The sequence below is a fragment of the Nomascus leucogenys genome, chromosome 8, assembly GCF_006542625.1.
Source record: "Nomascus leucogenys isolate Asia chromosome 8, Asia_NLE_v1, whole genome shotgun sequence".
In the NCBI taxonomy this organism is placed as follows: Eukaryota; Metazoa; Chordata; class Mammalia; order Primates; family Hylobatidae; genus Nomascus; species Nomascus leucogenys.
In genome coordinates, this window is record NC_044388.1 from 20,355,992 (window position 1) to 21,509,424 (window position 1,153,433).

At 41.5% G+C, this 1,153,433-nt stretch overlaps 9 protein-coding genes, 4 non-coding genes and 2 pseudogenes across 33 annotated transcripts; 7 read left to right on the top strand and 8 right to left on the bottom strand.

Moving 5' to 3' along the window:
• Positions 1–9,662: 9,662 nt before the first annotated feature.
• Positions 9,663–100,455, bottom strand: LOC100583380 (collagen alpha-4(VI) chain-like). Its single transcript, XM_030816508.1, has 36 exons — positions 100,376–100,455; positions 95,604–96,206; positions 92,789–93,376; positions 87,980–88,609; positions 83,047–83,592; positions 81,939–82,493; positions 77,524–77,858; positions 76,212–76,290; positions 74,093–74,238; positions 73,849–73,941; positions 72,194–72,247; positions 66,623–66,694; positions 64,393–64,419; positions 62,918–62,962; positions 60,619–60,672; positions 57,507–57,569; positions 57,087–57,152; positions 50,841–50,894; positions 50,688–50,723; positions 47,399–47,461; positions 45,398–45,460; positions 44,259–44,321; positions 43,686–43,748; positions 41,330–41,380; positions 37,002–37,037; positions 36,833–36,895; positions 35,491–35,553; positions 34,255–34,290; positions 32,868–32,904; positions 30,557–30,568; positions 29,974–30,467; positions 21,909–21,999; positions 18,446–19,129; positions 16,577–16,673; positions 15,700–15,929; positions 9,663–9,835 (listed from the first exon to the last, which is right to left on the bottom strand). Exons 1-36 carry the CDS (start codon positions 100,449–100,451, stop codon positions 9,663–9,665), a joined length of 6,441 nt encoding a protein of 2,146 aa, XP_030672368.1. The 5' UTR covers positions 100,452–100,455.
• Positions 100,456–167,197: 66,742 nt separating this feature from the next.
• CAPN7 (calpain 7) lies at positions 167,198–225,516 on the top strand. Of its 2 annotated transcripts, XM_030816842.1 has the most exons (24): positions 167,198–167,555; positions 173,051–173,159; positions 178,391–178,548; positions 179,438–179,505; positions 181,746–181,946; positions 184,371–184,457; positions 188,701–188,827; positions 189,831–189,916; positions 191,297–191,390; positions 193,373–193,519; positions 194,724–194,830; positions 195,850–195,970; positions 201,584–201,728; positions 201,868–201,967; positions 202,566–202,701; positions 203,282–203,357; positions 206,959–207,104; positions 208,191–208,253; positions 208,793–208,923; positions 212,032–212,124; positions 212,217–212,376; positions 212,787–218,684; positions 219,707–221,630; positions 225,316–225,516. In XM_030816842.1, exons 1-21 carry the CDS (start codon positions 167,454–167,456, stop codon positions 212,359–212,361), a joined length of 2,442 nt encoding a protein of 813 aa, XP_030672702.1. In that variant the 5' UTR covers positions 167,198–167,453; the 3' UTR covers positions 212,362–212,376; positions 212,787–218,684; positions 219,707–221,630; positions 225,316–225,516. The 2 variants fall into 2 exon arrangements, with proteins under 2 accessions (XP_030672702.1, XP_003265442.1); XM_003265394.4 differs by having other exon boundaries at positions 212,217–218,684; positions 225,316–225,503.
• On the bottom strand, positions 215,947–293,777 carry SH3BP5 (SH3 domain binding protein 5). Of its 4 annotated transcripts, XM_030816843.1 has the most exons (10): positions 293,425–293,777; positions 291,677–291,739; positions 264,913–265,041; positions 230,671–230,835; positions 225,923–225,982; positions 223,212–223,342; positions 220,812–220,854; positions 219,882–220,101; positions 217,932–218,192; positions 216,652–217,388 (listed from the first exon to the last, which is right to left on the bottom strand). In XM_030816843.1, exons 1-10 carry the CDS (start codon positions 293,560–293,562, stop codon positions 217,171–217,173), a joined length of 1,428 nt encoding a protein of 475 aa, XP_030672703.1. In that variant the 5' UTR covers positions 293,563–293,777; the 3' UTR covers positions 216,652–217,170. The 4 variants fall into 4 exon arrangements, with proteins under 4 accessions (XP_003265437.1, XP_030672704.1, XP_012363956.1 ...); XM_003265389.4 differs by lacking the exon at positions 225,923–225,982 and having other exon boundaries at positions 215,947–217,388; XM_030816844.1 differs by lacking the exon at positions 217,932–218,192 and having other exon boundaries at positions 215,947–217,388.
• LOC115836528 lies at positions 277,835–277,943 on the top strand. Its single transcript, XR_004031600.1, has one exon. It is a non-coding gene; the product is annotated as a small nucleolar RNA U13 (small nucleolar RNA).
• Positions 293,778–301,222: 7,445 nt separating the features above from the next.
• Positions 301,223–301,328, top strand: LOC115836451. The gene has a single exon (XR_004031534.1). It is a non-coding gene; the product is annotated as a U6 spliceosomal RNA (small nuclear RNA).
• Positions 301,329–337,254: 35,926 nt separating this feature from the next.
• Positions 337,255–338,757, bottom strand: LOC115836323 (annotated as a pseudogene). The gene has a single exon (XR_004031289.1). The product of XR_004031289.1 is annotated as a non-histone chromosomal protein HMG-17 pseudogene (transcript).
• A 4,370-nt stretch (positions 338,758–343,127) lies between these two features.
• On the bottom strand, positions 343,128–391,091 carry METTL6 (methyltransferase like 6). 6 transcript variants are annotated; one of them, XM_030816845.1, is made up of 7 exons: positions 390,943–391,070; positions 389,820–390,168; positions 388,486–388,620; positions 377,977–378,147; positions 376,224–376,365; positions 373,462–373,654; positions 343,128–346,030 (listed from the first exon to the last, which is right to left on the bottom strand). In XM_030816845.1, exons 2-6 carry the CDS (start codon positions 390,042–390,044, stop codon positions 373,473–373,475), a joined length of 855 nt encoding a protein of 284 aa, XP_030672705.1. In that variant the 5' UTR covers positions 390,045–390,168; positions 390,943–391,070; the 3' UTR covers positions 343,128–346,030; positions 373,462–373,472. The 6 variants fall into 6 exon arrangements, with proteins under 6 accessions (XP_030672705.1, XP_012364031.1, XP_030672708.1 ...); XM_030816847.1 differs by lacking the exons at positions 343,128–346,030; positions 373,462–373,654 and adding an exon at positions 377,703–377,788 and having other exon boundaries at positions 376,224–377,125; positions 390,943–391,091; XM_012508577.2 differs by lacking the exons at positions 343,128–346,030; positions 388,486–388,620 and having other exon boundaries at positions 370,922–373,654; positions 390,943–391,091.
• On the top strand, positions 390,896–406,073 carry EAF1 (ELL associated factor 1). Its single transcript, XM_003265385.4, has 6 exons — positions 390,896–391,426; positions 393,428–393,522; positions 395,608–395,744; positions 397,850–398,040; positions 399,823–400,056; positions 402,573–406,073. The coding sequence occupies exons 1-6, from the start codon at positions 391,057–391,059 to the stop codon at positions 402,617–402,619; spliced, it is 1,074 nt and encodes a 357-aa protein (XP_003265433.1). The 5' UTR covers positions 390,896–391,056; the 3' UTR covers positions 402,620–406,073.
• LOC115836567 lies at positions 396,615–396,721 on the bottom strand. Its single transcript, XR_004031616.1, has one exon. It is a non-coding gene; the product is annotated as a U6 spliceosomal RNA (small nuclear RNA).
• A 7,482-nt stretch (positions 406,074–413,555) lies between the features above and the next one.
• Positions 413,556–451,804, bottom strand: COLQ (collagen like tail subunit of asymmetric acetylcholinesterase). Its single transcript, XM_030816855.1, has 16 exons — positions 451,649–451,804; positions 450,609–450,710; positions 441,733–441,777; positions 441,370–441,396; positions 439,515–439,586; positions 437,809–437,871; positions 437,306–437,332; positions 436,611–436,655; positions 436,384–436,419; positions 432,915–432,995; positions 428,726–428,822; positions 420,792–420,931; positions 419,866–419,985; positions 419,305–419,425; positions 417,244–417,346; positions 413,556–415,135 (listed from the first exon to the last, which is right to left on the bottom strand). The coding sequence occupies exons 1-16, from the start codon at positions 451,715–451,717 to the stop codon at positions 415,066–415,068; spliced, it is 1,218 nt and encodes a 405-aa protein (XP_030672715.1). The 5' UTR covers positions 451,718–451,804; the 3' UTR covers positions 413,556–415,065.
• A 102-nt stretch (positions 451,805–451,906) lies between these two features.
• On the bottom strand, positions 451,907–564,066 carry HACL1 (2-hydroxyacyl-CoA lyase 1). Of its 2 annotated transcripts, none has more exons than XM_030816851.1 (17): positions 563,787–564,066; positions 563,494–563,598; positions 558,829–558,869; positions 555,405–555,485; positions 553,334–553,406; positions 550,540–550,617; positions 549,262–549,356; positions 546,876–546,988; positions 543,877–544,012; positions 538,337–538,442; positions 536,516–536,599; positions 535,127–535,228; positions 531,888–532,042; positions 531,300–531,458; positions 528,014–528,121; positions 526,814–527,000; positions 451,907–452,038 (listed from the first exon to the last, which is right to left on the bottom strand). In XM_030816851.1, the coding sequence occupies exons 1-17, from the start codon at positions 563,865–563,867 to the stop codon at positions 451,982–451,984; spliced, it is 1,761 nt and encodes a 586-aa protein (XP_030672711.1). In that variant the 5' UTR covers positions 563,868–564,066; the 3' UTR covers positions 451,907–451,981. The 2 variants fall into 2 exon arrangements, with proteins under 2 accessions (XP_030672711.1, XP_012363936.1); XM_012508482.2 differs by lacking the exon at positions 451,907–452,038 and adding an exon at positions 524,212–524,366.
• On the top strand, positions 564,037–613,348 carry BTD (biotinidase). Of its 2 annotated transcripts, none has more exons than XM_030816853.1 (4): positions 564,037–564,174; positions 601,159–601,423; positions 607,658–607,807; positions 610,065–613,348. In XM_030816853.1, exons 1-4 carry the CDS (start codon positions 564,164–564,166, stop codon positions 611,235–611,237), a joined length of 1,599 nt encoding a protein of 532 aa, XP_030672713.1. In that variant the 5' UTR covers positions 564,037–564,163; the 3' UTR covers positions 611,238–613,348. The 2 variants fall into 2 exon arrangements, with proteins under 2 accessions (XP_030672713.1, XP_030672714.1); XM_030816854.1 differs by having other exon boundaries at positions 564,149–564,298; positions 610,065–611,570.
• A 22,919-nt stretch (positions 613,349–636,267) lies between these two features.
• ANKRD28 (ankyrin repeat domain 28) lies at positions 636,268–830,586 on the bottom strand. Of its 9 annotated transcripts, none has more exons than XR_004031290.1 (29): positions 762,604–764,190; positions 761,428–761,511; positions 728,770–728,848; positions 715,634–715,704; positions 702,908–703,108; positions 701,292–701,379; positions 690,332–690,474; positions 686,872–687,084; positions 684,056–684,134; positions 683,012–683,126; positions 681,627–681,709; positions 680,701–680,764; positions 679,169–679,237; positions 677,423–677,563; positions 665,461–665,572; positions 664,507–664,533; positions 664,056–664,130; positions 659,317–659,518; positions 655,506–655,593; positions 655,286–655,403; positions 654,510–654,729; positions 648,492–648,579; positions 648,317–648,400; positions 647,218–647,363; positions 646,488–646,570; positions 645,979–646,061; positions 644,935–645,026; positions 639,156–639,602; positions 636,268–637,339 (listed from the first exon to the last, which is right to left on the bottom strand). XR_004031290.1 is itself a non-coding variant. In XM_030816858.1 (29 exons), exons 2-29 carry the CDS (start codon positions 780,692–780,694, stop codon positions 639,316–639,318), a joined length of 3,153 nt encoding a protein of 1,050 aa, XP_030672718.1. In that variant the 5' UTR covers positions 780,695–780,746; positions 830,153–830,580; the 3' UTR covers positions 637,574–639,315. The 9 variants fall into 9 exon arrangements, 8 of the variants coding, with proteins under 8 accessions (XP_012364002.1, XP_030672721.1, XP_030672720.1 ...); XM_030816858.1 differs by lacking the exons at positions 636,268–637,339; positions 762,604–764,190 and adding exons at positions 780,677–780,746; positions 830,153–830,580 and having other exon boundaries at positions 637,574–639,602; XM_012508548.2 differs by having other exon boundaries at positions 636,268–639,602; positions 762,595–764,190.
• Positions 830,587–848,687: 18,101 nt separating this feature from the next.
• On the top strand, positions 848,688–850,635 carry LOC100585501 (annotated as a pseudogene).
• Positions 850,636–1,127,542: 276,907 nt separating this feature from the next.
• On the top strand, positions 1,127,543–1,127,649 carry LOC115836565. Its single transcript, XR_004031614.1, has one exon. It is a non-coding gene; the product is annotated as a U6 spliceosomal RNA (small nuclear RNA).
• The last annotated feature ends 25,784 nt before the right edge of the window (positions 1,127,650–1,153,433 follow it).

Sequence of the window (1,153,433 nt, forward strand, 5' to 3'; positions counted from 1 at the left end):
AAGGTGAGAAATAACTAAAATCAGAGCAGAAATGAAGGAAACAGAGACACAAAAAAACTCTTCAAAAAATTAATGAAACCAGGAGCTGGTTTTTTGAAAAGATCAACAAAATTGATAGACCGCTAGCAAGACTAATAAAGAAGAAAAGAGAGAAGAATCAAATAGATGCAATAAAAAATGAAAAAGGCGTTATCACCACCGATCCCACAGAAATACAATCTACCATCAGAGAATACTACAAACACCTCTACGCAAATAAACTAGAAAATCTAGAAGAAATGGATAAATTCCTCGACAAATACACCCTCCCAAGACTAAACAGGAAGAAGTTGAATCTCTGAATAGACCAATAACAGGCTCTGAAATTGTGGCAATAATCAATAGCTTACTAACCAAAAAGAGTCCAGGACCTGATGGATTCACAGCCGAATTCTACCAGAGGTACAAGGAGGAACTGGTACCATTCCTTCTGAAACTATTCCAATCGATAGAAAAAGAGGGAATCCTCCCTAACACATTTTATGAGGCCAGCATCGTCCTGATACCAAAGCCTGGCAGAGACATAACCGAAAAAGAGAATTTCAGACCAATATCCTTGATGAACATTGATGCAAAAATCCTCAATAAAATACTGGCAAACCGAATCCAGCAGCACATCAAAAAGCTTATACATCATGATCAAGTGGGCTTCATCCCTGGGATGCAAGGCTGGTTCAACATACGCAAATCAATAAATGTAATCCAGCATATAAACAGAACCAAAGACAAAAACCACATGATTATCTCAAGAGATGCAGAAAAGTCCTTTGACAAAATTCAACAACCCTTCATGCTAAAAACTCTCAATAAATTAGGTATTGATGGGACGTATCTCTTAATAATAAGAGCTATCTATGACAAACCCACAGCCAATATCATACTGAATGGGCAAAAACTGGAAGCATTCCCTCTGAAAACTGGCACAAGACAGGGATGCCCTCTCTCACCACTCCTATTCAACATAGTGCTGGAAGTTCTGGCCAGGGCAATCAGGCAGGAGAAGGAAATAAAGGGTATTCAATTAGGAAAAGAGGAAGTCAAATTGTCCCTGTTTGCAGATGACATGATTGTATATCTAGAAAACCCCATTGTCTCAGCCCAAAGTCTCCTTAAGCTGATAAGCAACTTCAGCAAAGTCTCAGGATACAAAATCAATGTACAAAAATCACAAGCATTCTTATACACCAATAACACAAACAGAGAGCCAAATCATGAGTGAACTCCCATTCACAATTGCTTCAAAGAGAATAAAATACCTAGGAATCCAACTTACAAAGGATGTGAAGGACATCTTCAAGGAGAACTACAAACCATTGCTCAATGAAATAAAAGAGGATACAAACAAATGGAAGAACATTCCATGCTCATGGGTTGGAAGAATCAATATCATGAAAATGGCCATACTGCCCAAGGTAATTTATAGATTCAATGCCATCCCCACCAAGCTACCAATGACTTTCTTCACAGAATTGGAAATAACTACTTTAAAGTTCATATGGAACCAAAAAGAGCCCACATTGCCAAGACAATCCTAAGCCAAAAGAACAAAGCTGGAGGCATCACGCTACCTGACTTCAAACTATACTACAAGGCTACAGTAACCAAAACAGCATGGTACTGGTACCAAAACAGAGATATAGATCAATGGAACAGAACAGAGCCCTCAGAAATAATGCCCCATATCTACATCTATCTGATCTTTGACAAACCTGACAAAAACAAGCAATGGGGAAAGGATTCCCTATTTAATAAATGGTGCTGGGAAAACTGGCTAGCCATATGTAGAAAGCTGAAACTGGATCCCTTCCTTATACATTACACAAAAATTAATTCAAGATGGATTAAAGACTTACAGGTTAGACCTAAAACCATAAAAATCCTAGAAGAAAACCTAGGCAATACCATTCAGGACATAGGCATGGGCAAGGACTTCATGTCTAAAACACCAAAAGCAAAGGCAACAAAAGCCAAAATTGATTAATGGAATCTAATTAAACTAAACAGCTTCTGCACAGCAAAAGAAACTACCATCAGAGTGAACAGGCAATCTACAGAATGGGAGAAAATTTTTGCAACCTACTCATCTGACAAAGGGCTAATATCCAGAATCTACAATGAACTCAAACAAATTTACAAGAAAAAAACAAACAATCCCATCAAAAAGTGGGCAAAGGACATGAACAGACACTTCTCAAAAGAAGACATTTATGCAGCCAAAAAACACATGCAAAAATGCTCATCATCACTGGCCATCAGAGAAATGCAAATCAAAACCACAGTGAGATACCATCTCACACCAGTTAGAATGGCCATCATTAAAAAGTCAGGAAACAACAGGTGCTGGAGAGGATGTGGAGAAATAGGAACACTTTTACACTGTTGGTGGGACTGTAAACTAGTTCAACTATTGTGGAAGTCAGTGTGGCGATTCCTCAGGGATCTAGAGTTAGAAATACCATTTGACCCAGCCATCCTATTACTGGGTATATACCCAAAGGACTATAAATCATGCTGCTATAAAGACACATGCACACGTATGTTTATTGCGGCACTATTCACAATAGCAAAGACTTGGAACCAACCCAAATGTCCAACAACGATAGACTGGATTAAGAAAATGTGGCACATATACACCATGGAATACTATGCAGCCATAAAAAAGGATGAGTTCATGTCCTCTGTAGGGACATGGATGAAACTGGAAAACATCATTCTCAGTAAACTATCGCAAGGACAAAAAACCAAACACCGCATGTGCTCACTCATAGGTGGGAATTGAACAATGAGAACTCATGGACACAGGAATGGGAACATCACACTACAGGGACTGTTGTGGGCAGGGGAGAGGGGAGGGATAGCATTAGGAGATATACCTAATGCTAAATGACGAGTTAATGGGTGCAGCAAAACAACACGGCACATGGATACATATGTAACAAATCTGCACATTGTGCACATGTACCCTAAAACTAAAAGTATAATAATAATAAAATAAAATAATAAAAAAATAAAAAAAGATTTTGTCAATGTGGCTTAATCTTAATTCAATTTCATTCATTCATTTTCATTGTTGTACACCTTATTTTAATGTACTACAGCATACTCACACATTTCACTCTTTTTTTTTTTTTTTTCCATTTTTTGAGACAAGGTCTCACTGTGTCACACAGGCTGGAATGCAGTGCACAATCTCGGCTCACTGCAACCTCCACCTCCCAGGTTCAAGTGATTCTCCTGCCTCAGCCTCCCAAGTAGCAGGGATTACAGGCACCCGCCAACATGCCTGGCTAATTTTTGTATTTTCAGTAGAGATGGGGTTTCACCATATTGGCCAGGCTGGTCCAAACTCCTGACCAAAAGTGATCTGCCCACCTTGGCCTCCCAAAGTGCTGGGATTACAGACATGAGCCACCACGCCCAGCCTACCTATTTCACTCTTAATGAACATGTGGGCTGTTTACAACTTGGGTTTTTTAAAAAAAATGCTGCTGTGAAAATCATTCATGAATGTGGTTGTATCTGGGTCATCAAGCAAATGAGTTTTCAGGGAATATGCTTACAAGTAAAATTGCTGGTTCATCGTATCTAAATTTTTAATTTTACTAGAAAATGCCAAAACATTTTCTAATATTTGCTTCCAAAAGCCATGTTTGAGAGTTCCCATTTCTCTATATCTGTATCTCTGCAGACAGGCCTGGAAATGCTTTAGTAACAACCCCCTAGTTTTAGTGGATTACAAAAACAAAGGTTTCTTTCTCAATCATATTTTGTGTCCATCATGATCAGCTGTTGAATGATCACTGCAGGCTCCAGGCTGATGGAGAAGACTCTTCCTGTAACATTGCTGTTCTCTTAGAATGTTTTACTTTTCTAGATATATATTCATATTGTGTATGAATAGAAACTATATTACAACTTCCTTTCCAATTATTCTGCTTCTAAATGCTTTCTCTAATCTAATTGCATTGGTGTTTTAAGTATTTTGAGGCTATATTATTACACAAATACCAATATACAATTTTTTTTTTATCATTAGGAATTGACCCTAGGCTAGCCAGCTGACCAACAGACTGGTAGCTGACTAGACATATGAGCAAGCCCAGCCACAACTTTTTTCAATTAATAATTACAACAAAACTTAGTGTTTTAAAACAACAGCCATTTATTTAGCTCAGTATTCTGTGGGTCATAAATTTGGGTTGGGTTCAGCTGGGTGGCTCCCTTGTCCTTGGCTGGGCTTGCATCTTTTAGCTTCCTAAGAGATTAGCTAAAGAAGGAATGCTTTTGTTTGCAGAATTTAGAGAGACTATAAAGGGGCAGGTAATGTTTCTCTCCTCTCCAGTCTCCTCAGACAGAAAAGAACAAAGCCCAAAAAAATAGAGTATCTTCTATGAAGTCACCAGGAAAGCTGGGGAGGAAACCAGATGCTGAATTCACATGCCCCAGTCTTGGTATTTCCCATAACACCATAATCCCAACATGGACCCTCCAGCTGTATTAGAAATATACCTTGAGATTATTCAAAAGTTAAAGGAAGAATCCACCATGAGATCACAAGAGGTCAGAAATTAAAGGAAGAGCCATAAATAGTACACAGTCAGCATGATCTCCACTCAGGAGAGCTCAGGAAAAATCCCTGTATGCATTTACACATTTTGATACGTGGCTGGGAACCAAGTTCTGAGCCTAGCAATCGCAAACCCCCCACTTTTCTAGGATCAGCGAAATCTACTACATGTTTAAAAGTGCAAAGCAGTCAATTCACATAATGATTAAAACCCTTAAACTTTGCAGAGTGAACCAAGCAGATGCCAAATCAGTTCAAAACACATTTTAATTCTAATTTTAGGCTACCAATTGAATCATGGTGTAAGATTTGATGCCACTTGACCTTTCTGGGTCTCAATTCCTTCATCAGATAAATTAATATCCCCAAAGCAGTGCAAGGTTATAATTAATGAAATAACAGATCCAAGGAGGAATTTAAAAACACATGAACCTTTTTACAATTGACTGATGGAGGCAGATGCCCTGGTGTCTGAAACAAATGCAGAATAAAAATAAAAGCAGAATTACAAAGCAAAAAGTTGTTCTAGAGCAAGAGATATAGAAGGACACCAACTGTTGGGATGGCTATGGAGCATTTCTAACAGTCTGAAAACCGGCAGGGAGTTTAAATATCAGAACTAAAGGGAGATGTGTCAGGCCCTGTCCTGGGCAGGGGATTCCAAGACGAAGAGGCTCACGGCCTAATAAGGAGACTAATTGGCAAATGGTGTGAAATGGAGGCAAAAGGGCAAAAAGATAAGGGTATACAAGGCAGCCTATAGGAGCTACTAATTAATTCTTTCTTGAAAGGGAGCAATGGGAGATGTTTTCCTGAGAGGCAATGAGAGCTGAGCTGGGTTTTGACACAGGTAATGGATATGGTACATAATAGATGCCTATTAAATATTTGTAAATAAATTAAATAAAGGCATTTCCCACAACAGTATCACCAAGGGCAACAGCATAGGTGAATGGAATATGGCATTTCAAGGAAATGGTATTGCTCAAATGAAAAGTTAGATGGTCAGAACAACCGCCACCATAGGTGAGGCTAGAGATGAATGCAAACGCTAGATCTCTGAGAACTTGCACAGATGATTTTCACTGTGTCCTGTTGGATTTTGGAAGCTAGGGAAATTTGAAAACAATGCAAAAGGACATTCCAGGTAAAGGAACTATGATGAGTGTGGTTTGTGCTCTACAGTTCCTGCTTCATGGAAGAACTTGTTGCCCCACCTGCTAGGAGTGCTGTGAGCAGAAAGGCTTCAGCTGGTCCCCTTTAGAGCCTGCCACAGTTTCAGAGCTGCCTCGTACACAGGTATGCCATTCTGGGGGATGGAGGCAGGGGATACAGACCCAGCCAAGTCAGCCCACACTGGGGTAACTCACACAAGCCCACTTAGGTCCAGAGATCCCTGTGGGGTTGCCTGAGGCTGCCATCCCAACTGACCTGCACTGCAGTTCAACTTCTCTTTCAGTCCATTCCTACTTCCACCCAGGCCGGAACCAGAGGGGTGGGGTGGGGTGGGGTGGGGTGGGATGGGGTGGGGGCGGGGCCAGCAAACGGAAGAGCAGGGAATCTGAGGCAGCAATCAAGCCCATCCTCCCACCCCTGTCGCTCTGACTTTCAGAATTCTTTGGTGGCAGCTAATGGTTTGGAACAAATGCAGTATAGCTCAAGGAGCCCTAGTCTCAGGATAAAAAGGAGTTCAAGGCCAGTTTCTGTTAGGGGTCTGAGCCAAGCCACATCAATTCTGTAAGATAGTTTCTTTATCCCAAAATGGGAAGAACAATGCCAACATCCCAGATTTAGTGGTGGGGCTGGGCAAATACATGACATAACATGGGAAAGTGCTTTATAAACTGTGTATACAAGAGTGGGGATGAATATTGAAACAATAGACAATTGTTTCTGCCCTTGGCTATATTGTTGCTACCTCGGAATTTACGGAGTATAAGGTTTATGCTGAGAGTCAGAGGAGCTCCGTGAAAGGGTTATACCGCCACCTAGTAAACACAGGGAGAACTGCAGGTGGATCTCATGAATGTTCCAAGGATGTGTAAACTTTAAAATCCTAAGCCCCTATCGGCTGAATGGACTCTCTCTTGGCAAAGGGAACCCCAGAAATACCTTAAAACTGAATTCCCAGCCATGACGGGATGGAAAGTCAGACATGCCTGGTTATACCTCCTCCCTTTTAGAGTTTAGACGCAACTGACCAGCATTAATGTTAAAATAGGGATCATAAGAAAGACAGAGGAGACTTTTCATGGCAGTAAGATACCGAATTATAAACAGGACCTAAGACCATGCCAGGCAAGGGTTAAGTCACACACTCCTGCACTTAAAGAATCAACTATGTTCTAACTGCCACAAGGTTTCTCTTTTTCTCTAGCAGCTAAACAAGTACTGGCCTCCAGATAAACAGTATTAAAACAATTACAGCTCATCCAGCTCACAGATGCTGATTCACTGAACCCCTGCTCCACCAACAAGAAACAGCTTTGACTGGACAAGAAGCTGATTTCAGTAACTTTCTCCTAATGAGAAGACCACCAGCCATGGACTGGTTCTTGCTGGTTTACAGAGACTGCACGCCTGTGTGCCTTCATGTCCTGAAAAGATCTTTTGACATATAGGGGCTAGATATAATACATTTCAACTATTCATTTCAAAATGAACACCAGTCATAAGTTATATGTATGTTTATCTAATATGCCTGTGTCAGGACCACTTTCTTGAATACTCAGCTCCTCCTGTAACTTGTTGAACATGTATGTTTAGCCAACCTGTTCAGCATAAAACTCCTACCCCAACCCCTCCTCCTTCCAAACTCCTGTCTCTGGTCTTGGCTAGAGGCAGGATTCCCAGCCTGTGGGACAATCACCTTGCAGGCTGTAACCTTTTATAAGAATTAAAGCCTCTCTCTTCTAAATTTATAAATTATGTTTTTTCGTAAGTTAACAAATGGGGACAATCAAGACACTTGAATGTTTCTTCCCAATGATCTTATTATTGAAGCTTTGCCTTGGTGTTCCCAGCTCCTGGACATAGGAAGGGAAGAATGGGAATAAGAAATAGAAAATCAATCACCATTCAAATCAAATACCATCCTCAGGATAGATCACTTTGGCCATTTTATGCTCAGGCAGCTGAAGTTATGCCTAAAACAGAGAAATGCATATACCCATTCATATGATGAGCAGCTCTGTGGCAGGATGGAGCATCTGCCATTTAATTCCCATCAAAAATCAGTTGCCTGTATTGTGTTAAGGAAGAAAAAGAAGGTAGTATATTCATTCATTAGAAAAAGTCTGGATTATATCAGAACGGTTACCTTTGGGAGAAAAGATTATAGGTGATCTTTATTTTTTCCATGTGCTTTTCTGTGTCTTATAGATTTTCTACCATGAACACAGTCATCCTTTTGTGATCATATTAAAATGATTGTTATAAAAATAGAATTTAAAATGTGCTTCTTTGAACATTTTGTATAAAGCCGATTCCATTCCGCCTGCTATGTCGCCAGACTGTGTGGAGGAACACACAGATTATAGCAGTCACACTTCCAGAACCAGGGACTTACCAGAGAGCAACTCCATCCTGTGTCCCTGGGGGACAACCAGCTGCTTGTGATCAGCTACGGACTGAACGTTTGTGTTTCTCCAGAATTCATATTGTCCCCTAATGTGGCTATAGTTGTATTTAGGGCCTTAGGAGGTAATTAAAGTTAAATGAGGTCATAAGAATGGTCCCTAGTCCAATAAGAGTGGTGTGCTTATAAGAAGAGACACCAGAGCCAGGTGCAGTGGCTCATGCCTATAGTCCTAGCTACTCAGGAGACTGAGGCAGGAAGATCATTTAAGCCCAAGACATTGAGGCTAGCCAAGGCAATATTGGTATAGTGAGGCCCTGTCTCAAATGAAAAAAAAATAAAAAAAAAAAAGACACCAGAGAGCTTGGGTCTTTTCTTCCTTGCTGTCTTTATGAGCATGCACTGAGGAAAGGCCATGTGAGGACCCAACGGGAAGGTAGTCCTTTGCAAGCCAGGAAGAGCGCCCCCAGTGCTGTGATCTTGAACTTCTAGCCTCCAGAACTGTGAGAAATAAATTTCTGTGGTTTAAGCCCGTGGTATTTTGCTATGTCAGCCCCAGCTGACTAATGCATGATCTTACAGAGGCCCCAAGCCATGCATCCTCAATGGCCCACAGATCTCCTCCACACAGTTCCCAATTCTGTCTGGAAGCTGGGCCCATGGTTAGAGACCCAGAGAATCAAGCCATGAGGCAGAGGAAAATCTCACAAAAAACACAATTTTCCTTAATATCTTTGCTGCAAAATGTTTCATCCATGGTGAATGTAAACCTTTCATTTCACTTTTCATTAATAATGTCAGCCTTAATTGTTGAGTCACCATGTTTTGAAGGACAGAAATCACTATAATGGGTGCCAAAGGGTTGGTCTCATGGAAAAATCACTGCTGTCTCTTCATCAACCACAATGTCACAAAGTATAGCACAGATTGTAGTGAGCAAGAATCACACACAGTCTCATGCTGAATGATTTAATAAAGAATGCCTTTATTTATCTACATTAAGTAGTAAGGATGAAGGTCGTTCACATTAGATGTCCCTTTTTCCAGGCCCTCTATTTGACTAATATTTCCCTATTCTCTGGTGGTAAAAAAAAAAACAAACAAACCAAGTTTCGATTCATTTCTGAATTAGGCGTTTCTCACTGCTTACACTGATTTTTATTTTGCTACATAGCACCACCAAATTTTAAAATAATATTATAGGTCAAGTTCAAGTTTCTTTTTCATTCAGTCCTAATTCATTTAAATATCTTTCCGTTACTTTTTTAACTATTAGAATTCAGTCCTCAAGTCACAAATCATCTGGCCCAAGTCCTTGTTGGCGGGAAAACATTCAGGCGTTTAGGAATCTGATGTCCAAGGTGTTGGAATGGGCTATGTCACTTCTGAGCTGTGAGGTCCTGCCTCAGCCATGGTAATCCCCATTTCATCAGCATTAAAAGCTCTGCCTTTAACAGTAACAGGGCTCTGCCTGTACTGTTACTGTATTGGGACACATTGAGCCTCACATTCTTCCTTGGTTTCAAACCGGTTGGCATTGCCCCCACAGCTGCCATACCAGAACTGCTGGCAAACCCGTTCCTCCTTGTTGTAATACCACTTCAGGGTGTAATCCTGACACTCACCTTCCATCGGATCCATGGAACAAGGACCTGCAACAAAGTAAATACAGAGCTGAATTTCCTGCATGAGCATGACAGAAAAAGAGCAATGGTTTGGAGTCACAGACCTGGGAATGAATCTCAGCCTCACCACCAACTAGTTCTGTGACCTTAAGCAAGTAATTTAACCCCTCAGAGTCTCAATTTCCTCAGCTATAGAAGCAATATTTTAAAAAACTTCTATATCACAAGTATGTTATAAAGTGTCATATAACATATGTGAAAGGTGCAACATAGTTATAGCTATGACTTTGCACAGTACCTGGAAGACATGCCACAGATAATGTATAAATGAGTGAATAAATGAATGAATATTAATAAATCTTTCTGATACTGAGCACTCCTCCCTTGTGTATTATACTGCTTTCCCTCCTTTTGCAAACCATCCCAATCCCTTGTCTCCAGTCTTCTAATGACCTAAGCAAATCTAGCTTATTTATTATTTATAGTACCCTGACTCTTGCCTGAGAAATTAAGACATCTATTAAAGGAAAAACATGATGTTCCTGAACAATTAAAAACAGCATTGGAAATCAACACATTACAACAAAGCAAGATCTGAGACTCCCTGAATTTTACAAGAGGCAATGATTTTCCCAGGTATATAACCCTCCCCACCTCAACTTCTAGGGAGCACAGATTTCCTTGGGTATCCTTTGCATCACAGAAGTATTTCTGACCCAGGTTGGCCCTGAAGCACTGAATGCTGCCATCCTCCCCATAGTTCCTCCTAGGCCTTCCACGTACCCTTAAATAAAGAGGATAATATCTTCAAAAACACAAGCCTTAAAATTCATGCTTTGTTTCTGTGAAACTATCTGCTAACCTCCCAATAGTATAATCAACACAGACTAGTTTTCTAGGAGAGGTGACCAGATGTACTGTATCCACAGGGATGAGATACGCTCTTAGTTTGGTAAGAAATTGATCATGGAAATAGTCCTATGCTTTGAATAGTCATATTTGAATTTGCTCACTGCATGACCCCTACTCTGGAGGATATAAGATAACAAGCAGTACAGGTCCAGGAGAAGTAAGAGAAGTACTTATTCAAAAACCTGTTGTTGTCAGCAGAAAAACACTCCAATGGTGAGCTCTTTGCTATACTCTCTAGAGCCAACAAATAGACTCGGTTTAGTTATCAGCCGGCACCAACCGCTGCCATTACAACTGATTCTGAACTGACAAACCAAGAATTCATTCAAATATATCCATCACTTTTCCTAGGGACACTCTGTCATCTTTAGAAGCTCCACCCTTGCTTTGGGTCTGAGAGACAATCAAACAGGGACTGCTCTTCCTAAATTAGACTTCTAGAGTAGCACTTTCTATAACGATGAAATGTTTGAAATAATGGAAAATCTGTGCTGTCCAATACAGTAGCCACCACTCCCATGTGGCTGTTGAGCATTTGAAATGTGGCTAGTGCAATCAAGGAACTGAAATGTTAATATTATTTAATTTTGAAGTATTTACATTTAAATGTAAATAGCCAATATGGCTAGCAGTTATTATATTGGTCAGTACAGCTATTGGTGAAAGAGTCCTTCATGCTTCATGCTAATTATCTCTAAATTATCTTTGTAGCTTAACACTCAGAATACCACTAGTCTTAACTCTTCTTTTACCAGTATGTTAAGGCATTGAGGGCCAACAAATTTTTACCCAAGAAATTATTGCTAGCCCCCAGTCTTATATTTGGCTTTATTTTTTACCATGAATATTAACCTTTGCCTTCTTGGAAGAACTATGCGGTGGCAGTAGCAATTTTACTCACAGTAGTTCATGGAATCCAGGAGTAAAGAAAGGTAAAGGTGAAGATAAGAAAAGAGTTGGCAGGTATGAAGAGCAGCTACAATGAAATTATAATTTTGCTCCAGCTTATTCTATTCCCTGGCATATATGTCTTATAGCCCTACTTGGAGGGGAAAACCAAAACATTGGTCTGTGTGCTTTGGATATAACACTGAAATTGAAAATGTACCAAGATCAGCCTGGCACCTGTGAAGAGAGATAACTCATTTAATTCTTCACAGGTAGGTGCAATGAAAGGTAGCAGGCACTATGGCAGAATTTGTCTTAAGATTCAGGAGCACCAAGGGGGCTGTGAAAATTTAAAACTACCTGGGGACATAGAAAAAACTCTAAGGAAAGGTGAAACTTGAGCTGAGTAGTGAAAGATGAGTAGATATAGCCCACATGGACACTGTGGAGGAAATGTAGACACTCAGGTGAGGGTAAGCAATGGTACAGAGATCTGGAATAAATCGCAGGGCATAAAGGCCACGAAAGGCATATGCAGGGAAGTGGCAGCCAGTAAAGCCCCAGAGGACCAAAGCAGGGGTCTAATTGTAAAGGCCCGTGTGCCTTCCACAGGCACCTGAACGTTATCTTATAAACAATGAGGAACCATAAAAGAGGAGAAGGGACACAACCATATTTGTGTTTTAGAAATGTCAATCAGCTGTTTAGAATGGAATTGGAAGGAGGACAAATTGGAATCAAGGAGACCAGTTAGACAGCAGGAGGCAAGGGAGAAGAGGTCCACTAGAATAATATTGGGCAATCAGGCATTTTTTTGAAAGAAGACATCCAAGCAGCCAACAAATGTGAAAAAATACTCAACATCAATAATCATCAGAGAAATGCTAATTAAAACCACACGGAGATAGCATTTAGAGTAGTCAGAATGACTATTATTAAAAGGTCAGAAAATAACAGATGTTGGTGAGAACATGGAGAAAGGGAACGCTACTGGTGGGAATGTAAATTAGTACAATCGCTATGGAAAACAGTATGAAGAGTTCTCAGAGAACTAAAAACAGAACTACTCTTCAATCCAGCATCTCCACTTCTGAGTATCTGCCCAAAGGAGAAGAAATTATTATAGCAAAAAGACACCTACACCCATATGCTCATAGGAGCACTATTCACAATAGCAAAGTCATGGAATCAACCTAAATGTTTATCAATGAATTATTGGATTAAAAACGTGGTATATATACCATGGAATACTACTCATCCATAAAAAAGAATGAAATCACGTCTTTTGCAGCAACATGGATAGAACTGTGGGATATTATCCTAAGTGAAATGATACAGAAACAGAAAGTCAAAAACTGCATGTTCTCACATGTATGTAGGAGCTAAACATTTGGTATATGTGGGCATACAGAGTGGAATAAGACATTGGAGACTCCAAATGGTGGGAGGGCCAGGGCAGGGGCAGGGGCATATAGGATGAGATACTATCTTTTGGGTACAATGTACACTATTTGGGTAATGAGTACTCTAATAGGCCAGACTTCAACAATGTGCAATATATCCACATGTACTTGCACTCCTAAATCTAATTAATTAATTTTTAAAAAATAATACTGAGTTTTGGCTTTCCATTCCTGGCCAGTGGTGGTTCATACCAATAAAGATAGTTGGTAAAGGAAGAGAAGGAGATTTGAATGGGAAAGACAATGAGTTGGGTTTTTTGAACTAAGTTGGTTTGATGTGACTGCAGGCAAGTCCATTGGAACGATCTGGAGGGTAATTGAATACACTAGGCTATAGCATAGGAGAGAGTTATAGTGGAAGATATGGATTTGAGAGTCACCAGCACAGAGGGGATAGTTGATGTTGGGGGCGGGGGAAGCATACCTAAGTAGTGTGGTGTGTGCAGAGTGTTTGGAGGACTGAAGAAAGAATCGTGGGGAAGGGTGTAGCAGATTCATCATGACATTAATAAAGCCTAGGCTTCAGAGCAAATCATTTGCATAAGGCTCTTCTAAATGAATATTCACTTTTCACTTAATTTTAATAATTTTTTTAATCTTTTTCTTAAAGAGGGCCCCCAAATTGTATAAATTCCATAAAACCTGAATCCCCCTGTGAAGGTGGATCTGGGAAGAGGAGCCCACAAAGACAGGCTAGCCAGAATAGAAGAACAAGAGGAGAATATTTTCTCCAAAGCTGTGAGAGGAGAGGGTTTAAAGAGGAAGGTAGTGGCCAACAGTGGCCAGATCCCAAGAAGCACAAGTCAACAAGGTCTGGAAGAGCCCTTTGGTCTTTCTTGACAATTCAGAATAAGAGAAGGGCCATTTCTTTTCTCCAACTGGAGGGCAGGAAGAGAGGCTTGCAGAAATACAGAAAGTTACAGGAGGTTGCGCTCGGTCACCTTTATTTCTTTTGAAAAGAATAAAAAAAGAGGGAGGCATATCTGCTAGAGGAAGAGGCATGGAGGAAGGACCTTGAGGAGGTGGTGAGGGTTTTGAATGGCCTTGGAATGAAAACAGAAAGGAAAGTGGCCAGCCAGAGCCATGTAACAACAGAGCAGCTGAGAAGTATCGGGGACCTTCAAACTTGTTTTCGTCTGTGAATGGGATTGGATTAGTTGACTAGGAAACTCTCCCCCAACCTTTCCACCTTGATTTTATGAGAAAGAATGCCTTAAAGCAGTAGTTCTCACTCTTGATTGTTCAGTGGAATCACTGGGTAAGTCCCACACCCAGAGATTCTGACTGATTTGGGCTGAGGTCAATCATTAAAGATCCCCAGGTGACTCTTAATGTACAATCAAGACTGAAAATCACTACCTTAGTAAGATTACCTGAGGATATTCTATACTGAAAACATGAGAACCAACAAGGTAAGTTCTTCTATGTTTAATATTCTAGCCTAAGGAGGTGGTATTCCTATGTCTGTCTGATTCTGTTATTTATTTTGGACATGTGTTTGCTTTGAAATCTAAAAGGTATCACGTATCATCAGCATCTTAACAACTAACTTGTGTGGATGTATACTATGTGGCAAACACATGAATTATCAAGTTGTATTGTCAACCCTGTGAGGTAGGGACTCATATAATCCCCACTTTACAGAGCAGAAAACTGAGTCACCGAGAGAGTGAATAACTCCCATGGCCACCTAGCCAGTAGCCCCAGATGGAGAATCGTCTAGGCACATTCAAAACCTCAGATAAATGATCTCTCCTTTAATGTAACCAGGACTAACCACACCACTCACTAGAAATTCTTTCAGCTGTCTTGAATCACTTTCCAGAACTTCACAGAGAAGTTTTTCTGTATCTCTTTCTCATGTGTTTAGTGTTCTGCTTAATTTGTTGATCACATATAAAAAGTAACTTGGCGGCAAGTGCAGTGGCTCATGCCAGTAATCCCAGCACTTTGGGAGGCCGAGGCAGGAGAATCACCTGAGGTGAGGAGTTCGAGACCAGCCTGGCCAATATGGTGAAACCCTGTCTCTACTAAAAATATAAAACTTAGCCAGGCTTGGTGGCGGGCTCTTGTAATCCCAGCTACTCAGGAGGCTGAGGCAGGAGAATCACTTGAACCCAGGAGGCGGAGGTTGCAATGAGCCGAGATCATGCCACTGCACTCCGGCCTGGGTGACAGTGAGAATCTGTCTCAAAAAAAAAAAGAACTTGGCATTTGCATTACTGCGTGCTATAATCCAAAACTGATGCTACAGTTGTTTTAGATGAATCTGAAATGTAGAGCCTGTCTCCAAGTAGGTGCATTTCAAGGTCAGGAGTATCTTCACCACTTCTGCAATAACTCATTGCTTCTCTGCAAAGGTGGTGCAGACACTTCATAGAGTGTGCCTTCATAATATACCCTGAAATAACTTTCATCCAGCTCCAGTTTGACGGCCAGGTGAAAGTTAGCTTTTGTCTTTCTTTTTAAACTATTTTTTTAGCTGCATACATGAACCTGTGGATTTGTAAGCAAACTGAATTAAAAAAAATTGCATGCTAACACAGTGCACAGGATTTTTTTTAAGAAAAAGTTAAAAATGAAAAAAGTGAATCCAACTTAAGGACCAAGAAGTAGTTTGGTTTTTACCATAGGTAGTGTCTGCATTTATTTCTTTTCTAGTTTCTTTCTGTTTTGCTGGTATTTCTTGTTCATTTTCTTCAATGTCATGTTTGTTATTTTCATAATTTTTAAGTGCTTCTTGCTGAGTTATAGGTGTTGTGATGTCTTTTCTCTTCTCTTCTAGAAAAATGCCTGTTGCTTCAAATGCTTCCAAATCATCAGCCAAGCCAGACATACCAAACTGGTGCCTGGGCAACCTGTATAGAAACAATCCATGTCAAACTGCATGAAAAAAATCTCAAGAACTGAGAGGCTCAACTGTTGTTACTTTTATTGCTGTGATTTGTAAGCCTTATGTTTGGGCATTTCCTAATGACTGTGTTATTGCATTAACTATTTTCTTAGCTTTGCAGACATGTTTGAAAAATCAGAATGATATGTTTGGCATTATCAATTTTACCTCTGGGATATGGAATTCAAGCTTGGGGCGATATAGTAGGATGGAAATTGGTAGAAATTGGTAGAATGCCAAGACCAGCCTTGGCAACATGGCGAAACTATCCCTACAAAAAGTGCAAAACCAGCAGGGTGTGTTGGCATGGGCCTATAGTCCCAGCAACGTGAGAGGCTAAGGCAGGAGGATTGCTTGAGCCTGGGAAGTGAAGGCTGCAGTGATCCGAGGTTATGCCACTGCACTCCAGCCCAGGCAATAGAGCAAAACCCTGTCTGAAGAAAATAAAAGAAAGACAATCCATATCAGAACTGTCAAACCCAGGAGCATCCCAGGACCAGTGGTTTAGGTCAAGTTGAGGACTAGCATTGCATATGACCTTTCTTTAGGGAGAAAGTCTCTTCTGCCTTGGGGCAGAGGTATGGACCAATCTCAACCCTGTCCTCAACCCACCTGTTGACAGGCGTGACTAATTGCAGGATAGTGTCCCCACGGTGTAGGCCCCCACATTCTTCAGTGAGTTCTGGGGATGGGTACTGGTTTGTCCCACCTAAAAGTAAAATAAAAAATCAAGTCAAATATAAAATAATATAAAATTCTAAAATAAAATAAAACAAAATATTATTCACGAAGACATCAAATTCAAAACACAAAATCAAGTAAAACAAAGCCTAAAATATAAAATAAAACAAATGAAACAAAATGAAATAAAACATAACAATATAAAAACAAAAGCAAATAAAACATTAATGTTTTTAATCCTGGAAGACATAAAATCAAAAAGACATAAAATATATTCACATAAAGCAAAAATAAATATAATATAAAAGCAAATAAGCAAAATAAAAACATAACATGTATCCTATTATGTAAATAATGCAAAGTAAAATCCAACCCAAAAGAAAAACAAAATACAAAATACAATCTAACATAATACAATATAAAAAATAAAGTAAAATTAAATTAAAACAGATTAGAAAAGTGATTCCTTCAGGCTGCTTCTCCTTCAAAGAATCTCTAAGCCATCAGCCTTCTATTAACACTCCCTACATATATAAGAAATCTAAGGTTCAGAGACATTCATGAACTTTTCTAGGATCACATAGCTCACTAATGGCAGAGCTAGGACTAGAACCAATTCACTGATCTTTCTACCTCTCAAATTGGGGAGGTACAAATGCTGTGTTAGTACTTCTAAGATGTCCATCAAACTCCTTTTATTCTTATAGTGATGAAGGCACAGATGTCCCTCAAGGCTCCCAATGGGCTACCACAACCACCTATAAACTGAGAAACTAATGTCTCCAAGCAAGGAGGGCAAGGAGGCTTCACATGTTACAGCAAAGCACCCTGCACATAAGTTGAATTATGCACTGGAGGATGAAACCCAAGACAAACTGCTAACAATGTGACCAGGATAATACCCTCGTCATCCCAATTCTAAATCTCCATTATCATGCTAGGGATACAGATTTGGCTGCCCACGAATTTAATTCATCTAGTTATAAGAGAAAAAACAATAACAATTCCACTAGTTCTAACTGGAGTTAAGGATGCTCGAGCAGGGGGATGGGGAAGAATTCTGGCTAGGACCCACTGGCACAGCCCTTGCCCCTTAATCTTCACTGTTGGTTTCATCAATCCAACCTGAAATGGAAGACCCTAGACTTTTGTCCTGTCTCCCTTACTTCCTAGTGAGTCCCTGAAAACTCCTGACTCCGCACTGCCATGTCAACTTCTACTTTAAAATAAACATCAAATAAACTAGGATCATTGGTATCATTCTCAAGCTTGTAAGAAATGCAGACTCTTGTCTCCAATGCAGACCCACCGAATCACAATCTACATTTTAACAAGATCCCCAGGAGATTCACGTGCGTGTAAAAATTTGAGAAGCACTGTCAAATACTACTGGAAACTGTAGTACTAAATAGTAATAGCAGTAACTATGCCTTATATGTGTACAATATTGGTGCTTTCAAAGCCCCTCCCTGAACATATGGCTTCACAGTTAGAGAAAAGACTGCAATTCTCATTTTGACAAATGAGAAAATCGAAAAGTTACGTGGAAGTCTGAGGCTCCCAGCCACTAAATGAGAAGCTCAGGACAAAAACCATCGCTAGACTTGACACAATGTCAGGGCAGTAATAGTGCAGGGTTTTCAGGAAATGGGGTGCTCCCTGGCGTTTCCCAGGGATGCTGGGCTACAAACATTAGCCAATAGTGAATCTGTAACAGGCACCTGCATGCCCAAATGCCAGGCTTTGTAAATTCCTCTCCCCACTCCACCCAAGGTGCCCTAGTTCCCGGGGACTGCTTACTTTTTAGGAGGTTCAGGAAGGCCCGAGTGAATCCCCGAGCGTAGTTAACCTCTGGCTCCGAGACCCCTTGTAGGCGCAGTAGATGCTGCTCAGAGGGAGCACTGACCAGCTCGGCTAGCTCGGCTAGCTCACGCGTCCCCACACCCGGACCCAAGGCCAGCACAAAGAGGGTGATGCCCTTGCATTTGGCCTCCAGGGACACAGTCCATAGCTTCTCCCTGTCCCAGCTACTTGTCTCGCTGGCCACGATGGCGAAGAGGACTTGTGCCCTCCGCGGCCGAGGGGCTGCCAGGAGCACATTCTCCAGCGTCCACTCCAGGGCGTGGCCCAGGGCCGGGGTTCCCTGTAAGGGGCGGGCTGAAGCCTCGCGCACATGTCTCTGCATCTGCGTCCGGTTGCCATAGGTGGTCAAGTGGAAGCCCTCGAGCACAGGGAGGCGACCCACACCCGGCCAGAAGTTGGGTGTCGTGTGCGTCACCAGGGCCACACGTGCCCCACGGTGGGACGCGCCCGGCTGCTCAGCCACCTCCAGGTCTTCTAGCGCGGCGTCCACTAGACTCAAAGACCCGCGGTACACATCGGCATCCACTCCACAGGAGCTGTCCATCACAAACACCAAGTCCGCGTCCACCTCCTGGGGCGCCAGCGCGCCAGCCGGGCATTCTGGGTCTGGTCTGCATTTGTCTAGGAAAGAAGTGCAGGGAGAGGCCAGAGTTAAACCACGCATCCCCTTCTTTTCCATGCAAAACACAGTTCCAGACCCTCAATAAGGACAGCCGTCTCTGAGCACTATCTTCCAGGCATTGTGGGGAGGTGGCAAGTCAATGGGCACTGTAAATGAGCTCATTTCTCATAAGAAGAATTGAGATCGATTGCACACTTAATGTTTTCAACCGCTAGGCCATATGGCTTCCCAGTCTCTGTGTTCACAGACATCACCTCTATTTCCTCCTCCAAAAAATAATTATAATCTAATACTAGATTATAATCTAATACTAGATTATAATCTAACAATAGATAAATCAACACTAGTGGGAAACCACGTTAAAAAAACATTGATTGCTAGAGCTGGAAGTGACCTTAACGACCATATGAAAGTGCCTTTTTTTTTAAGGTTAAGAAAAAAAGATCAAATATTGCCAATTTTAAATGAAAAGCTAATAGTGTAGTCTTAGAGCTCTTAAGCTATTTCAGCATCAAAATGGCATGTAGAATTTTTTTTTTCTTTTTTTACTGTAGATTCCCAGGCTCTAGCCACGCCAAGATTCTGGTTTGGTAGTGTTGGGAGGGAGCTCAGAATCTATCATTGAAATGTACACAGGTATTCTGATGAACAACGGTGTTAGGGACCCACTGCTGGGGCAAAATCTTTCATTTAGAACTGGCGGGGGCAGGTGTTCTTAACCTGGGAACCACAGTCTCCCAAGGTGTCCGTGAATGAGGATGGGAAAAAATTACATCTTTATTTTCACTACCTCTATTGAAATAAAATTTAACATTTCTTTTCACTGTGCATAAAGACAACAAACAACTATAATACTAGTGATTCCAACACCAACAGAAATCACTGATTTCCTTATCAGTGGTTGCAAATGGCTCAATATTATTTACACTCACTAGTACTTTGAAATAATAGTTATTGAACCTGCTAGATCTTATCGTTTAAAATGCGAATAAAAAAGCACATGACAAATGAGTTAAGAATGTGGTATATATATACAACAGAATACTATTCAGCCTTTTTAAAAAAGCAGGAAATTCTGTCATTTGTGATGTGGATGAACCTAGAGGACATTATGCTAAGTGAAATAAGCTGGGTACAGAAAGACAAATATTGCATAATATGTGGAATAGAAAAAGTTCAAACTCATAGAAATAGACGGTAGGGAGGGTGGCAGGGAGGTGAATGGGGAAAGGAGGTACATTAGTCAAAGAGTACAAAGTTTAAGTTAGACAGAAGGATAGGTTCTGGTGGTCTGTTGCACAGCATGGTGTTATAGTCAGTAATAATGTACTGTATATTTCAAAATAGCTTTAAAAAGTGGATTTTAAACATATTCACCATACACAAGTGATAAGTAATTGAAGCAATTGTTATGTTAATTGGCCTGATTTCATCATTCAACAATGTATACATGCATTGAAACATCACTGTGCCCCATAAATTTATATAATTATTATTTGTCAATTAAAAATAAAACTTTTAAAAATATATATATTACTGTATGAAAATGTTTAAGTATTTTGATAATTTCAATGTAATCATTTTCCTTTGTAATCCTGTTTTTTTATTTTATGCACTGAAAAACATTATTCTAAGGAGAGCATAGGTTTAACCAGATGCAGAAGGGATCTATGATACCAAGAAAGGTTAAAAACTCCTAATTCAGTCATTAGCAAAGCACAGGGGTCAAGAGCTCAGCAACCCAGCTGCCTGGTTCAGTCCAGGGCTATTCCTTACTCAGCATGTGACCTTGGGAAAATTACTTAGTCTCCCCAGAACCTCAGTTTCCTCATTTGACACATGGAGGTAATGATTATGATAATAATAGCACTTCCTTTTGAGGTCATCTATGAAGTTTAAAAGAAAAACTGAGTTAATTTATATGTAAGTGTTCAAAACAATGCCTGACGCATAGTAAAACCTCGATGAACGCTAGCTAGGGTTAGGTTTCTAGAGGAGAGGGAACTGAGGCCCGAAAAAGCAATATGTCAGATTAGATGATGGATGTGAAAGCAGTTCATCACCTGTGACGTACTCACAAATGGCAGTTATTACCCTTGACTTGACCAAGTTGTCATAGCCGAGTATCTTGTGGTAGTACTAGGTTTAGTGTGGATCAAGCAGAGAAAACCATGACATCCCTTCAAGTTTACCCACTCTGGTGCTGGGTAAAATGGGTGTGGACAGGAGCTCTTCACATATAGGCATGCATGCGTTTCAGCAGAAACTTCTCTCCAGCACAGATTGGTGTGGGATACAGCAATGAGGGTTGGGCACCAAGACAAACTGGATGACTGGCCAGTATCCCACTGCTGGTCAATGGTGGTTCCAGGCCTAGAACCCGTCACCCTTAATTCTTAGTTCAGTGGCCTGCCCATCACACTAAGGTGCACTAAGGCAGGAACCACAAGCCCAGCCAACCCCAGCAGCCAGCAGGACAGATAAATGAGCAGAGCATGCCAGGGGTAAGATAGGGAGTGGTGAGGACTATGAGACTCCTCACCCCGTTAAGAGGGGTCAGGCCCAACTCAGCTGTGCTGACTATTTGTCATGGGAATGCAGTGTCTGTGACTCTCATGACAAGTCTGACTTCCTAAGAAAAACCAGAAATCCAGACTTCACAGGAAATTCTGTAGATTTTAAAACCCTGCACACGCCAAGTAAATACACATCTGCCAAGCAGAGCTAGCCTGTGGCCACCAGTGAATTCATCCTGTTCTAAAGGCTGTCCTGGCTTACCGTAGCAGAGAATGCAGCGGGCCACGTGGTCCACATCCTGCTGGCGCTCTGTCTCCCAGATGAACAAGTAAAATCTGTTGGTTCCATCCATCTAATCCAAACACACACACACACTCAAGTTTATGATTAGCTGGAGTAATTTCAGGCCATCTTTTTCATGTGTTTTCTCATTCAGATGAGAAAAACATGAATATGATTTTTAAAGGATATATAAGTATATAAATATGTGTACAAATAACTCAGCATTATACATTCCAGTTATTTATTGCTATTTAGTTCCCTAGTTCTAACCTGGAGGTTGGACTGTCATTGGTGTAGGTATGTGTATCGTGGGTCTTCAGACTCCCAATATGTGTAAAACTCAGCCAACATCGTGCATCGGAATGGGAGTAAGGAGACAACGTTAAATCATTTGTAAACTTCATAAATCTTTATTAATTGTTCACGGATGCAGTGTGGTGGGAGCTATTGATCTGAATGGCAGACTCTTCAAAAGGGCAGTCGTAAATGTCAAATACCATTAGAATGGAAACGGTAGACACCATGTGGGAATCCCCTCTAGAGTATTCCTGGTGGTCAGAGCTAGACATATCACAACCAGAATATAAGAGTGAAGAGGGATCAGGGAAGGCTTTATGGAGATATAAATTTATCTCCTTTATTTAGTTTATCTCCTTTACTTAGCCTTTTCAATTATGATTAATTTAACAACTAATAACAATGCTTAAAAGCAAAATATTAACAATAAATCCAACAAGGTCCATGGGTCAACTAGTTAGATGATCAGCAAACCCCTTCCTTCTTCTTCCTAGGGCACAGCTGGACTACATTTCCCAGCCCCTCTTGCAGTTAGGTGGTGCCTACTGACTGGGGTCTAGCCAATGGGATGCAGGTGGAAGTGATGTATGTAATTTCCAGTGCATGCACTGTACTCCATTACTCCCTCTCCCCTCATCTGCCAGTCAGGTGAGGAGGATCCAGAAAAAGGCTTTGAGGCCCTAGGGTATAATGGGGCCACTGACAGAAGCAGCCCACATCCTGAAACAGTGGCATGCAGCAAAACATGCCTTTTCCCACACAAACATAGGCAAGGGCCCATATCCACTTACAACAGGTGGCAGAAATAACCACTTATTATGTTTGTTAAGACACTGAGACTTGGAAAAGAACGGTGTCACAGTTAACCTGCCCTGACTTATACAGACAATTTGCAGAATGTCAAACTCATGATGAAACTAGAAATGCTTCTCTCAAGATTTGAGGTGTGGTTTACAAAGAGGTGGATGTCTAAGCTTAGTCATGTCCACCTTTGTATCTAGTCTCTGCCAAAGCCTGCAGAAAAGGGCCCCACTGAGAGTCAGCTTCTCCTCCTTCATCTGTGTGGGCAGGAACAAGCAGGCTCTGGACCCTCCTCCAGGTGGCAACATGCTGAGGATATGAAGATGTTAGATGCTGAGGATATGAAGATGTTAGATGCTGAGGATATGAAGATGTCAGGCTAGACCTCAGGAAGATAGTCAAGGGTTAATTTGCAAACAAATTTTCTTAACATTACAGAGCTCTTCACTCTTTCTGTTCGGGACTATAGTGTATCCCAAATATTGTCTTTCAGAGTCAGCTTACTTGAAAAAAAATCCTAGTGGGAAAAGAAACATGAAGAGTTCAATGTTTATGCTAACGTAACACAGAAAACCATGGGAACAGGCCTAAGTCTCCTAAGAATAAAAGCAAAAGCATCCTCTCTTGCTCCTCATATGGCAAAAGCAACCTTAAATTAGGCTTTTTCCTAACTTAGAAATCCAAATCAATCAAGACTGATTAAACAGATACTACACAAAAGCATTAGCAAGCCATTTGGAGATACAAAGATGACATGGCCACATCTTCAAAGAGATTAAAATCCAAGTAGAAAGATAGATAAATGATTTTCAAACAAGAAAGAGCTCCAATAATATATTTTAGGAGCACAGGAAGAGGAGATTTTCATTTCAAGGGAAAGGAACAGAGGGAACCTAATGAAAATTATGGCATCTGGCACTTTTGAGAGAATAAGTCAGATACTTAACCAGCAAAGAGGCAGGGAAATGCATTCTAGTGTGAAGGGACAGCACGTACAAAGGCCCAGAGGCGGACTGTGCTTATCTCTGGAATTCTGCTGTATGCTCTCGCTCCCACAGATTAGCGTACACCCACCTCCAACCTGCAGCTGCATGGCGCACATCTGTGGAACTCCTTGCCACGTGGAGAAAGCTGGCATGAAAAGTGAGTGCAGCACTGCCAGCATCCAACACTCAGATCTACTGCACGTGATCATCAGATCTGAGTACTGACCAAGCCAAATGGACCTAATTAATCACCAAGGATTGAGAAAACAGCGTAGGCAAGAATATGACACATAGCTAGCTGTACTGGAAATCACGCAAGGCAATCTGGAAGGCTTCTGAACCCAGAATTCATGGCAATGTGTCAGGAGATATGAAGAGGCTGCGATAACTTATGGGTGCATCAATTTTACTCCAACAGTTGTAGGGAAATGCTAAGTTAGTGTACATTATTTTTTAAGCACAGGAAACATGGGTGAAGTATATTACAAAATGCAAAATTTCAGTGACTTTTTAAAGTAGTATGAAAGACTTCAAACAAATTTAAACATTCCCCGAAGTCTGTATAAATTCATCCTCCTTTGTCTTGGAGATGGTTCATAGGGAAAGTTCTGTGCAGCACTAACAGATTAGAGGTCAGGAACCTGGGTCCTAGTCCTTCATCGGCCATAATTGGCTATGTGGCCTTGGATAAACCTCTGGCTTCAGTTTCCTCAGCGACAGAGTTTTAGGGAAAGAGTCAATGCCCCTGAGTTCTCTTCCTTTTCCAACACAGCCTGGTCCTAGGTAACTACCTTCTCTATTTGCTTCTTGACCAGGACAATGCACCAACTTTTCCACTTTGAGCAGCTCAGAGCACATAACTCTTCTATCTTTAATCTATTAATATTTGCTGGAAAACTATCAAATTCAACTGAATTTGAACACTTACCTTTTAAAAACTTTTCTAACAAACAATAATTTTATGATCATGTTTAAAATTTGTACTGTTCCTGCAAAAACAAAATTGTAGGAACAAAAACATGATAAAAGTCCACAGGGAAGCTATGATTCAGTATAGATTCATCTGTACCTAGTTGTTATTAATAAACATTTAATTACTTTGACTTTGGACTTGCCAGCATGGTCCTTGTCACTGATAAAATAGACAAGATACTTCCTGAGAAAGTTCAAGCAGAGAGATAGCATGGGAGGAGAGGAGAAAACTGTGTATGATTCCTACTGCAAAGTCCCATCAACACCAGAGAAGGAAATATCAGTAGAGTATCTTTAACATAAACCAAGAGGTCTGCTTGAGGTTTAAAATTTTACTATAGTTTGAATCAGCACCTTTAGCAATTCTCTCAACCAACTTCATCCCTAAATGTCCAGTTGTGGTTTGTTGGGACTAGTTGTGTGCTAAAGACAGGAGTATATTGAGGGGAAAGGATATGGCAAAGGGGTTAAATTAACATCCTTTTTTGTTTGATAGGCAGAAAGACATTCCTCAAGGAGTACAAGGACAACTCTCAAACTTCAACTCTCAACAATAAAAAAAAAACTCCCCATGATCCCTGACTCAAACTTAACCCTGTGGGTTAAAGTCAATGCATCAGCTGTCGTACTAAGCTGCCAGAAGCCATGGGATAATGTTCATCTCTGGGTCTGAGTTGGGGGAGTCTCTTGGCTTGGAAAGATGGGAATAGAGTGGAAAGAAGCAAGTGCTAGAAAGGAAGATTTGCCTTGGACAGAGGAAGAGCTAACTGGACCCTAAGGAGAGAGAATTAGAAACCATCTGTCATCAAGTTGAAGTAAGGGCTTGAGAAACAAGGACAGCAAACTGGAAAAAGTAGGGAGAAAGAGACAGAGGGAGAGAGTAGCTAGGTAACCCGTGACTGACCCCAGGAGCTTGAGTCCAGTTTCGGCTCCCTCCAGTTGGCATGGTCCCACCAAAGACTGCCGTGAAACAGCCAACTCTTCCTAGATTCCTTGGAAAACATTAGGTGTCAGCATTGGGTTAAGGGTTTAGGTTGTATAGTGAGACTTAGGAACCAGCCACATCTGAATGCAAATTTCAGGACTGTGCAGCTGAGAACAAGTAACTTCACCTCTGGCCTTCACATATCTGGGAAATGTACAATTATCATTATTAACTTGTAGCATAGCTATGAGGCTCAGACCAATACTCCTAAAACTAACATTTATGCAAACCATCTGGGGATCTTGTTATAAATACAGATCCTGATTGCTTACATCAGGGGAAAGGCATCACATGCCGGGTGATGCTGCTGCTGCTGGTGGTCCCTGAACCACATTTTGAATAGGGAGGGGTTGGGATGATAAGGCATGGAAAGCATGTGGCATGGTGGCTGGAACTCCATGGGCACTCACTATCAGATTTAATAAAGAGTGGGCAAAGGGCATTCTTATGGACCTCAAGAAGATGGTAATATAGTGACCCAATTGAGTAAACACATAGAAAGTGTCAGATATCCCTGAGGGTACCATCTCTTATAATTCTCACAACAATCCTGTGAGTTTATCCCCATTTTACAGAGCATAAATTAAGGGGGCCCCATTGCCAAATAACATGCCCAGATTACATAAGGGACAAAACCAGGGTTTGAAGCCTCATTGCCTAATTCTTCCTTTGGTGCTGGTCCTGGCCTTAGGACATTAACAGTCTGGCGGAGAACAGAGCAGCCATAGGCCTCCTCTGAAAGGGCCTGACTGCATAACCCAAAACCACCTTTCTTCAAAAGAAATGTTCCCAACTTTAGATATGTTGATTCCTCTGATTTGATTGTTACATGATGTATATATGTATCAAAACATCACTTTATACCCCATAAATATATGCAATTATTATTTGTCAATTAAAAATAAAATAAAAATAAATACATATATTTTATTGTCTCCCCAAAATAGAAAAGAATGTCCTACTGAAATTATCTGAATTTTGAAATTACACAAAAATATACCCCAAAAATTTATATAGCCTTTTTCTTAATGTTTTCAGCTTCTAAAGGTATTTTTTTTGTTTGCCTCCCATTATAGCTATCATTCCATTGCTTGGCCTTCTTTTTTAAGAGCAATACACAGAACTCAAAATAGGGCCAATTCATAGACCTATATCATTGTGTTATTGTAAAGATAAAATGCATAAATACAGGGAAAGAACTTAAATCTTCTAAAGTCTCTCTTCTTTTCCTGTTTTTGATTTTTGAATTTTGAAAATCCCATTGCTAATGAGAATTCCAGACCTTGAGCAAGTTATTTAACTTCTCTGTGTCTCAGTTTCATCATCTGAAAAATGGGCTCATAATAATACTTACCTCATTGGACTGTTGTGAGGATTAAATGAATCAATAAGATCTTAGAACAGTGCCTAGATCAATAAATGTGAGCTATTAGGCATTGTTTCACGGGAACATGGGCTAGACTTTTTATAAAGAAAAACAAAATTTGAAACCTGGCCCACAAATTGCATTTTCCTTGTAATCCTCTGGTTTTTAACTTAAAAAAAATGGGTCTAATGAAGTCTTCTTTTGAGACATAAGGCAATTAGACATTTCTTAACAAAGGGATTAGGCATAGAAAGTCCAAATGTTATAATGCAGTTTTATTTAGGTCTGAGACAACTCAATGGATGGCTTTATAAACCTTTTCAATATGCACCACAGCTTCTAAGCATAGTTAAATGGACTCGGAAGTTAGGACATCTGTTTACATAATTGCTTCAAATTGAACAACCATCATTTTTCCAGAAGCAGCATGTGGGTGTTGTTCTGAAAGTCAAAATAACATAGAGGTGAAAGACAAAGCCCCACACATAATCAAAGAAAGCCTTCAGGCAGATAATTCAGAAGAAAAATCACAAGATATTTCCACTCTTCTAACTGGATTCCCCTAAGGCTGAGGAACTGAGTAGGGGAGGTTAAGGGCTGAATTTTCTGGCCAGTTGTGAAGAAATGAGGATTTTCTGAAAGGTCCTGAGAATGCAGTTGTCATTTTTACAGTTTCTCTCCTTACCAATGTCACCAGAAATGAGGTTACTCATTATAGCTGAGCTGGCAAGTATCATTTAACATGCTTTGTAAACTGTTAAATTTAAAGAACGCGAAGTTGTCTCCCAGCATCCTGGGGTAAGAATATGTCCAATAAATGAAGAGGAGAGCAGATAGAAATGACAGAACCGAGGTTCAAGTACACAAGCTGGCATGTCCTTCTCACATACCGTTATATCCCTTTACTCAGAGCCTAAGGCAACTAAGAGGGCAAGAACATCACAACAAAGGATCATCTGTGTGCAAGATCCCAACACTGTCTGCCCAGGATTCCCTCTCAGAGAGCAGCACTGATGAGCATTGGAGGGATGTGATCACACCCAAGGAATCACTCTCCAAATGTTAAGGAAATCCCTTCCTGAGAAATAAACTCTTTGATAATTACACCTGGAAGGCAGCCTGGATAATATCTAGTTGCAACCCCTCTCCATTTTTGAGCTGAGTAAAATAAGACCAAGAAAGGTGAAGAGACTTGTCCAAAGGCACCTCACCTATTGATGAGAGAGCCAAAGACAAAAGCTGCATCTCTAATTTAAGTAGCTATTTGTTTATACCCTGCCTTTATAAACCCATTCTAGCAGTTGTTGAGGAAGTACCCTACCAACCCACCCTGTACAGACATCATACTAGGCAAGAGGGATGTAAGGATGGACAAGGAACTCATCCTTTGCATTTTAACTTTCTCAACTCAAGATATTTTGTCCATCCTTCCCCACAGTTTGCAAGCTGTCACAACTTTATTGATTCTTAGACGCATATTCAAAGCTGTGTCAACAAAATCTCTCACCTACCACTTCTACTGCACACTGAACCTTCAGAGAAAATTAAATGGGCTGAATTGATTAGCTATTACATTGAACCATATAACATTTCCATTTCTGCAGCTCAAAACTGGTGAAATATTGCCAATGTCCCATGATCCAAACTAACATTCATAAGCAACCTGGAATCTCTTAAGAAGAAAATCGCCCTTCGCTCTGATAAATCATCCCAGATATTCCATGAGAGTGTGTTGGATGGGTTTCAATTAGGAAAGTAAAGTCCGGAGAATAGATAAGTAAATAAATGGTTATGTATACATACAATGGAATACTGCACAGGAATAATAAAGAACAAACTACCCACACACACGACATGGAGGAACAAGAAGAGACGCCATGTTGGCTGGAAGAAGCCAGATATAAATGAGTACATGCTGTATGACCCAATATATATGATGGTCCGGAACAGGCAAAAAGTACTTGATAGTGATAGAACTCAGAGAAGCAATTACCATGGGGAGTAACTACTTTATGGTTGCATAAAGAACATGAAGAAAACTTACAGGGCACTGAATGTGTTCTATATCTTGAACCACATATCGGTCACAGGGATTTAAACATACATAAAAATTCATCCATCTGTACATTTAAAATCACTGCACTTTGTCCACTTTGTTACATGAGTACGTATGTTATATTCTGGTTTTTAAAAAGGAAGAAAATTATATTCTCTGACCTCCAATGATACAGTTTAGCATAGTGGTTAAGCACAGGCTCTGGAGGCAGACAATATCTGCCACTAACTAACTATTTGGCCTTTGATGATATATTTAACCTCCATAATCCTTGGTTTTCTTATCCCAGAAATGGAAATAAACAATAACACCTACATTACAGAGTTGTGGGACTCATTAAGTAAGATAATGTATATGGGGCACATAGCACAGAACAGGTTGCTCGAGATTAGCCAGTGGGTACTAGGAGTAGCACCAGTATGTGGGCCATACTGAGAGCCCTCACTCCTTGCATACACATCAATTCCAGGGAAATTCTTTTCCTAAACACCTCTCATTCCTCATGTGGTCCTTGATGGAGAGGTAGAAACCAGGTGTTAGCACCCCCGGCTCCCTGCCCACTTGTGGTTCCCCCTACATACCAGCAGGGTGTCCGGGAGGTTGTGCCCCTCTGTGAAGGTGATGACCACGGAGATGATGCCCACTGCAGCAAGCTCCAGTGTGGCTGTATTGATGGAAGCTGCATCATAGGCCCAGCCTGCCTGGAAGAACACAGCCACCTTCCTCATGAGAAGACCCGAGCGTACACGTTTGAACACATGTCTCGCCGTAAACCTCATGGTGGCCCCGAGTTTCCTGGGGCCAGATGACTGCTCCAGGGGGATGTTCCTGACAGCCTCCAGGAGTGCAACCTTCCCCTTGTAGTCTGAGAAACGAACCAAGTAATTGGTTTTGGCATTGTAGGAAACAATGGCCACACGGGCACCTGTTGGGCAGTTACTGTCACTTATTTCCATCTTCATCAACAGAGACAATAAAATGTCTCTCATCCTCTCAAAATCCAACGGGGAGACATCATTTGACATGTCCAAGGCAAAAGCCACTTCGGTTGGGAATGCTGGGCATTTGGAAATACCTTGAGACAACAGATACACAGATTTAAGATATTCTGTAATGCCTTGAAAGAGGTAAGGATTGAAGTGAGTAAGAAGGAATACTATTTACCTCTTGAACAAACTGGAAGGGAAATTATTTTGGAGAGAAAAGAAGACATTGTTAGCTTATGTAGGCAGTGACACCTTTCCCATGCGTGTGCTTCAATATGAAAAACCATCTTCTCTGGGAAATTCAAGCATGGCCTTCTCAGGCTCCTGCTGAGTGTGGCAGAGACCTCTACCTGTCCCCCAAAATCCATTCTCCCTTTTTTCTATAGTCATGGAACCCCCAATTTCGGATTGAGCATATGGATGCCTGGAACAAAGACAATATTTCCCAACTTAGCCATCTTACAAATTCTAGGTAATAGAATAGGAAAGATGATACGTAAAACTTTGAAAAAAATATTTTTCTCCTTTCCCTTCCTTTCTCTGGTGGCTGAAATATAGATGTGACGACTGAAGTCTGATGTATTTTCAGACCATGAAGCAATTTGGGGAATAGAACATCCCATATACACACAATGGCAAAGCAGGAAAATATAAAGAGACTAATCCCTGACCACCACAGGCTCCATATCAACCTCAACTGACTAGTTCCAGCCTATGGTTTCAGAAATAACATTTGTACCACTGTTACTGGGGATTTAGGTCACATTCAACTGAACTTAAACCTAATGAATACATTGAGCTATTCTGAAACTATATTATATACATGTATATAATATATACACATATAAAATTACATAGATACTAATTATAAACTACATGTATTATATATAAGTGTGTGTATACAAGTAATACATTTTCAAAAAAATACTAAAAAAACCCAAAAAATTAGAATTACCCTTAATTCATCATGTATATGTATTTATGTATATAAATAATAAATATATAATTATTTCATTTCATTTTATAAAACTTGGAGCTTAAGATATATTTATTCTGAATCTTTATTCACTTAGTATGTAATGATTTTTTCATCAATAAATTTAGTGCAATATCATCTATCCTACTATATAGATGATCCTTTATGAGGAGCATACTTGTACATGTGTCTGCGCACATTTGTCCAATCATAGCCCTATATAAATCTCTGTAAGTATTGATTTTATATGCATGGTCCAGCCAATTGCTCTTCAGAAAAGTTGTATCAATTTACACTCCCACCAGCAATATGTACTCTTACACATTTCCCAGTCTGAATAGGAATTCTTCAGGCGTTTTTAAAACACTTCCAATCTGAGAAACAAAATGGGTAACTCATTGTTTTAATTTATATTCTATGACTTCTGGTGAATTTGAACATTTTTACAGATTTATTGTACATTTCTATATTTTCTTTTCTGAATCTCCCATTCATGTCTTTTGCCCATTTTCTAAAAGTGGTGTTTGTTTTTTTGTTTTTACATTTAGGTTTAGCCATTATGCAATGTCTGTGTTTGTAGATAAAAATGATTGAGCAGTAGCAATTTTTTAGATTTCAACAGGATATAGTAAGGAAGTTAGTTCCTTTCCCTGTGTCCTTTGCTTATGTTGCAAACTATTTTTCCCCGCTTTTCTGTTTACTTTTGACTTCATGGCATCCCTCAATGTAAAAGGGTTTTAACTTTTTATATGGTCGACTCTGAGACTCTTTTAATTCATAATCACACTGATGGTATTATTCTTTAGGATTTCTAGGAAAAAGAAGCCCAGAATCTCTCTGAACAGCCACTGGATGGGAACAGAGAGAACATGGAAGGGTTATGGTAAGAAGGGCAGGATGATTGCAGAGAAAACCCAAACTTCCAAACTAAGCAATTTGCCAAATCAACATTCTCACCCCATGGCCGTTAAGTAGATAAATGTACATATCATAGGACACAAATATCCTGGAATGCATTGAACATAATAAATTCCAACTTGGGGATGTGACAAAACATTACTTAAGATTGGATTGTTCATAATTCCATTTTTAAAACACAACTGTAAATAAAATAGGACAGATTTCTTCTCAAAGGGTGACTATTGATCCCTCCCATTTAATAGGGTTACATAAAAAGAACAAAGCTCCTCTGTTTTGTGATAAGAAGCAGCAAGATATAGGCACACAGGTGTGCAGCTATGACACCTCCTGGGGCACAGTATTGCTCAGTGGAGCTTCTCTTCGTCATTGAGATGGCATGCTGTCAATCCACTTTATTTCTGAGACCACATTGGGAAAGATTACTTACCTAAAGGGCAACTGAGCCCAATGGATGAATTTATAAGAGCCTTTCACAATGAATATGGCACCTTCCAAACCTCAGCCAAAGCCTCAGGTGACTTATGCCCCTAATCTGTAATCCATCCCCAGCTCATACCACTGGCTCCTTTTGAGCCTTTCCGAAACAACTTACGGCAGTTTTCGCGTGTGAAATCAACAATTTTGCAAGGCTGATAAAAAGATGGGGGGAGAACAGGAAAAAGGAAAAAGTATTTAACTTGAAGCATATTTTTATTCACACTTGTCACCTTAGGAATGTCATATGGATGTTATCAGTGCCTATCTGAAGCTTTTTAATCTACAACAGAAAACCCAAAAATTGTCAGAGCATATGAGACTATTCTACAATTACATTTCCAAATCCTGTCGATATTTTAAAACATTTAAAAGATGTGTGTGCAATATAGTGCCCATATTTTTGGAGATAGGTAGATAAGGGGTACCCATTTTTTAAATCTGCCTTACAAAGTAATGGAGTCAAACCTGATTTTGAAGAAGTTGAAATCAAAGAATCTCAGCAGGGAATGCAAGGAAAGGCTTTCAATTCTTGGCACTCTATATTATAATAGCAATTCCTGTATTACTTCTTTAGAATGACTGCCAAGACAGGCACCCCAACACCTCACCTAGTCATTCTGCTTCTTTCCTTCTATCCCTTCCTCTCTGTTCTGTTCTTCTCTCCATCCCAGGCCTCTTCACTTCCTGCTCCTCAGTTGCCTCCACACTCCCCACCCCCTGCCTAATAATATTTTTGTACTTGGGAGATGAAACGCTATCATAACTTTTGAGATTGTTTTCAAGTGTTCCATGAAACACAGAAACCTGTGCTATTCAAAAGCCTGTGTGTGGGTTTATAAATACTTTATAAGCAGTTTTTGAGCTTTACAAAAAGTCACATTACAGAAAGGTAGTAGCCTCAAAGTCTTTTCTTTTTTTAATGTCAACTAGTGTTGCTCAAAAACACCCCAATTCCCTGCTAGATTTAAAATATCATTCTACTATTTTTATTTGACTTGGTGATAACATTTCAGAGTAAAGTCTATAAACTTAAAGTACTAGCAGAATTTGTAAGAGGAAAAAAACTAAAGAATCTTTAAGATTAACAGATTTCTATTTTGTGAAAGTGGAAAGTTTTGTGTTCTAAGAAGAATAAAGTTTTGGCTGGGTGCAGTGGCTCATGCCTGTAATCCCAGCATTTTGGGAGGCTGAGGTAAATGGATTACTACAGGTCAGGAGTTCAAGACCAGCCTGGCCAACATGGTGAAACCGTGTCTCTACTAAAAATACAAAAATTAGCCAGGCATGGTGGCACACGCCTGTAGTCCCAGCTATTTGGGAGGCTGAGGCAGGAGAATCTCTTGAACCCAGGAGGTAAAGGTTGCAGTAAGCCGAGATCACATCACTGCACTCCAACCTGGGCAACAGAGCGAGATTCCATGTCAAGAATAATAATAATAATAATAATAATAATAATAATAATAATAACAATAATAAAGTTTGGAATTAAAATCTTCACCTACCGTCATATCTACCAAACCTTTGGGGCCCTTGATACCCTGGAAAGAACAGAAACTGGAGTTTAAAATGCAAAATTTTGAGATCCAACACATTCTTCTACAGAGTTGGCCAAAGAGTCTTAAAAACTCTACCACACTACATAGACCATCTTCTGTCCTTCACTCCTAGCCCTAGAGTTCTGTCTGACTCCTTTAGGAAGAAAGCCACAGTTGCCTAAGAGGTGTATCCAAGACCTCTGAGTCCAGAAAGCCTAGACAGAAACACTCTTAGAGGACCAGGTCATTTTGAAACCATAGTTTAGGATCACATTCAGAAAAAGGGCTATCGAAGACCCCAGGACCATTCATCGATAGTTCTAAAGTAGACCCCAGTTCCTCCCTTATCCCTTCTCTTCAGGCCACCCAGCACCACCCTTTTTCTGCCCTAATACTGAACAAGAAGTCTTCTCTGGAAACCTTCAGATTAGAGCTTCATGGCTCCAACCTCTGGGAGTCCAGAGATCATTTTTCTTATTTAGAATCTACAAGGTGGTAACTTATGACCTCAGGCAGGTCACTATAATTATCTCAGCATCTCAGCCTTTGTTTCCTCTTCTGTAAAAATGCCATGAATGGTCCTTCTAGCATTAAAATTTTTTATTTTCTGACTTTGTTGCCCCTCTCCAGTAAACCCTAGACTGCAAGTGAGACCACCAGGTTTAATCCATGGCTGACCTACTGTGCCATCCCTCATGGATTGACAGTCTGGCCTCCTAGGACAAGGCACAGAGCAGAAGGATGGTAGCCTCAAAGTCTTTCCTTTCATATCAAATGATGTTCCGGGGAATTTTAAAAATATTCGTGGACTTGCAACATTGTTAGTTAAGATTATATAAATATTATATTTTGTTAGGCTTTCCCCCTAGTTTTGCATAAATATTGTTGCTCATCTTGTTTGCAATGATAAACAATGATAAACTCACTCTCTAGTGAGTTTTATGCATCAATTTATTTATTTAGGTTCATAAATCTCCAGCCACTCCAATATCTTCCCCATGTTCAAGTAAAAATATATATTGAATAAATGTACAGTATAAAGACTTGAAGCTAATGCTGTAGGACAAATTTGCCGCATTCTCTATGTCAATCCCGCTGTTTGTCCCAAATGTTCATTTCTTCTTTAGAGATGCTTCTTATCAAATCTTCATTTATTTTTATACAACAGTTGAAAACAAAAGAAAAAGGAAGGGTACATGTTACCATTTGTCCTGGTGGGCCTTGGTCACCCGAAGTTCCAACAAATCCAGGAAAGCCAGCATTACCCTAAAAAAAGACCAAGCCAGAAGAATAAGCTTCCTCCTTGATTACAACCATCAGTTCCACTTTGATATATTATTATTCCTAATGCCAATGAGTCTGCTATTGACCAGTTAGTTTATAAACTGTATATCTGTGGGATAAGACATGGAGAATAGAAAGAGAGGAAGGTCATTTTATGGGAACCATCTAAAATCCCCCCTATATACCCAACCTCAGTCATGCACATGTGTACATACACACACAAACACACACGTCTAGACAGATCCTTAAAATATGACTCAATACACTCTGCTGAGTCTTGAGGTTATATAATAAAAATAATGCAGGACGTCTGCATTAAGGGCCTGACATCAGGAAAAAGGAAAAATTTCCCTATCACCTTCTGGTTCTCAGTGTTTCAGAAAAGGCACATGGTGGCCATAGGTTCACTGCTCATCTTCCAAGTATTTGAAATTACACAGTGTTATCTAAATACAGTGAATCCTTTATCTTTTTTTATTTGAAACTAGAAATAAAAGTTAGTTGATCAGAGGAACCATAGCCAGCAGCAAGCCAAGTTAGGCACAGATCAAATATTTCTTTATGTCCTTGCCAATGTATGAAAATGCTAATTCTTGAGTACCTAGGAAACACACATTATCTTTCCTTTCCTCTTTTCTGCAGTAAACACTAGTCCATTTCCTAGAAGACCTTGGTCTCTAACGTTGGTCAGCTAAACATTACCAAGATGTTAGATATCTACAGGCTTACTCTTTTCAAAAAGAGCTGCCAGTGATTGTGGCTGTTCAAGCCTGACTGTTCAGAACATAAAGGAATTGATTTTTAATCGGAGACTGTATAAAGCACAGTGGACTCAAAGTCCACCAAGATGGCAACTACATTCTCAAGAATCTTTTCTAAAAATAGCAAGGGAAAGTTAAGGCTTGGAACAATCCTAAAGACACAGCAATGTTTGCTCAACAGCTAAAACAATATCCTTCCAAATGATGTCTAGACTTACCAAAGACAGAGGTGCTCCCAAATTTGGTTTTAAAAGGTTGGTATTGTAAAACCAAAACTCCCAACTTGGATTTTCTGTTGTTATGGCTTGGTAAACTGTATTTGTATTCAGGAGATAAATGAGAGTGGGATTAAGTGGGGAGTGGGATAGCCAAAGGAAGGTGTGGAATGACATTGACTGAGCAGGAATGGGCTTCCTGCTAAGAAGTCCTAACCCAGTGGAAATGTACTTCCGTAATGATGTGGGCTTCTATAGATCTCAGGAAGTTTCTTTGATTCTTACCCTCTTCCCTCTTATTCCCTTTGCCCCCTTTTCTCCTTGATGGCCTGGGTCACCATCTTCTCCCTTAATAGAATCAAAAGCAGAACTTTTTGAGTGTAAAGAAAAATAAGCACAAACAAATGACACATGCTGCCTACCAGTTGCCAGGCCCAGAAATATATCTTCTTACTTGTGCACCAGGATAGCCAGGGAATCCAAGTTCACCCTAATGCCAGAAATGAGATAAGGTCTTATTTAATGTCATGTGATTAAGAAATTTCCTTGATATGCCTTGGGGAAAAAGAAGACACTATAATCCAGGTTCACCTTAGTGTCAGAAATGAGATAAGGTCTTGTTTAATGTCATGTGATTAAGAAATTTCCTTGACATGCCTTGGGGAAAAAGAAGACACTATAATTTTGAGGAAATAGACTCAAAACAGGTGCCAGGAAAAACAACTATAGCAACTGTTGTTATCTTGAGCTGCTCTCAAGTGGCCGTATTTCATATCTCTAATTCAACATGAAACAACTTGTAAATAATTTTTACAAATTTCCCTCCTCCCTAGTATATTGTGTAATGAAACTTCTTCCGTAGGGCATTTTTATCTCTCAGTTTAAATAACCTGAGGTTTAATCCAACAGAAACCAAGGGAAAGGGCACCACATTGAGTGTTGGGAAGCAGGTGCTCATTGTCAGAACCAAAGGCATACTACAAAGCAATCATTCACTCAACAAATATCTATTTGCATCTCCTGTCTTCCAAGCACTTCTCTAGGCACAGGAAATTCAGCAGTGAACAGAATGAAGACCTTGCTCTCATGGAACTTACATGCTAGTGGGGAAGAAAATGAACAAAGAAATATATAATACGTGAGAAAGAGATCAATGTTATTCCAGAAAGGGTATGCAGGAATAAAGAACTGCGTGTATCAAAGGATGAGGAGACACTATTTTATATGAGGTAGTCAGGCAAAGCCTTTTTATAAAGGTGGCATTTGGGCAAAGACCAGCATGAATTGAGAAAACAAGCAGACTTCGGGGGGAAGAGCGTTCCAGGCAGAGAGAGGAGTATGTGGAAAAAAAAAAAACCCCTGAAATAAGAGGAAGAGTATGTGCTGACATGTTTGAGGAACACTGAAGCAGAGTGGAGCGAGGAGGGCAGGCAGGAGGAGATGAAGTCAAAGAGTTCACAGAGACCACACTGTGTAAATTCTTAGAGACCATGGGTTTTATTCTGAGCGATGTGGAGAATGACAGAAGGGCTTTGAATAAAGGAATGACTTGATCTGACTATGTTTTTAAAGATGTCTCCAGCTGATGCATGGAGAACTGACTATATGAGGCAAGGGTGGAAGCAGAGAGACCAGTTCAGTGGCTATTGCAGTAACACAGATGGAAAATTATGTTGGCTTGGTCCAGAGGGTGGCAGTGCAGTTGCGAGAAATGATAAAATGCTGGATGTACTTTGAAAATAGACTTACCACTATTTGTTGATGGATTAAATGTGGGAGTGAGAGAAAAAGATTTATCAATGACAGCTGCAAGTGTCTGTCTTGAGCAACTGGATGGATGAAGTTTCCAGTCCCTGAGATGGGAGAGGAGGGGCAGGTTGTTAAGGGAACCAGTTTTGGCTGACTGGATATTTGATAATATTAAAGGATTATTATTAATTCTTTGGTGTAAGAATGGTATTGCGGTTACATTTTTAAATAATCTTTTAAAGATGCAACCTGAAATGTCTATGCATGGAATAGATGATTATCTTGAAGTAAATCCCATATATCACATGACCTACAGTAGGTGAACCTAGGTAGAGGTTCTCTCCTCACTCCTATTTTCTTAATGAAATACGAAGCATGATCATCTGCTTTAAACATGGACGACAAAGCAGATCTTGGAGGTTTGAGGAGGAAGGAGGGGGTATGAAATCAGCATGGTGGGAGGATAAGTGAATGGGTGTATAAATAAAACAAAAGAAAACAAAATTGGCCAGGGGTTGTTCATTGTTTGGATTAGGTGATGGGAACGTGGGGTGAGGCAGGAGAGTGTCATTATACTAGTCTCCACTTTTATTTTTGAATTTTTCTGTAACAAAATGTTAACAAATAAAAAAACAAGAAGAAATTTGTTTGGGGACATGCCAATTTTAAGATGCCTGCTAAATGACCAAGTGGAAATAGTTTTAGAGTTTAGGATATTGGTCCAAGCTGGAGAGATAAAGTGGAGATAAGAGGATTGATCATTATTGATGCTATGGAACTGGATTTCCCCAAGAAATGTCACCTGAGAGATGAGTAAAGAGGGAGGAAGGTATGTGAATAGAGCTTTGAGTCTTCCGATGCTTAAAGGTCAAGAACATCCAGAAGATCTAGCGAAGCAGGATGAGAAAGGGAAGACAGCGAAAACCAGGAAAATAGAATGTATTGGAAGTTGAGTGAGGGAAAAAATCAATAATAAACCCATGATCAATCCGTCAAATGCTGCTGAGAGATGGAGCACAATGAGAGCAGAGAAGTGACCACTGAATTTAGCAATATGGGGTTTACCTCAACTAAAGCAGATGTACAGTTGAGTGGGGAAGGTTGAGGAGTGAAGGCTTGAGTGGCAGTTTTTCAACCTCAGCATCACTGATATTTTGGACCTGATGGTTCTTTGTTGGGAGGGGCTGTCCTGTGTATTGTAAGATGTTAAACAGCACCTCTACCCAGTAGATGCAGCACCCTCTCCTTGAGTTCTGACAACCAAAACATCTCCAGACATTGTCAAATGTCCCCTGGAGGGCAAAATCAATTCTGTTGAGAAGCACTGGTATCGACTACTCCTTCAGTGAGTTTTGCCCAGAGGAGAAAAATGGACCGAGAGCCTCAGAAAGCAAAAGGGAGTGGAATCCAGTCTAGGAGGCAAGGATTAGTCTTAGGTAAGACCATGGACTCTCGTCCATAGCAGTAGGAGAGAAGGCAGGGTATATGGGTACAGAGGCAAGTAGGTTGGCCTACTTGGTGGTGAACATTTATGGAGGTTCTTTTCTCACTGCTTCAATTTTATTCATGAAATAGGAAGCATGATCATCTGCTTTAAGTATGGAAGACAAAGCAGATCTTGGAAGTTTGAGGAGAGAGGAGAGGGTGTAAAATAGTCAACTCAGAGAGAAGGGGAGTGAACCGATTAAGAAAATGTAGTCAATTGGCCAATCAGCAATATGAGACATTTAAAGTGAGGCCATTACATCTTGCAAAGAAAAATTCATGCAAATATGGACTGAATCTGTGTTCCATAATGTTAGCTGTATCACAATAAACAAAGACTGCAGTTGTGCTTAGCTCCAAACTGACATGTAGCTCAAACCACACACATTTGAATTCTACCCAGAACTTCCCTGCTATGCAAACTTGTCCATAGCAAAGAAAAATTTAGTTTACCTGGATGGAATTTCAAGGGACTAGCTTCCACATTCAGCTCTGCCTCTAACTAGCTGTGTGACCACAGGCAAGTTACTTCACTTCTCTAAGCCTCAATTCTCTGAAATGTAAATTGACAAAGCTAAACTAGATGATCACTGAGGTTCCCCATAGCCCATCATTCCATAGGTATTTAGTGAGAACTTACTATGTTTGAGGCATTTTTCTGCTCAATAAAATGGCAGTGTGCCATCTTGCAGCCACAGGGAAACAAGAGAATTGCAGAGAAGCCAGCCCAGAGTCCTGACATCATTAAGAAACTAAGCATCACTAAACATCCCAGTAATTTCTTATTTTGTGAGGCAATACATGTAACTTGAAGACTGAAGCATCCAGAATAACAGTGGGTATTGAGATTTGATTTGCTCAACAAGTTCCATGTGACCTCCATGCTTTAAGACCTGTCAGTGACCAATTAACTACATATTAAAATACAAGCTTCTTCTGAGAGTGGCAGTCATTCATTCAAATACACTTACTGAGCACCTACTCTCTGCCAGGCTCAATTCCAGAAAAACAGAAGTGCAATGCTGCTGTCAGGTTTACAGCCTGCGGGATACAAGAATAAATTATAATACAACCTTGACAGAAAGGAACTACTGCAGAAATATGAATGTGCTTTAGGAACACAGAGTATAGGAGAGCAAATTCTGTCCGGGGAAGACCAAGGCTGCTTCCACAAGGAGAAGTTGGTACTTGACTGGGTCTTAGAAAATGAGTAAAAGTTGTCCAAGAGATGGAGATCAGGAAGCACATTCCAAATGGAAACACGAGCGTTTGCAAAGTCAAGGAAGTTGAGAAAGGGTCTGGCACTCCCAGAGCTGAGGTGGGAATATCTGACATATATGTGGAAGTTGAGGGAAGAAGTTTGACTTTTAAACAAGAGAGCGAGAAAATCAATTTTTACTTTTTAGGGAGGGAGTTCTGGTGCCCAAACCTTTTGTAAATATGTACAAACCATTCCTGGCATACAATTTGAAAAATAACACTTATTTTAATAAAATAAAATAAAAACTACAGTCCTTAGTTCAGAATACCCTGTAAGGTTACCCTCACCTTTGATCCTTTTCTTCCTGGATGTCCATATCCATCAGAACCAGGAAGACCCTAAGAAAATGACATATAAGATGAATTGTAGAGTCATGCAGACCAACACTTGGTTGATGATAATATCTGAACCCTCGGATAAATCAACAATGCAAGGAAGTAAGGATAACAATGGGGCTTGATGGAGATTGGGAGACAACCTTCATAGGACAAACACTCAGATTTGGAGAAGATAAGGGTTTAAAACTTTGAAAGACCACAATAGAAGGAAGTTTTTAGGTTTTTTTAAACCCCCATCTGTACATCAGCAAGATGGTATCTTGGCTGTAGGAAGCCATACACAACTGTACAAACTTTCCCTTGGGCTAAACTTGCTTTCCTTGTGAAATACAGTAAAAATAGAAGCTCTAGAATTGGTAAATCATCAGACAAAAGCACAGACTTTGGAGAAAAAGATTGGAATATGGGCAATATAGTTTAGTGATTAAATGTACAGACTATAAACCCAGACAGATCTGAATTTTTATTCCAGTTCCAACATTAGTTGTTTGAGTGACCCTAGGGAAGTTGCACAACCTCTATAAACTTCAGTTTTCTAATCTGTAAAATAGGGATAACAGTATCATCTACATTGTATACTTGTTGGGAAGATTCAGTGAGATTGTGTATGAAAAGTGCTTAGCACAACGTCAGGCACAGCGGCAGTACTTGATAAATGGTAATTAGTCTGCTGCTGGTGGTAGCAGTGGTAGTGACGGTGTCGGAGGAGGGCAGTAATGATAGTGGTGCTGATGGTGATAGTGAAGGTGGTGGTGATGATGATAGTGATAGTGGTAGCAATGGTGATTGATGATAGTGATGGTGATGGTAATGACGATGGTGGTGGCAATGGTGATGATGGTGTTGGTGGTAGTGGTGATGGTGATGGTGGTGGTAATAATGAAGATGATGGTGACAGTGATGGTGGTAGTGGTGGTGATGATGATAACTGTGATAGTGATAGTGGTAGTAATGATGGTGGTGGTGGTGGTGGTGATGGTGATAGTGATGATGGTAATGGTGGTATTGATGGTGATGGTGGTGATTGTGATGGTGGTGATGATGCTGGTAGTTGTGATGTTATTGCTGAAGACAATGATGGTGGAGGTTGCAGTGGTGGTGACGATAATAATCATGAAAATGATGATACTACCAAGGAGCTTAGCATCTGTATAGACAGACAATGAGCTTACTGTAATAAAGAGTAAATTCAAAACCCTATAGGTGTTTTTTCTTAATGGACAAAGAGTTCCCCTAAACCAGTTAGATCAGTTAAGAAGAAAAATTAAAAATCTGAAGACACAAAAAGATTTCTATGGTCTAAACAGGAAAGTCTGAAAGACTAGAAAAGAAAGAAAAATAAGACAGAAGATTGCCAAAAATGAGTTCTTGGTAGGGGCCAGGGGCGGTGATAATGAAGTTCATTTGCTGTTACTCCATTTTCTCCTTGCTGAAGGATGCGCAGAACCTCCAGCATCTGCAACCCCCGAGACCCAAATTCTGTATTTTTGCAGACGTCTTTTGAAAACAGTCATAAAATAGCTAACTTGCTCTCCTGTTCAGGGTGATAACTAAGGTAAAAATGCATAGCCCTGTGTTTGAAAGTGTTGTCTTGTAAAAGGAAATCTTTTATGATCTTTGGTCTCCAAAGATTATTTCTATGCTCTGGATAATCAAACCCATACTCTTAAAAGTTTGCTGATCTGGCTGTCTTATTTGTTGCCCTGGAAAAAAAATGTTTCACTGAACATCTCTGTATTCCTAAAAGACTCAAATGCTTATAAAATGTCATTGTCAAACAGATGAGAGACATTAGCACTTTGCTCTTCAATATGTGAGAAGGCAAAATAAATTCCAAGTCATCTTTGGATTCTTAATTTATACAAGAAGTCTCAGAAACTTTGACTATTTTGATTCTTAAGAGCTCTGGTGGTCATGTCATATTTGAAACCATGAGTTTAACTCATCGAGAATATTAAAATTTTGTTTCACAGCAATGATGTTAAAGCCATTTCAATTTATTACATCAAGTTGATGCCATTTTTGTTTATCAAACCTCTTTTTTCATAATTTCTTACCAGAATCTAAAATATGGATAAGACACTTTAATGCTGTGGTAGATGACTCCATCAAAACTCGGCTTGGTGCACAGTGAGATTTTTTAGACTGTATCTCCCTGATTTGCCTGATTTCTTGTCTCTGGTACCTATATTCTGAACTGAATAAAAGTGGTTTCATACATTTAAAACATTAGAATTTTATGTGAAACAAGAACAAATGGCAAACAAATTCAATCAAGAATCCAAAACAGAGAAACTGGACTTACAGGTTGCCCTCTTGGTCCTCGTCGACCGTGTGGGCCTCTTTCTCCTGCATCACCAATCTCTCCCTTTTATTATAAAGAGAAAATACCTAATTAATTTTCTTCTATGAGTTTATGCAATTTTGTGTCATTTTCCTTAGAGATTTTACAGTCACTGCTTTCAAGTTTTGGTAGCATGCCATGCAGCCTAAGGTAAATACTTTTCTCTAGGCTTTGTTAAATATGGATGACTAACAAACATTGTAACAATTTTGGTACCGAAAATTAGCAGCACCGGGTATGTAACATCAATTACAGAATTTTATATTACTATGCCTTTTTCTAAATTTGGATGTGCACATTTATATTTGTGGTGAATCCATATGTATATCTATCTGTTGATACATCTTTGTCTACTTGTACATGTGATTCATTTTCCTATATGTTCATCTATATGCCTTGCCTTCAGTCAACAGCATCACCAACCATATCAGAAATGTATGCTGGAAGTGATGATATAAGTAAAGATTTGTGTAAGAAAACCCAAGGGGTTCTCTCAAGCTACAACCAAGAAAGTGCGTGTTCTCTGACATTTACCTTCACTCCTCTTGGTCCAGCTTTTCCTTTTGAACCATTTGGCCCTGGAGGCCCAGGATTCCCCTGCAACAAGACCGTGGCCAAAATCACCACCAGGTCCACCAAGTTAACTATCTGTCTCTCTTGTTATTATTGAAATAGTCTGTAACTGGTAATATGCTCATGAATCACCTTAGAGATGGAGTTTAACCTTTAATATTTAATACAATTAATTAATTCTATCCTCCAACATACAAAATGCATAATATACACACACTATGGGCTGGGGGTTTAGGATAGGGGAGCGGGAGGCCACATCTACCACATACTGAGAATTGAAGGAATCATTTCTATGCTACAGGGGGAAACATTATTTGATTAAGAGATGAGGAAAACAAAAGCCTAGGCTTTCACCTGCTCCAAACTGAGGATATTTTCAACTGAGATTGACAATAATATAATCAGTTATAAGGCTAGATTTTTTTTCCTGATCAAGGCAGAAAAATAGCAGAACTATTGCTTTGGCCATCTTTGAGCTGCTATTTTCAGTTTCCTGATGGAGACTCATTCCTGACTCTAAGCATGCTGCTTATGTTTCTAAGCCATCTCAAATGCTCATTTCCTCAGGAAGCCACTCTAATCATCCGTCTCAATCTATCTGAGCATGCTATGAACCATCAAGATATTAGGTGGGGAGTAAAGCAGGCAGTAGAAAGAACCAAGTTGGAAGTCAGTTCAGACACTTACTATCTAGATGACAAGTCATTTAATTCCCCTTAGCCTCAGTTTCCTTATCTATAAAATTGGTATAGTAATGCTTCCTTACATATTTGTGAGGAGCAGATTAGTTATTTATAATTTTATATGGTACTATTATTTCATCTTTTACTATAGCTAAATATGAACTTGTATTACATACCCTCGAGGTTTAAACCCATATCTCATTGGTCACTATATTACCACAACTTACCTAGAGTAGAAGAAGATACATAGCAGATGATCAATATCTACTGCATCAAATTAGCTTTTCCAGAAATTTCTGATATCCCCATATCCCAGAACAAACAGTGTGGCTTTATGTTATTTATCCAGGAACACTCAGGGGTATGAACCAGCCAGTGTTAGTGAGTAGCTGCATTGTAGCTGTTTTACAAACCTACCTGAGCACCCACTAAGCCTTTTTGTCCAGAAGTTCCTGGTGGTCCTTGTCTTCCTCTTGGTCCCTGATCCAAGGATGAAATTAAAATGCAACCAATTTTTAAAGAGTCATTTATATTCCATGTAACCACAAAATCACCTTGGATGCCAATGGAAGCACAAATTAAGGTGCCCTGACCCATCACTCTCTCGTTTATCAAACTTTAATCAGGGAGCATCTGCACTCTGAAGTACCCTAGAACACTCACTTCAAACCGACGCCATCTGAAGCAGAGGGTGTGAGTCCTCAGCGTCTCTATTTTTAGCAATCTTTCTGGGTGAATCTGATGAGTACTAAAGTTTGAGAACATTGCTTTTATATTTGAATTCACTAAACTAATTTTAAATCCTAAAAGGGTGATGAGAGGGCAGCGAGGCTATTGATCTCCACTGAAGAATGAACCTTTTCCTTATACACACAAGGGTTAAGGACAAGGGATTGTGTTTTCGATTTGATCAAAAGCCAAGGGTGCATTTAAGTAGCTTAATCTCACTCACTACACTGCTGGGGATTTGCTCATTTTCTCTCCAATCTATTTGACTTTGCTGATTTTTGACACTTTAATATTTTTCCAGCTTTTCTGAGAAACACTTTCCTATCAGAAGTATTGATTGACCATGGCTTCTACTCTCCTAGGTGAGGTATTGACAATCATCTATTTAAATAGACCATCATGCTTGCATCCCAGCGGGAAGGTGAGAATTAAGGAGAGGTTTTATTGATTATCTTGCTCATGGTTCCCAGCATGACTTGCTTCACTTCCAGTCAGCTGTGCAATGAAGTGGGTATAGACAGGAAAGCAGGGACATAATAGTGGTGGAGGGTCCTGAGCCAGTCATCAAAAAGAAAAGGGGAAAATATACATCTTTTAGTTGCTTTCCTTTCAGTTCAGATACTATTTTCCATCATAAAATAAGTATAATCTCTAATTACACGTTGACTACCATTTTTTTTCCTTAGTTCCTTTAGCAAGTCTAAGAGCAGCAGATACCTTCTGAAATTATCATCTGACACTCATAGGATTTTTAATTATGGAGAATTATTTGATATATTAGTAAAATTTGTTGTTCTGAAGTTCTTCAATTTGAGTATACTTAAAAACAATTTGTTTTTTAAAATAAATACATACAATGTGCTCCAGAAGGGCTATAGAATGACAGATTTGGGTTATGCTTAGACGATGCCGAAAGAACAGGTTGAAAGTTTAAATTTCCAGTTATCATTTGATAACCTAACAAAACCCCACTGGATGAACTTCTTGAGGACAGGACCCTTGCCTTAATAGTATGAATGTCCCAGGTCTATTAGCAGTTCCCTGTGCATAATAGATACTCTGTAAACACTTTACTGATTTTTTCCTACCAAATTGAATGATGGGGTCTCACTCTGTTGCCTAGGCTGGAGTGACGTGGCACCATCATAGCTCACTGCATCCTTGAACTCCTGGGCTCAAAGTGACCCTTCTGCCTCAGCCTCCCAAGTAGCTGGGACGAAAGGTGCACACCACTATGCCAAGATATGAATTCAATTTTAGTAAATTAAATAATATTTGAATACACAGCTTCAGAGGCAGTAATCAAGAGCACTGATTTTGTAACTATACTGCCTGAGTTTGAATCCCAGCTTTATCACTCACTAGCTGCGTGACCTTTGCCAATTTACCTAACTTCTCCATTCTCTCTTTATTTTTCTCCTATAAAATGAGGATAATAACCTGCCTCCCACTGAAGAATTAAATTAGTTAATACAAGTGCTTTAGGCAGTGTCTAGAACATAGAGGTCAATAAATATTAGCTATTGTGGTTTAATCTTTTCAGAAAAGGGGTTATACAATTTTCTTTGGGAGGCCCTGGAAAGGAGGCATCCAAAGCCATTCTGATTTATGTTAAATTATTATCAAACAATGAAGTTAAAATTTCAAACAAACACCCTTCAGCACTAAAGCCAAGTTCCCAGATACAACCTGTGAGCCTGGATACCCAAGCTCTCCTTGGTAACCCTGTTCACCGGATTCTCCAGGCACACCCTGTCAAAATGAATAAAACTTATAGTGAGTTCACCAGCCATCTTTAGTGTTCTTATTGAAAGCAACTTTTCCTGCAATATATCACTTGAAACCACAAGAGAAAGACTCAAACAAGATTTGACTGGTTGTGATCAAGCCTCTTAGGAGATGAAGTTGAAGAGGAAACGTGGGTATTTACACTTATCTTGGGAAAAGGCAAGACCAGATTCTTAGGGCCTTTCCCAGTCTTTGCACATCTCCTTCCAATGTCTCAGCTAGTGATGGGAGCAAAAATACTTTGTTTAAATAACCCAAACTCTTATTTTGTGTAATAACTGGTTCCTAAACAGTCCTTCCTTTTAAGGCACACAGACTCAACGTTCAAGGGCATTAGGGTTTTTTATTTCATGCAAAGAAACTCAGAATGTTGATCACAGCAATAAACATGACACTCTGAGACAAAGGCACAAAAAGTGCTTGGGAAAATAACAGGAAAGTGGCTTTAAAACCCTACAGACCTTTATGGCAAGAAGCTAGCTCTCTAGGCGAAGGATGAGTTGTTAAAATGATTCATTCTATAACTGATTTAATTTATCCCACAAATTAATATTTTCATTTCGCAGAAAAGATATGTTTTCCAAGATTGAGGATAACATCCATTTTGTGAATTATTCTGCCTTCTTTTTCATGTTGCTCACATGTTGACTAGATTACTAATTATTCATAGATATGCAAAGAGCAAAAACTTCGAAGTCAGAATTTAATCAATATGTGGATCAATTACCTGTGCTTCATCAGTTTTTGAAACTATTCAGTAGTTCTATTAATCATTCCTGTTATGTTATTCTGCTGTTTAAGAGTTGATTTCTAGATTTATAAATATGAACCAAATTTTAAAAGGAATACAGCTAGAAATTTTGAACCAGGTTATGAAATGTGGTCTAATTTGCATATCACATTAGTGATATTCATAGTGCAACATTTATAAAAACAATGTGGCTATATATAGCAATGTTCAGACTCTATCATAACTCTATGCTTATACATTTATATTAAGAAAATAATATGAGTGGAGCAAAAGTGAAAAGAAAACAAAAAACCTATAATACACATCACTGACGTTCTTCACGTCAATTACCACGATACCCAACGAAACAGAAATTACCTAGATGCTCAACATAAGAAAGATTAGTAAATCATGGTACTTCAATAGAGTAAAATATAATGTTCTAAAATGATAATAGGGAGATTTGGAAACAGGAAAAAGCAGAATATAAAATGTTATGTACATTATAATAATCCTTTATTTTTTATACAAGAGAACAGAAAAACATGAAAATACTTGCAGAGGGGTGGTGGGTTTATGTACCTTTAAAAAATTTAATAATATTCTCAATTTTATCATAAACAGCAAATTTAAAATCTTGCCTTATTGCCAAAAAAGGTATGCATCAATTTGTTTGGCATAAATATAACCTTTTCCATAAACAAAATTACACTTAGAATTCCACTTTATTATACATCTTGCAAAGGCCAGAAGATCTAATTTTGTAGATAATACTGAGCCAGATTTTCCCAAAGTCCAAAGAATGCTGTAATTTGGAGTTATGGGCCTATATGACCAGTGCTCCAATGTTGAGTCAACTAGCAAACCACTGACATGGTGGATAAACCCAGTTCATCCTGAAGCCTGCAAATATTTGTAATTATATCTCTTATTTTAAAAATCAACTATACTATAAGGCCATAGTCAGCAAAACAGCATGGTACTGGTATAAAAATAGGAATATAGAGCAATGAAACAGAAATAAATGAAATAAATAATAGAAATGAAAGCCCTACTCTAAAATATCAGGATATTAGCTTCTTTTCAATCTAAATGAAACGTTATAGCAGGGTGGGGAGGAGGCATAGAACCACATAAACTTTCCCTTTTTCATGAAAAAAATTGCCATGGAAACTTTCAGTGAACCTCATGCAACCTCAGACAGCCCAGCCAGCACTCTCCTTGACCTCAGAGAGAACAATTTAAAGAAGCCATAAAAGATAGACAAATGGGACTATATTAAACAAAAAGCTTCTGAACTGAAAAAAAAAAAAAAAAACAATGAGCAGAGTGAAGAGACAACCTGTTGAATAGGAGGAAATACATGCAAACTATTCACCTGACAAAGGACTAATATCTAGCATATACAAGGAACAAACAACTCAATTGCAAAAAAAAAAAAGCAATCCCATTAAAAAATGGGCAAAATATCTGAACTGACATTTCTCAAAAGATATACAAATGGCCAATAGGTATATGAAAAAATGTTTAACATCACTGATGATGGAAACCACAATGAGATATTATCTTATCCCAATTAGAATAGTTTTTATCAAAAACGCAAAAAACAACAAATGCTAGCAAAGATGCAGAGAAAAGGAATACATATTTTTGGTAAGAATATAAGTTCGTACAGTCATTATGGAAAACAATACAGAGATTTCCCAAAAAGTTAAAAATAGAACTACCATATGATACACAAATCCCACTAATGGGCATTTACCCAAAGAAAAGAAAGTCAGTATATCAAAGGGTTACCTGCACCCCATGCTTATTGCAGCACTGTTCACAATAGCAAACATGTGGAATCAACCTAAGTTTCCACCAACAGATGAGCAGATAAAGAAAATGTGATACATATACACAGTGAAATAAAAGTCAGCCATAAAGGAGAATGAAATCCTGTTATTGGCAGCAACATGGATGGAACTAAAAGTCATTATGTTGAATGGAATAAGTGAGGCACAGAAAAACAAATATCACAAGTTCTGTCTCACACGTGGGAGCTAAAAAAGTTGATCTCATGAGGTAGAGAGTAGAATGATAGTTACCAGAGGCTGAGAAAGGGGGTTGAGGGTAGGGAGAATGAAAAGAGGTTGATTAATGCGTAAAACATACAGTCACATAGAAGGAATAAGTTCTAGTGTTTGATAGTACAGTAGGGTGACTATAGTTAATAACAATATATTGTACACTTCAAAATAGCTAGAATAGAATATTTGAAATGTTCCTAATATAAAGAAATAATAAATGTTTGAGGTGATAGATATCCTAAATACCCTGGTGTGATCATTATATGTTCTATGTATGTAGCAAAATATCACATGTACCCCATTAATATGTGCAGATATTATGTATCAATAATAAATACAGTAGTCATATGTGTGGAACAAAGAGCAACTCTTTCCATGAAGCGCTGACCTTTAATCCTGGCAGACCTCGCCTTCCTATTGTCCCCTAAGAAAAATGGAAAGCAGAGACCTTAGAGAAGGATATAAACCAATTTTCACCCCAGCCTACCATCCTCTTCCACAAACTCAAGGGAAATACATCCCTCCAGCTGTTAACACCTACCCAACGGCCGACATTTCCAGTTTCTCCCTGAGGTCCATCAAAATTAGAACTTCCCTGAAAAGTAAGAAATAAAGGGAAGATCAGAAACAAACAACAACAAATGCTAGCAAAACTTTTTGTCCAATACAGAAGCCACTAGGTAGATGTAGCACTTAAATTTGCACCAAATTAAATTAAAGATGTAGTTTCTTTGTTATGCTGACCACATTCCAAGTGTTCCATAATTCCATATGGCTAGTGGCTACCACATTGGACGGCACAGACACAAGATATTTCCATGATCTCAGAATGTTCTGTTGGTCAGTGCTCCTCAAGAAGCAAATGGCATTAAATGCTGATGATTCAAAATATCAGTGTTGTAGACATCTTTCCCCAGAGATTGTTCCTTTGATGATTCCTTACAGTTCACCATGCTGGGAACACAGTCACACATAGTCTCCAACAAGCCACGCTTAACATTTGAAAATATTGGCACTTCTCTTTCTTCCTGTATCATTTAGGGTCCTGAGTGGCAGATAGAAACAGAAGGTAGAAAAGTGTCTCTCTGAAGACATGGGTGATCAATATATACAGATGCTGACAGAGAGAGAAAGAGGTTATATAGTCACAGTGAGGAAAGATTCTAGTGTTCTCACTTCTTTGGGGTCAGAAGTGGAAAAATGTGTACTGTCCAGAGAAAAAAAAAGAGTTTATCTTTTGAGAAAAATGGAAACCATGTGGGATCCCAAGTAGGAGTACTTCAGATAATTATTTCATAAAGTTACATGCTAACTCAATAGGAATACATAAATAGGGAAAGAATGTGAAATAACAGAAACAAAAATGTTTTGTGCAAAGCTGTTCACCCAACTGTTATTCATAATAGACTAAATTCTGAAACAATTTAAACATCCCACAATACGAGGGAAGTGTTGATCAAATTATGGTAGAAACACTTATTGAAATGGAATGCAACAATTAAAAACTATGTTTTTCAAAAGTTTTTAAAGTACATAAAAGTTTGTGCTATCATACCAAAAGCATTTAGCCTGAATCTAGTTATGGGAAAACAATCATACAAATCCTAATTGAGGGGTGTTTAGCAAAATAACTGGTGTACAGTGTCAGTGTCATGTAAACAAATAACTCAGCAAATGTGATGAAAGGGCACTGATGACACAGGACAACTAAAGGCGCGCATAGTCCTCGGCTGGATCCTGAAACAACAGCAGCAGCCACAGAGGACATTATTGGGGTGTTACGGACTCAAGGTTTGTGTTCCCCCCAAAATTCATATTTTGAAATCCTAACCTCCAATGTGATGGTATGAGGAGGTGGGGCCTTTGGAAGGTTATTAGGCCATGAGGGGGGAACCCTCATGGTGGGATTAGTGCCATTATAAAAGAGGCTTGAAGGAACACTATAGCTCTCCTTCTGCCATGTGAGTTTGCAGCCAAGAAGATGGCTATGAACCAGGAAGCAGTCCCTCAGCAAACACTGAATCTTCCAGGACCTTGATTTCGGACTTCCCAGCTTCCAGGACTATGAGAAATAAATATTTGTTATTTAAGCCACCCACTCTATTAATTCTGTTACAGTAGCCCAAACTGCCTAAGACATGGGGCAAGTGGGAAAATTTGAATATGGACTGTGTATTAGAAAATAATATTGGCCGGGCATGGTGGCTCACGCCTGTAATCCCAGCACTTTGGGAGGCTGAGGTGGGTGGATCACTTGAGGTCAGGAGTTCGAGACCAGCCTGGCTAATATGGTGTACTAAAAATACAAAATCTGTACTAAAAATACAAAAATTAGCCAGTGTGGTGGCGGGTGCCTGTAATCCCAGCTGCTCTCAGCAGGAAAATCGTTGAACCCAGGAGGCGGAAGTTACAGTGAGCCATTGCACTCCAGCCTGGGCGTCACGGTGAGACTCCATCTCAAAAAAAAAAAAAAAAAGAAGAAAGAAAAGGATATTATATAAATATTGAATTTCATGAGGGTGATGATTATATTATGTTTATATAGAAGAATATCCTTTTTCTTAACATATACTTGTTGAATATTTAGAGGCAAAGTGTTATGAAGCCTTTAATTAATCCTCAATTAGCTCAGCTACACACACACAGACCCCTAAGTATTTGTATAAAGAGATATAAAGCAAATATAGCTAAAGGATAAAAATTGGTGTTTAGACTTAAAACTATATTTTTCTGTAGATTTGAAATTTTTCAGAATGAAGAGGATAAAAAGTAATAGGTTCATCATGGACTATTTCAACAATACAGAGAATAAAATTAAGGCAAAGAAACACTAGGGGCTGGCATTTTGCTGCTACAGACAAGTTGGTTTTTCTGTCTCCTTTCACTTCCTTTCTTTCTTCCCTCCCTCCCTCCTCGTCCTTCCTTTCTTCCTTTCTACATTCCTTCTTTCTTACTTCTATTCCTTCCTTCTTATCTCTCTTTCTTTATTCCATACAAGGGAATAGATACAGGCTGGCAACTCCACAGCCTCTACCGTAAGTGAGCTGAAGGCCAAACCCAGTTCTACTAAATACTGAAAAAAAATGTAACCCAATCCTTCTGAAGGAACTGAGGGTGCTGACAATGGACACTGTGTCCCATGTAAAGTGCACGCACTCTCAGCCATAAAAGAGAACTAAATTATGTCCTTTGCAGCAACATGGATGCAGCTGGAGGCCATTATCCTAAATGAACTAATGCAAAAATAGAAAACCAAATACCACATGTTCTCACTTATAAGTGGGAGTTAAATCTTGGGTTCACACAGACATGAAGTTGGGAACAACAGACACAGGGGACTCTGAAAGGGGAGGGAGGAATGGGCAAGGAGTGAAAAACTTCCTATTGGGTACTATGTTTACTACTTGGGTGACAGAAGCTGAAACCTCAGTACCATGCAATATACCCTTGTAACAAACCTGTACATTATCCCCTGAATCTAAAATAAAAATCGAAATTAATAAAAAAGAAATATATAATTTTGGCAATATAGAAATATCCTACAAATTTGGACTCACGTTAAATACAGGGTTGTAACCTGCTTTTTTCACTTGATATTACATCACGGATGTTTTCCATATGATGAAATCATCTTCTACATTATGTTTCATGGCCTAATACTATTCCACTGTGTGGAAGAGCATTGTTTACACGAACAATCCTTTATTATTAGATATTTAAATATTTTCAATGTTTTACTATCTTAAAAATCACTGCAATGACCATCTTTGGAGCTAAATCTTTGTGTTGCACCACGATTAGCTTCCAGATAAATTTCTAGGACTACAAAGTGTAGATCAAATGAAATACACATCCTTTTATTTATTTTTTTTTTAATTTTTTTTTTTTTTTTGAGACAGAGTCTTGCTCTGTCGCCCAGGCTGGAGTGCAGTGGCGTGATCTCTGCTCACTGCAAGCTCTGCCTCCCGGGTTCACGCCATTCTCCTGCCTCAGCCTCCCGAGTAGCTGGGACTATGGTTGCCCGCCACCACCCCCGGCTAATTTTTTTGTGTTTTTAGTAGAGATAGGGTTTCACCGTGTTAGCCAGGATGGTCTCAATCTCCTGACGTTGTGATCTGCCTGCCTCGGCCTCCCAAAGTGCTGGGATTACAGGTGTGAGCCACCACGCCCGGCCGACATACACATCTTAAAGCTGTGGCAGACTCAGTTGGTGGCCTATAAAACAGGTCCTCCCTTCCTCTGTGCTAAGAAAATGTGGTCTTTTTAGTTTTGTTTGGAGCAACGACATACCCGGCTCCAAGGGATGAATTACGACAGGCCTAAGCCAACTGTGATGATCCCATTTCCTTTTGTTAGAGACTTGCTTTCTCTGGATCTCTTGAAATGGGGCAAGGGCTGTTAGGGAGCACAGGGCCTATTTTAGCTAATGAGCTATAAAGAGAATATTGCTGGGAGTAATTTGATGAAAGGAAAGCCCCTTTTCTCCTGACATTTTATATAAAGGTGAAGACAAAAAAACACTTGGAGCTGCTAAACCTAGGGACCGAAAGCTGACACGTTGAGGACGGCAGTGTGGGAGGAAAGGCGCTGGGTCCCTGACGACATCACGGAGGCTCGATGGGACCATAAACTGATGTGCCAAAGTTGTCATCACCTATCCCTGGGTTATAAAACACATTTATTAGCTAAACACTGCTAGTCAGGCTTTCTGTCATTGGTATATTTAAAAACATTAAAAAAAAAAAAACAGTAATCCTAACCGATGACTGATGTGCATTGCCTATTGCCTCCCAAAAAGGTTGTATCGACTTTCATTCCCCCCAGAAGCGTTACTTTTTCACTTCTGACTGGTATGATTGGTTCTCCATGCTTTCCCCAATATTAGGTATTTAATAAAATTATTCTGCTTGGTCAGAAAGACTGCTTCATCAGGAAACCCTCTCCATCCAGATTGCAACATTTAATCCACTCTTTGGTTCATGTCAGAAAGGAGCCGTTGCCCCCCTAGAGAGCTGTCTCCCAACAGCACGTAACAGGCTAGAACAGGGGTGTCCAATCTTTTGGCTTCTCTGGGCCACATTGGAGGAAGAAGAATTGTCTTGGGCCACACATAAAATACACTAACACTAACAATAGCTGATGAGCTTTAAAAAAAAAAAAAGAAAGAAAGAAAGAAAAGAAAAAGAAGAGAAGAGAAAAAAATCTCATAATGTTTTAGGAAAGTTTATGAATTGTGTTGGGCTGCATTCAAAGCCATCCTGGGCCACATACTGCCCATGGGCAGTGAGTTGGACAAGCTCGGGCTAGAATGTCAGCATTTACCAGCTGCAGGCTAATATAGCTGGTGGGAGTGATTTCTGTTATGTAAGTCTATTCAAAGGATATTTAGTTACCACCGTTTTTTGGTCCAGCATGGGAGCAGAAACCATGGGGAACACAAATGGAATATGTCACGGCACCGCCCCAGAGGGTTACAATTTTTGTTTGCATGTACAAGTTAGGGATCTGGTGCTCAAGGTTAACCCTTGGCTAAACTCAGCGATGGAGACCTCAGAAAGCTGTGAACATGCGGCTCTTGCTGTGGCTGCGGTGCGGTGAAGCACACAGCGCTGGACAGTTTGTCTAGAGGCCTAGGTTCCTTCCCAGCAGTAAAACCTTGAGCAAATAAGAGAACCAGTCTGAATAGACAGATCATGATCTTTCTTCTCACAACAACCACAACTCATGGAAGCTTTGAAGTGGTTTCTCTATCTTCCTTCCCTCCTTCCAGATGAGGAAACTGGGACCCACATGAGTTAAGGGTTGCTGTCCTGCTGCTCCCTTAGCTCAATTCCATAGGCGACTGAGTGGCTATTCACAGGGCTCTCTGATGTCAACTCACCACAGGACACCCTCTCAATGGGGTTTGTCCAAAACAACCGCAATTAACACCAGGATGAGATTCTTGCAGCAAGTCATGCTGGTTTTCTCACACAGCAACATAGTAATTATCTTGTTACAAACTGTATTTAACTCAGGATCTAGACATATATAAAAGGAATGCAAACTAGCTAGAGAAGAGAGCCAATGTCCTATAGTTTTGTCAAAGGATGAAAAACTGGAGTTCAAAGTAATAGAGGTTCCTCTCCAGCTGCAAACATTTCTCTATGCAGACCTCATGCCTGGAAATTAGGAAAGATATGAGGACTGAAGCACTTGGGTTATTTTAGTCATTTTTCAGAATCATACATTTTAATGTCTGGGACATCAAAATCTAAAAATGGCTACCAAGAAGTTAACATCGATCAAAGTTAAATCTTTTTGCTTCTGTGATGCCTTCTATCACAATGCTTCTAGTTTTCAGAACTAGGCAAGGATTTCACCTTAAAAAATGGCTAATACCCAGTTCACATCGATCAGCACTGGCTGTGACAGAAAGCAAGCCAGCACTGTAATGACCCTGAGTACCTTTTAAATCAATACATCATTATAAAGATAGAGAATTTAGAAACTAGAAATATCTTAGGCATTATTGAGTCTGGTGCTTTCATTTTGGAGATGAGGAAACCAAGGACAGGTGTAATGTTGTAGGAGTTAGGATTCGTATAGAAAAATCAACCATGAATTAAGTATGCAAGGACAAGGATGTCAGTGGAGATTGGCATTCAGAGCTTCTATCTCCATAGACAGTGGATTCCCACAGGCTTGCTCTCTGGTTTTTTATGCTGATCTTACCAGAATGCCCAAGTCTTCTGCCCCAGCTAGCATCTGTTCCCATGTAGCCCCCCAAGGAAACAGAACATCTTACCTGACGCCCACGCCTTCCTTTTTCTCCCTTAGGGCCTTGGATATAGCTATTAGTTCCAGGATCCCCCTGAGAAAATAAAGGGTTCATTACCTCAAATGGACAGAAAGGAAAAGAAATTATAGGAAGAATTATTTAAAACAAAACAAAACAAAAAAATAAGGTAGAACTAAAGTGGACCCTTTTTATTGTCTGGGCCTGCTCAAAAATGTTAGACATTTAATCCAATTAAAATTCCAACATTTTTAAGAACTCAACTTTTCTATAAGTTTTCCCTCAAATCTCTTATTTGTTGCAATACTAAGATAGGGTGAGCAGATGCTTTATTAATGAATAATTAATTGCTCATTGCCTTTGTGTCATGAGCAAACAGTTCTCCAGTCCCTGGAATTAAAGCAGCAGAAATCCCCCAACATCACTCACAGGATCTCCCCTTAACCCAGGCTCTCCACGCTCTCCAGGTTGTCCTGGTGGTCCTGTCAAGCCCTTAAATCACAAAGAAAAAATGTGTCACTTTTAAAAATCACATATTGCCTAGAGAGAAGAGAACATTAAGAGGGAAAATAAGAATCAAATGAAAAGAGCAACTTAGTACGTGAATTTTAAAGCATTCACTGTCAAGGAGGTGAGATTGAAAGGTAAAGAAGGACATACTTTTATTGGTTATCTGCCATATGCTTGGACCTAGATGTGTGTTACCTCATTTAGCCCTCACAACTCAGGAATTCACCAATTTGCATTATGCAGGACCTGAGATTATAGGAAGTTGGGCCCAGGTCTCCCTACCATCAAATTCCTTGATCTTTCCACCCCTTGGTGGTGCTCCACACAGAAACACATGTTGTTGTTGTTGTTGCTTAAAACGGGGGTGGTGGTGAGGAGGGCTTTCTCCATCATGAACATGGGCAGCAGCAGTAGAGCAAGATCTCATTAAAAAGAGAAAGGAGAGAACAATGTTTCCAGAGCTCCTGACTACTGCAGATAGGAAACCAGAGAGGTGAAGAAACTTGCCATAGGACTATGACATGATAAGTAAATGATGCTTCTCTTAAACCCTGCCATGATCTGTGCCATTCCTGTGTAGTAGCGCCCACAGAGCCATGAACTGGGGAGAGGCTCCACCACAGGTGCCTTCCTCAGATGACATCACATGCCTGGAGCCGGAGGGTGTGCATGATTGACAGATGGGATCACTGTTCTAGCTTTCAGACACAAAGGAAATAAAATGTTCTCTAGACTCCAAAAGAAGCCACCTCATAATCTTACTTGATATGCCTCCTTATCTCTTTCCTGGCCTAATATAATGGTAAAAGGGAGCTAGATAACTCTAGGTTCCAATCCTGCTATTTAATTTCCTACATTGGTAAATTTCTTTGACTTTTCTAAGACTCCATTTTCTCGCTTGTGAAACAGATGTGCCTAACTTATGGAAACTGTGTAGGGATTAAATAGAAGAATAAATTCAAGTGTTTAGGCATATGGTTCCTATTATGATTCACCCTACTTGTAGACCCTCCTTTATCTGACCCAGTCACTGGACTTTCAGAGTAATCTTCCAAACCTACAGCTTCCAACATGTGTCTTCCTTGCCTATAAACCTTCAGTAGCCCTTGATTACTCAGTAGAAACAAAACTCCCAAACGTAGCATTAAATTGACTACAAATTGCCCTTTCAGGCTTTCTCCCCACTCTTTATACTTTTTATTTTATCCTCCACTCCTATGAAATTAGGATCCTTATTTTTCCAGACCTATCCTGATTTCTTCTAACTCTAACCCTTTCCTTGAGCCTTTTTCTTAAGCTAGAATACCCTGTGTCTCTCTCCCAGTCCCTCTCACAGAGGTCTGAGTGAAAAATGTCTTGATTTCCTGCATTTTCTGGAAAGCTGGAGTCCTCTCCACCCTTCGGCACCTGCTCATATAGAAGTTGTTCTCTTGCCCCCCTCTCTCTTCCTTAATTGTTACCTGTCTTTTAAATTTCATCCCATCTCCTCCTCAATGAAGCCTTTCTGACTACACAGGCTGGGTCAAATCCCCTGTCATATTCCTCTCCATACACTTATCTCTGCAGTAATATTATATCTATTTCCATGATTATTTCATTCATGTCTATATTTTCCCATAGAGACCAATCCTAAGGTATAGAGCCCATGTCTGTTTTGTTCCCCATTCTAGAATCATGCCTTGATTACAATAGATGCTCAACAAATTTTGGTGATTGATCAAATGAAGAAAAGGGAATGTATTTTCGTTTCCTCTCCAAGTCACTGTGCTCCCATTGATTCTTTATTTGCACCATTGTTACATCCTGTAGCTTATCCTATCTCATATTATAGCTTTTCCTGTACCAGTTGTATCTCCTGCACACTCAATAAGCTCTTTGTTGGTCAGAGCCATGGCTTACGTATCTTGGAACCCTTTTTTGTATCTAGCAAATGTCCCACATGTAGGGACAATAAACACTTGACAGGTGTTTATTGAATTTAACTAAATTTAGCTGAAACTGAAGGCTCTCCGGTGTTAAGAAAGTATGGTATCTCCCACCTTCTCCAAAGTCTGATCCATAAACTTCAAGTTAGAAATTAAACCTCAGTAAAGAGCCATGTCTTCTGACTCTCCCTGTTTCACCTATCAGGAATTCAATCTACATCACTAATTGTGCACCTTTGGAGTAAAAGCATTACTCTAATTTCATGAGAAGTATAAAGAAGCATAAGCAAATAAATTACACCCTTTATGTCTAATCCTATCAATCAATAGAAGCTGATTATAGTACTGTGTTAAGATTGATCCTTCAGCCATGTTGGATCCCATAAATGGTTAGTATGTCTGCCATGGGCATAGGAAGGGAGGGTTGTGGGACATATGCTAGGTATCTGCCATCCCTTAAATGGAAACAGAATTACCATCAGCAGGAAATGTGTAATCACTGTCAAACAGATAGTACAAATAATTGCAAGGATGTAGAGAAGGCAAAGATCACTACAAACTGACATGCCAAGGAAGCTGTTGTGAGGAAGAAAGAGAGGAACTGGGCATTGAGGAAAAGGTGATATTCAGATTAAGCACTGAATACAGAACCAAGAAAAAGGCATTCCAGGAGAGGCAGCTGGCATGAGGAAAGACACAGAGGTGGGCATGCATAAGCAACATTTCAGAGACAGTGAGCCTGGGAAGACATTTCTTGACAGAGATTTGTAAAGAATGTGGTTGAAAGGCCTTGGATGTAACACTAAATCATCAGCGGCAGGGAGCCATGAGAAGCTTGTGAGATGGGAAGTAACATGATCACTGTTCTCAAGCATAAACTGTTAAATCACAGGACTTACTTTACCCATTCTACCATCAGCAGAGTCAAACCTTAGGTGAAGCTTCCAAACAGCTATCTCATATTAATTGCCCTTTAACTCTCCATTTAACTCCATAGGGTTTAAGAAACTAGATGATTTTTTTCCCACAGTTTCCCACAGCTTAAAAATAAACTATCCATATCAGGTTACTCAATAGGAAAATGAAAGAATATCATCATACTTTACCTGATTTCCCCTATTTCCTTTTTCTCCAGATGACCCTGGGATTCCACGATTACCCTAAAAAAAGAAAAATGAACATACAGAGAACCTGCCTTTTATTAGTCCCACCAAAATTTTTCTTTATGTATTTTCACAATTCTAGCCAAGAGTAGAAAGTACCTTTACTACTCTGGTTCTGACAATGTGACAGGTTAGATGTTTGAATAACCCTCCCACTGAAAATTTAAAATTCCAGATAAATTAAAATATATTTTGTATACATTAAAAATCTAATTTAAGGCCGGGCGCGGTGGCTCATGCCTGTAATCCCAGCACTTTGGGAGGCCAAGGCAAGTGGATCACCTGAGGCTGGGAGTTCAAGACCAGCCTGGCCAACATGAAGAAACCCTGTCTCTATTAAAAATACAAAATTAGTCGGGCATGGTGGCACATGCCTGTAGTCCCAGCTACTCAAGAGGCTGAGGCAGGAGAATCACTTGAACCCGGAAGGTGGAGGTTGCAGTGAGCCAAGATCGTGCCATTGCACTCTAGCCTGAGCAACAAGAGCAAAACTCCATCTCAAAAAAAAAAAAAAAAAAATCTCATTTAAAAAATCCTTATGGTTCATAATAAAGAGAAAGCAAAAATGCAGACAAGTAATAGCTCATGGCTGTCCGGAGGGCTTCTTGTAATTGTGTGTGTGTGTGTGGTGTGTGCGTGAGTGTGTGTGTGTGGTGTGAAGGGCCTCAAACTGACAATTTATTTTAGGGTGGTCCCAGAACGTAGTGCCACTAGGAACACATGACAGAAGCAAACAACCTCAACTCAGGCCCTAATGATGTCTCACAGATAACGTTCCATCAAACAATGAGTTTAAATCAAAAGTCACAACACACGTGAGGGAGATGCCATGAAGGAGAAGGCAGCAGAAACAACATACAACAAAATCAGACTGCAATGACTGCAAATATTGGGATTATAATATACTGAATATAAAATGAGTATATTTAGTATGTTTAAATAATTAGAAGAGAATGAATAAAATAACCAACTATGAAAGGAGACCAAGTAGATTTCAGAAAGGATCAAATAGAACTACTTGAAGTGAAAAATATAATTAAAATTAAAAATTCAATTGACAAATTAAATATTATATTAAACGCGGGTGAGGTGAGAATTAGTGAACTAGAAACTGAAGAAATTATACAGAATGCAGCACAGAATGACAAAGAAATAGAAATATAAAAGAACAGTTAAGAGACATTGGGGGCAAAATGAGAAGTTTTCACAAATTTCTAATTAGATTTCTGCAAAGAAATAATACAGAAAATGGGAAAAATAAAATTTCAAAATGATAATTTCAAAATTAGGCACTGAAGATTTCCAAAATCTATAAGAAACATAAACACTCAGATTCAAAAGACTGACAAGTCCAAAGCAGAATACATAAAAAGTAATCCACACCTGGACCCATCATATGCAAACTGTCAAAAACTAAAATCAAAGAGAACATTTTAAAGCAGCCTTATACATTTTTAAAAGTTGCTTACAAAAGAACAATTATTTTGACATATAACTTCTTAATGGCAATAATGAAAGGTAGAAGAAAATAGAAGCCGAAAGACTATGAAATTACATTTTCCTTTTTTTTTTATACTCTGAGCAGCAGCACTTAGGTATTTTTTCCAAGTCTTTTCTTTTTTTCTTTTTTATTTTACTTTAAGTTCTGGGGCACATGTGCAGAACGTGCAGTTTTGTTAAATAGGTATACATGTGCCATGGTTGAAATTACATTTTCACAGTGCTGAGAGAAAGTAACTATCAACCAGAATTGCTTACCCAGTGAACTATCTTTCAAAGAGATTTTCAGGAAAACAAAAACAAGAAGAGTTTACAGTGAACTGACCTTCATTAAAGGAAATTCTAAAAGTTGTGCATTAAGCAAAAGAAACATGATTTTTTCATGTTCTTTTGAAGGTATCAATGACTACAAGGAAGGCATCAGTCAGATGAGTAAACATGAGGGTAAAGCTAGATAAGCATTGACTATATAAAACAACAATCAGAATGTGTAATTGGCAGAATTTAACAAAAACAAGATGGAAATAAAATACTAGACAATAATATGTAATATGGGAGGGAGTTGATTAAAGTTTCTAGAGTCCTTGTATTTTGAGGATGAGGAAAAATACATAGATTAACATTAAACATTGTTGAGTACGCATGTTAAAAATTCTAGCTATTCATGAAAAGCTGTACTCTCTACAAGAGTATAAATGCCAGGTTAATAGAGAGGAAGACATTAAATGAGAAACTTCTGCACCTGTTCTCCATCCAAGCCATCAACTCCTTCCTCACCAGGGTTGCCCTGTGAAGCAAAGGAAGATCAGAATCTTAGAGACAAGAGAAGCAGGTGTATGTGAATATTTCTTTGATGTTAATTTCCTTGCTAATATTTTTTCAATTGATACAGAGTCTAGACTCTGTAACACTTATATACTGCACCCAGTTACTAAAAAGTAATGATTATTTTCTTCCTGAAATAGTTATTAGGGTTATATACTGTTTTACCTCATAGCTTCAGGTGCTAAAAATGTATATGTATTTTTTTAACCTCAAAATTTGAGTGGATAAGAAAGACTCCCTTTAAACTTTTGCACTTGGAACAAGTAGCTTTTTCACAAGACCAAATGAAACACTGGTTGTCGAATGCTAAAAATGGTCTTTTTGTCATTGACCTTCTTTAAAAAATGGCAAATATGCCTGAATTAATTAATTTAATGGAAACCTGGTAGTTCACAGATTAATGAGGAACTAAATGAGTGTGTGTGCATGTGTGTGCATTTTGGGAGATAAAATTTTAAAAAAGAAAGGAAGTGAAAAAGCTGAGGCTAATTAGGAGATAAGAGTAAAACTGGGCAGTGGCATGGTGACACCTCATCAAATATTCCATCACTTTCAAATTATGGGCCCTTCATTTTGCAAACTAACCCAAAATGACCAATAATATTTCATTATAAAGAATCTTTTAAAGAAAAAGCCAGAGTTTCACAAGCAAAATAAAATGCATTTGCATGTGTGAAATAGTTGATTTATTCCTACTGTCTACAAAAGAAAATCAAGTTTCAGACATTTTTTTAACCAAAGCACAGCTGAGTTATACATAAAATAAGTATACCAAACTCTTGGACTAAAATTACACGACATATTTGCCACAGGCCACAGGAGGTTAATCGGTGGTACCAGAAAACATGAATAAGGAAGCTCCATGAGCCCTTGTCTGTCTTGTTCATCACTTTGTAACCACTCCCTAGGATAATGTGGGGAACAGAGTGGGTACCTAATAAATCCTTTTTGAGTGAGTGAATCAGCAAATGGATACTATGGTTTTGAATCTGAATGTAAATCATTCCCTTCTTGTGCCACCTCCTTTCCTAACAACCTCATCCCAGCACTCCTCTTCCATTTGACACCCACCTAGACCAGACCCAGCCCACCACACCCTGGATTCAGGACCAACACTTCTAGACCATCATGTGATGAATACGGTGGCCCAATTCTTATATAGAGTCAGCGAGGATTGCAAACAATATGTCACTGCCTTAAACCTGAAATACATGTCTTACAAATAGTCGCTCATTAGCATGGAAGTTTGGCTATTAATATCATCTGACAAAATCTCTTGTCTAAAAGTCTGAAGCCTCACCTCACTCAGGCAAAGAAATGCGATTGAAATAAGTATTGCATTTCCCAAAGAAACTGCTATCCAGTTTAAGAAGGATAAAGGAGATTACCTACCTTCTCTCCTGAAAATCCTCTTGCTCCCTAAAGTTAGAAAGAGATCAAAAGAATTGAGCTTGAATGAGATTTTTAAGCCCTTGTTTCATTTAGGAAACCATATGTTCTCTGGTTTGAAGAAAATACAATTACAATATTACATCAAAATGAAGATGCCTTGTCTGGCAAATGTGGTGGGCATTACAGCACCCTGGTTACTACTACCCTCCTTTGCATGGAACCTGGAGAAAATTGCACTTTGCAATTTCTCACATAGTAGGAATGAAAGGGAACAACAGTGGCCTGCCTCTCATTAAAATGATGATATTTTTCAAACAAAAGTGAGAATACATTGGCTAGCAAGCATGAGAGGGCTTCAAGGAACAACAGGAAAAATTAATTGAAAGAGTAATTTGATAGGTATATAGAACATGGCCATTGTGGTTAGGAAAACTCTCTTTAGGATTCTTAGATTGTAGAATTTTTTTCTTTTAGTTTATTAAGGAAGATTCTCCAATCCTGGACAGTTGAGGGACATTTAATGCAACCAGCCGAAAATGTACCTGTATCTCTTTAGCCTTTAAAACTTTAGTGTTCTCACATGGACACAGGGAGGAGAACAACACACAGTGGGGCCTCTGTCAGGGGATGGGGTTAGGGGAAGGAGAGCATCAGGAAAAACAGCTAATGCATGATGGGCTTAATATCTAGGTGATGGGTTGATAGGTGCAGCAAATCACCATGGAACACATTTACCTATGTAACAAGCCTGCACATCCTGCACATGTACCCCAGAACTTAAAATAAAAAAAAAGAAAACTTTAGTGTTCTCAATCCTACTTCCAACCACCAGCACCTGTCACTCTTTTCTGAGGGTTTTTTCAGGGACCAGGGCCTGCTCTACCCACAAGCAAGACAGACCAAAAGTGCTAGGAACTAATACCTCCTGGAAGCCGCTGTTAACTAATCCTTGATGGGATTTGGTGTATAAATACCCCAGCTCCCTCACCCCTTAACTGGGGTACGTTGAGATGCATGTTCAACTCTGGGTGCCAGAGTTCTTCAGTAGGATTAAGCTCCATCTACCTACAGTGGTGATCTGATTGATAATGAACCCTTTTCAAGCCTCCTTTCCTCCTTATCTCACTTCCTTACTTCCCTAATGCTTACTAGAATTATCTCCCAGTAAAATCCAGAATCTACAATGAACTCAAACAAATTTACAAGAAAAAAACAAACAACCCCATCAAAAAGTGGGCAAAGGATATGAACAGACCCTTCTCAAAAGAAGACATTTATGCAGCCAAAAAACACATGACAAAATGCTCATCATCACTGGCCATCAGAGAAATGCAAATCAAAACCACAATAAGATAGCATCTCACACCAGTTAGAATGGCCATCATTAAAAAGTCAGGAAACAACAGGTGCTGGAGAGGATGTGGAGAAATAGGAACACTTTTACACTGTTGGTGGGACTGTAAACTAGTTCAACCATTGTGGAAGTCGGTGTGGCAATTCCTCAGGGATCTAGAACTAGAAATACCATTTGACCCAGCCATCCATTACTGGGTATATACCCAAAGGATTGTAAATCATGCTGCTATAAAGACACATGTACATGTATGTTTATTGTGGCACTATTCACAATAGCAAAGACTTGGAACCAACCCAAAGGTCCAACAATCATAGACAGGATTAAGAAAATGTGGCACATATACACCATGGAATACTATGCAGCCATAAAAAAGGATGAGTTCATGTCCTTTGTAGGGACATGGATGAAGCTGGAAACCATCATTCTCAGCAAACTATTGCAAGGACAAAAAACCAAACACCGCATGTTCTCACTCATAGGTGGGAATTGAATAATGAGAACACATGGACACAGGAAGGGGAACATCACACACCAAGGCCTGTTGTGTGGTGGGGGGAGGGGGAAGGGATAGCATTAGGAGATATACCCAATGCTAAATGACGAGTTAATGGGTGCAGCACACCAACATGGCACATGTATACATATGTAACAAATCTGCACGTTGTGCACATGTACCCTAAAACTTAAAGTAAATAATAATAATAATAATAAATACTTGCAATTGACTCTTTTTCTCAGGCTTTACTTCTGGAAAACCTTTAATCTGAGGAGGAGCTAAGACTCCATAGCTATGTTGAAGAGTTATGATTTTCCTCAAATTCAAGAGATGAAGCCAAAAAGAGAAAGAATCCCACAGTTCAAGGTCACACTCACCTTAGGTCCCCTCATACCAGGGCATCCTTCCTCACCTCGGAGTCCGGGAAGACCCCGGGGGCCTCGTTCTCCCTATGGAAGAAGACAACATGAATGCACCCAAGCAACCGTCTCTGTCACCACCAGCCAATTCAAGCTAGCAATAAGGACCTTCAAAATGACCAAAATATGACTTGGTCCTTACAGTTGCTTTTACAACCTCAAAGACCTGCTCAGGTCACCTGCAAGGCACTCAGATTGTTAATCCATCAACTGCTGATAGAGATGACTCCAAATCACACAAACCCAAACTATCTGCATTTTTTAATCAATTCAGTTAAGCTGTATGGGCAAAACTTCAGAATTCAAATAAAACAGAAGGTCTGTCTGAACATTTTCTTCAGTCAGCTGAAATTGGATGGAGGTTTCGTTGTGGTCCCTCAAGGAATAAACCATCATTTGACCCTTTCTCTTCCAGGTGAATTCTTACCCGTTCCTAAGGTATAAGTCCTGTGTCACCTCCTCTCCTGAGAAGCTTTTTCTGTTGACCCCACCCAACTGTCCCTTCAGTTTCCTTGAAGTATTTGGAGGATACAAATCAGTATATATCATAGTGAAATGTGGTTTTACACATCAGAATCTCCTGCTATATTGTGAGGTTCATGGAGACAAAGACAATGTCTCATTTCTTTATCGCTGCATTTCTAGCCCCAAACACAGCATCTGATATCATACAATAGACATCCAACCAGGATTTGAAGAATGACTTACTGAATTATATTAATAAATATAATCTTTTCATCTAGGCATTAGATTAGGAAGGGAATGGTAGATATCATGCCTTTTGCCAAGTTGATTAAATATTAATTGGAAAGCACTGCACATCACATGAGCTTTAATCAAAAGACAATCTACATTTGTAATATCTAACTTTGACTTAATTAGGTTGATAACTACATATGCTATTCAGGACAGTAAAAAGACACGAGAAAATGAGAAAAACTATGAATCTAGAATGAAAGGGCGTGTATCTGAGTCCTAGTTCTGCTTCCAGCCTGTTGTGTGAGCTTAGACAAAAGCACAAGATCACAGGATGCCATGAATCACAATTTTCACCACTTATAAATGTGAATCTAGATAATACTGACTCTAGTCATCTCATAGGATTGTTATATTGAATGTATGAGATGTTGTATTGGAAATACTTCACAAAGTATATGGATTGAACAAATGAGGTGTTTTATACTTAGATAGCAATAGATAACAAGAAAAGCACAGGTTCTGGCATCAGACAGACAGTTTTGGACACATCTCCAACCCTCTCCAACCTTAACAAGTCACTTACTCTCTCTGAGTTTCTACTTTCACATCTGTAGAACAAAAGTATTAACACGTACTAGCAGTGTTGTGATGACGATTAAGTGTGATAATACATACAAAATGCCTAATGCAGAGCTTCACACACAGTAGATGCTAAATAAATGTCTGTTTTCCTCCATTCTTCCTAGTCTATTTGTATTTTTAGCTTCAATGTGTGGTATTTTAGCTTCACCTGGAAAATGCAATCCTAAAATATCTACTGTACTATATTGCAATGTATTGTGCTATCAGTTGTGAATAATTGGTTGTTGTGTTTATTAGAAAATAGTTGATATATACAAAACAAATGTTCTTGATAGAAGCAGAGACATCAAGGAAAAATTTATTTTTTAACAAAACTAAAAATAAACCCACTCAGCATGACTACTATTTAAAAAAAAAAAAGGAAAATAACAAGTGATAACAAGTGTTGGTGGCAAGGATGTGGAGAAATTGGAATCTTTGTCCACTGTTGGTGGGAATGTAAAACGGTGTAGCTCCTGTGGAAAACAGTATCTCTAATTCAAATATTAAGCTCTATAATGTTTAAAAATTGGTCTCTCATCTACTCACAGTATTTGCTTAAAGCTATAAATAATAGCTATGATTTAATGGAAAGACTAACACCACTAAAAGGTTTTCAAATGCTTGGCTATTTTATGCAAATGGGAATAATAATAATAACATATATACATATATACATATACATAATAATATACATAATAATAATATGTATATATGTTATTATTATATTTATATGTTATTACATATATATATATATAGAGAGAGAGAGAGAGAGAGAGAGGAAACTAAGAATGTTTAGCCCTGTGTCTGGCATATATCCAACTGTCAAAGAATGTTAGATGTTTTTGTTACTACAGAGTTACATAAATATTTTTTGTGGCCTTAGAAAATCTGACTTTGTTCTATAAGTAAGGTTTTGCTGTGTAACCAATGCATAAGTTATTATTTAACCACCCATTCATAACATATATTTTTTTAAAATACATAGAATTTGGGAGTCTGACAGATTGCATTTTCCAAAGCCAGACAACAATATCTCCCATTCCACATGCTCTGTGACCATGCCCCTCCTCCATGCTGGGGAGGAGTCTAAGTCTCCTCCTCTTGAATCTGGTATGGACTTAGTGACTGGCTTGCAACCAACAGCAAGAGAAAGCCATGTTACGGCCTTGACTTCTGAGGCTGGGTCATAGGCCTTGCAGCTTCAGCCTTGGTCTCTCAGAGCACTCACTCTCAGGACGGACCCTCCCTGCTGGAGTGCTTCCTGTCAGTTCCAGCTCCGCCTGTCCTTGTGCGGTTCCAGCTAAGACGCCAGAGCAGCAGACATGTGGAAAGGGGCAGTGGGTCCTCCAACTCCTGCTTCTAGAGCCCAGACGGTCTAGTCTGAGACTAGTCAACCCAGCTGAGAGCCCAGGCATGGAAGAAAGAGGCCCCTCTTTTGCTTCTTTTTCAGTGTCCCCACCCACAGAGTCTGTGAACATAATAAAATGATTATTTTACACAATTAAGTTGTGAGGGTTGTGGGGGGCAGTGGGACTGTAAGTTATGGGTAACTGGAACAATGATTTAGTTATTTGTCCTTGTACACTTTCAAGTTGAACCTACAAATTTATGGGCCCCATTCTGAAACTGGTCTACATCTGCACAGAAATGTCTCTGCTGTTGAGTAGACCAATCTGACCAGCTTTTCAAGCCAACAACATTCAAAGCCATTCAGAGGACAACACATTGTGGAAGTCGCCTTCTCTTGTGAGAAATGCATTAAAAAGAAACTAAGACCTACTAGAGTTGTTTTGTCAAATACAGGGGCTATTGAGCACTTGAAATGTGTCTGGTCCAAACTGAGATGTGCCTTCAGTGTAAAGTAACATTTAGAAGATAGTGTATAGAAAAAGTAAGATGTCTCATTAATTTTCATGTTAATTACTAATGAAATGATACTATTTTAGATATACTGAGATAAATAAAATATATTATTAAAATTAACTTCACCTGTTTCTTTTTACTTTCTTTAAAATAGCTGCTATAAAATTTAAAATTATAAATGTCACTTGCATTATATTTCTAGCCTTGTACTAAAGGGTCTTTACAAAATATCTTGGTTTTATAATGTTGGCACAGTAAAGAAGGGGGACAAAACCATCTTTCACTCTAGACAGAAAAGAATTTGGCTTATCCTGTTTGTCTGAAATCGGAGTCAATGGTCCTAATGCGTGGGATGGACCTTACGTCATTCTCCTAACATTGACTGGGCTCATTGAACCACAGACCAGGCAGAAAAAAAAAATAATACTTAAAGGACATTTTAAAACATAATAAAAATGGGAAGGAATATTTTCATTATTTCTAAATAAAATAGCAAAAATCCATCAATCACGTTCCTGAATGTATTTCTAACACCTAAGACTGTGCTTACTGAGGAAAAATAAATAGAAAAGTTGGGCAATTATCTTGTAAACATAAAGAAATGCGACTCTGTCTCAAAACAAAAAACAAAAAACAAAAACAAGAAATCGATGAGCTTACATGGGTCTCAGCAGCTACATTTTCCTCTGATTTCTGCTTATTTTCCAACACCTTAAATGTTCAGAATAATAAAACAATGTGCCACTCTAAGTGGAGCAATGACAACATAGGTACCAGTGGTTCAGAAAGCATGGTCAAAGGGCCCCTTGTGTTTCCGAGATCCTTTTGGGAGGGTCACAAAGTTGAAGTTATTTTTCCAATTACACCAAAATGTCTTTTTTTTTTTCATTCTTATTTTCTCCCAAGTTGTGGTGAAGTTATCAAGAAGCCACATGGCGAGTGACATCACCACAGACTGAATACAGAGACAGATTGGAAATCCAGCTGCCTTCTAGTAAGCTAAATATGCTAAACAATGCCACTTTCTCACTAATATTTTTTGTTTGGGAAAATACAGTTATTTTTCATAAAGAAATATGTCATGAATGTTAACTTTAGTGAGTTTATTGTTGTTATTTTGAAATAAGATAAACAATTTTTAATATTCTTAGTTCTAATTTCTAATATGGTAAATAATAATACATGGAAACCACATAAACAAAAGCCCTTCAAGGTTCCCAATAATCTTTAAGAGTGTGAAGGTTGAGGGGTGTAGGAAATTGAGAGATTTTGGTTAAAAGGTACAATCTTTCAGTTATAAGTGAGTAAGTTCGGGGGTTCTAATGTACAAGATGGTAATTATAGTTAATAACACTATATAATATACTAGAAATTTGCTAAAAGAGTAGATGCTAAATGTTCTTGCCACACACAAAAAAAATGGTAACTATATGAGATGATGGACATGTTAGCTGACTTGATTCTAGTATCATTTCACAATGTATACATATATATCAACTCATTATACTGTACATCTCAAATTATACAATTCTATTTGTCAATTATACCCCAATACAGTTGGGGTGGGGGGAAGAATATAATGCTATCCTTAGGCCAAAATATTTGAGAACCAGTGGTATATACATGAATCAACCTTAAAATAGGCACCAGTGGCAAAGTGGTTTTCCATAATTCAAAATTAGCCAAAAACCATGGGACTTAAAAATCCTTCTGGCATTTATATTATGTAATAAAAATGGTCCCTATCACATCCCAGTCCCCCAGCTCACAATTCTCTCTATAATATACATTTCCTCCACAGACAATCACATGACTAATAGATAACTTCTGTTTGCCCAGCATATCCCCAGGGGTGTGTCCAGAGTTACATGCAAGCCATCGGTGGCTAACTATAACTCCACCACCTTCTCAGCCACATAGGGAAGCATCTGAATGACCTGTAGTAAGAATGGTCTTAGATTCTCTGCAATTATTTTGTTAGCCATTTACAAATATAGATAGCTTAGTAATAGTAACAAATTATCTGCAATTTAGCTTATGATTAACAACTACTTTGACATCCATGCACACTAGACACAGACCACATTTTCAGTTAGTTCAAATTCACTGACTAAAAAATAAAACAGCCATACTGAATCATTAATGCATTCCAGAAACTATATCTTTAAAAAGCAGATCTGCCTGGCATTTATTATAACAAATGTCTAATATATATATATTAGACCCACTTTAAATGGCATAGATGAGAAAAACTTTCATGACTTAGGTGTAATTAAATATTGCTAATATTTGATCCATTTTGCCATGTTCTTTCAAAGTAAAGAAATAACATTCAGTACTTACATATCTGCCTTCCTCACCAGGATGACCGGGTAACCCATCAAAACCCTTCTCTCCCTGAGAAGACAAGAAGTCAAAATAAATAACTTTGCCTCAAAATAAATAACTTTGCCTCTAAATTATTTATTTCTCAAATCTATGTGAAATAAGAATTGTTACTAATAGATACCCTTGTCTCACAGAGTTGTCATTTTATGGAGAATCTACTAAATATCAGGCACAACGTACAGAGATATACAGAAACAAATACTCATGTCCAGTGTTACAGTGAAAACATGCATACCTGTTTATCTTAATAATCAGTATATCAAACTATTCTTATTTTCCAAAATACCTTCTTAAGTCATTCTATTGTAAAAATCCAAATCAAGACTAGTTTCTAGTTAAAAGCGTAAGGAAAACTGTTACTCTTAAAGAAGGTTTTGACCTTGTTTTACAAAACATCAGTAAGCAAAGGTCTTCCTGCCTATCTTATTCATGAGAAATGGTTGTTTATTTCTGTATGACTCAACTGTCCAGTTCTGTTTTGTTTTTTACTTCTTCTTACACACCGAAACACACAAACCATTTCCTCTCAAGGAAGTTTGGCTTGCCATATTATAGTCAGATGTGTTTATTTAGTCTAAAAGCTGGTCAATAAGACCTGGAAGGCATATTTTATTTGTGATCAACAAAGATATAAAAGTTATTATGACCATCTACTGAATTCTTGCAAACAGAAACAGCAGAGAAGTCAAAAATTTAAAATACTCCCATCTTTGGCCTTAGAGGCACAGGCACAAGCTGCAAAGAAACATATCAAGAAGCTCCCTAAACCTGATTTTCTGATTCTCCAATCTGTTAATGAGTAACAACATGACAGGGAAAAATATAATGCTAAGGCATGATTACAATTCATTTTTCAAAGAGTTAGTTATAAACTTTATACTATTCTAAATTTAGAAGATTGATCTGCAAAGCCCTGAAGAGCTCATTCCAACAACCTCATGGAAAATCTTCCAAAGAGAACATGTAAAAAGATGACACGAAGCCAGCGGGTGTAACTTAACCTTACCTGTGTGTTTGTGATTATACCCTCATTATAAAGCTTCAATCCCTGTGATAATGGAACCTTGCCAGCCCTGAATATCTGAGGATCATTTCTAATGAGATACTCTCCCTTAGAAGTGTTAAGTAGTAATTTTCCTATTGGTTAACCTAGAATTAACAGAGATGCAACTCTTTTCTCAGAGTTTGATGCTGTAGAAAAGAATGTTAGATGGAAAGAGGCATTTACTACTATAAAGAATGCAGATGTTGGACAAGTGAAAATATGGTAGATAAGTGAAAACTTCTGTGCAGTGGCAGAATTTGTGACATTATTTGTCAAATGAGCACAAGAAGGTAGCATAATATGGTGGAAATCATGTGGGACTTAGAGTCAGGGAGACATAGGGGCTTAACTCCCAAATGCATTTTCATAATGATGCAATTTTGGGAAAGTGATGTCACCTCTCTGAGCCTCAATTTCACACATGTAAAATAACATCTACCTGAAAGTGTTTGTTCGGGGGGTAAAATTTGAAAATGCTTTTAAATACATAACACAGTCTGGTATGTAGCGGGTACTGAAATATCGTCTCTCTCCTTCCCCCTATTCATATCTGACAAATTCTTACCTTCCTCCCAGAACTCCCATAATCACCTCTGTACCCATCTTCTCCAAAACACTTTGCATATATATTGCAGCATGTTCTTTCCACAATTGTATCCTGAAAAACAGATCCATATCACATATGATATTCTCATCTGTGTTAGCATATATCACATTACACACTAAGATGACAAAATTCTCTCAATGTTTTTAAAATTATTATAATTAATAGCACTCAGCAAAGGATGGCATTTTTAAAGAGTACTTACAAGTTGCTTCAGTAAGACGCTTGGGAGGGATCGCAGTGTGATGCTCAGAGGTTGCTTATACGCAAACCCTCTGCCAAATTCCAGCTCCTGGAGCTCTTCTAATTTATGGACACCTTCCAGGCCAATGATTAGGAGTCCAGAGAATCCTTCACAATTTCAACAGGTGGGAGATTACTTTCATGTCTTTTGAATGGTCTATCTTTGTCTCAGCCCCACATACTCATCCATCATTCCACCATTCCCATAGCCTTCACTTGTCTTGTCTCAAACTGCATTTTGTTACAATTAAAACTAGTTTGTGGCATGCCTTCTTGAAGAACTGGTCTGATACCTTTCAGTCCCACCAGCTGAAAGTTAAGCAGAACCACAAAGGACTCTCATAGCTCTCTTATAGCCCGCATTTTGTCATTTCACAGACGGTTTTCAGCCCTCGCTGTATTAAATCAGATCCTTCTAAGCCTATCCCTGAAGTTGACTTTTGGTTTACACTTAGGAATTGTGGCAGTCACTGTGGCCGTTCACAAATGTTCTGGCTCCCCTTCTTAAGGCACATGATAGGATTGCACGTCTCCAGTCAGGTTATAAACACTCATTGAGCCTCAATTCCTTACCTGTAAAATATTATCTATCTCTTGAAAGTTAGAAGTGACTATATGGCTCGCTCTAGCTAATTAAATGTGAGCAGAAGTGATATGTGTTAATCCCCAGGAGAAATTTTAAGAGTAGTACACAATTTGCCCCATTTCCTTTCCCTTGCCACAGCAATTACAAAAACAGCTGTTGGGATAGACCCTCCTTTAGCCTGGGTTCTTGAATGGTGAGCGGGAGGCAAAGATGAATCACTTCTTGCTACTTTAAGTCACTGAGGTTTGGAGGTTGTTATTGCTGCATAATCTAGCCTATCCTACCAATGCAGGCATTAAGAGGTCATCTGGATTTGTCCACAGAACAAAAATACAAATGAAGTAGGGTATTTTGGTAATTCAACTAGAAATCACCTTGTTTGTCGAATTTCAAAACAAATATTACTGTTAATAGTTTGAACAGTAAATTCTTGGCACGTACATACAAATCAGCTTTTTGCTATGGTAAACAAGCTGCTTGACAATTGTGTGGTTAAAAGTTGTGTGCATATTCTCAATTATTCCTTAAAACTAAATTCTTTGAAACGGAATTTCTGATCTAGCACAGCGCGTAAGCAAAGTTTAGTCTCTTGTTACATACTCCCAAATCCCCTCCAGAAAACACGCAACAATTTAAACTTCTAGCGGCAACCTATGTAGCGAATTAAGATGGGAGTAAGGTGTCATAAAAAAAAATTCTAACACATGATTAACCAATGGAAAACATCATCCCCAGCAAAATATGTTGAATATACTCGACTGAAGAGGAAAAGAGGTGAAAGGAATTTGAGCAAGCCAAGTTGCTGGTTGTCCATCCTCAGGTTGCTTTCGAGCCTTTACATGGCACAAAGTGGGAATGGTGAGAGTCATAGTGTACAGTTGAACAAGTTGTGCTGCACAAGAACACCCATCTGAGAGAGCTAATGCATGGCCAAATCCAGCCAGCATACCCCTCACCACCCAGGAGCCCAATACACTTGCATCCATGCAGTGTATTGGATGTCTTTCTCTAATTGCACAAAGATGCCATATAGACTAGCAGCAGGAGCTCTTGAAGATGGAGAAGGAGGAAGAATTAAGAGCAAAGAGGGGAGAATTACAATGCAAAGAGCAGGGCTCAGCTTCAGACTGACTCCAGAGTTTGGGAGAAAATGACATATGGACCCCAGATTGGCCTAAAAGAACGAACAGCCCCTCTCACCATTTAAGTAGGAGTTGTACCTCCAACCTCCCACCCTCAAAAGCTAGTCCTGTCTGAGTCAGAAGATGCCGCTCAGTGTCAGGGACATTGTTGAAGAAGGCAGGGAGTTTCAGCCCCAAAACATCCTCTGGCTCATACAAAGAATGAGACTGGGCATCAGCCTCATGAGCACTGAGCCCCACACACTGGGTGAACACTCAGAAAGCTTCATAGAGTCCAGTGCCATCTGGAGAGCTGAGTGCCTCAGTTCCAGTGGGAGGAGGGAGGCCCACACTGGGCAACCCTATGCACTAACCTCTGCTGTGGAGAAACTCCGATGTTTTTTTCAGTCTATTTAAATCATCATCCAGTCCATCTGTAAACACTAAAAGGACCTGTTGTTTATGAGAAAGGGGGTTGACAGAGCCAGACAGGGAGGGAGGGAGAAAAGAGAAGTAGGAAGGAGGGAGGGTGGGGAAGGAAGAGAAAAGAAGGTAATAAGACAGTGAGAGCGGGGAGGAAAAGGGAAAGGAGGGAAGAGGAGAGAAGGGAAGGAAGAAAGGGAAGGAGGGAGGAAGAAGGGAGGGAACAGAGGGGAAGGGGAGAAGGAATGCATAAAATTGATATTATAAATTGTACATTTCTTTAAAATGCAAGAGTGAGTTTTTCTGATTATGCCTAGCCTTTCACCCTGTTCCTTCTTACTTATTCTTTTATTACACATTCATCTTTATTTCAACTTCAAAAAAAAGAGGATTTGAATCAGCTGAACTTATTTAAAAATACCTTCCAAAAATGCTTACAATATTTATCCTTATCAACACAAAACACCTAAATATTAACAGAGAGGTGTGTGTGCATGTGTGGTGTATGCAGTGTGGGCGGGGATGGAGGGGAGGAGATGTGGGGGGTGGTTATTGCTATTTTCTGTTATACTTTGTAATGTATTTTCTACAATTGAAATGTGTTTATTTGCTTATAAGAAATTTTTAATTTAAAACAGGAATAAAAAATAAAACATGGATGATACTAGTCAGAAAATACACCCACTGGATGCATAACAATACAAATGTAAGTTATGAAGTTTGGGGATGTCATTTCCTATTATGTGATGTGATAAACATCACATAAAAGCTTTCCATCTCTGTGGGCTTTTGTGAGTATATAGTTCAGAGACAGCAGAAGGGAGGGAGAGGCTTGAGGGGTGAGCTGTACTAAATAGCTCTCACTAAAGACAGTTCAAGATGCTGACAGGAAAAATAGCAAGCCTACTCTAAATGGGAATGAGTGACCATAAAAAGCTAAGGAGTCTTAATACACCTTCCAAGTTGTCTTGGAAATGAATTTATGTTATGGAAGAATATGAATCACTAAACTGTGGGCAGTTTGAGAGCAGGGACTTTATTCTTATATTCCTACTAGCATTATTGAGCATAGAACATCTAGGGCTTAAAAAATATTTGTTGTTGAACGAAAACGCATCTCTTGTTGGCTTTACTGGGTAACAATATGGTTTTCCTCTGTGTAAGATCACCAGTTAAGAACAATTTAGTTGGCCTCAGTCACAAAGCCTTATCCATTCTACCCTACCTGATGGCTCCATAGCAAGGGTTCTCAGCATTTATTACCTTTACTTTAGCAGAAGAGAGATGAATAGCATTATCTCCCAAGGACTGCAAAAAGTTCACATCCATATTGTTATTCCTGGCAGCCTGATGAACCAAGAACTTCTGGATGATCTCATAACTGTATTTTTCAAAGCCTGAGTCAAAGATAAGCTGGCCATTTGAGCCAGGAACCAAGTAGCGGAATCTTGGGTTGATCTGATCAGAAATGCCACAGCTGATGTTAGAAAGTAAAGCCAACTGTTGCATTAGCTCTGGCAGTAACCCTTGAAGCTCCTGCTGAACTTTCTTTGAACGAGTTGAGATATCAATTCCTACAGACAAATCCAGGTTGCATCCTTTGAAGGTGAAGAAAATAAAATTAGTCATCTGCAGCTGCATAACTGAGCCCAGAAGATATCAGCCAATCCAGCCCTAAAAGACAAACCCCCAGCCAACCCACAGAAGTATAAGCTAAATAGTGGTGGTTTAGGTTTTGGGATTGTTTGTTACACAGCAAAAGCTAATTGATACAATACATACTGTTTCATAGCTTTATGCCTCTGCAGATCCTACTCCCTTTGCCTAAAGTGTCTTTTCCCATCTTCCCACCCCAGTCTGGTCCTAGAAGTAGTAGTTCAAGTGCCTGCCCCACCCCGCCCCACTCCCCAAGCACTCTCTGGTTCTTGTCCTCACCTCCTCATGTTGAGTTATTAAATGCCCGTGCATGCTCATTGTTACTTTATTTGTCCTTCTTCCCTACTAAACAAGGATTCCTTGACGGTAATGACTATGCCATCTAATTTTCCAATTGCCTAATACAGATGTTCATTAAATGTTTGACAAATCAATGAAGAAAAGGATATAAATGAGCCTTGAGTCTCTTTCAACAATAACTGGAATTATTTCCTTCTTCCCTGAAAGTGTTTTTCCTCATTCACCACCCATACCTATACCTTGTTTCAGCAGCATGGGAGCATATTAGAAAATGTCAGGAAAAAAATCACTCCCAATTTTATGTCTAAAAATATTTAAGCCCTCTTGGGAAAGTTTTCTCTGGAATTTGAAGGCCAATTAATATTTCAGGCTATACCTATACACTTACCAGTGTACAATAAAATTTTGCACAAAATTCCACTAAGGATCAAAAGTTGATGGTCAGAGACACATCTGAGTTAGAATCTGGTTGGATGAATTAAAATGTAACAACCTTAAAAGGGCACCTATTAATTACTTCTGCACAACAAGCATAACTTAGGACTGTCCAAGGCAATCCAGGACATGCAAACATTTTCTTCTTAGATCATCACACACTAGAGTATATGATGATGTAAGGATCTGTGTCTATAACAGAATCTATATACCTGTATCGGAATCTGCAAGAACAGAACTGCAGATGGGGAGGAACAATTTGAGGGAAAATAAATATGTAGTAGACCATTCACCATGGACAGTAGCTTAAAGTTTCCCAAAAACCTGAGATCAGAGCTGAGCCATGAGCATTCAGTCCCCTAAATATCATACTCCATGCTAGCTGGTAAGATATATTTCTGGAATTGCCAAGACAGAAAATGTCTTCCTCTCCTCCTTTCACATAAAATATCTTGGTTTGGTTTGGTTTTTTAAATATATAATTCAAATTTATAAAAATGAGCTTTCACAGATGTGAATCCCACTTCTATATTGGACCTAATTTCAGAAAAAAAGGAATTTCCTTTTTGTAGTATGGCATATTATTCCAACACTTCTAATTCACATTCTCACCAGGAACATTTCCAGCTGGCTCTGTTTTATAATTGACAAATGCAAGAAGCAATTTCTTTCCCTTTTAATGGAGAGGATTAAATCTTGCCAGGTAATCTCTAAAGTCTTTTTCAGGTTTATGATTCTAGAATTCTATAATTAATTAGAGTCTAGCCCTTATTAAAGTGTCTAGCTAAGTTCATCAAAAAATTTAAAGACAAAGTTGAAGATAAACATAAATCCTAACTTACTATAAGGGGCAAAATAAACTGAAAAAAGAAGCTGAATCCTGTATCTCCTCTTCTCCCCAGTGTAATACCTACCTGCATATAAACAAAAAATAGGACTTTGGTGACTAAAAATCTCTGAAATACTTAATGTAGGACATACCATAATTCATGCTTTTTTTAAAAATAATTGTACATGTGCATTCTTTTCAGATGATTTTCAAACTTGGCTAGACTACTGCAAAGTAGTTATATTTCTTTGTCAATATAAGCAAAGATATTAATTTAATGTCCTAGAAAATTGGACTTCAAAGTTTTGGTGGAATGCAGGGTTCTCATCCTAGTCCTCCAAAATTAAGTCTCTGTTTCCAAAATAAGACCTGGCCCAGGCCAGTCACAGTGGCTCAAACCTGTTATCCCAACACTTTGGGAGGACAAAGAGGAAGGATTGTTTGAGTCTAGGAGTTCAAGACCAGCCTGGATAACACTGGGCGACTCTGTGTCTACATAAAATTAATAAAAAAAAAAAACGAGCCGATGTCCACTCGCCTGTGGTCCCAGCTAGAGGTGAAAGGATCGCTTGAGCCTGGGAGGTTGAGGCTGCAGTGAGCTGTGATCATACCACTGCACTCCAGCCTGGGTGACAGAGTGAAATCCTGTCTAAAAATTTAAAAACAAAACAAAACAAACAAACAAAAATCTTGGCCCAAGTAGGCCCTAGTTTCTCATAGAGAGGCTTCATAGGCATACATACTGCTTAGTGGTTGGACTTTTGACACCAAACTGCTGGGGAATTCAAACCCAGCCTCTATTACTTCCTGTCTATGTTTCTTAACCTCTCCCTTCTTGTTTTTTTTTTTAATCCGGAAATTGAGTATCATAATGATAGCACCTGCTTCACATGGGTTTGATGTGAATGTTAGATGAATGTATACCATCTAACACATTAGAAATAGTGCTTTGCATTCAACCTTGAGTTTAAAAAAAAGGAAAAAAATAGTGCTACATACATAATGGAAAAAGACAAGTAAGAATCTTGATTGTGCCCCACTTGGAGCCTGCCCTGCCTTTAGAATGCCAGTTAGATGGAATAAAATGTGTCCTTCTTACTTGAGTTTTCTATTACTTGTAGGCAAAAACATCCTACCTGATAAGAGGATTTTTCTTAAAATCCTGCTTGTTATCTCAGACTTGTTGTGAGAAATCAAGTAAAATAAAGGATGAGAAAGTGCTCTATAAATGTCAAGAGCCCATATTCTGCCTCCCAGCAGAAGGCTGAAGGTGGCAGGACCTCATCAAGAGGTACACAGTTAAGTAAGAACATAGAGGTGAGTAGTCTCTTCTTTTCAGCCTAAAATTACAAAAAAAAAAAAAACCTTCTAGATCCAATTAAATGCACATCTATATAGGGACATAATAACAAAATACATATGATCACTTGAAGGAACTTCGAGTTTTATGGGTTCCATTATATATCCTTTGACATAATTCCATAGTATGCTATGTTATACAAAGTTATACCATTCTATCACATTCTGTGCTATCCTGTACTATACCATACCATACATATTGTATTTCACTCTACTATGCTTTATTGTGCTTCATTGTACTGTACTATACTACACTACACTACGCTACACTACACTACACTACACTACACTACACACTATCTTATCCCATCCTATCCTATCCTATCCTAGCCTAGCCTAGCCTAGCCTACTACTCAATGTATGATGAGGACCCGCAAAATCTGCATCACCTGGGAGCTTGTTAGAAATGCAGAATGCTGATCTGCTGAATTCAGAATCTGCATTTTAACAAGATCCCTAGATGATTCAAATGTATGCTTAAGTTTGGGAGCCCTTCAATCACCCACTGAAAGGCAAGTCTTGGGGAAGAAAAGCAGACCCCGACTGTCAAAAGGAAAAACCCCTGTCTTTGCGCCTTGCAGCTTTGGATAAAAACTTGAGGAGACGGAATGGGATCAAGGATGACCTTGGCCATATGGAAGAAGATTGGCAACCAAGTAGGCAGACCTCCGTACAGAGCCTCATAGAGAAGACACTGTATTCTATTTCATAAGAGAGACTGTCTAACTGACATTATTCTCTGCTTCTGTTTCCCCCTTGACATGGCCAAACCTTCAGCACGTAGGGTTTACACATTCCAATCTGGTTTTGCCTATGCTGTAAGGAATTAAAGGAGGAGTTGTGAGGACTTCCTAGAGACAGAGTTCTAAGAAGCTTCAGGCCTTCAGAAGCTAAAGTGATGACAACCATGGGAATGATTAAAAGAATCCCCAGGGGAGGGTGAACAACAGCTTCAGGAGTTCAGGCCCTACAGGGTGATCTCCTGCTCCCCTCCTTGCCTAGTTAGAAGGATCAGAGTTTTACTTTATTAAAAGAACCAGTAGGATCTCTAACACCTACGATGAGCTTGTGGGTCAAATAACAATTCTCTGTCACTCACCTTGTGGATCACAGACCTTAGAAAGAATTTCCTTCTCCAGGTTCTGCAGGGCCTCAAAATTTACATCATGGTACACTTTGTCCTCATCGTTAGTGATCTCCAAAAGCTGCGATTTTTTGGCTTCTCCCACCCCAATGGCAAAAATAATTATGTTTTTGTCCCTGAGGGCTTTGGCTGGTATGATTACATTATCTTGGGCGACCCCATCGGTGATCACAATCAAATATTGTTGAACACTGGGTCTCCCTCCTTTTGAACTGTCAAAAAAAGGCAGAGTGAAATTCAGAGCTTTCCCAGTGCGGGTGCCATCCCTCATCTGCTGAACATCAAAGATGGCACTGTAAATGTCCACCTTTGAGGAGTATTGGTTGAGCCTGAATTCTTCCTGGGGGGTTGAGCTGAACTGCAAAAGGCCAATTTGAATTCCATCAGTACCAATATTAGATTGGTTCACCATGCTCTCCACAAATCTTTTCATCTTTTCGAAGTCTTTTGGGGAGATAGATTCTGAACCATCTATCAGGAAGATAATGTCAGCTTTACTATTCTTACAGGCTGGGGAAAAAGGAAACAGAACAGAACATTCATTAGGAATCTGAAACAAACAAAAAAAAAGAATCCGAAGCCAATTAATTACAAGTCCCCAGGGACAGTCTGGAATGGCATATATACAACATGAAAATATTTTAGAAGGGAGTGGAAGAGGAATTCAATGAAACAAATATTCTGCAACCCAGCAGAGTTGCTCTGCAATTCAGAGTAGTCTCAAAATAAGATACAGCTGTATGATAAATATGTAAAACTTGACCATCTTGCTTCGTTCTAGGTTGTGGTCACTTTGAGTGTCCAATACTAAGCTGCCAACCAGTGAATCCATGATTAAAGAATGAAGTTGGCTAGGTGTGGTGGCTCACACCTGTAATCCTAGCACTTTGGGAGGCCAAGGCAGGAGAACTGCTTGAGCCCAGGAGTTCAAGACCAGCCTGGACAACACAGCAAGATCCAGTCTTGGGAAAAAAAATGCATAAAAGAATGAAGCTTACTTAAATAAATCAGGTACATATTCTTGGAGAGGTGGGAAAGGAGATTGAAGAAGAAAAAGTCTTACCCTCTGAGGAGCAGATGTCCTGTACCACTTCTTTTTGGATGTCCTTCAGTAAATCAAACTCATACACAAAAAATATCTTGTCTTTAGCTATTTCCTTAAGCTCATCAATGTTAGCTTCTCTTATTCCAATGGCATAAATGTTAACTCCATTTGCCCTCAATCCCTCTGCAGCCTCAGCCACCGGGTCTGAAGATTTACCATCAGTGATGACTATAAGATATCGAGCAACATTGATTCGGCCGGTGTCTGCAAAAACCTGAGTCATGTTGTTCAAGGCCTCACCGGTTGTGGTGCCACCTCCCCCTTGCTGGATGTTATCAATGGCTACCTTGAGCTCTGCCACACTGGGATACTGGCTGAGGATAAATTTACTTTTAATTTTGTCTGAGTACTGAATGACTCCAAACTGTACTCTGTTGGGCCCGATCTGGAACATCTTTATCACTTCATTCATGAACACCTTCATCTCAAGAAAATCTTCTGGATAGATGCTGCCAGACCCAGCAATAAGGAAGTAAATATCTGCCTTCTCGATGTGCACACAACCTAGGCAATAAAAAGAAGCAAGAACCCATTATAACAGAGTCTGAGATGGTGAAGAACCAGAGCGATTGATCCCAATCTCCATCCATATTCCCTCAGCACTCTTTGTTCCCTTGACAGCACCTGTGACTCTGCCTACAGGTACTCTTTGGCCAAGAGCATGATCAGCTGGCACACTAGGAAGACCAGAATGCCTGGGAGTGAGTCTAGAAGCAGCCACCACCAAATAACTGGCAGAGGTTGGTAGATAAAGACCCCAGCTCCCTTGTTCATTGCACAGAACCACTCTAAGGTAAGTCCTGCAGGGTTTCCCTGAGTCCCCAGTTGCCTGTAGCAATAACCTGTAGGTCACTCCTCATCCTGATTTGGTTCTTAAATCTCCACTCTCCTATCAGCGTCCCCTGGGATCACCACCCAGATAAATAATTTGCATCCAAATCGTTGTCTCAGAGTCTGTTTCTGATCAACCCCACTTAAGACAGGAAGGAAATATAACTTGACATTTCTCAAATGGGGAAGCCAAGGAAATGAAAGTAAAATCAGAGCACACTTGAAGCTATGAATTGTTTCAGATTCCATTATCCCTGCCTCCCATCCAAGTTGTGCTTTTTAAGTACATAGGCAAAAGTGTGTACATCCTAAAATTTAATTTAATTTAATAATTTGACAAGTTAATTTAAAACGTTCTCTATTAAATGAGTCTGATGAGGCTGTGGAGAAATAGGAACGCTTTTATACTGTTGGTGGGAATGTAAATAAGTTCAGTAATTGTGGAAGACAGCATGGCGATTCCTCAAGTATCTAGAACCAGAAATACTATTTGACCCAGCAATCCCATTACTGAGTATATACCCAAAGGAACATAAATTATTCTACTACAAAGACACATGCACATATCTGTTCATTGCAGTATTATTTACAAGAACCATGACATGGAACCAACCCAAATGCCCATCAATGATAGACTGGATAAAGAAAATGTGGTACATATATACCATGGAATACTATGTAGCCATAAAAAGGAATGAGATAATGTCCTTTGCAGGGACATAGATGAAGCTAGAAGCCATCATTCTCAGCAAACTAACACAGTAGCAGAAAACCAAACACCGCATGTTCTCATTCATAAGTGGGAGTTGAACATTGAGAATAGATGGACACTGAGAGGGAAATAGCACACACCAGGGCCTGTTGGGGGGTGGGGGGTTGAGGGGAGGGAACTTAGAGGATAGGTCAATAGGTGAAGCAAATCACCACGGCACACGTATACCTATGTAGCAAACCTGCACATTCTGCACATGTATCCCTTTTTTTTTTTTTTAGAAGAAATTGTTTTAAAAAAGAGTCTGAATTAAATCAGTCACCTTGCGTTAAAACCCAGCCTCCAGGGCAAGTGGCTCTAAATTTAATCCTGTCTCCTTGGTTACTAGCAAGCTTGGCCCCCTTGCATCTCAGTTTCCTGATCTATCAAATGAGGATGTTGACACCTACTCAATAAGCTTATTGTGAGAAGACAGTAATATCATGTAAACAGAGCAGAGTTCAGCATTAAAGATGTAGAGTTAGGAGTAGCTGATGTTTTATTATTTTTGTCATCTAGCAGATTCCTCTAAAAAAAAAAAATTTCTCCACTCCCTCTCAATAAGGGCAGCCCAGCCTTGAGTTGTTAATCTCTGGATTCCCTTGGCCCCAGAAAGAGCCTTTTCATTTCTTGGCTGAAAGGGAAGTGGTCTAAGGTGGGAATTGGGCTCCCTGCTCAGGTCTTCATGTGGGAGGACCTAGGTCCATGCAATATGTGCGGCATACTTAAAAAACCCTTGTTGTTTATATGAATGAAATTCAAATGTAATTGGGTGTCCTATATTTCATCTGGCAATGCTATCCTAAATGGGCATGCATTGGAAAGGAATGTAGCTTAAAGCGGGTATAGAAAGGAGTCATTTACCCCATGGTAAGTGTTTGCTGAATTCTGGAGAGTAGGGGGAAATTATGGAAACATAAGGCAAAAATCCAAATTTTGCTGGAGTCCAGCATTCACTGGTGACACATAGATGGCTGCCCAGCGTCAGAGAAAAGGACCACTGAGCAGGAAAGGGCATCTCTGCAGCTAGCCCCTATAGGAGCAGCTCAAGGAGGCTTCACTATAGTCCAGGGCCCTTGGGTTGTCAAGAGGAGCCGAGGACCCTAAATATTGCCTGCACTGTACATTCTCGTCAGTCTTAGCAGATTGGGGGAAAAGAGAAAGAGAATATTTCTTACAGTCTGGAGGTTGCTGAGCATTCACATCAATCATACATATAAAGTGCTTAGCAGAGTATCTGACACATGGCAAATGGCCAGTAAATGGTAGATATTATGATCATTGTGATCATCCAAGACAAAATTCTGGTAAAATCATCGTAACTTCTATTTACCTCTAGGCTACCCCCTTCCCCAACCCATCTAGACTTTGGGCTACTTTTTCTGATTGCAAGTTTCTTTTTAGCTTCTCTGCAGTATCAAACAACAACAACAACAACAACAACTCTCAGCTCTTCATACTGTGAACTAGTAGTGCTCGTCTTCTGTCCTTCTCATCTACAGAATATAGGCAGATAGGTACACGGAAATGAAATTCACATCATAACAATTTTGTTTCTCATTCCTAGAACAGAGAAAGGAACTAAAAATATAGGTCAAAGAGAAAGATTGAAATTTATTTAGATATTTCAGATTTCTAGACCTCAGCACAAGTAATCAAGAAATTACCAGATCACTCAGTGTTTAACAAGAAAAAAAGCTCAGTGATTTTCCCTTGAAAACATAATTATAGCCTTGAATTTTTGCCTCAATTATGTACATTTCAATGATTCTAATTTAAATCTATGATTCTAATTTGAATCTAAGAAATACTAGCGTGGGTAGACAAAAATAGATAAGAAGACAGACAGACACAAAGATTTTCATAACAGCCAGTAAGTGCCAGATCTAGGATTTAAAATTTGGGCATTCGTATGCCAAAGTGCATACGCTTAACCACTATGTTTTTTCTGGCGTGTGTGTGTTTTTGTTTAACTGCGTATGTAGTAGGAACTCTCCTGACCAACCTCCACTTTAGTGACTAACCTGATAAATCAATGTTCTCCCTTTCCTCTGTAAAGCATGAGTGGTGATCCGATAAAACACGGAGTGCCTGAAGTTCCGCTTCACCCAGTGAAAGAACAAGCTTACCAAGATGAAGGCGGGTTTGTCCCCAGCCTGTTTATGGCAGTTTTGTTGTTATAATTACATAATTAATCAAATATTGTGCAAATCAGCAGGATTTGAGTGTGAGTAAAAGAGGTTTGTCGCATCTATGAAAACCAGCTTAACTGCTTTAAAAAGACTCAATAAAAGAAAGTTATTTTTTAAAAAATTGCCAGTGTACTAGATAACATTACAAAAGATTGCATTTTTAAGATTATAAAAATCAATAGCTATTTCTGTTTCTGTTTTGAATTGTTTCAAAAGACTTTCTCCTTTAAAGAAACTGAAACTGGAAATTATTGATAACATAATATTGGATGGTTTATAAAGAAAATACATGAAATCCAATCAGCAGGGCTCATACTCAAAGAAGCCTTGGCCCTATACCAAAAGATTGGCAAATTAACATTCATTTATATGTATTAATTTTTTAAATTTCAAGTATGTGAGAAACAATAGTTTCTGAGAAGAAAATAAATAAAAAAGAAAATAACATTTTAAAAATTCAAGTGTGTTTGTAACCTTTTAAAGTAGTTGCCTGCTTCGGTGACTTAAGATTTGATCAGTCCACACTCGGTTCCTTAGGGCTTCTACTGTAAATATACACAACTCTTCAACAAACTGTTAAAACAGAAGGGGGCCAGGCATGGTGGCTCACACCTGTAATCCCAGAGCTTTGGGAGGCCAAGACGAAGTCACTTGAGGCCAGAAATTCGAGACCTGCCTGGGCAACATAATGAGACCCTGTCTCTGCAAAAAACAATTATAAAATTAGCTGGGCGTGGGAGCGCATGCCTGTAGTCTCAGCTACTTAGGAGGGTGAGGCTGGAGGATCACTTAGCCCCAGGAGTTCAAGGTTACAGTGAGCTATGATTGTGCCACTGCACTCCAGTCTGAGTGATAGTGTGAGATCAAAATTTACATAATTTTTAAAAGGGATGAAGGATAAGATAGGAGGCGCTACAAATGTTGCCTTTTTACTTCATATTCTCCTGCATTGTTCGGCATCAAGATAAACAAAGTTTCAGTTTCTGGTTTTTTAATGAATGGACTTCAAAATCTTTTCTTTGTTGGAGGATAGAGGAGATGGGTACATGGAGCAACTAAAAAAAACTTAAGAAAAGTTTTTTGTTTAAAAACTTCAAAGTTGGAAAATCCCTCCTACCTTCTTGTAGGGGATAGCTCGTTCCACTAATGGAAACTTTACTGTCCACCATCTCAGAGCAGAGCTGGTTTGTAAGCTTGCTTCCTAATATGGAGAGCTGCAAAAAGGATTCCAGGGGGACTGAATACTTCCAAGGAGGATATGATGCTATCTTCTCCAGGTCCTTACTCTCTGAGGTATTGTGGGTGCCCACTGCATAGATGGTGACGCCTGCCCTTCGGAGGCGAGAAGCGGGTCTAGATACACTGTCTTGGGAGAAGCCTTCCGTGATGACTACAGCTATCTGCTGCACGCCGTGGTTGGACCGGCTACCCTTCTCCTGAATGAAAACCTCGTTCCTCAGGAAATCTAACGCAGCACCAGTCTTCGTCCTTCCTTTTCTTTCCCGGTAGGTTAATTTGTCCAAATGCTCCAAGATTTTGGCTAGGTTCTGAAATGCATCCAGTGAAAATTCAAGTCGTGGTTCCTCACTGTAGAAGACCAAGCCAAATCTCACAGTATCAGGATGAATGCTTAGAGAACTGACAATGGTCTTTAGGAAATTGACAACTTGTTGGAAATTGGGTTGCCTAACCCTGCTAAATTCCTCAATGAGGAATACTAAGTCAGCCGGGATAGCAGTTGCGCATGCTGCAAACAGACAAAACCAGAAAGAAAGGCTTTAGCATAACAGCATTAATATAACATAAAGACAACATTAATATATAAAAGCTGCATTATGATGTACTTTATATGTTACATAATATATTTATTATTACAATTATAATAATCTGTATCATATGAACTTATATTTCTATATCTTGTAATTTAAAAGAAGCCTTTATTTGGCATGATGGCCAAAGAACATCACAGGGTTCATACCTATTTCAGAAATTCTCTTGTGGAAGAGTATTCACATCACTTGCAATATATTTAAATATATGAATATCGACAATAAAGTGCTTTAAGATTGCTTTTCAATTTATCTAAGTCCATCAGAAGAATCTGAGTCCTGACTAATTTTTCTTCATTTTTCTAGTTTCAAGAGACCCTAGGTCAAATTCTCATTTATAGGCCTGAAACCTCCAAAAGATGAAAATTAACTGTGGCTGTTAATTTCTAAACCTTTCTTTGATCAATGTCATGTCATTTTAACAGAGGCAGCCTGAAATGTTGCAAGTTTCTATGAAAAATCTTTATCCAAATATGAGGCTAGCTGGCTGTTTTATTTTGCTACGGAAGAACTTTCCCTTCCACTTACCTCAGATGAAGGAATAAAACATAAACTCGTTGCCAAGAAGAATGCAAACACCACTCTCTCTATTTGAGACAGTGCCTATTGCAGAGAAACCCACTGTGTCCACATAGTGTCAAGGTCCATATCTGCTTTGATCTGTGAAATAGGAAATCTCCCTAGCAGAGAACCAAAACCATACATGCGGAAGCTTGAAACCACTGTGTAAACAACTGAATATTGTGAAACAAGGTTTAGGGGCAATAGAATAACCTTTTAACTTTCTCTTTTGTCTCTTGGTGTCCTGAAATTTCCCCTGTGGTCCTTTTTCATAAAGAATCAAAATTCAATCCTAGATTTTAAAAGAGGGTGTTGTCCACAATTTTAGCAAGTCTAAAACACTGACGTTAGAAACTCCAGACATCTTTGACATCTCCCTTCCTTCACCTTTTTGTACCAAGTGCAGTTATCCTCCTTTCAAATTGTCTTCAGGATTCCTTCTGTTTCCTCATTATCAGAGCCACCCTTGGGCTGGGCCCAGACATCCTCTCCATGTGGCCAGATGACAGCTCAGCCTTAAAGTCTTTCTGAGTCTGAGGTGCCATTTGGAACCCAACCTGCCTGCTGAAGGTTTCCTGGAAGACTGCTTTGGTCATGTCATACTTCTTGCTTAAAAGTTGCCCACCAATTACTTCTAGTGTCTTTGGGATCCTGTAGTCAGGGTCTATCATACCTAATCCAATCTCATCTCTCACTACTTCTGTACTCTTCCACTGATCCAAATTGGCTCCATTTTTAAACTTTCTTCCACATTCATCCAGACCATTCCCATTTCCACACCCTTACCAGGAGCGTAGACCCCTTACATGCTTCTTCCCCTTCCCCAGGGTACCCTCCTCCCTTCTCCTATATATTAAAATAATACCTGTTATAGAGGGACCAGCACAATTCCTTCCAGCCCACATCCTCTAGTATGCCCTCCTTTTGTACTATCTATCTCTGCTTAATATAGTATCTCCATAAGGTGCTTCTTAGTTCCTTATTACCTTTGTTTGGATTTTCCTCTTCTTGTCACATATGTGTTTGTTTTTTTCTGCCCATAAATTTCCAAGGACCCCAAGCTCTAATTGTTGATAGGTCTGGGCAGAGGTGTGACAATTCCAAGAAAGGAAAAATTGGCCACTTCTAGCTGTGGGGCTCAAAGGATGCTTCATCAAGAGGGTAACTTAACAACTGAAGGGTAAATTTTGACTGTGGGCATCACAAGCTGATATTATAGTGTATTCACGAGCAGAGACAGAGGTTGGAATGCATGATATACATACAGCTAATTATGAGTAGTTCAGCTTGGTCAGTGAATAGAATGTGTACAAAGACTTATCAGGAGATAAGGCTCAGTGGTTCTCAGCCAAGAATGGTACATATCTACAAGGGACATTTTGGAAATGTATGGGGATGTTTTGGATTACCATAATGATTCAGGGATGATACTGGCAGAAACTAGGGATATTAAACCTCTGACAATGCACAGGACAATTCTACACTATGAATTGTCCTAACCAAAATGCCACTAGTATCTCCCTTGAGTGTCTTGGATACCAACATAAGGAAGTACTTTATCTAATCTATGGGGAGAAGCCTGAGTGCTCCTTCTCCTGGAAAAGGTATATGGTAATTTAGATTCTTACTCAGAAATATTATCTCCTTACTCCTTATTTCCATGGTAAGATATACTTTTCTACTCTACTGATCTCAACATAGCCATATGACTTGCTCGAGCCAATGAAATGTTAGCAGATGATGCAGCAGAGGTTTGAGAAAGGCTTATGCAATTGGTTTTCTCCCTGGTACCTCTGCAATTACCAGGAGAAGAATATGCCCAGACTAGCCTGATGATCCCAGGAATAAGATGAGAGATATGTGGAGCAGAGCCAAACCTAGATCAACCAACACCCAGACAAATCCCAAATCTGTGAAGAGGCCCAGACAATATCATCAAAGCCGTTTGTTTGGGCCCAGCCAAGATCAGCTGTTCCTCAACCGATCTGTGAGAATAAGTGATTCTTTTCAGCCACTGACTTTTCACCCAGTTTGTTATGCAGCATCATTGTGACCATAGTTAACTAAAACAAGGTTGTGCCTGAGGCATCCCATGCTTCCTACTCTTTCCTGTCTGCTAGTGCTAGTGCCCCAGTACTGAGGAATCCAGAATACCCACCTTCTCTGCTCTTTCCCCAGACTTTCCTCTTACACTGAGATCTCCCAGTGGCTCATATATCCTAGGACCAAACTTTACCTCCTACAGCCTCCTTGTTGGCTGTAATCCTGTGTTCCTGCTGTCCAGTCCCTCGGATCACCACATTCATATCTTCTACTATGTGTCTGACTTCATCTTCTCTCTGCATATCATAGACAAGGTCTGGGGATCCCATCCCTTCCAGTTCTTTCCTGTCAAAGTCCTGCACACCCACAGACATAACTTTCACACCTTTCTCTCTTAGTCTCTGTGCAGCATCCTGGACTTCATCCTCTGATTTGCCTGAATTAATGACCACTGCATACTGGGGAATGCCCTGGAGAAATCGGCTTCCTGCTTCCTCCTGGAAGAATGTCTGAAGAAGGTATCGCAGTGCCTTGCCTGTCCTCCTGGAGCGACCCAGGGGCACAAAACGCTCATGAATGTGAGCTATCATCTCATTCTGGGTCTTGTAGGTATTGAGCAAAAACTCAGTGTGACCTTCATCACCATACTGAGCCAGCCCAATTTGGTACTTGTCCCTGCCAACCTCCAGCATGCCAACCACTCTGGAGAGGAAATTCTGCATCCTCTGGAAACTGGCTCGTGATGTGTCCTGTGATGTGTCAGCAAGAAAGACCACGTCTGCATAGGCTTTGATGAATTCTGGAAGTAAAGGGAAAGGGAGACCAGGGGGCCAGAAAAAGACAAAAGGAGAAAGTAAATCAAATCAAACTCTCATGAAAATTGAATATAAGGATGGTTTTGTGTGCCCAATGTGAGAAGTACTATCTTTATACAACTCTCTGTATATTGTACTTCCCTTCCTGTATGTGGGACTCTATCACAAGGCTTTTCCTCTCTTATAGCCTGCTGCCTTGTTGTCTGTTTTATTATACTAACCTACCTTTCAATTACTCTTGTTCAAACAATAGTGGAGGCAAGGGAAGTTAAATGAGGACACACTTTATGCTAGAGCTTTTTATACACTTTATCTGATTTAATCCTCATAAACCTTTCTTCTAGACAAGTATTATTTTCTTTGTGCAGATGAGAAAATTGAAGTGAAAAAGTGAAGCCACTTGTCCTTGCTCACATAACTAGAAAGTGGCAAAGATAGGATTAAAAAACAGGTCTTCTGGCTTTCAAAACCCATGCTATTTCCCTTGAACAACATGGCAAGATGTTCCTTTCTACCCACAAGAACTCCATCCAGCCTTCAATCCCTTCCCCTAGGAAGTCTCCCCAGGTTCTCCAGTGATGCCAGTACTCCTTGCCCTCCCATACACCCAGCGTATTCTGGGTTATATTGTAGTGGGCTGGCATGGTTGGAATCTTGGGTTCTAACACAGCTTCTTACCTTTTATCTTACCCTCCACTGCTGAGCACAGAGTCTGAAGAATACTTCCTGAAAAATCCTGCAGGATATTGAAGTTTTCGGTGTTGAAGAGAAACTTCTCAAATGGCTCACTGGCTATTTTTTGCAACTCTTGGACATCCTGGACATTGACCCCTACCACATACACAACAACTCCATCTTCTTTCAACCGGTCAGCCACCTCCTGGACCTCATCATTTGACTCCCCGTCAGTCACCAGGATAACTATCTGAGGAACTCTGTCCTTGGCCCGACTGCCAGACTCCTCAGTCAAATAGTTGGTCCTAATAAACTCCAGGGCGCTCCCTGTGTTTGTGCCTCCTGGGCGGTATGGCAGATTCTGGATCTGCTCCAAGACCATGCTCTTCAGAGGGTGCTGGTTCAGCTGGAAGGCTGGGTAGATGTTGTCATTATACTGGGCAAGTCCCACTCGGACACGGTCACTGCTGATGTCAAGCCCCAAGACGACGGAGTAAAGGAAGTTCTTGACTTTCAGGAAGTTTTGGGGTCCGATGCTAGTTGAACTGTCTACTAGAAACACAATGTCTGCCAGGGCTGCTTCTCTGCAAGCTATAAGAGAGACGGCAAAAGGGATTGGATTACTGGATCTTCACTAAAAATGCTTTGAACCTTTGAACCAATGGTTCAAGCTGCTTGGAACCAATGCAGAAAAGAAGAATAATGGCAGGCAGCCTATACTTAGTGGTCCTCAGACACTACCCTCACCCCAAATGACAGTGTGCTCAGAGCAATAACATTAACATCCCCCCATACCTTTCCTTCGCTCTGCTCCATCACCTTCTGAGATTTCAGACCTGCTCTACTGACACTTCCAACCTTGAAATCCACTTAGATAATCCCTTAAATTTTATTAAGAAGAAAAGCACTCTGTAAATTAAGCAACATGCTAAGAGAGGGAATGTATTCTTTCCAGTCAGAAAAAGCCATCAGCCTCCTATCTTTTGACAAAGAAACTTCACATCTAGGAGTGTGCTGGCACCAGCTGGTCAGAAAGCTGGAATATATCCCATGTTCCTTGACACATCTTATTGCAGCGCTATCATTTAATAGCTCTGTGACCTATTTATCACTCATCTCTTTGAGACTTAATTTTCCTCTCTGCAGCACTGAAATCTTTACACCAACCCTCATACTCTTGCAAGGTTGTTTTGAGGATAAAATAAGATAATCTGCTGTAGCAGACAATGCCATGCTCTGCTCAGTCCTTTTGGATTTCTTTTTTACCATTCTATGCACTGCTCTTTGGAAAACTACCCTCCAGCTAGTGAAGCTACTTTTCTCACAATATTTAAAATCCCAGATCCTTGCTTGACCCAGATTCAGGGTCAAGACAACTTTGAGGCATAATGTACACCAAGTTCCCCTGCAGGATCAGGCTAAAACCCTTCACAGAATTTTTACCTGAAATCACACCCTTCCTTACTTTTCTCTACTTCTCTGTCCTGAATACCCCACATCCTTACTGACCATTGCCCCGGGAGCTCTTCCTTAGCAAATCATGTGTATCCAAATTCTTGTTTCAGGCTCTGCTCCCCAGGAATACAACCTAACAGCCCTGCTCTAGTGGAATGGGTCTGCTCTAAAAGATCTGGGATCAAGTCCCTAGTTCTGCAATCCACTTGTGGTAACTTTGGCTTCAGTTTTCTTATCTGAAAAATGCAAACAATAATACTAATTACCCTATGTATCTAACAAAGTTGAGGTGATCAGTCAGATGAGCAATGTAAATAAGCTTTCAAAACTATACAACGCCAGGCAAATAGTAGCTATTATTACTACGCATATAAAACCTCTTGGTAAGCCTTGAAGTACTGTACAAAAGGAAGATACATAATATTTATTTGCCCATACAAATGCAATACTACCACCACACACCTGCTGCATCAATGGGTCAAAAGTTTTAGCAGTTCTTCCAATTAACATACCCTATACAGAAATACCATAATAATGAATAAATCAGGAAGAGTCTGTCCTCTTGTGGGTTTTGATGGAGCCCACAAGCATTCTTCTCCTTCTCTTCTCAAAGTTGTGTGCTTTATTATGGAGTTTAGTAATTAATTTATAAAGAATTTCCACCATTTTATGCCCTATCACCAATAGAAGCACAAAGTTGATGACAGGCATATCATCATCACAGGTTATGACAAGTAATAACAGGTAATGCTTGTGAGTACCTCTGGTTGGCCAGGTATAGTGCCAAGCACTTTACTTGCACAATTTTGTTTAATGTTTTTAACAACTCTCTGAGGCAGGTACTATCATCCTAGGAAGAAAATTTAGATTCAGAGAGGTAAAGTGACTTGTCTAAGATTACCCTTTCTCTACTTTGTAAGATTTGAACACAGATCTTTATTTTCCCTAAATTAACAATCTTAACCAGTATATTAAACCAACAGGCTTGCAGTTAAATTAGCAAACATCCTAGGGGAACTACTGCCCCTCTCCCTTCCTGTCCTTCCTCCAGGCAACATGGGTAAGTTAACCTAGGAATAATAATGTCATTCTAGAAACAAATAAATCTTCATTCAAAAATGGACTTATACTACATCAGTATATAGAACCAGCATAAGGCCCACAGGATTTATAAAAAGAGCTGATGAGGCTTTGGTCAGTGATTGAAGAGGAGCATAGGGTTGGCTTCATGAAATTTTAATTTTAAAATTAAAACATGCACACATATGAAAAATAAGAAGGATGGGCAGAGGGATGAATAAGAGATCAAGCTTTGAGTTTCATGACTTCCAGATCAGAAATTAAAAAGAAAAAGCCTTTTTACCTGGAGAGACGTGGTCAACACGTGGAGCTGCCTTTGCCAACTTATCACAGAGCTCCTGCCGCAGCTTCTGGGCGAGATTGCTCAGACCAGAGAAGTTAGGAAGAAAGGAGGTAAAATTCTCCTGCGGACTACTGGCAATTTCCATGAGCTCTGCCCAAACTGCATCTCTGACGCCAACAACATAAAGCAGGATGCCTGCCCGCCTCAATGCCTCCGCAGGTCCATGGACATGGTCCTCAGCTGGCCCACTGCTAATCACCACGGCGATCTGAGGTACCCCTTGGCTTGCCCGGCTCCCTGATGCTTCCTGGAAGTGGTGGTCTAGAATGAACTTCAGGGCCAGGCCCATGTTCTTGCCCCCAGGCTTAAATTGAAACTGCCGAATGTGTCTCAACACATCACCTTTGCGGTGGTAGGTGGAAAGCAAGAACTCTGAATGGGGCACATCGCTATACTGGGCCAGACCCACATGGATGGTCTCACTGCTGACATTGAAGCTGTTTACCAGAATGTGCAAGAAGTTCCGCACACTGCGTGCATGTTGGGGGTTGATGTTTGTGTCCACCAGAAACACAACATCTCCCAGAGAGGCCTCCCTGCAGACTGGGAAAGAGAGTCACTTTCAGATAAAACATAACAAATGACAGCTACTGGCTGGAATCCCATCTCTCCAGACTCAGTGCCTTTACTCCTCACAGATCTGCCTGCACAGCATGCAGCCTAGACACACCATCATCTTCCCTTGTCTTCCCATGGCTACCATCTTCCCCTGCTCACCTGCCACTCTCTGTTCCATTCTAATAGACATTTGGCCCTTCAGTTAGATCACCCACCCAGCTTTCCATTCATCCCTTGACCTAAATAAAAGAACCCAGTTTTCTACCAGTAGTGGATGCTGTTGGCACCCACCTAGATTGCCTTCACTGGTTGGCACACCTAGCCTCCAGCTGCTTCAAGTGCTACCTGTCACTTTCTCCAGAGTCCTAACCTTGGCTGAAGGGAGTGGCATCAATTGGAGACACCTGGGAAGTTACACCACTACCACCACCCTGGGTGGCCAATGTCTAATTGACATGGAGATACCAATGCCTGGCCCACTTGCCTTCAGTGAAACAACCCTGCAGTGTTATTTAGACTCCATCACCACCTCTCATGACTCAGGCCAAGGCTTGACTTTACCTATAGTCTTCATCCCCTACTCTAACCCACTTCTCTTACTTCCTTACAGATTTTTTTCCTAAAGAGTACTTTCTCAAAATAATGTGCTCAAATCCCTGTCCCAAACTCTGCTTCCAAGGAACCCGACCTAAGACATCAGCTTTCCAGCTTTGACTTCTGTACTCCCTGGCCACTACCAGCCCCTTTTAGTTTGATCATTGGCATTCCTATATGTGTGGTTCACATGTGTCTTTTGGCTCCCTGAACTCAAGCTGCACTATGCAGCTACTTCTCCCCAACCCCAGCTACAAGCCTGGAAACCACCATCTCAACAGTGGCCAGGCCCATTTCTACCCCACCTTGGCCCATCCTGGCCTCCAGCATGGGAGAGATCAGACACCAAGTGGCTGCAGGACTGGAGCAAATTTTGGTAAATTCTCATAGGATCATGTTCTTTTATCTTTGTAATGTAACATTCATGATTGTGCTTATTTAATTAATGGCAATTTCCCCAACTAGACTGTGAGCTCCATGAGAACAAATAACCGTGTATTTTGTTTGTTTGTTCACCACATGAGCATCTAGCATAAAGCAGATACCCAAAACTATTGAAGAAGGAAAGAATAGAGGAAAAGAGAGAAAGGAAAGAGACAGCACTTATAAGGATGGAAATCTTGAACATTAATGAAAACAAATAATGGAATTAAAATTTTAGTGCTAGAAATAATTATATGAGACTGTAGCTGCTAGACATGTGGCAACTGAGCATGTGAAATGTAGCTAGTATAACAGAAACTGAACTTCATATTTTACTGAATTTTGATTTATTTTAATTCAGAGAGTCACATGCAGCTAGTGGCCACTGTATTGGACAGCACAAGTATAAAATAAGGAGTCCAATTCAGCTATCTCAAAGAGAATGAAAATAAGACCTGGAAAGGCAAAGTAACTCATGTAAATCCATTCAAAGAGCCAGAATTAGGACCCAGGTCTCCTGATATCTAGTCCATACCCTGAACTGCCATGAAGATTAAATTAGAAATCCATATTACAGAAAGGCAAAGGCCAAGTGAGAGTCTAGACAGAGAGGGCTTGGGGAGGTTGGTATAATCCAGGGACACTTAATCCACTTGTCACTTCTGAAGTCCTGGGTCCAACCTCTCAGAAGTTTGCATAACATTGGTTATAAAGCCAAGTGGAATCTGATCACGGAAAAGGCAGACGATAAATGAACTTCAGGTCCTTTAAGCTTTATTTCCCTTCAACCCTCCAAAGTGCAGTCTTACTGGGAGGAGAGAATTCAATGACTGTTCCAGGGATGGCTGACTGGCTTGTCCCCTTAACATCTCTTTCAGGGGTGATCAAATGCAAACCACGACGTGTTCCCCTGATCTTTCAAATCAGAGGAAACCACACAGCTGTAGAATATTTTCGAGGCAAGTAAGTTTCAGTTCTATCATAAACAACTTGAGAGATGTATTACATTTTCATAGACTGTCACTTTCTTAACCCCTCCACTAGTTCTTTGAATGTTTTAGAAGGTGTTTGAAACATGAAAAGACTGTCACAGCTTCTGTTCACAAGTGAAGGGAGCCAGAGCCAAAAGGAAAACTGAGAGAGCTTCATGGTTTTTTTCCCCCAACAAATAACAGCCTGTGTAATTATATTTGAATATTTAAACCTCAATATTGTCTCACTGGCACTTCAGGCTACTCAAATAATCTTCTTCTGATGAGACTTTCATCTTGGAAAGTCCCAACAATCTATTAAAATAACTGCAAAAAATTGCAGATGTGTCACTAGCACTCAGTGAAGCTATCCATCTTGGGATGATAATTACTCCTCGGAACAGCTCTGCCAAAGAGAAAAGGCAGAATGCAGAACAGACTCCTGTTTACAAAAGCATTTGAGAACCTGGTAATACATTTCAGAGTATGGAACTTTTTAATATCTATTTTTTTTTCTGTCTGACTTTTTGCTTTTTTTTTTTTTCCTTAGTATTTATTGATCATTCTTGGGTGTTTCTCGGAGAGGGGTATGTGGCAGGGTCATAGGATAATAGTGGAGAGAAGGTCAGCAGATAAACACATGAACAGAGGTCTCTGGCTTTCCTAGGCTGAGGTCCCTGCGCCTTCCGCAGTGTTTGTGTCCCTGGGTACTTGAGATTAGGGAGTGGTGATGACTCTTAACGAGCATGCTGCCTTCAAGCATCTGTTTAACAAAGCACATCTTGCACAGCCCTTAATCCATTTAACCCTGAGTTGACACAGCACATGTTTCAGAGAGCACGGGGTTGGGGGTAAGGTTATAGATTAACAGCATCCCAAGGCAGAAGAATTTTTCTTAGTACAGAACAAAATGGAGTCTCCTATGTCTACTTCTTTCTACACAGACACAGTAACAATGTGATCTCTCTTTCTTTTCCCCACATCTCCCCCTTTTCTTTTTGACAAAACCGCCATCGTCATCATGGCCGGTTCTCGATGGTGGCTGTCTCTTCGGAGCTGTTGGGTACACCTGCAGAAAGGCTGTCACTTCACACTTGGAAGGTTGCACAGCGGCCAGGCAGAGGCGCTCCTCACTTCCAAGATGGGGCGGCCGGGCAGAGGCGCTCCTCACATCCCAGACGGGGCGGCCGGGCAGAGGCGCTCCTCACTTCCCAGCGGGGCGGCCGGGCAGAGGCGCTCCTCACTTCCTAGGCGGGGTGGCGGCCGGGCAGAGGCGCTCCTCCCTTCCTAGATGGGGTGGCGGCCGGGCAGAGGCGCTCCTCACTTCCTAGACGGGGTGGCGGCCCGGCAGAGGCGCTCCTCACTTCCCAGACAGGGCGGCCGGGCAGAGACGCTCCCCACTTTCCAGAAGGGGCGGCCGGGCAGAGGCGCTCCTCACATCCCAGACGATGAGCGGCCAGGCAGAGACGCTCCTCACTTCCTAGACTGGGTGGCGGCAGGGCAGAGGCTGTAATCTTAGCACTTTGGGAGGCCAAGGCAGGCGCTTGGGAGGTGGAGGTTGTAGCGAGCCGAGATCACGCCACTGCATTCCAGCCTGGGCAACATTAAGCATTGAGTGAGCGAGACTCCGTCTGTAAACCCAGCACTTCGGGAGGCAGAGGCGGGCAGATCACTCGAGGTCAGGAGTTAGAGACCAGCCTGGCCAACACGGCGAAACCCCGTCTCCACCAAAAATACAAAAACCAGCCAGGCGTGGCGGCGTGCCTGCAATCCCAGGCACTCGGCAGGCTGAGGCAGGAGAATCACGGGAGCCCGAGGCAGGGAGGTTGCAGTGAGCCGAGATGACGCCACTACACTCCAGCCTGGGCAACAGAGGGAGACCGTCTCAAAAAAGAAAGAAGGAAGGAAGGAAGGAAGGAAGGAAGGAAGGAAGGAAGGAAGGAAGGAAGGAAGGAAGGAAGGAAGGTTGGTTATATCTATTTTTTTGTCATTTGGGGTTAAGTACTGAAAAAACAAGTGCCCACCATTCACTATAAGCTTCCAGATTCTGACTAAACTCTCCTTCAATGAATCGATTCCCTCTTATTATGAAGCTTCTGTAATATTTCCTTTTAAGATGGTCACTACCACTAGATGGTTTTCAGCTTAAAGAAACCCAGGTATTACCAATCCTCTGTGACTTGATGAATCCAAAACCAGCTTCAAGGAGGATGATCCCCCAAAATATCTTCCAAGTCTCCATTCTAGATGTGGACCTAGAGAAAAGAAGAAACCTTGTAATTAAAAAATGTGCCTTCATGCACTTAAAATGTGTCCAACACATTGACTATAAATTATACCTCATGAAGTTGATTTTTTTTTTAAAGCATAAGGATGTCTTTCCCCACATCAACATAGGCTTTATCAAAATAAAGAGGGAAATGTTCCCACATTGTTTCAATTATGCAAGGAAAATGGTCTTGCTGACCCAACTCGGGAAGAATTTTGTAAACACTCAGAGTGTACACCTCGGACTTCACTATTTAAAGTTGTCCAGATGTGGCTATAAAAGGAGAAAGCATACAGGACATGGCATAGAACTTCCATTTCACACACTGCATTCATTTGGTGGGTCATAAACATTTCTGAATGATTTTGTTTGTATATTTATGCAAGAGTGGAATGACCTGATGAACAGCTGTGGTATGCTAAAATATTCAAGTATCTCAGGAGCACATCTGCCTAGTCAAATAAGTCTAGTCTGAAAATACCTCATACATTCTCAAAAAAAAAAAAAAAAAAAGCAGAACATCAGACCTCCCTCCCCAAAGCTTAGATCCATTTCCAAAGGGGTCCATGGAAATTGTCTACTCTCAATTCCATTTCTGTTTTTTTTACTCTAAGAAAGTCCATTTGTTTAAAAATAAGAACACAATAATCCCATTGAATGAGAGGTTCCAAGTGGAACAGGGAATACCTCATCTTTATATTCTTGGCTAGCCAATCTCACAGCTGCCTTCAGCAGAATGTATGTGGCTAAAAAGCAAGGACTCTTGGAGATAGACTGCCTGGTCTTGAGTCTTCGATCCACTATTTAATAGTGGATCTTAGGCAAATTGCTTCACTTTTCTCTGCCTCGGTTTCCCCATTTGTAAAATAGGGGCAATAATAGCACCTACCTTATAGTGTTATCAGGATTGAGTTCATTATTGTAAAACACTTTACCCCTTCCTGGCACACAGAAAGCACTCTTTAGATGTTTGTTAAACAAAATAAACCTTCTTGGAGCCCCAATATGTAAAAGTTCAAAAGAATTCTTCCACGTCTTTACCATTGTGAATAGTTAAAGCACATTCTTAAACAAACCAAAGAGTTTAAGCAAGAATCTCTAGCATGTCTAAATCACTTCCTAGTCTTGGGTTCTTTAAATAGAATATTGTGTGGAAGTGATCATCACAACACCCAGGAATAGCAGACATCCAACAGCTGCGTTTCTCTTTCCAGAAAGTGTTAAGTGCAACCACCCCAACTCCCTAAAAACACGTCTCAACTGTTCATGCTCAACTTACTCCTTAAGAGGGATTCAAAAATTTGAGATAACCATATTTATTTTATTTACTTTATTATTTACACCAACAGAAAATACTGGGAGAAGTCTTGACTTTAAAGCAAGCCCATAGGCCTTGATTCTGGTTTGAGCTTGGCTATCTGCTCTGCAGACTTGAGCAAGCTGTTTCACCTTTCAGGTTTTATGTGATGAGTCTAGAGGGCTTAGCACTGATTTGAGCCAACTACTATATTGACCACTATATTACAAACATGCCCCAGGGAATTGGTCCAGTGTTTTTCCAGGAAATAGATGTGCTATAATTAGATTTCTCTGTTCCTCAGTTTCTACATAACTTCCCACTAGTGCCTCCTCCCGGAGGTGTATAAGTAACTAAAGGAAAGATACTTTAAGACTGTAGATATCCTATCCTTCAATAAACTTTTACCCAAGGGTAAAAAAAAAATGCCTGAATCTTAAAGAATAGATTGCCCTAGTGAATTCACAACTGTATGAGGGTAAAGAGCTTGAGAGTCTGAAGGTGTGAAAAACGATCCAAAATAAATTAATGGATCATCAACACGATCATCACCATCATCACTGCAATAAAATATTAGACGTCCAATTTTGAAACACTTGGGTTAATAAAGTTATTGGAAAAACAAAATCTTTAAGTAAAGGTTTTATTGTATAAAACCTAAATATAGATATTATGTCTACATTTTCATTTTCCATTATGTCCCAATTATTATTATTCATGCAATTAGTCATAAAAAATTAGTATTTTTAGCTAATTGTAAATAAAGCACTAGAGCTGTTTATGAATCTCTAGTGGGAAAGTCAAAATGATAAACATTTATAAACGGTTGTAAACATTTTACAGCTGTGCATGTCTGTGTTATATCAATGAAGAGTTAAGTGTCTATGTATTAGAGTTTTAATATCTACATGATATGTGCTATTTCATTAAGATGTTTATATCTTAAGCTGCTGAAGAGATTTTGCATTTGAACACATGGGGCTCCTCATGGAGGCAAGAAATAAAGCCATTAAATGAAATGGAATTAGATAGGGATAGCATAGAATACTGATTGTTTCTGGGAATAACTTTAATAGTTTTGCAATAGAAAAGATTTCTCTCAAAAATATGTTGCTCAAATAGTTAACCAACTAAAACAGTCTATTTTTTAAGATTCATTTATTCAGTTTAAAAGTTACTTTGCAACTACCATAGTAACAATTGACTCAGGAAGAATCATCAGAGATTGCTAAAACCATTGGGTAAAAGTTTGTTACACAACAGAATATGAATATATTTTCAAAGTATCTTCTGAAAAATTACTTAGAAATTACAAAGGGCAAAAAAGTACCATTACAATGGAGAAGCCTGATGGACATGACTTAACCAAGTGATCAATTACATCAATAATAACAGGATAAACCAACATCATCACCTCCTGATATTATGCATGAGAAAACTTAACATCACTTATATAGTATTTCTCCTTAAAATCCATGACCTAAATCTGATAACAAAGAAACAATCACATAAACCAAAACTTGAGGACAGTCTAAAAAATAACTGGCCTGTGGGTCTCCAAAATATTAATGTCATGAAAGACAAAGCAAAGGAATTGATTCAGATTACAGGAGTCCAAAGAGACATGACATATAAAGGCAATTCATGATCCTGGTTTGGGGGGAAAAATGCTATAAAAGCCATTGAATGAGACAGTAGATAAAATGTTAATATGGGCAGAATAGTATATAATAATACTGTATCAAGGTCATGGTGAAACCTGGTTTCTACAAAAAATACAAAAAATATTAGCTGGGCATGATGGTGCATGCCTCTAGTCCCAGCTACTTGGGAGGCTGAGGTGAGAGAATTGCTTGAGCTCAGGAGGTTGAGGCTGCAGTAATCGTGCCACTGCACTCCAGCCTGAGCAACAGAGTAAGACCCTGTCTCAAAAAAAAAAAAAAATACTGTATCAATGTTAAATTTAATAACTTTGATTATTGTATTATAGTCATGTAAGAGAATGGCCTTCTTATTTAAAAATACACACTGATGCATTGTGGAGCAAAGGGCCTTACTATCAGCAACTTACTCTCAAATGCTCAGCAAAACTATAATGATTCATAGAGACAGGAATAAAGCATTGCAATACATTTACAACTTTTTACTGAGTGTTTTTTGTTTGCCAGACAAAACTTCAGGCCCTAGAAATAACAGACTAAAAGAAACCATTCTTTTCCTCAGAGAACTAGTGGAGAGAGAGATGGATGAATTGTAATACTGTGGGATAAGCAAAATAATATAGAAAGCTATACAAAGTTCTGAGGAACATAGTGGGTGAGCACCTGTCTTCACCTGGGTGAAGAGTTTACAGAGCAGATGATTCCAGAGTGAAGACTTGAAGGATGAGTAGAAATTTGCAAGTGAGAATGTGAAGAAAGGGTGTTCCAGGAAGAAGAACAGCATGTACATGCAAGGACACTGGAGAGGTACTAGACACTCCAAACACAGATTCAGGAGCTGCCCACAGATTCAGGAGCTCAGATTTAGGAGTGCTGGGGATGTGGTTAGGCCTTCATTATAGCTCATGCACCTGTGCTGCCCAAGCTCTTAAGGCTTGATAAGTCTCATGGAGATCTTTGGTTTTCTGAAATGACTGAACTTAAAAGATGGGATAGAAGAGGGGACCTGAGCAGAATTCCTCAGTCTTCAAAAACAAACCTCCTTACCTTCATTTAATTAAATTAGCAATGCTTTATATACCAGTCTCCTTCAAGGTTTTTGTTCTTCCTCTGTGGAATGCTCAACTAAAAAATACGAAGATTCCATCTCTAATGCCCTATGCCAGTGACTCTTAAACTTCAGCATTGCACCAGAGTTACCCAGAGGACCTGTTAAAACCCAGTTTGTTGGACTCTACCTCCAGAGTTTCTGATTTTGTAAGTGTAGTGTGAACCCTTAGAATCTGCCTGCTGAGCTGGTCCGAGGAACCATATTTCAAAAACCATTCTTTAGGCCGGGTATGGTGGCTCATGACTATAATCCTAGCACTTTGGGAGACCAAGGCAGGAGGAGTGCCCGAGCCCAGGAGCTGGAAACCAGCCTGGGAAAAACAAAGAGACCCTGTCTCTACAAAAATAAAAATAAAAATTAGCCTGGTGTGGTGGTGTGTGCCTGTTGTCCCAGCTTCTCAGGAGGCAAAGGTGGGAGAATTGACTGAGTCCAGAAGTCAAGGCTGCAACAAGCCATGATCATGCCACTGCATTCCAGCCTGGGTGACAGAGGGGGAAGGGAGAAAGAGAGAAAGAGAGAGAGAGAGAGAAAGGGAGAAAGAAAGGAAAGGAAAAGAAAAGAAAAGAAGAGAAAAGAAAAGAAAAGAAAAGAAAAGGAAAAGAAAAGAAACTAGTCTTCCATGCATTTAGCATGCAGTGGTTCTTGCTCAAGCAAGTGTCTGCCCCACTTGCTTTCAATAGCCTCTCTAATTCCCTATGGAGAAAATTAAGTGTCTATTAACAAGTAAGTGAGAAAAGAGAAGAGATTATTGATTTTAAAATGTTTTTTAAATTACTGAGGTAAGCAGAAGCTTCAAAATATTTCGATGAAATACTCAATGCAAATATGCAAAATTAATTTAACACATTTTTTCCATTTTCTTTCTATTTATTCTCTGAAATCCAGAGCTGTGCTCTCTCTTTTCTTTCTGTTCACTTTAACAGGGTTATTACAATAACTGGATTTTTGGCTTTCTAATGAGATAGTCTTACAGTGTGCCACGTCTGGGCAGGAAGCTCCAGAAGGCAAACAATTGAGAAACGTGAACAGATTCTTCTGTACACTTCATGTTAAACTCTACATAACATGTTTGACAGTAAAAAAAAAAAAAACAAAAAACTAAAGTTTAGCCTTAATTTATTGCATAAACATTAACATTTGCTTTCTGTGCTCATTCACAAATCTTATGATGGCTCAGATAAATCTATAACTTTGTTGTAAAATATTTGGGGGAGGCTAGGTCAAACATTTCAATGACAATTAATGTGTCAGTAGGCACAGAAAAAAATAACAAGATGCAGAATCTTGGAGCTTTCCTCCAGAGAAGGCTAAGGATTACAATGCCAGAGTTCAGCGGAGCTCTGTGCAAAGCAATAAATGGTTGTTGATGGCTATGATACTCCCATCAGCTGTGGAAATCGGTAGATTGGCACACAATTAATTTGTGAGGTACTTAAAATTTTGGAACACTACACTAAGAAAATAAGAGAAAAGACTAAATAAATAAAATGAGAAACGAAGGTGGTGACATTACAAGAGATGCTTCAGCAATAAAAAAAATTAAAAGGAACTATTATGAATAATCATATGACAACAAATTGGATAACCTAGAGAAAATGGATAAACGCCTAGAAAAATACAACTTACCAAGATTGAATCAAGCAGAAATGGAAAGCTTGAGCAGATTTTAAAAAAAAAATCAAGAGATTAAAGAAGTAATTAAAAACCTTCCTAAAAAGAAAAGTCTGAGGCCAAATGGATTCATGGTTGGTCTATCAGGCATTTAAAGAATTATTACCAGTACTTCTTAAACTGTATCAAAAATAGAATTAGAGGGAATACTTCCAAACATATTTTTATGAGGCCACTATCACTTTGATATCTAACTCAAAGACACCACAATTAAAAAAAAACTACAGGCCAATATCTCTGATAAACATTGATGCAAAAATCCTTAATAAAATACTATCAAACCAAATTCAACAACATGTCAAAGAGATTATATATCATAACCAATCGGAATTTATCTCTGGCTGATTTAACACACACAAATCAGTCAATATTATCCATCACATTAACAGAACAAGAGATAATTACCACATGATTATCTCAAATGGCATTAAAAAAAATTTGACAGAGTTCAGTATCCTTTCTTGATAAGAAAAACTCTTAACAGTTTAGGTATAGAAGGAAAGTTCCTCAATATGATAAAGATCATTTATGAAAAACCCACAGCTAACATTATAATCAACAGGGAACAACTGAAAGATTTTCCACTAAGATCTGGTACAAAGCAGGGATGCCTACTCTCACCACTTTTATTCAACACAGCCCTAAAAGTACTAGCAAGAGTGATTACTCAAGAAAAAGAAATAAAACTCATCCAAACTGGAAAGGAAGAAGTAAAATTATTTCTACTTGCAGATGGCTTGTTCCTATCAGTAAAGAACCCCAAAAATTCCACACAAAAAAAAATGTTAGAACTAATATATAAACTCAGTAAAGTTGATACAAAATCGACATACAAAAATCAGTCGGCCAGGCACAGTGGCTCACACCTGTAATACCAGCACTTAGGGAGGCCAAGGCAGGTAGATCACCTGAGGTCGGGAGTTTGAGACCAGCCTGACCAACATGGAGAAATCCGGTCTCTACTAAAAATACAAAATTAGCCAGGCATGGTGGTGCATGCCTGCAATCCCAGCTACCCAGGAGGCTGAGGCAGGAGAATCACTTGAACCCGGAAGGCAGAGGTTGTGGTGAGCCGAGATCGCACCATTGCACTCCAGTCTGGGCAACAAGAGTGAAACTCCATCTCAAAAAAAAAAAAAAAAAAGTAGCATTTCTATATATACAACTATGACCTAGCTGACAAAGAAAGCAAGAAAACAATCCCATTTATAATTGCACCTCAAAAATAAAATACTTAATAATAAATTTAACCAAGGAGGTAAAAGATTTGTACACTGAAAACAATAAAATATTACTGAAAGAAATTGAGGAAGGCACAAACTAAAAAAAAGATATCTCATATTCATGGATTGGAAGACTAATATTGCTAAAATGCCCATACTACACAGAGCAATATATATAGATTTAATGCAATCCCTATCAAAATTCCAATTCACAGAAATAGAAAAAATAATCCTGAAATTCACGTGGAATCACACACATACCAAAAAAAAAAAAATACCCAAAGCAATACTAAGAAAGAAAAACAAAGTTGGAAGCATCACACTTCATGATTTAAAATATATTACAATGTCATAATAACCAAAACAGTATTGTGCTGGCATAAAAACAGAAATGAAGACCAATGGAACAGAATAGCGAGAACCCAGAAATAAATCCAAACATATATGGTAAACTAATTTTCAACAAGGGTGCCAAGAGGACACTATGGGTAAAAAATAGTCTCTTTAATAAATGGTGCTAGGAAAACTGTATTTCTACCTACAAAAGAGTGAAATTGAACATTTATCTTACATTATACACAAAAATCAACTCAAACTGGAAGAAAAACTTGAATGTAAGACCAGAAACCATAAAACTCTTAGAAGAGAAGATAGGAGGACAGCTCTTTAACACTGGCTTTGACAATAATTTTTTGGTTATCACACCAAAGCCTCAGGCTACAAAAGCAAAAATGAATAAAAGGGAACTACTTCAAACTCAAAAGCTTCTGCACAGCAAATAAAATGAATGCACAATAAAATGAAAAGGCAGTCTATGAACTGGAAAAAAAGTGTTTGCAAAGCACCTATCTGATAAGGGGCTAATATTCAAAATTTATAAAGAACTCTTACCACTCAATAGCAGAAAGGCAAATAATGTGGCTTTTAAGCAGGCAAAGGAACTGAACAGACATTTCTCCAAAGAAGACATAAAAATGGCCAATGGATATATGAAAAGGTGCTCAACATCACTAATCATCAGGGAAATGCAAATTAAAACCACTATAAGACATTACCTCACAGCCATTAGTATGGCTATTATTAAAAAGGCAAGAAATAACAAATGTTGGTGAAAGTATGAAGAAAAGAGAATCCTGGTACACGGTTGGTGGGAATGTAGACTGGGACAGCCTGCCTTAGTCTGTTTCCTGTTGCTTATAACAGAATACCTGAACCCAAGTAATTCATAAAGAAAAGAAATTGATTTCTTACAGTTACGGAGGCTGAGAAGTCCAAGGTTAAGGGACCACATCTGGTGAGGTCCTTCTTGGTGGTAGGAACTCTCTGCAGAGTCCCAAGGCAACACAGGCATCACATGGTGAGGGGGTTCAGTGTGCTAGTTCAGGTCTCTCTTCTGCTGCTTATAAAGCTACCAGCCCCACTCCCATGTTAACCCATTAATCCATTAATTCATGAATGGATTATAACATTAATGAGGACAGTGCCCTCATGACCCAATCACCTCTTAAAGGTCCTACATCTCAGTACAGCCACATTGGGGATTAAATTTCAACAGGAATTTTGGAAGGGATAAATATTCAAACATAGCACAGCCATTATGGAAAACGATATGGAGATTCCTGTAGAAATTAAGAATGACCATATGACCTAGCAATTCCTCTTCTGGGTATATTCTCAAATGAGATGAAACCACCATCTTGTAAAGATATGAACTCCCATGTTTCTTGCAGCACTATTCACAATTGCCAAGCTGTGAAAGCAACCTGAGTGTTCATTGATGGATGAATGGATAAAGAAAATATGAGATAGATAGATATATAATGAAATATTAGCCTTAAAAAGGAGATCCTGCCATGAAATACGTGAAATGCATGAAATAAGCCAGACACAGAAAGTAAAATCTTGGGGAGATGTAGGTCAAAGGACACAAAGTAGCAAACAAATAGGATGAGCAAGTCTAGAGATCTAACGTATAATATGGGAACTACAGTTAATAAAATTGTATTGTTTAGGGGAAAAAATAGTCCATTTGCCATGTTGCATTGTCATTATCTGCTTACTTATTTGTCTCCCTCAATTGACTGGGAACACACAGAAGGTGGAGCTTTGGTCTTAAAAATCTTTGTAGTGCTGGATATGTGAAAGACAACTAATAAATCTTTTCCTCTTATGATGACTATGTAAACAATTGAGCATGTAGTTTTCCAAAGAGTTAAAGAAAGATAAAACGAATATAAAAATAAATAAAAAATATGTGATTGGACAAATTGCTGAATGATTTAATCCGATGAAAAAAGGAATATTTACTCAGACTCTTTCCATTATGTGTGGCTTATAAACTTCATCACCACAACATTTCATGAGTTTGGCTATCTTTCTGGGAGTCTTCATTCAGGAAAACTGCCTACAATCCGCTGGGCAGATTGGGCCTCTCCAAAGGCCTTGGGCAGGTCAGGACACTCCTGTCACCTCCGACCCTTCCTGTCACCAGAAAACATAGAAAGTGCAGGTCATGCTAGTGAATAAAGACAAGGCCTGATGACCACCTGCAATTGTCTAATCTGGCATCCTATACACAATTCTTTATTTCCTGTATGTTCTTTAAGAAGAAGTTTGCTCCAGAAACCAGAGAGAAATTGTAGCATGGTTCAGTAAAAAATTGCACAGAACTTGACTTTGAATTTTCTAGTTCAAGTGTCAGCCTTGACACATTCCTGTGACGTGACTTCTTGCAAGTCTCCTGAACTCTCTATGCCTCAGCTCTGTCAGCCATAAAATAGAGGCAACGATGCCTTGCCATTGCCACACGGCAGTTATTGTGAGGATGGCAGGAGCTAATGGGGGAGGGTGGACTTTGTACAAAGCTATAAAATTGGAGGTGTTACCATCACTTTTGCCAAACAACGTACAGAACAAAATCTCAAAAACTTAGTCCTTTCTCACTGATAGAACCAAACCTTAACATTTTTATTCTAAGACAAATACTTTGCTTGAATCAAAGAGCTGACTACATTTTTGCTTCATTATGTCTAGGAAATAACCACGCAATGGCCAAAGTGACATTTTGATTGTAACAGACTTTACAACAATGAGAGACAGCCTCCCTAAATTGTTGAATCCAGGTACCAGATGCGATACCCAGCTGTGTCAGTGTGGTCACTTGGGTGAAATAAGCTCTTTAAAACCAGCTGTCAATAATTCCATTAAAAAGTGGGCGGCCGGGCGCGGTGGCTCACGCTTGTAATCCCAGCGCTTTGGGAGGCCGAGGCGGGCGGATCACGAGGTCAGGAGATTGAGACCACGGTGAAACCCCGTCTCTACTAAAAATACAAAAAAAATTAGCCGGGCGTGGTGGCGGGCGCCTGTAGTTCCAGCTGCTCGGAGAGGCTGAGGCAGGAGAATGGCGTGAACCCAGGAGGCGGAGCTTGCAGTGAGCCGAGATTGCGCCACTGCACTCCAGCCTGGGTGACAGAGCGAGACTCCGTCTCAAAAAAAAAAAAAAAAAAAAGTGGGCAAAGGACCTGAATAGACGTTTCTCAAAAGAAGACATTCAAATGGCCAACAGGTATAGGAAAAAATGCTCAGCATCACTAATCATCAGAGAAATGCAAATCAAAACCACGAGAAGATATCACCTTAGCCTCGTTAGAATGGCTATTTCTAAAAAGACAAAAAATAACAGATGCTGGTGAGTATTTAAAGAAAAGGAAACTCTTATACACTGTTGGTGGGAACATAAACTAATACAGCCATTACTGAAAACAGCATGGAGATTTCTAAAAAACCTAAAAGAACTACCATACAATCCAGAAATCCCACTCCTGGGTATTTATCCAAAGAAAAGGAAATCAGCATATCAAAAAGATATCTGCACCCCCATGCTTACTACAGCACTATTCACAATAGGAAATATGTGGAATCAACCAAGTGGCCATCAACAGATGAATGGATAAGGAAAACATAGCATGTGAAATCCTGTCATTTGCAGCAACATGGATGGAACTGAAGGTCATTATGTTAAGTGAAATCAGCCAGGCACAGAAATGCAAATACTACATGTTCTCACTCATCTGTAACAAAAAAAGTTGATCTCATGGAGGTAAAGAATAGAATGACACTGAAGAGAGGCTGGAAGGGTGTGGGGAAGGGGAATAAAGAGAGATTGGTTTGTATGGCTACAAACACACAGTTAGATAGAAGGAATAAGTTCTAATGTTTAATGACAGAGTAAGGTGTCTATAGTTAACAATGATGTAGTGTATATTTCAAAATAGCTAACAGAGGGACTTAACATGTTCCCAACACATAGAAATGGTAAATGCTCAAGGTGATGGATATCTTAAATACCCTGACTGGATCATTACACCTTCATGCATGTAACAAAATGTCACCTGTTCCCCCATAAGTATGTAAAAATATTGTGTATTGATTTTTGTTTGTTGGTTTGTTTTTGAGACAGAGTCTTGCTCTGTCATCCAGGCTGGAGTACAGTGGCATGATCCCGGCTCACTGCAATCTCCGCTTTCCAGGCTCAAGACATTCTCGTACCTCAGCCTCCTGAGTATCTGGGACCACAGGCGTATGTCACCACGCCCAGCTAATTTTTGTATTTTCAGTAGAGATGTGTTTTCTCCATTTTGCCCAGGCTTGTCTTGAACTCCTGAACTCAAGTGATCTATCCACCTCAGTCTCCCAAAGTGCTGGGATTACAGATATGAACCACTACGCCCGAAAAAAATAATAATAAAGTATGTTATTTAAAATTAATCTATCTCTAAGATCTCAGTTTAAAATAACTAAGTGACATTGAACTATTCTTTCTACAGTTTTTAAAAATCTTACACGGTATAGGATAATTTTTTTTTTTTTTTGAGACGGAGTCTCGCTCTGTCGCCCAGGCTGGCGTGCAGTGGTGTGATCTCGGCTCACGGCAAGCTCTGCCTCCTGGCCTCACGCCATTCTCCTGCCTCAGCCTCCTGAGCAGCTGGGACTACAGGCGCCCACCACCACGTCCGGCTAACTTTTTGTATTTTGTTTAGTACAGATGGGGTTTCACTGTGGTAGCCAGGATGGTCTCGATCTCCTGACCTCGTGATCCACCCAACTCGGCCTCCCAAAGTGCTGGGATTACAGACATGAGCCAATGTGCCTGGCCTGTACATGATAATTTTTTAAAAGCCAAATTGAAAAATTCACTAAATACAACAGCACAAACCTGTTTGTGTCTATAAAGATATTTCTTTATAGATTGCAAGGTTCCTTGACTAGACTACAAAACTTTGTGAGGGTCACATAAGTACCAGACAATGTGTTTTGCCAAGTTCGTTCAGACCCTGAAGATTTGGAAAATGTCACTTATTCCTTCCCTCTACCTAGAAGGCTGCACATCACTCCTCAGCCCCAATGCACTTGCACATGTAAATACACAGACATGTGCAGGCCCCTCAAAACCCAGCTCAGACGTCACCTGCCTAACTCAAGCCTGATGGCAAATCACTACTGTTGTGTTCTTCCTCTGAACGTTCTATACTTATTTCAGTGAATGACTTAAATTTATTAAGGCTGGATCTTTATTATTTATATATACTCAGCACCCAGAACAACTCCTTCCTTCCTTCCTTCTTTTTCTCCCTCCCTCCTTTCACTTCTCCCAGTTCATGGCAATTGCATCCTTCTATTTACGTAGACAAAAAGCTATGAAGTTATTGGAAAACAAACAAATATGGAGTCACTAATGGCTCCTCTTTCATACACACACACATCCTCTACATTCAACCCGTCAGGAAATCCTGTTGGCTCTACCTTCAAAGCTGTATATCCAAGAACTGACCATCTCTCACCATTTCTGCTACAAACAGCCCAGTGCAAGCCACCATCATCTCTCTTGCATGATGACTGCAACAACCACCATGAGTCTCCTTGCTTCTAACGTTTCTCCTTTAAGTCTCTTCTCAACATACAGCCAGAGAAACTCCTTTTAAACCTAAGTCATTCTGATCAAAGCCCTCTAACGGCCCCCTGTTTTACTCAGAGGAAAAGGACAAAATAGACTGCATGGTCCTATGTGATCTGGTCCCTCATTTTCTCTGACTCATCTCTCACCTTCATTTATACTCTGATCATTTCGGCCTACTTGCTATTCTTTAAATAAGCCAGATACACTCCCTATTCAGGGTCTTTGCACTTGCTATCTCCTCTGCCTGGAAAGCTCTTCTCCATATCTCCATGACTAATTCCCTCACCTCCTTTAAGTCTTTGCTGAAATGTGGGCTGCTCAATAAGGTCCATCCTGACCACTCTATCTAAAATGGCTGCTCACCTTTGTGCTCCCAGCACACCCAATCCTCCTTAGCTTGCTCTGCTTTTCCTTTCACCCTGCCCTGAATCACCTTCTAACACGCTATATAATATTTGTCATGGTTATTAATTATCTACTGACATGTTCCCACGTCCAGCTACAACATAAGCACCAAGAAGTATCCTTTTGTTTTCCAAGATATGACTCCAGTGCCTGGCACATTGTAGGTGCTCAACAAATATTTGTTGCATAAATTCATCTGTTTGAAAAACAGACTTCCTATACTTAAGAAAGAATGTTCTATAAAAAGATTGGAGGGACTCTTGGAAAGATCCCTAGAGCACTCCCATTATTTTGGTAAATGGAGGACTCAAAGCCTATTGGGTTCTCTTTTATACTTTAATTATTATTATATTTTTAATTAGTTTGTATTAAAAATTTAACCAGAACAGCATAAAACTAAACACTTGGCAGACTTATGGAACTAGTAAAACCAAGCCATAGGCATACTATTTGAAGGGGTCTTTGTTTAAGAGCTCAGAGAAATCTAAAAGGAGCAACCAGGTTGTGATTGCAACCAATGCCCAAGGAGGTAGGGGAGATATGGTCAGAAAGATGAATCTAAAACTCACAGTCAGTGGGGTGCAGTGGCTCAGGACTGTAATCCCGGCACTTTGGGAGGCCAAAGTGGGCAGATCACTTGAGGCCAGGAGTTTGAGACCAGCCTGGCCAACATGGCGGAATCCTGTCTCTAATAAAAATATAAAAATTAGCCAGGTGTGATGGAGCATGTCTGTATTCCCAGATACTCAGGAGGCTGAGGCACAAGAATCTCTTGAGTCCAGGAGGTGAAGGTTGCCGTGAGCCAAGATCATGCCACTACACTCCAGCCTGGGCGACAGAGGGAGACTCTGTCTCAAATAAATAAATAAATGAATAAATAAATAAATAAACAAATAAATAAATAAAACAAAAATAAAACTCACAACCACAAAACTTCATTTAGATAGTGAGTGGCTCAAATATAAGACACAAGATTAGGTTGGAATGTTTGGGCAAGACAATTTCCTGCATGATCTTTTTTAAAGGAGTCATCTTGTTTTTAGCCTCACAATATTTAAGGCCAAAATATCAGGTAAATATTAGTCATCATTTCACTTTCTTGTAACTCTCTAAATGTGCCATATTTGCTGTTTTTGCAAAATGTAGACAGGGCTCTACTACTCTAACCCAGTGGCAAAATAAATCCCCCCACAGACCTTTCAAAGCTCATTCCTGTGAGTCGGAAACTACCAGACAGAATTCTGTCTTCAAACGCCACTGGGCTACATACAGGGGCTGAAATTTAAAAGGGCCCTTCTATATTTTTTTATGCCTTGAACCTATTTCTTAGCATCTGAAGATCAATACAAAAAATATCAAAACAGTGATAGATTTTTCTCCCGTGGAATAATTATCAGCCAATATGTTATCTTTTATCCCCTAGAAGTCATCCCTAATAGTCATCACCATTCCTATGTTTGTTTATTGAATTCAGTGAAGAAGTATCAACCCCAGGCATCTACAAATTGCACATTAAATCTAATTTTAATCAATTTCACGTTAACTTTTATTGAAGTGCTTAATAAAAATAATCATTTTCTTGAACCCTAGTAAATTACATGCATGCTGAAGTGTTCAGGGAGAAGTGTATTGGCATCTACAATTAATCTTAAAATGTGTCAAAAAATAAGATAGATTAATGGATGGGTAGAAGAATAGATATGTGACAAAACAAGCATATAAAAATGTTAGTGATGAAATCTGGATCCTGAGTACATACATATTCTCTGTGAATCCTTTTAATTTTTCTATAGGTTTGACTTATTATTAAAAGTATATATATATAAATATATATATATGGTAGGCCAGGTGTGGTGGCTCACGCCTGTAATCCCAGCACTTTGAGAGGCCGAGCTGAGTGGATCACATGAGGTCAGGAGTTCAAGACCAGCCTGGGCAACATGGTAAAACCCCATCTCTACTAAAAACACAAAAAAAACTAGCCGGGATTAGCTGAGCATGTTGGCACCTGTAGTCCCAGCTACTCCGGAGGCTGAGGCAGGAGGATTGCTTGAACCTGGGGGACAGAGATTGCAATGAACAGAGATTGCACCACTGCACTCCAGCCTAGGCAACAGAGCGAGACTCTGTGTCAAAAAAAAAAAGAAAGAAAGAAAGAAAAGAATATTTGACAATCAAATGTAAACAGAATGGTAGTCAAATTATATGAATCTTGGTAAACTAAACAGAGGAAATCCACTTCTAACTTAGAATTGCCCCTATAGCCTCTGTGACTACTCTGAGGGAGAGTCATTTTTTATCTGAGTTTTATATCTCTACCATGCCTGTTTAGTCATTAAATCTTTAATGTTTTCTTCTTCCTTTGGTCTTACTGTTGTAAACTAATCTCCAATTTTAAAGTCTCCCAAAGCTTTGTATCAATGAAATAACTCATAAAACATGCATGAGTCCCCATAACATGAGCTCCCCTTTCCACACAGATGGTAAATCCTGGATACATTTGCAAATATTTCATATCTTCCTGATCAGTAAGTGTTCAAAGAGTTGCAAACCCCCTTATCGTAGTTTTCATTTTAGGTGTTACTCTTTCTCTTCTATCTAACAACTATTCTTTTTTTGCGGGGCGGGGGGCGCGGCGGTGGTTTCTCTATGTCTTTATCCGTATCTCGATTTCTCTCCATCTCTTTGCTGTTAATGATGTGTCTTTCCGACTCTCTTTCTCGTCTGTCTGTTTATACTTCTGGATGGCTTTGTCTCTTTCAGCATGTGAATGAAAGATAAGAAATGCATTTGCAAAAATAAATAGAAATAAACTAAAAAACACCCACCCATAAAACTATTCCTGGGAAAAGGAAATTCCTCTTACCTGTCAAAATCTGTCAGCCTGGTTCTTTCAATTTCTCTTTCTTGTCTTCATTCCTTCAGAAGCTATTTGAGCCTCAGGAATTCCCTAGAGCACAGGAAGTCTGAAGGGCACAATGACACTTCAGCTTTTCCAGTGTTTAATACTCTCCCAGGACCATGAAGGAGAGCAAGGGGAGGAGCAAGGGCTGTGTTTATGGCAACTGACACATTGCTTGCACTCATACATGCTTTATTGCCATTAAATAAAAATGGCCATTCACTCTGTAAACACTGGTCTTGAAAATGAATGCAAAAACATAAGAGACAGCGTTCTCCAAAAAAGTAATAATAAGTAATATAAATGAAACTACCCTTTTTCAATTTTAATTAAAATTCCCAAGAATAAAAATTCATCGTACTTATTCCTATTTCAATGTTTTAGTCTTCATCTAAAGTCTCTAGACTATAAGTTTCTTGAAAATAGGAACTGGGTGTCATTCATCTTTGTGTCATTCATATCCCCTAGATATCCCATAGTAAACCGTCTTGCACATATTGAGTCTCAGCACACCATATATAATGCATGAATGGATTGATGGATGAATGGATTGATGGATGGATGAACGAATGAAGAAATAACTTAATGAATTAAACAATGACAAATGCTCCCTGCATTGGTAAGCTTTACCTAGGCAGGGAAGCTCAAATGCCTGCATAAACCTTGGGTACTCTAACCTAGCTCACGTCAATCAGATTAGAAATGAGGGTATATATTTATATGCATAAGTTAAGGCAAGAGTTAAGCTGCTATAACAAGAAACCTAACAATAATATGGCTTAAAGGACAAAGAAGGCTGTTTCTTTCTCACATGGTTTAGTCCAAAGTAAGTATTCCAGATCAGCAGAAGGCTTTTCTCTCCATATTCATTCAGAGATCCAGGCTAATGCAGACATGCCATATTCAACACATGGCATCCGAGGTTACTGCAAGTATCACCAGTGGGAAGGGTGGAAGAGCTAAGCCCAGAGACTTCCTCCTAAGCAAGGAAGGCAGAAGTGGCTCACATCACTCCCACTACCATTCCATTAGTCAGAGCTTGGTCACACAGCCACGCCCAGCTGCAAGGAGGCCTTGAGATTTGGTTTCTAGCTAGGCAACCCATGCTGTTCAACTCTGTTACCACAGAAAAAGGGGAGAGAGGATGGATTAGGAGTGAGGGGCTCAGCTACCATCACCATCACGTTTTGTATACATGTTTATCACCACTATCTCAAAATCTGAGGACCGATACTTGGAATGCAGTGGTGTTTAGTTTCTGGCATAAGTATTCGAGGAAATGGGGTCAAATGAAGTTTCCTGAAATAAACTGTCGCTGAAAGATAGTCTGTCATTAACAGAGTTTAAATTTATGCTTCTCTGGGTTTTTCCAGGATTGTTAAATTTATACAGAAAACCTAGAGAGCCTCCTACTCAGAGGATAACTTCCCAAATGATAGACTAGTTCATTCTTCATCAATGTACCCTTAATTTACCCATAATGTAAAGATAACAGGGGCAAAATTTTGTTTTGCTTGGAAATAGAGTCACTTAGCATATAGCCAAGAAGCAGTGTGTTCTCCAAATGTTCTGATTTCCTCAAAGAAATATACATAAAATTTTTCAGCAAAAACAGTTAAGCTCAGATATTTAATGACATGTACTCATTCTTCTGCCCCTTTCTTCTCAGGAAGCCGTGTTCACTTCTCTGACTCACTCACGCAACAACATTCTCTTCCTCAAGTCTCCCTTTTATTCTTCCAGGGCCATCTGGAGTATCTTGGATACTAAGATGACCTTGGGCTCAAGGTCCTGAACTCTGTCTAAGACTGAACCTGGTTAATTAGTAAGGTCCTTATTTCTTCTATTACTTCAGGGCTTTCACCACTTTTGTCTACTCTGTCTCCTCTCTTTGACCCTCAAGACATCTTCCTACTCTTCCTGGTTTGCTATTCTCTTACAGGGGAGAAGCTGGCTGGTCTAGTTTAGGTTTCCCCCAAAGCCAATCCTGAGACAAGAACTTGGGTGTAGGTGATTTATTTGGAAAGTGATCCAAGGAAGCAAGGGAGGAATAGGTAAAGTAAGACCTGAAGAAAGAAAAGCCAAAAAAAGTGTGCTTTCGTGAGTGTCTTACCTCTGTAAACAGCTAGGATTCAATCCCACTGGGGACCTCTGAGAAACTCTGTAGAATGACCCTCAGAACCATCCCCATGAGAGATAGTTGATATCCCTCAGTGGTTGAGGGTTGCCTTTGGGGCTAGGGAAGGGGGTAAACCCCAGCACATCCCAGCTGCCCAGGAAGGAGGCTAAGTAGTTTCCCTTCTCGGTGAGAAAACCCCTCAGGCTGAGACGCTGAAGCCTGGACACTTGCCATGGGAGGCAGAGCGCATGCTCAGGAGCTGCCCTCAGGAGGTGAGCTCAGAGACACACCTTAGGGACCTGGACGAACAGAACTGGCTGCATTTGCCACCTTCCTCAAAACGATATCTCCGCACCCCAAGACCTCACTCACCCCCTGACTATTTTCACCAGGAGTGGGACCAAATCCCTCAGACTGGAGTCCACAACTCCATCCTCTTTGTTCTTGCAAAAATTTAAATCAAAATCCACTATTGCCCTCATCAGGGTTTACTGAGTTTTTTCCCCCCTCGAGGTTTCCCTCACTAGATTACGAGCTGCTCAAAGATAGAAATGATATCTTCTTTATAATCATGGGCACATAGTAGGATCTCAACAAGTATTCACAGGGTGAATCCGTGAGCAAATAATCACCTCAATCATATTGTTTAAACTTAAAAATGACCTTCTTGCCCGGGCATGGTGGCTCATGCCTATAATCCCAGCACTTTGGGAGGCCAAGGCAGGTGGATTACTTGAGGCCAGGAGTTCAAGGCCAGCTTGATCAACATGGTGAATCTCCGTCTCTACTAAAAATACAAAAATTAGCCAGGTGTGGTGGCACGTATCTGTAATCCCAGCTTCTCAGGAGGCTGAGAAAGGAGAATCACTTGAACCCGGCAGGTGGAGGTTGCAGTGAGCCATGATTATGCCACTGCACTAGAGTCTGGGCTACCGAGCAGGATCCACCTCAAAAAAAAAAAAAAAAAAAACCTTCTCCAGCTTCCCCTTGTAACTGACATTGACATCACATTTCCACCTTAAATTACTTCTTGATGTTAGACTACAAAAGCTCACTGTTATTTCAAGAGAGACCCTGATCAAGAGCATATCTGACAGTTGTAGAGGGAAAAGAATTTCCTTTGTGAAGCTGTGAAAAAAAAAAAACTGCTTTTGTTAATTAACAAAAAGACATGAGAAAACTTGTTTTCTAAAATCATAGACCGTCGGAAACTTTACTGTTTGAAACTACATTTAAGGAGAATGAAACACCTCATTCTTGCCTGGAGGAGCTAAATCATTTTAACACAGAAAAACAGCCTGAATTTCCAGATGCAGAGCTACAGATAAAGGTTTTGCACACAACACTCCACATTTATCTTAACTTTGTAGTTTCTGATGAAACAGGACAGTTTCATCTCAGCCCAGGCTAGATGTCAAGCCTTTCATACGCTGCCCTGCTTTGCTTTGAGCTGGCACACACTGCTTTGCTTAAATTTTACCTAAACCCCACCCCTCCCACAAATACAATAACAAGACTGTGTCTTCCTTTGTCAAGTGAGATGCCTGCTGGTTTCTCTGACGTGTGGTCTCCCTTGGTCGCAAGTTAACCTAACATTGTTGAATGGCAAATATGCCCTTGGTGGTCTTCATCAGATGGACTTTATCACATCTAGTCAATTTGTTCATAACACAGATTAATCTATTGAGGTTGCTAGTCATTGCCATGAAAAGCACTTAGAGATAGACCCTGAGAAAGCTGGGCAGGTAAACTTCAAGCAGGAGCTAAGCCAGAATTTTTTAAGACCTAGAGGCTTTAAGGGTATGGTAGACTTTTGAAAAGGGCAAATATACGTGGTGGACCTGAACCTAGAGTATAGGAAAGACAACAACAGTGAAACACTCATTTACTCTTTGCATGCCTTAAATGGTAACTACTCAACTTATGGGAAAATTCCATCCTCAGTTCCAGTGGGGAGTTGCTGACCACAGATCTCAGTCCACATACCACAGTTGGCCCAGGAATCGGGAATCACAGTTGACCCAATACTGGCCAATCAGAGTTCTTCCTTAGGTTTTCTTCCTAACATCTCTAGTTATGAAGCTTTACAGATGTGTGCTGAAGTTTCCTGTTCAGCTTTGTGGGGCAGCCAGCCTGACCCCAAAACACTGAGGAAGGCAGAGATGAAATCCTGAGAACATTCAAGTAACTATATCCTGCCCTTTCCACATGTTGGTAGTCTTTTTTTATTTTGTTTTGTGTTGTTTTGTTTTTGGTTTTGTTGGAGTGTTGTAATTATTGTTTTTGAGAATCAATACATTACCTTAATTGCTTAAACTAGCTCAATTTGAGTTTTGGTCACTTGTAATCCAGGATCATCACTATGACTTTTGCATAGACACAATTTAAAACTTTCTCCAGGGTTCCATATTGAATGGAACTCTTACTTGAGTTTTATTCCATCTCTGCAGATGCAAGCTTGCACTTCTTTTTGTCAGACAATGAGCACCATATATTTCAGCTGCATTTTCTATTTTCTTTTGCTACCAGGAATCCTAGAGCCAACTGCAATACCCAGTTGCATCAAATGTTTGTACATTCACAGAACTTATTCCTGGGAGGGATCTTACAAATTATCTAGTCAAACCCCTTATATTTAAGAGAAAACTGACGTCCAAAATGGTGATATGAGTTGCCCAAGGAAAACATAAGCAATTAACAGTCATTTTCTTGGGTAACTGACCAAGAAAATCACTACTCACTTTGCTCCTTTTATATTCTCTCAGCTCTTTTATCTGAAAACTGCCTCAAATAAAAGTGTTTCCATTTTCATCTTCAATGATGGGAGGGCAGAGGGTAGAGAATGAAGGAGTGACCTCAGGAAAGAGGGGCAGAGATAATGAGATTTAACCAAGAAGCTAACACTATTCGGACCCTACCAAAGCCTGGAAGTTTATACAAGAAATAAAGTTCACAGTGACTTCCAAAAGGGAAGAGATTGTTGAGGACCCAGGGAGTTTTAAGGCCAGAAAGAGAAGACTTGGTGCTAAACTTGAGAATTCCTTAGACTTGGTTACAGTTCTAGTGCTCTAAAACTTAAAGATCTATGTTTTATTTGTGCCTAATAGAATGAATCCAGCAATGCTAGTCACAAATTTGTAACATCATGTATTCAATAAGAACTGTGTAAAAACCAGGCTGTGGCAGAATTTAAGATGTAAACCACCTCTCACAAATACTCCATGGGTGAGAAATGGCAAAAGGAGGAATGACGCAATAAACGTAGTCTGTGATTCATTCAGAGTACCTCTTTGAGAGATAAGATTCCAGCAACTCCATGAGCCAATATGAGGCCCCGCCCAGGACAGCATGTGCTTATTAATGAATAAATTTCTGTTGGTAACATAAGCCCAGGCACCCTCTCAAATTCCTCTTGATCCGGAAGCTGAAAGAGATACATAGGACCATATAGTCTTATTCCCCAACCTCATCCCCTGAAATCACAGAGACATAAAGTCCTTCCTCATTTTAGATCGGGGGGAAGGCATCAAGGATGTTTAAACCATTCTTCTCCATCCCTACACTCCAAAACCGGATCCCTGGAAAAATGAAGAGCCCCAGTTATCACCAACAAATACTGGCTAAGTATTCACAGCATAAGCGGCACTTCACTGGCCTCTTGGAATTCAAGACCCAAAAGCTATGTTCACTGGAGAGACAAGATTTCCACACCCATGACAAACAGCAGAACAAGAAAGAATTGAGAAACAAAACATAAATGACAACAACAAAAGATAGCTAACTTTATACCATCAAAGCCTGGGCTTTGAAATGGTCATTCATATGATATCATTATTTTCAAAACCGTACCCAGAACGTTCAGTAATTCTGTTACACAACTTCGTCAGAAAACAGGTCCAAACCCAGTGGGGGAAAGGATAATTTGCTGTGTGTCTTCAAACCCATTGTGGGGAAAAGATAATTTGCTGTGTGTCTTTATCTGCTAAATTTATGTAGTTAATGTTTACTTAGATAGAACTTGTGCAAGGATGAATACTCCTCTCTCCAAAAAATGCTCAATTTTTAAACAATGATTAGTTAATTACAACAAAATCAAGAGGTCATTGTCAGGAGATCAATGATCTCAAGGTCAGCCATAAAGTCAACCTCCAATGACAAACACAGTTTACAATTTAAAATAACACTTATCTCTATAATAAATATTCTAACCAATGTAATTCCTTGTAACAAACTATCTCAAGGTTATTGGTCAATGATCTTTCAGAGGTTTATATTAAGTAAACTTTTGACTACCACAAGAAGTTGCCTTTTAATAAAACTGACTTAACCCAAAAATCAACTTTATTCGACAAGATCCAGGCTAAAAATAATTTTAACCCCATTTTTTTCCCACTAGTGTGTAAATCCTTTCCAATCTTCCTCATCTATGTAAAGCAGTGTATTGCCTTCTCAAAAGCACTGGCATTAACAAAGTGTCACCTTTTCAAATTTACTGCTATGGAAATCAACTTTCATTTGAATCAAGGTTAATTCAAAGGATTTGCGACTCATTATTTAATTCCTACACCAGAGTAATAGAGCATCAGTGAAATTTTCCCATTTCATCGATATGATGTGGTGGGTAAATTCTTTAAAACACTTCTCCAGAAACAATTTGGTATGTGGGCTTTAGCTTTCATCTGTGTCCTAGGAGAAGTGAATTGCCTTAATCTGAAAAGTCAAGCAGCATTTAATCAAAAGGCCACACAGTAGATATGGCTACAACCAGTGCTACAGCTATCTTTATCTCCAACGTTTTTTTAATTAGCCTAATGGCCATTGGAAATTGATTTTCTTTAGTGAAACCTATGATGTTCTAGATATGTGGATTTGCTAGATATATTACAGACACTCTCTATCATTGCACAAACAGGGTATAAGTACTTTGCCAGCCCAGTGTACTTTATAAATATTGCATAAGACTTGATTCTCCAAGGTTCTGTGTCCAACCCCTGATTTGGAAGGATTCTTGTTCCCTTCGCTCTACCGAGATGGTGATCCAAATCTTATCCCTAGAACATTGTCTCATTGCCTTCTATTAAGCCTTTATTTCATGCAGGCAGGGTACTATCAGATCTCCTATAAGACAAAGAACTAACACTTTCTTGATCTTGCTGAACAGGTGATCTGTAAACTAATTCTAATTCTAATCCTACTCTGCCTGTTTGTGACTGCTTCAATGTAAGTATCTGGTTAAATTCGGTCTGAGACTTGCTTTATTGTAACATGATAGCAAAATTGTAAGCTAACAGAGCTGTAGCTCCCTCTTCTAACTATTGGACACTACAGATACTAACCAAAACCTAAAATAAAATAAAAATAAAGAGCCTAATAATTGTGAACAACCACATCAATTTAAGTCAAGCTGCAATACTGAATTGTCTATCATTATTGTATTGAGTGTTTCTACCTGCTTATAAAATCCTGTTATAGCAGGAATTTAAACAGCTTATAACAAGACAGTACGATAATACCCCAAATAATAAACCCAAAACAAAAGAGAGACCAAGCAACAAAAAAGCAAGAAAGGAGGAAAAAATAAAAAACTGTTGGCTAAGGAAAGAAGTAGCAATTGAGCATAGAACTTAGTTTTGAATGAAAATAAAGTCTAATAATTGTGAGCAACTACATCAACTTACATCAGATTGCAATATCAAGTCATCTGTCTTTATTTTCTTGATTTTCCCTGCTTAGTTATAAGAGGAATTTAAATTGCTTGTAGTAAGAAGGTACAATAATGCCTCAAAGAATGAACTCAAAACAAAAAGGGAGAGACCAAGTAACAAAAAAGCAAGAAAGGGGGAAAATAACAACCAAGACAGAAACACAACAAGTTATGTAGTTGGTCCAGAGTGATGCCTGAAACAACCCTGGTCCACCCAGGTATGGCCATTTCCAGACAGAATGAGACTGAACAGCCTCAACTACTCACCTCAGCCTTTCTAGGGCAACACTTCTCAGTCTGTTCCTAGTCAGTTTAATTCTTGTCCCCCGACTGGTTTCCTGTTTATTACCTCAGTGATATGGTTTGCATGTGTGTCCCCTCCAAATCTCGTGTTGAAATGTGATCCCCAATGTTGGAAGTGGGACCTAGTGAGAGGTGTTTGGGTCATGGGGACAGATTCTTCAGGAGTGGCTTGGTGCCCTCCTCAAAGTAATGAGTGAGTTTTCACTCTGAGTTCATACAAGAGCTGGTTGTATGCACAGATGTATGTAAGAGTGTGCACAGGAGCCAGGCACCATAATTCATGCCTGTAATCCTAGCACTTGGGGAGGCTGACGCAGGTGGATCACTTGAGCCCAAGAGTTTGAGACCAGCCTGACTAACATGGTGAAACCCCGTCTCTACAAAAAATACGAAAACTAGCCAGGCATGGTGGCTAATGCCTGTAGTCCCAGCTACTTGGGAGGCTGAGGCAGGAGGATTACTGGATCCTGGGAGGCAGAGGTTGCAGTAAGCCAAGATCGGGCCACTATACTCCAGCCTGGATGACAGTCTCAAATAAAAAAAAAAAAAAGAAGCAGCAGCAGCAGAAAAAGAAGAGTGTGGCAACTCTCCCTAGCTCTCTCTTGCTTCCTCTCTTGCCACGCAACATGCAGGCTCTCCCTTTGCCTTCCACAGTGAGTGCAGACTTTCTGAAACCCTTACCAGAAGCTGAGCAGATGTTGGTGCCATCCATGTACAGCTGCAGAACTGTGAGCCAAAGTAAACCTCCTTTCTTTATAAATTATCCAGCTTCAGGTAGTTCTTTATAGTAATGGAAAAATACATAAGCTTACTCCTCAGACCTAAAAACACTTGGTATGCTTTCTGAAAGCATAATGTCCAGGTTATTAATACAAATAGATAAGCACATGTGAAAGTTTTACTCCACTCATTAATGAAGGAACTAGCAGAAAGACAAAGCTGGTTCCATGAGGATGAAAGAAACCTGGTTTATATGGTCAGTGGAAAAAGCATGCTGAAATAAGAGTTACAAGTCAGATACAATACTAATTAATTTCCTACAAGGCAACAAAACAATAATCTTTGGGATTATCTTCTCTACTGGGCAAAAAAAAAAGTCCCTTTTCAATTTAATGCAACTTAATCTTTAACTCTTCAGAGCTGTAAAACAAATGGGCACCAATTAATTCTCAGTACTTAGTCAAAGAAAATTACATTCCCTAAGAGGCAGAATAACCTGAGGCAGGCGTATTAGAAGGTGCTCTAGCGTGGTATTAAAATGTCAGGTAATGACCTTTTTGCTTCATTCCCAACTTTTAGATAATTTTACTGAACAGTTTCTATTTTTTAACTTCAGTCACATGGCCCGCTTTTCCTCTGACAACACCACCGTGGGTAAAACCCCAGAAACATCCTCCCACAAACACTCACTGCAGCTGGGGCATATCCATGAGGTTTTCTCTGGCCATCCTGATGAACTCTCTCTTTGATGACCTAGCTTTCTTTCATGAAGAGTAGGATACCAGTTAATGGGTGAAGCGGAAATGTTTGGATTCTGCAGACCAAAGGATCGCAAACCTTAGTATGCATAAAATCCTCTGGGGAATTCTGACTCCTTAAACTCGGAGTGGGGTTCTGTCTGCAGAGTGCCTTCAAAACTCAGCTGCTCCAGCTGGTGCTAACCTGTGAACTTTTCACCTTATGCCGGAATCTGCTCTTCCCCAAACCACTTCCCAGTTTTCTTTCAGTAATCTTTCTGAAGGAGCCAGGACAATAGGGCCTGCTGTTTAGTTAATTTCTTTATTATTTTCAGCCTGTAAAATATATTTTCCCGCCCAGCGCTGTGGCTCAGGCCTGTAATCCCAGCACTTTGGGAGGCCGAGGCGAGCGGATCACGAGGTCGGGAGATTGAGACCATCCTGGCTAACACGGTGAAACCCCGTCTCTACTAAACAAAATACAAAAAATTAGCCAGGCGTGGTGGCGGGCGCCTGTAGTCCCAGCTACTCAGGAGGCTGAGGCAGGAGAATGGCGTGAACCCAGGAGGCAGAGCTTGCAGTGAGCAGAGATCACGCCACTGCACTCCAGCCTGGGTGACAGAGCGAGACTCCATCTCAGAAAAAAAAAAAAAAAAAAAAATATATATATATATATATGTATATACATACATATATATGTATATATGTATATATATGCATATATATACACACACATACATATATATATTTTTTTCCATCTCTTGCAATGAATTTGTTTCCCTTTTACTTTTTGCTTCATTTTGTTTAAATTTTCAGGTATTTAGCTCCCCTTTTATATTATTTTTAAATGTTTTATTACCTGTTTTAGGGTGTTCCTCCAGAAGCAAAGAGCAAAATTTTACTATTGTGATGTACTGATTCTAACTAATCATAATTTTTCATTTCCTGCATTTAATCATTGTCTCTTCATTTTAAGACTTTTAATAAAAATGTCATTTTTAAAGAAAAAAAATCACCCCCAAGTGATTCTAGGTCTTGTCTTTCTTACTTTCTAGTCCATAAGTTCCCCAACTTCTGCTTCCCTTCACTACTGATTCATTTCACATGTTGGTTCATGGGAATTGGCAATAGGATAATGGATTTATAAACATATACATGACATGAGTATGTTCCTCCCCAACCCCACCCTGCTAGGAGGGATCCACACTAAGACGCCTTTACCTCCCTTCCAGTCAACCCCAGGAACTAAGCACAAATCCTTCGTTTTGGCACAACAGAAGAGGATGCAGTTTGGGGTTCACAGGAAGAGGTGACAAAGCCTGATACCTGGGGTTGGGAAGGGAGACAGAAATGTCCTGAGACTATACCCCTGCAGTGGGGTTTGGGGTCTCTACACGGCACACAGCCAAGGCCCTACACGCCCACTGAGCCCCAGTGGATTGGGGGGCCTGAGGAGGGTGAGTCTGCTGCACAATGCAGCTCCACAGCAGGCATGCTTCTCTGGAGTGCTGGGAGCCAGTGGGGAGAAACAGCTCTGAGCATGGCCACCGTTATGGAACCAGGAAGCCACAGCCCAGGTGGGAGCATCTTGGACTCAGAACCACCTCCCTGCCTCAAGCTGAAAATTCTTATTTGACCCTGTGGAGATGAGGAAAGAACCTCAAAAATGCCTGGGGTTGAATACTCTACTGCCAGGTAGAGGAAATCTTAAAAGAAGTCATCACATGGAGAGAAAAAAATTACAGAGAGGAAACTTAAAATATGTATCATTGAGAGCAGGGACTCTGGGGCTAGATAGCTCTGGGATGAAATCCTGGATTATTAGCTGTGTGACCTTGGGCCAGTTACTTGATCTAACTATACCTCAGTTTTCTCATCTCTAAAATGAGAATAGTAATAGTCCTGATCTCAGAAGGTTGCTGTAAAGTTTGAATGAGTTAACCTCAGCAAAGCATTAAAATCAGCCCTGGCACATATCAACTGCTACATAGTTTTTTCTAATGTTATCATTCTAAAACTCAAATGCTGATATAGGCTGGATGTGGTGACTCACATCCTGTAATTCTAGCCCTTTGGGAGGCCAAGGCAGGAGGATTGCTTGAACTCAGAAGTTCGAGACCAGCTTGGGCAACATGGCAAGACCCTGTCTCTAAAATTAAAAAAAAGAAAAGAAAATTAATGCTGACATAGTTTGGATATTTGTCCCGCCCAAATATCATGTCAAATTGTAATCCCCAGTGTTGGAGGTAGGGTCTGGTGAGAGGAGATTGGATCATGGGAGCGGGTTTCTCCTGAATGGTTTAGCACCATCCCCCTGATGCTGCCCTCCAGACAGTGAGTGAGTTCTCTCAAGATCCAGTTGTTTAAAAGTGTGTGGCGCCTCCCTCCACCTTGCTCCTGCTTTTGCCATGTGATGTGCTTGTTCCCGTTTGGCCTTGCACCATGGTTGTAAACTTCCTGAAGCCTCCCCAGAAGCCGAGTGGACATCAGCACATGCTTCCTAGAAAGCCTGCAGAACCGTGAGCCAATTAAACCTCTTTTCCTTATAAATTACCCAGCCTCAGGTATTTCTTTACAGCCATGCAAGAATGGCCTAATACAAATACTCAGTAGTAAAAGTCACAGCTGCTACGTTTACCGGGTTCACCGATGAACGACTTCCTCAAGAACAATTTTACCCATCAGCAAACGCATTTTACTTCCTGTTTCTGAATTTGTTCTTTGAAAGAAAGTTGAGATCCTAAGATTAAAGCTTGTTTCTGTAAAGTTGCCATGGGGTCAGTGGTAGAGGTTGGGGTTGGCAGAGGGATTTAGATCAAGTATGCAGTGTTCTAGGAATTTAAGAACTGAGAAATGAAATAAGAATATGATGATATGCAATCATATATAATAAATATATGTTCCACTGCCTCTGTCATCATTGTATTGATGATTCATTTATTTATTTTAAAGTACCTGCAAAGTACCTGTGCAGTTGAATTTATTTTTTAACGTTTTATATTGCATAAAAAAAGACAGTTCCAGGTTATTAATAGAAAATGTAAAAAATTCAGAGAAGCCTGAAGGAGGTGGGGCACAGTGGCTGACGCCTGTAATCCCAGTACTTTGGGAGGTCAAGGCAGGTGGATCACCTGAGGTCAGGAGTTCAAGACCAGCCTGACCAATATGGTGAAACCCCGTCTCTACCAAAAATACAAAGAAAAATAGCCAGGCATGATGGCACGTGCCTGTAAACCCAGCTACTCAGGAGGCTGAGGCAGGAGAATTGCTTGAACTCGGGAGGCAGAGGCTGCAGTGAGCCAAGATGAGGCTACTGTACTCTGGGGGACAAAGTGAGACTCTGTCTCAAAAGAAAAAAAACAGAGAGACAGAAGCCTGAAGAAGAAAGAAATACCAACCACAACCCCACCACCTAGAAATAACCTCCAAAGTCCTTTTTTTTTTTTTTTTTTTTTTTGAAACAGAGTCTCGCTCTGTCACCCAGTCACCCAGGCTGGAGTGCAGTGGCATGATCTCAGCTCACTGCAAGCTCCGCCTCCCGGGTTCACACCATTCTCCTGCCTCAGCCTCCAGAGTAGCTGGGACTACAGGTGCCCGCCACCATGCCCAGCTAATTTTTTTGTTTTTTTTTTGTTTTTTTTTTGAGACGGAGTCTCGCTTTTTCACCCAGGCTGGAGTGCAGTGGCTCAATCTCGGCTCACTGCAAGCTCCGCCTCCCGGGTTCACGCCATTCTCCTGCCTCAGCCTCTCCGAGTAGCTGGGACTACAGGCGCCCGCCACCACGCCCGGCTAATTTTTTGTATTTTTAGTAGAGATGGGGTTTCACCGTGGTCTCGATCTCCTGACCTCGTGATCTGCCCGCCTCGGCCTCCCAAAGTGCTGGGATTACAAGCGTGAGCCACCGCACCTGGCCATTTTTTTGTATTTTTAGTAGAGACGGGGTTTCACCGTGGTCTCGATCTCCTGACCTCGTGATCCGCCCGCCTCGGCCTCCCAAAGTGCTGGGATTACAAGCGTGAGCCACCACGCCTGGCCATTTTTTTGTATTTTTAGTAGAGACGGGGTTTCACTGTGTTAGCCAGGATGGTCTCGATCTCCTGACCTGGTGATCCACCCACCTTGGCCTCCCAAAGTGCTGGGATTACAGGCGTGAGCCACTGTGCCTGGCCCAAAGTCCATTTTTAAAAGGGAAGTATTCCTTTCTTTGCTCTTTGAAGGCTATTTTCCTTCTTATTGTGTTCAGGAGTGGTGTGAGATAGGCTGGGTGCTGCTGAGAGAAAGAGAAAGTACTCCTGCCCAGTGGGCAGAGATGAAGAGATGAGTTGCCCACGTGACCTGTCAGTAGCTGAGCTAATCTCTCTGATCTACATGGTATGGGCCACAGACAGCATTTTCTTGACATGTCTATGCTGAATCTGAAGGATAAAGATTGAATTTCCAATAAATTTTAGCCTCTGGCCCAGGCTTCTGAACATAAAAACTAGAGATAGAGATATCAGTCCCTCTGCAAAGCTCATTCAAAACCTGGAATGGATGAGCTGATCACCAGAAGAAAGGGAAAAACACTCTTGAGTTTCCCTATCCAATTAGGGTTTGGATCAGAATTCAGACTTCTGGGCACAGTTACAGCCCAAGAACATGGATCCAGCCCACCCTCCATTGGCCCAGATGTGCACCCCTGGGGCTGCATCCTTTCTGAGAAGTAAATTTTTTTCTAATTGGGAAAAAAACAAGTGTCTTAACTAAAGCAATATCTTAGACACAGGGACTTGGAGGCAGGTGATTTATTTGGAAGATGATCCCAAGAAGCAGGAGTGAGGGAGTGTGGAGTGTGAGACAAGAGGGAAAAAAGACCAACTTGAGGCTATGTTATGGAGATTGTTGCTGCTGTAAGCAAGCAGGGCTTGATCCTATGATGACCTCCAGAGAAGTATACAAACGCCTCCTAGGACTGTCCATCTAAAAGACTGGAGGCCAGGATCTTTACGGCAGCTTCCTGTTCCTGTTAATTGAGGGTGGTTCCTAAGGCTATCAACTTCAGGCCAAGCTTACAAGAGAGCCCAGTGGACTCCCTTAGCATTAGAGAAAGCCCTGGATTATAAAGAGGGAAGACACAGGAGACACATTTGTAAACCAAAAGTAAAATTGTAAGCCTCCAGCCGGGCACAATAGCTCATGTCTGTAATCCCAGCACTTTGGGAGGCCAAGGCAGGCAGATCACTTGAGGTCAGGAGTTTGAGACCAGCCTGGCAAACATGGAAAAACCCTGTCTCTACTAAAAATACAAAAAGTAGCCAGGTGTGGTGGCTCACGCCTGTAGTTCCAGCTATTCTAGAGGCTGAGGAAAGAGAATCGCTTGAAACTAGGAGGCAGAGGTTGCAGTGAGCCCAGATCACGCCACTGCACTCCAGCCTTGGTGACAGAGTGAGATTCAAAAAAAAAAAGAAATGTAAGCCCCCCAACACCTGAATGGACCCCTCCTCTTGGCCAAGGGCATTTCAAAGTTAACCTGAAACACTAGTTCAGGCTGTGATGGGAAATAGGGGCCAGATATGCCTTATTATACCCTCCTCCTTTGGAATTCAGGCACAGCTGACTAGAATTAACATTAAAACAGAGACCTTAAGACTGATAGAACACACTCCTTAATTCTGATGAGAAACATTTAAAATCTATTCTCTCTGAAGCCTGCTACATGGAGGCTTCAACTGCATAATAAGAGCCTTGGTCTCCACAGCCCCTTCTCTTAACCCAGACACTCCATTTTATGGATTCCAGGTCTTGAGATAAACTCTTTCAACCAATTACCAATCAGAAAATCTTTGAATCTATCTATGACCTGGAAGGTCCCCCAGCCAACCTGCCCCTGCTTCACATTGTCCCTCCTTTCTGGACTGAACCAATGTATATCTTACACGTACTGATTGATGTCTTATGTCTCCCTATAATGTATAAAATCAAGCTGTAGCCTGACCGTCTTGGGCATATGTTCCCAGGACCTCCTGAGGCTGTCATAGGCATGTCCTTAACTTTGGCAAAATAAACTTCTAAATTGATTGAGACTTGTCTCAGATGATTTTTGGTTTACACTCTTAAAGTGACAAAGTGTCAGGGTGGAGGGTTCTGGGCTCTCTCAGGGCTCTCCATGGCAGCTGTGGCTGAAGGTGGGGAGAGGCTGAGGGGATGTGATGTGGGGACCAACCATGCCTGCTTCAGCTTGGTATGAGCTGACTCAGCCCTGTCCTGTTCCAAATTTTCCGACCCCAGCTCCAGGCCCATTTCACAGATAAGGCAATCAGGTCCAGGGAGTTTGAAAGGCTTGCCAATTTGGTACCACCAGGAAGTGAAATAAAAGACTAAACCTGTATCTTCTGCTGCCTAGCACAGTACAGGGTACCTTTAGCCCCAAGCCCCACTCATGACAGGAGTACACCAAGATTGTCCCCTCTTTTTCTTATAAAAAGTTCTACTTTCTTGACAGCCTGGAGCAGCCTGACACTTCCACTGTGGATCCCTGGTGCTGCTGAGAGGCAGTGTGTGCAGTCTGGGTTAATCACCTGAGCGCTCGTTCCTGGCTCCTTCACTGCCTAGACGTGGGACCTTGGGCTAGTCTTTCTGTCTCAGGTTCCTCAACTATAAAATGAGGTAATCATAGTACCTAATTCATAGCACTGATTGAGGATTAAATGAGTCAATGCTTGTTAAGCACTTAAAAGGCTGTCCTGTATTTATAAAGCACTCAACAAATTCATTCAGTGCCCATTCAACACATATTTATTGAGCACCTACTTTATAACAGGCATTATTCTAAGTTCTGGAGATGCAGCAGCAAATGAACAGACAAAGCCCTTTCTCATTCCTTTCTTAGACCAGTGTTTCTCCAACTTGAGTGTTCATCAGAATTACCTCAAGGGTTTATTAAAACACAGGTTAATAAGTCTTGTGTCCAGGGCTCAGCTTCTGATTCCATAGGTATGTGAGACTGAGAATTTGCATTTCTTGCAAGTTTCCAGGCAATGCTGATGCTGCTGGCCCAGCTACCACACCTCAAGAATCATTGTATAGATTTAGTTTCCAGAGTGGGTAAAGCAAAAATAAGCAAATACAGCACTTGCCAGATAGCAATTAGTGATGTGGAGGAAAACACTGCAGAAAAAGGAGGGTGTGGGTTACTGCTTCTATAGGAGTAAGGGAAGATTTCTCTGACAAGGTAGCATTTGAGGGGAGGCCAGAAGGAAGTTAATGAACAAGTCAGGCATTCCGAAGGGAGGGAATCCAAGGCAAAGGAAAAGCAAGTGCAAAGGCCCTGGGACAGGAGCCTACATTGGGAAGTCAGGGCCACTGCCAGCCAAGAAGACACCTTGATGTCAACCATGCTAGCAGCACAGCATGGTAAGTATAGCCCCGGAAGAATTTCAGCTCTCCCTGCTCCTTGTCTGAGCACTTCCTGCAGGGCACAATCTACACAACAGAGTGTAGTTCCTCTAGGAGGGTACAGGGAACAGCAAGGAGGTCTAAGTGGCTGGAGCTGAGTCAGGTGAAGAGTAATAGGACATGAGGTGAATCTGTAGGGTCTGTTAGGGTGGATGAAATGGGACCCATGAGAGGGCTGTGAGCAGAGAAGGGACATGACCCAACTTCAAGTCATTTGGCCTGCTAGGTGGAAAACAGACTATTGGAAGGCAAAGGTGGGAGCAGACCAACCACTGAGGAGGCTGTAAATACTAGTGTGGTAGAAGTATTACTCCAAGGAGTGGCTTCCCATAATAAGCCTAGTAGTGCCCAGCTTAGTAGGGCAGCAGTTGTAAGAAATTCTTCTTTCTCCTCCCTCAGCTAACTACTATGCACTGAGTCAACCACTATACATTGCATTTTTCCATTATATTATTTAAAGTCTCAAGAACCCGATGAGCTAAGTATCATCAATACAGATGAAGAAACTGAGGCCCAGAGAGATGAAGTACATTTCTCAAATTCTCACATCAAGGTCTCTTGGTCCCTAAATATGGGCTTACAAGTCCTTGTACTGCCTCTTAGGTAATAACTGAAGTATTGCAATTAACTAATGAATAATTTTTTTTAATATAAATTGGATCCAATTCAAGGTTGTCCCTAAAATAATGCCATTCTTACTCACTTTCTCCTATGTTTTGAGGGGCTAGACAGGACTGGAGTTGAGCCAATAAGTTAGAAATTTAATCTACCCCTGGTAAACCAAGGGAACCTTCATTTGAGAGGTTTTCTGGGGAGACTGAAAATGAAGTTTAAGAAGCACTGTAGAGAAGTGTCCAAGTTACTACTGCTGAATAATAAACCACTCCAAAATGTAAATGCTTAAAATAATCATTTTATTTTGCTCATGATTGTGTGGATCCAAAATTCAGGAAGGGCTTGGCTGTCAGTTTTCTCTCTCAGAATCTCTGATGCAGTTACAGTCAGATGTTGGGGGTGGTCAATGAAGGGCTCTGCCAGGCTGGGCATCCAAAATGCCTCACTCCTCCCATGGCTAGCAGTGACTCTTCCTTGTTGCTGGGAGCTTGGCTCAGTGTTTACTGGAGTGCCTGTACATGGTCTCTCCAGCTTGGTGATCTCAGGATGGTGGAACTTTCATAGTAGCAGCTTTCCATAGAGTGAGCATCCTGAGAGAAACTTCTAACGGCCTTTTATGATGTAGCCTCAGAAATCACAGAGCATCGCTTCTGCCCCAATTATCTGTCAAACATGAGTCAACATTCTTAGAGTCACAGGGGACATAGACCCCATCTTCTACTGGAGGGTGTGTCAAAGAATGTGCAGATACATCATGAAACTTCCACCAAGAAGCTGTCATCTGGCCTTATTCATCAAGCATCTGCCTAACTCATTCCCCTTGCTAGCAAGAGGGTAAATTGGTACAATGCCCATAGGCGCCAATTGGAAATATTTATCAAACTTACAAATGCATATATTCTTAGACTGAGCAAGTCCACTCTGGTAATTTATCCTACAGATATAGTCAACCCAGATCACTACAGGTTATCTTCAACACTACAGAAGGGTTCAGATGTACGGCTAACATTTTCACTAAAAAAAGACAGGGCCATTTTCACAATTTAGGGTGACCAGAAAATTATTAAGTATATTATGTAATGCTAATTATTATTACTCATCCAGAATTATTATAATACACCCAGCATGCTATCTGCTTTACATTGATTATATCTAATCCTTCTACAATTCTCTAGGAGTAATTGTTTCTGTTTCTCTGGAGGTTTGGCGACTTGCCCTAGGCCATACAGCTGATACGTAGGAGGCCCAAAATTCAAATTCAGTTCTTCTTGATTCTTTGTCCTGCTCTAGCTCATAGTAGCATCATCTGTCTTTCACATTATCTGCTTTTACTTGAGAATCTCTAATCTCTCGGCATTTCCAAACCACTACACGATGTAAGAGACTACTTCATTGCAAGTTGTTTCCTGTCAGAAGTAACAGGTAAAGATGTAAAGATGATTCTACAGAATTCTTTGAAGGAGAAAGACTATGAGATTTATATTTGTACTGATCATTTCCTTAGAAATGGAAATTATCCTTGCGGTGTGTAAATAGAACAAACATCAGTTTACGTATCTTGTTAATAAATTCCCAGAAGTTGAATCTCAGCACAATTTTTCCTCGTTACTACTCTTGACAACATTGTTCAAGGACACTTGGAAGATTTGAGACGAATAGAGGTTAATACTTATCAGGAATTGCCCTTTCCTTTCCTAAAAAGGGGACGAGGGAGTGGACATAGATGATGAGCAAAAATATTTTGTCTTATGAAGTTAGCCAACATCCTAGCCACTCCCTGATTCTTCACATATGCCATTGGAGGGAGTTGTCCATGGAAGAGGCTGCTCCATCCCAGTACTTTACACACACGTATACACACACACATGCACACATATGCATATACATACTCTTTGCATCTGAAATTTATCTCTGCTTTTTTCACTGAAATATAAGTGCTCACAAAATCCTCCATCTTAGCAAACTCTTTCCTTTTTTCTAAAGCTAAATGGATTGCTCACCTGCTCAGACCTTTATAATTACTCCACAGTACTCATTGAAACAAATTCAAACTCATTCCATGAATAAAAGAAATAAATAACTTCCTTATTTGGAAGTTCTTATTAGGAAGCATCACTGTCTCCCCAACTTTCTTTCCCTCTGCCTCAGTCCAGTCTCTGATACTTTTTCATAAACCAGATCCACTCCTCCTACTGTGCTTTTTGTGTGCTATTCCCCCCAGATTCTGTTCTCTTTACTCTCCTCCACCTTTCCTAGGTCTACCTATCCTTCTGGGTGTAAATCTAAATGCAGCTCTTCCAAGAGCCTGCCTGTAGCACTCTAGCCTATTACACCTCTCCCTTCCCCAGTGGCCCGTGGCACTTAGGAGCTTTATGATCCAACTTCATATTTGATTGCCTAGGACCAGCAGTTCTAAAATGTTAGTATGCATCACAATCACTTGGAGGCTTTTAAACAGATGGTTTAGATCCATGCCAGTGTTTCTGATTCAGTAGATTTGAAGATGGGGCCCAAGAATTTGCATTTCTTGTAAGTTCCCAGGTGCTGCTGATGCTGCGGTCTGGGGTCTAGAGTGTGAGAAGGACTGGTGCAGAGGAACAAGCACACTGCTTGCTAGTTCTTTGAACCTGGGCAAGTTCCTTAACTTCTCTGTGCCTCGGCTTCTTCATCTGCAATAATCTCTTCAAAGGACTGTTGTAAGAAACTGAAATAATGTATTTCAAAGCTTAGTACAGTTCTGAGTGCATAGTAGAAAACCAGTATATGGCAGCTATTTTTTTCAAGCAGAGGAAAAACAAAACTTCCTGGGGGTTACATATATAACAAAAGTAACACCCAGACTATGGCCTCACAAAGCTCTGGGCTGGGTTTATCGGCAGGACTGCCACATTTTACCAAGGAGGGCCAGGGGGAGAGGCACACAAATCTTTATTCACATATTTGAGTCTTAATCTGGGAGGGGTGAATGAGAATAACATTTCCCATGCTTATAAGGTCCCTCCCAACCCTAAACAGCTGTGATTGATTCAACTTTCGGCTCAGAATAGCTAAATTTTCCAGCTGATTATTCTGTAGAAATACTATTTTTACTTTACTGTAAATTCTAGTAACTATTACAAAAGATAAAATATCCTATAGTTTTTCCCCATAGTTTTCGGCTCTTCATAAGAAAAAAAAAAGCAAAAACAAAAAGAGAATCTTAATAAAACCTTAAAGAATAATTTATAATTGCAAAACCAGTTCAGACTACCTTTGTTGGTGAGAATATGTGAAAAGAATGCCAGCATTTATACAATTCTGACCTATGAGGGGATGCAGCTTCTGTGCACCTTATCCAACCAGAGGAAAGGGTGCAAGGAGGGCAGAAGAGTTGGCACCCAGCTTGGTCAGACTCTGCCTTACTTGCCTCCAGCATGCACAGAATTGAGGAGTGTCCTCTGGTTCCATAGAGCCAGTGCTCGGTCAATACTCTAGCTTTGGCAGCTGCCATCCTGAGCCTGAACTTTTCCTGGGACCCCTGGGAACCCAGGAGCCAACAGGAGCAAAACCAGAAAGTCTATTATGTCCTCCAAAGCCCTCTCGTCACTGCTTCCTGTGCCAATCCAGACCTGAGTCTCACACTTCTTTGTAGACTTAGTATCTCATACAAGGCACCTGGGGCATGATAAGTGCTCAAGAAGTGCTGATGTGGTTAATCAAGGCATTAAACAAGTAATTGTTGAAAGCTCTTTCTATCTGATATGATGGTCATGGTAAATTCAGGTGACACTTTTAGTGGTAAGAAATCAGTGTGTCAATACTGCAGAATGAACATTCTAATACAGTTGTGTATTCAATGATTGCTTCTTTGTTGTGTAATGCATATTATAATTTCAAAATATATCTGAGATATTTGATTTTAATTGTATAATGTTAATTTATAGTCCATGAATGCATTTGTCTAAGAATCTGGGAATGAAAGGGGCTCATCTCAAGGAAAGAACAGAATATTTCATTCTTCAAATTGTATCTGAATCAAAAAGGCAAAAATGTGAAATTTTAAAATGCCTACTTTTTACCCGAATATATACAAAACATAAAAATATAAAGAGTGAAAATAATTTTTAAAAAACCAGTGTGTATATAGGCATCAAATTTGCCTGGTTGTGTTGCTTTTCTTCACACCTGTATCAGTTAGGTGTGATGATCAGAGAAGCAGAACCACTAGGAAAAATATAATAAAGGCTTTAATAATAATAAATGCTTTATTAAAGGGATTTGAATTTACACAATCATGAGAGCTGGTTACACATTTATATAAGGCTGTTGTATCTGCATCTGATACTGCAGACCAGGTCAGCAGGGCTGGATGTGGTGAAGGAAAGATGGATGTGAGGTGGGAGAGAGCAGGACCATCCGGAACATGTGAGGCTGGGCCAGAAACCAGGAGGATGGATGGAGCCATGTCAGTCTGTCACCATCTCCCAGTCTTCAATGATGCAAGTGACCTGCAGGTGAAGCTGATGCCCTCCACCAAAGAGGCAGACACACACCTGGCCCAGGAGTTGAAGAAGCCAAAGAAAGAGATTCAGTAGAATGAAGGAGCTGTGGGCCCTGTTGCTGCCCAGTGAATGATCAACTGCAAACATGAGCTGCCAGTGTCCCACAACAACCTTCCAAGTGTTAAAGACCTCAGCCACAGGCTCACTCCTGCCTGCCAATTCTCACGCAAAATGTCTCATGAGGCCCACACTGGAGCAAGAGCATACAGGGAAGGGAATTCTGGAAAATATAGTGCTGACTTAGATGAGTTGACACGATATGAATCCACCACAACACCAGGGAGCTAAAACACCTTTAGCTGTATGGCCAGAAGTCAGATTCTCCTGCACCAGGTGAGCTGCCTTGCTCTAGCTCAGAGAGGTTCTATGCTTGAGAATCAGGTGGACAAGCTGGCAATCAAGCCTGACTCTCAGTTCATTTTTCTCTGCTGAGGAGAAGAGGAGCAGAGTTCAAATGGCAACCTTATATATTTTGGCACCTATAACTCAATTCAGAGGGTTTTAGTGCCAATTAGAAAAGTGAGATGGCTAAAAATAGACTCCTGATGACTAGTGCTTCAGAGCAAATTGAGGAATACAACCTAGAGTCGAAATTTAGAGTTGGGAATAAGACTGCTTAAACACCCACTGTTGTGTGTGAAAAGATGTAGATTCCCCAGCAATCCTAGCATGGAGGGTCTGGGGAAAATCCCAAAATTTTACATTTCAACTAATACCCAAAGACATTCTCATGCAGGTGGGCCTTGGGTTCACACTTCAAGAAAGACTTCTCTAGAGGCCTGCATATATTTCCAAATCAACCCTGTCTGCAAAAGCTGGCAACTCTAGGCTATTTAATTCAGTTCAGGGAACATCAGAGAACATCTTTATAGGAAGACAGCAGTGGGAAATTAAAATCAGCTATTTATTTCATCATGATGTTCTAAAGGTTATTTTCGAATTCTGTTTATTAAGGGTTCATAAATGTTGCTCTGTTAATAAAAATCTTGATGGTAGCCAAATTGCATCCTTCACTCCGTCAGCTCACACACCTGTGCCGCCTCAAAGCCGCCAAAAATGTGCTAGCGCCACCTAGAGGCCTCAGGAGCACAGGCTGGGTACAGAGCCGGGCGTCCCAAGTCCACACCCGTGGATGCCAGAACGTGACAAGAGCGAGACAGTGACAAGAAACTAAACTGGGAACAGACAGTGGTTTGAATTTCATTTTTTTAGTCATGACTAACTATCAGAACTTCCTGTGGTCCCTTCCCTGACTGCTTGCGAGAACAGACAGATCGTGGACTTTGGGATTTGGCCAACTTGGTCTAAAGCCCTGCTCTATCACCTAAAAGCTACATGTATTAGGCTCATTTTGTGCCTGACCTCACATCTTGTTGGCTCACCGGCTTCAGGCAGGGCTCATCTCAGCTGCACTGTTTCCACCACAAGGCTTCTCTAAGGCGGGGAGGCTTGGGACAACAGTGGGAGCCTATCAGTCATTCATACCCAAGCACATACCCCCGGGGTAAGGTTAGCCATGGGGGCCCAGCCCCTCCTCTTCACCCTCCTCTGCCAGGTAGACAATTCTGAGGAACATTCTACCCAGCTTCTCAGACATTTCCAGGAGAACGCAGAGGAAGCTCTTATTGCCCACAGCAATGGCCAATTCAAGACAGTCCTCCCACCACCCTATGTTTTTCCTCTCTCCATTTGCATTTTCTGAGATCACGTGCCAAAGTAAACCACCTGCATGTAGCCCTTGTCTCAGGCTCTGCTTTCTCAGGGAACTCAGGCTGAGACAAGGTATAACCTTAGGCAATTCATTTATCCTCACAAGTCTGTTTTCTTAGTTGCAATATGTTTCTCATGGGGATATTGTTAAAATTAAGTTAAATCCTGTACAAAAAGCACTTTTCCTGGTGCTTGATCCATGACAGAATCCCCTTTTATGGGAGTCTTTCTTCTACCTGGTAGGGGCAATCTCTTTTTAAAGCTTGGCCATCATCACCAGCATCACCTTCTCCACCATCATCATTACTACCATCACGACCATCACCTCCTCCCCCCATGCCATGTCACCATTACCACTACCTCCAAGACTACCACTGACACCTTCTTCACCACCACTATAACCATCACTACCACCCCACATCGTAACCATTACTGTCATCACAATCACTACCATCACTACCACTATCACCTCCACTACCACCACTCCCATATTCACCACTGCTGCCAACACCATCCTTACCCACACCACTTCTCATTCCACCATTACCTCTATTACCACCATCACCGGCCACCACTTCCATCACCATCACCACCTCCATCACCATGACCTCCACCACACCACAATTACCTTCACCATCATTATCATCATCTAACTAACTAGTCATTGGACAGGACTGCTCTAGCCCAGATTGAGTTAATTCTCTTTAGCTGAGAAAATACTAGACATATCTCACTCTGTTAAAACTGTATGTTAGGCCATTCTTGCGTTGCTATGAAGTACCTGAGGCTGAGTAATTTATAAAGAAAAGAGGTTTCATTGGCTCACAGTTATGCAGGCTGTACAAGCATGATGCCAGCATCTTCTCAGCTTCTGGGAAGCCTCAGGGAGCTTTTACTCACAGCAAAAAGTGAAGAGGAAGCAGGCATATCACACGGCCAGAGCAAGAGCAAGAGAGAGAAAGAGTAGGAGGTGCCACACACTTTTAAACAATCAGATATGTGAACTCACTCATCACCAAGGGGATTGTGCTAAGCCATTCAGGAGTGACCCTCCTCCATGATCCACCTTTCACCAGGCCCCACCTCCAACACTGGGGATTACATTCCAACATGAGATTTGGCAGTGACACAGATCCAAACCATATCAATCTGCCTCAGCAAAATCTAAACACTAACTAATGTCAAATGTTTCCAGCTAATCTTAACATTGATCAGAATGCTTTGACTAATTAAAATCTTGCAATGAAGTTATTGTATTCTATAATATGTCTATAATACATTCCTGTACCTTTCTAGGAGTCAAAGTACAAGTATATGTTAATACTAAGTTATAAAAAGTATAAATAAGCTGTAGAAACCTTACAAATAAGTTTCTTTTTTCATTTAATGAATACTTTAGTACTACTATGTGGCAAGCATCTACTAGGCACTAAAAAATAATTACAAGTCCTTTCTCTTTGCAGGCCTTTCAGAGGACTTTCTGGCAAATAAATAGAGAATTACAATGAAGTGTGGCCAGTTCCATCATCAGGGAATGCAAGGAGACCCTCATGCAGTTGGAGATGAGGAGTGCTCTAGGAAGCTTCCTGAAGGAGCTGATTAAAGAAAGAGAAGTTAGCCAAGTGGAATTGGGAAGAGGCATTAACAAACACTCCAAGCAGCAGAAACAGCACGGGCAAAGTCCCCAATGTGAGAGAACACATGGCTTCCTAGAACCACAAGTAACTGACTACAGCTGCACTATGGCACACAAGGGGACAAGTCAGGAGAGATGGCAGAAGAGAAACAAGCTGGGAACAGATCCTGAAGGGAGTGTATGAAACATTAAGGCGTTTAGACTCAGTTTTTCTACATAAATAGGCTCCCTAAAAACATTTTTTTTTTTTTTTGCCTTGAGAAGACAGCCTTGGAACAAAGCTAACTCAAATCAAATAAATGTTTCACAAAGGGAGGAAAGGTTTTCTGGAAGATTTTTACCCACAAGAGAGTGTGGGGTTTGAAGAGTATTAATATCTACTGTAGAGCTACTTCCCACATATCTGGGGCTGAAACCTGCTGAAGTCACCCTCCTATGTGGGCAGGCATGTGCATGAGTTCCTATAAATGTCTGACCACTATGTCCAGGGCTTCCTAACAACCTCCTTCCTCCGCATCCCCTGAAGCAGAGGCAGCCAGTCCTTTGGCCCTTGCTGCCTCCTGGATAAATATGAAGGCTCATCAGCTCTGACTCTGAAATCATCTCCTAAGGAAAGCAGTACTGCTAAGACTAAACCGAACCAGTATTTCCAGACCACTAACGTGAAAACTCCTTACACACAAGAGTAGCAACTCTTTTTTGGATCCACTGTTTAACTCAGTGTACAGCTTGTAGTAAACAGTCAATAAATGTATGTTCAATGACCGAATTTAACACTAAAATAGTGTCAAAGTCAGCATGAGTGTATTTGATAAATAAATGCGTCGGTATTCGTAAGCTAAAAGAAAGCCTCTATGATATTAGCCTTTTCCACTCATCAGGAATTAGTGGCTCAAAAGAATAAATTTTTTAAATACTCTCCTAAATCTTCTCCTTCACCTTTTATCTTCTTTAGATAAACAGGCCATGATAGAGTAGAAATGTTCTTCTCAGTAAACAGAAAGAGAGAAACTAGGAAATACAAAAAGCCTGGGAGGACTGAGCCTTCCTAGGAGCCCTGGATGCCAATATATACTTTTTCCTTTTTATGAAAAGACTCCTTAGTACAAAACTAACACAAAATCAATGCTTCATACACTAAATTTGTCATCCTTTCCTGGAATGAAGGCTCTGAACTCTTTTGTTAGAAACTAATTTACAGGAAGATGTTAGTCACCACAAAGATTAAAGAGAGAAAAAAACTAAAATGTTGGTGTCTACCTGAACGTTCTGAACTTTGCCCCCCTGTAAGAATGAACGATCGTAACAACTTTGGTAGATTGTGTTTTCCAAAGATGGCTGTAGCAAAAAAATCTCTCATTCCACTTGCTCTTTTACCTTGCCACACCCCCACCTAGATGGGGTGTCTATGTCCCCTTGCCTTTGAAGTTACTTGTAACCAGTAGAATGTGGTGGAACCAGCGTTATGTGACTTTCCAAGCTAGATCATAAAAGGCCATGTGTCTTCTACCTTGTTCTCTGGGACACTTGTACATGGAGCCCCACACTGTCAAACAAGCCCAAAGCCGGCTGCCAGGCTGCGTAACGAAGCCAAACCACATGGAGAGACCGAGTGGCACTCTGGTCAGTGGTCTTGGTCTTTGGGTTTTCCCAGCCCCAGTACCACGCATGGAAGAAAACAAGCTTCAGATGATTCTAGCTGCCAGCTGTTGTGTCGCCCCCCAGCCTTTATTTAGTCTTCTAAGTTGAGGCTTCAGACTGTGTGGAGCATGGACGCGCCATCTCTGCTGTGCCCTTTCCAAAGTGCTGGCCCACAGAATCCATGAGCATAATGAAATGGTGGTTGTTTTATGCCACTAGCTTTGGGGTGGTTTGTTTGTTTGTTTGTTTGTTTTAGAGACAGGGTCTGGCTCTGTCAAGGCTGGAGTGCAGTGGCACAATCTCAGCTCACTTCAACTCAACCTCCCAGGCTCAAGCAATCCTCCTACCTCAGTCTCCCGAGTAACCAGGACTACAGGCAGACACTATTGTGCCTGGATAATTTTTTGCACTTTTTTTAGAGACAAGGTTTCACCACATTGCCCAGGCTGGTCTCAAACTCTGAATGCTTAACAATGGACAAATTCTGTTGTGGTAAATGTCACAGAGCTGCTTAGTCAGCATGTCCTCTTTCTGCAGCATGGGAACTCTCCCCTGCCAAGAGCTGAGACACACCAGGAGAGGGACAAGCTTGAGAAGGCACTGGTCTGCACACACCCTTGCTCAGGAATCCCCTTGCTGTTGATTGTTAAAATCCTTGGCCTTTCCTACAACTGGATTTATAGTTGGAAGCAGGAAAGCATAGTTTTGAAATTCAGGCTTGAAGAAGACTTAATGGGAACAGCACTGTCTTGGTATCCTCCCTGGTAAGTGGGAGGGAGATCTGCAGGCTTCTCCCCTCCTCGACTTCCTTAGAATTTCAGCCACTCAATCTCAATCAGAGTGCGGGGTCCCCAAGCCATAACCTTTCCTACAAGTTTGTGAAAAAACAGTGACGTTCAAATTGATTGGGCACACAGATGACATATACACATATATATGTTTGTATACTCACACATATATACACACAGAGAAAGAGGCAACAGTCATTCTGAAGAACGATGTGGAAGGACCAGGAAAGAAAACAGGCCTAGCCCCACGCCAAACTTCCCAGCATTTAGGTATCAGGGCCACACCCTGCACAACCCCAGGAAGCACAATTCCTATCAGAGTACAGGGCTTCTCAAACTCTAACATGTCCACAAATCACCTGGAGATACTGATTGTAATTAAAGGCTGATTGTGATTCAGTAGGTCTGGGGTGGAATCAGCAAGTCTGCAGTTCCCACAAGCTCCCAGGTGATGCTAAGGGGCCACATATAAGTAGCAAGGTCATAATGCGCATGCATGGTGCCCCTGGAACTGGGCAGTGCACAGCCTCAGAGGCTGTGGTCAGTGGCCCTGGAAGGCATGTATATCTGCACCTCCAATCTGTCTGCACCAGCTATGACTGCCTTGCCATCCTTTCCCTCCCCTCCCTACAAGCCGCAGCAATAAGACCTTCACTCCAGCTATCCAAAACATTAGGCCCAGGGTTTTCATTCCATTGCATCAAACCTCAGGGAAGCTCTAGGCTGAGTCCTAGCCGTAAACAATCCATCACAAACTAACCACGTAACTTGGACAAGTCGCTAAACTTATTGGAGAGGTGTTCTTGTATTTCAATGAATAACAATACCTATGTATATTTGTCCATCCATTCAACAAATATTTATTGAGACCCACATATGCCAGGCCCTTAACTGATAGATATCCCAGGTTTTGTAAAGCTCAGAGAAGATGTGTATGAAAGTACCCAAAAAGCAGAAAGTACTTCCACAAAAAGACTTGGCCATAAATGTTCATAGCAGCTTTATTCCTTTTTGTTAATTGACAAAAAATTATATGTGTAATGTACAACATGATATTTCAATATATGTATAAACTGTAGAATGGCTAAGTCAAGGCAATCAATATATGCAGCTTTATTCTCAATAGCCAAAAACTGGAAACAATCCAAATGTCCAAAGACCAGTGAATGGATAAATAAATTGTGGCATAGCCATACAATGAAAGACTACTCAGCAAAAAAAGAATGCCTTACTGATACACACAACAACATGGCTAAATCCCAAAAATATTCTGAGCAAAAGAAGTCACACTAGAGAGTAAATACTGTAACTCTGCATTTCTAAATCTTTAAGGAATACAAAACTAACATATAATGACAAAAAGCGGGTCCATGCTTACCTAGAGTTGAGAAGGCAGAGACATTGATTTTGAAGGGGCACAGAGAAGTTTTCAGAGTAATGGTGCTCACGTGGGTGCATAAATTTGTCAAAACTCATTGAACTGTATCCTTAAAACATGTACATTTCGGCCGGGCGCGGTGGCTCACGCTTGTAATCCCAGCACTTTGGGAGGCCGAGGCGGGCGGATCACGAGGTCAGCAGATGGAGACCACAGTGAAACCCCGTCTCTACTAAAAAACACAAAAAATTAGCCGGGCGTGGTGGCGGGCGCCTGCAGTCCCAGCTACTCCGAGAGGCTGAGGCAGGAGAATGGCGTGAACCCGGGAGGCGGAGCTTGCAGTGAGCCGAGATTGCGCCACTGCACTCCAGCCTGGGCGACAGAGCGAGACTCCGTCTCAAAAAAAAAAAGAAAAAAAAAAAAGTACATTTCATTGTTTGTATATTTTACTTTAATAAAATTGATTTTTTAATGTTAAAAAGTCACAGGAAAGACTGCATAAATGTTACTTACTATTCATGTCGCTGTTCTTATTCTCTTGTAAATTGCTGCCCAAGCGATGGTAATTTATTATTTCATTCCACAAATATTCAAAATTTCATGGGCCAGGCACTGGGGATTAAACAAAATGTCCAAGACAGCTCACACTGTGGTGAGCAAGACATTCAGCAGCCAACAGTTAAAAGCATCATGTAATAATTGCTAAAAGAGAGAAGGCAGAGGCTGGGAGGAGCACTATCTAAATCAGCTTGGGGAATCTAACAGTGTTCCAGAAGAAAGGTGGCTTGAGTTGAGTTCCAAAGGCAGAATAAGAGCAAAGCAGGACAGGAAGAGATGGATGTTTCAGACTCAACTAGAGGCAGGAGTGTTGAGGTCCGTGAATTGGGAGGATTGGGATTCGCTGGGTGTGGCTGTGGGAAGAGATGGGAAATGAGACTTTAGAGCAGTAGTCCTCACATTTAGCTGCTTCAGAACTACCCAGGAATCTGGTCATACATAGGTTTCCGGGCTCCATCCCAGAGTGTCTGGGTCAGTAGGGTCGGGCGGGGCCTGGAAATCTGCATTTCTGAGGTTCTGACAGGTGATGCTGATGCTGCTGGTGCAGAGATCACACTTTGAGAACCACTGCACTAGATTTAGAAGGGAGTCACAGGAAGCTCAAGGCCCGTTCCCAGCCAAGCCTCTTCATGGCCTTGAAATTCAGCACTCAGGGGAAGAGTGGATCATGCTAATGACAGCAAGACAGGGGTGGGTTTAGTTCCCTCCCTGTGGTTCCCATCTCTGCTGCACTGGGCCCCTGGCCTTGAAGCTTCCTTCCTTCTTAATCTCTCTTCTGTGACCCTTCAGGCCATTCTTTGATCCAGCAATGTGTGTAAGCACTGCCTCTCCAGGCTTTGCCATGGCTCACAGCTTGGAAGGAGACAAGGCTTTTACCAGTTGTCTCATCCCAAGTGGATAATCCTCGAGTTCTCCCACACTCCCTTCCGGACTCCATCCCTGACTTCTCATAAAAACTGTCAACTCTCAGTGACCTTTTTTCCTTCCCATGTAACAAAAACATAAAACAATCTCCCCATCACAAACACCGCCCTATAACTCCCTACATGTGAACAGCAAAAAATAACTGTTGGTCCTCGGTTTCTTGGTTATATTGGCTCACTTACTCTGATAAGGGACCAATTTTTTATGTCATTGACAGATTTGGGACATTAGAATTAGAAATGAGAGAGAATGGAGTCATAGGTTTTATGAAAGAGAAAAAAAGAGAAATGAGAGAGGAGATCCTAGTAAAAGAGAACACGAGATAAGCTTTATTTTCTAACAGATACAATAACCTTGGCCCGTTTGAAATTTAAATTCAACCACATAAAACTGCCATTTTTATAGATCACAAACAGTGGAATATTTGCAAATTCATATAATTCAACCTAACTATATACTCTATTAAATATGTACAACTTTACATATATCTCAATTATTTAGAATATCTTAACTATATTTTGAATTGCATATCTTAATTTTATATACTAATTATACATTTTTGTAGATATTAATTATATATCTTTTTTTTTTTTTTTGAGACGGAGTTTCACTCTTGCTGCCCAGGCTGGAGTGCAATGGCGTGATCTCAGTTCACCGCAACCTCTGCCTCCTGGGTTCAGGCGATTCTCCTCCCTCAGCCTCCTGAGTAGCTGGGATTACAAGCATGCGCCACCACACCCAGCTAATTTTTGTATTTTTAGTAGAGACGGGGTTTCTCCATGTTGGTCAGGCTGGTCTAGAACTCCTGACTTCCGGTGATCCGCCTGCCTCAGCCTCCCCAAATTATGGGGTTATAGGCATGAGCCACCGCGCCTGGCCAATTATATATCTTAATTATATTATCTTCTGATTTTAAATATATTTTGACTATATATTTTATTTTATATCCTATACAATCATATAGGATACACATATCATATATATAAGCATATATTAGCTATATTGGGGATTTTATATACATATAATCTCCAAATCATGTATCTCCTAATTAAATAAGCTAATTATATATATAAACCCAATGATATATCTTCTAATTTGAAAACTATTTTAATTATATGTGTATATGTCTGTATATGTATAGATAGATACACATTAGGATATATGTAAAATTATAGTATATTTATATTAGAAGATATGTGCACACATTTGCACCCACTGAATTCAAACACTGGCCTATAATAAAATCAGGATTATTACTGTTGTTCTTTTGTGGTTGCAATGCAGAAGTATGTGAATTTCTAACAGCATACCACCATCTTGTGTGTTTTTGTGGAAATACATGTGAGCATTATAGCATCTTGCCTTAGAAGGGATTTGCAGTCATTTATGTATTTATTTACGTATATGTATGTATTTAAATTTTTTTCAGAGACAGAGTCTTGCTTTGTTACCCAGGCTGGAGTGTAGTGACACAATCATAGCTCACTGCAGCTTCCAAGTCCTGGGCTCAAGTGATCCTCCTGCCTTAGTCTCTGAGTAGCCAGGACTACAGGTGCATGCCACCATGCCCGGCTAAATTTTTTAAATTTTTTTTTGAGAGATGGGATCTTGCTATGTTGCCCAGGCTAGTCTCAAACTCCTGGCCTCAAAATTCTCCTACCTCGACCTCTGAAAGTGCTGGGATTACAGGCGCAAGCCACTGCACCCAGTCTGCAGTCATTCATTTAATAAATATTTAGTTAAGATCTACCATGATTGTTGCACTGGGATAGATGCAGGGCACAATGATTTCCAGTCTGGGAACTTTTCATGGCAAATTATCTCCATCCCCCAGGCAAAGAATGTAAATGTAAGAAGTAGGCTGGGGATAGGAAGTGAGTTGAAGAGTAAATGACCCACATATTTGGGCCAACCACTGCTCAGTTCCAGATAGTTGCTCCAAGAAGGGAGTATGGGCCCGGTACTTTTTTCCAAGAGAAGCCAAAAATTCAAATGTTACTGTGAAAATCCCTGATTTTTAAATAACAACTTATTCTAATTATTTCTAAATACGATGAGCCAATGTCATGCATCTGTGGGCTGTATTTAGCTCACATCCTGCCCAATTTGAACCCATGGGTTGTACTTTTTATAGTCTGTACTATAGCCTGTACTGTACAAACTTTTTATAGTTTGTACATATACAGACATATACACATATAATTAAAACCCATGGATTCCCTTTCCATCATTTTAGTGTGGCTTCACAAATGAGAAGAGGTATATGCTGACACCTGGAGATCCAATGGTCTTGTTGGTCTTGTTGACCAACAAGAACTCAAAAACAGACACAGTCTTCTCATAAAGCCGATTTGACCTACAAAAATGGCAATTTCCTAATGCCTAATATCTGGAAAGAGATTCAACCTAATATCTAGAAAGAGAATGTTCTAGACATGTAATAAGCATGCCACTCCAGCATACCCACTAACTGTGCTCTGGAACACTTCTGAGAGTCTGCCAGTCTTGACTGACAGATTCTTGCAAACCATCTCTATTTTTGCAATTCATTGCAAGAATAGAGATTGGGTGATAAAGAGGAACTAAAAAGAGCCAAGCAGTCATAATAATCCCCTTACCAAAGAGTTCAGCATCTCCTTAATCACATGTCAGCATTCAAGGTGGACGTTTGATTGGTAGAGGGAAAAAGTGCTCTAACATAGAGATCAACTACATCCCATACAGTGTTGATGGCTGGTTTACCTATTCACTGTGACAGGATAATTTAGAACTAACAAAACTAAATTAGAACCCACAAGATGACTAAAATTAGTAAGATTGACAGTATGAAGTGTTGGAAGTGTTGGTGAGGATGTGGAGCACCTGAAAAGCTCATACATTGCTGATGGATGTATAAACTAGTAAAACCACTTTGGAAAAATCCTTTGGCAGTATCTTATAAAGCTGAACATTCCCAAAGCTTCTGATTCAGCAATTCCATCCCAAGAGAAATGAGGACAGATTTCCACTAAAAGACATGTATACAAATGTCCTTAGCAACTTTATTCATAGTAGCACAAAACTGGAAACAATCAAATGTTCATCAAGAATAGAATAAATAGCTGGGCATGGTGGCTCATACCTGTAATCCCAGCACTTTGGGAGGCCGAGGCAGGCAGATCACCTGAAGTTGGGAGTTCAAGACCAGCCTGGCCAATATGGTGAAACTCTGTCTCTACTAAAAAATACAAATATTAGCTGGGTGTGGTGGCACAAGCTTGTAATCCCAGCTACTTGGGAGGCTGAGGCAGGAGAATCACTTGAACCCAGGAGACAGAGGTTGCGGTGAGCTGAGATCACATCACTGAACTCCAGCCTGGGCAACAGAGTGAGACTCTTGTCTCCAAAAAAAAAAAATTATGCCATACTTATATACAATGGAATATCATACAGCAATTTTTTAAAAGGAGTGAAACATTGACAGTTAATACATTCAAAGACATGGATAAATTTCAAAGATACGTTTTAAAAGTCAGACTAAAATAGTACATATTATAACTGTGAGATTCCAACTGTATGAAATTTAAGACCAGGTAAAACTAATCTATAGTGACAGAAGTTAGAATTGTGGTTATTTCTGGTTAGAGGGCGGTATTGCATAGGAGGTGACCCAAAGGAGCCTTCTGGAATGTTGGAAATGCTTTCTAATTTAGGTATGGTTAAATACAAGTACACAAATGTAAAAATGTATTGAGATATACAAGTAAGACTTCTGTACTTTACTGCATGATTACTGTAACTAATTTGTAAAAGATTAAGCAAATTAAAATCCTTAAGGGCATAGGCAATTTGGAACAGGATGTCTTAACAAAATAGTGTTTCTTAGTAAATGTTATATAAAATTGTTCAGGCTGTTAACCTTAAGAGAACGCCCCAAGACCTTAGAAAGTGATCTACACACTTGTACCACCACTGTAACCCTTTGTACCATCACTGTAACCCTTTAGAGAGAAAATGTCCCATCATAGCTGATCTACTAAATTAATAGGGAATCAGAACCCAGAATGAAAAACTTTTGGCTCACCCTGGGGAGATCATTTCTCTCATCACCACTGAAGGAAACAGCATTAGTTTTCCACTGTTACTGTAACAAATTACCACAAACTTGGTGAGTTAAAACAACACACATTTATTATCTTACACATCTGGAGCCCAGAAATCCTAAAAACCAAGACATTGACAGGACTTCATTTCTTTGGAAACTCTAGAGAAGAATCTATTTTCTTTCTTTTTCCAGCTTCTAGAGGCCTGCATTCCTCAGCTCATGGTTCTTCAAGTCACTCCAAACTCTGCTGCAGTCCCCACATCTCCTACTCTGCGTCTGATCCTCCTGGCTCCCTCCTGTCTGACCCTTGTGATTACATCAAGCCTGCCTTGGATAATCCAGGATAATTTTCCCATCTCAGGATCCTTAATCACATCTGCGAAGTCTCCTTTGCTATATAAAGTAGCATATTCACAGGTTTCAGGGATAAGGACATAGGCATCTTGCAGGGGGCAGGTGATAGGGAACATTCATCTGTCTACCACAGAAACCTTCATGGAAAGTTGAGATTATTTACAGGTGAGGGTTTTTTGTTTTGTGTTTCTTTAAGGTAACATGGCAGATACAAAGATGTTCTGCTCAGATCCCCCCCTCAAGAAAGAACCCACTGCTCAGCTGAGAGTATGGGAAGCTGATAGCCTCCAGATATTATCTCTTCACATTGGCTTCAGCTTTCAGGTGGAAGCCATGCTCTTCTTGGGACAGCCCCTGCTATAGTTTGAATGTGTCCCCTCAAAAATTCAGGTTGAAAATTAATCACCAATGGGATAGATTTAAGAGGTGGGGCCTTTAGGAGGTGATTAAGTGATGAGGGTGGAATCCTTGTGAATGGGATTAAGGCCTTTTTTTTTTATAAAGGAGGCTTCTTACAGTGTTTGGCCCTTTTTACTCTTCCACTTTTCTGGCATATGAGAACACAGCAAAAAGGCACTATTTTGGAAGCAGAGAAAAGCCCTCACCAGACACCAACGCCAGTGCTTTGATCATGGGCTTTCAGCCTCAGAACTGTGAGAAATAAACTTACATTAATGTGTTTATGAATTATCCAGTCCGTGGTATTTTGTGACAGCAGCACAAACAGACTAAGACAGCCCCCAACCGGTAATTTATTAGGGCAGTGATACAAGGGCCTAGCCATTTCTGCCCCATGCTAGGACACTTCTAAAGAACAACATCTGCTCCAGGGTTCCCTATTAGATTGGAAGGGACTTCATCAGTTCCACACGGCAGGCCGGTGGCTCTCTTCCCTGTCTTTCTTCCTCCCACTCTCTTTTACAAGTCTTATTTCAAACAAGACTCCTTTTTGGACTCCTGACTCCATTTCATCTGTGATTCCTAATATGTGACATATGACTAGAGAATATCAAGATGTTGCTTGAAAAGCAAATGTTACAGCCTGAAATGCACTGCTGGAATGTCTTAGAATAATGCTGCCAACAGAAATATAATGTGAGAGACCTATTTAATCTTAAATCTTCTAGTAGGCACATATTTAAAAATAAAAGTGAAACTTCTTTTTAAAATATATTTTAACTCAATATATCTATTATCATTTCAACATATAACCAATATAAAAAATAATTAATGAGATATGTTTTCTCTTGTACTAGGATTTTGGGATCCGGTATAAATTTTATACAGTATTAGCAGCATTCCACAATTTGAATAGCCACATTTCAAGTGCTTCCAAAGAGGAGAGGTATGCTAAAAATAGAGAAATCCAGGAGTATTGCAGGCAAATAAAAAAGTATTTGTATTTATAGCATGAATGAATACAATTATCTCTTTTGGAGTCTCTGACTAGGTAGCTGTGTCACCCTAGCCCTCTTTTTCATTTTGTATTGAAATGTAACACCCCCCCCTTTTCATCACCATCATATACCAAACTTTAGTTTTTTCCCCAAATTCACAAAGATCTGAACATGTGACACACAGCTGTCCCTTCCATTTCTACTTTAGTCACCAAACAGAATCACAGATCACTTTTTTAGCTATGTGGATCACCCATCCAGTATTCTCTGAGTGCATCTTAATTTTGCCCGGCAGTGGGGAGAGAGTCATGAACTTCTTTGGGGATCTTGAAGACTAGGGAACTTTCTGCAAGTGAAAATGTACATAAATGAAATGTTGCATCTAATTTCATGGTATTCACGATAATCCTGGAGCCATATATGTCCCCCAGATCAAGAATTTTAGTTTCTTAGTTTTTTTATTTCTTCCATGAAACAAAGTAAAAATTCCCTTGCATATCACATGAGGCTGTCGATGATCCAACCCCTACCTTCCTCTCTCATCTCCTACTGCCTCTTTTTTTTGTTGTTTTTTTGAGAGGCTCTCTCTCTGTCACCCAGGTTGGAGTGCAGTGGTGCAATCTCCTGTTGCCTCTCTCATCTGCACTTTTCACAGGGGCTACATCTGTTCTTTTGAAATTACCTTAATTCGCTATGCTGTTGCATACTTCTGCACATTTGCACATGTTCTCTCTACTCACAATGCTTCCTCCCTGCCCTGGTGAACTCCTCTGCAGTTCAAGCATCAATTAAGAGCAACCTTTCAGCAGGGCATGGTGGCTTACACATGTAATCCCAGCACTCTGGGAGGCTGAGGCAGGCAGATAGCTTGAGGCCAGGAGTTCAAGACCAGCCTGGGCAACACAGCAGGACACGGTCTCTACTAAAAATACAAAAATTAGCCAGGCATGGGGGTGTGCACCGATAGTTCCAGCTACTTGGGAGGCTGAGGCACTGGAATTGCTTGATTCTCTTAAGCAAGAATTGCTTGAGGCCAGGAAGCAGAGGCTGCCATGAGCTGAGATCACACCACTGCACTCCAACCCGGGCAACAGATCCCAGACTCCATCTCAAAAAAGAGCAACCTTCTCTGAGTCACCCTCTCCTCCGCGTTCATTAATTAAGTCAATAATTTCTGTTGTACATTCACTCTCACTTCCATCCTAGCAGCTATTACTTTTTGATATAATTATCTGTTTAAATGTCTGTCTTCCTCCACTAAACTGTGAGCACCTTAAGAGTAGAGATGGTGTTTTATACATTGTAGCCCTCTCACCTTTCATTGTATACAGAATATAATTGGTACTCAATTAATGTTGAGAGGATGCCCTCTCTCACCACTCCTATTCAACATAGTATTGGAAGTTCTGGCCAGGGCAATCAGGCAAAAGAAAGAACTAAAGGGTGTTCAAATAGGAAGAGAGAAAGTCAAATTGTCTCTGTTTGCAGATGACATGATTGTATATTTAGAAAATCCCATCGTCTCAGACCGAAAACTCCTTAAGCAGATAAGCAACTTCAGCAAATTCTCAGGATACAAAACAAATATGCAAAACTCACAAGCATTCCTATACACCAATAATAGACAAACAGAGGCAAATCATGAGTGAACTCTCATTCACAATTACTACAAAGAGAATAATATACCTAGGAATACAACTTACAGGGGATGTGAAGGACCTCTTCAAGGAGAACTACAAACCACTGCTCAAGGAAATAAGAGAGGACACAGACAAACGGAAAAACAGTCTATGCTCATGGATAGGAAGAATCAATATCGTGAAAATGGCCATACTGCCCAAAGTAATAAATAGATTCAATGCTATTCCCATCAAGCTACCATTGACTTTCTTCACAGAATTAGAAAAAACTACTTTAAATTTCATATGGAACCAAAAAAGAGCCCATATAGCCAAGACAATCCTAAGCAAAAAAAAGGAAGTTAGAGGCATCATGCTACCTGACTTCAAACTATACTACAAGGCTACAGTAACCAAAACAGCATGGTACTGGTAGCAAAACAGATATACAGACCAATGGAACAGAACAGAGGCCTCAGAAATAACATCACACATCCACAACCACCTGATCTTTGACAAACCTAACAAAAACAGCCAATGGGGAAAGGATTCCCTATTTAATAAATGGTGCCAGGAAATCTGGTTAGCCATATGTAGAAAGCTGAAACTGGATCCCTTCCTTACACCTTATACAAAAATTAACTCAAGATGGATTAAAGACTTAAACATAAGACCTAAAACCATGGAAACCCTAGAAGAAACCCTAGGCAATGCCATTCAGGACATAGGCATGGGCAAAGACTTCATGACTAAAACACCAAAAGCAAGGGCAAAAAACCCAAAATTGACAAGTAGGATCTAATTAAACTGAAGAGCTTCTGCAGAGCAAAAGAAACTATCATCAAAATGAATAGGCAACCTACAGAATGGAAGAAAATTTTTGCAATCTATCCATCTGACAAAGGGCTACTATCCAGAATCCACAAGGAACTTAAACATATTTACATGAAAAAAACAACCCCATTAAAAAGTAGGCAAAGGATATGAACAGATACTTCTCAAAAGAAGATATTTATGTGGCCAACAAACATATGAAAAAAAGCTCATCATCACTGGTCATTAGAGAATGCAAATCAAAACCACAATGAGGTACCATCTCATGCCAGTTAGAATGGTGATCATTAAAAAGTCAGGAAACAACAGATGCTGGAGAGGATGTGGAGAAATAAGGATGCTTTTACACTGTTGGTGGGAGTGTAAATTACTTCGACCACTGTGGAAGAGAGTATGGCAATTCCTCAAGTATCTACAACCAGAAATACCATTTGACCCAGCAATCCCATTACTGGGTATATATCCAAAGGATTATAAATCATTCTACTATAAAGACACATGCACATGTATGTTTATTGCAGCACTATTCATAATAGCAAAGACTTGGAACCAACCCAAATGCCATAAAAAGAGTGAGTTCATGTCCTTTGCAAGGCCATGGATGATGCTGGAAACCATCATTCTCAGCAAACTAACACAGGAACAAAAAACTAAACACTGCATGTTCTCATTCATAAGGGGGAGTTGAATAATATGAATACATGGACACAGGGTGGGGAACATCATACACCAGGGCCTGTTGTGGGGTGGGGGACTAGGGGAGGGAGAGCATTAGGAGAAATACCTAATGTAGACGACGGGTTGATGGGTGCACCCAACCACCATGGCACATGTATACCTATGTAACAAACCTGCACATTCTGCACATGTATCCCAGAACTTAAAGTATAATAAAATAAATAAATAATAAAACGCCAAAAATCATAATGGATGGTTACAATGCTCACTACCTGGGTCCAATATACCCATGTAACAATCCTATACATGCATCCCTTGTATCTGAAATAAAGGCTGAAAATTTTTTTTAAAGTACACATACAAACATTTAAAAAAGCTTAAGAACAATAACGTGGAAATTCTGGATTGCATTCACAGACTGTGTAGATGGAATGGAAGTCTGAGCTGGTGGAACTGCTCTCAAGACAGGCGTAGTTTTATTTTGAGCTGAAAAGGTTCCTGCTTGAGTAGTAGCCATCCTGTCGATGTTTTAAATTCTACTCATACTAATATGGTTCCCTGTGCCTGGGAAAAATTGTGTATAAACCAACACAATTTCCACTTGTTGTGTAATAGGAATATCTGCTACAGCAAAATTTCTTTTGAAAAGGGAGAAAACAATCTTATTTTCTATTTCTGCTGAATAAACCAGCTTGCAATCATCCGAAAAGAATAAACTTCCTTAATTTGATGTCATTATACATTTAACCTTTGGGAATTTCTGAAGTGGAAGCACTTTCAAGTTCCTGCTCTGGAAGAGGACTGTGAATACTATTTTAGCCATTGGCCACGTAGAAGCTGTACCTACTAAAACAATGCAAATTATGTCATCCAGTCCAAGGTGTCTAGATGATAAGAGCAAGGTACAAGTGAGTGGCATTTTATGATTTAGCCTCATAAGTTATAAGGTAGCACTTCCACTATACACTATTGGTCAAGGCAGTCACAAAGTTATGTCTAGGATGCATGGTAGGGGACAAAGATCCTACCGCTTAAAAGAAGGGACATCAAGATATCCTTGTAAGGAGATCACGTGGGATGTAAGATAAAGTTTTTGGCCTATTTGTAAAATACAGTCTGCCACAGTTTGCTTTCTGGCCGTATTTCTCATGCCTCCCACATGCAAATACATTCAAATCACACCCCTAGAATTCTCAAGTCTCAAACTATTAAAGCATCAGCTTGAAGTCCAGGAGCTTGTCATCTAAATCAGGTTCAGGTGAAGATGAGATGCCTTGGTGTGGTTCATTTGGGTGCAGCTCCTTAAATATCACTCCTTTTGATTAGAGCTCTGTTAAAGAGACAATCTGCACCCCCACACACACACATACACACCCAACACACAGTGATAAGAGGCATAAGATGATCCCTATAGGAAAATCCTACTCAAAAGGGAGGAAGAGGCAAGCACACTGCAATAATCTAGAAAAATTCTGAAATGCAGTTTGGTATATGCTTCCAGTTCCTTATCAAGATTCAGTCCTACTGTTTGGGAGTTGTTATCTGTGAATTTCAAATTCCAAAACACATCTGGCTTAAGGGTGCAGTAAAGGATTGTGAAGCTGCACTCAGAGACTATAAGAAAAAGATGTGATAAACACTCCCATTGCCTATCAATGACTGAGCTCTTCAGAGGATGCTGTTGTTGCTTCTGTTTCCCAAGATGATCAGAGTTCAGGAAGTGGAATTCCAAGCAGCTCAGAGGTAAATGAGATAAGGGCTAAATGGTTCTGTAACCATTTCTTCTGCCCCTGCACTGACAGATTATCCCAAAAGAACACAGTCATGAAGAGTAAAGAGCACAGACAAGTGTTGCAGGACATAACTTTGTCAAATACTTCATATGTGCCAGGTGTTGTGCTAAAGGCTTTACTGGCATTATCTCATTCAATCCTTCTAAACCCTTATGAGGTAGTTACTAATCTATGTATTTTACAGATGAGAAAATTGAGGCTTAGAGATATTAATCAGTGTGCTGAAGGTTTGCAAAGTTAGAAAATGGTAACAAAATTGTGAAATGACTTTCTCCATCAATTTGCTTGTTTTCGTCATTAGAGTGGACATGAAAAAATTTTAATCTCTACGTCAGCAGTCCCCAACTTTTTTGGCATCAGGGACCAGTTCCATGAAAGACCATTTTTCCACAGACTGCGGGGATGGGGAGGGGATGATTCGAGCACACTACATTTATTGTGTACTTTGTTACTACTATTATTACATTGTAATATATGATGAAGTAATTATACAATTCACATAATGCAGAATATGTGGGAGCCTTGAGCTTGTTTTCCTGCAACTAGATGGTCCCATCTGGGGGTGATGGAAGACACTGACACCTGCAATGTGTTGCTTATGTCCAGTCTACTCCATAATCTCATTACGGTTTCTGTCACTACAAAAAACCCAGCTTCATAAAGACAGGATGTTGGAAATGGAAGCAGGCTTTTCAGTGCTTTTGTGGCAATCTCAGGATACCACTTTGCCTTTAATCCAGAACATACGAAGATTTGAAGTTGTCTCAAACATACTTTTAAGGCCACCGTCATTTGCAATCTCAAGCAGTTGATCCTATTCTAGCACAAAGTTGATTTACCTGGCTTATTCACAAATGGGTTGCAGATCCATTGCTTCCTAGTTTGGGGGTCTTTTGTGGTTGGGAAGAAATGCTCAAACTCTTTTGAAAACTGAGATGGGTGATCATGAACCAGCTGGGAGAAAGAAGGCCCTGGCTCAGTCTCTTTCAAAATCTCTGCTAATGTTTGAAACATATCAAAAATTCCAGTGTTCACTTGTCACCCCCATAATTCCAGCTTGGCTTTGAATGCAACCACTTTACCTGCTGACTTGAACACAGTTGTAGTTCTCCTCTGAAGTGACAGATTGAGTTCATTGAGCAGGTTGAATATGTCACACAAGGAAGCAAGTTTTGAGACCCATTCTGTGTCATTGAAATGTGCTGCCAATGGTGACTGTTTTTCTAAAAGAAATCTCTGGAGGCTCATAACTCAGAAACTCTGGCCAGTGATCTACCTTTAGAAAGCCATCTCACTTTTCTGTATAAAAGAAGACATGTGCGCTCTGCGTCCATCTTCTCACAGAGCTGCATGAACAGATGTTAGTTAAGGGTATGTACTTTAATGTGGTTGGTAATTTTAATCACATCCTGCAAAACGTTAAGTTCAGGTGACATTTTTCAGCTAACCAGCATTTTTCTATGGATGACACACTGCATAGACTCACATTCACAAGCGACCTCTTTGACCCAAGCAGCAAAACCAGAAAGCCATCTAGTCATGGCATCCACTATGTCCTTGCATAAACTGACACAAAATGACCAATTCAGTTTCCTGACATGTAATCATTCAAAGACTTAAATAGTTCTGCAGCCGTGGTATTGGTTGGCAACAAAAGTACCCAAAACATATCCTTATACACATCCTCTTGAAAAATATATCACACAAAAACAAATATTGTTGCCTTGTTGTCAACATCAGTAGACTTGTCAGCCTGGATTGTGTACTCCAGTGACTCGCTAATCCTCTCTTAACAATTGTGCCTCAATATCCTCTTGTTATTTCATCAATGCCTCTAGTTATGGTACCAACCAAAAGAGGAACACGTGCCAGCTTTTGAACTGCAGCCCCTCCTAAAAGTTCATGACAAATGTCCTTAGCAGCAGGCAGGATCAGCTCTTTTTCAACAGTAAAGGGCTTCTTAGCTTTAGCAATGTGGTTAGCCACCAAGAATGATGCTCTCAGTGCAGACAAATTTGATGAAGTGGTGGCCTTCAATAATTGCTTCTGTTCTTCATGTTCACTTTTTTTTCCTTTGGAAAAACTCCAAAGGCTTGTGTTTTAATGCAGGGTGCTTGGTCTCCACATGGCAAAGCAGTTTTGAAGGTTTTATGTCTTCATTGGATAGCCGGTTGCCACACATTATACAACATGGGCTTGCAGAACGTGAATCACCTGTTGCAATGAACCCATAATTTAAGTAGGACTCTTGGTATTTTTTTAATGCAGCTTTCTTTCTGTTGGCAGTCTTAGAGTCTTCTGCTGTGTCATCATTGGGTCTTTCCCCTTTTCAAGTAAGTTCTCCAGTGACGACTGATTTTTACTCATTTTGGTTTGGGTTAGCTTGTGGGCTTACCAAAACTGTGACTGAGACAAGTGTGTAGTGTGGGAAAGAGGACTTCAGGCCACGCACTGCACGTGAGGACTAAAATAAGTGTTGGATTCTAACTTAAAGCCTGCCACAAGATGCAGCTGTACAATTGAAGCACATCAACTCAGTTACCACTATAAAGCCTGCCACCAGATGCAGCTTAATTGTCACTTGCCACTCAATGATGGGGTTTTGATATGAGACCACAAGCAATTTATTATGGTCTCTGTGCAGTCAAACCTCTGCTAGTGTTAATCTGTATTTGCAGCCACTCCCCAGCATTAGCATCACTGCCTCAGCTCCACCTCAGATCATCAGGCATTAGATTCTCATAAGGAGCATGCAACCTAGATCCTTCACATGCAGAGTTCACAGCAGGTTTTGAACTACTATGAGAATCTAATGCTGTGGCTGATCTGACCGGAGGCAGAGCTCAGGCAGTAATATGAATGATGGGGAGCAGCTGTAAATAGAAATGAGGCTTCGCTCACTTGCCCACCACTCACCTCCTGCTGTGCAACCTTGTTCCTAACAGGACAGAGATTATATCAGTCTGCAGCTCAGGGGTTTGGTGACCCCGATCTACCTTGTCCAGTGAAAACTGAAAGTGTAAAACTGGTGAACTGTATCAATGTCCATTTCCTGGTCATGATGTTGTACTAGAGTTATGCAAGATATTACTACTGAGATAAACTAGATAAAGGGTATATGAGATTTCTGTGTTATTTCTTACAATAGCATGTTAAGTTACAATTATCTCAAAATAGAAAGTTTAATTAGAAAGAAAACTAAAACTGTGCTCCAAAGATAGTATCTCCAGACTGCTTTTATATCTTTTTGAGGGACAATGCAATACTTTGGACAATGCAACAGGAAAACTGAAGGCTAATTTAATAATTATTATTTCACAATTACTTTATCCATTTAGGCATTTCATCTTTCTTCTGTTGTCCTATTATTTTAGTATTTTTAAATGATAGCTTGGAATTATTGAGTAATGATGAAATGATTCATAAAATGATAAAATAGCAAAATATTTTAATATGTACAGAAAGATCCCAAAAGGTAGCTTAGATTCCAAAAGGTAGCTTAGATTATAAAGGGATCCGATGGGCTCATATGGTAATCGTAAGATAGAATGAGCTTTATTATATATATATGAAAATTTATAAATATATAATATATATTTATAAATGTATAAATATTTATAAATTTACTTATATATTTATAAATGTATAAATATTTATAAATTTATTTATACATTTAATACATAAATACATTTATAAATATATATAATTTATAAATTAAAATTTTATCTTGGTTCTTTGGAAGATTTCTAATAAAGAACAAAAATCATTGAAATATCAATCCTGACAAATATTTAGAACCCCTCTATAAACTCTAATTAAAATTGAGTGTAGCAGTCCACAATGGTGTACTGAGAATTCAGATAGAAATCCAAACTCTTAACAGGGCCTACAAGCCCCTACATGGCCTCATGCCTGACACCCCCACCTTCTGAGCCTCTGCCTGCATTTCACTGTGTCTGCTCCAGCCACACTGGCCTCTGTTCCACGTTCAGTTTTGCCACTGGCCACTGCACAAGCAGTTCCTTCTATCTCAGGGGAAGTCTTTGCTGACCCCCTAGTTCAGGTCAGTTTCCTTTTCATAAGCTCTTACAAAACTGTTGATTATCTTTGGAGTACTCATCTACATTTGTAATGTTTCATTCACTAATGGCCTTTATTGATTGATTAATGTCTGTGTCCTCCCAGGAGGCCAAAAGCCTCATGAGAAGAGGGCCTGTTTTCACACCACTGTATCCACAAATGTCAGCATTTACCTTCTCTCCTTCTTGAGACTGCTCTAAAATTATGTAAAGGAATTAAAGTACCAAGAAAGGATCAAAATAACAGGTTGTGAGCCCAGTGTAGCCTGTAGATGTGCAATGTTGTCTCTTGGTACTTAGAAAAACATTTCACTGGCCAGGAGTGGTGGCTCACAATTGTAATACCAGCGCTTTGGGAGGCCGAGGCAGGTGGATCACCTGAGGTCAGGAGTTTGAGACGAGCCTGACCAACATGGTGAAACCCCATCTCTACTAAATACAAAAAATTAGCCGGGCGTGGTGCCGCATGCCTGTAATTCAAGCTACTTGGGAGGCTGAGGCAGGAGAATTGCCTGAACCCAGGAGGCGAAGGTTTCAGTGAGCCGAGATTGCGCCATTGCACTCCAGCCTGGGCAGCAAGAGTGAAAACTCTGTCAAAAAAAAAAAGGGGGAAAACATTTCACTTTGTTTTTACTTAAAAGTCAGTAATTTTTACACCAAGATTTAAATTTCTGGCTTCTCTTGATTTAAAAAAAATATATGGGACCCACGTTCCCTTGAATAGTCTAGAGCTAGTAGTAACTGCCCCAACTCACTTCTTCCTAAAATTTGCTTCTCAAATTTGCTCCATACCTTGCCTCAGGGATGGTGCTGTTATCTCTAAAGCGCCCCAGAGAGCCCTGGACCTGAAAATTATTGTGCTCTTCAGGGATTATGGCAGATATTTATTTATTTATTTTAGATGGAGTTTCGCTCTTGTTGCCCAGGCTGGAGTGCAATGGCGTGATCTCGGCTCACTGCAACCTCCGCCTCCTGGGTTCAAGCAATTCTCCTGCGTCAGACTTCTGAGTAGCTGGGATTACAGGTGCCCACCACCATGCTTGGCTAATTTTTTGTGTTTTTAGTAGAGACAAGGTTTCACCATGTTGGCCAGGCTGGTCTCGAACTCCTGACTTCAGGTGATCCACCTGCCTCGGCCTCCCAAAGTGCTGGGATTATAACCTCTGCCTCCCTGGTTCAAGCAATTCTGCCTCAGCCTCTCAAATAGCTGGGATTACAGGCACCCGCCACCATACCTGGCTAATTTTTTGTATTTTTAGTAGAGATGAGGTTTCGCCATGTTGGCCAGGCTGGTCTCGAACTCCTGACCTCAGGTGATCCACCCGCCTTGGCCTCCCAAAGTGCTGGGATTACAGGCGTGAGCCACCACGCCCGGCCATGGTAGATATTTTAAAGAAATGTTTGTTGAAAGGATAAAGTTGTGACCACAAGCCCCTATGAGGTAACACCTAGCTGCAGTGCCACATATGAACACAAGGTGACAGTGCGCTCTCAGGAATCTGCATAAACCCAGCACAGCTGGTAACGATCTGTAGTAAATAGGATGACTTGTCCCACCCAACTGTGAGAGAGGGCAACTACCAAAGACCAACAGCAACATAGCATGTGTCCTAGAGGGTCCCAGGGGAAAAAACTAAGAAGGAAGGAAGCTTCAAGGCCAGGGACCCAGCACAGCGGAGATGGGACTGCAGGGAGGGAATTAAACTCACCCCTGTCTTTGCTGTCCTTAGCATGATCCACTCTTCCCCTGAGTGCTGAATTTCAAGGCCATGAAGCCATGGTCGAGAGACTTGCCTGGAAACGGGCCTTAAGCTTTCAGTGACTGCCTCCTAAATCTAGAGCAGTGGTTCTCAAAGCGTGGTCTCTGCACCAGCAGCATCAGCATCACTTGTCAGAATCTGCAGAAATGCAGATTCCCAGGCCCTGCCCAACCCTGCTGACCCAGGCATTCTAGGATGGAGCCCAGAAACCTATATATAATCAGATCCCTGGGTGGTTCTAAAGCAGCTAAATGTGAGAAGCACAGCTCTAAAGTCTCATTTCCCATCTCTTCCCACAGCCACACTCAGTGAATCCCAATCCTCCCAATACACGGACCTCAACACTCCTGCCTCTAGTTGAGACTGAAACATCCATCTCTTCCTCTCCTGCTTTGCTCTTATTCTGCCTTTGGAACTCAACTCAAGCCACCTTTCTTCTGGAACACTGTGTTAGACTCCCCAAGCTGATTTAGATAGTGCTCCTCCCAGCCTCTGCCTTCTCTCTTTTAGCAATTATTACTTGATGATGCTTTTAACTGTTGGCTGCTGAATGTCTTGCTCACCACAGTGTGAGCTGTCTTTACCTCCAGTGCCTAGCCAACAGAATTTTACATATTTATTTAATGAAATAATAAACTACCATCACTTGGTTGGCAGCTCTAAAAAGGGTAATAACATCTTTTTCACCTACAGTAGAATTTTATATATACACATATCCTAATTTTATACATATATTTAAAATATAGAATTAAATATAATATTAATAGATTCTATATGTAATTATATGCAGATTATAAGTTCCCTGCAAGTCTAAATTTCAAAACTATGCTCTGCTGTTTCTGACATTTGTGGGACGGGCCAAGGAATTCAACAATCAATAGCAAGGGCCATTTAACCGAAGGGAAAAAAAAAACAAGCAGCTTCCTGAGCAGGGGTGTGTGCAGACCAGTGCCCTCTCAATGTCTTTCTCCAGGTCTCATCCCTCTCTATATCTGTCTCGGCTATCGGTGGGGGAGGGCTCCCAAGCTGCAGGATGACGACATGTTGACTATGCAGCTCTGAGTGCTTAACACTGGACAAATTCCACTGTCACAGAGCTGGCCTAAGGTGGAGGTGGTACTGGACATTCTGGCAGGCATTCCACAAAGGCACATGTCGTGAGTCTCCACCACCAAGTTCTCAGAGTTTTTTGGATAATTGATGATCACAGAATACAAGGTCAATATATAAATGTCAGTGATATTTGCATATACTAGCAACAGTTGGAAATTAAAGTTAAATAAGCAATACCATTTACAATAGCATCAAAAATATCAACTGCTTAGAAATAAATCTGTCAAAAGATATGCAAGGCCCATGTATGTGAAAACTACAAAACTGCTGAGATAAATTAAAGAAGTCCTGAAGAAATGGAGAAATTGACTGTGCTCATAGATTGGAAGACTCAATTTTGTTGAGACTGCAAATATTAATACTTTGAAACTTCAATTTGCTTTACCCCTGCCTTGTCTCACTGTCTCCTATTTGTCTTTGTATCGTCAATGTCTAGCTCTGTACCAGGCACAAAGTAGTTTGGTGTTCACTGAATACATGAACAAGGAATAAGGATTCAATTCCTTCTACAGAATATATGAATAAATATAGGAAGAGATCTCAACTACCTGGGAGTGCAAGAAAAGGCTTCCTTCAAGATGCACTAGGAATTCTATAAGCTGTGATGGGAGCAGGAACAGAAGTCCTGTGAGGAGTAAAACTATATTTATCTGCTGTAGTTTGGGGGTCAGTTTGTGCAAAACAGTGACTGAAACACATATGGCCTGAACTCATGTACTGAAGGACTTTCTCACATTAGATATATTCAAGTAGTGGAGTTGACTCATTCAACATTTTAAAATACTTGTTGAACACCTGCTCTGGAACAAGGCTTGTGCTCAACGCTGGGATCAAAGTGGTAAAGACAGGAACCATCCCTGCTTCAGCTATAAAACTGTAGTTGCTAACTTTGAGAATCATCTTTGGGCCAGGCACAAAATCAAATTCTGTGTGTCTTTATAACAGCCTGATGAGACCGTTGTTATTAAGAACTTCACTAAATGTGAAGAAACAGACTTAAACTAAGAAATTAGAGTCCCATTTTAAATGCAGACCAAATGACTGAAAAAAATTTTAGAGTGTAATTAACAAAAAATTAAAAGTACACACTTAAAATGTAGTTTGATGAGTTTTGACAAACATATACATTTTGACACCACCATTGAGATATAAAACACTCTCATCATCCGAAAAGATTCCTTTGTATCCCCTTCCCAACCACTGATCTGCTAACATCGTAGTATTTTCTCGCGTTTCTTATAGATGGAATTATACATTATGTACTCAATTCTTACTTCTTTGACTCAGCATGAATTTGGTGGTGCCCATCACTAATTCATTTTTATTACTGCTGAATTCAGACCTTTAGGGGAGAGAAGACATAAATCAAATAATCATCTAATTAAGTATTTAATTACAACAATATCAAGTTAACCTGAGGGTAAGTACAAGTGAAAATACATTACCTTGTTTGTTAACAATTCAATCAATACGACCTTGGTGTACAGTGGGGGGCTACAGGGTCATGATTCAGCTTGTGGAAAATGAAAATAAGTGTTAGCGAAGAGTGACTCTAAAGAACCTCTGTCCTCACGGTAATTTTTTTAATGTGTCAGATGCTGGTGGGAGGCATTCTTCCTTAGCTCTTTACGCCCATCCCTTACACTTAACAGCGGAAAGGATCTGTAAGGCGCGTACCCCTCTCCTGCCCACTGTCGACGGCAACAGCCACGCCCTACACCGCCACTGCCACGCAGAAGGCGGTGTGTGGGCAGCTCGGACGGGGCACCTGCCCTCAGCCGCCCAATCCCGGGCGCCGCGACGGTCACGTGCACAGCGGCAGGCCTTTTTGCCCCGCCCCCGCGGCCCCGCTCCTGCGTGTGCCCGGCCCCGCCCACAGCCCGCGCAGTCCCGCGAGCCTGGCCTCGGCCGCCCCAGCTTTTAAAGAGCTCGCGAGGGCCAGGCTGCGCCTGCGTGGGGCGGCTGGTGGGCGGGGCGAGGGCCGCTGGGGCCGCGAAGTGGGGCGGCCGGGTGGGCTGCGAGCCGGGTCTGGGCTGAGGGGCGCGGCGTCGCGGTGGGCCCCAGCCCGGCAACGGGTAGGCGAGTTCTTCTCCCTCCACCGTCCAAAGTAAACTTTGCCGCTCCTTCCGCGGCGCTCCCGAGTCCTCGCCGCCGCCGGGCCGCCGCAGTCCGCGAAGAGCAGTCCTGCGTCAGGGCCTCGTTCCCTGCCCCGGCGCGGGGCCTTTGCGCCATGGACGCCACGGCGCTGGAGCGGGACGCCGTGCAGTTCGCCCGTCTGGCTGTTCAGCGCGACCACGAAGGCCGCTACTCCGAGGCGGTGTTTTACTACAAGGTAGGGCCGGGCCCTGCGCTTCTGTCGGAGTTGCTTAGTCGGAGTCTCCGGCCCGGGTCTGCGGCCGAGGGGCGGGATCCAGGTGCCGAGGCTAGCGGCCCCGGCTTTGTTTTTCCCTCGTCCGCCTCCCTGCCCTCCTCTTGTTGGGAGCGGCAAGCCAGAGTGCATTGGCCGACGCTGAGGCTGCGGGGAGGCTGGGTCGCGGCTTGCAGCCGCCGCTCCTCCAGCTGCAGTCCTGACTGGCAAATGCCCACCGTTGAGCCGCTTTGGCGGGCAGGTGTTAGATATGGGTAGTTAGTAGCCAATTGTTGCTGTCGCTTGACTGACTTAACAGCTAGCGGGAAATGGCCGGTGATATATATCAAAATAATGCATGCTCGTTAAATAAACTTAATAAAAACCATCTCCTGTCATAGCATTTGACATACAGTCATGCGTCCTTAGCGATGTGATATTTTCTGAGAAATGTGTTCTTAGGCCGTTTTGCTGTGCGAACACCATAGAATGCGCCTACACAAGCCTGAATGGTACAGCCTACTCCACACCTAGGCTGTATGGCATGGCGTGTTGCCCCTAGGTTACACGCCTGCGCAGCATGTTGCTGTACTCAATGGTGTGTGCAGTTACACGCAATGGTAAGTATTTGTGCATCTAAACGTAGAAAAGGTACAGTAAACATGCAGCCTAAAAGATTAAAAAAAAAAAATACTACGCCAGTGTATTTACCCACGAAAGGAGCTTGCAGGACTGGAAGTTGCTCTGAGTTGGTGAGTAGTGGTGAGTGAATGTGAAGGCCTGGGACATTCACTGCTCTACTCTACTGTAGACTTTATAAGCAGTGTACCCTTAGGCTACGCTAAATTTTTTTTATTTTCTTTCTTCACTAATAAATTAACCTTAGCTTACGGTAACCCTTTTACTTTATAAACTTTCAAATTTTCTTAACTTTTTAACTCTTTTGTAATAGCTTAAAACGAACTTATTGTACAGTTACACAAACATTTTCTTTATATCTTTATTTGGTAAGTTTTTTGTTTCATTTTTTTCTTAATTCTTTAGTTAAAAACTAAGGCACACATTAGCCTGGGCCTACACCGGGTCAGGATCATCAATATTACTGTCTTCCATCTCCAATCTTGTCTCACTGGGAGGTCTTCAGGGGCAATAACAGGAATGAAACTGTCATCTCCTATGATAACAGTGTCTCCCGAAATATCTCCTGAAGGACATGCCAGAGACTGTTTTATAGTTAACTTTTTTTATAATAGGAGTATACTAACAATACATAGTATAGCATAGTAAATACATAAACCAGTAACATAGTTGTTCATTATCAAGTATTATGTACTCTACGTAATTGTGTGTGGTAGACTTTTACACCACTGGCACCACAGTAGGTTTGTTTACATCAGCATCACCACAAACATGCCAATAAAGTGTTGTGCTGTGACGTTATGATGGCTATGACATGACCAGGCAATAGGAATTTTTCAACTCCATTATAATCTTAGGGGACCACTATCATATATTCAGTCTGTTGTTGACTGAAATGTTATGTGGTGTGTGACTGTATATTTTTGTGTTTTTTTTATGCGTATGTGTATATGCTTTTTTTTTTTTTTTTACAAACTGGTTTATACTGTTTTTATTAATAGCTGCACAGTAGTTCATTATGTGGGTGTACCATATTTTTTTTTTTAAGAGACAAGGTCTTGCCCTGTCACCCAGGCTGGAGTGCTGTGTCCCAGTAGTAGCTCATTGCAGCCTCAAACTGCAAAGCTCAAGCAATCCTCCTGCCTCAGTCTCCCAGTTAGTGGGACTACAGGTAGACACAACCACACCTGGCTAATTTTTTTTTTTTTTTTTTTTTTTTTTTTTTTTGTAGAAATGGAGTCTCGCTGTGTTGCCCAGGCTGGTTTCGAACTCCTGGGTCAAGCGATCTTCCCGCCTCAGTCTCCCAAAATGCTGGAATTACAGGCGTGAGCCTCCGTGCCTGTGCAGTGTACTATAATTAATTTACAGACTCTTGGGCATTCAGTTCATTTTGTTTTTTCAACATCATAAGTAACAATGTAGTTCATATCCTTATAACTAATTCTTATGACTAGTGCAAATTTTTGCCTGAATTTTCTTTGGGATAAATTACCGGGGACAGAATTGCTAAATCAAAGGGTATGAGCTTCCACAGTCCACTCTCCTCTCCAATTCTGAGGATTTGCAAATATACCCCTCTAGCTCTAGCTAGATTTAGAGGGAGCTGTGTCCTCATGATAGTGTCACATTTTCTTTTAGAAAGAGTATCAGACTTTGATAATACTGTACAATAGTAGTAATTTTTTTCACAAGTGTATGTGCTATCAGTAAAGTGTGGTTTGTTTCAGATTAATATTTTGTTGCTTTCGTTTTATAATCTTTTTTCCTTTTTTTTTTTTTTTTTTGAGATGGAGTTTTGCTCTTGTTGCTCAGGCTGGAGTGCAATAGCATGATCTCAACTCACTGCAACCTCCACCTCCTGGGTTCAAGTGATTCTCCTGCCTCAGCCTTCTGAGTAGCTGGGATTACAGGCATGCACCACCACCCCCGGCTAATTTTGTGTTTTTAGTAGAGACCGGGTTTCTCCATGTTGGTCAGGCTGGTCTCAAACTCCCGACCTCAGGTGGTCCACCCGCCTCGGCTTCCCAGAGTGCTGGGATTATAGGCATGAGCCACCGCCCCCAGCCTATTTTTTTCTTTTTTTTATTGATAGGTAATGTACATAGTTTCAGGATACATGTGATAATTTAATACATTAATATAATTTGTAAAGATAAATCAGCATACTTGGGATAGCCATCACCTTAACTACTTCATAGCTGAACTGTGCAGCTATTACTACTGAATATTATTCCTTTACTATTTATGCTAGGAACATTTGAATTATTCTAGCTGTTTTGAAATGTACAATCAAATATTATAAACTCTGGTCACCCTCTGATCTGTCTAACAGTAGGTCTCATTCTATTATAATCTGCTTTATATTTAGAGAGTTTTAGTGCATTTCAGAATCCTTTCTTTTAGACTTTTTTGACAATTTCACAAGGCATTGTTTAAGAGAAAAATTGTGTGTGTCAAATAGCTTTGACAAATAACAGATTAAAATAGTGCTATATAAAAATAGATTTTATTAAAGCGAAAGAAACTACCATGCACTGCCCCTTGTTTTCCTATAGACTTACATACATGTCACTTAGGAGGAATTTTTCATCTTTGAGAAAGCCAAAAAAAAGTGGTTGTACTTCTAGAAATTATTTATATAAGCTTCATCGGTTTAGTATTTAGTGTTTTCTCCCCAGTCCTTTCTATAAGCTCTTTCTTTCTTGTCACTTTTGAATATAAATGAAATGAGTAAAATAAAATTGACACCAGCAATTTTTTAAATTGGCTTTATTTATTTTTTAGAGACAGGGTCTCATTCTGTCACCCAGGCTGGCAGGCAGTGGTGAGCTCATAGCTCCTGGGCTCAAGCAATCCTCCAGCCTCAGCCTCCTGAGTAGCTGGGACTACAGGTGTGCACCACCACACCTGGCTAATTTTTTTTTTCCCAGAGATGGGGATTTCACTATGTTGCCCAGTTAGTTTTGAACTCCTGGCCTCAAGCAGTCCTCCTGCCTCAGACTTCTAAGTAAAAAAATAGCTTTTTTTTAAAAGCAAAATAATTATTTGGAAATTAATAATCACATACAAGATAACTGAAGGGGCAATATATGTGTATTATATACTTATATAATTTACATGTATCAAAAACATTCCATTTATTGGATTTAAGTGTAGCTATAATGTATTTAGACAACGATGGTGTGTAATATGTAATGTTTACATGTAAATTTATACTTTCCTCCTCTGAAATATCTGAGTTATGGAATCTGAGGAAGTCATCTCTTTTCTATCCCACTGCCTTTAGGCTGAATTTTCATTGTGGTCAAAACTGTACTTTTTCCTTCCTTCCTTCCTTGCTTCCTTTTTTTTTTTTTTTTTTTAAACAGTGTCTTACTCTGTTGCCCAGGCTGGAGTGCAGTGGCCTGATCACAGCTCACTGCAGCCTCCACCTCCCAGGGCTCAGGTGATCCTCCCACCTCAGCCTCCTGAGTAGCTGGGACTACTTTGTAGAGACAGGGTTTCACCATGTTGCCCAGGCTGAAAACTGCACTTTTCTTAATTTTGTTAGGTTCAGTGAAACAACTCCTGCTCAAATAAATGGATTCAAAAAGTGATGTTCAGTAGACGGCATCTTTGGAAACAGGCATGATGACCCATGAAGTGTACATACTTGGGTTACTGCAGAGAAGGTGCTGTTAATTGTAGAAATTTGTCTTTGCTTTTCTAGGTGGTAGTATTGGTAACCTTTCTGGAATGGTGATGAGGAGAATGGAAACACCACCTTCTAGCCATAGCATAACTGACTATGGAAGTTATGGAATAACTGGAAGAAGAATCCAGATTTTCTTAATTAAAATAAGTTTAATTTATACAACTAAAATCTGCTTTAAAATGTGTCATCCTTTGTCAGTATTTTCTGTGGAGAAAACTGTTTTCCTTTTACTGTGAGATATTTAACCTGTATAATCTCCTGTAATCTTTTCTTGGTAATTTTATTGTAGCAGTTATTACTCATTTTAGTGCTTTGAAGGCTCAATTCATATTTTTTTGAGTGAATTACTTGGAATCAGTTCACATTTTCAAGGTACATAATTTTAAATCTGATCTATTGCATAAGGAAAAAGGAAAACAAAACATGTAAACTACAGCTATTCTAAAGAAGTGTTTATAATCAGTTCCTCATGCGTGAATTCATAAATTTTCAATATGTTAAAATTGAGAGAGAGCCTGGATAGCTCCTTTGGTAGAGCATCATCAGACTTTTAATGTGAGGGTCCAGGGTTCAAGTTCCTGTTTGGGCGTGTCCTGTGGCTTTTAGCACCTAATTCTGACTCTATCTTTGAAAAACCAAAAAAAAAGGATCGTTTGGGCCAGGTGTGGTGGCTCATGCCTGTAATCTCAGCACTTTGGGAGGCCGAGGTGGGTGGATCACTTGAGGCCAGGAGTTCAAGACCAGCCTGGCCAACATGGCAGAACCCAATCTCTACTAAAAATACAAAAATTAGCCAGGTATGGTGGTGTACACCTATAGTCCCAGCTACTCGGGAGGCTGAGGCACAAGAATCACTTGAACCTGGGGAGGTTGCACTGAGCTGAGATCGCACCACTGCACTCCAGCCTGGGTGACAGAGCAAAACTCTGTCTCAAAAAAGAAAAGAAAAAGAAAATTGAGAACATTGAATACTGAAGAAAACATTGGAAGATTGTATAACTACTTTATGAAAAAAATTACTATTAGTAATATTTTAAAAACATTCTTGTTTTGTCATTCATGGAAACCAATGTTGAATGAGAATGTGGTAAAGAAAATTCAAGTTGTAATATATCTATTGGATTCCTTTGAATTCTTTCATTTTTAGGAAGCTGCACAAGCCTTAATTTATGCTGAGATGGCAGGATCAAGCCTAGAAAATATTCAAGAAAAAATAACTGAGTATCTGGAAAGAGTTCAAGCTCTACATTCAGCAGGTTAGTAAAGGACTGCTAAACTTGTCACTCTATTTTTTCTTTTCTCCCATCACGTCTTTCCCCCTATGTTTGTTTCTCTTCTTCATTTTTATCTTTGAATCTTGATGCTCACTCTGTTGCTGCTCATTCCACTTTTGGTAATCACCTCTTTAAAAATCATTTAGAAATAAGTCATAGATCTTTGAAGAGGAACCTTATTGATAATATAGTCCAGTTTCCTAATTTCCCAGAGTGCAGAGATGGTGAATTACCTATGTTCAAACAATTTATCATTGGCAAAGTTAGGATTAGGATTCAGTTAAAGTCTGCTTTTAAAATGTCTGTCACATCTCTTCCTTATAAAATTAAGTGACTGTTCTTCTTCAGTTTTTACAGACTTCAGCAGTAGCTTCACAGTGTCTTCTCTGTCGATGTCTTCTACTTTCAGACCTTTGCTAAACTCTTTTAAACCATATCTTGGGAAAGTGACATGTAAGCAGAGACTTGGAACTACTTGTATTTATTTTTGTAAACAGCACAACAAGTACAATAATAGAAATATATAGTCTTAATGGTCACAGTTTTGTTAGAGGTAACTGATGTTAACATTGTATTTACAAATACATTGATTTCTCTAGGGACTCTTTTTAATCCTCTTTTTCTGTTGCTGCATAATAAAGCCACAAGCAGAAGAATATTTATTCTCACGGACTTTGTGTTACTTTCTACCACTCATTGTGAGTAGATATGAGCAATTACAAGAACATCATTGGGATAAAGTAGATCTAATCATTGGATTCCTTGTTATAACAGTTCCCTTAAAAACAAGGTGGTTTACTTTTAATACAGTGCCCAGAAATTGCATGTACTGAAAAGTGTACTACCTGTGTTATTGGAACCTCACTTGATACACAAAGTATTGACTCATGTATTCAAAATATCATATAAAATTCAAAGGAACTTTCTTTTCCCAGCCAAGTAAATGAAGTTCTTAAATTTAACTGCCCAGTAATTAGGAACTTTGTTTCATAACCAGTGTTTTCAAATAAAATTATCTTTGAAGTAGGGAAGGTAGTCTTTCATGTTTACTTCCATGATCTCCCTGTTTTTTTATAGTTTTCTTCATTTCAACAACTATGTATTGAATACATGTTTGGGCTGTATGGTAAGTGCAGGGTAATAGATGAGTGACAGTCCATGCCCTCAGGAGGACCTTCATCAGGTGTGGAGAGAGAACAGTGTCAACATTGCACTATCATGGAAACCCCTTTCTGAAGCACGCTAGACTAAATGTTAAAGCAGAATGCTCTAGAAAGGAGAGATTATATGGTGATATTATTCCAGGAGTAGAATCTCTGGCAGCCTAAGGTATATTTCCATCTTTCTTTTCCATATGTACACACAGTCAAGCACATTTATGCCATAGGGTCTTGATTCCAGTAAGATTGCTCTTTAAACCCCTGAAATCCTTGTGACAATTGGAAAAAATAAATATCAATCATTTTTTTCTAAGGAATTTTAAAAATTATTCTTACTTTGTATTAAATACAGCTAAGCCTAAAAACTTAAATGTGATTTTTGGGAAATAAATTCTAAACATTGATACATATGTGATATTCAAGCATCAAATGAGACACCCCAATCTCTTGAAGAATAAAGACTTGCCAGTGAAATAAAGTTCAAAAAGGATTTTTTTTTTTTTTTTTTTTTTTTGAGATGGAGTCTCGCTCTGTCGTCCAGGCTAGAGTGCAGTGGCGCGATCTCAGCTCACTGCCAAGTTCCGCCTCCGGGGTTCACGCCATTCTCCTGCCTCAGCCTCCCCAGTAGCTGGGACTACAGGCACCCACCACCACACCCAGCTGATTTTTTGTATTTTTAGTAGAGACAAGATTTCACCGTGTTAGCCAGGATGGTCTCAATCTCCTGACCTCTTGATCCGCCCACCTTGGCCTCCCAAAGTGCTGGGATTACAGGTGTGAGCCACCACGCCTGGCCTTAAAAAGGATTTTTAAAGCATAACATAGCTTGTTTTACCAACTTCTTTCTGCTTTTGTTGAAGAAATGGAGTACAGTCTCTAGACAATTAAAGGATTTTCTTATTTAATTATTATTTTAAGCAGAAAAGTCCTTTTTCAAATAAAAATCCTGTTAGGAACCCTAAGTTTTAAAACAAGATGGTCTGCTGACAGTTAAGAGAATCCCGAGAGAGAGTTGATTTTGGGGTGGGGAAAGGTAACATAATTTAAAATTAACCAGTGTAGGCCGGCACAGTGGCTCATGCCTGTAAGCCCAGCACTTTGGGATGCTGAGGCAGGAGAATCACTTGAATCTGGGAGTTCAAGATCAGCCTAGGCAACATAGACCTCATCCCTACAAAAAATCAAAAATTTGCTGGGCATGGTGTGTGTGCCTGTAGTCCCAGCTCCTCAGAGGCTGAGGCAGGAAGACTGAGCCCAGGAGGTCGAGGCTGCACTGACCCATGATTGCACCACTGCACTCAGCCTGGATGACAGAGTAAGACCCTGTCTCAAAAAATAAAAAGTAAAATTAACCATTCTAGTACAGAGTTCAAGACTTGGAATTAAAAGATCCCTGTTGAGTCTCTACCCTTTCACTTATAGCTGTGAAATCTTAGACTAGATCAGTGGTTCTCAGTAGAAAGCAATTTGCCCCCCAGGGAACATTTGGCAATTTCTGGAGAAGTTTTTGGTTTTCATGCTGCTGGGTGGCAAGGAATATGCTTCTGGGATTTAGCTGGGTAGAGGCCAGGGCTGTTGCTAAAAAGTCTCCCACAACAAAGAATTATCCAGCCCAAAATCAGTAATGCCAGGCTGAGAAACACTGGGCTAGATATTTCAACATTTTTGAGCTTTGGTATCTTTTTCCTGAATGGAATTAGTATATACTTCAGAGAGGCATTTAAGAAGGCTAAAGTTTTGAAAACATCAGCACAAACTGGGCACAGTGGTGAGTTCCGGTAGTTCCAGCTACTTGGGAGGCTAAGGCAGAAGGGTCACTTGAGCCCAGTAGTTTAAGAGTTTAAGGCCAGCCTGGGCAACCTAGTGACACCGTGTATCTTTAAAAAAAAAAAAAAAAAAGTACCTTTAAAGAACTAACAAAATCTCAAACTTTTCTTAAATAGCAAGTTTAGCGAGATATAATTTCCATACCATGAAATTCACCCTCTTAAAGTATATAATTCAGATGTTTTTAGCCTATTCCTAGAGTTGTGCAGTCATCCCCACTATCTAATTTTAGAATGTTTTCATCACCCCAAGAGAAACCTTTTACCTGTTAGCAGTCAATCCCTATACCTCCCTCCCCCCAGCCACCACTAATCTTGTTGTTTCTATGGATTTGCCTATTCTGGATATTTCATACAAATGGAATCATCTAAAACATGGCCCTTTTGCCATCTGGCTTCTTTCACTGAGTTTAATGTTTGCAAGATTTTTCCATGTTATAGATTATATCAATACTTGATTGCTTTTTATGGTTGAGTAATATTTCATTGTATTGGTGTGCTGCATTTTGTTTATCCATTCGTTAGTTTTTGGAGACATTTGGGTTGTTTACACCTTTTGGCTGTTATAAATAATGCAGTTAAGAACATTCATGTACACGCAGTGGCTCATGCCTGTAATCCCAGCACTTTGGGAGGCTGAGGCAGACAGATCACTTGAGGCCGGCAGTTTGAGACTAGCCTGGCCAACAGGGTGAAACCCTGTCTCTACTAAAAATACAAAAATTAGCCAGGTGTGGTGGTGCACACATGTAGTCCCAGCTACTTGGGAGGCTGAGGCACAAGAATTGCTTGAAAACCCAGGAAGTGGAGGTTGTGGTGAGCTGAGATCACACCACTGCACTCCAGCCTGGGTAACAGAGTGAGATTGTCTCAAAAAAAAAAAAAAAAAAAAAAAATTAATGTACAGATTTTTGCATAGACATGTTTTCTCAGTTCTCTTGGAATTCCACCCAGAAGTGGAACTGCTGTGTCATAGGATGTAGCTCCATGTTTAACTTTTTGAGGAACTGCCAAATTGTTTTCCAGAGTGGCTACACCATTTCACAGTTCCACCAGCAATGTATCTGGGTTCCAAGTCTTTCACATCTTCACTAACACTTGTTATTGTCTTTTTTATTTTAGCCATCCTAGTGGGCATAAGGTGTCATCTCATTGTGGTTGTGTTTTGCATTTTTTGATGGCTAACATTCAGCAATTTCTTATGTGCCATTTGACCTTTTGAATGCTGTCTTTGGAGAAATGTCTGTTCAGATCCTTTGCCCATTTTTTAACTGGGTTGTCTTTATTGTTGAGTTGTAAGAGATCTTTATATATTCTAGTTACATGTTTCTTATAGATACGTATTTTTTATTAAAATCAAATGAAAATAGTATTTCAAAGAGCAGTGAAAATACATAACTTATTCTAGGCTCAGGGTAAATAGAAAAAGCAGGAACTTTATCATCAGAGCCAAGTATATTATACAATTTTGTCTGCACAGAAAAAAAGTTTTAATTGCCTTAAAATAGATTTCTTAATATTTAGCAATTTCCAAGTTTTTTTTTTTTTTTGTCTTTTGAGGTAGAGGAGCATATGAGGAGAACTCCTATGTTTTAATTTTTAAGTGAAGAAAGTGCCAGTGAGAGAAATTCAGGGAAAGAATTTTTTAAATAAGTAGTGTATTTTCTACTATTCTTTATCTCTGATGTCTATTGTGTGGTAAACAATTGCAGATTTTTTTTCTTAGACCTTAAGATTAAAAAGAGAAGGGAGGAAGGCTGGGCACGGTGGCTCACACCTGTAATCCCATCACTTTGGGAGGCCGAAACTGGCAGATTGCTTGAGCTTAGGAGTTCAAGACTAGCCTGGGCAACATGGCAAAACCCTGTCTCTACAAAAAAAAAAAAAAAAAAAAAGAGAAAAATAGCCAGGCATGGTGGTACACACCTGTAGTCCCAGCTACTCAGGAGGCTGAGGTGGGAGAATCTCTTGAGCCCGAGGAGGTAGAGGCTGCAGTGAGCTGTTATTGTGCCACTGCACTCTAGCCTGGGCAACAGAGCAAGAGCCTGTCTAAAAAAAAAAGGGAGGAAATTTGTCCTTTTTTAAGGATTTTTTTTAACCTTGCTAAGTTTTTTAAATGAAGAATTACAGAGTTTGGGTAAAGAATGTCTTAAATAGTGAAAATGGTGTGTTTTCTGGCTGTATTTAGATAATATTCCTTCTGTGTATGTTTTTTTTTCTATTCTAGTTCAGTCAAAGAGTGCTGATCCTTTGAAGTCAAAACATCAGTTGGACTTAGAGCGTGCTCATTTCCTTGTTACACAAGCTTTTGATGAAGATGAAAAAGAGAATGTTGAAGATGCGATAGAATTGTACACAGAAGCTGTGGATCTCTGTCTGAAAACGGTATGTATAGCTGCAAATTACATTTGATGAGTTATGCCAAAACATTTCTTCTCTTGCTAGTGAATTTTACATAACACCTTGAATAAAAGAATTTTAACAGAATAAAAAAATTATTTTGTAAATGTAACTAAACTACTCCTCAATAAAAGATGATGAGTAGAAAGCTAATAATGGGTTTTTACATCTTATTAAAATTTTGAAAGTATTGAGTCTTAAATCACAAGAACTATTTTTAACCTTTCTAACAACTAAGATAAACTTACAGAATTCATTATCAAATCTGTTAATTTAGAATAAACTTCCCCTTTTTTCAGTTTCATGCACTAAAAAATAAGCTAGTGGTTTGGACGAGCCTTATTTATTTGCAGTGTAAAATCTGTATGCTGAGTGGCTTTTACTGCTCCCTGCTGAGCCTTGGTTGGGACTCTTAGCTTCAAGGGACATCTAGTGCATAAGAGAGCAGTGTATTGACAGGAGGATGAGGTAAAGTAGTTGAGACTGGTGTCCCCAGTGTCTTTCTGACTGGCTTTTTGGCAGACTCTCTTGCTCAGAGAAACCATCTGGCCTGGTTTCTGTAGGTGCCTTGAGACTGTAAATGAGTGCTAGGGTTCTGAGGTTCCTGCCACTCAGCCTTCCACAGCACTATGGTCAAACAGTTCTGGTCCAGTTATCACTTATCCACATTAAGTGATTTTAAAGTTCACCTCAGTGACAAATTTTCAACACTATTTTAAATGATACCTTTAAGGATGAAAATTAATGTCATCTTTGTTTATTCTCAATTTCAACAAGTGTGATATGCATTGTAAATTTTTTGCTTAGAAATATGGATCAAGCAAATTGAAAAATAATTATGCTTTAAAATGTCTGTCTCTTTCTTTCTCTTAAGTCTTATGAAACTGCTGATAAAGCCCTGCAAAATAAACTGAAACAGTTGGCTCGACAGGCACTAGACAGGTGAGTTTGATCCCTCAAGTTCTAATCCATGGATGGCACTTAGTGTTATTTAAACAGATTTATCTAAATGTGTTGTAAAAGCTGCAGTAACAAACCTCCATCTTTTAACTGTCTTCTGAAACAAATCTACTTTCTACTTCTTAGTGAATTTACCTCCTCTCTCTAGTTCCCTGCTTTAAACTCAAGAAATAACAAATCAATAAATGTTTTTGGTTTTAGTTTAGAACAGAAATGACTGTGATATTTGAAATGGAGGACCTCCTTTCTGTTGTGTAGTATCAGACTTTCAAAGAGAACTTCCAGAGAGCCTTCCAGATCTGCTAAAAATAGAAAACATGAGCATGAACTTGTTTTCAGCCATGTACATACCTCAGATTATACAGTGTGTATCTCTTTTACCTCTTAGCTGAAATGTCAACTTTTCAATGAAGCCTGCCCTAACCATTGTTTAAAATTGAACCTCCCCCAGCAGTTGCAACCTGATTATTATGGTATTTTTCCCATAGCTCTTATTTTCTGAGGTCTGTGAGATTTACTAGCTTATATTTGTTGTTAATGTCTGTGTCCCCTCCAGCCTTCATCCCCCAAATGTAAGCTCTGAGGGCAGAGATTTTTGTCTATTTTGTTTAGTGCTGTAACCAAGTACCTAGCAGAGTGCCTGACATGTAATATGTGCTCAGTAGATATTTGCTAAAAGAAGGAATGAGTTTGCATAAGCGAATTATATATCTTGAAAGAGTGTTGTAGACACACAAAAAATGAAAGGGTGGAAATTGCTTTTATACCTATAGCATGAATTATCTCCTTTTGAGGCTCTGACCTGATAGATAACTGTACCACCCCAAGCCCTTCTTTTTTTAACTGAAGTAAAATAGTTGTCCCTCCTTTTCATTGTCATCTACTAACCTTTAGTTTGTTTCCTCAGATTCATGAAGGTACGAGCACTTGACACACAGTTGTCTTCTCTATCTTGACTTTTTTCACCTGTCAGAATTATTAGTGACTTTATTACGTCTGTGGCTAACCCATCCAATATTCTCAAGTGCACCCTAAGCAAAGAGTGGGTGAGACAGCCATGGGCTCCTATGAGGATCTTTTGAAACTTATGGATCCACTCTCTAGGAAAATGTACATGAAATTTTTTTGCATATAATTTCAGAGCTTTCACAAGAATCCTGAAGCTCATATATGCACCTCAGGTTAAGAACTTCTCTTTTTTAGCTTGTTGTTCTTTGACAGAAGAAAGTCAAAATTCTTTTGCATATCATGTGAGGCTGTCTGTGATCTAGCCCCTGTTTTCCTCTCTAGTCTCATCTCCTGCTGCCTCTCATTTGTACTTCTCACAGGGGCAACATTCATTCTTTTGCAATTACCTGGCCAGGCACGGTGGCTCACACCTGTAATCCTAGCACTTTGGGAGACTGAGGTGGGCAAATCACCTGAGGTCAGGAGCTCGAGACCAGCCTGGCCAACATGGCGAAACCCTGTCTCTACTAAAAATACAAAAATTAGCCAGGCGTGGCGGGAGGCATCTATAAATACCCAGCTACTCAGGAGGCTGAGGCAGGAGAATCGCTTGACTCGGGAGGCAGAGGTTGCAGTGAGCTGAGATTGCGCCACTACTCTCTAGCCTGGGCAACAGAGTGAAACTCCGTCTCAAAAAATAAAAATAAAAAATTTTAAAAAGAAATTACCTCAACTCATTGTGCTGTTTCATACTTCTGCACGTTTGTACATGTTCTTCTGTCTACTTAGAATGCTTCCTCACTGCCCGGGTGAACAACTCTGCAGCTCAAGCATCAGTTCAGAGCACCCTTCTCCAACTCATCCCCACTTGGCAATTCATTAAGTGAATAACTTCTGTTGTACATTCATTTGCATGTAATACTTTCATCCTAGTATCTGTTATTTTTGATGCAATTGTCTGTCTTTCCCTACAAAACTATGAGTACCTTAAGGGTAGGGATTGTTTTATACATTCTTTTATACCACTTACCTTACCTTGTATGGCGTCTGATTATATAAGTGCTCAATTAATGTTGTCAATAGAATATTGTTTGTAAAAAATGCTTATCTTTGGAAGTAGCTGAAGTAGTGAAGTGTTGATTAGTATGTAAGAATTTTATATACTAATTTTACATTAGGGATGCTTGTCTGGTTCTTCAAGTAAATTTTGTTTCCTGGAAAGCTTAAATGTGAGTAGGAAAACTAGAACAGTTGTTTGTTCCTCTCTGTTATAGAGCAGAAGCGCTGAGTGAGCCTTTGACCAAGCCAGTTTGCAAAATCACGTCAACAAATGTTAAGCCAAAGCCACCTCCAGTGAGAGCACATTTTCCACTGGGCACTAATCCCTTCCTCGAAAGACCTCAGTCATTTATAAGTCCACAGTCATGTGATGCACAAGGACAGAGATACACAGCAGAAGAAATAGAAGTACTCAGGTAAATAAGTTTACAATTAATTGTAATGAAGAATTTTGTTAACATGAATGCAGAATTTCATTTTCATTAGGTTTGCTGAATTCAGATTTCTCCTATAGTGTATTGTGCTGTTATTATTTAATTATATCATCATGTCACAACTTGAAATAGTTAAAATTTTAGTTCTGATATATTTTATTTTATTATTTTCATTTGTATTTTTTGAGACGGAGTCTCACTCTGTTGTTCAGGCTGGAGTGCAGTGGTGTGATCTCGGCTCACTGCAACCTCTGCCTCCTGGGCTCAAGCGATTCTCCTGCCTCAGCCTCCCAAGTAGCTGGGACTACAGGTGTGTGCCACCACACCTAATTTTTTTTTTTTTTTAGTAGAGACAGGGTTTCATCATTTTGGCCAGGCTGGTCTCGAACTCCTGACCTCAGGTGATTCACCCACCTCGGCCTCCCAAAGTACTGGGATTACCGGCATGAGCCACTGTGCCCGGCTTTAGTTCCAGTGTATTTTAATATTAGCATTTTTGCTAGACATAATACACTTTGCTGAAAATCCTAGCATTCTGTGAAACTGAGCCACTAAAGGTTAAGGAGGAAAATGAGCTGTAGCAGACCACTCTTAATCTATGCAACTTTGTAACCAGAGCCCTAATGGGACAAAAAGTGTTACTTTGAAATAGGAGTGTAGGTGGTGCACTGGCAGCTCACTCCTGTAATCCCAGCATTTTGGGAGGCAGAGGGGGCAGATCACTTGAGCTCAGGAGTTTGAGACCAGCCTGGGCAACATGCCGAAACCCCATCTCTACTAAAAATACAAAAAATAGCTGGGTATGATGATGTGCGCTGTAATCCCAGCTACTTGGGAGGATCACTTGAGCCCAGGAGGTGGAGGTTGCAAAGCGGAGATCACGCCACTGCTCTCCAGTCTGGGCAACAGAGGGAGATCCTGTCTCAAAGAAAGAAAGGAAAAAAAAAATTATATATATATATAAAGTTTTTCTTTGAAAGATTTTACATGCATCAAAAAAAAAAAAAGAATATATGACAGAAACCTCATTGCAAAGCCTAAGTATATATATACCATATGGCTCTTTACAGAAAACATTTGCCAACCCCCCTTCTGGGGGGGTCATAGTGTGTCTGAAAGCAGTCTCAGAGGATATTAAAAATGTAAAACACAGCTACTCTGGGCACACTGCCTATGGAGTAGCCCTGTTCCACAAGGAGCAGTACAAAAAAAAAAATGAAATGTGAAACACAATAATGTGAAAATTCTTGATTGCCCTCTGAACCAGTGTAGCTAGGATAAGTCCCTGAGCCAGACAGTGTGGCTTTTTTAAAGTTGAGCACTGCAGAAAGTTCAGTCTGCTTAGGGCTGTGTATGTCATGAGGTGTTCATCTTTTTATTTTCTAAAATTGAGCTGAAAGGGCTTCTGCCTAGGTAGCAGCCATCTGAAAGCATTTTTCTTTCCTTTCCTGCTAAAGATTTTAATTGTACTCCTGCTAATCTGGCTCCCTTTGTCTGGGAAAAATTGTGTATGCACCAACACAACACAATGCAGGACAAAGAAGGGTAGTTTTGAAGCTAAAAGACTAAATTAATAACAGTCCAACACTTTGCCATATGCTACCTTCACATGTTTGAAATTCTGTACTACACTAAAACAACTCCATATTCTACCTAACAAAATGCAGCTATCCTTCATGCAAGTGAAAAGTTTTCATCATCTTTCCCAAATAAGGCTGTACATAGTCCCAACAATCATTTCATCTATTCCTGACTATATTAAGTAGTCCTCAGATTTCCTGACTATGGTTACCTGAAGACTAAATTCTGAAGTTACTCTGCAACGTCTTGTAAATAGAATAAGGGAGAGAAACAGATACAGGAAGGAAATAGTTAATATAGATAAATAAGCATATACATAAAACAAGGAGAATGCAGAGCTACTACAAACCTTATTTCTTTAATTTGTCAGTAGACCATAGCAGATATCTATGACACTTCCTTCCTCCACTACCCATTTCATATCCTCATAACGAGAAAATGTGAAGAGCATATATTTCAGAATTGTAAATGTCATGTTTTTTTAATTCCAAAATAAATTAAGCAATTGATTTCTCCCTTTAGGCTTAGGATAGAATTGGTTTTGTGTCTTGGTGTCAAGGACACTTTCATTACCTCTTGAATACTCTTATCTTCTTGTGGGTGTTAGCCTTAAAAGAATATTCTTATTGGTTTGAATTGATTGAGTTATTTTCTGATATTCAATTGTTTTATGAAAATATTGTCCAAAGATATGTCAACAACATGAGGTTGTCAGTTTAATTTTAATGCAGTATCATACCTTGTCATTTAAATTTTAAATAGGTGAAATAAGATGGGCAATTAAGGTAAACTTGAACATTTAGGTTTTTTTCTTGTGTTTGATAGGACAACATCAAAAATAAATGGTATAGAATATGTTCCTTTCATGAATGTTGACCTGAGAGAACGTTTTGCCTATCCAATGCCTTTCTGGTAAGTAAGCACTGTTGCAGTTTTTAATTCCAATGTTTTAACTTTTCAGTACTTTTTCAGTACTCTGAAGTTCAGTTTAATAGCCTTGAAATTACAATTTGTAATAAAAAAATTTGTTGGAATGGAGGGGTGGCTGTGGGAAAGGGATAGGGCAACATAGCAAGAGCACTTTTGTTATTTGCCCAGTCATGAGGACATGAGAATCTCCTTTTGCCTAATATTATTTCTGTAATGTCTAGCACAGTACCTGGTGTAAAGTAAGTACTCAGTAAATATCTGTCCAAGCAGTGATTGAATCACAACAGAAATTCTAACACTCAGTAAAGAAACTGAATGGAAAAGGGGAATGGAATGACGTCATTGTTTACTAAGAAGACCAATTCAAGCAAGGGCTATTTATGAGAGAATTAGCACAGGCTTCCAGGACAGTGGCAGCTTATGTCAAGAGCCTTAAAAATATTGTTTGGTTCAGGACTCCGAGCTTGTAGTCATCGTAAGGAAATCAAAAGTCAAAGATGTACATAATAAGGACACTCATCAAAGCATCTGTTACAGCAAAAAATTATTGAAACAAACTAGCAATATGGGAATGATTAAATAATGGTACATCTATACAGTCAAATATTCTACTCAAAATTACAGAAATTAAAAAAGAAAATTATATATATGATGTCCCAAATTTTTTTCTCTTTTTTTTTTTTGAGATAGGGTCTCAGTCCCATTGCCTGGGCTGGAGTGCAGTGATGTGATCATGACTCACTGCAGCCTTGACTTCTCAGGCTCAGGTGATTCTCCCACCTCAGCCTCCTGTATAGCTGGGACCGCAGGCATGCACCACCACGCCCAGCTAATTTTTGTATTTTTGGTAGAGATGAGATTTTACCATTTTGGCCAGGCTGGTCTTGAACTCCTGACTTCAAGTGATCCATCTGTCTCGATCTCCCGAAGTGCTGGGATTACAGATGTGAGCCACTGTGCCTGACCCTTGTTTTTCTTTTCATGTATTTCTAGATGCATAGAAAAAAAATGATATGGAGAAATATACCCAAATATTTACAGTGGTTATTTCTAGGTAACAAAATTGTGTGATTTAACTTCTTTTAGTACTTTTTTATTTTTTAAAATTTCTCCAATGAGCATGTTATGTTTATTATTAGAAAAAAAAAGCTGGATGCTTACTATATAGAATATGAAGGCTCTGTAAAGAACAAAAGGGCTGCTTTTTATTTTCTAGTGTTTTGCTGTTCTTTTGCCAAGGGTTAGGTATCACAAAGCCAGTTAACATATTTTTTTCACTCGGGTAGCTGTGTGATGCTAGTAACTGATTGGGATCAAAGGAATTTTTATATCTGAGAAACTTTATAGCATTAATGTTCAGGGCAAGATTCTAGAGCCAGACTTTCTGGTCTCAAATCTTGTGTAACACTGGGCAAGTTGTTAAACCTGTCTCAGTTTCTTGTCTGTAAAATGGGGATAATAATAGAAACTACCTCTTAATGTTACTGTGAGTTAATAAAATGTAAAACCCTGACAATGGTGCTGTTATATAGCAAGCACTATGTAATAAAGGTTAACTGCTAGAAAAATCATCATTTTGTTAGTTACTAAGTTATATAACAGTTTGGCTGTATATTTCAAATACTTTAACATTTTTTATACCTCTTTGACCAGTAATTTTACTTCAGGAATCTAGTTGTAAGGAACTATTTAGAGATATACTCAAAAATTCGTATGAAAGCAATTTATCATTGTTGTTATAATTGTGAAAATGAATCAGTTATTCTAGTATCTTCTTGACAGTATTCAAATAGAGATGTAAACTTATCATTTCTATCTTTTTGCAACAAATTGATGTAAATCATACTTATCTTGCTTATACGACGCAATGTCCATAAGAAAAATGTTATATAGCCATAAACAATCAAGTTTTCAAGGAATGTAATAACATGGGAAAATGCTAATAATATAATTGGAAAAGTAAAATAGGTAGCCATGCAGACTCCCTTAATTTAGGCGTAGCACTTGTCACAGTTGGAATTTTTCTTTTTTTTTTCTTTAAGGTGATTACTTGCTTAATGCTTGTCTACTACTCTAGCATATAAACTTCATAAGGACAGAGACCATGTCTGTTTTAATTGAGTTGCACCCCAGTGCCTACCACAGTATCTGGTGTATAGTAGGTATTCAATAAATATTTCTTGAAGTAGTTAAATTGGGAGAAAAACAAGAATAAATACTAAAATTACTATTCTAAGTGGCAAGATATTTTCTTATTTTTTAGATTATTTTACTGTAGGAACAATCAGAAGAAAAAGCAACAGCAAATGTTTTTAAGTTTGGATAACAGATTGTCAGGAAAAGGTTCCAGAATTTATGAATGGTTATCTTTCGCTAGAGAGATTGTTTTTTAAAATTGTTTCTATTCTGGTCATGTATTACTTTTAAAATAATAAAATAAGCATTATTGAATAAATATTATAATTGTAAGTTTTTTTTTTATTTTTTGAAATGGTGTCTCACTCTGTCACTCAGGCTAGAGTGCAGTGGTGTGATCTCAGCTCACCGCAACCTCCGCCTCCCAGTTCAAGAGATTCTTCTGCCCCAGCCTCCCAAGGGACTGGGATTACAGGCGTCCACCACACGTCCGACTAATTTTGTATTTTTGGTAGAGACTGGGTTTCACCATGTTGTCTAGGCTGATCTCGAACTCCTGACCTCAAGTGATCCGCCTGCCTCAGCCTCCCAAAGCGCTGGGATTACAGGCATTAGCCACCGCGCCTGGCTGTAAAATATTTTCAATATCTTTAAGTTCTGAGGAAAAAAACCTTGAATTTAATAATCCTCTAGTGACTTGAGAGAACAAATATTATGGAATCTTGGATTTATGCTGAAATATGGTTCATATGACAGGTTAATAATAGATTGTGAATTTGAATTTGCCTTAATTTTTTCTCCTCAAAATTTTTGAGAGCTGTCTTTAAACTCTTCTGAATTCAGTTAGCTCACTTTCTGTTTACAGTTAGCTCCTGATACTATACAGGTACCAAAATGTTACCTGGAATACTAGTGGTTCTGTGAGATAATAATAAAAAATGTTTCAGATATGTTACATGCCATATTCTACTCTAAGAGATTACAATAAATATTAGCTTATTTAAAGTCTAGAGGTTTCCTTCAATGAAAAAACTAATACCTTAACCAGGAGTTTGTAGATCATACTTGAACACAAAATCCTCTTTTCTCCCAGTATCTGTCAGCATTCTTTGAAAAAAAAAAAAGTTATGTTTGTGCCAGTTTGCATATTGTATACTTTCTATTACTAAGAAATCTTTTGAAAACCAAGGATTTGTTGCTTCTGCTCTAGAAAGGGTTTGGGGATGGTTGGGCCTGGTGGCTTGTGTCTGTAATACCAGCACTCTGGTATTTACTTCAGGAAGGCTGGTATCAGCCTTGGCTGGAGGATCGTTTAAGCACGGAAGTTCTAGACCAGCCTGGGCAACATATGGAGACCTCAACTGTTAAAAAAAAAGAAAGGTTTAGGAAAAGGGGGAAGCGTTTCTCCTTGGTGTACACATCAATTTTAGAGAAATATTGTTACACACAGTGGGTAGAGGGTAATGGATAAGAATGGTGGATTTGGCACCAGAGACCTGGATTCAGATGCCTGTTCTGCTATTTCTTAGGTGTCTGACCTTGGTAAGTCATTAATCACTTTAAGCTATTTCCAAAAATAATTCCTTTAATAGAGTTGTTTTAAGAATTAAGTGGATTATGTATGTAAAGCACTTTAGCATGATGCCTGGCACGTGGTTAGTATTCACTAAATTAGCTACACTCATTATTAGCCTTGCCAAGTGGAGTTTGTAAAGAACCAGCTTTGAATCTTTAGATTCTTAGGTCCTTTTGAATGAATCAGCTTGTACTTTTGTTAATGGTTTCATTTTATTGCTGAATTTCTTGAATACAGTTATGCTGAATTTTAAAAATTATATTCTTAAATATAAATGAATTTAAGTTGTTCTTCTGTTTTCAATTATTTTAGGTATATTTTTTAATTGGAGGGGATGATCAGGTTGACTGGACTCTATAAAGAGCCAGATTTCACCAGAAGGTTATTTTAGGATGATACAGTACTGCTATAATCACTAGACCAAAAAAAAAAAAAACTCTAGGAAATTTAATTTTGGCTTTGAGTCATCTTTTAAGATTAATTTTTTTATTTTAATTTTTATTATTACTTCAGTGATAGATGGGGCAAGCTACCATTATCACCTAAACAAAAAACTACATTTTCCAAGTGGGTACGACCAGAAGACCTCACCAATAATCCTACAATGATATATACTGTGTCCAGTTTTAGCATAAAGCAGGTGAGCATTTATTTTGTGTGATTTTATAGAAAAGTCAGCATTTTAAAGTAATTTGTGTATAGATTTGAGTTTTTTCTTAGATTTTTCATTATATATTCAGGTACAGAAGTGTAATTGGAAAAATTGTTCATTCTACACATTTGGACTGAAACATACTGAGATAATATAAGTATAAATCACTGTTTTGAGTGATTACAGATTTTTATGTGGGCCCTGTTTATCATTATGTACCTGTAAATGTAAAACTTGAGAATCTGAATTTCACCTTTGATAAAGGAATAGATATCAGCAATAGAAGGATATTTAATTATTTGGGTAATTATTCAAAATCAATTTTTTTGAAATGCATTATTTAATTTTTCTAGGATTTATTAGAATAAAATGTGTGAGTTGGCAGTATGGTGTTTCTATTTGTTACTTTCCTATTCAAATAATAACCAAGAAAATATTTAGTATACATTGTAGCACTATTCAAAATAACAAAGACACGGAATCAACCTAAATGCCCATCAGTGACAGATGGGATGAAGAAAATGTGGTACATAAACACCTTGGAATACTATGCAGCCATAAGAGAACGAGATGTCTTTTGTAGGAACATGGATGGAGCTGGAGGCCATTATCCTTAGCAAACAACACAGAACAGAAAACCAAATACTGCATGTTCTCACTTATAAGTGGGAGCTAAATGATGAGAACAGCTTAAAGGAACAGCAGACACTGGGTTCTACTTGAGCGTGGAGGATAGGAGGAGGGAGAGGAGCGGAAAAAATAACTATTGGGTACTGGGCTAATAGCTGGGTGTTGAAATAATATGTACAACAAACACCTGTGACACGAGTTCACCTATGTTACCTTCCACGTGTACCCCCGAACCTAAAATAAAAGTTTTAAAAAAAGATATTTAGTATAAAAAGTAGGTACTTGGGGCAATGTACATATATTGCAGTAATGTTGAAATTACATGAATGAATATGAATATGTTAATTATTGTTATTAACAGACAATAGTATCGGATTGCTCCTTTGTGGCATCACTGGCCATCAGTGCAGCTTATGAAAGACGTTTTAATAAGAAGCTAATTACCAGGTAAAAATGTGTCTCTCTTTACCTCTTTTTGTGTAATTGTCCCTTAACTAGAAATTTAAAACTTAAGGCTTATCTGTATAGAAAGTGGAGAGGGCATATCATTCAGAATATGGCCCTTCTGTAGAAATTAAGCAGATGATTTATGAATGTGGAAAGATACACTAAAACAGTCTTAAGAACCTATACAGATGTAGTTAATATATATGGAATTAATGTGTTTTGAAATAAATGAAATTGATCAAAGTAAAATCATGTCATATTGATAATACTTTATAATTGGACTGTTAAGTGAGGTAGTCACTAGCCACATGTGGCTATAGACACTTGAAATGGATTAGTCTGAATTAAGAGGAGATGCACTGCAAGTGTAAAATGCATGAGATTTTGAAAACTTAGAACTAAAAAATGCAAAATTGCAAAATATCTCAAATTTTTGTGTTGATTATATGTTAAAATCATATTTTGATTTGTGATTAAATAAAACATTAAAATTGGTTTTACTTTTTTTTTCTTTTTTTTTTTTTTGAGACAGAGTTTCGCTCTTGTTGCCCAGGCTGGAGTGCAATGGCGTGATCTCAGCTCACCACAACCTCCACCTCCTGGGTTCAAGCGATTCTCTTGCCTCAGCTTCCCAAGTAGCTGGGATTACAGGCGGTTTTACCTTTTTAACTTTTAATGTGGTTACTGGGAAATATAACATATTTCTGTTGGCTTGAACTGCTTTAGAATGTATTAAAATGTTTCTGAAATACTTTTTCAGTTTTTAAAAGCTACATTAACTTAAAATCATTCATTGCAAAAACTAAGCATTATAATTTTTTCAACTTTTCCTGAGTGGTTTTTGTGTGTTAAGTCCTAAAAGTATAAAGATGAATTAGATGCAGTCCTTAGTTTCAACTCTTTGCCATATAAGTGGTCCAAATGTATTTTAAAAGAAAATTCATACTGATAGTTGTTGAAGTATGTTATTGTATAATTTTATGCAACTTTATGTCAAAAGTTTTATCTACTTGCCTTAGTTGTGGTTAATTGAAGTGGTCTTTACTTCTTAGGGCCAGTGGTAAAAGATTATTTTAACTGGCTTAAAATATATACACTTAATAGATGATTTATTAGGGTATATAAGTTAACATTGAGCACTTTTCAGAATATTTTGAAATTTATGTCCACTTTGTGATCTCAGAAAATTACTTACTAATAGTAAATAAGGACTTTGATTAGGGTGTAGTTCATTTTCTAGGCCTATTGCAGGAAAATATTCTCCTGTTTGTTTTTATGAAATTGCCAAGATGGTAGTATATACCTGAATGAAATGTCCTGTATAGTAGTTGATATTGAATGCTTATGTTGGTATTTTAATATTTATTTTTCTTACAAAAGCATAATTTACCCTCAAAACAAGGATGGTGAACCAGAGTACAATCCATGTGGGAAGTATATGGTAAAACTTCACCTCAATGGTGTCCCAAGAAAGGTGAATAATGTCTCTCCCCACTCCCATCCCTTGTCTCTCTCCCTTCCCTACCTTTGAATCTTGAGTGAAATCATTAAGAAATGTCATCTGTTTAAACATTTTAAAAGTTAGTTTGAGTCTGTGATGTTATATATTACTACCAATAGCATCATGTGTTAATAATTAAAAACTAATTAAAACCATGGCAAGTATAAACTTGTTTTTTAAATGGTTTACAGTATACAGTTGTGTACAGTTTTAAAAAGTAACATTCAACTAAGGATTGCTAATGCTTAAATTTTCATCTGATAGTTCATCTGATTGTTTTGATTAAAAGGAAATCAGACAAACTAAATCTGTTAGGTCAGAAGAGTGTATATGTAGTCGTAACTTAAATGTAAGAAGCCTTTGAAATTATTTCCTTTCAAATATATATGCATAATTTTAATTCACACTAATTTCTTTAAGGAAAGACTGAACTCTGTTATAAGGGCCTTGCATTGTTAAGGTTCTCCACCACCTGTGCATGCTGAGATCCGTGCAGCAACATCAGCATCACCTGGAAGCTTGTTAGTTTTGCAGAATTTCAGGCTTCGCCCTAGACCTGTTGAATCAGAATCTGCATTTCACCTAGATCCCCTGGTTGATCCAGCCTGAAAATCATTGCTCTGTAATTCAGTAATACTCAAATTTTAGTATGCACAGAATCACCTGGCAGGTGATTATCTCTTATTAAAACACAGGTTTCTGGACCTCACGCCCAGAGTTTCTGATTCAGGAGGTCTGAGATGAAATCAAAATTTGCATTTCTAACAAGATCCCAGGTGATGCTGATGTTGTTGTCTAGCATACTCTGAGAGCCATTTTACCTGATTACTTAAAAAGTAAGTTATTGAGAATAATTTTACTGAACTATAATTCTTGACCTCTTGTTTAAAGAATCTTTAAAGATATATTGCATAATCTTCCTATTGGTGTTAAATCAAAATTCTTCTTGTCCTCATATCTCTCAGAACACCTTTTTTTTTTTGAGATGGAGTCTCGCTCTGTCACCCAGGCTGGAGTGCTGTGGTGCAATCTTGGCTCACTGCAACCTCTGCCTCCTGGGTTCAAGTGGGTCTCCTGCCTCAGCCTCCGAGTAGCTGGGATTACAGGCACCCACCACCACGCCCGGCTAATTTTTTGTATTTTTAGTAGAGACAGGATTTCACCATGTTAGCCAGGGTGGTCTTGATCTCCTGACCTCGTGATCCTCCCGCCTCGGCCTCCCGAAGTGCTGGGATTACAGGTGTGAGCCACTGCGTCCAGCCTCAGATCACTTTTTAATATGAATTAGATACTGTATCTGTGATTACTTCCTCTGTTATTTATATGTATTTTCTAGCCATAATGTTCTACTTTTACAACTGTACATGAGTCTTTTTACAGGTTTAGGATAAAATGACAATAATACTGTATTTAAAAGTGAAGCCCTTTTGTAATTATTTTAAATGTAGATTTCTAGAATAATATAGGTTGAGTATCCCTTATCCGAAATACTTGGGACCAGAAGTGTTTTGGATTTTGGATTTTAACAGATTTTTTAATATTTGCAGAATACCTACAGGTTGAACATCTCTAATCTGAAAATCCAAAACACTCCAGTAAGTATTTCCTTTGAGCATCATGTCAGCGATCAAGAAGTTTTGGATTTTGGAGCATTTCAAATTTTAGATTTTTTATTTCAGATGCTCAGCCTTTTAATTTCAGTGATAGTTACATGACATTTAATCAATTGATTCAAGATTATCATCTGACAGATTAGCTTATAAAATTGAATAAAGATGTCATATTAAAAAGAGCAACATTTTATAATTGGTGTGATTCTAGAAACATTACCTTAATAGCCGTCAGCATATTGTGCCTTATATTTTATCAGTATGAAAGGTGTGTTTTTATTTCTTGATAGAAAGGATTTTAAGATATTTTGTGCACCTGAGAAGGTTAATGTGCTCTTTCTCCAGGTGATAATTGATGACCAGTTACCTGTTGATCACAAGGGAGAATTGCTCTGTTCCTATTCCAACAACAAAAGTGAACTATGGGTTTCTCTCATAGAAAAAGCATACATGAAAGTCATGGGAGGATATGATTTTCCAGGATCCAACTCCGTAAGTAATAGATAAGACAATCCAGATACAGATTTAAGCTATCTAATATAACTATTTTAAATTTGAAAAATTCTAGATAGTCTTTATAGGGAAAGAGAGCAGATTATCAACCCCTGAAAAAGGATGACCAGTCCCCGTATTATGGGGATACATATATTTTCTTGTGTATCCGGGAAAGCCTAAACCATGTCTGCTTTTGTTGGGATACAAGGCCAATTATAAATACAGTGTACCTTTCCAGAGCAGTCTTGTTTAGATCAAATGGATGTGTCATATTGTCATGTATATTTTTATTTGTAATTCAGGTTCAGGGAGTTACTTGTTTTAACCAATCTTAACAGAACTTAACCTATAAGATTGAGGTGTCTGCCAGTGGCCTTTTGTTGCGTGAGGTAAACTAGACTTGAGCCAGAAAGAAATTATTCAGATTGGCATGACTTTAAATTCTTACAATAACCAGCCTGTGGCCTTAGCAAATGTGTTTAACCTTTCTTAGCCTCTTCATGTATCCATAATATAAGGATATTATCTACCTCTTGTCTTAAAGTCGTAAAGATGAAAATTGCATCTTTATTCCATCAATAAAATAACGTAATGCATGCAAATCACCCATCATTCATAAGTGATTAGTTTCCCTGCCAAACCAGGTGTCCTTGACTTTTCCAGTTCTTTTTTTTTTTATACCCAGTTCTAATGCTAGGCAAAGAATATATAGGTCATAATTAAATGCAATAGGATGTTACAGTTTTTCTCTTCCCAGCCTATACTTTCAGTTACTGTATCCTTCACATACTTTTAGTTTAGCTTTCTAATTGTTGCTTGTTAATTTACTCAGTGAAGTTTAGAGAGAGAAAGAATGGGAATGTATGTAAAACATGAGGAGCATCATTGCAAGAACTCAGTAAAGGACTTGTGACTGCATCGTTGAAGCAGTTTTTTCTGTTACATGTCTTTTTATCATATTCACCTGTAAAATAGTTTTTTTATTCAGGAAAAGCAACAAAGATTGTAGGGAAAATATGCATGTTCAAATTCAGGTAGGGATTTGAGTTAAATAAGAAATATATTACTGGTTGAAAACAACTACCTTCTGATTTATTTCTACCAAAATCATTATGCCAAATCAGTGAGATGTAATAGCTGCTCTGGGGGTTTAAGAACTTGAAAATGACACTGGCAGTCCTGAAATGTGTTTCTGTTGCAGAATATTGATCTTCATGCACTGACTGGCTGGATACCAGAAAGAATTGCTATGCATTCAGATAGCCAAACTTTCAGTAAGGATAATTCTTTCAGAATGCTTTATCAAAGGTAAACATTTTTCTTTGTTTTGTGTGTGTGGTAAATGTGGCCATTTAAAAACATCATGCTAGCCGGGCACAGTGGGTCATGCCTGTAATCCCAGCACTTTGGGAGGCTGAGGCAGGCAGATGACCTGAGGTTGGGAGTTGGAGATCAGCCTGACCAACATGGAGAAACCCCATCTCTACTAAAAATACAAAAGTAGCCGGTTGTGGTGGGTGGGCACCTATAATCCCAGCTACTCAGGAGGCTGAGGCAGGAGAATCGCTTGAACTCAGGAGGCAGAGGTTGTGGTGAGCCGAGATCGCGCCATTGCACTCCAGCCTGGGCAACAAGAGCAAAACTCCATCTCAAAAATAAATAAAAATTTAAAAAATAAAAACATCATGCCTTATTTAGAATAGAGATTGCAGAAGCTGTTGTTTTTAGTTATTAAGGAAATTGTTTTTAAAATAGACTTCACATTATGTACTTCTATAGTCCTAAGTTATCTTCCCCAATAGTTAATCCAAATTGTAGATAATCCAAAATATTAGAATATGTAATATGGAAAAATTATTTTAGATTTACTAATTAGTTACCAAGTTGAGGGAAAGTGGGAAAAGAGAAGTCTGAGAAGTTAAGCCTTAAATGGATAATATCCGTTTAAGGGACTGGAAGTTTGTCTAAACAGTAATACACATTCGGTTGCAAAACTAGAAAGCTCAGTGATTTGATAAATAAAATGATATGCCTGTTTGGTATTTCACGTCTTTATTTTTATTTGTAAACCACTTGAAATTTAGCATTTGTTTTCCTTCTTTGGTAGGTTTCTAGTTTAGAATTAAGTTGCCGGAAACTTAAAAAAAAAAAAGAGAGAAATGTGGTAATTTATTTTATATACTGTGTATTAGAAATGTACTTCTTTTTGAAAATTCTTCAGGGGTAGGAACAGCCCATTTTCATGTAAGCCATTAGACTAAAAGATAAAATGGTGTGATCTTAGATTACAAATGTGTTTAATTAATTGTCTTTGGGGTTCATTCCAGATTTCACAAAGGAGATGTCCTCATCACTGCGTCAACTGGAATGATGACAGAAGCTGAAGGAGAGAAGTGGGGTCTGGTTCCCACACATGCATATGCTGTTTTGGATATTAGAGAGTTCAAGGTTTTGCCTTAAATCTTTTTCTTTTTCTTGTTGGATAAGACATTGCAGGGATCCCAGATAATTTATCAGACTTCTGAATACTGACAAATCAAGGTTTAAGTGGAGTTTATAAACCATTTCACCTACTACATTAAACAACTTGGTCTCTACCGTTGGAAATTATGAAATTAAAAGGTGGGAAAGGAAATCATAAGGATGGCACAGATACTGATGACAGAACAGAAACGCTGTTAACACCTCTTTGTCTTTTCCATAAAACCAGCAGTTTTGAGGTGGAATACATAGCTCCCAAGATTCCAAGCTGTGTCTTGGTGTTTGGATCAATCACAGTGTTAAGCTCTAAAGCAGTGGTCGCCAACCTTTTTGGCATCAGGGATCCGTTTTGTGGAAGATGTTTTTCCACAGACTGGGGGGTGGGTGGGAGCATGGTTTCAGGATAAAAGTGTTTTACCTCAGATCATCAGGCATTAGATTCTCATAAGGAGAACACAGCTTAGATCCCTCGCATGCACAGTTCACAATAGCGTTCACACTCCTATGAGAATCTAATGCCACCACTGATCTGACAGGAGGCAGAGCTCAGGCTATAATGCTCACTTGCCCACTGCTCACCTCCTGCTATGCGGCCCAGTTCCTGACAGGCCATGGACCAGTACTGGTCCGCGGCCTGGGGGTTGGGGACCCCTGCTCTAAAGCATAGTAGACACTGAATAAATACTTATGAAAGTGGGCCGGGCATGGTGGCTCACATTTGTAATCCCAATACTTTGGGAAGCTGATGCAGAAGGATCTCCTGAGGCCAGGAGTTCAAGACCAGCTTGGGAAACATAGTAAGATCCTACCTCTACAAAAAATAAAAAAAAATTAACTGGGCATGGTGCCATATGTCTATAATTCCAGCTACTTGCTTGAGCACAGAAGATCAAGGCTGCATTGAGCCATGATCACACCACTGTACTTCAGCCTGAGTGATAGAGACCCTGTCTGAACAAATAAATTGTGAAAGAGGAAGAAAATAGGATGATAGCTGGGCATAAGATACATGCCATTGTGTTTTGTGTGAGCAACTATTTTTCTTCCTGGAAGCCCTTGAGTGCTGTCAGGCCTTTCAGACAGACCCTATTTCTGCAGTATCTGGTTAGAATATTTGACTTCATTACTTCTGAGGTTGTTGTTATTTTTAACTGAAAAATGGATTGGTTCTATGGATTAGAAAATACAAAGATTATTAAAGAAGTACTATTTCTTAATGAAGGACCCTTGATAACAGAATGAATAGAAGTAGTGATCAGTCAGCAATAACAGAGCACTACTATGTGTTAATTAGACTGGTTTTCTTATGTGTGGCACATGAAATTACAATCACATGTTGCTTAATGATGAGTATACGTTCTAAAAAATGCATTGTTAGATGATTTTGTTGTGGCATGAACATCATAAAATGTACTTACACAAACCTAGATGGTACAGCCTACCATACACACAAGCTCTGTGGCATAGCCTAGTGCTCCTAGACTACAAACCTGTACAGCATCTTGTTGTATTGAATACCGTAGGCAATTACAACAACTTGGTATTTGTATATCTAAACATAGAAAAACACAGTAAAAATACAGTATAAAAGATTTTGTTAAATGGTACACCTGTATAGGGCACTTACATGAATGGAGCTTGCAGGACTGGAGGTTGCTTTGGGTGAGTGAGTGAGTGGTGAGTGAATGGGAAAGCCTAGGACATTGCTGTACACTACTGTAGACTTTATGAACACTAGACAGGTAGATTTTATAAAAATTTTTTTCTTCAATAATTGTTCTAAGCCAGTCAAATTCATCAGTGGTGGGTGTATACCAACTTTAGTGATACGAATGTTATTAATAAGTTCTGATTAACCCACTACCATCAGAGCAGCCCAATAATAAATTAACCTTGGCTTACTGTAATATTTTACTTTATAAACTTTAAATTTTTTTAACTTTCTGGCTCTGTAATAACAACTAGCTGAAAACACAAACACATTGTAGAGCTGTACACAAATACTTTACATGAGCTTTTTTCTGTTAATTTTTTTTTTAGGCTGTTTTGTTAAAATCCGAAACATAGACACACACATTAGCCTAGGCCCACATGGGGGCAGGATCATCAGGATGTCACTTGGCAATAGAACTTTTTCAGCTCCATTATAATCTTATGGAACCACTATGATATACGTAGTTCATCACTGTCTAACATTTCATTATGTGGTGCATGACTATATATGAATTAATGAGGATAGTAGGGACCTATTGCACCATTTTAAAATTTATAGTCTTGGAACTTTCTAAATTAGCTGATCAGTGTTGAACCCCCCAGCCATGCTCTATAGAATTTTTTTTTTTTTTTTTTTTTGAGACGGAGTCTCGCTCTGTCTCCCAGGCTGGAGTGCAGTGGCTCAGTCTCGGCTCACTGCAAGCTCCGCCTCCCAGGTTCACACCATTCTCCTGCCTCAGCCTCTCTGAGTAGCTGGGACTACAGGCGCCCGCCACCACGCCCAGCTAATTTTTTGTATTTTTAGTAGAGACGGGGTTTCACCGTGGTCTCGATCTCCTGACCTCGTGACCCACCCGCCTCGGCCTCCCAAAGTGCAAGCGTGAGCCACTGTGCCCGGTCACCATGCTCTATAGAATTGTTTCTTTAAAAACGGCATAAAAATTGTGTGCTTAAAGCAAAAAATATAAAAATTATGTGAAATTAAGTACGCCAGTAAGTTTGGGGTTTTTTAGAATTGTAATTTGCCACAAATACCAGTCAAAACATTTTAAGTGGCTGGGTACTGTGGCTCACACCTATAATCCTAGCACTTTGGGAGGCTGAGGCAGGAGGAATGCTTGAAGCCACGAGTTCAAGACCAGCCTGAGCAACATAGCAAGACCCCATCTCTACAATAAATGATTTTTTAAAAAATTAGCTGGGCATGGCGGCACGTGCCTGTAGTCCCAGCTACTTGGGAGGCTGAGGTAGGAGGGTCATTTGAGCCCAAGGCTGCAGTGAGCTGAGATCACACCACTGCACTCCAGCCTGGTTGACACAGTGACACCCAGCCTCAAAAAATGTATATTTATATATAGAGGTTTTCTCCAGTACTCTTTTATTGGGTATATATTCAAGGAGTTTCTTAGGTGCATTTTTTTATTTTTTGCTACTTATATTTTGGAGTGTTTATTTAATTGACTTCTTTTTTTTTTTTTTTTTTTTTTTTGAGACAGAGTCTTGCTGTGTCACCCAGGCTGGAGTGCAGTGGCGTGGTCTCAGCTCATTGCAAGCTCCGTCTCCCAGGTTCATGCCATTCTCCTGCCTCAGCCTCCCGAGTAGCTGAGACTACAGGCGCCCGCCACCATGCCCGGCCAATTTTTTATATTTTTAGTAGAGACGGGGTTTCTCCATGTTAGCCTGGATGGTCTCGATCTCCTGACCTTGTGATCCACCCACCTTGGCCTCCCAAAGTGCTAGGATTACAGGCGTGAGCCCCTACGCCCTGCCAATTCTGACTTCTGTTTTAAAATATTTCCATATTTGATTCAAGCATTTATCTCTAGGACCTCTTTTTTACAGGGAGACCTAATCTTAGACTCTGACAGCTCTGCTCAGTATTACATCATTGGTGACTTTCTTCACTTAAAGAGATTTTCAATATTTATTAATATTTGCGTAAAAGTGCTATCATTTTTGTTTGACTACCTCTAATCTGCTTGCATATTCCAAGGTCTTCATTTTAGTCTCAGCGATTCTCTCTTTGGGTCATTTTTGTGTCTTTGAGGTGATGTTTCATAAATGGTCTACTGTGGAGTTACATCTGTAGATCAGGGTGCTGACTTCAGTTCAGACAAGTGTTATCATAGAATTTCTGAAGCTGTCCAAGACTTTTCCTTTGCTGCTACTTGGAAATAACTTTAGAAATTGGATATTTCAGAAAAATAAATTTTTGTTTTGTTTTGTTTTGTTTGTTTTGTTTTTGTTTTGTTTTTTTGTTCTCTAGCATTCCTTCTTTTTAGGGCTGGTTCTCTACCCATCCAAACAAAATGTACATCCATATCTTGGTGTCCTTGAATATCACTGATGCTGGGGGTCTGTCTCTGAAAAGCTTAGCAGTAGCAGCAATTTGCTCTCCTTTGTGCTCCTCTTTTAGGAAGTGTTAAGAGTCCTGAAATAAGGCAGATTACCTGCTTATGGAGAATTAAATTTTTTGAAAAGAAAGGAGTTAGAGTTAAATGTCGGTTGACTTATGTGTGGTGAGACACATATGGCGTAGAAGATATTGATGAAAGAAATTGTATTAATGAAGCTTCTAGGGAATATAGCCTAAGAGGAATGAGTCTTATGTCCAGAAATCACATACATCTACCCCCAGCCACGATTAGTCACCATTTAAAATAGCAAAGGAATGTGTTGTTGTGGTTGTTTAGATGTCTCCCAGTTTGATTTATGATATCATTAGAAAAAGTACACAATTTCCTAAAGTGACTGCTTGCAGTAAGACAAATACTATTTTGGATTTACCACCTCTTTTATTTTCCCGAATCAATGTAATCAGTTCTGTAGACATGCCTGGTATTTACTGAGCATTTACCTTTACGTTCTGTTCCATAAATCAGTGGAAAATCTGAAAAGAGATGATAGTGTTACCATTTCAAGGAGTTAATGATTACATTGGGGAGAAAAGAAGACTACATTTGTAGAAAACAATATAAGATACGATACTATTTGTTTTAAACTAATGTAATACAGATTGCTAGCACTATGAAGTTTGGAGAATTCAAAGTAATTAAAAGAAAGAAATTACTAAATGCTAGATACTTTATGTTAATTCCATTTGATCTTCACAGTCATCTTCTAGGGACACTTCATTTTACATATGAGTAAATGAATGTTCAGAGTGGGTAAATGACCCACCCAAAGAACTGGAATTTGGTCCCATTTTTTTCTGACCCCAAAGTCCACGTTCTTTTCTCTTTTCTTCACTATGTCTGTCTGCACTGAGAAGAAAGGGTAGCTAAAGGGGTCAAAGAGGGCCTTTCAGAAAAAGGAAACAGCATGATCAAATGCCTTTAGAGGCAAAATTGAATAAGGATTTTATTGCATTCTGAAAGGAAAAACTAGATTAGAGCCAAAGATACATGGAGTATAAATACTGGAAAATAAAGTGGGGCCAGAGTAGAGTGAGCTTTGAAAAGGCAGAAAATACTTTATGCTCTAAGGCAGTACTGTCTAATAGAACTCCTGCAGTGATGGAAATGTTCTTTATCTGGGCTGCCCAATGCATTAGCTACTAGCTACCTGTGGTCATTTAACATTTGAAATGTGGCTGCTGTGACTAAGGAACTGATTTTTGAATTTTATATAATTTTAACTTAACTACATGCGGTGAAATACTACACTATTAGACAGCTCTAGGGAGTAGGTAGCCATTTACAGTTTTTGATCGATGTATGACCTGGTGAAAGTGTTAAAAATATTAATTTCAAGTTGATTTGAAGGGAAAAGAATTGATAAGTGCTCAGTTCATCCTGTAATAAGAGAACTAATATGGTAAAAACTGTTTTGCAACTTAATGTTATCTCCTGTTTCTTTTTTATATAGGGGCTGCGATTTATCCAGTTGAAAAATCCTTGGAGTCATTTACGTTGGAAAGGAAGATACAGTGAAAATGATGTAAAAAACTGGACCCCAGACTTGCAAAAGTATTTAAACTTTGATCCCCGAACAGCTCAGAAAATAGACAACGGTAAATATATCTTTCTAATTTTAATACCATTTATTCTTCAAAAAAAAAAAACATGTCTTAACAAGACGAAACATATGTAACTGACTTAAATCATTTAGCATTGAGATTTTTTTAGATTAACAACGATATTAATTTTCAGGAATATTTTGGATTTCCTGGGATGATCTCTGCCAGTATTATGATGTGATTTATTTGAGTTGGAATCCAGGTCTTTTTAAAGAATCAACATGTATTCACAGGTAACTTTTTGCACATTGCAGAGTATGCTTTATAATAGCATCCACTTTCTTCACTTAAAAACATAATGGTGCCAGGCGCGGTGGCTCATGCCTGTAATCCCAGCACTTTGGGAGGCCAAGGTGGGTGGATCAGTTGAGCTCAGGAGTTCTAGACCAGGTTGGGCAACATGGCAAAACCTCGTCTCTACCAAAAAATACAAAAACTAGCCAGGCATTGTGGTGCACACCTGTAGCCCCAGCTACTCGGGAGGCTGAGGTCAGCAGGTCTCAAGCCTGGGAGGTGGAGGTTGCAGTGAGCCAAGATCATGCCACTGCACTCCAGCCCGGACAACAGAGCAAGACTCTGTCTCAGAAAAAATAAATGAAAACCGGAATGGTTAATTTAAGAAGACTAGCATTCCCTCTTTTTGTCATGCCCACAGTGACTATCTTGTTAATAGTTGTTTTCTTTCCATGTTTGCTAGTTGTGCCAAAAAATTTAAAAACAGTAAAACAAAACCAAAAACTCGGATAGGTTAATTCACTTTTTGAAATAGTGTTATATTTTAGCTCTATGAGAAATTTAATTACAACCTTCTTTGTTGACTTTATCTTTTAGTACTTGGGATGCTAAGCAAGGACCTGTGAAAGATGCCTATAGCCTGGCCAACAACCCCCAGTACAAACTGGAGGTGCAGTGTCCACAGGGGGGCGCTGCAGTTTGGGTTTTGCTTAGTAGACACATAACAGACAAGGTACTGATACCCTTCTAATGATATCCCATACAGAAATTTTTTTAATATAGTTAGAACATTGTGAAAGACATACGTAAACACCAGCCTGTTTAATTTACATAGGTGCCCTGAGAATAGTGTTTTCTCAGATAAATGAATATTTTCCTCTAAGGAAATTTTATTTTGTAATTATACACTTAAAATCTTGTTCAAAAGTCATCTCTGAAGGGAGTTTATGCTTTTTAGTGAGGGTTTGGGGGTTGATCGTGTATAGTTTAGATCTTAATATTAACATTGAAATATGCTGAAGGGAGTTTGGAAATGTTGAATCATTAGTCTTGATTCTGTAAAGGTTAACCTTAATCTTAATAGCCTCCGAATCTTATTTAATATATTACTTCATACATTGTGGTCATCTATTAAAATGACAATTTAATTCAGAAAAACAATGTTTCTTATAGCACTAAATAGCTGAAAAAAATGCTCTTAAAATTAGAAGTATTTTAACTTTAAAGAGCATTTTTTGTGGAGAGATTGAAAAAGAAAATAAATAGCATTTTGAACCCATTTTCTAACCACATTGGATTCTTTGTGATTTTAGGATGATTTTGCGAATAATCGAGAATTTATCACAATGGTTGTATACAAGACTGATGGGAAAAAAGTTTATTACCCAGGTATGTTTAGTAGGCCAGCAAGCATTAAAATAAACATACATAAGATTTTATTTATATGATTAAGTTGAAAAATGACACATTTTATGTAGATAATATAGAGAAATAATTATGTTGATAGACTAATAGAAACCACTCAAGCAGATGGGTATTCATGCTGTTCTTTTGTTTTGATTTGTTTTAATTTAGAGACTCCAAGGGGGGATTTCCATATTCTCGCGCATGGCTGTCAGAATTTTATTTCTGAAACTTAAATGATGTCTTTTACTCTAATCAAATGTATTCTGTGGTTTTCCTTGAACTCCTGGATAAAATCTAAGCTCTTTAGCATGATATATAAGGCTTTTTATTCCCACCTTAATCTACCTGCCCCCCTTTATTTCATGCCCCAGCTTCTCACAGTTGAGATAGTTGCTACTCCAGAATACACCATGCCCTTGTTGTCTTTTTTCACATGGTTTCTTCTCTCAAGAATCTCTCCTCCTGCCTTTTACCCACATATGCCTTTCTCCCTATTCTGCTTAATGCACATAGTCAAGGTCCAGCCTAAATACCATTCCTTCCACTGGGCACCTGAGATATTTAACACATTGTAGTGAAACTACTTTGCTTTCACATTTTTAAAAAATGTGTGTCACTTAGTGAGAGAAACTGTCTTAAGGCTGTTGAGAATAGTGATGAACAAAACAGGATTCTGCTTTCATAGAGTTTATGTTCTAGTTGGAGAGACAGTTAATAAGCAAAATATCAAGTATTGATACACATGTGTTAAAAAAAAAAAAGGGTTTTGTGTAAGTGACTGGTTGGTTGCTTTTGGTGGGTGGTCATAGAAGACCTCTTTGAGCAGGGATGAGAAGAGCTATGAATAACAAAAAGGAACCAGTCATGCAAACAAATCAAGGGAAAAGCATTACAGGCAGAGGGAACAGCAAGTACAAGGACCTTACAGTGAGAAAAGATGGTGTATTTTTGGAACAGAGAACAGGCCAATTGCCTGGGTAGGTGTGGTATCAAAAGAGGTCAGAAAGATTTGCAGAGGTCAGATCACATGAGGTTCTGTACACCACAGGAGGGGGTTCTGAGAGTCTTTGGCTTGTCATAATCAGGAAAATGACATGTCCTGGCTCCAAATGAAGATGCCAGCTAGGCTGTTGGATTTTTTAATAGAGTTCTGGGGTAAGGGTAGAGATAGAGATAGGGGAGTCAGGAGCATATAGATGGAGTTTGAAGATGGGACTGTATAAATCACCTGTGAAGAGAGTTGTGGGTACAGACATTAACACCCAGGATCTGACCCTTGGACTCTCAGACACCTTGAGGTTGAGCAGAGGAAAAAGGTACCACAAAAGAATTTGAACAGAGGGCCTGATGAAACAGTGAGGTTTCACATAACCCAAGCAAAGAACATTTTTCAAGAGAGAAAGAAAGGACAATTGCATCTATTGATGTTTGAGAAATCAAATGAGATTAGGTGAGAGAAGACACTGTTGTGGGAACTAAATGATAAGAACTTATGAACACAAAGAAGGAAACAACAGACACAGAGGTCTACTTGAAGTGGGGGGAGGGTGGGAGGAGGGAGAGGAATAGAAAAGATAACTATTGGGCCGGGCGCGGTGGCTCACGCTTGTAATCCCAGCACTTTGGGAGGCCGAGGCGGGCGGATCACGAGGTCAGGAGATCGAGACTGTGGTGAAACCTCGTCTCTACTAAAAAAAATACAAAAAAAAATTAGCCGGGCGTGGTGGCGGGCGCCTGTAGTCCCAGCTACTCAGAGAGGCTGAGGCAGGAGAATGGCATTGAACCCGGGAGGCGGAGCTTGCAGTGAGCCGAGATTGCGCCACTGCACTCCAGCCTGGGCGACAGGGCGAGACTCCGTCTCAAGAAAAAAAAAAAAAAAAAAAAGGATAACTATTGGGTCCTGGCTTAATACCTGGGTGATGAAATAACATGTACAACAAACCCCCATGACACGTATTTACCTTTGTAACAAACATTCACATGTACCCCCAAACCTAAAATAAAAATTAAAGAGAAGAAACTATTGGACTTAGCATCCTGGCAGTCAGTCATTGTTGATCTTGATAAGAACAGGCTTAGTGGAGAGGTGGGGCTAGAAGCCCAGTTGGATTGGTTTTAAAAGAGACTATGATGTAAGGAAGCAATTGTTGACAGTTCTTGCAAGAAAGCTGTGCAAAGAAATGGGCAGTGATGGGAAGATGTGATCAGAAGTGGTTTAAGTCTTACTTTGTTTAATCATAGGGAAGTATGGCATTCTTCCCTATTACAATGTGTTGATGGCAGGCACTGAGTCTTACTAGTCAGTATCCCTAGGTTCTGGAATGGGCATGGCACTTAGTAGGTCCAGTGACAAATATCAAGTTAAACTAGCCAAGCTTTCCTTTTTTTAAAACAATGCTCCATCTTATGTGTAGTGATTTTGCCTTTTGAGAATACTTTCATGTTTATAATTTTAATTACAACACTCTGCAGTAAATAGGACAGGCCTTGTTGTTCCCTGTTTGACAGAAGAGTAAACTGAAACATGGAAAGGTTAAAAACCTTATTCAAGATCCACAGATATGCCAATTCTTTACTCTTCTCACTAGATCACACCACCCCTAATCATTAGAGACTTATGACTTGTTTGAGATACCAAAATATTTAGTTTTTCTGATAAGTCCCATTATAAATATTCAGCATTCCTAAATAAGCTAAGTGAGACCATCGATCTAACATATAGTAATTGGCATGCATAAAATTTTATTGTATCAGGCTTGACTGATGGGACTATCAAATAATAATATATTAGGCAGCATTCTTTGTAATAATAAAATATTGAAAATAATCTGAATATCCAGATTTTCTAAATAACCAATTGGGGGTGTAGATAAAATGTCATATTTGTATGATGGAATATTATACAGGCAGTTATAAGAAATAAACTATCTGTATAGAACAATATAGCTGTTTTTAAAATGTTGAGTGAAAAATGAAAGATATAAGACATAAACACTATTTTTTTATATATACACTCATCCCAGAAACAGTTATTTGTTCATTCATTTTTAGGAGTGGGTACGTTTGTATTCAAGTCTAAAAAGATGCTCACTAAATCCATCAATAGAAGGGAATAAGACAAGGGTAGTGGTTAAAAGAGACATTGTTTTATGAAAAAGCTAGAATGACCAAAAAAAAAAAAGTTAATTTAAACCTGAGTGGTGGGGAATATATGTTTTTATATACTTCTTTGTATTTTTTTTTTATTTCATCTCAAAAGAAAAAAAAAACTAATCCTGACTTTAAAATCCTCTATGGGAGAAAAATGCAACACAGAACAAATAGTAGGAATTACTGAAATGCAACACAGAGCAAATAGCAAGTACTATTATACGTCATTGAAAGTATTCAAAAAGATTATTTTTGTTAGGAACTGTTTAATTTTAAAGTTTTCAACTGAAATTATAATTCACTAATATCATTATGTTTTAAGGAGAGAATCAGTTAAGGAGATATCCATCCAAGTAATTATTTTTCCTACATCAACCATAAAACTAAAGAAAGAAAAGTCTCCTTTTCTCTAAGCCTACTTGTTTGTTTGCAGCTGACCCACCTCCATACATTGATGGAATTCGAATTAACAGCCCTCATTATTTGACTAAGATAAAGCTGACCACACCTGGCACCCATACCTTTACATTAGTGGTTTCTCAATATGAAAAACAGAACACAATCCATTACACGGTTCGGGTAAGTAAAACCAACACACAATGACAAAACACAGTAATATAAAGTACGTAATATGCTCTGCTTTGTAAGTGGGATTATCTGGAGAAAAAGTTTATTTCTGAAAATGTATTGCTTTCTATTTTTGTGCTTATCATTTTAATAGTAAATTATACTTTCTGTAGAAAATAATACATTTGAAAAGAAATGTTTTTATTTTGAAAGAACATTTTTATTTTCATAGTAATAGTTTAGCCCCGCGGTAATATAGTATGTTGGACTAATACATTTCTTTTTTTCTTTTTTTCTTTTTTTTTTTTTTGAGACAGAGTCTTGCTCTGTCATCCAAGCTGGAGTGAGTGCATTAGTGCAATCTCGGCTCACTGCAGCCCCCACCTCCCGGGCTCAAGTAATTCTTCTGCCTCAGCCTCTTGGGTAGCTGGGACTACAGGTGCTGCCACCATGCCCAGCTAATTTTTGTATTTTTTGTAGAGATGGGGTGTCACCATGTTAGCCAGGCTGGTCTCAGACTCCTAACCTCAAGTGATTCACCCACCTCAGCCTCCCAAAGTGCTGTGGGATTACTGGTGTCAGCCACTGCACCCAGCCAATACATTTCATTTTAAAGCAAGCAATAAAAACTTATTTAGCCGTTTAATATTTTTATTGACTTAAAAAAGACTTTGAACTTAGTGAAAGAGAATCAGTCACCTAGAAATATACTGCTCTCATCTAGCTGGGAAGGTCATTGTAATTTTCTTCTATATAGATTTGTTTGCTCTAGATAAGCAGCTCAGTTTGAATCGATTTTTAGTGATGAAAGGGACATTGGGAGTTGCTGCCACCCCTTCCTTTTTCAGATGCAGAAGCCACAGCCTGGAAAAATTGTGATTTGTCCTGAGGCATACACAGTTAGTAGCAGAGAAAGCCAAGACCAGACCCCTAGCTTCTCAGTTCCCAGCTCATTAGACCTGACCTGATACTAGGCTGCCTATAGAATAATGACTTGTATATGCCAACTGATTTTTTTAGTCTTCCAATATATTCATGTATCACTTTGATGTTCTTGTAAGTGTAAAATTTATCAATACAGTCTTTTTTTTAATGTAGGTATATTCAGCATGCAGCTTTACTTTTTCAAAGATTCCTTCACCATACACCTTATCAAAACGGGTGAGAAAATTCGTTTGGTTGTAATCTCAGCATTCTCTTAGAATTTTTAAATTTCCTTTCCCATTTCTCTCATTTTATTGTTTATATTTAGCAACTTATTATGAAATAAAGACATTCTAAGGCTTCACAGGAATATAAGGGAAACGTAAGTGGCCTTCAATTTGGGTTGGAATACAAGATCTTCAGTGAGCAACATCTGTGAAAAGAAAATGAATGCAAACTTTGGTTGTTAGAGAAGGCAATGTGGATGAACCTTAAAAGTAGAATTGGAGACTAACTGCAGGGTGGGCTACATGTATAGAGGAAGATTATGGAAAATTCCTGGTACAACAACTTGATTAGAGGCTAAGAGATGGAAATAGGGGTTAGTGTAGCAAAGCAGCCTAGCTGTCAGCAGCAAATAAAGATGGGAGAGAGGGGTTGGAGCCACAGAGTGGAAAATTGCCTTTTTTTTTTTTTTTTTTGAGATGGAAAGGAGTTTTGTCTTTAAGTGGAATTGGAGAATGAAATGTTAATACTAAAACTTTTGTTTTTATTAGATTAATGGAAAGTGGAGTGGTCAGAGTGCTGGAGGATGTGGAAATTTCCAAGAGACTCACAAAAATAATCCCATCTACCAATTCCATATAGAAAAGACTGGGCCGTTACTGATTGAGCTACGAGGACCAAGGTTTGTGATGAAGCATTAATTAATTGGATAATTTAATAGTCTTAAATTAATGATGTTCTATAACAAATGAACATAGTATAACAAAAAAGTTTAGAAACAGACCTAAGCATATATGGACATTGGATTTATAACAATGGCATTATAGTGGAGTGAGGAAAGGACAATCTTTTCAATAAATGGTATGGAATAATTGGGTATCCATGTGTAAAAAGGGTAATTAGAACCCTGTTTCACATCAAATTCCAGGTGGGTTACAAACCTAAATGTGAAAGGCAAAACAATACAGCTTCTAGACGATAATGCAGGAAATGTTTTAACCTCAAGAGAGGAAAGATTTCTTAAGACAAAGAGCATATTAAAATATTTGTAAATATGCTACATTGGTAAAAAAATCTGCAGTTTTTAAAAAATAAACAACATTTTATAAAAGGGGCAATCCAGATGGCCAGTAAACCATTGTAATAGCCAGAAATTGGAAACATATGTTCATCGACAACATTTAAGATTATAATATAGTCATATAATAGAGTCCTGATGTAACAATGGAAATAAATTATAGCTACACACAACATAATGGATAAGTCTTAAAAAGCCACATGTACAGAATATATACCATGTGATTCTACTTCTGTGAAGTCAAGAACAGACAAAACTGAAATACTCATGTAAGGATGCACACTAAGGTAGTAAAACTGTAAAGCAGAGCAAGAGAGTTATTACTATAAAAGCTCTGTCGGGGGACAGGAGTTGCAATTAGGAATATACAGGAAATTCTGTGGTGCTGAGAGGATTTGTTGATCTGGGTGGTGGTTACCCAGGTGTTTATTCACTTTGCAAATGATTAAGTTGTATATATGTTTTACTTGCGTTATATTTCATAGTTTTAAAAGGTTTAAAAAATATAGAGAATACAGCCTGGGCATGGTGGCTCACACCTGTAATCCCAGCACTTTGGAAGGCCAAGACAGGAGGATCGAGTTCAGGAGTTCAAGACCAGCCTGAGCAACATGGCAAAACCTCATCTCTGCAAAAATTTTTTTAAAAATTTAGCTAGGCATGGTGGCATGTGCTTTGTATAGTCCCAGCCACTTGGGAGGCTGAGGTGGGAAGATGGCTTGAGCCCGGGAGGCAGAGGTTGCAGTGATCCCAGATGATGCCACTGCACTCCAGCCTGGTCGACAGAGCGAGACCCTGTCTCATACAACAACCACCAAAAAAAAAAACAAAAAACAAAAAACAAAAACAGAATGGCCTTCTAAATAAGATTGGGCTTAATTTTGCTTTTCTTACAAACTAATCCAGCAGCAGCAGTTAATAACCCATTAGATATGAAGATTTGATTAAACTATTTTTCCACAAGAAAGTCATTTTTAAAACCTCTACCAGTTTGATAGGTGAAATAGGTAAATAAACTTATTTGCTCTTTTATACTTAATTTCTAGATATATCGAACATGTAATAATGTTCATTACAATATTGTTTATTCCCTATTCATGTTTCTTGCCCATAGAGTTGTCATTTTTTTTTAATTATGAGCATGAATAAGATAAGGGTATTAACTCCACATATTTTCGGATATTTTTCTCAGATTGTCATTTTTCTCCCACATAGAAAAACATTTCATTTTAAAATAATGAAATCTGTCTTCTGGTTTCATTTTGCTGTGGACAGGAACTCCCACCACATTATCAAATTAATTTTCACCACATTCTGATTATTTTATGCTTCAATTTTTTGCATTTAAAAAATTCATATGAATATATTTTTATATTTGGTATGAAATACAATTTAACAGTTTTTTTTCTAAATTTTTTGTTACCTCATCACCATCTAAATTAATCTTTCCTTACTGATTTGAAATGCCATGTTTATCATATGCTAAGTACTTCTGTAAATTCAGATTTTGTTTCAGGGCTTTCTTTCCTGTCCCATAGGCCTTTCCATTTGTTACAATAACAGTTTTTTGTTGTTTTTTTTTTCCTGTCACCAGGCTGGAGTGCGGTGTGCGATCTCGGCTCACTGCAACCTCCACCTCCTGGGTTCAAGCGATTCTCCTGCCTCAGCCTCCCAAGTAGCTGATGCTACAGGTGCACACCACCATGCCCAGCTAATTTTTGTATTTTTGGTAGAGTCGGGATTTCACCATGTTGGCCAGGATGCTGTTGATCTCTTGAACTTGTGATCCACCCACCTCTGCCTCCCAAAGTGCTGGGATTACAGGCGTGAGCCACTGCACCTGGCCAATGACAGTATTTTTAATTATTCCCTGTGGCCAGGCACGGTGGCTCAAGGCTGTAATCCCAGCACTTTGGGAGGCCAAGGCAGGAGGGTAGCTTGAGCCCAGAAGTTCCAGACCAGCCTGGGCAATGCAGTGAGACCCCCTGTCTACAAAAAAAAAAAATTAAGAAATTAGCCAGATATAGTGATACATACCCATAGTCCCAGGTCCTGAGGAGGCTAAGGTGGGAGAATCCCGAGTCCAGGAGGGCAAGGCTGCAGTGAGCCATGATTGCTCCACTGTCCTCCAGCCTGGGTGACAGTGAGACCCTGTCTCAAAAAAAAAAAGAGGTCAGCGCAATGGCTCACGCCTGTAATCCCAACACTTTGGAAGGCTGAGGCTGGCGGATCACCTGAGGTCAAGAGTTCGAGACCAGCCTGGCCAACATGATGAAACCCCGTCACTACTAAAAATACAAAAAAATTTAGCCAGGCACAGTGGCATACTCCTGTAGTCCCAGCTATTCAGAAGGCTGAGGCAGAAGAATCACTTGAACCCAGGAGGCGGAGGTTGCAGTGAGCCAAGATCATGCCTCTGCACTCCAACCTAGCAGCAGAGTGAGGCTCTGTCTCAAAAAAATAAAATATTTCCCGGGGAACCCATGGTAAAAATACAGTCTCTCTTAAAGTAAGTTTAATCCGGTGTTAATCTTTAAGGCTTCAACTGAAATATATAAATGGTGTGTTATGATCAAAAATAGAGTGTGTATTTCTCTCTACTGAAACTTCAGAAACAAACTTAATATGACATCTGCACTTCACATAGTTATTTTAAATCACATGTTTGAGAATATATATTAATACAGTAATTCTGTTCATTTTAAATGCTAGGCAATATAGCGTTGGATTTGAGGTTGTAACAGTTTCTACTCTAGGAGATCCTGGTCCCCATGGCTTTCTGAGGAAATCTAGTGGTGACTATAGGTAATGTTGGCATTTTTATTGTATCTATTTTATACTTTACTTTTTGTGGCATCATCTTCTATAAACCTTATTCTCATTTTCTCTAAATATAGGTGTGGGTTTTGCTACCTGGAATTAGAAAATATACCTTCTGGGATCTTCAATATCATTCCTAGTACCTTTTTGCCTAAACAAGAAGGACCTTTTTTCTTGGACTTTAATAGTATTGTCCCCGTCAAGATCACACAACTTCAGTGATGGAGAAATTTCAAGTTACTGGCTTTTATACTTGCCAAACATCAGTTCTTCAAATAAGGACGCAAATCTTCAGGACAGTAAGCAGAACAATCAGAATGGAATTAAATCTCTAAAAATGCGTTACAGTGGAATCTGGTGCTTGTCAGGGTGTTTGGTAAGAACTGCATAGTCGGAATTACCTAAATCACCTAGAGGTACCGTTTACATGGTTTTGTGTATATAGAATTGGCTTGCATTTTAGGGGCCATTTTGTATAAAAAGTGCATATGATTAAGATTAGACTCAGTCATCACTGTGAGATGCCTTTGCTGAGAGGATAAAGGAACTGAGACCAGATGAGAAAAAGAAAGGATATAGATTCCTTGAGTGGAATAGTGGGCTAGATTAATATACTGAAATATTTCCATCGTTTCCCTTTTTTGCAGAGCATGTGGAAGTTCAACCTGCTTGATTCTACTATACATCTTGGGCAACTAATTACCAAATGAACTGTGCCACCATAACTGATTTTAATTTTGCATTTTTTATGATTTTAAAATATTTGTTGCCCAGGTGTTATGAAAGAGTAAAGCTTTTAAGTATAGACTACCTTAGCATGAAGATGCTCATGCCTAAGAATGAAAATTGTTGAGGTTATCTCCCAATCATGTAGCAAGAACTTAAATTCACTACTGCAGTTTTTATTTTTAAAAAACAGTAATTGAGATATTGAAGACGTTACAATTTAGTTTGTATGGTCTTTTTTTAAATTGCTGTATTGTTCAGTCTCTTGTGGCAATAGCACTTTGAAGAAAATAGAGAATTTAATATATGGTGATTGGGATATGTAGCATTCAGAAAAAGTGAATTGCCAAGATACTGGTGTCATGTAAATTCCCACTTTACATAAAACCCATCAGGACAGAATGATGCTCAATATTTTAAAATTCTAAAAATAGGGTAGGATTTTTCATTGTCTCTACTTTATAATTATCAACACTTATTTTGTATTGCTACTACCTTAAATTGAAATAAAATGTTTATACTTACGGATATTGCATAGTTTAACTTAGATTTATTCAAAGATTTCATCTGTCTTGTTTCATGTAAATGAGAACAGATTATTTGCATGAAAATATATACTTCAACAAAAATCTGTTCTTTTACAGAGTAGTGGTAGATTATTACACTAATGAGGTTTCACTTTGGTAGATACTTCATGCTTTGTTTTAGCCTATTAATTTTAGGTGGACAGATTTAACAAGTTTTCTGTTACTCTTTAAAAAGAAAAAATCCAGAACATAAGAACTATATTATAAACACATGATTTTAACCTGTTGTGGTAAAGATCTTGTACAGGATGCAAACTAAAAACCTAATCCCTGCCATCAAATTTATTAGAAGAGACCTATATATAAACAACTTAAGGCACTGATTTCTATAATAGAGCTCTAAAAACATGCCACCAGTGTATGAATAAGGGAAAGATTAATTTTGGCTGGACCAATATAAAAAATTGTATTTGAAGAATTGATACTTTAACTTGGACCTTGAAGGTAAAGCTTCAAAAGACAGATTACTGACCATTATTGAGTGTTTACTGTGTACCCAATGTGTATATTTTTCTTTTTAATCTTCCCAAGAGCTGAATAAAGTATAGATACTATTATTTGTACTTCTTACAATTGAGGAAATAAGCCTAAGAGATTAAAAGATTTTGCCCCAGGTTCACAAGCCTTCTTCCCTGAGCCCTGGTTGAGCTGCTGTGTGTGTCTAATGACGCCCATAGACACGGCCGTCTAGTTGAGGGAGGGACAAGATCTAGACCTGTTGTAGAGGGAGGAAAAACAATCCAGGCCTTTTGGAGGTTCTAAATAACAGACAGACTAGTCAGGAGTTGTTAGAGAGGATGACTCAAGTTTCTAATTCAGCACATGGACAGATGCTCGTAGCTTCAGTGAAGGTAAGTTTTGACACATTAAATTGCCCAGAAAATCCAGATCTGGAATCAACGTGGTATAGTAAGCGAGATCACCCAAAAAGTCAAGAGTGACGTGAACTAAAGATGGTTAAGAACTGATTTGTTAAGAACTGATTTGGGGGAAGTTTTTTAGAAAGTATTTCTAATTTAGAAAAAAATACATAGACTAACAGGAGATACAAGAAAACAAGGGTTGGGGGAGGATTAAGAAGCCCAGTGAACAGAATTCCCAGAAGAGTATAATTAAATGTCAGATGTGGTGGAGATAAAGAGGCCACAGTGACAGCAGTGGGGGCAGACTACGTAAAACTAGAAATTTGAGTAGGTGATAGTGTGAGAAGGGAGCCCTGGTCAAAAGGTGGTCTGCATCCCTTTCTGGTGTAGGAGACAAGCAAGTGGTAGGCTGACGGGAAAGGAGGATTGAGGCAGAAAACAAGAGAAGGTCCTAATGCCCAAATAAGGAATCCTGTAGTGCTACTGACTGCCTAGGCTTTGTCTTTTGTAAAGACAAGGGAAAGAAAGCCCCAATGTTAGAAAATTCCATCCCACTTTCATTCTCTGCAAGAAGTACTTAGAAATTTCTAGTTATTAGACTGCATAACTTGACTCTGCTGTAAAAACTTTATCCTAGCTTGGGCTATTTTCCAGATGGTGTTTTTTCTAGGAGGAAAAAGAACTGCCTCAATTGCAGGGAAGTTTTTGCTAATGGTAAGTCAAGCAAGTCTCAATGTCTTTACTACAGGTAAAAGGGTGTAAGGAGATTTTATGAGAACTGAATGAACCCTGAAGGTCACTAGTCAAATTCAGGTATGCTGTTAAGTGTTCTTGTTTGAGACCCAAATTACAAGACTGGCCAATTTTTGTATTTTTGGTAGAGACTGGGTTTCACTATGTTGCCCAGGCTGGTCTCGAACTCCAGGGCTCAAGTGATCCACCAGCCTTGGCCTCCCAAAGTGCTGGGATTACAGGCATGAGCCCTTGGGCCCAGCTGGCTGTTTAGCGTTCTTAAATAGCACAAGGGACTTCTATGAACTTTCCTAGATGAAATATTAACTACTAGGTAAAACACCTGTTTTGTTTGATACTGCAAAGAGTTATTGCTGAAACTTAAACCTCATGATTGGCCAACCAAGAACTTTTTCTCCACAGCATGCTTAATATATGAAATGCAGATTAAGAGTCCAGCATTGTAACATTTTCACAAAAGAATCTGATTCTCAACTCTGAATGCACATTTAAATTCCCTCGGGGAGCTTTTAAAAGTCTAATGCCCCAGTGTACCCCCCAGTTAATTAAATAATTCTCTGGGGATGAGAACTGACAGCAACACTTAAGCTTCCTGGGAGACTGCAGTATGCAGCCCAAGGCCCACTCCTCCAGCATCACCACCTCGTCTTTATTTATCTGCCACTGTGTCTCCTCATTGCCTACAGCTTTAGCAACAGCAAAAGTAGAATTCAAACCTTGGGAATCAAGGCTTAAGTTATTACTGTTCATGACCTTAATTGAAAATGATTACTGGTGACCACAGCACTCCATGCTCTTCCTTATGGAAAAAGGGTTGCCTAGAAGATTTAGGCAATACTGGGAGTTCTTATTTGAAGTCACAGAAAGGAGAAACTTTGCTCAAGCCGTTTTTATTACACTCAGTGTATTAAGACAAGTACAAAATAACCTTGTAATTAAGATACTGTATCAGTCAAAAAAGAAGTCACTATTGTATGAAGAGATTTACAAATGACTAAAATATACAGGCTGTGACAGAATTAACAGTTTGAAAGAGGGTTGCTTTCTTTTAGAAATGCTAAATTTTCTTAACAAGACAAAAATACAGTGCTCTAAATAGGCATTACCATGAAAACATTAAAGAAAAGCAGTCTTAACACTTAACTACTATTAACAGCCTTTGCCAACACATGCCTGCCTACTCCCTTTCCTAACTTTAAAGAACAGTTTCCTCTAAGGAATACTAGTGCAGCATAACCCTTAAATAATTTCATTTATTTTTAAAGTTACAACCTACAGAGAAATTAACATCTTGCCAATCTAATAACAGTGGCAACCATTCTTCACATGCACTTCTCTTAGAATAAATCCCCTTGGCTGGCAGGATAAGGCTTATGCTGTAGAACCTTCTCCCCCACAGCCACAAATCCCCTTCTATAAGTCCCTCCTACCCTCATCCCCCCACATCCCCACTGGCATTCACCTTTCCCACCCCAAAAGTGCAGCTCATGGTAGCCTTCTAGAAAATGGTTTTAATGGGTATCCCAGCATATACGCTTTTTTAAAAGTCCCCTCTGAACACCAGAGGTGGTGAAAATGAATTGTGTTCTTGGATTTTTTTTTTTTAAGCCTCCACTGGGTCAAAAATATGTGCTCTTAATACTTGAGTTTTTGCTTTGTGTGTAGGTTTTCTTTTTCATTTAGATATCGTGGGATAAAGTGGAGAGGACATCTCCATTTTCCCATACAAGTTGAGGGTGAGAAGAGAAAGAGAACCAAGCTGTTGCCCCCACTTTGTCCTGGCTTCCCAGCCATCTTCCCAGCTCTGGTTCTTTCATAGGAACTAGTTATTGCTTCCACAATGCCGTTACATGGAATGTTCCACAAAGGCTGTGAACCTGGTCACAGTCTACCCGCAACAACAACTCTTTTCTGAAAAACCAGCCCAAGAGCTCTTACCCAGAAGAACAATCTTTCTTTAGCCCTCAAGGTCACTGAAACTTCATTAGAGCAGTTTAGAGTAGACGTGTAAGATTTGGCATATATTAAATGATTATTGGCACAATGTTCTCCAGTTCCATGTATAAATGTTGATATGCACATGGGCCAGGGCCCAGGATGAATCAGCCAATCTGCACCACTTTTATGTCAGCGATAATTCCATCTCTTCCCTTCGAGCACTGTAGGGAGAGCTGCTTCATCCGGTTCTCCAAGGCCTGGCCCTCGGGGGAGGTGCTGCTTTGGCTCTTACTGCTGCTACCACCGCCACTGCTATTGCTGAGGCCCCGGTTGTTGTTGGCTTTGTCACTTGTTTTATTCTCTGCCCCTTCTGCCCTGTCTCCTACAGAAATACAAGGATTATCAAAAGTGAGTATTGACAATTCTGCCCTGTCTCCTATAGAAATACAAAGATGATCAAAAGTGAGTATTGACAATTCTAAGTCACTTGAGCTCAAACCAATCAGCTAACTCAGCCCTGTAGAATTCCCTCTGTTGCCTACCGTGCGTATCAGAGGTTCTCAGTACATAATCATTTACTTTTATTCCTTGTGATGTTTTTTATATTCCTTAGCTATAGAGATGAAATTTGCCATATTCACTTTGTAGCTGAGAAACAAACCTCTCTACTATGTGCTTGCCAAGGAGACTGTTCTGATGTGAGACATAGGACCTAAGCTCTACTTTATAGAAGCTGAGTGGAGCCAGGAACCCCCCAGAACAGCACTTGGAAACAACCTCAGTGAGCAATACTGACAGCACAACCACAGAGACCTGGTAATGCAGCATGGGGGCCCTGAGACCTGGCAGAGGTATGGAACAGCACAACAGTCAGGCTACAGAGGCAGTGTGGCATCTGGGACAGGGTGAGAAGGCTGCTACTCACCTCGTTCTACTTCACATTCAGGGGAGGAGGCCCCGCTGCATTCACTTCGAGGGCCCAACACTGGGAACATCATCCCAAACTCTGACAGGGACACGGGGCTGGGCAGATCCAGGCTGCCAGGCCTCACAACCGCAGGGAACTGGTCAGGCATCTCAGACGGGCTTGTTGGTCCTGAACTAAAGCTGGACACAGACTGGGTTTCCGAGTCATCTTCAGACACAAAGTTGCTACAGCTGTCATCTTCAAAGGCCTCCGAGGCCACTAAGTTGAGAGAGAACACCAGTCACATAGGTTCTGTCACCTCCTCAAATGCCACAAGTGCTTGCTGCCGGCAGGCAGCTAGACACAGCATGGGGACTGCAGAATCTCTACCTCTCTGAGTCCTAATGTAGGAATGTGACTTCCCAAGCCTGAATGACCAGCCTCTAAAGCAGCTGGAAGGGAAGCAGCTAGCAGCTGGATCCCATGGATATTAAGCGCCCTTCCGATAACCTTATAACCCTGCCAAGAAATCACTGTCACCAGACACCACCTAAAAATGGAAGATTAATTCAGCCACAAATTAGGACCTTTACTCCACCTCAGTCCCCCAAACAGATTCTCATGTGCACAGGAAGACGTTCTAGTCCTCTGTAACATATCCCAAACAAAGCCAGCTGGACTTAGGCTTCTTTCTTAGGGCAATAGAAGCAAGAGCTGCTAGAAGAAACAGGTCAGCATGGAATATCTGTTGGGACCTTTGTTATCTTCCAGGTAACTTCTGATCTCATAAAGAACACACTCAAAGGCTACCCACATGACCATTTGCTGCAAAAGAACAGAAATCCTTTACAATGCCCTATAGCCACATTATTTGGTAGACCAAAATAATAAGGCCCAGACACATGGTATTCCCATGGTTTCAAAGCCTCTTTGGCCTTTAGCGGTTTTCCCTCAGCCTGCCCACAATCCCACTCCTTATTAGAACTTTCCTACTCCATTTTTCCCCCTCTTCTCTTTAAAAGCAGCCTTGTAGCATTCCATAAAGGTTTCTTATAAATGATAAATACTGTAATGTTGGGAACAGAAAATGGGCTCAGACCTGAATTGAATCCCTAACTCCATTACTTGCCGTATGACTTGGTCAAGTTACTTTACCTCTGTAAGCTTCATGATCCTCTCCATGCAGGGTTTGAGATGATGTATATATTAAAGTACCTCATACATAGTAGTTGTTCAAATGATAGTTTCCTTTTCCTTTACATTGAACCTAGTACTTAAATATTTGTTGAAGGAATTAACTCCTGAGGAAGGAGCTTGGGAAAGAGCTGACAGGGATTACTGCACAGGTAAGGAAAAGAAAGGAAGTATGCAAAGACAGTGTTGGGTGGGTTTTCTTGATGAGCATGACAGAAACCAAACTTCTATCAGTTTTCCAGGGGGTGGCCCTGGGAAAACAGGTCTCTATGGTCAGATGTCAGTAAGAGCCACCATTTGCTGAGTGCTTCTTGGGTGTCAGGGGTTGATTCATGTAATCTGAACCACCACCCTACACAACGGATAGTATATACAGTAGATAGCATCATACTCCCCATTTTACAGGTGAAGAAACTGAAATACAAAGTTAGGCCCTTGCCCACATCATGCACTAGTAATGATGTAAAGGCAAATTTGAATCAAATCTGATTACAGCTCTTCTTTCCTGCAGGACTTCTCAGCCTTGAATGTTCTAATGTATACTTTGACCCTCAAAGAGGAGTGAAGGTGTAACACTTTCCCAATTTATTTGACCACAGAATCCTGACTTTGAGGAACACTTAGTACCATAAAACACGGGAACCCACCAGAAATAGCCCTCAGGCCTGCCCAACTCTGAGACCTTTCACTGATGGCCAAAGAAAGTGAGGACCTTGGGAAACAAATCACACAGTCTGATATCCCCCCACGTACCCAGTGGAGCTCCTGACTTACCAGAAATGGCATCAGGCTCAGGTTTGCTCCCTGGCAGATCCTCCACAGATGTGCTGCTGCCCTCAGCACCAACACCGCATCCCCGAGGCCCCATGGCACTGGAGCGCCGCCGCTCATGGATCTCATCTGAGATCATCTCCAGGTTCTTCAGGGCCATCTTGTACTCGCCTTTTGCCAGGGTCAGTTTGGCCTGCAGGTCGTCCACAGTCTTTTTCAGTTGCTGGTCAAGAGAACAGGAGACTAAGTGAAGACTACACTGCTAGCCTTAAGATGGTTTCTGAATGACAGGTTCAAGTACATTTTCTGCCCGTCATTCTACTTCAAGGAATTTTCCAAGACATGACTGAAGACCTGATTACCATTATAACTGCTGTTCATTCACCAGACAAAATCAGCCACCACCATCCCCAGATCCCATCCAGGTGACAACTTCTAATATCCAAAAACTCACTGGTGGAATAAACCCCATCAGGGAAGCAAAAATGGGCATCAGACACACCAAAGTCCCACAGACTAGACATCTGGTTCCCAGAACAGTGGTTCTCAAACGTCAGCTTGCATCGAAATCCCCTTGAGTGTTAAGACTCAGCTCACTAGACTCCAACCTCACAGAGTTTCTAATTCAGTCGGTCTAGAGTGGGACCTGGTCTGTCAGGTCTCCAGGTGATGCTGATGCTGCTGGTCCTAAGAGCATGCTGTGAGAACCACTGGCTTAGTACAACAGAGAAAGTGACTGAACGGCAGTTACAGAGGTTCAGAGGCCACTGAAGACCCAACCGAGACAATTTTGAGGTCTGAAAACTCAGTAAAGCCTGTCTCTCCACTTTCCTCTTATAGCAAGTGGCCCATGTGATATTCTGCTACCCCAGAAAAGTGAAGCTTTGAGCGCAGAAAAATCTCATCAGTGACGAAGCCCAAAGCTACACATACCTCGAGCTGCACGTAGTACTTTGCCTTGAGTTCAAAATAAGGCCTGCAGAAGACGGGAAGGAAAGCCATCAGAGTAATATAATACAGTGACCACAACTCCACAAGATGAACAAGAGGCATCAGCTACCACTGGCCAGGTCGTCCTTCCAATATTTAGTAATCTCTAACAAGGCCATGACATATGAGTGATGCTCCTAGCTCTGAAGAGTTGACAGACACCAGATGGAACGACTGGGCTCACCCAGGGCTATATTAACAGGAGGCCCATCTCAAGACATGGGGAACCCACACACACATATCTTGGGCACTCTGCAACCTAGCTGATGTTCCTCCTCTGGGGGAAGGCTGTTCAGAGCCTCACAGTTTATACCCAGCAGTAAGGGTGGCTTGGGTCTGCTCTACTAATGAACTTGGCTCCCCAGGGATGAAGAGCAGATGAGGCTGGGGAAGGGGCTGCTTAAACCTCCTCCTCTACTGAAGTCAACTGGGGAAGAGAGAGAAGCACCACTCCTCCCTCACAGCACAGCAAGGCCACCACTAGGAGGGGGGTCTCAGGTTGGTTCTCCCAAACCTTGTCCAAAGACTGGAGTTATTAGTTGGCCGCCTCAGCCACATAATGGGCACAAGAAATGCCACCATCCTAGCAGTTCCCTTGGTTCTGGGTCAGCCGAAAGAGCTTGGCTCTTTTTTAGGAATTTTGGTGCCTGAACATTAAGAGTAGATCACTGCTTTATTCTTGAGCTGTTCACCCTCCATGAAGCTCTCAAGTCCTGCATCCTGAGGATCCAGATGGATGACAAGGACACAGGACTGCCATTGGTGGGTATGAAAATCCTGAAACTTGGGGAGAGAGTGAGGTGGATAAGCTCTCTCATGTGACCAAAAGGAGCAGACAGGAGCACAAGGTGAGGAGTATGTGTGTGAATGGGCATCGGAGGGCACAGGGAAGATGTCCCAGCAAAGGGAACATGAGCATCCATGCAAGGGAGTGTGGCTGGAGAGGCAGGGTGGGCATGGAGGTAGCCTGGAAGCCACTCCGTGGAATGCACAGATGTGCATTTTAACCTTTGGGCAAACAGGAGCCACCCAAGACTACGATCTATCCCTTTACTCTTCTCGGAGTCTGAAAAGGCTAGCAAAGTACACTCACAAGATTTATTTTCTTAAAACAGGTTAATGGATGAGTATGTGATGTGTGCAGTGGGAGTTCGGGGTCTTTTGAGAAAAGACCCACCATATTCACACCAAAGGAAGCAGCATCAAAGGCTGCTCTTCGGCCTCCTTCGGTGTTGTCATGTGGATGATGCCTGGGCTTGCCCAGAGCAGGCACAGGTCCTACAGCAACCCTCGCCACCTCCTGCCTCCCCTGCAGAAAAATGCTGTATACACGTCTACTACTTAGCTCTCAGGAGATCAGCCCGACACACCAAAAACCAAACCAAAACAAAAATACACTAGTAATTAAATGCAATAGTAAATGGTTAAATGTGTTCCTCTGCACATATGTGTACATATGTATGTTGGAAGAGTGTGAGCAGAAACTAAAGAAAAGTCAAGCCAGGGTGAATGTACTGGGGGGTAGTACAGAGCCTAGGAGGACCAAACTCTTCCTTGCAGACCCTCTTCCTCACTGAATTGTCACCTTTCCCTCACTTGCATGAGGACTGGGCATCTGCCAAGCTTCCAATTGCCCGGCCCCTCCTGGCTGGGGCTGTGACCACACGTGGAGAAGAGGCCTTCAGTAGCCCTGCACAGCCTGCTCTGGGTCTATCTTTGGCTGTTAAGTCTAGGTCATCGTAAGTCCTCCTCCTCTTGCTAGGAGGCCCAGCAATTGGGAATGAAGCAGGGGGCTTGTCCCCAAGAGAGGGTACCCAGTTGTGCCTGCCCACCATTATCAATATTGTATAAAAATATACAGGGCTGTAGTGAGAAGAGATTGGAGGAGGAAAAAAAAAAACTCTACTAAAGCCAGTCTTACAGCGTTTTATCAGCTCTTGATCACGGGATATGTATTGTGAACACAACTCATCCCTATTATACTGACAGATAAATTGAGGGATAGGGCCTTGTCCACACTGTCAACCACAGATCCCAGAGTACAGCGTGAGTTTACCAAATCCCAGCCAATGGGCCATTTAATAATGTGCCTTTGAAATTCCTTTTTCTGTGTTTCCTAACTCAGTCATATCTAGAGCAGCCCACCCCTTAGCATCCTCTGCCTCTGGGGGTCATAGAATATTAGGGGGCAAGAGAGCCTGAGCAGGGGGGCTCTGGTGAGGCCCCAGGGTCTACATCAAAGGACTACTCAGGGTGGTCCTTGAGTGCGTGACATACAGAAGGCTGAGAAGATGCAGACTAGGACAGCCACACGGCCCCAGGGAAAGCCGTGTCCAGACTTACTTGGACTTGTTGATGGCTCTCTTGAGTTTCTTCTCCAGCTGTCGCATGCGGCCCATGGCGGCGTTGTATCTGGCTGCCGTCTCCTTATGCACCAGCTCGCTCCTGGTCTTGGTCTGCTCCGCCTCCATGACCTTAAAATGACAGCAGAGTTCAGCCCAGAACAGCCCCTGCTTGGAATATTATATTATTTTTCAAAAAATATTCTTTGCCTGGGCGTGGTGACACGCGTGTAATCCCAGCACTTTGGGAGGCCAAGGTGGGTGGATCACAAGGTCAGGAGATTGGGACCATCCTAGCCAACATGGTGAAACCCGTCACTACTAAAAATACAAAAATCAGCCGGGCCTGGTGTGCTCCTGTAGTCCCAGCTACTCAGGAGGCTAAGGCAGGAGAATCACTTGAACCCGGAGGCGGAGGTTGCAGTGAGCCAAGATGGCACCACTGCATTCCAGCCTGGGCGACACAGTGAGACTCTGTCTCAAAAATAAAAATACTCTGGGCCAGGCGCAGTGGCTCACGCCTGTAATCACAGCCCTTTGGGAGGCTGAGGTGGGTGGATCACCTAAGGTGAGGAGTTTGAGACCAGCCTGGCCAACATGGCAAAACCCTGTCTCTACTAAAAATACAAAAATTTGCTGGGCATGGTGGCGCATGCCTGTAGTCCCAGCTACTTGAAAGGGTGAGGCAGGAGAATCACCCGAACCCAGGAGACAAAGGCTGCAGTAAGCCGAGATCACGCCACTGCACTCCCTCCTGGGCGGCATAGCAAGACTCCATCTCAAAATATATGTGTATATATATAGGTATCGATATCTGTATCTAGATATATATTTGAGCAAATTAGTGGTCAGACTAAGAATAAACCAACTTCCCAACAGTGGTTTTCTTTTCCTATTGATCTACTTTGAAAAAGTCTTGTGAGGAAAGATTAAATAGCTACATTGGCTGTGGCAATGACTGAGAAAGAAAATGGAAAAACAAAAATTAGAAAATTTTGAACTATTTTCTGATTCAACAGCTGTCCACTTTCTTCTCAGGTTCCTCGATCTAAGTAGCCACGTAGAGCTCCCGTTCACACCTTGGGGCAGGGGCCTGATGGGCAGGCAAATGGCCAAACAGCAGCAGTGGGAACCTAAGAGACGGGGAACCTAATGGGGGGACCACCAAAACCAAGAACTAGGCATCGTACCAGGCACGATGGCAGTCAAGCCAGCAAAGCAGCCATGACTTCCATTGTTTGGTCCTTTCCCAAATATTCTGAACTAGTTGGCTGTGCCCAGAAGAACTCAGGATCCAGAAGGGGCAAACTTCACATTTAAGCAATTAAGTTAAAACCCAGTCATTCACATCAGATTTTCAGGTACAGAAACATTTGTGAGCAGAAGACGAGTCAGAGTTCTGGTGGGAAATTCTGGTGGGAACACTTTAAGTCTGTTGAAAAAAATGAGTTACAAAACCAATACTCAAGGGCCCTCAATGGCCAAAAAACAAAAGCAGCTCACAGGCCCAGTCCCAGAGACATGGGCAATGTTAATTCTCTCCTTGCTTACCTACAGAAAAGCATCAGAACAAGGCCTGCCTTGAAGAAAGAGGGGGGAAACAAACCGCAGTTCAGGCCACATAAGCAGCTTGCGATTTCTTTCCCTGTCTTCTGCCTACCACTCACAGTGTTATAAAATAAACCAGAGAGACAGTAGAGGTTAGGCTAAAGGGTTATTCTCTAATTCTGTATTCTCTGGGGAGCATCCAAGAGGAGCCCAGAGGGCTCATGGTCACTAGTCAGCTCTCTCAGACCATGTAGAACAATTTTAGGGAGGTACCACCATGTCTTTAGTTCACAGAAGAGAAGGCCACAGAGGAAGGTTGCCAACGTTCTACCATCTCCTCCAGTCAACAGCCACAATCAGCCCTAGGACAGTTTACTTATTACTTACGATAAGGATTTTTAAAGGTACTATGAAAGACTTTTATATGGGCATTAAAAATTACAGGGTGTCTTGTCTAGGGCACCCTTCCAGGCTATCTCTGACTTCGTCTTGAAGCTATTTTACAACCCTGTAAGTTGTAGAAAACTGACAGTAATGCAAATGGTTTTTTTTTCCAGAGAAATGAAGATGAACTGTGTTCCCAGATGCAGTGGATTACTGACTGCCCTGTAATAGTCCATTTTGTATCTGTTGGTAATTCATTTCAGCATTCTTGGTTTTCTTTGAGTTTGTGTTTTTTGAATTCAAGAATTGTAACATGACTGTTAGATCCCTCCTTATTTAATGAGAAATAAAATATTTGACATGACATCATTTTATATTTGTATCCCAATTATGCTTTTACCTTCTTAAAAATATCTTTTAACAAAAGCTTCAGTGCTTCAGATAATTTTTAAAAACAACAGAAAAACAAAATCAGAGAAGAAAAATAGGAGGGAACTGAGCTAAGCTGGCATGAGGTGACATGCTTGCTCACATGACTTCTCAACCAAGACCAAAGGGCTAAGAGAATCCTTTCCCTTTGCTTCCAAAACCAGATACTTCACAAGGAAACAAAATGCACTAAAAATATCTCATGCTTGATACTTGGGGAAACAGCGGTAAATCTTAAGCTTTAAGGATTTACTCATATAACCTTTATGAAAACTCAAACCTTTAGGTTCATCAAAGACAACATGTTGGGGGTGATTATTTTATTACAAAAGGATCCAATTAAAGGTTTACCTTTAAGGAGCTGTCAGAATGCATTTTCAATAGACTTGTAGAACATGTAATTTGAGGCTCCTGTACAGAAAAGAGTCCCCTGTAAGAAGCAGGATTCTCACCATCTGCAAACAGGCCCTCATTCTATCTTGGCCTCTAGGCTGCAAGCAGAAGCACAGGCTTTCTACAATAAAACACTTGGAAAGCTCCGAGCTCATGGCAATATTGGCAGTGAAAACTGAAGAAGTGGCCAGCACATCACTGTCCCCTGCTTCACCCCACCAGGCCACGTCTACCACATCCTGTCCCTATCTCCCCATTTCTCATGTATATACAAAACCTCCAGCGCAGCCAGGTGCGATGGGGCTCATGCCTGTAATCCCAGCACTTTGGGAGCCCAAGGTGGGCAGATCACTTGAGGTCAGGAGTTCAAGACCAACCTGGCCAACATCGTGAAACCACGTCTCTAGTAAAAATACAAAAAATTAGCTGGGTGTGGTGGTGGGTGCCTGTAGTCCCAGCTCCTCCAGAGGCTGAGGCAGGAGAAAAGCTTGAATCTGGGAGGTGGAGGTTGCAATGAGCCGAGATTGCACCACTGTACTCCAGCCTGAGCAACAGGGTGAGACTCCGTCTCACACACACACACACACACACAAAACCCTCCAGCTCTTGGAAGAGACCTCCACACAACTCAGCTTCCTGCCTTGAGGAAGAAGGTCGCCTTGGTTACGTCTCCTAGGTAATCAAGGAGCTCCTCTATCTACAGCCTAGCATCAGGCATGAGCTGTGTGTAGTGATGTGGGTCAGGTGTGGGATAAGTGAGGAGGGCGGCTCAGGGGTAGGTGTGGCAATGCTGCACCCCATACTCCAGAGCAGCCAGATGCTGAAGATCCAGGGACCACAGAGATACTGCTCAGCCCCGGACCCTGCTCATGTCAGCCCACAGAAGATAGCAAACAGCCGGCACCTTCCCACATGGGCACCACTGGGTACTGAATGGGTGTTTCAGTCTGGCTTGGCCCAGCCTCTTCGCGGGGTCCCACACCACCAGAATGGCCCAACCTGCTTAGTACACATTCACCAGGCACAGCTCCTCAGCCTCCTGTTACAGCTTTCTCGGCTCTCCAATCTCCAAGGCCTTTGCACCCTCAGTTACACTCCCAACATCTCTTCCAACGTCACAAAGCTGCGGTCAGGGGCCTCTTTGCCCAGGAAGGCAATCTCACTGTCTGCTCAGAACCTCCATTCTGACTGTTTCAGACTGTTTTCTGATTCTTACTGCATCCTTAGACAATGATACCTAAGAAGGCGCTGCTTCCCACTGTGTGGAAGGGAGGCGGTTCACACCCACCAACGTCAGGGAGGCTGTCGTGAGCAGCTCCTCACCTGCCATCCCAGGTTCATATCCACTGTGGACCAGGAGAAGGGCTGGCCCTGCGTCGTGTCCTCTCCAGCAGCCACCTGGGACTAGTTCAGAAACAGTTCGTGCCTCTCATTTCCAAGTCACATTTCCCTCTTCCTCTGAGCTCTTTCAGCAAACATCAGAAAAGCCAATTTCTCCCTCCCAAGATGCCAGCCCCCCTCTCTCAGAGGATGAAAAGCTATCACCTTCCCATAAAGGCTACTTCAGTGCCAAAACAGCTGAGGCTGAAGGGACCTATGCTGCCCAAGCTCCCCAGCTGGGGAGCAGCAGGGACCCCAGGCCCTGTGCCCCAAGGAAGGCTGCTCAACTACAAGGTTGGCAGCTCTGCCACAAGCTACTTGTATTTTCCAGAGTCCTCATCAACCCCAGCACTGAGCAGAAAACTGATCCTTTGTCCCTGTCTGTGGCACTGCATGTGGCCTAACAGAGCACAGCAGGGCTCCTGCCACCTCCTAGTATATCGGCTTCAGCCATGGCTCCAAGTGTGGCTGCCTGATGTCACCACAGGAAATGTGAGGGGCCGCATAGATAGTCCTGGGCACGTTAAGTGGGAACCCCAGTGTCCCACTGTGCCTGGAGGGATTGTGTAGTCCAAGCCACAGCCATTTCTTCAAGACAGCCCTGGGCCTTTCTGAGCACGGAATTTTCTTTTAGTAGACCCTTAAGTAATACTTTGGAAGAAGAGGGTGAGATGAAGCTCGCTTGTTCTAAAGAAACAAGCATCCTAGAGTACCCAGAAGGCAGACAAAGGAGGAGACATTCTCTAGCCCTTTCATCACGCAGCTTTCAGCTGGCCGAGCATGCCAGGCCCGTGAGGCTCTAGGAGGGGTCAACATGAGCACCACTGGGGGAAATGCTAAGTCCAGAGAGTTCCCAGTTACTCGACACTGTTTCAAAGCCAACTATGCAAGTGTGTGTCCTGGAGAAAGAATTATGTGCTGCATCATCCATCACATTTGGAGAGCCTGCTCTGCACATTGAACTTCTGAGTGGCACACGGACGTGATGGGAGAAAGCTTTGCCACAGGCTTTTGTCTCTTGCTGGTGTCTGTTTTTAACTCATCTGTTCGATGAGGGGCATTTCCAGCCTATGTAACTGTGAAGGGATCTGGGAAGAGGAATATCAGCTCAAAGGTGGAAATCCTGGCGTGTGACCCGGAACACCTGCCAATCTGCAGAGGTTGCCCCCAAGCCCAGGAAAACCAAATGGGCCCTTCCCTTCAGTGGCCACAGAGAGGGCACATATCAGCTGGCCCTCCCAGGGCCCTATGAAGCCCTCATGACCTCAGGAGTACAGGGCCACCTTGTACGGCCCCACAGGTCTTGCACTGCACAACTCCAAAAAGCACTATTCCCAAAGTCTGTGGTGTGAACGGTGCCCTGAGTTATACAGTGTGGAGGTCTGGGGACGCCACTCCTTGGGAGGCCACCCATTATCCACTGGGGCCCTAGGACTCAAAAATGAGAGATCTACAAAGCAGAAGCATGGTTTATCTTTAAAGAACAGATTAAATGACTTCTGAAATGCTTGCTTATAGGCCGACATGGGTCTCCAGCTGGGGTGGAAGAAGGGCAAAAAGGAAAAGTGGCCCTTCAGCTAATTTCTTGGAAGAAGCTACCTTACATTTTGTCCTTTTCATATCTATCGGGCTTTGGCTTGTGAACTTCCAAGATTTCCAGCCACTCCCATTTTTCTCGAGATGACCCAGAAAAGTTGTTTCTAGCCCATGTCTAGCTCTGTGAGCATCACACCCACTAGGGGGCAGGAGGCGCAAGGCCACACAAAGCCAAGCTCAGTGAAGAGTCTCAGGCTGCAGGGAGAGGCGCATGAAGTCAACGCCGGATTTGACTCGAAGTCATTTGTGTGCCAAGCTTTCTATTTAAGGAAGCACAAGGCCATCTTTAATTATCAGATACCCCAGGACTTGAGCCACTGTGGCAGGTGACATTTAAAAGGGAAATCCTATTGGCATTAACCTGCTGACTTTTCTAATCCAGTCCCCCAGACGGCTTTCTCAAGGAGTCACCAAGACCTCTTGCAACCCCCTACCCGCTCTGTCCAGGGTCTTATTGGAGCTGCTGAAGCCACAGGTCAGCTCACCCACCCACCCTGCAGCAAACTAGCCCTACACTGGTTTTCCAGGCACTGGGGATCTAGACAGAGAATGCAGAGGGGCACAATGGACCCAGGCTGGTGCGGGGGGATACCAGGAACATGAGCCTGGGCAGCCCAAGAGCCAAGCCTGGAAGGGGGAAGAGGTATCCAGGAACATTCTGCGTGACTTCTAAGAAACCCGATAGAGTTAGGAAGGGGTAACCAAGTACTGCTGAGCCAAGAACTGTCCCTAGCTGCTATGGTCTGAACATTTGTGTCCTCCCAAAATTCTTATGTTGAAACTGATCCCCAGTGTGAGGGTATCTGGAGGTAGGGCCTTTGGGAAGTGATGAGGTAATGAGGGTGGAACTCTCATGAATGAGATTAGTGACCTTATAAGCTCATGTACCCCTTCCACCGTGTTAGGACATGGAAAAGGCGGTCATCTGTGAACCAAGAAACAGGCCCTCATGAGACACTGAATCTACCAATGTCCTACCTACCAATGCACTTCTCATCCTCCAGAACTGTGAAAAATAAATTTCTATTGTTTATAAACTACTCTGTTTATGGTATTTTGTTTAGTATTTTGTCTTGGCCTGAACAGACTAAGGCACACCATTTCTGGCTCTGAGTAACGCAGCCAGAGAGGTGGTCATGAGAGCCGGTAAAGAACCCAATGTAATGGCATAAAACCCAGCAAGCCAAGCTGTGAGTAAGGACCACACACAGTCTGCTTCCTCTGTGCCTGTCAACTCCCTGAATCCCAGCCCAGAAGGCCTGTCTTAAGTACACACCTGATTTTGGTCTAATCTGCCATGACCCCTGCCTTCCTCCGACAGCACATACCCGAAGTGCAGCCCCCATGTAGGGCTGTTCATCAAGGTCTCCCCATCACAGATTCAAAACCCAGCCAGTATGCTGGGGTTCCATGGGAGCAAACCCTGGAAAACCTGGTCCCTCTGGAAGCCTGAGTCCAGTCAAGACCCCCCAGGGATGACCCAAACCAGACAAACCTTAAGCAACATAAGGGAAGGAGCAGCTCTCGCTGTCACGGAGACACTGTGACTCATTCTGGAGCACTGGCTTCGTACCAAGTGCAGCCAAGAGACCACATGGAGATGACAACCTGTGATTTTCAGAGTGTTTTCAGGCAACATGCCTGGGAGTCGAGTCTGTTACCTCCGCTCGGGGGAATTCAGCGCGCATGCACGTGCACACCCCCACAGCACACCCGGCCATGATTCATACCCTCTGAGTGGCGTGATTCAGCATCTCCTGCCAGGCGGAGTCGAACTGCCGCTTGTCATCCTCCAGCAGCCGCTGCTCGGCCAGGGAGATGGTCTCCTTGGCGGCGCGGAGCACCTCCGTGGCCCTCTGGAAGTCCTGGGTGGCTTTCTGAGCTTCCAGCTGAGCCTGTGTGAGAAAGAATCCTCATGAGGCCTCGGAAAATGGCAGGGGCTCCCCATGGTCCATTTTACCTTTCAAAAAATAAGCATCCCAAGGACCAGGACAAGCTCATCTCTGCCTCTTCACTCCGGGCACCCACAGGTCCTCGTAGATGCCAGACAGGGCAATGGACCCCTGATGGGGGAGTGAGCGCCAAATCAGTGAGCGAACAATTTCCACAGTTCTGGGCCCAATGGATGAGATAAACACGTCAGCCCTTGGCCAGAATCTGACATGGCAAACCAGCCCATAGTGGGACAGGTACAGCCAACCCCACAGCCTTTCTCAGCAGCTCTGCCTCACTCGAGGCCTGCCACCTTCCCTGCCCAGATCTGTGGCTCAATTCATGACAAGTCAGAACCAGGAAGGCCCCCGGAGATCACGGTCCAAAAACTTCACTCTATAGAAGGGGGACCTTAGCTGAGAGGACACAGCCTTTCCTGAGATCACACAGCTAACTAGAAGCAGAGCTGTGCCAGACTCCAGCCAGTATGAGTTCCTGCCCAGCACTGTCACTGCCAGACAGTCCTCCACTCAACTCACACCCACTGACACCAGCGGCAGGCCGAGTATGGCACCAGGCAGGCAAAGAGAAGGATCTAATTAATTAACACAACACGGTCCCTGCTTTCAAGGAGCATCAGGTGGGAGAACCAATACCAACTGTAGCTGACCACATATCTAGAGCTGCCCCCACGATATGCGTCTGATTGTTCAAAATGTGATTAATCCCCGCCAGGTGCAGTGGCTCACACCTGTAATCCCAGCACTATGGGAGGCGGGCGGATCACTTGAGGTCAGGAATTAAAGACCAGCCTGGTCAACATGGTGAAACCCCATCTCTACTAAAAATACAAAAATTAGCCAGGCGTGGTGGTGGGCACCTATAATCCCAGCTACTTGGGAGGCTGAGGCAGAAGAATCACTTGAACTCAGGAGGCGGAGGCTGCAGTGAGCTGAGATTGCACCACTGCACTCCAGCCTGGGTGACAGAGTGATATTCCAACTCAAAAAAAAAAAAATAAGTGATTAATCCCAACTGAATGTAAGACATCCCTAAACTTAAAGACTTAGTACAAAAAAAAGAATGTTAAATATCTCAATAATTTTTATTACATGATGAAACAATATTTTGGATATACTAAATTAAATAAAATATATTATTAAAATTAATTTCAGTTGGGTGCGATGGATCCCACCTCTATTCCAGCACTTTGGGGGCAGGAGGACCACTTGAGGCCAGGTATTCAAGACCAGCCTGGGAAACATAGCAAGACCCCACTTCTGGAAAAAATTTAAAAATTATCCGAGGATGGTGGCACATGGCTGTATTCCCCGCTCCTTGGGAGCCTGAGGCAAGAGACCACTTGAGATTATAGTGAACTACGATTACGCCGCTGCACTCCAACCTGGGTAACACAATGAGACACTGCTTCTTAAATAAATAAAATTTAAAAATTAAATTCACAGAGGCTGGGCACGGTGGCTCAAACCTGTAATCCCAGCACTTTGGGAGGCTGAGAGGCAGGTGGATCACAAGGGTCAGGAGTTTGAGACCAGCCTGGCCAACATGGCGAAACCCTATCTCTACTAAAAATACAAAAATTAGCCGGGTATGGTGGCACACGCCTGTAGTCCCAGCTACTTGGAAGGCTGAGGCAGAAGAATCGTTTGAACCTGGGAGGTGGAGGTTACAGTGAGCCAAGATCATGCCATTGCACTCCAGCCTGGGTGACAAGAACGAAACTCTGTCTCAAAAAAAAAAAAAAAATTAATTTCACCATTTCATCTCTCCTCATCTTTCCTTTTTTCCTGTGACCACAGGGAAACTTAAAATTATACAGGTGATTCCAACTCTATTTCTTGTGGACAGTAGATACCTTTACCCCAAGATGGGCCATGTGATGGCAATTGTGTGACTGCATGAGAAATCAGCACTGAAACATCACAGTCACCACTCTACAGGCTCACCTTGAATTCCCCAGCAAAGCACAAGCCACAAGCCCGCCTCTGCAGCATCCCACCACCCTCCCTCGTCCCACCACCCTCCCTCGGTTAACCACATCCCCAAGTCAGTTTACATAAGCCCTGGTGGGACATCCCTAGGGCAGCCCCTGGGACTCGGGAAGAGGGGAACTACAGGGACCCCACCCTTCCCCAAGCAATTCTTACATGACTTCAAGGAAGTCTTCAGAAACCACACGCTGAGGACGCTTTGTGAAGAAGGTTAAAGGACGGGGAACAAAAAAATCAGAGACTCAGAGCACGCCGGCCCCCAAGGCAAAGAACAGCTTTCCCTAGCACTCTGTGATTGTGTACTGCATACCAGACCCAGACCCAGACCTCCAGGCGATGACAATCAGATGGAGAGCTGAACCAAGCATGGAGTGGACACTCAGAAGTCCGTAATACGATGCTGTTGTGAGAGTGCCACATCAGGGAGGGAAGTATAGTAGGGAATGTGAAGAGAAATTATTTCCAGTACAGAGAACCAAGGAAGGCCTCTTAGAGGAGGATGATCCTGAACTAAGGACTAAGGACACAAATGATTCGAAAACACGGGCTGATGAGGTGGGGGGGCAGAAGGAAGGATTTGGGACTCTAAAGACATATTACAAAACAGAGTGCCTGTAAGAGATTTGATGATACCTCAGATCAAATTTTTAAAAGGACTCGGGTGAAGACCTTGAATGAATGCCAGGCTAAACCTTCAACCAAAGTGGCCCAGGGACCTGCCCCTGCTGTGGACTCACCATGTGGCCCTGGGACCAGTCACCCACTTCCACTCAGGCGTGCCTCAGCTACACAAGGAGAACAAGGATGCCCACCCTCCCTAGAGCTGACCCAACTCACCCCCCAACCCCTGCCCCACCTCATGCCTCCAGGCCCATTAGTGGTTCTTAGTTCTTTCATGTGAGGACAGCCCTGCAGGGCCTCCGCTGGCCAAGCTGCTGGGAACGAGAGGAAGCAGAGGGAACCTGTTACCTTAAAAGCCACTCCACTCCCTACCCATAGGTGGCCTCTCCTACCTATATGCTTCACACCAACTCCAGGAGACAGGATGAATCCCATAGGATCCTAAAATGGGATTTGTATTTGCTTTTTTAGGAATTTTTTAGTATTTCAATTCAGCAACATTTAAGGGTAAACTCTCTTCTCCCAGTTCTCTCTGCTTCAGTTATGAATCCCTTATTTCTTCAAGCAAGAAAAAATGCTCTCTTGACGGCCTTCTGAAAGGTGGCTGCTGTACCATGGGCCCAGCACCTCTTCACACCCTCTGCCATGCATCTGATGAGTTCCAAATAAGAGAACCAGATCTCTACAAAGGAAAAGAGGAAGCCCATTTGAAGCTGCCTTTGAGAAGAACATGCGCTGTCAAATTCCAGACAAGCATCTGAAGTTTCTGCAAGATTCCTCCTCCTGTACAGTGACATCAGATACATGTTTGCCTTGCCATATCACAGGTACAACTAATGTGAGGACTCATTCCACATTTAACCCACAGAAACCAGATGCCATCTCTCCATAATTCATGCACTTACTGGTTCATTCACTCAAGTAAGCGCTGGGCACTGTCATGCCCCACTGTCTATTCTCTCTATTCATTGTGGTCTCAAGGGGAGGCAATATCTCAGCTAAAGACCCTCACTTCCCAGCCCTCACTACAACTGGTCCCCCTGGTAAGTGACAGCTAATGAGAGGTAAATGAACACTGAGTGAGATTTCCAGGAAGGCTCCTGTTATGGACTGAATGTTTGTGTCCACTCAAATTTACATATTGAAGCCCAAACCCTCAGTGTGATTACATTAGGAAGTGGGGCCTTTGGGAGCCATATTAGTCCATTCTCGTAATGCTATAAAGAAATACCTGTGGGCCAGGCATGGTGGCTCACGCCTGTAATCCCAGCACTTTGGGAGGCCAAGGCAGGTGGATCACTTGAGGCCAGGAATTCAAGACTAGCCTGCCCAACATGGTGAAACACCGTCTCTACTAAAAATACAAAAAAAATAGCCGGGTGTGGTGGCAGAAGCCTATAGTCCCAGCTACTCGGGAGGCTGAGGCAGGAGAATTACCTGAACCCAGGAGGCGGAGGTTGCAGTGAGCTAAGATCGCACCATTGCATTCTAGCCTGGGTGACAGAGCAAGACTCAATCTCAAAAAAAAAGAAAGAAAGAAATACCTGAGACTGCATAATTTATAAAGAAAAGAGGTTTAACTGGCTCACAGTTCAGCGGCTGTATGAGAAGCCTGAGTCTGGTATCTGCTCGGCTTCTGGGGAGGCCTCAGGATACTTACAATCATGGCAGAAGGCAAAGGGGGAGCAAGGCATCTCACACAGTGCCTGGACTTGGGTCCAGGGTGGGGGGAAAATGCTACACAGTTTTTTGTTTGTTGGTTGGTTGGCTGGTTGATTGTCTGAGACTGAATCTCACTCTATCGCCCAGGCTGGAGGATAGTGGTGCGATCTCGGCTCAATGCAACCTCTGCCTCCCGGGTTCAAGTAATACTCCTGCCTCAGCCTCCTGAGTAGCTGGGAATACAGGTCCATGCCACCACCATTGGACAGTCTCCCTGCCAGCAATACATGGCAAGAGTAGCTGCTAAAACACCAATAATAATTTTTGTATTTTTAGTAGAGACAGGGTTTCACCATGTTGGCCAAGCTGGTCTCAAACTCCTGACCTCAGATGATCTACCTGCCTCGGCCTCCCAAAGTGCTGGGATTACAGGATTGCAGGTGTGAGCCACCACACCCAGTCGCTACAGACTTTTAAACCAGATCTCATGAGAACTCACTGTCGAAACAACAGTACTGGGTGGGGGTGTTAAACCATTCATGAGAAACAGCCTCCATGATTAAATCATCTCCCACCAAGCCCCACCTCCAACATCATTGATTACAATTCGACATGAGATTTGGGAGGGAGCACAGACCCAAACCTTATCAGGAGGTAATTAGGGTTAGATGAGGTCCTGAGGGTGGGACCCTCATGAGGAGATCAGTGCCCCTGTAAGAAGGGGAAGAGAGAGATCTCTCCCTCTGGTGCACTGAGGAAGCACCATGCTGTCAAAAGGTCTCCTAAGGAAGATTCCGCAAAGGAGGAGGGTATCAGGCAGCAGGCCAGGCCAAGACAGGAAGCACCAAAGAGTTTACACACTTATCTAACTGAGGAAAGTTTAACTGCGACATTGCTTCTCAGTGTCATCACAAAACACAGGACTTCCAAAGTCAGAAACCAATCAATTTCACAATCCCGGAGAGAGCTGGCTATCTGGTTCTCACCATCATACGAAAGATGACACCTAGAAATCTTTGGTACAACCGCTAATGTTTTACCTTCACATTGTAATAAAGGCCCCAGGCCCTGGTATTTAATACATTATTTGAATAGGGCTCTATGCTCTCAGGTCCTGTGGTGTGCACAAGTCATGCAGTGATTCACTCACAGCAGAGAAACCCAATGAGCCAGCGGAAGTGAGGCCCTGCTTATAATAGTACTAAAGAGGAAAATGTTAGCAGAGCTTGGTTTGAGGTATAAGATGCAACACAGAAAAAATGTTAAATACCTTCATGACTTACAGACACTAACAGCTTTCATGGGAAGAGCTCCACGGAGAGAATTTTAAAAGGCAGCTTATGGGCTGGGCATGGTAACTCACACCTGTAATCCCAGCAGTTTGGAAGGCCAAGGCGGGTGGATCACTTGACGCCAGGAGTTGACCAGCCTGGCCAACATGGTGAAACCCTGCCTCTACCTAAATACAAAAATCAGCTGAGCATGGTTGTGGGTGCCTGTACTCCCAGCTACTCAGGAGGCTGAGGCAGGAGAATCACTTGAACCCAGGAGGTGGAGGTTGCAGAGAGCCAAGATTGTGCCACTGCACTCCAGCCTGGGCAACAAAGTGAGACTCTGTCTCAAAAAAAAAAAAAAAAAAAAAAAAAAAAAAGGCTGCTCATGAATGAATGTGATAAGTGACCTTCATTAGACACTGCTGACTGTGAAGCCCTTGGAAATGTGAAAATGTATTGAGCATTCCACCAAGGGCCATCGGCAAAGGAGGTGGTGGGTAGAGAAGCCTGGCATTGTTGAGGCTGCAGTCATGCTCCTCTGACTCAACTTCCACTGTTGCCCACAACGGCTCTCAGGGACGAACAAGAGCATCTGCACATTTGCACTGGCTACAACAAAGGTCCAAGACAGGAGGGAGTTTACAGACCTCCCAGTTCAAGCCCCTCATTTTTCAAAGGAGAGCCCAGAATAGGTGATGTCACACAGCTGTTTAGTGGCCCCCCCAGAGCCAGGAAGCCAGAGCCCCTGACCCCTAGTCTGGAGCTACTTCAGCTCAACCATGCAGTGTGTACCCCCCCAGAGTAACTCATTAACACAGTCACTGGACAATTGGACAGTCTCCCTGCCGGCAATACATGGCAAGAACAGCTGCTAGGGCACCAAAGACAAGATGGAAACCCCACTGTGCACAGGATTGCTACCTCCTGCCTGCGGCTCCCGTCCTGAAGCCTTACATGGGTCCAGCTGACAGGCCCGTGGTTAGCTCCAGCAACTGCAAAGGAGGTGGCTGCCCAAAGTCATACTCTAGCAGGTGGTAGCTCCGAGTCAGGAAGAGAGCTCTCAAGACCAGACCAACCTAGTATCTGACTACTAACAAACCTATAAGTCTGGATACAGATGATTACAAAGGAGAAAATAATCATAGCAGTTACTGCTTTAGCATTGATTCTGTATCAGATAATGTGTATAAGGTGTTCTGAATATAGTACATATATACTATACAGTATATAGATATAGTACATCATTTAAGTCTCAAAATAACCCTACAGGCCTAACCCAGAGCTTTCATTCTAAATTTTTTTCTTTTCTTGAGATGGAGTTTTGCTCTTGCCACCCAGGCTGGAGTGCAATGGTGCGATCTCAGCTCACTGCAATCTCCACCTCCTGGGTTCAAATGATTCTCCTGCCTCAGCCTCCCGAGTAGCTGGGATTACAGGTGCCTGCCACCATGCCCAGCTAATTTTTGTATTTTTAGTAGATACAAAACGGGGTTTTTTAGTAGATACAATGGAGTTTCACCATGCTAGCCAGGCTGAACTCCTGACCTTAGGTGATCCGCCCACCTTGGCCTCCCAAAGTGCTGGGATTACAGGGGTGAGCCACCACACCCAGCCTCATTCTAAACTTCTATTAAACACCACTTGCTGGTGCTGCAAACTCCTGACAAAGAAGTACTAGTCAAGGCAGTGCAGCCTAAGCTCTCCACACAAATCAAGGACACAGTGGCCACTGTCACACAGGTCGGGATGGACGGAGAGGTTTGCAGGGTATAAGATTTGCAGAGACCACCAACGAGGAGCAGAGGAGAAGTGGGGAGAAGTCCTGCTGCTGTAGGAGCTGGGCTTATCCCCAACCAGAGTTCAGAAAATGGGGTCTAGAGAGGCTGATCCTGAAAGCCCTCATGCCTGCCTGAGCTTAGCCTTCTACCCCCCACCACACAGTCTCACCTGCTCTGGGAACAACTTGGACCCCATTCACAGGGGAGCCAGGAGCATGGATGAGATGCAGAGAGGCACAGGGCAGGCAAAATTTCCCCACCTAGAGGCACAGGCCTCCGACTGCCTTCCCCATTCCTCCTTCTAAATGCCTTTAGTACTTAAAATCCAAAAGGACTCTGGGGTTTACTTGGGAATGGTTGGGCTCAGTATGCATACACCCCCCAGCACTTGGCCAAAGCAATGATGGAGCAAAAGAAGCTTCCAGAACCCCCTGGATGCCTGGGCATGGATTGGGAGGAAGGAGTGCCCCACTTTCTTCTAGAGAAAGTTGGAAAGATACCAGCCCGGGGCAAAGCAGGCTCTGCGTGAGGTGAGCAGTGACCCTGCAGGCACGGGGTGGCAGAACCCGGAGGAGAGAGAAGCCCCAGCCAAATGACACGTGGGCCAGCTTCTACCCCTCGTGCTTCGCTGGAGGAATCTCACCCCCACAGGGCCCGGGGCAAGGCCCCTGCTGGATGGGGGCAACTACTTGGTAGGAAGCCTCTGTACTTTTTAACTTGATACTGTTTTGTCCTTGCCTCTTTACAGTGACTGTCACAGGCACTGCTGGAAAGAACCCCTCCCCCGGCTAGAAGCTCATGAAGAAAAACATCAGAAGCCTTTCCAACCCAACCGAGGAAGATCAAAAACCTTTGAAAACATGGTCAATAACCCCTGGGGGGTCTCAGTGAGGGAGGGATGGGCAGGACAAACATCAAAATGGACAAGAGACAAGGATGTCTGTTCTCAGCTTTATTAAAGCCGTGGTTTTCTGCCTATGTTCTGAGGAATCCGAGGGACCGGCAGTTCATGGACTGCCTGAGTCCTTCCAGCCTGCAAGCTGCCCATCCTGCACGCCCCCTTCAACTCCTGAATGACACTTCATTGAAGAGGACCAGAGACAGAAACTGGCCATTCTGATAGCACCGTTTTATCCCTGAGGATGTCTGGCATATATTTTAATCCAAATTATCTCAGAACAAAGTTTCATTTGAAAACATCTTCTGGAGAGAATTCCATTAAGCCCATTTAGTTCCTTGATTATTTTTCACACCCAGGTGCTTCTAATTTTTCATTTTTAGTCAAAATTATTCTCCTGAGGATTGGTTCCTTTCTATTTCAAATAGATTTGATTGAATGAACAGTTTCATCCATATCAAATTTTACTAAATGTAGCTTGTGGCATGGAGTTTTTCATTATTTCTATCAAAATCTTCCTGAATCAGTTTCTTAAAGATCTAAAAATTTGGCCAGGCGTGGTGGCTCATGCCTGTAATCCTAGCACTTTGGGAGGCTGAGGCGGGCAGATCACCTGAGGTCAAGAGTTCAAGACCAGCTTGGCCAACATGGCAAAACCCCAACTCTATTAAAAATACAAAAATTAGCTGGGCCTGGTGGCAGGCGCCTATAATCCCAGCTACTCAGAGGGCTGAGGCAGGAGAATCATTTGAACCTGGGAAGTGGAGGTTGCAGTGAGCCGAGATCGCACCACTGCACTCCAGCCTAGGCAACAAGAGCGAAACTCTGTCTTGGGAAAAGAAAAAAAAAAAGATCTAAAAATTTGTCAAACATAGGGGACATCATTTTTTCTCAGTTCCAAAGGTTACCATGTACAGTCTGAGCCATTATCAGTTTAATAATGTTATTTCTCCCAACAATGTATATTACAAAGTAAATAAGAAATCTATGGTACGTATCTACCCTTAGAGAAATGAGAAAACCATGGGCAGTCTTAAGAGAGACAGCGCCTGCAGCCGTACCACAGACAGACTACAGAGCCCTTTAATGCGTCAGAGCAGCAAGAGAGCTTTGCAGGGTTAGAAACATCAAGGTCAAACGGTTTTGTTCCGGCCTGAGCTTAAAGGTGAACTTTTTAAAAATACAAATGTAAAAGCTACTACTTGCTTCAAAATACGGCTAGGAGTAAGAAGGGAGGGCTGGGGGTAGGGGTAAAGATGAAACAGGATTGCCCCAAGGTTGGTAACTGTAGAAGCTGGATGACGAACATCCAAGGTTCCATTACACTGTTCTCTATTTTGCATATATTTGAAAGTTTCGACCCCAGTTTCTGGCAGGACAATCCCTACTGCCAACAGTCATCCAGACTAACCAGCGGTGAGTCTGACTCAAGGGTTTCGGTTGGTGGCATCCGTGAAGGTTCATCAAGCACTGAGCCCACCTCTGCTTATCCTTCAGTACTAGACACCAGCCTGCAGTTCACCTCCAGACACAGCACGTTCATACACATCACGCAGAGGGCTTCCCATTGCACTCATGAAGCACTGGTTCCTCTGCCTTAAGCTGGCACTATTTGTCACCCTACAGAATCTCCCTAATTCAGGTAAAAGCTGGCAGGAGGACGGTCTCAGGCCTTATGTTTTCACAGGGCGCTACTTAGCCTGAGTCAGCGTGCCTAGGCTAGTCAGCCGACTGATGTCTACGACCCGTCCCCACACTTCCATCCTTTCACAGTTATAAGCAGCTTACAGGGCCTGCCAGCTACACGCAGCAGGCCTCCGGGAACGACACATCCCAAATCAAATCCTTCCTGTTGCTGCAGCAACACCACAGATGCCAGGCTCTTCCTGCCCACCCTAGCCAGAAGGGTGTGCCCACATTCCTCCTCGTCCTCCTCCCGCTCTCGCCTTCGTGCTCTAGCAGTGTGCCACCGGCTAGAGAACCGACTGGCCACGTGCGAGGCAGGGGCCTGAGCCGGGGGTAGACAGCAGTACCCAAAAGGAAAAAAACCCCACAACAGCACCCCAGGGTACCACGACCAAACCCAGACTCCTCACCCACAGAACCAAATAACAGGGTCTTTGTGCTCAGGGAGACGGAGACAATGTAGACCAATTGTTTTATTTTCTAGGAGAAAATTTAAGAGCCTAACAAATAAATTGGCCTGCTCAAAGCATCAAGCCTGGGTATTCTACCAACCCCAATCCAAGCTGCCTTCCCTGCCAGCCAGCCACACAGCCATCCCCAACATCACACCCTCGCACTCTCTCTGTCCCCAAAACACACAGGCAACATGCCCCACCTCTTAATTCTTCAAATGTGTGCAAACTCAGAGAGCTCCTCCGCTGCAGTGGATTTCCCTGAGCTCAGCAGGGCTGTATCTTCCTCCCTGCACGTCCACTCACAATTCTCTTCCATCTCTGCCTTTGTCCCCTACCTATACTGTCATTCCCAGGACCGATGAAACACCAGCATCTCTTAAGACACACACACACCAGTCAGGGAAGCTATTTCGTCTTCCACTGGGATGCACGATGCAGACCCAGGCCACGAACCTGGTCATTGCCTGACATTGTGAGGGAGTGGAGAGCCCTGCTTTATGCCGCAGGGCGGCGGAGAACTGGAATATTGCATGCGGGGAAAGTCCATGTGCTCTGTAATTATGCCTCATGACATTCCTTTGCAGTTAATGAGTAGCTGCTGGTTTCCAGTCACAAGGGTGGAGCATAGGAGTGGAGAGGTGGATGTATAAAGAACTGGGATGCCAGAAGAGGAAAGAGCATCTCCCTCCCCTAAGCTACAGCTATAGCTAATTTTTGTATTTTTAGTAGAAACAGGGTTTCACCATGTTGGCCAGGCTGGTCAGGAGTGAAACATGGTCCCCCAAAAACAAAAAACACATTTTGATGCCGTGCACAAAACAGGCATTGATTTGACCAGGACAACTGGACCAGTGACAACTGGGCCACTATGAGGCCATGGTCTGTGTCAAGAGAACCAGGAAGAGCAGAGTATATCCCTGGCACCAACAATAACCATTGTCTTGGGTCTACAACCTTGAACAAGGACCTGAAGGCATCAGATTCCCTTGGCAGAGCTCTGATCGCCCGACTCCTACCTCTCTCCTTCCTCTCCAGCGGAAGAACCAGGTGGCCAGTTGCTCCCTCCCCCAGTCCTGCCTCTCTACAGGTACACCCTTCTCTGCCTGGGGGTTGTGAGCAGAACACCCACTCTCTTCCAGTGACTGCTCCCCAGAGATGGTCCCACCTGCACCATGTGGACAAACAAGCCCCCCCGTAGCTCTCCAATCTTAACACACCATAATGGCAACAAAAGAAACATTTTGGGCCAGGTGCAGTGGCTCATGCCTGTAATCCCAGCACCTTGGGAGGCTGAGGCAGGTGGATTACCTGAGATCAGGAGGTCGAGATCAGCCTGGCCAACATGGTGAAGCCCTTTTTCTACTAAAAATACAAAAAATTAGCCGGGCGTGGAGGCGCATGCCTGTAATCCCAGCTACTCGGGAGGTTGAGGCAAGAGAATTGCTTGAACCTGGGAGGCAGAGGTTGCAGTGATGAGCCGAGATTGCACCATTGCACTCCAGCCTGAGGTGACAAGAGCGAAATACTGTCCCCTCCCCCAAAAAAACACACTTTGATGCCTTGCACAAAACTGGCATTGATTTGACCAGAACAATTGGGCCACTATGAGGCCGTATTCTGTGTCAAGAGAACCAGGAAGAACGGAGTATATCCCTAGCAGCAACAATAACCATTGTCTTGGGTCTACAATCTTGAACAAGTCACTAAACTTTTCAGATTGGAATGCCAAGGCCTCTGCTAACTCCAAGGAAGCCTCAGTTACAGTACTGAAAATACATAATTACAGCAGGGACCCATGAGGAAAGGTCTGTAATGCAGTATCTGGCTTAAACAACATATGCAAATTGTGAGCCAGCAGACTAGTTAACCATGAGCTATTCTGCTTTTGCTATCTTCTTTATTGCTGTGCAAGTTTGCAAATTTTCCACAATAAAAAAGTTTACAAAATTGCTTCTCAATACATTTCTTAATCAGCTGTTGCTTTGCTATTTATCTACCACACAGTTCTTTCTTTAAACTTGAAATTATGTCACTGGGTTAAGCAATAGCATAATTTGAGGGGAAAAGGGAGGTCCATACTATTTATCAAGACAAAAAATAACCACAGTTTCTAGTCAAATGTTTTAAACCAATCACAATAAAACTTTTTTGAAACAGCTGGGGAAATTTGAAAAAGGCCTGGATACTAGATGATATTTAAAAACTAATTTTGTTAGATGTAAAAATGTGACCTTTTAAAGGTTCTTATCTGTTAGAGATAAATATCTAAATATTTTGGTGTGCAGTGATAAATCTAAGAACAGCTTTAAAATAATCAAGGAAAAAGCTAGAGGGGGAGGGTGGACGAAACCTGATTAGCAAGAGGTTAACAATTGTTGACGCTGGTGATGGGCACGTGTGGTCCACTGATTATTCTACTTTTGCAGAAATTCCATAATAAAAAGTTGTAAAGAAATATTTTTTGAAGGCGTTGGTTCATCAGTTATCACTTTTGCTCTTTACCTTCCACATAATCACAAAACTCAAGAAAATGCTACTAAAAGAATAGGGAAAACCAAAAATATTTGTCAATGGTTGTCCTCATTAAAGGCAACATTTCAAATAAATGAGCAAACAAAAGTAAAACAAGACCAGGTGTGGTGGCTCACGCCTGTAATCTCAGCACTTTGGGAGGCCGAGGCGGGTGGCTCACTTGAGGACAGAAGTTCAAGACCAGCCCGGCCAACATGGCAAAACCCCATCTCTACTAAAAGTACAAAAATTAGCTGAGTGTGGTGGCAGGCGCCTGTAGTCCGAGCTACTCAGGTGACTGAGGCACGACAATCCCTTGAACCCAGGAAAGGGAGGCTGCAGTAAGCCGAGGTTGCACCACTGCACTCCAGCCTGAGCAACAGAGTGAGACCCTGTCTCAAAAAAAGAAAAAGAAATTTCTAAGATTGGCACTGAGGGGAGGTAAAGAGTCAAAATGTTACCCAAACAAGAGACAGGTTTACAAGGCTGAGCTGCTCATGGTCCCTCAAAGCCCATATTACCCACATGCAATCTTTTAAGATGTATGGGAAATGAAGGGGCCCAGCAATGGCCCCAATAGCCTGTTAGTGGCCACACCACTCCAATTGTCCAAAAATTCTCATCTCTAATCTCAGTCTCTTCTGCGATGATTTAAAGCTCTCAGCTCTTTCTCTGTCCCTAGCAGAGACAGAAAAACAACAAAACATGCCCACTTATAATTACAAAGCACTAAATCAGGATAGAGCACTTTCAAGGAGAGCCAAAACCAAACTGCAGGCACCTGGATAAGCCCTGTCCCTCCCCACACTCCACGTCTACTGCCCTGATAGAGGGAGGATAAAGGAGCCAGGACAGGGGTGTTTATGAAATCTCTACTATATGCCAGGTGTGAAGCCACAGAGTCCAGCTCATAGCCCTGCTAGAAGTATTGTCAGACCCATTTTACACCCAAAGAAACTAGTGAAGGCACTGGTCCAAGGTCACAGGGCTAGAAAGGAAGGAGAATAGGACTCATACCCAGGTCTCCGACTCTGACCACCTGGAGAGAAGACGCACCAAAGCAGGGCCCCATATTATCCCCCCTCTCCAGTGGTGTATTATCTATTAAGTTTGACGTTTCAGTGAACCAGCTGCTTCTTTGGCCGTGCCTAAGTAAGCTTCGCTGAAGCTTTCAAGACTGGCTCTCTAGACTGTAGATCCTGATGGGAACCCCCAGTTTGATAAACTCTCTCCATGCCACCATCTGCAAACCCATTTTGCCAAGCCCTCTCTCTATAGGGCATCCAAAGGCCTCACAATCCCTGTTCAACCCCTCATTACCGCCTAGTTCTGGAAGCCTCTGCAGATGTATCCAGCATGGGTTCTTTCCTGGATTATTTGTAAAGCTTTCTCACCACCTGCCCACTTGGCTGGAAGCGCCAATGTCAAACTTTCATAAGCTAATCCTGGGCGCTACTAGTCTCTATTTGGAGACTGCTTTCCAACACACTTGAAATAAATGGCTTCAAAGTCATTAACATTCCTCGTGCCTCAGACGAAAATACTCAAAATAAATGATGGAGGGGAGTTATCTGTCAATGGCCCCTTCTCTGCCAGCTGGGATCTACAAAAGGAGCCTCTCAATTGGAGAGCTTCTCCATATTGGCCAGGATTGGTCTTTTGCCAGCCAGTACCTCACACAACAGCTTGGCCTCAGTCCCAGGGGATGCCATTTAACTGAGGCAGAGGACACACCCACTCTAGACAAAGTGACTTCAGTTAACACCAACTCACTGGGCAACTGGGAAGCCCAGAGCTTTCTACTCTTGGCCTATAAGCCTGGGAGAGACCCATAAAAGGTATGTGAAGGGAGAGGAGAGAAGGACAACTCAAACCCAGGGACACCAGCACACACTGGACGACCGAATGCCTGGTGAGTGCCCCAGACCTAGGACCTTTGGAGTTAAGATGCTACAGCAAAAAAGTCTGGCAACCCACAGCCCTCTCCTTTATGCATAGTACATAGAATTTCTAGGATCTCGTCACAGCAGCATCGCCCCTCATGTCCTGGAAAGTCTTATGAGAGCCAAAACTGTGTTACTGAATTTAATTCCCATATTCTGGCATAGTGGCTGGTACACTGCAAATGTTTAAGAAATAGTTGTATAATTAAGGTACCTAGCTATGATAGAAATGATAATCCACAAACAACTCCCTTATGATCAATCGTTATTAATGCATTTGCGATTTTTTTCTCCTGTGACTCCTGCAATTAGATAAATGTCTATCTGGACATGTTTATCCTCGAAAATGGCCACTTAGGGTGATGTAAAAACTCACCTGAATAATCAAACTGTATACAGAAAGTCATGTCATATGAACGTCATTCTCTCAAGATCTAACTCATTCCCCCCTCCGCTGAACCTCACCCCTTCCAAGCTGAGCGATACATAACCCAGATCCCAGTGGGGCTTCAGGAAATTAAGCCTGGGAAAAAAATTTACCCTCTCTGACTTCATAGGACCAAGTTTCTGTACTTCTTTTGTCAGTTTGCCACGTTATAAAATAGTATATGTGAAAAAATACTTTGAAAACTGCCCAACGCTATGAACATATCAGGAATACATCTCATGAATTATTTTACCATTCACTTGGTCTTCTCAACAAGACTGCAAACTCTTTGAAGGCACCGTGAGTCCCCACCACTAGTATGGTGGAGAAGCTGCGCTTAGAACCAGGCGCTCCGCCAAGCCCTCCAGTAGCCAGGCACACTGCCTCTTCTCTTCCCACCTCCTCCACGTTTCAGACTTCCCTGGGTCATTCAGCACCGTTTGTTGCCTGGTACACTTAAACACAGCCAAAGGAGTAACTGGTTCACTGAAACATCAAACCCCTACCTCCAGTCTAACTGTGCTTCTGGATCAGCATAACTTGGCTTAATTTTAACTATCACCTGCAAGAAGATCTGCAAAGGAATTCAAGGTCAGTGGGACATAGATGAAAATGAGGGCCTAATATAAACATGAGTTAGCAAAACATACCTTTCTGGTAAACACAGCATATGAAAAATCTGAGGGATCTATTATCATGTAAGTGCGAAGACGCTCAGCATGGCTGCAGCCAGCAGGCCCTGGCCAGAGCAGGCTATCAGAAACAGCATCAGAGCACAAGGGCATACACAGCCAGGGGCCCCTCTGGCTGCCGGAGGCCACACCACTTCAGGCCACCCAGGGATCTGTGGAAGGATGGGAATGGTCTAGTGACAGGGCCAGGGCAGCAGCTCCACCCCTGCCTGGGGAGGCAGAATTGGCACAAACTGGTGTGGCAGGGGCTCTCCATGTGAGCCCAGGTTCCTGGCAGATCTCCTTTCCACCTGGAATTGCCAAGCAAAGCAGGTCTGAGGAACTCAGGGGCCTTCTCCCAGCTCTAAATGGCTGGGAACAAACTGCAGCCAATGGAACTGAGAATGACAAAGGATAAGATATCCACACAGAGGAATCCAAATGTCTCAGGGCTGAAATGACTACACCTTAAGCCTTTGTAATAATTCTGTCAATTCCAAACACTCCTTTTTTATTTCTTTTGTTTTTGAGACAAGGTCTCACTCTGTCGCCCAGGCTAGAGTGCAGTGGCACAATCACGGCTCAGTGCAGCCTCAACCTCCTGGGCTCCAGAGATCCTACCACCTTAGCCTCCTAGGTAGCTGGGACTACAGGAGCACACCACCACGCCCAGTTAATTTTCTGTATAGATGGGGTTTTGCCATGTTGCCCACGCTGGTCCCGAACTCCTAGGCTCAAGCGATCCACCCGCCTCAGCTTCCCAAAGTGCTGAGATCACAGGCATGAGCCACTGTGCCGGGCCACAAGCATTCCTCTTTAAAGCAAGTACTCATTTTTCACCTTTACTTTGCACCACGCAACATGAAGATGCGGAAAGGATAAGATGCAATTTCTGCTCTCAAGGAGCTCACGGTTCCAGGGCAGGCTTCTTAACCCATGGTTTAGAGGTTAGGAACACAGATCAAGACTCAGGCTTCTAGACTCATTAGCTGTGTGACCCTGAGTACTTTCTTACTTCTCTGTGCCTCAGTTTCCTCACCTGCAAAACACAGATAATAACAGAACCTAGCTCATGGGGTTGCTGCGAGGAATAAATGAGTTAATACATATAAGTGCTGAGAAAAGGCACGCAGTAAGCAGTACAGAGTGTCAGCTGTCATATAAGCAAGCATTATGTAGCATTAGCTTGTGGGTATTAACCCACATGACATGCATGATATTTAAAGGGACGCATCATATACCATGAAGTTATAATTTATGCACCCATGCACATGTCTGTTTTCAGAGGATGACAACCATAACGCTCAAGTTCTCAAAGAAGCAGAGCTGACAAAAAGCTGAGGGAGCAGGGCTACAGGAAGGGTTCATAAAAGTTACATTGACTTGTGCCTTCATTTTAATCCAGCAAAGGGTAAAAGCTAAGCAGTGCTGTCCAACAGAACTTTCTGCAATAATAGAAATGTTCTCTATCTGCACTGTCCCAAAATAGTAGCCAGCCTCCACGTGTGGCTATTGAGCACTTGAAATGTGGCCAGCCAGGGTGAATCAATGAATTTTTGGTTTAATTTTAATTAATTTACATTTAAGCAGCTATGTGTGGCTAATGGCTACTATTTTGAACATCACAGAGCTAGTCAGTCTGGGAAGAAAGAAGTCACAGGCAAAGACTAGATTATGCAATGATGCAAAACATTCCCTGATGTACATGAGTATAACACCACGATGTACCCTGCAATTATGACTAGTGATGTGCGCGTACACTGAACCACAGCACAGAGAAGTCCAGATGCCGAAAGACAAGAGGGGCCAGGCCAGGCCGTGAAAAGCTTTGTGCGCTGTGGTCAGATTTGGGCTTGACACTGCAGACAGAAGAAATGTTCTGTACTAGCCAGGGTTCTCCAAAGAAACAGAACTGATAAGATGTTTATATAAACATTTATTATAAGGAATTGGCTCGTGCAATTATGGAGGCTGGCGAGTTCAAAATCTGCAGAGCTCAAAATCTCCAAGTAGGCTGGAGACCCAGGAAAGAACTTATATTGCAGTTCAAGACCAAAGGCCGTCTGCTGCAGAATTCCGTCTTGCTCATGGGAGGTCCCTCTTTTGCTCTATTCAGACCTTTAACTGATTGGATAAGGACCACCCAACATTGGGGAGGGCAATCGGCTTTACTCTAAGTCCACTGATTTAAATGTTAATGTCATCCACAAACACCCTCGCAGTAACAACCAGAATTATATTTGACCACATATCTGGACACTATAGCCCAGTCAAGTTGACACATAAAATTAACCACCACATGTACTAAACTTTTTGAGCAGGGCTATCAGTAGAACTCACTTTGGTAAGATAATTCAGCTGGGAGGCAGTAGGGAGAAATGGAGGTTCCAGGACACAGGAAGACCAGTTGAAAGGCTATTTCAGGCCGGGGGCGGTGGCTAACGCCTATAATCCCAACACTTTGGGAGGCTGAAGTGAGTGGATTGCTTCAGCTCCGGAGTTCAAGACCAGCCTGTGGAACATGGTGAAAACCCATCTCTACTAAAAATACAAAATTAGCCACACATGGTGGTGTGCACCTGTAAGGTGAGGTGGGAGGACTGTTTTGAGTCTGGGAGGCAGAGGTTGCAGTGAGCCGGGATTGCACCACTGCACTCCAGCCTGGGTGACAGAATGAGAGACCCTGTCTCAAAAAACAAACAAACAAACAAACAAACAAAGGCGATTTCAATGCTCTGGGTAAGACATGAGGGACTGCACCAAAAAAGTGACAATGAGAAATGACTCATTTAGTATTTGTTAAAGTACGAATGAATGGATTCTGTGACTTTACAAAACACACACTTTATGAGAAGCTAGCATTTCCTCGCAAATCTCCAACACAATGTAGAATGGGAAAGGAGGTTTTCCATACAACATAAAGGGAGAGAAGTGACATAGCAGAGAGATACAGGTAGTTACCATAGATATGGAGATACAGGTAGATACAGAGATACAGGTAGTTACTATATTTCCATGCTCAAAAGAGTCTTATGCCTGCTCTGTGGGTAACATATGCCCACCTTTAACTCCTTCTAACTCACGGCCTTTCTACAAGGTAAACTATAGTACCAACGTGGCAGTCTGTTAGCTGCTCCCAATATCCATTCCCCCCTTCATCCTTAAAACCACCTTGCCTGGCTAGCTAAAAGACTCCAAGTCAAGCCTCCCTTGCAGCTACCTGTGACTACCTGACCAAGTTCTAGCAATGAATGGAAAATGGGGACTCCCAAGTAGACTCTTTAAAATAGAAGGGACATATATCCCTTCCTCATTTCCTCCTTCTGTCCTGAAATGCAGATGTGATGGCTGGAGTTCCTGGAGCCATCTTCAACCGCGAGGTGACGTGGAAGATTGGACTCAAATACTAGGATGTGAGCAGCAAACAGAACACTAGGTTTCAGATGACCATGAAATCACAGCACTAATTCCGGACTGCCTAATTTAGGTCTTCTGTTAGTTGAGAGATGGAATCCTTGTGTGTTTAGGCCATATTTTTTAGTTCTGTTGCTTACAATCAAACATAATTCCTAATTGATAGATGATACAGCTATTATTTTGTGCACAAACAATGTAGATTTCAAAATTTCAGGCCACATATCTTCATCCATATATTTTCCTATGGCCTTGGGTGTTGATATGGGGCTAGGCAGAAGAGGAGCCTACATAAACTAATACAGCATCTTACATCTCATGATTTCCTTCCAACAGCTGCTCTCAATAAAGGGCCCACTGTAGATAGCTTCTACCACCTTGGATGAGTGCCCAGGTCAGTGTGAAAACAGACACCTCTCCCCCCCCCCCCCTTCTCTATATAAGGAGAACCTTCACTAAGCTGGCCTTACCCTGAGATCAAGAGGCTTAAACTCAAAGAATGCAAAAACCTCAGAAGATTTTGATATGCCACTGCTTTTAGAAATAACACCAAGCACTTTCTCTGGGGTGTGGTGCTTTGACAAAGGGCTGGGGCATACACTTGGGGCTGACAGTGAATTGATGAGCACAAGGCATCTTTTTTTACTTCCATTTAAACCACTTCCTCAGGCCGGGCACGGTGGCTCACACCTGTAATCCCAGCACTTTGGGAGGCCAAGGCAGTTGAGGTCAGGAGTTTGAGACCAGCCTGGCCAACGTGACAAAACCCTGTCTCTTCTAAAAATACAAAAATTAGGCTGGGCGCGGTGGCTCACGTCTGTAATCCCAGCACTTTGAGAGCCCAAGGCGGGCAGATCACGAGGTCAGGAGATGGAGACCACCCTGGCTAACATGGTGAAATCCCATCTCTACTAAAAATACAAAAAATTAGCTGGGCGCGGTGGCGGGTGCCTGTAGTCCCAGCTACTCAGGAGGCTGAGGCAGGAGAATGGCATGAACCCGGGAGGCAGAGCTTGCAGTGAGCCGAGTTCGCGCCACTGCACTCCAGCCTGGGCGACAGAGTGAGACTCCATCCCCAAAAAAAAAAAATTAGCCGGGTATGGTGGCACACATCCATAATCCCAGCTACTTGGGAGGCTGAGGCAGGAGAATTGCTTGAACCTGGGAGGTGGAGCTTGCAGTGAACCGAGATCGTGCCACTGCGCTCCAGCCTGGGTGACAGAGCAAGACTCCATCTCGAAAATAAAAATAAACCACTTCCCCAAAATGAAACCTACAAAGTGAGGCTTCCTAACCAAAGCCCATCATTGCCTTAACTGAAGCAAACAGGTGCTCCATTCTCTATGAGAGGGTAAACTCCCCCATGCCCATGAAAGTTTTAAATGGCAGAAACTAATAAATATCAAACTTATAAAGGCCATCAAGAATGGAGAAGGGGAAAGAACTGGTGGGAGGCAGAAACAGTAAGTGGCTGGAGAAGACAGGGGAAGACACAGCTGAGGAACCCACATTCCAGAAGATTCTTCAGAAGAGACCCAGTTGATGTGGCCTCCCATGAAGCCCCTCCAGAATTCTACCGGGAGCTGACCAGCTCTCAGCAAAACCAGGCTAGTGAGGGTTGGGGCGGACAGAAAAAAATACTAGACCCAGCTCCTTATCTTAGAAACTCAATTTCATCCCAGAAACACCAGGCTGGGGAGTAGCTAGAACAGCAGCGTGAGCATTCGCATGCTTTTTAGTATCACTCAACTCTCCTGTCTGTGTTCACTTGTGCCCACTCAAGGCTACAGGCTAAGGAATGACAAAGTGGGAGCCAGGGTCCCTCCACAGCTCCACATGCTGTGGATTCAGGAACCCCAAGACAGGACAGCTGACCCCAAAACTACTTTCTCCCTCTGGCTGATCAACACTACAAATTCCCTTTTGGTAGGGCTGCCAGATTTAGCAAATAAAAATATAGGCCTTCCAGTTAAATCTGAATTTCAGGTAAACAACTTTTTTAGCTTATGTACCAAATATGGCATAGAACAAATTTATACCTAAAAAAAAAAAAAATCTGAAATTTAACTGGGTGTTCTGTATTCCCATGTTCTATCTGCCTATCTTACTTCTGGCTTAAACTCCACAAGGACATGCCACTATGTAGAAATGAAAACTCCACCCACAGCCTGCACTTCCAAGCATTTCCCACTTGGTGTAAAGGGTGTAGTTCTGTCTCTCACATGTGCAGAGGTTCCTGCAGTGTGATGAACCCTGAGTTGGGAATATGCAGTCCCACCAGGTTGGAAGCAGGGTATTCCCAGCTATGGGAATGTTTGTAAGTCAGAACCACTTGAAGGCCCAGAGACCATAAATCTCTAAGTCTTATCAGTCATTTACTTCTCAGCATGAATAATTTCATCAGATTCTTCAGGGTAGATTTTCACAGAAGTCACAACTGGGAGGGCTGGGGAAGAAGTAGAAAAGAAAGGAAGGAAAGCAGGGGCATCCTCTGAGTCAGGAAAGGAACAGAAGGTGCACCAAGAGTGCACAGCCGGGGCCCAAACCTCGTCACCAGGCAACATAAAAAGGCCAGCCTGTGTCGAAGAAACTCGTAGCAGAGATACAACCTATGGTCTGATTTCCTTTCACTGAAAAATTAATCACACTGCCACTCTTGCCAGGGAATGCCTGTGGTTTACAGAGGGGAAGGGGCTATCCATGTCCATGCAATCATTTTACTAAAAGCAGAGTACAGTTGAGAAGAAGGAAGGAAACATCTGAAGAGCATCATGGTTTCAGGGAACCAAACTCCACACCCTGTTTCCCCTCTAACCACTATGCTGCGGTGACAAACCACACCCGTTAGCTTCACAAAGAACACTGCCTGCCCAGCAGCACCAACCGGGGCTCAGTCACGCCTCTGTGAATAGCAAAGGAGACAAGAAAAAGGGAGCTGCCCATGACAAACCTCCCAACTGACGAGGTGATGGAGGGCGGCTCCTCCAGCCCAGTGCTTCCTGGCTAAGACCTGCCTGCAACCAGTCCCCCATGTGGACTTCCTGCCACCTGCCAGACAGAATGGGGTTGAATGCAAATGGCTCATGGCACCACCAGAAAAGAAAACCTAGGCCAGGCGCGGTGGCTCATGCCTGTAATCCCAGCACTTTGGGAGGCCGAGGCGGGCAGATCACCTGAGGTCAAGAGTTTGAGACCAGCCTGACCAACATGGAGAAACCCCATCTCTACTAAAAATACAAAATTAGCTGGGCATGATGGCGCATGCCTGTAACCCCAGCTACTCGGGAGGCTGAAGCAGGAGAAAAGCTTGAACCCGGGAGGCGGAGGTTGTGGTGAGCCGAGATCGCACCATTGCACTCCAGCCTGGGCAACAAAAGCGAAACTCCGTCTAAAAAAAGAAAATAGAAAAGAAAACCTCAAGATCAGCAACACTCTCCCTGCTCCAGCCCCAGACGCCCGAGGCAGAGCCGGCCAAGCAGGAGGTGCAACCCTTCTGGCAGAAGCACAAAAATCTACTTCTCTGTGTCAGGAGCCTTTGACCTGGGTCAAAAGCTGCCACTCATCTCCTTCCTAACCCCATCCTAATTCAAGATTCCAAGCTTCCAAAGTGCAGCTGCTTCTTTCCCAGAATCTTCAGCCAAGACTGTCAGGCAGGATACGATCTTTCAGGCGAAGGAGAGTTAAGAGTCCATGCGCAGTTCTTGCCATAAATCTCCAGGAACTCTGCTTTGAGATAGATGCCCTGTCATTCCACTACGTGCCCTTACTTTGGGCAGCAGGAATGACGCAGTTCCCAGGAACTGGCCTGTGGCCACCCAGGGGGAATGTGACCAGGGCCACAGGGAAGAACGTCACTGAGCCAGACCTCCTCACCCAAAGTCCCGTTGCAAGAACTGCCCCCAGACAGGCGAGTGGCTCTGCAGAAATGAAAGTGACGGGGAAGAAGGAAGGCATGACAAAGCCGCACTGAAGTCCTAGCAGGAACAGGGCACCATGAGAGGAAAGTTCCCAAGGACTCCAGATTCTTGGAACAAGAGCTTCTCAGTTACCCTAGCCAAGAAGAGGCAGGGGCGCGCAGGGAAATAACTGCACCAATGAGCTCAAAAACTGCCTTTAGTCCTAAAAGCCCATTCTCCTCAGATATGCCAGAGTGTCTTTCAGATTTGCAAATAGTCATAAATGCCTCCTATGTGCCAGGCACCAGCCAGAACCAGGTAGACTTGGTTTAAACCTTCACTCCTGTCCTCGCAAGCTCTGTGATCTTAAAGTCCCCAAGCCTCAGTGATTACTCCCCCTCGGTATGATGAAAATAATATCACCTTGCAGGCCAGACGCGGTGGCTCACACCTGTAATCCCAGCACTTTGGGAGGCTGAGGCAGACGGATCATCTGAGGTCAGGAGTTTGAGACCAGCCTGGCCAACATGACGGAATCCTATCTCTACTAAAAACACAAAAATTAGCCTGGTGTGGTGGTGTACATCTGTTGTCTCAGCTACTCAGGAGGCTGAAACAGAAGAATCGTTTCAACCTGGGAGGCAGAGGTTGCAGTGAGCCGAGATCGTGCCACTGCACTCCAGCCTGGGTGACAGAGCAAGTCTCCATCTCAAAAAAAAAAAAAAAAAAAAAAAGAAAAAGAAAAAGAAAAGAGTACCAAAAGAGTACCACCTTGCAAAAAGTACTTGCTGTAAGGATTAAATGAGATAATGTACATAAAAGACCTATGACCACAAACCCAGGCCCCTAGCAGAGCCTCAATAAATCAGGGCTGTAGATAGCCCCTTAAGAGAACACAGCCTCTAAGCCCCAGTTTCTTCTCCTGCAAAAGTGTGTGTGTGTGTGTGTCTGTGTGTGTGTGTGTGTGTGTGTGTGTGTGTGTGTGTGTGTGTGTGTTTACATAACTCCCCCTCATGCATGTAAAACACTGAGAAAGTGCCTGGTATACAAAGAGTGTTGAAATTACTCTTCTTCCTCCTCCCTTCCATCCTCCTTTCTTCCTCCCTTCCATCTAGTAAACTGTCACCGCCATACCACTGACTCCCATTTTCCCTGCACTCTAGCCAACAGCATTTCTCCCCAGGTACCCAATCACTTCAATTTTAACATTATGAAGTGTGAACTCGCTTGCTTCTCCCAAAGCCAGATCCCCACTCTCTATCAACTTCTACTGGCTATTCAGGTCAAAACCTTGGAGTTCTGTACAACATAATCTGGATAGATAATTAACCACCAAGTCTGTTACAGTCTCCCTTCACATTCTCTTACATTAGGCCACAACACCGGAAGGTTTATGTAAAGGCCCAGGTAACAGTCTTCGGGCTCCAAGATTCGCTTCCTCATTCATACTATAAGGTCAAAAGGGAGACAATGACAGCCCCTGCACAGAGCAGTGTGTGGGGCACCTAATACATCATTAGCGCTCAAAAAATGGAGCTGCTATTAATGTAAGGACATCAATTTCTCAAACACAACGTAAGCCCCCTAACTCAAGAGCCTACCATGGCTACTCTGCAGCTTCTCGACCAAGTCTGAAGGGTAGGCTGAGGCGTAAGGCACCCTCAGCTGTCCATGCTGTTCCTTTCCTGCCTGGTCCTTGAGCTCCCCTAAGCCTCTCTTTCCAAGGCTCTGGCTTCCTTACCCAAGTTCATATCCCACACTGACCCTTCCCCTCAGATCTCTGCTCTTCTGTCTTTACTAGCCAGCCTCCCTCTTGTGCTTCGGAGTGTGCACAGTGTGTCTTTCCCCTAAAGCCTTCCTGATGGGCAGCATCTCCCGCCAACACACACACAGTGACACACTCCCTAGCTTCTTCCCTTTGCCATCTACATCAGAGCCACATGGTTCAGCGCACTAACAAGCCTCTCCATGTGGCTCTTGGCAAATACCGTCAGTCCTCATTATTCACAGCTTCCCTATTTGTGAATTTACCTACTTACTAAGCTTTATTTGTAATCCCAAAATCAACACTCGCAGTGTTCTTGGGGCCATCCATCGACGTGCACAGAGTGGTGAAAAAATGAGCTACCTGATACATACGTCTCTAGCTGATGTCCAGCAAGAAGCCATCCTGCCTTCTTGTTTTGACTCTCATACTGTGAACAAGTGTCCTTTCCTCGGTCCTTTTAGTGCTGTGTTTTTGACATTTTTGTGCTTTTTGTTGATGATTTTTGTCTATAAATTGGCCTCCAAGTATAGCAATTAAGTGCTTTCTAGTGCTCCTAAGTAGAAGAAGGCTGTGATGTGCCTTTTGGAGAAAATACTTGTGTTAGATGAGCTTCGTTCAGGCAGAAGTTATACCACTGTTGGCTGTGAGTTCAGTGTTAATGAGTCAACAAAACGACACATGCAGAAAAAGGAAGAGGAAATTTGCCAATCTGAACATGAGTTCACTCAGTAAGTGCTAAAGTAACATCCGTTGTGCATGACGAAGCTATGGAAAAGATGAAAACGTGGCTGGATTTGTGGATTCCATCTGGCACTAAGCCTGAGAGGTCATGACAGATTAAAAAAGCAGAGTGGACAGCATCATCATGAGGCTAAGAGCCAAAGAAGTTTACAGTCACATCACCCAGTCAGGAGAATATTCAACCCTTTGCACCCAGTGTTTTATTATCAAGACACAGTGCATATAATTGATTGTAAGAAACATACTAAATAAGGGGTCTTTAAACAGAAACACACATATAACAAGGTTATGTATTCATTGGCTGACAAAAATGTTGTGACCAGAGGCTCTCAGGAACCTAACCTCTATTTCCCCTAGGAGCAAAGCCTTGGTACTTGCTAATTCAGTGTCTGTGGAAACTTTATAGAATATGACTACCACAGATAATGAGAACTGATTGTATTTGCCTCTGCCATAGCACCACCTTCATGAAGATGGGGCTCGTGGAGGATACAGACCAACTGTATACTCCACAGTGGCCAGCGCAGACAAAGGGGAGATGCTTTTCTTTGCCAATCCCCTGACCTGCTATAATCCCCCCATAGTCTCACTCCATACCTCAAATGGAGAAGTCATACACACACACACACACACACACATCCCTATCCAGGTCAGTAACAAAGATTCTACTTTTGCTCAAAACAGCCCATCCCACACCCTTTTATAAGACTGCCATGAGGGGAATGTCAGTTCCATAAGGACAGGATCTCTGTTCTATGCTTGATAGGTCAACAAGTGGCTAGAACAATACCTGGCATATAGTAGGTGCTCAGTCAATGGCTACTGAAGAAAAGAAAATAATAAATTTTTTTAAATCCCCACACAGACACGTAAAGTAATAACCTACATTTGACATATCCTTGAGTTTATATCCTACCTTTGCAGAACATCAGCCTCTCATCCTCTCATTCTCCACTTACGAAATGTTTTTCCTTTTTTTTTTTGAGACAGGGTCTCACTCTTTCACCCAGACTACAGTGCAGTGGTGCGATCACAGCTCCACACAGCCTTGACTTCTCAGGCTCACGCAGTCCTTCTACCTCAGCCTCCTAAGTAGCTAGGACCACAAGCAAGCACCACCATGTCTGGCTTTTTTTTTTTTTTTTTTTTTTAAAAGAAATGGTGTCTCACCATGTTGCCTAGGGTGGTATTGAACTCCTGGGCTCAAGCAATCCTCCCACCTCAATCTCCCAAAATGCCAGGATTATAGGCATGAGCCACCACTCCCGGCCATGGAAGAAACAAAATCAATGCCTAGAATTTCCCAACAAAGGACCACTATAATACTCTGTTCCTCTAGGATTAACATAATAGTTCAGGAGATTAATTGATATGCTTGACCCATTTCATTTCATTCAAAACACGATTCTCCATCCATTCAAGGCCCATGCCACACTATCCCTTTGGGCACAGAGTGCTTTTGATCAGTCAAAAGGTAAGTCAGCTACTCCCTCCCTCATCATTTTCGATCCTCCGGCACATTCTGCCCTCACAAATAACTCACTATGTACTCCACCTACCTGGGCTCACTCTTCCACCTGGCACAATCTCTCTATCTTCCATAGCCCCCTCCCAGCCAGGAGAGGCCTGTTTCCTCTTCTACCCATAGCTTCTTTGTGGTGGTGGTGATCTTTTTTGTATTACAAGGCAGCAGATTCACCAGATACTCAACATTTGATAGAAAAATACATCTAGGATAATCTTACATTTATTGGATCCAAATGCTTTACATGTACTAATTCCATCACTGTAGTAAATTGCAAAAGTAGCTAGAATACTTTGCAGGTAGACTTTATCTTTCTCAATTCTTGAATCTGGACTGGCCCCATGACTGACTTTAGCCCATAAGATGTTAATAAACATGAAACAAGTAGAGGCTTGAAAAGGGCTCACCCTTTTTGCTGCTGGAATCCCAACACTAGATGAAAATGACCAGGCTAGCCTGGTGAATGAAAGATACATGTGGCCCAGTCACCCCTGCTACCCTAACTGACCACCAACCAACCACTTGACAGATAAGGCCAAGATCAGCCAGCCCCCAGCTAATCCACCAACTGATTGTATATGTGAGAGATCAGCTCTAAGCCTGAGATCAGAAACACTGGCCAACAAAACCATGAGCTAAATAAATGTTTTAAGTCATTAAGTTTTAGGGTGGTTTGTTTCATAGCAAAAGCTAACTGATATACTTCTTTTTTTTTTTTTTTAAAGAGCCAAGGTCTCACCCTGTCCTCCAGGATGGAATGCAGTAGCACAATCATAACTCACTGCACTCTGGAACTCCTGGGCTCAAGCAATCCTCCTGCCTCTGCCTCCTGAGTAGCCGGGACCACAGGCATGCACCATCATGCCTGGCTACTTTTTGTAGAGACTGGGTCTCACTACATTGCCTAGGCTGGCCTCGAACTCTTGGCTTCAAGCAGTCCTCCCGCCTTGGCCTCCCAAAGTGCTGGGATTACAGGCCTGAGATCCCTCAACTAGCCAACTCTATTTTATGGATGAAAAAAAATTGAGGCACAGAGATTAGGTAACCTGCCAAAGGTCCCACAGCTTTTAAGAGGTGAGCCTACAAGTCACTCTACAAGTTTCAAATGTTTTCCCACTCATCTCCTTTCCTAAAGGAGGTTATATGTAAGACATGGCCTTATATGGCCCCACAGACACAAAACAGGCAACTTTCAGCACTAAATAATCCGCACTATTTTGCATTTATGCTGCCCATCAAGTTTGCAAAGTGCTCTGCTCTCTTCTGACACATTCCAACCATTCAAAAATAACAAGGGTTGCCCAACGTCCATGGATAAATGGATAAATAAAATGTGGTATATACATTCAGTGAAAGGAAATTCTGACACATGTTACAACATGGATGAATGTTGAAGACATTATGCTAAGTGAAATCAGCCAGTGACAAGCCATAAATGAAATGACAAATATTGTATGATTCCTCAATACTTATATGAGGTACCTAGGGTAGTCAAATTCACAGAAATAGAAAAGAGAAGTGGTGGTTGCCTGAGCTTGGGAGAGGGGAGGAATAGGGAGTTAGTGTTGAATGGGTACAGTTTCAGTCTGGGAAGATGCAAGGGTTCTAGAGGTGGATGGTGGTAAGAGTTGCACAGCAAGTGAATGTGCATTCACAATGTGAATGCCTTAATGCTATCCTTAAGAATGGTTAAAATAGGGGAGAGGCAAAAAAGAAAAAAAAGAATGGTAAAAATGGTACATTTTGTGTTGTATATACCTTACCACAATTTTCTTAAAGAGGAGAAAAATAAGGGTTGGGACTAATAGTGATAAAATGACAGGTCCAAAGCCACTGTTAGACCAGTCAGCACCCAGGGAGCCAGGTAAGCAAGATACACCCTGCCTTTCAGCGTCACTGAGTCACACGGGCTCCGCCCTCAGCAGACTGCTCCCCCATCATATGCTGAAGGCCAGATGGACTGGCAGATATGTCAAAGCAGCCTTAAAAACAAGCTTGAGCTCAAGGACAAAAACTCTCAAATCAAAGCCAGTGCCCTGCCCCCAACCTGGCACAGAAAACACACATCATGTTCTACCTCTGCTTGGCAGAATTTGGACTTGGTTTTCAAGATCACAGAACTGGATCTGACTCATTGGCTGAAAAATGAGCTCATATCAGGAAAAATAAAATCGATGCAAATTTTTAATGAACCAATACAATTTCCACCAGCCCAACAATTAGATTTTTTTTTTTTTTTTTTTTGAGTCAGGGTCTTGCTCTGTCACCCAGGCTGGAGTACAACAGAGACATCATGGCTCACTGCAGCCTTGAACTTCTGTACTCAAGCAATCCTCCTGCTTCAGCCTCCTGAGGGCTGGGACCACAGGCACATATCGCTACATCCAGCTAATTTTAAATTTTTTTTATTTCATATAGAGACAAGTCTCACCATGTTGCCCAGGCTGAAATTACAAATCTTTGTAAATTCTTCACAGAAAATCAAGTGTAGGTGGTTTTTCCCTTTTAAGTACCCTCAACTGAGACACTGGAAAGATAGACATGGATATTCCAGACATACAAAACCACCACTATGCTATCTTCTTTTTCTCCAAATGGCATACGTACTTTTATTTCAAAATACTCACAAAGTTAAGAAAAAGTACAGTACAAATAACTTTTTGCTCTCAACCATTTGAGTGAGGACCTGATGCTCCATCACAACCCCCAATACTTTTTGTAGTTGTTATTTCCTACAAATAAGGACCTTCTCTCACATAATAATAATGTAACCATCAGAAGTAGAAAATGCATTGATACATGACTATCATGTAATTATCATGATTTCTTTTTTTGAAAAAAATATGGGATATACATCGAATAGTAAGAGAAGGTACTAGGACTTATTTTCTTCTTTTTGTCTATTTTCTAAATTTTCTAAAATAAATTCTAATTTTTTAATGAAGCCAAAACCCAAGCTCATGCTGGGATTCTGTTGTCAAACACATTATCTCACTTAAATCCTAAGGCCAACCTCATGGGATAGCCAGGGCTGTTCCCTTGACTGCCAGCATTTCATGAATGAGGATGCAGGGACTCTGAGGACGCCGTGCCTCCTGACTCAAACTAGAAGGAACTGCTATCTGAAGGAGTCTCTCAGGCACCATTCCCTGCTGTAGATAACCAGAGAGGTTTGTAAATATAAAAAGGAAGGGGATGGGGACAAGAGGAAGAAAACAGGAAGCCCTACTTGGCAGCATCTGGAGGTGGACATCGCCCCCCTCACCATCAGGAAGGTGACAGGAACATTCACACACAAACAAGCTCATCCATCTGGCCTGAGCAGCCCGCCCTCCACAGAGATGAAATGTGACATCTGGGCCTGCCTCAGCCTTTGAACATCCTTCCAGTTCCTTCGCTATTGACCAACAAGGTCCCTTGGGGTTGAGGGGTAGGAGTTAGATTAGGAATCTAACCTTTTCTACCCTGCTTCTTCCTGCCCACCTGCAAGAAGGAAGGAGATTATGGGGAGGGCTTGCAGGCATAAAGCCAGGCAGGATGCTCTCAACATTCATCTTGGGATCTGCCCATTAAGAGTGACTCATTCATCCCCAGGACCTGGGCATCATCTGATTTGACCCGATGACTCAGTGCCTTGCCCAGGGGACTCAGTAATTGCCCTATTGTCCTCACTGGCCAAGAGAAGGGATGAAGGGATGAAGAGATGGAGAGGAGCCACCATCCACTGCTTCCCAACAGACTAGGAGCCTCCCAGCCAGCTACCTCCTAACTCTTTTCCCAACAAAGAAGATTGGGGGTACAGAAGAGCAGGGAGTGGTGTGAAATCCGCCCCAGGATGTGTCACAGCCAGCTGGGGACCCACCTGCTAAATGGGATTTGAATGAACTCAACCCAGACGAGGCTGGATTCGCCAGTCATGCCACTCTCCATCTGCTTACCTAGCTACCAGGTGGGAAAGAGGCTGTGAGTAAAGGAGCAACGGAGAGGAAAAGCTCATGACTTCAAGGGAGGGCAGGGGAGGAACCTCTGGTCTGTTGGCGGCTCCCCAACATCATTCACTAGTTTGTTCATTTATTGATTTATACAATATTTGAGCACCTACTGTATGCTGGCATTGCAGACCCGGCAAGGAGCCAAACGAATGAAACTCTCTGCCCTTGTGGAGCTTCATACTGTAAACAAGTAAATTATAACAGGTCAGACGGGGAGAAGTCCCACAGGGAAAAAGGAAAGCAAGGCATGGGGGCTGGGGCTGGCAGGGATGGTGGGCTGGGAGTTACCATTTTAAATGTTAGCCTGAGAAGGCCTCACGGATAAAGAGACATTTGAGCAGAAACCTGAAGATGAGGAATCGGGCTATGAAAATACCAGGGTTAGGACACCACCAAACAGAGGGAAAGGCAAGTCCAAAGGCCTGAGGCAGGAGCACGTTTCACATCAGCACAGCCAAGGGAGCGATCTAAATCAGACGACCAGCCTTGAGAAACCCCGACACAAAGCCCCCTAGAGCCATCTCTGCCCCCAAACCTGAGCTCAGGAACCAGGCAAGGAAAACTTCAGGTAGAGAAGCCACTGCCGCGACTCCAGTGAGATGCTTCAACAGACCCTCCTTCAATCATTCTGCAGCATGGGCACATGGGCTGCTTTTAATAGATACGCGTGGGCTAAATGGCATCACAGAACCATAAATCCCAGTGTTAAAGACTTTCAGGAAAGGAGGTTTTCTGAATTCCTCGATATTTATCCAATGTTTAAATTAAATCCTCAGAAGCTTCTCCTCAAACCTAACCTGAACTCTCCATACTTCCATTTCAGGTCAAGAATGATACAAGCTTGGCCTACAGTGGGTAGGACACATCCTTAACTTGGGGGGGCATCTCAAAGATTGATGCAACGTGGACACTTTGGAGGGGGAATGCCTCAGGGTGCCGGAATCTGTGGGAATTGGAAAGTACTTTTTGGAGAAGGGTTTCTTCTCCTGGGAATGCTAGAGGCCTGGGCAGGGCCCAGCTGGAGGTGGAGAAAGGGAGTGGCTGCTGCTCAGGGCTTGTGCAGACCAACAAGCAATCAGAACTTTGAAGTATACAGACCAGTGCACCAGGCCAGGGAAGGAAGAAGGGTTTCAGGCAGCCACTCTGTCTAGGAATAAAGGCAGCATATCTGGCAAGGTCCAACCAGGAACTTCAGCTCAGGGTTCAGAGCACAAAACCCAAACACACAGATAAGATCTTGATAGAACTCTCAAAGCAGCAAGGGGCTCCCTTGGAGAGAAATGAGAGGTGCATGGAGATAGTTAAAAGAAGAGGAATGGTTAAGTCCTGGCCCTCATTCTCTATGGGTCTATCTTAATATATTCCTAGATTTCTGGGACTGGTATCTCCCCCACAGTACACAACATGCTGTGCACATACACAGTAGGTGCTCAGAAACTTTGCATTGTTGTTGTTCACTCATTTTTTCTCTTTTTTTTTTTTCTGAGACACAGTTGTGCTCTGTCGCCCAGGCTGGAGTGCAGTGGCACGATCTCAGCTCACTGCAACCTCCACCTCCCAGGTTCAAGCGATTCTCATGCCTCTGCCTCCCTAGTGGCTGGGATTACAGGCGCCCACCACCATGCATGGCTAATTTTTGTTATGTTTAGTAGAGAGGGGTTTCAACATGTTGGCCAGACTGGTCTTGAACTCCTGACCTCAAGTGATCTGCCCACCAAGTGATCGGCCTCCCAGAGTGCTGGGATTACAGGTGTGCGCCACCATGCCCAGCCTCACTAAACATCTTCTTACAAGTGGACACTTTTGAAGGCAGCATCTTCCATCGTGTCATAAACACACCACGGGGACAGCACTGGGTCGGTCATTTGCTAGTGAACTACAATTTGGACCAACTGCTTAGATCTTCTTGGGAAATCTGAACTCTCATCTCAAGAGGCATCACAGGGTTGGTGATTCACATTAGCTCTCTAATCAGGAAGCCCAAGCGGGTTGAGGAAGGTGAATAAAGCCCCCAGCCCAGGGCCAGCCACACAGCAGGTACCAGTAACTGTTGGGGGCTCTTTACCTTCCCCATTCACAGGGCCTGCCTATCAGGGGCTGCAGGTGACGCAAGTGGCACATCAGGTCACACAGCAGCCAAAGAAGACCAACTCCTAAACCAGAACCCATTTCCACACAGCCCCCAGCAACTGCCTGATCACAGTCCCCTCCGCCACTCCCCTTCTGGTCTCCATTTCACTGCTTCTTATTTGGGCTCTCAGGACAAAGAACCAAAGTTTCAGCAGGACGATGGCCATGGAAGTCAGAATCTGCTAAGCAGTGTATAACAACTCACCTACCAAATCTTAAAAAGGAAAAAAAAAAAGAGAAAAAGAAGAAGAACCGATGTTTCAAGAGAAGCAGAAGGCTAAACACTCCCAAGAGTGAGGCGAACGCGAGGGAGTAAGCGAATCTTTCTACTGCTGCCTGACAGGTTGTCATTAGGAGCGGAGGAGGAACACACTCTGGACACGTCCCCGTAAGTGCACTCAGCACCATCTCAGGGAGCACCCACTTGCAGGGTCATCCAAATGCCAGCACTCACACCCTATTAACAGTGTTGAGCACTGGAATGAAGCAGATTGCCGGGGGGGGTGGGTCACTGCAGATAAGATATATAGGACTCGAGCTTCTAAACTTCAGCAGGTGATACAGAGTCAAAGTCACCCTCAAAACTGAGGGGTAGTGAGGCTCAAGGTAGGGGAGACATCTATGGGGCTATCTTACCTGCCTTGCCACCCTCCGTGCCTCCCAGTAGGGCTTGGAGTCTTCCACAGCTTTGCCAATTTTCTTCACCAATTCGTCCAGTTTCACCGTTGCTTCAACCAGAACAGAGCGGAACTTCTGACGAGCATCCTGCAGCCAGGGGAAACCAAGGAAACACAGTTCAGGCTTAAGAAGGGATCTGCAAACACCTACTGGACCCAGACAGAAACACCAACAAAGGACTTTACCCAACATACAGACCCCTAAAGTAGCACCTTTACAAGACAGCGTCTAGAGCAGCACCGCCCAAAACAGCTTCCTGCCACGGCGGAAACGTCCTGTGCTCTGTCTGCACAGTGCGGTGTGGCGGCCACCAGCCACGTGTGGCTACTGAGCACTTGAAACTGGCCGGTGTGACTGAGGAAAGGAGTTTTTAGTTTATTTAATTTTAATCAGGCCGGGTGTGGTAGCTCACGCCTGTAATCCCAGCACTTTGGGAGGCCGAGGCAGGCTGATCACTTGAGGTCAGCAGTTGGAGACCAGCCTGGCCAACATGGCAAAACCCCATCTCTACTAAAAATACAAAAATTAGCCAGGCGTGGCGGCAGGCACCTGCAGTCCCAGCCACTCAGGAGGCTGGGGCACAAGAATCTCTTGAACCCAGGAGACAGAGCTTGTGGTGAGCCAAGACCATGCCACTGCACTCCAGCCTGGGTGACAGAGCACGACTCTGTCTCAAAAAAAAAAAAAAAAAAAAAAAAATGCTTAGTGAGCAACAGCAACGCAAAGTTTCTGAGCACCTACTGTGTATGTGCACAGCATGTTGTGCGCTGTGGGGGAGGTACCGGCAGGATGGACCCTTTGGAAATTAAGCCCGTCTCTACTAAAAACACAAAAATTAGCCAGGCATAGTGGGGGGCACCTGTAATCCCAGCTACTCAGGAGGCTGAGGCAGGACAATCATTTGAATCAGGAGGCAGAGGTTGCAGTGAGCCGAGATCATGCCACTGTGCTCCAGCCTGGGTGACAGAGTGAGACACTGTCTCAAAAAAAAAAAATTAATTCATTATACTTAAAATGTTTTAATTAGCATGGCTAGCAACTACTATATTGCATAGCATGGTATGGATTAAAAAGCTTTGTCCAGGACCTCTGGACAGCATGTTGTCAAAGCTCAGGATTTTAATCAGAGACATGGATTCAACGCTGCCTAAACCTCTCTCTGGGGAAGAATGTCCAGCCGTCTCTGGCAGCTTCAGTCCAAATGATGCTGTGTCAATGTTAAACACTGACTGCGAATTTATTTATTTATTTACCACATGCCAGACCTGGTGCTGGGCCTTAGGCGTGGCCCTGTCTCCAGGGCACTTACCGCCTACAGCCTGGTGGGTGAGGTAGGTATTACAGCCCATTCCAGAAAAGTCAGTGCCAGGGTGGGAATGGTCCAGGCGCCATGGAACTCAGCAGGGAAGAATGGCACCAGACCATGTATTAGAGGGACAGTCACAGGAAACTTCCAGAGGAGTACTATCTAAGCAGAAGTCCAAAGCATGAATAGGAATTCGGGGGAGGGGAGGAAAATACTGAGTCCCAAGCAGGCAGCAGAGCCTGTGTCCAGATAAGAGGGGAATGGGAACAGCATGGTGTCTGCAAGAAACCGAAGGAGGCTGGAGGTCTGGAATGTGGAGAATGGCAAGAGATAAGGGTGGCCATCCATCCTGGCGACAGCAACTAGCAACTTGGACCTTGATAGGAGTTAGGAAGGCAAAGAGGGACTGTGCAAGGCTTAATCATGTTGTAAAAGTCAAGAAATCAGATCCAAGAGGCTCTCCATAAGGGGAGAAAAAAAAATTTAAATAAGTTAGTCCCAGGTCTAGGAGGACCTATTGGAAGGGATCAGGTGATTCAAACCCCACATCCCCTCTACCTCTCCCTCAGGCATCTGCCTGACAAAGCCACACCTAGGGGAAGGAGGGACACATGCATGAGTTGTTTTTTTTTTTAAAAAAAAAGGGAAATGGCAGCCGGGCACGGTGGGTCACGCCTGTAATCCCAGCACTTTGGGAGGCTGAGACAGGCGGATCACGAGGTCAGGAGATCGAGACCATCCTGGCTAACAAGATGAAACCCCGTCTCTACTAAAAATACAAAAAAAAAAAATTAGCCAGGTGTGGTGGTGGGCACCTGTAGTCCCAGCTACTTGGGAGGCTGAGGCAGGAGAATGGCGTGAACCCGGGAGGCGGAGCTTGCAGTGACCCGAGATCACGCCACTGCACTCCAGCCTGGGAGACAGAGCGAGACTCTGTCTCAAACAAACAAACAAAAAAACTAGCTGGGCATGGTGGTGTGTGCCTATGGCCAGGGCGGAAAGATCGCTTAAGTCCAGAAGGTTGAGGCCGCAGTGAGCCGAGATCACACCACTGCACTCCAGCCTGGACGACAGACCCTGTCTCAAAACAAAAACAAAAGAAAAGAAAAGAAAGGGGAAGTGGATACTCCAAAAGAAGAACACATGATCATAAGCTATGGGCCTGGAGACTCAACACCCACTTGCTGGTAAAACACGTTTCATTGGCTAGAGGGGCCTGCCTCACAAGTAACTATCAGAAAAATTTTATGTTATTTTGAGACAGAGTCTCACTCTGTCACCCAGGCTGGAGTGCAGTGGCATGATCTCGGCTCACTGTAACCTCTGCCTCCCGGGTTCGAGCAATTCTCGTGCTTCAGCCTCCCAAGTAGCTGGAACTACAGGTGTGCGCCACCACACCCAGCTAATTTTTTTTTCGTATTTTTAGTAGAGATGGGGTTTCACATGTTGTCTAGCCTGGTCTCAAACTCCTGGCCTCAAGTAATCTACCCGCCTAGGCCTCCCAAAGCGCTGGGATTACAGCCGTGAGCCACGGCATCCAGCCAAAATTTTATTTCTAAATATGCAATTGCAGGGGTCTCATGGAAGTAAAGGAGGCTCTGATCAGTTCTAATTCATTCGGTCATCCCAAGCTGTGGGCTTTTGCTAGATGGGTTTGAAAATGCTACCGGCATTCCAAAATATGAGGATAAAAGCTTTACCTCCCATGGGAGCACCTCAGCTCCCGAGCCTGGATCCCATATCCAACACAGGCTTTGCCCCCTTTCCCCTGGTTCTGTGCCATCATCATCATCCTGATTTCCTCTGCCTTCTCCCTTATCAGACCAGGCTTAGGGTCATCCGCTGCAGCTTCTACAGGCAGAAAACAAGACTAGACTTGTTCTCCAGGGGAAGTGCCCAGGGAATAGAGAAGCCCCACAGAGCTTCCACAGGACGTGGCTTCCAGTAAGAGGGAAGCAGCATGCTGTCAAAGCCCAGGATTTTAATCAGAAACACAGATTCACTGCCGACTAAAGCTCTTTCTGCAAGGCCCTAATCAGGGCCCTCTCTATGAACCATTTGTATTACCTAAAAAATTGTTACTTTTCATCCCATAGGGATGGCTCTTAGAAGGAATCAAGGAGAACACAAATGTAAAACATTTAACAATTTCTGGGCACACAGTCAGTGCTCAATAAATGCATACAATTTTTCCTCCTGGTATAAAAAGAGACCCTGAGACCCTATTAAAAACCACCCAGGGAGTTTCCCAGAGACGAGGGCAGCTGACACGGTAGACATAATAACTTGTAACACTGTGCAGGCAGCCGCTTTGCAAGATGCACTCGCATGCATGACCGCATCCTCACGGTCACCTCCCTGGTGGTGGGCAGTGCCAGTGCTGTCCACATTCACACCAGTGAGAAAACGGAGGGCCAGATCGGTTAGCATGTGGCCTGCAGCTGGTCACATCATCCCCCAGGCCTACTCTGTTAAATGAGAATTGAGCCCCAAAGCAGTGGCCTATGGGCCAATAAGCTTAGTGCATTTAGCTGGTAAGCTGTGTAGTAAATGTCAGGGAAAATTCACATTAAAAAAAAAAATGAATTCTCAAATTTTTCATTTAAAGAAAAAAAATAGCTAGAAGTAGAGCAGAAGGTGCCCCCTTAGGCAGGGGTTACCCTCCTCTCCAGTCCCTATCACTCTGGTGCCTGAATCACTCATTCAGGTTCCCGGCCCAGCTGCTAAAGACATCTGATTTGCCGAGAGCTCTCTGGGGCACTGGTGAATACAACCCACCAACGCTGCCTTTGTGGAGAAAGAAGGATGGATACAGGGCATAGGCTGACTGACTGCTATGTGGCAGGCACTACTGTCAGTGCTTTAACCCCACCAATTTGTGCAATCGCTAACAATCGTAACAGGTAGGTGCTATTGTTGTTATTCACATTTTATAAAGGAGGAAACAGAGGCAAGGAAAAGAAAGGTAACTTGCCCATGGTCACAGAGCTGGGAAATGGCAGAGCCAACAATTAAACTCAAGCAGTGCTAAGACTACTTATATACATTGAGCAACAGACACATGGCTGAGAAGGCCACCCAACCCAAGTGAGACGTGAAGAAAGGGGATTCCACCAGACAGAGAAGGGGGAACTTCGACCCTCCAGCACGGACGGGCTGGCCTGGTAGGGCTGGAGCGAGGACACCTCCTGGGCAATTATAAAGGCATCCCATGAACTCTATCCCATGAACAATGGGAGGCCATGGCATGGTGGGGAGAAGGGGAGATTATTTCTTGCTTCTTTCTTTGCAGAAGATTTTCTGGTGCTAGTTCATCACTGAAATTCTGTCTCCCTCTGCTATTCTCTATTTGCCATTTCTCTTCCTTTGGCCATAAATCACATCTCAAAATCAAACCTTTTAACCTGGTTCTGTGTGGTGAGTTTTCTTCCCATAGGGTTACTTAAGTCTCAAGTAATTTATTTCCAATGCACCCTTTGTCAGAAATAATTAAAGAATGCATTCTACCACAAAAAGGAAACATAATCATAGTTTACTAGATGGCTCAACTGTGAATAGCACTTACCTAGCGGCAATAAAGTAATCAAATACTAACCACAATGGATTCTGCTGAGAAGACAGGAGATGGGAAAAGTACAGGACAGAGGGTGAAAAGAGACAAAAACCTCATCTTCCATAGCAGGATGTCAACAGATAGTCACTCAAATGAAAAAAATCAAGAAGTAGTCACACAATACATACTACTTGGTCATAGAAGTAAATACCTCCATCAGCTAAAATATATTAAACTAATATAGTTAACAGTCTAGGGGAGAAAAAAACAGGGGTAGGGTGGGAGAATGGGATACTATAGGGCTTTTTGTTTGATTTTGTGTTTTTGTTTTTTGGGGGTTTTTTGGGTTTTCATTTTCACTTGCTCTTAGCCAAAAGGCCGAGAATCGATGCGGTTTTTGTTTTCTTAAGAGACAGTCTTGCTATGATGCCCAGGCTGGAGTATGGTGGCTATTCACAGGCATGATTATATCACACTGTGGCCTCAAACTCCTGGGCTCAAGGGATCCTCCTGTCCCTTCCAAGTAGCTGGGACTACAGGTGTACAACACGATGCCTGGTTTTTGTTTTCAACTGTAAAATACCATAGATTTTTCTAAGCAGGGGCATGACCTGATCAAATTTAGGTTTTACGAAATTGTTACCTGGGTGCAGAGTATGTTAAAAGACTCCTCAGGTGATTCTGATGGGCAGGTTCAGGGCCCGCCAGTCTGACTGATGCCCTTTTTGTGACTATCTGTATTAAGTGTGTGACCATCAAAGGGTATTAAACCCAGAAGACTTGATTTGACATCAGCGTTTCCTCCTATAAATGAGGCTGTGCTGCCAGGAATGATGCATGACTAGCTGACTTCCAACCACCAACAAGCCTATTCATCAAAGAGGCATTGAAACGAAACACAAAGCCAGTCTTCCCCGCCCCACACCCACCCCACCCCCACCCCCCCACCCCCGCCCATAAGAAAAAGCGCCCCCAGCTGTTACCATTCCACTGAGGATCACAGTTACTTGGGTAACAGTTCCCAAAAGTATTGAGGTATGAGAGGCCACAAACCAAAATCTTTCCTGTCTCCCCAGCGTTACAGCCCTAATATTCGTTGGTCCTCACCCCCACCTCTCAGTCCCTAGTGATGGGACAGGGCCTGGCCACAGCCATACTCCTAGCCACAGTGATTGTTCTATGAACAGGGGCGATAGAAATGACCCATCATAACCAATGAGACTTCATTTCCGGACCTTTCTGCAACTGTTAGAGGAAGTTTCTTCCACTTGAGATGTTTAAGAGGATGGAATGAAGGCCTGCAGCAGACAGCAGCCATCTTGGCATCATGAGGGGAGAGCCTGACAGAGAAGAAAGAAGGGAAGGAGACCCCTAGGAGGTCCCAGTGGCACTTTGAGCCTCTGGACCCAGCAACGCCATACAGTCTAACCCTATACTCCTCTTCCCTGAGCCAAGACAGGCCCCCTTCCATCATCATCATTGCTTTCTATTTTGTTCAAGCCAGCTAGAATTGTATTGCTGTCACTTGTAGTTGAATTAAGCCTTAAACATACGATTGAAAGATACACCTTATGGAATCCATATCAGCATAGGACAGCAAGGGCCAACCCACATTCTGTAGCATGGCAAAGCACTGTAATTAAATACAGGTAACTGCTGGAGGGCTTCTGCCCCTGACAATAAAGCCATGTGTATAAGGAGCAGCGTCTGTGGAATTTAGTTCAACCTAGCTTTTATAAAGCATTTCTTTAAATACATCTTAAAGCCACCTTGCCACAATTGAACTTGGACTTTTTGTCTTGTTTCTTAAAGAAAAGACTTGACCGTGATTCTTTGTCTCCTGCAATTATAAGCAAATGTGTTTTCCAAGATCAGAGTAGGGGTGGCTTCGGGAATGTCCAGGGAGGAGAGTAAGCTGACTGCTTTCCCTGCAGGAAATGAGCCATGGAGGGGAGTGACTCAAAAGTACAAACTTATCTGAGAGAGCGAGCAGATCTTCCACCAGTCAAGAAAAAGAATCCGTTTACCATCTCAGGGCTGTTTAGCAGGGGAGTTTTTAGATCAGCACTTGAAAGAGTTCTCAAACAGTTCCCTCTGCTTGGAGGAGGCCTCAGCTCTTCAAATCTGAAAATTGTGTTTCATCCATTAGGTGACTCAGACTGAAGGTAATTTATTCAAGCAAAGAATTGCTGGGGGTGGCAGAGTCTCCCTGTTTGACTGTGTCAGTGTGTCAGACAAACAATCTTGTGTCAGATAAGAGCTCAAGCTAAACCACACCAGCCAGCACCAGTATACAGCGGAAGCAGCATGCAGGTTGAACATGCAGCACACAGGATGAGTCCCTGTTTTCTGGCCAATCGCTCACCTGCTCACCTCAATTACTTGCCTGGAAACTGAGAATCGTGGCTTTTCCTCTTCACAGGTGTCCCCAGAATTAAGTGAGATAAAGATGGGATGGTGATGTTTTAAAAATAACTGTCCTACATGTTAGAGACGACACCGTACTTCAAAAGATCCTTACTAATGCCATTTACAAGTATACCACCTTCAGTTGGCAGAAAGAGGTTTCGCAGGCATTATCTGAGACACACAACAACCCTGTAAAACAGGCTCAGCCAGAATTTCCATCCCGAGTTTACAGATAAGAACACTGGAGGCCAGGTGCGGTGGCTCACTCCTGTAATCCCAGCACTTTGGGAGGCTGCAGGCAGATCACCTAAGGTCAGGAGTTCGAGACCAGCCTGGCCAACATGGCAAAACCCCATCTCTACTAAAAACACAAAAATTAGTCAGGCATGGTAGGTGCCTGTAATCACAGCTACTCGGGAGGCTGAGGCAGGAGAACTGCTTGAACCCAGGAGGTGGAGGTTGCAGTGAGCTGAGATCATGCCACTGCACTCCAGCCTGGGTGACAGACACTCTGTCTCAAAAAAAGAAAAACAAAAGAAAACTGGAGCGTTGGAGTTCCAGGTGACCTAATCTCTTTGCATAAGGTCACAGGACTATCAAGTGTCAAGTGTTAGATGAAAGCAGACATCTTCAGTATTTTTTGTTTTTTGTTTTTTGAGACAGGATCTCTCTCTGTTACCCAAGCTGGATGCAGTGTCGCAATCATGGCTCACTGCAGCCTCCACCTCCTGGGCTCAAGCAATGCCCCTACCTCAGCCTCCCAAGTAGCTGGGACTACAGGCACGTACGACCACACCCGGCTAATTTTTAAATTTTTTGTAGAGATGAGGTCTGTGTTGTCCAGGCTGGTCTCAAACTCCTGGGCGCAAGTGATTCTCCTGCCTCAGCCTCCCAAACTGTTGTGATTACAGGCGTGAGCCACTGCAACCAGCCATCTTCAGTCTTCTAGTCCAGTGTGTCAGTCACTTCACCAGTGGCTCTCGGAGTGCGGTCGGGCAAAACCACTGGTGGGGGTGGGGATGGGGATGGGGCACCTGGAAACCTTTTCAAGGGGTCTGCAACATGGAAGCCATTTTCATTAATAAAGACTTGCCATTTTCACTGTCAGAAAATTCTGAGTGTTCAGTAGAGTTTTCCAGAAGCTACCTGACAGGTGACACGGCAAGAAATGACATGACATGCAGAAGTAGGTGAGAGAATCCAGCTCTTCTATTAAGCCAGACATTAAAGAGACTTGTGAAAGCATGTAAAACAATTACTCTTTCGTTGAATTTTTTGTTTGGAAAAATAGTCCTTTTTCATAAAATATATTATTTTTGTTAACATGTAATAGGCTGATTGTCATTTTAATGAATATAGACCTTTGAAATAAATGTCTTGATTTTTATATGGCAAATATTAATATTATCCACAAAAACGAAGCTCTCTGGGGTACTCAATGATTACCAAGAACGTGAAGGGGGACCTGCAGCCAAAAAGTTTCCAGTGTGCTGCATGGCACCTGCCCTCAGGCCTGCTCTACATAGACCCCTCTTGAACCAAAGGCAAGAGTGTACTTTCAATAAGAATGAAGCAGTTGTTGCTTCTCAGATCTTTTTTAAATGCTTCTGATTTTGTCAGGGAGAAAGACTCCATTTGGTACCACAATGTCTTCAGCACCTGTATACGTTTGTTAATCTCTTTCTTAAAGAAAAGGGAAGCTAATCCAGGCTCAGAGCCTTCCATAAAGAGGGGAATCTGCTAGAATTTGATAAGGAAAACAATCCACCAGAAACAACGTAACATTACTCTGAAAGTCATAAGCTGTACCCTGACAAGGTGGGCACTTCCTATGTATACATTACTCTTTAAAAAAACGCCTGCTTAAAAAAATGTATTTTCCTTTGATGGTTTTCCATTTATAATAAGGATATTTCCTTTTTAAACTGAAGTAAGACTGGGCACAGTGGCTCACGCCTGTAATCCCAGCACTTTGGGAGGCCAAGGCGGGTGGATCACCTGAGGTCAGGAGTTTTAAGACCAAGCTGGCCAACATGGTGAAACCCAGTCTCTACTAAAAAATACAAAAAAAAAAAAAAAAAAAAAAAAAAGCCGGGCATGGTGGCAGATACCTGTAATCCCAGCTACTCGTGAGGCTGAAGCAGGAGAATTGTTTGAACCTGGGAGGCAGAGGTTGCATGAGCCGAGATCATGCCATTGCACTCCTCCCTGGGCAACAAGAGCGAAATGTATCAAAAAAAAAAAAAAAAAAAAACCTAACGTAAAAACATGAACCAATTTAAAAGACAACGTGGAATAAATAGCACATGCAGTCCTAGGATATGGCAAAAATGACGGTGGCAGCAGCAGAATAACTGGAGTTAGGGAAATCCAGCCCTAGAATGATGGGAAAGTCTCTGTTAGCAGGAACATACTAGAATTCTATGATAAAAGGCACTGTGAAAACATCCTGACTTACTGGCCAGTGGTAAAGGTACCTGAAATGTTCCATTCACTATCACTTTTAATGGCAAAAACCACAATTACTTTTGCACCAACCTAATACAAATCATGCTTTCTTTTCACCCATCCAATCTATTCTCTAAGAGCACTTGTGGCAGCTACTAGAAAACACAAAGAAACCACTTTAAATAGCTCTTGGTTGAAAAGGGAGCAAGTGCTCTCCAGTGCTGGCTGATGGAACTTCTGTGACGATGACATGTGCTACATCTGTGCCATCCAACACAGAAGCCGCAGCCACTTGTGGCCAAGCAAACACTTGAAATGTGGCTGGTGCAACTGAGTTTTGTATTTTACTTAACTTCAAGGGACCAGGCACGGTGGCTTACACCTGTAATCCCAGCACTTTGGGAGGCCATGGTGGGAGGATCTCCTGAGTTCAAGAGTTTGAGACCAGGCTGGGCAACATAACGAAACCCCATCTCTACTAAAAACACAAAAATTAACCTGGTGTGGCAGTGCATGCCTATAGTCCCAACTACATGGGAGGCTGAGGCAGGGGGATTGCTTGAGCCCAGGTGGTCAAGGCTGCAATGAGCCAGGATCGTCCCACTGCACTCCAGCCTGGATGACAGGGCGAGACTCTGTCTCAAAAAATTAAAACTTACTTAACTTACTGATTTTTTTTTAATTGTTTTTGGGGATGGAGTCTCACTCTGTCGCCAGGGCTGGAGTGGAGTGGCGCGATCTTGGCTCACTGCCACCTCTGCCTCCCAGGTTCAACAGACTTAATGATAATTTAAATAGCTGCGTGTGGCTAGTGGCTGCCCTACTGCACAGCACAGGCCTAGCCCTAGACCCTTCTCTGCTTTGAGAGATCCTGCCGTGCTTTTTGGGGGCCTCAGGATGCCTTCCCTCCTGCCTCTGTCTGGTTTTTCTTTTTAGTCCCAGCTCCTGCTGGGAGGGGCTTTCATAGCCCTGAGGGCCAGAGCAAGCTGATTCTACCTTAAGATTTCTGCAGCAGAGATAAAAGCACAAAGACTGCACCAGGGCAGAGTGGGGGACCAAGGGAGCCAAACCAGAAAGGCCGAGGCAGGAGGGTGTAGGAGCCAGGAAGAAGCAGAGGTAGAGAACAGGGGTATGGATGAAGACCACCAGGGAGCCGGAGCAGCCACAACACTCCTGCCCACAGCATAGGCCCAATTCCACAGCAGTTGGTGTCATCCAACTAGAAGACCCAGGTGAAACAGCCCCAAGGTGACAAATAAAAATGGAAAGGAATGGAATAGGAAGAACATACTAGGATCTTCAAGTTGGGGAGAACTTCAAGATCACTGCGGGAAACCAGGGACCTAATTCCCCTTCCCGTAAGTCCTTTTCTTTTCTCATCTCAGGCCCTGACCGACTTCAGGAGTAGGGGCCCCTCAGAGTGTCGGCCAGACCTGCTACTTCCTTCTGTGAGGACTTGCCACCGTGTTTCCAATACAAGACTCCCTCTCTCAGGAATCAGAACAGAGGAAACCAGAGGAGGGAGAGACAGACAAAAACAGAGGTGAGAGACAGAAAAAAGCAAATGTGGAGGGAACCATGAGGTGGCACGGGAGGGGCAGTGAGAGATGCCCCGGGCTCCTGATTCTAATCCTGTGACAACACGGTCATATGATGTATCAATCAAACAGGACACTTTTGAGAATAAGGAGAGGCACTATTAATAACTGTGCTGGGACCACAGGCATCCACCAAGACTGCCAGGGCCAACTGAGACATGTGGTTTCCCTACGCATCCAAGCCAGTGACACTTCCCCTCCCTTGAGTTCCACGAGACTCCTACAACCTTTCAGAAAATCCTCTCTTTAATTTAAGCTATTTGAGTGGGTTGTGGGACAAAATGCAGGACAGTCTAATCCCAGCTTGGGCATCGCCCAGCTCCAGACCCTCTGGGCAAGCCCTGTGCATTCAACAGCTTTGACAAGGCCAGATCCTATTTCTTCACTCCAACCCTTTCCAAGGCATCACACTGCCTGTCCTTATCTGAACCACCAAGAGATTCCTTTCACTAAGAGGACAGAGAAGAAGTAAGAAAATATAGGGGTCATCATGGTTTTCTCCTTCAAGTTTCCCTCCTCTGAGGTTAACAAGGGTCTTGGACCCTTTTAAGGCCTAAGTAGAACCAATTCCCTCCTAGACAGAAAGGGTCTGGTTTAGAACTCTGATCTAACTATAAAGTGTTTCCAAACAAGCAAGTGAGCACCCAGTTCCACCTCCTAGAACATCGCAGCTCTCCTTTCAATCCTTGGCCTGTGTCAAGATTCCATAACCAAAGGGAAGTGCTGCTATTTGGAGGCTGAGTTAAGGCAAAAGGCTCTTTAACTTTTTAGTGTAAAATAATTTCAAACTTGGAAAAAACGAGGGTAAGATGCAGACACCATGCCCCTTTACCCTGAAATATTTTGGGTGCATATTTCCTAAAGATGAGGCCATCCACTTATATAACCAGAGTACAATAATCAAAGTCAGAAAATTAACGTTGGTACAATGCTATTAATCTGGTCTACAACTTTCTCCAAATTGCATCAATTGTCCCACTAATTTCTTTTATAATAAACGGCAAAAATTGTTTTCCTGGTCCAAGATCCAATCTAAGAGTCATACATGGCATTTTGTTATCTAACATTCTTTCATCTGGAACTTTGTCTTTGTCTTTCATAGCCTCAATTTTTAAATAATATGAGCCAGTTATTTTGTAGAATATCATTTGGAAAAGACTCGCCTTTTTTTTTTTTTTTTTTTTTTGAGACGGAGTCTCACTTTGTCACCCAGGCTGGAGTAGTACAGTGGCACGATCTTGGCTCATTGCAACCTCCGCCTCCCGGGTTCAAGTGATTCTCCTGCCTCAGCCTCCTGAGTAGCTGGGATTACAGGCACTCACCACCACACCCAGCTAATTTTTGTATTTTTAGTAGAGACGAGGTTTCACCGTGTTGGTCAGGCTAGTCTCGAACTCCTGACCTCGTGATCCGCTGGCCTCGGCCTCCCAAAGTGCTGGTATTACAGGTGTGAACCACATGCCTGGCCAAGACTCCCTTTCAGTTCATCTTTTTTATTGATGTTACACAGGCACCAGAATGGAATTGAACCAATTACAAAAAAATGTTTAAAATAGCCCAAGGTAGACTCTTTTGTAGTTCATAAGTGTGATGACTGGCTATTCACGTGTATGTGTGAGATATGCCATCCTCGAATTTTTTTATGATATGATATGGGCACATTACTCATCTGCTATGAAATGGAAAAAAAAAAAAAAAGCCCAAGATACAAAGCACCACGAACAAAAGAAAAACCTCATTAGCCCTTTAAACGTGCGAGCAAGCACAGGGGTCAGTCCTACAAGGCCCGAGAGGATGGACTGAAGTTACATAACAACCCTGCATGCACGTAAGCAAGGACGTGCTCATGCACACAGCTAGAAAGACTGGTGGGACCCAGTGCTTTTTCATTTATGGCCAAACACATGTTCTTAAATCCACAGGATTCTTTGTGTAAGAGGATATAGAAATGCTGAAACAGCCGTGTTTTACTGAATTCAGCCACAAAAGCACCATTTCCATGTTTACGCCAGGAGGCTTCACATAGTTCCTCAACTGCAAGACCTACGATTTTTTTCAAAAATTCACAATCATTCGATTTCAGACAGATTACACCATTGATGTGCATGTTTATAGGGGCTGATGTTTCAACCACCACCCAAGCTGTTGTGAAATACAAGGTCCACTTTATAATTAGCACGAGTCTTAGAATCAGGGCGATATGGTGAGTTCATGGCCCAGCCTCAGAAAGCTCTAGAGATCAGTTAGTGTAGCCTGCACAGGAATCACACATCCACCCACCACAGCATTCCAGGCAGGCTGGCTGGCTGACTTCTGCTGGCTTTTGGATAACCTCCCTCCTGCCTTCAGCTAATCAAAATGTTAAGAAAGGAGAGCACAGGATGCAAAAGAGTCAAAGTCAACGGCTGTAACTTTAGAGACACAGGAGAAATGACCAGAAGGAACAGCTAAAAACATCATTTCATCGGAATAGAACTAGGGGTGCGGGGGAGTGAGGTAGAGAACTTTCATTTTTCATTATAACTTATCAGGGGCTCTTTTAAAAAAACTGTATCCAAGTATTGTTTCAATAAAAATAAAATTTTAAGTCTATTACAGAATAGATTGATTACAGAGCTTTTGTATTCCCCCAACTGTCAAGACCGAAGGTGGTTCAAAATTTATTCAACATGTGGCTAGATCAGAACGGAGATCCCAGTCAAACAATATCAGGGCTGGAAAAAAGTTAGCCCATCTTTTAGTTTAGATGCTCCCATTTCACCGATGAAGTGACTGAAATCTCAGGAGATAAAGATCCTCTCCCAAGGATCTATACCTGATTAATATCAGGGCAAAGACTGAAAACCTGCTCCCCTAAGTCCTAGACAGCATTCTTTCATCTAAGCAGCCTCAGGGGGGGTCTCAATATGCATCCGCTATGCCTCCAAACACAAACTATTTAAGGGTTATAGGCTCCAGCCTCAGATTCCTGGATTCATTACACATCCTGGCTCCACCACCCCTTGGCTGTGTGACCTAAGAGAATTGACTTATTCACTCAGTGCCTCCCTTTCTCATCAACATTCTGAAGGACTGTTGTGAGAATGAATAGGATAAACTATAGAAGCCACTTAACACAAAACTTAGCATATAATAACCTTTCACAAAATAGTGGTTATTTTTACTTAGGTGCCATTATTTAATAAATGGCTAAGGGGCTGGAAGAGGAAAGGATCAACATTTGTTGGACATATATGCCAGGTACCATGCCAGACACTTTACAAACATCACCATATTTAACGCTTAACAGCCCTTGTAAGATAGGTATTGCCCTTCACATTTTAGAAGGAAATTAAACCCAGATAAGCTGATATAACTTACCAAGACTGTACAGCACATTGAGAGGCAAAGAGAGAATTCAGATCCAGCTCTGAGCTCCAAAGCCCACACTTTCCACCATCATATGCTATGTAGCTATGTAGTTTAGTTTCTATCAGCTCCAAAAAAAAAAAAAAAAAGCTTTCCTATGTTTTTTTTTTTTTTGTTTTTTGTTTTTTTTAAGACAAGAGTCTCGCTTTGTCACCCAGGCTGGAACACAGTGGCATGACCTTGGCTCACTACAACCTCCACCTCCCAGGTTCAAACGATTCTTGTGCCTCAGCCTCCCAAGCAGCTGGGATTACAGGCATGCACTACAATACCTGGCTACTACTTTTTCTTTTTTGTATTTTAGTAGAGATAGGGTTTCGCCATGTTTGCCAAGCTGGTCCCAAATTCCTGGCCTCAAGCGATCTGCTGGCCTCGGCCTCCCAAACTACTGGGATTACAGGCGTGAGCCACTGCGCCCAGCCTCCTATGCATTTTTTGACCCTAAGTTTCATAACATTGAAGTGTGGTTTTAACAAGTTCTAAGTGGGGAAGTAGATTTAATTTCTATCAAATAAATGCAATACCGGGACTCTCTTTCCCCAGAGAAGACCCAGCAAAACCAGTGGCAGGGAAAGAAAACAGCACATCTATCTGGAATAGCCCAAGGGGCTTTAGAACCCTACCACCCTGAACTATAAAGCAACAGTCTAATTATTGTAGTACCTCTGGCTCTAGGCTCCACTAATTTTTTCTAATAGGCATTGAAGCCATGCCATAATTTTTTTCTCAAAATTTTTAAGAAATGGGCAAAGTGGCAAAGAATTCCCCATGGCAAGGCCCACAGCATTATTAAAAACTGTCCATCTTGCCTTTATCGTGGCTGGTTTATTTAAGGTCACTGGGAATACTAACCAAAGTCCTTGCTTTGCTGGCTGGTTAACCATTAAAACACCCCAAGAAGACACTGAAACGTAGTTGTTTATGAAGTCTCCCCACAGAAAGGAAGGGAAGAAAGGAAGAAAGTATATGTCCTACAGGCCTCAAAATGAGCCACTGTCTCTAAATCACCATGAGGGTGGCAGTTTTCAAACATGGCCTACAACTCTTTGGCACTGCCCCAGGATCAAGAAGAATTAGAATCCAGGTGGGCTCATGACTGCTTGGACCAACAGATTATAATAGACGAGCTGCTCTGAAGGTTTCAAGGCTCAGTCAGAAAAAGCCAGGAAGCTTGTACCTGGTCATCTTAGGACACTCACTCTGGAAGAAGCCAGAAACCAAAAGGAAGCAAAAGTACCACACTAGAAAGGTCACACGTAGGCACTCTGGTTGCAACTCCAGCTGAGCTCCCAGCATAAGCTTTCAGAGCCAGCATCCACTGTCAGACACAAGAGTAGGCCATCTCCAACGTCCAACCAAGCCGTCAACGACTACAACCAGGCTGGCATCTGACTGCATAAAACTCCTCAAGCAAGGACCGCCCAGCTGAGCCCTCTCAAAACCCTCTCCAAATTCCTGACCCACAAATCATAGGCAAAACAGAACAGTTGTTTTAAGCTATTAAGGCTTGGGATAATGTTAGGGAGAAACAGTAATCAGAACAATGAAGAAGAAAAACACCCCCTTTCTTCTTCCGATAAAGCCAAAAATCAAGTAAGAGAACATTAAATCTGTGGGCTTCAAATCTAGCAAAACAAAGCTGAATCCTTTTGCATGCTGGAAACAAAAGGGTGTGGTGAATGAAGACAATCAAATCCCATTCATCATGCTTTGGTTGCGTTTAATGCCAAACAATGAAAGATTTACATTAAGAGGGCTGGGCTGCAGTTATAATAAACAGCGGATATTCCTCTCATTGTCTCCCTGATAGCAGTTTCTTTCTGTCAGAGCAAACATTAACATCTCTTAGATAATCCAGCAAAACACAGCAAAGGAAAAAAAAAAATCAGGCAAGAATAGAACAAAATTTTTTCCATCTTCCTTTAAGGAAATGAAAGGGGCTGACTTGCTGAGCTCTCCAAGAGCTGCTTTGCAAAGTCTGTGATACTCTTGGTTAAAATGCACTACAAAAAAGCAGTATAGTCTTTAATGTTGGAAACACCTACGTGGCAATCGGCAGACTAAGTAACTCTCAACGAGAAGGGCTGGGCAAAGTTACCTGGGCTGCCTGCCAAAGGATGAGGTTCAATAGATGTTTAATTCATCCAGCCAAAACACACACACACACCACTACGTTAAAGTCCCTACAACAAATGCTGACAAAGAAAAATAACAGCTCAAAATTAAAAGGCTACAGTCCACAGGGACCACATCTCTGTCAACTTGGGGATTTGAAGACTCTCATTAACCACAGGGATAGCAATGAATCCATCAACCCCCATAGCCTGTCTTCTTTTGAGATGACACCTCAGAGTCAGAGGGTAGGCACCTCGAATACAGCTGGGGATACAGTCACCTGATTTGTAGGAAAGTCGGCGTGTACTGCAATAGCAAGCACTTATGATCCTGCCATGGGTTTCAGCTGAGGGGCCAGGAGAGTTTGTGTGTTACCTTGTTGATATTTGTAGCTTAAACGGAAGACATGCCTAGTTTTTTTTAAGGTAATACAGTCCTTGTCAATATTAGATAGCTATTTCTATGTTCTAGCCAATGGCCAGAACATGTTTTGGCCACTAATAGCATTTTGCTAATGTGGCTACCATGAATGAAGCAGCTGTGCAAGAGAACCTATATGTGCCCACATTTATCCATATAGAAATGATGCTAACAGTCAAATACATAGAGTAACTAAGTTCGAATATCTACATATTCTTAATATTTGGAATGTTTTCCATTATATCTTGATTTATTGTATTTTCTAAATAAGCATATATATGACGGTTTCTTGGCTGTAGATCCTAAAGTGCCTTTATAGCACTTTTCATCCTTCCATGAATTACAACTACAGTAGCTTAACAATACACTAATTCATCAAGCAAACCCACAACATCAGGTTTTATCTACAATTAAGGCAGGAACAACCAATCCAAAGCTTTTCTCATCAGCCTTCATAGTTTCTAAAATTCCTTCCAGAGAAATTCATTTATTTGGCTTATAAAGACTTTTTTTTTTTTTTTAAAACAGGCTTCATTCCCCACCCCCATCCCATGAAAATTATAACATATGGTCATTGTAAATATTTCAGAAAACACCAAGAAATGAAAACTAAACATCACCAGCATCCTCAGCAGATAGCAACAACTGGTAACATCTGAGGGTACATTTTTCTAGAGCCAGGCTTCTCAAACAATGTGGTGATGGATCTTCCCCCATCCAATCCACCGTAAATCAATACTTCTGTAGAATAAAAACAAACTAGGAAAGTAAAATGCCACCTGGATGTCACAACATCAAACTGCCAAAAAAAAAAAAATTCTAAAGTCTTACTCTCAATGTCTGTATTTACTTCACCATAATTGGTAACAAGCAGTTCACATTCTTTGGCCCACGCAAGAATAACTATGTTAGGGCCAGGCGCGGTGGCTCACACCTATAATCCCAGCACTTTGGGAGGCCAAGGCAGGCGGATCATTTGAGGTCGGGAGTTCGAGATCAGCTAGACCTACATAGTGAAACCCCGTCTCCACTAAAATACAAAAATTAGCCAGGCATGGTGGTGGGCTCCTGTAATCCAGCTACTTGGGAGGCTGAGGCAGGAGAATCGCTTGAACCTGGGAGGCGGAGGTTGCAATGAGCCAAGATCATGCCACTGCAGTCCAGCCTGGGCAACACAGTTGAGACTCCGTCTCAAAAAAAATAATAATAATAACTATATTAGGCCTGTCTTCTCATATGCATATATTCTTTTACTATATATATGGTTTTATATATGCTCTATATAGTTTTATATATATTTTATGTATAGTTTTTTTTTCCCCCACTAAGTAGACCATGGCCATTTGTCCATATCCACACATCATCTTTTTTTAAAGTGAAAGGCCACTCTTAAAATGCTAACACCCCCAAGCAAGGCAGAATCTCACAGGTTCATGAGCCAACCTGTGCCTAAGTGGACAGGTTCTGGGGAGGGAAAGGAGAACAACAAGGTTGTGTTTTACCAGTGTCACAACTGTCCTCACAGTCAGTCTGTCCAAGAACAGACTGGGAGGCCAGGCGTGGTGGCTCATGCCTGTAATTCCAACGCTTTGAGAAGCCAAGGCAGGAGGACTGCTTGAGCCCAGGAGTTTGAGACCAGCCTGGGCAACAAGGAGAGACTCCATCTCTACAAAAACAAAAATTAGCCAGGCGTGGTGGCGTGCTCCTGTAGTCCCAGCTACTTGGGAGACTGAGGTGGGAGGATCACTTGAGCCCAGGAGTTCGAGGCTCCAGCAAGCTATGACTGTGCCACTGCACCCTACCCTGGGCAACAGAGGCCAACACCGTCTCAGGAAAAAAACAAAAACAAAGCGGGAGGCCGGGCGCGGTAGCTCACACCTGTAATACCAGCACTTTGGGGGGCTGCAGTAGGCGAATCATGTGAGGTCAGGAGTTGACCAACCTGGCCAACATGGCAAAACCCCGTCTCTACCAAAAACACAAAAATTAGCCGGCTGTGGTGGCACATGCCTGTAATCCCAGCTACTCGGAAGGCTAAGGCACGAAAATCGCTTGAACCTGGGAGGCAGTGGTTGCAGTCAGCAGAGATCACATCATTGCGCTGCAGTTTGTGAGACTCTGTCTCAAATAAATAAATAAATAATAAATAAAGCAGGGCTCACTCAGGGAAACTAATTTTCACATCACAGCAGGCAGGCCACAGCGCAACGCCCTGCTGATCCAGTGACTACAAAGTCCATCCCGCTGTAATCCTGGCCTGTACAAGCCCTCCCTCTGACCCCTTTCCCAGTGCCGATCTGACAAAGAAAGGTCATGGCATGACCTGGGGGAAGAGAACAACAGAGCCACTGCCAGGCCCCATGGCCAGTGTGGCCCCAGTGGACATTTCCTGGGAACCTTCTCTGTTTGCAGCACCCAGCGGGTCTCAGCCCACCCTGCCAGCCAACCACACAGGGGGCCCTCTTGTCCACTCAGGCGGGGCAGCTCTCAAAGCACTCTCTCACACAGCATCCGTTACCATCCTCCAGGCCACCCAGGGATGTAGGCAAGAATCGCAGCCCCCAGATCCAAAGATGAGGAGACTGAGGCTTCCATGTGCCAAGTATCCCTAGAAGTCAGCAGACCTCTGATTTCAACCTGTATCACCTGATGTCAAGACAGCTGTCTTCCCTCCACCTGCCCTTCCCCACGGCTTTGGTTATTTCACAGCAAAAACTGAGACACAATCCCATTTTAAAGAAGAAACTGAGGCACAGAAATTACATAATCTGGCAGAGGTCCCACAGCTATGAAGAGGGGAGCTGGGATTCAGTGCCAGGCGGTCTGGCTCCAGAGGCCAAGCTTTGCCGGCTGTGCTATATAGCTAAGTCACTCTACAAGTTTCAAATGTTGCCCCACTCACCTACTTCCCCAAAGGGAAATAAGCAGTATGGGGGGACCACTGAAGCCCAAGACCTTAAGTACCACCATTCTGATGGCCAAACTTCAAGTCAGAGCTATGGGGACAGCGCAGCAGCCCTGACTCAGGCTACCCTGAACAGATGCAAAGACCACACATGTGTTTTTTCTTTATAATCAGCCAATCACCAAAGGTCCTGTTAACACTCTACCTCTCCCCACCCCAACCTTCCTCAACCTGCAGACGATGTCTGTACCGTCAGCGATCTTCCTCCTCCACTTCAAGGCTGCTCTGGATGTTATCTTCAGACTATTTGGGGTCTGCAGGCCTCAACTCTGATGCCCCCTATTTCAACAAAGCTTTGGCCTCTCCAAGGGCCCTGAGTGACTCTCCCAGAATCCCCCCTCACCCTGCTACAGTTGCTTCCTTGGATCCAGGAGACTGCAAGCTCCATGAGGCAGGGACGTGCCTGATTATTTGTTGACCACCCTGGTCCCCATTGCCCCACACAGTATTTGCTGCAGGAAGGCCTCCAGGCCAATGTTTACTTCAACCAGATCTCACCTGTGTACAAGAAGGTCGGGGGTGTAGGGGCTCTGCCAGCCCAGACCGGGCAGCCTGCCACCAGGCCTGGAATCTGGTGCAGCTTCAAGAAACAGTTACTCCTCCCTCCCCTGGTCTATCTCTTGCTTCAAACATTCCGTAGCAGTTTCTTCAAAGCACACCTGAGTCTTACAGGACCTAGTCCCTAGTGCATTCCACCCACACATGTTTTAATGGAGAAAGCGCTGGGACGTATCACTGTCCTTTGATAGAGGAATTTTTCTCCTGATTTGTGCTAATAATTCATGAGAGAGGGGCCAGGCATCTTCCAGTTCACTCTCACCTCCAAGTTTCTAAGCTCAAAACAGAGTTTTTGGTTGTACCACTGCTCCTTGGGTCCAAACAAAACAAAAAAAAAGTTTTAAGAGAAAACATTTGCTGGTATTTGGAGGGAGGAAAGGCAGAGATAATGAGTGCTGGCTTAAGCATGTTTGAGGAACACAGATACTCAGAAACAAAGATTTTTCAAACCACCCTGCAAGTATAAGCAGAAACTATTCCCACCTGACCTGAGCAATGAGGAAAAGAAAGGACCCCTTCACAGCCCTGGAACAGCCCACTTTCAGAGCAAGCACGGGAAATGATGAAAACATTACATATTGTGCTTAAAACCACATATATATGGGCATAAAATATTACAAATCTTTATTCTGATTAGACTTAGAAATTCTCAGTGTAGCATCTGTTTTCACATTTGAAAAGAGACAGACCTATATAATAGGCATTTAAAAATTACATCAGCATATTGAGTTTTATTACCTCACCTGGCAGGGCTGTCACACACCTGAATGACCCATTTATCTCTGACTCACTGCCCCCTCTTCTATCCATTACTCACCCATGCCTGGCACAAGGCCCCCTTGCTGGTCCTCAGCTAAGCCAGGCCCACTCCCACCTTAGCACTGATGTGCCCTCCAGCTGGAATGTTCTTCCCCCACATGGCCTGAGGCTTGCTCACTCTCTCCAGACAATACTGCATTCCTCTCCCTCCCCTTGCCTCCAAACACCCACCAGCTGAGTCCCCTTCCAGCTCTTTGCCTCCTTTGTATACATCAGACAACCTACCGTGTGTATTTTAACTTTTTATTGCGTTTTCCACCCCCTCTGCAATGTAAGCCTCAGAAGAGCAGGGACTTCTGTTCATTCTCTTCACTGCTCTGTCCCCATCACCGAAAACTGCCCCCATCACCTAGTAGGTGCTCAATAAATACTTAGTGAATTAAAAAGCTGGTCAGGCGTGGTGGCTCACACCTGTAATCCCAGCAGTTTGGGAGGCCAAGGGAGGCAGATCGCTTTCAGCTCAGGAGTTTGAAACCAGCCTGGCCAACATTGCAAAACCCGTCTTTACTAAAAATACAAAAATTAGCCAGGCATGGTGGTGTGAGCCTTTGGTCCCGGCTACTTGGGAGGCTGAAGCTGGAGGATCACTTGAACCTGGGAGGCAGAGGCTGCAGTGAGCCGAGATTGTGCCACTGCACTCCAGCCTGAGTGACAGAGCAAGACCCTGTCTCAATAAATAAAGCTGACTGATCAATGGATCTGTGGGAAAATGTTTATTTTCCTAACTTAAAACATCAGGCTTATATCCAAGGCCTCTCTGGTTAAAAGGTTCCTCCTTTAACAGCTTGAAAAGGTTGGCTTTCACTGATATAAATCAGCGTGCAAAGGGGACCCAGCACCGTTCAAATAAGGTCAGAGGCAAACCCAGGTTGCAGGAAGAGACAGACATCCAAGTGACACGGCAGATGGCTGGCATCCAGAGGCCCTTTTGCAGTCTGGAATTTAAATGGCCAAGAAAAGAAATGGGATGTTAAATGTGGGCCTCAGGAGCAACACCTCAGTCTACAGCTACCCACGGACAACTGCACCAGTGTGTGAGCACATTAGCAGCTACCACAAGCCTGGTCACCAATTCAGCTTCATCAGACAAAAATCACGAGAGGTGCTGAACGCCCCAGATTGCAATCAAAAGGCAATGGGAAAGGAAATGGGGACAGCAAAATACCTTCCCCTGGGGGCCCTGAAAGTAGACTATCTCATTATTTGCCAATTCCATACTTGTGAATTCGTCTACTCACTAAAATTTATGTGTAACCCCAAAATCAATACACGCAGCCCTTTCAGGTTCATTCACCAACATACGCAGGAGTGACATTCTGCCTCCTCCTTTCAGTACCCATCTTGTAAACAAGTGTCCTTTTCATGGTCTACTTAGTGCCACGTCTTTCACACTTTTGTGCTTTCTTTGGTGATCTTGCTGTTAAAAATGGCCCATAAGGGAAGTGCAGAAGTGCTGTCTAGTGAGCTTTCCTGAGCACAAGCAGGCTGTGATGTGGCTTACAGAGAAAATACATGTTAGGTAAGTGGCCCTGAGTTCCATGCTAATGAATCAATAGTATATAGTAAATAAAGTGTCTTTTAATGGAAACTGAAAAGGTTAATATTGATCAGTTGATGAAAATGTGGCCACAGGCTTGCTCCAAGCCCTGCGTTTTCCCTGCAACAATGGTTCCGTGTTCACAACTTTATGGAATACAAGTACCACAAAAACAAGACTGGGCACGGTGGCTCACACCTGTAATCCCAGCATTTTGGGAGGCTGAGACAGCGGTGGGGAGGGGAGGGGGGGAAACGACGACACGAGGTCAGGAATTCAAGACCAGCCAGTTCGAGACCAGCCTGGCCAACATGGTGAAACCCCGTCTCTACCAAAAATACAAAAATTAGCTGGGCGTGGTGGCGCACGCCTGTAATCCCAGCTACTCGGGAGGCTGACGCAGGAGAATCACTTGAACCCGGGAGGTAGAGGTTGCAGTGAGCCAAGATCACGCCATTGCACTCCAGCCTGGGCGACAGAGTGAGACTCCGTCTCAGGAAAAAAACAAGACTTGACTGTATATTAAAATGGCTCATTTTCCTGCCCCCCCATCCTTGGGCATACTCCCCTTGACCACCCCAGTGGCTCACTCCACCTGTTCCTCTGCAAACAGAGGCTCCCCTGCAGGCATCTGCTCAGGCGTCCTCCAGCAGCGCCCCTCCAGTGTCTCTGGCACATTTCTTACTGTAGCTATTACCACCAGTAATTATTACCCCCTCTCTGCTCCTCACCCCAACCAAAAACAAACTCCTGGAGGGCAAGGTCTTTGTCTTGTTCACCCACATAAATGCAGTGGCCAACAGTGTCTGACAAGCAGTTTGGTGCCCAGTGTAAAGGGTGAAATCCCACCTGGCTCCTTTGTGACAGAAAACACCTATTAAACCTGTGCCTCCCAGTGCCACATGTAGCTAACACTTGAAACGTGTCTAGTCTCAACTGAAACGTGCCCTAACTGTAAAATGTGCCAAAGATCTTAAAGACTTAGCACAAAAATATATGTAAAATATCAGTAATTTTTTAATAGCAAGTCCACGTTGAAATTGTACTGTCTTGGCTATTCCAGGTTAAACAAAATATTTAAATTCATTTCAGCTGTTTCTTTTTCGTTTTTAATGTGTCTGCTAGGGAGTTTTTAATTGCTTATGTAGCCCGTATTATATTTCTATGAGTCAGTCTTGGTTGTAATACCGTGAAAAGGCCAGCCAGCAACCCAGCCCAGCCCTGGCCACCCCCCCTCACACCCTCCAGTTCGCCTCTCACACGGCTCCAAATGCTCTCCAGAGCCAGGCAGGAAACACCTGTCCGGTGGCTTCCTGTGACACACAAATACCTAAGTGTATTCAGAAATGGGATTCAGAAGACAGGGCTAAAGAGTTTAACAGAATAACCAATTTCACCCCAAGATAGTAAGCACGCTTGAGGCTGAGATGTGGGCCATCTTGTTCATTACCCAGAACAGTGGCTGGCACATAGTAGGTGAGCAATTAGAATCAATCAATGCTTTAAAAAAAGAAAAAAGACTATTTCCAGGATGGGTACGGCAACTCATGCCTGTGATCCCAGCACTTTGGGAAGCGAAGGTGGGAGGATCACTTTGAGGCCTGGAGTTCAAGACCAGCCTGGTCAACAGAGCAAGATCCCATCTTTACAAAAAAGCTTAAAGATATGAAAAATTAGCCAGATACGGTGGCATGCACCTGTAGTCTCAGCTACTGGGGAGGATGAGGCAGGAGGGTTGCCTGAACCCAGGAGTTTGAGGCTGCAGTGAGCTGTGATTGTGCCACTGCACTGGGATAATAGAATGCAGGAACTGGAGAAGATCTGGAAAATGCCTGGGACTATAGGATGGGAGCCCTGCCTCTGAGGCGTCATAGTACCAGAAGATGCTGAGCCTCTGAGTCCTGATCTGGAAAGCAAAGAGTCCCTACCCTCCTAGCTCTCCAAGCCAGAACATGCTATGATGACAGCAGTTTAATACAGTGGCAACTGGACTGTTAAATATAGCGGCAACTGGGCTCTTGAAACGTGGCTATTGTGACTGAGGAACGGAATTGTTAGTCTTACTTAATTTTAATTAAACTCATTAGCCAGGCATGGTGGTGCACCCCTGTAGTCCCAGCTACTCAGGAAGCTGAGGAATGAGAATCACTTGAGCCCAGGAGGTGGAAGTTGCAGTGAGCAGACATCGTACCACTGCACCCCAGCCTGAGCGACAGAGTAAGACTCTGTCTCAAAAAAAAAAAAAATAATTAAATTCAAATAGCCATAGGTTGCACATGGCTACCATATGGGACAGCATAGCTCTAGGCTGGTGTGACAGGATGGAATGAGATAAAACGTGTAAAAAACACTCTGTAAATGCTAAAGCCCTATAGGAATGGTAGGGGTTTTGTTGTTTAATGCATTAGAAATCTGAGATCCTGAGAGGTTTCAGTTACCCCACATCACAGACAGACTCAATTTGTAAGTGAAAGAAATGTAAATAAACACAGATTTTACTTTACTTGGGGAGAAGGACAGCCCATGCTCTTGTATACCTACGATGGAAAATGGAGGTGGTTAGCGATAACCCTTCACACAGCTCAGAGCAACAGGCTTTTTAATTCACATTGCTACATCCAGATTTGGTAACTCCAGGGCCTACGCATGCAGCAGAAATCAAGGCTGCCAGTGAATCCTGGTAGATTATATTCCTATCTCCCACACCCTCACTCTTAGGGATCATGTGCTTCTTGTCCCTTCCACTGACTTTTGCTATTTCTCCTGCTACAGAAACAGACTTTGCCAACAGCTCCCTGCATTGGGAAACTGTGCTGAGAGTCCCTTTGGGGCTCTGACAGTCAATTCACAGTCTCCTGAATACATACAGTGGTTGTTGAAATTTGCTGATGGGCGGTAAAAGCAACCACTACTGGGAAGGGGTGGGAACTAATCAGAGGCTGTGATGAATGCTAACTTGTTTACACTCCCGTTGAAAAATGCACATGAAACCCAAATCAAGTTTTAGTCTCCCAAGATTTTTCCCAGCAGGAAAGGCCTTCCCAGTCTAAACAGCTTTTTGTTACCATTATGATTATATTCTATGCACAAGCAGACAATAAAGAAATGAGCAGGGAAGCAGAAGGAGCGGGGGTGAGTTATTAGGACAGGAAAGTCAAGAAATGGTCGAAGTCAGAGGAAACCAACACAACACTTTCCAGGACAAATGGTAGGAACTGCCCTGAACATGTAAGAGATTTTGTGAGCTCATTCATTATTCTCCATTAAAGAGTTCGGCTAATTTTCCCCTCTGTCTTTTCAGTCACATTAAAACTTGGGGCTTACGCGTTGTGTAACGCTCTGCACAGACTTGGTTTAGGCCCCATGGAGCTTCCACAATGAAAAACAACATGTGAAATTGGATCCACATGCGTTCCGCCCACAGGTTGAGCTCAGTGGTGTATTTTATTCTGTCAGGGAGCTGTTGCTCAACTCCCAAGGAGGGGCGTCCAGCAATAACCCTCCAGCTATGAAGACAAAATTAACCAGCCTTGTGCCGGTGCGAGTGACATCACTTCACCAAGAACAGGAACTCAGCTCTCTGTACCTCAAGTTCAGTTTCCCGTCTGTTGATATCATCCGTGGACTGATTTAACTTCTCCAGTTCTCCCTGGTGAAGAAAAGAGGGAGAAAAAAAGACTTAAGGGATCCGTCTTTTGTTTCCAATATAACTCAGCCCATAACCTGAAAAATTACCCCAGCCCAATATGCAGGAAAAGGGAAGAATCAGAATTAACTCTTAAGGCAAACAGTTGAGGCTTGACTAGAAAAGCAAATGAATGTCGGCATTTCTGAAACCATTTTCTTGAGGGTGTCCCTTTTGACAATGTCTTCAGAGACATTTGGAATTTGTCAGAGGTCAACTATTTCAGGTAAACCCCAACTGTTACAAATGGTTTAATGGCCTAATCAAAACAGTACCGTCTGCCTTAAGCAAGAACTTTGCTTAGAAAACAGTAAAAGACAATAAGCAAGGCCAAGCCAAAAATATAAACCCAGTGAAATCATCAAGGGCAGAATTCTGGTATTATCTCACCAGAATTATTTTTCTGTAAAGGGTGAAAATCTTTTCACACTACCAATTATTCAACCTACTTAGCTGGACATTTTAAACTAGCTTTAATCCCATTCCTTTCAATAAATATTTACAAACTGACATTTTGTAAAAAAGTATCCAACATGAACTTAACTCATCATTACTCTGCAAACAAAGGATCTTGCTAACATAATCCCATACCAATAACACACGACTTATTCCAAACCAATCATTTTAATTAATAGTATTCCTAATGCAAGGATTTTTTTTCCACCTGATCTTTATCTTGCTAACCTGACAAAACAATTCATTTAAACCCCAACCACTGAGTTTAGTGAGCTTTTAAATTGATCTGTGCACTAAAAAACCAATTAGGTATCCAGAAATTACAGAGCATGCTTAAAAGCAATTTTTTAAAAAAATGATTTATTGAAAAGGTAGAAAAAAACGGGCCTTAGAAAGGGATTTGCTCTGCTTTTTGCTTAGGGGTGAAGAGGTTAAACTGTCACTCCTAGATCTCGGCTTGGAAATTGTTTTTTAATCATCTCTCTTGGAAATGGAGGCACAGCCAGCCAGCCCAATCCCCTCGCCGCCTCCACGCGTCAGCTTTGCGCATCAGTTGTCCCCGATTTCTTTTCATGCCCAACCTCACGACAACGAAAAGCAGGGTTTTAAGCAATGTCAGGCCAGGCAGAACGTTGAGCCAGTGATGACAATAAGCCGCTCATTTCGCTAACAATGAATCAGAGAAGGAAAACGGCTCAGGCCGGGCACCTTGGCAAGTGAGGACTCTGCACCCGGGGCACCGGTGCCAGCCCGCGCTGCAGGGGCGGGCAACGCCCACCCGCCCGGCGCCCACGCGGGCGACCCCTCCTCGCAGAGCCTGGACGCCGTGCCATGCCCGCGATGCCGCGGCCAGGCAGGGGTACCCCCGAGGATACCATGGTGCCCCCGCCCCCTTTTTCCCTTTGTTGCACATCCGCCCGAACCGCCAGGCACGCCGCGGCGACCCCCCGATCCTGCTAGGGGTCGGCGGGGGGCTCCCCGCAATACAGTCAGGCCGCATCCACGCGGGCACTGTAGCCTCCTCATTGTGGAGACGATGAAACGGGGCATACAGACCGTCTCCTGCCACCCTATGTGGCCGCCAGTCCCCGGACCACAGTCACTGGGGGCTGCGAAGTGGCTTTACGCGTAGACACCGACCTCCGTAGCAGCCCTCGCGAAGCCCGGATGCGGGGCGACCCCGCGCGCCCTACCTGGATCCGGGGATCCACCTCTTCTTCCTCCTCCAGCCCCTGCTCCATCCCCTCTTCCTCCTCCTCCTCCTCGTCCCGGGCAGGCGGCAGGAGCTCGGCTGGCTCCTCCGAGCGGCTCCGCTTCAGTGCCGCGTCCATGCAGGCAGCCAGCACGCGCGCCGCGCAGTGGGCTCCGGAGCGCCCCAGGGGCCGCGGCTGCCACAGGCTGGGCTGGAGCCGCCTCGCCACAGCCGGGTACGGTCGGGGAGCCGCCGGGGCCGACACCCGGGAGACGCAGCTCGCCGATGCGGATCCCTCCGGCCGCGGTGGAGCAGAAAAAATGGGCGCGGCCGCCCCCTTTCTGCCGCGGCCGTCAGCGCAGCGCCCGCTCCGCCCCCGTCCCGCCCCGACCGCGCGTTCCGCGGCCAGTCCCAGCTACCCAGGTCTCCGTCACAAAACCCCAGCTCCCTCCACATCTCCAAGGTGGCAAAATAGGACAGCCCCCACCCCCTTGTAACTTAGCAGCTCGGATATATCTCAACTACGTAACGCAAGCCTCCCGCTTTCCGGAGTCCACTTCTCCAGCCCTCCTCCGAGGCGCGTTGTATGTGTGGTAGGGAGGCGTGGGTGTTTTCACGCTGAAGTCGCCTTCCGAAGCCTACGCTCAGTGACCCTGGAGCTCAGGACCAAGACTTGCTGAAACCCTGTACCCAAAGCACATTCCTCCCCTTGAGCGAACCTTGGGAATGGCGGAGGTTCCGTGCACTGATGCATTGCCGAAGGCTGCGGCCTCTCTGGGCGAGCCCCATACCGAAACACAGAGGTGCGGCGGTCCTACCTGAATAGCCAGGAAGCATGGAGAATGCATTGAGCTGGGATTTAAGGAGGTGGCAAGTGTAACCCCTGTTGATGGGCAAACTCTGGCCAAGAATTTATGAATTAGTGAGACTTCCTGCCCACCATCAACAAGTAGGGAGACAGAGTTGGCCTGGCAGACACAGCATCCGAAAAGGCCAAACTGAAGAGGCATGTGTGTGCTTTTATGAAATGTCAGGGCCACTGTGATGTCAGGGGAACGCAAAGGATGACCTTGGTAAAGCAGGTGAGCACATGGCTGCTCACGTCTCCTTCCCTTGAGAAATGCAGAACGTGCACATGTTCTACACGGAGGCCTGTAGCCCATCAGCTCTGAGTTTGGAGGACAGATTTGCTTGAGAAAGGAGCTTCTTTCTGAGAACCTATCAGCAAAGCCACCTTACAAAACCTGGGTCTGGCACGACGTGGTGGCTCATATCTGTAATCCCAGCTCTTTGAGATGCCGGGACACAAGGATCACTTGAGGCCAGGAGTTCAACACCAGCCTGGACAATACAGCCAGACCCATTCTCAAATAAATAAATAGTCCTGCTTCCTGGTGGTTTATCAGAAACTAGGCTAGAAGGTTACTCCTTGGGCAAGGCACCACCCCATACACGCTGGCACTGTAGTCCACTGTCAAAGGAAATTTGTCCCGTCTCCTGGAGGTAGTGCCATCGTTTGTTTCTAAAAAGGTCAGACCTGTTCATTGTTCTTTAAATCAAGGATGAGTCAGCAATTCTGTGAGAGGTGTTTCAAAGCTCCTTGCTAAAGACATAGTTGCTTTTGGTTTTCCAGTGATAGATGACGCCAGGAACAAGATAGCCATAGGGGTCACTTTGGAACACAGGAGGCACCAATCTTCTCTGGTGACTTGGAATTGAGCCTCCAACTTTGCAGGTACATCCTAGCTCTGAATAAACTGAGAGACAGAGTTTGAAATAAACAGAGATCTCTGGGATCAGCCCTGACTACGATAAATGCTTCTCAGCTAGCAGAACCCCATCCTCTCCATTCTAAATGGCAAACTCCAAATTTCATTCCTGCTTGAGCTTAGGTCAAGAGCAAAATATATCTATGAGACATAGGCCAACTGCTCAAGAACACCAGTTCAGACTTTTGTTGTCTTATTTTTTGGAGATCTGGGCCAGCTATAGTGTTAATCCTAATAGTGTTTCTAAAGTTAAAATAAGAAAAATAAATAAACCACAGGCAGTACTGTATACAGTCAACCCTCCATAGCCTCTCAGGTTCCACATGTGTAAATTCAACTAACCACAGATAGAAAATATTTGGGGGGAAAAAACACAACAAGCAAAAAAATACGTATTTAAAAATATATGGCCAGGAGTGGTGGCTAACACCTGTAATCCTAGCATTTTGGGAGGCTGAGGCAGGGGGATCGCTGGAGGCTGGGAGTTCCAGACCAGCCTGGGCAACAAAGCGAGACTGCCTCACTCTCTAGAAAAAAAAAAAAAAATACAGTATATGACAATTATGTACATATTTGCATTGTATTAGGTATTGCAGGTAAGAAATCTAGAGCTGATTTAAAGTACACAAGAGGGGCTGCTCATGGTTGTTCATGCCTGTAATCTCAACACTTTGGAAAGCCAAGGTGGGTGGGTTGCTTGAGCTCAGGAGTTCAAGACCAGCCTGGACAACATGGTGAAACACCATCTCTTTTTTTTTTTTTTTTTGAGACGGAGTCTTGTTCTGTCCCCCAGGCTGGAGTGCAGTGGCGCGATCTCGGCTCACTGCAAGCTCTGCCTCCCGGGTTCATGCCATTCTCCTGCCTCAGCCTCCCAAGTAGCTGGGACTACAGGTGCCCGCCAACACGCCCGGCTAATTTTTTGTATTTTTAGTGGAGACGGGGTTTCACGGTGTTAGCCAGGATGGTCTCGATCTCCTGACCTCATGATCCACCCGTCTCGGCCTCCCAAAGTGCTGGGATTATAGGCGTGAGCCACCTCGCCCGGCCGGTGAAACATCATCTCTACAAAAAATTCGCCAAGTGTGGTGGCTCATGCCTGTAGTCACAGCTATTTGGGAGGCTGAGATGGGAAGATTGCTTAAGCCCAGGAGGCAGAGGTTGCAGTGAGCCGAGATTGCACCACTGCCCCCCAGCTTAGGTGACAGCAAGACCCTGTCTCAAAATATATAAATATATAAATAATAAAGTATACAGGAGGGGCCAGACGTGGTGGCTCATGCCTGTAATCTCAGTCCTTTGGGAGGCCGAGGCAGGACGGACGATCACTTGACGCCAGGCATTTGAGACCAGCCTGGACAACAAAGCAAGACCTGGTCTCTAGGCCAGGCATGGTGGCTCACATCTGTAATCCTAGCACTTTGGGAGGCCGAGGCAGGTGGATCACCTGAGGTCAGGAGTTTGAGACCAGCCAGGACAACATGGTAAAAATACAAAAATTAGCCGGGCATGGTGGCACATGCCTGTAATCCCAGCTACTTGGGAGGCTGAGGCAGAAGAATCGCTTGAACCCAGGAGGCAGAGGTTGCAGTGAACCGAGATGATGCCACCGCACTCCAGCCTGGACGACAGAGTGAGACTTTCTCTCAAAAAAAAAAAAGAAAAAAGAAAAAAAAAACACCTCGTCTCTAATAAAAATTGTTTTAAATTAGCAAGGTGTGGTAGGTAATACATGCCTGTAGTTCCAGCTACTCTGGAGGCTGAGGTAGATCACTTGAGCCCAGGAAGTCAAAGCTGCAGTGACCCCTGATTATGCCACTACACTCCAGCCTGGGTGACAGAGGGAGACCCTATCTCAAAAAAAAAATGTTTTTAATGAAAAAATAAATAAAGTATACAGGAGGTTGTACGTAGGTTATATGTAAACACTGCCATTTTCTACAGGGGCATAAACATCTCAGATTTTAGCATTGCAGGGGTCCAGAAACCAATCCCCCAGAGATATCAAGGGACAACTGTATATATTCCCTATTGGCACATATGTAGTGCATATAAATGCATAGCAAAAGGCCTGGAAGGATTTATACACAGTAAAGAGTGGCTACCTCTGGGAAAAAGGGAGCAAGGAGTGGCCTAGGATTGTCTGGGATGGGGGCAGGGGATCAAAGCAAACTTAGTTTCTCAGTAATGTTTGTATTTTTCACAAGGAGAATATGTTTATGATGGTTTTGTGGAATTTAAAGATAAATTTAAAATAATGCATACTGGTCAGGTGCGGTGGCTTATGCCTGTAATCCCCGCTGCTCTGGAGGCTGAGGCAGGAGAATCACCTGAACCCAGGAGGCAGATGTTGTAGTGAGCCGAGATGGCACCATTGCACTCCAGCGTGGGCAATAAGAGTGAAACTCCGTCCCAAAAAAAAGAAAGAAAGAAATGAGAAAGCATACCACATATCCTTTTGGGGGAAGAGCACTCCAGAGACTGCAGCAGCATGTGCAAAGGTCCTGAGGTGGGAATATGCTTTGGGTGTTGGCAAAAAAGCAAGGAGATCCATGTGGGTAGGACAGAGACAGCCAGGGAGAGAGGGAGGGAGATGAAATCACAGGCAAGCATGTGGGTAGATCACGGAGATGCTTTAGGTCATGGTAAGGAATTTGGATTTTGTTCTGAGTGAGTGCTCATGTAATAACTCTGAGCATGTGTATGAGAAATTGACTCGGTGGACATTGAGGAGCTAGGATCAGAGGAGACAAAGGAGATCCATCAGCCTGATGATCAGCCTCTTCTGATTGCTTCTGTTTTTTCAGCAAAGTAATGAGCCACGTCATCAGCTGAGAATGAGAGGTTGTGGGGCAGAGGGCGTTGGAGGTTGGAGGAGAGAGGCTTTGTGAAAGAGCTTGCCGGGAGAGTTGGTGACTGAGTTGACCATGGGAATATAATTGCCCGGCTGCGCTGAGGACCCACCTGTAGTTTGAGAGTCCCAGTGAACCCAGTCAGCAGGGACGAGTGGATTTTCCTATAGTACAGTCTCCAAATCATTCCCATCTTTCTAACCCTTGATTCAGGGCTTCATCATGGCTCCCTAGACTCTTTTACAGTCCCTCACCCTCTTATGTCCGCACTTCCCATTTGATCTAGCTTAGATTCCATTGTCCATCATTAAAATCACCACACTGCAGTCAACCACAACTCCCTCACGCTTCTCCACGACCACTGTAAGCACTTGGCATAATCCCAACCCTGGTTCAATCCCACAGCCTTACCACTTTTTACCTGTACTTAGTAGCTAAGCTAAAGTGCTGGGATTATAGGGGTGAGCCACCACGCTCAGCCAAAGAGTTGGGTTTTTTTTTAGTTTAGTTTTTTTTTGGGGGGGGTGGGCAGAGTCTCGCTATGTCACCCAGGCTGGAGTGCAGTGGCGTGATCTCAGCTCACTGCAACCTCCGCCTCCTAGGTTCAAGCTATTCTCCTGCTGCAGCCTCCTGTGTAGCTGGGATTATAGGCGCCTGCCACCACACCCAGCTAATTTTTATATTTTTAGTAGAGAAGAAGTTTCACCATGTTGGCCAGGCTGGTCTTGAACTCCTGATCCACCCACCTCGGCCTCCCAAAGTGCTGGGATTACAGGCAAGAGCCACCACGCCCAGCCAAGAGTTTTTATTTAATGTTTTTAAAGTGAAGTTTGCAGGTGAAAGTGGTCAGCAACATTAATTCATTTGTATTTTTGTTTTGTTTTTTGTTTTTAGATCTAGATCTGCAGAAAGCAACATTAATTCAGTACACTTTTCAGCCCCTACTATATGCATGCACTATTTCTGGGGCCAGTTTGAGGGTCCCAAACATGTAGATGACAAATTCCTAGTCCTTTACTTGGGGAGACAGGCCCTCATGAAACCTGAGCCCCAGGCCAGGTCTCACACCTGTAATACCAGCACTTTGAGAGGCCAAGGGAGGAGGATCGCTTGAGGCCAGGAGTTCAAGATCAGCCTGGGCAACATAGTAAGAGCCTCCCCACATCTCTACCAAAAAATTTTTTTACATTAGCGGAATGTGGTGGTGCTTGCCTATAGTCCTAACTACCCAGGAGGGTGAGGCAGGAGGATCCCCTGAGCCCAGGATCTCGAGGCTGCAGTGAACTAAGGAAGTGCCATGGCACTATAGCCTGGGTGACAAAGTGAGACCCTGACTCAAAAAAAAAAAAAGTGCCCCAAAGCAGCAGCCACATCAATCCCTCATTGTGAAGTTAAGACTCTTTCTGTCAAATTTCAATGCCATTTAAATTAAGATTCCTTGCAACGCCAATTTTTTTTTTTAATGCTTTGTGAGCTAGGTGTGCTGGCTCACATCTGTAATCCTAGCACTTTGGGAGGCCAAAGTGGGAGGATTGCTTGAAGCCAGGAGTTCAACACCAGCCTGGGCAACATAGCAAGACCCCATCTCTACCAAAAAATACAAAAACTAGCTAGGTGTGGTGGTGTGCACCTGTAGTCCTAACTACTCCAGAGGCTGAGATGGGAGGATTGCTTGCACCCAGGAGGTTGAGGCTGAAGTGAACCAAGACTGCACTACTGCATTCCAGCCTGGACAACAGATAGGGACCCTGTTTCTAAATAAATAAATTAAATTAAATTAAATTAAATTAAATGCTTCGTAACTATCTGTTAACTCCTAGAACAGAAACTGCTGTCTGGACTAAGAATGAATCTGCATTCACATCACACTCTGGTGTCGATGTCAGAAGAAACTGACAACCAGCATCCCCTCTTTCTCCACCAGTGATATTTATGTGGCACTTCAGGTCAGAGGTTGCAAACTGGAAGCGACTGGTGGGATCAGGCCTGGGGTATGTGCTGCCTGGCTGACATAGCCTTTATAAGTTTGAGCCAGCAGTTAAAACTAACATGAAGGAGGCTTGCAGCAGTGTGGGGAGGGACTCATGCATGGGTGCGCAGCCACCACACCCCACCCACATCCCCTGCACTAGCAAGGTGCCCCCCCCGCCAAAAAAAAAAAAAACACCTAAACATGAAAACAGTGACCTAATATGAAAATGCAGACATCTCGGATTGGCAAGAGTGTGGAGGAGATGTGAGGAGTGGCTGGCTGGCCCCTTTAGGATGGCATGTAGTCTCAAATTAATCTCAGAAAGCTATTGGCAGACCACTTGCACCTGGCAGGCCACACACAGGTAAATGTCTGACCTCTCCCCAGAGCCCTCATGGTAAGGTGTTGCAGGAAAGCTGGCTCTGTAGGTCTTCCTGCCAACTCTCACTTCTCTTCCCAGCGACCCCTAAGGATCATGGCACATAGTAAGGTGGAAGAGAATTTTAAGGTAGACCAGAAACCCTTCAACAATATTTTTTAACCCCAAATGACTGGTTCTAAGAATTCAAGGGTCCATAGAAGCCAGTTCTTTGAAAGGGATCAGAGCCTCCACATTAAAGAGGCATCTGTTTAATTCAGCGATTCAGTGACATCAGTGTGTTGCCAAATTGTCTTCCAATGTGGCCGCTCCCTTCTAATGAGAACCTTTATTTGTGTCTAAATTGAATTAAACTTGTCTCTTGACCCAGATGAATTACAGGCCACAGCACCTAGAGAATCCAGGAAGGAGATTTTCAGTGTATATCTCTAGTCTTAGAGGACCTACAGATATTTAGGATGGTGCTGGAATCCTGGAGATGGAAAAAGTGTTCCACTAAAAAGAAGAGCCCAGGTGTGGTGGCTCACACCTGTAATCCCAGCACTTTGGGAGGCTGAGGCAGGTGGATCACCTGAGGTCAGGAGTTTGAGACCAGCCTGACCAATATGGTAAAACCATCTCTACTAAAAATACAAAAATTAGCCTGGCACTGTGTTGTGCAACTGTAGTCCCAGCTACCAGCGAGGCTGAGACAGGAGAATTGCTTGAACCCAGGAGACGGAGTTTGCAGCGAGCCAAGGTGGCGCCACTGCACTCCAGCCTGGGTGACAGAGCAAGACTCTATCTCAAAAATAAATAAATAAATAAATAAATAATAAAAAGAAGAAAGAGTGCTTGCTTCAGCAGCACATATACTAAAATTGGAATGATAAGAGAAGACTAGCATGGCCCCTGCACAACCATGACATGCAAATTTGTGCAGTGTTTCATTAAAAATTAAAAAAAAAGAAGAAGAAAGATCTTATTGAAGTGATGGCCTTTGCTAAAAAAAGGGGGGGGGGAAGAAGAAAGAAAGTTCTATACCCTGCAAACCAATGAGCATAACATTTTGCAGACACTATTCTAGAATGGGATTTTAAGGAGGAGAGAGTACTTCTGTGTCCCGAGAAGAAAAATGACTCATCACCATGACCCAGCTCGGGTTAACCAAGAACAAATCATGTCAGCACAGCCCTCACTTCCTTATCCATGGCTTATTAATCTAGGAAATCTAAGGAAGGAAATAGGCAAGATAGACAAAGATAAATGGTACAGGAAAAGGCCACTTAAATAAATCCACCTATAAAGGAAGCCAAAATTCCATATTAAATGGTGAAGAAAGGTATTTATTAGGACTTTACTCTGGAAGATAAAACTTAAAATAATGTTAAGAAATTTTTCTTGTATTTTAAAAATACAAGAAATATTTATTTATTTGACGAGTATTTATTGGCCATCTATTATATGACAGCCTCTGGCAAGTGAAAATATGACAGTGAACAAAGGAGACAAAGCATCTGCTCTAGTGGAGCTTATAGTCCAAGGGAAGACAGACAAATGGTTAAATACATAAAAAAGCAACATATGCCGGCATGGTGGCTCACACCTGTAATCCCAACACTTTGGGGTCACCTGAGATCCGGAGATTGAGACCAACCTGGCCAACATGGCGAAACCCCGTCTCTACTAAAAATACAAAAATTAGCCAGGCATGGTGGCAGGCACCTGTAATCCCAGCTACTCAGGAGGCCAAAGTGGGAGAATCACTTGAACCTGGTAGGCGGAGTTTGCAGTAAGCCAAGATGACGCCACTGTACTGCAGCCTGGGTGACAGGAGAAAAAACCTGTCTCAAAAAATAAAAAAATAGGCCAGGTGCGGTGGCTCACACCTGTAATCCTAGCACTTTGGGAGGCTGAGGCAGGCGGATCACCTGAGGTTGGGAGTTCAAAACCAGCCTGGCCAACATGGAGAAACCTCGTCTTTACTAAAAATACAAAATCAGCTGGGCATGGTGGCGCATGTCTGTAATCCCAGCTATTCGGGAGGCTGAGGCAGGAGAATCACTGGAATCCAGCAGGCGGAGGTTGCGATGAGCCGAGATCACGCCACTGTGCTCCAGCCTGGGCAACAAGAGCAAAACTCCACCTCAAAAAATGATAAATAAATAAATAATAAAATAAAACCTATTATAAAAAGGCTACTATAAAAGCACTTTTATAAACCTAAACTCTTCCCTGTGGCCTCCCAGGCCCCACCTCATCTGCCTTGTGCCCACATCTCACACCTCCTGTCACCACCCCTCCTCCTCGCTCACCCTCTGGCACCACATGGGCTGTCAGCTGGCTCTGTCCTCAGGGCTTCTGCTGTCTGCATCGCTATCTCCTCCAGGGCACGGCTGCCTGACTCCTTCTCATCATCCACATCTCAGCCCAAATGTCACATCCATAGCAAGGCCTTCTCCAACTCCCATCTGGAACAGTTTGTCTTCCAGCCCTCTCTATATAGTTTGGCTGTATCCCCACCCAAATCTCATCTTGAATTGTGTCATGGGAGGGACCTGGTGGGAAGTGATTGGATCATGGGGGCAGTTTCCTCCATCCTGTTCTCGTGATAATGAATGAGTTCTCACAAGACCTGATAGTTTATAAGCGTCTGGCATTTCCCCTGCTTGCACTCATTCTGTCCTGCCACCCTGTGAAGAAGGTGCCTGCTTCTCCTTTGCCTTCCAGCATGATTGTAAGTCTCCTGAGGCCTCCTCAGCAATGCAGAACTGTCAGTCAATTCAAGTTCTTTCCTTTAATTACCCAGGTTCAGGTATTTCCTCATAACAGTGTGAGAATGGATTAATATTTCTCTCTATCTCATTACCCTGTTCTGTTTTCTTCATAGCAATTATCTTTATCACTAGCTAGTCTATTTTGCTTTTAATTTTTATTTTTTATTTTTAAAAAATAGAGATGGGGTCTTACTACGTTGTCCAGACTGGTCTTGAACTCCTGGGCTCAAGTGATCCACCCGCCTTGGCCTCCCAACGTGCTGGGATTATAGGCATGAGCCACCAAGTCCAGCCTTTATAATAGGTTTTATAATAAGTTTTTACAGTTATTATAAAAGTGATGGCAAGCACTGAAGGGACTGAATTCAAAGAATGACACACTTGATATATTTGCTTCAGTGATCACTGGGGCTGCTGTGTGGACATGAAATGGCCACGAAGGCAAGAGCAGGAGCAGGGATACAGGTCAGGAGGCTGTCCCAGGGGCTCTAGTGAGAGACGTGGCTACCTGGGCTTGGGGTCCAATGGTAGTAGGGAGATGGACTGGAGTTGATTTAGGTTATATTTGGAAATTAGCCCAACAAAACTTGCAATTCCATCTGATATGGGGGCAGGGGAGGGCAGAGGCAGAGACATCAAGAATAACTCAAGATTTTGGCTTGAGCAAGCAGCTGACTGAAGCTGCCATTTACAGAGTGAGGTAGGGGAGACTTAAGAAACAATTTTGCAATCAAGAAGCCTGTTTTCAGGCACCCAAGTCTGACAGGCTATTAAACACTCAAGTGGAGATGTCAAGTAGACAGTAGGACAGACGTCTGAAGCTCAGGGGACAGGCCAAGACTGCAGATATAAATGTAAGAGTCAACTGCATGTAGATGATATTTAAAGCCAAGGGATTGAATGAGATCAAGGGACTGAAATCACTTAGAAGAGGGGAGATGTGGAGGAAAAGAGGACCAGGACACAGCTCTGGGGCATCCCAACATTTAGAGATTGAGTCTTGGAGGGGAAGTCAGGCAAGAGGACACCAGCCAGCTGATTCTTAAAATAACAATAATCACAAAAATGAATCAATCAACTGTTGAGGAATTTTTTGCATATGTTTTTCTGGTAAAATTATATGATCATATAATAAAAAATTGGTCGATTCAGATTTGACTTTCACAGCACAATCATAAACAGTATAGTCTTGGCAAAAATAGCTGAGGTCTGTTAATTTTCCCAGGTGTCTCTCTTACCTCTTTGATATTCAAATCATTCTCATTTGAAGTATCTTTTTGGTCCTTATCCTCATAGATTTTTCTCTCATCTAATGCTGCTGTTTCCTCATATGTCAATGGCTTAGCAAATGATTAGGGCAGTTCCCCAAAATTGCTTTCCTAATCTTTTTAAAATCTTCCTTATTTTGCAAGACTGACAGTTTCACTTTGCCACCAATTTTTATGTAATTTATGTTGCATTGTGCTGTTGTAACCTGACAACTATAGAGAAAATAATGGACAAAGACTGTGACACAATGGGCAGTGGTGGAAGCTTGGTTTTGAAAGGAATGGATATGTAGTCAGTTTATGAGTGATTAATTTTGTGTCATAATGATGTTAGCTGTCTATAGTGGAGATAACTAGCTGTCCACCAAATCCATTCTCCCCTTCCTTAAGCAATAAAATCAACAGCATTTCCCTACCTACCATTTGGCTAGGTGCGGCTTTGTGACAAAGTGAACAGCAGTGACATGCCACTTTCATGCCTGTCTGACAAAAATCGCCCACAACTGCTCCTTTGTGTGTTTTCCTCTTCTTTGACTGGATGCAGATGACAGTGAGGGCCCTGGAGAATGACAGATTTACAAGATGGAGACAACCTAGATCCCTGAGTGACTGCATGGAGGATAGCACCCCCACCAACTTGAGTACCCTGATTTCTTGTTACCTGTGCTAGAAATAACATTCTATCATGTAGAGTCATTAAACATTTGAGTCTATTTGTTATGGTGGCTCAGTCTATCCTAAATGACACGCTGCTCTACTTAACTTCAGGAACGGGATAATGAATACTCAACAATGAGGAGCCCCTTATATATTTCAGCAAGATATTTATTACTTCACGTAGACTACACTATTACTTTGTGTAGACAAGGCTGAGAAACAAGGATGTTTGCTGACCCAGGTGAGAGAAGTAGTACTGACTGAAAAACCAAACCTAAAGGTTAATGAATCACTGTCCAACCATATACATTCCTTTGGGCTTTATTATCAGTTCTGTCCTTTTCAACATTTGTAGTAGTGACTTGGATGAATATAAAGAATGCTCACTTCCCAAGCTTGCGAAATCCACCCTGGATTGGACAATCATGATTCACAAATATCTTGGCATTTTATTTGCATTGTGTTGTTGTATCCTAACAACTGTGGAGAGAATAATGAATAAAAACTTTGACCCAATGGGCAGGGGGCAGAAGCTTGGCTTTAAAAGGGAAAGGCGATCGTGCCACTGCACTCCAGCCTGGGCGACAGAGCAAGACTCCGTCTCAAAAAAAAAAAAAAAGGGAAAGGTGGTGCACTAAATTGAAGATGGTAAAAATCACTGGGGTAAACTGTAAGGTCCTGAGCTTAGTTTGAAATAAACTAGAACAAGATAGAGAAGACATGGCTTAAAGCAGCACATTTTTTAAAAGTTAGACATTTTACAATGCATTTCTATAAGCATTGTGCCTATAATAAAAAGATGATAATCTTGTGTTTTTCTGCCTGTGGGGGGGACCTCCCTCTTGGCATTTTGTTGTCAAATGCTACACAATACATGAAATGTGCTCAGAGGAGAGTGCTCAGAACTGAGAAGCCTCAGGAAGATGGATTTGGGGTGTGCGTATGTGTGTGTGTTTTAACAGAGACAGGGTCTTACTCTGTTGCGCAGGCTGGAGTCCAGTGGTGTGATCACAGTTCACTGTAAACTCTAATTCTTGGACTCAAGTGATCCTCCTGCCTCAGCCTCCTGAGTAGGTAGGACTAAGGGAATGCGCCATCAATTTTTTTTTGTAGTGACAAAGGTCTTACTATGTTGCCTAGACTGGTCTTGAACTCTTGGCTTCAAATGATCCTCCTGTTTCAGCCTCCCAAAGCATTGGGCTTACAGACGTGAGCCACTGCACCTGGATAAATTTTTTAAAACATTCTATTGGGTAAATCTGTTCAATTGTTAATTGGGCTGCCTCAATAAGCAGTGAATGCCCCATCTCTGGAAGTGTTTGAATAAATTTGCATATAAAATTACTGTTATTCAGTCATTTTAATCTACAAGAATGGCAATTTCATATGGTTCAACCTAATATTTGGTGGAAAAGGTAGAGGATGAGTCAAGCAATTGATATTTTAAGAGCAAGTGACAGAAGCACATCTCAAACTGACTTCACCAAAGGAAAGGAGAGGTATTAGTGGAGTGGAAAGCGTATTGGCTCGTGTAACTGAAAAGCTCAAGTAAATTTAGCTTCAGGTATGGTTACATCCAGCAGTCTCTCTCTGTCTCTGCCCTGTCCTCCTCTGTGTGGGCTCCCTTCCCAGACACACCTGCCCCTTGTGCTAAGCAGCTGGGCACTAGCAGCTCCAGGCTTATGTTAAAGCAGCTTAACAACCCCAGCTAAGAGTCTCTCCTCGCCAATAATTCCTGGGACTAACTCTCATTGAAGTGAGTTGGCTCATACACTCCTCCCTGAATCAATAACTAAGCCCTCAGTTATTGACTCAGGGGCAGGGAGTAAAATTACTAATTGGCTTGGCCTCAATTACAAGTTGCCCTGGAGTCCAGAGGAGAGTGGGGTGAGAGTAAAGAAAGGGTGGCTTTCCAATGGAAAACTGAGGTGCTACAGGCTGACCTGAAAATGAAATGGTGTGTTGGTTCTGAGTCTATCTGAAAAATAAATAAGTAATAGAAAGATGAAGTGAACCAACCAAGTGAATCACCAGGGGAAAATGTATTCTAAGCAGAGAGAGCAGCTGGTGCTCATGGGGGAATGAGCTAGGTAGGTTTGAGGAACAGAAACCAGGTCAGTGTTCCATTATCTGTTGCTGCAAAACAAAACATCAAAACTTAATGGCTAAAAGTAATAACTGTTTTATCTCTTCAATTCTGTAAAATGACTAGACTCAGCTAGAAAGTTCTGCTCCGTGTGATGCTAGCTGGCTGCCGTCACATGGAAGGTCGACTAGGCTGGAACGTCCAAGATGGCTTAGTCACATGGCCAGCAGTCAATGCTGCTGGCTGGGGGCTCATCTGGGCTTATGTATGGCCCAGGGCTCCTCGGTTCTCCTCCATGTGTCTTCTCTGTGAAGCTTTTGGTTTCTTACAGCATGGTAGCTGGATTCCAAGAGAGACAGCAGAAGCTGCTAATCTTTTTTTTGTTTTGTTTTGTTTTGAGACAGTCTTGCTCTGTCGCCCAGGCTGGAGTGCAGTGGCATGCTCTCGGCTCACTGCAAGCTCTGCCTCCTGGGTTCACGCCATGCTCCTGCCTCAGCCTCCTGAGTAGCTGGGACTATGGGCACCCACCACCAAGCCCGGCTAACTTTTTGTATTTTTCGTAGAGACAGGGTTTCACCATGTTAGCCAGGATGGTTTCGATCTCCTGACCTCGTGATCTGCCCACCTTGGCCTCCCAAAGTGCTGGGATTACAGGTGTGAGCTACCGTACCCGGCAGAAGCTGCTAATCTTAAAGCTTCAACTCAGAAGTCCTGGAACATTAATTTAATCACACACAATCATGGAGCCAGCATATTCAAAGGCTGTTACATTAGCGTATAGGAAGGGAAGAAACTGGTGGCCACCATCTTGGCTCCAGCCTTGGGGAGTAGGAGGCTGGGCCATAGTGAAGGGCAGAATGGTATGCAATGGAATTGGAAAGGTAGGAAGGGGCTGGATCAGGGGTATGGAAACTATAATCCACAGGCCAAACCCAGCCCACTGCCTGTTTTTGTAAATAAAGTTTTATTGGAATGTAGCCACATTCATTTGTTTACCATATTGTCTATGGTAGAGTCTAATAGCAGAATCGAGCAGTTGCAACAGAGACCATGTGGCTCACAAAGCCTGAAATATGTTCTATCTGGTCCTTTGCAGAAAAATCTACTGAAGCCTGGGCTAAGTCATGGAGTGCCTTATAAGAATTGTTGAGGAGTTTGAATTTTATTCTAAGTGTGATGGGAAGCCACCAGGGGGTTTTAAACCAGTGAGCCACAATATCCCACCTACATATTTAAAAGATCCTCTCTGGGAATGGATTACTGGAGGATAAACATGAAAGCCGGGAAACCAGTTAGCAGTCTATGACAATAATCCAGATGAGAGATGATAGAGTCAAAAACACAAGTGTGTGAATTTTGCACATGTATTCAGGAGAAGCAGCCTACAGGACTTACTGAGCCGTTGGATATGGGGATGAGAAAAAGAGAGGAAGCAAGGATGACCTACATTTTTGGCTTGAGCAACTGGGTAAAAGGTGGTATTTTTTTTTTTTTTTTGAGCCAGAGTCTTGCTGTCGCCCAGGCTGGAGTGCAGTGGCGCGATCTCGGCTCACTGCAGGCTCCGCCTCCCGGGGCTCACGCCATTCTCCTGCCTCAGCCTCCCGAGTAGCTGGGACTACAGGCGCCCGCCACCTCGCCCGGCTAATTTTTTGTATTTTTAATAGAGACGGGGTTTCACTGTGTTAGCCAGGATGGTCTCGATCTCCTGACCTCGTGATCCGCCCGCCTCGGCCTCCCAAAGTGCTGGGATTACAGGCGTGAGCCACCGCGCCCGGCCGGTGGTATTATTAACTAAGAAGATGACGATCAGGGGAGGAGCTTATTGGGAGAAAAAGCACCAAGAGTTCTTTTTTTTTGAAGACCGAGTCTCACTTTGTCATCCAGGCTGGTGTGCAGTGGTGCGATCTCAGCTCATTGCAGCCTCCGTCTCCTGGGTTCAAGCGATTCTCATGCCACAGCCTCCCGAGTAGCTGGGATTACAGGTATGTGCCACCACACTCAGTTAATTTTTGTATTTTTAGTAGAGACCAGGCTTCACCATGTTAGCCAGACTGGTCTCAGACTCCTGGCCTCAGGTGATCCCCCCACCTCTGCCTGCCAAAGTGCTATGATTACATGTGTGAGCTACCACACCCGGCCAAGAGTTCTTTTTCGAACATACTAACTTTGAGGTTTTTGTCAGATATCCAAGAGACCTGACAAAAAACCTCAAAGTTAATATGTTCAAAAGCAGCTGAACACTTGACACTAGAGATCAAGGCATAAGTTTGAGAATCATCAGTAAACAGTATTTAAAGCCAGATGCCTGGAAGGAATATTTCCAGAGAAAAAAATGGAGATAGCCTAGGCCTGGGAAAATTAGAAGCCAACAGCAGCAGAAAGTCAGCAAAAGAGGAGCAGTAGGAGTGGAGAGGAGAGAACCAGGAGACTGTGGTTTCATGAAAGTCCTGGAAAAAACATTTCAAGCTGGAGGGAGGGGTCCACTGTGTCTAATGCTACTGGGTAGTGGAAGAACGGGTGGACAGAGAAGTGACCACAAAACTTTGTGACACAGGCCTTTCTGAAACCTTGACCAGAGCGATTTCAGAGGACAGGACCACACCCCGACTGACGGAGTTTAAGAAAACCACGAAATGTGGACAAATGGAGACAGCAAATATACAGAGACCTATTTTGAGAAGTTTTGCTATAAAATAAACAGGTCAGAATCACAGATGTTCACTGCAGGCTCATGAGCTTTAAAGTCTCTTTCACTACTAAAGAGCATTGACTCCATGGAGCACCTACTATGTGCCAGCACATTGCTTGTCCAGGGTCCCAAGGAGGAATTTCTTTCTAATGGCTTATTGGGAAATTGGATGAAACACAACAGAAATACATATCTATAGCTTCAAAAAAAAAGGAGAAGAAAATTTCAGCCCTTGAGAGGCAAGTGAAGATTTTCAAACAGGTTTCTCCACATTGTAGGGAGACCTGCAAACCCGTAAAACCAGCAGTTTCGTTTCTTCTGGGTATGCACTCAAGCTCTTCCTTCCACACTTTCTCAAGGAAGCTTGTTCAAGCAAACTTCTGAAATTTGCTACCAAATATAAATGTGCAACCCAGTGAATAAGCAGATCTTTATAATCAGAACAAAATGTATCTTGTAGCAGTATACAAAGTATTATTTTTGCTTTAATATTTTGTTATTTGTTTCTGGAAAACATTTAGTTTCTCCTGACAAACTTCCAGGACAAAAGCACACACTCATACACACAGAATAAGTACAGACTGTAAGAAAGACATGGAGACAATTTTGTATCTAACTTCACTTCCTGGTAATCTTCAGGAAGATTCAGGTGATCTGAATCTGAATCTCTACCTGATAATCTTCAGGTGGAGATTATCACCCCTTGGGAGGCCTAGGCAGGCAGATCGATTGAGCCCAGGAGTTTGAGACCAGCCTGGGCAACATGGCGAAACCCTGCCTCTACAAAAAATACAAAAATTAGGCGGGTATGGTGGTGCATGCCTGTGGTCCCAGCTACTTGGGAGGCTGTGGTGGGGGGATCACCTAATCCCGGGAGGTCAAGGCTGCAGGGAGCTGAGATCATGCCACTGCACTCCAGCCTGGGCAACAGAGTGAGACCCTGTCTCAAAAAATTAAAATTAAAAAAAAAAAGAGATCACCTGACCCCAAAGTCTGAGCTCTGAACCATTTGCTATACTATTTTATAGAGGTGCAAGCTGACTCATTAGGTTGCCTGTCTTCCTGGGTCTATAAAATATGTAATCAGCAAAGACATGGAATCAGCCTAAATGCCCATCAACAGTAGAGTGGATAAAGAAAATGTCCAGGTTCAGTGGCTCACGCCTGTAATCCCAACAGTTTGGGAAGATGAGGCGGGTGGATCACCTGAGGTCAGTAGTTCGAGGGCAGCCTGGCCAATGTAGTGAAACCCTGTGTCTACTAAAAATACAAAAATTAGCCAGGCATGGTGGTGGATGCCTGTAATCCCAGCTACTCAGGAGGCTGAGGCACAAGAATCACTTGAACCCAGGAGGCAGGGGTTGCAGTGAGCCGAGATTGCACCATTGCACTCCAGCCTGGGTGACAGAGTCAGACTCTGTCTCCAAAAAAAAAAAGAAAGAAAAGAAAATGTGGTACATACACACCATGGAATTCTATGCAGCCATGAAAAAGAATGAGATCATGTCCTTTGCAGCAACATGGATGGAGCTGGAGGCCATTATCCTAAGTGAACTAACACAGGGACAGAAAACCAAATATCACATGTTCTCACTTATATATGGGAGCTAAACATTGAGTACACATGAACACAAAAAACGCAACAACAGACACCAGGGCCTAGTTGAGGGTGGAAGTTGGGAGGAAGGTGAGAATCGAAAAAGTACCTATCAGGTACTGTGTTTACTACCTGATGAAATAATCTGTACACCAAACCCCTGCAACAGGAAATTTACATATGTAACAAACCTGCAAACGTACCCCTGAATGTAAAATAAAAGTTTTTTTTATTTTTTTCAAGTTTTTCAGAGAAGTAAAGAAACAGAAGAATGACTACTCCATAGAGCAGCCAACGTTTTTTTTTAAAAAGGGCATATATGGAATCATAACAGGAGCCATATTTCTGTCTTTGCCCATGAACTTGTTTAGAATCCCAGCTGATATAGTTTAGATATTTGTCCCTGCACAAATATCATGTTGAATGATAACACCCAGTGCTGGAGATGGGGCCTGATGGGAGGTGTTTGGATCACAGGGGCAGATGCTTCATGGCTTGGTGTTGTCTTCATGATAGTGGCTTATCACAAGATCTAGTCATTTAAAAGTGCATGGCACCTCCCCCACACATGCTTTCGCTCTCTTGCTCCTGCTTTCACCATGTGACATGCCTGCTCCCTCTTTGCTTTCCAACATGATTCGAAGCTCCACGAGGCCTCCCCAGAAGCAGATGCCACTATGCTTCCTGTAGAACCTGTAGAACCATGAGACAATTCAATCTCTTCTTTTTTTTAAATAAATTACCCAGTCTCAGGTATTTCTTCATAGCAATGAAAGAATGGCCTAATACAGAAAATTGGTACTGAAGAGTGGGTGATTGCTATATAGGTACCTGAAAATGTGAAAGAGACTTTGGAACTGGCTAACAGGCAGAGGTTGGAAGAGTTTGGAGTGCTCAGAAGAAAACAGAAAAATGAGAGAAATTTTGGAATTTCTTAGAGACTGGTTAAATAGTTGTAACCAAAATGCCAATAGGGATGTGGACCATGGAGACCAGGCTGACAAGGTCTCAGATGGAAATGAGGAACTTACTGGGAACTGGAGCAAAGGTCACATATGTTATGCCTTAGCAATAAGCATGGCTGCAGTCTGTTCATGTCCTAGGGATCTGTGGAAGTTTGAACTAAACAATGATGACTGAAGCTGGGTGTGGTGGCTCATGCCTGTAATCCCAGCTCTTTGGGAGGCTGAGGCAGGCGAATCACAAGGTCAGGATTTCGAGACCAGCCTGGCCAACATGGTGAAACCCTGCATCTGCTAAAAATACAAAAAATTAGCTGGGTGTAGTAGTGGGCGCCTGTAATCTCAGCTACTGGGGAGGCTGAGGCAGGAGAATAGCTTGAACCCAGGAGGCGGAGGTTGCAGTGAGCTGAGATGGCACACTGCACTCCAGCCTGGGCAACAGAGTAAGACTCCATCTCAAAAAAAAAAAAAAAAAAAAAAGAGTAATGACCTAGGGCATCTGGCAGAAGAAATTTCTAAGCAGCAAAGTATTCAAGATGTGGCTTGGCTGCTTCTAACAACCTATGCTCAGATGAGGGAGCAAATAAATGACCTAAAGTTGGAATTTATATTTAAACAGGAAATGGGGTGTAAAAGTTTGGAAAATTTGCAGCCTGGCCATGTGGCAGAGAAAGAAAAAGCTTTTTCAGAAAAGGAATTCAAGCAGCCTTTGGAGCAACTGCTTGCTAGAGAAATCTGCGTAACTAAAAGGGAGCCAAGTGCTAATATCCAAGACAGTGGCGAAAAGGCCTCAAAGGTATTTCAGAGACCTTCTTGGCAGCCCCTCCTATCACAGGCCCAGAGTCCAGAGGCCTGAGAAAAATAGTGTCATGAGTCTGGGCCCCACTGCCCTGCACAGCCTTGGGACACTGCTCCCACATCCAGGGGCTCCAGCTCCAGCTGTGGCTCAAAGTGGCCCACATACAGCTCAGGCCACCGCTCCAGAGAACGCAAACTGTAAGCCTTGGTGGCTTTCATGTGGTGTTAAGCCTGCAGGTGCACAGAGTGCAAGAATGGTGGTTTCTTGGCAGCCTCTGCCTAGATTTCAGAGAATGTACGGGAAAAGTTTGGATGTCCAGGCTAAAGCCTGCTGCAGGGGCAGAGCCCTCACAGAGAACCTCTGCTAGGGCAATTTGGAGAGAAAATGTGGGGTTGGAGGCCCCAAACAGAGTTCCAACCGGGACATTGCCTAGCGGAGCTGTGAGAAGAGGCCACCATCCTCCAGACCCCAGAATGGTAGATGCACTGGCAACTTGTACCCTGTACCTGGAAAAGCCACAGGTACTCAACTTCAGCCCACAAGAGCAGTCTCAGAGGTTGCACCCTGCAAAGCCATGGGGGCAGAGCTGCCCAAAGCCTTGGCAGCCCACTCCTCACACCAGTATGCCCTGGATGGTGAACATGGAGTCAAAGGAGATTATTTTGGAGCTTTAAGATTTAATGACTGCGCTGCTGGGTTTCCAACTTGTGTGAAACCTGTAGTCCCTTTCTTTTGGCCAATTTCTCCCTTTTGGAACAGGATGGCTTACCCAATACCCCCACTGTATCTTCCAAGTAACTAACTTGTTTTTTATTTTACAGGCTTATAGGTGGGAGGGATTTGCCTTGTCTCAGATGAGACTTTGGACTTTTCAGTTAATGCTAGAATGAGTTAAGACTTTGGGGGACTGCTGGGAAGGCATGATTATATTTTGCAATGTGACAAGGATATGAGATTTGGGAGGAACCAAGGACAGAATGATATAGTTTGGATATTTGTCCCCACCCAAATCTCATGTTGAATTGTAATCTCCAATGCTGGAGGTAAGACCTGGTGGGAAGTGTTTGGATCATGGGGACAGATCCCTAATGGCTTGGTGCTGTCTTTGTGATAGTGAGTGCTTGTGAAATCTGGTCATTTAAAAGCAGATGGCACCCCTGCCTCCCCAACTCTCTCTCTCTCTTGCTCCTGCTTTCACCATGTGACACCTGCTACCCCTTTGCCTTCCACCATGATTGAAAGCTTCCTGAGGCCACCCCCAAAGAAGATGCCTCTATGCTCACTGTACAGCCTACAGAACCATGAGCCAATTAAACCTCTTTTTAAAAAAAATATAAATTACCCAGTCTCCGGTATTTTTTTTTTTTTTTTTTGAGATGGAGTCTCACTCTGTCACCCAAGCTAGAGTGCAATGGCATGATCTCAGGTCACTGCAACCTCTGCCTCCTGGGTTCAAGCGATTGTCCTGCCTCAGCCTTCTGAGTAGCTGGGATTACAGATGTGCACCACCACGTCCCGCTAATTTTTGTATTTTTAGTAGAGACTGAGTTTCATCATGTTGGCCAGGCTGGTCTTGAACTCCTGACCTCATGATCCACCCACCTTGGCCTTCCAAAGTGCTGAGATTAGGGGCGTGAGCCACGTCACCCGGCCAGGTATTTCTTTATAGGAATGCAAGAATGGCCTAATACACCAGCTCTGCTCTTTATGAAGCTATATGACTCTAAATCACTTAATCTGAGTGAGCCACATTTGCCTCATTTGTCAACCAGTGATAATAGATCTACTTTACATTTATGTATTAAATTAGCAAATGTAGATAAAGGTCTGTGTTCATGCTCTGAGTACAATACATGATAGTTATCATAAAGAATAATATCTGTGAGTACACCCAGCCTTTCTCAAAAAGATAAAGCTATGTTATCAACTATTAAGAAGGGTCTCAAAAAAAAAAAAAAGAAAGATAAACAAGAAGGATCTCAGATCTCCTGAGTTATCCTACCTCATAGTCAGGATTGCCTGTCTATCCATTTTAAGAATAATCTTGGCTGGGTGCAGTGGCTCACACCTGTAATCCCAGCACTTTGGGAGGCCGAGGCGGGCAGATAACAAGGTCAGGAGTTTGAGATCAGCCTGGCCAATATGGTGAAACCCCATCTCTACTAAAAACACAAAAATTAGCCAAGTGTGGTGGCGGGTGCCTGTAGTCCCAGCTACTCAGGAGGCTGAGGCAGGAGAATTGCTTGAACCTGGGAGGTGGAGGTTGCAGTGAGCCAAGATTGCACCACTGCACTCCAGCCTGGGTGACAGAGTAAGACTCCGTCTCAAAAAAACAAAACAAAACAAAACAAAAGAATAATCTTGGCTGGGTGTAGCCATTTATGTCTGTAATCCCAGCAGTTTGGGAGGCTAAGATGGGAGGATCACTTGAGTTCAGGAGTTCACGACCAGCCTGGGCAATATAGCAAGACCTCATTTCTTGCTAAAAATTAAAAAAAAAAACAATAGCGCCAGGCGTGGTGGCTCACACCTGTAATACCAGCACTTTGGGAGGCTGAGTTGGGTGGATCACGAGGTCAGGAGATCGAGACCATCCTGACTAACACAGTGAAACCCTGTCTCTACTAAAAATACAAAAAATTAGCTGGGTGTGGTGGCAGGCGCCTGTGGTCCTAGATACTCAGGAGGCTGAGGCAGGAGAATGGCATGAACCCAGGAGGCAGAGCTTGCAGTGAGCAGAGATCATGCCACTGCACTCCAGCCTGGGCGACAGAGCAAGACTCTGCCTCAAAAAAAAAAAAAAATAGCCAGGCATGGTGGCACATACCTGTAGTCCCAGCTACTTGGGAGGCTGAGGTGGGAGGATCACTTGAGCCTAGGAGATCGAGGCTGAAGTGAGCTATGATCACGCCGCTGCACTCTAGCCTGGCTGATAGAACAAAATCCTATTTCAAAAAAAAGAAAAAATGATCTTGCTGTCTGGGGAATCCTATAGTAGGCAGTATAATTTTAAGCAAGTACCCTTGAGCGTCACAGACTTTAGTTATTTTGTTATTTATTTATTGTTAAGAAAGGATCTTGCTCTCTCGCCCAGGCTGGACTGCAGTGGTGTGATCATAGCTCACTGCAGCTTTGAACTTATGGATCAAGCAATCCTTCCACCTCAGCCTCTTAAGTAGTTGGAATTACAGGCACACACCACCATGTCCAGCCATTTAAAAAATTTTTTGTAGAGACAGGGTTTCACTATGTTACCCAGGCTGATCTCAAACCCATGGCTTCAAGCAATCCTTCTGCCTTGGCCTTTCAAAGTACTAGGATGACCAGGTGTGAATCACCACGCCCAGCTGAGAGTCACAGGCTTCAGAAGGTCATCTGTTGGCATAGTAAAGTGTCTCCCATAAATGGCATCACAAGGCCTTCCTGCTAAGCAACCCCAACCTCTCCTCTACCCAGTCCCAAACCTCGCAGCAGTCATCCAGACTTGCTTTGGTTGCCCTGTAAGTCCTTCCCAATGAGCTATTTCTGATTAGGAAGAACTTCTACTTTCATCTTCTCTATCTTTGAAGACATTGGGAACTGCTCTACTGTGGAAATAACTGCAGTCCCAATTTGGACCAGTTTGCAGCTTGGCTTTGAATGTTTTCAAAATCTCAGCTTAGACAAGCGGAAAACATTCTGTCTCCAAGTCTTGCCCGCCTCAACTTCCTTAAAGACTCTGACGAAGAGTGACAACAGGGCTAGGAATGACCATCTTTTTGGTCTGACTGTAGCTGGTGAAATTCATTGTACATAGAAATGCAAGAGCTGGAAGAGGAGGAACTCCAGTGGAAAGGGTCTTTCCATTGGCCCTGATGATGCACAAGCTGGCTTTGAGCATCCCATCTTCTTGATGTGAAGAAACAGCAGCAGAAGTTCTATCAGGTCAAGGGGTTCTTTCCATTTTTAAATATTTGAGGTTTTTTTGAGTTGAGTAAAGACGATAGCTTTAAATTCCTATTCGTGAATAGCAGCAGATGCTGTTTGGAGTGTAGACCACTTCCCCTCAGCCTGACGAGGGTTTCAGCTGCAGCCAGAGTGGACATTCTCCATGCACACTGGCAGCGCCCACCTCAGGCAGCTGTGGAGTCCCTCAACTTTTCCACCTCAGGTTTTATTGGAAGCTTCAGTAGTTCACTTAGTCCATACACAGAGCAGCCCTAAGTGCCCGGGCGTGTCAACACTCCCAATCACTGGAGGAATAAGAAACCAGTGGGGGAAGGCCCCAGCCTCTGGCCCTTCAGAGGCACAATTCTGAGGTGTATTCTCCGCAGGTCTCCAGCAACAGTGAGCCCTGGCTGCCCGCAACAGGAACCACTGGAATCCTACATCCTTGCCTGGGCTATTCTCTTACTCTCCCTACTCCTTCACTCCTACTTCCTAGGGTCCCCTTTCAAAAAGCTATCTATACCCAAGACCCAGGTCTTTCTCTGAGATTTTGTCTTTGGGATAACCTAAGCTAAGATATGGATCAATGCACATGTTAGGAGGTGAGTTTAAAAAAATTTTTTTTTCTTTTTTTACTTTTTTTCCTCTTTTTGTTTTCTTTTTCAACCATGGGAGACTCACTGGAGTCTTTGTTTCTGAATTAAAAAGGAAGTGTTTTTTTAACATTCAGAAATAAAGTTGCTTCTGGAAAAGGGAACCTGTCACTACTAAGAAGAGCTGTCCTTCATGCAGAAGAAGTGGGAATTCAGTTCTGACTATTGGTAACAAAGTTAAGCCTTCAGGCTGACTGTTAACCTGGGCCAGGGCCTGGGCTGGAGAGGAGCAGCCTGGCTGATTGTGATGTGGAGGTATTTCTTCTTCCCAGTCCTAGCGCTGGAGGCTGGAAGTGGAATGTGTGATGGGAAAAGGCTGTGGGTTGAGAATGAGACAAATGTTCAAAACAGATCATAGAGACCTGGGAAACCTGAACCGAGGTTACAGAGTAAGAGAAAAGCAGGCAAGATAGGCTTATGAAGTGGGAGGTGGTCTGGATTAATTTCAGGGACCAAGGGTGAAGGCCAAGGGAAGGCCTTCTCCCCCTTCCTGACATTTGTGCGAGGGTCCTGCCATGGAACAATGCCCCTAATAATCCCAGTAGACCTAATAACAACACTTCCCCCAACTGTGGATCTATTTGTATGAGAGGGGGAAAACAAGGGGATGAAGAGGAGGAGATAGGGAGATAGGGAAAACAAGCATTTGCGCCCAGTAAGAACACCTGCATTCCAAGGGCATAATTTTAACCCAGGGAAAGGAAGAAGAAAACAAAGGCTCACCGTTACCAAAGGGGATTTCCAAGAACAAGAACAACCAACAATAACTGAGAAATCCAGCACTTGCCTTCCTTCCTGCTGTTTTTTTTTTTTTTTTTTTTTTGAGACAGAGTTTTGCTGTTGTTGCCCAGGCTGGAGTGCAATGGCGCGATCTCAGCTCACTGCAAACTCTGCCTCCCAGGTTCAAGTGATTTTCCTGCCTCAGCCTCCCAAGTAGCTGGGATTACAGGCATGCACCACCATGCCCGGCTAATTTTGTATTTTTAGTAGAGACAAGGTTTCTCCATGTCAGTCAGGCTGGTCTCGAACTCCCAACCTCAGGTGATCTGCCCACCTTGGCTTCCCAAAGTGCTGGGATTACAGGCGTGAGCCACCGCACCCGGCCTCCTGCTGATTTTATGAGGCTGTTTTTTACTGTTTTACTTAGATCTGTGGGTCTGCAGAGGAGGTGTAGTTATAGTGTTTCTGGGGAAGTAATATTTTTCCAGATGCTACAGCCACAGACCAATTTTTATAACAAACTTTATTTTATGGAGCAGTTTTAGGTTCACAGCAAAATTGAGTGGAAAGCATAGAGCATTCCAAGTATAGAGGCTTAGGGTATAGAGACTTACCCCTGTCCCCAAACATGGACAGCCTCCACCCCATCAACATCCTGCAGCACACTGGTGCCTTTGTTACAATCCATGCACCTACACTGACACATCACTACCACCCGAAGTCCATAGTACCTTAGGGGTCACTCCCGGTGCTGTATGTTCTATGGGTTTTGACAAATGGCTGTTACATATCCACCATTATAGTGTCATACAGAATAGTTTCGCCACTTTAAAAATCCTCTGTTCTCCTGCACCTCCTTTAATTCCACAAGAAAGCTGGGTGGTCAACTACAAGTACAATTGTCAAAATTGGATGGTAAATAATTTGTAGAATATATCAGACTCTCTTAGAATTGATAGCAGATTGGAACCCACCAATATAGCTGCAGAATAAGAATCCTGACTGGGACTAGGTGTGCTGGCTCACGCCTGCAATTCCAACATTTTGGGAGGCTGAGGTGGGAGGATCACTTGAGCCCAGGAGTTCAAGATTAGCCTGGGCAACATAAGGAGACCCCATCTTTACAAAAAATACAAAAATTAGCCACGTGTGGTGGTACGTGTCTGCAGTCCCAGCTACTTGGGAGGCCGAGGCAAGAGGTTCATGTAAGCCCAGCAGTTGGAGGTTTCAGGAAGCTATGATCACACACACCTGTACTTCAGCCTGGGTGACAGAATAAGACCCTGTCTCAACATAAAAATAATTTAAAAAAAAGAATCCTGACTGTACTTCAAATGGTCGCATTATCCAAAAGTGGACAACCTCTATCCCACTCCCAAGCAAACCAAATCAAAAAAGCCCACCAAAGACCCCAAGATTCTCCCAAACTGTAGATCTTTATCTGTGACATTGTAATTTCTACCATCTAATACTAGTAGCTTCAGTTCAATAATTATAATAATCAGATCAGGCTGGGCATGCTGGCTTACACCTGTAATCCCAGCACTTTGGGAGGCCAAGGAGGGCAAATCAACTGAGGTCAGGAGTTCAAGCCTGGCCAACATGGTGAAACCCCATATCTACAAAACTACAAAAATTAGCTGAGCATGATGGTGGATGACTGTAATCTCAACTACTGGGGAAGCTGAGGTGGGAGGATCACTTGAACCCGGGAGGCAGAGGTTGTAGTGAGCTGAGGTCACGCCACTGCACTCCAGCCCGACCAACGGAGTAAGACTCTGTCTCAAAAAATAATAATCAGGTCAATTACTGTAGACTATCACAGCTGTCTTTTTGCAAGGATGGCATGCAGTTTCCTGATAAAGGACATAACCTTTAATCTTAGTTAAAATCCTTTCTTCATAATTCTGAGTCTCAGAATGCTTTTCTGCAATGTTAATTTCCAGCACCTGCTTTATGAGCAGACCATAGCAATTTAACTCCCAAGACCTGAAAATGAAACTCACTGAGTACATTAAAAAAAATTCTCAGGATCACGTGAAAACTAATTTTTTTTTTTTTTTTTTTGAGACACAGTCTCACGCTATCACTCTATCATCCAGACTGGAGTGCAGTGACACAATCATGGCTCACTGCAGCCTCGGCCTCCCAGGCTCAGGTATCCTCCCGCCTCAGCCTCCCAAGTAGCTGAGACTACAGGAATGTCCCACCACACCAAGCTAATTTTTTAAAAAAAATTTACAGACATGAAGTTTCGCCACGTTGCCCAGGCTGGTCTCGAACTCCTGGGCTCAAGTGATCCATCTGCCTCCCAAAGTGCCGCAATTACAAGCATGAGCCACCACGCCCAGCCGTGAAAAATTAATTCTTAAAAAAGGTGAGGATCAGCGCTGAGTGTGCATTTACAGAACAGAATTCAACAGATACCTTTGTTTCTTTTTTTCTTTTTCTTTCTTTCTTTTTTTTGAGAGAGTCTCACTCTCTCACCCAGGCTGGAGTGCAGTGGCGCGATCTCAGCTCACTGCAACCTCCAAGTTCAAGTAATTCTCCTGCCTCAGCCTCTTGAGTAGCTGGGACTACAGGCGCATGCCACCACACTCAGCTAATTTTTGTATTTTTTGATAGAGACAGGGTTTCACCACATGGGCCAGGTGGGTCTCAGAATTCCTGGCCTCAAGTGATCCTCAAGCCTTGGCCTCCCAAAGTGCTGGGATTTACAGGCGCATGCCACCACACCCGCCTAATTTCTGTATTTTTAGTAGAAATGGGGTTTCACCACAATGGCCAGGCTGGTCTCAAACTCCTGACCTCAAGTGATCCACCTGCCTCAGCCTCCCAAAGTGCTGAGATTACAGGCATGAGCCACACACCCGGTCTACAATCTTTTTAACTTAAAAAAATTTGTTTTGGCTGGGCACAGTGGCCACCTGTAATACGAGCACTTCGGGAGGCTGAGCCAGAAGGATCACTTGATCCTGGGAGGTCAACACTGCAATAAGCCGTGATGGTGCAAACTGCACTTCAGCCTGGGCAACAGAGCAAGACCCTGTCTCTAAAAAATAAAAATGAATAAATAATTTAGGGGCATGATGGCATGCACCTGAGTCCCAGTTACTTAGGAGGCTAAAGTGGAAAGACCCCTTAAGCCCAGGAGTTTGAGGTTATGGTAAGCTATGATCACACCACTGCACTCCAGCCTGGGCAATAGAGCAAGACCTCATCTCTGGAAAGAAAAAAGTGTATCTGTGGCTCCCAGTGTATTTCTGTTGGACAGTGCTGCTGATATTTGTCTATATAGTAAGTACTCAGGGAGACAATTTGTTGGAAGGAACATCAGGAGGCCATTTTTTTTTTTTGAGACAGAGTCTCACTCTGTCACCCAAGTTGGGGTGCAGTGGCGTGATCTCGGCTCACTGTAACCTCCATCTCCCTGGTTCAAGTGATTCTCCTGCCTCAGCCTCCTGAGTAGCTGGCATTATAGGTGCCCACCACCATGCCCAGGTAATTTTTGTATTTTTAGTAGAGACGAGGTTTCACCATGTTGGCCAGGCTGGTCTCGAACACTTGACCTCAGGTGATCGGCCTGCCACAGCCTCCCAAAGTGCTGGGATTACAGGCATGAGCCGCCGTGCCCGGCCCTTTTTTTTTTTTTTTTTTAGATGGAGTCTCACTCTGTCACCAGGCTGGAGTGCAATGGCATTATCTCAGCTCACTGCAACCTCTGCCTCCTTGGTTCAAGCAATTCTCATGCCTCAGCCTCCTGAGTAGCTGGGGTTACAGGTACACAACACCATGCCCAGCTAATTTTTGTATTTTTAGTAGAGACAGGGTTTCACCATGTTGGCCAGGCTGGTCTCAAACTCCTAATCTCAAGTGATCTGCCCACCTCAGCCTCCCAGAGTGCTGGGATTACAGGTGTCAGCCACCACACGCAGCCTCAGTCTCTCTTTTAAACAGATTTATTGTATACTGTATATATCATAAAATCCAGTTTGTTGAGTTTTACTAAATTTATTGTCGTGCAACCATCACCACATTTCAGTTTAAGACAATTTCATTACCCTAAAAACTTTCCTTGTGCCATTTGTATTCTATCCCTGTTCTCAGCAACCACTAGGTAACTCCTGACCTGCTTTCTATATTTATAGTTTTGTCTTTTCTAGAAATTTCATATAAATTAGATCATACAATATGTGGTCTTTTGTGGCTTCTTTCACTTTAGCATATTGTTTTTGAGGTTCATTCTTATGCACTGTGCTTTTCTTGGCAGTCTCAATTTTTCAGCCTACTTTTAGAGAAAACAAAAATGAGTGGTAGAAAATTTTGGGAAATTCCTCAGTAACTTGATCTGAGCCTAGAAAAGTTGCCAAGGTTAATAAAAAACACACTGAAAGTTCCACGTCACACTGGGATTGATTTTAAGGATACTGCTCATCTCTCTTTCCTCCTTGTTTTTAAAAGAAAATTGACTGTGTTGGCAAAAGTACTCATTTCCTCATTTTACCTTCCTGTTCTTGTCTATAAACTTACATAATTTATACATTATGTACTCATAGTGTAGTTACAAATGTGGCATTCTGTATTTCATTTCCTTTACTATAAAATGTTTTTAAAAATAATGATCATAAACTTGCTGACCAGCATGCACACTCCCACCTGGAAAACTGAACAGAGGTAACTGCTTTTTATGGAATTTAACAACAAGACAGTCATTAATTTATTTAACAAAGTGCAAGCTCTTATGGCTCTACTTTATATTGAACTCTAACCAGATGAATCTAACATCCCACGGTCCTAAGATTTTGCATTACAAGTCATGTTATTTGTTTAAATAACAGGAAAAAAAAGACAAACACTTTAGGAAGCCAATTTTCCTTGCTAATGAGCAGATACTAAAATAATGAGTATCTTCTGACTACTTTCCTCAAACTACTGAAAAGTTTACCCATTAATAATATGTGAACGTTGAAGAGTGGGTGGCTGGAGTTTCTCATAAGCACACCCTTAAAGATTAAACCACACATAAATTGCTAAAGGAATCACCCGGTGAAAGTCAGACTGTGATTAGTAGGTATGGGGAGGAAGGAGAAGTTGAAAGACCCAGGCTGGGGTCAAATCTCTTTCAGTTACATTTTTAATCAAATTAAGTCAAAACTAACGTTTCATGTCTCTTTTGCTTATTATTGACAGCTGTGTTTAGCTCAGCGAACTGTGTCAGTGCACCGTCAGATACGGCTTTGGAAGACATTGCTGTCCCTGCTGGCTTCTTCCCTCACGTGCCTGTGCCTCAATGCCTGAGGGCTCCTCTGCCACAGTGTGCTGAGCCCACACACAGGACTGGCCAGAATTGCTGGGAGGTAACACCCCAGGACAGCCTCAACAGATGAGGGCTAGGAGCTGGTGAGTCCACCCGCCAGCCTCCTCACCGCTGCACAGTCTCTCAGAGGGGCCTTCGCAGGACTGCGGCCCAGTTGTCCTCTGAGGTATCCTGCTCAGCAACGTGCCCTACGTGGCTTTTCTCTCTTCCCTATCTCACTTCCTTACTCTGCCTCCTGGAATCACTCCTTAAATAGATGATTTGCCCAAAATCCTTTGCCTCAGGGTCCACTTTTGGGCTAACTGAACTAAGACATCTACAGAATTTTAGATAGGAATAGACTTTAAAGGGATCCTTTGACTTTTTTTTTTGAAACAGCATCTCACTCTGTCACCCAGGCTGGAGTGCAGTGGCATGATCTTAGCTCACTGTAACCTCCGCCTCTCAGGTTCAAGCAATTCTCCTGCCTCAGCCTCCCGAGTAGCTGAGATTCCATGTGACTGCCATCACACCCAACTAATTTTTGTATTTTTAGTAGAGACAGGGTTTCCCCATGTTGGCCAGGTTGGTCTCGAACTCCTGACCTCAGGTGATCTGCCCGCCTTGGCCTCCCAAAGTGCTGGGATTACAGGCGTGAGCCACTGTACCCAGCCTCCTATTGCTACTTTTTAACAGAAATCTCTGCGTCTGACTCAGACCCAGAGAAAAGAAACCACAATGATGAGAGTCATACACAAGGGGGTGCCCTCCTCTAGCAGGTTCGCCCGAGGTTGTCTGCCTCCCGCCTCATACAATTAACATTCCATAAACGCACCATGGCAGAGAGCAGGGCACTGCTGAAGGTTGACATGCGGTAACTGATTTCATTCTCACAACGACCACGTGAGATGAGTTACTGTCCTCATTTTACAGAGGAGAAACCGAGCGGTTAAACTAATTTGACCAAGGGCACAGGGCTAGAAAGGTGGTGTTTAAGAACAACCCGATGCTTTCTAGCCCTTTCTAATCCAAGGGCTAGAACGCTGGAATCAGGATTCCAGCCCAGGCAGCCTGGTTCCAGATTCAAGGACACAGCCCTGAGCATGTGACGGTATCTGAGAGCTGCCTGCTTGATTTGGGGGTTACCATGTGTAGAGAAAGGAAAGAAGATGGTCTATGTAATATTTTCAAATGCTTGAAGGCTTTGAGCAATGAACCTCCTTGGTGGTTGGGTGAAGAATTCTGTAATGAGTGGAATCTTTCCCAGAATAGTAGAATAGTACTTTTTTTTTTTTTTTTTTTTTTTGAGACAACTTCTTGGCTCTGTCACCCAGGCTGGAGTGCAGTGGTACAAACACAGCTCAGTGCAGCCTCGACCTCCCAGGCTCAAATAGTCCTCCCACCGCAGACTCCTGAGTAGCTGGGATCACAGGCACGCAGCACCACAACCAGCTAATTTTTTCATTATTACTCTTTTTAGTAGAGACAAGGTCTTACTGTGTTGCCCAGGCTAGTCTCAAACTCCTGGGCTCAGGCAGTCCTCCTGCCGTGGCCCCTTAAAGTGTTGGGATTACAGGAATGAACCACCATGCCCAGCCAGAATAGTTTTTTAAGTGCATAAAAGAAAATGCATAGGATTACAAAGGAAACCAATTATATTGAAATGCACTTATCAAAACGTTCCCCCAAATTGTGACACAGCAATACAGTGCTCCTTTGGTATACACAGGGAACTGGTTCCAGGACCCCTGAGTATACCAAAATACCTAAATCTGAGCATACTCAACCTCTGCAGTCAGACCTGCAGAACCTGCTTATACAAACAGGCCTCCATTTACAGGGGTTTGCATCTCATGAACACTGTATTTTCCATCCACAATGGGTTGTAAAAACTCCACGGGTAAGTAGACCTGTGCAATTCAGAGCTGTTATCCAAATATCCAACTATATATACATCCATTCTATGGGAGCGATTACACGTGAGAATGGGCTCCATAAAAGTGTCAATTCTCTGTCATTAGACACTGACAGGAATAGGCTGAGTTGACCAAATAGCTGGATGCTTTCAAGATAGACGTCAGAGGCAACCTCCACCTTCATTAACTTTCTGTTTCTTTTTTTTTCTTTTGAGATGGAGTCTTGCTGTTGAGAAAAGCTGGGTGTTGGGAAAAGCTGAGGCAGGGCCTGCATGTCTGACATAATGTAAAAAGTCTTGGAACACGTCCAGGGTCCAGGGTCTAAAACCCCTTGTGGCCTTTGGAACACCAAGCTCTGTGCTAAAGGGTGGAAGGCTACCCTGGCACAACATAATCTAAGCCCAGGGCATAAAATCCCTCGTGGCTTGGATAGATTCCAGGGCTCGTGGCTCTGGAATGTGTCTAGACTTGCTGGCTCCTTGCTCCTTGCTCTCCCAGGATCGATTGTATCTTGAGTTAAAAGAACCTGCTCTCCATTATCTCAAGTAGCAGAGCAAATGCTAAACCATCACAGCTGTAAATCATGTGCTTAATGCAATGCACCCTTTTGACCTCCACATTCTCACCACCTGTTTCTTTGTTGGATTACCAATAAATAGCATGGGCTCCCAGAGCGCCGGGCCTTCGCAGCCTTCACAATCGCGATGGTCCCCTGGTCCCACCTATCTTTCTCAAACTGTCTTTTCTCAATCCTTTGATTCCGCCGGATTTCGTTGCCCCCACGAACTGGTGTTGGGTCTGATCACCCCAACACTTGCTCTGTTGCCCAGGCTGGAGTGCAGTGGCGCCATCTGGGCTCACTGCACCATCCACCTCCCAGGTTCAAGTGATTCTCTTTCCTCAGCCTCCCAAGTAGCTGGGATAACAGGCACCTGCCAAAACACATGACTAATTTTTGCATTTTTAGTAGAGACGGGGTTTTGCCGTGTTGGCCAGGCTGATCTCAAACTCCTGAACTCAAGTGATCCGCCCACCTCAGCCTCCCAAAGTGCTGGGATTACAGGCGTGAGCCACTGCGCCCAGCCTCACCTTCATTAACTTTCTAAAACAACTTTGTGTTTCTCACCAATTCTGTCTATGCCTGCCAGCCATTGTCCCTGATAGGAAGTGTAGGGTGTCCAAGATGACATTCAAGGCCCATGTGACTTGAACCCAATAATTTACCTTACTGTTGTGCCGAACTCCTATCCACTCCAATGGGGATGGCCCCAGGCTCAAGAGACCAAAGAAGAGACCTGGAGCCAGCAAATGAGACATGGGGCTTTACTGGGGCCTTACCTACAGGGAAGAGAGCCCAGTGGTGGTGGGCTGGACAGGAGAACCATCAATCACTTACGGAAAGCACATGGCTTGTGTATAATTTTCACTTGGCACCCTCCCTCAACAACCTCCCCCTGGCAATCTTCACGCATTCCCAAAACAAAGGGCTTTGACCCCTGTACATCCCAGATCCATGGGATGGGCCAGGGCTCAGATGTTCCTTAGAGATAAGGAATGAATCTCTGGGTTGGCCAGCCCTGGGTTCCTGGGCTCGGAACTCCAAACTGCATTCAGGTGCATCTGCTGTACAGGGTCATTCTCAGGGTTTGCTGATGTTATTGCCATCAGGTGAGTTTACCATGCACTTACTAACGTCTGAGCAGTGCCTCCCATGTTCCCTACATTCCAGTCACAGCAAAAGTCCTGCTTCCCTGCATGTACCATGCACTCTGCATTTCAGCGGCTCTCTGCCCCCTCTGCCTGCAGTGAGTGAGGCCTCCATGGCAAAGTCCTTCCTTCAGCTGAAATGGTTTTCAAAGTTCCCCGAGAGCCCCTATCCCAGATAGAATTAATCACTCCTCCTCTGACCTCCCATAACTCTTCCCACACGCCTCTACTCTAGTGTACACATTCTAGTATAGTTATTGTGAACATATATTAGGGCCTACAACATGAGCAATATTTTATTCATCTTAAATAGGATAGGGCAGAATACCTACCCCAGGACTTGGCGGGGCACGGTGGCTCAAACCTGTAATCCTAGTACTGGGAGGCCAAGGCGGGCGAATCACTTGGGCTCAGGAGTTTGAGACCAGCCTGGGTAATATGGTGAAACCGCATCTCTACCAAAAATACAAAAATTATCCGGGTGTGGTGGCACGTGTCTGTGGTCCCAGCTACTCAGGATGCTGAGGTGGGAGGATCACTTGAGCCCGGGAGGCAGAGGTTGCAGTGACCTGAGATGGCACCACTGCACTCCAGTCTAGACAACAGAGCAAGACTCTGAAAAAAAACAAAAACAAAATTAGCCCTTGATTGGGGTGTGGAAGCAAGTAGTTCATTTGACACAAGTATGAGATTAGCTGCATGGAGTGTCTCAATAGTTACCCCAGGTCTTTGGGAGTCTGGTAACAGTCTTCACCAAAATGGAAGACTTGTGTTTATTTTAAAATGTCATGTATAGCTGGCTGTCTCTTTCATAATGCATTAATGTTAGTGAAATAATGTTATTGGCTTTGCCCAAATTTTTAAGTAAAATGGATATGCCTTAAAAACCTGTCTTCTTTTTTCTGTGGCTTCTTATGCCCTCTGGCCTGCCAATAATCCCGTGGTACAGGTACCCAGGCTGAGACGCAGGGAACTAGAGGGTTCCTCTTCCTGACCCTGGAGCTAAGGGCATCATTTGGTTGGCTTTAACTAAAAGTCCCAGGAGAACCCTCCTGATTGCTTGAGCCCAGGAGTTCGAGATCAGCCTGCGCAACATAGTGAGACTCTATCTCTACCAAAAGAAAAATTATATTTTATAAAATTAAAAAAAAAATAGAGATGGCATCTCACTATATTGACCAGGCTGGTCTCAAACTCCTGGCCTCAAGTGATCCACCCATCTCAGCCTCTCAAAGTGCTGGGATTACAGGCATGAGCCACCACGTCCAGTCTATAAAATAATTTTTTTAAAAAATTAGCCAGGCATAATGGCACGTGCCTATAGTCCCAGCTACTCAGAAGGCTGAGGCGGGAGGATGGCTTGAGTCCAGGAGGTTGAGGCTGCAGTATGCTATGATCCCAACACTGCACTCCAGCCTGGGCATCAGAGTGAGACTCTGTCTCAAACATGCAACAAATTTAAAAATAAATCAACAAATGTAAAATTTGAAGAAAAAAAAAAGAACCCTCCTACCTCCCCCAGGCAGCTGGATGCTAAATACAAAGCCTCTGGCAGGGCTCTGCCTTCCAGGAAAGAGTTCAGATGAGCAAGGATTCCAACACCTATCCATTTCTTTCCCCCTCAGACACACTCTATCATCACGTAAAGCCTATCCATTTTCTAATCCTTCTCCAAATTCTTTTGGGGATGACTCATTCTGTGAAGTGAGCTTGTTGGGGGTTTTCCATCATGTCCCTTTGTGTTTATTATTTTCGTAACTTTTTCGTTGTTGTTGAGACTTTATCTTCCCTGACATGTGCTTTTCTTCTTGTCCTTACAGGACAGACCTCTCTCTTCTTTGCCCAAAGAGGGGCTGAGCAAGTGTCCAAGCTCTTCCCTTCTGTTTGTTTTTGTCTTTTTCCTTTTTGTGGAGAACAGGGCCTCACTGCAACTTTTACCTCCTGGGCTCAACTGATCCTCCCACCTCAGCCTCCCAAGTAGCTGGGACCTCAGGCACGCGCCTCCATGCCCAGCCAATTTTTCTACTTTTTGTAGAGACAGGGTTTTGCCATGTTGCCCAGGCTTGTCTCAAACTCCTGGGCTCAAGCAAACCTCCTGCCTCGGCCTCCCTACGTGTTGGGATTACAGGTATGAGCCACTGCACCCCGCCTTCTGTTCTGTTTGAATTTGATCTATCTCTGTAAATTTAAACTATGGTGCTGGGCAAAGAGCATGGATTTTTGAGTCAAGCAGGCTGCTTTCAGTCCTAGCTCTGTTACTGACCAGATAATACTAGGCAAACAGTGTAACCTCTCCCAGTCTTAATATACTCATCGACGAAAATCAGAACCATCATCACCACTTCCCAGGCTGCCGTGAAAACTGAAGGAGGTAAGGTATGTAGAAGCATCTTAATTAGTATCTGACACAGAATAAATAATCAATGTAAATTTTTGCTTCCTTCCTTCTAAGAGAAAGGAAGTAGAGTTCTGTGGTCTACAAACTAAGGGTGGCATTGGTGCCCACTAAAAAGCCATTCATGAGGAAATCTGCAGATAGCCACTCCCCACTGGAGGGTATGGTCTTGACTTTTGCCTCAGTATCTCCAGCTCCTACCCATCATGGGATGTGGCACAAAGTGGGAATTCAAAAACTGTCTATTGGATGAATAAATGGATCCATGAGTGAGTGAAAACATTTCTCTAGACTAGTAAAGGATTTGAGATAAGTTATGTGAAGGGAATCAAATAGGTTGTAGTACGTGAAACTTACCTCCAAGAATCTATCTGATCCCCACGCCTCTGATACTGTATAATAACAAGTTGGTAATGAAAGTCTACAATACTGGGGGAGGGGGTCATGCACAAGAGCAGCATTGGCCTTGAGAAATTCAAGCATTCCGTAATGCAAGAGCAGGTGGGCTGAGCAGATCACTTGCTTGTAGGAGTTAATTGTTAGGGCAATCAGGAGTTAGCAAGGAAGGCATGAGAGGGGTTGCCCTGTAATTACTATTGTTTCAGCATAAATGTTTTTTTCTGGCAAGTAATTGCTATGTATCTGGGTTGCAGCAATAGGTTCTGACTGTGGAGATATCTTTGAGGAACGACTTCAATGATTAAGCACAGCCTGGCATCACCAGATGGTTTGCTGTGGTCCACACTGCCTCTGGCCTCAGCAGCAGCCTCCCAGCCAGACCCCTGCTTCCACAGTTGCCCCATCACAGTCCAGTTCAGTAGCAATGAAAATTGACGCTGGATTTCTAAACAAAAAGGGAACTTACAGGAAAGATATTAGAGGCTCAGCATTCTAGAAGGACAAACTGGCGTGATTAAGCCAAGGAAGTAAGGAAATGCAGGGCAGAGTGGGTGAACCATGGGGGATCTAAAGGCATGCCAAGAACATTTGCAGGAACAGGAAACCCATCCCTGTGTTTCCCAGGCACACTAGGTGGGCCCCTGCCTTCTCTCTTCTGTTCCTTTCAGAGTTGAGAAAGGGCAAACTTGTCTGAAGCAGTGTATCCATGGATTAAGGAAGTACCGTTTCCTTTGCCAGCTCTGCCTGCTGAAAGATGAGGAGGTGACAATAACATCTTCATCATCTACCTACAAAGGACATGATCAAGTCTAGGCCTTGCCTGGAATACTGGGGAATAAGACTATGTTAGACTTGACTTGGCAGTAAAGCAGGTATCACAAACTCACATGCCATAGGGACCAGTGAGTCAGGGAATAGGTGCAGCCAGCTGGGTGAGAGACGATACAGCATGATGATGTCTGTGCCAAAGTGGAGATCAAATCTACAGAAGGCCTCAAATCCGAAACATTTTTTATATGATAATGTGGTTTTACTTCCCGATTTTTTTTGGAGACAAGGTCTCGCTCTGTCAGCCAGCCTGGAGTACAATGGCACAATCACAGCTCACTGCAGCCTCAAACTCCCAGGCTCAAGCATCCCTCTGCCACAGTCTCCTGAGAAGCTGGGACTACAGGCATGCACTATTGCACCTGGCTAATTTATTTTATTTTATTTTCTGTAGAGGCGAGGTCTCCCTTGCCTAGGCTGTTGTCAAACTCCTGGGCTCAAGTGATCCTCCCACTTAGCCTCCCAGAGTGTTGGGATTACAGGCGTGACCCACCATGCCTGGCCTGGTTTTACTTCTTTAATGTATTAACAGAATGGATTCATTGGTGGATTTCCTAATTTTGAATCAGCCTCTAGCGGTGTGCTGTAGCTGGCTCTTACCAGGTGACAGCCAATTATTAAATTTTCAGGAATTTGTTTAAAGTTGTTGAGGTCATGCTGGTAGCTTAAAATAGGCTGTGATGGGAATATTTACACCATGGGAATTGGCAAATGCTATAAATTGGGGCTTCTTTCTCAGACAGCTAGTTGTGAATCCAGCATGCTACTGCTTGTATTCCTGGAATAAACTGTGGGTGATCTTGTTGTATTATTTTTGTCATTACTGTATTTTACAGTAATGTGTTACTGTAATTAGTATGTTACATTCTTTGTCAGCTTTATTTCTTAAAGCCTTTCATATTTTTGTATGGTCCAGTTTAAATCTCTGATTCTTAATTACCTAGGGAGTATCGTAAAATGCAGATGCTAATCCATGCACCTGATCGATAATCAGAATCTCTGAGGGTGAAACCCAAATATTGGTACTTTTTAAAAACTCCATAGATGATTCCGATGGACAGCCAAGGTTGAGAACTAGTGGCCTAGTCCAGTGCTTGTCAAACATTAATGTGCACACAGATCATCTAGGGATCCTGTTAATATGCATAGTCTAATTGAGCAGGTCTGGGGTGAGCCTGAGATTCTGCATTTCCAACAAGCTCCCAGTGATGCCACTGCTGCTGGTCCATGGACCACAATTTGAGTAGCAAGGATTTGAATTAACCTTGTAATTATCCATGCTTTAAAGGTTACATAAAATTCAGCTATTCAGCCATTTCATCCTGGTACTTTCTTCAACATCCAATCTTATTACCTTTCCATCTCTTCTGTAGGACTTAGTCCATTTAAATTTTCGACTTTTTCCTCTGTCAATTTTGGTATTATATGTTTTGTGAGAAATCTGTTTCTCTTGGTTTTCAAATATGCTGTCAGAGTGACATTGAATAACCTGTTACTATTCTTTTAAATTATCTCACATCTGCAATTATTAAGCATTCAAAGTCAAAGTTTAAAAAATGTTTGTCACGTTCAGTGGCTCATATCTGTAATGCCAATACTTTGGGAGGCTGAGGCAGGCAGATTGCTTGAGCCCAGGAGTTGGAGACCAGCCTGGACAACATGGCAAAACCTCATCTCTACAAAAAAAAAAAAAATACAAAAAATTAGCTGGGTGCAGTGGCACCTGCTTGCCAGTAGTCCCAGTCACTTGGGAGGCTGAGATGGGAGGATTGCTTGAGCCCAGAAGGTCAAGTTGCAGTGAGCCAAGATCACACCACTGCACTCCACCCTGAGTGACAGTGAGACTCTGTGTCTTAAAAAAAAAAAAAAAAAAGAAAAAAGAAAAAGAAAAAGAAAAAGAAAAGAAAGAAATCGGCTGGGCACGGTGGCTCATGCCTGTAATCCCAGCACTTTGGGAGGCCAAGGAGGGCAGATCAACTGAGGTCGGGAGTTCGAGACCAGCCTGACTAACATGGAGAAACCCTGTCTCTACTAAAAATACAAAATTAGCCAGGTGTGGTAGCGCATGCCTGTCATCCCAGCTACTCGGGAGGCTGAGGCAGGAGAATCGCTTGAACCCGGGAGATGGAGGTTGCGGTGAGCTCAGATTGGGATGCCAGCCTGGACAACAAGAGCGAAACTCCATTTCAAAAAAAAAGAAAAAGAAATTAAGTCAACCAAACCAAACATCTGTGGGCCAACTGTCCTTCAAGCTTCCGGTTTGTGGTCTTGCCAAAGACTCCTGTTTGCTAGGACTGCCATAACAAAATACCACAGACTGAGTAGGCTTAAACAATAGACATTTATTTTCTACTGGCTCAAGGTTCCAGCAGTGTTTAGTTTCTGATGAAGGCTCCCTTCCTGGCTTGCAGATGGCCACTTTCTCCCTATTTCCTCACATGGTATTTCTTCTGAATGCACATGCAAGGAGAGAAAGATCTCATGTCTCTTCCACTTTTTGTTTTTGTTTGAGATGGAGTCTCACTCTGTTGCCCAGGCTGGAGTGCAGTGGTGCAATCTCGGCTCACTGCAACCTCCGTCTCCCAGGTTCAAGCGATTCTCCTGCCTCAGCCTCCCAAGTAGCTGGGACTACAGGTGCCCGCCACCATGCCCACTACCACGACCGCCTAATTTTTATATTTTTAGTAGAGACAGGGTTTTGCCATATCAGCCAGGCTGGTCTCAAACTTCTGACTTCAAGTGATCTGCTTGCCTTGGCCTCCCAAAGTGCTGGGATTACAGGCATGAGACACTGTGCCTGGCCTCTCCCACTTTTTATAGGGACACTACTACTATCAGATCAGGGCCCATCCTTGTGACCTCACTTCATTTAACCTTAATCACCTCTTTCAAAGCCTTATTTCCAGATACAGCCACACGGTTAGCGCTTTGCCATGTGAATTTGGCGGGGAGGGGAGGTGCAGAGGGTTGACAAACATTCGGTCAATGAGCTTCAGTTACTCCAATTATTCCACCTATTTTGACTTGTTGCTGACTCCAGAAGATTCTGTTAAACTATGTCACTGAAGAGCTAATCCCAGAATAGTTTCAGAGCTGGACTATGCTTAACAACTATGTGATTCAATCACAGTATTTTACACATGGAGAAACTGAGGCCCAGAGAGGCACATCATTCACCTATGCAGAGTGGAGAGGTCACGAATAGAAGGTATGTCACCTCTTTGTTACTACCACACCTCCTGCACTTCAATAATTCAAGCACAGTCACTGGATGTGAACAATGTGCAGATGTGGTGCTTACCTGGCACTCAAGGTCTTCTATATTCAGACCATTTTTGTGATGTTCACAGCTTTTCTCCGTGACCCTGGGGGAAAGTGATGCTATTAAAAAATCAATGATTGTAGGAAGCTTCTGGAACCCCCACTGGGCTGGAGGGACAAAAAGGAGAGAATAGTTTTTACCCAGAGCCCATGAGCATGAGCTTACTCACAACAAATGCATCTGTAGTGTTGCTGATGCTGCCACTACCACGACAATCACTGCCCTTCCCACTGGGCAGGCAGCCAAGAGCCCACCTGTTCATGCTATGGAAACAGCCACCAGAGCCATTGGGGCCCTTACTTACCCAGAGACACCCCTGCTGCCCTCGCCCCAGTACCCTACCATTGCAAGGCCCACAATTGCCTACTATACCTACTGATACATGTCATAAACAGAAACAAATGGCCTCTCCCTCCCACCTTCCAAACAACTTCACATAAGTGCCTTCCACTAGCAGAACCTACCTGGCAAGGAACCCAGCTGACAAGGAAGTTTGGGAAATGCAGTTTCCAGGCTTCGAGCTCCTGAGATATAGGGGAGAATGTGGGCCAGGTGTGATGACTCACGTCTGTAATCTTAGCACTTTGGGAGGCCAAGGTGGGAGGATCGCCTTGAGCCTAGGAGTTTGAGACCAGCCGGGCCAACATAGTGAGACCCCATCTCCAAAAAAAATAAGAGAATGTGGAAAGGCAAGAATAGCCATAGACAATATCTGGGTATAGTTACTAGGAGGAAGTGAACAGGCAAGAATGTGGTACCTGAAGGTCAAGTTTTAGAATTCAGACATGTCCCACCAAGAATAATCAGCAGTGCTGAGGGAGTGTCACAAATTCCATCTGGAAAAGCCCTTTTTCTCTGGTCTTCCCAACAAAACTAGCCCAGAGGAGAATCTCCTCTCCTGCCTCAGAGGAACAGCTGAACGAAGCTGAGCACCCCCTCTGGGAGGTCAGAAAGCCTTCTGTTCAGGCAGAGAAGCCTAGAAACCAGAGGCTCCCATTCCACTCTCAGGTCAGGAGCTGTATTAGTCAGCTGGAGCTGCCATAACAAAATGCCGTGGTCTAGGTGGCTTTAACAACAGAAATTTGTTTTCTCACACTTCTGGAGGCCGGAAATCCAAGATGAAGGCAGGTTTGGCTTCTCCTGAGGCCCCTCTCCATGACTCGCACACGGTCTCCTTCTGGCTTTGTCCTCGTTTGGCCTTTTCCCTGTGCATGTGCATCCCAGTGCATCCTCCTCTTTTATAAGAATGCCAGTCCTGGAGGATTAGGACTCCACCCTTACGCACTCATTTAATCTTCAGTACCTCTTTAAAGGCCTCATCTCCAAATAGAGTCATGGGGGATGGGAGGTTAGGGCTTCAATTTATGAACAAGGGATACAATTCAGTCCATAACAGGAGCCCAGTTGATATCTCTAACTCTGAGAGTAAACAGAGGGCTTTTCTTTTTTTTTTTTTTTTTTTTTGAGAGTCTCGCTCTGTTGCCCAGGCTGGAGTGAGGTGGTGCGATCTCGGCTCACTGCAACCTCTACCTCCTGGGTTCAAGCGATTCTCATGCCTCAGCCTCCTGAGTAGCTGGGACTACAGGCATGTACCACTACACCCGGCTAATTTTTATATTTTCAATAGAGATGGGGTTTCACCATGTTGGCCAGTCTGATTTTGAATTCCTGACCTCAAGTGATCTGCCTGCCTTGGCCCCCCAAAGTGTTGGGACTACAGGCGTGAGCCACCGTGCCTGGTCCAGAGATCTGACTTTTTTTTTTTTTCCCAAGCCAAACTGTATCCAGCTTTATTAAAGATACTTTCCATAAACAATCATGGCATTTCAGGCAGGACATGGGCAGACAATCATTAACAGTATACAACAACTTTCAAACTCCCTTCTTCAATGGACTACCAAAAATCAGAAAGCCACTATAAACCCAATGAAGTCTTCATCTGATGCTCTGAACAGGGAAAGTTTAGAGTGAGGGTTGACATTTCACATTCAGCATGTTGTTTAACAACTTTTCACAAGCCGACCCTGACTTTCAGGAAGTGAAATGAAAATGGCAGAATTTATCTGAAGTTCCACAATCTAGAAATGGAACCACTGCTCTTTTGACAGGTGCCATTTCAGTGGCATCACTGGAAAGTCCAGATTGCCTGACACACTGGTAAACAACGACTAGGGATCAGGTCCCAACAGATGTCTGGGCGTAAGGGAGTTAAGTCTATGCTGAAAGATGGAAAGGGAGAAGAGGACATAAAAACAAATTTGTTTTTCCATACCACAAGGCTTTTGTGCCAAGGTGGCCATGTGTATCAAAGTCAGGGAATCCTGACCTGGGAGCCAAGAGGAAGTCTCTCAAAACTAGAAGGGAAAGGTGTTTTCTCCACATCAGTCCACCTTTGGAGACATTCTATTAGTGACATATGCCCCTTCCCCCCAAAACAATGAAGTGTTCTGTGTGCTAACATAGCTTTAAAAAAAAAAAAGTAAAACAAAATTCTGCATTTTTATAAAACTTGATAAAAAATAGTATTTCAAGGCCAGGCGCAGTGGCTCACGCCTATAATCCCAGCACTTTGGGAGGCCTAGGGGTGCAGATCACGAGGTCAGGAGATGGAGACCACCCTGGCTAACACGGTGAAACCCCGTCTCTACTAAAAATACAAAAATTAGCCAGGCGTGGTGGCGGGCGCCTGTAGTCCCAGCTACTGGGGAGGCTGAGGCAGGAGAATGGTGCGAACCCGGGAGGCGGAGCTTGCAGTGAGCTGAGATCATGCCACTGCACTCCAGCCGGGTGATAGAGCGAGACTCTGTCTCAAAAAAAAAAAAAAAAAATTGTATTTCAAACTGTACAGTCACCAGAAGTACACAGTTTTCAAAAATGCACACACTTCACTGGGTATCTCCAGCACCTTCAGCTTTCTGTGCCTGGTCTGTTTTGGCATCTCCATTTTCTGCAGGGTTATTCCCCTCCTTGCCAGCATCAGCTTTTCCCTTTTTCCCTTTGGGGACCTTCTGTCCCTTCTTTGCAGGGGCCTTTTCAGGCCTGGGCTCTGGCTTTGGAGGAGCAGGTTTAGCACACAACCTCATGGATCTTCTCTGTGGTTCGTCCTTCACCTTGGCTTTATCTCCTTTAGCATCTCCTTCAGCCTTTCTCTTGGGCATGGTGGCGGTGGCGACAGCGGGGGGACGTAGGTGCTGGACGCGGGATGCAGCGGCGCGCGGGCTCTGGTCGGTCCGGGGGTCGTTCTTGCCTCTTCTTCATACTGCTCCGAGATCTGACTTTTTTAAGCCCGAGTCATGAATATGCTGAGTCACCCCTGACTCCCACCTCTAGTTGTAACTTACATTGGTTTGTTCTTCCATTTACTTATACCACAAGTATTTATTGAGTTCTAATTATGTGCCCGGCACTATATCAGCACTGGGGACATGGATGTTGACATTGGACAGGTGACTACAGGGCAATATGACAGAGGCATGCTCACAGAGCTTAGGGTCAGGCTGTTGGTGGGATGCCCTGCAAGCAAAGACACCAGACAAGGTTTTCTAGAGGACGTGAGATGGGAACCCAGTTCTGAAATACAAGGCAGAATTATCTGGTTGGGGAGTGGATTTGTTTAATCAGTGGGTCCCTATTTGCCTAGACTTGTACAGGAGAGGAAGGTAGAGTTTATGTAAAACTTTTCTACTCCAGGTGTGGCCCACAGATCAGGAGTACTGGAATCAGCTGGGAGCTTCTTAGATAGACTCACTGACTCTCAGAGTCCATCCCAGGCTTACTGAATCAAAACCTACAGTTTAACAAGCTCCCCAAGGCACAGGTGAACATTAAAATTTGGGAAACACTGATGCGGTGCAATCCTATTGCTTCACAGATGGACAAACCAAGGCCCAGAGAGCAAGTGATTCTTTTAAGATAATACAGATAACACAGCATTGACAGTAAAGAAAGAAAAATCTTAAATCTAAATTCAACACTCCCCTTCAGTCCGATGGATTGACACATTTGCCAGTCCACCTACAACTTTCACATCACATTATGACGCCACATCTTTCTACCAACAAGCCCTTTGGCTATGCCTAGAGGACTCATTATTAGCTCTCACTGATCAGGTGAGAACATGGGGGCCCCAACAACTGACCTCTGTTGATACTGTTGTCTCTGATTTGGGAGTGTTTGGGCTGCTTTGTGGGTGTCTTTTATATTCTTCATTTATTTACTTATATGGCAGACATTGCTAATTGTTTGGGCCAGGGAATATCAAGCTTTGAGCCTGGTTTAAGGTGCTTTGAGACCCTTACACCCCTAGACCCCTCACAGAAACAAATGTAAAGACTTTCTGAAGGAAACATAGGCCTCAAATCATTTCTACACATAGTTTTTCAAATGCAGTGTCCAGGCTGGGCACAGTGGCTCACGCCTATAATCCCAGCACTTTGGTAGGCTGAGGTGGATCACCTGAGGTCAGGAATTCGAGACTAGCCTGGCCAACATGGTGAAATCCCGTCTCTACTAAAAATACAAAAAATTAGCCAGGTGTGGTGGAGGGCATCTGTAGTTCCAGCTACTCAGGAGGCTGAGGTGGGAGAATAGCTTGAACCCAGGAGGCAGAGGTTGCAGTGAGCTGAGATCGTGCCATGGCACTCTAGTCTGGGCGACAAAAGGAGAATTTCAAACAAAACAAAACAAAAAAACCCAAAAGCAGTGTCCAGCACACAGTCGTAGATAACTCATAGAGTACAAGACTGGCAATTGGCAGGAAAAAAAAACAAACAATAGAAACAGATCTGCAAAGCGTTCAAATATTGAATTATCAGATGTAGACTTTTTAAACAAATAGGCTGAATTTAATTTCATTTTATTTTTCTTTATAGATTACGATTAACCTTGTGGAGCAGAGATAACTCATAGGTAGTGCACACAGAGTCAGCCTGAATTTTTTTTAAGGCAAACTTGTTGATATATTCAATGAATTGGAAAATATGAAAATCAATGTAGTGAATTTTTTTTTTTTTAATCTGAGACAGAGTCTCGCTCTGTCACTCTGGCTGGAGTGCAGTGGAGCGGTCTCAGCTCATTGCAACCTCTGCCTCCCGAGTTCAAGCGATTCTCCTGCCTCAGCCTCCTGAGCATCTGGGATTACAGGCACGTGCCAGCATGCCTGGCTAATTTTTGTATTTTTAGTAGAGTTAGGGTTTCACCATATTGGTCAGGTTGGTCTCAAACTCCTGACCTCGTAATCTGCCCGCCTCAGCCTCCCAAAGTGCTGGGATTACAGGCATGAGCCACTGCGCCAGCCTATGTAGTCTATTTTTAAAAGAACCAAATAGAACTTCTACGAAAAAATGTAATAACAAACATATATGCATGTGTAAATACATATATAAATACCTACATGCTAAGTTCAGCAGATAGGTTTAATGACAAAAACTATAAAACTGAAGAGGGAAGTAGGGAATTGGGAGACAGGACTGGAGAACGTGATTCTGCTGCAGGACGGCGAGCCCCATAATTGGGGCTTAGCCCTTAAGAGTTCTCAGCCTCACCTAGGAAAGAATTCAAAGACAAGCCTATGGTGTTAAACAGCAATCTTATATGAATAGCACCTCTCCCTACAGAGCAGGGGTAACTCATAGGCAATGAGCCCAGAGTCTGCAATGTATGGGCTGTTGGCAACTCCATCTACTTGTACCCCCTTTCAATTACTTGCATATTAAAGGGCAAGCTGATGCAAATTGAGGGCCAAGTTATTTAGAAAGATCTAGTAAGTTACTGCTGCTTTCCATGGCAATGACCCACAAAATTTGTCGTCATGGAAAGAGGCAGTAACTTCCGGGTCGTTGCCATGGCATTTGTAAACTGTCATGGCGCTGGAGGGCGTGTCCTATGCTAATGAGCAATGAGGGCGGCTAGGGATTGCTTTTGTCGCCATCTGCTGGTTTCCACTGGTGTCTTCACTTCATCCTGTGTGGACCACCTTTTGGTCAGCAGGATTGTGACCAGAAGACAAGTCCTGTCAGTCTCCTACCTCATTTCCAAGAGACAAAAAGTTAGGATGTGCAGCGGAATAGAAAAAAGACTTAGAAAACATATTTTAAACATCTAATGAACATGTTGTCAGACACCCAGAAGGAGGAGTGAGAGAATGGGCAGTGACAACATTGAAGATGGAGTGGCTGGAAAGAGGACCTTCACAGCATCACCCATGAGTAAGGGGCTGCTGTAAAGAGACAGAGGTGGTCGCCATGCTCCTGCAGCCCAGTGGGTTCCCTTTTGGAATCAGAGAATCAAAATAAAAGGGCCGAATTCCACCTCCAGTCTCATTCTTGGCTTCGATATTTCCCCTCCAGATGTCTTTTTATGTCTTTTTCATCTATTTCCAGTAGGTCCTTATTCTGTGTGAAAAAATTAAAAATCCGGTGTTTATTTTGGATTTCACAGACACAGCAGGCACAGTCCCTAGACAAAAATACATAACTCAGTGCTCAAGAAAGAGTTTTGTGTTTCCTGGTGCTGTGGATGTTAGAGGCACCTGGGACAGGGAGCAGATCTCTCTGGAGTCTGAGTGGCAGGTCTGCTGCCTGCAAATGTGTGGTTTGTGCACCATACGAAGGTGCCTGCTAAGAGGACAGGGTCCTGAATTCCAGCTGTGGCTCTGCTTGACAAGCTGTGTGCTCCAGCTAGGGCCTAACAGAAGGCTGCCTTCTACCAAAGGTGTTACACCAAGCTATGAGGCCTGCATTTGCCCAGAGCAGGCCCTTTTTCTGTTTTGCACAAAAGCACTCATTGATTAATGGTGTTCCACCCAACTGTCCACTGGAGAAGTATCTAACAAGAGACAAATCCATTCTCAGGTACTTCGCAAAGGCCAACCAAGGCTATGTAATGGTGTGTGTGGGGTACAGCATGGTTGTAGGGTGGCCAACTGTGGGAACCCCACACTAAGGAGTTCCCTGCCATGTGTGGCTGCTATGCTAAAGTCAAGACAGTGTCAGCAAACCCAGATGGTTGGTCATCTTACTCTTGGAGCTCCCTCAAGTTTGGGCAGCTTTTGACTGTCACTACAGAAAGGACTGAATTATTGGTGCTGCCCTTTCCTTTCCCCTGTTGTTCCCTTGCCTTGTGCTGACACTTAACGTTTGTAGGGCAAAGACCATGTCGCAGCAGGAGGAATTCTCCCTATACAAACTTCTATCTCTGACCTTCTGGTTGTTGTACAGAAAAGTACTAATATTTTACGGCCAGGTGTGGCGGCTCATGCTTGTAATCCCAGCACTTTGGGAGGCTGAGGCAGATGGCTCACTGGATGCTAAGAGTTTTTTTTTTTTTTTTTTTGAGACATTCTCATTCTGTCGCCCAGTGGAGTAGAGTGGCACAATCTTGGCTCACTGCAACCTCGGCTCACTGCAACCTCCACCTCCTGGTTCAGCCTCCCAAGTAGCTGGGACTACAGGGATGGGCCACCATGCATGGCTAATTTTTGTATTTTTAGTAGAGACGGGGTTTTGACATGTTGGTCCGGAACTCCTGACCTCAGGTGATCAACCTGCGTCGGCCCCCCAAAGTGCTGGGATTACAGGCAGAAGCCACCGCGCCCAACCAGCCTGGGCAACATAATGAGACCCCATCTTACAAAAAGTAGTAAAAATCAGCTGGTGTGTGCTTGTAGCCCTAGCTACTCAGGAGACTGAGGTGGAATAATTTCTTGAGCCCAGGAGTCAAGGCTGCAGTGTGCTATGATTGCACCACTGAAATCCAGCCTGAGTGCTAGAGCAAGACGCTGTCTCTGTAACAACGACAAAAAAAAACTAAATGAAAATATTTTAGGCCAGGCGCGGTGGCTCACGCATGTAATCCCAGCACTTTGGGAGGCCGAGGGGGAGTGGATCACCTGAGATCAAGAGTTCAAGACCTTGCCAATATGGTGAGATCCCCGTCTCTACTAAAAATAGAAAAATTAGCTGGGCGTGGTGATGCATGCCTGTAGTCCCAGCTACTTGGGAGGCTAAGGCAGGAGAATGGCTTGAACCCGGAGGGGCAGAGGTTGCAATGAGCCGAGATCACGCCACCGCATTCCAGCCTGGGGGACACAGTAAGACTCCGTCTTGGAAAAAAAAAGAAGAAAATATTTTATGGTACTGAATTTCTTGCCAGTGTATTTTTCTGTAAATATTTTTATATAGTTCAGAACAGATTGTATAATTTTATATCTAGCTTTTTTAAACTTAACATTATAATGTGAACATTCTATTAAAATGTTGAAAACATTTTTTTTCTTAGACACAATGTTCATTGACTATATTCTGTTCCATCATATGGCTATATCTTAGCTTGACCATTCCCCTACCAGTCATCTAGACTGGGGTCAACAAACTTTTCCTTAAAGGTCCAGATAGCCAGGTGCGGTGGCTCACGCCTGTAATCCCAGCACTTTGGGAGGCCGAGGCAGGAGGATCACTTGAGTCCAGGAGTTTGAGACGAGCCTGGGCAACATAGCAACACCCCATTTCTCTAAAAAAAAAAAAAAAAACAAAAACAAGATCCAGATAGTAAATATTTTAGGCTTTATTGGCCAGATAGTCTCTGCCCTTGTAGCATGAAAGGAGCCATAAGCCATAAACAATACATATACCGGTGCGGCTGTATTTAACACAACTTTACCAAAATAAAAGGAGGACTAGATGATTCTGTGGGTCATGTAACAGAGTCCAAAGAGTGTACCACTCACTGCATGACATCTAATAAGTCAAGAGACAAGGGGTTGAGGCAAGGAAAGTGAATTTTATTCAGAGAGCCAGCAAACCAAGAAAATGGAAGAGTAATGTCCTAAAGAACCATTTTTAAGTCAATCCAAATTTCAGGCTCCTTTTATGTGAGAGGAAGGGGGAAGAGGGAGGGAGTTGAGGTCAAGAAGTGGCCAGTGATCACATCTGGGTGGCAGCAAGGGTCCAAGGAGGTGGTGACACTTTGTCCTTGGTCAGGTCACAACGCTCTTATAAATCTTTAACATAACATTATTACTTGCATACATCCTCCTTATCTCCTCAGGGGTTAGTTTTGGGGGAGGCACTATTACCATCCTTGCTTTAAACTATGAACTAAATTCCTCCTATAGTTAGCTTGGCCTATGTGCAGAGATAAGCAAAAGCAGTTAACCTAAAAGATACAGGTTATTGCTGCAGGGGGGTTAGGAGCAAAACGGAGTTAGTCACGCTAGGCCTCCTTGTCACTGTTATAGCCATAGCTTGTGGGTCTCTCGTTTAGACTATTTATAATGTTTGGTACTATAAATAATGCAGCTAATGAACATCTTTGTGAAGAAGTCCTTGAATATGTCAGACATCTCTTAGGAAACAATCCTACAAACTGAGTTACTACAACAAAAGAAGTATGGCTATTTTTAAGGTCCTTGATCCATAATATGGGATACAAGTTGAAGTAGCTCTCTGAACAGTCACCTAACCTTAACTCAGCATCATTCTTGGACCCTGCCCATGTCCCTGGGAATCCCTGGAACTAACATTTCTTTGGTTCTTTTTTTTTTTTTTTTTTTTTAAGGGTTGCGGTCTCACTCTGCTGCCCAGGCTGGCACAATCATGGCTCACTGCAACCTTGAATTCCTGGCCTCAAATTATTCTCCCTCTCACCCTCCCAAAGTGCTGGGATTATAGGCATGAGCATCTGTGCCCGGCCATTTTTCATTAGTTCTAAGCATACACCACCAAGTTCAGTTTTCCTGAGTTGCCTCCATTTCTCCAGATCATTCAGCCCCTTTACAATGGACAATTATGCTAATCTATTTCTGCTTAAATCATCTATCAATATCTATATGCTACCTTTTCCTTCCCAACCCAATTGTTTAAAGATGACAGACTAGGCCAGGCACCATGGCTCATGCCTGTAATCCCAGCACTTTGGGAGGCAGAGGCAGGAGGATCTCGAGCCCAGGAGTTTGAGACCAGCCTGGGCAATATAAGGAGACTCTGTCTTTACAAAAATAAAATTAGCCACACATGCTGGCACACACCTGCAGTCCCAGCTACTTGGAGGCTGAGGTAGGAGGATTGCTTGGGCCTGGGAGGCAGAGGTTGCAATGAGTCATGATCAGGCCACTGCAATCCAGCCTGGCAACAGAGGGAGACCTGCTTATTAAAAAAAAAAAAGAAAAACAGACAGACTAAGCACATGTACCTAGTTAGGCTCCTTCTGGAAAACCCATGAAAATGACAGCAAAAGGATTTTTTATCACATAAACCCCATACAATTGATTAAATTTAGGAGAACATTAGAAACAAGGAAATTCTATCATTTGCAACAACATGGATGATGCTGGAAGATATTATGCTAAGTGAAATAAGCCAGATTCAGAAAGACAAATATCACATGATTTCACTTATATGTGGAATTTTAAGAAGTTGAACTCATAGAAGCAGAAAGTAGAATGGTGGTTACCGGAGGCTGGGGGAGGAAGGGAGTAGGGGAGATGTTGACCCAAAGGGCACACATTTCAGTTAGCCAGGAGGAATATGTTTTTGAGATCCATTGTACATGGTGACCATAGTCAATAATAAGGTATATTTTGAAGGAGCTTCCGGAATTTTACCCCCAAATATGGCTCCCTGGTATAATGAGTATTTTGAATTAAATGTCCTTAGCGATCAACAGATGCTAGAAGAAACCTTTTCTCTATCTACATAAACACCTAAGGGATCCACCAAGGAAAGCAATTACTAAGTTTTTATGCCATTTCTCCTATTAATCTGCATTTTGTGAGTGATTTTCTTAGTTATTCTTCAGAGGGCAAAGGGGAAGTTTTTTCCTGGCCCCTACGGTTTCAAAATTGTAAAAATAATAACAATAATAAATTGTTTTAATTAAACATTTATTTTTACTTTTTTTTTTTTTATTAGAGACAGTCTTTCTATGTTGCCCAGGCTGGTGTCTGGAACCCCTGAATTCCTGGGCTCAAGCAATCTTCCTGCCTTGGCCTCTCAAAGTGTTGGAATTACAGGTGTGAGCCACCATAGTTGGCCAAGAATAGATTTTGAATGCTCTCAATACAAAGAAAAAGAAGTACGTGAGGAGAGGGATATCTTAATTAGCTTCATATAATCATTCCACAATGTATACATCTATTACTATCAAAACATCATATTTATTCCATATATATAATTATTATTTGTCAGTTAAAAATACAAATTTTCATTTAAAAATTTGAAGGGCTAGAAAACAGGATAAATAGCAACTGACTTAGCAGGCTTGTGAAGCTGAGTCTTAAGCCAGCAGGGATGAAAGTCAAGAAGCAACTCAACTTGCATCAAGACTCCCATAGAGTTCTGTGACCAGGTTTGGTAGTATCAGCTACGTCTAGTATAAGTGGGGGTGTGTCTAAGACTGAATACAGGAGGACTGGTTGGAAGTCAGTAAGAAGCAGTTAGAACCCTAAATCTCTCCTGCAAGTCCACACAGCCAGACTGTACATCCCCCACCCCAGAATAAGACTGTAAGTTGAAAACAAAAGGTCTGGATAAAGGGATACCAGGCAAAATTGGGGTTGAGGTACTATACTGAAAACAATATCATACTGGAAGATTATTTTCTGTGGTTCATATAATACAAAAACACAGCCAGATATCCTACAGGTTCCAGACTTTTGATTGAGACCTGAAAAAGAAACAAAAAAGAGATAAAAGAAAACAAAATAAGTAAAAATAAATAAATAAAATGAAGCCCATGTTGACAACTCCACCTCATGTGCTCAGAGCTTCCAAGCAGCTTTTAAGCTCTGCATTTAAAAAATATATGAATGGAAAACCAAGGGTCACCACACAGCTGAGAAAAGCTCCTAATAAAGATAGAGACCAAAACAGGAAATAAAGAAAAAAATAGAGGAAACGAAACTATGCAGACAGAAATTAAATATTAATGGACAAGAAGTTGGGCTCAGTTGCTCACACCTGTAATTTCAGCACTTTGGGGGGCCGAGGCAGGAGGATCGCTTTAGGCCAGGAGTTCAGGACCAGCCTGGGCAACATAGTGAGACCATCTCTCTATACGAAAAAAAAAATTAGTTGGGTGTGATGGCACACACCTGTAGTCTCAGCTACGCAGGAGACTGAGGTAAGAGGATCACTTGAGCCCAGGAGTTCCAGGCTGAGGTGAGCTGTGATCACGCCACTGCACTCCAGCCCAGGCAAAGACACTTCAACTCTAGAAGAATGAATATGATTTTGTTGGATAGGGTTGAGTTTTTGAAGCCCACAGGTCACTGTTATATAAAACATTCTCTTGCCAATCCCAAAAGAACCAATTTTTGCCCCCTTGGGGGACAATTGCTGCCCCTCTTAGAGACCCCTTCTCTACTGAAATGCTTGCTTTAGAGAAATACATTGCATCTGTGAAATAATGGGTTACTATTTTTAAAATGAACACTGAAGTGAGAAAGAGAAGTAGCTCAGAGAAGTCTGAAAAATGTGTGGTATGCAAAATTTATCAGGCCCAGAGACAGAATCTTCACAGAATGAATCTTCAGTCACGCCTACCCCTCCCCAGAGAGTCATGCCTAGGAACAATTGTTTAAAGGCATTTTGTTCTTTCTTTCCTTCCATGTAGTTTCCAGACTGGCTGATAAATTACCTAAAATGCTATCACAAGTTGCACAATATGACCCTCACCCACTATCTTCATGTTCCTGGAATTTGTGATACAAAGAATAATATATGCCAATTAATAGCTTATGTTCAATTTAGGAACTGCCCCTTCTTTTTTCCTTTAAAAACCCACTTGTTGGCCAGGCACAGTGGCTCACACCTGTAATCTCAGCGCTTTGGGAGGCCGAGGCAGGCGGATCATCTGAGGTCACGAGTTCGAGACCAGCCTGGCCAACATGGGGAAATCCTCTCTACTAAAAATACAAAACATACCTGGGCGTGGTGGTGCACGCCTGTAATTCCAGCTACTAAGGAGGCTGAGGCAGGAGAATTGCTTGAACTCGGGAGGCAGAGGTTGCAGTGAGCCAAGATTGTGCCACTGCACTCCAGCCTGGGTGACAGAGCAAGATTCCATTGAAAACAAACAAACAAAAAACAAAAACAAAAACAAAACCCACTTGTTGATTGCTTGAAGCCAAGAGTTCAAGACCAGCCTGGTCAACATAACAAGACCCTGTCTCCAAAAAAAAACAAAAACAAAAAAATCCACTTGTAAGTGCTGCTAATCACAGCATATATTCAGGGCAACTTAACTTGAATCTGTGTCTCCTGGGCTGTAGCCCTCAAATTTGGCCCAAATAAACTCTCTGCTTATATTAATTTTGCCTCAGTTTATTCCTGTATGTGAACCAATAAAAAAAGAGCTCTTAGAATTGTAGTGTTACCAGAAAGCGGTCCCAATCCAGACCCCAAGAGAGGGTTCTTGGACCTTGCACGAGAAAGAATTTGGGGCAAGTCCACAAAGTGAAAGCAAGTTTATGAGAGAAGAAAAGAAACAAAAGAATGGCTCCTCCATAGACAGAGCAGAGGCATGGGCTGCTCTATGAGTATACTTACGGTTATTTCCTGCTTATATGCTACATATGGGGCGGATTATTCATGAGTTTTCTGGGAAAGGGTGGGCAATTTCCAGAACTGAGGGTTCCTCCCCTTTTTAGACTATGGAGGGTAACTTCCAGGCACTGCCATGGCATTTGTAAGTTGTCACGGTGCTCGTGGGAGTGTCTTTTAGCATGCTAATGCATTATAACTAGCATATAATTGTTACCAGCAGCAAAGCCATATGGGGCTGCAGCAACTAGATGCTTGCTTCCTCGGAGGACAGAATTCAGCCAAGGGGCAGAAGTAGGTTTAAGGCAGAGGGAGAGATTGAGACAACTTTTAGAGCAGGAATGAGAGTTTATTAAAAAGTTTTAGAGCAGGAATGAAAGGAAGCAAAGTCCACTTGGAAGAGGGCCAAGTGGGTGACTTGAGAGATCCAAGTGCCCTGTTCAGCCCTTGACTTGAGGTTTTATACATGGGCATGGTTCCAGGGTTTCCGCTTCTCTTCCCCTAATTGTCCCCTTGGGGTGGGCTGTCTGTATGTGCAGTATGTTTACTGAAGTTGTATGCATGCTCAGTTGAGGTGTTTTTCCATTACCAGTCAAGTGTTCCCAGAGGAAGGTCATATACCCATTAAACTCTGCTGTTTTGCCTCTTATTGAACATGCCTTAGCCCACTTGCCCAACTCCAAAGATCTTACCAGGAAGCTGCTGATTACCAGTTTTCGGTGTTTTCTTTTCTTTTTCTTTTTGAGACGGAGTTTCACTCTTGTCACCCAGGCCGGAGTGCAATGGTGCAATCTCAGCTCACTGAAACCTCTGCCTCCCAGGTTCAAGCGATTCTCCAGCCTTGCCTCCTGAGTAGCTGGGATTACAGGCATGCACCACTACGCCTGGCTAATTTTGTATTTTTAGTAGAGATGGGGGTGGTTCTCACCATGTTGCCCAGGCTGGTCTTGAACTCCTGACCTCAGGTGATCCACCTGCCTCAGCCTCCTAAAATGCTGGGATTACAGGCATGAGCCATGGTGCCCAGCTAGTTTCCGGTGTTTTCTATCTATTGGGAGATTGTCTTTCTCTGGCACTGGCTGCAACCAATTATTATTTTAGAGAGACAGTTTAACAACTGCCTGACCATCATCTGATGGTCACCTGACATTCCTGGAGAGGGAGCCCTCCCCTGCCCTGCTCATGTCTGCCTAACTACTGACTCTAACATAATGAACAGTGAGGATGACCAGAGGTCACTTTCATTACCATCTTGTATTTGGCAGGTTTGGGCCAGCTTCTTTACTGTATCCTGTTTTATCAGTAAGGTCTTTGTGACCTGTATCTTGTGCCAACCTCCTATCTCATCCTGTGACTAAGAATGCCTAACTGCCTGGGAATGCAGCCCAGTAGGTCTCAGCTTTATTTTACCCAGCTCCTATTCACTTTGGTTCAAATGCCTCTGACGGTAGGGGCCAAGGGAAAAACTTCCCCTTTGTCCTCTGAAGGTTTACTGAAAAATCAACTCACAAAATGCAGATTAGTAGGAAAAAGGCATCAAAACTTATTAATGTGTACACAGGGGAGAATCAGAGTGATCACTCAATATCCCAATGGGGCCCAAATACTTATATAGCCTTATTTGAGAGGAGAGTGAGGAGATGGGGAATATAGGTAATTCTGTTGAGGTACAATAAATGATTACTAGGGAGAATGAATGGATCAGGGAACAGAGATTAGCTTGTAAATGGTTCTCTTTGAAAAAAAGATTTTTTTTTTTTTTTTTTTTTTTTTTTGAGACAGGATCTTGCTCTGTCCCAAAGGCTGGAGTGCAATGGTGTGGTCACAGCTCACTGCAGCCTTGACCTACTGGGCTCATGTGATCCTCTTGTAACCACCCAATGGGTTCACCTTGCCTGCTGCCTAGACAGAGCCAATTTATCAAGACAGGAACTGCAGTAGATAAAGAGTAATTCACACAGACCAGCTGTGTGGGAGACCAGAGTTTTATGATTACTCAAATAAGTCTCCCTGCGTAATTGGAAATAAGAGTTTCGTTGTTGTTGTTGTTGCTGTTTTTGAGATGGAGTTTCGCTCTTGTCGCCCAGGCTGGAGTGCAATGACGCAATCTCCACTCACTGCAACCTCCGCCTCCTGGGTTCAAGTGATTCTCCTGCCTCAGCCTGCCGAGGAGCTGGGATTACAGGCACACACCACCATGCCTGGCAAATTTTTGTATTTTTAGTAGAAATGGGATTTTGCCATGTTGTCCAGGCTGTTCTCAAACTCCTGGCCTCAAGTGATCCGCCCGCCTTGGCCTCCTAAGGTGCTGAGATTACAAGTGTGAGCCACTGCACCTGGCCAGGAAATAAGAGTTTTTAAGGACAACTTGGTGAGTAGGGGAAAGCCAGTGAACCAGGAGTGCTGATTGATCAGGTCAGAAATAAAATCATAGGAAGCTGAAGCTGTCTTCTTGCACTAAGTCAGTTCCTGGGTGGGAGCCACAAGATCAGATGAGCCAGTTTATCCATCAGGGTGGTGCCAGCTGATCCATTAAGTGCAGGGTCTGCAAAACATCTGAGCACTGAACTTAGGAGCAGCTTAAGGAGGCTCAGAATCTTGTAGCATCCAGCTGTATGACTCCTAAACCATAATTTCTAATCTTGTGGCTAGTTTCTTAGTCCTACAAAGGCTGTCTAGTCCCCAGGCAAGAAGGGGGTTTGTTTTGGGAAAGGGCTGTTGTCATCTTTGTTTTAAACTATAAACTAAGTTTTAAATTATAAACTACTTTTCTCCCAAAGTTAGTTCAGCCTACACCCAGGAATGAACAAATACAGCTTGGAGGTTAGATGAAAGATAGAGTTGGTTCAGTCAGATCTCTTTCACTGTCTCAGCTATAATTTTGCAACGGCGGTTTCACTCCTGCCTCAGCCTCCTAAGTAGCTGTGACTATAGGCACATGCCACCATGCCCAGCTAATTTTTTTTTTATAGAGATGGAGTCTCACTGTGTTGCGCAGGCTTATCTCAAACTCTTGGGCTCAAACAATCCTCCCTGCTCAGCCTCCCAAAGTGCTGGGATTACATGCATGAGGCACCACACCTGGCCTTTTTTTTTTTTTTCTAAGTTTTTTTTGTTGTAGGTTGTGCTACGTTTCCCAGGCTGGTCTCGAACTTCTACCCTCAAGCAATCCTCCCACTTTGGCTCCCCAAAGTGCTCTTTGGAAATTGAGCCTGAGAGAAGAATATTATCTTGTGAATAAGTCTGTTTAGGTGTGGTTAATTCCTTGCTCTTCTTTTCTGCAATAGATGAGAAAGCAGAAAGCAGAAGGAAAAATGATTGTTTTCCTTGGTGGGTCCTTCAGCTCTTTATGTAGATAGAGAAAAAGTCTCTTCTAGCACCTATTGATCTTTAAGGACCTTTAATTCAAAATACTCATTATACCAGGGAGCCATATATTGAGATGAGGATGCCTTGCCTGTACTCCTCCAGAATTTATTTTTTAATTTTAATTTTTATTTTTGAGATGGAATTTCACTCTTATTGCCCAGGCTGGAGTGCAATGGTGCAATCTCGGCTCACCACAACCTCCACCTCCTGGGTTCAAGCGATTCTCCTGCCTCAGCCTCTTGAGTAGCTGGGATTACAGGCATGCACCACCATGCCCAGCCAATTTTGTATTTTTAGTAGAGATGGGGTTTCTCCATGTCGGTCAGGCTGGTCTCAAACTCCCGACCTCAGTGGTCCACCCACCTCAGCCTCCCAAAGTGCTGGGATTACAGGCATAAGCCACCGCACCCGGACAATTTTTTTTTTTCTTTTTTTTAAGAGAAAGAATCTTACTCTGTCACCCAGGCTAGAGAGCAGTGGAATTATAGCTCACTGCATCCTTGAACTCTTGGGCTCAAGGGATCCTCCCAACTCAGCCTCCTGAGCCACTGGGACTACAGGTATACATCAGTATACATCACTATGCCTGGCTAATTTTATTTTTTTTGGTAGATATGGGGTCTCGCTATGTTGCCAAGGCTGCTCTTGAACACTTGGCCTCAGGTCATCTTCCCGCCTTGACCTCCCAAAGTGCTGGGATTACAGATGTGAGCCACTGTGCCTGGCCTCCTTCAGAATTTAGAAATATGAAAGCAGAAGTTAGGAACTCAATGAAAAGATTGTAGGTTGGACTGAGTGCTGTGGCTCATGCCTGTAATCCCAGAACTTTGGGAGGCTGAGGCAGGCAGATCACTTGAGGTCAGGAGTTTGAGACCAGCCTGGCAAACATGGTGAAATCCTGTCTCTACTAAAAATACAAAAATTAGGCAGGTATGGTGGCACACACCTGTAATCCCAGCTACTCAGGAGGCTGAGGCAGGAAAATCGCTTGAACCCAGGAGGTAAAGGTTGCAGTGAGCAGAGATCGCACCACTACACTACAGCCTGGGTGACAGAGTGAGACTCCATCTCAAGGAAAAAAAAAAAAAAAGATTGTAAGTTAAATCTCCTAGACAGCAAAACACTTGTCAGATAGTGAAAAAAGAAGAGAACAGATTGTAAATGTATAGCATCAGTTCAGTAGTTTCAACATTTTAATAAGGAGGCTGGGGTCACGCCTGTAATCCCAGCACTTCAAGAGGCCAAGGTGGGTGGATCACTTGAGGCCAGGAGTTTGAGACTAGCCTCACCAACATGGTGAAACCCCATCTCTACTAAAAATACAAAAATTAGCTGGGCGTGTTGGTACGCACCTGTAGTCCCAGCTGCTTGAGAGGCTGAGGCAGGAGAATCGCTTGAACCTGGGAAGCAGAGGTTGCAATGAGCCAAGATCGTGCCACTACACTCCAGCCTGGGTGACAGAGCAAGACTCTGTCTCAAAAAAGAATAATAATAATAATGAAACCACCTTTGCAAAAATTATAACAGAAAATTATGAGACAGGATAATTCCCTTGACCCCCTTGCAGTACTCGCAACTGGGGTGTGGCTTGTTTACTCGGCCACCTCGCACTCAAACCCCTTGTGAGAGTGAGCGAGTGCAGGAACTGGAAAAAATGAATGCAGGAATTGGCCAGTTGCTCCTCTCTGGCAGGAACAGGCTCCGTGCAGGCCCCATAACAGCGTCCAAGCATGTTACAACCAATGATCTTTCAGCTCTGCAGTCTGAGGACAGCCAAGTGCCAACCAGCTCAGTGGAGGGTCAGGGTGGCAGCCCCCTGCCCTCTCAACACCCAGGTTCTTGTCCAGCATCCAGGAAGAATCAAGTCACATGAACAGATTGAAGGGTAGTGTATGCAGAGGATTTTATTGGGCGATGAAAGTGGCTCTCAGCAGGATGGGGAGTTGAAAAGGGGATGATGCAGGAAGGTGATCTTTCTTTGAAGCTGAGCAGTCTGAGGCCAGGCCCGTCTCCAAAGCCGCATCATCTGAACTTAGCCACATCTACCCATAGTCTCCAACATTCAGTTGCTTCTCTGCTTACTGCTCAGCCACTTCTATCCTTGACAATCAGCCATTTGTATCCCCGATGCTCAGCTGCTGTGTTGCTCTGCCAGCTGAAATCTTTTTATGAGCACAGGATGGGGAAATGGCAGGCCAAAAGGGCAACATGTGGGTGGAAAAATGGGGCTCCTGCTTTCACTTAGAGCTGAGGTTCCAGGCTTAAGGGTGGGGTTTAGCCAAGAGCCCAGCCCTTCTGTATCAATGGCAGTGGGGGAGATGTGATCTAGCCAATCTCCATCTTGCTTTTAGCCTTCTTTTTTTTTTTAATACTCCATGCACCATTTTTGTGCTCCACTCTACTAAAATTTTACATTGCAGAACAATTCCAGATCCTGTCACTTAGGTCCTGTATGTTGACAGTATTTTTTTTTTTATTATACTTTAAGTTTTAGGGTACATGTGCACAACATGCAGGTTTGTTACATATATATACATGTGCCATGTTGGTGTGCTGTACCCATTAACTCGTCATTTAACATTAGGTATATCTCCTAATGCTATCCCTCCCCCCTCCCCCCACTCCACAACAGGCCCTGGTGTGTGATGTTCCCCTTCCTGTGTCCATGTGTTCTCATTGTTCAATTCCCACCTATGAGTGAGAACATGTGGTGTTTGGTTTTTTGTCCTTGTGATAGTTTGCTGAGAATGATGGTTTCCAGCTTCATCCATGTCCCTACAAAGGACATGAACTCATCATTTTTTATGGCTGCATAGTATTCCATGGTGTATATGTGCCACATTTTCTTAATCCATTCTATCATTGTTGGACATTTGGGTTGGTTCCAAGTCTTTGCTATTGTGAATAGTGCCACAATAAACATACGTGTGCATGTGTCTTTATAGCAGCATGATTTATAATCCTTTGTGTATATACCCAGTAATGGGATGGCTGGGTCAAATGGTATTTCTAGTTCTAGATCCCTGAGGAATCGCCACACTGACTTCCACAATGGTTGAACTAGTTTACAGTCCCACCAACAGTGTAAAAGTATTCCTATTTCTCCACATCCTCTCCAGCATCTGTTGTTTCCTAACTTTTTCATGATCGCCATTCTAACTGGTGTGAGATGGTATCTCACTGTGGTTTTGATTTGCATTTCTCTGATGGCCAGTGACGATGAGCATTTTTTCATGTGTCTTTTGGCTGCATAAATGTCTTCTTTTGAGAAGTGTCTGTTCATATCCTTTGCCCACTTGTTGATGGGGTTGTTTTTTTCTTGTAAATTTGTTTGAGTCCATTGTAGATTCTGGATATTAGCTCTTTATCAGATGAGTAGATTGCAAAAATTTTCTCCCATTTTGTAGGTTGCCTGTTCACTCTGATGGTAGTTTCTTTTGCTGTGCAGAAGCTCTTTAGTTTAATTAGATCCCATTTGTCAATTTTGGCTTTTGTTACCATTGCTTTTGGTGTTTTAGATATGAAGTCTTTGCCCATGCCTATGTCCTGAATGGTATTGCCTAGGGTTTCTTCTAGAGTTTTTATGGTTTTAGGTCTAACATTTAAATCTTTAATCCATCTTGAATTAATTTTAGTATAAGGTGTAAGGAAGGGATCCAGTTTCAGCTTTCTACATATGGCTAGCCAGTTTTCCCAGCACCATTTATTAAATAGGGAATCCTTTCCCCATTTCTTGTTTTTGTCAGGTTTGTCAAAGATCAGATAGTTGTAGATATGTGGCATTATTTCTGAGGGCTCTGTTCTGTTCCATTGGTCTATATCTCTGTTTTGGTACCAGTACCATGCTGTTTTGGTTACCGTAGCCTTGTAGTATAGTTTGAAGTCAGGTAGCGTGATGCCTCCACCTTTGTTCTTTTGGTTTAGGATTGACTTGGCAATGTGGGCTGTTTTTTGGTTCCATATGAACTTTAGTTTTTTCCAATTCTGTGAAGAAAGTCATTGGTAGCTTGATGGGGATGGCATTGAATCTATAAATTACCTTGGGCAGTATGGCCATTTTCACAATATTGACTCTTCTTACCCATGAGCATGGAATGTTCTTCCATTTGTTTGTATCCTCTTTTATTACACTGAGCAGTGGTTTGTAGTTCTCCTGGAAGAGGTCCTTCACATCCCTTGTAAGTTGGATTCCTAGCTATTTTATTCTCTTTGAAGCAACTGTGAATGGGAGTTCACTCAGGATTTGGCTCTCTGTTTGTCTGTGATTGGTGTATAAGAATGCTTGTGATTTTTGCACATTGATTTTGTATCCTGAGACTCTGCTGAAGTTGCTTATCAGCTTAAGGAGATTTTGGGCTGAGACAGTGGGGTTTTCTAGATATAAAATCATGTCATCTGCAAAGAGGGACAATTTGACTTCCTCTTTTCCTAATTGAATACCCTTTATTTCTTTCTCCTGCCTGATTGCCCTGGCCAGAACTTCCAACATTATGTTGAATAGGAGTGGTGAAAGGGGACATCCCTGTCTTGTGCCAGTTTTCAAAGGGAATGCTTCCAGTTTTTGCCCATTCAGTATTATATTGGCTGTGGGTTTGTCATAAATAGCTCTTATTATTTTGAAATATGTCCCATCAATACCTAATTTATTGAGAGTTTTTTAGCATGAAGGGCTGTTGAATTTTGTCAAAGGTCTTTTCTGCATCTATTGAGATAATCATGTGGTTTTTGTCTTGGGTTCTGTTTATATGCTGGATTACATTTATTGATTTGCATATGTTGAACCAGCCTTGCATCCCAGGGATGAAGCCCACTTGATCATGGTGTATAAGCTTTTTGATGTGCTGCTGGATTCAGTTTGCCAGTATTTTATTGAGGATTTTTGCATCGATGTTCATCAGGGATATTGGTCTAAAATTCTCTTTTTTTGTTGTGTCTCTGCCAGGCTTTGGTATCAGGATGATGCTGGCCTCATAAAATGAGTTAGGGAGGATTCCCTCTTTTTCTATTGATTGGAATAGTTTCAGAAGGAATGGTACCAGCTCCTCCTTGTACCTCTGGTAGAATTCGGTTGTGAATCTGTCTGGTCCTGGACTTTTTTTGGTTGGTAGGCTATTACTTATTGTCTCAATTTCAGGTCCTGTTATTGGTCAATTCAGGGATTCAACTTCTTCCTGATTTAGTCTTGGGAGGGTGTATGTGTCCAGGAATTTATCCATTTCTTCTAGATTTTCTAGTTTATTTGCATAGAGGCGTTTATAGTGTTTTCTTATGGTAGTTTGTATTTCTGTGGGATCGGTAGTTATATCCCCTTTATCATTTTTTATCACGTCTATTTGATTATTCTCTCTTTTCTTCTTTATTGCCCTTGCTAGCGGTCTATCAATTTTGTTGATCTTTTCAAAAAACCAGCTCCTGGATTCATTGATTTTTTGAAGGGTTTTTTGTGTCTCTATCTCCATCAGTTCTGCTCTGATTTTAGTTATTTCTAGCCTTCTGCTAGCTTGAATGTGTTTGCTCTTGCTTCTCTAGTTCTTTTAATTGTGATGTTAGGGTGTCAATTTTAGATCTTTCCTGCTTTCTCTTGTGGGCATTTAGTGCTATAAATTTCCCTCTACACACTGCTTTGAATGTGTCCCAGAGATTCTGGTATGTTGTGTCTTTGTTCTTGTTGGTTTCAAAGAACATCTTTATTTCTGCCTTTATTTCGTTATGTACCCAGTAGTCATTCAGGAGCAGGTTGTTCAGTTTCCATGTAGTTGAGTGGTTTTCAGTGAGTTTCTTAATCCTGAATTCTAGTTTGATGGCACTGTGGTCTGAGAGACAGTTTGTTATAATTTCTGTTCTTTCACATTTGTTGAGGAGTGCTTTACTTCCAACTATGTGGTCAATTTTGGAATAGGTGTGGTGTGGTGCTGAAAAGAATGTATATTCTGTTGATTTGGGGTGGAGAGTTCTGTAGATGTCTATTAGGTCCACTTTGTGCAGAGCTGAGTTCAAGCCCTGGATATCCTTGCTAACCTTCTGTCTCATTGATCTGTCTAATGTGAGAGTGGGGTGTTGAAGTCTCCCATCTTCATTGTGTGGGAGTCTAAGTCTCTTCGTAGGTCTCTAAAGACTTGCTTTATGCATCTGGGCGCTCCTGTATTGGGTGTATATATATTTAGGATAGTTAGCTCTTCTTGTTGAATTGATCCCTTTACCATTATGTAATGGCCTTCTTTGTCTCTTTTGATCTTTGTTGGTTTAAAGTCTGTCTTATCCGAGACTAGGATTGCAACCCCTGCCTTTTGTTGTTTTCCGTTTGCTTGGTAGATCTTCCTCCATCCCTTTATTTTGAGCCTATGTGTGTCTCTGCACGTGAGATGGGTTTCCTGAATACACCACACTGATGGGTCTTGACTCTTTATCCAATTTGCCAGTCTGTGTCTTTTAAGTGGAGCATTTAGCCCATTTACATTTAAGGTTAATATTGTTATGTGTGAATTTGATCCTGTCATTATGACGTTAGCTTGTTATTTTGCTCGTTAGTTGATGCAGTTTCTTCCTAGCCTCGATGGTCTTTACAATTTGGCATGTTTTTGCAGTGGCTGGTACTGGTTGTTCCTTTCCATGTTTAGTGCTTCCTTCAGGAGTTCTTTTAGGGCAGGCCTGGTGGTGACAAAATCTCTCAGCATTTGCTTGTCTGTAAAGTATTTTACTTCTCCTTCACTTATGAAGCTTAGTTTGGCTGGATATGAAATTCTGGATGGAAAATTCTTTTCTTTAAGAATGTTGAATATTGGCCCCCACTCTCTTCTGGCTTGTAGAGTTTCTGCCGAGAGATCAGCTGTTAGTCTGATGGGCTTCCCTTTGTGAGTAACCCGATCTTTCTCTCTGGCTGCCCTTAACATTTTTTCCTTCATTTCAACTTTGGTGAATCTGACAATTACGTGTCCTGGAGTTGCTCTTCTCGAGGAGTATCTTTGTGGCATTCTTGTATTTCCTGAATTTGAATGTTGGCCTGCCTTGCTAGATTGGGGAAGTTCTCCTGGATAATATCCTGCAGAGTGTTTTCCAACTTGGTTCCATTCTCCCTGTCACTTTCAGGTACACCAATCAGACGTAGATTTGGTCCTTTCTTATAGTCCCATATTTCTTGGAGGCTTTGTTCATTTCTTTTTATTCTTTTTTCACTAAACTTCTCTTCTCACTTCATTTCATTCATTTGACCTTCCATCACTGATACCCTTTCTTCCAGTTGATCAAATTGGCTGAGGCTTGTGCATTCATCATGTAGTTCTTGTGCCATCGTTTTCAGCTCCATCAGGTCCTTTAAGGACTTCTCTGCATTGGTTATTCTAGTTAGCCATTCGTCTAATCTTTTTTCAAGGTTTTTAACTTCTTTGCCATGGATCTGAACTTCCTCCTTTAGCTCAGAGTAGTTTGATCATCTGAAGCCTTCTTCTCTCAACTTGTCAAAGTCATTCTCTGTCCAGCTTTATTCCATTGCTGGTGAGGAGATGCATTCCTTTGGAGGAGGAAAGGCGCTCTGATTTTTAGAATTTTCAGTTTTTCTGCTCTGTTTTTTTTCCCCATCTTTGTGGTTTTATCTACCTTTGGTCTTTGATGATGGTGACGTACAGATGGGGTTTTGGTGTGGATGTCCTTTCTGTTTGTTAGTTTTCCTTCTAACAGTCAGGACCCTCAGCTGCAGGTCTGTTGGAGTTTGCCGGAGGTCCACTCCAGACCCTGCTTGCCTGGGTATCAGCAGCAGAGGCTGCAGAACAGCGGATATTGGTGAACAGCAAATGTTGCTGCTTGATTGTCCCTCTGGACGTTTTGTCTCAGAAGAGTACCCGGCCATGTGAGGTGTCAGTCTGCCACTACTGGGGGATGCCTCCCAGTTAGGCTACTCGGGGGTCAGGGACCCACTTGAGGAAGCAGTCTGTCCGTTCTGAGATCTCCAGCTGCGTGCTGGGAGAACCACTACTCTCTTCAAAGCTGTCAGATGGGACATTTAAGTCTGCAGAGGTTTCTGCTGCCTTTTGTTTGGCTATGCCCTGCCCCCAGAGGTGGAGTCTATAGAGGCAGGCAGGCCTCCTTGAGTTGCGGTGGGCTCCACCCAGTTTTAGCTTCCCGGCTGCTTTACCTACTCAAGCCTCAGCAATGGCAGGTGCCCCTCCCCCAGCCTCACTGCTGCCTTGCAGTTCGATCTCAGACTGCTGTGCTAGCAATGAGCAAGGCTCTGTGGGTGTAGGACCCTCAGAGCCAGGCTTGGGATATAATCTCCTGGTGTGCCATTTGCTAAGACTATCAGAAAAGCGCAGTATTAGCGTGGGAGTGACCCAATTTTCCAGGTGCCATCCGTCACCCCTTTCCTTGGCTAGGAAAGGGAATTCCCCGACCCCTTGCACTTCCCAGGTGAGGCGATGCTGTGCCCTGCTTTGGCTCAGGCTCAATGCACTGTACCCACTGTCCTGCACCCACTGTCTGGCAATCCCCAGTGAGATGCACCCGGTACCTCAGTTGGAAATGCAGAAATCATTCGTCTTCTGTGTCACTCACGCTGGGAGCTGTAGACTGGAGCTGTTCCTATTCGGCCATCTTCGCTTTTAGCCTTTAAGCTGCCAAGCTAACTTTAGGAGACATTTAGTTTACAGTTTAAATTATAATAGCCCTTCCCCCAAACTCAACCACCTTTGTAAAGCTAATTAGAGACCACTAGGCTAGGGGGCAGAGAGGAGCCTGAATTCTGCTAAGGTGTAGACATAAACGATTGCCAGCTGTAATTCTGGAGGTCATAAGTTATGCAACTTCCCCAATTACTCCTTCAGATAACATCACTATTGTAGAACCTAAGATTGACCTTTTGGGATACTTTTTCAGGTTTTTTGCATGTCTGACACCCATGCTTTACCTGGACCTACTGGTCAACAGCTCCTGTGGCCCCATCCAAGAGTGATTCAGCATGCAAGATCATTTTCCACATCCCTGTGATTGCACCCCAACCAATCGGCAGCAAGCACCCACTGTCTAGTCACCCCCACCCTTTCCCCCAAACTATCTTTGAAAAACTCCTAACCTATAAGCCTTTGATGAGACTGATTTGAGTGATAACTCCATCTCCCACATGGCATGGCTGGCCTGGTGTCAATTGAACTCTCCACTGCAATGCTGAGATTTTTTTTTTTTTTGAGACAGAGTCTTGCTCTGTTGCCCAGGCTGGAGTGCAGTGGAGTGATCGTGGCTCACTGCAGTCTCCCGCTCCTGGGTTCAAGTGATTCTCCTGCCTCAGCCTCCCAAGTAGGTGGGATTACAGGTGCACACCACCACACTGGGCTAATTTTTGTATATTTAGTAGAGACGGAGTTTCATCATGTTGGCCAGGCTGGCCTCGAGCTCGTGACCTCAAGTGATCTGCCTGCCTCAGCCTCCCAAAGTGCTGGGATTACAGGCATGAGCCACTGCAGCTGGCTCAATGCTGAGAATTGATTTTCTTCATGCAGTGGGCAGGAAGAACCTGTCAGGCAGTTACAATAAGAGTTCCCAGCCAGGCACCATGGTTCACACGTGTAATCCCAACACTTTGAAAGGCCAAGGTGGGCTGATCACTTGAGCCCAGGAGTTGCAGACCAGCCTGGGCAACATGGTGAAACCACATCTCTATTAAAAAGTACAAAAAATTAGCCAGGCATGGTCCCATGTACCTGTAGTCCTAGCTACTCGGGAGGCTGAGGTGGGAGGATCATCTGAGCCTGGGAAGTTAAGGCTGCAGGGAGCCATGATCATGTCAGAGGTGTTTGAACCACAGCAACTCCATCTTGAATAGGCACTGGGTAAAATAAGGCCGAGACCTACTGGGCTGCATTCCCAGGAGGTTAGGTATTCTAAGTCACAGGACGAGATAGGTTGGCACTATGTACAGGTCACAAAGACCTTGCTGATAAAAGGATGTGGTAAAGAAGCTGGCCAAAACCCACCAAAACCAAGATGGTGAGGAAAGTGACCTCTGGTGGTCCTACTGCGCATTATATACTAATTAAATACATTAGCTTGCAAAAAGACATGCCCACCAGTGCCATGACAGTTTACGAATGCCATGGCAATGTTAGGAAGTTACCCTATATGGTCTAAAAGGGGGAGGAACCCTCAGTTCCAGGAATTGCCTATCCTTCCCTTCCCCCGCCCCCCCACCCCCTCGCCCCCCAAAAAACTCATGAATAATCCACCCCTTGCTTAGCATATACTCAAGAAATAACCATAAAAATAGCTAACTAGCAGCCCTCGGGGCCACTATGCCTACAGAGCAGCCATTCTTTCATTCCTTTACTTTCTTAGCTTGCTTTCACTTTACTCAAATTCTTTCTTTACCCAAATTCTTTCTTACTCGAGGTCCACGAACCCTCTTGGGGTCTGGATTGGGATCCCTTTCCAGTAACAATCATGCCACTGCACTCCAGCCTGGATGACGGGAGTGAGACAGTGTCTCACAGAAAAAAAAAAAGACAGAGAGAGAGAGTTCCAGGAGAAATCGTGTGTGTGTGTGTGTGTGTGTGTGTGTGTGTGTGTGTGTGTGTGTGTTGGAGGTTGGGGCGGGGGCGGTTGAGGGGTAGTCCTCGAAGTGTTAGGTGTTAGCGAATCATTAAATAAATAATTCAAGTAAGTAAGTTTCCCCAAACTAAAGAATAAACATTTCCAAAATCATAGCAGCCATGGAGAGTGCAGCCCAACAGGTGAAAATATCCCCATCCAAGGTACATCACCATGACATTCAGGGACCAGGGGACTGGAATGTTGGGGCTCGGAACACCACCCCAAAATGTGACTGTGGAAGACGAGAATTAATGCCACCTCAAAATATACTCTGGCATATTTTGAGATGGCTATTACAAGAAACTAAAGACACAGGAATAGCTCTGAAAAGACCTTTTGTGAAAGAAATTTATGAAAGAATTTTGTAAAAGGAAATCTACATTAGCAAACAGCAGATGCAAGCAGAGGCTTTCTCTAAGCCCCCCTTATCTGCCTAGAGATGGAACTAGGAAAAATCACATCACAGGAAGAAGAGATTGTGGGTCGACACGTCCCAGATAGAGATTACCACAGGTGGCCACTCTTCTGAAGGGTGCTACCTGAGAGATTTTATCTGCATACGGCAACCTTTGTGGGCTGTGCATTTCCTCCCCTCCCTTCTAGAATTTGTGCCGTGACCTCCTCTCTCCGCACCCCCACCAAGTGCAGCACGAGGTGTACCCTCTCCACACCCTCCACCCTCTCTGCACCCCCACCAAGCCCCAGATCCCCTATTCCTTTCCATGGCCTCAAGATGGTATACATATTGGCTCTTCTGGGAGTTTCATATTTTGTGAGGCCTCCATTCATATATGCACATAATAAATTTGTATGTCTTTCCTGTTAATCTGTCTACTGTCAAGTTTATTCCAGAGACAAATTATTGAACTTTCAGAGGGTGAACAAAAAGTTCCCCTTTCCCCTACAGAAAAAAAGAAAATATCCTTAAAGAACATTCTCTTATTTCTGGAAGGTATCATTTAGCTCATGGTGGGTAAGAATCTTACAGGTTGAAATAGCATTTCTAGTAGAATTGTCACAAAGATTTTAGTTCACTTAAGAAGTTCATAAAGAAGTTCTAAGGATGCTAGACTACCTTTTTTTGGTAATGTAAAAGTAATAAAGGGTCATTACAGAAAATATGAATTTCAGAAAAGTATAAAGAAGAAAAAGCAACAGCTATAATTGAACAACCCTGAAATAAATACTGTAACTGTTTTGGATTGCTTCCTTCTTGTGCGTGAAGATTTTTCCCTCATATAGCATCTCCATATCCTTTAATAATATTTATCATTAAACATAACTGAAACTATACTTGTGAACAGTTTTAGAGTGCTGGAGTGCAGTGGCTGGATATCAGCTCACTGCAGCCTCAACCTACCCAGGCTCAGGTGATCCTCCCACCTTAGCTTCCTGAGTAGCTGGGACTACAGTCACGCACCACCACACCCATATCAGTTTTGTATTTTCTTCTTCTTCTTTTTTTTTTTTTTTTTTTTTGAGATGGAGTCTGTCGCCCAGGCTGGAGTGTAGTGGCGCAATCTCGGCTCACTGCAAGCTCCACCTCCTGGGTTCACGCCATTCTTCTGCCTCAGCCTCCTGAGTGGCTGGGACTACAGGCGCCCACCACCACGCCCGGCTAATTTTTTATATTTTTAGTAGAGACGGGGTTTTACCGTGTTAGCCAGGATGGTCTCTATCTCCTGACCTTGTGATCCGCCCGCCCCAGCCTCCCAAAGTGCTGGGATTACAGGCGTGAGCCACCACACCTGGCCCAGTTTTGTATTTTCTGTAGAAATGGGGTTTCATCATATTGTCCAGGCTGGTCTTGAATTCCTGGGCTCAGCTGATCCACCAATCTCAGCCTCCCAAAGTGCTGGGAATACAGGCATGAGCCATTGTGTCTGGCCCAGTTTTACAATGTTATGTACAAAGCCTCAAAGGTGAAGGATGCAGTGAGCCATGTTCATGTCAAAATAAAAAAAAAAAAAAAAAGAAAGAAAGAAAAAAAGAAAAAAAGAAGCAGGTCACAAAGTTTCTGCTAATAAGACTGGTTGCGGTAAAGAAGTCAGCCAAAACCCACCAAAACCAAGATGGCAATAAAAGTGATCTCTGGTCATGCTCACTGCTCAAACTATACTAATTATAATGTATTAGCATGGTAAAACACATGCCCACCAGTGCCATGACAGTTTACAAATGCCTGGAAGTTACCCTATATGGTCTAAAGCAGGGAGAAACCCTTAGTTCTGGGGATTGCCCACCCCTTTTCCAGAACGTTCATGAATAATCTACCCCTTATTTAGCATATGATCAAGAAATAACTATAAGTATACTCAGTTGGGTAGCCTATGGAGTAGCCAGCCATTCTTTTGTTTCTTTACTTCTCTAATAAACTTGCTTTCACTTTACTCTATGAACTCGCCCCGAATTCTTTCTTGCACAAGGTCCAAGAACCCTCTCTTGGGGTCTGGATTGGGACCCCTTTCCGGTAACACAATGGGTTCGTTTTGCTTGCTGCCCAGATAGAGCTAGATTGGGACCTCTTTCCAGTAACACAATGGGTTCATTTTGCTTGCTGCCCAGATAGAGCCAATCTGTCAAGACAGAGAAACTGCACTGGGGAGAGACTTTCATTCACGGCTGAACGAGAGACCGGAATTTTATTACTCAAAACAGTCTCTCCAAAAATTCAGACTAGGGTTTTTCAAGGATAGTTTGGTGGGCAGCAGGGCTACGGAATGGGGAGTGCCCATTGGTTGGGTCAGAGATGAGATCTTATGGAGTTGAAGCTATCCTCTTGGGCTGAAGTGATTCCTGGGTGGGGACCACAGGAACAGCTGGCAGGTCTGAGTGACAGTCGTCAGAAATGCAAAAACCTGGCCAGGCATGGTGGCTTACACCAGTAATCCCAGCACTTTGGGAGGCTGAGGCAGGTAGATCACCTGATGTCAGGAGTTTGAGATTGGCCTGGCCAACATGGTGAAACCCCATCTCCACTAAAAATACAAAAATTAGCCAGGCGTGGTGGCGCACGCCTGTAATCCCAGCTACTCGGGAGTCTGAGGCAGGAGAATCGCTTGAACCGAGGAGGTGGAGGTTGCAGTGAGCCGAGATGGTGCCACTGTACTCCAGCCTGGGTGACGGAGTGAGATTCCATCTCAAAAAAAAATAAAATAAAAATAAAGAAAAAAAAAGAAATGCAAAAACCTGAAAAGACACCTCAAAAGGCCAATCTTAGGGTCTACAATAGTGATGTTACTGCAGGAGTAATTGGGGAATTGCAAATCTTGTGGCTAATTTATTCGTCCTAAAAAGACACTCTGGTCACCAGGCAAGAAGGGGGTTTGTTTCAGGAAAGAGCTGTTATCATCATTTCAAAGTTAAACTATAAACTAAGTTACTCCCAAAGTTAGTTCAGCCTAAAGTTAGCTCAGGAATGAACAAGGGCAGCTTGGAGGTTAGAAGCAAGATATAGTCCGTTAGGTCAGATTTATTTCACTGTTGTAATTTTCTCACTGTTATACTTTGCAAAGCTTGTTTCAGGACTTCAGGAACATGCCACCAGGACTGGCTTTTAAAATTTTTTTGTAGGGGTCTCATTATGTATCCCAGGTTGGTCTCCCAACTCCCAGATTCAAGTGATTCTCCTGCCTCAGCATCCCAAAGTGCTGGGATTATAGGTATGAGCCACTGTGCCGGGCCTCATTTAATTTATAATTATTTCTAATTAGGATTGATCATTTTGCCCATTTTGTCAGCAGTTTCTTTCTTTCAGGAGTTGTCTCATTTTGCCAGTCCTGATATTTTTCTTACAGATCTACACGTTTGGCAACATGCTCCAAGGAGGTACATGTCATGTTCTCATCTCCATGGCCATGCCCCAGACCAGAGAATATAATGCCTCCACTGTGAAAATATTCTTTCCAAATGACAGTGACAGTTATGGCACTCATGTTTTCCACAGTGTTTCTTCCTCTTTTTCCTTCTGCTGCTTTTCTGAGTGTTTGTATTTGTTTTCCTAGTTTATCTTACTCTGGCTGAGTGAACATGACTGGAACTGTTTCCCTACCTTCCAGAACATGCGCATGTTACTGGGAAGGGGTCCCAATCCAGACCCCAAGAGAGGGTCCTTGGATCTAGCATAATAATTCAGAGTCCATAAAGTGAAAGCAAATTTATTAGGAAAGTAAATGAATAAAGAATGGTCACTCCACAGAGTAGCCCCAAGAGCTGCTGGTTGCCCATTTTTGTGGTTATTTCTTGATTATATGCTAAACAAGGGGTGGATTATTCATGCCTCCCCTTTATAGATCATAAAGGGCAACTTCCTGACATTGCCATGGCGTTTGTAAACTGTGATGGGGCTGGAGGGACTGTAGCAGTGAGGATGACCAGAGGTCACCCTCGTTGCCATCTTGGTTTTGCTGGGATTTGGCTGGCTTCTTTATTACAACCTGCTTTATAAGCACAGTTTTTATGACCTATATCTTATGCTGACCTCCTATCTCATCCTATGACTAAGAATGCCTTACCTCCTGGGAATGCAGCCCAGCAGGTCTCAGCCTCATTCTACTCAGCCCCTATTCAAAATGGAATTGCTCTGGTTCAAATGCCTCTGATACCCACTATCCCTTCGCCCCTACCCTGCACTCCAGCCATAGTGACCCCAGAGTGCCCTGCACCCAGCTGGTACCCATTGAACACAATTTAATGAAATACCACACATTTGAGGAGGATAGGAAGGAAAAGTGAAAAACATCTATTTTACTTATTTATTTGAGACGGAGTTTTGCTTGTCACCCAGGCTGGAGTGCAGTGATGCGATCTAGGTTCACTGCAACCTCTGCCTCCCAGGTTCAAGCAATTCACCTGCCTCAGCCTCCCGAGTACCTGGGATTACGGATGCGCACCATCACGCCCAGCTAATTTTTTTTTTTTAAGTAGAGACAGGGCTTCACCATGTTGGCCAGGCTGGTCTTGAACTCCTGACTTCAGGTGATCTGCCTGCCTCAGCCTCCCAAAGTGCTGGGATTACAGGCGTAAGCCACCTTGCCCTGCCTTTATTTTTAAATTTTTATTTATTTATTTTAAAGACAGGGTCCTGCTATGTTGCTCAGGCTGGAGTGCAGTGGCTGGTTTAATCACAGGTGAGATCACAGTGCACTGTAGCCTTGAACATCTGGCCTCAAGTGATTCTCCTGCCTCAGCCTCCCAAGTAGCTGGGACTACTGTGCTACTGTGCCCTACTAATTTGCTTTTTAATAAAACATTTGGTTTCAGTAGCAGAACTTACTTAAATTTGTGAGAAATGTCTGCTCCCCAATAGAGAACATGGCCCTGCAAAAGTCTTGGTTTATTCATTTCACAATTTTCCATTCCTCAGTTGACAACTGTGAAATAGGGAATCAAATGCTATCAAAGATAGCTATAAATAATATCTGCGTGAGGCAGACAATTATCTGTGCTGCAGTCCCTTCTTTGCTTTGGCCTTAATTCCAAACAACAGTAAAAGCAAATCCACAAAACCATTTGGGGATAGGAAAGTACAAAGGGGTATTTACTCATAGGAAAAAAAAAATTAGGACCCTTGATTGGTGTCCAGCACGTATTTATGCTCCCCAGTGTCCAGGGGGCCTTGCAGACACCTTTCGAGCCCATCACAGACATTACCTTAAAATGTTTCCCAGATTTAACTGAAAGTAAACACCTTCAGTAGGCAAAGCAGACTGAACATTAGGTAAAAGCACCCTTGCTTTCTAATCTCCAGTGAGGCCAAAATCGATCTTATGAGCTCATAAGTTGATCTAGAAAACACTTTGTAATAAATGTTTTCTATGCTCTTCAACGACAATTAAAAAATGGACACTATATAACTAAGATGGGATTGATCTTATGAGCTTATAAGTTGATCTAGAAAACACATTTGTAATAAATATTTTCCATGCTCTTCAGTAACAATAAAAAAAGGACACTATAACTAATTAAGATGGGAGTAGAAGGCCAATAAAAACATCTAGTGTCTAGCACCACCTTGTGGTACAACATTCAAATCCCGAGCCCTTGCAAGGATCCCAAGATTAAACCATCTTGAAAAAGAATTGGTTTGTGAGCTGCTCTACCATTTCGATGTAACAATATACTTTCTGGAGAAATACAAAATAATAGAAATAAATAACACTTGACTGGTACTTTATAGTAAACCAAGCACTCCCATCTGAATGATCTCACTTAATCCTGGCAGCAGCCCTGCCAGATACTAGGTACTAAGATCTCAGTGTTAGACATATGAAGTCTGAAATTCAAAGAAGTTGGTAGTTTGTACTGGGCAAGTCCTGCACTTGAACCCATTTATTCATATTCCAAATCCTGTAATAAAATTGTATTAGCACTGTTGTATGGAGTATATGTGTGTGTATATATATATATATATACACACACACACATAATCACTATACTTTATGTATTCATATATGTGAAAAGTTCAAAAGAAACATACAGTACTATATAGGGTATTTCAATATAATATAGTATTTATACTATTTTTTATAGTACTGTTAGCCAGTACTCACTATGTTTCTGGGGGCTGTTTTCTGGCTGTGAAGACAAGGCAATATTGGTTGACTCTTTGTAGTCTATATGATTCCACAGAGTTTGCTACTAAACAAACCATGGTCTTGCTTTCCTGGTCCCTAAGCACCCAAACGTGGGAGAACCTGATCCTCTGTTGTCTTAATTTAGGGTGCACTGATGGAAATGTGGCCAGGGAGAATGAACACAAGGACCTAGAGGCAGTGAGACTGAAGCCATTTTTATGTTTGGCCTTTAAAATGCTTGTGAACCAATCTACTGGCTCATAGTTAAAATACTGATGGACTGGGTCACCTCATTAATTTAACAAGAAGTACATTTTACAATCAATATATCTTAAAGTTGGCAGCTGCCTGGGCCTACTTCCAACCATGGCCCACCCATGAAAAAAAAAACTTAGTTTTATATATATGTGTGTGTGTGTGTGTATATATATGTGTGTGTGTGTATATATATGTGTATATATATATATATATATAGAGAGAGAGAGAGAGAGAGAGAGAGATGGAGTCTCAGTCTGTTGCCCAGGCTAGAGTGCAATGGCACGATGTTGGCTCACTGCAACCGCCACCTCCCGGGTTCCTGCCTCAGCTTCCCGAGTAGCTGAGACTAAAGGCACCATGCCTAGCCAATTTTTTGTATTTTTAGTAGAGACAAGATTTTGCCATGTTGGCCGAGCTGGTCTCGAACTCCTGACTTCAGATGACCCACCCACCTCAGCCTCCCAAAATGCTGGGATTACAGGCATGAGCCACCATAACCAGCCAGTTAATCTTAACATATCTTAAATATATGAGAGGCCACTTGCTCTGTGTCAGAGGTCAGCATGTCATTAAACCAGCTTTACATATTGTTTTTATTGTTTATTTTTTGAGACAGAATCTTACTCTGTCGCCCAGGCTGGAGTGCAGTGGCACAATCTGGGCTCACTGAAACCTCCACCTCCCAGGTTTAAGTGAGCCTCAGACTCTCAATTAGCTGGAACTACAGACATGCACCACCACGCCCAGCTAATTTTTGTATATTTAGTAGACAGGGTTTCAACATGTTGGCCAGGCTGGTCTCCAACTTTTGGCCTCATGTGATCTGCCCACCCCAGCCTCCCAAAGTGCTGGGATTACAGGCAGGAACCACCATGCCCAGCTTCAGCTTTTAATATTCTAAATGAAAACTTTTGCAGCCTGGCTTTATGGGATTAGAATTTGGGGTCATAATTACTCTTGTGGGTAGAGACAACTCCCAGTTGTGTTTGGAGGAAACTGTTGGCCCCATTCACAGGTATACGCCCAGCCAACCACTGGCAAAGGAAGAGGCCTTCATCAACCTGTTTTGCTTTCTCTGAAGTCATTCTTGTCTCTTGGCCGGACGGTCTGCCCAATAGCTACCCTTCTAAGAGACAACGACCTCCTGGTTCCTAGAGTCACATCAAACCCTCCACTGAGAACACTATTGATGGAAAACTGACCGAAGGATCAACAGCCCATTAGTCTTCTAGGGATTCTAAAACCCATCTAGACCATCCCCTTTCAGTCCTCTTCATCTACTTATTTGACTAGTCCTTTGGGGGTTATATCTATGTTAAGCTATATTATCAGAAACAATGCTTTGATACCTGTGTTTATTATTGGTAAAGCTGTTAAGTTTGCTATGTTATAGTGTTCTCTTTATGGGAACTAGAGGGAAGGGTTCCTTAGATCTCCAGATTAGGAGTAGCTGCCTCAGGTTTGTCGCATGGAGTCTGAACTTGATCTTGTTTCCTTCTTTACGCTGACCACTAGGAAGCAAAATCTGTTATTTATCCTTAAGTGTATAAGACCTGCTGGAATGCAGTTTGTGTGGATAAGGTTATTTTCCTGGCCTCAACTTTTATTTTCCTTTAGCCCAATTTCCCTACTTAAAATCGTGTAATTTTTGTATTTTTGTAAGTTGTCCTTAAACTCTTATGGGGAGAATTTTAAAAATAGAAGAAAAACTACTCTCTGGTGTTAAGACTTCAGAATAGAGGATACCCTTGCGGGGACAGTGACTGGAACGAGACACAGGCATAGGGTGGGTTCTGGGGTGCCAGTCACGCTGGATGTGTCATACAGGTATGTTCACTCTGTCATGTCAGTGAGCTAAATACTTATGATTTGTGCACTTTTCTGTATGTATGTTAAGCTTCTATGTTCAAAAAATGAGGACTGAGGGAAATGATACTCATGTGCCATATATATGTACTTCCTTTAATCCTCTGAATACTTTTAAGTTAGTAGTTATCCCCATTATAAAAACGAGGAATGTGAAGTTCAAACAGGTTAAGGAATGAGGCCAAAATTCCAAATGACTTCTGATAACAAAAGCACAGGCTTATCCTACTACACTATACTGCTCCTTGCTCTTTTTTTTTTTTTTTTTAATTGGACACGGGGTCTCGTTCTACACCCAGGCTGTAGTGCAGTGGCGTGATAATGGCTCACTCCATCGCTGCAGCCTCCAACTCCTGGGCTCATGCAATCCTTCAACCTTAGTCTCCCAAGTAGCTGGGACTACAGGCATACACCACCACACCTGGCTAATTTTCTTATTTTTTCATAGAGATGGGGTCTTGCTACATCACCCAGCATCCCACTTTCCTACTTTAAATGGCCTGTCTTTATCCAGCTTAGCCACTAAAATCCAAGAAACATTGGTCAGACCTAGTAGAGACACAGGTGAAAGGACTTCTATGGGGGGGGCAGTGGGCAGCATCTGGGGCTGAAGCTGGCTGTGGGATTCATTTGGCGGAGGGGGCTTTGGGAGACAGCACTGGATTGAAAGTGGGGAGCTTGAGGCTGCTTCTAGACAGGGCTGGATTCTCACTGTGAGAAGGCCCATGAGGCCCCCTATAGGTACAGCTTCTTTACAAGTTCCATCAGCCCCTCCCAAGAAGTTTGAGAACAGATGGCAGAATCACAACACCCAACAAGCACAGTCTGAGCCCTGCTGCCTGCACCTCTTCTCTTCAGGAGCCAGGAGGATTTATTCTGATTGTACAGAATCACTATGACTATTATCCCACCCCTTCACACTGGGACCCCTCCTCCAGATGTGGTTGGAGTTGAAGGGCCCAGGCTTGCTGCATGTGCAGTCCTGTCACGTACTCAAGGCAGTGTTCTCACAAACAGCTTTCTGCAGAAAGGCAAACAGAAAGGCTTACAGGCTTAACTCGTGAGCAGAACAAAATAACCTGGATTTTACTTCATAAAGGAAAAGTCATTAAAAGGCAATGATTGGGAAAGAGGTCAGCAGACCAATTGAGGGACTTCCCCATATTCCACAACACTAGCTATGTGATTTTGGACTTCTCATTTACCCCTTGCTACTGCTTCCTCATTTCCCAATAGGGAGTTGGAACGTCCATTCTAAAGCCCCTCTCAACTCCAAAATTATAACTCTAGTCACCAGCCATCTTCGCAGAGAAACAGCACTGGACAAATGGGGCAGAGGGGAGGATAGGTGATGGCCATCCCCTCTCTCTCCCCCAGGGCAAACAGAGTGGCAAGGAACTGGCTCAGTGATAAGGGGTCTCAACAGCCAGATAGGGAGCCATGGAGGGTTCTTGAGCACAGACAGAGCAAAAGTGGTATTTGTGGAACACTGGTTTTGAAGAAATACATAAATGAACTAAAGGGGAGACCAATGGGCAAATATGACAGTGGAAAAAGAAGAAAACAGAACAATCCTTTAGGCTAGAAATATATATGAGTGTCTTATTTTAGTCTACTTGGCCTCATCTTTCCCCATGGTTGTCTGACATGTTGCCTGGAGGAACACTTACAGTCACATGAGTAATGACAAGAATCTCTTTACGTGCTACAGGGACCTTAGGCTTTTCTTTGTGGAATTTTACAGCGAACAATATGGCTAAATTATGTTATTCTATAAAACTTTCACTACTTTTCAGGCCTTGAAATTTTATTTACATGTCTCTAACACACACACATACACTTCCTATTTTTTAATACAAAAAGTACATAGTAGCCCCCCTTATCTGCAGGTGGTATGTTTTAAGACCCCCAGTGGTTGCCTGAAACCAAGATGATACCAAACTCTAAAAAAAAGAACAATTTTAACAATATACTGTAATAAAATTACGTGAATGTGATCTTTGACTTTTTTTTTTTTTTTTTTTTGAGACAGACTTTTGCTCTGTCGCCCAGGCTGGAGTGCAGTAGTGTGATCTCGACTTACTGCAACCTCCACCTTCCAGGCTCAAGCTAATCTCCCAACCCAGCTGGGACTACAGGCACATGCCAGCACATCTGGATAATTTTTGTATTTTCTGTAGAGTCAGAGTTTCACCATGTTGACCACACTGGTATTGAACTCCTGGGCTCAAGGGATCTGCTGGCCTCAGCCTCCCAAAGTGCTGAGGTTATAGGCGTGAGCCTATAACCAGAAAAGTAACTGACTGCAGTTGAAAATAGGTAATTGAAATTGTGGTAAGTGAAACCATGGATAAGTGGGATTACTGTACATGTTCATTAAAAAAAATTAAGGGCCAGGCATGGTGGCTCACACCTGTAGTCCTAGCTACTCAGGAGGCTGAGGCAGGAAGACTGCTTGAGCCCAGGGGTGGTCAAGGCTACAATGAGCTGTGATCACACGCCACTGCACTCCAGCCTGCGTACCACAAGATCCTGTCTCAAAAAATATATAAAGTAAAAAGAGTGATTTTATTTATTTATGAAACAGGGTCTCACTCTGTCACCCAGGCTGGAGTGCAATGGCATGATCTCGGCTCACTGCAACCTCCGCCTCTTGGGTTCAAGCAATTCTCTTGCCTCAGCCTCCTAAGTAGCTGGGATTACAGGCACTCGCCACCATGCGCAGCTAATTTTTTTGTATTTTTAGTAGAGATGGGGTCTCACCATGTTGGCCAGGCTGGTCTCAAACTCCTCAACTCAGATGATCCCCCAACCTCGGCCTCCCGAAGTACTGGGATTACAGGCATGAGCCACCACACCCAGACAAAACAGTGATTTTAAATTTTCCTCTTCAAGGGGAGGTATGAATGCCAACCTCATGAAAGGTCAGGACTTAGGATCCAGGCCCAGGACCACAGGAGATGGGTTCTTAGGAGGCTTTAGAAATTTGCTCTGAAGGAAAACTCTTGGCACACACAGGCCTTCTTTTTTATTCACCGTCTCTCGAAACACATACTCGTTTACCACTTCTTCATAACCTGTGTCCATAAAGAGCTGAGCCAGGAATTCTGTAAGACAAGCATCAACAATGCTCAAAAGTCTTCCTAACATTACATTTGCTTTGCAGTCCTTGAGGAGGCATAGAGGACTGAGGCTATTTTAATATTTTTTTAAATGGAAACCTCAATGCTAAAATTAAAGGCTTTGATTTGGGAACTAATACACTCCTTCTCCTCTTCTACCCAAACAGAAACCTCCAATTAAACAATTTAATCAGAATAAGGTGAAGGACAACCTGGTGTGCGCATCTTGCCTTATTATGAATTCTCAAATACAAAAGCCCGAGTAAAAATAAACAATTCCAAATTGGTTATATTCCTTTTTTTTTAAATTAAAATTTTTTTTTTTTTGAGACACAGTGTCGCTCTGTCACCCAGGCTAGAGCAGTGGCACGATCTCGGCTCACTGCAATCTCCGCTTCCTGGGCTTAAGCGATTCTCCTGCCTCAGCCTCTTAAGTAGCTGGGACTACAGGCACACACTACCATGCCTGGTTAATTTTTTTTATTTTTAGTAGAGACAGGGTTTTGCCATGTTTGCCAGGCTGGTCTCAAACCCCTGACCTTAAATGATCCCCCAATCTTGGCCTCCCAAAGTGCTGAGATAACACGCATGAGCCACTGAGCCCGGCCGATTATATTCCTTTTTAAAATTTATCTCATTGTTTCCCATCTCCGAACAAAAACATAAAAATTGGCTATACTCCTACGAGGTCTGCATGTGCTCAATTTGTTTACATCAAACATCTTATTCATCCTAACACAAAGGAGGAAAATTTGCGATCAGAGTGGAGAAAAACACCCAATGGTGACCTAGCTCCAGGAAAATCTAACCCAAATAATACATCACTACACATTAAATGAAACAAACAGAATAAATGGTGAGGCAGCAAAAATAAAGACTCTTAGAGCATTGCTCCAGAGAATGTGCTCTGAAGCACTTTGCAGATATCACTGAATCTTCTCAATATTTACAATTGGTTTAAATTTTATGAATTAAAATATCTTTTGAATTTTAACCTATTTTGATAATTTTGCAGTTTTTTTGTTGTGTTTTGTCTTTTTGAGATAGGCTTCTCGCCCTGTCGCCCAGGCTGGAGGGCAGTGGTATGATCATAGCTCACTGCAGCCTCTATCTTCTGGGGCCAAATGATCCTCTTGCCTCAGCCTCCTAAGCAGCTGGGACCACAAGCGCATGCCACCACTCCTGGCTAATGTATTTTTTTTATTTTTAGTAGAGACAAAGTTTCACTGTTGCCCAGGCTGGTCTCGAACTCCTGAGCTAAAGTGATCCTTCTACCTCAGCATCCCAAATAATTTTGCAGCTTTAATAGTAATCACTCAATTTTAATTCATTTTGGTATCTAAAAGAATATTTCAAGAAGGAAAATGTTTGTTAAAATAGAGGTTAAGGTAATTATCTTCCTGTCTAGATGATTAGGTAGACTATGTTCAAGACACCTAAAAGACCGAAATAATGTTCCACATTTTCTTATCAAAAATGACTTTTTAAATATCTCTTTAGGCTGGGCATGGTGGCTCACGCCTGCAGTCCCAGAATTTTGGGAGGCTGAAGTGGGCAGATCACTTGAGACCAGGAGATCGAGACCAACCTGGCCAACATGGCAAAACCGCATCTCTACTAAAAATACAAAAATTAGTTGGGTGTGGTGGCACACACTTGTAATCCTTGCTACTTGGGAGGCTGAGGCATGAGAATCACTTGAGCCTTGGTGGTGGAGGTTGCAATGAGCCAAGATCGCGCCACTGCACTCCAGTCTGTAAGACTCTGTCTCAAAAATAAACAAACACCTCTTTACAGCAAATTTGCATTATTTATTTAAAAACAGATCCAGGCCAGGCATGGTGACTAACGCCTGTAATCCCACCACTTTTGGAGGCTCAGACGGATCACTTGAGCTCAGGAGTTCGAGACCAGCATGGGCAACATGGTGAAACCCCAACTCTACCAAAACTATAAAAAATTAGCCAGCTATGGTGGCATGTGTCTGTGGTCCCAGCTATTCGGGAGGCTTTGGTGGATCACTTGAGTCCAGAAGGTGGAGGTTGCAGTGAGCCGAGATCACACCACTGCATTCCAGCCTGGGAGACAGAATGAGACTCTGTCTCAAAAACAACAAAAAAACCAAACCCCAAAACAGAGCCAATCAATTCTACAGAAAAAGGTTTCCTGACTTTGTGCCATGGGAAAGTAATCTCAAGGCATTATACTGTCGAATTTGCTTTATTTTTAACTGGACAAGAAGTTTCTGACTTGCCCTCCCTCTTATTCCAGCACAATTCCTAGTAGGGAATCCACATGGCATGTCAGAGGCTGTCCGTTAACCCAAGCTCATTAGGGAAGTCACTGACACCAGAGAAGGCTTGTGAGCTCTTCAAGGGCAGTGGCCAGGTCTGTGCCTTCCAGGTGCTGGGTAAATATTGTGCAGTAGAGGGCTTGTTTCAGGGTCTCGTGCACATGTCGCAAGCCTTCTCCAAGCAGCATTGCAGTGATAATGCAATCAAATAAACAGAAACAAGGAATAAAACATTTAAAGACTGGATTCCATTCATCTTACCATCAGTAAAAAAATATGATCTGGTCCCATCTTGTCTAACATAAAAGTTTTCTCCAAGCTTGCTGCCGGCTTTAAACCTAAGCATGGCATGATCATACAGCCCGTAGTCACGAAACAAGACACTTTTGCCTGGTTTTAATACCTATGAAACAAAAGCAGGCTGAACATGACTTTGGAGAACCCTGTCAAAATAAAACCTGATTAAGTTAGGACTTAAAATAAATTTGTGATAATTACTAAGGGGACAGACTGAAATGCCCATAATACGGAACCAAAATGGTCTACTACTTAAAAAGATAGTAAGACCGGGCAGGGCTCCATAACACTAAGATACTTCTTTATTTTTTTTTTTTTTTTTTTGAGATGGAGTCTTGCTCTGTTGCCCAGGCTGGAGCGCAGTGGCATAATCTCAGCTCACTGCAACCTCTGTCTCCCATGTTCAAGTGATTCTCATGTCTCAGCCTCCCAAGTAGTTGGGATTACAGGCGCCCGCCACCATGCCCGGCTAATTTTTGTATTTTAGTAAGATGAGGTTTCACCATGTTGGCCAGGCTGGTCTCGAACTCCTGACCTCAAGTGATCTGCCCACCTCAGTCACCCAAAGTGTTGGGATTACAGGCATGAGCCACCTCGCCTGTCCCTGAAGACACCTCTTGAGTACCTGCAAGAGCACCCTGGAATGTCCAGTGTCACAGGATTAAAATGTTAGAGACCAACCTGGGCAATATAGTGAGACCCCATCTCTACACAAAAATTAAAAATTAGCTGGATGTGGTAGTGCATCCTGTAGTCCCAATTACTTTAGAGGCCGAGGTGGGAGAATTGCTTGAGCCCAGGAAGTTGAGGCTGCAGTGAGCCACGTCCAGGCCACTGCACTCCAGCCTGAGTGACACAGCAAGCCCCTATCTCAAAAATAAATAAATAAATAAAAGTGTTAGAGACAAAAAATGGAAGTGCTGTCCTCATCGAAGCACTTTCTTGCAACATTTTATTCACCGTCTCCTAGTATTCAAACTGTATTCAACTGTCTCTTAAAAAAAAAAAAAAAAACAGAATGTCATTTTGGCTCTTTACTGATTCAGGGTGGTTTTCCTCATTCTGAGTCTCAGCCCTTGTTTCACTGTGCCACAATGTATAGCTCAATTATGGTGGTAATGACTGATATAGGCCTAGCATTTGACAGCTTAACCATACATTTTCTCATTGTATCTTCACCCAACTGTGGGACAAAGGAATGTGATTATTATTCTCACATGAGATAAGGAAACCAATACTCAACAGGGTTAAGTGATCTGCCAATGATCATACATTAGCTTTTTTTAGAGACAAGGTCTTGCTATGTTGGCCAGGCTGGTTTCAAACTCCTGACCTCAAGTGATTCACCTGCCTTGGCCTCCTAAAGTATTGGGATTACAGGCACGAGCCACCACACCTGGCCAAACTGTGTACTCTTGACCACTGAACCGTAACTCCTCTCACCTTATAGCAGGACTCCATGGATCCCAGGTAACTGCAAAATCATCCTTGTCCCAGGGCTGGCAAAGCTCTGAAGAGCAGCCATGGCACTGCACAAATCAGAATTTAGGGTGGATGTTTTATGCCAGAGGATCCCTTTCTATACACTGACTACACAGCCTACCTAGTGAGAATGGAGAGACTATGTGAATCTAGACAGTACATAAGCCTTGTGAGCGAAGGTAAGTAAAAGAATCCAGACTGTCCAACCCTCAAGTGCAGGCCCCAAATCACTAACCTTGTAAATGTTTTGTAAGACAAGGTGCATCTTATCAGGATTAACAGCTGACAGCACAAATATCAACATAACAACATCCACCGACTCTGGCGGTACATGATCCAGAAGATCATCTTTGGTCAGATCACACTGGAATACCTTGCATCTTTCTGTGTCATATAAAGGATTTTGCTAGAGGGGGAAAAAATACAAATGAATTTTAATGCAACCACTATGCTGATACATATAGAAAAATACAACATCAAAAGGCGATCCAATTTCCACTTGTATACATAGAAATTATCACTTTCTTACCAGATAAAACTGATTAATAAATCACTCACATATAAAGCATGTAATATTCACTACTGCTACAGGGGCAAGACTTCATTTTAATAAATCATTTTTAACTGAGGAGAGAAGAGTATCACGTATTCAAAACTGAGCATTTTAGAAGCACATTATTTCCAGAGGGATGATGATCCAAGACTGGCCTCTGCTTCTTTCTTTCTGTTTTTTAAAGAGACAGGGTCTCACTCTGTCTTCTGGGCTAGAGTGCAGTGACATGATCATGGCTCACTGCAGCCTTCACCTCTTGAGCCCAAGTCATCCTCCTACTTCAGCCTCCTGAGTAGCTGGAACTACAGGTGTGCACCACTGCATCTGGCTAAATTTTTATTTTTATTTTTGTAAAGATGGGATCTTGCTATGTTGTCCAGGCTAGTCTTGAACTCCTGGCCTCAAGTGATCCTCCCACTTCAGCCTTCCAAAGTGCTGGGATTACAGGCATGAGCCACCATGTCCTGCTGGCCTCTGGCTTCCTTAATCCTCCTTTGAATAAACTGCTTAAAGCCTAAACCCTATGAGAAGCCCTTCTAATTCCCCTTGTTGAGATGCTCCCACAGTTCTTCTGGAGTATATTTTCTCTTTATGCAGCAAGCTAAGTAAACTTAACCTTTTTTTGACTACAAATGTGTTCCTGGTACATTTTGGTTGGTAGGCTTCAACACATGTATAGGAGTATTATGAAGAAAAACATTAAACTTTTATTTCATGTAAATGAGGACCTGAATAAATAGATATACAAAGTTACTGGATGGGAAAATTAAATGCAAAATTAAAAAGATGCCAATTCTATTCATAATTCCATTTATAAATCCAATGCAATCTCAACTGATTCCCAATAGATTTCTAGAAACTTGACAGGGTGAATCTAATTCATCATAAAGTAAAAATCTTTAAGAATAGCCAAGTCAATTTTTAAAATGATGAACAATGAGGTAGATATGGTGGCTCATGCCTGTAATCCCAGCAACTTGGGAGACGGAAGTGAAAGGATCGCTTGAGTTCAAAGCTGCAGCCAGCTATGATCCGTGCCACTGCAAGCTAGCCTGGACAACAGAGCAAGATCTCATCTTTAAAAAATAGGCCAGGTGCGGTGGCTCACGCCTGTAATCCCAGCACTTTGGGAGGCCAAGGTGGGTGGATCATGAGGTCAGGAGTTTGAGACCAGCCTGGCCAATATGGTGAAACCTCGTCTCTACTAAAAATACGAAAATTAGCTGGGCATGGTGACCCGCACCTGTAGTCCCAGCTACTCGGGAGATTGAGGCAGAAGAATAGCTTGAACCTGGGAGGCAGAGGTTGCAGTGATCCGAGATCATGCCACTGCACTCCAGCCTGAGCGATAGAGACTCTGTCTCAAATAAATAAAATAGAATGAAGAATAATAAAGGAGAAGATATACTACTGGACATCAAAATATATTACAAAACGTAGTAATAAAACAACACGGTTTGAGAATAGAAGCAAATGTATCAGTGAGACAAAACAGAGTCCCAAAACAGACCTGTGTATACTGTATATATAAACAGGAATGTTGTGTTATATGATAAAAGATAGACAAAGGTGACAATTAGATAAAAAGGTAGATAATAAAGATGACAATTATGAGTGAGGAAAAAATTTCGCAATTTACTGTGTTTAGAAGAACTGGCTACCCTCGAGACAAATCACTACCCTTGAGACACAGGCCCACGGTACCAGTTCAAATTTGGAGAAGCAGAACATTAGAGAACAACCCCCTCTCCCACACCCCACCACCAAATCTCAATAACAGGAAATTGCAGCTGGGAGAGCCGCAACAGACAGACTCTTTGGGAAACAGTACAAAGCGAAGACCCAAATCAAAGAGAGGAGACAAAAACAAGTTGTTAGAGTTTGAAGTCTGGTGCCCACAGCAACAACAAACCTCACAGACAGCAACGACAGACTTCAAACAACAGCCCAATTTCTGACTAGATTGTTACAAATCCCTATCCCTCAGTATCTACTGGCCCTTATAATATGCCTAGCTTTAACCAAAAAGTAGAAAACATCCCAGAAGGCAAAAAACATAGTGTGAAGAGAATAAGCCATCACCAGAGCCAAACTCAAATATGACAGATGCTGGATCCAAAAGCTTGGGCATTTAAAATAATTATGATTAAAATGTTAAATTTTAATGTCTAATGGAAAAGACAGACAACATGCAAAATCAGATACATCATTTCAGGGATGGAAACTATAAGAAGACTCTAAGAGAAATGCTAAAAACCAAAAACATGGTAACAGAAATGAACACTTTCAATAGGTTCCTCAACAAAACATGTACTGCCTAGGGAACAGTCAGTGAACTTGATGATAGGATAATAGAAATTACACAAACTGAAAATGCAAAAAGGAAAAAAGTGGGGGAATAAACCCTACAACAACAGCATCTAAGGGCTTGGGGCAATAGAAAATGTTACACATGTAACTGGAATCCCAGAGGGAGAAGAGAACAAAAGCTAAAGAAAGAATTCGAAGAAATAATGACCCTAATTTTTCCAGATTAAAAAACATAACCAAAATTATAAAATAACTATACAACCAAAAATTATTAAGAGCAATATATAGGTGATTACGTCTAAATCCTAGGAATAGCTGGGCACAGTGGCTCACACCTGTAATCCCAGCACCTTGGGAGGCTGAGGCAGGAGGATCGCTTGAGCCCAAGAGTTCGAGAGCAGCCTGGGATAGTGAGACCTCATCTCTAAGAAAAATAAAGTAAATCCTAGGAGTAAAGGACTCCTAAACAAGACATAAAATATAACTTCAAAAGGAAAAGATTAATATTTTGCCATGATAATTTAAACCCTGTGTAGCCTGGGCAACACAGCAGGACCTCATCTCTACAAAAAATTTTTAAAACTTAGCCAGGAATGGTGGCGCATGCCCATGGTCTCAGTTCAGGATGCTGAGGATTACCTGAGTCCACAAGGTCGAGGCTGCAGTGAGCTGCAATTTGCACCACTATACTCCAGCCTAGGTGACACAGTGAGACCTTGTCCAAAAAAAAAAAAAAATCCTTGTGTAAAAAAAAGAGATACCGTAAAGTGATGCTGAATAAACTGGAAGAAATGTTTGCAACATACATACCAAAGTATCTAGAATATATCCTGAAAATAAGAAAGAAAATGACAAACCAATTGAAAAATGGGCAGAGGTTATGAATGGACAACTTCTACTATAAACTTCATGTGGGTGGGAATTTTTGTCTGTCTGTTGACTGTTTAACTCCAGTGCTTAGAACAGTGATTGGCACACATTAAGCTCTCAATAAAAAAATGTGGACTAAAGAAACTCACAGCTAACTAATGCTATCAACCTTCCACAAGGCCTTCAACCTCTCTGGTAATAAGGAAAAAACAAATTAAAATATGGAGGCATTATTTTTTGCCCCAAAGATTGGTAAATATAAAAAAGACATATCTTGGGAGGCCGAGGCGGGCGGATCACGAGGTCAGGAGATCGAGACCATCCTGGTTAACACGGTGAAACCCCGTCTCTACTAAAAATACAAAAAATTAGCCAGGCGTGTTGGTGGGCACCTGTAGTCCCAGCTACTCGGGAGGCTGAGCCAGGAGAATGGCGTGAACCCGGGAGCGGAGCTTGCAGTGAGCCGAGATCGCGCCGCTGCACTCCAGCCTAGGGGACAGAGCAAGACTCCATCTCAAAAAAAAAAAAAAAGACTGATATCAAGTGTTGAGGCAATACAGAAAAAGGTACCTTTACATTATTGGTGAAATTATAAATTAGTATCATCTTTTTGGAAGGAAACTTGGCATTGTCTATTAAAATATAAATGAGCATGCTCTTCTTCCAAGGAATTCTACTTCTTCCATTATTCATCATAGACAAATGTGTACAGACATTTTGGGAACATACATATGATGCTGATCACATTAACTCTATTTGTAAGGGCAAAAAAGTAGAAACAATTCAAATAAATATAAATAGGGTAACTGTTTTTTTTTTTTTTTTGAGACAGAGTCTCGCTCTATCACCCGGCTGGAGTGCAGTGGCATGATCTCAGCTCACTGCAAGCTCCACCTCCCGGGTTCACGCCATTCTCCTGCCTCAGCCTCCCAAATAGCTGGGACTACAGGCACCCGCCACCATGCCTGGCTAAGTTTTTTATTTTTAGTAGAGATGGGGTTTCACTGTGTTAACCAGGATGGTCTCAATTTCCTGACCTCATGATCTGCCCGCCTAGGCCTCTCAAAGTGCTCGGATTACAGGCGTGAGCCACTGCCCCAGCCGGGTAACTGTTAAAGTATGGAATATCCATTCCATGGAATACTATAACAGGTAAATGAAATCTACATGGACTAACATGAAAAACTCTGCAAAATATAATAATGTAGAATGAGGAACGCATGTTATGGTAAATATGATACCACCACTATTTTAAAAAATCTACTGTGTATAAAGTGGACAGACTTAAGTCCTTATTTAAAACATCGAGACTTTCTAGACGTTTAGAAGTGCACAAAGTATGTTAAAAGTAGGGTAGTAAATAACACATTTTGTAGACATCCTTTTGTTAAAATTCACTGAAATATTACCTTTTGGAAATGGAATGATCAAACCACTTCTCTAAGCAGTACACATCATTACATTTGTACTGGGTCAGGAGAAAAGGAGGAGAATAAAGTGCAAAGGGCTTTATACCAATGTGTTTACAGTGAGGCAAGATTGACCACTGTACCTTATGTCCATGCATTTTATTTTACTTTGCTATGTATATAGTGTATATGAAGGACAAATGAGTCCTAATTTACAACACCTAGTTCTAGATGTTAAAGAGGTTGACAGCATATGACCAACATAAGAGTCAGTAACCTAATACACTGAGTACACTTTGCGTTCAAATTCATAGGAAAGACTGTTCTTAAAAACACTTAGGGAAGTGAAATTGTTAAAGTTCCCTCTAAGCATTACAAATGCTTATACCTATCCACTGAGTTGACAGAGGTGGGAAGGGTTCTATGCCAGAATGTTCGTTCCTATTTAGATGGCACTTTCAAATGACAGCTTATTATGTATGTGTACCACTTATTCAATGCTACGGTATATATAGTGGAAAACTTAAGTCCTATTTGAAACATCTAGTCTTTCTAGACATTTAAAAGTACGCAACATATGTGTACTTCTGGCATTGTAGAGAGCTAAAGTAACAAAAGCAGAGGACTAATGTAACATCCTTTAAGCATTTTGTTATTTCATAGGACTGGTTGCATTTTGGGAATGGAATTGTTAAAACTGATGTCTTAGCGGGTATGCTAACTGTTTACTGGGTGGTAGTGGGCTGGGGGAGGAGGAATTATGCAGAGAGAAGGGTTCTGTGCCCTTGAGTCACATTAGTTCAGGTTGTCTAGCCATTGTTCTATATGTGTGTTTCAGTTAATACTGCTGAGTATTAAAGGATAAACAAGTCCCTGATGCTCAAAGTATGCTAAAACTAGAGGTAGTAAAATAATCCCTTTTTTAGTTCTTAGGGAGGACTACCCTCTGGGAGTGACCTTTGTTCATTGACCTCTCAGAACTAGACATAGTCCTGTACTTAGTCACTGGAATGACAGAACAGGATGAAGAAGAAGGGGTGGAAGGAAAGGCTCTTTCTCAGAATCTCCATATCTAGAAGATGGTTTTAGATGATAACCACAGGTCTATAGCTGCATTTTTAGTAAAGTACCAGTGTTTATTGTGGACAGAGTTCATTATTTTGCAACACCTAAGCTTCACAGATGTCTTGATGTGACAACATATAATAAAAAGCAGAGCTACTCCATAACTATATACATCTACTATGTACCCACAAAATTATTTTTAAAATAGGGCTAGTGAAATTGTAAATATCTTTTTGTTATAATTGATAGAAAAGATGCATGTTGGACATGGAATTGTTAAACCACCTCTGAGCAATGTATATATCGGGACTTGTTCATCAGTTTGGCAGCAGAGGAGTAGAAGAAAGTATAAATAGAGAGATGTATGCAGATGTATTCATATTTACATCTTGACAATAGCCACTAATGTATGTGAGTCTCTCTTGGTCGTACTATGGGAATATATTAAGTAATTCAATGGAAACATACGTTCTTGGTAATATTTTAGTGGCAAAGATCCCATAATAAATTCTCTTAGAAACATTATACTTAGTGTTGCTTTATTATGGAAACATTATAGACTATGGAAACATTATACTTAGTGTTGCATTATACTCTGTTGCTTTATGTTTCATTTTAAATTGAGCATTAAGGCAATACAGTCTTCTAAACTCTGCCAATACTTCTACCTAGAGGTCTCTTGCCATTTTTATCTTCTGTGAAATTTTTGTCCCAAGATAGGTGGAATTATATCTTCTTCTAACAGACTGAGTTGGTGTAGGGTGTTCTTGGTTATCAAAATACTCATATAGCTTTGGGATTTTCAACTAGTAAATATCCATAATGTGTGATAAAACATGATACATACTGCATGATCTTAATCCCACAAAATTGGATACTGTGTCTATGTACATACAGGACCTAGAAGGACAAGTCAAACTGTAAACTGCTTGTGACTGTGGATGACTGTTCTTTGCTTCTTGTGTTTCTCAGTTTCCTACAGTAAACATATTAACTTTTTAAAAATAAAGGGTTTGCGTTTTGTTATTTTGAGATAGGGTCCTGCTTTGTCACCCAGGCTAGAGTACAGTGGCATGATCATAGCTCATGCAGCCTCAAACTCCGGGCTCAAGTGATTTTCCCACCTTAGTCTCCCAAACAGCTGAGACTACAGGCACACACCACCACACCTGGCTAATTAAAAAAATTTTTTTGGCCAGGTGCGGTGGCTTATGCCTGTAATCCCAACACTTTGGGAGGCCAGTGGATCACCTGAGATCAGGAGTTCAAGACCAGCCTGTCCAACATAGTGAAACCCTGTCTGTACTAAAAATACAAAAAAATTAGCCAGGCGTGGTGGCAAGTGCCTGTAATCCCAGCTACTTGGGAGGCTGAGGCAGAAGAACTGCTTGAACCCAGGAGGTGGAGGTTGCAGTGAGCCGAGATGGTGCCACTGCACTCCAGCCTGGGCAATAAGAGCGAAACTCCATCTTAAATTAAAAAATAAAATAAAATATATTTTTTTTGTAGAGACAGAGTCATACTTTGTTGCCTAGGCTGGTAAGGTTACTTTTTTCAAAAGTCTAATGTGGCTGAGTGTGGTGGCTCATGCTTTTAATCCCAGCACTTTGGCAGGCAGAGGTGGGAGTTAATCCCAGCACTCTGGGAGGCAGAGATGGGAGGATCTCTTGAACCCAGGAGTTTGAGAACAGCCTAGGCAACATAGTGAGACCTGTCTCTACAAAAAAATAAAACAATTAGTTGGGTGTGGTGGTGTGCATCTATAGTCCCAGCTATTCAGGAGGCTGAGGTGGGAGGATCACTTGAGCCTGGGAAGTCAAGGCTACAGTGAGCCATGACTGTGCAACTGCACTCCAGCCTGGGTGACAGAGTGAGACCCTATCTCAAAAAATAAAAATAGGCTGGATGCGGTGGCTGATGCCTGTAATCCCAGCACTTTGGGAGGCCAAGGCAGGCAGATCACTTGAGTTCAGAGAGACCAGGCTGGGCAACATGGAGAAACCCTGTCTCTACAAAAAAAATACAAAAATTAGCCGGGGGTGGTAGTATGTGCTTGTAGTCCCAGCTACCTGAGAGGCGGAGGCGGGAGGATCACTTCAGCTCAGGAGTTTGAGGCTGCAGTGAGCTCTAATATACACCACTGCACTCCAGCCTGGGTGACAAAGCAAGACCGTGTCAATTAAAAAAATAATAATGATTAATTTGTTTAAAAAAAGTTTAAATTTTAAAAAGTCTAACGAATGCTAGAACTGTGAAAGGATGATGGGGAACAAGATACTTGCAATGTCACCAAAGTGTCCCCCACATATCGGTTAATGGCAAAGGGAATTTTACAATAGAGGAATTAGGTAGTTACTATCTTAACCCTGTGATCGAAACCAGCAAGATCTCCAGACATTCTTGCCTCATGACAGGATGTAATATGCAAGACACAACATTACCTATTAAAGCATTTTTGCCAAAAATATTTTACCTGATTTAAATTTAACTTCTAGTTCACAGATAATATAGAACACAGAGGAATAAATTAAACAGTAATGCAAAGAAACTATCAGACCAATTTGGAAACTTATTATAGAAAATTGGCTTCATCTGTCATCAATGTGGAACGAGGTATGGGGTAGGGCAAGGGTATTTTAGGTTAAGGAGATTTAAAGGACATAAGTGAGCCAGGCGTGGTGGCTCATGCCTGTAATCCCAGCACCTTGGGAGGCCAAGGCGGGTGGATCACTTGAGGCCAGGAGTTTGAGACCAGCCTGGCTAACATGGCGAAACCCCATCTCTACTAAAAATACAAAAATTAGCCAGGAGTGGTGGTGGGCACCTGTAATCCCAGCTACTTGGGAGGCTGAGGCAGGAGAATCACTTGAACCCGGGAGGTGGAGGTTGCAGTAAGCTGAGATTGCACCACTGCACTCCAGTCTAGGTGACAGAGCGAGACTCCATCTCAAAAAATAAAATAAAATAAAAAATAAAGAACATAAGTATAAGAGGTAGTGCTTGACTGGATTATAAACAGCTATAGGCAGGGTGTAATCCCACACTCTGGGAGTCTGAGGAGGGAGGACTGCTTGAGCTCAGGAGTTTGAGACCAGCCTAGGCAACATAGGGAAACCTCACCTCTACAAAAATTTAAAAACTAGTCAGGGTCAGCTGCCATGGCTCGCGCCTGTAATCTCAGCACTTTGGGAGGCTGAGGTGGGAGGATTGCTTGAGCCCAGGAGTTCAAGACCAGCCTGGGCAACACAGTGAGACCTTATCTCTAAAATAAATAAATAAATAAAAAACACTGGCTGGGCACAGTGGCACACGCCTGTAGTCCCAGCTACTTGGGAGACTGAGGTGGGAGGATCTGTTTGAGCCAGGGAGGTCAAGGCTGTGGTGAGTTGTGATTGTGCCACTCCACTCCAGCCTGAGTGAGAGTGAAACCATGTCTCAAACAAAAACAAAAACCAGCTATAAAAGACACCTGGAAGCCAGGTGCAGTGGCTCATACCTGCAATCCCAGCACTTTGGGAGGCTGAGGCAGGTTGATCACTTGAGCCCAGGAATTCGAGACCATCCTGGGCAACATAGTGAGACCCCATCTCTACAAAAAATTAAAAAATTAGCCTGGCATGGTGGCACACGCCTGTAGTCTCTGCTACTTGGGAGGCTGAGGTGGAAGAATCGCTTAAGCCCAGGAGGTTGAGGCTGCAGTGAGCCATGTTCATGCCACTGCACTTCAGACTGGGTGACAGACAAAGACCCCATCTCTAAAATAAGTAAAAAATAAAACTAAAAGACACCGGGAACTATTTGGGGAAATCTGAATTTGGAATGGATGTTAATGACATTGGGGGATTATAGTTATTTTATTTATTTATTTAAAGACAGTCTTGCTCTGTCACCTAGGCTGGAGTACAGTGCTGCAATCCTGGCTCACTGCAACCTCCACTTCCCTGACTCAAGTGATCTTCCCACCTCAGCCTCCCAATTAGCTGGGATTACAGGCAAGCACCACCACGCCCAGTTAATTTTTGTATTTTTGGTAGAGACGAGGTTTCACTATGTTGCCCAGGCTGGTCTTGAACTACTGGGTGCAAGCTATCCACCAGCCTCAGGCTCCCAAACTGCTGGGATTACAAGTGTGAACCAACATGGCAGGCCAGATTATAGTTATTTTTGTGAAATACGATAAACTTCCTGCGGTTGTGTAGAAAAAGGCCTTTTTTAAGGGGAGATGTATGCAAACATTTAGGAGTGAAAAGTCTTGACATTTGTAATATACTTTAAAATAGTTCAGCAAAGAACAATTGTAAAGCAAAAGATGTTAATTATATGGATGTTATTATGGTATTTTTTCCTGCTTTTCTTGAATAAAGCTGTGTTTCTACATGCACTGTGTATGTATGTAAGCAGGAAAACTACATGTATGGTGACTATAGCTGGTTAGCTCCAGGGAAGACTAGAATTGGGCAAATGGGTAAAAAAGGCAGATCAAACAAGATCAGCAAGAAAACAGAAACACAGCAGAATACATAGATGGTGCACCAACCTTAACATATTCAACTGCTCTTGGAGAAAAATCACAGGCATAGGCAAAGATATTCGGATCTTCTTCTAAAAGTGGGAATAAACAGTTTCCAACCCCACAGCCAGCTTCAAGCATTGTTAACTTTTGATCTTCAAACTGGGGAAAGACAGCTCAAAGTTATAGTATATTACATTTGCATAATGAAGAAATAAACCAAACTAAAAGGTCCAGAATATGAGAGGTCTCTGACCCCATGGAGCAGACAATCAACAAGTGAACTAATAAGCAAAAGCTAATACTGGTACTTCATTTGTCATCCAACATTAAGTTTGGTGTGGAGGAAAAAAAAAGCACAATGGCTAACTAGGCCCTGGAGTTAAACTGCCAGCACCCAAATCTCAACTCCTCGCCTGCATTCTATCCTTGGGCAAATCACTTAAACAGCTCTGTGCCTCAATTTTACCTTGGGGACAAATAAGTACAATACTAATACTTACACTTCACAGAGCCGGTGTAAGGGTCAAATGATAGGCCATGTAGAAAAGAGCCACGGTAAATAGTTCACTAACATTAACTACTATTATTATTATTTTGAATCTGTCACTGAAGTCACTCAGTATGAATTTATAATTTTGTTTTTTAAATTTTTAATGTTTAAATTTTTTAGAATTCAGAACACAGGGTCTCACTATGCTGCCTAGGCTTGGCTAATTCATGTTGACTATTCACAGGCACAAGCCACCTGCCTCAGCCTCTGGAGTAGCTGGCGATAGCCACCAGACCTGGCTCTTGAATTTAATATATGTTTACAACTATCAGATCAGCTCAAAGAAATAGAAAACATCCACTAAAGTTCTCTCTCCTATATGTTAACCAAACCAGAAACTGCTAAAACTTTGGTGTTAAGACCAAACAGTATAGTTCTCTCCTAAAACGCAAAGCATTTTGATAGGCTTCTTAAATTCTCTACTTCGCACTCTCCCTAGGAATGCAATACAGCACACCTCTTCACATTTTTTCTTTTGAGACAGAGTCTCGCTCGTCGCCAGGCTGGAGTGCAGTGGCGCGATCTCGGCTCACTGCTATCTCCACCTCCCGGGTTCAAGCGATTCTCCTGCCTCAGCCTTCCAAGTAGCTGGGACTACAGGCGTGCACCACCACACCCAGCTAATTTTTGTACTTTTAGTAAAGACAGGGTTTCATCATGTTGGCCAGGATGGTCTCGATCTCTTGACTTTGTGATCCGCCTGCCTCGGCCTCCCCAAGTACTGGGATTACAGGCATGAGCCACCGCACACAGCCCTCTTCATATTTTAAACGAAGAACAGCTCAGATAAGGCGTAATATTAGCTTACCTCTCTACATGACCTTAGCTCCTCAAACTCTCTGGTGGTCCAGTGTCTGTCTTTGAAGAAATTAGTGCTATTTCTTTTGTAAAAAAGATCCCAGTTTTTCTGAGCCTCTTGTTCCAATTTCTGCTGTTTAAAATTAGACACCAAAGTTTGGTCTCTTTTCAGTTTCTCCTCTTCTTCAGAGGTGAGAATCCTTGCCTGTAGACCTTTCCTTTGCAAAGAGGCCATCTCTGAAACTGAGGGTAACACTTAACACAGCTGAAGATTCTCCATCACCAAATAATATGAATCCATGCTAATGGATCAGATGCATTTCCTGAGGTGAGTTTCACGCCTCAAACGGCATAGGGGGCTTCGCAGAGAAAAGAATGAGATTCTGGTTAGTGGTTCTAGAACAGTTCAAGACGCCAGGTTCAATTCACCAAATGTTTATGAGATACAGACTGTACAAAAAAAAAAAATCCTCCCCGCTATATGAGAGGTCACAAAGAAGACAAAGACACAGTCCCTACCTTCGGAGGACTTACATTCATTCAGTGGCCAAGACTATTTCATGCACCATACTTTTATTCAAACCAGATGAGTCAACTATTACAATAAATCCATTTAGTTTAGGAAAAAGGACGCTCTCACGAACTGATTGGGAAACCTTGCGAAGAAAATATTCCTCAATTTTCAGTGCCCGCGAAAGGGGTGACTTAAAAACCACAATGGCCTTAGCTGGAAGCGGGTGGTCAATTGTCAGATACAAGTGAGGTCACCGTTTCCCAAGGGTCGGAGCTCCGTTTTTTCGGGGGAAATGAAGCTAAGCCTGGGTGGGATCATTTCCTGATCGCACTCACAAGAGGCTGTCGTAGGAACCAGAGGGGGCGTCACTTTGCAGGCACTGAGGCCCTCGCACCGCCGTCACCGGGCAAGGTGGAGAAAGAGACCCAGTGACGCGTGGCTGAGATCCCGAGGATCCATCTCAGGACCCTCAGGATAGACTAGGCCGCATGGGCCCCTAGACCCTGAAGAGGGCGTCCATGATGGCTAGCCGACCCGCGTTAATCTAGTCAGCCACGCTCAGGGCTCACCGTCATCAGTTCCTAAATTCACTTGTAGGGCTAGGGCCAGGCGCACTCACCCCACAGCCAGCCCCACTGGAACTCGGAGGCAGAATATGGGAGGAACCGCGAAACAACCCTGAACCAATTCTGAGGACCACGAATTGGGATTCTCCCGGCGGAGTTCTTTTGCCATGGCACCGCCCCCGCCACTTCCGCTAGGAACCCGGAAGTTCCTACCCGACGCCGGAAGTCCCGCGGCCTTGCCTCTTCAGATTCTTCTCCCGCCCCGAGGCAGAGGAGAGGACTTGCTTCTGGACCCGGGTGGGTCCCGGCTCGGCTCTCCTTGCCTTCCAGAGCGGTGGCCCGGGAGCACAGTCCTCCCAGACGCCAGCGCCAGAAGCTCGGATCGCGGCTGCCCCAGGAGAGCGCCGATCTGGGTGCCCGGCAGGTGCGGGGCCATGAATGGGACTGCGAACCCGCTGCTGGACCGCGAGGAACATTGCCTGAGGCTCGGGGAGAGCTTCGAGAAGCGGCCGCGGGCCTCCTTCCACACTATTCGTTGTAAGTCAGCGCTCCCCACGGTTCCATTCGGCCGCTCCAGCCGCCACATGTCAACCTTGACTCCTTCCTTTCTTCCCTCGGCCCTTCAGATTCCAGGGAACCTCTGCCAGCGTCAGTTACTTTCTCTCGAACCCCAAATCCTTTGGGACCTCGATTTTTACCCTCCTTTTACCCAGATTATTTCTCCCAAATCTTCGTCACTCCCTACTGTTCTTCTACCTCACAGTCTCAAACACTAGTTCCAAAGGTCTTTGGCCTCTTTCCATTTCCATCCCTCCCCGCCCCCCACCTCGCCCCTAAGGCAAACCTCCCTTCCCCAAGGCAAACCTCCCTGCTCTTATCCGGGTCCACTTCTCCCTCGAAATCCCTCCCCTCCTTTCCGATGCTCCCATCAGGGTTCTCCACATTTAAAAGACGCTTCTTGTTTGTTATGAGCCTCATCCACTCCGAACCCATTCTCTTCCCTGCTTTCCTCCTCCGACTTGGTCCTGGACTCCCAATTACTGCGCTTTGTCCCCTCTACAGCCAAAGAATTGGCATGCTCTCTGCGCCTCATCAGAGTCTTCTTCCATCTCCTTTCTGTGCTTCATTTGACTTGGATGTCTTGAGGTCACCTATACCACCCGGGCTTTTCCTCCAGACCAAGTTCCTTGTGGGTAAAGAGTCAAATCAGAGTTCGTGAGCCTGGATAGGTTAAAGATTGGTCTATGTTTGGAAGCAGAAAAGAGCAGGCGTAAGGAATGTCGAAATAGTCATTATGCCGGACGTTTTTCTACATGATTATAGACGCTGTTGAGAGAGTGCACTTCCACCCTGTCCTGGGTGAAGATATGGCAGTTAGGAATTGGCTGACAGAGCATCCCTCCGTGATTCATGAACTTCTGGTTTCCGTGGCGCTAACGCTGTCGTTAAGACTTGTTTTTGTCAGAGGACCTAATAGATGTGACTCAACACATGTGAAGAGGGCGTCTTAAGATAATGAAATCCCATCTTTGTGTAGTCACTTGCCATGCCATTGCTATGCTTCCTACTGACAGCAGATCCAGCTCTTTCAGAGAGAAGAGATGGGAATAAGATAAGAACATCATTTCCTGAAGAGTTTACTAAGTTGATGTTTTCTTTTGGTGAAGGGCAGTGTGGAATTTAAATCATATAGTTCATGTGTGCACCTGTCATGCAGTTTGAGGCAGGTGTGAATGTGAATTAAGATGGCTATTATGTTGTATTCTAACTGCAGTTTAGAAACACGAGCAGGATAACTTGTGGAGATACAGTTCAGTTGTCTGCTATGAACATCTACGAAGTGTCTTGGTTAAAGCTGTGGAACTGGCTGAGAGTGGTGGCTGACACTATAATCCCTGTACTTTGGGAGGCCGAGGTCGGCAGATAGCTTAAGCCCAGGAGTTTGAGACCAGCCTGGGCAACATAGTGAGACCCCATCACTATTAAAAAAAAAAAAAACAGCTATGGAACTTGAGTATGGCAAATACTAATTTTGACAGTTTCTATGCAGAATGAAATCAGTTGTTGATGATGCTGTGGCCTTTCATATTTCATATAGAGTTTACAGTCACAGAATCTGTTTCATATGCTGTTACTTTTGATCCTCACAACCCTAAAAAAGCAACTTATTATGGATGATGAGACAATTTTCATCTCTCCCTTGGTAGAAGGGAATATCTTTGTTTAATAAAATGGCCTGTAAATTCTTTTTTCCCCCTAGAATAACCAAAAAGGGGTCAGAGGAAAAGTATGTGGAGGTATAGATGAAACAAGATTGTCCCTGAGTTGGTAATAATTGAAACTGGGTAATGGTACACCAGGTCTCATTGTATGATTCTCTCTACTTTTGTGTATCTGAAGTTTTCCATAATGAAACAGTTTTTTAAGAATTCTAAATTATTTTTATTTTCCATTCATCTAAGTAATAATTTTAACGCTTAAATGGAGATGCCCAGTGGGTAACCTGGTGGGTAAGTGCTTTTTTTCCTTTCCCTTTAGATGATTTTAAACCAGCATCTATAGACACTTCCTGTGAAGGAGAGCTTCAAGTTGGCAAAGGAGATGAAGTCACAATTACACTGCCACATATCCCTGTGAGTTTATTTCATTGTTTTTTTTAAATGTAAGATCACAATGAATCTTTGTCTTTTATGTTATTGCAATTTAAGCTTCCTACTTTTAAAAATGTTTAGATTTCTAAAGTGGCAACATAAGGAAAAAAGGAATTTTGGGGAGTGGGGTGGGGTGGACTTCATGCTAGGCAGGTGCTTGATTAAAAATAATTCTTGTAATCTTAGCATTTTGGGAGGTGGAAGTGGGTGGATAGCTTGAGTTCAGGAGTTAAAAGACCAGCCTGGGCAACACGGTGAAACCCCGTCTGTACCAAAAATACAAAAAATTAGCTGGGGGTGGTGGCGCATGTCTGTGGTTGCAGCTGCTTGGGAAGCGGAGGTGGGAGGATTGCTTAAGCCTGGGAGGTAGAGGTTGCAGTAAACCAAGATCACGCCACTGCACTCCAGCCTGGGCGACAGAGTGAGACTCCCTCTCAAAAAAAAAAAAAAAAAAAGGATTATTCGTCGTTTTCCCCAATCTTCCTTTTCCCCCATCTGCTACTGAGTAAACAAGGTTCCTGTCTGGACACCTAGCCCCTCTTTTAGATATAGCTTTTCTCCCAAGCAACGCCAGAGAGAAAAGCCCTAGGTGCCCTGCTGATTATATGGCCACAACAGCTCAGGAGTGTGAGGCAACCAAGCCAGGAGTTAAGGCAGGCAGGAGCTAGAGGTGTGGCACAATCAGCTGATTTAGGGATGAAGAACTAAATTGAAAGCTGGATTAAGAACGCTTGCAGAGAAAGACTTTTGTGAAGCCCTGCCCAAAGCAGCATTAATGACAAAGCACCAAAGGGTCACATGATGCTCTTAGTGAACATGTGTTATTGCATGTCACACCCCTGTCCTGGAAAGTAAGTTCTCGGTAGCTGGTGACAGAATGAAAAGTCTCTGGACAGGGAGATCTGGAAAGCTTTGTGCTGAGGAAAAATTGCCCATTCAAACTGCTGTTTGATTACTTATTACCTTTGGCAAGTTACATCATCTCCCTTTGGACCTTAGTTTCCCATATGTAAAATGAAAGGTTTAGATAAATGGTCCCTAAAGTTCTTTCTAGCTCTGTATTTTTACTATATAAATAAGGAGTCAAGCAGCCAAGCGGTTTTTGATTCCAAGCAAGGCATTAAATACTATATTCAACAAATATTAATCAAATGCCTCCCACACATTGGCCCATTATTAGGCATGAAGAATACAACCTTGAACAAAACAAGCACATTTCTTGCCCTTGTGGAGCTTATGGTCTGGAGTTTAAATAAATACAAGAAAATATAGCAGTTATTCTACAAAATCAGGGAAGGCTTCCTTAAGGAAGTAACCTGTGAGCAGATCTGGAGGTTGGGTCATTTAAAGAGAGGGGGCAGGATATAGCTGGCAGAAGCCTTGTTAAAGCCGGCAGAAGCCTTGTTAAAGCCCGGAGGCAGGAGAGAGCTTGAGGATGGAGGGAAGCCAGTTGCCTTCTTCTCTGAAGCACATGCGCAGGGGAGTATGCTGCAGGGTGAGGTGGAGAGCCAGGGAAGGGCCCAGTAGTGCAAGGCCAAGTGGCTAGTTTAAAGATTTTATCCTTTGGCCTGAGAGCAATTGAGGAGTGATTGAAAGGCTTAGGCAGATGAGTGACATGATTTATTTATTCTGAGCCAACCAGGATAATGACCTTCTCTTGGAAAATGCTCTGTTGGTTGCTTGACATGAGAAGGGGAAACCCTGGTCTCTCTAATGACAAAGAAATAAAGAGGTCACTCACAGTTTTACTATACAGAGTGATAACTCTGCTTAGTATAATGAAAGTAATGGTTAATTTTCCCTCTTGGAATGTATATAGTAATTAAAATTTTTATACTACCTTTTTGATTACTTAGAACGCATTGCACATTCACAAATTCTTGCTATGTTATTTCTCCTTTATTTTTGCTTCGGAAACCAGAAGGAGATAAAATAGAAATCAGTTCAACCTATTCTTTTTGAATAGCTCTGATAAAAGATTTCATCAGGTAGAGTCATCTATAAATTCAGTTGATGTTCATAACTGGTATGTTTAGTTTGATCATCTTATACTTTTGTGGCAAATAGGGATCCACACCACCCATGACTGTGTTCAAGGGGAACAAACGGCCTTACCAGAAAGACTGTGTGCTTATTATTAATCATGACACTGGTGAATATGTGCTGGAAAAACTCAGTAGCAGCATTCAGGTGAAGAAAACAAGGTATGTGAATAGCCAGATGCAGGTTTATATCATGTTTCCAAACCTCTGTTATCTATTCAGTTTTTATAAGGTTGTGAACATCTGCTTGCTCATAGTGTTCTATCAGTAATCTTAACTCTACCTGTGTCTTCTCAGACAAATGAGTAAAATATGTCTTCCTCAAATGCAATAAAAAGAAATAATGTTTTTAAGACCTAAAACATGGGAACCATTAGGGAAAGGGATATACCTTATAATTAAGCCTATTTTGTTAATCTCATGATTGCTACAGTACCACCTAATGGATAAGATGACATAGACTTAGAATTATGAAGGACTAACATATACTATACTTAATTGGAGTGAAAACATTATTTTTTTTACAAGATATATTTGAGATTACTGTAATACCAAAATAAAACTTTGCCTATTTTTTAATATAGTGAACTCTTTAATTCAACAGTTATTACATGTCTAAAATGAAGCCAGTTAGAGTTTATTTGAAAATAAAAATTCATTCTATAAATAGAAATAACCTAGTGGTTCTATTTGTTACCATATAATACAGTATTTTTTTTTTTTAAGAGTGGAGGTCTCTTGCTCTGTCACCCAGGCTGGAGTGCAGTGGCATGATCATAGCTCACTTATAATACAGTAATTATTATAATACAGTAATTAAATTGTAAAGATTGTCACAACCTGATGTGTTCTATGCTTCGTTTCTATGCTTTTTTTTTTCATTCATTCATTCCACAGAAAATAAAAATAGGTACCATTTATTGAGGGGGTATCATGTCCCAGGCACTCTGCTAGATACTTTATATGCATTGTTTTATCTAACAAGTAATTGTTAGAAAGATGCTATTATTATTATTTTTTACTTCTTTTGTTAAAAATATGGAATCGTTCACGAATTTGTGTGTCATCCTTGCACAGGGGCCATGCTAATCTTCTCTGTATTGTTCCAATTTTAGTATATGTGCTGCCAAAGTGAGTAAGAAAGGTGCTATTATTATCTTTTTAAAAAAAAAAAAAGATACGGAGACTGAGGGTTAGAGAGCTTGACCTACCCCAGAAAGTGTGCTGCAGAGTCCTTGCTCCTGTCCTGCCACTCTATTTATTTGTATTCATTACCTACAGTGAACCAGGTGCTACCGTTATTCCTCCAATATCTGATGGTTGTGGTATATTCCCTTACTACTCAGTGTGATATGGGAACTAACAGTATCATATCACCTAGATGATCTGCAGAATCTCAACACCTATTAGATCTGAATCTGCAGAGATCACGAGGTGATTTGTGCATAAGCAAAAGTTTTAGAAGCACTAGCCTAGTCCATTTACAAAAGAAATTGTTAACTGATAGAATATTCTCAGCTTGGGATGGAATTCTGCTTGTCTGTGAGCAAGAGCTGGCATGTGATGAAATGAACAAGCAGTATATAGATAATGGAAAAAATTTTCAAGCTGGGCAATATTTTAAGAGCTACTTTATTTAGGAACTCATGCACTCATGATTATAACTACATAATGATGTTTTGGTCAATAGTGACCTACATATATGACAGTGGTCCCTTAAGATTCTAATGGAGCATGTATGGAAACCTGATATATGGCACTTGATATTGGCATTGCAGATCAAGTAGGGGGAATGATTGATATTCAGTAATGGTGGTGGGACATTTGGGTTTTCATGTGAAAAAATTATATGCTATCTTGGTTTGTGTAAGTACATTCTGCTATTTGCATGATGAAATCACCTCATGATGCAGTTCTCAGGACTTACCCTCATTGTTAAGGGATGCATGAATGTATTTTCTACTAGTAAAATGGATTTTCATAGTTGCATTATATCCTACATTTGTTTGCTATACATTTGAGCTCATCGAGGGCAGTAAATATTCTATTCATCTTTGTATCCCTGATACATGACATAGTACTGGATTACAGTAGACACTCAAATGTTGAATGAATAGCTCACATGATAAAATTACAAATATCAGTATTTTGAAGTGGTCTGGAAACAACATGGGGTTCTACAGAGACTTCTGAGTTTTCAGTCACCTGGACAAATTTGAGAACCACTATTTTTGCCCTGCTAAGTTAATGTCTGTATCTCCTTTCAGAGCTGAGGGCAGCAGTAAAATCCAGGCCCGAATGGAACAGCAGCCCACTCGTCCTCCACAGATGTCACAGCCACCACCACCTCCACCACCTATGCCATTCAGAGCTCCAACGAAGCCTCCAGTTGGACCCAAAACTTCTCCCTTGAAAGATAACCCCTCACCTGAACCTCAGTTGGATGACATCAAAAGAGGTGGAGAACATTTTCTGGATCCATGATAGCAACTTGGAGTAGAGTGCTGAATTTTCTTGTGGAGATCGCATGGCTGCTGTATTGATACGGTGGCTGGGGCATTCAATGCCATCAAAAAAAATGTCTGCAGAGCTCACTGTTCAGAGATGGGGAGGGTGGGGGCTTCTGCCACTTATCTCATTTGACAAGGGTGAATCCTGGAATAGTGACTTGAGTTTGTGGCTATCTTTATAGCATTCTGCTTAGAGGCCTAGGATTTAAACAAGCATGACTTCCATCTAAAGCTCCATATGGCACACCTCTAAGGCTTCGGAGAAAGAAAGGATTCTAGGTGTTGGAGGTGAAAACTGAGCATAGGTGGCAACCTTTCTGAGCTCTACATTAGTATATAGGCTGGAGGAGCTGACCATGGTGCTGCACACTTGTAGTTTCAGCTACTGTGAGGCAGGAGGATCGCTTGTAATTGGGAGTTGGAGGCTACAGTGTGCTATGATCATGCCTGTTGGTAGCTACTGAACTCCAGCCTGGGCAATAACATCTCTTTTTGGGGGGAAAAAGAGGATTAAAGTGCCTTTTAAAATACCATAAGCAAATGTTCTGTGCTAACACAAAGTGTGTAAATATGAAAGAGGCCATGAGGACCAATAGAAACAGATACTGGCCTAGAAAGATGTAAAGGTCTGGTTTGGTTCTCTCCACTGCAAACCTGAGACAAAGAAGCTTACCTTGGCTTTCTCCTTCCCAGGATGAATGGTTTTAGTCCTCCAGACTCTTTAGAAGTTGTGAGGCCAAGTGTCATATTTATAAGTTTTATAAAATAACTAAATCCATAATAATAGTAGGGAAATTTGCCTTTTCCACCCTACAGAATGGCTGCAGACATCACTCTGCACTGTGTACAGTTGTTTTGTCCCTTTTGTTTTTTTTCCTCGTGGATACTGGAATGCTGTTATGGAAGTTTTCACTTAGGTTGAATAGGAATCAGAGCATGAGTGGTTGGTTGTTGCCAATTATGCTTAAAGGAGCCATAGCCATTTAAGGCCACATGGTATGCCTGGACAGGAAAATCTGGCACCTTTCTTGAAATGGTTAGTTAACATTGATATTTTATATCTGTAAAAAATGCAGTACCTGACAGGTATGGCTGTCAGTCAAATATGTAAAGAGTGAATAGGAAGAATATTGTTTTACCATTTTTATTTAGTCACCATGGTTCTTCCTGCAAACCTCCATTTATTTATGAGACATGAGAACTGGAAAGGACCTTAGAGGCTATCTGGCTTTCATTTTTCCAGAGTGGCTTGGAAAATTCATTGACTTCTACCTGGGTGTCACTGCTGGTTAGAGGTAAATCCAAAACAAGCACTCAGACTTTCCAACTCCTAGTCAAATATTTTTCAACCACTTTACATAATATTTGTCTTCTCTTATGTGGGAATTACGGTTTTATCCCCTAGTTCATAATATTCATAATTTTTCTTTTAGTACATAAAGGCAAATGGACTTAATTCATTTCTTACACAGAACAGCCATTATTCTGAAACAGTCTTGCTTTTTATTTATTTTGAGTGAATTTAATGTTTCCATTGTGTCGCTGGAAACAGGTTGTGTTTTTGTTTTGGTAATTTTGTTTGTACATTTTTTAAGGTATTGAGAAGTAGGACTTTGTTTTAAATTATTTCTTATTGCTGTTGGTTTTGCTGATTTACTATTTATAGAAGCTCCAATGCACTGCCTTGAAAAGGGCTGCTGTGCTGATCCATGTCATATCCTTTATTCCAGAGCTGAGAGCTGAAGTTGACATTATTGAACAGATGAGCAGCAGCAGTGGGAGCAGCTCTTCAGACTCTGAGAGCTCTTCGGGAAGTGATGACGACAGCTCCAGCAGTGGAGGCGAGGACAATGGTCCAGCCTCTCCTCCGCAGCCTTCACACCAGCAGCCTTACAACAGTAGGCCTGCCGTTGCCAATGGAACCAGCCGGCCACAAGGAAGCAACCAGCTCATGAACACCCTCAGTAAGTGTGTGCTCCCTTTTATGGCTGAGAGAGGGCCGTAGGTGCAGCTTCTATTTATCCTGTGCCAGAACTTACAAACCTAAAGATGTTTAAGGCATAGGAGAGGATCTTGTTAAAAATAATTTGGAGCAGAAAGGTGTGAGTTACTAAACAGTAAAAAAGGGAAATGAGATGAAAAATCTGTTCTTTCTATTTCTGTTCTCCACTGGCTCATACTGGTGTTTGTGAATTCTAGAAAACACTAAAACATGAACAGGTAGGCTGTTTTTGCTTTTATACCAGACTTTCGGGGAGCTACCTGCCACTATACTGCTCTCTGCCTATTGGTCTTTTTTCTGGAGACGGAGTCTCACTCTGTCACCCAGGCTGGAATGCAGTGGTGCAATCTCGGCTTACTGCAACCTCCGCCTCTCGGGTTCAAGCGATTCTCCTGCTTCAGCCTCCCAAGTACCTGGGATTACAAGCATGTCCCACCACACCTGGCTAATTTTTGTATTTTTAGTAGAGATGGGGTTTTGCCATGTTGGCCAGGCTGGTCTCCAACTCCTGGCCTCAAATGATCTGCCTGCCTCAGCCTCCCAAAGTGCTGGGATTATGGGTGTGAACCACCACGCCTGGCCTATCTTGAACTTTTATAAAAAAGAATCTGCTGTCCCCAGACAGTGTGGTGGCTTTTTTTTTTTTTTCTTCAGACAGAGTCTTGATCTGTTGTCCTGGCTGGAGTGCAGTGGCATGATTCTTTTTTTTTTTTTGGTACAGACAGGGTTTTGCCATGTTGCCCAGGCTGGTCTCAAACTCCTAGACTCAAGTGATCCACCCACCTCGGCTTCCCAAAGTGCCGAGATTATAGGCATGAGCCACCATGCCCAACCATTTTTAAAATTTTCAGTAGAGACAAGGTCTCACTGTTTTGCCCAGGCTGGTCTTGAACTCCTCCTGAGTACAAGTAATTTCCCCAACTGCCGAAGTGCTGGGATTAAAAGCATGAACCACCATGCCCGGCCTCAGTGGGTTTTAATGCAGTTGATATTAAAGTAAAACAGGAAAACAAGAATAAAAATTTATTTGTTTTGAAGGTGAGCAGAGGGCTAATTTTCTATGCTTTTCTCTCTTTGGAACCCTGATGAATGTTTTCTCTTGGTACACCTTCCTTTGAGGAAGTTGGAAGGTCTAGAGGCAACAGTGGAGAAGTTAACCTAGTTAATCCAACTATTGTGGAGCAGGTAGAGATAATCTCAACCTCAGCACTATGCACAGTTTGGGCCAGATAAGTCTTCTTTGTGGGAGGTTGTTCTGCACATTGTAGGATGTTTAAGAGCATCCCTGACTTCTACCCACTAGATGCCAGTACCAGTCTCCTCCCACTTCCCCAGCCCCATGACAACCAAAAATATCTCAAGGCATTGCCATTATATGCCCCATCTTTAACATAGAGACTGAAGTATATGAAGAAAATCTGGCATTGTAGGTAGTTAGAAAAGGGGTGACCTCAGGATCAGAGCCCCCTGAAAGGGTTTCATGGACCCCAGAGTCCTCAGAATAGACTTTGAGGAGAACTGGCCTAGAGATTAGCAATTTGGAAATAAAGAAAATCACTTTTGTTACAAGTGGTATGAACTGGGGTTCTGTTATATGTATTCCTATTGTACTAGATTGAAATGTTAAGTAATCATATTCTTCAAATTCTGCATAGTAAACAAGAATCTGGGGTTTTGTAAAGCACGTTAGTTCAGATTTGAAGTTTAAGATAATGTGACTATCCTGGACGGAGGTGTGCCAGAGCAGATACTGCATTAGCATATTACTGGTGTTAACAGTATTCACCTTTCTTAATGGGAAGCCTACTGGATATTTTCTTAAGTTGCCTTTATAAAGCAACTTAATGTGATCAGTTCTACCGAATGGTGAATCAGTTATTTTAAATATTTTCTTTTTTTTTTTTTTTTTCTTTGAGATGGAGTCTCACTCTATCACCCAGGCTGGAGTGCAGTGGTGCAATCTCGGCTTACTGCAACCTCTGCCTCTCGGGTTCAAGTGATTCTCCTGCTTCAGCCTCCCAAGTACCTGGGATTACAAGCATGACCCATGACACCTGGCTAATTTTTGTATTTTTAGTAGCGATGGGGTTTCGCCATGTTGGCCACTGGTCTCCAACTCCTGGCCTCAAATGATCTCCCTGCCTTGGCCTCCCAAAGTGCTGGGATTACAGGCGTGAGCCACTGCGCCCAGCCATATTGTAAATATTTTCTTGCTATTTATTAAACCATTTAAAAGTTATCTAGCTTACTTCTCCTTTGCTCTACCCTAATATGCAGTATTGTTGTACTTTGTAGATAACCAAAAGCACCATTTTGTTTCAGTGAGCCAATTTGATTTTCTTCCCGAAGTTGAATTAACAAGGTTTTACTGTAGTGTGATAACCAAGGCAATTAACCAAAAAATTGTGAGGAAGTCATTTTTAAATTCTGTACTTTTGTTTGATTCTACGATTTTACTTTTTTTTTTTTTTTAAACAGGAAATGACTTGCAGTTGAGTGAGTCTGGCAGTGACAGTGATGACTAGCGCTGGATCTTTCGAAATCTACTTTTTGGTGCACAAACATGCTGCAAGACTGAGCTACTTTGGCGTGGAGTCCATTGCAAGAGGAAAATGTTATGGATCAGTGACTGTAGTAGGAGTTTGAGGCTCTGGAGCTCTCACATATTCAAGTCTTTAACTTAGTGGTCATGGGTGATTTTCTCGTCATTTTTGAAAAATCTCATCTTTCAAAGTTTAAGTAGACCTGTAGAAGAGCTAACAGAATTATATTTCTATTTAGTTAACATTGTTAATGAAAAACAGATAAATGTGCCCTGATCTAGGATACTCAAAGGCCATATCTTCACCAGGCCAGAGATTCAGTTTTAAACCTCAGCAGCCATCAGTTTGGCCAAGTGGTTGGTACCAGTGAAATGAAGTCTTTGATGGGTAGGAGAGAGAGGGAAAACCTCAAACTACATCATAGAAATATGTTAAAACCACTTTAAATTGTTGACACAAAGTGGTAAGGAAGTTTTGTCTGACTCAGCCTGACAAGCCTGGATAGAAATGGACCTCAGAATACAGAATGGAGTCCTTGAGTGTCAGCTGGTGAGGACCATAGAGTCCTGCGAGCTCAACCTGTCATTTACAGACTAAGAAAGGGAAGTACACACCTGGCTTGTGGCCAGTCTCCTGCCCCCTCTCTGGGCTTTCCTCACTGTAATCTCCCTTGAATCTCATTTGTAGGAATCAAAAGATTCCTATACATGGGACTTTTAGATGTACATTGGCACTTTGATTAGATTCCAAAAGACAAAAGTGTTGGGTGCTTCTAGCTTGAATTCAGTCCCTAAATACATGAGTCTGGGTGAGCAGATGAAACCGGTAGCCACTGTGCTGATGCATGTGACTCCATTCTGTTGGGGCTTTTGGTTCCATGTGGATCCATACTAAGTATTCTTCAGTCAGTGGATTTTAGCAGGGGGAGGCAGGAGTGGAAGAGAGCTGTGAAGAAACCTCTCCGAACAAATGAACCAGCAGTAAGTTTCTAAAAATCAGAATCTAGATAGAAGTTCTGCAATATGAAATGAGCACATTCTTTGATAAGGCATATCTATTCGTGGTTTTGTACCACTGTTTGTACCTGACTCCCCGTCCGATTTGTATTTTTTATATACAACTAGAAGAAAGTCACAAGATTGCCTTCTACAGTGTGCCGTTTCCAAATGGATCTGTTGTTGGAGGACACTGGTCGCTAGTCAATGTTCTATATTTAATGAATGTGTGATAAATCATCCTGTAATCAGTATGGAGTAGCCTGTTTTTGTAGTTTGGATGAATATGTCCTGAGAAATTTCCATCCACTTTGGTTCAGCAGACATCAAGATAGTAATAATAATTTTTCCTCCACAGGTCCCTCCACTTATATGGCCTCTCCCTCCCCAGCTAGTGGAGGGGAAGCAGTCTGGACTTAGAAGGGAAATAGGTGGTCTGTGGTGGGGGCTTTGGTTAGAGTTAAACCTCACAGAGTCAACTGTTTCATCATCATAGTGAGCCCAGAGAGCCACTGCCCAGCAGCATGCTCACACCATCTACCCTAGTGTAGGTAATAGGTCTATGCTAGGACCCTGTGCTGGGCTCTCAGCCCATCATGAGATTTTGGTGGATTTAATGGCAGGTAGGAACTTATTTATAGTGGATTGATAATTGCTTTATAATTCCTTGGTAATGACAGCTCAGGGAAGGTTTCACAAGGTCATGATTAGGAGACTTGAATTGTTACTGGATGTAGGAATTGTTTCACTGCTCTTAACTTGCTCAAACTGGGGCAGGTTCCAGGAACTTGAACTAAAAATATCTGTTTAAGCCTCTCTTTCTTTCCCCCGCCCCCCAACTTTTTTCTGAAAGCCTTGATTTCTGTAGACGGAACTGTGGTTTTTGGCATGTTGGGTCAAGACGTGTTTCTATAGGAAATACTTGCATGTAGCACTGGCTTGGTGAGTCAAGCTTCCTGAGCTTCAGACCCTCTGTCCTGTCATCTGTCCTGCCCAACACTGTGTGGTTTTTCTTTAGCACGGCTTCAGTTTTGTTCTCTGCACAAAGCCTTTGGTGGTTCTGCCCTCTGCCCTCCAGCTTTACCCACCAGAGTAAGGAATCTTTTCTTTTTAGAAATCAAGAATTTGGCTTCACAGATGGCTTCTCACAGATGCCCTCCTGCCAGCCAAACCGGACTTGTTCTTTCTGCCTCTGTGCCTTCTCTCATTCTCCTTCTCTCCCTCCAAACCCCACTTTTGAGGCTCTGTGGGTACCATCTTTGTGGACTCTTGTCTTTTTTTCAACCCACATGGAGTGCCCTGTGTGTACATACTGACCTTTTTTTTTTTTGCTTGAACTCTGGTTGGTATGAGCTCCTTAAAAGCAGGTACTGGGCTGGGTGTGGTGACTCATGCCTGTAATCCCAGCACTTTGGGAGGCCGAGGTGGGAGGATTGCTTGAGTCCAGGAGTTTGAGACCAGCCTGGGCAACATGGTGAGACCCTGTTTCTACAAAAAGAAAAAGGAAAAAAAAAAGCAGGGATTGTGTCATTCTCATCTCTTCCCTGGGGTATCCACAGGAATGGACATTCAAATGGTTGTAGCCTGGTGGGGTAGAAGGCAGAGAAGACTACCCAGCCAGTGAAGTGCAGAGGATAGACATAGGAAAACATTCCAGGCATTTGGAGACAGCTGAAAGTATCCATGCTGACTTTCATGATTTAGAAGTCTTTAAATGAATTATTAAAATTGCCTTTTCTTTGTGCTGTACAATGTCTACTGTACTGTGGGTCATTTAGATGAGATGAAAAAATTAAATCTGAAGTGTCTGAGGCGCTTAGTAAGCCTTAGTAAAGTTGTGATTGAAGAAACTTAATACAAATGAACTAGAGGTTTGTAATCATGCCACTCATTAATGATTTTATTTCTATAGCAGAATCATTTTTTCTATGTAAGGTGTTAATGTGTGTGTATGTGCTTTGGTTGTAGGAAAACTTGAAAATTCCGAAATCCTTATTTTCCTATTTGAGAGGCTGGTTCAGCAGGGTGTGTGTGTGTGTGTGTGTGTGTGTGTGTGTGTGTGTGTGTGTGAATGGTGTATTTATTACAGTATTTTGAAAGAGAATTAGTGTGTTATGTGGATAATGTTGTATACAGCCAAAGTGGATGTTTCTATTTGGCAAGGAAGGTAAGATTTCTGAAACTCAGGCCTTAACCAATAGGTTGGAAGACAAGACCAATTGAAGAGTTAGGAAATGTGAGTTTTTGTTACTTCTGTTATTTCAGTCTTGGTTTTGTTGTCTCATTCTTTATTTTTAAAATCTTCTGCCTAAAAGTTTTTTTGCTTAATTATGAAGTAGACATGCATGTTTACATTTATGTAAAATATTTGCTGTGTAAAGTATTTGTTTATTCTCTTAAAAGATCACTATATTTAAATAAAAGTGAAGGTCAGCAATACATTTCATGTCTTGGTGGGTTTCATTTTCTTTTAGAAATCAATGAGCAATATAGGGTTCTTTTAAGAACCTTCTGTGCTTAAGCCTAAATAGCTAACTAAATGGATTCCTTTTTAATTTGGTGTTTATAATCGTTAGGAAGTATACCTCAGCTTTTAAAAGGTGTGACATTCAAAACTGAAGGATGAACTTCAGTTTTTAAAAGGTATGAAGTTCAAAACTGAATCACATCTGAGGCCATTTTACTTGGTCTGAAAAGGAAGGCTTAGTTTGGGTCTGAGAACCATGCAACAGTTAAACCGAATCCCTAGACATATCCTATTGTCATTTTAGTTTACCAGATTCCTTCTGCCTGGAATGCTATGCCACACACACCTCTGACTCCCAGTTGACATTTGGCTAGAAGTGATCCTGACCTCCTGCTTCCATTCTCCACTTCTGCTTCAGCAGTGCTCACATTTACCTGTGGTCTTGGCTCCTCTGCTAGACTGTATAAACTTCTAGGTAGGCAGTGGCCATATTCCTTTTCAATTCGCTGTAGTGTCTCTAATGGGTGCTCAATACATTTGGATTGAATTAAATTACATATTAAGTCTAGAAATCCTCTGCTACTTAATTCTGCAATGTGCTTGTTCCCTCAGATGGCAATAGGAGTTAGACTTGAACCATCTCAGTGGGGAAGTGGTGATGTCCATCACTGAAGGGAGTTTTATCTTCAGTTAACTATTGCCACCGTAATGTTCTGTAACAAGCCATCCCAAACCTCAATGACTAATAAGCATTTATTTTGCTCACAAGTCTGAGTTGGCTTTAGACTGGCCTTAATTGGATAGTTCTGGTCTTGATTGGCTCCCTCATAGGCCTGGCAGTTGACTGAGGTTCAGCTGATCTAGGATGGCCTTGGCCAGCAGAGTGGAGGCAACAGCTCTGTTCCATGCCATCTCCACCAGCCTAGCCTGGGCATGTTGTCATGGCAAAGGCAGAGAGTTGTAAGAGTAAGAGAGGAACCAATATACTTCTGTCACAATTGCTAAGACATCATTGACCAAAGCAAGTTAGAGAGCTAAGTTCAGAATGAAGGGGTGGGGAAATCCATTCCCCAAAATTGATGGGAGGAGTTGAAAAAGAGATTGGAAAGGGTGTAGATACAGGGAGGTGGGAAGAATTGCGGCTATTAATGCCATCTATTACATTCACATGCCCTGTGACTGCCATGTTTGATACCACTGGGCCACATGATCTCTAAGTCCCCTCCCAATTCTGGCATTGTTCCTGGCCAGATAAACGAAAGTTCCAGTAAAAGTTAAGATATTTCTATTCATGATTCTTGTAGAGGGCACCAAAAGCCACCCAATGGCTTCTCTTGGCTCGGGCCTCCCTCCTTCATTCACTGCGTATAGTTTGCTCCCCTCCTGCCATTTCTTACCGAGAGCACTATTCCAGTTACCTGTTGCTAAGTAACAAGCTACTCCCCAGAACTTGGTGGTTTAAAACAATCACTATTTTATGTCATGGAATTTGTTGGTTACAAATTGGGACAGAGCTTGGCTAGACAGGTCAGCTTCTTGTGGCTTTAACTGTGGTACTTAGCTGGCAGATGGGCTGGACTGCAGGGTCCAAGCTAGCTTCACTCACATGCCTGGCATCCTGGTGGAGGTGGCGGGAAGCAGGCTCCTGGAACCTCTGGACCCATGGATTGTAATTGTGAATTGCTCAAATGTAACAATCTCCTTGGTGAATTGCCAAGGTCCTTGACCTGTAAGCTGATTATTATCACACAAGTGCTGAAGAAGTGCTTCATTGAAAATTTAAATTGGCTTACTCTACTATGGGGGAAGGATGGGGCCAAACAATTCCAGTAAAGCAGGCACTGGGGAATAGGTCGGCCCATTAATTGTAATGAGTTTTGGAAATTATTTAGCAATTTGACCCACACATAACCTCCATACCCCTAGCGGAGCCATGTGTCTGTCCCAGGAGACACTCAGAAATTGTCCCACCCGCTTCCCTAGCACTGGTTCCTAAGTGAAGTGCTGGTGACCAAGCTTCCATCAAAAACCTTACTTTGCTTCCAAATCTGTTACTAAAATGGCTTTGCAGGTGGATAGATAAGAGGGCTAGGGCCAAACTCCAACCCTACACTTCCCTGGTCATGGTAGGAGTTCTGGGACGGCCTAGAGAATCCCAGAGACAGGCTGGATCCTTGGGGGTCAGTTGAGCACAGCTTGAGCTTCTGTTACTGGTGAAAGCATCAAAACCAGTCCAGTACTGAAAGAGTAAAAAAATCAGTCTGGATAAAGAGAGTAAGTCAGCTCTGTGCCCCTACCATGCCTCAGACTGTCATAGCCGACACCAGAAAGCCAGTTGCAACGTTAACAGGAGGAATATTTCTCCCACGCTGCTGCAATTGAAAAGTGTCATAACCATTCCTTTTTTTTTTTTTTTCCTTGAGAGGGAGTCTTGCTCTGTTGCCTAGGCTGGAGTGCAATGCATGATGCTCACTACAATCTCCGCCTCGCGGGTTCAAAAGATTCTCCTGCCTCAGCCTCCCAAGTAGCTGGGATTACAGGTGCCTGCCACCATGCCCAGCTAAGTTTTTTGTATTTTTAGTAGAGATGAGGTTTCACCATGTTGGCCAGGCTAGTCTCAAACTCCTGACCTCAGGTGATCCACCCACCTTGGCCTCCCAAAGTGCTGGGATTATAGGCATGAGCCACTGCGTCCGGCAAACCATTCCTTATTTTGAGTGACTACTGCTTTCTTTCCAATGACATCTCTAGCCTTGGTTTGTTACTCCTGCCACCTGAAAAAAATCACTGTGAAACTTTGTGAATACCCCTAGATCCCCAAAGAGGTGACTGATTTGGCCTGAGCCACTAAATAATGATAATAACAAATAAAATCCAACACTTCCTAAACAGTTTCTTTTTTTTTTTTTTTGAGACAGTCTCACTTTGTCACCCAGGCTGGAGTGCAGTGGCACAATCTCGGCTCACTGCAACTTCTGACTCCGAGGTTCAAAAGATTCTCATGCTTCAGCCTCCCCAGTAGCTGGGATTACAGGCGTGCACCACTACACCTGGCTAATTTTTGTAGTTTTAGGGGAGTTGGGTGTTTCACCATATTGGCCAGGCTAATCTTGAACTCCTGACCTCAGGTGATCTGCCCACCGTGGCCTCTCAAAGTGCTGGGACTACAGGCATGAGCCACCACACCCGGCTTTAAACCATGTTATCACTAAAATTCACCACAACCTTGAAATAAGGTACTATTATTCCCCATTTAGAGGTAAGAAAACAGAGACTCAGAGAAGTGAAGTAAATTAAGCGGGTTAATTAAACAGCGAGTTTGTGGCAGAGCCAGGCTTCAAATCCAGATGTCTGAATCCAATCTTCTGCTTTTTTCACAAACTACACCACATCTTTCTTGACCTATGGCACTCTGTGAGAAGTCAGCCTCTGTGAGTGGACCTGTCAAAATCAACCAGGCCTGCAATCCCAATACTTCGGGGGGTGGAGGTGGGAAGATCGCTTGAGGCCAAGAGTTTGAGACCACCCTGGACAACATAGTGAGACTCAATCTCTACCAAAAAAGAAAAAAAAAAAAAAGACTCGACCAGCAGGCCGGGCACAGTGGCTCATGTCTGTCTGTAATCCCAGCACTTTGGGAGGCCAAGGCAGGAGGATCACTTGAGGTCAGGAGTTCAAGACCAGCCCAGTCAACATGATGAAACCCCATCTCTACTAAAAGTACAGGCCGGGCGTGGTGGCTCATGCCTGTAATCCCAGCACTTTGGGAGGCCGAGGCAGGCAGATCACAAGGTCAGGAGATTGAGACCATCCTGGCTAACACGGTGAAACCCCATCTCTACTAAAAATACCAAAAATTAGCCGGGTGTGGCGGTGGTCGCCTGTAGTCCCAGCTACTCAGGATGCTGAGGCAGGAGAATGGCATGAACCTGGGAGGCGGAGCTTGCAGTGAGCCGAGATCACGCCACTGCACTCCAGCCTGAGCAACAGAACAAGACTGTCTCAAAAAAAAAATACAAAAATTAGCCAGACATGGTGGCATGTGCCTATAATCCCACCTACTCAGGAGGCTGAGGCAGGAGAATTGCTTGAACCTGGGAGGCGGAGGTTGCAGTGAGCTAAGATTGGCCGCCGCTGCACTCCAGCCTGGGCAACACAGTGAGACTCCATCTCAAAAAAAAAAAAAGAATCAACCAGTAGCCTTCCTTCTGCGTATGGTGTGAGCAGTCTTCCCAAAGGTTTGCCTCAAGCAGCTCAGCACCTATTCCTGCCAAAAGGAGAAGCAAAACCAGACAACCAGTGGAATGGACATTACGTGTGCCCTGTACCCATTCCCCCAATTCATGCTCCCTAATATTTGGTCCAGAAGTCACCCCTATGTAGCCTCTGTGCTTCTGGAGAATCTCCAGGGGATAGGCTAAGAGTAATGTGTCTAACAGTGCTAAGCCAAGCCCATGGCCTGGGTCAGCAACATTCTAGAAGAGGAAGAGCATTGTAGCCGATTGTTTGGCTGGATGGTAGTGATGGGGAACAGTTCTCAGGTTGGACATGTGGAAGGTTTTCCGGTACTTTGGATTAAGAGAGGATGCAGTGGTCCTAAATTCTTATAACCTTTGTCTCCATGGATTCAGGAACCCAGCCTTCATTCGTCAGCAAGTGCCATTCTCCTGACCAACAGAAATTGGTTCAGGAACAGGCGTGTGGCCCAAAGCAGACCAAGGAGGCTCACTGCCTCCTTGGTTTGCTGGGGACTTCTAGAAAATAAATTTTCTTTCTTTTTTTTTGAGAAAGGGTCTCACTCTGTCACCCAGGCTGGAGTCCCGTGGTGTGATTATGGCTCACTGCAGCCCCAACCTGCTGGGCCCAAGCGATCCTCCTGCCTCAGCCTCCCAAGTAGCTGGGACTGAAGGTGCACGCCACTCCACCCGGCTGATTTTTGTATTTTTTGTAGAGATGGGGTTTCGCCATGTTATCCAGGCTGATCTCAAACTCCTGAGCTCAAGCAATTCACCCACCTTAGCCTACCAAAGTGCTGGGATTACAGGCATGAGCCACCATGCCTGGCTGGAAAAGAATTTCTTGGGAGCCACTGGAATAGGCATTGTCTCTTCCTCTGGATTTTGCAGGGTGCAGATGTAAGCGTGAAACTGCAGCAGTCAACACCCTAAGGATCCACCCTAAGGATCAAATTAATGGAAAGGTTCAAATAGTTGAGAGGACAGCAGAGGAATAGAGTGGGGACCTTGATTGAATCATGCCTGATCACCCCACCCCAGTGGACTTTTAAAGTTATGTGAACCAATAAATATGTGGTATTCAGATTGGATTTTCTGTTCTTGCCAACAAAAGCATATGGACTGGCATAGCCTTCTTTGGTGACCAACTGCATCTCTGAGACCCTGTCTTATTCTAAGCCACCCCATGTGACAGCCTCAGGAGCAGCTAAGGGAATCTGTTCCTGCTCCTAGGGTATGTTCTGTCAGAGCTGAAGGGCAGGTGCCACACCCACAATCTGTTAGAGTTGGAAGAAAAATCAGCCCTTATTAAAAGTCTTTTTCAGGTGAGGAAATTGAGACCATGAGAAGTGATGAACCCAGTCTGAATACAGGTACCTGCACCCCCGTTCAGTGTTCTTCCCTCCACATTCATTGTAGCACCCCAGCTTCCTCCAGGACCAGCAGATTATCTCAGGAAACATTTACTTGGCATAGATGAGCTCTTGGATACCAACTCTATGGCTCCCTGGGCAGCACACCCACTTTTGTTCATGGGGAACCAGCTCCCTACATCACAGTTAGGATTTCAGGGAAGGGCTGGGAGCTGCCCACCTTCCCTGATCTCTTATCTTTCAATTTCAAAATGCCAAAGGGCCAGAATTACTACTATTACACATATTCTTAAAACATGTGACTTTGAATCCTTTCATGTCCTCAGCCTTTCAGAACCGTCCCTTGAAATAGCTCGAGACAGGCCCATCCCTAATATTTCAGGGTCCAGGAAAGAGCATATATGGACACTCACATACCAAATGTTTAGGTATTTACATTATAATCAAAGAACAGACTATTTTTGTTATTTTGCTTTTTGTTTTTTAGAGGTGGCGGGGGGGTCTCACTGTTTTGCCCAGGCTGGCCTTGAGTTCCTGGACTCAAGTGATCCTCTCTCCACAGCCTCCCAAGCAGCTGGGACTACAGGCACGTGCCACCTGATCTGGTTTGGCTGTGTCCCCACCCAAATCTCATCTTGAATTCCCACAGGTTGTGGGAGGCACCTGGTGGGAGGTCACTGAATCATGGGGGCAAGTCTTTCCCATGCTGCTCTCGTGATAGTGAATAAGTCTCATGAGATCTGACGGTTTTAAAAGGAGGAGTTCCCCTGCACAAGCTCTTTCTCATTCTCTCTCTTTCCCCGCTGCCATCCACATAAGATGTGACTTCTACCATGATTGTGAGGCTTCCCCAGCCACGTGGAACTGTAAGTCAAATTAAACCTCTTTCTTTTGTAAATTGCCTGGTCTCAAGTACATCTTTGTCAGCAGCATGAAAATGGATGAATACAAATTCCTGGACTTAAGTGATCTCTCGCCACAGCTTCCCAAATAGCTGGGACTATAGGCACATGCCACCACTCCCAACTAAACGATTCAATATGTTCTATCTGCTTCCCTCAAAAAGGATACTTTCATAAAGAATGGAAGGCCAGGTTTGAATTTGGAATTTTAGATTCCACAAAGTCCTGTGGTAGCAAGAGGAGAGGAGGGTCCAGCCCCCTGCCAGATCCCCTTCTGTTTTTACTCCGGCCCATCCCACACTAAGAAGGGCCTCATGTGTGTCCATGAGGAAACCCTAGCCCACATTCCAAGCCCCATCTATAATTCCTACAAACAACTTTTTGCTGGCCACCCCCAGGCCTGCATGTGTGCAGGTCACACTCAGGAGGACAGACATGGGCAAGAGGCCTGCAGGCCCAGGAAGCAGGTTCAAGACCACTTGGGTGGGAAACTGTGGTTTCCCAGGTACCTGGAGCATGGTCTAGGAGTGGGGCGTGCAAGCTCCAGCGGGTATGTCACTTTGGCCACAGAGATACCTCGCCCTGTGGGGAGGGTAATGGCCAGAGGAGGGCCAGGGTAGGGCCCTCCAGCCTTGGGACCAGGACAGGGCCTCTCTTGGCCAGGTCCAGGAGTAGTACTAGACCTCCATTCCATCCTAAACAAGGTCCTAAAACTAGGGCTGAGGACAGGGCTGGCGTAGCAAGACTGGGTTTTTTGACTTTGGGCAAGTCCATGACATCTCTGGATCTGTTTCCTCCCTTGTGCCAGAGGGAGCTGGAATGCTTCCACATTCCAGAACCCTCCACAGAGTTTGGGAAGCAGATTTGAATTTAGACTCCTCCCTCCATCTGGCAATGCTGAGACACTGGCCCCACCCCCACCACCAATGGAAGAGAGAGCCACAGCGGGGAAATGAACTGCCTTTATTTTTTTATTTCCCATCCGGAAACCCCAGTGTGACGGGGGAAGCAGCATGAAAACAACATCTCCCCAGGCCTTGCAGTAGAGGCGAAGGGAACAGGGCTGCCCATGTGCCTGCCTCTAAAGATGCCACCCTCAGGTTGATGTCACCTGTGGGAGACTGGGTCCACCTACAGACGCCAGGTGATGGTCCACCAGGCCCCGAGCTCCAGCCTGCTGAGTCCCCAAGATTTGGGCTCATTAAATAGCTTCGTACAAAAACCCAAGGGTGTCCCTCCAGCTGGTAAAAATTGGGCAATTTCTACTTGAGGTCTGCTGTGGGGGTGGACCTCACCTTGGAGATGTCTTTCCAAAATAAAACTAAGCCCTACTCAGGAAAAATGGTGATGAAAGGCAGCTCACAGATATGCAGGACTAATAATCTTATCGAAAAGGGAGGAGCTCAGGCACACAGGAGGACAAGGCTATGCAATATGCAGACATGAAAGAAATGCCACGGGACGCTGTCAGGGGTCAGCAGGAGGCAAAGAGGTAGAGCTTCGGCCAGGAACGCTCTGCCTAGAGGGAGCCCTCTGCAGCTGGCCCTAGATGGGGGACCCAGGGGAGTATCTGCCTAAGGACCAAGGAGACACCAACAGCCTGCCCAGGTGTGGGCTTGTGCAAGTCACACAGTCCTCCTGAGTCTCCTGGACAGGAAATGGACATGAGGGACATTTTCGAGACAGGGGGCAAAGTGCAGAGAGAGCCAAGAGGTCAAGATGGTGCCAGAGGTTTTGAAACCACAAGAGCCGCCCCTTTGGGGAACACTGAGAAGAGGAGCCTCTTTTCTAGCCTCTGCTTGGGGCAAGCCTGGGTCAGGTGGGTTCTCAGTACTTTTTCACAGTTAAGTCTCTTCCTGGGCAGCCACATCCATGTCAGGCTGGGCTGGGCTGTGGCCAGTCGAGGGATCCTTTGGCAGGTTCAAATCTGTGAGCCACCCCGAGAGAACATGCCCACTTCCCTGCTTTGTGGTTCATAGGCCTAGAGAGACCCGACAGCGGGCTGCCCGGTGTGAGGGAGAATGCCTGCACGTTTCGGTGGTCAGGGGTGGAGAGGCCTGTACTCCAGGTTCCCCAAAGAGATCAAAACATACTAAAAAAGCCTGCAGGTCTATGTGTGTCTAACAGTGCTCAGCCAAGTCCACGGCCTGGGTCAGCAACATTCCAGAAGAGGAAGAGCATTGTAGCTGGTTGTTTGGCCAGATGGTAGCGATGGGGAACAGGTCTCAGGTTGGGCATATGGAAGGTTTTCCAGTACCTTGGATAAGACAGGATGCAGTGGTCCTAAATTCTTCCAGTCAGACTGAGTTAACAGCATGTTCTTAGTAGCAGGAATTTGTCCTTGTTTTTGTCACACAAAAGTTGGTGGAGACGAGGCCAGGATATGGCCAGTTTGATGACGGTGGAGAAGCTGCTGCCAGTTCTGTGGGGCGCAGCCCACCTTCTCCTCACGGCCCTCAGGTGAAGTAGCGGCAGGGCGTGGAGTCGATGTAGCAGTACTGGGTGCATCGCAGGTCTCCATATGACCTGAGGGAGGCAAAGACGCGTTCTAAAAGGCCACCTTTTATATGCTGGTGACTTCCGGTCAAACCTCATCAAACAGCGGCCAAGGGCCAATGGTTCTATAAAAACTTACCATTCTCATTTGGAGTGAGAGGCCTGGGGAGTTGAATCATGTCTCTGGGATTTTTGCCTTGAGCTCTAGCTAGAGGCCTGGGTGGAAGGAGGTGGTCACCCTGCTCTTAGCACAGCATCTGTGAGGGAATCCCCCTTGCTACAATGCACCCTACTAACAAAAATGTCCTGTATCTGCGAAGCCACTGGCCAGATGTGGCTATTGAGCTCTTGAAATGTAGTTACTGTGACTGAATAACTGCATTTTTTTTTTTTTGAGACAGAGTTTCGCTCTGTCCCCCAGGCTGGAGTGCAGTGGTGTGATCTCAGCTCACTGCAGCCTCCGCCTCCCAGGTTCAAGTGATTGTCCCACCTCAGCTTCCTGAGTACCTGGGATTACAGGCATGTGCCACCAAGCCCAGCTAATTTTTGTATTTTTAGTAGAGGCGGGAGTTCACCATGTTGGCCAGGGTGGTGCCGAACTCCCAACCTCAGGTGACCTGCCCACCTTGGCCTCCCAAAGTGCTGGAATTACAGGCGTGAGTCACAGTGCCTGGCCTGAGTAACTGCATTTTAAGTTTACTTATAATGACTTTACATTTGAACAGCAGCCTGCGAATGGTGGCTACCATATTGGACAGTGCAGTTTATACCTCTGTAGGCCCGGATGATCATCCGAGACAGGGTGTTAAACCTCACAGGCACAGTCACAAGTGTCCCTCTGAGGCTTCTGGGGAGTAGCTACGTAACCACAGTAAGCGTGGGGGAGCCCTGGGCTCTACTCGATCCTGTACTCCATATCTGATTGTCTACATTCATTTGTTTCTGTGGAGCCATGAAGAGCCAACTCTCTGGCAGAGGCCTGTCAGGGGTCTTCCTTCCTTCAAGGAGAGGGGCACTGCACACAGACACATACATGGAGTGGGGTCCTGGCCAAGCCTAAATGGGCTTAGAGTCTGGGAGAGACTGGGGGAGACTACAGCTCTGTAGTTCTCCCAGCCTGGTTGAACATGCTAATATGTGAGTGTTAGGGAGACCCCCTTGGAAGAGAGAGCAGAGAGGGGGAATGGAGAGACAGGCATGGCTCCTCAGCCCTGCCAAGGGCCCAGGTCCGAGTCTACAAGAGAAAAAGGGATGGGAACAAAAGCTGAAGGGACTGGACTCAAGGACAGAAGAGATCGGAGGCACCAGTAGATCCACTCTGGAACCCAGGGAAGAGCAGGGCATGGCCTAGGTGAAAAGGAACGGCCTCCCCATTTTCCTGAGAACGTTGCACAACTCTGGTTCTGTAAGGACTGGGGAGACATGTACCTTCTGCACCTTGGAAGGAGCCCAGTGGTTACAATCTGGGCATGGAATCAGCACCTCATGGGGCGGTGGTGGCCCTCAGTTAGCTTGGCAGGTGCCAGTGTGGAGCCAGGACACTAGAATACTTCTCCTGAGCAACATAAATAGCCACTGAGGATTCTCAGGGATAACTAGTGGGGTCCTTGGAGGGAGTACTTTCTTGGAGGGGCCACAAGCTTGCGAAATTAGATATTAAGGCTGATTTGATCTCACTTGAGGTCACAGGCATGCCTGAGGGATGGGCAGGGTGTTCCAGGGAAGGCAGGTTAGGTAGACATGTCGATTCTTGGAAATGCCCTGAGACCTTTACTCTCCACTGGGCTTCCCACCTAGGCCCACAGCCCAGGAGAGTAAGTAGTCATGGTGACCACTGAGTTTGGGAGCTGCTCATACAGGGCAGCAGCTGAGCTCAGACTGCAGCTCCCCTCTGGGCCTCAGATGGAGCAGGTGGCTGTGGGAGCCGTGGCTCAGTAACAGTGGCACGCAGGCAGTGCTGACCAAGAGGGCACGTGGTGGGCAGGGAGCACGTGTTGTGTCATTCATCACCATACCTCAGTGTCTAGAAGGCACCACAAAGTGGAGAGGCACTCAATATATTTGTGAAGGAAAGAAGGAAAGCAAAGAGGAGGGAGGGAGAAAGAGGGGGGAGAGGAAGGGAGGGGAGTCATCCCTACCCAGGGAGATAGGTCTCGCATGTCAGGTAGCCAAAGTCAGAGCCGTCACAGTCCTCCACACCCTTATGCCGGTGACCATCTCCACAGTAGGCACGGTGACAGCCTGAGGGGACATAAGGAGGTGCAGTCCTGAGAAGAAGCAGAGGTGACAGGCTTGCCTCAGCTTATAAGGACCATGCGGCCCAAGAGATCCACCCTAAGTGCTGCACCCCTTAAAGAACTGACCTCCATTAAGCTTCACACTCCTCCAGGGCCTGCCCTCAGGCTCTGGTCCCACAGCGATATGCCATGGGACAAGAAGAAGGAGACCCTGGCTCTGGCCCCGCCTCACCACTTACTAGCTGAGGGGTGGGGAGACTCCAGGTCGTTATCTGCAAAACTGGGACACTGACATGACCTCCACTTCATAAAGCCAGTGTGGGGGTCCCGGGAGTGAGGGTTGGGAGACTGCTGAGCCCCAGTGAGGGTGCATGGTGACTCTCATCTGTCAACAGAGAGCTTCTGCGTGACACTGGTGAGCCCAGCCTTGTGTCCCTGGGGAGCCACATGATCTTCAGCAAAGACCTCTGCTCTCACACGATGGGAGGGTGTTGGAGTATGGACCCCAGCGTCGTTTTCACAGGGCAGGGACAGTCCATTAGTTCCTTCCTACTGTGAGAGCTCCTATTTGACACTGTGCAGCAGAGGCAGAAGGGCCTCTGGGCAGGGCCAGCCTTCTAGGGGATGCCATCCCTGGAGCTGTCGGAAGACAGTTTGGCCACACTGAGAGACAGTCAGCAGCATCTCCCGCCACACACTCTGCCCTGTCATCCTTCCCCTGGACTTTCTTTTTTTTTTGAGACAGGGTCTCGCTCTGTTTCCCAGCCTGGAGTGCAGCGGCGCAATCGCAGTTCACTGCAGCCTTGAACCCCTAGGCTCAAATCATCCTCCCACCTCACCCTCCTAAGCAGCTGGGACTACAAGTGTGCACCACCAAGCCTGGCTAATTTTTTTAATTTTTAATTTTTATTTGTAGAGATTGGGTCTTGCTCTGTTGCCCAGGCTGGTCTTGAACTCCTGGGCTCAAGTGATCCTCCAACCTCAGCTTCCCAAAGTGTTGAGATTACAGGCATGAGCCACTGTGCCCAGCCTCCCCTGAGCTTCTTGAGAGCAAGGACCATGACTTTGCGTCCACACACACCCAGCCCTGAGCCCCAGCCTGGCTCTTTAGAGCAGGGGCTTAAACCACAAGCCCTAAATGAATTCAGTGAATGGTGGTTGAACCCTTACTATATCCAGATAATCTCTGCACATGTTAGCTCACAGGATCTCTAGGGACTTGAGCAGCCAGCATATCATACCCATTTTACAGGCAAGGAAAGTGAGGCTCAGAGCTGTAAATTGCCCCCCCTCCCCGTTACCCCACCCTCCATGTGGCCTCTGCCTTGAGCCTGAGGGTGGCTGGTGTTTCTCAGGGCCTGCATTCAACTTCTGTTGACTCTAAAGCTCCTGCTTTCCACCACATCTCCTGGTTTCGTTACTTGATTAAAAACAACAACAAAAGCAAGCCCCCCAGAGCCTGCTGCCTACCAGTTAAGGCAGCAGCCCACGAGGCTGACAGCAGCTCTGGCTGGCCCAGCTTCCCCTATGGAGGGCTTTGCTACTAGAGCTCTACCTGGTAAATGAGCCCTCATTCAGATTCTTGGCCTCTCCCTTTTGCCTTTCACTCCTCCATGCAAAGTGAGAGCCCATCACCTTTATCTTCTGCACCTGTAACATGGGTTTTGCTAAGAGGTAGGACTGGGAGGACCTGGTGGCTACATTTTGAGATAAAGAAGGCCTAACTGGGGGCAAGATCCTAGACATCCACCCCTGGTGAGGTGCTTGGGTGGTGGAAGAGTTAATATTTGGGCTGAAATTGGGGCAGCAGGGACTGGGGTGGGTGGCACAAGGCGGCCTGGGTATACCCTTCTCTGGCTCTAGAAAGGTCCCAAAGCACCACAGCTGGTGTCCAGGGCTGGCCCCGAGTCCCACCCCCCTGCTGTTCAGGCCTCAGGTCCTCCTGGGCTGGGCCTCACTCACGGATGCAGTCGTCACCCACATCGCTGTTACCGTCGTCACACTCCTCCCCGGGCTGCAGGAGCCCATCCCCGCAGGTGCCGCGCTGGTCTGCAGTGTAATCCACAGGGTAGAAAGGGGTCAGCTGGTCAAAGAAGCACACAGCATTAACTGGAGCATGGCATACCCAGGCAGCCACAGGCAGCGAGGTCATTGGTTTTGGTCCGAAGGCACTGCTGGGGGGCATGCCTTGACTTCCTCCCAGGGGTGGGAAAGGAACTCCTTTCCTGTTGCCCAGAGCTCTGTAGCTGGTTAAACATTGGGTCAGATCAAGACAGCAACCTGGCACGCAGGGATGTGGAGACCATCTGGAACCCTGGCTCAGAGAGAGGCTTCTATTTGGGGGTCAGGGTGGGGGAATGGAGGGCTGCTCAGAGATAGTTTGAGGGAGGATGCTCAGCCCTCCCATGCAGACAGACTGTAGAAAGCCCTCTCCAGGCCCAGTGGGGTGGCCTTCCCTTCCTTTAATGGATGCATCTCTCTCCTGGGCAGGAAGTATGTCCTGAGGTGATGGCCTGGGGGTACCTGGATGGGGAGCCAGCCAAGGCTGTCCTTGAAGTACAGAGATCTCTGGTCTCTGCGGAAGGCAATGGCGTTTTGGGTGTTCAGCCTCTCAAGCTCCTCCTGGTTGTTGACCACAAAAATCTGCCAGAGAACACACTGGTGAGGATTCCAGAAAACACTTCTGCAGGGGGCAGGGAAAAAGCTGGAGGAGGAAACAGAATCTCTATCCTTGGGCTGCTCAACAGTGGGAAGAGGGGTTTGCACACTACACTCTAGCATTCCTTCTGAAGTGAGAGGAGTGTCTTGATTCCCTCACCTTCTCAATCCAGTTCCTAATGTCTGAGTTTGAAACTAAAATATTCACTCGGATTTAACTTTTTTTTTTTCTTTTTTGAGATGAAGTCTCGTGCTGTTGCCCAGGCTGGAGTGAAGTAGTGCGATCTCGGCTCACTGCAACCTCTGCCTCCCGGGTTCAAGCAATTCTCCTACCTCAGCCTCCCGAGTAGGTGGGATTACAGGTTGCACCACAACGCCTGGCTAACTTTTGTACTTTTAGTAGAGATAGGGTTTCGCCATGTTGGCCAGGCTGGTCGTGAGCTCCTGACTCTCAAGGTGATCCACCCACCTCGGCCTCCCAAAGTTCTGGGATTACAGGCATGAGCCACCGTGCCCAGCCAAAAGTACATTTTTATGCAATATAATCTCAACCATATAAAAGTTAGATTTTAATAAGACAAAGAAAATACTCCAAAATGGACTCACAATCAAATGGACAATTTGGTTTTCCTCTTTTGATTTTCTCATAGTCTCCAATTTTCTATAATGAAGGTGTACTCAGAGTCATGAAAAAAAGTAAGTTTTACTGAAAGGATTTTACAAAGCCCCATAAGGATCAGGTGAGAGGTCTTCACGGATAACCACCCCAGACTTCCCCCAGAAAGCCTTACCACAGGAACTCGCGGGGAACTGGGCCCATACACAGATTCCCCGTAGGAAGGGTTATTCACATTCATAGTGGGTCCACAAAGACATCTTCCTGGAGGCCCGGGAAATCCTCTTTCCCCTTTGGGTCCCATTATAAGTTGTCCTAGGAAGCAACAGACTGCTGTGTTACTAGAGCCAAGGAAGAGAAGACCAAACAACCCAGGGAGATGTGAGCGACCTTTGCAACAGAAAAAAGGTTAAAGTCCACAGCATTTCAGGGTATGCCTGAGGGAGAGGTTCAAAGAGATGCTTTTGATCCAAGACATGGAGGAGATAAGGTAAGAAAAATAGCTGGTAGGCGATAGTTTCCCCCTCCTTCCTGCCTTGAAGACAGGCAAGATGTCTGGTGTTGCAGCAGCCATGTTGCAACCAGGAAGTCACAAGCATGAGAAGATGAGCCAACATGCAGGAAAGACGAAAGGCTCATGGGCCTGGGGCCCTGACAGTGACAGTCAGAGGCTGAATCAAAGCCAGCTACTGTCTGCCTCTGGATTTCTTTATTGGAGAAAAACAATGCCCTATTTGTTTAGACCATTATTAACGGAGGGCTTCTTGCTGACAAACACATTATTGACTGTTAACTTTTATTGTTTTAAAAAACTTTTGTTTTTCTTATATATAGAATTTTTTTTTTTTTGAGATGGAGTCTTTCTCTGTTGCCCAGGCTGGAGTGCAGTGGCACAATCTTGGCTCACTACAACCTTTGCCTCCCAGGTTCAAGCGAGTCTCCTGCCTCAGCCTCCTGTGTAGCTGGGATTACAGGTGTGTGCCACCATGCCAGGCTAATTTTTGTATTTTTAGTAGAGACGGGGTTTTGCCATGTTGGCCAGGCTGGTCTCGATCTCCTGACCTCAAGTAATCCGCCCACCTCAGCTTCCCAAAGGGCTGGGATTACAGGCATGAGCCACCACACCCGGCCAATGTAGGACCTTAACAGAGGAATTTCTGGGTGTGGGTTTCTTTCATTTCTTCTGGAAGAAAATAGAACGTTAGTATATGCTCCACCCATTTACCCTCCCCTGGTGCTGAAGAAGTGAGGGCATGTCTTGAAAAGATATGATCAGAAAGTGTACTCCCTAGCAATGTGGAAGAACTGTGAAGGTAGTACCTTGGTTTTTAAAGGTTCTGATAACCAGGATACACCTCAGACCAATTCCATCAAGACTTCTGAAAACTGAACTGAACCTAGGCAGTATCCACACTTTATTTATTAAAAAAAATTTTTTTTTACCACTTTAGCATAAGGCATCCTTTTTTTTTTTGGAGATGGAGTCTCACTCTGTCATCCAGGGTGGAGAGCAGTGGTGTAATCTCAGCTCACTGCAACCTCCGCCTCTCAGGTTTAAGTGATTCTCCTGCCTCAACCTTCCGAGTAGCTGGGACTACAGGCATGTGCCATCACGTTTGGCTAATTTTTGTGTTTTTAGTAGAGACAGGGTTTCACTCTGTTGGCCAGGTTGGTCTCGAACTCCTGACCTCAAGTGATCCACCTGCCTCGGCCTCCCAAAGTGCTGGGATTACAGGTGTGAGCCGCCGCGCCTGGTCAGGCATCCATATTTTTAAAAGCTCTCAAGATGATTTCAATTTGCCCCAAGGTTGAAAACTGGGCCATTCCCCTGCCAGATCATCCTCCCTTCATCCTCCGTCCCTCCCCAGCTGCCTCTCAACTCCCTTCTGATCTGGGTTCAAACATCACTTCCTGAAGGAAGTCTTTTTGAATCCTCAGACTCTGTCATGTGTACCTGGGATACAATTTCATGGTTTCCTATGCCTTTCTTCACAGCACTTCTCTTTGTGATTCTATATATTGTGAGATTATTCCATCAAGGTTGATCTCCAGTAGAATGTCACTCCACAAGGACAGGGCTAGTGCCTGTTTTCATCCACCAGGGCTTACACAAAGTAGGGGCATGGAAAGTGTTTGATGATCGAATGAATGAATGCAGACTAATTGGAGAGAAAAAGTCTTCAGAAGAGGGTAAAAGTCACATTCTGGCTGGCAAAAAAGCACCAGAACAAAAGCCATCTAACAGGAAGTGAGGAAAGAGAAGAAAAGATGGGGACTGAGAAGAGAAATAGGTAAGGATCCCTTCTTCTGGGAAAATATTGGGGGGTGGGTTTGGAGGCCACCCAGTCATTGGTGTCAGGTAGTATGACATCTGGGGCAGCCAGGGGCTGGGAATACAGTTCACAGATCCAGAAGGGCAGGAAATAAAATGACCCCGGGGGAGAGATCTGGCCAGGACCCCAGGGAAACCACTGCAGCCGGAGGAGACTGAACCTTCCTGAGCGGGTTGACAGGTATGCGTACAATCAGAATGCTGACAGCATGGGGGGGAGGGAGCTGTGCCAACATCTTATCCTAAGCTATGGTTGTTTGTTCTAACAAGAAATACAAATATAATTCTGTAGGAAGAGCTCCAGTCTGTGTTCTGGTATTTTCAGAAGAGCCCAGAGAGACAGGGAAACCACCAGCCTAGGAATATTCTGGGTAATTAAGCACTTGGTGAAATTGAAGTGGAAAAGCTCTGTGACCAAGAATATGAGGGTGGCATTGGAGCAGCCTTCCAGAAGCCTCTGTGACCCCAACAACTCCTCCAGAACCGTGGCCTGAGAGACAGTCAGGAGTTTGTCCTATCAGCCGCTGATGAATGGTGAGGCTGAGATTTGAATTCATGTTTTACTTAACACTATGCTGTTCAAAAGACAAACGTCCAAGAATACTGATGCTCTCAGGAAGCTGGCAATTCCCAGGTACCACATTGATTCACTTATACTCTGTCTGGGTACAGGAAGGACTCAGCCAAATTTGTAATTTGATTATTGCAAATTACATCCTAAAGGCATTTTGCCTTTATTCCCTCCCCACCTCTTAGCCCCTCTTTCCCTCTAACTCGGATAAGTACAAAGCTCTCACCCTTTCCACCTCCCCCAGCACTATCTGGTCCCACAGAACTGGGCACCAGAAACCGAGGTCACCTCCCAACATGATGTGGCAGGGAGCCTGCTGCCACCACTGCAGTTTCCCTGCAGCTTCCTCCCAGTTGCTGGAGGGCATCCGTTACCCCTGCCTGTTTTCTGCCAGGCTATACTGAAGGACTCAGCAACCTGAACTTCCCCACCCTGACCTCTGGGAGATCATGTCTCAGCTGGGTTTCATCCCCACCCCCTGCAGCCAGAGGACCTGGCTCTCCATCTTTGCCCAGGCAGGCTCCCACTTCCATTGGCTGCCTCGGTGGGAAAGGATCAGGAGAGGGGAATCTAGGAGAAGGCAGAGGAACCAGCACAACAACCTCTAGGGCCGCCTGGCTGACACTCACTGGAGTCACGGACTGATTGTGTACCAGGGTGGCCTCCAGTCAGTGCTGTGACCTTGCAGGCATCACTTCTCTTTGAGGTTCAAGATTCTTATCTCTAAGGGGAATGTAGGACTAGACCAGGGCAGTTTTAACCTGTGGTCTACAGAGGCCAAGGCTATCTCACGATGGCGCTGGGACAGGGGTTCTGGAACCCTGGGAAACGGGGTGCAAAACCTTGGATGTAGGTATATGCAGTTTTTCCCCCGAGAGTGGGTTTGGGACTTCCATCAGACTGTCAAAGGTAGTGTCAGGAACCAATCTGCGGGGCCTAGTCCAACTCTGGATGATTATCCAACTGGTCCCAGGCACAGGGATATCTTATTTATTTATCTATTTTTGAGATGGAGTCTCACTCTGTCACCCAGGCAGGAGTGCAGTGGCAAGATCTCAGCTCACTGTAACCTCTGCCTCCTGGGTTCAAGTAATTTTCCTGCTTCAGCCTCCTGAGTAGCTGGGATTACAGGTGCCTGCCACCATGCCCAGCTAATTTTTGTATTTTTAGTAGAGATGGGGGTTTCACCATGTTGGCCAGGCTGGTCTCGAATTTCTGACCTCAAGTGATCCGTCCGCCTGGGCCTCCCCAAGTGCTGGGATTACAGGCGTGAGCCACCGCGCCCGGCTGAATATCTCTTTTAAACTCCTTCCTCGCCCTCTCTCCCTACCCCTCCAATATTTTCCAAAGAGTAGAATTATTTATTGCCCCATCTTCTCTTTTCTCTCTTCAGCCCCCTCACTCAGGAAGGCTCCTCAGAAAGGAAGTGGCTCAAAGGATGGAAAGGGGGGCGGGGGCATCAGTCCAAAGAGATGGCCCCACCCTGCTTGGCTCCTGAGGAGATGAACTGTGAACCCACAGAACCCCTGCCTGGGAGCCCCTGCAGGAAGCAGCCCTGTCCACCCACATACCAGGTGCCACTGGGGACGTGAAGCTGACTCAGCCACCTACCTTGCCCTCAGGGATCTAGCAGGAAGATGTAACACATCTGCAGAAACATTACCAATGGAGAGGCCATAACAGAGAGGCAATGACCAGGGCTCAGGGGAGGGTGATCCATCCTGTTTTGGGCCAAGGAAGGCCTTACTGAAAAGAGAGCTTCGAAGGAAGAAAGAATTTCGTTGGATGGGCAGAAGGTGAGAGGAGTGCCATGTAAGGTCATGCGGACCCAGAGAGACCATAGGAATAGCTCCAGCTCCATAGATGGCAAGGTGTCCTCTGAAGGGTAGAGGGCAGGGCGTGATTGGGCAGAGGCTGGGGTAGTCAAGGGAGAGGGAGGTGGGCATACTGGATGGAAGAGAGGGAGCTGGAAGGCCAGAGAGAAAAAGTATGACTCTGTGGGGCCTGCTGAGAGGACAGGATTGCAATGCACCAAAGACTGACAAGACAAGAGAAACAGCGGGCACCGAGGAGCTGCTAACAGCTCCAGCCTAGCCCTTCCCATCCATCCCCTAGCCCCAGGAGGGAACCAGACAAGTCAGGTGAGGGCTGGCCTTTACAAGGAGATAAACACAGTGAGACCATTAAGATCCCAGTCCGCTAAGGACCTCCTACGCGTCCACCCATCCCATGCCCCTGGACTACTCCTCAGTTTTTTTTTTTTTGTTTTTTTTTTTTTGAGACGGAGTCTCGCTCTGTCACCCAGGCTGGAGTGCAGTGACTCGATCTAGGCTCACTGCAAGCTCTGCCTCCCGGGTTCATGCCATTCTCCTGCCTCAGCCTCCGATGTAGCTGGGACTACAGGTGCCCGCCACCACGCCCGGCTAATTTTTTGTACTGTTAGTAGAGACGGGGTTTCCCCGTGTTAGCCAGGATGGTCTCGATCTCCTGACCTCGTGATCTGCCCACCTCGGCCTCCCAAAGTGCTGGGATTACAGGCATGAGCCATCGCGCCTGGCCTACTCCTCAGTTTTGTGAGCCCCTAAGTACCCCAGGGGCCAAGAGAGTCCCTTCTGAAGGCACAACTCAGGCCAAGCTCTCAGTCTCTGCGGTTGGTAGCTCATAGTTATGGGGCTCCAGGGGGACATCATGCCTTCCAGAACCAAGGAGGAAGAGGACTAGTCGAAAGGACCCCCATTCAGATCATCCAGCCAATTCCAGAAATGAATTATGGAGTGTGGGCACGTGGCGTGGGCTGCATCTCAAATCTGATTCCCCTAACAACATCGAAACAGGTGTGGCAAACGTAAGTTATTACCCATACTAATCAGTGTTTGTTCTCCCAGTATTTCCTTCCTCCGCTCCCTATTTCAAGGAGGTAGCAAGAGTTTGTGCTTTCTTGCCCTTGCTAAAAGCAGGTACTATTGGAAACAAACTTTTCTTTCTGCCTTCTGTTCTCTGAAGGACAAAGCTCCTAATTGGGGTGCTGGTATATGAGGAGTATGAGGAAGGAAGGGGTCAGGGATGGAAGAGAAGCGACATCCCTAGACATGGACAGGAGAGGGACCCCTTGTATCCTGAGGAAGGGACAGGTGTCAGAAAGAATGGTTGTGGGGTGCTTCTTGGAAAGTTGAACTGTGGGGACCAGGACTCCCAGCCTTGAAAATGTTCTGATACCCACGTATGGCACGAGAACAGCAGCCACCAGGTATCTGTGGACCACAGGGACTTGGACAACAAGTCTATTTCTATTTCTACTCTATTTCAGAAGTGAATGGAGTCGACCAAAGGTTGGAGGGACCTTCCCTGACATTTTTCTGCCATAATTCACCAGGATCTTTGACCAACCTATTCGTGGTTGTTGGAGGAGTAGTGAAAATTCTAATAATGCCTGAATTAATTTATTTGGCATCCTAGCAGGTTGGACTTTCAGAGCCAGATTTAACTTAGTTTAAAGGATCTAACAAAATATGACATTTCTTGCCCATCCCATGATGTGGCTGCAAATATATTTCCATAAACACAGGAAGAGGGGGAATACACTATGGAATTGTAAATGTCTTCATTTTCTTAAGAAAAAGTTGGAATAAAAATTGTTTGGATTCCTTTTGTATAACTGAAGACAAAAAATATTTTAGTCAACAAATGATCTTCTTGATACTGTCTTTATACAGTTGATGTGCTGTGAAAGCCCCTACCATGAGCTGACAAAGGAACGAAATAAAGGGCTTAGCTAATAAAATTGAATGAGGTAAAAGAAGGAAGCAGCAGCTGGGTGTGGTGGCTCACGCCTGTATTCCCAGCACTTTGGGAGGCCGAGGTGGGCGGATCATGAGGTCAGGAGATCGAGACCAGCCTGACCAACATGGTGAAACCCCATCTCTACTAAAAATGCAAGAATTAGCCAGGCGTGGTGGCAAGCGCATGTAATCCCATCTACTCAGGAGGCTGAGGCAGGGGAATCACTTGAACCTGGGAGGCGGAGGTTGCAGTGAGCCGAGATCACACCACTGCACTCCAGCCTGGGTGACAGAGCAAGGCTCTGTCTGGAAAACAAACATACAAGGAAGCAGTGTATCTATGCCCTTCTCAATAGCAGACTTTTTATATTTATTTATTTATTTATTTATTTATTTATTTATTTATTTAGAGACGGAGTCTCGCTCTGTCGCCCAGGCTGGAGTGCAGAAGCACGATCTCGACTCACTGCAAGCTCCGCCTCCCAGGTTCATGCTGTTCTGCCTCATCCTCCCAAGTAGCTGAGACTATGGGCACCCGCCACCACGCCCGGCTAATTTTGTGTATTTTTAGTAGAGATGGGGTTTCACAGTGTTAGCCAGGATGGTCTCAATCCCCTGACCTCGTGATCTGCCCACCTCGGCCTCCCAGAGTGCTGGGATTACAGGCGTGAGCCACTGCACCCGGCCAACTTTTTATTTTTTATTTCATTTTAGTAATTTCTTTCTTTTTTTTTTTTGAGACAGAGTTTCGAGATGGCACAATTTTAGCTCACTGCAATCTCCACCTCCCAGGTTCAAGTGATTCTTCTGCCTCGGCCTCAGAGAAGCTGGGATTACAGCCACGTGCCACCACACCAGGCTAATTTTTGTACTTTTAGTAGAGAAGCGTTTTTGCCATGGTTGACCAGGTCTCAAACTCCCGACCTCAAGTGATCTGCCCGTCTCGGCCTCCCAAAGTGCTGAAAAAACAGGCGTGAGCCACCCACGCCCGGCCTCGTTCTCTATCTATTGCAAACAAATAAGGACTCTTTTATAACACTGTAAATTGGAAAACCCTGCAATGTCACCTTTACTTCTAGGTTTAAGAGAATTGCTTGGAGCCATGACACTTATATCTAGAAAAAGGTATTAGTTGATGAAATATGTTCCTGTTATTTTTCACTTAAGGTATAAATGACATCATTAATGTGCTTTTTTTCTTTCCTCTATTTGTTCTCCAGAATGCTAAAAAAATTCAGAATGGCATTTATCTCTCTTGCATAAAAGTTGAATGAGCTAAATCGTGGAGAAATTACAAAGATATTAGAGTGTCTCTGGTAGTTTCTAACTTGAAACACAAGGCATCTCTGCTGGCATTTCCTTGTGCCCTCTCTGGGAGGCTGGCCAGTACTGCAACAGTGGATCAAGTGAAGCAGTGTAGCTCTTACCTGCAGATGGGGGGCCTGGGGGCCCTGGACGGCCAGGTTGACCAGATGGCCCAGGCTTGCCAGGTGGGCCCATAACTCCACTATCCCCTTTCTGTCCCTGACAGAAAGAAAGGCAGAGCCTGTTATGAAAGCATGACATAGCAAGCTTCCTGCCCCATTTATCACCAAATCAGAGATCACCTTGCACTTAAGGAGCAAGAGCCCAGTGGGGGATGCAGCTCCAGAGGTCTTGACCATCGAGCTCTTAATAAGCTTAGGGCAAATGACATTTGAGATAGTGATGGCTACAAGTTTGCAGACCTTAGTTCTTGCTCTGTCCTACAAACGTGGCACATGGCAGCTGAAAGGAACCGGTCAAATCTACTCTAGGCCCTGGGCAGGTGAGGAAATGGAGGCCTAGAAATGAGCTATTTTCACTCATTGGCTTCCCGTTGCACTCAGGATAAAGACTTAGCTCTTTACTGCAGCCTGCAAAGCCTTGCATGGCCAGGCTTTCCAGCTTCATTCCAGCCTTTTGGCCTTTTTGGTCTTCAAGGGCACCATGTCTATTATCCCCCTTCTTGAGATCCTTCTCTCTGCCCCAAAATCTCTTCCTTCCCCCTAGCCTAGTTAACTGTCACTCACCCTTTGACTCTCAGCTCAAATGCCCTACGGCAAAGCCTTCCCTGACCTTCCTGGATGGAGTCAGTTCACCCCACCATAAGCTCTCAGAACTCAGCCTATTTCCTTCATGGCATTTATCCCAGATCATAGCATATGGATTATTTGTGTGGTCATTTCATTGATGTCTCCCCATGAGACATACACTCCCTACGGGCTGGAATCTGTCTAGCTCACCTCCTTTCCCCAGATGAAATGAGGGAGGACAAAGATGCTAGAAACACAAAGGTAGGCAGCTTTGCTGATCTGTAAATCCAGAGGTTTCACCTTGACCTTAAGACTCTGGGTAACTCATGTCATTGCTTTGTACCTCAGTTTTGTCATCTTTAAAATGAGGCCAGGAAATTTACACCCACATAGGTCTGTGAGACTAACAAAGATCTCAGAGGTGAAAATGTGGTTTGCACAGAACGAAGAGCTATGTGGGGCAAGCCAATTATCACAGCAACTGGCTTGGTTCCATCTGTTTCATGTAGTTAAACAAGTCTTGGTTTATTAAAAAGGGCACACCTGTGGCTTCAGCTGTTCCACATGAAGTGTCCTCTTTTCTGCCTATGCTGGGAGCATAAAGAGCAAAGACTGGGCTCTTCATTCTCCCTCAGGGTTGCTCTTAGGAGTCACCCCGAAACCAAGGCTGGTGCATGCTATTGACTCTTCCCCTGAGCAATTTGCTAATTGTCTGCTCTTGCCTCAGACCTAATCAGAGCAGTGATTGACACCTGACATTTTTGACCTGGTTCTTCTTACTACACTTGCGCCTTGGCAGGCTTGCCCACCTGATGAAATGTAATCTTCCTCAAATCTGGGGAGCAGGCAGGTTTGGGACTCCTTTCCAGCCACAACGGTGACAGGTGACCTGCCGCCTTGTCCACATGGCACTGGGGGCCGTCTTGGTAATGTCCAAGGAGTTCTTGAACTCTGAATATGGGATCCGTGAGGTCAGAGTTTATTTCTGATTCCATGTTTATGGAGGGAGTTCTTAAGCCTCAGCCCAGCTGAAGCATTCCCTGCAGTAACCAAGCTGGGTCCCAGGATGGCAAAGGAAGTCACATATCTTAATATAGCCACAGTTCAGTCTTGTTTTTCTAACGGCCATGTCAGCTGGCTCTGAGCACAGGAAGTTCCAAAGCTTGAAGGAGCTGGAAATGCTCCTTCATTCTGACACCAGCAGTAATGGAATATTCCGCTTATCGGCCATCGCTCAGAATGAGCCACGTCTCTATCAGCAGGACTCACTGAGTAGAGCTTTCCAGGAAAGGCATTCTTTATTTCTTATTTGCCACAAAGTTGGGTGATCTCTCTCAAGGAAATTGTTTCTCAGTTACTGAAGGTTTTTTTTTGAGAGACGGAGTCTTGCTCTGTCCCCCAGGCTAGAGTGCAGTGGTGTGATCTTAGCTCACTGCAACATCTGCCTCCTGCGTTCAAGCGACTCTTGCCTCAGCTTCCCAAGTAGCTGGGACTAGAGGTGTGCGCCACCATGCCCAGCTAATTTTTGTATTTTTTAGTAGAGGCGGGGTTTCACTATATGTTGGCCAGGCTGGTCTCGAACTCCTGACCTCAGGTGATCCGCCTGCCTCAGCCTCCCAAAGTGCTGGGATTACAGGCATGAGTTGCCACGCCTGGCTGAGAAGATTTTTATAATAAAGTCAACAGCTGCTTTCCTGGGCTTGCCTGAAGGCAAGTCCTGAAGCATGAAGGTAGCTGAGAGAAGAGGTCATGTGGGGAAAGTTGGTCTCAACTCAACTCTCTGGATTCTAACCCTGGCTTTGAAGCTGACTTCATGGAGGGGTCTTGGGCTAGCAACTCCATCTCCCTGGCCCTCAGCTTCCTTGTGAATAAGCTGAGGAGACTGGATTAAGTGGTCTCTGTAATCCTTCTGGCACAGAAATTATTATCTGAAATTCCTTCTGAATTTCTGATTTTTGCCTTTGGATTGACTTAACAATAACTTTCAGAAACTCTCAGCACTGCTGGCCAACAAACAAAGAGTATGTAAGACTCTATGCTGGGAGATTAATTCATGATAAAAATAAGTATCACAGCAGGCTTCTAAGGCTAACAACTTGTTATCTCCCAACTGGAACGACACCAACACCGAGGGTTTGCAGCACCCTTGGGTTGTTCACAATGTTTTGTCGAAAGCTTGGGCTCATTTCTCTAACTTCTCTGAGCTCCCAGGTGTGGTTTTGGTGTAGCTTTTACGATTCCAACAGAATCAGTCTCAGCAGGCTCAAGAAATGGCCTTCCTGGCTTTGGTTATCGCCAGAAACTAGGAAAAGACAAACACTGCCCAAGACAGAAGGAAGCCAGGAAGCTTCTGGAACCCCAAGCTTAAAATATTATGAATGGAAATCATTAGGAGGGGATAAAGTGATACAAGAAAAGATTTCTCCCCTATTTTTTTCCTTTTTTATCTGAGCCTACTTTTAAGAAATTGGTATCTGTGGCATCATTGCGAAACCATGACCATGCCACCCACGATCAAAGTTTGAAAATTGGACTGGAAGATTGTAACTTCGAAAGTTACTGTGCAGTCTAAATTTTCCAGGTTAGAGCCTGTGTTCTTTCTAAACTGATTGGGAAAAGACCAGAATTGGCTTCATAGTGTTATTATGGTTCTGAAACCTGGCTGCACATTAAAATCACATGGAGCTTAACAAAAAATAGCCAAACCCATGCTGAAAGCTCATTCCAGGTCAATTATATTATTGTCTTTGGAAAATAAGGCCTAGGCACTGGGGATGAGGAGTGGCAAGCTTGGAACTACAACCATTGCACCTGATGTGAGGGATCTGTACATCTGTATTTAATCACCGGCCCCACCCCCAGGTGATCTTGATGTAAGATTAAGTTTGTGGGCCACAGATATAGCCTAAGGAAATAAGTAAAAGAATGGAAAAAGCTTCCATCCAAAGATGTTTACCTCTCAGGATTATATATAAGACAGCTAAGGCTGTCTCTAGAGCAGTCATGTCACATCACATGGCTTAACACAAGAGCCTACTGACCAGGGGGAGTTCAGAATGAACAATTGCCTTAAGCACGTTAATAAACCCAAGAAAAAAGGTCACTTACAAATTGGAGGCCTGAGCAGGGAAAAACCACCCTATTGTTGAGACCCAGAAGACCTCTCAACAGCAGGAAAATATCTAGGCTCGTTTTTAAAACTTCATTTGTGTCTGGGACATTGAAGCATAAAATAGGTTTTCTGGGTAAATGACCGTATCTGCCTTCCATTCCTAGCTGCTTTGGTTAAGATAGACTTATTTTTATGAACCAAATATCCACTCTTGCTTCTGGCCTTGGCACAGTTCCCATGGAGCATCCTATCCCATCCACTTCAAACTGTGGCTAGCCTAGAGATGCCAGCAGCTTCTGGAAGTGGTGCTGCTCCCATCTGCTAGCCTAGAGGACGTTGGAGTCTAGGTCTACAGAATATATCTGATTAACGCCACCTGCCTGCCACTCCACACACTGCCAGGTCAGGAAGTTCTGACCTCAGGCGGGTGGTAAGCCCTGGGATCCTTACCTGCTTGCCTCGTTTTCCTGGTCTTCCCGTGGGTCCTCGGTGTCCTGCTATCCCAGGTTCACCTTTTGGACCCATTTCACCCTGGAAAGAAGGAAAAAGAAGCAAGAGAGGACTTAGGGCATGTGGAGTGGGCACATCTACACAGGTCTAGCCAGTCATTGGCTACAAGGGCAGTTTACTTGATCATTCCAAATCTATGCCAACTGGGCTGCCCTGGAAGGTTGGGAGAGTGATGAAGTCATGAGAAAGGCAGACATGTCTTTCAAGGAAGAGGAGGGAAGGAAGAAGGTAATTCTGAGTGCGTTATCTGTTACCTGAGAGGGACAGGTGTGGAGCAGCACACATTTTGATGGCCAAATAGGAGAGACAAATCATCACCCAGAACGGGCAGTGAGAGGCTGGGGCATCCAGCACAGCATGCCTGTGCTACTTCCTACAAGCTGTCTGGGAAAACACTTTCCTTCTAGTTGGAATTTTATGTTGTATTTTCCTACGTGTTCTTTTTAGCACAAATTCAAATTTAGAGGTTTTTAAATGATTGGACACTGTTTTGCCAACTGTTATCTTAGGGAAGTTTCTACTCATTTAATGACTCTTACTTAGGATTACGTGCTTGCCCACTCTTAGTAAGCATTGGTTTGAGTTCCAGCTCACTTCCATTGGATTTAGATGAAAGCTCTTTTGTGGGGAGAGATGTTCCAAACATATGTTCACATCTTCAATATAATTATTGAAAAAGGCATGGAGAACAATGGAAACAATATTCCTATTTGTAAAGCTCTATGTTGAACTATCAAAACCCAATGTACCCATTGCAGAATTTCATAGTTTAAGGCCAATATTTCACAAAACTCATTTCTCCATCTTAGTTTCTCTCCTTCTTCCCCGTTTTATTCTACATGGATTCCGGCCCCACTTACTGTTTCTTTGGGTCATGAACCCACAGGGCGCTTCATTCCTATCTGCAGTAATCCCCCAACAGCCCAGAATGCACCACCAACAAGAAAAATTTAGCAATAGCAACCATGAGTGTTAGTCAGCAGCCAGTGTCCATGAAGAGCTGCCCAGCTCCTCAGAGAGAACAAAAAACACCCAGGCACTTTTTCACATGGTGGTCAGAGGAGCTATAACACAATGGAAAATTCCAGGGAACACCTGTATATGGAAAGGATCAAACATAAAGCTCTGAAATTATCTGTCAGCTCAGCCAATGTGTCTCTACCCAAGCCACCAGTGTCTTGTTTCACCAAGAATTGTCCTTAAATCTATGATTTCTTTCCAACCCACACATCCTTCAACAGTCTCTAGGGAAAGGGAGAGTGTGAGAGGATAGGATGGATGCTACATGCCATGGAGATGTTTGCAGTTTTTCCCTGGCTGTTTAGAGAGGCTCGGGGATGTCTTTATGGCTGGGAGGAAACAGCAGCACAAGCAGCATTTTTTTTTTTCAAGGATTGTCAGAAGGAAGTGTGGCCCTTCTCTACATCAGCTGGAAGCAGTCAGGAATTTCTTGATCTAATTTCTCTCCCAAGACCTAATTATGGTCATCATATCAGCTCTGTCTTAAAACAGCCTGTCATAAAAGGGGAAGACAACTCTTCAGATAGGAAGTCTAGTAAATGGTGCAGAGGACAGAGAAGCTGCCATACTTAATTTTACAGTAATTTATTATTCTTTGACGTTCACTGTTGCCCTGAATGAAAAGCTAATCTAAATATTTTAAGTAAAACTGTTTTTTCTCTTTTAACATTTCCTTTAATTTGCTTATATAATTAATCTATTTTTTTAACCCAACACCCTACCTAGGGTAGCAGAGTGTAGTTTCTGACAGCTTAAGGTAGTGATATAATAACTTAATGCATGTTGATTGAAAATATTTAAACATGTTCCACTGACTAGAAAAGGTAAGATAAAAATTGTTTTAGTTTGGTAAATAAAACTTTAAGGTGAACTTTTAAAAATTAAAAACACTAACAAAGCATCCCCTTTGCATGTTTGAAGAACATGATGGTTTGAGACCTAGGTTAAAATAACAATTTCCAATGTCAATGGCTTATGGCATGAGGAGCCAACATGATGTTAGCTTAGGAGCTGTTCCAAATGGCCATGTATGCCCTTTTCTCTCTTTATTCTCTGACATTTCCCCTCACCTACCCTCGTTCTTCTTCCCCAACCCTAACCCTCAGTAAAAGTTTCAAAAAATATGTTGGTCAATGGTCACCTTCACAATTTTTGTCACCTCTGTATACCACTGTTTTGCTATTTACTGAATATTTTTCTTTCTCTCTCTCTCTCTCTTTCTTCACTTCTTTCTTCTCTTCTCTTCTCTTCTCTTTTTTTTCAGAGACATGGTCTTTCTCTGTTGCCCAGGCTGGAGAGCAGTGGCGTAATCTCAGCTCACTGCAGCCTCAATCACCTGGGCTCAAGCAATTCTCCCACCTCAGCCTCCTGAGTCGCTGGGACTATAGGCATGTGCCACCATGACCTGCTAATTTTTTTTTTTTTTTTTTTTTTTTTTTAGAGATGGGATAGTACTATATTGCCCAGGCTGAATATTTTTTTCTTTAAGTTACCTGAAATGGACCCTTTTTTATCAAGCTTTGTCCCAAGCAAGATATCCCTTAAATACTTAACTATTTATTTATTTAATGAGACAGGGTCTGCCTTTGTGGCCCAGGCTGGAGTGCAGTGGTGCAATCATGGTTTACTGCAGCTTTGACTCCTGGGCTCAGGCCACCCTCCCGCCTCAGCTTCCTAAGTATCTGGCACTACGGGTGCACACTACCATGCCCAGCTAATGTTTTGTATATTTTTTTTTGGTAGAAATAGGATTTCACCATGTTGCCCAGGCTAGTCTCGAACTCCTGGGCTCAAGCCATCCCAAAGTGCTGGGATTACAGGCATGAGGCACCATGCCTGGCCAATATTTAACTATTTAAATACAAAATTTAACTCTTAAAAAAATGTTAGCAGTCTTCAGTTCAAATACTTTTGTGTCCTTCTGGCAGTATGTGCACCGCCCTTGAAGAAGGACTGCAATAAGGCACAGTGACCTTAAGCTAAAGACACCTGTGCCTTACACTGGGGCCTGTGTGCTGACAGGGGCTTTGACTGTTGTAGCTCAGATCTGAGTCCCCTGTGAGAAAGGTTTCTGCATTTGAGTAGGACCACAGCCCTCTAAGAGGTAGGAAAAGCAAAAAAGCAAGCAAGCAAGCAAACAAACAAACAAAAACCCAAAACCCAGATGGGTTGTCCTTTCCTTCCCATTGAGCTAGAGGGAGGCTCCAGACCATCCCGCCACCCTCTCCCCGGGGTGAAAAGCAACTTGCTTCCCGTCCCAAACCAGAAGTTTCCATGGTTAAACCCACCATCCCTGCCTGATAGACAAGGAGGCAGAGCTCTTTTTGTTGTGCTTGGAGGACCTGATATTTTTATTGAGGCCTATTTTCACTACCTCAAGGTTACTTACTTTCTGCCCCAACATTCCAGGAAATCCTGGGAAACCCTGTGAAAAGAGCAACAAATATTGTGACTGCCTCTGAAACAACACCTGAAACGGCTGTGGACAGGCTTGGTTGGTCATTTTCAAGATGGAGGCCTGTCCATCAGTCCATCATCAGTCCACAGATGGGGGTGGGTGGGGTCTTCTACTTGCATTGACATTTATCATTTCTATGGAAAGGTTTTCTCCATTACCTTTTCTCCTTTGGGACCCAGGTCACCCTTTTCACCTCTGGATCCCTAGGAAGAAACCACAGGAGAAAGTCAATGAGTTAATATCCTGGGAGGGAAATTCAAGCATTTCAAACTGAAAAGCTCCCTAAACCAAAACCCTCATTTTACAAGTGAAGAAATAGGCTCAGAGATGTCAGGTGACTTGTCCAGGGAAGGAATGCTTTGTGATCTACTTCTTGTTGAACGCTGAAGACCTCTTGCATTCATAAAGGACAACTCATGGAAAATTCTGGGCCCCAAATCCTCTCTCAACCTGTAGGAAATTTGTCCACAGGTTGATGCTGGTTTTGATTTGGTTTTTGGCCAGGTCAGAAGGTTGTGTGGTGGAAGCTTGGCCTAAAGACATGCATCACCAATTTCCTCCAGCACTCTGTGCAAACTGTGCTTATTCTCTACCTGGCACGGCGTTCATTTGCTTATGTGCTCCACACGAGGGGCCTCTGCCTCTATGGGGAGCCCTTCTCTTACCAGCTTGCCCTGCTTCAGGAGGTCCCTCACTTCTCTCTCAGTCCACTGACAAAGGGCGGGGAATAGCTAGGGATGGTGGCTTTAGTTGCAGACTAAAGAGAGACCTGGGCCCATCCTCTGCACGTCTCTGATTCCAGAGCCTGTAGCCCAGACCAGGCTCTGGGACACCATCCAAGAAAAGCACTAACCTTTTCCCCTCTGGATCCAGGGTAGCCCTAAAAGAAAGCAGAAGGTACATTTACAATCAGCCTTGTAGGACTTCTGAGTTTGGTAGAAGAATAGAAGGAATCCCTGAATGTGGTGGTAAGGTGTGTCTCCACATTGCACTGTGAGTTTTAGTGGGGTTGCAGCACCAAACACAAAGATGTCCCAGAGGGTTGTGGTTATACCAGGCCTAAAAGGAACATTGCTTTTATCACCCTGCAAAGTCCTGATCAAAGCTTTCCATCTGCTCTGATATCCAGAAGCTTGGTTCTTCCTGCCCAAGAGAACAGCAGGAATGGCATCCCTATGCCCCTGCATCCTAGGGCATGATGTTCTCCAAAGGGCTGGTAAAGGTAGGCTCTGCAATATCCATGACATTCCCTAGTCCAGGACTGCAGCCCCATCCAGTTCCTATGTTTGCAGACAGCAGCTGCTCCAGAGCCTTACGGAGAAGATCTGGGAACATCCATTTGGACCCCACACTGACCTTGGAGCCCATTGGTCCTCTTGACCCTGGCAAGCCCATCACACCCAGGTCACCTTTTTCACCCTGTGGGAATTAGAAGAAGAAGAAAAGACCCGCAGTGATATTTTTTAGAGAAACTGAACCAGGAGAGTCACAGGCAAGATTGGGAAGGAACTGGGGATATCAGGGCTGGCTTGTAAATCTGAGGACCCCAGATGCGCCCACTTTCTCCCTCCCGAGGTCCCAATGAAACTCCACGTTTCATTCTTGTGTTTAAGATTAAACATAAAATGAAAATGCCCAAAGTGAAGCAGATCCCCACACCAACTGCTCACTAAGATGTTGTATATGGTAATACTTGGTATTTTCCTAGCGAGGATAGTGACAGAGTAGTGGAGGAGGCATGAGGGAACTGGGGCCTCAGAAAACAAGGTGTCAACACACGCAAAAAACATTGCCCGCTTTGCTCTTTGCATAGGAAGGGTCCTCAGAATGATTTGTGGTTGGGACTTCCAGCACCCACCCTCTGTACTAAAAATACTCTATACCAGTACTAACCAATAGAAATAGAAGGTGAGCCACATACTTAATCTTAAACTTTTAAAAGAAGTTACCTTAAAGTAAAACTAAACGAATGAAGTTAATTTTAATAAATCTCCTTTAATCTAATTAATCTAATCATCCCAATTTGTAATCTGTATAAAAATTACTGAGATATTTTACATTGTGCTTTTCATAATAAGTACTTGAAATCTGCTGTGTAATTTACATTTACACATCTCCATTCAGGTGCTAAATTTTCATCCAAAATATTTGATCTGTATTTAGAGATCATAAAATTTATAGTTGAAAAAGCAGATTCATGCATGCAAGTTGCTCCAAACATACTTTAACAGTTTCAAATAACTGAATTTAGCAAAGGTTAATTCAAATAGTTAAAGTTTAAAAATTCAGTTCCTCAGTAGCACTAGCAACATTCCACGGGCTTGAGGGTCACATGTGGCTACTGGCTGCTGTGCAGGACAGCTCAGCTCTATGCAGAGGATTTTAAAAATATCCTTTTGGGACTTTTCCTGAGAGCACTGGACACACAGTTTTCCACTGCTATAATATAGCCAGTAAACGAATGAGGGCAGATGGTGAGATCCACCTGCCCAGCTCTGACTTCTGCAGATAAAACTCTCAGTCACACCTCTGAACCCTCTAGTCTATGACTACCAGTGGGAAAAACTGAGGCACAGATGGGGATGTGCTTGCTTTCCATAGCCTGACTGAGGAAGGAGATTTCATCAGCACTCAGCAATCCCTCTCTGAATGTAGGATTTCCATCCTGCAGCCAGCCAACACCACCCCCTCAACTCTCCATTCCCTGCCAGGTCAGCATGACAGGCAAGAGCTTCCCAGACACAAGCCCCTCTTAGGTCATCTCAGGGAAACCAGAGTGGGGTGCTAGTTCCTAGGACAAAGGAGAACCAGGGCCCCTGTAGAAGAGGGTATCAGCCCCCTATTTCTCCTCCCACAGGAGCAGAGCTGTTGCACTGACCAAGGTCTTGCAGGCCAAGTGAAGGAGGAAGTATCTGGGGCCCTGTGGCCGGTCCTTAAGCTCTCTTCTTCTTCCCCCTCTTGAAGAAGGGATTCCCTGACTAGGTGCCAGGAGTCAGGAAAGCTGCCATCTTCCCCCCTCTTGTTTTGACACCGCATGAGCCCTGAGAGCATGCCACACTTACCCTGGGTCCTTCAGGGCCTGGCCAACCGATGGGCCCAGGCATGCCAGGAACACCTGGGGGGCCAGGTCTACCCTTCAAAGACCAAGAACAAAAGTCAGGGCAACTGGGTTTGTTTCTTTACTTCTAATAAATATGTTTTGTCTCTGGGGCCCAGAGGAGAGAGTGGGGTCTCTAAGCATAGCTACTATGACCCTCATCTCCACTCTCCAAAGATTGATGGTCTGACAAGCCCTTGGTGTCACACTGTATCATCAAACAAGACCTTATTCTTCTCAAGAAATGGAGGGTGGTGAGAAAGGGATTCTAAACTTCTTGGTTTTTTAATTTTTATCGCTTCTACCCACCCCCACCCAAAAATCCCCTGCATTCCAATGGGTTCTTCCCAAGGATGTGCTATGGAATGAGATAGGATTTACATTTGGGGAGCAGTAGCAGATGCTGTCAGCACTCTTTCAAGGTCTTTTTGACCTGCTCAGAGTGCCCATCGCCCAGAGGCTACCTTCCTTGCTGCTAACAGCTCATTTCTGCAACCTGTAACTGCAGTTTGCCCTTGAGCAATTAGAACTGCCCAGTAATTTATGTAACTCTCCTTCCTGCAGCCAATAGCCCAGCTCCCTTACCTTTGGGCAGTTGACACTCTCAAGCTCCCCCTAGGGATCAGACTGCTAAAGCTTGACTTCACCTGATACCACACCTTTGCCTGGCTTCTCCCATTCCCCCTACAGGCTCCTCCAGAGAGTGGTCCCATAATAATGTATTCACTTGCACATGGTACATGTCACCTCTGTCTCTGCCTAAGCCAGGGCTATGGAAGAGCAAGCCCTGCAAGAGAGAGTGGGTGCAGGTGCTAAGGGCCTATCTTGAACTTGTACCCATTAGCTAATTTCACAATTAGCTAGAGATGTGAAGGGCTCAGCCCCTGAACCAGATATACCAAATCCTGGCATGTGTACTGGTTTGTACTGTTGCCTCCCACATCCATGGTAGACATCACTAATCAATCATGGTCCTTGTTAGGCCTGAGCATGGACACCACAGCAGAATATCTTTTGACCATTGCCATGGAGACCACCCCAGCACTTGAGACAGCCGCTGTGCCTTGGCTACAGTTTTCATCTGTGCCCTAAAGAGTTGTAATTTTGTCTTGCAAAAGTCTGTTTAAGGATCTTGTGGACCATGAAACCATTTAATAAACCATTTAACAATAAATATAGTAATTTATATTTAGAGCCATGGACATCTTTCTTGGCCAAAGTTTTGCAACCCTGTCTATAACCAAGACCTAGAAATTCAGTGCCAGTATCCACTGACCTCAGCAAATATAATAGGCAGCTGATTTACTCCCTCTTGACACTAATGAGAGCCTTGATAACATGTGTTTGGTTCAATCAGAGTCACTGTGACCTTAAGTAACCTCCATTTATTTCAGCTGAGCCAAAAAGCAAAGGCCATTTGTTTCTGTCTGCTCTGGCACTTTATTCAAATTTAATCAGACAGTGACAGTCATTCTGTGTTACTGGTGGGAGATATGAAGGGTTTCTCTGATGGGTAGCAGAGTGAGATGGTCTGGGGTTGGGGTGGGAAGTGAGAGGGGTGGAATTTGGCCAGGCTTGGCAGCCCCTAGAAGAAGTCTGAATGCCTGGCAATAGCAGGCTCCTGCTCCTGAACAAAGAAGTTGACAGAAAGGGCAAGGTTTCTACTGTCACCATCGAGACAGCAGCACCATCACTGTCCACCTGGGTATCAGTGGCCACTGAAGTGCATTGCTGGTCCCCCCTCCCTAGGAGTGCATGCACACACATGCACGTGGAGCACAGACGCTCATGTGACACTCACAGAACAGCGCAGACCATACCTTCCTTCCTGGTCGGCCAAGCTCCCCCTATGGATGGAGAAGACAGGTAAGGAGAGGCTGCTTTGGAAGAGATGTTCTGGAAGCAGAAGGCTTAGTAGAGCTGATGACTGGGCATGGCCATGTGGCTCAGTTGCTTGGCTGCTGCTCACGGCCCCTCTGCCATGTCAGTAGGCCATGTCAAAATACACCAGTGGTATCCCATACGTGCTGCAGCAGCTCAGCCATCATGGAGCCCAGCCTCTCACACCAAGGCAGAGTTAGCACATGTTTGGAAATCTCAACTAGGAAATTCTCAGTGGGACGCCCAGAAAACAGGCTGGAATTACCAAGGAAAGAAGGGTTGAAGAAAGTAGTGGTTCATACCTTTTCTCCCTTTGGTCCTGTCTTGCCAGGAAGCCCCGGTGGACCCTAATCAATCAAGATAAAAAGTGAAGAAAGTATATATCAGTCTGAAGCTGGATGGGTAGGAGGCTCTTGGTGCACTGGGCTCCTACAGCAGCAATGTCATTCTCTGGGCAGATGTAGGGCTCCAGGGACCCATGGAGGCTTTTCCTGTGCCCTCCAGCCCAGTCCCCTCCTCTGTTCTTCCTCCTCTTTAGCTTTCTCTAAGCTGGTTTTCCAGTGGCTCCATGGTTGCAATGCTTACATATCTACTCTCTGTGGTTTTAATTTTCTCCCTGTAACTCTTTGTTTGCCTAAAACATCCCAAGTGCTTGTTGAGAGCAACCAAAGTGTCTTGAATAAATCCCATTTGCTGAAAACAAGAGGCTTCATCACCTCTCATATCTTTTCAGTTACTCTTGCCAAACTTTCCTGGGGGCCTGACAAGAGAAAAGTTAAGTTTTGCACATAGCAGCAGCTGCCACCTTGGAAATTCCCATGGTCAATTTGTGGGTACTAGGTGCCAAATAATTTTTACCTTTCTTCAGCAGGAAAAAAGTCTTCTTTTTTAAGACACTAAGAATGTTGGCAAGTAAAGAGTGCATTTTTGTCCATTGGAGAGGAGCTGACTCTAGCTCAGGGACCCTACAACTCACTGCATCAAAGCTTTGCACATCCACAGCCAGAATATGTCTGCAAAATGCTCAGTCAGCTATTTTCCAAATTCTCCAAAACAGCAGAGAGGAAATTCATCAAAATTCCCCAGGCCCCCACTGCACCCCCAGGATCTGCAGGTGAACATGCATAATGCAAAGCCTGTTTGAAATATGATTTTTTTTTCTTTTTTTAAATTATACTTTAAGTTCTAGGGTACATGTGCACAACGTGCAAGTTTGTTACATATGTATACATGTGCCATCTTGGTGTGCTGCACCCACTAACTTGTCATTCACATTAGGTATATCTCCTAATGCTATCCCTCCCCACTCCCCCCACCCCACAACAGGCCCTGGTGTGTGATGTTCCCCACCCTGTGTCCAAGTGTTCTCATTGTTCAATTCCCATCTATGAGTGAGAACATGCAGTGTTTGGTTTTCTGTCCTTGCAATAGTTTGCTCAGAATGATGGTTTCCAGCTTCATCCATGTCCCTACAAAGGACATAAACTCATCCTTTTTATGGCTGCATAGTATTCTATGGTGCATATGTGCCATATTTTCTTAATCCAGTCTATCATTGATGGACATTTGGGTTGGTTCCAAGTCTTTGCTATTGTGAATAGTGCTCCAATAAACATATGTGTGCATGTGTCTTTATAGCAGCATGATTTATAATCCTTTGGGTATATACCCAGTAAGGGGATGGCTGGGTCAAATGGTATTTCTAGTTCTAGATCCTTTAGGAATCGCCACACTGTCTTCCACAATGATTGAACTAGTTTACAGTCCCACCAACAGTGTAAAAGTGTTCCTATTTCTCCACATCCTCTCCAGCACCTGTTGTTTCCTGACTTTTTAATGATCGCCATTCTAACTGGCGTGAGATGGTATCTCATTGTGGTTTTGATTTGCATTTCTGTGATGGCCAGTGATGATGAGCATTTTTTCATGTGTCTCTTGGCTGCATAAATGTCTTCTTTTGAGAAGTGTCTGTTCATATCCTTCACCCACTTTTTGATGGGGTTGTTTGATTTTTTTCTTGTAAATTTGCTTAAGTTCTTTGTAGATTCTGGATATTAGCCCTTTGTCAGATGGGTAGCTTGTAAAAATCTTCTCCCATTCTGTAGGTTGCCTGTTCACTCTGATGGTAGTTTCTTTTGCTGTGCAGAAGTTCTTTAGTTTAATTAGATCCTATTTGTGTATTTTGGCTTTTGTTGCCATTGCTTTTGGTGTTTTAGTCATGAAGTCCTTGCCCATGCCTGTGTCCTGAAGGGTATTGCCTAGGTTTTCTTCTAGAGTTTTCATGGTTTTAGGTCTAACATTTAAGTCTTAAATCCATCTTGAATTAACTTTTGTATAAGGTGTAAGGAAGGGATCCAGTCTCAGCTTTCTACATATGGCTAGCCAGTTTTCCCAGCACCATTTATTAAATAGTGAATCCTTTCCCCATTTCTTGTTTTTGTGAGGTTTGTCAAAGATCAGATGGTTGTAGATGTGTGGTGTTATTTCTGAGGTCTCTGTTCTGTTTCATTGGTCTATATCTCTGTTTTGGTGCCAGTACCATGCTGTCTTGGTTACTGTAGCTTTGTAGTATAGTTTGAAGTCAGGTAGTGTGATGCCTCCAGCTTTGTTCTTTTGGCTTAGGATTGACTTGGCGATGTGGGCTCTTTTTTGGTTCCATATGAACTTTAAAGTAGTTTTTTCCAATTCTGTGAAGAAAGTCATTGGTAGCTTGATGGGGATGGCAATGAATCTATAAATTGCCTTGGGCAGTATGGCCATTTTCACAATCTTGATTCTTCCTATCCATGAGCATGAAATGTTCTTCCATTTGTTTCTGTTCTCTTTTATTTCATTGAGCAGTGGTTTGCAGTTCGTCTTGAAGAGGTCCTTCACATCCCTTGTAAGTTGGATTCCTAGGTATTTTATTCTCTTTGAAGCAATTGTGAATGGGAGTTCACTCATGATTCGGCTCTCTGTCTGTTATTGGTGTATAAGAATGCTTGTGATTTTTGCACATTGATTTTATATCCTGAGATTTGCTGAAGTTGCTTATCAGCTTAAGGAGATTTTGGGCTGACACAATGGGGTTTTCTAAATATACAATCATGTCATCTGCACACAGGGACAATTTGACTTCCTCTTTTCCTAATTGAATACCCTTTATTTCTTTCTCCTGCCTGACTGCCCTGGCCAGAACTTCCAATACTGTGTTGAATAGGAGTGGTGAGAGGGGGCATCCCTGTCTTGTGCCAGTTTTCAAAGGGAATGCTTCCAGTTTTTGCCCATTCAGTATTATATTGGCTGTGAGTTTGTCATAAATAGCTCTTATTATTTTGAGATACGTCCCATCAGTACCCAGTTTATTGAGAGTTTTTAGCATGAAGGGCTGTTGAATTTTGTCAAAGGCCTTTTCTGCATCTATTGAGATAATAATGTGGTTTTTGTCTTTGGTTCTGCTTATATGATGGATTATGTTTATTGATTTGTGTATGTTGAACCAGCCTTGCATCCCAGGGATGAAGCCCACTTGATCATGGTGGAGAAGCTTTTTGATGTGCTGCTGGATTCGGTTTGCCAGTATTTTATTGAGGATTTTTGCATCAATGTTCATCAAGGATATTGGTCTAAAATTCTCTTTTTTTGTTGTGTCTCTGCCAGGCTTTGGTATCAGGATGATGCTGGCCTCATAAAATGAGTTAGGGAGGATTCCCTCTTTTTCTATCGATTGGAATAGTTTCAGAAGGAATGGTACCAGCTCCTCCTTGTACCTCTGGTAGAATTTGGCTGTGAATCCGTCTGGTCCTGGACTTTTTTTGGTTGGTAGGCTATTAATTATTGCCTCAATTTCAGGGCCTGTTATTGGTCAATTCAGGGATTCAACTTCTTCCTGGTTTAGTCTTGGGAGGGTGTATGTGTCGAGGAATTTGTCCATTTCTTCTAGATTTTCTAGTTTATTTGCATAGACGTGTTTATAGCGTTTTCTTATGGTAGTGTGTATTTCTGTGGGATTAGTAGTTATATCCCCTTTATCATTTTTTATCACATCTATTTGATTATTCTCTCTTTTCTTCTTTATTGCCCTTGCTAGCGGTCTATCAATTTTGTTGATCTTTTCAAAAAACCAGCTCCTGGATTCATTGATTTTTTGAGGGGTTTTTTGTGTCTCTATCTCCATCAGTTCTGCTCTGATCTTAGTTATTTCTTGCCTTCTGCTAGCTTTTGAATGTGTTTGCTCTTGCTTCTCTAGTTCTTTTAATTGTGATGTTAGGGTGTCAATTTTGGATCTTTCCTGCTTTGTCTTGTGGGCATTTAGCGCTATAAATTTCCCTCTACACACTGCTTTGAATGTGTCCCAGAGATTCTGGTATGTTGTGCCTTTGTTCGCGTTGGTTTCAAAGAACATCTTTATTTCTGCCTTCATTTCGTTATGTACCCAGTAGTCATTCAGGAGCAGGTTGTTCAGTTTCCATGTAGTTGAGTGGTTTTGAGTGAGCTTCTTAATCCTGAGTTCTAGTTTGATTGCAGTGTGGTCTGAGACACAGTTTGTTATAATTCCTGTTCTTTTACATTTGCTGAGGAGTGCTTTACTTCCAACTATGTGGTCAATTTTGGAATAGGCGTGGTGTGGTGCTGAAAAGAATGTATATTCTGTTGATTTGGGGTGGAGAGTTCTGTAGATATCTATTAGGTCTGCTTGGTGTAGAGCTGAGTTCAATTCCTGGATATCCTTGTTAACTTTCTGTCTCATTTATCTGTCTAATGTTGACAGTGGGGTGTTAAAGTCTCCCATTATTATTGTGTGGGAGTGTAAAGTCTCTTTGTAGGTCTCTAAGGACTTGCTTTATGAATCTGGGTGCTCCTGTATTGGATGCGTATATATTTAGGATAGTTAGCTATTCTTGTTGAATTGATCCATTTACCATTATGTAACGGCCTTCTTTGTCTCTTTTGATCTTTGTTGATTTAAAGTCTGTTTTATCAGAGACTAGGACTGCAAGCCCTGCTTTTTTTTTGTTTTCCATTTGCTTGGTAGATCTTCCTCCATCCCTTTATCTTGAGCCTATGTGTGTCTCTGTATGTGAGATGGGTCTCCTGAATACAGCACACTGATGGGTCTTGACTCTTTATACAATTTACCAGTCTGTGTTTTTTAATTGGACCATTTATCCCATTTACATTTAAGGTTAATATTGTTATGTGTGAATTTGATCCTGTCATTATGACGTTAGCTTGTTATTTTGCTAATTAGTTGATGCAGTTTCTTCATGGCATTGATGGTCTTTACAGTTTGGTATGATTTTGTGGTGGCTGGTACCGGTTGTTCCTTTCCATGTTTAGTGCTTCCTTCAGGAGCTCTTGTAAGGCAGGCTCTTCTTGAGGAGTATCTTTGTGGCGTTCTCTGTATTTCCTGAATTTGAATGTTGGCCTGCCTTGCTAGGTTGGGGAAGTTCTCCTGGATAATATCCTGAAGAATGTTTTCCAACTTGATTCCATTCTCCCTGTCACTTTCAGGTACACCAATCAGATGTAGATTTGGTCTTTTCACATAGTCCCATATTTCTTGGAGGCTTTGTTCATTTCTTTTTACTCTTTTTTCTCTAAACTTCTCTTCTCGCTTCATTTCATTCATTTGATCTTCAATCACTGATACCCTTTTTTCCACTTGATTGAATTGGCTACTGAAGGTTGTGCATGCGTTGTGTAGTTCTTGTGCCATGGTTTTCAGCTCCATCAGGTCATTTAAGGTCTTCTCTACACTGTTTATTCTAGTTAGCCATTTGTCTGATCTTTTTTTAAGGTTTTTAGCTTCTTTGCGATTGGTTCGAACATCCTCCTTTAGCTCGGAGAAGTTTGTTATTACCGAACATCTGAAGCCTTCTTCTCTCAAACCATCAAAGTCATTCTCTGTCCAGCTTTGTTCCATTGCTGGCGAGGAGCTGCACTCCTTTGGAGGAGAAGAGGTACTCTGATTTTTAGAATGTTCAGCTTTTCTGCTCTGGTTTCTCCCCATCTTTGTGGTTTTATCTACCTTTGGTCTTTGATGATGGTGACGTACAGATGGGATTTTGGTGTAGATGTCCTTTCTGTTTGTTAGTTTTCCTTCTAACAGTCAGGACCCTCTGCTGTAGGTCTGTTGGAGCTTGCTGGAGGTCCACTCCAGACCCTGTTTGCCTGGGTATCACCAGTGGAGGCTGCAGAACAGCAAATATTGCAGAACGGCAAATGTTGCTGCCTGAGCCTTCCTCTGGAAGCTTCGTCTCAGAGGGGCACCTGGCTGTATGAGGTGTCAGTTGGTCCCTACTGGGAGGTGTCTCCCAGTTAGGCTACTTGGGGGTCAGGGACCCACTTGAGGAGGCAGTCTGTCCATTCTCAGATCTCAAACTCTGTGCTGGGAGAACCACTACTCTCTTCAAAGCTCAGTTAGAAATGCAGAAATCACCCATCTTCTGTGTCGCTCACGCTGAGGGATGTAGACTGGAGCTCTTCCTATTCGGCCATCTTGGAACCTCCCTCCCTGAAATATGATTTCTACAAAACTTGTCCAAATAACAACAGCTCCCCTCAGCCAGTGGTTCCCAAGTCTATCAGCATATTACAATTCTCTGGAGATGTTTGAAAAATCCCAAAGCCCAGGCCCCAACCCAGCCCAATTAAATAACAACCTCAAGCTGGGTGGGGTGGCTTATGCTTATAATCTCAGCACTTTGGGAGGCCAATGTGGGAGGACTGCTTGAGCCCAGGAGTTTGAGACCAACCTGGTCAATGTGGTGAGACCCTGTCTCTACAAAATATTAAGAAATTAGCCAGGCATGATGGCATGTGCACCTGTGGTCCCACCCTCCTGTGGGAGGCTGATGTAGGAGGCTCACTTAAGCTTAGGAAGTGAAGGCTGCAGTTAGCTGCGATCAAGCCACTGCACTCTAACCTAGGTGGCACAGTGAGACTCTCTCTCCAATAATAATAATGACAATAATAATAAATAGCAATTTCAGGGGAGGAGGAACAAGCATTAGTAATTTTTGAAGCTCCCCCAGGGAATCGTAATGCGTAGATAAGTTTGAGAACCACTATCTTTGGTTTATTCACCTATTTCTGGATAGGGAAGAGGGGGGTTTTCATTCCATTCTCTTGATTCTTCCAAGCCTTAATTCTGTTCTTGAAGTGGACTAGAACTATTTCACAAGGTCATTGTGCTCTAGCTCAGTACCTCTCCAACTTTAATGTGCAGATGACTCACTCCATTCACTTGGTGGAGGGGTGGTATCTTGTTAGAATGCAGATTCTGATAGAATGAATTTGTCAGGGGGAAGAGATTCTGCATTTCTAACCAGCTCCATATGATACCAATGTTGCTGGTTCACAGACCTCACTTTGAGTAGGGACAGCATCCACACTGTGTTCTAAGGACATGAAGGTGGCTACACAGGACCCTGCAGTTGGGCAACACAGTCTCCATGTGATTCAAAGGGGATTTCACGAGGTTAGAGATGTGTGTGACCAGAGAGCCACTGTCCTGAGGTCAGCAGAAAATCCCCCTTTTCTTTCCTATATTCCACGGATTCTAGCATGCCTGAGACCTGTTAGTGTAGACTGCTGAAGGTGGGAAGATAGAAATGCACCTCCGAGGATTCTCATCTTGCTTTTCTGCAGGCTTCCAAGCTTCTCTGTGGCAGCCTCTGGCCAACTCTAGGTTCAAAGTCCTGTTTTCTTTCTTGTATCCAACAAGCAATTATGGAGAACCTATCCCAACCCCATGCACTGTTGTAGACAGGGAATATAATAGTGAGTGAGATGGACAATGTCTCCGTTCCCACAGACCAAGGTTTGATACAGGTTTTCTTTAGAAGGCTACATTGTCATTATCTTAGGCTTTGTAGGCCACATTTGGTCTCTGTCACAACTACTCAACTCTGCCTTTGTCGTGAAAAAGCAGCCACTGACAATAAAACTTCGACGTTTTATTGAAACTTTGCCACAGGATTTGATCCACAGATATAGTTTGCCAACCCCTGCCATTGAGCTTACATTTTACAGAGGGGAGACCAGGAACAGAAGAACAAATAAGAAAACTGTAATGGGATGAGAAAATCATGCAGAGAATTAAAGTAGGTCATTGTGGCAGAGAGTGATTGCAGTGGTCGTGTGGGCAGGAGACTACTTTAACTGGTTGAGTGGGTGGTAGAAGAAGGCATTTCTAAGGAGGTGGCATAGAAGCTGAGTCCTGAGTGGCCAACAGGAGCTGGCCATGATACAAACCAGAAAGAACATTCCAAACAGCAGGAACCACAAGTGCAAAGGCCCTGTGGCTAAAGCAAGCTTGGGGTATTTGAGAACTCGAGAGATGGTCACTGTGGCTGAGTCAAGGAGACAATGGAGGTGGTATGAGGTGATGTAGGCGATACAGGCCAGAGTCCCCTCCTGTGGGGCTTTGTAATCCAGGTGAGCCTTCAAGTGTCCGGAAGCCACAGGAGTGTTTACCCAGGTGGGTGATGTCATTTTTACGCCCCCTGCATGGGAAGGCACTTGGGGAACTAACTGCTCCTTACACCCTCTTTCTCCTCCCCATGGAAGGCTCAGGCCCAGCTGTCCCTCACCGATGGAGCACACTCTTGGAGGCAGGCCAGAGGGGCCAGGACTCTGTGGGGTAGGGTCTCTGGAGGGTACTCTTGTTTGTCTAGAAATCCTTTCTGCAGCATTTTGCCTGTTTCTCACTCTCCCCTTTAGCTTTGGTGGGGAGGGGTGGGCTACTTGGTAGCAATACCTGGGGCCCCAGTGAGGCAGGAAACAATCTCCTCTGCGCCTCCACTTTCCTGTGCTGAACGCAGGCACCTCTGGGTCCACAGGAGGGGTCAATGGTTACATAAGGGGCGTTGTCATCAAGTGTTTGTCTGATTGTAACTATAATAAAAACCATATCCATAGAGGTGGCATCCTTATTTGATTCCCCCAAAATTCAGTACTGTAGGGACAATTATTATCCCCATTGCATAGATGAGGAAATCAAGGCTGGGAGGCCAGAATTTACCCAGCAAAGGGCCAGTGTTCTATCCAAGTGGCTTTGGAGCAGGAAGCAAGCGAGAGAAGGAAAAATGGCTTTGTATCATATGAGAAAGAGCAGACACTAAGAGGCTCTGTGCAGTGGGCTTTCCTGCTCTAAACAGAAGACAGCAAGAGGGGTCCGGTAGAGTGCACCAACCTGGGGGCCAGGAGGCCCAGGGGAGCCTAGCGAGCCTTGCATGCACGGGGACTGCGAGGTTTCCAGTTCCAGGATGAGATTCTTCATGTCTGGGGAGAGAAGCTTCAGTACAAAGCAACACAGAGTTAGAGGTCAGGCGTAGGGGACAGAGGAAGGGTCACCATCCTGGACACAGACCTGCTCCGGGTTCAGGTCTCTAAGCCTGGCAGTTCCCTGACACCCCAATGACTGCCCCAAGAAGATGACATCTTGGGCTACCAGTTTCTGTTCTCTCATCTGCTCTTGAGACGAACCTGGCTTGTATGGATTACAGACACCTCGTAGCCACTTTGGATAGAGTTAGGAAGCTCATTTCAGGGGCCTCTATCCAATGTCTAGGTTAGCACTGTCCAATGGAAACATAACTAACATGAGGCACCGATAAGAGCAACATCGTAATTTTAAATTGTTTACTAGTCACTTTTTTACCTTTCAAGAAGGTAAAAAGAAAAAAGTGAAATTAATTTTAATAATATACTTTCTTTAACCCAACAAAACCCAAATATTATCATTTTAACATATATTCAATATTAGACAGTTAACTAATGAGATAGTTTACATTCTTTTTTCATACTACTTCTTTCGAAATCCAGTATGTATTTTACACTTACAGCACATCTCAACTCGAACTAGCCACATTGCAAGTGCCAGATAGCTACATATGGCTAGTGGCTCCTGAATTGGACAGCTCAGGAGAAAGAGCGTTGGGAAAGAGCTGAGACTCCCAAGTCCCCAGAATGCCCTGGCTGTTGTCTTCTAGGCCAGTTTCCCGAATCTTGCTCTTTTCCTCACCTGGTCCTTTCTTTCCAAATTCTGCTCCCTCTCACACCTCAGTGTGGCTACAGGAGAACTATTTCCTGAGTCACTTCATGGAAATGGTCTGTGTTAGACACAGGCTGCAGAAGGGAATTTCATAAACACTTAGGGAGAAGAAAAACAGAAGGGGAAATTCCATATTTGAGCAGCTGATGGGAACCCAGGAAGTTATATTATAAATTCACCTCGTGGTTTTTGAGAAGATGAGAAACTGCCAAATCCAATTCCTGCTGAGAAGAATCTCCCTCCATCATTTGTTTAAGATATTTGGAGAATGGACACACCCCAGGAACTGCAAAATGTCCATTCCGGGGCTCGACTTCTGAGTGACAGTGGAGGGTTGAGGCTCTCAGAAAAGATTCCGGAGGCAGCTCAGGTCGAGTGGGGCAGGCAGGCGGGGCTGTGTGGTGTGCACTGAGTAGCCTGCACTTTTTGTCCTCTCATAAATCCCAAAGTACTCACCGGACTTCGGCCACCTCTGAAGAATGGTGGTGGGAACAGTGGTGGTGGAGGAGGCGTCAGCAGGCAGCATGCTTTGTGGCCACCACGCTTCTTCTGATCCAGGCCGGGAAGGGCTGTTGAGAGAAAACTGCTGCTTGTTAGCATGTGGTCAGTGCTGGGCCTCTGTCACATCCACCGTGCCCAGGGAAGACCCATCCTGCCACTCCAGACTTCCAAATCTAATTTCTAGCCTGTTAGATGTGGGTGGGCCTCCTGTTGGCTACTTGACATAGCAATTATTCCCTTGCCCTTGCCTTTGCTGGATTAAGATGGTTCATAAAGAAGCAGATGGCTTGTCTGGATACTGTGACCATTATAAGGTTCATTTCTCCTTCCTCAGATACTGACTTGTCACTTTGTAGATGTAGCAGGAAATGCAAAGTTCAAACAGACTTCATCATATGCCCCCAGTAGTTGAGGAGAAGAAAATGCTTGCTAATAACTTTAACATTGTACTCAGAAGGAAATTGTTTAGACAGGGAGGCAGCCAGGGCCAGTGGCAGCATTACTTACAGGACACCCAGACTCATGATTTAAAACACACACAGTGACTCTAGACTTTACAAACACATTCATGTGTCACTCATTTCACTGGAGAGTTATGGTTTAATGTCTCAATATATGGGTAGCCTAATCTGCAGTGTCAGGAAATAAAGGGAGGGCCCTGAACCTTTGTAGCTTTATTTTTACAAAAAGTCTCGCCCATGTTCAATGTTAGTAAATATTCAATGTTGAAGTATGCCTTACAAAAAGTACACAGATCAGTAAGTTACAGCTCAACAGATCTCCATAAGGTGGATGTGTCCTAGAAACCAGCACCCAGGTCAAGAAACAGCATTCCCCAGCACCCAGAAGCTCCTTCAAGCTCCAATCTCTGCACCCCTTCCCATCATGAATTCTAACACCAGAGATTCATTTTGACTAATTCTGCACTTTATGTAAATGGAATCATACAATATGAACTCTTGTCTTTGGTTTCTCTCTCTTAACATAGTGTCTATGGTAATAATCTAGGTTGCTATTTATCATTGTTACTGCTGAATAGCGTCCCACTGAGTGACTATATTACAACCTACTCATCCATTCTGCTGAACATCACTGATGTTCATTGGGTTGTTACCACTACACATCCACCAGAATGGCTAAAACTCAAAGGACAGAATATAAGAAATGTGGCAAGGATGTGGAACAACCACAACTATCACACATTAGCTGGCCATGAATGTAAATTGATCCAACCTCTTTGGAAAATTGCTCGTTATCTTCTATTAAAGCTGAACATAGACATATACTCTAGCCCAGCAATTTCACTCCTAGGTTTTTACCAGTAGAAAAGTGGGTGCATTCAGAATAATGATTGCAAGTGATCTTTAAAGTTTCAGGTTCTGACTCCAAGCTTGAATCTCCTCCCTGGCATCTCTGAATGATGGGCATTGGCCAGGACCATATATATGTTCTCTGGTGTTTGCACTGAGAAAGCCCTGATTTGTGTCCCTACCTAATGAACCCAGTGGGGGTTATTGCAAATTTTTCAAGATAAACTTTTTAGTTAAGAGCCAGCTTGAATGGTTATAGTTTTATTTTTATACCAAAAAGTAAATTTCTCTTGAAATGGCCCTAAAAAAAAAGAAAAAAAAAAGAAAAGTGGGTGTGTTTTCACCAAAATGCATGTATTAAAATGTTCATAGCAGCAATATCCATAATCACCCAAAGCTATGGTTTTTCAGTTCTCAGTTTTGGTGTCATGATGTACCTTCACTTCCATCCCTTCACGAAACCTCTGACCTCACAGAACATGCATGCCACATTGACCACCACATGCTCTCAGCCCTGAACCCAGTTTTCTGTCTTATTTCTCAGGGGCCAGCATCTGCCGGCCATCTCCACCTTGTGCTCCAGGACCTGCCTCAGACACTAGACAAGTGCTAAGTGCTCCCCAGAAGTTGCCAGGTCGTGCGGTGTCCACAGGAATGGTAGCTCCGTGCACACACACTCCCTCGCACCCTTGACGATGGAGCATTCCACTGGCCTGTGCCAAAGGCCCTCAGCCCTCTCAGGCCTAATGCGACCTTTTATGGGAAATATTTTGTAAAGACACCTTAATTATCCGGAAATGAAATTCATAAATAATACAGCACGCTGACAGACGATTTAAAAAATCAATACAGTGCTCTTAATTCTATGTAAAAGAGAAATATAAGAAAGTGATTTATGGGCCAGGCACGGTGGCTCATGCCTGTAATCCCAGCACTTTGGGAGGCCAAGGCGGGCAGATCATGAGGTCAAGAGATTGAGACCATCCTGGCCAACATGGTGAAACCCCATCTCTACCAAAAATACAAAAATTAGCTGGGCGCGGTGGCAAGCACCTGTAGTCCTAGCTACTCAGGAGGCTGAGGCAGAAGAATTGCTTGAACGTGGGAGACGGAGGTTGCAGTGAGCTGAGATTGCGCCACTGCACTCCAACCTGGCAACAGAGCGAGACTCCATCTCAATAAATAAATAAATAAACAAATAAATAAATAAAAGAAAGTGATTTATGATACAAAAGTAAACATTTTGATTATAAGTGGTCAGACACAACCATATTAGAATACATAATGCTGTAGTTTGATGCTCACACTTACATGAAATCACAGTGAATGCAACAGCTCAAATAAAGATTATGGTATTGGCAATTCTCATGCTACAAGGAATGTGTCCACCATGTGATGTGATTTTCTGAAAAAATAAACAACACTGGGTAAAATTCCCGACTAGATAAAGTACAACCATTACCCTGTAATTGTAGTCTTAGAAAACTCAATTTATATTATAACAGTGCTTTAAAAATGCTGCACAAGGCTGGGTGCGTTGGCTCATGCCTGTAATCCCAGCACTTTGGGAGGACGAGATGGGTGGATCACGAGGTCAGGAGATCAAGACCATCCTGGCTAACATGGTGAAACCCTGTCTTTACTAAAAATACAAAAAAATTAGCCAGGTGTAGTGGTGGGTGCCCATAGTCCCAGCTACTCGGGAGGCTGAGGCAGGAGAATGGAGTGAACCCGGGAGGTGGAGCTTGCAGTGAGCCGAGATCGCGCCATTGCACTCCAGCCTGGGTGACAGAGCGAGACTCCATCTCAAAAAAAAAAAAAAAAAAAAAAAGCTGTGTAAAAGAGAATTCAGTTCTAGAATTGAGATAATTACATATAAGTACAAATGTTCCTTGGGACATTTCAAAGTCATGTAGGATGTGGGACAATTCTGTCCCACCCTTTGCAAGACAGCTCTCACTCCTGACTTGGCTCAACAAAGACAGTGGTGCTACCCATCCCAGCCTTTGCAACAACCAAAAATACCTTGAAAATTTCCAAAATGGCCCCAGTGAAAACTGTTGGCCTATCCAATGCTTGGTGCTTAGCTTGGTCACAAAAAGTTCCATAGAACCCAGCACTCAACGCCAAAGCAGCATCCACTCCAGGTCATACAAGTTAACGAGGGACTGAAGGAATTCAGAAAAACAGGAACAATAGGTGGCCACCAGCTGGGATAGACCTGGCCATCTTTTGGGAAAGATGGTATTCATGCTAATTCTGGAAGAGCAAGGAGAATTTAGACAGGAAGTCTTCCAGACCACGAAAATATCTGGCAAAGTCATGGGTACTTGCGCTAGGCCTTGAAGGGCTAGCTGGGGAGGTGGCTGATGGAAGGAGGGGAGGCTCCCCAGGGAGCGGGAGGAATGGCAGGAGAGAGACTGTGTTCCATTCAGGGCTACCTGGATTGTGAGAAGCAGAGCTTCACTCACATGGCCTCTGGAGAAAAAGGAGATTTATTGTAAAGTTAACAACTGTCAGAAAGAGCTGGAGCCAATGAGTCAATGGGACATGACACTGTCCTGGTATTTCTCTCACCTTCCTCCATCCCCTGTCCCCCATCTCCCCTTTTATGCTTCTTTCCGTGCATCTGATCCATTCCATCTTCTTTGGCGTCTTCGCGCCCATCTCTCCATGATGGCTGACCCAGTCTTGCCTCACCTCTTTTACCTCCCCCATCTGCTTTGTCTGGAACATCCCCTTGTGGGTCTTAGTTCAAACATCCACCACAGGGAATCTGTTTGCCCAGCCAGGTGACAGGTCATGGGGGCAGCTAAGCAGAGCCTGCCCTGGACCAGGCTCAGACCCAGTCTTTAGCAGGATCTCAGGGTCTGTCACCAGCTCAACAGAGGCTGTGGGAGGAGTTTCTCCTGAGGAAGGCAAGGCAGACAGGAACTCCAAAATATGTCAAACAGGCTAGGCGTGGTGGCTTATGCCTGTAATCCCAACACTTTGGGAGGCCGAGGTGGGCAGATCACTTGAGGTCAGGAGTTCAAGATCAGCCTGACCAAATGTCGAAACCCCGTCTCTACTAAAAATACACAAATTTGCTGGCTGTGGTGGCACATGCTTGTAATCCCAGCTACTCGGGAGACTGAGGCAGGAGAATCGCTTGAACTTGGGAGGCAGAGGTTGCAGTGAGCCGAGATTGTGCCATTGCACTGAAGAGGAGGCTCTTATCTTAAAGGAATAGTGAGTGTTGGGGTCAGGATGCAAGGAAAGCTGGAAAGTTAATTTGGGGCTAGATCGTGCCGTTTTGGATACCCCACAAAAGGGTTTAGGCTTTAATCAGAAAGTCGTAGGAAACCACGGCAGGTTCAGGGTAAAGGAGTGACAGGATCAAAATGGTGCTGGAGAACACTGTGTGCAGGGAAGGTGCAGGTGTGGGGAGGACAGGCTTGGAGAATGGGAGCATGCAGCAAGGCACGGGACAGGAAGGGAGGGACTGATGCAGAGAAACTGGGGGCCAACGTGTTGCAGGAGGGAAAGAGCAGGGAGAATCAAGGGTGGTTTTGAAGTTGCAGGGTACCCAGGGCAACGGAGGTCAGAGTTTGAGAAAGAAAAGTCACAGCAGGCACTAGTTTATGGGTGTTAGACATTTATTCATTTGAGCACACTCTTTGCCAGGCACTGGGCCAGGCCTTGTGGGAAGCAGAAAGTACCTAAATGGCATCCGTAGTTGGAAAGGCTTGCAGAGCTCAGAGGCCTTCTGCTTATACCCCACTCCCTGCCCTCCCACAAGCAGCCCATCAAGAAGTGTTCAGGTGCCGCCTCCACCAGGAAGCTTTCCTTGACTTCCCAGGCAAGATTGAGTGGCCCTGCTGTTTTTCTCTGGGTTTACCCCTATGTTAGGTTTCCTCCATGGGGAAAAACTATTTCCTTGTATCCCTCTGACCAAACTGTGCTTTCTGGGAGAGCAGGAGACAGCTTTTATCCCCAGGGTCTAGCACTGTATCTGGCATACACTAGACACTCCACAAACGTTTGCTGAATTAATAATGACAAACACTACATGCAAGGCACCATTTAAATGATTCACACATAGAAATTCACCTAATCCTTGCAGCAACCCTGAGAGCTAGGTACTACTCTTGTTATCATCATCTCCATTTTACAGATCCACTAACTGAGGCAAAGAGGTTAAGCAATTTGTCCGAAGTCATATAGCTAGTAAGTGACAGAGCCAGGCAGTCTGGTTCCGGAGCCCTTCCTCTTGAGCTCTACACCATGACTGCAGGTGGGAGAAATAAAGGTCTGGAGCTACAAGTCCCATAACAACAACTTGGGGCTATAGCATCAGTGCCCTCTGAGCAAAGGCTTCAGCGAACCAAGCTGGGTTTACTGACTCACTGCAAAGAGGGAGAACACACACCAGAAGGAACCGTGGGGCATCTCAGTTAGAGGGTGCTGGGAAGGACTGATCCTAGGGTTGGGGCTTTTGCTAAGTGATTGAGGGGAGACTGTGAGGAAATGAAGTCTGGCTTCACTCTGAATTGGATGCCATCAGGAAGAAAGGGCCATTCTATAATTGAGTATCTTAATTCATATCTAGAAGAAGAGAGTGGAGCAAGGCTAAAGCTGTGATTGGTTTTTTAAACAGCAGCAATCACTCATATTAGCAAGGATAGGAGAATGTTTAGTTACTTTTGTGGTTGGATGATAGTCCTGTTTTCGTCTGTGTTCAGTTGTGATTATCAAGTGATTCTTACTTTCTTTTCGATCCATCAAGGTCACAGGGTGACCCTGTCTGACGTTGGTGTTCTGTGACATCGCTTCTGTGTTGCAAAACACCATGCCCACCCAGCTCTGAGTGTCAGGGCGGCTCCAGCTGTCACAGGCTACTTTTCTCAGTGGTAAAATAATATGGATACATTGTTCCCGAACTTGACGTGAACGCCAATGTATTCCTCGTCAAGCTTCTCCAAGTTTCCTAGAGTGTTGAGTCGCTAGGAGTGGGCAGCTTCAGTTGTAGGGTGGAGGAGGCTGGCAGGCTCACACCAATCCTGGAACGTTTTTAAGGTCCTCTGGCTACAGTTTCTCCTTTGCTTCTTTTTTGCCTCAGCACACAGCTAAGGGCTGAGGCTGCAGTGTTCCAAAAGCACCTGGGAGGCTGGCAGGCCCACACTGCTAATAGGCACTCATCACCATTATTTTTCCAGACCATATATGGCCTCCAGTGCCTTCCTTCACCCAGCACCCTGTGTGGCCTTCCACTGATGAAGAACATTGTATCATTTAAAGCAATCATTTCTCTCCTTTCTTCCTGGAAACTGGAGACCTCTTCAGTGACCACAAATTATCAGCTGCATTTCTGGCTGAGGCCTCTGCATTGTTCAGCTCCCCCACCCCATCCCCCTCACCCTTTCCCCCTTGACCCACTTTCTTCCCAGCAGGGGAAGGCCATCTATTTCTGCCCTCCCCTGACTCCCTGGAGCAGTTTGTTTTTAGGAGCCTAGTTTATTTACAGCTCATTCCTGCTCAGAATATTTCCATCAGGTGGACGTGTTTGGGAGCAGCTTCCCCCTCCCTTCTCCCTCCCAGTCAGCTAAGCCAGGACTTCACATGTCTATTTTGGTGTCATCCGAGTGGCCTGTGGGTCTTTCTCATGGACCGTCTCTGTAGAATTGTGTCTGAGCTCAGGCTCCAGTCTGGAAAAGCCCCAGGAGGCTCTGTTGTATTGAAAGCAATCCTGTGCGTATCTCCATGGAGCCTGCAGAAACCTGGGAGCAGCACGTGGCTCAGCATCAGGCAGCTGCCTTGGAAATGCCAACCATCACAGAACTTCAGGACCGCATGTCCCAACTTAAAGACATCAAGGTCATGTTGTATGTGGCCAGTGCATTGCCAACTTATGGGTAATTGTTTAATGCAGGCTTTGGGCAAATGTTTGGAACTTTTGTTGTTGATGATGCTGGTTTTGCCCTTTGGACTCAATACCCATTCTTGAAAAGGAGACTTTCTCTTGTTTCATTTCAAGAAACTGAGGCACATCTTTGGAAAGCGATTCTCTCCAATTTACTCTTGGAAAGACATGGATTTGAATTAAAGAGTGTTAAGTCCAGGTGCAAGTGGCCATGTGAGCCAGCACAACTCACTTACTCAAACTGAAACTTAGTTTCCTCATCTGTACCACAAAGAGTTTTGCCCAAATCATCTCCAAAGTCCTTTAGTCTTTTTTTTTTTTTTTTTTTTTGAGACGAAGTGTTACTCTGTTGCCCAGGCTGGAGTGCAGTGGTGTGTTCTCAGCCCACTGCAACCTCCGCTTCCTGGGTTCAAGCCACTCTCATGCCTCGGTCTCCTGAGTAGCTGGGAATACAGGTGTGCGCCACCATGCCGGGCTAATTTTTGTATTTTTACTAGAGATGGGGTTTTGTCATGTTTTACTAGAGACGGGGTTTCGTCATGTTGGCCAGGCTGGTCTTGAACTCCTGACCTCAGGTCATCCGCCCGCCTCAGCCTCTCAAAGTGTTGGGATTACAGGCATGAGCCACTGCACCTGGCCTCCTTTAGTCCCTTTTTAAAATAAGTATGACACCAGAACCACCACTGTATCCATCTTCATCTACCCTCTTGCAAGGCCAACCCCACAATAGGTTACTGGAAATAGCCATTTCCATTTCTGCCTTCTGTTTTTCCATCAAGTACTCCAGGACCGCATGAGTCCTGACAGCAAGAGGGGTCCGGTAGGGTGCACCAACCTGGGGGCAGGCAAAATGCTGCAGAAAGGATTTCTAGACAAGTAGCCTTCCCTCCCACCCCTTCAATCCAACAAATGTGTCAACAGAAATTGCCAAAGGAAAGAAGTGACACAAGCATCCTGCCTCAGCAGGTTGGGAGAATTACAAGTGCAGCCATTTAACTGTTCTGCACCTGCCTGTCCAGTTGGTGGACTAGTCAGCTTTTTACTTCCTCCTCCTCTTTTGGGGCCTTTCCCTGCCTGTAGGAACTTGCATGAGAGAGAGAGACCCAACAGAAGAGAGAAGGCCAAGGGCACACGCTGTATGACAGCTCGGAGTGCTTTGACTTTATTGTAGTGAGTTGGGTTTCAGCCACAGTAAAGTTCTTACATTAACTGAATGCAATTTGCCCAAAATTCCCCCCAGTTCACGTGTTCCAGAGAAGGCCGCACCCTACAATTTTCCTTCAATCCCCACAACAAACCTTGAAAGACAAATTCTGATCCTAAAAATTGCATGTAATTTGAACTTCTCTGAAAGAACATGGTAGAGTTTGCCTTCTGCTGTATGCCCCCGAGCAGACAAGGATACAACCTACAAAGAACAATTTGTGGTTTGGTGGCTGTGCCTCTGAGCCAAATTACCCAAGGCAGTCCACTCAAGAGTGATGGAGACTGTCTCAGCCACTCAACGCCAGCGGGGGCCCAGACCACAGAACACGATTTTACTTCAAAGCCAAGGTACCAGCTGCCAGCCAGCCAGCCTGAAGTCAAGGTCACAAGAGGGACACAGACAAGTGCACACACCTGTGAGCATGTACGCCAGGTCCACACCAACTCTACTGTGAAACCCCTTTGCATTGCAATTTCAACACTGGCTGAGCAGTTTAAAATTTAAAGGCTTTCACAATGAGAAACAGCCCTGTGAAAGAAAAACTTAAAAAAAAAATTTAAAGGCTGCTAAAACATCCTAGTACAGTCTGCTTTCCAAGAGTCTTTTTTCCAAAACAATGCATGTGCATCCGTGCACACACACACACACGCATGTGCACACATGTACACACAACTCACCCAAGCAGCCTGCTGAGTAACAGAGCAGTCCTGAAATGATGAGCAGATGAGCGAGGCTGAATGATGAGCCCGTCATTGTGAGGCAGGGCCCAAAGCAGACTGGCCAGGGAACGCTAGCCGGAGACAGGCTGAGATTAGTCACGCCTCCGAGTGCTCCCAGTGCCTGGCCTGTTTGGCATTAGGGGTGGGAGTTGGCCAATCCCTGCTTTGATGTTGCTTCTGCTCCAGATGCCAGAGGTCAGGGGCCAGTCCTGAGCTCCTGGGAGCAGCAATGGATAGGCAGCCCTGCTCCAGCTGCCCATGAACACTGCTGTAGGGGAGGCTTGGAGGACAAGAGTGCCTTCAGCCCAGGGGAGGATATGAGGTTGGGAGCCCAGGGATACTTATCCCCCTGCAAGCCAAGAGGAAATTGAGAGCAATCAGTCAAACAAGCTGCTTTTCATTTGGCTCAAAAACTGCCTTGTCAATACTGCTCTGGTAAGCCTCAAAGTCAACCCCCCACCGAGACTGTCCAAGGGGAGCCTGCCCTCCTCTGCTTCAGGGAAGACCTTCATGGCCAGGGGTCTCAGCTCTCATCCTGTCTGGGCCAAAGTGTTGCTGACAAAGCTAAACGTAACTAAAACAACAACAACAACGAAACCACAAACAAACAAAATATATAGATTTCCAAAGGGCATGTAGGCAAGTCTTTTTGGATGAAGCGGCATATACCGGTTACACGCTTAAATCTATCTGGTACTTTATAGGCACACCCAGTGCACAAGCATGGACACACACAATATTTTAGATTATAAAAGACAAGATTATTATTATACTACTTAGCAATAAGCACTGTTGCTTTAATCAGCTTAGTAAAGACCATAAGCTATAGCAGGAGTCAGCAAACTTTTGCTATAAAGGGCAACATAGTAAATACGCTTTGTGGGTCACACGGTCTCCGTTACAGCCTCACTTTGCCATTGTACAGGAAAGCAGCCATAGACAATACATAAAGGAATGAGGGTGGCCATGTTTTGTAAAAGTTTACACAAATATAGGAGGCGGGCTGGATTCAGCCCACAGGCTGTAGTTTGCCAAGCCCTGCACTATAACCTTCCAAAGAAAGGACACTTATGTTCATTCATTCATTTACTGTTTTATTCATTCAGAAACACAGTAAGTACCAAATTGTGCAAGCTACAATGACTAGACACAGTTCCTGCCCTTGGAATGTGTTGTTCAGTGTCACGGGAAGAGTACTGGCCCTGGAGTCATCCAAGTTGGGCTTAAGTCCTGGTTTTGCCACTTAGTAGCTGTGTGACCTTGAGGAAGTTATTCATTCTTTCGGAGTCTAAGCTTTCTTACTTAAAAAGTGGGCGTGCAAAGCCGACTTTGATAGTTTGCTGTGAGGATTAGAGCTACAGCTTTTGGAATTCCTGGCACCGAATAAGGGCTCTCTTATCGACATATTCTTGGATAACTGTTGCATAAGGTAAAAAAGAAGAGTGGCTAACATAGGGCAGGGATGCCTGAAGGGATTTATAGAAGGAAGAAGTGGGTAACAGTTGAGGGGGAGAGGGTCCAAGTGAGATATCAAGGAACAATTCCTGGAAGAGGTGGGATTTGAGCTGATACTTGAAAGCAGAGACTTGCTGTATCAAGATGGGAGAAGTGGGAGGTGAGGCTTAGGCTGTGTTCCTTCTCTGGGGAATTCCCCTTTGTCCTTCTCAGAAACTGGGTCTAACACCTCAGAGAAAGTAGCAATAAGGCCAGGGAGTCCTCAGTCCTGAGTCCTAGAGAGTTGCAGAAGTATCTGCATCACATTTTCCTGACTTTCTCTATTCTGAGTCATATTCTTGCAGCTCTTCATTTTTCAAATTTCATTTTGCAAACCTTCAGAGATGGAAGTTTTGCCACTTTTCACACCAAAAGCACTTACTGGTTTTTTTTTAACCACACGGCATCAAACTTTTTCTAAAAAGGTTGACATATGTAAACCACTCATCTGTACTTTGTTTCATTATTGTAAAAACAAAAGTAGCTGGACTAGATGATCGCTGGGGTCCTGTCCAACTCGGCAGGTGTTTGAATCTCTATTTGAACCTAATGGCTCAGGCTCACGAATATCTTCTGTCTCTTCTCTGTGTTTCTCTCCTTCTGCTACTCTCTTTTCTGTCTGTCTTACTCTCTCTGTCTCTGTGTCTGTCTGTCCATCACTTTTTCTCATTCTCTGGCATTGTCTCTGTCTTTCGAAGCATGCACCATTGAATTTAAGTCAAATTTCTGGATGTATGCTCAACTACTTTTAATTGCTCTCCAGTCAAGTGTGCCAGCCTGGGATTAAGAGCCCTGGTCTTTAGCCCTGGCACTAACTCACTGTGTGACCTAGGACAACCTATTTCCCCTGTGGGTCTGGATTTTTCTAGATGTACAATGAAAGCCTTGGACCAGATGAGCTCTAAGCCCTTTCCAACTTTGGCATCTATCAGGGTCTGTGATTCCTGAGACATCAATGGTTCTTACACAGGGGTGAAGGATCTCCCCTCTTCCCCCTTGGTGAGCAATCTTTGCCCTCAAGTTCCCTCAGGTGCCTTAGCCTGGCACCAGTTCACCACAGCAAAGCTGCCTGCAAAATCTAATTCACAATACAAGTTTCCGGGGCCTTCCTGCAGCTGTCAGCAGGTGTCACATTCACAGTATTTTGTCTTAATTGCAGCTCTGGGATTTATCAGCCAGGCTAGAGACCTCTTCTGGAATACGACATCCCCGGGAGCTGTTCCAGGCACTCCTGTCCCTGCTGCTGCCACACACAGGCCTCTTCCCTGCCAATGGGGCCTAAGTGGATTCTGCTTTGCATGCTGCTCCTGCTGTGTCTCCCACCACTACCTCACAGAGAGCCTGTGTGGCATAGGTAACTCCCACACCCTTCCCAGGGACCCAGAGGCAAAGACATCTCTCTGTCTGGGGCAGTGCCAAGGCTCCCACCAGCCCTGGAGCACTTCACGTCTGCTGTCCCATCCCAAAACCTTGGTGGGCAGAGAAATTGGTAGGAGGACCCGAGTTCTACCTTCCCACTGACAACCATTCTTTCCTAGGCCAAGCTTTGGTCAGGTTCCCCTGAGCCCTCTTCTTGACTAGGCCTTGAACGTGGGCTTCCGTGTCCATCCTTGCAGAGTCCAGTTATAGCCAGAATCTTGATAAGTCAGTTTAGAGAGAATTCCCCCACCCTTGAGAAATGATCATCCTGGTCTGCCTTCAGCAAGAATCCTGTTAAGTTGGTTCAGTCAAAATCCCCCTATCATGATGTCTCCTCTTAGTAGTTTTTAATCCACTGACCCACCCAACCTGCTTCTTGGCTATAATTCCCCACTTGTCCTTGTTGTAATGGAGCTAAGGTTGATGTCTGTGTCCTATTACAATAGCAGTCTTTAAACCTATTGCAATAGTCTTGGATAAAGTCTTCCTTACCATTTTAACCAGTCTCAGAATAATTTTTTCTATAATCTCACCTCTAGATCCAATGGTTTTGTTTACTCAGGAGAGTCTTATAAAAGACTAACCTCTTGGGGACAAAGAGTTTTCATCTCATCAGCTAATTTGCACTGATTTTTTTTTTTTTTTTGAGACAGAGTTTTGCCTTGTTGCCTAGGCTGGAGTGCAATGATATGATCTCTGTTCACTGCAACCTCTGCCTCTCAGATTCAAGCGATTCTCCTGCCTCAGCCTCCCAAGTAGCTGGGATTACAGGCACCTGCCACCACGCCTGGCTGATTTTTTGTATTTTTAATAGAGACAGGGTTTCACTGTGTTGGCCAGGCCAGTCTTGAACTCCTGACCTCAGGTGATCCACCCGCCTCGGCCTCCCAAAGTGCTGGGATTACACACAGGAGCCACCGTGCCCAGCCTTTTATAAATTTTTTTTTTTTTTTAAGACAAAGTCTCCCTCTGTCACCTAGGCTGGAGTGCAGCAGCACAATCCTGGCTCACTGCAACCTCCACCTCCTGGATTCAAGAGATTCTAGTGCCTCAGCCTCTGGAGTACCTGGAATTACAGGAAAAACACCACGCCTGGCTGTTTTTTGTATTTTTAGTAGAGACGGGGGTCTCACCATATTTCCCAGGCTGGTCTTGAACTCCTGGCCTCCTGTGATCTGCCCACCTTGGCCTCCCAAACTGCCAAGATTATAGGTGTGAGCCACCACGCCTGGCCTAACTTGCACTGATGAATACAGGTTTCCTGGAATGCTGTGTTAAGAAGGACTCTGAGGAAAGAGGGCCATGACTTGTTAGTATCATCCTCCCTGAGATGAAGGGAAGGAGCACTGCCTGCGCTGCATACTTGCAGACTCTTGTTTGGCAAAGCCCACATCATGAAATGACGATGACCCACGCTCAGCATTTCCCAGGCATTATTGCATTTAACCCTCACAGCTGATTATCTCCATTTTACAGAGGAGAAAAATGACTCTTGGAGAAGTTAAGTCACTTGATCTGGACCACATAGCTAGTACAGAATTGGGGTCAGAGTTCCAAAGCCATCTTGCACACAGTCCTAGGAGGAGGTGCCCTCCTGTGGTCATCTGACCCTGACCCTTGGTGATGCCTCACTGGTTCCTAACCACTTCCAACCTTCCTGCTGTCCTCACTGCTCTAGCCTGGTGGGGCAGTTTCCCGGGCTAGCTGGCTGCCTCCTCTACTAACTCCCAGCCACTGACTTCCCATCAGAGGACCTTCTCTGAGTTGGGGCTGTGTGGAAAAGGCTAACATTCCCTCCAAAATGTGTGCTCCCTCTTCCATAGGCCAGAGTGAGCCCTGTGAAGTAGCTGCATTTCCCAGCCCCCTGCAGTTTAGAGAGACGGGGGCATGTCATTATTCTTGCCAATAATTCTGCCTGGGTGCACAGACTCAATTCCTGGGGGACAGTGGAGCCACAGGATGTAAAGGGCCTGCACCCCTGAATGCCAGAATGGAGGTGCACTGCCCCCAACCAGGGACACTGGACTGTTAGGTGAGAAAAAAATAAATTTTGATTAGGATAAGCCACTAAAATGCTTACCTGTTATAGCAGATAACATTGATAGATGATAGATAGCATTGCCCTAACCCAGTAGTGAGGTGCCAACAATGGGACACATTCCGTGATGTTCCCCCATTCAATCCTTTGATCCCCACAACAGCCCCACAAGGTATATATCAGTACTCCTCATTTTCAGGTAAGGCTCAGGGAGATTAAGGGATGCACCCAAGGTCAGACACAACCAGTAGGCAGTAGGCCAGGATTGAATCTGGATGTCTGACTCCAGAGACTTCTGGAGGTTCAGTTACCAGCACATAGTGGAGATCTTCCTCCACCACCACCACCTAGAGAAAACGAGCAGGAAACCTCAGAAGAAATGGCACCCAAAGGAGCCAGAAGTGTCGCCTCAGCCAGCTAAGGTTGGAACCACTTACCAAAGCCCAGAATCACATCTTTCCAATCAAACCCACTGACTGTTCATCTCTGGGTTTCAGTTTCCTGGTTTGAAAACTCCCTTGAGTAAACAATCTCTGATTATCCCAACCACAGAGAGGGTTCAACCAGGTGTGCTGGTGGTCTTCAGTCAAACATGGGTTTATCTCCCCTACTCTATTCTTCAAAGAGGGTGACAAATCTGCTACTCACTTGAAATCCATCAATAAAAAAGATTAATAAACAGATATACAATAGAGTAATTACAGCAAAATGATAGCCAGTGCAGAATCAATGCGATGCGTGTATTGGTTTTCTAGGGCTGGGGTAACAAAGTACCACAGACTGAATGGCTTAAACAACAGAGACTTGTTTCTCATAGATCTTGAGGCTGGAAGGCCAAAACCAAGGTGTGGCTGGTTTGTTTTCTCCCGAGGCCTCTCTCCTTGGCGTGGGCATGGCCACCTGCTTGCCATGTCCTCACATGGCCTCTCTTCAGAACGCATCCTTCGTGTCTCTTTGTGTGTTCAGATTTCCTCTTCTTATAAGAACACCAGTCAAGTTGGATTAATGCCCACTCTAATGGCCTTATCTTAACTTAATCACTTTTATAAAGACCTCATCTCCAAATATAGTCACATTCTGGCTGGGCATGGTGGCTCACGCCTATAATCCCAGCGCTTTGGGAGGCTGAGGCAGGTAGATCACTTGCGGTCAGGAGTTGGAGACCAGCCTGGCCAACATGGTGAAACCCCTTCTCTACTAAAAAATACAAAAATTAGCCAGGTGTGGTGGTGGGTGCCTGTAATCCCAGCTACTTGGGAGGCTGAGGCAGGAGAATCATTTGAACCCGGAAACTGAAGGTTGCGGTGAGCCGAGATTGCACCACTGCATTCCAGCCTGGGCAACACAGCAAGACTCCATCTCAAAAAACAAAACCAAAACCAAAAGAAATACAGTCACATTCTAAGGTACTGGGTATTATTGGGGCTTCAACATGAATTTGGGGGAGACACAATTCAGCCCCAAACAGTGGACATACTGGTGTTCCCTGAACAATTATCTTTACTTTCTCTGAATGTTTGAAATTGTTCCTAATTTTAAAAAGAATACCATTAAAAATTTTAGGTAGGCAACAGAGAACCAGAAGATATGTTCACAAGGATTAGGGTTGGGAGTAGGTCAGCCCAACTCCCTTGTTGGCAAATGTCTAGGGGCCCCTGGAGCTGCACAGAGCTAAGGCACCAGCGCCGCCTAGAGGAACCTGAAGCCGCTCATTGAGAGGCCTTGAGCAGGTCGTTGAATCACCGCAAACAATATAAGAAGGTTATTCTCTTCTGTCTCCCACCCCTAATCCACAGAGATGTCATGAAGAGGAAAAGTCTACCCTCACTACAAGGATGAAAGAAAATCTGTCGGCCAGGCGCGGTGGCTCATGCTTGTAATCCCAGCACTTTGGGAGGCCGAGGCGGGCAGATCACGAGGTCAGGAGATTGAGACCACGGTGAAACCCCGTCTCTGCTAAAAAATACAAAAAAATTAGCCAGGCGTGGTGGCGGGTGCCTGTAGTCCCAGCTACCCGGAGAGGCTGAGGCAGGAGAATGGCGTGAACCCAGGAGGCGGAGCTTGCAGTGAGCCGAGATCGCGCCACTGCACTCCAGCCTGGGCGGCAGAGCGAGACTCCATCTCAAAAAAAAAAACAAAAAAAAGAAAGAAAATCTGTCATCTCATATCGGTCATTATTTTATATAAGTCATATATCAAAAATACCTCCTTTGCACACATAGAGTCAAGGAAACAAATCCATCCCCCTTTCCCCTGACAAGAGAATTATTTTGGATCTTATCTAAAGAAAGGTATCTGCTTTTTGAGTTCAAGTTCTAATTTGACCAAATGGCATGTGGTAAGTAGAGAGGAAGGCGGAGACAATGCTATTAGGAGCCAAGGGAACATAAAGAAACCTCTCCATGGCTGGCTGTGCCTTGACTCTGAATTTGATTACAGCAGCCAACATAAATCAACCGGTGCTATTAAATCTTCTGCCAGTGCTTGACAGGGGAGGACAAGTTTGTAGAATTATTTGGGAGATCTGGCCATAGGTCAGAGACAAAACCTTCCAGCTGCATCGGGCCCAAAGGGTGGGTTATTTCCAACACCTGCTGACAACTGTGACTGCGTGGAAAGACCCTGTGCTTCCAGCCACTACGTTTCCATGGCTTCATTTTTCCGTGGTGACAGTTTAGCTCTATAGGCACTTGTAATTCAAAACCACCTTATCCCTTTCCCTAGATCCATCCCTGCACCCCCAACCCCACCTCCAGGATCTATTGTCCAAGGGTCCACAACAGGTGGGGAGGAGGGAGGCTGGGTTCCTGGAAGTCCCATGGCTGCCCACTGGCACAGACTGGCATCTCTACCCATTGGTCTGAAAGTCACTAAAACCCTTGGATTCCAGAAATTGGGGGACCTAGGGCTGATCCCTTTGGACTCAGTTGAGCACTAGCACTTATCAACTGAGCAAGTTGGCAAGATCAACCTTAGGCTTTTTGTAGCACTATAATCCTGTGATTCTACCAATCTGGAAACTCCCTGAGATCTCAATTCTCCTTGCTGCTTTGGATCTAAGGACTTTTAAAGACAAAAAATTCCATCTTGTGCTCCAGATGAAAGGTAGAACTTTGTACAGATGGTGTTTTGTTTAATTGTTTAGAATAGGTAATAGATGCATGTGATTCAAAATTCAAAACATATAAACAAGTATACATTAAAATTCTTTCTCCTATCCCTTTCCCTCAGCTACCCAGTTCCAATTATGTATTATCAATCATTACTTAGTTTTCTATGTATACTTCTGGGAATATTTTATGCATATACAAGCAAATAGGTAGGTATAATATTTTCCCCCTTTTACTCAAAGGGTTACTTGTAATATTCTATTATACATATGGTACTCCCTCTTGGTTTCTTCACAGTAATTTTGTTTAAGCGACATCTCATTATGCTGCCCAGGCTGGAGTGCAGGCATAATCCCACTATCAGCACAGGAGTTTTGACCTGCTCTGTTTCTAACCTGAGCGGGTTCACCCCTCCTAGAGCAATGGGGCACCCTGCTCCTGGAAGGACACTGTGGTGATGCCAAACTTGGTGTGGATATCCCATCATCATAGTGCACTATAGCCCAGAACTTCTAGATTCAAGCGAGCCTCCTTCCTCAGTCTCCTGAGTAGCTGGGACTATAGGCACACACCAGTGCACAAGGCTCTTCACAGTATTTCTGAGAAATTATTCTGTAACTACATAAAATGCATGCACATTGTTTTCTTTTCTTTTTTTTTTTCTCTTAGAGACGAGGTCTTGCTATGTTGCCCAGGCTGGTCTCATATTCCTGGCCTCAAGTGGTCCTCCCACCTCACCCCCCCAAAGTGCTAGGATTACAGGCGTGAGCCACCATGCCCACCCCACTTTGTTTTCTATGGCTGCATAATATCCCTTTCTTTGGAAGAACCATAATTTGTTCACTCTGCCCCCTATTGATGTGCATTTGGATGATTTGAAAACATCTGCTGATGCAAACAATGTAACTAAATAACCTTCCACATGCATCTTTGTGGATGTTGGTAAGACTATCCATTACATAAATTCCTAGAAATAAAAATACTGAGTCAAAAAGTATGAGCACTTGTAATTTTTACACATACTGCCTAATTGATCTCCAGAAAGCCCCCATCAATTCACGTCCCCTCCTAGGAGCAGTGGATGAGAGCGCCTGTTTCCATACACCTTTGCCAACAGTCTGATGTTCGACCTCTCAAATTTTGCCTACTTGATATGATAGGTGAAAAATGGGTCTCACTCTGTTGCCCAGGCTGGAGTACAGTGGTGCAATCACAGTTCACTGCAGCCTTGACCTCCCAAGCTTAAGCAATCCTCCCACCTCAGCCTCCCAAGAAGCTGGGACTACAGGTGTGTGCCACCACGCCTAACTAATTTTTTGTATTTTTTAGTAAGATGGGGTTTTGCCATGTTGGCCAGCTGGTCTCAAACACTTGGGCTCAAGTGATCTGCTAGCCTCAGCCTCCCAAAGTGCTGGGATTACAGGTGTGAGCCACTGCACCTAGCCTTCAGCATGGTTTTAATTTTCATTTCTCATATAGTAAATGAGACTGAGAATATTTTCAAACATTTTGAAGCCATTTATACTTTTTCCATTTTTTTCATTGGGTTGTCAATTTTTCTCTTACATTATTTTTCTTATATATAGGAAAGAAACACTTTATTATATGGCTTGCAAATATTTTCCCTAGTTTGTTTTGGCCTTTTGAGTTTGCTTTTGCCACACATTATCTTTTTATGTAGCAGAATTTAATGTACAATTATTTTCTTTTATGGTTTCTGGGTTTTTCCACACACCCAAGTTACCCAAAAAAATTCCCAAGGTTTTTTTTAATAATTTTATAGTTTCACATTTTATATTTAAATCTTAATTCATTTGTAACTTTTTCTGGTGTTTTCTTGTGGCCTAAAGCAGAATACAAAAACAGTCTTTAAACTACCTTAGGTAGCCTGCCAACACCAGCTGTCACAACTCTCAACAACACGTATTGAGCACTCACTATGTGCTAAGCGTCGGCCTACAACAGCTCTGAGATAAGTAAACTGAAGCTCAAATAAGTGCCCAGGTAAATGGTAGAGTCTGACTTGAACATAGATGAGTTATCTCCTTGTCTTGATTGCTTTGCCCTCACACAAACTCCAACCATCTGTATAACAAGTAGCCAAGCATATTGTAGGCAGTACAACAAATACTGGTCATTTGATTGAGGGGAAGTATCTCAAATGCTATGTATATTAAGTAATAGTCGTAACGAATCTAGAGACGGAAAGCCAGGTTTAACGAGTGAATAATTCATCAAATTATTCATCAAATAATTCCACAAAGCCCCCATCAATTCGCATCCCCTCCTAGGAGCAGTGGATGAGAATGTCTGTTTCCACACACCTTCACCAACAGTCTGATGTTACATCTTTTGAATTTTGCCCATCGGACGGATGAAAAATGGGCAAATTTTCAGTCTCATTCATTATATAAGAATTAAATTATATATTATACATTGTATATAATTTTCATTATATGAAAATTAAAACCACACTGCAGGCCAGGTGTAGTGGTTCATGCCTGTAATCCCAACACTTTGGGAGGCTGAGGCAGGCAGATCGCTTGAGCTCAGCAGTTCAAGACCAGCCTGGGCAACATGGCTAGACCCTGTCTTTACTAAAAATAAAAAAATTACATACATAATAACTATAAGAAGAAGGAGGATCTTAATCAACTCAAATGGATTTTATTGCTTCAATTAGAAAAAAACATTGAGCAAAATGCAAAGCGGCAGCAGATGGGTATATGGCCAGAAAACTGTGCATCTATGTCAAATCAGCCACTATTTGCTGGCATTCCACTTGAAAATCTCATATTTAATCATTTTCCTCTGATTGCCCAGGAGGACCTGCACTAGGCAGGTCTGGTGACTTGATGACCATTGTCACCTCAAAGGAAACATGCAAGACAGATGCCATGTGGACAGAGGGCCTGTTCTGATGCAGATGAACTGGATACAGTACGTGGCTTGTCTTCTTGCTAGGTTTTGCATAGAGTTGCATAATTTCCAAAAAGTGGACAGTCTCAGGATTGCAGTGCCTTGTAGGGTTTCCTCCTAAGATCACCCCTGTCTTAGAAGGGGAGAAGCTTTCTCCTTCACAGCCAAAGGAAGCGCTCCTGCCTATGAACTTTGCTGGGTAGCAGGCCTTTCTACTGAGAACTCAGAATGGCTAAGGTGTTGTCCTCAGGTGTGAGCATCCCATGTCCTGAAAGTCAAATGTTGCCCCTCAAAGTACAACAGTAATTCCTGAGTACATACTCTGACCCAGGCCCAGAGCTGCGCCCTTCCCAGGCTCTCTCCTTGGATCCTCGCAATGACGTTATGGATTGTATATTCCCCTTTTCCAGGTGAGGAAAATTGATTCTATGATATCCAAAGTCCTGTGGAGTTTGGATTCTGAACCCAGACCTCCCGTTCCATAGCCTGTGCACTGGGATGTCCCCAACTCAGCCTCAGGCTTTAGATGGAGACTCTCAATTCTGAAACTGGAATCTTCAGCACTGAATAAGAGCAGATGGGGCTGGGTGCAGTGGCTCATGCCTGTAATCCCAGCACTTTGGGAGGCCAAGGTGGGTGGATCATGAGGTCAGGAGATCGAGACTATCCTGGCTTAACATGGTGAAACCCTGTCTCTACTAAAAATACAAAAAAAAATTAGCCAGGCGTGGTGGCGGGCGCCTGTAGTCCCAGCTACTCAGGAGGCTGAGGCAGGAGAATGGCGTGAGCCCGGGAGGCGGAGCTTGCAGTGAGCCAAGCTTGTGCCACTGCAGTCTAGCCTGGGCGACAGAGCGAGACTCCAACTAAAAAAAAAAAAAGCAGATGGGATGATAGTGGAATGAAGCATCCCAGGAGGAGGCAAGTGGCTGAATTCTAGTTTCTCTCCACCATTTGGAATAATGGTTGCAACCAGTAATTGGGAGCAAACTGTGTCAGGTGCAGTGCAAATCTCTGTATGTATTAGCTCATTTTATCCCCATCACCATCTAAAATGGAGACTCTTACTATCTCCATTTTACAGATGTGGAAACTGAAATATTAAGAAATTAAACCGTGGCTGGGCATAGTGGCTCCTGCCTATAATCCCAGCACTTTGGGAAGCCAAGGCAGGTGGATCATTTGAGCCCAGGAGTTCAAGACGAGCCTGGGCAACATGGCAAAACCCTGTCTCTACAAAAAATACAAAATTTGGCTGGGTATGGTGGCATGTGCCTGTAATCCCAGCTACTGGAAGGAGCGCTGAGGTGGGAGGATCCCTTGAGCCCAGAAGGTGGAGACTGCAGTGAGCCGTGATTGCCACAGCACTCCAGCCTGGTGACTGAGTGAGACAAGGAGGGAAGGGGACAGGATGGGAGGGGACAGGAGGGGAGGGGAGAGGAAGGGAGGGGAACGGAGGTGAGGGGAGGGGAGGAAGAGAGCAAGAGAGAGGAAGGGAGGAAGGGAGGGAGGGAGGGAGGAAGGAAGTTAGGAAGGAAGCCAAAACAAAGATCACATGACCAAGATCTCTCAGCTGATGGGTTACAGAGACTCACTCAAGTCCAGAGCTGTGTGAATGGGAACTCCATGCCTTTTACTCTCACATAATGGGTTCTCAGTGCCAATGCTCAGAAGAGAAACACATGCCAAGACCCCTTCTTTGTGTGGGTGCTAATTCTGTAAATTTGCAAACAGCATGTTAGCCACAAAGTCAGGGAAAGTCTAAGTCTAAAAGGATATTTAAAGTCTGGTCCACCTCTTAATTTTACAGATGAGGAAACTGGGTCCTATAAGAGAGCAAATGACTTGTCCAACACTACAGATGTGTCCTAATTTTACCTGAACTCCTAAGGACTGCACTGCAAGTCTGTCTAAAAACATAAGTAAACAGGCAAATGGCCAACCCCCTGCCTACATGTCTCCATATGACCTTCTACTGGACATGAACAAAATAATCTTGGCAGTCATGCCCAGGGCAGCCGGCTCCTAAGCCTGTCCAGCCAATGCACTCTTATTCTCAGGACTCCACAGCAGAGGGAAGTGAGGGCCAGAGCAGCGGACTCAGGTAACGGAAGAAAAGAAAAGAAAGGCAAATAAACCATTTCCCTCAGATACTCTGGGGAAAGCATTTCTGGGGCCCAGGTTGTTCCTAAAGTCACCTCGGCCCTTCAATCCTCACTTTCTACTGGCAGACAGGAAGAGTGAGGGGACAAACCACCCAACCAACGCTGCTCCTGCAGGGCCCTGCTGCTCTCTAGAGACAGGGGACTCCTGTGTTTTCCACCATGATGGTTCCCTACCATGACCTTGCTCCACCCAGCTCTCGAGAAGATCGACAGAAGGAAAACAGATTGTTTCCTCACCTGGAGCCTCCCTAAGTCCTGGACACTGCTCAGTGGTTGAGAATTTCATTTCTAGATGACCACGGAGAATCTGGAAACTTTTTGGGGGCCACTCCATGAGGTCCATCCCAATAAGGACGGTCTCAGAAGCCAAGCGGGCCCTGTTGGACACAAAGGGCAGTCCAATTTCAACTCCTCACGATCATAACCCACCCGACAGTCCCCTCATACAGGGGACAAGTCCAAACACTGGAACAAACCCGGAATCCTAGTGAAGTAAGAAGAGCAGGTGGGCAGGAAAGTCTCTCCAAGTAGGATGGCCAATGTCACCCCATTCCCTGTCTTCCTGGGTCCCCAAGAAGCCCCATGCCAGGCCCGAAACCCCTGGAAAGTACTCTGTGGAGCATGGTCCTAGGAGAGAAATCCCAACAGCAGCAGGAAAGCTCCTGGTGCCTTCTCCAAACTTCTCAAAGACACCCATAGGAAGAGGAGAGTGGTACAGGATGAGTGAGTAAAGTGTGGGATGCCTGGGAGGGAGGAACCTGCCCGACTCACACTGATGCTTCCTTCTTTTCTTTCCTCTCTTTTTTCATTTGCAGCCCCCAGCTGGTTGATGGTGCAAAGCCTGTAGCAGCCACAAGGCCTCTCCTTCAGCTGTCGCCAGCTCCCAAACACGCGCCCCATGCCTGTGTTTATGCTGGTTGCCATGAGAGATAAGTGCGGGCTTGAATGGAGCTAAATGCTCCTGGGCTGGGAGATGGAAGAGGGCCAGGTGTATTTTTAAAGCACCTGGGAAAGCCGGTCACCACGAGAAGCCTCCTTCTCTGGGCAACATGTTCCTTCTTTAGGGGCTGGTTTATAAATGCAAAGTGGGTGGAAGCTGAGTCTCTTCTTTTTTGCCATAACTCACTGGATATTTTAAGCAAAAAGTTCTTTGGGTTGTATTTGGGATTTTTGCCTTTTGACACAATTAATTATGGAAAAAGATCGTGACCTCTTGCCATGTGTAGAGACACCATGAGGTTCTGGAAAGAATGACAGAAAATATGTATATATCACACATTGTATGCCAGGCACTATTGAAAGTACTTTATGCTCATAATTAGACCACTTAATCCTTACAACTTCTCTGGGAGTGAAAACCTGCTTTTACAGCCATTTCATAGACGAGGAAGCTGAGGCACCAACAGGGTAATTTGCCAAGGTCACAAAGCTAAGGGAACACAGGATTTGACCTCCAGCAGTGCAGCACCAGAGGCCCTACTCCTAACCACTCTGCGATTCTGCCTTTGTCATGGTTTGGGGTCAGAAGTCCTGATGTGGAATGTTGACCCAGACACCGTGTGACTGCACCTCTATGAATGTTCCTTTCCTCTTTGGTAAAACAGGGGTACTAATGGCTACCTTGTGACATTGTTGTGAAGATTAAATATAATATGTGTCAAGAATCTGGCAACCAGAAAGTACTCAATGAAAGGTAATTTTAGTGTTTTTAGTGGTGGTTCCACGGCCCGCTGGATCCCAACTTCTGCATCCTGGCAGGGAAGGGCTGCTGAGCTATAACTGTTACTGTCCAGAGGGGTGATGGAGGCAAAAAACTGTGTAAGGGCCAGCAGGACACAGCTGGTCTCTCACACTATCTATAGCAGAGGACACTTCCCTGCCCATATTCATCAATCCCGCCCTTCGCCGATCCTGCTCATGCTTTCAGCTTCCCACCACAGGGTCTTGTGTCTATGCCAGAGCACTTCTCCAACCATGGGAAGTTGTTTGGGGTAACCAGGAAGAAGAGAGTGGTAAAAATCCCCAGGAGTTGATGGATAAATATCCCAGTCCCCCGCCTGTCTCCCTAAGGCCCCCAGTAGAATTGAGCCCCAGTTGCTCATAGCAGTAACCTGCTCCCGAACACACTCCATACTGACTGTCTTCTCTTCCCTGTCTCACTTCCCCACTGCCCTTCTGAGATCACCTCCCAAATAAACTACTTGCACTCAAATCCTTGTCTCAGGCTCCACTTCTGAGAAGGAACCCAAATGAAGACAGTACACATCCCTGTGCCTTTGATTCTGATGTCATTTTAACAAAACACTCATGGGTCTGTTTACCTAGTGGAAAAACTAGGTAACCTATGGCAGCCCCTACAGATATCCAGATCCTGATCCCCGGAACCTGTAAATGTTACCTTATATGGAAAATGGGACATTGTACATGTGATTAAATTAAGAAGTTTAAAATGAGGGGATTATCCTGGATTACTTGGGTGGATCCTAAATACAACTACAAGGGTCATTAAAAGAGACAGGCAGAGTACATTTGACACAGAATGAGGCAATGTGACCACTGAAGCAAGATGCTATGCTGCTTGTTTTGAAGGTGGAGAAAGGGGCCAGGAACCAAAGAATGAAAGAAATGCAGCTCTAGAGCTGGACAAGGCAGGAAATGGATGCTTCTCGAGAGCCTTCTGAGGGAGCTCGGCCTTGCCAATACCTTGATTTCAGACTTCTGACCTCCAGAACCATAAGATAATAAATGTATGCTGTTTTAAGCCACTATGTTTGTGATGACTTATTACAGTAGCCATAGGAAACTAATATAGGAACTCAGAGGTGAGCTAGAGCAGAGGCTCTTACAGCATGGTCCACGGACCAGCAGCATCACACTCTTGGGCCTCACACTGGAACTACTAAATTAGAAATTCCCAGGGTGTGTCTCAGTGGTCTCAGTTTAACAAGCCCTCCAGGTGATTTCCATGCTGGCTGTAGTTCAGTGATTAGCCCTGGCCAGACACTAGGATCACCTGGAGGACTTTAAGCATTCCCGACGCCTGATCCAATACCAGAGATTCTGATTTAATTCATCTGCTCAGCTTGGACTCTGGACTTTCATAATGCAACCCAGGTGCATATTCCTTTGTCTAACCAGGGCTGGGAACCAGTGCTGTAGTTTGAGACTCTCTGATCTAGACTGTTGACTTTCAAACTGAGCTGTGCAGAGCTTTGGGATTCTAGACAGATGCTGGAGAAGGGGAAGGCAGAGGCCAAGCCAGCAGGGCTCCTGGTCCCAGAGACCAGAGTCACATGCCCAGAGGGGGCTAGAGAGGTAGATGTAGTAAGGGAGGTGGACGGGGGTTAAGAGCAGACTTGGTGAGCTGGAAAAGCGCCATTCCAGTGATGGCCAGAATGTGCGTCCAGCAGCTTGTCCTGCTTTTCAAGACGTTTGCTTCTTTATTTTATTTTATTTTTTGCTAAATAGATATCAGAAATACTTTTTTTTTAATGTTAAAGCATTTAATTTTTAAATGTTAGCCACTAAGGCAATTTTTAGAAATCACCACCCCCCACCTTTAGTACTCTAAGGGCTAAGCATAAAGGCTGGATTTGGTCTTTGGGCAGCTGGTTCACCAACTCCGTCTCTGTCCCACGTGTCTTTCATTCATCTCTTAGGACTGGATAAGTTCTTCTCAGAGAGATGACAGAAACTCCATGTGGGTGGGATATTTTTGTCTGCTTGCTCACTGCTGCATATCCCCAGGCATATAGTTGGCACTCATGAAATGTTTGTTGAATTAATAAATCCTCATAGCAATTCTGTGAGGCAGAGACTATTATATCCATTCTTCAGATGAGAAACTTGGGGCTCACTGCATGAAATGAGCTCTCCACCATCACACAGTTCATAACCAAGGGAGGCACAATTTGCACCCAGGACCCCTCACAGTAGGGGCTACTGTGAAGGGCAAGACAATTGTAATTGTGAAAGTGCTTTGTAAAAACAAGAGGCTTGTGGGATCATTGGTGCCAGTCCATAGGAGAAATACAAGTGGTACTTATGACTGAATTGCATTTAAAGAAGATGGGGGCTGGGGGCGGTGGCTCATGCCTGTAATCCCAGCACTTTGGGAGGCTGAGGCAGGCAGATCACGAGGTCGGGAGTTCGAGACCAGCCTGGCCAACAAGGTGAAACCCCGTCTCTACTAAAAATACAAATTAACTGGGCGTGGTGGTGGGCGCCTGTAATCCCAGCTACTCAGGAGACTGAGGCAAGAGAATTGTTTGAACCCAGGAGGCGGAGGTTGCAGTGAGCTGAGATCGTGCCACTGCACTCCAGCCTGGGCGACAGGGCGAGACTCCGTCTCAAAAAAATCAAAATAAAAAATAAAATAAAGAAAATGGGACACGAGGTTATTTGGTGTCTCATCGAAGCCAGAGCGGCTCTCTGTTCACTCTGGAGCTGTGTTGTTTTTGTATGGATATGGCAGTGGTGGCTGTGGATCCGAAAAAGGAGGTGTGAGTGTGGCAAACAGTAAGGTCGGGGGTTGGCCCAACTTATCAGAAGGGAAAGTCTCCCATCTCTCACACCCATCCCTCTCTGTGTCTGAACAGGACATGAGCCTACTGCTGCACGCAGAGGCTTGGGATGGGGTTGGCAGGAAGCCTGGGACCCCTTAGAGAGTTCTTTAATTTAAGAATCCTCTCTGATTTTATTATCCATAGGAAATATGGGGAGGTAAATCAGAGGAGATGGCTGGCAAGTGCATTACGGAGCATTAAACAATAGCTGATCAGCATCAGACACAAATAAATGGTCTATAATCTAGTGCCAAGAACATGGATAGCTCCCAAGTGGTGGCCTGGCTGGCTTCCAGGCAGGGGAGCACGGGGCTGGACATCAGGCCCTACAGGCCACAAAATGCCTGCCCTGGGTTACATCCCAGCAAGGCAACAGGAGAAGATTCCAGTACCCAGACAGAAATCACATCCTTCCATCTGATCTCACTCTACAGGACTGGATTTGGGTGTTCTCACCATCTGGTTTCTGAGACCCGGACCCAAACATCACCTGGAGAGTCCTGCCTTCCTGGAAAATCCTGTATTCAATGAGGGAAGCCACATGTGTCTGCAGGGGCATCGATGGGTCAGCTCACAATGCCTAAAGGGAAGGCTTGTGAAGTGGATTCCCCTGGCTCCCCACCCCCAAACACTCTGGTTGACACCATTTCACTAGAGTATGGTTTAGCTTAGATCCTTAACCTCCATTAAAATGCAAGAACCATCAAAGGAGAGAGAAATCAGTACCCTGGCAAGTCATGCACACTTTAATATAAAGCAATATTCAGTCTTTTGCTAGAGCTTTGGGCATTGATATCCTGAGGAAAAAGTAGGAGGGAATGGAAAATAAAGAATCCAGGCGGGGCGTGGTGGCTGTAATCCCAGCACTTTGGGAGGCCAAGGCCAGCGGATCACTTGAGGTCAGGAGTTCGAGACCAGCCTGGCCAACATGGCAAAACCCCGTCTCTACTAAAAATACAAAAATTTGTCAGTCTTGGTGGCACGTGCCTGTACTCCTAGGTACTCAGGAGGCAGAGGTATGACAATTGCTTGAACCTGGAAGGCGGAGGGTTGCAGTGAGCCGAGATCGCGCCACTGCACTCCAGCCTGGGCGACAGAGCGAGACCCTGTCTCGAAAAAACAAACAAACAAACAAACAAACAAGAATCCAGAGGGGAGTTTCCAGAGGATAGGAGGGTAGCCTACAGGATTTTAAAAGCCAATATCACTATTTATCCAAAACCATAAGCAGATTTGGTCTATATTGGTGAAAGCCCTGGATTTAAAGAAGCAGGATTCCAGTCTCCAGCTCTCCCACATAACAGCTGCATGACCTCGGGCAAGTCACTTAACCTTTCTGAGCTGCCATTTCCTAATCTGAAAGGGGAAGTGGTGCTGCCCCCATTCAGGAGTGCTGCGAGAATTACACAAATTAAACTGTGTGGAAGGCCTGCCCTCCGGTAAATATTATTGTCTTTGTGTCTGTGCCTCCACATTCTGGAAATTGTACTACTACTGAGCTACAACCGTGGGTGGATATTGGAGCCAAGTCAATCCACAGACCCATAAGTGAGTCTAGCCAGGGCCAGCCAGACTCAGGCTAGATTAGCTGACCCTCAGTTTACCCACAAACATGTGAACTTCAACAATAAATGGTTGTTGTTTTAATCTACCAAGTGTCACGGTGGTTTATTACCCACCAATGGTTAAGGCAATATACCAAACGTGGGAATCTTGGCATTTTTAATAATTGCCACGTTCAATAGAAATCATTCTAATGTATAAATGGCATTTATCTACCTTCTTAAGCAAGATAAAGTAGGCACAATCCAGTCATTACTGGACCATTCCTGCTCATCATAATGAACGCCAGTTAATGTGCTGTAGTCAATGACGCCTTCAGGGGTTACAGACAGAGCAGAGGCTCTAGAGGTTGCTCTAGTCTACTATTTTTTGTTTGTTTTTTTAAACAAAGTTTCACTCTTGTTGCCCAGGTTGGAGTGCAATGGTGCGATCTCAGCTCACTGCTACCTCAGCCTCCCAGGTTCAAGCAATTCTCCTGCCTCAGCCTTCTAAGTAGCTGGGATTACAGGCATGCGCCACCACACCCAGATAAATTTGTATTTTTAGTAGAGACGGGGTTTCTCCATGTTGGTCAGGCTGGTCTCGAACTCCTGACCTCAGGTGATCCACACACCTCAGCCTCCCAAAGTGCTGGGATTACAGGTGTGAGCCACCATGCCTGGCCTACTATTCTTTTTGAAATCTCAGACCCATTTCCTAATTCTTTATTGTTTTTCTTGTAATCATTCTTATCATCTGTCATTGTGTCTAGCTTAAGCAGCAACTCCTCCCTCCCCAATTTAATATGCTATATGTAATCACCAGTTTTCAAGTCACATACTATCTATGTCTATTAGAGTGCTGCCGAAAATAAGAGTTAATAGGCTTAGAGTAAAGGCCTGAAATAGTTTTGCGTGTATCAAATATTATGTGCTTTAGCGATGGCATTTCTCTCATCAGTTCTGGCCTCTGATGTTTTTTGCTCCATTCCTGGTTCTCCTCTGGGACCCAGCAGAGGAGGTTGCAGGTAATGAACCTCTGATCCAGATAGCTGGTGCTGTGCATGGCACTTCTGGAATGGTCTTTCCTGAAGGCAGTGAAGGTGTGGATTATCTATGAAGGTAAGTACTGGCCTACAGGCCCGTGAGAGCTCTTCCTCCATCACAATCCCTTTCCGGGGCATTTACCACATGCCACCTGTGTTTCAAAAGCAGGTGATCATGGAATCCCTCAGAGCAGAGGCCACATCCTACTTGTCTCCGTGTCCCCTGAAGCACACATTAGAGTGCCAAGCACACAGTAGGCACTCACTAAGTTATAATGCATAGAATGAAAAGATTTTCCTGGTTGCCCTTATTTTCTGTGTATACACAGCCTATCTTCAGAAGAATAAGAGTCTATAAGCTTCTGAATATAGAATATTTTACATCAAACTGTTGGAAAATATTTCCAAAGGATTACAAGGAACAGTTTCCATTTTTTTAAAGCTTAAGTTTATTTCTGAAGTGTGCTATCATAAAGCCATGGTGACTAAATTAGGGGGACAAAGCCAAGTGACCACCGGAGAAAACATATCTTTGTGATACTGAGCTGGTTACCTTAGTGATTCCCCTAGGTCTATTCCATTGTTTTCCCAAATGTCTAATGACCACATTCCCAGCCAGAAGTGCGTGTGGATGTGCGCACTGGTTGTTCTCCATCCCAACCCTCCCCTTGGCTCTCTGCCCTCAATGTTCTGGTCTCTGACCTCCATGCTCTGCCCTCTGGCTTCAAGTTGGGCTGGCCAATGAGAGGCGCTGCCAATAGGTGCTTGGATGGGAGGAGAGAGAAGATGGTATATTTCTCTCTCACTTTCTCCCTGCTTTAGGTCCCTCCATGACCAATGCTCTTGCTTGATGGCCCCTCCTCCAAGGCTCCAAATCTCCCTGGGATCCATTTTCCTATTTGCCCCTCTTGCCTTTTCAAGCACAGGGTGGTAAAGGCGTATTGCAGTTGCTAACCTCTAGGTGCCTCAGCATTCCTTGTTGGTTCCCTTAACCCCACCCACACCTCTCAAACTGATCCCTTCATTCAGATCTTTTCATCTGAACCACCTGAGTTGCTTCTTTATCCTGCTGTTGCCCTGATTGGTACAGTCTGCAAAAACCTTACCTAAGAGATATCTATGCTGTGCCAGGGTGCTCTCCAAGGCAAAGAGTTCAAAAGAAAACTAGAGGTTCTTTTCTCTCTAGTTTTATGAACTCCTTAACCACTTTGGTGCTATTTAAATTAAGTAATACAAAATGATGGTAAACCCCAGTTTGTAGATGAGAAGCTTTTATTCATTCATTCATCAAGTATTTATTAATTACTATGTGCCAGGCACTGTTCTGACCCTGGGAAAACAGTAAGGTACAAGAGAGACACATGCCCTGCCCACATGGTGCTTATAGTGTAAGGCCACTGTCTCTCAGAAGTCAGGGAGCTCATCCAGAGGCAGGGCTAGAACCAGAAAACTGAGTTTCCTTAGGTCCTAACCTTCGGCAGATTCTCAAAGGAATCCGTGACCCAAACATGATTAAGAACCACCAAATTAGGCCAAATTAACTCTCAAGCTTCTCCCTTGAACTGGGGAATGCATAATGACTACTCACTCCTAGAAGAAGCTTGATGCTCTTAACTTGAATTTGCAGGGGCATGTGGGCACACACCCACGGTGATACCACCACTCACCTTTCCTGCCCACCCTCCTGAATTCTCTGCAAATCTGCCCCCACCTCCTTCTGTTTCTCACACTTTTATAATTAGCCCCATACCAGTCTCTGAGTCACTCCCTCACGGCCCACAAACGTTGGCTACACAACTTGCTGATGAGCTGTTTTTATCAATGGACAGCAGTTGGGAGCTGGATTCAGAGATGTGCCCTCTCCGAGAGCCTGGCATTTCTGGCCCTCCCTGTGTTTCCAGCAAAGGCAGTGATAGTGAAATTCCTGTCTCAGTTGAAGTATTTATGAGACCCATGTTGGAGGCATAACTAAAACTTTGCTAGGGAGAGTCAGGGGTCACTGAGGTGAATTGAGGGGGGCTGTGAGGGTCTGCCTGCCTCCTTCAAGCCCTCCGGAAACATTTGAGTTTCCTCAGAAAGGTTTAAATAGGCCATACTAGTAACCCAATACTTCCCCTGCTCTGGGCCAGAGAGGACAAGGGCAACAGCCTGGTGACCTCAGGGAAGGTTGCAGGCTGCCAGACACAGCCCCTTCCCCAAATCTCCCAGCCTCATACCCAGCAGACACACTCAGCTCCAGACCTGGCTGTCACTGTGGAACCCCCTCCACTTCTCCCTGGAAAGCTCTCTTCTCTCAGGACCTCCAGCTGCCTTGTCTGAGGCTGAAGGGAAGTCGCACCCAGGAAGACAGGGCTGGAGAAAGGGAAAACCTAGTCCTGAGGCTGCAACTGCCCGCCGCTGCCCACCCCCCACCCCACTGGCCCCTGCCACCTGCATTTTCCCTGCGAGGGACTATTGTGGCCATGGATGCTATCTGGGTCTGGAAAGAGGTTTGTTTACTCCACAACAGCCCCTGTGAGGCAAGCCCCCTTCGAAGAGGTCAGAGATGTATTTATAGAAACATCTGAGACTCACTTCTCTATTACTTGCACTCCTCTGTCTCTTTTAAGCTCTCCCAAATTCCTGACCAACATGAAATCATGCAGCAAATGGGGAGAAGTAGGGGAGGCAGAAACCATCTTTCAAAGCGTCTCTGCTTTGAGCAGCCAGGTAGGAGCCGGTTGGAACAAGGACAGAAGGGGCTTCCGAGACAAGCTCGGGTGACAGGAAGCTGCTGGGGCGTCCGTCTCCCTTCCAACCTCCCTCCACCAAGAGCTGAATGGCAAAAACATCAGGACACATTGCAAAACAATCTTCCTTCCTCCCCCTGTCCCCTGATAGACGGAAGAGAGGAAAGTTGTGGCCATGATTTACCTGCTGAGATTGGGAGGACGCTGTTGATGAAAGTCGGCTGAGACACGATAGAGAGGAAGAAAAGCTGAAGATAAATTCCCAAAGTCATTGGATTCAGGACAACCATGCTGGCCAGGGTCTGGCGAGTGTCAAGTTAGAAAGGAGGCTGCTGCGGAGCCTTGCTTATCTCTGCTTTTCTCTTCCTCACTGCTGTTTGCATGCGTGTGTGTGTTTGTGTGTGTGTGTGTGTGTCTTTCCCTCTTTCTCTTTCCCTCTCCCTCCTCCTCACCCCCTCCCTCTCTCTCCTTCCCCCACCTCTGCTGTCCCCCATGCCTTTACCAAGAAAGAATGCCAACCATTTCCCATTAAACCGTCTCCATACTACATAGAGTTATATTTATCTCAAGCACCATATCAAATGCCCACATTAAAATTAAGATGTCAAAATTTTCTTTTTTGGAGACTGAGGTAAGTGGCTAGTGAAGAGGTGATGAGAAGGCAGCCAAGTCTCAGATGTTCACTGGAGGCAGTCCTCAAGGGCAGAGAGATTCCTAATTGGTTATGCGCCACCATCTACCTGCTTGGAACTGGGCAGAAACAACTCTCCTGATTCAAACCGAATTTCATGGAGAAAAACCCCTCCACTGTCAGCCTGTGACATTTTTACCCATTGTGTAACAAATGTAAAGTTAACTTTTAATTTTTTTCTTTAATCATCCAATAAAAAGGAGGAAAGAAGTAGTTTATATTTCCAAACAGCTTTCTCTGTGAAAAAGTGTTTCTCTCTCCAAAAGCTGCAACCTTTTGATTCAGTGCAAGGCAAAATAAATGAAAACAGTAAAAGGATAGAAAAGTGAATGATTTTTATCAAACTATATTCAGAAAATAACATCATTAACTTAATCTTTGGCTAGACAAAATTCTCAAATAAAAATTATCACAGTCTTAATACCTTTTATGAGTTTATAAAAGCCTGTTATAGAGATGATTAGATGACTAAAACAAAATAATAATTCACAGAGTTGTTCATTTTGCTTTAATTTATATATTACATGCCTCATAGGAGTTAACTCAGAAACAGTCTGGTAGTTACTGGACGCTTGGGTGGGCATCCTGCCCCCATGCTCATTATGGGGAAGATGGAGTTGGGTCAGGGCATGGTATAAAGCAATATTTTACAGCTGTAGCACCACACTTGGGCTTGACTCTCAGCTCTGAGTGGCAGTGGACAAGCTCACCTCTCTAAGCCTCAGTTTTCTCATCCATACAATGGAGACAATGTTCCCTTTACAGGTTTGTTGCAAAGTTAAGTGAGGTAACGGGGATGAATCCTACACAGATTAGAACTTGCATATAGGAACAGCACAAAGGAGACCCAGGGAGCCATGGTAGCCTGGGTGCAAAGATGGCCTCCAAAAATCCTCCCATCCCAGTGTGTGCATGCCACTCTTCCCAGCAAAAAGCAGGGCTAGCTCCCCCTCCCTTAAATCTGAGGTGGCTCTGTGACTTACTTTGACCAATAGAATGTGGCTAAAGGGACACTGTGCCATCTCCTGGCCTAGGCCTTAAAAGGCCTGGCAGCTCCTGCTTTTGCCTTTTCTTGAAAATCAGCTGCCACTTTAAGAAGTCTGGACTATTGAAGAGGCCACATGGAGGGGGAAGCAGCCAGCCTCCAGCTGTTCTGACTATCCCAGATGCAGCATCAACAGGCGAGTGAAGCCATTTTGGAACATCTAGACCTGTCCTGGTCTCAGATGATGCCAGCCACAGGAGTGACCCCAAGTGAGACCCTCTAAAGAACTGCCCAGCCCAGATTATGGAGTCATGAGCAAATAAAATGGCTATTGTTTCAAACCAATAAGTTTTAGGATGACTTGTTAGGCAGCAATAGCTAACTGATACAGAGTTGATAAGGAAAGCTTTTGAAAGCATGAAAAAATATACTTGAATTACATCCAAAATTTATAGGACAGATTAAAGAGAGGGTACCCCCATTTAGCTGCTCCCAAAATTTTACAAGAAGGAGCTGTGATTGTTGGCCAAACCCAATCAGGACATTCTCAGGCTCACTCTTGTTAACTCTTAGAGCCCCAGCAGCCAGCTTCTGGTGGCTTGGAGAAGGTACAGTCTACTTGAGAGGAAGGTATCTTTTGAGTAACTTGGTGTCAGAATATGAACTTTCACTATCTAGCTCAGATTCCTCCTCTGCAAAGCCAGCATGACTTCTTCCTTCTCTCAGCACAAAGAGTTCACCAGTGACCATACCCTTGGAACAAATTCTGTCAATATGTCCTACCGGTGACACCTGCTGCTATTGTTTTTGAACACCACTTTGTGTTGCTATTTAGCTGGCATTAACATCCCTAAAGATAGGGGACTATCCCACAGCTCTGTGTACTCTCAAGGCCCCCAGGACAGTCCTTGTCACCTAACAGATCCTCAACAATGTAAGTTACTTTGATCAAATAACACCACTGGATAGGATGAAAAGAGAAGAATGTACAAAAGTAGCATAACTTTATGCTCCAGCTTCCTGCACAACTAACATTTCCCCAGCACCCCTTGGAGCCTCTGCACATACAGCTGGCTGGCCTGCGCCTGATACAAGGGAGGGCTTTGGTGAGTATGGTGGGAGTGTGAGAGAGACTATGGATGGCCACCTTGAATTAGGACCCGCAGACAGAGGGGCTAAATTTATAATTCAAGTCACTGGAGAATGAGTCACTGCTGATCTAAAGTTACTACAGGAGCCTCTACCCTCTGAGGAGGCCCCAACACCGAGTTATTTATAAGGCCCCAATACTTATTAAACAATTTTTAGTAAATTTCCATTTCCTTAGATATCTTATATTTTATGAGCCTATTTCTTATAAGATTACCCTAACTGACCAAGACAGAAATTGTCATCTTTCTTCAAATCCTCCTGGAAGGGCTCTGATGTTTCCAGAATCTAATAACATAGACTATTAGATTTGTCCAGAAGGAAACTATTTGAGATTTGAGAAAAGCTCACACCAATAAAGCCATTCAAAGTCAGAGTCTTCCCTCTCAGACCTTGTAGGCAGGAGTATATACTGGAAAACAATCTTTTGGCCCCATTAAACTTAAAATACACATGCCATCTGACCCAGAAGTTCTCAGAAATACTCATTCAACTGCCCAGTGGTTTAGGTGCAAGGATGTGCATTGTTGCCTCAAGTTGGAAACAGCCTAACTGTCCATGAATGAAACATTGGTGGAATAAATCCTGGGACATCCATTCAAAATGCTATGCAGTGACTAGAAAGAATAAGGCAGTCTTTGCAACAAATGGTGCTGGAAAAATTTGACTTCCATATGCAAAACAAACAAATAAAAATAAAGATTAACCCTTATCTTGCCCCATGCATAAAAATTATTTTAAAATAGACCATAGACCTGATTGTAAATGCTAAAATATTAAACTTCTGGCAGAAAACAGAAGAAAATCTTAGTGACCCTGGGTTAGGCAGAGATTTCTTAAATAAGATGCAAAATACAAATCTTAAATTTAAAAAAGTTAAATTGGACATTATAAAAACTTTAATGCTTCTGCTCTTCAAAATAGAATACTAAATTGGAAAGCCAAGCCAAAAACTAGGACATAATATTTGCCAAACACATATATGATAAATGATTTGTAGCTAGAATATATTAAAACTTTCACAGCTCAATAATAATAAGATAAAAGCCTTAATTAAAAGAAATGGCAGGCCAGACATGGCTCACACCTGTAATCTCAGCACCTTGGGAAGCCAAGGTGGGTGGATTACTTGAAGCCAGGAGTTTGAGACCAGCCTGGCCAACAAGGTAAAACCCCCATCTCAACACAAAATACAAAAATTAGCTGGGTGTGGTGGCACACACCAGTAATCCCAGGTACTCAGGAGGCTGAGGCACAAGAATTGCTTGAACCTGGGAAGCAGAGGTTGCAGTGAGCTGGGATCATACCATTGCCCTCCACCCTGGGTGACAGAGCAAGACTCTGTTTCAAAAAAAAAAAATGAAATGAAATAAAGAAATGGTCACAGCCTGGACAACATGGCAAAACCCCGTATCTATGAAAAAAAAAAAAAAAAAAAAAAAAAAAACTAGCTGGGTGTTGTGGTGCATGCCTATAGTCCTAGCTACGTGGGAGGCTGAAGATAAGGGATCACCTGAGCCCAGGAGGTCAAGGCTGCAGTGAGCCATTACTGCATCACTCCAGCCTGGGCGACAGAATGAGACCCTGTCTCAAAAAAGGGAGGGAAGGAAAGAGGGAAGAAAGGAAGGAAGGAAGGCGAAAGATGCGAATATATATTTCACCAAAGAAGATACATTAATGACAAATAAACATTTGTAAAGATATCCAACATCTTTAGTCATTAGGGAAATGAAAATTAAAACCACAGTGAGATACCACTACACACCTACTAGAATAGCTAAAATTTAAAAGACTGACAATACCAAGTGTTGGTGAGGATATGAAGGAACTGGAATTCTCAAACATTGCTAGTGGGAATTGCAAAATGGTGTAACCATTTTGGAAAAAAAATGTCAGTTTTTTATAAAGTCAAATATACGCTTATTATATATCCAACAATTCTACTCTTCAGTATTTATCCAAGAGAAATGAAACACATGTCCACAGAAAGACTGTACATGAAAGTTCATAACCACTTCATTTGTAATAGCTAAAACTAAAACAACCCAAATGGCCATCAACCAGTGAATGGATAAACAAACTGCATGTGTACATACAATGCAAAGCTACTCAGCAATAAAATGGAATAAACTAAGTAACATGGAAGAATCTCAAGTGCATTATGCTAAGTGAAGGATGCCAGACACAACAGGCTACATACTGTATAATTCCATTAGTAGGACATTTTGGAAAAGGCAAAACTATGGGGCTGGAGAACAGATCCATGGTGCCAGGGGTTAGAATTGTGAGAAGAGAAGGGGGCCCAAGAGAACTAGCGGTGATGAAATATTCTTTATCTTGATTAGAGTGGTTGTATATTTTGTCAAAATTCATCAAACCATACTCTCAAAAAGGGTCAGTTTTATTATATGTACATTTTCCATCAGTAAACTTGACTTTAAAAAATAAGAAAAATGTCACATGTATGCACTGACATGGAAAATTGTCAGTGGAACACAGTCGAGTGAAATAGGAAAGTGGCAGTATATCTGACCAAATTTCTGAACAAACAAGCAAATCTGTTTATCAGTTTTTATATGTGCATAGAGAAAGATCTAGAATGATGTACATCCCACAGTATATGGGATAAGGGAAGATAAAAGGAGAATTCCCTTTTCAAGCTTATACATATTTGTATTAAAATTTTTACAATGAGATTTATTTAATTTGTAATTTAAAAACAAAATTCTATTTTTACAAAATCAAGTTATGGCAGCCTTAGGAGTAAAGAAAAGAGCAGAAAGGAAAAAGGTGCCAATCCTGCATGCCCGAGGTCCAACAAGTCTTTTGCAGATGTGTTGTGAAGAGCAGAGAGTTACTGATTGGTCCTGGCAGAGAAACAGAGCTCTGAGCCTGGTCTCTCTGACCCAGAATGGATGATACTTCAGTTATGCAGAGGTCATAGCCACCTCCCACCAACAGGCGGGAGGCAAGCCTGGGCAACTGAGAAGCCCCAGGAAAGCCCCTCCTCACAGCTCACTGTTCCCTGGCAACTCGGGCTTAAATCAAAGCCAGAACTGATGGGGCCTGGGAATGCAAAGCATAGCTTCAACAGAGGGCCAGAAGAGCTAACGAGTCTGATAAGACCCATCAGACTTATCCAGGCATCTCGCCCATAGTTACATCTCCAGGGCCAGGAGCTTGGATTTCCTCACTTTCAGGGCAGAGACAGTAGGCTGGCCTTGAGCCATCTGGAGTGCAATCACAACACTAGCGACAGTAATCTTATCCAATACAGTGTTTTTCATACTATGCTGGGAGGTGTGCTCATTCTGAGATGCGTGGTTTTTGAAAAGCAGAGAAGTTCATGGACATTAGGAAACCCTGCCTGTTTTATGTCACTGTTGGAAATTTACAACATATATTGGCATATCAAAAACACTGAGAAGTCCTACAGTAAAGAAATGCATTGACTTTGCTTTTACCCCAAACATATTTGACCCTCAAACCCATTTTTATTTAATTCTTATTATCTAGCTCCCCACTTTTATCTACATGTTATACACTAAACATGTTGCTGGTATGATAAATAATTCTTATATAGGGCTTTATTTTGTATAAAATCCTTATCTTTTTTTCATTTGATACTCATAAGTGAGGCAGCAAGACTAGAATTAAAATTCCCATTTTACAGATGAGAAAACTGAGGCTTCTGTGAAGTTCTGGGGACAGCAGCACAGGTTCAGGTCATTGGCTGGCTGGAACAATGACAAGCAAGACTAGATATGAACCGTGCAGGCTGCTGAATGACACATCGAATCAGATGTCACCAGTCCTCTAACCTTTAGGGCTAGACATGTTCTCCATGGAACACCAGTCAACCTTGTCTTTACCTGAAACCAGACTCTGAAAGGCTGTGCGTCCAAGAATCATTCAACTCTGAGGATGCAAAACCACATTCTTGGTAGGGAGACAGGAAGTCAGGGAAGGCCAGGGACTTCCAAAGAGACCCCAAAATGCTTTATGACAACCCGAGGATTGATGGTTCTTGAACTAAAGCCCACAGGAAGGAAAAACATCCTGAATCCTGAACAAATAAATCCTAATGTTATTTATTTCAAGAATCATAGGAATAAGTAAGCTCATAATATTTAGTAAGCCACCAAAGGGCGAAACAAATCTGCCTCACTCTTTCAGGTGGAGCTTGCCCCAGATTTCCCAAGGTGAACCCTGGGAAACTTAGGTGACATTCACTGCAAACTCTTCTAGACAGTTCAAATGCATATTCCTAATATACTATTTGTACTTAACACAAGTTAATTGCAAATTTTTATTTTTATATATTTATTGAAATAATATTACCACCCACAATCCCATCACCTCCCCCAACACTCTCAGCCCATCACCAGCCCCCTACCTCAATCCCACTCCCCCACCCCACCACCTTGCCTCCTGGAGAGATGGTTCCTCTTGCATTTGAGGAGATTGGATGGGGTGGGGAGGAAGGCCCACCAAGCAACTTGATTTGGCCCAAAGCCATTTTCAAAGCTTGGATCTTATCTCTGCCCAGCTAAAGGTGGAGATCAAGGGCATGTGGCTGTGTTTGGCAAAACTTTTAACAACAATAGGCTAATGCTGACCAAGACTGAGAAGTAAAGGGTAAGAAAGGGAACCACTCTTACTGCATATAATTATGCATCCTGCATCCCAGTTATGAGAAGAGAGATCTTAGCCAACATGCACAATAATCAGGCACTGCTAAGGAGTATCGCAGAGTCACCTACTAGCTGAGGCTGGCTGTGTAGGAAATAATCTCCTCAGAGATGGACAAGAACATACATAGGCACCCACGCTGCTCCAGTGAAGCCTTACAATCCCTGTGACAAGGAGGTTCTTCCCATCCTGTAGGTTGTAGTACAAGTCGCACAAACCTGAGGTCTCAGTATGTTCTGTATTTAATCCACTTAAGGCCTTAAAGTGCTTTAAAAATACTGAGCCACAGGGAAAGGGTTATCTCCAAGGCCAAAATGTAAACAGATGCAATCTCAGATAAGAGAAACAGGTGATTTTTTTTTTAAGCACAAGAGAGATTAAAAATTTTCCACCCAGTTATCATGGATTATGTGGCAATCTGTTTCCTTATATAAAGAGTTACCAAATGTAACAGTGATGTTTTGAAACCACAAGAGTTTCCCCAGGAAGTAGATGAACAAGGCTAAACTGGAGAAAACAGAAACAGAAAAGCAATGATTCAGGAAGGTAAGAGAACGGTCAGAGAATTCATTCACTCATTATTTTTCTTTTTTCCTGTTATTTAATTATTATTCATTTATTTATTTATTTTGGAGACAGAGTCTCACTCTGCCACCCAGGCTGGAGTGCAGTGGCACAATCTCAACTCACCGCAACCTCCACCTCCCATGTTCAAGCGATTCTCGTGCCTCGCCTCCCAAGTAGCTGGGATTACAAATGTGCACCACCAAGCCTGGCAAATTTTTTTGTGTATTTAGTAGAGACGGGGTTTCACCATGTCGGCCAGGCTGGTATTGAATTCCTGGCCTCATGTGATCCACCTGTCTCGGCCTCCCAAAGTGCTGGGATTATAGGCGTGAGCCACCATGCCTGGCCCATTATTTTTTCATTCAATAAATATTTACTGTGTTCCTATCACCACACAGGCCAAGATCTACAAGTTGGATATTCAGCATGCACAGAATGTACCAAAGTCCTTGCCCTTGGGAACTTACATTCTAAGGAGGTCTCAAGACAGAAGCACACTGGTGTTCACTGTAATGCAGAATAATGGAGAGAAATAATTGATTAGGGAGAGCCTCCCTGAGGAGGTGACATCGGAGCAGAGACCTGAGAAAATGAGCCATGCAGATATCTGGGAGGAAAGCATTCTAAGGCATCAGGTACAAACATCCTAAGCCACCAACAAGCTTGGTTTTTTCAGGAGGAGCAGAATGGAGTTACATGTGGCTGGAGCAGAGTAAGCAAGAGGGAGAATGAAGGAAATAGGATCCAAGAAGCCACTGGGGCCAGGTCATGTGGCATTTGTAGGCCACGCATGGAGTTTGGACTTTGTTTTAAGATGGAAGTCAGTGGAGGGTTTTGAACAGGAGTGGCAGCTCTGACTTGTGTTGTAACAGGATCACCTCTGGCTTCACCACAGTAGATGGTAGGGGGAAGCAGGAGGCCTAATAGGAGGACACTGAAGGTGGAGATGACGGTTGGTTTTCCAAGAAGTGACAATGGAGGTGGTGAGTAATGATCAGATTGGATAGATATTTAAGGTAGCATAGCAGATTGTATTTCCCAAAGTCTGCAGCACCACCAAATACCCCACCCTCCACTGTCTTCTTCTGATGGAATGTTGCTACTTCTCCTTGAGAGGTGGTGTGTGTTTTCCTTCTCTGAACCCTGGCTCCTTCACCTCCCAACTCTCTGCACCTCTATTGTTTTCCAGGTCACACTCACCCCAACCTGACACCTCCTTCTTCCCAGCCTCCAGGCCTTTATTAAAGTTACCAGAACACAGAAAGGGCTTGCAGTGAGCAGCCTTCTCATAGACACAGGTGCAGGTGCCAGGCTTGGCTTCTAGGCTAGCGTAGGACAATGCAGGGATGGGACGGGGAGAAAAGTCTTTCCTGAGACACTGCAGAAATCTGGAGAGGACTTAGCGTGATCAGAGCTATGGAACTGGGGTCAGTGGTGATCTAGGAGGCTTGACTGCCATCTGAGTTATAGGAATTTGGGAGGAGTGCCAGAGTCGATGAGAAGGTAAGAGATGAATTTTAATTGTAGTTCTCTGGGAAGTATTCACAGAAGAGTCATTTCTGATCTTAAGGGATGAAAAAACCAATTACAACCACCAATCATTAAATATCTATGATGTTCCTACAAATGTGATTTCTTGGAAGCCTCTAGGCTTTTGAGCTAACTCTATGAGGTAGGTATTACTATCTCTATGGATAGAGGTTGACAAAGGTAGCTTAGGTAGTCTGCTCAAGGCCACAGAGCTAGAACACAAAGCCAGCCCACATATCCCAAAGCCTGTATTCTTTACACCACATTACCCAGCTCCAGGACCAGACACAGTACGGAAATGGGGAGGCAGGTGAGTGAACTGCCCCATCCCAGGGCACAGTGTGGGCATGGTCATGGCCCTTTGGGGAGCAGTGGCAGGGCCTCTTGGCTGGGAGCCCTTGAAGAGAAATGGAATGAGCTATGCTTGGATGATAGGCTGCTGGCAGATCCTGGTGGCTCAGCATAGCAGAAGGCCACTTCCAAATTTGGACGGCTGGATAGTGGGGGAACATTTTATTTGGGCTCATTGCATTCCAGCTCCTGCTCCTGCTGGGAATTGCCAGCAAGGACAGCTTGCCGTGTTTTCCCTGGCCTGACATCCTATTCCAGAATCCCTGCACTTCCTCCACCTGGAAAGCCTCCTGTCCCCATCCCTTCATGTCCAAATCCTCCCAACTCTCCCAAATTTAAATGTTTCCCCCTCAACAAAGCCTTTGCCAGGAGGAATGTGTTCCCTCTGGGAACTTCCCTAGTTCATGCTCTGCTTTTCTTCCTTGACTCTCCTTGGGCAGTGTGCTTGAGGGCAAGAGCACCATGCTTTAAAGCAGACAGTACCTGTTTTGATTCCTGGCTCTGCCACTCATTAGCTAGGAAACTCTTCAGAGTTCCTCTGAAGGAATCCTTCTGGGGTTTCAATAAAGTGTCAGAGATTACTGCTGAGGCTCCTTGGACAATGACTATCCAGATCTCAGGACTCAGCCCTCCTCCCTCCTTCCTTCAGGACCCCTAACTAGGGAAGCTCCATGTAAGCCTTAGCAGCCAAATGGAAATGGGAGGTCACCTTAATAATTGTGGTAACAACCAAACAGGTTCTGCTAAAGTTGGGGAATGTGGGTTAGGCCTGGAGACCACAGAGAATTGCCTGCTTCCTCCCCATGGAATCTAAGATGGCCAGCTCCTCTTCGGGCTCCTGTCTGCCTCCCCTCCAGGGATAGGGAGGAGAGAGGTGGCACAGAGTCCAGATCTGGTTAAGCAGCTGCTAGGAAGCCTCCTGACCATAAGCATGGGACAAAGGTAGCCCATGACACGATGCTGATCATCATGGTAGGGTAACACCCACCCATGAGTAAAATGACCCAAAGAGTGTCCTTGGTTCTGATCAATCTAATTGATAACTCCTTTTTTTCTTGTAGGGCATGGGAGCATGGACTTAGATGGTGGTAGCCCAGGTAGAAATGTGGGGAAATGGGCGTCCTCTTCAACAGTATGGATTAGACATACAGCATCTAAAATACTTATGAAGGCCAGGCACAGTGGCTCATGACTGTAATCCCAGCACGTTAGGAGGCAAAGATGAGCGGACCACCTGAGGTTAGGAGTTCAAGACCAGCCTGGCCAACATGGCGAAACCCCGTCTCTAATAATAATACAAAAATTAGCTGGGTGTGGTGGCACGTGCCTGTAATCCCAGCTACTTGGGAGGCTGAGGCCAGAGAATTGCTTGAACCTGGGAGGCGGAGTTTGCAGTGAGCTGAGATCATACCACTGCACTCCAGACTGGGCAACAGAGTGAGACTTCATCTCAAAAAAACAAACAAAAAACCTTATAGAATGCCTTACTATGTGGCAGGAGTGATCTAAACTATTCCAAAATATGAGTATTGAGGTTTGCGTGTATGTATACGTGTAAATGTAAATGAGGCTCTAGTCTGTTCTTTCAACCTTGCAATATAATTGTCTTGGTCTGTTTGGGATGCTATAACAGAATATCTTTTCCTGGGTGGTTTATAAACAACAGAGATTTATTTATCACAGCTCTGGGAAGTCCAAGATCAAGGTAGTGGCAGATTTGGTGTCTGGAGAAAGCTCATTTCCTGGTTCATAGATGGCAGTCTTCTCACTGTGTCCTCAACATGGCAGAAGGGACAAGGGGTCTCTCTGAGACTTCTTTTTTAAAGGCACTCATCCCATTCATAAAGGCTCAAAACTCATGATTTAATCGCATCCCAAAGGCCCTATCTCCTAATACCATCACTTGGGGATTAAGTTTCAACATATGAATTTGGGGGGGAACACAAATGTTTGGTCTATAGCCGTAATTATTTAGGTATGTGCTTTATTTCTCTAAGTAGATTATTAATTCTTGAGCACAGGGCCCTTGCTGCTTTATCTCTTTATTCCTCCAGGTGCCAAATCTGATTCACAGCAGGCATTCAATAGTGTTGAATGAATTAATGAGTTGATTTGCACGATGCATGCAAGTTAGACAAACTACACCGCATATATCTAGAACCTTAAAAGTAACTCAGGCCAGGCGCAGTGGCTCATGCCTGTTATCCCAGCACTTTGGGAGGCGGAAGCAGGCGGATCATTTGAGATCAGGAGTTCGAAACCAGCCTGGCCAACATGGTGAAACCCCATCTCTACTAAAAATATAAAAATTAGCTGGGCATGGTGGTGGGCACCTGTAATCCCAGCTACTTGGGAGGCTAAGGCAGGAGAATTGCTTGAGCCTGGGAGGAAGGGGTTGCAGTGAGCAGAGATTCATTGTACTCCAGACTGGGTGACAGAGTGAGACTCCATCTCAAAAAAAAAAAAAAAAGGTAATTCAGCCTAGATCAAGTTTCCCTTTACAAAGTCTGAGAACAGATGTGGTTCTTGCCAAGAGAATCATGGGTTTGCAGCCCCACGGGCCTTTGCTTTAAATGGAATACACATGGAAGGCACCTTGCACAAGTCTGGCCCAGGAATGTGAGGTTCCAGGGCCCTCTGTGTGAGCTGGCAGCTGGGTGAGTGCCTTGATGCCCACCTGCCTCCCCCAGTCTCTCTCCACGATATGCCAGACATCTCCCATATCAGGGATGTCACCTAGCCTGGGACAAAAGAACCAGCTCTCCTCAGCTCTGGCTTCAGGAACTGCCAGGTCATTGATCCTTGAAAAAAATAGTCTTCAGATGAGAAAATGGTGACATGATGACATAACCTCAATGACAGCCTGTGATTCTCCACACACTGCTTGGAAAATGCATTAGCCAAGTGTATTAGTTTGCTAGGGCTGCCGTAATAAAAAGTACCCCATGTTGGGTGGCTTAAACGACAGAAATTTATTTCTCACAGTTCAGGGGGCCAGAAGTCCAAGATCAACATGCAGACGGAGTTGGTTTCTTCTCTGACTTCTCTCCTTGGCTTGCAGATGGTCATATTCTTGCTGTGTCGTCAAGTGGTCTTACCTGTGTGTACACATCCCTGGTGCCTCATGTGTCCAAATTGCCTCCTCTTATAAGGACACCAATTGGATTGGATTGGGGCCCATTCTCATGACCTTATTTTATTCTAACCACTGTTTTTTTTTTGTTGTTTTTTTTTCTTTGAGATGGAGTCTCGTTCTGTCGCCCAGGCTGGAGTGCAGTGGTGTTATCTCGGCTCACTGCAACCTCTGCCTCCCAGGTTCAAGTGATTCTCCTGCGTCAGCCTCCCGAGTAGCGGGGATTACAGGCACGCGCCACCACTCCTGGATAATTTTCTTTGTATTTTTAGTAGAGACGGGGTTTCACCATATTGGTCAGGCTGGTCTCGAACTCCTGACTTCATGATCCGTTTGCCTCGGCATCCCAAAGTGCTGAGATTACAGGCGTGAGCCACTGCGCCCGGCCTATCCTAACCACTTCTTAAAGACCCAATCTCCAGATACAGTCATACCTGAAGTACTAGAGGTTAGGGCTTCAACATATGAATTTGCAGAAGACACATTTCAGCCTGTAACACCCAGCTTAACTGGTTTCAGCTGTGGAAGAAAGCACACATCTCTGGAGTCAGAAGGACCTGAATTTAAGTCCATTTATTTCCCAGCTATATGATCATGGGCAAGTTGTTAAACCTGTCTGAGTTTTTGCTTCCTCATTTGCAAACTGGAGTTCCTGGGTTTGTGAAAATCAAAGGAATGGTCATGTGGAAAGTTTCCCCCTTAGCCTACATATGGGAATGTTTGGACTCTTGAATATACATGGCAACTTGCTGATGGAGCCCTGGGGAAGAGAGGGGAGGAGGCAGGAGTGCTCATGGCTCCCTTTAGCCCTGCCCTAGACTAAGGAGAAAGAAGGCCGCTATGGAGCAGATGCATTAAGGACATCTTCCCTACCCCTGTGCTGGTGGGGGGCGTCACTGTGCCAGGCATAGGAAATGGATCAGGTTTTAGGCTACCTAGTATCAGGTACATAGAGACGGCCAGTACCTCTCTTTAGGTAGAGACCTCCCTTGCTATTTGAATTGAATGAGAAGCTTTGATATAGACATGGCTGGACTTTCTAACACTTGCAAATGAGATATCTGGTTAATAGCTGAAACTAACAGCGAAAGCTATGATTCCTGCTTAAACTATAACCCAAAATCTGGGAAAGAGAGATGTGATAAAGCTCTTTTAAGAATCCCAAACTTTCAATAAACTAGTTATCAGTACTTATTATTTCTTGTCTCATTGGTATCTTATATCCCTAATACTTCTTCAAAGCACCAAAAATTCAGATCTTCCAACTTTTGCCACAAAACAAGGGTCAAGCCAAAGCACTCTCCTAATTGAGTTATCCCCTTTGAATAAAATCTTACATCTCACTTGATTTTTACCATTTGTCCCACAAAAAAAATCCCAAACCTCTTACAAAATGATCTTTAAAAAGCATGTTAAAATGTAATACAGACTGAAACTGAGGGCTCCAGCGCAAGTGTGGGTGGGGAGAGGCAGCAGAGGGTGGAGACAGGCAATATGAGTTAGGCTGCAGGAGGATGCAATGAGCTCAGTCTCTGCAGTTACCTGAACAGTTAGCTGGGGCTGGAGGATTTCAGAAACCTGGACTTCTTTATACGGCTTCATAAGTGTCTTCAGGACATGTCAAACGGCTTCCCCAAGAGCAAGTGATCCAAGAGGAATATAAAGGAAAATGCCTCCATGCCTTTTGATGACCTACTCCCAGAAGAGACGCACTACCACTAGAGCCAAGTCACTAAGTCCAGGCCACACTCAAGGAGAGAATTAAGCTTCACCACTTGAAGGAAGGAGTACCAATGAATCTGTAGACATATTTCAAAACCATCACTTTCTCCCATTCATCTGCTTTTCTTGAGTCAAACTTGTGAACACCAAGGTTCTCCTTCCTTAAAGTGACTTCCTTCTCATAAGGCTCCCTGGTTTGTTATGCAAATGAATCCTAGCATCCTCTCTGCCAGCTCCCCGAATTTGCAGGGGCACACAGCCTTTTTCCTAGCCCAGCACACTTGCTTTTGTATGCCATCGTGGCCCAGAACAAACTTAAACCGAAACTCCACTTCCCTATCCTTTTGACCATCCTGTGCCTCAGGAATGAGGCCAAACATCCATGTACACCTGCATAGAAGAAAAATGGGCCAATTTTTCTTCTTAGATACCTACAACTAAAAACATATCACCCAGTGGGTAAGCAGAGAGGTCAAATCTTAGCATGCATCAGGTCACTCAGAGAACGTTTTAAAACAAAGATTTTCGAGTTTCTAACTCAGAAAATCTTGGGAGTTGGGTGCGGATTTCCATTTCTTATGTTTCCAGATGATGCTCCTGCTGCTCATCCATGGGCCACACTGTGAGAGCCACTGGTATAAGGGTTAATTGAGCGAAATGAATGCACCTACAGTGATTGAATTATTGGGGCACACTTATCCAGGTGGCCATTTTCAGCAGGGTAATTTGCACAAACTTACAACTTCCCTGGAATATTATGTTTTGTGGCTATGTTCTTCTGGTCCCTTATCTCCTTCCTACGTTCTTTCCCTTCCATTAAATATATCCACCCTAAAAGCATATATAACCTATTTTTTCTTTTAGATTTTTGTTTATAACTGCCTTTCACTTTACTGGTACACAAATTCCGAGAACTGAGGCCTTGGAGGAGGCCCTGTGGTTTGCAAATTCAAAAACACATTTTGAATTGAGGCCAACTTAAAAGCATATCTCATTACTTTTTTTTGGACTTTGTTACATGCTCCAACTTTCCATTACATTTCTCCCCTTTCATATCAGTTTGAATCTGCAAAGTACTTGACTTAGGAACTTCACAAACTCAAAGCAACTAACAAATCTAATATGCAAATGACCTTCTAAAGTAATTTTCTATTTTTATTCTGCTCTATTTCAGTCAGTCTGGGAGATTTCTGGAAAGAGCATGTTCTAAAAGCATTTCCATTTATATTAGTAATTGGCTCCATAAATAGCCAATTTGTTTTACTTTTCTCTGGATCATTCTCAACCCTATTTGTTCCAGTTGAGTCAAATTGTCAAAGAAAGCTGAATGGTTTATATTCCTGATGTACAATTTTTAACATATTTGCAAGAAAAGGAAAAAGAAAACTACGCCAGCATGTGACATTGTTTTTATTGATAACCTCTCTCTCCAGCCAGCTAGTAATCTATTTCTATTAAAAATGGAGTCTGGCTTTTAAAAATAATGAATGCTGGCAGGGTGCAGTGGCTTATGCCTGTAATCCCAACACTTTGGGAGGCTGAGGTGGGTGGATCATTTGCGGCCAGGAGTTCAAGACCAGCCTGGCCAAATGGCAAAACCCCATCTCTACTAAAAATACAAAAATCAGATGGGTGTGGTGGTGCACATCTGTAGTTCCAGCTACTCAGGAGGCTTAGGCAAAAGAATCACTTGAACCCAGGAAGTGGAGGCTGCAGTGAGCTGATCATGCTACTGCACTCCAGCCTGGACAACAGAGCAAGACTCTGTCTCAATAATAATAATAATAAATAATGAATGCTGTTGATAGTGGGGAAGGCTATGCCTGTATGGAAACCAGAGGTGTATGAGATATCTCCATACCTTCCTCTCAATTTTGCTGTGAACCTAAAACTGCTCTTTAAAAAATAAAGTCTTCTAAAAAATGAATGCAAAGTGTTTATTGCATAATGACTTAATGGCAGGATGAAGATATTAAAATATCCGTTGGAAGAAATTTTCAAAGTTAAGATCCCAATGCCAAAGTCTTTGGTGATCACTTTCATCCCATACTGGCTGGGACTCATCAAAGCTCCCTCCTGTTGTGTTGAGTTCTGTGTTGCCACGACTCTGAGGAGGAGATTCAGATGCACACCTCAGGCACAGTGCCACATGTTATTGTTGCTTAGGTGCTAGATGTCTCCCCTAAGTGGTCACTGTTCAGCGCCCTGAAGCCTGCGTCCCTGGAGAAGCCCACCTCATGTCTCCTGCAATTTGAGGAGCACCATCTCCCCTGCTTTCTCTGATTTATCAATCTCACTGAATCAAATCTCAGCCAGTAGTTTGTCTGGTCGCCCCTTTAGCTGTTCTGTGGGAACTGTGTCGTCTAGTGTCTTTTCTCAGATGAGCAATCTAGAGGCTCACATCTTGCTACATAAAAGGTTAGCAAAGTGCATGGCACACAATGGTGACTCAGTAGAAGCTGAATGATATAGAAGAGTTATGATCTATTTCTTTACCACTTTATCACTGCTCCTCCCTGTACTTTGACATTGCTTGTTCTTTAGGTAATCCTGAGTTTTGTCGCCTAAATATTAAGCCCAGAATTTTGCAAGAAGATCAAAATGGAAAAAATTCAAAAGTTCTCAATTTAAAAACACAGCCCCATTTATTCTCTTTTGAATCTTTTCTCTTTTAAAATTGCACTCTTCAAGATAAAACCACACCATATGCGACCTTGAAAAAGCCACTTAATTTCCCTGAGCCTCTTTCCTTACCTGGGGAATAATACCACTCCCTCCAAAAGGTTTCTGTGAAGAATGAAATAAAATTATGTGTATGAACGCTCCTAAGAGTTATGTAAACTTGATTATCATTATTCCCTCAAATCTAGATCAAAACCATACCAGTAAGCAACACTGACAGTTACCTAAAACAGAACATTAGCCATTTTCTCTTCCATGTTTTCTTCTTATTTTCCCGAAGTCCTCCATTCCTTGGGTCATCTCAGGGAGTGGATGGGTCAGCCAAGTCTGGGGAACCCATGAACAGAAGAGACCATTGCCTGACTCTCCAGAGTGTGGACCCCAAGGAGAAGCCCATGCCCAGGGGCAGCATTCCAGTGTCTGAGGGAGAAGTCCAGGCAGATGGGCCTGAGAGACCTGCAGAGATCTGTACATCCCAGCATAGCATGAGGAATGCTGCCAGAAACTTCCCATGTCCCCATGGGAAGGGGCTGAGCAGATGGCAAACTGGAAAAGTCCTATTTGCAAAGAGTAGATCCATTAGCAAATTAGAAGTGGAGCCTCAGGATGGGAACTCCATGAGGAGAGGGGACAATTATAGTAGCTGGTCTCCAAAGATGGCCCCCAGTCAATCACACCTCCCAGGGGTCACATTCCTGTGTAGTCCCCTCCCACACTGAACCTCGCTTGGGTCCTGTCATTTGCTGTAACCATTAGAATACAGCAGAAGTGACACTGTGCCAATTCCAGGCCTGGCAGCTTTTACTTTTGCCCTCATGAGAAAAACCAGGTACCCTACTGGAGAGAGACCACATGGAGGTGCACCAAGGGGCCACAGTTGTCCTGGACCAATCAGCTTAAGGCTGTCAGAAACAAATCAGAAGTCTAACAAAATCAAGTTTATTCATCCATTGCAATGAGGGAGACAGCAGCCCAGAGGAACCGTGGGGCAGCTCACCAAACAAATCTAAAGTGGAGTTAGTACAGGATTGGGGGAAAAGGTGGAATTTAAATGAAGTAGATTTTTTTCTGCTTGTTTTTGAACTGAAAAATTGTTCTATAAATTGAAGTCATCAAGGAAACTCGAAAGTGACACTGAGTCAAACAATTTTCACACAAAGCATTTGAAGAATATATGTGCATTATATAGATGAGAAGGCGGCTCAAGAAAAATGAGTGGGGGGCAGCCGTGGTGGCTCATGCTTATAATCCCAGAACGTTGAGAGATCGAGGCAGGTGGATCACTTGAGACCAGGAGTTTGAGACCAGCCTGGACAACATGGTGAAACCCAGTCTCTACAAAAAATACAAAAATTGTCTGGGCACGGTGGCACATGCCTGTAGTTCCAGCTACTCAGGAGGCTGATGTGGCAGGGTCACTTGAGCCTGGGAGATGGAGGTTGCAGTGAACTGAGATCGTGCCACTGCACTCCAGCCTGGACAACAGAGTGAGACCCAATCTTGACAAAAAAAATAATAAAATAGGCTGGACACGGTGGCTCACGCCTGTAATCCCAGCACTTCGGGAGGCTGAGGCGGGTGGATCATGAGGTCAGGAGATCAAGACCATCCTGGCTAACATGGTGAAACCCCGTCTCTACTAAAAAATACAAAAAATTAGCCAGGAGTGGTGGCGGGCACCTGTAGTCCCAGCTACTTGGGAGGCTGAGGCAGGAGAATGGCGTGAACCCGGGAGGCGGAGCTTGCAGTGAGCCAAGATTGCGCCACTGCACTCCAGCCTGGGCAACAGAGTGAGACTCCACCTCAAAAATAATAATAATAATAATAAAATAAAAGAAGGATGAGGTGGGTATACACCAGAGGGTGAGGGATGAGGGGCATGAGGGAACCTTAGGTATACTAGCCCGGTTACACACTGAAGCAATGGAGATCTGCTAGGAGCCAAGTAATAAGAATAAGACAATACTGGCCCAGGAAGCGCCAACAGATGCAAAGCCATATACAACATTCAAAGTCTTTTAATGTCTGTCATTTTAACAAATTGAGATGCCATATTCCACAGACCATAAATTCACGTAAGTCACCATTTTAGACTATACAATTCACTGATTTTTAGTATTGAATCTGAGTGTTGATGGTCTCAAAGCAAAGCAGGCTCTGTGTAAAGGTTTCAACATCAGGTCTGGACTATGAGGGAAATGCCAAGGTCCTCCTGCTTCCTTGTATGTTAGAAAGCTATGGCAGATGTAGAATGTTGTGTCCAGAAAATCCTCTGCATCTGAGTTGCAAATTAAAACGGTTTCTCTGTGCCAAAGTGACTTAGCCCCTCCAGGCACGGAGTATGTCATTCTTACTTATCAAAGTTTCTAATAATCTATGATTTTAGAAAACAAAGCTTCTCACTGAATAAGAAAGGCAGCTGTTAGCCACTTATAGCTGCAGTGTGCCTCAGGATGAAAAATTTCCTCCTGTTAACTTCACATCTGGCTTTATCCATGTATTAGTCCATTCTCACACTGCTATAAAGAAATACCTGAGACTGGGTAATATATAAAGAAAAGAGGTTTAATTGGCTAATGGTTCTGTAGGCTGTAGAGGAAGCATGGATGCTGCCATCTTCCTGGCTTCTGGGAAGGCCTAAGGAAACCTATTACAGCAGAAGGTGAAGGGGAAGTAGACATGTCTTACGTGGCCAGAGCAGGAGGAAGAGAGAGCAGGGGCACCACACACTTTTAAACAACCAGATTTCACAATCATTCACTCACTCACCATCATGAGAACAGCACCAAAGGGATGGTGCTAACCCATTTATGAGAACTCTGCCCCCATGAGCCAATCACCTCCCACCATCTGCAACATGGGGGATTACAATTCGACATGAGATTTGGTGGAGACACAGATTCAAATCATGTCAATCTGCATCTGTTATTCCAGCCTGATGCCTATTTAGGCAGATTTTTTTTTTTTTTTACATTCTTAGCCCAAGCTCATTTTTATTTTCTCAAAGTGAAGAAGGCAGGCAACTCAGGCCTTCCAGCCCAGTGCTGTCCTCGAGAGGATCCAGCTTTAGCTGCCATCTGCCCACAGCTGCATAAGACAGCTCAAGTGGGATAAGCCGAACTACTGAATCCAGTCAACCAACAAAATATGAGAGAATAATGTCTTGGATTTAGTCACTGTGGTTTGGGATGGTTTGTTGTGTATACATGGATTATCGAATCAGTCATTCTTGAAGAAGAACTCTCCCCTGATGGCAGGATGGTAATAAGACCCCTGAAAATTAGATCGTCCCCAGAGACGAAGAAAACAAGGGAGAGGAACGAGCCTAAATTAAAGACTTACTCAAAAGAGACTTGAGTTTTAACCTCTAGTGATAGAAGTCAGAGGAGTAATGGCTCTGAGGGATAGATGGGTTGGCTGGAGAGGGCATGAGGGAGACTTCTGGATTATTGGCAATGCCCTATACCTTGATCTGGGTGGTGGTTACATGGCCACATACATATGAAAAATTCACTGGGCTGTACACTTAAATACTAAGTGGGAATGGAGTTCAGGAGCTAATTTCTATTATAGAGTAATAAAGAAAAGTTCACTAATTCTGTGAAATGTACACCTGCCACAAACATAAGTGAAAACAAAGAAAGGCAGACACATGAAGTAAACAAGTATTTATATAGAAAAAAGTATTATTTATGAGTCTAAACACTGAGTGACCAAGATGCCAAACAGAAACATAAGAACAGGGAACTTGAGAATATAAAATTATAACATTGCTGGAATACTCATTCTTGTAACTCCTATTTCAATGAGTTAAATTAGAAGTAGACTATACCCTTTTCAAGATCATCATCCCTGGAATTAGAGATGGAAGGAAGCTTTGAAATCCTCCTTCACTGGTTCTCAAACTGGGCTGCACACTGGAATCACCTGGAGAGCTTTAAAAAATACTGACGCCTGGGGCCCACTCTAGAGATTCTGATGTAATTGGTCTGAGGTGTGGCTTGGGAATCAGGATTTTTAAAAGCTCCCCAGGTGATTTCAATGTGCCGCCAGGGTTGAGAATTATGGGTCAATTTCAGCCACTTTTCTCACAAATGAGAACACAGAGGCCCAGGACTGGCAAATGGTTTGCTAAATATCCATTAATTGGCTGCAGCCAATTTTCTCTGATGTGCTCTAATAGGAGGGAGCTGTGGTATGGACAATACCAAACAGTGAATAATCTAAAAATAATTTATATTTGGTTCGGGAAAGCAGCACATGACTTCCTGGCTGCCGACTGGCCTGGCTAATTCAGTTGGGTCGAAATGAATGTGCTCTTTCCTGCATTGACACTGACAACCCAGCTCTGTGCTGAGATGTGGAAGGAAGGTGGCCGAATTAAACACCAGCTGTGGCCAGTTCTCCAGTGGGCAACAGACACGGTGTCAATGGCACATAGTAACAATATAGATGTAGGGACTTGTCTAACAGAGGATTCCACGATGCAGCAAAGCTAGCTTTCTCCTCCTCCTATACTCTATGAGGGAGGGGGACCAGAGGCATAAAGAGGGAATGAAGGAAGAGGGGCTTATGTTTTTCAAGGAGCTATTTGGTGCCAGGTTTCATAATAAGCATTTCTATAAACAGCATATGGTCTTAGCTCCATAGAGTTAGGCATTCTGGAACCCACATTATAGAGATGAGGAAACTGAGGTTCAGAGAGGTTGTATAACCCAAAGCAGAGCCAGAATAGAAACTCCAGCTTATCACACTCAACACTTTCTGACAGACCATCTGTCTGTCGAAGAGGGAGAGATGCAGATGGACTTGGGTCAGATCCTTAGATTGTTAAGTGCTGCTAAGCAAACTTCACCTCCTGATTTTTCAGTTCTAACAGTCTAAAGGCAGCAACAAAGAGACCTCCAGAAAATACCTGTGCAGCCATGAGAATCTGTCTCCAATCACAGGAGCATAACTGACCAAGAGCCCCAGCTGCCACTCTCTGAAATCTGTCACCCACATTTATGCTGAGGCCACATTTCCCAGGCATTGTGCTGCTCCTCTCCAATGTCCAGTAGAAATATGAAGGTGGGCCTGTTCCTGGGAGGCATGGGACTCCTCTGATAAAAGTCTTGCCAAATTCTCCTCAGATGGCACCCAGCCAGGATGCTTCTGCCCATCCTTCCTATCCTCTCTCCTCACTGAGGTCTGACCTGCATTGCAGTCTGATGGCTCCCAGCCTTTTCCAGCTCTTCTGTTTTCTCTCACAGAGGCATTTCCCTTAATAAAGTCCCTCATGTATTTAATCCTACCTTGGCATCTACTTTGCAGAGGACCTGGATGACAGAAATGCCCCTACCTAATGGTGCCCCCAACTATATACACATCACAGTGGGGAAGGCGAGGAGAGAAAAGGTCATCTGCTGACTCATCAAGGGGAAGCTGGTCTGAAATTTTTTTTAAAAATTGTAGGTACATAGGTGTATAAATTTATGGAGTACATAAGATACTTTGATACAGGCATACAATGCATAATAATCACATAAGTGTAAATGGGGTATCCATCACCACACATATTTATCCTTTTTTGTTGTTGTTACAAATGATCCAATTATACTCTTTCGGTTATTGTAAAATGTACAATTGTTGACCATAGGCATCCTGTTGTGCTATCAAATACTAGGTCTTATTCACTCTTTTTATTTTCTGTACCCATTAACCATCCCCACTGCCCTCTCTCCTGACTACTGTTGCCAGCCTCTGGTAACCTCTCTATGTCCATGAGTTCGATTGTTTTAATTTTTAGCTCCAACCAATAAGTGAGAACATGTGAAGTTTGTCTTTCTGTGCCTGGCTTATTTCACTTAACATAATGACCTCCAATTCCATCCATGTTGCTGCAAATGACAGGATCTCATTCTTTTTATGGCTGAATAGTACTCCATTGTGTATATGTACCACATTTTCTTTATCCATCCATCTGCTGATGGACACTTAAGATTGTTTCCAGAACTTGGCTACTGTGAACAGTGCTACAGTAAACATGGGAGTGCAGATACCGCTTCAATATACTGATTTTTCTTTTGGGTATAAGCCTAGGAGCGGGTTGCTGGCTCATATTGTAGCTCTATTTTTAGTGGGTTTTTTTTTTTTTTTTTTTTTTTGAGACATGGTCTTGCTCTGTCACCTAGGCTGGAAAGCAGTGGCACAGTCTCGGCTCACTGTAGCCTCGACCTCTTGGGCTCAAGCAATACCCCATCCTTAGTCTCCTGAGTAGTTGGGACTATAGGCATATACAATCATGCCTGGCTAATTTTTTATTTTTATTTTTTTGTATTTTTGTAGAGACAGGGTTTTGCCATATTTCCCAGGCTGGTCTAAACACCTGAGCTGAAGCGATCCACCCTCCTCAGCCTCCCAAAGTGCTGACATTACAGGTGTGAGCCACTGTGCCCGGCCCTCTATTTTCAGTTTTTTGAGGAACCTCCAAACTGCTCTCCATAGTGGTTGTACTAATTTATATTCCACCAACAGTGTACAAGGGTTCCCTTTTCTCCACATCCTCTCCAGCATTTGTTATTGCCTGTCTTTTGAATAAAAGCCATTTTAACTGGGGTGAGATAACATCTCATTGCAGTTTTCATATGCATTTCTCTGAAGACCATATTTAGCACCTTTTCATATACCTGTTTCCCATTTGTATGACTTATTTTGAGAAATGTCTGTTCAGATCTCTTGCCCATTTTTTAATTGTATTAGATTTTTTCCATATAGAGCTGTTTGAGCTCCTTATATATTCTGATGAGTAGTTTGCAAATATTTTCTCCCAGTCTGTGGGTTGTCTCTTCACTTTGTTTCCTTTGCTGTGCAGAAGCTTTTTAACTTGATGTGACTCCATTTGTCTATTTTTGCTTTGGTTGCCTGTGCTTGTGGGGTATTACTTATGGTTCAATCTTGGTAGGTTGTATGTGTCTAGGAACTTATCCATTTCTTCTGGGTTTTCCAATTTCTTGTCATATAGTTGCTCATAGTAGCCTCTAATGATCCTTTGAATTTCTGTGATATCAGTTGTAATGTCTCCTTTTTCATCTCTGATTTATTTGGGTCTTCTCTTTTCCTTAATCTGGTGAAAGGATTTTATTTTTTAAAAAACTGTTCTGTTGAACTTTTGCATTGTTTTCTTTATTTCAATTACATTTATTTCTGCTCTGCTCTTTATTATTTCTTCTACTAATCTTAAGTTTGCTTTGCTCTTGCTTTGCTAAGTCTTTAAGATGTATTGTTAGGTTGTTTATTTGAAGTTTCTCTATTTTTTCTTTTCTTTTTTTTTTTGAGATGGAGTCTTGCTCTGTCACCCAGGCTAGAGTACAGTGGTGCAATACTGGCTCACTGCATCCTCTGCCTCCTGGGTTCAAGCGATTCTCCTGCCTCAGCCTCCTGAGTAGCTGGGATTACGTAGCATGAGCCACCACACCCAGCTTTTTTTTTTTTTTTTTTTTGTACTTTTAGTAGAGACAGCGTTTCACCATGTTGGCCAGGCTGGTCTCGAACTCCTGACCTCAGGTGATCCACCCACCTCAGCCTCCCAGAATGCTGGGATTACAGGCGTGAGCCACTGCACCCAGCCAGTTTTTCTACATTTTTGATGTAGGTACTTATAGCTATAAACTTCCCTCTTAGCACTGCTTTGCTTTATTCCATAGGTTTTGGTATGCTGTGTTTCCATTATCATGTGTTCCAATAATTTTTTCAGTTTCCTTCTTAATTTCCTCATTGACCCATTGGTTACTCAGACACATATGGTTTAATTTCCATGTGTTTGTATAGTTTCCAAAATTCCTCATTATCGATTTCCAGTTTTATTCCATTGAGATCAGGGAAGAGACTTGATATTATTTCAGTTTTTTAAAATGTTTTAAGACTTGTTTTGTGGCCTAACATACGGTCTATGCTTGAGAATAATCTATGTGCTCAGGAGAAGAATGTATATTCTGCAGCCATTGCATGAAATGTTCTATAAATATCTATTAGGTCCATTTGGTCTGTAGTGCAGATTAAGTCCAATGTTACTTTGTTTTCTGTCTGGATGATTTGTCCAATGCTGAAAGTGGGGTGTTGAAGTCTCCCACTATTATTATATCGGGGTCTATCTCTCTCTTTAACTCTATTAATATTTGCTTTATATATCTGGGTGCTCCAGTATTGGGTGCATATATACTTATAATTGTTACATCCTCCTGCTGAATTGACTCCTCTATAATTATATAATAATCTGGCCTCTTTTTACAGTTTTTGTCTTGAAGTCTATTTTGTCTGATACAGGTATAGCTACTCCTGCTCTTTTCTGATTTCCATTTGTATGGAATATCTCTTTCTATCCCTTTATTTTGTCTATGAGTGTCTTTATAGGTGAAGTATGTTTCTTGTAAGCAACAGTTCATTGGTTCTTTTTTTTTTTAATCCATTCAACCACTCTATGCTTTTTGATTGGAGCATTTAGTCCATTTACATTCAATGTTATTATTGATAAGTAATGACTTGTTTTCTGGTTGTTTTGTGGTCTTCTCTTCCTTCTTTCCTTCTGTCCTGTCTTCCTTTTTAGCCGAGGTGATTTTCTCTGGTGGTATGTTTCAATTTCTTCTTTTTTATTGTTTATCTATCATGTTTTTTGATTTGAGGTTACCACGAAGCTTGCAAATAATATCCTATAACCCATTTCTTTAAACTGATGACAACTTAACACTTGTATAAACAAGCAAAGAGGAAACTAATTAAAGTGCTACACTTTCTACATCAGTATAGTGTGAGAAATAAAAATAAAAAATCTCTACACTTCAACTTCTTCCCTCTACTTTTTATTTTGTTTTTGTTTTAATTTATACCTTATTGTACTCTGTCTTGAAAAGTTGTTGCAGTTATTGTTTTGTTTTGAGATAGGGTCTCACTCAACGCCCAGGCTGGCTGTAGCCACGACCTCCAGGGTGGTGACTCCCACCTCAGCCTCCTGAGTAGCTGAAAGTGCAGGCACATGACACTACACTCGACTAATTTATTGTATTTTTTTGTAGTGACAGGGTTTCACTATGTTGCCCAGGCTGGTCTTGAACTCTTGAGTTCAAGCAACCTGCCTACCTTGGCCTCCCAAAGTGCTGGGATTACAAGCAAGAGCCACTGTGCCTGGCCATTTTTGACTTGTCCATCATTTAGTCTTTCTACTTAAGATATGAGTTTGCACACCGCAATTACAGTGTTATAATATTTTGTGTTTTTCTGTGTGTTTACTATTAACAGTGAGTTCTGCAGCTTCAGATAATTTCTTATTGCTCATTAAGGTCTTTTTCTTTCAGATTGAAGAATTCCCTTTAGCATTTCTTGTAGGACAGGTCTGGTGTTGATGAAACCCCTCAGCTTTTGTCTGGGAAAGTATTTCTTCTTCATGGTTGAAGGAAATTTTTGCTGGTTATAGTATTCTACAATAAAAGTTTTTTCCATCAGCATTTGAAATGTGTCATGTCACTCTTTTTCCTGGCCTGTAAGGTTTCCACTGAAAAGTCTGCTGCCAGATGTATTGAAGCATCATTGTATACTGTTTCTTTTCTCTTGCTTTTAGGCTGATTTCCTTATCCTTGACCTTTGGGAGTTTAATTATTAAATACCTTGAGGTAGCCTTCTTTAGGTTAAATCTGCTTGGTGTTCTATAACCATCTTGTACTTGAATATTAATATCTTTCTCTAGGTTTGGTAAGCTGTTATTATCGTTTTGAATAAACTTTCTACCCTCATCTCTCTTTCTACCTACCTCCTCTTTAGGGCCAATAACTTTTTTTTTTTTTTGAGACGGATTCTCGCTCTGTCACCCAGGTTGGAGTGCAGTGGCACAATATTGGCTCACTGCAACCTCCACCTCCTGGGTTCAAGTGATTCTCCTGCCTCAGCCTCCTAAGTAGCTGGGACTACAGGCACGTGCCACCACACCTGGCCAATTTTTTTGTATTTTTTGTAGAGATGGGGTTTCACCGTGTTAGCCAGGATGGTCTCGATCTCCTGACCTCATCATCCACCCACCTTGGCCTCCCAAGGTGCTGGGATGACAGGCGTGAGCCACCACACCCGGGCTTTAAGGCCAATAACTCTTAGATTTGCCTTTTTGATGCTACTTTCTAGATCTTGTAGACATGCTTCATTCTTTTTTTTTTCTTTTTTTTTTTTTTTTTGTCTCTGACCATGTATTTTCAAGTAGCTTGTCTTCAAGCTCACTAATTCTTTCTTCTGCTTCATCAATTCTGCTGTTAAGAGACTGAAACATCCTTCAGCATGTCAACTGCATTTTTCAAATCCAGAATTTCTGCTTGATTCTACTTAATCATTTCAATCTCTTTGTTAAATTTATCTGAAAAGATTCTGAATTCCTTCTCTGTCTTATTTTGAATTTCTTTGACTTTCCTCAAAACCGAGTTCCTTTTGAATTCAGTATGAAAGGTCACATATTTCTGTCTCTTTGGGATTGGTCCCTAGTGCTTTAGTTAGTTTGGTGAGGTCATGTTTTCCTGGATGGTCTTGATGCTTGTGGATGTTCATCAGTGCATGCACATTGAAGAGTTAGGTATTGATATGGTTTGGCTGTGTCCCCACCCAAATCTCAACTTGAATTGTATCTCCCAGAATTTCCAAGTGTTGTGGGAGGGACCCGGGGGGAGGTAATTGAATCACGGGGGCTGGTCTTTCCCATGCTATTCTCATGACAGTAAGTCTCACGAGATCTGATGGGCATATCAGGGGTTTCCGCTTTTGCTTCTTCCTCATTTCCTCCTGTTGCCACCATGTAAGAAGTGCCTTTTCACCTCCCACCATGATTCTGAGGCCTCCCCAGCCATATGGAACTGTAAGTCCAATTAAACCTCTTTTTCTTCCCAGACTTGGGTATGTCTTTACAAGCAGCATGAAAATGAACTAATACAGTAACTTGGTACCAGTAGAGTGGGGCATTGCTGAAAAGATACCTGAATATGTGAAAGCAACTTTGGAACTGGCTAACAGGCAGAGATTGGAATAGTTTGAAGGGCTCAGAAGAAGACACGAAAACATGGGAAAGTTTGGAACTTCCTAGAGACTTGTTGAATCGCTTTATCCAAAATGCTGATAGTGATATGGACAATAAAACTCAGGCTGAGGTGGTCTCAGATGGAGATGAGGAACTTGTTGGGAACTGGAGCAAAGGTGACTCTTGTTACGTTTTAGCAAAAAGAGTGGCAACATTTTGCCCCTGCCCTAGAGATTTGTGGAACTTCGAATTTGAGAGAGATGATTTAGGGTATCTGGCAGAAGAAATTTCTAAGCAGCAAAACATTCAAGAGCTTACTTGGGTGCTGTTAAAGCCATTCACTTTTATAAAGGAAGAAGAGCATAAAAGTTTGGAAAGTGTGCAGCCTGACTGTGCGATAGAAAAGAAAAACCCATTTTCTGGGGAGAAATTCAAGTCGGCTACAGAAATTTGCATAAGTAGCAAGGAGCCTAATGTTAATCCCCAAAATCATCGGGAAATGTCTCCAGGCAATGTCAGAGAACTCTGCAGCAGCCCCTCCCATCACATGCCTGAAGGGCCAAGGAGGAAAAAGTGGTTTCGTGGATGGGGTCCAGGATCCCCGTGCTGCGTGCAGCTTGCGGACTTGGTGTCCTGTGTCCCAGCGGCTCCAGCCATGGCTGAAAGAGGCCAACATACAGCTTGGGCTGTGGCTTCAGAGGGTGGAAGCCTCAAGCCTTGGCAGCTTCCACATGGTGTTGAGTCTGTGGGTACACAGAAGTCACAAGAACTGAGGTTTAGGAACCTCTGCCTAGATTTCAGAATATTCATGGAAACGCCTGGATGCCTGGGCAAAAGTTTGCTGCAGGGGCAGGGCCCTCATGGAGAACCTCTGCTAGGGCAGTGCAGAAGGGAAATGTGGGGTCAAAGCCCCCACACGGCATCCCTACTGGGGCACCACCTGGTGGAGCTGTGAGAAGTGGGCCACTGTCTTCCAGACCCCAGAACAGCAGATCCACTGACAGCTTGCATTGTGTACCTGGAAAAGCTGCAGACACTCAATGCCAGCCCACGAAAACAGCCCGGAGGGAGGCTGTACCCTGCAAAGCCACAGGGGCAGAGCTGCCCAAGACCATGGGAACCCACCTCTTGCATCAGCGTGACCTGGGGGTGAAACCTGGAGTCAAAGGAGATCATTTTGGAGCTTTAAAATTTGATGGCACCCTGGATTTAGGACTTGCATAGGCCCTGTAGCCCCTTCGTTTTGGCCAATTTCTCCCATTTGGAATGGCTGTATTTACCCAATGCCTCTACCCCCAGTGTATCTAGGAAGTAACTAGCTTGCTTTTGATTTTACAGGCTCATAGGCAGAAGGGACTTACTTGCCTTGTCTCAGATGAGACTTTGGACTGTGGACTTTTGCGTTAATGCTGAAATGAGTTAAGATTTTGGGGGACTCTTGGGAAGGCATGATTGGTTTTGAAATGTGAGGACATTGAGATTTGGAGGGGCCAGGGACAGAATGATACGGTTTGGCTGTGTTCCCCCACAAATCTCAACTTGAATTGTATCTCCCAGAATTCCCAAGTATTTTGGGAGGGACCCCAAGGGGAGGTAATTTAATCATGGGGGCCGGTCTTTCCTGTGCTATTCTCGTGATAGTAAGTCTCAGGAGATCTGATGGCTTTATCAGGGGTTTCTGTTTTTGCTTCTTCCTCATTTTCTCTTGCCACCACCATGTAGGAAGTACCTTTTGCCTCCCACCATGATTCTGAGGCCTCCCTGGCCATGTGGAACTGTAAGTCCAATTAAACCTCTTTTTCTTCCCAGTCTCCAGTACGTCTTTACTAGCAGCATGAAAACGAACAAATACAGGTATCTATTGTAGTCTTCACAGTCTGGGATAGTTTGTACCTATACTTCTTGGGAAGGCTTTCCAGGCATTTGAAGGAACTTGGGTGTTGTGATCCAAGTTTTTGGCTGCTGCAGCCATACCTGCCTTAGGGGGCACCCCAGGCCCAGTAATGCTGTGTAATGCCCCAAGACCTTGGTGGTCTTGGATAAGATCCAGAAGAATTCTCTGAATTGCCAGGCCTAGACTTGTTCTCTTACTTTACTTTCTCTCAAACAAATGTAATCTTTCTGTGCTGTGCTGCCTGGAGCTGGGGGAGGGATGACACAAGCACCCCTATGTCCATCACCACTGGGACTGCACTGGATCAGACCTGAAGCCAGCATAGCACTGGGTCTTGCTCAAGGCCCACAGTAACCACTACCTGGCTATTGTGTATATTCACTCAAGGCTCTAGGGCTCTACAATCAGCTGGACAAAGCCAGCCAGGCTTGTGTCCCTCCCTTTAGGGCAGTGAGTTCCCCTCTGCCTTGACTGGGTCCAGAGATGCCATCCAGGAACAGGATCTGGAGTCAGAAAACTTCAGAATTTACCTGGTTCACTATTTTACTGAGGCTGAGCTGGCACCCAAGTCACAAGACAAAGTCCTTCCCACACTTCCCTCCCATTTCCACAAGAAGAGTCTGTTTGTGGTCACCACCACCCCAGGCACACAGCAACTACTGCCTGGCCACTGCCAATGTTCACCCAAGGTTGAAGTCCTCTTCAGTCAGTTTGTGATGAATACTGCTAGGCCTGGGACTCTCCCTCCAGGTCACTGGGCTCCCCTCTGGCCCAGGGCAAGACTAGGAATGCCATCAAGAGCCAAGGCCTCATACTGGGGACTCCAAGAGCCTGCTTGGTGCTCTATTCACTGTGGCTGAATTGGTACCTAAGCTCCAAGACAAAGTCACCTTTACTCTTTCCTCTCCTTTTCTCAAGCAGAAGGAGTCTCCCCCAATAGCCACCACAGCTGGGAATGTGCTGGATCATACCTAAAGCCAGCACATCTGAGTCTCACCCAAGGCCCATGATGAGTACCACCTGGCTACTACTGCTGATTATTCAGGGCCCAAGGGCTCTTTTGTCAGCAGGTGATGAATCCTGCCAGGTTTGGGTCCTTTCCTTCAAGGCAGTGGGTTCCCTTCTGGCCCAGGTAGGTCTAGAAATGTCATCAAGGACCTAGGGCCTGGAATGGGGGCCTCAGGACTGCCTGGTGCCCTACCCTACAGTGGCTGAGCTGGTATCCAAGTTGCAAGACAAAGTCCTCTTTACTCTTCCCTCTCCTTAGGCAGAAGGAATGAGTCTCTCCTAGAGCTGCGAGCTGCACTGCCTGGGGCGAGGGGAGGGGTGGTATAAGCACTTCCTTGGCCACCCTGGCTGGTGTCTCACTGGACTGTGTGCCCCTGAAGTCTACTGGCTCCAAGCCCAGCACAGCATCAAGACTTGCCCAGGAATTGAAGTCCTTGTGGCTTAGACTGTCTTTCAAGTTTATTTAGGACTCCAGAGCACTTTAGCCCTTCTGGCTAGGACTGGTCTAAATGCTCCCTCCATGGACACCAGCTGAGTTCTGCCTCATAATGCTTTCTGCTGTGACACAGCAGCACTAAGTTCCAATGCAAAGTCCCACAGTTACGGCACTCTCCCTCCCCTAAATGCACAGATTCTCTCCGTGCCACATAACCACTGCTGGGGCATGGGGGAGGGGTGGCATCAGCAATTCAAGACTGTCTTTCCTACCCTCTTCAGTGCCTCTTTCAGTGATAGGAAGTTAAAAACAGGTACTGTGATTTCTCACCTTATTTTTGCTTCTTATGAAGGTGCTCTATTGTGTGGATAGTTAATTTGGTGTTTCTGCAAGGAGGATGATTGGTGGAGGCTCCTATTCAGCCATCTTGCGCCACCTCCTCCCTCTTTTCTGGTCTGAGATTTTGAAGGTGAAGACTACAGAGGAGCAGCTTTCTCAATGTTTGCCTTTGTCATTGGTCTCAGTGCTATGAAGGAAGGTGGTTTAGGCAACAAGTAATTGACTAGCATTTCAACTAGCCCTGATTGGGGGTTAATTGTCAATAAGTCACTTGTTATTGCAGGTGACCACAAGCCCCAACTTGGAAATGGTAGTAGGTATTCTTTTTTTTTTTTTTTTTTTTTTTTTTTGAGACGGAGTCTCGCTCTGTCGCCCAGGCTGGAGTGCAGTGGCGCAATCTCGGCTCACTGCAAGCTCTGCCTCCCGGGTTCACGCCATTCTCCTGCCTCAGCCTCTCCGAGTAGCTGGGACTACAGGCGCCCGCCACCACGCCTGGCTAATTTTTTGTCTTTTTTAGTAGAGACGGGGTTTCACCATGGTCTCGATCTCCTGACCTCGTGATCCGCCCGCCTCGGCCTCCCAAAGTGCTGGGATTACAAGCGTGAGCCACCGCGCCCGGCCTGGTAGTAGGTATTCTTTTTTGATCTTGTCACGTATTTCAACCCTGCAGCCTCAGTAACTCCTAATAGGGAGGTTTTCCTGTCATCTTTTACTCCTCCTGAAGGAGGAAAGTAGATAAATGACATGCTGATTCTAAAACACCTAGAAGGAAAGTGGTGCATGCCCACAATGCCATTTAGCATTGTTTTGGAAGTACTTGCCAATGCCACTAAATAGCAACAAAACAGATTAATATCTAGAAGCAAATTTAGCAAAAATTGTGTGAGATCAATATAATGAAAACTTTAAAACTCCACTGACAACTGGGCCTCAATGACCCTGAAAGAACTGCTCAGCACAGGGTTAGACAATTCCCAGTGATAGCAAACAATTCACCTGCTTGAGCCTTACTGACCCTGGAGAGGTCAAACAACTCGCCTTTCATACACAAGCCAACCAATCCAGAGCCCATAACCCCAACTTCCCTCTTCATGGCCATCTTTATGGTGCTCTCACATTCTGGGAGATTATCTCCCTACCCAATCACCCCAGGCCCACATTCAGACAGCTAGGGACAGCCTCTCCACCATTTCTGAGTATATCGACATTGTTCAAATAAACCAATCCTAAACTTGTTTACCCTGCCTCATTTCTTTCTTCCTGCAGTAATCACAATAGGGTTTTAGCCCACTCGTTCTCATTCTCTTCCTACCTGAGACCTCTACTTGGGAACTCTGAGTAATAACTATTTTTTCAATACCAACAGTCTCCTGATATGTTGGCCTTACTGAATGATAATATTTTCTGTTAACACACTATTTTAAAACACACTCTAATTAAAATGTCAGTTTTTTTGCTACTAAGGTTAATACGGAAAAATCATCAAGTGAAAATAACTGCCGGGCCTGGTGGCTCATGCCTGTAATCCCAGCACTTTGGGAGGCCAAGGCGGGTGGATCACCGAGGTCAGGAGTTCGAGACTGGCCTGACCAACATGGTGAAACCTCGTCTCTACTAAAAATACAAAAATTAGCTGGGTGTGGTTGCGGGCACCTGTAATCTCAGCTACTAGGAAGGCTGAGGCAGGAGAATCGCTTGAACCCAGGAGGAGGAGGTTGCAGTGAGCCAAGATTGCACCATTACACTCCAGCCTGGGCGACAGAGGGAAACTCTGTCTCAAAATAAATAAATAAAATAACCATAAAAATTCTGAAACGCAAGAGTAATGTAGGGTGGTAGGGAGAGGGGATGGATGGAGTGGCTGATGGAGGGTAGGGAGCCAGGGATGGCACTACGAACCATTAAATGGTTTGATGAATGTAGTGGGTATAAATCTCAGTCCACAACAGTGTGAAAGAAATATTTATTTTCAGTAATTCTATCTAATTTTAATTTTGACCTTCATTTTGCCAGGGTGGAAATAAAACTTCAGTCATTTTAGGGCCTCACACTCACCAGCCCCCCATCCCCAGCATTGCTCTAAGAACCGCTGGGCTTACTTAATACCCAGGCATCAGGGTGGACTTCTGATCCTTGGTAGTTCATCTATCCACCCTGCATCCTTGTTTAAAATTGTCTGCTATAGCTTTTGTGATACAAACCCTTTCTGGATTACTTCCTTCCCAAGACAAGACGGTGAGGGAGATGGGAATTTAGCTCACCATGAACATTATGAATTTGTGACAGGGGTGCACCCCAGGTGCGGCAGGAGCATTCAGAGAAAGGAAGGCTTCATGGAAGAGGGGACTGTTGAGCTGGGCCTTGAAGCATATAGCCAATTCCACATGGCAAAAATGGGTGGGTGTGTACAGAGCATCACAGCAGAAACAGCACAAGCAAAGCTGGGGCTGAGGTGAAACCAGGTCTGACTTCTTGAGCCTAACTTGACTGTGCAATGGGGAGGCAATTCCTGGAAATATGGAGGGACCAGGGAAGTGAGCCTTGGGAGTGAACTACATGGCTGTAGATTAGCCACTCCACAGAGCAGGCTCCAGCAACCACTGCATAGAAGGAAAATCATGGATCTTGCCATCTCTGCAGGTATTTCTAGGCCCTGAATCAAAATTTAAAGTGGTTCCTTCAAACTTTGAAACAGGAGATCCAGGAGTTTCTATGTGTTCCTTTCATAGCTCCCTAATTGGAAGAGTGACCATACAACCTGGATGTGTCATGGGTTCACTGGCCAGCTAGCCCCTCTTCTAAAAGAGAGGGCTCTGGAAGGGAGGGAAGATTCAAGATAATCTAGCAAAAGCCAGAGGCAATCCTGCCAGTCAGATCAGAATCCAAGGCATACACTTTTATCTCCATCTCTTCCCAGAGTAAAGTTTATAGGATTGTCAATTTCTTCTTTCCATATTATTCCATTTATTCAGATTAGCAGCAGCAAATGCAACCAGAAAACACCAGATAATTCACACTTCATCTGTATTTTACTCTCTGTAATAGTCAGTACTCAGTTTTCTTGGGGTTTCTCAGTCACAATTCCCATCTGGAATGTAACTGGTTTCCTACTTTCTTAAAACAGTCGTATGATGTTCTACTGTAATCACTTTATATTTGCATTATTTCAGAGTCATGGGCTGCTTCTTCATTGGCATGCACTGCTTCCCCACTGCCTAACTGTCTTGAAAATAATAAAGGAACAAAAACATTTTGGGATTAAATATAATTTTCCATTTCATTTGCTTTTTCCTTCAGTGTCCAAAAGTCCTACCATTTTCTTGCAATGGATTTGAGACTTTTTTTCCCTATGGCACACACACTCACTTCACAAAATAAGCTGAGCTACTTCAAAGTAGCATGTATGAAATAACTGTAGAACATCTCCACTGAGCTATTGTTAACCATCATGAGTTCCCATTTAACATGTAGTTAGTGAACTCTTACAGAGTACTATGGCTATATAGAGAAGTGAAAATACACAACCCCTGATTTCCAGGAAATGTCTAATTTACTTGAAGTAAGACCCAGTTACTTGAGAAAAGGGAAACCACTATGTCTACTTTTACATTCACTGCTAAGCAGGGATTCCAGGTGGTGTTCTCTTCTCTAAATTCTCACCTTCCTAAAATGCAGTGGCACTTATTGAGTGCCTTTTATATGCCAGGCATTGGGCTAGGAGCTTCTGAGTGGCTTTCTGAATCCCCAAATAATCCTATGAAATATGAAAGATTTCTGGAAAGACTATTAGTAGAGAAAGTAACCTAAGAAACCATTTCACTTTGGGAGGTTGAAGTGGGAGGACAGCTTGAGCCCAGGAGTTGAGACCAGCCTCGGCGACAGTGTGAGACCCATCTCTACAAAAAACTTTAAAAAAGTAGCCAGTTGTGGTGGCATGTACCTATAGTCCTAGCTACTTGGAAAGGTGAGGTGGGAGAATTATTTGAGCCCAGGAGTTCGAGGCTGCAGTAAGCTATGACTGTGCCACTGTACTCCAGCCTGGGCAACAGAAGAATACTCTGTCTCAAAATAATTAATAAAACTTACTTCCCATTCATCTCCTCAACCCTGGATTCTGGGTTTTTCTAAATTAAGAAAACTGCCATAATCTTTCGAAGCTCAGTTTTTATGAGGCAATTGGGTATTATTAACACATATAATAGGATCACATAAGAAATTCATTATTAAACTAGGGGCTACAAAGTATTCTATCAAATATCTATCAACCAATAGATTCATTTTAGAGGGGTATTTTCAATATTTTATCCTTCTAAGGAAAATCTTCTATGAGGAGATTAATTTCAAGATCATTTTTACTAAATAAGCAGTCAATGGATTCTGCCAATTAGTGCCCCTGGACTAATGCGGTCTTTATACACTTAGACTGACCTCTGCTGGACAGTCTAATAACCTGTCAGCATTTTTTTTTTTTTTTCTCTGAGAGAGTATGATTAGGAAAGGGGCATTTTCCCCGAATTTTATCTAGTATTTAGTAACAGATTTACACAGTTCAATTTACAAATATTAATCAAGCCCTCTACACCACCTAATGGCAAAATCTTATATTGCATTTGGCTGCCAGAGGTGTGTCCGGAGGCAGAGTGGGAGGAGACTGATGAGGTTACATAAACTATCCAGTCTGAATGCTCCTTTTCATAGTCTCTTCCTCCTGTGCAGGACATAAGAATACCTGAGAAATGAGGCTGCTTCCACGAGCCTGTCATGGGCCAAGTCACAGTATCTTCTGGGTTCACCCCTAAAACTGAAGTCTACCACTTCATGGTGGTCATTTGTGCCTAAACTAGCCAGTGTAGACAAGTCTGATATGGGTGGTGCAAAGAAGCTGAATTTTGATATAAAGTCCTATGCTTCAATTTATGTAAAACTGCAGATAAAAAACACGAATGGCCCTTAAAATAAGTGATGCTTTTCCATTTCAAATATTCTTTTAAAACAATGCCTGCTTCTGATAATAAAAATTACATAATTATTTTTAAAATTCTATAAAGGAAAAAATTAAATAAAAATTGCCTACAATTCCATCTACCAAGTTGTATTACAATGTTAGTTTATTTTGTGCCGACCTCTGTTCTGTAAGCAAGCAGGTATGCATGAGTATGGGTATTTCCTTACTTCACTGCATTTCATTTTGTAGCTTGCCCTTTTCACACGTTGTATTGTGATTATTTCTCAATTAATAAATAATACAATTTTTATTTTATGATGATAGACCATCATTTATGTAACCAATGTCCTACTATTAAACATTGGAACTGTTCCTAAATAAAACTACGCTACATGGCCTTTTATATAAATATTTGACCAAATATTTTATTATTTCTTCAGGATATATTCCCAAATAAGCTCACTGGGGCCTGGCACAGTGGCTCATGCCTATACTCCCAGCACTCTGGAAGGCAGGGGCAAGAGGATGGTGTGAGCCCATGAGTTTGAGACCAACCTAGGCAACATAGTGAGACCCTGTCTCTACAAAAATAAAATAAAAGATTAGCCAGGCATGGTGGTATGCGCTTGTAGTCCTAGCAACTCGGGAGACTGAGATGGAAAGATCACTTGAGTCCAAGGAGGTCAAAGATGCAGTGAGCCGTGATCATGTCATTGCACTCTAGCCTAAGCAACAGAGCAAGACCCTGTCTTGAAAAAAAAAAAAACTCACGGGGTCAAAACTTACGCGGTATGAACATTTTTAAGATTCCAAATACAAGCAATGCTAGAATTACTCTACAGAAATGTACCAACTTCAACTTCCATCAACAGCATGGGAGTCTCCATTTTCACTTCCACTTCACCAAAATTCAGATTAATTTAGAAAGTTCTTTGCCAAGTGGATAGGCCAGGAAAAAAAAAAAAGGGATTTTCAGTATAACTTATTCATATTCATACTTTTATTGAGCATTTATATTTTTTCTGTGAATTGTACATTCATGCCCTTTGCCCATTTTTCTACTGGCACCTTAATATTTTTCTTATATATAAGAGTTCTTTATATTTTTATTTATTTTATTTTTTATTTTTGAAAGGGAGTCACACTAAGTCTGTTGCCCAGGCTCAAGAGCAGTGGCGAGATCTCGGCTCGTTGCAACCTCTGCCTCCCAGGTTCAAGCGATTCTCGAGCCTCAGCTTCCTGAGTAGCTGGGATTACAGGAGTGTGCCACCATGCCCGGCTAACTTTTTTTTTTTTTTTTTTTTTTGAGACGGAGTCTTGCTCTGTCACCCAGGCTGGAGTGCAGTGGCGCAATCTCGGCTCACTGCAAGCTCCGCCTCCTGGGTTCACGCCATTCCCCTGTCTCAGCCTCTCCGAGTAGCTGGGACTACAGGTGCCCACCACCACGCCCAGCTAATTTTTTTTTTTTTTTTTGTATTTTTAGTAGAGACGGGGTTTCACTGTGGTCTCAATCTCCTGACCTCGTGATCCGCCTGCCTCAGCCTCCCAAAGTGCTGGGATTACAAGTGTAAACCACTGCGCCCGGCCACTTTTTTATTTTTAGTAGAGACAGGGTTTCACCATGTTGGCCAGGCTAGTCTTGAACTCTTGATCTCAAGTGATCCACCCGCCTCAGCCTCCCAAAGTGCTGGGATTACAGGTGTGAGCCACTGTGCCCAGTCTGAGTTCTTTATGGATTAAGGTTAACTCTGTTGGTCTAAATGTGGTATGCTTGAACTTAGGTCACTAGTCCAAATATATCCTGAAATTATTAGTTTGGGTGTGATGTGACTTTGCCTTTGGCTCAGTAAATTCTTTCCAGGAAAAAAAAAAAAAACTCATAAAATATAGGACCAGCCCCATTAAATACTGGGGACACTTAGGTACTGAGTGGTCAAAAAATAGGAAGCAGGAAGAGCCTATGTATCTCAACTAACTGAACATGTCTCTACATTAGATAATTCTTACAGCTTTTTTCTTCAGTTTTTAAAAGATAGGTAACTGCCTTAGTCTGTTTAGTGTTGCTATAAAGGAATATTTACTAAAGCTAAGTAACTTGTTTTAAAAAGAGGTTTAGCTCACAGTTCTGATAGCTGGAAGGTTCAAGACTGGGCATCTGGTGAGGGCTCAGGCTGCCTCCACTTATGGGGGGAGCCAGTGTGTGCAGAGTCCACATGGGGAGAGAGAAAGCAGGAGAGAGGCAGGGAAGGTACTAGGTTCCCTGTGGGGTGCTAGGTGCCCTTTTTGTTTTTGTTGTTTTTTGAGACGGAGTTTCACTCTTGTTGCCCAGGCTGGAGTGCAGTGGTGCAATCTCGGCTCACCACAACCTCCACCTCTTGGGTTCAAGTGATTCTCCTGCCTCAGCCTCCTGGGTAGCTGGGACTACAGGCATGTCCCACCATGCCCAGCTAATTCTGTATTTTCAGTAGAGATGGGGTTTCTCCATATTGGTCAGGCTGGTCTCGAACTCCCGACCTCAGGTGATCCGCCCGCCTCAACCTCCCAAAATTCTGGTATTACAGGCATGAGTCACTGCACCTGGCTGCTAGGTTCCTTTTAACAACCAGCTATAGTGGTAACTAATAGAGGGAGAGCTCATTACCCTGAGAACTCACCAAACCTTTCATGAGGGATCCATCCCCATGACCCAAACACCTCCCATTAGGCCTTACCTCCACCACTGGGGATCAAATTTCTACATGAGGTTTTGGGGAACAAACATCCAAGCTATAGCAGTAAAATAATATTGATATGTAAATCAACATTTAGGCAGTTACAATGCTATTATGTAATAAAAGCTCTCCATTCATCTGTAAGTAGTTTTGTGGCAGAATAACTTTTTCTGTTACTTTCTCTAACTTTTTCTGTTTTTAATCAATTCCTTTACTGTAAAATGTCATTTTAAAATGTTTATTTTATTTTGCACAATTTTTACAGTAGAGTAATTTTGCTGTGGAAAATAAAATTTCATCTTGCAAGAAAGAGAAAACTCAAGACCACCAAATGGCGTCTTTATTTACATATTAGAGCGGGTCAGCCAATGAAAATCCTAGAAAAAGAAGACAACAAACATTCAGTCAAAAGAAATGATTGTCTCAAATGATATCCTCATTGTTTCACTTGTTCTAAAACCTAAAAGTCCTAAACAATGGTGGCAAAATGAGGCTTGTCTTTGTTCTGGTGCTTTTCCCAAAAAGGACCTAAAAACCTTTAGTGAATCTTCCTGCTGTGTCCTATAAAACAACCTAAAATGGCATTCTGGGTCCTCTTCCATTAACAGTAATCAGAGCACAAAAACGATAGTCTAAAAGAACCAGAAGTACACTCGGAAGGAAAAGGGAGATGAAGGAGGCCTACAGAGGGCTGAGCTCCCGGGTCTGAGAACATGAGTAGGAAGAACTGTGCACGGAAGTCTTTTCCAGAACTAACACCATCCTACACATACGGCCTGGACACAGGCACAGATATAGGCATTCCCATATTGAGGCAGGAAGTGGCCAGCCTACACTGAGAATCAATGATAAATGGCAGATGGACAGACAGACAAAAATCAACAGTTTGGAAAGTATAATGCATGTAAATTCCACTGGAATGAAAATAAATAATTTCAAAGTGATAAATATAAGAAATATAAAGATAATCCTCATAGAATTGTAAAAGAGGAAGACGGGAACTCATATTTCTCCAGCAATATCCAGCAATATCCAAACAAAATTCACAGAGACATTGTAGAACAGATCATTGGAAGCAAATCAATAGCGTGAACTCACTAGCAGAGATGACAGAATTTGTTAGGGCTTTTCTGTGATTAACATAGGTCTCAAGATGACGATGATTATTATTATTGAGAGACAGTCTAACTGTCACCCAGATTGGAGTGCAGTGGCACAATCTTAGCTCACTGCAACCTCTACCTCCCGGGTTCAAGCGATTCTTGTGCCTCCACCTCCTGAGTAGCCAGGATTACAGACATGCACCACCATGCCCAGTTAATTTTTGTATTTTTAGTAGAGACAGGTTTCACCATGTTGGCCAAGCAGGTCTCAAACTCTCGGCCTCAAGTGATCCACCCACCTCAGCATCCCAAAGGGCTGGGATAACTGTGCCCAGCCATCAAGATTATTTGTATTCATTAAGCTTCTTATAGTGGCTTTAGCTTCCCCAGTGCTCTGATGGCCTGATGCCCAGAGGAGGGTGTTTTTGGTTACCAAACATCCCAGTCACTGGAAAGTATAAACCTAGTTATAAATCCATAAAGTGGCATGAGATGAAAAAGCCTGTCTACTGAGTGTCTGACTAGCATAAATCATTTTAAATAGAACTTAAAAAAAGAAAAGGCAATCCACAAACCCACAGGAGTACAGATAGATTCTGAAAGTGGTTGACCCTCCCTTAAAACAGTCTGCCTGCTTGCTCCACAGAAATCACTGCTAATGCCCCCTGCCCTTCAGCTTACTGGCCTAGTTTTTCTGCATTCATCTTCCTCATCACTAGGCTTCTTGAGTATCTCCTCTCTCTGCTAGGAAGTAAATGCCAAAGTCGTTGAAATCTGTTTTTACACAAATAGAATTTCAGTAGAATTCTATATATTTTAGTGTCTAAATTAGTTAATTTATATTTCATTATTATCCAGGTATCTGTTTACCCATTCATCCACTGCTTTGTTCACAAAAGAAAGAGATCCCATATGTATAAGAACCAAGACAGAAAGTACTTGGAAAAAATATCTGCTCTGAAAAGAGTGGCTGATACGCAAAGTGTTCACACGGAAGACAGGTTATATGAGGAGGCAAGTGGCAGAACCAGGATGGCAGTAGAAAATTAAGTATGAAATGCAACTTACTCTGGGATAGGAGAGGCTCATGCTATGAACTTTGTCATTTACTTTACTGCTGTAATCAACACTGTAGTTTCACCTTAGAGGTCAAAGTAACTAATTTTGAATGTACCTGCACAAATCCTCGTATTACAGTTGCACCTCCCTCTTCCTCAGACTTGCCATGCTTCCTCTTTCCTCTTGCTACAGAGCCTGTTGCACATCTCTTCCCTCTCCCCTTTGCCGAGTTAGTCTCTGCTTATCTTTCTGATCTCCGTTTAAGAATCACCTCCTCTGAGAAGCCTTCCCTGTAACCCCAACATAAATCTGATTCCTTTGTGGTACGTTTGCTTAGAACTGGATTCCTTTCCTTCCAAGCAATTGCTTCACTCTGTCATAGTGTGTTCAGTTGTGAGGTTACCAGACTGTCCCTCTCCCCTACCAGACTATAAAAGCTCCATGAAAGTGAGGACTGAGCCTGGTTTGGCTCACCATGCTATTCGTAGCACCTAACACATATCTCAAAATTCACTGAACAAATACATGAAACTGCCAAACTCAGAAACGGTTTAGAAAAACCTCTGTGGATGATAGAGGGTGTTCTGTTTGGTAGATACTTTTTGGAGGGGGATAGGGGAAGCAGATGCATGTCTTGTTTTCTGCTTAGCAACTGTATTTACCTGGGCCTTCCGTGTGGCTTGTGGCTCAATCATGATGTTGATAAGAGAAGGTTTAGTTGTGTCTGCTAGGCTCTGCCTCAGGGATTTTTGGAGTTCTTCTGGTGTTTGTACAAAATACCCTTTGCCTCCAAATGCAGTCATGACTTGCTCATAATGTGAATTTGGCAGCAAACACATTGGAGGGACCCTGAAAAACAAGGTCATGAGTCAATGAAATTTAAATCTTAAACCTTGTAGAAAAAAAAGTCATTCTCTGAAATACTTCATTAAAAAAATTTCAGCTGAACTGAAAGGCATACTTTTATCTTCAACACTTAAGCTGAGATGCCAGTATACTGAGTTTTTCCTATATTTATAATTGTCTATATAGCAATGTCCAATAGAACTTTCTGTGATGATAGAAATGTTTTAAACCTGTGCCATCCAAGACAGTAGCCACTATCTACCTGTTGCAGTGAGCACTTGAAATGTGACTAAACTGAGGAACTAAATTTTTAAATTCATTTAATTTGAAGTAATTTAAATCTAAATTGCAACAGTTGCAACATGCCTAGTGGCTACTATACTAGGCAGCACAGGCTACACTATCAACTATTATGAATCCAGAAGAAAAACATGAAAAAAAAAGATTACTGTAAAACAACACATAACAAGAAAACAACAAATAAAGTTAGTGAGGCATAAATAGACACACCCATACCCTGTTCCACCCCAAGGCTGGCTCCCAAATTCACATCTGTCTCACATTCTATGGCCAGATACAATACCATCTTAATCTGGCTCTGCCATCAGATGATCAAGATTTAGCTAAGTGGTGAAAGGAAGGTAGACCTCTGGAACATAAATAATATGTAAACATCCACATTTCTACATGGTGTAACAGGAATAGTAGTCCTACTATTGCTCCCAGTCCTGGGAGCATTTTGCAATAAGCCTTTTCATTAACAAGGCTCAGACATCACACTCATTTATCTGAGTCTTCAGTGGCTCCCTGATTATTAACTATTTATTGAAGCACCTAATCATGGATATTTGTGCAAAGAGGAACTAAGACAGGATTCCTGCTCTTTAGAAGGGCTGACAATCAAAACGGACAATACTCATACCATGTAGGTACATTACTGCCAATATAGAAGACTTTTTTAAAAGAGATTAAAATGGGTAAGAGAAAGTAAACAGACATTGGTCTTGGTTACTTACACTGCAGTAGCATCTCGAAATTTTAACATTTCTTTCCAAGTATCTGTATCAAAACCTTGGTAAATTCCATTGTTATTTACTACCAAGAGTATGATTGGCAAGTTGTACCTAAAGTGAGAGTAAAATATGAAGGAAATCATTCTTCATTTTAAAGTAATTTCTTTTCTTTGGGTTGAAATTTTAACTTAAAAATGAATAGATTTCTATAAGCTTTTTGTATTATTAGAGGAAGACTAAAAATCAAGCATTTATTATCCTAAGAAAGAATATCAAATAATTAACAGAAACATCATGGAAAGGCAGAAAGAATGCAAGATTAAGAGTTGTTAGTCCTGGCTGGGCACGATGGCTCATGCCTGTAATCCCAGCACTTTGGGAGGCTGAGGCAGGCAGATCACAAGGTCAGGAATTCAAGACGAGCCTGGCCAATATGGTGAAACCCCGTCTCTACTAAAAATACAAAAATTAGCTGGGCATGGTGGCATGTGCCTGTAGTCCCAGCTACTCGGGAGGCTGAGGCAGAAGAATTGCTTGAACCCGGGAGGCGGAGGTTGCAGTGAGCAGAGATCACACCACTGCACTCCAGCCTGGGTAACAGAGCAAGACTCCATCTCAGGAAAAAAAAAAAAAAAAGAGTTGATAGTCCTTTAGCTATTAGCTATGAACCTCAGACAAATCACTGAGCTTTTCTGAATCTGGGTTTTCGTAAGTCTAGATGGTATATGAAGAACACCTTCCCTATTTAATACTTTCTAACGTACCACTTCTAGTTGGTTCCTAGGAACAGTGTTTGAAAAGTACCTTGCTATTTACTGAGCTTCCCACAGACACCCAGCCCTTGCTAGATGCTGTGGGAGATACACAAGTGACTAGCACACACAATCTGCACTCAAACTACCACACCCATAATCAGAAACACATTACATGGTGTAGTCAGTACAGAAAAGGAGTATTTAACAATGTGCTAAACAGTATAGCAAAGACAAAAAGAAAAGGTTGATTAAATGTTATTGACTGAAAAGAATGTAGGTTTTATATTCTAACATAATTTCCAAGGGCAAGTGGTAAAAACAAAACTAAACTGCATACTGTTAAATAACAGGACTGTGGTAATTATTTGCTCTCCATGCTCAAAAGGAATCATTATCCACTAAAAGGCTGACTTCCCTGTAAGTCATCTTTTTTGTGTATATCACTTGGTTGTCAGTAAAGACACTCTAACAGACACATACAGTCAGACCTCATTATCTGAGTTCTGCATCCGTAGATTTAACCAATTGCAGGTCAAAAATATTTGGGAAAAAAAATTGGGTCTGTACTCAACATGCACAGACTTTGTTCTTGTCATTATTCCCTAAGCAATACAGCACAACAATTATTTATATAGCATTCATATTGTATTCAGTATTTTAAAGTAATCTAGAGATCATTAAAAATATATGGGGGATATGTGTAGGTTATTTGCAAATACTGCACCATTTTATATCAGGGACTTACTTGAGCAGCCTTGGATTTTGGTATTTGAGGAAGATCCTGGAACCAATCCCCCATGGATATAGAGGGACAACTATACCTTCCCAAATCTTGAACATTTTATCTACCAAAGCTTTGCCCACCCCAAAACATGATTCACAAAAGCCCTAATGAGAGCCCTGGCTAAGAATAGAATGGTTTTACTACAGTTTAAATATAGTTGGAAAAATAAAACCCCCATCCTTCTATAGTTAGGATCTACAATTCATGAGTTTCTCCATGAATTCTCATAACTACACACATGATCCAAATGACTCATGTTCACTGAGCATCACCTCGGAATTTAGCTGGGGCCAAGCATGGTGGCTCACACCTGTAATTCTAGCACTTAGAGAGGCCAAGGCGGGTGGATTGCTTGAGCTTAGAAATTTGAGACCAGTGTGGCCAATATGGCAAAGCCCTGTCTCTACAAAAAAATACAAAAAATTAGCTGGGCATGGTGGTGCATGCCTGTGATCCCAGCTACTCGGAAGACTAAGGAGGCAGGATCACTTGAACTTGGGTGGTTGAGGCTGCGGTGAGCCGCAATTGTGCCATTCCACTCCGGTCTGGGTGACAAAGCAAGACCCCATCTTGAAAAAAAAGATTGCTTGGATTATCTCATTTGTTTCTCATAATCATCTTTCTAAGGTAGGAACTATTACTATTCCTACTTTTTTTTTTCAAGGAATTTCTGCCTAAAGGATACTATTCCTGCTTTAGAAGAGAGGAGACTGAAGCTTGGTTAAGGGACTTTTTTTTTTTGAGACGGAGTCTTGCTCTGTCGCCCAGGCTAGAGTGCAGTGGTGCGATCTTGGCTCACTGCAACCTACAACTCCCATGTTCAAGCAATTCTCCTGCCTCAGCCTCCCAGATAGGTGGGACTATAGGCATGTGCCACCACATCTGGCTATTTTTTGTATTTTTAGTAGAGATGGGGTTTTACCATGTTGGCCAGACTGGTCTCTAACTCCTGACCTCAGGTGATCTGCCCACCTCAGCCACCCAAGGTGTTGGGATTACAGGCGTGAGCTACCACGCCCAGCCTTGGTTAAGTGACTTAAAGTCACATGGCTCTGACTTGATAGAACCAGTATTTAAATCCAGGCCATTTGTCCCACAAGCCATGCTGCTTTTTTTTTTTTTTTTTTTTTTTTTTGGGATGGAGTCTCACTTTGTCACCCAGGCTGGAGTGCAGTGGTGTGATTTCAGCTCACTGCAACCTCCACTTCCCAGTTCAAGCAATTCTTCTGCCTCAGCCTCCCGAGTAGCTGGGATTACAGGCGTGCATCACCACGTCTGGCTAATTTTTTTTTTTTTTTGGTATATTTAGTAGAGATAGGATTTCACCATGTTGGCCAAGCTGGTCTTGAACTCCTGACCTAAAGTGATCTGCCTGCCTTGGCCTCCCAAAGGGCTGGGATTACAGGTGTGAGCCACCACGCCTGGCAGAAGCCATGCTCTTAACCACCACACTTGCTATTTCCTACAGGAAACAAGCTTCTTTCAGTCCCCAACATTTTTTTCTCAGTGACCTCAAAACCACTCCCCACAGTTTTACAGGTTTTTACCATACAGTGAGGAGGCCAGTAAGATATGGTTCTGGAATAGAAAGACCGTGGGTTGCTGCCACTAGCATCCTCAGGACAGAACACAGTGCTATGCACAGGGCACCTGGTGAACACTTGGTAAGTATTTGTCAGGTGACTGGGTCTTGTGTGTCATTTTTCATATTCTAGAGAATCAAATGCTCTGATTCAGGATGATGTTTTACCTGCAGATGGTTTCCACCTCCATGCCAGAAAACCCAAATGCACTGTCTCCTTCCACACAGATGACCCGTTGCCCAGGGCTTCTATCTTTAGCTACCATGGCAGCTGCAATAGCAAATCCTAAACCAACTCCCATTGTTCCGAAAGTACCAGCATCAAGCCTGTTGGAGAACAAAGCTAAAATGAAACCCTCTGGGGCATGTCATAGAGGATGGGGTTGGCACAAACCTCCTAGTCATATTTACATGGTTGATGGAAAAATGAAGAACCATAAAAACATTCTCTTTCTTCAATATAAAATCTTTAGACTGCTAGGAACTAATTTGTCAAGGACAGAAAAAAGCCACTCATGTTTGCTTGGAAGACTATAAACATATTCCTAGAACACTAAGTAAACAATTATCACGATACCAAGAACACATCAAGCATAAAAACTCTACAAAACCTCACCTAAGGATACTTTTATGAAATATGTCCTTACATACTAAACATGTATTAATTCTCAAATGTCTTCTTAATCTGCACTATTATAGTTTCATATTAAACACATTATAATGAATTACGACTTCTTTCTTTTTTAGAAGTCTTACCTGTGACGAGGAAGGTAGTTCTGAAGGACAGTCCGTCCAATGTCCATAGTATTTGCTCCTTCGCTTACCACAAAACAGTCTCTAGGTAGTTGTTCTTGAACATGGTAGAATACTGTGTAATAATTCATAGGCAGGGATTTTTTAGAAGCTAGTTCCTGAAAAGTAGATGGGAATATAATCAAATTAAATTGGGATACAATGAAAATAACCAATGTTAATAAGCTACTATCAAACTTATTTGGAAATACGCAACAACTACAAGCTACAAGGTTTCCAAATGGCCACTCTGAGAAGTTGGCTGACCTGTGAACAGCCCTGGGGGACATGTGTCCCACAGTCCCAGTTGGGAACACAATTAAATAAGCTCGGGAATATCCCTCCTCTTGGAGATCTGCAATGCACAGGAGCGTATTAAAGACTCTGAGAAGTCCTATAGTAAAGACAGCTGGGAAGCACCGGGTTAAATAAAACTAAATGTTCTTATTTGAGCACTCTTAGGAAAATTTCACTTAGAAAAAGTGAAATTTATTCCAGAATATTTTCATCTGAACTATGACCCTAAACTTAAAATGTCACGATTTTAGAATACAATCTGAAAATCTAGCTTTTCCCCCAACACACTTAAGAGTAAAGGAGATATGTTACCCCCACTATTCTAAAGAGTCCCTGAATGGAGAGAAAAACAGCAAGGTAAACGCCTTTCTCTAGCCACATGCCTTTCAGGGCTGAGAAAAAGCCATAGAGAGCTTTAGCAGCAACAGTCCCATCTGGCCCCAGGACTGCCTCTTCACCTATGCTACTTTGTTGTGCTGGAGATTATACCCAAGGTAAAGAGGGACCCTCCTATACTCCTGCACCAAAGAAGAGAGGCAAGTCTCTTCTATCTTAAACCAACATCGTTCCTATGCGAAAGAAAAGATTAGTCATGATATGACTCAGGAAATAAAATTGAGACTGGTGGCCAGGCATGGTAGCTCACGCCTGTAATCCCAGCACTTTGGGAGGCCGAGGCAGGTGGATCACGAGGTTAGGAGTTCGAGACCATCCTGGCCAACATGGTGAAACCCTGTCTCTACTAAAAAAAAGACAAAAATTGGCTGGGTGCGGTGGCTCACACCTGTAATCCCAGCACTTTGGGAGGCCGAGGTGGGCAGATCACCTGAGGTTGGGAGTTCGAGACCAGCCTGACCAACATGGAGAAGCTGTCTCTACTGAAAATACAAAATTAGTCAGGCATGGTGGCACATGCCTGTAATCCAGCTACTTGGGAGGCTGAGGCAGGAGAATCGCATGAACCCAGGAGGCAGAGGTTGCGGTGAGCCAAGCTCGTGCCATTGAACTCCAGCCTGGGCAACAAAAGCAAGACTCCATCTCAAAAAAAAAAAAAAAAAAAAAGTAGCCGGGCATGGTGCCGTGTACCTGTAATCCCAGCTACTTGGGAGGCTGAGGCAGGAGAATCGCTTGAAGCTGGAAGGCAGAGGTTGCAGTGAGCTGAGATTGCGCCACTGCACTCCAGCCTGGGCACCAAGAGCAAAACTCCATCTCAAAAAAAAAAAAAAAAATTGAGACTGGCTGTGGATAGAAACAGTCATTGATTAAAATTCCAGTGTAGGCCAGGCACGGTGGCTCACGCCTGTAATCCCAGCACTTTGGGAGACCGAGGTGGGCGGATCACGAGGTCAAGAGATCAAGACCATCCTGGCCAACATGGTGAAACCCCATCTCTACTAAAAATACAAAAATTAGCTGGGCGTGGTGGCGCTCGTCTGTAGTCCCAGCTACTTGGGAGGCTGATGCAGGAGAATCATTTGAACCTAGGAGGCAGAGGTTGCAGTCAACCGAGATCACACCATTGCACTCTAGCCCTCTAGCCAGGCGACAGAGCGAGACTCTGTCTCAAAAAAAAAAAAAAAATTTCCAATTTTTTGATTGATGTACAATCAGTTCTGCTATAATGCTTGATGTGAAAATGTGAATTTATTCTAAGACAATTGATATATTAGGGAACCGAGTGAGCATAACTCAAATTTTATATTTGCTTATGCGTGATTCCACCAGTAAGAAACACTGGTGGAATCACGCATAAGACACAGAAAACTGCACCCAGCTGAACAAAGATACATAGGAATACACAAAACAATAAAAAAAAGACACCTTTCTCACATAGGGAAAGCACAATACACACACACATGCACACCCACACGCGCACGCGCACACACACACACACACATACATTTACTAGAAATCGCCAAATCCTGCAGCAATGACTCATTTTAGTGCTAGTAGTAGATACTTTGATGGTTTCTAGTATCACTACAATTTCCAAAACCTTAGCTACCAGGCAAAGCCAAGAGTGCAAATGAGAGCGCTGCAAAAAAATTTCCAGTAGTGATACAAAAGTTAAATAAAAAAGGCTATACATTGGATCAAAATTTCAATTTTTATGAAACAGCTATTATAATAGCACGCCCCGAAGGACCTATATCTTAAAAGCAGAAAAACATCTCAACCCAAGATTTAAGGATTAAAAAAAAAAAAACCACTTAATAGTTAATTTGTTTTTCTTTTAGAGACAGGGTCTCACTCTGTCACCCAGGCTTGAGTGCAGTGGCATGATCTACTGCACTGCCACCTCAACTCCTAGACTCAAGCAATCCTCCAACCTCAGCCTCCTGAGGAGACAAGACAACAGGTGTGTGCCATCACATCTGGCTAATTTTTTTTTTTTTTGTAGAGATAAGGTCTTGCTATGCCCAGGTTGGTCTCAAACTCCAGGCCTCAATTGATCTTACTGTCTTGGCCTCCTAAAGCACTAGGATTACAGGTGTTTAATTGTGATGTTCTATGCCAACATCAAACTGAAGACAGACCCATCCACTTCCACTATTATCACTTTCCATCCAATGTCCGATCACCTTCTTTCCACCAGCTCACAGTACCTCACAAGCTATAACTTTTCAGAAACTTCAGGTCTTTTTCAAGGTAAAATGCTATATTCATTGGCATGTATTTCTTAACCATTTAACATGTTTAAAACATTAGGTTCTCATCTTATTTTTATGTTATACAAAGTTTTTGAGAGTCGTGCCACTAAATCCCTTTTTCCATGAGCCCTGGGGTTTTCACTGCACAATTTTGCACAGCAAGGTGATTTTTATTAATGCACATGTCACATTATGGCATAAGTAACTGAATCATGAGCCTGACCTGTTCTTGAGCTTCAGTAGGTCCCATTTTACCTTGGATGCAGCTTCATTGCTCTTCATTTTTTCTCTCAGAGTTTTCCACCACTTGCTCTCTGGAGGATACTGCCATGGTGTTTTATCAAGTTCCTCCAAAAGCTAAAAAAAAAAAAACAACCACAAACACATAAACTTTTTCTTTGCCTTTTTTCCTTTTTTTTTTTTTGAGACGAAGTCTCATTCTGTCACCCAGGCTAGAGTGCAGTGGCACAATCTCAGCTCACTGCAACCTCCGCTTCCCAGGTTCAAGCAATTCTTCTGCCTCAACCTCCTGAGTAGCTGGGACTACAGGTGCCTGCCACCATGCTAAGCTAACTTTTGTATTTTTAGTAGAGACGAAGTTTCACCATGTTGGCCAGGCTGGTCTGGAACCCCTGACCTCAGGTGGTCTACCCATCTCGGCCTCCCAAAGTGCTGGGATTACAGGGATGAGCCACCATGCCCAGTCTGCTTTTTAAAAATAAATTTAAATCATATTAACACGGAAATATCTTCTTAAAGAAGACTATATGGCCATACTACCCTTCACATTACTCAGACTCTTTTTTTCTTCCAGTTAGTAAACACCTGATAGAAGATCAATGGGTAACATGGAAGGCTTTTGTTTGGTCAGTGTGGGTTTCTGCCAGATGCTGGGATGCCTATAGGACAGACTGGAGTGCTACCTCCTCCACACCTTAAGCAGGGGCTCTGAGACCCTCCTCAGTCTTTGACACTGGAAGGAAAACCACTCCTTCCACAGAACTCTTGTAGGAAAACCAACAAATAACCACGGACTCCTATGGTACAGACCAAATGCTCCAGAGTGATTTAATATGTGATTCGAGATTACATCCTATATTGTGTAATCATGACAACAGTACCAAATTGTATCATCCAAAATCAAGTGATAAATGTGCCTATATTTTATCTCCTGTCACAGTGAAATGTACAAACTATGTACAAATAATAACAACCTGGAAAAGTTACTGATTAGTTTGAAGAGTAAAAAGCTCTTTTTCACCTGAAGAAATAGTTTTAGATTTTTCCAGTGCTAAGCCATTTCTTGGCAGTAAGTTCAGTTCCTTTGGAAGGTATAGTTTTTCAGATAGCTGGATGCTATTTAGTAAATTAGTAAATTTAGTAAATTACTGTTTGCCTATTGAAAGATGTTACATTTTCAATCACCTTCCAAAAATGCTTAACTTACATAAAAATGAGCTATGTACCAGAAGTTGGACTTAACAAGTTCCAAAGTTGTATTTAAGGATAGTTTTCAATCATACATTTTGTTTAAAACAGATATGAATAGTAGACCTGTTACCAAGTAAATCAAGATTAAAACATTTTCAAGAATTGACTATTCCCTAATGAGCACTCCACATAAACTAAAACGAAAGTTCTCACCTGCTTAGTGACAGCATTTATGTTTCCTAGCAAAGTAACAGCGGGCTTTACATTATTACCCAATTCTTCTGCACAGATATCAACCTAAAAAAGAGACAAGGCTAAAGAACAACCCATGTTTATTCTGAAAAATATGTAAGAAGTCAATTATGACTGAATAAAGGAATTGTGTATACAGAACACATGATAAAGAAGATTTGATATTCAGAAGTTCCTTAATAAAAAAAGTAAAAGTCCATAGAACTATATTAGTATCATAGCTAGTATAGAGAGCCTCATTATCTTCCCTCATTTAAAAATCTACTCTATGGAATTTGGGTATTGCTTCATTATACCCATAGGGAATGCATTTGACCTGATCAATTATAGTTTTGCATCTAATCAGTAAGTTCTATTGAATTACATTTGGAATTCCTATCTAGAGTGTGGGCTCTCAAATATGAGCATATTATCAAAGTCACCTGGTATATTCTGGGCTTGATAAACCATAAACTGTGGAAGTCTACCTCAGAGTTTTTTATTTTAATAGGTCTGGGGTAGGGTCCAGAAATGTGCATTTCTAACAGGTTTCGCAGGTGGTGCTGACGCGCCTGGCCCAGGGAACCACATTTAGAGAACCATTCCAAGAACATGGCACGATTACTTCTCCATTTACTCAGAAGTTCCATGTCTGGATGGCCATGGACAAATGAAAATGGCTTCTGCAAAGAGGAATACTTTAGCCACCCCAAAGGGGATGTATCTCATTCTATAATCAAGAGGGCAATCAAGAGGTATTGGCATCTTCCAGGTAACTCCGTCTTGCTTGTCTGCGGTTTTAGTTCTCAACGGGCTCAGCTGGGAAAGGAGGAATTAGAAGTTGACTCCTTAAGAAGTAAAAGGTAGACTGAGAAAAGGGCAACTGTAGCTGGCTCATCAAACATCAAGCAGCCCAAGCACAGTGGCTCAAGTCTGTAATCCGGCATTTTGGGAGGCTGAGGTAGGAGAATTGCTTGAGGCCAGGAGTTTGAGACCAGCCTGGGCAACATGGCGAGACTTTGTCTTTACAAAAAAATTAAAATTAGCAAGGCATTGTTGTACGCGTCTATAGTCCCAGCATGTCAGGAAGCTGAGGCGGGAGGATCACTTAAGCTTAAGAGGTTGAGGTTGAAGTGAGCCATTATCATGCCACTGCACTCCTGCCTGGGTGACAGAGCAAGATGCTGTCTCAAAAACAACAACCAAGCAAAAACATCAAGTAAAATGGGGCCAATCCGTGTAGGGCAAAAAGGTTTGCATGCCACTATGCAGGTAGTACTTTCCACACCAGTAAAGAAACTGGCTTATAAGGTGGGTCATAATGATATAAGAATCATCAAAGGCAGGTCAGAATACATTCCGGATGCTGTTTAATGACATGTAAAACAGTGTCATTTAGAAATTCCCATCGGAAAGGTGAAAGTTTTGGCATCTGAAAGAAAACCTCACTCCCTAACAAGGCCAAATGTTTTGTTCTAGTCTACCATCCTACTTAAGTCTCTTTTCTCTACCTTTAAATATACTTGAATTGTGAAGAAAAGACAAATTATGCTTTTTAAACTATTTGAAACTTGATTTTGAAAGGTTTTCTGGCTAGAAGTGGCACATTATGTTTCATAGGCTAGAAAAGGAAGCTTATTTTGGTACCTGTAATTATGTTAGACAATTTATAAAATTCTACTTGTGTAAAAAGAGAACAGTTTTTTTTTATAGAAATCAAGAAGAAAACAGAGCTGATTACGGCTGATAGGGAGAATAATGAACACAGACATTTCTGATTTTAAGTTCCTCCTCTCTAAGTACCTGGATAAACTTCACATCTGGCTGATATCTTGGAGGCAGTCCAAAATGTAAAATCCAATTTAGTCTGGCACCAAATAACACAATTACATCAGCAAATTGCAAAGCCCTATTAAAAAAATTGATATGAAAGTATAACTATATTTCTTATTTGAATTATTCTAAAATTTATCTCTAAAGTATTTGAAAAGTCTAAATTATTTGGAGCTTACATCAGACTTCAGAATCAGCTTCTAGGGTATATTTGATCTTTCAAGCTAAAATAATTTATAAAACCATTCTATATAAATAGTTAACCAAAATATAAATTAAGTAAAAAAAAAATTACCATAAGCTGTATCTACACTCTTTTATTACTTTTTTATAATTAGAAAAATTAGTACAAGTCCATTGTAGGCAATCCAGAAAAAAACAGAAAAAGTATAAGGCAAAAAACAAAATCACCCCATAATACTTTCAACTTATAAACTATTATGAATATACTGGCAAATGTTCATCTACTTTTTTTCTATGCAAATATATTTTTACATAGTTGAGCTTATATACTATAATACTGTCTCATACACCTTTTTTTGTTTTGTTTTGAGACAGGGTCTCTCTCTTTTCCCCGGGCTGGAATGCAGTGGTGCAATCATGGCTCACTGCACCCTCTACCTCTCAGGCTTAAGCGATCCTCCTACCTCAGCCTCCTGAGCAGTTGGGACTGCAGGCACGTGCCACTGCACCTGGCTAATTTTTAATTTTTTGTAGAGATGGGGTTTTGCCATCTTGCCCAGGCTAGTCTCGAACTCCTGGTTTCACCTTGGCCTCCCAAATTGTTTGGATTACAGGCATGAACCACTGCGCCTGGCTGTCTCATATACTTTTGCTTACATAAATGTTTTCCTGGCCTGGTGCAGTGGCTCCTGCCTGTAATCCCAACACTTTGGGAGGCAGAGATAGGCGGATCACGAGGTCAACAGATGGAGACCACCCTGGCCAACATAGTGAAACCGCGTCTCTACTAAAAATACAAAAATTAGCTGGGTGTGGTAGTGGGCACCTGTAGTCCCAGCTACTCGGGAGGCTGAGGCAGAAGAATTGCTTGAACCCAGGAGACAGAGGTTGCAGTGAGCCGAGATCACACCACTGCACTCCAGCCTAGCAACAGAGCGAGACTCTGTCTCAAAAAAAAAAAAAAAAAGTTTTCCTTTCTCATTAAGTTCTTAAATACAACTTTTAAAGGCTACATATTTTGCTAAACACAATATACCAAAATTTATTCAATGTTTTCTCAATTGCTGGATATTTTGTTATTAATAGTGCTGGGTTGCACATCTTCACACTTAAGTCTTAAGGCACTCTTCACACTGGTCCCTAGAAGCAGGTTATTTTTAAGACTTGATTCATATTCCAGAATTGCTTTCTAAAATATTATACCAATTAGATTTCTATGTTTTATTTTATATATTTTAATACTTTTGTCAATATAACTTCTAATCTTTTAATGATTTTTACTTTCATAATACAACCACCCTTGCTTTCTTTTACTTTACTTCACATATCTTTGCCCAGTCTTGTTTTAAATCTGTATCATCATGTTTCAGATGTGGCTCTTATAACACATATAGTTGCTGTTATTACTAATCTAATCTGAATGTCTGTCTTTTTCCAGGAGAGTTTATTATCATAATTGCTTTGGGTTTTGTTTTGTTTTTCACTTCTCATTTTTCTGCTTCTTTTATCTGTTTCCCATTTTTCCTGTCTTTTGCATACAGATCTGTATTTACTGCTTTTGTCTTCTTCGGTGATAAATGCAATTTTTCACATAAATTATATACTCAAAAATTAAGTACATACTCAAAAATCACCTTCAATATTGTATTAGTCCTATGAGACCCAATTTAACAAACAGATAACTGCAATCAGCAGGACAGACTTGCTTACTGATACTCTAAAACTCTTGAAATCATTGATTCAATTATTTATAGGCCCTTGCAACCTTTTTTACACTGGTAATGTCATTAATATTATCCTCTTAAAATCTGGCTAGATTGAAGATAAACTTCATTTCAACCTAAGTATAAAAAAATTAATAGTGTAAGAATTAACTTGGTTACTGTATATAGTAATATAAATAAAAAGACAATATATTAAGATAGCATTAAGTGAGGAACAATTAAAAATCTAGCAGCAAACATTATATTTAAAAAGCCCTCAGAAGCCAGGTGCTCACACCTGTAATCCCAGCACTTTGGGAGGACAAGGTGAAAGGATCACTTGAGCCTAGGGGTCTGAGTTCAGCCTGGGCAACACAGTGAGGCCCTGTCTCTACAAAATAAAAATTAAAAACCCTCAGAATTAATTTTAACCCATGAATGAAAATATGAAGAACACCAAATACGTGACAGTAAAAACTACAGAAAGGGAAGGAAGAAATGGGATCAAAAAAGATATTTAGGGGACTGCAAATGAATCCATAATTTTCTGCTTCCTAAAAAGAAAAAAAGAAAACACCTTAGGCCAGGTATGGTGGCTCATGCCTGTAATCCTAGCACTTTGGGAGGCCTAGGTGGGTGGATTCCTTGGGCCCAGGAGATCAAGACCAGCATGGGCAACATGGTGAAACCTCGTTTCTACAAAAAATACAAAAATTAGCTGGGTTATAGTGGCACACACCTGTAGTTCCAGCTATTAATACTTGGGAGGCTGAGGTGGGAGGATTGCTTTAGCCCAGCAGGCAGAGGTTGCAATCAGCTGTGAACGCACCACTGCACTCCAGTCCAGGCAACAGAGCAAGACCCTGTCTCCAAAAAAAAAATAAAAACTGGCCGGGTGCAGTGGCTCACACCTGTAATCCCAGCACTTTGGGAGGCTGAGGCGGACGGATCACAAAGTCAGGAGATCGAGACCATCCTGGCTAACATGGTGAAACCCCATCTCTACTAAAAACACAAAAAATTAGCCGGGCGTGGTGGCAGGCGCCTGTAGTCCCAGCTACTCGGGAGGCTGAGACAGGAGAATGGTGTGAACCCAGGAGACAGAGCTTGCAGTGAACCAAGATCGCGCCACTGCACTCCAGCCTGGGCGACAGAGCAAGACTCTGTCTCAAAAAAAAAAAAAAAACCCTAAAGCAATATAAAATAATGTTAATAACTGATGCAATCCTACTTCTTATACATTATTCCCAAATGAAACCTTTTTCTACTTAGAGATTCATCTGTCTGTATTTTTTATGTTGATGCTGATAAAGTTGAGTGGTGGTTATGTAAGTGTTCATTATTCTCTCTTCCTGTGTGTATAGTTAGAATATTTCATAATAAAGACATTTCAAGAAATTAAAAAGAAAAAAGTTATAGTACATTAAAAAGCATGTCTTAAAAATCTAAAAAGAGGAAACTTCCAATACCAGCCAAGATTGGATAAGTTTGAAGAAGCAACCCACACAGAGGGTGAGTTTCCAAGGTATTTCTCCCCCGTGTTTTGTCTCCTGGCTTTGACTCAAAGGCAGGCCTAATTGCAGAACTGCAAGCAGCGAAAACTTACAGAGAAACTGTTTTTTTGGCCAAAGGATCAGGAAAAGGGCCACTGCAAGCTGGAGAGTATGGGGAGAAATGGTCAGATTTTTTTTTTTTTTCTTTATCTCCCAGCTCTGCTCTGAGGGCAGCCCTACTGCAGAACTGCATGGTGGTGGGTCCCAAGCAGCTAAAATTCCAAGAGAAACGTCATCTTTGATGCAAGAGGGATTGGGAAAAAGGGTCCCTGTGGTCTGAAGAGTATGGGGACAATCCCCATTATTTTTTTCTTCTGCAGCTTGTTCAGAGGGCAGCTTTAGTTATGTGATACTATAAGGGAGCAGCAAGAGCCAGGAAAAGGGGCACCTGAGAATGGGAGAGTGGGGGTGTGGAGCCTACAGAGGAGAGAAAATAAATCCCTAATTCTGGGTATGAACCAGTACACGTCTGGGGCTCACCCCTGAGCTGGACATGTGCAGACAATGACTCAAAACAGCACAGCAAAGGCTCTGAAACTGAAGTGACCCTGGAACTACTTACATATGGTTAAGTTCACACTTCGATTTGTAGTCAAGCTAATATAATCACGTTGATTGATTGCTAAGAGAAACCAACAAAAATCAACATTCTACAGAGGATTTTAATATGACGCAGAATCTCCAAATATAATATTCAAAAATCCAGGATATAATCCAAAATTACTCAGTACAAAAAGAGCCAGAAAAATGTGATCAACTCTCAAAAGAAAAGATAATGAACAGATGCCAATCTGAGATGACTCAGATGTTGGAATTAATAAACAAAGACTGTAGAAACTATTATAACTTACTCCATCATGAAGTATAGAAAAATATTCTTGGTGTATATGTGCCACATTTTCTTAATCCAGTCTATCGTTGTTGGACATTTGGGTTGGTTCCAACTCTTTGATATTGTGAATAGTGCCGCAATAAACATACGTGTGCATGTGTCTTTATAGCAGCATGATTTGTAGTCCTTTGGATATATACCCAGTAATGGGATGGCTGGGTCAAATGGTATTTCTAGTTCTAGATCCCTGAGGAATCGCCACACTGACTTCCACAATGGTTGAACTAGTTTACAGTCCCACCAACAGTGTAAGTGTTCCTATTTCTCCACATCCTCTCCAGCACCTGTGGAATACTATGCAGCCATAAAAAATGATGAGTTCGTGTCCTTTGTAGGGACATGGATGAAACTGGAAAACATCATTCTCAGTAAACTATCGCAAGGACAAAAAACCAAACACCGCATGTTCTCACTCATAGGTGGGAATTGAACAATGAGAACTCATGGACACAGGAAGGGGAACATCACACTCCAGGGACTGTTGTGGGGTTGGGGGAGGGGGGAGGGACAGCATTAGGAGATATACCTAATGCTAAATGACCAGTTAATGGGTGCAGGAAATCAACATGGCACATGGATACATATGTAACAAACCTGCACGTTGTGCACATGTACCCTAAAACCTAAAGTATAATAAAAAAAAAAAAAGAAAAAAATTCTTGAAAGAAATGTAAAAATAGAAGATCTCAGCAGAGAAACAAAATATAAAATAAAAGGATTAAAAAGAAATGAATAGATAGATACTCAGGGACATGTCAGACAATATCAAAATGGATGAAGGTTGACATAGAAAAAATATTTGAAGAAAGAATGATGAAAACTTTCCAAATTTAGAGAAAGACATAAATTTTAAGATTCAAGATTTGAAAATCCCAAAAGGCTAAATTAAAATAAATCATGTCCAGACACATCATACTTAAACTGCTGAAAACAAAAGATAAAGGAAAATCTTGGGAGCAGCCATGGAAAAACAACATATTATGTACAGAGCAATAATAATTTGAATGACTGCAGATTTCTCCTATGAAATGAAAGCCAGAAGATAGTCCAAAAATAAACAGGTATGCTTAAAATTCCACGATTCTTTCAGAACTCCATCCTAGATGAAGATCATAAAATAATTTAAATTAGCCTAAAATCTACTAAGCCATTGTATTTAAAATCTGGAATGCCACACACCTGGATCTGGCTGCACCTACACAGTATGGATGGTTGTCAGGGACAACACCCTTCCCCATAGGGGTGGGCAAAAATGGCAGTTTACATTGCTCCACCAATTTCTTGATACTCTCTTCTGCATGAGCGTAAGCAGCACCTGTAAGAAATGCAAAATGTATTGGACAATTCAGTTAAGCTATAGGCACTGTGACCCTTAAAAAAGTTCATGTGAAATTGCTTTTTACTTATTTATGTTTTGAGACAGGGACTCACTCTATCACCCAGGCTGGAGTGCAGTGGCATGATTTTGGCTCACTGTAACCTCTGCCTCCCTGACTCAAGCAATCTTCCCTCCTCAGCTTCCTGAATTGCTGGGACTACAGACACACACCACCACCGCACTCAGCTACTTTAAAAATTTTCTGCATAGACAAGGTCTCCCTATATCGCCCAGCCTGTTCTGCTGGTCTTGAACTCATGGGCTCAAGCAATCCTCCTTCCTTGACCTCCTAAGAAATTGCTTGTAGATCTTCTCAAATACTCTCCTTCTGCCTATACCTGGGCTTAAACTCAAAACAAATTGTGAGTACAGTTTTTATCGCTGGTATTTTAAAACGCTTAACAAAGTAAGAGTTCTAATTTTCCACCAATATTTCCTCTCAATTATTTCCACCAATATTTCCTCTCAATTATTCTGAAGGATGTCTATCCCAAAACAAAAGTCACATCTCACAACTCTTGCTACTGTCACTTACCCATTCTATGCTATGGTCCTACTGAACTACACTCTACAAGTCCCTGAACACACTATCTTCATTGAGAGGCCCAGGTGGCCAGGGAAAAATGTTGCCCTGAAAGAGAAAGGCTCTCTCTACCCTCATATGTTGGTCCTTATCTCCAGTAAACCTCCTCTACACAAGGTCTCCTAGTCCAGGCCTGGAAATTCTAAGGTGCATTAAGTTTCTAAAGATCTGCAGATCTTTCTTCAGGCTCTATAATTCTGTGATTGTAACATAGCTAACCCCAGTGGGACACATTATCTTTTTTGTTGTTGTTGAGGCAGTCTCACTCTTGTCACCCAGGCTGGAGTGCAACGGCGTGATCTCGGTTCACTGCAACCTCCACCTCCCGGGTTCACGCGATTCTCCTGCCTCAGCCTCCCAAGTAGCTGGGATTACAGGCACCTGCCACCACGCCCAGCTAATTTTTGTATTTTCAGTAGAGACAGGGTTTCACCATGTTGGCCAGGATGGTCTCGAACTCCTGACCTTAGGTGATCCGCCCACCTCGGCCTCCCAAAGTGTTGCGATTACAGGCGTGAGCCACCACACTCGGCCCATGTTATCATTTGTTTTCACAGTTATGTGCCTGGGAATAACCCTGTGCCCTATTCCCTTGGTGACATTAAAAATACCTTATTGTTCAAATATTCCATTTCTAATGTCATCAAGACCACTTTTTTTTTTTTTGCTATTTTATACTTTTTCAAGGCTAGTATATTATTCCATATTCTATATATATAATTCTCTACTGAACACTAATAAATAGTATCATGCACTTGCAGATTCAATATAATGCTCCACTCTACAAAACTACCTTAAAATCCCTTCTCATACACATATGATGAAAAATAGTTCCTTTTTTTTCATCCAGAAAGTTTTCTTGTATTCTCCTTCCTGTCTCAATGTCTTTGTACACTCAGTTCTCTCTTCCTGCTTTGCCTTTGGTCTCTGTCCACTTGGTGAACTACTGTCTGCTTTTTCAAGATGCAGCTGTTGTGTCATCTCTTCTGGATAGTCCTTCCATACTATCTACACAAGCAAATTGTTGCTGCTTTCCTTGAAAACCCACCTCAACCTCTCTGTACACATCGCACAAGAGCATACCGCACTTACTTGTTACCAGGTCTATCTCCCCTCCCCAATAGGTAGGAACCACTATTTCTCTGTATCCCTCATGAATGTTTTGTGTAATCCCTGCCTTATCATAAGCATTCATCAAATGTTTGTTAAAAGAAGAATGAAAACTAGCATCCACTGAGTGCTTTCCACATATTTTGCTATTTAATTATATCCTATTGAGGTAGTTAATATCCCTATTTTACAAGTGAGGTAATCTGAGACTCGAAGCAGTTGTTTCCCAAAGTCACAGAGCTAATACATCACACAACACATTCCACTCAGTTCTGACCTCAATTTTTTTGTCATACACTATCAAACTATTTTTAGTTTCTACAGATTTAGTTCCTAAGCAGTTGATAATTGATTAGCATGGTCATAGGTGATCCCAGCAGCCTCAGTTCCAGAACACGAAATGGATACTATAATAAATTGCTGACAGGAGTATAAACTGGTTGGTACAACACCTCCAGAGAAAGCAATATGACAGTATGTACTAAAAGTCTTAAAAATATTCATACCCTCTAACTTTTCTTTCTAGGAAACTTAAATCCTAAATATAGAAAAAGCTTTTAGGCACAAACATGTTTGCCACAGCTACTCTAAATAAACAGTTACTGGCAAAGATTTAAATATTTGCCAGGAAAGTAAGTGTTAACGTACACATGAAGAGACATTAAAAATTATATTTAGGAAATACTTTTAAGATGAAAAATATTATAATCTTAAATGAAAAAAGTAGAATATAAAACTGTCTATAATATGAGCACAGTACATAATATATGTGTAAAAAGGAATAGAAATGTACTAAATGTTAAAAATAGTTACCTTAGATGAAGGAACTTCTACTTTTCTTGATTTTCCAAAATGTTTTATAATAGAATAAACACATTTCACTAATAAGACCAAAGAAATTAAATAGGTAGTATTTCCTTAAAAGGGTGAGATCTCTGGACATTAAAGAATAAGTCTGTAATTTCAAAACAAATAATGCTAAATGGATGAAGAGAATTCTTATTCCAATTTCAAACATTAGAACAGACATTAATAAACAATGAAAGTTTGTAAAAAGAATTGGCACTTTCAAAAGCCTAGCATGATTTAAAGTTCTACTCATGCTACCTTTCCCGATGATAAGAAGGGGTTGTTTGGCATTCCTAATAACAGAAGCTGCCGTGCACACAGCAGAGGTTTCTGCCATGCTAACAGGAGGTGACATGCAGCGCTCCATGTACCTGGAAAAAAAGAGCCCTATTAATTAAAAGAGGCCAACTATGATCTTTTTATTGTGAAAATTTCAAATATATAGAAAGGTAGAAAAAATAGTACAATAAATCTCCATACACCCCCATGTAGATCTAACAACTTAATATCATTTTACCACATTTGTTTCATATATACACACATAAACATGCATTTATTTTTCGTGAACTATTTTAAATAATAGGCATCAAGACACTTCACCCTTAAAAATTTCTCCATGCAGCTGTGAATAAGAAGGACCTTCTCCTATATTCAACTATCACATCATTATCACATCTAGTAAATTAACAGTTATTCCCTGATATCATCTAATAGCCAGTGAAATGGCCAATTCATTGACAGAAAATCTGAGTTAATGGCTTTGTACTGTAGTAGCAGTAGTAGCTGTCATAACAGTAAAAACATAATAAAATCTAATATTTGCTATGTGTCATTTATTCTCATTTAACTGTCAAAACGATAAGGTTAGGTATCATCATCATCTCCATTTCACCACTGAGGAAAAAAAAAGATTCAGAGAAAGTAACTTGTCCGACATCTCCAGATGGCACGTGGCAGAGACAGGATTGAACCAGTCATTCTGTCTTCAAAGTCCATGCTTTTAAACACCTTACCACATTTCTCTTTTTTTTTTTTTTTTTTGGAGACAGAGTCTTACTCTGTCACCCAGGCTGAAGTGCAGTGGTGCGAACTTGGCTCACTGCAATCTCGGCTCACTGCAACCTCCATCTCCCAAATTCAAGCGATTCTCCTGCCTCAGCCTCCTGAGTAGCTGGGACTACAGGCGTATGCCACCAAGCCTGGCTAATTTTTCTATTTTTTGTAGAGATGGGGTTTCACCATGTTGGCCAGGCTGGTCTCAAACTCCTACCTCAGGTGATCCACCCACCTCGGCCTCCCAAAGTGCTGGAATTACAGGCGTGAGCCACCGCACCTGGCCCCACTACATTTCCACTCACTGGGTGTTAATATTTTCGTTATCACAATATGCATTAGTAAAAGAAATATTCAAAAGTTTGAATATTTCTAAACAGTTAAGTATTTCTGGACACCAAGTCCTGTGATATTCATTTATTCTAATTAATATAAATTATACTGTATAAAATTTAGACATATTGTCAAAATATTTAGACATATAATAAAAAAGGACAATCTGTACAAAATTTAAAAGAAGGCTTACACAGTTAACTCACCTGAGCTTACCCTCCTCCCCTTAGTAGTATTTTGATTATCATGTTCAGGTATTAGGCAGAATAAACAAATGTCTTTTTCATCCGACTCTCCTAAATAAAAAATCACTCCTGGCTGGGCACGGTGGCTCATGCCTGTAATCCCAGCACTTTGTGAGGCTGAGGTTGGCGGATCACAAGGTCAGGAGTTCGAGACCAGCCTGGCCAACATGATGGAACCCTGTCTCTACTAAAAATACAAAAATTACTGGAGCATGGTGGTGGGCGCCTGTAATCCCAGCTACTTGGGAGGCTGAGGCAGGAGAATCGCTGGAACCCGGGAGGCAGAGGTTGCAGTGAGCTGAGATCGTGCCACTGCACTCCAGCCCAGGCAACAGGGAGAGACTCAGTCTCAAAAAAAAGAAAAAAAATCACTCTTTGGTACACAGAGTATACAGTAAGACCCACTGTCTCTCTGTACTCACTAGAGAACCATTTGGTCCACAACAGCAGAAACGCACTAAACAGTACCCATGATGCTTTAACCCTAAGTACCTATCTCTATCAGGGGATGACTTAGATACCAGTGAAAAATGCTTTTTGTACTTCTTTTCACTTAGTGTTTATTTAAGAAATATGAGAATATGAGAAATCATGGAAACCTCTACATTGGAGTATTTGTTAACCACAGAGAGAGACAGCTAGATGTTTTTTATCCTGAGTCCTAATACTTTTTAATAATCACCCAACCTCTTGGCTTACATTATAAAGATTCTCAAGGACCCATACTACATTAACGAGGGATGTATATTTATGGTTACTAGAGGAATAATTTCAATGAGGAGTTCAGGAAGTTCTAAGTATTTGGTTTAGTAATTAAATCCAGAAATAACTACTAATATCATTTTAATTAAGAGAATTAACCCTTTGGCTAGGATTCAGTTTAATTACTAAATAATCAAGTTAAGACAAATGGAAATTAACTTATAAACTGCTGGGTAAATTCTTCTAAAGAGGTAGGCATTATGATAACACACGCACATTGAAGAAAGAATTCCAGCATAACTATTACTCACTTTATGGAATTCACATTCACCTGAAGGTTCACAAAATCTGCTGGTATGTCAACATAGCAAGCACCTGGACGACCATAGATACTGCTTCTCACTGCCTACGTTCATTACAAGTAGAAGAAAAGATTTGTAAAATCTCAGTCTTATCATATTCTACTCAAAGATAATTTAAAACTGGAAAATGAACACTTTTCATTTTTCTGGACATCCTTAGGTAGAGAAAAAAATAATTATGATGAAAATTGAAATGTCCTCTATTGACTACATTTTTAAAGATTTTTTGTTTAAAAGGGAGAGAGATAAGAAAGTATTCATTTAGGGCTTTAAAATTCATGTTCTATTACACTTTAGTTTTGGAAATTATTCACCAGGCTCTGCCTGCCAAGTTTTTGCACTGTAATATGTACTTTCATCTGCTTCCTAATCTTAGTAATCTGGCAGTGTTTTCAGAAACTATGATGCTGTTACACGTATCAAATGGTTTCTGTAACTCCTGGTTTTGAAACAGCTAAAATGTAATTTCACGTATAAATGCTGATTATAATTTATAATACAGGTTGAGTATCTGTAATCCAAAAATCCAAAATCTTCCAAATTGTGAAACTTAGTGTGTGCCAAGATGATGATACAAGTGGAAAATTCCACATCTGACCTCATGTGATAGCTCAGAGTCAAAATGCAGGTGTCTAAACGGTTTATTCAGCATCCCCAAGGGAAAAATAATCATCAGACTATGTGTATAAGGTACATATGAAACATAAATGAATTTCATATTTAGACTTGGGTCGCATCCCCAAGATGTCTCATTATATATATGCAAATATTCTAAAATCTGAAAAAATCTGCAGTCAGAAACACTTCTGAAAAGCATTTCAGGTAAGGAATAATCAACCTGTATGCTGTTTAATTAACTAACAGAGGGTCTTAGAGGATTTTGGTTTAGTCCCAATTTTCAAAAATAATCTTTTGCAAAAGCACAAGAGAAAAGGTACTCAGGGATTCATTATAAACCTTTCTCTTTACTTTTGTATAATTAAAAAGGTAATTTTAAAAACTAAAACACAGGAGAAACTTTTTCCAAAAATAACTTATTTTACCTCTCTATAATTAAATGTAATGACAGTGAACACTAAAATGTAAATAGCTTTCTAACAATGCCATTTTTAACTGCCTGGGTATGTTCCTAATTGTCACTCATTCTTTTGAGAATAAAAATAACATTAAGCATGAGCAACTGAGAAAAATCAGTTGACTTGGAGAGCTTGTTATTAAATACCGTACCTTTTCAATAACAAAAGGAATAGCTTCTATGCTGCTTGGGCGGGCAGAGAACTTGGTATATAATCTACAAGCTTCAACCTACGTGGAAAATGAAAATCACTTAAAATTCAGCTCACAATCATATTACTCTCCTGAAAGAAGACAAAATGTTAAGTCATTAGTTTCTTTTATGTTTAGACACAAGATGGAGAAAATGCATTGCCTAGACTGTCCCTTAAAAGCCTATTCAAAGTACAAAGTTTTGCCTTGGTATGATTCAGGAAGCATATCATACCAAAGATGCAAAATCTTTTGGCAAAGATGCAACAGTTTGTTAATACCCACCATCTAACACAACACAGGAAAATAGGCACTTCTATAAACTGCTGGTGAGACTATAAATGGGAAAGAAAGTTAACAGAATCTACAAAAAATTTAAATCAGCATATCTTTGGATCCAGCAATTTCACAGGTAAGAATATAAAACTTCACGTGTTATATTTTGTTATAATAATAATCTATTCTTATATTTCTGCCAGCGTTCCTTTTATATACTTTCTTGCTATGGTGTTTAGAACATATGAATTCAGTAGTGATAATTTTTCACTGTTTAATATATCCTGAGGCATTATACAGAAACTGTTTCTCTTGATGTTTTAGTATGAAATCTATGAAAAACTGATAGTCCCACAGGCATGACAAAATTAAGATCACCCCCCGATTTTCAGTCTATGTTCATGCCCTTTAGTTTTAAGGACTTCCACAAAAACCAGATATTTGGATTCTTTCTCTTCTGTTTTTAAATTTGATCTAATAAACTATTATTTTCCATTTCAGGAAAAAAATATGTAGTGGGCATTTATCCTGTTTTCTTTTTCACCTATATAGTTTCTGCAGTAACTTTAGATTTCCTTTTAATTAGCTTAATCTGCTCTACTTATTTTCTGAACACATAAGCATCTTTTAAATAACTGTTATCGTCTATTAACTAAATAAAACTTTGATTCCCTTCTAAGAGTATAAAAATATAACTTTTGCATTAACCTATATTAGAGTTCAATATTTTAGTTTATCATATGAAATTTTATTTTTTGAAGTTCTCAATAATGATTTCTGATTTACAAATAGACCTTGCTAATGATTTTATTTATGTATTTATTTTTGAGACAGAGTTTCACTCTTGTCACCCAGACTGGAGTACAGTGGTATGATCTCGGCTCACTGTAGTAACCTCTGCCTCCTGCGATCAAGTGATTCTCCTGCCTCAGCCTCCCAAGTAGTGAGGATTACAGGCACCCACCACCAAGCCCAGCTAATTTTTGTATTTTTAGTAGAGACAGAGTTTCACCATGTTGGCCAGGCTGGTCTCAAACTCCTGACCTCAGGTGATCCACCCGCTTGGGGCTCCCAAAGTGCTGTGATTACAGGGGTGAGCCACCATGCCCGGCTGTCTAATGATTTTAACTTTGTCCCATAAATGCTCAAATATATTTATATCTTAAGTGTCAATCATTCACTTTCAGCTATTTGTTTCCAACAACTGTTTTTTTTTTTTTTTTTTTTTTTTAAAGACACGGTCTCTTGGATGGGTGTGGTGGCTCACACCTGTAATCCCAGTACTTTGGAGGCCAAGGTGGGTGGATCACTTGAGGTCAGGAGTTCAAGACCAGCCTGGGCACCATTGCAAAACACTGTCTCTGCAAAAAGTACAAAAATTATCTGGGCATGGTGGCGTGTGCCTATTGTCCCAGCCACTTAGGAGGCTGAGGTGGGAGGATGGCTTAAGCCTAGGAGGTAAAGGCTGCAGTGAGCCAAGATCGCATCACTGCACTGCAGATTGGGCAACACAGCCATACCCTGTCTCAAAAAAGAAAAAAAAAAAAGAAAGAAAGAAAGATAGAGACAAGACCTGAATATGTTGCACAGACATGTTTGGTCTCAAACATTTGGGCTCCAGCAATTCTCCCGCCTCAGCCTAGTACCTGAGTAGCTAGGAATACAGTTACGAACCACCATGTGCAGCTTTACGCTTAAAACTGTAGCATTTTGTTGACATATTCTTTCAAGTTTCTTTTAATTTTGAAATGCTTTCTTTCCTCCTTCTAAAATAAAAATATACCTGTCCAGAGTCTACTGATAATCATTTTGAGTAAGTTTTTTCCTCTTGTTTATTTCCCTAAAGTCTGGGAGGCATAGTTCAAAATCATTTTTATTCCTACATCTTCTTGACTCCTTTAAGAGCCTATTTTCAGAGCTTAAAATCCTGTCACAAAGGTGTATTTCTTGAAAGCTTGTTTCTAAGCAGGGCCTAAGCTAACCCTTAATATCCAACCTGAAGTTGTCTTATAGTAGCTCAAGATAATTACCTTTAAGTTACTTCAGGTACTTCTAATTTATTTATTTTATTTTGCAAACAGGAGGCTTTTTTATATCTTCTCTCTACCTCTTAATGGTGTGTATGTATTGTGCTACTAAAATCTTAAGAGTTGCAGGCCAGGTGCGGTGGCTCATGCTTGTAATCCCAGCACTTTGGGAAGCTGAGGTGAGTGGATTGCTTGAGCTCAAGAGTTCAAGACCAGCCTGGGCAACATGGTGAAACCTCGTCTCTACAAAAAACTCAAAAATTAGCCAGGCGTGGTGGTGTGAACTTGTAGTCCCAGCTGTTTGGGAGGCTGAGGTGGGAGGATTGCTTGAGGTCAGGAGGTCAAGACTGCAGTGAGCTGAGGTCACACCACTGCACTCCAGCCTCAACAACAAAGCAAGATCCTGTTTCAAAAATTAAAAATAAAAAAAACAAAATCTTAAAGTTGGATACCTGAGGAAACTCCTGGAAAGCTCCCATTGTTTCTTGGTTTCTTTCAGAGGAACCACCAATCACAAGCAAGGGCCTGAAACAAACATTTTTTTAACAAGATAATTACAAATGAGATCACCATATAAAACACTAAACACGGTGTCTAATTCACAACAAATAATAAATGTTAAAGGGAGAGAATATTGTATTTCTCTCTTAGAAACTGTAGATTAAGGCTGGGTGAGGTGGCACATGCCTGTAATCCAGCACTTTGGGAGGCCAAGGCAGGTGGATCACTTGAAGTCAGGAGTTCAAGACCAGCCTGACCAACGTGGTGAAACCCTAGCTCTACAAAATACAAAAATTAGCCAGGAGTGCTGGCGGGCGCCTGTAATCCCAGCTACTTGGGAGGCTGAGGTAGGAGAATTGCTTGAACCTGGGAAGCAGAGGTTACAGTGAGCCGAGATTGTGCCACTGCACTCCAGCCTGGGCAACAGAGCAAGACTCTGTCTCAAAAAAAAAAAAAAGAAAGAAAGAAATTGTAGATTAAAAAATATCTAGGAAGCAACCTGATATGAGAGAACTTTCCTTAATATCAGAAAAAGACAAAATGTATAGTAAATGTTTTCCTTCCCTTCTTCCCCTTCCCCTTTTGGATGCTGATGCTAAGCTTCCAGGTATATTGACACAAAAGAAATTTTTATGCCTTTCTTATTCTTGGGATAAGGGGAAGAAAAATTTTACACTTTCCTAAGTGAATCTATTTAGAAATTGCAAAATAAGTGACATTTCTCAGCAATGAAATTCTTATCCTTCAATGTGGAAAAAAAAAAGATATGGGAAACCTTAAGGTACTTAAAAAATATAACATCTTAAAGTAGATAAAGAAGAGAAAGATCAAAAGGAAAGTAAAGAAGAAACTATAAGAAACACAGGGCAAGAATGAAAACAATGTCCTTTCCACTGGAAAGATTAAATATGTTCCAAATTGATTAGAACCTAACCCCCCTCAACCTGATCTCGTTGGTAAAGTGCCAGAGATGGAGTTAAGGGCAAGATCAGAGAATAAGTACTAAGTAGTTTATATATAAAGCAAACTAAATGAATATAAGAATTTCAAATATCTTCCTACCTACGCAAAACAAGGTGAAAAATTAGCCACATTTTACACACTGAGCTGGGATCTTTAAAAAAATAATTATTCACTTAAATAGAACTACATACACATTCACACATACACACACATATTAGGAACTCTAAAATGTTAAAAGTGTTTATGTCAGCTGGGTGCGGTGGCTCATGCCTGTAATCCCAGCACTCTGGGAGGCCAAGGCAGGTGGATCACCTGAGGTCAGGAGTTTGAGACCAGCCTGGCCAGCATGGTGAAACCTCGTCTCTACTAAAAATACAAAACTTAGCCAGGAGTGGTGGCGGGGGCCTGTAATCCTAGCTACTTGGGAGGCTGACGCAGGAGAATCACTTGAACCCAGGAGGCAGAGGTTGTGGTGTGCCAAGATTGCACCATTGCAATCTAGCCTGGGTGACAGAGTGAGACTCCGTCTCAAAAAAAAAAAAAAAAAAAAAGTGTTTATCTCTAAGTAAATAAAGTACTGGTGCTTTGAATTTTCTTCCTAATACTCCTTTTTAAGTTATATCTATTTAAGGTATACCATATGATATTTTGACATACATATAGTGAAATGATTACTATAGTCAAGCAAATTAACATATTCATGTTACTTTTTTTCCTAATATATTGTAGAAATAGTCACTTTTTTTGGTAAAAGTACCTAAAATTTACTCTCTTTGCAAATTTACAATACACAATATTATTAACTATGGCTTTCATGTTGTACATTAGATCTCCAGGTTTTATCCTACTTGACTGAAACTTTGTACCCTTTGACCTATCTCCCTATTCCCCCTCCTCCTCCTCATGCCCTCCCCCGTAACTAACTCTACTTTCAGTTTCTAAGAATTAAAGGGTTTTTTTTTCCAAATCTTTCTACCCTAGATCAGTATTAGCTCTACTCAGTAAAATCCTGCAGCGTCCTTTTTAAGAAAATGTTTTCAGTAATAATAACGTCATTACCAGCAGTTCATGTTTGCATTTGCCATACCGCCCAAGGCATGGATGAGACCTGGGCCAGAAACAACAAGGCAGACTCCTGGCCTAAAAGCAAAACAGAATTTATTTTATTAAAATCAGGTCAAATGTAACAGATTCATAACACTTTGGTGTGAAACAGGGCAATCTTGGACTTCAAAGGAAGGACATACAAGTCTTTACTATAACTGATAAAACAATTATTAGAATATTTTTAATTTAAAAAAAGGCAATATATATACATATATACTTTTTTTTTTGAGATAGCATCTCACTCTGTTGCCCAGGCTGGAGTGCAGTGGCATGATCAGGGCTCACCACAGCCTCAACCTCCTAGGCTCAGGTGATCTTCCCACCACAGCCTCCCAAGTAACCGGGACTACAGGCAGATGCCACCACACCCAGCTAATTTTTTGTATTTTTTTTTGGTAGAGATGAGGTTTCACCATGTTGCCCAGGCTGGTCTTGAACTCCTGGGCTCAAGCGATCTGCCTGCCTTGTGCTCCCAAAGTGCTGGGATTACAGGCATAAGCCAGCATGCCTGGCCCCAAAAAAGAAAGATTATATCATATTTCTCGCGAGAAATAAGGTACCTATCATTTTTCACACCTTGTATCTCTAGCCACTTATTTTGATCTGGACTATATCTGGACTAAATCAAGTTAATGGTATACAGAAGCAAATTTTTGACTGCTGAGTTCATTTTTGTATGAAAAAAGGTTTTTTTTCTTCATTTCTTAACAAATAAATATAATGTCATAGGAAAGTAATTCTGAATGCAGTGCTCTGCCCAAAATGGTTTTTTGTTTTTTCTTTTGTCTTTTTTTTTTTTTTGAGACGAAGTCTCGTTCTTGTCCCCCAGGCCGCAGTGCAATGGCGTGATCTCGGCTCACTGCAACCTCCACCTCCCAGGTTCAAGTGATTCTCCTGCCTCAGCCTCCCAAGTAGCTGGGATTACAGGCATGTGCCACCATGCCCGGCTAATTTTTGTATTTTTAGTACAGACGGGGTTTCACCATGTTTGGCCAGGCTTGTCTCAAACTCCTGGCCCCAGGTGATCCACCCGCCTCGGCCTCCCAAAGTACTGGGATTACAGGCATGAGCGAGCCACCACGCCTGGCCCCCAAAATCTTTTAAAACTGAATTTGAGGCTGAGCACAGTGGCTGACGTCTGTAATCCCAGCATCTTGAGAGGCTGAGGCAGATGGATCACTTGAGCCCAGGAGTTCATGACAGCCTGGGCAACATGGTGAAACCCTCTTTCTAAAAAATATAAAAACTAGCTGAGTATGGTGGTGTGCACTTGTAGTGCCAGCTACTTGGGAGGCTGAGGCAGGAGAATCGCTGGAACCTGGGAGGTGGAGGTTGCAGTGAGCCAAGATGGTGCCACTGCACTCCAGCCTGGGGACGACAGAGTGAGACTCCAAATAAATAAATATTGAACTTGAATGTTTTACCCTTCGGTGTGACTTTCTAAGCTTAAATCACTCGGGGAAAAGGTATCTCAATATAATTCAGTTTGCCATTTTACATTTATAAAATAATTTCTTAAAAATTTCTGTTTAAGACAGACTTGAAAATAAGTAATTACCACCAAGTAAACTAAACTTCTGGAACAGTACTATCCAACAGAACTTTGTATAGTAATAGAAATGTTCTGCATTTGCAGTATGATACGGTAGCCACTACTGACATGGTTACTGAGCACTTAAAATGTGGCTACTACAAACTGATAAACTATGATTTAAATGTTATTTAATTTTAACTAATTTAAATGTAAACAGGTCATATGGCTCATGGCTACTATACTTGCCAGTGCAGCTCCAGGAGTTCATTCAAATAGCAAAAATGTTTTAAATATGAACTTTTAGGCCAGGCATGGTGGCTCACGCCTGTAATCCCAGCCCTTTGGGAGGCCAAGGCTGGCAGATCATGAGGTCAAGAGACAGAGACCATCCTGGCCAACATAGTGAAACCCCATCTCTACTAAAATACAAAAATTATCTGGGCATGGTGGTACATGCCTGTAATCCCAGATACTGGGGAGGCTGAGGCAGGAGGATCGCTTGAACCCAGGAGGCAGAGGTTGCAGTGAGCCGAGATTGCACCACTGCACTGTCCAGCCCAGGTGACAGTGCAAGACTCCATCTCAAAAAAAAAAAAGTATGAATTTTTAACCATTCTCTTAATCATTGTTCTAGCATTTTTTTACATTAAGGCATTAATTAATAACTATAATTTAAATGCTTTCCAAGCTAAATGAAAAGATTAAAATATTTGTCATATGTAAATAAAGTGGCAGAAAATGGTGACAATAGTGTTACTTGACGGCCTATTTTTTTCAGGCTCAAATTCACAAGTTCCTTATCACAGAAAAAAACCTATTCTGGTGAGGTCTAGACTTTGAGATCTTATTAGTTTGCATTTCTTAGCCACTGAATTACTAGTTTCATTTTTGGAAATAAAAAAATGTATTAAAACTAACATACATGAAAAAAGTATGATACACATTCCCATGAGAGTCCAAATTCTGCTTAAAAAAATACATAGATAAGGGAAAAAACTGGAAGAAAATGACCAATTCTTAACAGTTCTGAGATCACATAGGTGATTTTCATTTTCTTCATCTTTTTTCCTTTTTTTTTTTTTTTTTCGAGACAGAGTCTCACTCTATCACCCAGGCTGGAGTGCAGTGGCGCAATCTCAGCTCACTGCAACCTCCACCTCCCAGGTTCCAGCGATTCTCCTGCCTCAGCCTCCCAAGTAGCTGGCACTACAGGTGCACACCACCATACTCAGCTAGTTTTTATATTTTTCAGAAACAGGGTTTCACCATGTTGCCCAGGCTGGTCTCAAACTCCTGACCTCAGGTGATCCACCCGCCTCAGCCTCCCAAAGTGCTGGGATTATAGGCGTGACCCACCATGCCTAGTCGATTTTCATTTTCTTCTTTATGCTTTCTATTATTTTGCAAGTTTTCCAAAATGGACATTTTAAAAATGTATTAATTTTTAATAATAAAAAGGGGGTAGTAGTTAGGTAACATGGATACACACTAAAAAATCAGAATGCATGGAACAGGTCTCAACAGTCACATTTTGAATCAAGCATTTTTGAATTAAGTGTGCTGGGGTAGTTGTGAGATCCAAGACAAGGTATCATACATCAACTCACTATCTGATCACCGGTGATTCACTCTGCAAAATAGCAATGTGTTCCACTCTAAAACACTTCTGGTATCATTATTCTTTTGATGTGGTCCTTAGAGAGTTTTAAATGTTTTTTATCTTTTGTTATTTAATATATTCTTCTATAATCTTTCCAAATGAACTCATCCTTCAGCTGAAAGACGTAATAGTTCTCCCCCAAAATATTAAAGTAATTGAAGTGAAACAAATTTTTAGTTTACCTGCCTGTCAGATATCCAATCGCAGAGGCAGCATAACAAGCCTACGAGAAAAGAACACTGGGACTTGAGCATATTGGGATCCTTACAGTACATTCATGAGAGCGACTTACTATTAAATAATGGACAAGAACATAATGGTAAAAGCAGAATTAAAACACTTCCCACCTTAGTAATAAATGTTCTACACATAAATTTCAAATAATGGTTATCTAATTTTTAGTTTTTCAGGAAATTTGTTCATATGTATGTTATTCAAAACATCCTCTTACAATTGCTTAAATATCTACAGGATCAACAGGAATGTCCTCTTTTATTAATGATATTGGTAATTTGTTTTCTTTCTTTTATTCTTCATCAGTCTCATGAGGGGTTTATCAAATTTATCCATCTTTTCAAAGAACAAATTTGTGCCTTTGTTGGTTTTTCTCTATTGCTTGTTTTCTATTTCACTGATTTCTGTTCTTTGTATTTACTGTTTCAGTCATTTTGAATTTGATTTGCTTTTCTTTTTCTAGCTTCTTAAAATACAAATTTAGAACACTGGCTTTCAATTTTCTTTACTAATAGATTTGTTTAGAATGATTCCAAGAACTGCTTTAGTTATAGGTTACAAGTTTGAGATTACATCTTTTCATTATCATTCTATTCAAAATATCTTCTACTTTCCATTGTGATTTCTTCTTCAACCCACTGGTTAACTAGGATCTGTAGTGATATCTCCTTTTTCATTCCTGACATTGGTAATCTGTTTTCTCTTTTATTCTCAATTGGTCTATCTTGAAGTTTATTCATTTTGTTGATCTTTTCAAATATTTACAAAATACCAAAAAGTATGTTGCTTAATTTCCAAACGTCTGAGATTCTTTTTAGTTATCTCTTATTGAGTTCCACTTCCACATGGTCACGTGACACATACTGCACGCTTTCAATCCTTGGCAATTTATTGAGATTTCCTTTATGGCCTGTATATGGATAGTTTTTACCTTGCAACTCTACTTCAGCTCATAATCAGGAAGAGAGGGGGCACTAAATTAAATGCACACAAGATAACCTGGGAAAATGCTGAGTGCTCTCTCAAACTCTTCTTCTTAGTCTGGGACATCATTTTTTTCCCAGTATTATTTCTTCCCATTTCTTTAGAAATAACAATAAATTGTGTATTTCCTAGCCTTCATTCAGCTTTAAATGAAGTAGTACACTGTCTTAAAGAAATCCACATTAAGGACATAAATGTAAAAAAAAAAAAAAAAAAAGGAAATGTTTATGGATCATAATCTTAACTGGCTCTACTATCATATACCCACTGAGAACCTGCACAAAGACTCTGCTCTTTTCCTGTGTTGCTATTCTCTACTGGCCCCGTCTCTCTTCCCTTTTGCACATAAGGCCAAATTCACATTAGGAGAATAAGACAACTCCTAAGAAATGCAGGCATGTAAATACCTGCTGCAATAAGAACACTTTATTTAGACACCCAAAAGAATTGCCCACTTATAATAGCTAGGTAAGAAATGTTGCTAGGCAATGAAAAATATACAACAACATGTAACAAAAAGTATATTCCTCTGGTAGGAAACGTCAAAAGTTGAGAGGTAACTGTTTTTTTTGTTTTGTTTGGTTTGGTTTTGTTTTTTGAGACGGAGTTTTGCTCATTGCCCAGGCTGGAGTGCAATGGCGCGATATTGGCTCACAGCAACCTCCACCTCTCCCCAGGTTCAAGCAATTCTCCTGCCTCAGCTTCCCGAGTAGCTGGCATTATAAACATGTGCCACCACGCCTGGCTAATTTTATATTTTTAGTAGAAACGGGGTTTCTCCATGTTGGTCAGGCTGGTCTCAAACCCCCGACCTCAGGTGATCTGCCTGCTTCGGCCTCCCAAAGTGCTGGGATTACAGAGGTGAGCCATCGAGCCTGGCCGTAACTGGTTTTATGACCATAAAAGATCTGTTCCTCTACTAAACTACAGGCAGAACAGTGTACATGGTACTTAGAGAGCAGACTCTGGAGCCAATCTGTTTTGATTTAAATCCCAGCTTCCCCACTTTCTACTGTGTAATTTTGGCAAGTTGCTCTACATCTCTGTTTCCTCATCTATAAAATGAAAATAATTCAAAGCACTGCTGTGAGGATGAAATCAGTTCGTATGTGTAAAACACTCAGAATAGTGCCCACACACAGTAAGCTCTCAAAAACAATGAACTTGCTGACAATCTGCCTACTTGCTGGCCAGTTGGTCAGTATGTCTTGATTACTCTATGGATCTAATCAAAGACAATGAAGTCACACTCAACTACATCTTTCTCTTTAGCACAAACATGCTCCTGAATGCCTTAGCCTGTTTTCATGTTCCCTCCGAATCATTCTGTCACTACCCTCAGTTCAGGTACCATTTAAGTCTTCCTTTGACTACCATAGAGTCAGGCCGCTTGAGGGACATATGCACTGGGATGTTCCACCAACATCTCAAATTCATGTGTTCAAAACTGAACATCACCTTTCTCCTCCAAACTGGCTCTTCCTTCTATATTCCCAGTCTCAGTCACAGACACTATGATCCACACAATCAATCAAGCAAGCCCAAAATCTGGGAATCATCTCCAGAGGAGCCTGCCTCCTCCTTCCTAACTGGTCAATGCCTGGCCTTCAGAACAGCTCAGACATCATCTCCTGTGGGAAGCTGAGCCTGCGTACTCCTTCTCTGGGCTTTATAGTACCCTTGGTATCTCTCTATCACAGCACTTACCACCTTACAATACAATTGTTTGTGTCTGGCTCCACAGCTTTGCTGTAAGCCCCTTAAAGCCAGGAACTATCATTCATCTCTGTATCCAGCACCCAACACAGCACATGGGACCTAAAGAACCCTGAACTAAGCTTATAGGGGCTGAAATAAAACTTAGAGACAGAGGTTGTGCTATGTTGCCCAGGCAGCCTCTAATTCCTGGACTTGAGTAATAATCCTCCTGCCTCAGCCTCCTTAGTAGCTGGGATTACTGGCATGTACAACCACACCTGGCATCATCTTTCTGAAGTACAAGCCTAATTATATCTCCCACCTGTTTAGAAAAACCTTTAGTCTCTCTCATTGCCTATTGTTAAAAAAAAAAAAAAAAAGCTCAAACTCTTTTTAGATTCCCCACAACCTCCCCTCAGCCTGCCTACCAGTCTCACAGCTCACCATGCTTTTACCTACCTTGAGGGAACCACATGAACTAACATTACCTCTACAGGCAATCTTCTCTGTCCTCAAAGAGAACCAGTCACCCCTTCTGTGCTACTACATCTATTGCGAGAATTATAATAGATGAGTTTTTTTCTGTAAGTCTTACCCTCACCTTCCAGGATTGATCAACTTGAAGATCAAGACTAAATCTCGCTCCTCCTTTACATCCCTCTCTCCTACAGGTTATGTAGCACAATCCTTAGTACAGAGTACTTGGTCAATAAATGTATGCTGTATGAAGAAATCAGTGGCAGATATGTCATCTCTACAAAAACAGTTAAATATAGTTTCCATTCATAGGTCAATAGCTTCATTTTTTCGCACAGATGAAAGAACAGAATGTTGTTCTAACAAAGACGAGTAAAATGCAGAAGCAACAGAAACTCAAGACTTGCTAGTTTTAAGACTAAAAAATACAAATCTCAAATCTTGTAGATAAAGGATGTCATTTAATTAATAAAGAATGTCATTAAATAAATAAATAATGTATAATATTAAGCATCTACACCATGTGAAAGCACCAACCAAACCAGGCACTGTGGTGATATAACAAATGAACCACAACTTCTGCCCTCCAGGCACTCACGTATGAAGGCATAAGGCACCACTTAGGGCGGCCAGGCAGTTGTTTGGGCAAGAGGAGGCAAGAATTTAAATTAGAAGGCAACAGTGGGAGTGTAAAGCAAGAATACTCAGCCTCAGCTGGACTGAGAGTATGTGATATCACAGAAGTGGATTCTTGATCTTTCAAGCCAGCACTACTGAGAGAAGGGCAAGGTGGATTGGCAGAGGATGCATTTAAAAGTGGATTGACAAAATGTCGTATCTTCCGTATCCTGCTTCCAAATAAGCCTCTAAGAAACGTGGCAGCATGATGTGGTGGAAAGAGCATCAGGCTAGGATCTGAGACATCTGAGTTCCATCAATGCTTTACCATTTGTGATATCCTCCACCCTGCCCCGAACCGGTCATACAACAAAGACTGGGCCTTCACTCATTTATCCCACAGGTAATCTCTGAACACCTTTCTTATGCAGGCACCACACTAAGCACTGGGGGTACAGATGGGTCGTGAAGAAATAATATCCCTGCTCTAATGGAGCTTGTAGCCTAATAGGGAAGTCAGACTTTACTCATAAACTGTCCCTTCCAATAATGACATACAGTATAGTAGTAACAGCATGGACTCAGACCCAGAATACGTGGGTTCAAACCCTGGCTCTGCTACTACCAGCTGTGTCACCAAAGGCAAGTTTTACTTAACCTGTGTCTTTTCTCATCTGTCAACTAGGTATAACGACAGTTAATATTCAACAGTGATTGATATGATATGTGTAAAGCAGCAGAAGAGTGGTAAGCGCTATCTGAGTGTTTGCAATGCATACCTACCGCTATTATTGATCTTCCCAGTAACGGATTCAGCCACCTGCGTCCATACTCACCGCTTGCTCATTCCTCATCCCGATGTACTTGATGCCTAGCTGCTGGGCAGCAATGGCGATTTCGGTCACTGGGATGCCTACGATGCCAAATATGTACTCCACATCCTAAAAGACGAAGAACAGGGGAGTAAACTCCCAAGGCCCCACCACATCGCCACATCCTTCCCTCCCTCCCGGGCGCTAAAAGGAAACCCCCCCGAATCCCATCGCCCATTTCTACTCGTCTCCAAGACAACACCGCGGTCCACGCCAGCTTCCGTAGGAGCCTTTCATTCCAGGAAGGTCCATCATACTTGCGTTTTCAGGGCCTGGGCGATGACTTTGGCACCAGACACCGGCTCCTGGCTGCGCTCTGCGAAGTTACTGTCCGGCATCTTCCACCGAAAAGCTCTAGGCACTTATGCAGCCGACAAACAAAAGGAATCACCCAGCAAGGTGAACGCGAAGACGGCGGCACGCCACCTGTGAGACTGCACCTCTGACGGACAGGAGGGCAACCAACTGCCTTAAACAACGGGAAGGAAGAGGCGGTCTAAATTCGTCCACTCCCCGGGAGAGGTGAGAATGTAAACACGCGCGTTCTCCAATCAGAACTGCGCTCTCTTCCCGGCTCCTCCATTCGCGCGCCAGAGTGCCAGAGGGAGGCGGGACTAGCAGGAGATTGCTGCCTATGCAAAGCAGGTAAGAAGCCGAACTCTGAGGCCCCCCGCCATTGTCTCCGAGTCGGTTAGCCGGAGCGTTTTCGGAGCTGTAAAGGGAGAGTGGCGCATGCGCATATTTGGGGCGGAAAGCGCGCTAAGAGCAGGTGCGGAGGGGGCGTGGGGCGGCGCGGGCGTGGGGCGGCGCGGGCGTGGGGCGGCGCGGGCGTGGGGCGGCGCGGGCGTGGGGCGGTGCGGAGGGGGCGTGGTAAGGGCGTGCGGTCTGGACCCCGCCCCGGGCCGCCCAGGGGACTGCGGGAGGGCTGCGCAAAGGCTGCCGGGAGCTGGGAAGCGTGGCGCGCGTCTCATGCTGGGGCTCTTTGTGCCTTGCTGCTGTGGTACGGCGTTGCGTTTTCTAGGTATTTACTTACACGCTTTCTGGTTTACGCTCTCATAACCTTGTGGTTTTATAGTCCTTAAATTATTGTAGCGCACGTTACTTAAATCCAGAAGCAGATGTGTACCCCAGCAAGAGATAAAATGATGTTCAGAGTCAATACATCCAGACCGTGCTTGAGACTCTGAATCCTGTTTCCTACCCACTATTCAGCCATTGGGTCACAAGCGATGAAAAGAGCACCTTGAAGGTAGTATAGAGCACTGTTTTCTCCAGCCCTTGCTACTAATACATATTACTCTCCGCTATTATCTTTCCAAAGTTAGGAACTATGGCGTTTCATAATTCTTAGGTTGGGTCCCTACCTACAACCAGCCCTGCACCTGATAGCCTTTTAAAACATTTTTGCGTGAAAATCGTTTGCAATATGCAATATCTGAAACTACTGCCTTGGAGTCATTAGACCCTCTGCTCAGTGACAATAAACATAAAATTTCCAATTGTAATAAACAGTGGAACTTTTAATTTTTTGAGGATTTGGAGTCATTTTAAGCAAAAAGAACAGTGATAAGTGGACAGTAAAGAGATGAGAGGGGAGCGGGTCATGGGTAGTGAAATGAATGAGAAGCACTGGAAGTGAAAGGATTTCTAAACCCAGACATTTTCAAACTCTAGTCCTGGGTCTTTTCAAAAGGTCTTCCCCTCTTTTTCTCAACCCCTCAACCCCACCCCAGGCAGAGGAGAGTGAAGTGGTTGCCTCCCTGCATATGCAGAATTTATGTTAGTCCATTTTCGTACTGCTATAAAGAAATACCCAAAACTGGGTAATTTATAAAGAAAAAGAGGTTTAATGGTCTCACAGTTCCAAATGGCTGCAGAGGCCTCACAATCATGGCAGAAGGTGAAGGAGGAGCAAAGGCATGTCTTACATGGTGGCAGGCAAGAGAGCGTGTGCAGGGCAACTGCCCTTTATAAAACCATCAGATCTCATGAGACTATCATAAGAACAGCATGGGAAAAATCCTCTCCCCATGATTCAGTTACTTCCCACTGGGTCCCTCTCACCACATGTGGGGATTATGGGAGCTATAATTCAAGATGAGATTTGGGTGAGGACACAGCCAAAACGTTCTGTCCCTGGCCCCTCCCAAATATCATATCCTCACATTTCAAAACCAATCATGCCTTCCCAACAGTCCCCCAAAGTCTTATTTCAGCGTTAACTCAAAAGTCCACAGTGCAGAGTTTCATCTGAGACAAGGCAAGTGCCTTCCGCCTATGAGCTTGTAAAATCAAAAGCAAGCTAGTGCCTGAGCGCAGTGGCTCACACCTGTAATCCCAGCACTTTGGGAGGCCGAGGCGGGTGGATCATGAGGTCAAGAGATGGAGACCATCCTGGTCAACACGTTGAAACCCTGTCTCTACTAAAAATACAAAAAATTAGGCGGGAGTGGTGGCAGGCACCTGTAATCCCAGCTACTCGGGAGGCTGAGGCAGGAGAATGGTGTGAACCCAGGAGGTGGAGCTTGCAGTGAGCTGAGATCGGGCCACTGCACTCCAGCTTGGGGGACAGAGCGAGACTCCATCTCAAAAATAATAATAAAATTAAATTAAAAAAATAAATAAAAGCAAGCTAGTTACTTCCTAGGTACAATGGGGGTACAGGTGTGGGGTAAATATACCCGTTCCAAATGGGAGAAATTGGCCAAAACCAAGGGGCTAAAGGCCCCATGCGAGTCCGAAATCTGGCAGGGCAGTCAAATATTAAAGCTCCAAAATGATCTCCTTTGACTTCGTGTTTCACAGCCAGATCATGCTGATGCAAGAGGTGGGCTCCCACAGCCTTGGGCAGCTCTGCCCCTGTGGCTTTAAAGGCTACAACCACCGCCCCCGCCCCCACCCAGCTGCTTTCACAGGCTGGTATTGAGTGCCTGCAGCTTTTCTAGGCACATGGTGTAAGTGGTCAGTGGATCTACCATTCTGGGGTCTGGAGGACGGTAGCCCTCATCTCACAGTTCCACTAGGCAGTGCCCCAGTAGGGACTCTGTATGGGGGCTCCTACCCCACATTTCCCTTCCACACTGCCCTAGCAGAGGTTCTCTATGAGGGCTCTACCCCTGCAACAAGCTTCTGCCTGGACATCCAGGCATTTCCATACATCCTATGAAATCTAGGCAGAGGTTCCCAAACCTCAGTTTTTGACTTCTGTGCACCTGCAGGCTCAACACCATGTGGAAGCTGCCAAGGCTTCAGGCTTGCACCTTCTGAAACCAGGCCTGAGCTGTACATTGGCCCTTTTTAGCCATGGCTGGCATGGCTGGGATGCAGGACATGAAGTCCCTAGGCTGCACACAGCAGGGGGACCCTGGACCTGACCCATGAAACCATTTTTCCTCCTAGGTTTCTGGGCCTGTGATGGGAGGGCCTGCTGTGAAGGTCTCTGACATGCCCTGGAGACATTTTCCCCATTGTCTTGGTGATTAATAGTTGGCTCCTTATTACCTATGCAAATTTCTGCTGCCAGCTTGAATTTCTCCCTAGAAAATGGGTTTTTATTTTCTACTGCATCGTCAGTCTGCAAATTTTTCAAATTTGTATGCTCTGCTTCCTCTGGAACACTTTGCAATTTAGAAATTTCTTCTGCCAGATACCCTAAATCATCTCTCTCAAGTTCAAAGTTCCACAGATCTCTAGGACAGGGGCAAAAAGCCACTAGTCTCTTTGCATTGCATGAGTGACCTTTACTCCAGCTCTGAATAAGTTCCTCATCTCCATCAGAAACCACCTCAGCCTGAATTTTATTGTCCATATCACTATGAGCATTTTGGTCAAAGCCATTCAATAAGTTTCTAGAAGGTTCCAAACTTTCCCACATTTTCCTGTCTTCTGAGCCCTCCAAGTCTCTAGGAAGTTCCAGATTTTCCCACATTTTCCTGTGTTCTTCTGAGACCTCTCAACTGTTCCAACTTCTGCCAGTTACCCAGTTCCAAAGTTATTTCCACAGTTTCAGCCGTCTTTACAGTAGTGCCCCACTCTCTGCATTACCAATTTTCTGTGTTAGTCCATTTTCATACTGCTATGAAGAAATACCCAAAACTGGGTAATTTATAAAGAAAAAGAGGTTTAATAGATTCACAGTTCCACATGGCTGGAGAGACATCACAATCATGGTGGAAGATGAAGGAGGAGCAAAGGCACGTCTTACATGGCGACAGGCAAGAGAGTGTGTGCAGGGAAACTCCCATTTATAAAACCATCACAGCTTGAGACTTATTTGCTATCATAAGAACAGCAGGGGAAAAACTCTCCCCCATCATTCAGTTACCTCCCACCAGGTACCACTCATGATATGTGGGGATTATGGGAGCTATAATTCAAGATGAGATTTGAGTGGGGACATAACCAAACCATATCAGGGACCCATCTCAGAGGGTGACTTCTTTCAAGTCTCAGAGTGTATCTATAAAGAAAATGCAGATTTTGCATTATACTCTAGAATGTATCCATATTTTAATTTTAAAATGACATTTATTGAGGTATAATAAAGATACAATTCAATGTCCAGATTTTAAATGTTAGTCAGATGAGTTTTGACAGTTATATATATATATATATATACAGTTATATATATATATATATATACCTATGAAATCACCACCCAAAATAAAAATGACATTTTAAACTGCTTACCTGTCAGGTAAAATTGACATTCCAGAAAGATGTGAAATGGGCTGGGCACAATGGCTCATGCCTTTAATCCCAGCACTTTGGGAGGCCGAGGTGGACAGATCATCTGAGGTCAGCAGTTCGAGACTAGCCTGGCCAACATGGTGAAACCCCATCTCTACTAAAATACAAAAATTATCCGGGTGTGGTGGCACATGCCTGTAATCCCAGCTATTTGGGAGGTTGAGGTGGGAGGATCGCGTGAGCCAGGGAGGTAGATGTTGCAGCAAACCAAGATTGCACTCTAGCCTGGGTGGCAGAGCAAGACCCTGTCTCAAAAAAAAAAGATGTGAAATCATCTTTGCACTTTGACTAGTCCTTGACACAATGCCTCCTGTCCTTATTGAAGAAGTACAGACCCCACCCTCTTCCATCATGTATTATTTATATCGGTACCTTTTGTGACAGTCTCTGCCCCTGTGGCATCACAGTCACTTGGAAAGCTTTTTCCAAATAGTTACTTGGGCCCTACCCCAGATCTCCTGAATCAGCATCTTAGGACAAGTCAGGCACCTGTATTTTTTAAAAGCTGCTACCTGATTTTGCTTTGCAGCCCAGAGTTGAGAACCCTAGCTCTGTATTCATGCCAGAAGCATGAGTTACTAATTAAACATACGATTGCCTGTCACCAAAGTAATACTGTTGATTAATTTGGATTGACATGTTCAAAGCTGATTTGACATTGACAGAATAAGCTGTATCGATGGTAGTCAGTTCACTGGGCCTACTTCTGTGTCAAAAGAAACACTGACAGAGCCACTCAGTATGAAATGCAATGAAAACTGAAATCTGAATTGGAACAAATACCTGGAATTCAGTTAACTGGTTTTGTAAAAGGATAAATACTCAACTGGCTGGATTCTGCCATTTAACAAAGAGAAAAATCATTGGGATTGTTTAAACTTGGTTTCACCTTTACACCTTTCAGTTCAGGATGCAGTGTTCAATTGTTAACTTGGGCTTGATGATTCAGCAGAAAGAAGTGATTTGAGTTCTGGCTCCCTGGATTAACAGGGCCAAGGAGCAACTCCTTTGCAATCCAATTGTAATTACAGCCAGCTTGTCCAACCCTTGGCCCAGGACGGCTTTGAATGTGGCCCAACAGAAATTCATAAACTTTCTTCAAACATGAGATTTATGCACCGACCCTTTTTTTTTTTTTTTTTTTTTTAGCTCATCAGCTATAATTTGTGTTAGTGTATTTTATGTGTGGCCCAAAGACAATTCTTCTTCTTCCAGTGTGGCCCAGGGAAGCCAAAAGATTGGATACCCCTGACAGGATTCCAGGATTCTTTTGTAATTTCTCAGAGGCCCTCTGTGCATACTCTGTAAGCACTATCCACATTCTTTATTACTTTCCTTGGCAATAGGTATAAAATTTTATTTGTTAGATATTTTACTGAAATGTTACTTGTTTTTGCTTATTTACTGATTGGTGGGAGGAAGTCAAAGGAGGAATAAATCTAACCTTTTTGAAAGAAAAGGCTAAAATATTCGTAACATGCTTTCCAAAGAACAGGCTAGTCAGCAAAGAATCTGCATACCAATTACTCTATTTGTGGGTTCTGGATTTGAGATTATGAAAAAGAGCAAGTTAGTGGTTTTCTTCTATCGGGGCCAACGAGATATCCAGGCAACCAGGTAATTTAGTAAGAGTTGCAGATATAGTGCCTGGAGACAATTTATTCTCTAAAGACTGCAGCTTCTACAGGCAGTAACTCTTAGAGCCCCCAAATTGGGATAGTGCATTTTAATTTGAATATACTAACAAGGACACTAAAAATCCTTGTGATTATTTTAAAGCATAACACTAGCTGAACTTGTGATTAAGTATTCTCACAAACGAGTTATCAAAATGTGAAATGTTTACTTATCAAATGAGGAAATGAATCAAGGTCATTTGTGATACATTATAGAAGCTAAAAATGAAATTGCCTGACATAAAGAAGATAAAACTGAAACTGAATATCTTAAAAACAAAAAGACGGAAACAACAAAAAAAGGAATCTATGTAGAACACTATTTTTTATAGCAATGCAAAAACCGTACAGCAGGAAATGTGTTGTAGGAAATACGTCAACATAGGAGGTAAAATAATGTAATAAAAAGCTTCTTTGAATAAAGTGGGTTAAATTGATTTTCTTTGCTTCTCATTAAATTTGCAGACTTCAAAGTACCAAAGCTCAGCAACAGGCTTGAAACAAACCCACTGAAAAGCAACTTTATTATTGAGCTGAGGATTGATATCAATAATAACTCACTAATAAAAAAGCTTGATAATAAAAACTCCAAGTGCCTGATGCCAGTTGACAGACACTGGGAGGTTTCCCCAGGTACCCTGTGTGACCTAGAGAAAGCTTGGATTCCTGCCTTTGGCTCGGGCTGGCAAGCCCTGTGCCTTTACTCTACATTTTAATGCCAGGGAGACCTGGGACTGGAGCAGGGAGTGCTATGGGAAGAAAACAGAAGGAATGTTGTTCCCTTGTTTTAGCTTTGTGTTCATACGTTATGGGTTTTGGTTTTTTTGTTGTTGTTGTTTTTTTTTAAGAACATTTGAGATAGTTTGACAGCAGCAGTCATTACATCACTGATGAGGATGTTTACTTGTGTAAAATATACCAGGAAATAGTGGTAACTGTATGTTGTGCTATGAGGATGTAAGAGATTTATTTCAAGTGGCTTAGAAATCATAATATAGGTCAGCACGGTGGCTCACACCTGTAATCCCAACACTTTGGGAGGCCGAGGCGGGTGGATCACGAGGTCAGGAGCTTGACACCATCCTGGTCAACATGGTGAAACCCCATCTCTACTAAAAATACAAAAATTATCTGGGTGTGGTGATGCGCGCCTGTAATCCCAGCTACTGGGGAGGCTGAGGCAGGAGAATCGCTTGAACCCAGGAGTCAGAGGTTGCAGTGAGCTGAGATTGCGCCACTGCATTCCAGCCTGGTGACAGAGTGAGACTCCGTCTCAAAAAAAAAAAAAAAAAAAGGAAGAAATCATGGTATTTCTCTGTATGATGGAATTCTGTACTCGGGGGAGTGTCCCACAGGGTAGGCAAGCAGCTATCACCCATGAAATACAGTACTAGTGTTGAAATATTTTCTGCTTTCACTTGCTTCTTCTGCCATTAACATTCATTACAGCCCTTTCCTTTAACTTTTTAATTTGTACTTCATTGCTTTGATTTGATTTTAATCTATTCTCCATGTCAGCAAAACAAAGACTTATCTCTAGGGAAGAATCTCTGAGTGATTCCCAGGGTTTGGGGGTTGAACTGGGGACATCTTCATGATGAACTTAAGCCCTTAAACTTCTTTTTACATCATAATCTTTGAGTTCTTCTTTGGAGCTTAGCTGTGATTTATTCGTTTCACTTCAAAAAAATACATTTAACATTTATGACATCTTTCAGACACATGAATAGGATCAGAGATTAATATACACCCATGTACCGAGCCCCTGGCTTAAGAAATACACCACAAATATAATGAAGCCCCCGTGTGTCCTTTCCGGATTACACCTCCTTTCCTGTCCTGTAGAGGTAACCACTATCTTGAATTTGGTGTTTATAGTTCCCATATTATCCATTCTTTAGATGATGGATATTTGGTCATTTTTAGTTTTTTTGGAAACAGTGTGCTCTGAAATTCTTGCATGTTTCCTTCTTGTGCACATGTGTGAGAGTTTCTACGTATATATTGAGGTGGAGGTCATCATCATTTGATCTCCAAAGTATTGTACCAATTTATACTCCCAACATCTGTGTATGAGAGCTACCCTTTCTCCATAGTCTCAACTGTGGAGCTTTAAAAATTTTTAAATGTGAAATGGCTTCTCAGTTCCATTGCTCTGACTACCAGTGAGGTTAAGTTATATTTGTATATATATATTGCCCATGCATGTTTCTTTTTCTGTGAATTACCTGTTTACATCTGTTGCCCATTTCCTTTTTGCATTATCTTTTGCTTTTTGATTTGTAGATGTCCTTTATGTATTCTGAATGCTAATTATTTGTCTTTTAACTTTGTTAATAGTGATTTTAGAGGTATAAAGGGTTTTTTTGTAGTCACATTTGACAATTCGTCTTCCTTATGTGTGTGTTTTTTTTTTTTTTTGGTAACTTGCTAAAGAAAACTTTTCCTAACCTGAGGTTATGAAGATTTTTTTCTATATCAAAAAGTGTAAAGTTTTATTTTTTATATTTAAGTCTCTACCTGGAATTGATTTTTGTATGTTGAGAAGTAGGAATCCATATAATATATGTCAATTAGATTTGCTGTGTAATTAACCACCCCAAAACTTAGTGGCTTAAAAGAACCACCATTTATTTAACATATATTCCTATGAGGCTGGGCTCAACTGGGCTCACTCGTGTATCTGTGGTCAGTTGCCAGTGAACTGAGTCACTCAGCCCCTGGAGGTTAGCTAGTTGTCCATTGGGGTAGCGGGTATATTGCCAGTGAGCCACATAGCTCTACCACTCAGCAGGCTAGCTGGACTTCTTCGTTCGATGGCAGCAGGTTGCAAAAGGGAATGAGCCTCATTGTGCAAGCCTCTATGTGCAGTGTTTGCTAACATCTCATTAGCCAAAGCAAGTTGTGTGGCTGAGCTCAGACTCTGAGTTAAAGGCATTCGAGTTACATGATAATGGAACATGGCTACAGAGAGGGGAGCAATTGCTGGCCTTTTTTGTACTCAATTTACCATAACATCCAGTTGTCCAAGCACCATTCATAATATAGTTCATCCCAGTGATACATAATTTCCCCTCTGTGGAATGTCAAGCTCGCATATTTATGGTGTATTTCTGTACTCTCTGTTCTTTTCCTATCCTAACACCAATCCCACACTATCTTAATTTCTATATTTTTAAAATAAGTCTTGATGTTGGTAGGACAAGTAGTCCCTGGACTTCATTCTTTTGAAGCCATCTTGTTTATTATATTAGTTTTAAGAAACTAGAAGGGATGGAAGAGGAACCTTTAGATTAAAAGAGATTTAAAAGATAGGGTATTTTTTAATGGACAAGACTAAACTACAGTGTCTAGGGATGCACATTGGGTGATAAAGCTATTTTAAAAAACAAAGAAGTGATGACTATAAAAGTCAGGGTTATGGTTACTTGATCTCTCATAGGTAATGTTGTCAGATTTAGAAAAAAAAAACAGGACACCAAAACTCCCAGTTGAATTTGAACTTTAGATGAACAATGCATAATTTTTTTTTAGTGTAAGTATGTTCCAACATACTTATTTATCTGAAAGTTAAATTTAACTGGGCCACCTGTATTTTACCTGGAAAAATCCTGATTTTATTCAAGGTGATAATGCAGTTTACATTGCCCAGCCCTCCTTGTAGCTAGGAGTGGTCACGTGTCCACACATGGGCCAAAGCAATTTAAATAGGAGTCACTGGGCAGGGCTTTTAGGAAATCTGATGAAACTGACAGGTACCCTCTGTACTCTTCCTCTGTACAACATGATAATTGGAGTTGTAGAAGTCATTTTGGAGCCACAAGATGACTCTGAAGATGGAAGCTACATGCCAAGAAGTTAGGCCCAGAAAGAGAGGGATCCTGGGTCCTACATGACTCTTGCCTTTGTTAGGTTTTACTGTCAGATTTTTATTACTTCATAAGAAAAAAAAATGCCTTCTTTTACTATATTCTCGCACACATTGAGTAGCATCAGGATTATTTTTTCGTTTATAGTTAGAAAGAATTCTTCTAGAAACTATCTGGGCCTGTTTTGAGGTGGAGAATGGGAGGGAATGATTGTTTTATAACTATTTCTTCTATGATTGTTGGCATGGTTTAGTTTTTTCTTTTACCTGAAGTTTTGGTAAAAATATATTTTTCAGTCCCAGCCACTCTGGAGGCTGAGGCACAAGGATTGCTTGAACCCAGGAGGCAGAGGTTGCAGTGAGCTGAGATTGCACCACTGCACTCCAGCCTGGGTGATGGAGTGAGACAGTCTCAAAAAAAAAAAAAAAAAGAAAAGAAAAAACAAATAATGTATTTTTTTTTCTAGGAAACTACTCATCTAAATTTTCAAGCTTATCAATATAGGATTGAATGAGGTGATTATTCTTTTTTTAAAAAATTTCTTCTGCATTTATAGATTTCTCTTTATTATTATTTGTTTCGTATATTTGTTTCTCTTTTTTTTCTTAATTAGGTTAGCTGATCATTTATCTTTACTTTTTTTTTTCACTAAACAACAACTCCTTGGACATACTTATTCATTCTCTCATTTTTCTGTTTTCTAATTTAATTTCCACTCATTTTTATTTCCTTCCTTTTGCTTTCTTGAGCATGCCATTACTCTTTTCCTCACTGTTACCACGTTTTGTTAGTTTTACAATTTCTACATTGCCAGAGTTAATAACATTTGCACTGTGTTCTATAAATATAATCCTCATGTTTATTTTATATTCAAGGCTCTTGCCAGTTTTTCCATTCACCTCTTAGTTGGCCGAAGATTACCTTCTATGCATTTTTCGAAGAAGGCTGATGAGACCGATGAGAATAATATTCCCTGAGTTCTTACATTTTCATACCTATCATCTGTTTTTCTTTCTTTACTTCAACTGTAGATTGGCATAATATATAATTTCTGGCTTGAATTTTATTTTCCGGAAGGATTCTATAGGCTTTTACTGGCATTGGTGTTATTGTAGTAAAGTCTGAGGACAGCCTGATTATTTTGCCCCTAATAAATGCCCTTGATCTTTTTATTTAGCGTCCCAAATGATTCTTACTTTATCTTTGAAGATCAAGAATTTTACTAGGCTATCTGCCGATGTTGACGTTCTGTTCCTTTCTTTCTTGAGTTTTGCTATCTCTTTCAAGCTATAAATTGAAATATGCTTTTATTTCTGGTGAGTTTTCTTCAATTACATCTTTAATTTTTTTTGCTTCGTTGTATGTTGTCTATTGTTGTATAAAAATTTACCCTACAACCTATTTAGCAGCTTACAACAAGACCCATTTATTATCTCAAAGTCTCTATGTGTCAGGAGTCTGAGCATAGTTTTACTGGATCCTCTGGTCAGCATCTCACAAGGCTACAGTGAAGTTGTCAGCTGGCCTCATGGTCTCATCTGAGGCTGAGTTTTCTTCCAAATTCAACGGATTGTTGAAAGAATGAATTTCCTTGCAGTTGTAGTATTCATGGTGGCTTGCTTCTTCAGGGTCAGGCAGGGAGAGAGTGTGTCTGAAATCTTGGAGCACCCCAGTTCTTTTTTTAAAGACCTGCTTAAGTCAGACCCACCAGGATAATCTCTTTTGATTAACTAGATTAACTGGCTTAGGATTTTAACTACATATGTGAAAGCCCTTCACCTTTGTCATATTCTATTGGCTAGAAACAGAGCACAATTTCCACCTGCACTCAAGAAAAGAGGATTATACAAGGAGTCACCTTAGGGTGTGTCCACCACACATTATTTCTTTTTCTTTTATGCATTTTCCAATTATGCATATGATGAATCTCGTTCACTGTTCTCCCTGTCACTGTTCTCCTTGTCTATCATTTTCTGTGGACTCCTTTTCAATTCTGTATTTCCTTTCATGTTGCTTATTTATTTACAGCAGCATCTGATTTCTTTTGCTGCTTCTATCTTTGCCATAATTTCTTGACGTTTTAATTTTTTCTTCTGCTTCTTTCCTGAGCCCTGCCAGATAATATTTCATCTGTTTCCCAGCTTTCTATTCCCCACTCCCTTCTCCCTTCTGCCTTCTTCCCTCTTCCCCCTCCTCACCTCCTTTTCCCCTCCTTTCCTCCCCTTCTCCCCTTTTTCCCTTTCATCTTTTAATTCTCTTGGTCTATTTCGTGCTTCTATTTAATATAAGCAGTTTTTTTTCACTCGTGGCAGAATGTTCTGTCACAGTTTTTATTTGTGTTGTGGCAATTTTCTGGGGTATAACCTTTGTTTTCTTATAGTATCTTTCAAAAGAGCTTTTTGTTTACTCATTTTTGAGTGAGTTTTTCCTCTACTGTTTATTTGTAGGAGGTTTATGTGTGAACAATGCCATTCTGGTTCAGTTATTTTTTCTTAGCACATTAAGGATTTTGTTTTCTTACTTCTATTGTTACTCTTGAAAAGTCTGCTGTTTTCAAATCACCATATCTTTGAAGGCAATCTCTCTTCCCTCTGGTTGCATCCAAGATTTTTTTCTTCTTAAAATATTTGGCGTTCTGGTTTCTTTATGTTGTGTATAGATTTCTTTTTGGTTGTCTTGAATCTATGGATTTCTGTATTTTATTGTTAAAATTCTCACTTATTATACCTTCAAATATGTGTAATGTGTCCTGTGTCATTTTATGTATTTTCTCCCTCTTTCTCTTTCTCTTTTTTTTTTTTTAAGTCAAGGTCTTGCTCTGTCGCCCAAGCTGGAGTACAGTGGCACAACCGTAGCCCACTGCAGCCTTGAACTCCTGGGCTCAAGCAATCCTACCACCTCAGCTTCTTGAGATGCTGGGACCACAGGTGTACACCACCATGCCCAGCTAATACTTTTTTACTTTTTGTAGAGATTATATTGCCCAGGCTGGTCTTGAACTCCTGGCCTCAACTGATCCTCTCCTCTTGACTTCCAAAGTGTTGGGATTACAGGCATGAGCGATCGCACCCAGCCTCTATTTTCCCCTTCTGAAATTCCAATTAGAAATATCATGGAGCATCATGTATGTCTTCCATGTCTCATCTTCTTTTTTTCCCTTTTGTCATCTCTGTGGTACATTCTAAACAATTTTTTAATGATTCTAACTCCCATGCCACAAAATGTCTCCATTTGGTTTTATTTGACAATATCTTTTTTTTTTTTTTTTTTTTTTTTTGACACAGAGTCTCTCTCTATTACCCAGGCTAGAGTAGTGGTGTGATCTCAGCTCACTGCCACCTCTGCCTCTGAGCTCAAGCAATCACCCTACTTAGCCACCCAAGTAGCTGGGACTACAGGCATGCACCACCATACACAGCTAATTTTTGTATTTTTTGTAGAGATGGGGTTTTGCCATGTTGCCCATGCTAGCCTCCAACTCCTGGCCTCAAGTGATCTTCCTGCCTTGGCCTTCCAAAGTGCTGGGATTATAGGCATGAGCCACCACTCCCAGCCAACAATATCTTATTCTTTTACCTGTTTTAGAGTCCTCTGAGTACTTCTTTAATCATCTTCAGTGTACTTATTTGACAATTTGCACTAGTAATCCTTCCATCTGAAGTTGTTGGGGGCCTGATTTTGCTGTATTCTTTAACTTTCTTGCATAATATTTGCTTCCTTGTGTGTTTTGTAATTTTGAATTTTGAGCTCTTGTTTACCTTGTTCTTCAACCCAGGACACTCAGTCTTCAAGAAGAGAGTATGTGGATAGGCTTGTCCAGGCATCTTAGGACTGATAACATCTCAAAATCACTTTGTGCTCATTTCTTGGCATAGAGTTACCTGGGTCATGTATGTTGTGAGTTTTTGAATCTTGAACCCACATAAGGAAAACCTTTGATTATGTTGGTTATGACTTTCAAGGAGTGCTTTTTTCCCCTGCTCAGAGCCCAAGATGAGATATACAAGTTTCTACGTCAGACAGTTACTTTGGCAGACAGGCAGATATTTGTTTGTTTTTGTCCATCCTTTCAATAAAGGAATCATTCCTTAAGGTTCCTAGCTATATGCACAGATCTCACTCCAACCTCCACATCTTGTCTTTCTGTGCTTCATGGTCTTTAAAATCTAAACCCCTTGGATATCAAGATTGGGACATGTTCCAGTATCACCTCACCACTCCAGTTTTCAGTTACTTGTTTTTAGTTTTTATTTTTTAAATGCTTTTTTTTTAAAGAGAAGTTTTATGCTCACAATAAAATTGAGCAGAAAATACAGAAAGTTTACATATACTCATTGTCCTGATACATGTATAGCCTTCCCTGTTATCAATATCCCAGACTAGAATGGCATGTTTGTTATAATCAATGAACCTGCATTGACACATTATTATAACATGAAGTCCATAGTTTACATTAGGATTCACTTCTTTCTCCCTTAACCCTTGGCAACCACTGATCATTTTACCGTCTCTGCAATTTTGCTTTTTCCACCACTGGAAATGTTACATATTGGGATCATACAGTATGTAGCCTTTTCAGATTGGTTTCTTTCCTTTAGTAATATACATCTAAGTTTCCTCCATATCTTTTCATGGCTTGATAGCTCATTCTTTTTAGCACTGAATAGTATTCCATTGTCTGAATGTACCACACTTTATTAATCCATTCACCTATTGAAGAGTATCTTGATTGCTTCCAAGTTTTGGTAACTATAAAAAAACTGCTATAAACACTGCTGTGCAGTTTTTTTGGAGACATAAATTTTCTACTCCTTTGGGTAAATACAAAGAATACGATTGCTGAATCATATGATAAGAGTATGCTTCATTTTGTAAGAAAATGCCAAGCTGTCTTCCAAAGTGGTTGTATCATTTTGTGTTCCCATCAACAATGAATCAGACTTCCTGTTGGTCTACATTCTCAACAACATTTAGTCTTTGTAAAAATTGTTTTGGGCCGGGCGCAGTGGCTCACACCTGTAATCCCAGCAATTTTGGAAGGCCGAGGCAGGCAGATCACCTGAGGTCAGGAGTTCGAGACAAGCCTGACCAACACAGAGAAACCCTGTCTTTACTAAAAATACAAAAATTAGCTGGGTGTGGTGGTAGGCGCCTGTAATCCCAGCTACTCAGGTGGCTGAGGCAGGAGAATTGCTTGAACCTGGGAGGTGGAGGTTGCAGTGAGCCAAGATCGCACCATCGTACTCCAGCCTAGGGGACAAGAGCGAGACTTCGTCTTAAAAAAAAAAAAAAAAAAAAAAAAAAAAGTTTTTTTTTTTTTCCTTCCACCAAACTAAGCATTTAGTCTTGTCAGTGTTTTGGATTTTGACTATTCTAATAGGTGCATAGTGGTATCTGATTTTTTTAATTTGCAATTCCCTTATGACATATGATGCTGAGCATCTTTTCATAAGTTTATTGCCATTTGTATATCTTCCTTGGTGAGATGTCTGTTCAGATCTTTTGCTTATTTTATTTTATGTATTTTTTTTTTTTGAGTCTCACTCTGTCACCCAGGCTGGAGTGCAGTGGTGCAATCTCAGCTCACTGCAACCTCCACCTTCTGGGTTCAAGTGATTCTCCTGCCTCAGCCTCCCGAGTAGCTGGGACTACAGGCACGAGCCACCACACCCAGCTAATTTTTTGTATTTTTAGTAGAGACAGGATTTCACTATGTTGGCTAGGATGGTCTCGACCTCTTGACCTCGTGATCTGCCCGCCTTGGCCTCCCAAAGTGCTGGGATTACAGGCATGAGCCACCATGCCCGGCCTTTTGCCTATTTTTTTTTTTTTTTTTTTTTTTAAGACGGAGTCTCGCTCTGTCGCCCAGGCTGGAGTGCAGTGGCGCAATCTCGGCTCACTGCAAGCTCCGCCTCCCGGGTTCACGCCATTCTCCTGCCTCAGCCTCTCCGAGTAGCTGGGACTACAGGCGCCCACCACCACGCCCAGCTAATTTTTTTGTATTTTTAGTAGAGACGGGGTGTCACCGTGGTCTCCATCTCCTGACCTCGTGATCCGCCCGCCTCGGCCTCCCAAAGTGCTGGGATTACAAGCGTGAGCCACCGTGCCTGGCCTTTTGCCTATTTTTTAATCAAGTTGTTTACCTTCTTATTGTTGAGTTTTAAGAGTTCTTTGATATTTTGGATAACATTCCTTTATCTGATAAACCTTTTGCAAATATTTTCTCTCAGTCTGTAGCTTATCTTCTTTTCTTGATAGTTTCATTTGCAGATCAAAAGTTTTACATTTAGTGAAGTCCAGTGTATCAATTCTTTCTTTTCTGCCCAATGCAAGGTCATCTAGCTATTCTCCTATGTTATCTTCTAAGAGTTTTATAGTTTTGTACTTTACATTTAGATTTATGATCTGTTTTGAGTTACTTCTTGTGAAGGGTATAAGATCTTTATCTAGATTTATTTTTTACATGTGGGTGTCCATTTGTTCCAGCACCATTTGTTGAAAAGACAGTCTTTGCTCCATCACATTGCCTTTGCTCCTTTGTCAAAGATGAATTAACTATAGCCTGGTGTGCAGTGGTGCACACTTGTAGTCCCAGCTGCTCAGTAGAGTCGATAGTTTTCTTTTTTTTTTTTTTTTTTTGAGACAGAGTCTCGCTGTTGCCCAGGCTGGAGTGCAGTGGCGCAATCTCGGCTCACTGCAGGCTCCGCCCCCCGGGGTTCACGCCATTCTTCTGCCTCAGCTTCCCGAGTAGCTGGGACTACAAGCGCCCGCCATCTCGCCCGGCTAATTTTTTGTATTTTTAGTAGAGTCGGGGTTTCACTGTGTTAGCCAGGATGGTCTCGATCTCCTGACCTTGTGATCCACCCGCCTCAGCCTCCCAAAGTGCTGGGATTACAGGCGTGAGCCATCGCACCCGGCCGAGTCGATAGTTTTCTTTAGGAGGCTGAGGTGGAAGAATTGCTTGAGCCTAGGAATTTGAGTCCAGCCTAGGCAACATAGCGAGACCTCATTTGTAAAATAAATAAATAAATAAGACCAGTTGACTGTATTTATGTGGGTCTATTTCTGGATTCTCTATTCTGTTCCATCTATTTGTCCGTTCTTTGGCCAGTTGATAAAATATCATGTTGTCTTGATTATTACAGTTTTATAATGTCTTGAAGTTGGTAGTGTGAGTGTTCCGACTTCATTCTTCTATTGTATTGGCCATTCTTGGTCTTTTACCTCTCCATATACAATTTATTTTTATGTATTTATTTAGAGACAGGTCTTGCTCTGTCATCCAGGCTGGAATGCAGTGGCGTGATCATAGCTCACTATAACCTTGAACTCCTGGGATCAAGTGATCCTCCCACTTCCATCTGCTGAATAGTCAGGACTACAGGCACACACCACCTTGCCCAGCTAACTTAATTTTTTTTTAATTTTGTAGAGAATGGGGTCTCTCTATTTTGCCCATGCTGGTGGTCTCAAACTCCTGGCCTCAAATGATCCTCCTGCCTCGGCCTCTTAAAGTGCTGAGCTTACAGGCATAAGCCACTGCTCCATATACAGTTTAGAATCAGTTTGTTGATACCTACAAAATAACTTGTTGGGATTTCAGTTGGGATTGTGTTGAATCTATAGATCAATTTGTTGGCAAGAACTGACATCTTAACAATATTGAGTCTCTGCATTTATTTAGTGCTGCTTTGATTTCTTTCAACAGAGTTTTGTAGTTTTTTCATGCAGACTTTATACATTTTTAAAAGATTTATACCTAAATATTTCATATGTAGGGTACAAATATAAATAGTATTATGGTTTTAAAATTTTTTTCTTTTTTATTTTTTTGAGTCTCGCTCTGTCGCCCAGGCTAGAGTGCAGTGGTGCGATCTCGGCTCACTGCAAGCTCCACTTCCCGGGTTCATGCCATTCTCCTGCCTCAGCCTCCTGAGTAGCTGGGACTACAGACGCCTGCCACCACACCTGGCTAATGTTTTGTATTTTTCATAGAGATTGGGTTTCACTGTGTTAGCCAGGATGGTCTCAATCTCCTGACCTTGTGATCCACCTGCCTCGGCCTCCCAAAGTGCTGGGATTACAGGCATGAGCCACTGCACCCAGCCAATAGTATTATGTTTTAAATTTAAAAGTCCACTGTTCTTTGCTGATATATGAGAAATAAATTGATGTTTGCATATGAACCTTGTATCCTACAACATTGGTACAATAACTTATTAGTTCCAGATATTTTTTATTAATTCATTCCAGTTTTCTACATGGATGACAATTTCATCTGTGAACAAAGGCAGTTTTATTTCTTCTTTCCCAGTCTGTGTATCTTTTCTTTGCTTTTTGCATTAGCTAGGACTTACAGTATGATGTTGAAAAGCAGTGGTGAGAAGGGACGTCATTACCTTGTTCCTGATCTTTGTATAAAGCCTCTAGTTTCTCACCACTAACTGTGATGTTAGCTGTAGGTGGTTTTTTAAATCAAGTTGAGGAAGTTCCCCTCTATTCATAGTTTACTGAGAGTTATTATCATTCCAAATGGGTATTGTACTTTGTCAGATACATCTATTTGACATCTATTTTTCTGTGTCTATTGATATAATCATGTGATTTTTCTTTTCTTTTTTTGAGACAGGGTCTCACTCTGTCGCACCAGCTGGAGTGCAGTGGTACAAACACAGCTCACTGCAGCCTCCATCTCCTGGGCCGTGTGATCTTTCTTATTTAGCCTGTTAATGTGATAGATTACATAAATTGATTTTCAAATATTGAACCAAGCTTTCATACCTGAGATAAATCTCACTTAGTCATGGTGTATAATTTCTTCTATGGATTATTAGATTCAATTTGCTAATATTTGTTGGTGTAAAAGTCATTGTGGTTTTTGCCATTGAAAGTAATGGCAAATGACTTTTGCATCAACCTAAGGATTTTGCTAAGGATTATTGCATCTATATTTATGAGAGATATTGCTCTGTAGTTGTATTAGTCAGAATTCTCTAGGGAGATACTGGGAGAACCCACCCCCAATATTTCAGCATAGGTTCTATTTTCCATAAGTGTCGGCTGGCTGAGAAATAAAGAGAGACAGTACAAAGAGAGGAATTTTACAGCTGGGCCGCCAGGGGTGACATCACATATCAGTAGGACTGTGATGCCTGCCTGAGTCTCAGACCAGCAAGTTTTTATTAAGGGTTTCAAAAGGGGAGGGGGTGTTAGAACAGAGAGTAGATACAAAGATCACATGCTTCAAAGGGCAAAAAGCAGAACCACTGATAAGGGTCTAACAAAGATCACATGCTTCTGAGGGAACAGGGCAAAGGGCAAAAGCAGAACCACTGATAAGGGTCCAACAAAGATCTCAGGGCAAAGGGCAAAAGCAGAACCACTGATAATGGTCTATGTTCAGCGGTGCACGTATTGTCTTGATAAACATCTTAAACAACAGAAAACAAGGTTCAAGAGCAGAGAACCAGTCTGACCACAGATTTACCAGGGCTGAGTTTTCCCAACCCTAGTAAGCCTTGAGGGTTCTGCAGGAGACCAGGGCTTATCTCAACTGCACAAGACAGACATTCCCAGAACGGCTGTTTATAGACCTCTCCCCAGGAACGCATTCCTTTCCCAGGGTATTAATATTAATATTCCTTGCTAGGAAAAGAATTTAGCAATATGTTTCCTACTTGCACGTTCATTTATAGGCTCTCTGCAAGAAGAAAAATATGGCTCTTTTAGCCCGACCCCACAGGCAGTCAGACCTTATGGTTGCCTTCCCTTGTTCCATAAAAATCGCTATTATTCTGTTCTTTTTCAAGGTGCACTGATTTCATATTTTTCGACCACACATGTTTTACAATCAATTTGTACAGTTAGCACAATTATCACAGTGGTCCTGAGGTGACGTACATCTTCAGCTTACGAAGATAACAGGATTAAGAGATTAAAGACAGGCATAAGAAATTATAAAAGTGTTACTTGAGAACTGATAAATGTCCATATTAAGATGAAATCTTGGCTGGGCGCGGTGGCTCACGCCTGTAATCCCAGCACTTTGGGAGGCGGAGGCGGGTGGATCACAAGGTCTGGAGATCGAGACCATCCTGGCTAACACGGTAGAACCCCGTCTCTACTAAAAATACAAAAAATTAGCCGGGTGAGGTGGCGGGCGCCTGCAGTCCCAGCTACATGGGAGGCTGAGGCAGGAGAATGGCGTGAACCCCGGGGGGCAGAGCCTGCAGTGAGCCGAGATTGCGCCACTGCACTCCAGCCTGGGTGACAGAGCAAGACTCCATCTCAAAAAAAGATGAAATCTTCACAATTTATGTTCCTCTGCTGCAGCTCCAGCTGGTCCCTTTGTTCAGGGTCCCTGACTTCCCATAACAGGGAGACAGTGCCAATAGGATATATAGAGAGAGATATACGAAAGAGATTTATTAGAGGAATTGGCTCACACAATTATGGAGGCTGAAAAGTCCAATAACAGGCCATCTGCAAGCCGGAGACCCTGGAATGTCAATGGCATAACTCAGTCCAAGGCCAAAGGCCTGAGAACCCAGGGGGCTGCTGGTGCAAGTCCTGGAGTCCACAGGCCAGGGAGTTCTAACATGCAAGGGCAGGAGAGGAAGGGTATATCCCAGCTCCTGAAGATAAATCAACACACTTGCTTTTTCTGTTTTCGTTCTCTCTTGTCTCTTGGCTTATTAGATGGTGCCTGCCCACATTGTGAGGGTGGCTCATCTTTCCCTAGTCCACTTAGACTCACACACTCATCTCCTCATGCTGATCACAAGCACATCCGAAAGTAACGTTTTACCAGGTTTCTACAGTGTTCCTTAATCCATTCAAGTTGACACCTAAAATTAATCCTCACAGTAGTTTTCTTTTCTTGTAATATCTTTGTCTGTTTCAGTATTGGGGTAATGCTGCCCTCATGGAATGAGTTAAGAAGTATTCCCGGCCGGGCGCGGTGGCTCACGCCTGTAATCCCAGCACTTTGGGAGGCCAAGGCGGGCGGATCACGAGGTCAGGAAATCAAGACCATCCTGGCTAACACAGTGAAACCCCGTCTCTACTAAAAATACAAAAAGTTAGCCGGGCGAGGTGGCGGGCGCCTGTAGTCCCAGCTACTCGGGAGGCTGAGGCAGGAGAATGGCGTGAACCCCAGGGGGCGGAGCCTGCAGTGAGCCAAGATCACGCCACTGCACTCCAGCCTGGGTGACAGCGAGACTCCATCTCAAAAAAAAAAAAAAAAAAAAAAAAAAGAAGTATTCCCTCTGTTTCTGTCTTCTGGAAGAGATAGTAGAGAATTGGTATAATTTATTTCTGAATGTTTGGTAGAATTCACCAGTGAACCCACCTGGACTTGGTGATCTCTGTTTTAAAAGATTATGAATTATTGATTCAATTTATCTAATACATATAGGCCTCTTCAGATTGTCTGTTTTTCTTGTGTGAGTTTTAGCAAATTCTGTCTTTTAAGGAATTGGTTATCTTTTTTTTTTTTTTCCTTTGAGATGGAGTTTCGCTCTTGTTGCCCTGGCTGGAGTGCAATGGTGCAATCTCGGCTCACTGCAACCTCTGCCTCCCTGGTTCAAGCAATTCTCCTGCCTCAGCCTCCTGAGTAGCTGGAATTACAGGTGCCCACCACCACGCCTGTCTAATTTTTGTATTTTTAGTAGAGATGGGGTTTCACCATGTTGGACAGGCTGGTCTCAAACTCCTGACCTCAGGTGATCCACCCACCTCAGCCTCCCAAAGTGCTGGGATTACAGGCGTGAGTCACCGTGCCCGGACATCAGTTTCTTAAATTGACATCTAGGTTATCAAATTTTGGGGCATAAAGTTGTTTATAATATTCCTTTATTATTCTTTCGGTGTCCATGGGATCTGTAGTTATGTGCCCTCTTTCATTGCTCATGTCAGTAATATGTGTCTTCTCTATTTTTTTTTCTTAGCCTGGCTAGAGGCTTATTGATTTTTCTTGATCTTTTCAAAGAACCAGAATTTAGTTTCATTTTTCTCTATTGATCTCCTGCTGTACGTTTCATTGATTTCTACTCTAGTGTTTATTATTTCTTTCATTCTTCTTTGAAATTAAGTTGCTCTTCTTTTTCTAGTTTCTTGAAGTAAAACTTTAGACTACTGATCTTATATCTTAATTCTTTTGTACATTTCTCTTGAGATTTCTTTTCTGATCCATTTGTTATTTAAAACTGTGCAGTTTTATTTCCAAGTATTTTGGGTATTTCTTGCTAAATTTATGTTATTGATTTTTAGTTTAATTCTACTGTGGTCTGAGAGCAGACATTGTATTATTTCTACTCTTTTAAATCTGTTAAGGTGTGTTTTATGGCTCACAGTGTGTTTTGTCATGGTAAATGTTCTATGTGAGCTTGAGAAGAATCTGTACTTTGCTGTTATTAGATGAAGTAGTCTATAGATGTCCCTTGTATACAGTTGATTGATGGTGCTACTGAATTCAACTATGTCCTTACTGATTTTTTGCATTCTGGATTTTATCCATTACTGATAGAGGGGTGTTGGAAGTTTACAGTTATAATAGTGGATACATCTGTTTCTCTTTGCAGTTCTGTCCATTTTTGCCTCATGGATTTTGATGCTCTGTTGTTGGCACATGCACATGAAGGATTTTTATTTCTTGTTGAATTGACCCGTTTATCATTTTGTGACCCACTTTTTAATCCTGATAAATTTCCTTGGTCTAAAGTCAGCTCTGTCTGAAATTTATATAGCTATTCCTACTTTCTCTTGATGACTATGTTAGTCTGTTTTCATGCTGTTAATAAAGACATACCTGAGACTGGGTAATTTATAAAGGAAAGAGGTTTAATGGACTCACAGTTCCACATGGCTGGGGAGGCTTCACAATCATGGCAGAAGGCAAATGAGGAGCAAAGGCATGTCTTACATGGTAGCAGGCAACAGAGTTTGTGCAGAGGAGCTTCCATTTATAAAACCATCAGATTTCATGAGACTTATTCACTACCATGAGAACAGTATGTGGGAAACCACCCCCATGATTCAGTTATCTCCACCTGGCTCCACCTTTGATATGTGGGGATTACTACAATTCAAGGTGAGATTTGGGTGGGGACACAGCCAAACCATATCAGTTACTGTTAGGATGGTATATCCATCCATTTACTACACAATCTACATGTGTCTTTATAAAGTGGGTTTCTTGTAGACAACATATAGTTGAGTCATGTTTTTTATCTACTGTAACAATCTCTTGTTTTGAATTGATATATTTATACTATTGACTTTTAAAGTGATTATTGATTTAGTTGGATTATTATCTACCATATTTGTTACTTTTTTCTACTTGCTGCCTTTGTTCGTTGTTCCTGTTTTTGTCTTCCACTCTTTTTCTGAGTTTTGGTGTTTTAATTGAACATTTTATGTGATTTTGTCGCATGATTTTGTCTGAAAGTATCTTATTTCTCTGCTTTTGAAGGTTAATTTTGTAGGATGTTTATATGGTTTGGCTCTGTGTTCCCACCCAAATCTCATGTTGAATTGTTTGGTCTAGTGGGAGGTGATTAGATCATGTGGATGGTTTCTAACAGTTTAGCACCATCCCTCTAGTATTGTGTCATGGTAGAGTTCTCATGAGATCTGGTTGTTTAAAAGGTGTAGCACTTCCCACTTAGCTCTCTCCGTCTTCTGCCACCATGTGAAGATGTGCTTGCTTCCCCTTTGCCCTTCTGCCATGATTCTAAGTTTCCTGAGGCCTCCCAGCCATGCTTCTTGTACAACCTGTGGAACTGTGAGTCAATTAAATCTCTTTTCTTCATAAATTATCCAGCTTCAGGTAGTTCTTTATAGCAGTGTGAGAATGGACTAATACAGATGCACAATGCTAGGCTGGTACTTTTTTTCTCTCAACACTTTAAATATTTCACAGCACTGTCTTATTGTTTACATGATTTCTGAGAAGTCAGATATCTTTCTTATCTTTGCTCCTCTATAGATAAGATGTTTTTTCCCTGTGGCTTCTTTCAGGATTTTTTTCTTTATCTTTGCTTTTCTGCAATTTGAATATGATTTGCCTACATGTAGATTTTTTAATTTTTTATTTTCATTTTTGGCAGTTAACCTGATTGGTGTTCTCTGAGCTTCCTGGGTCTGTGGTTTAGTGTCTGACATTAATCTGGGGAAATTCTCAGTCATTTTGCCTCAGATGTTGCTTCTATTCTTTCTCCTTCTGGTATTCCCATTATACATATTTATAACTTCTGTAGTTCTACTGTTTGTTGATTTTTTTCTTTTTTTCAGTCTTTTTTCTCTTTGCTTTTCAGTTTTGGGCGTTTCTGTTGTCATATTCTCAAGCTCAGGGATTCCTTCCTCAGCCATGTCCAATCTACTAATGAATCCATTAAAGTGATTCTTCATTTCTGTTAGTGTTTTTTAATCTCAAGCATTTCTTTTTTGATTCTTTCTTAGAATTTCCATCTCCCTGCTTAGATTACCCATCTGTTCTTGCATGTTGTCTGTTGTTTTTATTTCAGTAGAGCCTTTGGCATATTCATCATATTTATTTTAAATTGCTAGTCTGATAATTACAACATCCCTGCCATATCTGACTCTGATTCTTCTGGGAGGTTTTTTTGAGACAAAGTCTCCCTCTGTCACCCAGGCTGGAGTGCAGTGGTGTGATAACAGCTCACTGCAGCCTCTGCCTCCTGGGTCCCAGCATTTCTCATGCCTCAGCCTCCCAAGTATCTGGGACTATAGGCATATGCCACCATGCCTGGCCAATTTTTGTATTTTTAGTAAAGACAGGGTTTCACCATGTTGGCCAGGCTGGTCTTGAACTCCTGGCCTTAAGCTCCTTGGCCTCCCTAAGTGCTGGGATTACAGACATGAGCCACAGCACCTGGACTGACTCTGGTTCTGATGCCTGCTCTGTTTTCAAACTCAATTTTTTACCTTTTAGTATACCTTGTAATTTTTTGTTGGAAGTTGGACTCGATGTACTAAGTAAAGGAACTGCAGTAAAAAGGCATTTAACTGAAATGTGGTGGGAGGGAATGTGTTCTATTGTCTTATAATTAGGCCTCGATCTTTAGGGAGCCTGTGTTTATGGACTGTGAACTTTACAAGTGCTTCTCAGCCCCCAGCCCCACTCAGGTGGGACAGAATGGGGCTAGAGTTGGGTATTTCCCTTCCCCCAGGTCAGTTAAGCTTTGATAAAACCCTAACAGGTAAAAATAGTTTCTCTCGAGGAGAGGCCTGCTAAAGACCAGAATGCTTTGTTTCCTTTCCCTCTTCCTCTGGCAGAAGCATGGGAGGATTTTTTTCTCCAGTCTTCATTGTGAGAAACTGGTAGAGCTCCTAGAGGTAAAACTTACAAAAGTGTGGGTGCCTCCATCTAAGACTGGGCCCCTCTGGAGTTGTTTTTCTGTGTTTGTTTGTTTGTTTGTTTTGTTTTGTTTTTTCTGTTTGTTTTGAGATGGAGTCTCGCTGTCATGCCAGGCTGGAGTGCAGTGGCGTGATCTCGGCTTACTGCAATCTCCACCTCCCGGGTTCAAGCAATTCTCCTGTCTTGGCCTCCTGAGTAGCTGGGACTACAGGCGCCCGCCACCACACCCAGATAATTTTTGTATTTTTAGTAGAGACAGGGTTTCACCATGTTGGCCAGGATGGTCTTGATCTCTTGACCTCATGATCTGCCTGCCTCGGCCTCCCAAAGTGCTGGGATTACAGGCATGAGTCACTGCGCTTGGCCCCTTCTGGAGTTTTGGCCCCCTCTGACTCATCCACACTGAGCCTCCAGCAATTCATCAGTTAACATTTTAGGTTTTCCTACCCGAGTATTGGTTCCCGTGGAGGTTCTGCTTGTGGGTTTGTGCTATGGTAAGTTGTGACTGAATGCACTTGTGTGTTTCTCTAATACTGGGGACAGCAGTTTGCCCTGTGACATCAATTCCCTGATATATCTAGGAGGAGTTGTTGGTTTTCAGCTTGTTTAGTGTTCCACTTGTTAGGATGGAGTGGCGACTTCCAAGCTCCTTACAGGCTGGACTGAAAACCTGAAGTCAGCCATTTATTTATTTATTTTTCCTTATGGTTTTCATGTATTAGAAAAACAGTGTAACATTGAAGAAGATATTTTTAAATCCTCATAAAATAACCTTCATGTTTTCATTTGTTCACATTCATTTTCAATCTTTGTTTACATGCATACATTTTTAACTTAGCTATTATCACAGTAAATATATAAAATTTTTCATTGTTTAGCACACCTTAAGCATATTTTATTTTCAGAATCTTCACAATTATCTTTTAAATTTTTGTTTAGTATTCCACCTGACTGATATTCATTCATTTTCCTAATTTTCTTCCTATTGGATATTGTTTGTTTCTAGCTGTCATCTATTGGGATTCATTCTTCAGTTTCAGCTAGCCTCAACTTATTAAACATGAGGCATTTTATGTCAGATTTTAACTTTTTTTTGGTAGAGATGGGGGTCTCACCATGTTGCCGAGGCTGGAGTGCGGTCGTGCAGTTATGGCTGACTGCAGTCTTGAATTCCTGGACTCAGGTGATCCTCCTACCTGAACCTCCCAAGTAGCTGGGACTACAGGTGTGTGCCACCATGTTCTGCTAATATTTTTTAAATTTTTGTAGAAAGGGTCTCACTATGTTTTCCAGTCTGGTCTTGAACTCCTAGCCTCAAGCAATCCTCCCACCTTGGCCTCCCAAAGTGCTAGGATTACAGATGTGAGCCACCATACCCAGCCACATCAGATGTTTTTATTTCAACTTACAGGGAAGGAATTTAAGTTTAGTTATGTTAAATATAACAAGATTATGAAACAAGTAAGCATCAGAGCAGGATTTCAACTCAGATGTGCAGAAAATCAAAAGCCCGTATTCTTTACCTCCATGGTATGCCATTACTTCAGCAAATATCTTTTTCTGAATGACTTCCTAAGATAAAATCCCAGAAATACACTGTTTGTGACTCATAATACGAGTTTTCAAACTTGTTTATACTAGGAAGACATTGCTATTCTTTATCGCTATACTAGTTTATCCGTTAATTTTTTTCCAAAATTAATATTTTGAGTAGTACCAGTTTTTTTATATATATATATATATATATATACACATATATATATATACACATATATATATATATATATATATTTTTTTTTTTTTTTTTTTTTTTTTGGAGACAGAGTCTTGCTCTGTCACCCAGGCTGGAGTGCAGTGGCGCGATCTCGGCTCACTGCAGGCTCCGCCCCCCGGGGTTCACGCCATTCTCCTGCCTCAGCCTCCCGAGTAGCTGGGACTACAGGTGCCCGCCACCTCGCCCGGCTAATTTTTTGTATTTTTAGTAGAGATGCGGTTTCACCATGTTAGCCAGGATGGTCTCGATCTCCTGACCTCGTGATCCGCCCGCCTCAGCCTCCCAAAGTGCTGGGATTACAGGCGTGAGCCACCGCGCCTGGCCCAGTTTTAATTTTTTATTTTGTATATAAGTTCAAAGCCTTCCAAAGTATTTGTTTATGATTTATTTTCTTGTTAAAATCTGTTCTTGTTCATTGCCTGTTTATAAGTGTTGTCTTGATGTTTATATTTTGCATGTACATTTTAATTTGTCAATCTGTTTCTTCTTTTATTTTGACTGTTCCAAATTTTAGAAAGTTATTTCAAGTATCTGTTACCTAATTCTAATTTATGCTAGATTTCCTAACATTTGATATTCAACTTCTGATTTTGAGTTTATTTTTGTGTATGGCCTAAGATGCTATTATTCCTGTTGTTATTCAGCCATCCCAGTATCATATTCAATCAACCTCCCCCACCACCACCACTATTTTGAGTGTGGTTGCATTAAAAAGCATGTGGGCTTTTGGTCAGAATAGATTTGGGTGAAATCCTGGCTATGGGTAGCAGTCTCCTTCTACTTTAAGAGTAACTTCTTCCCAAAAGGAGCTAGAAGATCCTCTGCTTTGCCTCTAACACTGAGGAGTGTTGCACCTACAACTACCATGGAAGACACTGAAACCTCCAGTACCCAACCCTGTACTCCCAACACCCTCAGGGAGCCCCAGCTCTGGAGGACTCGGACACTCATGCCAGGTAAAGCTGTAGGACGGAGGCCAGGCATGGTGGCTCACAGCTGTAATCCCAGCACTTTAGGTGAGAGGATTGCTTGAGGCCTGGAGTTCGAGACTAGCCTGAGTCACATAGCAAGACCCCATCTCTACAAAAAATTTAAAAATTAGTCACACATGGTAGCATGCACCTGTAGTCCCAGCTACTTGAGAGGCTGTTGGGGAGGGATCACTTGAGCCTAGGAGTTTGAGGCTGCTGTGAGCTATGATCATGCCACTGTACTCCAGCCTGGGCAACAGAGCAAGACCGTGTCTCAAAAAAAAAAAAAAAAATAGAAAAGAAAAAGAAGCTATAGGACATAGGGGAGCTAGTCATATGTCTGTTCTACTAAGAGTCTAGATGGCACAGGGCAATGGCACTTGTGTTAGAACCAGAATGCATATGGCTGACTTGGAACCGTCCGTCAGAGGAAAAAAGGCATGTAAATTGTTACTCATTTGACCAAAGCAGAAGAAAACTAAAATGTCCAATGCCTCCAGGAAGTGAGGCAAAGATAGAGATACTAATCATTTCTCTACACATCTGCCATGCCGTGGGTGAAGAAGACAGCCAAGTTGGTGAACAGATCTGGAAAGGTTACCATCATTCTTGATTGAGCTCTGCCCTCCAACCAAACACCCCTGAGCAGCCACAGCATGCCGGCTCACCGTGCTTCCCACCACGCATGGATCAAGAGCACATCCACAGGTTCTCAGAAGCTACGGCACCAGGACCCATTTGCCTGCTTTTTGCTGTTCCTCTTAAGACAGGGTCCTGCAATCACAGCTCACTGCAACCCCTGCCTCCCAGGCTCAAGTGATGCTCCCATCTCATCCTTCCGAGTAGCTAGGACTACAAGTGCATGCCACCATGCCCAGCTAATTAAAAAAAATTTTTTTTTGGTAGAGATAGTGTTTCTCCATGTTGCCCAGGCTAGTTTCAAACTCCTGGGCTCAAGCAATCCTCCTGCCTCACCCTCCCAAAGTGTTGGGATTACAGGCATGAGCTACCGTGCCTGGCCTCTCTTGGTAATTTTGACTATGCCATTCCTAAATATATACCTCTTGGCCTCTGCATGAGAGAAGGTGGCCTTTGGTGTGTTATTTCCAGCACGGTGGTTTACTTTAGCTTTTTAAATTGTTTCTTTCATAATTTCTACTATCATCCAGCATCAGTGTTTCTAGCCTATCCTATTAAGGGTTATTCTTTTGTTTTGTTTTGTTTTGTTTTTTGAGATGGAGTTTCGCTCTTATTGCCCAGGCTGGAGTGCAATGGCATGATCTTGGCTCACTGCAATCTCCACCTCCCAGGTTCAAGCTATTCTCTTGCTTCAGCCTCCCAAGTAGCTGGGATTACAGTGCCTGCCACCACGCCTGGCTAATTTTTTGTACTTTTAGTAGAGTTGGGGTTTCACCATGTTGGCTAGGCTTGTCTTGAACTCCTGACCTCAGGTGATCTACCCACCTTGGCCTCCCAAAGTTCTGGGATTACAGGCGTGAGCCACCACGCCCAGCCCCAAGGGTTATTCTTTTGATTTGGGGAACAGGGTTCCTTGGCCCTATTACCCACCACATTGTTCTCCACTCTTTGCATCCTGAGCATCTCCATCTGCATTTTTCACTCCTGAGTACTGGCAGAGATGAGCACAAGGGTAATGGGACTTGATGTAGTGACATTGTATCCACCACACGTTTACAGAGGTTGCATCCACCACAGGGTTAGAGATTCTGTATCCACCACAGGCTTAGAGAGGTTGTATCCATCATACCGTTATGTTGCATCCACCATACATCTAGAGATGTTGTGTGCACTATACAATCAGCAACATTGTGTCCATCATACATTTAATAATCACAAAGCCATTACATTGCCTACATTCCTGAGCACATCTTCCTTGAAAATTTTGACATGTGGTTCTAGGACATCACATTTTCCATGCACTGGTTCTTTTTCCTCTGGATGTCAAGCCCTCAGGTCCACATTATCTAGAAGGTGGTTCTTTAAGGTAGTCCAAGAAGGAAATGGGGAAGAAATTTCCCAAAGGCTTTTAAAAGCAATACATTGCTGACACTCATTGAAACTCATTTCAGAGAATTTCATGATGGTTTTTGGAAGCCATAAGCATTCCAGAAGAACAGAGTAGCTAGAAGTGCCCCCACCATTCATGTGTCCCAGGACTGACTGATGGTGGAAAAGCCTTATGTGTGTGTATTTTCCTTGCTGCCTGGTCAAGGTCTCCAATCAAAAGTTTAAGACTTTTTCACAGTTCATTTTCGACCACCCAGGATTTCCTTTAACTTTCCTTCAAACTCAAATATGCATTTAAAAATAATCTGTTCCATTTTTGCAGGATATGGTTGAAACATTTTTCAGATTATCTAGTCTACCATATTGCCCCCCACCTTTTTTTTAAATCAGGAACTTTATTTAAGCAAAAACCAGTAACAACCTGGTTCTTCAATGGTATTCCTGCCATAGCTAAGACAAGCACTGAGTCCTTTAACTGACCTGCATCAAATTGTTTAGGGGAGACTTTTCCCTCTAGTTTGAGTGTTTAATGCTTTCTTTGCTGCTTATTTTCACTAAATATGATAGAAACACTTTGAAATCTGCCCAAATTCCATCAGCCCTATTGGGGAGGCACCTGAGAAATGAAGATGATGTTTCTGACTCATAACTTTCTTTGACATAAGGGAACAATAGGAGTCATAGTATAGGATATACATTCCTTTATCTTCTACTCAATTGGTTCTCCAAATGTGACTCAGACCAGGAGCATCAACATCACCTTGGAATTTGCCATAAAATGCAGATTCTCAGACCCTATTCCATACCTACTCAGTCAAAACTTCCAGGCATGGGCTCCAGAGATCTGTGTGTTCAAGCCCTCAGGTGACTCTGATGGCATGCTTACATTTGAGACCCCCTGCTCTGGCTGATCACCCAGCATCTCCCTTGGGAGAGCTACCTTGAAATTTCTGCTTATTTCCCCTGCAGCGTATTGAAGACTCCGCAGTGGTTGTTTTGTTTTGTTTTGAGACGGAATCTCACTCTGTCGCCCAGGCTGGAGTGCAATGGTGCGATTTGGGCTCACTGCAGCCTCCGCTGCCCGGGTTCAGGTGATTCTCCTGCCTCAGCCTCCTGGAGTAGCTGGGATTACAGACAAGTGCCACCATGCCCGGCAAACTTTTTGTATTTTTAGTACAGGCAAGATTTCACCTCTGCAGTGATCGTTAAAGCTTGACCACTAAATCGCCCTGGTTCTTCAACATGCACTAGGCAGGCTGTACCAGAAGCCAGAAGACCTGGCTCCCAGTCTCATTATCATTACTAACCAGTCCTGGAGTTTTCCCTCACCATGAAAATGGAATTTTTACCATCTGCTTTCTCTGCTTTGTGTGGCCGGAAGATAAAAAAAAATAATAATGGATATTCAAACAGTTTATATTGCATGTAAAATGCAATGTGGCGTTGATTGTAGATCCCTTAATTCAGACAGATTTCCCCACGCAGACGCTGTGTGTCACAGGGGGAATGGGCAGCATCACTTTTTACATCCAGTCATATTGTATGAAATTGCAACAAATTCAAAAAGATGCCATCGTGGGAGTGTGGTGAATAAAAAACAGCTTTCATGAAACTCAGATCTTGAAAATCAGATGCTCTCTGGATCTTGTTTAACTGTAAAAGGGATAGATGAAGTATTAGAAATGAAGGAAAGGGGGGAAAAAGCCATCCATTTACTGCTTAAGAATGGCTCTGCTATTGCGATACCTAAGGTCACATGCGTAGCCACTTGGGTTAATGATACTCGGTTTGTCCACGGAGTGGCAGTAGCAACTGTCTGAGAATCAGTCTCAGCCGGGGTTCCTTCTGTCTATAGAAAGTGAAAGACAGACTGTTACTCAAATTCCACATGCAAAAAGGCCTTCTTACATTAAATACCTGGGCATTTCAGGAAGAAGTTTTATTTGACTTAAATTGTGAAGGCAATTTCTCATTTGAGGAAAAGAAAGAAATAACATGTCAGTTGAAATGTCAAGATCCTTTGATTGCACATTTAGTTTCCTAGGATAAATTATTCCAGCCAATGGAGCAGAAACTGGCTAATCAAAGGCACAGTGCACAGTTACACTTCTATATATCATTCTCTTTTTTGAAAATAATAGCTGGAATTTTTTTGAAAGTGAAATTACAATTTACCACCTCAACTCAGAGGACATATTAGCTTGATAACTTACTCACAGTTGCTGGTGAGTTCAGGCCTAAATCATCAGCTGCCACTCACAAGTGTTTACACTTGAGCTTTCCGAATGAGACATCAAACATCTTGGTAATGGGTGGGTTTAAACAAAACTGCACGCGCGAGAACCATTGTGGAGCTTCTTGTTCCAGGGGCCAGTCACGGACAAGCTCATGACCAGCCCACTCAGATGTGACGATCAGATAACAAGAGGCAAGAGAAGACTTTCTGGGAAATAAAAGATCATTTTTGTGATTTCTTTAAATTCAGATCGTATAAATTAGGTGGAGATAGACATTATTTATCCTGTTTATGTAAAAGAATTTACACAATGAAGTCACGAAATTCATGAGAATAATTTAAAGACTGCTGGAACTTCCCAGTGTTTTTCTTGGCATTCAGTCACTACACATAGAAATGTATACTATGCCGATTCCTAATGACTTAGCAGGTCCCTCAGGCTTTGTTCCACAGGATGTGACATTTCCTCTGCCAACTTTTCCTGCCTCCTTTGCCAATCATAGGATTGCTTTTCTCCCTGACAAGAATGACAAGATCTTTTATTACAAAGATGTTTTATGTATCTTTTAAAGATTTTTTAATGTATATATCTGCCTCTGAAATCATTAAGAATGCCTTAATAATAATCCCTCTCATTTTATTACAGAAGACACTATTGTAATAGTATGGCTAGGAAGGAAACACAGCTAATTATTAAGATGAATCATTTAGCAAGGTGGGGAAAAATCCCTTGTGTGTAAAAATATCTAGTGATTGACATGTTACCAAATTTACATGAAATAGATTTCCATGTAATTGAGACTGATTTTTCCTATTAGATGGAAAGAACCTTCCTGATCAGGACTGGTGTTGGGGGAATGTTTTCCTTATGAAATCAGAAGCAGAGCTTCTGTAGGGCCATCTGAGATCACGATGCTTACTTCAAGATGCCACTCTGCATCTCTCCCCACCTGCCAAGTGTTTCCTGTCTCCTAGATGCTTCCTATTGGCTTATTGTAAGGATTTTGACTTCTATGCTGCATGAACTGGGGAGTCACTGGAAGAGTTTCAGAGGTGCACCTTGGTAGACTCAGGCTTTCTCTGGATCTCATTGGCTGCTCTTATGAGTCCAGAATGGAAGAGGATGAGCACAAATGCAGGGGGATGTTAGGAGACCACTGGGCAGGTCCCTGTCATTTCTCTCTCTGTGATTCCTTTTGCTGCCACTTTCTCCTTGTCCCCTTGGCTCCAGCCCCTTGCTGTCCTTGCTGTTTCTTGCACCTACCGTGCTCCTGCCTCAGGCTCTCTGCCTGCCATGCTCTCACCTCGCAGACCCACGTGACTTCCTCCTGAACCCCCTTCAGGCCTCTGCTCAAACATCACCCTCTCATTGAGGCCTTCCTTGACCGCACTGCTTAAAATTGTCCCCCTCGCCTCACCTTACCACCTTCACTGCCTCGTTTCTCCTTTGTACTTAATCACCATCTGACATAGTTATCCAGAGCACGAGCCCCGTGAGGAAGGGTCTGTGTTGTCCACTGTTGGACCCCTGACGCCTACCCCTGGGGCTGGCCCACAGTTGGGAATTGCATGGCTATCTGAAGCCAGCACCCTCCTGGTTCTGCTGTTCCCTGGAAGTGGGGTTCAGTGCACCCCACGAGCCAAGGCCCTCATCTCAGAGGGCATGCACATGGTTGCCTCAACTGTGCATTCACACTGGACCCTTCCTGCAGTTTACTCTCCTATGTCGGATGCCCTTCAATGAAAGCAAGTACATTGCCACCTTGTCACACCTCTAGTTACCATTTTCTTTATGGTCCAGGTCCTGACGAACTCTAAAGATGGGTCAGCTGCTGTATTTCCAAGAACCCCATGACTTCCAGGGCCCCTTGTTCCCAGGAAGGCCCCGCACCCCAGTCGTCCTGTGCATAACCTCACGGGCCAGCACCTGGTAGCTGCTGGAAGGCTTCTGGGTGATGCCTGGGCCCCTCCAGCCCTACATCTAGTCCTGCCACTTTACAACTGAGCACCTCCCGGTGCGGCCTGCTAAGCCCTTCAGAGCAGGCCCTGTTTACTTTTTCCTGAGAAGGTATGTGTGATACCAAAGAGAGAAAAGCAGCATTTGCTAATTTGGGTAAAATGTTTCTTTGGGAAGGGCAAATTGATGTGCAGTTGTCCCTCAGTATCTGTTGGGACTGGTTCCAGGACCCCTGTGGATACCAAAACCCTCAGATGCTCAAGTCCCTTATATCAAATGGTGTAGAATTTACATATAACCTGAACACTTCCTCCTGTATACTTTAAATCATCCCTGGATCCCTTATACTACCTAATACAAACTAAATGCTATATAAATAATTGTTATACTGTATTTTTAAAATTGCTATTATTTTTTACTGTTGTGCTATTATTGTTACTGGGCTCCCTCCTCCCCCTCCCACCCCAGTAATTTCAATCCAAGGTTGGTGGAATCCATGGAGGCAGAAACAATGGATACTGAGGGCCGGCTGACTAGACCTGTTTTTATTGTAATTACTCATTCTCTTCTACCTCATTAAGCTTGGTTCTTTCAAGCATGAATACCTGGTTGAATCTGCATAACCTCTTATTATCGACCTGCCTTTGTTCACACACAAATGATTGCCACTTAGAGCTCTCCTACCAGGCTCCTTTTGTAAAATAAATTTTATTTTCTCCAGATAGAAAGAAATGTGATAAGGCCCAGCGCGGTGGCTCACGCTTGTAATCCCAGCACTTTGGGAGGCCGAGGCGGGCGGATCACGAGGTCAGGAGATCGAGACCACGGTGAAACCCCGTCTCTACTAAAAATACAAAAAATTAGCTGGGCGCAGTGGCAGGCGCCTGTAGTCCCAGCTACTCGGAGAGGCTGAGGCAGGAGAATGGCGTGAACCCGGAAGGTGGAGCTTGCAGTGAGCCGAGATCGTGCCACTGCACTCCAGCCTGGGCGACAGAGCGAGACTCCGTCTCAAAAAAAAAAAAAAAAAAAAGAAAGAAATGTGATACCTTGCAGATTTTGCGGTTTCCTTGTTTTGCTGGATTGCAAGTCCTTTAGACATAAACAAATGTTCTGTACCCCAACATCGGTGGTACCCAGCTCTCAGTTGAGAAAGAGATGTAATGTAAATGCCACTCTTGGCCCCAGGCACTCCTCACTTGCCTCCACTGGGGACTGATTCATACCCTCCTCTCCTGGCCTCAGTTTCCATACCTCTTAGTGAGGCCTTTGCCTTATACTTCAGAAATATTGTCAGTGTGACTTTGAAGATGAAAGTTTGCCCCCAAAATCACTCTCTGTTATCATTGTGAAACCAGAGATGGAATGGAAAAATGGGTTTCTGAGACATTTTAAATTATTCCTTGCTTGTCTTTAGAGGCAAAATTCAGATAAGAAAGCTTATCAATTATACTTTTGTTTCTACTCAAAAACTCATGACTGCTCACTCAAAGGCTCCTTGTTCTTATCTTAAAACATTGTTTACAGTGTCCCAGATGAATGGCAACAAATCCTGGGGTTTGGTGTTTGGATGGTACATTTATTCCCTGGGGAAAGAAATAACAGTTTGAGATGGAGCAGGGTTGGGGTGGGAGAATACTTCTCATTCTGAGGAATATTTAATTTTGCCAAGATGAGCATTCCTAGTTCTTAGTCTGTTGATGAAAAGAACTATGGTTTGTTTCTGGAACTTTTGATAAAAATAAAGAAATTTGTAGCCTGGGGAGTTTGGTTTTAAAATGCAAACACAGGAGTTATGAGTTGAGACTTGGACAGGGTGTCATTTTCTTTTTAAAGGGCAGCAATATGATTCTTTGATTTGTCTTTGTTATCTTGACTTTTAATCCAGATTCCTGGGCAGTTGGTCAGCCCCAGGACATCTCCATGGGCAGGTGGCCTGGCCTTGGCTCACTACCCAGTAAATCTCTGCCTGAGAGGACGCTTTAGCTGGGAGGCCAGGCTGATTTTTAAAGGCAGAATTGGACTATTTACTCTAAAACACTCAGTAACACACACTGTTTAGAAAGAAACATTCCTGTTCTGGGAGGAAGGAGGGGACACACAGAAGTGTCATTTATTTCTAGTCTTTTCTGGTAGAAGCTATGAAGCTGAGTTTACTCTCTGGAAATTTGTAGCTTATTTTCTAGAAAATTGCATTTTGTCACTGCAAAAAGGATTTTATTTCCAAATGAGTAGGCTTTTGAGCAAGAGTTTTGGAGTCACAGAGACGGGGTTAAGAAAGTGATAATGTGCAATGGCGATTCTCAAGTTCAAGGAGAAAAAAGTAACATGCTTTTATTGGGAGACTTTGCTTGTCTGTAAAAGAAAGTAGCTATTGGCATTTATGTAGAAGTCAGCAGTTTCTTGGCACCAAATAAGTAATTTTGTGCTGAATAAAGGGAGAGTTATCCGTATTATTTATTACTAACCAAAGAAATGCAAGGAGAATTGTAATTCATCAGGTTTTGATGGCCAGGAAAGCCAAGCTGTGTTATTAGGGTCATGACAATCACAGACATTATGGATGGCTGACCTATAGTGTGTTTGTATGGATAGAGGGCAGAGGGTAGAGTGTGAAATATATCACAGAATTATGTCAGATAATCTGGATAATTACCACTGCTTAAAATTTAAGTGCACAGCTAGAAAAGTGGGTAGTGACACACTACAGTCTTGCTGAACACTGGGTAAGAAAATCATAGCAAACGTTGAGTCTGTTTTGGAAATGTTCTAAAACCAGACTATTAACACAGTGAGCCATTTTAAACGTGGCTTGCTACGTGTTTGGAGAGAAACACATACTCTTTTATTAGGAACATGAAACAAACTCTTTGAGCCGCAGTATCACTGCGAGTGAGTTTAATTGCTGGGATTAATAAATCACAGCTGCAAACGTTAAATTCTTGGCAGGATTCTTTATTCAGCTGTTTTCCCCTTGCCCCATTACATTCCAGATTTATGGTCTGCATTATGTCTGGAACCAGAAGTAAGCTTGCTCTTTTCCTCTGCGGCTGTTACGTGGTTGCCCTGGGAGCCCACACGGGGGAGGAGAGCGTGGCTGAACATCACGAGGCTGAATATTACGTGGCTGCGGTGTACGAGCATCCATCCATCTTGAGTCTGAACCCTCTGGCTCTCATCAGCCGCCAGGAGGCCTTGGAGCTCATGAACCAGAACCTTGACATCTATGAAGAGCAAGTGATGACTGCAGCCCAAAAGGCAAGAATGCTCCTCAGAACCTGAGTTTCTCTCATACAGAGCAAATTGCTCTTTACCCCTTGATCAGTGGTTGGGTGATCCCAGTCTTCCTACCACCCTCTGAAAAATCATCCAGTTAGTTAACCTGAGTTGAATTAGTCAGTTGGATTAGGAGCCTTACCCCTCAGAGAGTGGTCCGTGGAGCAGCAGCATCAGCATCCCCTGGGAGCTTGTTAGAAATGCAGAATCTTGGGCCGCACCCCAGACCTGCTGAATCAGAATGTGCATTTCAGCAGGATCCCCAGGTGATGCTCTCACATGGCAAGTATGAGAAGCCCAGGACTAGATCCCCGGTTCTCAAGTGTGGTTGTACATAAGAATCACCAGGCAAGTGGTAAACAGTATGGCTGCCTGGGTCCCGGAGAGTCCGTTGTAATTGGTGTGGAAGGGGTGTGGACTGGCACTGGGATTGTTTTAAGGCTCCCCAGGGCAGTCTAAAGTGCAGAAAAATTTGAAGATGACTGGGCATGATGACCTCTCTGAGTCATTCAAAGCTTCACTGAAGTAGTAAGCATCTGCAAGAATGCCGTTTGCTCCCTTCAGACTGTTTGGGGCTCATTTCCGGTCTCTATGTCGGACTATGATCAGTCTGAGACCTTCGCCCAGATAGAACTGACCCCAAACTGACAAAGGGAAGGTCAGTGCCAGCCTTTGTGAAGGCTTCCTGGTTGGCCTGAATTTCCTGCTCCCTTCAGGAAGGGTGGGGACAAAGGAGAGGCCCCCCTGGGGGCAAAGAGAGAAATATCAGAGGTTGCCTAAGAAAATGCCCTGCTGGAAAACACAAACCCGAAGGGAAGTTTGGGCTGTAACTCTGGTGGCAGGGTGACCAAGCGCAGCTGCTTGAGGAAGCCCTGCTGTGCCTCAACAGGATGTAAACTCATTGTGAGCAACACTTTCCTGCTCTCTGTGAACGTAAAGGGCAGAACCAGCAGGTCCTGCCCCAAACAGTCCCTGCCTTAGAGCAGGGTGGTCAGCATGGCCTGGACAGCCACAGCAATTAAAAAATTGCAACATTTAAAAATTTTAGTCTATAATATATATACAAAGGCTATGTGTATGGGGTGGGGGGGTGTTTGGGGGCAGGGGGGTATGTATGTGTGTATAACATGATGTTGAAAGGGAACTTGAAGACTTGGTCCAGCTTCTTTTTTTTTCAACCAAGATCAACTTTTGCAAGGGTGACACTTTTCTTTAGTCCCAACCTGACATACGGTTTCTCCTTGAACACCTTCAGTGGCTCAGACTCACAGGTCCATTTGTTCCAATGGTGGGAACTTCTGGACAGGTCTTCCTTTCAATGAGCAGCAGTCAGCCTCCCCGTAACTGCCACCACGATTCTATCCTCAGAGCTAAAGGGAGCAGACCGTGTCCCTTATCACAGCATGCCATCTTCTCCACCTTTGAGGACAACTGTCATGATCCCCCCGGCATCTGTCCCCCAGGCTATATCCTCAGTCCCTTCCACAGTTCCTTAGGAGACTCAGTTTCCAAACCTTCTACTGAAGACTTCCACGTTTTCTCTGTGCTCAGAACTGTGTGCAGCTATCCCAATTCTGTCTAACAAGGGCAGGGTGGAGAACTCTCACCTGTCTCATTCTAGATGTTGTCCCCAGAAAACTGCTGGCAGCCACATGTCTCAGTGTGGTGTATAAGGCACTTGCTGTCAACTAAAACACCTTTTCACATGAGCAGACACACATGCTGCCATTGCCATCCTGTACTTATAAAGGTGATTGATTTAAGCTGAGGGCAAGACTTCACATTTATGCTGTTAAATTTCATCATTCCAGCCTGTCGGGCTATTTAGGGATCTTTACTGACATCCCAAGTATCAGTTACCTTTACGTCATTCACACATGTGATACACACCTCATTTATGTCTATGCTGAAGTCAGTGTAAAAAAACCCCAGGCTGTGCCCTCAGACCTCCTGATGACACTGATCTCCTAGAGGGCAGGCATTCTCTTGATAGAGATGTTTGCCTGCATGGCACTGAGTCCAGCACCTGAAATGTCATCTGCCTCTTTCTTCCCTCCCCTGTCCACCGGACCATTCTGAGACATTTGGCAAATGACACACTGAAACCCAGACTGTGACTGTAGAATTCTCCTGCATTCACCTTTCAGTAATCTGCCCCCAAAGGAAACACTTAACACGGTTTTGTTGAACCCACGCCAGTTGCACAGCATCACTCTGTCTCTATTTGTTTTCTAGGAGCCAGGATGAAGCTGTTGATATGATCACATTTAGAATTTATAGATATCTCAGTTCCCATATGTGGTTATATGTTTTTTGTTTGTTTTCCAGCAGCACTTTTATTTTTCCTTACACGATGACGTGTTGCTGGGGCCTAGTGTTCTCACATAACAGTAGAAAACCAAAATTTGTTGTCATCTCTTTAAAGCATCGAGAATTGCGTACAGAAAAACCTTATGTAAATTAAAAAGATGAGTACATTTACAGGTGTAAATGCAAACCACTTTCAACTCAGACAAGTAACAGCCCACAGTGTTCTGGCAGAAAACATCAGCTAAGAAAGGAAACTGGGTCCTAAGTCTTGGACTTTCCAACCCTTACAGACCGGCAGCACAGAAACAACTGGTTCAGGAGCCCTTGCCAGCCTCTAGAGAAACGCAGAACATGCAGCCCTGACATATTAATACCCTGCACAGATCAGAGACTGCTGGTCACGCAGACTCACCAAGCCACAGACTTGTCTTCCACAAGCACTTTCTTAACCACAAAGTGACCAGGCCACATGTACTAAGGGTTGAAATCAAAGATACGTACAGGGTATTAAGCAAATCTGGTTATATGTTTTAAAGCAACTTCTAAGACAAATTGATGGCAAGTTTGTGTGAAAGTTTTACATCAAAGTTGTTACGAGAGGTTCCTGAGCAAACCAATTGAAATACAGTCATGCATTGCTTAATGACAGGGATATGTTCTGAAAGGATGTATCATTAGGCCATTGTGTCACTGTGCATGCATCATAGCACGTACTTACACAAACCTATATGGTATGGCCTACTACGCACCTAGGCTGTATGGTATGGCCCATTGTTCCTAGGCTATAAACCTTTACAGCATGTTACTGTACTGAACACTGTAGGCAGTTGTAACAAGTGGTAAGCATTTGTGTATGTAAACATAGGAAAGGTACAATAAAAATTCAGTATTATAATCTTATGGGACCACCATCACATATGTGGTCTGTCATTGACCAAAATGTCATTATGCAGTGCATGACTATATTTCTGTCTCAGTAGAGGCACTCATAGGGGAAAAACAGAGTCCAGTTTCGAGATGATTAGGCTGGGCAGTCACTTGGGATTGTAACCTTCATTCCTCAGAAGGAAGGGGCTCTTGATCTCATTGAGGTCTACCAGAAAATTGCTGAAGCCATTTATCAGGAATGCAACTCACTTCCTAGATAGGATTACTCATCACATCAGACCCAAAATTTTGCCCCAGCTCAGGTTTGGTTCCTCTCCTCATTCCTGGTTGATAATAATCTAGTATGTATACATAATTTAAATGTTATTCTCCATGAAAAACCATTCAGTGCTCTCAAAGTTTCGTTTTTAATAAAGAAAAATGTCTATCCAAATATAATTTTCAAAAATCTGAAAAGATGATTCATACAAATATAGAATGAATAAAGCTTTTATTTAATTCATTAATTGAGGAACCAGTAAGATGGTAAAGCTGGTTCAAAGGAAAATTCGAGGAATGGAAATGTGTCTATCAGTCAGTCCAGTGATTGTTGAAATGAATTTCCTAATAGATGCAAAACTGGGTAATGTCCTATAGGGCAAAACAATTGTAATCTTTGAGGTGATCTTTTAAATAACAAAGTCAAACAGTGGTACATTCTCTAGCTAATTAAAGAATAATTGAGTGAGCCTATTAAACAATACCCTAGTATAATTTGGAAAGGCTGCATCTCCATCTTGCCTTATTTTTAGGTTTGAGATAATTTTTCTTTACATGGTCATTGCTAAGTGTGCAATGAGATGATACTGTACTGGAAGGAACATACATTGGTATAGTATTTCTGGAAAGCAGTTTGGCAGTGTGTGTTAAGAACTTAAAAGTTTAATTTTTAGGCCAGGTGCTATGGCTCATGCTTGTAATCCCAGCACTTTGGGGGGCCAAAGCGGGCAGATCACTTGAGATCAGGAGTTTGAGACCAGCCTGATGGTGAAACCCCATCTCCACTAAAAATACAAAATTTAGCCAGATGTGGTGGCGCCTGTCTGTAATCCCAGCTACTCAGGAGGCTGAGGCACGAGAATTACTTGAACCCAGGAGGCGGAGGTTGCAGTGAGCCGAGATCACAACACTGCACTCCAGCCTGGGCGACAGACCAAGACTCTCTCTCAAAAAACAAAACAAAACTTAAAACTCTAATTTTTATACCCTTTGATCCAATAAATTCACTTGTAAGACTTTATTCCAAAGAAATAATCAAAAGATGTAATCAAAGATTTGTGTGAAGTGTATAATTATGCAATAAGTGTTTTGAGCACACTATGCAGATGGTCACCACAGTTTTCTTTTTATTACAAAAAGTTGGGAACACTTCAAATTCCAGTAATAGAGGATAAACTATGGCGTCCTCTTAAATATGATGTGGCCCCAATACAAATGTATTTTTGAAATTTTTTTTTTCCCTTTTTTTTTTTGTGATGGAGTTTCACTCTGTCACCCAGGCTGGAGTGCAGTGGTGCGATCTCGGCTCACCGCAACCTCTGCCTCCCGGGTTCCAGTGATTCTCCTGCCTCAGCCTCCCGAGTAGCTGGGGTTACAGGTGCCCACTACCATGCCTGGCTAATTTTTGTATTTTTAGTAGAGACAGGGTTTCATCATGTTGGGCAGGCTGGTCTTGAACTCCTGAGCTTAGGTGATCTGCCCACCTGGGCCTCCCAAAGTGCTGGGATTACAGGCGTGAACTGCCATGCTTGGCTGTATTTTTTAAAGTTCTTAATGAGGAAAGTCAAGATGTAAAACCATATATTTATTATTATCTCCATTATATACATACATACACGTATACAGAGAGAAAAAATAATGAAAATAACCAAAATATGAAGAATAAGTTTCTGAGTTATAGAATTATGATTGTTTTTTCCCCCTGTTTTCCAAATTTTCTACAGTAAAACTTTTGAAGCTTTTATCACCAGGAAAGAAATTCAAAAGTTTGCAATGCATTCCAGAAATAAGTGTCTCAAACTTTGCTAATTTGAATTATTCATGCCTTCTCTGCCTGCCTTCTCCACCTTCCTCCCTGGGGCTGGTGTTCCCAGCTTGACATTTTAAACCCTGTAAGTGGAGAGCAGTGGAAGAATGATGCCCCAGCCCTGAAAGCTGAGGGCTGCCCTGTTTGTTTGTATTTTCTTAGGTTGCTGTAGATGTCACAGGGAGTCCCGGGCCATCACAGCCCGGGAGCACAGGATGTTGCCAGGTGTGGGAAAAGGTCTTTAGGGTGGTCAGAGTCCCAGAGGGAGCCTCCTAATTCCCAGTTGGGGAATGGAGATTTCAAGCGAGTTCTTGTTTCCAGGCTGAGATCAACACACTTGCCTCTTACCCACTGGCCCAGTGGGTCCTAACCTCGGCGACAAATGAGAATCACCCGGGGGACCTTTAAACAAACACTGTTGTCAGTATCCCACCCACAATCAATCAAATCAGACTTCGTAGGGGTGGGCCCCAGCATCAGTGGTTTTTCAGAAGTTCCCCAACTGATTTAGATGCACAGTGAAAGTTGACAACCACCAGACTGAAGATACCACATGTGTTAATGGGCCCAATGTATTCAAGGCCCTGTAGTCAGCCCCATCTCCCCTGGTACCCTAAGAACTCTAAATCCTTTCTAGCTATTTGCTTGTCAAACTCCTCAGCTTACCTTCAACAGAGCTTACGCATTCCCTCCTTCCCTCACATGACCCCAGGCACAGTTAATGGTTGTTCCTAGAGGACTTTGTCTTTGTTCCTTGGGGATTAGGTGAAGTGAGACAGTATCCCCAAGACTAAGATCTCTGAGGAGAGTAAAGACACCATCTCTGTGCCTCTGGTTCCTGCTACAGAGTAACTTCCTGATGGTTGCCAAAAGAATGAACAGAAGAATGAATGAATGCAGCAGTGCTTCCTGCCATCTGATAACAGACTACTCTTTGATGTTTTCATTTGCAGGGTGTACAGATTATAGTGTTTCCAGAAGATGGCATTCATGGATTCAACTTTACAAGAACATCCATTTATCCATTTTTGGACCTCATGCCATCTCCCCAGGTGGTCAGGTGGAACCCATGCATGGAGCCTCACCGCTTCAATGACACGGAGGTGATTCCCGCCTTTTTCCTCAGTAGGCTGAGGGTACACAGAGGTGAACTAAGTCAGGGACCAGAAGCTGTGACATGTTAACTAAGATTGAAAGGAGACCTTAAGATCCCAAAAATCCAACCCAAACTCCCAAAGATCCACGTGCCACATGTTCATTCCATTAAAGAATGCCTGACATTACAAGGCACTTATTCATCTATGGATCTTTCCATTTATTAATTACACAAGAAATACAGGAATGTATACTTAAACCAAACCAAAAGTAAAAAAAGAAAAGTTCATCTTCACCACAGCCTGCCCCTCATCCTATGCCCTTGCTTAGAGAAACTGCCATCAACAATTTGATGTGCTGTACATTCAGCTGTATTCTTTTCTATGCATTTCATAGTTATTGACATCCTCTTTTTTTTTTTTTTTTTTTTTTTTTTTTTTGAGATGGAGTCTCACTCTGCCACCCAGGCTGGAGCGCAGTGGCGCAATCTCAGCTCACTGCAAGCTCCGCCTCCCAGGTTCACGCCATTCTCCTGCCTCAGCCTCCCGAGTAGCTGGGACTACAGGCACCCACCACCATGCCCGGCTAATTTTTTTTGTGTGTGTATTTTTAGTAGAGACGGGGTTTCACCATGTTAGCCAGGATGGTGTCAATCTCCTGACCTCATGATCTGTCCACCTCAGCCTGCCAAAGTGCTGGGATTACAGGCATGAGCCACCACGCCCGGCCTTGACATCCTCTTTTTAAGCATACTATATGCTTATTCATTTTTAAATTTTTGCTATTATATTTTTGCAAACATGTTCAAGTTTTTCTGTAAAATAAAATTTTTAGAAATGAAATCCCTCAGGCCAGGTGCGGTGGCTCACACCTGTAATCCCAGCTACCTGGGAGGCTGAGGCAGGAGAATCACTTGAACCCAGGAGGCAGGAGTTGTAGTTAGCCAAGATCACACCACTGCATTCCAGCCTGGGCAACAGGATCAAAACTCTGCCTCAAAAAAAAAAAAAGAAAAGAAAAGAAAAGAAATGGAATCCCTCAAAGGATATGTACATTTTAAATTATATTAAAGAGTACAAATTTACCCCTTAAAAAACTTTGATTTCACTTTACAGCCCCAGTGATACAGTATGAGTGCCTCTTTTTCCATCCTTTGGTCAATGCAAGATACAATAATCTTTTGAGCCTGGGCACGGTGGTTCACATCTGTAATCCCAGCATTTTGGGAGGCCAAGGCTGTCGGATAGCTTGAGCTCATGAGTTCGAGACCAGCCTGGCCAACATGGTGAAACCTCGTCTCTACAAAAAATACAAAAATTAGCTGGGTGTGGTGGTGCATGCCTGTAGTCCCAGCCACTCGGAAGGCTGAGATAGGAGGATGGCTTGAGCCTGGGAGGTGGAGGTTGCAGTGAGCCAAGATTGTGCCACTACACTCCAGCCTGGGTGACAGAGTCAGACCCTGCCTCAAAAAAAAAGAAAAGAAAAAGAATAATCTTTTGAAGTTTTGCCAGTCTTATGAAGGTGAGAAATTATAGCTATCTCATTGTTGTAATTTGCACTTCTCTCTCACTAATGAGATTGAGCATCTTTTGAGATGTTCGTGGGTCATTTTTCTTTGTTCTTCTGTGAATCACCTGTTTATATCCTTTGCACATTTTCAGTAGTGGTTGCTTTTTTCTTATTGATTTATGATAGCTGTTTGTTATGGATAAATATAAGTACTTTTATATTTAAAAATTGTGAGAGCCAAGTACAATGGTGCACACCTGTAGTCCCAGCTTCTTAGGAGGCTGAGATGAGAGGATTGTTTGAGGCCAGGAGTTTGAGTCCAGCCTGGGCAATATAACAAGACCCTGTCTCTGAAAAAAAAAAAAAAAAAAAAAAGAAGAGGAAGCAAAAGGAAGGATTTTAAAAACTCATTTTATTTATTTATTTATTTATTTATTTATTTATTTATTTATTTATTTTGAGACGGAATCTCGCTCTGTCGCCCAGGCTGGAGTGCAGTGATGCGATCTCAGCTCACTGCAAGCTCCGCCTACCAGGTTCATACCATTCTCCTGCCTCAGCCTCCCGAGTAGCTGGGACTATAGGCACGCTCCACCACGCCCAGCTAATTTTTTGTATTTTTAGTTGAGATGGGGTTTCACCGTGTTAGCCAGGGTGGTCTCAATCTCCTGATCTCGTGATCCGCCTGCCTCAGTCTCCCAAAGTGCTGGGATTACAGGCAAAAAACTCATTTATTTCCACCTTTTTTTCCTCTAGGTGCTCCAGCGCCTGAGTTGTATGGCCATCAGGGGAGATATGTTCTTGGTGGCCAATCTTGGGACAAAGCAGCCTTGTCATAGCAGTGACCCAGGGTGCCCAAAAGATGGGAGATACCAGTTCAACACAAATGTCGTGTTCAGCAATAATGGAACCCTTGTTGACCGCTACCGTAAACACAACCTCTACTTTGAGGCAGCATTTGATGTTCCTCTTAAAGTGGATCACATCACCTTTGATACCCCCTTTGCTGGCAGGTTTGGCATCTTCACATGCTTTGATATATTGTTCTTTGACCCTGCCGTCAGACTCCTCAGAGACTACAGGGTGAAGCATGTTGTGTACCCGACTGCCTGGATGAACCAGCTCCCGCTCTTGGCAGCAATTGAGATTCAGAAAGCTTTTGCTGTTGCCTTTGGCATCAACGTTCTGGCAGCTAACATCCACCACCCAGTTCTGGGGATGACAGGGAGTGGCATACACACCCCTCTGGAGTCGTTTTGGTACCATGACATGGAAAATCCCAAAAGTCACCTTATAATTGCCCAGGTGGCCAAAAATCCAGTGGGTCTCATTGGTGCAGAGAACGCAACAGGTGAAACGGACCCATCCCATAGTAAGTTTTTAAAAATTTTGTCAGGCGATCCGTACTGTGAGAAGGATGCTCAGGAAGTCCACTGTGATGAAGCCACCAAGTGGAACGTGAATGCTCCTCCCACATTTCACTCTGAGATGATGTATGACAATTTCACCCTGGTCCCTGTCTGGGGAAAGGAAGGCTATCTCCATGTCTGTTCCAATGGCCTCTGCTGTTATTTACTTTACGAGAGGCCCACCTTATCCAAAGAGCTGTATGCCCTGGGGGTCTTTGATGGGCTTCACACAGTACATGGCACTTACTACATCCAAGTGTGTGCCCTGGTCAGGTGTGGGGGTCTTGGCTTCGACACCTGTGGACAGGAGATCACAGAGGCCACGGGGATATTTGAGTTTCACCTGTGGGGCAACTTCAGTACTTCCTATATCTTTCCTTTGTTTCTGACCTCAGGGATGACCCTAGAAGTCCCTGACCAGCTTGGCTGGGAGAATGACCACTATTTCCTGAGGAAGAGTAGGCTGTCCTCCGGGCTGGTGACGGCGGCTCTCTATGGGCGCTTGTATGAGAGGGACTAGGAAAAGTATGTGGTCTGTGGGGCGGACTCTGGCATCATGTTGACAGCCTTGCACTTCCACAGGCTACAAGCCCTGGGACCACCTTTCTGCCTTAAGGGCAGGAGCCCACTTCTGTGGCACCAGATTCCACCCTGGGAACTGTGGAACAAGTAGGAGAGGCAGATTGCCTCAGTGTCTTCCTCTTAAACGTCAATCATCGAGACATTAGGGGGTATTTTCTATTCACATTTATCTTTTTCAAGCCACATCTTCCTCTAACAAGTCTCTCAGTATGCAATTGGTCTCCAGCTAAAACAAAAATAAATGTCAGTTTATATTTTACACATCCACAAAGCAGTGGCTTGGGTTTTTTTTTAATCTTGTTGATCAAGTGACACCCAGGACATGTAAATATTTCATAAGCCTTAAACAGTTTCCGAGGTAAGAAACAAGCTCTCAAAGCAAAAGCTCAATTAGAAATGGCCCCTGTGGGGAACTTTCCCATTCTGGTCAACCAGAACTCTATCCAGATGAAATGGCAATGCTAGCGCCACCAGCAATGTCAGAAATGTAGACCTTAAAATGGCTTTTAAAAATAGAAAAGAAGTGTTCCTCACATCTGCCAGTAATGGAATTTTCTGTCAGTAAGTGGAATGTGTAGGCAGGACCTGGAATGACTGGAGAGAGTGCAGCGCTTCGGGGTGAAGGGCGGGTGGGTACTGGAAAATGTTGAGACGGGGGCAGCCATGGGAAGGTATGAGTAATAGAATTCTTTCTGTCCAACACAGCTCATCCAGGGATTCCAGGGACCTTAATAAATCACAGTAGCTTTGGGCAAGAGTTGGGCACATTGCCTGACTGTGCAGGATGGATTGATGCTGGTATAATTTGATCTGGAGCCCTATAGAGGATCTCCTTGCTTTGCAGCAATGCCTGGCACCCCATAGAGATAAGCCGCAAGGACTGCCATGAAGGGTGGCCCACTTTAGTCAGGCATTTATTCAGTCACCCACAGGCACAGAGCAGGAGCTTCCCATGTTAGGAATTCCAGATGCAAAATTATCAGATTCAATACAGTGAAGACGTTTTTAGGCCACTGATTTCTGTGTAATTTGTGTCCAACGTTTCAAAGCCATTTTAAAAAGGATTTTGACTTCATGCCTAGTAGCTGTTTCAGATCATTTTTTAAGTGCAGAATGGATAATTAGTCTTCAGTGATTTGCCTCTTAAATGTGGCCGTTTAGTTTGAACTCCTTTTTAGTTTTTTAAAACAGTATATGCTTAAACATCACACGATTTTATAAAGCAAGAAAAATGAAATGATCTCCCTATTCCGCCACAGTGTGGGCCTCCAGATCCTTTTCTGGCTTTTAGGCAGGAAAATTAACAACGTGGATTCTACAGTCAGACTGATGGGGTTTCCACGCACGGCCTCACCATTTACTCCTCACTGGCCTCGGTTTTTGGATTCGTAGAATGCATGTTGAATAAACCATGTGGGAAAAAGCAGAGCCAGCACCAGCCCCTGCTGACTCACTGATCCCTCGAAAAGGTCTGGGATGAGTCAAGTCCTCAGGGAATAAGCAGGAAGGACTTGGAATTCCTGAGCAAGCCCTGAGTTCCCCACACCCTAGGAAGTCCCTCTGAAAGGGGAGCAGGACCTCTCCCACCAGATGACAAGAGTTCGCTTTCCCGCCCAATGCAGCTCCCACCAGGCCTGAGCTGGCAGGCCAGAAGCAGCCCCAGATGTGGCTATCCACTGCCCAGTCTGCTTCCCTGCCTCAAACCCCAGGGAGACAGAAATTACCTAAAAATGCGTATCATTGCTTTATGCCAAGATGATTCAAATAAGCCTGAGAAAGGCCAGTGCTAAATACAGACTTGGCAGAACTGCCTCACCCAGTAAACATCTAATCAGCACCTGCAGGATCCTCATTCTGCCCTTCTGGGCAGAGCACCACGAACTTTCCCTGAGTTATTTTCTACCAACAATTTAGAATGAATTGCTCATGAAGTAGAAATGAGGGGAAAAGCAACTAATGGTGGTAGAACAAAGTAATTTTTACAATTAGAAGTAGCTGCCAGATGACAGAACAAAGTAGAGGACAGGAAAATCATTTTCAGGGAAAAAATATATCTATGACTAATGTTTGTGATATGTTTTTGTCGATTGTGATCCTGAAATTCAGGAAGCAAATGGCAATCTTGACCACAACATGGAGACAGGAAATCAAATGCATTTTTGGCTAAACCAGACTTGGGGGAAGTAGCTTGGTTTGCGTGGTTTCTCATGTAGGTGCAGCTGTGCTTTTCTGTGGTTTTTCTCACACAGGAAGTGAGAGGCACAGTGAGCTGTATTCACACTGGATTTAAAAGCCCTGTTCTTAGAGAGGAAAAAACCAGGCCTCCTCACAGACTGCCAAGTCCCAGAGCCCACCACGTCTGCTCTCAAGACACAGGCCTGTCCAGAGCCCCTGCTGAGGGAAACCCACCCAGGCCACTTTTCCCCACAGGTGGCCCTGCGTGGTAGCTGTGCCCCCACCCCCCAGCCATGGTATATTGAACCAGGAGGAGGCACCTACCTCAAGGCCAGCCCATCAGAGCACTGGCTAGTAGCCCAGGAGGTGTTCCAGCACAGCAGATCTGCTCAGAGAGGACCGACGGTGACTCAGCCACTCCGATTCTCAATGAAACTCAGAACTGCTCAAGTGAAATGACCACTCAAAGAAAAATGTCTCAACAAAGTGGATTTATATAGGACAAAATAGGCATAAAAGTATGAAATGTATTGTGCACAAAGGCCTAGATTTGAGACGAGCTGATGTGGCCTGAAGATCTGTGAGTAGGACTGCTTGGGCCATGTTGCTTCTCAGGCCAGAGAAAGGTCCTGGTTTCCTGGCTTCAGTCTTTCATTCCCTAACCTCCCATTGAATGTTAGTTATTCCTTAACCTCCCTTTGAATGTTAGTTACCTATTCCCACATAACACATTTCCCGAAAACTTAATGGCTTAAAACAAGCATGGACATTGTTAATTCACCCAGTTCTGTGGGGGCAGGAAAGCGGGTCTGTCATGAGGCTACAGTCAAGACGTCAGCCGAGGCTGCAGTCAAGATATCCGCAGGCCGGGCGCGGTGGCTCACGCTTGTAATCCCAGCACTTTGGGAGGCCGAGGCGGGCGGATCACGAGGTCAGGAGATCGAGACCACGGTGAAACCCCGTATCTACTAAAAATACAAAAAAATTAGCCGGGCATGGTGGCGGGTGCCTGTAGTCCCAGCTACTTGGAGAGGCTGAGGCAGGAGAATGGCGTGAACCCGGGAGGCGGAGCTTGCAGTGAACCGAGATCACGCCACTGAACTCCAGCCTGGGCGACAGAGCGAGACTCCGTCTCGAAAAAAAAAAAAAAAAAATGAAATTACCAATATATGAACTCTAGGCATCATGCATATATAATTTTTTCATAGATAACTTTTCTTCTCATTTTCCTTCTCCTTCTCCTCTTCATCTTTTTCTTTCTTTGAGCAAAAAAAAGAGAATGTATTAACTCATAACTGGGGAGTCTAAGAATAAATTCTCTTCAGGCACTGCTGAATCCAGGGGCACAAATGGTGTCTCTGGACACAGTATCGCACTCTACTCTGCACTCTTCTTTATCATTTTCTCCCACAGACACAATCTCCGTGTAGTTGCAACAATGGCCATGACAGTTCTAGACTTCATCTGCCCCTCTCAGCAACTCTAGAGAAGAAGCTCCTCTTTTTACACAGTCCCTAATAAAAGTCTCAGAGCTGAACAACCTGGGCTCTTGCTTAGGGCACATGCCCATCCTGAATCAATGATCAGCCAGAGAGCTGTGATACTCTTTTTTTGAGACAGAGTCTTGCTCTGTCGCCCATGCAGGAGTGCAGTGATGCGATCTCTGCTCACTGCAACCTCCGCCTCCCGGGTTCAAGCTATTCTCCTGCCTCAGCCTTCGGAGTAGCTGGGACTACAGGCACGTGCCACCATGCCCAGCTAATTTTTTGTATTTTTATAGAGGCAGGGTTTCACCGTGTTAGCCAGGATGGTCTCAATCTCCTGACCTCGTGATCCTCCTGCCTCAGCCTCCCAAAGTGCTGGGATTACAGGCGTGAGCCACCGTACCTGGCCAAGGCTGTGATATTCTGATCGGCCAGCACTGAGTCACATGGCCACTATTAGGGTGAGGGATGATAGGCTTAGCTCTGACCTGAAATTCATGGATTGAGGGGTGGGGGCTGTTTCCCAGGGGAACAGTGGGACAGCGTTACCAGGGGAAGGGGAGTGGGATATAATCGGGCCAAAACAGTAAATGTCCACAAGGCTTTTTTCCTCTGAGCAGAAATTTCACTGTGATGCCAGTCAGGTATTGCAAGGGCCATGGCAGGAGGGAGACTGCAAATCTTGATTAATTGAGGACAGCTTAAGAACAGAGTGATTTCCACAGGTGTGGGCAGGATGTAAGGGAACCCAGAAAGGATAATGCACTACCCAGGGGCTAGCGACAGCAGGAGCTATGAGCACCCCAGGCCTGAAGGTGTGAAGGGCTGAAGTGGTTACCAGCAGCGGGAGAGGAAAGCTTATGGAGAGAGCAGGCCGGCGGGAGCAGGGGCTGTGAGAGAGACAGCCAGACCGTAGTGGTGTGACAGGCAGAGAGCCGGGTGATCCATATCCTGTTTCCTCTCCCTTCTCCGCTCCTGACTCCTGCTGCGGCTTCCCACTGGCTGGACCCAACAGGAAAGCAGAGGACAAGAGAATCTGGTTGGTGCTATCTAGAAGTGAGTGTTGGGGGTCACAGAACAGAATGGAGAGGGGTAGAGCATGCAGGGAAGACAAATGCAGCCCTGGCATGGTTCTTCCAGAACATTCTGCAAGCTCGTAGACCAGTTCATCTGAGAAGAAATAGAGGAGTTAGGGGAGAGAGAAGCTTCTTAATGAAAATAACCTTGGTAGCTAGTCTCAAGATTAGCTCCCAGTGCTCTCCACCTGCTGGTACCCGTTGTGTAACACTTCCCACATTTTTCCGGGGTCGTTTTGTGTAACCAATAAAATATGGCAGATGTGATGGCATGTTACTTCTGAAATTGGGTTATAAAAGTTACTGCAGGCCGGGCACGGTGGCTTACGCCTGTAATCCCAGCACTTTGGGAGGCCAAGCCTGGCGGATCACAAGGTTAGGAGTTCAAGACCAGTCTGGCCAATATGGTGAAACCCTGTCCCTACTAAAAATACAAAAATTAGTTGGCATGGTGGCACATGCCTGTAGTCCCAGCTACTCGGGAGGCTGAGGCAGAAGAATCACTTGAACCCGGGAGGCGGAGGTTGCAGTGAGCTGAGATCGCACCACTGCACTCCAGTCTGGGCAACAGAGCGACACTCCATCTCCATAAAAAAAAGATACTGCAGCTTCTATCTTGGTTGCTCACTTGCTATCTTGGGTCCCTCCCTCTGGGGAAAGCCAGTTGCCATCTACCAAGGATCCCTATGGACAGGCCCATTTGGCAAGGAACAGCCACCAGCTAGCTGCATGAGTGAGCCATGTTGGAAGTGGATCCTCCAGCTGCAGTCAAGCTTCCAGATGACCCACTGCCCTGGGGAACGACTGCAACCTCATGAGAGATCCTGAGCCAGAACCACCCCACGAAGTCACTCTTGATTTCGTAAGTCTCAGAAACTATAAAATATAAATGTGTGTTGTTTTAAAATCCTAGGTTTTGAGGTAATTTATTATACAGCAATAGATAACTAATACAATAATCTTGCTACCAGCACCTTAATCTCCCACATCAAAGTTAAAATTCCTCCAACACTGAATCTCCCAGCTATCCTGACTGCTTCTATACAGGTATCTTTCCCACTATATATATATCAAGTGCTATTAGTGGCTATTATTTGTTGGGTTACACAAAGCCAGAAATCATCTACATCTACTCTCTTTTCTTCTGGTTTTGAATAGCAAAATGCAACAGGGAGATGTTCTCAGATAGAGGGAGAACAACAAAAAGAAGGGTCCATGCCATGCTGAACAGAACTTGGTTGCTTTGAAATCGGGAGTTCTAGAGGAGGTATTCTGACAGCGTCCAGGAAAATCTCCTGCCCCCAGAATTTTGTCTAATCCACCCCAGACAGAGTTATCCAACAGCCTGGTATGGTGCAGACCAGGGGCTCTCAAAAGGTGGGCTCCAGGCAGCAGCACCAGTAGCACCTGGGAAATTGTTGGAAATGCAAATTCTTGGGCTCCACCCCAGATCAACTTAATCGGACTCTGGGAGTAGGGCCCATCAATCTGTGTTTAACAGGTCCTCCAGGTGATTCTGATCCTAATCAAGTGTGAGCCCACTGTTTAATGTGGTGCATACCAAAGCAGGTGCACGGGTCTTAATCATCACCTTAGTCCTCTGAAACAGGCAAGTGTGTCCATTTTACAGAAGAAGGAACTAAGGCCTGGAAGGGAAGTCCTTGCCCGAGACTAAACAGAATCCCAGAAACACAGGACGAGCCTGGAATTCCCACCCCTGGACTAATGCACAGCCAGTGTTTCCACATCGCCAACCCAGAAATGTTTTCTCTCCCTGTCATGCTAATTTTGAGCCCTTTCTGGGTGAGTCATTCATCATCCAAATATATTATTTTTGTTTTGTTTGACTAAAGGGAATTACATTTACATTTTCTCTAAGTACTGGAATGTAATCGTTGAAATTCCTGTTCGGTGATCTGGAAGAACTCTAAGGTTCTAAAGTGATTCTTTCATAACTAAAGAAAGATATAATTATGTATAATGTGATTTGTAAGATAAGATATAACTTTGGGGGTGTTCTAATTCTTTAAAATTGTTGATCCAACTATGGATGTCTTGCAACTCTCAAAAAATCATGTGTGAAAATTAAGCATTAGTTCTGTGTAAAACACTGTGCTAGAAATTGTGGGGGATGCAAAGTCACATAAGACTGTTACTGTTTTTTAAAATATATTTTTTAAAATAGAGACAGGGTTTCTCCATATTGGCCAGGCTGAATCTCAAGTGATCTGCCTGCTTCAGCCTCTCAAAGTGTTGGGACTACAGGCATTAGCCACCGTGCCTGGCCAAGACTGTTACCTTTAGAGAGAGCTTATTATCACCTAGTGTTCATATAAACATAGGATTTAAATACATACACACCCCCCAAAACAAATTGCTAAAGGATATTTGTGCAGATTTTATTTTTCCAAATGGCTACAACAATATTTGAAGAACTAACAAGTTTAAAAATGTAAAAGGCCAGTAAGGCAACATTTGGGCATTGGGGCAAGTGAAGGGGAGGGAAGGAGCATGAAGTCAGGGGAGAGGGCAGTGGCTGGTTCTGCAGGCTCTGCAGGCTGGGGGAAGAGTTAGGGTTTATGTGGGCAGGCAGCATTGCAGGGGATTAAGCAGGGGAATAACATGGTCATTTAAAATGATTCTTCTGGCTGATGACAGGTTTTCAGACGCTTCACCTCCTCCTAAGTCAGTCACACCTCATGTCCAAGCCATGAGGACTCACTGAGGGTGAAAGGGTGACTCTGTAGGCTCAGACTCAGACCACGCCACACCGGTTGCAGTCAAGAGATCTTTATTGGAGGAGTCCGAGGGAGAGCCGAAGCGGAAGAAGAAAGAGAGCGAGGGCTCTGCAGCCTCCGTCTTTTATGCCTAGGGATGTTATGTGGGGGTCGCTGGTTGGCTGAGGGGCTGGGTCTAGGCTGAGGCGGGAAGGCGTGACCTCTGATTGGCTCCTTTTGGTGGGCCTGTGTTGGGGAGGAAGAAGAACCCGGAACCAGTGCCATTAGGGTGCTCTTGTTACCTAACATTCCTCCCTTTTTTGTTTTTTAAGAAGTGGGGAGGTGGGCGTTGCTGTTCGTCTGGCTACTTCCTGCTGAACGGGGACGTCGTGGGGAAGGGATATTGGAGGACTGTAGGGGCAGAGCAACAGCAGGAGGCCAAAGAAGACGGCGCTGAAGGTGAACACTTCCCGGTGTGTGAAGTCTAAAATGTCCCTTGTAAGTAGAGGTCATCTATGGACGCGAGCCATCCGTATGGCAGGGAAGGATCTGCTATGAGCCACGTATCTTCTTGGAGGGCCTGGAGGAAATCTAAGAAATTACAGGTCCTGGAGGCGGAGGCCATAGGTACGGGAGTCCTGGTAGTCTTCCTCGGTTGCTAGGAGTTGGTAGTGCCTAATGAGAAGCTGGTTAAAAGTCTGGTTAGATAAGGAGGAGATTCGTTGTTGTATGAACTTTATTAGCCAAGGGAGGAGAATACACAAGGCCGCTATGCCTAAGAGGGGTCCGAGAAACGGTAGGACCCAAGCTAAAAGCGGCATTTTTAGAGTGTCCCAGGAGAAGGAACGAGAATCTGAGATGCGTTGTCTGATCTCAGAAGCCTTATCCTGTATACGCTGGGCAGCATCTTGCACTATCCCTGACTGATTAGTGTAAAAACAACACTCTTCCCCTAAGAAGATGCAGAGTCCTCCTTTCTCAGCAGTGAGGAGGTCTAGGCCTCGGCGGTTTTGGAGAGTCACTGCTGCTAAAGAGTCTATTTGAGATTGTAAAGTAAGAATAGATTTTGTTATTTCCTGTAAACTGTCTGAGAAATCTTTTGAGAGTGTGTGGTAGTAGGATAATGACGTGGGCAAGCCGGCTATTCCAGTCCCTGTGGCAGTGGCCGTTCCTAACCCTATAAGTAGAGGTATTAGTTGTACGGCTCTCCGCTAACGGACTTGAGCTTTGAGGGGTACTGATAAGGTCTGATTCCCTGGGGCAATGTCAGTGTGGGGGCTTAGAAAGACTAAGGTGCAGGTGCCTGTCCAGTTAGTGGGGAGGCAGATATAGGTTGACATTCCACATAAGAAGAACATGCCTTGGCTGGGTAGACAGAACTCGTTATGTACGTTAAAAAGGTGTGTGAGTTTGTTGTTTTCATTTTCCCATACTCCTAGAGTACTTGCTAAGGTGGATCCAGCGAGCGGCTGGAAAGGGGTGTTGGGAGTAAACTGAGTGGCTCCCTGTGTTTTATTTTCCCATTGGAGGAAAAAACGTTTTGTATCTACTAAGAGCCATTCGAGAGAGCGATTGAAAGAGGGGATGAGAAGGCACTCACTAGTGGTGGGGGCGCTGCTGCAGGGAGTCCAGAGGTGAATGGTCATGCAGGGAGTATGTCTGCCATTACAGAACCCGGACTGTTTGTTGAGTAGGGAGGAGGTGATGATTTTGGGGGGCCCAGAGAAGCGGACAGGCTGGTTGAATGGAGCTGTTTGGGTGACTTGAAAGCTAGCATGATCCATTGGGGCTTGAAGTTGTAAGGTGTAATTACACTGATGTGGTGGTAGGTGCCCTAGAGGCAGGCCAGATGACAGGTTGCGTTGTATGCATAAAGGGGCTTGGAAAGCTAAAATAGTATTTGTGGTTACAGGGCCGTGTATGGGCTTTTTATTGTTTGTGTAACGGATGGTATTGGAAATGTAAGAAAGCAAAAGTTGGGTTGCACGTCCTGTCATGGTATTTTTGGTTGTATCAGAGATGGGGAAGTCGGCTAATGACTGCATGTTTAGAAGTTGGAAAGGGTCTTTTCCTTCATAACGAGGGTGGTAGGTCAAGTTGGTGAAGACCTAGTTTTTTTGCGGGAATGGGAGTGGCAACATAGCCAGAGGTTGATAGAGAGATACACAGCCAACAGTCATTTGCCAGGGAAGGATTGGACTGGTTTAACAGAGTGTGAGTTAAGTCGAGAGTCTTGTAGAGGTAATTAGGAGCTAGTGGAAGGGGAGAGGTGGTTGTATGAGGTGTTGAAGGAAGTAGGAGGGACAGATAGGCAAAGAGTAAAAAGGAAGGTAAAGAGGGTGCTCTGGAAAACGAGACCATTTTATCCAGTCTGAGTTCTCTCGCCTATGTTTTTTGGAAGCGGTCGTTCCTCAGGTCGTGTAGGAGCTTTAGGTGGGTAGTCGTTGGGCGTATGGTCTGGCTCGTGCCTGGACTATGGAGGGCCAGAGGTGGAGACAGCGCCCCATACTCCTGCAGAACGAGAAGTAGCTCGGTATAAGGAGGAAAATGACGAGACGCCATCCACTGTAAGAGGCACCCTGGGCTCCTGCGTGGTGATGGTGTGTGTCGGGGAAGAGGTCCCAGGGCCCCGTCAGTCGTAGGCCGCTAACCCAATGAAATCGGCTTCAGGACGGGGGTCTGGCCCAGCTCCCCCGGGGAAGCTGGGGCAGTCGGTCGCCCAGTGGCCGGACTGTTGGCACTTGGGGCACGGTTGTTTGGGTGGCCTAGGATTAGGACATTGACGGGCCCAATGACCTTCGTTCCCACATTTAAAGCAGGGTCTGGGGGGTTGGCGGTGTGTGGTGGACACAGAGGCATGGCGTCTGATAGGCTGGGTTGAGGCCTTGAAGGCCTGAGCCAACATCTGGCACTTTGGCCTCCTTGCCTGCTCGTCACGGTTGTGGTAGACTTTGAATGCGGTGGCGAGGATCTCGGTCTGCGGGGTAAGGGGACCTCTGTCTAGCTTTTTTAGTTTGGCCCGAATGTCTGGGAAGCTTTGTGCGAAGAAATGGGACATGAGAAGTTGCCTGCCGTCGGGGGCTTCGGGGTCTATGTTGGTGTATTGTTGGAGTGCCTGTGTAAGGCGGGCGAGGAAGGCGGACGGGTTTTCATGTTTTTCCTGAATGATTTCGTGAAGTTTTTCAAAATTGACTGCCTTTTGGGCTGCCTTGCGGAGACCTGTTATTAAACAGGTGGCGAAGTGGTCTCGGGCCAAGACACCGTTCTGGTAGTTATAGTCCCAGCCAGGGTCTTGTTCGGGGACTGCCTGCGCCCCGATGGGTAGGGCTGGGGTTGTTTGGTGAACCTGATCTGCATAAGTACGGGCCTGCTCCTAGACCGGTCTGTGCTTCCTGAGAAGGAGGGGGTTAGAGAAATTCTGATGTAAGAGGTGGAGTTAGAAGTGTATGAGCCTAAGCATTGACAAGACAGTCACAGAGAAGGGAACATGGACAGGAACAATATATTTTGTTCGTGTAACTTCTGTAAGAGGGGCGAGGACGGAGAGGTGTGATCTGGAACGAGTGGTGGGACGGCTGAGCGGCGGAGGTTGCGGAGGAAGGGGAAAGAAGAGAGAGGTTGGGGGATGTAGTAAAGGGTGGGGCTGCCGCTGGCCGGGTGGCGGCCGGAGGGTGGGGCTGAGGGTGGTGATATGGAGTTAAGATTGGGGGAAGGTGAGGGCAGTGATACAATGTTGAGGGTTATACGGGGCTGTGGGCATAGGGGATCTCTTCCCATTCTCCTGTTCATTCACAATATTTAGAGGCCCATAAATGGGTCATTTATTTTGGTTGTTTAAGGAGTTGTGAATTTGATTAAGCGTTTAGGTTTGAGGTCGGCGGCAAGGCCTAGGGTAGCCAGATTGTCTAGAAGGCATTTTAGGGGGGAGTCGGCCGGCAGGGATGCGGAGCCTCCCATAGTGGGAGAAGGGGCAGTGATGGCTAAGAGGGCGTCCCCTAATTAGCCGAACACTGTAACCAGGTTCAGAGCCTTCGGTTGGTCGTCACCAAGGCGAAGGGACTGAAGGGCCAACAGGATGGCTGAGGGACCGTGAGCCACCTGGTACCAGGATTTTGTATGTAGCCAACAGTATGGCGCAGGGCGGAGGCTCAGGCCAGAGGGGCGAGGAGGAGAGGGAGAAAACTCCGTTCCCTGCTGGTCGAGGAGGGGAAGCAAATGATAGGGACCTACCACTGCCGTAGGGGTGTCGGGCGAAATGTGTTTGTCACGGGAGTGGCTACAGTCTGGCGATTTGCCTGAGAGGTAGGCCCAGGAGGGGAAAACTTACCGAGATGAGGCCGGTGGTGGGTGAAGAGCGTGGCGAACAGGAAAATGGGCGAAGACTGACCGGGGCCTGGTCTGAGCCTGAGAGGGATTGGGGTTCCACCAAAGGCGGGGAGTCCCAATCTGAGTCATGGCACCAATGAAAGGGTGACTCTGTAGGCTCAGACTCAGACCACGCCACACCGGTTGCAGTCAAGAGATCTTTATTGGAGGAGTCCGAGGGAGAGCCGAAGCGGAAGAAGAAAGAGAGCGAGGGCTCTGCAGCCTCCATCTTTTATGCCTAGGGACGTTATGTGGGGGTCGCTGGTTGGCTGAGGGGCTGGGTCTAGGCTGAGGTGGGAAGGTGTGACCTCTGATTGGCTCCTTTTGGTGGGCCTGTGTTGGGGAGGAAGAAGAACCTGGAACCAGCGCCATTAGGGTGCTCTTGTTACCTAACAGAGGGGAATGTAATAAATAGCTATTTAAAAGAAAAATAACAATTAAAAAATCTATAATAGCAGTTTAAGGGACAAAAACCAAAAAATTTCTTTGGAATTATTCATGTTAAGCTTAGCATTTTCTAATATAGTCCTGCATTCGTTTTTTTGTTTTTTCTTTGTTTTTGAGATGAAGTCTCACTCTGTGGCGATCTTGGCTCACTGCACCCTCTGCCTCCCGGGTTCAAGTGATTCTCCTTCCTCAGCCTCCTGAATAACTGGGATTACAGGCATCTGCCACCACACTTGGCTACTTTTTTTTTTTAGATGGAATTTTGTACTTGTTGCCCAAGCTGGAGTACAATGGCGTGATCTTGGCTCACCGCAACCTCTGCCTCCCAGGTTCAAGCAATTCTCCTGCCTCACTCTCCCACGTAGCTGGGATTACAGGCATGCTCCGCCACACCCGGCTAATTTTGTATTTTAGTAGAGACGGGGTTTCTCCATGTTGGTCAGGCTGGTCTCAAACTCCTGACCTCAGATGATCCGCCCGCCTTGGCCTCCCAAAGTGCTGGGATTACAGGCATGAGCCACTGTGCCTGGCCTGCATCAGTTTTTAAAAGACATCAGACACGTCAAAGCCATGGGAGGAAAAGCCCTACATTCACGCACAACAGAAAGGCTTTGTTTTCAGTAAACATGCACATCTTCAAAGAATGGTTGCAATCCAAATTGTTTAGTAACTATTAGAAGAACAAAGAAGGCTGTGTCCTCTGAATTATAATGTGCATTTCATCTAAATTGCTGCATATTAGGAGTTGAACCATGCTGGGAGTTTGACGTATGTAAGGAGAATTATTAGGTTGATGGAATATAAAGATACTTATAACAAAAGCCAATATTTTGGCATTTATAAATGAATCTGAAAAGGGTGAAGAATTTCATTGTTTTGCAATTAATACCGCAAAATGTGGCCCTTGTGTTCTATTGGCCCCTGAAAATTGTTTCAGATCTTTCCTTGGTGCAGTGTATATTGAATAGTAAAAGGGACATATGTCACAAAACAGACTTATTCCTACAAATTTACATAAAAAATAAGAAGTGAAAAAATAAACCCAGATTTTGAATGTGCTGGCTTGGGAGCCCAGAGACCAGGCCTGGCTTGCTTTTACATTGTTGTGTGACCTCAGCCATGTACCTGTGCCTCTCAAGGCCTAAGGTCCTCTCTCTGCAAAAGAGGGGGCTACATTAGATGATTTCAGCTCAAATATTCTTGGAGACTCTCATTGTTTTCTAATTGTAAATTACGCTTTTTCTAATAGTAAATAAGAAACTAAACAGTATTCATGTATGACAGAGAATACTTTGTTGTTTTTACTTTGTTTTGTTTTTGAGACAGAGTCTTACTGTTGCCCAGGCTGGAATGCAGTGGCATGATCTCGGCTCACTGCAACCTCTGCGTCCCAGGTTCAAGCAATTCTCCTGCCTCAGCCTCCCATGTAGCTGGGATTACAGGCTCCTGCCACCATGTCTGGCTAATTTTTGTATTTTTAGTAGAGACAAGGTTTCACCATGTTGGCCAGGCTGGTCTCAAACTCCTGACCTCAAGTGATCCACCCACCTCGGCCTCCCAAAGTGCTGGGATTACAGGCGTGAGCCACTGCACCCAGCCTACTTTGTTATTGTTATAGATGTAAGATACAATGAATTTCTCTGAGTTTCTCTTTAAAGATTTAGCCTGCTAACTTCCTTGACCTTTGTTTTCAAACCTCAACTTTCCTGTTCCTCCTTGCCCCGGTTATTGTAAAATAGCCTACACCCTTCCCATCAGTTCTAGTCAATACCTCACATCTGTTCCCTTGGTTACCTGCACCCATTGTTCCCCTCAAACTGCATGTCTCACACGCTTCACCACTGTACCTCACGTCCCCTTCCCCTCCATATTTAGAAAAATATTTGCAAGTAGCCAGTCAGGTCAGCTCAGATTGCGCAGTCTGACCCCAGCTCATGCGGGAGGGACACAGAGGTAGGGATTGCATTAAGGATATAAAAACTGCCTGGTCTCCTTTGTTCTTTGTGCTCTTGCAATCTTGATTGACTCAAGTGGCACCCTTCTGCAGAAGTAAATTGCCTTGCTGAGAAAACTTTTGCCTGAGTGCTGGTTTTACTTTGCGGCACTCAGCATTTATTCCTAGAGCATTTTTATATCCAACATAGAATATTTTATAAAACAAAAACAAAGACTCAGTTTGTAATATGAATCTTCTCCCTCCAGGCTGGAGGCTAGCCACTCCCTCCCAACTCATTCATTTGTTTAATACGTTTAGGTTTTCTTAATCGGTGTTGTTATTATCTATTGCTAAGTGCATAAGTTTCACTTCATTTCATTAAGTTCCACTAACTTAAGTTTCACTAAGTTCCACTTAGTTTCTAAGTTTCAACTATGAAACTTAATGGCTTGAACAGTCATTTAATTTTGCTCATGAATTTGGGAAGGACTCAGTTATGCAGCCCACCTCTTTCTGGCCGGAGTGGTGGTGGATGGAGAACCCACTTCCAGGGTAGTTTCTCCACTCAGGTCCCTGGCACATTGACAGGGCAGCTGGAAGGCTCCTCTGGGCCTCTCCATGTGGCCTTTCAGCATGCTGGTCTGAGGATAGTCAGACTTCTAACAAGACATCTCAGGTTTCCCAGAGAGGGTATTATAAGAGACAGGAAGAGGAAGCTGCCAATTTCTTAAAGCTGTGGCCAGAAACAGGCACAGTGGCACTTCTGTCATATTCCATCAGTAAAGTTGCTACAGCACCCTTCTAGATTCAAGGAGAGGAAACACAGAGCCCACTCATCAGTGGGAGGAGTGTAAAAGAATTTGTGGCTATTTAAAGTCTACCTCAAAGTAGGCTGCTGTACTGATGTCAGTTTTTATTTATTGAGTGCTTAGCAGGCATAGTAGCTCCTTTAATCTTTCCAATAACTCTGTAAGATAGATATCTTTATTAACCCCATTTTACAGATGGAGAAACTGAGACACAGAGAGGCTGAACAACTGGCCCAATCCCCCCCAGAGCTGTATGTGAGCTAGGTTTTGAACATAAGCTGTTTGCACATGGGAAATTAATGAGCTAACTAGGCTATTTATTATCATAACTTCATGTAATTATTACAGCAATAATAAGGCACATTATAAGCACTATGCAACTAAGTAGCCTTTCCATATTCCAGGTAAGCACCCTTCTTGGGTGGGGATGGTCCCAGCTGCTTTTTTGCTGTGGGCTCAGAAGATTGTGCCTATGGGTGAGTGATGGACTGTTCGAGGGCACCTTCCACAGGAATCTTTGTCAGTTTCTCTAGGCATGAATCTTGCAAACAATATAAAAGTCTTTAAGCAACACTAAAAAAAAAAAAAAAAAGAATACCAGAAACCCAAGATATAACAGATTGACAAGACAGTTGGAAGGGGCCGGGTGTGGTGGCTCACGCCTGTAATCCCAGCATTTTGGGAGGCCGAGGTGGGCGGATCACTTGAGGTCAGGAGTTGGAGACCAGCCTGGCCAACATGGTGAAAACCCATCTCTACTAAAAATACAAAAGTTAGCTGGGCATGGTGGTGCACGCCTGTAATCTCAGCTCCTTGGGAGGCTGACACAGGAGAATCGCTTGAACCCAGGAGGTGGAGGTTGCATTGAGCCAAGATTGTGCCACTGCACTCCAGCCTGAGGTGACAGAGTAAGACTCCATCTAAAAAAAAAAAAAGAAAAAAAAGAAAAAGAAAACGGAGGGAATTTCAGAGTTCAGAGAGAGAATACAAGTTACACTGGTGTTCCTGTCCACAGTGTCCTATGGACAAGTTACAGATGGCACAGCTAACAAAGCCCTGTTCTGCGTGGAACATGTGTTTCAGCCCCCTGATGGCTATTACCTGGTTGGTGAGAGAATATCTCTTTCCAGCACCTGTTAATTGAGTGACGCCATGCTGCCCCACAGGAACAATGGAATGTTTGGGTGCCATGGAAATTAGTACCAAGGCAATCTTGCCAGGCACTCAGGTATAGCCTTCGTACATGTAGCCCACTTTTATCTTGCCCAGACTTCAGACTGATTTTTTTTTAAACCAGATATTCAGAGTGAGTCAAACCTCTTTAATCCAAGATCCCCTAGCAACACAGAGAGGAAGCTACCCTGCCCAATAGCAAGGCTGCTTGACACTTTGAGGAACTGAGCTCAGTCCTCCCAGGCAAGGCACACCTTCAATGCTACCTTATCCCTTTAGTTTTCCCTGACTTTTCTGGGAAAACGAACTGCTCTCCAATCTGTATTCAATGCATTCCTCTAGAATAGCTTATTGAGTACTTACTATGTCACTCCCTTTCTGCAGAATACTTTTGGGAATCAACTCATCTCATTTATACCAGAACCATGGAGTCTTCCCATCCACATTTGACAGAGTCGATGAAAACTCAGGAAGGTTATGTAACTTGTCAAAAATCACACAGGTTGTCCTGTCTGCCTCAAAAGTCCACAAATTTGACCACACAGCCCTGCTGCCTCCCACTGATCACAGGGGGCTATATGTATCTGTCCCCATGTCCAATTCCCCATCAGGTTGCAAACTCCATTAGGCCTGGGGCTGGTGCTGAGCAAGGCTCCCAGGACCTAGTACATTCTCAGTAAATGCTTGAATCAAGTTTATAAAGGTTGAGGGCATCTCCAGGGCTCTATGGGCCTAAGAATCCTAACTCAAAACTGGTGTATCTCACACACCTTCTACTTTAGGAAGCATAATGACCTGGGGTTCCTGGTGCAGTTTGAAATCCATTGCTGTGCTTACAATGAAGGTCATGCTTCCACACATGGCTTCTCATCCATGACTGAGTGTCGGGGGGATAATAAGGCAGACCCATGCCTGGGAAGGGGGACACTCTAGGTCAGTGGCTTACTTCAGTTCAAAGACTCCCAAGTGCTTTGCCAAGTGTTCATTAGACACACATGGCAGGTAGGATGTTCCCACTCAACCTTTGATCTTGATCTCCTTCACTGGGGTTAGACTTGCATTGTGGTTTGACAGCTTTTCAGCCACCCCTGGCTCCATCATCTCTATTTCCTTTCACACAGGCGCTTTCTCTAGTAAAATTCTTGCATGTTTAAAACTGTCTTGACATCTGCTTTTTGGAAGACCCAGACTAACAGAGTTGATATTTCAGTTTTTTATTCATTTCCTTCTCATTAATGACTTTACTTCTATTCACTCTAAGATGACCATGTAGATTAGGGAACTGAATGTCAGAGCAGCAAATCCCTCTTTTCTAAGATGCCTTTCAGGAGTGTGTCCCACATACTAGGCAGTGTGCCAAGTCCTTTATATGCAGTCTTCCCTTCAATCTCCAACAGTGCTGTGAGATCAGTAGGATGACTTTCCTATTATCCTGATAGGTCATCCTACTGATGACTGTCCTATCATTTCATAGATAGGATATCTGAGGTTCAGGGAGGTTAAATTATTTGCCCAAAGGTCACAAAGCCAAAAAGTGACAGCGTTCAGATTCTAGACTGTTTATTATTTCATTTAATTCTTCCCATAAACCCAATGGAAAATATAAGCAAGAATAAGAAAAGCTAACACTTACTAGACGCTTAGGTGTCAGGCACTTCCCATGTATTTTTTCATTTGATTCCTGCCACAACCCCACGAGGGAGATACTATTGTCCTCATTTCACAGACAAGAAAACTGTGGTGGGGAGAAATTAGGAGATTTGCCCAGGGTCACCCAGCTAGGAAGTGGCAGAGCCAGAATTCCTGCTGGGACCAACTGGCTCCAAGAGCCCATGTGCTCCCTCCTTCTTGCCTCCCACTCATGGCAATACTGTCCCAGCCATATGGAAAGGTGCTTTACCTTAGCTGCTGTTCATATGGTTTTGTTTGCATCCATTGCTACCCATGAAGGGAATTACAACTCAGGAAAACTGACCTTTTCCACTTCTGATTCGACTCCAGACACAGGTCTAGTCTTATTTCAGAACCCTCTGCTTTTCATTTCATTTGAATCCATATTAAAACACAATAGCCTACATATCCAATGTCTTACAATTGAACACTAAGAAGCCACCAAGGATCATATTTATTGTGTTTATATACAATGTGTTGACACAGAAATTTACAGCAAATAGAAAAGTTACAAACTGGACATATAACTCCATTTAAAAATGACTCATATTCATAGTTATAGATTTGGAAAATGTAAAACCAGCTTATGTGTTTATGATCTCTTAGTGGCAAGTTTACAGGTGGTTTTGTTTAAAGTATCATACAGAGTAACTTTGCTCTTTAAAAATCCTCTGTTCTCTGCCTATTACTTTCCTCTCTCATATCCCCTGGCAACCGCTGATCTTTTTACTGCCCCCATAGTTTTGCCTTTTCCAGCATGCCATATTAAATTCCCAGGAGTAGGATTGCTGGATCATATGGTTTAAGTATGTTTAGTTTTGTAAGAAACTACCAAAATGTTTTCCAAAGTGGCTGAGCCATTTTGCATTCCTACCAGTAATGAATGAGTTCCTCCAAGCCGGGCACGGTGGGTCATGTCTGTAATCCCAGCACTTTGGGAGGCCAAGGAGGATGGATCACTTGAGGTCAGGAGTTCAAGACAAGCCTGGCCAACATGGTGAAACCCCGTTTCTACTAAAAATACAAAAATTAGCCGGGCGTGGTGGCGCATGCCTGTAATCCCAGCTACTCAGGAGGCTGATGCAGGAGAATCACTTGAACCCGGGAGGTGGATACTGCAGTGGGTTCAGATCATGCCACTGCACTCCAGGCTGGGCAACAGAGCTAGACTCTGTCTCAAAAAAAAAAAGAAAAAGAAAAAGAAAAAGAGCTCCTCCACATCCACACTAGCATTTGTTGTTGTCAGTGTTCTGAATTTCCACCATTCTAACTGGTGTGTTGTGGTATCTCATTTTGTTTCCCTGATGAGATATGTGGCACATTTTTTCATATGCTTATTTGCCACCTGTATCTTCTTTGGTGAGATGCCTTTTAAGGTTTTTGGTCCAATTTTAAAAGTTGGTTGTGTGCTTATTTGTGAGTTTCAAGGGTTCTTTGTATATTTTGGATAATAGTTCTTTATCCGTCTTCTGCAATTTTTTCCTCCCAGTCTATGGCTTGCCTTTTCATTCTGTGACAGTGTCTCACAGAGCAGAAATTTAAAAATTATAGTGAAGTCTAGTTTATCATTTTTCATGGGTGGCGCCTTTGGCGTTATATCTCAAAAGTCATTGTGAAACCCAAGGTCAGGTAGATCTTCTCCTAAGAGTTTTATAGTTTTGCATTTTACATTTAGGTCTCTGATTCATTTTGTTAATTATTGGGAAGGATGTAAGATCTGTGTCTAGATTCACTTTTTGCATGTAGTTGTCTTAATTATTCCAGCACCATTTGTTGAAAATACTGTCTTCACTCTGTCACATTGCCTTTACTCCTTTGTCAAAGATCAGTTAACTATATTTATGTGGGTCTATTTCTGGGTTCTCTATCTGTTCCACTGATCTGTCCATTCTTTGACCAATACCACACTGTCTTGATTACTGTAGTTTTATAGTATGGGTAGTGTAAGTTGGGTAGTGTAAGTCCTCTCATTTTATTCATCTCCTTCAATATTGTGTTGGCTATTCTTGGCTTTTGCCTCTCCATATAAACTTTAAAATCAGTTTGTTGATACCCACAGAATAACTTGCTGGGATTTTAATTGAGATTGCACTGAATCTATAAAGTTGGCAAGAACTGACATCTTAGTCTTTTTATTCATGAACGGACTATCTCTGCAGCATATTTTTTCTTTGATTTCTCCCAATAGAGTTTTGGAGTTTTCTTCATATAGACCTTATATATTTTTACAAGTTTTATACCTAAGTACTTTGTATGTTGGGTACAAATGTAAATAGTATTGTGTTTTAAATGTCAAATTCACTGTTCACTGCTGGCATATGAGAAAGTAATTGATTTTTGTATATGAACCTTGTATCTTGCAATACTGGTATAATTACTTATTAGTTCCAACTTTTAAAATTCATTCTGATTTTTTACATAAATGGTCATGTCATTTGTGAAAACGTTTTACTTCTTCCTTTCTAACCTGCATACTTCTTATTTCCTTTTCTTGTCTTATATTACATTAGCTAAAACTTCCAGTATGATGTTGAAAAGCAGTGGTGAAGGGGTCCATCCATGTCTTGTTCCTGATCTTAGAGTGCAGTGGCATGATCTTCACTGCAGCCATGACCTCCTGTGCTCAAGCAATCCTCCCACCTCACCCGCCTGAGCAGCTGGAACTATAGGTGTGTGCCACCATGCCTCACTAATTTTTGTATTTTTTGTAGATACAGGGTTTCATCATATTGCCCAGGCTGGAGCTTTTTTTTTTTTTTTAAATAGATGTTCTTTACCCAGTTGAGGAAGTTCCCGTTTCCCTAGTTTACTGAGAATTTTTATCATGATTGTGTTGTATCTAGCTAGTATTTTGATTTGCTGAGAATTACTACATCTATGTTCATGAGAAATATTGACTTACTTTTTTTTTTGGGGGGGATGGAGTTTTGCTCTTGTCGTCTAGGCTGGAGTGCAATGGTGTGATCTTGGCTCACTGAAACCTCCACCTCCTGGGTTCAAGTGATTCTCATGCCTCAGCCTCCCAAGTAGCTGGGATTATAGGCATGCGCCGCCATGCCCGGCTAATTTTTATTATTAGTAGAAACAGGGTTTCTCCATGTTGGTCAGGGTGGTCTCGAACTCCTGACCTCAGGTGATCCGCCCGCCTCGGCTTCCCAAAGTGCTGGGATTACAGGCGTGAGCCACCGCGCCTGGCCTACAGTCTTCTTATAATCTTTGGTTTTGAAATTGAGGTAATGCTGGCCTCTTTGACCAAGTTAGGATATATTCTTTCTGCTTCTATCTCTGGAAAACACCGTAGAGAATTGGCATAATTTCACCTGCGTGTTCAGTAGAATTCAGCAGTGAATCCATCTGGGTCTGGTGCTTTCTGTTTTGGAAGGTTATTATTGATTCCATTTCTGTAATAGATACGGGTCCATTCAGATATAGGTCTATTTCTTCTTGTGTACATTTTGGCAAATTGTCTTTTAAGGTCCATCTAGGTTATCAAATTTGTTGGCATGAAGTTGTTCATGATATTCCTTTATTATCCTTTAAACGTCTATGGGCTCTGCTCTGTATTGAGGTCTCTTCTCATTTCTGATATTAGTTGTGTCCTTTTTTCCCCCCCTTTAGCTTGGCTGGAGTTTTACTGATGTTATTAATCTTTAAAAAAAACCAAGTCTTGATTTTGTTGTTTCTCTACTGAAATATTTTTTCAATTTCATTGATTTCTACTCTTAATTCTTGTCTTCTGCTTACTTTGGATTTATTTTGCTTTTCTTTCTCTAGTTTCCTAAGGTGAACACATACATGATTGATTTGAGACAGAGTTTCACTCTTGTTGCCTAGGCTGGAGTGCAATGGCGCGATCTCAGCTCACCACAACCTCTGCCTCCCAGGTTCAAGCAATTCTCTTGCTTCAGCCTCCCAAGTAGCTGGAATTACAGGCGCCCGCCACCACACCTGGCTAATTTTTGTATTTTTAGTAGAAACGGGGTTTTGCCATATTGGCCAGGCTGGTCTCGATGTTCACTAGATCCAGCTGGCTGATGGTGTTAAGTACAACTATGTCCTTATTGATTTTCTGCCTAATTTTGTCCATTAGTGATAGAGGGGTGTTGAAGTCTCCAACTATGATAGTGGATTCATCTATTTCTCATTGCAGTTCTACCGGTTTTTGCCTCACGAACTTTGATACTCTGTTGTTAAGTGCATTGGTCAAATAATGGAGAATGAGGTTTTGAAAGAGCTCTAGCTTTGTTTTGTTCCTTCTGGCGGCTGCTAGGCTGCAACAGGAATGTGGGCTGTTAGTTTTCAGGGCTTCTACAGCTGGACAGTGAAAAAGGCAACTAATCCAAGTTAAAACATGACCAAGGCTGTTGGTCTTAGGTAGATTCAGTAGTTTTTCTTGAACTAAATGCTCCTGAGGTTGCTGACAGCCTTTAATTTTCAGACTTCTGTAACAGTTGATTCTGAGAAATTTTGCCAGTTTTATCACGGCTCTTATGAAGAAGCTAATTTTCGGAGGTCATTCCTCTTGCCATTTTCACTGACATCATTTAGCAAAAGCTTTTTGACCATTTGGGCTTTAAAGATGAAAATTTATGTTGGCTTCCATGAAGGGATTTAAAAAAAGACGAAAATTTAATTTTTCTTAAAGAAGGGTAAAGAGAAAGAAATATAAGATTAAATTACTATTTTTTTCAGTGAAAACACATGGACACAAAGAGGGGAACAGACACTAGGGCCCACTTGAGGGTGAAAGGTGGCAAGAGGAAGATGTTCCAAAAACTACCTATTAGGTACCACACCTATTACATGGTGATGAAATAATCTGTACACTAAGCCCCCGCTGCATGCAGTTTACTTATATAACAAACCTGCACATGTTCCCATGATCATAAAATGTTTTAAAAAATTAGTTTCAAATTAAGGAAATATTTCTTTTCTAATTCTAATTAAGACAGTAGACAGGTATTTCAATTCTAATTAAGATAGTAAACAGTTAAGAGTCATAGGGGAAAGGGGAATGAGACAACCACAAGGAAATGAGAAGTAACACAAAAAGAGGAATGAAGCAGAGAGATGGAGAGATGGAGAACCGATCTAGAAGGGAGAGCACTAGGTATCAGCACTTTTTGTCTTAAAAGTAGTCACTAGCCAAGCTTTCCTATCTTCTTTCAGATTAGGTTGTGCTTTGAAAGGGATGAACACAGTAACACACCAGAGAGGGGACTGGTGCTACATTCTTCTGGAGACTGAGGTAGGGAAGAGGTTGGTTTTCTAACTTTGAAAAAGGGCAGATCCAACAACCAACCAATCAGTAGCACTGCCAAGCAAGAACTTTCCAACTCAGAATACATGTTTGCTGCCCGGTTTTGTATCTGGACTACCCACACTGTAAGGGTACCACAAAAAGGGAAGGAACAGGAATAAAGGAAAGGCTACCAAGCATTCCCATGGAAAAGTTGAAACAGCAACAAATTGGTTGGCATCACTTTGGCCTAACTGTGGAAATGGAACCCAAACTATCCTGTGCCAAATGGCAGAGAATACTGCCCCATCCCACTGAGGTAGGGCGGGCGTGGCTACATGATTTGTTACGGCCAGTGGAGTGTTGGCAGATGTGATGCACGCAGAAGGCACAAACCATACTTGTGTGGTTGGGCTTGCCTTCTTGTGCTTCTACCATCAGTGTGGAAACTTCTGTATAACTTTTGTATTTTAGCCCAGGCCCAAAAATGAACATAGATGGAGCAGGTGGAAGCACAACTTATAGCAGGTAGTAAAGCCCAGCCAGAGACCCAGCTTGAAGCAGTCACCCACACAAGCTGATGTCAGCCAATCTGCAGAGGCATGAGTAAGAATGATTATTTTAAACAACTGAGATTTGGGGTGGTTAGGTGGCAACAGCAACTGAAACGTTAAGAAGACATCATTCTTTTAGGATCCACTCCTGAGGGCAAACTATGTTACCTCCCCCTTTACTGCTGTATGCCAAGAGCCTAGCACAGTTCCTGGCACATAGCAGGTGTTCAATAAACACCTGTTGCAGTCAGATTTACATATTTCTCCTAAAAATAATCCAGGAGAATAAAATGAGGGGAACTTACACAATTTAGTGTTCAGTGTGTGTCTCAACTTCAAAATCAACAATTTCAACAAAGACCAGATTGCATGTCAGCAGTCATTAGGGGGTTAAGAGCACCGACTATGGACATGACTGCCTGGATTTGAATCTAGGCTTCACAAATTACCAGCCAGGTGACCTTGGGCAAACACTACTTCATCTCCCCCCCTTTCCTCATCTGTTAAATGGTGCTATAAATAGTACCTACCACACAGAATAGTTGTGTGGATTAAGAGATAATTTATTTCAAGTACTTACAACCTTGCCTGGTACATGATAAATGCTGCATAGGCATTTTCTATTATTATTACCTGCATAAAGACCACTTTGAGAAAGGTTATTAAAGCCCTCTTCACCTGTTCCTCCCATCACCTATTTATGTCTATTTGTTCTCACTTCTATTATCTAATCTTGTACATGTTTCCAATTAGCTCTTTTATATTATTTTCATCATCTTTCTATGCTCAGGATTGCTAAGTGCCAGTATCTACTGTATCCCAGAACGCCCCTCCACCAACTCCAGCAACCATTTAAAGAGCTGCTGATTTTGTTCTTTTCACATAGGGTATCATTTGCCCCCTTCTCCATCTGTTCAAATCTGATTCTCAATGTCAGGGCCTAGTCTTCCATGACGCCTGTTCTGATCTTCCCTCCCAATGTGATCTTATTCTGTACCTTTTATCAATTAATCTCTACCTCAATTACACTTTTATTACTTTCTACTTATACCTTTCCACAATGAAATTAATTGTAAGCTCCTAAAGGACGAGATCACAATTTCTTGGTTTTCTGCCTATTCCCACTCCCAAGTATACAGCAGGCAAGCAATATTTGTTGAATAAATATATTTGAAAATCCCATATAGATAGGTTCATTTAAAGTCTAAAACAGCTTTGCTAAAAAGTCTTTTTTTATTAGAAAAGGAAAAAAAAACTTGTCAATTCAATGCTAGACAGTTTAAGGGAAAAGAAGTTTGCATGTAAAAGAGACAGACATTTGATTTATTGCATTAAAAAACTTTATTTCTTTTAAAAGGTCCAATATAAGCCAAATTAACCCCAAAATGTACAGCTACACTTAGAGATCTCCTGAACTAAATGGCACTGTTTGAGATGAGTGTCTTGTTAAAGGAGGTCATTTGCTATTACCACCATTTCACCCAAAGTAGTTCTAGAGCAGAAGCTGGTATTATAATACACATCAGATACTTCAGATGTCATCTTTTATGCATTAAGTTAAATAAAGCAAACAGGCTTTTCTACTCTGTGTGAGGATAAGAAACACTACAGAACAGGGCCTGAATGCTTTAGACATACAAGGTGTAACCATAAAGGAAATTTCTACGGTGCTGTGTTCATTCATTCAAGTAATTCATGTACTTATTCCAACAATACTGGCATAGTTCAAATACCATTTGAGACAGTACTTTGGGGTTTCCCTTCATTGGGTGCAGACCAAAGGAAGTGGTTAAGCTGGGGGGCAGACTCTCACAGATGGATTACAAAAGTAATGAAATAGTTTTCTTAGTGGGGTGGCATTATTCGCAAGAACTACCGTAATGTTTTTCGTAACAGCATCATTTACATATAAGTGATGCAGGATAGAAGTTCTGGTATATGTGATAAATTAAAAACAGCTTCTCACTTTATAGCTACACCTTGGATTTCATTAGATGTGGTAAATCTAATAGTGTGTCAAATGAGTCCTTCTGGAAATCACTTCAGCAGAAAAGTCAAACAGCCTGTAAGAGAAGACATGGCAGAATGTGCGAGATTCATCCTTCCAACATTCTCAGGGTTCTCTTGGAGGACAGACCCAGGCCCAAAGACAGAAGTTACCGGGAGGGAGGCTTCAACTCCATCTAAGGAAGACCTTTCTAACAGTTAGAGCTGCTCAACAACTGAATGGACTGCTTGGTGAGGTAGAGTCACTTGGAAGTGTTCAAGGTGGAAAGATCACCCTTGTAGAAGGGACTCCTGCATTTGTTAAGAGGTTAGAGACTGGATGAACCTCAGGTCTCTTTCAATTCTGAGATTCTAGAAAATTCCCTCAGGGAATTCAGAAGAGAATTCCTAAAAGGAAAGAGAAAGCACACATATGTATACTTTTAGAATCTGCTTGAATTTTTCTTTTTTCTTTTCAAAAGGTACAATAGAAAATGTAGTCCACTGTCATTAAAATGCATATTCACCTTCCTACTACTAATAATTAGGAAGGGTTCATTATGACTTCTTTATATTATAAAGAAAAGATGGGGGATTAGATTTATAATTTCTGTAAATATTTTAGAAAAAATGCTTAAAATCTAGTAGTCAATGCCCTAGAAACTTTATAGATTTGTAGATAATATGCACAGATACAAATACATTATTCATTAAATACAACTCACATCTGTGTTTTATTATACTCTAAAATATACAGGAATCTTGATGTACTGAAAGAGTGCAAGTAAATACAGTATTCAAGCAGTCACTATTTCTATGTACATGCTCATTAATTCTTCAAAAAACTCACAAAATTATCAAATAGATCAAAATACTGTTCTGTGTTTTCACACTTTATATTCAGAAAAACCAGCTGATAATTTACAATGTCATAAAGTTTCCAGTTTCACAATACAAAAAGGATAAAATGAAATTGGGTATCATTTTGTTGCAATTTATAGAACTTTACCCATACCTGTAAGACCCTCAATGTATATGAAATCATTTTCACTGGGAAAGTAACAGTTACAGTAAAAGCAGAACCACACAAATCTTTATTTAAAAGCTGAAATATCAGCCTTCTCTCTCTCTTTTGCTATTTGAAAGGTAGTCTTCAATTTGGCAGGCAACTGCTTCTCTCTCCAAATAGTGACAGGTTACAAACATGCTACTTTAAATATGAATAGGACCTAAGGCTTTAGTATTTTAAATCTTGCCCAATACAGAAATGCCTTCCAAGAGACTTTAGTGATGTTTAATTTATGAACAACAAGGAATTATTTTCCTTTTGATTATTCACTTTTTCAAAACTCATAGATCAGAATAAACATAAAAAATCCCCCAACCCATGGTGGGGACACAAAAGTAACATAAGTGACTAAGGTGTGCCATTCAAAGTAGAGGGGTTGAAGACTCCATGCCCCAGGATCACTTAGCTGCAATAGGGTGAAATAGTCTACTTTTTGATTTCATGAATTTTTTTCTAGGAAATTCTTACATTTTCAAACAAAAATAGTACTATTTTAAACCCAAACCATTCAAAACAGGGCAACAGCCTGACCCCAATCCATCTCAATGTCTGTGTCACAAGTATTTTCACCCGTATTGCACCCAGTCAGCTGGTTTTTAATTCTAATAGTATAAAAATTGGAAATTTGAAATAGTTATGTAAAAGAAAAAAATGTAAAAATACATCTGCTTTCTCTCATGGTTTAATACAGCATTGGAAGGCTTTCAGATGTTTTCTTAAAAAAAAAAAACAAGAAAAAAAACAACTCAACATTTAAAACCAAATCTCAGCTTCATTTCCAGAAATATTGCAGTTTGGTTTAGGTAATGTTTCATTTAATCTACTCCAGTTTCCACAAAATGGCATTTTATTAAAAAAAACCTTTCAGTTATTTGGTCCTTTTGCAATTTGCTGTGCACATAATGCCTACTGTACCAAACTTTTATTGCCTTTAAATTTAGTTGTAATTTTATTGATAAAATTTAAATCTAGTGTCTTTATTTCTTTTGTTACAATAGTGTTGCTTGTGTAAGCAGGTTAGAGTGCACAGTGTCCCCAATTATTCCTGGCACTGCAAAACCAAATTAAACAATTCCACAAAGAATTCTGACATCAATGTGTTCTCCTCAGTCAAGTCTATTTCAAGATTCTAGAAGTTCCTTTTGTAAAACTTGCCTTTAAAACTCTTCCTCCTAATGTCATCAGATCTCTTAACATTGGCTCACTGTGCGATCTTTCCTCTTAGGTTGAATTTCTACGTGAATATCAAAGTGCCTTTTTCCTGAAAAAGCACAGTTTGAAGCTTTACTGTGAGAACTCCCTCCTCCTCAGCCTCTCAGTAGGTCTCAGAATCGGAGTCGTTGAGCTCATCCACGTCAGTGTATAAGTACTCCTGTTCCCCTCCAATGTTATTGAAACTGCAGTAGGAGCTAGGTTCATTCCTCATGATGGGCAAAGCTTCAAAGCTGACTGTTTTTGAGGTGTTGGTATAACGGTTAATGGCATTGAATGTCAAGGATGATAAAGGACTACTTGATGAGACAGGCATCATGGTGGCCAAAATGAGAGCCAGGCAATCAGCCACATCCTTATTGGGAGCACAGGCCAAAGCTGGGGTATAGCCTAGAATTAAAGATAAAATTTAAAAATTAAGCATCCTGAGACGTATTTCACCAAAGACAAGGAAATAAGCCTAAAGTACTTCAACTTTAGACATATTTTACATTACTTAGCTTGTAATAAATTGCTGTAACCAGGATGATTCACAAGTTTCTAATAAGTAGAAAAAGAATAGCCATAGAAACCTAGGGTGGAAGGAGACCTTAGACTAGACAACAGAAGAGGAAGCGGGCCCAGAGAAGAATGATTTCCCCAAGGTCTCACAACTTATCCGTATCCATCTGAATTCACAGAAAAACCTGGGCTAGAATAAGAAAAACACCATACATCAGTGAATCTTCTTTCAGGATGGTAAGCAGAGATTTACTGTTAATTTGCAGTTATATCAGTGTCAAGATAAGAAAAAATAAAAAAATTTAATTTGTAGTTATGTAAGGAAGCTTTTTGATGCTAAGAAATCTAAATGCGTACAGCTCCATGAATCAGCCACAGGGCAGGTGCTCAAAAGGTATGTGTTGAATGAATGACACTTAATTGTCAATTTAACTTTTATCTTGGGGTCATAGTCTCTTGAAGAAAAACAGTAGACAAACTAAACAGATGAACTTTAAAAACTACTAAATCAAAACAAATATTTCCTTTGTAAATATTCTCTTTTTTTTAGCGGAAGACAACTGACCTTAGTCATAAGTTACCACAAAGTGTCAACACAGCAAACCAAGGAGGAAACATTTGGTACCTCAGTTGGTACAAGACTCGGTCTTGAGGATGGAGCGGGAGAGAAGTGAGAATAGTGTGATGCCAAGCTTCAATTCTACCATATGGAACTTTAATAGTTTTATCACATAACATACATTTGTATAACCACCATACAGATTAAGAAAGAGAACAGTACCAGCATACCAGAAGCCTCCACATATCCTGTACCCTATCGTTATACCTTTCTTCTTCCACAATGGTAACTACTACACTGACTTATGGGGTAGTAATTTCCTTGCTTTTGACTTGGAGTCATAAACACTACAGTTTTTTTTTTTTTTTTTTTTTTTGAGACAGAGTCTTGCTCGGTCACCCAAGCTGAAGTGCAGTGGTGCAAACTTGGCTCACTGCAACCTTTGCCTCCTGGGTTCAAGTGATTCACCTGCCTCAGCCTCCTGAGTAGCTGGGATTACAGGTGTGTGCCACCACGCCCAGCTAATTTTTTGTATTTTTAGTAGAGATGGGGTTTTGCTATGTTGGCCAGGCTGGTCTCAAACTCCTGGCCTCAAGTGATCTGCCTGCCTTGGCCTCCCAAATGCTGGGATTACAGATGTGAACCACCTTACCCAGCCTACAGTTTAGAGTTTTTAAAAAAGTTAATATAAATGGAATCATATAGTATGTATTATTTCATATCTGGCTTTTTTGTGTAGCATTTTGTGAGATTTATCAATGTTGCATGTAACTGTAGTTGGTTCATTTTCATTGTTATACAGTATTTCATTGTGTGATTATACTATGGTTTAGTTATACATTTCAACTATTGGGCATCTGGTTGCTTCCAGTTCTCCCACATATTTTCATCTATGCTATATTGGCCTTGATAAAAAAAGGATTTTTTTTTTTTTGAGACAGGGTCTTGTTCTGTCACCCAGGCTGGAGTGCAGTGTAACGATCATGCTCACTGCACCCTCAGCCTCTGGGCTCAAGTGATCCTCCCACCTCAGCCCCCTGACTAGCTGGGACTATAGGCACATGCCATGCCTGGCTAATTTTTAAATTTTTTTGTAGATACAGGGTCTTGCTTTGTTGCCCAGGCTGGTCTCAAACTGCTGGCTTTAAGTGATCTTCCTGCCTCTGTCTCCCAAATTGCTGGGATTACAGGAGTAAGCCACTGTGCCCAGCCACAGAAAGCAATTTTTTCCCCCTTTGTAAAGTTCCCATTTTGTCAAGGGTCAAAGAGAACAACTGATGTCCTTGCAAGTTTGGCAGCAGTGGCTGAAGGCTGTCCGTATTTTTAATTAAATTTTATTTGTCCAAAGTAGCTAGGGAGTGCTTCACTGCCCACACTTCTTTCAAGGGTTCTTCTAAAGGTGCCTACTGCTGTTGTTCCTGCTGCTGGCAGGCAGAACAACCCATTACATAGGCCAGGATACCTTGGATGAGAGCGGGGGTGGGGAAAAAAGCTTGTTTCAGGTGTGTTTTCTAGTCAGAATATGACTAAAAACAGGCTCCTCTCCTCTGCATGGGGGTTATTTTTTGAGACGAAGTCTGGCTCTGTCACCCAGGCTAGAGTGCAGTGGCATGATCTCGGCTCACCGCAACCTCTGCCTCCTGGGTTCAAGCGATTCTCCTGCCTCAGCCTCCCAAGTAGCTAGGATTACAGGCACATGCCACCACACCTGGCTAATTTTTTTATTTTTAGTAGAGATGGGGTTTTGTCATGTTGGCGGGGCTGGTCTTGAACTCCTGACCTCAGGTAATCCACTCGCCTTGGCCTCCCAAAGTGCTGGGACCATAGGCATGGGCCACCGTGCCCGGCCAGTTGTATCTCTTAACATGCCACTCTCTCTGCTTAGAAAGTTCCTCCCCCACTTTCTCCTTATCCTTTGGATTTTGGCTTAGCAGTCACATTTTTTGGGATGCCTTCTCTGATCCTGCAAGAAAGGATTTGAAGACCCTCTTAGGTACTCTCCTAGCATTCTATGCTTATTCTAATTAAACTATTTTAAGTGCATCATTAACAGCCTGTTTACACTCTTATCTCCATTCAAGGGAGTAGACTATGTCTTATTTTACACTGTATCCTCAGAAGTTAGTACAGTGCTTGGCATAATCACTCATGCAGCAAATATTCACTGAGCCTCCACTTGCTCAGGCACTATTCAGAACACTAAGAATATATCAGTGAATGCAACTGACAAAGATTTCACTGTTCTTGTGGAGCTTACATTCACTTTAGTGGGGAAGACACACAATCAACATAACAAAAAAGTACATTATATACAATATGTTAAAAGCTTTATGTAAAAAAAGAGGAAAGAGTGGAGCAGGTTAACAAGGACTGAGAATGCTATGGTAGGGGTATCTAGCAAGTTGTAGTAAAGAGTAGTTAGAATATGCTTCATTGAAAAGATGAACTGGAGCTAAGATTTGAAACAGGTGACGGATTTAATCATTGGATGTTTGGGGACAGAGTGTTCAGGCAGAGTAAACAGCCAGAATGAAGATCACAATGCATGTATAACCCTGCTATGGAGGAGCTGGCATGGCAGAATGAAGTAGAGAAAGGAGAAGAGTAGGAAATAATATCAGAAAGGTAACGAGGTGGAGGACACATCATATAGGGCCTAGTAAGGTCATTTTAAGAACTATGAGTGGGGCCAGGTGGAGCACTCTGGGAGGCCAAGGTGGGGGGATTGCTTGAGGCCAGGAGTTCAAGACTGGCCTGGACAATATAGTGAGAGTCCGTCACCACAAAAAATAAATTAGCTGGGCCTGGTGATGCATACTTGTAGTGCTAGCTACTTGGGAGGCTGAGGTGAGAGGTTCTCTTGAGCCCAGGAGTTCAACGTTACAATCAGCTATGATTTCACCACTGTACTCTAGTCTGGGCAACAGAGTGAGACCCTGCCTCTTAAAAAAAAAAAAAAAAAAAAAAAGAACTGAAATTCAAGAGTAACATGTTCTCTTATACTTTAAAAGGATCCAGGTCAGGCTGGTAGCAGTAAAGAAAAAAGTCGGCATATTTTAGATCTACTTTAGAGGTGGAGTTAATAGTATATACTGATGGACTATACAATGAGGATGAGTGAGAGGAATCAAGGATGACTCTAGGGGTTTTGCCCTGAGCAACTGTAAGAATGAGAACTGTCTTCAATGGAGATCATGATGCTGTGGGGAGAGTAGTTCTGGCAAGGGGAGTGGGAAAGGATCAACAGTTCAGTTCTGGACATTCTAGGTTTAAGCTGTTTATCAGACATCCACATGGATGTGTCAATTAGGCACATGGATACATAGAGACTGTGAGAAGTCTGTGCTGGAAATTTAAATCTGGGAATCCTCAGCATATAGGTAGTATTTAAAACCAAAGGAACTGATGAGAGCACTAGGGAGTCAATGTAGACAGAGAAAGCAAAAAGAACGAAGGATTGAGTCCTAGAAGGAGAAGAGGGAAAAAGTTTGTAAAAGAAATTAAGAAGGAATAACTAGTAATGTGGAAGGAAAACCAAGAAAGTGTGGGGTTCAAAAAGCAGAGTAAAAAAAATTTATCAAAGGAAACAAGTAATTAGTTGTGCCAAACGCTGATCTATCAAGTAAAATGAGAGCTTAGTTAACATAGTAGAAGTCACTGGTGGTTTTGATGGGAACAGTTTTGCTATGTGTAGGAGTGAGGGGGGAGAAGGCCTGACTATACGGAAATTAAGAGAGAATGGAAGAATGACGCCGGATGCTGTGGCTCACACCTGTAATCCCAGCAATTTGGGAGGCCAAGGCAGGCGGATCACCTGAGGTCAGGAGTCTGAGACCAGCCTGGCCAACATGGTGAAACTCCGTCTCTACTAAAAATACAAAATTTAGCCAGGCGTAGTGGCAGGTGCCTGTAATCCCAGCTACCTGGGGAGGCTGAGGCATGAGAATCACTTGAACCCAGGAGGTGGAGGTTGCAGTAAGCCGAGATCATGCCACTGCACTCCAGCCTGGGCAACAGAGCTAGACTCCATCTCAAAAACAAACAAACAACGACAACAACAACAAAAGAATGGAAGAATGAGAGGAATAACTGGGGACAGCAAGAGAGTAGTTTTGCTGCAAAAGGGGACAGAGAAATACGGCAGTAGCTGGCAGGAGTAGTGAGATTTATAAATTATTTTTTAAGGATGAGGGAACTAATGTTTATATACTGAGAGGAATAATACAGGAAGAGAGCGAAAAATGTTACTCCAGGACACAAAAGAGAACCGTCAAAGTGACATTATGAAGTAGGCAAAAGGGGACAGGATCTAGTGCATGAGTAGAAGCACTGGCTTTAAATAAGAATATTAGCACTTAAGTAGGATCTTGATAAATATTTGCTGAAAGAACAAAATCTTCGGCTACTAAAACGAGAAAGTGGCAAGTATAAACAGTAAATACTAACTTTGCTATAACAGATGATATAGGAATTCAGAAGTACATCTGTTAGATAACTTTTCCTATTTCTTTTGCCCTCATTCCTTCGCCACAAACTACTCTTCAATATTAACTTTAGCTCTCCTCTTTGACCAATAAAAAATATCCAAGTTTATTTCTCTTCAAATATGGATCAAAAGATAAAAGCGCTAGGTTAAGGGAAGAGAATATAGAACCAACTTACCATTTTCATCTACTGCAAGCACACTTGCTCCTTTTCCCAAAAGTTCCTGAACCACCATTGTTAGCCCATTTCGGGCAGCAACATGCAGAGGTCTAGGGGAAAAAACATGATACATGTACACATATGTGCATGTGCATGCACATACACATACACACCTGGCTGTCAAAGAGCATTTTTGTCAACTTGTGAAGACCAAGAGGTACAAACTTGAGGCACCTAATCCTAATAAAAAAGATGGGGGCAGAGAGAGCAGAACCTCTGTGCAGTGCACTGTCACACCTTGTCAACGTGTAGCTCGACATCAAGCTCAGCCATAGGTCCCATCGACAGGTCCCTACCTTCACCCAATCCTTGTTACTTTTCTTCTCAATGTTTAAAAAAATTTTACCATTGAAATTGCATTCCTCCGTTGTTAAGGAATGAGGCTGGTAAAGACATAGACTATATATTAAAAACTAAACTGCAGTAGCATAAATTCTAATAGGCTTTGAAAACAGCTTACAAGCATCATGACTAATTTTTGGACCTTCAAGGGATCTGACTAATCCCAGAATGGACAACAATATTCTAAGATTTTTATCTTTACTAAACCTCAAAATGGAATAGCAAAGGACAATGAGACACTGATGTAAGATCTCTGTCAGTCTATCTGGAGGCTGGCTGCTCACATTATTAAAAATTTTGATTCTTTCAGAAACCTTATTGGCTTATAGACACATATAAAGCTTCTTACCTCATTTATTGTTAGTTTCAAGTAACATTATTAGTTGATTTCCATAGAATACCCAAAATAGTACTACTTTCCTTCAGAAAATTAGGTAGGTGGATTAAGGAAAAAAATATATTATTGTTTCAAAAGCATTTTAAATAATATGGCTTTTAGTTGAGATCATTTTAGAAATGAGTTTTGACAGTTGTAAAACTATTAAAATTGCTTCTATGACTAATGAAACCTATTCCAATAGTCACATGTTTAATAAAATCCATTTATCATTTTTATAATTATAGGTCACAAAGTTTATACTAGATACTGACAGTACTCACGTTTGCAAGGCTGCGTTGGTTGCATTGATGAGGTTTCTATCTGTTATCTTTTCCAGTATTAACAAGGCACTAGTTTCATGACCCTATAATTGTGGCAGATAAGTTATAAAAACTTGGGCACCATTAAGGATACATTTATACACCCAACAATCTGCAACCCTAGTCCATATAATATGTACAACACCATACATATACCATGAATTTTCCTGGCTACTATCTTAATATTTGCCCAAACACATCTTGGGAGTGAGGGTAGGAGAAGAGGACAAAATTAAGATTAAGGAAAGAGGATAATTATGCTTAGACTTGTGTTCCAGAACTTATTTGGCGTACTGGAGACTTTGATACGCCATGGTGCCTTATAAGTCAATAATTTTGTTCAAGAAATCTAATACCAGTGATCATTAGATAGGTTTGGTCCTGAGTTGTTCATTTTAGTGAAGTCAAAAAACGTTTAATGTCACTGTTAATATTAACAATGGAAACATATTCTTAAAATGTATACATACCTTGCTACAAGCCAAATGGAGGGCAGTATTTTTACTGTTATCTTGTAAAGTCAGTTCTGCACTAGCACTGCTAACCAGCATCTCTGGGAGGAAAAAGTGCATCAATTCTTATGTTTATGAACATGTTTCTTAGATTACCAATAACTCACTGTAGAGAAACGAAGATACAAAGCAAAAAAGTCCCTCTCACAAAAACTTAAGTACAAGAAAAATATTGTAATATATAACGTATATGTCTTCATATAATTGTATGAGACAATTATATTGTTGTATAAGTCACACACTCTAACAATGGCAATTAACATTTATTTTGTGACTGTGCACTACATTTTAAATACTGTTTTATATGCTCTGGATTTATAGTAATTTATTTAACCCTCACAACAACCCACCAAGTAGACACTGTTATTTTCCTCATTTTGTAAATGAGAAAACTGAGGCATAAGGTCATTTAGCTGAAAGATCTAGGACTCACATTCAGGCAATCCAACTCCAGAGCCAGTGTTCTTAACCACTATGTTATAAGGCCATGGTACAGTAGAATCCTCAATCAGTAAGGGCAAACTAAAACATTGTATCCCTAAATGAAAATGTGGATTGCAAACAGGTAAAAGGTTTTAAGTCTTAGGAGTAGTAAGATAACTAGTTGAAGTCAGAAGTCTTGGGATCTAAGTTATACATAAGTGATACACATACTTCGGAAAATACAATTTTAAAGAAGTTTCTTTACCAACTGTATTTGTTTGTCCATTTTCTGCAGCCATCATAAGAGGTGTTTTCCCTGTAGAGTCCACAGAATTGACTTGAGCATTATGGCTGAGCAGCAGCTGTAAACACTCCACATGGTCTGTGAAGGCGGCTGCATGGAGAGGAGTTCTGTGATAAAGAAAAATTGAAATATATGACTAAATTTGAATGTTATATATGCTGGAAAAATATTCTTTAATTTGTGACACGCCGTTTTTAAGGGTTTACATATTAGGCTATAAAAGTACTGCCTGTACACAAACAAATAGGCTCAATGGAGCTTACTAATTTCTCTCATAGAAATTTCTACTTTCAATAATATAGAAGGCCTTAATTAAACTGGAACTAGTATGAAGTAAAGATTAATTACAAAATTGCTAAAATAACATTACATCATTAAAGGAAATTTTGAAAGAAATAAATCCTGATCTGAATACCACCACTTATTACAACTGCTGGACTTTTTTCCAGCCTTTATTCCTATTTAGAAAACTGTTAACTTTGTTAACAATAATCTTTGGGAAACAAACAAATTCTAAAGAAAGGGGAAAATATTTACATTTTAAAATAGTTTAAAGGAGGAAAACTTCCTAAAATCTATAAATAGAAAAACTTTTTATAATGTAAAAATAATTGAGATCTTGTAACAATTTATACTTGCAAATATAAAAATCAACTTTTAATAATGGGTTTTCTGTAAATTCTCTCACACCAGCCGGTAGTTAAAATTTATTTCTTATTGAAAATAAAACTTTTTTGGGGGGTAGGGCAGAGACGGGATCTCACTCTGCCACCCAGGCTGGAATGCAGTGGTGCAATCATAGCTCACTGCTGCCTCAAACTCCTGGACTCAAGTGATCCTCCTGCCTCAGCCACCTGAATAGCTGGGATCACAGGCATGCATCATCATGCATTTTTTTTTTTTCTTTTGGTAGAGATGCAGGTCTTGCTATGTTGACCAGGCTGGTCTTAAACTCCTGGCTTCAAGTTATCCTCCCACCTCAGCCTCCCAGATTGTTAGGATTATAGGCATGAGCCACTGTGCCTGGCTAAAACTGTTTAATACATAGTTGAATTCCTACCTTCCTTTTGAATCTGTGGCGTTCACAATGCTGGCACCTAATGTATCAATTAACATCTCAGCAGCACCTTCGTTGTCATTTATCCTGTGTAAGGTAACAAGGTGATCATTCTCACAGCACTGGTGTATTTCTTAAAACACGCAAACCAAATCTGATTCATTCTGGCTTTACTTACACGGCACAATGCAATGGACTAAAAGCATTTCCTTCCGTTTTCTGGAAAACTTCCTGTTCTAAAAGCAGTTCTACACATGTCTCGTGACCTAAATAGGTGTAAAGAACCAGGTATTAAAATTCAAAGGCGATACTGGCAAAAATCACAGATACATATAAGTGTTTAAAGGAAAAATGTAAAAGTCTCTCCCTCATCCCATCTCCCAGATCCCCTCTCTGGAATATAACCGCTGGTAGCTGTTAAGCCACCAGTAGTTCCAGAAAATTTCTAGGCATATACAACTGCACGCACACAAATATGTACAGTTGGCTCTCTGTATCCGTGGGTGCTGCATCCATCAATTCAACTAACCCCAAATTAAAAATATTTGGGGGACAAAAAAAACAGAGCAGACTTGTTTTCTTGTCATATACCCTAAATACAGCGTACCAATTATTTACATACCATTTACATTACATTGGCTGTTATAAGTAATCCAGAGATGATTTAAAGTATAGCAGAGAATGTGCATAGGTTATATGCAAATACTATCCCATTTTCTATAAGGGACTTGAGCACCTGTTGGTTTTGGTATTCACAAGGGGTCCTGGAAACCAATCCTCAACAGCAAACGAGAGATGACTGTGCTATATATTTTTTTAAATGGCAATGGGATGTTTAATTCTGCACCTTGCCTTTTACTTAATATTAACTACACATATCCTTCCATAATAGCATATATGAAATATTATTATTATTTTAGATGGAGTCTCACTCTGTCGCCCAGCCTGGAGTGCAGTGGCGCGATCTTGGCTCACTGCAACCTCTGCCTCCCGGGTTCAAGTGATTCTCCTGTCTCAGCCTCCCAAGTAGCTGGGACTACAGGCGCCCACCACCACGCCTAGCTAACTTTTTTCGTATTTTTAGTAGAGACAGGGTTTCACCATGTTGGTCAGGCTGATCTCGAACTCCTGATCTCAGGTGATCTACCCGCCTTGATCTCCCAAAGTGCTGGGATTACAGGTGTGAGCCACCGTGCCTGGCTACAATCTTATTCTTTAATGTTCTGAAGAGCTTCACAGTATCAAAGTATATCATAAATTATTTAATCTAATTATGGATTTTAAAGTGATTGGTAGTTTAAAAAATTCTTCATGATATTATCAACAATGCTGTAATGAAACATTCTGGTATTTTTTTATTTTATTAAAACAATTTTTTGAGACAGGGTCTTACTCTGTTGCCCAAGTTGAAGTGCAGTGGCATGATTATGACTCACTGCAGCCTCAACCTCCTGGGCTCAAGTGATCCTCCCACCTCAGCCTCCTGAGTTGCTAAGACAACAGGTGCAAGGCGACCACACATGGCTAATTTTTTGATATTTTGTAGAGATGAAGTTTTGCCATGTTGCTCAGACTGGTCTTTTTTTTTTTTTTTTTTTTTTTGAGACGGAGTCTCGCTCTGTCACCCAGGCTGGAGTGCAGTGACGCAATCTCGGCTCACTGCAAGCTCCGCCTCCCAGGTTCACGCCATTCTCCTGCCTCAGCCTCTCCGAGTAGCTGGGACTACAGGCGCCCGCCACCACGCCCGGCTAATTTTGTATTTTTAGTAGAGACGGGGTTTCACCGTGGTCTCGATCTCCTGACCTCGTGATCCGCCCGCCTCGGCCTCCCAAAGTGCTGGGATTACAAGCGTGAGCCACCGCGCCCGGCCGCTCAGACTGGTCTTGAATCCCAGAGCTCAAGTGATCTGCCTGCCTCAGCCTCCTAAAATGCTGGGATTACAGGCGTAAGCCACCACGGCCAACATTTTGTTTTTATTTTAGGAAGTATTTTTGTAGGACAATTTCCTACCAAAGTGATATTGCTATGGTAAAGGACAAGTATCCAGCCTTGGTATTCTTGGGGGATTGGGTCCAGGACTCAATAGGACAGCAAAACTCCATAGTCCCTTATACAGTTCCCTTGTACAAAATGGTTTGTGTATAATCTATACACATCTTCTCATATACTTTGAGTCATCTCTAGATTACTTACAACTTAATTCAATGTAAATGCTATATAAATAGTTGTATTGTTTAGGGAATAATGACAAAAAAAAGTCTGTACATGTTCAGCCTATATTTCTGATCGACATTCAGTTGAATTCACCGATCGGGGACCCATGGATATGGAGGGCTGACTGTACTGACTATTGATCAATATCTGGTCCATCCTTTTGAATAGTAACTTCAAAAACAGAAAAATCCAAATTTCAAATTTTCTTACCCTAATTCCAGAGCTAGGGTTTTAATTTAATACCCTAATTACTACAAATAAAATGTTGCTTATTTTATTTCATTAGTCATTTGGGATCTACTTTAGGAATAAATTAGATTCTTACATGGCCTCTTTATATATTTTCATGGTTTAATATTTGCCTACCAAAGTGATGTTATATTTTCTTTTTAAATTACTGAAACTTAATCAACTTAAACTTTATCCTATAATTGTGGAAAAGTAATTTTTAGAAAAACCTGTAATTGTGTTCCATCTTTTGTCAGTTCTTTTCTCTAATCTAGTAGTTTTCAAGAGGATTTTGCCCATCAGCAGATATTGTGTGTGGCAATGCCTACAGACATTTTTGTTTATCACAACTGAAGGTGGGGCAGTGCAACTGGCATCTAGTGGGTAGAAACCAATGATGCTGCTAAACATCTTGCAATGCACTGGAGAGTCCCTTGCAACAATCATCTGGCCCAAAACGTCATAGTGCTGAGGTTGAGAAACTCCTTTAATTCCATCATTCTGAATGTTAACTCATTACTAAGATACAGCAATGGAAAGTTGTCCATTGTTGACTTAAGAGCCTCCCATTCTCCAGATATATGGGTTCTTAAGGTGTGGCCTAGGGAACCCTGGGGTGACGCAAAAAATATATGAATAAAAACACAGATGAGAACCCAACTATTCTCTTAAATTAGCTATAAAGAGATGTACTACTCTTCTCACTAAAAAGAAAATACTTTTGGAAAATAGTTTTCATAAAAAAGGATTATTTATGTTAACATGTAATAGACATTATTTTTAAATAAATCAGTAAGTATTTTAAAATTTCTCAGTTCCAATTTCTAATACAGTCAGTATCAATCCATAGTTCCTGAGACCAAAGGGTTTGAGAACCACTCACTATCTGAGTACAGACTGAGAAAAGGGAATAGTGGGGCCCCCTGGTTACCTCCAGAAATCATTACTGGGTGATATCAAGCAGACAATCTCATAACTTTCTATCATTATTTATGAAAGCTAGATAGGATGGTAAACTGGGTCCTCCTGAGTTTCAGAGGCTATTCTGAGGATGTTTAGAGCTTCATAAAAATGAACACATTTTTTAAGGGAATAAATAAATATTCTTAAGTTCTATGACTGAATGACTACATGAACTGAAATTGTGAACTTTTAGTATCTACAGCCAGTTTTTTTCTAAAACTTGGCCATCATTTCATTTTAAGAGGTTGTTTTCTGTTTTGTTGGCGTGCTTCCACTTTTCTTTCCAGCTGTACAATAATTACTAGTTAAAGTAAAAACCATTTTACATATTCTACTTTCAGAATGCCAAATTATAAAATGGGCTTTTGGCTATAAATATGGTATTAATTTTAGGCTGTCTATATAGTTGCTTATTGCATATAGCCAACACTCAGTTAATTCCTTCCAGCTCAAATTCAGCAGCACCACAATTTTGCTACAGGCTGAAAATCAGACACATTTGTTATGATCTTTAAATGGCAACCAGGCATGCAGTTCTTGCAAAATTCTGTCTCTTGCACAAAACGTGCTTAGAGTCTAAATTTAGCAGTGATAGAGTAGGAACTCACTTTAGGGAAACTGTTCTACATATAGATCTGATAAGAAACATTGTAATAGAAAGCAACTCTCCAAAGGACAGTTACAGCAGTACATTTACAACTAAATGCTCTTTCTGAGGAAAAATATCTCACTGTGTGATTTTTCCAATGGTTAATCTTCAGGGATATATTTTTTTAAAAACCAAGCAGTAAGTCTTTGCTTCTAAACAGTTTTATCTCACTGACTTTTTTACAGAAACACAACTCATTTTCCCACTATTATTAGATATTTTGGGTTTTCCTTATACTTGTAAAATGTCAAGTCACATTACAGAAACAAATAAAAAATATCAATGGCAAAATACAGTATCTTCTTTGTACTAGTATGAGTACTAGTCTCTGGCCACTTCACTACACTCATTTCTACTTGCCTTAGCAAGTAGAAATGGGAAAAAGAGAAGTTAAACCCCAAAGGTTTTATAGTTTTCAAAACTGTTTTGGTTAAAGATTTAAGGTAGTAAAAAACAAAGAGACTAAACTAAGCTTGTTCAATGAGCAACAGATTTAACTATTCAAGTTTTTATGGTACTATCAGTACTCAGCTGAAGGATAACCAACAGCATCATAGGACAAACCTCAAGAACCCAAAATGTTCTCACGGCAAAAGAATGCAACTCCCAACTTTGGCATAAGGACTAATATGAAAATCAAAATATTGTATCTCAGAAATTCTTGTGGAAACATTTAATGAAGTTATAATTTTACAAGATTCAGCTTTTTCCTCTTTTGCTTTAACTTGATAACTTTGTCAGAACAGCTCCCAGTGAAAGAACTATGAAACAGCATATTACAGAAAGATAGCAAATCTCAACTTCCTGGTAAGGCAGTATGATTTTACAACAGATATTATACTTATTTATTTTTAGCAAATGGATATTTATGTAAAGAGACAATTTATATTTTCTCTGCATTTTGAGGGAAGGTTATTAGAATTGTGAACTACAGCTTTGTAGATCTGCTGTCATAATTAACATTAATCTTGAAGCTACACTGAAATTGAAAACAAATTTTAAAAACCTCTAATTTCTCTGCTAAAGCCTCAAGCTTGAACTTTGACAACACTGATGCTTGCACTATATATAATGTACTTGAGTTTTCTAAGATGATCAAATCTAAAAATATCTCAACATGTTTCATTACATAAATTATTTTAATTGGTGGCATTTCATAAGCCAAACTGCATTTTTAACATCTATACCTTCAAAGTAGCTTTATGCTTCCCTACGTGACCTTTTCTGAGTCTACCTATAAAAGCGACGACTGTGACTGTGAGCCTGTAGGAGGCCAAAGAAAATCTCTTTTAACCATGTAGCAGAGTTAACCCATCAAAGTTTCTAATTCTAAGACCTGCTAGGGATTTATTCCTTTAAAACACTGAGCATGGATATTATTGGTAATATAAGAATGTTGTCTTGCAATGTGCTCAGAAAACATACATAGATTTCAGTTCAGAATGTGATACATCTCACTGTTTCTCCTACTTTTGGTCATTTTTCCCCTAATATGATTGTATTTAGAAAGTAAAAGAACATGGCTGGGTGCAATGGCTCATGCCTGTAATCCTAGCACTTGGGGAGTCTGATGTGGGAGGACTGCTTAAGCCCAGTTGTTCAAGACCAGCCTGGGCAACATAGTGGGACTCTTAAAAAAAAAAAAAAAAGTAAAAGAACAAACTCAAAATACAAGCACACTATATAAAAGCAATGGAAACATTGTAAAAACCTCCTAAAAATGCAAAATATTTGTTGAAATAAGGATCTAAGAAAAACTTCAGGCTACATGGTGGCTCATGCCTGTAATCCCAACACTTTGGGAGGCTGAGGTGGGAGGATCACTTGAGGCCAGGAGTTCAAGACCAGCCTGGGCAACATAGCAAGACCCTACCAAAACTAAAAAAAAAGAAAAGAAAAGAAAAACCTCAAAAATACTTCATGGCTTATCTCAGAACACCTTTGACAACTAGTGTCTTGGCTTTAGTATGACAAAGGACAGGAGTGCGCCTACGTAGTAAGTATTATTAGTACGTGAGCCTATATAGTAGATTATTCCCAAGGTTTTTGCTAATTTTAAACTTAAAATTTGCCTTATAAATATGTCATTCTTTTATCTCTGTTCACTACAGAATGATATGCATTTGTGTTTGTATACTTAACCATTGTAGCAAGCCCAGTGAAGTGCCGTATATCCATGATTGTCTGCTGTGGCTGGATTTGCATCCATAGATGCTGCTGACTGCAAAAGGGCTCCGAGAACACCAATGTGTCCACAGGCAGCAGACAGGTGTATAGGCGTCCGGCCCCTGCTATCCCGAAGTAAGCACTTAGCACCATGTTGAAGTAATGCATCTACACATTCTTCATGGCCTGTAACTGCCTGAAAGAAAATAATTTACAGGTAGTCAAACATATTATGCTAAACATTACATGCCAATTTCAGCTAATTAAAAACTTTAAAGACCATACTCTCCATATCCTTCCATCAATTAAAGCCATTTATCATTTTATGAGTAATTCTGTATTTTTATTGGAAGTGGTTTAAAAATTCAGTTAAAGCAACAACTCTGCTAAAATGCAAATAGTATGAAAACACAAAGAGAGAAACTTGGTATTCAATGAAAATAATGATATTTCAAAGGTGAAAAAAGATAAAGTGTATAAGAAAATAAGTGAGATAATGGAAAAAGTCAAATTGACATTAATTCTACTCAAAGTTTTAAGAGTTTTAAAATTTTGTTCTAACATTGTTCTCTAGGTTAAGTTGTACTTTGTAATTGTTCAAAATTAGCATTTAAAAACTAAGATACTGAAAGAAATGGTAAAGACTATTTGACGAACATTTAATGAAGAAAAAATAAACATAACCTAGTTCAGTTCTAGGTAATATGAGGTCATAAAAGCTTTTTGAAAGGAAAGAGCATATTTCTGCTTACCCCTCTATGCAACGCTGTCCTTCCCCACTTATCTTTGGCATCTACATTTGCTCCTTTGTTCAGCAATGAGTAAACACAGTCTGTGTGCCCGTTGAGAACAGATAGCATCAGAGGCGTCCTGAGCAACAACAGGAATAGGTTCAGTGCTGTCACTTAAGACTGTACTCTGGTTTTCGAAATACACCCTTCTGTGAAGCAACAATTATTTATCGAAACTTACTGTCCATTTCCATCTTGAATATCCACTGCATTCTGTGGTTCTGCATTTCCTATTAATAGCCGTAAGCATTCTGAATGACCATTTGTTGCTGTAAAGTGAAATTTAAACATTTCGGTAATTACATATAATGATAAAATAGAAAATGTCCATCTTAGAGCACATCTTCTAGAATTTTAATTTTGGGATAGTTTCGCTGAATTTAATATGCAAGAATGAAAACTATAGGTACAAAGAAGGTTTCTACAGCCTTTGATTGTTAAAGCTGGAACAAATATGAATTCCTCACAGTAAAACATGACAGGCAGACTGCCTACCCAGCACCCATTCCCCATCATCTGCCTCTAAAAGAATGCTCATTTTATTTAGCTCTCTGGTAATGTGGTCAGGAAGAGTGCCTTGCCTCCAGCAAAGGGATGATACCAAGATTAGACCAAATCAATCACAACAACCCCATTCTCCTCTGACAGTGATCAGTTTTAAGGTGAGCAGCACAGGAACCAGGTCTGACTACTGAGATGCTGATAAGTCTAGAGGCTGCTGGGAAATACTTTTATCTCTAATAATGAAAAGCCCCTATTCCTTCCTGATTTTAGATGCAATCCTTAAAAGCAGCAGCAATAATCCCGCAACATGAATGCAAATGTAAGAGAATAACAGAATTTAATCCAGAGCTCTGACACCGTTGTAGAATCAACCAACCCTGCAACTGCATCTGCCTGATACTGCTTTTTTTTTGAGACAGAATCTCGCTCTGTCACCCAGGTTGGAGTGCAGTGGTGTGATCTTGGCTCACTGCAATTTCCGCCTCCTGGGTTCAAGCAATTCTCTGCCTCAGCCTCCCGAGTAGTTGGGATTACAGGCGCCCGCCACCACACCCAGCGAATTTTTTTGTATTTTTAGGAGAGATGAGGTTTCACCATCTAGGCCTGGCTGGTCTTGAACTCCTGACCTCATGATCCACCCGCCTTGGCCTCCCAAAGTGCTGGGATTACAGGCGTGAGCCACCGTGCCCAGCCTGCCTTTGGACATTGTATGTGAGACACTAAACCCCTTAAGCTATTTTCAGTAGTGTACTGCTATTTATGGCTGAAATAATTTCAAATGACATATATATATATATATATACATACATACACACAGTAAAAGAAAAATGATCCATCTAAAGAACGCATGTATTAAGTCCAAATGCATAAAATGGGCAAGGGTACAAGTAGAAGTAGTCCAAAGAAAAGAGCTCTTGAAGTAAGTTAAATCCTCTGCAAAATTCAGGTCCTGTTCACATATACAAAGTCTGAAGTTTAAAGAAATACATTAGAAAAAATGTATCTTGCATATGATACAGAAAAGAACGTCTATCACTATTTCTTCTAATTAAAAGATGACAAAACTAGCAAAAGCAAGCTAGGTGCTGAATATTCCACAGTACGTTCCGACAGTTATATTAAATACTAATAGTTGTTAAACTTGTGGCTTAAACCACCTCTCCTACCCTAGTCCAATCTGTATGCTGCACTCTGCCACCAGCTCTCACAGCTTGGCAATAAAAAACAGTGTCGTAACACTTGGGGATGTTCAAGAAGATCTTGTTTGGCCTATCATTTTTCAAATCAGTTCATTTACACTCAGTGCACAGTAGCTACTGATGAATGTTTGTGTCATCTAAGTTCAATACCCAAACACCAAGCACAGCATCACTGTGGGAAAGGACTGGTAAACCTCCAGGAAAAAAAACCCACAGTGTTCTTTTCATAGCTTAAAGATGCTCTCTATAGATCTCCAAATTTGAAAGGCATCTATAGATACAAGGCTTGCATTTATTGAATAGATATGCACTAAGAGTAACCTGTGGTTCTTTTTGTGGGTAGGATTTATGCTGAACTATAATGGCATTGGTTAACTACTTCTAAGGGACTGGCTAATGTCTCAGTTCAATATTTACCTATTGAGAGTGCAACCACTCCATGCAAGCTTTAAATTAGTTCTGCATATTATCTGCAATTATAATTTTTCTAGCTATAGATTAATATTTTTAAAATGTACTTATTTTTCACAGATCCCATCCAGTGTACAAAATTTATTTTTATTTTATATTTTAGGAACAGGGTTTCATCATGTTGCCTAGAGTGCAATCAAACTGAGCTCAAGTGACCCTCTTGCCTCAGCCTCCCAAGTTAGGTGGGAATACAGGCATGCGCCACCAAGTTTGGCTTTGCAAAATGATATATAACTTCACTCTTTTTCAGAATAAGATAACAGCAAGTAATGCATTTTAACCTCTTGTTCAAACCATATAGTAGTGTATATATGTTTATTAGAGGTTCTAATCTATTATTAAATTATTTTTCTCAGCCCCGCTTGAACATCTGATAGCTTTGAAGGGTGGCTCTGGGAGTAACAGTGGGTGTTATCAATGAGTCTTCTAAAATGTAAGCTTCCCAAAGGACTAGAAAAAAAATCCAAGACGTATATTCAAATGTGTTCTTAAGGATCACTCTATAAAAATAGAGTTGTGAATCTGCATTTGCCAGTGATACGCAGTGGGTAGCAAGTCTTTTAATTGACTTGGTTATAGACCTTTGTATTTTAACGTATCTGCTACATCATAATATCACAATATGGGATAGTTCTTGCATAAAGTGCTCTGTAAAGCCTGTCTGCATAAATGTTTAATGCAGTACACTGGTAAAATAAGTCAAAATGTGTATCACTTGTTAAATGAAAGATTATACCAATCAAAAATAACTTCTACCAGAAAGAAATAAATACTGCATTGTTTTGTTGATAAAGTGTTTCAGAAGTTAGATTATTACATAAACCCAACTTCTAAGGCAGATAATGTTTTAGGTGATGATAGTCTTGTTGTTGGTATTCCCTGAGAATACAATCATTTTACCACTTAAAGTCAAAAATTTCCCTAGACAGTCGTAGCTCCTGGTAATCTCCTTGGGTCTGGAAACTTTTGAAGAGCCAAGCTGACATTTTTCAGCTCTTTGGGCCACTGGGTTTTATAGGGAGAAGTCCAGAGATAAGTCCAGGCTGTAGCACAGCCTTCAAAACAACACAGGCGCCTCTCTGATCCTGCCCTACCTAAGCTTTGACGGTAGTGGGGCTTCTGTCTGGAGAAATGCCCTCAAAGGGTAACCAGTAGGTGTGACATAGAATTGGCCAATGTTACCATCTGCAGCCATCATCAAAAGATGAATCCACTGCCACTGCCCTGAGGGGCCCCTAAAATTGCAGAAGGTATCAGCAAGAAGGCTGCCAAGGTTGTTTTTCAAGAGAGGCCACAGGAGGAAGGGAGCTACTTGGAGGCACTTAAATCTTTTGTGCAGAACAGCTTCTTTTCATGAGAGCAGGACAGTTTTAATGACTTCTTAAACACTTGTGTGGGACAGGCTTGAGCATGAGGGAGGTTTTAAGCCAGGCACAAAGTTATTTTCAAATACTAGTTAATAAATCTACTTTTATTTCCCTTTTCACACAGAAGCTGGTAGTCTAGGACCTACATGTAAACAACTTTAGATGAATATTTTTTGTGCTTGGTTTACTTGGGTTGGTATAATACACTATATTTAAGTTCCCTGAACACTGTGGATATTCCTAATGTTTATGAGTGATGGAGGCTTTGTAAATTCATTTGTGTGAATAAAGTTATTTGGTGGGGTCAAATAATCCATATATGATTTGAAAAAAAAAAAAAAAAAAAAGTCAAAATTTTAAAGACAATTAACCAGAAATATTATATACCAGAAATTGAAAAAGAGTATTGGATAGGAAGTTATAAATAAATCAAGCATAATATCCGGCTTACCTGCTGCATGTATAGGTGTCCTCTTCAAAATGTAATCTTTTACTAAGATTGAGGCTCCCTGATTAATGAGTACATCCACACATTCAACATGGCCCTTAAATGCTGCAAGATCTAGGGGTGTTCTTCCACTACTATTTCTGACATCAAGATCTAACAAAGACTGTACCAACACTTCCAGTGCTTGATGGTGACCATGATAGGCCTAGAAATAAATAAAAATATAAATTTAAAACATACATATTTAGACTGACTTCCTAAATACTTCAAAAAATGTAAATAAGCAAACTTGTCTTCATATTATTATCCTATTTGAGATAATCCAAACTTCTACATTGAAAATTCAGGAAGTTAACTACAGATCTTTCTAATAATCAACATAGTAGCCTACTGTGTTAGGGAATAGGCATTCTAAAAATAATAAAATTTCAAATGACAGGTGATCTTTTCATGAGTATACAATGCTTGGTTCACGGCAGACATTCAATGGATGTGTGACAGGGATTCATTTAAAGTCTTGATTTCAAGTCTGATTCTAAAAAGCCTGTGTTTTTTTTGTTTTGTTTTGAGACAGGGTCTTGCTCTGTTGCCCCAGCTGGAGTGCAGTGGCGTGATCATAGCTCACTGCAGCCTTGACCTTCTGGGCTTAAGTGATCCTCCCACCTCAGCCTCCTGAGTAGCAGGGACCAGAGGGACACGTCACCATGCCCAGCTAATTTTTCTTTTAATTTTTGTAGTGATGAGGGTCTCGCTATGCTATCCAGGCTGGTCTCAAAATTCCTGGCCTCAAATAATCCTCCTACCTTGGTTTCTCAAAGTGCTAGGATTACAGGCATGAGCCACTTCGCCCAGCCAAGCCTGTGTTCTTAATCACAGTTCAGTGCTCCACATCAACTACAAAGACAGCTAGCAACTTGAGTCAGTGCTTGAATATTCTGATTTCTCAAATTAAACTGACTATACCCACCCCATAATGTGCCACAGCTAAAAAAGAAGTAATTCTTTTAGCAAAGAAATACGTAACAGCCCTGCTTGAATATCACCACATACCAGGCACTGTCCTAGCTGTACAAAAGTAAGACTGAAGATTTGTCAGACTGAGGTTGTCTTTTTTTTTTTTTTTTTTTTTTTGAGACGGAGTCTCACTCTGTCACCAGGCTGGAGTGCAGTGGCACAATCTCAGCTCACTGCAACCACCGCCTCCGTGGGTTCAAGCGATTCTCCTGTCTCAGTCTCCCGAGTAGCTGGGATTACAGGCGCACATCACCATGCCCCAGCTAATTTTTGTATTTTTAGTAGAGACGGGGTTTCACCACGTTGGCCAGGATGCTCTCGATCTCTTGACCTTGTGATCCGCCCGCCTCGGCCTCCCAAAGTGCTGGGATTACAGGCGTGAGCCACTGTGCCCAGCCCCAAGTTGCCTTCTTTATACGGTCTAATAAAAGGGCTTTCCAGAAAAGTCTTTTCAAAATCCAACATGGCAACAGAACATGTATTATTTACACTGGATTAAATGCTGAGCAGGACATAAAGAAAGAAATAAACTCCAAAGGACTATAATGCCATTTCTTGTAGAAAATGTCAGAAAGTAGCAACAAGAGATAAACTTGCTCTGGGCCTCACTGATCTCTTTATAATGAATCTGTGTAGAAACTTGACTACTTAAGCTTGACTATCTCAAAGATTAAAGTGACTGTAGGTCACGGAACTCTACTGTTTTAGGATTACATCTAACTTTGTTCCTCAATACCAGGTCAATGAAAATTATGCTACTGAAAGAATGAACTCTGAGGAACCATACATTATATATAGAAGACAATATAAAAAGAAGAGTTTAGCCAGTTGCGGTGGCTCACACCTATAATCCCAGCACTTTGAGGAGGCTGAGGTGGAAGGATCATTTGAACAGGAGTTTGGGACCAGCCTGAGCAACATAGTGAGATCTCATCTCTGCCCAAAGTAAATAAATAAACAAACAAACAAACAAATAAATAAGCTGGACCTGGTGGCACGTGCCTGTGGTCCCAGCTATGCAGGAGGCTGAGGTGGAAGGATCACTTGAGTCTAGGAGGTACAGGCTGCAGTGAGCTGGGATTGCACCACTGCACCCCAGCCTGGGTGACAGAATGAGATTGTATCTCTAAATAAATAAAAAAAAAATAATAAATGAGGTTGGGCATGGTCACTCACACCTATAATCTCAGCACTTTGGCAGGCCAACACAGGAGGATTACTTGGAGTTTGAGACTAGCCTGGACAACAGTGAGACCTTGTCTCTACAAAAAAATAAAGAATTAGTTGGGAATGGTGGTGTGCACCTATAGTCCTAGCTACTCAGAAGGCTGAGGGAGGGAGGCTCACTTGAGCTCAGGAGTTCAAGACTGCAGTGAGCCGTGATTGTGCCACTACACTCCAGCCTGGATGACAGAGTGAGACACTGTCTGAAAAACAATAGCAAAAATAAATAAAAAATAAAAATGAAAAGACAAGAGAATAATAAATGGGAGCCATGATGATTTGCCACAGGGCTTTTCCCCCCATGATATCCTTGTATGGGAATGAGAAGAAGCCCAAATGTCCAGTATGAACAAAATCAGGAATCAAGGCCAGTTTCCTTAAGCCTCAGATCAATATGTTTTCACTGTACGAAGTTGTCCCGAATGGGAGAGTTTCGAGTAAGAAATTAAAGTAACTTCTGAAAACCTCCTAGAGATAGATATGAAATGCAAAAGTGGTGGTATAATCATATTTCATTGAGCCTAATTACTAAATTATTTCAATTTTTAGTTTAAAAACACTATTTAGTATACCTATGGCATAGCAGCACTTATTCATAATAGCCAAGAGATGGAAGTAACCCAGCATCTACTGTCAGATGAATGGATAAAGAAAAATGTGCTATATACATAACAATAGATTATTCAGCTTAAAAATAAGGAAATTCAGCCACATGCTACAACATGGATGAAACCTGCTAGATGAAATAAGCCAGTTACACAACACACAAAAATACTGTTATGATTCCACTTAAATGAGGTATCTAGGTTAGTCAAATTCATAGGAACAGAAGGTAGGCTAGTATTACCAGGGACTGGGGAAAGGAGAAATAGGGAGATGTTTAATGGGTACAGAGTTTTAGTTTTAATCTTTACAAGATAAAAAGGTTCTGGAAATTGGTTGTATAGTAATGTAAATATAACATTGCTGAACTGTACAATTAGAAATGGTTAAGAAGGTACGTTTTATGTTTTCTTTTTTCTACCATTACCACCATATACACATACAAAATCTCTGACAAAAAAATAGTAATGGGGGGGGAGAGAGAGAGAAAGAGAGAGACAGAGACCGACCCACTAATCAATGTATAGCACATTGTTAACTTGCAAGCACAAAAAGAGAAACTTGCCAAATTGAAGGGTGGGGAGAATACAAACGAGAAATTTCTAATGAAACAACATCATTAAACTGATAACTAAGTCCTAAAGACTGCAGGGCTTTTGGGAGTCTTTAATATGCTACTAGTTGAATCTCCGCAAGGGGGAAATAGTCTGGCACCTAGAAAGTGCTCAAGAAATGACAGTGAAATTATTATAATGAGAATGATGCTGCTGCTGCTGCTGCTAATGCTGCTCCATCTTCATTTCTTTTCATCAATAGTAAAATGGCTATTTCTTCCATGCTGGCTTTGCCTTTTCAGACTTACTTACTATCCATGTCTGGAAGAGGTGATGGTGTTTCCAAGGACTCAAAGGGCAAAGAAATAGAAAGCTTCAAGAATGCTTTCTTAGTTATTTAGAACATGATAGGAAGTATCAGTGGGGAGAAATAGCAGAAAATTTAATGTATATATGTCAGTGTTAAAATACACGCAAGGAGAATATTAAGATAAAAAATAATAGTACATATGAAAAGAAACAATCAAATGAATAACTGAACTTGTAGTGTTCCACATTAAATTAAGGATACATCCTTATAAGCATTTTACTAAAAATCAGGGATCTCACAAACACCTGGTGACAGTACCCAGGTCTCCTGATTCTCAAAGTACCCCCTTCCCTACAACTCTAACATGCTTTGTCTCAAAAATAAATTCTTTCAGTACAGAAAGCTAGATTAGGATCTACTTGAAATTTAAGGTAATAAATTCTCATTTGACTTAAAAAATTGTCACATTCTTCCCTAACCTTCTCCATTTAGTGACTGACACTGAAAAAAAATTTAGAGGAATCTTAAAGTGGAAAGGACATAACAGACAATGCAGCCAAATCCTATAGTGTGAGCAACGGAAGGACTAGGGAACACACAACCAGTTAGCACCCCAAGATCACAAAGTAAGCAAAAAATTGTAGAAATACCACAGAATGTGTGTGTATACCATCTGCTTAGCCAACTTATAAGGCATTCCACTAGGGCAGCACATTTTAAAATTCACCATCACAGGCATATTCTCCATATTTTCTCCCTTTCTCTCCCCAGAAGGCCCTGGGGGAAGCCTAAGGATCATTGTCTGTCCTTTTTTTTTTTTTTCTAAAGCAAGAAACAGAAAAAACAAAAACAAAAACCCAGCACATTAAATAATTCTCTGAATTAAAGAAAGTTCTCAAAGTTTTAATTCCATGATAACTATTACATGGATAACTATTACCAAAAGTTTATGGTACTAGCTTGAGTCAACACAAATAGGTATTAGATATTTTCAGTAAACCAGCAGCTATCAAGTTGGCTATGAAGGCAGTACTCACAGCCAAGTGTAAAGGGCTTATTGTTGCTCTATTATCTGAATCACTCAGCATGTCTGTTCCTGAGGTTTCCATTAACTGAAAAAGAAGAGGCATTTTAAATGTCAGAAGGACATACTACAGCAATTATTTTCTCCCACCCTCCCAGTTCAAATCCACTTTAGACTATTATTTGGCAACTCAGCAAACTTATAAAACATGATTATTATGAAAGTATACTAAGGACCACAGACTAAGAGCTTTGAAGACAGGCTGTAAGAGTTTGGGGGAAATGCTACTTAATTGCCACCAAGTAAACATCTTCCTTCCCTCTGTACACGTGATTTCTGTCACCGTCTTTGTGCCTAATATGTAAAAACACTTTCAGCTCTAATGACAGCAAATAGATAAACAATAATTGGTAGGAGGGAATTGACCAATACTAATTGGTGGGAGGGAATTGACTAATACTTACAACATCTAGAGGAGTTTCGCTTGCAATCTGAAATAAAAGTCAAAACAAAAATATTTAGCTTGGGAAGTATTCATCTATATTAAGTCTCAACTTACACAGGGCTTTGCTAACTTTTACCCTAAACCTGTGCTTCCGTTGGCTCCAAAAAATTAGGTGTTTTGAATAAACAATTTAATATCACAATAGATGTCAAATCTACATACATAGGTCTAAAATTTTGGTGTGAAGATCCGTAACATAGGAAAATAGTTATTTTTGTAGCAGGGCTCTAAGTGCTATATTAAATTGTCAACCTCCCTTTTCTTCTTTTATATCTACTCTCGTTGAATTTTATTTCCCCTGGAAGGGAAGCAAAGTTTAATGTAATTTATAAGGTTAAGTCTAAATAAGAGCATCTTTAACCTAAAATATCTGTTACACACATGAATATCTTTTCCTTGACTTTCCTTCTGGTTTGGTAAATTTGGGTGAATGGTGGTATTCTATTCCAGAATCAGACCACAGTAGAAATAAAAACTTCCTTTGCAGAAGTGGAGCCTCCCTTGTTAGGAGGGGTTGTGAAATAAATGTGCCTTTTGGAATTCCCTAAATATATGGGGGAGATATTCCTTTCACAGGGACTTTAATTTCTCACAAAAGACACAGTTACAGTTTTTTAGAAACTTATGAGGAATATTTATTTAAAGGGGCAGGAGAAGTAAATACTGTAGACATGAACATGGAACATGGGGTAATCAGTAGCCCTCTTCAGAGATCTAATTTTCTCCTTTTTTAAAAGGAAAAGAGAATGAGATGTCTCTTACTAAAGCAAGTATGAATTTAAGAGGTATATAAATTCTGAAAATGTTAAAAAACAAAATGGAATTTGTTCTTTGATCCATTTATTCTCATTTTTGTTACATTATTAGACTATAAACTCACATTAGGTCTTTCACAAGAATTCAGGAATCTTACCAGCTGAAGACATAGACGGTGACCATAAGCAGCGGAATAATGAACTGCATTGTATCCTTGCTTATCACGGATCCCTGGATTTGCATCGTTTCTTAATAAGTATTCCAGGCACCTATATATAACAACAACAACATACTGAAAATCCTAAATCCTGCATATTAACCAATGATAAAAAGAGACTGAAATAAAAAACTGACAATTTTTCTTATACTTGAGTAATATAAAAATCATAAATGTATTACACTATAAAAATCTGTCATTTAAATGACATTGACTAAAGTATCATAAAAATGCAAATGAAACATTCATGAGAATCTTCTTGATTCAAAGTGGATACCTCAAAAGTCTGTCAGACAGCTTTTTTTTTTTTATATGTGAAGGCTCTCTTTTACACAGTCTCTATCTATACCACCACCTATTCTACTAAACAATGTTGGATAGGATTAAACATAGAATGAGTAAATTTTTCATCATGAAGCTCAAGGAAGGATGTTAAACAAAAGAACACAAAACCCCACGAAACCAACGTCAGAACTCAATGAATCTGAATTAGAGGACTAAGAAGAGGTACATAAACAGAGTAAAGTGGTAAGAAGGTATCCATAAGAGATATTTCATTTCTGTGATATTAAAATATGAGGAAAATAATTTTAAAAAACACTATATGTAAAACCACTATGGAAAACTGTATGGAGATTCCTTAAGGAACGAAAAGTAACACTACCATTTGATCCAGCAATCCCATTACTGAGTATCTACCCAGAGGAAAAGAAGTCATTATTTGAAAAAGGCACTTGCACATGCATGTTTATAGCAGTACAATTCACAATTGCAAAAATATGAAACAAGTCTATTTAGGCTATCAACCAACGAGTGTGTAAAGAAAATGTGGTATACATACACCATGGAATACTATTCAGACATAGAAAGGAACAAAATAATAGCATTCGCAGCAACCTGGAGTTGGAGATCATTATTCTAAGTGAAGTAATTCAGGGATGGAAAATGAATATTGTATGTTCTCACTCGTAAGTGGGAGCTATGAGGAGACGCAAAGGCACAAAAATGATAGAATGGACTTTGGGGACTCGGGGAAGTTCCCAAATTGTACCCAATATGTAGTCTTTTATCCATCATATTTTACTCCATGTGAGGGATAAAAGACTACACATTGGATACAGTGTACATTGCTCAGGTGACCGGTGCACCAAAATCTCAGAAATCATCAATAAAGAACTTATCTATGTAATCAAAAACCACCTGCTCCCCAATAACTATTGAAATAAAATAAAAATAAATTTAATCGTGTTTTTTTTTGGCATTGGTTCTGTTTATGTGATGGACTACGTTTATTGATTTGCGTATGTTGAACCAGCCTTGCATGCCAGGGATGAAGCCGAGTTGATCGTGGTGGGTAGGCTTTTTGATATGCTGCTGGATTCAGTTTGCCAGTATTTTATTGAGGATTTTCGCATCAATGTTCATCAGGGATACTGGCCTAAAATTCTCAAGGCTTTGGTATCAGGATGATGTTGGCCTCATAAAATGACTTAGGGAGGATTCCCTCTTTTTCTATTGTTTGGAATAGTTTCAGAAGGAATGGTACCAGCTCCTCTTTGTACCTCTGGTAGAATTCGGCTGTGAATCCATCTGGTCCTGGACTTTTGTTTGGTAGGCTATTCATTATTGCCTCAATTTCAGAACCTCTCTATTCAGAGATTCAACTTCTTCCTGGTTTAGTCTTGGGAGGGTGTATATGTCCAGGAATTTATTCCTTTCTTCTAGATTTTCTAGTTTATTTGCGTAGAGGTGTTTATAGTATTCTCTGATTGTAGTTTGTATTTCTGTGAGATCGGTGGTGATATTCCCTTTATGTGTCTATTTGATTCTTCTCTCTTTTCTTCTTCATTAGTATTGCTAGCGGTCTGTCTGATTATCTCAATAGATGCAGAAAAGGCCTTCGACAAAATTCAACAGCACTTCATGCTAAAAATTCTCAATAAACTAGGTATTGATGGAATGTATCTCAAAATATAAGAGCTAGTTATGACAAACCCACAGCCAATATCATACTCAATGGGCAAAAACTAGAAGCATTCCCTTTGAAAATTGGCATAAGACAAGGATGCCCTCTTTTACCACTCCTATTCAACATAGTGTTGGAAGTTCTGGACAGGGAAATCAGGCAAGAGAAAGAAAGAAAGGGTATTCAGTTAGGAAAAGAGGAAGTCAAATTGTCTCTGTTTGCAGATGACGTGAATGTATATTTAGAAAACCCCATTGTCTCAGCCCAAAATCTCCTTAAGCTGATAAGCAACTTCAGCAAAGTCTCAGGATACAAAATCAATGTGCAAAAATCACAACCATTCTTATACACCAATAACAGACAAACAGCCAAATCATGAGTGAACTCCAATTCACAATTGCTACAAAGAGAATAAAATACCTAGGAATCCAACTTACAAGGGATGTGAAGGACCTCTTCAGGCGGAACTACAAACCACTGCTCAATGAAATAAAAGAGGACATAAACAAATGGAAGAGGCCGGGCGTGGTGGCTCACGCCTGTAATCCCAGCACTTTTGGAGGCCGAGGCGGGTGGAACACGAGGTCAGGAGATCGAGACCATCCTGGCTAACACAGTGAAACCCCATCTCTACTAAAAATACAAAAAATTAGCCGGGTGAGGTGGCGGGTGCCTGTAGTCCCAGCTACTCGGGAGGCTGAGACAGGAGAATGGCATGAACCCCGGGGGGGCGGAGCCTGCAGTGAGCCGAGAATGCGCCACTGCACTCCAGCCTGGGCGACAGCGAGACTCTGTCTCAAAAAAAAAAAAAAAAAAAAAAAAAAAAAAACAAAAAAAAACAAATGGAAGAACATTCCATGCTCACGGACAGGAAGAATCAATATTGTGAAAATGGCCATACTGCCCAAGGTAATTTATAGATTCAATGCTATCCCTATCAAGCTACCAATGACTTTCTTCACAGAATTGGAAAAAACTAAAGTTCATATGGAACCAAAAAAGAGCCCACATTGCCAAGACAATCCTAAGCCAAAAGAACAAAGCTGGAGGCATCACGCTACCTGACTTCAAGCTATACTACAAGGCTACAGTAACCAAAACAGCATGGTACTGGTACCAAAACAGATATATAGAACAATGGAACAGAACAGAGGCCTCAGAAATAACACCACACATCTACAACCATCTGATTTTTGACAAACCTGACAAAAATTAGCAATGGGGAAAGGATTCCTTATTTAATAAATGGTGCTGGGAAAACTGGCTAGCCATATGTAGAAAGCTGAAACTGGATCCCTTCCTTACACTATATACAAAAATTAACTCAAGATGGATTAAAGACTTAAATGTTAGACCTAAAACCATAAAAACCCTATTAGAAAACCTAGGGAATACCATTCAGGGCATAGGCATGGGCAAAGACTTCATGACTAAAACACCGAAAGCAATGGCAACAGAAGCCAAAATAGACAAATGGGATCTAATTAAACTAAAGAGCTTCTGCACAGCAAAATAAACTATTATCAGAGTGAAAAGGCAATCTATGGAATGGGAGAAAATTTTTGCAATCTACTCATCTGACAAAGGGCTAATATCCAGAACCTACAAAGAACTTAAATTCACATGAAAAAAACAACCCCATGAAAAAGTGGGCAAAGGATATGAACAGACACTTCTCAAAAGAAGACATTTACACAGCCAACAGACACATAAAAAAATGCTCATCATCACTGGTCATCAGAGAAATGCAAATCAAAACCACAACAAGACACTATCTCATGCCAGTTAGAATGGCCATCATTAAAAAGTCAGGAAACAACAGATGCTGGAAAGGATGTGGAGAAATAGGCATGCTTTTACACTGTCAGTGGGAGTGTAAATTAGTTCAACCATTGTGGAAGACAGTGCGGTGATTCCTCAAGGATCTAGAACTAGAAATACCATTTGACCCAGCCATCCCATTACTAGGTATATACCCAAAGGATTATAAATCATGCTGCTATAAAGACACATGCACATGTATGTTTACTGTGCCACTATTTGCAATAGCAAAGACTTGGAACCAACCCAAATGTCCATCAATGATGGACTGGATTAAGAAAATGTGGCACATATACACCATGGAATACCATACAGCCATAAAAAAAGGATGAGTTCAAGTCCTTTGCAGGGACACGGATGAAGCTGGAAACCATCATTCTCAGCAAACTATCACAAGATCAGAAAACCAAACACTGCATGTTCTCACTCATATGTGGGAGTTGAACAATGAGAACACATGGAGGGGAACGTCACACACACAACTCTCACTCTTAAGTGGAAGTTGAACAATGAGAACATGTGGACACAGGGAGGGCAACATCACACACTGGGGCATGTCGAGGGTGGGGGGCTCGGGGAAGGATAGCATTAGGAGAAATACCTAATGTAAATGATGAGTTGATGGGTGCAGCAAACCAACATGGCACATGTATACCTATGTAGCAAACCTGCACGTTGTGCACATGTACCCTAGAACTTAAAAGTATGATGACAAAAAAAAAATTAATTAAAAAACACTATATAAGGCCGGGCGCAGTAGCTCACGCCTGTAATCCCAGCACTTTGAGAGGCTGAGGCGGGCAGATCACGAGGTCAAGAGATCAAGACCATCCTGGCCAACATGGTGAAATCTTGTCTCTACCAAAAATACAAAAATTAGCTGGGCGTGGTGGTGGGCGCCTGTAGTCCCAGATACTCGGGAGGCTGAGCCAGGAGAATTGCTTGAACTCGGGAGGTGGAGGTTGCAGTGAACAGAGATTGTGCCACTGCACTCCAGCCTGGCGACAGACTGAGACTGGAAAAGAAACACAACAGTATATAGGCCATAATTTATAATTTTAATACATTTTATTACAGCAGAAAAAAAAAGCACTGAAATAGCACTGGTACCAGTCATCTTGGGCCATAAAGGTGAAATAGCCTCTGTTTATTCATTTGATACATGGAGAAGCTAGCTAAATAATCTAAAGTCTATTCATGTTCAAATTCCAAGTCTATAATTATTCAGTGATAATTTGGTTTGGTATTCAAATATGTCTACCCAAATATTAAACTACCTGGAGAAAAAATTCTTTAATCAAATACTCCTTGTTAAAAGTTTCCAAAATCACACTGAAGTCATATAAACACAAATGAAAAGAAATTCTAAAGCAATGTAACTGATCTTTCAGTAACTCTAGCTCACAAATATATGACAGCCATTATTTCAATGCTAACACATTTCTTTAAATGCTGAATTTCTTAAAATGCTTTAGATCTCTTAGAAATTACTTTCAGAATCTTCATTGTAATATCTTCAATGGCAGCAAATATTCATCCTTAAATGTGCAATTTTGGTATTTATGCACAGCTAAAATTCTTTGGAGTCAAGCATAATAAAAAAAGAAGATTAAGCTGGGTGCAGTGGCTCATGCCTGTAATCCCAGCACTTTGGGAAGCGGAGGCAGGAGGATCATCTGAGGTCGGGAGTTTGAGACCTGCCTGACCAACATGGAGAAACCCCATCTATACTAAAAATACAAAATTAGCCAGGCATGGTGGCGCACGCTTGTAATCCCAGCTACTTGGGAGGCTGAGGCAGGAGAATCACTTGAACCCGGGAGGCAGAGATTGCACCATTGCACTCCAGCCTGGGCAACAAGATCGAAACTCCGTCTCAAAAAAAAAAAAAAAAAAAAGCTTAAAGTGGGTATCACTATGATAAAAAAAAAAAATTAAATAAAACTCACGTCTGGCTCTAAAGTAGTAAGACTGGTGTTTAGTTTTGTTTCACAAACTAGTTCTGAGGACATGTCAGGAAAAGGAAGTGTTTCAGTCAGTGTGTAAACTCTGTACACAGCCTTCCTTGGTGCCGAATTCAGAGGACAGTGCTCACTGGGATGTAGAAAAAGGCTGCAAGTCTGTAGGAACACTTTATAGGCAAAAACATTTTACCCAAGGGCATTTAAAAAAAAATCTTTAATCAAGTTCTCTAGATGTTAGTGATAAAACAGAAATGGTTCTTCCTTACTGAGACCTGAATACAAGACTTATTCTAATACAATTTCTTTTATTGGCATACCTTTCAGATTTTGCTAAACAATATAAATTTTCATAATTACTCTGGGTAAGCATTATCTCCAACAAATGAAAAAGATTACTGACACTAAGTTAAATGACTTTTCCCAAATCCTTTTGGCTAGAATACAGCAAACCAAGGACTAAACCACCTCAGGTCTTCTCTTTAGCCATTGTTCTATGTTCCCACAAAGCTTTGGAACAGTGGTTAATCAGTTACAGTGATAAGTTAACTAGGGTGCTTATAAAATACTGAATCACAAAATTGCTTGATCTTGAAAATGTGGACTTCATTGAAGGATGGGGGCAAGAGAGTCTGTCTACTCTTTTTTCTGTTTGTACATTAACACACATTCATTTTATAAAACTCAGACAATTAAGAAATGAAGATTCTCTATAATCTGTCCTCTGAAATAAAATATATACACAAAATCTGAAAAAATATTTAAGGCTAAACAATATTCTGTTACAATTTTTTCCTCAATGTTAGGCAAATTAAATGTCTTCATCCCCACTAACCACATAGGTTAAAATCGGAATGCATTTCAAACTATTTAAATTTCTCCTACTCTTACCCTATCACTCATGAACCCTACCATTTTGAGTTCTGATGCAAGTTCAGACTAATTCAAATTCATGTGTCCCATGGCTGGTCAGAGCCCTGGGTAAGGACCACTCAGCCAGGAAAACAGACGTGGTATTGTCACTCCAAGAGGCCCTCCCTCCTCTCTAATCTTCCCATCATAGCATACAACAGTTCTTACCACCCCCCACCACCCCACCCCTGGCCCAAAAAATCAGTTTTAAAAAATACAACTAACCTTTATAGGAAGATTAGGATATGTCAGAACTGTTCCAAACAATTCATATATACTAAACCATTTTAAACCCTACATAGTCGTGACAGAGTTTAGACTATTATCTCCATTTCACAGATGAAATAGGCACAGAGAGGTTAAGTAATTTGCTGAAGGTCCCACAGTAACAGGCAGAGCTAGTATCAAACACTGCTCTTACATATATATACACAATAAGCTTAACAAGGTTGTTGAATGTAAGTCACATACAAAAGGCAAATATATCTTCTATATACCAACACAAAAAAATTTAAAGATTTTGGTAATAAAAAATATCAGATACATAGGAATAAATCTCAGCATTATAAAACCTCTACACACAAAAAACTGCATGATCCCATTTTTATGAAGTTTGAAAACAGACAAAAATAAACTGCCGTAAGAAGTCAAAATGCAGCCCCATTTCCTAAGAGTGTTGCTATGGTCTAAATGTTTATGTCCCCCCACACCCATTCACATGGTGAAATTCCAACCTCAAGGTGATGTTATTAGGAGATGGGGCCTTTAGGGGGTGATTAGGTCAAGAGGGCAGAGCCCTCCCTCATGAATGGGATTAATGTCCTTATAAATAAGGCCCAAAAGAGCTCTCACTCCTTCTACCATGTGAGGATATGGCAAGAGTATGCCCTCAAAGAGGAAGTGGGCCTTCTCCAGACACTGAATCTGCCACTGCCTTGATATTCTTGACTTCTCAGCTTCCAGAACTGTGAGAAATAAAATTTCTGTTGTTTATAAGCCACCTAGCTTTTGGTATTTTGTTATACCAGTCCAAACAGACTAAGAGAATTGTTATTGCGAAGTTACGATGTTGCTGAAACAAATATCTAAAATGTAGAAGAGGTTTTGGAACTGAGTAATGGATAGAGGATGGAAGAGTTATGAGGTGTGGGCTAGAGATAACCACCCATAAGATATTTTTAAAAAGTATATATGATATAGAAAAGGCTTTATAACATATACCAGGACTTCAACTTTGATTAAGGCTGTGAGGGACATAAAATGATCTACATACACATACAGCAATATAACTGTTGATGGTGGTTATCTCAGGATAGCTGGTATGAGGGGAATTTCTTCCTTATTAGCAGGAAAAACAGCCCTCAACCTTTCCTTCTCTTATATACATACTACACACAGGTGTGGAGAAGACCCACATGACATCCTGTTCAAAGATAGCCCTATATGTCTCTGCAACAGGCAAATATAATTTTATTAATATTTCACATATTTAATATGTTTATTGTGATAGCAACCATATATTTGTTTGCTGGATTCTTACATGATGTAAAATAAAGACACTTCAGAGGACTTGCTGAATGACTACCAAGTACGCAGGCATCAGGACAACGGGGGTGACAAGCAGAATGACTAGAATGAGTCAGGGAAGATTTCATGTATTTTTCCAATTATTTACTCAAAGTGAGGACAAAGGGATATAAGGCAGAGCAGAATTATAATTACTGTATGTCGGTCCTAAACAGCAGAAAACCAATGTCAGATTGTTAAAAATTCTGAAGTATAAACAACAACTTTTCCTGGGGAGCTTTAAAGGTAGAAACTGTGATGCTGACGGGGGATTAAAAAAAACTATTTAAAAAACAAATAAGCAAATGCACATTACTGAACAATAGCAATTGGAAGCTCTGAGGAATTTGTCTCTTCTTTTAGAAAATGTTTCATTGTTGCTTTGGCAGAATGAATTATGCCTGATTCTCTTATTACTCAAGCTATTCCTGGGAATACAATTACAACTGGGTACAATTGTACCCAATTTAAGAAAAATATTTTTTACAATTTAAGAATAAATCCTTTAATGCCACTGTTTAAGCCTCCAAAACAATCACTTATTAAAAGGATGCCTCTGGTATCCCAGAATAATTACTGTGGCTTATATTTTCCACAAGGCTCCCATGGAACAAATCATTGAATCAATAAATGATGGCACTAGACAGGCTCTCTGGGATTTTGATACTTAATAAAGATAGGAAACAGAGGCTCCCATTAACAGTGCTAGATTATGCACAGTCTCATTTAGTTTTCCCAGCAACTCTAACAGGGAGGTTTCATTTTCCTTTTACAAACAAAGAATATTTTGGCTTAGCAATTACTTGCTCATGCTCACATGGGTACAGTATGGAAACTCCAAGATTTAAATTGGGTCTTTCTGATCCCAAGGCTCATGTTCTTTTCAGTACATCAGGCTGTTTAGTGTACATACTGAGGATTAAATATTTAAATAATAAAAGTCACTGCTTACTTGCTCTAAACAGTTTATATTCAGTGAGAAAACTAGTGATTTTAGTACTAGTACCCTTCTATAGGAAAAGTAGATTGGCTTACAATGAAACCACAAATCTCCAACACTATCAGTTGAATTATATGTTATTCCTTTGTGGTTTTGTGTGTGTGTGTGTGTGTGTGTGTGTGTGTGTGAATTAAGGTTTAGTGCATTTGTCTAAGGGCAGAAGGATCAAAGTGTAATCTTTTTTTGGGGGGAAGGAAGGTGGGAGACAATCTCTCAGTGGAATCTGGATCATACTGAGCTGTACCCAATAACCAGTCTGTGAAAGTAATGGTAAAGGACTACAGATGGTGATAACAGGTATAACTTATTTTAAGCAAATCTATAAATCAAACCATGAAATTATAAAACTGATAAATTAGGGATAAGCTACTTATCCCAGTTTACCAAAGTATTTTCTGACTTATAGTCTTTATCATAGATTTTATTTAAATAGTTGCTATCTAAAAACATACTTTATATTAGAATTTTAGGCTGGGCACAGTGGCTCACTCCTGTAATCCCAGCATTTTGGAAGGCCAAGGTGAGCGGATCACTTAGGTCAGGAGTTTGAGACCAGCCTGGCCAACATGGTGAATCTGTCTCTACTAAAACTACAATAATTAGCCAGGCATGGTGGCAGGCACCTGTAGTCCCAGCTACTCGGGAGGCTGAGGCAGGAGAATTGCTTGTGAACCTGGGAGGTGGAAGTTGCAGTGAGCTGAGACTGCAACACTGCACTCCACCCTGGGCGACAAAGCAAGATTCCATCTCAAAACAAAACAAAACAACAAACAACAAAAAACCCCACAAAAACAAACAAAAAAACCCCCTAGAATTCTTTTTGTGTGTGTGATTCTGAAATATATATATATATATATATTTTTTTTTTATCGTACTTTGTTCTAGGGTACATGTGCACAACATGCAGATTTGGTACATATGTATACATGTGCCATGTTGTTGTGCTGCACCCATTAACTCGTCATTTACATTAGGTATATCTCCTAATGCTATCCCTCCCTCTTACCCCCAACCCCATGACAGGCCCCGGTGTGTGATGTTCCCCTTCCTGTGTCCAAGTGTTCTTATTGTTCAATTCCCACCTATGAGTGAGAACATGTGGTGTTTGGTTTTTTGTTCTTGCGACAGTTTGCTCAGAATGATGCTTTCCAGCTTCATCCATGTCCCTACAAAGGACATAAACTCATCCTTTTTTATGGCTGCATAGTATTCCATGATGTATATGTGCCACATTTTCTTAATCCAGTCTATCATTGATGGACATTTGGGTTGGTTCCAAGTCTTTGCTATTGTGAATAGTGCCGCAATAAACATACGTGTGCATGTGTCTTTAAAGCAGCATGATTTATAATCCTTTGGGTATATACCCAGTAATGGGATGGCTGGGTCAAATGGTATTTCTAGTTCTAGATCCTTGAGGAATCGCCACGCTGTCTTCCACAATGGTTGAACTAGTTTACAGTCCCACCAACAGTATAAAAGTGTTCCTATTTCTCCACATCCTCTCCAGCACTTGTTGTTTCCTGACTTTTTAATGATGGCCATTCTACCTGGTGTGAGATGGTATCTCACTGTGGTTTTGATTTGCATTTCTCTGATGGCCAGTGATGATGAGCATTTTTTTATGTGTCTGTTGGCTGCATAAATGTCTTCTTTTGAGAAGTGTCTATTCATATCCTTTGCCCACTTTTTAATGGGGTTGTTTGAAAAACCCCTAGAATTTTAGCCACAATCCAACATAAAAAAGTTACTTATAAAAACGGTTTTGAAATTAAAGAGTTTATACTAAATTAACATTTGTGAAGAATCAAATTATGCTTCTTATTTTGAGGGTGAAAAGTAAATGTTAAAAACTGAATAAATAATTCTGTTATATGAAGTACATTTTATAACATCTTTCCCCAGAAACCATTACTTATTTCTGCCAATGGTATTTTTACTTTTCACTGACCCACACCATGGGGAATGACCAGACACTGAAAATCTCTTCTGTTTTCAATGAGTTTATTTTCGTGCAAGAAGAAAAAAAATATGTATCAAGGTATTATAGATAGGTCTGATAACTTTAGGTGAATATTATTATACTTATGAAAGTTTATGCATTATTTATTCTTGTTTTCACTTATTCTTGGCCAACATTTACTTATTCTGTCATCTAATTTACCTATTTAAGCAACATGTAGTACCTACTATGTGCCAGATTCTGCCAGTTCAATTACTACCTTTTGGACACCAATTTACAAGGGTTCCTTGCAAATCTGAACTGTCTACCTCTGAAGGATACCTGTATTCCAATCTCTACCCAATCTTCTGATGACATCACTCATACATCTCCTCTCTCCCTTTCCCCATGATACAGTCATGGCTGTAGCCTCTGAGAAGTCAGGTGGAAAAAAACATAAAAGTGATATTAAGATGCTCTTTGGCAGGCAGGACAAGAAGGGACCTTTATCTTTCTTCCACCAGATCAGCTAGTAAGGCTGGTGCTGAGAATACGTAGTAATAACTATGATTTATCAGTAACTATGAAACCAATTTATTTCCCAAAATAGACTTAGGGCAAAGATAATCAACAAAAAATACAAAGAGGAAATACAAATTTGCAACAAAAACATCCATATGGAAGATGCCAGTTTATAGAAATATTGATCCTCCACTCACTCCTACGGTACTTACTTGCCATCTGTGTCTGATGTAGCTGCATAGTGCAGGGGTGTGCAGCCTCTTTCATCAAGGTCATTCACACTTGCTCCTGATCCCACAAGAGCAAACAGGCACTGGTAATTGCAGTTGGCAGCAGCGTAGTGCAGTGGAGATCTTTTGGGTCCAAGTTAATACAAGAAAGATAAAAGCCAGAGACGTAACTAGTAAACAAAAGCATAGTTGACTCTTACTCCTCCCAGTTACAAATACTTTATTTACAGTGAGACTTAGACTATCATATACTAAGTCTTGCAGAGGACTGGACATAAAACTAGAAGAAGAAAGCAAGGTGGCAGAGAACCTTTAAGTATATGAAATAAGATGAAAATGCAGTTATTTCATTGCCTCCAGGCAGTAGCAGCAATCCCAGTCCCAGTCCTTTGACTGACTTTCAAATAATCTTCATATTCTGCTCAGAAATGTGAAAACTTTCATTTTAGGAAAGTTTCCCCTACATTAATAAAAATGTTCCACAATACGGAGGTAGCAATTTCTATTCATGTCTCAGAAGAGGAACAAAAGGTAAGAGAAAAAAATAGAAGAAACTTTAAAAAAATGCAATTAACCCTGAATTACTTTCAACCTTCTAAACTCAAAATATTTTTCAGAAGCCCTCTCTGTTATTTGTAGTATAGAATGCCTGAAGTATTAAAAATTAATATAAACTGGATTAAAGTATAATTATAAAAGCAAATTAGCTATAAAAATATTGCATTCCAAAGCCAAACAAAGTGATTGTTTTATTTTTGTGGGTCATTAGTTCTTTCCATTAAGGAGGCTTATGAGAGCAATCTGTTCTTCAAAGTAATTATGGTGTCAAATAGTTTTTATTTTCTTCTATTCATTTCTGATTTCCTACCATGCATAGTTCTTTTTACTTCTCTTCTGCACTGGTTCTATCACATGCATTGACATATATTCACACATTTTCTTCTGACATACACCCTTCCCTCTCATACACTTTGCTATGTATAATTCTCAAACTGTTTACACACATAGTTTTGCTTATACTGTCATCTCTTTCAAACCAATTCCAACTGCTTTCAATTCTTTCCTGTATGGTTCTAATGCACTCTGTGTCAATTCCTACTCTAAGTAACTTAACAGTCGTTTTAAATACTGCTACCGCAAATGCTCAACAATGAGGCCTGCTGAATGACTACAAAGACTGTCATTTCACAGCTGCCTTCCTGTTGTGAAATACTTAGTGGGATGTGTGGATATATGTGTGTCTGAGATTTATATAGAAGAGGAGAAAGAAAAATTACACATATATATTTATAACCTATTTCCTCCCTCTTACTACTGCTCTGGAACAAGATACGGGCAGTAGAATCCCTCACAAAGAAATGACTTGGAGAAAGGAGAACTATATCATTATTTTCTAGGTATTGTGAGTTTCTTGAAAAAACAGTTCTATGGGGCTTTACATTTCCATAGTCATAATTATTGAAGGGGGGGAAGTGCTATCAAGTACAGAGGCATTTATAAGGCCAAGGCTGTGGTTGGTAGGCTAGGGCTGTGGTAGGGACTCAAGAAGAAAACTGTGGGTGAGAACGAATATTTGGAAGTTGCTGACTTTACCTGGGACTCTCAATGAATCATGATCACAATGTACAAGATGCTAAATTGTTCAGTTAATTTTCAGAAGCCAGTTAGAAGGTCAATCAAGTTAGTAAGTAAAAATAAGCTCCATAAAGAAACTGTATCATACCCTACCTCCCAAATTTGTCCTTTTTATTAAAGTCTGCACCAGTATTCAGCAGAAGGTTTAGGCACTCCAAATTCCTATTGAGAGAAAATACAGTTAGAAAACTTAATTGACAGTGATTTTATAATGAAATTGGTAGGTTTAAAGGAGCATGAAAGCATGTTTTTATATGAAGATAAATGTGACAAAAATGACGATTTACGTTCTATGAAGAATAAAACATTAAAATTCATCTTATCTAGAATTTAGAAAGTTATATACTTACATATTGGCACACTGAGGAAATAACACACGATTCACGTTGTTATTGTTTAAAAGGAAGACCACATTTGCAAAAGAGATTCTGAGGAGGCCTTAGGAAACAACTTGCTTATAGGTTTTTTTTTTGTTGTTGTTTCTTAAAACAGAGCCTCACTCTATAGTTCAGGCTAGAGTCCAGTGGTGCAATCATAGCTAACGGCAGCCTCCAACTCCTGGACATAAGCGATCCTCCAAGTCTCAGCCTCCTGAGTAGTTAAGCTTACAGCTGTGAGCCACTGCATGAGTCCTGTCGGCTTTCCCTTATCTTCTCCTATATTATGACTGTTTACATATATGTATCTTTAGTTAATACTGGAGGAAGGATGTAACTTAAATATTTCTGTAATTTAATCAACATCAAATTACTATGTTACAATGAAAACTGTCAAGCGATCAGACACTCAAGTCTGTTGTCCCTCTCTCTGTAGGCAAGTTACATGGAAGTTAGGTTTTAACTGGAAGGTTCTCTGGCGACTTTGGAAGAATAAGGAAACCAGTCACATGCTCACAATCCATCTCTACAACTTAGACTCTGCTGGTGTACTCTTGGTTCAACATACTCGTCCTCTGAAATCACTGAAAATTTTTAAGAAATTATCACTGAGAATAAAGTTTTTGCAAACTGTCCTTTTGAGAAATCATGAATTAAATGGCTTATCACAGATCTAAATTATCAGAAGCATTACATAAGAAGCATGTTCCAGAGGCCATGAGTTTTAGCTGAAGTTTGTTGCTCATTTGAACCACCTGCCTAATTTTCCCTGGTGGTACTATTTAAAACTTAGTCCAAAATCTTCCAATCTCAAACTTTCCTCTTCCTAGTAGAGGTTAAGACACAGCACAAAATGAACATTTTTTTCCTGGGGAAAAAAAAATTTTAACAAATCTACTTAAAGAGTACTTGTATTACTCAGAATATTCCCAGTATTTTGATGTTCTCATTTGAGAACATACTTTTTAAAGAAATAGTTTTACTTATCCAGAAATTATGTTCTTTTACAGAAGGCAGTATTTCCTTTCGTAGGTTTATTCTCTCTCTCTCTTCACTCATAACCTACAACTTGGCTGGAATAAGATGAAAAAAAGTATTCTGCCACCCTGGACTTTTTTTCCCAAACAACTCCTGTTTTGTTTTCTATTTTCTGGCAGCCCAGAATTAATAAAAGAGAACAAAGATAAGAGAAAACCTGAAATGACCAGCTATCTTTTTCTTAAATAAATAAAAATACTATTAACGTACCCTCCAGCTGCAGCTGCATGTAGACAAGTCCTGCCAAAATCATCTGGGGTATCTATATCAAATCCTACAAGAATGAATACATCTTATTTATAACAGACATATTATTTTACACTAAAGAACTGTGTCATGAAACGTCAAGAATCACATCCTCCCCTCCAATCCCAAACAAAACTATGGGTTCTTAAGTGCTAGAGTGCCTGTTTAAAAGGCAATAGGATACAATGGAGTATTATTTAGCAACAAAAAGAAATAAAGTACTGATACTGATCCATGAATAACCCTTGAGAACATTATATTAAGTGAAACAAGCCAGTCACAGAAGATCACATGTTGGGTGAATCCATTTATAGGAACTGTTCCGAACAGGCACATTTTATAGAGATGAAAAGTAGATTAGTGGTTGCCTAGGGCTGAGGGAAGAAAGAAATGGAGATTAACTGCTAATGGTCTTTCTTTAACAGGGGATGAAGAGGCTTTTTGTATTTTTTTTTGAGACAGAGTCTCGCTCTGTCTCCTAGGCTAGTGTGCAGTGGCACAATTATGGCTTACTGCAATCTCTGCCTCCTGGGTTCAAGCGATTCTCCTGCCTCAGCCTCCCAAGTAGCTGGGATTACAGGTGCTCGCCACCACGCCCAGCTAATCTTTTTTTTGTATTTTTTTTTAGTAGAGATGGGCTTTCACCATGTTGGCCAGGCTGGTCTTGAACTCCTGACCTCAAGTGATCTGCCTGTCTCGGCCTCCCAAAGTGCTGGGATTACAGGCATGAGCCACCACGCCAGACCTGAACCCAACACGTTCTAAAAGGGGTTATTAAATTATCCATACTGGACCCATCTGCATTAATTTTTAAAAAGCAGGAGAGAGACCATCTTAAAATTTTGAGGGGTTTGAGGAGACATACAAAAGGCTGCAAAGGTTACACTTACCTGAAGAAAGAAGTTTTCTGCAGCAATCTGAGAAGCCGCTTAAGGCTGCCAAATGGAGGGGGAACATTCCATGTATGCCACGCCTAAAGTTAATAGAACAGGACAGTATCTTCATTTTAACCCAAGAAAAATACAATCAATTAAATACATTACAAAGAGACCACTTAAGTGAAAGATAACTAAGAGTCAAAATGTCTAACACTTTGGAGAGTAATTTGGTTAAAGGTTGATGGTGGGCATAACTTATTATCCAGCTATTTTTCTCCAAAAGTCGGGTTTCTCACCTTCAGCACTACTGTCATTATGGACTTTGCTGGGGAAACGTGAGAAGCCATTCTGTGCATGCAGGCTTATAGGCTGTCAGCAGCATCCCTGGGCTCTACCCAATGGATGTCATTAACATTAACACCTTCCTCCCCAAATTGTGACAACCAAAAATGTATCTGGACATTTGCTTAGGGAGCAAAATTCACTACCCTGTCACCCCACCATTGAAACATTTCCATAATGCAACATGTTCAAGAATATTTATTGCAGTAATTCTGTAATAGTGAGAAACTGTAAGCAACTTGTATTTGCAAATAAGGGGAATGAATATATTGTGAAATCTTTATACAATAATTCTGTAAAATAAATGAACTAGAGCAACTTGTACAGATGTGAAAGAAGGCCTAAATTTGTATCTAGATGGCTAAATTAACAAGCGCATGTAATTTTTTTGGAAAAAGTTACAAAACAGATAGGTGCAGTACCATACCATTACAGAAAGTAAAAAAGATTTAAAACTTGTTAATGAACACACGTAAATGTGATATAAAGAATGATAAACGTAAATTTAAGTATGGTGTTTCTTGCAGAGCATTAGCAGGAGGACTCATCTTTCAAACAAAGTATTACAATGGGAACTTTAATATATAAAGTAAATACAAGTGAATTGTTCTGACCAAAATGGGGTGGGAGTAAGAAATCCTTCGTAGGATTCCAAGGAATCCCTGAGCTTGGCACAGCACAGCTTGAAAAGTATTATCTACAGATAGTATTTGGATGAAAAAAAAGCATCTGGCACATACAGCTTTCTGGGATTTTTAAGTACTTCTAGGTTAAAAATAAAGAGATCACAAAAATTAACAGCTCTGATCAAAACTGCGTTATTACTCAAAGTGAGAAAGAACTGGGGTAACATACATAAAAATACACTGGCTTACCAAATAAAATTGTATTTAAACATTTTAACCTACCACTTTGTCAATACAAAAGACAGTTCAAGCAATGAATATAACATTGAGGATAAAATCCACATTTCCACGTGAAATGTCTAGAAAACTGCAGTTCATTTCCCTTTGTGCTTGCCTGTATCAGTTATCAACACCTCGGTAAGTACTTACTTTGCAGTGTCAGCACCACTTGTAATAAGGGTGTTGATCAGCAGCTCATGGCCATACCGTGCTGCTATGTGCAAAGGGGTATTTCCATTCTTATCCTCACAGTCGATTACAGCTCCTGCAATATAGGACTGTCAGACACTGGACCATATAAAGGTCAAGTCAAACCTACTACATGAAAAGTAATAAAAAACGCTGTTCACATGCAAACTAATAGATATAGCAATTTTAACTAGATTTCATTTATAGCTCATTTATCGGGCCAGGCAATGGATTTACAGCTTCTATACTTAAAGCAATTGTGTGAATTAAGCATAAGATTTTACTAGATTTTTAAATTGACAAGAGGGTTCTGGGGTCCAATAAGTTTGGAAACTACTGTATTAAAACAAAATTAAACACGTTTCTTTAGAACAAGACTTCAGAACTTTAATGTGCATACTCTTTGTCATCAAGACTGCATGCAATGCTTCAAAAAGTATTGGATCGTGAACCTATTTCAACTTTTCCCCTGCAAAACCATAGCACCTATTATCTTGAGGATAAGTTTCTTGGAATATGCCTTGGAAAACACTGATTTAAAGTAATACACCTAAAAGTTCTTTTGATTTAAAAGTTTAGCTTGCCTGATATTAATTTAAACACAAAAGAATACAAACTCAAGAAATTAAAATCCTGAAAATAGTTGCAGGTACTCAACAGGGGAAAATGATAAATGTATAATGTATATACAGAGTACACACATTAATATATAATACAAATTATGGTAGAAAGTAATTTTCTATTTAGCAATATTGAAAAAAGCTAATACTAACTGCTGAAGAAATAACACAGTTCAGGGAAATAAAACATAAAAAACGAAAGTATGAAAGATACAGCTACATGGTATTTTATACTCTTTAATATTTTATTTTCATGAGCTCTGAAATCATGTATTAAAAATACACAACTGCGATGACAATTTCTCAATACCATTCATTTGGTGGATGTTTTTACTACATTTAAGAAAAAAACAAAAAAAACAAAAAAAACAGAAATACTTTTTACCACTCTGGATAATGGTTTGTGATCGGGAGAATCTACCGTGGAGAGCAGTCATATGTAGTGGGGTTTTCCCATCTTTACTCTGGGGGGAAAAAAAAAATTACTCACTCTACTATATCCGTAAAGTGTAATCCTTAGTTTTACTTTGAATACCCTCTTGCATCTTTATTTTTATAACTATTTTACATGAATTAAGTTTAACTGAGGCCTATGGAGGTAAAACAGCTGTTTAAAATTAGGAATTAATTTTTTTAGCATGTGCATCATAAAACACAAATATGCAAAAATTCCTTGCTTACAGTTTATAAAAATTGGGAGTGGGACAGTAAGGATGTGTCTCCCAAGTTTCAGATTCAAAATTTCACACTGCTGCGTTTCCATTCTAAGAAATTCTGAATCCCTCCTTGACCAAGTAAAGTGAGTATTAGAATTAACCTTGTGAATTTTGTGTGGATACATTTAAAAAAATAAATACAAATAATTAAAACTACATATATTTGTTTATAGTTATGTGTACTAAACATTTTCTCAAATCACTTAAAATAATAAATCAGACTGGCTGCACACATATATATTTCATGTAGAAGTTCTAAAGGAGTTCCAAATATGAAGAAAAACAATCCCTGATTTAGGTTATCTTTTCTTCTGATTAGGTGGTGTCCTTTCTTTTCTAAAATCTTTCAGTTAACTAAAACATACATGTTACCAACGCAAAGGAAATAAACTACTTAGCAGCTTCCTAATCTCACAGCAACATTCATCAACATGCCTTCTGCATAGCTACTAAAATGGAAATGTCACAAGTATTCTAAGTTTATGCTAAGTGTTTAGATATTTTTCTGGGCCCTGATTATCCAAAGTGCAGGAATTCTTCAAATTAAAATAAGCAGTTCAAACTTGTAATAAATAAACCTTCTAGTAATTACTTAAACTATAAAAAATGTTACTAGGTGATTTGACCGAGACCTAAAAACTTTTAAAAAGATGGTTTAGCTCTAATCATATTAGGGCATTTTATGACATCTCATGACTTTTCTTCCTTGGGTATAGTATGTATACATTTTGTCCTGTAGTTGAGAGAGGGCAATTGAAAGCAATGACCTAATTACAGATGGATTTGTTGCTGTTACAGCTGTCAGAATTGACCCGTGGCATCATTAAAGGCTTCACTGAAGTTAGGTAAGAAAATCTGATGTAATTAAAATGCTCTGAAAATCACATTTTAAGCTTAAACATTTTTACTAATCCTAAATGGCTCAATTTTGTGTCTGGTGTTCTTCATACCACCAGATACAGTTTGGCAAGTGCTCAAAGGATGAATTGATAAAATTAATACAGCAACAACTAAAGAATTCTCAAAAATCTAAAATGATTATATATTATAAAATAGCAATGCTCAAAATCTGGATTGCATGTGCTCTCTTATAAAATTATACAGCAAAAGCATATTTATTTGGGTCCAGAATATTCATTCATTTGAGGCAAGGTCTCACCTGTCGCCCAGGGTAGAGTACAGTGGTGCGATCATAGTTCACTGTAACTTTGAACTTCTGGGCTCAAGTGATCCTCCAGCCTCAGCCTCCTGAGTACCTAGGACTACAGGATAATTTTTAATTTTTTTTTTGGTAGAGATGGAGGTCTCGCTATGTTGCCCAGGCTGGTCTTGAACTCCTGGCCTCAAGTGATCTTCTCGCCTTGGCCTCCTAAAGCACTGGGATTACAGGTGTGGGCCAGACTGTATCTGGCCAAAATTTTCATTCGTTCTTTATTTTTTGAGACAGGGTCTCACTCTGCCACCCAGGCTGGAGGGCAGTAGCATGATCTCAGCTCACTGCAGCCTTGACCTCCAAGGCTCAAGAGATCCTCCCACTTCAACCTCCCAAGAAGCTGGGACTAAAAGCGTGAGCCACCATGCCAAGCTCATTTTCTATTTTTTTGTGGAGCCAGGTTATGCTGTCCAGGCTAGTCCTGAACTCCTAGGCTCAAGTGATCCTCCTACCCCAGCCTCCCAAAGTAGTGGGATTACAGGTAGGAGCCACTATGCTAGTCCAGAATTTTCACATATTTCTAAAATCCAAATGCTTACTCTTGAAAGTGATTCTAACAACAACAACAACAACAAAAAACAAACAAAAAGCAACTATTCCTTATGTACAATACACTGACAGTTTTTTTCCCTAACACTGTGTAAAATTTGAAAAGATCTGTAGAGTGAACATCCGTATACATACCATCTAAATTGTACCACACCATAGAGTATTTTACTCTATGTCTTTTATTGTAGATTCATCTATCCTTCCATCCACCCAGTTATTTGATGCTTTTTAAAATTAGATACAGACATCATACATGTCACCTCTAAATACAACATTAACTAGGGTTAAACATCTGTTTAGTATTTTCCTTCTAAGAGAAAATTTATATGCTATGAAAGCATACAAATGAACCACCTTATCAGTTTTGACAAATGTATATAACATAAACCCCTGCCAAAATACAAAACATCACATAAAGTCCCTTCATGCCCCTTTCCCAGTTGATCCCTCCTCGCAATGACAATAATTGTTCTGATTTTTTTCAATTATAGATTCTGGAACCCCATATAAATGGAATTTTATTGGTTCTAGAACCTTACGTAAATGGAAAGAATGTAATACTACTGAGTAAGGCTTTCACTCAGCATAATATTTTAAAGATTTATCCATGTTCTTGAGTTTATCAATAGTTCCTTTTTATTGCTGAATGGTATTCACCATTGACGTTGTTTTAACAGTGACATATGAAATACTTAAAGCATAGATTCTGATTTTGTTCCTTACCTTCATATTGACATCGGCCCCATTGCCAACTAGAAGCTCTAAACACAATGCTCCATGCGTTGATGCAGCAGCAAAGTGCAAAGGAGTAAATCCTTTTTCATTCTTTTGATTTACAATAGCACCACAGTCTATAAGTTCATTCACCACAACATCTTGTCCATTATAGCAGGCTACATGAAGAGGTGTATTTCCATAGGCATTTGGTTCATTCATCTATTAGAAGGGAAAAAAATCTGAATGTTAAAGTAGTTTTGCTAATTATCAATGTTGTGAGCTATTTTAGCAACCTGTGATTGCAATCAAATTACTAAAGTGAGAAACGGAGACAGGATAAATACAGAGATGAGGCTTATAATTCTAAAGTTGGTTTAAAATAATAAACCCTTGACAAGCGTTTTGGTATTACATTGATTTTACACATTCAGGGACTATAATTCACATATACAATGTCTACTTCATGACAAAACTGAATAATACAAAAGAGATATTTTAGGAAAATGTAAACTAATATATTTTTAAAGGCAGTCTAGGTAAAGGATTTACTATAGAATTAATTATAATCATAAAAAATGAACACAAACTGAAGATTCTGAGGTATATTCAGTAACATGCATATTTTCAACTTTTTCATTTTGCAGTGACGAAGGCTAACCTTAGTAATAAAGTACAGATCAAGATTTAAAAAAAAAATGAATGGCATATTCTATTTATTTAATTCATTTTTTGCCACAAACTTGGGCTCTAAATGTTTTCCAGGGTCATATGCAGGTATTTTATCACAAGTAAAAAGAGTATGCTCAAAAATGAGAAACAATTCATGTAATTAAGGGTTTTGCTTTTCTATTTCTTTTTTTTTTTTTTGAGACAGGGTCTCACTCTGTCGCCCAGACTGGAGTTGAGTGGCACGATCTCAGCTCACCGAAACCTCTGCCTCCCAGGCTCAAGCGATTTTCCTGCCTCAGCCTCCTGAGTAACTGGGATTACAGGCACATACCACTACCAACTGGCTAATTTTTGTATTTTAGTAGAAACGGCATGTCACCATGTTGGCCAGGCTGGTCCTGAACTCCTGACCTCAAATGATCCACCTGCCTCGGCCTCCCAAAGTGCTGGGATTACAGGCATGAGACCCTGTGCCCAGCCTTGTTTTTCTATTTCTAATAAATAAGGGAATACTTTACATGATTAGTGTGTAGTAAAGAATCTGACCTCTCCCAAAGAGAGGTCTGTCCTTTGCCCTTGGCTTCAGGGAGGTAATCTATGATATACCTGATAAAAGAGTCTCTATTTAGAGTGGGAGCTTTGGGTCACCAGGTATCATGTATTTGGAGACTGAAATCAACCACATGGACAACCAATCAAGCCATGTAATGGAGCCCCAATAAAAACCGAAAATGAAGCTCAGGTGAGCATTCCTTGTTGGAAATACTTCATTCATACTGTCACACACTGATGCCAGGGAAGGAGAGTAATGTGTTCTGACTCCGTGAGGAGGGGACAAGGGAAACTTTGCCTTTAGAATACTCCTGCACTCTACCCTATGTGTCTCTTCTTTTGGCTGATCTCAGTTGGTATCTTGTCCCTGTAATAAACCACAACTGTGAGTATAAAGCTTGTGAAGTTTGTGAGACTTTCTGGTGAATTATCAAACCTGAAAGTGGTTTTGAAAGCCCTCTAAACTTATAGTTGGTCATAAGTAAAGAGTGGCCTTGTGTGGAGACTCTGGACCCTAATCTTGTAGTTGGCCCCAACATAATGCAGCTTTAGTTAACATTTTCTTTTCTTGGATCACTGGTAATAGAAATCAGAGGAAGAAAAAAGTTAACACTTAATTTTAATCAAAGTACCTAGATTTTTTCACAAGAAGGTAGAACACAGACAAGGAACAGATTCTCCCTCACAGCCTCCATAAGGAACCAACCTTGCTGACACCTTGATTTAGAACTTCCATACTTTAAAACTCTGAGAAGTTAAATTTCTATTAGCCCTCCAGTTTGTGGTAATCCTCTAGGAAACTAAAAAAAAAAAAAAACACAAAAAAAACCCACACAACTGGGGGCCAGATGTTACTAAAAGGCTGTAAGTCTGGCCACTTATTTTGATGAACAAATAGTCACCAGAGTTTACAAATATAACTGTCAATAAAGTCAGTTTTAAAAATTGCACTAGAATGGACTTGAAACAGTAATCAGAAACAAAGTTGCCTCATTTATCTAGATCAAGGGTCTTTTAAGATATTATTTCACTCTGCTCAAACAGAGGTACAGGAATTGAGATTTTTGCAACGTCTTCTTGTGATCCTCACACTTTCAGTATTTATTAGTTTGTTTCAGGCAAAGTGTTTCACATGGTCCATCAGTTAACAGCCTATTTAGCCCTACAGTTCTGTCATGTATTCTTTGTCCAACAAGGCTATCGCCTACTTTTCTTAGTTTTTTGTAGCTGATCTAAACTGTATCCCTCTAGCAGATCCTTATGCTGTATCTTCTAATTTACTGTTTTAAAGAACCAATGAGTTCTTCAAAATGTGTGTTTTGAAGAATCAGTGACTTTGTCAGAACTCTCCCTGAAGTAAGAATAAATACGCTGAGTGGGCTGGGCGTGGTGGCTCATGCCTGTAATCCCAGCACTTTGGGAGACCAAGGCAGGAGGGTCACTTGAGGTCAAGAGTTAGACACCAGCCTGGGTAACAGAGCAAGACCTCATCTCTACAAAAATAAAAAAAATTAGCCTGTAGTTCTAGCTATTCAGGAGGCTTAGGTGGGAGGATCACTTGAGCCCAGGAGTTCAAGGTTGCAGTGAGCTGTGATTGTGCCACTATACTACAGCTTGGGAGACAGAGACTCTGTTTAAAAAAAAATAATAAAATAAATAAATAAATAAGGGAGTAAAGTACTTATGTTTAAAGGATGGCTTGTGAAAAGCTACAGGTATTCTAAGTTATCTCAATTCAGGAATCAAATATATCCAAATAAAGCAGCATCCCCTTTTAACCAAATAGAATTATATAGTAAGGAATACTTACACTTGGTGGGCAAAAAACCTCTTGTTTTCCTGCCTAGCTCTTGCCAATATTCTGTAATGCAAACTGCTATAATCATTTTAAGAGAGTATCAGACTAGGCAAAGAAGACTAACAATAACCCAGCTATCTAATAATAAAAATGTGTCTGATCTGCTGATTCCCATAAGTGAAATGAACTACAGGGCCTAGAACGTGATATAGAAGAAAAACTGGCAATAAAATACCTTTGAAGTGTATTTTACCTTTTAACATGCTTTGACTATTTACATGCCTTGATCATAAATCAGTGCATTAGATATTATGTAAAGGACTATAAATATCCAATTAAAACATGAAAACATTGTATAATTTCTTAAACCTGAAATAACTTGTCAATAATGTAATAGTAAGTATAAAAGGGCTCCATAATTTTATACTGTTCAATTAATATACCTACATCAACTCCAAGATCTAGAAGGTACTTGACTACGCTGATCATTCCACTAGAGGCTGCTGCATGAAGAGGTGTATAAGACTTTTTATCCTTGCATGTCACTTCAGCTCCATGCGACACAAGCAATTTCACTACTTCAATGTGACCTAAAAATGTGTTTTTGAAGAAAAAAATTGAGATGAGCATATGAAAACTATTAAATATAATCCCAAATATCTTTAAGCAAATTTAAAAAATGCAAAATAGATGATGTATGACAAGTCATCAATGAATCATGTTAACTTGAGAGAGGATAGAAGGAAAATTCTAAGACTTCAGGGGTGGCCATAATGGCTCATGCCTATCATCTCAGCACTTTGGGAGGCTGAAGTGGGAGGATCACTTGAGCCCAGGAATTTGAGACCAGCCTCGGCAACACATTGAGACCCTGTCTCCACCAAAAATAAAAAAAAATTAGCCGGGTATGGTGGCATGCACCTGTAGTCTCAGTTACTTGGGAGGCTGAGATAGAAGAATTACTTGAGCCTGGGAGGTTAAGGCTGCAGTGAGCTGTGATCATGCCACTGCACTCCAGGGTGGGCAATGGAGCAAGGCCTTATCTCGAAACAAAACAAGACAAAAAAATAGAATTCAGGATAATTTTGATAAGTGTTGGCAGAGATAATTAGTAATTAAAAAGAATGTTGGCCCTCTGTATACAGTGGTTCCATATCTGCAGATTCAACCAACTGCAGATTGAAAATATTTGAAAACATAAAAACAGTAAAAAAAGAAAAAAAAATTAAAAATGCAGTACAACTACTATTTACATTGTATTAGGTATTATAAGTAATCTAGAGATGAATTAAAGAACAGGTTATATGTACACACTATGGCATTTTATATAAGGAACTTGAGTAACTTCTAATTTTGGTATCCAAAGGAGTCTGAAACTAATACCCTAAGGATAACAAGGGACAACTAAAATTCCTTTGATTATTTTGCTCAGTGATAACCCTGCAACCTATCATCTTCCTTTTGCCTAGATCTTGTTTTTTGTCTAAGGTTACTTTTAATACATTCATAAATTCTAAAGTTGGCTTTTCATTTCTAATGCTGGCATACCATATTGTATGTACTTTGCTTTATTGTACTTTGCAAATATTGCATCTTGTTTCTTAAAAATTGAAAGTTTGTGGCAACCCCATGTCAAACAAGTCTATTGGCATCATTTTTTCCATCAGCATGTGTTCATTTCATGTGTCTGTGTCATGTTTTGGTTATTCTTGCCAATATTTCAAACATTTTCAATATTATTTTATCTGTTATGGTGATCTGTGATCACTGATCTTTGACATTCCTACTGTAATTGTTTTGGGGCATCACAAACCGCACTCATATAAAGTGGTGAACTGATCAGGCACGGTGGCTCACGCCTGTAATCCCAACACTTTGTGAGGCTGAGGCAGGCAGATCACCTGAGGTCAGGAGTAGAGACCAGCCTGGCCAAAATACTGAAACTCTGTCTCTACTAAAAATACAAAAATTAGCTGGGCATGCTGGCACACACCTGTAGTTCTGGCTACTCGGGAGGCTGAGGCCCGAAAATCACTTGATCCCTGGAAGTAGAGGTTGCAGTGAGCCAAGATCATGTCACTGCACTCCAGCCTGGATGACAGAGTGAGACTCTGTCTCCAAAAAAGTGGTTAACTTAATAAATGTTGCGTATTCCAACTACTCCATTTCCCCATCTATCTCCTCTTCAGACCTTCTTCTTCACTCAGACACAACAGTATTAAAATTAGGCCAACTAATAACCCTACAGCAGCCCCTAAGTGTTCAAGTGAAAGACGGTTGCGCACCTCTCACTTTAAATCAAAAGCTAGAAATGACTAAGCTTAGTGAGAAAGGCATGTTGAAAGGTGAGACAGGCTGAAAGCTAGGCCTCCTGTGACAAAGTTACCAAGTAGTGAATGCAAAAGAAAAATTCTTCAAGAAAATTAAAATTAGTCCATACCAGTGAATGGACTAATGATAAGAAAGCTAAGTAGCCTTACTGATGATACAGAGAAAGTACTAGTGGTCTGGATAGACGACCAAAACAGCTACAAAATTTGCTTAAGCCAAAGCCTAATCAAGAGCAAGGCCGTAACTTTCTTCAATTCTATGAAGGCTGAGAAAGGTGAGGAAGCTATAGAGGAAAAGTTTGATCGAGCAAAGCTTGATTCATGAGGTTTAACGAAAAAAGATGTCCCTGTAACAAAAAAGTGCAATGTGAAGCAGCAAGTGCTGATGTATTAATAGAAGCTGTAAAGTTATCTAGAAGATCTAAGATTATTAATGAAGGTGGCTACATTAAACAACAGATTTTCCATGTAGATGAAACGGCCTTCTATTGGAAGATGCCATCAAGGACTTTCGTTGCTAGAGAGAAATCTATGCCTGCCATCAAAACTTCAAAGGACAGGCTGACTCTCTTGTTAGAGGCTAACGCAGCTAGTGACTTTAAGTCAATGCTCATTTACCATTCTGAAAATTCTACAGCCCACATGAATTATGCTAAATCCACTTTGCCTATGCTCAAAAATGGAACAAAGCCTGGATGACAACACATCTGTTTATAACATGGTTTACTGAATATTTTAAGCCCACTGTTGAGACATACTGCTCAGAAAAAGAAGATTCCTTTCAAAATATTACTGCTTATTCACAATGTACTTGGCCACCCAAGAGCTCTTATAGACAAGGAGATTACTGTTGTTTTCGTGCCTGATAACACAACAGTCACTCTGTTGTCCCTGAATCAAGAGTAATTTCAACTTTCAAAGTCTTATTATTTAAGAAATAACATTTGACGTGGATATAGCTGCCATAAATAGTGATTCCTCAAAGTAAATGGAAAACCTTCGGGAAAGGATTCATCATTCTAGATGCCATTAAGAACATTCCTGGCCAGATGCGGTGGCTCATGCCTGTAATCCCAGCACTTTGGGAGGCCAATCACCTGAGGTCAGCCGTTTGAGACCAGCCTGGCCAACATGGTGAAACCCTGTCTCTACTAAAAATACAAAAATTAGCCAGGTGTGGTGGCGGGTGCCTATAATCCCAGCTACTTGGGAGGCTGAGGCAGGAGAATCACTTGAACACAGGAGGCAGAGGCTGCAGTGAGCCAAGATCACACCACTGCACTCCAGCCTGGGCAACAAAGTGAAACTCTGTCAAAAAAAGAAGAAAGAAAGAATATTTCTGATTCATGGGAGGAGGTCAAAGTATTAATATTAACAGGAGTTTGGAAGAAGTTGATTCCAACCCTCATGGATGACTTTGAAGGATTCAAGACTTCAACGAAGGAAATAACTGCAGATGTGGTAGAAATAGTGAGAGAACTAGAATAAGAAGTGGAGATTGAAGATGTGCCTGAATTGCTATAATCTCATAAAATGTGAACGGATGAGGGGTTGCTTCTTATGGATGAGTAAAGACAGTGGTTTTGTGAGATGGAATCTACTCCTGAAGATGCTGTGAATGTTGTTGAAATGACAACAAAGCTTTTAGAGAAATGACTCCAATTTTGAAGGAAATTCTACTGTGGGTAAAAATGCTATCAAACAGCTTCACATGCTACAGAGAAATCTTTTGTGAAAGGGAAGAGTCCATCGATGCAGTACATCTTTGTCTCATTTCAAGGAACTGCCACAGCCATCCAAACCTTCAGCAACCATTCACATTGAGGCAAAACTCTCCATTAGCAGAGATTATGACTTGCTAAAGGCTCATATGATAGTTAGCATTTTTTTTTAGCAATAACATTTTTTAATTAAGACAAGAACACCGAAAATTAATAAAAAAGAAAAAAACAAAGACCTGTACATTGTTTTAAATGTATTGCTATTGCACACTTAATAGACTATAGTATAGCATAAACATATTTTGTAATTAATTAATTATTTTTAGAAATGGGGTCTTGCTGTGTCACCCTGGCTGAAGCGCAGTGGTGTGATCACATCTCACTGTAACCTCAAACTCCTGGATTCACGTGATCCTCCCACCTCAGCCTTCTGAGTAGCTAGGACTACAGATGCATGCCACCACACTGGGCTAATTTTGAAATTTCTTTGTAGAGACAGGGTCTTGCTCTGTTGCCCAGGCTGGTCTTGAACTCCTGGCCTGAAGCAGTCCTCACACCTTGGGCTCCCAAGATGTTAGGATTATAGGTGTGAGCCACTGCAGGGAGACTAAACATATCTTTTATACGCACTGGGAAACCAAAAAATTTTTGTGATTTGCCTGTTGCGATATTTACTTTGTTGTGGTAGTTTAGCACCAAACCCACAATCTCTCTGATCTCTGCCTTACTGGAATCGTTTCAATCTGGGGGTTTCTGGGGCTTGTTTCTTCAGAATGTTAGCTCTTCAGAACATGCAGCCAAAAAACTCTTTTTCCTTATAATTTCCACCAGAACTTAACCAACTTGGTCTACTCACCATTGTAACCATGAGGAAAGGGTTGGTTATACTGAGTGATGGTTAACAATCAACTTCCAAATCTCAGTTTCTTAAACAACCAGTGTTTTTATTTCTCTCTCAACCATAACAGGTTGGCAAGAGGGCTCTGCTCAGTTACTCAAGGACCCAGGCTCATGTAACTGACATCATCTTGAATGTGGCTGGTCACTGTGCCAGAAGGGGAAACAGACTGCAGAGTTTCCCATCAGTAATTAAATGCTCCAGCCCAGACTGATGTTGCTTTCATTCATTAGCCAGAACTAGTCCTAGGCCCCACCCAACCACACAAGAAGGCCAGGAAGGGGGCCATGTATCTGGAAGGTGAGAGGACCATTATTCTCCTTTCATAACTTGTCACTTTTTGTCAGATTAGATTATACAGTGTTTTCTCCTTCTCCCACAATCCTTCCCATCTCTGTGTCTTTATTCATGAAACACCTTCTTTATGTGGAATGTTCTGCTTGGATGTCTCCTCCCAATCATTACTATTATACTAATCCTTGAAGAAACATGTCAGATCCAACCTTTCCTGACCAACCAAATCAACTCTCTTCCCTAGAAACCCTATAAGCCTTGTGATGTTTCTTAAACGGAATCGTTAATTACTAACTCTTTAATTAATTTTTGTGCATGAATCCCCAAATATATACTTTCAGAAGGCTGTTCTACTTCTTGATTATGTTCCACAAGACCAAGAGCAGCATAAAAAACAAGCATCCAATATATACTAGTTACACTGAAGAAATTGCTCGTGATGTCATTTTAAAAATCCCTTCATAGAGAATGAGTCTATAAAAAGTTAATAAACGAGGCTTTCAAACAGAGGCACCCCTCCCTCAAAAAAATAAAGCCAAGATACTGCAAGATGCATAAAGAATCAGGCAGATTCAGTTGTTTATATATAAATTATCAATTAAAGTAGATATTTACAGCCTCCTTCTCCCCATTTTAACATGAAAAAGAAATATGTACTATTATGTTTCTAGAAAAGAAATAATGCAATGAGGCGTTAAGGTAATTTTTAAAAATCAATTAAAAATTTTTTGAGACAGGGTTTTGGCTCTATCACCTTGGCTGGAATGTAGTGGTGCGATCACAGCTCACTGCAGCCTCAACCTTCTGGGCTCAAGTGAGGTGTGTGCCACCACACCCAGCTAATATTAAATTTTTTTTTTTTTGTAGAGAGAAGGTCTCACTATGTTGCCCAGGCTGGTCTTCAACTCCTGGGCTCAAGGATCATCCCACCTCGGCCTCCCAAGGTGTTGGGATTACAGGCATAAGCGACCATGCCCAGCCCAAGGTAAAAAGTATTTATTCAGTACCTTCTGTGTCAAAGTCATCACAATAAGGTAATTTGAAGTTAAACTTGGCTGACTATTTCAAAAAGTACTGAAAGCAACAGGAAAGATGAATGTGTAAAGGGATCTTGACAAAGGTTGATGGCAGGAGCAAGCACAAGGTGGAAGAAGAAAATGATCAATTCATTTGGAGATGAGGTGGGGCGCTAGGGAACAATGACAAATAATTCAATAGCGTAAGTATAAGAAGTGGGGCCTAAAAGGAAATTAACGGAGCCTCAACCAGGAAATGGAAGGCCAGGGCTAATAAGGAAAGCTGGGATAAATAAATTACAAGACTACACATAATCCCCAATGTCTCTTACAATAACATTGATGAATTCTCTGAATATAACCTAGAGGTAACAATGCTTGTACTTTAGGTTTGTCTGTAAGAGAGGTGACCAGTCAATAGCTTCTTACTTTCACATATTTAACTCTTTAATCCTGTATACCTAGAATGGCTGAACAGTTTTAGAAGCTATATGTCGATATTCATCTTATTCTGTGCTTCAGGGAAGGAAGAGACAGAAAAAGGATAATTATAAATCTCTGCCTGGTTATGCTCATAAATTAAATGGGCAGTGCTATATGGTACTATGGTTTAAATGTGTCCTCTGAAGTTGATATGTTGGAAGTGTAATCCCCAAGGCAACAGTGTTAAGAGGTGGGAACTTTAAAAAAGATGAATTTGACTCCCCACAATGTGATGCTTCAAGAGGGCCCTCACTCGATGCTAGTGCCTTGATCTTGGACTTCCCAGCCTACAGAACTGTGAGGAAATAAATTTCTGTTCTTTATAAATTACCCAGTCTATGACATTTAATTTTAGTAGCACAAAATTGACTAAAACTTGTGGTGAGGTCCAAGAAACACAGAATATCTTTTTCAACTTCAACTGAGATGCCTAAAAAGTGACACTTAGCGGGTGAGAAACAACAAAGCCATTCTGGCCCCCTTGAAATACACACATTCAACTATTCTGGGAGCTCAACTAGAGGCAACCTGCAAAATCCCCCTGGCCTTCAGTTGTATGAAAACAGTTGTTTAGTCAAGCTTAATTCTTAGTAGGTAAAAGCCCTGATGCACTCTGCTTACCATGTAAGCCTCTTAACGTAAGATGTACAGCTTTACATCACATAACCTAGTTGTTCCTGTCTTGAAGAGTAAGCCACACCAGAATATTCAGAAAGACCAAGATGAAAAACTACAGGCTGTGAGAAAGGGACCTCAGGATGCAATACGGAACTTGCTTCTGGCTATTACCTTCAATTAACACAAGAAAATGGCCCAGTACATAACTAGCGGCACATATCTTTGGTATAAACCACCATGAACCAAGCTTTCAGCTTTAAAAATAGGGACATTTGCAGAAATTCAAGACCAGCCTGGTCAACATGGTGAAACCTCATCTCTACTAAACATACAAAAATTAGCTGCGCGTGGTGGCAGGTGCCTGTAGTCCCAGCTACTTGGGAGGCGGAGGCAGGAGAATTGCTTGAACCTGGGAGGTGGAGGTTGCAGTGAGCCGAGATCACGCCATTGCACTCCAGCCTGGACAACAAGGATGAAACTGTCTCCAAAAAAAAAAAAAAAAAAAAAAAAAAAAAAAAAGGGGTGGGGTGGGGTGGGGAGGGGACATTTGAAAAGGATGTTACATTTTTTTTTTTTTTATCTTCCTTTACACTCACACTAAAGGTCAGAGCTGCAATGCAATATGGATTCTCGGGCTTCTGCCCAGTGCATGGCTACATTTTCCTAGTCATGCAAGTGTGATGGGAGAAAGGCTGTACCTTAGCTGCGCTCAGTTCTCAGTGCTACTCCCGGAGAGAGCAGGACCCTGTTTAGGGTGATGATCCCATAGTGGGTAGAAACTCTGAAGTACAGAGGGACTCTGGATGTTGCCCGCTTAGAAAGGAAAGAGAGTTTGCCCCAGTGGAGGTCAAAAGCATCACTCCACAGTCTGAAAGGAGAGGGGGAGAATGTACAGTCTTCTAACACCCAGGGAAGTAAATTAAATTCACTGCAGAACACAGTTAGGATGTGCTCACTGAAAGCAGAGGCATACATATACAGGGTGGCAGAACCGCTGCTGGCCAAGGTGGAGGGGCCAGAACTGTATGTGGAGAGGTGGAAGATGCTTCATGAGCTAAATCCCAATCCCAGGGGAGCTGGTAAGACCACGGTCAACTCAGTGTTCACTGACAGACACACTTAACCTTATCTCCTATTTGGTCAGAGCAGGACAAGCAAAAGTGTGTTGTGAGGTATGGGGGAGAACATATGGTATTGGTCCCTGCAGTCATGGCAGTCAACAGATCCTTCGGCAAAGGGACACCAACTACTAGTACCTCATAGTATGCCACAGTTAACCCTAGATCAAGTTCGGCATATATTTCATTCTGAAACAAACGTTTTCCTCTCATGCCTTTGACAGAAGAGAGGCACTGGATTCTCGATGAAGCCAGGAAAATTCTGTTGAAAACGTCTGGAGGCACGCTTTTTTCTGATTTGAGGGGAAAAAAGTTTATTTTTACAAACAAGCCCAAATCCTTGTAGCAGATATGTGGAAAGTATTAGAAGAAAAAGTAGATGGCTGCTTTAAGACATCTCCAGACCAGGCATAGTGGCTCACACTTGTAATCCCAGCACTTTGGGAGGCAGAGGCAGGCCGATCACCTGAGGTCAAGAGTTCAAGATCAGCCTGGACAACATGGTGAAATTGTGTCTCTACTAAAAATACGAAAAAGTTAGCCAGGTGTGGTGGCAGGTGCCTGTAATCCCAGCTACTCGGAAGGCTGAGGCACAAGAATCGCTTGAACCTGGGAGGTGGACTTGAGTGAGCTGAGATCGTGCCGCTGCACTCTAGCCTGGGTGACAGAGCAAGACTCTGTCTCAAACAAAAACAAAAACAAAAACACATCTCCAGTATTACATGTTTGCTAACTATGGATTACTTCAGCTTCTTGGTCACCATGGACCTCTGAAATACTCTTACGAACTACTGAAGAACCTTTTTGAAGGAGAAATACTGTCATATGGAGATAAGCAAGAGTGGGAAATCAGCATGCTCACTTTGGTTGTGTTGAGCTGATCTGGGATTGCCTTCTGGAGCTTATTGAAAAAGAAACGAAAAATGACATATCACCGTCTATTCCCAACTTCATCATTTATCTGCTTAATTCTGACTATATTCTTTTCTGTGGACATACTGTTAGAAATACTGAAGGCATTTTAATGTTTTCTTTAAATACCATTTCTTAAAATTAATCATGCTTTATGACTATTCTTCAGTGATAATATTTCATCTATTCAATTGATATCATTTCTCAAAATGTAGTAATTTTCTGATACAAAGGAGAGAGATACGGTAAGGTCTCTGATGCATGAATGCTGTTGCTTTTGTAAAAAATCAGTGTTGACACCTTATTTTAAATGTTTTATTGGTAATGAGAGTGGGTTTTGTACTTCATGATCTTCAATTTAGTATACCCATGTAGAATTTTTTTTTTCAGAGTAACTATACTGGAATTGAATAAAGATTTTCAAAACTTTTCTTTAAAAAGAAAAAAAAAGGATTCTACTGCTTTTGGTTGTTTTCATTATAGGCATAGGATTTCCCTGGGCCTTGTGGGTATCTATAACTGGTATGATATATACAGACATGTTATGTATAGACTTATCTATCTAGAAAGAGTGTATTATAACTGGTTTGTATCTATTTTACATATTATACAGTTGACCCTGGAATAACAAAGGTTTGAACTGTGTGGGTCCACTTATATATGGATTTTTTTCTACCATATGTGGTTCAAAAATACAGTATTCAGGGGATGTGAAATGCTCATACACGGAGAGCCAACTTTTTTTACACATGGGTTCCCCATGGCCGACTATATGACTTCCATATGCAAGGATTTGGGTATAAGCAGGTGGTCCTGGAACCAATCCTCCACATATATGAGGGATGGACTATATAGTTCTTGAGTTAATATTCCTCCATCGAATCTTCTGTTAATCTTTTATTTTTAAATGAGAGTCAAGAAAAGACAAAACCAAGAAAAAAAAGTAATGAGGATAAGCTATGGCTCTAAGAAAAGTGGTTAGCTAGATGTCTTTGTAATCAGGTAATGTGACTGGTAAATCAGGGAATGATACAAGTATTACATAGAAAACATGTCAGTTCATATGTGCTTTTTCCTACCCAGGAGTTAAAATAGCAGAAGCACAGGATTATAACCTCTGGCAGGAAGAAAAAAAGCCCTGAGCTCTATGGCTGCAAAGTGAGTTATTTCAGCTGTTTTAAGAACCTTGAAAAATGAATGTCTACATCCATGGCTTCTTACCAGAGGCACAACCCCAGTCTTCTAAGACTTCAAGGATTTATGGCAAGGTATACTTCCTCTACACTCAGAGATCTACTTTCCTCTGCAGTTTTAGCATCCAGAAGCGAGCATTTCTATTCTGCTATTTTTGTGCATTTAAAAATATCCTGTAATAGGCTGATTTGCCTCCCCGTCTCTGCAAGAACCAATTAATGTTTCTGTTAGTGCTGTGGTCACACAGTTGCATAGGTTTTGGGTGGTCTACCCCAGGCCTATTATTCCTATGAGCTCTATTAGTTTTAGAGTACAATTTTGCAGACTATAAGATTTTTTAAGAACATACATATTATGTTACAGCAAAAAAGTCTGTATTCCAAGCCCCAGTTTCTTTCTATAAATTTACTATTATAGAAATCAAACATGATAATACATATTTAACCCACTGGTTGGCCCTAAATAATAGGCTTCCTAATGCAGCTTTGTTACTTTTACCTTAATATTCTCATACAAACAAAAATGGGTATGAGAATGGGCTTTAGTAAACATCAATCCTAAATTATGTATTCCAGGCCTGTGTCTGGGACATCTCTTCCTTTAAAGGTAAATGGAATTAATTTCAAACAGCTTTTAGATGAACTGGACCCAGTGTACTCCAAACCTCCCCCATTACCAGGGTTGTTCTACCTGGGCATCAAACTCAGATACTGTGTAGCTTTTCAGTACCCTTAAAGACAAATGTTATACAAACAGCAAGAACTTAAAATGTACAACTTTTCTAAATATATAATATCAAAAACTAAATTTAAAAAGTACATACCCATATATGCTGCCCAGTGGATAGCACGCCTATCTTTCTTGTCAAAAGCATTAATATTGGCACCTCTAGACAAGAGTAGTTTGACCATCTGGAATAAAAGTAAACACAGTGTCACCAAAATTGTGAAGCACAATTGTCTATGAATGTACATTTGTGACAGTTACTTATCTCAATTTCTCTGGCACTAAATTTCTGCAGTTGCTGAACAGAAGGAGCTAGACTAAATACTGAAGGTCATTTAACATAACAGGACAAAACATGAAAAAACGGTTAACTGTGGGTACTACTGAGGTCAGACATCAGTACCTTTTTAGGATGCCACTTTGTGCCTTGGTATTTTATGAACCAAGTACAAATTTGGCAAGTCTAAGGCTGAAATATTTAATAAGAGGTTTTGTTCCTATTCATAGTCCAAAATGTTAAAAGTGCATTCTCACTCTAGAAATGTCTTAAATTTAATTCAAACACAAACACAGTGCCTACAATATAATTATACCTGAAGGTCACTGCATAGTCTGCTTACCTCACAATGTACCAAAAATAATAATTGCAACTAACCATATTTACAATAATTTCTCCACTGGAAGGCTACTGTGATTTCAAATAGGGATACATCTGTAACCTTAACTGCAGTGGAGGCAAGGATTCTTTATAATGGAAAATCAGAAAAATACAGTAGTCTCCCCTTATCTGCAGTTCCACTTTCTGCATTCAATTACCTGCCGTCAACCATAGTCTGAAAACAGGTGACTACACTACAGTTACAGTGGGATATTTTGAGAGACAGACTACATTCATGTAACTTGTATTAAAATCGTTCCATTTTATTATTATTATCTCTTACTGTACCTAAATTATAAATTAAATTTTATCATCAGTATGTATAGTAAAAAACACAGTATCTATAGGGTTTGGTACTATCCAATGTTTCAGGCATCCATAGGGGGTCCAGGAACATATCCTCTGTAGATAAGTGGGAATTACTTTGAAAAAGACATGGCAGCCACTAGCTCCCAGCCACAGAATCTTGGGAATGTTACTTTACCTATGAGTTCCTATCCCTGCAACAAAAATGAAAGACTAGACAAGTTGGCTTCAAAGGTTCTTCTGTTACCTTCTCTAAATCTTTGGTGTACACATAAACCCCAATCTTTGCTATGACACCTAGCACAGACAATGTTCGTTGTGTAAGATAAATAGCAATTTTCTTAAATTGTTTTGATGGTTCTGTCACTAAAGTATTATCTTGACTAAATGTTAAACTACTAAAAAGCATGTTTTCTAAATTCTGCCTTCCTTTGCCATTTACTTCTGGAAGAACAATAACATATCTCTGTCTTCACATATTTTTCCTCCCACAATAATAGAACATACTTTTCCTGTTGTGTTAAGAGTTGGTAGTGTTCTCCTTGGTCACCCCAGGTTGACTGTGCACAGGTAGTATCTACTACATACATTTCTAAATTTGAGAAAGTTATAAAAGGAGGCAAAATTAGACAAAAATGAGAAAGATAAATAGTTCTATATGCCTTTACTATGCAAAAATGCAAGTTCTTTAATAACTGGGGGGTGGACAGAAGGAGAGAAAAATCATGGTCTAATTGAATGCCACCTACCTCACCATGTCCACTGAAAGCTGCATGATGTAATGCAGTCCTCCCTGCTCGATCAGATACGTTTACATTACTCAGAAGAGGTACCAAAGCTTCAGCACACTTTACAGCTTTATTAGCAGCAGCTATATGTAAAGGGGTTTGCCAATTTTTGTCTCGAGCATTAACATCTGCAGAATGCTTCAAAAGTACCTGAACTGCTTCCTAAAACATATGAAGATAAAAGTTATAAAAGATGAATGAGTTAAAGAGTTTGAGAAATTATTTCTATATATAGTGTGCATGTGTGTATAAATATGTATCTACATATGAAGAAAATAAAAAAGCTCTCATAGAACTCACTATAAACAAGTAGGAATTTACCCAAGGAAACAAAATATTTTGAATGTAAAGGCGATACTCAGAGTACTCAGAGCCATATAAGATGCATCAAGATCAAACATTCCCTTTCCTTACCCTACCATTAAATGCATAAACATTCCTATCAAAATGTGCAAGAAGAAATACTGACAACTATTATTCAAAAACATTCATTTCTTGTATCTTATTTTTCTAGGTAACAAGATACAATTTATACTTTGAATAAATAGTTTTTTGGTTTTGTTTTAAGAGACAGGATCTTGCTCTGTTGCCCAGGCTGGAGTGCAGTAGAGCAATCACAGCTCACTGTAACTTCAAATTCCTTGGCTTAAGTGATCCTCCCACCTTTGCTTCCCGAGTAGCTAGGACTACAGGTGCATGCCACCACCCCTGGCTAATTTTTTAATTTTTTTGTAGAGACAAGGTCTTGCTACATTGCCCAGGCTGGTCTCAAACTCCTGGCCTCAAGTGATCCTCCTGCTTTGGCCTCCCGAAGTGTTGGGGTTACAAACGTGAGCCAGTCATAGAGCCACACCTGGCTCTTTGAACAATTTTAATAGATTTTTTACATTGCATATATAAAAATTAAAAACATACTATTTCTCAATGTATTATACATGCTATATTTTACAAAATGAAAAATCACTAGGATCGATTTCATTAAAAAAAAAAAAAGACACAACATATACAAGGTTGTTTTTGCAGTGCTGCTTAGAGAGAAAGTTAAGGCAATTTAAGAGTCTGATGTCCAAGGGATTTATCTCCCAGAAGCGCATGGAAAACATCACAACACTACCTCTACAAATTGGACTCATGGCAGGATTCCAAGGAATTCAGTATGCCATCAACATTAAGCAATATAATCAGAACTAAACTCAGCAAATTTTTTCTTCTTTCAGTGATAATCCTAATTTTTAGTAAATTATCTGGGGAACCTGCCTCCAATAATTCAACGTGAGTCCTTTTCTATTTTCCCTAAGTGTCGGCTAGTCTGAGAAATAAAGGGAAAGAGTACAAAAGAGGGAAATTTTAAGGCTGGGTGTCTGGGGGAGACACGACCAAGCCACAAAACCAGCAAGTTTTTATTAGTGATTTTCAAAAGGGGAGGGGGTGTACGAATAGGGTGTGGGTCACAGAGATCACATGCTTCATAAGGTAATAAAATATTACAAGGCAAATGGAGGCAGGGCGAGATCACAGGACCGGGCAAAATTAAAATTGCTAATGAAGTTTTGGGCACACATTGTCATTGATATAACATCTTATCAGGAGACAGGGTTTGTGAGCAGACAACTGGTCTGATCAAAATTTATGAGGTGGGAATTTCCTCGTCCTAACAGGCCTGGGAGCACTATGGGAGACTGAGGCTTATTTCATCCCTTATCTGCAACCATAGAAGACAGATGTTCCAAGAGTGGCCATTTTAGAGACCTCCCCCTAGGAACTCATTCTTTTTCTCAGGGATGTTCCTTGCTGAGAAAAAGAATTCAGCGATATTTCTCCTATTTGCTTTTGAAAGAAGAGAAATATGACTTTGTTCCGCCCGGCTCTCAGGCATCTCAGGCAGCCTGACCTAATGGTTATCTCTCTTGTTCCCTGAACATCGCTGTTATCCTGTTCTTTTTTCAAGGTGCCCAGATTTGATATTGTTTAAACAATTTGTGCAGTTAATGCAATCATCACAAGGGTCCTGAGGCGACGTATATCTTTAATTTACGAAGATGATGGGATTAAGAGATTAAAGTAAAGACAGGCATAGGAAATCACAAGAATATTGATTGGGGAAGTGATGTGTCCATGAAATCTTCACAATTTATGTTCAGACATTGCAGTAAAGACAGGCATAAGAAATCATAAAAGTATTAATTTGGGGAACTAATAAATGTCCATGAAATCTTCACAGTTTATGTTCTTCTGCCATGGCTTCAGCCAGTCCCTCCGTTTGGGGTCCCTGACTTCCAGCAGCAGTAAATGAATGCCAAACTAGATATGAAAATGAAAACGACCAAAACAGAATCTAGGTTCTGATGTCAATTCTATTATTTACAAGGCATACTATTCAAGTCCTAAACTAACCCTAAATGTTCTTACCTGTAAAGGAGATGGGGGTGGGGGAAATAACATCTGCCTACCACTCTTTTCAAGTATGCTATAAAGCACAATAAACTAATGTACATGAAAAGTGTTAGAAAGTGAAAATAGCTATAAATATACAGAGCATCAAGGAAGACTGAACAAAATACTATTAGCCATGAATCACCCATACCATTTTAGGCCTCTGAAATCAAAAGTAGTCAGAACCGTTTGAAACATGGGAAATAGCACCAGTACTTAATAGGGATGGCAAAAGACTGAAGAAATGCCCAGTTATCTATCAAATTGGTAGGGAAGTCAGTCAGCTAATCAAAGATATATGGAGGCCTATCACTCCACAATTCCACAACAGTGATTTATCCAAAAGAAAGTTTTTAAAAATCCATCCAAGAATGCTCATAGCAGTTTTATTCCTAACCACCAAAAACCAGAAATGCAAACGTCCATTAACAGAAAAATGGATAAACAGTGTATCTGTACTATTACTCAGCAATGAAAATGAACCAGTAATGCATGAAACATGGATAAATCTCAAAAATGCTGAACAAGAGAAGTCGTGACACACGAATACATATTGTATGATTCCATTTTTATAAAGTTCTAGAAAAGGGAAATTATGCTGAGAGAAATCAGAACAGTGGTTGCCTCTGGGGACAGGGAAGACTGACTGAAAAGGGACATGAGGGAACTTGCTGGGGTAATAGAAATCTTCTGTATCTTGAGTGGGATAAAGGTTACACAGGTGTATACATTTGGCAAAACTTAAGGGTGTACACTAAAAAATTCATGCATTTTAATTGTAAGTTATATTTCAATTTAAAAAGGAGTATGGAAAGAAGAATACATATATGAATACTCACAAAATTATGGAAAACAAGGTATAAACACTATCAAGATTCCTGATCCTCACCTCTGAGAAGAGTACATTGTAACTTGGGGGATCTAAAACTAACACTATATTGGGAAATGTTAGTAGGTATGTTAGTGGATATAATAAATAATTGAAAATAAAATGAACAATTTGTAATTGGATAAACTGGGCAAACACAGAATACTAGAGATGTCAGCCTTGCCTGATTCACTCCCATTTTGGAATTCACAATACAAACATTAAAGCTTCTGGAAAGTTTGGGAAATACTTATGTTCCATTAGTAAAAACAGGAAAATCAATTCTACTTTTTTGTTTCACTAAAAAGCAAGAACAAATCTGGTTCACAGTAGGTAAGCGTAGGTAAGTGGGCACCTAAATTAGGCAATAAACATAGCAATTAAGACACTAGAGTATCAAGACAGATCAAGGTGTGAACCCTGAGTCCACTATTTCCTACTCAGAGTAATACATGTCAGATCACAGGCCTGGTGTGGTGGCTCACGTCTGTAATCCCAGCACTTTGGGAGGCCGAGGCAGGCGGATCATGAGGTCAGGAGATCAAGACCATCCTGGCTAACATGGTGAAACCCTGTCTCTAGTAAATATACAAAAATTAGCCGGGCGGGGTGGCGGGCGCCTGTAGTCCCAGCTACCTGGGAGGCTGAGGCAGGAGAATGGCGTAAACCCAGGAGGCGGAGCTTGCAGTGAGCCGAGATTGCGCCATTGCACTCCAGCCTGGGCGACAGAGTGAGACTCCATCTCAAAAAAAAAAAAAAAAAAAAAAAAAAAAAAAAAAAAAAAAAAAAAAAAACATGTCAGATCACAATAGCAGTGATCTTTGAAAATTCAGAGAAAACTGAAGAAAATCCTTAAAGGCTGGAGACATTAAAAAAGAAGAGGTGAATTTCTAGAACTACAAATTAAACAGCCTGATGTCATACCCTAGGATAATTCTACATCACATTATCAGTATATCATCATAAGCACACAGAAAATAATGTGGGGATAACCAAGGGCACAGATGATTTTATTAACAAAAAACATTATTATAGTAATCTAAATTCTAAATTTTCAGTTATTAGAGGGAATGTGTAAGAAATGCTGCTGGTGTGTCTTGATTTTTTTTTAAAGCTAAGTAAACATTCCAAGACATTAATTCAAATGAGATTATGAAATATGGGATAATGACTGAAGGTTAAACAACTGTACTCAGAGAGTATTTATTATTACCATGGGGTCAGTATAGAAGAGGCTCCACAGGACCAGTTTTCCCCTTTGGTTCTTTTTTTTTTTTTTAAGCAATTCTTACCATTGATTTGAAGGAAAGCACAGGAAAAACAAGGGCTTAACATATTTGCAAATAAACACAAAGCTTGGAGGGACCACACAATATCTCATGTGGTAACAGAATTTAAACTCAGTTATCTTGATAGACCTAAAATGTAATTCCTTATCAGGTTAAAATACAAGTCGTATGCTCTCCAGTAGTGCAGTGTGGCTTTTTAACACACACACACACACGCACACCAAAAACAAAAACAAACAAAAACCCAACTCCTAATACTCGGATATCCATTTATTCAGAAAAATATGCAGTACTTACACAGAGCTGAACTATATGCTACTCTTAAAGAATGACAGTCATAAATCATAGTAGTAGAGACAGATTGAGACAGCCAGCTAGTAGGAGGTGGTGTGGAAACTATGTCACTGAAGGAGAGTTGGGGAGTCTGGGATATTTAACCTGAAGCAGTCTTTCTTAACCTAGGTTCAGTGAGGTAATGAAGCACTAAGGTAGTACTGTATGTGCTAAGTTAAGTTCTCTCCTATGCATCTACCACTGTGCTAGCTATTCTGTCCTTAGGAGAATTTAGAAAACAGTCACTCCAATCAGCTTGCACAGGATTTAGTTCTCCCATGGCATCTCAAAAATATAAACCAAAAGCCACCTACGGTGAAAAACCCATCTCTCTATGGCCATAGCTATATTTTCTGTTAAATGTAATAAGTATAGCTACTTGTGCTCTCAGGACTTAATGAAAATAAGTAACGATGGTGTAAGTGATACTCTTGACACTATTGACTAGGTTTTCTAGCAGTTTTACTACTTAGGAGACCTTCTTTTCAAAAGAAAAATGATACTCAGTGTTTACAGAAGTTATATCTTTTTGGAATGGCATTTTATAGCTGTTTCTCATAATCCTGCAAAAGAGTATCAATACTACATAGCCTTGTAATTTTTAGTTATCTTTTTCTTTTTTAGATGGAGTTTCACTTTTGTCACCCAGGCTGGAGCGCAATGGCACGATCTTGGCTCACTGTCAGGTCCACCTCCCAGGTTCAAGCAATCCTCCTCAGCCTCCAGAGTAGCTGGAACTACAGGCAGGCATCACCAAACCTGGCTAATTTTTTTTTTTTTTTTTGTACTTTTCATAGAGATGGGGTTTCACCATGTTGGCCAGGCTGGTCTCAAACTCCTGATTTCAGGTGATCCACCCACCTCAGCCTCCCAAACTGCTGGGATTCCAGGCGTGAGCCACCGCGCCTGGCCAATACCATATTTTCTTTATCCAGTCATTGACTGATGCGTATTTGGGCTGGTTCCATATTTTTACAATTGCAAATTGTGCTGCTATAAACGTGTGTACCAGTATCTTTTTCTCATAATGACCTCTTTTTCTCTGGATTGATACCTAAGTGGTGGGATTGCTGGATCAAATGGTAGATTTAGTTATTTAAGGAATTTCCACACTGTTTTCCATAGTGGTTGTACTAGTTTACATTCCCACTGACAGTGTAAAGTGTTCCCCTTTTCACTGCATCCACACCAACATCTATTATTTTTTCATTTTTTTGACTATGGCCATTCTTGCAGGAGTAAGGTGGTATCACTTTGTGGTTTTGATTTACATTTCCCTGATAATTAGTGATGTTATTTTTCCATGTTTGTTGGCCCTCTGTACATCGTCTTTCGACAACTGTCTATTCATGTCCTTAGCCCACTTTTTGATGGGATTTTTTTTTCTTGCTGATTTGTTTGAGTTCCTTGTAGATTCTGGATATTACTCCTTGTTAGGTGTATAGACTGCAAAGATTTTCTCCTACTCTGTGAGTTGTTAATGCTGCTGATTGTTTTCTTTTGCTGTGCAGAAGCTTTTCAGTTTAATTAAGTCCCATCTATTTATCTTTGTTTTTGTTGCATTTGCTTTTGGATTCTTGGTCATGAAGTCTTTGCCTAAACCAATGTCTAGAAGGGTTTTTTCTGATGTTATCTTCTAGAATCTCTATGGTTTCAGGTCTCAGATCTAAGTCTTTGATCTGCCTTGAGTTGATTTTTGTATAAGGTAAGAGATGACGATACAGTTTCATTCTTCTACATGTGGCTTGCCAATTATCCCAGCATCATTTGTTGAACAGGGTGTCCTTTCCCCACTGTTTTTGTTTGCTTTGTCGAAGATCAGTTGGCTGTAAGTATTTGGCCTTATTTCTGGGTTCTATTTCTGTTCCATTGCTCTACATGCCTATTTTTGTACGAGTACCACGCTGTTTTGGTGACTATGGCCTTATAGAATAGTTTGAAGTCAGGTAGTGTGATGCCTCCAGATTTGGTCTTTTTGCTTAGTCTTGCTTTGGGTATGCAGGCTCCTGTTTGGTTCCATACGAATTTCAGGATTTTTTTTTTTCTAATTCTGTGAAGAATGATGGTGGTATTTTGATGAGAATTGCATTGAATTTGTAGATTGCTTTTGGCAGTATGGTTATTTTTGCACCATTGATTCTACCCATCCATGAGCATGGGATGTGTTTCTATTTGTGTTGTCCAACTTTTTTCAGCCCTGTTTTGTAGTTTTCCTTGTAGAGGTCTTTCACCTCCTTGGTTAGGTATATTCTTAGCTATTTTACTGTTTTTCTGCAGCCATTGTGAAAGGGAATGAGTTCTTGATTTGATGCTCAACTTGGTCGCTGTTAGTGTATAGCAAAACTACTGATTTGTGTACATTAATTTTGTATCCTGAAACTTTGCTAAATTCATTTACCAGTTCTAGAGAATTTTGGAATGAGTCTTTAGGGTTTTCTAGGTATGCGATCATATCATCAGCAAACAGTGACAGTTTGACTTCCTCTTTACTGATCTGGATGCCCTTTATTTCTTTCTCTTGTCTGATGTCTCTGGCTAGGACTTCCAGTACTGTTTTGAATAAAAGCGGTGAAAGTAGGCATGCCTGTCTTGTTCTAGTTCTCAGGGGGAATGCTTTCAACTTTTCCCCATTCAGTAAAATGTTGGATGCGGGTTTGTCATAGATAGCTTCTATTACCTTAAGATATGTCCCTTCTATGCTGATGTTGCTGAGAGTTTTAATCATAAAAGGATGCCGGATTTTGTTAAATGCTTTTTCTGCATCTACTGAGGTGATAATGTGATAAATATTTGTTTTTAATTCTGTTTATGTGGTGTATCACATTTACTGACTTAGGTATGTTAATAACACCATCCATGCACCCCTGGTATGAAACCCACCTCATCATGGTGGATTATCTTTTTTTATATGCTGTTGATTTGGTTTGCTGGTATTTTGTTGAGGACTTATGCATCTATGCTCATCAGGGATATTGGTCTGTAGTTTTCTTTGTTACGTTCTTCCCTGGTTTTGGTATTAGGGTGACACTGGCTTCATAGAATGATTTAGGAAGGATTGCCTCTTTTGGAAAAGTATCAATAGGACTGGTACCAATTCTTCCTTGAATGTTTGATAGAATTCAGCTGTGAATCTATCCGTTCCTGGACTTTTTATTTGTTGGCAATTTTTAAAATTATCATTTCAATCTTGCTGTTTGTTATTAGTCTGTTCAGAGATTCTATATCTTCCTAGTTTAATCTAGGAGGGTTGGATATTTCCAGGAGTTTATCCATCTTCTCTAGGTTTTCTAGTTTACGTGCATAAAGATGTTCATATTAGCCTTGGATAATCTTTTGTATTTCTCTAGTATCATTTGTAATATCTCCCATTTCATTTCTAATTGAGCTTATTTGGATCTTGTCTCTTCTTGGTTAATCTTGCTAATGGTCTATCAGTGTTATTTACCTTTTCAAAGAACCAGCTTTTTGTTTCATTGATCTTTCCTTTTTTTTTTTTTGGTTTCAATTTCATTTAGTTCTGCTCTGATCTTCATTATTTCTTTTCTTCTGCTGGGTTTGGGTTTGGATGGTTCTTGTTTCTCCAGTTCTGTGAGGTATGGCCTTAGATTGTCTATTTGTGCTCTTTCAGACTTTTTGATGTATGCATTTAATGCTATGAACTTTCCCCTTAGCACTACTTTTGCTGTATCCCAGAGGTTTTGATAGGTTGTGCCACTATTATCATTCAGTTCAAATAATTTTTCAGTTTCCATCTTTATTTCCTTGTTGACCCAACGATCACTCAGGAGCAGGTTATTTAATTTCCATATTTGCATGGTTTTGTGGCTTCCTTTTGGAGTTCATTTCCAATTTTATTCCACTGTGGTCTGAGAGAGTACTTGATATAATTCAGGTTTTCTTAAATTTACTGAGACTTGTTGTGTGGCCTATCATATGGTCTATCTTGGAGAACATTTCATGTGCTGATGAATAGAATGTATATTCTGCAGTTGTTTGGTAGACTGTTCTGTAAATATCTGTCAAGTCCATTTGTTGTAGGGTATAGTTTAGGTCCATTGTTTCTTTGTTGACTTTCTGTTTTGATGATCTGTCTAGTGCTGTCAATGGAGTATTAAAGTCCCCCACTATTATTGTGCTGCTATCTCATTTCTTAGGTCTAGTAGTCACTGTTTTATAAATTTGGGAGCTCCAGTGTTAGGAGCATACATATTTAGAATTGTGACATTTTCCTGTTGGACTAGTCCTTTTATCATTATATAATGTCCCTCTTTGTTTTTTTCCTAACTGCTGTTGCTTTAAGGTTTGTTTTGTCTGATATAAAAATAGTGATCCCTGCTCACATTTGGTGTCCTTTTGCATGGAATATCTTTTTCTACCCCTTTACTTAAGTTTCTGTGAGTCCTTACTGTTAGGTGAGTCTACTGAAGACAGCAGAAACTTGGTTGGTGAATTCTTACCCATTCTTCCATTCTGTATCCTTTAAGTAGAGCATTTAGGCCATTTACATTCAATGTTAGTATTGAGATGTGAGGTAGTATTCTATTTCTCATGCTATTTGTTGCCTGAATACCTTTTTTTACAAATTGTATTATTGTTACACAGGTCTTGTAAGATTTATGGTTTAAACAGGTTCTATTTTAGAGTATTTCAAGAATTTCTTTCAAGATTTAGAGCTCCTTTTAGCAGTTCTTGTAGTGCTGGCTTGGTAGTGGTGAATTCTCTCAGAATTTTTATGTCTGGAAAAGACTGTATACCCTCCTTCATTTACGAAGCTTAGTTTCACTGGATACAAAATTTTTGGCTGATAATTGTTTTGTTTAAGGAGGCTAAAAATAGAACCCCAATCCCTACTAGCTTTGTAGGGTTTCACTGAGAAATCTGCTGTTAATCTGATAGGTGTTCCTTTGTAGGTTACCTGATGCTTTTGCCTCACAGCTCTGAAGATTCTTTCCTTCATCTTGACTTTAGATAACTTGACGACTACGTGCCTAGGTGATAATCTTTTTTGTGATGAATTTGCCAGGTGTTCTTTGAGCTTCTTGTATTTGGATGTCCAGATCTCTTGTAAGGCTGGGGAAGTTTTCCTCAATTATTCCCTCAAATATAGTTTCCAAACTTTCAGAGTTCTCTTCTTCCTCAGGAACACCAACTATTCTCAGGTTTGGAAATTTAACACAGTCTCAAACTTCTTGGAGGCTTTGTTCATTCAAAAAAAATTTTTTCTTCTTTGTCTTTGATGGATTGGGTTAATTTAAAAGCCTTGTCTTCAAGCGCTAAAGTTCTTCTGTTTGTTCGATTCTATTGCTGAGACTTTGCAGTGCATTTTTCATTTCTCTAAGTGTGACCTTGATTTCTAGAAGTTGTGATTGTTTTTACCTATTTCACTAAAGAATTTTCCTTCATATTCTATATTATGTTTTTAATTTAAGTTGGACTTCACTGTTCTCTAGTGCCTCCTTAATTAGCTTAATAATCAATCTTCTGACTCTTTTTCTGGCAATTCACAGACTTCGTCTTGGTTTGCATCCATTGCTGGTGAGCTGGTATTTTGGGGGTGTTAAATAACCTTGTTTTGTCATATTACCAGAATTGTTTTTCTGGTTCTTTCTCACTTGGGTAGGCTATGTCACAGGGAAGATCTGGGATTCAAGGACTACCGTTTAAATTATTTTGTCCCACTGGGTGTTCCCTTGATGTGGTGTTCTCCCATTTCCCCTAGGAATGGGTATTCCTGAGAGCCAAACTGTAGTGATTGTTTTTGCTCTTCTGGGTCTAGTCACCCAGTGGAGCTACTAGGCTCCGGGCTGGTACTGAGGAATGTCTGTAAAGAGTCCTGTGATGTGATCTGTCTTCAGGTCCTACAGCTGTGGATACTAGCACCTGCTCCAGTGGAGGTAGCAGGGTAGTGAAGTGGACTCTGAGGGTTCTTGGTTTTGTTTCTGTTTAGTGATCTGCCTTGTAATTTTTAGATTGAAGAGTAGAATTAAGAAACTTACTAGGATTATTTGCATTCTAACCTACAACTTGCCCTTAAATTCAGGCTGAGCACATAGTTTTTAAAAATTAGGAATTAAGTCTCTGGCAGAATTTGCCGTCTTCCTCTAATGTTAATTTTTCTTTAGTAATTTTTGGTCTGTTTTACAACTTCTGCCAATATATAAATTGTACCTTCTTATGATTTAATCTGGTAAAAATGCATTATTTTAATAGCCATAATCCCAAGAGTCTTAAAACAAAAGTATGGCTAACATGAGTATCTTCCAGTAACAGTAATGTTTATCTTAACTGCTTTTATTTAAAGAAAGATCTTTATGGAGGGCTAACCACAAAATTAATAACATTACAATGGAATTTCAGAATTCAAAGTATTTTGGATAGTATGTCTTAGTTTTTATAATTCCTAGACTTGTCCAACATTGCACAGCTGAAAAGTTGCATATAATAACTGAAGCCAGGGTCTCCAAATCTAAGTTCCATAAATTCATAAGCTATAGCACATCAAGGACCCAGTTCAGAGTTAGGTTGTGTGTTCAATTGCACCCACTGTCCTTATCCTTCTTCTCCTAACTAGGAGGCTACAGCTAATAGATTGCCTCTGTTAATTACAGGGTTTGTAATCCTTCCCAGTCACATTTCACCTTTATGACTCTTCACTTGCCCAGCTATTGCTCTGGGTTCAAGATATAGTTCATCTCATTCCTCAATGAGGAATACAAAGAAGGACAGAGACAGAAGCTCCGTAGTTTCTCATGAGGCACTAGTTAGAGTTCCCTTTCCTTCTCCCAAACTACACAGTCCCATGATGGACAGAAAAAGCAGTAGCTACACTTAGGAGTTCCTTTCTTAACCTCACAATTTGAATTACTAAAGAAATACTAGATGAATATAAACTTATACTATCACATACTTTTGTATTTTAAATTATTTTTTAAGCTTTGCAACAAGTTACAACTACTGTAAAGTAGGTAAAAGGGGTGCTTTGGACACAAAGCATTTTAGAAAAGCACCAAATACACATTATAAAGTAAAATAACAGTAAGAAAAAAAAAAGAAGATTCAGGTTTTTGTCTCATCGCTATCATTTAACAGCTGAGTAGTTTTTCATGAATCATTAACTATATAGTTTCCTCAAGATATCTATCCTACAAAGATGTCCTCAGGACTGAAAGATATGAAAAATATAAAAATACTTTGCAAATAATGAACATTATCTAAAAATGTCAGTTATCTCGACAAGCAAACAATATACAAGGCTGTAAACAAGAAGGAACTATTCTTCCTTGTAATCCCTCTCAAACATTTTAAAGTTGTATATTTATAACCAGTAAAATGTGCAGTCAAGTAATGGTTTTGAAGCTAATTTCAGTATTTAGCTAAGTAACATTTCAATTAATTATTATACATTGATGAGATTATTTCTTGATCACAATCAGTGAAACCTCTGTAAGAGACTATTGTAAACAGGTAGAGAAAAGCCCTGAGGAAGAATATGTAGGAGAGAAAAATGATTTCTCTTCTAGAAGGGACAGAGGTAGGGTTTTCTATTCTCTGCAGGGTTTTCTATTCTATTCAGACTGCAAGAGGCCTTATAAACAAAAGAAGAAATGAAACAATTAATTTGGTTTGTACAAATTCTAAAGTAAAATGACCAGTCGAGGTATCTCAGTAGCTTTTCCTTCTTTTGAAAACATTTGAATATGGATTCACGGGTACACCTATTTAATGTTTTCACATACAATATATTTACTAAGAGAAATTTCATACCTCACTACAAGATGCAACTGCTCTGTGTAAAGGTGTCAACCATTTGCTGTCTTTGGCATTAACTCTAGCTCCTGCAACAAGAAGAAAAAAATAAATTGAAATATTGTACATAAAATATTTTTAATAAATCTCCTGAAATAGTAGTTACATATAATCCAAATTGGATAAATGACAATTGAAAAAAAACTTATTTTTTACACTTTCTGCTGATAAAATTACCCTTAGAATATAAAACAAAATTAGCCTTTTAAATTGATATAATTGTCCAATAAAGTCTTAGCTTTTTTATTTAAAACAAAATAAACATCATTTTATATATAGGTTAGAAAAGCCACCTTTATACAGAGCATATCCAAGGTAAAAATCAGACCCCATTTTAGAATGTGTGTTAAAAAAAACAAATAAATGAATATAAGAATATACTTAGAGATAAAATGTAGACTATTTTAAAGTCTTCATTACATTTCTTTACTAATGAATATATCACGCCATAAGGTAACATGATAACATCAAAATAGTTCTCCAGCCATGATTAAAAACACATTAGTACTATAAAGTTATTGTATAAGATAGAAACAATGGTTATAGACTTAGAAAAATAATTGAGAAAGAAATGAACCAACTCATGTCTTTCTAGGTTATATCTAAAGCTTAAGAAAGACATTTTTTTAAACAAATCAATTTTGTACAGTTGTTTAAAAATCATTGTCAATGGACAAAAATTAACCTTAATAGAATGCAAACACATTAAGACAAAAAAATTTACATTACTTGAGGAGGGAATAATTTATCTCCCATATTAAATCCAAGTCAAATAAAAGCAGCACATGCATAGTAGGATAATTCTATTAATATATCTAAGTAGAGAAGAAACAGCCCTGGTTCTTGGAAGTACAGAACTTGCTGATAGATCCTATCCTATAAGCAATCCTAGATTTATATCCCAAATCCTAAATCACTCATTTTCTAAATGATGAAATACAGGTATACAAAATAGCCTAACGTCAGGGTCAACTATAACAGAAACAAAGCTTCATACTTCCTAACGCTTACATTATTTCTAGGTTTTGAGTGTGAGGAGTCAGGGAATAATCAAGTGCAGTGACTTCAAGTAATGCCTTCAATTAGTAGCTCTGGGTCCCTAAGTAGTTGTGTGATCCCTCTGAACCCAAGTTTCTTCATCTATAAAACAGACTTCATAGTACTCTGTTACAAAGATTAACATATAATAAATGTGCCTAGTACATAATAGCAAATATGTTAGAGGTAGACTTTAAAGCCTTGAAAAATGAGAGAAAATAAAATGAAATGGAGGTGTAAGAAACATCCACAAATGTAGTAGTTGAGATGCTGAGAGTCGCTGAGTTCTCTGTGGGCAGTGACAGTGAGGACACAAAGAATCAATAGCTAATTAGAGAGCTTTGAACAATGCTCAGAGTTAGGCTATGGAAGAAGGAAAGGAAGACAGCAAATAAAGAACCAGCCAGAGAGCATGACATACCCATGTAATAAACATTTGGGCAACTATCTGTCAGGCACTGTGGAACCCTAGATGGTTAAAACACAAACTGCCTAATCACAGTAATGCCAATGTTTGTTTTGGGTAGAAGATGGAATGTAGAAAGTACACATTTGAAATGTTTGCCAGCTGGAAGCTGGAACCCTAGAGATAGTGAAGGAGTGACACAGAAGCTAGCGTCTTTCGTTTTCCCACTTATCTGCTTAGGACTTCAACAGTTCTCTTTAAGCCCTGTGCCTCTTTCTACAGGTTTATATTTATGTGCACATGCGTATCTATACACAGTAGAATGGAAAGCTCTGGCAGTAAGGCCCAAAGGGTATCAACACAGACACCTAGTACAGACAGTATCCTGAATCAACAAAGGCAAAGAAGAAATGAGGTCTCATGAGGGATGCTGAGAAGTCTGATTCAAAGTATTAATTAGCAGGAGAATAGAAGGGCACGGGGGCTCATGACTGTATCCTCCTAGCACTTTTGGGAGGCTGAAGTGGGCAGATGGCTTGAAGACAGGAGTTCAAGACCAGCCTGGCCAACATGGTGAAACCCTGTCTCTATTAAAAATACAAAAATTAGCCAGATGTGGTGGCCCACGTGCACCTGTAAGCCTAATTACTTGGGAAGCTGAGGCAGGAATCGCTTGAACCTGGGAGGAAGAGGTTGCAGTGAGCCGAGATTGCACCACACACTCCAGCCTGGGCAAGATAGTGAGACTCCATCTCAAAAAACAGAAGGTGGCTGGCACAAAAAACTGAGGAGACTCTGTGCTAATAAAGATCTGAAAACAGAAAGTAAAAAAGCAGTAATTGTATGACTAATATGCTTTACTTTTATGTAGAAAAAGGAAGAGATAATTATTTTTATCTTATCACACAATGGTCCCCCCTTGTTTCACTTTTAACAGCTTGTTACCCAGTCAACCATGGTCTGAAAATATTAAACGGAAAATTCCAGAAATAAATAATTCATAAATTTTAAATTGCTCACTGTTCTGAGTAACATGATGAAATATGGCACCATCCTGCTCCATCCACCCAGGATGTGAATCATCCCTTTGTCCATCGTATCTTGCATATGCCATTCACCCTTTCCTTATGGGACCCTCTTGATTATCAGATTGACTATCATGGTATCACAGTGCTTGTGTTCAAGTAGCCCTTACATTACTTAATAATGGCCCCAAGGTGCAAGAGTAGTGATGCTGGAAATTTGAGTATGCCAAAAGAAGCAGTAAAATGCTTCCTTTAAGTGAAAAGGTGTAAGTTCTCAATAAAAAAGAAATCATGCTGAGGTTGCTAAGATCTACAGTAAGAACAAATCTTCTACCTGAAATTCTGAAGAGGGAAAAAGAAACTTGTGCATAGTATACAGGGTTCAGTACTATCTGAGGTTTCAGGCATCTATGTGGGGGTCTTGGAACATACCTCTTCAAAAGGGGGAACTACTGTATTTGCTTAATATGCATAAAGAAACCCTAGAGGAATGCTAAGATATTAATAAGAGGGGGTGCTTATACGTTTGTGTTGGTGGTGGGAGGCACATTGAAAACTGGGCATATGGCAGGTACTAGGGTAGTAACGCAACTTTATATTGTACCTTTAAATATGTATATATTGGCCGGGTGTGGTGGCTCACGCCTGTAATCCCAGTACTTTGGGAGGCTGAGGCGGGCAAAACACCTGAGGTCAGGAGTTCAAGACCAGTCTGGCCAACATGGTGAAACCCCGTCTCTACTAAAATTACAAAAAAAAATTAGCTAGGCATGGTGGTGGGTGCCTGTAACCCAAGCTTCCAAGCTACTCGGGAGGCTGAGGCAGGAGAATCACTTGAACCTGGGAGGTGGAGGTTGCAGTGAGCCTAGACCGTGGCATTGCACTCCAGCCTGGGCAACAAGAGCGAAACTCCGTCTCAAAAAGAAAAATAATAATAATAAATTTTAAAAAAATCATGCATTTCTTCTAAGAGCCTAATCAAATGTTTTTAATTCCTTGGAAAATAAAGGTCAACTGTATGAGAAATCAGGGCTTATATCTGAGGGCACCAATGAAACAATAGTCCCCCACCCACATTAGTTAACTAACATGTGATTTACAATATAAACAGATAAATATGACACAGTAATGTACACTACAAGAGCAGCAGTTGGCTGTGTCCCTGTAAACTGAAAAATAGCGTAAAAGCAATAAACATAGCAGCACACTTCAGATGGTTCAGATTCCCAGAGCTCATGTCAGTGGGCTGTCTAAAGGTAAACAGAGTTCTGTTCTACACAGAACACTCCAAAGTTATCTATATATTCATATACACTTTAAACGACAAATTCATTCTAGAAATGGAAAAGACATTTCCAGAATATAGTTAACTAGTTCAATAGCTAGTTGGAGTATTAAACACCGGCCACAACAGCTAATAATGAGGATGGAGATGCAGGGGAGGCAGGGAGAAATCATACCCACTTAAAACAAAAAACAGTCTTTGTAGAGAGAAATAAAACCAAATGTCGTTAACTGCCTCTGGTGGCATAATCACATGCCCTCTACATGGTAGAAGATAGTATTTGTGGTTTATAAGGATGACCTTAAGTAACCAAGAGAAGATTAATTTCTTTACTATTTCCTACTCATTAAGACAGAAAAGAATATAAAATAGCAGTCCCATGTCATTTGTTGAAGTTAGGTTACTGGCATAGCCTGTGGTGTGAAAAAGCACTGCTAAGGAACAAAAGACAATATACATAGCAATTTAAGAAAGATACCATCAGTGAGTACTATAAACCAATATTTACAGAAAACTTACATGCCAGAAGCACCTCATTAAATTCAAAATGGTTATGTCCAACTGTATAATCAATATTTTCTTTAACAAGTCTTACCTTGTCCCACACAAATCCACATATACCAACTGAACTTTCCCTTAAGATAAACGGCCAGAGCCTGTACTCACACATATATCTGAATTTAGATTCATCTTTCTAGAGTAGAGATGTGACTGAGTTTCTGATATTACATGCAATAAATAACACGACTAAAAATCAACTGCAGGATCACCTAAACAGGTTGTATCCATTTCATACCACAGTTGTAGATTATATAGAAAAACCCAGCTAATCAGTTTCCTCTCACCCAATCTTTTCACGTAATATTTCACCCATATAAAAGTGCACTCCGAAACAATAGTTTTGTAAAAGAAAAGGTTACCTGAATCTAGAATTAAATGTCTAGCTATTCGGAGATAAAACATAAATTCAAAAACAAAAACCTGATTTACTTACTTACATTAGTCTAGGGCTCTAGACAGCAATGCAGTTGAAGAGAGGTCTAACCTTGTGAAGACACAGTCATGGGTTAGTGGAAGGAACACTGGAGCAGGAGAGATACATGATCTCATAATGGCTGTATAACTAGTTGGCTATGTGACCTGGAACTGTTTCCTGGGGCCTGGGTCTTCATTTTGCAAATCACAATCCCTGACTCCTAGGCTGTGTGTGTGGTGAGGTGAGGGGGAGGTGGATATGAATATGTATGGCTGGGAGGGGGTGAGGATGGGCCCCAGATTTAAACAACAAAGGGCACTCTTTCTGCGAAGTTCTACAGTCAGCAATTCCATTAGGAGTATTCCATTTGACTCCAGATTTCACTCTGCAAGACAACTGATTGACTTATTTTCTCCTAATCTAATTGGTCACTAACTTCTTCCAATTCTTTGATTTTTGAACCTCAATTACAGCTGACCCTTAAACAACACTGGTTCAAACTGCATGAGTCCACTTATATGTAGATTTTCTTCCATCTCTGCAACCCAAGACAGCAAGCCCTCCACTTCCTCCTCACCTTATTCAATGTGAAGATGACAAGGATGAAGATGTTTATGATGATCTGCTTCCATTCAATACACAGTATGTTTTCTTTTTATGATTTTCTTAGTATTTTCATTTTATTGCTTATTTTATTGTAAGAATACAGTATATAATACATATAATACCTATTGTGTTGGGGTTGGGGGAGTCAGTGCCCCTAACCTCCACATTGTTCAAGGGGCAACTATACCTGTAAAATAAAGAACTGTGCTAAATCATCCTTATGATCCATTTCCAGTTATAACATTCTATCCTATTTTGGAATATTCAGAATAAATTATTTCATACTTACCAAACCTTGTCAAATGGTCTGAATGTTTGCATTCCCCCAAAATTTATGTTAAAATCCCAACCCCAATGTCATGGTATTAGGAGGCGAGGTCCTCTGTGAGGTAATTAGGTCATGATGGCAGTGAATGGGATTAATGCCCTTATAAAAGTGGCTCAAGAGTGCTCCCTCACCCTTTTCACCATATGAGGTTATACTAAAAAGACTGCTGGCTATAAATAAGAAGTGGGCCCTCACCAGATACCAAATCTTCTGGTATCACGATCTTCCCAGGCCCCAGAACTGAGAAAAATTTGTAGGTCACTCAGTCTGTGATATTCTGTTATGGCAGCCTGAAAAGACTAAGACACCTCACTCTAACATTAAAAAGATGAGGTAGTATCTTTATAATCTATGTTAGGGGTCTTCAAACTACCATCCACAGGCTTCAAGCCACCTAATTTGTAAAGTTTTACTGGAACAGACCCACATCTATTCAATTTAAATATTAAATATGCAGCTTTCACTACAACAACAGAGTTGAATAGTTGCCAGAGTCTGTATGGCCTGTAACTAGTATCTGGCCCTTTACAGAAAACGTTAGCCAATCTCTGATCTAGGCTAAGAACTTGATAGTAGGTACTATTAAAGTTATTGCTAACTTCATAAATGTTTGTAATAATTATAAATAGTCTCACAAATCATTTTCCAAAACTTCTATTTGCAGAGAATTGTTTTCTTCTTTGCTCCTAAATCAGAGGAGATAGTCCATAACCAGTGAGCTGGGCCAGAAGCCAAGTACTTTTATCCCTCTTCCCAAACTGGAAATAACGCTTTTCTTTGGCTACCTAACAGTGCAGTGGCAAAAGGTTCAGATTCGGTTTTCAGGCTCAGAGTAGAATGAGCAAAACCCAATGACATTTCCACTTTTCCAACTGTAATGCTGAAAAAAATAGCTGCTGCACTGTATCTTTTAAGAGTGTTGTGGATACCAGCTATTGTGGGTTTGTTCAACTCCCAACCCCTGGCAACTCAGAATATGACTTTAATTGGAGATAGAATCTTTACAGAGCTAATTAAAATGAAGTCATTAGGGTGGGTCCTAATACAGTATGACTGGTGTCCTTACAAGAAGAAATCTGCAAAAAGACATGGACAGAGGGAAAATAAAGGGAGAAGACAGCGATTTTACAAGCCAGAGAGAGATACCTTGAACAGATCCTTCCCTCACAGCCTTCCAAAGGAGTCAATCCTGACAGCACCTTGATCTCAGACTTATAGCCTCCAGAACTTTGAGTAAATAAATTTCTATTGTTTAAGCCACCCAGTTTGTAGTATTTTGTTACAGCAGCCCCAGCAAACTAATGTACCAGCACTAAAGTAAAAAGAAGAGACACATACTTTAGGTTTCATTCTTAATGCCAGAAACATCAGAATGGTGTTTTCTATTAAGGAGAGTTTTTTTTTTTTTTTTTTTTTTTAATAAAAGGCCAATCAAATGAATTTTTGACAAATGCCTTCCACAATGCAGTCATTTAAGGACTTAATACTTACTGGAGGCAGTTTAAGGTCTGAGGTACTGCTAACCATATAGTTTTGAATGCAAGCATTAAGTGAATAAGCTCCCAAACAAAATATCTATACCTCAGTGGCGAGAAAATAGTCTTTAAAAGTTCTTCAATAAAAGTGACTTCACATGCAAATTTTACTAAAAGCTAAATAGGTGGTCGGGGGAGGAGGGTGGGCATTATGGTGGGAAGAAAAGAGGAAGATTCTGATTACGGCAGGATTAAGAACACAGATTCTGTAGTCAAACTGCCTGGATCTGGATTCTGGCTTTAGCTTTTACTAGCAGTACAAAAACTTCGAAAGTTTAAAAGCTAAATGCCTTAATTTCCTTATAATAATACCTTCACAAATTTAGGATAAAATGAGATTAGTGAAATGGCTAAATTTAACAATATTTAAAATGTAATAAGCTCACTGTTTGCTATTATTTCACCCCATTCCATAATAATTATAACATTAATTCCAGTGGACTCTAGTATTACTATAGATTCTATGGATGTATTCACTTGTTTGATTACAGGTATCACGCCAAAAATTATACCTCTCATCCACAAATCTTAGAGTTGTATCACGTACAAATACTTGGTTTCCGAAGAATTTAATTCTGGACTGCAAGTTAAAGAAAGTGAGTAGTTTTACTCTAAAACAAGTCACCAAAATATAAAAGAGAATGAGAAGAGATACCATCTTCAATACAATAAGGAAACAGTTACAACCAGAAACCAAACTATGAATTATTTCTATCAGTAGCAGTGAAATGTGTACCAAACTGAAGGACACTGAGTCAAGTGAAGCTTCTTCAGATCTTGGGAAGGTTACCGAGTCCTCTAAAAAGTCATGTTTGCATGTGTGTCCCATTTGCTCCTTTCTCTCTGCTGTGTCCTAAAATCCCTAAAAATCTTTCAGACGATCTAGAGCTGTCTGGGTAATTCACAGGAAAAGCATCTACAGAACTCTTAACCTCACGCTGCATAAGAATAAAGTGGGGCAGTGCTAAAAAAAAGAGACCAAGAAGGCATCTTTATTAATTTTTTACCCAGCTGGAGATGAGGGAGAGTAACAGCCAATCACCAGCAGATTACTACCTAAGAACCCATTGATCTAAGAAGCTGCTGAGCCAGCCCAACCACCTGTGGTACATCAACAAAAAAAGGAAACTAAATGATGAGAACATATGGACACACAGAGGGACACAACACACACTGGGGCCTATCAGAGGGTGGACGATAAGAGGAGAGAGAGGTTCAGGAAAAATAACGGGAAGGAGGCTTAATATATGGATGATGAAATAATCTGTACAACAAACCCACATGACATAAGTTTACCTACATAACACACCTGCACATGTACTCTTGAACTTAAAATTTGGTTTGAGAGTTATTTGAAGAAACAAACCTAACAGATGCTCACTTTTTGCCCCTTCCTTTCTGTTCTACAAAGAGGCATATTCCTCGAAGATATGTAAGAATCTGAAAGCATCCAGCACAGGACTAGGACAAAAATATATAGGGTAGAGTAAACTAGGAGAAATACAGTTGGAAAAAACCATCCCAGAAAATAAGAGGATGAATTCATGCGCTACTCTATATACTCAACTTCACTGAATTTAAGTTCTGAAGAGGTGACCTCAAAGAAAAGTTACAAGAAAGAGAGAAGACAATGTAGAGAGACTATGAGAGCTAGCTGAGTTTGGGGGAAAAAAGGAAAACTATTAAAGATAAAAACCTAGAAATAACAAAAAGTAGGATAAACATGACTTAAAATGGTCAAGAATTTGAAGCCAAAGCCAGAGAATCAATCTTTAAAAACAGAAGTCAGAGCACGTTATTCTACTCCAAACAGAACTCTCCATTGGTTTTCCACATCACTTAAAGGGCCAAGGCAACACAAAAGAGTGAAACAAATTGGAGAAAATATAAATATCCTTATTTCCTAATTTTTAATCACAAGTCAGACATAATAAAAACCTGAACTATGAACACAGAAGGAAATGACTCTAAAATAATCTCAATCTTTGTATTTTTTTATGTTAGAGAAATATATTTAGAGAATATAGAACTCTTGCTATGGATATTGAAGTAGTTTTTAAAATACAAAATCACAGTAACTGACTCTATTTTATGTTCTTATGAAAGCATATGACTTTTATATAATGCAATCTTACACGACTTTTATACAAGTAAGCATTATTTCATATTGCTTAATTTACTTAAGATTATACCTACCTGCTATTACAATGTGGTGTTGGTAATTAACATGAAGTGTAAACACCTACACTAAATTTTCATTACTAACTATAAACAAATTAGCTTAATTTTGTTGCCTATATTTCTCTTCATGTATTTTTTCCTCATCTTTACCTAGAGAATTGATCAGATCAAATATCTAGTTTCAATTCTAATTTATAACTCAACTTACCATAATTCATTAAAAGCCTGTTTTGATGGATCCAGAATTTAAAATTAGGGTTATGGAAATCAGTCAGTTTAACTTGGGCCTCAACAACCATGGCATTCGAACCAAATTTAAGCAGAACTCCTGAAGCATCTATACAGAACCTTATAAGTCTATATACTATATATTGTCTGAAGACTATTCTTCTGATATTTATTCTGAACTAAAATTTGGATACGATTAGTCTTTTACTACCCTGCTATTCTGGAAATCTATTTCCAATATAAAACTAATAATTCATTGGTTAGCTTATACTTGACTTCTAAAATGTGCAGTATCTCTTCTGCAAAACTGTCCTAATCAACTTTTAAAGAGTTAATAGGAATTTAAAATGGATATAACATGAATGAACTGAAGAAATATCCACCAATCAAAATTCCTTCCTGATCAGGTTTCTGGTTCAGATTTCAAAATCTCTCCTGGGCCGGGCACGGTGGCTCACACCTGTAATCCCAGCACTTTGGGAGGCCGTGGTAGGTGGATCACCTGAGGTGAGTTCAAGACCAGCCAGCATGGTGAAACCCCATCTCTACTAAAAACACAAAAATTAGTTGGGCCTGGTGATGCATGCCTGTAACCCCAGCTACTCGGGAGGCTGAGGCAGGACAATCATTTGAACCTGGTAGGTGGAGGTCGCAGTGAACCAAGATGGTGCCGCTGCCCTCCAGCCTGGGTAACAGAGCAAGACTAGGTCTTTAAAAAAAAAAAAAAAAAAAAAAAAAAAAATGGCCGGGCGCAGTGGCTCACGCTTGTAATCCCAGCACTTTGGGAGGCCGAGGCAGGAGGATCACGAGGTCAAGAGATCGAGACCACGGTGAAACCCCATCTCTACTAAAAATACAAAAAATTAGCCGGGCATGGTGGTGGGTGCCTGTAGTCCCAGCTACTCGGAGAGGCTAAGGCAGGAGAATGGCGTGAACCCGGGAGGTGGAGCTTGCAGTGAGCCAAGATTGCGCCACAGCACTCCAGCCTGGGTGACAGAGCGAGACTCCGTCTCAAAAAACAAACAAACAAACAAAAAAAACCAAAACTCTCCTGGTTCCTTCCTCATTTATGTGAAAGGATATTTTTATAAAAGGCTATGGGAGTTATCCTCTATAGTGTCAACTTTTATAAGTTAAATACACAGCCTGATTACTACCTATCTTTTTTGTTAGAGCTCTGTTATCCATAAATTACAGGTGCCCTTACTATTTGCTCAGGGGAGCAAATACCTACCCTGTTCAGGAAGAAACTTATATCATATAAAGCTTTAAAGGCTGTTTCTTGATTGTAGAATTTAAAACATATAAATACACTTCTCCAGAGTATATAGTCTATTTTTTTTCAACCTTTGTCTTTCTAGATTGTGGAAATAAATTGTTTTTCATTTTCCCCCAGTAGGTAAGTCATTCCTTCCTCTTTTACATCTTTTTCCATCTTCCTTCTATTACATTTCAGAATGTAATAACTGGACTTCAAAACTGAGGAGGTGAGAATTTTTAAGAAAGCAAATCTAAAAGTCACAGAGAAGATAATTCCTGATATCAAGGAATTTATTTACTTGGCAGAACCAAAAAAGTGAAGGAAAAAAAAGAAATGCTGCTTAAAAAAAAATAGTCATAATTTTGAATACTATATACCAGGGACTTTTCTAGGTATCTTAATGACATAATCTCATTTGCTTCTTTAATCCTATAAAATTTATATTATTCCCATTTTTTTAGATGAGGAAGTTGAGGCATTTGAAAAGTTTCTCCTGGGTGTAAAAATAAAAAATGAAAAAACAAACAAACAAAAAACCCTCCACGTGGAATCATATAAAATAATCTTTATGACAAAACAAAAATAATCAGAATTCTGTGTTAAAATAAAAAATGCAGCAGTAGACTTCTTATCTAAAGTCCTAAACTGTTTCTTGGACAATGTTTGTGTAGAAAATTCCATAAACTTGTGTCCCATTAATTTATATTATTAAAAGATAATTTTTGTCAACCTCTTCAGTTCTTGAGTAAATTTTAGCTGAAAATTAATAAGGAACAGGCATCTTCAGGGAAGTACATCAGCAGTGAAATTATTCATAAAGAAACTAACAAAATATTAGCCAGGTCCATGTTTAACCATACTTAATTTTATATGATCATGCAATCTGTTATGGAAATAAGGTATTTAAAATCAAATTGATTCTTAAGTTTTTATGAATTTGTAATGGCAAAACTCTGTTTGGGCTATTATTTAACGAAATCTTCACACAAAATTTTTCCCTCTGAGCCCTCCTTTCCACAAACTATCAAAGGAATACTACTACTAATCCAATTTCATTATGCATGTATGTATGCAATTTGGCAATACAAGCTCAAATCAATAATATATATCCTTTCCCAATAAATATCATTACAATCATCTGGCTATAACAAAAGTATTTCTAAACTCTGTCTGTCTGCTTGCCTTTTTTGGGACTGCAGGTAGTCTGACCACAATAGGAGCTATTCTGTCATAGACAGTTCTAGTATTACTTCATATTATAAAGACTTAAATAGTTTAGAAAAAATAACAAAGGAGTATAATTGACTAAAAGCATTTTACAGGCCCTCAAGTAGGGTTAGATAACAGCTATTGAAACACAGAAATCTTGCTGGCATTGCCTTCAAAACATATCTACTATCAGACTATTTGTTACTGTCTCCACTGTTGTATTTGGTATAAACCACCATTACCTCCACCTAGCAGAACTGCAACCATCTCCTATAATTCTGTGCTCAATGTGGCCTACTATAACTGTTCCATATAATACCCTATATAGGCCGGGCATGGTGGCTCACTCCTGTAATCCCAGCACTTTGGGAGGCCGAGGCAGGCAGATCACAAGGTCAGGAGATCGAGACCATCCTGGCCAACACGGTGAAACCCCATTTCTACTAAAAATACAAAAATTAGCTGGGTATGGAGGCATGTGCCTGTAATCCCAGCTACTCAGGAGGATGAGGCAGGATAATCACCTGAACCAGGGAGTTGGAGGTTGCAGTGAGCTGAGATCATGCCACTACACCCTGGCAACAGAGCGAGACTCCATCTCAAAAAACAAAACCAAAAAACCAAACAAACAAACAAACAAACAAAAAAAAACCAACCAAAAAAAACCGCTATATATAATACTTATCCCACCCCAATTATCCTGACCTACCTTTTCATTTTTTCAAAGCACTCATCATCATTTAATATACTATAAAATTCACTTGTATTTACTGCTTGTTTTTCCTTATCAGAGTATAAGCTACAAGGGGGCAGCATTCTTTGTTTTGTTCTTTAATGTACTCTAAGCACCCAGAAAAAGATATGTGATCAGTATTTATAGAATGAATATAAAAATAAGTTTCAGCTGATAAAACAAATATGAACAACAGGTCATGCAGTAGTCAATTATGAATGAGAAACATTAAGAATAACAAAAATATACATAATGTGTTCTTATTACTCAGAGGTTACCATACCAGATAAAATAAGAAGTTCAATGATTTCTGCATCTCCAAGATAAGCTGCAGCGTGCAATGGGGTTCGCTTTTCATTGTCCTGTGATAATAAGGAAAGGTGGGAAATAAGTTTTAAAATAAGGTTAATTTTAATAATAGTTTAAATAACCACAACAACAACCCCCCCCACCCCCACCAAACCATTATTAACTATCAACTTATTACTTCTATAACTCTAGCCTAGTCTGCAAGTCCCAATATAAAAAAAAGGATGTGACAAGCCTGGGCAACACAGCAAGACCTTGTCTCTACAAAATTTTTTTTAACAATTAGCCAGGCATGGTAGCATGCACATATAGTTCCAGCTAGGAGAATCACTTGAGCCTGCAAGTGAATGAGGCTGCAGTGAGCCATGACCGCACCACTGCACTCCACCCTGGGTAACAGAGCAGGACCCTGTCTCTATTAAAAACAAAAAAAACAACAAAACAAAAATACAGGGTATTTCCTTAATAAGGCAAAAGCCTAAAAAAATACTTGACCTTAAAATAGTGGTATAAAGTCCAGCAGAGAATAAAAAAAAAAAACTAAAATGACAAAGAAATAGCAAGACTTTCTTTGAATAAAGATGCTTGTGCTGCTGATATATAAAGGAAAATTTTACTTCATACTAATCTTTTCGTCAGTATATTTCCGCAGTTTTACAGTTTAGAACTGTTAACCTAATTGAATAAAATAAACCTTAACAAACCAAAAGATCTGCTTATCAAAATGTTTTCACAAGAGTACCCTTAGGGGCAAAAAGGAAAAATATTTCGGGGGATTCGACATTATACTTTAAAGAATTTTAAGTTTTTTCTTAACATTCCTGCTAGTTTTACTTTTATCTCCAAAATATATTCCTGTCTGTTTCAATATAAAAAACACATACTCATCCAAATCTTCCTCCAGGAAAAGAAGCTACCACTAATGCATGTTTCATGGACCTACTACCAGAAAACAACAGTGCTCTCCAGTTCAAGATGCAAGATTTTATAGTAATGTCACATTCAGGGATTTTTAATTCACAGATACCCTATCTAAAGTTACAACAGAGTATTACTGACTTGGCTGCATTTGAAAAAAACTATTCAGTAATACTCACATTGAAACTTACATCCTTCATTTTTTATGAAGGCTTTTGTGACAGATTGTTAGTTGTTTTCCACTATGTTCTTCCTTTTGTCCACAGGAATAAAATTTTAGCTGGTCACTTAGCCACCCAGCGAGAAAATACATTCCTAGCCTCCATGGAAGTTGTTGCTTGGTGTGGACCAGTGGTATGTGAGTGGAAATTAATAATGGGCACAACTTCCAGGTCATCTTCAACTTAACAGACAACTACTCTAGGCTAGGCGCAGTGGCTCACACCTGTAACCCCAGCACTTTGGGAGGCCGAGGCGGCGGGTGGATCACGAGGTCAGGAGATCGAGACCATCCTGGCTAACACGGTGAAACCTAGTCTCTACTAAAAAAAGTAAAAAAAAAAATAGCCGGGCATGGTGGCGGGCCCCTGTAGTCCCAGCTACTTGGGAGGCTGAGGCAGGAGAATGGCATCAACCTGGGGGGCAGAGCTTGCAGTGAGCCGAGATCGCGCCACTGCACTCCGGCCTGGGCGACAGAGAGAGATTCTTTCACCAAAAAAAAAAAAAAAAAAAAAACCTACTCTAGAACAGGGCTAATTGTTTCCTGCTTCCCACAGGCTGGAAGGCACATGTGAAACTGAGCCCCTTTGACCATGGAAATGTAGGCCAATATACTAGCATGCTGTCAAGCCACAAGATCTGGAATAAATAATCCTACAGAAAAGAGCTGCCTTACCAGCTTGGACCACTGACTTTCATGCTAGTAAGATAAATAAACCTATTTAAAGTAGGTATTATATTTGGGGGGCCTCTTACCATATTAGAATACTGACACAGTTTTCAAGATTTAAACAAATGAAAATTATACTTGATTTTGTAATAATTTTCTTGTTTAGGAATCCCTTAATTACTTTAAGAAAAAATTGTTGGGCCATTGAGAATTAAAGTAAAAACCTGCTTGCTAGGCAAAAGAAGGATTCAATATCTACAGGCAATCCAAAAAAGGCTTAGCTGTAGTATGTGATGTTAATATACGGACGTATCTTAACATTTGGGAGGCTGTGGTGGGAGGATCACTTGAGGCCAGGAGTTCTACATCAGCCTGGGCAATATAGTGAGACTTCACCTCTACAAAAAAATAGTAAGTAAACAAATGAGCTGGGCTGGTGGCATGCACCTGTAGTCCTAGGTACTCAGCAGGCTGAGGTAGGAGGATGGCTTGAGTCCAGGAGCTTGAGGCTGCTGTGAGCTATGACCATGCCATTGCACTCCAGCCTGGGCAACAGAGCAAGATATTCTCTGGTGGGGGGCGGCGGTGGGGCAGGGGGGGCGAATGTGTGTAACATATAATTATCACTGGTCTCTTCAAACATTTCTTCCTATAATTTTAATACTGCTTTTGTCCTTAAAATAGTAACAGGTGTTCCAGTAAAGGGAGGTTGATATAGTGCCAATAATGTTAAATTGTTCAGTAAGCTAAGGGTTCTTTCTCTCACCACAATTAGCACAAGACATTGTTTTTTATTCCAATATATACCACCCCAGGAAACAGAATGCTCTACACAGAAATTATTCAACAAACAATTGTTGAAAGAGCTAACGCAGAACCACTAAAGTAACAGAATACATGCAAAGATATGTCCTAATTTAGTTTTTTTTTTTAAGAAAGGATACTTTGCCTAGGCTTTTCAGTGTTACTCATTAACACAGCAAACGTCCTAGAGTGTTTAAATATGATCAGATTTAGTCAAATTGAGAAACATCTATTGCACCAGATAAACCACACACATAGCACAACAACACAGAAAGTGAGTCATCTGTGTGTGAGAGACGTCTGGAATTCTATGACTCAATGCCTCTCGAATCCCATTAATGTATTTTATGATTCGTATGAACACAGTTTTTCCTCTCTACAAATCAATTTGAAGAAAAGGGAGAAATAAAACTGGCTAATTTTGAAAGAAAGAATTTATATATCATATTTTACTACAGTTAAACATTGAAAATTAGGTAATAAAATATTTAAGATTTTTTTCAGCAAAATGTATTAAAATTAAAAAGTGATGATCCCCTTAGACACAGTAATCCCATTTTAAGGCTTTTTAAAAAAAGCCTACATGTGTCCAGATAAAATGATTAAGTATATTTACTGAATCACTGTAGGAGGCAAAATGCTAGCAACAACTTAAATGCCCACTAAATGGTTACCTAAAATTATGAAACACAAAAAACTCTTAATCTTTATTTAACTGACTAACATGATTAACCAATATCCTCGGCTTCCTGAGTAAAATTAATAGATGACTTTGGCACATTAAATATTCTGACTAGTAGTTTACCACTAACGAGCCCACACAGCTTTGCTCCCATGATGGGGTATGTTTATCAAGGGTAAGCTGTGTTTGCTACAACTGAAGAATCAATAAAAGCAAACTACTGAAAAAAGGAAAGTGCTATTGAATTGGGTATGGCTGAGACAATTGGAAACACTAAGGCAAACACTGAACAGTAAAAACCTTAGGGGTTTTGCCCTAAGATTATTTCTTAAGGGTCTAATTTCTCACATCAGCTACAGAAACTCAAAATGGAAGTTATAGATAATGCACTGAGTATGGTCTGAGCAAGGAAGAGAACACTGAACACCTGTCAGTGGACTCCACATCCACTGAAAAAGCCTTGGTCTAACTTTAAAAAAATAAAGGCTGGAAAATACAGTCACACTGAAATGCTCAGAGATCACATTTTACAATTCCCTACTACCATATATCAGATGAGAAGTCTTCTAGTTGTACATCCACACAATGAAATACTATGCTTTCAATGTAAAATAAGAAGCAGACCTCAATGTTCCTTATCAATGGAACAATCTCTAAAGCACAGCATTAAATGAAAAATGCAGGCTCAGAACCACTGTAGTTAAAAGCTTCTACATATACTTAGGCTTGAATATGTATGAAATATCTCTGGAAGAATACTCAAAAAATGAATACAGTGATTACCCCTGAGGAAGTAAGTTTGTTGACTAGGGTCTGAGTGTGTAAGAGAGTTATTTTTCATTATTTATAGTCTTCCACAGGTACATGTTTTACAAAGGAAAAACAAAAAAGAAAAAATTAAAAATAACTTATTCAATCAAATGAGAAGCATCATAATAAAAATTCTAAAAATAATTTCCCATAACCAGGCATTTTATAAGTACTAGGTGCCCATTAAAATTTTTTCTTAAGTCAGTTTAGTTTAGAAGCCATTACGTCTCAATGTATTGTTCCAAAATAACCCCAAATAGAATTATTAAATACACACCAGACTGAAGTTTTCAAACTCATTCAATTATGTGTTTTATATACTTTTTAAAAAAATTTTAAGTTCTGGGATGCATGTGCAGAACGTGCAGATTTGTTACATAGCTATACATGTGCCATGGTGGTTTGCTATACCTATCAACCCATCATCTAGGTTTTAAGCCCTGCATGCACTAAGTATTTGTCCTAATGCTCTCCCTCCCCTTGCTCCCCAACCCCCTTACAGGCTCTGGTGTGTGATGTTCCCCTCCCTGTGTCCACGTGTTCTCACTGTTCAACTCCCACTTACGAGTGAGAACATGTAGTGTTTGGTTTTCTGTTCCTGTGTTAGTTCGCTGAGAATGATGGCTTCCAACTTCATCCATGTCCCTGCAAAGGACATGAACTCATTCTTTTTTATGGCTGCATAGTATTCCATGGTGTATATGTGCCACATTTTCTTTATCCAGTCTGTCATTGTTTCCAAGTCTTTGCTATTGTAAATAGTGCTGCAATAAACATACGTGTGCATGTGTCTTTATAGTAGAATGTCAATCATATACCTTTAAGAAGATACATTTTTCTTACAGTTCTTACATAAGTGCTATGAAAGATATTTTATGCATACGATTAGGACTACAAAAAGTGATTGCTTACTCTCCCTAAATAAAAACAAAAAATAGTTTTAGCTCTTATAGCAATTATCTTGAGAGATAGAAGATGAAATATATTAGAAGTTCTGGTCTAAATGAGACCAATGATTGTTAATTACTCTGGGGTTGGGTCATAGGCATGAGCTGAGCCAGTGCATTATTGAAGTGCTACACAAGTAGTCGAAACATGAGAGAATTTCTTTGTGGTGATGGAATGATTCTGTATCTTGAATGTGCTAGTGGTTACACACGTGCCAAAATGCCACAGATTCATGCACAAAGCCATCACCACAATTACCACACACCACACACAACACACAACCCCTCTCCCCCAGATGAGCACTTGCAACAACTGCTGAAATCAAATTAAGGTCTGTAGTCTAGTTAGTTGTACTGTGCCAATATCAATTTCCTGGTTTTGATGACGCACTAAAAGTTATCATCACTGAAGGAATCTCATGATGGAAACATGGGGTTGTGCTGTACCATCTGCAATTTCTGGTGTGTCTATAATTTCTTCAAAATAAGTTTTTAAAAAGTATTCGAAGCACCCTGAATTATTCTTTAGTTTACAGGTTATGTTACAATGAACCCTAGAAGCAAGCTAAAAAAAAAAAAAAAAAAAAAACACTAGGGAAGCTTAGATAACTTAGGAATAAATAAGGCTGTGAGAAATGAATCTATGGTGGGATGCCAAGCTCAGGATAGGCAAAGGGTTAGATCTATGAGGTGCCTTAAATCAAATCTGGAACTAAGACTGCATTTGCACATTTTCAGTGGAAGTTTTACCTTAATGCGGATTTCAAGATCGAGCTCTAAGAGGAAACATATAAAGTAGGATAACAGGGAAGTGAAAAGAAAGAAATGACAACTGAAAGACAAATATTTGTTCAAGGCAAAATACTTAAAAGTGACTCAGAATTCATCCACTTCGGCTGGATTCAACCGCAACCTTTATAGCAATGATATAGGTCTGTAATTCTGCCCTTGTCCAGGTCTTGAAAATGTTCATGTACACTAGCTATAACTCCTTAGGAAGACTAGTAGTAATGGCAAACAAAACACTTACCTAGTGCTTACTTTCTGCTAGGACTGCTTTAAACGCTTACCGCATAGGGTTAAGTATGCAACTGTATCTCCTTATTTTACAGATAAGGAAATCAAAACAGAAAAGTTTAAGAAACTCATTCAAAATCATAGGAAGTGGCACAATCAGACTCAAGCACAGATAGCTGGACTCCGAGGTGCATGCTGTTAATGTATTATGCTGCCTGTATTTATAATATTCCTCTATCAGCTTAATCACAGTCCACTTAAAACTAATCATTCTCCCTCAAAACATTCTGTAGTCTGACTTCACTTTTTCTTGTCAACAGTAGCACAGTTTTCTTTGTATTTTTCTTTCCTTTCTCTGTTTTTCTCATTTACACCTAATAGTCACTCTCTTTCTTGCCCCTATCATGATGCTTTTTTCTTCTACTTCTATTGCTAAATAGGAGTAGGAGACTAAGACTTCCCTGCTAAATATTTATATATCATCAATGTTCAGGTTATGGTACCCAGAACTCAGGTGGACCTGGCTAGGACTCATCAGATCCACTCTTCTCTTTCGCCTTTATAAAATAAGTTTTGATTATCCTGCTGTCCTCGAGACCTGCACTCAGGGAAGCCTCATGGTGAACCTCAGTCTTAAGGATATAGCTCTGTAAGGTATTGGTGAATATCTACAGCTGCTTCAAGCAAGATAATTCTGGCTTACTCTGTGTACAGAAGTGATGCTTAGTACTCTTACAGCTATTTGAGAGAATATTCACGTTGTGTTTTTAGTTAACTTCATTTTTAAATTTACTACCACCCTTGTAGGATCTTATCTCATTCTCAGACCACATTAGAGATCCAACTGGCTTACCTGCCAGCAGATAAGACTTGGAAGCAATTTCACTTTCATTATCTCTTTTGCAACTCTGCTCAATCACCTTTACTGGCTGTTGTCACCATCACCAATCACCTCCATTCTGCCTCCTTAACCTGATATTCAAAAACTACTAATGAATAGCTGGAACCATAACAGACACAGAATACATGGCACATTTTCATCTTTACACATATTCCCTCTGGCCAGAATGTCTTTCCACTACCCAAATTCCCTCTACTCTTCAAGGTCCAGTTCAGTTTCTATTTCCTTCACAAAGTCTTCAGGACTGTGTCAGTCCATTGAGATTTCTCTATCCTATACTCCGATTACAACATCATTATATGTACCATATGAAGTGGCATTCTTGTTAATACTCAGTTTTGGGTTTATGTCATGGCTTCATAATTTGGTAAAAAGTATCTAGAGAAAACTAACTGTCTATGTCCACATAATACCTGGCTTAACGTTATGTACCTTATAGGCACTAGAAAGGATTTAACAAATTATGTTAGTGGAGAACACTTGCCATGATTCAATGATATGCTAATGTGTTATAGGGTGTAGAAGACTTCCATATTGATTTTGGGTATGAGAATGAAGCACATTTTAGAACTACCTCTGACAGACAACTGTAAGATAACTGTTAAAACCAGTTCCAAGATGTATGCTATGATCCTTTTCCTCCAAGGAACACTTTGAAAACCTCTTTGGAACCTTAAAGTTTCAGATTATAATATGAAGTATCATTAGCATTTATCAGAGCAATGTAACTTTAAAGAAAAATTATAAATAGTCCACGTTTCTATTATCATCCTTAATAATTACTACGTATTGAATACATATATATATTAGATACCATTACTGGGTACAGAAATCTAACTTAAACCAGTTTAGGCAAAATCGATTTAAAGGAAGGACACTGAAGCATCTAATGGAATTGAGCACTGAACAACCAAAATTGAGGAAAGGCAGGCATGTGGCTAGGTCATAAGAACAATTGAAATCAAACACTTGAAACACTTTTGTCTCTGCTTCTTCTTTGCACACGAGCTGTTTTTTTCTGTCTTCACAGAACACTTTTTTTCATGGTAGGGAATAAGGCATCCCAACTCCTGACATTTACTCTTAGAACTTCAGCAGCCCAAGGGGAAGTCTCTTAATTCAATCTCCCAGAAGAATATCTGATTGGCTTAATTTGGTGCTCACCAAATTTGCTCATAAATTTAATGCTTACTTCTGTATTAACTGAAAGTAGGGGAAGATTAACATGGCAGTTCCTGTAGTAACTATGTAGAATGGGGAGAGTGTCTTAGAAAAGGAGAGCAAACCTGAAGATTTTTATTAGTGCAAGCCATTGCATAAAGCACTTAACACATCTTATTTACTCTGTAAAATTATTATACAATTTATAGCATGCAACAAAAGGCTGAACACTGTATCAGTCTGTTTTGCACTGCTACAAAGGAATATCTGAGGGTGGGTTATTTATAAAGAAAAGAGGTTTATTTGGCTTATGGTTGTACAGGCTGTATAAGAAGCATAGCACCAGGCAGGGCGCAATGGCTCGTGCCTGTAATCCCAGCACTTTGGGAAGCCCAGGCGGGCGGATCACCTGAGGACAGGAGTTGGAGACCAGCCCAGCCAACATGGTGAAACACCATCTCTACTAAAACTACAAAAATTAGCCAGGTGTGGTGGCGGACATCTGTAATCCCAGCTCCCAGCTACTTGGGAGGCTGAGGCAGCAGAATCGCTTGAACCCGGGAGGTGGAGGTTGCAGTGAGCCGAGATCCCGCCACTGCACTGCAGCCTGGGTGACAGAGCGAAACTCTGTCTCAAAAAAAAAAAAAAAAAGAAAAGAAAAAGGCATGGCACCAGCATCTGCTTCTGGTGAGGGCCTCAGGAAGCTTACAATGGTGGCAGAAGGTGAAAGGAGAGCAGGGGTGTCACAAGGTGAAGAGAGGGATCAAAAGATAGAAGAGGGGGTGCCAAGCTCTTTAAACAACCAGCTGTTGCATGAAGTAGGAGAGCTAGAACTCACTCACATTTACTGCTGGGAAGGCACCAATCCATTTATAAAGGATCTGCCCCCACGACCCAAACACTTCCCATTAGGCTCCACCTCCAAGATTGAAGATCACATTTCAAAATGAGATTTGGAGGGGACAAACATCTAAACGATATCATTTATTTTCAAAAGCACTTGAAACATTAAGATAAACCATATTCTGAGCCAAAACCAAACCTTAACACATTAAAATAAATCAAAATCATACAAAGTATGTTCTCTGGCCATAACAAAATTAAATTGGAAATAAATAACAGAAAGATAACCTGACAATTTGAAAATTGCCAAGTATTTGGGATTCAAACAATATTTCAGTAGTAAAGTAGAATAAATGTAGAAAACTACTTCTAAATAACCCATATAAAGAGGAAGTCTCCAAGAACATTAGAAAAGTATTTTGACTGGAAAGAAAATGAATACAACACATTAAAATTTGGGGGATAAAGTTAAAGCAATAGAGAGCAATTTATGTATTAATGTTTGTATCAGAAAAGAAGGTCTTAAATCAATAATTTAAGCTTTCACTTAAACTAGAAAAAAGGCAAAATAACCAGCAAAAAAAGAAGGATGAAAATGATAAAGATGAAAACAAAACAAAAAGAGATTATCAGTGAACTCAAAAGCTGATTCTTTGAAAAGATCAATATAATTAGTAATCTTCTAGTCAGAATGATCAAAGGAAAAAAAAGTCTGTATCATAACTAAGAGGGGATTATCAATAAAATCCCCAAAACATAAAAGTTCGATGAAGCCAACATTATTATCCTGATACCAAAACCAGACGATTACAAAAAAAAAAAAAAAGCCAGAGACCAGAGATGAATATCCCCCATCAACAGAGACATAAATATCTTCAACTAAATATCAGCAAATTGAATTCAGCAATATATGAAAAGGGTACTACATCACGACCAACTGGGGTTCATTCTGGGATAACAAGTATCATTCAACTAAAATCAACTGGTGTAATTCAACATATTAGCAGACTAATAAAAAGAAAGGTCATACAATCATCGCATTTAACGAAATCCAACATGTACTCATGATTTTTTAAAAATTATGTATGTATTTATTTTTTTTTTGAGGCAGAGTCTCCCTCTGTTGCCCAGGCTAGTGTGCAGTGGCGCGACCTCGGTTCACTGCAACCTCCGCCTCCCGGGTTCAAGCGATTCTCCTGCCTCAGCCTCCTGAGTAGCTGGGATTACAGGCACACACCACCACGCCCAGCTAGCTCATAATTTTTAAAACTCTCAGCAAACTTAGAGGGGAACTTTCTTAACCCGATAAAGGGTACAACAAAAATGTACACCTGACAGGTAATTTAATGGTGAAAGAGTGAATGCTTTTTTTCTGAGATAGGAATGAGGCAAAAATGTCTACTCACCGCTCCTACCCAAGAACTTGTCAGTAAAATAAGGAAAAGCAAAAAATCTTATCAATTGAGAGGGAAGAAAGAAAAGTATCTCTAGTCATAGATGGCATATTATTTATAAAGAAAATCCCAAGGAATCTAAAAAAAAAAAATCCTAGACTAAGTTTAGAAAAGTTGTTGAATGCAAGGTCAATATACAAAACCAACTATATTTCTTACTAGCAATTAATAAGTGAAAGTTATACTAAAAAAGGTATCATTTAGAATAGCATCAAAATAGTAAAAAGACAAAGAAGGAAAATAAATGCTTAAGTATAAATCTAATAAAAATTTGCAAGATTTGGGCCAGATGCAGTGGCTCACTCCTGTAAACCCAGTACTATGGGAGGCTAAGGTGGGCAGATCACCTGAGGTCAAGATGAATTCAAGACCAGCCTGGCCAACATGGCGAAACTCTGCCTCTACTAAAAATACAAAAATTAGCTGGGTGTGGTGGTGTGTGCCTGTAATCCCAGTTACTCGAGAGGCTGAGGCAGGAGAATTGCTTGAACCCAGGAGATGGAGGTTGCAGTGAGCCAAGATTGCACTCCTGCCTGGGCAACAGAGTAAGACTCCATGTCAAAAAAGAAGTAAAAAATTTCAAGATTTGTATGCTGAAAACTATGAAACACCCAAGAAAAAAATCAAAGAACACCTAAGTAAATGATGACAGATGCCATGTTCATGAACTGGAAGACTCACTACTGCTAAAATGCCAGTTTTCCTCAATTTGATCTATAGATTCAATGCAATCACAATAAAAATCCTCACAGGATTTCTTGTAGATATTAAAAAGCTAAAATTTACATGGAAAGACAAATTAAAAAGGCAGAAACCATTTAGGAGGAATAGAACAAAGTTGGGGGCCTCACACTGTTTGACTGCAATAATTACTATAAAAGTGAAGTAATCAAGGGAGGGTGGTATGAGAAAAAAGGCAGACATGACCAGAGTAGAGTCTAGAAATAAACCCATAAAAATATGATTGATTTTTGACTAAAGTACAAAGGCATGTCAATGTAGAAATAATCTTTTCAACAAATAGTCCTGGATAACCACATGCCACAAAATTAACCTCCATCTATACCTAACACCTAATACGAATATTAACTTAAAAGGAATCATAGACCTGTTTCCCAAATCTAAAATTATTAAACTTAGGAGAAAATTGTGGGTTGTGTAAAGAACTCTTAGATGCAATACCAAAAACAAAATCCATGAAGTTAATGAATTAAACTTCATCAAAATGAGACTTTTGTACTGAGAAAGACACAGTTAAGAGGATAAAAAGACAAAGCATGCATTGGGAAAAAATACTTGCAAATCACAGATCTGACAGAGAACTTGAATTCGGAATATATAAAGAACTCTTAAAACTCAAGAATAAGAAAACCACCCAACAAAATATGGGCATTTAAATTATGCTGGGACAATGTGGTACCTATTTGGAAAAGAATGAAAACAAAAACCAAATCCAAACCACTACCTCACATTATATGTATAATTTAACTGCAAATATATTATAAAACTAAATGTAAACAGCAAAATGTTAAAAGCACTCATATATGAATATGAAATATTATCTTTATAACTCAAGTTAGGGAAAGACTTCTGAAACAAGATATCAAAAGCATTAACTATTTTAAAAAAACTGAAAAACAAGGCATAAAAAATTAAGACCTCATGTTTAATTATACCATAAGGAATTTTGAAAAGACAAGTTGGAATGGGAGAAGATACCTGCAACACACACAAGTCAAAAAGGGCTCATATCCAGAATATAAAAGGACCCGCTTCAAATTAATAAGAGACAACTCAAAAGAAAAATAGGCAGGAGATTTATTTATGTATGTATGTATTTATTTTTCAGACAGAGTCTCACTCTGTCGCCCAGGCTGGAGTGCAGCGGCACAATCTTGGCTCATTGCAACCTCTGCCTCCAGGATTCAAGCAATTCTCCTGCCTCAGCCTCCCCAGTAGCTGGGACTACAGGTGCCTACCACCATGCCTGGCTAACTTTTGTATCTTTAGTAGAGACGGAGTTTCACCATGTTGGCCAGGCTGGTCTTGAACTCCTGACCTCAAATGATCCACCCACCTTGGCCTCCCAAAGTGGTGGGATTACAGGCGTGAGCCACCGTGCCCGGTCCAGGAGATTTAACAGGTACTTCATAAAAGAGGCTGGCTATACGCATGCCTAATTAACATATAAAATGTGCCTGAAACTGTCATAAAAAAGCAAGCTAAAATAACAACATACAACTATGTAGGAGGAGAAATCAGTTTTTCCCCTTCTACTCACACACCACTCAATACAAAACTGATACTTGATGTGTGGAGGTTGTTTCCTCCCCGGAGGACACCAGCTGGGTGTACTCTAATTCCATTTAATCCTGACACTATCTACCTGAAGATAGTATCAGATCTGAAAGCGAGTGCTCAGTCCCAAAAGACTGCCCCTTACTTCAGATGCCAGTCCCTACTAGTAGGTTTTCACCTATACTTCTCACCAACTGGCTATAAATTGAGGTTCCCACTACCTCCTTCTCAGGTTTGATTAGTTTGCTAGAGGAGCTCAAATAATTCTGGGAACACTTTATTTATATTTACTGATGTATTAATAACACAAAAAAGGGTACAGATGAACAGCCAGATGAAAGACGTATAAGGCACGCAGCTTCCATGGAAGGGCATGCAACTTCCATTCCCTTTTTGGATGCACCACCCTCCAGGAACTGCCACATGTTCAGCTACTGGAAAATCCCTGAACCCAGTCCTTTTGGGCTTTTATAGAGGATTCATTACATAAGCATGACTGATTAAATAACTGGCTACTGGTGACCAACTCACATTCAGTCCCTCTTCTTTCTCCAGAGATTGGGGGGTGGGGGGCTTGAAAAGTTCAAGCCCTCTAAACATGCTTTGGTCTTTCAGGTGACAAGCCCTCATCTTGAAGCTATCTGAGGGGCCTCAAACAGCTCAGATAGCACCTCTTAAGCATAAAAAAGACACTTATCACCCCAGAGATTCGAAGGGTTTTTTAGAAGCTATATGCTAGGAAACTGGACTATGTCCAAATAAACACTTTACCGTATACTACATACTTCAAAAACCAAGAATGTGGTCCAAAGATGTGGACGAATAAGAATTCTCACACAGTGCTCATGGAAGTTTAAGTTATTTAATAATATGACATTATCAAGTAAAGCTGAATATATGTATAGCCAAGTATTTATACTATAGAAATGCAGGCTTATGTGTATCAGAAGACAAGTTTACAAATAGTTGCATCATTCAAAATAGAAAAAAATGTGAAACAACCCAATTATCCATCAATAGCAGAATGGATAAACTGTGTTGGATGCATTCAGTGGAATCAGGTCAATTTTTAAAACAAAATAGCACTGCACAAAAGAACCCAGACTCGAAGAAAATATACTGTATGATCCATTTGATTCAAAATATGCAAAACTAAATTATATTGCTTAATAAGTAGGTGGCAAAATTATAAAGAAAACCAAAAGAGACTATTACAAAAATTTACTGGTTACACTGAGGGGTGGGGTGGAAAGTTTTGATCATAAAGTGGTCACCAACAAGGGCACTTCTGAGGTGCTAACGATGTTCTGTTTTCTGATCTGGGTCGTGGTGACATTCACATATTCATTAAACTGTACATTTGTTTTACATAAGTTTATTATATTTCCTAATTTTAAAAAAGTTAAAAGGAGGAGGAAAAAGTTGGTTATGAAAGTGTAACCATTCTTCCAAAATATCAATTAAAACACATCTGAATTAAGAGGTAAAATGTATCAAAGAATTGACAGAAGACAAAAGCTCTGAAATGATATTTCCAGCCTAAGAACAGTAGTTTCTTTTGTTGGTTTAGGAAGTTTTGTTTTCCTGAACTAATGTTCAAAATGAAAAAAAGTCACCTGGGCCGGGAGCGGAGGCTCACGTCTGTAATCCCAGCACTTTCGGAGGCCGAGATGGGTGGATCACGAGGTCAGGAGACCGAGACCATCCTGGTTAACGCGGTGAAACCCCATCTCTACTAAAAATACAAAGAATTAGCCAGGCTTAGTGGCGGGCATCTGTAGTCCCAGCTACTCGGGAGGCTGAGGCAGGAGAATGGCATGAACCTGGGAGGTGGAGCTTGCAGTGAGCCGAGATTGTGCCACTGCATTCCAGCCTGGGCAACAGAGCGAGACTCCGTCTCAAAAAAAAAAAAAAAGTCACCTGAAAACTGAAAAAACTACTTATCCTTTATATACCCATGCCGCCTCCCCAAAGCACCAATTTGGTTCTACATGGAATCAGGAATAAAAGTAGAAATTTTATTACCAGAGATCTGTGCAACACAATCTTAGGGTGGGGGGGAAGTAATCTAGTTTCTGTGTAAATAAAACCCCAAACCCTCACTGTAAATATTTATCTTCCAAACCAATGATGAAACCTTGACCTACAGTATTTGTAACTTTTCTCATATACAGAGACACGTGTTCTAAATTACGAGTTTATTATCTTTTGAGCTAGTCAAGTGTCAGTTGCCCAAGTACAATTAAGCTAAACAGGCTTCTTTTCCATAAACTTGAAACAGAAAGGGCGAAACAAAACACATGCGTACCCGAAATATGGAGAATGGTAGTATTCTCTTATGAAATAGTAAGTCTGTTATCATTTGCAGTTTTCTCTTTATGGTCTGTCAGAGCAGTGACTTCAGAGGGGCAACCTGGACAGTTGACTGCTCCCATCACCAAAACCAAACACACACACACACACACACACACACTCTCTCCGCCAGTTGACTGCTCCCATCACCAAAACCAAACTATAAACACACACACACACACACACACACACACGCACCCCCTCTCCGCCCCAGCCCCCTCAATACCCACACATAATATAACCAAATACCTTTAGATTATAAACTTGCTAAAGTCAGGGGCTATGTCTTCTTTATATTCATTCGCTTCTAATACTTAGTAATTTGTTATGCAGCAATAGATAATGAATATCATACATAAGTATCTTTTTCTGGAGCTCCTTTCCTGGTCTCCCAGATGGTATTACATCAGCCTAATAGGTGTCCATAGCACTCTGAACTTCTCCCTTGTAACAATCATCATATTAATTGGCTTGTTTCACGTTCAATGGCTCTAACTCTGGAGATAGGAATCTTGTTTATTCCCTGTTTTTATACCCAGAGTATGATAAATAGTAGCTATTTAAAAAAAGTCCAACAGCTTAAAACAAATAATCTTTTAGTTCACAGTTTTAAGGGCAGTAATCCAGGCATAGTGTGACTGGGTTCTCTGCTGAGGGTTACACAAAGTCGAAATCAAGGTGTTGATGGGCTGTGTTCTCACCTAGAGGCCTGACTAAAAGAAAAAAAAAAAAATCTGTTTTTTGGCTCATTCAGGCAATGGCCAGTTCTTTGTCCTTCTAAGACCTCCGTTTTCCCTTCCCGGTTGTCAGCCAGAGGTTACCCTCCACTAGCAGAGAATGCCTGAGTTCTTACCATATGGCTCCCTCCATCTTCAAAGCCAGCAACAGAGAATATCCTTCACATCAAATCCCTCTCATACTTCTAATCTCCTACTCCCTTTGTTCCTAACTCTAGACCCAGATTTAGAGTTCATGTGATTAGGGCAGACCTATCTAGATAATCTCACTTACCTAGAGTCAGCTTTGTGCTTTGCCAGATGACATAAACTAATCTGGAATGAGACCTGATATGGTTTGGCTCTGTGTCCCTACCCAAATTTAATCTTAAATTGTAATAATCCCTAAGTGTCAAGGATGGGACTAGGTGGAGGTAACTGAATCATGGGGGGCAGTTTCCCCCATGCTATTCTCATGATAATGAGTGAGTCTCAGGAGATCTGATGGTTGTATAAGTATGTAGCATTTGCCCTGCTGGCAGTCATTCTCTCTCCTGCCACCCTGTGAAGAGGTGCCTTCTGCCATGATTGTAAGTTTCCTGAGGCCCCCACAGCCATGCAGAACTGTGAGTCAATTAAACCTCTTTTTTAATAAATTACCCAGTCTCGGGTATTTCTTCATAGCAGAGGGAGAACAAACTAATACAATACCCTATCATGCTTACAATACCAGAAATAATACAGGGGACCATCTTAAAAGTCTGCCTACCATAAACTGCAGCCTGAAGAATAAACATAAGCTTAAGACGAGGCAAAGGAAGAGGAAGAGAATGCAGGTATGACTGATAATCTGATAAAAGGAAATAACATTAAAAAGCAGGGAGAAGAAATTACGCATGATTGGACTTGCCTTCACAGGAACCAGCATAGTAACTGGCACATATTACTAGACAAGTGAATAAACCAATATACCAAATATTATCAAATTAAATAAGCAAGTATTTACTAAAGAGCTTATATGCTTATAGATACAAGAGAAAAGATAAGAAATTACTTATAATGCTAAGCCACTAGATAGAATTGAGAGGTGACACATCAGGGGAGACAATATGGACAAAAAACTAAATTTGACACAAAGAAAGCTGGGTTAAGATATCTTTGAGATCTTGGAAAGTGACCTGGAAAGTGACTGGAAGTGACCAAATCAAATAATTCCAAGGGCCTTAGTTTTACCTCATCTGTAATGGAGTTGATTTAACTATTTAATCTTTAAGATCCCCTTCCAGTGCTGACTATCCTACAATATGGAAGGCATGGTTTTTGCCCCAGGACAAATTCCCTGTAGGTATTTTAGAATTTAGTTATTAATTCATGTTGTAATCTAGACACGTTCTATAATAATATATAAAAATACAGACAGCATCCTATTCTAAGTACTGAATTTACTCTACAAATTTAGCAGTAATCAGATACTTCTAAGGCTTACTTGCTTTTTATAGAATAATAAAACACTAAAATTACACATCAATAACAGGTCCTGTAAAGGCTAAAAATGGCAGGCCCACAGCTAACATCACACTTAACGTACAAAGTTGAAAGCTTTCTTCTAAGATGAGGGACAAGAATGCTGCCCACTCTCACCACTCCCATCCACCATAGTGCTGCAAGTCCTAGCCAGAACAATTAGGCAAGAGAAAGAAGTAAAAAGCATCCTAATAAAATAGAAAGAAATGAAATTTTATTTGCAGACATGATCTTACACTGAGAAATCCCTAAAGAGACACCAAAAAACCACTGAAACTGATGAATTAAGTTGCAAGATACAAAATCAACATACAAAAAAATCAGTAGCCTTTGTATATACTAACAACAAACTATCTAAAAAGGAAATTAAGAAAACAATCCCATTTATAATAGGAACAACAAAAAAAAAAGTAATATATTTAGGTGAAAATTTAACCAAACAGATAAAAGATCTGTATACTAAAAACTATAAAACATTAATGAAAACAAATTGAAGAAAACACAAATAAATGAGAAGATATATACTGTGTTCATGAACTAAAAAATTAATATTGTTAAAATGTCCATATTACCCAAAGCAATCCACAAATTCAGTGCAATCCCTATCAAAATTCCAACGTAATTTTTCACAGAAAATAGAAAAAACAACCCTTAAATTCATATGAAACAATAAAAGACCATGAATAGTTAAAAACAATAACCAGCGAAAAGAACAAAGCTGGAGGCATTACACTGCTGATTTCAAAATGTATTATAAAGCTACTGTAATCAAGACAGCATAGTATTGGCATAAAAACAGACACAGTGACCAATGGAACAGGACAGAAAGCCCAGAAATAAATCCACTCATTTATGGTCCTTGATTTTTGACAAAGGTGCCAAGAACACACAATGTGGCAAGAACAGCCTCTTCAATAGAAGATGTTAGGACTGGATATCCAGATGCAGAAGAATGAAACTGGATCCTTATCTCATATCATATATGAAAATCAGCTGAAAATACATTAAAGACTTAAATGTAAGACCTGAAATTATAAAACTACAAACAAGGGAGGGAAGCACCACAATACTGGTCTGGGCAATATTTTTTTGGATATGACCTGAAAGCACAAGCAACAAAAACAAAAACTGGCAAATGGGACTGCATTAAATGAAAAAGCTTTTGCACAGAAAAAAAAAAAAATTCACACGTATATATTAGCAAACCATATATTTGATAAAGAATTTATATTCAAAGTATATAATAAACTTAACTCAAAGGCAAGAAAACAACCTGATTAAAAGAGGCAAAGGACCTGTCATGATTAATTTTAGGTGTCCATCTGACTGAATTAAAGGATACTTAGGTAGCTGGTATTGCATTATTTCTGTAGAAATCTATGAGGATGTTTCTGGAGGAGACTGGCATGTGAGTCATGGACTGAGTGGGGAAGATCTGCCCTCATTGTGGGCAGGTCTGGATGGAACAAAAAGGTGAAGGAAAAAAAAAATCACAAATAATAAGTGAAGTGATGGATATATTAGCTTGATTTAATCATCCTACATTGTATACATATACCAAAATATTACATTGTACTCTACAAATATATACAATTATGATTTGGCAATTAAAACTAATATTAATAATAAAAAGCAGAGGTGATGCCATCTATGACTGGACAACTGTAATCATCAAATGCAATCCAACTGTTCGGTAGGCTAGTGTTTAGAATTTCTATTCCAAAAGTACTGCTGGAATATAAAAGAAAATTACCATTTCACAAAATATGTAATGTCTAAGTCTGATAACATTCAGTGGAATGTCAGCTGCTCTAATCAATAAAATTCTTAATGCTGTATACAAAGTTTTGTTGTTGTTGTTGTTTTTAATTCCCTCTTTGAGTTTAGGAGACAGTCTGCAGGGAACAAAGGGGCTGGAATTCTCAGGACAGAGCAACAGAGGAGAAAGTAGTACATGGAGAGACTCCCAAAGATCTTCAGAATCTCCCCTTAGTACTCAACTGAGTACCGAGTGGGAAAGGAGTGTAAGAATACTACTTGAAGCTGGTGAAAGAGACAGCAGTGTTTTTCAACCTTTTCTTCCTTACTACTCTTTTCTGACAGTTTTTCCTAATCATTCCCCATGAAATCTTAATATCGCTGTATTTCTAAGTTATGCATTTTGGCCCTTTAGAGGGCCACAAATCATTGGAATATGTAAGATTTTTCATATACATACATACCCACAAAGAATCTATTTCCTCTCAATTAGGAGTAATATCACCTCCAACGAGAACGACGGATCACAGAGAACAGAGTGTTCTGTTCCAACTAGCCAGTTAGGGAAAACTAATAATTCCTGGAACATGGAGTAGAGTACTCGGCAGAAACTTGTTTCATTAGTGGAGAATTATTAGGCTACTTTAAAATTAAATAAAATGCCATTTACATTAGGATAAAAAATTATAAAATACAGATAAATCTGACAAAAGACATTTATAATGAAATTCCAAAATATTGGTGAGAGAAATAAGCTTTGTCATATACTTTGCATCATACACAAATACTAAGTCAAAATAGACAGCACATTTAAATGTGTGAACTCTGAAAGAGTCAATCCTTCAAGAGGAATCCTGAGTGGCTAAGTGGAACTAAATTTGAAATAGAGTCAAGCAGCCATTTGGTAATTAGAGGTTACACACATACTGAGTGTTCAGGGAAAAATGCCATACTCACTAAACTTTGGGACTTTCATAGTTGTCTGTTCTTGTGTATGCTACCTGAATCAATCAATAGACTGTGATCTGTGCCGAACCATAAGAACTCAACAAGTTTCAAACAATCAGAACTAACTGAGTTTGCATCCCTCATTTGTACAAGCAGATCAGAGTGGGAACCAGGGCAAGATCTTTTGCTATAAAAGACAAATTTTCTCTTCGTTCTCTGAGAACACACCTTTGTTTTGTACAGAAGGCTGCATTTTCCTGGTGTACAAACTGTTAGCTGGCATAAAGCCTCTTTCCTGTTTGAAAGAAAATCCTTTTCAGTGGATTTGTTGATAAATGTGAAACTTAAAACTATAAAACTTCTAGAAGATATGAGCAAAACAACATGACAATGGGACAGTTTTTCTTAAGATACAACACCAACACCAAGATCTATAAAAGAATAAATTGATAAATGTGGATGTCATCAAAATAAAACTTGAGCTTTTCAAAAACACTCTTAAGAGAATGAAAACACAGCCACAGATCGAGGATTTGTTTCCAGAACATATAAATAAGAACTCTGAAAACTCAAGAGTAGGAAAACAATCCAATTAAAAAAACTTGCAAGAACATTTGAAAAGACATTTCACCAAAGATATATGGACTGACAAGATCACGAAAAGATGCTCAACATCATTCATCATTACAGAAATACAAATTAAGACCAAATTGAGATATAACTATTGTTAAAATGTTTAAGATTTTAAAAGACTGATTATACGAAATATTTGTAAGAATGTTGAAAATTTAGGATTCTCATATCCTGCTGGTGAGAACGTAAAATGATGCAATCAGTTGGGAAACAGTTGGTCAATTTCTTAAAAAGTTAAGCATGCATATTCAACCATTCCACCACTAGACATTTACACAAGAGAAAAAAAAGCATACATTCATACAGGACTTGTACAAAGATGTTCACAGTATGTTTAACTGTAACAGATGAAACAGAGAAGCACCTAAATGTTTACGAGAGGAGTGGATAAACAAATTCTGTATATCGTTACAATGGAATACTACTCAGCAACAGAAAGGAATAAGCTATTAATGCATGCCACAACCTAGATGAATCTCAAAATAATTATGCTGAATGAAAAAAGCAGAAGAAATATTTTAGGTAATAATGACTCAGAGTTTCCCCCAAATGAACGTCAGACAACAAACCACAGATCCAGGAGAACACTAACAGAAAAAATATCCCCCAAAATACATCAAGGCATATCATATTTAAATTGCAGAAAATCAAAGATAAATACAACTCTGAAAGAAGCCAGAGGAAAAAAACTTTACCCACACAGGGGCTAAGATAATAATTATGTCTGACTACGCCTCAGGAGCCATGAAAGCAAGAAAAGAGTGCAGAGAAATATTTAAAGCATTGACAGAAAAAAAAAATAGCACCAACCTAGAATTCTGGTACCCTGGGAATTGCCTCAAAAGTAAAGAATAAATACTTTCTCAGACAAACAAAAATTGAGAGAATTTGTCAGCTGAACTTCTCTCTTGGAAGAAAAATGTTATAGTCAGAAACTCAGATCTACATAAAAAAGGAAGAACATCAAAGAAGGAGTAAGTTAAATAAAAACATTTTATATTGAATTGATCTAACAGACAATAGTTTGTTCAAAATAATGGCAGCAATATAATGACAAATGCTCACATATATGTGCTTATGTATGCTTATATGTAAGTGTAAGGAATGACAGCAGTGATACAAGGAATGATAAGGAGGAATTAGGATTCTTTTTTGTTAGATCCTCATACCACTGTGAGGTGGTATAGTGTTGACAGTTAGATATCCATTAGATTAATATGCATACTGTAGACTGTAAGACATCTACTTAAAAAAAAAAAAAGAGGTATAACTGATACCCTAAGAAAGGAGAGAAAATATAATCACATGAAATGCTCAATTAAAACCACAGAAGGCAGAAGAATGGACGATCAATAGGAACAAAAACCAGTGGTAACAAAAACAAAACAGTAACAAAAATGTTAAACAGTAATCCACCTATAACAAGAATCACTCTCAATGTCAATGGTCTAAAAACACCAATTAAAAGACAAAAATTGTCAGACTCGATCAAAAAACAATATCCAAGTATATACTGTCTGTAAAAAACCTTTTAAAACACACAGATGCAAACAGTAGGTTAAAAGTAAATTAATGGAGAGGATTCTGAGGACACGGCAGAGTAGGAAGCACCAGGAATCTGTCTCCCCAACTAGAAAACAATTCCACTGGCAGAATCTGTCCAATATAACTATTTTGGAACTCTGTGGTATAATGAAGGCTTGCTACTTTCAAGGAAAGACTCAGAGGGGTAAATTATGATTTATTGTGGTCATGGTAAATTGCAATTAATTTTGGTCAATTTCAGTTCTAAGCACAGTAGCAGCTACCCATAATCCACATCTCAGCCCCATGGCATGTACCTGTGCCCAAACTATGAAATCATAAAAATGCAAAACTATAAAACTCCTGGAAGATAAAATAGAAAATCCAGATGACCTTGGGTTTGGGGATGACCTTTTAGATACAATACCAAAGGCATGCTCAATGAAAAAGAATCAATAAGCTGTGACTTCGTTAAAATTAAAAAGTTCTGCTCCGCAAAAGACATTGCCAAAGAATGAAAAGGCAGCCTGGGAGAAATTATTTACAAAAGACCTATCAGATAAAGAACTGTTATCCAAAATCTGCAAAGAAATCTCAAAACCTAACAAGAAGAAACACAAACCTGTTTAAAAAACAGACCAAGGACTTTAACAGACATTTTGCCAAAGAAGATATACAGATGGCAAATAAGCATATGAAAAGATACTCCACATCATGTCATCAGGGAATTGCAAATCAAAACAACAATAAGACACCACTACGTACCTATTAGAATGGTCAAAATCCAGACCACTGATAACACCAAATGCTGGCAAGGATATGAAACAATAAAGACTCTCATTTATATCTGCTGTGAGTGCACACTGGTAAACTGCCAGTTTGACAGGTTTTTTAACAAAACTAAACATATTCTTACTTTATGATCCTGCAATCATGTTATTTGATTTTACCCAAAGAAGCTGAAAATATACGTCCCAACAAAAACTTGCACATGGAAGTTTATAGTAGCTTTATTCATAACCGCCAAAACTTGTAAGCAACCAAGATGCCCTTAAGTGAGTGAATGGATAAACTGTGGTACATTCAGACAATGGATTAAAAAGAAATGAGCTACCAAGCCATTAAAAAAAATAGAAGAAACTTAAATGCATACTGCTAAGTGAAAGAAGCCAACCTGAAAAGGGTACTTATATGATTCCAACTATATGACATTTTGGAAAAGGCAAAACTATGGAGACAATTTTAAAAAAATTACCAGGGAATGGGGGGAAGAATGAATAGAAGGTGCACAGAGGATACGGCAGTGAAACTACTCTGTATGAAACTATAATGGTGGATACATGTCATTATATATTTGTCCAAACTCATTCAATGTATAATACCAGGAGTGAATCCTAATGTAAACTCTGGTTTTTGAGCTATAATGATATATATTAATGTAGGTACATCAATTTTAACAAATGTACCACTCTAATGGGAAATGTTGATAATGGGGAAGGCTATTCATTTGTGGTGGCAGTAAAGTGTATGAGAAATGTCTGTATCTTCCTCTCAACACTGCTGTGAATTTAAAACTGCTCTACAACATAAAATCTATTACAAAAAAAGAGCCAGACAAAAAAAAATGACATATTGTGTAATTCCATTTATATAACATTCTAGGAAAAAACAAAATGTACAAACCAGGTTAGTAATTACCAAGGGAGAGGAGGGAGGAAGGGATTTCCAAGGGGCAAATGGAGTCCTTTGGGAACCATAGAAATGTTAACTATCTTGACTGTGGTGATGGTTTCATAGGTGTATGCATGTATCAAAACTTAAGAAATTTTACACTTTACATATATGTAGTTTATTATACATCAATTGTATCTCAATAAAAGTGTTTAAAAAAATAAGACTGAGGCACTAGCTGAGACCTTTCAGACCAAAGTTACTTCATTTCAGTATGAAATTTAGGACATAATTTCTCATATTTTTGCTATACCATGTAACTATCAACATCTGTATAAGTAATCATCAGCATTATTTCTGAGTATGCAAGCATTGATACTTGAGCTTTATAGAAAATGCCAGTATTTACCTTCCACCAATTCATATAAACATATGCACTAAAATTGCGTTAAACACTGAACCTAGAGGAAAGGTAGTCTATGAAGTTAATAATATATTTAATAACAGATAATAAATACATTTAAAATTTTTTGCTCGTCCACTGAAGTAGAATTTTTGTTAACTTGATGAAAAGATCCCATTTATTACCAATGAAGAGGGTTAATAATAACCCAAATGCCCTCTAAGAGGGAACTAGTTCTGCTAGTTAAATAAATTATTCTATGAAATACAGTTATAAAGAATGAGGAGTCTCTATAGACTAATATGGACTGACTCCTAAAATACACTGGGAATGAAAAAGGAAAATGCAGAACTCATGTATAACATGCTTACTAAAAATAAATACCTGAGTGGAATACAAATTTCTGTATTTTGAACCTCCAAAAACTGCTGGTTCCAGTGGATAATACCTTCTTTGTTTCAGGACCACCATAGTAATCATTTAGTCATAGTGACATATGACATATACTTGGTTATGGATCTTGGGACAAACCTCAACATTGATGAAGACAATTTACAAATTTGAAACTGGAATCTAGAGGCACTGGCCACACAGAGCTGGAGGGAGGTGTCATTTCTCTCCCGGGAGAAAGCTGAGTTGGTTCTTGTCCCATGCCTGCCCCCACCTTCACTCCACATTCCATACAAGCCAGCTGAAAGCTGGATAGATACACCTGAGATGGGGATGGAGGGTTGTGGGCTCCAACACTAGTTACTGTGAATAGCTATAAGAAAAGACCATGTACACACATATGGTTTTAGGACAGAGAGTGCACACAACCTCAAGTAATGAGTGAAGAGATTTTTTAAGAGCTCAGAAACATCAACAGCTTGGTGTATTGACAGGCAGCAGAAGCAACATGTGGCCACTAAGAAAGACTTGTTCAAGATTAGACTGCTTCTTGCTAATTTTCAGAAAAGACTGTATTTGCTGAGCACTTCATCTGAAAAATGTAAAATGAACATCATTTCAATGATCTCAGAAAGCAGTTTTGAGAACTTAAGGGATAATAATAATTTGGAGGACTACTTTTGCAATTCATTTTTGAATAATAAAGTACATCTAAATTCAGAAACCAATAAGCAGAATATACAAGGTAACACTTTCAAAAATATTAAGTTATATGCCACATCTAAGATCTACCACTTAGCTCTTAAATCAGCTCTTTAGAGTTTAAAAAGGGTTGCTCATAATCTCAGCCTTCCTATGTTTAAACACTAAAAACAGTTTGGCTGGATCCTTGTGTAATACTACTTTGACATTTTTATGTACCGAAAAATATGGCACTAAAAGAGGCTTGTGTCTTATTTGTCTCATCACTTGTTTGCAATGATAAAATGTAACAGCAGCACTTGGTATTATAAAAATTACGATTATCTTTGTTTCACAGCTTAAAAGGTGGGAGTTCATAGGGCACAGACATAACTATTTTAGGGAGAAAAATCCATTTTCCAACTGTTATTGCTTTATAGTACTATTTGGCAGAAGAAAAAATATTTCTCTCTTAACAATATGCTTTATTTCTCCAGTTACTATTAAGTTGGACGTGGGTTCAAATTCCCATTCTGCTATACTAATTCTGCAGAAGGTTAATTTTCATGAATTTTAGTAGAAACGTTAACCTGTCAATTTTACAAAACTGTTGTACAAGTTAAATTGAGTAATATAAAATGGCTTATGCCTATGTCTGTCTCAAAAGTAAAGTTCTACAATTAACACCAATTTTAACACTCAATAAAAAATTTATATTTGTAGAAAATAATTTTCTTATAAAGAAGAATCAAAGTTTTCCTCTAAAATGTGGTATCATTAATATTTCAGATTAACTTATTTGGGTTCTACAACATGGCATTAAGTTCTAGTAAATCTTAGGGAAAGGCATGTATTATTTTGGTCACAAAAATCTAGAAACACAAATGAAAGCTTTTGGGCAAAAGCAGGAGGTCACTGAAAGTCATTTAGAATTTTTAGTGTCCTGAATTTGGAGTGGGGAAAGACTGTGAAGATCATTAATGTAACCCTACACATTTACCAAAAGACAAAAAAAAAAAAAAGAAAAGTGAGGGCTGAAGTTAACAGGATTCACTCAACTTATATAGCCAATAAGGCTAAGAAGATATGAAAATCTAGGTCTTTCAACTTAGAGTCCAACTGTTCTTCACGTTCTATGTACCACTCTGCTTTTAAAACATTTTGATTTTAATAGGCATTTCCCCTTTTATGGTTTACAGTGCTTCTTCCACATCCAGGTGACTTACTTTTCCAAAATTTTGCTATTTCAACAGTTTTTAGGCAACTGATAACCTTCCTGTTAGGTTTCTATCCAAATAACTATTTTCCCTTTCTTCCTTCTTATGAAAATCCTGATTTACTTCTGAATTTGGCAATATATTCAATGAAGTCCACTGAAGCCCTATTCCTGCTCCAGGGGATGAACCAGGTGATGAACCAAGACTGATCTAGCAAAAAGCGAATCCCATTCTGCTTTGCTGGTGAATTAGTTTAGAGTAGTCTTGTAACCAATGGAACCTTAGGAAGGAATTTTGTGAGGACTCTTGAAGAGATGTTTTCTCCTCTTTTTAAAAAAAAAAAAGAAAAGAAAATGTACAGGACAGTCTCTTTTCAAATGTCTTTGGTTGTTTCCCATAAGTACGTGATGCAGCAGTCATCTCTTTATTATGAGAAAGCCAAGAGTTTCACAGAGAAGCTCACCCAGAGCTCTGACATTGCTGTTTTAAACAACCCCAAATTACCATGCTCCAGGTTAAATTATTACACAAGCAAAAAACCTCTATTTATTCAGGTAGTCAATTATTATATCTGTGGCCAAAATCTGCCAAATATAAAACTCTAGTATTTGCTAATGAAACTATGTTACATGACTTCTACCATAGAAGACTTCATGTCATACCAAATAATATGAATGTATATTTTTTTAAAATTAAAGTTTGTTAAAAATCTATTAGGGAAACAAAAAGTTGACTTAAAAAAATAAAATTGACAAACCTTTAGCCAGACTAAGAAAAAAACAGAAGAAGATCCAAATAAAATCAGAAATGAAAAAGGAGACATTACGACTTACACTGCAGAAATCCAAAGGCTTGTTAGTGGTTATTGTAAGCAACTATATATGCTGATAAACTGAAAAATGTAGAAGAAATGGACAAATTCCTAGACACATACAACCTACCAAGATTGAAACAAGGAAATCCAAAACCAGAACAGACCAGTAACAAGTAATGAGATCAAAGCTGTAATAAAAAGTCTTCTGGTAAAGAAAAGGCCAGGACACAATGGCTTCACTGCTGAATTCTACCAAACATTTAAAGAAGAACTAATACCAGTCCTACTCAAAATATTCCAAAAAATAGAGGAGGGAATACTTCCAAATTCATTCAAGGCCAGTATTATCCTGATACCAAACCCAGACAAAGACACATCAAAAAAAGAAAACTACAGGCCAGTATCACTGATGAATATTAATGCAAAAATCCTCAACAAAATACTAGCACAACTGAATTCAACAATAAATTAGAAAGATCATGCATCATGATCAAGTGGGATTTATCTGTGGGATACAAGGATGGTTCAAAACACAAAATCAATTAACATGATACATCATATCAAAAAAATAAAGAATAACCATATGATCATTTCAATTGATGCTGAAAAAACATTTGATTAAAAAATTAAATATCCCTTCATGATAAAAACCCTCAAAAAACTGGATATGGAAGGAACATACCTCAACACGATAAAAGCCACATATGACAGACCCACAGCTAGTATCATGCTGAATGGGAAAAACTGAAAATCTTTCCTCTAAGCCCTGCAACACAACAAGGATGCCCACTGTCACCACTGTTATTTAACATAGTACTGGAAGTCCTATCTAGCTCAATCAAACAAGAGAAAGATATAAACGGCATACAAATTGGGAAGGAAGAAGTCAAATTATACCTGTTTGTTGGTGATACAATCTTATATTTGGAAAAACCTAAACATTCCACAAGAAAACTAGAACTGATAAATTCAGTAAAGTTCCAGAATACAAAATCAATGTACAAACATCACTAGCATTTCTATATGCCAACAGTGAACAATGTGAAAAAGAAACTAAAAAGTAATCCTGTTTACAATAGCCATACATAAAATTAAATACTTACGAATTAACCAAAGAAGTAAAAGATCTCTATAATGGAAACAATAAAACACGAATGAAGAAAATTGAAGAGGACACCAAAAAATGGAAAAATATTCCATGTTCATGAATTGGACGAATCAATACTGTTAAAATGTCCTGGCAATCTACAGATTCAATGCACTCCCAATCAAAATACCAATGGAATTCTTCACAGGAATAGAAAAAATACTAAAATTTATGTGGAACCAGAAAAGACCCAGAATAGCCAAAGCTACCCTAAGCAAAAAGAACAAAACTGGTGGAATCCCATTATCTAACTTCAAATTATGCTACAGAGCTATCGTAACCAAAACAGCATGGTACTGTCATAAAAACAGACACGCGTACCAATAGAACAGAATAGAGAACCCAAAAACAAATCCAAACACCTACAGCAAAATTTTTGACAAAGGTGCCAAGAACATATACTGGGAAAAGATAGTCTCTTTAATAAATGCTGCTGGGAAACTGGATAACCACATGCAAAATCATTAAACTAGACCCTTATCTCTTGCCACATACAAAATTCAAATCAAAATGCATTAAATACTTCAAACTGAATCTAATACAAGAAAACACTGGGGAAAATCTCCAGGACATTAGTCTGGGCAAATACTTCTTGAGCAAGAGCTCACAAGCACAGGCAACCAAAGCAAAAATGGACAAATGGGATCACATCAAGTTAAAAAGCTTCTGCGCAGCAAAGGAAGTAATCAACAAAGTGAAGAGACAACCCACAGAACGAGAGAAAACATTTGCAAACTATCCCTCTGACAAGGGACTAATAACCAGAATATAAGGAGCTCAAACAACTCTACAGGAAAAAACCTAATAATCTGATAAAAAATGGACAAAAGATCTGAATGGACATTCCTCAAAAGAAGACACACAAATGGTGGAAAAAGTTCTCAACATCACTAATCATCAGATATGCAAAACTCAACGAGATATCATCTTGTCCCAGTTAAAATGGCTTTTATCCAAAAGTCAGGCAGTAACAAATGCTGGTGAGGATGTAAAGAAAAGGGAACCCTTGTACACCATTGGTGGGAATGTACAACCACTATGGAGAACAGTTTGGAGGTCCCCCAAAAAACTAAAAATAGAGCTACCATATGATCCAGCAATCCCACTGCTGGGTATATATCCAAAATAAAGGAAATCAGTATATCGAAGCGATATCTGCACTCCTATGTTTGTTGCAGCACTGTTTACAATACCTAACATTTGGAGGCAACCTAAGCGTCCATCAACAGATGAATGGATAATGAAAATGTGGTACATATACATAACGGAGTACTCGTCAGCCATAAAAAAAAGAGACCCAGTCATTTGCAACAACAGGGATAGAATTGGAGATCATTATGTTAATCAAAATAAGGCAGGCACAGAAAAACAAACATCACATGTTCTCACTTACTTGTGGGATCTGAACATGAAATCAACTGAACTCATGGACATAACAGAAGGATGGTTACTGGAGGCTGGGAAGGGTAGTGGGGGGTTGAGTGGCAGGTGGGGATGGTTAATGGGTACAAAAAAATAGAATAAGACCTACTATTTGATAGCACAATAGGGTGACTATAGTCAATAATAACTTAATTGTATATTTTAAAATAACTTAAATAATGTAATTGGAATGTTTGTAACTCAAAGGATAAATGCTTGAGGGGATGAATACCTCATTCTTCATGATGATTATTTCACATTACATGCCTGTACCAAAACATCCCATGTACCCCATAAATATAGACACCTACTATGTACCCAGAAATTTTTTTAAAACCCACTAAAATAAAAAAAAAAAAATCTATTAGGTGTGTTACTAAGAAAGGTGCTGTTTAGTGGTCTACAATATTCAAAACTTCAGGGTGTGACTAAAGAAACTAATCTAAAATTATACAGTGACTATTTAATGGTAGAGAAATAAATCTGAACTTATATCCATTTTAAAAATGTATAAAAACAACTTCAAAAAACTTAAGAGAAACCTGAGTTTCAAAAAGTCCAATGTTATTCTCCAAATACTTATTTAAATAAATTTACTTTGGAAAAACACCACTGTCACACTGACATAAAGCTTAAAAATATTTTATTACCTATTAAAGTCAGTGCATTTAACACCCATTGCCTTTTAAAACCCCATATGATTCCTTATCAAACAAAATCAGATGATATTTACCATCTTAAATTCAAATAATGGCCAAAAAGTTAACAAATCTTGACTTTAAGGCAACACTCTGAACTACTAAGAAAGGGTCACGAGAGAAAAGGCCTAAAAGCAATCATAAAAGTTGTTGTCAAAAACCTTTGTATCACTGAAGACAATCGTCAAAGAGTCACTCTCAAGAAAGGCCTACTGATGAGTGAGCTGATGCTCTCAATGACTCTGAATATTTTTTTAATTTAGGATAAATTGATTAAATATAACATAAAAGTAATATTAGCTACAATAAACTTTGTCATGATGGAGAAATTAGCCCTGGTAAATGGAATTATAGTTCAAACTTTCTAATCAAGGTAGTATTTGTCAGTACTATTAAAATAAAACCAAAATAACAAGAAAACCTTAGCAGTTAAATGGAAAACATGTTTTCCACCTTTTCATGCGTCTATACCCCTTGAGCTATTTTCTAGGAAACGCATACTCTTCAGTATACCCTGGGTAAAGTAACCAGACACTTCATTTAAAACAAATAAATCATGGCCCAGCACAGTGCCTCACGCCTGTAATCCCAGCACTTTGGGAGGCCAAGGCAGGCAGATCACCTGAGATCAGGAGTTTGAGACCAGCCTGGCCAACATGGTGAACGAAACCCTGTCCCTACTAAAAACACAAAAATTAGTCGGGCATGGTGGCAGGTGCCTGTAATCCCAGCTACTCGGGAGGTTGAGGCAGGAGAATCGTTTGAACCCAGGAGGCAGAGGTTGCAGTGAGCTGAGATCATGCCACTGCACTCCAGCCTGGGCAACAGAGCCAGACTCTGTCTCTAAATACATACATACATACATACATACATACATACATACATACATACATCCTGAATTAGGTGCATATGTCCAACTAAATATAAACTTTAAGGCAATTCACTTAGAAGAAGTTTTAAAAAATACATAATGATAGCATTCTGTTCATTACCCAATGTTAAAATTAACAACAGTTTTAGCCAATGATTCAAATCTACTCAGATAATTCATTATTTTAAAAATAAGGTAAAACCTTTTTGTATCTACCTAACATTAAGTGGTCACAGCAGTATTATATTAAAAAAAAAAAGAGGAGGAAAGATGAGAGTTAAAAATGAGCTTGCAATGGGTGCTTTCTTAAAACCACAATCATTTCTAAGTCTTGGTGTTGCCACAGTGACTTTGTGAATCATATGACTTTTCACCCCCTCCATAACTCAGGGGTACATTTGTTTCTGGTAAAAATATATACATTAGTGGATGTAATTTTGTTAGAGTACATAATGTACTTTCAGCCACAATTTAGTAAACCAAATACTGGCCACTGAAAAAACATACAGAGAGAGAGAAAATTATCCATATATCCACCTTTCTAAAACTGTCCATCATGTCAGCACTGAACATACTACTGTGTCTTTAAGTCTGAAAACTTTTCGAACAATGACTTTACTGAAAACCTAATCTGACAAAAATTAATCAAGCATCATTGTAAAACACCATGATTATTTACAAAAAGCAAATCTGATCTTATATTTAGATATACACTTAAAAGAATCCTCATTTGAAATGCACAGTTAAGTATTTAATGGTGAAGTATCATGATTTCTGCAACTTACTACATATACATGTAAAAGTTGTATATTAATAAATAGAGAAAGCAAATGTGGCAAAATGTTATCAATATCAAAAGTAAGTGAAAGGTATATGGGTAGTCAGCGTGTTTTTTTTTTTAACTTTCCTGTGTTTGAAAAATTTCAAAGTAAAAAGCTGGGAGAACAAAAGACCCCTACTGGCTGTTACTGCCCTGAGTATATGTCCAGTGTTTTCCCTTTTGCCTCAATACCTTCCTGCCCTCATTTAAAACAACTGTTACAGAGTTGTATTATGTCTTGTAAACAAAAATCACAATTCTAGGAAAGAATTTTAAAAAGCAGTTTTAAAGGCTGGCATCAGTGAATTAACTGTTTTACCTGAAAGTTAACATCTTCTTTCTTAAATATTAGTGCTCGAACTTCATCGGGATCTCCGTTAAATATAGCTTGCACCAGTGATGGCTAAAATATAAGAGAGTAATAAAAACATTAGAATCATCCATGTGGGGTGACTAAGGATATTTATACATAGTTTCTGAATCTAAAGTTTTCTTCCTTGTAGCAATAATCACTTTTGACATTAGCCAGAAGTTTCATAAAACCAAATCATGTCAAAGTACAGGATTCCTACTTGGAAAAAAAAGGCCTAATTAAAAAAACATCAATTCAGTTTGACCCAATTTAGGTAGTATAATAAACACAATCAGATTTTATTTCTTGTAAGTAGGAGCCTTTTGTTTCTGTATATGACAAAAAGAAAGACTCTTCCAAATACAAATGTGTGATCTCAACATCTACTTGTGGGACAGAACTTGTTAAGCAATTTCCAGCCCATGAAGGAAGGCTCTTTTGAAAAGGTCTGTTTGGGGCATCAAATTATCTTACATGGATTAGCATTGCATGTATAAAGATACAAATCCCGAGAAAGCAAACCTGGTAGTTGATGAAAATAGCCACTAATCAAAGACCAAAAAATACTGGACACTTAAATAACTTGAAAAGACAAACACATGCACAACTAAATATAATAATTTCTTAATCAACGACACAGCCTCTTGATAAGGTATACTATACTAGTCAAGGAGCCAGCTGACAGTAGCACTAAAACCAAGGTTAAAGAAGATAACTGAATCTCATATAAAGTCTTACATGTAAATACATAAAATTCATTACAGAAAAGGCCATGCCTTGGTGTTGCTGGGGGCAGTCAACCTTTCCTAAAATATGCAGAGTTCCTGATTCTTGTTACATCAGTTTCTGAAACCACAAAATGAAAACAGAAACGTGGTTGCCATAACTACTAATTCTCAGATTATTTTTAAAGTCTTTTAAAGAGATTAAGACATAGTAAAGACTGAAATGTCATCTCAGCATTCAAAAAAGTAAAAATGAAAAATGCATTTTATACAAAAATATAGCATCATATTTACACATGTATTGCTTTAATTTGGGTTTGTAAAGAAACTATTGGAAATTTACATCTATTCTTAAAAAACAAGATTTATACTACTAGTTCAGTAGAATATAGTAAACATATAAACTTACATATCTTACCAATACATTTCCAGAAGGTGGAGAATGTAGGGATTTATTTTCCTGTGGCAATTTAGAAATGAATGCAGGAGATTCATCTTCTACCTCCTCCAAAACAACAATACACACTCGACTCATTCGATCTTTTAAAACACTAAATTCCAAGCTATGTGATAAAAGTCACAGTTGGAAGAGCACAAGTAGTTTTTCCTCCTCTTCTGTACAACACTTACAAACATTCTCTGAACAGCACAGCTGGTTTTTTTTTTTTTTAAAGTTAATAAGTACTACTGGAAAAAGTTTAAAATTATGACTACATAATTTGTAACTTCCTAAATATAACGAAATTCTATTATTTCTGTTGGATTACTGCAATACTTAAGAAGAAATTTCACACCAACATGTCAATAACTAAAACTGAGTCCAAGCTCACTTAAAAATATTTTTCCTCTACCAAAATAGTCTTATTGCTCTATCTCTGAAATTTACTTGCACAAAACAATCATTGTTTTTGGTGATACAACACCACACAATATAGAATGAAATGAGAAACAACTGCTGTGACAGAGATGATCACAGTGATACCCACTCTTGCCTGCAAGGTCATATAATTACCAGTAGATGTTTTGCTTATAATTGAAAATAAAAAATAAAATCTCACTATTCTGTTTCCACTTCTAATTTGTCTTCATTTCTTCATCACTGGTTTAATGCAGATACCATTCACAGAAAAAAAGATCTAGAGCTCAGCACAAATCCTGAAAATGAAGCTCAGAGGTTAACAATTCTTTTAGTGTTTGGGAAAAGGGCAAAAAAAAAAAAAAAAAGAAAAAGAAAAAAAAACCACTCTGCATTAATAGCAAAGCTGCAGTACATTTACATGTGATGAGTCAGACCACAAGAGACAATATGACTCTTGGTACTAGAATACAGCTTGATTAATCCAGATTTCCCACATAATAGAAGAAACACAGTTAGCTTTATTCCCGTCGATAGCATAAGCAAGGCAGAGCGTTCATTCTTTCTCTATCAGGCAGTTGTCTGTGGCTGCTCCAGCAAAAGGGCACAGGCACCAGGCAGAAATGGTGTTAGTGGAGAATCCTAGTAGAACAAGCAGGCTGTGAAGGAATCAGAAGGCATTTGAGCTCAAATTACTGCTTCAGGCTTTTTGTTTTCTTCAAAAAAAAAAAAAAAAAAGAGGGAGAAAAAAAAACATAGTAGTTTATCATTCCAGTGTTTCCTTTGATCTCCACATGAATACAGCTTCCATTAAACAGTCTTCATTCAGAGAAAAAAACAGCAGACTGTGCATCTTCTTTGAGCCAACTACTTTATTCAATCATCTGCCTCTTTGCCAATATAGTTTCCTTCCACTGTGAAAACCGCCAGTTATCCTTTTCAGATTTCAAATGCTTTCCTGTTCCTCAGATGATCTTGCAAAACACCACTGACATCCCCAAATGAGTAGGTCCTTAAAAAATATCTATAGAACCTCAGTATCGGTCCCACAGAAGCATTCCAACGGAGCAACAGTCTGAAGAGCAAAGACTGCAGACCCGCAGGATGAAATGCCTAGTAATGCTCACATGTTACACTTACCAGAGATCTGAGCTACTGCTCGGGATGTAACTTCCTCTAGCAGGAGAAAAAAATAGTGCATTTGGACAGCCTTCACAATTAGAAGGTTCATGCCAGTTCTGTGACTAATCCAGATCAAACTAAAAAATTCTATAACTGAAAAATGAGTGCGCTTTTAACATTTTCCACTAAAAGCCACAAGGAAATCTGGTGTACTGCCTCTGCTGACTAACAGTGGTTTTAGCAAGTAAACAATTCCAAACGGCTTAACTGCTTTCGTGTGTTACAATAAAGCAAATGTTTAACCCTATAATGACAGTTGCAGTAAGAATATGCCTGCAATGGACTCATAAAAAAGGTTTAAAGATGGAGAAATATTTTATGAGATCATAAAAACCATGAAATTGTTTTATTCATATTTTTACCAAATCAGTTTTAATCTGCCAGGTGTATTCTATTTTCTAGAATGCAAAGTTTAAACAAATGAAATTTAAGATTGTCTAATAATTTCTAAATTGGTGAATTTAATCAATCATTGATTCATATTTTAAAGGGAAAAGCAAAAATTTCATAATGTAGAAATCCTAACTCTAAAATTATATAAATCATTTGATTTTTCACTGAAGAAATAAAATAATCCTCTCTTCCCATTTGGATAGGGAATAAAGCCTTAAAAATCTGTTAAAGAGGTACATGAAAAAAAAATGTCCTTTGTCCTGAATTACCTATGTCAAAAGGGCACGGGATAATGCAAATAATCTCTCTCCCGATAAATTTCCCAAAGCCACAAATAAATATCAAAACCAATCATTTCATAGTTTTTTTTTTCTTCTTTCTCTGTTTACCCAACATGGGGGATATTTCTCAAGAGAAAACTTACAAAGAAAATACCATGGTCCCCCTTCAATCTGTGTTCTTCATATTAACTAGTATTTTTATTAATAAACATAATAATAAACATAATAATAGTTACTTTTGAACATCTGTGATATGCTATGTGCTGTACATTCTCATTTAATACAATAACCTTGCTATATTCCCATTATAGTGGGAAAAACAGACTCAGAAATGATGTATTTTACCCAAAGTTGTATAAATTAATAAAGTCATGTGTTATTTCAAACACATACTCTTTCTAATGTATTCTGCTATCACTGAGTACACACACATACAGACACACTCTCTTCTCCCCACTCATCTCCAGATCTTTGCAACCTATAATAACTAGCTTATAAAAGTGATCTTAACAAACAGGTAACTTATAAAGGTTGTGAAAAGTTTAGATAACAAAGGAATATACTATTTATTGCTATATTCTAAAACGAGTTATTTTTAAATGTGTACTTCAAAGCAAGTCTTAAAACCATAAAAAGAAAAAAAACAAAAAATCCCAGCATGATACAAATATAAGAATGTCAGAATTTAAAACAAGAACCATTGAAAGCTATAAAATATATCAATCTATGGAAGAAGCAATAACTCTAACATATTTGTACCAATTAAAACATGCTAACAATTCATTAGTTATATTTTAAAATATATAAAATACTTTTATGCCAAATTAAAGGTATGTAAATATTGAACATACATCAATTATGTTATCCATCTCCACAAGGCTGAATCAAAAATATCTTAATATTTGAAATATCTGAAAGTGAAACAACTATAGTAACAATATCCTGTATTTCATCTTCAGGGTTCCCAAGCCCCCAAAGCAAAATCTGTTTTTATCTTAACAATCTTAACTTGTTCCAAAGTATCTAGTACCTAAGTTCACCTACTTAGACTTCAGCAGGTACATCCTGTTTCTTGTTCTAAGTCAACCACCACACTTAGGTCTTTTCCAACCAGAAAGCAAACTCCTTGAAGGCAGGGACTGTGTTACATACATATTGTTTCCTTCCACTTTCTTCCACCTATAAATAATTTCATTGAAATGAATTCTATCGTCACAAGACTCTGGGAGGGTGGAGATTTATAAACAAGAATAGTGGGGGTGTGTTGGTATACATACATTTTAACCAGAAAATATAGGCGGCATTAACGTGCAACAAAGTGAGCCTCATATCTCTAATAAGTGAACAATTAAAATTTCAGAAGCTGACAGGAATAAAACAAAGGTATGGAGTGATGGTTAAAACTAAGGGCTCAGGAGTCAGCCCACCTTAAGTTCAATTCTGATTCCATCATTTCCTAGCTGTGTCCTTGGACAAACCACTTAAATTCCCTGAGCCTAAATTTCTTGACACTTATATAAGAAAAACAATAACCTGCAGAGATTTTTATGTAAGAGAAACAGTACAGTGCTTGAGAATGTAGGCTATTTTGTAGTCAAATTGCCTGAAGTTCTAATCCAGGCTTCCCACTAACCTAATTTTGGGATCCTGGGCTACTCCCTTATTTAGTAACCTCTCTGTGCTCATTTTAACATCTATTAAATGACATTAACAGAATTTACTTCATAGTGTTGTGAAATCTAAACAAGATAACCTTATTGTTATGGATATTTGGGATAGCTGAATGATATCCCTTGTGAAGCCAGTGAGTGGATCAAAGGCTATTAAACTCCTCCTCCCCTTGACCCAGTACAAGTGAGGTAATTCAGATTAATGTCTGGAGATCCCATTCAGTTGCTAAGTCCCCAAACTTTTCAGTGGTTTTTTGAGAGTCTGCTAAAAGCTCGTTTTAGACTCTAGTAACTAGACAAGCACATACTAAGTGTTAATTGGGGAGAGGGAGCAGTGAACTTAGGCAAGAAAGACTACAGGTTCTTCCATTCTTCTACCTTCACTAGATTTTACAGTTTAGGGACTGTATAATTCCTTTGGGAAAAAGGATAGAAAGTACTAGCCCATTGTATATTATAAAATCAAAAGCAGATAAAAAATATTAAGAGAACTATGTCAGTTTTTAAATTATTTAAATTAGCAGCACTGTTTTGTGTCTTCTTCTATTGAATAAGACAGGCTCCTACCCTCAAGGAACTCACATGTTAAAGGAAAAGGAGACAAGTGAATATTCAAGAACTTAGAAACAGAGAAAGTACTTCTGATAAAAAATTACTGATAAAGATTGTGCAAACTGTAAGTTCAACATTTTTTTCCACTTAGAGAAATATCAAGGGGATGTGGTTTTTTTCTTTGCTATTTATTTTTTAGGCCATATTAGATTAAGTTTTTAACAAGCTAACAAGTTCAACTCTGACAGCTTTATAATCCTTCTATTGTTTATACTAAAATGTATCCTATCAAGAGCTTACTCCTACTATTAATAGAATCACACAATGGTAAAGCTGGCTTAAACCTTTTTACTGATTATAAAAACATTAAGTCACTGGAAGATAATTTTTGGATTCCTAATTGTTACACCTGAATTTCTTTTTTTGACACAAATGATTTTTCCTTTCTGCAACAAGATCCAACCTCAACCTCACCTTTTCTCTTACACATCTGTGAACTCCATATTATCATAGAATAGAATACTCAGGGTATATTAAGTGGCTACTCTGTGCCAAGTAACAAGCTGGTCTCGGAGTATTTGAAAATAAAAAGCTTGTGGTGAAAGATGGTAAGGAAGTGGGTTCAAACAATGTTTCAGAAAACATTTCTGACAGATCAAGAATCCTCACCAATCTTCTTGAGCTATGCCTCATCTATCCATATACTTTAGGAAAAAAAAGTCTTATGAATAGAGTTAAAAGAAAATGAGGTAGAGGGTGAGGGGGGAGAAATCAAGGAATAGCTGCTTTCTAGGCTACATAAGCCAGAATCTATGCAATTATCTATGTGATTATTAGAGCCACTGCAAGAAAGTCACTAAATATTTAAAACACAACTCAAAATCCTCATAATAGATCAGATTTAACTCTCTGCAGGCAATATATTTATGATCCAGGACACTTATTTTTTATGCAGTCATAATGCCAAAATGGCCATTAACCAATACCGTTTGACAATCTCAAGTGGTTTGATCCCACTGGTACGTTACATTCATAATAATAAATTGTTAACCCTTCCAATATTAATAGTACTGTATACTGCAGATTGTTAGCACATTCTAATATTACATGCGTTTTCTGCAGAGATCTGTATTTTGTGTCCATTCCTCCAGGCTTCCGTTCCAGCTTTAGGTAAGTACAGAGCCTCACATGATAAAGACTTCATTTCTCAGCTCTCTTGTAGCTAGGAGCTACATGAAAAAGTTTGACCAAAATTTTAAGTAGGTGTTGTGTGTCTTCCAGAAATCTTTCTTAAAGACCAACTAGCATATTCAGCTTGCTTCCTGGAACAAAGATGATTGGCCACTATCTTAAATCAAACAAGGACCACAGTCTAGTGTAGTAAAACTACAACGCTAGAAGGGAGCTGGGTCTTTGAGGACTTTGCCAAACAGAACTGCCATACAAGCCTTGGACTGTCTACTTTCTGACTTTTACATTAGAGAGAAAAAAAAAGTCCTGCCTTGTTTAAGAAACTGTAATTCTGCATCTCTGGTACTTGGAGCTGAGCCTAACTCTAAATGATAATCTTACTCTTCCTTTAATTATCTATGAGTGGACATATATCCTTCCAGCCCTGTTCTTCCAACATCCATACTCCAGTACAATGTGGCTACTTAAATCTTCAATAAATAAAATGAGTTAGAAACTTGAGCTGTAACATATTGTACTAGAAACAATAATAAGAAATCTGCTGGAAAATAATTCATATTTTCCTGGATAAGCTAAGGACAATCAGAGGAGAGAGAAAGAGATGGAAACAGTTACCACAAATATTCTCAATGATCTTCAGCCACCATTTTGGTGGGTACTGTTATCAAATCTCTAAATGAGAACCAGAGGCACAGTAACATCTAGTCAGCCAATCACTCATCTGCCCCATTCATTCACCTAGTATATATTCATCTACTATGTGTCAGACTTTCTGCCAAGCTGAGAAAACAAAATTATGAATAGTCAATCCTTGTTCTAATGAACCATACACACAAATAAATACTATATGACTGCAACTGTGATAAGTTCTCGAATAAAAAAAAATGTCTGAAAGACAAGGAACTAATGGGTGGCCCATGTGGCTGGGCAAGCAATCATGAGGAACAATATCATACGCAGTTGGAGAAGTGGGTATGGTCATGTGATAGACAGGCCTTGTAAACCAAGTTCTAAAGTTTGTATTTTTCATTAATTGAGAGCTCATTAAAAATTTTTAATTGAGGAAGTCATGATTTGCTTTTGCTTTAAAAACATTATGTGGCTTTGATATGAAGAACGGATTAAAGGGGTAGAAGAATGGAAGCCAAAGGACTAGTTAGGAGACTACTGCAGTAATCCAACAGAGTGGGTGATCTGAATTAGGACATGACCATATAGATGGAGAGATAGAAATATATTTTAGAGGCCGGGCACGGTGGCTCACGCCTGTAATCCCAGCACTTTGGGAGGCCAAGGCGGGCGGATCACGAGGTCAGGAGTTTGAGACCAGCCTGACCAACGTGGTGAAACCTCGTCTCTATTAAAAATACAAAAATTAGCCGGGCGTGGTGGCGTGTGCCTGTAATCCCAGCTACTCAGGAGGCTGAGGCAGGAGAATCGCTTGAACCTGGGAGGTGGAGGCTGTAATGAGCAGAGATCACACCACTGCACTCCAGCCTGGCAACAGAGCGAGACTCCATCTAAAAAAAAAAAAAAAGAAAGAAATATATTTTAGAAATAGGATTTATAGGACATGTTAATAGACTGGATATAAGAGTGATGGAGAAGATGATAATCACAAACCTCCCAGGTTTTTGACTTAAGCAACCAGTGCTTATTGGAGTTTAAGAAATTTGGGACTTTTTTAGTTTCAAAATTTATACAATGAAGAATGTTACTTGTTACATCAATATCTAAGGTGCATTTCATGTTCTCAAACTCTGTTTTACACTTAATACAGAGCCCATTATCTTAGCGTCTACCCTCATGACTTCTAAATGAAATGTTAACTATCCCAAAGTTGCCTACATCTAGGTGAATATAAAAAAATTCATAAAGAATGGTGAGATCTGGCTCAATTCTACTCAATCCAGTACACTGAAATTATCTAAAAATCTTTGGCAAGAATACCCTACTTTTTAAAACACTCACCAAAAATCCCACAGCACTGATTAAATAAATATTAGACATTCATATCTCTACTATACATACCACGCCAAGGAATTATAAGGTATCATATATCACCTTCAAACTCCTTATGCAACTTAAATATGGTATTATGTCATACATGTAAAAATCTAACCAGTACAAGATAAAGACACAAAAGATAGTAAAAGACAATATATACTGAAAGCTGAGATATAGACTATACCTGCTACCAAGTCCATCATAGGAAAGAGTGTAGCATATGAAGTTATTAATTGTAACTGACATATACAGATACCTTCTAACTGTCCATTCTCTAAACAAAAGTGGATATTTTAATAAAACTCTCCCTAAACCTCATTATTTTTCTCCTCCTTTAATTTATAGGAAGGGTGCTTTCTCAAAGAAATCAATGGTCTGCTAGTTAGAACATTCCATGTAAAAACTCTATCACATTTTTCAGAAAATGGTTGAAGATTTAAAACTATCATTTATAATATACAATTGTTAAAAATGAGTATGAGTGAATGTTAAGTAGTTAAAAGCAATGGCTCATGGTGTCTAGGATAGGTAAGAACAAACATACAGAAGCAAAGGTAATTACAGCAAATGAGACAAGTTGTAGGATGTGGTCATTGCAGTGGTTAGAGCCAAGTGGAGGTGATTACAGCCAAGTACAGATGACTGCTGGTGTACAGGTTGTTAAATAGTTAAGTATGTTCAAAATGTCATCTACAAAGAAATGAAATCACCTAGATGACAGACAAACACGATCCAGATGTAGAACTGGGGAATGAGATTTGACAGATGATAGCAACAAGAAATAGAAAGATCACCTAGCCAAATGGTATGTGCCTCAAAGGAAGGAAGGTTTTTATAGACAGGCAGACTAGTAACATTTTAACACTATAATGGGGGACTAGAAGAATGCTGACTTTGCTCTCTTTCCTCCTCCCAACACACATGTACTTACGTAGCACGTACTTATGAAAACAGAGTTTCACTGACTTTTCCAAGTAAGTGTAGATGCAAGAGTTACACATACAAACTTAAGGTTTAAATCAATATTTAGATGACTATTTTTAGATTTCAGCCTTAAGATAATTACTTCCTTCCAAAAGAATGTAAGTAAAAAATTCAACAGGCCAAACTAACACAGGTTAGTTTTCTAGAATACAGCTAATATGCCAAAACTAAGGAAGAAAGGGAGAAAAACTACTCATTTAGCAAGTATGTAGTACTGCATTTAAGTAATGTCTTTAAAAGTTAGGTTATTTTCTTCATAATTTTGATTACCTTGAGAAGCAGTTTGAAAGTAAGGAAAAGGACTCATCATTTTAGAGGTCTTTTTTTAAAGTTGTGATACTTTTTAAAATATCCTAGTCAATCTGATTAGTAAAATTTTTAGCTAAGATATGTGATGAGTAGTATCTCTGACATACAACTTATGTTCCATCAGGCCAAGGATAAGCACATTCTCTGAAATCTACATTATTATTTGCAAAGTTAATTATTGTTCAGCAACTGTATCAAAGACAATTTAGCCCTCATATTAAAATCAGTTGAGTGTAAAATTTTTATTTTAAACAGGCTGAAAAAAAAAGATTGAGGAAAGATTATGTGCAATTCATTCTGGTTTTTACAATGTGGTGACACCAGAGTAAATGTAGTATGAAGTTACTGCACTTTAAAAGCTGAAGGGAGAAAATTTTCAGTTTTAAAATAAGTTGCTATGGTTACAATGTTTACCTTTATAAGCAATAATTATGTGAGATGTCCAAGGAATTCCCAAAAGTACAGTAAGATCAGTATCTGAAGTGTACATTCGTTATTTCACAAACAAACTGAACCCAACTGCATACATCACTTCTGTTTCAAAGTGGCTATCGTTTGGGAAATACTAAAAAAAAATGATTCATGTCTTTCTGAACCATATTGGAGTAGAGACAAAAATACTGACCATAGCTATTTTTAAATTCAAGTAATGACTCAGATAGTTTTAGTTCCTTTTATCAAAGAGTGCTGTAATTTTACATAGCAACTTCTATTGTTGAAAGAAAGAAGGTATGTTTGTAATGTGTCTCAGGTGTGGAGTTTCTTTTATACATAAATTTTCACACCTTTGATAAACTTTTAAAAAGCCATGCTTGTAACAATATTAATTCAGAGTAAAACAATGTCAACTCCTTTAGCTGTAGACAGTTTTGAACTTCTTAAATGGGAAGAAGAGGCCCCTGTAAGAATTGATAATTAATTAGCCCATTCCTAACGAGGTTGTTAAATCTGCTATCAGTTACTGTATTGTAGAAATTTTTTGTGTGTCTGTGTTTTATATCTAGAACATTCAGTTTTGTAAGACTACTTATAAAACTTTCAACCCAATATAGCTGATCTTAAAATTAGACACTCATCATTACCTCTTAGAAGGCAGCTATGCTCACCACTATACCAACACTGCTGCCATCATCACATCTTTTTTTTTTTTGAGACAGAGTCTCACTCTGTCACCCAGGCTGGAGTGTAGTGGCATGATCTCGGCTCACTGCAACCTCCACCTCCTGGGTTCAAGTGATTCTCCTGCCTCAGCCTCCCAAGTAGCTGGGATTACAGGCGCAGACCACCACGCCCAGCTAATTTTTGTATTTTTAGTAAAGACAGCATTTCACCATTTTGGCCAGGCTGCTCTTGAACTCCTGACCTCAAGTGATCCGCCCACCTTGGACTCCCAAAGTGTTAGGATTACAGGCATGAGCCACCACATCCGGCCCATCATGACATCTTAATGGGCCTTCCACCAGTGTCTACTTTCTACGTAATAGAATATTAAACACATTTGTTAATATTAGGGCTATCCTAAACCAAAAATAATTTATAAAATAACGTATTACTCTCAACTGGCTTAAACAAAGGGATTATCATCACAAACATCAAGAATTAAAATAAGGTGGCTTTAGGGTGATTGATTCAGTTATCCAATGCCATCATATATGACCTAGGCTCCTTTCAGCTTTTCCCTCTGTCAGACTCAGCAAGAACCTTAGGATAACTCCCTTCATAGCCACATGTTAATTGTTATACTTCATGGGATCCTATTAAACACATATTGTCATGCAGTAGAAGTGGGAATATCCTTCCATGTCTCCCTTTTCAGGTATGAGGAAGACTCCTAGAAGCCCCACAACCTGACTTTCCCTGAAATTCAAAGGGCCAGGCTTTGATCACATGTCCCTTCCCAAACGAATCACTATCAGGCAGAATAGGATTACCCTGGTTAGCTTATAATATTCGGGATTTCCCCAAGTGATGTGGGATAGACGTGGACATACAAACAAAACTGGGGGTAAGCATGCAAGAAAGAAGAGGGTAATTGCCAGTCAGCAGACAACCAACAGTATGCTATGTATTACATAGAAAAATTCAACCTTGACATTTTCTTACAGTAGTTTAGTTTTCCCACCATCATGAATTAATCACAACGCACTTGTACTAGAAGACACTTTGCAGGCTCTAAAGATTTTTTTAAATGGAAAAAAATCAATCAGTAATTCATCTTAAAAACACCGAAGGAAATCATTTTATAAATGCCATGGACATACAAGAAAAATGTCAAACATAAGAAAACAGAATACTTCAGGATGAAATAGTAAAATACACCTTCATTTTGACCTGTTAAAATGATAGTTTTATCTCCAAAATGTTTCCTATTAATCTCATCTTCCTTCTCTATGAAATGCAAGGCTAATTACTAGACACTGGGCAGACTACCACTAGAGTAATGAAACTAGAATACCTTCAAGAAGGGCAGCCAGTATAATGCATAATCTAGAAACCATGTCATAAAGGGTTGATAAAGCTGAAGATATTGTTTGAAAAGGAATCAGGGAGAACATGACAACTTTAAAATATCTGAAGTACTGTCACTGTGAAGACAATTACACAGTTTTAGAGATAAAAAGCTAAATCGATGAATAATAAACAGGAAGATGAAATGTTTCAATACAAGATAATACATTCATCTGGCATTTTTCAGTCTGAAGGCATAACAAGGCTGGCTACTCATATGGGGCAGGGATGAACATCCCAGGTAACTTGAATAGCTACTATGGTTGTAGGCACTTTATGTACCTTCATTTAATTCTAACAACATGCCTGCAAACTAGTTTTTAATCCCAATTTCACAGACAAAAAATCTGAGTTGGACAAATTAAATACTGGAAATCACAAGGCTAAGCAGTAGGGAAAACTGGATTCTAACCCAGACCCATCTGTCTCCAAAGCTTAGCTCTTCCCACACACCAGACACCTAAGATAAGTTAAATTAGCAGTTGTTAAGGAAGCAAATGGGGTTTTTTAGCTGGTGAGAACCAAATATCAACTGATTTGAAGTCCTATTCAAAATTAAGATGCCAGAAATGAAGTATTACTTCCTTCCATTTGACCAATACCTTCTAGTTTAAGAATGTTTCACATCGATCTTCCCATCGGTTCCTCACAGCAATGCTTTAAGGTAAGTTGGAGAGAGGCCTTATCCCCTGGCTTTCTGCCTCAGAGAGGAAAAAAAGAAAACAAAGATGAATCCTATCAACTTCCCTCCGCTTTGTCTCCAAACATATTTGTATTTTCAACTTTTTCTCTATGATCTTTCATTTATTCAATAGTCATCTTTCATTTATTAAGTACTTACATCGCAGCCATCAAATCTGCAAGACTTTGCAGTCTAATGGGACGACCTTGTAGTTGCAGAGGAAAACGTTCATTCAAGACTGTCTCTCTCTTCTAATAGACCTTACTTTTTCAATTCTGATTCCTTTCTTACATAGCTTTGGTTTAACCTTCTGTTCCTTTATTTTGGCCTATAGAAAGCTTTCCTGCCTCCTCACCAAGCTACCACTCCTTTTTTTTGTTTGTTTGTTTTTAATTGTTTCCACCCACTGCAATCTAGCTTTCCACCAATCAAATGAAATTGCTCCAAGGTCACCAATGATAATTTATTACAAAATCATCATTATTCTCAACTACTCTACAATATTGGGCAGCAATGACCTTTAATAACCTCTCCTCTTGTGGTGTCCATTCACCTATTTTTCTGGTCCCTTTTCTGGTCCTTTTCACTTGGTTTTTCTTCTACCCGCCCCCCCCGCCACCCACCTTTTTTTCTAGCTCCTTTTAATCTCTTTTTGGACAATCTCATGTCAAAATTCTACTTATCATCTGTAGTCCACTTCCCCAAAGTGTTCTTTTTCTGAATTCCCATGTTGGTTAATAGTAATGGCATCACCAGGTACAAAGTAGCCCAACACACAGTAGCCTTCCCTTACTACATCTCCCATTTTTAGTCAGTCACCAAGTTCTATGCATTTTACATAAAGTTTTCCTAAACTCTTTTCTTCACAGTGACCTAATTCAAACCCACTTCAGTCCTCACCTAAGCTATCATAACTACCTCCTAACTAGCCTCTCAACTGTTGACTCTCCTTCTAGTTCTATACATCCTTGTAGCAGATACAGGTACTTTCACACAAATCCTTTCCTTTAAGGAGTGCCTCTGGTCCTGAGACATACAAGAAACCCAAGCCTGACCAGAGTACTACCAACCCCTAGCAACATGTCTTGTTCAGGAAAGAGCACATCACTGAAACTACACAATGTCTTCCTCAGGACTTCACTTTCCTGCCAAGGCTATCAGGGAAAAATACTCTCTTTTCTTTCGGAATTGTGAGGACACAATCCCAGTAAGCAAAAACTGCTCATAGGAGGAATGAAAGAATGGGGAAGGATGGGAAACCCACTGTCACCAAGTCCTGGATCTAGCTCTGCTTGCCTGGCCAGTAAATATACTTTTGCATTTAAGCCAATTTGAGTTGGATTTCTGTCATTTGTAACCAAAAGTCCTGATTAACAATTATCTATACCACCAGTTACTTTTCTAAATCATAGATAAAATGTTGTCTACTTTTATTTAGTCAATTAAATTTTGTTTGAGTATGCTATACTAAAGACTTCCAGCAGCCTGCCTTTAAGTTTCACATATATCAATGTGCTTGTTGCAATTCAAATATACCACGCCACTTCATGCAGCTATGCCCTTGCAGATGCTGTTTCCTCTGCCTAGCATATCCCCCTCCCACCTCCTCATCCACAAAATGTATAGGTTTGCATAAAATAAGGTGGAAAATTAGACAGCAGCGAGATCATGAAGGGTGTTGAATGACACAGAGTAAATACATTTTAACCTATAGAATTTTAAGGCAAAAAGTTATAAAATAAGACTTGTATCTTAAAGAACTCACTATGCATACAGTGTCAGGATGACCTAAAAATAAGATGATACTAAAGGCAGAGAAAACAGTTAGTAGGCTATCACAATTAGTTTAAACCAGAGGCCATGTAGGATGGTGAAACAGTAAACTGGGACAACTTCTCTGGGGGGAAAAAAAAAACTTGCCAACAGCTATCAATACCATTGGTAAGTCTTTCAAACTTTAGCATTTCTACTTGCAGGAATTGAGACATAAGAAAATAATGTGAGGCCTATAAAAATTTACATATCAAGATTTCAGTGAAGCATTATTTACAACAAAAGATTGAAAATTTAAATGCTGAACAATAAAATGATTTAAAATATAGTATATATCACACAGTGAAACTGTATCTAATATTTAAAAATAAAATCTTTAAAGAATTTCTAAAAACATGGGATATACTAAAAAATGTTATATGGAATACAACACTGCAGTATATACAAAATAATCTTAATTATGTTAAATAGAAGAGGTTTTTTTCTTTTTCATTTTTAGCATCAACACTAGATGAGTTAGGTCAGTGGCAGGATTATGAGTAATTTGTTCTCTCCTTTTTTTTTTTTTCCCTAAGTTACATTGTCCTTAGCCATGATCCTTATTTGCTAAACAAAATCACGACTTTATAGGTAAGAAAAATAAGGCCTAGAGTGGTTACATGACAAAGTTCACATTCTAAGAGTTAAGACCAAAACTTGAACACTGCCTATGTGAAGACTCACTGCCAAGAAGCAAACCTGCAAAGCCAAAGTCATTTAACCCATAACTCCTGTGAGCCTGAGACTCAAAGGCAAACGAAACCTACTGTGAGTGACTTTAAACTTGCTGAGCTACAATCCCCTCTAAATTCATAACTCAAAAGCTATAAAACAGCAAATGAAGAGCAGACTACAGAACAGGGTAGTTTAAGATGCTTGTTTTTATGACTTTATTTTTTATATAAATAACCCTACAAAGAACAGAAAAGGAAATAACAGCACAACAGACTGGAGAAACAAGGCCTCAGAGTAAGTTGTTAAGGGACACTGTTATTCTAGAGTCTGTTTTATTTTGATCTTTAAAAGAATAAGAGAATGCTTTATTAGATGAAATTATTTCCCTGAATTAAGATCTCCATAATATGTTACAATCACAAATAGACTCTATAGACTTAAGTACTCAACTCATTTAAGTAGGGTAGCTAACAAAAAGTCATTTGGTAGCTAAAAAAGCAGAATTTGAAAATAGTATTTGTGAAATAAAAGGGCTTCAGTGAAAGGAGTTTGAACAGCTACTGGATAGGAGAAAAGACAAAATAATTACCAGGGACAATTTTTCTTTATTTTGAGATAGAGTCTTGCTCTGTTGCCCAGGCTGGAGTGCAGTGGCACAATCTCAGCTCACTGCAACCTCCGTCTCCCGGGTTCAAGCGATTCTCCTGCCTCAGCCTCCCGAGTAGCTGGGACTGCAGGTGCGCGCCACCATGCCCAGCTAATTTTTGTATTTTTGGTAGAGACGGGATTTCACCATGTTGGCCAGGATGGTCTTGATCTCTTGACCTCGTGATCCGCCCACCTCGGCCTCCCAAAGTGCTGGGATTACAGGCGTGAGCCACTGCGCCTGGCCAGGGACAATTTTTTTAAAACCTTTATTTTAACCTTATAAATTAAGAAACTGTGGTTTTCTATAGATGCCATGTAAATGATAGTACCACCTAAAAAGTTAATACATTTAAAATGTTTCTAAGCCAGGCACAGTGGCTCACGCCTGTAATCCCAGCACTTTGGGAGGTCGAGGTGGGTGGATCACTTCAGTTAGGAGTTCAAGACCAGTCTGGCCAACACAGCAATACCCCATCTTTACTAAAAACAGAAAAATTAGCCAGGCGTGGTGGTGCACACCTGTAGTCCCAGCTACTCAGGAGGCTGAGGTGGGAGAATCGCTTGAACCCAGGAGGCTGAGGTTGCAGTGAGCTGAGATTGAGGCACTGCACTCCAGCCTGGGCAACAGAGTGAGACTCTGGCAAAAAAAAAAAAACAAAAAAAAAACAAAAAAAACCAAAAAACCAAAGCAACAATAAAATGTTTCTAAGGTGATAATCAAAGATGGCATCATAGAGCTGGGCACAGCGGTGTACACCTATAGTCCCAGCTACTCGGGAGGCTGAGATGGGAAACTATACCACTATCTTAATTTCACTGTTTTTTAAATGAATTTTCAAATGGTGCCCTTATGTAAATTTAGAAAGGGTTTGCAGTAACCAATGGAAAAGCACCATCCAGTGGTAAAAGATGATAATTACAATTTATACAGTTATTAAAAGCAAAATTAGCTAAATGATTTGTGACTCTGCCTTTTCTCCAACACACATTCCAGGAAAGAAAAGGTAAACTGGCTATATAATATTGAGGGTATCTGCTATTTGTTACCATTTTCTTAATCAAATCTTACTATATTAAGTTGGCATTTTGTTGTTGTTTTTCTGTCTTGCTTACCAATTATCCAAATGCTTGGTTGGGAACAGAATTAGGATAGGGACATTGTTAAAATTCACCCAAAGCCTTTATTAAGCCACAGGCTAGAAAATGGTTTAAAAAGTGTGTGAGGGGGTGAATTTCCAATGGAACTCTAGTTACCAACAGCCATCCCACAGAACAAATAAGTCATTCTATGAACTTTTTCAAAAGGTGATAATGGGTAGTTAATCTAGACCCTCCTGAAAAGGCCAGGTAAAGGTTCACAATCAGAGATTTCATAAAGAATTCAGAATTTCTAAAGGGAACATGAATCCTGAATGTGACCCAATTCACTCCAATTTGAAGAAAACAATCAGGTAAACGGTGTGTTCCCAATAGTCTACTCCTCTCCTATCAGAAAACAGATGAATAAAATCTGCAGTTTCCAACACAACAGCTTTTTAATCACTTCCTTTTTTTTTTTTTTTTTTTTTTTAAGAAAAAATTGAAAAGTTTAATACAATGGCTCAGGCCTGTAATCCCAGCACTTTGGGAGGCTGAGGTGAGCAGTTCACTTCTGAGCCCAGGGGTTCAAGACCAGTCTGGGCAACACGGTACAACCCCATCTCTACTAAAACTACAAAAATTAACCGGGCATGGTGGCATGCACCTGTAGTCCCAGCTACTCAGGAGGCTGAGGTGGGAGGATCGCTTGAGCCTGGCAGGTTGAGGCTGCAGTCAGCTCTGATCACATGCCGCTGCACTCCAGTCTGGGCAACAGTGAGACCTTGTTGCAAAGGAAAAAACAAAAACCAAAACCCCAAAACTTTAATAAAACTGAAAACAAATTATTACAGAAACCCAGTAAGGATGATTCTTTGTTCTGAAGCAACTTTACATCAAGTCTACTTGATATCAAATGGTATTACTGTTTGGGATCATAAGATATTTAACAAAAAGTACAGCATACTGCACCTTGGTAATGGCAAAAAAATCAATTACTGGGCCATAATTTCTCCTTTTATATTCTAAAAAATATTTCAATATGTTTGAATCTGAAATAAGAAGGCTAACAAATTCTACCAATGATATCAAACAAGTTTATCCTATCTTCACTAGTGCCTGCAGTCCAACCCACCTGGAGGTTATGAGATTTTTTAAAAACTACTTTCATGAAAACATAGGAGTCACTCAAATAATTGAGGTTCCCCAGTGATTACTGAATGACTGTTAACGTTTAAAGTGTGCACCACAATCATTTAACATGTAAGAGAACGAGCTATGAGCAAAAGGATGCATACATCTAAACCAAAGTTTGAAAACCTTTAGTAATTTATTAGTATTTCAGAACAAAATAAAACTAGTTGCGATACCATTATTTTCAGCTGTTTAATATTTTCTTCTCCAAGACAGAGATCTTAGATTTATAAGCCCCCTCCACTGAAAATTTATTTGAATTACAAAACTGCTATACTAAGTCTTCCAATAACACAGGGCCCACTACTATAAATGTTTCTACAATAAAGGACTTTTTGGCTGACACTAAGTATTTACTCATATACAGTTATGTATGAAAGCTAAGTTACAAAGAGGCTTAAACAGCAACAAACTAACAAATTACAAGAGCTGCCTATATTACTGCAAGAGACTACTAGAAAATAACCTACCATAATAGGAATTCCCATACTATTTTCCTCTGGTGGAGGCAGTTGTACTGTTTCAATTCCAATCACAGGCCTGTAGCAGAAAACAGATATCAAAAGAAAGAATATGCTGATCCTAGAAATTAAGGGCTATGTTATTTATAAATAACTAGTACCTTAACAAAACATTGAATTATTGGATAATATTAAAAAACTTACTTTGGATTTTATTAATTCAGAATTTACTTTTATCCTTCTATCAAGAAAAAAAATACTAATCTGGGTAACAAAACATTTTTTAAAGGCTTTCTTTATATATTAAACAGAATTGGCTTCTCAGAAGAGACTTAAAAAGTGGTGTTTGTTTCTCAGAATTGCTAGCAACAAATCATCTTCATAAATCTTAAAACACACACACACACACAAATACACGCACAAACTTTTCAGATGCATTCACTAATAATACACTGAGTTACTTACTAATCAGCAATTATTTACCCATGGGGATGTGTTGATTTAAGAAACTGCCTATGAAAAGTTTAAAATATTCAATCTATACACTTTTTGAATATGTAGAACATACTCATTTTAATAATACATAAATTTAAGAAATCACTGTAGTATCTCTCAAAGAAAACTCTGGTAATTTTATATATATATAAAAAGTATATATATATATAAAAAGTATATATATATATAAAAAGTATATATATATATATATACACACTTTTTTAAAGGTTAGGATAATACATACATATTTAGTAACTTGCTTGTCTCCATCACTCCTCATTTAACAATGTGGACCTTAAATATTCTGCAACACCCTGAATATGACACTCCATTCAAAAATACTGTATTTAATTTCCTAAGAGTAAATATTTGGGTTGCTTCTATTTTAAAATTCATATATAATAATTTTTCTAAGAATATTACATATTCTAATACTTTTCCCAAGATAAAAAATAAAATTCTCACAAGTTAATTTTAGTGAAATGGCTTGTCAACACATAAATAAAATTAGGCCTAAAAAATTATGGAGCCATAATTCCCAAGTACAATGACCTAGAAAGAACAAATGTCAGAATTACATTCCCTACATAAAAGTGTGGGGCCAACCACATTTCTTTTGTTTTTCTTTTGAGACAAAATCTTGCCCTGTCACCCAGGCTGGAGTACAGTGGCCCAAATGTAGTTTCAATCTCCTGGGTTCAAGTGAACCTCCCACCTCAGCCTCCCGAGTAGCTGGGACCACAGGCGTGCATCACCTCACCCAGTTAGTTTTTTAATTTTTTTGTAGAGATGGGGGTCTCATTATGTTGCCCAGGCTGGTCTCAAACTCCTGGGCTCAAGCAATCCTCCTGCCTTGGCCTCTCAAAGTTCTGGGGTTACATGAGTGAGCCACTGCACCCACCCACACATTTCTTATTGTTCTGAAAGAATCGTCATTAATGCTATGACAAAGAATCATCTTTGTTATAGTAATTACTATTGTAGTAATTAATGCCTTCTAAAATGTTAGAAGACATAAACTATCTTTGGATAGTTGGAGGAAGGTCAGCTATAGTTCTAAACATAAAAATCTGTTATTTCTTCTCTTGTCAAAATTACTTATGAACAAATCAACCTCATCAGAAAATATTAAAGGTACATTATTTTAGGTTCTACAGCACATAACAGATATGGTAATAGAATTAGTCTGCCATACGGTGGCAGCAAATACCAAAGAAAATTAATTTCTTGAGTACGTCCATTTACAAAGTTAATGTCTTCCCTGAGTCATGTATTTTAAACAAAGGTTTCAAAAGGAAGAGGCTTTATAGGTTTTCATAATTATGTTTTAATCTTGTTATATTAATAGTCAAGCTCAAAACAATACCACGAGCATATTTCTGACTGATTGAAAACAGCCTTCTGTTACTATAGCATTTACCAAAACAAACTGCCTCAAAAACTATGTGGCTCTTGATGCTTATCAGGCAACATGTAATTGCAATGATTTTCATTGTATTAACTAAAATTTACATATCTTATAAAAAAATTAAATTTTCTTACTTTAACCAAATCCACCTAGCCTAGCCTCCACAAATATTTACTCAATAATTGTTTGCTAACAACTATTTATATGCTAAATGCAAGGAATACAGCAGTAAACACAAGAATAGTTTCTGGTTTCATGAAACTTACACAAAATCTCTCATGTATTTCCTTTTCCCTGATTTGTAATATGGGGTTATTAAGACCAGCTTAAGTTAACAGCCTAAGGATAAAAAATACTACAGTGTCTCTTCACCTATAATTTACAATTAAAAAAACACTACACAGAAAAATTCAAGTAAGGAAGTTTTATTTTTCCTGCTACGACTATGATTGCTTTAAAGTCTTTCTGTTCTATAAAGTTGCTTCAAAAGGAAAAGTGTTTGGTGCCTTTATTTTACTACACTATTTAACCCACTAGATGCTAAGTAACAAACATTTAAGTTACATGAAACAACTGAAAAATGTGTAAGAGCATCTTTTCATACAAAATTATCAAAGTATGTCAATCTTCTTAATTTATTTATAGAAGTTATTGCCAAAGTGTCTTATAATCCAAGACATTGAGAGATAGGAAGCTAGGATGATGAGTAAATCCAAACTGAGAGTAAATACGTGCATAGATTGTACATAGATTAATCATAGAGTTAAAACACATCTGAAAACCTGTCTCTATTAAAAAAGAGGAGGGAGGTAGGCACAGTGGCTCATGCCTGTAATCCCAGCACTTTGGGAGGCTGAGATTGAAGTGAGAGGATCACTTCAGCTCAGGAGTTCGAGACCAGCCTGGACAACACAGCAAAACCCTGTCTCTATAAGAAAACAAAACCAAAACCAAAAGAAACCCAAACAAAAGCACACATCTGAATACTGTAAAGGCCCAGTCTTCCACAGAGTGAGCATCCTTTAAGGTAGGAGCTGTGTCTCACTCATTTCATCAGTATGTCCACCTCTACGATTTTCCTTAACATATAACAGTGATGAACAATTTCTCATGCACAAACATTTCACATACTGATGATTTTATCTTGCCAGCAGAAGTACTATGTTTTTTTTTTCCTTGTTATTTTGTTTTTGTCCCAACTAGATACAAAATCTTATAGGTTATACACTAACATCGGCAATTTCATATGGTCCAACCTAATATCAATTGCTCACCACATTAAGTTCCTAGAGCTACTGGTAGGCACCATTTCTTATTGCTCTAAGTACTCACCTTCTAATACGAGAGAAAGAGAAATAAAAAGTAAACTACAAAGCAGTGCAATAAGTGCTCTCCTAAAAGTTTGTGGTGTGTATCTGTGAGAGAGGGAGACAGGCACACATACAGTTCCTTAGGAATCACAAGATATACCAGTTGATGAATCCTATGAGGAAAACCGGAGGGCAACCTAGAATATAAAATTAACTAAGATTCCTTTGCTAAGTGATCGCTATACTGAGATTTATATATTTAAATAAATATAAAATTACCAGGAAACCACTAATTTCTTCCTAAGATGAGATACAAGCAAGAATGTCTGCTCTTAATCACTCTTACTTAATATCATATTGAAAGAAAAGCACTGCAATAAGGGTATAAAGAATAAGGGATACATAGTTTGGAAGGGAAGAAATAAAAGTGCTTGTATTCACAGACAACATGATTGTCTTTATAGAAAATTCCATGGAATCTATTAAAAAGTGCCTAGAATTAATAAGTTTAGCAAAGTCATAGATTACCATTGCTGTTTCTACATACTACCAATGAACAACTGGAAATCAAAACAAAAAGCAGTACCATTTATAATAATACCCCAAAACTCAAAAATACTAAGGTATAAATTCAACAAAGTAAGTACAGACTCTGTATGCTGAAAATCACAAAATACTGATGAAAGACATCAGAGACAATGTAAAGAAAATAGATACAGGAGCTCCCCCCATCCACAGAGGATATACGCCAACCTTCCCTCACTCCACGGAAGCCCAAAAATCTCAGTGCTGAACCCTATATATACTATGTTTTGTCCGACACAGGTTGAACATCCTTAATCTGGCAATTCAAAATCTGAAATGCTCTAAACTCTGAAACCTTTTGAGTGCTCATATGATGCCACAAGTGGAAAATTCCACAAATAAGTACTTCACAGAAACTTTGTTTCATGCACAAATTTAAAATATTTTACAAAATTACCTTTGGGCTACATGTATAAGATGTATACGAAACAAATGAATTTCGTGTTTAGACTTGGGTCCCATCCCCAAGACCTCTCATTACATATATGCAAATATTCCAAAATCACAAACACACCTGGTCCCAAGCATTTCAGACTAGGAATACTCAACCTGTACATACATACCCTATGATAAAGTTTAATTGATAAATTAGGCAAAGTAAGAGATTAGCAACAACTAATAATAAAATAGAACAATTTTACAACATACTGTAAAATGAAAGTGAGATGAATGTGGCCTCTCTCAAGTTACTTTAATATTTTTGGACCATAATTGACTGCAGGTGTTTCAAGCTATAGAAACCAAAACAGTGGATAATGGGAAACTACTGTACCATGCTCATGGTTGGGAAGACTCAATATTCTTATAATGTCAATTTTTCCTCATTTAATTTATAGGTGAAAAGTAATCACAGTCAAAATCTCAGTGGGCTTTTTTGTAGAAATCAATAAACTGATGTGAAATTCATATGGAAAGGAAAAGAAATTAGAAAAACCAAAGCAATTTTGAAAATGAATAAAATTGAAGGATTCATACTACGAGAGAGCTACAGTAAGGCCAGGCACATTGGCTCATGCCTATAATCCCAGCGCTTTGGGAGGACTGCTTGAGCCCAAGAGTTCAAGACCAGCCTAGGCAACATGGCAAGACCCTGTCTCTACAAAAAAATTAAAAATTAAGCAGGCATGATGGTGCCCACCTGTAGTCCCAGCTACTTGGGAGGCTGAGGTGGGAGGATTACTTGAGCCTGGGAGGTCAAAGCTGTAGTGAGCTGAGAGCATGTCACCACACTTTAGACTGGACAATAGAGCAAGACGCTGTCTCAAAAAAAAAAAAAAAAAAGAAATCAAGGATAGTGATATTGGAGTAAGAATAAACATAGAGATCCAATGGAATGGGACAGAAGAGTCCATAAATAGAGCTACACATATATAGTCAACTGATTTCTGACAAAGGTACAAAGGCAGTTCAAGACAGTAAAATATTATCTTTCCAACAAACCATCCTGAAACAACTGGATAATTCATTTGGAAAATAAGGGTAACTGATACTTGCTTATATAGTCATAAAATCTCTAGGTATAAACAAAATAATATTGGTTGGCTACAGTACAGGAAACCAGATGACTTGGGATTGATGTGAATAGAGATGGAAGAGACAATTTTTACATTATACTGTTTGTATTCCTTGTAAATCATGAACTATGATTGCCCGTTACAAGTTACACAGATGAATCAGATGCATACCAATGTACTAAGAATTACAAAAAATGCTTTCCTCAATAAATTACTAAAATGTATGAAACAGATACATTTTACTCTGCCAGTCTGTTTTCTTCCAGCACAAAGGCTGTTAAACCAATCAGAAATCATTAGGGGTGGAGCCTGGGAATTTATAATTTCAAACAAGTGATTCTAATTGAGAGCTAAGGTTTAGAACCAATCATAGGGCATGGTTATCATATGCAATGCACTGTACTGGCCAAGCTGAGTTAATAAAATATTCCCTTCCCTCAAAGGCAAAAGCAAATGACTTAAGATATAATGAATGCACATAGAATATTAATTTGGTCACATGGTACTACAGAGGAAATAATTTAAGAAAAATAATTTTTGCTAAACCCCAATGAAAACATTAGGCAAAGGGTTGGTAGGAAACATGATGAATCAAGTTGACAACATTTGTACAGACTGGTATTATCACTAGGAATAGAGCAACTTGTTATGTGCCCACTTGTGCAGTAATATACGTATGTTTATCTACATGTCTGTATGTGTGTGTATATATATATGCATATATATCAACCTATAATACACATGACATACAGGATAAAGTGATAGGTGGCTACATGCATATTGACAATTGCTTTATTATACCTGACAGTCTTTCTTAAAAACAAACAACAGTGGAATCTAATAAAATCTTTAAAGCTACTGATTCACCAAGAAAAAGAGGAATATGTTAAACAACACTGTGAAGATACAATCAGCTAAACTAGAATGTGGGAAATCCTACAGAACAAATGACACAGGTTCTTCAATAAATACATTCATTTTTTAAAAGGGAAACCTAGTAGAGAAAGAGACTTGGGAAACTAATCATATGCAATGTTCAAATCCTGTTTAGATCTATTCTAACAAACTAACCTTCAAGACATCTGACACACACACAAAATGAAATGCAAATAAATTTTGCTTCAAAATACTCCAAAGACATTGAGGAATGGTAAAATTGGTAATTGGTCTTAATTCACAGGGGTTCATTAATGTCTTTTCCGCATGACAAAGTTTAATAATTAAATTATTAACATTAAAGAAATTCAATTATATGATGGTAGCACAAAAAAAGAAAATAATGCAATTTTAGATTGACATCTCTCTATTATTCCATTCACAGATAATACTGTTTTCCTTTTTTGACACTTCATTCTGAAAAAGTTAAAGTGGTTAGGTCCAAATTTAGTCACTAAACTTTATAGCAATACATATATCAACCAATTTAAGGAAATCTAGAAGATGTGGTAAATCCACATCAGGGTTTCTCAACGTTGGCACTACCAACATTTTAGGACATATAATTCTTTGTCATGGGGTCCACTCCTATCCATTGCAGGATGTTTAGTAGCATCTCTGATCTCTACCCACTAGATGCCAGTAGCATAACCCATTTCCCTAAATTGTGATGACCAGAAATATTTCTAGATATTGCCAAATGTCCCCTGGAGAACAGTAACACCCCTCATTTGAGAAAGACTGATTCAAATTAATGATTTCTTAGAATGATGAGCTTACTACAAAAAGCAAAAGGAACTTAGTAGTTATGTTCCTTAAAATCTGGCAAAAACAACTTGAATAAAATGACTAGCTAGCAACAGACAAATGGTATTTTTCTCTATGTTAACAGGAATACTCAAGTATCTGAAGAAAGACTCAACCTTTTAGAAAATGTAAGTATGTGCAATCCTTACTTTTAAACACAATATATTAAACAAATTAGGCTTTTTAATGGCTCAAGATAATGAACATTATATCTACTTATATTCAGCTCACTCAAAAAAGTGGGAATAACATCACAATATATAGCAGAATAAGAACTCCAAAACTCCATCCCTTCACAAGGCAATGAATAGGTGGCAAAACAGCCAGAATCAACGTTTTCTTAATTCTAGAATTCAATTAAAACCTTATAACAACCAGAGGAACACATAATGAAGAAAGATGCTCTAGGTTTTCATAGGAAAACGCTGTGGAATTTTAATTTACTGCATACCACTCCCAACTCCCCCTACATGGCAGCATCCATGATAGCAGCCCACATCTGGTGCCTGTTGCGGGTACCAGATAAACTAATATGGACCTTATTCTCAAAAAATTGTGGTTGTGTGTTTTGAACTATGTAGTGGCTCCCTGAAGGATTGGGTCAAGGGCTTGTCTTTGTTCCACCATGCTTGGAGATTCCTAGTACTGAAGCGTCTTTCCCAGTGGTGTCTGTCAAAAGCATTTCTCTCTCTCTCATCTGTGTGTAACAGGTAACAATTGGGGCAAACAATAAACATCTAAAAACCCAGGAAGGAAGAAGCTGGAGAAGGAGATGCACATGAAAATAAAGGCTTTGAAAGCTCCCATGTATACTAGAAAACCTAGAGGCCACATGAGTGTCCAGGACTGGCCATATGCTCAGAGAAGACTCATGAAGACCCTAAACTTTCACCTCTGGCTGATCTTTCAGTTCTGCACAAGCAAAAAGTGAAGACTAGGACAGAACTGTAAGAAGCTTGGCTGAGCATTATGTACCCCAACACAGAAGCAATTTCTAAAATCTAGGAGAGTTTGTTTTTGTTTGGGCTTTTTTGGGGAGCTGTTGGGGGGAGATCGAGGCATTTAGGAAAACCTCTGCCAAATCATAGCCGATCGCCAAGAGAATGAACAGAGAATTCAGTGGACAAACACAACGAAGAACACAGACTTTACAAAAATAGTTTTAAAAGACTCATTAAACAACCACCAGAACAAGCAGCAATAGCAATCCCCAGGGAGGGGGAAAAATTGGATCTCCAGCTACAATATTCAAAATATCCAATTTCCAACAAAAACATTTGGGGCATGCAAATAAAGATCAAACTATATCCTAGCCAAAAGAGAAAAAGAAATTAATAGAAACTGTCCCAGAGGAAGGCCAGACACTGAATGTACTAGACAAAGACTTTAAATCAACTGCCTTAAATATGCTCACAGAACTAAAAAAAAAAACCCTGGACATAGAACTAAAGAGAACCAGAACGTCATCTCACCAATTAGAGAATATCGATGTTAAAAAATAGAAGTCACAGAAAGGAACTGAATAGAAATTCTGGATCTAAAGAATAAAATAATTAAAATAGAAAATAGCTAGTTCTTTGAAAACATCAATAAAACTGATAAGCTTTTAGCTAGACTGACAAAAAGAAGACCCACATTACTAAAATCAAAAACAAAAGTAGGCACATTACTACTGACCTTATAAAAGATTACTATTGTTAAGGTTATAATTGTAAGCCAACAAATTAGCCTATTTACACAAAATGGACAAATTCCTAGAAACATACAAACTATCGAAACTGACCCAAGAAATAGAAAACTGAACAGTCCTATAACACAGTGGTCCCTCACTTGGTTTTGCACCAGGGACTGGTGTTGTGAAAGACAATTTTTCCATGGGGGCGGGGGGCGTTGGGCTGAAATCGTTCCACCTCAAATCATCAGGCATTAGATTATCCTAAGGAGTGCACAACCTAGATCTCTTGCATGCACAGTTTACAATAGGGTTCCTATGAGAATCTAATGCTGCCACTGATCTGACAGGAGGCAGAGCTCAGGCAGTAATGCTCGCTTGAAGGCCGCTCACCTCCTGCTGTGCAGCCAGTTCCTAATGGGCCGTGGACCATCTGTGGCCTGGCAGTCGGGGACCCCTGCTATAACAAATAAAGAGATTGAATCAAGAATTAAAACCTCCCAACAAAGAAATGCCTAGGACTATATTGCTTTGCTGATGAAGTCTACCAAAAATTTAAAGAATCAACATAAATTCTTCTTAAAATAAAAGAAGAGGGAGCACTTGAATACTCTTCAACAAATAGTGCTAGGACAACTGGATATCCACATTTCTTGAAGCCAAAACTAGATACTTCATACCAAAACTGGAAAAAGACATCATGAGGAAACAATAGACTAACATCCCTTATGATTACGTAAAAATTTTCAACAAAATACTAGCAAACCAAATTCAGCAACATATTGAAAGAATTGTAGACCATGCCCAAGTGGGACTTATACCAGGAATGCAAGGGTGGTTGTACACTTTAAAATATTTAATATATCACATTAATAAAATGAAAGGAATAAACACATTATAATCTCAACTGATGCAGAGAAAAAGCATTTACAAAATCCAGTATGTTTTCATGATAAAAAACACTCAACATCATAGAAGGGGACTTCTTTACCATAATAAAGAACATTTATTTAAAAACCCACAGCTAATATCATAGTTGAGGGTGAAAAACTCAATGCTTTCTTCCTAAGATGAGGAGAGAGATAAAGATGCCACTTTCACCACTTTTATTCAACACTGTTCTACAAGTTCTAACTAGATCAACTGGGTAAGAAATAAAAGCCATTCAAATTGGAAAGTCATAAAACAAACCAAAAAATCTTCTCTATTTGCAGATATGTTATACATAGAAAATCCTAAAGAATGTTTTGTTTTGTTTTATTTGAGATGGGGTATCACTCTGTCATGCAGGCTGGAGTGCAGTGGCGCCACCTCAGCTCACTGCAACCTCCGCCTCCTGGGCTCAAGTGATCCTCCCACTTCAGCCTCCTGAGTAGCTGGGACCATAGGCGTGTGCCACCACAGCTGGCTAGTTTTTTGTATTTTTGGTAGTGACGGGGTTTCACCATGTTGCCCAGGCTGGTCTGGAACTCCTGAGCTTAAGCGATCTGCCTGCCTCGGCCTCCCAAAGTGCTGGGATTATAGGTGTGAGCTACTATGCTTGGCCAAGAATTAAAAAAAAAAAAAAAAACTATCAGAGCTAATGAACAAATTCAGCAAAGCTGCAGAATATAAGATAAAGTCACAAAATCTGTTGCTTTTCTATATACTAGCAATGAACAATCCAAAAATAAGAAATTAAGAAAGCAATTCTATTTAGCACCAGAAAGAATAAAACTTAGGAAAAAATTAGCTCTGATAGTTTGATGACTAAGAAGGCCCAGGCCTAAAAATGGACACAAGGAAAATATTTACAAATAATAAAACACACTATTGGTGTGCTGAGTGTGTGCATGTGCACACTTGCTATCAGGTATCACTTATGTCAAAACGACTTACTCTTACAGACCAAGGAGTTGGTTTAAACTCATTGGTAAAAGGCATTCCCAATAAAGAGGGCAGGATGCAAAGTTGACCAGGATGCAGGAGGACAGACTGGTAGAAATATACATTGATACAGCCTCTGTGCAACTGGCAATCACTAGCAAAATTTTCAATGCACATCCCACTGAAAAAGATCTCCAAGATATATCGGGGGTGAGGGGTAGTACAAAACAATCAAGCCAACTTGTGTGTTAAAAGGGGGAGAAAATCAAGAATAGATTTGATATGCTTGGCTTATCTGTTGTAAAATTTGTGTTACCAGTACTCTCCGCATCACAGGGCAGAAACCTTAAACTACATTTCCCAGAATCTCTTTTTATTGAATGATTTAAGGATAGTGTCTGCCAATGAGGGGCATGCATGCAAGATTTAAATGAAGAGAAAGAAAAGCAATTCTTATCTGATGGCAACTGGGAGAAAATTCACGGGCAGACGATAGGCATGAGGTTGGAAGCAGCTGTTGCATTAAGAAACATCTGCCTTTTCTGGATTCAGTACTGTACAATGCTAATTTTCCAAATTAAATCCATAATCTCAATGGAATATCAGTGATGCTCAACAGTTTTCATGGCACATCAAAATGTTTTAAAAATTTGTATGGAAGACTAAAGAGTAAAGAGCCAATTTGGGGTGGTGGGGGAGGAAGGTTGAACTACACATTGTATACAAGAATAAAATTCTAGGTCATTCAGAAAACTAAATGGAAAAAAAATTGCAAATTTTTAGAAGAAACAGAATATTTTTTAAGATCTTGTTTCTTACACAACACAAAAAAGGGGGAAAATCCCATAAAAGATTGATAAGAATGATTATAGTATAATTTAAAAGTTCTGAATGAGTGACCCCAAAACAAAGTAAACTAGCCACAGATTGAGAGGTATAATAAAACCAATAAAAGATTCATAGCCTACCTACAGATAGATAATAGAGATAAATATTTACCACTACAAAGCAAAGAAAAAATAGGCAATTCACGAAAAACATCTAACTCGTCAAAAATACATAAAAATATATTTTATCTCTTTAAAAACAGGGAAATGTAAATTAAAATAAAGTATCACTCACATACATCAGAATGCCAAAATTAAAGTCAAACTAAAATAATTATCGGCAAGTTTGAGAGTAAAGAATGACTCTTACTCAATTGCTTGTGGCAATATAATCAGTACAGCCCCTTTGAAGAAAATAATAATTACATAATAAAGGTGAATATGTTTATATCCTATGACCCAGCAATTTTACCTCCACATATCTCAGAGAAACTGTACAAAAAAAGATACACATTGTACTAGAATTTCTACAACACTATTTGTAATAACTAAAACTAGAAGATACCTAACTATACAATGTTAAGAAAATAGATAAACAGCAGTTTATTTGTACCAGATATACAGCAACTATTATTTTTATTTGTATAGATTTATCAGGCGCAAGTGCAATTTTGTTACACACACAGACTGTGCAGTGGTCAAATCAGGGCTTTTGGGGTATCCCCAAAGATACAGATATATAGAAATTACAACAAATGTATTATCATGGATAAGTTTTAAAAGCAGTGATAAAAAGATACATAAAGCATACCATTAATTTAAGAGTTTAGAAAACATAACAGTAATATTATACTGTTTATGGATATGTAAATATAGTATAAGTGAAAAAAGCCTAGATGATAAAAGCTAACTTTCCAGGTGGTTACCTAGGAAAAAAGGGGAGCAGAGCTCTAGTTATATATGTAAATATTTCATTCTTTAAGAGACACAAAGCAAATATGGCAAAGTATTCAGAGCTGTTTATTCCTAGTGATAGGTAGTTAGGTTTATATTTTATTTTACCCTGTGTGTCTGAACATTTCTATTTGATTAAAACCATTTTTCAAGAAAGATCACTGATTGGTCTGAGTGTAGAAGATGAACTGAAATGGGGGCAAAATTGGAGAAGAGTAGACTGGTCAGAGAACTACTGCATTATCCAATAAGAAATGACAGCAGCAGGAACTAAAGCCACGAAAGTGCAAGGGAGAGATCAATATTACATATACATACGAATTAGGACTACAGAGTTCTTCATACAGTTATGCAAGCATGGTATGCCTGTGGGTCATTTTCTTTTCTTTAAAATCTCCTATATTAGACATTTCTCAAATGAAGACACAAATGGCCAAGTATGTATTTTTTAAAAAGTTCACTCTCTCATCACCAGGGAAAGGCAAATTAAAACCATGAGATATCATCTCACACCTGTTAGAACAGCTCCTATCAAAAAGATGAAAGGTAAGTGCTGGCAAGGATGTAGAGAAAAGAGAACCCTTGCCCACTGTCGGGGAGGAACGTAAATTAGTACGGCCATTATGGAAAACAGTATGAAGGTTCCTCAAAAAATTAAAAATAAAATTGCCATATGATGCAGTAATCCCACTACAGGGTATATAACCAAAAGAAATGAAAGCAGTATGTCAAAGAGATATGTGCACTCACACTTTCATTACAGCATTATTCAAAATAGCCAAAACATAGAATCAACCTAAGTGTCCATCAATAAATGAAAAAAAAGTGGTATATGTACACCCTGGGATACTGTTCAGCCTTAAAGGAGGAGGAAATCCTGTCACTGCAACAACATAGGTGAACCTAGAGTTATGTTGGCGAAATAAGCCAGGCACAAAAAGTTGAAGATCACACGATCTTACTTATTAGTGGAATCTAAAAAAGTCAAAAGCGTAGAAGCAGAGAGGAGAATGGTGGTTACAAGGGGCTGGGGAATAGTAAGGAAGGCAGGCTAAATGATAAAAAGTTTATTTCCAGTATATCATCTTTTTAACATGACTTCATATTTTATACAGCTGTAATACCAGTTATAGGCATCTTATACAAATATTTTAAACAATAAAAACTCCATAATTAAACACTAACAATTACCTTTAAAAGCAAATGAAAACACAAAAGGCATGCACAGTGTCAAGGACTACCAAGAAAATTGCGAAAGGAAAAGAAACAAAAGACAAAATCCTGTTATAAATCCGAAGTCGCGAGGTAAGTATTCATTACAGTGTAGACCATCTTTTTCACTTTGTAAATAAAAACCCAACAGCTTTCCAGAGAGTAACATGAAAAAGTTTCAAGATCTATTTTCCACAGTAAATCTTTGGATAAACAAATTTTAAAGTTAAAACTATTTAATAGCATCTCTTATTTCTCCATGAATTAAAACTAATAGGCAAGAAAAAAAAAGTAAGTTGGGAAAGAAGTAAAATTATTTGTTTGCAGACAGCATTATCATCTATGTAGAAAATCCTAAAGATTCCACAAAAAGTCCGGGCATGGTGGCTCACTCCTGTAATCCCAGAATTTTGGGAGGCACAGGCAGGAGGGTTGCTTGAGACCAGGAGTTCAAGACTACCTGGGCAATGTAGGGAGACCTTGTCTCTACAAAAAAATTAAAGATTAGCTGGGCATGGGGGTGGCATGCCTGAAGTCCCAGCTACTGGGAAGGCTGAAGTGAATCATCTGAGCCTGGGAGATCAAGGCTGCAGTGAGCCATGATCATGCCACTGCACTCCAACCTGGGTGACAGAGAGACCCTGCACCAGAATTAATAAACAAATTCAGCCAAGTTACCGGATACAAAAATAAACACAGAAAAATCAGCTGCATTTCCATACGCTTAATTTCCAAACAGAAAATGAAACAATTCCATTTACAATAGTATCAAAAAGAAAATATGTGGGAATAAACTTAACCATAGAGGCAAGATTTGTACATGAAAACTACAAAATGTTGCTGAAAGAAAGATACAAATAAATGGAAAGATATCCCATGTTCATGGATTGGAACACCTAATATTTTTAAGAGGTCAATACTGTCCCAAGCAGTCTACAGATTCAATACAATTCCTATCACAATCCCAACATGAAATTTCAAGGGACTCTGAATAGCCACAATTCTGAAAAAGAAAAACAAACTTGAAGGTCTCATACTTCCACATTTCAAAACTTATTACAAAGCTATGACAATCAAATGAGTGAAACTGGCATAAAGATGGACATAGGACCAATGGCATGAAAGAGGGAGCCCAGAAATAATCCCTTACATATATTAGACAAGGGTCCCAGGGCCATTCAATGGGGGCAAAAGACAGTCTTTTCAACAAATGATGTTAGGGAAACTAAATGATGTTAGGAAACATCTTCCCCACATGCAAAAGAATAAATTTGATCCCTTACCTTATACCATATACAAAAATTAACTCAAAATCCATCAAAGTAAGGGCTAAAATTAATGGACCTCAAAGTAAGAGCTAAAACTATAAAACTCTTAGAAGAAAACACAGGGAAAAAGCTTCATGACATTGGATTTGGCAGTGATTCCTTGGATATGGCACCAGAACCACAGGCAACAAAAGAAAAAAGATAAACTGGACTTTGACAAAGTTTAAAACTTTTATGCAGAGAAGGATACTACCAACAGAGTGAAAAGGCAATGCAGAGAACAGGAGAAAATATTAGCAAATTACAGATCTGACAAGGGATTAATATCCAGAATATATAAAGAAATCCTACAATTAAACAACAAATTTTTAAATGGGCAAGGGACTTGAATAGACATTTATCAAAAGGTAAACAAATGGCCAATCAACAACATGAAAAGATGTTCAACATCACAAATCATTAGAGATATGCAAACCAAAGTCATGAAATACCACTTCACACACGAGAATAGCTATTATTTAAAAAAAAAAATTAAAGCACCCACAATAGAACAGATGTTGGCAAGGCATACAGAGATTGGAACACCTGTACATTTCTGGTGGGAATGTGAAATGGTACAATCATTAATGCATACATTACAGTATAGTGATTCCTCAAAAAATTAAACACAGAATTACTGTATGATCCAGCAACTCCACTCCAGGTATATACCCCAAAGAACTGAAAGCAGAGACTTAAATAGATATCTGTACACTCATGTTCATAGAATTATTCATAGTAGCCAAAAAGATACTTGGGAAGCAACCCAAGCGTCCATCGATGAATGAATGGATAAACAAAATGTGGTTTATACATATAGTGGAGTATAATTCAGCCTTAAAAAGGAAAGAACTCTTACATATGCTATAATACAACATGGATGGGCCTTGACGACATTTTGCTCAGTGAAATGAGCCAGTTACAAAAGAACAAATATTGTATGACTCCACTTATATGAGGTTGAATGGTGGTTGCCAGGGGTTGGGAAAGGAGACAGGGAAAGCTCCTGTTTAATGGGTATGGATTTTCATTTGGGGAAGATAAAGTTCTGGAGATGGATGGTGGTAATGTCTGCACAACACTGTGAACGTGCTTAATGCCACTAAATTATATACTTTAGTTAAAATAGGCCAGGCATGGTGGTTCACGCCTGCAATCCCAATACTTCGGGGGGCCGAGGTAGGCGGATAACTTGAAGTCAGGAGTTTGAGACTAGCCTGGCCAACATGGTGAAACCCCATTTCCATTAAAAATACAAAAATTAGCCGCGTGTGGTGGCGTGCACCTGTAATCCCAGCTACTCAGGAAGCTGAGTCAAGAGAATCACTGGAACCTGGAAGGCGAAGATTGCAGTGAGCCGAGATCACTCCACTGCACTCCAGCCTGGGCAACAGAGCAAAGCCCCAACTCAAAAAAAAAAAAAAAAAAAAAAAAAGATGGTTAAAATAAATTTAACGTTACATATGTTTTGCCACAATAAAAAAACTATAGCAAAATATTTTCCTGTTACATAAATGAATAATTAAGAGTTTAGAATATTTTTAATTGTAGACTGAGAATTTTTTTGGTGACTGAAGCTAAATAGTATTCTGATGGATTCTATTATACACACACACACACACACAAAAAAACATTTATGAAGACCTATGCCCCTAAAAATGGAATGTTACTGTTTAGATAGAATAGGAATGTAGGTAGAAATCATTTGATCTCAAGGAAAGCAGAAGGTAAAAAAGAAAACATGAAACTTAAACTGATACATGTATCTACTTAAATGTTTCAAAAAGTACATAGGTGATTTGAAAAAAATCTTTTCAAGGCAAGCTTTTAAAGATAGAACTTCCTCATATTTAGTGAAAAACATTCAAGTATACAAATATCAATGCTAAGTATTATTTGCACTAATGCTTAAAAAAAATTACATTTTTTTTTTTAACATTTTAGTTCTTAACACTCACCATGAAGTGACTAAGTTATAAGCCTCTCATGGATTAAACTAATGCATATAAAAAATTCTTTCTACAACACCAGCTTAACAAAAATATTAGTATCTGGGGGAGGTGGGGTGGGGATCATTGCTTTCACATTTTTAACCTAAAATTTCCTTTGTATCCTCCACAGGTTTGCACCATGCTGCACTTGTTCACTGACTTCACAGATATTTCTTGAAACCTTACCAAAAATATTCTTGAAATGCTCAGATATTTCTGAGAAACTTACCCTTTATAAATGTGTAATCAAGGCCAAGACTCTAAATCAAGGTAACCCTGCTTAATTTTATATAGATAAGAAAACACCTGCAGAAAGTCTCTTTAAATAACTTTCAGGATCACTTCCATAGTACCTACTAACAATTCATTCAAGCCCACAGTTTATCTTCATGGTTTAGAGAAACAGAAAACATATTTAGAATAAAGCTGTAGTGTATTGACTACTAAAACACTCCTATCATGTCACCTTTTTATGGGTATGCAATCTCTTACATATAAGGTGTTTAACTCCATGTTTCTCTTTTTTTGGGGGGGAGGAGGGGACGGAGTCTCACTCTGTATCACCTAGGCTGCAGTGCAGTGGTGCTATCTTAGCTCACTGCGTTGACTACTAAAATGCTCCTATCATATCCCCTTTTTATAGGTATGCAATCTCTTACGTGTAAGGTGTTTGTTAACTGCATTTTTCTTTTCTTTTTCTTTTTTTTTTTTTTTTTTTTTGAGACGGAGTCCCACTCTGCGTCACCCAGGCTGCAGTGCAGTGGTGCTATCTCAACTCACTGCAACCTCCACCTCCCGGACTCAAGAGATTATCCTGCCTCAGCCTCCCAGGTAGCTGGGATTATAGGCGCTCACCATCACAACTGGCTAATTTTTGTATTTTCAGTAGAGATGGGGGTTTCACCATGTTGGCCAGGCTGGTCTTGAACTCCTGACCTCAAGTGATCTGCCCACCTCCCAAAGTGCTGGGATTACAGGCATGAGCCACCGCGTCCAGCCTTAACTTCATGTTTCTCCGAGACTTTCAGAAGGTAATAATTTTTCCAAAATCATTCGCCTATTTTGACCTCTAGAAAATAACTTATTTACCATTCCCTGCAATTCTTTGTCATTCTTTCAGATCTAATTCTCCATTCATCAGATCTATAACTGATGCTTTTTTAGCCATATGAAGTCAAAATTTAACCATATTAAATTCTGCCATATATTTTATACATTAAAAGTACATGCACATCTGAAATATATAGCCAGAACTTTCCAACAAAGCCCAAGAATTTAAATCTCCTAGCCTGTAGTAACCATACCCAGCAAGAGAGACAAACTTAGGTTCAACAATATCTGCGGGACCAATATTAGAAGGCTGTTTTTAAAATTTTTGGTCTTAAGACCTCTTCACATTTTTAAATTATTGAAGAGCCCAAAAAGTTTTGCTTATGAAGATTATTTCTACTGATGTCTACTGTATTCAAAATTAAAACTACCAAATTGCTTAAAAGTATTATTTTAATTTACTTTTTAATATATCCACTACATGCCAATATAAATAACTTTATTAAAATAATTATTTTTTAAAAAAATTAAGTAGCACTGTTCATGTCTGGCTTAACAGAAAATAGGTGGAATCTCACAGCTGCTTCTGCATTCAATTTACTGCAATAAGTTATCATGGTTCAAGTATATGAAGAAAATCTATACTCATGGTAGCATATTTTTAGATACTTGTGGACAATCTTTGATATTACATCAAAGCTTGACAAGTGATATCTCTTAGAAGTTAACTACAATGTGAATTATGAAGCCGTATCAATGAGCTTTTAGTACTTTTTTCACATTAAAATCCACTGGTCTAACTGCACTTTGAATGGATCTTTTTACCCATGTGTGATTTTACAATATCATACATCAGTCATTTGGAAAATGTTGGTTCACTGGTTTACAAAGGTCTTCAATTACTGACACGTTTCATGATACACAATATCAAATGTCATATTTATTAATATTACTACCAATGCCACCAGAAAACATCTTTAAGTTCTGTAAAGCTAGCAAGCTCAAGATGGCCGATACAGATTTACTCAAACTCTAATTTTTGCTTGGAAGCTCAAATTTCATCATCTGTAACAAATATTGACAGTGGCTTTCCTTGAAGTGACAAGTTCACTTTGTTCCTTTTCAAGGAATATTTTCAATAAAAGGTTTGCCAAAGAGCCAAATCTGAATAACCATGTTAGTTGTTTTTTCAAGTAAAAAGGTATTCTATTTAAAAAAAAAAAGTCTAGTCCAGCTAGCAACTCAATCACATAAGCATTTTTCCTGTGCAGCATATACTCATTTTATCATACAGATACCCCAGGGTGAAGTGTAATGTAAGTAATTTATACTTAAAAACAATCTTAAGGGAAATAGGCTTTTCCCTCCCCTTAACTGTAAGCAAGGCAGTGAAAAACACAGTCTGGTGCCACTAACTTGATTCCTAATACATCAGCAGTAAGTACTATTACTTTTGTACCATTAACGCAAATGTCGAAGTAAAAAAGGCATATAACATTTTATTATTATGATAACAGTTTTGACTTTAGGGACTCCCAGGGGTTCATGGACCACACTTTGAAAAGTCTCTTAGACCGGGGTCCCTAACCCCTGGACTGAGGACTACTAGCCATTCATGGCCTGTCAGAAACTGGGCTGGATAGCAGGAGGTGAGCAGCGGGCAAGCAAGCATTACTACCTGAACTCTGACTCCTGTCAGAGTAGTGCGGCATTAGATTCTCATAGGACTGCCAATCCTATTTTGAATTGCACATCTGAGGGATCTAGGTTATGTGCTTTTTACAAGACTCTAACTAATGCCTGATGATGAGGTGGAACAGTTTTATCTCAAAACCATCCCACCCCCAACCCCACCCATGGAAAAATTGTCTTCCAAGAAACTGGTCCCTGGTGCCAAAAACGTTGGGGACTGCTGCAGTAATGGATTAATTTTGGCCAAAGAAAGGTTTGGCCCTTGCTCAGCTCCTAGGAGGTAACCACTAACTCCTTGGAATGTCCTGCTTGATAAAGAGTCATTGTTTACCTGGGGGCTTTGGTCCATGACAGATAGTCTAACAATATGATTTCTGGTGGGACCTTTAAGTCACGGAGTATCAGTTTGACCTCTGGAGGGGATGGAGACTAACATCAGCCACAGGTGTGGTCAACCATACCTATGCGACTGACTTCTCAATAAAAACTCTGGACAGCAAACCTCACGTGGGTGGCCTTGGTTGGCAATACTCCTTGCGTGTCACCATATATTGTTGGGAAAAGTAAGCACTGTCTGCACAACTCCATTAGGAGAGGACACCCGGAAGTTCATGCCTGAAACTCTCCTGGACCTTTGTCCTATGCACTTTTACCCATTGCTGGTTTTAATCTGCATTCTTTTGATGTAATAAACCATACCATTAATTTAACTGCTTTGCTGAGTTCTGTGAGTCTTTCTAAGCAAATTATCAAATCTGAGAGTGCACAATCTCCCATGAACTAAACAAGTTAAGATCAAACTCCTGAGTATATATAACAAAAGCCAATCCCCACCTACATGTTTCTCTACACAAGACACTGTTTTGCCTAAGACCAAAAACTATTGTGCATATCTGCACAGATCCAAATTGCACTGCCAAACTCCACATAACTACCAGCCCCTTCTCCAAGCAGCTTTAGAGCAGGGATTCTCACCAAATGATTCTTTGTTATGGAGGAATGTCCTGTCCACAGTAGGATGTTTAGCAGCATCCCTGGCCTCTGTCCAACAGGTGCCAATAGGTGCCAATAGTATCCTTCCCTCCTCCCCAGTGGTAACAACAAAAAATGTCTCCAGACATTGTCAAATTCCCCTGAGGAGAAAAATCGCCCTCCCCTCAATATTGAAAATCACTGTTTTAGGAAACTCACCTAGGTAGTCTGACCTTGCCTTTTCTTTTACAAAAAAAGGGAATAAATTCACATTTAGCTCTATCTTCCCGCCTTTCCTAATGTTAATTACTTGATGATGGAAAGCAATTGCGCATTCTGAGTTCTACCTTCAAAAAATATCTGGATAAAAGTGGTGAACTAAAAACTCTTCCTGTTGGGGAACTCAGTCAGATTACCAATTTCAAGAGAAGGAGAAGCTTCTAACAATGATCTTTAAATAAGGATACATATATATTTTCTGTATCTTATGCACACCACAGAGGGAAGATACACTAGTTTTCTTCAACCTTGGGAGTATACATCAAAATAACCTCAAGTAGTTTTTAAAAATACAGGTGCCAGGGTCCTATCTCAGACACACTTAATGAGACTTCATTATTTATCCAGCAATTGAGTGTCCACTATATGCCAAAGGATTGTTACAGGTGCTGGAGACACAGCAGTAAATAAAAGACATCGTATTTGCCCTTGAAGAACTCACATTCCAGTAGAGGGAGACATTTCATGAACATCTAGACAAGTAAGATCACTTCAGATAGTGCTACAGGGAAATAAATAGAATAATGGAAGCAATTTCTCTGCATTCTCAGCAATATCTGCAGAAATACATTCAAAGTTAAATGTAGTAAGTGAAAATATTATTTTGCATTTTATTATTTAGAAAGCCTGTGACATAATTATATGCCTAAATTTAAAATTCCATATGTGTAGGGGTGCTGAGCAAAAGTGTCTCTCCCTACTCCTTGGGAATACTTTAGCTCAAGATTAAGTAGGTAAATTCCCTCACAGTTTCAATTAGAATTTCCATCAGTTCAATGAAAACATTATGCTAAATTTTAAAAATAAATTTAGGGGATACACTGCAGATTTCTTACACGCACTTACTGCATTGTGATGAAGTGCGCTTTTAGTGTAGAGATCACCTAAATAGTGAACACCGTATCCAACAGGTGATTTTTCAACACTTGCCCACCTCCCACCTTTTGTAGTTTCTAATACCTGTTATCCACTCGGTATGTCCCATATACCCTTGTTTAGCTCCCATTTAGAAGTGAGAACATGCAGTATTCGACTATGTTTCCAAGTTATTTCACTGAGGATAATGGGCTCCAATTCCACCCATGTTTGTTGCAAAAGACATGATTTCATTCTTTATACATATACACCACATTTATTTTATCCAATCTTCTGTTGATAGATATTTAGGTTGATTCTATGTATATGCTACCATGAATAGCGCTGCAATAAACATACCAGTGTAGATACCTTTTTGACATGATTTCTTTCCCTTAGGGTATATTCACAGTAGTGGGATTGCAGAATCAAATGGTATCACTATTTTTAGTTGAGAATCTCCATACTATTTTCCATAAGGATTTTTACTGATTTACATTCCCACCAATAGGGTATAGTGTATAGTGTATAAGCATTCCCTTTTCTCCACACCTGTGATGGTTAAAACTGAGTGTCAACTTGATTGGATTGAAGGATGCAAAGTATTGATCCAGGGTGTGTCTGTGAGGGTGCTGCCAAAGGAGATTAACATTTAAGTCAGTGGGCTGGGAAAGGCAGATTCACCCTTAATCTGAGTAGGCACCATCTAATCAGCTGCCAGCACAGCTGGAATATAAAGTAGGCAGAAAAACGTGAAAAGACTAGACTGGCGTAGCCTCCCATCCTACATCTTTCTCCTGTGCTGGATACTTCCTGCCCTCAAGCATCAGACTCCCAAGTTCTTCAGTTTTGGCACTCGGACTGGCTCTCCTTGCTCCTCAGCTGGCAGACGCCCTATTGTGGGACCTTGTGATCATGTGAGTTAATACTTAATAAACTGCCCTTCATATATATGATATATAAAAATATATACTATATATTAGGTATATATGTTATATATAAAATATATACATTATATATAGTATATATTTTTATATATGTGTATATATATCTCCTATTAGTTCTGTCCCTCTAGAGAACCCTAATACAGCACCCTTGGCAACATCTGTTGTTTTTTTGACCTTTTAATAGTAATTAACCATTCTGACTCAAGTAAGATGGTTTTAACCCATTTATGCTGGAAGCTGCAATTATGAGTGAAAAATCAGAACTTGGCAATGACCCTGAGCAGTAGAATATAAATAACTCTGACATGCTTACTGTTCCAACAACGGAACACTAGGCATAAATGGGTTAATTTGTATTTCTTTTATGACTAATGATGTTGAGGATTTTTTCATGTTTTTTGGCCACTTGTCTGTCTTCTTTTGGAAAATGTCTGTATGTGTTATTTGCCCATTTTTTAATGCTTGTTTTTTTTCTTGAGTTCCTTGTAGATTCTGGATATCAGCCTTTTGTCAGATGCAGTTTTCATATTTTGCACATATTTTTCCCCTTTCTGTAGGTTGTATGTTTACTCTGTTCATTGTTTCTTTTACTGTGCGAAAGCTTTTTTTTAATTGTCTCATTTGTGTATTTTTGTTTTTGAGGACTTGGTTATAAAATTATTTGCCTAGACCAATGTCCAGAATTTTTCTCAGGTTTTCTTCAGTATTTCTATAGTTTCAGGTCTTATGTTTAGGTCTTTAATCCATCTTGAGTTAATCTTTGTATATGGTGACAGGCATGGGTCCAGTTTCATTCTTCTACATACAGCTATCCAATTTTCCCAGACCCATTTATTGAATCCAGTGTCCTTTCCCCAGTGTATATTTTTGTTGACGATTAGCTGGTTGTAGGTATGTGGCTTTATTTCTGGCTTCTCTATTTTGTTCCAATAATATATGTATTTATTTTTATGCCAGTACCATGTTGTGTTGGTTACTACAGTCTTGCAGTATATTTTGAAGTCAGATAATGTGATACCTCAACATGCTCTTGAACATGGGAGAGTTTAATGATTTTATTAATAAGAATAAAAAGAGCTCCTGAAGAAGTCATTCAAAGGGAAAAAAATCCACTGACAAGCTAATCATCATAAGGATTGTTTACAACAGAATCTGGAAAGACTGGAGAAGGGGACATTTTTCTCCTTTCATTTCATACTTCTATGAAAAACTGGTAGCAAAACCCAGGAATATAAAAATTTTCTGCTCTTCAGTTTTTTTCTAAGAAGCAAAAACAAAGCTATTTATATATTTACAGAAAGGATATTTCTATGGTTAAAAATACTAAAGTTGTGGGTACCAAATATATTTTTAGAAAGTAAAGATCAAACACTTCCCTGTTACGTCACAAGTAATAAAAAGAACTGCTGATAATACCCAACCTTCCTTTAAGAATTAAAAACAGAAGTGGGTCAATCACTTGAGGCCAGAAGTCCGAGACCAGCCTGGCCAACACGGCAAAACCCTATCTCTACTAAAAATATAAAAATTAGCCATGCGTGTTGGCGCACACCTGTAATTCCAGCTACTCGGGAGGCTGAGGCATGAGAATCTCTTTAACTTGGGAGATGGAGGTTGCAGTGAGCTGAGATCGCACCACTGCACTCCAGCCTGGGCAAAAGAGCATAGACTTCTCCAGTCTTGCCAGATCTGTATCAAAAAAAAAGAAAAAAGAAAAATAGAATTAAAAACAAAGGTCAGATGCCAGAGGATGTTTTATCTAATTTTTCAATACACACCTCATTCCATACACACAAACAGTAAGCAATCTGTTCATCCTGTAATAGTGGCTTTGCAAATCTCACACAACGCTATCATGGTTCCCATTCTACAAACTATATTGCATTCTGCCACAAATAGGCAAATATTTTATGCCTACAAGAAAATAGCTATTTGGATATAAATAGCTTTTAATTGCCTGAAACCATAGAGAAGGAGGAATCAGAAAAAAAAAAAAAAGGCAGATTCACCTTCCTCTTAGAGCCTGTGGCTTGTCGCTGCCACCTCTAAACAAGCATTTAGAACCCATCTTTGAAAAGTCCTTTCCTCACATCTGAGGACAGAACTCTGTATAAAAGTTTCCAATGGTTGCCCCCACAGCTATAAGAATAAGGTTCAAGTCTCATAGCTTAGAACGTAAGGTACTAAGAAATTGACCTCTACATAACTTCTCTCCCAGCCTCATCTTGTGCCATCCCTTCACAATCCTTAGTCAACTAATACCACACGTAAGATCATAAGGAATATGATCCCCAATTGAGAACATGGGAGTAAACTGGCTAACTCTAAAATGTATTCTTCAGGGGATATAGATGAAAGACAGATGCTAAAGAAGTTCTCCAGGACAAAAGTGACACTAGACAGTAATGAATCCACATGAAGAAATAAAGAGCACTGGTAGTGGTAATTACAGGTAAAGGAAAAATGGCAGTATAAAAGGCTGTATAAATATAACTTCTACTTTTTTCTTCTCTTAAGAGGTAATTGCATAAAACAATTATAAAATTGGATTGTCAAGTTTATCCCATATAAAGATATAATATATATGAAAATGAAGCACAAAAATGGGAGGGAATGAATTATATTGAAAAAAAGAGATGACACTAGATGGTGACTCAAATCCACAATAAAAAAGAATACTGAAAGTGGTAAATACATACATTAATATAAAAGACTATAAATATTTTTCTCTTTCTTCTCTTCTTTAAAAGATAAACTCTACACAAAGCAATAATTAAAACATTACTGGTGGGTTTATTACATAAATGAACATAATATACATCACAATAGTAAAAGAGACGAGAGAAAATAGAGTTATACTGGAGGACTATTAGTATGTAACAATCATTATTAATCTGAGGTAGACTGCGATGGAACAAACACTAAAAACATAATTTTAAAAAATCAAATAGAAAATAGAAAAGGTGATAAAAGAGGAACATAAAAGACATGAGATGTATAGAAAACAAATAGCAACTGAGATACAAATCCAACCATTTCAAAAGTAATATTAAATATAAAAGGATTAAACACCCCATTAAAAACAGATTGTTGGATTGGACTTAAAAAGCAATACCTAATTATATGCTGTCTACCTAACACTTTAGATTCAAAGACACAAGCAGGCTGAAATGATGGAAAAACATATACCACACAGAGAATACCCATAAGAGAGCTGAAGGAGTTATATTTGGATCTGACAAAATAGACTTTAAGTCAAAAAAAGTTACTGGAGACAAAGAGGAACATTTTATAACATTAACAGTATTAATTCAACAGGAAGATAAAACAAACATATGGAGCTAACAGGCTGGGCGTGGTGGCTCACACCTGTAATCCCAGCTCACACCTGTAATAACAGGCTGAGGCAGGCAGATCACAAGGTCAGGAGATCACAAGGTCAGGAGATCGAGACCATCCTGGCTAACACGGTGAAACCCCATCTCTACTAAAAATACAAAAAATTAGCTGGGCGTGGTGGCAGGCGCCTGTAGTCCCTGCTACTTGGGAGGCTGACGCAGGAGAATGGCCTGAACCTGGGAGGCGGAGCTTGCAGTGAGCCAAGATCACGCCACCGCACTCCAGCCTGGGCAACAGAGCGAGATTCCGTCTCAAAAAAAACAAAACAAAAAAACCATATGGAGCTAACAAAACAGTCCCAAAATAGGGAAATCAAAAAAATGACAGAAATGAAGGGGCAACAGGCAATTTAACAATAATGATTAGAGACTTCTATGTTCCACCCTAACAATAAATAAACAAGAAAGCGGGGAATTAGCAATGAAGATCTGAACAACACTATAAATTTGACCTAACTGACATCTATAGAAGACTCTACCCAACAGCAATATAACTTATTCTCAAGCACATATAAAACAATTTCCAAAACAGATCACATGCTAGGTCATAAAACGAGTCTCAAATTTAAAAGAACTGAACTGAAACAAAAAAATGTTTTTCAATCACAGTGTAAGTAAATTAGAAATCAATGATAAAAAGAAATTTCAGAAATCCAAACATGTTTGAAAATTAAACAAGACACCTGTAAATAACCAATGGACTAGAGAGAAAAATCAAAAGGAATTTAGAATACATTCTGAGCAGAATGAAAATGTAAACAAAACACATCAATACTTACAGGATACAGATAATGCAGTGTTTAGAGGGAAAATTATAGCTGGGCACAGCAATGTTAAAAAAGAAGATTATCAAGTGAGCTTCAACATTAAGAAATTAGAAGAAGAGCAGCAAACCAAACCCAACACAAGTAGGAGGGGAAAAAATGATCAATATTTGAGAAAGAATCAATGAAACAGAAAAAAGAAAAAGAAGAAAATGAAAACCAAAATTTGGTTCTTTAAAAAGACTAATAAAACTGACAAACCTTTAATTAAGCTAACCAGAAACAAAAAAAATGAAGACACTAATTACCAAAATCAGGAATGAAAGACAGGGTATCACTACTGAACTTAGAGGAATTAAAAGAATTTTAAGGGAATATTATGAACAACTGTATACAAACAAATGTAAACAATTTAGAAAAAAATAAGTTCTAAGACACAAATTACTGACTCTGAAGAGGATATAGAAAGTATGAATAGAACTCTATCAGCTAAAGAAATTAGTAATTAAAATCTTCCCACAAAGAAAAGCCTTGGCCCACATAGTTTCACTGGTGAATTTTACCAAACATTAAAGAAATAATATTAATCCTTCACAAACTCATCTAGATACTTCAATAGAAAATACTTCCTAATTCCCTCTATGAGGCTAACATTACCTTAATACCAAAGCCAGACAAAGATATCACACGAATAGAGATTTTTTTTAATCCTAACAAAATATCAGCAAACCAAATCCAGCAGCATATAATAGGAATCATACAAATTGGCTATTCTTAAAACATTAAACATAAGCTTATCATATGACCCAGCAATTCTACTCAAGAATCTTTGCGGCCAGGCATGGTGGGCTCACACCTATAATCCCAGCACTTTGGGAGGCCGAGGTGGGCAGATCACCTGAAGTCAGGAGTTCGAGACCAGCCCGGCCAACATGGTGAAACCCCATCTCTACTAAAAATATAAAAAAAATTAGTCAGGCATGGTGGCACATGCTTGTAATCCCAGCTACTTGGGAGGCTGAGGCAGGAGAACTACTTGAACCCAGGAAGTAGAGGTTGCAGTGAGCAGGGACCGCGCCACTGCACTCCAGCCTGGGCATCAAGAACAAAACTCTGTCTCAAAAAAAAAAAAGAAAAAAAAATCTTTGCAAGAGAAGTTAAAATGTGTCTATACACAGACTCATATGTGAATATTCACAGCAGTATTACTCATAGTTGCCAAAAATGGGAAACAATTCAAATTTCTAACAACTTGTGAATGGATAAACAATATGTGATATATCCATACAATGGAATACTATTCAGCAATGAAGAACCAATTAATACATGTTACAACATGAATGAACCTCAACAACATTTATACCAAATTTTTAAAAGCCAGACAAAAAATGATCACATATCATATGACTCTACTTATATAAAATGTCCATAAAAGTTTATAAAATAAAACCATTATTCAATGGTGGCCTGGGGCTGGAGGTGGGACTAGGAGTAACTGCAAAGTAGGTACAAGGTATCTTTTTGGGGTGATGAAAATACTCTAAAACTGGTTTGTAATGATGGGTGCAAAATTCTTTAAATTTACTAAAAACAAATTGCACTCAAGACATTTTATGAATTTTATGGTATATAAACTATACCTCAATAAACTGTTAAAAAAAAAAAAACAGTGATCTAACCAATCACCAGCTCTTTTAATCCAACTTGAAAGGCTGATCAGCTGTTCAGGATCTTAGCTGTGGAAAACATAACAAAAAATAACTGAATTACAGCTGGAGAGAACTAAAGTGGGTAAAAGGGAAGATTTTCTGACATGTTGATTCAGCACACAGGAACACCGAACCAGTGAAAACTATAATCACATTTCAGAATCAATGTGGCTCAGACAGAAGGCTACCTGAAGAGTGGGTCAAATTTCCATCTGCAGGGTAAATAATAACATGATACATGAACCAGACAAAGACACATTAAAAAAAAAAAAGAAAACGATAGGCCGATATCACGGAGTAATATTGACTCAAAAATCCTCAACAAAATACTAGCAAACCAAATTCAACAACACACTAAAAAAAATCGTCCATCATGACCAAGTGGGACTTATCCCCCGAGGGATGCAAGGATGGTTCAACACAATCAATTAATATGATACATCATATCAACAAAATGAAGGACAAAAACCATATAATCATGTCAACTGATGCTTGAAAAAGCATTTGATAAAATTCAACATCCCTTCATAATAAAAACTCTCACAAAACTAGATACAGAAGAAACACACCTCAACATAATGAAAGCCAAATACCACAGACCCACAGCTAGTATCACACTGAATGGGGAAAAACGGAAAGTCTATCCTCTAAGATCTGGACCACAACTAGGATGCCCACTGTCACCACTGTTATTCAACATAGTACTGGAAGTCCTAGAGAAATCAGACAAGAGAAAGAAACAAAGAGCATCCAAAGTGGAAAGGTAGTCAAATTGTCCTTGTTTGCAGATGATATGATCTTATATTTGAAAAAACCTAAAGACTCCACACACACACAAAAAAACTATTAGAACTGATAAATTCAGTAAAGTTGCAAGATACAAAAATCAACATACAATACTCAGCAGCATTTCTATATGCTAACAGCAAACAATCTGAAAAAGAAATCAAGAAAGTAATTCCATTTATAGCAGCTACAAATAAAATACTAGGAATTAACCAAAGAAGTGAAAGACCTCTACAATGAAAATTATAAAACACTGATGCAAAAAATTGACGAAGACACACAAAAAATGGAAAGATACTCCATGTTCATGGATTGGAAGAATCAATATCATTAAAATGTTCACACTGTCAACAGAAATCTACAGATTTAATGCAAGGCCAATGACAAAATACCAATGACATTCTTCACAGAAATAGAAAAAAACAATCCTAACATTTATATGGAACCACAAAAGACCCAGAATAGCCAAATCTATCCTAAGCAAAAAGAACAAACTAGAGGAATCACACTACCTGACTTCAAATTATGCAACCGAACTCTCCTAACCAAAACAGCATGGTATTAGCATAAAAAGACACATAGATCAGTGGAACACAATAGAGAACCCAGGGATAAATCCACATACCTACAATGAACTCATTTTTGACAAATGTGCCAAGAATACACATTAGGGAAAGAGTAGTCTCTTCAATAAACGGTGCTAGGAAAACTGGATCTCTACATGCAGAAGAATGAAGACTCCTGGCCAGGTGCGGTGGCTCACACCTGTAATCCCGGCACTTTGGGAGGCCAAGGCAGGCGGATCACTTGAGGTCAGGAGTTTGAGACAAGCCTGGCCAAAATGGCAAAACACCACCTCTACTACAAATACAAAAATTAGCCGGGCATGGTGGCATGTGCCTGTAATCCCAGTTACTTAGGAGGCTGAGGCAGAACTGCTTGAACCTGGGAGGCAGAGGTTGCAGTGAGCCGAGATCACGCCACTGCACTCCAGCCTGGGCAACAGAGCAAGAATGTGTCTCAAAAAAAGAAAAACAAAACAAAACAAAACAAAAGAATGAAGACCCCTACCTCTTGCCATATGCAAAAATCAAATCAAAATGGATTAAAGACTTAAATCTAAGACCTCAAACTATGAAACTACTGAAAGAAAACATCTGGGACACTCTTCAGGACATTGACTGGGCAAAGATTTCTTGGCTAATACACCACAAGCACAGGCAATCAAAGCAAGTATGGACAAATGGGGTCACATCAAGTTAAAAAGCTTCTGCACAGCAAAGGAAATAATCAACAAAGTGAAGAGATAACCCACAGAATGGGAGAAAATATTTTCACATCAAGTTAAAAAGCTTCTGCACAGCAAAAGAAATAATCAACAAAGTGAAGAGACAACCCACAGAATGGGACAAAATATTTGCAAACTATTTCTCTGACAAGGGATTCATAACCAGAGAATATAAGGAGCTCAAACAATGTATAGAAAAAAAACCTAATAACCCAATAAAAAAAAAATGGGCAAAAGATCTGAATAGGCATTTCTCAAAACATGTAAACGGCAAACAGGTAAATGAAAAGGGGCTCAGCATCACTGAGCATCAGAGAAATGCAAATCAAAACTACTATCATCTCACCCCAGTTAAAATGGCTTTTATCCAAAAGTCAGACAATAACAAATGCTGGAGAGGATGTGGAGAAAAGGGAACCCTTGTACACTGTTGGTGGGAATGCAAACTAGTACAACCACTAGGGAGAACAGTTTGGAGGTTCCTCTAAAAACTAAAAATAGCACTAGCACGACCATATGATTCAGCAATCCCTCTGCTTGGTATAACCCAAAGAAAGGAAATCAGTATATCGAAGAGATATCTGCACTCCCATGTTATTATATAGACATAATTTATATGTATAATGTTATATATTGTGTATAATATTTATATATAACATTAGATATAATTTTTATATTATTTTATAATAATTGATATATAATATGCATATTATATATAAAAACCTTGGTTATTATTCACAATAACCAAGATTTGGAAACAACTTAAACGTCCATTAACAAATACAGAATATATGGTCCATACACACATACTATTCAGCTATAAAAAAGAATCACAGCCTGTCATTTGCAACAACATGGAACTGGAGGTAATTATGTTCAGTGAAATAAGCCAGGCACAAAAAGACAAAGTTTGCATGTTCTCACTTATTTGTGGAAGCTAAAAATTAAAACAATTGAACTCATGGAGACAGAGAGTAGAAGGATGGTTATCAGAGGCTGGGAAGGGTAGTTGGGGGATGGAGGGGTGGGGAGGGTTAATGGGTAGAAAAAAATAGAAAGAATGAATATGACCTAGCATTTGGCAGCACATCAGGGTGACTATAGTCAAAAATAATTTAAACGAACATTTTAAAATAAATAAAAGAGCATAATTGGGTTGTCTGTAACACAAAGCACAAATGCTTGAGGTGATGGATACTCCATTTACCCTGACGTGGTTAGTATATGCACTGCATGCCTGTATCAAAATAGCTCCTGTAACCCATAAATATACACACCTACTGTGTACCCACAAAAGTTAAAAACAAAAATTTTTTAAAAGATAAATAAAAGTTTGGCTTTTTTGGAATATTACATATATTAATATTTAAACTTGACATATGCTGATGGGGATGTTTTCACTAACCAAAGAAATTCAACTCAAACAACTTTGATTTACTGCTTTATACTGAAGAAAACAAGATTTTTAAAGTTATACTACTATATATAGCATACCCGGACAGAAACAAGCCTTGTTAAGGCTAAATTATGTAAAGAGTGTTGCTTATCTGGTATATTAGACTGTTCTTGCCTTGCTATAAAGAAATATTCAAGACTGGGTAATTTATAAGAAAAGACGTTTAATTGGCTCATGCTTTTGCAGGCTATACAGGAATCATAGTGGTATCTGCTTCCAGGGATGCCTCAAGAAGCTTTCAATCATGGTGGAAGGCAAAGAGGTAGCAGGCACATCACATGGTGAAAGTAGGAGCAAGAGAGATCAAGTGGAGAGGTGCCACACACTTTTAAACGACCAGATCTCACTATCACAGGGACATCATCAAGGGGATGGTGCTAAACCATTCATGAGAAATCTGCCCTCATGATCCAATCACCTCTCACCAGACCCCGACCCCAACACTAAAGATTACGTGTCAACATGAGATGTGGGCAAGAACACACATCCAAACTCTATCACCTGGTTTTGCCCCATCTGAGCATCAGAATCTTAATAGGGTCCATCGGACACCAATATACAACAATATGTAGTGGCAGGAGAAGTGCAAAAAAAATGAAAAATAAGAGATAAACAATACACTTCCATTTCAAATAAGGATAGAATTAAGAGTACAGTAGAATAGCTGGAGCCAAAAATAAGAAAAAAAAAAAAAAGAGAGAGAGAGGCAGAAATTAAAGTGTAGAAATAAAACAATTTACAATAAGGAAAGGTATCAAGAAGGCAATGGGTAAAAAAATGAATACAAATAAGAGAAACAATACATCTAAATTTCAGATAAAGATAGAATTAAGAGTATAGTAGGCCAGTTTGAGCCAAAAATAAGAAAAAAAAGAGAGAGGCAGAAATTAAAATGTAGAAATAAAACAATTTACAATAAGGTATCAAGAAGGCAATGGGTAAAAAAATGAATACAAATAAGAGAAACAATACATCTACATTTCAGATAAAGATAGAATTAGGAGTACAGTAGGCCAGTTTGAGCCAAAAATAAGAAAAAAAAAAAAAAAAGAGGCAGAAATTAAAGTGTAGAAATAAAACAATTTACAATAAGGAAAAGTATCAAGAAGGCAATGGGTAAAAAAATGAATACAAATAAGAGAAACAATACATCTAAATTTCAGATAAAGATAGAATTAAGAGTACAGTAGGCCAGTTTGAGCCAAAAATAAGAAAAAAAAAAAAAAAGAGAGAGGCAGAAATTAAAGTGTAGAAATAAAACAATTTACAATAAGGAAAGGTATCAAGAAGGCAATGGGTAAAAAAATGAATACAAATAAGAGAAACAATACATCTAAATTTCAGATAAAGATAAAGAATTAAGAGTACAGTAGGCCAGTTTGAGCCAAAAATAAGAAAAAAAAAAAAAAGAGAGAGGCAAAAATAAAGTGTAGAAATAAAACAATTTACAATAAGGAAAGGTATCAAGAAGGCAATGGGTAAAAATATGAATACAAATAAGAGCAACAATACATCTAAATTTCAGATACAGATAGAATTAAGAGTACAGTAGGCCAGTTTGAGCCAAAAGTAAGAAAAAAAAGAGGCAAAAATCAAAGTGTAGAAATAAAACAATTTACAATAAGCAAGGGTATCAATACGAAAGCAATGGGCAAGTTGCAAGAGGCAGAAGATGGAGATGAAAAGGAGAAGATTGAAAGTGTGTGTATATTAGGAGTTAAGGCTTAAAAAGTTGGGCCAAAAGGGCTAAAGGAAGGGAGGTTGAGGTGGAAATGCAGGAATGAAAGCTGGGTAGGGTAGGTGATAGTTGAAGAAAAAGGGGATGGGTATTGAAGAGAACAAAATGAAGAATAAAGCTCTCTAACAGTTGATATGAAGTGAGCTGCGAGACCCTCAAATAGCCCAGAATAAAGCAGGCATGGGATAATTATGCCTACAACCCCCAGTCTGGACTGATTCTGGACTGTGAGCAAAGAAATATCAATCAATATCTAGTAATTAAAGTAGACTGGCCACCCAAACAAAATCTCAAGAAATACACTGGTAGTAAAAACTGTCCCATACTTCAGAAAACGCTATTATAGATAATATTGCTCAAATCACAAGGTCAAGACTTCTCAAGAGGTCAGTTTGTGGCCAAAGGGAACCAAACAGATTAGATAAAGTAGGTTCCAACACAGCAGAGTTCATATTCACTGTAGGTAAACAAGTGGGAGAACCGACAATGAAAGAAGTTGTGGTCAGAGAAAAAAAAAAAAAATCTCAATCTCAAAACTAAGGCTCCAAGAAAGTAACAGAACAAGAAGGTGAGCAGGTAAAGGGTTCATGTGATTTTATAATGGATCTGGAAGGCTTATAAGGCAGAATATTTTTAGTAAGGAGACAAAAATACGAACAGGTTGATTAGTGACATTAAAAATAATACTTTAATAGTTAAAACATAGGAGGTTCTAAAACCAATAAAACACCAAGACATGCAAAATAATCTCTGTATTGATAATCTGTAATAGTTAAACAGTCACTGCACTTAAATTTAAGTGAAGATGATATACAGAAATTCAGTTTTATAATAAAAGATTAACTGAATGAGAATTTGTTTTATTAAGGGACTCTATTTGTATTAGTCGGTTCTCACACTGCTATAAAATACCTGAAACTGGGTAATTTACAAAGAAAAGAGGTTTAATTGGCTCACAGTTTTGCAGGTTGTATAGGAAGCATAGCAGCTTCTGCTTCTGGGGAGGCCTCAGGAAACTTATAATCATGGCAGAAGGCAAAGGAAAAGCAGGCATATCTTACATGGCTGGAGCAGGAGCAAGATGGGGACGGGGGGGTGCTAGGCACTTTTAAACAACCAGATCTCCCGAGAATGTAGAACAGTACCAAGGGGGGGCTGGGCGCGGTGGCTCACGCTTGTAATCCCAGCACTTTGGGAGGCCGAGGTGGGCGGATCACGAGGTCAGGAGATCGAGACCATGGTGAAACCCCATCTCTACTAAAAAATACAAAAAATTAGCCGGGCGTGGTGGCGGGCGCCTGTAGTCCCAGCTACTCGGAGAGGCTGAGGCAGGAGAATGGCGTGAACCCGGGAGGCGGAGCTTGCAGTGAGCTGAGATTGCGCCACTGCACTCCAGCCTGGGCGACAGAGCGATACTCCGTCTCAAAAAAAAAAAAAAAAAAAAAAAGAACAGTACCAAGGGGGAAATCCCCCATGATCCAGTCACCTCCCACCAGGTCCCACCTCCAACATTGGGGATTACAAGTAGACATGAGATTTAGGCAGGGACACAAATCCAAACCATATCACTATTTTAAAAATAACTTAAAATGCATTTCTTCAAAATAGCAAGTCACCTATTATTAAATGAGTGGATTAACTGTTACATAACATATACACAATCTTCCAGAACATTTCTAAAGTATATATATTCCATATTACATTTATCCCTCTTGACTAGCTTCTCAATTGGGAAATACTCCAACTAGGCCCTCTTTGTCCCGAGAATGTCTAAAAGATTACAGCTCCTTGGCATTATCTGTTGAAGTTTCTTGATCGCAGACATCTCTATTTCAATCATTCAGGCTATTACAGACATGCTAGTTTCTAACTACCTGCCTATGCCTTGGATTAGGCTACTTATTAGATCTACTTGACTAATACCACACCTGCTATTCTATCTGGTTTAAACTCCACTGCTCACCCTGATGCTGAAGTCCGCTTATACATCCCTTAAAAGCTAGCTGTTGTTAACCTTCACGTATTAGTCCACTCTCACATTGCTATAAATAACTACCTGAGACTGGGTAATTTACAAAGAAAAGAGGTTTAATTGACTCACAGTTCCACAGGCTTAATAAAAAGTATGACTCAAGAAACTTAGAATCACGGTGGAGGGCGAAGGGGAAGCAAGCACGTCTTAATATGGTGGAGCAGGAGGTAAGGGTATGTGCCATACACTTTAAACCACTGCATCTCGTGAAAACGCGCTCACTAATCAAGAGAACAGCAAGGGGGAAATCTGCCCCAACAATCCAATAGCCTCTCACCAGTCCCCTCCTCTGACATGTGGAGATTACAATTTGAGAAGAAATTTGGGTGGGGACACACAGCCAAACCATATCATTCCACACCTGGCCACTCCCAAATCTCATGTCCTTTTCACATTTCAAAACCAACCACGCCTTTCCAATAGTCGCCCCAAATCTTAACTCATCCCAGCGTTAACTCAGAAGCCCAAGCCCAAAGTCTCATCTGAGACAAGGCAAGTCTCTTCCATCTACGAGCCTGTAAAATCAAAAACAAGTTAGTTACTTGAAAGATACAATGGAGGTACAGGCATTGGGTAAATGTTCCCGTTCCAATGGGAGAAACTGGCCAAAACAGAGGCTACTGGCCCCATGCAAGTCTGAAACCCAGCAGGGCAGTCATTAAATCTTAAAGCTCCAAAATAATCTCCTTTGACTCCATGTCTCACATCCAGGGCACACTGATGCAAGAGGTGAGCTCTCAAGGCCTTGGGCAGCTCTGCCTCTGTGGCTCTGCAGGGTAAAGCCCATGAGGCTGCTTTCACAAACAATATATACAGGGTCTGGAAGTCAATAGCTGAAAGCTTACCTACCATATAAATGCGTTAAAAAATACAAACAGTATAAACCAAGGGCAACAGTTCCTAAATTCTGACCATTTTATAACAATCTAAGGAGCTCCACTGATTAAAGTAACAGTGGATGTTGTAATGGATAAATCCCAAATTACCACTTAACAGAATAGGTTATTTTTATTTCATGCTCACATAAAGTCAAAAAATCTATCTAAACGATCAGCTGGGTGTGCCTGAGGAGGTTGGAGACAACCCAGGCTGAAGGAAGTTCAGTTCTCTTTGACCCCTCATTTCCAAAGTTGCTCTGGCAACCATCACCCAGCCAGCAGGTGGAAAAGAAAGAGAATCTTTCAAGGGAGGTTTCTATTTGCCAGGACTAAAGTAACACTCCACACTTCTGCTTTATTTCCTATGGCCAGATTTCAATCATATGGCCATCCCCAAACACAAAAGGTGTAGTAAATATAAGTTAGCTGGGGCCTGGGAGAAAAGAAAACAAGTTTGGTAAACAGCAAGCTGGTCTTTACCACAAGAGGTTTTAAGACACAGATTCCGGGGCATTACCTCCAGGAGATCATCATTCAGCAGGTCTAATAGGATCCCAAAGAATCTGTGTTTAAGCTTGCCAAGTGATTCTGATGTATGCTCCAAAGTTAGGAAACAATGGCTTATAAAGTAAAGAACTTGGAGCAAACAAGAAACATTTCCATGAAAAATTTAAAAGAATGTACTAAATAAAAACTAAAAAGTGATGAAAAAATTAAGACTTCATGCCTAAGAGAATATAGGGTGCAACTGGGATTGCTTGTGATAGCAATCTCATATGACTTTCTTCCTAACTCTAGTAGCTTCTTAGGTTTTCTTTCCTCCATTCATTCCATATTTTCCATGATACTCTGCTGGGCCATGAGGTTTTTCTCATTCCTTGAGTGACCTCATTCACTTTAATTATCACCTAAAAGCCCAGCCTCACATTTAACTGCCTACTGTAACAACACTTCTCCATTTAGATGTCCTCAATCTATCCAAAACTGAATTCACCTCACCTTCAAACCAGCTCTTCCAGCATGCTCTATCCACGTAGGCCCTCTAGTCAAATCCCCAGGAGTCACTGAAGAGTCATCCTTCTCCGTCAGCCCTACTATCCAGTTATCAAGTCCTATCAATTTTGCATCCTAAGTATCTCTGGAATCCATCCCCTTTGCCAGTGTCTTAGGTCAAACAGCTTTTCAAATGGATAGCACTTCCTACCAGTTCCACCTTCCTCCAGCTTCACCTTCAAGACAAACCTATATTCTATACTATCTTCCAGAATTGACTCAAAACAAAATCCTGCACCGATTCCCTGCTTTGCCTCTTCCAGTGGCTCATCATTGCTTTCAGAATAAAGTTCCAACTTAGAACTCAGCACACAGGATCTGCATGATTTCGCCCTTATCTCCACCAGGGTCCTCTCTTCTCACTTCAAGTCCTCTGTGTTGCAACCATATTTACTTCTTGACAGTTCTCCAAACACACTCTTGTGTCCTTTTGAGTCTGGTATAGCACTTGATGCACCATAAAATCAGAGTCAAATAAATTTACAAACAGTCATGCTGAATTTGGGGCAACACAAATGTAGCTAACTGGAATCATCAAATAGGCAGATGTTAGAGAGATTCAAACTTAGGTGAAAACTCAAAACCAGAGCCACAAATTTGGGAATCACCACTAAAGAAACAGTATTTGGAAGTCTTAAGAATGAAGAAGCTCTGACAATAATGTGATCTTGGTTAAAACCAGGGGATTTTTCTTTCCTAAACTTTCATTATACCCAAATAGCTACAATGCCCAAGACAGGGGCTAGTATTTAATCCATGTTTAAGAAGCTAACAATGGCTGAATGCAGTGGCTCACACCTGTAATCCCAGTGCTTTGGGAAGCCAAGGTAAGAGGATCACTTGAGCCTAAAGGCTGAAGACCAGCCTGGGCAACAGGGGGAGACCTATCTCTACAAAAAAATTAAAAAATTAGCCAGGCATAGTGGCGCATGCCTGTGGTCCCACCTACTCAGGAGGCTGAGGTGGGAGAATCGCTTGAGCCCAGGAGGTCGAGGCTGCAAGTAAGCCATGATCACACCACTGCACTACAGCCTGGGTGACAAAGTGAGACCTTATCTCAAAAAACAAAAACAAAAACAAAACAAAACAAAATAGCAGCAGCTAACAATCAATAAACTAGAAATAGGAAGGAACTTCCTCAACCTAATAAAAACCATCTATGAAAAACCAACAGCTACATCATACTTAATGATGAAAGATCACGAACAAGACAAGGATGTCTACTCTCACCACTTCTACTGAACATTGTACTGGAGGTTCTAGTCTGGGCAAGCAAGCAAGAAATAAAAAGCAACCAGACTGGAAAGAAAAAAGCAAAATTATCTCTAGTCACGGAAAATTATCTCTAGCCACTAAAAAAGTATTAGTGCTAATAAGAAAGTTCAACAAAGTTGTAGGATTCAAGAGCAATATATAAAATCACTTGTATTTCTATATATTACCAATAAACAACCTAAAAATAAGAAAATTCCATACACAATAGCATTTTAAAACCTTAGAAATTTAACAAAGTCCAAAACTTGTACTCTTGAAACTACAAGATACGATGAGATTAAAGAACCTTAATAAATGGAAAGCATCCCATGTTCATGGAAAGACTATTATCATTAAGATGGCAATATTTCCCAAATTGATCTATTGATTCAATGCAATACCTATCGAAATTACAACTGTCTTTTTGGCAGAAGTTGACCCATGGATGCTAAAATATGGGAATGCAAGTGACCCATAAAAGCCAAAATCTTGAAAAACAAAAACAAAGTTGGAAGACTTGCACTTCCCACTTTCAAGCTTACTACTGAAGGAGTGAAGGATCTGTCATTCCAAGATATAAGTCAGATTGGTATAGTGATTATTTTGAGTTGAAAACCTCAGAGAAATTGTAGTTTTCTACAAAGACAGGGTGAGCTAACCTGTCTCTTCCTACACGCAGCAAGACATAAAGATTCCTCTAGGAGGGGTACCCTCACCATACCAGGTAGAGAAAAATAACCCTTACTTCCAGAGACTTGGAATTGGAAGCTACAATGGACCTGAATAAATATTCTTAAGGAAGTAATCCTTATCTTCTACCTGTTTCACACCCCTCCCCAATATATCTCCTAGTTATTCCCCTAGAAAATTTTCTGCCCCAGCCAGATTTTCTTTGTTCTATCATTTTTCCTCAAATTTATCATTCTTTTTCGAAAAAGTACAAAAGCATCTTGCTTTGGTCACTTCTTCAGAATTCAATCTCTTGTGAAGATCACCATGTATACAGAAAACTTATTAAATTTGTACATTTTTCTCGTTAATCTGCCTGGTGTCAATGTGGTTTCTAGACTCAGCTGAAAAGCCTAGTAAGAGGTTAAAGTGGGGTTGGAAGCGATCTCTGACTCTGTACACTACAAAGCTACAGTTACCAAGACAGCATGGTACTGGCATGGGGACAGACATATAGACCAACGGAATAGAACTGAGAGCCCAGAAATAAACTCTCACATTTAGAGTCAACTGATTTATGATACAGATGCCAAGACAATTCAATGGGGGAAAGACTAGTTTTTTCAACAAATGGCACTGGGACAACTGGGTATCTACATGCAATAAATAAATATATATATATATATATATATATATATATATATCTAGAGAGAGAGAGAGAGAGAAGTTGAAATCCTACCTCATAGCATATACAAAACAACTCAAAATGGATCACAGCCCTTAATGTAAGAGCTAAAAACTTTTCCTTATATTAGCTCCCTAGGGCTAACAAATGACCATAACAGATGACCATAAATTTGGTAGCTTAAAAAAACAGAAATGTATTCTCTCACAGTTGTGGAGAGTACTAGCCTGAAATCAAGGTGACCTTCTGAACACTAAGGGGAAGTCCTTCCTTGCCTTTTCCAGCATCTGGGCTCCTGGAGTTCACTAGCTTGGAACTGCAAGACTCCAACCTTTGCCCCATCTTTACATGGCCTTCTTGCCTACTGTCTCTGTCTTCTCTTCTGTTGGGTTCAGGGGGCTTCTGGGCTGAACACACGGAGATTCCTGCACAGTGGCATCCCCAGACAGGGCATGGAAGCTTCTACTCTTTCTGCCATACTTCACCCTATGTATTTCTTCCATCTGTATCCTTTTGTAACATCCTTTAGAATAAATAAGTAAAAATAAGGTTTTCCCTGAGTTCTGTGAACTGCTCCACCAAATTAATCAAACCCAAGGAGGGGGTCATGGGAACTCCAATTTATAGCCAGTCATCAGAAGCCCAAGTAAAACAACTTGGGGCTTGCAACTGGCATCGGAAGTGGAGGCAGTCTTGTGGGACTGCACTTGTGAATCTGACAATATCTACAGGTAGACAGTGTCAGAAATGAACTGAATGAGAGGACATCTAGCTGGTGTACAATGGAGAATTTGCTGAAGAACTGGTTGCTTCCTTGGTATGTGGGGGAAAACTGAAATGTGACACATTTGCTCACAAAAGCATTCTATGTTGTCAGATTATAGTAAAAGAAACTGGGTTTTTTTTTTTTTCCTATATCCTTATCACAAATAAATACTTCTCCAAAAAAGACACACAAATGGCCAATATGCACACAAAAAGATGCTCAACATCATTAGCCATCAAAACTGCAATAAGATACTACTTCATGACTAGGTGCAGTGGCTCACACCTGTAATCCTAGCACTTTGGGAGGCCGGGGAGGGGGAGGGCTGCACATCGCTTGAACTCATAAATTAAAGGCCAGCCTGGGCAACATGGCAAAAACCCCTCTCTGCCAAAAATAAAAAAAATTAGCTGTGAATAGTGGCATGTACCTGTAGTCCCAGCTACTTGGGGAACTGAGGCAGGAGGATAACTTGAGCCCAGGAGGTTGAAGCTGCAGTGAGCCATGATCATGCCACTACACTCCAACCTGAGTCACAAAGTGAGACTCTGTGTCAAAAATAAATAAATAAATAAATAAAAGAGATACAACTTCAGACACACTAGGATGGCTATAATTTAAGACAGACAATAACGAGTAGTATTGAGGATGTGGAGAAACTGGAATGCTCATACGCTGCTGGGAATGAAAAATGGTGCAGCCACTCTAGAAAACAGAATAGTTCCTCAAAAGGCTAAATACAGAGTTACCATATTACCCAATGATTCCATTCCCATATCCCAGATAAATGAAAACTTATGTCTACATAAAATCTTGTACACAAATGTTTATATCAGCATAACAACCAAAAAATGTAAACACAAATGTCCATGAACTGATGAATGGATAAAGAAAATATGGTATATCCACACAATGGATTATTCAGCAATTAAAAATAAATACCGATACTTGCTGCAAAGTGGATGAACCCTGAAAACACACTAAGTGAAACAGGAAAAGTCTACAGAGACAGAATAGTAGTTGTCAAGAAGCTGGCAAGAATGGAGGTTTGGGGGTTGATAGTTTAGGGGTAAGAGGTTTTTGTCATAAAATGTTCTAAAATTGATTATGGTGGTACTTGCACAATTTTGTGAATATATTAAAAAACACTGAATTGTACAGTTTAAGTGTGTGTGTGAATTACATCCCAATAATGCTGGTTAAAATATAAAAAAAGATCAAACTTTTTAACACAGAAATTGTTCAAGAGAAAAGGCTGCCTCTCTATACTAATTTATGCTTATTATAAAACCTGTATTTCTTTAGTATTTTTGGTAACAGGAAATAAATGTAATGCTCATCTATAACAACTCTTATTCTAAGCTTCTGAAACAAGTATTTCTCTACACAATTTTCTTTTTAAAGTATTTTAACTGTCTTGTGCTAGATGTTTTAATATTATCTTTGGCCTTAAATCCTGAGGAATAGAAAATACATACCTTTAAACGTATAAATAGATAAATCTAGATAAGTAAACCCTTACCAATAAGAATGTCAACTTAGGCTGGGCGCGGTGGCTCACGCCTGTAATCCCAGCACTTTGGGAGGCCCAGGCGGGCAGATCACGAGGTCAGGAGATCCAGACCATCCTGGCTAACACAGTGAAACCCCGTCTCTACTAAAAATACAAAAAATTAGCCGGGCATGGTGGCGGGTGCCTGTAATCCCAGCTATTTGGAAGGCTGAGAGAGGAGAATGGCGTGAACCTGGGAGGTGGAGCTTGCAGCGAGCCGAGATTGCGCCACTGCACTCCAGCCTGGGCCACTCACTCAATGTCAACTTAAATTGACTAGGCAAAATTAGTCTTCTCAAAAAAGTTAATAAGCGTAATAATTCTATCCAGACTGTACTATGTAAGCCAATCAGCATACATATAGAAGAATCCTGGTAACTTTTTTTTAAAGCATTATTGCTTAAGGAGGGTGAATGAATAATTTAATAGCATAACTAAAAATTGGGGATGAGGGATGGGAATGGAAATTAAACCTAAAATATTTGAAAAATTAAACCATTTCAACTTTACATTGTATACAATACCCCAGTAACAGTTTAAAACATTACTGTTTTAAGTAACTAATAATTTCATTAATTTTGGCTTTAAATTTAAGGTATGACTTTGTGACTGATTTGATAGGATGTGAACCGCCCACAGGATACATTATTCAAAACAAAAGACCTAATCCTTAATTATTTCCTCCAGGTACAGGGTATTTTCCATTGGCATCTCACCCCAGTCCAGAATGAGTACATTCACTGAATATAAATTTTACATTAGACTAGAAAATTAAAAAGGAAATTAGACAAAATGCTGAAAAAACTTAATGTATCCCAAATATAACTATTTGGGTTATCTGCTCTTGAACTACCATAATCAATGTTTTTTGTTTTTTTGTTTTTGAGATGGAGTCTCGTTCTGTCGCTCAGGCTGGAGTGCAGTGGTACGATTTCGGTTCACTGCAAGCTCCGCCTCCCAGGTTCATGTCATTCTCCTGCCTCAGCTTCTCAAGTAGCTGAGACTACAGGCGCCCGCCACCACGCCCGGCTTTTTTGTATTTTTAGTAGAGATAGGATTTCACCGTGTTAGCCAGGATGGTCTCGATCTCCTGACCTCGTGATCTGCCCGCCTCGGTCTCCCAAAGTGCTGGGATTACAGGCGTGATCCACCGTGCCTGGCCCTATAATCAATGTTTAATTGTATTTTTATAATGTTGAATTTACCCTAGTGGAACTATGTATCCAAAAAATTACCAATTATCATACGACTCCAAGACACTCAATTGTAGATACAAACAGGTCATTAATATAGCTATGAGAAATATTTTAAGATATACTCACTCTGATTCAAACTTTTGCCTAGTACTTAATGTTCTGTACTAAAATATTTTACGTATGTTCTGATTTACAGCAGTAGCTACCTAACTGGTCTTGGGTGTCCCTGTTTGTCTGCCTTTTGTAATCTACTCTTCCAAAACCTGTAATGGTTATCTAACTTTCAGTGATCATGGACCCCTCTGAGGATCTAATAAAGTTATAAATCCTCTTGAGTAAAATACATACCGGCACATTCTTGCCAAAACCTTCGCTGGCCCTATTTTAAGGAGGCCCAGCTCAAACGTCCCATCACTTACCAATGAAGTTCAAACTTCTCAGCCTGGGATTCAAAGTACTTAATGTAGTCACTGTTAACTTAGCTAATTTATCTTCTCTTTTCCAACTACACACCCCAATCAAGACTATCTCCTGATTATCCCAACCATCCTTCCTGGCTTGCCTTCACAGTTCCCTCTTGTTGCTTTCACTGACAACTGCTTGCTTTCAACATCCACATATACTTCTGGTGAACCTAAAATACCTCCCCTGCCATGAAGGCTTCCCTCCACTTACAATCAGGTTATCTGATCCTTTTAAATTCTGAAACACGTTATCTGCACCTCTTATGGAGCTCACCAGGTTCTATTTTGTATTGCAAAAGGTATCCAAAAAGTGAGGAAACAGAGAACTTGTTTTTGAACTGTATGTTATATTTTCAATTAATATGCTCCACGTTTTCCTTCAGCCTCTATAAGCCTTTTCATGTGATGTATCTCACTTACCCTACATCTATGCGTTTTTTTTCCCTCTTCTAAGGGTAGAGATGGTAGCTACTCCACCCTTGTGTCCCGTCATCTCCAGCACAAAATGGGAAGACACGCCGGGCGTGATGGCTCACGCCTGTAGTTCCAGCACTTTGGGAGGCCAAAGTGGGTGGCTCACAAGGTCACGAGATTGAGACTATCCTGGCCAACAAGGTGAAACCCCGTCTCTACTAAAATTACAAAAATTAGCTGGGTGTGGTGGTGGGCGCCTGTAGTCCCAGCTACTAGGGAGGCTGAGGCAGGAGAATTGCTTGAACTAGGGAGGCAGAGGTTGCAGTGAGCCAAGATCGTGCCACTGCACTCCAGCCTGGTGACAGAGCAAAACTCCATCTCAAAAACAAACAAACAAACAAACAAAAAAAAAAAACAGGAAGACACCTGCTACATAGAGTACCTGAATATCTGGGCATCAGTGTTCTTCTTCAAGTATTTCATCCATTCTGTATCCCCTACTGTAAGATTTCCCAAGAATCGTCATTTTTTTGTGTTTTTTTTCCTCAAAGATCAAACAATGCTCCACTCTTAGTGTGTACTTGATCAAATAAGAACTTATTAACTATCCAAAATAGTGGTTAAGTTACTTACATTCATCCAACACCTTTCTCACTGATATATGCCAACCCTGTTTAAAAAAACAAAAAACAAAAAAAAAACCCAACACCTTAAACGTATCAGTCCTCACCATTAACCCATAAGGGAGCACACAAAGATGGCTCCTACACAAAAATGATCCAAATGTAAAAGCTATTACCCTTTAGTACTGCTGCAAACAAAGTTCATTAAACAAATTCCAAAAACAAAAATAAATACTATCCTAGATTACACATATGCATACTACGGAAGGCAGTGAGATGACCTGAGTACAGAAACTTCTTTTAGGAATTCCTAAACATGATACAAAAATTTATGACCAACAGATTCCTGCACAGCATGGAAGAACCTTAAAAATATGCTAAGTGAATGAGATACAAAAAGCCACATATTGTATGATTCCATTTATCTGAGATATCCAGAATAGGCAAATTCAGAGACAGAAAGCAGATTAGTGGCTGCCAGGGCTGGGAGAAAGCGAAAATGGAGAGTAACAGCTAATGGGTATGGGGTTTCTTTTTGGAAATGATAAAAATATTTTCGAATTGGATGGTGATAATGGTTTGCAGTTTGGTGAACATACTAAAAACCACTCAACTGTACCCTTTAAGAGGGTGAACTTTATGGTATGTAGGCTTTATTGCAATTTGTAAAAAGTGTTTTGACCACACTGGCCGTTTTATCTAGAAGAAAACCGTATTTAATGGGAATCTTACTTTGTAGTTTTGTTTTTTCAAACTGATCTAAACCAGCAGTTATAAAAACTGGTTCCTTACTAGTCCTTTTTAAAAACCAAAGCATTAATTGTTGTCAATGGTAGCTACCGACTTGCCAACGTTTACAAATACCTGTAGAGAGAGGTTTTGTCTAGCAATCTGGATTTCTGGCTTCCAAAAAGAAAAAAAAATGGAGTTCTAAAAATGCTAGGCACACCAGCACTGTAACAATGGCTTGAAGCTAGGCAGCCACTAACATACTTGTTGTTCATATTTGCCATGATGTCCACTACTCCCTATTGTCTTCTCAACACTGAAGCCCAATGTCAATTACCATTTAACTTACTGGTTGTGAGTCTGTGATCCCTAAACAATGATCTTCTACCCTTCTTATTAGGGTGTACTGCTCACAAATTAAAATGTAATTGTGGATGATTACATTTTAACATACCAACTGCAAGAATGAAAACCGTAACACTGATATTAGAAAAAACCCTGCAATTGTCACAAATTTATTCAAACTAAAGTGAAAATTCAAGGAAAAAATGTGTCCATTCCTATAAACAGAAAACAAATTATTTTCAGTTTACAATTAAAAATCATTTTCATCTACTCATAGTCAGAAAGTAATGCAGTAATAACTTCTTACCCCCATAATTAGGTGGTGGCACAAAATGAGAGAAAATTATCTTATTCAAATTGATTGGCTATGAGAACAAATTGCTTTACTTACTGATTTTATGTTTAAACCATCTAGAACCCTCCTGATGCTTAAATGAACAAAGAAAAACAACCCTTTTGCATTTGTAGCTTATATGTATTAAACTGTATTTTACAAAGCCAGAAGAAAACAAAACACAAGGTGAATAGGGAAACAGACCTAGAAAAGTACATTCTACTACTTCCTATGTCAAGTGTATATAAGGCTTTTGAGCTAAAAGTGATGGCCAGTACCACCCAGCTTTAGAAGTCTCTATGTCCTTACCCGTATCTTCTCCATTACTCCAAACAAAATAATCTAGCTGACCTGCTTTTCCTGTAGATGGGAAAGTTTAAGAATATTTGCTATTTCACTTTTACCATCATTTCCAATGGCTAATAAAACAACATATAAGATACCCTCTAAAAACAACTATTCCCTTTAAACTAGGCAAAACCAAACTTATTTCTCAAAGTCTTCCAAAAGAGAGACCAGATGAGCCAATTACTTAGTAGTTTAGAGGTAAACCTCAACGTTCTTTTTCCCCGACCATTAGATTTACAAGTGACATTTATTTTTTGTGGGGGATGGAGTCTCACTCTGTTGCCCAGGCTGGAATGCAGTGGCACGACCTCCGCTCACTGCAACCTCTGTCTCCCGGGTTCAATCACTTCTACTGTCGCAGCCTCCAGAGTAGCTGGGATTACAGGTGCGTGCCACCACACCCGACTAATTTTTGTATTTTTAAGAGAAACGGGGTTTCACCATGTTGGCCAGGCTGGTCTTGAACTCCTGACCTCAAGTGATCTGCCTGCCTCGGCCTCCCAAAGTGTTGGGATTACAGGCGTGAGCCACCGCGCCTGGCCGCAAGTGGCATTTTAAAGCTCAATATTACCACTGAATATTAATGGGTATACATAAGACTGGAGTGGCATCACAATTTTCTCACAATTGCAATTCCAGAATAAAATCCAGTTGCACTTTTGCTTAACACAATCCTGAAAAACACAATCCTGTTTCTGTTAAAACCTGATGGTGAATCAAATATGAGGCTCTCCTAAAAGTTCACCAAATTTCTAATGCACATAGTAATCTAAATCACAAAAACAACCTTTTCAAAAATGCAGGACTAGAAACAAAGGAAAACATCGATCAGTCGTTACTTCAACCATTAACAATGGAAGCACAAAGTGCCATTTGACTGGTAAAGGTTACTGGAAAATCCAGATCTTGAGTTTCACATTGTTAAGAGTATAAGATGCACGGACTGTACTGGAATTAGCAGAAATGGTTTCTGCTATAACTGCTTTACCTGCTATTCTCTAACACTGCTGTCCAGAAGAACTATCTGAACTGAGATAAATGTTCTATGTCTGTCCTATTCAATACAATAGCCAATAGCTACATGTGGCTACTGAGCACTTAAAATGTGGCTAGCAAAACTAAGGAACTTGGTTTAATTTCAATTAAATTGATACATGTGGCTAGTGGCTCTCTTATAGGACAGAATAGGTGTATAATTTGAAATACAAGGTATAAACTGTATTGACTAAACTGTAGTTTTTCAAAGTATCATGCCCTGATGTTAACACCAGGGAAGACCATTCTGATACCAAATGATACACAAGGTCTGCGATCAGCCTAAACATAAAATTCACTTATGAAATGAGAATTCTTGATATTACTTAGATTCAGAATTTAAGGTGCAATCTTTATTAATATAAAAAATAGTCTCAGGTTCTTCTCCATTGTTTTCGCCAACGGGGTGCTCACTTTCAAAATAGTTTCCCAAAACATGAAAGTTATTTTCCCTTCAAATCTGTTCAACATCTTCTGTTCAGGAAAACAAATGGCAAAAATAAGTTGTTAACACTAGCAAGTGTCCTATGACAAATTAATGTTAAATGTCACACATTAATTTTCCTTTTCCTTAAAAGACGGGGAAAATGTTTGGCAGCGTCCGGATCTTTCAAAAGCCTTATTACTCATCTTTCCAAATGTTTAGGTGTATAAAACATTCAGATACAGTTGCGATTTCGTTCCTAGATACAAAGTAGTTTTTCAGTTCCAGAGAGTTACAAGTCTTTTTGACTTGTATTCCTTGACCAGCTCTTCCTAAGTCAAGAAAAGTAACAACATGGTGCACAAAATGTCAAAAGAAAACAAGTCTGGAAACTTGCAACTAGTCTCTAAGCGGAATCAACTGCCTTTAACCCGGAGAGAGAGTACCTCGCACTACCTAGCCAAGCAAACAGAACAAGGTCGTGACCCTGGGTCACGGCCGCCAGTACTGCTCCCGCCCGGCAGCCGGGAAGCCACCTGTTAGGCCCGAGCCTCACCTGGCAGGAAAGAGGAAGCGCTTGCCCGGCAGCTCGCCCGACGCGAGGGCGGTGAGCATGGAACCCGCCCCTCTTGCTGCAGCGGCTAGACCCCCGGCGGCACGTGGGCTTCACCCGGGCCCCGGCAGCTCTGACAAGCGGGTCGCCAGCGGACCCCGGCCCGCCGTCTCGCGCAGGTCCCCGGGGCAGGACCCCCGTTTCCCTCGCAACCACCCCGCCGAGCGGGCGCCCCAGCGGCCCACACTGCCCGTCCGCCCTGCTTCCCTTCCTACCCGGACGGCGCGATCCCGCCCTGCAGCCCCTCACCTACCTGGTCGCGGAGTTTGAGGAACGCCATGGCGGTCGCCTCCGCGCCCACTCCAGCCTCCTCCTCCGCCGCCGCCGCTGCCGCCGCCGCCCGGCCCACTGCTCCCGCACCAGTAGCCTTAGCCGCTGCCCGGGACCAGCGGGTCCGCGGCCGACTGCGCCGAGAAGACCGCGGGCAGGGGGCGGCGCCGCCTCCCCGGCCGCCCGCCGCCGCCGCCGCCGCCGCCGCCGAGAGGTAAGGAGCCCGGCCCGTCCCGCCTCCTCCTCTGAGGACTCCCCGCCCTCTTCCTTCCTTTCTTTCTCCTTCCCTCTGCTGCCTGCCCTACCCGCCGCTGCCGCCGCCGCCGCCTCCTCACGCCCCCTTCCCGAAATACCCTGGCAGCCCCCGCGGCCGCGTCGTTCCAGCCCGCGGCAGCGGCGGCATCCAAACTCCACAATATTACCACCACCGCCCGCCGCGATTGGCGGCCGCGCGGGGGAGAGGCCAGAGTAAGCCGAGCGCCCATTGGCCACGCCGCCGCGCTCGCTGGTGCCCCCCGCCTCCCGCGACGGGAGGGGCGGGCGGAGGAAGCCGCAAGGGTGGGCGCGGGGCCGGGGCGCGGGCGGGGCGGGGGAGTCGGCAGGGGCGCGGGCCGGGGGAGGGTGGCCAGGTGTCCCGGCTCCCAGGCGCGCGCCTCAGGCGTGGTGGGCGGAGCCCGGGGCGGAGGTAGCGGGGGGAGGTGGGGAACGGCCCCGGACTCGCACGTGGAGGTGGAGCGCGGACACCTCCCTCAGCCAGGGCAAGACTAAGGAGCTGGGTGAGGGACCGGAAGGGCTGGAAGGGGTGGGCACCTGGGGGCTGCGGCGAGTGGCGATGGGTGAGTCGAACTTGCACGTGGAGAAAGCGTGAGAATGCGCCCCTGGGTTTGGGGAGGGTGGGGAGCCAAGGAGTGGAATGAGAGGTGGTCACGGAATGGGGGGCGCTGCTGTCCTCCCCGGGGGCTGCAGGCCGAGACCGGGTGAGGGGCGGGGATGATGCTGGCACTCTGGACGGAAGGGCGTCGTCTTCGCAGCCGAACAGGTTGTGGACGCCCAATCCTTTTTATGCCCGTAGTCCCAATCCGAAGCTAAGCTGTGTGGTTTTCCCTTGAAAGCTTCCCAGCCAGGCTTGCTGCCTCCACCCCTTATTTCGCATCTGAAGCATTTTGCCTCCTACTCGAGAGAAATCAATTTTCTTAAACAAACAAACAAAAAAAGATGTGCAGGATTTCTAATAAATAGCATTCTTGGGTGGAGGAGAAGAGGAATGACTCCCTCATCCTGCCACACACACCCCCACGCCACCCCGCAGCTCTGAAACGGCTTTTCTTTCTTAGCCAGCCGCACGCTGTTGCCATTCCAGGCTCGTGTGGGAGAAGATTGTTGTGCGCCTGGGTCTGTCCGCCCGGGCGGCTCCAGCCTCTGGTTTATAAAAGGTGCAGATGGTTAAAACACAAACGTGTGACGTCAGGGTAGGTTTTTAAAAGTCTCTTCTACCCCCTACATCAGTTGTGTCTCTTGGGATGGACTTTATTTAGAGAATCGATTCGAGCCTAATGGCAGTCTAGAGAAATGGAGATCTTCGTCAGGACTATCAGATTATTGTAATGCTGCACTTACAACAAAAAACTTAGCTTTAGCCACGCAAAAAAAAAAAAAAAAAAAAAAATAGAGTGCAAGATCAAAAACACACCTGATTAACTGATAGTACGACCCTTCCAATATTCTTTGACATATCCATGCCATGGTTCCATTGAAACAATTTCTTACCTAAAATTATGTCCCTCGTCATGATATTTTCTACTTAAAATGGAGGAATTCTCTTAACTATGATCTAACCGTCATAATGAGGCTAAAAAGGAAATCAAACTGCTCTTCCTTTGCATTCTCTTCAGTAGCTCCTTTCGCCTTTATTTCAACTCCAGCAGATAAAATAGAGATACTATTTGTCACCCAACCCCTCCTTATCAGTTCAGTGAGGGTGAATGAGTTAATGTCGTGAAAGCATTTGAGTTCTCCAAAACAAAGGTGTTGTGATAATATTACTACAGTACTTTGTGATTACAAGTTAGCTTTGTAAATAATTACCCATGTGCCATATCCAATCGTGTTCTATCTTGGTCTAGGAGTGTTAGGATTTACCCTCATTTATAAGTAAGCCTGTTAAGCACTATGGATGTTGAGCCAGGAATTAATATATCCCTCCTCTTCCCGCCAAATAATCTCTTCTCTAGGTTAAAGTTCTAGAATTTAAAAACACAGTGAGACCCTGATTAGGAATATAGCAAAGATGATTTTTTGGGAGAATGTAAGTGTGTTTGAGAGTATGAATTTATGGACTGAATATGCATTTTAATAGATTTTGTGATTGAAGCTAATGAAACTTTCCAGGACTCTCTTGAAATTTTCCAATTAACAGTAATTAATGAAAATGTTTTATGACGTACCATCTGTATTATAGTAGGCACGGAGCTCTCCTTAGAGATGATGCTTCACACCTAGCTGGGTTCTCACCCTTCTGCACCATGAACACCATTTAACTTCTCTGTGTCTCAGTTTCAACATTCATAAAAAAACTAAGCTTAACATTTCCTGGCCTACTCATCTCACACCATCAGATAAGATAATAATATGAAAGGCTGTGGAAAACTCTGAAGGACCATTACACTATATTATTATTATGACAGCAATTACAGGGTACTTCAAATGTTTGTGGGAAATAGAATTAAAGGTTAAAATTAAAATATAAACTTTATTTCTCGACATACGATTTGTCAAGTTCAAGATGATAAGCAATGATACCAGCCATTTAGTTCATCCTTGAAGAGCTGAGGGTCTTGGGAATTCATGTCAATGCAGTCTTTTTTACAGTAATAATATAATGTTAATAACAGAAGAGAAATGCGTGCCTTTTAAAGAATTGTTAAGATTAGGAAACAAAAATAAGTCAGAAGGAGCCAAATTAGGAGTATGAGGTGGATGCCTAACAGTTTTCCATCAAAATCCTAACAAAATTGCCCTCGTTTGGTGAGAGGAATGAGCAGGAGCATTATGTTGGAGAAGGACTCTCTAGTGAAGCTTTATTGAGCATTTTCCTGCTAAAGCTTTTACTAACTTTCTCAAAAACACTTTCATAATAAGCAGATGTTATCATTCATTGTCCCTCCAGAAAGTCAAGCAAAATTTCTTGAACATCCCAAAAGACTGTTGCCAAGACCTTTGTTCTTCACTGATCTGCTTTTGCTTTGGCTGGACCCTTCCACCTCTTGGTAGCCATTGCTTTGATTGTGCTTTGTCTTCAGGATCATAATAGTAAGGCCATGTTTCATCTGTTAGAATTCTTTGAAGAAGTGTACGAATGTTTTAGGGTCTTGACCCTGCTTGTTTAAAATTTCTATTGACAGCCTTTCTTTTGCCTGAAACTGATCTGGGCCCAATGGTTCTGGCACCCATTGAGTTGAAAGTTTGCTCAACTTTAATTTTTCAGTCAGAATTATGTAAGCTTAACCAATTGAGATGTCTGTGGTGTTGGCTCTTGTTCGTGCGATTAATCATCAGTCTTCTTCAATTAGGATACAACAAGATATTTTCCTCACAAATTGGTGTGGATGGTCTGCCACTGTGGGCTTTATGTTTGACATTGTTTTGTCCCTTCTTCAAATGAGTTATCCATTTGTAAACTGCTTATTTTGGGGGGCAGGGGGCATTGTCCCCATAAACTATTCATAAAGCATCAGTGATTTCACCATTCTTCCACCCAAGCTTCACCATAAATTTGAGGTTTGTTCTTGCCTCAATTTTAACAGAATTCATGTTGTTCTGATAGGGGCTCTTTTCAAACTGACGTTTTATCCTTCTTAGTGCTGCAAACTGTATCCTGTTCAGATACATTATAACAAGTTAATATAAGTTTATGTTGGTGGAAAAAAAAAATTGAAATCCAGCGAGACACAGTGGCTCATGGCTGTAATCCTAGCACTTTGGAGGCCAAGATAGGTGGATCACTTGAGCCCGTGAATTTGAGACCAGCCTGGCCAGCGTGGCCAAAGCCTGTTTCTACTAAAAAATACAAAAATTAGCCAGATGTAGTGGTGCGTGCCTGTAATACCAATAATTTGGGTGACTGAGGCACAAGAATCACTTAAGCCTGGGAGGCAGAAGTTGCAGTGAGCCAAGATGGCATCACTGCACTCCAGCCTGGGCAATGGAGCAAGACTCTGTCTCAAAAAGAAAAAAAAAAAGGAAAAATTAAAATCTATGCATATTTTTTCATAATACGCATTTTCCACGAACTTTTTGAAGACGCCTTGTACATTTTCATAGCTGCTGCAAAAAATAGGGGAAAAAAGTCTATACAGCCAGGTGTAGTAGCTCATGCCTGTGATTCCAGCACTTTGGGAGACCAAGGTGGGCAGATAACTTGAGGCCAGGAGTTTGAGATTGGCCTGGCCAACATGGTGAAACCCTGTCTCTACTAAAAATACAAAAATGAGCTGGGTGTGGTGGCACATGCCTGTAATCCCAGCTACTCAGGAGGCTGAGGCACGAGAATTGCTTGAACCTGGGAGGCAGAGGCTGCAGTGAGCTGAGATCGTGCCACTGCACTCCAGCCTGTGTGACACAGTGAGACTGTCTCAAAAAAAAAAAAAAAAAAACTATGCAACTGAGCAAAAATAAGGTGCATGTTCAAATTCTAATATTTTTAAAATCTTCATTGTAAGGCTATTCCTGCTTATAATGAAATATTTACATATTAGGGAAATTCTTAACACCACAAAAACCATATCATCGAAGCCAATGGGGCCAGGAACTTAATTGTTGCCAGTAATCAATCTATTTTTCTCTCGTTTTCCACGTCTCTTTCTTTTTCTCTATTACTACAGCCAGTAGCTCCACTGACACATTTTAAGTACTCTGCAGTGATAAAAAGAAAAAGTCAATATTCCTGACACATCTGAAGTAATGATTAATTGGCTGGACTAGACTCATGTGGTCATGCCTCAGCCAATCACTACCTCAAGGTCTTGGAGCTGATGACAGTCTCCATTCAGAATTCATGTCCAAAATGATAGAAGGAAAGATGTTATACAGATGTGACCACCAGGGTATTTGCTGTGAGCTAGGCAGCCACACCACGTTTTATTTACTGTTCTACTACTGTTTTTACTGTTGGGCACTTGCACAGCACCTTATATGCTTACTTCATTTAAATTTTTTATTAACCTTTTTATGTTGGGAACTGGAGCCCAAAGAAATTGTGTGTTCCCAGAGTTATCCAACTAATCAGTGGCAGAGCCTGGATGCATAAGGACCGTGAAAGCCAGAAGAGCAGCTTATGTGGTAGGAAATAAATAAATATTTAAGGCTTTTTAGCCAGATAATCCCTATCTTATGAAAATGCATATGATAGACTAACAAAGCAGCAAAAGGGCAAAGCACAGTGGCTCACACCTGTAATCCCAGCACTTTGGGAGGCCAAGGAAGGAGGACTGCTTAAAGTGAGGAGTTCAAGACCAGCCTGAGCAGCATAGCAAGACTTCATCTCTACTAAGAATAAAAGTTATCTGGGCATGGTGGCATATATCCATAATCCTAGCTGCTTGGGAGGCTGAAGTGGGAGGATCCCTTGAGCCCAGAACTTCAAGGCTGAGCCGTGAGCTGTGATTATGCCAGTGCATTCCAGCCAGGATGACAGAGCGAGACTGCGTCTCAAAAAAAAAAGAAAGAAAAAGAAAAGGCAGCAAAGGTAAGTTCAGAGACCCAGAGGCTGGAAGTAGAAGATCCAACATATATCTAAAAGAGTTTCAGGAGGAGAGAAGGAAGGAGAGGTGATCTCCAGAGATGATGTCTGAGAAATTTTCAGACTTGAAAAATGTGAGTTGTCAGATCAAAGGAGTGTGCTGTCTCAAGCAGAATAAATTTTAGAAATTGAGACCTGTACATAGTAGTGAAATTAAACAATACCAAACGTAACAAAATTATGTTAAAAGTTACCACTGAGAAAAGTCAAATTACCCTAAGAGAAATGACTATCATCCTGTCAGCAGATTTATCACCAACAGTTGTGACAGAAGATGATGGAAAATATTTTCAAAGTATTAAGAGACCAAAACTGAGAAACTAGAATTCTATACGTAGCTAAACCATCTTTCAAGAGAAAGGACAAAATAAACACATTTTCAAAATTTAGGATGCACACATACTCGTTGAAAGAAGTCCTAGGAAATATACTCCGACAAGAAAAAAGCTGAAACCTGAAGAAAAAAATAAACAAATTAGCAAATATCTTGGTTAATATGAATCAGTAGTATGTTTTTAAGTGCTAGTATTTTGGAATTTTAAAACCAGGAGAAATTAAAATATCTATTAAAATATGGTAGATGATGGTAGGAGGGAGTTCTGAGCTAAAATATTCTAGAGTTATTTTATTCAAAGGCAACGAAATATTCCTTCACCTTAGACTTTGAAAAGTTATATTGGTTAAGGTTCTTTGTTGTAAACAACAGAATCCATGCAGGAATTTTAAAAATTTATGACAAAATTATTGAGAGAGCTGGAAAAACAATCCTGGGCTAAACTTCTAGAAAAATGCCCAAAACCATGCCAGAACTAACTGGCATGCTGTTCCCATCAAGCTCCAAATATCAGGAGCTCAACTTTTCTTCATTTGCTCCTACTCCCAGGATCAGTGTCAATTCTGTGTCTGGAACTTGATCTTGTAGCCAGGAGAGTAGTAGCTGTCTGCAGAGCTTGTATCCTCACATTCCTTACATTTCCATGGGTACATCTAGTTAAGTAGAGCTTATGTCACAGGCCTGCATTCTAACTGCAAGAGAGGCAGGAAATTTGAGTTCTCAATTCTATCCTGGTAGGTAGGACCTATAATCAGAAAAGTATCCCAAATATAGAAAGGTTATTTAAAAGATTATGGCAACCATGAATATAACACAATCCATTACTGATATACATGTTAAACATTTAAAGGTATTCACCAAAATAAGAGAACTAGAATGTGGAACTTCCAAACCTGTAGAGAAAAAAAAAATGGCCTAGAGAAAACTTAGTTAATGAATTAGTAGGCAAAAGAGATAAAGAGAGGCAAATTAACAGCATGATAAATAGGAAACTCAAATGAGATTGTACAAAGAAGTCCAAGGATATTGTTAATCACAATAAATATAAATGGATTCGATCTGTCTATAAAAAAAACAAACACATTCGGACTGGGTTTTTTTAAAAACCAGCTGTTTGCAAGATATATGGTTAAAACATATTGCAAAAGTTTAGGGAAAGGATTTAAAAAGAACTGTATACCAAGAAAATATTAATCAAAATATTATTCATCTAATAATGTATCAGGCATAAGAATTTAAGGAAAGAACGATTGATAGGAATTAACAAGTAATGTGTAGTCATCATAAAAGGAACTGTCCACCAAAAAGATAAACAGCCACCATGTAGTCATGAACTTGTGTGCATTTAACCACATTAAGCAAAATTTGCTGAAACTACATAGAGTAATTGGCAAATGCCCCATTAAAAACAGACCAGGCGTGGTGGCTTATGCCTGTAATCCTAGCACTTTGGGAGGCCGAGGCTGGCAGGTCACTTGAGGTCAAGAGCTCAAGACCAGCCTGACCGACATGGCAAAACCCCATCTCTATTAAAAGTATAAAAATTAGCTGGGTGTGGTGGCACATGCCTGTAATCCCAGCTGGAGGCTGAGGAAGAAGAATCACTTGAACCCAGGAGGTGGAGGTTGCAGTGAGCCAAGAGAGAAACAGACAAAAGGGTTGAATGCCATAAAATCAATAAGCTTGATATTATGTGAGAATATATGCACACACACATACATAATCAATAGTTCACACCGCTCTCCCAAGACAGTAAGTCCAGCCATTTTAGAGGTGAATTTTACCAAACATGACCTTTCTTCATTTTGTTTCATAAATAGAAGCTAACATCAAGTGTATTAACACCAAGATTCCTGATGCAGCAAATGCTTCTCAGATACCTTTTATTTCAGACCAACCCTCTGACATTCAAGTACAGTTATTTTAAAAATAGGGCCATTCAGAACCATTTCATTTATTCAAAAGCTTTTTCAAGAGGGTCTCTGCTTAACTACTACAAGTATCTCTCTGCTGCTGACATCTTTTCTGTGGTTGAAGTAGATGAAAAATGTAAATAATAGACTACATAAGAAAAATATGCAACAACTGTATACATAGTATAATATAAACTCTGTAAAAAATAAACAGAAATAAGCAAACATCTATGAATAGAAAAAAACTAAAGACCAGAAGACAGTATACCATAGTATTAAATGAAATTATGTTTGAAGACAGAAGTATGAGTCATTTCTTCATTTATCTGTATTTTGCATGTTTTCTTTAGTGAGAAATTATTAGTTTCCAAATGTGTTGGCATTTTATATAAACTTAAATTTTAATAATTATATTGCCACATTGGAATGAAAGACATGACACACAATGAAAATAACTCAGAATGGTAAAAGAAATTCTAACTGTATCAATAAGTACATTGGTTATGAATGAACTAGACATCTCCACTAAAAGGCAGATAATATCAGACTGAATAAAACAAGATATACACCTGAGATTCAAGGACATAAGTAGGTTGAGAGTGAAAGCTGGAAAAGATACATTATGCAAACAGTAACCATAAGAGATCTGGAGTGGCCACATTAATATCAAAATAGTAAACTAAACTTAAGAAATATTACTGGAGACATTTTGATAAGGGGTCAATACATCTAGAATAATAAATGTTATATAAGAACTGACCTCCAAAGTAAATGGATGAAGCAAATTCACCAATAGTAGAGATTTCATTTTAAAAATCTCATTTATAATATTAAAAAATACTTAGGAATAAATTTAGCCAAAGAAGTGAAAGACTTATACACCGAAAACTATAAAACATCATGAAAGAAACTGAAGAAAACACAAATGAAAGGAAAGATATCTTGTGCATGTGAATCAGAAGAATGAATATTGTTAAAATGTTCATACTATTCAAAGCAATATACATATTTAATGCAATCTGTATCAAAATCCTGATGGCATTCTTCAAAGAAATAGAAAACAATCCTAAAATTTGTAAAGAAAAAGAGAAAAAGCTGGAGGCATCAAACTTCCTGATTTAAAATTATATTACAAAGCTATAGTAATGAAAATAGTATGGTACTGGCATAAAGATAGACACATAGACCAGTGGAACAGAATAGTCCAGAAATAAATCCAAACATACATGATTAACTAATTTTCAACAAGGGCACCAAGAGGATATAATGGGGAAGGGATGATCTCTTCAATAAATGGTGCTGGGGAAACTGGATTTTCACATGCAGAAAAATGAAATTGGACCCTTATACCATGCACAAAAATCAGCTTAAAATGGATAAATGATCTGAACATAAGACCTGAAACCATAAAAGTCCTAGAAGAAAACATAAGGAAAAAGCTTCTTGACATGGCCTTGGCAATAAGTTTTTGGACATCACACCAAAAGCTTGGGGTACAAAAGCAAAAATAAATAAATGGAACTATATCAAACTAAAATACTTCTGTACAGCAAAGGAAACCATTAACGAAATGAAAAGGCAACCTACAGATGGAGAAAAAATATTTACAAACCATATCTCTGCTGAGGGGCTAATATCTAAACTTTATAAAGAACTTACACAATTCAATAGCAAGAAAACATATAAGCTGATAAAGTGGGCAAAGGACCTGTTTCTCCAAAGATGACATAAACATGGCTAACAGGTATATGAAAAGATGTTCAATACCACTAATCAGGGAAATCAAATCAAAGCTACTACGAGTTACCACCTCACGTCAATTAGGACAGCTGTTATCAAAAAACAAGAGATAAGTATTGGCAAGAGTGTGGAGAAAAGGGAACCCTTGTACACTTTTGGTGGGAATGTAGATTGGTGCAGCTATTATGGAAAACAGTATAGAAGTTCATAAACAGAAATAGAAGTACCATATGACCCAGAAATCCCCTTTCTGGGTGTATACTCAAATGAAATCCCCCACAAAGATATCTGCATTCCCATGTTCTTTGTGGCATTATTCACAACAGCCAAGATTTGGAAACAACCTAAGTGTCTGTCAGTGGATGAATGAATAAAGAAAATGTGTTACATATACTTACACAGTGGAATTTTATTCAGCTTTAAAAAAGGAGGAATCCTGGCTGGGCGCGGTGGCTCATGCCTGTAATCTCAGCACTTTGGGTGGCCGAGGTGGGCAGATTACAAGGTCAGGAGTTCAAGACCAGCCTGGCCAACATAATGAAACTCCTGTCTCTACTAAAAATACAAAAAAAAAAAATTAGCCGGGCATGGTGCCAGGCACCTGTAGACCCAGCTACTTGGGAGGCCGAGGCAGGAGAATCGCTTGAACCTGAGAGGCAGAGGTTATAGTGAGTCAAGATCGTGCCACTGTACTCCAGCCTGGGCGACACAGCAAAACTGTCTTAAAAAAAAAAAAGGAGGGATCCTGCTGTTTGCCACGGTATGGATGAACCTGGAAGATAGGAAGATACTATGCTAAGAGAAATAAACCAGACACAGAAAGAAAAATATTGTATGATCTCATTAATATACAGAATCTTTAAAGAAATTCAAGTATACAGAGATACAGACCAAACAGTGGTTTTTAGGCGGAAGGTGGGAAGTAGAGAAAATGGAAGATGTAGTTCAAATGATACAATGTTGTAAGATGAATAAGTCTAGAGATCTAATGTACAAAATGAGGACTATAGTTGATAATTGTGTATTGCTTTGGAGATGTTTGCTAAATGAGTAGACTGTAGCTGCTCTTGCCACACAAAATGTGAGTGCCATACACGATGTGAGATGATGGATATGTTAATTTGCTTCACTATAGGAACGATTTTACTATCTATATGTATTTCACAAAATCATGTGCTTTAAATATACACAATAAGAATTGTTTTTAAAAGATGTTGGTACCCCACTTTCAATAATTGATAAAACAAAGACTTTAACAACACTATCAATTAACTGATATTTATAAAACACTCCACTGAATGACTTCAGAGTACTCATTCTTTTCAAGTACACATGTAACATTCTCCAGGATAGACTATGTAATAGAGCCCAAAACAAGTCTCAATAAAATTTTTAAAAAGATTGTAATTGTACAAAGCATGTGCTCTGACCACAATGGAATTTAGTTAGAGATCTATAAGAGAAAGAAACCTGAGAAAACATCAGATATTTGGAAGTTAAACAATACACTTCTAAATAACCCGTGAGTCGAAGAAATCACAAGGGAAATTAAGTTTTACTGAATGAAAATAAAAACACACCATCAAAATCTATGGGATATATCTAAAGTAGTACTTAGAAATAAATATAACGTCGATTCCTATATCAGAAAATAATAAAAGACAAATAAAAAATGTAAGCTTCCACCTTAAGAAACTAGAAAACAAAGAGCAAGGTAAGCCCAAGACAAGCAGAAGGAATAAAATAATAAATATTAGAGTAGAAAAGCAATAGATAAAAAATGTAAATCCCTAAAAGTTTTTTATTTCAAAAGATCAACAAAATTGACAAACCCTTAACTAGACTGACCAAGAAAACAAGAGAAACATTACTAATTACCAAAATCAAGAATGAAAGAGGAATAAAGCACCAAAAACCTCTACGTGGTCTTCTCAATAGAGTAGGAAGAGCCAGCAAAGGAGACTGGGATAAGAGAAACCAGAAACCAAGAGAGAATGTATTTCAATAGAGAGAGAGTGGTCAACTGGTTGAGTGCTGTTAATTCCTATAAAAGAAAATGAGAATTGACCATTGGATTAGGCCATGTGGAGTTTGCTGACAACCTTAGGAAGGATTTTGGGAAAATAGCATAAATAAAAATCTAATTGGAATGACTTGGAACAGAACTCATTATAAGAAGTGAGGAAGTGGAAAAAATGAATACAGACAACTCTTCCAAGGGGTTTTGTTAAAATTAAGGACAGCAGCGATTTGGAGTAGTAGGGAGAGAGATGAAAAGCCTAAGGGAAGTTGTTTTTGTCTTTTAAGATGGGAGATATTATATGTATTGACTGAGGAGTAATTGAAAGGTAAAAGGGGGAAAAGTTGGTGATGCAAGAGAGAGTAGATACCTGCGGGCACAAAGTCCTTGAGAAGGCAGGAGGGAATGAGATGTAGTTCAGAAGTAAAGCATGTCAGGAACTCTGAAGGGTCTGAGATTTTACTGTATTTGTAAACTAACAAGTTAGCCTGCCACTATTTCATGGATGCTCAGCAAATGGGAAACTTGTGGGTCAAAGACAAAGGCTTTGATTTCTCACACCACCAGTTCCCTGCACCCCAATTCCCTAGATCAATGTGAAGAGGGCCAGGTGACACCTGCATACACATTGAGTTGCATTACAAGTGAGGAACTCTGAACTTAGGGAACCTGAATCTTTTATATTGGGCAATAAAGATGTGTGCCCTTTGCTCCAGAGACATTGTTTTTATTATATTGAACAGTAAACATTCTTGCTGTTTGTTCCAGAGGGAGACACCATCTCTATCTTCCAAGGCTACAAAACATTCAATCCTTGATTACATAGTCTGGAACAAGGAAATGTAAGAGACTCAGAGAATTGTCTCTCAACACAGTTTAGCCTTTAGTAAGAACTTGGACACCTCATCCATTTTAAATGGTGGAGGTTGAGGGGTGGGGAAGATAGATTATTGGAAAAGATTCTAGTACCTCTTTTTTGCTTACTTTTATTTTTTTCCCTAACCAATCAATAGATGAAGGTATCAGGTAAAATTTAGGAGTGGGCATCAAGAGTATATGGTTTAAAGAGAGAGAAAGCTGCCTAGAAGAGAAGGAGAGGGTTGGCCAAGGAAATGTAGAATTATTCAGCACTGCTGAAGACACTCCTATAGTGTGTGATCATAAATTTAACCAGTCAACACAAATGCGACTGTTTTATCCAGGTTCATTTCATGCTTAAGTGCAGGGAAAGATCAAGCAGAGAGTTGGCTTTAACCAAGATTGGAGTTTTTTTTTAGACAGTATGATGGAGAAAGAACGTGGTAAGGGCCTTAGGGGTTATACACTGACAAACCCTTAATTAGGATGAATACAGTCATGGACCATGGAATCTAGGCTGGATAAAGAGGACAGTGAGGAAAGGAAGCCCCGTGAAAAATTAATGAGACCAAAGGATCACAGTTCCGGATAGGATTAAAGAAGAGTTAGAGTGTATTAGAATAAGTGAACTAGGAAGACAGAAGGAGGTAGTTAAACAATGGAATGCCTAAAATCAAGGTTTTAGAGTAATAGTACATGAGCATGGGAGTGGGTAGCTAAGGTAGGGTGGAGAAAAAGATCATTAGAGGTGAGGAATCAAGAAACTGAATGACCAGAGTGTCAGATATATCATTTAGTGCATGTTGAAGTCACCAAGAATAACAAGTCACAGTGGAGAGACAGGGACCTATATGCTAAAATTTTGAATGAATGAGAGGAAATGACTGAAAGGTCAGTAGATGATTGCAACATAGAGGGGTGGCAGGTACCATGGACTGATGGCAAACTATTCCTTTATTTAATAAATATTTATTTACATATGGCCAACTAATTACTGTGGGAAGAACAACCTACCACATCCTCAAGGATTACATACTAATTGGGAGATAATATACTCCATCAAAAGCAAAACAGTAAGGCAAACATTGCAGTATGGTGAGGCAGAAATACCACTTGCCTAAGGGTCAGAAAATCCGATTTCTATTATAAGTTCCAGCTTTGTCAATAATTAGCTGTGAGCCTGGGTAAATCAATTAACCTCATCAGGCCTCAGTTTCCACATTTGGATACAGATGAGATGATTCTCAAGCTTCCGCAGGGCATAACATTTCATAATTCTATGAAATAAAATAATAGCTATTTCACATGGAAATTGGGGAGAATAAATAAGCACGACTGTCCAGATTTTACAGACAGAAGAACGTGAACCACAAAGGACTACATAATTTGTCCAGCATCAGAATGTAAAGTCAGGTTCATTGTTGTTTGTGTTAGATCATATAATGCAGAGCAGATGGCCTAATCTGTGTTTGTTTTTGTCTACTTTCCTAAATTTTTGTTTGTCTTTCCATTATCTCTATTTGGTTCTAGCTAGGTCACGACTGCTTATGTCAAAGAAACAAAGAAAATACCACAAGAATCTGTAACTGTAACAATGTTTTTTAACACAACTTCGAATACATTTTTACAGGAAGCAAAGAAGTGTGTTGCCCTCCAGGAAATGTGTGTTGCTCTGATGTAATTAGGTTGACATACATTTCCCTGGTAACCAATATAAGGAATGGGTCCACTAACCCTTGACATCAGAAATTTTTGGGGTTGGATTAGATGTCAAGGTTGGGAAGGATATTATTTGGGTAAAGGGGTTCCTTAACAGTTTTTCCACTATAATGAAGTTTTCCTTTATAGCTGTGATGTTACTCCTATATTTTTGAATATGTACAAGCATATTCAGTGATACTTTGAGATCCAACTATATGCTGGGTACTACTGTAAGGACTAGTGGCATTGTGGAGAGCAAGATAGCTAAGGTATCTGTCCTATCTCCTTTTGTTAATATATACTGAATGGCAAAGATAGACATAAACAAGAAAATGAATAAATAAGATATTTTTTTAGAGCATGATCAACGTTATGAAGAATATAAAACAGAGTAACAAGATGTCTCTTACCATGTTTTGCATTCCCCCCATTTAGAAAATAAGTACCACAAGAGTTAGGACCTTGTCTGTTATATTTATCAATGTATCCACTGTGCCTTGGTTAGTGAGTTTTGGTTGTGGACTTCTTTAGATAGGACAGTCAGAAAAGGTATCTGTAAGGTGCCCTGAGAGCTGAGAAGTAGAAAATAAGGAGTTTTCAGCCAAAGATCTGGGGAAGAGCAATGTAAAATTCCCAAGGAAGCAACAGGTTCAGCATGTTTAAGAAACATAAGGTCAGTGTGGCTGGAAAGTCATAAGGGTAGAAGTTTGAATTTTAATTTAATTACTGTGATAAGCCATTATAGGTTTTTTTTTCTTTCTTTTCTGGTCATGTTTTCTTCCTCTAATTTTATTTCCTTTTTTTTCTAAAGAATTTTAGTCAGGAATTTTAAATGACCTTATTTTTATCTTTAAAAGTTTACCCAGACAGTTTTGTAGGGAATAGAGTGAGAATGGCATGAGAGGAAGCAAGAGATCAGTTAGGAGATGAGTGTTGATGATGGGCTGGTGCAGGGGAAGAAGTATTGAGCAGTAATTGAGTTTGAGATATATTCTAGTAGGCTGGGTGTAGTGGTGCTTTGGGAGGCCCAGGTGGGAGGATAGCTTGAGGCTAGGAGTTTGAGAGATATATTCAAAAGATAGAACAAACAGTATCGTTCAACTGTTGTTCGACAGCTGATTGATTGGATACGGAGTGACAGAAAAAACAAGAAAGACTCCATTGCTTTGGTCTGAGTAATTTGGTGGTAGTAGTGCCACTAACAGGGAAACTGGGAGAGGAGCAGAGTTTTTCTAGGGAAAATCAAGCGGTTGGTTTTGTCCATGTGAAGCTTACAGTGCCTGTTAGATCTCCAAATGGATATGTGGATAAAATGGTTGATATATGAGTATGGCAAGATGTCAGAACTGAAGATATTATCCTTCTGTGAGTCATTGGCATTTAGATGCTATGTAAAGCCACAAGACTGAGTGAGCTCATCAAGGGAGAACATGTCGATATGAGCAGCAAGGACTAAGCCTTGAACATTTTTGCCTTTGAAAAATATAGTATTTTATAGACTAGAAGTACATTATTTACCAGGTAAATCAGCCAGTTTTAAAAACCCACTTTGTCTTCCTCTCTCAGCAAGTAGTGGGAGGCCATCTTAGAAGGAGGCTATCCTGGTGAGAACCTCTAATCACACAGCAGCCCCTGGGACTTGCCAGTGTGTCATCAGATACACAAAGAAAGGCTCTGGTTCCACTAGGCCTCTCTCTCTCATCCTAAGTCTTCCCTGACTGCCCCAGGCCAGAGTGATCCCTCCTTCTCCTAACTCTTCTTCCTCATTACTTTCTGGACCTTTGCAGACTTTCCTCCTGGTGGTGTAGCTACTTATGCAGAGCAGATGCTCTAATATGTGTTTGTTTACCTCTATTTATACAAAGTTTGTATTTGCCTTCTTGTTATCTCTAACTAGGCAATGATTGCCTGTCACCCCCACTTTCAACAACATTATAATTTCCTCAAGGACAGGATATTCTTACATGTCTTTCTGTCCCTTATCATGTTCTGTATTTCCCCATTTGGAATGTAAATACCACAAGAGCTAGGATTTTGTCTGTTACGTTCATCACTGTACTCTTTGAGTCTGAAACAGTATTCTTGAATAAACACAAATAGAATGAAGGAATATAAAAGCTGTTGATAGTTGTCTAGATGGATGATTAAGTGCCCTGCCTAAAAGCAAGACTTTTACCCTTTTCCTTGGTAGACATAACCTCCACTTTTGGTCCCCTTTTAACACCACCATATGCAGAAGTGTTTCACTTCATATCACCTTTATGGAATCTTCCCACAGGTTCTGCTGATGCTCAAGTAGATAAGAATAGGACATATGTTTATAGTCTGTATAATGCATATATGTAGTTGGGATCTGTGGTAGATTGTCTGCAAAGATGACCATCAACAATTTCTTTCATCTTTGTATGTGTACATTGCTCTCCCCAACAAGAGATGGAGTCTGTTTCCTCTCCCCTTGAATATAGATGGCCATGTGACTAGCTTTGGCTAATAGAATTCAGTAGAAGTGATGTTATCTAACTTTGGGGCCTGCACCTTAAGAGGCCTTCCAACTTCCAGTTTTGCTGTCTTAAGATTTGGGCACCATGTTTAAGAAGCTTGGCCTTCTGGATGATGTAAGACCACATGGAGAGAGAGAAGCCTAGCTAGCACCCAACTATTCCAGCCACTGCAAGTGAGGTACAAAATATGTGAATAAAGCCATCTTGTATTCTCTAGCTCTAGCCAAACTATCCCAGCTTCCTCAGGAGTCACGAAGCAGCCACCCCACGAAGCACAGACAAGCCATTCTTGAGGAGTCCCACCCTAGTTGCACAATCATGACAAATAATAAATGGTGGTTTTAAGCCATACTTTTGGGGGTGATTTGTTATATAGCAGTAGATAACTGAAGTAGGATCTGTTTCAGGATTTCTTTTATGACAAAACTTCCAGAAATACATTGCATTTAAAAGAAGTGCTTCTGCAATTTGTAGCAAAATTATGATGCAATTATATTTTGTCCCAGCAGTCTTCCTTCTAGGATTCTAACCCAAAGATACTCTGGCAAAAATACAAAGACACATATTGGCTATTAATTGCAACACTACTTAAAATAGCAACAAACTTTAAACAATTCAAATGTCTATCAGCAGGGGACTCGTTGAATATGTTATGTAACATCTACATGATGAAGTAATATGCAGCTATAGAAAAGGAATGAGGAGCACCTCTGTAAACTGCCGTAATCACCAAGGTATAAAGTTGAATGAAAGAAAGCAAGGCACAGAAAATTATGTATGGTATGATATGCTATTGTTTAACTTTTTTTTTTTTTTTTTTTTTTGAGACTGAGTCTCACTCTGTCACCAGGCTGGAGTGCAGTGGTGTGATCTCGGCTCATTGCAATCTCCACCTCCTGGGTTCAAGCGATTCCCCTGCCTCAGCCTCCTGAGTAGCTGGGACTACAGGCACGCAACACCACTCCTGGCTAATTTGTTATATTTTTAGTAGAGACGGGGTTTCACCATGTTGGCCAGGATGGTCTCGATCTCCTGATCGCGTGACCCGCCTGCCTCGGCCTCCCAAAGTGCTGTGATTACAGAGGTGAGCTACCGCACCTGGGCGGTTTAACTTATTTTTTAAAGAAAAGATAAAATATAAAAACTTTAGGCCGGGCGTGGTGACCCACACCTGTAATCCCAGCACTTTGGGAGGCTGAGGTGAATGGATCACCTGAGGTCAGGAGTTTGAGACCAGCCTGACCAACGTGGTGAAACCCCATCTCCACTAAAAATACAAAACTTAGCCAGGCGTGTGGCGGGCGCCTGTAATCCTAGCTACTTGGGAGGCTGAGGTAAGGAGAATCGCCTGAACGCGGGAGGTGGAAGTTGCAGTGAGCCGAGATTGTACCATTGCACTCCAGACTGGGCGACCGCGAGACTCTGTCTCAAAAAAAAAAAAAAAAAAAACTTTAAAAGAAGTTATTACCTTAAGGGGAGGGAGTGGATGGGGTAAATGATAACACAGAAATATAATCTTAAAACTCTAGATTGCCCCTGCCCGCGGCCTGCCCAGCCCGCGGCAGCAGCGTGGCCGCGGTGCGGCATCATCATCAGCAGCAGCAGCGGGCGGCCGCGTGGGTGTTTTTGTCGGGTCTTGGGGTCTGGCAGCAGCATGACGGACTACCTGATCAGCGGCAGCACCGGCTACGTGCCCCAGGATGGGCTCACTGCGCCCCAGCTCTTCGCCAGCGCTGACGGCCTCACCTACAACGACTTCCTGATTCTCCCAGGATTCATAGACTTCATAGCTGATGAGGTGGACCTGACCTCAGCCCTGACCCAGAGGGTCACGCCGAAGACGCCGCTGATCTCCTCCCCTATGGACACTGTGACAGAGGCCGACATGGCCATCGCGATAGCTCTGATGGGAGGTATTGGTTTCATTCACCGCAACTGCACCGCAGAGTTCCAGGCCAACGAGGTGCAGAAGATCAAGTTTGAACAGGGCTTCATCACGGACCCCGTGGTGCTGAGCCCCTGGCACACTGTGAGTGATGTGCTGGAGGCCAAGATGCGGCATGGCTTCTCTGGCATCCCCATCACTAGACGGGCACCATGGGCAGCAAGCTGGTGGGCATCGTCACCTCCCGAGACACTGACTTTCTTGCTGAGAAGGACACCACCACCCTCCTCAGTGAGGTGATGACGCCAAGGATTGAGCTGGTGGTGGCTCCAGCAGGTGTGACGTTGAAAGAAGCAAAAGAGATCCTAAGTGTAGCAAGAAAGGGAAGCTGCCTGTTGGCAATGATCACGATAAACTGGTGGCCATCATCGCCCACACTGACGTGAAGAAGAACCGAGACTACCCTCTGGCCTCCAAGGATTCCCACAAGCAGCTGCTGTGCGGGGCAGCCGTGGGCACCCGTGAGGATGACAAATACTGCCTGGACCTGCTCTCCCAGGTGGGCGTCAACGTATAGTCCAAACTCGTCCCAGGGAACTCGGCATATCAGATCACCATGGTGCATTACATCAAACAAAAGTACCTCCACCTCCAGGTGATTGGGGAGAACATGGTGCCAGCAGCCCAGGCCAAGAACCTGACGCTGGTGTGGATGGGCTGCATGTGGGCATGGGCTGCGGCTCCATCTGCATCACCCAGGAAGTGATGGCCTGTGGTCGGCCCCAGGGCACTGCTGTGTACAAGGTGGCCGAGTATGCCTGGCACTTTGGTGTGCCCATCATAGCCAATGGTGGCATCCAGATCGTGGGGCACATGGTCAAGGCCCTGGCCCTTGGAGCCTCCACAGTGATGATGGGCTCCCTGTTGGCTGCCACCACGGAGGCCCCCGGCGAGTACTTCTTCTCAGATGGAGTGTGGCTCAAGAAGTACCATGGCATGGGCTCGCTGGATGCCATGGGGAAGAGCAGCAGCAGCCAGAAACGATACTTCAGCGAGGGGGATAAGGTGAAGATTGGGCAGGGTGTCTCAAACTCCATCCGGGACAAAGGGTCCATTCAGAAGTTCGTTCCCTACCTCATAGCGGACATTCAGCAAGGCTGCCAGGATAGCAGGGCCCACAGCCTGTCTGCCCTTTGGTCCATGATATACTCAGGAGAGCTCAAGTTTGAGAAGTGGACCATATTGGCCCAGATCGAGGGTGGCGTCCATGGCCTGCATTCTTAGGAGAAGTGGCTGTACTGAGGACAGCGGTGGAGGTCGAGGTGGTGGAGGGGGTGCACCCCAGTGTCCACCTTCGGGCACAGCCTCCCTCCATAACTGAGTGGTCCACAGATTTGCATTACAGGTTCCCCAGCTCCTTTCCAGGGAGAGAGGAGGGGAGGTCCTGAGGGGTCTGCAGCCCGTCGCTCAGCATCCCCTGCAGAGTCAGGACTTTTCCCTGGGCCAGGCTGCCCTGGGAGCCCCCCGAGCCCAGCCAGCCAGGGTCTCAGGTGTCTGCCTCAAATCTTTCTTGCTGCAGCCTGCTCCAGCCCGGCCCCCACCCCAGGGGCAGGCGGCCCCTCCTGGCTTCTCCTGTAGAGTACCTCCCTGCCCCCAGCCCCCCAGGAAATGGTGCTCTCCTGGCCCTGCCTCTGGCCCTTCCCGGGCCGCTGCCCCCTCAGCCATGTGGCACTTCTTAGCTCCTGACCTAGAACAAGGAGTGGTCTCTGCCCCCTTCCCTGGCCCTGGGCTACCCTTGGGTCCTGCTCCTCAGGTAGCTCCCCTGTCCCTGGCCCTGGGGAGGAGGCTGCCCTGGTCATGGCCACCTGCCTGTCATTCCTGACTCACCACCATCCCCAGGTGTATCATTCCTGCCTTCCCCTCAGCCAGTTGAAGGCTTTAACTTTGCATACTTTGGGATCACAGTTGCATCACTGTGTATTAAATAATTGGAATAAATCAAGCAGGTCTCAACGCCTCCACCAAAAACAAAAACAAACAAACAAACAAACAAAAACAAAAACTCTAGAACTCTAGACTGTGGGAAACTATAGCACAAATAACCTAGTTTCTCCTACAAGTAAAATTTAAAGAAAACAAAAAGGGATGGAATGGGAACCTTGTGATTAAAAAGAGGAACTTAAGGGGCATTCTAACCAATTGCAATTTATGAAACAATTTGTATTCCAATTTGAATAAATAAACTGAAAAAGTTTGCGATGGGGAAATTTAAACACTGGTTGGATATACAATGCTATTAAGGAATTATTATTTAGGTATGATAATGATAGTATGGTTATATTTTTAAAAGAAGCTTTATATAATAGACACACACTGAAGTTTTTAATGGATGAAATGATATTACACCAGGAATTGCTAAAAAATAATTAGATGAATTGGTGAAGTTATGGATAAAACAGGATTGGCCATGAGTTGGTAATTAATGAATCTGAATGATTGGTTCATTAAAGTTCATTCTATTATCTTCTTTACTTTTGTATATAGAGTCATCCCTTGGTGTCCACGGGGGATTTGTTCCAGGACCCCCTGCTGATACCGTAATTTGTGGATGCTCAAGTCTCTTATATAAAATAGTATTATTTAATCTATACACATCCTCTGGTATACTCAATTATCTCTAGATTACTTATAATACCTCATACAATGTAAATGCTATATAAGTAGTTGTTATACTGCGTTGTTTTTTAATTTGTATTGTTTTTGTTGTTATATTATTTTTATTGTTTTTTGAATATTTTAAAAAGTTTCCATTTCTTTTTTTGTTTGTATTATTTTAATTGATACATAAGAATCATACATATTTATGGGATACACTGATATTTTGATACATGTATACAATGTGTAATGATCAAATCAGGATAATTAGCATATCCATCACCTCAAACACTTGTTATTTCTTTGTATTAGGATCAAATATTTTCCGTTCATGGTTGAATCTGCACAAAGGCAGAACCCATGGATACAGAGGGCCAACTGTATTTGAAATTTTATTTATTTATTTATTTATTTTTTATTATTATACTTTAGGTTTTAGGGTACATGTGCACAATGTGCAGGTTTGTTACATATGTATATATGTGCCATGTTGTTTTGCTGCACCCATTAACTCATCATTTAGCATTAGGTATATCTCCTAATGCTGTCCCTCCCCCCTTCCCCCACCCCACAATAGTCCCCAGAGTGTGATGTTCCCCTTCCTGTGTCCATGAGTTCTCATTGTTCAATTCCCACCTGTGAGTGAGAACATGCGGTGTTTGGTTTTTTGTCCTTGCGATAGTTTACTGAGAATGATGTTTTCCAGTTTCATCCATGTCCCTACAAAGGACATGAATTCATCATTTTTTATGGCTGCATAGTATTCCATGGTGTATATGTGCCACATTTTCTTAATCCAGTCTATCGTTGTTGGACATTTCGGTTGGTTCCAACTCTTTGCTATTGTGAATAGTGCTGCAATAAACATACGTGTGCATGTGTCTTTATAGCAGCATGATTTATAATCCTTTGGGTGTATACCCAGTAGTGGGATGGCTGGGTCAAATGGTATTTCTAGTTCTAGATCCCTGAGGAATCGCCACACCAACTTCCACAATGGTTGAACGAGTTTACAGCCCCACCAACAGTGTAAAAGTGTTCCTATTTCTCCACATCCTCTCCAGCACCTGTTGTTTCCTGACTTTTTAGTGATGGCCATTCTAACTGGTGTGAGATGGTATCTCACTGTGGTTTTGATTTGCATTTCTCTGATGGCCAGTGATGATGAGCATTTCTTCATGTGTTTTTTGGCTGCATAAATGTCTTCTTTTGAGAAGTGTCTGTTCATGTCCTTTGCCCACTTTTTGATGAGGTTGTTTGTTTTTTCTTGTAAATTTGTTTGAGTTCATTGTAGATTCTGGATATTAGCCCTTTGTCAGATGAGTAGGTTGCAAAAATTTTCTCCCATTCTGTAGGTTGCCTGTGCACTCTGATGGTAGTTTCTTTTGCTGTTCAGAAGCTCTTTAGTTTAATTAGATCCCATTTGTCAATTTTGGCTTTTGTTGCCATTGCTTTTGGTGTTTTAGACATGAAGTCCTTGCCCACGCCTATGTCCTGAATGGTATTGCCTAGGTTTTCTTGTAGGATTTTAATGGTTTTAGGTCTAACATTTAAGTCTTTAATCCATCTTGAATTAATTTTTGTATAAGGTGTAAGGAAGGGATCCAGTTTCAGCTTTCTACATATGGCTAGCCAGTTTTCCCAGCACCATTTATTAAATAGGGAATCCTTTCCCCATTTCTTGTTTTTGTCAGGTTTGTCAAAGATCAGATAGTTGTAGATATGTGGCATCATTTCTGAGGACTCTGTTCTGTTCCATTGATCTATGTCTCTGTTGTGATACCAGTACCATGCTGTTTTGGTTACTGTAGCCTTGTAGTATAGTTTGAAGTCAGGTAGCATGATGCCTCCAGCTTTGTTCTTTTGGCTTAGGATTGACTTGGCGATGCGGGCTCTTTTTTGGTTCCATAAGAACTTTAAAGTAGTTTTTTCCAATTCTGTGAAGAAAGTCATTGGTAGCTTGATGGGGATGGCATTGAATCTATAAATTACCTTGGGCAGTATGGCCATTTTCACGATATTGATTCTTCCAACCCATGAGCATGGAATGTTCTTCCATTTGTTTGCATCCTCTTTTATTTCATTGAGCAGTAGTTTGTAGTTCTCCTTGAAGAGGTCCTTCACATCCCTTGTAAGTTGGATTCCTAGGTATTTTATTCTCTTTGAAGCAATTGTGAATGGTAGTTGACTCATGATTTGGCTCTCTGTTTGTCTGTGATTGGTGTACAAGAATGCTTGTGATTTTTGTACATTGATTTTGTATCCTGAGACTTTGCTGAAGTTGCTAACCAGCTTAAGGAGATTTTGGGCTGAGACGATGGGGTTTTCTAGATATACAATCATGTCATCTGCAAACAGGGACAATTTGACTTCCTCTTTTCCTAATTGAATACCCTTTATTTCCTTCTCCTGCCTGATTGCTCTGGCCAGAACTTCCAGCACTATGTTGAACAGGAGTGGTGAGAGAGGGCATCCCTGTCTTGTGCCAGATTTCAAAGGGAATGCTTCCAGTTTTTGCCCATTCAGTATGATATTGGCTGTGGGTTTGTCATAGATAGCTCTTATTATTTTGAGATACGTCCCATCAATACCTAATTTATTGAGAGTTTTTAGCATGAAGCGTTGTTGAATTTTGTCAAAGGCCTTTTCTGCATCTATTGAGATAATCATGTGGTTTTTGTCTTTGGTTCTGTTTATATGCTGGATTACATTTATTGATTTGCGTATGTTGAACCAGCCTTGCATCCCAGGGATGAAGCCCACTTGATCATGGTGTATAAGCTTTTTGATGTGCTGCTGGATTCGGTTTGCCAGTATTTTATTGAGGATTTTTGCATCAATGTTCATCAAGGATATTGGTCTGAAATTCTCTTTTTTGGTTATGTCTCTGCCAGGCTTTCGTATCAGGATGATGCTGGCTTCATAAAATGTGTTAGGGAGGATTCCCTCTTTTTCTATCGATTGGAATAGTTTCAGAAGGCATGGTACCAGTTCCTCCTCGTACCTCTGGTAGAATTCGGCTGTGAATCCATCAGGTCCTGTACTCTTTTTGGTTGGTAAGCTATTGATTATTGCCACAATTTCAGAACCTGTTATTGGTCTATTCAGAGATTCAACTTCTTCCTGGTTTAGTCTTGGGAGGGTGTATTTGTCGAGGAATTTATCCATTTCTTCTAGATTTTCTAGTTTATTTGCATAGAGGTGTTTGTAGTATTCTCTGATGGTAGATTGTATTTCTGTGTGATCGGTGGTGATATCCCCTTTTTCATTTTTTATTGCATCTGTTTGATTCTTCTCTCTTTTCTTCTTTATTATTCTTGCTAGCGGTCTATCAATTTTGTTGATCTTTTCAAAAAACCAGCTCCTGGATTCATTAATTTTTTGAAGGGTTTTTTGTGTCTCTATTTCCTTCAGTTCTGCTCTGATTTTAGTTATTTCTAGCCTTCTGCTAGCTTTTGAATGTGTTTGCTCTTGCTTTTCTAGTTCTTTTAATTGTGATGTTAGGGTGTCAATTTTGGATCTTTCCTGCTTTCTCTTGTGGGCATTTAGTGCTATAAATTTCCCTCTACACACTGCTTTGAATGTGTCCCAGAGATTCTGGTATGTTGTGTCTTTGTTCTCGTTGGTTTCAAAGAACATCTTTATTTCTGCCTTCATTTCATTATGTACCCAGTAGTCATTCAGGAACAGGTTGTTCAGTTTCCATGTAGTTGAGCGGTTTTGAGTGAGTTTCTTAATCCTGAGTTCTAGTTTGATTGCACTGTGGTCTGAGAGACAGTTTGTTGTAATTTCTATTCTTTTACATTTCCTGAGGAGAGCTTTACTTCCAACTATGTGGTCAATTTTGGAATAGGTGTGGTGTGGTGCTGAAAAGAATGTATATTCTGTTGATTTGGGGTGGAGAATTCTGTAGATGTCTATTAGGTCCACTTCGTGCAGAGCTGAGTTCAATTCCTGGATATCCTTGTTAACTTTCTGTCTCATTGATCTGTCTAATGTTGACAGTGGGGTGTTAAAATCTCCCATTATTATTGTGTGGGAGTTTAAGTCCCTTTGTAGGTCACTCAGGACTTGCTTTATGAATCTGGGTGCTCCCGTGTTGGGTGCATATATATTTAGGATAGTTAGCTCTTCTTGTTGAATTGAAATTTTTCAAAACGAAAAGTTAAAGTAAAAAGGAAAGCCCCTGACACACAACATTTTAAGGGCACTGAATTCATTTTCTTCATAATATCATACCTTAGATCTATTACTCAAGTAAACCCCATCTATATAAAATGGAAGTTATATCTGTAAAACCCTGAGTATTTAGAACTGTCTGTGATTGACATCATGTCAGTGATTTTGAAGTTATAATGAGTTTTCAGAAGACCAAGTGTTTTCGTTATTTTTCTTTGTTTTGTGTTTTAAAAAAAAATAATTTCCAGTGTCACTTTTGTTTCTTAGTAAAAGTTTTACAGTTTTAATTACCATGAATAGACTTTCTCCTCTTCCAAACATGTATCATAATTCATTCACTCAATTAACATGTACTTCTTTTTTTTTATTTTTTATTTGAGACAGAGTCTCACTCTGTCACCCAGGTTGGAGTGCAGTGGTACAGTCACAGCTCACTGCAGCCTTGACCTTCCAGCTTCTTGGCTCAAGCAGTCCTTGCACCCCAGCCTTCCAAGTAGCTAGGACTACGGACATGTGCCACCATGTCCTGCTAATTTTATTATGTGTTTGTAGAGACAGGGTCTCACTATGTTACCCAGGCTGGTCTCAAACTCCTAGGCTCAAACCGTCCTTCTGTTTTGGCCTCCAAAGTGCTAGAATTATAGGCGTGAGACACCATGCCCAGCCTTAAGACTTATTTTTTGAGTGACTACTTTTAGAGCTGCTGGTATTAGGAAATGGTGCTGCGAGTTAACAGGAGTCTGCAGCCCTGCAGCACACAACTGTCAACATGCAAGCCCAGATGCTTACAGTACTATGGAATAACAGGGCTATAATTGAGGTCTTTGAAAGGACATAGAAAGGGTCTGGTTGCTCTTCCCCTAGCAGGAGATGGGAGGAGAAATCTTGAAAGGGGATGTTAGAGCGTGTTAAGATGCTGGTTCTGGGGAAAGAATACCAGCAGACTGGGTATAGCTTATTTTGGAGGGAAGATGTAATCTGATGCTTTTTAGGTTACAAACTTCTTTCATTTTCAAATACGTGTTATCTCTTCTCTGAACCAAAATGAATGACCTATATCAGTGGTTCTCAAAGTGTGATCCCTGGATCAGCAGCGTCACCATTCCCAGGAAACTGGCTAATGCTACTGCTTGAACTCCACTCCAGACCTACTGAGTCTGTAACTGTGGAGCTGAACCAGTGATCTATGTTTTAATAAGCCTTCCAGGTGATGTTAATACTTGCTCATGTTAGAGAATCACTGGTTTAGAGAAAACTAGTAATTGTTCCATAAATTTAGTTTAAAGAAGGAGAAAGAAGCCTGTCCTTTAGCCAAGTTTAAAAAAAAAAAAAAAGGCTGATTACAGAGGAAATTTTGAGAGCATATAAGGTTAAAAAAAATTGTTTAGCTTGGCTGGAGGCCTGGCAGAACAGTAGTTGTGGAGAAACCAGTGCTCCACAGAGAGAGCCACAAACACTAAACTAGATAGCTGCTATCTGCCACTCAGGAGCAAGTGCAGACTAGAGACTTATGGGGACCAGGTCTCCAGTATCCTTCTCTGAGATACCAATCCTTAACCGAAGAAACCCAAGACCAATAGCTAAGTATAAAAGTTATTCTCTGAAGGTGAGAATGCCTAGATTAGGGATAATGGATAATAAAGCTGTATGAGGCCAGGCGTGGTGGCGAGCACAGTGGCTCATGCCTGTAATCCTAGCACTTTGGGAGGCCAAGGTGGGCAGATCACCTGAGGTCAGGCTGGTCTCAACCAGCCTGGCTAACAAGGTGAAACTGTCCCTACTCAAAATACAGAAATTAGCCAGGTATGGTGGTGCGTGCCTGTAGTCCCAGCTACTCAGGAGGCTGAGACAGGAGAGTCCCTTGAACTGGGGAGGCGGAGGTTGCAGTGAGCTGAGATCGCCCTACTGCACTCCAGCCTGGGAGACAGAACCAGACTCCATCTCAAAAAAAAAAAAAAAAAAATCTGTATGATACAATTTTTGCAAAAACTTGTGTCTATTTCTTTTCACTTTTTAAAATGTGGCTACTAGAAAATGTAACCTATGTAGCTCACATTTGTGACCTGTATTATATTTCTTTTCCCACTGGTCTGTAAGGCACATATAAAATGGAGGGTGGGTAGGAGAAAAAAACTGACCATTTTTCCTCCAGGTCTGAGCAGGGCAGTGGGTATTCAGAACCACAAATCATCATTTCTTATTCCTGTGTCATTTGTATTTATATTGTGAAGATAACTCAGTAATATGAGCCATAAAAATTATACAGCAAACATCTTTTATATCCATGTTCACAAAGCAGTTTTTCAATCCTAGAAATTAGACTTTCCATCACGGGAGCATGAATTGATTGGTAAACACTAGAACATATACTAATACATACCAACAATAGCCACTCCCACTTCTCCTATGTTCACTTGTTCAGACATAGTTAATTAATCAGGACATTTTCTATTTTTATTTTTTTAATGTTGTGAGTATATAGAAGGTGTATATATTAATGGAGTATATGAGATGATTTGATACTGGCATGCAATGTGTAATAATCACATGGTAAATGGGGTATCCATAATCAGGCTTTTTTTTCTACTGATCTCAGACATAGCATCAATGTCCTTATCATCTCTGCTCTAAGAAGCTATGTAGCTATTGAGGGATGCAGTCATGACACATGACTAGGTCTGTTTGACTCCAGAGACTGCATTTCTTCCCTACACCATGCAGATTTCCACTTAATAACAGGTGCACATTTATAGTTTTATTTCTAATTCAGATAAATAAACTGACCTTCTGATTTATAAGCCAGTGTCTTACTAATTTGGTTGATAGATTTTATCCCTGAGAGATCAAATACCTTTTGATATGCTGGCAAACTTGAATATCTGAACCTGACAACTGAGAGCAGGACTCTAGTCCAGGAATAGCCTGTGCAGAGCACACATGCTCACTCTCTTCTCCCTTAACTACAGTAGACGTTGAAAAATCAATTTCAATTGCTCTTTTGTGTTGAGCCTAGACATAGCCTCAAAATACTTTTTAACACAGTGCTCTAGAAAGCTACTGCCAGTTGACCTGTGAGACCCTATTGATTTGCTGGTGTGGATGATAGTGACCTAAAAAACTGCTCTTCTCAACATCCAGCTGGCTTTCCTCTGGTGAATCCCTGTCCTTATTCCCTTCTTGCTACATCCCAGAAGAGTAGGTAGGTTCTAAAACCAATCCAGAAGGTTTGTGTACCTGAGGAAGGTTTGGGAACCTGAGGAAGAAAAATGGCATTTGAGGAAGTCTAGACTCAATAGGATGGGAAAATTCCTATAACATGTTTTTTGGATTTTCCAGAAGCAAGCTCCAAACAGGTTTCTACACAGGTCTCTTTAAATTCTATTATGGTCTGTGATTTTGAACTCACCAGGAGTATGGAATTTACCACAATAATAGTAATAATAATTCCTGTGTCAGTTAGGATTATTGTGGCTGCAAATAATAGAAATTGCCCCCCAAACAGTAGCTTAAGATAGTTTATTTTTCTTACATGTCAGTAACTCCAGAGGAAGGTAAACCCAGACTTGAATGGTGACTCTCAGGCCATTGAGAACACAAATCCCTTCTATCATTTTGTCATTTTAAAGTATGTAGAATGGCCAACCTTCCATTTGTACGTCACCTTATGGGCAAATGTGGCTGCGGAAGTAAATTTGCTCTGGGAAGGAAGAAGGAGGAAGGACAAGAGGATTTATCCAGTTCTGTCCTGTGTTTAAGAAGTTGTGGTAGGCTGAATAATGGCTACCCCAAATATGTCCATTCTAATTCCCAGAACCTATAAATATGTTACCTTATGTGACTTATTAGCCCTTTTTCACACTGCTGATAAAGACATACCCACAGCTGGGAATAAAAAGGTTTAATGGACTCAGAGTTCCATGTGTCTGGGGAGGCCTACAATCATTGTAGAAGGTGAAAGGCACTTCTTACATGGTGGCGGCAAGAGAGAATGAGAAAGACACAAAAGCAGAAACCCCTTATAAAACCATCGGTTCTCATGAGACTTATTCACTACCATGAGAACAGTATGGGGGGACCACCCCCATGATTCAATTATCTCCCACTGTGGAGAATTATGGGAGTAAAATTTAAGATGAGATTTGGATGGGGACACAGAGCCAAACCATATCAGTGACAAAAGGGACTTTGCAGGTTTCATTAAGTTAGAGATCCTGAGATGGGAAGATTATCCTGCATTATTTGAGTAGGTCCAATATAATCATAAAGGCCCTTATCAGAGAGGGACATGAAAGAGTCAGAGAAGATGTAAAGACAGAAGCAGAAGTTGGAGTGATGTGGGGCCACAGCCGAGTAATGCAGGCAGCCTTTAGAAGTTGAAAAGACAAGAAAACAAATTCTCCCTAAAGTGTACAGAAGGAATATAGCCCTGATATTTTAGACTTCTCTGATAGTTAACTGTAGGTGTCAACTTTGTCAACTTGACTAGGTTAAGGGATACCCAGTTAGTTGGCAAAGCATTATTTCTATGGATGTCTGTGAGGGTAGTTCTGGAAAAGATTAGCATTGGAATCAATAGACTAATTAAGGAATATCTGCCCTCACCCAGTTTGAGTGGACACTATCCAATCTGTTGAGGACTCAAATCGAACAAAAAAGACAGAGGAAGGGTGAATTCACTCTCTTTTCTGGAGCTGGTACACTCATCTTCTCCTGTCCTTGGATATCAGAACTCCAGATTCCCTGGCCTTCAGACTCCAGGAATTTTACCAGTGGTTTCTCAGTTTCTCAAGTGTTCTGCCTCATACTGAGAGTTATACCATTGGCTTCCCTAGTTCTCAGGCCTTCTGACTTGGATTGAACTATACCACTAGTTTCCCTGGGTATCGAGCTTGCAGATGACATATTATTGGACATCTCAACCTCCATAATCACATGAGCCAATTCCCATAATAAATCTCTTCTCCTATATCTATCTATCTGTCTACCTACCTATCATCTCAGCCTCCATAATCACATGAGCCAATTCCCATAATAAATCTCCTATCTATCTATCTATCTATCTATCTATCTATCTATCTATCTATCTATCATCTCAACCTCCATAATCACATGAGCCAATTCCCTTAATCTCTCCTATCTACCTATCTATCCATCCATCCATCCATCCATCCATCCATCCATCCATCCATCATCCTATTGGCTTTGTTTCTCTGCAGAACCCTGACTAATACTGATTTTGGTACCAGGAGTGAGGTGTTGCTATAGCAAATACCTGCAAAGGAGAGGCTTTGGAACTGGGCAATAGGTAGAGGCTGGAAGAGTTTTGAAGAGCATGCTAGAGAGAGCCTATATAGCCATGAATAAACTGAAAAGGTGATTCTTGTGGGGGGCTCAGAAGATGAGGAGAGCTGTAGAGAAAGCCTCAGTTTTCTCAGAGGCTACCTAAGTGCTCATGATCAGATTGTTGGTAGAAATATGGCTGATAAAGGCCATTCTGATGAGGGCTCAGACAGAAATGAGGAATATATAATTGGAAACTTCAGGAAAGGCAATCCTTATTATGAAGTGACAAATAACTTGGCTGAATTGTATGTGTCCTAGTGTTTTGTAGAAAGTAGAACTTCTGAATGATGAAATAAGATATTTAATAGAGGAAATATCTAAGCAAAGTACTGAGGGTGCAGCATGGGTTCTCTTGACTGCTTATAGTAAATGCAAGAAGAGAGAAACAATTTTAAGATGGAATTTGCTATCAAAAAGGAAGCAAAAATTAAAGATTTAGGAAATTCTTTTTCTATAAAAAAATGAGAAAATGTATTCAGGAGAAAACACCAAGGGTGTAGCCAAACAAACATTTGACACATTTGATAAGGAGATTGGTATGGATAGAAGGAAGACAGATGATATTCATCAAGACAATGATGACTGATCCTGAAAACATTTCAGAGATCTTTGGGGCTGCCCTCCCCATCATAAGCCCAGAATACCAGGTCCTTGAGGGCAGAACAATTTCAAGGCTATGCTTCTTACATTCTAGTGCAGTGCTCCTTGGCCAACCCAGCTGTGGCTCAAGTGGTCCTAAATGTGGCTTGGGTTGCCTTACCAGAAGGCACATGTGGTAAACCTTGACATGTGTCCAGGTGGTGCTAATTCTGCAGGCACACAGTGCAAGAGCTGTGGGGGCTTGGCTGCTTCCATCTATATGTCACAGGGTTCCAGAGAGCCTCAGAGCACAGGCAGAAAATGGCCACAGGGGTGGTGACACTGAAAAGAGCCTTCTCTGGGGACTGCCTAGCAGAGCTGTGGGAGCAGGACTGCCCCCCAAGACACTAGAATTGTAGAGCCACCAATGTGCATCTCCAGCCTGGAAGAGCCGCATACATCAGACTCCAACCCATGAGAGCTGTCTGTCACTTGAATAGGAAATACATGAGAACAGGGCCACTTGGAGCCTTGGGGACCCAACTCCCACTCCCATGTCTCTAGAAGGTGAGACATCAAGTCAAAGAAGAGTATTTTTCAAGCCTTAAGATTTATTATTTGCCATGTTGGATTTTGGACTAACTTGGGACCAGTTACCCCTTTCTTCCTCCCCATTTCTCCCTTTTAGAATGGGAATGTCTATCCTGTGCCTATCCCACCATTGTATTTTGGAAGCACATAACTTGTTTGGTTTCACAGAATCACAGCTGGAGGGGAATTTGCTTCAGGATAAATTGTACCTTGCGTCTCACTCATTTCTGATTTACATATTTAGATGAGACTCTGGACTTTAGACTTATGAGTTGATGCTGGAATGACTTACAACTTTTGGGGCTACTGGGATGAAAAAATGTATTTGTATTTGAGAGAACACAAATCAGTTGGGGAGGCAGGGGTGGAATGCTATAGTCTGAATATTTGTGTTTCCCTAAAATTCGTATGTTGAAACTTAATCCCCAATGTGATAGTAATAAGAGGTGGGGACTTTTGGAGGTGATTAGGTCATGAGGACTTAGCCCTCATGAATGGAATTAGTGCCCTTAGAAGTCAAGGGAGCTTGCTCACCCCTTCTACCATGTAAGAACACAGTGAAAAGGTACTATCGATGAAGAATGGAGCCTCACCAAATACTGAATCACCTGGTGCCTTGATCTTGGACTTCTTAGCCTCCAGAACTATGAGCAATGAATTTCTGTTGTTTATAAGTTTCCCAGCCTAAAGTATTTTGTTATAGTAGCCCAAATGGGCTAAGACAACTTCTGACCTCCAGAACTGTAAAACAATAAGTTTGTGTTTTAGTAAGCCAATAAATTTGGCAATTCATTACAGCAGCAATAAGAAACGAATACAGGATTCTTTCCAGAAGTCCTTCTTAATAATTCCCATTGAGAATTGACTAGAATTTATTTCATTGGCTAGAATTAGGTCAAATGCCCACAAATGGCTGCAAAAAACCTAGAAAGTATAATCTTTACCTAGGCATATTGAGAACTCCAATATGACAGTAAGTTAGTGAGAAGGAAGGGAATAATGGATGGTCAGTGGACAACTAGAAACTTCCACCAGTTATTGCTTAGGGAACACTTAATATGAGCCCAGTACTTTGCTGAGCATTTTGCATACATTCTATTATTTATTCATCATCCTAGGTGGATAGATGTTTTCTTTATTTTACTAATGACTGTGCCTGTCCCACCATTGTATGGAAAATGTCTAAAAAAGACATTTAGAGGGAATTAAGTAGTGAGCTCACTAGATTATTTACTGTGGGAGAACAATGACTGTGTTACTGTTTTACTTTTTAAGACCAGCAACCATTTTATAGTAGGGACACAATGAATTTGATTGGATATGAAATTCTAAATGCCAATATTTTATCCCAGATCTGACTCCAAAGCCCAGGTTCCTGTGCACACACACATGCTCTCTTCTGTCTCTCTTGCTCTGTCTCTCTCTCATACTCTCTCTTGCTCTTTCACTTTCTCACACTCTCTCTGCTGCTGCTGTGTGTGTGTGTGTGTGTGTGTGGTGTATGTGTTTCTATAGTGGACATGCTTTTTACACTGCTGCCATTCAAGAAACTTTTAAGTGTGTAGTTAGAAGGCAAATTTATCAACATATATTAGTGGTTGTGACAAAAAAGATGATGTCCAAGAGAAAGTAACACTGGCAAAAGCATCACATTAAAGGAACTCTCAAGGATACTTCATGTTATTGAAAGTGCAAAGGATAAAATGTTGGAAGCTAGTACAAATATAGAAAAGATATGACAATTTGCCAAGGCATAGAAAAGATGCTCTGAAGGTAGTCACTATTCAAACTACTCTTGACAAGATTTTTATAAACAAAGCACTTTAATTATCAATGTTTCTAATGTTTTCAATCACAATCTATTAAATAAATGTTAGTTTTGTTATTTTAGAAATATCCCTATACAATTACAACTGAAAGTAAGAGAATTTTTAATGTTTGGGCCAAGAATTTTTTGGACCAGTTATAATTTTTCCTATGATTATTAAAATTGCTTTGCACAGTATCTGCTTGTATGGTCATCTATATGACTCTGCACTATCATGCAAAGTGAGGACTGCCTGGTTATGGGTAAAACAAGAAATTCAAAACGATGGAATCATACTTATGTTTTAGCAATGTAAGTGTATTTTAAAGTATAATGGGAGTTTGGAAAATGATAAAAGGTACAATAATATTGTAGACACACCTGCCAATGCATACCAGTAACTCACATAGCTAGTCAGTGGTGTATGACACATTTGAGACAGAGATTATCTGGGTATTCATTTGTCTGGAGAGAGAGGACAGGTGTGAATGACCTTATTATGTCTCATCCTTGGAAAACATGGCAGCTAATGTCAACCTCTCTTAAACATTTGCTCCCTTGAGTCATGAGTCTGTACCAATTAGAAGGCCATTGGGTGCAGGTACCTTAGGACATGACCAGCTCCTCTTGCTGGTCATTTCTCTTGGCCCTGCCATCTACTTGCATATTGGCTCAATTTCAGGCTGGCAGCTCATCATGACAGCTGTACCAGGTATTACATCCCAATGCTGTTAGGGACTGTCTTTTTTCCAGAGTCTCTTCAGGAGTAAGGAGAAGCCTGCTATGGTTTTGATATTTGTCCACTCCAAACCTCATGTTGAATATTGACCCCCAGTGTTGGAGGTGGGGCCTAATGGGAGGTGCTTGAGTCATGGGAGCAGATCTCTCATGAATAGAATCATGCTCTCCTTTAGGGGTGAGTGAGTTCTCACTCTCTTAGTTCCCATGAGAGCTGGTGTTAGCTGGGTGTTGTGGTATACCTGTAGTCCGAACTACTCAGAAGGCTGAGGCAAGAAGATCACTTGAGCCCAGGAGTTGGAGGCTATAGTGCACTATGATTGCACCTGTGAATAGCCACTGCACTCCACCCTGGTCAACACAGTGAGACCCCATCTCTAAAACAAAGAGCCTGGCACCCCCCTCAACACACACCAGTTTTGCTTAGTGTCTTGCCTTGTGATCTCTGCACACACTGGTTCCCCATTGCCTTCCACTATGAGTGGAAGCAGCTTGAGGTCCTCAACAGATGCAGATGCCCAATCTTGAACTTTTCAGCTGTCAGAATCATGAGCCAAATAAACCTTTTTTTCTTACTCGGGTTTGAGTATTCCTTTGTATCAATGCAAAATGGACCAAGACAAAGCCCTCCAGCCAATTTCCACTCCACGTGGACACTGTAGCAGTCAGAGTTCAGGATGAAAAACTAAAACGACTCTATGCATTCTGGACGTAAAAGGGCCCCTAATTCTCTATGTAGAATTAATGGCATACACTACTGCTCAGAGAGTGGAATATGGGGATAAGGTTCAAAAGCTCTACTCTTGAATGTCAGAGTTGCTGACCCTCAAAGATCTTAGCCTGGAATACCTAGGTGCATATTAATATTTCCTGAAGTTTGTACCAGGAAGGTACTCAGAATTTCTCATTTGCCCTGCTATACAGCTATAACCATATCCAGAGGAGTAATGTCCTTCTCTTTCCAAATCTTGCCTCTGTTCTCATGAGTAATAACCTGGAATGAGACAGAGATGGTGATTCTAGGACGCATGGTGGTAGTACTTTGCTGGCAGCAGAAAAATTCAGCATACTCACCTCTAAACCAGCCCCAGCAAGGGGAACAGGCCACTGGGATTACCTTAGGCCTGTCACAGTTTACCTTTGATCCTGAAGGTAGAATGTGGCACTCTCACCTGTGTCACACGGGGAAGGGTTGAAACCCACCCAATTCGGGCTTGACTAGTAAGGAAAACAAAGAAAAAGCTGTTGGTTAAACAAGCAGCAGAGCCTACTACATACTTATAACAATATAATCATAATTTTATTTGCAAATAAATATATATGTTACCAAAGTAGCTAGCTATATAGTTTAAAGAAATATGCTGTATATGGCTGGGCATGGTGGCTCACCCCTCTAATCCCAGCACTTTGGGAGGCCAAGGCGGGTGGATCACGAGGTCAGTAGATCGAGACCATCCTGGCCAACATGGTGAAACCCCATCTCTAATAAAATCACAAAAATTAGCCGGGTGTGGTGGCAGGCACCTGTAATCCCAGCTACTCAGGAGGCTGAGGCAGGAGAATTCCTTGAACCCAGGAGGTAGAGGTTGCAATGAGCCAAGACTGTGCCATTGTACTCCACCTGGCGACGGAGCAAGACTCCATCTCAAAAAAAAAGAAAGAAATATTCTGTACAACATTGACCATGCATACCTATTATTACCCACAAGGTACAAACTCCTACAAGTTGTTCAGGTTTCAGGCTAAACTGTAAAACTAAAGTCAGCTGATTGATAATTTATGGTATTATTGTATTCTGTAAAAAGGCTTCTTTTAGAAAATTCCTCTATTAGCTCTTCTTCAGATAACAGGACAGATTTATTGGTCTGCTGCTTTTATATATGCCTTGCCAGCACCCCAACAGATCCTAGATTTAATGAATTTATTTGCATGACTCAAGTTTACAAGATCAGCCATCCCTTCTCTCTGCTGCTGATCTTCCTGATTTCATTCGGCTGCCACTTTACATCCCGGTTAATTCCATTTCAGTTTCCTCAGAGACTGCAGGACCAGTTTTTCCCTGGGAAAAGGAAAGCTGATGACTGTGAGTCCATTTGAGGACCCAAAAAAAGAATGCAAATGTCAAAGGTGCTAATTTCTGATTTTCTCACCAGGACTGCTTAGACTAAATCCTTTTTATAAGAAAGCCACAAGGACAAGCCTTTTTGGAGGGTATCAGGATAGTTATGTATGTGCAGGTGCCAGGGAGTGGCTTCTGTTCTAGAAGGGCCCCACAGCTCAGCATTTCCTCCCACATGCTTTCTTGAATATGTAAGCTGCATATATATTTATAACTCCACAGGAAAAATGTGAACTTTATTAGCAGAGATAACTGTCATAATTCAAGCAGTTGCACTCTATAGAGCAACCAGAGACTACGGGCATCAGGATTATGTATGTTCAGTCAAATTATATGCAAATGTAGGGGAATTATGAGATACTAACTAGGGATGAATGAGGAAGAAGGAAGGGCTAGAGCTGACCGTGCCTGTGGGGGACTGTAGGAGTCTGGAGAACGTGTCTGAATGCTCTTCCAGGGAATGTATGTCCTTGAGGCAGTAAATTCATCATGCATTTTTGCATTCTCCCATCCTAGTAGCAACCCTCAATAAATATTTGTTAAGTGAAGGAGTGAATGAAATGTTGACCTTGGCAATGCACAATAACTTCTGAATTGGTCTATGTGTATGCACATTTCTTCCCCTTCCTATTTAAACATTTATTCTAAATCAGTGGAGCCACAGCTGTCCAAGTTAAGAGTCATACTTACAGTCACTATTAACCAAGTGAGGCTCCAAGCCAGTGGTTCTCAACATTGGTTACATGTTACAATGACTTAGGGGACATTTCAAAATTCCAGTGCTCAGGCTTCATCTCAGACTAGAAAAACAATCTCTGAGCTGAGGCGCAGGCATCAGAATTCCAAGGCTGAGTACCACTACTCTAAGCTAGCATGGAAACTGCCCTATCTGTGGAATTAGGAGACTTAGAAGAAATCCCACAGCACAGAAAAGTGCTAGTGCCACTTTCACTGATGTTCAAAGTGCAGAAAAGTTGGGGAAAAAATTCTGATAGGAGTTAGAAATGTGTTCTATTTATTTATTGTATTGTATTGTATTTTTTTTGAGATGGAATCTTGCTCTGTCACCCAGGCTGGAGTGCAGTGGCGTGATCTTGGCTCATTGCAGCCTCCGCTTCCTAGGTTCAAGCCATTCTCCTGACTCAGCCTCCTGAGTAGCTGGGATTACAGGCATGCGCCACCATGCCTGGCTAATTTTTGAATTTTTAGTAGAGATGGGGTTTCACCATATCGGCCAGGCTGGTCTTGAACTCCTGACCTCGGGTAATCTGCCAGCCTCGGCCTCCCAAAGTGCTGGGATTACAGGCATGAGCCACCGTGCTTGGCCAGGAATGTGTTTTTGTGCTCATCTGGAACTTGAGAACTGGAAGGTGTGTCACCTGTCTAGGAATACATAACACTTCAAATAACAAAATGATGCCACACTGTGAAAAGAGATGGGAAGCTATTGAATATCCCTGTTCTGCCCTGGCTAGTGACCCCTCCCCAGCATTCAGGCTGCAGGAACACCTGAGCTCTGGGGCTCTCTGCCTGATACCCAGTGGTGGCCTTATTTATTCCACTGCCGAGTTCTCTCTGGCAACCTTGTACCATTCTTGGGAAAGGTTGGGGAAGCAATAGGTAAATGTTGTTTTGGTTTGTAGACATCTTTTGGTGGGGATGGGGGAGCAGCTGTGCTGGAACTGGGGGAAGGAGAGCTGTGACTCAGGGGAAATTCTAAGTTGCTACAAGCTGCAGCAAGTGTGTGTCAGTGGGAGGTGAGAAAGGCAAACAGAGGGCTAAAAACTGAGCCAGGAACCTGCCTAGTGGATAATCAAAACTCGACTATAAATAACTAATGGAACGACGAACGTGTTTAGTGAAGTTATTTTCTAAAGCAGCGTACAGGCAAAATGAGTGCTTTCCTGGAGCAAATCCTCAAGCTGTTCCAGAAGGGTGAGTAAAAATACAGGAACACCTGTCTGGCGGTGGTGATTTTACATAAATAATTTTTCCAGATAACTGAAAGCTACCTTGTAAATGCCAAAACCCTGAACATTTTAGTTGTGTAAGGGAAATTTTTCTAAAATGGGTTATATTTTCTCCAGAGGTGGCGAGCAGAGTACATTTCATTTACTGGCTTTTGATGGTTCAGGATTTGGTAGCAGAACCTGGATTTCCTTCTTCACCACCCTTTTCACACACCCTCAGTTTCAGCTCCAGGCATGAGCATGAGACATAGGCTTAAAGCCATCAATGTCTCCTTTTGCTTGGTTACAGGTGATGGGCTCTAATGCATTGGCTTTGTCACAACTATTTCCCCTTGTTTTGAGCCCTTTTCTGGCTCCCATGCACTCAGATATGTTTTGGATAGATATAGTCACTGTGAGTCTGGCCTCTGTTTAGGAGAGTTGCTGAAATGAATGTATTTTATCTTATTTTTTAGTGCTCTTAAAATTCACTTTGGTTTTTGAATATTTTTAAAAGACTCTTGAGACTGTTCATATTTCATGACCTGTGACTATACTAAGGAGAAACAGCTCAGAAAAGTAATTTAAAATAATTCATACCTAATTTCGGTCTCATTTCTGAAAATATTTTGCGCACAATCCTACCCTGCCCTGGTACCCATCACAAAGAGTGGCACAAAGTAACATAAGATACCATACCTTGTATCCAGCAATCAGCATTTATGAGACTTGCATCATTATAAACCTATAAGAAAAAAGCCTGTGCATAATCGAAAAATTTGCACAAAACTCTGTGTACCTGACTCACTGTGAACACCCAATCCCTTAGGCCTAATGGTTTGAAATAGTGGGTGAAGCAAAGGCCAATGATGGGTCAAATTCCTGTACTTGTTTCATTGCTGAGGTAGTGAAGGGAGCAGGGATGCTGTCAGAAGCTACCACATCAAGATGTGAGAGAGAAGCAGCAGCCAAATCACACACCAGCTGTAGAGATGCCAGTATGGGGAAGATTGCCCCATGAGCCCACTAGGTCCTGTTTTAAGGGAATCATTATTGTAACCCAGAATGACAAATAAAGTTCACAATTGCAACCTTGTGCCATTAAGAGAAGTATACAATGATGCCCACGTGGCTTTTTTCTAAGGTAGAGAAGTGTGTAATATCTTTTAGAAAACTTTACATTCTTTAATGATTAAGTGTGGGCATTTATTATTTATTTATTTACTTATTTTTACTTTTTATTTTAGAGATATGGCCTTGCTCTGTCACCCAGGCTGGAGTACAGTGGCACGATCATAGCTCACTGCAGCCTCTACTTCCTGGGCTCAAGCAATCCTCCCACCTCCCAAGTCCTAAGTAGTTGGGACTACAGATGTGCACCGCCATGCCTGGCTATTTTAAAAAATTGTTTATGGATGGGGTCTCACTATGTTGCCCAGGCTGGTCTCAAACTGAAGGCCTCAAGTGGTCTTCCTGCCTTTGTCTCCTAAAGTGTTGGGATTACAGGCATGAGCCACTGCATCTAGCCAGATATGGACATTTAAAGTGGCAAATTTGTCCAGACGTGATGACTCACGCTTGTAATCCTAGCACTTTGAGAGGCTGAGGCGGGCAGATCACGAGGTCGGGAGTTCGAGACCAGCCTGGCCAACACAATGAAACCCCGTCTCTACTAAAAATGCAAAAAAATTAGCTGGGTGTGGTGCAGGCGCCTGTAATCCCAACTGCCCGGGAGGCTGAGACAAGAGAATCGCTTGAACCCAGGAGGTGGAGGTTACAGTGAGCCAAGATCAAGCAACTGCACTCCAGCCTGGGTGACAGAGCTAGACTCCATCTCAATAAATAAATAAATAAATAAATAAAGTGGCAATTTTGAAATATCTGGGAAAATCACTTATGCAGATTTCTTCAATTTGAATTAATAGAATGGAAAATGAAAACCAGAAGAGACAAAGCTTTCAGTTGCAGTTGTGTTATTAACTAGCTATGCAATCTAGAAGCTCCGTTTTCTTATTTTTAAACTGGAAAGGCCTTGATTTATACTGTCTGCTATGGTAGTCACTTGCTACATATGACTATTTAAATTGATTTCAAATAAATGAAAATTATGATCAAACACAGATATAGGAAAACTGAGGCAGGAAATTAACTGAAACAAAAGTTATCGGTTTGGGACCATAGGCAACAGCTATAAGAATGCTGAGGTAGGGCAAGATTACATAATTAGCCAGAGAGAGCCCAGCCTGAACCAGTGGTTAGGAAACAAATGAGAAGGTGTCAAAATTCACACAATATGACAAGTCAGAAAGCAAGGCAATAGATCAAAAGGGTTCAGTGTAGGCACAGGAAAGACCTTGCTTGCTTAAGACCAGCATGGCATGAATGAAAGAATTAGGAGGCCACGATGTCTCCTGTTAAAAGTCCTCCCTCCATAGTCATTGTGGTAGACAGACTAGACCCTAGTGTGGTTTCATTTTCATGACTCTACAGTCCCTTCCTCTGAGTGTGGGTGGGACCAAGAACTTGCTTCTAACCAATATAAAATGTGGTGGGAAAGTGATGGAAAGTCATTCTCATCATTACATTATTGTATTGATATATAACCCTGTGTAGCTAGCATGCATTAGAAAGACTCTTTACATTGCTGCCTTGAAGAAGTAAGCTGTCACATCATGAGAGGGCCTGTGGAGGGGGCCAATGGCAAGAAACTGCAGGTGGCCTATATTTGCTGAGAGTGGCCCCCAACTGACATCCAGCAACAAAATAGGGCCTCAGTCCTACAACCACAAGGAGATGAATTCTGCCAATGACATGAAGAAGCTTGGAAGTTCTTTCCCCAGTCTAGCCTCTGATGAGCCCACAGCCTTGACCAACATCTGGATTGCAGCCTTTTGAGACCCATAGCAGAGGGCACAGCTAAGCTGAATCTGGACTTTTGACCTACAGAAACTGTGAGATAATGAGTGTTGTTCTGAGCCTCTAAGTTTTTGGTAATTTGTTATGCAGCAATAAAATACTAATATGTCCATTTACCATGGTCAATCACGGTAGTTTTCAAGCCTTTCTTTAGTTGTGGAGACCTGTTTTTAAGCAAAAGCACACATGGAAGCCCAATATGTAAACAAAGAAAGGTAGAATGTCTCCATTTACAGCTGGAATGGATCCCTTCCCACCTGGGTTCTCCTGAACTTATAGGGCCACAAGAGGAAACTCTGTAAACAGTCTGAAAACTTAAATAAATTGAAGGACTAGAACATGCTGACCCAGACACACACTTCAGGCTGCAGGGAAGAGGCACACTCAGGTGCCTTCCGTGATGGAGCACAGTGGATAATGTTGATGCACTTCGAGAATTCTCAAATCTCTTTACAGTTTCTGGTTACTCCTCCCCAGCTGCAGTGTGCTTTTTTGCCTTCAAGAGTTACAGGTCTGTACCTGTAACTCTTCTTATGAGAACTCTCCTTGGGTTACTGGAACTGTTTTACCTACTATAGGTAACTACTATAGTTACAGTAACTGCTGTATGACCTCCCTTACCTAGAGTTGGGACTATCTCTGGTGTGTAACTTATACTCCCTTCTAGCCATATCAGGTGGAAACCACCCCAGCCTCTCTCTGTCAGACTGCCTGAAATCACACCATACTTGGTTTTCTCCCTTTCCTGTCTTCCTTCCCCCACTTCCAACCCAGCTTCTGGGAACACTTCTTTAATTATTGCTTTGCACATTACTCCTCATTTCAGTGCCTATTTCAAAGAACCCAACCTGAAGCATAGAGATTTCCTGGGAAGATACATGGACACCTGAGACATCTCAGCATTTCTGGTGCCCAGTGTTTCCAAGTCCCTCATTGGTCACATTCAGTTTGGGCTCCAGTGCCCTACCTGCCCTTGTGGTTCTGGCATTTATCCTTCCCAAAGGATAATTTGATTACCCTGATGCCACCATGCACCACAAAAATCCTCTAACAGGTAGAGCTTTACTCCAGGCCACCTCAAAGGCAGTTGACCCATTTCCACTTAATTGTCTTTAGCTCAGCCATTGACCCCTATTCCTATCAAAGTGGAGTCAAGATATCCATGTGGGGTCATTCGAATCACATGGCAGGAGCCACAGGAGCATTTTGCTGAAAGAACACCTTGGGGACATTTTCCTCAGAAGAGAGTGGTGGGTGAGGCAGGTACTTTCTTATCGACTCCCTGGAGAGTCCTCTTCAGGGCACACAGCTTTTGTAACTCCAAAGAGGTGTGACACTCAATTATCACTCAGGGTGGCTTGTGGAAGCAGAGAAAGAGTGAACAAGGCAAGGACACAGTGCAACAAGTCTCAATCTTGTTCCCGCAAGATTGAGGATATGGTAAATAGAAGTGGTTGGTATAAAACTGGATCTGTTCTGAGGACACAGAAATAATTTCAAATACTGTATTTATATAAATGGGCTGCCTGATATGCTAAAAAAAAAGCTTATCAAAGATGATGTAAATTCAAGAGCATGAGTCAATTAGTCCATTAGGTTTTTAGGTTTTGTTTTGTTTTGTTTTGTTTTTTGAGACAAAGTCTTGCTCTGCCACCCAGGTTGGAGTGCAGTGGCACGATCTCAGTTCACTGCAACCTTGCCTCCCAGGTTCAAGCAATTCTTCTGCCTCAGCCTCCCAAGTAGCTGGAATTACAGGTGTGCACCACCACACCTGGCTAATTTTTGTATTTTTAGTAGAGACAAGGTTTTGTCATGTTGGCCAGGTTAGTCTCGATCGAACTCCAGCCTCGAGTGATCTGCCTACCTCAGCCTCCCAAACTGCTGGGATTACAGGCATGAGCCACTGCGCCCAGCAGTCCACTAGGTTTTAAAAGATTGGGCAAAAGTCTTTAGAAACTTATATAGAAATTTGCCCTCAGAACCCTTAATGTTTCAGTTAATCTACTGCCATGTAGCCAACTACACCAAAATTTAGTGGCTCAAGGTAACAGCTATTTTATTTCCCATTTGTGATTCTGTAACTTAGGCAGTACTCAGTAGGGGAGGCCCATCTTTGCTCCATGCGATGTCAGATGCGGTAGATTGACTGAGGCTGGAGGATCCACTTCTAAGACGGCTTCAATCATATGCCTGGCAGTTTGGTGCGGCTATTGAGTGAGAACTCAGTGGGGGCTGATGGCCAGGAATATTAATTCCAAGTTCTTACATGGTTGCTGGCTTAACACAAAAGCAGAAGCTGCCAGGCCTTCTTAAGCGTCTGACTCAGCATCACTTCAATTGGCTGAAGTAGGTCACATGACCAGCTCAGCTTCATGGGGAATAGATTACAAGGGTGTGAGTATATAGGGAGGCATGAGTTATTGGGGGCTACCAACATAAGAGTCTATCACATTTGACAATGCTGCAAAGACATTGATTTTGTTTACTCAGTCTAACCACTAACTGAAGAGAAATAGCTAAAAAGTTAAATGTAGATAAAGACTCATCTAAATTTAGATAAAGTGTTAGTCCTTAATGACTTAGTGGCTAGGGAATCTTAAGGCCCTCAACAGCTCACTGGCGTGGAGGGTACTGGAAGGCATGTGTCATGTACTTGGAGGTAAATGGAAGCTTATTTTTTCTTTATATGTGCCTGTCAGGCTGAGGTTCTTTTTTTTTTTTTCTTTCTTTGAGACAGACTTTGGCTTTGTTGCCCAGGCTGGAGTGCAGTGGCCTGATTATGGCTCACTGCAGCCTCGACTTCCTGGACTTAACCGATCTTCCCACCTCAGCCACTGGAGTTAGCTGGGACTACAGGCATGCGCCAGCACACCTGGCTAATTTTTTTGTATTTTTTGTAGAGATGGGGTTTCACCACGTTGCCCAGGCTGTTCTAAAACTCCTGGGCTCAAGTGATCCACCTGCCTTGGCCTCCCAAAGTGCTGGGATGATAGGCGTGAGCCACTGCGCCCATCCCAGGCTGAAATTTTTGACAAGTGTTGTCAATGGAAATACTGACCAGGTGCAGTGGCTCACACCTATCATCCCAGCACTTTGGGAGGCTGAGGCAGGTGGATCACCTAAGGTCAGGAGACTGAGACCAGCCTGGCCAACATGGTAAAACCCCATCTCTACTAAAAATACAAAAAGTTAGCCAGGCGTGGTGGTGCGTGCCTGTAGTCCCAGCTACTCAGGAGGCTGCAGCAGGAGAATCACTTGAGCCTGGGAGGCGGAGGTTGCAGTTAGCAAAGAGCATGCCATTGCACTCCAGCCTGGGTGACAGAGGGAGACTTTGTCTCAAAAAAAAAAAAAAAAGAAATATAATGTGAGCCACATATATAATTTAAAATTTTCTGGTAGCCATATTTTTAAAAATAATTTTTTAAAGTTATTAAATTAAATTAATTTTTTATTTTAATTTTAGCTTTTTCTGAGATAGGATCTTGCTCTGTTGCTCAAGCTGGAGTGCAGTGGCGCAATCACAGGTTACTGCAGCCTCGACCTCCTGGGCTCAAGCGATCCTCCCACCTCACCCTCTCAAGTAGCTGGGTGCACAGGTGCATGCCACCATACTCAGCTAATTTGTTGATTTTTTTGTAGAGACACAGTCTCACTGTGTTGCCCAGGCTGGTCTCAAACTCCTGGGCTCGAATGATCCTCCCACCTTGGCCTCCCAAAGTGCTGAAATTACAGGTGTGAGCCACTGCACCTGGCCAATTTAATTTTAATAACATTTTATTTAACAAAATAATTTCATAAGAAACCAACATTGAAAATGTTAATGATATCTTTTACATCATTCATGTATTTATTTCTGAGACAGAGTCTTGCTCTGTCACCCAGGCTGGAGTACAGTGGCACAATCTGGGCTCACTGCAACCTCTGCCTTCCAGGTTAAAGAAATTCTCCCGCTTCAGCCTCCCAAGTAGCTGGAACTACAGGCACGTGCCACCATGCCTGGCTAATTTTTGTATTTTTAGTGGAGACGGGTTTTTGCCATGTTGGCCAGGTTGGTCTTGAATTCCTGGCCTCAAGTGATTCACCTGCCTTGGCCTCCCAAAGTGCTGGGATTACAGGTGTCAACCACAGTGCCTGGCCAGTATTTATTTATTTTTTTGAGACGGGGTCTTGTTCTGTTGCCCAGGAGTGCTGTGGCATGATCTTGGCTCACTGCAGTCCCCCAGGCTGAGGTGATCCTTTCACCTTAGTCTCCCGAGTAGCTGGGACTGAAGGCACGCGCCACCATACCCAGCTAATTTTTGTATTAATTTTTTTTGTGTGGAGACAGGGTTTCACTGTGTTGCCCAGGCTAGTCTGGAACTCCTGGGCTCAAGTGATCTGCCCACCTTGGCCTCCCAAAGTGCTAGGATTATAGGCATGAGCCACGGTGCCCAGCCTACGTTATTTTAAAATACTATATCTTTGGATTTCAGTGTATGTTTTATATTCTTAACAGCATATATCAATGTAGACACTAAATTTTCACCAGATATATTTGATCTGTATTAGGTCTTATAAAATTTACAATTGAAAAAGTAGATTACACACCCACATAGTTCCAAACATGTTTAAAAGTTTTCCAAGCCAGGCACGGTGGCTCATGCCTGTAATCCCAGCACTTTGGGAGGCTGAGGCAGGCAGATCACCTAAGGTCAGGAGTTCGAGACCAGCCTGACCAACATGGTGAAACCCCGTCTCTACTAAAAACTACAAAAATTAGCCAGCCATGGTGGCGCACGCCTGTAATCCCAGCTACTCAGAAGGCTGAGGCAGGAGAATCACTTGAACCCAGGAGGCTGAGGTTGCAGTGAGCCAAGATCGTGCCACTGCACTCCAACCTGGGCGACAGAGCGAGACTCTGTCTCAAAAAAAAAAAAAAGTTTTCCAATAACTTCAGTATCAGTTTTAAAAAATTATAATTAAATGAAATCATTTGCACTAGCCACGTTTCAGGTGCTCAGCAGCCACCTGTAACTAGTGCGTACAATTTTATTTATTTATTTAAGAGAGACAGGGTCTTGCTCTGTTGCCCAGGCTGGAGTACAGTGGTGCAATCATAGATCATTGTAACCTGGACTTCCTGGGCTCAAGTGATCCTCCAGCCTTAGCCTCCTAAGTAGCTAGGACTACAGGTGCACAGGTGCTTGCCACCATGTATAGCTAATTTTTTTTGTGGGGGGAGATGGTGTCTCGCTCTGTTGCCTAGGCTGGAGTGCAGTGGCATGACGTCAGCTCACTGCAACCTCTGCCTCCTGGGTTGAAACCCTTCTCCTGCCTCAGCCTCCTGAGTAGTTGGGGATACAGGTGTACACCACTATGTCCAGCTAATTTTTGTATTTTTAGTAGAGATGGGGTTTTGCCATGTTGGCCAGGCTGGTCATGAACTCCTGACCTCAAGTAATCCACCTGTCTTGGCCTCCCAGTGTGCTGGGATTACAGGCGTGAGCCGCCATACCTGGCGCCTGGCTAATTTTTAAATATTTTTTTGTAGAGACAGGGTCTCATTATGTTGCTTAGGCTGGTGGGTACCATTTTAGACAGTGTAGCTCTAATCCTCATCCCTCACCTTTGGACTTGGCTCTGGTGCCCTGTAGGCTGATGAAAGTGGAGAGGAGACCCCAGTGTAAGTCATGTTGAGCTGGTGTTGACATGGTGCTTGGGATCCTGAAAATAGGAATTTTGTCCTGCCGCTCATTCGTATATCCCAAGAGCACTGTCTCAGATTAGAAATAGAGCCTGAGACAATTTTCAGGCACCCCAAATTTATTGAGGGATGCTCTGGAAAGAAGCTCTAAGGGAGTGAGAGAAGCAGGCGAGACAGGGGAAGGAGCATAGCAGGGATGTGTTCTCAGGTAAATTCTAGCCTTGACTTGATCCGTGGGGACTCTGGAGTGCAAATACAAATTGTACTACGGAGTTGTCCCACCTTGAGGCAAGGGGACCAGGCTTTTGTGCCTCTATATCCATCAGTCATTGGCTGCATACCAAGCTTTTCTAGGTAAGACAGCTCATTCAAGAGCAGTTGTCCAAAGAAGGTCACAGGTAGAAGCTTTTAGTCGTAGCACAGTGTATATTGGCTAGTGAAGAGATTTTGGCAGGACATAAACAGCCTACAGTGACCTAAGCATAGAGGGACAGGCCAGGACCAGAACATTTTATTACTTCCTGGCAATATGTTCTCAAGCCTCAGTGTGGAATCATAGTGAGCAGGGCTGGACCCTGTGGGAACACAAGGCTCCCTGGCATAGAGGCTTCAGGCCTAGAATCTAAACAGGTCAGGCATTCTCCTTGGCTCTTTTTTCCTGGGTAAATATTAAATCTCAGACTTCTGTATCACACTTTTTGGATGCCAAAGAAAAGCGAAAATAAGGAAAAGCAAAGAGAATCCCCAAAGGGAGATACTAAACCCTAACAGGATGGCCCACTATGAAGCAAATCCTTGTTCTTCATTCATTCCACTAAGGAATATTTAGTTGAGTGCCTATGCTGGGCTGGGCACTGTGTGAGGCTATGAAGGCAAATTCCAAGGAACAGTTCCAAGGCCATTTTGAGCAATGGCAATGTGACTAAAATAAGTGCTGCTGTGGGGTCTTAGGTATTCACAAGAAGGGACAGGCCAAAAAAAGGTGGGGCTTGGGGAAGCTGTAGGTCAGTGGAGAGTACTGGAAAGTATAGCAACAGGGCACAGCCAGCCTGCCAGGGACTCTAAGGGAAAAGCTGAGGTCAGAATCTGGGGCACTGGCCAAGTCTGAGAAAGCAAGTTAAGGTCAGCATTCAGAGCCTAGGCCAGGACGAAGGACTCAGGCAGAGGCATGGGCAGTGCCAGGTGCTGGCTGAAGGAAGATGATAACGTATTTGGCACCTACTATTTGCCAGGCACTTTGGATACATTTAATCCTCACAATAAACTTGCAAGATAAGTATGAGTTTCAGAAAGAAGAAAACAGTGCTTCTCAAGCTTTAATGAGCATATGAATCAGCCGTGGATCATGTTAAAATGCAGATTCCGATGCGACAGGTCTAGGATGGGGCCCAAGATTGTACATTTCTGACAGGCTCCCAGGTGATACTGATACTGCTGGTCCACAAATCGTACTTGGAGTAGTAAGAGGTTAAAACCCTGACCATGATGTTAATACTTTTATTAGGAAGGAAAAGGGAGAGAATGAAGGGCAAGAAGACAACAGTAGTCTAGTTTGAGAGACTAGTCTTCCAAACAAAGTCATGGGAATAGGCCCTGGACTGTGACTGTCTGCATTCATGAATGAAGGCAGGCGTGGACAGTTGTGGGCAGGGAGGTATGCTGCTCTGAAGGGTGGAGTGGCCCCCTCTGGATGCTTGGAAAGTAGGAGTGGGGACCTCTGGAAAGAGTTCTTCTGGGGTGACTATACCTATTTCAATGCATCTGATCCAGTGTATTTTATAGTCATCGTTCATACTTGGCTTAATTGGTCAGTTAATTTGGATAATATATTGTGGTGGAAATAACATTCCAGCAACTACTTAGCCTCAGAATGAAACCAAAACCCTTTCTCAGTAGTTCTCTTGACCTTTTTTTTTATAAATGGTCTGTTCTTTAAGACCTTCTCATGACCTTATTATAAATTTTCTCCTCTATCTTATTATGGATATTGGTGCTAAGGCTTATTGAGACATTGCTTTGGGGCTCTGGCTAGTTTTTAAATTAAGATAATTATGATTGTATATTTTTAAAAAAGACATTGCATTGACAAGATGCTTTATTGTTTCTAGAATACTTTCATTGACATTTTCTTCCTTTTGATTTTCATACAACCCAGGAGGTCAGTGTTATTATTCCAGTTTATAGAGAAGGAAATGGAGGCATAGAAAGTTAAGTAAATTGCCCAGGGTCATGTGGCTATGTAAGTAGTGGAGATAACATCTTAAAAGTATTTGCTGGCATCATACACTGTGCTAAGAGCTTTATATGTAACAGGACATTTACTTCTTGCCCCAATTCCATTATTATCCCCATTTTATAGATGAGAACACTGAGGCCCAGAGGAATTACATACTTATTCAAAGTCACAGGGCTAGCCAGGCATGGAGCCATGGTCTGAACCAAGGCACTCTAGTTCTAGCACTGATACTTCTAACTACTACACTAGAAAGGGCATGCAGCAATGTTTGGGGCCATAGCAAAAGCAAAAACACCTATGAAAATTTTTCCAGTCCTGTTCCGGAATAATGGTGCCCTCACTGGGCACAGCAAGGACATTAAGAGGCTTGGACTTTTCATTCTCATATAAAAGGAGGGTTTTGTTATTCTTATATGGGAGGAAGAGGCTACTAAAATAGGTGGATAATACATAAGACCTCCTAAAATCATCTGTTGGGCTCAACCAGCACCACAATTGGAAAATATCTAACATATTTTGGTGCAGAGCCAGCTCCCAAATAATCCCACCCCAGTCTTCCTTGTACTAGGTCTTCTGACACACCCTTGCCCAGCCTCTTCATGTACATGTGCATCATTTAGGTGCCTACAATCACAGCATGAAACCAAGTTCACCCCAGATGGTACAAATGAAAACTCCTTAATGGAGGAACTGCTTATATAGAGATATAATCCAAGTTAAAGGAACAAGTGGGATTTGAGGCATCCAGAGACCAGCAGGTTGGAAAGTGCAAAGGGAAGGGAGAGTGTCACTAGAGCTTTTGTGAGCTAGAGCCATGGAGGAGCTGTAGCTTGACTTCCTGGGCTCAAGTAACCCCAGGAAGGACACAGACAAGGCCAGAGATGTGGTGCAAAGAGGGAGAGAGAGGGAAGAAATACCCTGAATTCTCTCTCTTCCTACCTTCCATTTGCCTGCCAGGACCTCTCATTGCTGTGTCCAATCAGAAGCCAAACTGATTAGCAAGCCTGGGTGATGCAGTCTACTGAGGTCAGCCCCCTGAACACAGAAAAGGGCAGAGACATGTAGAGAGGGCATGGAAGAGGGCAGGGGGCATGCAGAGAGTATAGCACAGGATCTTGTTGGTTCTTTCCTTCCATTCCAGCAGTACTAGGCACACCCTTCTCTCCAGCCCACTGTAATTCCCTTTGCGGGGCCACAATTCCTGATCCAGTGTAACTTGCCTAATTTATTTCCTTGGCTCTAGGTTTTCTGACCTGAAGTTCTTTTTCTAATGAGACTTCCTTGCTGTAAGGAAAATGGAAGACTGGCCAACAGAAGGGTCCTGGTTTGCTTGCATGTCAACTTTCTGGATGTGTAAGCCAGTTTTCAAGATTTGCATTGCTCCAGTAGGAAGCTGAGTGTGAGCCATGCCTGAGTGATGGAGGACCAGAAGTTACAGACTGAGAGAGGCAGTGGTGAAGCAGATGTTGTACCAGCGTGCCTGTGGTGCCAGTGACATCATGGCACCCTGGAAAAAAATATAGGCATGTGGGGGAAACTCAAATAACAGGAAATATAATGAATCAGATTGGTAAACCTATCTGGTATATCTATCTGCACCATGCATTTCAATTTCACCAAGAATCAGTCAGCTGTGGTCAAACTTAATATCTTTAAATTGGTAAAGATTTATTGACCAACTGATCTAGCTCTCTCAGGGAGAATCTCTAATGATTTAATGCCCCACCAAATTCACATCTAAAACTTTTCCAAAAGAGAATTCAATTGACTTGGTGTTTGACTAAATATTTGAGAAGATGTTTTAAAAAACCAGTTTAAGAAATTTCCTAAAATATTATTTTCTCCATTGGAAAAATTAGGAAATAATATTCCTGAATGACAAGGTTATTCTGAAAAACAAACCCAAAGTGTCTGGCACATGGTGCTCAATAAATATCAGCTATCATTATTTTTACCTATGATTTTACCTTTGAAAATTTTGACAGGGTTATATAAAAATATATATTTAGTATTTCGGCTGCTTTGAGAAATTGGGTTCTAGTTTTGGATGATTAAACTGTAGGTCTGTTAATAAATATGGGGTTTATTTACTTTTTTCTTTTTTATCATTATACTTTAAGTTTTAGGGTATATGTGCACAACGTGCAGGTTTGTTACATATGTATCCATGTGCCTTGTTGGTGTGCTGCACCCATTAACTCGTCATTTAGCATTAGGTATATCTCCTAATGCTATCCCTCCCCCCTTCCCCCACCCCACAACAGTCCCCAGTGTGTGATGTTCCCCTTCCTGTGTCCATGTGTTCTCATTGTTCAATTCCCACCTATGAGTGGGAACATGCGGTGTTTGGTTTTTTGTCCTTGCGATAGTTTGCTGAGAATGATGGTTTCCAGCTTCATCCATGTCCCTACAAAGGACATGAATTCATCATTTTTTATGGCTGCATAGTATTCCATGGTGTATATGTGCCACATTTTCTTAATCCAGTCTATCGTTGTTGAACATTTGCGTTGGTTCCAAGTCTTTGCTATTGTGAATAGTGCCGCAATAAACATATGTGTGCATGTGTCTTTATAGCAGCATGATTTATAATCCTTTGTGTATATACCCAGTAATGGGGTGGCTGGGTCAAATGGTATTTCTAGTTCTAGATCCCTGAGGAATCGCCACACTGACTTCCACAATGGTTGAACTAGTTTACAGCCCCACCAACAGTGTAAAAGTGTTCCTATTTCTCCACATCCTCTCCAGCACCTGTAGTTTCCTGACTTTTTAATGATGGCCATTCTAACTGGTGTGAGATGGTATCTCATTGTGATTTTGATTTGCATTTCTCTGATGGCCAGTGATGATGAGCATTTTTTCATGTGTTTTTTGGCTGCATAAATGTCTTCTTTTGAGAAGTGTCTGTTCATGTCCTTTGCCCACTTTTTGATGGGGTTGTTTGTTTTTTTCTTGTAAATTTGTTTGAGTTCATTGTAGATTCTGGATATTAGCCCTTTGTCAGATGAGTAGGTTGCAAAAATTTTCTCCCATTCTGTAGGTTGCCTGTTCACTCTGTTGGTAGTTTCTTTTGCTGTGCAGAAGCTGTTTAGTTTAATTAGATCCCATTTGTCAATTTTGGCTTTTGTTGCCATTGCTTTTGGTGTTTTAGACATGAGGTCCTTGCCCATGCCTGTGTCCTGAATGGTATTGCCTAGGTTTTCCTCTAGGGTTTTTATGGTTTTAGGTCTAACATGTAAGTCTTTAATCCATCTCAAATTAACTTTTGTATAAGGTGTAAGGAAGGGATCCAGTTTCAGCTTTCTACATATGGCTAGCCAGTTTTCCCGGCACCATTTATTAAATAGGGAATCCTTTCCCCATTTCTTGTTTTTGTCAGGTTTGTCAAAGATCAGATAGTTGTAGATATGCGGCATCATTTCTGAGGACTCTGTTCTGTCCCATTGGTCTATATCTCTGTTTTGGTACCAGTACCATGCTGTTTTTGTTACTGTAGCCTTGTAGTACAGTTTGAAGTCAGGTAGCATGATGCCTCCAGCTTTGTTCTTTTGGCTTAGGATTGACTTGGCAATGTGGGCTCTTTTTTGGTTCCATATGAACTTTAAAGTAGTTTTTTCCAATTCTGTGAAGAAAGTCATTGGTAGCTTAATGAGGATGGCAATGAATCTATAAATTACCTTGGGCAGTATGGCCATTTTCACGATATTGATTCTTCCAACCCATGAGCATGGAATGTTCTTCCATTTGTTTGTATCCTCTTTTATTTCATTGAGCAGTGGTTTGTAGTTCTCCTTGAAGAGGTCCTTCACGTCCCTTGTCCGTTGGATTCCTAGGTATTTTATTCTCTTTGAAGGAATTGTGAATGGGAGTTCACTCATGATTTGGCTCTCTGTTTGTCTGTGATTGGTGTATAAGAATGCTTCTGATTTTTGCACATTGGTTTTGTATCCTGAGGCTTTGCTGAAGTTGCTTATCAGCTTAAGGAGATTTTGGGCTGAGACAATGGGGTTTTCTAGATATACAATCATGTCATCTGCAAACAGGGACAATTTGACTTCCTGTTTTCCTAATTGAATGCCCTTTATTTCCTTCTCCTGCCTAATTGCCCTGGCCAGAACTTCCAACACTATGTTGAATAGGAGTGGTGAGAGAGGGCATCCCTGTCTTGTGCCAGTTTTCAAAGGGAATGCTTCTAGTTTTTGTCCATTCAGTATGATATTGGCTGTGGGTTTGTCATAGATAGCTCTTATTATTTTGAGATACGTCCCATCAATACCTAATTTATTGAGAGTTTTTAGCATGAAGGTTGTTGAATTTTGTCAAAGGCCTTTTCTGCATCTATTGAGATAATCATGTGGTTTTTGTCTTTGGTTCTGTTTATATGCTGGATTACGTTTATTGATTTTCGTATGTTGAACCAGCCTTGCATCCCAGGGATGAAGCCCACTTGATCATGGTGGATAAGCTTTTTGATGGGTTGCCAGATTCAGTTTGCCAGTATTTTATTGAGGATTTTTGCATCAATGTTCATCAAGGATATTGGTCTAAAATTCTCTTTTTTTTCATGTGTCTGCTAGGCTTTGGTATCAGGATGATGCTGGCCTCATAAAATGAGTTAGGGAGGATTCCTTCTTTTTGTATTGAGTGGAATAGTTTCAGAAGGAATGGTACCAGTTCCTCCTTGTACCTCTGGTAGAATTTGGCTGTGAATCCATCAGGTCCTGGACTCTTTTTGGTTGGTAAGCTATTGATTATTGCCACAATTTCAGAACCTGTTATTGGTCTATTCAGAGATTCAACTTCTTCCTGGTTTAGTCTTGGGAGGGTGTATGTGTTGAGGAATTTATCCATTTCTTCTAGATTTTCTAGCTTATTTGTGTAGAGGTGTTTATAGTATTCTCTGATGGTAGTTTGTATTTCTGTGGGATTGATGGTGATATCCCCTTTGTCATTTTTTATTGCATCTATTTGATTCTTCTCTCTTTTCTTCTTTGTTAGTCTTGCTAGCGGTCTATCACTTTTGTTGATCTTTTCAAAAAACCAGCTCCTGGATTCATTGATTTTTTGAAGAGTTTTATTGTGTCTCTATTTCCTTCAGTTCTGCTCTGATCGTAGTTATTTCTTGCCTTCTGCTAGCTTTTGAATGTGTTTGCTCTTGCTTCTCTAGTTCTTTTAATTGTGATGTTAGGGTGTCAATGTTGGATCTTTCCTGCTTTCTCTTGTGGGCAATTTAGTGCTATAAATTTCCCTCTACACACTGCTTTAAATGTGTCCCAGAGATTCTGGTATGTTGTGTCTTTGTTCTCATTGGTTTCAAAGAACATCTTTATTTCTGCCTTCATTTCGTTATGTACCCAGTAGTCATTCAGGAGCAGGTTGTTCAGTTTCCATGTAGTTGAGCAGTTTTGAGTGAGTTTCTTAATCCTGAGTTCTAGTTTGATTGCACTGTGGTCTGAGAGACAGTTTGTTATAATTTCTGTTCTTTTCCATTTGCTGAGGAGTGCTTTACTTCCAACTATGTGGTCAATTTTGGAATAGGTGTGGTGTGGTGCTGAAAAGAATGTATATTCTGTTGATTTGGGGTGGAGAGTTCTGTAGATGTTTATGAGGTCCACTTGGTGCAGAGCTGAGTTCAATTCCTGGATATTCTTGTTAACTTTCTGTCTCATTGATCTGTCTAATGTTGACAGTGGGGTGTTAAAGTCTCCCATTATTATTGTGTGGGAGTCTAAGTCTGTTTGTAGGTCACTAAGGACTTGCTTTATGAATCTGGGTGCTCCTGTATTGGGTGCATATATATTTAGGATAGTTAGTTTTTCTTGTTGAATTGATCCCTTTACCATTATGTAATGGCCTTCTTTGTCTCTTTTTATCTTTGTTGGTTTAAAGTCTGTTTTATCTGAGACTAGGATTGCAACCCCTGCCTTTTTTGTTTTCCATTTGCTTGGTAGATCTTCCACCATCCGTTTATTTTGAGCCTATGTGTGTCTCTACACGTGAGATGGGTTTCCTGAATACAGCACACTGATGGGTCTTGACTCTTTATGCAATTTGCCAGTCTGTGTCTTTTAATTGGAGCATTTAGCCCATTTACATTTAAGGTTAGTATTGTTATGTGTGAATTTGATCCTGTCATTATGATGTTAGCTGGTTATTTTGCTCATTAGTTGATGCAGTTTCTTCCTAGCCTTGATGGTCTTTACAATTTGGCATGTTTTTGCAGTGGCTGGTACCAGTTGTTCCTTTCCATGTTTAGTGCTTCCTTCAGGAGCCTTTTACAGCAGGCCTGGTGGTGACAAAATCTCTCAGCATTTGCTTGTCTGTAAAGTATTTTATTTCTCCTTTACTTATGAAGCTTAGTTTGGCTGGATATGAAATTCTGGATTGAAAGTTCTTTTCTTTAAGAATGTTGAATATTGGCCCCAACTCTCTCCTGGCTTGTAGAGTTTCTGCAGAGAGATCAGCTGTTAGTCTGATGGGCTTCCCTTTGTGGGTAACCCAACCTTTCTGTCTGGCCACCCTTAACATTTTTTCCTTCATTTCAACTTTGGTGAATCTGACAATTATGTGTCTTGGAGTTGCTCTTCTCGAGGAGTGTCTTTGTGGTGTTCTCTGTATTTCCTGAATTTGAATGTTGGCCTGCCTTGCTAGATTGGGGAAGTTCTCCTGGATAATATCCTGCAGAGTGTTTTCCAACTTGGTTCCATTCTCCCCGTCACTTTCAGGTACACCAATTAGACGTAGATGTGGTCTTTTCACATAGTCCCATATTTCTTGGAGGCTGTGTTTGTTTCTTTTTATTCTTTTTTCTCTAAACTTCTCTTCATGCTTCATTTCATTCATTTCATCTTCCATCGCTAATACCCTTTCTTCCAGTTGATCGCATCGGTTACTGAGGCTTGTGCATTCGTCACGTAGTTCTTGTGCCATGGTTTTCAGCTCCATCAGGTCCTTTAAGGACTTCTCTGCATTGATTTTTCTAGTTATCCATTCGTCTAATTTTTTTCAAAGTTTTTAACTTCTTTGCCATTGGTTCGAACTTCCTCCTTTAGCTCAGAGTAGTTTGATCTTCAGAAGCCTTCCTCTCTCAATGCATCAAAGTCATTCTCCATCCAACTTTGTTCTGTTGCTGGTGAGGAGCTGCGTTCCTTTGGAGGAGGAGAGGCACTCTGATTTTTAGTTTCTGGTTTTTCTGCTCTGTTTTTTCCCCATCTTTGTGGTTTTATCTACCTTTGGTCTTTGATGATGGTGACGTACAGATGGGTTTTTGGTGTGGATGTCCTTTCTGTTTGTTAGTTTTCCTTCTAACAGTCAGGACCCTCAGCTGCAGGTCTGTTGGAGTTTACTGGAGGTTCAGTCCAGACCCTGTTTGCCTGGGTATCAGCAGTGGTGGCTGCAGAACAGCGGATCTTAGTGAACCGCAAGTGCTGCTGCCTGATCGTTCCTCTGGAAGTTTTGTCTCAGAGGAGTACCCGGCCGTGTGAGGTGTCAGTTCACCCCTACTGGGGGGTGCCTCCCAGTTAGGCTACTTGGGGGTCAGGGACCCACTTGAGGAGGCAGTCTGCCTGTTTTCAGATCTCAAGCTGCGTGCTAGGAGAACCACTACTCTCTTCAAAGCTGTCAGACGGGGACATTTAAGTTTGCAGAGGTTATTGCTCTCTTTTGTTTGTCTGTGCCCTGCCCCCAGAAGTGGAGCCTACAGAGGCAGGCAGGCCTCCTTGAGCTGTGGTGGGCTCCACTCAGTTCGAGCTTCCTGGCTGCTGTGTTTACATACTCAGGCCTGAGAAATGGTAGGCGCCCCTCCCCCAGCCTTGGTGCCGCCTTGCAGTTTGATCTCCGACTGCTGTGCTAGCAATGAGTGAGGCTCTGTGGGCGTAGGACCCTCTGAGCCAGGTGCGGGATATAATCTCCTGGTGTGCCGTTTGATAAGCCCGTTGCAAAAGCGCAGTATTAGGGTGGGAGTCACCCGATTTTCCAAGTGCCCTGTGTCACCCCTTTCTTTGACTAGGAAAGGGAATTCCCTGACCCCTTGCGCTTCCTGGCTGAGGCAATGCCTTGCCCTGCTTCGGCTCATGCACGGTGTGCTGCACCTACTGTCCTTTACCCCGTGTCTGGCACTCCCCAGTGAGATGAACCTGGTACCTCAGTTGGAAATGCAGAAATCACCCGTCTTCTGCGTTGCTCACGCTGGGAGCTGTAGACTGGAGCTGTTCCTATTCAGCCATCTTGGCTCCACCCCCTATTTACTTTTTTATTTAGTTTTCATACAGAATCTTGCTCTGTCCCCCAGGCTGGAGTTCAGTGGCATGACCTTGGCTCACTACAACCTCTGCCTCCTGAGTTCAAGTGATTCTCGTGCCTCATCCTCCTGAGTAGCTTGGATTACAGGCATGTGCCACCAAGTGCAGCTAATTTTTTTATTTTTAGTAGAGGCGGGGTTTTGCTATGTTGCCCAGGCTGGTCTGGAACTCCTGGTTCAAGTGATCTGCCTGCCACAGCTTCCCAAAGTGCTGGGATTACAGGCATGAGCCACCTCACCTGGCCTGGGGTTTATGTATATAAATCAATATTACAGATGGAGGTATACAGTATTACTATGAAATCATGTTATCAAAACATTGTCTTAATTTTATCAAGTCACTAGCTCCAACTACCAAGATAAAGAAAATATAGAGGAGATAAGAACATGTTAAATAACACCATGGGGATGCAATCAACAAATCCAGACTGTAGATTTTATGAACTGAACTACATCCCTCAAAATTCATATATTAAAGCCCTGACCCCAAATGTGACTGTGTTTGGTGATAGGGCTTTTGTATTGGTCTGTTTTCACACTGCTATTATATAAAGAACTACCAAGACTGGGTAATTTATGAAGAAAGAGGTTTGATTGACTCACATTTCTGTAGGCTTAACAGGAAGCATGACTGGGAAGCCCCAGGAAACTTACAATCATGGTGGAAGTCAAAGGGGAAGCAGGCATGTCTTACCATGGTGGAGCAGGAGAGAGAGAGTGAGAGTGAGAGCGTGAAGAGGGATGTGCCACACACCTTCAAACAACCAGATTTCATGAGAACTCACCCACTATCAGGAGAACAGCAAGGGGGAAGTCCGTCCCCATGATTCAATTACTTCCCACTGGGCCCCTGCCCCAACATGTGGGGATTACGTTTCGAGATGAGATTTGGATGGAGACACAGAGCCAAACCATATCAGCTTTTAAGAAGGTAATTAAGGTTAAATGGCATTGTAAGGATGGAGCCCTAAATCCAATAGGACTATTGTCTTTGTAAGAAGAGGGAGAGATATCAGAGCTTGCACCAGCCACCTCCCCCTTGCCTCACCAATCCCCCTTCTACTATGTACCCAGAAAGAGAAGGCCATGTGAGAACACAGTAAGCAGGGGCTCTCTATAAGTCAGGAAGAGAGTCCTCACCAGAAAGCAACCCTGCTGGCACCTTGATCTTGGACTTTCAGCCTCCAGAGCTGTGGGAAAATACATTTCTGTAGTTTAGACTACCCATTAGGTGGTATGGTGGGCCCTCCATATCCATGGGTTCTGTTTCTGTGGATTCAACCAACAAAAGATTGAAAAATATTTGAAAAAGAAAATTGCATCTGAGGGTCAAGCATGGTGGCTGATGCCTGTAATCCCAGCACGTTGGGAGGCCAAGGTGGGAAGATTGCTTCAGGCCAGGAGTTCGAGACCAGCCTGGGTGACAGTGAGACCCCAGTTTCTGTAAAAAAATAATTTTTTAGGCTGGGCGTGGGGGCTCACACCTGTAATCCCAGCACTTTGGGAGGCCGAGGCATGTGGATCACCTGAGGTCAGGAGTTTGAGACCAGTCTGGCCAACATGGTAAAATCCCGTCTCTACTAAAAACACAAAAATTAGCTGGGTGCAGTAGTGCATGCCTATAATCCCAGCTACTGGGGAGGCTGAGGCAGGAGAATCACTTTAACCTGAGAGGCGGAGGTTGCATTGAGCCAAGATCATGCCACTGTACTCCAGCCTGGGTGACAGAGCAAAACTCCGTCTCAAAAAAAAAAAATAATTTTTTTTTAATTAGCTGGGAGTGGTGGCACACACGTGTAATCCCAGTGAGGAGGCTGAGGACAGAGGACTGCTTGAGCCCAGGGGATGAAGGCTACAGTGAGCTATGATTGTGCCACAGCACTCCAGCCTGGGTGACAGAGAGAGACCCCGACTCTAAAAAGAAAAAAAAAAATTGCATCTGTACTGGGCTTGCACAGATTTTTTTTCTTGTCATATGGTAAACAATACAGTATAACAACTATTTATAATATTTAAATTGTATTATGTACTATAGAGATTACTAGACTAGATTACTCCAAGTAATCTAGAGATGATTTAAAGTGTTACAGGTGGATGTGTATAGCTTATAGGAAAATACTACATTATATTATATAAGGGACTTGAGCATCTGCAGATTTTTGTATTCAAGAGAGGTCCTGGAACCAATCCCTTGTGAATAAGGAGGGACTACTGTGTTTTGTTATGGCTGCCCAAGCAAACTAATACGGTAGGAAACTTTACAGGACTATCTAGCTTCTTTAACAAGTAAGTTGCACCTAGCGTGGTGGCTCACATCTGTAATCCCAGCACTTTGGGAGGCCGAGGTGGGCGGATCACGAGGTCAGGAGATCAAGACAATCCTGGCTACCACAGTGAAACCCCATCTCTACTAAAAATACAAAAAAATTAGCTGGGCTTGGTGGCGGGCGCCTGTAGTCCCAGCTACTCTGGAGGCTGAGGCAGGAGAATGGCGTGAACCCGGGAGGCGGAGCTTGCAGTGAGCCGAGATTGCGCCACCGCACTCTAGCCTGGGTGACAGAGCAAGACTCCGTCTCAAAAACAAAACAAAACAAAACAAAAACAAGTAAGTTGCAACAAGAAAGTGCGTGTGTGTGTGTGTGTGTGAGAGAGAGAGAGCGAGACAGAGAGCTAGATTAAGGGGGACCTTACAGATTAAAGACACTTAAAAGATACAACCACCAGTAGCAATGTGTGGGCCTTATTTGGGTACTGATGCAAACAAACTGGAAGGAAGAAAAAGAGAGAAAGACGGAAAGAGAGAAAGACGGAAAGAGATAACTATACTATGACATTTGTGAGACAATTGTAAATTTGAACACTGGATGTGTTATAATATTAAGAAGGAAATTTTTATTTCTTTTAAGCATAATCAAGTTTATTCAGGTATACACTGAAAGTTTTACAGATAATATGATGTCTGGAACTGGCTTTAAAAATATAGGGGGATGTGGAAATTTAAAAAGTTGATCTCATAGAATAGAGAGTAGAATAGTGGTTACTAGAGGTAGGGAAGAGTAGAGAAGAGAAGAGATAAGGAGAGGTTGTCTAAAACATACACACAGCTAGATAGAAGTAAGTTCTAGTGTTCTATAGCATTGTAGGGTGATTATAGTTAACAATTTTTTGTGTATTTTCAAATAGCTAGAAGAGAGGATTTTGAATATTCCCAACACAAAGAAATAAATGTTTGAGGTGACAGATTTGCTAATCACCCTATTTGCCCATTACAGATTCCACCTGTGTATTGAAATATCACACTGTACCTCATAAATATGTACAATTATTACGTGTCAGTTAAAAATAATAAAATATTTAAAAATATCATGTAGCAGGTGATAGAATAAATGAAACAAGATTGGCTGTGAGTTGATAGTTGTTAAAGCTGGTAATGGGTTCATGTGGGTTCATTATACATTTTCTCTACTTTGGTACATGTTTAAATTATCCATAATAAAAAGTTTAAAAATGGTTTTATAAGAACTAGGAAAATTATTTTCTCTCAAACTCAGAAATATCTAGAAATACCACTTATTTATGATTTATTGACAATAAAAGGATTTTACAAGCAAGGGAGGCCTTGCTAGGAAGGTTTGCTGGATATATAAAAGCTTCCATGAAAGCACATCCAAGAAGAGTTCTTGACATTAGCATTCAATAAATGTTTATTAAGCATCTACTACAGTGAGGTATATTCCTGGGTGCTACCAACAAGATGGACACAGTCCTTGACCTCTCAGGGCCTAAAGTCTAGCAGAGCTGATTGACTAAAAGCAAGTAAGCTGATAGATTTTAAAAATATTTTTGAGTTATCGTAAGTGTTATACCACTGACAAGGACTGAGATAGGCTCATTTAGATGGGGGCTGAGAAGAAAAACCTTTCCACAGGAGTGTCATTGAAGCGGAGAGATACCCACAAGATGAGATAAAAGAGCCAGTCCTGGGGGCAGTGTAGAGAGAACATTCAAGTGAGGAAACTGGACAAACTGATTGGGAGTTTGGTTTGTCGGAGGAACTGAAGAAAGCCAGTATGGCTGAGGTGCGATGACCTGAGGAAACATGAAGTAAAATATCTGAGATGAGGTGAGAGACCTAGGTAGGGGCTAAATCATGCATCACCTTTTAGGCCACAGTGAGGAGCCTGGATTTTATCCTAGGACCTATGAAATCCATTGGGGATTCTAAGAAAGGAGCTTGATTTGCCACAGGAGTAGAATGGAATTTTGAGGAAGGTTGGCCTGGAAGACAGAGCTTGAAGGATCAGGGGAAGAGGGCCATTAAGGCCCTGGAGCTCCCTCAAGGACTCATGAGACAGCAGTGGGATCTTCCAAGGTCACCCTGTGTCAGCAGCCTCAAGAGATGGGGTCTCCCTGACTTGCCCAGTGCCCCGGCAGCTGGTTAAGTAGGAGGATATTCTTGTAATTTGTTGTTGTGTAACAGACCATCCCAAAATTTAGTGGCTTAATGCCATAGACATTTCTCAGGAATCTGCAATTTGGACCTGAAGGGATGATTTGTCCCTGCTCCATGCCACATCTGGGGCCTCAGCTGGGATGATGGAAATGGCTGAGGCTGGCACAGGCGAGGGCCAGTTGGACCTCTCACTCTCTCTTCGCGTAGTCTCAGGGCCACTCTGTGAGGTTTCTTGTGTAGTCTTTCCAGTGCAATAGCCTCAGGTGAGTTGGACGTCTCATGTCACAATTCAGAGCTGCAAAGACAGGTGCTCCCACAGAACACAGTGGACATTTCAAGGACATTTGGATCTAACTCTAGAGTTACACAGTCTACTTCTACCTGATTCTATTTGTCACATGGTGCCAGCTCTAATTCTTTATGGAAAGGGACCACCTCAGGGCATGATCATTGACAGTGAGCAGCTTGGAAGCTGGCTAACAAGAGTTTCTACATTTGTATACACTGAATGTGGGGCTCCCAAAGGGACATGCTCAGAGAAACATAGATGATCGTGGTTGTATTACCCCTGTGGGAGAGATCTGATTTACCCCAGTGGCGAATCTGTATGGGTCTGCGGCAACTTCAATTCTTGCCTACTCAGAAGAAAGAATTCAACTGAGGGGCATAAGATGGAAAAAGAGACTGAGACAAGTTCCAGAGCAAAAGTGGAAGTTTATTTAAAAGGCTTTAGAACAGGAAAGAAAGGAAAGTTCACTTGGAAGAGATCTAAGAGGGCATGTAAAGGTTAAAGGGAGAGAGAAGGTCAAGTGCTCCCTTTAACCATGGTCCTAGGACTTTTATAGGCTTGCCTCTTTCCCATGATTCTTCCCTCACGATGGGCTGCTCACATGTGCAGAGCCCTCCTTACCCTTGGGAAGTGAGCATGTGCAGTGAGTTTAGGAAGCTGTACATGTGCCCTTCTGAGGCTTTCTTCCTTTTTCCTGTGGAGTATACCCGGACAATCATACTTTGCCATTTTTGCCTGTTAATGTGCATGCACAGGAAGTTTCTTCTCCCTGGGGTCTGCCTTTAATTAACCCTTTAATGTTAACAGGTGTGGACCATCAAGAAATGGCCCCTCCCTGGCACTGGCTGCCAGTTTATCACTTTTAGAGAGGCAATGTGATAATGGCCAAACCATCACCTGACATTTCTAGTAGATCGGGCGAGAGCCCGCTCCTGCCTGGCTCATGTCTACCTGTAACAGTTGGGCCAACTCTTAGCCTTCCATTTTGCAGAGTGGATTGTCGCAATTTGAAAAGAGCTGAAGTACCTGGGACAGCAGACAGGATTTCAGAGGCTATTGGGGAAGACATGATAAGAGCTGAGAGGGCTGACCGAAGAAGTTTCTGAAGGGAACCAAGATGACTAATGAGGAATTTGAGAGTCTTTGCTTTGTGGTGTATGAAGTCAATCCCCTTTCCCTTCCCTTCATGAAAATCTTCAGTAAATTGCATATTTTGTTAACACATTGTGGATCTGTTTTGAGGGATCCATCAAATGCTGAGTTCTGTTTTCAGGAAGGTTTGGGATGAGAACAGATACTGCCCAAGGGAGCCACACTTGGCATACTAGCGAACAAAGGAAAAGCTAAATAATGAATGGATGGATAAATGGATCCTAGAATTCCTATAACCTTCCACTGGCTAATCATAACCCCTGGCAAACCTGGAATCACTTCTACCTAGCCTCCAGACAAATTCCGAAACTGGCCATTTCTGATCTCTTTCTATCCCAACTTCCCTTTTGCTTGTTTTTTCCCACTATCACATTGTGAATTTGGGAGTTGAAATAGTTTCTGTAACATCAACTGTCTGTTTACTTATTCTTTAACTCTTTGTGTGTATTGAGTGCTGCGTCAGATGCAGTGCTATGTGCAGTGAAGAATTCTGCGAAAAAGTGGAACTCATAGCCAGAGGTCAAACTGGAAGAAGCAGTGCCACAGACAAGGCAAGAATCAAATGCTGTAACTGTTCAGAGTTGGGGTGTCACTGAGGACAGTGGAGGGTAGAAGGTTGTGAAAAGCTTCACAGAAATGGTGGGCATCTAAGCCAACCCTTAAATAAAGGGTGACATTTGCACATGAAGAGATAAAGATTGGGGGTTTTGAGACGGAGTAAGGAAGTAATCCCTGGCCAACCCACTCAGTCTTCCCCATCAAGGTGCTGCTGACTTGTATCCATGCCCTCTTGGATCTTTCCTTAGTGCTTTCCTGGCTGCAAAGGCAGCTAGCTGCATTGGCATTTTAATGAAAATGACTCCAGGCTTCTCCATCCACATATCCCTCAAGGTTCCTTATCAACTATAATCTGGGAACAGCTCTCCTGCTGAAACAGTCAGTAAAATGAATGGCACTAGTAGAGGCCTGGGATATGAGGAGGGAAACTGAGGTCCAGAGAAGAAACACTGATGCTGTGTTTACTTATCTGTTCTCAACAAATAAATATATTCATGTATATGTCTGTTTGTTTCCCCACCTAGACTATGAGCTCCTTGAGGGCACGAACTGAGTCTCACCCATCTCAGTACACTCAGCATAGAGTGTGGTATATTGTAAGTGTTCATATTTGGTAGCTGAAATAGCATTCTAGCGCTTAAGGCAGTGATTCTGGAAGTATGATCCTTGGACCTATAGCATGAGCTGGGAACTTGGTGGAAATGCAAATTCATGGGGCCTCATCCCAGACCTACTGAATTAGAAATTATGGAGACAGAGTCCAGCAGCCTGTGTTTTAACAAGCCCTCCAGGAGATTCTGATGCAGGTTAAAGTTTGAGAATCATTGCTTTAGGATATTTGAACCTAGACTAAGACTTGCTCTGGCCTCCTTTGGGACTTCAAGAACTAAGCTTCTTTTTATCTTATAACAGACACATCCTTATTTTCTTCTTTTATCTGCTGCCCCTTAACAAAAGAAAAATGATAGAAGGAGAAAAGAAAAAAAAATACCGTAAAGGTATTGCCAGTGACCAGGGAAAATAAGTAAGTAATGGCAAGTTGCTTTCCTTCCTGAAAAAAACAGAAACTTTGCCTGTAAAAAATACATTCAATGATTTTAAAAACAGACTTTTTATAGAATAGGAAGAGAGCAAATAAAAATTTATATATGTATTAAAAAAGCACTTTGGTTTTATGTGAAAGTGTTACTCCTCCCAGACAAAACCACATGCTCATTCTCCTTGTCAATCTCCATTGTCATCCCTGATAATTCCCAGAAGCTGCCACCAGAATGTTTCTTTCTGGAGTGGAGAATCTTGTAAAATTCATTATTTTCTTGGGCACTCACAATGCTCCCAGACTTATGGGACAGTCAGAATTGATGGGATCCTCTGCCCTGTGCATGCTTATACCTGGCAGATAAGGACAACAAAGAATATTTGTATATATCCATACAGGATCAATCCCCATGTAACCTGGATCCTCACTATGTGGTCAATACTGAGGCTGGCTTTGTACCAGCATACATATATAGTTGTGATTTTATTCATATCCTCAAGGAACCCAAAATCTATTGGGATGGTGTGATAAATACACACAAAATTGACTTCACCCTAAGATCAGGGCTTTTCGAGTTTACAGTGTTTTCACATACAGTTTCATTTGATCCTTAGAGCAGTTCCTGGGAGCAGCACATGATGGCTGCAGCAAGGTGAGTCCCAAACTTGGATCTATAGAATGAGCTTGTAATAATCTAAAAGGAACTCTTCCTGACTTATGATTGTTCATTGGGTGGCTAAAGAGGTGAGTGTAGTCTCAGGAAGGCAAGAGAGGATTGTGACTATATCTAAGAGAGCTTAATCCAATCAGTTACACAAGACATGATTTGAAGGGGGAAAAAAAGAATGTTTATGAAATGTGTCCTTTTAACTGACCCCCACTTGGGGAATTGTTACAATAGATAGGAGACAATATTTACTGCCTCTTCCAATGCTTCTAGTGAAAGCATATGTCAAAGAGGGTGGAAGGGATCTAACAGTGTTAGTATATCTGCCAATTTTCGAGTGTTGGCAACAGACTCAAAAAGTTTTAATACACCACATTGTCCAAATGAAACCACCAATTTGCAACCCATACTCTAGAATTGATAATGAAGAGGAAGACATTCTGAAAGAAGACTAGCCAGTTTAGCAGATGTGCTGTTTTCTCTGTAAAATATACCGATGAATATCCACATCTCTAAAATCTTCTGATAGTCCAGTCTCTTCTATGCTCAGCACTTCTGAGACCAATTACGTTATGTGCTTTCTTCCTAGAGTCAGTTGAGTTCGTTCCCAAACCTGTTTATGCCAGTTGTACTATTTTATAATTATACAGCTAAATAAAATACTAGGCCAACCAATTAAATAATAGGTGCAAAAAATGAGTTCTTGCTTTTATGAAAATTAAGTTGGATGCTATGAAAAGACTTGACAAAAGTGTTTTGATTAAAATGAAGTTGCAGCCTGGGTGCCTTGGCTCATGCCTGTAATCCTAGCACTTTGAGAGGCTGAGGTGGGAGGATCACTTGAGCTCAGGAGTTTGAGACCAGCCTGGGCAACATGGCGAAACTCCATCTCTATAAAAGAAATATGAAAATTAGCTGGGCATGGTGGCTTGCGCCTGTGGTCCCAGCTACTTGGGAGGCTGAGGTGGGAGGACTGCTTGAGCCCAGGAGGTGGAGGTTGCAGTGAGCCGAGACTGTGGTACTGCACTCCAGCCTGGGTGACAGAGCGAGACCCTGCCTCAAAAAATAAATATATATATATATATAAAATGAAGTTGCTATTGAATAATATGTAAGTGAGACAATGGTGATTGTGGCAAAAATTGTAAAAACCTGGAAGAATTCTGCTCTGAAGTTGTTTCCCAAGGGTCTTTATATTCTTGATCCACTTTAAAGAATTTCAATAACTGGAAATTTTAGATGATACCTTATTGGTGGGCTTTATGTAAGAGAAATGAGGTCAATTTTAAAGAAAAAGCCTTAGCTCTATATTTAAAAATTGTCAATTAAGGCCGGGTGCGGTGGCTTATGCCTATAATCCCAGCACTATGGGAGGCCGAGGAGGGAGATCACCTGAGGTCAGGAGTTCGAGACCAGCCTGACCAACATGGAGAAACCCTGTCTCTACTAAAAATAGACAATTAGCCAGGTATGGTGGCGCATGCATGTAATCCCAGCTACTCGGGAGGCTGAGGCAGGAGAATTGCTTGAACCTGAGAGGTGGATGTTGCGGTGAGCTGAGATCACGCCATTGCACTCCAGCCTGAGCAACAAGAGCAAAACTCTGTCTCAAAAAAAAAAAAAAAAAAAAAAAAAAAAGGCAATTAAGGTACAGTTAAATGCTGCAGACTAAAATGTTAAGCATATTCTTTTTTATGATTTCCTCATTTTTTCCAATTAACTTTTTTTGAATTTAGTTTTAAAAGTTCTGTTGACGGCTGGGTGCAGTGGCTCGCTCCTGTAATCCCAGCACTTTGGGAGGCCAAGAGGGGCAGATCACGAGGTCAGGTGTTCCAGACCAGCCTGACCAACATGGTGAAACTCCATCTTTATTAAAAATACAAAAATTAGCTGGGTGTGGTGGCATGCATCTGTAAGCCTAGCTACTCAGAAGGCTGAGGCAGGAAAATTGCTTGAACCCGGGAGGCGGAGGTTGCAGTGAGCTGAGATCACGCCACCGCACTCCAGCCTGGGAGACAGAATGAGACTCCATCTCAAAAAAAAAAAAAAAAAAAAAAAAAATTCTTCTGACAAACTACATTTCTCCACTTTGTTAAACAAGAGGACTTGTACTGAACCACATCTGCATGGATCTTGGACAAACAAGAGACAAGCCTTCAAGAGAATAAACAGTTGGTGGTGTTCTCCAGTGCTGACTTGAATAACTGTCCCTTGGAGCACTCTCTAGTGGAGGGTATGGTTGTTTGAGTTCAATGACATCATGCCGTTGATGTCATTGGCCACAATGCTTTGTGTGAACCCTGAAATACAGAGGTACTCACATCAGGTAGCACAGTAGGCAGCTGCACCAAGGGGGGTTAAGCATGCCTTCTCTGATACTTCAACAGCTAACAGCAATGAAAATTATTGATTATTGGTGTTTATCATGTATGAGTTTAATTAATTGAATGCATTTAAAATGCATTTAATTTTTACAGCAAACTTATAAAGAAATTGAGGCTTGAAGATGTCAGGCAATTTACCCAAGGTCATATAACTAGTAAGTTGGAGAGACCAGGATTCAAATTCAGATTTAGCCTAGCTCCAAAGTCCTTGCCATTGACCACCTTGAGCATATATCTCTCAGTTATAGTAACCACCTGTTGAGTGTAGTAGCCACTTGTCTTGTATTCGGCACAACACTAAATGCTTCATATACTTAAACACACTAACGTGATTATATTTCATTAAGTGCGTATAGGGTGTTCTAGAACACTTTGAATATCTCTTGGTTACAGCTGGTTCTTTATTTGTTGGTTAGAATAGCATGATGAAGATGCAAGGATTTGATCTTAGCCAATGTATTTTGTAAGTTACCAAATTTTAGAGAGAAATGTGATGTAGGGCAAAAATGTGGTCTTTGTAGTAAGCCTGCTCTGTTTGCATCTTGGCTTTGTCACTTTCTGGTGAAGTAGACTTTATAAATCGTGTTACTTCTCTGGGCCTCAGCGCTCTCATCTGTAATAATTAGTATGATGGTATTTGCTTTGCAGAGTTCTTGTGGAAACAAAAGATGATACTTCTAAGGCCTAGTGAAGCTTTTGGAACATTATAGGGACTCAATAAATGAAAATTTCAGCCAGGCACAGTGGCTCACACCTGTAATCCCAACACTTTGGGAGGCCGGGGTGGATGGATCATTTAAGGTCAGGAGTTCAAGACCAGCCTGGCCAACATGGCAAAACCCCATCTCTACTAAAAATACAAAAATTAGCCGGGCATGGTGGTATGTGCCTGTAATTCCACCTACTGGGGAGGCTGAGGCACAAGAATCGCTTGAACCCGAGAGGCAGAGGTTGCAGTGAGCTGAGGTCATGCCACTGCACTCAAGCCTGAGTGATGGAGTGAGATTCTGTCTTAAATAAATAAATAAATGAAAATTTTAAATGTGTGATACATTGCATGGCTCATTGAGGGCATTTGAGAAATGACATTACGGTTGACACCTGTGTTGTAATTGTTTGTTGACTTTTTCCGTCACTTGGTTGATTCATTCATTCATTCAACAAATATTTATTCACCACCCACTATATGCAGGCACAAAGGTAAGTGGGACATAAAATAGTGTGATTAGCTAAACATGTTTTTGTCCTCAAGGAGTTTACATTCCATTGAGGAAGACAAAATAAAAAATGTATTGATATATAAAACGTTGACAGTGCTGTAAGGAAACCCAGGATGTGCTGACATGGGAAAGTGGGTTGGGTAAGTGGACCCAACTGAAATAAGTGGTTGGAAAAGCCTCCCCTGAGGAGGTAACATTTAAGTTGATATCCAAAGGATGGGAAGCGTGGGATAAGCTTCCCAGGAAGAAGGCAGCCTGGAGTCCTGAGGACTGGAAAAGTGGTCTGTGTGGAGGGAGGAGGAGGGTAATGGAGCAGAAAGGAAAGTTGGAGACAGACAGGGACTAGATCTTGTGGGGCTTTGCAGGCCATGGTGAGAGGATAGGATTTTACTCTGAAACTCTACTCTGTAGAGTTGTGAGTGAGGAATGATGGTGCCTTGGACTAGAGTGACCAGCAGAGGTGGAGAAGTGGATAACTCTCAGGTACATTTTAAGATGGTGCACAGCTCAAGGGCAGGAACTGACTCCGATTTAATTTGGGGTCACAATGAGTAGTGAGGTGCTTACACTGTGGCCATTCAATAAGTGTTCTTGAAATTAGATAGTAGAAATTAGTTATTCTAGGATAAGACCAATTATCTGTGCTATCATATCAGCTTCCAGTATAATATAAACTTAAGAGTGTGGGCTTGCAGTTTGGCAGACTCCCATTTACTGGTTGTGTAACTCTATGTTTTATTTTCTCCATCTGTAAATTAAAGATATTTATTGACAAAGATGAAATGACATGATGCACCTAAAATGCTTTAAAATGTGTCTGGTACATGTAAAACGTTCTTCACCTTAACTGAAATTCAGGCAGGTCTCCCTTTCAGTACACACTAACTTGTAGCACTTGGGAGTACAATTTGCTCATTTTCCCTTTTCATATTTGCCGTGGAGTCTAGCAGCATTTTATAAAAATCAGTCTCCTGTCCATTCTAAGTCATCTTCCTCCTCCCTCATAAAAATAAGCAAGATAAACAAGTGAGAGAATACTTCTCCTTTCAAGCAAATACCATTTGAACATAGAAACCTCCACTCTTCCTGGCCATTTCATATTCTTCCTGATAATGCACACACATTTTTTATGACCTAACTCCTCTTTTCTTTTAATTAGTTTTGCTGAATAAAGCAAGCAATTTATGCTACATGGCTGGCTCCTTCCTGAAGATGCTCAAATAACTTATTTTGAGGAATCTGGCCTCTGTAATGTTAAAGCAAGTAAATTATGAACACTGTAAGGTGTCATGATAATGGTAATTAAAGTTTATTGAGGCTACTCTGTGCCGGGCACTTTACTAAGCACTTTATATATCCTGTTTGATTACTTTACTTCAATTGTATGAGGTATATAAAGAGTTATCAGATATCCCTAAAAACTCTAAGCCAACATAGGAATAAAGGTATGACTTCCATACATTGATTGAAGCATAACTGGAAAGAAACTGTAGGAAAGGGGGATGAAAAAAAATTAAACCAGTGGAGCAGAATAGATTCCCAGAAGCAGCCCAATACATGGATGGGAACTTTATATGCAAGAGATCTGGCATTGTAGATTGGTGGAAAAAGAGGGCCAAAGAGTTAAATAATTGATGTTAAGAAAATCAGATGTCCATATGAAAAAAATTGGTCCTATCTTACACCTTACCAATAATCAATTCTAGGTAAATCAAATAATCTGAGTGTGAAAAACAAAACTTCAGAATTTTAGAAGAAAATATAAGAGAATATGCATCTGACGTCAGTGTAGGAAATAATTTCCTAAACAAAGAACAAAAAGTGCAAAACATGAAGGAAAGTATTGTCAAACTTAGCTCTATTAAAATCAAGAACTTGTGTTTATTGAAAGCTGGCAGAAAGAATGTGAAAGTCAGGCTATGATCTGGGAGAAGAAATATGCAAAACATATAACAAAGGAATTTTACCCAGAAAAAATGTATATTTTATTACATATATATATATATATTTTTTTTTTTTTTTGAGATAAAGTCTCACTCTGTCACCCAGGCTGGAGTGCAGTGGCGCAATCTCAGCTCACTGCATCCTCCACCTCCTGGGTTCAAGCGATTCTCCTGTCTCAGCCTCCCGAGTAGCTGGGATTACAGGCACACACCACCTTGCCCAGCTAATATTTTTGTATTTTTAGTAGAGACGGGGTTTCACTATGTTGGCCAGGCTGGTCTCGAACTCCTGACCTCAGGTGCTCCACCCACCTCAGCCTCCGAAAGTGTTGGAATTACAGGTGTGAGCCACCGCACCTGGCTTATAATATATATTTTTATACATGATACATAGATACATTTTATAACATGTGCATGTATCTCATATACAACAAATATATTAAAAATCAATAAGAAAAAGTCAGTAGAAAAAGTACAGAAAGGGCATTGCACAGAAGAGAACCAAGGATGTCCAATAAACAATAGGAAACATGCTGAAGCTCATTTATAATTAAGACAATGCATATTAAACCAGAATGAGAGACTACTTTATATCCCCAAAATTGATATATATTTTTTTCCTTTCTTGAGATGGAGTCTCACTCTGTCACCCAGGCTGGAGTGCAGTGGTGCGATCTCAGCTCACTGCAACCTCCATCTCCTGGGTTCAAGCAATTCTCCTGTTTCAGCCTCCTTAGTAGCTGAGATTACAGGTGTGTGCCACCACACCCAGCTAATTTTTGTATTTTTAGTAGAGACGGGGTTTCACCATGTTGGCCAGGCTGGTCTCAAATCCCTGACTTCAGGTGATCCATTGGCCTTGACCTCCCAAAGTGTTGGGATTACAATCGTGAGCCACCACACCAAGCCGATAAGATATTAAAAAAAAAAAAATGTTGGTGAAGCTGTGGAATAACAGAAACTCTTATACACTGTTGGTGGGAGTATAAATTATTTCAACCACTTTTGAAAGTAATTTGGCATTGTGTAATCAAGTTGAGTATAGGCATAAAATGTTCCATGGGGCCGGGCGCAGTGGCTCACGCCTGTAATCCCAGCACTTTGGGAGGCCAAGGCGGGCGGATCACAAGGGCAGGAGATCGAGACCATCCTGGCTAATGCAGTGAAACCCCGTCTCTACTAAAAATACAAAAAATTAGCCGGGCGTAGTGGCGGGCGCCTGTAGTCCCAGCTACTCAGGAGGCTGAGGCAGGAGAATGGCGTGAACCTGGGAGGCGGAGCTTGCAGTGAGCAGAAATCGCGCCACTGCACTCCAGCCTGGGCAACAAAGAAAGACTCCATCTCAAAAAAAAAAAAATGTTCCATGAGCCAGCAATTCCTAGGGATGTGTGTGTACATGCACAAATGCATGCATGCACACACACAGACCCCTTAGACCAACTCTTGCCCATGTGTAACGTGAGCCATGGGCAAAAATGTTCATAATAACTTTTTTTTTGTAGTAACAAAACAATAAGAAACAATTTAAAAGGCTATTGATAGGAGAATGGATAATTTTTGCTATACTTATTCAATGAATACCTTGCTTCACTGAAAGTGAATGAACTTCAGCTATGTGTATCAATATGAATGAGTCTTTCAAACAAAATGCCAGGTGAAAAAATCCTTACAGAAAATATATACAATGTAACATTTATATAAAGTGTAAAAACAGGTAAAATGGAACCATTTATTGTTTAAGGTGTGTGGCAAAAGTAATGGGATGATAAAACAAAATTACTTTTGGGAGAAGAGAAGGCAGGAGAATGGCACAGAGGAGAGGCATAGAGGGAATTTCAAAAGAACTGATATCATTATCGTTCTTGCTTATATCTGGGGGGTTCATATTGTTATTGTTAATACTTTATACATTTTATACATCGTTGTAAGTATGAAATGAGGAAGAAAAATGGAGATAAGAGATGAGAAGATGACTAGAATGAATGGCTATATAGGTAATAACCCAAAGAAGCAATATCTTTTGAAGATACCAGCCCAATATTCACTTTTATCTTCTCTATAACCCTTTCTCATTCCTTCTGCTTTCCTCTACCAAAAACAAAAGCAAAAAAGGAAATCAAATAAATAAATAACATATAATAAGGGTAGAATCAATTATTTAAAAAGCAAATAAAATGCTGATCTGTAAAATCAAGATAACCAAATAGAAGATGCCCTTCTGAAGGCTGAGGGAAATGTTCTGCTGTGACATTGACTCTTCATAGCCAGGTTGTATTAGGCCATTCTTGTGTTACTATAAATAAATACTTGGGCTAGGTAATTTATAAAGAAACAAGGTTTATGGCTGGGTGCAGTGGCTCATGCCTGTAATCTCAGCACTTTGGGAGGCTGAGGCGGGAGGATCACTTGAGGCCAGGAGTTTGAGACTAGCCTGGCCAACATGGTGAAACCCCGTCTCTACTAAAAATACAAAAATTAGCTGGGCATAGTGGTGGATGCCTGTAATCCCAGCTACTTGGGGTGCTGAGGCAGGAGAATCACTTGAACCTGGGAGGCAGAGGTTGCATTGAGCCGAGATCACACCACTGCATTCCAGCCTGGGTGACAGAGCGAGACTCTGTCTTCCCCCTACCCACATGCCCCCCCCCACAAAAAAAAAGTTTAATTGGCTCATGGTTCACAGGCTGTATAATAAGCTTGGCACTGGCATCTGCTCGGCTTCTAGGAAGGCCTCAGGGAGCTTTTACTTATGGCAGAAGAAGGGAGCAGGCACTTCACATGGTAAAGGCAGGAGCAAGAGAGAGAGTGGCAGGGAGGGGAGATGCCACACTTCACAACAACAAGATCTCATGAGAACTCACTCATGATCCCAGGACAGCATCAAGCCATGAGGGATCTGCCCCCATGACCCAGACACCTCCCACCAGGCCCCACCTTCAGCACTGGGATTACAATCCAACATGAGATTTCAGTGGGGACAAATATCCAAACTATATCACAGGTATACCCTGTACTGTATGATATGAACATCAGGTGGTGATAACCTGGTGAAATGTAGTTATATAGAGAGAAACGTTGGAGCAAGAGTCTCAAAGAGCTTGTCGTTTAACCCTCAGAGTGTTTTTGCTCAGAATAACTCAGAATAGCTGGCTACAAAGTCTGGAGTCTCTCTGTGCAGCATGCAGATACCTATGCATTCATCCATTTATCCATCCTTTATCTTTCCTCCAGCATTCATTGAGTTTGCCCTTTATGGCAGGGATAAGGAGGTGCTAGAGATGACAAAAAGAAAAGGCAGAGCTAATTACCCTATAGGATGATGGTGTGAGATTGGAGTCAGGTCTCCAGCAGAGTTGGGGGCATGAGGTAACAGGGGGTTAGCTCTGCCTGCTGAGAGGTAACAGAGGGCTTCATCACTGACCAGATGACTCTGTGCCCTGATGTGTCTTTTTTTTTTTTATGAACAAATACTGTAATCTTTATTTCTGCAGGTAGCCACAAACCCTTAATTGATATTAATAATTATCCTCGTCCACAAGCTAATTCCTTTTCCTTGTCTTTAGCCAATGTCTCAGCTGTTCCAGGTTGTTTTTTAATCTGATGTAGTCACCCAAAACTTTCATGTCGGAGAGATTTGGCCTCCTTATAGGCCTGCCTATAATGTATAAGATTGTTCCAGTTTTTCATGTTATCAATGAATATGTCAATTCCAGAATTCTCTCAGAGATTTTTCTATACATAATCCTCTCTGCTACCACTGTGAAGCTGCAGAACTACGTTCTGTTGATAGTCAAAGCCATAACAATGTTAGAATCCCCTTTTTGGTGAGTTTATTCAGTAACAAATGGAACCCAAATTGGCCAGCAAGAAGTCTCTACAAAGTCCGGTGTTTCCAGGATAAGAAACAAAATTTTGCAAGCAAATCATTAGGTATTAGAAGAAGACATGTCCACTTGTACCTCTTGTTTCCTTGCTCTATAAATTCCTGGTTGAGAAAGAGTTCTGCATATATTGTCCACTGGTATGAATCTTACAATATCCTTAAAACAGCACTGAAAACTTACAGGGTAGCTTCAAATGGTGCCAAAACTGAGTGTTTAAAAGACCATCTCACTGTTCCATAAGGTCAGCTGCTTCTGGTGATGCTGTACAATACCCATGAATCACAGGGACACCAGCCGGACCCCTTGTGTTAATTACCTATTGTTGCATAAAAAATTATTCTAAAATTTAGCAATTTAAAACAGTAAACATTTCTCTCAGGCAAATCTTGTGAGTCCTGAATCTGGCAGTGGTTTAGCTGAATGGTTCTGGAACAGAGTTTCTCATGAAATTGCAGTTAAGTTTTCAGCACCAGCTCAGTCATCTGAAGGCTTGACTGAGGCTGAAGGATGGGATTCCAAGATGGCTCCTTCACGTTACTATCAGGAGGAAGCCTCAGTTCTCACATGGACCTCTCCATAGAGCTAATCAGACATGTCCTCACACATGACAACTTGTTTCCCCCAGAGCAAGTGCTTCAAGAGAGCAAGATGGAAGTTACAGTATCTTTCATGACCCAGCTCCAGAAGTCATACATCATTGTTTCTTACAGCCACTATTGCTGCGTCCATCAGACCAATTCAAGGTGGGAAGTGATTACACAAGGCTAGCATCATTGAGAGTCATCTTGGAAACTGACTACCATGTCACTTTTACTATAAGTTGGGTTCCTTGGTTAGAGACAATGTCTGTGGGATGCCAAGTTGGTGAAAAAACCCATGCATCCCTAATACACATTCCGCCTTTTCTTTCCACCTCAGGTTGCTTGAGCACCTCTTTTTATACATGGGTTTCCCTTTCCTGGGCACTTCTGCACATTCCCAGGCACCCATGTTCACTGTAGGTTTTCTACCTATAGCATCCCACATCATAACTTTCGTTATATCATCCTGATTAGGTGGACAGTTATGTCTAAAACGTCATAAAGATCCAGAGTGTGACTCACAAGTCTTAAGTCTTATTATCTCCATTAGGTTTGCAGTATAGGCCACCGTCTGAAGAGCCAAATGCAGACGTCAACATTGTCTCCCAGACTCGAAATCTTGGGAAGTGTACAGCAGCCATTTTGAAACATTAACACGCACAGAAATCACCTAGGGATGTTATCAAAATGAAGATTCTGACTCAGGAGGCCTGAGATTACATATTTCTAACAGTCATCCAAGCGATGCCTGTCCTCGGATCTTTTTATAAGCCCTAAGTAAGGGCTTAGGTTGAGAAGAAGATGAGCCCGAGCCACCTACATCCATTTTTGCGCTACTGGCTCCTCAGACAACCTCGCCTTTTTAAAAGACACCCAGATTGGAAATCAGACTCTGACCTCCTTCAGTCCCACTCGTGGAAGTAGGAGACAAGAATCCCGAACATTTGGTGAAGCACCCTATCTAGAAAGGGCAGACAGGTGGGGCAGAGACCTAAAGATCCCCGGGCAGGTGGAGCTGAAGTGCTCATGAAACCCGCCAGCCGCCCAGGTTTGGCGGGCACCAACACCGGCGTACCTCTTCATGCCTTTTGGGGTATGAGAACTGGAGCCAACGCAGAACCCTGGTCCAAGCAGCTGACTCCTGGCTGCGGTACTTGCCTGATGTGTCTTGAAAGACAGAGAAAAAGCTTTCAGACCTGAGGTCTTCAAATGTTTATGTTTTGCTCGTGGACTTCTTTTTTTTTTTTTTTTTTTTTTTTTTTTTTTTTTTTTTTTTTTTTATTATACTTTAGGTTTTAGGGTACATGTGCACAATGTGCAGGTTTGTTACATATGTATCCATGTGCCGTGTTGGTTTGCTGCACCCATTAACTTGTCATTTAGCATTAGGTATATCTCCTAATGCTGTCCCTCCCCCTCCCCCCACCCCACAACAGTCCCCGGAGTGTGATGTTCACCTTCCTGTGTCCATGAGTTCTCATTGTTCAATTCCCACCTATGAGTGAGAACATGCGGTGTTTGGTTTTTTGTCCTTGCGATAGTTTACTGAGAATGATGTTTTCCAGTTTCATCCATGTCCCTACAAAGGACACGAACTCATCATTTTTTATGGCTGCATAGTATTCCATGGTGTATATGTGCCACATTTTCTTAATCCAGTCTATCGTTGTTGGACATTTGGGTTGGTTCCAACTCTTTGCTATTGTGAATAGTGCCGCAATAAACATACGTGTGCATGTGTCTTTATAGCAGCATGATTTATAGTCCTTTGGGTATATACCCAGTAATGGGATGGCTGGGTCAAATGGTATTTCTAGTTCGAGATCCCTGAGGAATCGCCACACTGACTTCCACAATGGTTGAACTAGTTTACAGTCCCACCAACAGTGTAAAAGTGTTCCTATTTCTCCACATCCTCTCCAGCACCTGTTGTTTCCTGATTTTTTAATGATGGCCATTCTAACTGGTGTGAGATGGTATCTCACTGTGGTTTTGATTTGCATTTCTCTGATGGCCAGTGATGATGAGCATTTCTTCATGTGTTTTCTGGCTGCATAAATGTCTTCTTTTGAGAAGTGTCTGTTCATGTCCTTTGCCCACTTTTTGATGGGGTTGTTTGTTTTTTTCTTGTAAATTTGTTTGAGTTCATTATAGATTCTGGATATTAGCCCTTTGTCAGATGAGTAGGTTGCAAAAGTTTTCTCCCATTCTGTAGGTTGCCTGTTAATTCTGATGATAGTTTCTTTTGCTGTGCAGAAGCTCTTTAGTTTAATGAGATCCCATTTGTCGATTTTGGCTTTTGTTGCCATTGCTTTTGGTGTTTTAGACATGAAGTCCTTGCCCACGCCTATGTCCTGAATGGTATTGCCTAGGTTTTCTTGTAGGATTTTAATGGTTTTAGGTCTAACATATAAGTCTTTAATCCATCTTGAATTAATTTTTGTATAAGGTGTAAGGAAGGGATCCAGTTGCAGCTTTCTACATATGGCTAGCCAGTTTTCCCAGCACCATTTATTAAATAGGGAATCCTTTCCCCATTTCTTGTTTTTGTCAGGTTTGTCAAAGATCAGATAGTTGTAGCTATGCGGCATCATTTCTGAGGGCTCTGTTCTGTTCCATTGATCTATGTCTCTGTTGTGGTACCAGTACCATGCTGTTTTGGTTACTGTAGCCTTGTAGTATAGTTTAAAGTCAGGTAGCGTGATGCCTCCAGCTTTGTTCTTTTGGCTTAGGATTGACTTGGCGATGCGGGCTCTTTTTTGGTTCCATATGAACTTTAAAGTAGTTTTTTCCAATTCTGTGAAGAAAGTCATTGGTAGCTTGATGGGGATGGCATTGAATCTATAAATTACCTTGGGCAGTATGGCCATTTTCACGATATTGATTCTTCCAACCCAAGAGCATGGAATGTTCTTCCATTTGTTTGTATCCTCTTTTATTTCATTGAGCAGTGGTTTGTAGTTCTCCTTGAAGAGGTCCTTCACATCCCTTGTAAGTTGGATTCCTAGGTATTTTATTCTCTTTGAAGCAATTGTGAATGGGAGTTCACTCATGATTTGGCTCTCTGTTTGTCTGTTATTGGTGTACAAGAATGCTTGTGATTTTTGTACATTAATTTTGTATCCTGAGACTTCGCTGAAGTTGCTAATCAGCTTAAGGAGATTTTGGGCTGAGACAGTGGGGTTTTCTAGATATACAATCATGTCATCTGCAAACAGGGACAATTTGACTTCCTCTTTTCCTAATTGAATACCTTTTATTTCCTTCTCCTGCCTGATTGCTCTGGCCAGAACTTCCAGCACTATGTTGAACAGGAGCGGTGAGAGAGGGCATCCCTGTCTTGTGCCAGTTTTCAGAGGGAATGCTTCCAGTTTTTGCCCATTCAGTATGATATTGGCTGTGGGTTTGTCGTAGATAGCTCTTATTATTTTGAGATACGTCCCATCAATACCTAATTTATTGAGAGTTTTTAGCATGAAGGGTTGTTGAATTTTGTCAAAGGCCTTTTCTGCATCTATTGAGATAATCATGTGGTTTTTGTCTTTGGTTCTGTTTATATGTTGGATTACATTTATTGATTTGCGTATGTTGAACCAGCCTTGCATCCCAGGGATGAAGCCCACTTGATCATGGTGGATAAGCTTTTTGATGTGCTGCTGGATTCGGTTTGCCAGTATTTTATTGAGGATTTTTGCATCAATGTTCATCAAGGATATTGGTCTGAAATTCTCTTTTTTGGTTATGTCTCTGCCAGGTTTTGGTATCAGGACGATGCTGGCTTCATAAAATGTGTTAGGGAGGATTCCCTCTTTTTCTATCGATTGGAATAGTTTCAGAAGGAATGGTACCAGTTCCTCCTTGTACCTCTGGTAGAATTCGGCTGTGAATCCATCAGGTCCTGGGCTCTTTTTGGTTGGTAAGCTATTGATTATTGCCACAATTTCAGAACCTGTTATTGGTCTATTCAGAGATTCAATTTCTTCCTGGTTTAGTCTTGGGAGGGTGTATTTGTCGAGGAATTTATCCATTTCTTCTAGATTTTCTAGTTTATTTGCATAGAGGTGTTTGTAGTATTCTCTGATGGTAGATTGTATTTCTGTGGGATCGGTGGTGATATCCCCTTTTTCGTTTTTTATTGCATCTATTTGATTCTTCTCTCTTTTCTTCTTTATTAGTCTTGCTAGCGGTCCATCAATTTTGTTGATCTTTTCAAAAAACCAGCTCCTGGATTCATTAATTTTTTGAAGGGTTTTTTGTGTCTCTATTTCCTTCAGTTCTGCTCTGATTTTAGTTATTTCTAGCCTTCTGCTAGCTTTTGAATGTGTTTGCTCTTGCTTTTCTAGTTCTTTTAATTGTGATGTTAGGGAGTCAATTTTGGATCTTTCCTGCTTTCTCTTGTGGGCATTTAGTGCTATAAATTTCCCTCTACACACTGCTTTGAACGTGTCCCAGAGATTCTGGTATGTTGTGTCTTTGTTCTCGTTGGTTTCAAAGAACATCTTTATTTCTGCCTTCATTTCATTATGTACCCAATAGTCATTCAGGAGCAGGTTGTTCAGTTTCCATGTAGTAGAGCGGTTTTGAGTGAGTTTCTTAATCCTGAGTTCTAGTTTGATTGCACTGTGGTCTGAGAGACAGTTTGTTATAATTTCTGTTCTTTTACATTTGCTGAGGAGAGCTTTACTTCCAACTATGTGGTCAATTTTGGAATAGGTGTGGTGTGGTGCTGAAAAAAATGTATATTCTGTTGACTTGGGGTGGAGAGTTCTGTAGATGTCTATTAGGTCCACTTTATGTAGAGCTGAGTTCAATTCCTGGATATCCTTGTTAACTTTCTGTCTCGTTGATCTGTCTAATGCTGACAGTGGGGTGTTAAAATCTCCCATTATTATTGTGTGGGAGTTTAAGTCCCTTAGTAGGTCACTCAGGACTTGCTTTATGAATCTGGGTGCTCCTGTGTTGGGTGCATATATATTTAGGATAGTTAGCTCTTCTTGATGAATTGATCCCTTTACCATTATGTAATGGCCTTCTTTGTCTCTTTTGATCTTTGTTGGTTTAAAGTCTATTTTATCAGAGACTAGGATTGCAACCCCTGCCTTTTTTTGTTTTCCAGTTGCTTGATAGATCTTCCTCCATCCCTTTATTTTGAGTCTATGTGTGTCTCTGCATGTGAGATGGGTTTCCTGAATACAGCACACTGATGGGTCCTGACTCCTTATCCAGTTTGCCAGTCTGTGTCTTTTGAATGGAGCATTTAGCCCATTTACATTTAACGTTAATATTGTTATGTGTGAATCTGATCCTGTCATTATGATGTTAGTTGGTTATTTTGCTCGTTAGTTGCTATAGTTTCTTCCTAGTCTCGATGGTCTTTACAATTTGGCATGTTTTTGCAGTGGCTGGTACCGGTTGTTCCTTTCCATGTTTAGTGCTTCCTTCAGGAGCTCTTTTAGGGCAGGCCTGGTGGTGACAAAATCACTCAGCGTTTGCTTGTCTGTAAAGTGTTTTATTTCTCCTTCACTTATGAAGCTTAGTTTGGCGGGATAGGAGATTCTGGGTTGAAAATTCTTTTCTTTAAGAATGTTGAATATCGGCCCCCACTCTCTTCTGGCTTGTAGAGTTTCTGCTGAGAGATCAGCTGTTAGTCTGATGGGCTTCCCTTTGTGGGTAACCCGACCTTTCTCTCTGGCTGCCCTTAACATTTTTTCTTTCATTTCAACTTTGGTGAATCTGACAATAATGTGTCTTGGAGTTGCCCTTCTCGAGGAGTATCTTTGTGGCGTTCTCTGTATTTCCTGAATCTGAATGCTGGCCTGCCTTGCTAGATTGGGGAAGTTCTCCTGGATAATATCTTGCAGAGTGTTTTCCAACTTGGTTCCATTCTCCCCATCATTTTCAGGTACACCAATCAGACGTAGGTTTGGTCTTTTCACATAGTCCCAAATTTCTTGGAGGCTTTGTTCATATCTTTTTATCCTTTTTTCTCTAAACTTCCCTTCTCTTTTCATTTCATTCATTTCATCTTCCATCAGCGATACCCTTTCTTCCAGTTGTTCGCATCTGCTACTGAGGCTTCTGCAATCTTCGCGTAGTTCTCGAAACTTGGCTTTCAGCTCCATTGGCTCCTTGAAGCCCTTCTCTCCATTGGTTATTCTAGTTATCCATTCTTCTAATTTTTTTTCAAAGTTTTTAACTTCTTTGCTGTTGTTTTGAATTTCCTCTCGTAGCTCAGAGTAGTTTGATCGTCTGAAGCCTTCTTCTCTCAACTCATCAAAGTCATCCTCCATCCAGCTTTGTTCCGTTGCTGGTGAGGAACTGCGTTCCTTTGGAGGAGGAGAGGTGCTCTGCTTTTTAGAGTTTCCAGTTTTTTTGGTCTGTTTTTTCCCCATCTTTGTGGTTTTATCTACTTTTTGTCTTTGATGATGGTGATGTACAGATGGGTTTTTGGTGTGGATGTCCTTTCTGTTTGTTAGTTTTCCTTCTACCAGACAGGACCCTCAGCTGCAGGTCTGTTGGAGTTTACTAGAGGTGCACTCCAGACCCTGTTTGGCTGGGTGTCAGCAGCGGTGGCTGCAGAACAGCAGATTTTCGTGAGACCACAAATTCAGCTGTCTGATAGTTCCTCTGAAAGTTTTGTCTCAGAGAAGTACCGGGTTGAATGAGGTGTCAGTCTGTCCCTACTGGGGGGGTGCCTCCCAGTTAGGCTGCTCAGGGGTGAGGGACCCACTTTAGGAGGCAGTCTGACTGTTCTCAGATCTCCAGCTGCGTGCTGGGAGAACCACTACTCTCTTCAAAGCTGTCAGTCAGACAGGGACATTTAAGTCTGTGGAAGTTCTTGCAGAGTTTTTGTTTGTCTGTGCCCTGCCCCCAGAGGTGGAGCCTACAGAGGCAGGGAGGCCTCCTTGAGCTGTGGTGGGCTCCACCCAGTTCGAGCTTCCTGGCTGCTTTGTTTACCTAAGCAAGCCTGGGCAATGGTGGGCGCCCCTCCCCCAGCCTCGCTGCTGCCTCGCAGCTTGATCTCAGACTGCTGTGCTAGCAATTAGCGAGACTCCGTGGGCATAGGACCCTCCGAGCCAGGTGCGGGACACAATCTCCTAGTGTGCCGTTTTCCAGGCCCGTTGGAAAAGCGCAGTTAGGGTGGGACTGACCCGATATTCCAGGTGCCGTCTGCTTCCCCTTTCTTTGACTAGGAAAGGGAACTCCCTGACCCCTTGCGCTTCCCGAGTGAGTCAATGCCTCGCCCTGCTTCGGCTCGCGCACAGTGCGCTTCACCGACTGTCCTGCACCCACTGTTAGGCACTCCCTAGTGAGATGAAACCAGTACCTCAGGCAGAAATGCAGAAATCACCCGTCTTCTGTGTTGCTGGGGCTGGGAGCTGGAGACCGGAGCTGTTCCTATTCGGCCATCTTGGCTCCACCGCCGGAAGCCGCTCGTGGACTTCTAAAGGAAATCTGAAATAGCTATGCACTGCTCGCAGTTTTTATGCTGACATCTAAAATTTTTTATCATAAGTTTAAGTAATTGTAAAGAAATTCTCTTATAACAAGTATTGGCATTTCAAAAGAAGCCCCTTATATTTGAAAAATGTTTCCAGTGGAATCTACCTGGTAATTTGATATATATTCATCCTTTTTAAAAAAAAAATACAACAAGCTCTTCTTAATGTATTGACATTTTATATACCGTGTAAGAAATGTTTCTAATGGAATCTATATACCAAATGATTTCATCATCTTTTTAGAAGTAGCAGAACAAGCTCTTCTTAAATTTTACATCATTCTTGCTTCTCCTTGGATTTGTATTTCCATTTCTTTACCTTACAGAACTTTACCCTATGAAACATACCTTGTGTCATATTTCTCTGTAACAATGAACAAGGGTATACAGTCTATAAAGCTCTAAGTGTTGAAACATCTCTTCTGCATTGAGTCATTATGATGATTATTGGTATATAATTGGTCAAAACAACATAAATATATGTTTTGATGGTTATGAAAGAAAATTTTTATTGGAAGTTGATCTCTTAATTAGATAGGTACAGTTGTTTTTCTTTGCTCTCTCTTTTTTGGCAATTATATTTATTGTTGGCTGTTATTGCTAGAATGAAATAGTATTCAGCATCAATATTCACCCTATTTTTTCTGAGATATAAATGCTGAGAAATTTTGTTCATATTTAAGCAGTGGAATTGGAAGTTTTGTTTAGAAATATCATTAAGGCCTGGCACTATGGCTCACGCCTGTAATCCTAGGACTTAGGGAGGCCAAGGCAGGTGGATCACCTGAGGTCAGGAGTTCGAGACCAGCCTGGCCAACATGGCAAAACCCTGTCTCTACTAAGAATACAAAAATCAGCCAGGCATGATGGCAGGCGCCTGTAATCCCAGCTACTTGGGAATCTGAGGCAGGAAAATCTCTTGAACCCAGGGGGTGGAGGTTGCAGTGAGCCATGATGGTGTTACTGCACTCCAGCCTGGGTGAAAGAGCAAGACTCCGTCTCAAAAAGAAAAGAAATGTCATTTAATTATTGAATTATTTTTGAGTTAAAAAGCAAAAATTATTTAGTGATTTTTCTCTTAAAATTATTTTTTAAACAGCTGTTATATAATTCATATCTCTTGCAACTTTGTTGACAGCAATGACTCAATACCAGTTGACTTGTGAAAGTATTTGTAACCAGTTATGAGAGTTAGTAACTTTCTCAACAATAATACCAGTAGACCTAAAAGGAAGAAGCTAAGGCAAAATTACTGTAGAGAGTTTATTTGGGCCAAGTTTGAAGACTACACCCCAGGACATACTTCCAGGTTGCCTTGGAGAGTGCTCTGGGGAGCATAGGAGAGGCTTAAGTTTTTAAAGATAAAAGGAACAAATCAAGAGAGTGGGTAATTCTTCAGGAATTCTCATTGGTTTACAGAAATAACATTTGTTAGTGATTGGCTATACATTGTTGAACTGTAGGATGTATGGCACTTTATGGCTACTTGGCATTAGTCTAGAGCCTGCATAGCAAATGGCTTCAAAAGGTAATTATCTAGCTCAAGGAGGAGTGAGACATGACTACTGTTACATCTTCAATGCCTCTCTGGGCCTGATAATTTAAAGGGGCCCACATACCTCAGATAAAAAGCTTTTTTTTCTCATACCAATATTTCAAATTGTTCCTTTGCTTGGAGGTGTTTTCACCCTGAGGCAACAACGCACCACTGTAAGATGTGGGATGGAAGAGAGAAGAGCCTTTCTTCTGTAAAGTGGGAAGAAATCCATTGTAAAAGGGCAACTTACAGCTTGACTTCACTGTCTCTTAGATTTTAGGAAAGAGTACAAATAGGCTTTGAGGATCTGGAAATTGGTTTCCTTAAAACTACTCAAGATTCCACAGGTAAAGTTTTCTAGATCGTTGCTACTTTTAGCGTGGTCTGTGGGCCAGCAACATTGGCATACCTGGGAGCTGTTAGAAATGCAGAATCTCAGCCCCAGCCTAGACCTCCTGAAGCTGAATCTGCAAAATCCCAGGGCGATTCACTAGCACATTAAAGTCCAGATTGCTGCCACTTCCTTCCCCTCAAAACCTTGTAGTGCACACATTGGCTGTTATGCAAGTTCCTTCCCAGTGTAAGTGTCATTTACATACCTCTTGAGCATCCTCTGCTCATAATTTTGGCTTTGGTTCTCCAAGAAGTCACTTGGTTTAGTTTCCAGCAGTCTGTGAGGCCTACTGGGCTGGGCTTTCTGACTCTGCAAATAATTTAAACACTGTTTATCGTGGTCCCTAAGGAACCCTCAGTAAGTGGTAGCTGATAGTTATCATTTTCCTCTCACTAATGGTCAGATTTGAGTAAGAGATCCTTTTTCCTCCTTGAGTGTCACTCGAGCCTGTGATTTTGAATTACTGGATGTTAAGATTGGCAAGACCTGTGTGTGTCATGGAGAGGTTTCCTCCTATCATCCCAGTGAACACTGTGACCGTGTCATTAGGAGAGCTATAAATAGAAGAATTTTTTTTAAGGAAAATAAAAGCCTATTCAAACAGAGCATCAAAAGCTGCTGGTTCTAGCAAGAAGAAAATGGATGATTGTATTTTTTGAAATGTCTTTGCCTTTCCCTGTATTTTTGCTGTGTTGACAGTTGTGCCATCCAGGCTTGACCTAGCCCTCGGCCCTCCCTCTTGGCTCTGCATTGACTTTTTGTATATGTGGGATTCCAGATCTGTGAACAAGGGGGCCCGGTGCCAAAGCCTCCTTCTTGGGTGCAAACACCCAAGTGTCAGTGGTGTTTGGAAGCAGAGGAGCAGTCCGTGGGAGGAAGCATTCCCCGACATTATTCTCACTTTGCACCCCAAACAGGAAATCCTGCAGTATCCTGGGAAGAACAAGGATGCTCAGTGTTCAAATCCTGCCTGGTTACCTAAGCTCCCTGGACTTCTGTGTCTCTATCTCTAAAATGACCATCAACTCAAATGGCTATGGGAAAATTAAATGAGACTAAGCATATGTGTAGATAAGTGGATGCTCTAAAAAAGTGATTTTCCTCCTCCTTTAAAACAAACGGACAGTGCTTCTTAAAATCAATGCTTCATAAAATCATAGGCTCTTAGGCTGAGGAATATTCTTTAAAATCATGACATTTGCTGTAGAAGAAACTAGAGGGAAAAAAATGAACCTACACTGATGAGCCAAGTTTCAGATGTTACAATAGTGACTGTACACTAATGATAATTTAAGATGATGGTGTCCAGGAAGGGACCCATTTCTCTACAGCCGATTAGCCACAGATCAGTGCTATGGGTTATAGAACTAGGAAGGCAGAACATGAATAGACAGAGAGATAATATGTAGAGCAGAAGGAGCACAATACTGAGAGTCCTTGAATGCACTTTATTTGCTGCTTTGAGCAGCACTTCGAATAGCAAAATTATGCATTAATATCAGTGGTTCACAAAACGTGGTCCCTGATCAGCAGCATCAGCATCACCTGGGAACTTGTTGGAAATGCAGATTATCTGGCCTCACCCCAGATCTGCTGAATCAGAAACCCTGGGAGTGAGGCCAGCAATCAGTGTTTTAAGCAAGCTTTGCATGTGATTCAGATGAATGCTAGAGTTTGGGAATTACTGGTTTACATTTTAACAGCTTACAACCATCTTTTCCAATGCAAAGCAAAGTGGAATCATAAATGTCTTAGCATTTTAGATTCCTTACCTCCTTGACATATACTGTGAAAATTCCCAGATATTGTTGTCTTCTGATTCTTGCAGAGATATGCATGAGGCACAGTCACCAGGTAGAACTTCCTCAGTTGCCTTGGGTGGCTGTTGTTTAATTATGAAGCAGTAATATAAAAGAAGGATTCTGAAAATTAAGCAAATGAATCTGCTGTCACTTCTATTCTTTAGAAATACCTTTCCTAGTCTGGATGCAGTGGCTCATGCCTGTAATCCTGGCACTTTAGGAGGCTGAGGCAAGAGGATAACTTGAGACCAAAAGTTTGAGACCAGCCTGGGCAACATAGTGAGACCCCATCTCTAACAAAAAAACCCAAAATTACCTTTCCTCTAGAGTTACAATATATTTATAACCTTATAACAAATTGTATACAAATCACTATGTTTTTATTTCTACACCTTCACAATCCTATCTCTAGAAGCAGTTACACCAAAGCCCTGTGTTGTCTGGAGGTGTGAAGACAGACTCTCTGGGCCCCTCCGAAGGATGTCATCACTCAGGCCCAACTTTTGCTTATTTTGAATTTCCTGTTTGATGGTTAAAAGTCAAGGAGAAGGCCAGAAGTTAAAAGCTTGTACCACATTCTGCCTCTTATTCATATTCTGTATCATCATTGGTTGTTTATGTGTCTGCCTCAATCTCCCAGATTGGGGCTCATCAGGGGCAAGAGTCATCTGTCTCATTCCCCTTCTACAAAATAGGCACGCAGTAGATGTTCACGGACAGGACTGAAACTGAAGCCAGCAAGGCTGAGCAGCTGGTGGAAGGCTGGGGAGCTCTTCCGAGCATCCACAGCTACTCCCTCCTGCTCACTTTATTACACCATCTCTGTTTATCGGGTGTTTATTACTTACTTGATTTCCACTTGTCATTCTCTAGAGACTTTGTAAGTGACTGACTGTGTTCACCCCTAAAACTTTGCAGAAGTCAGGCTTTGTAAATATAGTGGAAGAAAGGAGATTCACAGCTAAGAGCTTCCTAATGAGGACACTGCAAACATGTTATTTTCAACATTCAACTCCTAAGTTTGAATAATTCATGAAAAAAAATCTGTTGAACTAGAAGTGACTGGGCTATTTTAATGAAAGTAGAGATTTGGAATGTTTTAGAGCTGCAGATCAACACCCTCAGTTTTCATGACAGAACCGAAGGCAGGGAGAGGAAATGACCAGCCCACAACTCAGTGAATTAGTGAGCTCAGGTCTTCTGTGTCCCGTGCCCTCAAGGACACATAGTGGCTAGTGGCCAATCTGAAACTAGAACTCAGGCCTTGAGATTCACATGCCCAGTTCTTTCCATGGAGCCACCACAACTTGTCACAGGGACACCAGAGAGTAGGTAGGCCCAAGATCCCTCTCTCCTGCACTTCTGGGTCACAGAAGACACCTGGAGATCATATTTCCTTTCCTTTTCCATCTTCAATGATCAAGCCCAATTGCTTTCTGCTCTGGCTGCATATTAGACCCCTGGGGAGCTTTTTAAAAATTCCGATGCTCAAAACCCACCCTAGGTCAATTAAATCCATCTGGTGGTGGGGCCCAGGCTTCAGTGTTTTAAAGCCCCCTAGGTGGTTCCCATCTGCAGCTAAATTTGAGAAACATTGGGTCTAGCCTGTCCCTCTCGTTTCTCCTATTCTCTTGAAGGCCAGCATCCTTCCCTTGCTCCCTGTTTCCTTTTTGCTAATCCTTGGGTTGTTTTTGTTTTGTTTTGTTTTGTTTTGTTTTGGAGGGGGGAGTTTCACTCTTGTTGCCCAGGCTGGAGTGCAATGGCATGATCTCAGCTCACCACAACCTCCGTCTCCCAGGTTCAAGTGATTCTTCTGTCTCAGCCTCCCGAGTAGCTGGGACTACAGGTGCATGCCACCACGCCCGGCTAATTTTTGTATTTTTAGTAGAGACGGGGTTTCACCATATTGGTCAGGCTGGTCTCGAACTCCTGACCTCATGATCCACTCGCCTTGGCCTCCCAAAGTGCTGGGATTACAGGCGTGAGCCACTGCGCCCGGCCTAATCCTCAGGTTTTAGCATTGCAATCACATGGTTAAGTTCAGGCTGCTGCCATTCCAAGCCATTTAAGACATTAGCCAAAAATTTAGCTTTGTGGTCCCCTTCTCATCTACTCCTCTCTCTCTCAGCTTGGCTGGGTCTTTGCTTCCTTTACCACTGCCTCCCCTCAGCCCCCACCCAGGCCTTACTCTCCCAGGAGGGGCTACCATTTGTAGCCCTTCTCTCAAAGCCTCCCTCCTCCTTGGCTTCATCCCCAGATTACTATGAGGCTGGACTAGAGGAACTGGGAGCTCAGGCTGGATGGAAAGCTTTGGGGATGCTGTTCCTATGATTATTGGTCCCAGAGGAATAATTCTTCCAGCAGCTCTTCTTTTTTTCTTGCTGGCTAAGTGTGTGGGTGTGCAGCAGGCATTTGCTAGGGAACGTCGGCAAAAAATAAAACTTTTCAAGCTTCAATTCTGCAGACAGATTGAGAGGCCTCCCAACAGTTCAGAATTGCTGAATCTGGCTCCATCCACCCACTTACCCCCCCAGGAAGTGGTAGGTCGAGTTCGATGTGTTTTGATTTGTTAACAGTGGCCTAGCTTATGGGAGTTTAACTCATAAGGGTGATGCTTTAAAATAAACTAGTCAACAAATAATTATTGAACATTCACTGCATGCAGGGCACTGTGCTAGGCACTGATAAAACCCAAATGGAAGGTCACCTCTGCTAAAGGTATTTTGTGGGCAATGGAAGGAGATGAGAAGAGAGGGGAATAGGAATAGGAAGGAAATAAAAATCCATAAAAGGGAAAAGGGTTAGGAGTGGCAGGATGACAGCTGTGTGTTTAACTTCCCAGGACTTAAAGTCCTGAACTGTATGTCCAGTCCATTCTCACCAACCATATTGCAGCCACCATATTGTTTTAATCTTGCCATTTGACCTCCAAGATACTTTGGGGGCCCCTCAGGGAGCTTAGCAAACATTATCCTAAGACAGCTGCAGCTTCTTTCTCAATCCATCTCCATCTCCCTCTGCGTGTGTCTTTTTGTCACTTTCTAACTCCCACACTTTATCTCCCTTGCTATCTCTTAGATACATAACATTTTTTCATGAATACATAAAGAAATAAATCCAAGCTGTCAGCCATTTATCAAACTAATAATGAATATTACTGGTAGAAGTGACCAACACAAATTAACAGCTAAAACTACAGATAGGAAAAAAATGGTTATTGATGGAAAATTGCCTGAAGAATCAAATCTTCTTGACAAAATGTAGACATCCAAATATGATCAAGAAAAATTGGATTTGGTAGAAGTAATGGCCACAAAGTAAAATCCATGAAGACAGATGTTATAATTGGTAAAATTTGACATGGACAAAAACTTGATAACGAATCCAATTTTGTCAGGAAATTTAAACAGAGGCAGGAGGATTGCTTGAGGCCAGGAGTTCAAAATCAGCCTGGGCAACATAGTGAGACTCCATCTCTATTTAAAAAAAAAAAAAAAAAGAGGCTGGGCGCAGTGGCTCATGCCTGTAATCCCAGCACTTTGGGAGGCCGAGGTGGGTGGATCACTTGAGGTCAGGAGTTCAAGACCAGCCTGGCCAAATGGTGAAACCCCATCTCTGCTAAAAAAAAATACAAAGATTAGCCAGGCATGGTGGCTGTGCATGTAATCCAAGCTACTCGGGAGGCTGAGGCAGGAGAATCGCTTAAACCCAGGAGGTGGAAGTTGCAGTGAGCCAAGATAGCGCCACTGCACTCCAGCCCGGGCGACAGAGCAAGACTCTGTCTCAAAAAAAAAATAAATAAATAAAAGTTGATGCCAATTAAGATAACATCAATAAAATATATATAAAATGGTAAAAACTAGAAACTGTACCGTGTGAAAAATTGATCAGTGCATTTCATTACTAATGACATTTGTTCTAGAAACTCACTTTCTTGATGGAAGTCTGTCAACGTTGGCATAATTCTGATGAAAATATTTATAGTCAAATTTCCACTGAGGTAACAATAACAGTGAAAAATATCATGACCCCACAGGAGCTGCCTGATGCACAGGCAGCAAGGTGAAAGCTAGATCACCACCCACAGAGTGGGGCTTAGGAATCTCTTTCTTTAAACAAACAAAAACAAAAACAAAAATCCTCCATCTTTTGAGCTATAATGTAAACGAACCAACTATTAACAAAATGTTTGGGGAACAACCAGAAAATTTGAACATGGACAGGATGCTAGAGAGTATTAAGCCGTTATTATTATCATAGGCATGATGATGGTATTGTGGTCATGTATTTTTATAGTCCTGTTGTGGACGGAATATATTCCCCCAAAATTCATATATTGAAGCCTGGACCCCCATTGTGACTGTATTAGAAGAAGGACCTTTAAATAGGTTACTGGGGCTAAATGAGGACCTAATCTAGTGGGAGCGGGGTGGGGTCCTAAGTGTCCTTATAAGAAGAAGAGCCATGGGGTAGGGCACTAGCATAAAGAAAAGGCTATGTAGGGACACAGTGAAAAGGTGGCCATCTGTAAGGCAAGGAGAGAGGCCTCAGGAGAAACCAACCCTGCCAGCACCTTCATCTGGACTTCTAGCCTCTAAAAATGAGAGGAAAATATTGTCTATTGTTTTAGCCACCCAGGCTATGGTATTTGTTATGGAAGCACTAGCAAACTAAGATGAATCCCTATATACTAGAGATACCCACTAAATTATTTATGAATGGAATAATATGATGTCTAAAGTTTTGCTTTAAAATACTCCAGAAATAAAAATTGAGGATAGCCGATAGATAAAACAAGACTGGCTAAGGTTGACAGTTATTGGAGCTGGGTAACAAGTACTTGGAGGTACATTGTACTATTCTCTTCTACTGTGGACTATGTTTGAAAATATTCAAATAAGTTTTAACAAATTGACATGGACAATTGTACAGGTGATTTTTATGTATATTCAAGTAGATAATTACCAAGAAAAGGTTTCCCATAATCTTGTATTCTAACCTGGGCTGCTGTGGCCTGGAATAAAATGTGTCACAAATATATATTTATAAATAAAACAGTCACTAAATATAATAAGGGAAAAGGATAAAAATGCTTACTGCAGACAGTGGAACTGTGGGCAAGGGGCAAGCAGTCAGAGAAAGAGGAATGAGCATTCACTGAGTGCCTAATACATACCAGGTGCTTTGTAAACATTGTCTTTGGATACTCACATAGGTCTATGAAGTAGACTTACAATTTTCAATCCTTTAAAAACATTTTAATATGAAAAAACTAAGGCCCAGGGAGGAGGAATGAATTCCTAAGATCACACACTACGAAGTGGCTGAGCTGGGATTTTAATCCTATCTGTCTGCTTCCAAAACTTGCATTCTTTTCTCTGTACAATACCTTTTCCCTAGATATTGCCAAATGTCAGATCATAAAGGACAGAGGAATTCTGAAGAGGATAAAATCGTAGAGAGAACATTACCAAAGGAGTTGGACTTGGAGGTAAGTCCTGGAAGTGGAGAAAAGACATGCAAGCAACCTAGGAGTGGGGAGGGATGGCAAGATGCAGAAACTTGGTAGCAGGTGGAGAATGGGGTAAGAATGAGAGGCCACCACTGCAGGCTCATATTTCTTGAATGAAGGGATAGACCAGATGATCTTTCAAATCTAAAATTCTTAACCCTCATCTGAGCCTCTCCACTAGGATGTTCCACCTTCATCTCCAGTTCTACATTTTAAAAACTAGATTCATTACTTTCTCTCCTCCCCACCTGAAACAATTTCCTCCTGGATTCCCTCACCTGCTGATAGGATTCCCTCGCCCACCTATGTTTAACACCTGTCATCTTTACCAATCTTGTCCAGGCCCAAGTCTTGGGACAGCACTGGTAAAAGAATCCTGTTAAAAGGTTGTGTCCCTCCTTTGCTCAAAACTCTAGGAGCTCCCCTATCTGTTCCTTGAATACCTAAGCCATGTTCTGGCCTCAGAGCCTTTGCACTGGCAGTTCTCTCTACGCAGAAGGCTCTTCTGCCAGATATCCACCTTAATCTCCTTTAAGACTTTATTCAATGTCACCATCTCAATGAGACCTTCTTTGACCACCTATTTTAAGTTGCACCTACCTCCGTCTTCCCCTGCTGCATGCCTAATCTCTTATACCCTGATCTACTATTTTTCCCTCGGTACTTGTTTCTTTTTAACACACTATTTGTTTTTCTTTTCTCTTAAAAATTGTGTATCTCCCTTCATTAGAACAGAAGTCAGACAAGGGCAGGGCTTTTGTCCAATTTGTTCACTTCTCTAACCCTAAGAATTAACAACAATGCCTGGGCACATAGAAATTTCTCAATGACTGAATGAATCCATGTTTCATAAATGAAGTACAGCATAACATGGAAACTAATAAATAAAGACATGGATAAAGTTCTGGGGAACAAAAATGGCTGTCAGTTCTACCCACCTGAGAGTGTCAGGTAAAGTTTCACACAAGAGGTGACAATTGAGCTGAGACTTAAAGGTAAGTGGGCCAAGGCAGATGGGGCAGGTGAATAATGGTCCCCAAAGAGATAAAGTCCTAATCCCTGGAGCCTGGGGCTATATGATGTATTAGTCCATTCTCAAGCTGCTATAAGGACATACCCAAGACTGGGTAACTTATAAAGAAAAGAGGTTTAATTGACTTATAATTCTGCAAGGCTGGGGAGACTTCAGGAAACCTTACAATCATGGTGGAAGGGGAAGCAAATACATCTTTCTTCACATGGTGGCAAGAGAGTGAAATGAGAGTCGAGTAAAGGAGGAAGCCCCTTGTAAAACCATCAGATCTCATGAGAACTCACTCACTATCATGAGAACAGTATGGGGGAAACTGCTCCCATGATTCAATTATGTCCACTTGGTCCCGCCCTTGACACGTGGGGATTATTACAATTCAAGATGAGACTTTGGGTGGGGAGGTATCCGGAATTTATTCCTTCTGGTGGGTTCTTGGTCTTGCTGACTTCAAGAATGAAGCCGTGGACCCTCGCGGTGAGTGTTATAGCTCTTAAAGATGGTGGGTCTGGAGTTTGTTCCTTCAGATGTTCAGATGTGTCTGGAGTTTCTTCCTTCTGGTGGGTCTCTGGTCTCGCTGACTTCAGGAATGAAGCTGCAGACCTTCACAGTGAGTGTTACAGCTCTTAAAGGTGGCACGTCCAGAGTTGTTTGTTCCTCCCGGTGGGTTTGTGGTCTTGCTGACTTCAGGAATGAAACTGCAGACCCTCGTGGTGAGTGTTACAGCTCATAAAGGTAATGCGGACCCAAAGATCGAGGAGCAGCAAGATTTATTGTGAAGAGCGAAAGAACAAAGCTTCCACAGCATGGAAGTGGGTTGCTGCTGCTGGCTCAGGTGGCCAGCTTTTATTCCCTTATTTGGCCCCACCCACATCCTGCTGATTGGTCCATTTTACAGAGTGCTGATTGGTCCATTTTACAGAGTGCTGATTGGTGCATTTACAATCCTTTAGCTAGATACAGAGTGCTGATTGGTGCGTTTTTACAGAGTGCTGATTGGTGCATTTACAATCCTTTAGCTAGACACAGAGTGCTGACTGGTGCATTTACAATTCTTTAGCTAGACACAGAGTGCTGATTGTTGCATTTTTAGAGTGCTGATTGGTGCATTTACAATCCTTTGGCTAGACACAGAGTGCTGATTGGTGCATTTACAATCCTCTAGCTAGACAGAAAAGTTCTCCAAGTCCCCGTCCGACCCAGAAGCCCAGCTGGCTTCACCTCTCAAGGACACAGCCAAACCATATAATGTGGCAAAAGAGACTTAACAGATGTGACTAAGCTAAGTACCTTGAGATGGAAATATTAATTCTGTATTATCCAGCGGGACCATAAATGCAATCACAAGTATTCTTATAAGGGAGAGGCAAAGGTAGATTTAGCAGCAGCAGCATAAGCAGAAGTTGATGTGACACTAGAGCAAGATGCTGTGCTGCTGGCTTTAAAGATGGAGGAAGGAGTCATGAGCCAAGGAATGCAAATAACATGGCTCTAGAAGCTGGAAAGGGCAAGAAAACAGATTCTTCCCTCCAGCTTGTGGAGGGAGCACAACCCTGCTGACACCTTGATTTCAGCTCAGTAAAACTGATTTTGGACTCTGACCTCCAGGAATTGTAAAAGAATTAATGTGTATTGTTTTAAGCCACCAAGTTTGTGGTAATTTGTTACAGCAGCCGTTAAAAACTAATACAGAAGGTGAGGGCATCCTATTAAGAGGCAATAGTATGTACAAATTGTGAAAGTGACAGCACTTTCAAGACACCCCTGGGAAACTTAATGTACTTGGGTTAAGCAGTAGGGAGTAGAGAAAGATGGGGTTGGAGACGTGGCAGGGGCTAGATTGTGAAGGGCCTTGCATGTCATGTAGAGGAGTTGGGTGTTATTCTATTGGTATAGGGAAATGTAATGACCTTCAGTCCTGAATGGCATATTTTCCTGGCTGCAGGGAGTGCTGCTGGCAGATGGCCCTTACTTGCAACTCTCTTCTGGAATCTCTTTTTTATGCATGCAGCTGTCTATCCCAAGCTCATACCAGCTTCCTGGGGCAACAAATCAGTGGTCTACACAGAAGTATGCTCTGTCATTTCACTCCAATTCAGAAGAACTCTGAAGGGCCATCCCAACTTCAGAGCTTCCCAGGAGGTTAGCTAAAGCTTTGTTGTGATGACTTTGGAGCTCAACTTCCCTGTATGTCCAATCCTGCCTCCTTCTCTCTCTTCTACAGGTATTAATCCCAAGAGCCCTCCCTAATAAACACCCTGCCTGCTAGTCTTTGTCTCATTCGGCCTCCTTGGGAACTCACCCTGCCAATGGGGGTTAAATGGTCTTTAAGTAAGAGAATGAAAGGTAAGATTGGTTTGGGTGGTGATAACTGAGATCAGTGTGAGGATGCGCTAGGCTGGGGAGAGACTGGAGGAGAGATCAGTTAGGAAACTGGAGCAAGATTCCAGGTGAGCGATGATGAAATCCTGGGCAAAGGTAGAGGCAAAAGCAACTCTATGCATGGTCGTCAGCTTTCCTGTGAACAGCCTCTTGGAGCCTAGTCCATAGCATGTTAACTAAAAGAAGTTCTTCCTCATAGGCAACACAAGGGAAAATAGACAAATTAGATTATATCAAACTAAAAAGCTTCTGCACAACTAAAGAAAGAATCAACAGGGTGAAGAGACAACCTATGGAGTGGGAGAAAATTGGAAACCCATCCGATAAAGGGTTAATATCCAAAATATATTAGGAGCCCAAACAACTCAATAGCAAGAAAACAACCTGATTTTAAAAATGGGCTAAGGACCTAAATAGACATTTCTCAAAAGAAGACATACAAGTGGCCAACAGATATATGAAAAGATACCCACATCACTAATCATCAGAGAAATGCCAGTTAAAACCACAATGAGATATCTCCTTACACCTGTTAGAATGGCTACTATCAAAGAAAAAAGATGTTGGTGAGGATGTGGAGAAAAGAAACAATTGCACGTTGTTAGTGAAAATTTAAACTAGTACAGGTATTATGGAAAATAATATAGAGGTTCCTCAAAAAAATAAAAACAGGACTACCATACGATTCAGCCATCCCACTACTGGGTATATGTTCAAAGGACATGATATCAGTATGTTGAAAAGATATCTGAACTTCCATGTTAACTGCAGCACTGTTCACAATAGCCAGATATGGAAACAACCTAAGAGTCCATCAATGGATGAATGGATTTAGAAAATGTGATATATTTATGAGAAAGGCATGTTGAAAGCTGAGATGGGCCAAAAGCTAAGCCTCTTACACCAGTTAGTCAATTTGTAAATGCAAAGGAAAAGTTCTTCAAGAAAATTGCAAGTACTACTTCACTAAACACATGAATAATAAGAAAGTGAAACAGCCTTACTGTTGATGTGGAGAAAGTTTGAGTGGTCTGGATAGAAAACCAAACACCTACAACATTCCCTTAAGCCAAAGCCTAATCCAGAGCAAATCCTAAGTTTCTTCAATTTTATGAAGGCTGAGAGAGGTGAGAAAGGTGCAGAAGAAAAGTTGAAAGCTGGCAGTGGTTGGTTTATAAAGTTTAAGGAAAGAAGGCATCTCCATAACATAAAAGTGCAAGGTGAAGCAGCAAGTGCTGATGTAAAAGCTACAGCAAGTTATCCAGAAGATCAAGCTAAGATAATTGATAAAACTGGCTACACTAAACAACAGATTTTTAATGTAGGCAAACAGGCTTCTATTGGAAAAAGATGCCATCTAGGACTTTCATAGCTAGAGAGAAGTCAATGCCTGCCTTCAAAGTTTCAAAAGAAACTTTGAGGCGGACTCTCTTGTTAGGGACTAATGTAGCTGATGACTTTCCCATTGACACCAGTGCTCATGTCCCATTCCAAAAATCCTAGGATCCTTAAGAATCATGCTAAATCTACTCTGCCTGTGCTCTATAAATGAAAGAGCAAAGCCTGGATGATGGCACATCTGTTTACAGCATGGTTTACTAAATATTTTAAGCCCACTGTTGAGACCTACTATGTAGAAAAAAGATTCCTTTCAAAATACTAATGCTCATTGACAATGTACCTGGTCACCCAAGAGCTCTTATGGAAATGTACAAGGTGATTAACATTGTTTTCAGGCCTGCTAACACAACATTTATTCTCTAGCCCAAAGATCAAGAAGTAATTTGGACTTTCAAGTCTTAGTATTTAAGAAATACTTTTAGGCCAGGCGCAGTGGCTCACGCCTGTAATCCCAGCACTTTGGGAGGCCGAGGTGGCCAGATCACGAGGTCAGGAGATTGAGACCATCCTGGCTAACACGGTGAAACCCCATCTCTACTAAAAATCCAAAAAAAAAAAAAAAAAAAATTAGCCAGGCGTGATGGCAGGCAACTGTAGTCCCAGCTACTTGGGAGGCTGAGGCAGGAGAATGGCGTGAACCTGGGAGGCAGAGCTTGCAGTGAGCCGATACTGCACCACTGCACTCCAGCCTGGGTGACAGAGTGAGACTCTGTCTCAAAAAAAAAAAGAAAGAAAAAAGAAAAAGAAAAAGAAATACTTTTAGTAAGGCTATAGGTGTCATAGATAGTGAATCCTCTGATAGATCTGGGCAAAATAAATTAAAAACCTTCTGGAAAAAATTCACCATACTAGATGCCATTAAGAACAGTTGTGATTCATTGGAGGAAGTCAAAATAACAGCATTAACAAGAATTTGGAAGAAGTTGATTCCCCTCACAAATGATTCTAAGGTGTTTAAGATTTCAGTGGAGGAAGTAACTGCAGATGTGGTAGAAATACTAAGAGAACTAGAATTAAAAGTGGAACCTGAATATGTGACTGAATTCCTGCAATCTCATGATAAAACTTTAATGGATGAGGAGTTACGTCTTATGGATGAGCAAAAAAAGTGATTTCTTGAGATGGAGTCTACTCCTGGTGAATATGCTGTGAACATTGTTGAAATGACAACAAAGGATTTAAAATATTACATAAACACAATTGATACAGCAGCAACAGGATTTGAGAGCACTAACCCCAATTTTGAAAGAAGTTCTGGCCTGGCGTGGTGTCTCACGCCTGCAGTCCCAGCACTTTGGGAGGCTGAGGTGTGTAGATCGTGAGGTCAGGAGATTGAGACCGTCCTGGCTAACAGGTTGAAACTCCGTTTCTACTAAAAATACAAAAAATTAGCCAGGTGTGGTGGCATGCGCCTGGAGTCTCAGCTACTCGGGAGGCTGAGGCAGGAGAATCGCTTGAACCTGGGAGGCAAAGGTTGCAGTGAGCCAAGATTGCACCACTGCACTCCAGCCTGGGCGACAGAGCAAGACTCTGTCAAAAAAAAAAAAGAGGAAAGTCTACTGTGGGTGAAATGCTATCAAACAGCATCACATGCTACAGAGAAATCTTTCATAAAAGGAAGAGTTCATTGATGTGGCAAACTTCATTGTTGTCTTCCTTTAAGAAATTACCACAGCCACCCCAACCTTCAGCAACTGCCACCCTGATCCAGTCATCAGCCATTAACATGGAGGCAAGACTCTACACCAGCAAAGATTACAACTCAATAAAGGCTCAGATAATTGTTAGCATGTTTTTAGCAATAAAGTATTTTTAAGTTAAGCTATATACTTTTTTTAGACATAATGCTATTGCACATTTAATAGACTATGGTATTATATATATATATACATGTATAGTGTAAACATAACTTTTATATGCACTGGGAAAATAACAAATTTGTATGACTCATTTTATTGTGATATTTGCTTTAATAGAGTGATCTGAACTTGAACCTTCACTATTTCCATGGTATACCTGTATTCTTGAAAACCCCTAACAGTAGATTTTAAGTGTTCTCACCACAAAAAAGATAAATCTGGGAGGTAGTACATTTGTTAATTAGCTCAATTAAGCCAGTCCACAATTTACACATATTTCAAAACTTCATGTTGTACAAAATAAATATATAAAGTTTTTACTTGTCAATTAAACAATAATTTAAAAAAGAAGCCCTTCTTTATTATGGCCCAAATCTGTTCATTTTCTCCCTCATTTCGAATCCAGCTTTGTGGAACATGTCTACTTTCTTACCAAAAATATCTTCTCTGTTTCCTGGGTGAACAGTCAGCTTCAATAAGCAGCAGGTTTGATCAACCATTCTTCTCAGAGCAAGTAACCTACCACACTGGAAAGTGTTCTTGTTTCCATTTCTCCTTGAATATCTCCAGTGTCAGAGAGCTCATTATCTTACGAGGCTGTGTATTCTCATTGATATGGTTTGGTTGTGTCCCTACCCAAACCTCATCTTGAATTGTAGTTCCCATAAGCCCCATGTGTCATGGAAGGGACCCGGTGGGAGGTAATTGAATCGTGGGCGTGGTTACCCCCATGCTGCTGTTTTCATGATAGTGAGTGAGTTCTCACAAGATCTGATGGTTTTATAAGGGGCTTTTCCCTCTTTGCTCGGCATTTCTTCCTGCTATCATGTGAAGACGGATGTGTTTGCTTCCCCTTCCACCGTGATTGTAAGTTTCCTGAGGCCTCCCCAGCCTAGCAGAACTGTGAGTCAATTAAACCTCTTTCCTTTGTAAATTATCCAGTCTCAGGCAGCTCTCTATAGCAGTGTGAGAACGTACTAATATGCTCAGTCTCAGCTGAGAGCCTTATACTAAGCCTGAAACTGCTCATAGCTTTCACTCGGTTCTAGTTGAGACATATCATCAGCATGGAACGTGTTTAGAGGTCCTAGTTTTGGAGTCAAACAGAAATTGATTCAAATCTGGATTCTGCTACTTAAAGTGACCGTGGTCCTTTTATGTCAACTAGTTTGCTCAACTGTAAAATGGGGACAAAAATAGAATCTACCTCATAAAGTTACCATTAAAAAAAAATATGTTGGCCGGGTGCGGTGGCTCGCGCCTGTAGCCCCATCACTTTGGGAGGCTGAGGCGGGTGGATCACAAGGTCAGGAGATCAAGACCATCCTGGCTAACACGGTGAAACCCCGTCTCTACTAAAAATACAAAAAATTAGCTGGGCATAGTGGCGGGTGCTTGTAGTCCCAGCTACTCAGGAGAATGAGGCAGGAGAATGGCATGAACCCCAGGGGGCGGAGCCTGCAGTGAGCCGAGATTGCGCCACTGCACTCCAGCCTGGGTGACAGCAAGACTGCATCTCAAAAAAAAAAAAAAAAAAAAAAAATATATATATATATATATATATATATATATATATATGTTGGCCCGGCACGATGGCTCACACCTGTAACCCCAACACTTTGGAGGCCAAGGCGGGTGGATCACGAGGTCAGGAGTTCATGACAAGCCTGGCTAACATGGTGAAACCCTGTCTCTACTAAAAATACAAAAATTAGCTGAGCGTGGTGGCACACACCTGTAATCCCAGCTACTTGGGAGGCTGAGGCAGGAGAATTGCTTGAACTTGGGAGACAGAGGTTGCAGTGAGCCGAGGTTGTGCCACTGCACTCTAGCCTAGGTGACAGAGTGAGACTCTGTCTCAAGAAAAAAAAAAAAAAGAATATATTTAAAGCATGATACCTGGCACACTGTAAATACTTAATAAGTGCTAGATATTATTATGGATGTTAGACGTCAATTGAATATGTCTCTCCAAAAGGCATTGCATTGCATTATGATATGTGCCCTCTTCGGAGGTGGCAGGGGAAGCAGCAAAAAGAAGTTCTGTCTTCTTATTGAGTTATGAGTGGATACATACCTGACCTTTTTGAATAAAATGCATGTTAAGCACAGTAATCATGTGTAGACTCTCATTCAGGACATGAGGCTGTAATTAAGGTGCCTCCCATGGCTTATATCTGCCTACTTAGGAGGAAAAAAGAATTTGTTTTCCATTTACCAAACAGCAGCCCTGCATAATAAGAAGGGATTGATTTTCTCAGCATTCCATTAGCTCTGAGTATTTCAAAAGAGCATAATGCATTCCAGTGGGGGACATGAATTGCATCATCAGGGAGCTGGAAAGGGACCTGGAGAGGAATCAGGCTGGGGTAGCAGCTTTCAAAGGGAATAATCTCACTCTTCTCCACATTTTCCTTATATATTTTTTCAAAATCTTTGAAGCGTGGCATTTTGTATCCACATTTCTGATCCAGACACATGTTTCATAACCAGCTCAAATGCTGACCTAGTTAAATAATAATGAGTGGATTCTCATAAATCTCAACTTTTTCTCTCAGAAGAACCCAGTGGAAGAGGCTACAGAGTGGTGGCTGTGGGAGAAGTCATCATTGGTGATGTCAAAACCCATTGCTTGATTGGTGGTGCTAAAGATGAGCTGTTTGCACATCAAAATCACCAGTAGGAGAGAAAGAAAAATTTAGTTAATCTATTGGTTGTTTTGTCTACCTGGTATTCACACAAGTAAAAAAAACCAGAAAGAACAAAATACTGTCTTCCACAGAATGGAGTGATTTTTTTTCCTCATAGAAGAAAGGTTTCTTCTTTGAGGTTTTTATGGGAAATGTAGTATAACCAGTAGTGTGATGGCAAATGTTTAACACAGACACTAGAAGGTGAAGGGAGCCTGAGTTGGTAGAAAGTGCTCATTTTTGTGGTATATATGTTCTCACCATAGTCAGTTTCAAGCTACCAACACAACATCACTGAGTGTGGTATTGGGAGACATGAGCAGAAGCACACCATTCTGTAGTGTTTCCACCATCCCTAACCTGTGAGATCACTATGCACTCACACACTCACTCAGTCATTCATCTCTTAGTTATTCAACAAACATTTGTTGAGCACCTGCTGGGCACTAGAAATATTGAAATGGACAAGACGATCTCAAGATAGACAAGAGAGCTGATGACTACAGGGGAATGTAATAAGTATACGACAGAGTTAGGAATGGGCAAGGTGACTGGGAGGAAGAGTGGCCTCTTGGACTGGCCGTTCAGTCCTGCAGCTACTTCACTGGAGAGTTTGACAGTAGATCTCTTTCCCCAGCTTCATACACTCTTTCCTTGACCTCTAGGACACTGTTCTCTCCTGGTTTTTCTCCTGTCTTGTTGGCAGCTCCTTCTCAGTCTCCTTTGTTGCTTCCTCCTTAGCTCTATGACCTCTAAATGTTGCAGTGTCTCAGATTCCAATCCTTGGATGTCTTCTCTTTTCTACCTCCCTCACCCAATGGTAATTTATCCAGTGTCAAGACTGTAGATCATCCACGGCCCCCAGCTGTAGATCCTCCCGCAACCCTGAATACCAGACTCATCTGTCCAACTGCCTATTTGAAAACCCCCATATGGCTAATAAATATCTCCAACTTAACATGATCAAAGTTGAACCCCTGACCTCTGTCCTCTGAAACTTGCTCCTCCTCCATCTTCTCCACCCCAGGAAATGGCCACTCTACCCCTCCAGTTGTTCAGGGGCTCAAAACCTATGAGTCATTCTTTCCTTCTCTAACTCCCCAAATTTAATCCATTGGCAAAGATTGTGGACTGTCTTCCAAACATCCAAGAAGCAACTGTGCCTCACCCCCTCCACCACCTTCACCGTGGATCATGCCACCATCACTCACCTGAATTATTGTATGACCTCCAAATACATCTTCCTGCCTCCACTCTTGTCCACTGCCGCCCCACCCACAACACACACCTATATTCAATTCTCAACATAGCAGCCCGAGTGGTTCTGTTGAAAAATAAGTTAGATCATTTCATTAACCTCATAGGATTGTTATGGGTATTGCAAAGTCTGGCACATGACAAACATTCAATTTTTGTTAGCTATTATTGTTGCATTTAAATTAAGAGGCTATTCATTATACTATGTGATTTCTTTTTGTTTGTTTGTTTTCAGAGAGGGAGTCTCACTCTGTCGCCCAGGCTGGAGTGCAGTGGTGCGATCTTGGCTCACTGCAAGCTCCACCTCCCAGGTTCACGCCATTCTCCTGCCTCAGCCTCCCGCGTAGTTGGGACTACAGGCACCCGCCACCACGCCTGGCTAATTTTCTTTCTTTCTTTTTTTTTTTTTTTTGTACTTTTAGTAGAGACGGGGTTTCACCATGTTAGCCAGGATGGTCTTGATCTCCTGACCTCGTGATCTGCCCGCCTCAGACTCCCAAAGTGCTGGGATTACAGGCGTGAGCCACCACCCCTGGCCTATACTATGTGATTTCTAATATCCAATTTTGTTAGTTCTCCCAGACAAGTAGCTTGTGCTTCGAACATAGCACCCACAATCATGAAGGTAGCAGGTCTTCAGTTCAGAGCAGAGGAGATGTTGAGCTGCAACACAAATGACGCCCTCAGAAGGTCTATTTTAATAATGGAGACTAATTTAGTTTAGAAAGCAAAAAATTTCCAATTTGGCAAATTAAGGTATAATTAATATGCAGTAAAAATCAATCATGTTTTTTTTTGGAGATAGGTCTGGCGCTGTCACCCAGGCTCAAGCCACCTCTGCCTCCCAGGTTCAAGCCATCCTCCCATTTCAGTCTCTTGAATAGCTGGGACTGTAGGTGCACATCACCACGCCCAGCTAATTTTTGTATTTTTTTGTAAAGATGGGGTTTCACTATGTTGCCCAGGCTGGTCCTGAACTCCTGAGCTCAAAGGATCCCCCCGCCTCAGCCTCTCAAAGTGCTGGGATTACAGGTATGAGCCACTGTGCCTAGCCAATTTATCCTTTTTAGTGTACAGTTCTATGAGCTTTGACAAATGCATACAGTCAGGTAACTGTGTCACAGGTACTTTATCACAACTTGATAAAGTTTACATTTCTCTTGAGTAAAATTGGGATTACTGGGTCTACCTGTGTTGTGGGAAAACTTACATTTTAGATTATTCTTGAATAAACGTAGAACTATTACTCTCAGATTCATGATGTGAAAATAAGTAATTCAAAATCTAAGCTGTTGGAACTATAAAATATTTTGAGGCTTAAGGGGATGTGATTATGGGACCTGAGTCACAAAAACAGGCAGCTATAACCTTTTGTGTCTCTGATTACAGATTAGCCTTTTTTCCTTACCTACATTATTTGGTAATATGTTGGAAATTACTAATGGGCACCAACAGAGGAACCCCTTCTCTCTTAACTATTGACCTTTATTGTAGGTTAACTTCCTTCTTTCTTCTCTTACACAGACTTCTTGACTATCATATTGTCTAAGATGAAATGTTAAATATATTACTTTAAATTGGAAAGGAGAAAAAAAGCGGATATAAAAGAAAAACTATAATTAAATTGTTTTAACTCATAAACCAACCTTGTATAGAAAATGTTGTAATCCTATTAAATTTTTTTGTTTTCTGCCTATATAAGCAAGACCTTAATTTTTAACTTTGGAGTACTGACCCCATTCCTTTGAAGCCTGTGTTATCCAAATCCAAATGGCCATTCTCAGCTTTGTGCTTGAATAAACTTTTTTTTTTTTGAGACAGGGTCTCACTCTGTCACCCAGACTGGAGTGCAGTGGCACAATCTCGGCTCACTGCAACCTCCACCTCCCAGGCTCAAGTGATTCTCCTGCCTCAGTCTCCTGAATACCTGGGATTACAGGTGTGTGCCACTACCCCCTGGGCTAATTTTTGTATTTTTAGTAGAAATGAGGTTTCACCATGTTGGCTGGGCTGGTCTTGAACTCCTGACCTCAAATGATCCACACGCCTCAGCCTCCCAAACTTCTGGGTTTACACACCCAGCCAATAGACTCTTTTAAACTGAATTCTGGTCCTTTTGATTATTTCAGGTTGATGATGTAATGGTTGATTTGATACATCAACTTTACTGGGCTAAGGGATGCCAGATAGTTGGTAAAACATTATGTCTGGGTGTGTCTGGAAGGGTGTTTCTGGAAGAGGTCAGCGTTTGAATTGACGAACTGAGTAAAGCAGATTATCCTCCTCAACGTGGGTGACCATCATCCAATCCTTTCAGAACCTGTATAGAACAAAAAGGCAGTGAATTGTTGCTCTCTTTTTGAGCTGGGACATCCATCTTCTGCCTGTGAACATCAGTGCTCCTGGTTCTCCAGCTTGCAGACAGCAGATCTCTTGGCCTCCATAATTGCATGAGCCAATTCTTACACTCTCTCTCCCTGCAAACTCCTGTCTCTATATATATCATCTGGGTTCTGTTGCTCTGGAGAACCTTGACTAATACACATGACAAATACTGATGTAAAGGGTAAAATCATTCTGTGCCTTGGAGGATCTTCTATGTGTTTCAATCAGTAGGAGGAGTGATGTGTAAATTAGCAAAGTCATCATTTGCAAATGGCTCTTCTCAAAATAATTTTATAAGTACTTAAAAATAGTTTGTTGGCCTTCCTTCTTAAGAAAGATAAACATTTCCTTTATTTACACATATTGATTTGCTTTGTAAGCAAATCTACTGAGTGCAATTTCTACTGAGAATGCAAAAGTCCAGCCTGCTTAAACACTGTGATTACCTTGCAGTGCATGAGGTCTTGCCATGCTCTTCCAGGTCACTATTCCATAACCAAATTGAGTCTAATCCAGACTAAGGTGCTCTCTGCTCATTTTAATTTAATTTTTTTTAGCTAGCAAAAATATTTTTTTAAAAATAACAAGCTTTTTAAAAAAGAAATTAGCAAAAAAATTTTTAAAAATAATTTAGCTATCTGCTTGTTAAACACAACATCATTAAAAAAAAGTTTTGAAGGTCTTTCCTTGGAAGGGCGGGCAAAGCTGGAGGCAGCCTACTGTAGGAAGAAGATCTCAGGCCAGAAGTTAGAAGACATGTAGTAGTTCTAGCTCTGATCACAACTAGTTATGTTAACTTGGCCTCTTTGGGTATTAGTTTTGGATAGGACAAGGGTAAAGTGAGAGGGATACCTAGGCTGGAGAATTTAAGGATATACTCTCAGGACTGACTGCACTTACTTTATCCTGAAAATGAGTGCCTGCTTAAATTTTGTGCCTTAGTTTCTCATTTTTCTTTCTCTAGCCCTAGTTTACTCAGTTTCCTCATCTGTAAAATGATGAACCAGGCTTTGTTATCTCTGTAATCTTTCCCAGGGCTAACATTTTATGTCCCAAACCCAAAGCTTAGGCCAACATAGAACCAGTCGAAGTAAGACACGTGTAATTATCCAGTCGAACCTGGTCAATAGTCTAGCTGAATAATTCAGGGCAAAAGTACCCTGTTTTTCTGCAATAGGAGGGTGGATTTTCTTTGCTCTGTGGTTCAAGAAGGTTGTAGGAACATTCTTAAGTTACCCTCTATCTTAATTATATCAACAGTCCTAGCTCATTGGCTCCATTGCTTTTTTCTGACTTGTAGCCCAGGCCATCCACAAATTGCCATGCCATCTCTTGCCCTGTGATGATACATTCACCTGTGCAATCCAGAAATTCTCAAATGTGTGTGTTGGTGAGGGAGGGTAGTGTTAAGGTGTACAACTAGCTGTGCCTCCTAGGGGTGATATTTATTTTATTTTAAATTTCACGTAACTTGAAAGGAAGACCTGACTCAGTGGCATGCAGAATCCACTCCTACTGGTTGGTGAGAGTGACTGTTAAAATTTCAAGAATTTAGCCAGCTGCTTGTTAAACACAACATCATTAAAAATTAGATAAACTTACAATTAAATAAATTATATTAAAAACGAAGGTAATAAATAGCAAAATTTCTTCACTTCCTAATTGTTTTACTACATTAACTATTACGTTCTTGAGGTTATTTACATCTATTATATATGTATAGTAGAAATACTAAATAACTGTGTGCTACTGCACATCTCTTCTCAACTCTATATTCAGTCACATCATATGGTAGCTGGAAATCAGACACACTGGGAGCATTTACACCATGGAAATTGGCAGATGCTTTGCTAGGGCTTTGCCAGGGATTTTCACTTGCTTGGGTTAACTAAAATGTTGAAAAATATGTTACTTGTGATTTATCCTTGCCCTATCTATATAAAGCAGCTTCATGTAGTGGAAAGAGCTCTGCATGGACTGGTTCTGCTAATAATTTGAGAATTCCTTCAACTTCCTCCCTCTCTGGAGCAGGCAAAAGTATAATATTTTCCCTTGTTATCTCATAAGATTATTAGGATGATAAATGATCATTTTTGAAACAAAACTTTATTTTTTAACTCTTAAAAATAGTTAGGTGGTTTATGATTTGTAGTTTAATAAAAAGGCTTAAAAAAGTGAATAACTTTGTCTTAGTCCTTTTTGTGCTGCTATAATAGAATATCACAGCCACAGTAATTTATAAACAATTGATTTTGTGTATGTGTGTGTGATGGAATCTTGCTCTGTCAGCCAGACTGGAGTGCAGTGAAATGATCATGACTCGCTTCAGCCCCAACCTCCCAGGCCCAAGTGATTCCCCCACCTCGGCATCCCGAGCAGCTGGGATCACAGGTGTGTGCCACCACGCCCAACTAATTTTTTAATTATTTGTAGATACGAGGTCTCGCTATGTTGCCCAGGCTGGTCTCAAACTCCCAGGCTCAAATGATCTTCTCACCTAGACCTCCCAAAGTGCTGGGATTACAGGCATGAGCCACTGTGCCTGACCAACAATAGAAGTTTATTTGGCTCATTTTTCTGAAGGCCGTGAAGGCCAAGATCAAGAGGCCACATCTTGTGAGGGGCTTCTTGCACCATAGTAACATGGCAGAAGGCATCGTATGGCAAGAGAGTGCATGTGAGAGAGGAAAGAGAGTCAAACTCACTCATTATAAGGATGCTGCTCCCATGGTAATGGCATAAATCCATTCATGAGGGCAGAGCCCTAGTGACCTAATCGCCCCTTAAAGGTCCTACCTCTCAACACTGTTGCTTTGGTGATTAAATTTCCAACACATGAACTTTGGAGGACACATTCAACCCACAGCAACCTTATATAAACACAAGGCATTGTTGCAAAAGATCACACAGTCACAAGAGAATGGTTAATAGATATGAAGGCATAAAGCTAGAAAATAAAAAATAAAAAATGCATGGGTAAGGCGATGGGTTATTAATAACTCAGAATTTTATGTTAAAATTATTCATTTGTACGCATTTTTTTCTCCACACACAAAAAATCTGTGAACAAAATGTAAAGGGATTCATTTAGTACCTAATGCTGTGATTTATTTGTTGGAGTAAAGTGGTAGAGTGCCACCTTACCTCCTTCCTCAAGTTTCGCACGTGATCTGCAGTTGCGAACTGGAAGCTTGGGCCAGAGAGGGACAATGTTTACTTTCTATTTCTGCCCACTTGAGGCCATTAAACATAACCTTGAGTGGTCTGAACCCAGCTGTGGACTATAAACTCATGGTGTGGGGGTGGGGGTGGGTCACAAAGTTATGATACAATAATAAGAAGTCTGAATTCATTTCAATCCTAAAAGCTTTGTCTGTAGAATAAAGAATGATTGTTTTTTAAATGCATCTAGACACTGTTGTTATGAATCAAACACAATTTCACTTCAAAGCCCTACTGAATCCGTAGTGTCTTTCTGTTACCAGTGCTAAAGCTGAGCTCTAGCCAAGAGCACCCAGCTGAGGGGCCTCATACAAGGGCTGGAAGCAGTCACAACTCTCCTCCATGAGCCATTTGTCCTATTTTGGTGCTGAGTCATCCCTGAGAGGAAGCAGTACCATTTTCTAATGGATCCATATAATTGATCTTCTTTTACTTCATTTCATAAAGCCATGCAAATAGTAGCAAGGACTCTATAGGAATGAATATGTTCTTAATCAACAGATATTAACAAACGACCACCAGAGTACAAGTGTTTTTGCTATCAGAAAAAGAGGTGTTTATGTCTAAAAGGTTTGGAAAACACTGGGTTGAGATTTTTGAGTCTGTCTGGACTAATAGTTCCAATTCTCCTCCAAAATGTGTGTCTGTTTGTGTGTGTGTGTGTGTGTGTGTGTGTGAGAGAGAGAGAGAGAGACAGAGAGGGAGAGAGAGACAGAGAGGGAGAGAGAGAAAGAGGGATCTATTTATCTATCTATCTATCTATCTATCTATCTATCTATCTATCTATCTATCTATCAGGAGAGAATGAGATTGCAAAGCTCACCCCCAATAGAGATCAGGGTAACTGGATTTTACAAGTCTCTATTCTTTCTCAGACTCTGATGAAGATTCTGCTAATATGATGTTTGTCATAGATTCATCCACAATCTACCAGTTAGCTTTTACTGCAGAGTAAGACACCTTAAAATGTATGTTAAAACAACAAACATTTATTATTTCTCACAAATTTGTGGGTCAGCTGGACAAGCTCATTTGGGGCTAGGTGGTCTAGAATGGCCTCACTTACATTATCTGATGGTTGGCTGGGGCAGTGGGGATACTTGGCCAGGTACTTTTCATCATCCAGCAGACTAGTGTGGGCTTACTTACGTGGTAATGGTCTCAAGGCTCCCAAGAGCAGCCAGAGAGCAAGCCCTGTGTGTAAGTGTGCAAGTAGTGTGACATCCTCTGCCTGTATTGTTTGCTAAATTCCCATTGGAAAAGTAACGTGTACAGCCCAGAGTCAGAGTGGGAGGACACAAAAAGAGCATGGATAGAAATTGTGATCATGATCGCAAATTATCACGCTCATTGATTTTAAAGACATTAGGGAACAAAGTCCTATTTCCAATTTCCATTAGAGAAAAAGAACTGTTTTCTGCTTTGCCTAACATTATGGCTATGTAATTTTGAATTTTCTATAACAATAAAAAGGAAATAAAACAGATAGAACTAATTTTTATAATGTATTTTATGTAATCCAATGTATTTATGTAATTCGATGTTATTATTTCAGTATGTAATCAATATAAAGACTTAGGAGGTCTTTTTCTTTTTTTTATATGAGCCTCTCAAACCTAGTGTGTACTTCATACTTATAGCATACCAGAATTTGGACTTGCAACATTTTAAATGCAATGGACCCATATGGCTAGTGGCTACCACACTAGATGGCACAACTTGATAATATAGACTTCATTTCTTTATTTACATGAGAAAATTGAGGCTTAGAGAGGATAAGTAGCTTTCTCAAGGTCACATGTCTGTTCAGTGGTTGGGCCAGAATTCAGCTCCACACTGATTTGACATGGAAGGCTTTGCTCTTTCCACTATACCACATTGGCTGCATCAACAGGCTTTTGATGAATGGGTAGAAAGCACTTGTGCCACAATCCTTCTTTTGAAATATAAACTACTCGCCTTTCCCTTAGTCTGCTGGGTCTAATTCTTTGACTTCCAGGGCCTTCCACGATTTAGTCTTTATCCTATTCATTCATTCGTCTCCTTTCCCAAAATATATCATGCTAACCTGGGAACCGGAAGACATGTTTCACTCCTGTACTACCTCCCTTTGGGCCTCCGTTCATCAACACTTTGATATGTATGTGCTCTTTCTTTCTCGGTGGTTCTCAGGAGCAAGAGCTATGTCAATGATTTCTCTTTTATTCTCCTACTCTGTATGCTTATTCTTGTACTTTGTAAGCTCTGATGTACGGCATTTTGTACAGTTCTTTTTTGGGAGTGGGAGCTCAATAAGTCAGTGACCCATCTGAGCTGACATCAGAGAAAGGACCAAGGCTGCTCCACAGAAGGATCTAATGTCCCAAGGGATGTAAACCTAGGGATGTTAGATGATGGCCTCCAAGTACCTGCTTCCTCTGAAAGGAAGGAAGCCAGCTGGCTGACACATGGCTATGCCATGAACCCGGGGCAGCCTGGCACATCACAGGCCCTCAATAGATGTTTGTTGGAAGAACAGATTCCATGTACTTCTAAGTTGATTTGAGCTCAAAGCAAGGAGGGATTGAAACACTGTCCTCCATCCTCACAAAATTGATAAACATAGCATTTTTCTAGCATTAGGTAAATTCTGAATGTAAACTTAGTGGCAGAATACAATTGGATATTATTGATTGACAATTAAAATAGCAATTAAAAACTGCCCAGTCTCTAACTGATCTTTTTCAACATTACATCTATTTTTCTATCTGAATAGACTATGTATGTTTTTCAACTTCTTTTATGTTCCTCTGATGAAAAAAATAGCAGTTAAAGACTGCTTCACTCTGAATAATCCTTTCCAATATTTTACCCATTTTTCTGTTTGAAGAGACTGTATTTTAAAGCTCCCTGTGTATTCCTTTGATGAAATATTGGAGCAGTTTTGGTTCCTGAGGTTTCTTTTTTTCTTTCCATTTAATTAAGCTGATTAGTATCCCATATGGAGTGGAAACAATTGTTTTCAGATATGCTAGCATACAGTTACCCAAGGAGCTGCAATTGTTTACATGTTTCTAATTTCCTTATGGAAATTCTTAGACTTTGTTAGATAAAGATCTGGCAGACTCTAATTTTGAACATTACAGCCTTTGGTTATCGGACATGGCTATATCCTGTTCAGTGGCCTCTGGGATAAAATAGTATATTCTACAATTTTCATTCCATAGAATGAACTTTCAAAAGCCTACCCAGCATCCATTTCCTCTTGCCTGTTTCTAACAGCACTCTGATTTTTGTTCAGGAATACCTCTACCCGCATGCAGAGCTGAGGTTTAGGGAAGCTGACCCTGCCTCCAGCTGCAGTGTGGGCCTCACTGTTCTATGGGTAATTCTACTCCTTTGCCACAGCGGAATCCAGACCTTAGATAATCTATGGGTGGCACTCTCAGGTCAAGGGGATTGGTTCAGGAATGGGCATGTGACCAAATTGTGACTAATAAGATAGAAGGTTTTGTAAGAGTTTCAGGATAGGAGGATTTCTAAAGAGTGGGGTTACTGGATAAGATGGTCCCTCTTCCTGTGGACGTTGTTATGGCCAGGAAATGCTACTGTCACCTCGTTGGTGGCCTGAGTACGTTGCCAAGCCACAGAAGAGGAAGGGGCCAAGCAAATCATAGAGAGGCAGATTTGGAGGTTGATGGAGCCACACCTGACAGCTACCCAGCATCTGGACTCTTTCAGTTAAATGAACCAATAAATCCCCTTTAGGGTATGAGCCAGTTGGAATAGAGTTTTCTATTACTCACAGCCAAATGCATCCTTGCCAATATAGACAATTTCACCAAAGAATTGTGAATCATAAAATAAGAACTCAGTCCTAGGAAATAAAACATAAATGTGTGAGTGAATACAGAAAAGAAAATACAGAGCAGGCCTGGATGTAATACAGTCCTCCTTTCTTCTATCTTCCAAATGAAGAAACAAGTTCAGAGAGTTCTGACAAAGCTTGCAAGTTACAGAGCCAGAATTCCTGCTAGGCTTATAAGTCATGCACACACACACACACGTATATATACACATATGTACACACACACACACACACGTATATATATATATACACATATGTACAAACACACACACACAGACAAACACACACACAGAGCTATGCTTCGACAAATTCCTTCAGAGGAACCCAGTGGGCAATCTGGTAGCAGACCCTACCTTGACCTAATCAAACAGCTAAGACAAAGGCTTGCTACTCTTGCTATAGTTCTTATAAAATATTTGAACAGAAAATAGTTCTGTATATCTTCTTATTTTTCTACACAAGATTCCGTCTCAACAACCTCGCCATTTTTCTTTAAGTGACTTGGCTTTTTTTTTTTTAACAATTTATGTTCTGATTGTTTTATTCGTAATGCATAGAGCTGGTCAAAGTGGTCAATGAAAAGAAGATAAATAGAAACTGATTACAGCACAAATCAAATGTGTAAATAAACATCATAATCTCATTCTGACATCCCAGGCTTGTGGTCAGGTATCATGGTCATATGTCGTCCATCTTTGGTAGGCAGTTCAACAATCTCCAGTCATTCCTTAAATGGGCTCAGTAGTGACCATCTGGCACTGGTGGACCACCCAGCAGATGCCTGGTCGATGAACATTCCCATCGTGTCTCTTCCAGACCCTGAGACCTACACCTCTCTCAGAGCAAATTTAAAAATTTCTGGCCTGGTATGCCAGGTTCTTGGTATCCTCATTCCACTTCCCTCTCCAGCTTGCGGAAATGATTTTATTTTCTCTCTCTCTCTCGCTCACTCTGTTTCTCTCTCTCTACCTCTGCCTCTATTTCTATCTCTATCTACCCTGTTATACTTCTTCTCTTCTAAATGCCATGCTCTTATTTTCCTATGCTTCTCATTCTTTTTTTCACCACTAAAGATCTATCCTTTCTTCTGTCTGTCATAATAAGACTACCTCTTATTGATTTCATAATGAGAACTTCCAACAATCTCTTTGTCCCTTTATCTCAACCTTTTTGGTTCAACAATTGAATTTTTTTTTTTTGAGACAGAGTCTGGCTCTGTCACCCAGGCTGGAGTGCAGAGGCACAATCTCGGCTCACTGCAAGCTCTGCCTCTCGGGTTCACGCCATTCTCCTGCCTCAGCCTCCCGAGTAGCTGGGACTACAGGTGCCCGCCATCACGCCCAGCTAATTTTTTGTATTTTTAGTAGAGACGGGGTTTCACTGTGTTAGCCAGAATGGTCTTGATCTCCTGACCTCGTGATCCACCAACCTCGGCCACCCAAAGTGCTGGGATTACAGGCGTGAGCCACCGCGCCTGGCCGACAATTCGATTTTTAATGTTAGAACATCTCAACATTTTCTTAAGATGATTCAGGTATTTAAAAGTAATTTCCCCAAACAATTATAGAGTTTTTAAAAGTCTCTCTTTTTCTATTTTTAATACCTTCCAGAATTGGATAATTCGAAGATGTTTTTCAGTTTTTAAAAAAATTCTTTTTATTTTCTTTTTAAAAAATTTTTATTTTTTTATTTCAATAGGTTTTTGGGGAACAGGTGGTGTTTGATTACATGAATAAGTTCTTTAGTGGTGATTTCTGAGATTTTGGTGCATCCCTCACCCAAGCAGTGTATACTGTACCCAATGTGTAGTATGTTATCTCTTGTCACCCCCCCCACCCTTTCCCCTGAGTCCCCAAAGTCCAAGGTATCACTCTTATGCCTTTGCGGCCTCATAGCTTAGCTCCCACTTATAAGTAGGAACATATGATGTTTGGTTTTCCATTCCTGAGTTACTTCACTTAGAATAATAGTCTCCAATTCCATCCAGGTTGCTGCAAATGCCATTATTTCATTCCTTTTCATAGCTAAGTAGTGTTCCATGGTATATACAGACCGCATTTTCTTTATCCACTCATTGATTGATGGGCATTTGGGCTGGTTCCATATTTTTGCAATTGTGAATTATGCTGCTATAAACATCCATGTGCAAGTACCTTTTTCATATAATAACATCTTTTCCTCTGGGTAGATACCTAGTAGTGGGATTGCCGGATCAAATGGTAGATCCACTTTTAGTTCTTTAAGGAATTTCCACACTGTTTTCCATAATGGTTGTACTAGTTTTCATTCCTACCAGCAGTGTAAAAGTGTTCCCTTTTCACCACATCCACACCAACATCTATTTTTAAAAATTTTTTTTGATTATGGCCATTCTTGCAGAAGTAAGTTGGTATTGCATTCCACTTGTATATCTTCTTTTGAGAATTGTCTGTTCATGTACTTAGCTCACTTTTTGGTGGGATTCTTTGCTTTTTTTCTTGCTGATTTGTTTGAGATCTTTGTAGATTCTGGATATTAGTCCTTTGTCAGATGTATAGGTTGTGAAGATTTTCTCCCACTCTGTGGGTTGTCTGTTAATTCTGCTGATTATTTATTTTGCTGTATAGTTTTTCAGTTTACTTAAGTCTCATCTATTTATCTTTGTTTTTGTTGCATTTGCTTTTGGGTTCTTGGTCATGAAGTCTTTGCCTAAGCCAATGTCCAGAAGGGTTTTCCCAATGTTATCATCTAGAATCTTTATGGTTTCAGGTCTCAGATTTAAGTCTTTGATCCATCTTGAATTGATTTTTGTATAAGGTGAGAGATAAGGATCCAGCTTCATTCTTCTCCATGTGGCTTGCCAATTATCCCAGAAGCTTGTTTTTTTTTTTTTTTTTTAAATGAAGAAATGGTAAAGAAGGTAAGTCCTCCACTAGACTAAATATGAGCATGGCACCCTGATACAAATAATGTAGTCAAATTCTTATCTGGACTTCATTGTCTACCCCCAAGCAATTTTTCAAGTTATTTTCCTAAATACAGAGTTTTCCTGCCAAGAATTCTGGTGGCAGTGGTCAGGCCATAAAATTGTAATTTCCTGGCTATAAATGAATGGTCTTTCCACTGACAGATGACATCATATTGTATAGATTCATTCTTGGAGAATCTATTGCAGCCCTAAAGTACTACTACCTTTACCTTTTAAAGGGGCTCTGAACTTTCCGAAGCTTAATAACTAAAAGGATATTTTAAAAACTTCAATAATGGGTATTATATCATTATTTACCATGCAAGTATTATTGTGGCACATTGCAAAGCATTGGTAATATGGCCATCGCAGAGTTATCTTGCCTAATCATTTAATCCTAAGGCTTCTTTTAAAAAAAATGGCTCATGATCCACAAAGACAGTAAGCACATAAGATTTCAGAGGAGAAAACAATCACTGTAGCCTAGAATAATTGAAGTTTCAGCTGTGAAATCAGAATTGGCCAGGTAGGATTCAGCTGGGAGAGAGGAAGCAGAACGGTACTCTTGTCTAAGTGAATAGTGTGGACAAATGTGCAGTGATGAGAATGCATAAAGCATGCTTCAGGGAACAGTCAGTTGAGTAGTCTAGCTGGGGCAGAGTATACTGTTGTAGAAAATCTTAAAACTCAAGCAAGATAGTTTGCATTTTTTTCCTTCTGTGAACATATGGGAACCTAGCACTGGAGGCTAGGAGGGAGGGATGAGAGCTTTAAGAAGGTGAACCTGATTGCAGAGTGCGTGGCTCTGGAGGCTGGGGGCCCATTTTAGATGAAATGAAGTCGTCCATGTGCAACTGCAACAGCTTGACTGAAGGAGTGAAAGGGAGAGTGGAAATGATGAGTCAGAGGGGGAGCTGTTAGGAAGAAAAAGAATCAGCAGCTCTTGAGGACCAACTGGAAAAGGAAGTCCAGATGGAGAGGGCGTCCAAGATGATTCCAAAGTTTGCAGCCTTCATCATGGTGGAAGGAACTACCCTTGGAAAAATCAGGAAAGAAAAGGGAGCCAGGATTAGGAGGTAAAAAAAGGAATTTGTTCCCTAGTAGACTGAGTTTGAGGTGACAGTAAGATAATGAGGTGGTGCTGCTCAGGAGGCAGTGGGGAAGAAATAACTGAAATTGAGAAAACCAATCAGGGTTGGAAATAAGGATCTGGGAGCTGTTTTTGCCTCCTCAGAATGGTCCTCTTTCCTTCCTAATGGAATCCCACCTGTGTTTGGGCTGCCATGTGCCCAGATGGAAAGGATAAGCCATGATTGGCCAAACCTCAAATATGGTATCTCATTTCCCTTTGATTGGTTAAGGGGTGAGAGTGTGATTCAGTTCTGGCCAATGAGGCTAAAGGGGTCTAGGGGGGATTTTTTTTTTTTTTTCCCCTCCTGGTAAAAGAGACCACCATAAGGCGGAGCCCTGAGCTTCCATCTTCCTCCTTCCTGCTCGTGAGCTTGGCAGGGGGACTTGGACACTTTGGAGAGGGGCTGACACACGGATGATGACCAAACAGAAAGATAGTAAGAGCCTCTGGTTCCTAGTGGCCTTGTGGATTTGCTGAACCAAGTCTTGAGGTGCTGACCTCCAGACAAGTTACACTTAACATTTATTAAATGTCTTTATCACTTAAGTCACTGTTGGTTGGTATTTTATGATTTTCAGCTGGTTATCTTAGCTGATATGGATATAATTACTAATGCTTGTGAGAGTGGATGAGCCCTGAGAAGGCGGAAGAGAAAGACAAAGCCTGGTAACTTTTTTTAGGAGATGGAAACCTTTTGCTAATTAAACCTTAAGGTTTTAAATTTTAAAAGCTACACAGAAAACTTGTTTTAATTTTGAAAACATAATACTCCTCCTCCTCCAACACGCACACCGGACAACCTCTCTCCTCGAAGCACTCCGGGTGCATTTTCCAGCGGGCATATGTTTCAAATGAAAGGTCAAAAAGAAGATCGGTTTCAGTTTGGAGCTAAAGGAGGGTGATTATTTCTCTAATGTGAGCTGCTTCCTGTTGCTAAAACACTGCGCCTTCAAATGAGATTGTTTGCTAAGTGAGGCATCTCCTTCCCCTTTCTTCCTTGGATGAATTAGCAAGCAAGAAGAGTCAGTCTGAGGCTCCTCACTGTGACGGACTAAGGAGCTTTATTTACTCCCTGTGGATAGTGGCCTGCCACAGGAGAGGCCACAGGACGGAGTGATGGAGCTGACTCATAGGGTAAGGAGAAAATGGCCTGGATCGTTGACAGAGGTAAGCAGTGTCCAATTCCTCCTAGGCGGGGGAGGGAGAGGTTATGGCAAAGAAAGCCGTTTCTATTCCACTGGGCAATTAATGCCACTATTTTTCTTGAAAAAGCATTTTTTTTTTCTTAAGCCATTGAGGATAATTTAGCCCCCATCTTGACAGGAGGTACTAATGACCGCTAATGGATACATTCTTTTAATAAGTGAAGAGGCACAAGAAAATTGCCAGATATTAAACAGAGTCCCACATGTCTTATCTGAGACTATAATGGCCCTATCAAGTGACCTAAGTGAAAGAAATGTGACTCTTCAGAGGTTAAAGGAGTCTATTTTTTCTTAATGCAATATAAATTCATGACTAGAAAGAACAGTAATTCATTGGTCTACCCTAGGAAATGTTTAAAGGGGGTTGTATCTCAAGTTAAATGATGCATTTTGTATTGGTAGTAAAGAAAATATGAAATAGGTACCTCTGTGCACTGTGGATTTATGTAAATGGCTTTTTACCAGGTAATATAGCTTAAAGCTCTGTCAAGTCTCTAATGCTTGGAATTTTTGGCAAAGAAATGAAAGAACCTGTAAGTTATCATTATTTTGTTTATTTATTTTTTTTCGATAACTTCCAGGGTGTGGTCTTTTTGTTTGGTAATTTTAAACTCCATTCTTGAAAAAGTTTCTCAAGATTCAAGCAATTCCTAAGACTGTACACTTGGGGAACATTTCTTAAAATACATAAATAATTGAAATTAATAAGAAAAAGACAACCTGGAAAAAAAAATGGACACGTGAATTAATCAGAAACTCAAGAGGAAATGGCCAATAATCCTATGAAAAGGTGAATGATGTGTATGGTGGTCTTCTGCAACTTGCCTGCCTTTCTTTCTTTCTTTCTTTCTTTCTTTCTTTCTTTCTTTCTTTCTTTCTTTCGTCTTTGTCTTTCTCTTTCTTTTTCTCTCTCTCTCTTTCTTTTTCTCTCTCTCTCTCCCTTTTTTTGTTTTTTTTGAGACAGAGTCTCACCGCTCTGTTGCCCAGGCTGGAGTGCAGTGGCATGATCTCGGCTCACTGCAACCTCCGCCTCCCTGGTTCAAGTGATTCTTGTGCCTCAGCCTCCTAAGTAGCTGGGACCACCGGCCTGCACCACCACGCTGGCTAATTTAAGAAGGTGAACCTGATTGCAGAGTGCGTGGCTCTGGAGGCTGGGGGCCCATTTTAGATGAAATGAAGTCGTTCATGTGCAACTGCAACAGCTTGACTGAAGGAGTGAAAGGAAGAGTGGAAATGATGAGTCAGAATGGGAGACTTTTGACAAGGTTTTGCCATGTTGGCCAGGCTTGTCTCAAACGCCTGACCTCAAGTGATCCGCTTGCCTTGGCCTCCCGAAGTGCTGGGATTATAGTCATGAGCCACCGCGCCTGGCCCAACTGCCATTTTCTTTCTTTTTTTTTCCTGAGACGGAGTCTCGCTCTGTCACCAGGCTGGAGTGCTGTGGCGCAATTTTAGCTCTCTGAAACCTCCACCTCCCGGGTTAGAGGGATTCTCCTAATCTAATCCTGAGTAGCTGGGACTACAGGTGCACACCACCATGCCTGGCTAATTTTTTGTATTTTTAATACAGATGGGGTTTCACCATGTTGGTCAGGATGGTCTTGATCTCCTGACCTCATGATCCACCCGCCTGGGCCTCCCAAAGTGCTGGGATTACAGGCGTGAGCCACCGCACCTGGCCCCAACTGCCATTTTCAATATAACACTATGCCTCTGCACTTGATCCATCCATGGTATCGTGTGTAGCAACATCATTTTCACTATGGTAATTATTCAGTGGAGGAATATTCCACAATTTTATTCTCCCTACATGTAGCATGGATCCATATTTAGAAAGCTCAAAAACAGCTTAAAATTATAAAATGAATTGTGTATGGATATATACATACCTGACAAAACTGCTAAAACAAGCAAAATCACAATAAAAACAATCTTCAAGATAATATTTCCTTCATGGAGAGGGAGACTGACACTGGGGAGAGGATGGGAAATATATCAGTTATCTATAGCTATGTAAAGACCCACCCTAAAATAGCGGCTTAAAACAACCAGTTATTGTTCATGATTCTCTGGGTCAAGACTTCAGGCAGGGCTTGGTGAGGATGGCTTGTCTCTGGCTCACTCATGTGTCTGCGTTCAGCTGGGCTGGTAGGTCCAAGATGGCCTCACCCTCAAGGCTGGGGCCTTGGTGCTGTGTGTTGGCTGGAGTTCTTCAGACTTCCTCCATGTGCCTTCTCTCTTCATGCAGAGTTTCATCTTTTGTTCCATGTTCTTTTCCCTCCAAGAGGTTAGCCTGGAGTTCTTTACAAGGAGAAAGCATTGACTAATATTTGTATAACTAAAACTTGATGGCAATTAAAATATATTAACAAAGGTATGCTCTGTGGTCCAATATTTTCGGGAAATGTTGCATATGGCTTCTCCTTGTGGAGCTTCCACTGCAAACAAAACAGAAAGCTTGCTAAAGTCTCTGAGAGGTCTTGCATGGAGCAAAGAAAGACAAAAGGCGAGATGCTACATCTTTTTTCCAGGGATATATAAAGGAAGGGCTGGGTTAGATAAAGTGAGAAGGCTTTGGCTTGCCTTATGAGAACATCATCACCATCTTAACTCTGTTATTCCTGTCCCCATCAGAGTCCCAGTATAACTGCAGGTGGCTCCAACTGCCAAGGCCTCTGAACACTCCTAAAACCTGTAGGGAGTAGCCACAAGGCCAAAGGGTCAACAGTGCTTCTCCCGGAGTCGGGTCACTTATGTTGCTGCCTCTCTCCACCGTCCTGCCAGTGACCTTGTCTTGAATTAGTTCACCTATTTAACTCCTATCTCTTGTTTGCTTTAACCCCCATGACCTGCTTTGATCAATTATCAGCTTGTCCCTGATGCTTGATGACCATAAGTTCCTTGAATTCTTTCCTTTGAAAGTTAATCCATGTTAGTTGTGACAAACTCAAACAATACCAAAAAGCGAAAGCCTTCCCTTGTCTATTTCAATCCCCAAGTCCCACCATTAACAGTTGAGCAGTTGTTTCCTTCTAGATGATTTTCCATGTTTATGTAAACACACATGCATATATATTTGAACAAAATGGGTATCAACATGTTCATATAGTTCTGTATTCTTTTTCATTTAATATATCATGCATATTATTACATGTTAGTACATATAGATTGATCTCTTTTTAATAGTGTCAGTGGGTGGACTCATATCTATAATCCCAACAGTTTCGGAGGCCAAGTGGGGAGGATTGCGTGAATCCAGGAGTTCAAGACCAGCCTGGGAAAGATAGTGAGACTCCCTTCTACAAAACCATAACTAAAAAATTAGCTGGGCATGGTGACACATGCCTGTAGTCCCAGTTACTCAGGAGACTGAATCAGGAGGATTGCTTGAGCCCAGGAGTTCGAAGCTGCAGTGAGCTATGATTGTGCCACTGTACTCCAGCCTGGACAACAGAGCAAGTGTCAAAAAAAAAAGTGTCATTACGCCAAAGTATGGAAGTTCCTTTATTTGTTCAGCTCTTTTCCTCCGGATCAATGTTCATGTTGCTCATTATTTTTTGCTATTGTAAACAATGTGGCTGTGACTGCCTCCCCACCCACTCCATGTACCTAAATCTTTGTACATTCGTGCCAGCTAATGTTCTGAGGAATACGTTTCCAGAAGGGCAGTGCTGGATCTTAATGTATGCCTGGCCTCCTCTCTTTCATTATCCTTTTGACCCTGATATCCTAGAGACCTCTGTTGTTACCTGCCTGCCTGCCTAGATCAGTCTGTGGTTCACTTGTTCCAGGCCTCCTCAGAGAGTCAGTCGCTTATACATACTCTCTGAAGCTTTGTCCAGGCAGCCTAGGTTGCTCACACCAGTTGACAGCTATGCTCAATTACAGCACTTGCCACATTGTGTTATAATTGTTTTTCTACTTGTCTAATTTCTCCACTAGATTGGAACTTTCCAAAGGCATCATCAGTGTCTGGCACAGGGCTTGGCGCTCAAACCAAATTCATTAGCAAATTTTATTGAACTCACACTGTGTGCTAAACACTAGCACTGTGTACATAGAGCTGTGGACAAAACCAAATTCCCTGCTTGAGTGGGCAGAGACACACAATCAACAAACAATCATAAATAATGGGTTAGATGGAAAGTGCTATATAAAAAAAAATAAGGCACAGTACAGCCTTAGAGAATGCTGCTCTTTACAGGTGGCTTATATTTGAGCGTGGATCTAAATAAGGTGAAGGATTGAGATGGCTGCTTGGGGAAGAACTTTCCAGGCATGAATGGATGCCTGAATCGACCATCTCCACTCCCTCATATGAGAGAAGAGACGTAACAAAGATTCCCCCAGAACCAAAAGGATCCGAGATAAGGTTAACTTGATTAAGGAGCTTAACGTGAATGCCACACCTTGGGTTTCCCAGGAAGAAGACTCCCAGATGAAGACCAGTGTTTAGGAAGCTTATTAGGAATGCTTGTGGGATCAACACCTGTTGGGGAAGAAAGGCAGCAAGATTGGGCAGAGGACAGAGTTGGGCTATGGTGCAGTCTCAGTGGAGGTTTCCATTGGCCATTGGGAGTTCTGAAGCTGGGCTGGCCCTTTGGATTGATCCCAAGTTGGGGGCTGGATCTTTATGCCTCGTCTTAGTCCATCATTAGATGTTGGCCACCCCAGGAAGGAGTATGACCTTGGGTGAGGTGGCTCCCCTCTGCCACAGTAGTCCTTGGCAGCTGAGGGCTACTTAAATGATTTCAACTACTTCCTTTTGTTCCCCCAGCACCAGGAGTGATGGTTCCTCAGCAGTGGAGGGAGGGAGTCCTTCCTTCCTGAAGGGGATCTGGGTGGGCCGGCTCAGTGTTCATCACCATGAGACAAGGTGGCACATGGTGATGGGGAGCACAACATGCTGGGGTGGGTGGGGTTGGGCAGTCAATAGATGCAGGTCTAAACCTTGCTGCATTGGAGAGAAAATAAGAGAAAAAGTTGCTGAGATGTTTTCCTGGGCCTATGTGCTCTCAGAGTCCTTTCCTTTTCTTAGCTTGCTCAGTGGTGCTGACATCTGCAGGCTGCATCTCTCAAGCTCCCCGTCAGTTGGTTTCTGGCAGGTTTGACCAGGATAAACCACTGATCAGACATAAGCAGGAGGAAACCAGATAAACCAGAGTATTTCCATCCTTCCTCTTTGCCTTGGGCAGGAACTCCATTAGCAGCTTGTCTTCTCCCTTGTCCTAACTCTCCTATGCAGGCTCACTGTGGTTCCAGCTCCCGTAAAGGAATCTCTCAGTCCCTGGCTCTGGCCACACTACTGTGGTAGATGTGAGGTACTCAGGTCCTCTTTGAGGAAGGACTTTCTGCCCAACAGCAGGTGGTGCAGCCAGCATCCAGCTGTCAGCTCCTACAGCATCAGCCTTACTTGCAGAGAACCACCTTGCTCGAGGTCATGCCCTTCCTGAAGCAGCTGGCATCCGGTGACTGGAAGAGGTGGGGTGTTGAATGCTCTGCCATTCTGGCTTGTTGGAGGACACAGGTGGGCTGAGGTTTCACTGGGTCTGCATAACTGTGTGGCTTCTGCCTCTGCCCATTCTGTTGCTTCTCCTTCCCCTTTCCCAGGTGTTGACCTCTTATGAACAACTTGCACTCCAGTATATTTCTAAGTGCTTCTGAGAGCCCAATTTGCAACACCACTTCTCCCCTCTGCCTCCAGCCTAGAGATGGGAATGGCTTCCTGCTGGTGCTAATCTCTAGGTGGCCTCACCATGTCCCATTTGGACACTCTGCTCTTGCATCACCCATGTAATCAGTTAGCTGCATTAAATCCCCATCTTTTTAAATAAAGTGGGTTCTGACACAGCCAACATTATATTGAACGGGGAAAAGTTGAAAGCGTTCCCCCTGAGAACTGGAACAAGACAAGGATGCTCACTTTCACCACTTCTATTCAACATAGTACTGGAAGTCCTAGCCAGAGCAATCAGACAAGAGAAGGAAATAAAAGACATCCAAATAAGTAAAGAGGAAGTCAAAATGTCACTGTTTACTGATGATATGATTGTATACCTAGAAAACCCTAAGAACTCATCCAAAAAGCTCCTAGAACTGATAAATGAATTCAGTAAAGTTTCAGGACACAGAATTAATGTCAAGTAGCACTGCTATACACCAACAGTAACCAAGCTGAGAATCAAATCAAGAACTCAGCCTCTTTTACAATAGCTGCAAAAAATAAAATAAAATACTTAGGAATATACCTGTTACCAAGGAGGTGAAAGACCTCTACAATGAAAACTACGAAACAGTGCTGAAAGAAATCATAGATGACACAAACAAATGGAAACATATCTCATGCTCATGGATGGGTAGAATCAATATTGTGAAAATGACCATACTGCCAAAAGCAATCTACAAATTCAGTGCAATTCCCATCAAAATATCACCAACATTCTTCACAAAGCTGGAAAAAGCAATCCTAAAATTCATATGGAATGAAAAAAGAGCCCACATAGCCAAAGCAAGACTAAGCAAAAAGAACAAATCTGGAGGTATCACATGACCCAACTTCAAACTATACTATAAGGCCATAGTCACCAAAACAGCATGGTACTGGTATAAAATAGGCACATAAACCAATGGAACAGAATAGAGAACCCAGAAATAAGCTGGATACTTACAGCTAACTAGGCTTCGACAAAGCAAACAAAACAAAGTGGGGAAAGGACACCCCATTCAACAAATGGTGCTGGAATAATTTGTCAAGCCACATGCAGAAAAAACGAAACTGGATCCTCATCTCTCATTTTATAGAAAAATCAACTCAAGATGGATCAAAGACTTAAGTCTAAGACCTGAAACCATAAAAATTCTAGAAGATAACATTGGAAAAACCCTTCTAGACATTGGCATAGGCAAAGACTTCATGACCAAGAACCCAAAAGAAAATGGAACAGAAACAAAGACTGATAGGTAGGACTTAATTAAACTAAATTTCTTCTACACAGCCAAAGAAATTATCAGTAGAGACAACCCACAGAGTAGGAGAAAATCTTTGCAATCTATACATCTGACAAAGGATTAATATCCAGAATCTACAAGGAACTCAAATCAACAAGAAAAAAAGAAACAATCCCATCAAAAAATGGGCTAAGGACATGAATAAACAATTCTCAAAAGCTGTACAAAGGGCCAACAAACATACGAAAAAATGTTCAACATCACTAATTACCAGGCAAATGCAAATCAAAACCACAATGAGATGCTACCTCACTCCTGCAAGAATGACCATAATCAAAAGATCAAAAATACTAGATGTTGGCATGGATGTGAAGAAAAGGGAACACTTTTACACTGCTGGTGGGAATGTAAACTAGTACAACCACTATGGAAAACAGTGTGGAGATTCCTTAAAGAACTAAAAATAGATGTACCATTTGATCCAGTGATCCCACTACTAGGTACCTACCCAGAGGAAAAGATGTTATTATATGAAAAAGGTACTTGCACATGGATGTTTATAGCAGCATAATTCGCAACTGCAAAAATATGGAACCAGCCCAAATGCCCATCAATCAATGAATGGATAAAGAAAATGCAGTCTGTATATACCATGGAATACTACTTAGCTGTGAAAAGGAATGAAATAATGGCATTTGCAGCAACCCGGATGGAGTTGAAAAACCATTATTCTAAGCGAAGTAACTCAGGAATGGAAAGCCAAACATTGTATGAACTCACTCATAAGTGGGAGGTAAGCTATGAGGATGCAAAGGTGTAAGAATGATACAATGGACTTTGGAACTTGGGGAAAAGGGTGAGCGGGGTGAGGGATAAAAGACTACACGTTGGGTACAGTGTACACTGCTTGTGTGAGGGGTGCACCAAAATCCCAGAAGTCACCAATAAAGGACTTATTCATGTAATCAAACACCACCTGTTCCCCAAAAACCTATTGAAATGGAAAATAAATAAATAAAATAGGTTCTGTTTTCCTGGATAGACACTGCCTGGTATACTGAGTTTTACATCTAAACTTCAGTTTATATTCTCATTTCCCTTGCTAATCTAGTATTTTATAAGGGGGCCCTCAACTCACAAATATATATTAATATATATATGTTTGTGTGTATATATTCCTCATCTGCAACCAAACACAGATCAAAAATACAGTATTCTTGGAATGTGAAACCCAGTATATCAAGGGCCGACTTTTCATTTATGCATGTTCCTCAGAGCCAACTGCAGGACTTAAGTATGTGGAAATCTGGATATGTGAGGGGGTCCTGGAACCAATCTCCTGTGGATACCAAGAGATGACTGTATATATTTGCTCCAACAGTGGAGATGCAGCATACGTAAGTGTTTTGCCACGACTATGCCAAATGACATACTTGGGGTCAGGTTGAAGCGCATGCTGTGGTCCGAGGAGAGTGGGTGGATGGGCACATAGCTGTAAGAACACTTGGAGGGCCGTAAGCAGGTGAAAAATAGGTTTATTCAGCAGCTCTCCCATCAGCAGCTCTCTCACCCTGTCTGCCTTTATCTCGGTTGTGTGCTGTGACTCTGTGGCTCCTCTCAGCAGTCGGCTCTGCACCTCTGGCTGCTTCCACACACAGGTGTATGGCCAGCTCTCCCTTCCTTCAGGGTCAGCAGCTTAACTATTTCCCTCTGGGCACACACCGGTTTCTGGCTCCCCTCTGCCTGCTTTCAAGGCGACTGGCTCTCCCTTACAGGGGTCAGAGCATTATTCTCTGGGCACCACTATGCACGCTGTGTTGAGCCATGTTTAGCCATGCCCCAGAGTGCCTGTACGGTGTCAGCAGGGCAGTTATACCTTTTCCAAACAATAGTGGCTTTGAGCCAAATATGAGCTTACACAAACAGGTTATATAACAAGTAGAGTATGCACCTGCACCCTAATCTCGCCGAGTCATGCAGGCCGGGATGTCTGCCTCGGCCTAATTCTTGACCAAAGCACATCGATGTACCTTACAGTAAGTAAGCCCAGCAAGCAGCAGATGATCCATAACCCATATGATCCTCAGGCAGGTCCTCAGCCAGCACCGCTCCTCACTGCCACTTGCTCTCAGCTATCCCTGTGATCCCAGCTAAAGTTGGACATGTTTGGCACCAGCAATCCCCAAGCTGGCCTCTGGCTGTTTTGCACTGACCTTCCTCCATTATGTTTGTGTCTGGCTCTGGCATCACTTCCCTGGATTTCTCCTGAGGGCAGAGCTGGGAGTAGGCTGAGGCAAGACAGGAGCCAAGGGCACACAAGTTAAGGACACATTCACTTCTTAGGTTGTGCAAGTGCAGGCCAGGCAGTTCTTCTCTTTGGAGGGTTAAGATGGGAAGCTGTTACACAGGAGGCTGAGTCAGGAGGATTGCTTGAGCCCAGGAGTTTGAGGTTGCAGTGAACTATGATTGCACCACTGCACTCCAGAGTGAGACCCTGTATCTGCCTCAAAAAAAAAAAAAAAAAAAAAAAGGAAGCTGGGACTGAGCTTGAGGCTGCCTGGCCAGAAGCAGCGGTAGAGGGTAACCGTTGTATGTCAGGGTACAATCAGGAGACACATCACACCATGTTTGTTGTTGTTGTTTGTTTTGTTTTTTAACAGGATTTAATAGAATTAATTGTTAATTAGGTAACTGAAAAGGCAAACTTGATAGAACTCTAAGGTATCATGGAAGTAGCAACTGCAAGAAGTAGCCACCACTCCTTGGGCTAGGGGAGCAAAAGGAGGAGGTGGGAAATATTAAAACGTAGAGGGTCCTGAGGGCTGAGACCCAAACCTCTGAGGAGCAGGTGCTACTCTTCTGGTCCTGGTGTCTCAAGGAGCACCATGAGGCTGGTTCTACAAGTGTTGAAATTGCAAGCTAGACTCAGCAGCTGCTACAGGAGCTGCCGCAGCTGGGGTCAATGTTGCTGGGGTAACGCTCATAGACATGGGAAGAAATGGAGACAGACAAGAGGGAGGAAGTCCCTGCTTCCCCCTCCAGTCCCGCGGTCTCCCTCTAATGCCCCCTATCGGCATAGCCTAGCAAGGAGTCACAGACAAAACAGGAATTTGGTTTGCAGAGTCCCAGCCCCAGTGGGACAAAGCTGAGCACAGAAGGATAGGTTTGGAGCCCTCCTTACACTGAAGCGGAGGGGACTGGACAGAGGCACGAATACAAGGATTTGGGGAGGATTGGGAGCCATTTTAGAAGCTGCCTCCTACAGTTGCCTTTCTCACTATGACCCTGGCGATAGTTGCATTGACTTTTTTAAGAGTGGTAGATAGCCATTCTGCACGAATAACAGACTATGAAGGCTCAGTTCATGTCGAGTCTCCTGTTCTAACCAAATTACACTTTATAACAAAGTTAATTTAAGGCACATATAATGATACACGTAAGTATTATGGCACCATATGGTAATTAGGCATCCGTGTGGCGGAAAGCTCACAGAAATGACTGTAATTAGTATTACTTCTATGCAGCCAAACCCATTTAACATTTTATAGTCCCATTTGTTTGGATCGCCAGTATGTATCAACAGCCTCCACGTTGATAGTTTTCTCCAGTACCACCTACCATTTAATTATCACCCCACATGCAAACTCTTGACACTCACATAAACTAAATTACAAAGATCCTAACTAGTATCATGCAATCGTTGGGTGCTCTGCCTCAGCCTCCTTCTTTCCAGTGTTTTCCATTTCTCCCTATTCCCCAAATGAAAACTGAGCAGGAGGAGGCTTGAGGTAGTAACAATTGGATCAGGAGGCTGTGACCTGAATTTCTTAAGAAAGGTGCTGATATATTAAAGGACCTGGTGAGAACAGCTTAAACTATCCTCATTTCAGAATGGTGTACTTGAATTATTAAAGCAGGCAGCCCACAGATCTCCCCTCACAAGTTGCAGATTGCTTGGGGGTAATTTTAGTAGGGAATAAAGTCTTTCAACTTTCAACAACAACAAAAAAGTTGGCCAGGCGCAGTGGCTCACGCCTGTAATTCCAGTACTGTGTGAGGCTGAGGCGGGTGAATCACGATGTCAGGAGTTCGAGACCATCCTGGCCAACATGGTGAAACCCTATCTCTACTAAAAATACAAAAATTAGCTTGGGTGTGGTGGCGCATACCTGTTATCCCAGCTACTCGGGAGGCTGAGTCATGAGAATTGCTTGAATCCAGGAGGCGGAGGTTGCAGTGAGCCGCGATCACGCCACTGCACTCCAGCCCGGGGACAGAGAGAAAGTCCGTCTCAAAAAAAAAAAAGAAGTAAATATGCAAATTGAGGCAAGAGAACGTATTAGTATTTAATGAGCTCCAATTCTTTGGAAACTGTTGTTAGATCCTTTCTTGTATTGATGAGGAAGAATGAGGGCCAGAAGAGTGGGAAAGGGGAAAGGAAATCACCAGGGGCAGGGATGGGATGGGACATATTGGGGAACTGTGAACTAGAGACCTACAAGTTAGGGTTACCAGATAAAATACAGGATATCCAGTTAAATTTCAATGACCAGATTTAGCAAATAAAAAATATGGGACTCAGTTAAATTTGAATTTTAGATACACAGTGAAAAATATTTTAGCATAAATATATCCCATATAATACTTGGGACATACTTATTCTAAACATTATTTTGTGTATCTGCAATGCAAATTTAATCGAGAGTCCTGTATTTTTATGTGCTAAAGCTGGCAACATCACTACAAGGTTAACGTCTCACTTTCATCCTGGAACTTGTTTTGTCATTATCTCTGAGAGTCATGTTGCTGTGGGGCCAAAGGTACTTCATGCCCTTTTGGATAGCCATGGGTCTGACATTCATCCTGCCCTCCCCTGCTGCTCTCTGCCTCCTGCCCCTGGTCCATCAGGCCTCAAAACCTGTATGCCAGCAGAGACAGGGCAGCATATTGAGGGAGAAGATTCTGCACACTCATTTGAGGCCCGCCTGACCCTGTCTCCCTCACATGTTCAATAGCACTTGGCCCCACCCTCACCTTCTGGAATGTTGTGCCTCCAAGTCTCTAAGCACCACAATGTGTGTGTAAATCTAGCATGATAGACAGATTTTGAGACTAAATGGGGACTCTGGGTATGGATTTACACATGGGCAAAATTTTTATTGCTGAGCAGTTTGTGTTAAATGGGATTTAGTTTGCTCCTTGGTGATCAGTCTGGGAGGGTAGTTGGAAATCTACCCTTGTACGGGCTTCTCCTGAAGTTGCTCTTTCAGATTTTACAGTATCATGGATCCTTTTTTAGTGGCCAAGTTTTGGGGCTAGCAAAGCAGATAAAGCTACATGAAATATTCACATTTCCATTGTGGAAGGAGAAAACAAAATCTGTATCTCCAAGGTTTCTAATAAACCAGAAAAAAAAAAATGGGTTCCATTCAATGCTAATCTCTTCTTCTGCTTTTCTCTCTATCCTTCTATCTAATTGCAGTATGGGTGAAACTATTGCCAGCTACTGGGAGAAGGCTATTTTCTTTGCCAGTTGTCCAAACAATGGAAATTTCCTGCATTCTTTGCTGTAGTTTCTCAAAGTTAATGGGCATATGCTGACTTTTAAAAAACTGTTACTAGGAGTGAAAAGAGTTACAAGAGAAAAAATGTTTACCTTCAGACTCTCCAATGTTGGCAAAAAATTCTTTCTAAAGAAATGAGTACCAACGACAAAAATGTCCATGCTGTTCTTCATAAATTTGGATCCTGGTTCTCATACTGCGACTTACCAGATCCCAGATGTAATGCCAGGACAGGGAGGATAAAAGGAGAAAGGCAGGATCTAATTATTAGAGGTTCAATGTTGTACCAAATGGTTCCTGCTACAAGGCTAACCTCATCCTCCATTCTTCCTCCTTTTCCCTCTGCTCCGACAACCTGAGCTGTTCATTGCCCTCTGAGTACTGCAGCTGTTTCTCCCCTCTGTGCTCATACCTTTGCTGCCCTCCTGCCTTTTTTTTTTTTTTCTTTTTCTTGAGACGGAGTCTCACTCTGTTGCCCAGACTGGAGTGCAGTGGCAAGTGCTGGGATTACAGGCGTTAGCCACAGCACCTGGCCCCTTGCTGCCCCATCTGTCCAGCTATTCCCATTTCATTTAGCTGACTACTTCCTATCCTTTAACATTCAACATGGGAAATGTCTCATCCAGGCAATGCCCCATCCTGGCCCTTCCAAGTTGAGTAATGTGTCCTTCCAATGTGTCCTCCATTGAGGTTGCTATGTGTTCCCATAGCAACCTCTGCCAAGCTCCATCATTGTGTGAACCACAGTATAAGTACTTGTTGGTTTTGGTCTCCGTCTCCTCTGCCTGGTTCACATCAGGCAGGTGGGTGCTCAGTGGATAGCTGAGGTACAATGACTTTGAAATCCTTGATAATAAATTCTAACATACTGGCTGGAGGACCTCAACTTAATCAAGCCCATCTGAGGCGTGTGACAATAGTAACATGGGCCTGTGCACTATCTTCAAGATTTTCAAATGCCCACTGAATATCACACATTTACCTGGGGTAAGAAACTTTCTTGTCAAAAATTCCCTCTTGCATTATTTCTGAGTGGAGTTCTATTAAGCCTCTCTGATGACCCCATTTTTTTTTTTCATGAAGAACAGTAGACGTAATTGGCTGCTAGTATATATTTGTTCTTTAAAAATAAAAAGTCCAAATGATCACTTAAATGCAATTTTGGGGGGAATGGGGAATAGTAAGTAAAATCACCACTAGGTTGCACATTAACACATAAATGTTTTCTTTGGTGATGAAAAGGTGAGATGCCAACTTTATGTCATTATTCATTACTTACTCAAATTTACTCAACACCTGTTACATACCAGGCATGGCTTTAGGAGCTCCAGAAATGTATGTGCTCCATATATGTTATTGCATAGTGAGTGATCCTCTGCCCACCATTCTTCTTGTGTAAGTTCGGGGCAGTTCCTGCCAGTGTGGATCACAGGGCCCCAGCTGGGGAGAACAGAGAGAGGCAACTGATTTCCTTGCAGAGTCTGGCATTGAGAGAGGGTTAGGGCCTCAGGGACTGGGTGAGTGAGCATCATGCCTCAGCCACCCCTTTCAAGGCTTCATGTTTGGACCGCTTATTTTCTGTGCTTATGGGAATCTGAGAACAGACTTGGTTGAATTCATTCTTATCACTCAGCTGCACAATAATTTCTGGGCAAAAGGAAGCTTCTAATTAAGAGTTCAAATCCCCCAGAAGCCATATGCCAAGCCACATATGTGACAAAATCCCTGGCTGCCTTCTCTGGTATAGGGACGATAACAGCTAACTGGCGTGCTGCTCTGGGCCAGCTGGGCCTTTAACTCAAACAAAACAACAATCACAGCAACTACAAAAATCTGCTGCAGCTGCTGGTTTAAGGGATGGTTTATTCAAGGGCCCATTTCCCGCCAGCTGCTTTGCATCTTCTCTTTTGTTAGGACCTGAGATATTTAAGGTCATTGAAGACTCTGGGCCTACTTTATATCAAATATCTAAAATTCTGCTCACATTCCACATTAGGTATAGTATATTTTGCTCTTGCCCTAAAACATTTGAAAGAGTTTTGTTTCAGTTAGCTAATGCTGTGTAACAAATGACTTCAAAAACATAGTGGCTTAAAGCAACAATGTATTCTATTTCATGGCGTGGTTTTCTTCAGCTTCAAGTGTTATTAGCTGGGAACAGTGGGTGACTGCAGTCATCCCAAGTTTTGATCAACAGCTCAGCTGACGTTGAAATGTCTGAAATACCTGGGCTTTAGGAGTCAGATGGAGCTTGACTGGGATTTCAGCTGCGGGCCTTGATTCTTCTCCATATGGGCCTCCCCATGTGGCTGCCTGGGCCACCTCACGGCATGGTGGCTAATGTCCAACAAAAACTGTTCCAAGAGCAAGCATTCTAAGAGGGAGGAAGCAGAAGCTGCCAGGTCAATTAAGGACTAGTCCTGGAATTGGATAGTACCACTTCCTCTATATTAGTCAAGGCAGTGGCGAGCCCAGCCCACAGTCAGTGTGGGAGAGAACTATACAAGGGCATGAATACCGGGGAACGTGTTCATTTGGATCATCAAAATAACAGTCTATGGCAAGTTTTTATTATTTTGGTACTTAAAAAAAAAAAAACCCAGAATTACCATATGCCCCAGCAGTTCCACTTCTGGGTGTATACCTAAAAGAACTGAAAGCAGGGATGTGAACAGATATTTGCATACCCATGTTCCTAGCATAGCAGCATTTTCACAATAGCCAAAAGGTGGAAACAACCCAAGTGTCCATTGCCGGATGAATGGATAAAGAAAACGTGGTATTGTCTTAGCCCATTCAGGCTGCTGTAACAGAATACAATAGACTGGGTGGTTTATAAACAACAGATATTTGTTTCCCACAGTCTAGAGGCTGAGAAGTCCAATATCAAGGCACCAGCAGATTCAGTGACTGGTGAGATCCCTCTTTATGGAGAGCCATCTTTTCTCTGTGTCCTCACATGGTCGAAGGGTAAGCAATCTCTCTGGTGTCTCTTATATTAATATGAGGGTCCTAATCCCATTCATGGCCCTTACGATCCAATAACTGCCCAAAGGCCCCACCTTTTAATACCATCACTTTAGGGGTTAGGATTTCAACATAGGGATTTGTGAGGGAGGCAAGCATTCAGACCATAGCAGGCACGTACATACAATGGAATATTGGTCAGCCTTTAAAAGGAATCCAATTTGGACACATGCTACAACGTGAGTGACCCTTGAAGATATTATGTTAAGTAAAATAAGCCAGGCACAAAAGGACAAATATTGCATGATTCTACTTATATGAGGCACCTAGAGGAGTCAAATTCATAGAGGCAGAGAGTGGAATAGTGGTTGCTAGGGGCTGGGGAGAGAAGGAAATAGGGAATTATTTAATGGGCACAGAGTTTCATTTTGAATAGATGGAAAAGGTCTGGAGATGAATAGTGATGATGGTTGCACAACAGTGTGAATGTATTTAATGCCACTGAACTATATGCTCAAAATTGGGTAAAATGGTAAATTTTATGCATATTTTTATCACCATAAAAGTTTTATTTTGAATTTTATAAAAATAAAATGTTCATTTTATTTTATTTATTTTGAGATGGAGTCTCTCTCTGTCACCCAGGCTGGAGTGCAGTGGTGCAATCTTGGCTCACTGCAACCTCCGCCTCCTGGGTTCACACCGTTCTCCTGTCTCAGCCTCCTGAGTAGCTGGGACTACAGGTGCCTGCCACCATGCCCGGCTAATTTTTGTATTTTTAGTAGAGACAGGGTTTTGCCACACTGGCCAGGCTAGTCTCGAACTCCTGACTTCAAATTATCCACCCGTCTCGGCCTCCCAAATGCTGGGATTACAGGCGTGAGCCACCGAGCCTGGCCATTCATTTTATTTTCTTGTTTTTTTAAAAATTATATTTATAACTATGTAAGAGTTCAGTTGAGCTGCAATTAACTATTTCTTTGCTATTAAAAGTCAAGGGACTAGAAGCATTGGCATTACCTGGGAGCTTGTTAGAAATGTAGACTCTCAGGCCTCACCCCAGATCTACTAAATCATAATCTATAGTCAGACAAGATCCCAGGTGTTTTGTATGCTTATTAATGTTTAAGAAATGCTGAATTACTTGATATAATCCTTGTTTTGTAAACATTTAGTTAAACATTTATTGATTTTAATTATTTAATTTTCTATTTTGCATTTTGGAGTCATCATACATTTTTCAAGCCTTCAAAAAATTTTATAGGATTTTGAGACACTCTCAGGCCCTAGACCCCATGTCTAGAATGCCCTGGAGATGAATCTGGTAAATTTTGCACATAGTCACATCCCTTTTGTCTCTAATTCCTGACTTTCTCTTCCATAGTTACAGTTCTTCAGATCATCTATCTGGTTTTTACATGAGTTCTTCTCTGAGATGCTGCTAAGATGGCTCTCTAGGCGTTCAGAACCACAGCCCATGGAAAAGGGAGCCCCGCCCTCAATGCAGACCCAGGTTTCTCTCTAGGATACCACATCCCAGGCCCATATAACCTTATTGCTGTAATTACTAAATTTTTTTTTTTTTTTTTTTTTTTTTTTGAGACAGAGTCTCGCTGTCGCCCAGGCTGGAGTGCAGTGGTGTGATCGCCGCTCACTGCAGGCTCCGCCCCCCGGGGTTCACACCATTCTCCTGCCTCAGCCTCCCCAGTAGCTGGGACTACAGGTGCCCGCCACCTCGCCCGGCTAATTTTTTGTATTTTTAGTAGAGACTGGCTTTCACTGTGTTAGCCAGGATGGTCTCGATCTCCTGACCTCGTGATCCACCCGCCTCGGCCTCCCAAAGTGCTGGGATTACAGGCGTGAGCCACCGCACCCGGCCTGTAATTACTAAATTATTAAAATCAACTGTAAAGCTTCCTACTGAAGAAAACTTCCTGGTTCATTTTTTTCTTTAACTATTTATTGAAGCATAACATACATGCAGAAAAGTGCAAAAATAAGCTTACAACTCAATACATTTTAATACATTAGCACTCTCTTATAATCAATCTTCAAATCAACGAATAGAATATTAACAGTACCCAGGAAACCCTCTGTGTCACTACTACCCCGTCTCCCGCAAATTAACCACTATTTGAACTAATAGCATAGATTACTTTTAACCAGTTTTTTTCTTTATGTAAACACAATGCCATAATATATTCTCTTTTGTGTCTAACTTCTTTTGTTCGACTTTACATTTATGAGGCTCATCCATATTGTTGTAACTGTAGTTTATATTCTTATTGTTGTATAGTGTTCCATTGCATGAATTTACTACAATTTAAATTCATTATATTATTGATGGGTATTAGGGCAATTTCCAGTTTGGGGCTATTACAAATAGTGCAGCTAGGTACATCTTAATACTTTTGTCAGGGAAACACATGCCACATTTCTGTGGGAATTAGGAGTGAGATTGCTGGGTCATAGGGTGTGTCTATGTTTAGCTTTAGTGATACTGTCAAGCCGTTTTCCAAACTGTAAGCCCCATTCTTAATGTAAAAGTGAATGTTCCTGCCCCTGTTCTATCCCTTCCTAAGAGTTGTGACAAATCTCAAACAGGACATTACTTTCACATAGAAGGTTTATGAATTTCTGCCAAAACATTGGTGCTCACATTTCAAAACAAATAAATGCATCCATGAAATCCTCACCAGCGGCAGACTGAAAAAGCAAAGAATCCAGATGAAAGCCATAATGCTGAGATGCTAAGATGGTTTTCTTTGTTGCCTAGAGCGCCGGGAGTCTTTTGCAAAAGCTGCTGCCAATCAGGCTTGCCTATCTTTGCAGGGCTAATTAACAGCACTTGGGCAAGCAAGGGGGCGGACTTCTGCACGATGATGCGAATGGAGCCATCCCAAGGCTTATGACTAATTATAAACACAAAGCACTTAAGGGCCGAGATTAATAATGAAAAAAAAAAAAGCCAAAACAAAAAGCTGAAAAACCTCTTCAGAATTCTGATGCCAGCGTGTTTGTGGTTGCGTGGCTCAGGGCAGGGGCGCTGGCAAAAATCTCCGGACTAAATCACACAGCGCCTATGTCATGCAGCCAGCCTCCCAGTCATGTGCTACAGAAGGGCTTCCTTTGTGTCATGCAGGATTTCAGGGGAGTGTGTCAGCTCCATTTCCAGGGCGCCCTGGGCCCTAGCATGATAAATCTGTTATTCCCTTGCCCTCCTTCAGCATGGAAGAGCAGATTGGGGTAATTCAGGCCCTTACAGGAGTGGGTGGGGTGGGGTTGTGTGTGCAAGCTCTGATCCCCTTAGCTACAAACCACAAATAATCCATAAAGTATGCAAATTAGCTCCCAATTAATAGCACTTATTAACATCTTGAACTGTGTAAGGAGAAGCTGTGTTTGCCAGAGAGGAAAGCAACACTTGTGCACCTCATTGCAAGACACGTCTGGTCAGGCGAAAAACCCTGGACTTGCTGGGAGGGAGGGAAGAATGAAGTTGAAACTGAAAGGCTGCTTTGGTGCCCTCAGGTCATCTGGAAAAGTGTCCACACAGTTCAGGCTTGAGGAGTAATTTGATGTGAGATGAGGAATCAGATGAGAATGAGTTTCCCTGCTTCCCCTTTCCTTGGGGCACTGCTTGGTCCAGGCCCTAATGAGTTCTGAATGTTCAACTACAGGTCCTCCCACCAGCCTCTGAGAAGAGAACAGGACAACCCAGTAGTCCCAGAAAACTGGAAGTAAGGGTCAAGGGTTGAGGTGAGGGTGGTGGGGGAAGGGAGGAGAAAACAAACTTACTTTTAAAAAGTGGTGAAAAATTGTTTGCCATTATCTGTTATTTTTTTCCTTTTTGGTAATAGCCATTCTGACTGGTGTGAGATGGTGTCTCATTGTCATTTTGATTTGCAGTCTCTCTGATGATGACTTATGTTGAGAGCATTTTTTAACGTTTGTTGGCCACTTGTATGTCCTCTTTTGAGAAGTGTTGGTTCATGTCTTTTGCCTATTTTTTGATGTTTTTTTTTTTTTTTTCTTGTTGGTTTGTTTAAATTCCTTATATATTCTGGGTATTAGTCCTTCGTTAGATGCATAGTTTACAAATATTTTCTCCCATTCTGTTGGTGTCTGTTTACTCTGCTGATAGTTTCTTTTGCTATGTGGAAGCTCTTTAGTTTAATCAGGTCTCACTTGTCAATTTTTGTTTTTGTTTCATTTGCTTTTAAGGTCATCATAATTTTTTTTGCCTAAGCCAATGTCTGGAAGAATATTTCCTAGATTTTCTCCTAGAATTTTTGTAGTTTGAGGTTTTACATTTAAGTCTTTATTTTGAATTAATTTTTGTATATGGTAAATGGTCCAGTTTCATTCTTCTGCGTATGGTTAGCCAGTTTTCCCGGCACCATTTATTGAATAGGGTGTCGTTCCTCATTGCTTATTTTTGTTGACTTTGTTGAAGATGAGTTGGTTGTAAGGGTGCAACTTTATTTCAGGGGTCTCTATTCTCTGCCATTGGTCTATGCATCTATTTTTGTAGCAGTACTATGCTGTTTTGCTTACTGCGGTGTTGTGTATCATTTGAAGTTGGGTAATGTGGTGCTTCTGGCTTTGTTTTTTGTTTTTTTTGCTTAGGATTGCTTTGGACTTTTTTTTTGGTTCCATATGAATTTTAGAATTTTTTTTCTAATTCTGTGAAAAATGACATTGGTAGTTTGATAGGAATAGCATTAAATCTTGTAGATTGCTTTGGGCAATATTGGCATTTTAATAATATTGATTCTTCCAACCCATGACCATAGGATGCTTTTCCATTTGTTTCCATTTGTGTAATCTATAATTTCTTTTAGCAGTGTCCTCCTCATAGAGATCTTTCACCTCCTTAGTTAGATGTATTCCTAGGTATTTTATTTTATTTTTATGTGTGGCTATTGTAAATGGAATTGCATTCTTGCTTTGGTTCTCAGCTTGAGTGTTATTAATGTATAGAAATGCTACTGATTTTTGCACAATGATTTTGTATCTTAGACTTTGCTGAAGTCACTTATCAGGTCTAGGAGCTTTTTGGCAGACTATGGGGTTTTCTAGGTATAGAATCATACTGTCAGTGAAGAGAAATGACTTTCTCTTTTTCTATTTGGATGCCTTTTATTTCTTTCTCTTACCTGATTGCTCTGGCTAGGACTTCTAGTACTATAATATGTTTAATAGAAGTAGTGAAAGTGGGCATTCTTGTCTCGTTCCAGTTCTTAAAGGGAATGCTTCCAGCTTTTGCCCATTCAGTATAATGTTGGCTGTGAGGTTGTCATAGATAGTTCTTATTATTTTGAGGTATGTTCCTTTGATGTCTAGTTTGTTAAGGGTTTTTTTTTTAACATGAAGGGATGTTGGATTTTATCAAATGCTTTTTCAGAATCTATTGATACAATCATATGTTTTTTGTTTTTAAATCTGTTTATGTGGTTAATCACATTGATTTGCATATGTTGAACCAACTTTGCATCCCAGGAATAAAGCCCACCTGATCATGGTAAGTTAACTTTTTGATGTGCTGCTGTATTTAGTTTGCTAGCATTTTGTTAAGGATTTTTGTGTCTTTGTTCATCAGGAATATTGGACTGTAGTTTTCTTTTTTGTTGTTGTGTCTTTGTCAGATTTTGGTATCAGGATGATACTGGTTTCATAGAATGAGTTAGGGAGGAGTCCCTAATTTTTTGAGAATAGATTCAGTAATATTGGTACCAGGTCTTCATTGTATGTCTGGTAAAATTTGGCTATTAGTCCATCTGCTCCAGGGCTTTTTTGGTTGGTAGGCATTTTTATAACGGATTCAATTTTGTTACTCATCATTAGTCTATTTAGAATTTCTGTTTCTTCCTGGTTTGATCTTGGGAGGTTGTGTTTCCAGGAATTTATCCATTTCCTGTGGATTATCTGTGCACATAGAGATGTTCATAATAATCTCTGAAGATCTTTTGTATTTCTGTGGGATTGGTTGTGATGTCATCTTTATTATTTCTGATTGTATTTATTTGGATCTTCTCTCTTTTTTTCTTTGTTAATCTAGCTACTAAAACCCTGTCTCTACTAAAACTATAAAAATTAGCTGGGCATGGTGGCGGGTGCCTGTAATCCCAGCTATCTGGGAGGCTGAAGTGGGAAATCACTTGAACCTACTAGGTGGAGGCTGCAGTGAGCCGAGATCATGCCATTGCACTCCAGCCTGGGTGACAAGAGTGAAACTCTGTCTCAAAAAAAAAATTGAATTGAGATGCCAAGATTCATTCATTCATCCATTTATCTATTATGAATTTACTGAGCACAGAAGCACCATGTTAGGGGTGAAACCATCTGTAATGATTCTGTGGTTTGCTGATGGCAGATAGTTGTCCACCAAGGATTTGTTCTCTCCTTCCATATAGTAGAGTGGTTTCTGGTAGGTTGCTGCCAAGTCAGGGAACACATGTGCCTCACCCTTGTATCTTGTAAAGTTGGGTGTGATATTGTGAGTCCTCATCAATACAATGTGAGTAGAAGTGAAGTGTCCCGGCCAAGACTTTAAAAAAAAAGTGTTTTAGAGCAGTTTTAGAGTCAGGCAAAATTGAGAGGGAGGTAGAGAGATTTCCCACATACACCATGCTCCTCCATACACAGCCTCCTCCGCTATCAACATCCACCACCAGAATGGTAAATTTGTTACAACTGATGAACCCAGAATAACAATTGTTATCACCCAAAGTCCATAGTTTACATTAGGATTCACTATTGGTGTTGTACATTCTATGGGTTTTGACAAATGTGTAATGACATTATCTGTTGTTATCATATCATACAGAGTAATTTAACAACCCTAAAATTCCTCTGTACATCACTTATTCATCCTTCCCTCCCCCTAGCCCCTAGGAGCCACTGATCCTTTTACTGTCTTCATAGTTTTGACTTTTCCAGTATGTTATGTATTTGGAATCATATGGTATGTAGCCTTTTCAGATTGGGTTTCTTTCACTTAACTATGCTCTTTAGTTTCCTCCATGTTTCCTCATAGCTTGATAGCTCATTTCTTTTTTGCTCTGAGTAATAGTCTATTGTCTGGGTGTATCACCATTTATTTATCCATTCATTTACTGTATTAGTACATTTTCTTGCTGCTGATAAAGACATACCTGAGACTGGGAAGAAAAAGAGGTTTAATAGACTTACAGTTCACATGGCTGGGGAGGCCTCCCAATCATGGTGGAAGGCAAGGAAGAGCAAGTCACATCTTACATGGATGGCGAGCAGGTAAAGAGAGAGCTTGTGCAGGGAAACTCCTGTTTTCAAATCCATTAGATCTCGTGAGACTCATTCACTATCCTGAGAACAGTGCAGGACAGACCCACCCCCATAATTCAGTCACCTCTCACTGGGTTCCTCCCACAACATGTAGGAATTGTGGGAGTTACAATTCAAGATTAGATTTAGGTGGGGACACAGCCAAACTGTATTATTCCACCCTTGGCTCCTCCCAAATCTCATGTCCTTAATTTCAAAACCAATCATGCCTTCCTAACAGTGCCCCAAAGCTTTAAGTCATTTCAGCATTAACTCAAAAGTCCACAGTTCATCATCTTATCTGAGACAAGGCAAGTCCCTTCCACCTATGAGCCTATAAAATCAAAAGCAAGTTAGTTACTTCCTAGATATAATAGGGGTAGAGGCATTGGGTAAATACAGTCATTCAAAATAGGAGAAATTGGCCAAAACAAAGGGGCTACAGGCCCTATGCAAGTCCAAAATCCAGTGGGGAAGTCAAATCTTAAAGCTCCAAAATGATCTCCTTTGACTCCATGTCTCATATCCAGGTCACACTGATGTAAGAGGTAGGTGGTCTTGGGCAGCTCCACCCCTGTGGCTTTGCAGGGTACAGCCTCCCTCCCAGCTGCTTTCATGGGCTGGCATTGTCTGTGGCTTTTTCAGGTGCATGGTGCAAGCTGTCAGTGGATCTACCATCTATGGCCTGGAGGACAGTGGCCCTCCTCTCACAGCTCCACTAGGCAGTACCCCAATAGTGACTCTGTGTGGGGGCTCCAACCCCACATTTCCCTTCCACACTGCTTTAGCAGAGGTTCTCCATGAGAGCCCTACCCCTGCAGCAAACTTCTGCCTGGGCATTCAGGTGTTTCCCTACATCCTCTGAAATCTAGGCAGAGGTTCCCAAACCTCAATTCTTGACTTTTGTGCACTCATAGGCTCAACATGATGTGGAAGTTGCCAAGGCTTGAGGCTCACACCCTCTGAAGCCACAGCCCTGAGCTCTACGTTGGCCCCTTTCAGCCATAGCTGGAGTGGCTGGGATGGAGTGAACCAAGTCCCTAGATTGCACACAGCACATGGACCCTGGGCCTGGCCCACAGAACCACTTTTTCCTCCTAGGCCTCTGGGCCTGTGATGGGAGGGGCTGCTGTGAAGACCTCTGACATGCCCTGCAGACATTTTACCCATTGTTGTGGGGATTAACATTTAGCTCCTCGTTACTTATGCAAATTTCTGCAGCTGGCTTGAATTTCTCCTCAGAAAATGGGATTTTCTTTTCTATCATATTATCAGGCTGCAAATTTTCTGAACTTTTATGCTCTGCTTCCTTTATAAAACTGAATGCCTTTAACAGCATACAAGTTGCCTCTTGAATGCTTTGCTGCTTAACAATTTCTTCCACCAGATACCCTAAATTATCTCTCTCAAGTTCAAAGTTCCACAAATCTCTAGGGCAGGGGAAAAATGCTGTCAGTCTTTTTGCTAAAACAACAAGAGTCACCTTTGCTCCAGTTCCCAACAAGTTCCTCTTTCCATCTTAGACCATCTCAACCAATACTTTATTGTGCATATTGCTATCGGCATTTTTGTGAATGCCATTCAACAAGTCTCTAGGAGTTTCCAAGCTTTCCCACATTTTCCTGTCTTCTTCTGAGCCCTTCAAACTGTTCCAACCCCTGCCTATTACCCAGTTCCAAAGTTGCTTCCACATTTTCAGGTATCTACAGCAGCACTCCACTCTACTGGTACCAATTTACTGTATTAGTCTGTTTTCATGCTGCTGATAAAGACATACCTGAGACTGGAAAGAAAAAGAGGTTTAATGGACTTACAGTTCCACATGGCTGGGGAGGCCTCACAATAATGACAGAAGGCAAGGAGGAGCAAGTCACATCTTACATGGATGGCAGGCAGGCAAAGAGAGATCTTTTGCAGGGAAACTCCCATTTTTAAAACCATCACATCTCATGAGACTCATTCACTATCACAAGAACGGTGTAGGAAAGACCCACTCCCATAATTCAATCACCTCCCACCAGGTTCCCCCCATGACACATGGGAATTGTGGCAGTTACAATTCAAGATGAGATTTGGGTGAGGACACAGAGCCAAACCATATCACATACTGAAAGACATCTTGGTTGCTTCCAAGTTATAGCAATTATGAATAAAACTCTATAAACATCCACATGCAGGTTTTTGCAGGAATGTAAGTTTCAACTCCTTTGGGTAAATACCAAGGAGTGCAATTGCCGGATCTTATTGTAAGAGTATGTTTAGTTTTGTCTTCCAAAGTAGCTGTATTATTTTGCATTCCTACCACAATCAATGAGAGTTCCTATTGTTCCACATCTTCACCAGTAGTTGGTGTTGTCAGTGTTCTGGATTTTGCTTAAACAGGTATGCAGTAGTATTTCATTTTTCTTTTAATTTGTATTTCTCTGATGCCATATAATATGGAGCATCTTTTCATATGTTTATTTGTCATTAGTATATCTTCTTTGGTGAAGTGTCTGCTGAGGTCTTTGGTTCATTTTTTAATTGAGTTCTTTTTTATTTTTATTTTTTAGGCAGAGCCTCACTTTGTCACCCAGTCTGGAGTGCAGTGATATTATCTTGGCTCACTGCAACCTGTGCCTCCTGGGCTTAAGTGATCCTCCCACCTCAGCCTCCAGAGTAGCTGGGACTATAGGTGTGCACCACCATGCCCGGCTAATTTTTGTATTTTTTGTAGAGACAAAGGGTTTTGTCATGTTTTGTCATGTCGCCCAGGGTGGTCTTGAACTCTTGAACTCGAGCAATCTGCCTGCCTTAGCCTCCAAAAGTGCTGTTATTACAGGCTTGAGCCACCATGTCTGGCTGATTCCAAAAAAAAAAAATCATTGAATTTTCTAATTCCTTGAATAGTTTAGATGACAGTCCTTTATGAGATACATCTTTTGCAGATATTTTTTCCAGTCTGTGGGAGAAAATATATCTTTCTTCTCAAGCCTGTGGCTTGATTTCTGTTTCTCTTGACAATGTCTTTCACAGAGCAGAAACATTTAATTTTACTGAATACTAGTTTGTTCTTTCTTTTGTGTGTCATGCCTTTGATGTTGTATCTAAAAAGTCATTGCCATACCCAAGGTCGTCTAAGTGTTCTCCTATATCATCTGTCCACTTTTTCTAGCACCATTTGTTGAAAATACTATTTTTGCTCAATTATATTTCCTTTGCTCCTCTGTCAAAGATCAGTTGACTATATCTATGTGAGTCTTTCTGGGCTCTCTATTCTGTTCCATTGATTTATATATCTATTCTTTCGCCAATACCACACTGTATTGATTACTGTAGCTTTATAGTAAGTCTTAAAGTTGGATATTGTCAGTCCTCTGATGTTCTTCTCCTTCATTACTGTATTGACTATTCTGGGTCTTTTGCTTCTCCATATAAACTTTCAATCAGTTTGTCTACATCTGTAAAATAACTTGCTGGGGTTTTGACAGGGCTTGGATTGAATCTATAGATCAATTTGGGAAGAACTGACATCTTGACAATATCGAGTCTTCTTATCCCTGATCATGGAATATCTCTCCATTTATTTAGTTTTTCTTTGATTTCTTTTATCAGAGTTATGTAGTTTTTCTCATTTATATCTTCTACACACTGATGTCCCCAACTTATGATGGTTTGACTTACAATTTTTCAACTTTATAATGGTGAGAAAATGGTACACACTCAACAGAAGCCGTACTTCAAATTTTGAATTTTGATCTTTCCTTGGATTAGTGATATGACATTCTGTTTCAGTGCTCCACAGTGCAGTGGCTTCCAGTCAGCCACATGATCACCAGGGTAAACAACTGATTCAATCATTCTGCATTTCACTTTCTGTATGGTAGTCAATAAATTACATGAGATATTTAACACTTTATTATAAAATAGGGTTTGTATTAGATAATTTTGCCCAACTGTAGGCTAGTGTAAGTATCCTGAGCACATTTAGGGTAGGCTAGGCTAAGCTATGATGTTTGGTAGGTTAGATTAAATGCACTTTCAACTTACAATATTTTCAACTTAGGTTGGAGTTGTTGGAACATAACCTCATTCTAAGTCAAGAAGCATCTGTACTTTGTAAGATTTATAACTAAGTGCTTCATTTTTTGGAGTGCTAATGTAAATGGCATTGTGTTTTAGTTTTAAATTTTGCTTGTTCATTGCTGGTGTGCAGGAAAATGATTGACTTTGGTATGTTAACTTTGTCTCTTGCAAACCTTGCTATAATCACTTAACAGTTCCAGGAGTTTTTTAAGATTCTTTCAGATTTTCTACATAGATGATTATGTCATCTGTGAACAAAGATAGTTTTAATTTTTTCTTCCTAATAAGTATACCTTTCCTTATTGCATTAGCTACTATTTCCAGTACAATGTTGAAAAGAAGTTGTAAGAGGGAACATCTGTGACTTGTTTCTGATCTTAGCAGGGAAGCTTAGAGTTTCTTACCATTAAGTATAATGTTAACTGTTTTCTATAGATGTTCTTTATCAATTTGAGGAAATTTCCCTCTATTCTTAGTTTGCTGAGAGTTTTGTTTTTTAAATCATCAATGGGTGTTACATTTTGTCAAGTGCTTTTTCTACAGCTATTATTATGATCATGTAATTTTTCTTCCTTAGCCTGTTGATATGATGGTTTACATAATTTGATATTTGAATATTGAACCAGCCTTGCATACCTGGGACAGATCCCACTTAGTTGTGGTATATAATTCTTTTTATACATTGTTGGTTCAATTTGCCAATATTTTGTTGAGGATTTATGCATCTATGTTCATGAAGGATATTGGTCTGTAGTTTTCTTTTCTTCAAACACATTTGTTTGGTTTGGTATTAGGGTAGTGGTGGCCTCATGGAATGAGTTAGGAAGTATTTCCTCTGCTTCTATCTTCTGGAAGAGAATTAGTGTGATTTATTCTTTGAATGTTTGGTAGAATTTACCAGTGGACCCACCTGAGCCTGCCTGGTGCTTTCTGTTTTAGAATGCTGTTAATTATTGATTCTATTTTTTTAATAGATGTAGGCGTATTCAGACTGTTGATTTCTTCATGTGTGAGTTTTGGCACATTGTGTCTTTCAAGGAATTGGTCCATTTCATCAAGGTGATCAAATTTGTGGACATATCATTGCTCATAATATTCTTGTATTTTTTTTTTTTTGAGGCAGGGTCTGGCTCTGTCATTGAGGCTGGAGTGCAGTGGTGTGATCAAAGCTCAAGCAATCTTTGTACCTCACCCTCCCGAGTAGCTGGGACTACCTGCATGTGCCGCTATGTCTGGCTAATTTTTAATTTTTTTGTAGAGATGGAGTCTCACTAGGTTGCCCAGGCTGTTCTCCAACTCCTGGGCTCAAGCAATCATCTTGCCTTGGCCTCTCAAAATGTTGGTATTACAGGTGTGAGCCACTATGCCTGCCCTTGTATTATTCTTTTAATGTCTGTAGGTTCTGTAGTAATATTCCCTCTTTCATTTCTGATATTAGGAATTTGTGTCCTCTTTTTTCTTAGTTAGCCTGGCTAGAGAATTATTGATGTCATTGATGTTTTCTAAGAACCAGCTTTTGTTTTTTTTTAATTCTCTGTCGATTTCCTGTTTCAATTTCATTGATTTCTCTTCTAATTTTTGTCATTTCTTTTCCTTTGTTTACTTTGGAATTAATTTGCTCTTCTTTTTCTAGTTTTCTGAGAGGGAAACAAATTTTCATACGTTGTATTGGTCAAAATATTTAAAAATATCTCCTCAGATTTCTTCTTGACCCACGTGTTATTCAGAAGTGTGTTGTTCAATCTCCAAATATTTTGGGATTTTTCAGCTATCTTTCTGTTATTGATTTCTAGTTTAATTCCATTGTGGTCCAAGAGTAGACATCATATGATTTTTATTCTTTTAAATTTGTTAAGTTGTGTTTGATGGCCTAGAATGCAGTCTACCTTGATGAATATTCCATGCAAGTTTGAGAACACTGTGTATTCTGCTGCTGTTGAATAAAATAGCTTATAGATGTTCATTATATCCAGTTGATTGATGGTGTTGTTAAGTTCAATTATGTTCTTACTGATATTCTGCCTGCTAGATCTGTTTATTTATGATAGAAGGGTGTTGTGGTCTCCAATTATGAGAGTGGATTCATTTATTTCTCCTTGTGTGTGTGTGTGTGTGTGTGTGTGTATATATATATATAATTTGCATCTAATATATTGATGCTATGTTATTAGGTACATACACATTAAGGATTGTTATGTCTTCTTGAAGAATTGACCCATTTATCATTATGTGATGCTTCTTCTTTTTTTTGAGATGGAGTCTCTCTGTCACCCATTCTGGAGTGCAGTGGCGTTATCTCGGTTCACTGTAAGCTCCGCCTCCTGGGTTCACACCATTCTCCTGCCTCAGCCTCCTGAGTAGCTGGGACTACAGGCACCTGCCACCACGCCCGGCTAATTTTTTGTATTTTTAGTAGAGACAGGGTTCACTGTTTTAGCCAGGATGGTCTGGATCTCCTGATTTTGTGATCCGCCTGCCTCAGGCTCCCAAAGTGCTGGGATTACAGGCATGAGTCACTGCGCCTGGCCTATGTGATGCTTCTTTTTATGTCTGATAACTTCTGTTACTCTGAAGAGTATTCGGTATGAAATTAATATAAGTATGCCTACTTTTTTTGGATTAGTGTTAGCATAGTATAGCTTTCTGCATCCCTTCACTTTTCATCTACATGTGTCTTTATATTTAAAATAGATTTCTTGTAGACAATGTATAGTTGGGTTTCTTGTTTTTGATCCATTGTTGCAATTTTTGTATTTTAATTGGTGTACTTAGACAATTGAGGTTTAAAGTGATTATTATTATAGTTGGATTCATATCTACCATATTAATTACTGTTTTCTACTTGTTGCCATTGTCCTTTGTTCCTATTTTTGTCTTCTATTCTTTTTGTCCCTTTTTTCATTTTATACGAGTCCACTTTGTCTCCTTTCTTAGCGTATCTGTTGTACTTTTTGTTTTAGTGATTGCTCTAGAGTTTATAATGTACATTTACAACTAATCCAAGTCTACTTTTATAAAATACAATACCATTTCATGGATAGTGGGAGTATCTTATAATAATAAAACAATTCCAATTCCTGTTTTTGTTTCTTATATCATTGTTGTCATTTATTTTATTTATACTTAAACATACATAAGCACACACACATGCACACAAATATACAGCATGCAATCAAATACATAGTTGCTATTATTATTCTCAACAAACTGTTGTCTGTTAGATCAATTAATAATTTTTTAAAGAGGTTTTATTTTACCTTCACTTGTTACTTCTTAGATACTCTTCCGTTCTTTAAGAAGTTCCAAGTTTCCTACCCATGTAATTCACTTCTCTCTGAAGAACTTAATTTCTTGCAAAGCAGATCTAATGGCAACAGATTCTCTCAGTGTTTTTTTGTCTGAGAAAGTCCTTATTTCTCCTTCACGTTTGAAGGATAGTTTTGCAGTCTGCAGAATTTTAGGTTGGTGGTGTTTTTCTCTCAACACTTTAAATATTCCACTTCACTCTTCTTTTTTTGTTTGTTTCTGGGTTTCTGGGGGAAGTCAGATATAATTCTCATCTTTGCTTCTGTATAGGGAAGATTTTTTTCCCCTTTGTCCTCTGTAAGTATTTTTATTTTTTATTTTCTGCAGTTTGAATATGATATATCTACATGTAGGAGGTTTTTTGTTTGTTTTTGTTTGTTTGTTGTTGTTTTTGGTATTTATCCTGCTTGGAGTTCTCTTCCTGGATTTTTGGTGTCTGACATTAATTCGGGGATAATTCTCAGTCATTATTGCTTCAAATGTTTCTTTGGTTCCCTTCTCTCTTTCTTCTCCTCTGGTATTCCTATTACACATATTTTATATGTTTTGTTGCTGTCTAGTCATGGATTTTTGCCATGTCCAGTCTATCAATATGCCCATCAAAGGCATTCTTCATTTCTGTTACTGTGTTTTTGATTTTTTCTTATAATTTTCATCTATCTGCTTACATTGCCTAACCTTTATTGCATACTGTCTTGTCTATTAGAACACTTAGCATATTAATCATTAATTGTTATAAATTGCTGGCCTGATAATTCCAACACCTCTGCCATGTGTGATTCTGGTTCTGATTCTTTCTTTGTCTCTTCAGACTGTATTTTTTGCCTTTTAGTATGCCTCGTAATTTTTTCTTGATAGCCAGACATGATGTACTAGGTAAAAGGAACTACTGTAAATAGGCCTCTAGTAATGTGGTGGTGAGGTGTGGGTGGAGGGGAAGTGTTCTGTAGGCCTATGATTTGGTCTCAGTCTTGTAGTGAGCCTGTGCCTCTGGATTGTGAACTTCACAAGTGCTTCTTAGATGCCCCCTCCCCTTACTTGGGACAGGATGGCTAGAATGGGCTGAGGTTGGGCATTTCCGTTCCCCTAGGTTAGTTAGACTCTGAAAAAACTCCAATCGTTGAGGCTGTAGTAAAATAGTTTCTCTTCAGGGCAGGCCTTTTAAGAACAGGGTGTATTTCAGAATAGTTCCTTTTCCTGTCAACATGTTGAAAACCTGAGGAGATTAAAAAAATTATTGTGAGAACCTGGTTGAGCTCTTAGTGGTAAAACTCACAAGAGTGTGGGGCTTCCCCTATGACTGGATCCACTCGGAGCTTTTAACTCTTAGTGTCCACACTGAGCCTCCCGCAGTTCATCAATTATAGTTCAGGTGTTCCTATCCTGGCACTGGTTCCTGAGATTCCTGCTTGTGGATTTCTACTACAGCAAGTTATGCTTCTTATGTTCTCCTTTCTGTTGCTTCCCTTTTAGGGGCAGCAGTTTGCCCTGTGACCATGCTTCTCTAAGAAGAGTTGTTGATTTTTTAATTTATTCAGCTTTTTACTTGTTAGGATGGAGTGATGACTTCTAAGCTTTTTACAGGAATAACTGTTGGTTATTACTTTCAATAGGAATCATGGCCATTTACATACTCATGAACCTTCAAGCCACAACTTTTAAGAAGTGGACATTTCTTTTTCAGTCTTTTTCTTCTCCTGTCTACCAGTTGAATTTTAAAGAAGTCAGCCTGGATCTCAGAGTGACTACAAAGAATACATCATTCCCATCCCCCTTCCGGTATTACCAAGATCCATTTTGGCTTTTGCAGGATTAAGTAATAAGTTATCATTGTGCTAAACCATTGAGATTTTGGGGTTTGTCTGTCACAGCACTAGTGTGTTATGTGGACTAATGTAACAGGCATTGCTTGGGGATGCTCCCTGGGGATCTCCATTTCTCTACTCATCATGGATGTTACGGCAGATATTGCAGACTGGCTCACTCACCTTCATTCCAAATCTTTTGTAGTATGCAAGGTAAATCGTAGAAAGGCAAAGATATTTCCTTATTTCCCCAGACACCCATTTTTAGTTCAGGTTTCACGGGAGACAGATTTTGCCAAGCAGATGTACTTGTGTGAAATTTGAGAAACAGCAATGAACATAGTGAGGTGGAAGTTGTGCTTTCACTATTACTACTGTTTCTTCTGGCAAGCATGTTTGTGAAATTGAAAGTAGTAGGAAACCCACCTACAGTGGTGTAAGCAAATAGAAGCCTATTTTTCTCAGATAGCAAGAAGTTTGGATGTAGGCAATCATTGGATTTGTTCATGAGTTAACCAATATCAGGATCAATCAGGATCAATATCTGTGCAGTTTTTTCGAATTTTCTTTCATGGTTACAAGACCATTGTTGGAGCTGCTTTATTTAAGGCAAAACAAACAAAATAAAAACAGTAGAAAAGGAGAACAGTAACATCAACTATGTCTGCCTGTTTTATCAGAAGACAGGTTTTCCCAGAAGCCCTCAAAACCAGCTTACCCAAGGTCTCACTGTCCAAATTTGGGCATGTTACCACCTGAAAATTAGGATTCTACTGGCAAGGAAAAAGGAGGGAAAGTTATGGGAGTGCCATAATGCATAGCACTCATAGTCTCTGCCCTCAAGGATCTATCTAACGATGGCTTGTAGAGCAAAACATATGCATGGATATTTGAATAATAGTATGAGAGTTAAGAAAAAATATAAGGTAATAATAACATAAGTGATAGAGCAGACATTTTAGAGGAAGTGGACACTTTAGCATTCAAATGCAGCCTATCTCCATTTTAAGGAGGGCTGACACGAAGGGATTCTGTGTTTTAGTTGGACCTGCAGGCAGCTTCTTCCTTGCTGCACGGTGTCATGCTGATGTCACCTGCCAGAGCAGAAGAGTGTTCTGAGAAAATGTCCAAATGAAGTGCCTTCTACAGGGTTGATGGGCAGTGAGTGGTGAACTTAACCTCATCCCAGGTGGATAAAAGGGCACTGTAGGAATTGAGGAAAGATTCCAAACACAAGTCTAGAAGTTTATTTTGTGAGTAGAATGTTTCTCTGGATGCTGGAAACAATAAAGCCAACCACTTGCCTGTAATTAGCCTGGGCCCCGTAAGTCACCCACACATAATACCAAGCTCTAAAATTGCCTTCAGAGTAAGGGGCCAGCACCCTGGAGTTAACCGGCACTTGCTTTTTTGGCACCAGATTTATTGACATTAATGATCCCAATCCCATATGGAGTTCCCTGGACTGTTTAGATAATGAATTTGCCTTATGACAGCAGTGCTCCTTCTAATGAGGCATGAGTATTTTCTATGAGTTTTTATTTTAATATGGTGGCTCTTGTGATATTGATCCCTGAATCATGTGCTGTTCAAGCTCAGCTTTAATTTTCTCAATAACATGGTTCACCAATCCGTTGGGATGCTGGTTTAAACAAGGATAGAATTCTACAGAACTGCCTCTCCCATATCCCTAGGGCCCTCATTGTGCCTCAGGTCAAATTCCAACTGCCAGTATATGCATCTCTTGCCTGAGGGCTTTCTTTGAAATTATGGGAGGACTTTGTCTGCCCACTCTGCAGGCCAGAAGTGTCAGAAGATTAATGTCACCCTTCCTCTGGAATAGCTCTCAACCAAAGATTGTTGGGATTGATGGCTCCCCTAGTGGGAGAATGCTAAGGCTTGTATTCTCCACTTTTCCCAGAGTGTCTTCCTAGCATTAAGCTACAGTAGCCCATGATGGTTGCTGGTTTACTAATACACCCTTGACTGAAGATGCCCCTTCCCTGTTTCACTTTCCACTGCTCCTCTGCACTGATTTCCTCTGAGCAGGCTCACATTTCAAGCAAGGAACGTCAATGTTATTAATTGACTCTGAAAAAGAAAAAGCCCCGGCAACCCCAAGAAGACCAAAAGAAAGAAACACGGCTATTTCCAAGTTTTATCGATGATGGAGGGAAGGTTCCACCAGAGGGAGTCTGCCAGAGGGAGAAGTGCAAAAGGCTGATGGGCAACAAGCTATGAATGGTATTATAATAAGTCTTAATAATTCTGCTCCTTTGCCACCCTAATAACAACTTTCACTCAAATCCTTGTCTCGGAGTCTGCTTCTTAGGGACCCAAGTTAATTCATGAAGATTGCTCAGATTTTTTCTTCTTGCAGACTGTTTTTTTTGTTTTGTTTTGTTTGTTTGTTTTACTACAACTATCTCTTCTGTGATGAACATCCAAGTGTTTCAGAGGAAACATAACCTAAAGTGAGCCCCAGTATATTAGTCATGAAGAAAGGACATTTGATTGGCTTCTCTGATTGACCCAAAGAAGAAACATGCACAAGGGAGAAAATCAGAAAAGTGAACATAGCATGTTGATTCCAAGCTCCTTCTGGAGACCTCTAGGCCTGGTAAACTAGTTTATACCATGTGATATCCCTGGACCATGTCTACAACATACACAGATCACATGGCCTCTTCGTGTCCTTTACAAAGGACACTCTAAAGTTGAGACCTTTTCAAAGCAGGAAGCAGCCACAGGTCTTTCCTGGCTTCCTGACCCCAAGGGGAATAAGATGACAGCATTCTAAAGAGACAAAGTCAAGAGAGACATGTCCTAGTGGAAGCCCAAACATTTGTTTAAACTTTTAGCTCATCACCCCTAAACACTGTGACTTGACTCATTTATATTTGTTCTCTTTCCTTGGTGTACACTTGACGATGGTGACTTTATTGGTTTGCAAGAGTTGCCATAACAAAGTACCACAAACTGGGTGCCTTAAATGACAGAAATTTATTGTCTCCCAGTTCAAGAGTAAGGCGTTAACAAGATTGGTTCCTTCTGATGGCTGTGAGGGAAGATCACTTCCATGTCTCTCTCCTAGCTTCTGGAAGTTTGTTGGAAATCTTTGGTGTTCCTTGGTTTATAGATGCATGACCCAGATCTCTGCCTTTATGTTCCCATGGTGCTCTCCCAGTGTGTGTGTTTATGTCCAAATTTCCCCTTTGTATAAGGACAACAGTCACAATGGATTAGGAGCCCACCCTACTCCAATATGACCTTGTCATAACTTACTAATTATGTCTACAATGACCCTATTTCTAAATAAAGTCACATTCAAGATACTGGAGGTTAAGACCTCAAAATATGATTTTTTGGGGACACAATTCAGTGAATAACAGTGACCCAGGCAGGGAGTACAGTATAATGGTTAAGAAGTAGGACTTGGAGATGAAACTGACTTGGTAGAAATTTTAACTGTACTACTTACTTGCTCAATGATTTTGAGCACCTATTTAATCTTTCTGAATTTTAGTTTCCTCATCTGTAAAATGGAGATGATAATAGCTACCTCAGAGAATTGAGAGAATTAAATTCAGTGATGATTGTAAATGCAGAGTAAGTGAGAATAAATAACAATTCTTATTACTATTCATAGCCTCTTGCCCACCAGCCCTTTGCACTTTCCTCTCTGGCAGAGTCTATCAGAGAAGCTCTTTGGATCAGAGCTCTCTTTTCATCTTCAAAAAAACTTGGAAATGGCAGTGTTTCTCCCCATTGATCTTCTTGGGGTTACCAGAACTTTTCCATTTTTAGAGTCAATTGATAACATTTGATGTTCCTCACACAATGTGTGGGCCTGCTGGGGGAAAGCAGTGCAGGCCCAGATAGGAGAGATGGTCTTTATAAATAAAAAAAACATACTCCACTACCTAACCTTTTGAATTTTCCCTAGTACATCCTGCTGGAGAAGAGAAACTCAAATTTTAGTGCTGTTCTTTGGTCAACTTTAACCTGAAAGAGATTATAAATTTTCATTATTTCATAGTACCTTTATTAACACAGGCGAGCACTGTTTTTTATAGGCAGTCTTTTACTCTATGATACACAGCAATACCCAGAATTTGCTGAATTGGATAAACTGGCTGTCTAAAGACTTGGGCAAAACTGATGATCAGTAGACTTAGAGGGTCAGAGAGACAGAAAATTCCTTGAATATTAGGAGTCAAGATGGAGATTCTTAGGCACTCAGAAAAATTGTAGAGGGGTAGAGATTTAGGGGGAAAAAAATGGAAACATTTGTTAACTATCTACTCTAAACAGAACACTTGGCAACGTACAGTGGCTAATGCCTGTAGTCTCAGCACTTTGAGAGGCCAAGGCGGGCTGATTGCTTGAGCCCAGGAGTTTGAGAACAGCTTGGGCAACATGAAGAGACATCATCTCTACAAAAAATACAAAAATTAGCCGAGTGTGGTGGCACACACCTGTAGTCCCACCTACTTGGGAATCTGAGGTGGGAGGATCATTTGAGCCTCAGGGGTGGAGGTTGCAGTGAACAGAGAATGGAGATCATGCCACTGCACTCCAGCCTGGGTGACAGAGCAAGACTCCATCTCAAAAACAAAACAAAAACAAACCCAAGAACACTTAGTGTTTTTTTTCTTTTTTCTTTTCTTTCTTTTTTTTTTTTTTTTTTTTTTTTTTTTTTACCAGTTTTGCCACTGTCTTAATTGGCTATCCCCTTCCCTGTCTCTCAGAGCCTGGGTTTCCTGCCTCTAGGGAAAGCCATTCACATCTTCATGAGGAGAATGGAAAGCACAGTCTCCTGGAATTTCCCCGTGTTTTGGAATGTTTGCAGACCACCTTCCATTCACCCATGATGACCCACTGCTCCTTGCCTCTGCATTCTTAGCTCTTGGGACTTCATTTGTCTCTTTCAGTTTCTGATAAAGGGACCTTCACCGCCATTTCCTTTGATGACCCATTTTGGGCATAGTTCTTTGACTTAACTGTCCTTTCCCTCAGCTGCAAGCCTGGCCCCATCCCCAGTGATCACCCCGCTTCCTGTTCCTGCTTTAAATAACTATCTGGGATTCTCACTGGGGGGATCAGTCAGACATAGCTTTACAACCATGCTTATGTTTAGTCCTCAAAGATATTGGGCAGTGTGCTCTAGAAAGGAGTCTATCACTGTACAAATGGGAAGATACTCTGGGTTTGGAGTCTTTTAACAAATGTTTTCATGTTCACCAGAAATTCTGAAGTTGGCATGTACCTTTGTCTAGTGAGGTCATGCTGGGCCATCTCCATTTGTTTCTTCTCTGGACACGCTTTGGATAGATCCTGCAAGATGGGGAAGGTTATCAAGTTAGAAAGACAACAAGGATATTTGTTCACACCAAACAACTTTATTGAATAAACCCCTTGTTGTGCATTCTTCTTAAGATGGTTGGATTCAGTGGTTTTACTGTAGCAGAAATGCTGTGGAAAAGGGGGTGGCATATATATATTGGTGAGATATTACCAAAATAATGCTGTGTAACAAACCATTCCAAGAGTCAATGGCTTAAAACAGTATTTTAAAAAATATTTATGACTTGGCAGGCCAACTACAACTTAGCTGGGCTGGCGTTCTGTTCCAGTCTCCAGGCTGCAGATTGGATTCAGGCAAGCTCTATGTGTTTTAATCTGGGGCCCAGGCCAAAGAGGCAGCAGCTATCTGGAGTAATCGTTCTCATCATAAATAACTAGAGTGCAAAAGAGCAGCCCAGCAATACAAACATATTTCAAGCCTCTGTTCATTTCACATAATCCAGCCCGAAGTCAAGAGGTAGGTATCCACCCTTCATGGAGCTATAGCAAGATGGTGGATGATTCCACTACAGGACAATGATATATTTGGACATATATCTTCGAATAAAATTTATTTTATTTATATGTGTCTTCAAATATGTATATGTATCTTCAAATACATATATGTATTTTATTTATATGTATCTTCAAATATGTATACGTATCTTCAAATAAATATATTTATCCAAAGTAGTCAAAATAAATGTCTATGTCATTGGAAACAGAGGAAGTGGGGAGAAGGTACAGTAAGGGAAGAGTTAGAATAGCAGCTTTACATCCTGAAGATACTAGGTATCTACAACTCTGTATAGCTGTGTTGCTATATGTGTCTATGTGTTGGATTAGGAAATGCAAAGAAGGACATAAAAGTTGTAAAACTGCTTTAGAGTTCATTCATTAACTTCTGAAAAGACAGACAAATGCTGAAAGCATGTAAAAGGAGTACAAGGTACACAGAATTTTTTTTTCATTTTGTTTGCCTAAGCAGTGTTTTTAAGGAAAAAGTAGGCATCACTAGCTAAGATGTTGCAAAAACTCAACTAGAAATTTCACTTACAGCTGATCAGTCTTTTGGGTAATTAACAAAATGGGGTAGGAAGAGAAATTAATGGTTGTGCCAATGTTTGTTGGCAATTTTGATTTATTTTTCAGTAGCCCCCAATTGATAAAATTATCACTATTCAAAAAAACTTACAAATAGTCCCTATCATTGGGAAAAAAGAAAACCTGAGAGTGTCAGAGACCCTGAGAGTGTCAGAGACAACTACAAAAAGAAGTGCTTGGGTTTTTAATTTTTGTTTTTGTTTTAAATATAGCAACTTCATGTGGTTCAGTGCTCTGGGATACTTTTCTTCTGTCAGCATCCCTTCTGCATTCAGACTCTGCTTCTGTTTGTCATACCAACCACTCTGATTGTGTAGTTCACATGAGCAGCAGCATAGTCTTGAGACCCTCTGCTATACAACCTTCCTCATTTATTGTCTCAAGCCAAGATAAGTTACACACTTTAGAACAGGGCCTTAACCGTAAATACTTAATGATTTTCACCTTCAAAGCACTGTGCAAGCATATGTAGCCTCATTTTGGGGTGATGATTTGCATCTGTAATCTTTTATGACGTAATTTCTTTGTTTTTAAAATACTGTCATACCCTTTATTATTAATCTTAATACAAACCTGAGGTGTTTTCTATAATAGTTTTACTGATATATAATTCACATAACCATAAAATTCACCCTTTCGAAGTATGCCATTCAGTGTTCTTTTTTTAGTATATTCAGAGTTGTGCAACCATCATCACTATCTAATTGTCGAACATCATAAATCCAAAAAGAAACCCCATATCCATTAGGAGTCACTCCCCATTCTGCCTCCCCCATCCTATCTCTGGCCAAACTATATAGCCTTTGGCAATCATTCATCTATTTTCTGTCTCTATGCTTTTACCTATTCTGAACACATCATATAAATGGAATCATATAATACATGGCCTTTTGTGGCTGACTTCTTTCATATAGCATTATGTTTTCGAGTTTCATCCATATTGTAACATGCATCGGTACCTCATTCTTTTTTATTGTTAAATTACATTCTGTTGTATGGATATACCAAATTTTGTTTATTGATTCATCAGTAGATGAATATTTGGGTACATGCTATGAACATGCATGTATAATTTTTTATGTGAACATATTTTTCCAATTCTTTTGGGTATGTTTCCAAGAGTGAAATTGCTAGATCATGTGATAACTCTATATTTAACATTAAAAAAAATCTCCCAAATGTTTTTCTAAAGTGGATGCACTATTTTACATTCCACCAGAAATGTGTGAAGGTTCCAGTTTCTCCACATCCTTGCCAACACTTGTTATTGCCTGTCCTTTCAATTTTAGAAATCTCTAAAATGTGAAATAGTATTTCATTGCGATTTTGCTTTGCATTTCCTCGATGACTAATGATGACAAATATCTTTTCATGTCTTTATAAGTCATTTGAATATGTTATTTGAAAAAGGGTCTATTGAAATCATCTACCCACTTAAAAATCCATTTTGAGTTAATTTTTTATAAATGGTGTGAGGTAGGTGTATTAGTACGTTTTCATGCTGCTGATAAAGACATACCTGAGACTGGAAAGAAAAAGTCGTTTTAATGGACTGACAGTTCCACGTGGCTGGGGAAGTCTCACAATCATGACAAAGGCAAGGAGAGCAAGTCTTGTCTTACATGGATGATAGCAGGCAAAGAGAGAGAGTGTGTGGGCCGGGCATGGTGGCTCATGCCTGTAATCCCAGCACTTTGGGGGGCCTAGGCGAGCCGATCACCTGAGGTCAGGAGTTCAAGACCAGCCTGGCCAACATGGCAAAACCCCTTCTCTACTAAACATACAAAAAATTAGCTGAGTATGGTGGCAGGTGCCTGTAATCCCAGCTGCTAGGGAGGTTGAGGCAGGAGAATCACTTGAACCTGGGAGGTGGGGCTTGCAGTGAGCTGAGATTGCACCACTGCACTCCAGCCTGGGTGACAACATTGAAACTGTATCTCAAAAAATATAAAAAAGAGAGGGAGAGCATGTGAAGAGAAACTCCTGTTTTTAAAACTATCAGATCTTGTGAGACTTATTTACTATCATGATAACAACATGGGAAAGACCCTCCCTCATGATTCAGTTATCTCCCACTGGGCCCCTTCCACAACATGTGGGAATAATGGGAGCTACAAGATGAGATTTGGGTGGGGACACAGAGCCAAACCATATCAGTAGGGGTCTGTCTTTATTCTTTTGCCTATTGATATCCTGTGTCTCAGCACAATTTGTTGGAAAGACTATTGTTTCCCCATCGAATTGTGTTGGCACCTGTGTCAAAAATCAATTAATCATAAATATGATGGTTTATTTTTAGACTCTCAATTCCATTTCAATGATCTGTATGTTTATTCTTATGCCAGTACCACACCGTTTTGATTACTATAATTTTATGGCTTTGAAATTGGGAAATGTGAGTCCTCCCACTCTAAGAATGGAACTTTTACAGGGAGCTTCCAGATAGGTCAAATAGTGACTATTATCTGAGGATAGACCTTCTGGAGGAATCCCAAACCTGTTCTGTACCCTCCAGTGTCTATTAGGCTGCTGGTTTTCACAGCTATTATGATTGTGAGGCTGTTGGTTTTCACAGTAATTGTGGAACCAGGGAGAAGAGAATGGGAAGAGATCAAGCCACAATGCTTCTAATTCTTACCAAGATTCAGCCATTTTTTCTTGAAATTTTCCTTGAATTTTTGCAAGCTTTTGGTTAATTTCCAGAGTTCTGAAAAAGTTGATTTTGCGTTTTTGCCAGTGTTCTGATTGTTTTATGGAAGAGTAGATTTTTGGAGGTCCTTATCCATCATCCCGGAAGTGCTATTTTTATGTTATTTTTAAAGAGACCCATGTGATAGATGGGAGTAGGAGACTAGGAAACTATAGGGCACCTACAATTCCAAGTTATCTTGTCAGTGTTACATGTAATAGATAAATATGTTGATGCAGGGTGTACATGATGTCAGAAACTACTTAAGTGTTTACACTTAGTTGTACAACAAAAGCCAAAGTCAATCAAATAATCATTTCTTGAGTAGCTGCTATGATGGGATAAGCACTGTACCATAGAGAATAACAAAGATGAGTAAAACTGTGTTATGTAAGATTCTCTCTGTAGAAGCAAACATAAACCTAGCTTGAACTCGTGTAGGCAAATGAAAGACCTTTATAGGAAGAATTTTGGGGTGTCTTATGTAATCAAAGCCAAGGTTGGACAACCAATCTTTGGGAAGTATGGCAATAAGGCTTTGAGATGGAGCCTCATATACTGGAACCAGGGCTTCAAAACCTCCAGTATTCTCTGCGTTCCTCTCATCTCTATTATCTCTCTGAAGCTTCATTCCCTGTCATCATGGGACAGCCTCCTCCATCTGACAGGAATGATGGCAGTGGCAGATTTCATAATTGATCCCAATTCTTCATCCTTCCATGGATCCACATCCTTTGCCATGTGACTTTGCAGTTCCTCCCACTGAAGGGGTAGAATGTATTCTCTATCCTTGACTATGGGAACAGTCAAGTGACTTGCTTTAGCCAGTTGAATTAGGTATAAGTGACAGAGTTCTATTAAGAACTGTAAAGGTTATGAGATTTTATCCTACTTATAAATATTCAGTTAGCATGCCACCACTTTATTGATGTAGGCAGAAGACATGAGATTCCTGTGACAGAAACAAAGGACTTTATTACTCATGACACAGCAAGCAGCGTGGGCTTAATGTTTGCATCAATTCTCCTTGCCTCCCATCAAATTGCATTAGGATGATGTGGAGGGACCTAGGTGGATGATGCATTTGCAGTAGGTGTGTCAAGCTGAAGAACCCTGAGCTTAGGGAACCCAAGTCTTTTATGATGGACAGTAAGCCTCTCTGATCTTTGTCCTAGAGGGAGACATTATCTTTATTATGCTAACAATAAGCTTGTCTGCCTTTTGCTTTAGGGGAAGACACTATCTTTATCCTCCAAGACTAAGTATATCTGCTCCTTGATCTGGAGGGTGACAATATCTCTATCTTCCAGGGCCATTTGCTATACAAAGTTTGGAACAAGGTGCAGTCAATGCCTTACTAGCAGGATGTACAGAAATGTGAGAGACCCATGGAGAATTGTCTAACAACAAGTTCAAGTGTCTAAGCTTAGATCTTGAGATGCCTCACATGCTTCCACTTGCTTTCTTTCTCTTCCACCTGCCTCTATGAGAAAAACATTTCATGGCTAGCACATTTATCCCAGGAGGAGGATAAAAGACATGTGGAACAGAACTTCCCACATGAGCCTAGCCAGAAGCAACTGATTCTTAAATGACTCAAGGAAGCATGAACTAAATGAATGCTTCTGGTACAAAGGTCTTGTGGTTGTTTGTTATGCAGCAGTATCTACTGATGCAATGACCATTGATGGCAACTCAGTTTTTCATTTTGTGTCTTCCATCACCCAAGAAGGACTGTCACAAGTATTTTCTGGTCTGGTAAAGACCTCTGATTGGCTCATCCCTAATTGTAAATTAACAAGTTAGCAGCCAGGCATGGTGGCACACACCTGTAATCCCAGAACTTTGGGAGGCTGAGGCAGGTGGATCACCTGAGGTCAGGAGTTCAAGACCAGCCTGGTCGACAGGGAGAAACCCTGTTTCTACTAAAAAATACAAGAAAAAAAACTAGCCAGGCATGGTGGCACACACCTGTAATCCCAGCTACTTGGGAGGCTGAGGCAGGAGAATCACTAGAACTCGGGAAGTGGAGGTTTCAGTGAGCTGAGATCATGCCACTGCACTCCAGCCTGGGCAACAGAGTAAGACTTCGTCTCAAACAAAACAAAACAAAATAAAACAAAACAAAACAAAAACAAAAACAAACAAGTTAGCCTGGTTGGGCATGGTGGCTCATATCTGTAATCCTAGCACTTTGGGAGGCCCACTGGGATCACTTGAGGCCAGAAATTCGAGACCAGCCTGGGCAACATAGTGAAACCTCATCTCTACCAAAAAAAAAAATTAATGTAAAAAAATCAGTAGCATATCTATACACCAATAATGTTCATGCTGAGAGCCAGCCAAATCCCATTTAAAATGAGAACACAGTCCCACAGTACAATAACCACACACACACAAAATACCTAGGAATACATCTCTAACCAAGGAGGTGAAAGATCTCTACAAGAACAACTATAAAAAATCGCTGACAAAAACATACATGATGCAAACAAGTAGAAAAGAATTGCATGCTCATTGATTGGAAGAATCAATATTGTTAAAATGGCTATATTGCCCAAAGCAATCTATAAAATTTAATGCTATTCTTATCAAACTACCAATGTCATTTTTCACAGAATTAGACAAAACTATTCTAACATTAATATGGAACCAAACAAGATCCTGAATAGCCAAAGGAATCCTAAGCAAAAAGAACAAAGCCAGAGACATCACATTATCTGACTTCAAACTATACCATAAGGCTATAGTAACCAAAACAGCATGGTAGTGGTACAAAAACAGACACGTAGACCAATGGAACAGAATATAGAACCCAGAAATAAAGCCGCACACCTATGGCCATCTGATCTTTGACAAAGTTGACAGAAATAAGCAGTGGAGAGAGGGCTCCCTATTCAATAAATGGTGCTGGGGAAACTGGTCAACAATACGCAAAAGAATGAAACTGGACCCTACCATTCACCATATACAAAAATTAACTCAAGATGGATTAAATATTTAAATGTAAGACTTCAAACTATAAGAAGAAAGCCTAGGAAACACCATTGTGGACATCAGGCTTGGGAAAGAACTTATGACTAAGTCCTCAAAAGCAATTGCAACAAAAACAAAAATTGACAAGTGGGACCTAAATAAACTAAAGAGCTTCTGCACAGCAAAAGTAACTATCAACAGAGTAAATGGACAACCTACAGAACGGGAGAAAATATCAGCAAACTATGCATCTGACAGAGGTCTAATACCCAGACTCTATAAGGAACTTAACCAATTCAACAAGCAAAAAAGCAAGTAATCCCATTAAAAAGTGGGCAAAAGACATGGACAGTTCTCCAAAGAAGTATGCAGTTGGCCAAAAAACATGAAAAAATGCTCAACATCAGTAATCATTAGACTGATGCAAATTAAAACCACAATGAGATACCATCTCACACCAGTCAGAATGGCCATTACTAAAAAGTCAAAAAACAGATGCTGGCGAGGCTGCAGAGAAAAGGAAATGCTTATACCCTGCTGGTGGGAATGCAAATTAGTTCAGCCACTGTGGAAAGCCATTTGAAGATTTCTCAAATGACTTCAGACAGGACTACCATTTGACCCAGCAATTCCGTTACAGGGTATATACCCAAAGGAAAATTGATCATTTTACCAAAAGACACATGCACATGTATGTTCATTGCAGCACTATTCACAATAGCAAAAACGTGGAATCAGCCTAGGTGCTCATCAGTGGTGGACTGGGTAAAGAAAATGTATACACCATAGAATACTATGCAGCCATAAAAAGAATGTAATCATGTCATTTGCAGCAACATGGATACAGCTAGAGGCCGTTATCCTAAGCAAGTAAATGCAGGAAAAGAAAATCAGATACCACAGATTCTCACTTATAAGTGGAAGCTAAACATTGGGTACTCATGGACATAAAGATGGCAACAATAGATACTGGAAACTACTAGAAGGCGGGGGAGGGGGTAAGTGCTGAAAAACTGGTACTGTGCTTGCTAACTGGGGGACGGGATCATTCATATCCCAAACCTCAGCCCCACGCAATATGCCCTTGTAACAAATCTGCCCCTGTACCATGATTCTAAACAAAAGTTGAATTATAAAAATGAATAAATGAATAAATAAATAGAAAAAATATTAGCTAGGCATGGTGGGGTATGCCTGAAGTCCCAGCTACTAGAGAGAGTGAGGTGGGAGAATTACTTGAGGCCAGGAGTTTGAGGCTGCAGTGAGCTAAGATTGCCCCACTGCACTCCAGCCTGGGTGATACAAGACCCTGTCTGTTAAAACAAACAAACAAATGAACAAACAAACAAACCTCAGCCTGCCACAGTTTCATGGCAGTAAGCCAATAAAATGTGCTAATGTAGTCACGGGAAAACATAGTCAATACTGTCATCACTATCACCATGTAAATGAGTAAGGGACAATTCCTAGGGAAGGAAAGAGGTGCTGGGCATCTAGTACAGGCATTCATGGTGTAGGAGGGACAATGAGGTCCTATTCAAATAGAGTGCAGTTGAGTTCTAGACATGTTTTACTTATGCTAATTCAATCATTCCTGTGTATTATTTGTGTGTGTGGGGGTCGGGGGGTGGTATAAAAGGCATGAATCTGCGGTTGACTCAGCCTCAATTCCAAGTCATCACTCCAAAGGTTAAGTCATTTGCTACACTAAGTATGATTCTAGGTATTTTTGGAATATCTATTTTATAGTATATAATGGCATACATTATACAGTATATTTACTCATGCTTCTTCCTGTATAGGGTTGGATTTCAAAATCATATATACTGTACTTTATGGAAAATTTTGGAAATTTTTAAGTGTAATTGGCTTGTGCCTGTTCATATCCTCATAAGCTCCTTCTCCAGAAATTAGATGTTTCTTAGAAAAGGGGAGGGGGCTGGGCATAGTGGCTCGTATCTGTAATCCCAACTACACTGGAGGTTGAGATGGGAGGATTGCTTGAGGCCAGGAGTTTCAGACCAACCTGGGCAACATAATGAGATGCCATCTCTGAAAGGAAAAAAGAAAGAAAGATGAAAAGAGGAAGGATAAAAGGAGGGAAGAAAGGAAGTAAGGAAAGAAGGAAGGAAGGAAGGAAGGGAGGAAGGAAGGAAGGAAAAGAAAGAGGGAGGGGAAAGAACCTGAATAGGCAAAAATTGTTTTATCATCTCATAGAATAGATGCTTGAAGTAGAAATTAGGTACAGTTTTTGAAAAAATAAGTCATGGCTTTTTTTTTTTAATGCAGTTGAATTGGTAGATGGAGATGCATGCCTGTGACTCTAGCCTTCCTCATCAGTCTGGTATGTTATTATAGAAATAAAATATCATGGAGGTACAAAGGAATGCTATTAGTAATGACAAAGGATAAATTACTGTATATGGAACAACATGGATGGGCCTTACAAACACAATGTTGAATGAAGGAAACAAGATTTATGAGAGTATTTATTTTATATTTCATTTATAGTAAGTTCAAAACCATGGAAAACTAATCAATAAAGTTAGAAATCAGGAGTCACACGAGGAAATAAAGAGAGCTTAGGCCCTGGCAGGATGTCTGAGATGTAGTCTTGCCTCCTGGATTCTCCTTCACTAGACTGAGGCCCTAGGGAAGACAATGATGGAGCCACCAAAACACAGGGGAGTCTGTGTGCTGTGTCCTGGGGACAGCCTGGAAATTCAGCAAGGGTTTGGGGATTTTCTTTCACAGATCGGAGGAAATATCTGAGTAGATGAATGTTATATGTTGCCAGTAAAGCTTCTGTGCTTCAGAGGTGGAGAGGAGGAGCAGAATATTCTGGCACAGGTAGGAGTGGTGTGGATATGGTTCAGAGAGTTGATGGTGTTGGAGTGTTCTTGTTGCCTGGACAAGGATGGACCAGCAATGTCCTGCTTGGATCAATAATTAAAGGTTGTGTGGAAATGAGGCTATCTGAACCAATGCCAGTGTGGAGAGAAGATGAGATCTAGAGAGGGATTCTTCCCTGCACCTCTGTCAACCCCTATGCCTTGGCATCTTTGGCAGCAGATAGGGATTCTGGAACTCTGGGTGATTCAGTTTCTACCACTTGAAAGTTCTTTTAAAAAATAAGGAAGTATTTTTTTGCAGACTTGAATTTGTAGCCTGAAATTTGTTCCTCCATTCCTTAAATTTGTATAAAATTAGTGTTACAACAATTCCATTTTATTCATAAAAATATTTTGTGGGTATTTTCCAAGGTCTTTAATCTGATTTTGCGGTATATTTCATCAAATGCATGTGCCATATTTTATTTTGGCTATTCATGTGGGACATTGATTTAGTTTCTAGTTTTTATTATTAACCATGCTGCTGTGATACATGTCCTTCACATTAAACTCCCTGTCATGCTTTTGCTGTATCATCATCACTCCTGCACTCATCGTATCTTATTCTCATTTTATCTTTGTCCCAGTGGAGAATTCAGTTAAATTTGTTATTTGTACTGTATTATATGTATATTTTAAAAGATTTTATTTGTAAGAGCAGCTTTAGGTTCACACCAATATTGAGCAGAAGGTTCAGAGATTTCCCACTTACTTCTTGCTCCCACACATGAATAGCCTCTGCCATCATCAACATCCCACACCAGAGTCGTACAATTGTTACAATTCATGAACCTATAATTGACACATCGTTATCATCTAGAGTCTATCATTTACATTACAGTTCACTCTTGCTGTTGTAAGTTCTATGGGTTTTAACAAATGTATAATGATGTATATGTAATTGCAGTATCATATACAATAGTTCAGTTCTTTTTTTCATGGGTCATGCCTTCGTGTTATATCTAAAAAGTCATTGCCAAACCCAAGGTCCAAGGTCGTCTAGGTTTTTCCTGTTATTTTCTAAGAGTTTCATAGTTTTGTGTTTTACATCTTGGGTCTGTGATTCATTTTGAGTTAATTTTTGTGAAAGGGCATAAAGTCTGTGTGTAGATTCATTTTTGTGTGTGTGTGTCTGTGGGTGTCCAGTTGCTCTAGCACCATTTGTTGAGAAGACTCTTGGACTCTTTTCTCCATTGTATTGCCTTTGCTCCTTTGACAAAGATCAGTTGACTATATTCATGTAAGTATCATACATGTTTTTAATGAGGTGCTCCTCAATTTTTCTGGAATAAGATAAAAGATAAATAAGTAAAACAACCATATTTATGAAACAAAAGTCAGAATGTTTAGTATAACAAATGTGAGTTCACAAGTGATGAAACTGCCTAGATACTCTATGGACACATGAGATACAGAAACTTAACCAGGTAAATCCCAACACTCAATGCTACTCATCTGTAAAACTGGATAATAGCAATACATTCTTTATAGGATTGTTGAGAGGATTAAATAAACTAATTCATGTATAGCACTTGAGGCAGTATTTGGCATCTTTCAAATGCTCCACAAATATTATTATTATTATATTATCATCATTAGTGGCAGTCAAAAATAACCATTTTTCATAGTGGCACACAGGAAGCAATATGGTGGACTAGTTAACTGACAAGAGAATGCTGCTGGCGACCACAGAATTTTCTGGAGAAGTCAGCTCTTTATTTCCTCCTTTCTTCAGGGCTTTAAAAGCTTCTTAAAAAAGATATGGACCTAGAGCAGCAATGCACTGGGGCTTAGGGTCCCAGTGGAACCACAGACTTGAAAATGGTTGGAACTTCTTGCCATCGATTGCTTCTACTTGTCTCTGTGGCCTTGCTCTCTTGCTGTCTTCTGATGACTGGTTTTGTCTTCTGCTTAATCTGCACAAGCAATATGGCCACCGGCTGGACCAAAGTTTTATGTGTGGGAGGTTCAGTAGCCTGGAGAGAGACCCATCCCTTTTCCAAAGACTAAAGTCACATTTTCCCAGGGGATAAGATTAGGCTAAATTGTGATGGTGCTTACCTCTGAATTGGCAACTTGGAGCTAAGGGAACGGGATAATATTAAACAAACCACTCTCATGGAAACCATGTGGCTTGAGGAAATGGGAAGGCAAGATCCAGAGAAGCAGGGACAGTGGTAGGACAAACAGTGTATAGATGTCCACTGTGGCTGGTTCTCCCTGCTGTCGTCGTCGTCTTCTTCTTCTTCTTCTTTTTTTTTTTTTTTTTTTTTTTTGAGACAGGGTCTTGCTCTATCGCCCAGGCTGGAGCGCAGTGGCACAATCTCAACTCACTGCAACCTCCGCCTCCTGGGTTCCAGTGATTCTCCCACCTCAGCCTCTTGAATAGCTGAAACTGCAGGCACACACCACCACACCTGGCTAATTTCTGTATTTTAGTAGAGACGGAGTTTTGCCATGTTGCCCAGGCTGGTCTCAAACTCCTGAGCTCAAGTGATCTACCTGCCTCAGCCTCTCAAAGTGCTGTGATTTACAGGCGTGAGCCACCTCATCCAGCCTCCCCGACATCTTCTTGTGGCCCTCGAGAAAGGAAATGGAGCAGCCTTCTCTGAACACTCATTCAGGGAAGTGGGAATTGATTACTAGATTGGCTAGTACTTCACCTATGTTACATATAAAGTTTCGGTGCTGCAAAAGAAATAGCCCTCGAATATAAAATTTTGTTTTAATTCTCAGCAAGGCCAGATAATTCTATAGAAGGGTGTGCCCTTACAGATGGAGCAATGGTGAGCACACACCTGGACAAGGGAGGGAAAGGGGTTCTTATCCCTGACGCAAGTGACCCTTGCTGCTGTGTTGTTCCCCTATTGGCTAGGGTTAGACCGCACAGGCTAAACTAATTCCGATCGGCTAATTTAAAGAGAATGACGGGGTAAGTGCTTTGGCAGGAAAAAAATGGTTATGCAGGGTGGAGAATGAGTTAGGGCAGAGCAGGTAGCAGGTAATCGGAATGAGCTAGGGTGGAGCAGGTGATCCGAATGAGCTAGGGTGGAGCAGGTGATCTGAATGAGTCAGGGTGGAGCAGGTGATTGGAATGAGTCAGGGTGGAGTAGGTAATCGAAAAAGGTTGCTTTATGAAAGTTAAGTTTAAAAGTAGAAGGCAAAGAATTGAACATATTAACATTAATTTTTGAAGAGAAATTTAGAATTCATATTTAACAACTTCCTCCTCTTGCATTTTTTCTTACCGCTTTCTCTTCAAACTTATTTAACATGTCTTGAGTTCGTTGTTCTGCTTGATATTCTAAAAGAAAAAGCTTCTCTGGATAAGGTGGAGGATAGTTAAGGGAGGTTTTAGTAAGTGCCATTTTTATGAGCCTCTGCATCTACTTACGGATGCATGGTGTGACACAGCTCCTGCTAAGAATAAGTACACCTATTACGGCTATGGGGGAGGTAAGAATTGAGGCGATTATTCCTTTCCATTTACTGAACCACTTCTCTAGCCATCCTGTAAAGGGGTCATTTACCCTTGAGTTGCTGGCTAACTCATTGGATAGAGCAGTCAGACCTTGCAATGCCTTTGTTATACTTCCATTAGGGGTGGTGTTGTTTGGGATGAAGGTGCAACATTGAGTTTTAATCATGACGCAAACTCCTCCTTTTTCTGCTGATATCATGTCTAAGGCTATCCTATTTTCCCAAGCCATCTGGCTAGCAGTAGCCCCTAATTGCTCAGCTATTCTTCTAACAGCATCTCTAGTGTAGTTAATAAATCACTGTTGGTTGTAACAGATGTAGTTTATCCAATCTACATTTTTATTAATTGTCACCCACCAAAATATTGACTCAAATTCTGCAGCTATTTGATTTTTGGCTTTAAATTGATCTGGTATCCCCCATGGGACTCCAATTGTGTCTAAATAGATGTGAGAATCGAAAGATCCATAAGGGGCTTCTCTCACTTTACAATGTCTTATTTTTCCTTCTTCTGGTTGATGAAATTCCAGGGTGAAAGGGATAGCCAATTGGATTAAAGCACAAGTGCCAATCCAGTTATTCGGCAGAGTGTCCAGTAAAGGTCCACCACAACACCACCACACATCGCTTGGGGATGAACAAGGGCTGGCTGATTGGTCTTGAAAGTTCTTAAGCTCACTGCATCCCTTAGGTCTCCAAGGAATGCTAAGTTTCCTCCCTGTCGTGAGAGATATAAATTGAACTTAGTGTTGGGAGACGGAAGCTGGATGGCCCTCCGGGGCTGACCCGCAGGGTGCCGGACTTCGGGATATAGCAGAGAGAGAGCTTGGCATGACTTGTTACCCCAGGCTGTAGAATCCTGGAAAAGAGCTACTGTGCAGCCCATCCTCAGTCGACCAGAGGACCACCCTAGTGGAAAAGGGACAATCTGGGCCTCTGGCCTGCCGTGCGCACAAGCAAAACAATTGCTTTTGTTTACATGTGGATGGAATATTTGATCCATTCCAACCAGGCATTTACATCTTGGTATTCTGTCTCAATTACCAAAGTTTGTTTTAAGTCTTTAACTTCTACCTTCGCTATCTTGGCCTTGTTGTTAGATGGAGGAGGAACAATGGTTCTGTTGTAAGAGGTTTTGGAAAAAGGCTTAGAGGCAGGTGCAGGTGGCAGAGGATCAAAGGAATGCATTTCAAATAATCCAGTAGGGTCTGTCCCTGAAACCTCAGCCCCCATACCATAAAACCAGCATGAAGAAGGTAACTGGCTTAGAAAAGGGGAAGAACTTTGAGGGCTCAAAATAATAACCTGTATAGGATTGCACTGGTTTAGCTGACAGTTGTGGGGGGCTATTCCTTTAGTAAAATGAATGTATGGTTTTAGTAAATTACAAACACTAGTTGGGGCAGTCCATCCTCACTCTTTAGTGGTCTGCAGAACACTGGACCAAGTACGGCATAAAAGCTCTACATCGGGGGCAAGACTTCTGGTTGACCCTGGTCTTTATCGAAATCTCCCCAGATTAGTGATCCCAATTCACTAATGCCCAGTTTGAAGAGAGCCAGGAGGGACAGACGTACTTTTCTAAAGTAGAGAGCTGTCTTTCACTTGACAAATCCTCACAGGGTATAACAAGGCAAGAATCAAACGCAATAGTTTGAGGCAAAATTGACTAGGTTATGTTAATAACTAGATGGTCAGCGATAGAGCGACGAAAGAAGAAACAATAATAGAATAGATGAAAGAGAGTTAAATTCTTCTTAGCTTTAGTTTGGTAGGGTTTTCCCCTGGGACTATGGCCCACGACTCTGGAGGGGGTGGTGCTTTCTTGACTCGGATATGGTGAGTCCATCCTCTCTCTGCTGTGCGGACTGTGGTTTCAGTAGTTAGGAGCACTAAATAAGGACATTCCCAGGCTGGCTCAAGCTTCTCCTCTTTCCAGCTCTTGATGAAGACGTAATCCTCAGGCTGATGTTGATGCACTGGGAACTCCAAGGGTGGTGCTTGTGCTAATAGACCTTTAATTTTAAGAGAAGAGAAAGTAGAAAATAGACCAACTATATAATTTTTAAGGAATTGATCTTTTGTTTCAAAGGTGGGAATATCAGCAGGGGAGTGCAAATAAGGTAACCCATAGTGCATCTCATAAGGAGAAAGACCAATATCTTTCCCTAGTGCAGTTCGAATTCTCAGCAGGGCAATAGGAAGACACTTGGTCCATGGCAATCGAGTATCTAAGACTAATTTGGTTAAGTGGTTCTTTAGAGTCTGATTCATTCTTTCTACTCTCCCTGATGAGGGTGGGTGCCAGGGAGTATGGTGTTCCCATCTAATGTCTAATGTTTGGGATAGCTTTTTAATAATGTGTGCGGTGAAATGAGTTCCATTGTCTGAGTCAATATTTTCTAGTAGTCCAAACCTTGATACTGTATTTTCAATTAGGGTCTTAACTACATTATTTGCTGGTGCATTTGAAAAGGAAGTAGCTTCGACCCAGTGAGTGAGGTGGTTTACTATCACTAGTAAATATTTTAGACGACCTATTAGAGGCATTTGTGTGTAATCAACTTGGATACTTTGGGATGGCCTTAAGCCTGGATTCCTTCCCTCTAGAGGTAGTCTTTTTATAGTATTTCTATTAGTTTTCTTACATACTAAGCAACTATCTGTAACCTGTTTGGCCAGGGTATAAATTCCTATACAGTCATAAACTCTGAGGACTGTGTCACACATGGCCTGGGGCCCCCAGTGGGTCCCCTAATGTAGTTGGGAGAAGAGTTCCCTCCTAAGGGGTTTAGATAAGATTTCTCTCTGTTGTGGCAGTATCCACTTCCCTTCTGAATTCTCTTTAGTGCCTATTTTTATTAGTTTCTTTACTAAATGGGGATGATGGTAGGAGGAGAGAGGTAGGGAGTTAAGTGAAAAATACACATTTCAGAAGACACAGCAGCCTGCTTGGCTACCTAATCTGCTAGGTCATTTCCTCGACTTTCAATAGAAAGGCTTTTCTGGTGTCCAGGAACATGGACAATAGCTATTCTTCCTGCAACTGAAGATTGTTCAATACTTGGGTGATCAGCTCCTTGCGAACAAAGTCTTGACCTTTACTATTAATGAGATCTCGTTCAGTCCAAATTTTCCCAAACGTCTGGGCCACTCCAAAGGCATACCTGGAATCTGTATAGATAGTTCCTTCCTGGTTCTGTAAGTACTTTAAGCCTTGGCTGAGTGCAAACAGCTCACACGGAGCAGACCAACTGTTGGTCAATTTTCCTGACCCTATTTCTATGAGAGTTTCTCCATCAATCACTGAATACCCATTGTATTTCCCTCAATCACCCGGGAGGAACCATCTATGAATAAGTGCTGTCCAGTCCAGAAGGGGGTTCCTCCTAGATCTGGTTGAACCTTCGTATGGTAATCAATTAAATCTAAACATGTGTGTTCTCTCCTTAGATTTGGATTCCCTGTTAGGAAACCTGCTGGGTTGAGTGAATTATCGGTGGTCAATGTTAAATCATCCTTTTCTAACAGAATGGCCTCATTCTTTAAGATTCTTGAGTCAGTAAGCCATCTCCTTGCTCTTTGGATTAAGATAGTTCTAACTTAGTGAGGCGTGCTTACTGTCAATCTCCCTCCAAAGGTTAACTTTCTGTTTCCTTGACTAGTATTGCCGTAGCCTTGATGGACTGGATGTGTTGAGGCCATCTAGAAGTGACTGGGTCTAAGACCTTGATAGGAAGGCTATGGGCTGCCGGCAGCCCCCGTGTTCTTGAGTTAGCACTCCTAAAGCTACCTCACTGTCCACATTAACAAAAAGGTGGAATGGCTTTTCTAGGGAGGGTAAGGCTAAAACAGGGGCAGTTATGAGCCTTTCCTTCAGCCTCTCGACTTGCTCAGCTTCCTCAGAAGTCCACAGGAGACAGTTAGGCTTCTCTTGGGCAAGCTTTTGATATAACAGTTTACTGTGCAGTGCATGTGAGTGAATCCATAAGCGGCAGTATCCAACTAACCTTAAAAATGTCCTGAGTTCTTGTTTAGTTTGAGGCAAGAGTAGGGACACGATTCCCTTGATTCGTTCAGGCCCTATTCTTCTCTTGCCTGTGCTTATTAAGTGGCCTAAATATTTAACTTCAGGCTCTACATACCGAAGCTTTCTTTTTGAGACTTGTAGACCCTCAAACTGCAGATGGTTAAGAATATGTGTAGAGAAGTCGGTTACCTTCTCTATATCTTCACCAGATACAAGAATGTCATCCACGTATTGAAGGAGGCATATTTGTTCTGGAATGACAACTTTTTCTAGTACTTGTTCTAAAATTTGGCCAAAAAGATTAGGGGAGTCTGTGAACCCTTGGGGCAAGACTGTCCATCAATATTGTTGTTTCTGCCCTGAGTAGGGATCCTCCCACTCAAAAGCAAATATATCTCAGCTATCTTTAGCCAGGGGACATGCCTGAAAAGCATCCTTGAAATCTATTACAGTAAACCATTGATGATTATTTGAAATCTTGCTAAGAATGGTGTAAGGATTGGGGACAACGGGGTGGGTAGTCTGGACTATTTGGTTGATAGCTCTAAGGTCCTGTACCAGCCGGTATGACCTGTCTGATTTCTTGACGGGCAGTATTGGGGTATTATAAGGGGACATACAGGGCTTGAGAAGCCCATCCTTAATAAGGCCTTTGATTATAGGTTTCAACCCTATCCTACCTTCTAGGGGAATAGGGTATTGCTTCCTTCGTACTACTTCTCCTGGGGTTTTTAGCTTGATGTGGATAGAAGGAACTTGGAGTTTCCCTCGGTTTCCTTCTTTGAACCAGACATTAGTATTAATATATTTTTCATCTGCAGTGGTGAGTAGGCTTAATGAGGTAAGGAATCCTCTTGGGCTGACTTGTACACCTATGCCGAACTTTAACATTAAATCCCTCCCCAGTAAATTAGTTCCTGCTTCAGAGATTAACAAGAACTGAATATGACCTGAGCGATCCTGGTATCTAACTTCTGTGCTTTGTAAAATTTTTGCTCTAAATCCTTCCCCTTTTACCCTGGAGACTAAAAGTTCCTCTGAGGAGGAGACAACATTAGATGGGGGGAAACAAACAGAGGAGCGAGCAGCCCCTGAATTGACTAAAAAGGTGATAAGCTCATGTTTAGGTCCCACCTCCAAATTTATCAAGGGCTCCTGGTGGGACTCAAGATAAAAGAGACGGAGCCCCTGTCCCCCCTATTCTTCCTCGAAAGTCATGAGTGGAAGGGCTTCTTTCTCCTTTCTTAGTTCAGGACATCCTCTCTTGAAGTGGCCTGTTCTTCCACATCTATAGCACCTATCTTGTCCTTTCTCCTTCTTAGTTCTGGGATTCTTTAAACTTGCTCCCCTATGCTCTTTAGGGGGCCTGGTAGACAAGGACCTTGGTCCTCCAGATGGAGGCTGGGGTCCTTTAAAAGACAGTTCAGACCCTTTATAGTTTCTGGCTCTCTGGAAGCTCTGTCTAGAAGTACCTGGGTTTGGAGCCATCTGTTGGAAGGTGGAAAACATAAGTTTTGTCTTTTGTTTCTGTTTTTCTTCGTCCTCTTTCATGTATACTTTCTGAGCTTCCCTGAGAAGCTCACTTACAGGATGGTCTGTCTATCTTTTGTAACTTTTTTGAAATGTCTGGCCAACTTTTAGTGACAAATTGGAGTTTCAACATTCCTTGCCCAAGGGCATCATCCAAATTGAGGCTTGCATATTGCCTCATTTGCTCCCTCAGTCTGTCTAGGAATCTCATAGGCCCTTCATCCTTTTCCTGTTGTATATCAAGTGCTTTAGAAAGATTTCGGGTTCGGGGTACTGATTCCCGAATTCCTTTTATTATCTTCTCCCTTAGGTCCTGCATATATTCCCGGTGATCTGTGCTGTTACTGTCCCACCTGGGGTCTCAGGCGGAGAATTTCAGGTCTGCATAGGAACGTTTTCACCCACGTTCCCAAACTACCATAGCAGTCCTACAAATCATATTCCTTTCTTCCCCTGAAAAGAGGATGCCCAAGATGGACATTAACTCGACCTAAGTGTATAACTGAGGTCCTAAGAATTGGTCAATTTGGTCTGCCACTCTGTAAGAGTCATCTAGTTGTGGTTTAAACTCCTTTTTAAAATTCCAGACTTCTGAACTGGTTAGGGGAGCATTTACAAAGCCAGTGCCCCCCTCCTCCTTGTGGTACCTTTTTCAAAGGGAAGAGCATTGGGGCTCACCTGTTAGGTAAGGAGGGAAATGGGAATTTCTGAATATCTTTTTTATATTGTTCTACCTCACACTGGAGTCTTTTTAGAGAGGGGTATTTAAGTTGGGAGGGAACAGCCTGGTGTGGTGGTAATTCCCAAGAGTCAGGGTTATAAGGAGAGGGATAACATGAGTACAGGAGGAATTTGGAATGGAATCTGAGGCAGCTGTGGCTGTCTGAGGGGAAAGATTGGGGATACTGAACAGAGGAAGATAGTCCAGGGGATCCCATGTGCTGGAATCTTTAGGCATGAGAGCTGGCTCCTCTGACTTTTCATTTTGAGGTGCCAGATTGGGTTCTTCCCTATTTGTTTTTAAGGGAAAAAGGAGGGCAGGTCCTTGTCTCCAACAAAGGACATAACCTAGTTCTTCTTGAGACACTGGACTTTTTTCATTAATATATCGGATTAGAAGCTGACATATTACATCCTCATTCGACCCAAACTTTGGCCCGAAGATTGAGAGTTTGAGGATGGGTCCCTGAGTCCAAATAAAACAACAATATTTTATCATTTGTTGCTTTTTCCTATGTTTAGTCCTTTCATTATCCTTCCAGTGTTTTAGCATGAGACCTAGGGGGCTATCCGAGGGGATATCTTTGTTACCATCTTTATCCCCCTTGCTCCCTGTCTTGCTTGGGGTATTTCCCATCTTGATGGTTTTGGGGTAAGGTTCAAGGTTCAATTTCCCTTACTGGAAATTTCTCACCTTTTGGGGTGAGGCTTAGTTTCCCCACTGGAAATTTCTTGCCTTTTGGGGTGAGGCTCAATTTCCCCCCTGGAAATTTATTGCCTTTTCTACTACTGGAGGTTTGTGTGAGGTTCAGTCCCACCCAGTGGGGATGTCTTACCACTTTTTAACCTCTGAGCCACCCTGACCAAAGAATACTTCTCCGCCCCCACCACAGCTTTCTTATCTTGGTCCTGACCACCAAGGAAATACTTTACTGGCTCTCGTGGCTTCTTCCTTGGTCTGTGCACAGAGTTGTTGCCGCAGTATGTGAGGATCCTTTAAGCTAGGTTGCTGGCCAGTTTTTTTGTTTTTTTTTTTGTTTTGCATTGCTGAGAGCTCGGGTTATTCCTGGCACTGGGTGGGTTCTGATTTCTCCCCGCTGAGGCTGCCGCAAGGGGCGGGGCATGCACCAGAGAGAACCAGAGACTGCCCCCGGAGGGGAACATAATCCTGAATGAGCCCCCACATTTTGGTGCCGCAAAAGAAATAGCACTCGAATATAAAATTTTCTTTTAATTCTCAGCAAGGCCAGGTAATTCTATAGAAGGGTGGGCCCTTACAGATGGAGCAATGGTGAGCACGCACCTGGACAAGGGAGGGAAAGGGGTTCTTATCCCTGAGGCACGTGGCCCTTGCTGCTGTGTTGTTCCCCTATTGGCTAGGGTTAGACTGCGCAGGCTAAACTAATTCCGATTGGCTAATTTAAAGAGAATGACGGGGTGAGTGCTTTGGCGGGAAAAAATGGTTACGCAGAGTGGAGAATGAGTTAGGGCAGAGCAGGTAGCAGGTAATCAGAATGAGTCAGGGTGGAGCAGGTGGTCAGAATGAGTCAGGGCGGAGTAGGTAATTGAAAAAGGTTGTTTTACAAGGAAGTTAAGTTTAAAAGTAGAAGGCAAAGAATTGAACATACTGACATATTAATTCTTTGAAGATAAATTTAGAATTCATATTTAACAACCTAGCTTGTGGACATGCCTTCTCCTGAACTCTCTCTGTTTCTCTTTACCTGTTCCCATCGTCCAGCTTGTAGGCAAAGGAAGGCTTGCTGAGGCTTCCAAGTGAAAGATATTGGCACATTTTACAAAGACCATTGGACCATAACTTGAAACACTTTGCTCCTTTGCTGTCCTGAGAGCAAGCACATTGGTGCTTGGGGGAAGTGTCTTGGGGAGTTAAGCACCAGCTCACAGAGATGGTGAGGTGTATTTCAGAACCCAGGCTTCTGCCAGGGAGCATATAGATTTTGTTATTTCAATATTAGCAGCTTACTCTCCATGGGCTTTATCGCATAAATTTCAGGAGGGAGTGTTTTCTTGACTGACACCTTAGAATCACTCTTTGTGGCAAAGTCACAAACATTTCCAGATCTTGCTGGGCATGGAGATGGCTGCACCACTGGAGACAATCTATTGGTGTCACTTGACACAGTGTGAGAGGTCAGGTAGGGGTGAACAGCATTGTCTGCACACAAAGTGGGAACATTATCTGCTCTGTGGGGAGGCCCATCATGCTCGGCCTGCTCAGGAGGGAGACTGACACACGTGGGTCATTCCGTGGTGCCTTTTCTCCTTCACAGTGAAAAGAAGGCCTGACACTTCCAGAGGAAAATGACACTGAAAGCACTCAGGCGGAGGAGGGGCAAACATGACCATGCTTTCTGGAAAACCCTTTCTTCATGCACTCATGCCAATCATTGTTTTATCCAACTTAGCTAATCCATTTCTAATTTTTTGTTCCTTAATAAAAGAAAAAAAGTCAACTGTCACTTACTGAATTCTTTTTAAAAAAAACTTTTATTTTAGGTTGAAGGTTACACGTGCAGGTTTGTTATATAGGTAAACTGCATGTCACGGGGGTTTGGTGTACAGATTATTTCATCACCCAAGTAATAAGCATAGTACCCAATAGTATGTGTTATTTATCGAATTCTCACTGTGTGCTAGGACCAGTAGTGTGCTGAAGATGGCTTGGACAGGCTCATGAGAGCTTAATTGTTCAATTTGCAGGAATTTTGCAAGACAGCTGTTAAACACAGCCATTATTAAAATTCAATTATATTACCTTACACTTAAAAACAAAGGCAATAAATTCAACTTAGCATATTCTAATTATTTTACTCTTATTTATGCTCTTGAAGTTATTCGTGTCTATTTTGTCTGTATGTTGGAGCTACTGAATGATAACTAGCTACTGTGTATTTCCTGTCACATTGGTGGCTTGAAATTGTTCATGTTGGGAGTATTTACACCACAGAAATCAGCAAATGCTACAAATTCAAGCTTGGTTTATTGTTTTGTTGATTGTTTAGACTTAAAAAATGATGGAGAAAATGTCAGCAATTAAAAGTAATGGCAAAAACCACAATAACTTGCACCAACCTAATATGAACAGCACAAAAATTTGAGAAAATATTCTTCCAGTATTTAAGACTATTACCTGATTCAGCAGACTAGTTGTAGTTACTCATGTCATTGACCAATGAGTGAAGTTCTGATGTACATTTTTGTCTCATTTTTATCTTATTAATGTGAACAAAAATATCAACTAACATATCTGTCACAGCTACACTCATTTGTCAGTTGCAACCATAGATTGGCTATGGATACAAGAGTTCAGCAAAATCATTGAAAGCATTTTGTGAGAATTAATTGGCTAAATGGAATTTACAATAATAAGTATTATATATTTTATTATTTTTTGTAAATTGTGTACACATTCTATCAGTATAATTTATATAAATATATATACATATGCACACATTTTGGGAGGGAGAGCCAGTTGTAACTATTAGCTGTTATTTACTCTGCCATGAATATACTTCCCTCTTTATCTCACCCTCCAAGACCCAATTCAGGGACAAATCTATCGCTTCTTTGGGGTTCTTTGTCATAGCCCTTGTTCACAATGCATTAGGGTTCTGTGAAGTTTCCTCTCCTTCCTAGAACAAATACAGTTGAAGGGCAGGGGCTTTGAATTACTCAGTTCTGAACATCTGGAGCTGAGTTCCATGCTTGGTACATAGGAGGTACCCAAAAGGTGTTGGTTAAAAGAAAGAGTGAGAGTCTTGAAGGCAGTGGGTGGGGAAGAAAAAAAGAAAAGGAGGAAGTCACATACTTAGAAAAGGCACAGTGGTCAGTATTATACATCATCTTTTAAAATTTAAATCTTCTTAAGGTTCCTAAATGTCTGTATAAAATACAGCAAGCTTTGATTTCCAAAACCACAACCCATAAAAGCCCTTGATGGAGTAGATTTGTCTGGGGGTTACATGTGTTTAGAGGAACAAGACAAGTCACCTGGTAATCATATCATTCCCGGTATTTGACGTGTGTCTTGGGTGATGCACAGTGGCCAGTCCTTCCTGTTTCCTTTATAATATTCATTGAATACTTCCTTGAATGTGTCAGGCACTGGATTTTCCATGCATTATATGTGAGGGAAGTGACAATGGAACATCAAAAGCCCAGGAGAACTTACTCTCCTTCCAGCCCATGCTCCTCCTGTGTGCCCTGGCTGCAGGCTCCTCCCCACATCCTTTTGGAGGGACCTGGATACCAGTCTTCTAGTCGGGAAGTATTTTCAGTCTTAAAACCTAGTCATTATTGACTGGCTGGCTGAGTTTCCTGTTCAAAAAGTGTACAATCACCCATCTCCCCAAAATATACGTCCAGCCAAGGATCAGATTGCCCTCAGCTGGCCAGCCACTTCTCTAAGATGAGGAGTTGCCAACAAACAAGCTTGGAAGCAAGCAAACAGTCGTTTTTTCTCCCTCACTACCTCTGTCCCGTCAGTCATAACCTCCAAGAAAGGTCAACTGGGACCTGTCCAGCCTCCAGCCACAGCCTAGCACAGGGTAGACCTGTCAAACAAAACAGGAAAAATAATTTACCTTGCCCTTGTCGTTTCCCTCAAGTTTTATTTTTATTTTCCATTGACTTGAGAGAGCCCACAATAAGAAAAAGAAATCAAGCCTAGATCATTGTCTTTTCCCTGGACTGTTGAACTAGACTCTGCTTTTGTCCTTGCCCCCTGCAAACTTTTTTTTTTTTTTTTTTTTGAGCCTCTCTCTTTCGCCCAGGCTGGAGTGCAGTGGCGTGATCTCAGCTCACTGCAACCTTCCGCCTCCCAGGTTCAAGCAATTCTCCTGCCTCAGCCTCCTGAGTAGCTGGGATTACAGGTGCATACCACCATGCCTGGCTAATTTTTGTATTTTTAGTAGAGACGGGGTTTCACCATATTTGTCAGGCTGGTCTTGAACTCCTGACCTTGTGATCTGCCCGCCTTGGCCTCCCAAAGTGCTGGGATTATAGGCGTGAGCCACTGTGCCCGGCCTCAAATCTATTCTTAATTCATAGGCTAGAGGGATTCTGTTAAAAGGTGCATCAGAAAATGCCATTCTTTTGCTCAGAACTCTTCAGTGGCTCTCCCTTCCACCAGAGGTAAAGCCAAAGCCTTCCAATGGCTAAAGGCTCTACATGATCAGCTGCTATCCCCCCAGCCCTTTATATATCTGATTTCCTACTATTCACTCCCTCCCTCCCTCATTCCTCAGCAGATGCAATAATCTTGTTGTTCTTTGAACTTATCAGGCACCTCTTGCCTCAAGGCCTTTCCCCTCATTGTTCTATCTCCCAAAGACACTCTCCCCAGATATCCATGTGGCTCACTCGCTCACCTCCTTCATGTCTGTGCAAACATCACCTTCTCAGCGAGGTCCACCCTGGCATATATGGTACTATGCAGTGCTGCAAACTGCCTTCTTCCTCTCTATTGCTGTTCCTCGTCATCCTGTTCTATGATTTCCATAGAATGCATCATCTTCTAGCATAACATATAATTTATATATTTATCATATTTGTAGTTTGTCCCTCCCAAGTAGAAATGTAAGCAGTAAGAGGACATAGATTTTTGTCTTTTGTGCCTATTTTGTCTAGAATAGTGCATGGCATATAATAGGAACTCAATAAATATTTGTTTAATGAAGTATATTCCATTTAAGACAAAGAATCCAAGACTGACTGTAAGTCACAAACATTATTGAGGCATTTGGGAGTAGACATCAGTTTCCTGCATGCTAGAAGCCACATTCATCACCTAATCCTTGCTTGCCTTTCATTGACAGTGGGACTCAGGGGAGAAAGTTCCAGGGAGTTCGCTGCAGAGCCAAGTAGATAGATAGTGTTGGAATTTTCCTGCATTTACTTTTTCATCGAGGTCAAGAAGGCCACGTGAAAATTCTAAAATGTGGTTTTTCCGTTAAATGCATTGTCTTGAAAATGTCCTTTTGTTTGCATGATACTATATTCATGTGTCAAAACTTACAGAATAACTCTCAAGCAAGGATTGTTGGTGGTGGTGGAGACGGGGAGAGGGAGGTGCAGTTGTAGAGAAGGAATTTAGAAACATTGGCTTATTCATGTGAGCTCTCTATTAATAAAGCCAGTGCCCCCTTATAACAGGGAGCCCTGGGAAACCAAACAGAAAACTCCTGTTTTTAAAAGAGACAGACTAATTAGTCATCGTCTCTGAATTCCCTCTCTGCTACTTCTCACTCAGACTGCTGATGATTTTATTTTTAATTTATCTAAGGGGGCTATGAGTCATTATCGAGATTAATTTCCATAAGGTCCTCTATCACTAAACACTATAATAACCTGCAGTAGTTATCTATTGCATAATAAATTACCCCAAAATGTATTTGGTTAAGACAACAACCATTTAATTTGCCTGCGATTCCATGGGTCACGACTTTAGAATCCATTTAATCGGCTTACAATTCTGTAGGTCACAAATTCAGGGCTTGGCTGGGTGATCTTTCTGCTCCAGGTGATGTCAGCTGGGATCATTCATTTGGCTGCATTCAGCTGGTGGCTGGGCTCAGCTCTAAGTTTGGCCTCATGCACATCTTTGCTGCTTCTGCGTTCTTGGGTTCCTCCGTATGGCCTCGCTTTCTCCAGGGACTTGGGCTCCCTCACAGCATGGTGGTCTTATGGTGCAGCCATGGAACTTGCACAGCAGTAACATTTCTACCATATTCGATTGGTCAAAACCGGACCAAAGCCAGCCTATATTCAAGGGGAGGGGATTCTACCTGTCACTGAAAGGAGGGGCAAAGAATTGATGAGTGTATTTAATCCATTACATAATCAAATACAGGCAGTCAGTCTCCACTTTCAGTTGTGCTTTATCTCACTTCTCTGCTTAATAAAAGATGCAAATAAAAGGTGTAAAAAAAGTTGTATTCAAGGAACCTTGAGCATATAAGTGCCCAAAATATGCACCTCACTATTTGTAAACGCTCCCACTTTAGCAAAGCATTCACTGTAGGAATTTCTCTGCCTCCAACTCTGTCCCTTCTGCTTGGAACCAATCTGCCTTGCCACAGAAGTTGCTCCCCAAATTCTAGGTTCTCATCATCATAAATCCCTTATCGCCAAACTTCCGCCATCCCCATTGTTTCTGCTTCTTCTGGGAGCTTGGAGCCCTGGTACATCTTTTAAAATGCTATAATTATTATAAATGCAAAGAAGGAGAAAATCTGGTTCTCACTGAGTAGCTCCTATGGGCTCTAATTGTGACATGGAATTAAGTTTCCCGTAGAGAACTGTTAGATTTGCCAAGTCATAGATCTGGGTAAGCCAAGTAGCAATCCATTGTAAGATGGAAAAGGTACAACTGGAACTGAGCCCAAGCAAGACTAGAGGGCATGAGAAGCTGCATGGGCAGGGAGCAACGGTCCCCATGTCACCCGTCACAACTGCATCAGCACCCCTCCCTCAGCTCACATCTGTGGCCATATGTGGGATCCCATAGGACCAGCTAAGGAAAAGAAAAAAGCCTTAGCTTGGTTTCTATTTGGGTTGGCTCAGTGAACAAATACAGGCTGAAAACGAACAGCTACTATATTAACCACCACACTCAGGGTAGGCTCTAAATAAAGTAGAGAAGAAAAATATTGTTGATGGGTGGAGCTGCAAGTAATGCATCTGGTCATCTACTTTGCATGGAAAGACAAGTGGCCGAGATAAGAACATATATATACTCATGGGAAATGGCCAATGATTTAATGAACCAGTTAGAGGTCTAGAAAGAAAATGACTGAGTACTTGGAGATGAGAAGATCTGGAGTAGAGGCATGTGGACAGACCTGTGGAAATGGGCATAACATGTAAAGATTTTTGTGTGACATGTTAATGTCCATTATAAAGCATCTGTCACAGAAATGACATTGGATATCCAAATAGACAAAATGCTCAGCTGGTTTACATTAGTCAGCATTCATCATTTTTCCTCCATAACTGGCATGATAGATTGTCAAATGGACCCATGAATAGAGTGGTCATGGTAGCAGAGATAGAGGTCCCACATGAATGCAACTGCAGGGACCACCACTTAAAAAGACTGACATAGCTATTGCCCCTTCTGAATGTCTAACCTGCCAGTACCAGAGATCAATGCTGAGCCCCAAATATGGTACTACTTTCTGGGGAGACCAATTGATCACTTGGTGGCAATTTGTTCTCATAGCAGTAGACACCTGTTTTGGGTGTGGGTCTGCCTTTCGTGCCTGCAGAGCCTCATCCAGCACATTATCCAGTGGCGTATGGAGAAACTGGCCCACAGGCATGGGATCCCACAACACGTAGTATCTGATCAGGATAACCATTTCACAGTGAAGGAGCGGCAGCATGGGCCCATGATCATGGTATCCATTGGTTGTATCACTTACCATACGGCCCAGAAACTGGCACTTGATAGAGCATTGAAATGTTCTGGTGGAGCTTGAGGCAATACTCTGTGAGAATGGGGTGCGGGTGCTTTCCTCTAAGACATGATTTAAGCACTGAATCAGAGAAAGCTACTTGACTCTATGTCCCTTGCAGGGAAAAATACATGGATAATCAATGGGTAGAAGCAGGAGTGGTCCTAAGTAGCATCAATCCCAGTGACCTATTGTGTGGCTTTATGCTTCCCTAACCCACAACATTGGGGTCTGCAGTGTGAGTGGTACTGGTCCCAAAGGTAAAACACCCTCTCCAGAGGACATGTCAAAGGAGAACTGAACTACACACTAAAATATAGGCATTTTTGAATTCCTTGTGATTAGGGACCAACAGGCAAGAAAAGGAGTCATTGTGTTGGCAGGGCTAATTGACTTAATGAGGAGGTAGGGCTATGTTATACAATGGGGACGGGGAAGTATGTGTGGAAGTGAGGTGGCATCACCTGGTGAATTACGACTACAGAAGGACAAGTGCAGCTAGCTCAGCTTCATAAGGGTGTGATTACCAGGGGCCCAGACTCCTCAAGAGTGAGGATTTGGTTCATGTTACCCGGTGAGTCACCCAGACCAGCTGGAGTAGTAGATGAGAATGAGAGAAGTTGAGAATGGATAGTGGACGAAGGAGTTGATGAATACTAGTTGTGACTCCAGGACCAACAGGGAGTGGGCTGTAGGTCATCCCATGAACCTCCCTCTTCTAAGTTTTCCTGTAAGAAGTGAGGCCCTTTGGAACCCAGGAAGAGCTGCTCTGTAAACATGTATGAAAGTGGAATCACATGGCACAAGGGGAGCACTGTGGTAGTCATGGAGGTGTGGTGCCCAGATCTTCCTTCATGAAAGAACTTGCCATCCAGCTGTCAGGAGGTCAGTTAGCTGACAGCCTCCAGCTGTCAATACCTTCAGATTTGCCTCCGTTAAGTCTAGACAACAATCTTCTTGGAAGGTCCTAGCCAATGACTAAATAGGGCAGGAGGTTTTAGGGTCTTGCCATTTCTGCCCAACATAAGATTCCTTCAATAGACAATCTTAGTTTCCATTGGGTTGGCTAAGATGTTGGCAGATGTGCGCTACGATCTGAGACTCCTTCTGCCCAATTTTACTTCCTCTCTTCTTTCTTTTAAGGTCTGCATCACAGTCTAAAGACTTTCCTTCCCAATCTTTCTTTCTTTCCTTTTAAAAATCTTTTACAGGCGTTACCCTCCAGTAAATCCCTTACACTTTTAAATTCTGTCTCAGCATCTGCTTCCCAAAGACCCAACTTACACAATAGCCTAGCTACTTTTGGAATGTAGGTAACTCAATTTCTTTGAAGCAAGTACTATGTTTATTCAAATCTAAGTTGTAGTTCAAGGATGTGGAGCAAATGGAATTCAAGTGCACTACACCTCGTAGGTATGCAAAGTTCAGAAAAGTATTTGAGAATATTTATTAAATGTGAACATTTGAATTCCCTGTGACCCAGCCATTTACTTCTAGGTATGTATCCATCAGAAAGTTGCTCATAGCAGCTCATGCTATGGACTGTATTCTGTCCTGAAATTCATATGCTCAATGTGATGGTGTTTGGAGATGGGGCCTTTGAGAGGTAATCAGGCTTAGGTGAAGTTGTGGGGGTAGGGCCTTCATATGGGACTAGTGCCCTTATAAAGAGACATAGAGAACTTGCTCTCACTCTTTCTACCCAGTGAGAAAGTGGCAACCTGCAAGCGAGGAAGAGAGCCTTCACTAGAACCCAATTGTGCTGACACCCTCCTCTTGAACTTCTAGCCTCCAGAACAATGAAAAGTAAATTCCTGTTGTTCAAGCCACCCAATCTATGGTATTTTGTTATGGTAGCCAAAGCAGACTAAGACACAGCACTATTCATGATACAGTTGACCCCTGAACAACATGGGGGTCAGGAATGCCAACCCCCCATGCAATTCAAAATCCATGTATAACCTTTGGTTCTCCAAAACATAGCTACTACTGTTGACCAGAAGCCTTAACAACAACATAAATAGTTGATTCGCCCATATTTTGTACGCTATGTGTATCATTCACTGTATTCTTCCAATAAAGTAAGCTAGAGGAAAGATAATGTTGTTAAGAAAATCATAAGGAAAAGAAAATGGTTCCTATTCATTAAATGTAAGGTCACCATCAGAAAGGCCTTCATCTTTATTCTTTGAGGAAGAGGAGAAAGAAGAGGGATTGGTCTTGCTGTCTCAGGAGAGGCAAAGGTGGAACAGGTGGAGGAGGTGGAATGGAAGGCAGGCACACTCAGTGTAAAATTTATTGGGAAAAAAAGTGAATCTGTGCAGTTTAAACGTGTATTGTTTAAGGATCAACTGTAGTAAAAAAACTGCAAAGTATCCAAATGTCTACCAATAGTAGAATGGATAAATTGTGGTATATTCACAGAATGGAATACATTAAAACAACCAGAACAAACAAGTTACAAACATGTGCAAAAATGTGGCTGAATCTCACATGTAATATTGACCCCCCAATTAAACCAGACTCAAAAGAGTACGTATTGTACAACTCCATTACTATAAAGTTTTGATCCAGCAACAATGAATCCATGCTGTGAGGAGCCAGGAGAATGATTATGGGAACATTGTGATTAAAAGTGGCTATGATGGGGATTCCGGGTGCTGCTCATGTTCTGTTTCTTGATCTGAGTGTTGATTACATGGGGGTTGAATTTTGAAAGTTTGTTGATCCACATACTTATGATATGTACAATTTTCTGTATGCACAAAGTTTATACTTCATGAAAAAGTATACAGAAATCTAAGGTTGTCATTCATTTTAAGGTGGAACTTTATATAGGTTGCTATATAGGTACTGTGTTTCATTAATGTAGAAGACACACATTCTTTTCACATTTTAATATCCTAAATATGGTGATGTGAATTGCGATGGGTGGTGGTCATAAAGTGGTTGCCATCATGATGTAGTTGTGTTGCCTGTACGTGTGTGAACATCAAGCCTCAGAACTTGCAAAAGGGGTAGGTATCAGAAGCTTGGAAGAAAATTTCAGATTCCTTATGCTTTTTAAAATCACTTATAATTTTTATATTTATTGAAAAAACTCTTTTAGACACCATTAGACACAGATTTTTTTCATATAGAGCTCTCACGCATGTGGACAAAGAGAAATATAAGCAAAATAAATTGGTTAAGGATTTCTAAGTCTCCTCCACATTCAGAGTCCCGTTGTTCTGTAATACCTTTTTACTGAGTCATTCGTGTTGTCTTTTCTACATAATGTTATCCTCCTTGCCATCAGAAGCTTTGGTGGCTCAGCATTTCTTTAAACAATCCATTAAAAAACCCAAAAGCCATTGGTTCTGGGTTCTTATTAAGCTGGATTTTCAGTGAGGTGCTGCCAGCCTTCTGTGGTGGGAGCTATCATGTGCCACCCAGATTCCCCTTCGGCAATGAAACATGCATTCTCTCTGATGCTGGGAGTGCTGCTGGCTGAGAGCCTTTACCTGTCAGTCCCCTTTGGAGACTGGGCCTTTGAAGAGGGCCCTTTAAAGAGGGCCACCTCATCCAAGGTTGTGCTTCCTTCCCCAAACTGGCCAACACATGGGTATAAAGGCCTGGTCCCTTGTCCCAAATAGGAACTAGTAGAAGGGATCATCCCAGCTTCAGAGTTCCTCATGGGTTTGGCTGAGGCCTTTATTGTGACTGTGTCACAACTCAGCTTTTTCCTCTCTCCAATCCTGCTTCCTTCCACCAGTAGTGAACCTAAGAGCATCCCCTAATAAACCTCTGGCATAATTGTACCCATTTCAGAGTCTGCTTCCTGGGAAGCCCAATCTGCAACACCTACTTTTGACTCCTGTTTGGGGAATGTTTGATTGACTGCTTCTCTCACCCCTCCCTACAACCATTTTATTCCTAAAGGTAATGAGTGCTTCTTCATTACTTTGGGATTTTATCCAAAGTTGCCAACACCTGCTCATTTTGCAAGTTTTGAAGCTGGTATGTTTGACCTTCCACATTAAATAGACAATGGCCAATTAAATGCTACTGTAAGAGGCCATTGATTATAACTCTCAGCCCCGTTTCAGAGGTATGAAAAATGTGAAGAAAATTTGCATCTTTCAGGGTTGTTCTCCTATTCCTCTGGGTTTCTTTTGGGTTTAAGAGTTTCAGATGACCTCATGGCCTTAGGGATGGGTATTTTGTCTGTGGGCTGCATGAAACAAGGCTGGCCTCTGCTAAAAAGCCTTGTCCTTCTTGGCCTTTGGTAGTGGCCTCTTTCCTTGGTTGCCAAAGGTCGCAGCTGGTCCATTTTCTTGGCTTGACCTGTGCCTAAGGGTCTCTGGGAGTTTTGGGCCTCTCCTCAGTTCTGGCAGATCCCTTGAGGTCTGTCTGTGATTTGGGCCCTCCAATTCAGGTCGCTGTGCCCCTTGCCCTGGTGAACTCTTCCACTCCCTCTCAGCTGTCATCTGAGAAACAGTGGGTCCTCTCTCTGTCTAGGTCAGCCCTGCCACTATTTCTACTCCATGCTGGTTACTTCATGTTGGCATAGGACACTTGGAGGGTTTTCTTCCTCCTAGCACTCCAGGGGAGAGGCAGGGCTTTCTTCAGACCCTCAAACCTAAGTCCTTCCTTCCCCTGAAGGGTTTCAACATTAGGAGGGGGCAGGACCAGAGCCCCCATTCAGAAACACTCATCTGCATCTAAACTTCTTACCTTTCTCCAAGCCTTCTTCCTGCCTTAAGCACTTATTTCTTTGAGTATGAAAATGGCTTTTACATAATTTTTTGGGTCCTCTCAAGTCTGTGGTTCATAGTACAAATCTCTGTGCTTAGTCCTCTAAGATTGGCTGATGATATTTAAACCCTAGTTTCTGGAATTCTAAACAAACCGACTTCCTTCCTTTCTTCTTTCTCTCTGCCTCCTCTTCTTCCCCCTTGTCTTTCTCCTTTGCCTTCTGCTAAAATCTCAACAAAGTCTGGCCCTTTCAATAAAAAATGCTTTACGTGTGCTGTGAGTTAAAAATTCCATTCAGCAATTGACTTACTTGAATCAGTTTGTATCAAAATATTTTTCCCAAGTCCAGATACCTATCACACTTTGTTCTCCGCAATGAATTCATCTTCTGTCTCAGGTCCATGAAATGTTTAATAAGAGTGATCAGTTATTAAGCCACAAGAAAAATTTTAATACGTTCCAAGTACAAGAAATCATGCAGGCCAAAATCTTGGAACACAGTGCAGAGAAACTGAGCATTAACGCCAAAAGTTTAAAAATAATAAAAACCCAATACACTCCTACATAACTTTTAGATTAAAGAGAAATCAAAACTATAATTACAGATTATACACAAACAATGACAACAAGAGCATTATATAAATGAGAACGCCAAGGTTGTACACGTAGAACAACTAGAGGTTTTAAGGGCTTTTATAATTAGACCAGCAAAAAGAATAGAAATAAATTTTTCAACTAGAAGTTAAAAATAGAGCCAAGAGAATATGACCGGGAAAATAGAAGAAATTGATAAAGGCTAAAGCAGAAATGAGTGGTTAGAGGAGAGAAAATAAATGAATTTGAAAAATAAACCACAGATAGTTCTTTAAAACACCAGAAAAAAAAAAAAGAGAAACATCTGCAAAGCTAGTCAAGATAAATAAGAGGAAAAAACAAACAATTGGGATGAGAACAGAATATAACGACAAGTAAAGGGGAGATTTAGAGGTTTTATTTTGTAGATTATGTTGAACTCTGTGCTAAAAGTTGTGAAATCTGGGTAAAATGAATGATTTCCTAATAAAACATAAACAAACAAAATTTATTAGAGAAGAAGAGAATATAAATAGACTCATGATCTTAGAAGAAAATTTAAAAGTTGTCAAAGCTCTCCCAAAATGTGTCTAGATTTTACAAGCTAATTCCATGAGAACTTCATGGAGCACATAATTGCCATGTGGTTTAGACTGTTCCAGGGCATAGGAAAAAATGGAACATGATTCACTTAATTTTGCCAAAGTAGCATAATCTTGGTATCAAAACCTGTGGCAGAAATCTACTAAAATCGCAGATGTGAATATGGTTCCAAGAATCCCAAGTAAAATACTAACAAATCAAATTCAAGAGAACAACAAAAGAACAATGTGGTATCAGGGTTTTTCTAAGATGCAGGCATAGTTCAATAATAGAAAAATCTCAAACATCGTAGGTGGGGAAATAAATTGATACAGCTTTTGGGGAGGATAATTTGGTACAATCTATGAAATTTAGAAATGCATCTTATATGTGACTTAGCAATTCCTCTTACAGTTATCTGTATCCTAAAAAATTATGGGCACAAGATGTTAGTACAAGAATGTTTTTACTGCAACATTTTTTTCTTGGTAATACAAAAAAAGAGAAACAGTCTAAATATTCATCAGTAAGAGAATGATTAAATCACAGCGTTACCACCATACTTAAGAATACATGGTAGCAGTTTAAAAAGACTGTTACTTTCTATGTACTGAAACAGGAAAAGCTCTGATACATTAAGTTTTTTTTAAAGCAATAAAACAAACAAAAAACTAAATTTGTGAGCTAAATCATATTATAGAATGATCCCATTAAAGTTAAAAAATAGAGCTATATATTTATATATCTACACATGTAAATGTAACTGAATATAAAGAAGATCTGTCTACAAAAGATAACTTGAGAGATGAGAATGGGATCAATGGAGATAGTAGTGGGGGCCAAAGAGATGGGACTTTTTAAAAAAAATACAATGCTCCTTTTTTTTCTTTCCAACTTTTATTTTAGGTTTAAGGGGTACGTGTTCAGGTTTGTTACATGGGTAAATTGCATGTCGTGAGGGTGTGGTGTACAGATGATTTCATCACCCAGGTAATGAGTATAGCACCTGATAGGTAGTTTTTTGATCCTCACCCTCCTCCCACTTTCCACCCTCAAGTAGGCTCCAGTGTTTGTTGTTCCCTTCTTTGTGTCCATGTGTACTCAATGTTTAGCTCCCACTTACAAGTGAGAACAGATAGTATTTGGTTTTCTGTTCCTGCATTAATTTGCTTAGGATAATGGCCTCCAGCTCCATCCACGTTGCTGCAAAGGACGTGATTTCATTCTTTTTCTCTTAATGGCCGTGTAATCTTTCAAGGTATATATGTACCACATTTTCTTTATCCAGTCCACCATTGATGGACACCTAGGTTGATTCCATGTCTTTGCTATTGTGAATAGTGTTGGCAATGAACATACATGTGCATGTGTCTTTATGTTAGAATGATTTGTATGCCTTTGGGTATACACTCAGTAGTGAGATTACTGGGTAGAATGGTAGATCTGTTTTAAGTTCATTGAGAAGTCTCCAAACTGCTTTCAACAGGGGTTGAACTAATTTAAATTACCACCAGTAGTGTATAAGCATTCCCTTTTCTCTGCAACCTCACCAGTGTCTGTTATTTTTGGACTCTTTAATAATAGCCAATCTGATTGATGTGAGATGGTATCTCATTGTGGTTTTGATTTGCTCTTCTCTAATGATTAGTGATGTTGAGCATTTTTTCATGTGCTCATTGGCTGTATGTATATCTTCTTTTGAGAGGCATCTGTTCATGTCCTTTGCCCATGTTTAAATGGATTTTTTTGTATGTTAATTTGTTTAAGTTTCTTATAGATTCTGGATATTAGACCTTTGTAAGATCCATAGTTTGCAAATATTTTCTCCCATTCCATAGGTTGTCCATTTGCTCTGTTGAGAGTTTCTTTTGCTGTGAAGAAACTCTTTAGTTTAATTAGATTCCATTTGTCTATTTTTGATTTCATTACATTTGCTTTTGGGGTCTTCATCATAAATTTTTTTTTCTTAAGCCAATGTCTAGAAGAGTATTTCCTAAGTTTTCTTCTAGGAGTTTTACAGCTTTAGGTTTTACATTTAAGTCTTTAATCCACCTTTAGTTGATTTTTGTATATGGTGAATTGTAGGGGGTCCAGTATTTATATTCTGCTTCTGGATAGCCAGCTATCCCAGCACTATTTATTGAAAAGGGAGTCTTTTCCTCATTGCTTTTGTTGACTTTGTCAAAGATCAGATAATTGTAGGTGTGCAGTTTTATTTCTGGGTTCTCTATTCTGTTCCCTTGGTCTATGTGTCTGGTTTTGTACCAGTACCATGCTGTTTTGGTTACTGTAGCCTGGTAGTATAGTCTGAAGTTGGGTAGTGCGATACCTCCAGCTTTGTTCTTTTTAGTTAGAATTGCTTTGGTTATTCAGGCTATTTTTGGTTCCATACGAATTTTAGAATAGTATTTTTTCTAATTCTGTGTAAAACGTTGGTAGTTTGATAGGAATAGTGTTAAATCTGTTAATTGCTTTGGGCAGTATGGCCGTTTTAACAATATTGATTCTTCCTATCCGTGGGCATGGAATGTCTTTCCATTTGTTTGTGTCATCTGTGATTTCTTTCAGCTGTGTTTTGTAATGCTCACTGTAGAGATCTTTCACCTCTCTGGTTAGCTATATTCCTAGGTATTTTATTTTATTTTATTTTTTTTGAGGCTATTGTGAATGATATTGCATTCTTGATTTGGGTCTCAGCTTGGATGTTATTGGTTTGTAGAAATGCTACTGATTTTCATAAATAGATTTTATATCCTGAAACTTTGCTGAAGGTGTTTATCAGATCTAGGAGCCTTTGGGCAGAGACTATGGGATTTTCTAGGTATAAAATTGTATCATCTTCAAAGAAAGATAGTTTCCCTTTCTCATTTACTGTTTGGATGTGTTTTATTTCTTTCTCTTGCTTCATTGCTCTGACTAGGACTTGCAATACTATGTTAAATAGGAGTGGTGAAAGAGGGCATTTTTGTCTTGTTCTGGTTCTCAAGGGGAATGCCTCCAGCTTTTGTCTATTCAGTGTGATGTTGACGGTAAATTTGTCATGGATGGCTCTTATTATATTGCAGTATGTTCCTTGATGCCTACTTTGTTGAAGGTTTTTAACCTGAAGGGCTGTTGAATTTTATTGAAAGCCTTTTCTGCATCTATTGAGATATCATGTGATTTTTGTTTTTAGTTCAGTTTATGTGATGAGTCACATTTATTGGTTTGCATATGTTGAACCAACCTTGTGTCCCAGGAATAAAGCATATTTGATTGTACTGGATTAGCTTTTTGATGTGCTGCTGGATTTGGTTTGCTAATATTTTGTTAAGGATTTCCACATCTATCTTCATCAGAAATATTGGCCTATAGTTTTCTTTTTTCATTGTGTCTCTGCCAGGTTTTAATATCAGAATGATGCTGGCCTCATAGAATGAGTTAGGGAGGAGTCCATTCTCCTTGATTTTTGGGGGAATAGTTTCAGTAGGATTGGCACCAGCTCTTCTTTATACATCTGGTAGAATTTGCCTGTGAATCCATCTGCTCCAGGGCTTTTTCTGGTTGGTAGGCTTTTTATTACTGATTCAATATTAGAACTCATTATTTATCTATTCACAGTTTCAGTTCTTCCTGTTTCAATTTGGGAAGACTGTATGTCTATCTATTTATTCTAGATTTTCCAGTTTGTGTGCATAGAGATATTCATGATAGTCTGAGGGTTTTTTTGTATTTCTGTGGGATTTATGGTAATGTTTTCTTTATCATTTCTAATTACATTTATTTGGATCTTCTCTTTTTTCTTTATTAGTCTAGCTAGTGGTCTATCTTATTTATTCTTTCGAAAAACTAACTTTTGGTTTGATTAATCTTTTGTATAATTTTTCACATGTCAATTTTATTTGTTCAGCTCTGATTTTGGTTATTTCCTTTCTTTTGTTAGCTTTGAGGTTGGTTTGCTCATGTTTTGCTAGTTCCTCTGGCTGTGGCGTTAGGTTGTTAATTCAAGATCTTTCTAACTTTTCCGTGTGGGTGTTCAGTGCTATAAACTTTCCTGTTAATACTGTTTTACCTACGGCCAAGATTCTGATGTGTTGTAACTTTGTTTTCATTAGTTTCAAAGAATTTATTTCTGCCTTCATTTTATTGTTTACCCTAAACTCATTGAGGAGCGGGTTGTTTAATTTCCATATAATTGTGTGGTTTTGAGAGATCTTCTTAGGATTTGTTTCTGTTTTTATTGCATTGTGGTTCAAGAGTGTGTTTGGTATGAGGATTGTTTTATGTCTGGTTGTGTGGTCAGTTTTAGATTATGTGCTGTGTGCAGTTGAAAAGAATGTATATTCTGTTGTTTTGGGGTGGAGAGTTCTGTAGATGTCTGTTAGGCCTATTTGGTCAAATGTTAAGTTCAGGCCCTAAATATATCTGCTAGTTTCTTGCCTCAATGGTTTGTCTAATACTGTCAGTAAGGTGTTGAAGTATTCCACTATTATTGTGTGGTTATCTAAGTCTCTTCATAGGTCTCTAAGAATTTCCTTTATGAATCTAGGTGCTCCTGTGTTGGGTGCATATATATTTAGGATAGTTAGGTCTTCTTACTGAATTGAACCCTTTACCATCAGGCAATGCCCTTCTTTGTCTTTTTTGATAATTGCTGATTTAAACTCTGCTTTGTCTGAAATTAGAATAGCAACCCTTGTTTTTTTCTGGTTTCCATTGGCTTAATAGATTTTTCTCCAACCCTTTACTTTGAGCCTATGAATGTCATAGTATGTGAGATGGATCTCTTGTAGATAGCATAGAATTGGGTCTTGCTTCTTTCTCCAACTTGCCACTCTGTGCCTTTTAAGTGCGGGTGTTTAGCACATTTACATTCAAGATTAATACTGGTATGTATGGATTTGATCCTGTCACTGTGTTGTTGGCTGTTTGTTATGCAGACTTGATTGTGTAATTGCTTTATAGTGTCAATGGTTCATGTACTTAAGTATGTTTTTGTGGTGGCCAGTAACGATCTTTTGTTTCCATATTTACCACTCTCTTAAGGATCTCTTATATGACAGGCCTGGTGGTGACAAATTCCCTTAGCATTTGCTTGTCTGAAAAAGATTTTATTTTTCCTTTGCTTATGAAGCTTAGTTTGGGTGGATATGAAATTCTTCGTTGGAATTTCTTTTCTTTAGAGTGCTGAATATAGACCCTTAGTCTCTTCTGGCTTTTAGAGTTTCTGCTGAAAGGTTTACTGTTAGCCTGATGGGATTCTCTTTGTACACGAACTGCCCCTTCTTTTTAACTACCTTTAATATTTTTTCTTTGGCATTGACCTTGGAGAACCTGATGACTGTGTCTTGGGGATGGTTATCTTGTATAGTATCTCACAGGGGTTCTCTGAATTTCCTAAATTGGAGCGTTGACATCTCTAGCAAGGTTGGGGAAATTTTTATGGACAATATCTTCAAATATGTTTTCCAATTTGCTTGCTCTCTCTTCTCTTTCAGGGACACCAATGAGTTGTAGATTTGCTCTCTTAACATAATGCCATATTTCTCAGAGGTTTTTGGTCATTCTATTTATTTATTTATTTATTTATTTATTTTGAGATGGAATTTCACTCTTGTTGCCCAGGCTGGAGTGCAGTGGCATGATCTCTGCTTACTGCAACCTCTGCCTCTCGGATTCAAGTGATTCTCCTGCCTCAGCCTCCCAGGTAGCTGGGATTACAGGTGTGCACCACCACGCCCAGCTAATTTTTGTATTTTTCGTAGAAACAGGCTTTCACCATGTTGGCTAGGCTGATCTTGAACTCCCGACCTCAGGTGATCCACCCACCTTGACCTTCCAAAGTGTTGGGATTACATGTGTGAGCCACTGCACCCAGGCTGGTCATTTTTTAAAATTCTTTTCTCTTCATTTTTGTCTGACTGAGTTGATTTGAAGAACTGGATTTTGAGCTCTGCAATTCTTTCCTCAGTTTGGCCTATTTTGCTGTTAATACTTCTCATTGTATTATGAAATTCTTGTAGTGAGTTTTTCAGCTCAAATCAGTTTGGTTCTTTCTTAAAATGGCTATTTTATCTTTCAGCTCTTGCATCATTTTGCTGGATTCCTTAGATTCCTTGGATTGGGTTTCAACTTTCTCCTGACTCTCAATGATCTTCATTGTCATCTAGATTCTGAATTCTATGTCTGTCACTTCAGCCATTTCAGCCTTAGGAACCATTGCTAGGAAGCAGGGGCAATTGTCTGGAGGTAAGAAGACATTCTGGCTTTTTGACTTGCCGGAGTTCCTGGACTGGTTCTTTCTCATTGGCGTGGGCTGGTGTTCTTTTAATCTTTGAAATTGCTATCCTTTGGATGGGGCTTTTTGCTTTTATTTGATGCCCTTGAGGGTTTGACTATGATATAAGTTGGGTTTAGTCAACTGGCTTCATTTCTGGATGAATTTAGGGGGCTAAGATTCAGCTCAGCACTCCTGAGCTGCGTGCTGTAACCCTTGGGGACTGGGTCCAGGCCCATAGCTTTATTCTCTGGCACCTCAAGGTTATAAACCTATTGCACTGGAGGGACTGAGATATTCCTGGTCTTCTGGCAACAACACTGATCAGGGATGCCAGAAAAAGCACTTTGTTGGGGCAGTAACAGTGGGGTCTGTGCTTGCACGTGCACATCAGTGGCAGCAGTGCACTGGGGTTTGTGCATGTGTGTGTACTGGTGGTGGTGGGTTGACAGTGTGGTGGGGTCCATGTGTGTGCACATGCACTGGTGGTGGCCGTGTGGTGGGGTTTACACACATGTATGTCAGTGGTGGTGGGGTAGCAGTGGCAAGGTCCACGTGTGTGCGCACACTGGAAATGCAGTGGCAGGAGGCTGTGGACAAGTTCACACCAGCAAAGTGGTGAGGGGAGGCTGTGGGCAAGTGCATGCTGGTGGGGGCCTGTCTGAGGAGATGTTCTCCAATGGCTAGGCAGAGTCTGCTGACGAAGGAGCTATGGCGGTGGCTGCCAGGAAGTGCCCAGGTTGGGCAGCCAAGGCTGTGCTGCAAGCGGGCATGGCCACGTAGGGATCCCAGGAGAGGCCAGTAGACAGGGGGGTGCTAAGACCAGACTGGCCCAGTTCCATGGGCAAGATAGCCCTGCTCTGTCCAGGTCCAACATCCAATAAAGGGCAAAGCCCGCTCAGGAGTGTGGGCGAGCATTGGGGCGTCCCTGGCCATGCTCCACTGCAGCTGTTCCCACACCAAATTCTCTGGGCTCCACCTAGGCAGGAGTTCCATCCCTGCCACCTCTCCAAGCAGCTCTCCCTGCCAGCTCAAATGTCTCTGGGCATGGCGGGGTCTCCTGAAGCTAGGATTCCAGAGGCCCGTGGCAAGAGTGGGCCATGCCTCACCTATTTAACTCAGAGTGGGCCAGTCTTCTTGATGGTCTGCACTCTCAGTGGGAGATGCTCTTCTTGTCTGCATCTAGTCGACCATCTTAGATCTAGAACTTTTATCTTTTGTATCTAGCTCTGTATTGTTTAACATTTTTACAAGTAGGATATCCTCAAATTATATTTTTGTAACTAAATGGTAAAGAACCATGTAAAACATATTATAATAACTCATCCCATCAATAATCAAAAGAGAAAAAACTTACACTTGATGGATTCCAGAAAATTTTCTACCTTCTACTTATTCCTTGAAAAACATTCTAGTAAATAAGGAAGATAAAAAACTTTTAAGGCAAACAGTATCAGGAATACCTTTCTTAAAATGATGATGGTCATCATATTTCACAGAGAAAGGGTAAAGCATTATCTAATAAAGTCACAGGCATAAGGCTTGGGAGTCAATAACATGATTATTATTTAACACTGTTTTCAAAATTTTGGCCACTTCAGTTCAACAGGAAGAGAAAAAGAACCCACTAATCTTAGTTGAGAGAGAGAGAGAGACACAGAGAGAGAGAGGAGATGTCAATGTTGTTAAGAAGGATTATAAAATTTACAGATGGGATAATCTACATGACAAGCCCAAGAGGCTCAACAATAAAAAATTACTTGCATATGCCAGTGCTTCCTGCCTGCCAGGCCCTCTGCTAAGTGCTTCATAGGCATGATCTCATTTCACCCTCACAAGAATCCTGTGAGGTCCATTTATTATTGTTTCTATTTTATAGAAAAGGAAATTAAGTTCCAGAAGGGTGAAGAAGGCAGTGACTGGTGAGGTGTGGAGCCAGGATCCAACCTGAGCCATCTGACTCTGGAGCTGCTTGAGTTTCTCCAGCCCTGCTACACACTTTAAAAGCCAAAGAATATCTTCCAGTAAGCTGTCAACATATAATAAATATATTTTTAAAAGCAATAGGCCAGGTGCAGTGGCTTACACCTGTAATCCCAGCACTTTGGGAGGCCAAGGCGGGTGGATCACGAGGCCGGGAGTTCGAGACCAGGCTGACCAACATGGTGAAACCCTGTCTCTACTAAAGATACAAAAATTAGCCGGGCTTGGTGGCACATGCCTGTAATCCCAGCTACTCAGGAGGCTGAGGCAGGAGAATCACTTGGACCCAGGAGGCAGAGGTTTCAGTGAGCTGAGATCGTGCCACTGCACTCCAGCCTGGGTGACAGAGTGAGACTCAGTTCCACACCCCCGCCCCCCTGAAAAAACCAATAACATTTATATATAAGATCAACGACCAATCTGGAAATATCTGGGAAAAAATACATTGTATTTGCCATGGGAACAAGAATTGTGTATTATCCAGCAGCATACTTAAAAAGGACCAGCATAAAACTTTATTGAGAGGTAAAGAGAAAACTTGAATACATGGAAAGACATGCTCATTTGTAGCTTGGAAAGTCAGTATTAAAAACATATTGATTATTCTGAAAATTTACAAATATCTGGCAAATTCCAAATAAATTATCAACATTTTTGTCAGAGCTTGACTGACTTATTCTTTTAAGAAAAATATTTTATTTCAAAAACTCATTATATTAAAAAAGTCATTAAAAAGTGTGTCTAAAAAACATTTTCTTCAGAAGTAAGCATTGTTTATAATGCTCTCTAACACATAAGCGGACACACATGGCTCTGCTATTTTAGCAAAATAATGTCAAAGTGGTATGTGCAGCTGGCTCAACTGGGTCATGAGAATATATTACTACATTTTTAGGAATTTTGTGAGCTGATTGATAAACATAGCCATTATTAAAAACCAAATTACATAAACTCACAATTAAATTATTTTAAAAACACAAGTAATACTTTCTTAAAACTTCTAATCACTTCCTAATTATTTTGTTACATTTTGCTATTGTGTATGCTTTTGAGGTCATTTATATCTATTTTATCTGCATCATGGGCATGTTATATAATGGTGCACTGCTGTGTATATCTTCCCAACTCTGTGATCAGTGACATCATGTTAGTAGCTTGAAATTGGCCATGGTGGGAATATTTGGACCATGGAAGTTAGCAAATGCTGCAATTCAAGACCTTGTCTTCTTTTCAGAGAGTTGGTTTTTTACGTAACAGCACACTGCCAGATTAAAATTATGCTAGCAGGAGTGATATTTATTTCAACTGTATGTGTGTATGTGTATGTGTGATGTGGTGGTGGTGGTGGTGTGTGTGTGCGTGCATGTGTGTGTGGTGTTTGTGTATGTATTTTTTCAGCAAAATGTGGAGAAAAGCAAATTATAGCTCCCTAGTTAGAAATAGAATAAATGAGGATGAGAAATACAGCTTGTCTCACAATCAATACTAGATGAGGCAAAAAGGGTTTCCTATGACAAAGTACTTAAAAGAATTATCAAACTTAAACATGTCATGAATTTTTCTTTTATAAATAGAAAATGTTCCAGGTTTGCTGACCGTTTTTGTGATGAAAGTGGTGTCAATAAAATGTACCTAAAAGATATTTGGAAAAACGAAATACACTTGTCTTTTCAAGGCCAAGGGTGTGTTGTAACAAGGGTGCAAAAACAATAGCCTTTTAAATAAATTCCTGCTTTAGGGAGAGTGTACTGAAAATGGAGGTGAAAGTGTCTCTCCATTTTGAGTGATTTTGAGGCTGAAAATGACGTAAGCAGGCCATCTGTAAAAACTATCATATCTGTTTACTTTAAAAACTTGGAAACGGGATATTCTAACCTTATAAAAAATCTTCTAAAATAAACTAGTTTTTTAGTAATGTGAAAAGACAAATCTTCTAATTATTTTGTAAGTACAACTGATTGACATCAGGAAAAATGGAAATTATTAGCTGAATTTTAACAAAGACCTCTGCAAAATTGGTGAATGAGGCTGAAAATGATTTTCACTATTTTTAGGCATAGCCCATGAAGCACTTCTTTCATTTGCTATCTATGCATATTGGCGAAGCCCCTTTTCAGTTATTTCAAAGCCAAGTACTACAATAATCTGAATTTAGACCTAGGACTGCACACAGCAACATCACGGTGTTAAAGATTATTAAAAAAATCAAGCATATTTACCTTTGCTAAAACACATTTTTTAAAAAGTGAGAACACAAATATGCTGTGCCCTGATAATTAAAATGAACATGAAAACATTTTTATGATAGGTTCACGGGGCACATTCGCAGGTTTGTTAAAAAGGTATATTGCATGATGCTGAGGTTTGGAGTACAATTGAACCTGTCACCCAGGTACTGTGCATAGTACCCAGTAGGAAATTTTTCAACCCTTACCCCTCCCTGACCCCCTCTTGAATTTCTCAGTGTCTGTTGTAAAATAACATGTTCTAAAAAACAGTTTATTCGATATTTATATTTTCCTTTTAACATTCCAAAGTGTGGAATTTGGGCTGGCAGCATTGGCATCCCCTGGGAGCTTATTAGGGATGCAGATTCTGAAGCCCCACCCCAGGCCTCACCTTATTGCTTTGAGTTAAATGGAGGAATCCTCTGTGTGGATGAGTTTTGCCATAAGTACAGTCAGGAGATGACAGAGCTACTTTGCTCTTTGGTGGGTGGGTAGGTGAGAGGGTTGAGGGTGGTCTGTTTTTCTGTTTGAGATTTGAAGACTAGAGTAGTTCTTGATATTTTGAAGTATATTTATATTAAAATAGACTTTCTGGGAGTAGGTGAAGCCACTACATGGTATAATTCGTAACCCTACCTTTATGATAGCACCAAATAGGATAATTCTGCAATAATACTAGCTAACATGTAACACTTAGTATGTACCAGGCATTGTCCTAAGTTCTTCTTAGAGAAGAATTTGGGCCTGGTCAGTCTAGCTCCAGAGCCCATGAATAAAACCATTATGCTATACTGCCTGGGTATAAAACACATAAAGGAATAAATACCCACAAATTAGGGATGCATCGGCAGATACTTTTATTGATGGGGAACAAGATTAAAAAAAAAACGTTTGGGGACAATAGGCTAGTGGATACCAGCTCAAATGCTACTGTGACATAAAAAACCTTTCCTAATCTGGCCCAGCCAATGTCCCTGACCCCACTTCTTGCTCTGCTCCCTTAAAACCTGTGCTCTAAATTCCACCATCTTGAACTGGCATCCTGGCAGCTCCCTGAATTCCTAATGCTTCCTTCCATCCCTGACTCCTATCTCTCCTTCAGAACTCAGCCTGGGTACTGCCTGCCTTCCCTATTTAATATCTGCCCTTCCCCCACAAGGCCAGTCCAGGCATCCTTTGTACACTCTCAGCATTGTCTGCATACTCTGCATGACATTTGTCCTACTATTTTATAATAATCTATTCACTTGTTTGTCTACCAGCTTTGAGGGCAGCACTCTATCTTGTTCATTTGTGTATGTCCTCGTGCAGAGCCTGGAACATATTAGGCGCTGTTTGCATGAATGAATGATTGGCGAAAGAGAAAGCAACCATTGCCCTAGGAGTTGTTCTAGGATCTGTTATTTGTTTAATGGCCACCAGAGGGGGGCAGATGAACAGGGTCCAGTGCACAGCACCCATCTAGAACTCTGGGTAGAGAATTTAAATACTTATCCTAGGGCTGGAAGGGAAGTTCAATGGTCATGTAAAGCGTTCCTGTTTTAGACAAAAATTAAACAAACCTTTCCAGGTAAGCACAGTGATATTTAAAGTTTTAAGTCAAAAAGAATTGTTTGAATCTAGGCAGACTTTAAATCTGAAGAGTTGGATTCTGGTTCCAATTCTGACATTATTTAGCTTGTCTGATCTCAGATGAGACCCTTGGATTTTGGAGACTTAGTTTCTGAATCTGACAAATGGGCGACATACTCATTTTTTCTACCTCCTGGGAGTGTTTTGTGACCCACAGGTAATAATGCACACAAGCACCCTAAAAAATGACAAGTAACAAATAAAGTATAATAAAAATCAGGGGCTAAATAAAAATAGTTTTAATCTCCCTTGTTCAAAATTAGTTTTCTGAAATGTGAGTTGAAAGCCAAAGTATAAGCATGGAGTTGAAATGAGCATGGACTTGTGTTGAGAGCACAGATGCATCAAGATTTCAAGCTGTGCATTATTTAGGCCATTTTATTCATTTGGCTCCCATTTGACCACCTCAGCTGCACTGCCAGAGGCCAGCTAATCCCTCTGCATCTAGCATCATCTATGCCTGGATAATTCACATATCTTACCACACATGTATATCTTTTCTTTCTTTTGTAAATGTGCATGAATGTTGTTACAATGAATGAAACACAAATTCATAGAAAAACTTTCCTGAGTTTCCAGTCACATTTACCATAATCTATTTTTTCTGAAGAGATGGGGTCTAGCTCTGTAGCCCAGGCTGGAGTGCAATGTCACAATCATAGTTCACTGCAGCCTTGAACTCCTGGACTCAAGCAATCCTCCTGCCTCAGCCTCCTGAATAGCTGGGACTACAGGTGTGCACCAGCATGCCCAGCTAATTTTTTTTGTAGAGATGGGGGTCTCACTATGTGGCCCAGGCCAGTCTCCAACTCCTGGTCTCAAGCAATCCTCCCACCTCGGCCTCCCAAAGTGCTGGGATTGCAGGCATGAGCCACTGCAGCTGGACCCATAATATATTTTAAAAATCAACATATATTTAAAAATATATTTAGGATTGAGTTGCATTATATGCATATTGAACCTATGCAAACATGACTATGGGTTTAGCAAAACAAAGACAAAGAAAAGAAAAAGAGAAAAAAGAAATTCTCACAAACAGCAAAACAAAAATTAAACCCACAATCTTTTTTTTTGAGACAGAGTCTCACTGTCACCCAGGCTGGAGTGCAATGGTGCAATCTCGACTCACCGTAACCTCCGCCTCCCGGGTTCAAGGGATTCTCCTGCCTCAGCCTCCTGAGTAGCTGGGACTATAGGCATGTGCCACCATGCCCGGCTAATTTTGTATTTTCAGTAGAGATGGGGTTTCACCACGTTGATCAGCCTGGTCTTGCACTCCTGACCTCAGGTGATCTGCCCACCTCGGCCTCTCAAAGTGCTGGGATCCCACAATCTTTTAATAGAGTTGATGATTTAGCTTCATGAAGGGCTGGATGCCCAGGCTGAGCATGGATTGGTAGATGTGACTGCTTCCCCTCAGTGGGTTTCAGCTCTTGCCCAAACCTCACATAATAGAGTGTATTTCTGTATTTGTCGGTAATTTAAGAAGTTTTAAAGGGAAACTTTTACATGAGCAATCATTTTGTCTTATATTTATCTTTTGAAGCCAGCTCACCATAGAAGATGCTACTCCACATGTGGAAGGAACATGACATTTTGGGGCACAAAATAGGAATCCATCAGTGGAAACACTGATCTAGCCTAGAAAACAGGCTCACAGCGCCTTCCCAGAGATTGGGGTGGAACCCAGACCTTTGTCGTTAAGATCAATGCTCTTTCTACCCACAGCTGTGCTAGTTAACATGACTTGCATTCTGGAGCCCATCCTCCCCGCAGGCCTGGGAGAATCCGTGACGCCTAAACTGTGCATATGGCCGAGGCTACTCTTTCAGTACAGGCAGCCTATCCCCACACAGACAGTTTTTACTCACAGATGTTTGTTTTTCAGGGTCCTGCCTGGTCATCATTTCCATTGTTTTTCATGCGTTACCTTTATATTCGAATCAGAATGTGAGCTGGAAGCGATTTTCAAGCTGGTTTTGAACCTCGGTCAGGGCAATCAGAGGCACGTGTGAAGAAATCTCCGAGGCTGGGCAGCCTTCAGGCCACCAGCACTTGGCTTCCTTTTCTCCCTTCCTCCCTCTGTAATGTGAAGGCCAGATGCATCCTATGCCCCAGCACCACCTCACCCTCTGGCCTGGTTTTTGAGCTTCCTTTTCCTCTTGGGTGAGGCCATGTTTCCTTGACACTTCTGGCCTCTATTCCTTGAAGGCCAGAAGGCACTCTTGGGGCGGGGGAGGGCCAGTCCCTCGACATGGAGGGGAGGATGCTGAGTGGGGTGGGGCAGCAACAGCAGCTGGCAGGCCCAGGGTGTGAGCGGGCAGGCCTCCGTGGGCACCAGGGCAATGGCTCGCTCACCCCCTCACCCTCTAAACTCAGCAAGGCTGAAGCGCTGTTTGGTGTTGGCTTCCCTCCTCTCTGGTGGGTGAAAAGGTCTCCCTGTGAGGGGAAGTTCAGCACTGAGCTTCCACAGCAAACTCTCCAAATGCCAAAGGAGGCTGTGGAAATTAGGATTATCATGGCTCCGAAGGTTTACGGACCACCTTGAAAATCTGAGGTAGCTTTTATCTGGGGTGGTGGAAGTTTCCTCTGGCTCCCATGGCTGGCTGGCTGGCCTGAGCTTCTATGGACAGAATTTTGTTAGATCCCAAGGGAAACTTGCCAATGCTGAGAGCTCGTCGACACCAGAATAGGTTGTGAAGACAGTGGAATCTACTTTGGCGGTCTTTAAAAATAGAATAACTTCTCTTCACTCTGTAATGGTCTGGAATGACTGTCTGTTAAAAAAGAAAAAAAAAGGAAAACATGACAACCACAAAGCTCTTAATTTTCAACAACTCTTGATTTTAAGCTGTTGTAGATTTTCTGCAAGTCCTCACACCCTTTGATTGCCTGTACAATATTAAACACATATTGAAGACGCTTTGCAACACACCCAGATACTAGAGCTCCAACACAGAGGAAGGAAATTAATATTTGGCAGGAAATCCCAGGGACACAACTTTGTTTGGAAAATTATGTCTACCACACAAATGGAAATTAAAATTCACCTCCGAGGGGCTGATAGGATTTTTCCCCATTAAGTAACCTCCTACCTCTGTTTAATAGTGTAAGGAAGTTTGTAACCTCTGCATCCTCTCACCAGGCTCTGTCCTCATTTCCTCACCTCTTTTGTAATCAAGGTCCCAAGACTTCTAGAAGACTCTCTTGATGGGTCTTTATTCCCCTATCACTGCTTTAACAGAGACATGTGGAGGCAGGAGAGTGGGATGAGGGAGACAGCTGAGAGGCAGTTAAGGGAACACTGACCTGAGACTCTCTTTCACTCCCTCTGCCTTCTCCAGCCATACCCTCAGACCTTTGTCCTCTATACTTGGCTGTGGTTTCCGAACCCAAGCAATGACATGGGATCTGACAAGGGCAAGTATACTTATGGGCAAAGCAGGATGTGGTGTACTTGAGACTGGTTCTGTCCCAGGGAATTGGGAATCCTAGTGATGGGTCACACACGAATTCCCTAACTAAAAAATCAGGTACATGCCAGTTCACTTCTTTAGACCTTGTTTGTGTGGCAAGGATGTCACATACAAACGAATTCATGCATTGATGAGGCCATGTCAGTCATGACTTAGCGTGAGAGCCATTTTAGGATGTTGGGCAGCCCTGGGCACGCAATCTTTGGTAGCGTCTGCACCATCCCAAATGCAGTAAAAGGTCCTTCCACCTCCTTGGGAAGTACATGGATATGGCAGTTGACATCATATAATGTTCAACGTGCAATTAAACATTTATTCAATTATATTTATTCTATTTGAGAGACAATATCTTTTTTTTTTAGGTCTCAAATATTTCTTAGGGCATTCAAAATTACTGTGCCTGTAGAGCCCGTGGATAAAATGTCCTAAGCATGGAACACTGGCTTAGAGGACTAGACATGAAAAATAAAGTATGCATACCCCTTTAGCATATGCCCTGCAAATCCAAACGTAAGCATGACCTTAAAATGTATGTTTATGGTGAGGGGAGGGCAGTGGTGCTGTTGAGAGAAGGAAGAGTCTCAAAATTTCCAGTGAGCAGAAATTACTTGACTCATCCTGACTGTCTTCTCATCCTGACTGTCTTCTCGTCCTTACTGTCTTCTCATTCTGACTGTCTTCCTTGGGAGTGAATGGAAAGTAATAATGTTAATTAAAGGGAAGCAAATGTCCTTAGGTTTGCCTTTATTTGGGGGAATAGTTTTTGTTTTATTTTTAGGGAACCTTCAGGCTGCTTCCCATTGATGGGGCCTATGACTTTGGCACTATGGTTCCCTCATCACAAAGTCTTCCACCATGAAGGTCTCTAGGACCCCCACCGTAGGTATGAGACTCTTTCCATTTGTAAGAAATGGAGGGGAATACTCAGTTGAACTTTGACGATGGGCATTCACATTCATTGTAAGGATACACAAGAAAAGTGAGGAGTGCTGTTTTGTCTCAGCAAGTGCACTGTTATCCTCACGACAAACATTTGTTGAGCACCGACTATGTGATGACCATGTTCTAGGCTGTAAGGACTCTAGCAGTGAATAAGACAGATAAGGTTCCTACTTGCATGGAGCTTTCATGTTTGATAGGTAAGAAACAAAGGGCATAAATGAACGAGGTGACTTCAGATGGTGGTAAGTGCTACGAAGAAAAGAATCTGGTGACATGGTAAAGAGGGATAGGGAGAAGGGTGTGAGGCTACTTTAGATTGCATGGTCCAAAACATTTCTTAGGAAGTAGCATTGTAACCAAGCCTTGAGAGTTCTGAAGGAGCCAGCTGGGAGTCGGTCTGGGGGCAGAATTTTCCAGGCATAGGAAGGTACTGTTGCAATGCCCCTAAAACTTTGGCAGGTTTTAGGAACACAAAGAAGGCCAGTGGGGCAGAAGCATAGGGAGTAAGGGTGAGTGCTGGGAGATGAGGTCAGACCCAGAGAAAACCACAGTGTGTTCAACACTAGGCCCAATGGTTGCTCTGGTGCCCCAAACATCTTGTCCCCACAGAATTGAAATCAATTTTTTTCTGCTCCATTAACTCTGTCACCCTCATGACTCAGTAGCTTTTTGAATGGGCTTCTCTCTCTCAGTGCCTCATCATGAACATCTTTCTGCTTCTCTATCCCTCTCTTAATTCATTTTGCATTTAAAATTCCCAAGGGTGAGGATCTGGGTATGTTGGTTAATACTATCTAATAAGAAGTGGTCCTATTGGTCAGAGTCTCACACTACGCTTTCTCATTGGCTGCTGGTCTCCCTTAGGTCCAGCTTCCCTGGCCTGGACTCCTGGTTCAATCAGTTGTGGCCAGGGTCTTATGACCTAGAGCTTGGCAACTTATTTTGAAGGAAACTGTAATAACTACTTTCATCAGGATCCAGTTGTATATTGTGTACTGGGCCAAAATTAAAGAGACTGACAGAATTCTTAGGAAGGGATATATATGATCGTCTTGCAGGCTATGAACCTAATGAGGCTTTTTACAAAGGGCTTAGTTCTTAGCTACTCACTGAACCTTCCCCAGGGACCACTGAGTCTGATCTTGTACCATCCAGATCTAAACACTTAGAAGTTAGCTGTTCAATGTTAACTTTTTCCTATTGGCGTTTTCTTTCTGCCAATTATATCTTTCATTCCCACATGCATTTATGGTGTGTCCTTGCCATTTTCTTTCTCCTTTATCTGGACTGACTATGTGGATAGCTTTAACATACAGAACAGAGAAGAAGTACTTTATATAAGAGAATTGCAGCATCCACCTTTTGGAACACCCCTTCATGGAACCCAGCTACTGTGCTGCAAGGAAGCCCAATTAGCCACGTGAGAAACCAAACTGGATAACTGAGGCCTCCAACCAGCAGCTCCAGCTGAGCTCCCAGCTGACAGCCAGCACTAATTGCCATTTATGTGAGTGAAGCCATTTAGGGCCTTCTAACAATCCCAGTGCCCCCAGCCAACCTTAGTTTAGTATACACACACCTTACCCCAGCCAAACCCAGTGAAGTATTCACACACCGGATCAACCCACAAAGTTGTGAGAAATAGCAAACTGTTTTGTTCAAAGTCCCTAAGCTTTAGGGTGGTTTTATGCAGTAATAGTTAACCTCGTAAGGGACAGTAAACAGATTACACTGAATGCATCATATTCGGCCTTATAGAGCTTCAGAATCAGATACAGATAGCAAGGGCTGTGGGCCTATGAAAATTGAAAATGAAATTTTCATTTTACTTGATAATTGCTTCTTTGGAAAATCAATAGAAGAGAACTCCTTTCTGTCCTAGTGACAGGCAGCCGAGGCCACACTTGACCCTGTTGTGGTGGTGGTGATTTAAGGACAGACTGCAGGCATAGCAAGGCGGGGAAGGGAGGGAGCCGGAGTCAATTCATGTGTCGATAGGGAACACTGAGTCTGTGACATTTTGCTCAGAAGGTTCAGAATTTGGCATTGTTGTTTCCTATAGAATGAGGGAAGTTCACATGGATATTATTTACTATTCGGATGCTAATTCTTTGAATGGTGAAATGAAGAACCTCCTGCTTTCTCTCTCCCCTTTCCTTTCACTTTCTGCTTCTCTTTCCTTTGCTCACACTTTTCCTGTTTTCCTTCTTTTCAAAGAGAAGAAACAACAACAATGTCCAACCCTCTTTTTGTGCTCCAGCCTGAAATTCAGATTTGGTCTTTACCCAAAGTCAATATTTTGGGAGAAGTTTGAACTAAGTCATTCATGCAATCTTGGGTTTCAAGTATGAAAAATCCCCACAGTTTTCTACTTAAAAGGAAATGAAAAGTCTGAAAACTATGTACCAAAAATCTATCAAACATTGGGAGCTGTCAACTTCAAACTTGGCAGGAAAAAATAATCACCAAAGGAGGAAATTCAAGTCAAGTGTGAGTAGAGTGGCCAAAGCTTGTAATGTGTTAAAGGCACGTAGACCAGAGCTCATGCAGGGTATCGGCAGGTGAAACCCTGCGCTGCAACTGACCTGTCACTGTGCAGGAATCTCTAGACAGGGGCCTGTTGTTTGGATAATTGTGGCGATCTCAGTTAATTGGTCTCCCTGATTCAAGTCTGTACCTTTTTAAAATCACAAATCTGATCAGTTCGTTTTTCTGTTTACAAATTTCAGTGACTGCCCATTGTCCTCAGGATGAATCAGTACTTCTCAGCAGGCCTTAAGAGTTGACAGGCATGATCCAGCTATGATTCCCTCTCTGGCCACACCCAAACTCACAACCCTTTCCCCAGTCACGCTGAGCTCCATGGTGTTCCAAGAATGTTCATTGCTCTCCAGCTTAAGTCTTTGTACATGCTGTTCTTTCTCCTGGAACCGCACCTCATTCTCAACTCTTATTTATCCAGCAAGAATCATTTCAGATGTCACCTCTTCCAGGAAGGACTAGGAATATCCCATCTGAATTCCCACAGTATCTGGGAATTTGTCATGTTGTGTAATAATAGTCAGCTTACATGTATATATCTGTCACTAAACTATTAACTCCCTAAGGGCAGTTGCCATGCTATATTTAATTTTTTAATTCTGAAAACCTAACACATAGTGCTTGGCATATAATAGATGCTCAATAAACCAGTGTGAATAAAAAAATAAATGAATGCCCCTGAACCCTACCTACATTTTTGCATCATGGGAAGAAACCAGAGGGATATAGGGTAGCAGGGCTTTGAGGTGACCACATAGTTGAGACGCTGAGACCTGAAGACAATTTTATGTCCATGTCATGATTTTGCCAAGAATTAATTCTTCCCTAAAAAATGTCTCCCATGAGAACCTACATCCACAGCCATGCAACATGACAGTGTTCTTGTTTTTTGAAGTCTTATTACAATGGACTCTGTCACAGAGGACTGGATTTAGTCATTTAATTAACAAAGATATTTTGAGCTCCAACTGTGCCAGGCCCTGTACATATAGAAACATGAAGACAACATGACTTGTTTTCCTCAAGGAGCTTATAGTGTAGTGGACAATGGGTAACAGGGTTTGGTTTTGGTTTGATGCTACTCTGGGGGAGGGCTGCCTCATTTACTGGGAACTCAGCAGACCAACGTTAATTCTGCTCTAAAAAATGCTTAAATTTTTTTTCTAGGAGAAAAAAAATGAATAAAGCTCACCCAGGAGAATAAATGTAGATGACATATCTCATCATGGAAACAAAACCTTTTCTTTTTTTTTTTTGAAAAAAATGATACATTAACAAATAAATAAGACACCAGAGGCAGATACTTAGAAATCAGAAAATTCAACGTGTGTGCTTCTGATGTAACTCAGTCACAAGGATGGAACAGACTTTTCTCCCTAGAGGCCCAGTCTGTCCCTAAAATCCTTGAGAATTGTGGTCCAAATTCTGTTGGTGGGATAAATTTTTTTTTTTTTTTTTTTTGAGATGGAGTCTTGCTGTGTCACCCAGGCTGGAGTGCAGTGGCGCGATCTCGGCTCACTGCAAGCTCCGCCTCCTGGGTTCACGCCATTCTCCTGCCTCAGCCTCCCGAGTAGCTGGGACTACAGGCACCCTCCACCACGCCCGGCTAATTTTTTTGTATTTTTAGTAGAGGCGGGGTTTCACCGTGTTAGCCAGGATGGTCTCAATCTCCTGACCTCGTGATCTACCCGCCTCAGCTTCCCTAAGTGCTAGGATTACAGGCGTGAGCCACTGCGCCCGGCCAAGATGTCCTTGAGTGAGATGTTTAGTAAGGGAATGGGAGATAGTGAGAGCCTAAAATGGGTCTTTGGTTCTCTAGGCCAAACCCAGAACTGATGCTGGGAAGGATTTCAATATGTAAACAACACCAATAACTAGACCTATGTCAGTGGATCGCAGGAATATAGGATGGATGTCACAGGGCGGAATTTGACCTAAAGTCATTGCAAGGAGAGCAGGAAAATATGCTCCAAATTCTCCTCTGAATGCCATCCACCTAGTCAACTATCCAATCTGAAATATCCACTCACTTTTGCATTTCTTCTCAAAGTTAAACTTCTGATATCTAGAAATATACTTAAAAGGGGAACCTCAGGAGAGCTATTTGCTTTTTAATAATATTGTAAATTATTGACTCTAATTATTTCCTCCCTCTGTCCACACCCTTTGCCATCTATATTTACTATCTATATTTGTACTTCCCTGACCTAGACTTGTGCTTTAGCCAATGGAATGTGAATGAAAGTGATAATATGGCAGAGTTTTGGGTCTGTCTTAAGTGACAGTACTTGATTCTGTTTGCGTCTCTTGTATCTCTACCATTACCACGAGAAGAGCTTGTCCTGGGAAGCTGCTGCCTCCTAGCAATGATGAACACACATGGAGTAGACATGAGCCCCAAATCAATGAGGAGCCAAGCCCAGCTGTACCTTCAACTTGATTCAGAGATACCTAGCTGATGCTAGCCTAGATTAACAGAACCACACCCAACCTTTGAACACACAAGCAAGAATTAATGATTGTTGTTTAAGTCACCGAGTTTTGGGTTGATTTGTTACCCAGCAATAAATGGCTGCTACAAATAATAATAATAGCCAATTTGCCTATAACTTGACCAAGATCATTCAGCTAGTGACCAGTGCAGATGGAATTCAAATCTGGCTCTAAATTCCATACTCTTAATCACTTCCTCATATGATCTTGAGAAATAAACCTAGTTAATACTTAGGTGAGTTATTTTCAGGCAGAAACTTTTATCCGGGAATGAAGACAATATGGGAAAAGACATACATTTCTTTTTACATGGATTACAGGGAAGAGGAGAGCTATAGTCATACCAGAATAATTCACTCATAAGAAAATTCAGTCAGGGCCCCCAGATCTGACAGAGAGGGAACAGCATATTAAAATAGAAAACTAGAAGAAAGCAGGATTCATGATTTAAAAATAGCAGGCCATAAAAAATACAGATGAAGGGCTGCCCAGTATGACCACTGTCATGCCAGAATTTGTCTGCCTCTTACTATCTTTGTGGTCTTCTCTGTGCCTTAGCTTTTCATCTATGAAATAGGAATAATGAAAGTACCTACTTTATCAGACTGTTCAGAGGATTGAATGAGTTGGTGTGTGTCAAGTGCTGGGAAGAGTGTCTGGCACATTGTAAGCAGTGTATGCGTGTTAGCTTAGTGGTGCCTCTAGAAGGGAGGACCATATTTAATATCTGCCTGGTATTTCTGACTCCACCACTGTGATGGTTTTGTATTGTGTCAACTTAGCTACTAGAACTACATTTCCCAGAATTCCTTCCCTTATATGGTCTAGATTAGGAGTGCCATATGAGGAATCTGCATGAGATTTGGAAGGTGAACATGGAGCATCAGACATCACTGTCTGGAGGTCAGTGTCGGGCACAAGGGGCTGCTGCAGTCTTCACTCATCACGGACCTACACAGGGCAGCAGCTGGGCCTGCACCTCCTCTCCTCCTTCTAGACCTCCTCCTGTAGCTGCTCTGGCCAGGTGTGTGTGTCACTCCATGATGGAGGATCCCAGCTTGTGGGTCACCGATGTGGTTGAGATTGAGATGGTAGAAGACAGATATGACTTGCAGTTGGTCCCTATGGATTTCAGTTGGTCCTCATGGATTCCTCTTTGTCTTCACAGATTTTCGTTTTCCTTGCTTTTCTGCACTTCATGTCCAGCTTTCCATCCAAACAGCCTGGCCTGCTGACCCATAGCAACTTTAGGATTGGCCCACCAAATGCAGAGGGAACAGCCTTGCACAGACATCTCCACCAGCTCCCATCATGACTCAAGGTCCAATCTCTATTGCAAATCTGTGTTTTTCTACATCATTCATCGTGGTCATGCTTCCTTGATTGAACCTTGCCTGATACATCCCCCACCGCATTACTTTGTGAGTTGGATATAAGACAGTGGTACCATTGAAAGCTCAAGGTTCTTTTTAACGCATTTTGCATTTACCATAACTCTAAGCATTTTGGCTCCCAACTGCCCCCCTTTGCCTTCTCCTATTTCCCCAGAACTCCTCTGTGGGAGGACTTTGAGCAATAAGGAAAGAGTATTGACTGCTGAAATCTCCACAGAAAAAATATCCAATTTCTTTCTTCAGCACAGTGATGGGTGGGGTTAACCACAGATTTGTCATCCGTTTTTAAAATCAAAGCAGTAAGATTTTCCTAAAAATAAATGAAAAAAATTCTATTTACCTCAACATTGCTATTTTCACAATTTCCTAGAACAAGTTGTACAGAGTAATACAAATGCTAAGAAGGTGGGTCCAAATGAAATACAGAATTCATAATAAGAGGATGTTGTTACTCAGAGGAAGGACAACCCAGTGTGCTTCGAGATGGTATTGCAGCAATGAAAACAAGCTCGATGTTCATGTCAGATAAACAATTGTCGTCATAGCTCTGGAAGTTTGGGATGGGCACTGAGTGAAGACAACTGTTTACCACAGCCCTTTGGTGGTTGACACAAACATTCTTTTCTTCCCCTGTGACTTGGCCACTGGGAGATGCTGTTGCAGCCACGTGCATCGGCACCCCAGCTTCCACCACATAGACGCTCACCTCTCCTGCCCCGTGATGACTTACACTCTCTGCCCTCAGCCTCTCACTGTCCTTAGGGGTGGAAATTCTCTAAAATCAGTGGATTTCCTGGTAAATGGGGGAGAAAATACTTCAGGAAGCCTCTCCTTGCAAGGAAGGACCATTGTTAGGAACTTTTGGTCTGAGATGCTATGGCTGAGTCCAGGGGGGCAACAAAGAACAGACCAGTTCCAAACTCGATCAGCGAGTAAAAAAAAAAAAAAAGAAAGGGACTAAAGGGAGTGTAGAGACTCTGGTGGAGGCAAGGCAGAGCCAAAGTCAGGGAGAGGATCCTCCCCTGTCAGTGGGAGGTAGTGATTGCTGGAGTCAGGGCCACAGCAAGGTCAGGGATGGAGGAATGGAGGAGAATTCATGCAGGAGAAGCTTGGCTGGAGCTGCGGTGAATCAGAGGGTGCATCACCAGCAGGGCTCTGGCTAGTTGCACTATTGTCTTTTTCTGCTTTATCTGAGTTGTTTCATTACCAGGACTCAGAGTTTCTACTGCCATAGCCATAGAGGCCTGACTGCTCAGGAAGCAGTGTGGCAGTGGAGGCATGTCATCCAGAGAAGTGCACATCCTTGCACCAGGACACATGAACAACAATGTTCACAGTGGCATTGCTCATAATAGCTCCAAATGAGAAACTAACCAAACGACATCAACGTCAGAACGGATCAAGAAATGGTGGTGTATTTATAAGTAAACTGCAAATACTATATTCATTTCCTAGGGCTGCCATAACAAATTAGTACAAACCGTGTGGCTTAAAATAACAGGAATTTATCATTTCACAATTGAGGAGCCTAGAAGTGTAAAATCAAGGTGTCAGGAGGGTTGGTTCCTTCTGGAGGCTCTCGGGGAGAATCTGCTCCATGCCTGTCTCCCAGCTTCTGTTCTTTGCCTGCAATCCTTGGCATTCCCTGGCTTGTAGCTGTCATCACTGCCATCTCTGCCCCCATCTTCACATGGTATTCTCCCTGTTTCTCTCAATGTCTTCACATGAACATCTTATAAAGACAACAGTCATCAGACTAAGGGCCCCCCCAATCCGGTATGAATCATTTTAACTGATTACATCTGCAAAGGTCCTGTTTCCAAATGAGGTCACATTCTGAGGTTCTATGTGGATGTGAATTTTTGGGGGGACACAATTCAACGAGTGCAAATACTATACAGCCATGAAAATGAATGAACTACAGCTGCATGCAACATGGCTGAAACACAGACAAACTATTCAGGAAAAAAAGTTACACACGAAAGAGTATGTACTGTGGTGTCACACTGTAAAACTCAAAGTCAGGAAAAGTTAAACCATAGTGCTTAGGAATGCATAGTTTGGTGATATATAGGATGTATGTATCACATTATAATGAAAAGCAAGTAAATGATTCCCATAAAAGTCAGGATATTGGTTACCTTTAGGAGGGAAAGGAGTATGAGAGGGGGTTCCTGGGATGCTGGAATGTTCTCTTTTTTGACATGGCTGGTGGTTGCAAGACTGTTTTTTGATACTCCATGAAGCGATTTTATTTTCTGTATGCCTGCTGTTTTTCACAATAGAGCATGGGGGTGTTAGAACTGCAACCTGCTGTTCCAGGTTCTGGCACCGGCTGCTGGGTCTTGGGTAAGTTGCCTCCCTGGATCTCGGTTTCCTCATCTATAAAATGAGGTGGTTGGAGATGATGCTCTCCAAGCTTATTAAAATATAACTCATTTAATTCTCCAGGCATTTCTCGAGGAGAGGAGACCCCCAACATTATGTTTACAGGAAAGGAAACTCTTGAGAGAGGCTCTATAGCATTAGAGTTAGACTTTGAAACCATAACTTGGAGTCGAGTCTTAGCTCTGCCTTCTTTCTAGAAGGGGCCATGGACAGATTAACATTCTGGGCTGCAGTTTTCTTAGGCACAAAATGGGTGTAATGAAAGAACCTTCCTTACAGGACTGATGAGAAGATGAAAAGGAATGATGTACACAAAATGCCTGGCTCAGCACCTGGGATCTAGTAAGCCACTGGTTACTGGCATCTTGCTAACCGACAAAAGCCAAACAAATCAGATGAATTCAACAAATTGTTCTTGAATACCTGTTGTGGAGCCAAGGGTGTTCACAGAATATGATCTCCTTTTATCTTCACCTCAATGCTGTGATGTTGCTTATCCTTCTGAGTTTTTATAGATAACACATTTGGACTAAGAAAGAGGGAGGAAGTAATATGATCAAAGCAGCTGCTTAGAAAGATTTCTCTGGCAGCTGTGGGGACAGAGTAGAGGGAAGACAGAATGATGATGAGGAGACCTGTCAATGGCAACAGTTTAGGCAAGTTGTGGGGAGGGCTTGAACAAGGGCAGAAGCCAGGCTGCAGGTGGCATGAGGCAGTGTCACATCAGTCTCACTCACTACTGTGGCCAAGTCTCCTTAAATGTTTGCTGAGTGAATGGATGACTGAATGGTGTCTCTGACAGAGACATATGGATGAAAGAGATAGAGGTAAAGTACAGGGAAGACGCATTGATGACAAAGGGGTTTCCAGATCAGTTTGTCACAGGGAGCAATTCAAGAGAAGAGGTGGGGCCAGGCATGGTGACTCATGCCTGTAATTTCAGCACTTTGGGAGGCTGAGGTGGGCGGATCACCTGAGGTTGGGAGTTCAAGACCAGCCTGACCAACATGGGGAAACCCCATCTCTACTAAAAAATACAAAAAAATTAGCCAGGTGTAATCCCAGCTACTCCAGAGGCTGAGGCAGGAGAATCGCTTGAACCCAGAAGACGGAGGTTGTGGTGAGCCGAGCTGGCGCCGTTGCACTCCAGCCTGGACAACAAGAGCAAAACTCTGTCTCAACATGAGTTGTAGAGCCTGGACTAGAACCAGACCCACGTTCCCTTTACCACTTGCCCTTGGAGGGAGAGATGCACAGGTTAAGAGCATCTTATTCCCTCCTCTCTTTCTTTTCTGGGCCAGCACCCTTGAAGCAGCAGGAAGAGTGTCTAGAGCCAGGATATGCACTTTCAGATGCCTGCCTTACCCTTCAGCCCCCAGCTCCGCCTTGGTGTGAAAGGAAAGGCCAGCTGGCACCATCAATAGCTAGCTTGTCAGCAGCAAAACAACCATCCCATTGATCAAGGAGGCTGATTTTCTGCCAAACACTGGGAAGGCTTCAGTGCACATTCTGGTCAATCCCAACTGGATTCTGGGCTAGCAGTTCCTGCTAGCTTCTTCCCTCCCTGTTTATTTGGTTCTATAAATGTGGAGGGCATCCATTTGAAATCTGGGTACCCAGATCTGGATGGGCTGTCAGGCTGGACTGAAGGAGTCCACTTCAAAGATCATCCTTCATGGCTGGAAGGAAACTGAATAAAAAAGTTGAGGTCTGGCTGGGTGCAGTGGCTCACACCTGTAATCCCAGCACTTTGGGTGGCTGAGGCAGGGGGGATCGATCACCTGAGGTCAGGAGTTCAAGACCAGCCTGGCCAACATGGTGAAACCTCATCTCTACTAAAAATACAAAAATTAGCTGGGCATGGTGGTGCATGCCTCTAATCCCAGCTACTCAGGAGACTGAGGCAGGAGAATCACTTGAACCTGGGAGGTGGAGGTTGCAGTGAGCTGAGATCAGCTGCTGTCTTCCAGCCTGGGTGACAGAGCGAGACTCCATGTCAAAAAAAAAAAAAAAAAAAAAGTTGAGGTCTAGCCTCTGATGGAGGCTTCAGGGCACAAGACAGGGCTCGTGTGGTTGGCTCACCCTCCTTCTCAGCCCCCATACTTCCCAGGCATGTTGCTTCTGCTTGGATGTCCAGAAATTTGTAAAGAATTCTTTCAGGACTGTGTTCAGACATGCTGGGGAGGCCTGTGGGATGCTGCTTTCATGTGTGCTCCTGGGGTGCAGTGATGGGTTGGAGGGTGGTGCTGACCCTTCCCCTGATGAAATGGCCCCCTTGCCTGGAGAGAGCTCCTTTGCTTAGCTCTGGCAGGGGTATGTTTTTCCATCCTCCTTGGTGTGAACTCCTGGAGTTAGTTTTGTGTCACTTTGGATCTTAGTGAAGCAATGTGCAAGGGGAAGATTTATGGAAAAACTCTCCTCCCAACTGCCTGGAAAATATTTTCCCCTTTTCAGCATGAAAACTAAGAGGAGTGTCAGCTGAATGGCCTGAAGAGAAGAGGAAGTTACTGTTCCCTGTGTTAACTCAGGCCCCTGCTCTGCCCTTTTTACTGGGTCTCTCTCATGAGTAGGACTTTACTTTTTTTTCTCTAAGGATCTCTATTGGACCTCAGAGGTAGGAAATCTGTCAGCAACTGACTTCTGTTCAGTGCCCATCCTGTGCAGGTCCTAGGCAGGCTGCTCTCTTGACATCTGATATGTGGGACAACCCTGCAAGGAAGATTAAAGTAACCCTACAGATAAGGAAATTGAGGCTCAGGGAATTAATTATCTTCCTGGAGGTCACGTAGCAGCTAAATGATGAAGCTGAAATTCAGATCTATTCTCTGTGGGTTCTTCCTGTAATGCTGCATGATGTCAGTTCCTGGCATAGCGCCTGGCACACTGCAAAGCTCACATGTGTTGAGAGAATGAAAGAAGAAAGGAGCCAGTGAAGGGAGGCCTCTTCAGGCTCCCGTGAGCTGCGTTGACTTCATTTTAACATTTTTACTTCTAGTGAGGCCTTCTCCTCACAATGCCTTCATTTCCCAATCAGGAGAACTGATGGGAAAATGCTTGTTCCTGCCTGTGACTTTGGTTGGTGATCTAGGGAAGGTTGTGAGGGAACAAGGAGGGCTTATAAGATAGGATAGTGAAACCACTTAGCTGATAGTGTGACCTCATGAAGGATACCTAACATCTCTGAACCAACACAAAAGGCAAGAGTAGTCCCTTCACCTTGGTATTTTTGTAAAGATTAAATGAATGTATGAATGGATGCATATAGTAAATAAATAATTAAATGCGAAGATTCGATACTAGAGGTATTTAGTAAAGCCTCTGGTACATGGTGGTGCTTATTCATCATTTTGTTTTGGTTTATTTTAAAAACTTTAATTCAGGGAGTCTTGTGCCTGGGGGAGGGGAGGCATCTCTTGTATGGACATTTTGCTTGGCGGTGCATTTGTCTGGGAATTGGTCCACAGCATTTATTTGATTCTCAAAAAAGGGTTCATGACCCCAAAATGTTTAAGAACCACTGCAGTTGAATTTGATTTTTGACCCATGGTTAAAAGCCACTGAACTAAGAATATATTGTATCTGCATGTTCTTGGAATTATGCTGGGGGCTATTCAAAGCAAAACAAAGAGAACATGAGGAATCTTTGCCTTTTCACAATTTAAATATGGTCAAACTTGTAAGTGGATGCACTGACAGAGTTACGCTATTTGAAAGGAGATGATGCATTGGCTGAATTAGGTACATATATAGATAAATATAAGAAATGATGTGTGAGGGGAGAATGCAGAAAAACAGTTAAATATTCACTAATAGTGTTAAAGCAATAGATATTAGTTTTTCTATTTTAACTTTTCTTCCAAGAGTATATCTAATAGCCAGCTATTATTGCACACTTACTAGCATCAACACTTACTTACAACAATCAGTGGATTGTTTGTTCTAAATGTTTGATCCTGTTTAATTCTTATGACCACACTATGAAGTAGATACAAGCACAGCCATCCCTCCATATCCATGGGGAATTTGTTCCAGAACTCCTCATGAATACCAAAATGTATGAACACCCAAGTCCCTTATGTAAAGTAACATAGTATTTGCATACAACCTACACACATCCTCCTGTGTACTTTAAATCATGTATAGATTACTTATAATACCTAAAACAATGCTTACATGAACCCAACATAGTATTCAACATGCAGCAAACTCAAGTTTTGCTCTTAGAACTTTGCAGAATTTTTTTCCCTAATATTTTCCATCTGTGGTTGATTGAATCTATGGATGTAAAAACCCATGGATACAGATGGCCAACTGTATTATCTCTATTTTATCTCTGAGGAAGCTGTGATTCAGAGAGGTTAGATGACTTGCCCAGGGTTACACAGCTAGTCAATGGCAATTCTCAAAATCATGAGTTATCCTGGGACTTATCTTTGCAAATGTCTTTATTCCTTTGGCATCTTTCTCAACCCAGAGTAGTGAGTGCATCAGTTAAGATGCTTTTGGCTAAAAGTAACAGAAATCCTCAGCTCAAGTTGTATCTTAAAAACAGGGAATTTTATTTTGCCGTATAACAGAGATCAGAGGTTCAGCGGACTTCAGGTAGGACATATGTAAGCTCCGCTCCATTTCTTTCTTGATTCTGCCCACCTCTTTGTGCTAGCATTGACCACAGGGGTGAGCAAGGTGTCTGAGGCACACTTAGCAATGTCTAGAGGAAGAGTTGGGGATGGTCTCATCTCGTGTCTCCATAGGAAGAAGAAGATTGTTCCCAGATGGCTCAGGAAAATTTTCCTCATATTCTGTTGCCAGGACATGGACACATACCCATTCCTGAACCAATAACCGCTGAGGGGTATGTGCTGTGGTTTGAATGTGTTTCTCAAAAAGCGTATGTTGAAACACATACTGTGACAGTGTTGGGAGGTGGGGCTTAGTAAGAGATGATTAGGCCATGAGAGTGGAGTGAATGGATTAATGTAGTCATTACAGGAGTGGGTTTGTTATAGAAAGGGAAGTTCAGCCCCTTTTTACTCTCTCTCTCTCTCTCTCTCTCTTTGCTTTTATGCCACATGATGCTTTCTGCCATGTTATGACACAGCAAGAAGGCCTTTGTCAGATGCCTTCCCCTTGATCTTGGACTTTCAAGTCTCCAGAACAGTGAGAAATAAATTTCTGTTCATTATAGCTATACCAGTCTATGGTATTCTCTTACAGCAGCTCAAAACAGACTAAACAGGCTTGGGATTGCCATGACAGGTTTATTAATCAGCTAGGGGTTGAATGATTGTTGGAGAGTCAACCCTACAAAGTAGGAGATCTTCAAAACAAGAAATTTGGGGGGTGCTGATCTAGTTCCTTGGCCTTTCCTAAATTGTGCCTCAGTTTCTTCATTTGTATAACAACTATAATAGCATCTACCTCATGAGCTGTCCTAAGGATTGAATGAGATGATATGTGTCCAGATGATATTTGTTTTTCTTTTTGGTAAGGTACCCAAATGTTACCACAAGGAAACTGGATAGTTTGATAGGTGGTTGAAAGAGGTGCCCTGTCCTCTCTCTGTGCTAAGGTGTGCATGTGACTCAGGATAAGTCAGTTAGACTCTTTTTATGGAAATTTAAATGTTCAGTAGAGAGGAAAAAACATTGAAAATGGTTGGAGTTGATTCATCCTGTGGGGGCAGACTGAAGAGGCCAGAGGCCAGCGCTCAATTTCTTCTCCTGAGAGTCCTAGTACTACTGTGAGTCCTGTCCTCTCTCCATTCTGTGGGCCTTAGCTTGGGTTCCCTAGAAACAGAGCCTGAGGGAAATTTTTGTCACATGATTTATTGATGCCCTTGAAAGAAATCATAAAAAAGTGAGGGAAACAGAATAGGATGGGGGAGAGAGCTAAGTAAAGATGCTATCTCAGCTGGAATCTGGCCTTAGCCTAAGAGTCTGTGAGTCATGAATTGCACACCAGAGTAAGTTCTGCCTTCAGGCAAAGTGGCTGACTTTTTAAATCTCCCGTATCAATCCAATGGGAAGTGGAGGGTAATCCCCCAGATGAGTGGACTCTTGTTGGCAGAGGGCAATTTTCTGGAGAAGGGGGCAGTTATGCACTGTAACCAATGCTCACAGCAGCTGGTGGGTGAGTGCACCAAAGGTAAGAAGGATCTTGGTGGAGCACCAATAGCAACTCTTAAAATTCCCAGTGTCTCCTTTCCTGCTTACATTAGCCAGAATCGGTTTCTGTGGCTTGTGATCAAAGTGCCCTGATTAATGCATTCTGTAAAGTGCTGGTAGTTATTATTATTATTGATACAATTGCATTATTATTATTAGCCACTACTCCCCAAATCTGCTGAGAAAGTATATAGCTTCTAAAGAATGAGGGATGAAGAGCCTGCTATAAATCTTATGTAAAATATATAATTAGTTCAGCATCAGACTACTCTTTTTAAGGGAAAAATTACAGAGAAAGTATGAAGTGTTTGGAGTTGGTTTCTCGAAATTCCACTGATTTTTAATTAGAAAGAAAAATAGATCTGTGAAAGGAGACTGAGTAAGCTTTGACTCTGAAACAACCGCCCCTCAAGTCCCCTCTCATACATAATTTAATTAAATGATAGAATTTATTCTTTTAAGTGGAGAGTTAGTATCTGTTTGAATTCTGATCAAACAGCAGTACCCTGGACCTCATGCCCAAGGAAGACAGAAATTGAAATATAAATTTTATTTTATTTGATGCCTGAGGCACATAATCTACTCTGCAAATATGTTATTTGAAATTTCCAAAGTTTTCCTTACCAGATATTGCTTTTTTCCCCCATCTGTGTAAGTACATTTCATTCAAAAACACCCTACATGCCAGGTTCTCTGCTAAGCAAATTTGAAGATGCATAGTTGAATCACTGATTCAGCCTTTCATGAGCTTACAGACTAGAAAAGGAAGTATGAACATAAATACATATCTCACAGAAGAATGCATTACATCTACTACTGAAGAGGGATACAGACAGAAAACCTACACAGGTTCAGAGGAGGTTTGGAAGACTTCCACTGAGGTTCTTACGAAGACATCAAGTGGTATCTGCATGGTACTGTGAGTGGACAAGTGGCTGGAGTTTAGGTCTTCAGAGATGGGCCGTTCACAGGGGCGAGAAGAGCATCAACAGAGACATCAAGGCAGGAAATTGTGAATGTGTTTGGGAAGAATCAAGTAGGTTGGCTCAGCATGTACCCCTCTGAATGTAAACATGACACCCCTGAGACACCTGTGAGAATGGCTTGCTCATCAATTGCAGGTCCAGCTGGGAGACACCCATGTCCACTGCCTGCTGTCTATTATGATGGAGGACGAGCAAATATCAGGCAGGGAAGGACACAAGAGTGTAAGCTCTAGGGGCAGTGGGAGGGTGGAAGAGTCTTCAGGGTTTTTTCTGAGGAGGTCATGAATTGGGCCTATGATGCAGACGCAAAGTCAGGGGTGCTTTTAACAGGAGATTTTAAGACCCAGGCAAAGCAGACAGAAAGATGCTGGGTATTGGAAACTAGTGAGCATGATCCGGCATCCTGATAAACTCTCCCGGGGCCCTTTGTGGGAGATCATACCCCCAGGTGTCAAGGTCTAGGATAGGTATGTAGCTACAGAACAGATTTTAATCCATTAAAGCTAAGAGAGCTCTGTGGTATTGAGACCCATCAAGGCAGCTCCTCCTGCAACCAACCCAGCTGACCAGCCCAGCCTTACCTAAAGATCTATGGAGTATCCCAGGGGCTTTTCTGTTGTCAGTTGCTTAAATGGCACACTTTACTATCTGAGCAGGCTATACAGCCTCTCTATATCTCAGTTTCTCACCTGTAACACAGGATAAATAACAAGATCTAATTCATAGAATTGTGTGAGTGAGGCGAATTAATACATAGACACCACTTAGCACCGTGTGTGTCGATCCTTCTATTTATATATCAACTCCAAATTCCAGTGGGGCAGCTGCAAGCCAGATTGTCAAGAGCAGGGAGTCAGAGCGATGGGACACATCTCCCAGGAATGGAGCATCCTGGTACCATTGGAGACACCCAGTACCACAGGCCAGCCTGACACCTGGTGCTGGACAGCAGAGGGCCCCTCCCTAGCAGAGACCTCAGGCCACACCACGATCATCACGTGGAAACTCCCATCTTGAATCCAGGGATGGAATTAATACTTGCACAGGGAAGGAAAAAAAATGTGAGTCTCTTGCCCGCTTTTCAGTATCATCATATCCAGGGGGCTCTTCCCTGCAGCACCAGCTCCTTTTCAACCATGCGAGGAAATGGAATGGTTTTCTTGAAGAGGAAAATCTCTTTAGAAGAGAGATAATAAAACAGTAGATGGGGAAGCATCTGAAGTGGAAAGGCTTTGGGTAGTAAAGGATTCAGGTTTCCAGACAGTATCCTTGGGGCTGCTGGGACCAACAGAGAGGACATGAATGTGCTGTCAAAGGAGGTTTTTCTGTTTGAGCAGCTACAAAGAGGAAGGCACTGGCATCACTAATGGGAAGTGAGAGGAAGCAAGAAGGGGGGCCCAGTGATGCTTTCAGATGACTGTCTTATTGACTACGGTTGACAGGATTGCTTGCGGCCCCGAGCCTCGAATCCTAGGATTTCAGAAATGCATGAGCTGGGCTGGACACTGACCTACTTCTTATGGTCCATTCTCCTCCTGAGATATTTGTCTGCTCTTGAGCTGACATATTCCTTTCCAGAGCCCTCGAGGTAATAGTGCATAAGGCAAAAATGCTCACTAAATAAAAGACATCTTTGCTCTCTGTTTTTATAAGGAATTGGTATTTAAATTTTACATCTCTTCTGGCCCACTCCATCTTCTCAAAGGAGAGGCATATAACGAGGAAGGCCATACCTTCAGGTGTGGAAAGCCTGTCTTTGTGCCAGTTGTCCTGGCATAATTATTAACAGTGTCCAGTCCCTTTTCTCTCCCACAGGTGTCCTAGTTTGGTCCATAAATTAAATGATCACCTGTCTGAGTTTGGGTTCCCTCAGCAGCCGACAGTGAGACAAAGATTAACCACAAGTACAGTCATGAGCTGCATAACTACCTTAGGTCAACAATGGAGCATGTATTGTAGCAGCTGCCATAAGTTTGTAGCACAATGCATTACACATGTGTTTGTGGTGATGCATATGTAAACAAACCTACTGAGCCGCCAGTCATACAAAAGCTTAGCACATATGTACAAAACATAATACTGGATAATGATAATAAGCGACTGTGTTACTGGCTTATGTATTTACTATGCTATACTTTTTATTGTTAGAGTGTATGCCTTCTACTTACTGAAAAAAAAAATCTAACTGTAAAACATTCTCAGGCAGGTCCTTCAGGAGCTATTCTAGAAAAAGGCATTGTTATCCCCAGAGATGGCAGCTCCATGCATGTTATTGCTCCTGAAGATCTTCCAATGGGACAAGTGGAAGTGGAAGACAGTGACATTGATGATTCTGACCCTGTTGTAGGCCTAGGCTAATGTGTCTGTGTGTCTGAGTTTTTAACAAAAAAGCTTTAAAAATGAAAATAAAATAAAAATAGAAAAAGCTTGTAAATTAAGATATTATATTAGTCAGTTTTCACACTCCTATAAAGAACTTCCCTGAGACTGGGTAATTTATGAAGGAAAGAGGTTTAATTGACTCACAGTTCTGCATGGCTGGGGAGGCTTCAGGAAACTTACAATCATGGCAGAAGGGGAAGCAGGCACCTTCTTCACAAGACAGCAGGAGAGAGAAGAATGAAGCAAAGGGGGAAAAGCCCCTTATAAAGCCATCAGATCTCATGAGAACTCACTATCACAAGAACAGCATGGGGGAACCGCCTCCACGATCCAATCACCTCCCTCCCTCGACACATGGGGATTACAGGTCCGTCCTTGCACACATGGGGATTACAATTTGAGATAAGATTTGGGTGGGAACAAAGAGCCAAACCATATCAGATATAAAGAAATAAAAAGTTTCTGTGTAACTGTACAAGACATTAGTTTTAAGCTAGTTATTACAAGAATCAGAGAGTTAAGAAAAGTAAAAAGTTTATAAAATAAAAAAGTTATAATCAGCTAAGGTTAATTTATTGTTAGAGAACAAAAAATATTTTAAAATAAATTTAGTGTAGCCTGAGAGTACAGAGTTTATAAAGCCTGCAGTGTTGTACAGTAATGGCCTAGGCCTTTACATTCACTCACTTGCTGACTCACCCAGAATCACTTCCAGTCCTGGAAGCTCCATTCATCATGAGTACCCTATACAGGTGTAGGATTTTTAATATTTTATACTATATTTTTACTGTACCTTTTCTATGCTTAGATATGTTTAGATATACAAATACTTACCACTGTGTTACAATTGTCTGCAGTATTCAGTACAGTAACATGCTGTACAGGGTTGTAGCCTAGGAGCAATAGGCTATACCATATAACCTAGGTATGTAGCAGGCTACACCACATAGGTTTGTGTAAGTATACTTCTTGATGTTTGCACAATGACAAAATTGCCTGATTACACATTTTTCAGACTATAGCCGCATGATTAATGGATTTCATGGCTGTGGTTTATTTGGGAAGGGCAGTGAATATACTTCTTGGAGACTAGAGAAATAAGACAAGGAAAGAAACACAGCTAATAAAGAGTATGCTATTAAACCAGCTACCCCAGTGCACAACGGAAGCTTAATCTGGGGGAAAATTCTGGGAAATGATGTAAAATGCATGCCTAGAATTGTCTTACTCCAGGCACAGGGCAAAGGAGTTGGGGTATTTCTCCACCAACTCATGAGTCAAAGAGCTGCTCCTGAGAGCTGTTAGTTCCCTACCACTTCTGGCCTGCCTCATGAGCAGAATGGTCTTTTGTGGTTCTGAGAAAAAACTCTCTCAAACACAGAGAGGCAGATTCCACACTGTAAAATCAGCAGGGGCCCATTGGAAAGTCTGAGGAATATGGATGGGCACTGACACCATCTGCCACATCAGCGTGTTTTTAACTATCCTTCTCTCTATCACTTGGCTGGCATTCTGCCATCTCCAAGTTCACCAATAAAGCCTTGCTCTGTAAGTGCAATAAACTTTCTCTTCAACTTTCTCAATGGCTTTCTTGGTTCTTTTCACCACTACTCAAGCTTTCCCTCTTCAAACTCTACATACCTGACTTTTGTGACCTTGTTTTTTCCCTAATTCCTTGATGCTCCTATTGTCTTTGACTAATTGTGAGCATTTATCAAAGGCTTTTTCTCTTTTTCCCATGGTAATTTTCTATATCCATGACATCAACAGTAACCTCCATGTAGATGGTTCCCAAGTTAATATTTCTCAAATTCATGAACTTACTTAATCTGTATAAAAACTCTTTCACACTGAAGTCTTTTTTAACTCTGAGTCTAGTGCTCTTTTCACTACAGTTTTATCAGCTGTGATTTCTCTCTGGAGACCTATCTTCCACATCTTAGTTGCCTGCTCAGTGTCTCTATTGGTTTGTTCTGCTGTGGTGTTAAATTCAGTGTGCTCAAAACTTGCTATTTCAGTTTGAGGATTTAGGTATACCAGTCCTCAGATCTAAAAACACTGGTTTCAAATTTACAAGAAAAAAAAAACAATCCCATTAAAAAGTGGGCAAAGGACATGAACAGGCACTTCAAAAGAAGACATACATGTGGCCAAAAATCTTATGGAAAAAAAGATCAACATCATTGATCACTAGAGACATGCAAATCAAAATCTCAAAGAGGCATCATCTCATACCAGTCAGAATGATGTTATTAAAATATGCTGGTGAGGTTGAAGAGAAAAAGGAATGCTTATACACTGTTGGTGGGAGTGTAAGTTAGTTCAACTATTGTGGAAAAGAGTGTGGTGACTCTTTAAAGACCTAAAATCAGAAATACCATTTGACCCAGCAATCCCATTACTGGGTATACCCAAAGGAATATAAATTGTTCAATTATAAAGACACATGCTCACATATGTTCACTGCAGCACTATTCACAATAGCAAAGACATGGAATCAACCCAAATGTCCATCAATGGTAGACTGGATAAAGGAAGTTGGTGCATATACACAATGGAATGCTAGGCAACCATAAAAAGAATGAGATCATGTCCTTTGCAGAAGCATGGATGGAGCTGGAGGCCATTATCCTTAGCAAACTAACACGGGAACAGACAACCAGATACCACATATTCTCACTTATACGTGGGAGCTAAATGATAAGAACACATGGACACATAGAGGGGAACAACACACACTGAGGCCTATCAGAGGGTGGAAGGTGGGAGGACGGAGAAGATCAGGAAAAATAACTAATGGGGACTAGGATTGATATCTGGGTGACAAAATAATCTTACAACAAACCCCCATGATGCAAGTTTACCTATATAACAAAACTGCATATGTACCCTTGAACTTAAAAAAAATGAGAACATAATTTTTAAAAATTGTCCCTTAAAGAAGTCTTTTGCCTCATGCCTTCCTGTTTTGATTCATTTAGTAGCTTCTGCCTGAGCAGCTTCCCCTCTCCTCTTCACCTATTCCCATAGTCAAGACTATGTTTGCAAGTGGTATGAGCCTTACTTGACCACCATTAGGGAAAAGAAGAAAATAATTGGCACAGTGGAGTAACTTGTAGGGAAAGCAGAGGTTCACTGAACTTCTGAGACAACTGGAACCAAGTTCTCCAATGCCATCAGCACTGTCTTGCTCTATTTCTGATTTCAGCTGCCTTTTCTCAGCCCAGTCTCCTTTTAAAGCAGGATTCATGGCCGCCAGTAGCTTTTCCTCACGTCTCACGCAAGCAGGACTTGTTCCTCTCTGTTAGTTCCAAGTTGGGTGTGTGTCTTGTTTTTAAGAATTCTAATTGTCTAGAATTGGATTCTATGTCTACTCTAGTAGCTAAAGTGCAGAATGCTAACATTGGCAGCCTCACCCAGAATAATCCCCGGTTGGAATGGGAAGGGGCAATTTCCAAAAGAAAGGGGGATACATTTCCAAAAGGGTAAGGGAGAAGTGCTGAGCTGATATGGCAATTTGTGTTACATAATTTTACTTTTTTCTGAAATCCCAATTCCTCCATGAAGCCTTTTCTGGTATCCTAGCCCTATGTATTCTTTCCCTTGTCTGAATACCGTCGCATTTCTTGGCTGTGATGCTTATTTGTCATTTAGTCTTATTCTGTCTTACCCCATCTCTTCTGTTATTAAAAGGTCTTGCTAGTTTATGATTTATTTCTTTATTTTTAATGATTCACCTATTTAGATTATTTTCTCATTAGCTTGGCTATTGTCAGGCTGTAGGATTGTGTCTTAGTTTACTTTTTATCCCGTAAGTGACCCAAGCATGAGACTTTTCCCAGACTGGGCTTGAAAACAGTTCGTCTGTTTGATTTGGTTCCTACTGGGCTGTCATCCATGTTGAACACATATCAACCTGGGAGGTCTGGTAGAGAAAAAGTCCTGTGCTGAGAGTCAGGAGACCTGGTTTCCGATTCTCACATGAGCCATGAGACATAGGCCAAATCACAACTCTCTCTGTTTTATAGATTTTTCCATCTGTGAAATGATGACAAAAAAGTATGCCCTAACTCTTAGGATTCTTGTCGGAACACACTGGGAGCAATAAAAAGAAAAGTGCTATATACATGCAAGGTATGTTTATTCATATTGATAATTGATAGAGAAAACTCAGATGTTCCCAGTAAGGTATCATTTTCAAGTACAATTCTTGCTACCAAGTTTGCATTTACACAGTTGTTTCCCTCCCTAGATAAAACCACCTAATCTGCTGGAAACATGAACCAGTGGTTAAGCCAACCATTTAATTAACTTATAAAAGCTTTGTGGAACTTTAAAGAAAATATAATAGTAAATTGGTTTCCAAAAATTTCTAATAGGAAAACTCATTTCTTTGGTCCCACGTGGCATCAAAGTGCCAAATTGGCAAATTATGACTTTACTGTTAGAATGGCTTTTTTTGTTTGTTTGTTTAATTTCGGTAATGAAGTGTTGATGTAATGTTCTTTTTAAACATCAACCTTTTCTTTCTCCTACTGCTAAAGAGTTCAGATTCTAATTCTCTTCTTTTAGTCAAGCTGCAGAAAACCAATTCAAATTTACTCACTACTTTTTCTGTACTGGACGCATGTAAGGGGCTGGTCAATAGGGTTTATAGTGGCAATAGGGGTCAACTGGGTCAAAAGGATCTTAAGGAGCATCCAGTCAAATAGGGAAGACAAATGGTAAACAACCCATTCTAATTATATTTACAATTATGCATATAACAATTCTCTAAAGCAGTATATGAGTCAGGGTGGGTTAGCCGATGTAACAAACAGCCCCAATTTTTAGTGTCTTAACATAGTAAAAGGTTATTTCTTACTCATACAAAGTCTAATATACTTGTTCCTGGTTGGATGGCTCTCTTCCAAGTGGGGACACAAGGGTCCAGGCATATTCTGTCCTGTGATGTCACCGTCTTCAACTTATGGCCTGTAAAGTCACCATGAAAGGGAATAATAGCCTGGGCAAAGCACACAGGATACTTAGCCATCTTAATCTGATAGTGACACACATGACCTCTGCTCATATTCCATGGCCACATAGGTCCATCTAGTTGCATGGAGCAACTGAGATCCTGGGCAGCTGCTTCTCAGCCACAGTAGCATTATTCAAAAGGGACACATCTCTTAGGTGGTTGACTACCTGCCTCTGCCACAAGTAGTACTGAGAGATGAAGCCAGCTGGACTTCCTGGGTCGAGCGGGGACTTGGAGAACTTTTCTGTCTAGCTAGAGGATTGCAAATGCACCAATCAGCGCTCTATGTCTAGCTAAAGGATTGTAAATACACCAATCAGCACTCTGTAAAAACATACCAATCAGTACTCTGTGTCTAGCTAAAGGATTGTAAATGCACCAATCAGCACTCTGTAAAAATGCACCAATCAGCACTCTGTGTCTAGCTAAAGGATTGTAAAGGCACCAATCAGCACTCTGTAAAATGGACCAATCAGTGCTCTGTAAAATGGACCAATCAGCAGGACATGGGCGGGGCCAAATAAAGGAATAAAAGCTGGCCACCCCAGCCAGCAGCGGCAACCTGCTCGGGTCTCTTTCCAGGCTGTGGAAGCTTTGTTCTTTTGCTCTTCATGATAAATCTTACTGCTGCTCACTCTTTGGGTCCACACTACCTTTATGAGCTGTAACACTCACTGTGAGGGTCTGCAGCTTCATTCCTGAAGTCAGCGAGACCAGGAGCCCACCTGGAGGAACAAACAACTCCAGACGTGCCACCTTTAAGAGCTGTAACACTCACTGCAAAAGTCCATGGCTTCACTCCTGAAGTCAGCGAGACCACGAACCCACCGGAAGGAAGAAACTCCAGACACATCTGAACATCTGAAGGAACAAATTCCAGACATACCATCTTTAAGAGCTGTAACACTCACTGTGAAGGTCCACGGCTTCATTCTTGAAGCCAGCGAGACCAAGAACCCACCGGAAGGAATAAATTCCGGACACAGTACTATTTTTACAAGTGACAAAATTGAGGGTTTAAGTAACTTACCCAAGGTCATACAGCTGGTGTGTTGAAAAACCAGATTTGAACCCAGTTTGTTTGCCCCGAAGCTCATGTTCTCCTCACTCCATCACACTAACTTCCTTACCATGGCCGTGTGACAGGCTCCAGGCCACGACTGGGCTCTATCTGCATGATCTGCCCATTGAACCCATTTTTCATGGTTTGAGCCAGTCTGGAAAGCTGGTCCTGCTGCTGCCTTAACTTCTGGCCTGATTTTCTTCACAGCTCTTGGCTGTGACTTGGGGTCTTGCTAGTTTTCCTCAACTCTCTCCTCCAGATGCACTCTTAGCACTGGACCAAGTTTCCATCATTGTGACACAGAAAATCAAGAAATAGGATTAGAGCTTTTACAACTGCTGTTTGAAGAAGGTAGTGGCAATTTGCCTATATAACTTGAGGCCCTTTTAGCAATAAAAACTAGTTGTATCATTTTATGGTTCCATTTCTTCCAGGCTAGTAAATGGTCAGTTTCAAAGAACAGACAGGGCTCTAGGAATTTAGATGTAAGAGACAATTCTGGGTTTGAAAAATGGAGCCAGTTCATTTTGTGAGCATAAATATGTACGTGGGGCTCCAATCAGAAGCAACAGGACAGATTTGTATAATGAACTCTCCAGCTAGCCCATCCTGACTCATACACTGTTTTAAGTTTTGGATGGACCACAGCAAAGGGCTGTGCTCACATTTACCCTGCCTGTTTCAGATGTGTGAAACATCAGCCCCATCCATGAAACCCTGATTACTTTGAATTCCAGTCCCTATGGCTGCAAAACAAATTAACTGCAAACTTAGTTTAAATAACCATGTATTATGCTCATAGATGTGTGGACCAATAATTCAAACTGGTAGGGAGGGTTTGTATTGTTTTTTCTAATTTCTGGGGTCTCATTGAAAGACTCAACAGCTGAGAGTTGAGATCATCTGAAAGCTTATTCACTCACAAGTCTGATGATTAATAATGACATTGGTTGGGGGTCTCACTTCCCTTTCACATGGCCCTTTGGATATATCTTTCTATGTGAGCTAGTTGGGCTTTCTTACAAGCATGGTGGCTGGATTCCCACTATGGACATCTTGAGAGAAAAAAGAGAGAGCCAAGCACAGGTAGGTTGTCTTTTTTCAGCTGTCCTCAGAATTCTGGAACATTGATTCTGCCACATTTTATTCATTGAGGCAGTCACAAAGTTCTCCCCATGTTTAAGGGGAGGGAAGATAGACTCTGCCTGTTGATGGGGAGTAGCAATGTCTGGAAGAATGGGTAGGACCTGAAACATTGCTGTGGCCATATTTGGAAAATCTAATTTGCCATACCTTGCTTTCATTTTGATTCTTAGATCTCACTTAAATATTAGTTGTCATATATTTGGTGCCCATGTGCCAGGTACCTTATTAAATCTAATCCTGACCTCAACTCTGCAAAGTAGGTCATGCTATCCCTTTTATAAATTAGGAAACTGAGAACCAGAGAAGTTAACTAACTTACCCAAAGACACAGAGCTAGCAAATGATAAAGTTAAGTTGCAAGACCAAGCCTGACCCACTCCACATCTCATACTTATCCCCACAGTTCCTATATGATTCCCATTGGGAATGACTCATTCCTTTAATGAAAGGAAAGTTTGGCAGGGGAAGATTGGAATGGTGGAGATGGGGTAATGGGAAGTTCAGACACTTTGAATTAATGGTAATTTCCATGAAGGTGCTTGTTCTAATAATTTCCACCTTCCCGAGTCCATATATCCTTAGAGCCCATCAAGTCAAGCTGATGTAATTTAAAACCCTCCCTGGTTTCCAAACAGCTGTAATATATTTACTTTGATTCTCTGGCAAGTATAAATTATTACTCAAAGACCACAGGACTGTATAATGTTAATGGGCAATGAAATCCACCCTTCTTCAGGTGGGTCAAGGAGAAACCATGGAAAGATTTTATTAGGATGACTAAAGTAACTCTTTATCATCTTGATCATTCAAATCAAGATACTTTTTTTTCTTTTACTGTTTTTTTTTTTTTTTTCCGAGATGGAGTCTTGCTGTGTTGCCCAGACTGGAGTGCTGTGGCGCAATCTTGGCTCATTGCAACGCCTCCTGGGTTCAAGTGATTCTCCTGCCTTAGTCTCCCGAGTAACTGGGATTACAGACATGCACCACCACACCTGGCTAATTTTCGTGTTTTTAGTAGAGACGGGATTTCACCACATTGGCCAGGATGGTCTTGAACTTCTGACCTTGTGATCCACCCACCTCAGCCTTCCAAAGTGCTGGGATTACAGGTGTGAGCCACTGCGCCCAGGCTAAATCAAGAACTTTTGAGAGTGAAAAGTGATGCTGTTAATAATTATGGTGAAGAAGGGGTGTGCTGAAGTGTTCTATATCTTGATCTGGAGAATAGTTACATGAGTGTGTACATATTTAAAAAATCATTGTGCTGTACTCTTAAAAGGTGTATACTTTACTGATGTAAGTTATACCTCAACCACAATATCAATATAGTTATAAAATAATGATAATTATGCCAGAACAATGAGTATAAACAAGTTCTGTCTTGAGCAAATAGGGACATATAATCATCCTAGTCATGACCAATTCCCAAGCTGGCCTCACTGGGGGTGAACAAGAAGGTGTTTATGGTCAGAAATGATTGAATTTCAAAACCAATATCCAATAAAGTTTTATCTTGGCCGAAGCCAACATCCCCTTTTCTAGACTTACAGTCTAAATTTTGTGGGATGGAGTGGTGGTGAAGGTGGGGAGGAAATGGTGGTGGTGACATGTTGTGAATAGAGGTGGGGAGGGTGATGCTGTTGTTAGTGGTTGTATTAGTTTGTTCTCATGCTGCTAATAAAGACATACCTGAGACTGGGCAATTTATAAAGGAAAGAGGTTTAATGGATTCACAGTTCCAGATGGCTGGAGAGGCCTCACAATCATCTCAGAAGGCAAAGGAGAAGCAAAGGCATGTCTTACATGGTGGCAGGCAAGAGAGCCTGTGCAAGAGAACTCTCATTTATAAAACCATCAGATCTTGTGAGACTTATTTGCTACCATGAGAATAGTGTGGGGGAATGAATGATTTCATTCAATCATGAAATTGAATCTTTCATGATTCAATTACCTCCACCTGGCCCTGCCCTTGACACGTGGGGATTATTACAATTCAAAGTGAGATTTGGGTGGGAACACAGCCAAACCATATCTTTCTGCCACTCGTCTTTCCCAAATCTCATGTCCTCACATTTCAAAACCAATCATGCCTTCCCAACAGTCCCCCAAAGTCCTAACTCATTTCAGCATTAACTCAAAAGTCCACAGTCCAAAGTCTTGTCTGAGTCAAGGCAAGTCCCTTCCACCTATGAGCCTGTAAAATCAAAAGCAAGTTAGTTACTTCCTACATACAATAGGATAACAGGCATTGGGTAAATACACATGTTCCAAATGGGAGAAAATGGCCAAAAGCAAGGGACTACAGGCCCCATGCAAGTCCAAAATCCAATAGGGCAGTCATTAAACCTCGAAGTTCCAAAGTAATCTCCTTTGACTTCATGTCTCACATCTAGGACACACTGATGCAAGAGGTGTGCTCCCACAGCCTTGGGCAGCTCTGCCCCTGTGGCTTTGCATACATCCTCTGAAATTTAGGCAGAGGTTCCCAAACCTTAATTCTTGACTTCTCCACACCATGTGGAAGCTGCCAAGGCTTGGGGCTTGCACCCTCTGAAGCCACAGCCCAAGCTGTACCTTGGCCCCTTTTAGCCATGGCTGAAGCAGCTGGGAGGCAGGGCACCAAGTCTCTAAGTTGCACAGAGCAGGGGGGCCCTGGACCCAGCCCATGAAACCATTTTTTCCTCCTAGGCCTCTGGGCCTGTGATGGGAGGTGCTGCTGTGAAGGTCTCTGACATGCCTTGGAGACATTTCCCCCATTGTCTTGGCAACTAACATTTGGGTCCCTGTAATTATGCAAATTTCTGCAACTGACTTGAATTTCTCATCAGAAAAAGGGTTTTTCTCTTTCTATCACATTGTCAGGCTGCAATTTTTCAAACTTTAATTTCTGCTTCCCTTTTAAAAATAAGCTCCAATTCCAAACTATATTTTTGTGAATATATAAAACTGAATGCTTTAACAGCACCCAAGTTACCTCTTGAACATTTTTACTGCTTAGAAATTTCTCCCACCAGATGCCCTAAATTGTCTCTCTCAAGTTCAAAGCTCCACAAATCTCTAGGGCAGGAGCAAAATGCTGTCAGTCTCTTTGCTAAAACATAGCAAGAGTCACCTTTGCACCAGTTCCCAACAAGTTCCTCATCTTCATCTGAGACCACCTCAACCTGGACTTCATTGTCAGCATTTTGGTTAAAGCCATTCAACAAGTATCTAGGAAGTTCCAAACTTTCTCACATCTTCCTGTCCTCTTCTGAGCCCTCCAAACTGTTATAGCCTCTGCCAGTTACCCAGTTCCAAAGTTGCTTCCACATTTTTGGGTACCCCACTCTACCAGTACCAATTTACTGTATTAGTCTGTTCTCATGCTTCTAATAAAGACATATCTGAGACTGGGTAATTTATAAAGAAAAGAGATTTAATGGATTCATAGTTCCATATGGCTGGGGAGGCCTCACAATCATGGTGGAAGGCAAAGGAGATGCAAAGGCATGTCTTACATGGTGAGAATAGTATGGGAGAAACTGCTCCCATTATTCAATTATCTTCACCTGGCCCTGCCCTTGACACATGGGGATTATTACAATTCAAGGTGAGATTTGGGTGGGGACATAGCCAAACCATATCGGTGTGATGTTGCTGTTGAGAGTGATGGTGGCAATGGCAGCAGTGGTGGGTGGTGTTGTTAATGATCATGGTAATATACGTATATATTTTTTTAGAGACACGGTCTTGCTCTATAGCCCAGGTTGAAGTGCAGTGTCACAATCATAGCTTGCTGTAGCCTCCAACTGCTGGACTCAAATGATCCTCCTGCCCGAGCCTCCCAAATGCTGGGATTACAGGCATGAGCCACTTAACCTGGCTGATGGTGATAGTACTGATGGTGAGAGTGATGTGATGGTGGTTCTGGCAATGATGAGCTGTGTGATGGAGGTGGTGATGGTGGTGGTGGTGATGGTAGGTGGTGTGATTGTGGTGGAGGGGAGTGAAGATGGTGGTGGTGATTAGTGGTGTTGCAGTGGTGATAGTAGGAACACTATATGGTATGGCAATGGTGGTGGAAGTGTTGGTGGTAGGTTGTGTGATGGAAGTGGAGGTGGTGGTGGTGGTGCTGATCATGGCTGGTGGTGAGATGGTGTGGTGGAGGTGGTAGTTTTGGTGGTGGTGATGGTTGGTGCTGATGTTGGCCATGGTTGGTAGTGGTGAAATGCAATCAATCCTTCCTCTTCTAGGAGATCCCTGGGATTCTTTTATAAATTATGCAGATCTTCCTCAGACTTTTGCATGCCACAGGAGAAACAACTTCCCTAGTCAAATAAAAGGTATTTTTCCCCATGGCAGGGGCTTCCCAAGCTTACATCTTCCTAGCAAGGAGTTGCCCTGAAGATGTGCTCAATTGTGACTTGACATCTTTTGCTAAAGAAGAAGGGGAAAAAATCCCGGTTGCTACTTCACTACCCAATTTTTGGTTCACTACAATCAACTATATACAGTTTTCATCCTACTTTATGGACTCAGACATCCCTTGTCAAACCCATACTTGTCCTAATAAAGTCCCTAGTGAGTGAACCTCTTCAGGTATTAAAGATAGGGGGCCCAGGCAGGATGAAACTAATGGACAACTATGTTGTAAGGAGTCTGATGCCTTATCAACCTCCCTCAGCACCCCCAGATTGAACCTGCATAACAGACTCTCTTTTGTATCTCTGGCTGTAACTCCCATTCGCTATGTGCCAGGCACCATGCTAAGTGCTTCACATAAATGATCTCAATGTAATTCTTAGCAAAAGTGGTGTGAGGGAAGCAATATTATTCCTACTATAAATTTGAAGAGGCCAAAATTCAGAGAGGGGAAGTTCTCACAGCTGACAAGTGTGTAAGTAATGAGTGTGTGTAAGGAACGGCCATACACATACTTATCGTGGCTCACCTCATTGTTACAATTCAGTTGATCACAGATTGAAATGCCTAACAAGGACATCTTCTTTTTCTTTCTCTTCTTCTTCTTTTTTTTTTTTGAGACATGGTCTCACTCTTGCCACCCGAGCTGGAGTGCAGTGGCATGATCTTGGCTCACTGCAGCCTCAACTTCCTGTGATCAGGTCTCCCACCTCAGAATCCTGAGTAGCTGGAACCACAGGCCCACACCACCACACCTGGATACTTTTTTGTAATTTTTTAGTAGAGACGGGGTTTCATCATGTTGCCCAGGCTGGTCTCGAACTCCTGGGCTCAAGTGATCCACCCACCTTGGCCTCCCAAATTGTTGGGATTATAGGCATCAGCCACCACACCTGGCCTCTTTTTTTTTTTTTTTAATTGACTTTTAAGTTCAGGGGTACATATGCAGGTTAGTTATATAGGTAAACTTGTGTTGTGGGGTTTGTTGTACAAATTATTTTGTCACCCAGTTATTCAGCCTAGTACCCATTAGTTATTTTTCCTGAACTTCTCCCTCCTCCCACCCTTCACCCTTTGATAGGCCCCAGTGTGTATTTTTCTCCTCTATGTGTCCATGTGTTCTCCTCATTTAGCTCTCAGTTATAAGCGAGAACATGTGGTATTTGGTTTTCTGTTCCTGCATTAGTTTGCTAAGGATAATGACCTCCAGCTCCATCCACGTTCCTGCAAAGGACATAATCTTGTGGGTTTTTTTATGGCTGCAGAGTATTCCATGGTATATATATGTACCACACTTTTTTTTGTCTGTCTACCATTGATGGGCATTTAGGTTGATTTTATGTCTTTGCTATTGTGAATAGTGTGCTACAATGAACATGAGCATGCATGTTTCTTTATGATAGAATGATTTATATCCCTTTGAGTATATACCCAGTAATGGAATTGCTGAGTCAAGTGGTATTCCTGTCTTTAGGTCTTTGAGGAATTCCCACATTGTCTTCCACATGGCTGAACTATTTACACTCCCACCAACAGTGTATAAGCGTTTCTTTTTCTCCACAACCTCGCCAGCCCCTGTTATTTTTTTAACATTTTAATAATAGCCATTCTGACTGGTGTGAGATGGTATCTCGTTGTTGTTTTGATTTACATTTCTCCAATGATCAGTCATGTTGAGCATTTTTGCATATGATTGTTGGCCACGTGTATGTCTTCTTTTGAAATGTGTCTGTTCATGTTCTTTGCTCACTTTTTAATGAGTTTTTTTCTTGTACACTTAAGTTCCTTATAGATGCTGGATATTAGACCTTTGTCAGATGCCTAGTTTGCAAAAATGTTCTCCCATTCTGTAGGTTGTCTTTCACTCTTGATAGTTTCTTTTGCTGTGCAGAAGCTCTTTGGCTTAATTAGATCTCATTTGTCAATCTTTGCTTTTGTTGCAATTACTTTTGGTGTCTTCATCATGTAATCTTTGCCTGTTCCCATGTCCAGAATTGTATTGCAACAAGGACATTTTTAACCTAGCCATGGTGCCGGAGCAATAATTGATTTCATTTGTCCAAAGGCCGGGTGTGCTTGCAGGGGCCCCTTAGAAAGGAAAAACACAGAAAGACAAGGAGCTACCACTATTAATGTGAGTTTTCAATGCCCTGTTAAAGCCAACACTGAATTTCTGACCAAAAAAATAAAGGGGATATTTCTGTGACTGAAATCAAGTCGTTTGGGAACTGTTCCCAATAAAAAGCTCCTATTCCTTTTGATCTGGGATTGTCCCTCCAGAATAATACAGAGGAAAGGCTGGTTTGGAAAAAGTATGTTTTTCTATGAATTTTATTTTAAAACAAATATATAAAGAGCTTTCTTTTTGCAACATATTTTGTTAAAAGAGCTTCTCTCTCATAACAAAGCCACAGGTCTTCCTCTGGGAGCTGAGAAAAGGAGGCGTCTGCCAAGTCTGGTGGCTTGGAGCCAGTTCATCTCGAAGCAAGGGCTGATGGGTAGAGCGAGACACACAATGGGCCAGTTTTAGAAAGCTGGGAAACATGGGGCTGTTTCGCCCACTCCCAGGTTAGCAGCCATGTGGGTTTCGTTCACGCTTCAAGGCAGGGGAACAGGGATGGCCATAGCATCTTTGGGGTGAAACCAAATATTAGACAGCCTGACTCCAAAGGAAAGCTGAAGCAAGTTGCAAATTAGATTGGGAAACAGTGGGTGATGGGGAGCAATAAAAGGAAAGAGCCCTTGCAGATGCAGCAAAAGGACCTGAGGGTGATGCTGAACCGACTCCTGCAAGCCCTGTAATCCAGGCCGCCAAGCTAGGAAATATCGCAGCCAGAGACCAAGGAGTTGCCTCTAAATGCCATTTACTTTCTGGTACCACAGGCAAGTTGTAGCTATTATTATCCTCCGGGCAAATGCCAGGGGAAGCTGTAATAGTCCCCGCAGGGCTATGCAAACGCCTGCACCTCAGCATTTTCTGGTGGTCGTGCCTGCCAATGGTTTTATGAGGAGGAACGTGGAGAGGGGAAGGTGCAGGAAGGGATTGGCTCTGAACACCAAGGCCTCTGAAAGCAGACAGCCAGGAGGGACCTGGAGTCTTGGAGGCTTTCTGCAAGGCCTCCATGGGTCTCTTCTGCCTGTGAGCACTTAGTGCCTCCTTCTCCCTCTCAAGAAGAGGAAGGAGACAGAGGGGACAGAGTTCTAGGGACCTTCTCAAGTCTTGTTGGCCTTGGGAGAATTGAGAAGGTCCCGAGGAGTGAGGAGCCAGAGAGGGGGCAGGGGCTGTTTCTTTAGTAACCCCTCTGTTGTGGCAACAGCAGGACAGTCTCTCTGCCTTTATGTTTCCCTGTAGACCTGTGGCAAGCCCTTCCCAGTGTGCCAGTGGAAACTGCACTAATGATTTGGTTTTCCCAAAGATTTCACCATCAGTCTCTCTTGGGCTGGGAAGCAAAGGGCAGGTTGGACCTGACTTGATGATAGGCACCTTAGGCACCGGAATGAAGGTACCAAAAACATGGGAGAGGAAGATATGGAGTACATTTCACTGCCACCAAAACATGGCAGGGAGCCTTGCATCCTTAGGCCATTTTACTTCCACTTTTTCACACCGTACTATACTTCATGGCAGAAAAGTATTCAACCCTGTTGATCTTCCTCCGTGTGTCAGTCCTGGAATTATTTTTTCACTTACTGATGCATTCAACAATTATTGATGGATTGCCTGGGAACTTGCTAGATGCTAGGGATATTGTATCATAAAAACCAATATTTATTGGGTACATTATTACCCTTATGCTGCAGATAGGAAAACTGAGGAACAGAGAGGTGCTACGGCAGGGACCTTGTAGATCTATCCCCTGTTGTTGGGAGCTTATATTTTGGTAGCAAAGATGGACATCAAACAAATGATCACACAATTATTTAATTATCATTGCAATGAATGTTATAAAGGAGATGGGCATTTGCCACGGTCTTGGGAAAAGATGTGAAAAGGCACTGGGAAATAGCAAGAAGAACTGAAGATGAGTCTTTTGAGGAGTTTTTTTCTGAAGAATCAAGAGACAAGGCCATGAATGGGGGAAAGCATGAGAGGTGGTGAGGGCTTGAAGTTCCAGGACCACTCACAGGTGCCCAAGGTACCTCTCTTGCTCCAGCCTAGTCCTGGCCTTGCCCAAAGATGATGAAATAAAGAAGTTTTCCTGGGAACACTCAAGTGTATGAGTTTGATGTTAAGATTGTCCAAAGTATTAAGGAGAAGAAATAATTGCAGTGGTGACTACCTTGAGAAGGTGAGGGGGAGGTGTTGTCTGTATATGGCAGCAGGGATACTTCATCATTTTAGTGGACGGAAGGTGGAAGAGCAGATGCAGACAAATTGGGAGATTTGGTGGTGGAAAGATGGAAGAGTTTCTGTCTGATTGCTTTTTCTATTTTCTCAGTAAAATATCAGGCAAGATACTTATCTGGGAGTGAAGCAAGAGGAAGGCATGTGGGCAGTTTGGGGACAGAAAAGAAAGCTCGCAATGGTTGCATTGAGGAGTGGTGGGGCATGCCTTGGCAGTGTAGCAGGCTCTCCAGGCAGGGCCCCCTTAAGACTTGTGGTCATCATGAATTAAGTGTGAGACCAGCTGGCATTTTTTGTGAGACCATTTATGCACTTTTCTCCAACAGGAATCTGCTACTCAGGTGGAGGTATGGAGTGGGTGGATGGTTGGGCTTAATCTGAATTGAGATTGAATCAGGTGAGCATATGAGAGAAAGAGAGAGGGGTAAGGGGGTGGGGAGATTGCTGGGCAGCGAGTGGAATGATGGGGGGAAAAGGAGGGTTAAGACTAAAGGGGGCTTGGGCATAAGGAAACAGTGGCTTCTGGAATGAAGGTCTCTGTGAAGATGCAGGCTTATTGGGTTGGAATGGGCTGTCTGAGTAGGGTTAGCAGAAAGTTTTCTGAATTAGTGCTTTCATTAGTGGTGACAAGGTCAGGAGAATGACAATGGTGAGGATAGCTGGGGGGCATTGGAAGGAAAGTGAAATGGAGGTGAAGAAGTGAAAGAACAGAGGAGCCAAGTGTTGCATGAGTCATTGCCAAGAAGGGTTTCAGAGCCAGGGTGAAGAGAAAAATAGGGAGTCAGGTGCCAGAAATTTCCATGATTCAGGGGATCACTTAAGGGTTGTTAGAGGACAGGACCAGACATGAGTTGTAGTAGCCTAGTTCAGAAGCATGAACTTCAGAGTAGCTGGGGATTTTGAAGACAGAAGGTTGGAAAATGTCTTGGAAGTAGCAATGGGAAGCAAGGAGGCCATCTGTGAGAGAACAAAAGAGGTGCCACTTGGTGGGCTGAAGGGAGGTGATGTCTTCAGGGCAGACTCAAGCTCCAGAGTTAGGGCAGGAGGCTTCATGAAGGCTCAGAGAAGATGGCAGAGCTCCAGAAACTTTTGGTGATGGCTGAACATGGGCTCCAAGGGGCCCAGTGGAAGGACTTGAGGGCAGAGAGGGATAGAAGATTGAGTTGGTGTACACACAGAGCAGAAAAGGGAAAGTGGCCTCGGAAGGGGTAAGAGTTGATCTGAGAGACTGAGACAACTGATAGTCTGAAAAATGGAGGCAAACTTTTTGGGGGTGGATGGGGAAGATTGCTAATAACTCTGCCAGTAATAACTTACGTATTAAAAAATAATCATTTGATCACAATTGCTGTTAGAAAACATCACGTCTCGAACTCACCTTGGGTTATAGCTCTCTTAAATTGTTCAGCTGTGCCCTTTTTGCAGACTTCACCAAATTGTCATTTGGTTCCTTGACCTCTGCCCCTCCTAATCTGACACCATCAAAGTAAGCATCAGAAATGATCAGAGAGCATTGGATTTGTGGCTCTGTGTTGAAGTTACTTCATCCAGGGCGTGACTCTCTCTCAACACCCACTAGACACATCAGCCTGGATCTTCTGGTCATGTTGCTAACCAGAAGTAGAGTTGGAGTTCCAGAGGAAGAGCTGGTGGAAATTCATCTGATCAGAGCAGTCAAGGCCATGCCCCACTTCTCCTTACTCAGCCATTCCCCTCCTCCCACCCAAGTACATTCTTCCAAAATATCTTTCCCTAATAAAAAAGAGAGGAAGAAGTGGAGGAATTTTAACTCAAGATCCCAAGCACATTTTTATGATTTTATAATTCTTCCTCCTTGTCTCAAATCTGCCCATTTGTCTTGGGGGCAGGGAGCTCTGTCCTGCAGTGAAAAGATTCATGTTGGAAGTGTGAGGGGAAGAGACCTGACACAAACCACAGTGAGGTTTTCCGGGGCAGCAGCAGGTATACTATGGCAGACAACTTTGTGAGGGACTCTGCACTACTGCCAACTTAGTAACAAAAATAATGCATATGAAGGAAAATAGGTAAAGTCATGGAAACTCTAAGTGCAATAAAAACACAAGGATCCAACAAGCTGGGTCCAGAAGTAGCAACCAAGGCCATCTTAGCATCCTCAGAGCCTTCCACCAGCAGCTATTTGTTGAGTGTCCATAAGAAAGAGTACAAAGATGAGTGCAGTATGCATGTTCCTTGAATGAATGTCTTGAAGGGACACATTTGCAGAGTCCTTCAATTTTTTAAATGCCGTCAACTAGAGTGACCCTAGTGACTGGTTACCCCTGGTATTTAAGAGTACACACGAATGTTCATGCACACACACCCCTGCCCCCATACATACTTTCTTGTCAAAGCACTAGAGGAAAAGCCTGCCAAACCTGGGACTCATTTAGCCTGAGCTCTTGGTCTAATCATAGCTTGGTTTTTGGATGAAATGTAAACTTATTTGCTGGAATAAGATCAAACACTTCTAGGTTTGATATTCTGTAACTTTACCAGCAAATTCTGAGTTTAATGTGTGTGGAAGGAGGAGGGAGAATCTGAGAGAAGGGAAACTGGTTTTAATAATCTTACTTAACTTTAGCAACTTGCAGCTTACAAAGGTCTTTCATCCAGAGTTGTCATTTGACCCTCCGAACATCCCTATTGGGTAGGTAATTTCACATCATCTTTATGGACAAAGAAACTGAGATGCCAAGAGTGTAAATCCCTGCAGATCCAGGGCAAGGCTAAGGTCTTTAGGCTCATTGACTTTCTCCCTCTTTACCCTTAATAATGAAAAAGTCAGGTACAATGAATTCTTTAAAAACAGTAACCAAAACTTGTACCTGGAGAAATGCCACAGAAGGGTATGCCTGAGTCAATGAATTTTACCTAAGCCATTTTACACAAATGTCATTGCCCGTTGCTGGAGACTCTCATTTGATTCTAGAAAGCATGTAAACAACAGGCTGTGGATCTGAGCCAGACGCTCAGCAGATCCTATAAGAGACTTCATTTTCCAGAGCATTCTAAGAAGGGGTCAATTGCTAAATGCATGAAGAAACCAACTTAAATCAGCAGAAACAGACTCTAAATCTTAAGTCTTCCAATCAAGTGGCTGTTTCTGCCAATTGTGCCCGGATCACCACCCTTCAGATGAACCCATGTGCCTCTTCACAGAGCCCATCCTTCGGAATTGTCCCCAATTCTCGGGGTGAGGAGGTAGCATGCCAGTTCCTCCCCATGGCTAAGGGCACATCTGAGTGCTCTCAGCTGTCCATTTGGCTTCCCAAGACGGTTCAACCTTTTGGCTGCACAGACCTTGCCACGGGCCGTCCTGGAACTGACCGATCGTGGATAAAGGCAAGTCTTGCTATGGATTAGAAGTAATTTAAATTAAAAGCTGCCCTGTGGGGGAAAACCCTATGATTCCTCCCAGAATGAAAAGCATCTTTTTTTTTTTATTATTATACTTTAGGTTTTAGGGTACATGTGCACAGTGTGCAGGTTTGTTACATATGTATCCATGTGCCATGTTGATTTCCTGCACCCATTAACTCGTCATTTAGCATTAGGTATATCTCCTAATGCTGTCTCTTCCCCCTCCCCCAACCCCACAACAGTCCCCGGAGTGTGATGTTCCCCTTCCTATGTCCATGAGTTCTCATTGTTCAATTCCCACCTAGGAGTGAGAACATGCGGTGTTTGGTTTTTTGTCCTTGCGATAGTTTACTGAGAATGATGTTTTCCAGTTTCATCCGTGTCCCTACAAAGGACATGAACTCATCATTTTTTATGGCTGCATAGTATTCCATGGTGTATATGTGCCACATTTTCTTAATCCAGTCTATCGTTGTTGGACATTTGGGTTGGTTCCAACTCTTTGCTATTGTGAATAGTGCCGCAATAAACATATGTGTGCATGTGTCTTTATAGCAGCATGATTTATAGTCCTTTGGGTATATACCCAGTAATGGGATGGCTGGGTCAAATGGTATTTCTAGTTCTAGATCCCTGAGGAATCGCCACACTGACTTCCACAATGGTTGAATAGTTTACAGTCCCACCAACAGTGTAAAAGTGTTCCTATTTCTCCACATCCTCTCCAGCACCTGTTGTTTCCTGATTTTTTAATGATGGCCATTCTAACTGGTGTGAGATGGTATCTCACTGTGGTTTTGATTTGCATTTCTCTGATGGCCAGTGATGATGAGCATTTCTTCATGTGTTTTTTGGCTGCATAAATGTCTTCTTTTGAGAAGTGTCTGTTCATGTCCTTTGCCCACTTTTTGATGGGGTTGTTTGTTTTTTCTTGTAAATTTGTTTGAGTTCATTGTAGATTCTGGATATTAGCCCTTTGTCAGATGAGTAGGTTGCAAAAATTTTCTCCCATTCTGTAGGTTGTCTGTTCACTCTGATGGTAGTTTCTTTTGCTGTGCAGAAGCTCTTTAGTTTAATTAGATCCCATTTGTCAATTTTGGCTTTTGTTGCCATTGCTTTTGGTGTTTTAGACATGAAGTCCTTGCCCACGCCTATGTCCTGAATGGTATTGCCTAGGTTTTCTTGTAGGATTTTAATGGTTTTAGGTCTAACATTTAAGTCTTTAATCCATCTTGAATTAATTTTTGTATAAGGTGTAAGGAAGGGATCCAGTTTCAGCTTTCTACATCTGGCTAGCCAGTTTTCCCAGTACCATTTATTAAATAGGGAATCCTTTCCCCATTTCTTGTTTTTGTCAGGTTTGTCAAAGATCAGATAGTTGTAGATATGCGGCATCATTTCTGAGGGCTCTGTTCTGTTCCATTGATGTATGTCTCTGTTGTGGTACCAGTACCATGCTGTTTTGGTTACTGTAGCCTTGTAGTATAGTTTGAAGTCAGGTAGCGTGATGCCTCCAGCTTTGTTCTTTTGGCTTAGGATTGACTTGGCGATGCGGGCTCTTTTTTGCTTCCATATGAACTTTAAAGTAGTTTTTTCCAATTCTGTGAAGAAAGTCATTGGTAGCTTGATGGGGATGGCATTGAATCTATAAATTACCTTGGGCAGTATGGCCATTTTTGCGATGTTGATTCTTCCAACCCATGAGCATGGAATGTTCTTCCATTTGTTTGTATCCTCTTTTATTTCACTGAGCAGTGGTTTGTAGTTCTCCTTGAAGAGGTCCTTCACATCCCTTGTAAGTTGGATTCCTAGGTATTTTATTCTCTTTGAAGCAATTGTGAATGGGAGTTCACTCATGATTTGGCTCTCTGAGCCAGAGAAAAGCATCTTTTAAATCTGTGACTTCATTCTCAGTGACTGGCTTTATACTTTTCTTCATTCTCTTTGATCTGAGATCTAGGGAGTAGAACACCATCATATCTGCATTCTAATGATAGGAAGTGTGGAAGGGGTAGAGAGGATACAGGGAAGGACTAGGCAGATGGCTCCAGACAAAAGGGTGGGTTTTGGGGGAGCTGGAGTGGAGATCAGGACCTGAGGCTGAGGCCCATGATGGAGCGTCATTGCTGGAGGAAGCCCCACAGAGGCAAGGGTGGCACTCAGATGCTCAGGGCTCACACCAACACCAGGCCAGGGAGTGAGCAGCAATACTGCTGGGACTCACCTGGTGGTCGCTGGGAAGCTGCTGACTCCCTGGTTCCCATGGCTGGATGGGAGTTAGCCTGCTGATGGTTGGTCTGGAATTCTAGTGGCTGAATGGGGCTGGGTAGAGGAAGGGGCCGAGAAATATAGAAGATAAAATAACCACCTCACTTCTCTAGAAGTACCTGGTGGTGTTATAACAGCAGGCCCTGCCTGGCCCTGCTTTCTCAAAGAGTGCAGGGTAAAGTTGTCTTCCAGGGATGGGGCTGACACAGCCGCCTGGAAGAATGACTGCAGGAGTAGGGAAGGAGGCAGCTGGGTGGTACAGATAGGGCAGGGAATCTAGGTTAGACAGGGACAGACAGTAGCTTTTCCTCTCCAAAAAGTGTTATGGTCATTGGCTATGATCAACTCTGGGGCAGGAAAAATGTAATATGGAGTTGCCGAAATGCAGAGCTTATGGAACAGGCAGACAGCAATGAAATCTTCTGGGGTATGGGGAGGAACATGGTAGCCGAATTTCCATGGTAACTGGTTCCATATGGGAGGGGGTTCAGAAGGCCAACATCCAGATTTTTAAGCAATTCAGGCCACCTAGACGCTCCTTCTGTTAAAATAGCTGGGAGCCCAGCAGTCCCGGCTCTTTGCTCTCAAGCTCCACTCCACTCAGTCTGGTGACCACATGACACCACAACCCGTCTGCCTTCAGACCTGGCTCCAGCTCCACCTGCCGCTGCCTGCCTTTTTCTCATTCCATCTCTATCTCCAGGGTGGCCCATCTACAAGGCTCAGCTTGAGCCCCTATCTCCTTTTACAAACTATCTGCCTCAGTTTCACATTTTTACCCATCATTATGTGGGTAAAAATTCTTATGTACTTTATTGGGAGAGGAAAAATGAGGCAAAGTGTATGAAAATGCCCATTAAACACCAAAGGGCTATAAAATATGAGAAAGTTACATTTTATTAATAGTCATTATCACAACAAGAATATATTCTATTTTATATAATAATATGAATAATCTACATTGTGTATTATTTTGTAACAATGTTTCACTTGCATTAACCTTGTCTTCTCAGCCAGCTGGTGAACTCCTTGAGGGAAGGGATTCTGTCATTTGTTAGCAAACACTGTTACTTGTACCAGCACACTGCTGACTAAAGGTAAATGCCAGATTGGTTGATTGAATGATTTCTGCTTGATCAGAATAGCCCACTTTTCAGATGAGAGAGATAAAAAGAGCCCAGGAAATTCCTAACAATGTTATTCAGGAGGCTGGTTTGTTCTCCTAACAATGTAACTACTGGTAATGTGATTACCCTCTGATTCCCCTACGTAAGAAATCCCAGCCTGGAATTCAGCGTGGAGGCTTGGTTCCAGAAGCCAGTGTCTCGAAAGAGCAACGTGGAACATTATGATCTTTTATGATCCAACCTCAGAAGTCACACAGCATCACTCTGCATAGTCTATTGGTTGAGGCAGTCACAAAATTCCACCTGGCCCAGTGCAAGGGAACATAGACCCCCCTCTCCCCACCCACATTTCTTGTTGAAGGTGGGAAGTGGCAAGGCTCTAGAAAATAGTTTGGCAAACTGTTTCTTAAAGAGAAGGTCAGTAAATATTTTAGACTTGCATGCCATACAGTCTCTTGCAAACTATTCAACTCTGCTGTTATGGCATGAAAGAAGCCATAGACAAAATAGGCATGGCCATGTTCCAATAAAACTTTAATTCTAAAAACAGGCAGCTGGTTCCCAGACCATAGTTTGCCAGCCCCTGTTATAGAAGAATATTTACAATGAAAGATATTGTTATTTTAAAAAATATAATCTACCCTCTGCTCAGAGAGATATAGTTCTTTTGTAACATATGAATGCCATAGGTATTAAAAAAATTCCTCTAAGTCAGAGATGCGGCTGCCTCACAGAACCTTGGGATGCTTAAATGACTTCTCACCATTTTACCATATCAAGGAGGCATCACAAGTCCAGGTGAAAGCTTTTTAAGCCAATAAAACCCTTCTCCCATTCCATTTCCCACTCCCTTCCCATCACCATATTATCCTAGAACATTATCAGGTGAGAATGAAGAAGCCTATGCCACCTTTACTCCCAGTGTGGCAACCTTTGTCTTTAGGCACCCCAGGAGTCTGCTCTTTCTCTCTGGGGCTCCTAGCATCCTATGACCTTCATCTGCCAGCCAAGAACCCTGGTTCTGGAATTTGCTCAACATCTTGGCACCAGCAGGATTGCTTACGTCCTCCCATGAGTATAGAATCAGACAAATACCAAAACTGCAGAAAGGTAAAAGTTAAAAATATATATACATACACACACACACGTATATTATATATATAATATAATATACATGTATATATAATGTATATATATGTAATATAATATAAATATATATATATATTTTTTGAGACAGAGTTTCACTCTTGTTGCCCAGGCTGGAGTGCAGTGGTGTGATCTTGGCTCACTGCACCTCCACCTCCCAAGCTCAAGTGATTCTCCTGCCTCAGCCTCTCCGGTAGCTGGGATTACAGGCACATGCCACCATGCCTGGCTAATTTTTGTTTTTTTAGTAGAGATGGGGTTTTTCCATGTTGGCAAGACTGGTCTTGAGCTTCTGACCTCAAGTGATCTGCCCGCCTCGGCCTCCCAAAGTGCTGGGATTACAGGCGTGAGCCACCGCGGCCAGCCGTAAAAGTTAAATATTTAAAGGCTGAAAAGCAATGGTGGCTGTCACTAGCTTGTCAGGGAATGTAAGGTGTTAGTTGCGGGTCATCTTGTCTAACTTAGAAAAGTGACAAGACAGTGGCCAATGCAGGAGCCCTCAGGATCCTCTGCTAAGTTCCTGGCTGGATTGCTATAGCTCCCTGTGGTTTGCCAGTGCTGAATGCTCAGCTCTGACCGTCGCTTCAGTTCCCTCCATCTGTTTAAAATGCTGCTTCATTCTGTTTTCCATATTCTTATTCTCCCATCCTTTCTCTCTTTTATCTCAGTGTGTGTGCACGTACACACACACACACACACACACTTTCTCTTTTAACACATCTCTTACACCGAATGAATAGAGCCAGAGGCCTTAGGACTACAGTTAAACCCACATGAATAGGCAGGAACTGATTTTGTTTATTTTTAAAGCCCTAAGGTTGAGATTGTTTTATTGCTTAACACAGACCTTCAGTGATGCAGTGTGGGCAGGGGTCCTGGAAAACCCTCCGACCACTGTATGTTTGAGCTGGGCTGCAGGAGAAGGAATATTGGAACTACAACTCCCCTACAAACTTGGCAGTTTATCTTCTTTCCTGTGATTTGTCTTTTCCCCTCCCGCAGAAGTTTTCTGTGACAAACTGATTTCCTTATTGAATTAAATTCATTTTTCTCCATCTGATTTTGCTGGAAAATTATACGCAGAATGGAAAATATCATGCAGTTCCTTCCTACATAAGCCTGTGTGTGAATGGATCCAGCAAGAATGAAAACATTTCGCTTTTTTTCCTGTGGACTCTTGGTACAGTTTTTTTTTTTTTTTTTTTTTATAGGTACTGGGGTTTGGATCTAGAACACAAATCAATTGCAAACCAGTGTACCGTGGCTTCCTTGTAGCAACCATGCCACATATCCTGTCTGTGGCCTATTTCCCCATTAGATTTCACTTATAGATAGCAATGACTTATTGAAGCGTTTGACTGAAGCCTGAGAAGCAGGCAGTGTTGTTGGACTGGAAGGAAAGGCACCGCTGTTTGTGGGCACAATTGTTGGGATCTGGCATGATGTGGAAGAAGGTCAGAACCATAGTTCCTCTTCCACTCCATTCTGTGCCCTCGAGGGATACTGTTACCTGGTGCAGCGGGAAGCCGACACACAGCGGGAGGGCTGGTCACAATGATGCTCTGCTCTAGTGGCTGGAGGAAGGCCCCAAAGGCTCCATGCTGTGCCATCAACTCTTTAATTACCAAATTAAGGGAGGAGTGGTCCAGGGTGTCTTAGGGGAGAACTGAGGTTTCCTGGATGGTGGTGGGGATCTTAGCAACTGGGGTTAGTGATGACTTACCAACCAATATAGAAGCATTTCAATATTTTAACAACTAGTTTGGCTGTATTATTGTGTTTCACCTGAATAATAGTTCTGCTTGGACATGGCTTGTGTATCAGGCCAGGGTCAGTGGTTATGAATTTTCCTGCTCACCATGCGGTAATCCCCAGATCATCCTGAAAGCTCCAACAAATCACTTAGGCTCAGTTACTAAGATGCACCCAAAGCCAAACCAAGAAGTGCAAAACACAAAGATGGTGGAAAATTGATCTGGACAGCAGTGGCAAGAACTGCCCATTTCCCTGAGCACAGTGGTGGCATCTAGTAGTAGAGGAGGCAGCTGTGTTGAGTGTCTACCGTGTGACAGATGTGGTTCTAACCATTCTCACATCTGTTATGTCTTCAGGACCTGCAGTTAGTGAAACTAAGTCTGAATCCTTGTAAGTTCCTCAGTGTCTATAAGCCTCTGAAATTTTAACACAATAATAGTACTTACTGCATGGAAAGTCACAAGTAGAAATGAAAATTTTAGCCAAAAGGAAAGCTGAGTCTGGGTCCTTCCACTGGGTAGTCAAAATGTCCCACAGGACTTATCAGGGCTCTGATTTGATTGTAGTTGATACCGTTTGGCTGTGTCCCCACCCAAATCTCAGCTAGAATTGTATCTCCTGGAATTCCTACATGTTGGGGAGGGACCCAGGAGGAGGTAATTGAATTATGGGGGCCAGTCTTTCCCCTGCTATTCTCATGATAGTGAATAAGTCCCATGAGATCTGATGAGTTTATCAGGGTTTCTGCTTTTGTGTCTTCCTCATTTTCTCTTGCCACTGCCATGTAAGAAGTGCCTTTGGGGCCAGGTGCAGTGGCTCACAGCTGTAATCCCAGAACTTTGGGACACTGAGGCGGGTGGATCACCTGAGGTCAGGAGTTCAAGACCAGCCTGGCCAACATGGTGAAACCCCATCTCTACTAAAAATATAAAAATTAGCCAGGCGTGGTGGCGCACACCTGTAATCCCAGCTACTTGGCAGGCTGAGGCAGGAGAACTGCTTGAACCTAGGAGGTGGAGGTTGCAGTGAGCTGAGCTCTCACCATTGCACTCCAGCCTGGGCAACAAGAGTGAGACTCCATCTCAAAAGAAAAAGAAGTGGCTTTGGCCTCCTGACATGATTCTGAGGCCTCCCCAGCCATGTGGAACTCTAAGTCCAATTAAACCTCTTTTTCTTCCCAGTCTTGAGTATTTCTTTATCAGCTGTGGGAAAACAAACTAATACACTAGTTATGTAATCTAAGTCCAGGAACAGGGAGTTCAGGAGAGGAGACATCAATCTGCAAGTGCTGGAAAGGGGTGTTATCTTTAAGATAATGAAGTAGCGTTCTGGAGTTTATCAATATCCTTTGAGTTTGATTAGTGATATGGTTTGAATGTGTCTCCCAAAGTTCATGTGTTGAAGACTTGATCCCCAGTGTGGTACTGTTGGGAGGTGGGGCCTAATGGAAGGTGTTTGGGATATGGGGACATCACCCTCATAAATGGGTTAATGCTATTATCTCAGGAGTAGATTCCCTATAAAAGGACATGTTTGGCACCTCTTATTCTCTCTCTCTCTCTCTCCCCTACTCTTTTTGCTTTTCCACCATGGGATGATACAGCAAGAAAGCTTTCACCAGATGCCAGCCCTTTGACTTGGACTTCCCAGCCTCCCGAATCATGAGCCAATAAATTTCTGCTCATTATAAATTACCCAGTATGTGGTATTCTGTTGTAACAGCATAAAACACACTAAGTAAGAACCAATTTCCTAGCCCATGATTATCTCCAGGTGTTTCAACAAAATTACATTTCTGAACCTGCAAAGTTTGGAACCAATGCCACAGGGTAACTTTGTGAAGGTGTGGACCATTTTCTGAAACCAACTTAAGGCACCAGCTCATATTGGAAGGTATGTCTCTACCTCCCTCATACCTTCTCTTCCCTCTTCCTCCTCTCTTGTTCCATTTGTGCTTTTTCTTCTTTCTTCTTCATTTTCACAATGGACTGTTTGTATCCCCTTCAAATTCGTATGTTGAAATCCTAACCCTCAGTGTGATGATATTTGGAGGAGGGGGGCCTTTGGGAGGTACTTAGATCATGAGAGTAGAGCTCTCGTGACTAGGATCTTATAAAAGAGACCCCAGAGAGTTATCTTGTCCTCTGTCTGCCTTATGAGGTGATATGATTTGGCTCTGTGTCCCCACCCAAATCTCATCTTGTAGCTCCCATAATTCCCACATGTTGTGGGAGGGACCCGATGGGAGATGATTGAATCATGGGGGCAGGTCTTTCCTGTGCTCTTCTCGTGATAGGGAATGGGTCTCATGAGATCTGATGGTTTTGAAAACGGGAGTTTCTGTGCACAAGCTCTCCCTTTGCTGGCTGCCATCCACGTAAGATGTGACTTGCTCCTCCTTGCCTTCCACCATGATTGTGAGGCCTCCCCAGCCACGTGGAACTGTAAGTCCAATAAACCTCTTTTTTAAATTGCCCAGTCTTGGGCATGTCTTTATCAGCAGTGTGAAAACGAACTAATACATAAGGATACAATAAGAAGTCAGCAGTCTGCAACCTGGAGGAGGGCTCTCAGCAGAACCTCACCATGCTGGCACCCTGATATTGGATTTCTCACCTTCAGGACTGTGAGAAATAAATTTCTGTTGTTTATATATCACTCAATCTATGGTACTTTGTTAGAGCAGTTCAAACTGACTAAGACAATCCTCTTTATTGCTCCATCCTTTTTCCCCTTTTGCTCTGTTTTATTTATCACTGTGAACCTTTATTAATATCTTCTCTTCCTCTGCCTCATCATTCCATTCACTCTCTTTTTCCTTCTTCTTTTTTTTCTTTTTGAGGCAGGGTCTCATTCTGTCACCCAGGCTGGAGTGCAGTGGCACAATCTTGGCTCACCACACCCTCGACCTCCAGGACTCAAGTGATCTCTCAACCTCAGCTAATTTTTGTATGTTTTGTAGAGATGAAATTTCACCATGTTGCTCAGGCTGGTCTCAAACTCCTGAGCTCAAGTGATCCACTCACCTCAGCCTCCCAGAGTGCTGGGATTACTTCTTCAAGTGTTTTATTACTTTAGATGAGCTCAAATGTAATATCTGAAGTGGTGGCAATCATATTTAAGCTACACAGAAGCAATTTGATAAGGGGAATTCACCCCAACTCCACCAGCTGAGGCCCTCTGATTCCTCTGGAGACAATGTAGAAACACCATGGCATCAGAGAGTAAGAAACTCAACAAGCATCCAGCACAGGCCTGAGGAGAGACCTGGGTCTCAAGCACCACACTGCATTATCACTCATTAGATCTCCCTCCTAGGCTGGATGAAACAGCCGTCAACAGTTTTCATTTCCTTCTGATTCCAAATTTGCCAATCTTACAACAAATGTAATTGCTGAAGGACATCAGTATTGGGAAATTAGAAGTCCTGATCCTGGGATAGTAATCATCCAATCCTTGGCATAGGGAGATTCTCTCTGCTGAAAATGTCCGGGTTTCGTTTACATCGTCTCCCTGCATCTGTTCATCTTGGAGCACCAACCTATTTGGGTTCTTGAAATTCAGCAAGATCAAAGACCACTCACTGATCAGCTAGGTCATCCCGGAAGCCTCATGGTAGCCAGCAGGCAGGCCTGCAGGCAGTGTGGCCCCCTTCCCTTTTGTGTTCAGCATCCCAATGAGGATGTATATAATTGCAACAATCTGGAGGCAGTAAAAATACTCAGGATTAAGCAAACTGTGCTAGGGATGGCCTGAGTTCACAGGTGGTCCCCAAAGAAGAGCAGATGGAGAGGTGTTTTGTGAACAAGAAATTTGACTGTTGTGACAACTGCATAGCAGCATGAAAGTGTCTGACATGGTGTTAACAGACAAAATGATAATGACACATAATTAAATATCACTAAATTGTATGTAGGCATCAGGATCAAGATTGGAAGAATGGAGATGTGAAAACATAGACAGTTGATTATTATATTCTGAGGGAAAACGTTTTAAAAACTTTAAATCTCGTATTACCCAGTTTTCACTATTATAATGCTGCATGACAAATAACCCCCAGTCTCTTAATAGCTTATAACAACCAATGTTTATTTCTTGCCAACTGGTAGGCAGGTTGATGGTAGGCCAGATGTGGGTCAGCATGACTAGACTGTACCCAAGACTTTAAGTTAGATCCAGGTCGGCTCCATGGATCTTCCTTCTGAGACTGACAACAGAGACCAAAATGACCCGAGGCATAACTTTCTATTAGCAGAGATCCTAAGATTAAGAGGGACAAATGAAGACACGTGATATCTCTTAAGGTGTCATCCTGGAACTGGAGTGTGTCACTTCTGCTCACATTCCACTGGCCAAAGCCAGATACGACCAAGCCCATTGTCAGTGGGATAAGGAAGAGTACTCCACTCAGGGAAATTGTTGAATTGTGTCCCCTAAACTTCACATGTTGAAGTCCTTACCCCTAGTACCTCATGATATGACCTTGTTTGGAGATAGAATCTTTACAGAGATAATCAACTTAAAAAGAGGTTATCAAAGTAGGCCCTAATCCAACGTGACTGGTGTCCTTATAAAATGAAGAAATTGGGACATAGAGACACAAAGGCAAGATATTGTGAAGACTTAAGGAGGAGATGGCCATTTACAAGTCAAAGAAAGAGGCCTGGATTCTCTTCTCACAGCCGTCAGGAGAAATCAACCCCACCAATATCTTGATCTCAGACTTCCAGCCTTTAAAGCTGTGAGAAAATAAATTTCTTTTGTTTAAGTCACTATAGCAAACTAATACTGAAGGTTGGCAAGAGAAGAAGGGACGGAAGAATTAAGGACAGATAATGCAATCTATGATGATATTATTCTGCTAATCATTTTTAAAATTAATGTAGTGGGCCAGGCACGGTGGCTCACACCTGTAATCCCAGCACTTTGGGAGGCTGAGGCGGGCAGATCACCTGTGGTCGGGAGTTTGAGACCAGCTTGACCAACATGGAGAAACCCCATCTCCACTAAAAATATAAAATTAGCCGAGCGAGGTGGCGCATGCCTATAATCCCAGCTACTCGGGAGGCTGAAACTCTGTCTCAATAAAAAAAATAAATCAATTTAACATAGTGAAGAATCCATTGAAAGTTCTTTTCTCATTAATAATAAGTCTATAACAATCACAACAGCAACAATTAATCAAATAAAACTCAAGCACCACTATATTCCAGGCAGTGTTCTGAGCTCTTTATATATAAAAATTTATTTAATACTTAAAATAGTGTCTATGAGGTAGAACTATTGTTATGTCCAACTTAAAAGCTGAAGAAGTTGAGACCCTGTTACTGGTAGTTAGGCATGAGTGGGGCATGACAGGGTTCTCCCCCCACCACCCACTAGAAATGTCAGGTGATGGTTCGGCAATTATCTCATTGCCTCTAAAAATGACAGTTTGGCAGCACCATTGACAGGCCATTTCCTGATGCTCCACACCTGTTAACATCAAAATGTCAATTGAATGCAGGCCCAGGGAGAAATAGCACTCGAATATAAAATTTTCTTTTTTTCTTCTCAGCAAGACAATGTATTTCTATAGAAGGGTGCACCCTCACAGATGGAGCAATGGTGGGTGCACACCTGGACAAGGGAGGGGAAGGGGTTCTTATTCCTGACGCACGTGGCCCCTGCTGCCATGTTGTTCCCCTATTGGCTAGGGTTAGACTGCACAGGCTAAACTAATTCCAACTGGCTAATTTAAAGAGCGTGATGGGGTGAGTGGTTTGGCAGGAAAAATGGTTATGGCAGAGCAGGAAATCGAAATGAGCCAGGGTGGAGAATGAGTCAGGGCGAAGCAGGTAATCGGAATGAGTCAGAGTGGAGCAGGTAATTGGAATGAGTCAGAGTGGGGCAGGTGATCAGAATGAGTTAGGGCGGAGCAGGTAATCAGAGTGAGTCAGGGTGGAGCAGGTGACCGAAAAAGGTTCCTTTATGAGGAAGTTAAGTTTAAAAGTAGAAGGCAAAGAATTAAACATACTGACATATTGAGTCTTTGAAGAGAAATTTAGAACTCGTATCTAACAGCATGCATGTTAAGAGACAAAAACGGTGAAGTATGATCTTTCGGGGGCACCTGCCACCAGAAAAGGAAAGAAAGCTTCAGATGGACACGTGGGTAACTCCTTAAGCCCTGCAGGTGCTCAATTCCCAAGGGTAAGAAAGCACTGGGCATGCGGAAAATTCACTCTAAGGGAGGGATCATGGGAAAGAGGTGAGACTAGGATCAAGGTTAAAGGCCCCCTTTTTGCTCTCTTCTTTTGCTCTCTTTTCTCTCTTTGACCTTCAGGTGCCTGCTTCAGTCTCTTTCAAGCAAATTTTCCTTTCTTTCCTGTTCTAAAGCCCTTTTTTTTTTGGAGAAGGAGTCTCGCTCTTTCACCCAGGCTGGAGTGCAGTGGCACGATCTCGGCTCACTGCAGGCTCCGTCCCCCGGGGTTCACGCCATTCTCCTGCTTCAGCCTCCCGCGTAGCTGGGACTACAGGCACCCGCCACCTCGCCCGGCTAGTTTTTTGTATTTTTAGTAGAGACGGGGTTTCACCGTGTTAGCCAGGATGGTCTCGATCTCCTGACCTCGTGATCTGCCCGCCTCGGCCTCCCAAAGTGCTGGGATTACAGGCGTGAGCCACCGCGCCCAGCCCTAAAGGCTTTTTCATACGCTTTCACTCCTGCTCTGAAACTTGGCGTGGTCGCTTCTTCTGCTTTATGACCCTCAGTCAAATTCTTTCTTTGGAGGAGGCAAGGACTGAAGTTGCTGTGGATGCATATGGATACACTGCCAGTAATTTGGGGTAACTCAGATCTCTTTCACTGGTAAATGCCCAGAGACGCTAAACCATTTGTCAAAGCTCACATAGCACAGTGGCAGAGCGGGGATATATCCCAAAAGAGTTCTATTTGCAGAGCCTGAGCCCCTAATCATTATGCTGTACACCATCTCTCATACTCAATACTGTATTTTCTCCAATACATTTGAATGATTGTCCACATCAGGCAGACAAGTTTTATTTCTTATAGTCTTCAATCTTATGTGATCTGGCCCCTGCAGACCTCCTTGGCCTCATCTCAAATCACTCTATTCTTCACTACAGCACATTGTCCTTTTTCTTGAACACGACAAGCTTGTCCCTGCCTTTTCTTAAAGCCTTTGCATTTGCTGTTCCTTCTTCCTGGAATACCCTTCCCCCAGATCTTTGCTGGATGCATCTTTTTGTTATTCAAGTCTCAGGTTAAATGGGATATTCCCTAGAGAGGTCTTTTCCAACCGCTTATCCAAGCAACTAACTCTCACCCTAGCTACTCTTTATCTTATCTCATTGTTTCCTTTTTATCCATGGCTGTTATTAATATCTGGAATTCTTTTAAAATTTACTGTTTACTTGTTCATTTCTATCTCCCTCCCTCTAGAATGTAAACCCCATGAAAGAAGAACTTTCTTGTTCATGGCTAGTCTTAGTACATAGAATGGTTGATGTCAGAGAATAAACATTTGTTGAGTAAATGAATAAAGTTCTCACTCTTCCATGACATTAAGTGAACTTTCCAGAAGTACCCAGTCTCCAAGCCTCCCTCTGTCTTCCAGACAGTACAAGGAAATCTGGAGACATATAATCCACATAGAGGCAGAAAGATGCTACTGAAGCCAAATTTATTTCCAAGATGAAATAGTCTTTGAGTCTTAGTCATTGTGGTTGAAAGCAAGTGAGGTCATCCATTCCACTAAAGAAGAAAGATCAGATGGAAATAGTCATACAAGATGCACGGAGAACAGATAGAGTAGAGCTTCCATAACTTTGGCTTCACAATGATTATTTACTGTATTGGATGAGGTTGGATAAACCTGAGCTTGTCTAGAGAAGATGCTACTTGAGTTATCTCTGTTTGGATTAGTTTTGGGCAGCCAAACCATCTGGAGAGGTTTAGGGCTCAGTCCCAAGGCTCTGATCTTTACTCGGCTGCAAACGCCTCATTGCCCTGCCACCTCTGCTTCATGGGCTGGAGGTCTGTCCTCTTGCAATCATGTGGGAAGAACTGGACTCTGAGTTGGTTTCTGTTTTCTTATGAAACCATCCAGGGGAATGAGCTGGGGGATAAATAACCAAACTTCTGAAATGCAGCTTTGACTACAATCCAGTGTCTGGGCTGACGCTGAAACATCTCAGATTGTGTGTCCTGAGACTGTGCTGGCTGATGACCTGGCCACAAGCATTCCATCTTACATCCCAGGCATCTGAGAAACGATGCTTCCCATATGGGGAGGTAGAGGATTTGGTGGGTTAATTGAAACTAAAATGTCTGCAACCCTAGATCCTGCCTCTGTTTTGGAGTGACTTGTTAGGAAAGTCGCCAGTGATTTATACATTCAGGGTATCTTTCCTCAAAGAACTCAAGATTCGTGGCAGAATTTGATAAATTTTGAGGTTTGATCTTGATGGAAGACTAGAGATTGAAAATTGGAAGATGATCTACTTTATACAGAGAACAAATGCATCCCCTTTTTTTCTTTATTTTAGTTTATTAAGTTCTGGGATATGTATGCAGGATGTGCAGGTTTGTTACATAGATAAACGTGTGCCATGGTGGTTTATTGCACTTATCAACCCATCACCTAGGTATTAAGCCCAGCATGCATTAGCTATTTTTCCCGAATTGTGTTCACTTTTTAAGATGGCCAGGATCAGGCATCGGGAAGGGAAGGTGAGAGTTTTGGTCCCCAGTCTTTGTCAGTGTGGAAGGCTCCCCTCTGGTAGAAGGGGCTTAGGAATCACGGACTGTTCCCCCAGCCTAAAGAAACTCACTCAAGATTTCTTAAGTCCAAAAAAGGAAATTTTGGATCAGGGTGAAATTTCTCATTCTGTAAGGAATGCTACTGACATTAGCAGACAACCATCTCTCTGTACCTACACTCATTTTTAAATCTTTAATGAAATTTCATATGCTTAAAACTTTTTATTGAACTACACGTACAGAAAAGTGCACATATCAGAAGTGTACAGGTTGACAGGTTTTCACAAACTAAACACACGTAATTGGCTTCAGACCAAGAAACAGAATATTGTCACATCTCAGAAGTCTTGCTTACCCATGCTTCCACTTACTGTCCCCAATACTAACTACTATCCTGACATCTAACAGCATGGATTAATTTCACCTATTTTTACTTTGGCTTCTTTCATTCAATATTTTAGTCGTGAGGTTCATCCATGTTGCTGTATTTAGCAGTAATTTACTCATTCTCATTGCTATAGAGTATTCCATTGTGTGAATATACCACAATTTATTTATCCGTGCTATTATTGATGGACAGTTGGGTTATTTCCAGTCTGAGACTATTACAATCATAGTTCTGTAAATATCCAAGAATGCGTTTCTTGGTGCACACGCATATATGGAATATATGAGGAGTAGTATTGTTTGGTCATATGATAAATGCGCATTTAATTTTATAGGAAACTGCCAAACTGTTTTCCAAAGCAGTTGTACCATTTTATATTCCCACCAGCAGTGGATGTGAGTTCCAGTTGCTCCATATCACCACTAACACTTGGTATTGTCTATGTTTTCATTTTAGCAATTACTGTGGATACGTAGTGGAGTAGTGGAAACTAGACTCACTTTTTTTTATTCTACCTGTCTTTTACTCTTACTTTATCTGTCTCTATTTTTCTGTAAACTGTCCTTCTCTGCTTTCCACTCCACCTGGAGGAAACCATGGTTTCACCCCCACTTCCTAATAGTTTACATCATTAGTCCAGATTAGATCATCTCAGCCAGAAATAGACATTTCTTAGTGTCAATTCCAAAATGAGTGAAAGGGAATCTGATCCACTTGGGTTATGTTACAGATTGAATTGTGGACCCCCAACCCCCACAACCATATATTGAAGGCTTAACCTCCAATGTGACATTTTTAAAGATGGGTCCTTTTGGGTAGATGGGGTTGGTATCCTTATAAGAAGAGGAGGAGACACCTGAGAGCTCTTTCTCCACACACACGTAGAGTAAAACAATGTGAGGACATGGCAAGAAGATGGAAGTCAACAAGCTAGGAAAGGAGGTCTTACCGGAAATCAATTATGATGGCAACTTGATCTGGGATTTCTAATATCTGCACTGTGAGAAAATAAATTTCTGTTGTTTAAGCTGCCCAGCCTGTGGTATTTTGTTGTGACAACCAGAGTAGATTAATGCAGGTCAGGTGGTTGCACATGAGCCAGTCAGTTGCAGTGGGAGTGGGTCAAGGTCTACAAATATGACTCCTGGGAGAGTATACCTGGGACCAGGTAGATGGCTGGTTCCTTAAGCGGGGGCCAGGAAAATATCCCAATGGTCATCTTTTATAGAAACCTTTAAAAGAGACTACCCCACTAAATGGCCCATGAGCTAATTCAGGGACCTCAGTAATCAAAGGGACATTTTACTCTGTCATTTAACCAGTATTTATTAGACTTTACTGTGTGTTAGGCACCATACTCAGGGCTCAAGATACTGCAAGATTGAGTCTGAAAAGCATTTGCACTCAAGGAACAAAGGGTGGCTGGTGAGCAGATGTCTGATGTTCCAAAGTCGTTCATGTCAAGATAAATGTGTTCTGCCATCTGGTTACACTACTATTAATTGTATTTATTATTAGGCTTCCATATGATGGTAAATAATGTACTTCAACTGAAATCTTAACCATTGCTTAATTTCTGCTGAATTAACAAATCTCTTCCTTTCTACTACTAATAATAATGGTTAAGATTTCTGTAAGGTGTTACTACATGGTAAGCATTGTTCTGATTGCCTTATATACACTGACTCATTTAATTTTCATAAAATCTTAATATAGTAAGTACTTTTATTATTATCCCCATTTTATAGCTATGAACTTCAAATGTGCCCTTATTGTTACAGCCAATCACACTATATCTTCTAATCCACTTACTTTCCTACACAATGACTTCACATCCTTTCCTACACAGTGACTTCACATCCTTTCCTGTCCCCTCAAACCTCCAATTCCACCCCCCTATGTCCTAACCCTTAGGTGATGACCTTGTTTCCAACTTCATAGTCCGAGAAGAACCTCCATGAACTCCCACCACTACATCTATCTACCCACCTGCCAGCATCTGCCTTCCTGCCTAATAATGCGATGGATTATCTGTGCTCCTGTGGAAAGAAGTCTCTCCATTCATATAGGAATTCCCAATCATTTTCTTCTACTCAAGAACATTATCCCAACCATTTGTCACTTTCTCCTCTATATCATTAACTTTTCACTAGCTTATGGATTATTCCCATTTATAAAAATATGCATATTAATCTGTTCTCAGGCTGCTACGAAGAAATACCTGAGACTGGGTAATTTATAAAGAAAAGAGGTTTAATTGACCCACAGTTCCACATGGTTGGGGAGGCCTCAAGAAACTTACAATCATGGCAGAAGGCACCTCTTCACAGGGTGGCAGGAGAGAGAATGAGTGCCGGGTAAAGGGGGAAGCTTCTTATAAAGCCATAAAATCTCATGAGAACTCACTGTCATGAGAATAGCATGGGGGATTCAATTATAATAAATGCCATCATATAATATATATAATTATAATATATGCCATCATAATTGATTTCTGGTAAGACCTCCTTTCCTGGCTTGTTGACTGCCACCTTCTTGCCATGTCCTTGCATTGCTTTCCTCTGTGTGTGTGTGGAGAAAGAGCTCTCAGGTGTCTCCTCCTCTTCTTATAAGAATACTAACCCCATCTAGCCCCATGATTCCATTATCTCTACCTGGTGCCACCCTTGACACATGGGAATCATTACAATTCAAGGTGAGATTTGGGTGGAGACACAACCAAATCATATCATATGCTGTCGTTCTTCCACATTAAAAAAAAACCCTTCAACTATATTTTCTTTGTTTCCCTTTGCAGCAGAATTTGAAAGATTTTTCTAAACTCACAGTATCGAACTCTTCTGCTCCCATTCTCTCTCATGACCACTCCAGTCGGAATGTTGCCCCTACCACTAAACTAAAAGTGTGCTTGTTGAGGAAAACAACAACCTCCATGTTGCTAAATACAGTCCTTTGTTCTCCATCCTCTATGAGACTTAACCCATTGGCAGCATTGGCACAGCTGATAATTCCTTCCCACCCTCTGGATATCATTTCTATATGTGGATTCCAGGCCTTTCACTCTTCTGGTTTCTTCCTATCTCTCTGCTTGCTCTTTTTCATTCTCCCTTGCTAGTTCTGCCTCTTCTCTCTCACCTTTGAACATGGAGTGCCTTAGGGATCCATCTTTGGTCTTTTCTTCTCTCTATATTCATGCTCTTGGTGATCTCATGCAATCTCATAGGCTCTGAAAACCACCTATACATCAACATCTCACTAGTTTATGTATCCAAACCAAACCGCCAAGCATCTCTCTCCCAAACTTTAGAGGTATATATAACACACGTCTTATCAACTTCTCCACTTGGATATCTAGTAGATATCTTAGACATAACATGTATGAGACTGATTTCTGAGGCCATGGCAGTAATATATGGTCACAACTATCTTGTGACTATGAGGAGGGCTGGCATGAAGTCAATGTCAACATGTTGAGAATGGCAGAGTAGAAGATGAAAGAGTCAGTGTTCTTGAAGACACAACATTTGAGCCACTCTAATAACCAACCTAATGGCTGTTCTAATTCTGGACTTCTTGGTTTTTGAGATCACAAATTCTTTTTCATTTGGGTTTTCTGTTACTCGTGGTTACAGTCAGCCTAATTATATAGCACAAACTGGAGGACAATCTAATGTAGAAATCAATATTTTTCCCTGATTGTCTTCTTTAGTCTGTTTGCCCATCAAGAGACTAGAGACAAGGAAAATAATGGGAACATTTTAAAAAATTATCTGTAGGAAAAGTTGTCTGTTTCCCCACCAAGAGGCTAGAGATAATGAAAATATTGGTGGGGACATTTAAAAAATTATCTGTAGGAAGCACCCTGAGATTTCCTAGGGAGATTTTTTTTTTTCTTGAGGAAAGATATGTTTTCCTTTATTTCCTTTACTAACACAATGCTGCCACTTAATGGGATGAGTTCGTGTCAAGGGTGTGGCTAGCATAGTGGGTGTGTAAGGCGATTGGTGTAATTCTGGAGTGGGAATTTCATGTATGAATAAATATTTATTCCAAACTCAATTTTCAAGTACTCCCACTCTGTAGAGTGAGTGAGTACACAAGGAGTTCTAAGTATCAAAGTTACGGTTAAGTTCTGAGGATGGAGGGCAGTGGTATGATTCAGGAAAATGGTATAGCCACTAGCTTTGGGACTAGACATTGCTGAGGGACTATAATATGAAAAATAGTTCAAGATAGCAATGCTTGGACGCTGTTACAACTTTTCTGGAAGGCAGATTGGCAATGTATATTAAAGTCATTAACAATAATCACATCTTTTAACTCAATAATTTCACTTCATTGGAATCTAGAACAAGGAAATAATCCTAATGAGGAAGAAGAGTTACATCATACCTACCCCGGTCTCTGGTTCCACTTCTCTGTGATGCTAAGTTAGAGCCGTTCTAGGCTAATTTGACAGCACATGTTACCACATTAGGCTGAAGACGAACAGTAAGAGGGCCTCAGGAAGCTGATAGGAAGAAAATCCATTTCTTATTTGAATCCACATTTTGTTTTCTTGGGAAAACATGATTGTTTGCTGTGGTGAAACGTGCTTTCCATTAGGTAGCTCAGAGGAAGCTGGCTGGAACTCTTATCCCTGGAAAGGCTGAACTAGACTGTGAACATTCTCTTCTGCAGGGTTATAAGACCAGAACCCTCGCAACCTTACTTTGGGATCTTTGACTCCTGGGCCATAGCAACTTCTATTAATATCTGACAAATCTGAGGCAGCAGGGTCTGGAAGACACAAGGAGAGACTGAGGGCTGGGTAGGTGTGAGAGACAGGATGCCTTTCTTCTCCAAGCCACCTCCCCAGTCATGCTGCTTGATGGCTCCAGGGGCTTTCCATTGTCCTCTCACATCTTAACTGGAATATTTACATGGCCAGATAGGTTCCTACCTCACCCTCTCTGTTTTTCTTCAACTTCCTGGAAAAGTGTGGGAAGTTCTTGCCACTTACTTTAGGTCCACATACAACATTGCAGTTTATCACAAGCTTCAAGGAGATTTATAGCTTTCGAGTCTCTCCTTCCATGTCACTTTCTGTTCCCCACCTGGGATTCCCACCAGTAGGATGACACAACATTAGAGATTGGCATTGACTAGGGTGAGTGTTGAATTAAAGACACACAGGTAGAAACATTTTGGAGACCAAGAAACCTTAGCTCAGGAGACACAAGGAATGAAAAAGAACTCTTGTTGACTCAAGAAAGAGGAACTCTTAACAATTAGGAAGGGCATCTTCCCCACCAGTTCCCAAAGAAGAAGGTATGTGGAAGACACTGGACGTCTGTGCACTGGACACAGCCTCCAAAGCAGCCCACTCACCCTCTGTACAGCATTCTCCAGACTCATCTATGTGGTAAAGCAGCCAGCATTTAGGCCACCACAAAGCTGTGCTGGTCAGGACTGCACGCCCCGCCTCAAAGGTCTCAGGCTTCTGCTGGAAAGTGACAGGCTTCTTTCTTTCCCTGCCCTGACCAGCTTCCCATCTACCACAGAACCCACAACCTGGGATATATACAATATCCCCAGGATTTCCCCCTAGGATGTTCTACCCCACAGATTTAAAACCACCTATACATCAACATCTCACTAGTTTATGATACACATATATCTCCTCTGAAGGATTGCCAGTGAGTGCTGAAAAATAGGGTTTGAAGAAATGCATTGTGGAGCTGCAATAAATTGCCTCCAAACTGGAGACTGATTCAGGAAAAGAGAAGACACTCAGAAAAGAACTAGTGTAAATTAATATAAGTGGAGGACAGTGGCCTCTTCAGAAGCCTTCAGAAGGATGTAGGATGTAGCCTCACCAATCTAGAAACTTTTAGTTGGAAAGAATAAAGTGTGTGAAAGTGCCTGAGTAGTGTCTGGCACATCACAGGTGCTCAGTAAATGCTAGCACTTTGGATCTCTTATTCTAGTCCAAAATGCAACTGAGATGTAAATAATTTTGGGCCTCTCTGATAGGATCTCCTTTTGTTATAACGAACATAAACGTATTTCCCTGCAGCTTCCTCTTATTATATCTATTTCTGGAGCTTTGACAGAATAAACCTTATCTCCTTTCACCATGACATACTTTAAAATATTTGAAAGCAGCAGTTTTGTTTCCCAAATGTTCTCTTCAAGATAAAATTCCTCAAGGCCTTCAAACATTCTGCTTATGACCTGCTTTTGAGGGCTTCATCAGCTTATTCACTCCTTCTGAATACACTTATGTTTGTCACTGTTCTCCTGAAAGGTGACCATGAATTGGCCACTATCCTGGAGGAAAGGGAGCGTTAAACAGCATAGACAAAGCAGGCCTACCACATTTTCTCATTGTCATTCATGCAAGCTGGTATCAAATTAACTTCCTTGTCTAGTTTTTCAGAAACAATGTTACTATGATAATTTGCACTATCTTGCTATCTGAAAATCTCTGCAGATTTTTAAACTATTTTTTTGCCATCCGTAAGTGGAGATTGCATATTGTTCACCAAAAGCTGCTCTCCCTTCTTCCATAGTAGTTGGATACATGGCTAGCCAACTAGAAATTACATTTCCCAGCCTTCCTTGCAGCCAGATGTGGTCATATGAATACAATCTTGATGGTTGAACATAAGTGAAAATGACACATGAAATTTCAAGTTTAGGCCTTTAAATATAGCCTGTGTACTCCTCCATGTGCTTTTCCTCTTTCAAATGCTGTAACCTGAACAGGCCTGTAACCAGTCTCCAAACACACAGATGAAGACAATATACTAGGGGTTGGTAGAACCACAAGATGAAGGAGATTAAAGCCCTGACTGGTCACTGGAGTGGAGCATTGGCCAACCAAGACCTTCCACACTGAGATTTGTATTAATCAGCTAATGCTATAATAAGGTTGTGTAACAAACAACTTCAAATATGAATGACATACAAAACCCACCATTTATCCTCATGCTGATGGGTCTGCCGGTCAGCTGCAGTTTGGCTAATCAGGCTGGGTTCTGCTGGTGTCTCTCCAGGCTCTGCTCCACAGTCTTTTCTCTCTGGGCCAACAGCTGCAGAGGGCAGAGTCTTCTTATGGCAGATCATTGGAGTCAAAGAGGATGAGCAAATGTATGATATCTGCTAGTGAACAGCTTATAGATTTTATTTTCTGCAGTCCTCTAGCACCTTATTACTTGTCATTGGTCCTTAAAAATTATTAAATGTGGTTTAGCAGTCTCATTTTTCGGTCTTCTCAGGAGTCTGGGACATACTTCAAAAGACATTACTCATTTTAGAGGATCCATGAGATCTTTTGTAATTTCTTCACGAATTTAGATCTTAGTCTCTCAGCATCCCAATTCCAGAGTCATAAGAAAGAATCTTGTTGGGCCAGCCCAGTGAATAGATTAATTTCTGCCTAGGCCAGTTATTTACTCTGGTCCAATCATCTGTAGCCAAGAAAATAGGGTCCTGACGGCTGGGCGTGGTGGCTCATGCCTGTAATCCCAGCACTTTGGGAGGCCGAGGCGGGCAGATCACGAGGTCAGGAGATCGAGACCATCTTGGCTAACATGGTGAAACCCTGTCTCTACTAAAAATACAAAAAAATTAGCTGGGCGTGGTGGTGGGCACCTGTAGTCCCATCTACTTGGGAGGCTGAGGCAGGAGAATGGCGTGAACCCGGGAGGCAGAGCTTGCAGTGAGCCGAGATTACGCCACTGCACTCCAGCCTGGGCGCAAGAGTGAGACTCCGTCTCAAAAAAAAAAAAAAAAAAGAAAATAGGGTACTGAAATAAAAACATGATATATTAGTCTGTCCTCATGCTGCTAATAAATACATACCTGAGACTGGGTAATTTATGAAGAAAAAGAGGTTTAATGGACTCTAAGTTCCACATGGCTGAGGAGGCCCCACAACCATGGCAGAAGGCAAAGGAGGAGCAAAGTCACATCTTACATGGTGGCAGGCAAGAGAGAGAGCATGTGCAGGGGAACTCCCCTTTATAAAACCATCAGATCTTGTGAGACTTATTCACTATCATGAGAACAGCATGAGAAAGGCCCGCACTCATGATTTAACTACTTCCCACCAGGTCTCTCCAATGACATGCAGGAATTATGGGAGCTACAATTCAAGATTTGTGTGGGGACACAGCCAAACCATATCACATGACAACCTAAACTCATTTATTCAGCCAGGTCTGTGGATGAGTGGCAATTTCAAAGAATAAGATGGGGCTAGCTATGTACCCCAATCACACGGAGTTTCTGGAACTGCAAATCAAGGACCAGATATTGGGTTACACATCCCTACCTAAGCACTGACAACTGGGAAGACAGCCTGCAAGCTACCATGCTCTCTTGTGGTAGATTGCTACATTAGTGGCCTCCAGTGAACCACATGTCTTGGTATTTACACCCTGTATACTAATTTCCCACACTGACTCTGTACTTGACCATGAAACTTGCTTTGCCTAATGAGACATTAGCCAGCGATGCCAATGGAGGCTTGATATAGGATTGTACATTGGGGATTGCTCTCTTGAGATGCTTCTTCTCAGAAGCCAACTGCTATGCTTTAAAAAAGCTTAGACTAAACTCCTGAATGGTGAGGGGTCCTGGAGGATGAGAGGCTCTCTCAATGTCTTAGACCCAGCCAAGCTCCAGCTGAATGTAGCTCATGAGTGACCTCAGCTATGCCATGTGGAACAGAAGAATGAGTCAGTTGATACAAGTGAGTTCACAGACTCATGAGGAAAAATAAATTGCTGCTGTTTTAAGTCACTATATTTTGGGGTAGTTTAAAAGGCCGTAGTAGATAATTGAAATACTTCCCCTCTCTAAAATGTCCATGGTGCCAAAACCCATCTGGAAATGCAGATGTCTGGCCCAGAATCCTTGGAGAAAATTTTTTCGCACTGAGAATAGATCCAAAGGACCCCAGAAATGGAATCTGGAGAGGTCTTCTTTCTCTCCTTTTCTGGAAATTAAAATTATTTTCACAAATGCTGAAAACAAAAGGAAATCCTTAAACCATGAGGCATAAGAATGTTCTATTGCCTAGCCAGATAAGGCCAGACTCTCACACAGTGCCCTGCACTCTTCTCTTACATACCCTGTCTCCTTCTCAATAAAATACGTTGACATCAAGGGAAAGCCATAGATTCTTCTGGCCCTCCTTAGGCACCAAGAAACAAGACTCCCATTAAGTACCTCCTGTTGCATTGCCCAATCTCCTGTGAGGTGGTCCAGTGTGTGATGGGTTGTATGTCCTTAAAGAGTGAAGGGAAAATGTTTCTGATTAATGCCAGAGATTACTCAGAGAAGTAAAAATTACCATCTTCTGAGGTCATGAAAACAGTAGTTGGTATGACATCTCAGAATTATTTTGGGTTTGTCCCTGGCTGAAAGCAATATGACCCCTTAGGAGCCTCAGTTCCTTACTGATTCCATAACACTAATTCAGAATGTGTTGTTCCAAGAATTGTCTACATGTACCAAGAGATTTATATTCTAAAGCACCAAGATCATCAGCATTTACAGTCTCTTCTCTTTCAGCATATGTCACTGAGAAAACTCTAAATTTTGCCAAGCAAGTTTTCATTCATGCATTCAACAAATATTTTACTGAATGGCTACCCTGACTGGGTATCCAGCAGGGTATTGTCTATACAGTGGCCTAGTGGATACCTTGTTTGGGGCTATCTAGCATTCATTCCCACGAACCACCCCCCACTCCCTGCCGACCAGCTGATCTCCTTTGAAGAGTGAATTAAGCAACTCTTTTTTTTTTTGAGAGTGAGTATTACTTCTTTCCTTTCGGATCCATTCTAATGAGGCTTCTCTACCTCCTCAAACCAAGAATGCTCACTGTGATCCAAGCCGGGCCAGTTTAATGTTCTCACTGTGGATTTTAAATCAAAACAGATTGATAAAGACTGTGAAAACAAGTTGCTATTTGGGAATTCCCATGCCCAGTGAGATGGTTTTTTACTAGAACATTTTCTGTTGTTTTAGCTTCCTAGATTTTAGAGTTTCCTTGTTCCTGTTTGTTTCCAAGCACTCTTCTCTGGCCTGACTATAAACTCCAGATGTCCTTCCAAAGAAGTCATTTTTCATTAGATTACCCAGACAGATTGCTCTTACTGGCATCCAAAACACCCGAAATAATATAAGAGATGAATGAAACAGACATGAACCCAGCTTTCAGAGCCTGTCAATTTGGTTGGGTAGACAGACACTAAACAAAGAAAAAATATGTAATTACAAATTGTTGTAAAATAAATGAACAGAGTACTATGAAAGAGAATAATAGGGTAATCTAATTGAGATTATGGGGCCACTGGACACCTCAACTGAGATCTGAAGGATGAGCAGACAAAGAGTGGAGGGAAAGAGCCTTTCTGGCAGAGGGCAGAGAACAAACGAAGGCCTTGAGATAGGGAGGAGATTGTTGCATTCCAGGAACGGGTGGAGGCTGGAGTCCTCGGGAGGAGTGTCACCCAGGCTAGAATGCATGAGGCAGGAGGGGTGGGCTTGGGCCTCATCATGCAGTTTGGTCATTTATGGAGATAATTTAAATTTGATTTCAAAATAATAGGAATAAACCATCAGAAAGTTATAAGTCTGGCGATGGCATAAGCTAATTAGATTTTAAAACAGCTCGTCTTGCTACCATATAAAGAATTGGCTTGCAGGGCAGACACAGAAAGTAATTGAGTGGTCTGGGAAGGAGATGATGCGGCTTAGGCTAGGGTGGTAGCAAAGGAGAGGAGAAAGCAAAGCCCTATTTAGATTTAGAGGCACGAGTGGGCAAAACCCACTGCTTTGGAGCATGCCTGCCTTGTGGGCAAGGACGTGGTCCTGCTCATTCCTATATCCCATGAAATACCGAAATAACTTGTGCTTCTATAGAATCACACAATTTACAAAGTGCTTCTGCGTCGAGATCTCACTTGATCCTTGCAGCAGTCCTGAGGGTTGCTGAAAACAAAGTAGTCAAGGTTGGAGGAAGAAGTGAAATGGCCATTGCATACAGTTGGTAACAACCATGCCAGGACTTACATCCTACTCCTCTCATTATAGCTTGCTGCCCGGCTCAGTATCCACCCCTAGAAATGTTTGCAGATCTGAAGATGAACTGAGGTCCTCTCCACTGCTCTTTGGTGTCCATTTCTTGTCCCACTGAACCTGGGCTCTCTAAGATGGTCCTGGAAGCTCATTTGCATCCAGTTCCATCTCTTACCTTGTGGCGTATTTAACCAATAGCAGGCTTTGGCCGGCACATGCTGAAGGCAATATGACCCCTGGGGCTCCTAAAAGGTCATATTGCCTTCGGCCAGGGACAAACTCAAACTATTTCTGAGATGTCATACCTAGTGCTATTTGGCCAAATCATACATTCCTATCACCTTTTATCTCTCTCTGCCTGGATCTCCTTGAACATTCTTTTAATCATTTCTGTTGCCTTCCCTTGAATGCCTACTCCCTTCTGGCTAAGTGTTGTCTGGACTGGCAGCATCAGTATCACTTGGCAACTTGTTTGAAATATAAAGTCTCAGGCCCCACCCCAGACCTACTGAAAGAAAATCTGGGGGTGGCCCTGCCATCTGTGCTTTAATAAGCCTGCCAGGTGATTTCGATGCAGACAAAACTTTGGGAAACACCAGCCTAAGTCTTTCCAGGAACAACCTCTCAAGCTGCAGACACCTGGGCTCAGATAAAGATGTGTTTTATATGAACCCATGTCGGGGGCTGAAGTCTCTGATGGTTCTTACCCAAGTTCTGGGTCCACATGGCTGAAAGACGGTGACAGCTCATGAAGCTGTACAGGGTCTTTGCAGGACCATTCTCCGCTGATCTTTAACCCACTGCTTGTATGGACTGAATCAGATCTTTAAGGAGGAAACCTGGAAGAAGGTACTAAAGGGGAGTTGCCCAGCCCTTCCTGCCTTTGCTCTTTGCATTCATGTCTCTATTGCCCATCAAACATGAGAACTGTCTAGAGCCAGATTGGCTCTGGTTAACCGAACCCTTCTTGAAGACAGGGATCAGTCAAATAGGTAAATGCTTACAGGTAGCCCTGAGAAGTACCACAGTGGGGGCTGCGTATTAGTTTGCTTTACTGCCATAACATAATACCATAGGCTGAGTGGCTTAAACAACAGAAATTTATTTTCTCACAGTTCTGGAGGCCAGAAATCTAAAATCAAGATGTAGAAAGGGTTAGTTTCTCCTGAAGCCCTTCTCCTTGGCTTGTGAATGGCCACTTTCTGTCTGTGTCTTCTTCACGTGGTCTTTTCACTGTGCACAGGTACCCCTGGTGTCTCTTTTTGTGACACCTCTCCTAATCTCCTCTGCTTGTAAGGACACCAGTCATATTGAATTAGAGCCCCCACATATGACCTCATTTAACTTTAATCACCTCTTTAAAGGTCTGCAAGTATAGTCACATTTTATACAAATTTATTTATTTGGAGACAGGGTCTCGCTCTGTCACCCAGGCTGGAATGCAGTGCTGTGATCACGGCTCATTGCAGCTTTGACCTCCCAGGCTCAAGGGATCCTCCTGCCTCAGCCTCTCGATTTGCTGGGACCACAGTTGTGCACCACCACACCTGGCTAATTTTTAAAAATTTTAGTAAAGATGAGGTCTCACTATGTTGCCCAGGCTAATCTCAAACTTCTGGGCTCAAGAGATCTTCCTGCCTTGGCCTCCCAAAGGGGTGGGATTACAGGCATGAGCCACCATGCCCAGCCTCTATGCAAGTTTATAATCTATGTGAGCTGTGTATGTGTGCGTATGTATATACATATACGTGTGTGTGTGTATGTGTATGCATATATACACATATGTACATACATACATCATATAGATTGTGATCTTACCTCCTAAAACAACTCATTCTGACAGATTATAGATATATATATATATATATATATATTTTTTTTTTTTTTTTTTTTGAGACAGAGTCTCCTTCCGTTGCCCAGGCTGGAGTACAGTGGCACGATCTCACTGCACCCTCCGCCTCCCAGGTTCTGATTCTCCTGCCTCAGTCTCTGGAGTAGCTGGGATTACAGGCGCATACCACCACGCCTGGCTAATTTTTGTATTTTTAGTGGAGGCGGGGGTTTTGCCATGTTGGCCAGGCTGGTCTCGAACTCCTGACCTCAGGTGATCCACCCACCTTGGCCTCCCAAAGTGCTGGGATTACAGGCATGAGCCACTGCACCTGGCCAGATTATATATTTTTTATTTTACAAAAGAGACACGAGTTTCAGAAGTGATAAGTGACTCTCCTGAGGCCACCCCACTGACTGGTGCCAGAGCTGGGATTCAGACTCCGTCCAGCTGGCCCAGAGCTGAGCTTCTCACCGTGCACTGCCCCACCCCCACCACCCCCACCCTCTGATCACCTCCCATCAGCACTGACACAAGAAGGCAGAGCGCGGCTCACCTGACCTCAGCTGGGAATGTGGGCATTCAGTGGCTCTAATGTCTTGGTTCCCTGCATAGGTCCACGAATGACCACTAAAGTGCTACAAGTACTGATTTGGGGGTTACAAATAAATGTTAGGGAGTAGGTGAATTTGCAAATACAGAACCTGTGAATAATGAAGATCAGCTGTACATTTTTCCTATTCTCCATGAGAACTAGCCTCCCCTTCTTCCCATCCTTGCCCTTTTCTCCCACAATTTATGTTATCAGGGCTCTGAATTTTTCCAGAGTCGCTAATTAAAAAGCCTCTCCACGGGTGGATCACAAGGTCAGGAGATCGAGACCATCCTGGCTAACATGGTGAAACCCCGTCTCTACTAAAAATACAAAAAAAATTAGCCGGGCGTGGTGGCGGGCGCCTGTAGTCCCAGCTACTCGGGAGGCTGAGGCAGGAGAATGGCGTGAACCCGGGAGGCGGAGCTTGCAGTGAGCTGAGATTGCACCACTGCACTCCAGCTTGGGCAACAGAGCCAGACTCCGTCAAAAAAAAAAAAAAAAAGCCTCTCCAAAAACGTCATCAAAATATACATCTATGCAGGCTAATGACAGCCCTAAAGAGCCAGATGGACATGTGTGTGTGGACATATGGAGACACATTTGATCTTCGTGGGCCCAGCCAGCACCATTCCTCATGGCTTTGTGAGGACCTGGAAGACAAGGCAGATCATGGGAATGTCTCTGGCCCACATTTTATAGGGTTTCAGAATAAATAGGAAAAAGGGAGTACTAATTTATGGCAAGAGAATTAGGCTGCAAGGAAGATGAATAAAGGTGATCTGCTCAAGACTGACAGGATATTCTGCTAGGGCAGGATAATTTTTGTGGAATTTGGGGAAATAAAAAAATGTGCAAGTACCTATATCTTGAAAAATTGTATCGTAATTCTTATACCATTATCTCATATCCTGCTCCTTCAATCTTAATATCTTTTCACAATAGAATATTATTTTTTCCTATTTTATGGGGATTAAAATATCTTTTTGCCATGTCTTTTTTGACCTAGACTCAGACCATCATTTCTCCAATATTATTGGTTATACATATTGGACCTATTCAGTGTGGGAGGGGACCACACTGACCATGAAAACCAGGATGAGAGAATCATAGGGGGTCATCTTGGAGGCTTGACTGCCATGTTGAGTTAGTCCCTTGCTCAAGAACTGTCACTGGTTCCTTATTGCCTGGCTCTAAGGTACAAATTCAGAATTCAACTGATCCTCTTCCATTAACTCCACTTCTCTATGCCCCATTTCTCTGTCTTATAAGGTTTGCAGGCTGCTGATCCCCATACACAATATGTCCCTCCCCACCTTTGACTATGCCACTGCCCCCAGCGTAAAACATTCTTCCTACTCATTTCACCATGTCAAGATCATCTTTCTCTAGGTAGCATTCTGGACAGGAATAGGAACATCTGGAAGCCTTCCAAGAGATAGTAATCTGATGAAAGAGGAAGCCAGGCTCCCAGGTGTCTTCCAGTGATGATTTTCAGAGGTCTAAGAAAAGGGACAATCCAGAGAGCCACTGTAGGGGACAGAGGAAGGAGACTTCTGTCACTCAGATTTGTCCTCAGCTAAGTCCTTTACAGGTTTATATTGGAGTCCTGGAGGAGAATGAGAAGGTGGGAGCAAGGAAGCATTCCAAAAGCTGCTCTCCCACTTATTCTGTGAGCCATAAAGCTAAAAGCCATATGAGGCTGGCCCTCATGTGACAAAATATGATGAAAACAGAGAGAGAGAGAGAAAATGATAAGAGATTCTCAGGGCATCAGAGGCACCAGCAAGGAGATCCTAGCCCAGTGCAGAGCCCTGGAAACACCCTCACAGACATCATGGACATTACCAACACGAGTTGGAGCAGGAGTGGGGACACATGGTGGCTGCCACAGATGGCCAAGAGAACTTTCCCAAGAGCACATCTGAGCCACTCACTGTGCGCTCCCAGAAGTGATTGCCTTGCAAGAGGCTGGGGGTCCTGCAACAGCAAGCCTGGGTGACAGCTAAATAAATGTGGGTCTTTGTTACTTATGCGACTCCACTGTACTCCCCAGAGCAGCCCACGTCATTTCTCCTGTGGGGCTGAGAGTGAGTGCAACTCATCCCCTTGGTGGAGCTTCCAAATGCTTCAGAAAAACAGGTGAATTGTGAGTGGCCCATTTAATTTCAGTAAACAGAGAAACTTATCCCCTGCAACCTCCCCTAACAAAACCCATCAGAGTGGATCTCTGTGTTGACTGGGAGGAAGAAATGTTTGCACGAAAGGAATTCTTTCTCAAGGGCAGGGGCAAAAAGGGGAGGAAAAACTAACTATAAGCAACGGTGGAAAATAGGGGGCGTGGCATTTCTTTGTATCACCGAAGAAAAAATCAGCATCTTAATTTATCATCACTCTCATAGCCATTGACAAGGCTGTGATAACATTGAGTCCTTGGCCTCTAAGAGATTTTAATCTGGTAGGGAATTCTTAAAATAGCATTAGCTGAGTGAGAGCCAAAGTGGGGTCAGGAGAGAGGATGGGGAAGGAAGTGCTGAGGCCTCAGACAACAAAGATGTCAGAGTTCCCAAGAGGGGCCATCTCTGAGGGCCGGATTCGGGGGACCTTGGGGGAAGGGTCACGGGAGCTACATCTCAGGGGCTAGGTTTGGCAAGTGGGATTTAATGCAAGGGAGAGGAAGCCAGGGAAAGGCATTCTGGACCTCATGGGTAAAGTTATAAAAGTTTCCCTAGAATCTCTGCTGGTGTCTGGGACATGTTCAGCCAAGGCCTTTCTTTTGCTGTGAGGGTGCAAATACCAGGTCCAGCCCAGGATGAAAACAGCTGTGTGTCTCTCATGTGCCCCCTACCCCGTGTGTTTCCATTAACTCATCTGCACATTGTTCAATGACAATTATGCTTTCTGGCTACTCACCTATTTAAACCCTCAGACTGTAATGACAAATACAATAAATCTCCACAGTGGCAACTAAATATTGTTCTGCAGAAATTGTGGCATTTTGAGTCATGATGCTGAGGATGTGAAGTTTGCTTGGGCAGGAAGGTGCAGGCCAGGAATGGGTCAGAAACCTGCCCTAGAAAGAACATGTTCTTCAGATGTTACAGGGCAGTGTGGTGACCAGGAGAAACTCCAGACATGTTGAGTGGCAAATGGGACAGGTAGACAGCACTAGGTGGAGTCTTGGGAGGACAGCAAGGACCAGGCATGAGGAAACGGTGTCATCTTTACCAGTTCCTGATTTTCCAGTGGCACTTGCAGGCTTAGAGGTGGAGTCACTGCTCTTGGTTAACCAGCCCCAGGGTCCTGCATTATGCCTGTGTTTTCCCTACATATTAAAAAAAAAAAGTACCTGTATTAATTCTCCTCATAGTAAGGGGAAAAATAGCCAGGTTTTTGAAAGACTTAGGAGGAGCAATAGAAAACTGCCTTCCAGTGGCAGTCAAAGAAAGAATGGTTGATCCTCAGTCTGGACTCGTTGCTCTGAGGACAAAGATGGCTTTAGTTTTCTCTTCATAAGATCAAGGGCTAGCAGCCAAACCAACCAGCCAACCCACCAAATACTCTATTCAGTATCCAAACTGTGGCTGCAAATTCATAACTAATCAAGCCAAGGGAAAGGCAGAGGGGAATGAATGTTTGTCCAGGCTCAGCAGGCAATAGGCAAGTAATGCTGTGTGCTCTGGGAGAGCTGCAGGCCTTGCTACCGAGGACACGTGACTCTAAGGTTTGCTCTATTACCCCAACCTTTCAGTTGTTAAGCATCTTGTGAATTATAAAAGAATGATCCTTATCACATCCCACAAGCCTTGCTGTTTTGGCCATGGTTCCTTATTCCTGCCTGGGGTCTTTACTGTTGTCCCTCTGCTTGGAATGCTTTTCCCCTGTTCTTCACTAGCATAGCATCTACTTAGCCTTTGGGTCCCTGGCAAATGTTACTCCCTCAGTGAGTCCTGTTGGACTGATCAATTGGGACTGTGTTTGATTGCAAGTGAGAGAAAACTCAACTTTTGAAGCTTAAACAAGTGGGGTTTATTTTCCTAACTTAAGAGGTAGGCAGAGGTACGGAGCACAGGCTGATGCCGCAGCTTGACGATGTTGTCAAGAACCAGGCTTTTCCTGTCTTTCCATCCCTCTGTCCTTACAGTACTTGGCATGCTGCCTCATGGTTGCAAGATAGCTGCCATGCCTCCAGGCATCACCTCTACACTTCAATCTGGAAGAAGAGGAAAGGACAAAGAAGAAAGGATAAAGAACAAGGGCTCTTACAGCTAGGTCTATTTTTTATCAGAAAAGCAAAATATTTTAGGAAGGCCTAATTAACAGACTTTGGCTTTCATTTTATTAGCCAGACATAGATTACATGGCCTCTCCACAACCAATCACTGGTCAAGGGAAATAAGAATTCAAAGACTGCTTAGAATGACTTCAAGTCATCCCTTGGGCTGGGTAAAGGCCTGTACTCTCCAAGACAAAAGGATCCCTAGGTACCTGAAATAATCAGGGTTGTGTTAGCAACAAATGTTGTCTGTTATGTCCTCCCTAGCTATCCAATGAAATGAGCCCCTTATACTCTCAATGCCCTTGCTGCAATTTGCCATTATATGTTCATTTATGTGTTTACTTGTATAATGCCTAAATGCAGCACTAGACTTAAAGCTGCAGGAGGGAAGATACTATAAATGCTTTGTTCCCTATTCAACACCTAGCATAGCACTGAGCATATGGTAAGCTCTATAGGCATCTTTATTGAACCAATAAAAGAAACAGGCTAGGTGTGGTGGCTCACACCTGTAATCCTGGCACTTTCAGAGGCCAAGGTAGGAGGATCACTTGAGGCCAGGAGTTAGAGACTGGCTTGGGCAACATAGTGAGATCCCATCTCTACAAAAAATATAAAAACTGGTTGGGCATGTTGGTACGCACCTGTAGTCCTAGCTACTCGAGAGACTGAGGCAGGAGGATGGCTTGAACCCAGGATTTGAGGCTGCAGTGAGCCGTGATTACACTACTGCACTCCAGCCTGGGCAACAGAGTGAGACCCTGTCTCAAAAAAAAAAATCCTTGCTAAAGAGGTCATCCAATATGCACAGAAATAGCTGAAATAGCTCCTGTAACAGGGATCTGCTTCTCTACTTTGGCAGCACTTGATGTTTCTGGTTAGAGAATTCTTCCTAATGTTGATCTGACTCTCTGTGATTTCCACCCTTATCATGGGCTGAATTGTGTCCCCACAAAATTCATATTTTGAGTTCCTAACTCCCAGTGCTTTAGCTTCAGAAGATGGCTGTATTTGGAGATGGGGGTCTTTAAAGAGGTAATTAAGGTTAAATGAGGTCACTGGGCTGGGCCCCACTCCAATTTGACTGATGTCAAAGAAGAGATGAAGACAGAGACAGGTCTAGAGGGAAGATCACATGAAGACACATGCGGAAGACAGCCCTGGCAAACCAGGGAGAGAAGCCTCAGAAGAAACCAGCTCTGCCGAGACCTTCATCTACGATGTCTATCTTCCAGAAAAGCAAGAAAATAAATGTCTGTTGTTGAAGTCACCCCATCTGGAATACTTCGTTGTGGCAGCCCTTGAAGACAAGTACAGCCCCTCTCTGTTGCAGACCATCACAATCTTCAAGACACCCATCATATCAGCTCTGCAAAGTCTGTTTTTGTAAATACATTTTGTAGCAGGGCACCAAGTCAGCTCCCCTTTAACTCCAAAACTTGTGTCCTTTTTATCAAAGCAGCCAAATGGAAGACAGGCAGGGGATTTAATTTGCTGTGTGCTAGTTTCTTTCCCTGAGGCAATAGTGACACTTTGCATTCTTGATCTTTCCTTGGATTGGTGATAGTAGAACTGTTCTCACTTGGATTTTCTTCCAGAGCATTCGTGGGTTAACATCCTTTCTCCAATTCTTATAAGCACATAATAGCCAAATGTGATTCATTCTTGCCCAAAAATGTTGATCCTTAGAATGGATTTATGTAAGTATCTGTGAATACAACAAATTTTCCTTTGTTAGTGATTTGTGGTAGCTAATGTCGTAATAGTGATCTCACTTCAGCAAGATATTGGCTCTCCCCTCATGAGTGGTATGTTAGTCAGCAACCACTACAATATGCTTCATGACAAACTACTTAAATCTTGTTTTAATGCCTGTGGGTTGACCAAGGCAGCTCTGCTTCAAGCTGAGGCTCAAGTTCATATTTTCTCTGCATCTCTCATTCTTGACCCAAGATTTGGGGCAGTGGTGACCTGGAGCATAATCATCTGATGATGGAGGTTAGAGTCTCTTGGAGGGGGAGGCAGAAATATGATGGCCCTGAAAATGTAGGCTTGGTGTGAGCACATTTTCACTTCTACTCACATTTCATTGGCTAAGCCGTCACAAGAACAAGCCCAACATGAATGTGTCTGGGGATATCCCTCCTCCAGGGAGGGGATAAAAGGAGTGAATATTTGTTCAACAGTAATCTAGTCTACCGCAGGTGGTCAGGGGAGTCCTGGGGTAGAGGCCATCAGCCTGGGAAAGCCCTGGAAGCTAGGCTTCCATCAAGTAGTGGGGAGACCCCAGGGAAATTGGGAGTGGATAGATCTAAAGAATGAGGCAATTCTTGACCTTGAGAGGGTACAGAGTTAGAGCCCGAGTATTCAGAACTGTGGTGAAGTGCAAAAGGCCAATAGTGTATCCAAGAGCAGGACTGTGGTCTGGGGAGCCTGCAGCATTTTGGAAGGTACCTGCTGGTGTGAGGATGTATATACCTGTTGGAAGATCCCAGGTCAGGAGGTTATAAAAAATACTCTTGAGGTGCTTCCCTACTTCTCTCTCCCTATAGTCCTCTTCACATTTACCCTTCTCTCTGGAGCCCACTTTTTCTCCCTCTTGCTCAACCCTGCTTTCAGACCATATCCCTTCTTCACTCATCCATGCCTCTTCCAACAAAAATGTCCACAAGGCCTTCCATACTGACACCTGTGCATCCTTTGGAGAAACGGATCAACTTGCAATTTGCGTGAATGAAACTACACGGGTGGCTGATTTGTAACTCTATCCTGACTTGGAAGCTGAGGATGCAGAGACCCTCAGAGTAACTAGCTTGCTGAGGCTCTCTGAGGTCCTCATATTAGTTAGAGCGAGGCTGGGACCACCACTGTGCTTTGGAGGTTTATCATTTCTACTGCTGATGACATACTGTTTTAAAGTTCACTGACTTGAAACAACTATGTATTATTTCTCATGGGTATGCGAGTCAGCTTGGGGTCGGGGACTCTAGGTTGGGCTCAGGTGTGTGGCTCTGCTAGTCTCTGTTGGGCTCACTCATGCACGACTAGCTGGGGCTAGACAGATCTAAGATGGAGTTGGAAAGTGGCCCTGCTGCACACATCTGTCTTTCTCTTCCTGTACTGATGGGCTAGCCCAAGTGTGCGTTTCTCAAGGCAATCACAGAAGTGCAAGAGAACAAACAGAAGTGCTTTCAAGGCCTCTTGAGGCCTAGACTCAGAATTGTCATACTATCGGTCATTCAGAGGTCCCCAAGACCACCTGTAAGTTCACTGATTCACTGGAAGGACTCACAGAACGCAGCAAAGCTGTTATACTCATGGTTACAGTTTACCATAGGAAAAGGATACATATTAAATCAGCCATGGAGAAAAGGTGCATAGGACAGAGCAGGTGCAAACTTCCAGCTGTCCTCTCCCAGTGGAGTTGCACGGACAGGGCTTAATTCTCCCAGCCAGGATGTATGGCAACGTACATGGAACATGGCCGCCCAGGGAAGCTCACTCCAACCTTAGTGTCCAGGGTTCTTATTGGGGTCTGGTCACATAGGCATGGCTGGCTGCCCATGTGGTGGGCCTTAGTTTCCAACTTCTCCAGAGGTCACCTGAATACTACGTGGCTCACAGCCCCTGCCATAAATCTCACTTAGTGTAGACTATGTGACATGACCCACGGGCTCCAGGTAAACAATGACATTCTTATTAGGCTGCCACAGGCCAAAACTTGCTTTGGAATGGGCAGGTTTGGACCACCCAGGTGTGCTGAGTTAATCCTTCATCGCACGGCATCCTTCTGCCTCCTTCTATTGGCTAAAGCACCGCTGACACAGCTGAATCCAGGCAGATTGGGAGGGCACTATAGTCACACAGCAAAGGGCATGGATTCAGAGAGAGGTGACGATCTGGGGCCATTAATGCAATTCACCATGAAGCCCCACCTGGGCTGAGGCGTGGGCTGGCACATGGGCAGCCACAGGTGGCTCATCCTAGTCTTATCGTTGCTGGGACATCATGCATACTCACATCTCTGTGCTGTGCTGTTCTCCATCTTCTCACAACCTCTCATCTATCCAGAAAGTTCCAGCTAAAATTTCAAGACTTTCCTCCTCCATGAAGCCCTCCCTGGCCACCCCAGCAGACAGGGGCCTCCTCGTGAACAGATGATGATGAAACTAATGGTCATGGTTTTACCTTGTCTAATACTTTGAGATGGGGAGACAGCTCCTTTGTCATGCTTTCTGATATTTTGTCTGTCCCCTTCTCCTGATCATCCTCAAACTCAGTTTCACCCAGGATAATGACTTACTCATTTCCGGGTTTGCTTCAGAGACTCCCAGGCCCAGCCTTCTGGTTGTATTCCTGAGTGAGGCCTGTTCTCTGCCAGGAGTGGAAAGTGGAGATCCATTCTTCTGACTGCGGTTTCCAGTCCTCGGTTGGCGCATTCCCCACTTGATTCTTCTCCTCCCCCATGCGGAGGCTATTTCCACTGCAGCGCTAAAGTAGTTCGAACCCCTTACAATCCAAGCTCCATTTCCCAGGCTTGCAAAATGCTTTATGAGCAAAGATATTGCCTTCTCCTTGGTGCCCAGGGTGTGCAGGTGGGGGAACAATTCTTATGGCCTGAATCACAACAACTCCTGGGCCTGTCTCAAAGCAAAACCAAGACACCTGATTGTTTTATCTGACCTTGAAGATGTCCACTGCCTCTTCCTAAATGCCACCTCCTCCATGAAACCTACCTTAATCCCTTGGTGGGAAGGATTTCTCCTCAGTCCGAAAAATTACGTCTCACAACACATTCTTCAAAAGTGCCCCATCTCCCCCACCATGTTGTAGGTAATCTAAGGCCAGGGACCATATCTGTTCCCTCCATGAGACCCAAGGCTTAGGGCACTGTTCAGTGATAGCTGGTAAATGGCCTCAAACAGCCTCAGTCTCTAAAAGTCAAACTGGGAAGAGAAAGAAGAGGTCAGATGATCTCTATGTCCAACCCATCCCTGCAGGTCCAGAGCTGAGGAGCAGGTGAGGCCACTTGATGGGGATACTGAGGCTGAGAAGGGGCCTCACAGTGCCAGGTGAGTGACCAGTCAGGCAATAGGGAACTCAACTCGCTGACAGTGGGGATTTGTTTTAGTCACCTTTATATCTCAGGACTTAGTAAAACGCCACCCACCAAGAAATATCAAGACTAAACAAAGCCATGAGTGAGGAGCAGGCAGCAAGCTGGAAGCCAGAGGAGCAGGTAAAATCAGGCACTAAAATTATAGATGGGACCAAAGCAAGTGGTTTCTTTAAATTTTTTTTTATTTTTCATTATTATGGGTGCATAATAGTGTATATATTTATAGGGTACATGTGATGTTTTGAAACAGACATGCAATGTGTAATGTAATCACATCAGAGTAATTGTGGGTATTAATAAAAAGATCTTGAAAGGCTGAAGTTGGGGGTGGGATAGTGGTCCCAGAGTGAATCTGGTAGGCTTCATTTTCTTCCTGCTCCCTCCAGGGTCGGGGCTGTGGCCCTTAAGCAGCAGCTCACCCACCATCACCCCCAGGCTGTACCTATGTCACAGACTTCCATAGCGTTTAGGAAGGAAGCTCTGGCTTGCCCCCATCGATACTCAGGCATCAACTCATCCATGGTGGCACCATGTTTACAGGGCCACCAGTGGCCGGGGGGTGTCTTGAGAAGACCAGACCAGTGGAAGCCCCAGTTAAAGGTAAGAGAAGCTTCCGGGTGCTCTAGAGAAGTGCTTCTCAAACCTGAATGCGAGCACGAGCCACTTGTGGATTTTGCTAAAATGCTGATTCTGGTTTGGGAGGTCTGGAGTAGGGCCTGAGATTCTACCTTCCTCACAAGGTACCTGGGTGTTGCTGACCCTGCTGGCTCGAGGACTTTATTTGAGGAGTGAGGGGCCAGACTAGCAATGGATCTTAATGCTGGCTGCAAACAATCACCTGGTGGAGCTTTAAAAAATGCCAATATCTGTTGCCAATGGTGGGATGGCCTGCCATCGTGTGGGTGGTTCTCCAAGTGTGGTCCCTGGACCCACTGCATCAGCATCACCTGCAAACTTTTGAGAAATGCAAATCTCAGGCCTCACTCCAAACCTCCCAAATCAGAAACTGTGGAGTAGGGCCCAGCAACGTGAGTGGTAACCAGCCCTCCAAGTGCACGCTGTAGTTTGTGAACCTCTGCATTTTTTTTGCATCCTAATCTTATGCAATGGGAGGTATACAACATCACACAAAATCATTTATGTGAAGTTCTTACTGGACATATTTGACTGAATCTAGTCATGAGGAAATTATGACCTTCTCAGGCTTAATAATGCTGTGTGGTTCTGCAGGAGAATGTCCATATTCTTACGGGAGGTGTGCTGCAACATTTAGGGGTGAAATGTCTGTTTTCTTCAGCGATTTTTAAATGGTTAAAGGGAAATGTGTGTGCGCGTGCGTGTGTATGTGTGTGTAATAAGAGAGATGGAGTAAAATTTCACTTTGTTGATTCAAATGTGTACCCAGTATTCAGGGCCTTGATTCTATGGTAGCTTGTCTTAAACTGCTGGTCATAAAACCACCTGCATCAGAACCTCTAGGCTGCTGGTTTAAAATGTAAATCCTGAACCTCATTTATACATAGGAATCGGGGTGTCTGGGGTAGGGCCTCAGGTAGGCACCATAGAGGGTTCAGAGCTAATATTTGAGAGTCATTGTTTGACAATCTTTGTCAGAGAGTATTAGGTCACAATCCAGACTGCTACAGGGTCCAGCAGGTAAACTGAACAAGTGGAGCAGCAGCTGGTGTAAGGCAGTCGACGCTGGTGGGGACTGCAGCAAATGACAGAATGTATGCCCAGTTTAAAGCCCCAGCTTCCAGCTGACTGGGATAGAATGTCTTGCTAGTGCTGCTCAGTGTTGCTAGATCTTTCTCTCTTTTTTCTCAAGATACATCAGAAATCTGGAGTTTTTAATGTGAAACCCCTCGATTTTAAAATGTTGGTGACTTACTTAAAAAGTATTGAAACACACAGTATTGACTGAAGTGAAACAAAACATCTCTGGAGATAGTATTCAGCCTACTGACCACTCGTTTGCAATCTCTGGCATGGACTTAGCTAAGCAACCAGAGTACTATGAGGGCCATGGTTCAAGGGTTCCCTAGCTCATGAGAGAAGAATTCCACAGCTTGTACTCTCACCATGTTGCCGTGTCCCTGAACAATGACTTCCTCTGCATGAATCTTCCCAAGTTTCCCCTACTGTTCATTAATGGTGCGATCTGTCCACAGTTTCCCTTCTAGGCTGTTAGTTGGTGGAGACAGGACTGTTTAGTGGCTGAAGCTGGGTGGCACAGCATACTGAGTGTTCCTTGGCCTGCAGCCCAGAAGCCCCTGGTGCTCGATTTTCCTGGACCACAGTGCGTCTTGCTCACTGAAACCCTTATAGAACAAACAGCTGGAAAGTTGTTTGCTGAGCCCAACCTGGGATTGGGAGAGCAAGAGAACTTGTGTGGACAGCCCTTTCATTCTAAAGGGTTTTTCTTCCCATGTTGGGCACTTCCTGCAGCTCCCAATCCAATAACCATGTCAACTGTCCACAGATCCCAGGATACCGAGTCTCTGGTCCCATCAGTTCCACTAATCTATTTTATGAACTTGAGGTTCAGGATTTACATTTTAAACCAGCAGTCACACCCTCTCTGCACTATCAGCTCCTCTCCTGTGGAAGGAGGCTATTGTCAATGATTTTTCAGCAGCAGAGCTCTTTTTAAAAAATTCTACTGAAGTTTTCCAGCAAAATCCCAAAATAAAATCAATGCAATAAAGGCTTTCCTCAGGAAGTTTAATTCTTCCAAGGTTGACTGGTACATGTCAATGTTTGCCAAACCCCTCATGCATCTATAAGGTCCTAGGGAACAGAGTTTGAAAATTATGGGGCTTGCTCAAAGTCTTTTTTTAAAATTTGGAAATGCCATATCTAAGATGTTTTCGAGCAATTTCCTCTAGGTCTCCCATTAGTTCACACATTAACTGCAACTGCAAGGAAGTCCACCTCTCTGAGGCGTTTCTTGAAGCCTCCTGCTTACACAAAACAGCACTAGATGCTGTAAATGGAAACAGCCATGGCCTCCAATTTCCATGGCCTCCAATTTAGGGTTATGGTTGACCTGGGGTGTCAAAGAGGAAAGGAACCTTGGACATATTCTAATCCTATATTTATAACCTATTCTAACCCATGGCCTCTTTCTGATAAATATAAAAATCTCACAGGCTCAGAGCTTTTGATGTAATCCCCACCAATGGTTTGAGGAAGCTTTTGTACAGCTTTGCCTTCTGTAAATTATATTATGAAAACAATAGGTTTTTTTTTTATGTTCCAAACAAAAATTATGTAACAGTGTATTATTGGCTTGGCGCGGTGGCTCACAGCCTGTAATCCCAGCACTTTGGGAGGCCGAGGGGGGTCGATCAGGAAGTCAAGAGATCAAGACCATCCTAGCCAACATGGTGAATCCCCATCTCTACTAAAAATACAAATAATTAGCTGGACGTGGTGGTGCACATCTGTAGTCCCAGTTACTCTGGAGGCTGAGGCAGGAGGATGGCTTGAACCTGGGAGGTGGAGCTTGCAGTGAGCCGAGATTGCACCATTGCACTCCAGCCTGGGGACAGAGGGAGACTCTGTCTCAAAAAAAAAAAAAAAAAAGTATATTATTGACCTTGCATTTTCCGAAATATATACATGCCACCCCAAAGAACGTGATACACTTCTTTCATCCCCTGCTTTCCACCTTTACCCCACCTTCATCTATTGACAATAACTGACTCCATTCATTCTTTTTCATTTATACTTGCACCTTGGTTTCCTCAACTATAAAATGTGAGGACATAATATGGAGAGTTGGAGCAGGAGATTGGTGAGGATACAGGTGAAACAAGGTTGGCCTTGAGTAGATAACTGTTGAAACTGGGTGATGGGCCCATAGGGATTCATTAACTCTTCTTTCCATTTTTATGTTATGAAATTTTCTTTTTTTTTTTTTTTCTGAGACAGAGTCTCGCTCTGTTGCCCAGGCTGGAGTGCAGTGGCGCAATCTCGGCTCACTGCAAGCTCCGCCTCCCAGGTTCACGCCATCTGAGTCCCAGCCTCTCCGAGTAGCTGGGACTACAGGTGCCCGCCACCATGCCCGGCTAATTTTTTTGTATTTTTAGTAGAGACGGGGTTTCACCGTGGTCTTGATCTCCTGACCTCGTGATCCGCCCGCCTTGGCCTCCCAAAGTGCTGGGATTACAAGCGTGAGCCACTGCGCCCGGCCCGAAATTTTCTATAATAAAAAGGTTAACATGAAGGTAATTTCTATAATAAAAACATTAAAATGAAGATAATGTTACTGAATTGCAGGTTGATATTGAGTATTTTACCCCGTTGCAAGCCAAGAAGCACTTTGAACAGCATCTTCATTTGCTGCAGCCACATCTGACCTTGGTTCCAATACCAAGTTGCCACTTCCTGACTGTAACCATTTGCGTCTATACCAGAATCTCACAATGTGCCCCCTGAAAAAAGACAAGGAAATGCAGCAGTCCAAGCCCCTAACTGGAGGAAGCTCCCGACTCTGGGGACTTACTCCTTCACTCATCTCCTGCCAGCAGCAGATGGAGCCGGTCTGGGCTATGGAAAGGCCCTGAGCGCAAAGGGTTAACACACTGCCCCTGGAATGACTGGGCTTTCCCTTGATTTGTGCTGCCTTTCAGGCCCAGGCCTGCCTGATGATTCTTGGTGTAGGTTAAAGGACCATGAATTTGTGGCTCCTGAGTGCGTGGTAATGAGCTCAGGCACCAAAAATTGAGAACTGGTTATACTTGGCTTCTCCATCCAGGTTGAAATAGCTCACCTGTATCCTGAGTGGTGAAGAAAGGGCTTTGGGAACACTGGATGCTTGAGGATGGGCAGTATGGCCTCCAAGAAAAAAAAGAGTCAGAGGCTGGTACTAACTAAAGAATCTGTGAGGCCGGGCACGGTGGCTCACGCCTAAACAAGCTACTTGTTAGGCTAAAGCAGGAGAACTGCTTGAACCCAGGAGGCAGAGGTTGCAGTGAGCCAAGATTGCACCATTGCACTCTAGCCTGGGTGACAGAGCAAGACTCTGTCAAAAAAAAAAAAATCTGTGAGGCTCAAACATGGGGGTGAGGGGTGAGAATAGGGCACCAAAAGGACTGATATCTAAATAATCTGTCTGTGACAAAATGGCTTCCAACTAATTAAACATAGAAAAACCTCTTTTAGGGAAGATAATCCTATTGGATCTGCTTGCAAGATTTTTCCAGCCAGCTTCTGCCTCTTGGAGCTTCAATTAAAAGCTGTTTAGCAGATGGCAAATTCTGAGTTACAAAGTTAGACTCTTTGGCAACGATATGTGCTTTTGCTTTCCCAGGGGATCCTGGCCACATATGGCCCTGGAAGAGGCGCGAGAGCTCGTTCTTGGCACACAGTAGAGAGCTCCTCTCCCAGCTTAACACACAGATGACAGGCATTTCAACACAACCATCAAGGGTGGTGAGCAAGAGGGGATTTTCAGTTAATTCAGAAACATGGGGGCCCTGGAAATCATAATATATCAGGGCTGGAAGGGAACTCGAACAGCATCTAGTACAACCCCTTCTTCTTACAGAATGAGGGCACTGAGCCTTGGAAGAGGGTATGCAATTTATCTAAAGTTGCCCAGCAAAGGAGAAGCAGAGTCAGGATCAGGCTTGTGCTTATTTACCACAGAAGCACTTCTCTATTCACTTGGAGGACTGTGTTCATTGCCTGACCCTTTCCTTATAATCATGAGGCTCCTGAAGAGATATTTTACCAATGACCTGACAAATTTGCCAGGAGAAGGCCTTGAAAGGGTCATTCATCCACATGTCCACCTCCTGCTTTATTGCAGGACAAAACCAGGACCCTCCGAAATGGAACTTCATCACTCTTCTCTCCAAAGCTTTTTACTACAGTTGAAGTCACAGTTTCTCTTGGGTGCTGTCAAAGAGAAACAGAACCGGACACTAAATTAAAGATCCGGGGACAGATTTTATTCAGTAAAATTACAGTAGAGGAGGGAACTCAGTATAACCTGAGCTCAAAGAGTATAACTCTATCAAAACAAAAAGTAGGAGGCTTTTTAAATGCTGGGGTGTGCTAAAGGAAAAGTACGGAAGGACGTTAAGGGGGATGTTGATGTGATTGGGCACCTGTGTTTGCTAACTGATGCTGATTGAAGGGAGGCTCCTAGTCTCCCACAGAGACTGGGAAACAAGAAGACAAGAGACTTATTTTTCTCTTATTTTCATTTTTAATTTCATTAGAGACAGTGTCTTGCTCTGTGGCCTGGGCTGGAGTGCAGTGAGCTCACTATAACCTTGAACTCCTGGGCTCAAGTGATCATCCTGCCTCAGCCTCTTGAGTGGCTAGGACTACAGACATAGGTCACCACGGCTGGCTAATTTTTAAATTCTTTTTGTAGAGACAAGGTCTCACTATGTTGCCCAGGCTGATCTTGAACACCTGGCTTCAACGGAGCCTCCATTCTTGGCCTCCCAAAGCACTGGGATTACAGGTGTGAGCCACTGTGCCTGGCCCCCTATCTTTCTTACATTGCAAAGTGATGGCTCCCAGGTCCTTGAAAAATACATGGGTTGTAAGAGATACACCACAAAAGGACTGAAGTAGGATTTACAATGGCAAGTTTTTCAAAGTAAGTTTTTGTTGTTGTTGTTGCTGTTTTTGAGATGGAGTTTCACTCTTGTAGCCCAGGCTGGAGTACAATGGCACTATCTCAGCTCACCACAACCTCCACCTCCCAGGTTCAAGTGATTCTCCTGCCTCAGCCTCCTGAGTAGCTGGGATTACAGGGGTTTGCCACCACACCCGGCTAATTTTGTATTTTTAGTAGAGACAGGGTTTCTCCGTGTTGGTCAGGCTGGTCTCAAACTCCTAACCTCAGGTGATCCACTCGCCTCGGCTTCCCAAAGTGTTGGGATTACAGGCGTGAGCCACTGTGCCTGGCCCAAAGTAAGTGTTTTAAGAAATAAAGGTCAGAGGCCTATAGTCAGGCATTGGAACAAACACTAAATTCTTTTGGCAGCATCAAGCTTTCTCAGGCAGGAACTTAAAAGAGCTGGGGTTCTCATCCTAGGGACGTGACCTGGAGCTGTTAGAAACTACATCAGTGTTAGTTTGTGCTGAGAGTCTGCAGTTCTCATAGGTCAAGGTCGAGGCCTAGCTGAAAGGAGGGCTCAGTGGAGCCAGACTCAAGTTTGGTCAAGGATAGAGTCATTATCAGTGCTGATGACCCTTTCACTGCTCTGTTAGGAAGTTGATTAAAATATTTTTCCAAATTTCTCACTAGAGTTTAAGCCTATTTCTGTCCATTCCTTATGGTGGCTGGAAGTTGGTTCACATTCTATTTGTTACCTCTCTTTGTCTATTTACAATCGACCTTTCTCAAACTGGATTTTAAGTTGTTTGAAGGCAGGGCCCACCCATGTATTACATCTTTTGAAAATCTTCCATTGTACTAGTAAGTAGCTGACTTGATAATCATTAATCGACCAAAATCCCAGATTATATTCCATTTTCAATTGTCCTAAGCAACATTCCATGGTAAGCCCGTAGCCTATTTCTATAACAATCTCTGTGACTGTTTTCCCCTGAACCCTCTTTAATATGAGGGCTAAAATAAGGCTCATTCACCCACCTCTGTATATTTCATGAGTACACTGTCTTCACAAAGATCCCCAAGAATTCAATTCATCAAAATTTTACTGAACAGCAGCTATAGGTCCCACGTGCTGGGGAGAGAGATCAATAGGTCAAGGTTCCTGCTCTCAAATAGACTAGTTGGGGAGACTGACCATTAAATCAATGATTCCGATACTTAGTGAGAAGCTCTGTGACAGAAGTGTGTGCTTCTTAAATCAGAGGGACTCTGATTTAGTTTGGGTGGCAAATGGTTAAAGAAAGTCTCCCAGAAAAGACAATATCGGCCTGAGTTGGGTTCCCTAGAAGCAGAGCCTGAGAAGGGAAATCCTGTATTAAGTGATTTATCAAGGGACAACTCTCGGAAGAAACCTGTAAATAAATGACGGAAGCAAGAAAGATAAGCGGGCAAAGCTAGGCAAAAATGTGGCTTCTGTTAGTCTAGCTGCAGTTTGACCAAAGGGGAGACATGGAGTGTGGGCTGCATAACAGAGCTGTCCCACTTTGAGTCAAAAAGGCCAGATCTGACTATTCCTCATCAGTCAGTCATTGGCTGCAGGCTGCTCCTGGGGGACAGCACCTAATCTCCTACCTAATTCTGGGAGAGAAGGCTCCTGTTGATGATAGAGGGTGAGTCTCTGAGGAAGGATGGCCCTTGGAGCTGTTAGAAGCCAACACTCACAGACAGCTGGAAGGATAGGTGTGCCTGCCCAGCTAACAGAGATCTGAGCAGCATGGCACCAGCCTCTGATACAACACCTGAACTCATTCTTGAAAGGGCAAGGCAGTGAAAGTTAATTATATGAGGTATCTGGGAGCTGGCACGGTAGGACATTCTAGGGCAAAGTTAGGGAAGAAAGAACGTGATGCATTTGGAAAGAGCAAGTGGTTTGGGATAGATGGGGTGGATTGAATACTGGATTTTTTGAAGGTCATGTGTGTGTGGCAGCAGTGAATATCAGTGGGCAAAGACCCCCATGCCCCATCGTAAGTAATTGATGTCTACCCTTTCCCCACCTTGCAGGAGATGGAGCTATAGTCACTGGAGAACCTGAACTGAGGATGGATGAGAACTCCAACCATGACACACAAGAGGATGACCAGCTGAGATTAAGTGACATTGAGTGGCTCCAATTCACAAGGTTGTGTGAGTTTCTCCTCTAGTAGTAGGAGATATTTATCAAATCTTCTCAGGCCTATTTCTTTAAAGAGGAACTTGATTTGTTCACCTGCAGTCAAATGCCCCGAGAAGCCCCAATACAGTCATCTGCTACTCTGTGATTATTTCCACAGCCTGTGACTCTCACCAGAGGTCATTAGCTAGTTCTGGCCCCGAATCCATCTTCTTCTAGCCAAACTGGTTGCACAGGATCTTGAGCTCTGCCTGGTGTTCCCAAATTGATAAACTGGTATTTTGTTCTGTTTTTCTCTTTTCTTGAGAAGTTGCTTTCTTTTGAAAAGATGGACGCTGTTGTAGTCTCTCCCACTCTCAACCCCCCTGGGACCTCGGTCTTCCACACTTTCTCAAAAATAATAGCTAAGTGTTTTGCAACAACACTTACCAACTCTTTAAGTCTCCTACTTTGCTAGTTTGAATCTACACATCTTCAAACAATTTTTTCTCTATGGAGAAATTTGACACATACTTTTCCACCCAAGGGAGGTGATACTTGTCTTGGTCTGTGATTATGGTTAATTCTTTTATAAATATAAATTAATAAAGTTGCATGAACTAAGAGTCTACTCTGAAACTAACACTTAAACCTGCCAAAAGATTATAAAAGGCTTTTGTTGCAATAGTGTGTTAGTGTAGACTCAAATGTGATTGGATGTGACCAAACTAATACTGATACATGGTTGAAAGGTATAAAATAGGTTGACAAATGCAAAATTACAAATCAGCTTCTGAACTCCACAGATGTCATGATGAGCAGTGTATTCTTCAACCAAAATAGTTTTTCATATCCTCAGGAACTTTTTGGCTTTCATTTTTACTTTGTTGTTATTCCCATGTACTTTTTAGGCCATTGTATCCATTCATTCACTCATTCTTCCATTCTACAATTCTATTTTGAAGCTCCTCTTTTGTAGTAGACATGGTCATGTGCTGGACATACAACAGTGGACAAGGCATTCAGGGTCCCAGCTCTCATGGATCTTACAATTCAGAAGGAGAAACAGACATTGAGCATATCATTTTAATAATATTTACATATCACAGTTGGGGCAGTTTTAAGAAATAAAAATACAGTAGTACTCTGATGATCTATTACTGCATGACAAACCATCCTAAAACTTAGTCTTACAACAATGACAATAGATTGCATAGTATTGAGCACTCAACAGAGATAGCTCATTACTGCTCTACTTGGTATTAGCTAGCATGGCTCAAAAGCAGGGTACTGCCATCATTTGAAGGAAAACACACTCACCTGTATGGCAGTTAACGATGGCCGGCAGCTGGGACCTCAGCTGGAGCTGTCAGATGGAATACATACATGTGGCCTCTCCATGTGGCCTGAGCTTCCCCACAATATGGCGGCTGAGTTCCCAGAGTGTGTATCCTGAAAAGGATCGTGGTAGAAACCACATTCCTTTATGACCTAGACTCAAAGTCACACATCGTTGCTTCTGCCCCATTCTAGTCAATATTGCAAACACAAAGTATTGCACCATTTCAAAGAGAGGGGAAATAGACACCACCTCTTGATAAGGGAATGGCAAAATTTTGGAATAGTATATAGGATCAAAAGTATAGCTGTGGTGATTTTTTGAAAATACAATTTCTCTCAAGTGTCTATGAGAAAGCTAAGAACCTATCAGAAGGAATCAAAAAGGTGTTTTTAAGCTGGGACCTGGAGGGTGAATAAGACTAAGACAGATGAAAAGGGAAGGAGTAAGGGAGAGGAGAGAAATGTTCCAGACAGTGGATCCTGGCACAGAATGAGCTTGGCTATAGGAAGAACTGAAAGGAAGCCAATGCAGCTGCAACATTCATAATAAAATGAATGAGCAAAGGTTCATAATAAAAAAGTTGCAGCAACTTGAAAGTGCTTAGTAGGGACCCTCCAGCTATCATCAAGTAATGTCATGCTTAACCAACCTACACCTAGTCTCTTGGTTACCTCTGCCTGCATAACAAACCATCTGAAACTTACTGGCATAGAAGAACAACATCATTTATTTTTATTATTTTCTCTCATGGTTCTGGAGGTTGACTGGGTTCAGCCAGACACCTTTCACTTGGGGCCTCTCATGTTGCTGTAGTCAGGTGGTGGCTGGGCCTGGAGTGACCTCAAAGCCTTTCTCACTCACATGTTTGGTACCTGGACTGGGAACACTCAAATAGCTGGAGCTAGACCAGCTGTTGCTGCGCATGCATCTCTTATTCCCACTCTCTCACTCTCTGGTCTTTCCATGTGGTCCCTCCAGCACAGCAGCTCCTGAGGAGTCAAACTTCTTAGAGGGTGGCAGATGACTCCCAGTACAAGTATCCCAAGAAAAACCAGGAGAAGTTGCATGGCCTTTTCTAACCTAGACTTGGAAATCAGGTAGTGTCCCTGCTGTCCCATGCTAGTCACTCAGGTGATCACAAAAGCCTGGCTACTGTCAAGGGGAAGGGACATAGATTTTTTTTGTTTGTTTGTTTAAGATGGAGTTTTGCTTTTTGCCCATGCTGGAGTGCAATAGCACGATCTTGGCCCACTGCAACCTCCACCTCCCGCATTCAACTGATTCTCCTGCCTCAGCTTCCTGAGTAGCTGGGATTACAGTCGCGCAGCCACCATGCCCAGCTAATTTTGTATTTTAGTAGAAATGGGGTTTCACCATGTTGGCCAGGCTGGTCTCGAACTCCTGGCCTCAGGTGATCCACCCGCCTTGGCCTCCCAAAGTGCTGGGATTACAGGCGTGAGCCACTGTGCCCAGTTGGGACATCGACTTTTTGATGATAGGAGTATCAAAGAATTTGCAGACATGTTTTAAAACTACAACACTTAGGGTAACCATATAACTCACTGTCCAAAGCAAGATACTTTTGAGAGTCAAAGTGGGCACTTTTCAGGCATGAGCTAGGACTGTCCTTGGGAAACCAAGACATGTGGTCACCCCACTGCCATGCCCGCACAAGTGAGAGCACAAGCTCTCTTAAATTCTTTTGTCTTTCTGACATTCATCATGTCATTTTTAAACATATGCTTTACTCATTGAAATTGGTTTTAAATTTTCTTTTCTGTTTCTTTATTTTCTGTTTCTTGCTTTTAGATGATGAATGTTATGTGGAGGTCGGCGTTTCATAATGAATCTGGAACTTGAGAGCTACAAATCTTGCCCAACAATATCTTTCATGCAAGCTAGGACAGCTGCTGGCACTGTGGATATAAGTGCTTAGGATGCCTTCTCTCTTAGACGAGAGAACCCCAAGCAATGGAAGAATTTGCTTCAAGAAATGCTTTTTAAAAATCTCACTTTTTGGCTAAGTGGTAAAAAACACACACACACACACACACACAGACAGACAGCCACACACAGTGATGACTCATCAGTTGAAATCAAATCCTTCATCCCAAAAAAGTGTTTTTATAAGAAGTGGGTGTTTTTTTCTTTCCCCAAAGGCAGACTGCATAATATTTGGTGCTTCTCTTTTCTGAATAATTTATTCCGTTTCAGTGGAAATTGACAGTTTCAGACTGGAGCCAATAACATTTTATTTTCAGAGCTATGCATGGTACCCCCATTATCCAAGGATCTGCTTTTGCCTACAACCGTAAGGGGAGTTCAGCCATCAGACCGTTTCACACCAACACAATCCCCCTCTTCCTCCATTCCCTTTGACCAGCTACTAACCTGTTCTTCTGAAGACCCTGGAGCAGAATAAATGCCCAGAGAGCATTTGGAGACAGCATCCAGGTATAAAAAAGCATGGCAAGTTTATTGTTTTTCAGGAGCCCAATCACAGAATCAATCCATATCTCCTGACCCAGGTACTCCACTCAGAAGTCTGTTCTTTTCACAGCTCTCCTCCACAAAACATTTTCTTTCTGTTGTTTCTTTCCTAAGACTCTACAACTCTGAAAGAAAGCAACGTGATTCATTTCTGATCCATGAAAGTAAACATCCCATTCCATTCCATTTGTCTTCTTGGAAGCTTCCACAAATGTCTCCTTGCTAGAAAACAAAAATACAAAACTCGTACTCATTTCTGTTCCAGACTGAAATACATGAGAAACTTTTATGGGTCCTGGACTATAGTCTGGCCTTCATGAATTAAGAAGGTATTTAAGAGAGATACAACAATAGAGTTAAGACTAGGAAAATAGTTTAAAAAACTTCTCAGGTTGAAAAGAGCAGCATCCAACAGCTGCTCAAAACAAGAGCAGGACTGGACTTAGGGTGATCAACTGCTATGGACTGAACTAAAATACATATCTTGAAGCCCTAACCTCTGATGTAATGGTATTATGAGACAGAGCCTTTGGAAGATGATGAGATTTAGATGAGGTCATAAGGGTGAGGCCCTCATGATGGGATTAGTGCCCTTATAAGAAGAGACACAAAATACCAGATCTCTCTCTCTCTCTCTCTCCCTCCATACCCCACTGTCTAGCACGTGAGGACACAACAAGAAGGCATCTGTTTACACACCAGGAGGAGAGACCTCACAAGGATCCAATCATGATGGCACCTTGATCTTAGACCGCCAGCCTCCAGAACAGTGAGAAAATAAGTTTCTGTTTAATGGTATTCTGTTATGGCAACCTGAGCTGACTGAGACATCAATGGTCCCAGTTTTCCTGGAACTGAGTGGGGATCCTGGAGTGTGAAACTTCCAGTTTTCTAACCTAGAAAGTCCTGGGGGCACTGGGGCAAGTTGGACTGTAGTTCTCTACCCCTGCTGCTCTATCTCAAAGAGCCAGGGTCTGCCTGGGGACAGGAAGAGGAGGCAAAGATGCCTCAGCCAGGCCTAGAGGTGAAAGCACAAAGCCAGAGGGGCTGTCAGGCCATTAGACTTCTAGGTTCAGAGGTGCTAAGGAGTGCGTGGGACAAAAGGCTCACGGTGATTAAGGTGAACAATATTGTTAACAGTGCAAAAATATTAAGGCAAAACCCCAATCTACAATGAAGTAATCATTTAACTTCGTAAAACAAACAAACTCCACCTAAACTTCTGGAGTCTCTTTCAGGTCCTTCCCAGTAAGAGTCCTTGGGAGTTAGAGGTGGTCTCGGCTTCTGGTCAAATCCTGGGCTTCATTCCTGTTCCTCTCATAGGCTCCAGGACCTCTCTCTCCATCCATCTCTGGGATAGGACGTCAATCGTTCAAGCTTCCTTTTTGTCCTCGCTGTCCCTCCGTACCCCTACACGGCTTCAGACCAAGAGGACATGCTCCCTGTGCTACCTTGTACTGAAACGCCTGGCGGGTAGAGGGGGTGGGGAATGGGGGATGGGCAGTTAATAGCATCATGGAGTCTCCTCTCCAGGTCTGTCTTCAAGAAAAAAAATACCCAAAAGTTGGGAAAAAGGCAAAAAGATGCATGACCTTCACTGTCAAGCCTGCATATGGGGCCATTCGACTTTCTAGCAGAATTATTTATTCTTGATTCATGATTTTACAGCTCTCAAAGGTTAGCTGTTTGTCGAGAAGCACTAAGATACAAAGAGTTTTTTTTTTTTTTGAGATGGAGTCTGGCTCTGTTGCCCAGGCTGGAGTGCAGTGGCACAATCTCAGCTCACTGCAACCTCCACCTCCGGGATTCACGCCATTCTCCTGCCTCAGCCTCCCAAGTAGCTGGGACCACAGGTGCCTGCCACCACACCTGGCTAATTTTTTGTGTTTTTAGTAGAGACAGGGTTTCACCGTGTCAGCCAGGATGGTCTCTATCTCCTGACCTCGTGATCTGCCCGCCTCGGCCTCCCAAAGTGCTGGGATTACATGAGCCACCGCGCCCCGCTGATACAAAGAGTTTTTATCCAATAACAGTGCAAATAATTTTTTGTCCTACAGAAATAAAAATGTCTTCTGTTTAGTAGAGAACATAATCCTAAAGTTTTTATTGCTCTGAAGAAAAACAATCAGCTTAGTATCTAACTTTGAGATCTTATTCTACAGTTTTTTCTTTTACTAACCACATTTACATCTGTTTTTCTTATATACTTGGTTCTCCCATTAATGAGTTAAAATAAAACCTTGACATGTACTCATTATGTATTTGTATGAGAATGTATGAGAATCATGCTTTTTTTTTTAACATTTTGGAAATTAGACTTTTTGAAGTTCCCCTCACTGCACACCCATTTTTCTTTCCCTTTGAACCCACAATGATGTAGTTCTAAGTCACAAGTCCTCTTCATCCTTCTGCCCCACAAACAGGGAAAACCTGCCTCTCCGTCAGGGCTGTGCTGAGTGGCACCTTTGGGTAAAAATTCTTTTAAAAGAGGAAGTACAGGCCGAGTGCGGTGGCTTACGCCTGTAATCTCAGCACTTTGGAAGGCCAAGGCGGGTGGATCATTTGAGGCCAGGAGTTCGAGATCAGCATGGCCAACATGGTGAAACCCTGTCTCTAATAAAAATATAAAAATTATCCGGGCTTGGTGGTGGGCGCCAGTAATCCCAGCTACTTGGGAGACTGAGGCAGGAGAATCACTTGAGCCCGGGAGGTGGAGGTTGCAGTGAGCAGAGATTGCGCCGTTGCACCCCAGCCTGGGTGAAACAGTCAGAGTCCATCTCAAAAAAAAAGGAATTACTCGTTGGCAGAGTTATACATAACAGCAAAATCTGAACGCTTAAATGGCCAGAAATAGAAAATAGAAAATTGTGGTACATCAGCAGTTAATATGACACAGCTATACGCATAATTATCATAAAGACTATTGCAGAAACATGGCAAATGCTCAAGCTAACACGTGAAAAAAGCAATATGTAAAATATGAACTGGAAGGAAAACAAACATGAAAATATCTATTAGGAGTGCTCGCTTCGGCAGCACATATACTAAAATTGGAACGATACAGAGAAGATTAGCATGGCCCCTGCGCAAGGATGACACGCAAATTCGTGAAGCGTTCCATATTTTTAAAGAAGGCCATTACATAATGGTAAAGGATCAATTCATCAAGAAGAGCTAATCTCTAAATATATATGCACAACAAGGAGCAAGATTCATAAAGCAAGTCTGATGACTACTAAGGACTTAAACTCCACACAATAATAATGGAATTTTAACACCCCACTGTCAGCATTAGACAGATCAACGAGACAGAAAGTTAACAAGGATATCCAGGAATTGAACTCAGCTCTACATAAAGTGGACCTAATAGACATCTACAGAACTCTCCACCCCAAGTCAACAGAATATACATTTTTTTCAGCACCACACCACACCTATTCCAAAATTGACCACATAGTTGGAAGTAAAGCTCTCCTCAGCAAATGTAAAAGAACAGAAATTATAACAAACTGTCTCTCAGACCACAGTGCAATCAAACTAGAACTCAGGATTAAGAAACTCACTCAAAACCGCTCTACTACATGGAAACTGAACAACCTGCTCCTGAATGACTATTGGGTACATAATGAAATGAAGGCAGAAATAAAGATGTTCTTTGAAACCAACGAGAACAAAGACACAACATACCAGAATCTCTGGGACACATTCAAAGCAGTGTGTAGAGGGAAATTTATAGCACTAAATGCCCACAAGAGAAAGCAGGAAAGATCCAAAATTGACACCCTAACATCACAATTAAAAGAACTAGAAAAGCAAGAGCAAACACATTCAAAAGCTAGCAGAAGGCTAGAAATAACTAAAATCAGAGCAGAACTGAAGGAAATACAGACACAAAAAACCCTTCAAAAAATTAATGAATCCAGGAGCTGGTTTTTTGAAAAGATCAACAAAATTGATGGACCCCTAGCAAGACTAATAAAGAAGAAAAGAGAGAAGAATCAAATAGATGCAATAAAAAATGAAAAAGGGGATATCACCACCGATCCCACAGAAATACAATCTACCATCAGAGAATACTACAAACACCTCTATGCAAATAAACTAGAAAATCTAGAAGAAATGGATAAATTCCTCGACAAATACACCCTCCCAAGACTAAACCAGGAAGAAGTTGAATCTCTGAATAGACCAATAACAGGTTCTGAAATTGTGGCAATAATCAATAGCTTACCAACCAAAAAGAGTCCAGGACCTGATGGATTCACAGCCGAATTCTACCAGAGGTACAAGGAGGAACTGGTACCATTCCTTCTGAAACTATTCCAATCGATAGAAAAAGAGGGAATCCTCCCTAACACATTTTATGAAGCCAGCATCGTCCTGATACCAAAACCTGGCAGAGACATAACCAAAAAAGAGAATTTCAGACCAATATCCTTGATGAACATTGATGCAAAAATCCTCAATAAAATACTGGCAAACCGAATCCAGCAGCACATCAAAAAGCTTATCCACCATGATCAAGTGGGCTTCATCCCTGGGATGCAAGGCTGGTTCAACATACGCAAATCAATAAATGTAATCCAACATATAAACAGAACCAAAGACAAAAACCACATGATTATCTCAATAGATGCAGAAAAGGCCTTTGACAAAATTCAACAACCCTTCATGCTAAAAACTCTCAATAAATTAGGTATTGATGGGACGTATCTCAAAATAATAAGAGCTATCTACGACAAACCCACAGCCAATATCATACTGAATGGGCAAAAACTGGAAGCATTCCCTCTGAAAACTGGCACAAGACAGGGATGCCCTCTCTCACCGCTCCTGTTCAACATAGTGCTGGAAGTTCTGGCCAGAGCAATCAGGCAGGAGAAGGAAATAAAAGGTATTCAATTAGGAAAAGAGGAAGTCAAATTGTCCCTGTTTGCAGATGACATGATTGTATATCTAGAAAACCCCATTGTCTCAGCCCAAAATCTCCTTAAGCTGATTAGCAACTTCAGCGAAGTCTCAGGATACAAAATTAATGTACAAAAATCACAAGCATTCTTGTACACCAATAACAGACAAACAGAGAGCCAAATCATGAGTGAACTCCCATTCACAATTGCTTCAAAGAGAATAAAATACCTAGGAATCCAACTTACAAGGGATGTGAAGGACCTCTTCAAGGAGAAATACAAACCACTGCTCAATGAAATAAAAGAGGATACAAACAAATGGAAGAACATTCCATGCTCATGGGTTGGAAGAATCAATATCGTGAAAATGGCCATACTGCCCAAGGTAATTTATAGATTCAATGCCATCCCCATCAAGCTACCAATGACTTTCTTCACAGAATTGGAAAAAACTACTTTAAAGTTCATATGGAACCAAAAAAGAGCCCGCATCGCCAAGTCAATCCTAAGCCAAAAGAACAAAGCTGGAGGCATCACGCTACCTGACTTTAAACTATACTACAAGGCTACAGTAACCAAAACAGCATGGTACTGGTACCACAACAGAGACATAGATCAATGGAACAGAACAGAGCCCTCAGAAATGATGCCGCATATCTACAACTATCTGATCTTTGACAAACCTGACAAAAACAAGAAATGGGGAAAGGATTCCCTATTTAATAAATGGTGCTGGGAAAACTGGCTAGCCATATGTAGAAAGCTGCAACTGGATCCCTTCCTTACACCTTATACAAAAATTAATTCAAGATGGATTAAAGACTTATATGTTAGACCTAAAACCATTAAAATCCTACAAGAAAACCTAGGCAATACCATTCAGGACATAGGCGTGGGCAAGGACTTCATGTCTAAAACACCAAAAGCAATGGCAACAAAAGCCAAAATCGACAAATGGGATCTCATTAAACTAAAGAGCTTCTGCACAGCAAAAGAAACTATCATCAGAATTAACAGGCAACCTACAGAATGGGAGAAAATTTTTGCAACCTACTCATCTGACAAAGGGCTAATATCCAGAATCTATAATGAACTCAAACAAATTTACAAGAAAAAAACAAACGACCCCATCAAAAAGTGGGCAGAGGACATGAACAGACACTTCTCAAAAGAAGACATTTATGCAGCCAGAAAACACATGAAGAAATGCTCATCATCACTGGCCATCAGAGAAATGCAAATCAAAACCACAGTGAGATACCATCTCACACCAGTTAGAATGGCCATCATTAAAAAATCAGGAAACAACAGGTGCTGGAGAGGATGTGGAGAAATAGGAACACTTTTACACTGTTGGTGGGACTGTAAACTAGTTCAACCATTGTGGAAGTCAGTGTGGCGATTCCTCAGGGATCTAGAACTAGAAATACCATTTGACCCAGCCATCCCATTACTGGGTATATACCCAAAGGACTATAAATCATGCTGCTATAAAGACACATGCACACATATGTTTATTGCGGCACTATTCACAATAGCAAAGACTTGGAACCAACCCAAATGTCCAACAACGATAGACTGGATTAAGAAAATGTGGCACATATACACCATGGAATACTATGCAGCCATAAAAAATGATGAGTTTGTGTCCTTTGTAGGGACATGGATGAAACTGGAAAACATCATTCTCAGTAAACTATCGCAAGGACAAAAAACCAAACACCGCATGTTCTCACTCATAGGTGGGAATTGAACAATGAGAACTCATGGACACAGGAAGGGGAACATCACACTCCGGGGACTGTTGTGGGGTGGGGGGAGGGGGGAGGGACAGCATTAGGAGATACACCTAATGCTAAATGACCAGTTAATGGGTGCAGGAAATCAACATGGCACATGGATACATATGTAACAAACCTGCACATTGTGCACATGTACCCTAAAACCTAAAGTATAATAAAAAAAAAAAAAAAAAAAAGAAAATATCTATTAGGAAACTTTATTTTTTTTTCCAAGTTATATTTAATGTAGTTTTTGTCTTTTCAGTGAAAAAAAAGGTAAAAGAGAAAGTTTAAAACCAGACGAAACAGAAAATTCATGTGATATTGATATTCCATAAATAGTTACAACTGACATGGTCATGAAATTCTGGTTGGAAACTTTCGTTGAGTAACTGTCCTAAAATCTCCCCAAACTCCCCCACTCCATCACCCCTCACCTCTGAAAACTTAGGGGCTCTGAGGTCACTTACAACTCTATCATCCTATATCATCACGGCAAGGAAAGACCAAGTCTTGTGACCATAGATGGAGCTTGATAGGATAGAACTTGAGGGGTGGGCTTCCAAAGGTTTGTGAGGACACACAAAACCCCAACTCTCAGACCCATGGGCAGGGATATGAGCAGCTCTGCCACAGAGCCCTGGGAGGGCTCTCAGGTCCCGTTTTGGGCTGTCAAGTTCCAGCCGCCCATCCCTGCCTTCATGGCCCTGCCCCTGGTGCCAAACATTCTACCTGACTTTTCCATATCCACCTGTGGGCCAGAGAAACTGATTATTCAGCCACTAGACCCCAAACTGGGACCCCAGGGCCCTTACCCCTTTGTCCACCTTGCCTTCCCTGTACTCAGAGCATCCACACCTGACCACAGTGAAACCATCCTGACCATGGCCCAGCTGTCCTTTTGAGGACAGACCTTTCCCTCCCTGCCCTCTTGGAGAAAACCACAAAAACAAATCAGGAGCCAGCTTTGTTCCAAGGGGAATATTTTCACCCTGCTCCCACTTTATGAAGTTCTTTGGCCCAGAACAGAGGAAATGAAGTATTTATGAGGTTTCCCAGAGGTATCCATGCAGCAGGACCAAGTACCTGCCAGCTCCGACCTCACTTGGAATTGCTTTTGTTTCTCTGGCAGCTGGCGTTCTTAAGCTGGCTCATTTAATGTGTGTATTTACAAACAGACTTTACTGGTATTCCTTAAAAAACTGCTTCCTTCTGAGTACCCAACTCAGTCTCTGTTCAGTGAGTCAGAGTCATATGTTGTTTTATACATTCGTGTATCCTTGGCTATTTTCTAAGCACAGATCCCAAGCGTAAGCTCCCGATGGGCAGGGACATGGGTGACATTTCTTTATAGCCTAGCAGCTAACATAGTGCCCTGTATAGAATAAATACCTGTTGGCAAAGTGGAAACAACCCAGATGTTCATCAACAGAAGAATGGATAGACAAATTGCGGTTTGTTTGTACAATGAAATGCTACTCAGTAATAAAAAGGAATGAACCACTGACATGCAACAACATGAATGAATCTCAAAAAGATTACACTGAAGAAAAGAAGCCAGACACAAAAGAGTACATACTACATTATTTTGTTTGTACGAAGCTCTAGAACCAGCAATACTCGTCTATATGACAGAGGTCTATTACAGGCTGAATGTTGGTGTATCCCTCCCCAAATTCCTATGTTGAAGCCCTAAGCCCCTGTGTAGAAGGTTATTTGGAAATGGGGCCTCCAAGGAAGTAATTAAGGTTAAATGAGGCCCTGATATGATTTGCATGCTTATAAAAAGAGTCACCTGGCTGGGCGCGGTGGCTGACACCTGTAATCCCAGCACTTTGGGAGGCTGAGGTGGGTGGATCACAAGGTCAAGAGATCGAGACCATCCTGGCCAACATGGTGAAACCCTGTCTCTACTAAAAATACAAAAGTTAGCTGGGCATGGTGGTGTGCGCCTGTAATCCCAGCTACTTGGGAGGCTAAGGAAGGAGAATCACTTGAACACACGAGGTAGAGGTTGCAGTGAGCTGAGATTGCGCCACTGCACTCCAGCCTGGGTGACGGAGTGAGACTCTATCTCCAACAACAACAACAACAACAAAAAAGACACCTGAGAGCTCATTCTTTCTCTTTCCACCAGCATGTGCTAAGGAGAGCCACGAGAGGACAAAGGGAGAAGGTAGCCACCTGCAGGCCAGGAAGAGAGCCCTCACCAGAAACTGGACTGGCCAGAACCTTGATCTTGGACTTCTAGAGTTCAGAACTACGAAAACTAAATTTATGTTGGTAAAAGCCTCCTAGTCTATGGTATTTTATTATGGCAACATCAGGAGACTACGATCAGAATAGTGGTGTCTGACTTCGGGCTCCTATAACAAAAATACCACAGACTGAGTGGCTTAAACAACGAACATTTATTTCTCACAGTTCTGGAGGCTGAGAAGTGCAAGATCAAGGCACTGGCAGAGCCAGTGTCTGGGGAGGGCTCTCTTTCTGGTTTGCAGATGGCAATTTTCCTGTTTAATCCTCACATGACAGAGAGAGAGATTGAGAGAGAGAATGCAAGCGTGAGCACGTGTGGTCTGGTTTCTTTTCTCTTCTGCTAAGGGCACTAATCTCATCCTGGGAAGCTCCACCTTCATGGCCTCATCTAAACTTAATCACCTCACAAAGGCCCCTTTTCCAAATACCATCACATTTGGGATGGGGTTTCAACATGCAAATTTTGGAGGGATACAAATAGTCCACGGCAAGTGGTTACATCAAGGGAAGTGTTAGTGACTGGCAAGGGAAATTTCTAGGGGGAAGGAAATGTCCTACATCTTGATAGGGTGATGGTCACATGGATATTTACACATATATGCAAAAAGCATTGAGCTGTACACTTAAGACGTGTGCCTTTTACTGTCTATGAATTACACCTCAGTAAAGAACTGAAAAACCACTGTTGGCAAGAATTTTTTCTGCACTGTGACTCATACCTCCCTAACTGATCAATTTGGGATGAAGATTTATGAAGCACCCACTGTGTACAGATTCTGGCAGTAATCACAGGTATAGCAAGAGCGGGGAAAACAGCAGCAGCCTTGGTCCCTAGTTCTCAAGGAGCCTTTTTCAGCTCCACAGATAATAATATCTGGACGTTCTTAAGTCACAGCCACTGAGCCAGATTGTATCAAATGCTAACAGCTCATTAAGAGACTTCTTGACACGTGAGAAGCCACATTAACCCCTTCATGCTTCCACTGAGGCAGCTGTTGCCTGGTTCCTTTGAGAGCCAGCCAGACCCTGGGTTGGTTCAGCTGCTGGCAAATACCACCAGGAAAAACATAAAGGAAATGGAAAGCCAGTGCAGAAAGTATTAATGAGATTTTAAACTGTGCAATTCTGACCTTGAGGACTCCCTACATCTAAGCAAAACAAGCTGAAAAACAATTTACTCCCACATTTCAGCAGTTGACTTTTCTGTATTGTGCAGTGTTAATGGAGTTGTTAGCATCTTGGGACAAAAATGAGAAAATTTCCCCAGGTGGTTCCCACTCCTTTCTTTCCAGGACTCTGGCAATGCCAATGTGATGTGGTCAGACACCACCTCAGAAGCATTGTAAATTTGAGGCAAGAGCTACACGTTTCTTCCCAGGGAGAAAGGTGCCATTTCTTTAGTGATACCAGGCTCTTTGCAGTAAAACAAACAAAACAAAACCCCAGAACTTTGCTTTTATAAAATCACTACATTCTAGAAAAGGCAAACATGTAGCACATGTGCCATAAACTTTTCTCTTGTGTCCTTAGCAGACATTGTAAATTGATCACAGCATTGTTAATCACTGAGCCCAGTTCCAGAATCAATGATGTGTTGAGGTGGCTGGTACTAACTTTTGAGAGCCAGTTGTTAAATTTTCTTGCTACCCAGTTGTTAAACATGCCCATTATTAAAAATTAAATTATATGAACTTATAATTAAATGAATTATATGAAAGCAAAGGTAATGGATAAACAAAATTCGTTTCCTAATTATTTTACCACATTTCACTATTACCTATGGTTCTGAGGTTATTTACATCTATAGAATCTGGAAATACTATATAATGATGCCCTACTCCACATCTCTTCCCAACTGTTTAGTGATGTGATCCTGGTAGCTTGAAATAGGCCACAATGACACACTGTTTTACATCACAAATTGGCAAATGCTATGATGCGGGGGTCTGTCCTGCAGGCTCTGACCCAACGACAGATGAATAACATGCACCGACACAGATATGTTGCTTTGCCAGTCCAGCTGACTGTGGGGAACGCTTACAGACTCCCAGGAGAGTGCTGTAAACAGTTGTGACTGCAGCCACCACCAGCCGGTGAGACTCGCATTTATTCAGTAAAGATTAATTGACAAAGGCTTGAGTCAACACCACTAGAGGGTAATTGACATTGCACACCTCCCGAGTAGAAAGCAATTAAGCACCTGCGGTAGATCAAAGCAATTAAGCACCTGCGGTAGAGCACAGCAATTAAGCACCTGCGGTAGATCAAGGGTTAGTCGTGAGTAAACAAGCTAGTTAGATAAACTCCCCCACATTCCTTTGTATCTACTTTAATCTATTTAACTAAAGGTAAAGGGACTAGGCAGCCTTCAGCCAGATCTATTACGGAAGTTATGCAAACTCTCAGGCCGTCCAAGAGGGTTTGTGGCTATTATAACTAAAATTTTTCACACCAGCCTGACTGAATGCCCACACTACAAGTCAAAGCATCCCTTCTACCAGCACTGAGAACTAGTTGTTAAACATTTACCAGCACACCACTGCATCACATGACAAGAGACCCTGCAGAACGCAAAGCATGCCAACCCAAACTATGCTGCCTGTGATGGGGGAGGGAGTCTGATCATCCAAACAAGACTTGGCGTGGAAAAATGTGCTGCTGAGCACTAGATCCAGCCATGCCTGAAGCCAAAACTGCTGTACATTTTACCAATGAGACTTACCTAGGGGCACTGTTTTCTAACTCTCACAAAGACATCATATGGACTAGCAGCTTGACCCTGGAAGGAACAAGTAATTGTTTTCTCTGGAGTCTTCTGGAAGGGTGCCTGGAGGACCCATCCCAGAGCAACCAGCCAAGGTCAGTCAAAATCAGAAGCAAACATGGGCATAACAGCTGGAGGGGCTGGACAGAGGGGTGCAGCAGAGAGGCCCCCAGAGCTGAGAGGGGTGCAGGCAAGGGGTGAGACTCCAGAGCTGATCTGGAGGTTCTTCCCAGGTAATCTGGCCTGGCCATTTGGGGTGGCAGAGGCTAAAAGGCAGAGAGCAGGCCCAGGGCTCAAAGACCCTGCACTCAGAAATGGTAATGGAGATCCTTTTCTCTCAATATCAGGCAGTGAAACACATGAAGGGGAAAGTCCCCACAATCTGGGACAAATGGGGGTATCATAGGCAGAATCTCATGGCCTGAAGCTCTGCCTCCAGGGTCAGGAGCTCCAAGCTGTTCCCCTGTCAGTTTCTTCTCTCTCTTTTAAATTTAAAGTACACCTCTGCTCTAAAATATTCAAGACTAATCTTCACTATGTTCCTCTAGGAACTTCTCCTAAATGCAGATTTGGGGGTTACACCTCTGGAAAGGTGATCAAGAGGTTTGGAAGCCCCTGAGATACAACCTCTTTATTTTATTGCTGGTTTTTCTGCAACGGCACCACTGCCAAAGGCAGCAGAAGCCAATGTATTGGAGTGGAATGGAGGTAGAAGGGTAGCTTTGGGGCTGTGGTGGCAGGCAGGACCAGCTGCACGATTTGTGGGGCTCAGTGTCAAATGAAAATGTGGGCCCCTTTTTCAAAAATTACTAAGGATTTCAAGGTAGTGACAGCAAAGCATTAAGACATGGGCCCTTCTGAGCCCAGGGCCTGTATGTAATGGCAAAAGTCACCCCATGAGACTGGTCCTGGTAGCTGGTCACCAGCTGCCTGTGGAGATCTTGTATTATCTGAATATGTATAATCCAAGGGATGCCCACCTGATTTTTAAGGACCAAGGTTACAGAGAAAGGCAGTGAGTCCCGCTGACCCCGTCCTGACTTGGAAGGAGAGCTGCAGTCCTGGGGGACCCAATAAAGCAGATCTTCAGGGTTTGGGGAAACTTCACTTTCTCCCAGGGTCCAGAGGTTCCAGAGCCTTGGCTTGGTCCCTGTTTGGCTCTGGAATGGATACAGAAATGTCTTAGGGAGATAGGAACAGAAGTGAAGGAAGACCCCAAATTTGGCAGCTCAGCTACATGGGAGACCACAGGCTGACCAGGTCAACCTCCACAGAGGACTATAATCCTGCCCTGCCTCCCAACCAGCCCCGAGTGCCTCAGGCATGACTGTTTCTCATTGGTCAAGTCACCCCCTTTTCACTCTGATCCTGTCCTGAAAAAGAAAAACAAAAAACAAAAAACAAAAACTAATAGGATGACCAACTCATCTCGGTTTGCCTGGGACTTTCCCGGTTTTAGCACTGAAAGCCCTGTGATCTGGTAAGCCTGGCAAAAAGGATGGCTGGTCACCCTAGAAACCAGTCATGGCAAATGTCCATAGGAGGCCTCCTTCTGAAAAGGATGGAGTCATTCCTGTGGCCAGGCATCTCCTAAGGTTAACTGGCTAAGACCCAACAATTGGATGCAGCAGGTGCAACTCCTTCAGCATCTCCAGGTACATTTTTCTGGGCATTGCCCAGCATCTTACATCAGTCACCATCATGCATAGCAAGGGCATCTTACTAACTGTGACTGTAGTTAGTGATTGGTAACAGCTGCTTTGGGTTTCTTCCACCTGAAAACCCCATCCATGCCCCGGGCAGTGCTTCTCATCTCTGGCTGCACATTAGAATACCCTGGGAGGCCAGGCTTTGTTGTTGTTCAAAATGCCTAGATCATTCTGACACACACCCAGGGTTAAAGGCCCACTGCTCTAGAGCCTAGAACAGTGGACATTTTACTGCCCTTTTGTCCAAAACAGCATTCTGAGGTCAGTCAGGGCCTGCCCAGGGTCTCCTTCAGCCCACCTCCCTGCAAGTAGAGGGAGGCTTATACACAGGCATAAATCCTAGATTAAGCAAGTTTGTTTTGCATTTTTTTTTTTGAAGGGAAAGGGTCTCATTATGTTGCCCAGGCTGGTCTAGACTTCCTGGCCTCAAGTGAGTTTCCCATCTTGGCCTCTCAAGTAATCAGAATTATGGACATGCACCATGGCACAAGCAAGTATTTTAAGACCCAAAAGAATATCAGCCTTGTTCTATTTTCTTGATTGTCAAAGCATTTGGCGCTGCTTTTGATGATCAATTTAAATATTTTCTCTCCAGGTTCTTGCCATTTAAAGACTAAAACTCTGAAAGCTCCTGGTTTCACAGACAACGGTCAGGAGGCTCTATTGACTCTCCAGTTGGAATGTTCTTGCTCTGTGGATACTGTGAGTCTGATGACTAACCATGTTCCTTCCTTTACACTGGCTGCTAGGAAGCTCAGAGTCAATTTGTAGCTCACTTCTAGGAATTGTACAGATTTATACTTACTTTGCTAACTTTACTTCTGTTTTTATCTTACTTCCTGAGCCTACTTTCCCTTCAACCCCATGTACTTAGCTATTTATTTTGTCTGATTGAATTGAATGTATACACCAGCTGCCACAAATCCTTTCAGAAGTGAAGAAGGGAATAATAAATAAACAAATAAAATGCAAATGGTAATGCTATTATTAGGAAGAGGCAGAGCTTCTGATTTTTGATGCAAAGCTACCTCCTCAGGATGCAATGCTTTTCTCCCTGACTCATGCAGAAAAAGTACTAATGCCTAACCCAGGAAGTGCCTTTCAGCCTTCTCTCTGACACTGTCTTCTGGCTTCTTCACACAGTTGTGGTAGACACTTGCCTTCAACAGCACACCATCCTCCCCAGTCAAGGCTATGATTCTCTCTACCGGGTTACAAGCTCAACTCAGCACTCTAGGAGAGTGAGTTCACTGCTGGGGTGCAGTGCTGCCATAGTTGTTCCAATTAATTTATTTGATTTATTTTCAGGGTTATGAGAAGGGCTTTTGAAATCAAAATGCAAATGTAATTTAAAACCTGAATCAATATTCTGAACCAAGAGCATGGGCATTTTTAACCAGAATGCAGGATAGTCTTAAATGCCTGAAGTTACGGCTCTTTGTGACTGATGACTTGGTTCTCCATGGGGTTTTATTTGCAGATGCCAGGAACTTGGTTATTCCAAGAGCTCTCTTGTCCAGAAAGCAAGAGGCTATGTAGGGTGTTCAAGATGTCTTCACTTTCTTCCAGCTACATGACTGTTCAGAGGTTCTGTACAAATGGCTAAGGCAAACTCTCCATATTATAAGCGACATTTACAACTCAGTCCATGAAATGTATACCCACTTTGCATCATAGAATCCTAGTGCTGAAAATTATCTGGGTGAACATCCAATGCAGCCCTTTCGTTTTATGAATAAATAAGCTTAAGGGACTTGTCCAGGATCCACATAGGGAATGAGTGGCAGAGTTTGGACTGGGATCCAATCCCACTCACAACTCTGACCAACCCAGAATCAGGTGCATAAACTTCGATTCTAGCCTCTTAAGACAAGCTTACCAGGGATTTCCTCCAGTCCTACTCTACTTCCAACCTACTTCATATATTCAAGGTACCCTCCTGATGCCTTCTATGCTCCAAACCATCTGAATACACAGCCTTCTGAACCCATAATTGAACATGGGGCCTAATTGAAGGCTCCCATGGGCAACGGGAACTCTGTGTAGGGGAACCCAGCCTTGCCTCCTCTCTCAAGTCAGGGAATGCCTACATTCTGGACAGATGGACACCTTGCTTATTAGCAAACCACTGTTGACAGGAATTGTCCCCAGCCTTGCACATTATCTCTTTCAGGGGCCATCTCACGTTTCCAGGGAGATTACATGATTTTCAAAAGCCTCCTTTAGAGACAGTCCCACCCTTGCAAATTGGGACATAGTACAAAGAACATTCAGGGAGTAAAACCCAGCCCACGCAGCTCAGGGACTGTTGCCCTCCTTGTCTTCCTGACACTGAATTTCCTGCAACACCTCACCCTTCCCCTTCCAGGTGCTCTGCGAGTTTAGGGAGAGGTGTTTGGTAAATTGACGGCATCTGGATCATATCAGAGATTTAAACGTCAAGCTAAAGATATTTTCTAGTCTTTCCCAGAGGGCTAAGATTTGAGTGCTCATCAATTCATCCCCTTCCTAACTACTTGGATTTTATACTGTAAATGTTCACAGATTAGCTGTTTCTAATGCGTCTCCATCTCAAATGGTAAAGTGGAAGCGCTCAGGCCCCACCAAGCTGCCAAGAAGTCACGAGCTGTAGGCATGTGACCCATTGTTTTGGTGTTCAAGATTATAGTAACGCTGGCTGGAGTTTATTTCACACATCCACCCTGCTGTCTCCGGCTCTGATCCAGCCTACAGAAGGGAGGCAGAAGATTTTTTTAAATGATGGTAAACAATGAGGTCACAGCCCAGAACAGCCCAGCCCTCCTGGCCCCAGCCAAGAAAACACATTCTTAATGGTTACAGGAGCCTTATGGTTTGCTCTAAGTCAAGGAGTCATGGCTGGTGGGACCAACCAGACTGGGACTCACAAATTAGGAGATCCACTTAAGGGCAATGCCTTGGAACTGAAGAATTCTCACATGAGTCCCCATATCAGTACCCTAGGCTCTAAACTCTAGCACTTAATGCAGTACCTAGCACATAGTAGGTGGTCAGTAACCCCAGGGGCCTTCCTCCCTGGGCTGTAATTCCAGAACCCAACACAGCACCTGGAACATAATTGGTAGTCAATAAATGTTGGGTGAATTATTGCATTCATAAATCAATAACCGGATGGATAGGTGTGTGGAAGGATAAATGGATGATTTGATGAATGTTGTTAAACCTCGACTTAAAATTATCAAGTCAAAAAACTGGACTCAGCTCCTTGCAAGGCAATTCCTTTATGGGTTGAACCCTTATTCTTATTGGCACAAAATTCTCCCATTGATTGAACCAAAATCTATCATATTGTACCTTGCCCTTGGCAGTTCTAGTTTTCTCCTATCTTTCTGCTCTTTCTAGAGAGAATTTTCAAAGGCAGCAGATGCTTTCTGCATTCTCATTCTCTTCAGTAGCATTAGAAACTAGTAAGAAATGCCATATTTTGTAGCTGTAGAATCACAAGGGTAAACTTTAAGAAATCGACAAGTCTTTATTTCCTCTAAGACTCCACCTGTTCTGGTTTTCCCATGCATGAGTGGAATGATTTATCTGAAGAGTCCTAGGTCTGGGTCCTTGCTCCCTGTACCAACAGCAGCCATCTCTACATCAAGATGGCAGCCACAGAACACCGAACCCCCTGGACACTTCAGTGACTTTGTAGTGTGTCAGTTAGCTAGGCCAACCTACTTTTTCCAGAATCTTCTTTCATATATGTTTTCAGTTAGAGTGGGTATATTTATCCCAGTTCAGACATTTGAAAGGATCTCCTAGGCTCTACAGAGTATGCTCACATAAGGCTTTTATTTAAAGGCAACAGGGAATGAAAGAGAATGCAGGGAAGCAGTGTAGGTCTGACAGGCATTCTGCAGCACAAGGTTTGTCCACAAGGGCCCAATCTTTGTGCCCACAGCCCACGTTGGATCTCTGGATTGAAATGCCAAGATCTGTGCTAGGAATCTTGGCTTCAGGAGAACCTACTGCAAAGAGCTATGTGGCTCTGTAAGTAGGCAAGTCCGGCTGCTCAAACTAGTGAGGCCAGGTGCAAACCACCAATAAAGAAGATAACACTGCGGATTGCCAGGGGAGTATTGGACCTTAAATAGTACATCCCTTGTCCCACTGCCCTTGTCTTGGTCAGGAGCCAAAAACCAAACATTGAAATATCCCCAGAAATAAAAACAGAGCTTTGCCAGTGATATGGTTTGGCTCTGTGTCCCCACCCAAATCTCATGTTGAGTTGTAATTTCTGGTGTTGGAGCTGGGGCCTGGTGGGAGGTGATTGGATCATGGGGTGGTTTCTAATGGTTTAGCACTACCCCCCTGGTGCTGTCTTGTGATAGAGTTCTCATGAGATCTGGTTGCTTCAAAGTGTGTAGCACCTCCCCCTTTACTCTCTCTCTCTCTCTCCTGCTTTGCCTTCTGCCATGACTATAAGTTTCCTGAGGTCTCCCCAGAAGCAGAAGCCTGTGCAACTCACAGAACCATGAGCTTATTAAACCTCTTTTCTTTTATAAATTAACCAGTGTCAGGTATGTCTTTATAGCAGTGTGAGAATGAACTAATACAGCCAGTATCTCTATGGTGGAACATAAGAGAGATTCTTGGGAAATTAGAAGGGCAGAGGGAAGCAAGTGTTGTTTTGCTGCTCACACATGTTGCTGATCTGCTGACTCGCCTCATTGGCAGGAAGCCACTGCTGGGCCTGGAAGTGCTCTATCTTCTCCTGGATCCTCCTTCAGTTTCCGCTTTCTGGGCCAGCCATCTATGTTTAGCTCCATGACAGAAGGCCCCAGCTTCTCCAAGACACCCAAACCACCTACATCAGAGGCAACAGAAAAGACACAGGTTTTAATTCATCTTTGTGGGGCTCCACCTTGTACCTATGGATTCCAACTTGTTCTTGATCTCTCCACTCTGTGTCCTTCTTTCCTTCCTAACTGCATGCCCTGTGAACTTAAAGCTACAACATCACATGTGAAGACAATAACTTCCCAGAAGCTACTTAACCAGTTCTCATAGTGATGTAAGGACATATCTCTGTAACAAATCTTTAAAAATATGTGTCTGTCTATCTATCTATCATCTATCTATCTATCTGTCTATCTATCTATCTATCTATCTATCTATCTATCATCTATCTAATTATCTATCTATCTATCTAATCTATCATCTATCATCTCCCAGTGGCTCTGCTTCTCTGGTTGAATCCTGACCCCTGGCTGATACAGGTACTCTGGCATCTTCCTCCTTTTGTGGTGCAGAAAATTCCAGAGGTTGGCCAATTCCCTAAGCTCTGCCTCTATGAACACTGCCATTTGAATTGTAAGCTCCTTCTGACAGTCTCTATTCTATGTGCAGGTGGAAGGCTGGGCAGGCAGCCCTGCTCTTCACTATGGAGTGGGCTACAAAGACTTGCAAATGCCAGATAGACAGCCCAATAAACTCAACTAATTTCTCACAAGAGGGAAAATGCCAAACAGTGACAAGAAATAACTGAAGAAGTCCACTAGCCATGAAAAATAGTGATTCTTGGATATCTAATAAACCTTGAGACAGGAGAGTAAGGTAAGATCACTAGACAGAGACAGGGGTGCCTTACCATATGGATTTCAGGGCCAACTTCCAGGGCATCTCTTGACACTCACAGAATGCCCCAGTGTGCATGTGACATAAAGATATATTTTCTCTGGACTCAAACCCAACAGGCAGAGCTTTGCACATCTCTTATCAGAGAGGTTGCAAATTGGCAGCCCGTGGGCTAAGTTGGCCTGCCAATATGTTTTCTTTGAACTCAACAGTGTTTTAAAATTTGTTGCCAATTTCCACAAATTGGGGATTTCACATTAAAAAAAAAACTAAATATCCCACTTTTCTTGAAAAAATCAGAAGGTTTGGCAAGTATTGGCCTTTTTTCCTGCATGGCAAAAATTGGCTGTAGCTGAGTAACAGCTGCTCTTGTTAAACAGGGATAGAACTCTCTAGCTCATGCTGTTCCACCCAGCCTGCTTCTCTTGCTTATGTTACCTGCCTAGCTTCTGGAGGCATCTAAGTTTACAAGCACTGGTATTCCCATCTGTAGCAGATGTTGCCTGGCATCCTGCTCATATCCTTTCCCATTGCAGTAGAAACCCAAGCTGGACTTCAAACTGCCAGGATCTGCACCTTTTTGCCTGAGGACTTTCTCTGGCAGCCACTCCCTCTCTGGTTGCTCCCCAACAGGTCATAAGTGCACCTTCTCAGCAGTCTTCAACTGATGGGAGTTGGTGTATAAATACCCTAGCTTCCTTCCTGTTGGTTGGAATAACTCTGAGGCACACATATGGTACCCTGATTTTCAGAGTTCCCCAATGCTATTAAGTTCTAGATACCCACAATGGTAGCTGACTTGATAAAATGCCCTTTAAAGGCTGCTTTATCCTCCCTATCTCTCCTCCCCTCTCCTTTACCAGTATTTTTTTAACCACCTGAATAAACCACTTGTACATTTTATTGTACAGTAATAAGAATTCATAGTAGTTATGTTCTGTAAAGTTGCATGAACACTGAATTAGCAAATACTGAACAATTGTTCCTAGGAGAAATAGAGATTTAGGTTCCTGTGAGCTTCCAGTCACAACATTTTTGTCAGCTAATCAATAGATAACCTTGTTTTAGGTATGTCTATGTTTAAAGACACCTAAATTAATATACATTATTAATTCATTGGTGTTGAACTCATGGCCAGCAGCCCTATGATTTATGCCTAAATGAAGCTCATCTCACACATGTGTTTTCCGTATGAGGCACATTGTAGCCTTCTTTTGCTCAGGAGCACTAGACAGTCTTCAGCACTACATATGGGGACCATTTTAAACATCAAAATAATCAATAAAAAGCACAAAAATTGGAAAAACATGGTGCTATGCCGAATATGAAAAGGACACTTGTTTACAATATGAAAGCTGAAACGTGAATGCAGAGTATCACTTTGTTTGACCTTAGCTGAGAACACGTGCATTGAGTAACTCAAATTTTTTGCTGCTCTGTGCATATCCATAATCAACTGTGAAAGTGCCAAGAATATTGATTCCGGAAAGTTAAAAATTAATTTTAGTGAGTAGGCAAGTTTGTAAATAGGGAATCTGTTAACAATGAGGATCAACTGTACCCCAGAGTCTGCCTCTAGGGGACCTCAAATCAGGACATTATTAGAGGTGCTTTCTCTTCAAGTAATTTCCTCTTCAAATATTAGTATTTATAATTCAGAAATATACACAACTGGGAAGAAATATAACACAGTGGTTTTCAGGCATTGGCCAATAGGTAGCGGAGGTAATGATCCCTGAGAGAGAAAAAACAAATGAGGCAAGTCCTGTGATTTACCCAGTGCATTGCCTGGAGGCAGTTACAAGGCTATAGGGCAGGAAGAAGGAAACCAGGTGGAACTTAGTGGTTCCCCTGAGTTGAAGAGACTGAGCTGGAAGTCTGGGGAGGTCAAGGAGGTTACAGTTTGTAGTTCTGAAGAGTAGAGAGCTACACCCAGAGAGAGCTCCAGTGATTTGCAGAGCCTTCATATGAGTTCTGATCAGAGCAAACATGTGAAGTAACAATGCAATATGTGTTCTGGGAAAAGACCCACCTGAAAGGAGCAGAAGGAATAATCCTAAGAGCTCACGGATAATTAGGTATAGTTAGTGTTTCCACCAGTCAAAGTGGAAAACCCTGTACTTCATGGGGCATCAGATAGAGTACTCAGAAGGGTCTTGCCTAAGTGGTGGGGAAAAAATTGACCCTTAACTAAAGACTGCTCAAAAAATCAGGCTATTTTCCAGTAACTTAACTATATTCTAGAACAAAACTCAACAATACTTATAGGAAAACAAAAATGTCCAACACTCATCAAGGTAAAATTTATGATGTCTGACATCAAATTAAAAATTACCAGTCATGCAAGAAGCAGGAAAAGATAACCCATAATGAGGAGAAAAATTAATAGAAACAGACCAAGAAACGATGCAGATGATACAATTAGTAGACGAGGACTTTTAAACCATTATTATATTTTCCACATGTTTGAGAAAATAGAGGAGACATTGAGTATGTTAAGTAGAGACATGGAAGATATATATAAAAAAAGATTCAAATAGAACATCTAGAGATAAAGTTAGAATGTCTGAGATGAAAAATACACTTGGATGGGATTAATAGCAAATTAGATACTACAGAAGAAAAGATTAGTTGAATTGAAGTCATAGCAATAAAAACTATTCAAGATGAATTCAGAGAAGAAAAAAGTAAGATAAGTCAGGAGCTTTATTACAGTATGGCTTCTAATGGCTTATCATCTGAGTCTGTCCCCGGAACCTTATTGACACATAGTGCTTGTGGCTCTTGGGAGGGCACAGAAGGGAAAGCTGGACAATGGGCTAAGTTTCCTAGATACAGTGTGAAGCAGAAGAATGAGGCTCCTGCCCAGGCTCAGGCTCCAGATGTCTCCAACACTCTCTAACTTTCCTCTTTCAGGCCTTAGAGATGTGGTGGGTAGCTGCTTCTACCTGTTATATTTTAAGAATATAGGTCAGGCGCAGTGGCTCACGCCTGAAATCCCAGCACTTTGGGAGGCTGAGGCGGGCAGATCAGAGGTCAGGAGATTGAGACCATCCTGGCTAACATGGTGAAACCCTGTCTCTACTAAAAATACAAAAAATTAGGCCAGGCGCGGTGGCTCACGCCTGTAATCCCAGCACTTTGGGAGGCCGAGACGGGCGGATCGTGAGGTCAAGAGATTGAGACCATCTTGGCTAACACGGTGAAACCCCGTTTCTAGTAAAAATACAAAAAATTAGCCAGGTGTGTTGGCAGGCACCTGTAGTCCCAGCTACTCGGGAGGCTGAGGCAGGAAAATGGCGTGAACCCGGGAGGCGGAGCTTGCAGTGAGCCGAGATCACACCACTGCACTCCAACCTGGGGGACACAGCGAGACTCCGTCTCAAAAAAAAAAAAAAAAAATTAGCCGGGTGTGGTGGTGGGCACCTGTAGTCCCAGCTACTCGGGAGGCTGAGGCAGAAGAATGGCGTGAACCTGGGAGGTGGAGTTTGCAGTGAGCCAAGATCACACCACTGCACTCCAGCCTGGGTGACAGAGTGAGACTCTATCTCAAAAAAAAAAAAAAAAAATATATATATATATGTAGATATCTATATATATATATATATATAAAATATATATATATTTAACTGACAAATAAGAATTGTATGTATACAATGTGAAATTTGATGTACATATACATTATCTAACAATTACCACAATCAAATTAATTAAAATATCCATCACCATCCATAGTTATCATTTGTGTGCATGTGTGTGTGTGTGTGTGTGTGTGTTGAGAACACTTAAAACCTGCTCTTTAATCCAATTTTAAGTAAACAATACAGTATTACTAACTATAACCACCATGCCATACATTCGATCTCCAGAACATCTTCATCTCGTAACTGAAAGTTCGTACCCTTGATCAACATCTCCCCATTGCCCCCACCCACTGCCCCTGGCAACCATGTTTCTACTCTCTGCTTCTATGAGTTCAGCTTTTTAAGATGAGACCACAGACTTTTGAAGGGTGTTCTTCTGAGGAAATAGGAAAGAATGGCTATGAAGTTTCCTGTCTCCTCAGTTCTTTGCTCAATTTTTGTCCTCCTATAAACATAGTTTCTTTCTGTTTTAAGACTTGCTACTCTTAAAGCAGAATAACAAAATAAAGAAATCAATGTCTTAAATATTACACTAAATTTTCATAGCTCTTGTTTCTCTCTTTAAAAAAATTTTTTTAGAGATGGGGTCGTTCTATGTTGCCCAGGCTGCTCTCAAACTTCTGTCATCAAGCAATTCTCCTGCCTCAGCCTCCCAAAGTGCTGGGGTTATGGGCACAAGCCACTGGACCTGTTTTATAGCTTCTGTTTCTATTGGATGATAAAATATAAAATCGAGGATGGGTTTGCCTTTCTCAGCAGCTTCTCTGAGCTTTTGTCTTAGGCCATTTTTAGTGCTATCAGTGAATGCCACAAACTGGGTAATTTATAAAGAACAGAAATTTATTGGCTTACAGTTCTGGAGGCTAGAAAGTCCAATATCAAGGTGCCAGTATGGCAAGGGCCCTCTTTCTGCATCAAAACATGGCATCAGGCACCACACAGCAAAGGGCAAAGAGACAGAGAGAGCAAGAAGGGGTGAACCTACTCCCACAATAGGGAGCCCACTGCCATGATAAAAGCTTTGGTTCACTCACGAGGGTAGAGACCACATGATCTCAACACCTCTTAAAGGTTCTATCTTCCAATTATGTCACAATGGCAATTAAATTTCAACAAGAATTTTGAAGGAGACAAACATTCACACCATATGAGCCCGTTCTCAGATATTACTAAATACACCCTGAATAAATGCTGGGGTCCTGCACAAAAGAATATTAAAACCTCAGTAAGACACTACTAACTTTCTTTTAATTATAAACTATTTCAAACATACTGAAAACTGTATAGTAGACACCCACATATTTATATTGCAAGTTTTTTAAAAGTTGATAATTTGTTGTATTTGCATGAGAACTTTCAATTAATATTTTGAAGTTATGGATATATACAGATATAAAGAAGGGAGCTAAAGCCTCCTTTCTCCCCTTCTAGTCTCTTTTTTCCCTCCATTCCCAGAATTAATAATCTCCTGAAGGTGTTTTTCTTTTCAATAATTTTATATATTATCATATATGCTTAATATGGAGTATCATTTTGATTATTATAACATTTACATAAGTAATATCACGCTATCCTTTTGCAACTTACTTTTTTCACTCAATATTATGTTTTAGAAATTTATTTGTGTTGATTTGTGTAGATTTAGTTCATTCATTCTAACTGCTTTATTTTATGATGTTACATGAACATTTAGTAATTTCATGTGTTTTTGCTATTACGGTGCTTCAGTGAACATCCTTGCAAATGTCTCCTAGTGAACATGTACAAAAGTTTCTCCCAGAAGTAGAAATGCTGCGTTATAGAGCGTGTGTGTCCCCAGCATTACTGGGTATTCCCAGAATATTCATCAAAGGACACCAATCTACACTCTTAGCAACAGCATAGAAGCAGTCCCTTTCCCCCATATCTTTAGCTGAATCACTATTATCAGGTTTAAAAAATTTGTATCAATCTATATGTAGACTCTCTATTCTGTTCCATTGGTTTGCTTCTCAATTATATGCTAATACCACACTATTTTAATGATTATAGCTTTATAAATCTAGATACCTGCTAAGAGGGATTTACGTCCTTGTTCTTCAAAATTATCTTATTTATTCTTGTTATTTTATTCTTTTGTAAGAATTGTAGGATAGATTGCTTGTTGTATTAGTCCGTTTTTGCACTGCGATAAAGAACTTCCCCGAGACTGGATAATTTATAAAAAGAATAGGTTTAATTGACTCACAGTTCCACATGACCGGGGAGGCCTCAGGAAACTTACAATCATGGCGGAAGGGGGAGAGGCACCCTCTTCACAAGGTGGCAGGAGAAAGAAGAGAAAGCAAAGGGGGACGAGCCCCATATAAACCATCAGATCTCATGAAAAGTCACTCGCTGTCATGAGAACAGCATGGGGGAAACACTTCCATGATCCAATCACCTCCTTCCCTCTCCACAGGTGGAGATTACAGGTCCCTCCCTCAACACGTAAGGATTACAATTCGAGATGAGATTCGGGAACACAGAGTCAGAGACTATCACTTGTCAAAATTTATGGAAAGCTCAGTTAGCATTGGAATGTAATGACAGCGAATTTCTAGATGAACTTGGGAAGAATTGACATCTTTTTCACATAGAGTCTTTCTATCCAGGCTCATCTATGTCTCTCCAGGTTTACTTTGATTCCTTCAATAAATTTTATAGTTTTCCCATATATTGTGTAAGATTTATTACCAGGCAGTTAGAATTTTTGTTGCTGAAATGCCACTTTTCACTTACCAGAAAGGTGAAGATCAAAAAGATTAATAACACTCTCCACTGGTAAGATTATAGAAAAATGGACAATCTCATAATTTATTAGTGTAAGTGTAAATTAATACAACCTCTTTGGCCAATAATTTTAATAGCGCTAAACTTTTTAATGCATACATTATTTGGGACATTTCATTTCTAGAAATTATTCACAAATATATGCACAAATATGTAAAATTTTTTGTGTATGATATTAAGGCAGTATAATTCTAAAAGTATAAAATTGGCCACAACCTAAATGTGTATCAGTAGAAGCTTGGCTAAATCAATCATTGATTAGTTGATCTGTTCAATAAAATATTATGCAGCCATTAAAATGAGGCAGTTTTATAAATACTTATATGAAAAAATATGCAAGATTTTAATTTTTTCTTTTTTCTGTTTGCTTTAGATTTACTTTGCTCTTCTTTTTCCAGTGTCTTAAGGAAGTAGGTTAGGTTATTGATTAGAAATCTTTCTTCTTTTTTAATATAAGCATTTGCAGCTATAAATTTCCCTGTAATACTGCTTTAGCTATATTCCATACATTTTCTTTTTTATTATTATACTTTAAGTTCTAGGGTACATGTGCACAACATGCAGGTTTGCTACATATGCATACATGTGCCATGTTGGTGTGCTGCACCCATTAACTCATCATTTACATTAGGCGTATCTCCTGATGCTACCCCTCCCCCAGACCCCCCACCCCACAACAGGCCCTGGTGTGTGGCGTTCCCCACCCTGTGTCCAAGTGTTCTCATTGTTCAATTCCCACCTATGAGTGAGAACATGTGGTGTTTAGTTTTCTGTCCTTGTGATAGTTTGCTCAGAATGATGGTTTCCAGCTTCATCCATATCCCTACAAAGGACATGAACTTATCGTTTTTTATGGCTGCATAGTATTCCATGGTGTATATGTGCCACAGTTTCTTAATCCAGTCTATCATTGTTGGACATTTGGGTTGGTTCCAAGTCTTTGCTATTGTGAATAGTGCCCCAATAAACATACATGTGCATGTGTCTTTATAGCAGCATGATTTATAATCCTTTGGGTATATATCCAGTAATGGGATGGCTGGGTCAAATGGTATTTCTAGTTCTAGATCCTTGAGGAATCACCACACTGTCTTCCACAATGGTTGAACTAGTTTACAGTCCCACCAACAGTGTAAAAGTGTTCCTATTTCTCCACATCCTCTCCAGCACCTGTTGTTTCCTGACTTTTTAAAGATGGCCATTCTAACTGGCATGAGATAGTGTCTCATTGTGGTTTTGATTTGCATTTCTCTGATGGCCAGTGATGATGAGCATTTTTTCATGTGTCTGTTGGTTGCATAAATGTCTTCTTTTGAGAAGTGTCTGTTCCTATCCTTTGCCCACTTGTTGATGTGGTTGTTTGATTTTTTCTTGTAAATTTGTTTAAGTTCTTTGTAGATTCTGGATATTAGCCCTTTGTCACATGGGTAGATTGCAAAAAATTTCTCCCATTCTGTAGGTTCCCTGTTCACTCTGATGGTAGTTTCTTTTGCTGTGCAGAAGCTCTTTAGTTTAATTAGATCCCATTTGTCAATTTTGGCTTTTGTTGCCGTTGCTTTTGGTGTTTTAGACATGAAGTCCTTGCCCATGCCCGTGTCCTGAATGGTATTGCCTAGGTTTTCTTCTAGGGTTTTTATGGTTTTAGGTCTGACATTTAAGTCTAATCCATCTTGAATTGATTTTTGTATAAGATGTAAGGAAGGGATCCAGTTTCAGCTTTCTACATATGGTTAGCCAGTTTTCCCAGCACCATTTATTAAATAGGGAATCCTTTTCCCATTTCTTGTTTTTGTCCTGTTTGCCAAAGATCAGATGGTTGTAGATGTGTGGTATTATTTCTGAGGGCTCTGTTCTGTTCCATTGGTCTCTATCTCTGTTTTGGTACCAGTACCATGCTGTTTGGGTTACTGTAGCCTTGTAGTATAGTTTGAAGTCAGGTAGTATGATGCCTCCAGCTTTGTTCTATTGGCTTAGGATTGTCTTGGCAATGTGGGCTCTTTTTTGGTTCCATATGAACTTTAAAGTAGTTTTTTCCAATTCTGTGAAGAAAGTCATTGGTAGCTTGATGGGGATGGCATTGAATCTATAAATTACCTTGGGCGGTATGGCCATTTTCACGATATTGATTCTTCTTATCCATGAGCATGGAATGTTCTTCCATTTGTTTGTGTCCTCTTTAATTTCATTGAGCAGTGGTTTGTAGTTCTCCTTGAAAAGGTCCTTCACATCCCTTGTAATTGGATTCCTAGGTATTTTATTCTCTTTGAAGCAATTATGAATGGGAGTTCACTCATGATTTGGCTCTCTGTCTGTTATTGGTGTATAGGAATGCTTGTGATTTTTGCACATTGATTTTGTATCCTGAGACTTCGCTGAAGTTGCTTATCAGCTTAAGGAGATTTTGGGCTGAGACAATGGGGTTTTCTAAATATACAATCATGTCATCTGCAAACAGGGACAATTTGACTTCCTCTTTTCCTAATTGAATACCCTCTATTTCTTTCTTCTGCCCGATTGCCCTGGCCAGAACTTCCAACACTATGTTGAATAGGAGTGGTGAGAGAGGGCATCCCTGTCTTGTGCCAGTATTCAAAGGGAATGCTTCCAGTTTTTGCCCATTCCGTATGATATTGGCTGTGGGTTTGTCATAGATAGCACTTATTATTTTGAGATACATCCCATCAATACCTAATTTATTGAGAGTTTTTAGCATGAAGGGCTGCTGAATTTTGTCAAAGGACTTTTCTGCATCTATTGAGATAATCATGTGGTTTTTGTCTTTGGTTCTGTTTATATGATGGATTACGTTTATTGATTTGTGTAGTTGAACCAGCCTTGCATCCCAGGGATGAAGCCCACTTGATCATGGTGGATAAGCTTTTTGATGCGCTGCTGGATTCGGTTTGCCAGTATTTTATTGAGGATTTTTGCATCGATGTTCATCAGGGATATTGGTCTAAAATTCTCTTTTTCTGTTGTGTCTCTGCCAGGCTTTGGTATCAGGATGATGCTGGCCTCATAAAATGAGTTAGGGAGGATTCCCTCTTTTTCTATCGATTGGAATAGTTTCAGAAGCAATGATACCTGTTCCTGTTTGTACCTCTGGTAGAATTCAGCTGTGAATCCGTCTGGTCTTGGACTTTTTTTGGTTGGTAGGCTCTTAATTATTGCCTCAATTTCACAGCCTGTTATTGGTCTATTCAGGGATTCAGCTTCTTCCTGGTTTAGTTTTAGGAGGGTGTATGTGTCCAGGAATTTATCCATTTCTTCTAGATTTTCTAGTTTATTTGCATAGAGGTGTTTATAGTATTCTCTGATGGTAGTTTGTATCTCTGTGGGATTGGTGGTGATATCCCCTTTATCATTTTTTATTGCGTCTATTTGATTCTTCTTTCTTTTCTTCTTTATTAGTCTTGCTAGCGGTCT

Excerpts from the sequence above, each read along its gene's own strand:
- HACL1 (XM_030816851.1), bottom strand. The coding sequence starts at position 563,867 with ATGCCGGACAGTAACTTCGCAGAGCGCAGCCAGGAGCCGGTGTCTGGT. Across the intron at positions 550,618-553,333 it reads CTTTCCAGGAGTTTCCTCAG|GTTGAAGCTTGTAGATTATA; the intron begins GTATCCAACTTT and ends TTTTCCACGTAG. Across the intron at positions 532,043-535,126 it reads GCAATGAAGCTGCATCCAAG|GAACTAGCTTCTAAAAAATC; the intron begins GTAAAATGGGAC and ends TCTACTTTTCAG.
- BTD (XM_030816853.1), top strand. Across the intron at positions 601,424-607,657 it reads TGATGACTGCAGCCCAAAAG|GGTGTACAGATTATAGTGTT; the intron begins GCAAGAATGCTC and ends TTTCATTTGCAG. Across the intron at positions 607,808-610,064 it reads ACCGCTTCAATGACACGGAG|GTGCTCCAGCGCCTGAGTTG; the intron begins GTGATTCCCGCC and ends TTTTTCCTCTAG.
- LOC100583380 (XM_030816508.1), bottom strand. The coding sequence starts at position 100,451 with ATGGAGACTTGGAAGATATTTTGGGGGATCATCCTCCTTGAAGCTGGT. Across the intron at positions 76,291-77,523 it reads TCTCTTCTGCTAAAGTAAAG|GTCCTTTTAGTGTTTACAGA; the intron begins GTAATAAATGCT and ends CATAAACAACAG. Across the intron at positions 15,930-16,576 it reads TTAGTCACGCCTGTCAACAG|GTTGCCCAGGCACCAGTTTG; the intron begins GTGGGTTGAGGA and ends GTTTCTATACAG.
- METTL6 (XM_030816845.1), bottom strand. The coding sequence starts at position 390,044 with ATGGCCTCTTTGCAAAGGAAAGGTCTACAGGCAAGGATTCTCACCTCT. Across the intron at positions 388,621-389,819 it reads AGCTAAGGTCATGTAGAGAG|TTTGAAGATCAAAAGTTAAC; the intron begins GTAAGCTAATAT and ends GTCTTTCCCCAG. Across the intron at positions 378,148-388,485 it reads GAGCAGTTGAATATGTTAAG|CAAAATCCTTTATATGACAC; the intron begins GTTGGTGCACCA and ends TTCCCCCTCTAG.
- CAPN7 (XM_030816842.1), top strand. The coding sequence starts at position 167,454 with ATGGACGCCACGGCGCTGGAGCGGGACGCCGTGCAGTTCGCCCGTCTG. Across the intron at positions 173,160-178,390 it reads TCAAGCTCTACATTCAGCAG|TTCAGTCAAAGAGTGCTGAT; the intron begins GTTAGTAAAGGA and ends TTTCTATTCTAG. Across the intron at positions 184,458-188,700 it reads GCCTATCCAATGCCTTTCTG|TGATAGATGGGGCAAGCTAC; the intron begins GTAAGTAAGCAC and ends TTATTACTTCAG.
- EAF1 (XM_003265385.4), top strand. The coding sequence starts at position 391,057 with ATGGCACCGCCCCCGCCACTTCCGCTAGGAACCCGGAAGTTCCTACCC. Across the intron at positions 393,523-395,607 it reads TTACACTGCCACATATCCCT|GGATCCACACCACCCATGAC; the intron begins GTGAGTTTATTT and ends TGTGGCAAATAG. Across the intron at positions 395,745-397,849 it reads ATTCAGGTGAAGAAAACAAG|AGCTGAGGGCAGCAGTAAAA; the intron begins GTATGTGAATAG and ends ATCTCCTTTCAG.
- ANKRD28 (XM_012508548.2), bottom strand. The coding sequence starts at position 762,720 with ATGAGTCGAGTGTGTATTGTTGTTTTGGAGGAGGTAGAAGATGAATCT. Across the intron at positions 761,512-762,594 it reads GAAATGTATTGGTAAGATAT|CCATCACTGGTGCAAGCTAT; the intron begins GTAAGTTTATAT and ends CTTATATTTTAG. Across the intron at positions 680,765-681,626 it reads CAGAAAACTTCTTTCTTCAG|GATTTGATATAGATACCCCA; the intron begins GTAAGTGTAACC and ends TCATTCTTGTAG.
- SH3BP5 (XM_030816843.1), bottom strand. The coding sequence starts at position 293,562 with ATGGACGCGGCACTGAAGCGGAGCCGCTCGGAGGAGCCAGCCGAGCTC. Across the intron at positions 291,740-293,424 it reads AGGTGGATCCCCGGATCCAG|GGAGAACTGGAGAAGTTAAA; the intron begins GTAGGGCGCGCG and ends TTTCTTCACCAG. Across the intron at positions 220,102-220,811 it reads AGTACTACGTGCAGCTCGAG|CAACTGAAAAAGACTGTGGA; the intron begins GTATGTGTAGCT and ends TCTCTTGACCAG.
- COLQ (XM_030816855.1), bottom strand. The coding sequence starts at position 451,717 with ATGATGGAGGGAGATTCTTCTCAGCAGGAATTGGATTTGGCAGTTTCT. Across the intron at positions 436,656-437,305 it reads CTGGATCCAGAGGGGAAAAG|GGATCCAGAGGTGAAAAGGG; the intron begins GTTAGTGCTTTT and ends GTTTCTTCCTAG. Across the intron at positions 419,986-420,791 it reads GTTCCCCGCGAGTTCCTGTG|ATTTTTGTGGTCAACAACCA; the intron begins GTAAGGCTTTCT and ends GTTCTCTGGCAG.